At 43.7% G+C, this 1,153,433-nt stretch overlaps 7 protein-coding genes and 1 long non-coding RNA gene across 20 annotated transcripts; 4 read left to right on the top strand and 4 right to left on the bottom strand.

Moving 5' to 3' along the window:
- The first annotated feature begins 18,176 nt into the window (after positions 1-18,176).
- Positions 18,177-128,787, top strand: MAPK8IP2 (mitogen-activated protein kinase 8 interacting protein 2). Its single transcript, XM_068275868.1, has 12 exons — positions 18,177-18,917; positions 68,144-68,249; positions 104,156-104,410; positions 109,125-109,197; positions 109,530-111,383; positions 114,063-114,138; positions 117,887-118,056; positions 119,750-119,859; positions 121,081-121,191; positions 124,382-124,452; positions 125,457-125,555; positions 127,371-128,787. The coding sequence occupies exons 1-12, from the start codon at positions 18,853-18,855 to the stop codon at positions 127,441-127,443; spliced, it is 3,063 nt and encodes a 1,020-aa protein (XP_068131969.1). The 5' UTR covers positions 18,177-18,852; the 3' UTR covers positions 127,444-128,787.
- Positions 128,788-193,813: 65,026 nt separating this feature from the next.
- On the bottom strand, positions 193,814-791,271 carry SHANK3 (SH3 and multiple ankyrin repeat domains 3). 8 transcript variants are annotated; one of them, XM_068275859.1, is made up of 26 exons: positions 791,184-791,271; positions 788,085-788,155; positions 745,011-745,097; positions 645,879-645,918; positions 608,555-609,112; positions 527,948-528,151; positions 518,926-518,997; positions 454,548-454,656; positions 439,876-440,027; positions 437,702-437,869; positions 436,653-436,769; positions 417,504-417,581; positions 399,606-399,672; positions 393,845-394,178; positions 347,522-347,673; positions 294,760-294,873; positions 289,440-289,515; positions 284,147-284,229; positions 281,410-281,534; positions 280,174-280,309; positions 255,646-255,726; positions 248,801-248,928; positions 247,691-247,796; positions 242,978-245,207; positions 210,986-211,111; positions 193,814-202,337 (listed from the first exon to the last, which is right to left on the bottom strand). In XM_068275859.1, the coding sequence occupies exons 5-26, from the start codon at positions 609,110-609,112 to the stop codon at positions 201,809-201,811; spliced, it is 5,745 nt and encodes a 1,914-aa protein (XP_068131960.1). In that variant the 5' UTR covers positions 645,879-645,918; positions 745,011-745,097; positions 788,085-788,155; positions 791,184-791,271; the 3' UTR covers positions 193,814-201,808. The 8 variants fall into 8 exon arrangements, with proteins under 8 accessions (XP_068131960.1, XP_068131961.1, XP_068131962.1 ...); XM_068275863.1 differs by lacking the exons at positions 745,011-745,097; positions 788,085-788,155; positions 791,184-791,271 and adding exons at positions 335,124-335,144; positions 692,811-692,845 and having other exon boundaries at positions 202,158-202,337; positions 211,080-211,111; XM_068275860.1 differs by lacking the exons at positions 745,011-745,097; positions 788,085-788,155; positions 791,184-791,271 and adding an exon at positions 711,454-711,544.
- LOC137563431 (uncharacterized) lies at positions 364,733-372,104 on the top strand. The gene is made up of 3 exons (XR_011030347.1): positions 364,733-364,942; positions 365,910-366,044; positions 371,951-372,104. It is a non-coding gene; the product is annotated as an uncharacterized lncRNA (long non-coding RNA).
- On the top strand, positions 752,121-877,505 carry ARSA (arylsulfatase A). 3 transcript variants are annotated; one of them, XM_068275866.1, is made up of 9 exons: positions 752,121-752,180; positions 791,719-792,027; positions 817,989-818,229; positions 825,465-825,683; positions 846,698-846,867; positions 856,144-856,268; positions 870,731-870,858; positions 874,778-874,880; positions 876,624-877,505. In XM_068275866.1, exons 2-9 carry the CDS (start codon positions 791,804-791,806, stop codon positions 876,920-876,922), a joined length of 1,509 nt encoding a protein of 502 aa, XP_068131967.1. In that variant the 5' UTR covers positions 752,121-752,180; positions 791,719-791,803; the 3' UTR covers positions 876,923-877,505. The 3 variants fall into 3 exon arrangements, with proteins under 3 accessions (XP_068131967.1, XP_068131968.1, XP_068131966.1); XM_068275867.1 differs by lacking the exon at positions 752,121-752,180 and adding an exon at positions 766,712-766,729; XM_068275865.1 differs by lacking the exon at positions 752,121-752,180 and adding an exon at positions 791,338-791,577.
- A 92,888-nt stretch (positions 877,506-970,393) lies between these two features.
- HMGCL (3-hydroxy-3-methylglutaryl-CoA lyase) lies at positions 970,394-999,927 on the top strand. 3 transcript variants are annotated; one of them, XM_068275854.1, is made up of 10 exons: positions 970,469-970,558; positions 975,123-975,190; positions 977,070-977,153; positions 980,376-980,483; positions 985,339-985,434; positions 989,963-990,111; positions 992,563-992,626; positions 992,718-992,906; positions 997,039-997,164; positions 999,013-999,927. In XM_068275854.1, exons 2-10 carry the CDS (start codon positions 975,185-975,187, stop codon positions 999,112-999,114), a joined length of 924 nt encoding a protein of 307 aa, XP_068131955.1. In that variant the 5' UTR covers positions 970,469-970,558; positions 975,123-975,184; the 3' UTR covers positions 999,115-999,927. The 3 variants fall into 3 exon arrangements, with proteins under 3 accessions (XP_068131954.1, XP_068131955.1, XP_068131956.1); XM_068275855.1 differs by lacking the exon at positions 970,469-970,558 and adding an exon at positions 970,693-970,844; XM_068275853.1 differs by lacking the exon at positions 975,123-975,190 and having other exon boundaries at positions 970,394-970,558.
- Positions 999,928-1,006,104: 6,177 nt separating this feature from the next.
- Positions 1,006,105-1,041,828, bottom strand: LOC137561330 (very-long-chain 3-oxoacyl-CoA reductase-like). 2 transcript variants are annotated; one of them, XM_068272613.1, is made up of 11 exons: positions 1,041,660-1,041,828; positions 1,040,894-1,040,940; positions 1,040,005-1,040,080; positions 1,034,920-1,035,030; positions 1,024,495-1,024,562; positions 1,023,614-1,023,658; positions 1,021,156-1,021,190; positions 1,016,145-1,016,226; positions 1,015,591-1,015,656; positions 1,012,661-1,012,810; positions 1,006,105-1,006,318 (listed from the first exon to the last, which is right to left on the bottom strand). In XM_068272613.1, the coding sequence occupies exons 1-11, from the start codon at positions 1,041,826-1,041,828 to the stop codon at positions 1,006,199-1,006,201; spliced, it is 969 nt and encodes a 322-aa protein (XP_068128714.1). In that variant the 3' UTR covers positions 1,006,105-1,006,198. The 2 variants fall into 2 exon arrangements, with proteins under 2 accessions (XP_068128714.1, XP_068128715.1); XM_068272614.1 differs by lacking the exon at positions 1,040,005-1,040,080 and having other exon boundaries at positions 1,041,660-1,041,789.
- A 14,237-nt stretch (positions 1,041,829-1,056,065) lies between these two features.
- On the bottom strand, positions 1,056,066-1,098,078 carry LOC137561329 (very-long-chain 3-oxoacyl-CoA reductase-like). Its single transcript, XM_068272612.1, has 11 exons — positions 1,097,909-1,098,078; positions 1,097,051-1,097,097; positions 1,092,223-1,092,298; positions 1,086,367-1,086,477; positions 1,083,421-1,083,488; positions 1,082,839-1,082,883; positions 1,081,122-1,081,156; positions 1,066,685-1,066,766; positions 1,059,267-1,059,332; positions 1,057,082-1,057,231; positions 1,056,066-1,056,919 (listed from the first exon to the last, which is right to left on the bottom strand). Exons 1-11 carry the CDS (start codon positions 1,098,075-1,098,077, stop codon positions 1,056,806-1,056,808), a joined length of 963 nt encoding a protein of 320 aa, XP_068128713.1. The 5' UTR covers position 1,098,078; the 3' UTR covers positions 1,056,066-1,056,805.
- An 18,279-nt stretch (positions 1,098,079-1,116,357) lies between these two features.
- LOC137562278 (neuronal acetylcholine receptor subunit alpha-3-like) lies at positions 1,116,358-1,144,359 on the bottom strand. The gene is made up of 6 exons (XM_068273612.1): positions 1,144,311-1,144,359; positions 1,141,053-1,141,192; positions 1,136,602-1,136,646; positions 1,122,309-1,122,418; positions 1,120,949-1,121,954; positions 1,116,358-1,116,636 (listed from the first exon to the last, which is right to left on the bottom strand). The coding sequence occupies exons 1-6, from the start codon at positions 1,144,357-1,144,359 to the stop codon at positions 1,116,514-1,116,516; spliced, it is 1,473 nt and encodes a 490-aa protein (XP_068129713.1). The 3' UTR covers positions 1,116,358-1,116,513.
- Between the last annotated feature and the right edge of the window lie 9,074 nt (positions 1,144,360-1,153,433).

Raw genomic sequence — 1,153,433 nt, 5'->3', positions numbered from 1 at the left:
TCCCAAGTGCAGTGTTTACATCTGTTCTCTCCTCCAAACACCCACTAATTACCCATCAATCACCCCCTGTCACTGCTACCCATCAGATTAGACCCCTATCTGCCCCTAGGGCACCCAATCACCCGCCCACTCCCTCAGAACGCACTCAGACCCCAGCCCTGATCACCTCGCCAGTACATTGCTTGCATCTATTCCCCCCACTAATCACACCTTGAGACACGCATCAATCACCTCCTGTCACCACCTGTCACCCCCTAACACACCTACCCATCAAATCAGGCCCTAATTTGCCCCGTGTGGGCTCCTGATCACTCGGCCAAACCCTCAGATCCCCCTCAGACCCCCTTCCGATCACCTCCCCAGTGCATTGATTGCATCTATTTTCCCCTCTAACCACCCCCTGAGACACCCATCAATCACCTCCTGTCACCCCCCCTAGCACTCCTATCCATCAGGTCAGGCCCAATACAACCTGTCATGTAAGAGGCCACCCTGCTTATGACCGGTTCCACAAAATTCGCCCCCTCATAGATCACCTGCCATCAAAATTTGCAGATGCTTATACCCCTGAACAGTCATTTTGAGACATTTGGTTTCAAGGCTACTCACGCTTTTGGTCCCGTAAAATGCCAGGGCAGTATAGAAACTCCACAAGTAACCCCTTTTTAGAAAAAAGACACCCCAAGGTATTCTGTTAGGTGTATGAAGCGTTCATAGAAGATTTTATTTTTTGTCAAAAGTTAGCGGAAATTGATTTTTATTGTTTTTTCACAAAGTTTCATTTTTCACTAACTTGTGACAAAAAATAAGATCTTCTATGAACTCACCATACACCTAACGGAATACCTTGGGCTGTCTTCTTTCTAAAATGGGGTCACTTGTGGCGTTCCTTTACTGCCCTGGCATTTTAGGGGCCCTAAACCGTGAGGAGTAGTCTAGAAAACAAATGCCTCAAAATGACCTGTGAATAGCACGTTGGGCCCCTTAGCGCACCTAGGCTGCAAAAAAGTGTCACACGTGGTATCGCCGTACTCAGGAAAAGTAGTATAATGTGTTTTGGGGTGTATTTTTACACATACCCATGCTGGGTGGGAGAAATCTCTCTGTAAATGGACAATTGTGTGTAAAAAAAATCTAATATATGTCATTTACAGAGAGATTTCTCCCACCCAGCATGCGTATATGTAAAAATACACCACAATACACATTATACTACTTCTTCTGAGCACAGCAGTACCACATGTGTGGCACTTTTTTGCAGCCTAACTGCGCTAAAGGGCCCAAAGTCCAATGAGTACCTTTAGGATTTCACATGTTATTTTGCGACATTTGGGTTCAAGACTACTCCTCACGGTTTAGGGCCCCTAAAATGCCAGGGGAGTATAGGAACCCCACAAGTGACCCCATTTTAGAAAGAAGACACCCCAAGGTATTCTGTTAGGTGTATGACGAGTTCATAGAAGATTTTATGTTTTGTCACAAGTTAGCGGAAATTGATTTGTATTGTTTTTTTTCACAAAGTGTCAATTTCCGCTAACTTGTGACAAAAAAAAACTTCTATGAACTCACTATACTCCTAACAGAATACCTTGGGGTGTCTTCTTTCTAAAATGGGGTCACTTGTGGGGTTCCTATACTGCCCTGGCATTTTAGGGGCCCTAAACCGTGAGGAGTAGTCTAGAATCCAAATGCCTCAAAATGGCCTGTGAATAGGACGTTAGGCCCCTTAGCGCACCTAGGTTGCAAAAAAGTGCCACACATGTCGTATTGCCATACTCAGGAAAAGTAGTATGTGTTTTGGGGTGTATTTTTACACATACCCATGCTGGGTGGGAGAAATATCTCTGTAAATGACAATTTTTTGATTTTTTTTACACACAATTGTCCATTTACAGAGATATTTCTCCCACTCAGCATGGGTATGTGTAAAAATACACCCCAAAACACATTATACTACTTTTCCTAACTGTGCTAAGGGGAACAAAGTCCAATGAGTACCTTTAGGATTTCACAGGTCATTTTGCGACATTTGGTTTCAAGACTACTCCTCACGGTTTAGGGCCCCTAAAATGCCAGGGCAGTATAGGAGCCCCACAAATGACCCCATTTTAGAAAGAAGACGCCCCAAGGTATTCCGTTAGGAGTATGGTGAGTTCGTAGAACATTTTATTTTTTGTCACAAGTTAGCGGAAAATGACACTTTGTGCCAAAAAAAAACAATTAAAATCAATTTCCGCTTACTTGTTACAAAAAAATAAAAGCTTCTATGAACTCACCATACTCCTAACGGAATACCTTGGGGTGTCTTCTTTCTAAAATGGGGTCATTTGTGGAGTTCCTATACTGCCCTGGCATTTTAGGGGCCCTAAACCGTGAGGAGTAGTCTTGAAACCAAATGTCGCAAAATGACCTGTGAAATCCTAAAGGTACTCATTGGACTTTGGGCCCCTTAGCGCAGTTAGGGTGCAAAAAAGTGCCACACATGTGGTATCGCCGTACCCAGAAGTAGTATAATGTGTTTTGGGGTGTATTTTTACACATACCCACGCTGAGTGGGAGTAATATCTCTGTAAATGAACAATTGTGTGTAAAAAAAAAAATCAAAAAATTGTCATTTACAGAGATATTTCTTCCACCCAGCATGGGTATGTGTAAAAATACACCTCAAAACACATTATACTACTTCTCCTGAGTACGGCAATACCACATGTGTGGCACTTTTTTGCAGCTTAACTGCGCTAAGGGGCAAAAAATAAAATCTTCTATGAACTCACCATGCCTCTCAGTGAATACTTTTGGATGTCTTCTTTCCATGGGGTCATTTGGGGGGTATTTATACTATCCTGGAATTTTAGCACCTCATGAAACATGACAGGTGCTCAGAAAAGTCGGAGATGCTTCAAAATGGGAAAATTCACTTTTTGCACCATAGTTTGTAAACGCTATAACTTTTACCCAAACCAATAAATATACACTGAATGTTTTTTATTTTATCAAAGACATGCAGCAGAATAACTTTCGCGCTCAAATGTATAGGAAATTTTACTTTATTTGAACAATGTCAGCACAGAAAGTAAAAAAAGTCATTTTTTTGACAATATTCATGTCTTTTTTGATGAATATAATAAAAAGTAAAACTCGCAGCAGCAATCAAATAGCACCAAAAGAAAGCTGTATTAGTGACAAGAAAAGGAGGTAAAATTCATTTAGGTGGTAGGTTGTATGACCGAGCAATAAACCGTTAAAGCTGCAGTGGTCTGAATGGAAAAAAAGGCTCTGGTCCTTAAAGGGATACTGTAGGGGGGTCGGGGGAAAATGAGCTGAACTTACCCGGGGCTTCTAATGGTCCCCCGCAGACATCCTGTGTTGGCGCAGCCACTCCCCAATGCTCCGGCCCCGCCTCCGGTTCACTTCTGGAATCTCTGACTTTAAAGTCAGAAAACCACTGCGCCTGCGTTGCCGTGTCCTCGCTCCCGCTGATGTCACCAGGAGTGTACTGCACAGACACAGACCATACTGGGCCTGCGCTGTGCGCTCTTGATGATATCAGCGGGATTGAGGACACGGCAACGCAGGCGCAGTGGTTTTCTGACTTTAAAGTCAGAGATTCCAGAAGTGAACCGGAGGCGGGGCCGGAGCATCGGTGAGTGGCTGCGCGGGCACAGGATGTCTGCGGGGGACCATTAGAAGCCCCGGGTAAGTTCAGCTCATTTTCCCCCGACCCCCCTACAGTATCCCTTTAACCTGCTGAGCGGTCTGGACGAGCTCAGCTCGTCCAACACCGCCAGAGGCTGCCGCTCAGGCCCTGCTGGGCCGATTTTTGTCAAATAAAAAGCAGCACACGCAGCCGGCACTTTGCCAGCCGCGTGTGCTGCCTGATCGCCGCCGCTCTGCGGCGATTCGCCGCGAGCAGCGGCGAAAGAGGGCCCCCCTAGCCGCCTGAGCCCTGCGCAGCCGGAACAAAAAGTTCCGGCCAGCGCTAAGGGCTGGATCGGAGGCGGCTGACGTCAGGACGTCGGCTGACGTCGATGACGTCACTCCGCTCGTCGCTATGGCGACGATATAAGCAAAACAAGGAAGGCCGCTCATTGCGGCCTTCCTTGTTTATTCTGGGCGCCGGAGGCGATCGGAAGATCGCCTCCGGAGCGCCCTCTAGTGGGCTTTCATGCAGCCAACTTTCAGTTGGCTGCATGAAATAGTTTTTTTTTTTATTTAAAAAAAACCCTCCCGCAGCCACCCTGGCGATTTAATCAGAACGCCAGGGTGGTTAAGGGGTTTTATGACTGCAGTCCTTAAGTGGTCAACAAATAATTGCCACTAAACATATAGATAGCCTAGGCTATGAGGATTGCCTACACCCTAAAACTGAGCTGCAGCATGGTGGCCAAAACCATACAGCAGTTTAGGACCACTCAGAACAGGCCTCCCATGGTTGACCAAAGAAATTGAGTGCACATGCTCAGTGTCATATCCAGAGGTTGTCTTTTGCAAGTAGACCTATGAATGCTGGCAGCACTGCTGTGGAGGTTGGAAAATAGGGAGTCAGCCTGTCAGTACTCAGACCATATGCTGCAATTTGCATCAAATTGGTCTTCATGGCTGTTGTCCAAGAAGGAAACCTCTTTTAAAGGGGATGTACAAGAAAGCCTGCAAACAGTTTGCTGAACACAAGCAGACTAAGGACATAGATTACTGGAACTATGCCCTGTGGTCTGATGATACCAATATAAACTTATTTGGTTCAGATGTTGTGAAGTGTGTGTGGCAGCAATCAGGTGAGGAGTACAAAGACAAGTGTGTCCTGCCTACTGTCAAACATTGTGTAGGGAGTGTCATAGTTTGGGGCTGTATGAGTTCTGCCAGCACTAGGGAGCTACAATTCATCAAGTAAACTATGAATGCTAACATGTGACTTACGGCTGGTGCTTACTACAAAAGCTTTTCTAAGCGCTTTGTGATTTTAAAAGCTCTTGTTAAGGTACGGTGACCATACGTCCTGCTTTACCCGGGATGCGTCCCGCCTTCGGGGGTGCTGTCCCAGGCTGCATGAGGTCCCGGGAAACCTCCCGCTTTTAGCAGCGGGACGTCCTGGCCTAGGGACTCTGGCCACCGTACAATGAACTAGCCGCAGCGTCTCCCAGACGCTGCGCTAGTTCATTCCCCGCAGCCCCGCTCCAGCCTGCATTGTCCTCCTCCGGCAGGCACAGGCAGAGCAGGGCTACGGGAAGATGGCGTCCGGAGGCGGAGCCCTGTACTGGAGACTATTTGTGTCTCCAGTACAGGGCTCCGCCTCCGGACGCCATCTTGCCGTAGCCCTGCTCTGCCTGAGTGCCTGTGAGCCCGGGGAGCTGCGCACACACACCAGAGGCTGGCTGACTGACTTATGTCAGGTAAGTAAATGCTTTTTTTTTTTCCAGGTGAAATGTTTGACCCCATTGCGTTCATTTTGTGCTGACATGTTTGCCCCCATTGCGTACATTTTGTGCTGACATGTTTGCCCCATTGCGTTAATTTTCTATTGACATGTTGACCGCAGTGCGTTTATTTTGTATGGACATGTTTGCCCCCATTGTGTTCATTTTTTACTGACATGTTTGCCCGCAGTGCGTTTATTTTGTACTGACATGTTTGCCTCCACTGCGTTTATTTTGTACTGACATGTTTTCCCGCAGTGCGTTTATTTTGTACTGACATGTTTGCCCGCAGTGCGTTTATTTTGTACTGACATGTTTGCCCGCAGTGCGTTTATTTTGTACTGACATGTTTGCCTCCATTGCGTTTATTTTGTACTGACATGTTTGCCCGCAGTGCGTTTATTTTGTACTGACATGTTTGCCCGCAGTGCGTTTATTTTGTACTGACATGTGTGAGGAAACGCGGAAAAGCCGCCGCGTGTACTCAGAACGGGGCGGCTGATTCCGCGTCCAACACGGCGGTTTGCACGCATAGGCCTACATCCAGTAAGATGGCCGAACGCGGAGGAACCGCCGCATGTCTTGATAGCGGTGCGGCGGTTTCCGCGTCCAGCACGGAGGGTGATTTGCAACACATGTCTGGTGTGGCTGGGACTGATAGTCCACACAGGTTCAGAAGGATGCGCGCGCACGCGCAGAGAGGCAGAACTTTTATGACAGCCAGAAGGGAGTCAGCTGACCAAGCCGGTCAGCTGACGATTCAACCAGTTCCCATTGGTCCAGCACTTAGGGGAGGCGCTGGAGAGCGCTTTGCTATATATACTGGGTGCTGGTCATTCTCTGGTTGTCTGCCGTTGCGATCACTACGTGGAAGCACTCAGACCTTTTGTCAGATTCTCTGTTATAACCTGTTATACTTCAGACTAGTTCCAGGGTGTTGATGATCAAGGACCTCACACCCAGTTTAGGGACTTGTGTTATCAAACCTGTTATACTTCAGACTAGTTCCAGGGTGTTGATGATCAAGGAGCTCACACCCAGATTAGGGACTTGTGTTACCAACCTGTTATACGTCAGACTAGTTCCAGGGTGTTGACAATCATGGACCTCACACCCAGATTAGGGACTTGTATTATCATTCTGTTATTCTTCAGACTAGTTCCAGGGTGTTGATGATCACGGAGCTCACACCGAGACTAGGCATTGTATATTATCTGTTATGACCTTCTGCTTTCCTGACCATCCCTCTGCTTTCTGATTCGGTACCACGCATATCTGATATCACGTTGCCAAACCCTGCCTGCCTTGGATACCGAATCAGCCTTCTGTCTTTGTACCTTATCTGTCTGTCTGTTGCCGACCTGGCTAGTCCGACCTCGAGAACTATCTCCTCTGTTTAGAGATAGTTCACAGATCTGTCAGTGACACTCCACCATTGGTGTCACTCACACTCTGGTCCTTCCCACTCTCAGCCTGTCTCCTCCCCTTGGGGAGCTGCAGGCCTTGAAAGGAGCCTGTTCTTTGGGCAGTATCCCATACTGCCTTGTACCCCCTTTATGGGGGCCCTCCTCAAAGTATTACTGTTGCACCAAACACTCATATTACTCAGGTGTCCAGAGGTTAGAGATATATCTGATTATCGGTGATACTGCAGATCATCAATAATCGGGTATATATCTGTATTCTCGGTGATACTGCAGATCACCGGTAATCAGATCCTCTCTGTGTTACACCGATCGTTACAACATGTTTGCCTCCATTGCGTTTATTTTGTACTGATATGTTTGCCCGCAGTGCGTTTATTTTGTACTGACATGTTTGCCCGCAGTGCGTTTATTTTGTAGTGACATGTTTGCCTCCATTGCGTTTATTTTGTACTGACATGTTTGCCCGCAGTGCGTTTATTTTGTACTGACATGTTTGCCCGCAGTGTGTTTATTTTGTACTGACATGTTTGCCCCCATTGCGTTTATGTTGTACTGACATGTTTGCCCCCATTGCGTTTATTTTGTACTGACATGTTTGCCCCCATTGCGTTTATTTTGTGCTGAAATGTTGCCTGCAATGCGTTTATTTTGTGCTGACATGTTGCCCATTGCATTTATTTTGTGGTGTCTGGGGTAACTGTCGCTGCATTTATTATTTAATGGTCATAGTTGGCTGTGTTTGCTGCTTTGGAGTTATGGCATACTATTAAATAGCATCACACAGTTTCTGCACACCCATGACGCGAATCCTCGTTTGACCACATCACGGCATAAACACTGCTTTCTTATGCCTTGCTGTTGCATCATTACGTTAGCTCCGCCCATAGAATGTTATGGCCACACCCATTTTTCGGCGCGGCAGGCACCCCATTTTTCGGTGCGGCAGGCACCACATTTTTCGCCGCCCCCCCCTATTTTTCGGCGCGACCCTGTCCCAGGTTGAGCCTACAAAAATCTGGTCACTCTAGTTAAGGTAATCCTATGTGTGTGTTCTCACTGGAGCAATGCGATTTTGTAAAAATCCCTATAGCATTGCATTAGCTTTTAACCTCCCTGGCGTTTAAATTTCCCCAAGATTTCTGTGCAAAAAGTGATCCAATTAATTTTTTTTCCTGTAACTTACCAAAATGTGTCAAGCAAGAGTCTAGTATACAGTGCAGGAGAGTATTGACATTTATGCACGTCAATACTGTTCACAGCATGTTTTGTATTGACATGTAAACCATCAATACCGCAGGGAGGTTAAAATCTCTAGCGTTTTAAAAAGGTTTTGTAGAGCAAATCGGCCCATACTGAAGCAGAGCATGATCCCTACGGAACTGGGCAACAGGGCAGTATCCCAACATGATAAAAACCCCAAAGGTGCCTTCAAGACACGCACTGCCTTGCTAAAGAAACTAAGGGTAAATGTACTGGACTGGCCAAGCATGTCTCCAGCCCTAAACCTCATTGAGCATCTGTGGGGCATCCTCAAACAGAAGCTGGAGAGGAGCACAAGGTCTCTTAACATCCACCAGCTTCGTTGTGAAGGAGTGGAAGAGGATTCCAGTGGCCACCTTTGAAATTCTAAACTGGACTTCATATCCCAGAGTGTTAAGGTAGTGCTGGAAAATAACGGTGGACTCACTATGTTCACTCTTCTGGAGCGTTTTCATATTTTTCACTTATAAGTGTATTCACATTTTGTTGCCAGAGTGTAACGATTGGGAAATTATTTCCGTGGTCAGCGCACAAGATGCGCGCCGACACTACGGAAATCCTCCACAAGCGTATAAAATAACAACAGAACCCAGCTATGGTGCAATCCACCTGTAGAGAGAAAGTGAGCACAGAGACAGAATGTATGTGTGTCCACCAAGTGGCGACGGTGAACACACAACAGTGGAAACCAAGTGGGAACGCAATCGCAAGAGTGGCGATTGCCAACAGTGACACAAGACCGGGTAAGACAGAGCACAAGTGTAGCAAGAAAGGCACAGCAAATAACAATGATCAGAACACCAAGGAAAATAACAAACGCACTCGCTAAGCGCGGTCGCCACGCGAAAAGTGCAACAGCGACAAAGCACGCTAATGGCGAGGTCTCCACACGAAAAGCGCAACAGAGACAAAACACGCCAACCCTAACTAACCAATGTAACACGAAAATGAATAAAGAACGTGACTGCTTGCTAAACGGTTACCTCACCGAGCCTACAGCAAGCGTTCGTTACAGACAAGACAGACAGAAGGAGTAACCAGTAGCAACCACAGCTCTGGTCTACAGTCCCAGACAGAGTACAGAAGGAACCACCGCCACTACCGCTTGGGCGAATGCGATCCAGACAAACAGACAGAACGATTTCCTGTCGACCGCCGCTGGCGACAAGACAATCGTAAACACAGTAACTGACTAGTTTGTCAGAACCTCACCAGAGGAGCTGGTAGGCACCATTATAACACAGATAGACAGAACAAGGCAATACAGATAATACAACCTGACTACGCTAGAAGGAATGCTAGTGCAGTCCCAAGGAATTACTCTAAGATAATCTTAGCAAACAATTAGCAAAGGCTGAGACTCCAGGTAAGTTAGCAGGAACAAACCATCATGACCAGCAAGGAATTCTGAGAAGAAATGGTTTTAATACTGCAAGCCATCAGAGGAAGCAGCTAAGCAATTTGCATGACAAGTGGATGCAAATTCCTCCCCAGAACAGCAACTCTGCAGCTTGCACAGTGGAGACAGGTCTCTTTTCCAGGGACCTGCCGCACTCAGATTTACAAAATGGTCAAACAGCTGTCTGCCTGTGCAGACAGCAGAGCAGATCATTCCACAGAGGTTTAGACGTTAACCTCCCTGGCAGTAAGGAGGAGCCTGACTTGTCTGATTAAAAGATGCTGATAACAATAAGTATGAGTCAGGCTTGGCCATACCACGAGGGAGATTTAAAATTGTTCTGCTCCAGACCTCATCAAGCCATGTCCTGTTGCTGTGGACAGTAGAACTGAGCAGACTGGAGATGGTGCTATCAGTGTTGGAGAAAGGCACAGTGAGTAAACACATGCTTCACAGCGCTGGAGGGAGGGAGAGCACCTATACCTGGCTATCAATGCTGAAGACACTTATAGCTGGCTAACCTATACTGGGGCACCTATAGCTGGCCAACCTATACTGGGGCACCTATACCTGGCTAACCTATACTAGGGCACCTATACCTGGCAATCTATACTGGGGACACTGATACATGGCTACCTATAATGGGGGCACCTATACTGGGGTTGGGGGTCGCAATGTTTACACCCTTGCTCTGGGACCAATGTAGCCCAGAAACTGCCCTGATTGAAGGTTTAGCTTGTGCACTCTGCATCATACCCACGGGGGAGACATGGGTGGGGGGATTCTTATTCTCAAGTCAACTTATACTCGCCACTGGCTTGCATACCCCTCATCGTGTACACTCCTCCAGTGTCTTCTTCCATGTCCCTCGGCGGATTTGCTTGTACCTCAACGATGACATGTTCCTTACCGATTGGTGTTGATGACCTCAGGGTCACACAGCATCATCAACATCTGCCAGCAAACTAATTTTTTTTTTTTTATTAAAGTCAATACAATGGTGCCAAAGAACATTCTGTCAGGTTGCAGTGGGTACAAGGTCTAGTTTCTGCTAAGTTGTAGTGGATGCTAAGTAGTATTGGGTGTTACTTTGCAGTGGGTGCTAAGCTGTATTGGGAGCTGACTGAGCTGTAAATGGTGCTAAACAGTAGTGGGTGCCATGTCAGCGCTAACTGCAGGGTGCAATATGAGTGCTGGGTACAGGACATAAGTGGGTAGTAAGTGCCATATGGGTTCTGGATGTCATATATGTTCGGACCATGGGTGGGTGCAGGCCATGGAAGAGTATTCGGTGCATAATGGCTAGGTATCTGGGACCATGTGGATACCGACCATGGTTGGGTACTGGGTATGGGTCATGAAGGTTATTTGGTGCCATGTGAGTGCTGCCTTAGGTGGGTACTTGCTGGTGGGTGTCACATGGTAGCTAGTTACTAGGTATGGAGGTACTAAATCCCATGTGGGTGCCGAATGCTGGCTATTGGAGGGGGGCAGGGGACTTGGTGCCATGAGAGTACAGGGTACCATGTGGGCGCTGGTTACAGGGGGTTATTGGTTGTCATGTGGGTGCTGAGTGCAGATGCTCAGTGATATCCAGTTTAAAAATCGGAGCCAAAAGCTCTGCCTTGCCTTGTGTAATTTGATGCAGTCAACCCTTGGAGCCAGCATTTTATCTGGACAATTAATTCAAAGACAATTATAAGTGCACGTCTTTGAAATAACAAAAAAGCAGAAGCTGAAGTTTATAACTTTTGCAGGTCTCACTAGCTAAAGTAACATGTTAATGAGTAGGGAGATAATTGTACAACACCCCTATGCAAATGAGCCAATGCACTGCACAGGCACCATAAGGGAAAGATGGGCAGTTTTTGAAGACATTTTTGTAAAATGAAAGTAAGAGATAAATGGGAAAATGCTGAGAACCTGAGTGGCGTTAGAGACAGAGATGACCGGTGGCATGAGGAATTCCAGCACATGTAACACAGAAGAGGTGAGAGAGTCCTGTGTTCCCTGCCCAGCCACTGTTGTCATTTCTGGAGTGGGGAGCGCTGAAGCAGGACCGGAGGTGAGGGAGGAGTCGGGCCTCACTCCCCACAGCTGTGTGTGCCCACTGCTCCCCACTCCTGCCCCTAAAAACTGCAGCTGCATTAATTGCAGAGGTGATTGTTACACCTCTGACGTGGGCGACATCGCTGGGCCAGGCTGCACACGCGTGTCTGCTGTGTAGCTGACAATGCGCTTTGTTGCTAAGCGGTGGGCCAATGAGCGGCATGTGCGTGATGTCACACGGCAGGCGGGGAAGGGGCGTGAACAATGGAATCAGCAGGGATATTGGCATCACTGGAGTTGAGTAGATCTGCCCGGCGCATCTCTTGGCGGTCGCTAGTTGCCATACAACAACAACAACAAATAACATTTGTAGAACGCTTTTCTCCCATAGGACTCAAAGCGCATAAGCATGGCTCCGACCATCGTGGTACAGAGGAAGAATTTTATAAGTCCGGAAATGCCAGGCTAAACAGGTGGCTTTTCAGTCTGGATTTGAATAGCTCCAGGGATGGTGCTGTCTTTACTGGGTGTGGCAGGGAGTTCCAAAGAGTAGGGGCAGCATGACAGAAGGCTCTATCTCCAGATTTTTTGAGGTGCACTCTGGGAGTGACCAAGTTTATAGAACTTGGTGATCTGAGGTTGTGAGAGGTGTGGTGCAGCTTCAGCAAGTCCTTCATGTATCCAGGGCCCAGATTGTGCAGGGATTTGAATGTCAGCAGTCCAATCTTGAAGAGTATTCTCCATTCTACTGGTAGCCAGTGCAGTGAGCGAAGGATCGGTGTAATGTGACAGTGGCGAGGCTGGTTTGTTAGCAATCTGGCAGCAGCATTCTGCACTAATTGCAGGCGACGCAGGTCCTTTTTGGGGAGGCCAGCATAAAGGGCATTGCAGTAATCCAGCCGTGATGTGATGAAGGCGTGAACTAGGGTTGGAAGATCCTCTGGGGGAATCAGATGTTTAATCTTTGCAATGTTCTTCAGATGAAAGTAGGAAGATTTAACTACAGATGAAATTTGGTTTCTGAAACTTAAATCCCCATCGATTAATACGCCAAGACTGCGCACAAGGTTGGAGCTGTTTATGTCTGAATTTCCAATCCTGATTGGTGTTGCTTTAGGATAGAGCTGTTTTGATGGCGAGCACTGGCTTTGGACAAAGAGGACCTCAGTTTTGTCAGCATTCAGTTTCAACCAGTTATCATTTATCCATGCCTGTAGCTTAGCTAAGCAAACGTTTATTTTTGGAGTAGGGTCTGTTCCACCAGGTTTGAAGGACAGGTATAGCTGTGTGTCATCGGCGTAGCAGTGGTACGTCAGGCCATGACGTAGGATACAGATGCATGATTGTCGGCTGAGGCGGCTGATCACAACCACCTCAACCAATTTAAATCAGGAGTGTATATGAGGCTTAAAGAGGATCACCAGTGAAAATAATGTATTAAAAAAGTACCTCATTTGTACCTATTGTAAAATGTTTCCTTTCCCTGATTTACATTCTGACATTTATCCCATAGTGACATTTTTACTGCTGGCAGGTGATGTAAGTGGAAGGAGATGCTGCTTGCTTTTTTGGCAGTTGGAAACAGCTGTTATTTCAAACAATGCAACAAGGTTACCACAGTGTGATGTCAGAACCATGGTCCTAACATCACACTATGGGAGGGGTTTCACCACAATATCAGCCATACAGAGCCCCCTGATGATCCATTTGTGAAAAGGAAAATATTTCTCATGGGAAAGGGGGTATCAGCTACTGATGGGGATGAAGTTCAATTCTTGGTTATGGTTTCTCTTTAAGTTTGACTGTATTTTCCACATACTTACTTACGCAGGTGTTTGATTCAGAGACAACTGATGCATGAAAGATCAGCAGGATGACATGCAACTGATATTCATTTATTAATATTAATACATTATTAATATTAATTTAACATATTTCAAATTAAATAAATATGGCAGTATCCATATCCCACTCAGGTCAGTTGTCCTTTAATGATAAAAATCCACTATATATTAACCCTTTGCACTCGTATATCCCGCATAGCGGGACATCGCGAAATCGTCGTTGCGCTCGTATGTCCCAATATGCGGGACATTTTTTCTGTGGTGGTTTGCGGAGCATCAGGCCCCCCGAAAACCCAATTCTCTGTCCCCATATGTAGTGGGTGTGAGAAAACGCGGAAAAGCCGCCGTGAGTACTCAGAGCAAGGTGGCTGATTCTGCGTCCAACGCGGCAGGTTGCGCGTGTGGGTCTGCATCCACTGGCATGACGGAGCGCGAAGAAACCGCCGCATGCTTTGTGAACAGGGCGGCGGATTCTGCGTCAGACGCGGATGTTGGCACGCATAGGCATAGTTCTGACAGTACTGCTGAACGCGGAAGAACCGCAGCATGCTTGGACAGCGGTGCGGCTGGTTCCGCATCCAACACAGCAGAAACAGTACAACACATGTCTGGTGTGGCTGGGACTGATAGTCCACACAGGTTCAGGAGGACGCGCGCGGAGAGGCAGAGCCTTTATGACAGTCAGAAAGGCGTCAGCTGACCAAGCCGGTCAGCTGACAATTACAGCAGTTTTCATTGGTCCAGCACTTAGGGGTGGCGCTGGACAGCGCTGGGGTATATATTACTGGGTGCTGGTCATTTCTCTGGTGTCTGGCGTTGCGATCACTACGTGGTAGCACTCAGACCTTCTGTTAGTATCTGTGTTATTATCTAGATCAGTTTCCAAGGTGTTGATGACCAAGGAGCTCACACCTTAGTCTAGGAATCCTGTTATTATCTGTGTTATTATCTGTGTTATTATCTAGACCAGTTTCCAAGGTGTTGATGACCAAGGAGCTCACACCTTAGTCTAGGAATCCTGTTACCATCTGTATTATAATCTAGACCAGTTTCGGGGTGTTGATGATCTAGGAGCTCACACCCAAGTCTAGGCATTGTTGATTATTTGTTATGACCTTCTGCTTTCCTGACCACTCTTCTGATCTCTGATTAGGTACTTCGCTATATCTGATACTCTGTTGCCAAACTCTGCTAGTCTTAGGATTCTGCTTCTGTCTCCTGTCTCTGTACCTTATCTGTCTGTGTGTTAACGACCTGGCCTGTCCGACCTTGAGAACTATCTTCCCTGTTGGGAGATAGTTCCCAGTACTGTCAGTGACACTTCACCTTTGGTGTAACTCACTTTCTCATCCTTCCCACCCTCAGCCTGGCTCCGCCCCTTGGGGAGCTTCAGACCAGTGGAAGGAACCTGTTCTCTGAGCAGTATCTCGTACTGACCAGCACCCTCTACGTGGGTGCTCTCCTCAAAGTATACGGTTACACCAAACACTCATATTACTCAGGTGTCCAGAGGTTAGAGATATATCTGATTATCGGTGATACTGCAGATCATCAATAATCGGGTGTATATCTGCATTCTCTGTGATACTGCAGATCACCGGTAATCAGATCCTCTCTGTGTTACACCGATCGTTACAGTGGGCATGTAAGATTACATGCCCACACTGGTGGTTCCCCCTCCCCCCCCCCCCCGGCGAAAAAACGGAAGTGCGCGATCAGCGCGACCAGTAAGTGACAGATGCAATGAAATTTCATTGCATTTGTCTCGTAGAATTTTTGCAGATTTCTTGCTTTTTCCATATTGATTCCTTGCTGATTCTTTATTGCAGATTCCTTTGTGCAGATTCCATGCAGATTCCTTGCAGATTACATTGCAGATTTCTTGCAGATTGCTTGCAAAGTTGCATAGAGAATCAATGGCATCCTATGTACGTGGAGGAGAGTGTAAATAGTAGCCAGTATTTTATTGCTAATATGCCCAATCAAAATACCAAAGATTGTATTGTGTGTAGGGACAGTAAGACACCGGGTGGCAGGCATAAAACCACCTATTATTGCAAAACTTGTTCACGTAGGCCAGGATTACACCCAGGAAACTGTTTTACAATTTACCATACCTTCGCTTTCTCCTCTGCTACCAGCCAATAGAAGATGCCAAACTGTCCAAATAAGGTGACAAATTAAATGTTATAATGTGTTCTTTAAAATAAGATATACCATGTTACTATGTTATGTTCCATGTTAAAATGGGAGAGAGAGTAAGAGGGAGAATGCATTTCTGTAAAAAATAACTCCGAGCAGAAACGACTCCCTTTAGGAAAGAACTCCGAGTGGAAAGGGTTAATTTAAATGCAAAATATTTGCTCAGTGATATACTATCAGGACAAAAGTAGCCTTTCCTTATGCTGATTCAATGCATGCTAGTATTTGGGAGTAACTACTATATCTAGCATTACAATTCAGCTCATAAACAATTCCTAAAATTGTAAATACAGTGGTGTGAAAAACTATTTGCCCCCTTCCTGATTTCTTATTCTTTTGCATGTTTGTCACACTTAAATGTTTCTGCTCATCAAAAAACGATAACTATTAGTCAAAGATAACATAATTGAACACAAAATGCAGTTTTAAATGATGGTTTTTATTATTTAGTGAGGGAAAAAAACTCAAAACCTACATGGCCCTGTGTGAAAAAGTGATTGCCCCCCAATTGTTAAAAAATAACTTAACTGTGGTTTATCACACCTGAGTTCAACTTCTGTAGTCACCCCCAGGCCTGATTACTGCCACACCTGTTTCAATCAAGAAATCACTTAAATAGGAGCTATCTGACACAGAGAAGTAGACCAAAGCACCTCAAAAGCTATACATCATGCCAAGATTCAAAGAAATTCAGGAACAAATGAGAACAAAAGTACTGTAATTGAGATCTATCAGTCTGGTAAAGGTTATAAAGCCATTTCTAAAGCTTTGGGACTCCAGCGAACCACAGTGAGAGCTATTATCCACAAATGGCAAAAACATGGAACAGTGATGAACCTTCCCAGGAGTGGCTGGCCGACCAAAATTACCCCAAGAGTGCAGAGAAAACTCATCCGAGAGGCCACAAAAGGCCCCAGGACAACATCTAAAGAACTGCAGGCCTCACTTGCCTCAATTAAGGTCAGTGTTCACGACTCCACCATAAGAAAGAGACTGGGCAAAAACGGCCTGCATGGCAGATATCCAAGGCGCAAACCACTTTTAAGCAAAAAGAACATTAAGGCTCGTCTCAATTTTGCTAAAAAAACATCTCAATAGTTGGCAAGACTTGTGGTAAAATACCTTGTGGACCGCCGAGACAAAAGTTGAACTTTTTGGAAGGTGCGTGTCCTGTTAAATCTGTCGTAGAAGTAACACAGCATTTCAGCAAAAGAACATCATACCAACAGTAAGAAAAACAAAAGTTTGCTTTCCTAAAACAGAAAGAATTTGCGATAATTGAGGTTGGAGTGAGCTTGAGATGTCTCCAACCAACAGTAAAATATGGTGGTGGTAGTGTGATGGTCTGGGGTTGTTTTGCTGCTTCAGGACCTGGAAGGCTTGCTGTGATAGATGGAACCATGAATTCTACTGTCTACCAAAAAATCCTGAAGGAGAATGTGCGGACATCTGTTCGTCAACTCAAGCTGAAGCGATCTTGGGTGCTGCAGCAGGACAATGACCCAAAAGACACCAGCAAATCCACCTCTGAATGGCTGAAGAAAAAACAAAATAAGGACTTTGGAGTGGCCTAGTCAAAGCCCTGACCTGAATCCTATTGAGATGTTGTGGCATGATCTTAAAAAGGCAGTTCATGCTAGAAAACCCTCAAATAAAGCTGAATTACAACAATTCTGCAAAGATGAGTGGGCCAAAATTCCTCCAGAGCACTGTAAAAGACTTGTTGCAAGTTATCGCAAACGCTTGATTGCAGTTATTGCTGCTAAGGGTGGCCCAACCAGTTATTGGGTTCAGGGGGCAATTTCTTTTTCACATAGGGCCATGTAGATTTTGAGTTTTTTTTCTCACTAAATAATAAAAACCATCATTTAAAACTGCATTTTGTGTTCAATTATGTTATCTTTAACTAATGGTTAACATTTTTTGATGAGCAGAAACATTTAAGTGTGACAAACATGCAAAAGAATAAGAAATTTAGGAAGGGGGCAAATAGTTTTTCACACCACTGTATAAGGGAGTAACATCTTTTTGGGAGTATATATGTCCTAATTTAATGGAACATATAAGGAAAAAGGTACTTTTCACAGAAATATTTTTAGAAACTTGTTTTACCATAGTATATAGCCTGTATTAAGAGGTAAGCATAGGAATGTGCTGCTTTCTTGAAAATAACAGCAAAGGCAATAATTACCACATTGCTGCGTAATACATTGGCGCTATATAAATCTAATTAATAATAATAACACATTCTGTAATGGCTGAAACACTCCAAGTTATGATGACCTTAAAATGTTTCTGTATGTGGGAATGATCTTCTATTCAGTAAAAGCTGTGAATAATCTGTATCAATACAGACAAGCATTTAGACAAGGGAAAGAACAATTAATTTTACCAGCAATCACGGTAGAAATGTACAAAACTACTCTTCTTTACTGGTTTACTGAACAGCTGTTTCATGACCCAGATTAGTTGTTTTAATCTAAGAACCACAACAGGATGCGCGATTAATCGTTATGAGGATTTAATAATCAAGGTGACGTCAGTGTGAATCATTGAAAACCTACTGCCAGACCTGTTTTTATGTATTGTGGCGCAGATGAGAGTCAGCAGCCCTGGTAATAGGCACACAGTGGTGCCCTCATGCCGTTGTCGGTATCGGCATAGCTGTAGGAATTTCACTTTCAGCACCAAACCTTGGGACAGCTCACTGGGAATAGCCTGCAGTACTGGCGATGTAGAAGATGCTGGCTCTGCTGCTGCCTGTTCTACCTAGCTGTCCTTTCTCCATCCTTCCTTGTACAGTACCTCCTACATCCATACCCCCACCCTCCTACTTCTCCCTCCCACCCTTCCCCGTTCTGTGTATTGGTTACTAGCTTGTGCAGTCTCTCTCCTGGATGCGACTGCATCAATCCGCAGCGAGCCATCACAATCTGCCGAGAAGCGAGGAGCCTGCATAGCCAGGCAGTGAAGAAGAGAGTGAGACACCCCGAAGCCCAGGAATCGGAAAGGGAGGTGGTGACTGTACATGTAAGAGATGCTTGTCTGTCTCTGACTGTTGTGCAGAGCTGTCGCTGGGCGCTGTCCCCAGGACTGCCACCCGCTCTCCCCGGGAATCCAGCCTGCAGTCTCTTCTCTTTGTTCAGACGCTGGGCTCATCTCTGGCTGGAGCTATCCTTTGGACTGTCCTTTCCTCCCTGTCCCCAGGGTGTGTCTGTGTATGATCCGCTTCCAGTCCATCACCTCTCTGGCTGAAGATGGCGGATCGAGCTGAGATGTTTTCTCTCTCCACTTTCCACTCCCTCTCCCCCCCGGGCTGCAGGTGAGAGCCAGGCTGTGTTTTCTTGGGTGTAGGTGTTCTTGTGTTGCTGAGTTTGCTGTAGCACAAAGCCACGTCACACCAGTGCAGATTGTGTGCTGATTAGAGACTACCTGTCACACATTAGGTACATATCACACCATATCACATGTGCCTGGGGCTTGGCTATAGAGGTCTGGGGGCAAAGCATGCAGAATGGCCTAGCCTATGCTGAAACCTTCCACATCACAGAGTGTACCATAATCCAACATCCCTACCAGCTGTGCTAGAATAGAAACAATAGCCCTACTGCATCAAGCTTTCATAATTAGACATTTTTCTCTGTCCTGAGAGACTTACAACTAAGGGTGCAGAGAGAAAGAGCCTTCTGCTCTCTGCATAACTGTGACTGTTTCTGCTTAACCACTGATAAGGAATCATGCAAAGTTTTGTAGACAAAGATTTGTAGACAGTCCCTATTCAGTGTGCAGCAGGGTCTTGTGTATGGTGCGTGGCCCCCAGGCCCTCTACCCCCTTGTGCTGTGTACAGTAGTGATACTGGAGGAGTCTGCAGAGCCAGTTCTGCTCCATCGGAGGAGGACAGAGTTAGTGTAATTAAAAGATGCAGCTGGGAGCACACTTGTCTGTTTTTGCGTTTTCATCACAGAAAAACTGAGAACCAATGTTAATCAAATGGCCGGTGCACACTTGAATGTTTTTTTCCCATGCAGAAAATGCACACATTTTCTCTATTAATTAAAACATTAGCGTCTGCGATAAAACATGCATGTTTTCACACATACAGAAACACATGGTGTGCTGAAAACGCATACAGAAGAATGAACACAGAACAATGAACACAGAAAACTGACAACAAGTGTGTTCCCAGCTGCGTGTTCATTTTTCTGTATGCGTTTTCAGCACACCATGTGTTTCTGTATGTGTGAAAACATGCATGTTTTATCGCAGACGCTAATGTAATTAATAGAGAAAATGTGTGCATTTTCTGCATGGGAAAAAAACATTCATGTGTGCACTGGCCATTTGATTAACATTGGTTCTCAGTTTTTCTGTGATGAAAACGCAAAAACAGACAAGTGTGCTCCCAGCTTGAGGACAGGACACCATAGTGAGATCAGGACCCTGGAGTAGCAGCTGGGAGAGACATACCCTAGCAGTGAGTCTCTGATGTCTGCATATTGACTTTCTGTGCACTGAATGTAGCAGTAGGTCTGTGTTCATATGAGGGCTCTGTCACTTGTCGAAATCATCTTCTAAAGCTCTTAAAGCAGAACTGTAAATTGGTATAAAACAATGTCTTTCGCTTACCTTGGGCCTCTGCCAGCCCCATGCAGCCTTTCGGTCCCCCACGATCCTCCTCCGCAGGATACTGTTGCGGGCTGGTACGTGGAAAAAGAGACGCGTGGGTCAGGGAGTGCAGCTGCAGTTGCCGTCGACTTATAAGTCGAAGGTAACGAAAGTAGCTGGCGGCGGGAGAACGGAGGATTGTGGAGGCCCGGCACGGGACAGGAAGGCTTCACGGAGCTGGCAGAAGCCCCAGGTAATTGAAACACTTTAGGCCCCGTTCAGACTGCAGAACGCAGACCGCAACGCATGCGGACCGCAACGCGTACGAACGCACGCCATCCGCGTTCGTATGCGTTGCGTGGCTGATCCCATCACTGAAAAGTGAATGGGACAGCCATGCGTTTTTACAAAAAATGCGTGCAGCATGCGTTCCCGGACCGCACAGGTCCGGAACGCATGCAGTGTGAACATCAGACATTGCACTCTATGCAATGTCTGATGTCGTGCGTGTCGGCCACCTGCACGCGTTTCCAAAACGCGGCTGGAAACGCGTGCAGTGTGAACGGGGCCTTACTTTAAAGCATAACTGTTAATTGGTATAAAACAAAGTGTGAGAATTGTGTATATTTTTTATATTATCAGACACTTTGGCTCCACAAGCACTCTTATGCACACTCCTGCATTGGTGTGTGTCACAACCGCTGATGGGAGAATTCTGGGCATACGTGGGCTTGAATATTTCCCAACTGCACATGACTAGTATGCTCTCAGCCATGTCTGCAGTGTGGTGAGTGCATACACCCTGCTCCATCTGGAACCAGGTGGCCCTGTGACCGTGGGTTGCAGTCAGTCACAAGCCTCCAAATGTCTGATGATGTCAAGAAGAAACCAGTATCCAAAACTTTTAGATTTTTTGTTCCTCTAGGTATATTTTAAGCTGTATTTTTGGCCATCTTGGCCCAGAATTTAGTGTGAGTACAGGTGCCTCCCAAGGTCGTTTCAAGAGCTGGCACATCAAACTTTGAAGTATAGCTTAACTCACCTGCCAGAAGCCATTCCATTATGCGCCATGCGTTCCCCTATCCCTACAGCAAAAGTGTGCTTTGCTATTGTATACCAGAACAACGCTTCTGTACAGTGCTCATTTCTTGCAGTGCTACTCGCAGGATCAAGCGCCACCCTGACTGGAAACACCAATAGAGCGTGTGTTTGCATGTTTATTGTAAAGCTGCATACTCACTTTAAATATCTGTCTCCTGTAGATATGGTGACTAGTGTTGTCCGGATTATGGACGATTCGGATCTTTGATCCGAATCTCTTTTGTGAGTTGAATCATCCGAATCATCAAAATGAGTGATTCGGGTCACAAAGGGGGCGGGGCCAGGAGCGACACGCCCCCCTCTCAGCGGGCAGGGGGGTCCTGAAAGCAGAGCAGAGATTGATCGCTCAGTTGGACGTGAGCCAGCCTTGCAGAGGACAGGTAGATGAGAGAGGGGACATGGGTGCCACTGCCAGATATGTGTAGAGCACACGTACTGGCTATAATGTGCTGCTGATTTTAGGCTGTCTGTTCCGTAGTTGTGCACAGTGAACAAATGGGAAAGTTTTGGCTCAGAAACACAGCTCAGTAACTTTGTAGACAGCGTGCTGGGCTAGAAGGACAGGCACTGTGATTGCAGTGCAATATGATCCTCCTGCACTCTGCTCTAAACAGCTGCACTTCACTTCTGGGAATGCTTTGGGGAATGCTTTCTTTCACTGTGCGATGTTTGCATTCAAAGTATACAGATGAACATATAGGTGAAATATATGTAAAGCATATGATTGCAGCATGTGGGTGTTGTGTGTAAACAAACATTTCTGCTCTCTGCTCGTCCCACCTCACTTCTCTGTCCACTCCCTGCCCATCTCTGTCCACCATCTCCCCTTCTCTGTGTGTCCACCCCCTCCCGTTCTTTGTCCACTGCAGGGAAAGTCGTGTCCTGCTAGTCATTTCACCCCCGAATGCTTCCCTAGTAAAATGATCCGAGATTCGGATCAAAGATCCGGATCTTTTCAATGATCCGATTCGAATCATCCGAATCATTGAAAAGATCCGAACTTCCCATCTCTAATGGTGACCTCTGGTCAACTGTTTCATGAATTAGCGCTTACTGATGTGTTCTTGCACACAGCCAGATACAGCATCCTGTACTATTTATAATGGCTACATGTATTCCTGAAGCCAAACTTTAATCATACTTGCCTAGGGCCTAACCTAAATCTTTTCCTTTCTGGTATGTAACCGTATTAGAAAACTGAGCTAAAAAAATCTACCTTAAAATTAGATAATGGTACTCTCAGCAGTTTACATAAGGACTTACCACACTCTGTGGCGTACCATAGTCATAGTCTAATGTCCTACCAAAATATTATACAATAAAGGCCCTGTCCCTGCATTCTCCTGTGTCTGTGTGTTGTGCCTGGCCTGTAGTTGGACTACGGACGAGGAGGGAGTTTCGCATGTGGGTCGCAGGTGCGTGCAGCCATGTGTGAGGGTCGTACCCATGTTGTGGGGTGGGGGGGTTTGTGTCTATGGCCTGACATTCTGCTGTGTGATACTCTTGCTCGTTATTGCCTGAGGAAGCAGGAATATACCTGCGAAACGCGTTGCTTGTACTTTGGAGTATGTGAATAAATTTATTTTGCTGAAAAATTGACAGCTTCATGTCTGCTTGGGGGAGGTGAGTCCACCGCTACCTCCTCTGCAAATTTTTTTAACAATTTTAGCATATTTCATCCTTTTTGGCACCTCTGTTCACCTTCTGCGATACCAGTGTCCACCCCGGGTGGAGGGGTGATATGCCCTTAATTCCTTAACTACAGAGAGCGACATCTTAATCCTGAGTGGGGACAGGTCTTAATCTCCTCACCTGCATTTACAGTGGTTGCCCAAGCAGTAACCCTGGTTTGTGGGTATTATTCTTACTTACGTTCATTTCTCTCAATTCCAATACATACTACACTATATTGGGCTCTCGGTTTTCTTTCTTTTATAATTACCATATATACTCAAGTATAAGCCGACCGAGTATAAGCCGCCCCCCCCCTCCCACTTTTACCTTAAAAAAAAAAAACCTGGAAAAATGGTTGACCCGGGTATAAGCCGGGGGTAGAAAATGCAGCAGCTGCTAGAGCAGATATTGTTGACTACAGGGACACAGGACATAGTTTCACCTAGTTTTTAAAAGTGATACAGGAACTGACCTTTATACATTTCCCCTGTGAAATTAACTGCTTGGCTACAGGATGTTACATCAGGATTTCCCTTTCATGGAGATCAGAGATTGAGATATTAGACTGTGCGGGCTGAGAGCCGCCATCCTGCTCCCCCAGATATGACGGGCTCCATATGCTTGACATTACAGTTGTCCTTTAAATAAGTTTAATTTCCCTCATAGGCTGCTATGTAATCCAACACCAGTCCTTTTGGCATATACCGTATATGATTAAAAAGACATGAAAACAATCCAAACCTCCAGTCAGTAGTGCTGAGTGACATCCAGCCTGTAAGTTATATGATGCATGCAGCAGTAGAAGCTGAATATGTCACTGGCAGCGTTGTATTTCTGCAGCATTGTTGAACTAGGATTGGCATGCTATGATGAAGCTGTGCGAGCTGAGGGCCGCCATCCCGTCCCCCCGAGCGGAGCAGCATGTGTTAGGATGTGTGCATAGTGGTTATGGAGCGCACAGTTTGTCCCGACAGCAACATGTAGTAGGTGAAGCCACGCGGCATTGCTCTAACCTGTTGGCTCCGCGCTTCCCCCTGTACTCAATTACTCCGGAGCGGTCTCCCTTCCTTCTCTGCCCCTTGCGCTGTTCTCCCATGTCCTGTCTCAGCTGCCCGGGTCTCGGTACGCTGCGAGTTACCAGGCGTCCTCCTCCGTCTGTCTCACCACTATGACTCCAGTAGTGACGCCACTAGGGGGCGTCATAGTGGTGTGACAGACAGAGGAGGACGCCTGGTAACTCGCAGCATACCGAGACCCAAGCAGCTGAGACAGGACATGGGAGAACAGCGCAAGGGGAAGAGAAGGAAGGGAGACCGCTCGGGAGTAATTGAGTACAGGGGGAAGTGCGGAGCCAACAGGTTAGAGCAATGCTGCGAGGCTTCACCTACTACATGTTGCTGTCGGAACAAACTGTGCGCTCCATAACCACTATGAACACATGCACGCCACGCTCGGGGGGGCGGGATGGCGGCTCGCACAGCTTCATCATAGCATGCCAATGCAGGCGGTGGTGCACTGGGGGGGGGGTTGCCCTTTGGCGGTGACTCGTGTATAAGCCGAGACCCCCCACTTTTGGGCCACTTTTTGTGGCCCAAAACTCGGCTTATACACGAGTATATATGGTATACTATGACAAATCATAGCAGCATTTATATCTACCAGTAGTAAGCTCATTATATTTTTAAAAAACATTTGATGGAAATAGTTCTAATAAAATATGGGATAGCATTCTTTTTAGTTCTATGTAGGTCCCATAATGTCCGGGCTAGAAGCTATTAAACTCCCATGGGAAGCAGAATCCTATAAGGCATGCAGCAGCACAGTTAGGCTGGATATAGTATGTGTTTAAACGCATCATTAACAAGCCAATACCCAAGACTTGTGCAGCATTGCAGCAGTATGGTACTACAGAGCTAGTTTCAAATATGGGAATATTGCTTATGCAACACAATGAAGAAAAAACATTTAAAGCTCACCATACACACTCACACATGACATTAGAAAAATCAAGTTTTATCCAAGATTTTAAATATCATCTGTATTAGTGGCACCATTTTATTTGTTTTGCAAGGACAGAATAAACAGTAGTTAGCCTCCAATATATCTTTCAGTAGCCTATGGATTTTGAATGAAGACTAACCTTGTAGGCACAACCTCATAGTACATGGGCATAGTCCATATGCTGTGCTGAGTCTTGGTTTGCTGAAGAAATAACATTCTTGTATTTTGTATGGCAAAAATTTTATTTTGTACACAACAGTCTCATCCTCCTGCAATGTCCTCAAAGCATTTATTTCCTTAACAGATAAATTGTGCATAGACCGATATTTTTCATGATCCCAATTTTTTATAAGTGTATGCATCACAACATTTTCAAAAATATCCAATACTGCATTATCAATCGGGGGGTCATTTTTATTTTTCACTCTCAATCTGTCTGGGACATCACTGACGTCATTACTCTCTGACCTATCCAAACTGTTCACAGGCCTCCTCAAAAAGTGCCATAGTTTCCATTTTAATTTCTTCATAAATTTGTACATAACCACTTTGACATCAAAGATGTCCTAATGAAAACTTGGGACAAAACTTAATGAGGATTGGAATTTAAGATGTTTTTTGTGACCTACTGTATTCCATGTGCTGTTGCTTTAAATCTCTCTAATTAAGTAGGTGCCCGCCCTTAGGGGTGTTTTAAGACAAAATTTGTGATTTATATGTGAGTTTTCACTCAGTGTGTGTAACACTTGATAAAGGCCGCTGGCCGAAACGTCGTGTGTTTTTTCTATTACTATGGTACAATAAACCAGCATTTTTGCACAAATCCAGGTGGAGACCCAGTCATTTTGTCTTTGCTGCTGTGAATGTCACACACCTAAGAGGGATCCAGGTGTGGACTAGTTGACTCCCTGGTATATCTATTACTTTGCGGTAGAGCTGAAGGATCACTTTTCTTGCTGCTAGGTGCACACTATGCCCGTGCAGAACGGACCCGCGGTCCGTGATCCTGGGGGTCCATGATCCTGCTTAACCTGAATGCAAACTGATCCGTGCTGCCCTTTTGCAGTAAACGTTTTTGATCCGCCTCTAGTGGGCGGCATTGTCGGAAGTCACGTGGCGAGCAGAGTAAGAAAGGTAAACTTCCCCTCTCACTCGTTCGCTACACTTTTGCCACAAATAGCTGGAGGGGGGAAGCTGGGACAGGGGGACCCAGGTGAGGGAGGGGGGCGACCCCCCTCCCCGCCGCTGTGCTCGCTACCCCCCGTCCTGGCTGCTACCCCCTCAGGCTACTTGGGGGACACCTATTGGGGTGACGTGAAGAGGAGGAGCTGGCAGTAGGCAATGAGGATCTCCCTCTGTTTTGTGTGCAACAATAGCCTGTATAGAGGGAGATCTGTTTTTGCAGTGCCTTCCACTACCCCTGCGTGTATGTGCGTTGCAGGAAAATGCAGCAGATCCGGACCTTCTGTTCAGGTTTTGAAAACGGGTCCTTGCAAATGCAGATGGATCTGTTTTTTGTTTGGGTGAAGACGACTGCTAAGATATGCCACAACTAAGAAGTGTCTGCCTGCACTTTCCAACCAGTTACCCAATGATGTACACATGGATAACCCTAATGCACCCGTTTATGTGACAGAATGCCAACAGACATGCTTTCAAATAGAAATATTCTACCTGTACATCCAACTTTTTTCATTGTCTATAGCTACTTACAGGCTTCACAGGACAGTAGCCAAACACTAATATGTTCATGGGGTTACCTGCAGACACTGCCAAGTTCAGCTGGAAGAAAAGCAATAGGGCAGACTGTAATGCCTTGCACAGTCCTATTTTTCTCTAAATAAACATAGCCCTTGGTGTCTTTATGATGTTCCATTTTCTTCCTCTCTAGTAAAATCAGTTGTATTAATCTATGCTGGGTGTCCTTGGAATAGCATTTGGCAAATGGGATACTCTTGAAAGTTTTAAAGTCAAGCCTGCAGGACCATCCACCATATGACATCACTAAACTAGCTGTTCGCTGGCCAAAGTCACAGTGGTTTAATAGTTAACGCTCTCACCTTACAGTAATGAAGTCCCAGGTTTGAATGCCAACCAGGACCCTGTCCTCATGTTTGCATGGATGTCCTGCAGGTCCTCTGATTTTCTCCCACGTTCTTGTAAGTTAATTGGTTGTTCCCAGATTGACTCCTGACAGTGGTAGGTACATCACATGGAGAGCTTTGCTGAGGGATAGTTAGTGATGTGGCTCGGTCAGTGTTCTCCAATAATGATGTGCAGAAGAAAGCGTTGGCGCTTTATAAACATGTAGTAATCATCATTTTGTAAATGGGACCTATTGGTGTTCCTTTTATGAAATACAGTATATTTTGCAAAATTGTAGCTAGTGGGAGAAAGCATTGTAACCATTGTGCAACCACTGTAAACATAACCTGGTTGAAGATGATCTACTTTAAGTATAGCTGGCTTGAGGCAAAGCTACCTAAGATAAGCACAGAGGTATGTGATGCTGGATCTATATTATGTCCATTCCCCTGGTACCAATCATCAGTCCTTGAAAATTTGACTAGCCTGAAGTCAAATTTTCAACAGGAAGAGGCAGGCTTGCTGCGATGTTCTCTCCTATCCCCTCCCATTCCCTCCTCTTAAGGTTAATAAATGGGACAGGTAAGAAGAGGTAATGGGAGGTTGATAGGATGGAGGAAACGTTGCAGCAAGTTTGCCTGTTAATGCCTACAAATTTGACTTTAACTAAAAGTCATATTTTTCAAGGAGTGATAACAAAGGGATAACAGCACGTAAAAACCTCTGTGCTTAGCTTAGGTAGCATTGCCTGGGGTTACATGTACTTTAAAGAGGAACTTTACTGTATGTAACTTAATGAATACAATTAATTATTGTTACAATATTAATTTATAAATTTTTTGTCAGTGCATTCACATTGCAAAATCTTACCTCACCCCAATTTATATTCTTAAATGTATTATAGATGCCAGCATCTTTACTGATGGCAAGGTGAGTCACTATGGAGTGTTTTTTTCTTATGAGAAATGAGCAGCACATAGTGCTCTGGGATACAAGGCTGCATGACATCATAGCGTAGGCTAAATATCACTGGAGGGGATGTGGGTTACATACCAATATACTGCAATACAGTATGTAGATATAAGAAGCATTTCTGATGCTGAAACCAGGATAATTAAGGTAAAAATGAGTATTCTAAATAATGTTTCAATCTGTTACATTATTAAACTTCATTTTTAATACATGAGGTCCTATTTTCTCCTCCTAACTTTTTATAGAATGGAATAGGCGGTTTGGTGGATATTCCTTCAGCTTATCTGTATGCTGATCTGGGTTAAACGCTCCCCTAAAGAAATTAAGAAAGATTTTTGATATTTGTGATATTTGCTTCTTGTGTGTATGTAGCTTTAATACTTCCTATAAGTTTTAATAATGCTCTCATTTAGGCTTGGTTCCCACAGGCTGCAAAAATGTACCCGTTCTGTATGTTTTCTGCAGCTCCAAACAACACAGGAAGTGGAATGTATTGGTAAATGTTGTTTGTCTTTGTTTGTCTTTGTCTAAAATTAGGGTCTGCTTTCACTTGTGGAGAAAACTAATCTGTTGGATTAAAAATAAAATTATTAAAAACAGTTTAATGCTGGGTACACGCTATGAGATTTTTTGGTCGATTTACTGACAGATCGATTATTTCCAACATGTTCGATTTGCTTTCCGAGCGTTTTCCGAGCATTTTCCGATTGATTTCCTATTAAAGTACATGGAAATCGATCGGAAAATGCTCGGAAAACGATCGAAAAGCAAATCGAACATGTTGGAAATAATCGATCTGACAGTAAATCGACCAGAAAATCTCATAGTGTGTACCCAGCATTAAAGGTAGTTAACTTACCTACGAGAAGAATCCACCTTACATATATGCAGTTTTTTCTTACTTTTTAAACTGTTTATACCTTTTTTTTGTGGGTGGGGGGTGGGAGAGATATGGCTCCATCCCAGTGATCAGAGCAGGGACAAGGTCCTCCAGCACCCAAGGCTGAGACACCAAAGTGCGCCCCCCCATCCCTCCTATCCCAGCTGTCCCACACTGATTGCTATTAAACTAAGAGGGCCACAGGGCCCACAACCCCCCCAACACCTTAATATCTAGTTATCTGGCTTGCAGTCACTGCCATGTATCCCCTTTTCTTATTTCTTTCTGCTTCATACACAATTAGGAATGACAACTGAATGAATTGTGTGCCCCCTCCTACACTGCGCCCTGAGGCAGGAGCCTCTCCAGCCTATGCCTCGGCCCGGCCCTGCCAGTGATATTGACCAAATCTCCCCTGGGGGAGTATTTTTACTTTGAGCAATTTTTCCTGCAATTTTTTCTGCAATTTTTTTCTGGAGAGTGACCTCACTCGTTTCATGGTTGGATCCACCACCTCCAACCAATTGCCTTGGTGCTCTGCAACCCGGTTTTGTGAGTACCCACATTTTTTCCTTCATATTGTCTTATTGTTCAGATATACTGCTCTATAAGGGGCTCTCAGTCTCTTCTGTTTGTTTTCCCTCTCTGGAAGGTCTGCTGGTGGATTCCAGAGCCGCACTAGTGTTAATTTCAAGTCAACATTAAGGCCGGTTTCACTGAATATTAGCTGTAGCCCAGGGACCACACCGCCAAAAACAGGCCTTTGGGAATTATCATGTTAGTACACGATAATCCCTGTCTGACAGCTGGCCAAGCAGGAAGTCACGCTCACTTTCTGTGGCCGAAGCGATCACATGCCTCCGTGCATGCGAGACGCGTAAAACTTTCATTGGTCATTTTAAAAAATATGCGTCGCCATAGACTTACATGACTTCCGGGTTGCTGCAGGAGCTGCCCGGTAACATAGGTATGCGCTCCCATTAGATATGGTACTTACTGCACAGTGCACTGCATGCCATGTGAACTACCCCATAGACTTTCATTCCCCTAGTGTTAGGCTGTGGCAAACTGCTGCACCATGCCAGTGTGAAAGGGCCCTTAAGCTTATGCTATGTGAGCACTTCAGCTTGTGATGCATTGAAAACCTATTGAAAAGACCTACTGCAGTGCATTATATTGTCATATCCTTATGCAGTGCTGCCCAATATATTATTGATAAGTTGTAAGAGGAGAAGGACCTCTCTGGGGAATAGAATTAGCTAAGGAATAAGCCTATGAAGCCTCATGTTACATTTACATTCACAGTTACTTTTATGCTCCTTGGAATGCATTACTCTTTGTGGCAGAATGGATTTCTATTGGTTATGCACTTTTGAATTATGAATCTATAAAAAAGCAAATATGAGAAACAATAATATGCTGCTGTGTTTCCTCTAAAATTATAAAGGATGGAAGAAGGCCAGGCCTCTGCAGCTTGGCTCAGCCCAACAGCTTTCAATCCTAGATTGTACAAGTTATACAAGTGCCAACTTTGCTGCAGTGCCAACCTCAGTCCCTCCAACCCATTCCATGATAAAGTGCAAGTGGTTTCCAATCAGCTATTGCAGTAGTGGGAACAGCATGACTGAACTTTGAGCTGGGGCAAGGTCTATCTCCTTGCTGTATTCCAAAGTAAAAGTGACTCAACTGGAATATAAATGCTGAAATGCAGTAAAATAGCTATTCTGCTTTTTAGTGTACAGACACATCTTGAACTAGGTTCTCCCCAGAATTTCCAGTCCCTATAGATGCTAGACTACCAACTTGCCTAAAAGTTACAGCACTGTACAATGTAAAATAAATGTAAAATAAAAACATGATTTGCCAATCATTGCATACTTTATTTCATTGATAATAGTACAAAGGCAACATATCAAACTGATACCTTTTATTGTTTTACAAAACGTAAATGCTGGTTTTGCAACACATTTCAAAAATATTGGATGAGAGGAAACAATAGAAACTTGTGTAATGCTAAAAAGAGGGGGAAAAACAGTTCACAAAATTCACAACTAATTAGGATAATTAACAATAGGTCAATAACAATTAGCTGTAAGCAAGAGCATCCCAGAAAGCCCAAATTTTGCTGGAGTAAACCACTCTGTGAAACAGGTTGTATGCAAATCATTCATTAACAATAATTATCTGGATCAACAGGGATATGTGAGGGAGCAGGCTGGTGTTGTACTTTGTTCTGCATTGAACTTGATGGACCTATGTCTTTTTTCAACCCAAATAACTATGTAGCTATATATCTCAAACATGAGGAAAACTATCAAAAAAGGGCCTAAATGGTGCAAAGTAGAGTAATACAGTATAATGTCTTTAACATAAAACTTCAGGTATAGTAAACTGAATGTCCAGGTCATGGCCAAGCACTATTAAACACAGACACAGAACATTTAAATTGCACTTTTCTCCTGGCGGACGCAAAACACCAGAGCTGCAGCCACTAGCACGTGCTCTATAGGCAGTAGCAGTGTAAGGGACTCTTGCCCAAGGTCTTCTACTGAATAGGTGCTGGCTCACTGAACAGGAAGAGCCAAGATTCGAACCCAGGTCTCCTGTGTCAGAGGCAGGGCTTTTTAACCATCAGAGGCAGAGCCCTACCCACCCTTAACCAGCCCTTATAAGTATATGGTAGTAATGCCTGGTATAGTAAACCGGGACCTGTTTTATGGCCCCTGCTGTATTCTCTGTCTGGTTATAGTGGAAAGTTGGTGAGAGCATGCGTCATACGTTAGTCAGAGATCCATGTTCCTGGGTTAGTGGGTGGGTTGGCAGCCACTTGTAGCCTGCTCCCTACCTGCACACTACTCTGGGCCTGCGTGGATTACCTCAAAAGCACCAGCCGGTGCTTGAGTGATTATTGATTGCAAATCCCTGCATATTGAGCACTGTGCATTTTGATCTAGCTTAGACACTGGCTGTGCTCACTTGCTAAAGTGTTCAAAGTAAAAATGACTCTCAATTATTGAGTGAATTAAGATACAGTACTATAGTGTACTTAAAGAGAGTCTGAAGCCAGAATAATTTGCTCCTTCTATTGTCCACTTATGTTAAGCAGTAAGATCAAAGCTGATTCGCCGTAACAGCACGGCAGAACGATGTATTTATCCCCCCAAAATCCCCTGGGTAAAATTCTCCCTTCGCTTCCTGGAGGAGGCAGAGCTTTGAGCAGTAGCTCTGCCTCTGCTCCAGTCAATCTCTGCTTCTCCACGCCCCTTTCAGTCTTCTTTCACTGAGAGGGACGGAGAGAGGCGGAGATTGGCGGAGATTGACTAGACTGGAGGCAGAGCTACAGCACAAAGCTCTGCCTGCCTGGGGCAGCAAAATCCACGACCTGGAGTGTTGTGGAATTTTGCCCTTGGATTTTGGGGGGATAACTAACTCGTTCTGCCGCACTGTTGTGGCAAATCAGCTTTGCTCTTACTGCTTAACTTAAGTGGACAATAAAAAGAGCAAATTATTTTGGCTTCAGACTCTCTTTAATGTGCTCGAGTATGAACATTTCTGTTACAGTAAACTTCTGATATAGTAAACTACTTTGCCTGGTCCCTTGGAAATTACTATAAAGGGATTTTACTGTAGTGAAGAATAATGAATTCACAACATCCTGTATACATTTTCAAATATTGAAATAGAGGCCCAAATAAAAAGGATTGTAGCAGAGATGGCAAATACTTTATTTATACACTAGCTGATTGCCCGGCGTTGCCCGAGTATGTATTTGGCTGGTGTTGGCTCTGCATACTTTTTCTAACCCTAACACACAATTACTCAATGACCAAGTTTGTGAGCTTTGCGGTCTTTGGTATCAATAATTTGTATTGAAATGAAAAAATCTGATTGTCTGTTTGTGGGTCCACACCCTTTTCTGAATTTGAACCCCTGTCACCCAATGACCAACTGTACCAGGTTTGAGGCCTGTGCCATTAACAGTGCAAGAATGGTAGTAATTAAATATTCCCCTTGAAAAGCAATAGGTGAAGTTTGATTCACTTTTGTAGGCTTCACCCACTTTTCTACATAATAATCCCAGTCACCCAGTGACCAACTGTGCAAAGTTTAAAAACCCTGCCATTAACAGTGTAAGAATGGCTGCAGTTTACATTTTCCAGTGCAATTTGTATTTGTCTCCAGCCACTGATGACCCGCCGTTGCCCACGTAGGTATTTGACTGGTGTTGGCTTCTTCCACTTTTTCTAATCCTAACGCACAAACACTCAATGACCAAATTGGTAAGCTTTGGTGTCCTTGGCATCAATAATTTGTATATTCCCATAGAAATTTAACAAATTAGATTGGCTGTTTGTGGCTTCACCCCCTCTCCAGCATTTGAACCCCAGTCACCCAATGACCAACTGTAGCAGGTTTGAGGCATCTGTTATTAACAGTGTAAAAATGGCAGCAATTTAAATATTGTCCTTGAAAATCAACAGGTGAATTTTGATAGGCTATTATAGGCTCCAGCCACTCCCCTTAATATTAATCTCAGTCACCCAGTGACCATCTGGGCAAAGTTTGGGAACCCTGCCATAGACAGTGTAAGAAGAGCTGCAGTTTACATTTTACCAGTGAAATTTGTTTTTGGCTCTGCCCACTTTTTGTAACCTGGACGTACAGTCACTCAATGACCAAGTTTGTGAGCTTTGGGGTCCTTGGCATCAATAATTTGTATTTTCCCATGAAAAGAAACAAATCTGATTCACTGTTTGTGGCTCTGTCCCCTTTTCTGAATTTGAACCCCAGTGACCCAATTACCAACTGTACCAGGTTTGAGGCTTGTGCCATTAACAGTGCAAGAATGGCAGCAATTTTAATATTCTCCTTGAAAAGCGACATGTGATTTTTGATTGGCATTTTTAGGCTCCACCCACTTTCCTGAACATTAATCCCAGTCACCCAGTAACCAGCTGTGCACAGTTTGAGAACCCTGACATTAAAGAGAAACTCCGACCAAGAATTGAACTTTATCCCAATCAGTAGCTGATACCCACTTTTACATGAGAAAAATAATGATTTTCACAAACAGACCATCAGGGGGCGCTGTATGACTGATTTTGTGCTGAAACCCCTCCCACAAGAGGCTCTGGTACCGTACGGTACTCCTGGCAAACTGCCACAATGTAACAATGTTCAGACAGGAAATAGCTGCTTACAGCTGTCTGTTAAAGCCAGACCAGCTAGCAACAGCTCCTTAATCTGCCCACAGTAACAATGTCACCATGTAATACATGTCAGAATGTGAATCTGGGAGAGGAAAGATTTTACAATGAGCAAACACTGACTAAATCATGTATACATAATTATTGTAAAAATGAAGCACTTTTTTTATTACATTATTTTCACTGGAGTTCCTCTTTAACAGTGAAGAAAGGCTGCAGTTTACAATTTCCCAGAAAAATCTGTTTTTAACTCCACCCACTTTTTGTAACCTTGACACACAGTCACTCAATGATCAAGTTTGTGAGCTTTTGGGTTCCTGGCATCAAAATTGTGCTAATGGAAACAGTTTATCCAGCAAAGAAATCTGGCTGTTTTTGGCTCTGCCCCTTTACTGAATTTGAACCCCAGACACTTAACGACCATCTGTAGCAGGTTTGAGGCCTCTGCCATTAACAGTGTAAGAATGGCTGCAGTTTCAATATTCCCCTTGAAAATCAATAGGTGAATTTTGATTAGCTCTTGTAGGTTCCACCTACTTTTCCGAATAATAATCCTAGTCACCCAGTGACCAACTGTGTCAAGTTTGAGAACCCTGCCATTAACAGTGTAAGAATAGCTGCAGTGTATATTGTCCCATGTAAAAAGTTAGTTGTTTTTGGCTCCGCCCACTATTTCTAACCTTGACATACAGTCACTCAATGACCAAGTTTATGAGCTGTGGGGTCTTTGGCATCAATAAGTTGCATTTTACCATTGAAATTAAACAAATCTGATTGGCTGTTTTTGGCCCGCCCCCTTCAGAATTTAAACCCCAGTCTCCCAGTGACTGACTGTACCAGATTTAAGGCCTCTGCCATTAAGAGTGCATGAATGGCAGCAATGTAAATATTCCCCTTGAAAATAAACAGGTGATTTTTGATTGGCTGCTGTAGGTTCCACTCACTTTCCTGAATATTAGTCCCAGTCACCCAGTGGCCAACTGTGTCACGTTTGAGAACCCTGCCAATAACAGAATAGTTGAAATCAATTTAACAAATCTGATTGGCTGTTTGTGTCTCCACCCCTTTAGTGAATTTGTACCCCAGCCGCCCAATGACTGACTGTATCAGGTTTGAGGCCTCTGCCATTAACAGTGTAAGAATGGTAGCAATAGGTGAATTTGGATTGGCTGTTGTAGGCGCCACCCACTTTCTGAATATTCATCCTAGTCGCCCAGTGGCCAATTGTGTAAAGTTTGGGAACCTTGCCATGTAAAATATTTAGTTGTTGGCACCGCCCACTTCTTCTAACCTTGACATACAGTCACTTTTGCAGTGAAAATCAGTGCATAGGCTCAGGAATACTTAAAAACATTATCTGTGAACAAAGTTTGCTGTTGCATCTTTAAATGCAAACAAACACAGAGGAAATTATATATAATCATGATCTAGGAACACCCCCTCCTTCTCCACATCTGTCACCATTGAAAACATTTGGTACATTACAAAATAAAAAAAAAGGCCCTGGAAGGCTCCAAACTGTTCAGGCAAGAATGAGATAACATTTCACTTACAAATCTACAAGCAATTGAAAAAAAGTTCCTGGGAACTGATGCCAAGTAAATGTAGGGTTTATGTGATTTGCAAATATTTGCATTCTGTTTCTTTTATATATTTCATAGCATCCCAATTTTATTTTCTAGAGAAGGTGTTTATATACTGACATAGGGAACTAGTGAACTGGAAAGACGTATACTGTTTAGAAGGCATGGGTTTCATGTTGTAGGACAATTCCATTGTCCATTCCAAATATAATCAACTTTCAAAGTGATAAATAATTATTCTACGGTCAGGCTATGTAACAAGATCCCATTGCTTTCTCTAATGCAGGGAGTATAATACATACAAGTTTGTTTGCATTTTCTCTGTCATTCAGTAATGCATATCTCATATTTATAGTCTGGATTTTTACCTTTTAACCTACACCCTTCCAAAAAGTATATATTTATTTTAAATAGTTTTGTTAATGACCATAACTGTACTATCATAATGTTATCCTGTAATTTTGTTTTGCAACTTTCACTTGTTGTAGTTGTACATTTTGTATGAAATAACTGTGAAAAGGCCAGTCATTTGCTACCAAGCCATCTCTTATCCCCTAATCCTATATAATAATCTTGGCGTCTCTGCATCCTCCTGTGTCCTTGCGTTTTGATGGGTCCATGGGGATGGATGTGCGCACATGTGTCACAGCTGTGCGTGTCTGGGAGAGTGGTCGTGTGTACGCACATAGTCGCATCGTGTCGCATCGTGCGGCCATTGTGGGGGGGGGGGGGGGTGATAGAAGGGGGTGAAGTAGGTAGTAGCCAAGGCTTTTTAAACGAGCAGGCTTATTTCTAGTATAAATTATAAAAGCAAAGGGCAGTCTATTTTTCAATGGCTAATGCATTTAACCTGTTTCCATAGATTTTGTGCTAAATATAAACGTCCAATGTTAAATATAAATTCAGCTTTATGTAGTTAAGAAAGAAATTCCATGATGCACCACTTCTGCTCAGTGAGTGAATATGCAAACAATTTTTTATCTTTGTCCCTGAAAAGCTAAGCACAAATTCAGAGCCCCTAGTGAACAGTATGCCTATTGCCCATTGATAGTACAGAGCTGTAGTCAACCAACCTGCAGACAGCTGCTGTTTCCAGCAGAATTTGCCTTCTTCAGAGCAAGACTTGGGCTAATATGGCTGAATGAATAGGATGTGGGAAATAGGAGTTTTACAGTATATTGATTAGCGTTATGATGAACCAGAACCACTACGATATTACATAAGTTTGTCAGAGCTTGAGAATACATATCTTCATTTGTGTTTATAATCTCAAACTCTGGGAATAATTTGACATGGCTCAGTCTTTCATACGAAGGGGTATTAACCACTTCCCCTCCCCATGACGAGTATCTAGGTCACTGCAAAACACCACTTTTTGTGGCCTAATAGTCAAATTACACCTACATACATTTATTTTAATAAAAAGACCCACAGTTACATTTAAAATGAACTGCTTCTCTACCCCACTCTCTCTAGTACCCAAATAAATGTAAGCATTAAAAAAAAAACATAAATAGTTACCTTAGGGACTGAACATTTTTAATATGTATGTCAAGACTGTATATTACTGTTATTCTTTAAATTATAGACTTGTAATTAGTGATAGACACAAAACTGAAAAAAAGCACCATTATTTCCAAATAAAATATTGGCGCCATACATTGTACTAGGGAAATATTTTAACCATTGCAATAAACGGGGCAAATGGGCAAATAAAATGTATGTGTTTTATCCACAGTAGACCATTTTATTTTAAAAATATAATGGCAGAAAACTGAGAAATAATGATTTTTTTACATTGTTTTTCTTATTATTTCCATTAAAATGCAATTAGAATAAAATATTTCTTTGCAAAAGTACCACCCAAAGAAAGCCTAATTGGTGAAGACAAAAACAAGATATAAATTGTTTTGTTGTAATAAGTAGTAATAACGTTATAGGCGAATGAATAGAAGGAGCGCTGAAATGTGAAAATTGCTTTGGTTTTTAAGGAGAAAAACCCTTGGAGGTGAAGTGGTTAAACATGATTATGTTTCCCCAGTAAACATATTCAAATCTTCCAAATAGAAAAATCATGCCAAAGTAGTATTCCTGCAATGAGCCATAGCACTGCCTCTACACATAACACAAGCCTCCTGGATAAATCCATTCCCATGTCCTGCATTTCTTATTGGTTTGCTAAAGTACCTTACATTTCCACAGCAGTGTTTATGAACAGTGCTGCCATTTGGTTATCCAGATGAAATATAGAAATTGATGTGACAAAGCCAAGTATTGATCTTTTCACTTACTGATCTGGCTACTACTGAACTAGAGGACAATACAATGCTGAATGAGAAACCAGATCTGTCTTCTTACTCAAGTGACTGTAACTGTCATCTGATGAAATTATATTACGGCACAGATAAGGTGGCCATTAACGATACAATTCTCTGGACGATCAGTCTTCCTATTCGATCATAATCGGAAACAATCGTTCGAGCCCACTAACAAGTATAAGTCTACCCAGCAAAGTTGATGGCTGCACTTGGGGCTCTGGAGGGGTTAATGATTGCACTGCATACTGTATTGCAGCCATTAACCACTCCTGTCCCTTAAGGGTAGACAATAAATCCTCCAGGCCTCTGAGTGCAGCAATTATTCACTCCCTTTTATGCAGCTAAGTATTCCCCCTTGCCCCCTTCCTTGTTAATTGTTGTGGCCAGGACTTTCAGACATGTGTTTTCTTGGTATTTCTATTCCTCAAAGTATCACTTACCACAGGGTAAATTGCTGCAAATGGGAAAGTCACTATTAGTACACCATTACTCAGTGTGCTCAGCGTTGCCAGTGACTCGTGTATAAGTCGACCCCTATACTGTTATGAAGTGAATCAGACCTAAATTTCTAGACTTATACTCAGTGGTGCTCAAATACCCCTTTTTAAAATTCGAGTTTGGTCGAATTCGAATAGTAAATTATTCGAGGTCAGTCGAATATTCGAGTCGAATAATTTTTACTATTCGATTCGACCTCGGACTTCGAGCTCACTATTCGAGTCGGTATTCGAGCTCATTATTCGAGCTGACTATTCGAATTGGCCTTAAATAGCTTCCAACACTTGTTTTGAGGGTGAATGATGCAAGAAACATCTTTTTTTCCAAGTAACAACAGCAAGTGATTATGTGGGGATGTTCCTTTAAAAAAAAAAGGTGAAAAGAGAAGTTGTGTCCAGAATTTTGTTCAGTACTGTATATACTTCTTCTTCTTCTTCTTCTTCTTCTTCTTTATCTTCTATCTTCTTCTTCTTCTATATCTTCTTCTTCTATATCTTCTTCTATATCTTCTTCTTCTTCTATATTGTCTTCTTCTTCTTCTTCTTCTTCATCTTCTTCATCATCATCTTCTTCATCTTCTTCATCATCATCATCTTCTTCTTCTTCTTCATCTTCTTCTTCTTCATCTTCTTCATCTTCTTCTTCATCTTCTTCTGCATCTTCTTCATCTTCTTCATCTTCTTCTTCTTCATCTTCTTCTTCATCTTCTTCATCTTCTTCTTCTTCTTCTTCATCATCTTCTTCTTCTTCTCCTTCTTCTTCTTCTTCATCTTCTTCTTCTTCATCTTCTTCATCTTCTTCTTCATTTTCTTCTTCTTCATCTTCTTCTTCTTCTCCTTCTTCTTCTTCTTCATCTTCTTCTTCTTCATCTTCTTCTTCTTCATCTTCTTCTATATCGTCTTCTTCTTCACTTATTTCTCTTTTCAATTTTTTTTTTACAGAAATGCAGCTATTTTTGAGCGTAACAAATAGCTGGTGGCGCACGCATGTTGGAAGCGCCATTGTATGTGCTCCCTGGCAGTGGAAACACACAGACAGCTGGAGGTAAATTCAGCAGCAGGAGGAGGAGGATGAGTGTGTGGCAGCAGGCAGTCAATGAGGCAGGCAGCGTGACATAATAGCCCTGGTACCTAGCGGTGATACCAGGGCTGTAAATAAACACAACAGGAGGTCCCAGACAGCGGTCGTGCAGCCCACATCGTGTCCAATACACAACTGGGACAACACAGTTTTCAACCCGGGCACCTCAGAAAAATTAAACCTTTTTTTTTTTTTTTTAATGGTTTTTTGGTTTTGTTTGTACAACCAATTACACAGATATATAGCTATTGTTTGACGTAATAGCTGGTGGCAGAGTGGCAGCAGAATGTAATTCTGTGTACCCTGGCAGTGGGAAACACAGACAGACAGCAGAAGGGCAGTACACAGCAGCGCACTGTAGGTGTAAAATGTGTGGCTGCAGGCGACGTAATAGTCAAACTGAACCAGGCTGGCTTAGTGAGCAGGAGCCAGGAGGTGGTAAAGGGTGGTAAGGCACATTAACGATGGTTCTTAGCCAGTTCATGTCCCCCTCCCGCCGACAACAGGGGCCAGGAACTCGCCTTCCACCCACGACTGGTTCATCTTGAGAAACATCAGTCTGTCCACAGACTTGTGAGACAGACGTGAGCGTTTCTCGGTGACCACGCCACCAGCTGCACTGAAGCAGCGCTCGGACAGCACGCTGGAAGGGGGGCAGGACAGCACTTCCAGGGCGTACTGCGCCAGCTCGCTCCAGATCTCCAGGCGCTTGACCCAATACTCCATGGGATCAACAGGGGCATCGCTGTCAAGCCCGCTGTAGGACCCCATGTAGTCAGCCACCATGCGGGTCAGGCACTGGCTGTGACCGGAGGAGGATGCTGCTGCATCATGCACCTCCTCTCTAGTCACTGCTGCCGGAGCCTCTACAGTCCTGTAGAGCTCGTGGCTGAGAGACAGCAGGTCTGTGGGGCGCTTGCTGCTGGATGCAGGCACCTGCTGCTGCCTCTGTGCTGGCTGCTGGACAGTGGGGGTGGAAGGCTGGGGGAAGGCTTCCTCCAAGCGCTCAACAAGGGCCTGCTGCAAGCTCCTTATTTGTTGCGCTGGGTCTCCTCCTGCAGGCGGCAGGAACTGGCTCAACTTCCCCTTGAGGCGTGAGTCCAACATCATGCTGATCCAGATGTCCTCCCTCTGCTTCATCTGGATCACCCTGGGGTCCTTGCGGAGGCACGCCAGCATGTGCGCTGCCATTGGGAAGAGGCGGGCCACGTGTGCTGGCACATCGACGGCAGTGCTGTCCTCCTCATCCTCCTCCTCTGCCGCCTCATCCTCTCTCCACCCCCGCACCAACTCAGCTGCGCTGTGCTGATCCCCCTCATCAGCAGCAAGGTCAGGGACCTCCACCAAGTCCTCCTCCTCCTCCCCCTCAGAGGTGGACTGTGCAGCTGCTTGCCGCTCCTGCTGGTCCAAGGCTGCCGCTCCCTGTTCCAGCAAAGCATCGAGGGCCCTGTTCAGCAGACAAACCAGGGGCACCTACTCGCAGACCATAGCATGGTCCCTGCTCACCATGTTAGTGGCCTGCAGAAAGGGAGCCAGCACTAAGCACACCTGCTGCATGTGCCTCCAGTCATCATCGGGGACGATGGACGGAATGTTGCTGGTCTTGTCCCTTCTCCGAGCGGCGGAAACAGTGGCCAGGGCAAGGTACTGGTTGATCATCGCCAGGGTGGAGTTCCAGCGAGTCGGAACGTCAAGGATCAGCCGATGGCGTGGCAGCTCCAGCTCCTTTTGCACGTCTTCCAGGCTCGCACAGGCTGCAGCCGAGCGCCGGAAGTGACGTACAACGTTCCTTGCCGTTTCCAGCAGTTCGCCCATCCCCTGGTAGGTGCGCAAGAACTTTTGCACCACCAGGTTCAGCACGTGGGCAAGACAGGGGATGTGGGTCAGGTTTCCCCTGTCTATTGCGGCAACCAGATTGGCCCCATTGTCGGCCACCACCTCTCCGACTCTGAGGCCTCTGGGGGTCAGCCAAATCCTCTCCTGCTCCTGGAGTTTGGCCAACACATGGGTTGCCGTCAGCTTGGTCTTCCCAAGGCTGACCAAGTGCAGCAGCGCTTGGCAGTGGCGGGCCTTCACGCTGCTGCTGAGGCGGGGGGTTTGGCCAGGTGTGCCGGAGGATGGCAGAGGATCGGAGGAACCTGCTGCAGTTCCCCTGACCCTGCGGGGGGGCACCACCCACTGTGTTGCTGCTGCTGTGCCCGCTGCTGCTCTCCCATCCTCACCCCCTTCCACCAAGCTGACCCAGTGGACAGTGAAGGACAGGTAGCGGCCTGTCCCGAAGCGGCTGCTCCAGGAGTCCATGGTGACGTGGACCCTTTTACCAACCGCGTGCTCCAGCCCTCGCTCCACATTGGCCATCACAAAGCGGTGCAGTGCAGGAATGGCCTTGCGGGCGAAGAAGTGTCTGCTGGGGAGCTGCCAGTCTGGGGCTGCGCAAGCAAGCAGCGCACGCATGTCGCTCCCCTCCTGCACAAGCGTGTACGGCAGGAGTTGGGAGCACATGGCCCGTGCCAGCAAGCCGTTCAGCTGCCGCACGCGACGGCTGCTGGGAGGCAGAGCCCTAACCACCCCCTGGAAGGACTCGCTCAAAAGGCTCTGGCGTGGCCTTTTGCTGGCACGGGAATCAGCAGACACAGCAGAGGAGGCCACTGAGGACTGGCTGTCAGAACAGGCCTCAGTGTCGGCGGCAGGAGTTGCAGAGGGGGGAGGAGCAGTGCGTTTCCGCACTCCTGCTGGTGCTGCTGGAGGAGCAGGAGGGCGGGTGGCTGCTGTTGCTGCTGCTGCTGCTGCTGCTGAAGGCTGTGCAGTGATGGGTGTGGTGCCACTGCCAGCACCAGATGCCTTCAGCCTCTGGAACTCCTCATGCTGGTGGAAATGTTTCGCAGCAAGGTGGTTGATGAGCGAGCTGGTGCTGAACTTTAAGGGGTCTGCACCTCTGCTCAACTTCCGCTGACAGTGGTTGCAAGTGGCGTACTTGCTGTACACTGTGGGCATGGTGAAAAAACGCCAGATTGGTGACAAAAACGACCCCCTACGGCATGGAACCGCTGCTGCCTGTCTCCCTGTGGTGGTTGGGGGGGGGGCTTGGGTGCGGCTGGTGGTGGTACTGGCAGATGCTGCTGCTGCTGCTGCTGCTGAGCCTGAGACACCAGCAGGCTGGGGGACCTGCCTACTGCTGCCAATGCTTGCAATGATGCGCCTCCTTGCAAGGCCCACAAGCGCATCCTCCTCCTCCTCCTCAGAGCTGCTGATGACGACATCCCCTGGAGCTGGTGGCACCCAGTCTCTGTCTGTCACCGTGTCATCATCATCCTCCCCCTCCTGAAACATGTCCTGCTGGGATGATGACCCCCCAAACTCCTCTCCTGATGCATGGATGGGCTGCTTGACTGTCGCCACAGTCTTGCTGTCCAATCCCTCATCCCCCAAAGTGCCCATCAGCATCTCCTCCTCAAGATCGCCAACAACAGCAGACAATTTACTCATGATGCCTGGGGTCAAAAGACTGCTGAATGACAGGTCGGCGAGTGACGGTGAACTGGCCTCCTCCCCAGGCCCTGCTGGGCGGCTGCTGCGAACAGGGGTGGTGGTGGTGGTGAGGGTGGAGGCCTCAGATGCAGAGCTGATGGCGGGCTGCTCATCCTCCGTCATCAGTTGCACCACAGTGTCTGCATCCTTTTCCTCAATGGGACGTTTCCGACCCGGCTGGAGGAAAATCGGAGCAGGTGCTACACGCTGCTGCTGCTGCTGTGTCTCTGCAGCGTGAGTTGCAGATGCTCCTGCTGGGCGGCGCCCAAGGCGTCCACGGCCAGTGGCTATGGGAGGAATGTTAGCCACTGACGCTGCTGCTGCGGAACTGTGCATGGTGGCGCGCCCGCGCCCGCGACTTGCCACAATGCTGCTCCCTCTCCTCCTGATTCCCTTGCTGCCCTTCCCCTTGCCCAAACCGCGCTGGCTGCCACTTCCAGGCATCTTCGATGTTTTGGGCGTAAACACAAAAGTTTTTGAAAAGGGCGGGTGAAAAGTGGGGTACTTTAATGGAGTGGGTTGGTGGGTGAGGTGACTGAGTGAGTGTCCCGACTCCCTAGTACAGTAAGTAAGTAGTAACAGTCAGGAAGTACAACTAGCAGTTACAATAATCAGTAGTAATCACAAGGAAATAGAGTGTGTGTACACTACAGACAGTGAGTGCACGCACGCGCAAACACGCGCAGGAGCTGGCCTATGAACAGAGAGTGAGTGAGTGTCCCTAGTACAGTAAGTAAGTAGTAACAGTCAGGAAGTACAACTAGAAGTTACAATAATCAGTAGTAATCACAAGGAAATAGAGTGTGTGTACACTACAGACAGTGAGTGCACGCACGCGCACACACGTGCAGGAGCTAGCCTATGAACAGTGACTGAGTGAGTGTCCCTACTACAGTAAGTAAGTAGTAACTGTCAGGAAGTAGAATTTACAATAATCAATCAGTAATCAGAAGGAAATAGAGTGTGTGTACAGTACACAGACAGTGAGTGCACACACACACGCAGGAGCTAGTAGCCTATGAACAGTGACAGTCAGTGAGTGTCCTAGTACAGTTACAGTATATAACTATTCAGAAGGAAATAGAGTGTGTGTACTACACAGACAGTGAGTGCAAGCACACGCAGGAGCTAGCCTATGAACAGTGACAGTCAGTGAGTGTCCTAGTACAGTTACAGTATATAACTATTCAGAAGGAAATAGAGTGTGTGTACACAGACAGTGAGTGCAAGCACACGCAGGAGCTAGCCTATGAACAGTGACAGTCAGTGAGTGTCCTAGTACAGTTACAGTATATAACTATTCAGAAGGAAATAGAGTGTGTGTACACAGACAGTGAGTACAAGCACACGCAGGAGCTAGCCTATGAACAGTGACAGTCAGTGAGTGTCCTAGTACAGTTACAGTATATAACTATTCAGAAGGAAATAGAGTGTGTGTACACAGACAGTGAGTGCAAGCACACGCAGGAGCTAGCCTATGAACAGTGACAGTCAGTGAGTGTCCTAGTACAGTTACAGTATATAACTATTCAGAAGGAAATAGAGTGTGTGTACACAGACAGTGAGTGCAAGCACACACAGGAGCTAGCCTATGAACAGTGACAGTCAGTGAGTGTCCTAGTACAGTTACAGTATATAACTATTCAGAAGGAAATAGAGTGTGTGTACTACACAGACAGTGAGTGCAAGCACACGCAGGAGCTAGCCTATGAACAGTGACAGTCAGTGAGTGTCCTAGTACAGTTACAGTATATAACTACAATACAAAATACAATCACTAAGTAGTAGAGGACAGCAGAAATACTGTCTAATACTATCTAATACTGTCTAAATACTAATGAGAAATAAACTAACAGAGGACAGGAGGACAGCTGCCCACACAGGCAAGGCCCTGAGGCCTAAAGCTGTAAGCCTGCAGCAGCTGTCTGAGTCTCTCTCTATGTAACACAAAAGCTACTAACTAAAATACAATGTCTATCTAACTAACAACAATATAGGTGTGTATAGGAGGTGTATGTGAGCAAAAACGCTAGGTAAATGACCACAATAGAGCTCTTGCTAAGCCAAAGCACAAAGGAGCAACTCTCTCTCTATGCAAGTCTCAGGCAAGGACGGAGAAACGGAACATGGCGGCCGCTATTTATAGGGTAGGGGCTGGCCAGGGTCCCCCTCTGTGATTGGCTGCCGTCAGAGGGCCTGGGAGCCCTCTGATTGGCTCTAAGGACATCAATCTGGGCTATGACGCTATTCGAGCTCTGTATTCGAGCTCGAATAGCGCCGTTTGCTCGAATAGCTCGAATAGTGAATGGGCTATTCGCGTTTACTCGAATAGCCCATTCGAATAGCTGCAGCTATTCGGAGCTCGAATACCGAGCTCGAATAGCTGAAAAAGAGCTCGAATATTCGAGCTACTCGAATATTCGAGCTCTGCTGAGCACAACTGCTTATACTCAAGTATATACAGTAATATGTAAACTTGCAGGAGGACTTGGGAGATCTGTGTGATAGTGCTGAGGGTACAAAAGCATCAATTAGACTTAGAGAGAATATAAAGGGTGAAACTAATCCAAACTTAATCTCTGATCACTGGGGAAAGATGCCGGCTGGGGGAGCCCACCTTGCGCTAAGTACCCTGATGGCCCCAAATACATTTATAAAGAAAATGTTATGCCATAAGGGAACCCTTACCTGAAGTCACAAACCTTTATTTTCCTTCTACATCTGTACAACAAAATGGTTCTTGACAAGCACCTCCCCCAATTTCCCAGATGTTTACCAGGCAGTGAACAAGTGATTCCAAATTGAGCAAAGTGCACAGAGGTTGGAGGTTCGCTTCAAGCAAATGATGTACATATGGGGAATACAAATATAATGTGGTTTGCAGATACATTCATACTCTGCACACAGACAATTATTTACTGTTTCAGATTGCCAGATCTCAGATGCTTTCATATTCTGTTTCCGCCTTGCGGATCAGAGACCTTTCTCAGTGGGTAATTAAAGAGGAACTGTAGTGAAAATAACTTCAAAAACAGGGAGAGAAAACTGTGGCGAGTGCACTAGTTGATATGCCATAAGCCATACACAGTGGGTGGTGCAACATCCGGTATTCAATTAAAGTCCATTCAATAGTAGCAAAAAAGAAAAAAGCAATCCCAGGAGCAGCTCATCCAATATAAAAGGCAACTTTTAATTATCTTCATTAAAATAAACAAAGCTTAATGGTGGCATAAAAATAGCATAGAAAAACGACATCAAGGTTACTTATCCAGTCACTGCAGCAGCAAGGAGGTGCGGAGGTAAAGTCGACGGCCGTTTCGCCCCTAGATCAGGGCTTTCTCGAGACCGAACACCCCATGTTGCAACGAGTGGGACCTTATAGTGCTCATTGCCCCCATACGCCCAATCGCCAGCCAGGTGCTCCACCCTGCAGTTCAAACACTAGCCAATCACATGGACGCTGCCGTGTAGTAAACAAGTGCTTACCTATCACACGGGAGGCTGCTAATTACCCGCATTTCATCACCTGTATACGGGCGGCAGATCCCAGGCGTCGTCGCATAGCGGTTGACGACGCGTCTGGTCGCGAAGTGGATGACGCATGTAACGCGGCCATATTGCCGCCCTGCGCATTGCTCCCAAGTGCTGTCATGTAGGACGCGACGCCGCCTAAAAATGACGTATCTATGGCGGCCAATCCGCCGCCTCTCATGTCACACTCCCATCATGAAACGCAATGCGCTCCATGCTACAACACATGAGATTGGTCAATGCTTACAAAAGGACGCATGCGCAAATAATCTAATATGGGTGTCCACTGGCACCATCTAGTGGCTAAATGGGAAACTGGCTAGGGGAAAAAATATATATAAACAACAGTTACATCACACGAAGGTCCCACTCTGTGCAGAACGGGACATACAAACAGTAAATTACAAAGAAGAAAACATTTGTTAAAATAACCAGGCAATCGTCCAGAGCAGAATGGTTATGGAGCCATGCAGTTAATATAAACAATATGTGTATATCACTTTTTGGGGTATCTCAAGTGGCGACATACCCTGGACACCGCTCCAGGGAAATGTCCCCTTTATCATGGAATCACCCCTAACATTTTACAACATCAAACAATTACACATCAGCTAAATGGCAAAATAAAGGACTCATCTACGATCACAAGACAGGGAAAGGAACTGAAACCCCGTGCAGACCAATATCATTGTCCTACAAAACATATGATTACATAACTATCCATAAAGGAGGTAACTCCCCCTATATCATGGAATCACCCCTAACATTTTTATGACATTAAACAATTACACATCAGCTAAGGGACAAAATAGAGGACTCATATACGGTCACAAAACAGGGACAGAAACTGAAACCCCGTGCAGACCATTATCATTGTCCTACATACATGTAATTACATAACTATCATTCACGGAGGAAACTCATACAGACTATCGAACAATGTATAAGTCTAAACAGGTTCATTGGCGGACTCAACAAGGGACCCACAGTAAGGAGAAAAGGAGAAAACTCCTCCCAGGGTACCCAATTATCATAGTACCGCCTACTGTAAAAAGATGGCCATATCTAGCTTGTCATTGAAGCCCATTGGGCCTTCTGTTTGTAGCCTCATGATCCACTTGCTTTCGATTTGTAAAAGTAGGCGGTCTTGGTCAATCCCACCCCTGGAGTTTGATACTACTTTGTCCACTCCAAAGAATTTGAGGCAGTCCGCATTGGCATTATGCTTTTCCCTAACATGGTCGATCAGCCTTTTCGCTCCTTTCCCATTTTTGATGGACTTATAATGTTCTGAAAATCTTTCTTTCATGGCCCTCGTGGTCTTCCCTATGTATATCAAATTACATGGGCATGATATTGCATACACCACCATCTCTGTCTGACAGTTAAAGAAGTGTTTACTCCCGTACCATTTATCCATATGCAAAAAACCTTTTCCATTTTTTACATATCTGCAGTAAACGCATTTACTGCATGGATATGTGCCTACCACCCTTGACTGATTTAACCACGTTCTCTTTTGAGGAGACTTGAATTCGCTCTGCACGAGCTCGTCACGTAAATTTTTACACCTTGTATATGAAATGCAGGGCAATTCTTTACATTTCTCTCTTAATAGGGGATCAGTCTGTAAAAGACTCCAGTTTTTTCTTATGGAGTCTGCAATAATGTCTCCTACTGATGAGTGTGAAAAGTGCATAAAGAAGCCATTTCTCTTCTTTCTATGGCTAGGTTGTAAGAGAGTCGACCTTTCCACACTATGTACACGGTTCAGGGCCCTCATTAATATTTGATCTTCATATCCCCTCTTAGCAAATCTGTCTTTAACTTCTGTTATCTGTTTTATTCCTTCTAATGCATCAGAATTGTTCCGTTTCATCCGGACCATCTGACTATATGGTAAGCTGTTTTTTTAACTTTTTAGGATGGAAGCTTTCTCCATGTAAGACCATATCTGAGGCCGTGCTTTTCCTGAAGGTTTTTGTGATGATTTGATTATTAATGACTTCAATTCTCAAATCTAAGAATTCAATGCTGTTCCCACCCCAATTTGAGGTCAAATGGAGATTCACATCATTCTGGTTTAAAGTAGATATCCAACTTTCAAACTCGCTCTGTTCATCTGCCCAGATGATTAAGACATCATCTATATATCTGGTCCAAAGGCGGACCCGAGCGGCAACTCCCCCCCCTCCGGAAAAAATATGTTCAAGTTCCCAGCGTCCCATGAAGAGGTTGGCATAGGTGGGAGCCACTGGGGTCCCCATCGCAGTACCAACCTCCTGATGGTACCACCGGCCGTCGAAGAGGAAGGAGTTGCCGGTCAGGACCGCCTCCAGGCCAGTCAAGATGAATCTGTTCTCCTCTGGACTCTCCTGGAGTAGGGGTAGGAAGGACCGGACCGCCTCCAAGCCATCTGCATGGCGTATTCTGCTGTACAATGAGGTAACATCGATACTTGCTAAATGGAAATGGTCTTCCCATTCCACTTCCTGGAGTATGTTGAGTACTTGTGCTGAGTCAAGAACAAAAGAGGGGAGGGCTTCTACTAATGGTTTTAATTTAAAATCCAAATAGCGTGACAGGTTTTCAAAGACTGAACCGATGGCGGAACAAATAGGCCGACCTGGGGGGCAAGATGGGTTCTTATGGATTTTCGGTATGCAATACCATATAGGTTTTCGAGGATTGGGGGGGATCAGCTTGTTGGCGGAAGTCCAACTCATCACTCCTTCCTCCACAGCCTTCCTTAGAATTGATCTTAGCTGACTTAAATACTTCTCAGTTGGATCCCCTCTGAGTCTACTGTATGTTATTCCATCTTCCAGTTGACTCATACATTCATCAACATACATAGATGTTGGCCATAGTACGATGTTGCCCCCCTTGTCGGAAGGCTTAATCACCACCTCCCTCTGTGTTTTCAGCCATTTAAGTGATTTCTTTTCCTCCTCAGTAAGATTGGGTTGTGCTTTAGGATACACTAAGGCCCTTACATCTTCTCTCACTTTATTGTAAAAAAGTTCCAATGCCGATCCAGGGGTGAGTTGAGGACTAAACCTAGATTTTGAACCTATGTGTGGTGGAACTTCCAACCCTTTCTGAGACCACACCTCTTTGTTACCCCCCTCGATTTCACATATATCCCTGATCCAATGTTGTTCCTCAACCGTGAATTCCTCACTCAGAATAAGTGGGACCATGATCCTCTCTGGGGGTTTAGGGTCTTTATATAAGCCCAACTTCTTTTGTGATTCAAAGTATCTGTGACATGCAATCTTGTGTATGTTTTTAAACCATTCAATCTCAAACTCCACCTCGTCGAATTCCACGCTTGGACAGTAGTTCAGGCCTTTCTTAAGGAGTGACACACAAGACTGGTTCAATTGTAATCCAGATAGATTGATAATGTCTAGACTCGGTTGTTGTGCCGTCTCTGTGATCGCCTCAACTCCTTTTGGTCCCATGTGATTTGGCTCTTTTTCAAGATGCCCTTGCCTTTTCCTTTTCCTGTTTGGTCTCCTACGCCTCCTACTGCGCCTTGTGGGTCTTCGTCCCCCAAAGGGGAATCCCCATCGGAGCAGGACCTATCGTCAGGGCTGGTGGCTGGACTGCCATACCAGGCCGATTGGGGAGAACTGTCTCCTGATTCTGGGTTTGGCTTACTGGGATATTTCCTCGGATTTTCCGGATTTTTAGGGTTTTTTGGGTTTTTTGGATTCTTTGGGGGGCCCCTAGGGGGGCCTCTGGGTGGGTGCCTTGGGGGAAACTTTGGATTATACCATTTTCCTCCTCTTGGGCGGTAACCTGCATCTTCCCCACTTCGCCAATCAAACACCCGTTTCAATTGATAATCCATTTTGTCCCTCAAGAACTTGTCATTCTTTTCCTTTTTGACTTGTTCCTGGACATTCAGGAGTTGTTGTTTAAACCGTTCTAGGCATGTTTCCAGATGTGCCACATCAGACTTAGAGAAAATAACAATGAATAAAATTGTTTATTTTTTTCCAATGTTCATTTATAAATTATCTAATGTGTGTTTTCCTGTCACAAAATCTCCGCTCGCCCTGATCTACATTTTATGTCTCTTGGGGCTGGTATAGCTATGATACCTAAAACTTAGATTGAACCTATTGATATTGGCAATTTCCACCCCATCTCCTTGCTTAACGTGGACATCAAACTTCTTATCAAAATACTGGCTCAAACGTATAAATAGCTTTATTCAACTGATAATTTATAAAGACCAGGTTGGTTTTGTTCCGGGCTGCCAAGCTACTGACGCAGTGTATAAGGCCATCCAAGTTTTTTAATGTCTAAAGGACAGGGGCGTCCCTGGAGTGTGCCTGAAGCTTTCGATACAGTTTCTTGGAATTATCTATATTATGTTCTTCATCGATGGGGCTTTGGATCCTATGTTATCTCCTAGCTTTAAACTCTATGCTCCTCCCCCAAGACCAAGGTGCAGTATGCCAGTTATTCATCTCCCAGGTTTGCGATAGAACGAGGGACTCATCAGGGGTGTCCTCTTTTGCTAATTTTGATTATTTTGGCAATGGAGCCTCTGGCCCAGGTTATCTGAAGTGCAGGTAATGTTCATGGGCTTGAGCTGGCAGGGACTCGGGCACAAATTAAATTTTTGTTGACGATTTGCTGTTATTTCTCACCAATCCCAAATTATCTATCCCTGCCCTGATGAATATTATAAAATAATTTTCACAGGTGACTGGTATGACCATTAATCTTAGAAAGTCAGTTCTGATGAATATCTCGATGGACCCTGCAGAGTGTCAAGTACTTGCTGGGTAAGTTCCATTCCAGGTAACTACTTACCATATGGGTTACCTAGGTTTTTTTTTAACTCCACACTATGGTTGTCTTTTTCAGGCAAATTATTATGCATTGTCCAGACAGGTTACTCAATATATTGCCCAATGGTCCTCTATGCAACTATTTTGGCTTGGTCGTGTACATTCTGTGAAGACTAGTACCGAAAATATTGTACATTTTTAAACTGCTCCCAATATGGTTTCCATCCTATTTTTTGAGACTGTTACAAGCTAAGATTAATAGATTTTTTGGGGGGGTAACCCTAGGCCCTGTATGCCTAAAGCTACTCTTTGTGTACACAAACAAGCTGTGGGCCTAGGTTTTCCAAATTTAATTAGTTATTATCAGGCTGCTTAAATTGCCCCTTTTGTGAGCCTTTACAAAGGTCACGATGTGCCTCAATGGTCCCTTTTCAATATTGTTACAGCTGCCCTGCAATCTGTGCAATGTCCCATTTGGCTTCCCCCAAAACATAGACCGCCCCTTTTGAGAAACATTTTTAAACACTGTCTTTGTGTGTGGGATTCCTTTAAATATTCTCAGAGGTTATTGTCTTCATCACTCCCATTGTTACCCATCATTGATAATCCTTTGTTTTTGCCAGCATATGAAAATCCATCTGCTTTTGGTTTGTGGTTCTCCATGAAATTACTACTGGAATATCATTTGAGAAGGGATCCCAAAGTCGTCAGCTGGGACTTTCTCTGTGATACAGTTGGTTGCAAAAGTTTTCGGCCCCCTTGAAGTTTTCCACATTTTGTCACATTACTGCCACCAACATGAATCAATTTTATTGGAATTCCATGTGAATGACCAATACAAAGTGGTGTACACGTGAGAAGTGGAACGAAAATCATACATGATTCCAAACATTTTTTTTACAAATCAATAACTGCAAAGTGGGGTGTGCGTAGTTATTCAGCCCCCCGAGTCAATACTTTGTAGAACCACTTTTTGCTGCGATTACAGCTGCCAGTCTTTTAGGGTATGTCTCTAGCTTTGCACATTTAGAGACTGAAATCCTTGCCCATTCTTCTTTGCAAAACAGCTCCAGCTCAGTCAGATTAAATGAACAACGTTTGTGAACAGCAGTTTTTAGATCTTGCCACAGATTCTCGATTGGATTTAGATCTGGACTTTGACTGGGCCATTCTAACACATGGATATGTTTTGTTTTAAACCATTCCATTGTTGCCCTGGCTTTATGTTTAGGGTCGTTGTCCTGCTTGAAGGTGAACCTCCACCCCAGTCTCAAGTCTTTTGCAGACTCCAAGAGGTTTTCTTACAAGATTGCCCTGTATTTGGCTCTATCCATCTTCCTATCAACTCTGACCAGCACCCCCAGAGCATGATGCTGCCACCACCATATTTGACAGTGGGGATGGTGTGTTCAGAGTGATGTGCAGTGTCAGTTTTCCGCCACACATAGCGTTTTGCATTTTGGCCAAAAAGTTCCATTTTGTTCTCATCTGACCAGAGCACCTTCTTCCACATGTTTGCTGTGTCCCCCACATGGCTTGTGGCAAACTGCAAACGAGACTTCTTCTGCTTTTCTGTTAACAATGGCTTTCTTCTTGCCACTCTTCCATAAAGGCCAACTTTGTGCAGAGCACGACTAATAATTGTCCTATGGACAGATTCCCCCACCTGAGCTGTAGATCTCTGCAGCTCATGCAGAGTCACCATGGGCCTCTTGACTGCATTTCTGATCAGCGCTCTCCTTGTTCGGCCTGTGAGTTTAGGTGGACAGCCTTGTCTTGGTAGGTTTACTGTTGTGCCATACTCCTTCCATTTCTGAATGATCGCTTGAACTGTGTGATCTCTGTGGGATGTTCAAGGCTTTGAAAATCTTTTTGTAGCCGTAGCCTAAGCCTGGTTTAAATTTCTCAATAACTTTATCCCTGACCTGTCTGGTGTGTTCTTTGGACTTCATGGTGTTGTTGCTCCCAAGATTCTTTTAGACAACCTCTGAGGTCGTCACGGAGCAGTTGTATTTGTACTGACATTAAATTACACTCATGTACACTTTATTTAGTCATTAGCACTCATCAGGCAATGTCTATAGGCAACTGACTGCACTCAGATCAAAGGGGGCCGAATAATTATGCACACATCACTTTGCAGGTATTTATTTGTAAAAAAAAAAAATTGGAATCATGTATGATTTTCGTTCCACTTCTCATGTGTACAACACTTTGTGTTGGTCTTTCATGTAGAATTCCAATAAAATTGATTCATGTTTGTGGCAGTAATATGACAAAATGTGGAAAACTTCAAGGGGGCCGAATACTTTTGCAACCCACTATATAGACAAGTAACTTGTTATAGTTAGTTTTTCATCTCTGATCCGCTTTAACCACTTGAGGACCTAGGGCTTTCTACCCCTTAAGGACCGGCCACTTTTTTTCCATTCAGACCACTGCAGCTTTCACGGTTTATTGCTCGCTCATACAACCTACCACCTAAATGAATTTTGGCTCCTTTTCTTGTCACTAATAAAGCTTTCTTTTGGAGCTATTTGATTGCTCCTGCGATTTTTACTTTTTATTATATTCATCAAAAATGACATGAATTTTGGCAAATAAATGATTTTTTTAACTTTCTGTGCTGACATTTTTCAAATAAAGTAAAATTTCTGTATACATGCAGCACGAAAAATGTGGACAAACATGTTTTTGATAAAAAAAAACCCATTCAGTGTATATTTATTGGTTTGGGTAAAAGTTATAGCGTTTACAAACTATGGTGCAAAAAGTGAATTTTCTCATTTTCAAGCATCTATGACTTTTCTGACCCCCTGTCATGTTTCATGAGGGGCTAGAATTTCAGGATAGAATAAATACCCCCCACATTACCCCATTTTGGAAAGAAGACATCCCAAAGTATTCACTGAGAGGCATAGTGAGTTCATAGAAGATTTTATTTTTTGTCACAAGTAAGCGGAAAATGACACTTTGTGAGAAAAAAAAAAAAAAGTTTCCATTTCTTCTAACTTGCGACAAAAAAAAATGAAATCTGCCACGGACTCACCATGCCCCTCTCTGAATACCTTGAAGGGTCTACTTTCCAAAATGGGGTCATTTGTGGGGTGTGTTTACTGTCCTGACATTTTGGGGGGTGCTAAATTGTAAGCACTCCTGTAAAGCCTAAAGGTGCTCATTGGACTTTGGACCCCTTAGCGCAGTTAAGCTGCAAAAAAGTGCCACACATGTGGTATTGCCGTACTCAGGAGAAGTAGTATAATGTGTTTTGGGGTGTATTTTTACACATATCCATGCTGGGTTGGAGAAATATCTCTGTAAATGACAATTTGTTAATTTTTTTTACACACAATTGTCCATTTACAGAGATCTTTCTCCCACTCAGCATGGGTATGTGTAAAAATACACCACAAAACACATTATACTACTTCTCCTGAGTACGGCGATACCACATGTGTGGCACTGTTTTGCACCCTAACTGCGCTAAAGGGCCCAAAGTCCAATGAGTACCTTTAGGATTTCACAGGTCATTTTGAGAAATTTCGTTTCAAGACTACTCCTCACGGTTTAGGGCCCCTAAAATGCCAGGGCAGTATAGGAACCCCACAAATGACCCCATTTTAGAAAGAAGACACCCCAAGGTATTCCGTTAGGAGTATGGTGAGTTCATAGAAGATTTTATTTTTTGTCACAAGTTAGCGGAAAATGACACTTTGTGAAAAAACACAATTAAAATCAATTTCCGCTAACTTGTGACAAAAAATAAAATCTTCTATGAACTCGCCATACTACTAACGGAATACCTTGGGGTGTCTTCTTTCTAAAATGGGGTCATTTGTGGGGTTCCTATACTGCCCTGGCATTTTAGGGGCCCTAAACCGTGAGGAGTAGTCTTGAAACGAAATTTCTCAAAATGACCTGTGAAATCCTAAAGGTACTCATTGGACTTTGGGCCCTTTAGCGCAGTTAGGGTGCAAAAAAGTGCCACACATGTGGTATCGCCATACTCGGGAGAAGTAGTACAATGTGTTTTGGGGTGTATTTTTACACATACCCATGCTAGGGGGAGAAATACCTCTGTAAATGGACAATTGTGTGTAAAAAAATCAAAAGATTGTCATTTACAGAAGTATTTCTCCCACCCAGCATGGGTATGTGTAAAAATACACCCCAAAACACATTATACTACTTCTCCCGAGTACGGCGATACCACATGTGTGGCACTTTTTTGCACCCTAACTGCACTAAGGGGCCCAAAGTCCAATGAGTACCTTTAGGATTTCACAGGTCATTTTTGTTTCAAGACTACTCCTCACGGTTTAGGGCCCCTAAAATGCCAGGGCAGTATAGGAACCCCACTAATGACCCCATTTTAGAAAGAAGACACCCCAAGGTATTCCGTTAGGAGTATGGTGAGTTCATAGAACTTTTTATTTTTTTGTCACAAGTTAGCGGAAATTGATTTTAATTGTTTTTTTTCACAAAGTGTCATTTTCCGCTAACTTGTGACAAAAAATAAAATCTTCTATGATCTCACCATACTCCGTACGGAATACCTTTGGGTGTCTTCTTTCTAGAATGGGGTCATTTGTGGTGTTCCTATACTGCCCTGCCATTTTAGGGGCCCTAAACCGTGAGGAGTAGTCTTGAAACCAAATGTCGCAAAATGACCTGCGAAATCCTAAAGGTACTCATTGGACTTTGGGCCCTTTAGCGTACTTAGGGTGTAAAAAAAAGTGCCACACATGTGGTACCGCCGTACTCAGGAGAAGTAGTATAATGCGTTTTGGGGTGTATTTTTACACATACCCATGCTAAGTGGGAGAAATATCTCTGTAAATGACAATTTTTTTGATTTTTTTACACACAATTGTCCATTTACATAGAAATTTCTCCCACCCAGCATGGGTATGTGTAAAAAATGTAAAAATACACCCCAAAACACATTATACTACTTTTCCTGAGTACGGCGGTACCACATGTGTGACACTTTTTTGCAGCCTAGGTGCGCTAAGGGGCCCAACGTCCTATTCACAGGTCATTTTGAGGCATTTGTTTTCTAGACTACTCCTCGCGGTTTAGGGCCCCTAAAATGCAAGGGCAGTATAGGAACCCCACAAGTGACCCCATTTTAGAAAGAAGACACCCCAAGGTATTCCGTTAGGTGTATGGCGAGTTCATAGAAGATTTTATTTTTTGTCACAAGTTAGTGAAAAATGACACTTTGTGAAAAAAAACCAATAAAAATCAATTTCCGCTAACTTTTGACAAAAAATAAAATCTTCTATGAACTCATCATACACCTAACAGAATACCTTGGGGTGTCTTTTTTTTCTAAAATGGGGTCACTTGTGGGGTTCCTATACCGCCCTGGCATTTTACAGGCCCAAAACCGTGAGTAGTCTGGAAACCAAATGTCTCAAAATGACTGTTCAGGGGTATAAGCATCTGCAAATTTTGATGACAGGTGGTCTATGAGGGGGCGAATTTTGTGGAACCGGTCATAAGCAGGGTGGCCATTTAGATGACAGGTTGTATTGGGCCTGATCTGATGGATAGGAGTGCTAGGGGGGTGACAGGAGGTGATTGATGGGTGTCTCAGGGGGTGGTTAGAGGGGAAAATAGATGCAATCAATGCACTGGGGAGGTGATCGGAAAGGGGTCTGAGGGGGATCTGAGGGTTTGGCCGAGTGATCAGGAGCCCACACGGGGCAAATTGGGGCCTGATCTGATGGGTAGGTGTGCTAGGGGGTGACAGGAGGTGATTGATGGGTGTCTCAAGGTGTGATTAGAGGGGGGAATAGATGCAAGCAATGCACTGGCGAGGTGATCAGGGCTGGGGTCTGAGGGGCATTCTGAGGGTGTGGGCGGGTGATTGAGTGCCCTAGGGGCAGATAGGGGTCTAATCTGATAGGTAGCAGTGACAGGGGGTGATTGATGGGTAATTAGTGGGTGTTTAGGGTAGAGAACAGATGTAAACACTGCACTTGGGAGGTGATCGGACGTCGGATCTGCGGGCGATCTATTGGTGTGGGTGGGTGATCAGATTGCCCGCAAGGGGCAGGTTAGGGTCTGATTGATGGGTGGCAGTGACAGCGGGTGATTGATGGGCGGCAGTGACAGGGGGTGATTGATGGGTGGCAGTGACAGGGGGTGATTGATGGGTGATTGATAGGTGATTGACAGGTAATCAGTGGGTTATTACAGGGGAGAACAGATGTAAATATTGCACTGGCGAATTGATAAGGGGGGGTCTGAGGGCAATCTGAGCGTGTAGGCGGGCGATTGGGTGCCCGCAAGGGGCAGATTAGGGTCTGATCTGATGGGTAACAGTGACAGGTGGTGATAGGGGGTGATTGATGGGTGATTGATGGGTAATTAGTGGGTGTTTAGAGGAGAGAATAGATGGAAACACTGCGCTTGGGTGGTGATCTGATGTCGGATCTGCGGGCGATCTATTGGTGTGGGTGGGTGATCAGTTTGCCCGCAAGGGGCAGGTTAGGGGCTGATTGTTGGGTGGCAGTGACAGGGGGTGATTGATGGGTGATAGGTGATTGGCAGGTGATTGACAGGTGATCAGTGGGTTATTACAGGGAATGCCAGATGTAATTAATGCACTGGCGAATTTATAGGGGGAGGTCTGAGGGCAATCTGAGCGTGTGGGCGGGTGATTGGGTGCCCGCAAGGGGCAGATTAGGGTCTGATCTGATAGGTAACAGTGACGGTTGGTGATAGGGGGTGATTGATGGGTGATTGATGGGTAATTAGTGGGTGTTTAGAGAAGATAACAGATGTAAACAATACATTTGGGAGGTAATCTGACGGCGGGTTTGCGGGCGATCTAATGGTGTGGGTGGGTGATCAGATTGCCCGCAAGGGGCAGGTTAGGGGCTGATTGATGGGTGGCAGTGACAGGGGGTGACAGGGGGTGATTGATGGGTGATAGGTGATTGGCAGGTGATTGACAGGTGATCAGTGGGTTATTACAGGGAAGAACAGATGTAATTAATGCACTGGTGAATTGATAAGGGGGGGTCAGAGGGCAATCTGAGCGTGTGGGCGGGTGATTGGGTGCCCGCAAGGGGCAGATTAGGGTCTGATCTGATAGGTAAAAGTGACAGGTGGTGATAGGGGGTGATTGATGGGTAATTAGTGGGTGTTTAGAGGAGAGAATAGATGTAAACAATGGATTTGGGAGGTGATCTGATGTCGGATCTGCGGGCGATCTATTGGTGTGGGGGGGTGATCAGATTGCCCGCAAGGGGCAGGTTAGGGGCTGATTGATGGGTGGCAGTGACAGGGGGTGATTGACGGGTGATTGATGGGTGATTGACAGGTGATGGACAGGTGATTGACAGGTGATTAGGGGGGATAGATGCATACAGTACATGGGGGGGGGGGGGGTCTGAGGGGGGGGTCTGGGGAGAATCTGAGGGGTGGGGGGGTGATCAGGAGGGAGCGGGGGGCAGGGGGGGGATAAAAAAAAAATAGCGTTGACAGATAGTGACAGGGAGTGATTGATGGGTGATTAGGGGGTGATTGGGTGCAAACAGGGGTCTGGGGGGTGGGCAGGGGGGGGGGTCTGATGGGTGCTGTGGGCGATCTGGGGCAGGGGGGGGGGAAATCAGTGTGCTTGGTGCAGACTAGGGTGGCTGCAGCCTGCCCTGGTGGTCCCTCGGACATTGGGACCACCAGGGCAGGAGGCAGCCTGTATAATACACTTTGTAAACATTACAAAGTGTATTATACACTTTGTATGCGGCGATCGTCGGGTTAACATCCCGCCGGCGCTTCCGTATGGCCGGCGGGATGTTGCGGCGGGTGAGCGGCGCCAGGCGGAGGCGGAGGATCGCGTCACGGATGACGCGATCGCTCCGCCCATGCCCATACAAGGACCGCCGCCAATTGTCAATACGGCGGTCCTTGCGGCGTCCACTTCCCGGCCGCCAATTGTATATACGGCGGTCGGGAAGTGGTTAAGTTCTCATTCACATGAATAGGTGTAAATCGACTCATATCAGATAACACTTTAAAGTGGCCCTCACAGAGCAGCTGTATTTGTACTGACATTAGATTACACACAGGTGCACTTTATTTAGTCATTAGCACTCATCAGGCAATGTCTATGGGCAACTGACTGCACTCAGACCAAAGGGGGCTGAATAATTACGCACACCCCACTTTGCAGTTATTGATTTGTAAAAAATGTTTGGAATCATGTATGATTTTTGTTCCACTTCTCACGTGTACACCACTTTGTATTGGTCTTTCACGTGGAATTCCAATAAAATTGATTCATGTTTGTGGCAGTAATATGACAAAATGTGGAAAACTTCAAGGGGGCTGTATATTTTTGCAAACCACTGTAAATATTAGGTCCCAGGAGCTGAATACTTTCGGTATCTTCAGTTGAGGCACTGGGTGAATTCTTTGTTTGCAAACCAACATGATATTCCATTATTCTTTCCTGTTTTTAAAAACCTTGTTTACAAGACCCTGGGGGTCATGGCTTGATTAGCAAATTGTATCTATCACTTAACGTACCTGCTGCCACCTTTTTGCCTACTTTTGTGAAACAGTGGGAAATAAACTTACGTGGGTCCAGGTCTTCTGAAGATTGGTCGTTGGCTTGGAACACTATGCATCTCATTCTATAAATAAACCTAGGCCTCACTGAGTCTTCTCTGAAGGTTATGATGAGGTGGTACTAGGTGCCGGCTAGATTGGTACATGTGGGGGCAGTGGTCTGTGCTTCAGAGGCTGCCAGGTAAAAGCTTATCTTTTGCATACATTTTGGTTGTGTTCAATGTTATCTCGTTTCTGGGCTAAGATTTATTGATTATTGCAGGCAGTTTTTCATAAGCAGTTATAAAGAGATCCCTGGTCTGCCCAGTTACATTTTAGAATTTACTCTCTTACTAAGGCCCAGATTGTACTTTCTCATTTCATCTTTGTGGCTGCTAAACAGACTATCACTAAGGCATGGAAGAAACAATTGGTACCTTTTGAGGAGGTGAAAAACTGGGTCTCTAGTTTTATGATCCAGGAACAGCAGGCTGGTATCCTCCTTGATAAACAGCATAAGGTGGAGAAAATTTGGAAGCCCCGGAAAGACTATCTAGCTATCACTGGCAGAGGTTGGCTCTTTATGGTTATATGTTGCTGGGTGCTCGCCTACTCTCGTTTTACGACTCGGTCTCCATGGTTTAGGTCTCTTCTTTCTTTTTCTCCCCTCTTTTATCTATTTTTTTTCTCTCTTCATTCCTTCTCCTTCTTTCCATTGTTCTGATTTTTGGAGTTGCAGGTTATAGATGGAAGGGTTTTGTGTTCCTATATAGGGGCTTAGCAGCCAAGCTGGGCTGTTGGGCTTCTTCTACTTTACTGGAGAGGTTGTTCCTGCCTAGCTGTATCCATATGTCAGTTCATCATGATTTCAGATTTGTATTGTGATGGTGTTTTTATGACAGTTTTTGTTTCCTAATGGTCATGATGTCTGATCCAATTGTAAACATTGAACCTTTTACTTTGTTATGTGTTGTTTTTCACTTTGAAAAAAACAGAACAAAACCTCAATAAAATGGTTTGAAATAGAAATTCATGATAGGTGCCAACATCTTTAGTCCTGTCAGGTGATCTCTGCGGAATGTTTGTTTATTGAGAGTTCCAAAGCCGGTCTACCAGAATGCTCTGGGAGGAGAATTTTGCATATCTAAACAGCCTAGACTCAGTATCACTGGAAGGGTGAGGTTACTTACCAATATACAGTGGAACCTTGGATTGGGAGTATAATTAGTTCCAGAAACATGCTTGTAATCCAAAGCATTCTTAGATCAAAGCGAATTACGCGATTAATGGAAACGCAGATGATTTGTTCCACAATCCAAAAACATTTATAGAAAAAAATTTAATACAAAGTACTGTACTGTATAAAGTAAAAATCTAATGGTGGCCATACATGGTACAATTTTTCATTTTTTTCGATTAGATAATTTAGTTCGATTATTCAGTTAGATCGAATATAAAGATTTTTCCATCATGTCCGATCAGATTTTTTTTTTTAAAAACGGGATAATCGTTCGAATTTCTTGATCGAAAAAAAAATATTTTCTACTTTAATTCGATTCGATCATTTAGATCGAAAAAACTGGATAATCGAACGTTTTTATTGTACCATGTATGGCCACCATTAAAAACACTTTAACAGAATCATTGCTATCTGTTGGCTCACCCCAACTTTTTTTGTGTTTGTGGCTTTATCAAAGAACTTATCCAGTGACAGTTACTTTTGCTTACTTTTAAAGTTTTCATGTAAATGTGACATTGTACAGTCCCTACACTCAGATTAAGTACTTGCAATTGTCATGATCGCTGCTGCAGCAGGTATTGCTGGAAGTAGTAGTGCTGCAGCTCAGGCAGTTCTGATCTCTTTCCATGCAAGCTGCATAGCTTTGTCTGCCTTTCCCTGCTGTCAGCTTGTGACTGATTATCATTCACCTGTGTGGGAATCTGCATGTCTGCTCCCATTGGATGACCTCAGTATAAAGATCTGCTTCCTGCAGGACTCCTCAGGTTTTCATAGCTTCAGTTTAAGCCTGTCTTGCTGTTGCTTCAGCCCCCGATCGTGTTTCTTGTTCTAAAGATACTTTGCTGGTCTTGCATCATATATTGGTTCATAGCCAATATATATGCATACCAGCACGTTTATTATTTTCCTTGTATTCGTGTTACGTTGATACATCAGTGTCGCTGATGTATACCTACACGAACTGTTTATATCCTGTGTTCAGTTAGTCAGCTTTCCAGCACGTTTTGGTAGTTTGCGCGTATCGTGATCACCCGTGCTGAGTTAGTTATACTGCTCCTGGTTCTGTTTGTGGATTGCGTTCATCTCTGCGAAGAGATAACGAATCCTTCTGAATCCTGTTCTGTTACCGTTTGTGGATTGCGTTCATCTCTGCGAAGAGATAGCGAATCCTTCTGAGTCCTGTTCCCTGTATTACTCCAGTCCTAGTCAGTGTTCCTGCTTATGTCATATATCGGTTCATTGCCGATATATACATATGTTAGTCAGACGTTACAAATAGTTTCATTGATAGCTGTAATTGTAATACGCTAGGAAAACATACTTATTGTATATTTGTCTGTGTTACGTTCATCTATCTTGATCCTGCTATTTCCTGACTATCCTGTCCTGTCTTCGTGAGGCACGCCATCGCTGTAACGCATTGGCTGCCTCATTCCTGCCTGTCTTGTTGTGGACGCTTGCTGTCACTAAGTAGCGGCTAGCTAGCAAGCGTTCATTCTGTCTACTTGTCCTGATCTTCTCAGTTCTAGTTTATGCGCTTAGCGCTATCTTGCGCTGAGACGTTATCACGAAAGCATTGTTTGTGGCTGTTCGGATCTGCACCGGCTCTGTGCGCCACAATCTCCTATTGGAGTCAGTCCTCCCCTCCATTATACTAGGGATAGCCTGTTTCCTTGTGCTGGTGTGTGTACCTCCTTCACGTCAGCTCATGCGTTGCATGCTGACTGTGGAGAATACACCACCAAGCCTTACAGTAATCCAGGGCTTTACTGCACAGCAATATATAGGTATAGAAAGTGTTTCTCATGCTGAAACCAGGATAATCACTGTAAAAGTGGGTATCCTAAATAATTTACAGCATTCCACTATAGTCAATACAGTGCCCCTTTAAATATCTTTTACAAGAAACTCAGAGCTGCCTGAAGGTGGTCACATGCGATACAATTCAATTCAATAGTCTAGAAATAAAATCAATTTTTCTGATTGATTGTAACATTTGAAAAATCTCACCAATGTACGCCACGCACGTTACATTTTTCCCCAATTATAAAAATAAAATGATTGAAAAGCTGAAAAAATTGCTTGGGTCTATACATTAAAGTCAACCTCCAGACTAAAAAGCACCTCAGCAGCACTGAAAAGGCTTGGCGTTTCTTTAACAGTTTTACAGCATCAGAACTTTGTTTTTTTTACCCAAGCCTCATTTTTATCTGCACAGAAGAAAACTGCCTGGGCATTTTTCCCATGATGCTGTGCAAAGCATGATGGGATTTCTGCCGCACGCAGCTGGGAGGGGTGATCAGGACACAAGACAGTTGGAACTGTGTCTCATGCTCCCTGTCACCTCCTTTCAACCAAAAAGATGGCTGCCATCATGAAATCACAAACATTTGCCTGTTCTTTTAAAATAGGGTGGGTAGGAGATTATATTAACTATTTATTTTAATTAATATAACTAATGTAACTTAATGACAGTATGTTTGTTTAGGCTGAAATTCCTTTATAAGAAATTGACAATCTACTTTACACCATAACATTTTCATAAAAATTGATCAAGGAAATCCACCACTCCTAATTGACTTATAATGAAAAAAAAGGGAAATTTGATCAGATTTATCAAACGAATATGAATGAAATAATAATAATAATAATGAAAAAAGTTTTACATTTTTTTTGTACAACCTATCATTTTTATGAAATTGACGTAAAATTGGATCATTTTATTGTATTGTTTGTGTGGTCACCTTTAGTTGTGCAGAAAAATTGAAAGTTTTCTTTAAAAATTTGTTTGAGAAATCTGATTGAATTTTCATTGTTTCCAATCTTTTTTTTTTTTTCAAAATTGGAGAATTATTTAATAGGTGTTTTTATACCTTGGTCAGATTTCTCAAATGTTACAATCAATCATAAACATTGGTTAATTCTTGAATTGAAAAGAAATATAAAATATTTTATTGTGTGTTTGGCTACCTTAAATTAATCCTGAAAGGAAAAAAGTGCCCCTCCTCGGGAGGGGAAATCCTCTGGATTCTAATGAGGCTTCCCCTGTCTTCTTCAGCCTCGGGGGGTCCAGCGCTGTCAGCCCTCGAACAGCATGCGGCAATATTTACCTATCCACGCTCCTGCGCAGGCCCAGTACAAGCTTTCACTCATGCTCCGGCGAAAAACAGCTGAACCCGATCAGGTCCACTCTACTGCGCAGACATGAGACGCCTACGCCGTAGAGCAGACCCGATCGGGCTCGGCTATTTCCGCCAAAGCCCAAGGGGAAGTTTGTACTATACCTTGCGCAGGAGCAGGGCTAGGTAAATATTCCCACATGCTAAAGCCCCTATTGTGGCTGCACTGCCTGCAGACAAGCTTGTCAGTGGATTTTCGGGGGCTGACAGCACTGGAACCCCAAGGATGAAGTGGACGATGAAAGCCTCATTAGCTTCTTGTGGACTGCCTAATGCCGATGGGCGTGGCCGCGACCGCCTAACGCCAATTGGCGTCAAGTCCTGGGGCTGCAGTTTCGCAGGGAATGGCCACGCGCATGCGTGATCATTCCCTGCCACTTCACGGAGAAAGAAATCCCCTTTGTTTACATCCGTACATCGCTGCGGTCCCCAGCAGCGCTGTACGAGAGCGGCGATCCCGAGCCTCTGATTGGCCGGGGATCACCGTCCTCTCATAGGCTGATGCCTATGAGAGGCAGAACAGGACGAATCGCCGTCCTGTTCTAATTCAGAAGGGAAGGGAGGGAGAGAGAGCCTCATGGAGGCTAGAAAAAAAAAAAAAAAAAAAAAAATAAACGGCCACAGCGATCGGATACCTCAGGCGGCATGTCCCCTTAGGGACAAAAAAAGGAGGTGAGTCCAATCGCTGGGCTTCATAGCTGGGCTATGCAGGAGGCTGAAAAGCCTGCACAGCCCAGTACAGCAAAAAACAGCCTGGTCGTTAGGGGGGTTAACACTGCGGTCGCCAAGTGGTTAGGATCCAGAGGCTTCCCCTCCCAAGGTAAGTACCCCATAGGGGAACCTTTTTTTTCCTTATAGTTTCACTTTAAGAGATTGACAGATAATGGTGCAGAATGATCTGGGTGTTGGTTTATGATGTATGCACAACATTAGAACATCAGATAGCATTATGTGCTATTTTTCTGCCTGTACCTGTGCTGTCATATACAGCCATTTAAATTTACAAATATTCTGCATTCTGATGCTTCTGCTCCTTGTCGGAGATCAAAGTGTTCTATCTGTAGCGACTAATCGCTCACTTTACTGCTTCCATTCATTTTTCATGTCTGTGATTGGTGTGTAAGAGCCTGTTCTTTTTCATCTCTGTTTGTGTTCTGGGCATGATTTTTTTTTCCTAAGCGGTTATCTAATGGCTCGTTTTTACCTCTGCGGTCGAAGGCTGTAATACTTGCATCTCCTGCTAAATGGATGATGAGCCAAAAATGACTAGATTATAGTCACTTTGGGCTGCCTCAGTACTCTTCTTTAACATAAATCCTGTTTTCTCGCATAAGGATATACTGTACAAACTTTGCAATATTGTATTATTCGTTTTATCACTTGGTGGCATCCAAGTGATAAATAACATATGCAGCTAATAGCAGTGAAATAAGACAGTGTTTATTTACAAGGTCCGTATTCCTCAGCGCTGAGACATCACCCTCTTCTGTTGTTATAGCCTGAAGTCACCCAGTGCTTGTTAAATGTCCACCACCAAGGGACAAACAACAAGCCAGGCTCAGTAGTTTTCAACAACAGGGGGTTACAATCTTTATTCAACAATTTTTCATAAAAACACATTACTTACATTGTGGGTCCATGCAAACTGGACCCAAACTGCATAAAAAAGCATATAAGGTATTGCACAGGGGATATCCCCTGATGACGGCATAACGCCGACACCTGGTAGGGAAGGAGAGACGGGCTATCTCTGTGAACGACCATTGAATGGTGTGATAAGGTGCACTTTGACACTAGTCAGTGCAAATACCTTATATGCTTTTTTATGCAGTTTGGGTCCAGTTTGCATGGACCCACAATGTAAGTAATGTGTTTTTATGAAAAATTGTTCAATAAAGATTGTAACCCCCTGTTGTTGAAAACTACTGAGCCTGGCTTGTTGTTTGTCCCTTGGTGGTGGACACTGTGTATTTAACAAGCACTGGGTGACTACAGGCTATAACAACAGAAGAGGGTGATGTCTCAGCGCTGAGGAATACAGATTTACATTCTCTTTTGGTTCCATCGTGGATTGGAGTTTACCTCTGGCAGCAAGTTGTATTGGTGTGGAGCGCTTGATAAATTTTACAACATAGACTATTTACAAGGTCCGTCATCCAACAAACATTCATCAAGAGCACAGTAAGGGAGGGTTCACACTTATCCCTGCGATTTTTGGCTGTGTTTGTTGCTATATACGTGTTCGTGTGCTGTTTTTTTATGCATGCAGAAACGCTAATTTTAGCAGAAGTAAGATTTTCCATTGACTTTCATTATATGTGCAGCAAATGTGTTTACTGAAAAATGTATGAACCCAGCCTTATTAGTAATTCAGCTCCTTTGATAAAGACTACAGATGCTCATTGAGATGCAAATAATTACAAAACTGCTGAGGAGAGAGACGGGATCTGCTGTGCTTGGAACAACAAGGAGGAGATGGTTCTTCCCAAATACAAATAATTACAAGCTGATGCAATTTTTATGGTCATCTTATACAAATGTATGCAGCTTTAAAATTGACCAATAAAATGCAGTAGTGGCCACTACTACCCTCGTTAAACTGCATAAATTTGCATAGATGTAACATAACATTTGCATGAAGTCTGAATCAAATGCATCCCATTGACTATATATAATAGAGATTGATTATCCATGAATGTTAGCATATCAACATGCCCCCCCCCCCCCCCACCACCCTTCCACTGGCACAAATAAACACTTCACATGATTCCACTCACATCTTGGGATTGGCTGACCATCAGATAGGATAGACTGGGGTTTTATGTGTTATAAATCACCTTTTTCTCCGGCACCAGCAAACTCATCAGCGAGAGTTGCAAACACGACTCATCACAGCAAGCAGGAGATAGACTTTCTCAGTCATCTTCAAAGTATAAGTTGTTTATTCAGGAAACAGATATACAGATACAGTTTGTCATATCCTAGCCAAGCAGATTCTAATGTTGCGTTACAGCTGCGTGATTACCTTCCTGCTGAAGTTAATCAGGTCTTCTTGTGTCTACTCTATGTTACATCTAGACTAACTATGTACAGCATCCATTATACCAGATTACATAAAGAAAGGAAATAATTAGAATTAGGAGTTCCAGTCAGCATATAGAGAGCATGAAAGTAGGAATCAGAGTGTGCTCCGTCGGCCCATCCAGCCCTTTAATACTGACTCGGAAAGAGTTAAATGTGACCTCATCTTAGCCATCCCCCAGACCCGACTATTGGCTTAGACCCCTCGTGGTGTCATAATACACACCTACTCGATTAATATTCAATGCCACTTTTCACTTACTTACAAGAATGTGATATTTTGTAAATATGGCCTATGTTGATTGTTCTCGTAGTCCATATGTCTGGGGCAGTGTAGGCCTGTGGCCTTCCTTCAGGAACATGTTCTCAGTATCTGCTTGTATCATCTGCTTCAAGCAGACACTGAGATGCTTCTGCCTGCATCACAAGAAACTTTATTTTAAAGGTATACTCTGCGAACAAGCCTTTTACCTAAAACTCAGTCCAAATAACTGAGGCCTACTTAAATTATAACATTATGCACACAAGCATAAAACCCCACTGTACTGTTAAAGCATTGATGGTTCCCCTCCTGGCTTACTCTGTCTTTTTCTCTTTTTGTATATTAGACCATCACAAGACATCAGTTTGGAAGAATTTGATGATGAAGATTTATCAGAAATTACAGATGACTGTGGAATTGGCCTAAACTATGACTCAGATCACTGTGACAAGGTAATAATGCAGTCACTTTAGCATACTGCACCCAAATGTTGATTACAAATGAGTAGAAGGAACTCTGTACAGTAAAAGCCATACAGTTTATGATAAATTGAGGCTAATAAAAAAATTGTCAATGTTAAATAATGAACTTTAAATGGCATTGGTGAGCATAACTGCCTTCCAAGCAGTTGAACCGGATTTGATTCCGGAGCCTATGCAGGAACATTTTCTATGACCCCTCTCACCCCTGGTCTTTATGACTCCTCTCAGCCAGGTAATCACTACCACAACCTTCTTCCATCAGGCCACCAGTACATATTCATCCCCATAGTTCCAGGCACAGGAGGACCTTATTTTCCTAAGCTGTCCTCCTGAATTCAAGATCACCACCCAACCTATCCCCTAGTCTCCCTTATATTATTGTTATTGTTGTATCACTTGCACTATTGAATCTATGTTTGTGTCTGTTTTTTTAATTGCACAATTGCCAGACCTACGTGTACCAAAAACAATTCCTGATGGGTCTCCTTGCATACTTGGCGAATATAGCTGATTCTGATTAATGCATAAAGTTCTGTTTGTAAAGATCCAGTAAATCCACATGGATTTGCCTACTTGGAATCTTTAACATTCGCCATTACTTATAAAGTAACCTCTTCATGCTGCATAACACAAATCAAGGCAAATGCATTAAGATCAAGTGTGTGAAAATGTGGCCAATTAGCTACCAACCTGCACCTGATTTTGAATTTAGAACATTTTCTGAAGAAGTGCTCATGGAAAGCACAGGTAAATTAATCTTCAACAACTGTAACATAAACCAATTTATGATTTCACTGAGTGTTTTGGACATGAAGTGTGAAAATTAAATACACATTGTCAGCATGGTAAGCCAAATAAATTCAATTGGAAAAACTGGTCACCTGCGCTCCAAAAGTCAGGTCTGATTAGTTAAAAATGTCCACCTCCTCAATAACTTCCATGGCAGTTCTCTGCACTGTGTTGTACAGCAGCCCAGTAGATGTGGCCTGAAAAATACTATGTTTGTGTATGTGCCTCTGAGCCAGTCTATCACAGAGGTGGAGAGAAAAAAGAGCAATGCCAATCACAGTATCCGTCCTTTTGGACCGGCCAGAGCGCTTCCCTGTTGCTGCGTACAGATGACAGAGATGGGGAAGAGTCATAGAGAGTGTAGCTCTCTAAATTACAGTTTAGGTCTTCTTTAAGTAGATGCAGTAGAGTGTTGTACCGTGTTCGCCATCAGTAAAAGCAAGGAGTTTTGAACCAGGATGATACCATTTATTAGCTAACTTAAAGAGGCTCAGAGATGAAGGAAAGTGCAGCTTTGATACTTACCCGGGGTTTTCTCCCGCCCCATAAACACGTCTAAGTCCCACACCGTCCTCCTGCGGTCTGTCGTTCAGCCGCGGTGAGCTCTGTTACCAGCCTCAGTGACATCATCAGGGTCTACTGCGCATGTGCGGGAGGTCTAAGCATGTGCAGTACACCAGGGTCTATTGCCCATGCGCAGTAGACCCGGACTGGCATCGACTGAGGCTGGTAACGGAGCTCACCGCAGCTGAACGTCAGACTGCGAGAGGACGGTGTGGGACTTAGACTTGTTTATGGGGCAGGGGGGAGTATCAGAGCAGTACTGTCCCTCGTCTCTGATTCTCTTTAAAGATGAATAAACAGTGAGCTTTCGGCTAATGATAATCCTTTGGTCGGACTTGGTTCCTGACAAAATGTAAAAAACACAGCTTATATATACTGACATACAGATGAGAAACAATCTTTATCAAACATAAATAAATGTAATTAGATGCCTTAACTGTTACTTAAAGAGGAACTCCACTGAAAATAATGTAATAAAAAAAGTGCTCCATTTTTACCATAATTATGTATAAATTATTTAGTCAGTGTTTGCTCATTGTAAAATCTTTCCTCTCCCAGATTCACATTCTGACATGTATTACATGGTGACATTGTTACTGTGGGCATGTTATGTAGCTGTTTCTAGCTGTTCTGACTGTTAGACAGCTCTAAACAGCCATTTCCTGTCTGTGAACATTGTTACATTGTGGCAGTTTGCCAGGAGTACCGCGGTATTCAGAGCCTCTAGTGGGAGTGGTTTCAGCACAAAATCAGTCACACAGCGCCCCCTGATGGTCTGTTTGTGAAAATCATTCTTTTTCTCATGTAAAAGGGGGTATCAGCTACTGATTGGGATAAAGTTCAATTCTTGGTTGGAGTTTCTCTTTAAGGAGGCTTTCCCAGGAATCCTGGCTAAATTGATAAGATCAACAGTTCCCTCAACATGACATGTGTAACGAGCAGCGGGGATACGACCACCGCCGTCTCCGCCGCTCAGCTCAGACCGTCGCGTCCTGGCCTGTCGCCGGCGCATAGCATCAGAGCTATGCGTGCGCGCGGCCTGCGGCGAGACCTTTATGCGTCTCGGAGACGCATCAGCTGACCTGCGGGTCGGCTGACGTCACGGGGAGCGCTCCTCACCCCTGATTGGCCGGGCTGGCGGGGGCGTGCCTGGTAGTCCCCTGCCAGCATAAAGACAGCGAGCTGTCAGTAGCTCGCTGTCTGTTGTTGCGAATACTTCGTGTTAGCGCTCAGATCTTTGATAGCTTAAATATCTAAACCTATTAGACTGTTTATTATCTGTGTATGACTCTGGCTCGTTCTGACTATTCTTCCGCTCAGTGATTCTGTACTTCTGCCCATCTGATCTTGCTGCCGACTCTGCCTGTTAAAACCTTCTTGTCTTAGCCTTCCGATTTTGTACTGTATCTGTCTGTCTGGTGCCGACCCGATTAGTCTGACCACTCTACTCCCACCAGAGGGCCCTGACTCTGGTGAGGGGCTCTGTACTGTTAGGAACCACCAGCTCCTCTAGTGAGGTACTGCTAACCTATCAGTACTACTGTTGCACCAAGCACTATACTTTGCTATAAGCTATCACTTTTGCTTTCTGGTATACTTGCATTATTGGTGATTCTGCAGATCACCATATAATCAGGTATATATCTGTATTACAGGCGATACTGCAGATCACCTCGTAATCAGACTCTGTTATTGCTGACACATATCGTTACAGAACAACAGACCAACATGTCTATAGACGCTTTGTGCAGGTTGAGGCCTTGACCGCAGTGGTGAACACTTTAACCGAGACGGTCAATAACCAACAGGCTCAGATCAACCAACTGTCTGAGGTCGTTCTGACCCTCCAGACTGCGGGTGCACCATGGCAGTCTCCTCAAATTGTCGAACCCAGAATGCCCGAGAAATTTTTTGGGCATAAATCTGATTTTCAGAATTTCAGGAACCGCTGTCTTTCTTATTTTGAAATGAGACCAGTTTCTTCCGGTTCCGAGAGCCAGAGAGTGACTTTTATTAAGACACTGTTATCAGGGGATTCACAGTCAGGGGCTTACAGTCTACCGCCTGGTTATGAAGCTTTGTCTTCAGTACAGGAATTTTTCAAAGCCATGGCAATAATATACGACGATCCTGACATTGCAGTTACCGCTGAAAGGAAGCTTAAGACCCCTAGGCAGGGGCATAACTCTGTGGAAACCTATGCCGCAGAATTCAGAAGGTGGGCTGTGTCGGCTAGATGGGGACCCTTTGCTTTATTAGCGGGTTTGGCTGATCCCGTCTCTGATGTGATGCTGAGTCATCCGGAGCCTAAAACCGTTGACGAGGCCATCTCATTAGCAGTTAACACTGATCGCCGCATTCACTACCAAAAGCAAACTCGCGGTAAATACTCCGGGAGATCCGTTCCCATCGCTTCTCCTTCTTACCCTCAGGATGAGCAGATGCAGATCGGACATTCAAAGCTTTCAGAGGTAAAGAAAAATCAGAGACGGACAGAGAGGCTCTGCTTATACTCTGCAGAAAAGGGTCATGTAGCAAACAATTGCCCTAAGAAGTCGGAAAACTTTGCCGCCTAGGTGTAGCTAGAAGTATTACCCTAGGCGAGCCAGCTTTACCTCTAACCGATAATCGTTTATTGCTCCCTTGTTCTATTACCTGGAAAGACTAAGTTTTGTCTACCCAGGCATTTATAGACTCGGGTTCTGCCGCCAATTTTATTGATTATGATTTTGTTAAGAAATGGGGTATACCACTACTTCCTTTAGACAGGCAAATTTTTGTAACAGCAGTTGACGACTTACCATTACAGGGCAGTCAGGCCCTTCCACAAACACCCAGTTTCTGGTGTCATGTGGGAGTATTACACAGATAGATTGGAGCTCTGGCCAGTTGTTAAGCTGGTCTCCATTTTGCCATCGACATTGCATAGAGAGAGTTGCGATTTGTGCCACCTAGGTTCAAATGGAAGGTTTGCCCTCCCAATATGCGGAATTCGCTGACGTGTTTTGTCCCAAGTCGGCAGACAAACTTCCTCCGCACCGGAGTTTTGATTGTCCCATTGAATTAAGACCAGGTTGTATGCCCCCTAGAGGTCATTTGTATAACCTTTCTGGTCCTGAAAAACTTGCTATGCAGGATTACATAAAGGAAAACCTAGCCAAGGGGTTCATCCGTCCCTCTAAGTCTCTGGCCAGAGCAGGATTCTTTTTCGTCCAGAAAAAGGACGGTGGGCTTCGCCCATGTATCGATTATCGAGAACTGAACAAGATTACCGTAAAAAATCGTTACCCACTCCCCTTGATTGACGATTTGTTCTCCCAGGTTACTGATGCATGTATCTTCTCTAAACTCGATTTAAGAGGGGCATACAACCTGGTACGTATAAGGGAGGGTGACGAATGGAAGACGGCGTTTAACACACCCGACGGGCACTACGAGTATCTTGTTATGCCCTTTAGGTTGTGTAATGCTCCCGCTGTCTTCCAGGAGTTGTTCAATGAGATCTTCAGAGAGGTACTGGGGCGGTTCATTCTGGTGTACTTGGACAATATACTGATTTTCTCACCTAACCTGACAAAACACAGGGAGCATGTAAAGTTTGTCTTAAAGAAGCTTAGTCAAAACCTGTTATATGCTAAACTTGAAAAATGTCTTTTTGAAGTGTCTGAAGTTCCTTTTTTAGGGTATGTCATTTCTACTTCCGGGCTCTCCATGGATCCCAAAAAGGTCTCAGCAGTTCTGGAATGGCCACAGCCCATGGGGCTAAAAGCACTCCAGAGATTTTTGGGCTTTTCCAATTACTATAGAAAGTTTATCAAGGGATTCTCTTCTGTGGTGTCACCTCTCACTGATCTTACCAAGAAAGGGGCGGACGCTTACAATTGGTCACCAGAAGCACATGCTGCTTTTTCGACATTGAAGAAATTGTATTGCTCCGCCCCTGTTTTGCGACATGTGGACGTCACCTGTCCCTTTATAGTGGAGGTGGATGCTTCGGAGATCGGGGTGGGGGCTGTTCTGTCCCAACACTCTGGTTTCCAAGGCAGATTACATCCATGTGCATTTTTTTCACGTAAATTCTCTCCCGCTGAGAGAAATTACGATATTGGAAACCGGGAATTGTTGGCCATCAAACTTGCGTTTGAGGAATGGCGACATTGGCTCGAAGGGGCAGAATATGTTATTACGGTCTACACTGACCATAAATCTGGAATATATTGAGGGGGCCAAGAGGCTCAGTCCCCGACAGGCTCGCTGGTCTTTATTCTTCTCGAGATTCAGATTTATTATTACTTACAAACCAGGGAACAAAAACATTAAAGCGGATGCACTATCTAGATGTTTTGAGTCTGAGACAGTACAGCCACCAACCCCCGAAAATATCCTACCTGAGAAAGTCGTGGTGGCTGCCACGGAGACTTGGGAAGATTGGTTACGTACATTAGGCCCCTATGGGAAGATTGGTTACGTACATTAGGCCCCTATCAACAAGATGTCCCCCGAGGGGAAACCTGATGGGGTTCTATTTGTACCTCTACACTTCCGGTTGCAGATTTTGCAGTTGTTTCATGCACATAAGATTTCAGGGCATCCGGGGATTGCGAGAACCCAGGATCTACTTTCTAGATGTGTTTGGTGGCCATCTCTGGCTCTAGATTGTAGAGAGTTCGTGAGGGATTGCTCTGTCTGTGCCAGAAGCAAACCATCCAGGCAGGCTCCTGCGGGTACTCTCCAGTCCTTACCAGTACCCGAGGAACCTTGGACCCACTTGTCCATGGACTTTGTGGGCGAATTCCCCAGCTCTGAAGGGAAGACGGTCATCTGGGTGGTAGTCGACAGGTTCAGCAAGATGGCTCATTTTATCCCTCTGAACGGACTCCCCTCTGCTTAGGAACTGGCAGATCTCTTTATTCAACACATTTTCCGTTTACACGGTATTCCGGAGAATGTGGTGTCTGATAGGGGAGTCCAGTTCGTATCCAAATTCTGGAGAGCCTTCTGCCAGCATTTGTGGATGAACCTGTCGTTTTCATCCGGCTACCACCCACAGACCAATGGACAAACGGAAAGAGTTAATCAGGCTCTAGAACAGTTCCTTAGGTGCTATGTAGCGGATGCCCAATTGGAATGGGCAAGGTTTCTGCCATTTGCGGAATTCGCACACAATAACTTGAAAAGCACCTCTTCTGGCTTTTCTCCTTTCCAGGTGGTCTCAGGGAGGTCTCCCAAATTTTCTCCATTGCCTGTGGTGTCCTCTCCTTTCCCTGCTTTGGAGGATTGGCAGGGATCTTTTAAGAACATTTGGTGTATGGTCAAAAATAATTTGGGGAAAGCTTTCCAGTCTCAGAAAAGACAGGCAGATGGGAGGCGCATGCGCGGCGCGACTGAGATGGCCGCTTGAGAGAGGAGCTCCTGCCCGCACTACCGCAACCCGAGCCGCCATACGCTAAACCTCCGCATCTGACACGCGGCTCCTACCGGGTCTTCCTCCTCAGCCCTCCCCGCAGCAGATGCCGCCTAAAGCGCAGCTCAAAACCGCCACACAAAGAGGTACGATGGATCGGTTTGTCTCCCACGCTGGCTCCCAAGATGGCGCTGACAGCCTAGGCCACGCCGAGTCTCCTCCTTCTTCACAGGCCAGTATGCCCAGCGACACTACCCCGATCACAGCCTCAGTGCTGGAGACCACCTTAGAAAGGCATTACCGCTCCATGCATGAGTCCCTGCAGCAGCTCATGATATCAGCGCTGCAGGACCTAAAGACAGAGCTGACAGGGCTGGGCAATCGCACAAACACCTTAGAAGGGAAAGTGGACACTATATTACTGAAACAAGCTGAGCTAGAGGAGGAACAACAGATTATGCTTTCAGATCTTAGCTCACTCCGCTCAGCCCAAGAAGACACTGAAAACAGAGAGAGACGACAAAACCTAAGAATCAAAGGGGTCTCAATGTCAGTCAAACCTGATCAAATCGTCTCACACCTTACTGCATTCTTCAAATCTGTAGCCCCAGATGTCCCTGACGAGCTATGGAGGCTAGACAGGGCTCACAGATCCTTGGGTGAGCGCTCACCCTCTGCACAGAGACCAAAAGATATTATCACCAGACTCCACTACTATGAAGCCAAAGAGGCTGTTTTACAAGCCCTCCGAAAATCCCCATCAGTCACCTTCAAAGGAGACGAGCTGCATGTTTATAATGACTTATCCTTAATATCATTGGCAAAGAGAAGAGCTCTCAAACCCGTTACACAGCTACTCAGAGATTCCCACATTCCATATAAGTGGGGATTCCCCTTCCGCCTTATCGTGATCAGGAACGGAATGACTTTTTCCCTCTCAGACATCGATAATGCTCCTCTGTTTCTCAGACAAATGGGCCTTAAGATGCCCCCACCTCTACCTAACTCAAACCTCCGCTCACCTACCACATCCTCCCCGCCGAGGAAAGTGCAACATATATCAGAGGGACCCAAAGCTCCAGTTAGAAGTCTCACATTCCCACAGGGACTGGAGGATATGGAAGCTCTCTCCACCTGAAAACTTCCAGAATCCCTAACTGCGGCATGAGCCTTAATATACCTGATAATACTACCTACTTACCTGTAACACTTATCATTGTTGTTTACCTAGCTGTTCTTAGTTAAACCAAACCTAAAATGATCTTACTTTACTACAATAACACATTTCCTTCTAGAGGACCTGAAATGATTGCAGATTGTATCGTATTTTCAGACCGGTTGCATGTCTTTTCTTTTGTTTGAGGATCCCGGGTAACCCTTCCACACCATGCTGGTCTTGGGCTCCTGAGCTTCCATCCGGGTGCTCCAGCATTCGCCTCCGGAGACTCATCCCTAGGTTGTCCTGGCCCCCCGAGTGTCTGGACTTCCCCGGGATGACCTCACTTCGACAACTGTTTTTAGTTGTCACTATATGTGGCCTCATTTTTCACAGAGGCTTTTGTCTTCCAGAACCCACTGTATGGTTATTATCATATCGGTTTAAGTTTTACCTTGTTATGTCTTTGACTTTGTATCCTCCCCACGCCTTCCCTCCTCCCCTCCCTAGGGCGCAGTGTTCGGTACCTCTCCAACCACGTAGCTATCTTACCTCCATAGACTATGGTTAAACTTCTGACATTAAACGTAAAGGGTCTGAATCTACCCCAGAAGAGAGTCTCACTCCTCCGAGATCTCAAGAGAATGGACATAGACATAGCTATGCTTCAAGAGACTCGTCTATGTGCACATGACTCAGTGCGACTAGGAGATAGACTCTACTCAGGGACATATTTAGCCTCGGGACCAAATACCCGGGCGGGGGTTGCAATCCTACTTAAAAACACTCTCCCCCTGCAGATAAACAAAACCATACAGGACCCCAAAGGACGCTACTTAATCCTAACAGGTATGTTAGCCGGTAAACCTATCACTTTAGCCAATATCTATGCCCCCAACTCCCAACAGGTATCTTTTCTCTCCTCCTTCCTAACAAAACTTCACAAAATCTCCTCAGGCACTCTCCTCCTAGGAGGCGACTTTAACTTAGCATTCTCATCTACCATGGATCGTAGCTCTCCTGCGTCGCCATCCTCAGCTTCCACACATGATCGTAATTCTCGTAAGTTCAGAATTTTAATGAGAAAGTATAGGCTCCTAGATATCTGGAGAATCAACAACCCTACCTCAACAGAATACACTTTTTATTCGCCTCCACACGCTTCCCACTCAAGGCTGGACTATTTTTTCTCTAACGCTGCACTAATCCCTTTAATTAAGGATTCAGATATTCACCCGGTAGCCTGGTCTGACCACCACAGCGTCACTTTGGAAATAGACTGGCTTCATAGACCACACAAACCCCTATATTGGAGATTGAATGAGACGCTACTTCAGGATAAAAACCTCGTCTCTGAACTTACTAAAGAATTACAGTCATTTTTCCAGACAAATACTGATTCGGTCTCATCCTACGGCATCCTTTGGGAATCACACAAGGCCTTCATTAGAGGCCTTTTCATAGCAGAGGGGTCCAGAAGGAAAAAACTGTCTTCCCAAAAATTACTATCCCTCCACACAGCCTTATCTAAAGCCCAAAACTTATACAAACTAGACCCAACTCAACATCACTTCACTCAGCTCCAACAACTGAAACAAAATATACGTTCCCTACAATCCGCCCAGATCGAAAAAAGCCTTCGCTGGACTAAACAGCTCTTCTATGAAAGAGGAAACAAGCCTCACACAATCTTAGCTAGAAAACTGAACCCCAAAATTTCCCAACAATTCATATATGCCATGAAAGATCCAGATGGACATAAACACTACAACCCCCAAAAGATTGCTCAAATTTTCACAAATTACTATGAACAGCTTTACAATCTACCCGATCATGATAAAGACCCCTCCTTCCTATCAGTAGTGGACACATTTTTGGCACCCTTAAATTTGCCCCAACTCACAGATCCCCAACGTGCCATACTCAACTCCCCTATAACCACAACAGAACTAACTGAGGTCCTAAAATCACTCCCTTCGTCAAAATCTCCAGGGCCAGATGGACTGCCCTACACCTATTATAAGAAGTTTCAACATATCTTACTCCCCCATCTAGCGACCCTTGCCTCTAAGATAATGGATGGGCATATCCCCCCTCATACCATGCTAGCTTCCCTTCTCACAGTAATCCCTAAAGAAGGAAAAGATCCCCAACTACCTCAAAGCTATAGGCCTATCTCCCTCTTAAACTCAGATCTGAAAATAATAACCAAAACCCTTGCCAATCGCCTAAATCCCATTCTTACATCCCTAATTAATAATGACCAAGTAGGCTTTATATTGGGACGCCAAGCAGGAGATAACACCAGGAAGGCGATAGACCTCATATCACTTATGAACAGAGAGGGTAAACCTTCTCTTCTCCTAAGTCTAGACGCCGAAAAGGCCTTCGATCGACTATCCTGGTCCTTTCTCTTCAAAGTCCTTCAACACCAAGGCTTCTCTGGTCCCTTTGTGACCCTTCTTAAATTTCTCTACTCTTCCCCTACTTCCACAGTTAAGCTTCCCTCGGCCCCTCCTCTTCCCTTTAGCATCAACAATGGCACTAGACAGGGCTGCCCACTGTCCCCCCTGCTCTTCGCCATTAGTATTGAGCCTCTGGCTAGCGCAATAAGACTCAACAAAGATATTTTGGGTATAAAACACAGAGGCCACGAACACAAAGTGTCACTTTTTGCTGATGACATTTTGCTCACCCTCAATAGCCCCTTAACCTCTCTCCCTGCCCTTCACTCAACAATAACCTCTTATGAAACCATTTCAGGATTTAAGCTAAATAAGGATAAGACTGAAGCTCTCCTGATCAAAATTCCCCCAAACATGCTACTTGCCCTAAAATCTCACTTTACCTATAATTGGAGAACTCATACCTTAAAATACCTAGGGATTAATCTAACCACCTCATACTCCTCCATTTATAAACACAACTTCCCTTCTCTTATTCAGAAAATTCTCCAGGATCTCCACAAATGGACAGCTTATAAAATTTCGTGGATCGGGAGAATATACTCACTAAAGATGAACATACTACCTCGTTTGTTGTACCTATTTGAGACTCTTCCGGTCCAAGTCCCTTCAGCTCAGTTGTCCAGGCTACAATCCGCATTTTTAAAATTTATCTGGAATCACAAACGCCCAAGAGTCTCTAAGACCGTCCTTCTCTCCTCTAGAGAACAAGGAGGATTGGGTTTACCACACCTAAAACACTATTATCAAGCAGCACATTTAAGACAGCTGACGGAATGGTCGGACCTAAGAGTTTTCTCTAAATGGGCTATAATAGAGGCCATGGAGGTTTCTCCCCTTTCTCTGGCCTCTTTTGTATGGACCACAAAACCCCCTAAACTACCACATAAGAACTTACTTCCCACTATACCTTTTACTCTCAACATCTGGAAATCCACAGCACATAAAGCAGGCCTAGTGTCAAACCCATCCCCACTATACCCCATATTAGGGAACCCCTATTTCCCCCCAGCACTAACCCTACTTTCATAGCCAAATGGTATCGCCTAGGTTACTTTAACCTAAAAAACTGGACAGACTTTGCCACTGGCAAACTTATCACATTATCTTCACTAAGAGAAAAAATTCCCCTCTCCCCTTCAGGAATCATGGAAGCGAACCAAATATTCCATTTCCTCAATTGCCACACCAAGGGGACAACTTCACTATCCTCCATCACCGCCTTCGAAAGAATCTGCCTTCATAAGGGATACCAAAAAGGCTTAATTTCCCAGATATATTCTCTTCTACAATCAAACTCAGGCACTCTAGAGGCCTCCCACCTCTATATGAAGAAATGGGAAAAAGCTCTCTCAATCAATATAAGCAGGTCCGATTGGGAAGATATCTGGGAAAACGCCAAACACTCATCCATTTGCACACAAATCAAAGAAAATATTTATAAACTCTTATTTAGATGGTACTTGACCCCTGAAGTCCTTGCAAATATCTATCCCAATACACCTGATACCTGTTGGAGAGGATGCCCCCACAAAGGTACTATCGAACATATTTTCTGGTCCTGTCCAGAAATCACCCCCCTCTGGGAAGAGGTCCGCCACCTGATACTATCTGTCACAGATATATCTATTCCATTAGACCCAGTCACCTTACTCCTAGGCAAACCTATCCCCGGAATCACCAAGTTCCCTATGCGCCTAATCACCCATATCCTAACTGCGACAAGGCTCTCAATAGCATCAGCCTGGAAGAATATAGCCCCCCCTACCATTTCTGACATTAAAATTAAAATTAACTGGATGAAGGCAATGGAACAAATGACAGCCACATGGAGGGATACTGAAACCCAATACCACAAAATTTGGGGACCGTGGTCCCTATATTCACCAGACTACATGCCTCCTTGAACTGACAGGGCACTATACAATCAACCAAATAGACTCCTAACTATAGGATCTACTGCTCTAGCACCCTGGAAAACATAAGCTCCCCCTCCCATTCTAAAATCACTTCTCATATCCATCCTCCCCTTACCATCAGAACCCTAGACCCTTTACGTCTTTACGGTCTCTCCATTTAGATTTCTACCCACCAGGATGAGGTTATCGAACACTGTGCCCTAACAGATCCCCCCCTCCCCCCTCCCTGCCCTACCCCTCTCCTTCCCCTCTTCTTCCCCTCTCCCCCGCCACACTCACACCCCACTCTCCCATGTGATAGCTCCTTTTGCTTTAATTCCACTCTAGAGTATATTCTAAAGATTCGTTTCTTCGACTCTAATTCCGCATTTCCTACGCTTTCAACACAGATATGGGACATTTTCTATATGATGCACCTGCATATCCGTCTCAAAGGACAATAGCAAAGACTTTTCCTGCCTAGCTAGATACATGTTAGTGTCTGGAAATTCCAGACAGAAGAAGCTGTTACCTGATGCATCTTTAAATGTCTTCGCAGTACCCCATACTGTTATTATCTGTATAGCATGTTCTATTCATTTATATACCTTTCAATAAAAACAGAGTTACAAAAAAAAATAAATTAACTCATTACCTCCCCAAAAAAAAAAAGAAAGAAAGAAAGAAAAGACAGGCAGATAAGAAACGGTCAGTGGAATTAGACTTTCTACCAGGGGACATGGTTTGGGTTTCGACCCGTCATCTGGCGCTGAAACAACCCTCGGCAAAATTAGGCCCCAGATCTATCGGCCCATGCCCCGTTTCGAAAAAGTTCAATGATGTGACATATGTGATTGCACTGCCATCTAGTATGAGAGGTGTGAAGTCTTTTCATGTGTCTTTGTTGAAACCTGCTGTAAATGTGGATTCCTCTCCCCCCCCTGTAGTGATTGATGGGGAGCCTAAGTACGAGATTAAGGAGATTCTCGATTCTTGTTGGGTTCAGAATTCAGTGCAGTATCTGGTCCACTGGAAGGGGTATGGGCCAGAAGAGAGGTCGTGGGTACCGAGCCATCGGCTTCATGCGGAGGAACTAAGACACAGGTTTCACGAATTACATCCGGAGAAACCATGTAAGACGTGTTCGGAGTCCACGCCTCAAGGGGGGGTTACTGAAACGAGCGGCGGGGATACGACCACCACCGTCCCCGCCGCTCAGCTCAAACCGGCACATAGCGTCAGAGCTATGTGGTCACGTGGCCAGCGGCCAGCGGCGAGACCTTTATGCGTCTCGGAGACGCATCAGCTGACCTGCGGGTCGGCTGACGTCACCGGGAGCGCTCCTCGCCCCTGATTGGCCGGGCTGGCAGGGGCGTGCCTGGGAGTCCCCTGTCTGTTGTTGCGAATACTTCGTGTTAGCGCTCAGATCTTTGATAGCTTAAATATCTAAACCTGTTGGACTGTTTATTATCTGTGTATGACTCTGGCTCGTTCTGACTATTCTTCCGCTCAGTGATTCTGTACTTCTGCCCATCTGATCTTGCTGCCGACTCTGCCTGTTAAAACCTCCTTGCCTTAGCCTTCCGATTTTGTACTGTATCTGTCTGTCTGGTGCCGACCCGATTAGTCTGACCACTCTACTCCCACCAGAGGGCCCTGACTCTGGTGAGGGGCTCTGTACTGTTAGGACCCATCAGCTCCTCTGGTGAGGTACTGCTAACCTATCAGTACTACTGTTGCATCAAGCGCTATACTTTGCTATTAGCTATCACTTTAGCTTTCTGGTATACTTGCATTATTGGTGATTCTGCAGATCACCATATAATCAGGTATATATCTGTATTACAGGCGATACTTCAGATCACCTCGTAATCAGACTCTGTTATTGCTGACACATATCGTTACAACATGAAGCAGACTTTGGTGATGGGGAGACATCGTAAATTCCGAGTTCAAATTGTGACTGGGCTGACTACATCATTAGTTCTAAGCTAAAGAGAATTGTGGCATTTAAAACCATCTTCCCAGCACATGAAAGAAAATAAAAGGAAAAGTGACAGTAAACACCATCTTACCAGCATATGAAACAAAAAATGAAAAGATAGAAAAAATAAAATGTGGCATTTAAAACCCATCATAAGAGCACAAGAAGTTAGAGTCCTTGTTTAAACCATCTTATACAGTTTTGGACAAATGTATAAATTTTGTTTCTGGTGTTAGTCTCACTTTTTTTCTTTGAAGCCACCCATTAATACAGCAACCAGAACATCGCTTAACCTCTTGAGGACCATGGGCTTTACCCCCCCCCCCCCCCCCCCCCCCCAAAGACCAGGCTATTTTTGTCAAAAAGGCCACTGCAGCTTTAAGGCAAAGCTGCAGGGCCGCACAACACAGTACACCAGTTATTTCTCCCCCCCACCCAGCCCCCCCCCCTTCCCGTGTTTTGTTTTTGTGTGTAAATATTTATGTAGTATATTTTCTTATAAATCTGCATATTTTTTGTATTTTTTCCCCCCTACCTCCCTCCCACCCCACAGCCAGCCAATAACGGCGATTGGCTGTCATAGGCTTCTGCTTATGAAAGCCGATCGCTCTCTAGTGTTCCCCAGTACAGCGCTGCTGCAGATCGCACCATTGTACAATGTAATTGAACAGTGATTCCACCGTCTAACAGTCTCCTGAGCAGCAATCGCCGCTCGGAGACTGAAGGTGGAGCTCTGCTCTGCCCACTAACAGGAGATGCGTGCGCAGCGTGCACTGCGAGCCCCAAGGACTTTACACCGATCGGCGTTAGGCGGTCCTGGGGCTGCCGTCACGGCCACGCCCATTGGCGTGACGCGGTCGGCCAGCAGTTCAACTGTGTCCAGGTATAGAAAAGTGTGTGGCTATTGTGAGATCAGTATATTTTGTAATATCCGTTTTTTCTGCTGTTAATAGTGAACCTGTGGTGTTTCATGCGATCACGTAGAGGTTGTCCTGTTTCTCCCACATAAATTCCTTTGGGACATTTTGCACACATGATACTAGATTAGATGAGTCACAGGAAAAGGTGCCTTTTACTTGTATTCCTGTTGTGTACCTTGTATTAGTATCCTGTCAGTGGAATGGATGTGTTTACAAGTCCCACACCTTTTCCCTTGAAAGGGGAATGTTCCATTCTGTTCTGGCCTATTTAAGGCACACCTGACAATCATCTGTTTGAGATTGGGTGGCTGTCAGAACACTAGGAGGGAGGGTACCGGGAATAACTTTCTCAGTCTCTGATCCTTATGTAGAACAGTATGAAGTTCTTTTGCAATCTTTCTTAAGATTTCCAGGTGTGGGTTGTAGAGGACCAGCAGTGGCACACGGCTCTCCTACTGGTTCTGCTTGTACTCCAGAATGTCCTAGGGATGCTGTTAGCTTTCTTGATCTGGGTCTCAGCCATTAGGATTGTATCCCTGTTTAATGACATTCTTCTTCAGGTAACCCAGGTGTTTGTCTCTGTCATCCCCGTCAGACCAAATCCAATTGCATCTTATTGCCTGGCTGTAAATTATGGAATTCTTTATATGTTTGGGTTGGAAACTGTCATACCTGATGTATGGGGGACGGTCTGTGGGTTGTGGTACATAGACGTTTGAGGAGACACCTACACTGACAGTAGGGGATCTTTTTGAATGATACATAATCTTTATAAATAGAAGGTATCTACTTGGAAGGATTTATTCTGTTGTAACTAGACCATCATCTTCCATCATTTTTAATATTAGCTGAAATGAGCTCTCCTCATTCTTTAATGATCTCACGTCACTGAGCCACTCTGCAGCATTGTTGCCTGTAAAGTGACATATACACCTTAGATTTTCATTGAGTGTTTGGGGTAAAAATTGGACGTATATACAGGTGTTCTTCTTTTCGGGAAGATACATTGCAACCCCCAGAACACCCCCTTCATGAGGTTATATACAGGAACTGTTAGCCAGTAGGGATGACCGATGAGAAGCACATAATTGTGAATTGATGCAGGATTATGCACATTTTTATGCATAATTTAATTGGTCAATTTTCCAGCTGCATAAATTCACTTACAAAATTTAGAAAAATCTATCATCAATTCAGAATTATTTGAAACTTACTGACCACCATTATTAGCCAGTCATGTATTATAGTAGGCCTAGCTGGATAATAAATATAGTTGCAAGAAAATTGTTATATTTGAGATAGAAACACATTTGATTACAGCAATGTAGACTGTTGATGCTTTAGTTTCCCCAGTCCTTTAGACTTGTTGGTAATGAATTCTAACTCATAAATATTTCCGCTGTAGATCCCGTACATGCTCTACTGTCTCATGCATAAGAATGTTTGACCTTCAGTTTCTCTGGCTTACATAGATATTTTAAGTCCAAACAATTACACAGATGTCTTCCCAAGCCGAGTGTCTCAGCTTTGCATGGAGCAATTTCAGTGACATTGATACATTAGGCCAGGCGTGATATCACCTAATGACATAAGTCCTTCTTGTGTGTTTAGAGAAATGTATGGGCAGCACATCACATCCAGCACCACAGATGTGGCTTCTCTATAACGCACATGGTATCTGAGATGTGATAGATAGAAAGTAATATGCCAAACACAGCCCATTTACTGTATACCCAAGTTTGAGTGTTCCCACTGTCTGTTCTATTAATACAACCACTAAAACAGCTGCCAGAATGTCATACTCTAGGAGGATAAAGATGTATTAGAGCCCATCTGCAAGCGCAGTAGTTCTAAATATGCTATCCATTAATTTAGTAATGGGTTCAAATGTTGCCTTTTATGCAAAACAAGGCTTTTGCAGCTGTAACGGTTTTAAAAATGCAATGACGTAACACTAGATGGAGGTATTAACAGCAGGCTCTATGGGTAGCAGGGCCGGAACTATCATAGAGGCAAAGGGGGCAATTGCCCCAGAGCCTGTAGGGGCCCCCAAAGTGTCTCTCCCCAACTTAACTGTTGCTCCCCAGGGCCCCTACACAGTCTGCGGCAGAGCCAGGGGGTGTCATCCCCTCGCTCAGGTGCCCTATGGGGAAATCTGGCTGCAACATAGGGTCTCTACTGCCGCTTTTTGGTTGAGGGTATCTATTTGGGGGCCCCCAGGTTGATTTTGCCCAGGGGCCCTATTGTTACTAGAACCGGCCCTGATGGATAGGCCTGCTTCTGCCTGGCTCTACCCCATCCTGCAGTTCAAACTGCAGGAGAGGGCACAGACTTCAATTTCTGAAAAGTCTGCCATCTACAGCTCTGGAGGTCCGTGCCCAAGGAAATTGTTGACATCAGGCAGTCAAGCAGCTTATACATGTGTAAAAAAAGCCCAATTCTGCCACTGAGTGCCTGAGCAGGACAAGGAAAGCATGTGCCCAAAGCTGTGCTTACATGAAATGCATCCCACAGATCTTGTGACTTCTGTATACAGCTCATATATTTTCCACATTATATTGTTCATGTCTAGGCTGCCAAGGTCATCTATACCTCTTGTAACCTTATCAGATGTGTGAAGCTGCCAGTAATTACTCAAGTCCTAGTTAATACCAGCTCAGCTAGTGCACTTTTAAATTAATTAGCTGCAAGTTCTTTTCTTCAGAAAATCAGAATCAATTTTTTTTTTTGCATTAGTAGCTTATCCTAATCAGCTTATCACAAGCAGCGATTAAAGGGCTTGAAATTCTGTAATAGAAAATTTGAAGTCATAATTCTAATCTGACTGCAAAAATCAACTGGTACATTTTCAGAAGACATTTCAGTATATTTCTGGCAAAGTGCTGCTGTTCCACTGCTGCTTAATGTGACAATATACAGACAGCATGACACCAATGCAATCATCGTTTGCTCCAGACTGCAAAACAGAGAACCATTTGGTGACACTGTGCTCTTATGTCCTGGGTAAAAGAGATACATTTAAAGAACAATGTGACCTTTTGCCAGAGCAGCTAGTAGTAATACTAACAATGAGCTAGCGTCTTGCAATAAATCCGTTTCTTCATTCTTACATCAACAGTTACATTGTACATGCTTTATAAAACTTTTTACACAACAATGTGTTTTCCCAACTGACACTCTTGCTATGGGAAGGAAGGAGTCTGCTTCCTGTCTGAAGGGCTCTTCAGGTTCCTGATAACCAGATTGATCCCAGCAGCCCATGCCAGTACCCAGTTAGAGAATGTGAGATGACATAACCACACAACACAGTGGCAATTTATGTGGGACCTGTTCATTGAGGTACTGGAACCGTAATCTGCTATGTGATGGTATTTTTGATGACACTTTTGCCTTTTCTCTCCTGTTGTTCAGCTACATTTAACAAATCCCTGTATCTCTATGCCCACGCCCACCATTAGCCTACCTTCTTAAAGAGGAACTCCAGTGAAAATAACGTAATAAAAAAAGTGCTTCATTTTTACAATCATTATTTATAAATGATTTAGTCAGTGTTTGCCCATTGTCAAATCTTTCCTCTCCCTGATTTACATTCTGACATTTATCATATGGTGACATTTATACTGCTGGCAGGTGATGTCAGTGGAAGGAGATGCTGCTTGCTTTTTTGGCAGTTGAAAACAGCTGTAAACAGCTATTTTCCACAATGCAATGAGGTTCACAGCCTGGAAACTGCCAGGACCATGGTCCTCACAGTTTCCTGTGGGAGGGGTTTCACCACAGTATCAGCCATACAGAGCCCCCTGATGATCCGTTTGTGAAAAGGAATATATTTCTCATGTAAAAGGGGGTATCAGCTACTGAGTGGGATGAAGTTCAATTTTGGTTACGGTTTCTCTTTAACTTTATCCCTTTCCAAATCTTAACTTTTCCCTTTTTTAACTTATTTCCGAAACTCCTCTTCCTCCTTCCCATTTATTTTAACTGTTATCTAATGCCTACAACCTCCACAATTTTAAAGAGAACCCGAGGTGGGATTTAATTATGCTAGTGGGGCACAGAGGCTGGTTGTGCACACTAACACCAGCCTCTGTTGCCCCATGGTGTGCCTCCAGGACCCCCCTGCGCGCCGCTATACCCCCCGCAGTGCTAGCGACACACAGCGTGTCGCCAGCACAATGTTTACCTATGCCTGTCTGTTAGCACCGCTCCCCCGCCTCCTCCGTATCGGCGCTACCCGCCCGCGTCACTTCCCTCCCGCTGATTGTGTCCCTTCCCTCCCGCTGTGTGTCGCTAGCACTGCGGGGGGTATAGCGGCGCGCAGGGGGGTCCTGGAGGCACACTATGGGGCAACAGAGGCTGGTGTTAGTGTGCACAACCAGCCTCTGTGCCCCACTAACATAATTAAATCCCACCTCGGGTTCTCTTTAAACACTCCCTGATGAAATCTACCGTATTTTTCGGACTATAAGACGCACTTTTTCTCCCCCAAAAGTGGGGGGGAAAAGTAGGTGCGTCTTATAGTCCGAATACTACAATTTTTACACTGGTCTACCCTCGGCCGCCCTCCAGTAATCGCTGTCCCAGTCCTCTGCCCCCTCAGTCTAGTTAATCCCTGTCCCTCCCGCTGTCCCCGCTATGTAAATAAAGTCCAATGCTGAAACTGATGGATGGATCAACGAATCAGGTGGGGGGCGCTGCCCCAGACCGCCAATCATAGCCGCCCACTGCCCCGTTCAGTTCCTAATAGGAGCCGCCGGTCCGCGGGCGGGATCAGAGCTCCGTCATTGGGGCCAATCATTGCAGTCCCTGCTATAGAGTGAGTGCAATGGCGTCTGGTGCAGCGTCTCCAGTCTGATTCACTTCCCGTTCAATCCACTGCTAAAGATCCGGGAAACACTTGCAATGGATGGCGAAGCGTGCCGATCAGCTGCTCCTTCACCCACCCACATGCCGCAAATACAAATGGCTGCTTCACAAGACACCAGGCTCAGCATACCTTCAGCATAGCAGCCAGAGACAACGCAGCCATCCAGCTACCACATTTGTTCGTGCAGACCGGCCAGAGGACAGCACCAGCACGCCGCTAGCCCTCTCACCTCACCACCGACAACTTTGTCCAGAGGACCCTCCTCCTGCCATGCGGGCGGCAGTGGGCGCCGATCAGCTTCCTTCTTGCCCTCCGCAGATGCAAGGCTGCGCTTCCGGGACTGCAGGCACAGCACACCTTTCGTTCGTGCAGACCGGCCAGAGGACAGCACCAGCACGCCGCTAGCCCTCTCACCTCACCGCCGACAACTTAGTCCAGAGGACCCTCCTCCTGCCATGTGGGCGGCAGTGGGCACCGATCAGCTTCCTCCTTGCCCTCCGCAGATGCAAGGCTGCTCTTCCGGGACTGCAGGCACAGCACACCTCCTCTGACTGCACCCCTCAAAAACGGCCGGGGACACGCACCCCAGGTCAGCTACTGCTTGAATCTTATGCTGTAGCCCATTGATCCTTATGGGCCACCTTACATTGAAGGCAGAACTGCATGGCTTTATAGGGGGACATGGGACATCCGCAGACAGGGGGATACTGGACACAGTCAGACATTGGACACAGTGGGATACTCTACACTGGACACAGTGGGATACTCTACACTGGACACAAGGGGACACTGGGCAAAAGGCACAGGAGAACACTGGACACTGTGGGATACTGGACACAGACATGGGCACAGGGGGACACTTGGCACAGGGGGGCACAGGAAACAGGAGCACAGAGGACACGGGGACAGAAGATGATACATAGGGCACAAGAGGTACAAGGAGGACACAAAAGAGACATAATAATTGGGGGGGAGAAGGTCTATAAGATGTCACTGCACCATGGATGCACCAGGTTTAGTATATTTTTTTCCCTTGGTTTCTGTCCTCTAAAACTAGGTGCGTCTTATAGTCCAGAGCGTCTTATAGTCCGAAAAATACGGTACTTCCTGAACATAACTAACCTCCTAATCCTAATCAGTAAAACTAACCTCCCCCTGCTCCTCCTAGCCTTCCTGAACTTATAGTAACCTATACTGGCTTTTTTCTTCCCTACCCCAGGACTGAATCCATGTACTGGGAAGCTGAAACCATGACAACTGATGCTTCCGCTATGTAGTAGTCTACCATGGTGCCCAAATTAACTCATGATGCCTGAAACAGAATTTCAGTGAAATTTCAGCTTTCAATAACTTATCACTGTTACCCAAATTAATCTGTGTGTGTGTGCCTGAGCTTGATCTTTGGCTATGTTACAGCGAAACACCGGTGCCCATGTTAACCCCTCACAGCCAATTAACACAGTGAGTGCCAAAATAGACTCTGAACAACCATGCAGGTCAGATGACAAAAATCTGACAAGATACACTGAATGTTTGTCTCTGGTGTGTGATTCAGACACTACTGACCAGAAAGATAAGCAGGACTGGCAGGCAACTGATAGTGATTAAAGGTGAATAAATATGTCAGACTCCATATGTCTCTCACCTCGAGTTCCTTTTAAGGCAAAATGTAATGGATAATATTATTTGTTAAAATGTTCTATTCCACAGATTATAGTCATAATAAAGTACTCTGTTCTATACAAATCAACCCCAGTCAGGGGAGAGCCTGGGGTGCCTGGCACCTGGGTGCAAGATTTTCTCTGGCGCCTATGGGAGTGGTTAAATTAATAGCGCCCAACTACATAACCACACCCATGTCCTGCCTAATCACACCCACACCTTCCACCTCTTTACGCATGCATGTGATACCCCATTCCTACCCCTCTTCCATGGGCTTGTTCCTGGCTGGCTTTGGCTGCCTGCGAGTCTGCTAGTCTCTGGACTGACTCAGGCTGAGAGGCTCTGCGAGTGCGACGCAGTCACACACTGCGTATTTATGGCTGCCTGCGGCCACCCTACTTTCGCTCGCTGTCGCCGGCCAAGCCCAAGCGTGAGGTGGGCTGCCTGTATCTTCCCGTTGCGCCGCGCAGCCTGCCAGTGTTGCCAACCTTTCACGTTATTTTTTACTGACAAATACCTAAAAATTTACTGACAAAAGATTATTTTTACTGACAAAATTTCCCCACTAAATGCACATAAGAGACAGCGTTTCACCAGTAAATGCACGTAAATGACAGACAGCCTTTCATCAGTAAATGCACATAATGAGAGACAGCTTTTCCCCAGTAAATGCACATAATAAGAGACAGCTTTTCACCAGTAAATGCACATAATAAGAGACAGCTTTTTACCAGTAAATGCACATAATAAGAGACAGCTTTTCACCAGTAAATGCACATAAGAGACGGCTTTTCACCAGTAGATGCACATAATAAGAGACCGCTTTTCACCAGTAAATGCACATAATAAGAAACCGCTTTTCACCAGTAAATGCACATAATAAGAGACCGCTTTTCACCAGTAAATGCACATAATGACAAACAGCCAGTGTCCCCAGTATATGTAGCCCGCCTGGACCCCCTTTAGGCAGTGAGTGACAGAGAGCCCTTTAGGCAGTGAGTGACAGGGAGCCCTTTAGGCAGTGAGTGACAGGGAGCCCTTTAGGCAGTGAGTGACAGGGAGCCCTTTGGCAGTGAGTGACAGGGAGCCCTTTAGGCAGTGAGTGACAGGGAGCCCTTTAGGCAGTGAGTGACAGGGAGCCCTTTAGGCAGTGAGTGACAGGGAGCTCCTTTGGCAGTGAGTGACAGGGAGCCCCTTTGGCAGTGAGTGACAGGGAGCCCCTTTGGCAGTGAGTGACAGGGAGCCCCTTTGGCAGTGAGTGACAGGGAGCACCTTTGGCAGTGACAGGGAGCCGCTTTAGGCAGTGAGTGACAGGGAGTCCCTTTAGGCAGTGAGTGACAGGGAGTCCCTTTAGGCAGTGAGTGACAGGGAGTCCCTTTAGGCAGTGAGTGACAGGGAGCCCCTTTAGACAGTGAGTGACAGGGAGCCCCTTTAGGCAGTCAGTGAGTGAGTGCCAGGGAGCCCCTTTAGGCAGTGAGTGAGTGACGGGGAGCCCCTTTAGGTAGTGAGTGAGTGCCAGGGAGCCCCTTTAGGTAGTGAGTGAGTGCCAGGGAGCCCCTTTAGATAGTGAGTGAGTGCCAGGGAGCCCTTTTAGGTAGTGAGTGGGAGCCCCTTTAGGTAGTGATTGAGTGGGAGCCCCTTTAGACAGTGAGTGCCAGTGAGCCCCTTTAGGTAGTGAGTGAGTGGGAGCCCCTTTAGGTAGTGAGTGAGAGGAAGCCCCTTTAGGTAGTGAGTGAGTGCCAGGGAGCCCCTTTAGGTAGTGAGTGAGTGCCAGGGAGCCCCTTTAGGTAGTGAGTGAGTGGGAACCCCTTTAGGTAGTGAGTGAGTGCCAGGAAGTCCCTTTAGGTAGTGAGTGAGTGCCAGGGAGCCCCTTTAGGTAGTGAGTGAGTAAGTGAGTGACAGGGAGCCCCAGCCGCCGCCGCCGCTCCCCCCTCACCTCGCAGCCAGCAGACCTCAGGATCAGTGGTAGTGAGTGAGCGACAGGGAGCTGCCGCCGCTCCCCACTCACATCGCAGCCAGCAGACCTCAGGATCAGCGGCGACCCGACCAATACGAGTGGGCGCCGGACGCACCCGCTCTGTATGCGGCAGTGATGTCACTTCCGCATATCAGTGCGGGCGCTTGGTCCTAGCGCCCGCACGATTAGTTGCCGCCTGATCGAGGTCTGAGTGACGCGGCGGCCACAGGGAGGGAGGGAGCCGCGGCCAGAGGGGGTGAGCGGCGGCCGGGCGGCACCAGTCAGAGACAGGCGCTTGGGTGCAATGCACCGCAGCACCCACCCAGGCGCGGCCCTGACCCCAGTGGTAGCATTGCACTAGTGAGAAGGCCAGTCAAGCTATTATGCAACCTGACAATTATACACCATTTCAAACTGGATTATGGTACATTGCAAAATGTGTTTAATTAGCATTAACACAAAAATTAGCATATTTTGCTAAAGTTCATTATTTTCTGTAATGTACTGATAAACACTAGACTTTCATATATTTTAGATTCATTACACACAACTAAAGTAGTTCAAGCCTTTTATTGTTTTAATGTTGATGATTTTGGCATACAGCTCATGAAAACCCCAAATTCCTATCTCAAAAAATTAGCATATCATGAAAAGGTTCTCTAAACGAGCTATTAACCTAATCATCTGAATCAACTAATTAACTCTAAACACCTACAAAAGATTCCTGAGGCTTTTAAAAACTCCCAGCCTGGTTCATTACGCAAAACCGCAATCATGGGTAAGACTGCCGACCTAACTGTTTTCCAGAAGGCCATCATTGACACCCTCAAGCAGGAGGGTAAGACACAGAAAGAAATTTCTGAACGAATAGGCTGTTCCCAGAGTGCTGTATCAAGGCACCTCAGTGGGAAGTCTGTGGGAAGGAAAAAGTGTGGCAGAAAGCGCTGCACAACGAGAAGAGGTGACCGGACCCTGAGGAAGATTGTGGAGAAGGACCGATTACAGACCTTGGGGGACCTGCGGAAGCAGTGGACTGAGTCTGGAGTAGAAACCTCCAGAGCCACCGTGTACAGGCGTGTGCAGGAAATGGGCTACAGGTGCCTCATTCCCCAGGTCAAGCCACTTTTGAACCAGAAACAGCGGCAGAAGCGCCTGACCTGGGCTACAGAGAAGCAGCACTGGACTGTTGCTCAGTGGTCCAAAGTACTTTTTTTCGGATGAAAGCAACTTTTGCATGTCATTCGGAAATCAAGGTGCCAGAGTCTGGAGGAAGACTGGGGAGAGGGAAATGCCAAAATGCTTGAAGTCCAGTGTCAAGTACCCACAGTCAGTGATGGTCTGGGGTGCCATGACAGCTGCTGGTGTTGGTCCACTGTGTTTCATCAAGGGCAGGGTCAATGCAGCTAGCTATCAGGAGATTTTGGAGCACTTCATGCTTCCATCTGCTGAAAAGCTTTATGGAGATGAAGATTTCATTTTTCAGCATGACCTGGCACCTGCTCACAGTGCCAAAACCACTGGTAAATGGTTTACTGACCATGGTATTACTGTGCTCAATTGGCCTGCCAACTCTCCTGACCTGAACCCCACAGAGAATCTGTGGGATATTGTGAAGAGAAAGTTGAGAGACGCAAGACCCAACACTCTGGATGAGCTTATGGCCGCTATCGAAGCCTCCATAACACCTGAGCAGTGCCACAGGCTGATTGCCTCCATGCCATGCCACATTGAAGCAGTCATTTCTGCAAAAGGATTCCCGACCAAGCATTGAGTGCATAACTGAGCATAATTATTTAAAGGTTGTCTTTTTTTGTTTTAAAAACGCTTTTCTTTTATTGGTCGGATGAAATATGCTAATTTTTTTAGATAGGAATTTTGGGTTTTCATGAGCTGTATGGCAAAATCATCAATATTCATCAAATCAAATTTTAAGATGATGCAGAATTATGCAACTGTTACTGCAAATCTATGCAGCTTGAAAATGGACCAATCAAATGCGTTCACTGCAAGATTTGATTAGTCTATTTCACGTTAGATTTTCATAATAATTAGCAGAATTCTGTATCATAATAATTAGCAGAATTCTGTATCATAATAATTAGCAGAATTCTCATTCATCTCAAATCTATCTGCACCTCAATAACATCCCTACTGACTAATGTGGATGTGGTACATGTAGATTTGGCCAAGACATTTAATGAACACAAGACAGACATAGCTGGCACTGGTGTGTAGATTTTTTAAAAAAATGCTGGCAGTCTAAGCGTTGAAACATCATCCATACATGAGGTTATAGACCCCAAAACCAGTTTAGATTTAGGTCAGGTATCCGTATAAATCTGCACATGGATCACCTATTACCAGGGCTGTGGAGTCGGAGTCGAGGAGTCTGAGTCGGAGAAATTTGGGGTACCTGGAGTCGGAGTTGGTGGTTTCACTAAAGTGAGGATTCAGAGTCTGATAATTTTTAAACCAAATCCATAGCTTTTGTAAAAATTAGACTAAGGAGTCGGAGTCGAGGAGTCCCGAGTCGGTGGTTTCATAAACTGAGGAGTTGGAGTCGGAGTTGGTAGATTTCTGTACCGACTCCACAGCCCTGCCTATTACATATAGTCAACCTTTGTTAGGGCTCTAGTGATTGGCTATGTTGGATTATTTCAGTTTATCACTACTAAATTTCACCACAAATGGGGAAATATCCAGGGCTGTGGAGTCGGAGCAATTTTGGGTACCTGGAGTCGGAGTTGGTGGTTTCAAAAACTGAGGAGTCTGAGTCGGTGTCGGATGATTTTTGTACCAAATCCACAACCCTGGTAAGAATTACACTAAGTAGTCGGAGTCGAGGAGTCTGAGCCATTTTGGGTACCTGGAGTTGGAGTTGGTGGTTTCATAAACTGAGGAGTCGGAGTTTGATGATTTTTGTACTGAATCCACAGCCCTGGAAATATCCTTATCCTCTTCTCTCACCACTCTACTTCCTATAAGGAACAATGTGCAAATTTAGCCTGACAGAGGGTTGCTGGCTTATACTTTGCTATCTTCTCCTAGCTGTTTACTACTGTAAAGCAGTATCTCCAGTCACAGAAATAGAACAGTGTAGCTCTTTGTGGACAGAATGAAATGCATTAGCCTATGAATCAGAATCAGATTTATTTCGCAGCAGTTGCCACACTTGGAATTGTTTGTGGTACACATCGGCATAGAGCATAGTACAAAGCGGCATTTGAAACATAGTAGTGCAAAGCATACAATGACGAACAGACAAATACATTAAAACAACTTAGTGCAAAAAAACATGTGCAGACAAAAATATTTAAGGTATTGTAGTGCAAAACTACATGCGGAACCACGGAATAAGCACATATTTTTTTAGGCCTGGTCACAAATGTGCTATTTAGTTTTTCTGTGTGTGTGACTTGAGTTCAGAAGGCACACTGCTTGGGGGAAAAAGGAGTTCCTGTGCCTGGAGGTTTTGGTGGAGATAGCCCTGTAACGATGGTCCGAGTGCATGCGGTTGAAGAAGCGGCTGCCGGGATGGTGCGGGTCGTTCGTGATCCTGTATGCCCTTGTTTTCAATCTGGATGCGTGGAGGAGGTCCAGAGGTGGCAAGGGTGACCCAATGATTCTTTCCGCTGCCTTGATTACTCTTTGTAGTCTGTACTAGTGTTGGGCGAACAGTGTTCACCACTGTTCGGGTTCTGCAGAACATTACCCTGTTCGGGTGATGTTCGAGTTCGGCCGAACACCTGATGGTGTTCGGCCTTTTAAGTTCGGGTTCGCCCCGAACTACTGAATGGCCGCCGAACAGGGCCCCTGTTCGGCCGAACAGGGCCCTGTTCGCCCGAACATGCCGCAATACGGCCCCCCTATGGGGTCGCAGGCATAATGGAGGAGCATGCCCCGATCGCGGGGGGGGGGGGGGGGGTCGGAAATTCCCCCCACCCCCTCCGCTAGCGCTCCCCCCTCTGCCCGCTTCCCCATAAAAAAAGTTTAAGGCAAGTTAAATAGTACTTGGTGGCTGGCCTGGCACTGGCAGTGGAGTGAGGAGGAGTCCGAATAGCAGAGTGACGCGTTGAGGCCGGGCAGCGGGCGGTTCAGCGGTAGTACCCTTGTGGTACTTCCGCCCTTTCTCTGACCTCACGTCCTCTGCATACGAGGGTACGCGTCACGCGTACCCTCGTATGCGTCATCACGTAGAGGACGTGAGGTCAGAGAAAGGGCGGAAGTACCACAAGGGTACTACCGCTGAACCGCCCGCTGCCCGGCCTCAACGCGTCACTCTGCTACTCGGACTCCTCCTCCTCCTCACTCCACTGCCAGTGCCAGGCCAGCCACCAAGTACTATTTAACTTGCCTTAAACTTTTTTTATGGGGAAGCGGGCAGAGGGGGGAGCGCTAGCGGAGGGGGTGGGGGGAATTTCCGACCCCCCCCCCCCCCGCGATCGGGGCATGCTCCCCCCTTATGCCTGCGACCCCATAGGGCCCCCAAAATGGGCATGTTCGGGGGTCCCATTGACTTCCATTGAGTTCGGCGTTCGGGCCAAACATGCCGAACATCTGGCCCATGTTCGGCCCGAACCCGAACATCCAGGTGTTCGCCCAACACTAGTCTGTACCTGTCGCTCGTGGTGGATCCACCATACCACACGATGATAGATGAGCACAGGATTGACTCGATGGTGGCAGTGTAGAAGCTTGATAACAGTTCCTGCGGCATACCAAACTTCCTGAGTTGTCTTAGGAAGAACAGCCGTTGCTGCGCCTTCTTTTGACTGGCCTTCTATGTCCTTAAATCCTACAGTTGCAGGTTGAAAATCTCTTGATTCACATAGGACCCTGCTCTGTCTGTTTCTGACTTCTATATGACTGCTCTATGTTGAGCAAGTCAGAGACACACTTTAAAGTGTTATCTGATATGAGTCGATTTACACCTATTCATGTGAATGAGAACATAAAGCGGATCAGAGATGAAAAACTAACTATAACAAGTTACTTGTCTATATAGTGGGTTGCAAAAGTATTCGGCCCCCTTGAAGTTTTCCACATTTTGTCATATTACTGCCACAAACATGAATCAATTTTATTGGAATTCCACATGAAAGACCAACACAAAGTGTTGTACACATGAGAAGTGGAACGAAAATCATACATGATTCCAAACATTTTTTTTACAAATAAATACCTGCAAAGTGATGTGTGCATAATTATTCAGCCCCCTTTAAACTGAGTGCAGTCAGTTGCCTATAGACATTGCCTGATGAGTGCTAATGACTAAATAAAGTGCACCTGTGTGTAATCTAATGTCAGTACAAATACAGCTGCTCTGTGACGGCCTCAGAGGTTGTCTAAGAGAATATTGGGAGCAACAACACCGTGAAGTCCAAAGAACACACAAGACAGGTCCAAGACAGGTCAGGGATCAAGTTATTGAGAAATTTAAAGCAGGCTTAGGCTACAAAAAGTTTTCCAAAGCCTTGAACATCCCACGGAGCACTGTTCAAGCGATCATTCAGAAATGGAAGGAGTATGGCGCAACTGTAAACCTACCAAGACAAGGCCATCCACCTAAACTCACAGGCCGAACAAGGAGAGCGCTGAGCAGAAATGCAGTCAAGAGGCCCATGGTTACTCTGGGCGAGCTGCAGAGGTCTACAGCTCAGGTGGGAGACTCTGTCCATAGGACAACTATTAGTCATGCACTGTACAAAGTTGGCCTTTATGGAAGAGTGGCAAGAAGAAAGGCATTGTTAACAGAAAGCATAAGAAGTCCCGTTTCCAGTTTGTCACAAGCCATGTGGGGGACACAGCAACCATGTGGAAGAAGGTGCTCTGGTCAGATGAGACCAAAATGGAAGTTTTTGGCCAAAATGCAAAACGCTATGTGTGGCAGAAAACTAACACTGCACATCACTCTGAACACACCATCCCCACTGTCAAATATGGTGGTGGCAGCATCATGCTCGAGGGGTGCATCTCTTCAGCGGGGACAGGGAAGCTGGTCAGAGTTGATGGGAAGATGGATGGAGCCAATGGGAGACTGGAGCGGAGGTTCACCTTGCAGCAGGACAATGACCCTAAACATAAAGCCAGGGCAACAATGGAATGGTTTAAAACAAAACATATCTATGTGTTAGAATGGCCCAGTCAAAGTCCAGATCTAAATCCAATCGAGAATCTGTGGCAAGATCTGAAAACTGCTGTTCACAAACGCTGTCCATCTAATCTGACTGAGCTGGAGCTGTTTTGCAAAGAAGAATGGGCAAGGATTTCAGTCTCTAGATGTGCAAAGCTGGTAGAGACATACCCTAAAAGACTGGCAGCTGTAATTGCAGCAAAAAGTGGTTCTACAAAGTATTGACTCAGGGGGCCGAATAATTACGCACACTCCACTTTGCAGTTATTTATTTGTAAAAAATGTTTGGAATGATGTATGATTTTCGATCCACTTCTCACATGTACACCACTTTGTATTGGTCTTTCATGTGGAATTCCAATAAAATTGATGCATGTCTGTGGCAGTAATGTGACAAAATGTGGAAAACTTCCAGGGGGCCGAATACTTTTGCAACCCACTGTATCTTATCTAAAGTTTAGATAGTTTACACAGCATATCTAGCTGCAAACAGCTTCACAAGTTTATGATTAATTATTCCTGTGATACAATGAGGGCAGACATTTTCTGTTTGTCACATTGTCACAGGCTGAGGGCTGGAGATGCTATCAGCTTGTCTGTGTCTAAATTCAGTCCCCTCTCCTCCTCCCTCCTCCCCTCTGCCTCTGAAATCAATGGCTAGTAAACTCCTCCTTCTCCTGCCCAGACTGAGCTCCCATAAGCCCTTGCTACAGTGCCAAGGCACAAAAGGATCTGTGGGCGAGGCTTGTTTAGTTTATAGGGAATTAGAGTATTAAAACAAACTAAAAAAAAGTATTTGGCTTGAGGAATGCCCTATAAACTATATGAAAGGAACACAATTATGCAATGAGTAAAAGTTTATCTCGGATCCACTTTAAAGAGTACTCGAGTTGGCATATTGTTATCCTAACAGAACCCGGAAGCATGTTGTGTGCATAATGACATGCCTCTGGGTCGTTGTACTGCCGCTGCCAGTCCACCCCCAGCGCCGCCTTGCACCCCCTTAAAAGATCGCCAGGCTAGCGACAATCTGCTTGTCGCTAACCTGCTTTATTTATGTGAGGCTGTCAGTCAGCATCGTAGCATCTTGCCCTCGATTCCAAGCTTCCCCCCGCCTCTCCCCACCTCTGCTAGCTTCCTCCAATAGGAAGCCAAGCAGATTGTCGCTAGCCTGGCGATATTTTAAGGGGGTGCAGCACAGCGTGGGGGGGGGGGGGGGGGGGTGTGACAGTGGCGGTACAAGGACCCAGAAACATGTCATTGTGCACATGACATACTTCTGGGTCCTGTTAGGATAACCATATGCCACCTCTGGTTCTCTTTAAAGAGCATTATAAACCTGCGATTACTGTATTGTTGCTTTTGTCATGCAGCATGTTGCATTTTTGTGAATGCTGCATGTTTTGTTATTGAGAATGCATTGCAAATGTACAGTGGGATGCAAAAGTTTGAGCAACCTTGTTAATCGTCATGATTTTCCTGTATAAATCATTGGTTGTTATGATGAAAAATGTCAGTTAAATATATCATATAGGAGACCCACACAGTGATATGTGAGAAGTGAAATGAAGTTTATCGGATTTACAGAAAAATGTGCAATCATTGTTTAAACAAAATTAGGCAGGTGCATACATTTGGGCACCACAAAAAAGAAATTAAATCACTATTTAGTAGATCCTCCTTTTGCAGAAATTACAGCCTCAAAACACTTCCTGTAGGTTCCAATGAGAGTCTGGATTTTGGTTGAAGGTATTTTGGACCATTCCTCTTTACAAAACATCTGTAGTTCATTCAGGTTTGATGGCTTCTGAGCATGGACAGCTCTCTTTAACTCACACCATAGATGTTCAGTTTATATTCAGGTCTGGGGACTGAGATGGCCATTCCAGAACATTGTACTTGTTCCTCTGCATGAATGCCTTAGTGGATTTTGAGCAGTATTTAGGATTGTTGTCTTGTTGAAAGATCCAGCCCCATCGCAACTTCAGTTTTGTCACTGATTCCTGAACATTGGTTTCCAGAATCTGCTGATACTGAGTGGAAACCATGCGTCCCTCAACTTTGACAAGATTCCCAGTCCCTGCACTGGCCACACAGCCCCACAGCATAATGGAACCACCACCATATTTTACTGTAGGTAGCAGGTGTTTTTCTTGGAATGCTATGTCATTTTTTCTCCATGCATAACACCCCTTGTTATGCCCAAATAACTCAATTTTAGTTTTATCAGTCCACAGCACCTTATTTAAAAATGAAGCTAGAATGTCCAAATGTGCTTTAGCATACCTCAAGCGGCTCTGTTTGTGCTGTGAGCGGAGAAAAGGCTTCCTCTGCATCAGTCTCGCATACAGCATCTCCTTGTATAAAGTGCGCCGAATGGTTGAACGATGCACAGTGACTCCATCTGCAGCAAGATGATGTTGTAGGTCTTTGGTGCTGGTCTGTGGGTTGACTCTGACTGTTCTCACCCTATGTCGCTTCTGTCTATCCGAGATTTTTCTTGGTCTGTTACTTCGAGCCTTAACTTAAACTGAGCCTGGTGTCTTCCATTTCCTTAATATGTTCCTAACTGTGGAAACAGACAGCTGAAGTCTCTGAGACAGCTTTCTGTATTCTTCCCCTGTATTCTTCCCCTAAACCATGATGGTGAACAATATTTGTCTTCAGGTCATTTGAGAGTTGTTTTGAGACCCCCATGTTGCTATTTTTCAGAGAAAATTAAAAGAGGAAGGAAACTTACAATTGACTCCATTAACCCTCTGGGCGATACAATTATATCGCCCAGGAGGTGGCGCAGCACTATTTTTTTAAATTTTTTTATTTTTTAAATCATGTAGCGAGCCCAGGGCTCGCTACATGATAGCCGCAGCGCAGCGGCATCCCCCCACCCACTCCGATCGCCTTCGGCGATCAGAGTAAGCAGGAAATCCCGTTCAGAACGGGATTTCCTGCTGGGCTTCCCCGGTCGCCATGGCGACGGGGCGGGATGACGTCACCGACGTCATGGACGTCGTGACGTCAGAGGGAGTTCCGATCCACCCCTCAGCGCTGCCTGGCACTGATTGGCCAGGCTGCGCAAGGGGTCGGGGAGGGGGGGGCTGTGCGGCCCGGCGGGTAGCGGCGGATCGGCGGCGAGCGGCGGCGATCGGAAGTTACACACAGCTAGCAAAGTGTATTATACAAAGTGTATTATACAATAAATTATACAAATCGGCCCACCAGGGCCTGAGAACTCCTCCTGCGCGACATACCCCGAGCTCAGCTCGGGATTATCGCTCAGGAGGTTAAATACTCTTTCTCATAGTTGAATTAACCTGTGTATTTTGGTCAGGGGTCACTGAGCTTACCAAGCTAATTTGAGTTCCAATAATTAGTTCTAAAGGTTTTGAAATCAATAAAATGACAACAGTGCCCACATTTATGCACCTGCCTAATTTTATTTAAAATTATTCTGCACTTTCTGTAAATCCAATAAACCTAATTTCACTTCTCAAATATCACTTTGTGTGTTTCCTATATGATATATTTAACTGACATTTTTTTATCGTAACAACCAACGATTAATACAGGAAAATCATGATGATTAACAAGGTTACCCAAACTTTCGCATCCCACTGTATCTCAAATATATGGTACTAATTGCACAATTACATGAGATCATAAGAATACAGAATACACATGCATCCATTAATTCTAAGAGGAATCCCTAAAACACATGATTTCCAGTCTTGTATTTGAGCTAAATGAGGGACGCTAATGGACCCAATTTACTCAGATCATGTTTCTGACCTTGCTCAACCTATACCATTGGTGTCTGACTTATAGTCAACTCAAGGACTGTGAATTTGTTTTGAGTGTTATCAGGAAGACGAGACTGTAGAGGAGCAAGGAACTAAAGAAAAAAAAGATGGTGACCTGTTAACGGACCACATTTCTGAGATGCAGCACCAGGGAACTTGCAACTTTGCAACTGGCAAATCTTGCTGTCTGTTGTTGGCATTGAACCCTGCAGAGTACTGTTGGCAGAAAAGAGATAATGAAACAAAGCTTCAGCGGCCAGAAATCTGATGATTCATTTGGAACTCTCATTAAAACAATTATTTCCTGGAACACATTAACTGTTTGAACTATTTGATAAGTGTGTTTGATTTTCAGGAACTTGCCCTGGACATTTTTAGAATAAGCATATCACAGCTGGCCCTTTGAACCAGTGTTAAAAGGGATGGGTCTCTTACTAAGTTGAACTAAACAAACACCTATGGAAATGGTTTGAAAGAGAGACTATTAAGTTTTTAGGTAACTGTCAAGTCCTTTTCACACTTGCATTGTGACGCAGAAGCAGTGATAGCCCTATAGAGCTATCACATTAATCGCGGTGCGATGGGTACTGATACAGTAATGCACTGCTTGCAGTCAACAGTACGACATGTGCACTTCCACCAGAGTAAGGCATACTTAAATGATATTGTATGCCTCACTGTATAGCTTCACTGTTAGCATGTGGTGCTCATCATGAGGTCGTGATCACGAGTAACCCGTTTTTTGCAATCACAAGGTTGTAATCAGCATTCGTGATCGTCTCTCGATCCTGAATGCACTTGTGATTGCACTCGTTACCTGATTCGTGATCACGAGTTACTCGCAATCACTAGTCTGTATTCGTGATTAAAAAACCTGCCGAATTTAGCGGTTATTAGCAAAGCCCCCTTACATGCTAGAAACACTAAATTTGCCAGATATGTTAAGAAGAACACTGGGAACAAGAGGAAATTAAAAAAAAAAAAAAGACCTTATAGATTTTAACGTTTCAAAGGAAAAAAGTATACATTTAAATGCGGTAAATGACAGTTTATGTATTTACCACATTTAAATGTATATTTTTTTCCTTTGAAACTTTAAAATCAGTTGGTGTTTCTAGCATGTAAGGGGGCTTTGCTATTAACCACTAAAGTCGGCGGGTTTTGGCGGGTTTTTAATCACAAATACTTTTGTCCTTTGAAACTTTAAAATCGATTTTCTCAAAACCTATAAGGTCTTTTTGAAAATAAATTTTCCCTCTTGTTCCCACTGTTCTTCTTAACATAACTGGCAAATTTGGTGTTTTTAGCATGTAAGGGGGCTTTGCTATTAACTGTTAAGGTCAGCAGGTTTTTAATCACGAATACCACTCCTGATTCGTGATTACATGCGGTTATTCGACTCAAAACCGCACTCGAGTCGGATATCCCTTTCTACTCATGATCATGCTCAGAAGTCAATTCGTAAGTGGGCAGAATCGAATTCATGATCACTCGAATTTGTGATTGGGGGTATCCGAGCACCACTAGTGGTTCGACCTTTTGGGAACATTTTGGGTTGCGATTGAAGCAAAGGCAAGAAACAAGGGTGAAAGGGGGCTTTATTTGCGCTATGTTTATGAATTGATATTTTATTTAATTTTTTTATATTATTTTAATGATCTGTGTTCAAAGTCATGTTTACAGATAAATATTACATTGGCAGGCATGTTACTTTGCAAAGCATGCAGACAGTGCCATGCCTCTTCTGTATGTCTCAGTTGGCACAGTGACAAGCCAATTTTGGGTCAACAGGCTTAAAAATCTTCCTGCAGTTGGCACAGTTTACCGTCAAGCTTCTTTTATGCCTGGCAGCCAGTGTTCTGCCTGAAAGAACAATCAGTGCTGCTGGCGGAGTGGTCACAGACAACCGATCATGACTGTTGCTTGAAAATGTCAATCGCCTCACCTTTTAAAAATGAACAAGAGGTATCAACAAAAATATGCTTTAGTGAGCGTATTTTTGTTGATGCCTGTATGACAATTTTGCAGTTTTACCTGGACAGAGTAATAAAGTTTATGGAGTTTACATGCTCTGCCTAGTAATACTTGACCCTTTCTCTTCCAGTGCTGTAATTTTTTTTAGTATCATCTTCGTGCTAACATTTTACTTCATTTTACATAATTTCAATGTAAACTAAATTCTGGAAATATGTCATTTTTGTGTGCTCTGGTCTTTGAAATAGTGCAGTGAGTTAAAGAACTTATTAACCAAGCTGTAATGCTTGTGCTTCTTCTTAGGAAGGTCTTGGCTTTGGAAGATGTGACCCTTCCCGTTCTATCTGTACTTTTCAAGAGGATTTTCAGGAATTTGAAATGATTGATGAGGAGGAAGATGAGGAGGATGAGGAGGAAGAAGAAGAAGAAGAACTTCAGGTTCAAGAAAATATAAAAGAAGAAGGGTCACCTCCTTCACCAAGTCCTTCACCTCTTCCACCTGAACATTCACTGAAAAACAGGCCATGCACTCTGAAACTTAATGTACCTCGATCCCAGGTGAGGTGACAAGCAATTTAGAGAGATGTAATGTTCAAGGCAGAAAGGTCATGGTAATACAGAAGGAGACAGTCTTGGGTGTATGGAACTGCTGTGAACACATTGGTTATACTACCATGGCTGCATTCCTAACATTTAGGATTTTATGTAAAGCTACAGGGTTTTTGGTGTAGTTCTTAGCTTTCCAGGGAAGGTGTCCAGGTAGCAATCACTGTTGAAGAGCTGGCCATGCTTGCTGTCTGTTTGTCTGTTCATTAAAGGACCGCTATTGCAAAAATTGTAAAATTAAAATACATGTAAGCACATTCAAATAAGAAGTACAATTCTTCTAGGGTTAAATGACCCATAAATTACTTTTCTCCTATGTTGCTGTCAACATAACCGACAGGTTTTGGGGTAGCCCAACATCTCATGGGTGGTTCTCAGGGTTTTCTTTATTTCCAAAAGCACGTAGCGAATGGCGGTTGCTCTGTCCAACTGCAAAAAAAAGTGTGCAGCCAGCAGGGAGCCTTGCCAGCATATTTGTATAACTTATTTTCAGGGAGTGTCTTTATAAAGAATAAAGGCCATGCTGAAACTGAGAGTCCCCCATGAATAGATGGACTAGCCCAGTGATCTGCAAACTTGGCTCTCCAGCTGTTAAGGAACTACACGTCCCACAATGCATTTGCCTTTATGAATCATGACTGTGGCTGTCAGACTCCCGCAATGCATTGTGGGATTTGTAGTTCCTTAACAGCTAGAGAGCCAAGTTTGCAGATCACTGGACTAGCCCAAAATCTGTTGGTGCTGATTTCTACTACCTACTGGAAGTGAGAGCAACATAGGAGAAAATACATTTATGGGTAATTTTACTCTGTAAGAAATGTACTTCTGATTTGTATGTGTTCACATGTATTTTACTTTTTTTATCTTTTTTTTTTTTTTTGCAAAAGTGGTCCTATAAAACCAAAATTGTATTTTTTAATCTAAAGCTGTAATTACAAAGTAGGATTTTTGGTATGTGTGTGTGTGTGTGTGGGGGGGGGGGGGGAGAGTTTATTTGCAGGGGCAGGAGATGGAACCTGCACTGCAACACATCCACTCTAAATAACAGGCAAATGAAATGAAGTAATCTAGGTGACTGAACTTGTCCTTTAGATAGATGCAATGTCATTCGAGACAAGACACAGAACATTTATCTTGCACAATTCTCCTGGTCAACTAAAAGCATCAGAGCTGCTGCCAATAGGCCGTGCTCAGTCGGCAGTAGCAGTGTTAGGAAGTCTTGCCCAAGGTCTCTTTACTGAATCAGAGCTGGCTTACTGACAGGGGCGTAGCAATAGGGGTTGCAGAGGTAGCAACCGCATCGGGGCCCTTAGGACAGAGGGGCCCCAAAGGGCCCTCCCTCAACTACAGTATTAGACCTCTATTGGTCCTGTGCTCATATTAATCACTTCTATAGATACTTTGAATAGTGGTAATCATTAACAAACTGTTCCCCATCCCCTTCTTGCACCTCTGACACTGTAGTTGCCATTGGCCGGTTTTGGTGCGCCGTATTAATTGTTATGTATAGAGTGCATGGGGGGCCCCATTGTAAAACTTGCATCGGGGCCCACAGCTCCTTAGCTACGCCACTGCTTACTGAACAGGAATAGCCGAGAAATTAGAACTTAGATTTGATAGATACTGTAAAACCTGAAAAAACAGAAAAAAAACAGAACATAAATATAGACATTTAGGCATAATGTACAGTTGGCACACATGCAGAGAGAGAGAGAGAGAGGCCTGCCAGAAATATGATTTTTCTTCTGTGCCAGTGTTGTGTACAATCTCGGCTGAGAATCTAGTATTTGTACAGATGTCTCACAAGCAATGCATTATGTTCTAACCATTTTTGAGGCAGCTTTGTATCAATAGGGGTACCATCAACCTCTCAGCAAACAGCCAAATACCCACAAAGAATGGAAAAGAGCTCTATCATATGTACACTTTATTGCCTTCTTTATTGCCTTATAGCAGAATACACAGAACTGGCATGCACAACATTTCATGCTTGGACTGCCCTTCCTCAGGTGCCTCATTGTCACTTGACATGTGCATCATGCAGGTCTTAAGTCTATCCTTAAATCATGTTTAGAAGCACTCCAGTAGCTGTCAATAACACAGAGTTTTTTTTCTTTTTTTGCACAATGTCGCGGACATATACTAGTTCAGTGCTGACCAACTCCAGTCCTCAAAGGCCAAGGTCCTCTCACATTTTTGGCACAGCTAAAATTAATTGATGGGATTGAATCAAGAAAGGCGTGGTTAATAAAGTAGAACACATTTCTCCATTTCTCTGTCCATCCTAAACACAAGCATGGATATGGCCCTCGAGGACTGGAATTGGACAGCTCTGCACTAATTAATACTCACATTTATGCACAATACTAGCACAAAAAATTTCCTGTGGGTGTTTAACCACTTTATCCATCACTACAATATATCTACATCCGCTGAAACTTCATCTAAGTCATGAGGACATAGATATACATTTTGTAGCAGAAGCAGTGCTGTGCACGATTGGGCTTGCCCTGGTGCAAACTTCTGACACTATCTAATGCAGCACTAATTGGTGAAAGCGAATATATGTTTCCTGAGCCAATAAGATTGATTTTTACCATTAAAAATACTTTTATTTTTTTAGTTCATAGTGAAAATGTACACAGCAGCATTATTTCATAATCAAATATCTTCACTATAAATTGTGACAGGAACATAATCTAAGTTTTGTGTTAAAGAGTAGGAACAGCCAAACAAAATTTGTGTTATTTATCTACAGTATCACTTTTTATTTTTAAACTGGAATTAGTAAAATTGAGAAATAATGTGTTTTTTTTTTCATTTTTCTCCTCTTTTCCCATTAAAATGCATAGAAAACATATTTGCTTAAGGGGAAAAAATGCCATACAATGAAAGCCTAGTCAGGTTTGAAAAAAAACAATATATATTTCATTTAGGTGTCATAAGTAGGGATAAAGTTATTGCTGATTAAATAGGGACATAGCTAAAGTGTCAAAACTGCTCTGGTGCAAAAAGGGGAAACAGGGTCTGGATGTGAAGTGGTTAATGGAAGTGAATTATAAAATAAAATAAGGTCAGGAAAACCTTTAAGTTATAAGGTAAAATAGGCATAAAGTGCAGTAAAGTCATATAGTCCATCAAGCCCATTGTCTACTATAAGCCATCCCTTTTTCAGTTTCAGTTTCTTTACTGTTGGCATTGATAATTTGCTGATAATTAGATAGAAAAGGCAAGTTATTATGACAAATATTAAATGCAATAGCTAACTAAAAAAAAGATTCATAATACAAGCCTTCAAAAAACTAGTCCCCTTCTCCCTTTCAGACACATCTAAAATATGCCAGAAGAAGGAGAGTTATTTCACAAAATCTTGCATTACACAGCTTTTTTTAGTTAGTTAAATGTATCATTTTTAAAATATCTTATTTTGTACATACATCATCCTCTTAGCTAACAGGTTATACAAAGTTTTTTGTTTTGATGATACTTAGAGGAGTCTATTCTTCCTCCTACCCAAGCAACATTTTCTGAGCAGCTACCTGCTGAACAACCTCAAGGGTTAAGGTATTAACAGTTAAAAATTGGTGAATATTTTTTTATTTTTTTTTTATCAAATGCAAAAATCCTTTGGTGGTTGAGGCAAAATAGTGAAATGTTTTCTCCCGTGACAAGGTCATAGGTAAAATTTCCTCCTGGTGACGATTCCATGATTGTGCAAAAAATACTGCATGCTTGGGTGCCATCACTCCTGTGTTAACCAACCCTTCTGGTGGGTCATATTGGCAGTTTGCTTTTGCTTTTCAACCCAGCATGCAAGTAGATCTTTTTGAACATTTTCTTGATCTTCCAGATCTTGCCTTGACTCTCCATTTTCCCATAACTGACATTTTACTGATTATTGTACAGGCTGGATGGATTTTCCTACCTTTTGATAACGTTTCCCTATGTTGTAGGCAGAAAATGTCATTTTCAGATGTTCAATCAGGGTCTAGGAAAAGCTCATAGTTACTAAGTGACAGCTCATGGTTTGGAGTGTCAGAGAATTTAATACATTTTCAGTTGTCAACAGATGACACCCTAAAAATGGCTTATGCGACCTAATAAAATATTTATGGTTAGGGACCTTACCAAACAAAAATCTTAATCACTGGATGAGTCAGAGCGTCCCAACTTTTTCACATGCTGCAATTATTACTTGTGTGCTTTGAAGTTTAAAAAATAAGAAGTAATTGTGCACTAAGGTTTGTAAATTTCTTGTTTTTTAACACACTATTCCCTGCAGTAGTTGCTTACAAATTAAATATTTAAATATTTAATTAAAAGTAGTAGTTTAGCCAGGGGTGCCCAAATGTATGCATATAACCCTAGCTGCGGGGAACATGCAAACTCCATGCAGATAGTATCTTGGTCAAGAATAAAATTCCAGACTCTTGTGCTGAAAGTAGAAGGTTCTAGCTACAGTACTATGCCAGAGCTTTAAAGATTGTATGTATGTATTCAAATCAGTATGTGATTTTAGACCACAGTCACTATTTCTACTAAAGAAGTACGTTTGGTTGATGTAACAATTACTGCTACAGCATGCAAGCTATTACATATTTATTAATGTGGTAGGTGGTACAATTATATTGGATTATTTTGAGATATTCTATTCTCTGAATCTCAGGACACACTTAACAACAACGGTGGATTCATTTCCCAGAGTGACAGCTGGGCAGATCCTGAGAGAAATGAGACTGGTGAGAGCATTAGACTCTTTGCATGTGTCTTTGTTCTGCGTTCATCGTCTTCTTCTTTTTCTCATTATTTTATATTCTGCATACATTTATTATGGCAGGGAAATTCTTCTCTATCATAATAAAGCCTTGAATGTGTCATATTGTTAAAGCAAGGCTATATTTACTTTTTACATGTTTTCTTTTACTCTGAAATATATCTGGCTGTTTGAAAATATCCACTAACCACCTACTTGCATGGTAATTTTATAGGTGTTCCATATTCATTTATAGTTTTCAATCATTTGGTTGCTCAATTTGAAGTTTTGCACTAATACATGTTCTTAAACTTGCAGAATTGGAATCTCCATCAGAGGTCACTCATTGTGACCTAGACTCTCATGAAGAAGCTGACAGCGACAACAATGGAACAGAACTTGAGAGTGGAGAAGCCACTGATGTGTCTAGCGTTGTGCCTGATAGCAAAAAGCACTCAAGCCATGGGGACTCATGGCCTTCAGATCCAGAGTTTAGAGTATTCCCAACTCCACAGGAGAATCTGGAAGATCTGAGCCCTGATCAGAGAGAGAGCACAAGAGGTCACCCATCTAATTCTTCCAATGAAACAACATCTCCATCCTCAGATCCTGGCATTGAAGCTGATCTGACCAGCCGAAGTCGGTATGTGTCAAGTGGACATGGCATACCAGATCTATGTTCTCCTGGCTCAGATTCAGATATAGAAGGTGAAATAGAAGCAGCATTTGCTTGTGAAGGTGGAAGACTTGTGGGAAACATGATCTCATCAATATCAGAGACCGAGCTGGATTTGACAAGTGAGTCAAGTAGTGGCAGATCTTCTCATCTTACCAACTCTATCGAAGAAGCTAGTTCTCCAACTTCTGATCCAGAGCCAGATCATGTTGGAGTGGGAGGCCTTCAGGGCCTTAAAGACTCCATTCTACTTGATAAAGAAGAAAACAGTGCTCCTTTAATGATTGAGCCAGAAGACAAATACAGTACATGGAATGCAGATGAAAAAGGTTTAGGTCTGGTGGAAGCAGATCACAATAAAGAACGTAGTTTGGAAAGTATCCGGCGCTCCTTCTACTTACCTGTTGGGCCCAAGTTAATGCCAGATACTGATGCCAACAGTGAGTATGACTCAGATTCGGAGTCAGAAGCTGATTTAAGTGAGGATTCAGATTCTCCCTGGCTGCTCAGTAACCTGGTAAATAAAATGATTTCTGAAGGCTCATATCCTATAACATGTCCAGATGAATGCCTTCAGAGGCAGACAAGTCCATCTTGTGACACTCTTTCACCTGCTTCTGAGTTAGATCCTGAAACTGCCGGTCAAGACATTGAAGCTGATCTTGGCACCCCTGGTGATTTATCAAAAGAAGGCCCAGAAGCACAACAGAGCATAGAACTAGTGGATATGGAAACATTGCAACATTCTTTAAGCCATCATGAGAGAGAGGAAAGTGGCCCTGGCTTATATGTCCTACATGACTCATGCGACACGGTAACTCCAATCTTTGAAGGACTACCCCTTCATCTGGAGGGACTCTCTCATTCTGCAAAGTGTCGATCCCAGTCTCCAGGAAATACAGTTGAAAGGAAACTTTGGTCTAGATCAGGAGAAATTATACAAGAGCCAAGAGAAGGCTGGGATATTGATCGTGATTTGGACTCTGGCATCCTGGAAGATAATGACCTCTGTGACGACCTTTGCCAAGAACTAGACCAAAATCAACCAACATTGGACATTTCAACAGCTAAAACTAATCATGGTTTTAACCTAGAATATACTGTTGACGATGATGAAGACATTCCATATTACAGAAGCCTTAAGGGTCCAAACTTCCAGAGTTGTGTTGAAGAAGAATCTTTTATGGAGAACCGCACAGCTGAGCCACGGCTTCTGGATGATTCATTGGCATACGACTCAATGAAATACACGCTAGTGGTTGATGAGCACACTCAACTTGAGTTAGTTAGCCTTCAGAGATGTACCTCAATTCTAAGTGATGGTAGTGACCTCCTGAGAGCTTGTGATAATTGTGATTTAGAAGATGATGATTTTGGAGATGAAGTTGAAGTCCCTGAACATGAGTCTTCTTCAGAAGACTCATCACCAGAACCTAACATGCCTTTCTCCAAAAAATTCCTTAATGTCTTTGTAAACAGCACATCACGTTCCTCAAGTAAGTTATATTGCTACCTTGTGAAGGTGCTTATCAATAATCTTTTCTTTCTCTTTCTTCTGAGATCCAGTAATGCTGTTGTGAGGGCTGTTATTTTGCTGTGCAAACATTGCTGTTTTTGTGCAAAGTTCAGTATCCCATAGCCATAACTCAAATTGTAGACTATTCTGTCCTTATTATTTCTGATTGAATGCTGTGGAATTTTAAAGAGTACCCAATCCATAGCCACAGTTCAGGGTTAGGGTGTGGCCCTGGGCACTCTAGAACCCTTATGCACTTTCTCTTCAGGAACATATGTATATTCATTTATGAAAGTTGGTAATACCTGGTGTTAACTAATAAGGTCTTTAAAAGTTCACCTAAACATTTTAAAACTATGCCACGATTCTCCATTCATATAATGATGCCTGATTTGTTTAGCATACTCTTTTGCATCATTTTAAATAATTGCCTGTAAGCCCATATGCAATTATCTTTTTCTCTTGAGTTTTCTCCTAGAAGATAATTTTTCACCTTTTGTTTAATATAACTTTTCAGCACAATGCAAATAGGTGAAAAAGCACTGTCAAATTATTCTTATTTTATTAATAAGGTATAGAAGTATCACCTAGGAGAAAAGTTAGGAGAAAACATTTATTTAATAAGGGCCTTATACAATTCAAGGTGATAAGAAGCTGAAAACGTGCAAGCTTCTTATCACCTCACTTGGCTCTGGATTTACCAGAAAAAATTAATTGCCAAAGTCACCTGAGTGATGTTGTAGCATTAAGAGCATAACTCAAGCAAATATTAGGAATTCGGCATTGTGAGTCTCCTATGTACTGAGCAATGGGGAGTGAGGCATTTGTGCTGTGGAGCTGTCTTCAGCACCACTGCACTGCTCACTGCACTGCTGCCTCGCTCCCCCAGGAGATGCGTGCGTACCCGTCGCAAGAGCCAGATGCTCTTTGCTCTTATCATCCATTCGTCACTTCCTGGGGGACCCGCCATGACCTCCCCCGCTGCCTCCAACATCCTCTTCTTACTGGGAGCCACAGCAGAAGCATCTTTGAATGTCCCGCTGGGGCTCTCCATTTGTCCACTAGGTGGACCAATGAGAATCGTCCTGATTCTTATTGGTTTGATGAGATTCTGATCCACCTAATGGACAAATGGGGAGCCCCAGTGGGACATTCAAAGAAACTTCTGGTGGGGCTCCCAGTAAAAAGAGGATGTCGGCGGCATTGTTCAACCACAGTTGAACAATGCCGCCGACGGCATTGTTCAACCACAGTTCTACCTGTTTTGAAAACCCAACAAAAACCCAAACTTAAAAAAGACAAATTTTGACAGCAGCCATGTTAATTAGTGTAAATTAGACTTATTACCTCTGGAAATTTACTTTTCAGATTGAAAAATCCTTTGCGTCAAAGTGCCTGCTGCAGGTGTGGAGCTATCCATACATTAAGAGTTATAGGAACCCATTGTTTCCTCTAAAATCTTAAAATATCTACTTCCTGTGAAATTTTAAAATCTTTTGCAATAGTGGTCCTGTAATGTTGGGATTCTAGTATAGTTAGCATCTATCGCATTAAGTTCTTTGTGTGCCATGTAGTTACACCCAGCTGATCCACACAGCAAATTCCTATATTTTTCCTTATGAATCCAGAGAGAAGAGAATGCAAGTTGTACTGCAATTTCAAGTACATTTGAACCATGAACAAGATGTTCTTTCCAGCACTTCTTTGTTCTCATTTGGGAGCCTCTATTAAGGACACAATGGAATTGCTGTAGTATATCTGCACAAAAATAAAATGTAAACAATCTGAAATAATGTTTGCCATTGATTTTTGCAGTACATAAAACCGAATTGATCAAAAGTGTACTTCCCCTTTAAAGGGTACCTGAAGTAAAAATGAAAAGGAAAATGGAATACTTACCTCAGCATTGGGAAACCTCTGGATAGCCCAAAGGCTTTCCCCCATCCTCCTTGACCACACCGTTCCAGTGCTAGGATCCTCTGAGCATATTCCATAAGGGCTTGTTGAATATGTTCATCCAGGCATAAGAACACGGCCGCACTGTGCAGCAGCACGGAGCCACTCATGCACAGCTTTTTCGTCAGTGCAAAAAAGAAGATGGTCCCATCAAGCGGCGGTGGGAGGAGGAGGATGGGAGAAGCCTGTGGCTCATCAAGGGGCTCCCTGCCACTGAGGTAAATATCCACTGATATGCTTTAAGAACAGGAAAGCCATGCCACTGTCACACTTATGGGTTAGTTTGCATTTATGTAGGCTTTCAATATAATTAAAAAAAAATTAAAGAAATTGTTATAGAGGATAATGTGTTTTAAAGTTGCGGTTTTTGCAGTGATAAAAAGAAAACATGTACCAGTTTAGTATTTCTGGACAACCTACAAGCTGCCTGCTTAATTCGCCCCTGCCCCCAACTAGTTTGAAGTCATGGCTCCCAATTGGCTGTGCGTCTGCAGAGAGACATGACTTTAGCTGACAGGGAAATCACTCTCCACTCATGTCCCCATGACTACAGGGGAAGCTTTGTTAATCTGATTGGGTGTGAACAGGCAGTACAAAAACTACAAATTTGTTTTATAACATTTTTCAAGCATAATTAATCTAAATAATTTTCTATGATATACATATAAAATACTTTGACTAAATCATTGAATGTTTTTTCCAGGTACTGAGTCATTTGGATTATTTTCGTGTGTACTGAATGGAGAGGAGAGAGAACAGACACACCGGGCTGTTTTCAGGTGAGCTAACACTACCAAAGCCCTTCTATTTCACAATGATCTATGCATGCAAATGTTTGTAAACTCGTAAATTATGTTTAAAGCTCATTCAAAATCCTGACTGATGATTAATACAGCATTGTTCTACAACTTCCATGTGCTGTGTCAGGGGTGTTTGGGGAAATACTGTTGTGTTCCAAGAATTTGAACATTTGCTGTTGAGTTACAAGGGCCTGAATGATTACTGTATATCACAAGTGTCTGAGTGATTAGTGCTGTATCATAGGAGCCTGAATGACCACTGTTGTGTCACAGGGTCCTGTGTGACCACTGTTGTGTCCCAGGAGCTTGAGTGTCACTGGAGCCATTCTGGGTCATGTCACGGGTCTAAAATGATACATTAAGAGCCTAAGTGGCCACTTTTGTGTTTTGAGGAAGCTGAATGACCACTGCTGTGACATAGAAGACAAAGGCCTCAATTCACGGAGCATTATCAAACGTTTATCAAACACTTTATCAAACGTTTGATAATTTACCTCATGGGTAAAATCTCACTAAAAAGGTGTTATATATTTGTTGAACGTTTTATCGTTAAAACAATCGATAAATATATAACACCTTAGTGAATTCAAAATTAGATTTTACCCATGAGGTAATTTATCAAACGTTTATCAAACGTTTGATAAAGTGTTTGATAAAACTCCGTGAATTGAGGCCAATGGCCTCAATTCACTAAGCTTATCTCCTGTCTTTAATAACTCTTCTAGAGTTGTTACCATGTAGTATTCAGGAAACATTTTACCTCAGGCAAACCTAAAGTTAACTCTTCTGTCTTTAAGTTAACTCTCCAATCCTTAAAATAACTGCAGAGTTAAAGACAGGCTGTTAGTTAACTGCATGTGAAAATAACTACAGAGGAGGTAATTAACTACAGAGGAGGTAAATTAACTACAGAGGAGGTAAATTAACTACAGAAGAGGTAACGTAAGGAATGAAGAGATAAGATAACTCTCTCACTGTGTGAGGTAAGTTTTCTCTTGCCTTATTATCTCCAGCATGATCTTAGTGAATTGAGGCCTAAGTGACCACAGCCAGCTATAATGTGGTATGCTGGAGGGAGGGCGATGTTCACATAAAATGGGGTGTAGCCCATATTGGGAATCTAAGTTATATTGTAGCAAGGCTAGTATTTTGGATACTGGGCTATAAAGGCATCTTTCTCATGTTATCTTCATATACAGTATAACACATTATTATTATTATTTATTGAATTTATAAAGCACCAACATATTACGCAGCGCTGACACATGCATTATGAATGTTTTAAATACCGCATTTTTCAGATTATAAGACCCACATTTTCTTCCTGCTCGCTCTAGTCCTGCTGATAGACACGCTCCTCTTCTCATGCATCGGGCGTGACCCCGGTGCACATGCGCTGCTGGGGTTCAATAACAGAAACCGTAATAAGGAAGTATGGATGTCACGAGGAATGGAGGACCCTGAGCTGTATAGCGTCAGGCGGACACAGCGTTTCCGTATATACACAGCTGGAAGAGGAGCGCATTTATCAGCAGGACCAAAGCAAGGGGGAAGAGGAGCACAGTGGCAGGATCAGGTGAGATCAGAGAGTACTGAAGTGTTAGTGTAGTGCAGTGTAGTGTTAGTTTAGCGCAGTGTTAGTGCATTACAGTGTAGTGTATTGCAGTGCAGCTTAGCTGATCGGGCAGCTGGGGTTAGTGTAGTGTAGGGCAGTGCAACTAGTGTTAGTATAGTGTCTAGCTGGGCAGTGTAGCTTAGAGACAGCTGGGGGGGGGGGGTCCAGAAGACACTCTTGCACTACAGACACACCAGGTTTCGTATTTTTATGTCCTGATTTTTGCCCACTCAACCCAGGTGAGTCTTATAGTCCGAGAAATATGGTAATTGATGCCGGAGGTATTTTATAGTATCCTGTAATTATCTAAAATAATAACTTTAATACCACAAAGCCTGAACATTATCTATAGAGAAGAGTGTCCTAGGGTAGATACACGAGACAAAACGAAAGATTGAGAGCCCAAAACAGTTGTACTGTAGTAAGCCAAACAGTATAATGGATGTTATTAATATAACATCTCCACTTCGGTCAAGCAGGAAGGAACCTGGCTTGTTACACTCCCAGGGCTGAAATGTAAAATAGTGGAAAGAGTGGACTTACCTCCAAAGAACCACAACATCTGTAATAAGGCAAAGACTTTATTGAGTTCACCACAATATGTTTCACAGGCACCCATGATTCGTCAGCGGATGTGCCTCATTCATCCATATGGTGGGGCTTAGTCTCTGTTTTTCAAGCCTTTAGGCTTATTATATACCTAATGAAGCAGGAGTGATAGCCTACGAAACGCGTTGCAGTGAGCTCAATAAACTGTTTACCTTATTACGGTTATTGTGGTTCTTTCCTCCATTTTACATGGTTTTTAATTATATTATATTTTTGCCTCCTCCTTACTTAGTTAATTAAAAAAATCTATGCAGTTCTATTTTGATTATTTCTACTTTTGATCTCAAAATTGTTAATTGATTTGGATCTGGAAATCAATCATATGACACTGAAAGATGTCTAACAATTTTTGTCTAGCTTTCAGACAATCAGATCTAAATCTTATAGTAACACAGAGTTTCCTACAAAATAATGAAAAAAAAAAATAATAATTTAACTCTTAAAGTGATCTTATACTCCTAGAGTGGACATGCTTAAAGAATTCCACTCAATGGACAGCATGATTATGACAAGGATTTATATGTACCTGGGACTTTCTCCAGCCCCCTGTAGTCCATATGCTCCCTTGTTGCTGGCATGATTGGGGGTTGCATGTGGCCAGCACCCTGGCTGTATTGTGGACTCCACTGTGGCGCAGTGGAGGGGACCAGACTCACTAAGGAAGCTAAGAGACCCGGGGCTGGAGAAAGTCCCAGGTAAGTATAAATCCTTGTCATAACTTTATTTCAGGTTTATTTTAAGTCTTTAGGCCTCTTTCACAAGGGAGGCTGAGGGTGGTGAATACACTAACTGTCAGCTGTTCCCTTACATTGGCTAGCACTCGGCAGGGGTGGTGAAAAGTTGGCCCCCATATTGAGTCATATCTGAGTGCAGCCATGCTCAGACACAACATGTCACATTTTTTTTGCTGCTTGGTAAACCTACCACATGCTGACACATTGCAAGCACTGGCATTCGGCTGAATTAAATTGCAGCTTAACCTCCCTGGCGGTATGATTATTTCTGGATTTTAGGGTCTTTTCAGCCCATTTTAGACCCTAAAATCAGGAAAAAATCATGCCGCCAGAAAGCCAGCAGCAGCCCCAGCACTCACTTCCCTGGGCTCCAGTGCTGCAATTTTCCCTTCGCCCTCCAGGTCTATAACTCTGTAGTGAGAACACTGACAGCGATCTCACCAGAGTGATTCAGAGCCTCAGAGAACAGGAAGGAGAACGGTAACAGACGTCTGGATCCCCTGGGAGGTGAGTAAAAACGCCCACTGCGCGCTATACTCTGCATTGAGCTCCCAGAGGCTAGCCCGAGTGTAGCTCAGGATTACCGCCAGGGAGGTTAAAGGCGCTTGTGGCAGGGAGGGATAAGGCTGAAGTAACCCACAAGTGCACAGTTCAGTTGTCTGTCTGAAACAGGCTTTACAGGGTTAGAAAAAATGCAGAAGCAATGATGTCACAAGCCCCCGCTACATACTTATGTATGTTTTGTTATGGGTATGGCTCTGTCATTCAGGTTTATTCCTCGTCATGAAGATGAGCTTGAGCTAGATGTTGACGATCCGTTATTGGTGGAATGTGAAGATGGTTCCTGGTGCCGTGGTTATAACATGAGAACAGGGGAGAGAGGGATCTTCCCTTCATTTTATGCTCATGAGGTTGTCTGTCCTGTAAAGGAGAATGTTGGTAAGACTTTTCAATACATCTGTTTGTTGTGAATGTTTTTAAGTTGTCTTGCTGGTAGTTGTTAGAATATCTGGAACTGATGTACTATTCCTGCATTAAGCAGCAATGAGCCTGCTCACACCTTCACTGTTAAAAAAAAGGTCTGTAAGCATATACATAATTGGCTATCATTCATAAACCTGTTGTCGGTAAAGAGAATCTGTGCAGGAAAACACCGCTGTCGGTGTTTTAGACTTCTGGGTGGGCATTCATAAAAATGTATCCAGTTGCGATAGCAGTGCGGAGATTCCCAGAACTAGGCAGGCGGTAGGCTTGCGGAAGCACAGATACATTTCTCCGTGTTCCGCTCTGCTGCAGCTGCCTGGGAGGTCTGTGTCTCCATTCACTTAACATTGTTATCGCCACATCAGAGGGAGCGGTACTTTCCGACCTCACACCGCTTGCTCTAATCTTTATGAATTAACAGTTTGTTACATGCTCTGTAATGTCAGCTTTTCATGCAGAAAGAGTCTTTATGAATGCAGATTTAGCTAGGTGGTCTGTAAAGTCAGCTGTTTTAAGCATTTCCGCATGCGGAAATGCTTTATGAATGATAGCAAATGTCACTTTAGAAATTCACTGACTGATTCACAGCCATCAACATGGAGGTTTATGCAGGCTGCAGTCAAATATTAAATTCTATTTAAACTTTTAATTTATAAGGAAGTTCCCCCACCCTTCACCTATCGAACACTAACAATCCAGCGCAGGAGACTTGGGCGCAGCTGTCGCCACCATAGGCTGTAATAGGTATTACGGCTATAGCAGCGCACAGGGAGTAACTTCGGCGCCGTCAGAAGACGGGGCTGAAGTTACATTTAAAACAAGCTAACGCTGGAATCCGAATTACATCATTCCCCACTATCCATGGCGGCCTGGAGGGGGAATAGTAATTAATATGGCCGGGACTTGTGCGGCAGCAGAATCGGCCATATACTGGCTGTGTCCTGCGCCCAAGTTTCCCGGCGCCGATTTAGCTCGTACACTCACCCATCACCCCAATATCCCACCTTTAGCCCAATATCCTAGTGTTAAGGGACAAATGGCTCTTCCCTACCTGTGGTCCCCCAAAAAGTGCATGCCTAGCCGGGCAGACTAAATGGCAACCACTATCCGGGTGAATATGTAACTAGGAAAATTTTAACTGCCACAGGGATCCACTGATGGCCTCTTCTTCTGTGGGTATGACAAGCATACCTGCACTCGCCTCATCTCCACTCATCCCAATGTATGATGCTGGCTCAAATTCTATTTTGAATAATGCCATAAGATGCCTTGCTTGTATTTGAATTATTTTAGAGACATCTTGGGACATAGTTTTCAGTATTTACAAAGCAAATGGAAGCCGTCTGAGCCATCTTGATTAAAAGCTTGCTATTGTTTTTATACCCAGTCAAGAAACATACCATTTAAAGCAGATCTAAAATTTAAAACTACACGTGCAGGGTTAAAATACCTTGCCAAGTTATAATAGGATTGGCGCTTCACTTCTATCATTTTTAATGGGTTCTCACCTTAAGTACAGTATATATAACTCATGAAAAACTATAAGTGCATCAGATTCATGAATTATTCAATGTACCCTGTAAAGGTTTGTGAAAAATGGCAGTCCTACCAAGATGTGTAATAACAGTAATAGTTCATCTCTCTGCAGTTCTTAAAGGAAACTCTCCATGGGTCCAGATGTTTGATGTGCAGTTTTTGGGTTCTGTGGAAGTTCCACATCACCAAGGCAATGGAATTCTATGTGCAGCTATGCAAAAGGTAAAGTGAATTCATTTTCAAAGTCCCACTCATTAACATTTTATCCTCAATAATATGGACAGGTTTAAATGATCCTAAGAGCTTTGTGTGTGCATGTAGATATATACTGTAATTTGCCAGTAAAGATAAGGGCCCTTTGCTACTGGCTGTGATCCGCTTCAAAAAGCGGATAACAGACGTTTTGCTGATCGCTATTTACATGTAAATTGCAGTGCTCATTTCCCATTTGTGAGCGTAACTTTTTACCCGCACAGAATCATCAGCTCGTGCGATTCTCGCCGTGATCACTCTCTGTTTCCGATGGGCAAACAGCGCAGTTGCTGTTGGTGGAAATTGCTGCTTGTGCAATCGCAATACCAGCAGCAGTGGAAAAGGGCCTAAGGGTACATGTGGATGGACACATGATCAATGAGATACTTATTTACTAATTTTCCAAGTTGTTGCAAATTTTGATGGAAACATAAGTTGCAGTTCGGAATTGCAGTTGATGTTGATTTTGATTGGTCTAAGCTGCATGCAGTTTTCAGCATCTCATTGATTATTGTCTACAGTAATTGCTCATAATGTGATATTTCAGGTTTACAACTCTGTTTTCAGGCATATTCCCTGTCAATCACCTAATCCAAACTGATCCTCTGAATCCATTCACTCTACCACAAATAGTTCATGCATTGAATTCACCTTGCTGAATCAACCTAAAGACTGTATAATGTAACCTTGAATTGTGTCAGCTCAAACATCACCCAGAATAACAACCAAGAGTTAGTGTAGGAGTGCCATCAGTATACTGCAATATGCCAGTAGATCCTCACTACAACCCCTGCCATTACTAAAACTTAAACCAATGAATTGGTTTATGCTACAGCTGCCACAATCCTGGAAATGTTTGACTATAGAATCCAGTAGAATACCAGTGCATACCCCTGTTGGAAAATGAGGTTGGTGTCTAAGATCAAGTAACTCAGAGAGAAGCCACTTAGCTGCTAGAGCTACAGGAAGGTATACAGATAAAGGCTAAAACATGGCTACTAGAGAAACATGGGGACCCGGCTCCATGTGAAGCCTTAGAGACAGTTAAAGATTCATAGCACTGGCTAGAAGACTCAGATGGAGACTAGAGATGGAGGAAGAAAACATAAGTGCCCTTTTCTCAAAAAACAAAACCATGCCAGCAGGTCTGCTAGACTACCATTTTAATAATGATTCTTACTATACATCTAGATTGCAACTGCAAGGAAACTAACAGTACACCTGCGGCCACCCGCCAGCTGTGAATTGGAGATTTCTCAGCGCGGTATCAAACTCATTCTAAGAGGAAATGACAGGCCAGAGGTAAGACACGTCTGCACATTTAAAGAAACAATATTATTCTAATTGTGAAAATATATGTAGAATGTATCATAGTACATAGCAAATATACAAATGTCAGTTTTCCACATATATTTCTCTGTTCTAATAGTAATGTATACTTACTGGTATATGTGTCATAGAGATGAAAGCCTAGTTGCATTCACATTGCTGTTCACTCTTGCTCTCAGTTCATTTCTTTGTTCCCATGGAACACAAATCTCAATTCAGCCTATATGTGGGATAAACATGTAACAAAGTAAACTCACTTATCCTTCTTGGCCCCTAAAGCCCCATACACACGCCCAACAGCTGTCTTTTATGCAGCACAATTGTCAAACAACTTTTGTTGTGAAACAACCCCAAAAACGTTGCTTGCTATTGTTCACACAACTGATAAAAGACTGATAAGACCTCATCCAACTTTTGTTTGATAATAGTGCTGCATAAAAGACAGTTGTTGAGCCTGTGTATGGGGCTTAAGATGGACAAGCAAGCTAAATGATAATCAACATGTAGCATGATGCTGAAAATTGGTAGACTGTAGTCTACTGGCCTCTGCTAGGTGCTGCTATAAGGATTCTTACCACAGACATCCATTCCATACAGGAATTACTGCCAGGAGATGTGTGTTGTAACTCCATGCAAGTCCTTATCCTGTGATATCTGAGTCTGCTCCCACCTACACCACCCATCAGTTATCATTGCACTGGATGGATGGATGGTTGGGAGCCAAATTCTCATTGCAGTGCCTTATAGGGGTCAGAAGGCCAGACCCCTGATCCTCATAGGTAAGGGTTGTCCTTCATTTATTTGCTAGTCTTGACACACCCCACCATCTTAATTTTTATTTAAGGAACATTAAAGTAACAAAGGCCCATATGAAATTCACCTTTTCTCCCGACTTTTCTCCTAGATGATAATTATCACACCTAGCCGATACAAATGCATTTTAAACCATCAGCAAGCAAGAAAGTACTAACAATAATTTAAGTAGTACTTGTAATTTAAGCAGTATTTCAGCAGTCCTTTTCATCTATTTATTATTATTATTATTATTTATTGTATTTATAAAGCGCCAACATATTACGCAGCGCTGCACAATAGATAAATGGGTTAACATACAAGGTAGGACATAAAGAAAACTCACAACAAAACAAGATCATGCAAATGATTTGATAACAATACAGTGTCATAGGTCATAATAGAGACTGTTCTAGTCTACAAGAGGGATGGTTGTGAGTAAGATTGCATAATCAAGCTGGAAACACTAGGGAGGAGGGCCCTGCCAGAGGCTTACAATCTAAAGGGTGGGGTGGAGACAATAGGTGCATCTGTTAAGAGGGTGTCTAACAGAACATATTATGGTGCTGGTGTAGGGGGTTATGCGAGCATGAAAAGGTGAGTCTTGAGAGCTTGTTTGAAGGTATTACAGGTGGGGGCGAGTCTGATGGCTGGTGGGAGCAAGTTCCAGAGAGTGGGGGCAGCCCTAGTGAAGTCCTGCAATCGTGCATTGGACTGAGATATGCATGGTGCGACTAGGCGCAGGTCATTGGAGGATCGGAGGGGGTGGGCTGGTATGTGCCTGTGGACCAGATCAGAGATGTAAGTCGGGCAGGTCTTGTGCACTGATTTGTAGGCCAAGTAGAGGTGCTGCGATGAAAAGAATATATCAGTCTGGCTGCCGCATTCATTACCGATTGAAGTGGGGCAGTGCGTTTAGAGGGGAGGCCAGACAAAAGAGAATTGCAGTAGTCTAGGCGGCGGGAGATGACAAGGGCGTGGATGAGGAGTTTAGTGGTGTCAGGGTACAGGTAGGAGCGGATCTTGGATGTGGTGCGGAGGTGGAAGTTGCAGGATCGGGTAATACTTTGGATGTGGGGTGTACAGGAAAGTGCAGAGTCCAGGGTAACACCTAGACAGCGGGCTTGGGAGGTAGGGCGGATAGTAGTATTTTCGATATTGATGTGTTTATCTGGGAGGGGTGCAGCTGTGCGGGGTGGGAATATCAGAATCTCAGTCATGTCCAAATTAAGTTACTTGTTTGTACTTTTTTAATTGGAAAGTGTGGAAAAGCTATTTTAAAAAGAAGTTGAAAAATTAGCTCCTAGGAGAAAAAGTTAATTGCATAGGGGGTCCAGAGCAGCAAAAACGACATGCACAGGCAAAGAACAACTTTCAAGATTCTTTGTGCAGACCACATGGTTTAGGGATCCCAGCCTGTCAATTCATAAGTACTCTCCCTTGAAGAGCATCTGGGACAGATTCACACCTTCGGGCCGTTTTATTTCCTCCAGCACACACCACCACAACTGGCTAATGTGATATAATTCAACAAAATGTCTTGCAATAGAAGACTCTTTACCCATCTAACCTTCACACAACTCCAATGAGGTTCCCTCTCTGAACACTCATATTTTGCTTTTTTGTTCATTTAATCTCGCTCTCACCTTCCTCGAGGTATGCCCCACATAAGCCAAACTGCAAGGGCACTTGATGAGAAACATTGCACAGCAGGAGTTGTACATGAAGAAGTGATGAAAGGCAATCATTTCTGCTGATCTTGGGTGTGTGACACTGTACCTCCTGATTCCAGAGCTGTTCTGATAATTACAGCAGAGGAATGTGCTATGTTCAAGGGGACCTAGAAACCCTCATACTCCATCCCATATCAGCCCTAATTAACCGGTCTAATTTTCTTTTTTTTTTTAAAGACAAGTTTTATTGAGCATTTTCAATTTTACAACATTGCCGAACAAGTTCAACAGAACATACACATAAAAACAAGCCATTGATGGCAACGGCCATCAATTTGTGTTGCAGAACAAAGACATGCCCCCACACTATCAGAAAATGTTGAAAGTAGTGACAGTCCTTCACCAAACCATGAGAAGGGTAGAATGCCTAGTCTAGATCATTTCCATTGGCCTCAAGCCATCTGGACCACACTTTAAAAAATTTCTCCTGATCAGTACAGTTATCATTAACCCCTTAAATAATAGGCAACTCTTTGCTCTAAAGCCGTGTGTGCAGGAGTAGCAACACATTTCACTGTTTCCTGAAACCCAGAAGGCAAGATCTAAAGGAATATTTCAACAGCTATTCAGTGCTTGAATTGTAAACGTTATTGTGAAAATCTCTTACCTTCTAATACAATGCCGGTATGCTTTTACAGGATGAACGCTGCAGTCATTTCTTTCAAATGAAGAATATTTCCTTTTGTGGTTGTCATCCACGCAACAACAGGTGACGAAAAACTCATGATTTTCCCTATTCAGCATGCTATGATTTACTTTCTCTCAGTATCTTAAAAAAAATGGGATAATCGTTCGTTTTTCTTGATCGAAAAAAAGGATTTTTTTTCAACTTTCATTTGATTCAGTCGTTTTGGTTGAAAAAAACTGGAAAATCAAACATTTTTATTGTACCATGTATAGGTACCATAAGTCTGATAAGTTAAGCCTTTTTTAATTTGTTATTTATAGTTATTTTACCAGTTAAGCTTTTGTTTATTAACCACTTGCCGACCGCACACTCATACCGTGCGGCGGCAAAGTGGTAGCTGGACGACCAGTGACGCAGATCTGCGTCGCCAGGTGCCTCCCCAATTAATCAGGAAAGGCCGCTCGCGCGAGCGGCCATTTCCTGTTAGATCACGGAGCGGGTCTCCGTGAATAGCCTAAATGTAAACGCAGGAGACGTATGTCTCCTTTGTTTACATTGAACGGCGCTGCTGCGCAGCAGCGCCGTAAGGCAGATCGGCGATCCCCGGCCAATCAGCGGCTGGGGATCGCCGCCATGTGACAGAGGACTTCCTGTCACAGGCTGCACAGGACGGATAGCGTCCTGTGCAGCCCCGATCACCAGAGGGGACAGGTAGGAGAGGGAGGGGGGGAATTTCGCCGCGGAGGGGGGCTTTGAGGTGCCCCCCCGCAACATGCCTGCCGACCGGAGCGATCACACCCCCTCTGCACATCATCCCCATAGGGGGGGAAAAAGGGGGGTGATCTGATCGCTCAGCATGCCACCTGATCTGTGCTGGGGGCTGCAGAGCCCACCCAGCACAGATCATAAAAAACAGCGCTGGTCCTTAAGGGGGGGTAAAAGCTGGGTCCTTAAGTGGTTAAACTAAATGTTGTTTATATAATTCACAGCTCTGCAGATAATCTACAGCTCCTCATTAGCATTCTCGTATTGTTAATGATCACTGGCATACTCATTCTGACCATGTCATCCTTTTCCTCCTCCAGTTATTTTGGCTTTATCACAAAACATCCTGTCCTGAATCGATTTGCGTGCCATGTCTTCGTTTCCCAGGATTCAATGCGACGCGTTGCCGAATGTGTGGGGTAAGTCAGATACATAATAAGCAGACAAAATAAACATGATGATACTTTTTCTTGGCTACAATAGTAAGAAAATCTGTCAGTCAATAAATGCTGGCTATGTCATCCTTGGAAAGATTTCACCTCACTTCCTGTCACCAAAACAAGAGTAGATTTGATGTCTCACCAACAAGCGTACACAATTGTATAGGGCAGAGCTCATATGAAGAGATTCATAGGAATGCTCTGAAGATTTTGGTAATGTCTTAGTGCTTTTTCAGATACCACTCTACATCTCTGTTGAAGTGAAACGAGAGAGCTTACTAATCAAACTTTTTAGCTTCCTTTGGGATAAAACTTTAATGAAAATCTATAAGAAAAACTCTCTGGGGGATACTTAGGTCAGGAGAGGGAAGCCTCTGAATCCTAATGAGGCTTCCCCGCCCTCCTCCGTCCCGGCAATCTAGCGCTGTAAGCCCCCAAACTTCAGAGAGGTAAACATTTACTTTCTCCGGAGGCTATTTCCGCCAGTGCCCAAACGGAGAGTCGCAACTGCATCTGCACTGGAGCCAGGGAAGGTAAATATTGCAGGCGCTCCTGCCCACAGCTGACATCCTTGTTGTCTACTAGTCCTAGTTCTCCAAGAATAACTCCTTGAGGTACGTTAGCAGACAAAGGCCATGAAGAGGAGCTTGCATTTGAAAGGAGACAGTGTAATTAGATGTTTATATGAACTGGTAACGGCGTAGTTAATCTCTGATTTACCTTTAGTCAGGGCAGTTTCTAGGCTAAATTGCACCCAGGGTGAGGGGGCAAAATTGCACCCCCCATCCCATGGACTCGCAAACCCTTAAGCTCAACACACACCATACAATCTTGGTTGTTCAATCTTACCACTTTCATGTAGTATAATAGCTTATCCAATAAATCATTCAAGGTATTTTCAATCTGTTGGCCCTTATACTACATAGATTTGGTAAATCTGTACAACCAAGATTGTATGGTGTGTGTTGAGCTTTACTCTTTAGGGACTGTCACACAGCCACAGGTCACAATTAGATCTGCCTACTTACTATAGACCAGCCGCTCATCCAGGAGGAATCAGGGACCAGGAAAACACACAAGCGAAGAGAGCTCAGAAAGCTGATTCCTCCATGGGCGCTGAGCACTGACAGCCTGCAGTACCGCTACAGGACATCAGGTGTCATCATGCGATGATGACTTGAGGTCGGTTGCAGGCAGCAGCAGGAGGAATCAAGGAAGGTGATTGCTTTGGTAATCTTCTTTCTTCTTCCATTTGGCTGCACCGTGCATCACCAGCTTCCTAGCGGTTATGTTCTTCTGCCTGCGCCCCCCTTCTTGCCGATCTGCGCCCAGGATAAGGGTTGTTTCAGTCCAACGGCTCAGGCAAAGGCCAAGCTAAAGACAAACTAAAGACAAAGCCAGGCAAAAGACTCAAACAGAATTAGCAGAGAGTTAATAAACCAGCTCTGCCTAGATATGGCATTCCAGTCATTTTAATGAGTACAGAAGTAAAACAGCACGGTAACTGGTTAAGGGCGGTGGGAAATACAGAAAGTATCTTGAGCTTTATTGTTATGGGTGCCATTTTCAGTGAGAATGGGAAATAGCAATAGAAAAGAACAAGATAAAAATATATATCAGTGCAGAGTTCAAGAAAGAGGAGAGTTGGGGAATGAGATTGTAGGAGATGGGATTACAGGCATTGAGTAGGGAGGGTATTTGTACAGAGATGGGTATGAAGTATGGCAATGGTATGGGCTGTATGGTGAAGCCACTTGGTAGTTTGTAAATGATTGTTTTTCTTTCTTTCCCCAGGAAAGCTTTCCAGGAATTCTATCAGGAACATGTGGAATTCAGCTGCCCCACAGAAGATATTTACTTGGAGTAACAAAGGGGTTGTAGATACTAAGGGTTGGGTTCTTGGGGTATAAATATATATACAAGTCTCAATGCCATCTTCACTCAGCCAGGACACCAGAGGCAGTGAGCCTGCATGAACCCTGACATCCCCAGTCACAGAAATCTTTAATAAGAACAATATTTAATTGGTACAGGACATCTCACATTAACCCCTTTTCTACAGCAAACTGCAGAGTCACTCCTGTATCCCTTCTCTTTCTCTCACGTTATTCTCCTGTCTGCTGTAAATGTGCAAGCACCCTGCAGTAAGCTCGGAACACCTTTGCAGTGCCTGTAATAATCCCTTTCTTGCTTCTGACAGTAGAGCATGTTGGGTTATTCCCCTAAACCATAATGTAGAACCTCTAGAAGGAACAGTTCTTTTACTAAATACTGTGGAGCTTTCGGGCAACATCTTTCATGTTCCAGACTGGCAGAGCCCCTGAAAGTCCTGCATTCCCTGCTGCAGGTGACATTATCCATAATGCCTCACTGCAGATCAGCAGAGAGAGGTTCATGCTAGCTTCCTGTCTAGAGCACACCTTCTTTAACAGTCAGCCAAGGCAGTTACTTTCCTCAAGTGTAGGTGTGCCTTTTATTTTAAACCTACAATCAGACAGTTGTGCAGCCCTTTCTAATAGCCCTCCTAGATTTTCTGCTCCATGGTTCAATGCTTTTGGCTGTTATCCCCGTCTCCATATTTGCAGTTCTTCTTCTTTCCCTTGGAAACAGATACTATAGCAACTTCTGCTTCCAGTGACCCAAAGCCCACCAGTGGTGGCTTTATTACCTGGAGACAGAGGACAGCAGCATATGAAGTATCATAGGAAGTTACCCATATAAAGAATCTGAATCTCTTGCTGATTTTTTGTCTAAAATGAGTTTCTGTGTTACTGTGCACAAATGTGTGTGATAGCTACTATACGTGAAGGGACTGGCACTTTAATAGCTGCCCTTTACGTCAGAGAGATCAGAGCAAGGTTCTTTCTTAAAGCGGAATATAACCCTGCATTTCAACTTTGCTCTAAAACATTATTTACAGTATATTATATGCAACCAGCATTTTTTTTTTTACTAGACCAACATTGGAAGGGTTACACAGGGCTTTAAAGTCCCTAGAGATTTCTGCAACCGAATCCGAACTTGAGTTAGATACTTTTTGTTTACAAATATGTGTTTATTATGACTCATCTCTCTCACTGAGAAGGAGCTTGGAGGACAGCCAAAGAGATGTATCTATTGATAAACAGTTACACACTAACTAAATAGAATGTAACCATCTGAATGTCTGCACGGAACTTAAAACCTCTGTGTTTAACCCTTCCAATGCTGGTCTAGTAAAAAAAAAATGCTTTTTGCATATAATATGCTGTAAATAATGTTTTAGAGCAAAGTTGAAATGCAGGGTTATATTCCGCTTTAACAGAACTTCAATTAATAAAGATCTGCAAACCATTTTATAACCTTACCGCGAACTGCTTGCGATAAACCGCTTGCTTCTTTGCCCCCCTTCCCTTGCATTATAACCCACATTATCATTCCCTCTTGTTGTTCTGCACTGACTTTTCTATGCTAAACCTGCAGTGAAGGGGCTAATGACATGAAGATCCAGACTATACAGCATGAAGAGAATGTAGACACTAGGTGCATAGAGACTATACCCACACTTTATAGCAAGAGGAGCTGTTCATGTGGTTGCTATGGGAATTCCTATACAGTCATATTATGGATATCATGTAAAATATTCATAACATTAGTTTGTTGTTATGGGAAAGGTAACATTTTCTTTTAAGTGAAACAATCATGAACTCATTGAGGCATTTTGTGTAAAAGACATTATATTGACGAGGTAAAGTGGTAGGTCAGATGAGTACATAGGTAGTCCATGTGTCCATCTGCAGTGCAGGTATCATACCCGTAGGTGATTGGTTAGCCTGGGGAAACGCACAGGGCCTCACTCAGGAAAATGTCTTCACTAAGCAGTTTTGAGGTTGTCGTGTTGCGTTCAGGTTGAAATTGATATTTTGCAACATGAAAGCTAACATCTGATTGTTTTGCTGTGGGCATCTTATTTAAGACACTTTTGTAAATGAGGTCTATTGCTTCCTTGTAAGGAATCCCGAGAATCTGCAGGATGTGGGGCCCAGTGATTGACATTGTCAGCAGCAGAGGGGAGGGACGTGACATTCATTCACTCTTGATAAATGGTTATATCTTTTTCATGTTATGGCTCATTGGTTTTCCTTTCAGCATTAAAGAAAGATGAGCTGCAATAGTTTTGTTTATTGTGTATGTTTGTATTGAGTCATTGTGACACACATAGGGCTGTTTTATGGCAACATACGGTAGGTTGCCATAAAACAGGGATATGTATTAACAGAATTTTGCCTTTTTAAAACAGAAGGTATTTGCATTTATTCAGGTTGGAGTGGGCGTTAAGGTCTCCCACAATGCATCACTGCTGAATATGCAAATCATCCCTTTGATATCCCTAAAAGCTAAACTCACCTCCAGAACCACTGGAATGCAATGATGTGTCAGCTCGTTAATTATACAGTGCCACAATAATCCAACATGCGAACAATTTCGGATTGGTTGATCTTTATCGGTGCATAACATGGATTAATATGGCTCTGTGGGGTAGGACTTGAAAAACCCAAAGTTACAGAGTACCCAGCAAGCTCATAGTGAACCAGAACTCCAAGAAGTGTGTAAGGGGCTAAAAATGGCCAAAAGCCCTCTTACTAAGAAAGCTTTGCATAGCATTTTTAGTAAAAGGGCTTTTTGTTCCTTTTTAGCCCCTTACACACTCCTAGGCATTCTGGTTCACTATGAGCTTGCTGGGTTCTCTGTAAATATGTAATAACGTGGTGTAACAGAAAAGCTGTGGTGTCATATATACTACATTCTATGCCATGACACAGAACACTGATTGTGACCTCTCTGCCATGACAAAAAACGCTGATTGCAATATCACATATGGTGACTAGAGATGTCGCGAACCTCCGAATTTCGGTTCGCGAACCTCCGTTTTCGCGAACTGCAATAGACTTCAATCTGGAGGCGAACTTAGCAAACTTTCAACCGGCTGGAAAAATGATAGAAAACATGTTTCAGGCAGGGAACACACTTGTCTTTCAGTTTTCAGCGCGCGTTTCCCTGCATACTTTTTCTGCACACCAAGTGTGTTTCTATGAAGGGAAAGCGCGTGCGTTTTTTCACAGCAGCTGATGTAATTGATAGAGAAAACTGACAAAATGTGCAGAATCATGATGCAGAATTTGAGGTTTTTTTCTGCACGCGAAAAACGCATTAAGTGTGGACTAGCCCATTGATTTACATGAGTTCTCAGTTTTTCTGTGCAGAAAACGCGCACGAAAACAGTCAAGTGTGTTCCCTGCCTCAAGGGATCTAATACCTGGAGAAAGACATGATTGAGTGAAAAACACATCAAAAGTCCCAGGCAAAAATCTAGATTTCACATAAACCCCTATTTTTTTTGTAACACTATTTTTTATTAAAAGTTTATGAGAAACATCATAAAAAGGCAGGTTGTGTAAGTAAGTACAATACATTATTTTTCATTGGGAGAACATGTTTATCCAAAGTGTAAGAGGTACAGTATCTTCAGCCTGATTCGTCAGACTCTGACATATAACTTATGCGGAGAAGCACAAATGGAGAAGAGTCTGTTTCTAACATACGGTGGAAGGTAAAATGGTAGATTCGGCACGATGCAAAAGTCCTTGTTAGAGTAGTCAGAGTGAAAGTGCCTAGTTCAGAACTGCCAATTATAATAACTCTAGAACTATGGACTATTATATCACTTTTGAGAAAAACATAGAATGAACAACAAGAAATAACAATATATTGATTGACTGGAGGCAAGAGTCAAGGGGGTGAGGATCAGTGGGAGGTCGTCGAGCACAGCGTTCATGAGCCCAGAGCGTGTAGGCCTAGTAAAGGGATGTGATGGGGCCTAAGACTGAATTTTTATTATCTTAGGGAAGTAGAAGAGTATGTGAAGGATGTACAATAAATTGAACCAGGAGTAGGATCCATCACGGGGGCATAAGGTTTGAGTTGGAGAGTATCCATGGGTCCCAGATTTTTTGGAATTTGGGTTCCGTGTCTCTTAGGGAAGCCGTCATCTGTTCCATACTCTTAGTCCAATTTATTTTAGATTTGATGTCAGATAAGGTGGGGGGGGGGGGGGGGCATGGTTTTCCAAGCGGAGGCAATTGAAAGCCTACAGGCCGTTAAAATATGGGTAATTAAGCTTGAGGTGTATTTATCAACCTCAGGGAGTGGTTTACCTAATAGCATAATTATTGGGTCAAGGGGGATCGTGGCACCTGTAGTGATCAAAATGAGGTGCTGAAGTTCTTTCCAAAGAGGGGTTATGAGTGGGCATGACCAGAAAATATGTTCCAATGAGCCTTTATGGGAGCAACCTCTCCAGCATAGGTCAAAGGAACCGAGGTACATTTTGGATAGGGCTTCTGGGGTTAAGTACCACCGAAATAAAATTTTATAAATATTCTCTTTGATCTGTGTGCACATGGAGGAGTGTTTAGCATTCTCCCAGATGTCTACCCAGTCCTCTAGTTCTATGGAGGTGGAGAGCGATTCTTCCCATTTCTTCATATACATAAACCCCTATTTTAATGTCACAAATCTCATTCAATGTTCAATTACAGACCTACGCTGCTTTACAACATCAGGCAGTGTATCCCTCCCTCCTTCTCTCCCTCCTCCCGGAGGGAGGAGGGTCTCATCTTCCAGGGAATTGTAGAATTTCAAAAGACAGCTTATATACCTTGGCCGGGAATTGAACCCAGGTCTGAGTGCTTGGTAGTCAGCTTTCTTAACCGCTATACCACCACCAACACTACATGCTGAAGGCAGCCTAGCATGTACCATTATGATATATCCTAGAGAAAAATGAGCTTGCTTAAAGATTTGTAGGCTTTTAAAAGCCAGCTTACATACCTTGGCCGGGAATTGAACCCAGGTCTGAGTGCATGGTAGATTGCTCTCTTAACCGCTATACCACCACCAACCCTACATGCTGAAGGCAGCCTAGCATGTACCATTATGATATATCCTAGAGAAAAATGAGCTTGCTTAAAGATTTGTAGGCTTTTAAAAGCCAGCTTACATACCTTGGCTGGGAATTGAACCCAGGTCTTGGCCAGGAATTGAACCCAGGTCTGAGTGCACATGGTAGATAGCTCTCTTAACCTCTATACCACCACCAACACTACATGCTGAAGGCAGCCTAGCATGTACCATTATGATATATCCTAGAGAAAAATGAGCTTGCTTAAAGATTTGTAGGCTTTTAAAAGCTAGCTTAAACATACCTTGGCCGGGAATTGAACCCAGGTCTGAGTGCATGGTAGATAGCTCTCTTAACTGCTATACCACCACCAACACTACATGCTGAAGCCAGCCTAGCATGTACCATTGTGATATACCCAAGAGAAAAATGAGCTTGCTCTCTCTCTCTCTCTCTCTGGGACTTGATGGTTTTAAAGTGCTCTCTAGGACTTGATGGTTTTAAAGTGAACCTCCGGACTAAAAATCGACTCAGCAGCAATGAAAAGGCTTTGTGTTTCTTTAACAGGTTCACAGCATCAGAACTTTGTTTCTCTTATACAAGCCTCATTTTTAGCTGCACAGAAGAAAACTGCCCGGGCTTTTTTCCCCTAATGCTGTGCAAAGCATGATGGGATTTCTGATGATGTTGTTCTCGTTCTGCTGTTTTGGTGCAATTTTTTTTTTTTACATTTTGAATTTGACATTTGAAGCCTAGCGTGTGCAGCTGGGAGGGGTAATCAGGACACAGGATAGTTGGAACTGTGTCTCCTGCTCCTTGTCACCTCCTTTCAACCAAAAAGATGGCTGCCCCCATGACAAAGATGGCAGCCCCCATGAATCACAAACTTTTGCCTGTTCTTTTAAAACAGGGTGGGTAAGAGATTATATTACCTATCTATTCTAATTAACATAACTAATGTAACTTGATGACAGTATGTTTGTTTAGGCTGAAGTTCCCCTTTAAGCTGAAAATTCACTTCAATGGCATCAACGGATACCAGCAGAATTTCACAGGCAATTTCGGAATTCTGCTGGATTGAAAAAGCAATTCCGTTCTGACCAAACAGAATGGATTGACTAAAATTGCGGAAAATACTATTCTGCGGAAAGCAGGGACCATCCCTACGAGAGAGAGAGAGAGTGAGAGAGAGATGAATCTACATGGCTATCTGACTACCAAGCACTCAGACCTGGGTTTAATTCCCGGCCAAGACCTGGGTTCAATTCCCGACCAAGGTATATAAGCTGGCTTTTGAAATTCTACAATTCCCTGGAAGATGAGACCCTCCTGTGAGGGAGGAAGGAAAGTAATAACAATTAGCTAGGAACAAGCCTATAAGAGCCTAACTAAACTCTCCCAGACAGAGTCTGTCAGCAGCTGTCCCTTAACTAATAAGTGCAGGAAGACTAGTGAGTAAAACGGCACAAGGACCTTGCCTTTTATAAGGGGGGTGGGGCTCCAGGGGTGAGTGCAGTCTGATTGGCAACAATGTGCCTGCTGAGTGTGATGTAGATGGTCAAAGTTCTGCTCAATAGAGCATTATGGGGCGAATCGAGCTTCCGGGAAAGTTCGCCTTCGCAGGCGAACGCGAACCACACGAAGTTTGCCTGGTACCGTTTGCCGGCGAACCGTTCGGGACATCTCTAATGGTGACCACTCTGGCATTACACAGCACACTGACTGTAGCGTTGCACATGCCAGCGTCTTTGCCTTGACCCAGGGCACTGCTTATAATGTCTCACATGGTGACTTAACTGCCAGGACACTGGACACTGATTGTAACATACCATATGCCAAATTCTATGTCATGACACAGGGAACTGCTTGGAATGTCACATAAGCCAGCCTCTGTGCCATAACACAGGACCCTGCTTGTAACATTATATATGCCGTCCTCTGCCATGACACATGCCGATCTGTCTGCCATGACACTGCTTGTAATATCACATATGCCAACTTCTATGCCAAGCCATGACACAAAACAAGAAACCTTTCCAAGACTAAAAGAAGTTAAATTCAAAAAAATCTGAATTAAACAGGATGATGGTATTCATATACTGAACTTTAACAATATTATGGGTCTGCAGTTTATTTCATAGTAGATCATTGAGAAATGTGTACAATAATGACCTTAATAAGCTATTGATTTCTTCTGTTCATCAATCCCTATTACCTATCAAGTCATTGCAGAGATCTTAGAGGATAAGGTCTCTGCAATGACTTGATGGGTAATAGGGATTGATGAGGTGAGTTCCAATTAGGGCTAGCGGTGCTTTCAGGTCACTTCCTGATCCCTGGCAATCATCAAAGCGCTTGTACAGTATAACTCTTTGAGGGTGATCCGCCTGCAGTGTTGTGATTTGTAATAAATTGCAATCTCACTGCCTGCAGCATTTCCTGAGCAATTGCGCTTTAACCACTTGAGGACTGCAGGGCTAAACCCCCCTAGTGACCAGGCAATTTTTAGCTAAATTGGCCACTGCAGCTTTAAGGCCAAGCTGCAGGGCTGCACAACTCAGCACACAAGTGATCCCCCCCCCCTTTTCTCCCCACCAACAGAGCTCTCTGTTGGTGGGGTCTGATCGCTCCCCCCATGTTTATTTTTTTTTAATAAATATTATTGTTTTGTTTAAAAAAAAAACCTGTTACTTTAAATTTCTACCCTCCCTCCCTCCCTCCCCACAGCCAGCCAATTATGGCGATCGGCTGTCATAGGCTTCTGCCTATGAGAGCCGATCGCTCTCTTGTCCCCCATGGGGACAGCCGTGTCACACGGCTGTCCCCAGTGCAGCACTGCTGCTCATCGCAGCGCTGCACCTAGTAAATAGACGGCGTGATCGCCGTCTAACAGTCTCCCGAGCGGCAATAGCCGCTCGGAGACTGAAGGCGGGGCGGAGCTCCGCCCTCCGAGCATGAGATGCGCGCGCACCATGCGCGCGATCTCATGCAAAACAGAGCCCCAGGACTTTACGCCAATTGGCGTTAGGCGGTCCTGGGGCTGCCGCCGCGGCCACGCCTACTGGCGTGACGCGGGCGGCAGAAGGTTAAAGAATGCACCAAAATTGCACATTCCTTCAAAATCACTTTGCAAAATCACAATCGCTCAGTAATTGCTTCACAGTTTGTAGTGTGAACTAAGCCTACAGGTGCCCATTAACGGTACAATATTTTCATCAGATGCAATCTTTGGATGCACTTTTTACAAACGAATTGTGCAGAGAACAGTGTAGTGTGTGGTGAAAATAGATGTGATACAAATGTTTGGTCGATTTGATCAGAGAATTCTGTCGATCTGATGTTACGATTGTATCTGAAGAGAGAACATGCTCAAATCGACCTGATTATGGGAACAATCGAGAATACAGACCTTGCCAGGTTGGCGTCTGCTATGGAGGGGACCCCGGCCGACCCGCTGAGAGCGGAGCTGTGGTGAGGAGCACGTAAGCTTCCAGGGGCTGGAGGAAGCTCCAAGTAAGTAAATCTGGTTTACATTTTTTTCCCCTTATGTTTCCTTAAGGCCTCTTTCCCACTAAGACGTTGCGTTAGATGCGACGTTAAGGTCGCATAACGTGCCCCTAACGCAACGCATGGTGGTGTTAAAGTTGGACGTCAGATTGAGCCACGATATGCAGCTCTTGATGCGTCCGTGATGCCGTGATGCGTACATTTTGAAGCATGTGGACCACGTGGTCCCGCCAGCCAATCGCCGCACAAAGCGGCCGCTCCAGGAAGTGAACACTGCACGTCACACAGTGCAGTGAATATTAATTAGCCATGTGGCTGGTTGCAATAGCGGACTCTCCCCTCCTCCTCCAACATTACTGAGCATGTGCAAACAGTCTAACGCAGCTTAGCCGTGTATAACGTGCTGCATGCAGTACTTTCACTTAACGTGCAGCGTTACAATGTAACACAACGTGGGCACTCTGAACAGCCCATTGATTTTTTTATTACCGTGCGTTGGGCTGCGTTACAGGCTGCTCTAACGTGCGCCTGTATCGTCCCACTGTGAAATCAGCCTAAATCACAAGCTTGCATGAGATATCACTCATCAGGTCTGATTCATGGATCTCCAGTAAAATTTACATGCACATACATTTTACCAGTGTTTGCAGCGTGTATAATACGCATTGTGCACATAATGATAGTTGCAGTATTTGCAAAGCATCCATGACTTTGCTTGCATAAACCCCAGTAATATTTACTTATGCTGTATGTGCACAGAAATGTTACTCGTGATTTGTGAATCAGGCCCATTGTTTACCTGGTTTTCAGTGTGGCTAGTGAAATGCCTGAGAAGATTTGTACACAAGTATCTTCAAGAGTTATTACTTTTTTTTTATTCCCGATGACCAATAAACCTGTTTTTAATGAAACAAATATTTTACACATAAGATGTTGTATCTGGGCTTTTGATCTGGAGACGGCTTAGGAAGCAAGACTCAGTGCACCCAATCACAATTAAAGCCATATTCAGGTATGTCTGACAACAGGGATGAAAAAAATATAAGTACTGTAATCTCCTCTGAAGACACTCATACATAAATTATTTTCTTTAACATCAATTGTCTAAATGCGCTATTTGTGCTTGGAGCTACAGTACTTACGCTGGCAAAGTTTCATGTTCATAGCAAAGTTCTTTGGGAGCTAAAGACATTTTTGTTTTGGGAACCTAGCACCGTCTCTAGTAATAAAGTGTTGGTAGTTTGATTTAGGTCTCTTGCGTTTGATGCGACGTTAAGGTCGCATAACATGCCCCTAATGCAACGCATTGGAAGACTATAACTTGGACGTTATTTAGCCCTGTGTTTGGTGCGCCATTTTCGTCGCACAGTGATAGAACGAAAACGGCGCATATGTAAAAAAAAAAGAAAACATTACTGAGCATGTGAAAACAGTCTAACGCAGCTAAAAACGTGTATAACGCATAGCATGCAGCACTCTCATTTAACGTGCAGCGTTAGACACCAGCAGTCTGCACTGTGAACAGCCCATTGATGTTTTCATTGCTGTAAGTTACCGTATTTTTCGGACTATAAGACGCTCTGGACTATAAGACGCACCTGGGTTTAGAGGACAAAAAACAGGCAAAAAAAAATACTAAACCTGGTGCGTCCATAGTGCAGGGACATCTTATGGCCCTCTACCCCCAATTATGTTTCTCTTGTGCCTCATGTGTCCTCCTCTGCCCCCTTGTCCTCTGTTGTCCCCCGTGTCATCCTCTGTCTCCGTGTCCTCTGGTGTTCCCCTGTGTCCATGTCCATGTGCCCGTCCCTGTGTGCGGTGTCACATCCCTGTGTGCAGTACCCCACTGTGTCCCTTCCCTGTGTGTGGTGTCCCATCCACGTGCGCGGTGTCCCTCTGTGTCCCATCCATGTGCGCGGTGTCCCCCTGTGTCCCATCCATGTGTGCAGTGTCCCCCTGTGCCCTATCCCTGTGATCGGTGTCCGACCGATGTGTGCGGTGTCCCCCTGTGTCCAATTCTTGTGTGCAGTGTCCCTCTGTGTCCCATCCATGTGTGCAGTGCCCCCCTGTGCCCTGTCCCTATGTGTAGTGTCCCACCTATGTGTGCGGTGTCCCCGTGTCCCATTCTTGTGTGCAGTGTCCCTCTGTGCCCTGTTCCTGTGTGTAGTGTCCCACACATGTGTGCAGTGTTCCTCTGTGTCCCATCCATGTGTGCAGTGTCCCCCTGTGCCCTGTCCCTGTGTGCAGTGTCCCACCCATGTGTGCAGTGTCCCCCTGTGCCCTGTCCCTGTGTGTAGTATCCCATCCTTGTGTGTGGTGTCCCCCCCCCCCCCCCCCATGTGTGCAGTGTACCTCTGTGTCCCATCCATGTGTGCAGTGTCCCCCTGTGCCCTGTGTGTAGTATCCCATCCTTGTGTGTGGTGTCCCCCTGTGTCCCATCCATGTGTGCAGTGTCCCTCTGTGTCCCATCCATGTGTGCAGTGTCCCCCTGTGCCCTGTCCCTGTGTGTAGTGTCCCATCCGTGTGTGGGGTGTCCCCCTTGTGTCACATGCAGGTGTGCGGTGTACCTTTGTGTCCCATCCATGTTTGCAGTGTCCCCGTGTCCCATCCATGTGTGTGGTGTCCCCCATATGTCACATGCCTGTGTGTGGTGTCTTCCTGTGTGTCCCCATCCCTGGATTTAGTGTCCCCCTGTGTCCTGCATACCATAGCTTATCTTCCGACTCCTTAGGTTGATAAGTAGCCATCGTCCAATCAGGTGGGGGGTGCTGCCCCCAGACCGCAAATTACAGGGCTCACTGCTTCTGCCGGCAGGAACAGTCAATTCGCCATCAGCTGCTACCCACCACATGCAGCCAGGGCCGGATTTACCATAAGGCACTGTAGGCACGTGCCTACAGGCGCCTGATTGGGCAAGGGCGGGGTTTAAATTGTCTCCTTTATAATTAAAAACCTAAAATGCTTTCCCGTGTCAGCGCCGCTTGCCCCGCCCACTTGCGTCATAATCCGGCGGCCGCCCGCAACTACAGTGACAGCCAGGCTGAGGGCGGCTAGTCAACAACTCACAGCTTGTCCCACTTTTCCCACCCTCCGCTGTAGTTATGCCTGCACGCAGTGCTGCAACTTGCTAGTGAGCAGCAACTGCGTGCATTAGGCAATCAGGGGGAGCGGGCAGCGCCATTGTCAGCCTCTGCTGCTGCTATCTGCTGGGACTGGAGAAAGTATGTGGGTGGCCAGGGCTGAGCGGGCATCGCTTACCTCCTGTGACACTAGCCTGCCAGAGCCCTGAACGAGGGGTAGAGATAGTGACAACTCTAATGGAGGTAGGCAAAAATCTCCGACCTGTCCTCCTCTCCTGTCCTGTTTACAACAGCAGCAGCAGCAGCCAGCATGTGTATTCAAGTGATTCAGTGACAGGCAGGGAGGGGGGCAGACGAAACAGCCGTTAAGGGAAAGCCCTGGCTTCTTGTATAGGCTACAGCTCCTTCCCCTCTGTATGTACTATTGGGGACTTGAGGGGCATGCTGTATCTAATCTTTCCCCTATGATCTGTGACACGACACGAGGGAGAAGGGTTCATGCTGGGGGCACACATACATTTGCAGTGTAGAGTTAAAGTGAACCAGAGACGAAGCACCCTTGTGTATTTTACCATAGAAATCAGTGGGAACATTAGAGAAAACATTTACCATGCTCTCTGTTCCATCCTCACTGCTAAAAGTGTCTGTTATCTAGCTGAGATAAGAATCCCGGACTGAGCATCGATTCTGGCTTTGCTATAATGACTCAGCTATAATGATTCCTGAGCAAAGCCAGCAGGGGGCAGGCTTGGACTTGAAGACAGCAAAGAACACAGTCTCAGCTATAATTATTCTGTAGCAAAGCCAGACCGACTGCTTAGTCGGGATTCTTATCTTAGAGGTGATAACAGGCAAATTAAACAGAGAACAATGTAACAAAGAGCAGATTAGGTGTTTACTGTCATGTTCCCACTGATTTATAAGGTAAAATACATGAGGTTGCTTCATCTCTGGTTCTCTTTAAGCATAGCTGTTGCTGTCCTCTCCCCAGATCATGGATTCCTGTTGCTCGGCTCCAGCCTGATAAAGAGAGGCACCTGGCTGACTTTTGGATGTGTGTGTGTGTGTGTGTGTGTGTGTGTGTGTGTGTGTGTGTGTGTGCGTGTGTGCGTGTGTGCGTGTGTGCGTGTGTGCGTGTGTGCGTGTGTGCGTGTGTGTTAGTGAGTGTGTGTGATCTGTGTGTGTGTGAGATCTGTGTGTGTGTGAGATCTGTGTGTGTGATCTGTGTGTGTGTGTGTGATCTGTGTGTGTGTGTGATCTGTGTGTGTGTGTGTGTGTGTGTGTGTGTGTGTGTGTGTGTGTGTGTGTGTGTGTGTGTGTGTGTGTGTGTGTTATCTGTGCGTTAGTGAGTGTGTGTGATTTCCGTGCGTTAGTGAGTGTGTGTGATTTCCGTGCGTTAGTGAGTGTGTGTGATTTCCGTGCGTTAGTGAGTGTGTGTGATTTCCGTGCGTTAGTGAGTGTGTGTGATTTCCGTGCGTTAGTGAGTGTGTGTGATTTCCGTGCGTTAGTGAGTGTGTGTGATTTCTGTGCGTTAGTGAGTGTGTGTGATTTCTGTGCGTTAGTGAGTGTGTGTGATCTCTGTGCGTTAGTGAGTGTGTGTGATCTGTGTGTGTGTGATCTCTGTGTGTTAGTGAGTGTGTTATTTCTGTGTGTTAGCGAGTGTGTGTGATGTATGTGTTAGTGAGTGTGTTTGATCTCTGTGTGTTAGCGAGTGTGTGTGATCTCTGAGTGTTAGTGTGTGTGTGTGTGTGTGTGTGTGTGTGTGTGTGAGAGATCTCTCTGTGTTAGTGAGTTTGTGTGTTAGTGAGTGTGTGTGATTTCTGTGTGTTAGTGAGTGTGTTATTTCTGTGTGTTAGCGAGTGTGTGTGATTTGTGTGTGATGTGTGTGATAGTGAGTGTGTGTGATCTCTGTGTGTTAGCGAGTGTGTGTGATCTCTGTGTGTTAGTATGTGTGTGTGTGATCTCTGTGTGTGATCTCTGTGTGTTAGTGAGTTTGTGTGATCTGTTTGTGTGTGTATGTGTGGGTGGTGTACGTAATCAAAGGGCACCTAAAAATGTGGATGCCCTGGCAAGCTGATAGTGGAATATTGGTAAATTTACCAATATTTTACTATTAAAGGGACTCCGAGCAGTGCAGAAACTATGGAAAGATGCATATCATTTTAAAGCTCTCTTTCTCCTCTTTCCAATGATATATATAAACCGCCGCCCTACGCCTTTTAGTTTTTGCTATTTTTGCGATTGAAATTGCAGCGGCCGCGATTTCAATTGCGAAAATAGAGAAAACTAAAAGGCGTAGGGCAACGATTTAGGTGTCGCCAGAAAGAGGAGAAAGCGAGCTTTAAAATGATATCCATCTTTCCATAGTTACTTGTATTACACAGGACGACACTTTCCCCAGTGTCAGCAGCTCCATTCAGCAGAATGGAGCTGCTGACTTTAGGAAAAAGTCGCCCTGTGTAATACAAGTAACTATGGAAAGATGGATATCATTTTAAAGCTCTCTTTCTCCTCTTTCTGGCGACACCTAAATCGTCGCCCTACGCCTTTTAGTTTTCTCTATTTTCGCGATTGAAATCGCGGCCGCTGCAATTTCAATCGCGAAAATAGTGAAAACTAAAAGGTGTAGGGCAGTGGTTTATATATCATTGGAAAGAGGAGAAAGAGAGCTTTAAAATGATATGCATCTTTCCATAGTTTCTGCACTGCTCGGAGTCCCTTTAAAGTGTAAAGAAGGGTCGTAAAATATCGGTATTAAATACTGATATTTTACTATAGCTTAACCTCCCTTTACTCTCACACAGAATCCTCCCCCCTGACGCCTAAGCATCCCACACTGCACAGACACCTTACTGACACCTAACTCTAACCACCCATTCCACACAAACACCCTACCCTAATCCCCTCCCTCCTCGCACGAACACCCTACCTGATGCCTAACTGCCCAGTCCCCCCCACACAAAACCATACCTGACACCTAACCTTAACCGCACCCCCGGCCATCGATGGCCACAGAAATAGAAAATAAAAACGTACATTTTCGGGTGCCGCCTATGCCCATTGAAATAGTGGCATTGAGGAGTAATTTGATCACCCAATAAATATTGTGTACTGGCTAAGCTGCTTTTTATCGGGCACCGTGGTTGCCCAAATTTCCACTCTGCTGCTATTTCAATGCCTTGCGAAGTTTTATTTTGTAACAAGGGGGTGTGACTTGGGGTGTGGCCTGTGCTGAGGGTCGGGGTTTAGGGCTCCAGATTTTCTATGCCTATAGGCTCCACAGCTCTAAATCCGGCCCTGCATGCAGCCCTGAAACAGCGTGGAAGAGGCTGGCAGCGCTAGATTAGCGGCGGGCTGCTTGCTAAATCCGCGTGGAAATCTGTGCCGAGAACAGGCGCCGGGTGAAGCTCCGCCCACATCGTGCTTTGATTGGCCCGAATGATCCCGCCCGCGGGACTACCGGGCCCTGTAAGAAGAAGCATGCAGGAGAAGTGAGCACTGCCATTGGCGGTCTGGGGCGGCGCCCCCCCGCCTGATTGGTCCATGGCTACTTCCATCATCTGAGAAGCACGAGTCAAAGCCTGAGGAGAAAACATGGTATGCATGACACGGCGACACAAAACGCAGGGATCGGGATGCATGGGTACCGGACACGGGGACATCAGATACACAGACTCCGGATGTAGGGGGACATCAGACGCTGGCGGACATCGGATACACGGACCCCGGACGTAGTGGTACATCAGATGAAGGGACTTCAGAATCAGGACAGAGAAAGGGGACAATGCACATGGGAGGGACATCGGACATTGGGACGCTGCGCATAGGGACACGGGCCTCTGCACGCATGGGTGGGAAATTGCACACAGGAATGGTGGAGTCAGACACAGGGGAATGGAGGACAAACTGGTCTGTACATTCGGACTGTAAGACGCACTGACTCCCCCCCCCACACTTTTGGGGGAGAAAAAGTGCGTCTTATAGTCAGAAAAATACGGTATTGTGCGTTACATGTTGTAACGTGCGACTTTAACATCGCACTGTGAAAGAGCCCTGCTCTTCACAGTGGGACATTAAAGTCGCATGTTATAAAAAGTAATAACGCAGACTAACGCACAGCAACACAAAGTATGTGCGACATTCACAGTGCTCACGTTGTGTTGTAGCAAAATTTCGAAAGTGCTGCATGCTGTGCGTTATAAGCGTTATTAGCTGCGTTGGACTGTTTGCACATGCTCAGTAATGTTTTTTTTTTTTTTTTAATGTGACGCATGCTTCGTTTTCGGCCCATCAGTATGCAACAAAAACGGCGCACCAAGAGACACATAACACAGTTAAAAATAACGTCCAACTTCAAAACCAACATGCGTTGCGTTGAGGGCACGTTGTGCGACTTTAACGTCGCATCAAACGCAACGTCCCACTGGGAAAAAGGCCTTAAACTTTATTGTAAATGTATTGCACAATTTAAAATCTGTCATCCTAGTCTTTCCTTATGGATGGATGCCAGGTGTAGCTACAAAACATGGGAAACCTCCCAACAATCTGGCCACAGTCCTCCATGGTGAACTCCAAGATCAAGAGGCCCATCTGCCAGAAATCCTATAATGGAGGTAACAATCATGACCCACCTTCCTGTAATAAGTGGGGCCAGAACCACACCTACTCTGAAGGAGGGATCTTGTATTAGGGAGAGAAAATAAGAAGCTTAGGTGCCCACAGCCTTGGGCCTCACCTCTTACCTCACCTCTGGTGGGTGCCCAAATGAGTCATCTTAAGAGTCAGGAGCAGCTTGCTTCCAGAAGTTGGGTATTTTTTTCCTTATTCTTTGCACTTGCGCTTTCCCCACTATGCAATCCAAGTGATCTGATACAAAGGATCTGATACATTGCAAGGAAAAGTGAATACATTACATAACGAGATTCTCTTGAAATGGTGACAAGGATGCCTATTTATACAACTTCTAAAACGTATCTGTGTGAGTTTAATAATAATGCACAGGACCAGCCCCTCATACACCCCTGTGATTGAGGAGGAGGGGGGGCGCTGACGGATCTTTGTGGGGGGACCAGTCCAGCATAGTAACGTCTCTGATTATGTACATTTTGGATACTAATTCCTCAGATTTAAAAAGCTCCTCATTTTTTAATTTGAAAGAAAAATAATTGCAGATATTCAAATGTAGTAGTATTAGGGTTTGCACTTATGTTACTGAACTATAGAAACTTTGTCTATGAATATGTTCTTCGTATAAACAATCCACTATCATCAGTTAACTCAAATTTAAATAAATTTGAAATTAAGTGGAATTTTTTCAAATTCAACAATATGAAGTAATCAACCTCTTTGCGCTAACTAGGCAAAATAAACTCTTCACCTAAATTACATAGAAAGATAAATAGTTCCCACATTACAATTTGCATTGAGGCACCACCTTCATACAGTATCCTTGTTTTTTTTAGCCACTATAATATGTGTTTGTATTTTCTGTATTTTCAATTATGCTAAGTCAAATTCCTATGCAAAATTTCCCAATGTAATGAGATGGCATCCTATATAATAAATAGAGACGGCCAGAATGGTTCCCGGCGAACTTCCGGGGGTTCGCGATCGCGGAGAATCGCGAACTTTTGCGGAAGTTGTGTTCGCCCCATAATGCACCATTAGGGTCCACTTTGACCCTCTACAACACAGTCAGCAGGCACATTGTAGCCAATCAGGCTACACTCCCTCCTGGAGCCACTCCCCCCCTTATAAAAGGCAGGCATTGCCGGCCATTTTACTCACTCATGTGCCTGCAGTAAATAGAGAAGGGACAGCTGCTGCTGCAGACTTTCATAGGGAAAGATTAGTTAGGCTCTTGTAGGCTTGTTAGCTTGCTCCTTGCTGATTATTATTGCTAAAATAGCACCCCACAACAGCTCTTTTGAGAGCTAATCTTGTTCTTGTGATCTATTTTTTTTCTGTGTGTCCCAATGACACTTGTGTTGCATAGACAGCCTTATTAGTTCATACTGTGTGTGTGTGTGTGCCACTGCCAGGCCCATCACATTCAGTGACTACCTGTGTGTGTGACAGGTGCACATTGTAATACCCATTACTGCATATACCTATGTACCTGTTGTTCACATTGCACCCACCTACCTACGTGAGTTGAGCGCATGCAGTGTCACTCTGCCTGTCCGCTACCTGTCTGTGTGTGACAGGTGCACATTGTAATACCCATTACTGCATATACCTACCTGTTGTGTTCAGTGCACCCACCTCATCACTGCATATACCTACCTGTTGTGTTCAGTGCACCCACCTACCTACGTGAGTGCATGCAGTGTGATATACCACTCCGTGCATACCTGTTAACTGCATCTGTGTGACTGCACATTGTATTAGTCAAGTCAGCACATACCTTTCACTTCATCCCCCCCAATATGGACAAAACAAAAGGCAGAGGCAGGCCACCTGGCAGGCCTGTTCGAGGTCGCGCTGTCATGTTGTCGTGCAGCCCTCGACCAAAGTACAGTGTTCAGAAGAAGGCACGTGCCATCAACCCCCAATATTGTCAGGACGTAGTTAACTATTTAACACAGAACACCTCATCTTTCTCAGCTTCCGCACGGAAACGTGACATACGTTCCTCCTCCTGCTCTGATTCTGGCACCCCACTTAACACTCAGTCGGCCGCCACCACCAAAGTGCCATCACCCCAGGGCTCAGCGTCAGCGGTGTGGACATTGTTTTGTATGTCTGCCTCAGATGAGAGCAATGCCATCTGTACTCTCTGCCACTGAAATTTGAGCCGTGGAAAGACCAAGACCCGCTTTACGAAGGCACATGATTACAAAGCACAAACTGCAGTGGGATGACCACTTGAGGAAAAGCAGCACAGAAAAGCAAAGCCACACACCGCAGTGGAAGATACCAGGCCGCAATTTTTTCTCAAAAAAGGCGATACCTTAACTGTACCGTGATGCTGAAAGGCAAGTGGTGACATCTCTGGCACACAGCATTGGGTCAAGGGTCCATCTGACCACGGATGTCTGGTTTGCAAAGCATGCTCAGGCCTACCCGAAGACTAAGTCAGTCCCCACACACAGCATCTCTGCCTGCACGCCGTGTGACTGCCTGCCCCAAGACTAAGTCGCTCCCCACACAGCATATCTGCCCACAGGCCGCTTTACTGCCTTCTCCGCCACCAACAACAGGGTCAAGGACACCAGGTGGATTCCTGAATTTTTAAGGCCACTATAATAATTTTTCCGGTGCGTGTACATGCCTGCCTAATTTTTTTGGCTGCAGTGCAGCTGCAACAACAAAACAAAAGGCATACATGTGCCCATTCCCCTTTGTGATCATTACCTTGCCACGGTGAAGGGGCTTGCATATCACAATGAAGCAATGACCGCCGGCTATATGAGTGTCTCGGGGGGGGGGGGGGGGCACACCAAAGATAATAAGGTTGTTGCTTCATTGTGGACAGACCAAATTTGATCAGCTGGACAGTCACTGTTGTTCTATCATTGCCTGCATTCTCGCCATGGTGCGCACCAGTCCAACACGGCCGTCACTACACAAACAGCTGTTTGCAGTGCGTTACACAGTGAGTTTGGTGCGTCAGTGTGAAGCAGTGCTCTAATTACACTCCCTGATTGATGTATACACATGCAAGATGTTTTAAAGCACTTTAGGCCTACAATTTAGCATGCAATGTGATTTCTGCCCTTACAACGCTACTTCGTGTCAAATCCAGATTTTTCCCGGGGACTTTTGGCGTGTATCCCACTCCCCCATGCCCCCCTCCAGGTGTTAGACCCCTTGAAACATCTTTTCCATCAATTTTGTGGCCAGCATACATTTTTCTAGTTTTCAAAGTTTGCCTCCCCATTGAAGTCTATTGCGGTTCGTGAAAGAACCGAAAATCGGAGGTTCGGGCCATCTCTAATAATAAAACCCCTGTGTCTCTGCGTCCTCCTGTGTCCCTGTGTGGTGCTTCCAGACCTGGCAGTTTGCTGTCTGACCTCATTTTCAGTGTGGGAAATAAGAGCTTTTTCCAACTGCCAAGCAAGTAACATCTCCCTCTGTGCAAATACTTCGGACAGCGGTGGAGGACGGGTGAGAGGGACACGTCTAAGCGCATTGCGGGAGGGGGGTATGGTAGCGGCCATGGTCTAGCGCCCGTTTTTTGAGAGGCAGGCCTTTTTACTAGTAAGCAAATACAATTCTTATAAGTGTATTATCAGGAACTTGCTCTAGTAAATATTAGTAAAAGGTATTATTGCTATTATGTTTTCTGCAGTGCTGCAAAATACAAAGTTAACAAATGTAGATTACAAGTGCAAGATAAATAATTACATCAACATGACATGAACATCCTGTCTTGATCCCAATATTTGCATATAAGACAAGCCTGTTTGTTCTGTTCCACAAACATGGGTGAAATCTACCTAACCTTAGTCACTGGATGGGCAGCTGTGGTTCTAGGAAGAGTACAATGTAATTCTGAAGATTAAATTAAAGAATAAAATCATTGTTTATTTTTGAATGCAGGCAGGAAGTTATATACAAATGTCATGTGATCATACATTGAAGATAGAGTAACAATAAAAAAATGATTAAAGTTTAATGCAGCAGAACAAATGCAAAATTAAGGCTATACAGGGGTATTACACCAACAAGAGACATTTTGGTAGACGGCCTCGTAGAATTGGAGGATTGCATTGACTGCTTTAACCCAGTTGCGTGTTAAGCAAGAAAATCTTTTTATATTTGTTACGATTGGGGTACTATATTCAGGGGCAGAGTTTGGGGTCTAGTACAAATGTGCAGCCGATTCTGTCATGTAAAAACTTTATAGCTTGTTGCTGTAAAACGCTTTGAAAACGCTATGGAAAAGCTATGTATTGGTGTTGAAAAGTATAAAAACGCCTTCAAAAAGCACCAAAACGCTGACATCAAAAGAAAGCATTTTAGCCATTTCTACCGCAGCCTCTAGTGTGAAAGAGCCCTTAGAGCAGGGGTCTCAAACTCGCGGCCCGCGGGCCATTTGCGGCCCTCGATACAATATTTTGTGGCCCTCGCCGGCAAAAGCTTCCTTATAGTTTGCTTCAGTGCTCCCAAGTAATCCGCCGCATCCCCGCTGCTAAACGAGGGCTGCAGAGCCCCCAAATCGCCCGGGGGGCAATCCGCCAGCATTTCCTGGAAGGGGCAGAGCTTTCAGCTTCAGCTCTGCCCCTCCTGATGTCAATCGCTGCACGGATCGCCGCCTCTCCCCGCCCCTCTCTAAGAAGGAAGAGTGAGAGGGGCCGGCAGAGGAGGCGATACTCCGCGATTGTGAAATTCCTTATACGGCCCAGCCTCATCCTGACTTTGCCTCCTGCGGCCCCCAGGTAAATTGAGTTTGAGACCCCTGCCTTAGAGCCTCCTCCCAATCTTCATCGGAGAGCTCTCCAAGGTCCTGTTCCCACTGTGGCTTCTTGGCATAGGCTCTATGTGTGGACTGTACAACTTGGATTGCACTATACAGGCCATTGATTAACTGGCTAGGGGGAATAATCACTCAACAGACTATCTGAATCAGCAAGGTTATCAAGGATAGTTAGGAACTGGGATCCGAGAGCATGAACATAACTGAACATTGTTAAACCTAGAGACGGATAGGTGAAAGCTAGCAGTCAGTGGGTTGAAGGGAACAATAGCTCCAGAGTCCAGGACCTGGTGAAAGTAGAGAACACCTCTGCCAATCCATAAGTGAGCAGAGGCCCCGATTCTCTCAGAGAGGAGTAAATGTGAAAGGGGATTCTAACTTGAGTTATTTGTGGTCAGTGTCCCAAACTTTAACCACTTGATGACCCACCCTTTACCCCCCCCTTAAGGACCAGTGCTGTGTTTAGTGATCTGTGCTGGGTGGGCTCTGCAGCCCCCAGCACAGATCAGGTAGCAGGCAGAGAGATCAGATTGCCCCCCTTTTTTCCCCATTAGGGGGATGATGTGCTGGGGGGGTCCGATCTCTCCTGCCTGCGTGTGGCTGGCGGGGGGGCACCTCAAAGCCCCCCTCCGCGGCGAAATTCCCCCCTCCCTCTCCTACCTGCTCCCCCCCGGAGATCGGGGCTGCACAGGACGCTATCCGTCCTGTGCAGCCAGTGACAGGCTGTCCCCTGTCACATGGCGGCGATCCCCGGCTGCTGATTGGCCGGGGATCGCCGATCTGCCTTACGGCGCTGCTGCGCAGCAGCGCCGTACAATGTAAACAAAGCGGATTATTTCCGCTTGTGTTTACATTTAGCCTGCGAGCCGCCATCGGCGGCCCGCAGGCTATTCACGGAGCCCCCCGCCGTGAATTGACAGGAAGCAGCCGCTCGCGCGAGCGGCTGCTTCCTGATTAATCAGCCTGCAGCTGGCGACGCAGTACTGCGTCGCTGGTCCTGCAGCTGCCACTTTGCCGACGCGCGTTATGAGTGCGCGGTCGGCAAGTGGTTAAAGGTCTGGCAGAATGTGGTAGGGAAGAAGTTGAAAGTGATAGTAATGTTTAGCACCAGTAGCAATAACACTAAGGGGGTCAATTTGTCTAAGAGGTGGCATTTCTGAAAATAAATTACACAACATGTCTCTGTTGATTGTAAGGTCATGAAATACAGTATATGGGATAGCTGAGAAGCTAGATAATTACTGTGTCAGATGGATACTACAATTCCCCCTATATCCTTGGGACTCTGGTGATGCCTTCCTGTGTTCCAAATAAACTGTGTGCGGAGGGTATTAAGTTTGGCAAAACTGCTAAATGGGAGGTAAATTGGGGCATTCCATGACATGTACAAGACCTTGAAGTGTACCAGAGACAATTTAAACGAAAAGTTTTAAACATACTCGTTAAAAACAGAGAATATTAACAGGATATTACATACATTGAGTGCTTCAGCAGTTTTAGAACGTGCAACCACGGGAGTTCAAGTACAATAAACATACAATATACATCTCCGTGTGCACCAACACCAGAGGAGGATTAACTAGCACAGTCCTTAGATCCATTCATGGGAAGTCAGTGTATGTTATCAAGTGGTGTTCTTTAGCTGAGTACATCTTGACCATACATGGTACTATACTGGGATAGCTTCAGAGGATTGATAGTTCTCATTATCAGAACCCAATAAATCCATTGTTTATAAAGGTACAGTTCTGTTTGCTCTCCTTATCCAATCTACTTTTGTCAGAGTATTAGAACTTAGCCACTTCAACGCAATTTTTCCCCTGTTTCATCAGAGTGGCAAGGCATCAAAGATCCAACCAATTATTCTAATACGAGCATGGGGGTTAGTATATAATAACTTCACACATGCTATGACCTGGGGTTCAATATTAAAGCATTAAGATCTTGGTTGAGGAAAATAAGACTATGCTGCACAGTTTGTGTAGATGTGTGTGTGTGTGTGTGGGGGGGGGGGTTACCCTTATCCATTGTGACTAGAAAGAGCTTAATGGCTGGTTTACACGGACGCTTGGCTGCGTTTACATTCAAGTGAATGGGAGCGTTTAGCATCATGCGGTTACCAGCGTTTCAATTGCGCAAACACGGCATTCTGATCCCGATTTAATGCGTAGTTTTGGCTGGCACTAGAATCCGTATGCAATATCCAAGGTCGCCTAGGTGCCACGGCTTCATGTCCCCTTGCAGGGACAAGAAACGCTGATCGCGATGGGAAGCCAACTATTGCCGTACCGCCGCCCCCTGAACGAGACTTCACAGTACAACGTGGCTTCCGGCCGCCCCAACGCCGTCTGCCGTCTGTGTGAACCAGCCCTAAGGAGCTAGGACAGTTCTGTACTGTTTAAAAAACTGGGCAAGGAGACCCTCTGTACCTGGGGACTTAGAGGAGGGGAGGAAGGAAATAGCACCAACAATAATTTGCTGTAATGGGGGACACTAGCAACCAGGAGGAGCGGGCCACCAGACAGATGAGTGTGAACTCTGCTGCAACACTCCCCATGAGTTCGGGCCGGGGGTACACATTTTACGTGGATGATACTGGCCAGGTGTCAATTGGTCATCCAGAAAGCCAGCTGCGCACCTGACTGCCTCCTGTCGAGCAAGATCTTTTCAGCATGCCGGATCGATAATTTCAATCAATTTGGGGGGGAAATCGATCAAAATTCTGATCGGGTGGCAATGCTGCAGCCACGATCTCTGACAGATTTGATCATTACGATAGACTCTTCCACAGCTCGATGCTGCATCAAGTAATGTATGGACACCTTTATAGCTTGAGACTGCTAATGAAAGAAATAGTTAATAGTAGTAAAATACAAACTAAAGCCAGTCTGCCATCTAGTGGACATAAGAGAAATGTAAGCCTACACTGTGTTTCCCAGCAATATTTTGGTAACATCATCTGAGGTACCTATTGACCCCTACATACATTTTAGTAGTACCTTATGTAACATTGCTTTTAAGTAATTAAAAAGCTCTTAGTTTGAGGATAATGTGTACGTTTTATAATTTTCTAAAACTCAAAATGTAGAATAATACATTGTCTGTGCAAGCAGAAATATCCCTGAACCCATCACAAGTACTGCTTTGAGTATACATATTTGATGTTCAGAACCTGTGATCTACAGTATGTCAGGGGAAAATTACCATTCAATGCTCTCCAGTGCAGAGAGAAAATATTAAATGACCAATGGTAGCTGGATAAATGTCTTTCTTTTGAATACTCCTGAGGTGAGAGGGAAATGGCTGCCATATTTATTTTCTTTTAAACAATACCAGTTGCCTGGCAGTCTGCTGATCTCTTTGGCCGCAGTAGTGACTGAATCACACACCTGAAACAAGCATGCAGCTATCCAGTCAGACTTCGGGTCAGAAACACCTGCATGCTTGTTCAGGGTGTATGGCTAAAATCATTATAGACAGAGGATCAGCAGGACAGCCAGACAATGTGCATTGTTTAAAAGGAAATACATATGGCAGCCTCCAAATCCCTCTCAGTTCAGATGACCCTTAACTCAGTGACTTGGTTACTGTGGCCTCTCTTCAAAACTCATAAAACTGTGAGCACTCATTAGATAAAGGTGTATGTAACGGGACACCTCATTTGGTACGTGCACATACAGCTTATTATAATATGGGCATACAGCTTATTATAATATGGGGGTGCGGTCCCATTATTTGATGAATACAGACTGTCATACCTGTTAAGGCTGCAGGAAACAGCAGGCGATGTGCTCAGACGTATGTGTTTATGTCTGGCATACATTGATGTATTTCTGTCAGTAGCCATGTCTTTCCATCTTCACACTTTGAGCAGGACCAGTTGTAGACTGTTTCCCTGAGGGCCCTTTTCCACTAGCAGTCGCTAGCGTTCACGCTGAACGCTAGCGATTGCTGAATCGCAATTACCGGCGATTCCCCGACGTTTGCGGCCGCGATTTTTCTATGCTATGCACTGCATAGCAAAATCGCGGCAAATATCGCTCCGCTGCGCGTTCGCGTTCCCGTAAAAAACGAATCGCGGTAGTGGAAATGACCTACCGCGATTCCTATGTTAAAAAGCAAACCGTAGCGATTGTAAAATCGCTAGCGGTTTGCGTCTTTGCGATTCAGCCAGCGCAAACGCGCTGGTGGAAAAGGGCCCTGAGGCAAACTTGCGAGGATTTACCCCCCTCCCCCATTTAAAATGATTGCCAAGCACATGACAATTTGCACCGCACGTTATAGCTGCAGTGCAACCAAAAACAGAAAAAAACAGAAAACACCATCAATATAGGTAGCCAAGTAAAGGTGCCCTCTATATAGGACAGTCTTGCCGGGACCCCCTCGCCTGCTTCTACACCTGTATGCGCCGCAGTGAAGAGAAGATCATTTTCCATAGCAGTGCATATACACAAAAAAGTACTTCAGGTACTGTATATGCACTGCTATGGGAACCGCTCTCCTCTTCACTGCGGCGCAAGTAGGTCAGTGCTGATCATCTGAGAGATCCGCTGCAGGAGGCAGCCACTGCTTGTTTCAAGAAGGTAAACCAGTGGCAGCTGGAGGAAGGGGGGTGGGCTGGATGCCACTTGAGGAAGTAGCATCACTTGATGTCATGGGTGGCCCGGGCCATATGCAATTGCAGAAGATAAAAGACTTTCTTGAAGCAAGTTTTTTTTAAATCTCCTGCCATGGCACGCCAGTTACTGGTGAGTTGCTGATGTCTGGGCAAGGAGTGAAACAAACGGCCTGAGCACTGCAGAGGTGAAAGCAGATCATTTGTGAGTCAGATGCTGGGCTGTGGAGCTGTCTTCAGCATCATCCACTAATACATGCCCCAGTGTTTTTTTTTTTTCTTAAAGTGGACCCGAACTCTTGCACATCACACAATGAAAAGTCTTCATTTCACATATACTGCAGTTGCTGAAGATATGTACTTCTCTGTGCTCTGTGTTAGTTTAGGCTGATAAACCTGTGTAGTTCTTATCAGAATCTGTGAATAGACTGTAGGAGCTCTACTGAGGCTGATCTTCATATAGTAAACACTAAGGCTTAACCCTTTTCAGTACCTTCTGAAAAAGGGAATACAAGTAAAACTTCAGGCTTTTTTAGGATTTCCATAAATGGTAATGAACAATTTTTTCCAAAAAGGTTATCCCGCTGAGAGCAGAGAGGAGAGGAAGTTTTGAGTTTCACTTTAAACAAAAAGTATAAGATATCCCCCCCCAGATATGCCTTTGTTCCTGCCACCGCTGCTGCTACCAAAGGAAGTAGCATGTAGTAGAGGCCTGCGCGGGTCCACTTTTTCATACCCGCTACCCGACCCGCTACCCGCTTTTTTACATTTTTTTCTAAAGTGCACATTTAAAGTAACATTGGGGAGCTGTAAGGTTAATAAAACCTATTTTTATACACAAACCAAAGCTAAAGAAGGTTTTTAGCTTGCTTTCACTACCCGCGACCCGCAACCGCACCCGCAGACCGCTACCCGCAACCCTACCCGCACCCGCAACTCGCTACCCGCACCCGACCCGCACCCGCAGCTTAAATCAATTCGGGTACCCGAACCCGACCCGCATTTCGGGTTACCTGCGGGTACCCGACCCGCTGCAGGTCGGTGGAACACAGACGTATGCCTGTGTTCCTGCTGCCATTGCTGCCACCTATTTAATGCAGGAAGGGAGCGCTGAGGGGAGAGCTTGAGGGGGGGGGGCTGGTGGAGTTCCTGATAAACAGGAAGTAGCATGTAGCACTCAGAGATTGGACATCAGTGGTGGAACACAGAGGTATGCCTGTGTTCCTGCTGTTGCTGCTGCCACCTGTTAATGCAGGAGGGGAGCACGCTGAATAGAGAACCTAAGGTGAGGGGGGGAGTGGACTTCCCTCCCCGCCCATGTGGGGGCCAGTGCTCTCCCCTCATGCTGCGACCCCCTCCTGTCCTGTCCCCCAAAACGGCCCTAAGCGGGCCCCAAGGGGGGAGGGCATCCACATTTTCGCAGGGGGGCCGTGATTTCTAGTTACACCCCTGGCAGTTACGCTGTGCGGCATTGTAACATACTACATGATATGGGTTACTGCAAAACTCGCACGTTAACAGTGACTGTGAAGCATTTTTTTTTCATTGACTGTATGCTTCACTGTACTTCACTGTATGTGATGACACTGTGAACCTACCCTTAGGGATGATTATTGTACAGAGATAATGCTCAGTTCCTAGCCGAGCATCTTGTTTTTGTTTTATGAAGCACAAAAGGGGATGGATGAGCAGAAGGCTGTGGGAACCACAACCGTGCTCAGCCAAATATTATTCAACATAAAAATGTATTAAAGGGGAAAATATACCAAGTGTGCAAAGCTTCCTTATTACAACTGTCCACATGACTTTTGGGGGAATAGAAATAAGCAATTTTTTGCTCTTACTAGGATGTAACCCATCAAGAGTGGTTTCACAGAAGATAGAGACTTGCTATCTTTTTTTTATCTGCGCCACTTACTGTATGTAACCACAACACAGCAAATTCTTCTCCGTGACCAACCATACACATCCCTACATTGTTATTACATTCCATTTAGTTATACACTTGTGGCTATTTTGATGTTCATCAAAGATGTTTATTCAAAGTGTCAAAGAATGCAAAGAGATCTCAGACGTCATTCTGTTTACAGAATTTTAATGTGTACACAGAATTATAAATAGTGCTTGATACCAGCGAAAAGACAACCTCTACGGCTCCACACCAATCAACAGGGGCGTAGCAATAGGGGGTGCAGCGGTAGCGACCGCATCGGGGCCCTTGGGCCAGAGGGGCCCCAAAGGGCCCTCCCTCAACTACAGTATTAGCTCTCTATTGGTCCTGTGCTGGTAATAATCACTTCTATAGATACTTTGAATATTGGTAATCATTAACAAACTGTTCCCCAACCCCTTTTTGCACCTCTGACACTGTAGTTGCCATTGGCAGGTTTTGGTGCACCGTATCAATTGTTAATGTCAATTGTATAGAGTGCTTGGGGGGCCCCATTATAAAACTTGCATCGGGGCCCACAGCTCCTTAGCTACGCCACTGCCAATCAACACTACCAAACTGCATACTCTTCCTGAGCTTGTCCAGCTAAACCTCTGAGAACAGTGCTTTCCAGATAGACTATGATAAGTTGCTATGGAGACATTAACAGAAGCAACAGACTGTGCGACTCTGCCGTAGCCTAGCCCCAACCACAAGGCAGATGACTCACTAGAGAGACAGAGGTTTTACATTTTGAAAAGAGAAAGGTACAGTAACCGAGGGAGAGAGTGTTTTAAGCAAGCATAATATAGAAGTACAGTGCTTTCTAACAGAATCATTGATATGTTCCTATGGCAACAAAACGAATGACATAAGACGGGGTACCTATGCCTTACGCTGCCAATGATGCTAGTGAGAAGGCACTGAGTAAGAGGCACTGTAGTGATATATAGTAGAATGCAGTACATTATTCAGGATACCCACTTTTATGGTAATTATTGAGGTGTGAGCATCAGAAACATTTCCTTTATCTATATATTGCTGTATATAATATATATGTTTCTGATGCTCACACCTCAATAATTACCGTGAAAGTACCATTAGTATGTACTCCCATCCTCCCAGTGATGCTTAGGCTTCTTTTACACTACACCACATTACTTTCAGTTATAACTGAAAGGACAACTGATGAGCAAAATAGTGTCCATGTTTCCCTATGGCCTCTTTGACACTGTACACTGAAATACTGAGCTTTTTTCACAATGCACTGCTAGGGAAAAACTGATCAGTTTTTCAGGCTACAGTGTAAAAGAGGCCTTAGCCTAGGCCAGCCTTTCTCAACCTTTTTACCCTGGAGGAATTTTTGGATCTTAGGGAAGCTTTGCATAAGCTGATGGAGAGGGAAAGTATTTTGTAATAGAATTGGTCATTAAAAGCCGGTGAGTTTAAACACTTTATTATTGTAATAGGTGCCCTATAAAGGAGAAACATGGAATGGGGACTATTTCATGCCCTCCATTATTGCGCTCCCCATTATAGTTGCCCAGTGTCAGCGTTTTCTCTTTCCTCTTCCTCTGCTGTACACACATCCTTAGTTCTGGCATCCCACATGCCACATGTTTATTCATCACTGATGTAAAGTGTCATAACAGTGGCCATTGCACCAGTAATGAACAAGTAGGGAAGCTAGAATTCAGGATGAGCAAAGCATGAATGAAGAGAATGTATGAATATATGTATATAACAAATGGTAAGTAGAAAACATTTAACAAACAAGACAACAGAGTAGGATTGATGCTACAAGGTATTCATATCAAAATATTTAAAAGTAATTTTAAGAATGAAAAACAGCTTTCTTTTCTTAGTTGACTGTTAGCTAAAGGTCATCAAGCACTAAATGGAAATCGTATCTAGCTGGTTAAAGAGACTCTGTAACAAAAAAAAAAGTGCCCTTAGGGGTTACTTACCTCAGGAGGGGGAAGCCTCTGGATCCTATTGAGGCTTCCCCCACCTCCTCCGTCACACGGTGGTCTTGCTGGGCCCCTCTGAAAGCACAGCCGACAAATTGTTGTGCTGTGGTGGAGGCACAGTAGTGCCTGCAATATTTACCTTCCTGGCTCCAGCGCAGGCGCAGTTGTGGCTCTCAGCTCAGGATAAGGCGGAAATAGCTAATCCCAGTCGAGACCGCTCTACTGCACAGGCGCAGGTGACTTGCACCTGCGCAGTAAAGCGTACCCGACTGGGATCGGCTATTTCCATATGATCCCGAGCCGAGAGCCGCTACTGCGCCTGCACTGGAGCCAGGAAGGTAAATATTGACATGCCCGCCACTTGGAGGGGCCCAGCAAGACCACCCTGGGACAGAGGAGGATGGGGAGGCTCAATAGGATCCATAGGCTTCCCCTTCCCAAGGTAAGTACCCCCCAGGGGCACATTTTTATGTTACAAATTCTCTTTAAACAACTATATCCAGTATTTATGGTAATATAATAAATAATACAAATAACATATAATAGAAAGAGGCTGTTTTAACATACATACATTTCACCTTCATTACATTAAGTAAGACAATAGAACACCGAGCCAGGGAGATATTTATCATACTTCGTGTGAGCCCATCTATACTCTGTAATTAACAGAGAACGACTGGTTCAGCTGGAGATTGGAAGCTAGAGAGTAGGTTATGAGTTGCATGAGTTATAACCAAATAGAAGAAAGACTAGGTTGTTCGTGGCCTCAACTATCTCTCTGGTTATTTTGTATATATACTACTTTGCACAACCTGTTGTTTACTCAATTGATATTCACACTTCACTTCAGTTCCCCATTGTTGATTGCAGTGAATTGTCAACAAGTATGCACTGTTTATCTTCACTTTCAATAAAGATGTTTGATAGCAAAAGAAGAAAGACTGGGTCTCTACCTGGATTTATGCAAAATGTGAAGATTTATTAACCTCCTGAGCGGTATGGACGAGCTCAGCTCGTCCATTACCGCCGGAGGGTGCCGCTCAGGCCCTGCTGGGCCGATTTTTATCAAATAAAAAGCAGCACACGCAGCCGGCACTTTGCCAGCCGCGTGTGCTGCCTGATCGCCACCGCTCTGCGGCGACCTGCCGCGAGCAGCGGCGAAAGAGGGTCCCCCCAGCTGCCCGAGCCCTGCGCAGCCGAACCAATCAGTTCCGGCCAGCGCTAAGGGCTGGATCGGAGGCGGCTGACGTCAGGACGTCGGCTGACGTCACTCCGCTCGTCGCCATGGCGACGAGAAAAGCAAAACAAGGAGGGCCGCTCATCGCGGCCCTTCTCGTTACTTCTGATCGCCGGAGGCGATCAGAAATATGCAACAGGAGTGCCCTCTAGTGGGCTTTCATGCATCCAACTTTCAGTTGGCTGCATGAAATAGAAAACAAAAAAACCCTCACGCAGCCGCCCTGGCGATCTCAATAGAACGCCGGGGAGGTTAAAATACCATGACCACTAAAAAACATGTTTCAGCCAAAGGCCTTTTTCAAGTGAAAGGCCTTTGGCCGAAACATGTGTTTTTAGTAGTTATGGTACTTTAATAAATCTGCAAATTGTGCAAGAATCCAAGTAGAGACCCAGTCTTTCTTCTATTTGGACTTTGCTCTTACATACCCCTGGAGGATCCGGGTGTGGACTGGTTGACTCCCTGGTGGACTAACCTTGCAGTTTGAGCAGCAAGTCCACACTGTTGATTTGTCTTGCATGAGTTATAAGCCTACCAGGAGCTCCACATGTTATCAAATGTTGGGTGAGCATTCTGTACACTGCAAACTAGTTCTTCAATATCTCTAGCCATTGTTTAATTGATGGAATCTCTTTGCTTTTCCAGAGAGCTGGGATCTGTGCTTTCACTACGTTGAAGAGATGTGGGAGAATTGACTTCTTGTATTTTCTAGGGTTCAAGAGACACTTCTTGATCTTCAATCTGTTGTATGTGGTTTCTCACTGATCTCCAGTAAGATTTCAGAAGAGGACAGGACCACATCAAATAAAGGAAGGAGCAGTCTCCCTCCCCCCATCTTCAGCACTCATTTAGGTAGTTTGGTCAATGTTTGTTAATGGATCCTGGGATTTTGTACCAGAGAGTCAAGAATTTAAAATTTTGTTCCTGGAATGTTACATTTCTAGCTAATTAGTACGGATTGTCTTCCACTGTTGATCTGTTAGATCCTTCACTAAGATTTGTTGCCATTGTTTTTGGTAATTTAAAAGAGCTGTGGTATTTTGTTTATTCAGGATAGAAAGCGTGCTGTTCGGGGGAGATCAGCATCTTTTCGAAGTCTGTCAATTCAGTGCTTAATTTTTTTTCTTTCCAGGGTATATATGTAATTTCTTATCTGGTAGTACTGCCACCTAGGGAACTCAAATGGACTCATGTAATTTTGGATTTACAGAAATTGTAAAATATTCCCATCTTGCATAAAATCTTTAATTCTAGGTATATCCTTAATTAGGGATGGAAATCAGAGGTTGCGTGACAAACAATAACATATCGTCAACGAATGCTGCAACTTTGTATTTGTTGTGACTGACTTGGACACCATGAATGTCTTGTTTTTTTCCTTACCATATTTAGAAATGGTTCAAGAGTTAAATGATGGGGAAAAGAGGGCATCCTTGTCTCGTTCCATTCGCTAAGGTAAAATTGTTCAAAAATAACAAGCTTTTATCCTAGCTGAAGGGGTTGAGTACAGTAGGTGTATCCAGTTGTGTATGATTGGACTGAAGCCTATGCTATGGATAGTATATTTAATGTAATCCCATGGCACCCTATCGAATGCTTTCTTGCTGTTCATGGAGAGGAAGCATCCAGTGATGAACATTGATTGCTTTAGTTGAGTTATCCCTGGCCTCTCCATCTGGTCCAAGTTGATCAAGCCTGGTAATGAGGGAGAAATACTCTTTACAAAACTTTTTGTGAAGATTTTGAAATCATTGTTTAGAAGGCAAATCGGCCTGTAACTTGCACAATTTGTATGGTCCTTTTCCTCTTTGTGTATAATTGTAATGTGAGTTTTTAAAAGTTAAGGGGATGGACAAGGGTTACAATCTATTCCATTATATGCCAACAGCAACAGGTCGGCTAATAATTAGCAAAGGTTTTATAATAAATATCTGTTAACCTATCCAGGCCTAAGCTCTTCCCTGTCTTTAAAGTGGAATATAACCCTGCATTTCAACTTTGCTCTAAAACATTATTTACAGTATATTATATGCAACCAGCATTTTTTTTTTTACTAGACCAGCATTGGAAGGGTTACACAGTGCTTTAAAGTTCCTGGAGATTTCTGCAGACGCATCTGAAGCTTACATAGATACATTTTGTTTACATAAATGTATCTAAGTGTTGAATGTGACTCATCTCTCTGACTGAGAAGGAGTTGGAGGACAGCCAAAGAGTGTGTAACATTTCTCAATAGATACATATAACTAAATAGAATGTATCTATCTGAACTTCTGCATATCTCTCCACGGAACTTTAAACCTCTGTGTTTAACCCTTCCAATGCTGGTCTAGTAAAAAAAAATTATTTTTGCATATAATATGCTGTAAATAATGTTTTAGAGCAAAGTTGAAATGCAGGGTTATATTCCGCTTTAAGGTCAGGAATTCTACCTGTGGAATGGGATGGTCTAGTGCCTTAAATGTGACCCCATCTAGGGGTGGGAGTCCAGATTTGGTCAAAAAGTATTTAATGGCCTTGCATCTGGTTTGTCTTCCCTCTGGGGGTACTTGTATCTTGAATGTTATAAAAGTTGGAATAATATTGTCTAGATGCCTCTAGGATGTTTATGACTCAACATGTTTATTTCCTGATTTGTTTTTATTGAATTAATCTGTTGTAAAGCTGCTTTCATTTTTAGCTTCCTAGCAAGAAATGCTCCCGATTTGTTGTTCCATTCATATAGAAACTTTTCTGCTCATATAATTTTTTCTTTATAGAAAGTTGCATTGGAGCCTTTGTTCTGCTCTCAGGGAGATTATCTCTCTCCTATGCAGCTATGGCAGCCGGGGGACAAGCATGTACCTGATCGTTCTTAGCGGCAGGGAAGCAGAGCGGGGAGGCTGCAGACATCGCTTCTGCCGGGACCCGCTCTGCAGGATGGAATGGCAGGATTCCCTGCCGCTACGAACAACTCTGGGGGACATGTGTGCCCCCAGCTACAAAGGTTGCATAGGAGAGGGTCAGGGGGAGGAGGCAGAGAAGAGGCGGCTTCCTCTGATCACATTGCTGCCAGAGGAATTAATTCAATTACCACGGGGATCTTTTTATTTCTAACATTGGCTGCAGGTACATGGCCACTTCGCGTTTTGACCGGTGAAAACCTGAAGTGTCCAGACTTCGGGTTCTGGCCGTAACATATACATTGCAGCAAGTGTTACATCTCTATTGCCGGATGTGCCCCTTACGACCAAGCACCTACCCTTAGGGTCTAAAATATTATCAGCTAGCTTAAAATCACAATTCTTGTGGAAGATGATGGACACCCCTTTTGATTTACTTTTATCAGAGATTGCATGAAAAGACCTTGTATGATTTTTATCCCTAAGAAATGGGGCTTTACCCTTGAAGTGAGTCTCTTGGATTATAGCTACAGTGATCGTTTCTTTTCGTAACAGGATTCTGGCATGTTTAAGCCATTTGCATTCCATAAGGCTACCTTCCAGATTACCTCAAAGTCTTGTTTGGTGGAAATCTTAGTCATTCTTTTCATATAATGGGCTACTCTTCAGAGATGAGGAACATTAGATCTAGTGCTGTGATAAACTTTAAAAAATGTATATTTTAAAGGCTACTGGATCAGAAATCTGTGTAACTACTACATGAAGGAACTCACGGGTTTGATCTAGTGAATACCCTACTGGTTCTCTTCAGTATTAATGGGGGAAAAAAACTACAGGGAGTCTAACACTCACTGTCTGGGGGAAATGGCTGGATTATGTAGGCAGAGATTTTTGATTCTATTGACCCAATATAAATTGTGTTTCTTGGGAATATAAATGTTGACTACTTCAGGAGCTTTTAATGCTTAACCAACTGACCATGTAATTGTTTATATGCAAACATATGCTCGAGCCCTGGGGGAGCATCTATGTGAAAAGCTGGATTATCTTTAAAGACATCACTAGTCTTATTTGGGCTTTAAACCGCTAGGACTATGGTCTAACAAGAGGACACGTAGGGGGCAGGGAAGAGTGTCACATTTGCATGGACTTTGTGCCATCTGGAGCTATAATTATTATTATTTTTTTATATTAATATTATCACCTGTGTAGCTTTAATGCCCCCCCCCCCATGCATATATTGGGAAATAACACATTATTGAGGTTCTGTAGAGAGTAAACTTAGTTAGGAAATCAGATTGCTTGGTATGGCATATCCCTCTATGTCTTCACATATGTCTTCCCTCTCTCACATAATCATCATTCAACATATCATAACAATGCTATCAACCCTTCAAAATTATTATATTCTTGTAATCTACATGTAGAAAATATATCCAAATGTGATAAGTATACTGGATCATGGTACAATGCATATGTGAAAGCAGACATATACAAAGGCAACGTATTTAATCTGTTTCCTGAACCATTATCTTGGTAAACTTAAAGAAGTAAAGATGGTATGTTTGCAGAAAGGGGGCTAGAGAAAACCCGAGTAACTGCAGCAAAACTCCTCATGTTCAAAGTAGGTTAGCCTACAATGTAAATATTAACCTGCCTAGCGCTAGCTACATGATTCCCCCCTCCCTGCGGCGTCCCTCCCACGCCTCCGATCGCCGAAAAGGGCCCTGTATCGCGGCGGGTAGAGGCGGAACGGCGGCGATTGGGTAGGACACGCAGCAAGCGTGTTTTAAAAAAAAATTATTCAAATCGGCCCAGCGGGGCCTGAGCGGTGCCCTCTAGTGTCTCTGGACGAGCTCAGCTCGTCCAGAACGCTAGTGAGGTTAACCACTTTCCTCACCACTACAGTATATCTACGTCAGCTGTGGCACCCTCCAAGCCACAGCGACGTAGATATACTGACCTGCTTTCAGCCCTTTTGTGCAGGAACAGGTGCACTTCAGAGCGCACCCCCCGGCACTGTCAGCTGCCTTACTAATTGGCAAAAGGGAACATGTTCCCTTGTAGCCAATTAGTGACCCCCCCGCGGAGGAACGATTACCGCTGTAGCAAACAGCGTGATCCTTCATCTCCCCCTCCTCCGTGCACAGATGGCCATAAAAATGTAAATAAAGCTGCCTCTCTCACCTTACCTCGTTCCAGCGATGAGCCTGCAGCCTGAGCATCCGATTGCAGCTCTGAACTCAGCCGCGTATTGCCGGTAACCCGGGTCCTGGCTTGATGACGTCATCAAGCCGGGACCCGGGTCACTGGCAATACGCGGCTGAGTTCAGAGCTGGGATTGGATGCTCAGGCTGCAGGCTCATCGCTGGAACGAGGTAAGGTGAGAGAGGCAGCTTTATTTACATGCTTTTGGCATCTGTGCACAGAGGGGCTGCCTGATGGGGGGGGGGGAGGGGACATACATTTGGGTATCCACACTGGGGGGGAGGGGGGGTGCCAAAACAACTGCCAGGCATCTGGGTAACTGGGGGGGATGACATCTGCCAATGGGGGATCATTTGGTTACCTGGGTGGGGGAACCTAATACTGGGGGCACATCTGGCTATAATTGGTGGGGGGGGGGGGGGCAATTCTGGGGGCACATATGGCTGTAATGGGGGAAATTTTATCATGGGCACACATCTGCCTATAATGAGAGGGTGCCAATCCTGGCGGCGTTACTGTCTGTCTGTACTGGGTGGTGGTAGATACATGGGACACATCTGACTATACGGGGGTGCTGATATTGGGGTCACATCTGGCTAAACTGGGAAGGTTAGGCTGATACTCGGGGCACATCTGACTATATTAGGGGGGACATAAAACTGGTGGAATGGTTTTATCCCTGTGGCACTTTTTATTGGCACTGAGAAATAATGCATTTTTTTTTATTTTTGTTCCCCTTTTTCAATTAAAATGCCTAGAAAACAAAATTGTTCTTGGGACTAAATACCCCCCATCGAAAGCCTGGTTTGTCTTGAAAAAAACGATATATAGATCATTTAGGTATAGTGAATAGGGATAAAGTTATTCCTGATTGAATAGGGACATAGCTAAAACGTAAAAACCGCTCTGGTCAATAAGGGGAAAACAAGGTCTGGATGCGAAGTGGTTAATAGAGTTTGTGAAAAGAACATAATAACTTTAGGAAAGGGGTCATCCCACGACCCAGGTGATCAGCCCTCAAACTTCTCTGGGAAAGAGCTATCTCCCTCATAGTCTATTTTGCAGACAGTGGTAAGATTATAAAATATTTACAAAAAAAAGTATTACTTAACTCATTTAGGGCCAAAGGCTCTGGCCCTTTAGCGACCAGAGCCTTTTTTTATTTGAAGTGGCACCGAAGTGAAAAAAAAGCTTATAATACAATTGTATGTGTAGTACGGATAATTGATAGAGCATTAGTGACAAAGAAAAAGAGTCTGATATTTTTATTTTCAGCTATATACCTTTTTTTTTTTATAACATTGCATCATTCTCTAATATTTGCAGTTTACAAACGGCACGCTATATTTTAAATTATGAAACAGAGCAGAGCTAATGACCTTTTGAACTTCCCTGCAGTAAAACCTTATTTGAAGTTGTATTTTACTGTTTCTTTGATGTATAAGTGCTTCAGAAAACATCACTGTCTGACAGCACAACTGAAGTTTCTTAACTCTTCCTGTACTGGAAACAATACGAGACTCCTACCTTTGCTACTTATGTTCTATTCCTTACCTGTACTACACATACAATTCTTAATCTCATAAGTATATTTTCACTTTGGATTCCCTTTTAGCACTTCCTGATCACTGCGATTCGCTCACAGTGATCAGGAGGTCAGGAGCCAATGAAAATGGCTCCTGACCAATGTACAGAACTTCAATGTACAGAGTTCTTTGCAGGCGGGGAAGCGTGATTGCACAGGAGCCACCGGCGTTAAAGTTACGCTGCATCACGCTTAGGCAGCCAGAAGTGCAGTGTAGTTTTAACCTTCAGTGGTCTCAAAGTGGTTAAAGTAGTCATTTTTGTTAGCCATGCATGAGGCACAACAATCTGTTTTTCATTTTCTTTAAAATTTTGTTTTGCATTGCCAAATAAAGCATCAATAATACAGAATACAATAAACACTGTAAAAATAAACTCATATATAAGATTATAACATTTTGCACACAATATACTACTGAACTCATCATATTTAAAAATGGTTATATTCATTTATGAATACCATTTGGATCTCTGCTACAGTGGTTATTTGTTTCTTCAGATGTGTTACTATGGTAATGTGAAAGAATACAAACCACTTGTCTACTTGCAGATGTTCAAGCGTTCAATTGCTGTCTCAATGTAGAAAAAATACATAAATAAAAAATCTCCAGTGACATTTTTATGGTGAAGTTTATTATTTTAGGTCGTCCATTGCTTAATCTTTTGCATCATACATGTCTGGGACTTGTATTTTTTCCTTATTTTCTTTCCCAAGAGAGGGTGGAATGGTGCACAAGAATATGGGGCCAGGGTAAGGGTGCATACACATCCAATTTTGATTGGCCAATCACTAACCTACCACTTAGGCGTGTACGTACCTTAAGAGGTCCCTTGCTCCAATTCAATGTTCCTCCTGTGTTTTCTCACAGGAAATGAGGAAGACCCCAGCAAACAAAAACTATTTTAAAAAGTGTCCTAAATTAACATTAATATTACTTTTCTTACCCTTTAGTCTTTTTTTTCACCTGCAAGAAGCTCAAAGGTATTTTGAAAGTAAACTTGTGAAGTTTGCATCCTAACATTTCTGATGCCTGCCTCGGGAGGGGAAAGCCTCTGGATCCTCCAGCCAGGCCAAACCAGCAACGAGACCCCCAAAGTCATGTTTCATATGGTGTAAATAGAGACAGCACAAATGACTACTGTACAGGAATAGCTCCTGTACAGTAGTTGTTAGCAGAACAACCAGTAACATAACAACAGTAATTACTGGAAACAGGAATGTGGCATGGCAGGGCCGGGCATAGGCTGGAGAGGCTCCAGCCTCAGGGCGCAGTGTAGGAGGGGGTGCAAAATTCATTGAGCTGTCATTCCTAATTGTGTTTGAAGCAGAAAGAAATAAGAAAAGGGGATACATGGCAGTGACTGAAAGCCAGATAACTAGAGATTAAGGTGTTGGGGAGATTGTGGGCCCTGTGGCGCCTTAGTCTAACAGCAATCAGTGTGTGACGGCTGGGAGGGAAGGGATGGAGGGGTGCACTTTGGTGTCTCAGCCTTGGGTGCTGGAGGACCTTGTCCCGGCTCTGGGCACGGACCCACACTGGCTCAGGTGGAAAAAGACTACCCTGGATCAGGTCCATGCTACTGTGTGGTGCAGACACATGCACAGTAGCATGGACCTGATCTGGCTCGGCTTTTTTCACCAGAGACCGATTGGGTCCATGTTAGTGTGCATGCGCAAGCTGTTGAAAAGCTCTTTTCGGGGGTCCCAGTGCTGGAACGGACCCACAGAGGAGGACGGGGAAGCTTTTTTTAGGATTCATAGGCTTTCACTTCTCAAGATGAGTACCCCGTAGTGTTACTTTTTTTTCCTTTCAGGTACACTTTAAGATAACATGGGATAACAAGATAGCATGAGATAACATCCCCTATAAGAAAAAAAACCCCCACAAATGTTTATTGACTCTGGGGTCTTGTCTTTTACCAATTGTTCTCCTTCTAGACAAGAATAAAGAGTAAGTGTGGATAGCCAGACATGTTTCATTTTAAGTCAGGAATAACTATTTTATACAAATGTATTTTTACAATTTAAGGAGTGGGTGTGGTTATAATATATAAATCACATTTGCAGACTTCAGAGCTTTCCAATAAATTTGTAATGTACTGTGAGGAAACGCGGAAAAGCCGCCGTCTCTCGAGGTGAGGCGGCTGTTTCCGCGTCCAGCATGGCGTCACAACGCGGAAAAAACGCCGCATGCCGCATGGGCAGTGCGGCGGAATCCGCATTGGTAACGGCGGAATCCGCATCAGAGGCGGCCCCCGCATTAGATTCATTGCATGACAGTACTGGTGTGGCTGGGACTGATAGTCCACCAAGATTCAGACTTACACGCGCGCGAGCACAGAGGCAGAGTTTAAATAGCAGTTAGAAGGGTGTCGGCTGACCAGCTGGGTCAGCTGACAAATTCCACTGCTCCCATTGGACCAGCAATTAGGGAGGTCCTGGAAAGGTCCTAGAGTATATATACTGCTGGTTGTTCACTTGCTCTTTGTCTGGCGTGCGATCACACATGTGGGAGCACCCAGATCCGTAGTCAGATCCGTAAGTGTGCCGGGACCAGCTGGAGCTGTAATCCTACACTTAGCTAGATTCTGTTGATAGCTAAAGTACTAGTTTGATTGTGATTATTTGTTATGACTTTTGCCTGCCTTGACCACCCTTCTGAACTCTGATCTTGTACCTCGTTATTTCTGATACTCTGTTGCCGAACCCCGGCTCGTTCCTTGACTCTGCTTCTGCCTCCTGATTTTGTACCCCGATATATCTGATACCCCGTTGCTGAACCCTGCCTGTACTTTGACTCCGCCTTTGCCTCCTGATCTTGTACTTTGTCTGTGTGTGTACGACCTGGCTTGTCCGACCTCGAGAACCGACATTACCGTTAGAGGCGGTTCCTCGCTCTGTTAGCGATCCTCCCTCCTGAGGGTCACTTTCAGATATACCTTCCTACTGTCAGTCTGACTCTTCCCGTCTTGGAGAGCTCAGGTCTGCGGAAGGAATCTGTGCAGTACTCCTTGCTGCATTGAGGCCTTGTCCTCTAAGTGTTACTGTTACACTAAACACTACACTCTACTCAGGTGAACAGAGGTTAGTTTGTATATCGGATTATCGGTGAGACTGCAGATCACTTATAATCTGGTATATATCTGTATTTCCGGTGATACTGCAGATCACCGGTAATCAGATACTCTCTGCACCCACCGATCGTTACAGAACGCCAGACCAAAATACAAAATGGACGCAAACACTGATTGTCTGGGTGTACTTGCCGCTTCGGTGGACAACATCAATCAAGTACTGGGCACTCACATAACTCTTATTGATGCCCTATCAGGGTCTGTACAAACCCTCCAGACATCAGTGGATCATGTGCGATCCTCTCCTAGCTCTGACATACGTATGCCTGTACCTGAAAGCTTTTCCGGCCACAGATCTGACTTCCGGAATTTTAGGAGTAGGGTGTTGTCCTATTTTGAGTTGAGACCCCAATCTTCGGGTACTGAGACCCAGAGGGTCACGTTTATTAAAACTTTGTTGTCCGGCGACTCCCAGTCTTGGGCGTATAGCCTGCTCGCCGGAGACAAAGCTCTTACCTCTGTAGAGGAATTTTTTAAAGCTTTGGCAGTAATTTACGACGATCCGGACCTTGCCTCGACTTCTGAGCGGAAGCTCAAGCTTTTGCGTCAAGGCGAAGGTCCGGTCGAAGATTACGCGGCCGAGTTTAGGAGGTGGTCAGTTACGGCCAGGTGGGACACCTATGCCCTATTAGATCATTTCTTGTCAGGGCTGTCCGATGAGGTCTCTGATTTGATGTTAAGCCAGCCCGAGCCCAGAACAGTCGATGAGGCCATCTCAGCGGCCATCCGAATCGACCGCAGGCTGCGCTACCAAAAACAGACCAGGGGTAGTTCCCGTCTCAGAGGGGTATCTTACACCACGGTCCCAGTGACTCCACCTCCTACTATTTCACCTTCTCCCGTCTTGCCTCCTTCCGAGCTGATGCAGATTGCTCGGTCAAAATTAACCCAGGTAGAGCGAAGACGGAGAATGACCGAACAGCTGTGTTTGTACTGCGGTGAAGGGGGGCATATAGTACAGAACTGCCCCAATAAGCCGGGAAAACGCTACCGCTTAGGAGTGGTGGGGGGTAACACCCTGGGCGTCCAACTTTTACCCCTAGAAGAAAAACGATTGCTTCTTCCCTGTACCGTTACGTGGGAAGATAAGACTGAGGTCACGGAAGCCTTTATCGATTCAGGCTCCGCGGCAAATTTTATGGATTTTGAGTTTGCTAAGAGATTGTGTATTCTGCTCACACCAGTACAACCACCCATCCAGGTTACGGCAGTGGATGACTCTCCTCTGCAAGGGAATCACCCACTGTCTCAGACACCAGAGGTGGGGGTCACCATAGGGGTACTGCACTGGGAAAAGTTACAGTTCTTTGTGTTGCATATGACAACCTCCACCATTATACTCGGCATGCCATGGTTGCACCTTCATTCTCCACACATTGATTGGGCCACCGGCCAACTAATTTCTTGGTCAGCACACTGCTTTCAGCGATGTTTAGGGAAGGTGACATTGGGCCAAACCAGGGTTCATGTACAGGGGGTACCTGAGCAATATGTGGAATATTCTGATGTATTCTGTCCCAAGGCTGCAGACAAGTTACCCCCACATCGCCCTTTCGATTGTCCCATTGATATACGTTCAGGTTGTATGCCCCCTCGGGGTCATTTGTACAATTTATCTGGGCCAGAGAAATTGGCTATGCAGGAATATATCCGTGACAATTTAGCCAAAGGCTTCATCCGGCCGTCCCGATCGCCTGCTGGAGCAGGTTTCTTTTTCGTTAAAAAGAAAGACGGGGGCCTGCGGCCCTGTATTGATTACCGGGGACTAAATAAGATCACGGTAAAGAATCGCTATCCGTTACCCCTGATAGACGATTTATTTACGCAGGTCACCGATGCTAAGATCTTCTCAAAGCTGGATTTACGGGGCGCGTACAACCTGGTGCGCATTAGAAAGGGCGATGAGTGGAAAACGGCCTTTAACACGCCAGACGGGCATTACGAGTATCTGGTGATGCCCTTTGGGTTATGTAATGCCCCGGCCGTTTTCCAGGAACTCATCAACGAGGTCTTCAGAGAGGTGTTGGGGAGATTTGTGCTGGTCTATCTAGACGATATACTTGTTTTCTCCAACAACCTCTCTGAGCACAGAATGCATGTGAAATTTGTACTCAACAAATTAAGACAAAACTCACTCTACGCTAAGATTGAGAAGTGTATTTTTGAAGTCACATCTGTCGCCTTTCTGGGGTACATAATTTCCACCACGGGCCTGTCTATGGACCCCGCCAAAGTCTCCGCTGTTTTGGAATGGCCTCAGCCGGTTGGGTTGAAGTCTTTACAGCGGTTTTTAGGCTTTGCGAATTATTATAGAAGGTTCATAAAGGGGTATTCCACGGTTATCGCACCCCTCACCTGTCTTACGAAAAAAGGGGCAGATACCACCCACTGGTCTCCTGATGCATTAAGTGCTTTCTCCACTTTAAAAGATTTGTTTTGTTCCGCACCCATCCTGAGACATGTAGACACCTCTTATCCTTTTATTGTTGAGGTAGACGCCTCGGAGGTTGGGGTAGGGGCTGTGCTGTCTCAGCGGTCAGGCTTGCAGGGAAGGCTACACCTTTGTGCGTATTTCTCTCGTAGGTTCTCTCCGGCAGAGAGAAACTACGATATAGGCAACAGAGAGCTCTTAGCCATTAAACTTGCCTTTGAGGAGTGGCGTCACTGGCTGGAAGGAGCAGAACATACAATTACTGTATACACGGATCACAAGAATCTAGAATACATCGAGGGGGCTAAGAGATTAAGTCCCCGTCAGGCTCGATGGTCTTTGTTTTTTTCGAGGTTCAGGTTCATAATTACGTATACCCCGGGTAGCAAGAACATTAAGGCAGATGCCCTGTCCAGATGCTTTGAGTTGGAGACAGCACAGCCTTCTGCCCCAGAGACCATTGTCCCACAAAATTTGGTGCTGGCCGTAACAGAGACTTGGGAAGACTGGACAGAGACCTTGAGTCCTTTTCAGCAGGATGTCCCTGAGGGGAAGCCTGAGGGGGTTTTATTTGTGCCTCTGCCATTCCGTCTCCGGGTGCTACAGATATTCCATTCACACAAGAATGCGGGACATCCTGGGGCATCTAGAACGCAGGATCTTGTGGCCAGGTGCGCTTGGTGGCCGTCTCTGGCAGCCGACTGCAAAGAATTTGTTAAGGATTGTGCGGTATGTGCTAAAAGCAAACCCTCCCGGCTGGCACCTGTAGGGAGGTTGCAGCCTTTACCCACCCCGAGTGAACCATGGACCCACTTGTCCATGGATTTTGTGGGTGAGCTTCCCAGATCAGAGGGCATGTCGGTCATTTGGGTGGTAGTCGACCGCTTCAGCAAGATGGCCCATTTTGTGCCCTTGAAAGGACTCCCCTCGGCCCAGGAATTGGCAGACTTGTTTATCAAACACGTGTTCCGGTTGCACGGCATTCCGGAAAACATAGTGTCCGATCGGGGAGTCCAATTCGTATCTAAATTCTGGAGGGCATTCTGTCATCAAATGAGCATGAAGCTGTCGTTTTCATCGGGCTACCACCCACAGACCAACGGTCAGACGGAGAGGGTCAACCAGTCGTTAGAGCAGTTTTTGAGATGCTACGTTGCAGAGGCGCAGAATGACTGGGTCAAATTTCTGCCCTTTGCAGAATTTGCACAAAATAATTTGAAAAGTTCTTCCACTGGATTTTCTCCGTTCCAGGTTGTGTCTGGAAGATTGCCCAAATTTTCACCGTTACCAGTGGCCTCCACTCCGTTTCCAGCTCTGGAGGCTTGGCAAAGGTCTTTTAAAGACATTTGGCGGACGGTGAGAGACAGTTTGGAAAAGGCGTTTCTGAGTCAGAAGGGTCAAGCTGACAAGAAACGGTCTTTGGAGTGGAGATTCCAACCAGGAGACTTGGTTTGGGTATCCACACGTCACTTGGCCCTGAAACAGCCCTCAGACAAGTTGGGTCCCAGGTTTGTCGGGCCTTTCCCGATAGCCAGAAGGATCAACAACGTCACTTACGCTGTTGATCTTCCCGCCAGCATGCGTGGGGTAAGGTCCTTCCACGTATCCCTGCTTAAGCCAGCAGTCCATGTGGGTCCCACTCCTCCTCCTCCTGTGTTGGTGGATGACCAACCTGAGTACGAGGTAGAAAAGATTTTAGATTCACGCGTTGTACAAAACTTGGTACAATATCTCGTACATTGGAAAGGGTACGGCATTGAGGAGAGACAATGGGTACCGGGGAGTCGCATGCATGCGGACGAATTAAGGAGGGAATTTCACGCCTTACATCCCGAGAAACCTGGTAGGAGTTGTCCGGAGTCCACTCCTCGGGAGGGGGGTACTGTGAGGAAACGCGGAAAAGCCGCCGTCTCTCGAGGTGAGGCGGCTGTTTCCGCGTCCAGCATGGCGTCACAACGCGGAAAAAACGCTGCATGCCGCATGGGCAGTGCGGCGGAATCCGCATTGGTAACGGCGGAATCCGCATCAGAGGCGGCCCCCCTATTAGATTCATTGCATGACAGTACTGGTGTGGCTGGGACTGATAGTCCACCAAGATTCAGACTTACACGCGCGCGAGCACAGAGGCAGAGTTTAAATAGCAGTTAGAAGGGTGTCGGCTGACCAGCTGGGTCAGCTGACAAATTCCACTGCTCCCATTGGACCAGCAATTAGGGAGGTCCTGGAAAGGTCCTAGAGTATATATACTGCTGGTTGTTCACTTGCTCTTTGTCTGGCGTGCGATCACACATGTGGGAGCACCCAGATCCGTAGTCAGATCCGTAAGTGTGCCGGGACCAGCTGGAGCTGTAATCCTACACTTAGCTAGATTCTGTTGATAGCTAAAGTACTAGTTTGATTGTGATTATTTGTTATGACTTTTGCCTGCCTTGACCACCCTTCTGAACTCTGATCTTGTACCTCGTTATTTCTGATACTCTGTTGCCGAACCCCGGCTCGTTCCTTGACTCTGCTTCTGCCTCCTGATTTTGTACCCCGATATATCTGATACCCCGTTGCTGAACCCTGCCTGTACTTTGACTCCGCCTTTGCCTCCTGATCTTGTACTTTATCTGTCTGTGTGTGTACGACCTGGCTTGTCCGACCTCGAGAACCGACCTTACCGTTAGAGGCGGTTCCTCGCTCTGTTAGCGATCCTCCCTCCTGAGGGTCACTTTCAGATATACCTTCCTACTGTCAGTCTGACTCTTCCCGTCTTGGAGAGCTCAGGTCTGCGGAAGGAATCTGTGCAGTACTCCTTGCTGCATTGAGGCCTTGTCCTCTAAGTGTTACTGTTACACTAAACACTACACTCTACTCAGGTGAACAGAGGTTAGTTTGTATATCGGATTATCGGTGAGACTGCAGATCACTTATAATCTGGTATATATCTGTATTTCCGGTGATACTGCAGATCACCGGTAATCAGATACTCTCTGCACCCACCGATCGTTACATGTACCTAATAAAAGTCTACAAATCTTACTTACTAATTTGTAGTTTGTTTCTTGGCCCTAACTAGTGTGAGGCAACCTGGTGCGAGTCCGTCTACAGCCCCAGTTAGCCACAAGTGACTATACCCAGAGGTCTATGTTGGAATGCTTTTCACATTCACTTTGGGAAGTGTCATACTTCATGACAGGCAACTCATTTCAGAATATTACCATGCTGTGTACAACAGCAGTTCTTTTCTGACTGAACTGGTAAACGTTTCTCTTACAGTAGCTCACAGATGATCAGTAAAAAAAATAACAAACCGGTCCAGAGTAAAAGATGACATGATCACTAGAGGAGCCACCACCTCTGGAAACATTGCATGTAAGCTGCCTTTATTCTAATGTATTATACTGCAACAAATAAACCATTAAATGGTTTACAACTTCTCCTGTGGCAATCCCAATTTAATTAGGTCTCTTGGTGTCCACATACCCCCCACTTACAAAATAATCTTGAGCTGAACTTTGTGCCTTTATTTATGATAAGATCTAATTTTAGCAAGTGGAACTCTTATCCTATATTGTAGATTGCAGGAATCTACAATGAACATCCTTCCAAAACTTCTTTACCTTTTTGAGGCACTTTCAGTTAGATTTCCTCTATCACAGATCAAAGAGCTGCAAGTGGATTTTATGCGCTTTATATGCACTTTATATGGAACCATAGGAAGCCCAGGGTTTCTTACCAGGTCATGGAGGCTGATTTTTTAGAGAAGGAATAGGGGTACCAGATCTGAAGGTATATTATTTGGCATCCCACTTTCATCAAGTGGTGTAATGGACCAAAAGATATCCGGATGCGAGATCAGTAGTAATGGAGAAGGGCTATATAAGGCCATACTCCCCCTTAAGCCTATATTTGGAGGCATCCAAAGATGCAGGCCCCACCACAGACACCTGTTCCCTCCTATCTTGGGTGTACCTGAGTTTCCCAGATTTGTGTGTGGCCCCATTCCATACATTTTTGACTTTTAGTGCTCTGGAAACCAAGTATTCGGTGACTCCAGATAAGTTGTTCAATTGTATCCATATAAGGCACTTTGCTCAGTCTTTATCTCGTACACTCGTTCTTCCTTTCCATAACATTTAAAATACATTTAAACCTTTACAGATAAGAAGTATGTTTCTTCCAGAGTAATATGAGCCATAAATTACCTTTCTCCTGTGTTGCTGTCACTTACAATAAGTAGTAGAAATCTGATATAACCGACAGGTTTTGGACTAGCCAATCTCCTCATGGGGGTTTCTCAGGGTTTACTTTATTTTCAAAAGCACTTAGTGAATGGCAGTTGCTCCGTCCAAATGCCAAAAAAGTGTGCAGCGGGCACAGAGGCTGGCCAGCATCCTTGTATAACTCTTATTCAAGGAGTGTCTTTATAAAGAATCGGTAATGTCAGATTTCTACTACCTACTGTAAATGTCAGCACCATAGGAGAAAAGTAATTTATGGCTCATTTTACCCTGGAAGAAACATGCTTCTTATTTGTAGGTGTTTACATATACACCAGGCTTTCTCAACCAGGGTTCCTTGAGGACTCTGCAGGGGTTCCTTGGCATTCCCCCCCCCCCCCCCATCGTGGGTGAAGTATAATAGAGCACATTATAATAGGGCTTACAGTAAAAAGAAGCACTATATTGGGGATCAGAATAATAATGAGCACAGTGTAATGAGTGGCAGTGTAATAGGAGTTAGTGAAATTAACAGCCTCACTGACTTTTATAGACCATGCCTCCGGAAAAATAAATTCAGGGGTTCCTCAAGATTAAAAAATTGTTTGCAGGGGTTCCTTGAGATCCAAAAGGTATTTTCCTCCAGGGTAAAAAGGTTGAGAAAGGCTGATATACACTCACCTAAAGGACGGAGCAGTGCTTTTCAGCGCTGCTAGCTTTGGGCGCAGCCAGCGCCGCCATAGACTGTAATGGGAATCAGTCTATAGCGGCGCTCAGTGAGGAAGGTCGGCTCCGTCAGAAGACGGAGCCGAAGTTGTTTAAAAAACACAATAATTCGGCCTCCAGCAATCGCTGGAAGCCGAATTATTTCATTCCCCCACTATCCATGTCGGCCTGGAGGGGGAATAGTAATTAAAACGCCTCGGACTTGTGCAGAAGCAGGACCAGCCATTTAACAGCTGGATCCTGCGCCCAAGTCTACCAGCGCCGTATTCAAATGTACGCCCTAAAGGAATATTAGGAACACCTGTTTAATTTCTCATTAATGCAATTATCTAATCAACCAATCACATGGCAGTTGCTTCAATGCATTTAGGGGTGTGGACCTGGTCAAGACAATCTCCTGAACTCCAAACTGAATGTCAGAATGGGAAAGTAAGGTGATTTAAGCAATTTTGAGTGTGGCATGGTTGTTGGTGCCAGATGGGCCGGTCTAAGTATTTCACAATCTGCTCAGTTACTGCTCAGTCTCTAGGGTTTACAAAGAATGGTGTGAAAAAGGAAAAACATCCAGTAAGTATGTATCCCGCGGCAGTCCTGTGGGCGAAAATGCCTTGTTGATGCTAGAGGTCAGAGGAGAATGGGCCAACTGATTCAAGCTGATAGAAGAGCAATGTTGACTGAAATAACCACTCATTACAACCGAGATATGCAGCAAAGCATTTGTGAATGCACAACATGCACAACCTTGAGGCGGATGGGCTACAACAGCAGGAGACCTCACCGGGTACCACTCATCTCCACTACAAATAGGAAAAAGAGGCTACAATTTGCACAAGCTCACCAAAATTGGACAGTTGAAGACTGGAAAAATGTTGCCTGGTCTGATGAGTCTCGATAGAGTCAGAATTTGGCGTAAACAGAATGAGAACATGGATTCATCATGCCTTGTTACCACTGTGCAGGCTGGTGGTGTTATGGTGTGGGGGATGTTTTCTTGGCACACTTTAGGCACCCTAGTGCCAATTGGGCATCGTTTAAATGCCATGGGCTACCTGAGCATTGTTTCTGACCATGTCCATCCCTTCATGACCACCATGTACCCATCCTCTGATGGCTACTTTCAGCAGTATAATGCACCATGTCACAAAGCTCAAATCATTTCAAATTGGTTTCTTTATTTTAAATTTTAAGATTTTTGTGACAGTGGTCCTTTAAGCATCCGATAGATAAACCCCAACAGCAGAAAGGCCTGATTTCTATTTGTATGATACCATTTAGTTGACCCCTTTAAATGCCTTTTGTAACCATAAATATATGGACAAATGTGAACATTCTCTGTCTAAATACCTATCTATGGCACAATGGTTAAACATTTGGGAGAATGCCCATCACACCTCAATTTGTGTGACCATTAAATAAATCTATTATCTCCATAAAATGTACCCCTTGGGTTCAGACCTCTGTTGGATGGAATGTGGGTACAGAGGCACTTAGGAGCATATCTTCTGGTACTGTCCAAAGCTAGATGACTTCTGGAGAGAGGTCAGGTATCTTTTGTGTTTGACTATTTGCAAGGAGGTACCACTGGATATGACTCTTGGGACAACATTTGAAGAATACATGTATTCCTGGCTAAGCAGAACATAGACGATGTCATTCTGGTTGCAGCAAAAATATTCTGTATGCTCTTTTTTTTCATTTTATAGTGTCCCATCCCACATTTAACCTGGAGACCCAACAAAGCAAGGCAAGAGTGGCATCCTCTACACCACTGTGAAACATTGCTCCCTCCCCTCAACCCTTATCCACAATGAACAGGAATGTACAAGCCCTTGAACCCGTGAGCCTGGTGATCTGCACAAAAATATCAACCCACATGCCTTCTAAATTTGCAAGTTACCTTGTGTTCTAAAATCCTTTTCCTTGCAAATCACTCTTTTGCTAATATTGAGGACAAGGTGCCCAGGAGGAGGAGGGGTAATAGGGGGCTTATAGAGCTATCTGATCACTCTTTTAATTAGCCACCACCTCATCTTATGAAAAAAGGGGTCCCCTTGCCTTTTTACAATAATGGGGTTAAGTAGGAAAAACATTTATTTAAAGGATACCAGAGCCCAAACACAATTGAGAAACGGGGGGAGCAGGCATGTATGGTGAGCTGTCCTGATGCTCACCAATCCCACCCCCATTCTCCTTTCTGCACACTCGTTTAGCAATTGCCCCCTCTTCTGGTCAGCCGGGTTGGGAGTATTGCGGCTTTCTGGCTGGGCTGCACGCATGCTATAGTACACAACCTCTGCCGGCATGCGTACATCAATATGGAGCCCCCAGTGGGACCACTCTGCTCATGTGTATGATGTCACACGCAAGCGCAGAGCGATCCCGGCCAGAGGTTCCGTACTGATGTACGCGTCCCAGCAGAGGTTGCGTGCTATAGCACAAGTGCACCCCGGCCAGAAAGCTTATTAATGGAGATGGCCTGGCCGACCAGAAGACGTGGCAATTACTGCTAAACAAGTGTGCAGAATGGAGAACGGGGGGAGCATTAGGACAGCTCACTATACATGCCTGCTCCCCGATTCTCAACTGTGTTTGGGCTCTGGTATCCTTTAACATGTCGATTAGTCCATAACAAATAAAATAAATACAGGTTTTCTAAAAGTTTAATAAAAGAAATACAGGTTTTCTAAAAGTTTTTTTTTTTTTTTTTATTAAAATCCACCATCATAATCTTTATTTTTCAATAGCACTTTCTTCTTTTCTTCATCTGTAATTATGTTATCCTGCTTACAGAATGCCAAGGACCAAAAGAGATGCTCAGTGGGAAATTCAAATGAGCCCTCCTGAGGATTACTTGAATTTCCCAAGGAGGCTTACTTGCATTTGTTGCCGAGGCATCCCATTGATCCATAACAATGTATTAATGGAAAGCCTAGGCAGGAAACTCAAATATGCTGATGCTGCTTTGTGTTGCTGCGAGTCATGGAGTGGAATGGTTCAGTAGGAGGCTTTTCAATCACAAACAAGATTAACAGTTGATGACTATGGAGAGCCTTCAGACTTACAACTGGGGCATTTGTTTTGACTCGCATAGCAGTATGGGCCATAACCAGGAAATTTTGTTTTCAAAGTTGTTTTTTTCTTTTACACTTAACTCTTAGAGGGATTACATAAGGGGTACTATTGTACTCAATCCTCTGGGTGAGGGAAGATATTTGGGGTGCTCTTATTAAAAGGCATCTCAGTTCCCCACCATTTCCAAACTAGAATCCCATATCTAACATAGTAAAAGGCAGTTTCAACATGCACGGTGTGCACACAAATAACTAGTAGACTGTGGTTTCTGCACAGCACACCTGCTTACTGGAGGGCACCATACAACAACACTTACCCCATTAATCAGTGTTGCACAGAGGTGAAGGATCACACATTGCAATCCCTTAGCTTTGCAACTCAGGCCCACAGTGGCGGTCAGATTTAAAGGGACTCCGAGCAGTGCAGACACTATGGAAAGATGCATATCATTTTAAAGCTCTCTTTCTCCTCTTTCCAATGATATATAAACCGCCACCCTTCGCCTTTTAGTTTTCGTTATTTTTGCGATTGAAATTGCTGCGGCCGCAATTTCAATCGCGAAAATAAAGAAAACTAAAAGGCGTAGGGCAACGATTTAGGTGTCGCCAGAAAGAGGAGAAAGAGAGCTTTAAAATGATATCCATCTTTCCATAGTTACATTGTATTACACAGGCCGACTTTTTCTGCTGAATGGAGCTGCTGACACTGGGGAAAGTGTCGTCCTGTGTAATACAAGTAACTATGGAAAGATGGATATCATTTTAAAGCTCTCTTTCTCCTCTTTCTGGCGACACCTAAATCGTCGCTCTACGCCTTTTAGTTTTCTTTATTTTCGCGATTGAATTCGCGGCCGCGGCAATTTCAATCGCGAAAATAGCGAAAACTAAAAGGCGTATGGCGGCGGTTTATATATCATTGGAAAGAGGAGAAAGAGAGCTTTAAAATGATATGCATCTTTCCATAGTTTCTGCACTGCTCGGAGTCCCTTTAAAGCAAGGTTAAACTAGCTAGTCTGCATGGGGTTTTGTTGGTTTCTGAATCACAAGGCCCATTTCCCCTACGGGCTTGTGTTTCCACAAACACAAACGGAAATTTTTACAAAAAGTAAGGTAAATGTTTGGAATATTCAGCAAAGTTGACCATACGCACACAGCTGGGCAAACTACAGCCGGCGGGCCGTACCCTGCCCGGTTATGCTTTGAATGTGGCACACCGATAGATGGCAAGATTCTTCTCCATCCTTGCAGAGGTGCAAGCAGTGCATAATAACAGGTTTAACCAGGGCTGGTGCTAGACTTTTTGCTGCCTGAGGCAAACTTGTGAGGATGTGCCCCCATCCCAATTTGGAATGATCGCACAGCACCCAACAATTTACTCTGCTTCATTTAATATTCTCACATGACATGCTGCAGCTCAACACAATAGCACACTGGCTGGCTGTGAGTGTATGACAAAGTGCTCACCCTCAGCCACTCTATTCTTCCTCCGGAAGGTACACACAGTACAAATATGCTGCCCCTGAAATCTCTGCGCCTGATGCAAATGTTTCACCTTGCTTCATGAGAGAACCGGCCCTGGGTTTAACTCCCCCAAATGCAGCTTCCAGTGACAATCTCCATGGCCACAGCAGCATCATGTGACCGGCCATCAATATGCACCAGTGTGCAGGGCCGCGCCTGGGCGGGTGCTGCGGGTGCATTGCACCCAGGCGCCGGCCTGTGACAGGCGCCGGCGGGTCGTCCGCGGCCGCCTATCACATTCTCATCTCCCCGGGTGCTGGACAGGACAGTGACACACTGTGCGGGCGGCTGTGCCTGACGTCACATGTAGACATCAGCGCAGCCCAATGGGGAAACAGGCAGGCAGCCCACCCACCTGACCTCATGTCACGCTTGACGGGGGGAGGAGCCCAAGCCTCAGCCTCAACGTGTGAGACTACTGCGGCTTCCCGCCCGACCCGACCCGTGGTGCGTGCAGCCTGCGTGGAAAGAGAGCGAGCCGGAGAGCTACTAGCAGCGGCGCCAGGCCGCCAGCACAGACGCAGTGACTGCCCGGCCCGCAGCCCGGCCTGCGCCTCCTAGTGCCGACCGCCACCGTCCGGAAAGAGAGCGAGCCAGAGAGAGCTACTATCAGCGGCGCCAGGCCAGCCACCAGCACAGACGCAGTGACTGCCCGCCTGCAGCCCGGCCTGCGCATCCTAGTGCCACCGGCCGTGGTCACAGTCAGCTGCAGCCGCCCGCAGAGCCACTGCCTGCCTATATGCTCCTCCACCCAGACCCAGCCAGAGGTGAGTGAATTGCTGCCAATAAGATTGCATTTGTCATGTGGTGGGGGAAATGAAATCTGTTGCCATTAAGATTGCATTTGTCATGTGGTGGGGGAAATGAAATCTGTTGCCATTAAGATTGCATTTGTGGGGAAATATGCTGCGATTAAGATTGCAGTTGTGTGGGTAAATCTGGCTGCCGTTAAGATTGCATTTGTGGGGAAATCTGGCTGCCGTTAAGATTGCATTTGTGGGGAAATCTGGCTGCCGTTAAGATTGCATTTGTGGGGAAAGCTAGCTGCCGTTAAGATTGCATTTGTGTGGGGAAATCTGGCTGCCGTTAAGATTGCATTTGTGTGGGGAAATCTGGCTGCTTTAAGATTGCATTTGTGTGGGGAAATCTGGCTGCCGTTAAGATTGCATTCGTTGGGAAATCTGGCTGCCGTTAAGATTGCATTTGTGGGGAAATCTAGCTGCCGTTAAGATTGAATTTGTGTGGGGAAATCTGGCTGCCGTTAAGATTGCATTTGTGTGGGGAAATCTGGCTGCCGTTAAGATTGCATTTGTGTGGGGAAATCTGGCTGCCGTTAAGATTGCATTTGTGGGAAAATCTGGCTGCCGTTAAAGAGACTCCGTAACAAAAATTGCATCCTGTTTTTTATCATCCTACAAGTTCCAAAAGCTATTCTAATGTGTTCTAGCTTACTGCAGCACTTTCTACTATCACAGTCTCTGTAATAAATCAATGTATCTTTCCCCTGTCAGACTTGTCAGCCTGTGTCTGGAAGGCTGCCAAGTTCTTCAGTGTTGTGGTTCTGCTATGAACTCCCCCTTCCAGGCCCCTCTATGCCCACTGCCTGTGTATTATTTAGATTAGGGCAGCTTCTCTCTTCTCTCTTTATCTTTTACAAGCTGGATAAATCGTCCTCTGAGCTGGCTGGGCTTTCACATACTGAAGAATTACAGACAAGGGCAAAGCTGTTTGCAGGAAGAAACGAGGAGCCTGAAACTTCAGTGCATGAGAACTGCAGGGGGAAAGAAACACACAAATTATCTCTTGAGATTCAAAAGGAAGGGTGTATACAGCCTGCTTGTGTATGGATGTATTTTCTATGTGTGGACATACTGTACATCAACCTACTTCCTGTTTTGGTGGCCATTTTGTTTGTTTATAAACAAACTTTTTAAAACTGTTTTTAACCACTTTTAATGCGGCGAGGAGTGGCGAAATTGTGTCAGAGGGTAATAGGAGATGTCCCCTAACGCACTGGTATGTTTACTTTTGTGCGATTTTAACAATACAGATTCTCTTTAAGATTGCATTTGTGGGGAAATCTGGCTCCTGTTAAGATTGCATTTGTGGGGAAATCTAGCTGCCGTTAAGATTGCATTTGTGTGGGGAAATCTGGCTGCCGTTAAGATTGCATTTGTGGGGAAATCTGGTTGCCGTTAAGATTGCATTTGTGGGGAAATCTGGCTGCCGTAAAGATTGCATCTGTGGGGAAATCTGGCTGCCGTAAAGATTGCATCTGTGGGGAAATCTGGCTGCCGTAAAGATTGCATCTGTGGAGAAATCTGCTGCTAATAATATTGCATTTGTGGGAAAATCTGCTGCCAATAAGATTGCATTTTGTGGTCGGCCGGCCCTCCACCATGTGGACTATTGTGCGCATGTGGGGAAATCGACTGCTGCCAATAAGATTGCATTTGTGGGGAAATCTGCTGCCATTAAGATTGCATTTGTGGGTAAATCTGCTGCCAATTCTCATTGCATTTGTGGAGAAATCTGCTGCCAATAAGATTGCATTTGTGGGGAAATCGACTGTTGCCAATAAGATTGCATTTGTGGGGAAATCGACTGCTGCCAATAAGATTGCATTTGTGGGGAAATCGACTGCTGCCAATAAGATTGCATTTGTGGGGAAATCGACTGCTGCCAATAAGATTGCATTTGTGGGGAAATCGACTGCTGCCAATAAGATTGCATTTGTGGGGAAATCTGATGCCAATTCTCATTGCATTTGTGGAGAAATCTGCTGCCAATAATATTGCATTTGTGGGGAAATCTGCTGCCAATAAGATTGCATTTTGTGGTCGGCCGGCCCTCCACCATGTGGACTATTGTGCGCCACTGCCCTCGATACGATATCCCCGGTGCACCGGTATGTATCTTTAGATTGGAAAATGGATTGAGTCATTGCTATGCATGAAAGAGGGGTAGGAATGGGGTATCACATGCATGCGTAAAGAGGTGGAAGGTGTGGGTGTGATTAGGCAGGACATGGGTGTGGTTATGTGGTTGGGCGCGGTTAATTAAACCACTCCCATAGGCGCCAGAGAAAATCTTGCACCCAGGTGCCAGGCACCCCAGGCTCACCCCTGCCAGTGTGTCACATAAAGCTGCTGTGCCAATTGGAGATCGCTGCTGGAAGCTGTGATTGGGTGAGTAACCTGCCATTACACACCGCTTGAAACACGGCAGGGAGGAAGGGAGAAGAGGAATGCAGTCTGCAAATGAGTTTGCCCATGTTTGGTATTGGGGAAGTAGGGAGTTCCATAGTGTTAGAGCAGCTCTTAAGATGTTATGAAGGCATGCATGGGAGTGGCTGATGCAGAAATGTAGGTTGGGCAGGTTTACATGAGTTCCTGGCTGTGTCCCCACCACAGCATGATCAGCAATATACTGCAGAAGAAAACAGGACACTCCGATTAATCTTACAAAAATATCTTGTTTTTATTGCAAAGGAGCTTCACAGTGTACAAAAAAGCTTATTGTAACACACCAGTCCATGCCACAGGCAGTAGATAGGTAGCCATAGGTCCTCAAAGTCCATCAAATAACTTGCTAGTCACTGATATCACAGGCTAAAAGAGAGTTAGAGTCTCAATCACATAGTTTGTGTCTTCCTTACATCATGGCAACAGACACTGACCTAGAGCTGTTTCGGGTTGCATGCCCATCTTCAAGCCAAAGCAGGTTATTTTATGGACTTATGGTTACCTATCTACTGCCTGTGGCTTGCATTGGTGTGTCACAATAAGCTTTTTGCACACTGTGAAGCTCTTTTGCAAAAAAAGCAATAGGATATTTTTGTAAGATTAATCGGAGAGTGCTGGTTTCTTCTATGTTGCTGATCACAGTCCTGCCTGATGCTCTGGTGGACTGATCTCTTTGCACCGCACATAAGAAGGGTAGTGCGGCCAGGAACCCCTACATTGCACCTCACCACAGCATGATGACAGACGTGTCACACTGCAGTCATCAATTCAAATGAATTACCTGATAGACAAATTCAGTAGCAGGAAAGACATATAAAACTTTTTAGATTTGTGTCTCCATGGAGCTTTATCCTTACACAGAGTTTTTCCTAGAGCATACAAGTCATGATCTGACTCAACATTCAACCTGGGTAAAAAATCTTGACCTGAGATTGCTGGCTTGCTGTATCCATTGCTTGCTGTGTCCATTTTCATGTGCATGGAATTAAAAAAATGGTCTGGTTTACCTACCTTAGATGGTTTAAAGGAAACAGGGTAATCCAAACATCTTTGTCAGACTGGAGTGCAGCCTTTGTGTCTTCTTTTGGAGTAACTGTTTTCATTTGATCCTACAAGCAGAGTCTGTAGAGCTCATGTTGTTACTCAGACCGAAAAGGTGCTCTAACCACTTGAACTTGACACAGTAACTCTATGCTGTAGATGAGGCATTGTGCTCATCCTCATAGAGAAAACAATTGCAATCCAGCAAGGTTTTTGGTACTTGTTCAACTGCCATTTCCCCCTAACAGTTTCACAGGACGTCTGCAGTCGTCTAAATATATGTGTTCGTCACCAGCTGTGGAAAATGTCAATAAAGTTATGCTATTGCAATGCATTATGTGAATAAAAGGATGAGTACCAACAGATATTCCTTACCTATGCAACTGTGTCCCAAGATGTCAGGATAAAAACATAGACTATAGCTGTACAATAGGAAGTTACAGGCAACGTGTGTACAATAAATCAGCCATGAGAACTTTTTTGAAACATTGTTAAGGATAACAGCACTTTTGAAGCAAATCACATAATGCAGACTGTCATTGGAATTACATGTTAATAATCAAATATGGACACTTACAGCGCTTTTTTTTATTGTGTTTTGGGTGCCAACTGGCTCTCCCCCACTCATCCCCATGTTGAGCTGCCTGCATTTTGTGTTTCAGTTAGAACCACTAGTAAACACAGAAGATAAATCTGGCAAGCAAAAGGATCTTCCCAGCAACAATGTCATCATCAGTCTACTCCCACCCATAGGAGTGCATACATTGCAATAAAATAACAGCAGTGGATAATGAGTGTTATATTGCTGCAATAAAATAACAGCAGTGGATAATGAGTATTATATTGCTATCAACTGTAAGAGCTGCACTTTCTGCACTTAAATGGCAGTGCCACACAGTTCACAGACACACTGCTTTAGCTGAGGTGATCTCTGGCATATCACTGGCCATTCAGAGCATCAGTAAGAAAATAAATCATTCTATTTGACTTACTGCTTTAAGGCTTTAAACCACTTCTTTTAAGCCTGTGTTTTTTTTTAATCTCAACTGCTTTATACTGTGTGACAAATATAAGGAATGAATATAACCAAGAACAGCACTTAATTCATAGTTTATGTTTAATGACAATACAAAGGCTCTGTGGCTATGCTCACTCTATGCTAGAGCAGTGCTGTATCCATACTGATGGATGCAATGTCTGCAGCCACTCTGGAGTGGGGGGTTGCCATGCACCAAATAAATGGTTGTCCATAAGAAAATGGTGTAGTCAGATTTTTCCAAAACAGAACTGGCTCATAGAAATTCAATGCAGGTGTATGAGAGCTAGGTTCCAGGAATATGCAAGAATGTTACTAAAAGGGAATGGATGTGCAAGCTGATAGATCACTTTCATAAATCACACAATGGGAGGAGAGATTAATGGATTTCCTTAAAGAGGAACTCCATTGAAAATAATGTAATAGGAAGTGCTTAATTTTTGCCATAACTATGTATAAATGATTTAGTCAATGTTTGTTCGTTTTAAAATATTTCCTCTCCCCGATTTACATTCTAACATTTATCACATGGTGACATTTTTACTGCTGGCAGGTGATGTCACTGGAAGGAGATGCTGCTTGCTTTTTTTGGCAGTTGGAAACAGCTGTTGTTATTTCCCACAATGCAACAAGGCTGCCACAGTGTGATGTCAGTACCTCAGTGCTGTGAGGCACTGACATTGCACTGTGGGAGGGATTTCACCACAAAATTAGCCATACAGAGCCTCCTGATGATCCATTTGAGAAAAGGAAAATATTTCTCATGGGGAATGCGGTATCAGCTACTGATTGGGATGTAGTTCAATTCTTGGTTACGGTTTCTCTTTAAAGAGGAACTTTAACCCAGGATTGAACTTCTTCCCAATCAGTAGCTGATACCGCCTTCCCCATGAGAAATTGTTACCTTTTCTTGAATAGATCATCAGGGGGCTCTGTATGGCTGATATTGTGGTGAAACCCCTCCCAGAGTGTAATACCATGGTCATGACAGTTTGCTGTCTGCAAACCTTGTTGTATTGACTGACTTTTTATCCAGCTGCCAAGCAAGCAATATCTCCCTATGTGCATAGAACTCTCAGTAAATGAACATTCTGTACAGATATTAATAGTCCAAAAGTGTTAGCGCTCAAACGGTATCCTGGGGATATGGATCCGATAATGTCTCTGAATCCTTTTGATTGCTCACGGTGTCTTCACATACAATCATGTGATAACGTTAAACATAATACATAACCTCCACCTGGCATGCAGCACACCTCACCCCTGTGTAGCACATACAGAAGTTATCTAATGTGCTCACCAGATGTGGTGCCTGCTCAGTGACAAACAGCAATGCAGGCCTGTTTCATATATCCACTGGATAGGTACACCCTCTGTCCTGGCTGCAGTAGATCCTGATTCTTGAATTCACCTCCAAGCTCATAAATGTAGAGACAAACAGCAGAACATAGTGCAGTATCTCAGGATTCAATGCACCACCACCTTCTCCTCAGTGTAAACACAGCACATCGCCTGAGGGTGATTGTATGTGGAGACACCGTGAGCAATCGAAAGGATTCAGAGACATTATTGGATCCATATCCCCAGGATACCATTTGAGCGCGAACACTTTTGGACTATTAATTTGGTGAACTTGTGAAGGTGTTGCGAACCGGTAGAGAGAGACTGTAGAAGGGTGGTATAGAGGAGGAGCGCAACATCTGGTGAATTTTTTATATTCTGTACAGATAACCTGGCAGAATTGAAGACGTCACCACTAATCAATTTCAGAATGTAAATCAGGGAGAGGAAATATTTTACAATGGCCCTATTTAAAGGTCAACTATTGTAAAAAAATGATAAATGTAAAAAACACATACCTATATAAAAAAATATTTCTCCCCAACGCCTCATTCAATTAAAAACTGGGATATTAATTCCTTTTGACCCCGTTTATATGGTCCTTGGTAAACCTCCCCCAGATACCCCCAAGCACACGGTACGCTTAATCACTCACATTTTGACAGCCACTCGTTTATCAATTGCCTCATCCTGGAAAAACATTGCTCCCCCGACATTAACGGAGGTCAAACATAAGATCGAATGGACCAAAGAGATGGAAAATATGACAGCATCACTAAGAGACAATGAATCTAGTTTCCACAAAGTCTGGAGCCCTTGGTCCCTATCCTCTCCCGACCTACGGCCCCCCTAAATCATACTCAGCAATCCTACCCCTAGAATACGCACACTCCCCTACGACAAATGGACAGGCCAGGAATATCCCACCACTAAAGAGCCAAATACTCAAACTTCTACCTTTAAGCCCCTGCATACATATACATAACCTTCGACCTTAGTCCTATCGGAAGGCCAATGGTATACCTCTCCCAACCCCCACCTATAGGCCTTCTCTCCATTACTCATTGATCTTTGGTGTGACCCCCCATACTGTTATGCCCCCAGTTTCAGTGTTGTTTAGGCTAACAGCGCCAGGATATAATTTTCATTTATGTTAGTTAAGTTGCTCTCTAGAATTGCTCTGCTTTTCCTAAATTAATCTGCAAGATGATCAAGAATACATATTTGTATTATCGTTGGATGGTTACAGGTTCACCACAACTCCAAGCCGTCAGAACTTTATCCATGCTGGACTAATGCTCTTGAGATGAACTGATCTCGGACATGTTTACAGTTATTGATCTCACCCTGTTAGGCGCTGTTAACCCTTGACATGGTTATTATGTCGACCCAACACTGTGTATTTTCTTTGTCTTTCCTTTTCTGTTAAGAAAATCTTTTAATAAACATCAGTAAAAAAAAAAAAAAAAAAAAAATATTTCTCCCAGAGTAAAATTGTATAAATGTAGATTTAATAATTACTTGTTTGCTGTAGGCGCTGAAAATCTGTCAAATTTTGGATTAGTCCATCTCCTAATGGGGGCTTTTCATGGTTTTCTTTATTTAAAAAAAGAAAACAGCAGTTACTTAGTCCAGCCGCCAAAAAAGCCTGAGGCTGTAATCACAGTGGGACATTGCGTTGTAATGCGACGGTAAAGTCACAACGCAGCATTACAACACAAAGCAAAAAAAAAGGTGGTAACACACATTAACGCTGCGTTACCATGGCATACAGTGAAGCACACATAGGATTAGCATTGCAGTGTGGTAAACAGCGTTATAAGACTTTATAACGCAGCACCGCAACGTCCCACTGTGAATGCATCCTGAAAGCGAGTAGGGAAGTGTGTCAACGTCTTTGTAAAGAACCTTTCCAGGGAGTGTTTTTGTAAGGAATAAGAGAATTACTGAGAATCCCCCATTAAGAGATGGACTACTCCCAAATCTGTCAAATTTCTACTACCTACTCTAAGTGAGAGCAACATAGGAAAAAAGTAATGTACAGTATAGTGCATTTTACTGTGGGAGAAATGTACATTTTATATGCATGGTTTTTAAAATTAACAATTTTTCACGATAGTGGTCCTTTAAAGAGACACTGAAGCGAAAAAAAAATTATGATATGATTTGTATGTGTAGTACAGCTAATAAATAAAACATTAAGATCAGATACATCAGTCTAATTGTTTCCAGTATAGGAAGAGTTAAGAAACTCCAGTTGTTATCTCTATGCAAAAAAGCCACTAGGTAGCCATACACTGGTCGATTTGCCATCAGATTCGACCAACAGATAGATCCCTCTCTGATCGAATCTGATCAGAGAGGGATCGTATGGCTGCCTTTACTGCAAGCAGATTGTGAATTGATTTCAGCCTAAAACCAATTCACCATCTGCTGACCATCTGCTCAGCATACATTACCTGAAGCCTGATCCCGGGCATCTTCTCCGCATCACCTCCCGGCTGGCATCTTCTCCGCATCACCTTCCGCATCATGACATCCGCGTATAACTTTCTGTCACTCCAGTGAAAGCGGAAGTTCAAATAGAGCGCCCTCTATTTGTACTTCCGTTGTCACTGCAGTGACACAGGAAGTTATACACGGATGCCGGATGTCGTGATGCGGAGAAGATGCCAGCTGGGAGGTGATGCGGAGAAGATGCCGGGAGCCAGCTTCAGGTAATGTATACCTGCGTCGATCGTACCCTACCCGCGGGCGATCGACGGTAACTTCCCGCACGGAGCGATCTACGGGATCGATCTATTTCGGGACAAAATAGATCGAAATTTAGCGGTTAGCGTGAATGGTGTGACAGCAGATTCGATCCCAGTGATCGAATCTGCTGTCGATCGGCGGGTAATCGGCCTAGTGTATGGCTAGCTTTAAGCTCTATGACTTTCAAAGTCATGAAGAGGGCTGTTTTCTGGCTTTTATTATCTCAACTGTTAGTGAACTATTTACTTTTTCTCTGCCAGAGGAGAGGTCATTAGTTCACAGACTGCTCTGAAAGAATCATTTTGAATGCTGAGTGTTGTGTAATCTGCCCATATTATAGAATGACGCAATGTTAGAAAAAACACTATATACCTGAAAATAAAAATATGAGAATATTTTCTTTGCTGCTAATCTTCTAGTAATTATTCATAGTACAAAACCAATTCACTATAGCATATTTTTTTTTCCGCTTCAGTGTCTCTTAAAGATACTCAGACTATTTAGGAAAGGGGACAGAGAAAAACTTTTTCTAATAAACTACTCCCCTAATCTAGAATTCCCTTCAGAAACCCCTACATTTTTAACCCCCCTGGCGGTATGAAAAATTCCGCCAGGGGTCAGCGCAGCAGTTTTTTTCTTTTTTTAAATCATGTAGTGAGCCCAGGGCTCGCTACATGATAGCCGCTGCTCAGTGGCATCCCCCCAGCCCCGCCGATCGCCTCCGGCAATAGGCGATCAGGAAATCCCGTTCAAAGAACGGGATTTCCTGGAGGGCTTCCCCTGTCGCCATGGGGACGGGGCGGGATGACGTCACCGACGTCATTGGGAGTCCCGAACCACCCCTCGGCGCTGCCTGGCACTGATTGGCCAGGCAGCGCACGGGGTCGGGGCGCGCACCGCATCAGATAGCGGCGATCAGGCGGGGGCCGGCGGCGATCAGAGTGCTGGCGCAGCTAGCAAAGTGCTAGCTGCGTCCAGCAAAAAAAAAAATATGAAAATCGGCCCAGCAGGGCCTGAGCGGCAACCTCCAGCGGCTTAGCTAAGGAGGTTAAGCATGCCTGTAAAGAGAAACTCCGACCAAGAATTGAACTTTATCCCAAACAGTAGCTGATACCCCCTTTTACATGATGAATCTATTCCTTTTCACAAACAGACCATCAGGGGGCGCTGTATGGCTGATATTTTGGTGAAACCCCTCCCACAAGAAACTCTGAGTACGTACTCTTGGCAGTTTCCTGTCTGTGAACCTTGCTGCATTGTGGGAAATAGCTGTTTACAGCTGTTTCCAACTGCCAAAAAAAAAAACATGCAGCAGCTACATCACCTGCCCACAGTAAAAATGTCACCATGTAATAAATGTCAGAATGTAAATCAGGGATTTAAAAGATTTTACAATGGGCAAACACTGACTAAATCATTTATACATAATTATTGTAAAAATGAAGCACTTTTTTATTACATTATTTTTACTAGAGTTCCTCTTTAAAATTCATCCTTTCAAACTCAGATATAATGATGTAACCTAGGTAACGCCACTTAGCCATTGACCAACTTCTGCTTCTTGCAGAATCTGACACATAACTCACTCATTGCCTTATCCTTATCCCTTTAGACATTAAGTTCACAAGAACAGAGTACTATCTCATATTTGTTTTTTATACTTGTAGTATATTTTTTTTCTCACCATCTCCGTTTTATGCACCCATTATTGTTTCTTACTCCGCATAGCACAACAAAAACAATGGTGCTATGTAAATCAATAATTATAATTGCAACTGTTACTTTACACTTTTTCAAGAAATGCACCAGAAATACATCATACAGACAAAGAGAGATAGCACTGTGTAACTCATTTTCTAATGTGAGATACCTCAGGTGGAGAAACAGATGAATATTACAGAAAGAATTCAACCAAACTTTAGGAACAGTTGTTGAATGCAGTTTACCACAAAACAACAGAATATGGGCAAGCACCATCCACAAACTCCATAAAATATGGATCAATCAAAGGGAGTGTGCAGAAAGGAACAAATTGAGACTATAAACATTACAAGAACAGGAAGTTCCCTAAAAAAACGCACCACTCAACCAAAAATTCCAAAAATATGAAACATCTTTATTAGGTACATAACAATATTAAAAACACTTAAAATAACAAGCAAAGGGGCACTCTATAATGTAAGTCAAAACGGCACATACAATTATTATATATGTGCCATTTGACTTACATTATAGAGTGCCCCTTTGCTTGTTATTTTAAGTGTTTTTAATATTGTTATGTACCTAATAAAGATGTTTCATATTTTTGGAATTTTTGGTTGAGTGGTGCGGTTTTTTAGGGAACTTCCTGTTTGTTTATAGAATGCAGTTTACCAATCTGGTATGGATGTCTGGACATGTGTGACATCACAAGACGTACCAGATTATGTTAACACTGATGTCAGTAGTAAATTCCGTCAACTCTTCACATGGATATTAAAGCAGATTTTTACTCAAAAATATGAATTTACCTTTCAAGTGCAGATGCCTTCAATATTGTAAAACTGATAATCTTACCTCCAAATTTGCGGTAAATTTGTACAATCATGTGCAGAGTACAGAGCTGGACCAGAGACTACTTTCTTGCTAGCATATAATGCATTTCAAGTCAAGTTTCAGTCAGATTCGTGTATGATTGTGAAGCTGAGCACTGTGTGATGATGTCACATCTACCCTCTGACACCCTTATTGAAAGTACACTTTCCTGCATCATGGATAGTTCACTTTTACAGTATTTCTTGGACTACAAAGGTTAGTGCTTGAAAATCTAAATACAGCTGTGAGGAAACCTACTTCAGGGTAGATACATATCTATGTAGAGGGAAGGCTCTAGATACCATAGCGCATTCATGGTCCTCAGTCTGTCCCATTGCCGTCCCCCATTGAATTGATGCGACCAACTGTGTCTTCAGTACTCCTTGGGCAGCCTCTGGAAGTACTCACGTCACTGTGTACTTTTGAAGATGGTCACATCCATCTTCACCCAAGCATGGTACAGATGTGGCCATCATTGGAGGTACCCAAAAACAGGAGTTCTTATACAGGCTGCCCGAGGAGGGCTGAAGAGGTTTACAACCTAGCAGGTTGAATAACTACATTAGAGCATGGTGCTGGAACAAGGAGATGTTCCAAGGACTGTAAAAGCTCTTTTGTATCCAAAGCCTTCCCTTTACATAAGTATCTAACCTAACGTGAGTTACCTTACTAAAGGTTCACTTTAAAAAGGAAAATCTTTGGTCTAGGAAAAACTAAGAAAGACAATATCAGACTTGGGTGTCAAAATGAGTGCTTGTTATTGCATGAGTTAATGATTCTAGTCACGTACACTAAATACACTTCTAGCGTGAAAAGAAAGCTTGAGCACTGTACATGCTCTTTATATTTGCACTAGAAGTAGATTTTGTTTTGGATTAGCTTTCAGTCATAGAACTTCTCTTTGTTAGTTCCATTACCTTACTGACTTAACTTTTACACTAATACAGTACTTGTACTGAACACATTTATCATTCTCACTTTTGGAATAATAACATTAAAGCAGGCTTTAACCCATGACTTCCTCTTTGCTCTAAAGGTAACAGCTTAATAACCTTTACAGAAAAGCATTTCCTTCTTACAGCTTTTAGAGCTCCTATGGATCTGCTGCACTGTAGTTACTTCCTGGTTTGCTGGGGTTAAATTCCTGTGTTTACATATAGCCTGTCTGAACGGCAAATATCAGAGATGACAGCTCAAATTACAGTGGCTCATTACTTCCAGATTAGGGAAAATTAGACAAGCTGTTATCTCTAAATACACACAGGGTCGGGTTCTCTGTGTATTCCTTCTCTCCTGTGGAAGTGTTTAGGTCATCTTTAAGATCTTAAGCACTGTGCCTTGGTTGTGGATGAGGCCACACTGTAGTATGGTAGCCATTCAGCCATTCTAGTTACTGAACATCCGGGTAGTTTTTCTCTTAATTCTTTTTCTTACATCCTTGCATCAAAAGGCAGAATGTGTTCAAATAGTATGTAAAAGTATAGAAGTTCAGACAGTAGACTTGTGGATCTGACAAAGAGAACCAGGTCTTAGTGCAAATAAAAAAATGAACACACCTCAACCTTTGTTTTGAGGCATTATTTTCTTATGAATGTTAAATACCTGCTATCTCTTCTTTTTTGTTTGTAACCGAATTATATGTATAAACTGAAAATAAATAGTATAATTAGGCTTATTTATGCCATTTGAGATGGAATTAAAACAAGACCGGGGAAGTGTTTGTATGCTTTCTGTAACATGACATTGTTGTTTATGTTTTTTAAAAAAAGACAATTAGTCAAGATAGCGTTTGTTATAAATTTATTACGTCATCCAGCACACCATATAACACGCTGTGCAGGGGTAAGAGAAGTAACCCAGATACCCCGCCCTTAACATCATCACCAAAATAAAGACCACCCAATGCCAACACAAAAATCAAGGAAGAATTCCTAAGTCGTCATCAATAACTAGAGAGTACACTTTCTTATAGCCTTCAATCCCTAAGCTTGCCAACATAATTAATGAGCACCTGGATGGGACACCCCAGAATGACTGCATTCAGTGTTATTTTACACCTGGACAGAATGCTTCTACATAATGCCTTCAACACATACACGTCATTCACCATAGCAATGACATATTCCTTACATACAAAATGAATGCTACTGAGAATATGTGGGGCTCCCCCAAGATTTGACAGAAGCCTTAGGCATACCCCACTCCCAGCACTACATGGGAGTTCAACTATGGCTGAAATGGAAAACACTCACATACCTTTTTTCAAACACTTCTCTGAATGCAACCATCATCATTTCACAGAACGTGGGATTTACATATCGTAATGGGATTATTCATTGTAGACTCATATTATTTAAATAAACTACAATGTTTGTAAGTTTCAGTCATTCACAAAGAAGGCTTGACCTTGTTTATAAAAGCATAAACTGTGAATCCTCATTACCAAAATTCACAATGTGCCCATTTCTTGTATCATGTGCTATGTCAGCACCTAGTAAACCATCAATGGATTAGTCAATAACGCTAAATATTTCTGTGTAACATACACTAAATTTCATCATTTATATAAACTATGATTATTTGTTTGTGATTTTTTAAGGCCACAAGGTCCAAATTTGAACATCTCTTTCTTAATAAATCCCACTTAATGTGCTTTAAATGATACAAAACGCATATTCTTGCTATCATTTCCCACTCTAACAAACATATCATGGAAGAGTAACATATTCTAAGCTTAAAAAAATATCACACACATGATACTAAATGATCATCAACATGCAATTAGGTAGACACAGTCACCCTCATTAGCACATAATGGAAGAACAGAGAACTTTGTATTCAAATGTAAACAAGCAACTCTTTAAATATCCAAACTTCACTAGACTCTTTAAAGCACTCTGTCCTAGAGGACTGATGGTAAGCTCCACTGACGCACATAATTTCCTTTTACTGATGATTACCTTGCAATCATTAACCCAGTAAACAAACATCTTCTCACTTCGGTTCATTTTACTGTGAGAACCACCAATAACTGGATGCAGCTGATGTGAGGTCTCTGCATGTACAATGCTTCTGTATGTGGGATCCTACTGACACCATTTTTGCACTGGTACCATTTCATGTTTAGAAATCATAAATATGTCTAAGGGCATAATTTGAATGGTGAAAGGGTGTGAACTCTGGATGGATCTGCATGATGTTCCTTAGAATGAATATAGATGACACAGCACCTTTTTTTTTTTTGCATGAGACTGCTTTAAAATGACACCAAACAAAATAAAACAAAACAAGTATTTTACAAGTCATCTGTTCTTTAGTGCAAGCCACAAAAGTGGGCATATCAGTGCAATATGGGATTCAATAATATGAAAGCGTACTACTTGGAGTAGAAGGTCTGATTTGGATCATGAACACTGAAAAGGGAATTTTAAAAGTAATTGTGAGTGAACAATATTACATTTTTGGACTTAATTTTTAGTGCTTTAAGTACTGACATAACATTGATAAATACATTTGTATTCTGTCTCTTATCCATTAGACTAGGTGTCACCAGGTCTAAATAATTTCAAGTTTTATGGTTGTCCTTGTTTTTTATTGGTATGGCAACAATTATCTTATTTAATTTTAGCCATATAGCTGGTAATCTATTCTGTTGAAAATTAAAATAAAATCAGAATTCCAGGCAGACACCATTGAGCTTTTTGTAATGCACTTCTCTGTCCATGTGAATGTTATATTTATGAACAAATGAAAAATCATGGTAAGTACCATTCTTTGCAACCTAAACTCTGGGTAATGTATTTAATTGATCCATTACACAGTAGACTGTATCCTGGTGGAGAAAACATGGCTGCTAAATTACATCAATGTGGACGAAATCAGGGTCAATAATCCAGAGAATCTTACATCACTTACTCATAACACAAAACACAGGACCAGGGATATGACCTAAAGCTCTGATCCAGGGGGCGTGTCTCTGACCACCAGGCCATTCATTAGGTGTTCTACAGGCACTGACGGTTTAGAGAACAGAAAATAAGGACCTAACCAGGCAAATGTATTTGGATAAAGATTAGAAGAAATCACATGATAGAGGTGGGTGAAAATCTTTACAGAGATCACATTTAACTGTGTCTGGTCTTCAGCTTTTTCAACTTTAATCAATATTGAGAAAGTAGTTTGAAAAATTAATTACTATTTAATAAAGGATGTCATTACAAACTAATAATGTTTCATGTCCTGTGCTACTAGTATCATTTGGTTTTTAAAACTAAAAATTGCCTGGAGATCTGCTACAGCCTTTCCTAAGCCTAATTGTCCATGGAGCAGGCAAGTATCAGGAGCCAAAAAGTTATTATAAAGGTAAACATTTCATCTGTAAAAATCTTATAGTTGCTTTAAGAGTTAACCCATCCGCATGTTTAGTTTTATTATTGCTGTGCCAATCCACCACTTGAAATAAAATAATATTTCATAATTGGGGCTTTTTTCAATGGTCTCTGTTACCTGAAAGCTAATTCAGGGGTTGTGATCCTAAAATTTAACCAATTTCCAATTCCAGTAAGACAGAAACCAGAATTTTCTAGTGACAACACTTGAGATTAGGAAATCAAATTCAAAAAATGTCAATGAATTTACCAGATGCTGGCTAACTGACTGTCAGAACCCAAATCTGATGAGCCCATGCAAATCATAGTTCTGCCCCTGCACAGTGACATTTTCTGTAAGACTGGTATTTGCGCATTTGTCCAATTTTAGGATCATCACAACTCATAAACTGGCATATCCTCCTGAGGATAAGCAAGAAGTGCTTCTTGGCTTGTCACAGTGCATTTGTAAAAAAAGCAACTGTACTGGGAGAACCTCTGTAACATATAAGCTCCATTTATCATAATAACTACAGATTTCAAACTATATGCAATTTGGCAAAAAAAGGACAGCATAAAAGGGGCTTGAGGGTTCCCTCCACTAGCAGTAGATGGGCAAAATGCAATTTAGAGTACCATGGTTATTTTTGTGTTTTACAATTCTAAGGTATACAAGACAAGGAAAGTCTTTAAAGAAAATGAACATATGACATGTTGACATATACTGTATTTCCCAGTCACTGAAACAGACATTGTACAAGATTCTGTAAGGGATTTGTAGCAGGAAACTAAATCAATCTTGCCTTTGCTGTTGGGTTAAGTGCACAAACCATAGTCCAAAACATATATGTACATGATTTTTTTTCAGCCTAGTTGCCTGCTTAAATTTACACTCATAATCCAAAACATTTGCTTAATCCCCTATCTATCATCATTTTTCTTTTTGTTTTGCTGCTTTACCATTGCTGTTAACATCCTTATCCTATTATGCTTTTTGAGAGGTTTTGTTTGCAAGGCTCCATGATTATAAATGGGCTAATATAATTGTATATGAATACTGTGAAATTAATTAAAACATAGCAATACTTGTGCTCATTATAAATGTATGGCATTATCAAAGAGTGGCACAGTGTATCAGCACATTGTGGGTATTTCAAACATTACATGGATATGGTTGTTCATTGTGAGACTATAATTAGATGTCTTGATACTGATATGGTTGCTTATTTGGTCACACTTATCAGTGGGTGCCATGCGAAAAATAAACAATAAAATACAAAAATTGCTTTCCATCTTCCAGTATGCCCTGCGGCTAGCAGCAATGTCCTAATAGATTTTCTTTGGTCAGATTGTCCCACAATGCAATATAATGCTCATGCTGTCCAACCCATGCAGTCATATATGTAAGAATAACACGGAGAAGCCAGAAATACAACTTTATCTGTGAGTGAAGCAACCATGTTGTAACCACCAATCTGACGAAACCATACCCACTTCTCCCTAGTTCTAGGCACACTAGCCAACACATTCAACAAGCGCCCAGTAGCTGTGCAGTGCTCTGTGGGAAACACACACTCTGTATGAAAGCCTTAAAAATATTAAGATTAGAGGGGGCAGATCAAGCCAAACCCCCTCTTATTAGCACCAGGTGATATTTACCCCATGGCAGAATCCCAGACCTCCCCCCTTCCCAGTCAGATATTAACACCGGTCCCTCCCTTTCAAGCTTAGGCAAAGCCGGAAAAAGAAGAGAGGATTTTTCTGGTGAAAAATTTCAATAAATGGGAACGTACACATTGGTGTATTTAGAAAAGAAACATAATACTGGGGTAGTACGATGCCTAGAGTAGTATAAAAGTTTTATGTGTAGGGAAATCATATATAAATAATAACAAATGGCTTTTGACTGTGTTTACTGAGTAAATGTGAGTCTATATACATTGTACACAGTGTGTCAGAGGGTCAATATAAAAATAAGCAGTTCCTAGAAAGAAATGTGTAAAAAGCTTATGCGATTATATTTGTTTTGGCACATAATGTTACTCACATGCTTTCAATGAGTATTTATTTCAAACTGGCAATCTATAAGCTGTAACACACAAAGGGCCTGATTTACTAAGGCATCTCCAGTCCAGAGGTCATAGGAGACTATGAAAGATAGAACTGATCTTGCAGAACTGGCCTGAATGTACTACACAATAGTATGTTAACCTCTCCTGGCTCCGCTCTATTGCAAAGAATAACTTTGCCTGAGCTCACCTCACAAATGTTTACACATACTCCTATTTCGGTTTACATGCCTAAATCCTGTTTGTGAATCTCTATGAAGTTGACAGCACTGCTTGCTTGACCATGGTGTGACAGCCTTGTGTAAACAAACTTTTTAGGGCAGCAGCAACAGCAGAAACAATCCTTTAGCGTCTGACGAAGCTTTCAACTTTCTATTACTAGTATGAGCTGTTCAGGTAAGGCAATTTCCAAAAGAATCATTCAGTTAAAACATCTAGACCAGTTTTGCAGAACTTGTGAGGTGATGATTTTCAGCCGAGAGACAGACCTAACAAATCAAGTCCTAAGTGTCCTATTTTTTAAGGGATTGTATAAAGTTTCCACTGTATATATTTTTAGGCATTTTTAATATTTTTCTTAGATTTTTTTTGTGGTTTTTAGTATTAATTCCAGAGCATTTATGCTACGTGATTCTTAGAACGATTTGATGTTCCATCTTGTGGCTTTTGAACACTTGTAATAACATTATGATTAATATTCAGACAGGACTTCACAGTTCAATATAGGATGATCGTCATTTATATGATAAGACATTTCCTTTCAGTTTTTAGATATGAAATCTCACCTCTGTAGGTAATGTAAAGTATTGGTTATGGCTTCCTGCATGCTTCAAGATGTATCTGATGACTGTAATGTCAGGCTATGCTGCATGTATTGCACAGGAGAGCAGGAAACAACAGACTCATCATCACATGCCGACAGGAGACCTCACCACTGCTGAAAGAGGGTAACAAATAGTGGGAGGCTCTTCAAATCCTGAAAGGTTTCCATACAGATCCTATGTAGGTGAGGTGGGTTTTTTCATGTAAAGTATTGCTGATTTAACAAAGATATGTAGATGACATTTGGTAAATTCTCATATACAGTTATTATGGAAACCTGTAAACGTCATGTTATAGACAGTAAGGGGAGTGTTGTTAATGGCATACAAGCTGACCCTATAGTATGCATTAGTGTCCTGTCTCTCCTTGCAGAAACATGTGGCCTTAAAACCTGGCTTTGTGACATCCCTCTGTCAAACTGGTGACTGGATACACAACCCTGTTGATGAGGCTTCTCAGGGGTGTAGGGATCAGGCTATTGAGACCCAGCCAGAGAAGCAGCAGCCATCCCTCCATCTCAGGTCCTGTAAAATAGTCTACTTGGTGGACAGCTGCTAGTGTAGCACAGTCAGAGGGTCTTGTCTAAGCTTCACATTGGCAATAAGGCACTGCAGGAAATGGGATAACTTCAGACTGATTCTCCCCACTAGGGACCTGAAGAGATTATCATGGCAATAAGGCACACCGAATTCAGGTTGGTCACTCTCAGGCCATTTATCCTCAGCATGGGGCACAGTACATGAGAGGACTCTGACAACTCCCTGATCTTTCCATCTCTCCAGTCAATGGTCCCAAAAATGGCAATGTATAATGCACTGCAGGTGAAATTTGACCATGCACGCCGTAATATTTACCAAGAATGCACTGCAGGTCCCATTTCCTTCTTGGACACCACTGAACTGAGAGGGAGATTACTGGTGACCTTTGTTAGGGATAATGTACAACATTTCAGAGGGTTTGGATAAGGTCTATTCTTTCTCCGGCTAAACCATGAAAAGCAATGTGAGGAAATAATTGCTATTTCGGAACACCTGAATAGACAAAACCCTGGTATAAGTCATACTTCCAAATTAAATGAAAACCGTAGTTCCATTTGACCCCATTTTGTAACTAAAATGTTCAACCAATAAAACAGTTAACCAAACATAACCAGAAGAAGAACTCACCTCCAATGCCAGAATATGCAGTAACCCATATGGAATATTACAAGGAAAAAAGGTGGAACTTAGCAAAACACAATCAAGAAATATCCCAGAACAGTCATACATAAAAGTCACAACTTAAGGACAATCTTCCACTGTGTTATATGAATGGCCCAATTTTAATGAAAACCCATGTGCAAATAAATATGACACTGGAACAAAAATAAGAAACCTCTGAAATCAACCCCAAATAATAATGATCATCCTTTGTCAGATGTAAGCCAAATAAAGGAATGCATGTTTCGTCCTTAAGAATGCTGGTGGCATGGTGAGGGGTTTATTGTAAAAACACTCCAAACCTTTAATAAAAATAAAATAAAAAATACTCAAATAAAATTTGAAACCCCAAATGAGGTATTACGGGATCCGCATATACCTCTATATACCCCCAGATCTGCTGAATATAAAAAATCCAGAGAGGGTGTCTTGTATATAGATATATATAGATATATATATTTATATGAGATATATATATATAGGTAAAGTCCTTTTTTTTCTTCAAATATATAGCTAATTAAAAAGATGCATAAAAAGCGTCCCACAGTGGCGGTGGCTGGAATCTGCGGCCTCTTCCAGCCCAATCCATGGATATTTTCTCCAGGACTTGAGTTAGATCTTCTTATGGGAGGTGTGCAGCTCAACCCCGATCCCCTGCAGACTGATCTCTCTGTCTGACTGCGATCCCTTTAATAATTTTCTATTAAAAAATGTGGCATTAACACACAGTGGCCTGGCCTTGGGACCCTGTGACTGATCCCTTCTCCCCTCTTTGGCACAGTTAAAGAGGGAGGGAGGGATCAATTACTGGGCCCCAGTGCACCGCACAAGGAGAGGATAGTGGTTGTGCATGTCAATGTGTGTGTTTGTGTACATATGGATGTATGTATGAGCATGTGTTTAACTTACTGAATGTATAATTGCAATATTAGGAGAATTATTATGCAGTTGATTTATCAGACACTATATACTGTTTTCCATCTGTCATGGTGTGAGTCATTGTTTGCGTATCAGTGTGTGTTAGAGTGAGTGTATCTGCATGTGACAGGCCAAATGTGATCATACTAGCACAGGTTATAGTTACAGTATGTGTATGTGAACAGCACTGAGTTCCACTTTTAGTGGGCTCAGAACATGAATCTTTTTCAGTATGTGCAATACAAGGTGTTTGCTCTAAGTGTCCAGACTGATGTGTGTCTACAGATGGGTGTTCTGAGTATTCTGAGCTGTGACTGTCCTTGTGTGCATGTGAAGTGATTCCTCCCCCCGCAGCGGTGCGGAGTTGCCCTCCCGGTAGATGGGACCGCAGCTCCTGACCGGGTCAGCTGGTGCTGAGTTGACGGAGAGCACGCTCGATGTTCATACGATGTCCCACACGGGTTACTCCAAGCTCTACAAAATCGTCCTTGGTAAGCGCAGGTAGATGTGAGCCCTCAATTTCATTGTCCTGGAATTTTAACCGGTGTTCTGCAAGGTTCAAACTCTCTAGCCAGTCACCCACATCATACTTATTCCAAAGGGATAGAGGCTTCTGAAGGAATGGACGAGAAGTGTGCATCGGATGTCCAGAAGACGGGGAAGGAGAACGACTCCGGGCGCTGACACTCCTTACCACAAAGCGCACTTCCTTGGGCTCATGAGGAACAGAGAGACTGGAGGACTTCAGGATGGTGGGAGGTGTAAGGGTGTAGGAACGTGCCCCACCCAGGGGCTCCACCCTCTCAGAGGAAGGTGATACAGGGCTAGGTGACCGGCGAGTCAGGGGGTGTCTGGTTCCGGGACGCACGGTGTAGGATGTTCCATAGCTGCGCTGGGAAATAGTGTGCAGCTCTCCAAGACTGCTGAACAAGCTGTGATAGGGAGAGAGAACATATAAGGAAAGGGAGCAGAGAGGATAAAGCAGGAAGTGGGAGCAAGGATATTAAAAAAAATCAACAAAAAGAAAATGAGATAAGAAGAAAAGGAAGACCAGGACCCAGTGCACAATTCAAAACATGTAAATGTAAGGGGTAAAAGTACAGGACATGAATCAGAGACAGCAAGGAGTTACAGGCGAAACAGTTGGGGGTGATTAGATCATACAAGCAAAAACAGAAGGCGATTAAAAAGCAATATTAAAGGGGGGAGTAGATATAGTGAGATGAGAAAGAGGAGCAGGTCACAACATTGTTGTAGGACAGATGACAGTACAGAGAAATTATGACAGCAATAAAAGAGACAGAATAAAAAGACAGAGTGAGCAAGAAGAAGAAAGAAAGTAACATGAGTTAAAATTTGTCTGAATCTCTTAACACCACATCCCTTCAAGTATCTCTAATATTCTGTTCTAGGGAGAAATGAATGAAGATACTTGTGAATGAAATAAGGGAATGGAAAGGTGGGTTAAGGTCGATGTGAGACGATGAGCGATTTAAAATGGGTGTTAGAAGCTCACAGGAGCAGCGGCAGTTATTAAACGGCGGCACTGCAATTCAAATAGAATTACAAAGGTGTATTTTTTGGTTTAATACATAATTACTTATTCGTGATGGTAGTTATGTCAGTAATTAGCATGCCATTGTCATGGAGCCGACAGAGCATACAAATTAAAAACAATCGCTATATAAACACATTACACATTTCACCTCTTCATAAGTACAGCTAACTGCACAAACTAAAACATCCACACCGCATGTAAAAGAAAACTATGAAAAAAATAACAGAAGATATAAAACATTGATGTACAGGTAATAAATACCATCTACTCCCACATTTTTTTTAAAGTGAAACTCCACCTTGGTTGAGAGACAATCTCTTCAGATCAGATCTACAAATTGCTAGGATTAATAGAACATTTCAGACATGCTCAAGAACACACAATAGTCTACCACATACATTTTTGTACAGATCCCTCATAGTTTGGCCACTGCCTTAACTGTAGTACTTAATATTCTTCTATCAGCTTAGCAACAACACCTTTGTTGTCTTAAGTTGTCTTATATTCGCCTTACCTTCCTAATACCTTACCTTGCCTTAACCTTCCCACTATTGAAAAACTCTTCATCATTCCTAGTCCTAACCTCTCCCCCCACATAAAACTTTCCCGATGCTAATCCTAACCTCCTCACCAAACATGCAGTTTTCCCAAAAGCCTAACCCCAACCTCTCCCCAACATAAATCATTCCTAATGCCTAATCCTAGCCTCCTCACCAAACACACAATCTACCCTAATGCCTAACCCTAGCCCCTCCACAACATATATCCTTCCCTAACCTCCCTCCAACATAAATCATCCTCATGCCTAATCCTAGCCTCCTCACCAAACACACAATCTACCCTAATGCCTAACCCTAGCCCCTCCACAACATATATCCTTCCCTAACCTCCCTCCGACATAAATCATCCTCATGCCTAATCCTAACCTCCTCACCAAAAATATAGTCTTTCCTAATGCCTAACCCCAACCTCCTCCTCAACATAAATCCTTCCTGATGCCTAATCCTATTCCTAAACTCCTTACCATACACACATTATTTCCTAATACCTAAACCTAACCTCTCCCCAACTAAATCCTTCCTCATGCCTAATCCTAACCTCCTCACCAAACACGCAGTCTTCCCTAATGCCTAATCCTAACCTCTTCCCCAACTTAAAACCTTCTGATGCCTAGACCTAGCCTTCTCACCAAACATACAGTCTTTCTTATTGCCTAACCCTAAGCTCTCTCCCAACATTAGTCTTTCCTGAAGCTTAATCCTAACCCAAAGAATTAAACGTAACCTCACCCTACTATATCCCCTTCTAAAATAAAATGTCTAACCTTAACTGATACTCGCCATCCATCTTCTTCCTTCTCATGTGTCTGATTTGAGCACTGACTTATTGATTACAGTGCATTAATTTTGTACCTGTGTTCAGCTATTCCATAGCCAAACACTTTTATTGCTAGGCCACAAATTAGCAATATGTGGGTGCCCAGTTCATTAACTGCAACCAATAAACCAAGCACCCTGCATTGCCGAGCAGCAAACTTACAATGGGTTCTCTAAAAATAAAAACCAGAATGAAGCTGGAGAGCTAGCACCCAACTAAACTTCTTCATCACCCAGTCCCTCCACACCTGATCTATCATTATCTGAACACAGGATAATCAGGTGTCCATCTTTTTGTCATTCACTCACTTAACTTAAGTGTGAAAAATAACTAACAAGTCCTCCTGCTCCGTGCAATGGATTACTTACTGTATGCGGGAAGAGGAAAAGCTGTCTACTGAAACAAGACTACAGATTTCAGCCTACAAAATAGGTATTTTGGGGATCAATACCTGGTTCCAAATCAAAAGGCTTAATAAACCTTCCATTTCAATTTAACCTCAAGTTATTAAAATGACTAGAAATGTCATTTTTTATAACAAAACATTTCAAAAACATTTTTAGTTTTTGTACATTTTTAAATGAGGGTGGAATTTCACTTTTAGTTTTGGATAGTGTGGAGAAGTGTTAGAATCTCTTAAGGACATAGTTGGATGTCAATGTCTCTGCTATGTGTCTTCGCTATGTGTCCAGACAGGAAGTAGGAACATATGTTGCACTAGAACATAGACAGCATTGAGGAAAACTTTATTTTACAGAGTGGGGAAGAGGTAGAAACTCAAGGTTTTGGTGCTATCACTCCCCCATTTAGCATTAACAAAATTGTACACATTCCTACCCTTCCCAACTCTATCCTTAGCTAAAATATTTGAGGCTGGAGTTAAGCTTTAAAGGGAATGTAAAGTGACAGTAAGGTCCCCAGTTTACCTTACCTAAGACTTTTTACAGCCCCCTGTAGTCATTGTGGTCCCTCACTATCTTTTGCTCTTCTCTCTTCAGCCACTGTAACCTATGAAAGCTGCATGCAGGGCCCTGGACCGCATGCACCTCATTCCTCCTCCTATACCCAGGAGCGTTCTGCGCTTGCGCAGTACATAAAAATTGCAACAACACCCTCCTTGCCCGGGGCAGTGCATGTGCAGTAACTCCCAACTGGCTGAGTCAGCTAGATTTTGCAGGGGCACGGTGGATGAAGAAAAGACAGCGAGCGACCAGGGCGACTACAGGGGGCCTGGAAGAAGTCCTAGGTTAAACTGGGGACCTTACTGTGACTTTAGGTTACCTTTAACAAAACACTTTATTTTTCCATAAAAAAATTATCTTAGGAAAACCAAGGTTTAAGAGTTTCCGTGCAGCCTTAACAGGTGCACCTGGTTGTCTTAAAGTACATTTTGCTTTAGAGAGCTATGGCGGCTGCCATCTTGGCCACATTCAGGGAAGTCAAACACCAGATGTATATACAGTCAGATCCATAAATATTGGGACATCAACACAATTCTAATATTTTTGGCTCTATACACAATGTATTTGAAATGAAACAAACAAGATGTGCTTTAACTGCCGACTGTAAGCTTTAATTTGAGGTTATTTACATCCAAATCAGGTGAACGGTGTAGGAATTACAACAGTTTGCATATGTGCTGCCCACTTGTTAAGGGACCAAAAGTAATGGAACAGAATAATGATCATAAATCAAACTTTCACTTTTTAAACTTTCACGTTGTAATTTCTACACCGTTCACCTGATGATGTAAATACCCTCAAATTCAATCTTACACTCTGCAGTTAAAGCACATTGTGTATGTTTCATTTCAAATCCATTGTGGTTGTGTATAGAACCAAAAATGTTAGAATTGTGTCGATGTGCCAATATTTATGGACCTGACTGTACTTGCAGGAAAGTACTCTAGCCAGAGGATCAGCATTATAAACCTTGAAACTAGCATTTTAGATGAAGCTTAAAATGCCATCTTCCAAAACTCTCTAATGCAAAAGTATACTTTACTAGCCCAACACGGCTGGCATGGAGTTTTTTTTCATAAATTAGTAAAATTTTTAGCAAACTGTTTGTTTGTTTAACTACATGCGAGATTCAAGGTTTATCAGCAGCCAGGCTATAGTCATTGTAATGTGACACAAATAAGCAGTTGTTTATACACTAATTGTACTAAATGATGAGTGATTTATGAAGATGGACAAGGATGAATAATAAAAAGAGTAATGAAGAAAGAGTGACAAAAGCATTGCACATGATGAGCGATGATGGAGAATTAGATGTGAAGTGTGATTAAATCAATGTTTGAAAAAAAAAAAAGCATTAAGGCTAGCGAAGAGATCTGATCACCTATGATAGTTTAATTACTAAAAATATCATTACACAGCTCCTTTTATTTTAACATGTCGTCTGCTGACTAAGAAAATGCGTGTGCTTTCTTACTGCGCTTTTAAGGAAATAAAAAAGAAAAATGTGCTTTTTCTCTGTTTGCTTATAACTACCACATAACAGAGCTAGTTTCCTATTTTCACATATTTCCTTAATAATTATGACTGTCTGCGGTTATTGATTACCTCAAACAGCTGATAATACCTCCCTCTGATGAATGTAATTTCTAAAGAGAAAATATATATTTGAGGGTTTTTTTTTTTTTTACCAGCACCCATTTGTTACAGACTCTCTTTAACAGTACCCCATGGCAGCAGTATAAAGTGGGCTTATTATTATTATTATTTAGTATTTATATAGCGCCGACATATTACGCAGCGCTGTACAGTGTATATATATATATATATCACTTGTCACTATCTGTCCCTCAAAGGAGCTCACAATCTAATCCCTACCATTGCCATATGTCTATATTATGTAGTGTAAGTACTGTAGTCTAGGGCCAATTTTAGGGGGAGCCAATTAACTTATCCGTATGTTTTTGGAATGTGGGAGGAAACCGGAGTGCCCGGAGGAAACCCACACAGACACGGAGAGAACATACAAACTCTTTGCAGATAGTGCCCTGGCTGGGATTCGAACCAGGGACCCAGCGCTGCAAGGCGAGAGAGCTAACCACTACGCCACCGTGCTGCCCCTAGAAAACAAGGCCCACTAGATATATGACTTACAGAATTCCTAAAGCTTGTCTCACTAAGATGTTTTAAGTACAAAAGAAGATGAAGCAAACACAGATAATAAAGGGCACCCTATAATATATCTGCACATGAGCGAAATCATGCAATATTACAGTACAGCTGTTATGTATTTGAAAAAGTTAAGTTTTTGCATATAGCCTTATCTCTTCTGTAAAAATGCTAGTTATAAATGAGCAAACTAAGAAGCCTATACCCATTATTAAAGCGGCTACCCATGTTTCCCCGAAAATAAGACACTGTCATATTAATTTAATTTTTGCTCCAAAAGATGTGCTGGGGCTTATTTTCAGAGGATGTCTTTTTTTTTTGGGAAACACTGGTACTTTTCCTTTACAAAATGTATATACTGCATGCTATGCTGAAACACAAGCAGCAAGCACAGAGCTTGTGGTTTGCAGATAGTGGCTCTCACTTACAAGAAATTGATTCTGCTGACCATGTGGGTAAGAGTCTATTTCTTGCAGACAGAGAACTCTGTCAGGCTCCCCAGAGTTATGATAGGATAGCCTGGCACATGTACAGGACTGTAGAACTCACATTATACTGCTGCTCTCCTGTATCCAGGCTTTGCTGGTGTCATGTGGGCTGCTGTTAGGGCTTACATTCGGGGGATGTCTTATATTTTAATCATGCTAGGAATTCCTGCTAGGGCTTATTCTTAGGGGATGGCTTACTTTAGGGAAAACACACTATAAAACAAGAAAAAAGCAGGACCATAAAAGGTAATGTCCTAAGTTATAATAAAGGTGAATCAATATGAGATCACAATCATTCCAAACACCAGGAGGGAATGATAAACATTTAAAAACACAATTTTCACATCACTCCAATGCCCTTCTCCATCACTCCTGTTTGACTCCTCCTGCTGCTATTTCACTGTACACCTTAGCTGTCATTGTCATCTGATGACTGCATTTACACATTCACTTTTCTTAGTATAGACCATTGCAGTAATTGGAATATTGCGGTGTATGCAGTAAACGGTGTTAAGCAGAGTTACATGAGTAAAGTCTTTCCACACGATGAGTAGAGCAGAATGCATTACATGTAATGTATTGCATCCTGCTCATCATGTGACCAGACTTTATGCACGTTATTTTGCTTAAAGGATACCCGAAGTGACATGTGACATGATGAGATAGACATGTGTATGTACAGTGCCAAGCACACAAATAACTAGGCTGTGTTCCTTTTTTTTTTCTTTGCCTGAAAGAGTTAATCATCAGGCATATCACTGATAAAAGCCATAACAGCCATAAAACACTTTCCTGTCTGTAAATGGCTTCTGAAAGTAAAAAAGAGACAAAATGGGTCAATAATTCATAGATTTGAGTTTTGGCATACTTCAATTAAACGGACCCTGAGCACTGGATAAAAAAATCAAATATTGACTTACCTGGGGCTTCCTCCAGCCCAGCGTAGGCCGCAAGGTCCCCTGGCCTCCTCCTGGATCCTCTCCCGGTCGAGGCTGGTGACTTCGTGATTAGACAACTTCGGCACGAAGTCGTCAGGTCTGCTTCCTTCATTAGCGTCCTCACCACAGCCGGCTACGCATCATCACGCCGCCCGGCGTCAGAGTCCTGCGCATGCCGCGGTTTAATATTGGATATAACAGCGTGATGACGGTTAGCAGGCCGGCGTGAGGTTGCTAATTAAGGAGCAGGGAAGCAGACCTGACGACTTCGGGCCAAAGTGGTCTGATTACAAAGCCGCCAGCCGGGACTGGGGAAGGAGCCAGGAGGACAATGTGGGACCTTGCAGCCTACACTGGGCTGGAGAAAGCCCCAGGTGAGTCAATATTTCATTTTTTACCCAGTGTTTAGGGTCCCTTTAAGTTGTAATTGAGCAGAGACAATGAAATAGTAAAAACTTAAAAACTAGATTTAAATATAAAATAAAACTATTTTATTACTATAGTTAAAAAAAGTAATTTTTAGGAGGAGAAGAATAGATATAATTGTTTTTCTCATCAGTTTATTTTCACCTCAAATGTCCTTTAATGCTGTTTACTGCATACACCCCTTTGTATCTTTTTCTCTTATTCTTACATTGTTGTGATCTGATAATGAATAAACTTTGGTATAATATAGAAGCTGTTTTTTCTTATCATATATTCATCATCTAGTCTGTGAAGCTGTTTAAGAAAACTAGCACTCTACTGAGCCTCAGCAGGTCTCCAAAACTGAATGAAATTGAGAATAAAAAGCAACAACTTCACTACTTCAGAAGGCTCTCTCCAGTTCAACTACCTTAGTTTCTCCCTGAGAAACGTATCAGTCACTGAGTTGTGCCACGCTGAGCTCTCCAGGTTGCCATAGTCCTTTAGGCAGGGGACACACTTGTCTTTCAGTTTTCTGCACACATTTTTTTGCATGCGTTTTCTGCACACTAGGGGCTCGACTCACAAAGCTGTGATAAATGCTATCACAGCCGTGATAAGCTCATCATGTGGGTCAGCACATGTACAGGTTTGCGCGCATAATAGTAAAGGTTTACGCACATCAACTCTCCCCGTTCACGAGCTAACCCATATGTTAGCGCATGAACGGGAAAGTTAATGTGCCCAAACCTTTACTATTACACACGCATACCTGTACGCGTGCTAACCCGCACGATGAGCTTATCACGGCCGTGATAGCAATTATCACGGCTTTGTGAATCGAGCCCCATATGTGCTTGTATGCAGAAAAGCACACGTGTTTTTTGCACAGCAGCTAATGTAATGGATAGAGAAAGCTGACAAATTGTGCAGAATTATCCTGCAGGACGTGAGTTTTTTTTTTCTGCGTGCAAAAAACGCATGAAGTGTAAACTAGCCCATTGATTAACATGAGTTCTCAGTTAAAATCAGGTTTTTTTGCAGAAAACATGCACAAAAATGGTCAAGTGTATTCCCTGCCTTAATCTCTGAATGTTACACTGACCGAAAACTATGCCCTTTCCAGCACTAGCTATGTGTCAGGATCCATCCTAATATTTTGATAAGGGAAATATAAATTTCATCATGTTGTTTAACACCTACCACCGTTTAGTAACTGTGAGCGAGCGTATAAAAAGAAATGAAAAGGGGGATGGAGATGGCAGCAAATGTGATATACACAGGCCATTAATATAGTTCAACAAAAAACATAGATTTCATCCAAGTAACTTACATATTAGCATATATCTGGAGCAATGAGGTTTTCTATGAAATATATGACATACATTATGCTCATCAATTGTACCTACAACAGACATGCTTTGAGGATGTTCTCAGCTATATCTAGGAAAATAAGGAGACTGGAATTTATCCCAAGTCTTCACACATGGAAATGCTCAAACAAAGCCTGCAGAATATAGTTACTGAGAGCCACTATATCAGGCATTCATGTGAGTGGAGTATCTCTTCCTGGAGATCTGGTTTTGAAATGTGCAACTAGGTAACATTTTCCACTGAATGTTTGCTGCCTTTGAGGGGAGGATAAAGAACAGAAAAAAACAGACGTCCACGTATTACTCCACTGACCTCTGAGAAGGAAAAGTCACAAGACAGGTCAAGGAGGAAGACAGACATACAGACAGAGCTTGCCGCTGATTGCTGGATGCATGCAAAGACTTACACAAAGAGCCAAAACTCCGAACATCTGAGTGTCTAAGACGTATCGACATGCAATATGAGCAGAGAGGAGAGAAAGAGATATCGAGAAGGAAGAAAAGGACATTGAGGGTGAGTGGGGGATATATGGGTCAGGGTCAAAGTTAGAGTTGGTAGAGAAAGAAAAACAAAAAAAAGGAAATACAGCAAGACAGAGAGGAGGACATGGAATGAGAGATGGGATGGGAGAGAGAGATGTTAACATTGCAGCACCCAATAACAAATAAAAAATGACAGTCTCCTCTCAGATTGACCAGAGGAGTTATTAACCAAACTACTGTCCAGCAAGATGGTCATGAACAGCCAAACAAACACACATAACAAAACAGTCATACAAAAGACTCATTTTAAAGTAAAACTAAAGTCAGAGAAGGTAAGCAGATCAGCTTTTAGGAGGACCTATGTAATTATCGTTTACTCTTACCTTTTAAAAGGACTCTGTTTAAAGATTGTGTCCATAGACATGATTAAGATATTAACTTCAAGGTAACTTCAAATGCAGTATGGGGAGAACTATGTGATAACACAGCTCCCTTTAGATACAGTGATTCTTGTCTGATTGATCAGCAAGCAACCACACGTCAAGGTCATTTGGCATTTTCCAGCAACATTACTATTTAAGTGCATCTTGAGAGAGTGGTGCTCAATGCCCATCCACTAAAAAGGCTGTCCCCCAGTAAACTCCTGGCCACCAATCACATTTATTCTTTACATCAGGGGACAGGTTATTCTCCCACTTTCTCATTGGTCAGTCATGTTTTAAACATCATGTGACTCATATCAGCCGGCTGAGAGCCAACAACTTTAAGGAGAACAACTCCCTTTGGCTCACATTTAACAATAACAAAGGTTAGAAGGGTAGGGAATTATGATTTTTACTATTCCAATCACATGCACGCACCTACATCAAGAACCTTTTTTTGTTAATAAACCAGGACAGACTGGATTTGTATTATATGATTATCAGTGTGGGTGTATGTACCCGACTGCAATAGTAAAAATGGCAATTTGCTACCTTTTCAGCAATCCTTGCTGGATTGTGATTTGACCCAAATGAAGACTGCAACCATTTGCCACCTAGTAGGAGAACATGTTTTAATAAGTCAAAGAGTGAATGTTCCTGAGGGTTCTCTAATATGCTCCAGCTCAGGATACCCATAGTTGATTAAAATGTTCAAAACAGTTTCCTTTCAAAAGGTAGAGCTTTAAGCTTTGTTAATATTATGATATTGCCAAAATGCTGGTCTGCTTTGTTTGACATTAGTTCTGCTTCAGCATCTGACTACCAATCAGGTAGTTTCTGACTTTTAATTGAACGAGTCAGGTCATAAACATAAACAAACAATATAGTAATTGTGCAGGAAATCTGCGGATCCAGCATGTGCCTGTGTTACCCCACCGATCATGGTGTCTGCACTGACTCAGACACAAGCCAAACACCACAAAGAGTGTACACTCTGTTAGCTGGAGAACTCTATGACCTAGCAGATTTATATAACCTACATAAAAACATTTATTATACACAGATGAAACATCATTTCAAAAGGAAAATTTCTACTTTAGGCTTTTCACAACTTTTTTCTAATAATCCTACAATAGTGGAGATCTTTTTCTTAAAGTGACCCTGTGGTGAACCCATGCACATGAATCCATGGTTATATCCTGAAACAGATGTATTCAATCAAAGAACAGATGCTCTTTCTTACACTAACTGTCTACTGTCTTGTTATCAACAAGTCTGCTTCAGAACGTAATAGTGGATAAACTAGAGGGTCACGTTAAATACTCATGTTTTGGCTGTGGTAACATCTCCAGGGCACTAATGCCGCCAATACTGGAGTGGATCTTGATTTAAGCATGTGCTTACTATGGCATAACCATACAGGAACATTTTATTTCTGTTCACTATTGGTTTATACCTAGAACATCTACAAAGGTTTCCAAAGTATATGATAACTGGCAAGACAGGCCCTGATTTCCCCCTTCATATGACTGGCTGCCCTTTGAGACACTGCTTCTGCATTTGGCCAACTTGAGCACCTCTTCTTCTGCAGTGGATCCCATTCAGTAGAATAGGCATGGTCTACATCTACTAAGGTCAGCTAGTGTTGAGTAGCATAAATTATACTATCATTACTTTTAGTATGCAGTAAAATGGGATATAATTAAGTTAGAGTTTAAATTTCAGCTAAATCCATTCTTAGCTGTAGAGTAATACTTACTAGTAAGTTTTTGGGGAATATCCGTGCCCTATCTGGGGTAATTTCCTGTCACTTCTGGTCCCTGGGACTTCAGTGGCTGTAATGAGATCCCTGCTTGTCCTGGTGACAGGAAATGTTTGTTGCGGTCTCTGTCCATATCCAAAAGATTTACCACTGCCAGCCATGGCACAGACAGTGACAAAACTCAAAAAAAGGTGCTTTTTCACACTATATAATGCTAAAATAAAAATGTTTACTGGAGCTGTTTCTTGAGTAGATTAATGTGGGCAGCGAACATCTGAGGATTTAACATTTGCACCTACACTAATGTTTAAATGTAAAGCGGGGCTGTCACTTAGAGAGTAGAATGTACTTGTTCTTTTGAATGGAAGCCTTAAAGTGGGATTAAACTCAAAAAAAAATCATAAAAGTGCTTGTAAAAATGTATATATATAATCTATTTTTAAGGATAAATATAGCATGGTTTCAGCCTACCTTCTAGCTTTCCTTCTCACTACTGATAATAACCTAAGTCGAGAATGGGCACTGAGCATTCTGGGACATTTTTTTTTCTTAAATACCTGCAGCCTAAGAGATTTCAAAGAGTTATAATTTATGATCTGCAGCTTGCACTGTCTCTGGCATCAATCAGAAAGTTTGTCTTGATGCCAGAGACAGAGCAAGCTGCAGATCATAAATAAAAACTCACGGAGGAAGCTGCTGTCCCAGAATGCACAGCACACATTCCCAGCTAATCAGTAGTGAAAATGAAACATCTAATTTTGCCTGTACAATGGATTATACATATTTTTTAGGAAGATTTTTTTTTATTTTACTGTGGTTTTTATTTTGTGTTTAATTCCACTTTAATTAGAACATGTTTTAATCTGTATAAATTCTGCCTTTATCCCATCTGCATGTTTCCAGAGCAGAGACTGATGTTCTGAATTCATATCACTAACTAGTTTGTCTTTAATCATAACACCCTTAACTCAATACGCATTTCAATTTTATCAAAAAGAATGACTTACTAAAAGCAGTAGAGAGTGGAAATGGACCCGTGTTCTCTTCAAACATTTAATCATGTAAGGAAGGTTTTTTATCTTTAATTCATGTGCAGGTGATTGGATGTTAGAAGTGAACACAAAGGCGTGATATTTGTACACAAAGTCCAACGGTTTCTGTTAAGATCATAAATTACTATGAGCTGTCACATACTACAGTGCTTTTATATGTTGTAAAATAAAACATTAATGCAGAATATCAAAAGCTATTGCTACTTAAACTATGCCCTCACTTAACAGTTTTAGTCATTCATTTTTTCCATTGTTCTTTTCTAAAGCAACAAAAAGAATTAGCGTGTCCAGATTGATGGTTTGCCAGCATTTATCTGCGGGCGCTGGATCCGATGTACACTGTGCACTCTATGAAGTCTCAGGAAATGAGAGTGAAGCATGATGTTCAGTTTATTTTTGCCCTTGTTCTCAGTTCTATATTTACCATGTACAAAGAAATTAAAAGAAAACTGTTTGAGATAAAAATGGGAGAACATTTTTTTTACTCCTATTATGCAGCCAAGTAGATCCGGCACCCTCTGTTAGTGCGGTAAAAATGATGTGCATAGATTTAGGTTGAATGGTTGGCTATTCTTGGCAGGAACAGTGTACAGTTAACAAACATGTTCTATGCACTGAGTAATACCTCAGGATTAGCATTGCTGATTCTTTATACCTTTCAGCTATGTAATGTAAACACACATGCAGCTGCACATTGAAAACTAAACAATATAGTATGTTAGATGAAAAATCAGAAGATACTAAAATGTACGCTTATGCAGTATATACTATTGTGTACATCTAGCCACTGTCCAAAATGTTTTCCCACTAAAACTTACACCTCATCTTTGTTTCCTCACTAAAAAACCTTCCATTACCATTATTGACTTCCTGCAACTGTTAGCTCATTGCATATGGCCCCGGGATTGCGAAAAATAAAACACTTCCTGCAGCATGAAGAAGATTTAAAGGGGCTCTGTGGAGTGCTGAAATAAAAAAAAACTGACACTTACTTGGGGCTTCTATCAGCCCCCTGTAGCTGTCATGTCCCGTGCCGTCTTCCTCCGATCACCCATTCCCCGCCGCCGACACTGGTCAATTATTCCTCTAACCAGACGAATAGTGTGCCCTCCCACTTGCGTGCCCGGGAGCTTACTGCGCAGGTGCAGTACAAGGTTTTTTTGTACTGCGCCTGTAGCAGTAAGCTCCCGGAGACGCAAGTGGGATCGAGCACATGTGGCCACGGCCACGCTAGATGCGTAATTAGACCGGGACCGGCGGCGGGGAACGAGTGATCGGAGGACGGCGCGAGACATGACAGCTACATGGGGCTGATAGAAGCCCCAGGTAAGTGTCAGTTTTTGCTTATTTCAGCACTCCACAGAACCCCTTTAAGTTATCCATACATTACTCGATCTTCCATTGATTAAGCAACCAGCATAATTGGGCAATAAACTACAGTGTGACTGATCAAAAGTCGATTGACTAGTGGCCCACGCACTACATGTGAGATCGTATGTGATTCTCCTTCACTAATCAATCTGAACAATGTTGTGTGTTCTTACTCGGAAAAAAAAAAATCGATTTTGTAAACAATATTGGATTCCTTTATAATCAACCTATATTTTCCATCCTGCCCAATCAAGTAAATTGGTTGATTAGACCAGATATTGTCCAATTTCCATTGATCAAGCAGTACGGACTTTCCCTGATCCGATAAAATGATCAAATCGAATGGTTGATCATACAGGAAAATTGAGTAATGTATGGGCACCTTCAGAATACCCAATTACATTTGTATTGCTATCCCTCATTTTTTCTCCCCAGGACCAACAATGTTCATCTTAAAGCCACTTAGCTTCATGGAAGTCCCAGAGAAGCTGCAATCTTCCCACAGAGTTCAGTCTGTGACCTGCCCTTTACTGTCTGAACAGCTATCTGGTACTGTCTGATAATTCAAACCAGACAGCATCAGTCACCTCCAGAAATCCAACTATTATCTCCTTCATCACATTGGCTTTAAGTCCTTCAAAAAGCTTGGGTCCCAAGTAAGCATAAAATACTTGTGAAAAATTAAAATTGGCCCACAAATTTGTGTTACCTTAGCAACAACTCTTGGGCAATGGGAACATATCTGTAAATAATCAGCAGCGGGGGGGATTAATAAATAAAGCAGCATGGCATGGTATAGAAGCACTTAAAAGCACAGTTCTGAGGCATGGTAAGAAATATGCAATTTAGTGTAGAGTCAGGTTTCTCAAGATTTGCCTCTTCTGAAGTAGTTTCATGAACAGAGTTTTACAGAAATTACTTTTTTCGTCCCAAAATACTTATTTAAATGGTGAGCCACTGGTGCACCTACTTTGAGACTGGGTAATATTGCAAAATATTACTATGCCATTTGAAAAGCTGGTATATCTACCTAGGGGTTGCAAAGCTTGTATTGAGCCCATTATTACATTAAGCTCTTTATACTGGACTTCTTAACGGAATAGTCTTTAAATATCACCAAACAGTTTTTGAGAGGACCTTATATAATTTAATTTGATCAACATTTGGCAAGATAACTAGGGCTGATCGGAACAGCTGAATTCCGATTTCGTTGAAATTTCGTGTACCGCATGCGAAAACCGAGTTTCGTGTTCCGAATTTTCGTGTTCCGAGTACATTTCTATTGAATTAAATAGTGTTAACTTCTGCGGTTAATTGTAAAGCCCCCGTACATGCTATCATCACCAAATTTGGCATGTATGTTAAGCAGATGAGTAGGAACATGGTAAAGAAAAATTTGGGTCCAGGGGATTAGGGCTTACCGAGAGCGATAGCTCTGTGTGCCGCTGGTCTGGTATTCTGCACTGACACTTGTTAAAGGGGAACCCCGGATGGCACCATGAACCCCCCCAGGACGTCGGCGGCCCCCACCTCCTCCTGGGGCACCGGAGGTGGGGAAGAGCCTCTTGTCCATGGATTGGACAAGGGCTCTGGGGGAGAGGGGGAGGTTGGCCGCCCCTCTCCTCCAGAGCCCCCCCCCCATACCATGGACCATGCGGGCTGGTATAGCTCAGGGTGCGAAGCCCCACGTGGCCAGGACTCCGCATTCTGGCTATCCCAGCCTGCATGGGGGACAAGGGGTTAAGGAGGCTTGGGAGGGGGGACCCCACGCTGTCTGTTTTCATGAAATGTATACAATATGTATACAGAACTCGGAATGCAGTAACCTGTACTGCAGCAGTGTCATTTTATACAGTTTAAAAATCATTTTTCCTATGAAACTTTAAAATCGTTTATTTCAAAAACTATAAGGTCTTTTCACAAATTTTTTTTTTACCATGTTCCTACTCATCTGCTTAATATACATGCCAAATTTGGTAATGATAGCATGTAAGGGGGCTTCACAATTCACCACGGAATTTAGCACAATTGACTTCAATGTAAACACGAATTTGGTACTCGGAATTGCAGAATTTTCGAATTTCGAGTGCTTACTCGGAACTGCAAAATTCCGATGGCAAACTCGAAATTCGGAATCCGAGAGCTCAGCCCTAAAGATAACATGATCCTGGCCTTTAAAGGGAACCAGAGATGAACGATTCACACAAAATAAACATATCAGTTGATAGCTTGTAAAGAATAAATGCTCTACCTGATAATTTCGCCACTCTGGTGTGCCTTTTTGAGTGTTTTTTATCCATTATTGCTCCAGGAAATATCCAATATGGCCGCCGGCTCATACCTGTTCTGCTTCCGGGTTATGAGTTGTTCTGGGTGTGCTGTCTAGGCTATATGAGACTATTGACAAGCAGGGCTGCTGCAGCCTTTCATCTGTCTGCTTTCAACTATTATTCTGGCATGCTGTGTGGCTGCCTGTAGGAAGTGTTTCTCATACAAATGAAACTGCATACAGTAGATAATGATTGGCTGCACAGTGCACACAGATACACTTGTCTGTTTCAGAGCTTCTTTCTCGGCAGCAGCAGCCCCTCTCATGTCAACAGCTCTGAGTAAGGAAATCTGAGCCAGGAGGTGGCAGGCTTGGGCTTGAAAAGACTCCACAGAAGAGTGACTCAGCTATAATGATTCCAGGTCAAACCTAGACTGAATCAGTCGGTGGATTCTTATCACAGTTGATAACAGATAGATTAGACTGAGAAGAATAAAACTAAAAGCAGGGTAGGTGTTTACTGTCATGTTCCCACTGATAAATGTAATAAAATACATGAGGGTGCTTCGTCTCTGGTTCTCTTTAACCACTTAACAATTGCCTAACGCCGATAGGCGTCGGCAGGTCGAAGTGGTGTTTCCATGGAAATGGCTGCTTTTTCGAGCGGCCGTTCCATGTCAGTTCACGGAGGGTGTCTCCGTGAACAGCCTGCGAGCCTCCGATCGCGGCTCGCAGGCTAATTGTAAACACGCGGAGAAGAAATCCCCGGTCTTTACATCAATACGTCGCTGCTGCGCTAAAGCCTATTAGAGGCGGCGCAGGATGGATCGCCATCCTGTGCCGCCCACAGCAAGGAGGGGAGGGAGGGAAGGGGCGGGGGGCGCAGAATAGCACTGCGGAGGGGGGCTTTGAGGAGCCCCCCACAAAACCCAAACAGCCGGCGGCAATCAGCAGGACATCCCCCTAGTGGGGAAAAAAGGGGGGAAGTCTGATCGCCATGCTGGAAACACGATCTGTGCTGTGGGCTGAAGAGCCCACGCAACACAGGTATGGGGAAAATCCCCTGGTAGTCAAGTGGTTAATAGAGAGAGCACAAGTTAGTTTTAGTATTGGGGTTCTACCTTTATCTTTCTTGTTGTTAAAGCTGTAGTTTTATATTATGTATTTGTAGCAGTTACTGCAATAGATAAGATGTTTGTATCACAATACTTGATGTTGTATATTTTGATAAGATATGAAGCCATAATACTTTTGAAGCCCTGACATTTAAACACATCAATGACTGTACTCTTGTATCATTATGAAACTTTATATAAAACATATTAAAAAACAAATTTATACAGAGTCTGTGTATGAACATGACCCACAAGCTACAGCCCTTTGTGTGGCATCTTTTGAGTATTGGACATCTCTCCTACAGTTTTTCTAAACGAGGTCCATTTTAAAGAAGAAAATACATCTTGTATTCCATTTTCATTATCATTCAAGGACAATTTAGAACTGCTGCCTATAACATATTCCTTGAATGTTACCCCACTGGACCTTCATGTACTGCCAACCTTTCATAACTGATTACTGATTGTAGTCAATAATTCCAACAGAAAAGGCTACACAAGATCATGGCAGCCTCTGCTGTCTAATGCACGGTTTCTGTGAGCTATACCAGCACAGGCTGTACTGACTGTCTGTTCCATACACAGAATGTTATGATAAGTGTCACCAGATAAAATAGCAGATGCAAAGCTGGGAGGGCTGAGGCTGCTACAGCCTTATACAATTTATATTTTGTTTGTATGCAATTAAAATATATAATTGTTGTGGGAAGGGCGTTGATCTTAGAAACCACTCAAGAGATGTGTACTTTAGGCCTCTGTTTTTTTTCAAAATTCCAACCTCGCCACTTTTTAATTGTGGTGTAATGAACAGTAATGCAGCAATTCATGCTTTTTTAACAGCTCTCATAATGCATGAAGAGTAATTTAGCTCCTTCTGCAAAGTATTTAAATATCAGTTCTTAAGGGAATTTCAAACCCTGTTGATAGCAAAACAGAGCAGGTTGTTTGCTGCATGCCCTTCAATTTACATGAGGAGGGGGGTTAGGCACTGATATCATTTTAAAGGTAAATTACCTAATATTTAAATAGATAATACCTCTGCTTTTTAGTGAGCTCCATCCATGCTAGACTGTGACATGTTACAGCAAGTTTTTACTCCTCTTGTCATGATGTATGTTTATAGGTTTGGTATCACTGCAATATTCAAATGTTGCATCCTTAGAATTGTAGAACCATTGATCTCCAGACTGAATACAAATGAGTCTATGCATATTTAATGTTTCAGAGTTTGTACTAGGTGAATAGTCTGGCTTATTGTTTTTATCGGGTTCTCCTGCCACAAGATCCGCCCACCACAATTATTGTTTCTATTTTGCACACTACTGAGATTTTCCTGCTTACTTTTGGATGCTCCCACTCCTGTTGCACAATTTCTAATGATGAGTAAATTAAACGGTTAATTTTGGAAGTATCTATAAGCCATATTTTTTTTAGGAATGCTTTACAAAAAGTGTTGCCTACTACTGTGCCAAACTCAAATGGGAAGTACGCTAGTTAGAATTCATATAAAAAAGTTCTTTTTTCATGACAACATACATAAGATGAATTTGAATAGGTCACTGATAAAAATAGTAATAATGATCTTTAATTGAAATAATGATTGTGTCCTTTAGACTTCCCTTTTCTCAAAGAATCCTCCATTTGCAGCCATTGCAGGCTTGCATACCTTGGGCGTTCTAGTTGAGGTAGTACGACAAGATTTCACCACATATTCTCAGAACCCTTTCCACATGTTAAATTGGTCTGACGGGCACCTCTTACATACCACTTAGGGCTTGTTCACACTAAGAGCGATTTCGCTCTTTTTTTAGCGCTGGCGATTTTAAAAACTGCCTTAAAAGTGCTAGTGCAATGGTCGCTTATGTGAGTGTTCTCAAATAAGCGATGAGCTTTCTATCCAATTGCAAACGCGGCTCCTGCACCATTTTCTGAGCGTTTGCGATTCAATAGAAAGGATAGGGAAATCACAAAGCGCTTGAAAAATCGCTTTAAATTGTGATTTCCCCAGCGCTTTTATGAATAAATACATTGTATTTATTCATTTCCGGTTCAAAGAGTTCAATTCCTGACTGACGTCAGCAAGTGAAAAAAATCATCGCTGCACAAAAGCGCTTATAAAAGTGTTTATAAAATGCTTTTCTAAGTGAAAATTGCTCAGAAAGCACTTGGAAAAGCACTTCAAAAATAGCCCTATAAATCGCTCAGCGATTGCAATAGTGCTGGCGATTAATAATGTGAACAAAGCTGAAGTCCCGCTGTTCGCACAACACCTCCAGATGCCCATATAACCTTAACGGTTAGGATAACAAAATTCAGTAATTTTAGAGTGACCCTTTAGTGAGTTGCTAAATCACTATCTGGCAGCAAGCCTGCATATAGTAAGACTGTATTCTATTAGGCATTGGCTGCTCCTACAAACAAACAAGTACCCATAGTCAGATGAGAATCTGCATACCCCTCCACCCTGCCCACCTGCCTGACATCTGCCCACTTGCAGAGGACACTCAATGACATCACTAGGGGGTATAAATGGGCTCTGGACAGCTCAGGAGGGGCATGGCAGGGGTAAGCAGATGGGATAGGGTTGGAGGAGGCAGGACAGTATCAATATCTCTTAAGTACTCCTACCATAGTGGCTCCTGTTATAATGACATCCTAAAAAATTACCTTATATATGGTGGCCCCTATATAGTTATTTCCTTATTGTGCCCCCTATTATTGCACCTCCAATTTACACTGCCACTATACTTTGACCCCCCCCACAACCCCCAGTAATACATGCAAATTAAAGTTTAACTGTTAAGTGCCTCCTCCTCTACAATACAGTTAATTTATAGTGCCTCCCTTCCCACTAAGTATGTATTCCCCCCTTATTATGGGTCTATAATTTTATTGATTCCAAACCTCAACCCCCTCCTCGCGGAGGTCAGTGAGTGGCATTAATTATTATATTCAGGCATACTATACACAGGCATTCTGTAACCTGTTGTTCTTACGCACTGTGCTTGAATAAACTACCTCTGCACTGGAGTGCCGGAGTCCGCTTTTCTTTATTTCAGATTTAATTATTATATTTACCTTAGCTAATGACTGAGTCTCGATGATGGTGCTGCTGTGTGCTCCATGGCAGCCTCCTACTTCATCTCCCCTCAATCCTGGCATGATGTTCACATTCATGACCATGATGATCAGTGTGGGACTCAATGGAGATGAGAAGGCTGATGTGAAGACCTCAGGAGTACCATGATCAAGACAGCAGGCAGGTAAATATAATGAAAGCACCAGAGGGGTATTCCTGATATGTATTATTTAGGTCCCCAGGGAAAAACAGCACTGTGCTCATCAAATGCAAAGCTGACATAACTTAATGCTATAAAAACAAGGAACACCAAGAGCCCCAATAGTGTAATATGTACTGGTAAATGGTTACTAGATAGAGTAAATATTAATACTCACAAACCAGGGTTACCATTAGGCAACCACTGTAAAGGCAGGTGGGGAGATTTTCCTGACCCCATTCAGGAATAAGAAGTCGCTCTCTGTAGATGAGAAAAAGGGGGTTCAACCCTCCACCCAGGGTGGACTCAATATTATGCAGGAGAACAGAGGCGCCAAAAGGATAAAAGGAAGCTAAATGAGCTTAAAAACCAAATTCTTGGTAAATAGAGGAGGTAGTGGTGGACTTACCTCCTCCAAATAGACACACAACGACTGTAGTAAACACAGTCAATATATTTTATTTATGAACTCCAAATATGCAACGCGTTTCGCAGTTTTGATCCCGCTTCATCAGGCAATAACAACGGAGCAATAGCATATGTGGTCAGTAGAAGAGCCAGGCACCTCTGTCTGCCTGGCTCTTCTACTGACCACATATGCTATTGCTCCGTTGTTATTGCCTGATGAAGCGGGATCAAACCTGCGAAACGCGTTGCATATTTGGAGTTCATAAATAAAATATATTGACTGTGTTTACTACAGTCGTTGTGTGTCTACTTGGAGGAGGTAAGTCCACCACTACCTCCTCTATTTACCAAGAATTTGGTTTTTAAGCTCATTTAGCTTCCTTTTATCCTTTTGGCGCCTCTGTTCTCCTGCATAATAACTTAAAGGGGATCTTTTCGCGAAAAAAGTATACAGTTAGAAAATGTGACAGATGACAGGTTTTGGGCCAGTCCCATCTTTTTAAGGGGGATTCTCAGGGCTTTCTTTGTTTTCAACAGCATTTCCTGAACAGTAGTTTAACTGCCAAAATAGCAAGATACCAGCCGGCCTCCCTAATCACTTGCACACTATTATGTCAGTTATATTTTGCAACTGTTGTTCAGGAAATGCTGTTGAAAACAAAGAAAGCCCTGAGAATCCCCCTTAAAAAGATGGACTGGCCCAAAACCTGTCATCTGTCACATTTTTTAACTGCCTACTTGTTTCGCGAAAGAACTCCTTTAACGCTAGTAAAAACTAAAAGTGGCTAAATGTTTATAGAGATCATACATTTCTTTGCTTAGAAAATTCAAATCAATAAAATGTTATGCATGTCAGAGCTGTACAATCGGAAGCTTTCTGCTGTATTTTGGAAGAGTTTGTTTATATACACTGTTGTATGTACAGTATATATAAGTGCCTTAATGATTCTCAGCAGTCTCTTTATGTGTTTGCAGGACCAGGGCCACCAGAACAGAAAGTAAGAACTCGCAGCAAAGACTGAACTCACACTGGAATTTTGTCTTATGAAAATTATATGTTAATTTTAAATTTCAGGTTAGCAACACAATTATAAAACAAGTTAGAAAAGGGTCATCAAATCCAAGTCCCAGTCGGATGAGCATGACTGTCCTTGCTTGTGTAAATATGGGAAGGGGTACACCACTCTGTTACATGACATGAATCCATGCCCGGAATTGATTTTGGCACAATACAATGGCTCAAGAAGAAGAAGACATTGATAGAAAACAAACTAGCAGATATCATCAGTTACATTATACCTCAGTTACATTTTACATACTGGGACTGTGATGTAAAATGTAACTGAGGTATAATGTAACTGATGATATCTGCTAGTTTGTTTGTTTTCTATCTATGTCTTCTTCTTCTTCTTGAGCCATTGTATTGTGCCAAAATCAATTCCTGGCATGGATTCATGTCATGCTTGGCGAAATAAAGGTTTCTGATTGCTGATTTCTTTTAAACAATGGGTAAGCAAATAGTGGAGAAACAATTTACAATAAACATTCTTCATTGTAAAATTGCAAAGAATATGGAGATTTCATCTTCTACATTACAAAAAATGTATTAAAAGATTATTAAAAGATTCAGAGAATACAGATAAACCTCTGTACAATAGGGACAAGGGTAAAATATATATTTGATTGTTTTGATCTCGGAGCAACACCACTGAGGGCCAGTGCACACCAAAAATCACTAGCAAAAAAGCAAACACAGCGCTTTTTAAAGTGATTTTTAAGGCGATTCTAAGCATGTGCCTAGCAACTTTCTAAGCATGCCTTGCGATTTGTGGAGTGTTTTGGTGTAGCGTTTTTTATATTTTGTTACAGTAGAGCTGGAACTGAATAGCTTCTGTAACAAAAAGGCTTGAAAAATCGCTCTGATCTAGCGCTTTTCAGAGCGATTTTCCACTTTCCTATACTTAACATTGAGGCTGAATCGCCTCTTGAAATCAGCAAAAATGCTGCAGGACCTGCATTTGCGTTTGAGAAAAAAGCACATGGCTTTGGTGTGCTCCATCCCATTCAAATACATTAGCCAATCGCTGTTTGAAGCACAAGCCTTTTAAAAAGCGCTCAGAAGCGCTCTTGGTGTGCACCAGCCCTGAATGTAATTCTGAAAACTATTGTCTGTATAAACAGTTCATTACTACATCCACAAATGCAAGCTAAATCTCTTCCATTCAAAGAGACAATTATATATAAACGTGATCCAGAAATACTGCACTGGCCTTAGCTCATTTTAAATCCACTAAGTTGAAGTAGAAAACTTCTATTATTAAGCAAATCAAAATATGAAATTATTTTTGTAAATCACAGACTCTGAATTGTTACACATGAGGTCCATTAGTGTATGTAACATGGGTACTTGTCATGTGTAGAAAGGGACCAATAATTCTGGACAATACAGATTATAGTGCAATGTATGCTGTCATCCAGAGGATATGAGTTATACAGAAGGACTTGGTTATTTCAGTAAGATGGGCCAAATCACATACTGCATGTATTACAAAAGCATGGCCCCATAGTAAAAATAAGGTGTTAAACTAATCTTCCTGTCCAGATCTGTCACCATTGAAAACATTTATCATGTTATGGGGCAACATTTTAATTTAATTATGAAAGTGGTTTTGAAACATTTACATAGCTTTGCTGAAAGAAGAGGTGGTGCATCAGAGCGGTAAACATGCCCTAGCCCAACTTTTTTGAAATGTGTTGCACACATGAAGTTCAAAATTAACATATTTTTCATAAAACAATATTTTGCCGTTTCAACATCTGATACATTTGATATGTTGCCCTGAGACAGATTTCAATTAAGTATGTTTTACCCGAATAGCAAATATTAATATATAAGCATACACTGATGTGGACAGATGTGTTGCTACCCGTCCACAAAAAGATATCCTTCAAATGTCTCTGTACTACCTTGAGACATAATATGCAAAAATGATGAGTTATAATATAGAAAAAAAAACTATTCCTGTAGCTCCAAATGAGATACCTGCACCTGTCAGCAGTTGGTTTGGTCCACTCTTTCTGAGCAAAATGCTCCAGCTGTGTCAGGTTTGAGAGCCCAATTTTTACATTTTTTGTTTATCACCATTTGTGGGTGTATAAATGGGATCATTACCCTGCTGGAGGATCCTTAGCCTGCGACTGAAATATATGTGATGCTATGGTAAGCACGGTATGCTACTTGCATAAGTTGCATAGCACGCATTACCCCAGTAATGCTTGTTGCGCTAATACTGTAGTACAATCCGAGCTGCTCCACTGGTGTTAGTACCAGTAAAATTGCCATGCTCTACCTGCACATGGCAAATGTACGGCTGCTTTGTGCATTGATTTAACATGACTTATAGCAAACTAAATTTTGACTTATCGTTTTTGTTTTCTAACTTTGAATCTATCCTTCTTCTGTTGAGCCCAATGTTAGCTACAGTCAATAATATTTGCGGTTTCTTGATGGTCAAACGACCATCAAGCTGCTTGGAAACTGTCTTAAAGTATTTCTTCAATTTGAATATCTATTATCTTCTTTCTGATTTCAGCAGACAATTCTCCTTTGCGTTCCCTTATCCATGTTCAGTGAGGGACACATGATGATATGAAACAGAAGATTAATTACTCTTCTGCATTTAAATAGTCTGAATGACTAACCGCATGTTTGGAGACACGTGTGATACTAATTAAAGGAGACAGCTTGTTTAGAAAATAATTTTGATCCAATTATTTATCATCTTTTCTATGGGTGCAAGCAAATGTATCCAAGTTTCTTTAGAATATCCTAATAGAATAAGCAATACTTTATTTATTATGACTCCTGCTTTCCTTTACTGGATGACATGTGAACATCAAGCAGTTGTACATGGGACAACTGCTTTTCATTGAATAACATTTTTGTAGAGTGATCTTTGGGGAATTCCTAAAGGGAATCTCTGCAGAAGAGCTGCAACAAATATGAAAATTGCAGTAATGACATAGACCCTATTCACCTCTACTAACAATGGAACATCTAGGAAGATGAACTAGAGCTTTTTTGGAAGTTTTTTTTTTTTTTATTATTCTGTCAAGAAAGGTAAATCTCTTAATCAACTACGTAATGTATTGCCCATTCGCCAGGGGCGTAGCAATAGGGGTTGCAGAGGTAGCGACCGCATCGGGGCCCCAAAGTGCCCTCCCCCAACTAAAATATTAGCTTTCTATTGGTCCTGTGCTCGTAATAATCACTTCTATAGATGCTTTGAATAGTGGTAGTCAACAAACTGTTCTCCATCCCCTTCTTGCACCTCTGACACTGTAGTTGCCATTGGTAGGTTTTGGTGCGCCATATCAATTGTTATGTATATCATAGCTCCCAACTGTCCCTCTTTTGGAGGGACAGTACCTCTTTGGGAGCCCTGTCCCCCTTTCTTCCTCATTTGTCCCTCTTTCAGGACTTTGTCCCTCTTTCTATGTAAATATATATATTTCTCTACTAAAAATGTGTGTGATTGACTCTAAACTTTATTACCATCCTTTAGATTGATATACTACTAATTTTTAAATGTTAATATGAAGGAAAATGAACCAGTATAGAAAGGACCAGTGTGGTTTAAATTATAAAACATATTTTTCTTATGAAATCTGTAAGGTATGCGTGACTAGGGGTGGGGTGGGTCGTGATCAGGGGTGTGGCATGGGGCGTGGCTTAAGTATCCCTCTTTCTCAAAAAGTTGGGAGGTATGGTATAGAGTGCTTTGGGGGGGGGGCCCAATGTAAAACTTGCATCGGGGCCCACAGTTTCTTAGCTACGCCACTGGCATTCGGTGTTCATTTTGAGCAACTTGGAAGTGTTGAAACCCTAGATTCTCATTATGGAAGTCTTTTAGTCAAGTAATTTACTAAAGATACTTTCAGTTGACTGTAACCCAATTGTCGGTGGTTGCTCCCTCCTGCTCCACTTAAAGAGACTCTAAAGCCTCCCAAATTACCTTTTTTTTAGCCAGTCTTCTTCAGCATTAATGGCTTAGCTGAAACACTGCTATCCTGCGCCAAAACAAGGCTGTAATCACCCCCAAATTTCAAAGTTGTGGATTTTGCTGCCTGGAGAGGCACAGCTTTGAGCTGCAGCTATGCCTCCATTCGCGTCAATCTCCTGCGGATCTCCACCTCCTCCCACCCCACTCAGTGAAAGAAGACTAAGAGGGCGGGAGGAGGCGGAGATCCGTGGGAGATAGACGCAAATGGAGGCATCTCAAAGCTCTGCCTCCAACAGGAAGGAGCCCCGCAATTTGCTCCGGGGATTTCATGGTGATTAAAGCCTTGTTTTGCTGCGGGATAGCAGCGTTTCACCTAAGCCATTAATGCTTAAGAAGACTGGCTAAAAAAAGAGGTAATTTAGAAAGCTTCAGACTCTCTTTAACAACTCTGCAAAGCACCATGGTCCATATGCAATTAACTTTTTCTCCTAAGTTTTCTCCTAGTTGATATTTTTAAACGCATCAATAAAATGCCTTTCAAGCCACCAGAAAGCAAGAAAATACTCAAAATATCTTTGATAGTACCTTTTCACCTACTTTTTGGTACTTTTTCAGTTGAAAAGTGCTGGAAAGTTATTTTAAATCGAAGATGAAAAATTATCTCCTGTGAGAAAACTTGGGTGAAAAAGTGAATTGCATATGGGCCCATGTGCCTTACTATCCTAGGTTTAGTGCATTATGTTTACCTTATTAACCATTTCCGCCGCCCGGACGTGAAGCTCACGTCCGGGCGGCAGCTCTGCAGCGCTCCCGCGCTTGGGCGCGCTCCCGCCCGCGATCGCGGGCGCGCCCCCGCATCCCCGCTGTGCCACCCGGTAGCCCTGGGATCAGTGAAAGGGAACATGGTTCCCGATCACCGATCCCTTTCCCCCGCAGAAAAACCGAAGCGCTCACCTGTGAGGCTTCAGTTCTTCTGCCCGGAGAGAGTTCCGCATCGCCCTTGTACTTCCGCTTAGCAGGAAGTACAAGGATGGGGAAAAAAAATGAAGGTGGCCATCTTGTGGCCAAATAGTAAAACTACAGCTACACATATTTTACATCACAATTTACACAGATAACAACATTAAAAATTAACTGTTTATGCCCCACACCAAAATATTCCCCAAATAAAAATGTTAATGGAAAAAAAACAAAAACATTACAATAAAAAAAAAAAAAAGACATAAATAGTTACCAAAGGGTCTGAACTTTTTAAATATGCATTTGAAGGGGGTATACTACAAACTTTTTTTAAATTATAAGCTTGTAAATAGCGATGAACGCAAAACGGAAACAATGCACCTTTATTTCCAAATAAAATATTGTCGCCATACATTGTGATAGGGACAAAATTTAAATGGTATAATAACCGAGACATACGAGCAAATAAAATACATAGGTTTTAATTATGGTAGCGTGGATTATTTTAAAGCTATAAAGGCCGAAAACTGAGAAATAATGAATTTTTTCCATTTTTTTCTTATTAATCCTGTTAAAATGCATTTATGGTAAAGTGGCTCTTAGCAAAATTTACCACCCACAGAAAGCCTAATTAGTGGCGGAAAAAACAAGATATAGATCAATAAATTGTGATAAGTAGTGATAAAGTTATTAGCGAATGAATGGGAGGTGAAAATTGCTCCGATGCATAAGGTGAAAAATCCCCGCGGGCTGAAATGGTTAATAGCTAATATACAGTACCGTGTTCATTTTTGGATGCAGGTATAAGACCGTTGAACTCATGCCCTTAAGTCCAAGGGCCATATGCAATTCACTTTTTTCACCAGAGTTTTCTCCTAGGCGATAATTTTTCATCATTGATTTATAATAACTTTTTAGTACTTTGAAATGGAAAAAGTACCAAAAAGTATATAAAAAAGTACTATCAAAATTATTTTGAGTATTTGGCTGTTGATGGTTTAAAAGGCATTTTATTGACACGTTTGAAAATTTCACATAGGGGAAAAATCTGGTGAAAAAGTGAATTGCATATGGGCCCAAGTGTGTTGACAATCTCTATTGTGGAATATTACCTTTGATGTTGATTTATCACTGCATACGCTATTTGCTGATTTTTCAGTATGTTGCACCTGTCTGTTTATTCCCTGACAAACTGTGTATGGATCTTATGACCTTTTGTACAATAAACTTTTTCTTGGTGAAAAAAAAGACACTCCCAGCAACTATACCTCCTTGTCTATCAGTGAGGCTGTTCTTCATTGTTATAGTATCCCAAAGAAAAGACAGGCTCTGAGCACTGCCTGCTTGTATCACTTTACTGTGTTCGACCATCCACATAGCATGCATAGAAAGCAGCCAGTTAGGTCACAGATGACAGGCAAGAGGGGATGGGTGTGGAGGGGAATATGGGACAAGCACTACAGCTGTGTCTTGTCTATACGATGCTTGCTCATGTGTCTGTCCCGGCCCGTTTTACACCAGGGGTGTCAAACTCAAATACAAAGTGGGTTGGAATTGAGCACTGGGACCAAGTCGTGGGCCACCCTCAAGGTCTAGTGGCTTCCTCCCTACCTTACAAAGTTCTCTGGTGTCTAATAGCCCCCCCTCCATCCCCTATACAAGTTCCCTGATGTTTAGTGGTACTCCCTCCCCTATACAGTGTCCCAGTTGTGTAGTGGTCCCCTCCCTCCCCTATACAGTTTTCTGGTGTCTAGTGGCTCCATCCCTCACTTATACAGTTTCCTGTTGTCTAGTGGCCTCCTCCCTCCTCTATACAGTTCCCTGGTGTCTAGTGGCCTGCTTCCCTCTTCTGTACAGTTCCCCCTCCCTATATGGCTTCCCTGGTGATCTAGGGCCTAGGTTTCTAAATGTGTGGTACGCGTACCCCAGGGGGTACTTCTGATGGTTCCAGGGGGTACTCTGGCTTGATATACTTAACCAAGAACAACAAATGTAGAGTTTTAGAAAAAGGATGTCTTTATTTAAACAACACCAAATTCGTTTTTTTAACTAATTAAAAGCAATAGTAAATGCTTGGAAATGGTTTAGAACCAATTATCATGTATTATGATTAAATATATATTTGTCAAGGGGTACTTATGATAATGTTTACTATGCTAGGGGGTACTTGGTGAGTTCAGGGTTTTAAAAGGGGTAAATACCAATAAAATGTTGAGAAACACTGATCTAGAGATTACCCTCCAATATAGCTTCTCTGGTGGTCTAAAGTGGACCAAATATAATGCAAAGTGGGGAAACCACCGGAGGGCCAAATCTGATGGCTCAGAGGGCCAGATTTGGCCAACGGGCCGGAATTTGACATGTATGTTTTAGACCAACAGCGATGTAAAGGAGAGGAGTGAACTGAATTGAATGTAACAGTTGCATGTCAGGTTGCTCTGGGTTCAGAGTGAGCACTTAACCACTTGAGGACCTAGGGCTTTCTACCCCTTAAGGACCGGCCACTTTTTTTCCATTCAGACCACTGCAGCTTTAATGGTTTATTGCTCGCTCATACAACCTACCACCTAAATGAATTTTGGCTCCTTTTCTTGTCACTAATAAAGCTTTCTTTTGCTGCTATTTGATTGCTCCTGCGATTTTTACTTTTTATTATATTCATCAAAAAAGACATGAATTTTGGCAAAAAAATGATTTTTTTAACTTTCTGTGCTGACATTTTTCAAATAAAGTAAAATTTCTGTATACATGCAGCGCGAAAAATGTGGACAAACATGTTTTTGATAAAAAAAAACCCATTCAGTGTATATTTATTGGTTTGGGTAAAAGTTATAGCGTTTACAAACTCTGGTGCAAAAAGTGAATTTTCCCATTTTCAAGCATCTCTGACTTTTCTGACCCCCTGTCATGTTTCATGAGGGGCTAGAATTCCAGGATAGTATAAATACCCCCCAAATGACCCCATTTTGGAAAGAAGACATCCCAAAGTATTCACTGAGAGGCATAGTGAGTTCATAGAAGATATTATTTTTTGTCACAAGTAAGCGGAAAATGACACTTTGTGAGAAAAAAAAAAAAAAAAAGTTTCCATTTCTTCTAACTTGCGACATAAAAAAATGAAATCTGCCACGGACTCACCATGCCCCTCTCTGAATACCTTGAAGGGTCTACTTTCCAAAATGGGGTCATTTGTGGGGTGTGTTTACTGTCCTGACATTTTGGGGGGTGCTAAATTGTAAGCACCCCTGTAAAGCCTAAAGGTGCTCATTGGACTTTGGACCCCTTAGCGCAGTTAGGCTGCAAAAAAGTGCCACACATGTGGTATCGCCATACTCGGGAGAAGTAGTACAATGTGTTTTGGGGTGTATTTTTACACATACCCATGCTGGGTGGGAGAAATACCTCTGTAAATGGACAATTGTGTGTAAAAAAAATCAAAAGATTGTCATTTACAGAGGTATTTCTCCCACCCAGCATGGGTATGTGTAAAAATACACCCCAAAACACATTATACTACTTCTCCCGAGTACGGCGATACCACATGTGTGGCACTTTTTTGCACCCTAACTGCACTAAGGGGCCCAAAGTCCAATGAGTACCTTTAGGATTTCACAGGTCATTTTTGTTTCAAGACTACTCCTCGCGGTTTAGGGCCCCTAAAATGCCAGGGCAGTATAGGAACCCCACTAATGACCCCATTTTAGAAGGAAGACACCCCAAGGTATTCCGTTAGGAGTATGGTGAGTTCATAGAAGTTTTTATTTTTTTGTCACAAGTTAGTGGAAATTGATTTTAATAGTTTTTTTTCACAAAGTGTCATTTTCCGCTAACTTGTGACAAAAAATAAAATCTTCTATGAACTCACCATACTCCGTACGGAATACCTTTGGGTGTCTTCTTTCTAGAATGGGGTCATTTGTGGGGTTCCTATACTGCCCTGGCATTTTAGGGGCCCTAAACCGTGAGGAGTAGTCTTGAAACCAAATGTCGCAAAATGACCTGTGAAATCCTAAAGGTACTCATTGGACTTTGGGCCCCTTAGCGTACTTAGGGTGTAAAAAAGTGCCACACATGTGGTACCGCCGTACTCAGGAGAAGTAGTATAATGCGTTTTGGGGTGTATTTTTACACATACCCATGCTAAGTGGGAGAAATATCTCTGTAAATGACAATTGTTTGGTTTTTTTTACACACAATTGTCCATTTACATAGAAATTTCTCCCACCCAGCATGGGTATGTGTAAAAATACACCCCAAAACACATTATACTACTTTTCCTGAGTACAGCGGTACCACATGTGTGACACTTTTTTGCAGCCTAGGTGCGCTAAGGGGCCCAACGTCCTATTCACAGGTCATTTTGAGGCATTTGTTTTCTAGACTACTCCTCGCGGTTTAGGGCCCCTAAAATGCCAGGGCAGTATAGGAACCCCACAAGTGACCCCATTTTAGAAAGAAGACACCCCAAGGTATTCTGTTAGGTGTATGACGAGTTCATAGAAGATTTTATTTTTTTGTCAAAAGTTAGCGGAAAGTGACACTTTGTGGAAAAAAACCAATAAAAATCAATTTCCGCTAACTTTTGACAAAAAATAAAATCTTCTATGAACTCGTCATACACCTAACAGAATACCTTGGGGTGTCTTTTTTTCTAAAATGGGGACACTTGTGGGGTTCCTATACCGCCCTGGCATTTTACGGGCCCAAAACCGTGAGTAGTCTGGAAACCAAATGTCTCAAAATGACTGTTCAGGGGTATAAGCATCTGCAAATTTTGATGACAGGTGGTCTATGAGGGGGCGAATTTTGTGGAACCGGTCATAAGCAGGGTGGCCTTTTAGATGACAGGTTGTATTGGGCCTGATCTGATGGATAGGAGTGCTAGGGGGGTGACAGGAGGTGATTGATGGGTGTCTCAGGGGGTGGTTAGAGGGGAAAATAGATGCAATCAATGCACTGGGGAGGTGATCGGAAGGGGGTCTGAGGGGGATCTGAGGGTTTGGCCGAGTGATCAGGAGCCCACACGGGGCAAATTAGGGCCTGATCTGATGGGTAGGTGTGCTAGGGGGTGACAGGAGGTGATTGATGGGTGTCTCAAGGTGTGATTAGAGGGGGGAATAGATGCAAGCAATGCACTGGCGAGGTGATCAGGGCTGGGGTCTGAGGGCATTCTGAGGGTGTGGGCGGGTGATTGAGTGCCCTAGGGGCAGATAGGGGTCTAATCTGATAGGTAGCAGTGACAGGGGGTGATTGATGGGTAATTAGTGGGTGTTTAGGGTAGAGAACAGATGTAAACACTGCACTTGGGAGGTGATCGGACGTCGGATCTGCGAGCGATCTATTGGTGTGGGTGGGTGATCAGATTGCCCGCAAGGGGCAGGTTAGGGGCTGATTGATGGGTGGCAGTGACAGCGGGTGATTGATGGGTGGCAGTGACAGGGGGTGATTGATGGGTGGCAGTGACAGGGGGTGATTGATGGGTGATTGATAGGTGATTGACAGGTGATTGACAGGTAATCAGTGGGTTATTACAGGGGAGAACAGATGTAAATATTGCACTGGCGAATTGATAAGGGGGGGTCTGAGGGTAATCTGAGCGTGTAGGCGGGTGATTGGGTGCCCGCAAGGGGCAGATTAGGGTCTGATCTGATGGGTAACAGTGACAGGTGGTGATAGGGGGTGATTGATGGGTAATTAGTGGGTGTTTAGAAGAGAGTAAACGCTGCGCTTGGGTGGTGATCTGATGTCGGATCTGCGGGCGATCTATTGGTGTGGGTGGGTAATCAGATTGCCCGCAAGGGGCAGGTTAGGGGCTGATTGTTGGGTGGCAGTGACAGGGGGTGACAGGGGGTGATTGATGGGTGATAGGTGATTGGCAGGTGATTGACAGGTGATCAGTGGGTTATTACAGGGAAGGATAGATGTAAATAATGCCCTGGCGAATTGATAAGGGGGGGGTCTGAGGGTAATCTGAGCGTGTAGGCGGGTGATTGGGTGCCCGCAAGGGGCAGATTAGGGTCTGATCTGATAGGTAACAGTGATAGGGGGTGATTGATGGGTGATTGATGGGTAATTAGTGGGTGTTTAGAGAAGATAACAGATGTAAACAATACATTTGGGAGGTAATCTGACGGCGGGTTTGCGGGCGATCTAATGGTGTGGGTGGGTGATCAGATTGCCCGCAAGGGGCAGGTTAGGGGCTGATTGATGGGTGGCAGTGACAGGGGGTGATTGATGGGTGATAGGTGATTGACAGGTGATCAGTGGGTTATTACAGGGAAGAACAGATGTAATGAATGCACTGGTGAATTGATAAGGGGGGGTCTGAGGGCAATCTGAGCGTGTGGGCGGGTGATTGGGTGCCCGCAAGGGGCAGATTAGGGTCTGATCTGATAGGTAAAAGTGACAGGTGGTGATAGGGGGTGATTGATGGGTGATTGATGGGTAATTAGTGTGTGTTTAGAGGAGAGAATAGATGTAAACAATGGATTTGGGAGGTGATCTGATGTCGGATCTGCGGGCGATCTATTGGTGTGGGGGGGTGATCAGATTGCCCGCAAGGGGCAGGTTAGGGGCTGATTGATGGGTGGCAGTGACAGGGGGTGATTGATGGGTGATTGACGGGTGATTGACAGGTGATTGACAGGTGATCAGGGGGGATAGATGCATACAGTGCATGGGGGGGGGGTCTGGGAGGGGGTCTGGGGAGAATCTGGGAGGTGGGGGGGTGATCAGGAGGGAGCAGGGGGCAGGAGGGGGGTATAAAAAAAAATAGCGTTGACAGATAGTGACAGGGAGTGATTGATGGGTGATTAGGGGGGTGATTGGGTGCAAACAGGGGTCTGGGGGGTGGGCAGGGGGGGGTCTGATGGGTGCTGTGGGCGATCTGGGGTGGGGGGGGGGAGAAAATCAGTGTGCTTGGTGCAGACTAGGGTGGCTGCAGCCTGCCCTGGTGGTCCCTCGGACATTGGGACCACCAGGGCAGGAGGCAGCCTGTATAATACACTTTGTAAACATTACAAAGTGTATTATACACTTTGTATGCGGCGATCGTCGGGTTAACATCCCGCCGGCGCTTCCGTATGGCCGGCGGGATGTTGCGGCGAGTGAGCGGCGACAGGCGGAGGATCGCGTCACGGATGACGCGATCGCTCCGCCCATGCCCAAACAAGGACCGCCGCCATTTGTCAATACGGCGGTCCTTGCGGCGTCTGCTTCCCGGCCGCCATTTGTCTATACGGCGGTCGGGAAGTAGTTAAACCTCAACAAAATATGAAGTACATGAAATGACAATGATGGTTTAGGATTGCAAGGCTTACATTATCTATACATAATTTAAGGCTGATTCATGTATACCGTGTACAGTAAAGGTCATTATATGTGACCATGTCTAACCAATAGGCTTTATTCAATTATGATACGGTACGCATTCAAGCCTCATGCCTTACAACACTAAGCTATCATGCTTCATTAAAAATGGCTTATAGGTTCAGAATGAAATCTTTACTAAAGATAATAATGAACTATAAGTAATATTATGAATAAAAGATATGAACAAGGACGATAATTAATACAGGATCAAACGTTTCCCTTGTGCCTTTGAAAGATAAATTGCTAACTTCCTTTCATATGAAAGTCTAGGCAGCGGGATGTCAGTGCACAGTTCTCTATTGCATTGTACAAAGTATCTTGCACCTCCCACACAAAGAAATTAGCAAGAAAAACCAGCAGAGAGTTCGGTCCCTGTCACCAGATTAGCTGTAATCTATGTTTATTCATAAGAAAATAATTTCTAACATTCTACTAGTACCTATGTGAAAATACCCATCAACAATGGAAGATGGACTTTCCTTAGGGTTCAATGCACAAACATGGGAGTCAGTAAGCAATTTTTCTTAATATTTTGATTCTAAAGAAGCATGCCCAGAGATGACTTTAAAGAAAACCTGAAGTGAGAAAAATATTAATTTTTTAATACACAATGCCAGTTGCACAGTTCTGTGCTTGTGCTCTACTTTAAAAAACAACTATCAAAGAAACAGTTTTTCTGTAAACCCCACATACCTATAGAGCTTTTAGCCAACAACACTAAAATGCTTTTCAGAGGTCTCTCAGCACAGCCTGTGTGAAAAAAAGCAGCGTTTACCAGCTGTTTGGTAACAATTTTGTGTAGGCATTGGGGGGGGGGGGGGGGGAGGGGGAAGCAGAGGTGAACTGTGACCTGGCTGAAAACTGTTTACTTTAAACTATGTGGCAGAGAGAGACACACAGACAGTAACACAGAGCTTCAGCTGTTGATTTTTTACACACATTTGAAGCTATATTTTTGCTTTCTATCATTCTGAACAGATTCCAGTCACAGTATTAGAGCCAGTGAAGATTGTTTCTGTATGCTGGATGTGCTGGGCACAGTCCTCCACAGTAATGCCCACTGTGAGAACTGTTGTCTGTAAATGTCATTTTCGTCATATAAAACATGAAAAGATAAAAAAAAACATTTGCATTGCTATTTGCTAGTAATTAATGGAAATATATGTGACATTAAGAATTTTAGTTAACTTTGATAGCTGTCCTTTAAGTAATTGACCCATAATGAGCAGGCAGATCAGATGCTTTGAATGTGGTCACTGGAAGCATGCTTGTTGCAGGTTTGACAGCCAAGAAATTGGCATTGTTTGTAAGGGAATGATGATGGGAGTCTCCATATTCCTCTCACTTTAGGTTGCTTTTAATTGACTTAATTTCCTGTCTTTATATCATTAGTACTTCTACCTGTACACAGAGCTGTTTTGGGCAGCACTGATTGGCTAAAGATTATGGCCAGTCACCCAGGTATCACTATTAGAAATACAAATGATGTAAATATGGGAAGTAAGATGACAGAATGTGGCTTGGGAAGGCGCAGGGCCATTTTCTATTATACTTCATAAAAATACTATTCTAAAGGGACACACCCCTATAAAAGTGTACAGTGTTTTAATTTCTGATAATTTAGTAATTTTTTTTAAAAAAAAAAGTGCTACTAGCTTTAGTAAAGATATGGACTGGTGAATTCTCTCAAACAGTGTTTAATTCGAATCCCAATAAAGGGCCAAACCATAGATCCTAACAACAGTATATTTTGCAGTAGCATCTACAGTTCCAAAAATCTTTTAAAAACACAATATAGTCCATTTACATGAACATTATTTCTAGTAGTAGTAAGTTAGATGATTGTAGTCATGTTAGTGCACTTGAAGCATCATAGAAGTTATTTTTGCCAGTGGATCTTTTTAAGGTTTAGCTTTCAAGAGTCTTTAGTCAGATATTTTCTTAGGGATACTTCCCATTGCCCATGGTTAACAACAATGTATAGTCATTTATGAAATGTGTGTTTTAATCCATTAGAATAAGTACTAAACTACTTTTTAATCATGAAAATATAAAATATTCTAAAGATATGGCACTCTACCACCGGCGGATGGGGACTTAATGATTTTTTCTAAATTAACTAAGTTGGCGCGTCGTTGGTCTTAGTTAACGTAACATAACAAACATGTATACTAAAGCAGAGAAGCTAAGAAATGCTTCTATCTACAAAACTGCTAACGTCACCCATTCCATCAACCGGTAGAACAAAACACTGAAACAAAACAAAACAAATATACATAAGCAAATCAAACTAGAATATCTTAATAATCTCTCTTTTTACTTATTATTTAAGGTAAAGACTTCTGTAGCTAAAATCCAAACATAAATGATCACATGATCTGAAGTAGCTGAGCTGATGGAGCTGCGTTTAAGTTGTGTGGGTAGGGCTGCTGCTCTTCTTTGACTGTCTCATCCTGATGTTCACACTGCAAAGGGGCAGGTAACAATCTGGGCTTTTCATCAGTGATTTATCTGACATTAGCTCATCAAAGATTTCTATGCAGTGATAAAAGGCTTACATAGGAATAGAGTTGGGGTTCAAAACTAATTAATACTAAAACAAATAAGCATTAAAAACACTTAACCCCTAATAAATAACTAAAGCAGAAGAACTGCACATTTCCAAAACATTAGCAATGATCTATCATTAGACTATGCGTCAAAGACTGCAGGGAACTCGGTTTTCCCTGTTTAAGTGGAGTCTTGGCTTTACTTCTATTCTAGCTTTCATTGAAATACACATTTGTCTTAAGTATTCAAACTCTGGTGTTTTCAAAAAAATTCAAATAATTGCAAATCTGGAGTATCTTAATGTTTTATACAGTATAGTATTTTCAACGTTATCCTACTACAAGTTATATTTTTCTCTAAGCTCTGGGTGTCCTGCTGTGCTCACTACTGTAGCTCATGCTAAAACAGACTTGACTTTAAACAAGAAATAAGCTTTTATTGGGAGTGATTTAAGTTATGAGACCTCTTGAGGAAACTGACAATGGTTCTTTTCAACTGCAATGGGAAGTAAAACCTATTAAATTACTCCAAACATGGCAATATCTTTTACTAGAACTGGTTGTCCTAGATGTCTTCATACATTTATCAGACATAAAGCAAGTTCTGGATTATTCTGTTCAAAGATACAAAAAAGGAAAGTATGTGGGTATCGTTGTTTAACAACATACTTTTTGGTACTGTTGTAAGAAATCAGTCACCTTAAAAAGCCCACTGTAACATCAAGGAAAGCATTATAAAGTATTCAGGGAAAGCTAAAGGAAGGTGAAGCAGATGGAGATCACATAACCCCTTCTAGTAATTTTTACCCCAAAGTGGTGGTTCTGTAACCTATGACCAGTTTTAAAGAGAGACTGAAGCCTCGCAAAAACCCCCGTTTTTACTACACAGTCCTTTTTAGTATTAATTCCCTACCTGAAACGCTGCATCCCCGCAGCTTAACACTCAATTAATCCCACCCGAAATCCCCTGGGGAAGATTGAGGGATCGCTTACGCATAGAGGCAAAGCTTTGAGCAGTAGCTCTGCCTCTACTCCAATCTGCGCAGATCTCTGACTCCCCCCGCCCCTCTCAGTCTTCTTTCACTGAGAAGGGCGGTGAGAGGCGGTGATCAGCACAGATTGATTGGACTGGAGGCAGACCTACAGCCCACAGCTCTGCCTCCCCTGGGCAGCAAAATCCATGACCTGGAAAGTCGTGGATTTTTTTCCCCGGGAGATTTTGGGGGGATTAATTAAGTGTTTAGGCACGGGGATGAAGAGTTTTAGGTAGGGCAATAATACTAAATAGCACTGTAAAGTAAAAACTGGGTTTTTGTGAGGCTTCAGAGTCTCTTTAAAAGTATAATAGTAGCTGCTAGAGGAGTATCCTAGTTACACCAGAATTAAGAGATCTCTCATTTATTCCTCACATGTTTTTCTACTTTTGATTGGAACAGTTCAGGTCTTTAAACAATCTTAAGGAAATCTTACCAAGAGCTGTGAAATGTGAGGGTCAATATATTTCAATATTATTAGAGTAGATTGCTTTGGACCTGTAGTAATATTTTTCAAATCGCTGCACAACTACAGTAAATATGCAAAGTGTGTGTAAAATGGAAAAATAATTTTCTTCAAGAAAAAAGATCTGCATTACCTCACCAACCTAGCCCCAAAAAAACCCTACGAAACAAATTACCGTACATATTTACTACTTATTATTATTATTTATTATATTTATGAAGCACCAACATATTATGCAGCGCTGATCAACTATTATCAACTATTTAGGCTAGGATTGCACAAGCCAATGTCAACACCAGTCCATATGGTTTTTGGTTTTAGTATTTTGCATCCTTCTCTCAATGTTGAGGAGACAGAACTATTTAAAAATAGTTCAATAAAATAAACACAGGTTTTAAAAATGTGTATTATTTATATATATTCTTCTGCCTTAAAGGAAAACTATCAAAGAAAGCACTTTTGTGCAAACATTGTTAATGGATGTAAAAACAATGTAAATAAAGGAGTCCGCATATATATTTTTTTGTGCTGTGTTTTTTCTCTTTCATGTACCTGTAAGACAGTGCGCCCTGAGGACACTGACTGTGACAGAGCACAGGAGTAGTCCATGTTTGTAGGTGACCCCGAAGATGTATAACAGCAGTGCAGTCTATTCCCTGCATTCCCCATCTGAATGAGATTTGTCATGTAGCAAAGACACTCTCGCTCCTCTTACATCCTATTAGCCAGGCATAATAGAAGCAGGAGCTCCTCATCTTACTGCGGTGACCACGTGACAAATCTCGTTTGGGTGGAGAATGCAGGGAATAGACTGCACTGCTGTTCAGGGCACACTGCCTTACATGTATACGAAAGAAAAAAAACTGCACAAATGCTGACTCCTTTATTTACTTTTTTTTACATTCATTAAAGATGTTTGCACAAAATTTCTTTCACTGATAGTGTTCCTTTAATCACACAATAACTCCCAGCCACTGGTATGCACTGCTTCTCCACTACACACTTACCAGGATCCCTAACCCTGGGATAGGTATGATTGAATTTCAAACTTAAGCTTTCTATTGGACCAACAGGAATCCTAGATGGCAAATTCAAATAAGCCTTAGCAAGAAATTCAAATTTTGATTTCCCACTGAGGCATATCTGTTGCTAAAGAATCCAATTAGATCAAATGGCCCAATGTTCTCATTGGTCCTTCATCTGGACAAATGGGAATCTTTGGCAGAAAATTAAAATAAGACTTAGCAGGAAATTCAAATAGACCAATGCCAGGGTCCTTGTTTGGTTTTGTTAGGGATACACCAATTGGTAGTGTACAGATGGTAGAAGTGGTGTTCTGAAATCAAGCCACTGAAGAGCAAAAGAAAAGTAAGAACAGGAGAAAAATATATAACACCTATGAAAATAAGATAATTGTATTAGATTTTAACCTATGTGTTAATCTCATTAAATCATTTTAAATAAGCATTGCCAGTGCACTTTTTAACCCTTTATAGGTAACAGGGAAGGCTCAGAACAAAAGGGTGATAAGAGAGCAATACAAGCCACCCTACAGTATTAACCCCATGTTTTCCTAGATACCTATAGGGTAGAACCTTTTGTCCCTAACATTATAACAGGCATACTTTGTAGGGCAGTTGGTGGGAATTTTCCATCCCCCTTCCAAGGTACTCCCCTAATGTTAAAAGCCTTGTGGCCTGGTATTGGTCAGGGAGTGGAACCCATGGCCACAGTTAGGGTCTGTTTACACTAAGCTAGCAGGTACGGAGATGCGAGTATGCATCCGAATCCCTGTAGCTGTGCCATGCTATAGGGATTTGGATGTCTTCTGCGGTAAACTGCAAATCGCATGTGGGGAAACGCCGCAGATTCCACACAAGTAGAAATAGGCCCTAAGATAATAAAGGATAAGCTGTTGGTGGATAAAAGAATCTGTTTTATATTGAAAAAGCATACATTCAGGAATGTTTTGTAAATATTTTACCTGATAAACAGGAAAAATGTTTTAAAAAATATTGCTGCATACTTTACCTTGCAGAAGAAGCAGCATTAGCTACCTTATATAGTTGGAAATCACTGCACCCATATCGGGAGAATAGCGATAACAGGTAATTAAATGGTGAACTCCAAAGGTGCCTCAATTGATTTGGCATATGAACATTTATAGAATTAGCAGAAGGTGGAATAAGTACCACAGTAACACATATACAATCAAACTTAGAATCACAGTGAAGCAGTGAAAGAGCTGTACATCCACATAAAGGAGGCAAAAAGACATACACATACTTCTGTATGTTAAATCGTTGGGGGTTGTGTATCAGTAACAGTGTTAGTGGCAACACATGGATTTATGCAACAAAGCCACAAATAGCTACAAACATGTGGTACATTAAATTTCAAAGTGTATCTTGGAGGAGTTTGTAGTAGAACTCTGTATGAAAATGAGAACGTTTACCATATATACGCATTTTGGATAAATGGAAATACAACTGTTTCCAAAGCATAAGCTATGTTATAAAATTTCCTAAAACAAGGATGTCAAAGATGTAAGACAGGTGTAATATCACAGAGCAATGAAAAAAAAAACCTAAAACTAACTTGATATATTATAATTATTCTGCAAAGCATAACTTCTGTTCAGCAGTCTACTCTAAATACTAATTTGGCATTGCACAGTGCTAACATGAAGGCACTAGCCCTTAGTGTATTGCTAGTGTATTGATGATTCCAAGCCAATCAACAAGAAACTGCCCATTTCTTACCGAGCCGCCACCACTGGAGACTTCTTGCCAGGGTCCATTCCCGGAATTGATGGCTCCTCCCCCAGTGACCGCGTGTCCTTGTTTAGCAGCTGAAGTCGGGAACTAATCTCTCCAATAACAGACGGCTTTTCTATTTCAACAGGTCCCCCATGGGAAAGGGGTCGACTCTCCACCGGGTCTCCCCATAGCTTAGATCTTCTCTGAAAGAGGTAGCGCGGACGGCCCGCTGCAAGTTGCTGCTGGGCAATGAGCTCACTGTCCGAGGACTGTTTGAGCAGGGGGTCCCTGAAGGTCACGGTGCCCTTCATCAGTTGAGACTTGAGTTTGGGCTTTGGAGGCACTGGTGGCTTCTCGAGTATAAAAGTTTGACCGTCAGCATACGAGGTGTAGGTGTCAGTGGGCTCCCCACTCTCTGAGGATAGAGTGGACATGCTGGACACAGTAGAGATGGTGCTTGTGGTCTCCAGATGGTGGTCACTCGAACTTCTGGTATCCACTTCTTCCACACCTGAGTCAGTTGCTGACTCTGGATGGGGGAGTGGGGTATCAGAAGGCTTCCCTGAGGGTGGTACACCACTAGCTTGCTTGGCAGATGGCACAGCCAAAGTACCAGGCCGAGTCAATTGGCTGATAGGGGTGCCGGGTTTGGTGACAAAGATTCCATTGGCAAAAGCATCAGGAGGAGGCAATAGTCCAATTTTCTTGAGTTCTTCTCTAGTTTCCTCATCACTGGAGGATAGCATGGCTGGTGGCAGATTGGCCCCAAAAGGTTCAACTTCCTCCTCTGAGCTTCCCTGCCCTAACGTTTTATCAGAAGAAGAACTTGAAAGGGCCTTCTCCTCAGTATCTTGGGGCTGTGTAACTTCTTGCTGGTCAGTAGTAGCTGGTGGTTCCTGTTCTTGCTCTTCAGTTCCATTACTGGTAGCATGCACCATTATAAGCCCTGCTGTCTTCTGCTGAGAGGTGTCAACTATGCTTAAAATCATGGGCTTTCTTTCTTCTGATTTGCTTTCAGATCTGTCTGGGCTTTTTTCTGCACGAGCCTCTACATCCCTTCTTAGATGGGTACCCCATTGGCCCTTTACTGATGCCCCTGAAGGGCTGTAGATAGGTGATGCTGAACCTTCTAACTCCATTCCCATCTCCCCCTCTTTGGTTTGAATTTCCAGAAAGAGTGGAGGAGCTCTGTCTGAATCTGGACTCCTTACTGGAGTAGGTGTCCTTGGAGGAGGGGGAGATGGTGCCTGGGCAGAAAGTGCACGTTCCCTTGCGGCCAGCGCAAGTGCAAGAGGTGAGTTGGGATCAAGAGGCTTACCAGTCAAGGGATGGATAAATGTAGAATGAGGACTACTGTACATCAGAGACTTAAGAGAGGATCCTGGAGATGGTAGGAGGACATCACGACTCCCCAGTAATCGCTCATCAACAGAGCGTGAAGGTTGTAGGGAGGGGAGATCTGGGGAAGGTGGAGTTCCCTCCAATGCTCCAACTGAAAGGAAGACTGTGGATTTGCGCTTCTCATCCAGCCTTCGTTCACGCTCTTTCATTACTCCGGCAAGTGCTGTTGCAAACGGACTACCAAGTGGATCATGGTGTGCAGTTCCCAAGTCCATCATGCTCTGTCGCGGACTGCGCCGAGATGGTGAAGGATCACGTGAGTAGCCCCCAGCCATAGCTAGTGCAGCTCGCTCTTGAGCATCTTCCACTTGGAGTTGTTTCACAAGGGGACTTTTTTTGCGCTGAGGCTTCATTGGTGCAAAGAAACCCATATTAGCATAAGGATTATCTACAGGCCGACTTCGACGTTTTAATTTTTCTGGAGGGGTTGGTGACGGACCAGGTCTAGGAATACTTGTAGGCTCCACAGGAAGATGAGACGTATCTTGAAGAATAATCATGGAACGGGCACGCTTCTGACGATCAGGAGGGGGAAGGGCACGATCCATGCTTAATAGCTCTGCAGATCCCATTCCATGTTGAAGGCCATGAAACCTGGCTTCAATACCTGGTTTAAAGCTAGAATGCACGGTGTCATACCCTCTACCTGGAGGAGGTGGTGGAGAGAAAGCAGGTGGTGGTCCTGTATCAAAGTAATAAGGGGATGGAGGTGGGGGAGCAGTTTTTTGTGGAGGAGGTGGTATTCCAGGACCTTCCCTTAAAGAATCCTGCATGGAGGTGCTGCGTGGAAAACGTCCATCAAGGAATGAATCTGACAGCTTTTCATCTTCACCTAATAAGAAAAAAAGTATTAGAACTTTAACACAGTGAACAGCTTCCATATAAATCTTTCTATAACGGTCTTGCTTCCCACATGCATTGATAACACTGTTCTTTATACATCCCCAATAAGCATTCATCTGATAAACACACTAAGGTAACACTTTATAGTAGAACCAAATGCAAGGGCACTTGTAGAAAACGGCATATACACTTTAAAGCCCATACCATGTGCTTGTAAAGCACACATGTACATGAAATTAGTGTTGTGGCTGCACAGACCAAGATCATTTATGCTCTGCATCACGACAGTCCAAAGGCTACGTCACCAAAGAAGTGGGACAAAACACTCCCAGAATGCTTTGCTATCAGCAACATTAGTCTCTACAACCAAAGCATTGATTTTAGTGCTGTATGGGTGATTTAAAATCACACAGTATAATCTTCCTATGAGTGCCCTTGCATAAAGAGATAAAGGTGCTTTAAGCACCACAGTTTTAAAGCAGTGCCACATATTCCTAATTAGACTGACAATTTATGAACAGTAGGATAATATAAGGACAAACCTACAAATTGGGTACAAAACAAATATGGCTTTTGGATGTTCCCATGTTATTTCAGTCAATAGGAAATGGATGTTAAGTCAAACCATGCAAGTTATTCTCCTTAAAGGGACTCCGAGCAGTGCAGAAACTATGGAAAGATGCATATCATTTTAAAGCTCTCTTTCTCCTCTTTCCAACGATATATAAACCGCCACCCTACGCCTTTCAGTTTTCGCTATTTTCGCGATTGAAATTGCAGCGACCATGATTTCGATCGTGAAAATAGAGAAAACTAAAAGGCGTAGGGCGACGATTTATGTGTCGTCAGAAAGAGAGCTTTAAAATGATATCCATCTTTCCATAGTTACATTGTATTACACAGGGCGACTTTTTCCTAAAGTCAGCAGCTCCATTCTGCTGAACGGAGCTGCTGACACTGGGGAAAGTGTCGTCCTGTGTAATACAAGTAACTATGGAAAGATGGATATCATTTTAAAGCTCTCTTTCTCCTCTTTCTGATGACACATAAATCGTCGCCCTAAGCCTTTTAGTTTTCTCTATTTTCACGATCGAAATTGCGGTCGCTGCAATTTCAATCGCGAAAATAGCGAAAACTAAAAGGCGTAGGGTGGCGGTTTATATATCATTGGAAAGAGGAGAAAGAGAGCTTTAAAATGATATGCAACTTTCCATAGTTTTTGCACTGCTCAGAGTCCCTTTAAAAGGTCAATATTCAAAACAACATGTGCTGTAAAAGATGTGTGAAAACGCACACAGGATAGCCAAGAATCAGTTGATAAAGCTACAATATGTAGTTGTAAAAATTTTCAAGACCTCTGTGTTAATATGGCCTGGAAAGGAGGGCAGCTAGAAACATAACATGTGAAAGCACTTCAGAAATTTGACAAAAATCATTAGAGCGTCACAACTACAATGTAGGACAAAGTTTTGAGGGCAAAAGGGAACACATATTTTGAGCTGAAATACAAAGCACTAAATATGAGGCAAATATAACACTATCTACAGCTCAAATAATACTATAAGTATAGGGTAGAGGAACAGTAGTGGTGGAGGTGTTATGCAAATGTTGGGCATCTCCTTAAAATACCTGATACTTCTCTCTTTTACCGTGTCCTGTCTTCTCCACTTAATATGCCTGTGGCCCTCTTTCTCTCTCCCTCCTACTGCCTGTCTGTCTCATGACCTATCTAGCTGTTGCCGCGCTCTTTCTCTATATCTTGTGGCTTTCTCTCTATCTCCTAGCTGTCTACCTTAATATTTTGTAAAGCATGAAAAACTGTCATTCAACTGAGATCCCTAGAAAGTCCTATTTAATATTAGGACTATATATATATATATATATATAGATATATATATAGATATTTGTTTTTCTCATTATTACCACTTCACGTTAGCTTGAAGCTTCTTTTAGGGTCTTGTAATTAACCTCCTCTCTTCACATATAAAAAACCTCAAAAATATATATTTACTGTGTGTGTGTGTGTGTGAGTGTGTGTGTGTGGTGTGTGTGTGTGTGTGAGTGAGTGTGTGTGGTGTGTGTGGGTGTGTGTGGCGTGTGTGTGTGTGTGTGTGGTGTGTGTGTGTACCCACACAATTCTGAATTTTTGGGTCTCATAATAGTAACAAAAATGAACAGCAAGTGTCAATGCTGAAGTAGTATGTTACAATGAAACAAGAGGACTGATTAGGGGTCTGAAACAGATTAGAGAGGCGCTATAGCTTTAACAGCTAAAATAAATAATATGAATCATTCTGTCCAGTGCTTCCATTCTGTCCAGCTGGCAGTTTCTTTATTCAGCTAGGTCAGTGTGCATGAAATATACTGTATAAATATTACAAATATGTTGCACTGATAGACTATCACACGTCTTGCATGCACTCTAGTAAGGTAAACAACAGTGCATGTAGTTTAGGCATAAGTGTATCTTACCCACAGACTTGGTCCGAGACATGCCATGGTGGAAGGGAAGATGAGGCTTCTCACCCGGGATACGAGATATTGCATGTGGAGAAATCCCCTGCCTCTCTAACAATGACTAAAACAGAAAGATATAAGCTCATCAGAGGTTCAGCAGTCCACAGGATGTATAAAGTGCTTGTGTCTTTTGAAAATAACATGGTACATGAATTACATTATTTTGCACTTTCACAAAAATGAGGAACCTGATTTCCAGGCTGAGGATCATCAGAGAGCATAAATGAACCTTAAAAAAACAGCCTCAACTTTCCTGGATCATATCCCAAAATAAGAAAGGTTTGTGAATGGTGATGGTGTTCAATTTTGGCATAAGCAATTCAGAACACCTGAATACTGTAGCATGCCACACTTCAGGACCATTTCAGTACCAAACAAATAGACAGGGTCAGGGGGAGTTCACTACCTGCACTTCACAGTGCATTGACTGTGATGACTCCTCCTTCCAAAGCAGGAACGAGGAAGTATCGGGAGTCAGGTAAAACATGTCGTGAAGAGGAATTAGTAAAGTTCAGCTAACTCTCTCTGCTTGTTCAGTAATAAAATGGTACTGAAGTGTGGTTTGCAGCAGTATTCAAGTGTTCTGAATTAGTTATGCCGAATTCGAACACCAACACTATTTGTAAACTATGAACTGTGCCACTGCAGTTACATGCATGCGTCCTGCAGGCTGTACTGGGTTTATTTTTATTTTTTGATTAATTGTGGGTACCCGTGACAGTAATCAAACATCCACAGTTCCAAAAACTTTTCAGCAATGCACATTTTGGTATGATATGACCTTGGCAGGGTTTTTCTTGGGTTCACTTACTGCGATGATCTCTGGCCCTTATATGCATTGAACATCAGAAGACAAGGGTTTAAAAGTGACCAGCACAACATGTCTGAAACTTGTTCTGATTAGTTCGGAATAGATTTTATTTGTAATTGCGCAGCACAACATGACAATATATAAAAAGATGAAAAATATCATGTCTTTAATACTGCAGCCATAGAAAATGGTAGAAATGGTATACATAATGACAGACTAGTAAAGTAAATAAACATGGAGACAGACACGCTTACGTTTATCTCAGCTGGTGTAATGCGCCGACTTGTGGGTCGCTGTTTGACTGTAGCAGCTCTAGAGTCAGCCTCTGCAATCTCTGGTCTCAGCGAGGGATCAGAGCCCACCAATATCTCATCCAATCGTTCTAAAACAATGAAACTAATCAATGCTATATCTGCCTCATGTTACTACATTTCTTCAGTGAGTGTGAGATCATAGATAATTATGATGTTAGTATGGTCTACATAACGATCAGCCACATTAAAACCACTGACAGGTGAAGTGGATAACATTAATTACCTAGTTAAATGGCACCTGTTATGATGTGAGATATAACGCAACAAGTGAAAAAGTCAGTTCTTGAAGGCGATGAGCTGAAAGCAGGAAAAATGGGCAAGCATAAGGATCTGGGCGACTTTGACAATGGTCAAACTGCATCAGTGCAGAGTGCTTTGAAGTATGCCTGGTATGCAGTGGTCCGTGGATGGACAACTAGCAAATCAGCTACAGGGTTACAAGCACCTAAGTTTTATTGCTTCAAGTCAGAACAAAAGGCTATCTCTTCTGGTCAACGCCTATGGGAGAGCAACTCTAAGCTGGCCTTGATAGAAAGATATCAGAACATACAGTGCATTGTAGCTTATTGTGCATAGAGCTGCATAACAGTCAGATGGCCCATGCTGTTCCCTGTATGTTTCCAAAAACTGCCTACTGTGGGCATGTTAGCGCCAGAACTGAACCATTGGAATAGAAGAAGGTGGCTGATCTACTGAATCATGTCTTCTTTGGCTTCCATATTCTCCAAACCTCAATCCACTTGAAAAATCTGTGGAATGCAATGGGAAAATAAGTTCAATCCTCAAGGACTCCCCTTTGCAACCTACAGGGTTTATAGGTTCTGCTGCTGACGTCTTGTGCAGATACCACAGAATACCTTCAGAGGTCTTGTGGAGTCCAAGTCTTGATGGATCCGATCTGTTTTGATGGCACAAGGGGAAGCCCTATACAATATCAGGTGGGTGGTTTTAATGTTTTGGCTGATCAGTGTTTATAGAATGGATGACTGCACAAGCACCTTAAACAATAACAGAGAAATATTCATCAATGTATGCTCTCCATGGATATCTTATAGCACTGTGTGAGATGGGAGCACATTTATCTTTAACAACGATCTGAGGGCCCTTATTCAATTCACTTTCTCCTAAGTTATCTCCTATGTGACATTTTCACACCTTATCTATGAAATGCCCTTTATGCCACTAGCTAAAAAAAAAAAAAACTAATAATTTTGACAGTACTGTTGCTCATACTTTTTTGGTAGTTTTTCAATTGCAGAGTGCTGAAAAGTTATTTTAAAGAGTAAATGAAAAACTATCTTCTAGGAGAAAGCTTAGAAGAAAAAGTGATTTGAATAAAGGGCCTGTAAGATATGTGTTTCTTGACGGTTGAAAAGGTTTATCAAGTGCAAAAATACCCATTGGTAGACATTTACTGAAGGTGTTATAGATACTTATACATTGTTGTTACATTGTGGTTTATTAAAAAGAAAAGTGTAAATATATGTAAAGTCAGCACTCAGTATGGTTGAATATACACTAATACATAAAGTAATTGCAGAATGTCGTTAATTTACCTAATTAAGCAAGTGGAAGGCATTTGGTGGGAATGAGAAATCTTCACTTGGTCACTCTGGCATTTTAAAGAGACTCTGTAACATCAAAAACATCCCCTGGGGGGTACTGACCTCGGGTGGGGGAAGCCTCCGGATCCTAATGAGGCTTCCCACGCCGTCCTCTGTCCCACGGGGGTCTCGCTGCAGCCCTCCGAACAGCCGGTGACAGACCCGACTGTAAATTCAATATTTACCTTTGCTGGCTCCAGCGGGGGCGCTGTGGCTGCTTTTGGCTCCGAAGTAGACGGAAATACCCGATCTCAGTCGGGTCCGCTCTACTGCGCAGGCGCCGGGAAACTTGCGCATGCGCAGTAGAGCAGACCCGCTGGCGATCGGGTATTTCCGCCTACTTCGGAGCCGACAGCCGTCAGAGCGCCTGCGCAGGAGCCGGGAAGGTAAATATTGACATCATCTTGCACGGAGGGCTGCAGCGAGACCCCTGAGGGACGGAGGACGGCGTGGGAAGCCTCATTAGGATCCGGAGGCTTCCCCCAACCGAGGTGAGTACCCCCCAGGGGACGTTTTGACGTTACAGATTCTCTTTAAGCCTTGCACACACGCTAGACTGAACTCGGTTGCGGCCAGTGGCGTAACACTAGGCCCTGCACAGCCCATGCCACCGCGGGGGGGGGGGGGGCTGGAGGGTTTCGGGGCCGTTTTGTGGGGGCTGGAGGGGTGGCAGCATGAGGGGAAAGCCTTGGCCCCAGTCGGCAGGGAGAGGGGAAGTTCCTCTGTTATATGATCTAATCTTCTCTCCTCTGTCGGGTCTGTCGGGCTCAGGCAGTCTGGCTGGAATGTGCTGTGCTGCTTGTGATTGGATAGAAGCTATACACACCCTCTCCAGGCCTCCTGCAAGATCTGGGTGACTCACACACTCTGCTTACTTGTCAGCGGCTATCATGTAGCTAGTGCTAGGCTAGCTACATGAATTAACCAGTTCGGCCTATCTGGACGAGCTTCCTAGTCCAGATAGGCACTGCTGCTGCCCGCTGCCCACCGCTAGACCCCCGATCAGTGAATGGGAATATAATTCCCATTCACCGATCTAACTTCCCCGCAGAAATACCGACGCTTTCTCTCCAGAGAGCGCGGTATTTCTGCCCCCAGGAAACTTCTCCCCAGCATTTTAGTTCCTGGATGCGAGATCGTTCGCATCCAGGACTTTTTTCACTGTGGCCATCTTGTGGCCAAATAGTAAACTGCACCCACATACATTTCTAATTAAAAAAAAAAAAACATTATTTCACATTTAAAATTAGCAGTTTCCCTCCCACACCAAAAATTACCCACATACACTTTTTTTTATTAAAAAAATAAAGTAAAAAATACAATAAAAAAAAACCCAAAACAGCATAAATAGTTACCTAAGGGTCTGAACTTTTTAAATATGCATGTCAAGAGAATATGTTATTATATTATTTAAAATTATAAGCTTATAAATAGTGATGGACGCAAATTGAAAAAATGCACCTTTATTTCTAAATGAAATATCGGCACCATAAATTGTGATAGGGACATCGTTTAAACGGTGTAATAACCGGGACAGATGGGCAAATAAAATACATGAGTTTTAATTAAGGTAGCGTATATTAATTTCAAACTATAATGGCCAAAAACTGAGAAATAATGAATTTTTTTCATTTCTTTCTTAATCTTCCTGTTAAAATAGATTTAGAAAAAAATAATTCTTAAAATGCACTACCCAAAGAAAGCCTAATTAGTGGCGGAAAAAACAAGATATAGATCAATTCATTGTGATAAGTAGCAATAAAGTTATTGGCAAATGAATGGGAGGTGAACGTTGCTCGGATGCATGAGATTTTCGGACTGCGGTGCTGAACCAGTTAAAAAAAGAAATAAATAAAAAAAAAGTGCTGCGCCGCCCACTTGCCATCAGAATTGGAACGGCAAGGGGGTTAATCTAAAGCTGCATTTATTATTATAACTACGTCAAATTCCAGGACGTTAGTCTCACACCCTTATTAGCTACCCTAAAGATTGTTGGAAGTGAGACTCACGTTCAGCATTAAAGGTAGTTGTCACGATTGTACAAGCATACCCTGGCGCTGTTAAAAAAAAGGTGCTAAGCGTTATCTAGAGACTGCACTGTTCTATACTCCTACCTGTTATTGCCTGAGGAAGCAGGAATGTACCTGCGAAACGCGTTGCTTAGTATTTTTGGAGTATTACAATAAATGTATCTGTTTGAAAATCGACAGTTTCATGTTAACTTCGGGGAGGTAAGTCCACCACTTCCTTCCTTGAGAATTTTAAAGTTTTTAGCTTATTTTATCCTGTTGGCTCCTCTGTTCTCCTTTTACAAAGTACTAGTAGGGTGTTATTAACCTTTAAGTGAGTGTATACTGTAGCTTTTTTTTTATAACATTGCATCATCCTGTCACATTTGTAGTTTTAAAATCACACTCAGTCTTTTAAGCTATAAACCAAAGCAGAAATAATGTCCCTTTGAACCTTCTTGCAGTAAAACCTTATCTCAAGCTCGCTCTCACTGTTTTTTGGCTGTTTAAAGTGAATGGGAACCACATTTAAAAAAAATGAAGCAAATACTTACCTAAGGAGAGGGAAGGCTCTGGGTTGTATAGAGCCTTCCGTCTCCTCTCTCGGTGCTCTCTATCCTGTGCTTGCTCCTCCTCGTTTCAATCCCCCGCCAAAAGGGCATTTGGAAGTCTTTGGTAGCCGTGTCCTCCCGAAGACGTGCAGCTCCATACTGCACAGGCGTGAGCGTGCAAGAGAGCATGATTGCGCAGGTGCAGTACAGGGTTGCCCTTCTTCAGGAGCACTCGGGCTCCCTGAAGTCTTCTGAAGCCTCCTTCGGCCGGGTAAAGCAGTATTTGACTAAATTAGCATAAGTATTGTATCAAAGACTCAGCCTTATGATAAGGGAAATAACACTTTCAGAAGGAGGTCATAGACATGTCTAACCTAATGCTTTTTTTTTGAATAATGACAGGTCTCATTCACACCATAAGCATTGCTGTGTGCATAGTATGCGATATGCAAAGATATCAAAAGTTCATAGACTGCACATTCTCACAACAGTGTATCGCTGCATGCATTTTGTCAAAACGCAGTGCTGATCCATTCGCTGTCACTGAAAGGGATCATCACAGCAATGTAAAGCAATGCAGGTGCAGTGTGTGATGTATAAACGCAAGGCCACCTGCATTGCATACTATAAAAGAGGCCATAATAACTGATAACTGGGGCAGAACTATGAACCATGCCCCCCCCCAAGCAAAACATTGTTAGGGCCCCTTAATTTCCACACCTCTTTCCCCATCTCCTCTAGTAACCCCCAGTGTGGCCATCATAATTCACCCATTTATTGCTAGCCCCAACAACACCTGATCTGGAGGTTGGACCTCTGCATTTCAAGGAGGAAAAGCATGTAGTTGGGGCCCCCAAGAGCTCTGGGCTCCCCTGAGGTCCAAGGGGCAGGTCCCCTATACTTACACCCCTGTCTGAAGAAGAGTAAAGTATCCTGCATTACATTTCCATTCAACATTTGCTTTTTTGTAGTGACTTTTAGCTGCATCATTTACTATGGAACCAAACAGGGCTTATTAGTAAACAAAAGTAGACTTGTAAGAATACAATAAAAGATAAATTGGAAAACTGGCTGATTGTCAGATACTCCTTTATTGTTATATGACTCTTTTATTGTTCACATTCTGTTTGGCACTATGTGCTCTTTGTCTATATTTGTTTATTGTTTGTAACAAAAACTATTTTGAAAAATAAAAGAATCTTAAAAAAAAAAAAATTTGGAAGATTCAATAGCAGTAATACATACAGCTCATTCATCAAACGCTGGTCCAGTATTTCACAACGCTCTTCATAACTCTAAGACATCATGTCAGACTTTAGGAAATGTCAGTGGACAGCGCTGAGCATGTCATGCAAGGGTATAATGAATGTAGGCATCTAATGAGATGGCTGTGCTGAGGCAGAAATACAGTGTCTAATTTACTAAGGCACCTCATGGCTGGAGATCAGCATCAATTACTAATACTTCTGGAAACTGGCCCGAATTTTTTTTTTTTAAGTAAACGTGTCAGCTATTAGGTGACAAGAGTTTGCAGTCATCACCTAGGTTATATGAAACCATAGCAAGGTTACCAAATTAACAGTTGTCCAACTGCCTTCATGTGCATGCAACCACAAAATATTATCGCTCTTTTTTAATCCAAGTATTCAACGGATAATTCACTAACTTTTCAGAAACTATGGTCCAATATGACCCAGACAAGGATATCTTGTAGCAGACAGCTTTAATAAATCGAGGGCAGGTTGGTAGCATGACCTGTGATCACGGAGGATCTCTGACAAGCTTGCCCCAAAATTCTTTAGTAAAACAGGCCAGAAAAGCAGAACATGGATGCGGGGGGTGTAACTAGAGGGGAGAAGTTCCTGCAATCGCAGGGCGGCCCAGAGCTGTGGGGGTAGCAACTACTAACCTTTCCTTCCTACGATACAGGGGACTACTTCAGATCAGGTGTTTTGTGGCTACACCTGTTATGGCTGTGGAGATCATGATGGCCACATTTGTTTTATGACCCTTGTGAGGTGGGCACCAAGGCTGTGAAGGGCAAAAAGGGGAGGCAAAGGAAGGGGTGTGAACACCGGAGGGCAACACTTTTAAAAGCCTATTTTTCTTAAGTGATCTATTTTTACATTTGTAGAAATGCTCCTCATGTACTTTACATTAATATAAAGGCATACATATAATGACTGTACAATAACGATGAAATATGAACACAATCAGCAGATGTGCTTATGTTTAAATCAATCTCAGCAGAGTTGCAGCTATCCTACAGAAGGGACTGTGAGCAGAACATTTCCTGCTACACAGAGGAGATCAGAGCTGGTCTACAGATTTGTGTTACCACATATCTTCATTCATCCTATCTATCACCATGCAGTGTAACTTCCTAAGAGTTCGGTTCTTTTCCGCACTACAGCTTTTGCCGTCAGCGTTCTGTAATAAATCCCATATGTTATCCAGTCTGCTCATGTGCTCTTAAAAGTAATATGGCTTATATAACAGACCACAATTCTCAATATTATTCTATGCATCCAATGCAGCCTTGCATGTGTCTCTGTTTTGATATTGATCAGTTAGTAATGTATTGTTTAGTCATAGCTTATCTATATTTTATGGTGACTTACCCAATTCCTCCAGCTCAGCTGTCATGGACTTGGAGCGCAGGGTGAGTGTAGTGCTGGGTGCTCTCTTTGGAGGTGGAGGTGCTGGAAGAAAAAGAGAGGTGACCTTACAAGTCTTATCCAGCAGGCGGCGAGGGTCCGGAAGGAGCCGACGTTTTTCTACAACCATCTCATCATACTCCCGAGATGAGGGGTCGCACTGCGCCAGCAGCTTCCCAACCCTGCGCCGTGACTTCATTCTTCGGGGCTATGACTGGGACCCCTGGCACAGCCATACGGTGTGAAGGATGCACTGTAGCTAATTAAAACATCTGTATCAGCTTTTCTCTAGCTTCAGCATCAGATTCTTGTAACGCAGATTGATTGCGTCTCCTGCTGTGGCTATTTTCTCAGCAGTGCCTACAGCCGACTGCCTTTTACTCTGCTCACACTTGCTATCTTGTATCTTTTTTCTCCACTCATCTCTTCAATCACTCTATAACTTCTCAATCCATTCACTCCATATCCTCCATCTATCTCTCTCTGGTCATCCTCGCTCAGTGTCTCTCCCTCCCTCTATCCTCAATGCTCTGGGATGCAGTTCTCAGTTCTTGCTGCGTTTCTATGGTAACCTTCGCTTCATGCTTCAGAGGGAGGGAGAGAGAGAGACAGGCTATGCCACAAAGAGACAGTGAGAGTTAAGAGCTCATACTATAAAGAGAGACAAATAGATTGTGCTGTCTGAATTGTTTAGATGCACCAATATGAATTTTTACAAAGACGATGGTAACGGATTTCATATTATGAACTAACCTCAGAAAAAAAATATATAATGCTAGATTTACATATGAATCAAGAATGGAAGTCAATAAAAAAAATTCTAGCAATGTTTAAAAATGAAACCATAAACCAAGTATATGGGAAAGATGCTTCTTGCTGGAAAAAGATCATATCAGCTGCATCATCTGTAGTCTCAACTCCATATATATGAAACCTGTCCAACCCAATGATTCCAGTCATTTGTAAAACAAAACAAAAACTAGAGCAAAGAGGTGTTGCTGTCTGCTAAAGGATTTCAGCTACAACTGTTCAGTGCAGGTTAAAAAAAATGGAAGTAAAAATGTTAACCGACAGCAGTAGTCAACCCTTTCCCCCTTTCTCTGCTCAGGCAAGCAAAGTCTTTCTAGTACTGGTGTACAAAGGAAGTACACAACTGAATGATTGGGAACATCTGACTCATCTGCTTCTTTTATTTTGTAATGAGGCATATTATTGATTGTATAATACCAAGGTGCACACACTGAAATAATAAGTGCAAAATAATTTATCCATTAAGAACATGGCACGGCCATACGCAGCGGTATTAGAAAGGCAATTTGGAAAACTGGCAAAAGAGGACGTTATACAACATGGTGTTAAGCTGAGAGCAGAGCTGGTAGGGAAACTTCAGGACTATCTCTGGTTGGGAATGATGCACTAAGGAGCCCTTATTCAGTTTCATCACAATAATTATAATAATAATTCCAGTATTTGTATAGCGCTTTTCTCCTTAAACAAAGCACTTGCAAGGCAGCCACTAGAGAGCACTCAATAGGTAGTAGCAGTGTTAAGGAGTCTCGCCCAAGAACTTCTTACTGAATAGACACTATCCAGCCACTACATTATAAGTATAACATTAACAAAATACAATTCTATGTTTTTGTTCTCCTTTTATGCATAGAGGAGATTCTCATTTTCCATGGTTACATCACATCTTAGAAAAACTGTTATATGACAGCTCTGCAATTTGGTTTGAATGATTCATGTCATTCAGGCAAATTAAGGATGGCGAAGTGTAGTGAGTGGTTAACATGCAAGGATTGGAGGTGTTTTCTCCCTGTAAATATAGTGTCATGCCCTGTTTACAAAAATTCACTGAGATTTGGTAATCTAGAGAGATTCATAGAGACGGGGTATTCTGCAGACAATTCCTGAGATTCACTGAGATTTGCCACTCTGCAGGGACTTATGGCCAGCTCACACGGCCAGCTGCCGGCAGCTCATGGCAAGTGCCTTTCTGATACTAACTAGAAGAGTTTGGTGGTAAATGGCGTGCATGAACCCCAGCAGTCACCTGTGTGAACCAGCCCTTGCTGAGATTTGGCAGTCTACAGAGATTCACTGAGCTTTGCCATTCTACTCAGAATCATTAAGACTTGGCACTCTGCAGATGATCACTGAGGGCTGGTTCACATTGGACGCTTTACCGTGATCGCGTTTGCGTCTGCAATTCAGCAGCCCAAATCTCGCAATTTGCCACGATTCAGCGCAATTTGCACTTGTGATTCCCGTTCAATAGAACGAGAATCACAGAGCAATCGCCCACAAAATGCTACACGGAACATGTTTGCGATTAATCGAAATCGCAACCGCTGCAGTGTGAATGTATCCATAGGGATACATTATAGCAGCGCTTTGCTGATCGCCGGCGATCAGCTAAGCACTGAAAAATTGCCCCAATGTGAACCAGCCCTGAGATGTGACAGTGAGTCTACAGAGAAGAATCACTGAAATGTAGTATTCTAAAAAGACTGATTGGTACCTGGTATTCTACAGAGAATCACTGAGATTTACAACCGTACAGAGAATCACCGAGGTTTAAAAAGATTTATTAACACTTGGAGTCTACACAGATTCAGTAAGATTTTGCAATCTATAGAGAATTATTGAGGCATGGTATTCTAGAGAGATTAATTAATACATTTGAGAATGGCTGAGATTTGGCACTGTACAGAGAATCACCGAAACGTGACACTTTAGAAAAAATTCAGTGAGGCTTGGTCTTCCAAAAAGTATCATTTAGAATTGTCACTCTACCCAGACTCACTGAGATTTGAAACTCTACAGAAAACCATTGAGATAATAGACACTAGAAAGTGAGACTTGGTGTCCTACAGAGAATCACTGAGATTTGGCACTCTAGAGAGAAGTTATGCCGACATTGCAATAAACCGAACAAAAGTTCAAGCCTGTGGTGTGCCACCTTCAGTTTGGAATGATTTACACAGTGTGGTGCCGGGGTGGTGTACCTGCTTGGAGGAGTGCACTGGCTGAAGGTGTAATGGTTAAGGGCTCTGCCTCTGACACAGGAGACCAGGGTTCGAATCTCGGCTCTGCCTGTTCAGTAAGCCAGCACTAATTCAGTAGGAGACCTTTGGCAAGTCTCCCTTACACTGCTACTGCCAATAGAGCGCGCCCTAGTGGCTGCTGCTCTGCTCTGGCGCTTTGAGTCCGCCAGGAGAAAAGCGCAATATAAATGTTATTTGTCTTGTCTTGTCTATACCTCTCCTGAGAAGGATACAGCCAGTTGATGCTCACAACCTTAATTGATCTGAGCCACTCTACAGAGAATGTTTAATGTCCATCCCACCTGGGAAGAATCCCTATCAGGTGAGACAAATAAGGGTGGTAAGTCTGAGGTTGTGAGCATTACTTATATATTATTTATCATATTTTGTATTTATATAGTACTGAACTCTTCTGCAGCGCTACACAGAGTAAATGGTCTTGTCACTAACTGTCCCTCAGAGGGGCTCACAATCCAATCCCTATCATAGTGATTGTATAAATGCCCTGGTCTAAGGTCAATTTAGGGAGGAATATATTAACTTATCTGAACATCTTTGGGGTTTGAGAGGAAACCACAGTGCCCAAAGGAAACCCATGCAAACATGCAGAGAACGTACAAACTCTATGTAGGTAATGTTGTGCCCCAGATTTGAACCAGGGACCCTAGCACTGCATGGACAGTATACTATCCACTACCTGCTGCCCATGAGTGCGTTTTATAGATTTCATTGACTCACAGAGAATCAGGGAGATCTGGGTTTGTATAGACATATGGCACTACAAAGATCTGAACTCTAGTTTACAGGTTTGCTGGCAGCACATTACAGGACTTCACTGTAGTTTACAGGTTTGCTGGCAGCACATTACAGGACTTCACTGTTTAATCTGACCTCTGTTGGCAGACACATCTGAGTCAATATAAGCAGAACATGTAATTCTATTCTAAGAAATGTAATTCATTCAATTTAATGCACACGCTTAATTACACGCTTATTTCTACAACCAAACCCTGGTGTAAATTAATAACTCCCATCACACATATTTAGGAGATTTTTTTTCCCTCCATGAATCTTAAGAAATTACAGAGAAGCAAAAGTCAAATGTTTCAGAATATTAGTACAAAATAATTCTAGAGGTATGTATATAACAGGATGCTTAGGTACTGCAAAGACAGAGTCTTAAAAGATACACGAGGCGAGTAAATAAAACAATTTTACTTACCTGGGGCTTCTACCAGGCCCTACAAGTACTGTGTGTCCCTCGTCCCAGCTCTGGTCTCCCACTGGTAGCCTCTGAAGATCACGACTCCCAGATAGGTTGGCATCTTTTCCGAATGTGTGGGCTTGCGCCCGTGCTGCACATGAACACACCCTCTTCACCAGGAGCGCAGTGCGCTTCCGATGATGCATAAGATGCCGACCCACTAGGGGTTGGCAATCTTCAGAGGCTGCCAGCGGGAAACGGAAGAAGACCAGAGCTGCTGTGAGGGACACACGTGATTTGTAGGGGCTGGAACAATCCTCAGGTAAGTAAAAATAGTTTTATTTACTCCATTTGTGTAGCCTTTAAAGAGGAACCTTAATGACATATTGTAGAATACAATTAATTAATTAGAACCCACAATTACCCTGGTTTTAGTCTCAGAAATGTTTCATATATCTATACAGTATTTTGCTGTATATTTTGATCTAACTCTGCTCTCCCAGTGAGGTTTAGCCTAGGCTATGATGTCATGTGGCATTCTGCTCCAGAGCAATCTGGGAGATCATGCGATGTTTCTATTCACTTCACAGAGGGAAACAAATCCACAGTGATTTACCTTGCCAACAGTAAAGATCACTGCTCTATCAGCATCTCTGATAAATGTAATGTATGAAAATCTGTAACATTGTCTGAACAATTTATACAGTTACCAGTAAGATTCCTCTAAAATGTTCTGTACACACACATATTTCTAATGCTTATAGAATAGATTTCTGTTTTAGAAAAAAGTGGACAGGTATCTGCATTCTCAGAATATATTGGCAATCACATTAAAGAGACACTGAAGCAGAAAAAAAAAATATGATATAAGGATTTATATGTGTAGTACAGCTAAGAAATAAAGCATTAGGAGCAGAGACATAAGTCTAATATTGTTTCCAGTACAGCAAGAGTTAAGTAACTCAAGTTGTTATCTATGCAAATTGCCATTGACCTCCACTACTTTCAAAGTTGCAGAGAGCTCTGTATTCTGAAGGCTGTTATCTTAACTGTATTGTTTTTTCTTTTGCAGAGAACAGTTCAGGACAGGTCAAAAGTTCACTGCTTGTTCTGTAAAAAACATTTAGAATGCTGAGTAATGTATAAACTACAAATATTAGAGAATGATGCAGAGTTATAAAAAAAAGCTGTGTAACTGAAAATAAAAATATGAGAATTTTTTTTGCTACTAATGTTCTAGTAATTATCCGTACTACACAACCAATTCATTATATCATAATTTTTTTTTCGTGTCAGTGTCTCTTTAAGTGTTATGAAATAGAAGGTCTATTGTGACATGTGGTCATGTTCTAAGGTCAATTTTTGAGGGGAACATATTAACTTATCTGAATGTATTTGGGGTTTGAGAGGAAACCAGAGTGCCCAGAGGAAACCCATGCAGAAATGTGGAGAATGTACAAGCTCCATGCAGATAATCTTGTGACCCTGATTTGAATCACGGACCAAAGGCCTGCATCGGGTCGGGTTACCCGAAATGCAGGTCGGGTTCGGGTACCCGTTTTGATTTTAATTGGGTTGCAGTTGGCTGTGGGTCTGCGGGTGCAGGTCGGGTGCAGGTACCAGATTCACCAGAAAGTGGGTTGTGGTTCAGGGGCGGGTAGCAGCACTGCGGGTCTGAAAAATTAGACCCGCACAGGGCATCAGGTCGGATACCTGTGGGTTACACCAAATGCGGGTCGGGTTCAGGTACCCATTTTGATTTTAATCGGGTTGCGGCTCAGGTTTGGTAGCGGGTTTGTGGGTACCAGATTCACCAGAAAGCAGGTTGAGGGTCGTGTGCGGGTAGCGGGTGCAGGACGGGTACCAGATTCAACAGAAAGCGGGTTGCGGGTCAGGTATGGGGTCTGTGGGTGTGGGAGCAGGATGGGTACCAGATTCACCAGAATGCGGATCTGAAAAATTAGACTCGAGCAGGACCCTAGCGCTGCAAGGCGAGTGTGCTATCCACTATGTCACCATGCTGCCCAGGAGTGTGCTTTATAGTATTTCTTGACTCTACAGAGGAACAGTGAGATCTAGATTTGTATAGACATATGGCACATTACAGGACTTCGCTCTGACCTCTGTTGGCAGACACATCTGAGTCAATGGACACTTTATAAATCATTATTAACAATAATAATGTGGATAGTGTCGGCTGCCCATTCATACACTGCAAAATCTATTTAATTAAAAAGAAGCACTTGTGGTCGGGGCATAACAACAGCCCTGACCTCTAAGCAAAATGATCATAGGTAATATTTACCTGTTCCAGCACTGCATCGAGTTTTCTCTTCTACCCTGCAGCCACACACTCTATGCTGGATATAAAGCCCCCGATTATTCCAAGAGCCAGAGGATGGCAGCATAGAGTGTGCAGCCACCGGGAGGAGGAGGAGATGCAATGCCGGAACAGGTAGGTATAAGATTCTTCAAAGTGGGAAGAGGGATGAGTGGGCACCCATAGACCCTGCTCCTACCCCTAGAGTTGCAGGGGTTATTGGTACACCAATGGTCCTGGTAGTTAGAAAGCACCTTTCTGGATATGCCAACGTGGTTGATTATCACAAGCAATGCTTGGATAGAGAGCACTGTTTGGAGAGTTGGAACATATAAAATCTGTTAAAATAGGACAAAAAGATACAGGACTGTGTTAGCAGCTGTTTTGTTTAGATAGTTTTTTTTTTTTAAAGATTCTTTATTTTTATAAGTTTTTTATAAAGAAGAATAACAGAACATGACTGCTGTATACAGTATCAGCAAAATATAATACAGACGTCTCATGTAGAAGCCAGTGAGTAACACAATTTACACGGCCAGTCAGTGCCGTGGGAGGATGTCTGTACTTGCAAAGAAGCCAAATATTAAAGGGAAGGCGAACGGTATCCCTGGGCCACCAAAACTATGAATTTATCCATGGCTGCCGCCATGGAAGAGTTCTCAACATTAGGCTAAATAACCATATAAGACTATTGTTCTAAGCATATAGAAGCTTGAGTCATTTTGCGAGTGACCAGACTGAGGATCTTAACAATAGTTACAGAACGGGGGACTCAGGGCCCAGTGTGATCATTTCCCTAAATCACAGCCCTATGAAGTAGCTATGACACAGTCTAGTGGCCTATATACCGTTCTTCATCTATGGTAGGCCTGGAACACCGCTAGCACCCTAGATATATCATTTATTAGCCTACCCCCAAGAGGGGTATGAAGAGTAAGAAAGAAAAGCATAGCTGAAAGGAAAAGAGAAAGTAGAGAAGGAAAGGAGAGAAAGAATAGTAACCGGGAGGGCGGTGTTCAAGCGGGGGAGGTCAGACACAGGGACTATTAATGCATGGAGGAGACAGAAGTCTCCCCCATGGTGCAATTTGTTATGCTTTGTCAGCACTCACCTCAAAGGGGGGGGGGGGAGTTTATACATAGCTCAGGTGAGGGGGGTCTAGGCCATTAAGTGTTTAAACTCATCAGATTCCTCATACTCATGCCAGGGTGCCCAAGTATGACTGAATTGCTCTTCGCGTTTGTGCATTGTCTGCGTAAGATTCTCCATTAGCTTGATATGTTGGATCTCTCTAATCCACTCTGTCACTGGGGGAGTCTGCGTAGATTTCCAATGTCGGGCGACAATCAATCTTGCCGCATTTATCATGTGTTTAGAGAGAGATTTTTTATATTTGCCAAGCTGTCTTGGGGTATTATGAGGGATCATCCGAGGAATCAACTCCTGTGACCTTTGAGATAATGGATTTCACCATATCCCAATACGGGATCAGTTTCGGGCAATTCCAGAAGATGTGTACTATAGTACCCCTATGTGTCAGACAACGCCAGCATTGAGAGCTTGAGGAAGGGAACATTCTTTGCAACCTGTCAGGTGTATAGTACCAGTGCGTCAGGAGTTTATAACCAGCTTCCTGCAATTTGGCTGAGATAGATGATTTCTGAGAAAAGAATAAGAATTTTACGCCACTGGTCATCAGAGAAGGTTTTATTCAACGCCTGTTCCCATCTCAGTCTCAAGGCTTTAGCTAAGTTTGGCTTAGTAACCAGTAGGGAATATAACTGTGATATCCCCCCGGTCACAAAGCCCATGCCATTGCATAGCTTTTCAAACTGTGTGAGATTCCGAGCCAGTGACCTTCTGGGGGCCAGGCCAAGGAGATAGTGCATAAACTGAAGATGCGACCAGTGGTCGAGTGCTGGGGCATGCAGGCGAGTACGTAGGCTTGAGATATCCTGCCATTCACCATTTTCTAGTAGATGGAATGCCCTTAACCAGGGGAGCTCTCTCCAATGCCTGTATGCTTTATTAGGTATGCCCAGTGGGAATCCGGGGTTATCTAGTAATGGTATCATAGGAGAGGGCCATGGGGAGAGATGGAGAGAGTCGTTGAGCCTGTGGAAAAGTCTCACCGTGTCGTTTATTAGTGGGTAAGAGGCTCTCAAGGTAGGGGCAGTTTTTCCTGTCCATGGCAAGTGCTGCAATTGTGACCCAGCTATGTCTCTTTCCATCTCAACCCATCTCTTGAGCGAGCCATGTCTGTGCCAATCAACTATGCGTAGGAGGACCGCAGCAGCGTAATAGAGTTCCATATCCGGTACTGCCATGCCACCCATGCTCTTTGGTTGGGTAACCAACGTATGCTTAAGCCTAGGTGGCTTGCCCTGCCAGATAAACCTTCTGAAGCACATCCTGATTTGCTTAAAATAGGCAGTAGGAGTCTGAACTGGCAGTGTCTGAAAGATATAGAGGAGCCGGGAGAGAACATTCATCTTAATAATATTTGCCCTGCCAAACCATGTAAGTTTGGCCACGTCCCATCTCTTAAGGTCCAGTTTGATTTTAGTTAGTAGGGGAGTATAATTAAGAGAGAAAAGTTCGGAAGGGTTGTTTGAGATTTTGGTGCCTAAGTATGTGATAGCCTTGGGGGCCCATTTGAAGGAGAAGTTATTCTCTAATTGTGATTGTTGAAGGGGGCTAAGCCCTACGTTTAACGCTTCACATTTATCATCGTTGATCCTGAGATTCGCCAGGTTGCCATATGTTGCGAATTCCTGAACCAGGTTGGGAACAGAGATATGGGGGTTGGTGATAAAAAAGAGAAGGTCGTCGGCATAAGCCGCCACCTTATGCTGAGAGGTGGGAAACTGTAGACCTGTGATATCAGGGTTTGCCCGAATGGTGCAGAGTAGCGGTTCTAAGGAGAGAGCGAAGATAAAAGGAGACAGGGGGCACCCCTGTCGCATTCCATTATAAATGCGTAGGGGTTCTGATAGCTCCCCATTTATCTTTATCCTAGCAGACGGGACCCTGTACAATGCCATAATGTGGGTTATCATGCACTGCGGTAGCCCAATATGTCCCAAAGTTCCCTCTATAAACTCCCATCGGACACGATCGAAGGCCTTCTCTGCATCTGTGGACAACAGCATCATTGGAGAGGCCTTTGACCGTGCCCAATGGATTGTCGACATGGTCCTCAGGGTATTATCCCTAGCTTCTCTCGTTGGAATAAACCCCACTTGGTCATAGTGCACTAATTGAGATATAAAGGGGGACAAGCGGTTCGCTAGGATCTTAGCATAATCCTTAAGATCGATATTCAGAAGCGAGATGGGCCTATAATTTGCACAAGAGGAGGGGTCCTTACCGGTTTTATGGATTACTGTAATGTGTGAGGACAGCATATCATCTGGGAATGCAGTGGGGGTATCTGGATTGGTTAGGGAGTTCAATGCTTTTAGTAAGGGGGATTGTAATATGGGCAAGAACAATTTGTAATATTCCAGTGCATAGCTGTCCGGCCCTGGGGCCTTACCTGAGGGGATCTGTGAGAAAGCTAACTGTAATTCAGTCAGGGAAATGGGCTTCCCAAGCTCCTCCAGCTCAGTTTCAGGAATAGTGGGCATCCCCGATTTACGGATATATTCCCTAATACGCTGAGGTAATGAAGGGGCCGCTTGTCTATGGGCACGATTGTGGATATCATATAGTTTTTCATAGAAGCGTTTGAATATTCGCGATATTGATTGGGATTGATGGTGCTTCCTTGAGCCAGCATCATTAATATGTGGTATATAATTTGTCGCTTGCTGGATACGGAGTGCACGCGCAAGGAGACGCCCACACTTATTACCAAACTCACTGACATCTAGAGGCTGCATAACGTGCTTTGAAGAACAGAAGTGCTTTACGTTTTTCCCGTTCAGCGGTGAGTGCAGTTAAGTCTGCTTCCAGCCGCGAGCTTTGATGCAAAAGTTGCAATCTGTGTATCTCCCCAAGGGAGCGTTCGATTGCTTCTGCTCTTTCCCGTTTAACTCTGCTACCTTCCTTAATCAGCACCCCCCCATAACACACTTGTGGGCCGTCCATACAGACATCGGAGAGACCCCGTTAACAGTATTATTTTCAAAATAATTTGTTAGAGCCCTCTTCACCTTTCCATCTATGGTTTTGTCCTTCAAAAGGGAGGTATTCAGCCGCCAGGTGTATGGGCTTCGTCTGCCTTCTAATACTTCAAGTAATACTGAGACCGCAGAGTGGTCTGACAGCGCTCCCGGAACCACCTCCGCCTTTGACACACGCGAGATTAAGTTATGCGAGACTAGTATATGGTCTATGCGGGAGTAGGTTCCATGGAGCGCAGAATAGAATTTATATTCTTTGCCTGTCGGATCCCGGATCCGCCATATATCCACCAGCTGTGTATTTCTCAGGGCTAATTTACATTTTAGAAGTATGCTATGCGGAATAGCGGATCTGCCAGTCGAGGTATCTAATGATGGTTCAAGTGCCAAATTCATGTCTCCACCCAGTATCAAGCTCCCCTCCGCGAAGGCATCCAACTCATTCAGGAAGTGTTCCAAAAAGGTGTGTTGTCCCACATTAGGGGCATAATAGGTGCCAAAGGTGAACATTTGGTTGTTGATCAGGCCCTTGACTAGAAGGTGGTGTCCTTCAGAGTCGGAGCTTTGTTGAATTTGAGACATACACACCTCCTTCGAAAACAGAATTGCTACCCCTTTTGTTTTTGAGTCTGGGGCATTGCTATAATAGGCTAGAGGATAGTATTTGTTATCCAGCTTTGGATGGGCTGTCCCCTTAAGGTGGGTTTCCTGCAGGAAAACCACATGTGTGTTAGACCTCCTCATTTCAGTTAGCAACGAAGACCTCTTCTCAGGTTTATTTAGCCCCCTTGATGTTGAGTGTTTCTACGTTAATTGATGCCATCTGCTCCAAAGCAGAAATCAGGCTTATCTAGTCCCCATGCCCGACCCTCAACGCCCCCCTCCAGAAAAGAAAGAAGAATTGTTTAGATAGTTCATTCTTTAGTATATACAGTAAAAAAAAAAATATTGACTTCAATTAAAAAGCACTCCTCCTTCTTAGTGGGCAGTATAAGCAGTATATCCCCGGCCACATTGATCCACCACACAGTCCTAGTATTGCGATAGAATAAACCGTCACCAAACTCCTTGGAATCAACTCACCAGATGTAGCGACCCCCAAGTTATAGCGAGTCAAAGTGTGCTTCTGAGTAAATCAGTGCCTCCCTCCTCCCATTGCCAGGTACTCTCAGGGCACAAATTTCCTCACCATATAGTTTGAGCTGTTAACTCAAAAAAGTACAACCTGCACACAGCATAAATTCCCTAACACTTAAGTAATGAAGCCAGTTGTGCACACCACTGAACAAACACAGCGCATGTAAGTTGTAACAGTCTCTTTGGTGTCCTACATGTTTCGTCAGTTACTGTAACTCACCAGAGGATTTTTCTTTAAGGTAACATCTCAAACTACATGGTGAGAAAAAGTGAGCCCTGAGAGTTTATGGCATTGGGCAGGGGGCCCCCTTGATTTCCTCAGAAGTGCGGTTTGACCTGCTATAGCTTGGGTGTTTCTACTGTTGTTGAGTTTGTTCTAAAGGGGATATATCTAACTACACAGTCACTGAGGAGGACGTTTTGGCTGAATTCCACAATAGGACTAAACAATAAGCTCGCAAGGGCAGGGCTCTCTCCCCTTTTGTGTCTTGAAAATGATTATACATTTTATTTATCGTGTTACTTTTATCACTGTTATTACCAATTCTGTATTTTGTATTTTGTATCATTTTCGTATTTTGTCACTAATTATGTATCTTGTATATTGGTGTACACCATTGTCTGCATTATTATGTACCCCATGTTTGTTTCTTACTTTGTACAGCGCCACGGAATATGTTGGGACTTTATAGATCAATAATAATAATGATAATAATAACAATACAAAGACTAAGTAACAAATTAACACAGGGTAATAAATACAGAAAAGACTGTACATCAGAAATTAAGACTGATGTACATTTTAAAGAGGAACTTTACTTTATATAACTTAATTAATAAAACTGCTTATTTTACAATAATCATTTATAAATGATTTAGTCAATATTTGCCCATTGTATAATCTTATCTCATCTTGATTACCATTTACCAAAGATTCTGCCATCTTTACTGCTGGCAAGGGGAATCTGTAGGTTTTTTTTTCCTCTGTGAAGTGAGCAAGAACATCACATGATCTCCCCGAGTTCCCTGGGCAGAAGGCTGCATTACATCATAGCCTAGGCTAAAAACAACTGTGAGGGCATAAGTACATCCAATATATATATATATATATATATATATATATATATATATATATATATATATATATATATATATATATATATATATATATATATATAGCATTTCTGATGCTGAAACCAGGGTAATTAAGGTAAAAATGTGCATCCTGAATACTTTATTTCGTTGTAATTTACACTTCATTATTAAGTCTATTTCTGCACTTTGCAACAAAGTATAAATATATTTAGTCTATTTCTGCACTTTGCAACAAAGTATAAATATATTTAGAGAACCATGACTACAAATGAAGTGCACATACTGCATGTACTACAACAACATGGTATCGGCTAACCAAGTTATTCTTGCTGGTCAGAGCAATGCATCATAGAGGCAAACAACACTCCTTTAACCACCTCTTGATACAATTTGAAAACATTCTTAAAGCCTGTACCTGTTACAGCATACACAAACATGGCACCAATCATTGCATCTAATTGCCACTAACACAATTAGAGACAATACCTTTTCAAGGAACGTAATCCATCAGCCTGATTCAGCAGTGTCTTTCATAGTATATAAAGGACAAGCAAACGAGATGAAGCAATAGAACAAGCAGACCTTTGAGCTTGCTGCACATGGGCAGACAGGTCTGTTGAAGAGCAGTAATTATGTGAGTAGGAGGAATAATTGGACCCCTATGCATAACCTCAGATTTCGAATGAAGAAATATGTGAAAATGCATTTTTATTCTTTGCAGCAGAATTGTAGATTACAAAACAGTTGTTATAACTACCAGACAGTATACTTTGTATACATTTTTAAGCCTCCTAGACATGCTGTGGTTTTCTGTAGATGTGAAATTTCTTTTGATCAGCACTGACACCTGATTCTTGTTATGTGTTCCGATAAGAGGTGTTTGTGCCTGTTACAGTGCAGCCACTAGGCACACACTGTTATTGACCTGAAGAGGCAAAGTAACGCGAAACACGTTGTCCTAATTGTGAAATAAGTGTAGTCAAACTGACTGGCTTTGTCTCCTGGAGAAGCCAACCTCCTTTTTATAGCTTTTTATGTGTTTTATATCCTTATTGGGGTGCCTCCACTCGATAACTCTTGTAATATGTGGTCCTTTTATTTGGCACAACATTTTCACTAGTGATAGGAACTAGGGAAAAAGAAAACTCACATAAACAAATCTCCACTGACCCATACAATTAAATCAATGTTAGCAAATGGAGGCCCCTGGCCCTGAAACACAATTTCTGCATAATTTACTGACAGCTAGGAACTCATCTGAAAGTATGTCTTTCACTTTTTGATTCAGTGGAGCTTTGCATGTCAGGAGAATTTTCAGGTCATCCCCGTTAGTCTAGTAAAAATACTGTGCCTAAAAAGAGGGACTACAAATCACTGATGTGACTATGACTGGGAAGAAGCAGATGTGACTAGGCAATGTGGCATTGCCAGGAGACAGTCTAGTGGGAAAGAAGCAGCTGGAGAAAGCACAAAATATAAAGACCTGTAGACTGATACAAAATACTGGCGAACGGATGCAGCTTCAGTGCCAATCATGGATGCAACCTTGGGGCCATTCCAAAAAGAACACCCTGGGTAATGACAACATCACTATTAGCAGATGCAGAAGACTGTATTCCTGAAATCTGGCCACGTTTTGAACAAATAACTCTAAGCATCTCAAGTCTTTGGAAAGGATGCCATACTCAGTAGATACAATGCCATCAATAATAAAAGCTCTATGTTACAGCAGTGGTTAAAATAATAATGTTTTAACCTTGCATTACAGTCAATATTTTTCACCCAGGCATAGCTGTAATGTACTAGGTCGCGATGCTGCTTGAAATCAACCTGAATCCGGCAATCTGGTGTTTTGAGAAGGGCAGCTGCTTAGCCATATGAAAATGTGGTTTAGGCAATTCCAGACCTGCTCACTCCATGATTCTCATGGTCCCTCACAGATATGGAGAGGAATGTTGCGCTAATTATTGATAGTACAATTGATGATGCCCAATTGAAAAGACCATTGCAGAAAAGTAATTATGGATAGTAATAGTATTTCTTAAGTGTCTTCAGATGATAAAGTATGCTAATCTTATTTTGATTCTTACTGAAACTCATTAGCAGAGAAATTAAGCAAGCCACAGTTGGTATACGGATGCAATTGGCTTTAGCAGACTGCTAGGCTGCAAGCCAATTCAAAGCTGTCAAAGTAGGCTGCGACTGTAATTTGGCTATCTTATCTTTGTTCAAGTCCATATTGCGCAGACCTTTTATTTTATGTGTAACCTTTGAGTTGCCATGGCTGTTGGTATTCTGCCATAAGCCCAAATAACTGTATATAAACAGTATTTATATCACAAGGTCCTTTTCACATTTTAATAAACACCTATGAAATCTAGCACAATGAGATTTTTAATAAACGTAAAAAAATAGAAAGAAAACTGAGGACTCATGTTTCAAATATAGCAGAAGGAAGTTGTGTTCCAAGTTCATGCATAAAGCCAGGCAGGGCACAAATAGCACTGCAAGACACTCCAAAGGTGCAACCAAATGGAATAATAGAGGACAAGATCCAACATCCTGCGGGCAAGCAGAACTACAGGCATAAGGGCACAGATGCTGCTGACTAAAATCGCTTGAACAAGGACACTTAACACGAACCAAGACACATGGTCACTAAATAAGCATACATTCCTACGTATGAATGTAGCTGCATAAACTACTAAAGAAAAGAGGTACAGCTACTTTGTAAAGTTGTAATCTTATTATAAGTAAACTAGCAAGATGAAGCGTTACAGAGAATATGCAAACTGTGAGAGCTCTTTGTGTATATTTTTATTTGGAATCATTTAAGAAATCTGAAATCTAGGTTATCTTCATGCTAACACGCTATTGCCCTTGCGTTGGATCGGATACTTCTTCTGGTGCACCACAAAGGACCACAATAAATGTCAAAGTCTCCATAGACTTTCAATGCTTTTGCAGCCCCTTGGTGCAAAAAGGGTAACGCAACGCAGGTTTACCCTGCTAGTGTAAATGGGGCCTCAAAGTTACTAGAATCCTTTAGCCAACAACAACATGATAGAGTGGTATTCCTTAGCCCTCGTTAAACATAATACACACATACAAATGGGGAAACAACAATCTATTTCACAAGATAGATTTATTGTATTGTGTACGAGGAGCATTACTCTGATCAGCCAGGTTTGCACAATCATTGCTATTGAAGAGGGAAATAGTATGAGCCAGTGAGTAGCAATGCCTGACTTCAGATTGTCTGGGGGAAAACAACAGAAATCAGTGTGTGGGATAAGCAACTTGGAGGGCTGCCTGTACAGACCTTAGTTGTTCAATCTGGCCTCAAATAGTCTGGATCAAATAATCTGGGCACCTTTTCGCTGATTTTAACAAAGATCCTAAAGTTAAATGTCCCAACAGTTCCTAGTGAATTAACTAGCTGAATATTACTTCAGACGTGAATAGGTTAACTTTGTAGTGTATAGATCACATATAGGGTACATATAGATGAAAATTCACCTAAAGATCTGCTAACCATCTTATAGCTACAGTGTTCTCCTCAAAAAAAAATTTCCAGCCGGGTGGCATGAAATAGTAGCCGGGTGGCATGAAAAAGTAGCCGGGTGGGGCAAGATGAAAATGCAGGGCAACTCTGCTTACAGCATAGGAGGAGGTGAAGAGGTGAGCCGATGACAGCCGGGTGGTCACCAAATCTAGCCGGGTGGAGCACCCGGCTAAAAGAGCCTGGGGAGAACACTGAGCTATATGATAATGCTGCTTTCGCCTATCGGGGAATGAGCTATAGTGTTGCTTCATTACTATTTTTTGACATACCACCCTACTAACGCCTTCAAAGCCAGGAGAAGAAGAGGCCATAGACCCTTTAGTCAGGTGAAAGCAGAGTCACAAATGTAGAAAATGTGCCTTAAACAATGGCAACACTTAAACCAAATTTCACATTCCACTCGGAACTGAGGAACCATAAGAAGATTTTCATTTAAACACTGGACACCAATGGGCATAAACCAGAAGGGTTTCTTCCTCCCTGTGAGTGGAATACAGCTTTGAAGTGCACCAGAGAAGTAAAAAAAAAAGTTTTATACCTACCTGGGGCTTCCTGCAGCCTCCACAATCTGGCCCAGTAAATCGGCAAGTCGGGGCCAGTCAGCGCAGTGCAGCCAAGCACACTCCCCCGTCTCTCTGCCTAGGCTGGGAGCAACCTGCGCCTGTGCAGTAGTACGACACAGGAGCAGAGTGCTCCCCGGCGACGGGAGCACTTTGGGGAAGCATGTGTGCATGCGCAGTAAGCCTCCGACTTCCACAGTTACCGAGACGGTTTGCGGAGGCAGCAGGCAGTGGAGAGGACGGTGAGAGACTAATCAGAGGGAAGGGGGCCGGAGGAAGCCCCAGGTATGTATAAAACTTTTTTAATCTATCATCTCAGGTTTCCTGTAAGAACTGTAGAATCAGACACTTTATCAATTCTGTTCTGCTGTGAGATGTTCTACATGTTAATGAAAGAAAACAGTAAACAAACTCCGGTACTTGTATAGTATCTAATAATAGTAAGTTGTAGCAGCTGTACTGTGCTAACATCAGAAGTCTCAGCATTTTCATTAGATCTATAAAGATTAAGGAGCCTCAACTGATCTGAAACATGAAAGGAAACAACTTTACACGCTTGCGATAATCACAAAAAAAAACTAATTAATGAATGCAGGCAATCTGATTCAACAGTGTGGTAATGTGGATTAAGGATTTTCAGGAAATCAGATTTTTTCAATGAAATAACTAGGCTGGCATACCTACACTGATCCAACTTAAACTGTATAGCCAACAGTATGCAAACACACCTAAGTAATTGGATTTAGCAAAGCGAGTCATACCTTTTAATTACTAAGGTAGGCATACACCATAAAATGAGGGGAATAATATTTACTTAAAGGACAACTGTAGTGAGAGGAATATGGAGGCTGCCATATTTATTTCCTTTTAAGCAACACTTGTTTCCTGGCTATCCCGCTGCTCCTCTGCCTCTGATACTTTAGACATAAACACTGAACAAGCATATGTAGATCAGGTGTTTCTGACATTATTGTCAGATCTGACAAGATTAGTTGCATGCTTGTTTCTGGTGTACTTCAGACACTATGGGCCATATGCAATTCACTTTTTCACCTGAGTTTTCTCCAAGGTGATAATTTTTCATCTTCGATTTAAAATAACTTTGCAGTACTTTTCAACTAAAAACGTACCAAAAAGTAGGTGAAAAAGTACTATCAATATTATTTTGAGTATTTTCTTGCTTGCTGGTGGCTTAAAAGGCATTTTATTGACAAGTTTTAAATTATCACCTAGGAGAAAACTCAGGTGAAAAAGTGAATTGCATATGGGCCAATATTCTTCTCACTACAGTTGTCCTTTAAAATTGATCATTCACCCCCTTTTCCTACGCAATATTATTTCAGATCTAAGCAGATCTGCTCACATTGCTGCTACCACAAGCTTTATATTGATTTATGCACTACAAAGCTAATGTAGCCTCACTCATGAGCACTCCTAATAGTACCCAAGAATAACCAAGGATCAAAAAACAGATAATTACCAAAGTCGGAAGCCTCTGGATCCATTAGAGCATTGTTCCCCAACCCTGTCCTCAAGGCCCACCAACACTGCTTGTTTTGTGGAAATCCACAGAGGTAGGTAATTGGGTAATCAGCTCTGCTGAGACACTAATTACCTCACCTGTGCATGTTTGTGGTTTCCTGCAAAACATGTACTGTTGACCGGCCTTGAGGACAGGGTTGGGGAACACTGCATTAGAGGCTTTATACACCATCCTCTGAACCACTATTAGCACATGTGGACTCCTGAAGGGAATCTGATTTCAAATTGCACCACTTCAAGTATAAGCATGGCCATACTGTGCCTGAGCCAGCCTGCACAGTAAGCCAGAGACGCTCGCACACAAATGGTTCTGTGTTACTGCGCAGGTGCTGGTGTGCTTGGGTGGGTGCAGGATGGCTGTGCTTAAGCACAAAGAGGAGCATGGCCTTGATCTTCTGGAGGATCCCAGAGAGTGGGCCTAGGGGTGAGGAGGACACGGGAAGTCTCTGGAAGATCCAGAGGCTCCTTCTTAGCATAGTATCTGTTTTTTGACCAGAGGTTCACCTTTGGTTCACTTTAAAGGACAGCCTTTCCAGATCAATGCTCAATCAACAAAACCATCAAACACTGATTTATTTTAGTAGATTTGTGTTAGATCCTGATAGATCAATTTGCTAAAAATATCTATTAGTGTACCCCTGCTAAAGAAAGACAATGGTCAGAGCTCAACTATTGCAGTGGTAGAGCTCCTGCTCAGGAATTCAGAAAACTTAAAGCAAAAAATAGTAGAGCATATTATTGTGAGGTATTGTAAGAAACTGAACTGGCGTGCAAAACAGAAAACTGCTCATGGGGAGATTCCACCTGAGGGAGAGCATGGGTGCCAGCAACAGCAGTGGTTAGCACTCTCGCCTTGCAGCGCTGGGTCCCCGGTTCGCATCCTAGCCTGGGCACTATCTGTACCGAGTTTGTATGCTCTTCCCATGTCTGTGTGGGTTTCCTCCAGGCTCTCCGGTTTCCTTCCACATCCAAAGAAACATACAAATAAGTCAGTTTATCCCCCTAAAAATAAGCCCTTGACTACGATACAGTTAAGTGACACTCTGTACTCTGTACAGTGCTGCGGAAGATGTCGGCTCTATATATACTAAATACTAATTTGCTATTCTATAATATAGCAAGCCCTAGCAGAGCATCTTTGTAAGTGCCACTGGGGCTCCCCATTGTTCCCTGGAGGATTATCATTGGACTGCTAAGGAACCAAAGTTGAGTACCTGGCCGCACTTTCAAAGATGCTTTGCTGGCTTAAAATACTTCGAATAGTAAGTGCTGGCTGTGACGTGTGTGAGCGCTGTTCGTCTTTCATCGGGAATCTTCAATCAACATAACAAGAGGATATTGGCGCAGAACATTTCCGAGGATAGTGGGCTGGGAACATTAATTAAAGGCAAGTAGTTTGCTATGCACACATTTACAGTAGATACTAACCTTGGGAGGTGGCAGCCTCTGGGTCCTCCAGTGGCTTATGGAGGCCACTAATGATCCAATCATTTTCATCTAATCTTACCATTTCTATGTAATATAAAGGACTGCCTATAGTATCCATTCATTATATTCACTCATTTTACTCTTCTAATATATAGATTTGGTAAGATTGGATGAAAAAGAATGGATCATTAGTGGCCACCATTAGGCTTCCATCATCCTCTGCCGCCAGTCCACTCCATCACCAAGACCCCTGAAATGCAGCCTCATTGTGCTTGTGTGGTAGCACAGACCTGGTCAGGCTTCAGCAGAAAAATTCTAGCCTGATCGGGTCCATGCGACTGCACAGCAGCTTGTGCATGCACAGTAGCACAGACTAGATCAAGCTAGTTTTTTTCTGCCAAAGCCCGAGCGAGTCCGTGTTACTGCGTAAGCATGACCCATCAACAAGCTCCTGACGGAGGTTTTCGTGCAGGGACAGGGGTGGATCGGGCAGTAGAGGAGGATGGGAAAAGCTCCCAGAGGCGAGTACCCAAATTGGGCATGCTTTTTCATTACAGGGTTGCTTTGTGGACCCCAATTTGTTTTTGTTTGTAACTTTATTTGTATATGTTTGCCAGGGATCCTGATACAGCAGTATTGCAGCTGTACAAAAATCTCTTGTCAAAGCGTTGCCACTTCCACCGGGTTTGCAGGTGATCATTACACATTACACACTACGTACTGACCACCTTGAAAACCCAGAGGCAAATTCACTGCTCTTTCTGTTAATATAGGTAAACTTTCACTACTGAGGTTAATCACATTAAAAAAAAATTACTTATTATAACTTTAAAATCGATTTTCTCAAAAACTACAAGGATTTTGAAAGATTTTCTCTAATTCCCACTGTTCTTCTTAAAATGCTTTTCAAATTTCCATGATTCCAGTATGTATAGGGGCTTTGCTATTAACCACTAAAGTCAGTGTTATTGACTTCAATGTACTAAGTGAAAAGATTTCTGCAAAAATTTGTGCAACAGTAAATTATAAAAACTTTTCGCAATAACGTCAAAAACATTTTTGCTCATCCCTATACAGAAATAATGACTGAAGAAGATAGAAATACAGGACATATTTAATTCTCCTGTAAAGGCCATTCTTGGGCCGCAGCTCCTTACCTTTTTTTTGGAATGTTATTTTGGGCAGTGTATTGCAAGCAAGTTCTAACAAACAGGAAGGGAAAGACAGAAGAAAGAGGAAAACAAAAATAAGTATGCACACCCCTTTTACATGAGATGGGGCAGATATCAACGGCCTCCTAGACCTACAAAGGGAGGAGAGACTTTGCACAGTGTGCAGCTATTGTCTTTTTTGTGATACAATCACCCTCACACTATACATGGGAGCCAAGAATAATCACATCTTGTTTTAATGAGAACAAACTTCCTAAAGGAGATTTTGGCTTTGGTATTTTTATAGATTTGTTGTCCCAGTTGTACAACATTTTTTTAAAAATTGTATTAGAAATATCTAATATCTCCAGTCAGAATTTCTGTTTATAGATCACGTAATATCTTTGGTTCTTGTACAGTACATTAGGTGTAATGTTAAGAATAACAGTAGGAGGATTAAAGCGGACCTGAACCCAGAACTTCCTCTCTGTGCTAAAAGATAAGCAACAGCTTACTAACCTTTAGGCTTCTTTCCCACTAAGATGTTGCGTTAGATGCCACGTTAAGGTTGCATAATGTGCACCTAACGCAAAGCATAGTGGGGTTGAAGCTGGACGTCAGATCATGCGTCCTGTGATGCCGTGATGCGTACTTTTGGACGCATGCGGCATCACGTGGTCCCGCCAGCCAATCGCCGCACAGAGTGGCGTTCCAGGAAGTAAACACTGCACGTCACACCGTGCAGTGAATATTAATTAGCCATGTGCTTGGCCGAGGAGGAGGAGGGGAGACCTCCTCCTCCAACAGCACTGAGCATGTGCAAACAGTCTAACGCGGCTTAGCCACGTATAACGCACATCATGCAGCACTTTCTTTTAACTTGCTGCGTGACAATGTAACGCAACGTGGGCACTGTGAACAGCCCATTGATTTTTCATTGCTGTGCGGCTGGCTGCGTTACAGGCTGCTCTAACGTGCGCCTGTAACGTCCCACTGTGAAAGCAGCCTTAGAGAAAAATATTTGTTACAGCTGATACAAATCCTGCAATCAATGTGAAATGTGTCTACTACCTGCTTTCATGGAAGCAGACATAGGTTTAACATCCTGTGTTTACAATTTAGCTGCTCTGCCATGGCAGAGGAGATTCCTGAGCTGACACAGATGAGAGATCAAATTAAAGTGGTGATTAGTAACAGATAAGGGGGGATTAGAAAGGCTTAACTCTCTAGATTCATACAAGGTGCATTTCTCAATGTTTTCCTTCTGTACTATGCAAGAGTGCAGGTCCACTTTGACATCGTAAAAATTGGACATACTGCTATAGTATCACAAACCATGAATACAGGAGATTTAGTCAGTAAATAGAGATCATTCCTTCTACCCCTCATTGGCTATAGTACAAATACAGCTTAAAGGATACCCGAACTGAAATGTGACATAATGAGATACACATGTGTATGTACAGTGCCTAACACACAAATAACTATGCTGTCTTCTTTTTTTTCTTTTTCTGTCTGAAAGAGTTAAATATCAGGTATGTAAGTGGCTGACTCAGACAGGAAGTGACTACAGTGTGACCCTCACTGATAAGAAATTCCAACTATAAAACGCTTTCCTAGCAGAAAATGGCTTCTGAGAGCAAGAAAGAGATACAAAGGGGAATTTCTTATCAGTGAGGATCACACTGTAGTCACTTCCTGTCTGAGTCAGGACTGAGTCAGCCACTTACATAACTCTTTCAGACAGAGAAAGAAAAAAAAGAACACAGAATAGTTATTTGTGTGCTAGGCACTGTACATACCCATGTCTATCTCATTATGTCATATGTCAGTTCGGGTATCCTTTAAACCACAGAAATTCTGGGCTGTCAGAACCAAATATGAACATCTTTAGATTGTAAGCTGGCAAGGGCAGAGCTTTGACAGTTTCAGAATTTCTACATAGATTTATTTTTTATATATAGATTTTATTAATCATGTTATTTTTGTCACTGTATTTTGTACCAGTTCTGTATTTTGTATACTGGTGTACGCCATTGTCTGTATTGTTTTGTACCCCATGTTTGTTTTTTACTTTGTACAGCGCCACGGAATTTGGCTGAGGCTTTATAAAGCAATAATACTAACACCTCACCAGGAGAAAAATCACATCATAAATAAAGAAACCATGATAAAAATACTGAGATGTACAGTATATCCAGTTTACATGACATTCAAATAACAGTATATCCAGTTTAGATGACATTCAAATATCATTCACTCCATCATGAACCCCAAAGCAAGCATGCTATTCCCCAATGGATAGTGACATGAATTTACATTCCTAAAGTTAGCATATAAGCTTGACACAAGATATCCAATATTCATTTTTGCAAAGAAGTACAGATAGTTTTACAAATGTTCCTTCTCTCTCTCTGTGTTAATCAAAAATACTAACTTTTTCTGAATTAACAAGTTCCAATTCATGATAACCGATTGTGTAAACATTATTACTCTGAAACATTATCATCCTGCTGTGGCACAAGCTAACCTAGAAATATTGTGTAAGAGGTGCACTCAGTTGCACAGAAACTCATTTAAATCAACAGGTCTGAGATATGCATGTACTATCAACAGATTAGCATTTGGCTTGAAGGGAGCCTGAAGTGACAGAAGCACGGATGCTGCCATTTTTATCTCATTAACAGTTGCTATGCTGATATTTTAGCGTCTTCATGCACCTATAGTGAGCATTCAGCTTATGAAGCCAGAATATTTGATTTGCATACTTGTTCTGACAAAGTGATTCAGAAGACAAGTGGCAATTTAAAAAAAAAAAGATAAAATCAAAAACATTTTCTATGCTGGTCTCAGTATAAGTGTACAGACTAACCAGCAAGCTCATGGTGACCTAGAACTCATTGGGTCCAATAAGTTCTGGGTCACCATGAGCTTGCTGGTTAGTCTGTACCTTTCAGATTTACAAGCCCTACTCCATAGAGCCAAATTAATCCATGCCATGCACCGATGAGGATCAAACAATCCGAAACAGTCTGTATGCATGCTGGATTATTATGGCTCTGTACAAATTAACAAGCTGACACATCATTGCATTACAGCGGTTCTGGAGGTGTGTTTAGCTTCTAAGGGTACAATGGTTAATTTGCATATATTCAGCAGTGATGCTCTGGCAGACATCTCAAGCTCACTCCAACTTGAATTATCTTAAATTCTTTCTGTTTTAGGAAAGCAAACTTTTGTTTTTCTCAGTATAAGTGTAGCAGACATAAAGCCAAGTGGTTAGAGCACAAGAGCTGACAATGCAATGCACCCTTACCCCTCCTGCGCATGGCCTCTTCACTTTCAGGCTTACGGCTCACTGATACAACTTTCATATTCAGGATTCCTCCCCCTTGCCGAATCAGATTCACAACTTGCTTATGACCAACCTTCACTACATTGACACCATTCACCTGAGAAAAAGGCACATACAAAATTATAATGCCACAGAAAAACAAACTTATGGCACCTCTAATGTAATGTATTTTTGTAATTATTTTTGTTTAAAGTGGGTTAAAACTCTGACATAGCATTCAATAACTTTACTTTTCATTACCCATACAGCTATATTTGCTTTTGTGAGCAAGTAATATTGTCTGTCTACAAATTCCCAAAGTACAGTTTATCTGCTCTGAAAGCTGCCATTGCATTTTATTGCATATCTGCTGTAATTATATATTAAAATCTATCTAGTGATTACTTCTCAGCTGCATACATACTAGAAGCAGAGACAGCTCAGTTTCAGGACTTTGCTAATGTTTACTAAATGTATCTGACAAAGGAATGCAAACAAAAGATAATCTTGTCACCTCTTCCACTGAAGAACAAAGTGCACTGTGTTTAACTGTTTGAATGCTGTTCTGCTACAAATTTAGTGGTAATAGATTTTATGCTGTAAATAATCTTTAAAGGGACCTTAAACTGTGAATAAAAAATGAAATTTGGACTTACCTTTCTCCAGCCCCCTAAAGCCCGGGAGGTCCCCCGGCATCCTCCTGGTCCCTTCCATTGTCCTGGTCCCGGCTCCGGTAATCCAGCAACTTTGGCTGAAGTCGCCTGTGCACACCCCCACCGTGCGTTATCATGCCAGCATAAGAGTCCTGAGCATGAACGGTTCTCTAAGACTGGACTGCGCATGCACAGGATTTCGAAGTGTGCCCGGCGCAGGTGTGGAGCTGGGAACAGGACCACAGAGATGACCAGGAGGACTCCAGGGGACCTCGTGGGCTACGGAGGGCAGGAGGAAGCCCTAGGTAAGTTCACATTTGTTTTTTATTCACAGCTCAGGGTCCTTTTAAGAGCAAAGAGGAAATGCTCACTTTCATACCACTTTATAGACGTTAGCAGAAGAATACAACTGTTACAGAATTGTAAAATAAAATCCAGTATCAAACAGTACATAGAACCAAGAAGGTAAAAGTAACAGTGTATTGAAAAAACAGTTTTTACATTTTGGACGAAGGAAAAAGACATATATAAGGAAGAGCACTAATAGTATGCAAATTCCACACACCTCAATTAAGAAGTCTCCTGTCCTAAGGCCTGCTCTCCATGCCACACCATCCACATCCACGGATTCCAGATACTGCAGGGCGGGGAAAGCTGGTGTAGGGGTGAACTCCTCAATCGGGGTCTCTGCTGCAGGAAGCATTATAGAAATGTGCTTTTTATTACCAAGGAATAAAGGCCACTGATAAGTGGCAGCAAAAATAACATATTACCAAAAGACCTGTTGCACCATTTGTAACGACTGTGGAATTATTTCCGTGGTCAGCGCACAGGATGCGCGCCGACGCTGCGGAAATCCTCCACAAGCGTATAATCTGAGAGAACCCAGCTGCGGTGCAATGCACCTGTAGAGGGGAATTTCTGCCAGCAGATGGAGCTGTGGAGAACAGAGGAACAACCCCTCTGTACTGCCACAGGTGCCAGATAGGAATTGTACGAGGGGAAGAAATGCAGGGCAAGATAGCCCCTAAAGAGAGAGAGCACAGAGACAGAAGGTATGTGTGTCCACTAATCTAGTCGCCACCCAGCGACGGTGAACACACAACAGTGAAAACCAAGTGAGAACGCAATCGCAAGACATGACGATTGTTTGCCAAGAGCAACACAAGACTGAATAAGCACAGAGATGGAATGTATGTATGTCCACCAATCTAGTCGCCACCCAGCGACGGCGAACATACAACAACGGAAACGAAGTGGGAACGCAATCGCAAGAGTGGCGATTGCCAATAAGAATGAGCATAGGGACAGAATGTATGTGTGTCCACCAATCTAGTCGCCACCCAGCGACGGCGAACACACAACAGCAGAAACAAAGTAGGAACGCAATTGCAAGAGTGGCGATTGCCAACAGACACAAGACTGAATAAAGACAGAGCAGATGTGTAGCAGGAAAGACACAGCAATAAACAATGATCAGAGCACCAAGGAAAACAACAAACGCTAGCTAAACGCAAACACCGCACTCATTCGCAACATCAAACGCGTTGTAGACACGATCACCGCGCGTTAGGTGCCCAGTGATAAGCGTGCCACCCTAACTAACCAACACAACACAAACACGAAAGAGAGAACGCGAGCGCTTGCTAAACGGTTACCTCACCGAGCCTACAGCAAGCGTTCGTACCAGACAAGACAGAGAGAAGGAGCAGCCAGCAGCAACTGCAGCTCTGGCCTACACTCCCAGACAGAGCACAGAGAAGGAACCACCGCTGCTACCGCTAGAGCAGATGCGATCCAGAAAGACAAACAGATGGGGCTACCTGTAGCAACCGCTGCTCTGGTTAGCACCCCTAAGGCAGAATACAGAAGGAACCACTGCCACTACCGTTAGGGCGGGTGCGATCCAAACAGACAGAATGATTTCCTGTCGTCCGCCACTAGCGACAAGACAATCGCAAGACAGAACAATTCACAATCGCCAACCGCTGGCGACCGTGCAATCGCACAGACAAAACAGATAATACAACCTGACTGCACTAGATGGGATGCCTAGTGCAGTCCCAAGGAATTACTTAAAGATAATCTTAGCAAACAATAGCAAAGGCTGACACTCTAGGTGTTAGCAGGAACAAACCATCATGACCAGCAAAGGACTCTGGGAGAACAAGGTATTTATACTGCAAGCCTTCAAAGAAGGCAGGTAGGCAATTTGCATGACAAGTGTATGCAAATTCCTCAGCAGAGCAACTCTAAAACTTGCAAAGCGAAGACAGGTCTCTTTTCCAGAGACCTGCAGCCCACAGACTTAAGGAATGGTCAAACAGCTGTCTGCCTGTTCAGACAGCTGAGCGGATCATTACACCATTCAATTAAGAGAAAATTAATAATATAACTCTGTAAATGGCAATGGCTTTTTTGTGATATTATTTTTTAATATTGTTATATAGAGTTCTTGTGCAAGGCAATGAATGGCACATGTATGATGATGGAACTGGTACACTACTAGCATAAGTTTCATGCCATTATCTGATGTGTTAAAGTTGTGTCTTGAGAAAGCCCTGCACGTGTGATTGAGGCTTGCTTATTGCATGCAAGTGATATAGTAGTTTCCTAATGCTGCATACACACTTGAGATAAAAGTCTTTGGAAAAGGCAAGATGACAGACCAATTTTATCCCATTCCATGTAGTATGAGAGCCATACTCTACACAGTCTTTTCTATGGAGCTGCACTCCCCATCAGATAAAATCTTTGCAAGATGCTGCACACAAAGATGCCCGTACACATTCAAAAGATCATTATCTGCAAAAGATCTGTTCCTGCAAAAGATCCATTCCTGCAAAATGCATTCATAGTCTATGAGATCTGCAGATCATCATACACACCTTGTTTAACAGGCAATCATCTGCAGATCATCTGCAGATCAGATCCACCAGGATGGATTTTCAGATCTGCAGATGATTGTGAGATATGCAGATGAAGTCTGTTAAACAAGGTGTGTATGAGGATCTGCAGATCTCATAGACTATGAATGCATTTTGCAGGAATGGATCTTTTGCAGGAAGAGATTCTTTTGAATGTGTACAGCATCTTTGTCTGCAGCATCTTGCAAAGATTTTAGCTGATGGGGAGTGCAGCTCCATAGAATAGACTGTGTAGAGTATGGCTCTCATACTACATGGAATGGGGTAAAATTGGTCTGTGATCTTGCCTTTTCCAAAGACTTTTATCTCAAGTGTGTATGCAGCATGAGAGTATGGAGTGAGGAAGATAAATGAATAAGAATTCATGTTGAATACCTTTTGCACCTCGCAACACAAAGCCAAATCCTTCCAGTTCTCTCTTCTGCAATCGGGCAACTTTCTCCTGGATGACATAATCGCTGCAGGAAATGAGGAAAAGGAGTGAGTGAACTCATCCGTTTATTTTTACTGTGTATAGTAGATACCATATATTGCAACTTAGAAAGAGACTGTATTTGCCATTGCAAATATTTCAGGCACTCCTACTCTAGTACAATGCCTAAAGGCTCATACACACATCAGACCATAGTCTTTGGAAAATGAAAGATCACAGACCAATTTTACCCCATTCCATGTAGTATGAGAGCCATACCTACACAGTCTATTCTATGGAGCTGAAATCCCCATCAGATAAAATCTTTGCAAGATGCTGCACACAAAGATGCTATAGACATTCAAAAGATCAGTATCTGCAAAAGATCTGTTTCTGCCAAAGATCCGTTCCCGCAAAATGCATTCATAGTCTATGATATCTGCAGATCATCATACACACCTTGTTTAACCTCCCTGGCGGTAAGCCCGAGCTGAGCTCGGGCTATGCCGCGCAGGGGGAGATCTCAGCCCCTGGTGGGGCGATTTTCATTTTGTAAATTGCTGTGCGCGCAGCCAGCACTTTGCTAGCCGCGCGCACAGCTTGATCGCCGCCGCTCTGCGGCGATCGGCCGCACGCAGCGGCTGAAGAGGGCCCCCCCCCGCCAGAGCCCTGCGCTGCCCGGATCAATGAGTTCCGGGCAGCGCTATGGGCTGGATCGTGTGTCCCTGACGTCAGGACGTCGGCTGACGTCCATGACGTCATCCCGATCGTCGCCATGGCGACAGGAGAAGCCAAACAGGGGAACGCGTTGTATACGCGTTCCCCTGTTTGCTATTGTTGCCGGCGGCGATCGGACTAGAGGGCCACATGCGCCCTCTAGTGGTGTTTCATGTAGCTACCACTCTGGTAGCTTTACATGAAACTTTAAAAAAAAAAAAAAAAAAAATTGGAATTCTGCAATTTTTGCAGAAAAAATTACCCGCCAAGGAGGTTAACAGACATTCATCTGCAGATCAGATCCACCAGGATGGATTTTCAGATCTGCAGATGATTGTCTGATCTGCAGATGCATGTCAGTTAAACAAGGTGTGTATGATGATCTGCAGATGAATGCAATTTGCAGGAACGGATCTTGGGCAGGAACAGATCTTTTGCAGATACTGATCTTTTGTGTCTGTACAGCATCTGTGTGTGCAGCATCTTGCAAAGATGTTTTTCTGATGGGGAGTTCAGCTCCATAGAAAAGACTGTGTAGAGTATGGCTCTCATACTACATGGAAGGGGGTAAAATTGGTCTGTGATCTTTCATTTTCAAAAGACTATGGTCTGATGTGTGTATGTGGCCTTACAAACATCATTTTGTGCTGGAGCTGTAAAAAATATTGAAAAACTCCAGATATACAACTCAATACACTCGGAATACACATAAGTAAATTGCTACACCTGCCAAGTAATTTATCAGTACATTACTGTCATTTACAAATTCCTGCCGTTGCAATAAGAAGATGATACCATGATTTCCTGCATCAGTTACAGTATGTAGCTTGTGATGTAGTCTTTTGGTTCCCCAAAGGATGGAACTGACTGATTGTCCTATGAGTAGGTAGGCAAGTGAAACAGGAAGCTGAAAAGCTGAGTCAGGAATGTGCCCTGCCTTACTATGTAGTATGGCAGGGGTTTGTGATCCTGTTTGAACAGAACTACAAATTCTTCAACAAGAAAACAGTCCACATCTATTTTAATTGTACATTTGCTGTTGCCCTGGCTTTCACCTCAATATTTACAATTGAATTACATTAGACAAATCTGTCCCTACAGGTGTCTGTGCTGTTATTATTATTATTAATAATTTATAAAGCGCCACCATATTCCGTGACGCTGTACAATGTAAGAAAACAAACAAGGGATACATAATGATACAGACAATGATATACATCAAATATGAACACTGATACAAGATACAGCACTGTTGATTACAATTTGATTTAACATGATGACTAAAATGTATAAATGTCTAACAGCGTGCAAGCAATTAAATTAGTAACATTCCATGACACAAAAGGGTGAGAGCCCTGCCCTTGCGAGCTTACAATCTAAAGGAATGGGATGGAAACAAGAGGTGGGGAAGTATACAGTATATGTACAGGCAGTGCATAACTAGGTTATTTAGTGGGTGCATGGCCTAAGCTAGAGAATATGCTTGTCGGAAAAGGTGGGTTTTGAGGGAGCGTTTAAAGATTTCAAAGGTGGGAGAGTGGCGGATGTGTTGTGGAAGGGCATTCCAGAGGAGGGGTGAGGCACGTGAGAAGTCTTGTACACGTGAATGCATTTCCACTTGCAAGTATCTGCAGGTGGAGGTTATGATGTTAGAGTCATATGAGTTTTTGGAGGGAATGAGAGCAATATGGAGGCTGGCATCTTCAATCTCTAATAAACAATGCCAGTTGCCTAAATTCTGTGCTGATGCTCAGCCCCTAGTACTGGCCCATTATGAGCATGCAAATCAATGCTTTGGCTCTAGTGTGACTTCAGTCACATGTTTATTGCAGGTGCGTGACTCAAAAACAACTAAGGCCAAAAGCCCAGCATGACTTCAATTGCTTGGACTACTACTTCAGCGTATGATCTGGCATTGTGTGTCGTACTGCGTATTACCTGTTTTGTGTTGTCTGTCACCCCTATTATCAATGTGTGTAACCTTATTTATTGTCCAGTGCTGCGTAATATGTTGGCGCTATATTAATCCACTAAATAATAGTAATAATGACAGCTAGCCTTCCCACTACTGAGGTAAGTATCAAATTGTTTATGTTTTTTTTGTTTGCTTGTTTGTTTCAGGTATGCTCTAAGGGCTCTTTCACACTAGAGCCCATTTGCTGCGTTTTAATGCAAAGTCAATACTTTGCGTTAACCAAGGTAAAATGAATGTCCATAGACTTTCATTTTTTCTTTCACACCCGACGCTGCGTTTTGATGCGCTGTGGTACGACGCACCCGGGAGCTTCTAATAGTCGGGAGCTGGTGTTTTCCCATCAGGTTAATCGATTACTACCGCCACTGATTGCGCCGCACCGCAGAATCCAGATGGCACGCCGCAGGCTATTTAACGTGAGCAGGAGAATGGCTCCTGCATACATTGGTGGGTGTGAATGAGCCCTAAGCATTTGGGATGATAATCTGCAGATCTGTAACATGCAATTACAGGCATAGTTATAAGGTTTACATTTTGCAAACAGTGCTTTAGAGGTTAAGACCCCATGACTGCAACACAGCGTTCACTTAAGGACCAGCGGTCTCTGGGCACTTAAAGACCAGAGACCGCTGGTCCAATCCCGACGGAATCCCGATGAATCGCCGCACATACCCGCCGCAACCGCCGTCATCGCCGCTCGCCGAGACCCTCAGGACATAGACTCTACCGTCTCTATGACGGCAGAGTCATGTGAGCCGGTCAGGAGCCGCTTTCATTGGCTCCTGACCCTGTTTTTCAATGTAAGCCAATGGGAACAGCTTACATTGAAAGACAGGGCCAGGAGCCAATGAAATCGGCTCCTGACCGGCTCACATGACTCTGCCGTCATAGAGACAGGCAGAGCCTGTGAGATGCGGCGAGAATCACCGGGTTTGAGCGGCGCGATCGGCGGGTAGCGGCGGAGACGGCGGATGCGCGCTGCGGACAGTGATTGAAATCTACGCCCTGCCAGCCAAAAGCCCACCAAAACAGGGCGTAGATTTCAATCACTGCGGTCCTTAAATGGTTAAGTCTCTCTTGGTGGCATGGCAGCATGCTTCTTTATGTGGATACAATTTAAAATGGTCTCATATTTTATTAAAGCATTACATGCAGTCAATTATTTTAATAAGATTAGGCCTAACGCTATACACACACTTTCAATAACTAATGGCCACAATGATTGTTAGTGATCATTCCAGGTGACAATTTAAGCACAAATGCTGTACAGACATGCCACAGCCATATATTAGAGGGAAAGGAGGACAACCAGAAAGCACCCTGCAGCAAGGACAGCAATAAAAACAGTGTTGGTAACTAATGATCTAACAAAACGATAAGGTCCAACAAAGTGGATCACTATCGACGTCATCAACCCCAGGGGGACATATGTGTACTCACTATATTTTTGCCAAAGACAATCAGTAATATTAATTTTGAAATATCAAAATGTAGCATGTGCATGTAGCTTATGGGCGGCAAAACCCTGCTGGCCAAAGTTTGAAACAAAGGTCACACATAGTAATGTTTGGGGAATCCATTGTCATAGGCTATGGGGTCTCAACAATTGTAATTTGGGAAATTTGGATTTGTCATGAAGAGCAAAGCCATGCTGGATACACCCCAAAATAAGGCTGACTCCGAATTGATGATCTCCTAGATTGAGGTATGACAGAAATATGGAGGTTCCTAAGAGTAAACATACAAGGGGGTTGCTAAAAAAAAGGCCTCAAAATTATAAACAAGGTTAAATCCTAGGTGAGTTACAAAATTTGGGATCAGCAGCAAGTCCCTAAGCTGAGAGTCAAGGCAGGCTGGAAGTCCAGAAATAGACCAAGGTCAGATGAAGTAAATGAGACTACATGTTCAAAGTAAAACTCAGGATCGAAAAGCTGGGTTCAGATACGATACAAGGTTCTGATTCTAGATACAAAACAGAATACACGATGATGTCAAGAGAGCTGGCAGCAGTGCAGAGATTAGGCGGAACTGATGCAACAGTGTTGCATACTGGGAAACCAGGAAACAAAGTACCTGATTTCTGACTGTACCACAGCTGTTAAGGAAAGACAAAGAGAAATGGACAAGCACACAGCAGACTGAAGACAACCAAGAATGGAAAGGATAACTCCAGTACTGGTTGAAATCTATTGATCACGACAGTATCTTAAAGTAACAACTATTTTAAATCGTGTAACACACAAGCTGAGGATGCCTAAGGGTGTTTCCACTACATGCAGATTGATTGCAGAATGGATGCAGAAAAAATGACTCCAATGAATGCCTATGGGAAAGACTGCATCAGAAAAATCGTGTTTCATGGAAACAGGCCCATAGGCATTCATTGGAGTCAGTTTTTCTGCATCCAATCTGCGTGTAGTGGAAACAGGCCCTTACCGTACATACTATTTATGACATGCTACTGTTTGATTCATTTTACCACATCTATTATATTTGCAGATTTCATTCTATAAACATATGTCCAGTAATTGGACTTTGTATGACAAGCAAAGTATATTCATTACCTATGAGAGGTGAATGAGTCATATGAGCCAACCGTGTAATGCCTGAAGAGACGCTTGGTCCGATCTTCACGGGTTTCTGAAAAACAGATCAGGGTCTGCTATGTATGAAAAACATGAAAAAACACTATTGTTTTGGGAAATTAATCGAATGATACACAGGAGATCTAATAATGACTTCATCACTTAAGGCCCATACACACGTCGGATTTCCGTGAACGACGGGTCGTTTGAACGTCCTGTCGTTCGCCCGCTAAACCGGGCGTGTGTACAGACTGTCGTTCGCTTGATAAGAGTGAGTTTGAGCGATCCGCCCGGCGGATCACTCGAACTCACTCTTATCAAGCGAACGACAGTCTGTACACACGCCCGGTTTAGCGGGCGAACGACTGAACGACAGGACGTTCAAACGAAGCGTCGTTCACGGAAATCCGACGTGTGTATGGGCCTTAAGCCTAACACGTATCTTGATTCTTGAGGAGTTGCAGCTGAAAACAAGTGTAAAACCTCCTATGATAAGTCTTTCCTGTTTCTTTTTACCACTGCTAAGAAGAATTCAAGACAGAAGTCCTTATTCAATTCAATGCTCTCCTAAGTCTTCTCCTAAGTGATATTTGTATTCCTTACCAATAAAATGCCTTTTAAGCCACCAACAAGCAAGAAAATACTTTCAACAATACTTTTTTCACCCATTTCTGGGTACTTATTCAGATGCAGAGTGCTGAAAAGTTATTTTAAAGAGAAGAATAAACATTATCTCCTAGGAGAAAATGTAGGTCAAAAAGTGAATTGAATAAAAGACTGAGAATCACAAATAGTGGGTCACAGATAAGTCCTAGAATAACTCAACACAGAGACAGTTGCTTGTCCGGAAATATCTCGATTGAAGAATAAGTCTTAAAGGCAAAACTAGTTACTGTACACCATTTATGATTGAATACAAGCCAAGATTTTTTTATTATACAAAAATGGCCACATGTCACATTTTGGATTGTATTCTGATCATTGCAGAGTGCACATCAAAGTACTGCCTGACTTCCCAGGTCAGACTACAGCAGTGATGGCTAACCTTGGCACTCCAGCTGTGACAAAACTACAAATCCCATCATGCCTCAGCCTCTCCAAATTATGCTTAGACCTGTCAGAGTATTGCAATGCCTCATGGGACGTGTAGTTCCACCACAGCTGGAGTGCCAAGGTTAGCCATCACTGGCCTACAGTATACAGTAGAATGCATTCCATCTCCTCCATGATTCAGCAATCCTGTCTATTATCTCACCCTTTCTGCCCTCCATTCTCTTGTGTGCCACCCTCCCTTTTATGAGTACACGCACACCCTCCTTCTATCTCTCCAAATCCTTAGCTAATTTATTACTTTTAATAAATAAATAAGGGGAACTTGCTTTGCCAATTTTGATTTTATTGCAAAAAGTGAATAAGGAATCTCAAAATAAGTTGATTTGGACAAATTTTTTAGAGGTGCAATTTTTAAAAAATTGCCCGAGGGTTGGGAAACTCAAGTTTGTACCAAAAAAGGGCATGGGTAGGAAATAAGGAAAGTGTGAAAAGTCTCTTAATAAAGCTACACAGGGTGACTCACGTTGGTATTTCTGCAATGGCCACATAGGGATGCTGCACATGCAAGGATGCTGTGGGGCATAGAGATGTATCCATATACGGTATAATGGAGATGCACCTTTCATTGGGAGAAATATCCATATATTGTATAATGGACATACACCTTTCATATGGTGAACAATATCTCCAACTCATTTGTTGGAAGGTTATGTGACACTGAGGATCAAAGAAAGACCTAATATATAGCAAATAGTTTCTCTACCTAATATGTTGGATATAAGATGTATAAAAAGTATCTTTCCCCAAAGTCATTATAGCCTTGGCTATGCCTACAGCACAGACTCTACCTATCAATCACATCAGATAATAAAAGTGGAAGGGGTGCTTTCAGGCAGATTGATGACACTACCCAACCAGAAGGTCATCAAGCCTTTATGCAAGGGATGATGCACAAGTAAGGTAGAAGCAGCCAAAATAAAACATTTTAGCAATAAGAGGGAGCAAACAATATCCTAACTATGTGGTAGGGGATACATTAATTTACTACAGTATTTTGTAATACAACATTGTGTATTATTGAACTCTAATGGGCTACTAAGGGTTCCTGCACTTATTCTTTGTTTTATAAAATGAGCTTGCAATATCTGTGTACACTACAAGTTAAGTAACAATAAATGGGGAGGGAAAAATATCAAACTGTTACATACAGTATACAAATCAAGCTATACATTGGGGCTACATGATCCAAGGGTTTGGAATAGTTTTTTTCCTTTCCAGAAAACGTTTTGACACAATGCACAGCAACATTTACTTCAATAAAGACCCTGCAATGTTGCTGTATGCTGCAGGGAGTTTTCTTTTAATATCTTTCTTCTTTCTATCTCTAATACCTATCATACTGTATGATAAGAGTGGTTATACTGTAAGTGGGTCTGTTATATTATCCCAACAGCCTAGTAAATGTCTACTGCACAACTGATGTGTGCTTATTCATCTACAGACACAGCGTAGAAATCATAACTTGACAAGTGTGCAACCAAAATAGCATACTGAATTTTAAATAAGATCCTTTGAATATATTATATATTTTTTTGCCCACAGAAAGACTGTTTGCCTAATAATAGGTATAGCCCAAATTTATGGCCAGATTTGCTTCTAAACTTATTCATGGAGCACATGTCTACTAAGGACAAAAACGTCTAGTTTGGAAAACTTTCTATTGCAAAAGATAAAAGAAAATGAAGGTTACTAAGATGTAAAGCAAACTGCATCAACAGAAATGGCTTCGACTTCTTCAGCTTGTACTGCCATAGGCAATTATTTAGCAGTAAACATGAAAGCTTTTCTCATCTTCAATCTAAATCTGTGACTCCATAGCAGAAAGTCACATACAGCTTACTGACTAATGCTTTATAAAACCATGCTCATCAACGGAGGCTGGCCAGACAAATTATATAAAATGTGCATATGGACTGGTTATTCCTACAGCCTACAGTATACTGGGCTAATATCACTCCTCTTAATATTCATGCTGCACTTGCTAAACCAAGGTTACTTATTTTGCTGTTTAACCAATTTACACAATAAGCTGCAACCATTAAGATGCAGGAGCTTGTGCGGGCATCAGCTTGTTTCCTGTGAGTAATGTGTCTTACATTTACTTAGTTTAAGATTTCTGTCGTTATATATAAAACTATAAGAAATGTTATATTGAATACAAAAAAGTGTCTCATATCAAACTGTGATAGGCCTAAAGCATCTAGATCAGGGGTCCCCAAACGTCTTGGGTGCAGGGCCGGGTCAACATATTTTAGACTGCTGGGGGGCCGAGGTACACATAAAATGATGTAGAAGTCTTTGCGGGCCAGATAGTGAAGCATACCCAGGTGACAACCTGCAGTCCAATTGGACAGTAGTGTTACCTGATGTGGAATTTGATTGGAAACCAGCGAATTACTGCTTTCTGTCTTTCCATGTGGATGGGTGGTGCCAGCATTGCTATTCTATATGCGGACCACCAATATTTAAAAATGTAATACATTTTGTGTGTGGGGGGCACATTTGGCCCACGGGCTTTAAAGAGAATCTGTATTGTTAAAATCGCACAAAAGTAAACATACCAGTGCGTTAGGGGACATCTCCTATTACCCTCTGTCACAATTTCACCGCTCCCCGCCGCATTAAAAGTAGTCAAAAACTGTTTTAAAAAGTTTGTTTATAAACAAACAAAATGGCCACCAAAACAGGAAGTAGGTTGATGTACAGCATGTCCACACATAGAAAATACATCCATACACAAGCAGGCTGTATACAGCCTTACTTCTGAATCTCAAGAGATCACTTGTGTGTGTTTACCTTCTGTCCCCAGCTTCTCTCATGCACTGAACATTACAGGCTTCCTGCAGACAGCTCTGCCTATGTCGTTAATTCCTTAGTATGTGACAGACCAGCTCCTTTCACAGCCTCCAGAGGAGGATTTTTAGCCAGCTCTCTTCTATCACTGATAAGATAGCAGAGAAGCTGCTGGCTTATGTAAATAAAACACACACTGGAGTGTGCATAGAGGAACAGTTCAACACTGAAGAACTTGGCAGCCTTCCAGACACAGGCCGACAAGTCTGACAGGGGAAAGATACATTGATTTATTACAGAGATGGTTATAGTAGAAAGAGCTGCAGCAAGCCAGATCACATTAGAATAGGTTTAGAAATTGTAGGATGGTAGAAAAAAACGTTGTAATTTTTGTTACAGAGTCACTTTAATTTGAGGACCACGGATGTAGATTTTAAATTATTTTGCCAGCGAAATCTCTCCCATATTTGTCCTACTTTTAGACAGAGCAGAAATGAATTAGATCGTATTATTGATGTTTGTGCACCACACGCAGTGAGGTAAAAAAAATACAGACCATCAGGCCCTACCACAAAATTGTGGTGGGACTTCAATCCTAGATGCAGTAGCACCCTCCCCTGAATATGCGAGTGGATGCAACAACATACAGTATGTTCACAAACAACAGATAAGTGCATAAAAAGCACATTAAAGGCAGAAAGAATAGTTGCCCCCTAGAGAGTTAGAACCTGCAGGAAACCTGTATTGGACAGCATTTCTCCTAAATATGACCTCAGAAATGCCAATACAACTCCTTGAGGATCTTGTAACAAGTAAAGATATTACCCGCAGGGAAGTATCCACGTGACTCAACTATAGAAGAGATAATACAGTACAGTAGTTTCCCTATAGGCTCTGTGTATGTGACTACCTATTGATTTCCTTAATCCCCATACTGTACAAACTTCCTCCCCATACGCTCCACTGTTTAATCCAAGTAAAATTACATGGGGAAATACAAAAGAAAAAGAGCAGGCTAAGGATAAACTGGGCTCCAAGTTTTTCCTGTTCTGCATAGCAGCCACTATGGCTATTGCTTGGCTCTCAGAAAGAGACATTCGTGATAAAGAAAAACACTTTTTTTGGTACATTGGGAAGAAATAGAACCTTTGTCAGGTCTTCAGTGCTGCCCCTCATTTCCTTTCGTGGTGACACCATGGGTATACACAGTGTCACCAGAACATGAAATGCCCCCCCAAGGGGACAAGTAGAAGAGTTGTAACTAGTCCTCACTGTATAAATCTTACAAAAATGTGTTGGTTGGAGTTGGGCTTAAGAACTATTTCCTACACCGACCACCTGCCTGGATTGTACACAATTGTATCTTACTAGACTGTAAAATCTGTTTTCTTACCCTGCCTTGGATCCGGCTGTCTCATCTGCACTTCTTCCACACAGTCTGCCGGGAACCAGCCACTGCGACCCTTCACTGAGCCCTCCCAAAATCCACCTTCACCGATACTCAGCACTGTAAAGAGAAAAACAATTAGTCACTAACTACATCCCAATTTTATCTACAGTTCATGTCCCCAGAAAGTTGAAAGCCAGCTTATATTCAGTACAAGGTTGGCACAACTGCTGATGACATGAAGCATTGTGTAGGCAACACAAATTAATATTACTGACCAAGTAACCATCCCCTAAACCTGAATTGGATTCCACTAGTTGTCGATCAAATATGTAGAAATGTTATCGAAACCAGCAAAGTTGTGAATTTTGGCAAGTGCATAACAGGTTGGGGTTTGTAGGATAGCTGGTGGAAGGGGCGGATACTGGTAGTGGCAGGAGTGCATAGCAGAATGCATGCTCAGTGAGGAGATACTGAGAGCTTGAAAATGAAACCAGCATAATCCAAAAATAAAAAATGGATTTAAATATAAAAAGGCAGTTAAGGGTATAGTAGAAGGGTAAAATGTACTTGTCAAACCTGCAGTCGAATGGGAAATGTAAAATCACATCCCCAATAAAAATACAATTTATGAGTAAAAACATACTCACTTCACATTGGATAAATCTAATAGCAAATATTAGTTGGAATTATGATATATTAATTTCACTTCATTATACACAATATGACTTAATTACATCCATTATAGGAACAAGACTTTAAGGTTAATAAACAAAGAGGGAGGAGAACAAAATTAATTAATATGGTAGTAATAAAATATTAGCATGCAAATACTATAGCAAGTATCAGCCTGCACTATAAAGGATAACGCTAAATACAATTGTACGTACTATTATCCATTTGTCCGCTGGGGTTATCCTGAATGGTACGTGCTGCTCTTTACCCCATTCCCATTCTATCTATAACAGGGTAGCTTGTGGCAGAGACTTGTGGGGGGAGGGATGTTGGCGACATGTTACCCCTTGCTGCTTTATGCTATGTTGCACCACCCTTTTCCAAATATAACAGGAATGGAGTAAGTAATGACATTTACTATTACAAGGAACTCCAGAGGACAAAAATATTACTGATAACTATACTTACATTTGTAGGGTTATTCTTTAAGGTACAGTTAGGTGACTCTATATACCAATGTTCCCAATAACTAATGGTATCAATGCATTACATACAGAGGGCTTGGTTACGAAGGCTAGGTCCACACTAGACACAGTTGCAGGACGGACACTGCAGTCCGGATCAGGGGAAGATTAGGGGAAGTACCACCGTACTGCAAACTGATGAAAGTGCATCAGTTTTGCATCAGTTTCCGTTCAGTTTTTCCCTAACAGAAAACGTCTCCATCATTAGGAAGGAGTGGGAGGATTTTTTTGGGCCAATCATAAAGCTCAGACTATCCGTTTTCACATCAGTTTTTGCCTGTGGAGCTGCAGATGCGTTTTCTCATTGCTTTTCACTACCCCTGCGTGTATCCGTAGTCCTGATCCGTTGCGTGAAAATGCAGCAGATCCGGACCTTCCGTTCAGGTTTTGAAAACGGGTCCCCGCAAATGCAGACGGATCCGTTTTTTACTTGGGTGAGGCTGGCTGCTATTTTGAACATTAGTATCCGGGACTCCGTTTTTCATCAGGTTTGAAAAACGCAGCCACGGATACGTTTCCGGACCTAGTGTGGACCAGGTCTAAGGCATCACTAGACCACTAGACCAGATATAATCAGAGATCCTAAGTGATCCCACAAACCTGCCCTGGTTTACCAAAAAAATGTTAGCTCTATGGTGGCAATAGTTTGCATCACGTGCCTGGATCATGGCAGATACTGGTGAGTAAAGGGTTGAATTGTGATTGCAGTTGCATGCAGGCACCAGCAGTGAGAAGATTTTAGAATACATTATGCTTACAGGACCTGTATAACATTTCGTAAATCTTTTATGTAGACTCCAATCTCTCAATTTGCTTTTTTGAAGCAAATCCGTATACGGTATGTAATCTTTATTTATTATTGATGGAAGGAAGCGCTGATCTTTTCAATTTTTCAGTACAAGGTATGATAATGATGAACTATCTCATTGTCAATATTGACGTAAACACAGTCCACACTATACAAACTGATATGTTTTTTAAGTGATGTACAGGGGTATAACTATGGAAAGGAACAGAAAGAAAAAAACTAAACCTTTGGAAATAAAAATTGTAATTACAAATATCTGGAAAAGTGTTACCAATTTGTCTACATTACTACCACACAACTAGATTGATAAAAATGATTTAATGGAGGCGTTTGAGGTACATACATCTTCCAGCATGCAATATGCATCGAGTTTGTATGTTTTTTTCCATGTTTGTGTGGATTTCTTCTAGGCACTCTGGCATTCTACCACATCCCAAAGCACATATCAATAACTTTTCTGAGTAACTCCAAAACATTGACCATTGACTATGGTAAAGACATTAGATTATAGCTAGTTAGTGACACATCTATGGGGATTGTAATAATAATAATATCAATTACCCAAATCTCATACAATATAAAAAAAAACACCCAACTAGTTCCACCACTGAACCAGGCGAAAATACTATAGACACCCAACCATACAAATACAGTGGTACTAACAGAGCAGCCTTTATGTCACACACAACAGAAATGTGGGCACAACGGTCATACAAATATAACTTAGAAGACAAACTCTTCAAACTTAACCCAATAACAAACAATCCATGGTTCCTGACCTGTACCTGAGGAATGGACACTTTGGACATTAAATGGAGTAACAGAAATTATAGCTGTAAAAGAGCCGAGTTTAAAAAAGACTGTATGGAAATTAAATACAAACCTCAAGGCACATTTTTTGCTAATTAATAGCTACATCAATGCACTAAAAGGACAGTATGCATGGCAACCTCAAAATAAATTTGCTGTAAAATATATAAAGACCAACTTAGAACTGGGCCTAATCTATCATCTGTTTTCTTTTATACGACACAGACATTGTGCAAAATATGAGCAGATGGTATAAGAAGCTGGTTAATCAAGAACAGCAGTCTAACTTATTCTCAAATCAAAAACATTGTCAAATTTGTTAATAAAAGGGAAAGCCCATAAATGTGAACACTTTATATCCTTAATACATGATGTGGTGGCAGATTCCCTGTATTGCTGATGGACCTGCCAAAGGATCAAGGGGGGTTAGGTGTTCTGATAACAGTTATTTAAATTAAAAACAATGTTCTTCTGGGTTACATGAATAAATATCCTTAAGGTGGCCACTAATGATCCAATTTCTAGCGAAAAATCGTTCGAGCGATCAAAGATTCTGATCGGAAGTGAAATATTGTAATACATCGTTCACTACACCATCAACGAACCAATTTTTGCTTCCTATCTATCACAACCAACAAGAAAATCCAAATTTGGTTCGACGAAAATTCATTCGGATGAAATTTTTTTACTCGTTCATAATCGATTGTGTCCATCAACGGAGGTTATTTACAACCAATCCGATCAGAATTTCTGATCGCTCGAGCGATTTTTCGCTAGAAATTGGACAGTTAGTGGCCACCTTTAGATTGCTCTGTGAAATAAAGGATTGAAAATGTATGCACCTCCCCTCCCCCCACCCAAAACTTAAATGACTGATGCCTTTGTTCAAAGTGTGCTGATAAAAGCAGGTGGTCTTATCATGTGAAACAATAAAGATACAGTTTACAGTACATTTAGCACTGATTTATCAAGGCAAGGGATTAATTATAGTTTGCCTTTTTTGCTTGTTGCAGATGTGATGCCTTTCTGTTTAACAGCAAGTGGCTGTGATTTGCACAAACCACAGACTTCTGCAGCATGCTGCACACTGGGTGCAGTGCTTTACTCTACTGAAAAAAAAAATAGGAATGGCCCCTAATTCCGCTTTTTGGTCGGGGGAGGCCTTTTGGGGGGGGGTGTTCCCAGGTTAATCTTGCCCGGGGGCCCCATTTTTACTAGAACTGGCTCTGCCTACCATGTGGACGTTACAATAGCTGTGGTTGCTTTTGGTAAAGCTCCTTCTAGTCCTGCCTGTCTGGGGGTCATCATCACTGTGGATGTGATTGGCAGATACTCCTTATAGTCCTGCCGTGTGTACATTACAATAGCTGCGGTTGCTTTTGGTAATGCTCCTTCCTGTTTTGTCCAGTATTATTATTTCTGTGTGGACGTTTACCATTGCTATGGTAGTAATTGTATTGGTAAACGTTCCCTCCTGTCTGTTCTCATCTTGTTTATTGTGGCGGTTACCAGAAGCTCAGAGCTGTGGTCGCTCTGAGCAATCTTCCTTCCTGTTTCTACAAGGAATTTTCACAGGACCAATCACTATATAGCTATAAATGGAAATATAAAGTTATGCCATCAGTTTTCTTTTGATTAAAAACATATTATTTACTAGGGCTACCTTTAAAAAAGATACAATAATCATAAAGCAGCAATAGCTCAAATGTTTTTTTTTCTTTTGTAATATGATTTTGAAATGCCATTTGGATTTTTGTATCTAAAAAAAAAAGCTGGCACGCAGCTGCAACTGCCCTCACCAGATGACTCCTTACAGCCGCAAGGAGCAAGATACTGTATTACTTACAAGAAAACAGTGTTGCCAATACAAGGCAAGTCTTTGTGTTATTTGATTCATTCTATGCTTAGTAGTGACAATGGCATAAGCCTATGTACACAATGCCTGCAGGCCTCAATAGTGTCAGGTGGTGCCTGTGGTGTGGCTACAACAAGTTTATCCTCACCTTTTATCTCTTTTTTTTTTTTTTTAAAGTGATGGCAAAAAAGTTATCTGTAGGAAAACCTGTTAGCACACCAAAACAGCAGAATGGGCCATTACTTTGTTGCTCTGTTGACGACAATGTATTAACATAAATTACTGCTCTAGTCAAACTGCCACTTATCGAAGCCCTCAAGACACAGATGGATTAAACAGCCCAATATGGGCAAAACATCTGATGATGCTTAAAGAGTGACAGTTCGCAAATAGTGCACAAAATTCAGCAATTAAGGAGAACTTTCTGATAACTAAACATTCAGTCTGTCTGAGCACACATGACTAAGCACCTTTGACTTGACCGAAACTGTACAAATAACATATCAGACTGAATATACAGATCTCCACAATATTTGCGGACTAAAAATTATATAGACATGCCTGACTGATCAGGCAAATACAACTACTTCCTATGTACTGTAATTTAATATTTTTAGTGAAAGGAACATCTCTCTTTTCTGTACTGCTCTGTCTCTCTGGTGTTAGAGTGTGCTCTTGGCCACTGTCATATTTCAGTCAATGATTATCAACGTAAAGTACAGATATTTCAAATATTATGTTCTCTGGATCTGATGTAGGCCTCTTGCACACTGCATGCATTTCAGATTCCGATTCCGCTTTTTAATCTGTTTTTACATCCGATTCCGATTCAGATTTTTAATCTTAACTGCATGCTGCGTTTTTTGATCCGTTTTTCTGTTAAATGTATTCAAGGAAAATCGGAAACGGAATCGGAATCGGAAACGGAATCGGAAAACGGATTTGCAGTGTGCAGGGAGCCGTAGACCAATCTGAAGAAAAAACAGTCCTATTTGATAGCTAAAAGAGAATTATGATAACAAGATCATCAGGAAGTAGTGGTTGAGGGGTGAGTGAGGTTGAAGCATTAGAGTGGAACTGAACTCTTGCACAGGACACAAAGAAAACATAACAGATATGCAACCTATATGTACTGTATTTAGAGAGTTTAGCCCGTGTAATTCCCCTCATTTGTGTCTAATCACTAGTTGTAATTTGATCTCCCCCTGTGACACATTACTGCCTATGGCAGAAAAGCACTTAAAGAGACACTGAAGCGAAAAAAAAATTATGATATTATGATTTGTATGTGTAGTACAGCTAAAAAATAAAACATTAAGATAAGATACATCAGTCTAATTGTTTCCAGTACAGGAAGAGTTAAGAAACTCCAGTTGTTATCTCTATGCAAAAAAGCCATTAAGCTCTACGACTTTCAAAGTCGTGGAGAGGGCTGTTTTCTGACTTTTATTATCTCAACTGTTCTTGAACTATTTACTTTTTCTCTACCAGAGGAGAGGTCATTAGTTCACAGACTGCTCTGAAAGAATCATTTTGAATGCTGAGTGTTGTGTAATCTACACATATTAGAGAATGATGCAATGTTAGAAAAACACTATATACCTGAAAATAAAAATATGAGAATATTTTCTTTGCTGCTAATCTTCTAGTAATTATTCATAGTACACAACCAATTCACTATATCATTTTTTTTTCGCTTCAGTGTCTCTTTAAGCCCATTTGAAAGTACAGGGTGTAAACAATATGTCTGCTTCCATGAATCAAGAAGTAGAAATGGTGCAGATTTATTTTAGGATTTGTAGCAAAGAAATGTTTTTTGTTTAAAGGTTATTATGCTGGTGTGTATCGTTTAGAGCAGAGAGGAGTTCTGAGTTCAGGTCCACTTTAAACTTCCTAAGTATATTTGACACCTGCTTTATCTCATAATTTACAATAAACACCAATAAGAAACTTTGTTCTAATTTTGTACCTAATTGTGCTCATATATTAACCACTTAAGCTCTCAGTCGTTTTCACTTTATGCATCCGAGCAATGTTCACCTCCCATTCATTCGCCTATAACTTTATCACTACTTATCACAATGCCACCAATTAGGCTTTCTTTGGGGGGTACATTTTGCTAAGAGCTACCTTACTGTAAATGCATTTTGACAGTAAGAATAAGAAAAAAACGGAAACAATTCATTATTTCTCAGTTTTCGGCCATTATAGTTTTAAAATAATACATGCCTCAATAATTAAAACCCATGTATTGTAATTGCCCATTTGTCACGGTTATTTCACCGTTTAAATTATGTCCCTATCACAATGTATGGCGACAATATTTTATTTGGAAATAAAAGAGCATTTTCCCGTTTTGCATCCATCACTATTTACAAGCTTATAAAAAAAAAATATATAGAAATATTTCATCTTTACATAGATATTTAAATAGTTTAAACCCTTAAGTACATATTTATGTGTTGTTGTTTTTTTTTAATTGTAATGTTTTTTTTTTTTTTATTAAACATTTTATGTGGGTATTTTTGGGAGGGGGGGAAGTAAATAGTGTTTTATTTAGGGAAAAGTGTGTGTAATGTAATTTTTTTTTACTTTTAGATGTAGTTTTACTCTTTGGCCACAAGATGGCAACCTCGAGTTTGTTTACATGACGTCACTCTAAGCGTACAATGTACGCTTAGAGGGACATAGTCTCAGAAAAAGCGTAGCTTCCGAGAGAAGCTGTCGCTTTTTCAGGGGGGGAGAGGAATCAGTGATCGGCACCATAGCCCGATACATTGATTCCTGGGCTACCGAATCCGCGGCCGGGAGTGCGCGTGCACGCGCGCGATCGGCCGCGGGAGTGCGCCTGTCCTCCTTGACGTTTTTATACGTCAAGGAGGACAAATTGGTTAAAGCATATGAGAGAATCCCATTCCTCACCACTACAAAATAAATGATGACAGCTTTTCATTTGTCTTGTAAGTGTCTTTCATATGTGACTTAAAGGAGTTACATTTTTATGCATTAGTGGTTCAACGCGTAAAATTGACGCGTTGAACCACTAACGTGTAAAAATGTATGTGTTAATGTTCCTGCACCCGTAATGTGTAAAAATGTACTCAATGCGGCCCGCCGACCCCGAGGTCGGCAAAAACTAAACGAGCTGACGGAGAGGGACCAGAGCAGCAGTGAGTGACTACGAGGGCACAGGATGGCTGCATGGGGCTGGGAGAAGCCCCAGGTAAGTGAAACTCATTATTTTTTGCCTGATAACTCCTTTGAGGCCTAATATCAGACGGACCTGCATGGCACAGGCATCATTTGAAACATTGTACCATGTAAAATAAATAAATTGTTATTAAAATGTATTTATAAAGTGCCAACATAATAGGCAGCGCTGAACACAAGATAGGGGAAACATTACAACATTTAAATAAAAAATAAAAAAAAGTAGGCTACCTGATGCAGGGGGCTGAGTGGATCAGGTAGCCGCAAAAACGGCTGCACTGGGAGACTGTGTTGTCTATCATAGCCTGCAGGGAGACGGGGGATCAGCAGGGGGTGTGGCCAGGGAGAGAGAGCTGCCCAATGGCAGCTCTGGAAACGCTGCAGGAACGCCCCTGGCGGGCGTTTCTAACAGGAAATTCCTCTCCCAGTGTTTACCTCTGAGATAGCGACAGTCGCTAATCACAGGAGGCTATAATACGGCGGTGGGGGGAGGGGGGCAGAGAGCGGCGGTGTGGGGACACAGAGGCAAGTTATGAGGCAGAGAACATGCCTCTGTGTCCCATCTGCCCCCCCAAACACCCACCTCGGGTTCTCTTTAACAATGACACACGGGGACAGCATTAGTAAATGCTACACAAAATAGTGATGTAACAATAAAAAATAGTACGCAAATTGGAATGTAGAGATAAATATGGCAAGTCACTGAGTCCATATGGTGGCGGAAAAGTGCACACAGGGAGGAGGGCCCTGCAAACAGACTTACATTTTACTGCCAAGCATACCTACACACACCATTATTACTACAGGTGTCACGATTCAGACATGCAATTTTGCCAAATCTGCTAATAAAGTATGGAAGGCATAGAGGGTATCGTATTGCATAGAAGACTTATGGTATGTAATATACCATATTTCTAGGGTCAGGCTACAACGGTGCAATTTGCTTACACAGGTGTCATATACTACTACTTCTAATTTAAATACTTCCAATTTATGGCTTGTGAAAATGGGCTTCTGACTTCAGTTTATCATTTTACCTTCACCCAGAGTATTGGCCAAATGACTTAAGTGTGAGACTTGTAATTTAGAACTAGGGCACATGGGACTTGAATTCCAATTTATCGTGAGCTTTACCTTAACTAGTCTTCATCTTGACATCAGTAAGTACATCCGAAATATTGAACAGATGCTGAATATTGCTAGGAGCAGTGCACACAGGCAAAACCCTCAGAAACCTTCACAGGAACCGAGAGAAAAGTGTGCAGCAATTTTCTCCTATGCTATGCTTCTCCTAAGCAAATTGGACATGTCTTTTTCTTATTTATTTTGTAATATTGGACTTGAAGGTTCACTCATTTTTAGAACTACTGTCCTTCCATGAATGTCCATTTTTTTTGTCTTATTTATTCTAATGCAACAAATGGAATTATCCCAGAAAAGACCCCTGTACATTTCCCCTACATATTTTTTCCACAGGGAGGAAGAGCCAGTCAGACAAAACACTGTATGGAGGAAGGTAAGGCTATGTTCAATAACATCTTACCTTTAGGAAACACTGGACCTGATTAGATTCTGAAACTAATAACATTTGCCTCATGTGAGTAAACTGTCAGGCTTGCATCGCCTATACTTCACCAGCTAATTTAATGTTTGTAATGCTGGTGCAATAATTAATCTGAGATGTTAGTGTGGTAATGAATTTGTCCTGTGCGTTAAAACAGTTGGATTGAGGTATTAAGATGCTGCTTCTAGGCATATTAGTGGCTGATTTCTATTGCTGTGGATGAGATTTCTTCAGCATCACACATGATGTGTTGCTTACTGGCTACTATAATTTGGTTATTGTTTTTTTTTTAATATTTTACTGTTATTAGTTTCTTCTGATTTTTTAAAGTGTCTTCTGCACAAGCCCACACATCATTTAAGCGTCTTCTGCACAAGCACCTCACATCATGTGTTGCCTACTGGCTACAATAATTAAGTTATAGGTATTTTTTAATATTTTTTTTTTTTTATTGGTTTCTTCTGACAAATATTTTTTAAGTGTCTTATGTGCAAGTCTTTTTAACCTCCTCAGCGGTATGGACGAATATACACGTCCATCACCGCCGGAGGTCGCCGCTCAGGCCCTACTGGGCCGATTTTAATGAAATAAAAAGCAGCACACGCAGCCGGCACTTTGCCAGCCACGTGTGCTGCCTGATCGCCGCCGCTGTGCGGCGATCCGCCGCGAGCAGCGGCGAAAGAGGGTCCCCCCAGCCGCCCGAGCCCTGCTCAGCCGGAACAAAAGTTCCGGCCAGCGCTAAGGGCTGGATCGGAGGCGGCTGACGTCAGGACGTCGGCTGACGTCCATGACGTCACTCCGCTCGTCGCTATGGCGACGATGTAAGCAAAACAAGGAAGGCTGCTCATTGCGATCAGAATGACGCTTCCGGAGCGCCCTCTAGTGGGCTTTCATGCAGCCAACTTTCAGTTGGCTGCATGAAACAGTTTTTTATTTATTTAAAAAAAAACCTCCCGCAGCCGCCCTGGCGGTCTTAATAGAACGCCAGGGAGGTGAACCCCTTATCAACAATGCAGGTTGATCTTTCCCAGAATGGCTGAGCTCATGAGGGTGGGGCCCATTCTCAACACTGATGGGTTTGGTAAAGTTTATAATATAATACAATAACATTTGTAAAGCCCTTTTCTACCATAGGACTCAAAGCGCATTGATATGTCTCAGATCAATAAAGGGTTGCAGGTTGGACTGTGTTGAGGGAAAAGTTAGGTGTTCACTAATGCCAGATTAAACAGATGGCTTTTCATTTTGGACTTAAAAGCTTCCAGGGATGGAGATGTCCTGATTGGATGTGGCAAGGAGTTCCAAAGTGTAGGGGCAGCATGACAGAAGTTAAGGTTATGAGATGGACTCTGGGGGTGACCAAGTTATTCGATTATTTTAAAGAGCACCTCCAGCCAAGAAAAGGTTTGAATGGCAATACATATATGTAGTATATGCACTGTGTACAGTTAGATGAGCATATAAAAATTACATCTGGTACATCATAATGGATAGAGCAGACTCACATCTACAGTATATCTGTAGAAGCACTTCCTTATTTCTAAAGAACACCCTTAGCATGGCGTCCTCCTTTCTAGCCAGATTCCCTCCTCTGCCCCTCCCTCCCCTACTCTCTGCCTGCCTGGAGAACTGCTGTAGCCAGTATTATCATGTCTGTTTGCTATAATTCTTATTTCAGATGTCTGTCTGTCTGCCTAGATTAAATCACATGGACATGAGGGGTGGAGTTATATCAATCCCCCAGCATCCTTTGCACCTATGGTTTAGAAAGAAAAAAAATGCCCAGGGCCCAAATTCACACTGGGGGCTGGGATTTCAAGACCATATGTGGAATACGGGCCCTGGGGGTGAGAAAATAACACTTTATTATGTGTGATTTTATATATCTTAGCAACTTATTAGGTTTAAAGCAAACTGTAATTTATACTTTAGGTACTCTTTAAACTAAGATTGTGGGAGGTGTAATGCAGTTGCAACAAATAACTGAGGTATCCTGGGCTCAGATTGTGCAAGGATCTGAATGTCAATAAGCCAATCTTAAACAGAATTCTCTATTTTATGGGCAGTCAGTGATTTGCATTAAAAGCACTTATTTTCTACTAAGTAAAATAATTTGTAATGGTGTCAGTGGTTTTGTTTTGATATATTTTAATCTTTTCGGGGAATGGGTAAGGGGCACTACTATGTACCTAATGTATTTCCTGCTGCACAAGCAGATATCCAGAGATGCGCGCCTTAATACGGAATATACCATGAACATTTTTTCTCTACCTGTAACTAACTCAGACATCTGTAAGTGCAGCTGTGTTACAATAATTTATTACCGTATTTTAAGAATAAGGCAAATTCAATTGCTGCTCATTTATTTACTGACAGATATAAAAAGAAATGAGTGCAGTGTATAAAACAGGTAAATGATATAAACTAAGTCAATTATACTTCCAGCTATACTTTTGCACCTGGAAATTTATAATCTAGAAATAATCCTTGATGTTGTAATAGCAATAGAATATTAGCTGGAAAAATTCTACTGGTGTGGAATTCCGAGGAACTAGAGAAAAACAGTTCTAACTAACATTATTTCAGTTCAACAGCATGGTTTTACCAAAGACATGTCCTGTCTCACCAACATGCTCAGCTTTTATGAAGTTGTGAATAAAAATTTAGATCTTGGGAAAGCTATAGATGTACTGTACTTGGACTTTGCAAAGGCTTTTGACACTGTTCCCCACAATAGCCTGGCGTAGAAGCTGAGGATACAGGGACTAGGAGAAAATGTGTTTATGTGGACAGAGAACTGGTTAAAGGGGGTTGCAACACCAAAAATAAAAACAAGTCTAAAAATTTTTTTTGTCCTCAATACTATGTATACCCCTTTAATTTTTTAAATAGGGGTACGAATATGTCTCCCCCTCATTTTCCCCCCAACTCACACATGCCTGTGCCGTTGCCGAGTCACTGGACTGGGAGGTTGTGGGTAAGCCTGCTGGAAAGTTTTTTTCCCTCTTCCTCCCCTCCTTTGCCATTTGAAAGTCTAGCAGTGTAGTGATGGAAGTCCGCATCTTTTCAATGAACCGGTTTATTTGAATCAGTTCTTTGAATCATTGAGTCAAGAAACTATTCAGAATTAAGTCAGTTACAGTCTGATGCTGTAATCTGATCCCTGAGTAAGCTGGGAGGAGTTCCTTCTCTCACTCCTTACAGCTCAGCAGCTGCAGTTCCTGTTTCATCCAATGAACTGTTACAAATGAATTGTTCAGTGTGATGAATCGGATCACTCGGCTCACAAGGAAGAACCAGTTCAAATGAACCAATCGCTCATGAACTGGGCAATACTACTTTTCCACTACAATGCTTTGTTCGCCACTTGTTTTTTTTTTTTTTTTGATGAATTGCGATCGGGCAGCGTAATTCTCATTGCAATGGCATTACAATTCCGGCGGCAGTACAGCGCAACGTGGCCAGTGGTAAAAGCAGCTTGCGCGATCGCAAGCGCAATGCCTCATTCACACTATACGCACTGCTGTGCGCATTTCAGCAGTGCGTATATATGCGATCAGCAAGAACATCAGAAGTGCATAGAGAGCACGTCTGATGTTCATACTATGCGCACTGCGTAGTAGTGGGATGTGCTATCACATTGCTGAACGCATTTTTGCAAAAGCGCATCGCTGATCCCATTCACTGCAATGAATGGGATCAGCAGCGCAACGCATATGGCTTGCGATCGGGTGTGCTTGCGTCCCGAACGCACAGCCATACGCATTGCCTAATGAGAACAAGGCTTTAGGGAGGTTTACACATTGATGTAAGCTTGCTGTCAAGGTGATGTGTGGTGTGGGAGGGACAACAGGGAGGGGAAAATAAAACACTGGGCTGGGTTGAAACAGAAAAAAGAAAAAGGCAGAAGTGATGTCACTTTTGGCATCACAGAGAAGCAGTCAAGATGGAAACCAGCATAAAAATGTTTCTTTTTATATATTAGTTTTTTTACTAAATTCTGCCAGTGAACACCAAAATCAATGGGAAAGGTAGGCCGAACAATTAGTTTCCTATTGAATGATATTTTATTATTTTTTTCACTTAATATGGACTTCCAACCCACTTTAAAGGATAGATGACAAAGAGTAGTAGTAAATAGAACATACTCAAAATGGGAAACTGTTCGTCCGATCCTTTTCAATTTATTTATTTATGATTTAGTAGAAGAAATACAGAGTATTTCTCACATGCACATAGTACAAAATTAAGCAGAATTATCAACACTAAGATGGATAGTGACATATTACAACAGGATCTTGACAACATGGTCATATGGGCAGGCACATAGCAGATGAGCTTTAATGTTGATAAATGTAAAGTCATACACCTTGGATGTACCAATCAATATATAAAGTAAATGGCATACAGTTGGGAACATCAGACTTGGAGAAGGACTTAGGAATACTGGTTGATAACAAGTTAGATAATCATATACAATGCCAAGCAGTGGTAGCTAAAGCAAATAAAATTCTGGGATGCATAAAACGGGAAATAATATCCTGAGATGCTAGTATACTACTCCCTCTGTATAAATCACTTATGAGGCCACATTTCGAGTATGGGATACAGTTTTGTGCATTGACCTTCAAGAACGGGTACAAAGACGGGCAACTAAATTAAACAGAGGGATGGAAGAGCTCACTTACCAAGAAAGGTTGGAAAAACTAGGTTTATTTAGCTTGGAAAAAAAGGCAACTGAGAGGTGACCTGATTAACATGTATAAATACATCAGAGGGCAATACAAAAGCTTGGCAGATGAGCTTTTGGTCCCAAGGGGGGACATGACCTGTGTATGGAGGAAACATTTTCTTGCCATCTATTTAGAAAGGGGTCCTTCACGGTGAGAGTGGTTAAAATCTGGAATATCCAACCTCTGGAAGTAGTTATGGCAAACTCTATACTTGGATTTAAAGAGGGCTTGGGTACATTCCTTGCATTGAAGGGCATCCACGGCTATAATGATTAGGTAATTATTTCACGGGAGAGTTGATCCAGGGATTTATCTGACTACCATCTGGAGTCAGGAAGAAATGTTTTCCTTTTAAAGCGTACCTTAAGTCAACTAAAAAAAATGAGATTTACTCACCTGGGGCTTCCCTCAGACCCCAGCAGCCGATCGGTGCCCTCGCAGCTCCACTCCGATGTCCCAGGACCCGCCGGCGAGCACTTCCGGTTTGGCCGTCACCGGCCGACAGGCATGGGAACGCGAGTGATTGTTCGCGTTCCCAGCCTGTATATCGCCCCCTATGCTGCTATTGCAGCCAGGGAACGCGAGTGATTGTTCGCGTTCCCAGCCTGTATATCGCCCCCTATGCTGCTATTGCGGCCTCCTGGCCGCAATAGCAGCATAGGGGGCGATATACAGGCTGGGAACGCGAACAATCACTCGCGTTCCCATGCCTGTCGGCCGGTGACGGCGAAACCGGAAGTCGTCGCTGGCGGGTCCTGGGACATCGGAGCAGAGCTGCGAGGGCACCGATCGTCTGCTGGGGGCTGAGGGAAGCCCCAGGTGAGTTCATCTCATTTTTTTTAGTTGACTTAAGGTTCGCTTTAAGGCAAATTGGCCCAGCCTTATAAGGTTTTTTTTTTTTTTTTACCTTCCCCTGGATCAACTGGGATATGTCTAGGATATGTGCAGGTTCAGGATGGTGTTTTTTTTTCTGGTTGAACTTGATGGATGTCTTTTTTCAACCAAACTATGAATCTATATAAGTTTGGAGTTTTACAAATTATAAGGAGCAATTCCACCCTGACAGAGCGATAGTAGGGATTTAAAACACACTTGCAGAAACTTTTTCTGCTTAACTTATTATGTAGTTTTTTAATTCCTTCTTCCTAATGTATTCTTCTATGCATATATTTTGTTATTATGTCCTGTTTACAATGTTATTTACATTGTTCCTCGCTGTACTGTGTTACATCTGCATTTATTCTCTCAATAAAGACCTTTGGGTAATGAAAATAGTGTATGGCCAGTTTAAATTCTCAATTGTAAAGGGGAGAAATGGTGGGGTCAGGTCAGATCTGTTTATAGGGAAAGGAAGGCTGACAACTTCTTTCTAAGTCCCTCCCGTCCTTGTGGGTGATAATGAGATGGGGGGAGTTGCCTAAACGGCAGATAGAAAGCTGTGCATTTAGCCAAGCAGTATCCACCTTTGGCACAATATCAGTTCTGCAAATCCAGCCAGCCCCATAAAACAATTAATACTGTAAAATATGTTCTGCTCAATATGATTAAAAATCATGAGCTTGAACTATGGCTTTACCTTCAGCACAATTCAATCTGTGTGGTTGCTATGGAAGTTATTGAGATCAGTCTGTACAAATTATAAACATACGTTGCTAAATTTCTTTATTTATAGCTCTGAAAAGTAAGCACAGTACATTGCATTTTATTTATTTAGCAGAAACTTTTACCTCCAACTATGCATCTATTTGCCAGAAACAATACAAAGTATAATTCCAGACAGAAGAGTTTGGAAGGATTGGACTCTTTGTCAGGCTTGTTTTGCTGAAAGCCCCCTGATAGAGTCAATTATGGTCAGTTTCTGCTCTTAGCGACACAACAGGAAGTGAGTGGATTTTTCCAATTGCAATGCAAAGAGAAATAAAAACATATTTTTAGGCTGGATTCTCACAGTGTAAGTTGCAGAAAGGAAGGATTGGAATGCACACTGCACACGTTACAAACACACGTTATTTCAAAGCCTGGTCAATGTGTATGAAATGTGCACATATAATGTACATACATGTAGCCCAGAAATGTACTGCATTGAGTTAAAATGACATCATCCATCGCAGAGGCCCATAGAATATGGGCAGTGGGCATTGAGCTCACATGCAGAATTATTCTGCAATGCAACAGATATACAGGGTGGGCCATTTATATGGATACACCTTAATGACATGGGAATGGTTGGTGATATTAACTTCCTGTTTGTGGCACATTAGTATATGTGAGGGGAGAAACTTTTCAAGATTGGTGGTGACCATGGTGGCCATTTTGAAGTCGGCCATTTTGAATCCAACTTTTGTTTTTTTCAATAGGAAGAGGGTCATGTGACACATCAAACGTATTGGGAATTTCACAAGAAAAACAATGGTGTGCTTGGTTTTAACATAACTTTATTCTTTCATGAGTTATTTACAAGTTTCTGACCAATTATAAAATGTGTTCAATGTGCTGCCCATTGTGTTGGATTGTCAATGCAACCCTCTTCTCCCACTCTTCACACACTGATAGCAACACCGCAGGAGAAATGCTAGCACAGGATTCCAGTATCCGTAGTTTCAGGTGCTGCACATCTCGTATCTTCACAGCATAGACAATTGCCTTCAGATGACCCTAAAGATAAAAGTCTAAGGGGTTCAGATCGGGAGATCTTGGGAGCCATTCAACTGGCCCACGATGACCAATCCACTTTCCAGGAAACTGTTCATCTAGGAATGCTCGGACCTGACACCCATAATGTGGTGGTGCACCATCTTGCTGGAAAAACTCAGGGAACTTGCCAGTTTCAGTGTATAAAGAGGGAAACACATCATCATGTAGCAATTGTGCATATCCCGTGGCCTTGAGGTTTCCATTGAGGAAGAATGGCCCCACTATCTTTGTACCCCATATACCACACCATACCATACATTTTTTTTGTTCCAACAGTCTTGGAGGGATCTATCTAATGTAGGTTAGTGTTAAGGTGGCCACACACCATACAATTTTTTAAATATCTGTTCAATTTAAGAATTGCAATAAATTTTTCTGACTGATTGTAACATTTCAAAAATATGACCAATGTAACACACACCCACGTTCAATTTTTCCTCAATTATGATACAAATGATTGGAAACTCTGAGAAAATTGCTAGGATGTGTATATTAATAAACTTACAATCCAACACACACCATACAATCTTTAGTAGAAATTGAACAGAAATATCTGGCATTCCGGATCGATGTAAATCAGAAAAAAAACGGGAAATCCGATCTGATTTTTCAGTCGAATGAAAAAAAAAGCTTTCGATTTTTTCGAGAGATACGATCATTTATTTCAAATTGCTGTAAAATCGGATCATTTTATTGTATCGTGTGTGGCCACCTTAAGACCAATAGCGGTGGTTTTGTTTGTTAACTTCACCATTTACATAAAAGTTTGCCTCATCACTGAACAAAATCTTCTGCATAAACTGAGGGTCCTGTTCCAATTTTTGTTTTGCCCATTCTGCAAATTCAGTGCGCCGATCTGGGTCATCCTTGTTGAAATGCTGCAGTAGCTGGAGTTTATAAGGGTGCCATTTGTGAGTAACTAATATCCGCCGAAGGGATGTTCAACTAATGCCACTCTCCAGTGACATGCGGTTAGTGCTACTCTGTGGGCTCTTGCTGACTGAAGCTAGGACAGCCACTGATGTTTCTTCATTAGTGACAGATTTCATGCATCCACATTTTGGCTAATCCAACACTGAACCAGTTTTACGAAACTTAGCAAGCAGTTTGCTAACTGTAGCATGGGAGATGGGTGGTCTCATAGGGTGTCTTGCATTGAAATCTGCAAGTTCAAATAGCAGTGCTCCGTTCATACAAATATAGATCCACTATCTTCTGTAATATCCTGTTAGTATGAATACACCTCGAGAAAAACACATAAAAACAATAGTGCAGACTGTATGAATAGGTTATTCCACCACTGGTGATAAACATATCCACAGGCTTACTGACAGTGACCAGGTTTGGGGGGCGGGGACCAACACCAACGACAACATTGAAACACTACCTCCGTTTGCTAATGCTCCCTGCTCACCATCATAAGACTAGTTGAGAGTGGCAGGTACTGCTTTGCATTGATCTTGCCTATCCGTATCACTTTAAACCACCATCAGTAGTCTGCTCATCATAAGCCTGTTTGCAGTGTCTAACCTCAAACACAAGCGCAATTGCTTCCAATGTGTAAAACCAATATTTAATATAACATTAAAAAAAGTAATGCGCGTACATGTTAAAAAGTCAGTAGCCCTTGATGAGTCACACATAGTGACAAAACCGGTAGGGCGGAGCCTAAGGGCAGCGAGGAGGACGCTGGCTACAGGAGACGACGGGAAGCGAGCAGTGCCGTAGCCCTAGACCAGGGGATAGGTAGTATGACTGTGATATGCTCATTCTGACTTTTTAGCATGTACGTGCATTACTTTTTTAAATGTTATATTAAATATTGGTTTTACACATTGGAAGCAATTGTGCATGTGTTTGAGGTTACACGCTGCAAACAGGCTTATGATGAGCGGACTACTGATGGTGGTTTAAAGTGATACGGATAGGCAAGATCAATGCAAAGCAGTACCTGCCACTCTTTCAACTAGTCTTATGATGGTGAGCAGGGAGCATTAACAAATAGAGGGGAGTGTTTGAATGTTGTCGGTGGTGGTGGTCCCCGCCCCCCAAACCTGGTCACTGTCAATAAGCCTGTGGACATGTTTATCACCAGTGGTGGAATAACCTACTGATACAGTCTATTAGACTATTATTGTTTTTATGTGTTATTCTCGAGGTGTATTCATACTAACAGGATATCACGGAAGATAGTGGAACTATATTTGTATGAAAGGATCGCTGATATTTGAACTTGCTTATGTTAACTGGGACTGGTAACTATACATAGAGCGCACCGCCTCTTGTGGATATTGATTTTAGCGCTGAAATACTGTGTGCATATTTTTGCACTGAAATCTGCTGCAATAACCCGGTTACTGCATTCACCAGACATCAACACAATTTCTATCCACTCCTCATGCGTTAACCTCGGCGACATGTCAATGGCTGTAAACAAAGAGAAACTTGTAAATAACTCATGAAAGAAAAAAGTTATGTTAAAACCAAACACACCATTGTTTTTCTTGTGAAATTACCAATAAGTTTGATGTGTCACATGACCCTCTTCCTATTGAAAAAACAAAAGTTGGATTCAAAATAGCTGATGTCAAAATGGCCGCCATGGTCACCACCCATCTTGAAAAGTTTTCCCCCTCACATATACTAATGTGCCACAAACAGGAAGTTAATATCACCAACCATTCCCATGTTATTAAGGTGTATCCATTAAAATGATCCACCCTGTAGTGTGAATGCCCCCCTGGTGGTGTGGGAGAAAGGTAATGGTATCCCTTTTTATTGGGTATTTAGTGTTGCCTGGGTCATTTACTTCTATTGCCAATGACTCTACAGATAGGAAGTGGAAATCCTATGGAATCACTTGGCAAAGGGCTGAGGGAGCAGCAGGTTTGTGATGTCACGCGGTGGTTGGGTTGAGTGGGGAGAACAAAGCTCTGGGCCGGCAATCGACCAAATCAATCCATCCGACTGATTGCTGGCCGAGGCATAAGGGAACACTGTAAAACACTAGATTCTCGTCAGAGGTGGTTGTTATCTGCCACCTCATGTTGTTTCATCTATCTTGTTCTTTCATCTAGCATGTTCTTTCATCTAGCATGTTGTTTCCTCTAGCATGTTGTTTCCTCTAGCATGTTGTTTTATCTAGCATGTTGTTTCATCAAGTATGATTTTTCATCTACCATGCGGTTTCATCTAGCACTTGGTTTCCTCTACCATGTTGCTTCATCTAGAATATTGTTTCCTACAGCATGTTGCTTCATCTAAAATATGGTTTCCTCAACATGTTGTTTCCTCTAGCATGTTGTTTCATCTAGCATGTTGTTTCCTCTACCATGTTGTTTCCTCTAGCATGTTGTTTCCTCTAGCATGTTGTTTCCTCTAGCATGTTGTTTCCTCTAGCATGTTGTTTCCTCTAACATGTTGTTTTCTTTACCATGTTGTTTCCTCTAGCATGTTGTTTCCTCTAACATGTTGTTTCCTCTAGCATGTTGTTTCCTCTAGCATGTTGTTTCCTCTAACATGTTGTTTTCTCTACCATGTTGTTTCCTCTAGCATGTTGTTTCCTATAGCATGCTGTTTCCTCTAACATGTTGTTTCCTCTAGCATGTTGTTTCATCAAGTATGATTTTTCATCTAACATGCTGTTTCATCTAGCTTGGTCTTTCATCTAGCACTTGGTTTCCTCTACCATGTTGTTTCATCTAGAATACTGTTTCCTCTAGCATGTTGTTTCCTCTAACATGTTGTTTCCTCTAGCATGTTGTTTCCGCTAGCATGTTGTTTCATCTAGCATGTTGTTTCATCTAGCATGTTGTTTCATCTAGCATGTTGTTTCATCTAGCATGTTGTTTCATCTAGCATGTTGTTTGGCACTGAAATAAACAACTGTAGACATTATGAAGATTGAAACCAAATTTCAAGAGCATAAAGGCCTTGATTCATTAAGTTGCGCTGTTAAAGCTTTTTTTTTTCTTTCCCCTTTTGGGGCTAATTGGACCATGCCTTATAAGGGTTTTTCACCTTCCTCTGGATCAAAAGGGATATGTAAGGGAGCAGGCTGGTGTTGTACTTTGTTCTCTGGTTGAACTCGATGGACGTATGTCTTTTTTCAACCCAAATAACTATGTAACTATGTAAAGCAGCTCAGCTTAATGTGAGGAAGCGAACGCTATGCACGCCTTACATAGCAGCGCTTGTTGCCATGTAAGGAATACTCCTTCCTTAGTTACGCGTGTTGCTTATACATAGCAACCTACGTAACTTTAACTGCGGGTGGTCTGGTGAAGTGATAATTCACTAGCAGCCATTACTAACAATGTTAATTAGTAACATATTAACAGCCGCTAGTGAAGTATCGCTTCACAGGACCACCCGCAGTTAAAGTTACGTGCATTGCTATGTAAGTAGCGCGCATGACTAAGGAAGGCACGCTCCTTACATGGTAACAAGCGCTGCTTGGTAAGGCGTGCATAGCGACTGCTCCCTCACATTAAGCTCTGCATAATATGAGCTACCTGCTCTGTCTATGTGTCTCTTTCCAAAGAATGCACTTCGGTGGCAGTCATTTGAAAGACAATTGCTATAAATGCTAATAAATGTGCTTGATTTACAAATGGGAAAACATAATGTATCTATAAATGTTTTTAATCTACCGTATATACTCGCATACAAGCTGAATTTTTGACCCCCAAAGAGGGGGTCAAAAGTTGGGGGGTCGGCTTGTATGTGAATCTACCGTATATACTCGCATACAAGCAAAATTTTTGACCCCCAAAAAGGGGGTCAAAAGTTGGGGGGTCGGCTTGTATGTGAGTCTTTCTTGGTGGTCTAGTGGTCGGGTGGTCCGCGCCCCGCTCCCCCCTCCCCCCGCGGGGCGAGCGGAGAGCGCTATACTGGAGCACTACCTACCTATGCTGGGCACTATACTAGTTATACTGGGCATTTTACTAGCTATACTGGGCACTATACTAGCTATACTGGGCACTATACTAGCTATACTGGACATTTTACTAGCTATACTGGGCACTATACTGGCTGTACTAGGCACTATACTAGCTATACTGGGCACTATATTAGCTATACTGGATACTACCTACCTATACTGGGCACTATACTGGCTAAACTGGGCCTTTTACTAGCCATACTGGGGCACTATACTAGCCATACTGGGGTACTATACTAGCTAAACTGGGCACTATACTAGCTAAACTGGGCACTATACTAGCTAAACTGGGCACTATACTAGCTAAACTGGGCACTTTAATAGCTATACTGGACACTACCTACCTATACTGGGCACTATACTGGCTATACTGGGCACTATACTGGCTATACTGGGCACTATACTAGCTAAACTGGGCACTTTACTAGCTATACTGGGCACTATACTAGCTATACTGGACACTACCTACCTATATTGGGCACTATACTGGCTATACTGGGCACTATACTGGCTATACTGGGCACTTCACTAGCTATACTGGGCACTATACTAGCTAAACTGGGCACTATACTAGCTAAACTGGGCACTATACTAGCTATACTGAGGCACTACCTACCCATACTGGGCACTATACTAGCTATATTGGGACACACTGGGGGGCTGCACCAATCCAGCATTTCCTACCCCCGGCTTATATGGGGGTCAATCATTTTTCCCTGGTTTTTCAGGGAAAAGTTGGGGGGTCGGCTTATATGCAGGTCGGCTTATATGCGAGTATATACGGTATCTACTTTTTCAAAAAATGTATTTTTTTCCCAATTTGTTATATTATTAATAAAATGATTTTAGTCATTATAATTTTTTAAATGTATTATTTCTTTACAATATGTGACTGCCCATGTTATTACCATCGCTCCGCTTACAAATGACACACACATGGATGAATGCACCGAGACAAGACTGACTCAAGCAACCTTCTCAAATGCTTATGTTTTCACAGGAAATTGGCAGTTAAAGGGGATCTGAAGTGAAAATAAACTTATTATATAATAAGTTGTATGTTTAGTACAGCTAAGAAACATAATATTAGTAGCAAAGAAACGAGTCTCATGTTGTTCCCAGTACAGGAAGAGTTAAGAAACTTCAGTTATTCATGCAAAAGAGCTTCTCTGAGCTCTCCGACTCAACTTGGGTCGGAGACAGTGCTATTTTCTAAAGCATCAAAGAAACATTGAGGCACGACTTCAGATAAGGTTTTACTGCAGGCGAGTTCAAAAGGTCATTAGTTTAAGTGATTTGTAATTGCAAGTATGACAGAATGATGCAATGTTATAAAAAAAATGCTATATAATTGAAAATAAAAATATGAGACTTTTTCTTCCTACTCATGTTCTATTAATCTGTACTACACATAAAATTCATTATATCACAAGTTTTTTTTTCTTCAGTGTCACTTTAATCACAGACATCAATTCACAAAGCTGCTCTGATTGGCTGGTGCAGATGCTCAGGGACTCAAGGCCAATCTCAGCACAGAAATACCAGCAGTAAATGGGCCAATGGAAGTGAATCATGAGATAAAAAGTCAGAAAAATCCTAAAACTGTGAGGCACAATAGGAGTAGAAAGTACTGTACTAAACAAACAAGTTAAGTACATCAAAGGCAGTGTATACTAAGGCAGTGAAGGATACCCACAACTCCTGCAATGGCGGTGTAGCAGTAGAGGCTGGTTACACCAACTATTTTATGTATGTGTAAAGCAATATGTTGGCCCTTTATAAATCAATAATAATAATAATAATATGGCAGCCTCCATTTCCCGCTCACTACAGTGTCAACTTAAAGAGGAACTCCAGTGAAAATAATTTAATAAAAAAAGTGCTTCATTTTTACATTAATTATGTATAAATGATTTAGTCAGTGTTTGCTCATTGTAAAATCTTTCCTCTCCCAGATTCACATTCTGACATGTATTACATGGTGACATTGTTACTGTGGGCAAGTTATGTAGCTGTTTCTAGCTGCTCTGGCTGTTACAGACAGCTTTAAACAGCCATTTCCTGTCTGTGAACATTGTTACATTGTGGCATTTTGCCCAGAGTACCGCGGTATTCAGAGCCTCTTGTGGGAGGGGTTTCAGCACAAAATTAGTCACACAGCGCACCCTGATGGTCTGTTTGTGAAAATCATTCTATTTCTCATGTAAAAGGGGGTATCAGCTACTGATTGGGATAAAGTTCAATTCTTGGTTGGAGTTTCTCTTTAAAACTAGTGTACAAGTTGATGTAAAAACTGCAATTTTAACCAAGCAAATGTTGATGGCCCTGTCAATACATCCATTACTTTCATTTTCTCATTTAATTTGTCTGCTATCGCAAGATCCCCGAGTTACCCATGCGCTGGCCGTGGACTATAGCATTGCTGCTATAGCAGCGCCAAACTCAGGCGCTATGCGGCGTGTGCCGAGAGGCCCTGTCTTGGTCCCTGCTGCTATAGCCGCGACAAACTCAGGTGCTACGTGGCGTGTGCCGTGAGGCTCTGCCTTGGTCCATTGCTGCTATAGCCGTGCCAAACTTAGGCGCTACGTGGCGTGTGCCGAGAGGCCCTGTCGCGGTCCATTGCTGCTATAGCCGTGCCAAACTTAGGCGCTACATGACAAATGCCGAGAGGCCCTGTCCCGGTCCATTGCTGCTATAGCCGCACCAAACTCAGGCGCTATGTGGCGTGTGCCGAGAGGCCCTGTCTCAGTCCATTGCTGCTATAGTCGAACCAAACTCAGGCGCTACGTGGCATGTGCCGAGAGGCCCTGTCTCAGTCCATTGCTGCTATAGCCGCACCAAACTCAGGCACTATGTGGCATGTGCTGAGAGGCCCTGTCTCGGTCCATTGCTGCTATATACACGGCAAACTCAGGTGCTACGCGGCGTGTCTCAAGAGGCCCTGTCTCTGGCCATTGGCACTATAGCTTTTCTAAACTCAGGCCCTACGTGGCGTGTGCCGAGAGGCCCTGTCTCAGTCCATTGCTGCTATAGACATAGCAAACTCAGTTGCTACGTGGCGTGTGTCAATAGGCCCTGTCTCGGTCCATTGCTGCTATAGACGTGGCAAACTGAGGCGTTACACGGCGTGTGCCAAGAGGCCCTGCCTCGGTCCACTGCTGCTATAGCCGCACCAAACTCAGGCTCCACGTGGCGTGTGCCGAGAGGCCCTGTCTTGGTCCATATTACCCAAAACTAAAATCACTCCTTTTACCATAGTTGGGCTTGTAACTTAATTTCTATCTTTCTGCTATTAAATTTTAAGCTGAATTATTATTTAAGCCAATGTGTCTAACACACACACCAAAAATAAATGCCTAGTTCTGTAGAAAACAGAATGCAGTCATAAAAGTGCACTGAATATCTTATCCCTAATCACACAAAAGCAATTTGTATCTGTCTTAAAACAAACTGAACATATCCTGGATAAAATAAGCTTAGGGAATAAATGGTGTCTATCAACTCTTTATTAATCTCTTTCCATATTTCCCATGTGTCATCTATGTCTGTGAATACTGCTCCCCTAGCAGTAGCAGCTAGAATAATACAATATACATATTCGTTACAGGCACGCTTCATTTCTACATGACCATCAATGTCAAAATGCAACCCCTTAAAGACAATAATTCACCACATGACGTTCATATATTTCATTAATAAGCCATCCACTCTGCTTATCATTCAAATTGGAGCTTATTTTTTTGTAGACTGCATGGACAACCTTCCTTTTAGATATGTTACCAATGGGTTTAGTAGCGTAGCTTAGGAGCTCTGGGCCCCAGTGCAGGTTTTTACATTGGGATCCCTCAAGTGCTCTATACATATGGAGCACCAAAACCTACCAAGGACAGCTGCAGTGTCAGAGAGGACTAAGCTTGGTAGAACAGTCTATTAATGCTAACAACTAATGAATAGAGATGGCCCGAACCTCCGATTTTAGGTTCGTGAACCGGGTTCACAAACCTTAGTCAAACGTTCGATTCGCGTGATCTTTCGTGAACCACAATAGACTTCAATGGGGAGGCGAACTTTGAAAACTAGAAACATTTATGCTGGCCACAAAAGTGATGGAAAAGATGTTTCAAGAGGTCTAACACCTGGAGAGGGGCATGGCGGAGTGGGATACACGGCAAAAGTCCCCAAGAAAAAATCTGGATTTGACGCAAAGCAGCGTTTTAAGGGCAGAAATCACATTGAATGCTAAATTGCAGTTTCTACATCCACACTTAAGTCCAGGTAGTCGGCTACCTGCCGGTCGAGGCGTTCGTGGAGGGTGGATCCGGAAGGGCTAAGGCGAGGCTTTGGACTAAAGAATGTCCGCATGTCCGACATCACCATGAGATCGCTGGAGCGTCCTGTCCTTGCCTGCGTGGACATGGAAAAAAGGATTACTGGCAGTGGTACCTTTATTGTGTTGTGCTGTGACATCACCCTTATAAGCATTGTAAAGCATAGTTGCCAGCTTGTTCTGCAAGTGCTGCATCCTTTCTGCCTTCGGGTGATTTGGAAACATCTCCGCCACTTTGTGCCTATACCGAGGGTCTAGTAGCGTGGCCACCCAGTACAGCACATTCCCCTTGAGTTTTTTTATACGGGGGTCCCTCAACAGGCTGGACAGCATGAAAGACGTCATCTTCACAAAGTTGAATCCAGATGTACTATCCATCTCCTCTTGCTCTTCCTCAGTGATGTCAGGTTAGTCCTCCTCCTCCCCCCAGCCACGTACAATACCACGGGAACGTTGAGCAGCACAAGCCCCCTGCGACGCCTGCTGCCTCGGTTGTTCTTCTGCCTCCAACTCCTCCTCCTTCAAAGAAACACCTTCCTCATCATCCGAGTCGGACTTCTCTTCCCCACACGACTCTTCCTCCTCCTCCCCCCTCTGTGCTGCCGCAGGTGTTGAGGAAACATATGGTTCTGGTGAAAATTGCTCTCACAATTGTTCCTCTGGTAACTGTTCCTGTTCACGCTCCTCCACAGCTTGATCCACCACTCTACACACAGCACGCTCCAGGAAGTAAGCGTACAAGATCAAGTCGCTGATGGTGCCTTCACTGCAACTCACCAGGTTGGTCATCTCCTCAAACGGCCGCATGAGCCTGCATGCATTTCGCATCAGTGTCCAGTTGTTGGGCCAGAACATCCCCATCTCCCCAGATTGTGTCCTTTTACTGTAATTGTACAGGTACTGGGTGACGGCTTTCTCCTGTTCTAGCAGGCAAGAAAACATGACCAGGGTCGAATTCCAGTGAGTCGGGCTATCACATATCAAGTGTCTCACCGGCAAGTTGTTTCTCTGCTGAATGTCCGTAAAGCGTGCCATGGCCGTGTAAGACCGCCTTAAATGCCCAAACAACTTCCTGGCCTGCTTCAGGACGTCCTCTAAGCCTGGGTACTTTGACACAAATCTTTGAATGACTAGATTCAGCACATGTGCCATGCAGGGTACACGTGTCAGCTTTCCCAAATTCAAAGCGGAAATTAGATTGCCGCCGTTGTCACACACCACGTTGCCGATCTCCAGCTGGTGCGGGGTCAGCCACAGATCCACCTGTTTGTTAAGAGCAGCCAGATGAGCTGATCCAGTGTGACTCTCCGCTTTCATGCAAGCCATGTCTAAGATGGCGTGACACCGTCGTACCTGGCATGCAGCATAGGCCCTGGGGAGATGGGGCTGTGTAGCTGGAGAGGAGATTGCAGCACCAGTAGAGTTGAACTGCCGCTAAGCCAAGGAGGAGGACGATAGTGAAGAGGATGTAGCAGGAGGAGGAGGAGAGGAGGTGGCAGGAGGCCTGCCTGCAAGCCATGGAGGTGTCACAAGTTGGTCACAGCCACGTACTCCCTGCTTGCCATTGGTCACCAGGTTGACCCAATGGGCTGTGTAAGTAATGTACCTGCCCTGACCATGCTGGGCAGACCAGGCGTCCGTGGTCAGGTGGACCCTTGACCCAACGCTGTGTGCCAGAGATGACACCACTTGCCTCTCAACTTCACGGTACAGTTTGGGTATCACTTTTTTAGAGAAATAATTGAGGCCTGGTATCTTCCACTGCGGTGTCCCGATGGCCACAAATTTACGGAAGGCCTCAGAGTCCACCAGCTGTTATGGTAACAGCTGGCGAGCTAACAGTTCCGCCAAACCAGCTGTCAGACGCCGGGCAAGGGGGTGACTGGCAGAAATTGGCTTTTTCTGCTCAAAGATTCCTTCACGGACACCTGGCTGCTGTGGGCAGAGGAGCAGGAACCGCTCAAGGGCAGAGGCGGAGTGAAGGAGGGTGACTGTGAAAGTGCAAGGGAGAAAGCGGCTGAAGATGCTGCACCTGAAGGAGGAAGAGGAGAAGGAGGGTGGCTTTGTTTTTGTGTGCTGCTTTTGCTCAGGTGCTCTTCCCATTGCAGTTTGTACCTTTTCTGCAGGTGCCTTCGTAAGGCAGTTGTCCCTACATGGGTGTTGGCCTTTCCATGGCTCAATTTTTGGAGGCAGAGAGAACAGATGGCATTGCTCTGATCTACGGACGACACACTAAAAAATGTCCAAACCGCTGAGCCCCCTTGGGGTGATGGCACTATAGTGGCATCAGCAGCTGACGCTGAAGGGCATGTTGGCTGGCGCCTTACACTGCCACCAGCTGTTTCTGACGATGCGTCCCCCCCCCCTGCTTCTTTCAGCAACTCGTCTCCTCCTACTCCTCTCTGGCTCCCCCTCTGAACTGTCCACTTGGTCATCTTGTTTCTTAGGATCCCACGTGGTATCCGTATCATCGTCATCATCATAATCATCCTGCCCAGCTCCGCTTGCCTCAGACACCTTCAAAACTGCACCAACAGCAGGTACCTTATCATCCTCATACGTTACGTCCAGTGTCGCCGCCTAACTCAGACATATGAGGTGGTGTAACTTGCTTAGCGCCTTCATCTGGTTGTAACAATAATGGCTGTGAATCAGTTAATTCCCCACCAATTAACTCCTGTGAAGTGTCAAATGCAGCGGCTGTGGTGCTTGTAGTAGCACTGGGGGCTGCGGAAGATGAGGTGTTCTGTGTTAAATAGCCAACCACGTCCTGACAATCTTGGGAGTTGATGGGACGTGCCTTCTTCTGAGCACTGTACTTTGGGCCAGGGCCACACGAAATCACTTCAACACGACCTCGCACAGACCTGCCGGGTGGCCTTCCTCTGGGTCTGCCTCTACCTCTGCCTGTTTTGTCCGTTTTGTCCATATTGGGGGGATGAAGTGAAAGGTATGCACTGACTTGACTAATACAATGTGCAGTCACACAGGTGCAGTTAACAGGTATACACGGAGTGGTATATCACACTACGTGCGCTCACGTAGGTAGGTGGGTGCACAGTGAACAACAGGTAGGTATATGCAGTGGGTATTACAATGTGCACCTGTCACACACAGACAGGTACCGGACAGGCACAGTGACACTGTGTGCGCTCAGCTCACGTAGGTAGGTGGGTGCGCTGTGAGCAACAGGTAGGTATATGCAGTGATGGGTATTGCAATGCGCCCCTTGCACACACACAGGTAGTCACTGAATGTGCTGGGCCTGGCAGTGGCACACACAGTAGGAATTACCAAGGCTGTCTATGCAACACAAGTGTCAGTGGGCCACACAAAAAAAAATAGATCACAAGAACAAGATTAGCTCTCAAAAGAGCTGTTGAGGGGTGCTTTTTTAGCAATAAGAATCAGCAAGGAGCAAGCTAAAAAGCCTACACGAGCCTAACTAATCTTTCCCTATGAGAGTCTGCAGCAGCTTTCTCTTCTCTAAATAATGCAGGCACACGAGTGAGTGAAAAGTCTGACACTGCCTGCCTTTTATAAGGGGGGAGGGCCTCAAGGAGGGAGTGTAGCCTGATTGGCTACAATGTGCCTGCTTACTGTGATGTAGAGGGTCAAAGTTGACCCTCATGATGCACTATGGGGGCGAATCGAACTTCCGGTAAAGTTTGCGGTTTTCCACGATCGGGAACCTCGGAAGTTCGCCGGGAACCATTCGGACCATCTCTACTAATGAAAGCACATATAGAGGTGATCATTACCAGCCTAGCACTAATAAAGAGCTAATAAAACCAGTTGAAGAAGGGCCCATAGTTGGCCCCTCTGGTTCCAGGGGCCTTAATGCAGTGGCTACCTCTTCATCCCCTATTGCTACTCCACTGAATGTGTTCATAAAGTGAAGCTGATGGTGAAATTTGGCTTGAGATATTGCTGATAGTTAGAATATCAGTAATATCTTCATGTCTGACAGCAGCCCGCCTTGCAGAGCTGGGTCCCCAGGTCCAAATCCTAGCCAGGGCACTATCTGCATGTAGTTTGTATGTTATCCTCATGTCTGCATGAGTTTCCTCTGGGCTCTCTGTTTTCCTCCCACATACCAAAAACATACAGCTAAATTAATTATCTTCCCCCTAAATTGGCCCTAGTTTAGGATACATACACTACACAATACATACATAGACATATGACTATGGTAGGGATTAGATTGTGAGCCCCTATGGATAGTTAAGTGACAAGACTATATGTACTCTGTACAGCACTGTGAAAGATAATAAGTGCTATATGGAGTATGGGCTATATAAATACTATATAATAATAATAATAATCTCTCTCTTCCATACATTATCACCTAACACTAACCTCCCTTAATCCCCCTCTCTGCTAGCTTATCTACCATATATTATAGATGAACCCTGTTCCTATCTCCTAAAATTCCACCCCTGCTGCTCTCTGAGCTTGGCAACACTGTAGCTCAACACATAACCAATCTATAGACCCATCCCTAACAATATAACCGATCCCTGTGCCCGTCGGTGGCTGAGTTTAGCTATACTCAGCGATTCTGCACTCCAAAATTGCACCTGCTCCCCTATAGTTGCTAACTTGCATTGCAGTTTATAGATGACCTGAGCAGGGACTAGTGCTGAAATTAAATCAGAACCACCACCCCCTCCCTCCAACAAAAAATCCTTTTCCCTCGAAATCTGAAGCAGAGATGGCTTGAACTGTTCGCCGGCGAACTTCCGGGGTTTGCGAACGCTAAGAACCGCAAACTTTTCCGGAAGTTTGGTTCGCCCCCATAGTGCATCATGAGGGTCAACTTTGACCCTCTACATCACAGTCAGCAGGCACATTGTAGCCAATCAGGCTACACTCCCTCTTGGAGCCACTCCCCCCCCCCCCCCCCTTATAAAAGGCAGGCAGCGTCAAGCTTTTCACTCACTCGTGTACTTGCATTAATTAGAGCAAGGAAAGCTGCTGCAGACTCTCATAGGGAAAGCTTAGTTAGGCTCTTAGCTTGCTCCTTGCTGATTTTTATTGCTAAAAAAGCACCCCTCAACAGCTCTTTTGAGAGCTAATCTTGTTCTTGTGACCTATTTTTTTTTTTTTTTTTGTGGTCCACTGACACTTGTGTTGCATAGACAGCCTTGGTAATTCCTACTGTGTGTGCCACTGCCAGGCCCAGCACATTCAGTGACTACCTGTGTGTGTGCCAGGTGCACATTGTAATACCCATCACTGCATATACCTACTACCTGTTGTTCACTGTGCACCCACCTACCTACGTGAGCGCACGCAATGTCACTGTGCCTGTCCGGTACCTGTCTGTGTGTGACAAGTGCACATTGTAATACCGATCACTGCATATACCTACTACCTGTTGTTCACTTCAGTGCACCCGCCTACCTATGTGAGCACACGCAGTGTCACTGTGCCTGTCCGGTACCTGTCTGTGTGTGACAGGTGCACATTGTAATACCGATCACTGCATATACCTACTACCTGTTGTTCACTTCAGTGCACCCACCTACCTACGTGAGCACACGCAGTGTCACTGTGCCTGTCCGGTACTTGTCTGTGTGTGACAGGTGCACATTGTAATACCCATCACTGCATATACCTACTACTTGTTGTTCACTTTAGTGCACCCACCTACCTACGTGAGTGCACGCAGTGTCACTGTGCCTGTCCGGTACCTGTGTGTGTGCGACAGGTGCACATTTGTAATACCTGTCATTGCATAATTGTTCACAGTACCTGTGATGGGTACCTGTGTGACCGCACACTGTGTAATATACCACTCCGAGCATATATGTTAACTGCACCTGTGTGACAGCTGCACATCGTATTGTAATATAAGTCACTGCATACCTTTCACTGCATCTGTGACTGCACATTGTATTATACCTGGCAGTCAGTGCATACCTTTCACTTGAATGGATGGCAGACTTGCCCTCCATAACAGATTCTCGTTAAAGGCAAGTGGTGTCCTCTCTGGCACACAGCGCTGGGTCAAGGGTCTGACCACAGATGCCTGGTCAGCAAAGCACGGTCAGGGCAGGTACATTACTTATACAGCAAATGGGTCCTTACTTGGATGTGTGGTGGTGGTAAAGTCGATTAGTAGTGTCATATACAGCAGGGCTTTTAAAGTCCTCCTGTATTGTTATTTTTTGTCACGACCTCGGGACTTGCATTCCATGCCTGCTGCCTTCCTTGGATGTGTGGTGGTAGCCATTTCTCAGGCTCAAACTCCGGCCCGGAATCGAACCCTGACTCCCCGGCCATGCGCTTTCTTTAACAATGGTAGAGAAAGTATATTGGTAGGTGAACAGAGGCGCCAGAAGGATAAAAGTAGTGGGCTGTGCCCGCGAAACGCGTTCCATCTTTGGGGTATTTTCAATAAATGTGTATATCTATATATTTACAGTCCTTGGTGTCTGCTTTAACGGAGGCGAGTCCACCACTTCCTCCCAGCAATTTTTTAAAAATTTTATGTACTTTTATCCTTCTGGCGCCTCTGTTCACCTACCAATATATTTGAGTCCACCCCAGGTGGAGGGGTGATCTACCCCCTTTCTTCCTATCTACAGAGAGTGACTTCTTAATCCTGAGTGAGGACAGGTCTAATCTCCACACCTGCCTAATGAGTGGTTACCTAGGTGGTAACCCGTGTTTGTGAGTATTACTATCTCACTGTTTCATTTATCCAATCAATTTTGACATACTACACCATATTGGGCTCTCGATTTCTCTTCAACCTTAATGGTAGAGAAAGAACCATAGACAGTATGAGCAGCGATGGATTACTGGGCGCGCAGGCTTGACCTGTGGCCAGAGCTGTCAAAATTTGCCTTCCAACTTCTGTCTTGCCTTGCCTAAAGCGTCCTGTCAGAAAGGACCTTCAGCGCAGCTGGAGGCATTGTCACTGAGAAGAGAAGTCGCCTAAGTCACAAAAGTGTTCAGTACCTCACCTTTATCAAAATGAGGCATGGATCCCGGAGGGCTACTGCCTGCCCCAAGACTAAGTCAGTCCCCACACACAGCATCTCTGTCTTCACGCCGTGTGACTGCTTGCCCCAAGACTAAGTCGCTCCCCACACAGCACCTCTGCCCGCAGGTTGCTTGACAGCCTTCTCCGCCACCACCAACAGGGTCCAGGACTCCAGGTGGATTCCTGAATTTTTAAGGCGCTGCTAGCAGCGGCCGCTATAATAATTTTTCTGGTGCATGTACAAGGTCGTTGCTTCATTGTGGACAGATCAAATTTGATCAGCTGGACAGTCACTGTTCTGTCATTCAGCTACCTCAGCCCGGCGACCATATGGTCTGGAAAGCCGCCATCACCTGCACTCTCGTCATGGTGCACACCAGTCTAGCACGGCCGTCACTACACAAACAGCTGTTTGCAGTAACTGCATACCTTTCACTGCATCTGTGACTGCACATTGTATTATATCTGGCAGTCAGTGCATACCTTTCACTTGAATGGATGGCAGACTTGGCCTCCAGAACAGATTCTCGTTACAGGTAGTAAAGTCGATCAGTGTCATATACAGCAGGGCCTAGAAAGTCCTGTTGTATTGTTATTTTTGGTCACTACCTCGGGACGTGCATGCCATGCCTGCTGCCTTCCTTGGATGTGTGGTAGCCGTTCCTGCTCCTTTCCCACAGCGTGCCTGCTGCCTTCCTTGAATGTGTGGTGGTGGTAGCCGTTTCTTAGGCTCCCACTCCGGCCTGGAATCGAACCAAGATTCTCCAGCCATTACCCGTGGTCACCATGCTACTGGGAAAGTACCATCAAAATTTTCACACAGTTGAATGAATGGCAGACTTGCCCTCCATAACACATTCTCGCTAAAGGCAAGTGGTGTCATCTCTGGCACACAGCGCTGGGTCAAGGGTCCATCTGACCACAGATGTCTGGTCTGCAAAGCACGGTCAGGGCAGGTACATTACTTACACAGCAAATGGGTCCTTACTTGGATGTGTGGTGGTACTAGCCGGTTTTCAAGCTCCCACTCTGGACCGGAATCGAACCCTGATTCCCCGGCCATTACCCGTGGTCACTCACAATGGCAAACTTGCCCTCCATAACAGATTCTCGTTACAGGTACTGAACAACCAGCAGAAAATGTAAATTAAAAAAAATAGATGTAAGCTTTAACAATGGTAGAAAAAGAACCATCGAAAGTTGATAAGGCAGTCAGACATTACCTGATATCACTGAGGAAGAGCAATCTCACCATGGTGCGCACCAGTCCAGCATGGCCGTCACTACACAAACAGCTGTTTGCGGTGCGTTACACAGTGAGTTTGGTGTGTCAGTGTGAAGCAGTACTCTAATTACACTCCCTGACTGATGTATACACATGCAAGATGTTTTAAAGCACTTTAGGCCTGCAATTTAGCATTCAATGTGATTTCTGCCCTTAAAACGCTGCTTTGGTCAAATCCAGATTTTTCCCTGGGACTTTTGGCGTCTATCCCACTCCGCCATGCCCCCCTCCAGGTGTTATACCCCTTGAAACATCTTTTCCATCACTTTTGTGGCCTGCATAAGAGTTTTCAAAGTTCGCCTCCCCATTAAAGTCTATTGCGGTTCGCGAAAATTTGCGCAAACCGAACTTACGTGGAAGTTTGCGAACCTAAAATCGGAGGTTCAGGCCATCTCTAATCTGAAGACATTTCTGAAGAATGCAGTGGAGACATAGGAAAAAACCCTAGGGATGGTCCTAGTGCAGTTGTTACTTCCCTCCCATTCTGGTCATGGTAACTGAGAGAAGGTTGAGTAAATCGCAGTTCTGTCAACACCACTACTTGTGTTTTCTCACAGCCACTATGATGGAGAGGGAAATGGTGACTATCTTGGAAAAGGAGCTGTGCGGTTTCCTGCTAAACCTAATCATAGTATCCGGTCACTAAGAAGAGGACTGTTGTTTCCTTGACCCCTACTTTTAGAAGGGTTATCCTCAGGGGGGTCTTGGAGAGCACCTACAGTACAGATGTGTTCTTGCTGTGTGGCAAGGTGGTTGATAATATAAACGTGTGTATTTTGATGATATAAAAGATAAAATATATGTATAGGATAATCTATGCCAAACCCATTATATGGTGTAAGCATAATTGTATTTGCACTGTTTATGCTATTGAACTTTTGAATAGGCTTTTCTATTCGCAGGTTACAGTTACACAAAGTCCAGAAACTGTGCATGTACTTGCAGAACAAATGTATGCTGTGCAAACTGCTAAGATTTTGGCCTAAATGAAAATCAGTTGCTGCAGTCTAAAAATGGATGGAAAGACATCAAAGTGCCTAAAGGATAAGAAGACATGCAAACAGATCCTGGCAGACTCCTTATAACCTTCCCCAAAGGCACTTGGACCTGCTCCCATTGATTTGCCCCACAGGAGCCTGGAGCCTAGCACTTGCAGTAGCCAGCACACAGTTTATTTACTTAGAACACTGCTACACATCTCAGGCTGTACTGGCTCTTGAGCTGTAGACAGCCTCTGTGCTGAAATGAATGGAAATCTGCTATTATAATGCAACACCACCTTGCAGGTGGACAAAGCAGTCATATGTACACCAACATCACGCTGCCTACTATTAGCACTTGCATTTATAGATGGCTGAGATAAGCTACCTGAGGTGTTAAAGGCTAGAGGTCAGGAGAGTAAGGGCTGCTAAGGTATAAGAATGAAGGCTGATAAAGGAGGAAAAATAATGAAACGGTCCCTGTTTCTCTTTCATGTGGGTAGACATGATAATGCTGTGCAGATGTTTGTGGAGGATACATGGATTGCCATATTCTTCAATGTTATGTCAAAGCGAGTGCGAAAGAACTTCAAAGTAGCTGTAGTGATTTTGTGCAGCCAGGCAACAGATGTAATCACATCAATGAAGTACATCTCCTGGTATACATTGTGGCAGCCAGGGCCGTGCAGCATCACCGTGGCTGCTTCAAGCTGTGGTACTGTGGCACAGGTGCAGACACGATGAATGCCCACATATAGGGAGAGGACTAGGGAGCAGCCCCCGTAGGTAAATAAATACTTCCTTATTTTTGGAGTAGGGCTTATATTTTGAGCATCCTCAAAAATCCCGAAAAATCATGCAAGGGCTTATTTTCAGGGCAGTTCTTATTTTCAAGCAAAAATCTTATGTTCAAGCAAAACGTATGATACGCATGCAGCGTGACACTAGTGAGGTGACAACTGCATCTTTATAAATAGCATGGCAGTATTTTTATGTTAAGTCTGCATTCATATTTTTTCTTTTCTTTTTTATAAATCGATCCTGAAGACTCAGATTACTCCCAAAAAGCAGTTCTGAAACACCTATGCATCCATATGCACAGGCTCACAGAGCATCAGCACATAGCATGTTAACTTAAACATGCTCCACCATATCTGCCCATCTCCTGGTGTCTGTCACTGTTCCTCACTCTGCTCTGCCCTTAGCTCCAGCTTTAGACTTGGATAGATGCCAGAACCCTCATAGTAGTTGTGTCTCCAGGAGCAAATGGAGGTTTTCTGCAAACCTGCACATATAAAGGCTAGTTATATGCAGCAAGTCAGTACACTATGATGTATTTCACCTGGCTCTTGCACGGGCAGCAACATCTTCACACTGAAAAGGTGCAGTACATGCCTTAAACAGTAGGTGGTGGCGCAACAGCCATGACTGTGTGTTTGAATAAGCATTTTCAAAATATTACTTTGGAAGGCCAAAATATAAAGGGAACCATGCCAAATATGTTATCAAATAGAAATGCAAGATCCTTTGAAATGTGTTGCCAATAAAATGATTGTTCCAGTCTAATCTGTGAGAATGTATGATTTTCTAAGACAATGGAAACCTCACTTCCAGCTGTGGGGTTTTACAGAATTTTCATCCCCTGCTCTTGTATGTGTAAATAGCTCACTGGCTCTGCCTGTCTCAATGATGACAGAGACATGTGAGTCGGTCAGGAGCAGATTTCATTGGCTCCTGGCGTGTCTATCAATGCAAGCCGCTCCCATTGGCTTACATTGATAGACACGGTCAGGAGCCAATGGAAGTGGCTCCTGACCGACTCATGTCAGAAGGATCCTGGTGTGCGGCGGTGACGGCGATTGCAGCAGGTATGCACAGCAATTCGACGGGATTCCGTTGTTATTGTACCAGCGGTCTCTGGTCCTTAAGGGGGCAGAGACCACTGGTACATAAGTGGTTAAGTCAGACAACATACCATAGTATGTGTCTAGTATTTATTTTTATCTGATGGAATTAAAATTAAATTAAAAAAATAAGACATGATAAGAGGATAATAGGATTTTTACCAGACACATTTAAAGCTATGGTGTCCCATTGCTGAAGTCACATTTTAAAGCTGTAGGACAGTAATATATAAAATCAATAAAGTATGCATTGGGCTTGTTGTTTATTAACTTCAGTAAGTCTGCAATCTAAGCAAAGAAGTTAAAATGTGGAATATCTTAACACAGGAAGTAGTTATGGCAAATTCTATAAATTCTGCATTTAATGAGGAGTTGGATGCTTTCCTTGCATTGAAGGACAACCACGGTTATAATTACTAGGTCATTTCTGGGAGAGTTGATCCAGGGATTGTATCGCATTTCCATCTGTGGCCTGGAAGAAATGTTTTCACCTTTTAAGGCTAACTGGCCCAGGCCTTGTAAGGGCTTTTTGCCTTCATCTCAAAAAGGTTTGCCTGATGAAGTGAGGGACCTATACTCTTGGGAAATACGTTGCAAAATAAACCTCACATGTATCCATTGATACGCTAATTGCTTTCTTCAGGGCGTTCCTATCCTGCTTCCACATGCACACAGACTGCAAAAAACCGCATTCATTGCCACATGCTCTCCCCCACTCGAGACATCTGCAGCTGTTCACCCTGCTCGCTGCATAGCAGAGCACACTGTTACACACAGCTCCAGCTTATCCACCCTGCACACAGACCCAGGCTGTAATGGTGGCCACTAATGATCCAATCTTTTTCATCCAATCTTACCTATTCTATGTAGTATAAGGGTAAATTAAGTGAAAATACTAAATGGATACATCAGGCAGTTACCTTATATTACCTAGAAATGGTAAGATTGGATGAAAAAGATTGGATCATTAGTGGCCACCTTAAGGAGGACCTCGCCCAACCCACCACCAGGAGCCGTTGAGCAGAGTACCCAGCTTAGTAGGACAAAGCCAGCTTGCTGAATATGGGTTTTTCAGCCAACCCCACAGGTAAGAGCATTCTACCAGTGCTGTATTCACTGTTTATGACTCTTCTCAGAGTGCGCTCCCCATTTTGTATTTTCAGCCCTTGCGTCTAGCACTTTGGAGCATCACCTCAAGCACTGGATTTGACAAACTCTTTGATGGTGCACAGGTGCATGCGCGCACACACACATGTGCACACACACACGCACACACATCTCAAAGAATTGGCATGAAAGAGTGCAAGAAAGAAATGTACCACATTTACTGGTTGAACATGATGGACAGATGTCTTCTTTCAACCAAACTAACTATGCATGGGGACTGCCAGTCTCAGAACGCACATACCATAATAAAAGCCAATAAACATGAATGGATTATGTTGCTGTCCAGTCAAACTCCATGTATTTTAGAACAGACACGTCGCCCAAATATTACATTCCCCACATGCCAAAGGTGAATCACATTCACCGCTTTTTTACTTTTATGCAGCAGAAACCTTGACCAGCAGCTGCATACCAACATCAATTTCAGAACATTAAAAATACACATTAATAAAGGTCAGTCTCTCAGAAACTCAAGGCAACAAAGTCTGGACATCTTTGGACAAAGCCTTTCAGCACTATGTGATCATCAATCAATGTAAAGAGGGTGCAAACACCTAGTAAAAACATACTTATCTGATAACCAATGCCACTCCGTAGAGCAGATTTTTTTTTAGCACTTAAAATCTGCAAACACCAGAATGCATGGCAGCAAGAAGCGTTCATGCTCTTTAAAATGGGTGCTTTGGAACCCAAACGCTACTCACAGATGCTACATTTTATACTGTGGCTCTCCTTAAAAGGTACCTAAATTGACATGCAACGTTAGGAGATAAACACATGAATGAATAGTTCCAATCCTACTTAGAACTATACTTTTTACTCCTTTTTTCCTTATTGTAAGGGCTGTGAACCCAAGGCTCTACATGACAGTTTCACTGCAGTTAGGAAAGTCAGACTGCATTGTAACTTTCACTCATAACAAATTAGAAGTCATAAAACTCCTTTGTGGCTGAGAATCACTTCTGTGATTTGGGACAGTGCACGGGATAGAACATTTTTTTTTAAAGTTAAAAGTGTGTCTGTATGGGAACAATAAACACTAAAACACTGTCCTCATTCACCGGAGACAGTTAACACTTTAAACCTAGATTGTTAAAATAGGAGTATGAAGTTTAGGGAAAGTTCTATTTGATACAATTGTTTATCTCATCATTTTATTTTCATCCCAGGTTTGCTTTAATCTCTCAGGAATTAGACCTTTAGGAAAACTTGAACTTCCTGGTTTGTTGGTTTTTGTTCCTACAGAGGTGTCTCCCAGATTCTGAAAGGATCACAGCAGCTATTTTTGCTGGAAATAGAAAGTGAAACTGAAATGCAATGATACTCTATGAAAAATGCATGGGGCTTGATTCACAAAGCCATGATAACTGTTATCACGGCTGCGAAAAAGTGCTTTGCGCGCATTTTGTCGCAAAAAATGGTTATCGCGCACAAAAATTTGCGTGATGACATGAATTTTTGCGCGGTAACGTTCACGTGATAACGCATGCGTGGAACGCTAACGCATGGAAAATTTGTGTTATCGTGCAAACGCGAATTTTTGCGCGCGGTAACCGTTTTCCTGCTAAGCACTTTTCACAGCGTGATAACAGTTATCACTGCTTTGTGAATCAAGTTCATTGAATTTAACCGTCTACCAAGCATTATAGGGAACATCAATGTGAGACTCCTGCACTTGGTTACAGAAGGCTCATTGACGGCTGCGCTTTCAGCGTGATGACATAGAAGAGTCACCGGTAAATTGGAATTTCCATTTTTGCTTTTCTGTGGAAATTCCATTTTAAGAACGGAAAAGGGAAAGGAAAACACATACACAGGGTTGAGGACAAGGTGTAATGAGGAAATTGTATACATAGATTGGAAGTTAATGCCTATGTGCAAAAGAGAGTGATAGTTACCTATGTTATGAACGAGAGCATCTGCAATGGAGCATGGAGAATAAAACAGCCAATGAGACAAAGTATGAGAGATGCTGAGACAAACATTCAATAACAAACACACAATATTCCAGTCATCACAATAGAAAAGTCAGCTCACATAATTTATAATTAAAAGCCATACACAATATTTAAAAAAAAATGAAAAGAGTTTAAAATATATAAGCTAATGCCACGGCCATACCAAATGAAAACACAAAGAGCAAAAAGCAGAAGAGCACGCATGAAACCTCAAAAACAAGCAAATGTGGTAAAATGTTGTGTAATGTATGCTATGAGTATGGGTAAATATAGGTCTTTATCTAGATATATATATATATATATATATATATATATATATATATATATATATATGATAGATTTGTTAGAACGGACATGATTCACTAAGTTTCTGCTTAGCTGGAGCTTACATCGGAACTTCGATGTAAAGCTGAATCTGAGAAACAGGGAGCATGTGGCTAAAAGTGAACAGGGCCACCAGTTTCCAATGTAGTGTGCCAATGATACTGTGCCTCCAACAGAGTGTCCCAGCTTTCCAGTACCCAAATTAGTATGCTCCAGCTTGTCAGCACCCATTATACTGTGCCCAGTGGTGTAGCAATTGGGGATGCTAAAGCTGTGATTACACCGAGCCCCTAAACCTGTAAATCTGAGGGGCCCATACAGGGAGTGCAGAATTATTAGGCAAATGAGTATTTTGACCACATCATCCTCTTGATGCGTGTTGTCTTACTCCACGCTGTATAGGCTCGAAAGCCTACTACCAATTAAGCATATTAGGTGATGTGCATCTCTGTAATGAGAAGGGGTGTGGTCTAATGACATCAACACCCTATATCAGGTGTGCATAATTATTAGGCAACTTCCTTTCCTTTGGCAAAATGGGTCAAAAGAAGGACTTGACAGGCTCAGAAAATTCAAAAATAGTGAGATATCTTGCGGAGGGATGCAGCACTCTTAAAATTGCAAAGCTTCTGAAGCGTGATCATCGAACAATCAAGCGTTTCATTCAAAATAGTTAACAGGGTCACAAGAAGTGTGTGGAAAAACCAAGACGCAAAATAACTGCCCATGAACTGAGAAAAGTCAAGCGTGCAGCTGCCAAGATGCCACTTGCCACCAGTTTGGCCATATTTCAGAGCTGCAACATCACTGGAGTGCCCAAAAGCACAAGGTGTGCAATACTCAGAGACATGGCCAAGTTAAAAAAAGGCTGAAAGACGACCACCACTGAACAAGACACACAAGCTGAAACGTCAAGATTGGGCCAGATGGATGGGCCCGTGGCTGGATTGGTAAAGGGCAGAGAGCTCCAGTCTGACTCAGACGCCAGCAAGGTGGAGGTGGAGTACTGGTTTGGGCTGGTATCATCAAAGATGAGCTTGTGGGGCCTTTTCGGGTTGAGGATGGAGTCAAGCTCAACTCCCAGTCCTACTGCCAGTTTCTGGAAGACACCTTCTTCAAGCAGTGGTACAGGAAGAAGTCTGCATCCTTCAAGAAAAACATGATTTTCATGCAGGACAATGCTCCATCACATGCGTCCAAGTACTCCACAGTGTGGCTGGCAAGAAAGGGTATAAAAGAAGAAAAACTAATGACATGGCCTCCTTGTTCACCAGATCTGAACCCCATTGAGAACCTGTGGTCCATCATAAAATGTGAGATTTACAAGGAGGGAAAACAGTACACCTCTCTGAACAATGTCTGAGAGGCTGTGGTTGCTGCTGCACGCAATGTTGATGGTGAACAGATCAAAACACTGACAGAATCCATGGATGGCAGGCTTTTGAGTGTCCTTGCAAAGAAAGGTGGCTATATTGGTCACTGATTTGTTTTTGTTTTGTTTTTGAATGTCAGAAATGTATATTTGTGAATGTTGAGATGTTATATTGGTTTCACTGGTAAAAATAAATAATTGAAATGGGTATATATTTGTTTTTGTTAAGTTGCCTAATATTTATGCACAGTAATAGTCACCTGCACACACAGATATCCCCCTAAAATAGCTAAAACTAAAAACAAACTAAAAACTACTTTCAAAAATATTCAGCTTTGATATTAATGAGTTTTTGGGTTCATTGAGAACATGGTTGTTGTTCAATAATAAAATTATTCCTCAAAAATACAACTTGCCTAATAATTCTGCACTCCCTGTATAGGGCTCACTTTTAGCTAGTACCCATCTTTCTGGTACTACTCATACTATGTCCTCGCCACTTAAAAAAACACCACTCTATTATATCCAAAGCTTTGTACTACTCACTAACCACATACAAAGACAACTGAAAAAATAATAATGTTAAAATTTGTGTAACACTTTTTTCCTCTCTGACTCAAAGCGTTTGATAGCTGCAGCCACTACTGGCGCACCCAGTGGGCCACCCTAGAACATTAGGATGTCTTGCTCAAGGACTTCTCATTGAATACCTACTGGCTTACCTTGGTCTTGTGTGTCAAAGGGTGCTGTCTTTAACCAGTACACTATACACCCACCCAACAATGATTGCCTGTGACCGTTGCCAGAAATTGAAGGGTTACCTAAAGGCTTGTACACATGTCAGACGGTTCTAGGCTAAGGCAACCTAAGATGTAGCATGTGTACAGCGGTCCCTGGATAAAAGTTTCCAAACCTCACCTGGATCATATAAAATGCACAGGGGCTGCAGAAAAGTTAATAAATAAGAAGTTGTGCAACTGTTGATTCATTGTACTTTTAGCAAATCTCATAATAATTCAATATGACCCAGGCAAGAGAGAAAATTTGTCACCTACTAGCTAACACTTTTCAACAAATCTAAGCCAAGTTTATTTGTGTGCTTCGATGTTGTCCATCACAGAGGAGCTTTAGTGAATCAGGTCCATCATGTTCTTGAATCATTATATTTTTGCCATATCTAAATATTATTAGGTCTGGGCTAAGGGACATCTATCTTAAGATGGTTTCAACATAATAAGGGGCTTTAACACCCACACACATTGTAAATGGTGGCAACTGGGGCTTTGTAAAAAGTTGTTGTAAAAAGCGGTGCCAAATGGGGCATACTGGCACCACACCATGCTGGATAGGCTTTGTAACACAATGTTGTAGTCTATAGTAACAATTTTCACAATGCAGTGCAGAGTGCTAAGAAAAATCAAATATGGCAATCAGTATTTTTGTATACCATTTCGTTATACTAAATGGGGTTGTATCAAACAGCATCATGTGCAAAGATGGAAGGGTTGTGGTGCTGAGTGCTGTGCATGACTTGGTACTGCTTTCAGTGTACAAGGACCCTGAAAGCACACACAGACATTATGGTGTGCTTACAAATGAAGGCACAATCCAAGCTTTTACAGCCTCCTGAATGCCAACCATGACATCAACATTTACACAAAGCTTGGCAAAGCCTTCTGTTAATGTCTGTGAAGAGAGTTAGGGGGATGAAAATTGAACCAGAGATTGGTGCCTGATCAGGTGTTCTTCCTGACATCACTGGCTGTCCCTTTGTATTCACAACACAGAGTCAGATTTTTCTTCAGATGATAGACCTAACCAATAACACATGCTAACCACCTTGTGGTGTGAAGGTCTACCTAGCTCCCACTATTTGAGCAGACTGCTTAGGTAGGCTCTCACAACACAGTCAAATATAAAACAAAATCTGACTAAGCTTTCACTACTGTTTCACTACTGTTTGTAGAGAAAATCAATGAATAATGTATGCAGAAAAATGACTTATTGCTATCTCAAAGGTGTTTAATGTTGGTAAATGTGACCCTCCTCAGATGTGGCAGAGTCTCCACAAACTCGTTTTGGAGATATCAAGCAAGCTGGATAGTAATGCACACATACCATAGCAGAGTGGCTTCCATTTTATGCACACCTCAGAACTGGGAGATGGTCAGGCTTGTGTAACACACATCAGAGGCAGTGGGGGAGGGACTTCTGTTATACATACACCTCAGAGGCAGGGAGCTTCTGTGACACAGACACCTTGGAAGCAAGGGGACCCTGTGATACATATACCTCAAAGGAGTGGGGAACGTGGCTTCTGTAATACACACACCAAATATCTCTATCTCTCTGTAATATGACAAATCATACATTCTAGCCAAAAACACTGATGTAGCAGGCAGCATTGTCAACATTACTTCTAGTTGAGGTCAATGTGTGGATATAAATGTTATAGTTGTACAGAAAAATGTTCAGTTTAAAGCATAACTCTACCTTTTTGACATATTTGATATTATAAAACAGAACACTGAGGCATGGTTATAGAATCCAGTGCAAGGCAAATTGCAGCAAAACTGGTGCAAAAGTAGAGCGATCAATCAAATCCTTTACTAGTGTGGCTTTTACTGGTTTTGATAAAATGTTCCCCAATGTCTTTGCAAACAACATTTAATGTGTACATTGTTACTGTACTCATACATTGTTCATTTATACTTTTACTACCATAAAGATAGTACAGCATGCTGATCACCATATTTGCCTTCTTCTGGATTTGAATTCCACCCGAGAGTGTTCTCCTCCATGGTATTGCCTAGAGTAAACATTTAAAGCAGACCGGAACTCCATGTTCAGAGGAAACATCATTATTAAAAATCCTTTTTCGTTGACCCTCTTTTATGTCTAGAAAGGCTCTTTTCCACAAAGTTGTGCTTTCTGTCATAGAAACATTGGGGAAGCCATGCTGAATTTCACCACAATATATTGAGCCAAAGGAACTCCCTTTCTGTTTCATCATAGCTATATGAAACACGAAGAGTATCAAGGAAATAGGCATCTGCAGAGACATATAGGGCCTCATGTACTAAGGCATCTCCAGATTTACTATGGAATCTCCAAGCATTCCACTGGGGAGGTTGCAAAGTATTCAGTAAACCTGGACTTTTTTTTAATCCACCTTTTTAAAGCCACCTTCAGTGAAAAGTTTTTGTATTTCAAAAAACTCAGGCTGGCCTGAATTGATTTAAAAAAAAAGTCTGTTGCTGTGGGTGCTGCTGTATAAAACTTTCAACCTAATACAATCCTGGTGGGAGTTCAGGTTTTCTGAATCCTGCTAGACAAGTATTCAGCTGCCCCGGACCTCCCTTGGTGGCGATTAGGCTGGTGGATCATCTTAACCCAAGCACTGGCCGAAGGTGTTCTCCTCACTCACGTCTACTCTGTGCGGTTTCATTAGTTGTCCGCCCCCCCCCCCACGATCCCCGCCGCAACATAACTTGTCACTACTAGCCTCTGTGTGTGTCTGTAAAGCCTTGGCCCTGCACTGTCACCCGAGGGATCCCTGCTGAGTGACAGTCCTCGTATGTGTTTACAAGGCGTAAGCAATTGCAGCTGTATCAATGCAATTTTTGTTTTTCATGCTACATCACTTGTGACATCCCAAATAGAAACAATTCTAGATGCCTTAATAAATCAAGAGATGTCTTAATAAATCTGGCACACAATGTTATAAGTTTCTTATGCCAAACATTATTTTTCCCTTTGCATTAAAGAGGCACTATGGCAAATGAATCATATGTACCGTATTTTCCGGACCATAAGACGCACTTTTTCTCCCCCCAAAATGGGGGGAAAAAGTCAGTGCGTCTTATGGTCCAAATGGTAAAATTTGGGCTAGCTCTAGATGTCCCCCCTGCTAATGATGCCTGATGAGCCCTTCTGCAACCGGTGCCCGATAGTCTCGAAAGCGGGACCACAGGTCCCTCACTGAGCCAATCACTGCACTTGCTGAGTGTCAGTGACCTATCAGAAGTGAGTAGGAGTCGTTCCTTTGCTTGTTAAGGAACTACTCCCACTGACTTCTGATAGGTCACTGACGCTCAGCAAGTGCAGTGATTGGCTTCAAAGAGGGAGCTGTGGTCCCGCCTCCAAGACCATCGGGATCTGAGCAGTGGCTGGGCAGCCTCGTGTGTGCGTGTGTGCAGATCACCCGGAGAGCTGTGAGTCTTTATGAGCTGCTGTCATTTCTCACTTCAGATCGGAGAGCTGTGAGTTTTTATGAGCTGCTGTTATTTCTCACTTCAGATCCAGGCAGATCAGGGCGGTGTGAATAACCTGATCCTGGCTCAAAGCTGGAAGTCTTCTCTTTGATCTGTGTTTAGAAGCCCTGCGATCCTGCTCTGTGTCGTCTCTCAGCCTAGTCTTCCTACATGTCGGGTGAGCTCACGTGACATGCAGGAAGTAAGAGGGGGCTGAAAGACGACACACTGCAGGATCGCAGGGCTTCTAAACACAGATCAGAGACAAGAGACGTCCAGCTGTGAGCCAGGATCAGGTTACTCGCACACACTACAACCCTGATCTGCCTGTGTCTAGTAGTGAGGAATAACAGCAGCTCATAAAGACAGCTCTCCTGCTTGTGAATCGTTCAAGTGGCTTATGTGCCTGATAAAAGGTGAAAAGGTTAATGAACCAGGAGGAACTTTGCCTGCTGTCCTACTCCTGTAATGAAATGCAAATAATCCCTACAAGCTACAGAGTGTAAAGGGAATCAGAGACACATATTTTGATGTTCCTATGGCACTCAATAGTTAAATGATTAACTATCATTTTGGATGACAGAACACACTGCTGCAGCCAAGCATTCTGCTCTGTGGAGAGGGGATGGGGACAGTTATGAGGTAACAGTGCTAACTTGTCATTTCACAATCTGTCCTAACAAATCAAAGAACTGCGTAGAAGACAGAAAGTGCTAATGGTAGATGTCTGATGAAAATCATGTGCATGGGGCTTTTTATTTATAACTTACAATTAGCTATGTAGAATGTGCATGTGGCTCAGAAATGGCTTTTGGCATTAACACTGCAGTGCACATGTCCCTAGATCTCAAAACTGGCGAAAAACCAATGATACAAGCACCGTTTGATTTTGAGCCCCAATTTTAGTTATTTTAACACAAGTTAGGTGATGGTACAACACTACATTAACATCGTGAAAGGAATGTGCAAGGAAAGGAGAAACACCAATACACTTGGCACTGCTGTAATGGAATCTTCTTTATTGTTAAACCTCAAGTTGCCACTAAATGAACATGAAGATATACCTATCCTATTTGGGCTCATGATTGCTGTAACCACCACATATTGTCCAGGCACCACATACATGTTCAATCAGCCATTGCTGTAACAGGTAAAGCTCCACAAGACACCCCTGTACCTTGGACACACCAAGTTTAGTATATATATCTTTTCTTCCTTGTTTTTTGTCCACTAAAACGTAGGTGCGTCTTATGGTCCGAAAAATACGGTACCTTTTGGGCACCATGCACAGATTTTCTTGTAGCAGATAACTTAGTGCAACAACGGCACTTCAAAAGCATATTTGGTGATTGGATCTTGTGATCACATGACTTTGAGCTATACCGGACTTGATAGCAGAAATCCTCTGCCATCTGTCCTGAGTTCCAACATTGCAATCTAGTAGGGGATAGACAGGCACTACACTACCTCCTACATACTTTATTTTGTTATAGCTTAAAGTACAACTGTAGCAAGAGGGCTATGGAGGGTGCCATATTTACTTCCTTATAGGCAATGCCAGTTGTTTGGTTATCCTGCTGATCCTCTGCCTCTAATACTTTTAGCCATAGACCCTCAACAAGCATGCAGCAGATCAGATATTTCTGACATTGTTAGGAAAAACCTGCACGTGCTTCACCCCTCCTCTGAATTCCTCTGCCAGAACATATCCGTCACTCCCCAACTTTTGATATCTTTCAACGTGCCCTCCAAACTCACTTTTTCTGTCAAGCATAAAGTAGGATGCGAAAGTTTTGGCAACCTTGTTAATCATGATTTTTCTGTATAAATCGTTTGAGGTTATGATAAAAAATGCCAGTTAAATATATCATATACAGTAGTAGACACACACAGTGATATTTGGGAAGTGAAATGAAGTTTATTGAATTTTCAGAAAGTGTGCAATAATTGTTTAAACAAAATTAGGCAGGTGCATAAATTTGGGCACCACAAAAAAGAAATGAAATCAATATTTAGTAGATCCTCCTTTTGCAGAAATTAAAGCCTCTAAACGCTTTTTGTAGGTTGCAATGAGAGTCTGGATTCTGGTTGAAGGTATTTTGGATCATTCTTCTTTACATCTCTAGTTCATTCAGGTTTGATGGTTCCCAAGCATGGACAGCTCTCTTTAACTCATACCACAGATTTTCAATTATATTCAGGTCTGGAGATTGAGATGACCATTCCAGAATGTTGTACTTGTTCCTCTGTATGAATGTCTTAGTGGATTTTGAGTGTTTAGGGTCATTGTCTTGTCGAAAGATCCACCCCCGGCACAGCTTCAGCTGTCACTGATTCCTGGACATTGGTCTGCAGAATCTGCTGATACTAAGTGGAATCCATGTGCTCCTCAACTTTGTTAAGATTCCCAGTCCCTGCACTGGCCACACAGCATGATGGGACCACCACCATATTTTACTGTAGGTAGAGGGTGTTTTTCTTGAAATGCTGTGTTCTTTTTTTCTCCATGCACAATGCCCCTTGTTATGCTCAAATAACTCAATTTTTGTTTCATCAGTCCACAGCACCTTATTCCAAAATGAAGCTGGCTTGTCCAAATGTGCGTTAGCATACCTTAAGCGGCTCTGTTTGTGCTGTGAGCGGAGAAAAGGCTTCCTCTGCATCATTCTTGCATACAGCATCTCCTTGTGTAAATAGTTGAACGATGCACAGTGACTCCATCTGCAGCAAGATGATGTTGTTGGTCTTTGGTACTGGTCTGTGGGTTGACTGACTGTTCTCACTATTCGTCGCTTCTGTCTATCCAAGATTTTGCTTGGTCTGCCACTTCAAGCCTTAACTAGAACTGAGCCTGTGGTCTTCCATTTCCTCAATATGTTCTTAACTGTGGAAACAGACAGCTGAAATCTCTGAGACAGCTTTCTGTATTCCTCCCCTAAACCATGATGTTGAACAATCTTTGTCTTCAGGTCAATTGAGATTTGTTTTCAGAGAAAATTAAAAGAGGAGGGAAACTTACAACTGACCCCCTTAAATACTCTTTCTCATAACTGGATTCACCTGTGTATGTAGTTCAGGGATTACTGAGCTTACCAAGCCAATAGGAGTTACAATAATTAGTTCTAAAGGATTTGGAATCACTAAAATGACAACAGTGCTCAAATTTATGCACCTGCCTAATTATATTTAAACAATTATTGCACACTTTCTGTAAATCCAATAAACTTAATTTCCCTCCTCAAATATTACTGTGTGTGCCTCCTATATGATATATTTAACTGACATTTTTTATCATAACAACCAACAATTTATACAGGAAAATCATGACGATTAACAAGGTTGCCCAAACCTTCGCATCCAACTGTATGTAGATAAGGATTGTCATTTCTATGTGGTGGTGAACACAGCTGTAACCCGCTTGTGGTCTGTCTGTAATTTGGGCACTACCAAAGGGTGAGAGGCTGTTATACTATGCCTGCTGGTGACAGTGTTTTGTCAATGAACTCCATTGGTTTATTTTCTTGGGACATATTGGTGCAAGGTGGTGTGATATATACTGTAGAATCAGTGTTACGCTATAAAAACAAGGAACACCAAGAGCCCCAACAGTGTAATATGTACTGGTAAATGGTTACTAGATAAGAATAAATATTAATACTCACAAACCAGGGTTACCATTAGGCAAGCACTGTAAAAGCAGGTGGGGAGATTTTCCTGACCCCAATCAGGAATAAGAAGTCACTCTCTGTAGATGAGAAAAAGGGGGTTCAACCCTCCACCCAGGGTGGACTCAATATTATGCAGGCGAACAGAGGCGCCAAAAGGATAAAAGGAAGCTAAATGAGCTTAAAAAAACTAATTCTTGGTAAATAGAGGAGGTAGTGGTGGACTTACCTCCTCCACACAACGACTGTAGTAAAGACAGTCAATATATTTTAGTTATGAACTCCAAATATGCGACGCGTTTCGCAGGTTTGATCCCGCTTCATCAGGCAATAACAACGGAGCAATAGCATATGTGGTCAGTAGAAGAGCCAGGCACCTCTCCGTTGTTATTGCCTGATGAAGCGGGATCAAACCTGCGAAACGCGTTGCATATTTGGAGTTCATAAATAAAATATATTGACTGTCTTTACTACAGTCGTTGTGTGTCTACTTGGAGGAGGTAGGTCCACCACTACCACCTCTATTTACCAATCATTTGTTTTTTTAAGCTCATTTAGCTTCTTTTTATCCTTTTGGCGCCTCTGTTCTCCTGCATAATATTCAGTGTTACGCTATGTTTCTTTTGTTTTTTGGCTTGTTTTGAGGTACACACTGAAGGAGGAATTGGACTGGATCCAAAGCACATGTGTGGGCACAAGCTCCAATATTGGACTTTAATTTGTCTCACTCAGTATGCTGAGTATTTTCAGTATTGCAAACTATGTGGGAAGATAAATTTTTCAGTTTTTTGGTTTTGTATTATTGCACAGACCAGACTTTTTTACCACAATTTTTTTTTCTTTTTCACAAATTTTTAAAGGACTTTTTATTACATTGTGTATACGAGAAGCACACACCTTGATCTAGTTAAAACTTTAGAAAACTAAGCCTGCATACACATTTGCAACTTCTGTCAACCAAAAAAATCTTTAGTGTAGTTTTGGGTTACATTCTAGCTGTGAGGTTTGCAGATAGGCTGCATGGCTCTCAGCCCTGCAACATGATGTGCTCTATGGGTAGGGGAGGATGAGGACATGAAATCATCACCCTGATGTGAGAGTTGTAAAAAAAAACAATAGACAGGAGTAAGATCCATGACAAGGCGAAAAAGATCTGCCCACCCAGATCACTAGAGGGAAGAACATCAGTATTGAGGAACACCTACACTTTAGACTTTCAACTGAGATGAATAGGAACAATCGTCTCAAGGAAAATAAAAGGTACGTGTGTGAGTGTACGTAGCCTAACTAGATTAACAGGTGTATAATGAGAAGCCAGAATGGCTAGTTGCACGTATGTCTAGAAAAAAAAATTAGGCAGATTTTAAAAGGAAATTTACCGAGGATAGGATCTTAAAAGAAAGCGAGAGAAGAGAGAAATGCAAACTTTACTAGGCCCAGCTGTGCCTAATAAACGAAAGGAGGCTAGGCCAGAAGACATATCATCTTACAATATCAGAATGCACACCTGTAGCCTAGACTTGGGCACCGTAGACAGCTGAACAAATAATACATTTTTTTTTATAATTGAATGTTCATGAAGTCTTATAATGGTACAATACTACAGATGAAGTTTAACGTTTTTTAATATTAAATAGTTTGAGTTCAGGTATGCTTTAAAATACAGAAATCACCACTATAGCTTACCTACCCTTTGCACTGACTCTAACGCCTCATAAAAGCAGCTTTTTGCTGTTATGACTAATAAAACCACCGTGGAGAAATGTACTTTTGCCATCTGTGTTCTGTTTACCTGGTGTTAATATAAATAGCAGCTGAAGGACAACAGATGATTATGCCCATGGAAGATGCTGCCAAAAAGGTGTCCACAGACATGAACCAACTTATCTAGAAACTATGCTGTGGATGCTCAGCAGACCTTAACAAATTAGTGATGATAGAGTCATAAGACTGGGCAGTTTGGAAAGAACCACGGCACAAGCAGGACATGTCCAATCTAAGTACTAATAGTTGAGCTATTGGCTCACACGATGCTTTGTGGCCACATGGACATTCTTATAAACAATGATTTAGCATGAAAGCAAATACGACTGAAAAAAATGAAAATATTGCTTGGGCCCTCAGTGCTGGTAAAGTTGCCAAAGAGATTGTTCAATTAGGCTAACACAAGATCAGCTTCTCACCTTGCCTTAAGACAGGAACAGCACTGATAGATGGTTAATTTCTTCCACTCAAATTGGTGCTAGTATATGTATCTGAGTATTACTAAGGTTAGATTGTAAGGTTTCCTGGCACCAGGGAATGCCTAGAACATTGTGTTGTATATGTTGTAACACTGTGAAATATGGCAACACCTTATATATAAGAAAATTATGGAGTCTAAAGATCCGTATAGCTCCTATTAACAAGTGAACATTTCCAAATGGGCACAGTTGATCTCAAAGTCTCTATAAGCAATTAATAAACATACATGCTCATTACAAGGCTGAATATTATACCACAATATTTATAACATTAAATGTGTCATAAATGTAATTTATGCTATACAATCTGGAAATATAGAGATTCCTAAAGCACACGTCAGCTGCAACTGTATATCAGTTCTGCTTAGGAAGTACTTGTGTACTTTATGCAATTGTGTCAATCACATTCACCACACTTTCTTTTTTAAGTTCTTATTTATGTTATTTACCAAAACTGAAAAGTTTTAAGCCTCACACTTACCCTTTACTCTCTCCCCTCTGTTGAGCTGAATCTCTCCAGGTCCTTGTGGTTCATATGACTTCACTGCTATGAACGTTCTTCCAGGGACAGCGCTGTACAATTTCCTTTTTGGCCCTCTGGGGCCGGTGCTCCTCATATCGAATGGCCCAGGGCTGTAAACAAACACATAGGTGATGGTGCTGAGTGGGGGTTGGTGTGCCATTTGGGAAGATGGTACCTCATAGTTGCCCCACAGTCTAACTGACATCTCAACTTTGGGGTGGACAGTGGCCCTGGATACTTGTTGAATGACCTAAGGTTTTCATAGTGGGCCTCAGATACTCCTTCAAACTCATTCTGAGTTGTAGAATTTCTTGTCAAGCCCTATTCTCTTGCACAGAAAGCTTTCAGCTAAATGAGGGCTACTATGTACTCTATATCACCTTATATCACCTCTCCCCTCCCTCTAACCCAGCAAATCTTAAATAGAGATACAAAAAAATTAGGTCAGAAAACAAAGCAAGAAGCGAGAGTGTGAAATATATGATAAGGTAAGATGGAGGAAATAAACAAGGTGATTGTGAGAAGGGCAAAGAGAAGGGATAGAGAAGGGCACAGGAGCAGAACACTGCGAATCAAAATGATGGAGAGTAAGAATCCAGAGGGGAGAAGAAAGGGTAGAAGAGGAGGGCTGATGAGAGATGGACAGAGATATAAATGAAGATACAGACTGAAGCTGGTCTGGAACACAAGAAGGAGGATGGAAGCAGGGAGAGAGCTCGAGGGATGGAAGGAGCGTGAAAAGAGAGAGATGGAGAGAATGGAAAGCACGGCTGTCTGCAGTTCTCCCTGTTCTTTTTGCCGTTTCAGTTAAACTGTCAGCAGCAGAGGAGGGAGAGAGTGAGGAGGGAGGACAGGGGGAGGAGAAGGGGGGCTTGTCCATTCATGCTTCTCTCTCCCCCCGGCATTCTACAATACCCAGACCTGCTAACCTCCGCCCCTCACTCACCAATCTTCACCTTGATCAATAGACAGCCTTTCAGAGTCTATGCAGGTCCTATCTTGGCCTCTCGCTTGCTGCTATTCCTCCGTGATTGGTCTACTACAGCATCCCTTTTACATTTCTATACCACATTTAAACCTTTACAATAAATGGCACGATACAGTAGGATTGTATCATTTGGTTGTTGATGTTTTTCTGCATTTTTTTTTAATTCCTCTTCACGTTATATTTTATTCTGCAGCATATACATACTTTCCTGATGGCTTTCCTTTTTCCTCTCCTTTGCTACCTTTAATTCTTCTCAGCCTACCTTATCACATCACCTGTGTATATTTTACCTCAGTGTTTCTCTTTGCAGTCATCTTGCTTCAATACTTTGGCAAATTTCCAAAGGCCTCCTGCTTTCCTTTTAAATCACTGAAATCTGTCCCTTTCAGCACACCATTTTTTAGCTCTTCAACAATATTTTGTCCCTTCTCTCTTGCCCTCACTTTTCTTTCCTTCCTGCTCTTCCGCCCGCTCACTTTCACTGTCTCCCTCCTCTCTCTGCTGCCTGACAGATTTTGAATTACTGCAGAGAGAGTGTGATGGGAGCTGAATATTAATGCAAAACGTGTGACAGAGAAAGAGACTGTTTGGTTATAAATATAGAGAACACTCCATATTAGACACACAGCTTTGGAAAACAGCCATTGTTACACTACTGAACAATGACACGTGGCATGTACCTGTTACTGTAAAAGGAGACTACTCCACCAAGTATATGGCAGCAGTAGTACTCACACAGGCAGCACTGTTACATAACTTCATAAAAATACATTGCTTGTGAGAGAATGCAAGGTTGTAAAGGCATTCAGTTGTAGACAATTGATGACAGTGAATATGATCTGTTAATGCATCAGAACACATCTAAACTGGACACAGTGATTTATATAAAATAACTTTTAAAGTTAAAAATTGCCAGGCATTATCACTACTAAAGACCATAAAGATGTATGTAAAGTTAACAGAAAATCTATAACTTCAAAAAGCAGTATCAGTGGTTATTTACCTGTTTACTTTTGTCTCTGATCCAGTAACAGCTTGACAGGTTTCAATACCACCTACTTTAGCAGTTCATTACTTATGTGGCTTGAAGAATTTAACCCCATTATTTTCAGTCTAATGATTTGAGCGCTACACATTAGCGTGCAGGATAATTTTGGCACAATGGGCTTGATTCACTAAACCGTGATAACTCAAATATCACACCTTATGAAAAGATATCACACCTTATCAAAGTTATCACACCTTATCAAAGTTATCACACCTTATCAAAGTTATCACACCTTATGGAAAGATATCACACCTTATGGAAAGATATCACACCTTATTAAAGTTATCATGCCTTATCAGAGTAGCATAGCGAGCGCTACAAACCTGCAGGGGCTTAGGGCAGGATAAGTTCGTAGCGGTTGCTATGCTACTCTGATAGGGTGTGATAACTTTGACAAGGTGTGATAGCTTTTCATAAGGTGTGATAACTTTGATAAGGTGTGATATCTTTTCATAAGGTGTGATATGTGATCTTTTATAAGGTGTGATATTTGAGTTATCACGATTTAATGAATCAAGCCCAATGTATTTGAGTGCAGTCCAATTTTGTTTTCTGTTTCTGCTTCAGCATACTCATCCGTAATATAATGACATGATAAAAAAAGGATATGTTCGAAATGTGTACATAACTCACTTCCAAATACTAACCTTAATCCTTCACTATGTGTTAAATGTAATTAAAAATCTTTCCTGGACAACACCTAACACTAACTCTGAACTTCTATGTACACCTAACCCTAACCTTTCCACTTTAAAAAATATATACAAAAACATTATTGCGGCCACTTTATGCAGTCTTTGTTGCCATAGACTAATGCTATATACACATTTGAAAGATAAATGAAAGATCATAGACCAATTTTAACACCTTCCATGTAGTATGAGAACCATACTTTACACAGTCTATTCTATTAAGCTGAACTCCCCATCAGATAAAAATCTTTGCAAGATGCTGCACACACAGATGCTGTACACATTCAAAAGATCAGTATCTGCAAAAGATCTATTCCTGCAAAAGATCCGTTCCTGCAAAATGCATTCATAATCTATGATATCTGCAGATCCTCATACACACCTTGTTTAACAGACATTCATCTGTATATCTGACAATCATCTGCAGATCTGAAAATCCATCCTGGTGGATCTAATCTGCAGATGAATGTCTGTTACCTAACTCTGATACCTAACCCTTAACCCTCCCTCTACCGATACCTAGCCCTTAACCCACCTTCTACTGATACCTAATCCTTAACCCTCCCTCTACTTATGCCTAACCCTTAAAGGATACCCGAACTGACATGTGACATGATGAGATAGACATGTGTATGTACAGTTCCTAGCACACAAATAACTAGGCTGTGTTCCTTTTTTCTTTCTCTGCCTGAAAGAGTTAAATATCAGGGATGTAAGTGGCTGACTCAGTCCTGACTCAGACAGGAAGTGACTACAGTGTGACCCTCACTAATAAAAAAAAATCCTCTTTGTATCTCTTTCTGGCTCTTAGAAGCCATTTTCTGCTAGTAAAGTGTTTTATAGTTGGAATTTCTTATGTGTGGGTCACACTGTAGTCACTTCCTGTCTGAGTCAGGACTGAGTCAGCCACTTACATACCTGATATTTAACTCTTTCAGGCAGAAAAAGAAAAAAAGGAACACAGCATAGTTATTTGTGTGCTAGGCACTGTACATACACATGTCTATCTCATCATGTCACATGTCAGTTCGGTTATCTTTTAACCTTCCCCCTACTGATACCTAGCCCTTAACCCTCCCTCTACCGATACCTAGCCCTTAACCCTCCCTCTACTGATACCTAGCCCTTAACCCTCCCTCTACCGATACCTAGCCCTTAACCCTCCCTCTACCGATACCTAGCCCTTAACCCTGTCTCTACTGATACCTAACCCTTAACCCTCCCTTTACTGATACCTAACCCTTAACCTTATCTCTACTGATACCTAACCCTTAACCCCCCTGTACTGATACCTAATTCTTAACCTTCCCTCTACTGAAACCTAACCCTTAAACCTCCCTCTACTCATACCTAACACTTAACTCTCCCCCTACTTATGCCTAACCCTTAACCCTCATTCTACTTATACCTAACCCTTAAACTCCCAAGCTGCGCCTAACCCTTAACCCACCTGGCAGCACCTAAATCTTAACACCCCCCACATCAATGTAAGGAGATTTGGGCAAACAAAGTATTCCCACTATGAAAAGTGCAGCTTTACAAAGCACTCGGCATCACCCCATAGGTATGTAGTTAGGCTCAGACCAAGACCTGGCCCTCCCCCCCCCCCCAAAAAAGAAAATTTTACTCCTGATACTCAGGTCACTTTAATCAAATTGTATGAGTTACATTTTTATACATTCATGATTTAAATTACTTTATATCTAGAGTAAATAGTGGCCTTCTCTATCTGCCTGGAGGTCAGGTTTAAGTGATCATTGTAACCTATTTAGTAACATAAAAGCAATAGGGACATACATAAGTATTTTAGTCAGATGTGAATCTTATTAGAAGGTTCAGTATGTATTTATCTGAATAATGTATACACACAATAATGATTGTCTTGTAGCCATAGTAACTATGTTAATCAGTACCAAACTGGCATCTACAAACATTTCTTCTACAGCTGAATGCATTACACGTCATACACCGTATACAAAACAGAAATGCTGCCCATAACTGGTGCTTGGCTACAATTTCCAGTACGCACTGGGAAATTACTTTATTATTATTATTATTATTATATACAGTAGCTCCATCTTTTTTTTGTACACTGTACAAAGTAAGAAACACAGAGGTGGTAAACAACATAAATGTGAAAGTCACTAATAAAAGTCATGCATAACAAAAGCATACAGCAATTACAAGGAACAATTATAAGCTGCCCTTGCCAGCTCACGGTCTATGGGAAGGGGTGGGGGAACAGGAGGTAAGGCAATGAGTAAGCTGCATAACAAAAGGTGGTGAGTATCTGAGTCAGATACTGCATGAAGCACAGCTTGGTCAGTGTCTGAATGGAATAAACTAGGTTATGCTTGCTTAAAATGGTGGTGAGTTTTCTATTCCAAACTTTTATATTAAGTTGTCTAAAAAACCCTCAAACATTCATGGGCGTCCGCACATACGGCAAAACCGGGCATCTGCCCGACCCTGGCCGCCCGCTGCCCCCCATACCCCCTGGCCGCGTTCCCGTGCAGCCAGCAGGAGGGGAGCAGCGCAGAGAAAAGAGAGAGCTATGGGCACAGTGGGGAAGGGCGGACGTCTCCCCCCCCCTTCCCTCACCTTAAGGGGCTCTCTCTCCCTTGCTGTCCCCTCCGGAACGAAGTGTGCAGCGGCTGGAACTTACCTCGTCTCGCTCCTGCGCCGGAAGTTCTGGTGCCGCACTCTGGTCTGGACCAGACCAGAGTAGCAGCTAATCCATCCGGCGAAAGCGACGAGACGAGGTAAGTTCCGCCCGCTGCCCAGCTGCTGCACACTTCGTTCTGGAGGGGAGAGCGAGGGAGGGAGAGCCCCCTAAGGTGAGTGCCCATAGCTCTCCCACTTCTCTGCGCTGCTCCCCTCCTGCTGGGGCACACCTGGCTACTTTTTCTGGGGACATATACCCCTGGCTATATATATACTGGGCACATATACCCCTGGCTATATATATACTGGGCACATATACCCCTGCCTACATATACTGGGCACTTATACCCCTGCCTACATATACTGGGCACTTATACCCCTGCCTACATATACTGGGCACATATACCCCTGACTACATGTATTGGGCACATATACACCTGGCTATATATACTGGGCACATATACCCCTGCTTACATATACTGGGCACATATACCCCTGCCTACATATACTGGGCACATATACCTCTGGCTACATATACTGGGCACATATACCCCTGCCTACATATACTGGGCACATATACCGCTGCCTACATATACTGGGCACATATATCCCTGACTACATGTATTGGGCACATATACCCCTGCCTACATATACTGGGCACATATACCCCTGGCTATATATATATATATATACTGGACACATATACCACTGCCTACATATATTGGGCACATATACCCCTGCCTACATATACTGGGCACATATACCGCTGCCTACATATACTGGGCACATATACCCCTGACTACATGTATTGGGCACATATACCCCTGGCTATATATACTGGGCACATATACCCCTGACTACATATACTGGGCACATATACCCCTGCCTACATATACTGGGCACATATACCCCTGCCTACATATACTGGGCACATATACCCCTGCCTACATATACTGGGCACATATACCCCTGGCTACATATACTGGGCACATATACCCCTGGCTACATATACTGGGCACATATACCGCTGACTACATATACTGGGCACATATACCCCTGGCTATATATACTGGGCACATATACCCCTGCCTACATATACTGGGCACATATACCCCTGCCTACATATACTGGGCACATATACCTCTGGCTACATATACTGGGCACATATACACATGCCTACATATACTGGGCACATATACCCCTGGCTACCTGTTCTGGGGACATCTCTACCCCTGGCTACCAGTTCTGGGGACATCTATACCACTGGCCACCTATTCTGGGGACATCTATAGACCTGGGGCTACCTATTTTTGGGGAACCACTGCTGTCAGATTGAGTGTATTTTGGGGAACTGCTGCCAGGTGAGAGGTGTCTACATATTAAGGAGGCATTCTGCCTATTTATGTGAAATGCTGTCTATTTATGTGCCTCATGACTGCTGAATTTGTCTTGTTGGGGGCCTCATGGTTACTGACTTTGTCTTGTTGGGGGCCTCATGATTCAGCAATAATGAGGCCACCACTGTCACCACTGCCACCACTGTCCTAATCTAATGTCCCACCATTGCTTAGTTCATGTAAACTTGTCTACACCCACGACCACACCCACATTCTGGTTCATGACCACACCTATTTTTGGCATGTAGCCCCAACCCCAAATCTTCGGCGCGGCACGCGCTTTTTACCTCCCCCCTTTTTGCCCCCCCCCCCCTCTGGAAAATTTTCTGTGGACGCCCATGCATACATTTATCCCATTGTGTCACCACCCCTCCCTTTAGATTATAAGCCTATGGCAGGGCCCTCATTCATTGTGTATCTTACCTGACCGTGCATCATGCTCAACGTGAACTTGGACTACTACTCCAGTGCATAACCTGGCATTGTGTGTCTTACTGCTTATTACCTGTATTATGTTGTCTGTAACCCTTATTGTCTGCAACCTTATTTATTGTAGCGCGCTTCGTAATATGTTGGTGCTATATAAATACAATAAATAATAACAACACACATTTGTTGACAGAATGATCAGCGTTGGGCCAAAAGGTCTCATGCTTTAAAGAGACTCCGTAACAAAAATTGCATCCTGTTTTTTATCATCCTACAAGTTCCAAAAGCTATTCTAATGTGTTCTAGCTTACTGCAGCACTTTCTACTATAACAGTCTCTGTAATAAATCAATGTATCTTTCCCCTGTCAGACTTGTCGGCCTGTGTCTGGAAGGCTGCCAAGTTCTTCAGTGTTGTGGTTCTGCTATGAAGGGGGACTTCCAGGCCCCTCTCTGCACACTGCCTGTGTATTATTTAGATTAGAGCAGCTTCTCTCTTCTCTCTTATCTTTTACAAGCTGGATAAATCGTCCTCTGAGCTGGCTGGGCTTTCACATACTGAGTAATTACAGACAAGGGCAAAGCTGTTTGCAGGAAGAAAAGAGCAGCCTGAAACTTCAGTGCATGAGAGCAGAAGGGGGAAAGAAACACACAAATGATCTCTTGAGATTCAAAAGGAAGGCTGTATACAGCCTGCTTGTGTATGGATGTATTTTCTATGTGTGGACATACTGTACATCAACCTACTTCCTGTTTTGGTGGCCATTTTGTTTGTTTATAAACAAACTTTTTAAAACAGTTTTTAACCACTTTTAATGCGGCGAGGAGCGGCGAAATTGTGACAGAGGGTAATAGGAGATGTCCCCTAACGCACTGGTATGTTTACTTTTGTGCGATTTTAACAATACAGATTCTCTTTAAAACTGAGGAGAAACATTCTTATTAAGCTTGTACAAATTACTTAATGATTCTTTATTTCAAGTCTAGAAAATTATCAGGAGATAATCCGCCTAATGTATGAAACAATATATAATATGCAAGTCGTTCCCTTATTGGCATTCCTCAGTGATCCTCTGAGAATAAAGAAGGTAAAATTAGAAAAAGACAGCGGAAGAAAAATATGAAGTTAGATTTAGGGAGCGAGAAAGACGAAAAAAAAAAAGGAAAGCTGATGAGGTGTAGGGATTAAGGATGGCAATTCTGTAGAAACCCAGATATATGCCTTCCGTCCCGCCCTGCTCCATCCTGCAATTAGGAATATGTCCTAGGGCTTGTTGTATTCCCAAGTATCTTGACCACGGGCTCCAGATCTTTTCCGTCTTGTATTTATCCTGTACTATGCTCACCATCCTTTCGTATAACATAAAGTTGTTGACCCTGATATTTCCTTTCCCAGATCAGACCGTGCTCTGACTCCAGGCTTTGCGAATACTTGCTTAACAAGTTAACACTAGTATAAAAGTGGCTAGCTGCTCTTGAGATCTGGAGAGTAAAGGCAATTTAAAATGTGATACAGGTAGTCTCCGGTTAACGAACAAGATAGGGACTGTAGAACAGTTCTTAACTTGAATCCATTCTTAAAGAGACTCCGTAACAAAAATTGCATCCTGTTTTTTATCATCCTACAAGTTCCAAAAGCTATTCTAATGTGTTCTGGCTTACTGCAGCACTTTATACTATCACAGTCTCTGTAATAAATCAACTTATCTCTCTCTTGTCAGACTTGTCAGCCTGTGTCTGGAAGGCTGCCAAGTTCTTCAGTGTTGTGGTTCTGTGATGCATCTCCCCCCTCCAGGCCCCTCTCTGCACACTGCCTGTGTATTATTTAGATTAGGGCGGCTTCTCTCTTCTCTCTTATCTTTTACAAGCTGGATAAATCCTCCTCTGAGCTGGCTGGGCTTTCACATACTGAGGAATTACATACAGGCAGAGCTGTCTGCACTCTGCAGGAAGAAACAGCCTGACACTTCAGTGGAAGATAGCTGCAGGGGGAAAGAAACACACAAATGATCTCTTGAGATTCAAAAGGAAGGGTGTATACAGCCTGCTTGTGTATGAATGTATTTTCTATGTGTGGACATACTGTACATCAACCTACTTCCTGTTTTGGTGGCCATTTTGTTTGTTTATAAACAAACTTTTTAAAACTGTTTTTAACCACTTTTAATGCGGCGGGGAGCAGCGAAATTGTGACAGAGGGTAATAGGAGATGTCCCCTAACGCACTGGTATGTTTACTTTTGTGCGATTTTAACAATACAGATTCTCTTTAAAGAGAATCTGTATTGTTAAAATCGCACAAAAGTAAACATACCAGTGCGTTAGGGGACATCTCCTATTCCCCTCTGTCACAATTTCGCCGCTCCCCGCCGCATTAAAAGTGGTTAAAAACAGCTTTAAAAAGTTTGTTTATAAACAAACAAAATGGCCACCAAAACAGGAAGTAGGTTGATGTACAGTATGTCCACACATAGAAAATACATCCATACACAAGCAGGCTGTATACAGCCTTCCTTTTGAATCTCAAGAGATCATTTGTGTGTTTCTTTCCCCCCTGAGGGGGGAGTTCATAGCAGAACCACAACACTGAAGAACTTGGCAGCCTTCCAGACACAGGCTGACAAGTCTGACAAGGGAAAGATACATTGATTTATTACAGAGACTGTAATAGTACAAAGTGTTGCAGTAAGCCAGAACACATTAGAATAGCTTTTGGAACTTGTAGGATGATAAAAAACAGGATGCAATTTTTGTTACGGAGTCTCTTTAAGTAGTAACACTGTGCCATCTCTGTCCACTGAATCTCCTCTGTGCCTCCAGTGTCCCTCTGTATCACCTCTGTTCCCCCCTGTGCCTTCAGTGTCCCCTTCTGTGTCACCTCTACCCCCACACTGTGTACTTAGTGTCCCCGTCTGTGCCACCTCTGCTTCCATTGTGCTCCTCTGTATCACCTCTGCCCCACTGTCCCTTTTTGTGCCTTCTGCTGCCCCCCTTTGTGTTTCCTTCTGTCCTAGTGATAATCGTAATGTGCAGAACTCAGGGCTCACTATATAGTATAGTGTACTGCAGCAAAATGTAATTAACAAGTTTTAAAAGTCATTTTTCTTTCAAATTTTTAAAAATCGATTTTCTGAAAAAAATACAAGGTCTTCTTGAAAGATGTTTTTCAACTTGTTCCCTTTAGAAATAAATTTTGCATTTTCAGGGCATTCGTATTGGCGAGTCATTCATAAGTCAGGTGTTCGTAAATCGGTAGCGATGGACAAACATCTGTTTGCTCAAAATAGTAGAAAGGGTACACAGGGCCTACTATACTGGCCCACTGGAGTGCTCTAAGCCCGTGATAGAGGCAAACTATTCAGTTCAAGAAAGAGCGGCTGGGCACATCCAGTATAAAATGCCAGCTTTATTTAAATATAGTAAAAAATCAGCAGCAAACAATGGTACAGACCCCCCATGAGAGAGAGGCAGAGGGAAGTCAATAGCAAGATGTTCCCCCAAAATACATGTACATAACAAAGAGGTTTTTTTCATGTTTTTTTTAAAAGGAACCCGAGATGTTAGATGTGGAAGCTGCCATATTTATTCCTTTTAAACAATACCAGCTGACTGGCAGTCCTGCTGATCTTTCTGGTCAGAAGGGTCTAAATCACATACCTGAAACAAGCATGCAGCTAATCTTGTCAGATTTGTTAAAGACATCTGATCTGCATGCTTGTTCAGGATCTATGGCTTAAAGTATTAAAGGCAGAGGATCAACAGGACAGCCAGGCAATGTGCATTTATAAAAAGAAACAAACATGTCAGCCTCCATATCCCTCTCACCTTAGATTCCCTTTAAACAAAGGAAAATTACATTTTGCTGCACTACACTTTAATGCATATTTTTTTCTGAGCTCTGTATACACATTTGATACACTTAAAAAAAACGTACAGAATCCATTAATGTTCTTAGTTAACCATAAATACTTACCTTTGGTCATTCCCACGACAGTAACCTCAGAAATTTCCTACACCGTAACCTCTCGATACCGACAAATGACGGAGAAGCAGCTCCCTGTCATTGATCTCCTGGGCTCTAACTTGTCAATGAGATTATGCACATGGAGAAATTAGACTCTGACGATGATAAAATGGGGTCCTTCACATGCACTTGGTCCATATGGTTGGATTATAGAGACTTGGACCCATTTCAGAAATTAGTGTCCTCATGACAGACTGGAATCTTTGCCCAGTTCATACAGATCCTAGTTTTCTCCATCCCTTTCTTGGTGTTGAAAATTGGTACCAGGATAGTTTGACCCCCCTGGTGTCTTCACTATGATAAAGATGGGGCATGTTTGACTTTAGATTGGCTATAGGTGTACCACTGGTGGTAATATCACTTAGTAGTCAGTTGTTATCTGAGTTTGTAGCACCAGATTATATGTAGTTAGGGGTTATGTGAAGGGAAATAATGTATCCTATTCCTATCACGTACATTTAAAGGAAATGGATTATATTGATATGTTCTATAAAGGTTATACTGTTTCTTTTTTGTACTTTCTATTTCTTTTCTTTCTCCCCCCCCCCCCCTTTCCTTCTTCAGGCTGGATATGTGGTGACCATGCTCATTTCAGTGCTGGTTCCCTCTTTTCCTCTTCCTTTTTTCTTTTCTCCTTTTATCTAGCTCTTTCCTCGTTTCTCCTCTCAGCAGCCTGGTCTCTAATGTGTCCATGTATGATATATATCGGATGGTATGTGCAATTGCTGTACATGTTCCATTAATATTAAAGTATGATGCCCCATACTATTACTGCTGCTGTATACTTTACGTTCTTAGCTAATAAAAAGAGATTTAACAAGATTTAACAACATGGAGAACACCACACACATTGATCTCTGCCGCAATGAATGACGAACAGCACACTGATCCCAGCCCAGCACTTACTATGCTAACATTCACAATCCCCAGAACATCTTCCTAATTACCCGCTAAGCAGGTGTTAATGTGGGGCAGTGCACAGGTGGCAGGGGTGTGGCATGGGAGGGTGTGGGGTGCCCTGCCTTGTGTGTCAGTGGGGTGCAGCATACAGCGGGAAGAGAGCGGCAGGTGCCACAGTGCTATACTAAGAATAGGAAGCCCTAGAACATCTTTAAAATTCCCTCCAGCATCGTCTATTGGTCAGCCCAAAAGACCAATGGGAATCCTTATTGGGTTTGTCACTGGTCATGGCCAGGATCAATGCTTGCATCGTTCTCCTTTACTGAGAGGATATGGCATGGAACATTTCCAGGGATACTGTTATGGGAGTATCTATGGTTAATTAAAAATATTGAATAACTTTTTTCATTGTTGCTTTTATTTTAACTCTTTGTGGAAATGGATAATGGAGCATGTTTTGTTTAAGGGAACACATATATACATACCACCCTTATTACATTTCCCAATTTTGCCTGTTTTTCTTCCCTTATACAGATCTTCCTGTTGGTAGCTAAGGGGTCCCCCCCATAGGTTTCCCTGGTGATTTACTGGCTCCAATACATGTCTCTGGTAGTTTAGTGGCCCCACATATGCTTCCTTGGTGGTCTGGTGGGATTGTGGTGGTCTGGTGAGTTTCCCTACTGGCTTGTTGGTTGGCCTGGTGGGTGTCCCTGGTGGTCAGGTGGGTGTCCCCGCTGGTCTGGTGAGTGTCCCTGGTGGCTTTCCCTGGTCGGTGTCCCTGGTGGTCTGGTGGGTGTCCCTAGTGGTCTGGTGGATGTCCCTAGTGGTCTAGTGGGAGTCCCGGGTGGTCTGGTGGGTTTCCCTGGTGGGTGCCCCTGGTGTCCTGGTAGGTGTCCCTGGTGGTCTCCCCTTTGCAGATATAGCAGTAGGAATTGATGCAGGGTAAGTATATACTTCCCTCCCCTAGATCTAGTGATGAGCAGCTCTCCCCTCTGCATAGAACTCTCCAAGGATCAATGTATGCTGTAAAGCTGGGCAACAAAAGCTGAGTATATGATTTATTTATTTGCTGCATCTATATAACGCCAACATATTACTTAATGCTTCAAAGAGTACACAAAACCTTGCCAATCTCTGTATCCTAAAAGAGCTCATGCCAGTACCACATGCACACACTTCGGCATGCTTGGTATGTTTTTGAGAGGAAACTGGAGCACTCAGAAGCAACCCAAACACACACAGGAAGAACATACAAACTTGTGCACCACTTCTGCTCCAGCTGTCTGTACACTTTAGTTGATAAATCTGTCCTTGTGCCCTAAGCGGGTTTCATAGCCAGGACTGCAAGGAAAGACAAATACATAACCATAATCAGCAACAACTGCTGTTGCTGTATTCCAACTCTTCACCTCACAAACCTCCTTATTGGTAATGTATGTAATGAGAGACGAATACAAAACTCAGTTTGTTTTTTCACTTTAGTAACTTGTACTGTAGATTTGTTTTCACTCCAGGCACAGAAATAGTACAGTATTGCTTTCCATGCAGCAAAAATGAAATCCAATTGTCTATTATTGTCATAAATTGTTTTCAATGGTTCCTAATGTGTCCTCTATTCTCCCTATTGGCTTAATCTTGCTTGAAAGCCTATACATGGAGCAAAAAGAAAATAACTCCTCTCACATTTTCATCTTTTCCGAATTCCCATTGTACAACACACAGGAAAATGCAAACCTTTCTCTTGTGCACTTGTTATGCCATCTTTGGTACTGCTGACAAGTCCTATTCAACTGCTTTGAATGGGACAGAAATGCCATTGCACCACAAAAGTAGTACACAGCTTAGTAGTAGTGTGGTAAGAATCGTACCTCACTAGTGGAAACCCTGTGCTCTGGAGTATGTTCTGTGGAATAAAGTCTAAAGCTGGCCATCTTACCACTTCTATGTAGTATGAAAACTCACCTACACAATCTGTTAAAAAAATACACAATCTTTTGGCACTATATCAATATGGTTAGACTGTACAATCAACATTGTAAAGTGTATGGCCACTTTAAACTGACAACGCCCATTAAATGGACCTTCTTTGCTCCTTAGGTGTATATGATTAGTATTTCTGTAAAAGCCACAAAGGCCAAAGCCTTGGGCAGCTTCTTTTGGTTGGACATGGAAGAGGGGAGATGCTGCCCAAGGCAACTGTACATGGAAGTGATAGGCTGCTTTATATGGATGTCACACATGCAAGAGAGGGCAGAGCATGGAATGGGAGGGTGGACGTGGTGGCTGCACATTGAAGGGAAGCAACAAGCAAGCTGGCCTAGGGGCAGAAAAAGTGTGATTCTGTCCCTGCTCATGATTAGAAACTGTTTGCCTAACTAACTTTTGAATAAGTACCATAGCAAACACATTACAATTCATGAGAAAGGGAAGATGGTATTCTAGAATACTGAAGAATAATGAGGAGAGTTGTTGACAGAGGTTATATAATAAAAATGTTACATTATGGCTGGGGTGTGAGACCAGTGTTTCTCAACATTTTATTGGTATGTACCCCTTTTAAAACCCTGTACTCACCAAGTACCCCCTGCCATAGTAAACATTATCTCAAGTACCCCTTGACAAATACATTTTTAATCATAGTACATAATAATTGGTTCTAAACAATTTTCAAGCATTTACTATTGCTTTTAATTAGCTAAAATATGAATTTGGTGTTGTTTATATAGGATTTATCATTTTCTAAAACTCTAAATTTGTTATACTTGGTTAATAATATCAAGCCGAAGTACCCCCTGGAACCATCAGAAGTACCCCCTGGGGTAGGCGTACCACACGTTGAGAACCTAGGTGTTAGACGACATAGGAAACCTGTCCATACATTTTGACTGCTTAGGTTTCCTGTTTAGTTTGCTGTGAAACAGAAGTTCACTTTTGCACCTCTAAAAACTAGATCAAATTTACTGACACATTTTGCTTTCTTGGATTTCAGTTTACTAGATATTATGTGAGACACCAGCCAAAACTACTTGAGGGTCAGTTCACACTAGGTCCACTGCTGAGGAATTTTCCAGATCCAAGGACAGTGGACAAATGAACATGCTCAAAGGAGTAGGACACACTCCCTCTTTATGAGCTATTCATACTGTATATGTCCATTTTCAAGATATCGATTTTGTCCATAGTATTATCGCAACAGACAAACTCAAACTGCACGATTTTTACAGACAGCAGACAAGAATTGTACAGAAACAGACATAATGCAAGTCTATGGTAGAAGATTCACAGTATATTTTATGTCAGTTTTCAGCGGGAGACACTAGGAAGTTCCATGAATTCTATGATAAGGGCCATCCCAACTCTTAGGGAACGTTCACACCTAGGCCCTTTTTTCAAGCACCAGCGATTTTGAAAACCGCCCTAAAAAGCTTGTACAATGACTCCCCATGAGAGTGTACTCATCTGAGCGGTTCGTTTCCGTTCTGCTCAGCAAAGCGTGTACCATTTTCTGAGCGTTTTTGCTCTATAGAAGGTAAAGGGAAATTGAAAAGTGATTTGTATAGCAATTTCCCCAGCGCTTTGATGAATAAAAAAATTGTATTTATTCATTTCCGGGTCAAAGAGTTCACTTCCTGACTTGCGCCAGGAAGTGAAAAAAGCCGAATCGCTCTATAAAAGCGCTTAGAAAAGTGCTTTAACCTCCTTGGCGGTAATCCCGAGCTGAGCTCGGGGTATGCCGCCGGAGGTCGCCGCTCAGGCCCTGCTGGGCCGATTTTCATTCTGAAAAAAGCAGCACACGCAGCCGGCACTTTGCCAGCCGCGTGTGCTGCCCGATCGCCGCCTCTCCGCGGCGATCCGCCGCGTGCATCGGCGAAAGAGGGTCCCCCCAGCCGCCCGAGCCCAGCGCAGCCGGAACAAACAGTTCCGGCCGGCGCTAGGGGCTGGATCGGGCGGCTCTGACGTCAGGACGTCGACTGACGTCCATGACGTCACTCCGCTCGTCGCCATGGCGACGAGGAAAGCGAAACAAGATAGGCCGCTCATTGCGGCCTATCTTGTTACTTTCGATTGCCGGAGGCGATCGAAAGTACGCTTCCGGAGCGCCCTCTAGTGGGCTTTCATGCAGCCAACTTTCAGTTGGCTGCATGAAATATTTTTTTTTTTAATTTAAAAAAAACCCCATTGCAGCCTCCCTGGCAAAATAAATAAACCGCCAGGGAGGTTAAGAAAACCGCAGCGCCCACCGAGTGCCAGGGTGGCGGGGGGAGGAAATTGACTATAAAATCGCAAATTGCTGGTGTCAGCTATTGATATTTTAGGTGTGAACAAAGCCTGATACCACACAACCACTGTCTCCAGTGTCTCAAACCCGCCAAGAAAACAATCCACTTCACAGTATTATGTAACTAGAAGTACAGGATGTGGTGGTGATTAACTAGCCTGTACTAAAAATACTAATGCTCATTGCACCGATAGCACAATAAGCGTTACCATAGCAATGCTTGTAAACAGTGTACCGCGCATTACAGAAGTAGCATAGAGTCTGCCACATTACCTCTGTACCACACACAAAGGGCCTTATTCACTATTTGGTGCTAACCTAGTTAGCACGCCTAAAGGCTTTGGGCGTGCTAACTAGAGTGCTAAGTAGTTAGCATGCACCAAGCCGAATAAGATCGGGTGCAAAGTACCGTGCACAAAACCTTCTGTGCGCAAAGGAGGGTGCGCACAAAATGAAAATGGAGCACTCTATGCGCCTATAAAGTCGCACTGGATGCGCCCTAAACGTCGCATCCAAAACTTTGCGTGCGGTACTTAGCGCTAATTAGTACGCGCTTAGTTTCTTTAGGCATGATAAGGGGTTTTTCACAAGCCTGCTAACAGTTAGCACCGCTTTGTGAATCAAGCCCATACTGTTTACATGCGTTGCTATGGTAATGCTCGTCATGCTATCAAGAGCAATGAGTGTTACTATTTTCAGTACAGGCCGGTAACATTGTCACGCGGTGTGCAATGATACTGGCTATTGTAAATCAAGCTTGTTGTCCTCTATTGTCCTAGGAAATACATGCAACAACAGATGAAAACAAAAGACAAAACTGGTCAACAATTCACCAATGGATGCACTGGATCAGCTTAAAATGAAAAATGGATATGTGCAATCCATACACGGTTACAACCTGGGGCACTGCGTGCACAGAATGTGTAGTCCAACTCCACCAACGCTACCAGACGCAACACAGGTGCTATACTGCTAATCTACTCCAACACCCATATTACTGCCTCTTGCCAGTAATTGGAAAATGTAATCCAACTTTATTCATGTTTTTCTCTTTACTACAAATTCTTGAGTTAATTATAAGAATCAAAAGTTTTCTTGGTGGAAAACATATTTCTGCAGTTTGATTCTAAGTATTTTTTACAAACTCCTAGTGTGGGCTAGTACAATAGAAGACTTTCTACACTTTTATGAGTTAGTCAGCATTGCATGATATTTGTACACATCTTATAATGTTAACTTGGCAATGAGAAGGTGACAGAGTATCCTTCTCCCTAAGGCCTGGTACACACCATGCAATTTACACTTCAGATCCTATTCAAGTGAGTTAGCAGATTGATATTCAGATCTGACATTTGTCCAATATAGAAGAAAGCTAAAGTACACATGTATGCCTTTTTTCTAATTCAGATTTCGAATCATTTTTTTCAATTGAATATCGATCCAAAAATGAATCTAAATGACAGACACTTGGAACAATAACCAGTAATTTTATCAATATTTTTCAGCATGTCTGATCTGCTTCCAATCGAGAAAGATATTGATTTTGAGCTTGGGTTCAGTCACTGGCTCTCAGTAGGCTGTATATATTTTTTTTCCAGACCCCATCATTTTATAGATCGGGAATAGGATCTGAAGTGCAATTTGCACAGTGTGTACCAGGCTTTACAAAAGTGGGTATTACGTGGGTGGTTATTTTGTTGGCTGGTAGATCCCTTGGTGGAAGGCGCATGCACTCTGTATCAAACGCAAGCACCGCTACTGCCCACTATATTGAACAGATCTTACCAAATGTTCCATAGCGGAAGTGAAGCAATAGTGCCGTTGTTAGCTTTCACATTATATACTTTTTACTCAATTAAAAGGAAAAAACAAAATCTAAAGAAAAGTTACTGGAATGCAACTGATATATAGTATTTTTTTTCTGATAGACATTTCAAAAACCAATGCGTGAAACCATCAAAAGGCAATGAGAAGACAAGATGACAGCAAACTGAATATCTGTGAAAATGGGGAAAGACATATAGCTAAATATAACCGAACAATGAAGAACATACACATGAATGGTAGAATTTAATCTTCTATCTCGTTTCTACATTTGCGAATTTTACTATTTTGTACAACAGGACTATGAAACAGCTTTTATTATTGTATTAGTAAAAAATTACCGTATATGTTTTCCATCACCTTACAAGTGCCTAATATCTCCTAAACTAGACTGAACTAGACTGATTATTCCTGCAATAATTTGCACACATGCCTTCAGTTTTATGGTACTTTTTATTAATTACATGCTTAGTTTCAGTTTAAATCTCTATAGGTAGCAAGGCAATGCATTCCTTTATCTATCCCTGATGCAAGATACTCTTGTTCATTTATGTAGAACCTCCATAATTTCTGACTAGAATGAATCAAAATCAGGATAGTGGGCAGTGTGATGCAAATCACTGAGAAACTTATTTAGGACCTCCAAAACTGCTGCACTATAGCCAACATGCAGCCTTAAAGGGACACTTAAGTCAAACAAAAAAAATGAGTTTTACTTACCTGGGGCTTCCAATAGCCCCCTGCAGCTGTCTGGTGCCCTCGCCGTCTCCCTCCGATCCTCCTGGCCCCGCCGGCAGCCACTTCCTGTTTCGGTGACAGGAGCTGACAGGCTGGGGACGCGAGTGATTCTTCACGTTCCTGGCCACAATAGCGCCATCTATGCTGCTATAGCATATATCATATACTATATAGCAGCATAGAGGGTGCTAATGTGTCTGGGAATGCGAAGAATCACTCGCATCCCAAGCCTGTCAGCTCCTGTCACCGAAACAGGAAGTGGCTGCCGGCGAGGCCAGGAGGATCGGAGAGAGACGGCGAGGGCACCAGACAGCTGCAGGGGGCTATTGGAAGCCCTAGGTGAGTAAAACTCATTTTTTTTGTTTGACTTAAGTGTCCCTTTAAAGAGACTCTGAAGCCTCTTTAAAAATCAGTTTTTACCTCTTATTTAAGTTAAGGATCCATGCCCGACCTAAAACACAGCTATCCCGTGGCTGAACGAGGATTTTATCACCCTCAAATCCCCAGGGCAAAAACGGGGGAGCATTTCCTGGAGGAGGCAGAGCTTTCTGCAGTAGCTCTGCCTCTCCTCACATCAATCCCCGCTGATCGCTGCCTCTTCCCGCCCCTCTGTCTTCTTTCACTGAGAGGGGCGGGAGAGAGGGGGAGATCCACGGTGAATTGACGTGAATAGAGCTACAGCGGTAAGCTCTGTCTCCCTGGGCAGCAAAATCCACGACCAAGAAAGTCATGGATTTTTGCCCTAGGATTTGAGGGTGATAAAACTCTCGTTCAGCCGCGGGATAGCTGCGTTTTAGGTCGGGCATAGATCCTTAACATAAATAAGAACTAAAAACTGATTTTTAAAGAGGCTTCAGAGTCTCTTTAAATATGTTGTAGAACTGTTGATTTGCCTAGAGCTGTCTCTGGCTTTGTATATAAGGTAGGCCCACTGGAGACTTCTTTGAACGTTTTCTAGACCCATACTTCACTAAACAGCCAATGTTAGACCTAAACCAAACCTGCAGACTTGCTTGGAACAAACCTTCCCAGTCAAGTAGGATTTAAACCTTGACTTGACACCAATATACACCTTTCAAGAGTCTTGAGCAATTCTGAAAATATTAGTATTAAGAATAATAACATAATATTCATATTAGTGTATTTAACAATAAGAAATGTGTCCTCCTGTAAGTCCTACTGTAGAACAAGCACCTCCTCTTTGTGATCTCTGTAACAAGTGAAGTAATTACAGCATGTCCCTTTGATACCATTATATCACCTTTATAATAAATGCAGTAATTATTTCTTCATATCACAAGTGTTGCCATTATATCCTCCATATAATAAGCAAATCATCATGCCTTCCATGCAAGCGCAGCCATTATGCTATCCTTAGTAACAAGAGCAGTCATCTTCCTCCATCCATGAATTAGTAATAAGAATGGATAACGTATTACTACAAAAATCCAATTTACACTCACCAGGAGCTTTGAAAAAAATGTAAATGATTAAGTCTCAGATGGTTCACAAAGTCAGCAAATTCATGGCTGGGGTAAACTAAATGAACAGGGGCAACCATAGCCAGTGACCTATTGATGCTGAATGGACATGGCAGCTGTGATATATACTTATGAGCCAATAAATGTAGACAGGAAGTAATTCATACAGAGGGCATTTGCTTCCATTGGGGATTATTTACAAAACTACATTAGAATGTCCTTACGCAGGCAGCACAAAGTAATTAAAACCCGACTTACACCAGTTACATAGCGTTGGCAACGTGTGACACCAGTTACATAGCGTTGGCAACGTGTGTCGCCAGTGTAGCTTGCGTTAAGCTACTTACATAACCTGCCTCACACTAGCAATGCATGGGTTACCTAGGTGACATAGGTTGCCCTATTTGCACAATGCACGCTATGTAACTGCTGTAAGAATACATTAAAATTGTCGTGCACTGTGCATGGCAATTTTGACTTTGCTCCGTGAATATGCCCCACTGAGCCTCATCAAACAACTTCTTAATTTCCAAGCTGAGGAATAATTACATTCTTTCAGGTGATTTGTACCATGAACAGTATTTCTAGCTGAAGGCTTGTATTAGTGTTATTAGTGTGTAGAGATAAACGCCATATGCTCAGAGATTAATCATAGTAATGAATCATACAAAAAAAAAAACAACAAAAAAACAACTCTGTTTAAAGTTTTAGGCAGTGGTTTGTGTATTGTTTCCCGCTGTAAAATTTTACATTAAAACTGACATCCCGAGTTGTTGACATCTAATGCAAAATTTTGCATGTGGGGAAAAAACTGACAGCCTGGTGCACTCTTGTACATTACTTGCATTGTATCTAATTTTTACATTATACACAACAACTAGGATCGGGTGGCCAACCAATTTAATTGTAGCACCACTCAGTCTTCTGAGGAGAGATTCTGGTAATTCAAATTCCAGTAACCACCACAAAAAAACCTTCCTCTCTTCATGTGCTATAACAAAATATACTTTATTGATGACATACAAAAACTCCCCAGCAATTTGTCACACGGAACCCTCCCCTTAAAACCATTAAAACCAAAACTGGTAAGAACATGGAGCAATTCTAACCATATCTTCTTCCTTCTCCCCACTGTCTCAGTGATGGTTACTCTCAAAAATGATCGCCCAGCCGCAGCCTATGCGGATCACATTGGTCCACCAATCACTGTCTGACATATGTGGGCCCACCACCAGCGCACACCCTGAGGCCTCCACTCACACACTGCTATATGGCCATCTATGTTGTATGTAACCTTGTCACTTTTAAGCTGTTTCAACAAGAGGCCTCCACTCCAAAAAACTTTTGCTTTCCTTAATGTCCCAGCATGGTGTCTCTACTGCGCAGTAGTATGTTGCTAACAGTTAAACTTGTTGAGAGTCCTGTTGATTCTAGCCCGTTTGCTGTGGAACAACCCCCTGCATACGTCACCGCTCATCCATGGGCATCAGTGTGGCCATCTAATGAAGCAAAAGTCCTCTATATACAGCACGGCAACTCTGGCAATCAAGCAGCCTTTAGCCCGCATGTGTAGGAGGCTTTGGTTGGCACTTACGTTACCGGCATTCACCTTACGGGGGAGCTCCGCTCAGGGCGCATCTCCAGAAGCTCGCCCGACCTCTTCGTCACCCCGCTGCTTGAAGCCGGTCCGTCACACAACTCTTCCCCCAGGAGTTCGGGAGTGTACGCTGATGGTTCCACCTCGTGAGCGCTCACATGACTTGACCAGGGCCCTCCCGCTGACGCGTTTCGCCCCGCCCACGGGGCTTTTTCAAAGCGTAATGGGTTACGGCTGTCTGATACACACTTCCCTTTTATTTGATCACAATCTCCTCCCTCTGTTTAACCCTCCACGGGCTGTCAGGCAATATTCCAAGTTTATGGCTATAGTTAGTCCTCAGTAATCACACGACTTCTTCATTCCTGGGGGTTGCACAGTTCACTCTACAGTATATTCTATATTTTTGATCTCACATACTACGGCACAGGCCGATGTTACCTTGCAGAGTATATTTTATATCATTTAACTATTTCACTCACTTTAAACATCCACAGCCCATCATTTATTTTAGGAGATACATTGTACGATCAACTTTCAGGGTATGCATAATACAGGTGATATTACAATTTTCTAATCAAGGAAATATACCATATTAATATCAGAATTTAGTCCTTGGGGGATTTTTGTACCCAAACGGTATATCCACCTAGTTTCAATTTTATAGAGTTCCTTCTCAATATCTCCTCCTCTCCTTGGGACTTTTTGTTTCACAATTCCCTTAAAGCGCAGTCCCGAAGGGTCCTTGTTATGGTACCTCTCAAAATGTGCACCCAAGGGGCTATCTTTCTCTGCTTTTTCAATATTTTTTACATGCTCCCCAATTCTCGCTCCCAATCGTCTTTTTGTTTTACCAATATAGAGTAGATTACAGGGACACGTGATACAATACACCACTCTCTCAGAATTACAATTAATGTTCTCTCTGATTTCATAAGTTCTAGTACCCTTTGCATTCATAAAGGTTTTTGTTTTTTCAACCAGATTGCATACACAGCAATTGCCACAACTAAACATTCCAAATTTCTGGGGAAACTGTCCCAACCATGTTTCTTTCGGAGTACTATTGAACTCAGATCTCACTAACAAGTTTTTTAGATTTTGTGCCCTTTTGGCTGTCATATATGGTCTGTCCCCAACAATCCTGGCAATTCTCTGATCTAACAACAGTATGTTCCAGTGTTTCTGCAATACTTTCTGTAGACTATACCAGTGGGATCCATACATGCTGGGACATTAAGGAAAGCAAAAGTTTTTTGGAGTGGAGGCCTCTTGTTGAAACAGCTTAAAAGTGACAAGGTTACATACAACATAGATGGCCATATAGCAGTGTGTGAGTGGAGGCCTCGGGGTGTGCGCTGGTGGTGGGCCCACATATGTCAGACAGTGATTGGTGGACCAATGTGATCCGCATAGGCTGCGGCTGGGCGATCATTTTTGAGAGTAACCATCACTGAGACAGTGGGGAGAAGGAAGAAGATATGGTTAGAATTGCTCCATGTACTTACCAGTTTTGGTTTTAATGGTTTTAAGGGGAGGGTTCCGTGTGACAAATTGCTGGGGAGTTTTTGTATGTCATCAATAAAGTATATTTTGTTATAGCACATGAAGAGAGGAAGGTTTTTGTGGTGGTTACTCTAATTTTTACATTAGTTGTGATGTTTGAAGAAAATGGTTGTGAAAACATGTGTTTTAGAGTGAACCCCTGCCTCACTCAATTTAAGGACTCCTAGGATGCAAGCATCTAGCTTCCATCAAGAAAGTCTTGTAATTTTCAAACAATGGTGGCCGCTCTACTTGACTGGAAATTTGACTGGAAATGTCTTTGCTCATACAGGCATATTCCAGTGCTTCTACACATGTACTATGGTCCTTGGCATAGAATCTGGCATGTGTACAAAGGGCCCCAACCCTCTCGGTGCATTGACAAGGCCAAATACTGGCTGAGGGCATTGTTCTCTCCCTCCCAGCTGCTCTGCCAACTCGCCTCCCCTCTCTATAGCAACACAATGCGCCTGTACAGAGCACAGCCAAACCTGTTGCCCGAGGGACTGAGTCCCTGCAAGGCAACATTGGGCACACGCGTGTATCAAGCTATCGGCTGAAAGTCCCAAGTCAGTAGTTTAGTTATATAGTTGTCCATGCTGGAGATCGAGAGGCACTTGATGCTATGGCTTCCTTGGAAGTACTCAACGATTCTCAAAAGGGTTAAAAGAAATAACTTTGATTCCCATGATCCTCCCCACCTCCACGCTATTGATTATATGTGAATCCCTCACTACTCAGTTTCAACTTCAGACAGCTTGCCAATTTCTCATGTCTTTTAAAGGTCATGAACTATGTCACTTTTCCTGAGGAACCTCCCAATAACTTCAGCATCATCAGGGACCAATCAAATGCAGCAAGAAGCACACTGACATGACATGAATTCATAAACACTAAAGAGTTTGGAAGAAGGACTGATCGCTTTTTAACCATTTAAGATACAAAGCACAGTGTTCTCCTTAACGATTAATAATGGTTTCTATTTAATGTTTAATAAACTGAAGGCTTAAATGAACATTGTTTCCATTTAATGTTTAATTAGTAAAGTATTTAAAGTAGAAAATGTTATATTCACCTTGTTCAAGACATCCCCAGTGTGGACGGGTGCTCTAATATCAGGCCTCTAAAGCGGTCATCCCACTGACAGTCATGATCTGCTGTGCGGTGAAATGCCCAGCGACGGCAGCATGAAGCAAAAGCTGTGAGTGAGAACCTGTCCAGTTGTTGCAGCGACATTAGCTGTAATTGGGTACCTGGAACCCAAATTACAACCCCCCTCCCCCCACCATATCCAGCAATTGCACTGTAGGTTATGGCGGTGCCCAAATTAAATGGTGCGATGTGCGCCCATCTTCACTGCTTAGGTTTAGTTTACCATGTGGATGAGGCTTAAGACCTTACAACAGGTAATATAAGACAAGATTCAAGAAGTGAGAGACTAGGAAAGCTGCCCTGTATTGCTCTGCCATTTGTGAAACAGGATTAACTACTCTCACTTTTTAGTATACATCGCAGCATCCCTCCACTTTGTGGAATAAAAGTGTTGCTGCAGTAAACTAGCCACGTTGTAGAGGTGTGGTAAATTTTATCCCCACTTTGTGTAGAGCTATCAGTCAACTAAGACAAAGAAGGACAGGAGAATTTAGTATTTAGTTGGAAGCCATCAGGGCTGTGGCGTCAGAGACGAGAATTCGAGGCAATTTTTGGGTACCTAGAAACTGAGTGGGGAAAAAATGCACAGATTCCGACTCCTGATAAATTCAAATTGTAATTAAAAGAGAAAATATGATAAAATGATCTATTTCTCAGATAATAATCATCATAAATAACTTATATATGCAGTAATAGCAGTGCCCAGTCCACAAAAATGAAATAAACCAATCAAAAAAACAAGTTATATGTGCTGCTGCAATAAAGCAGTCACAGTATTTTTAAAGTCAGAAATACATATCTGATTGTGACTGTATATCTGATGCATACACAGCAATCTTTTATATATAATAAGTAATACCTCTGCGGTAAGAGTAAAGCCTAAATCAACAGGTATATGTGAGGGAGCAGGTTGGTGTTGTACTTTAATTTCTGGTTGAACTCGATGGACGTATGACTTTTTTCAACCCAAATAACTATGTAACTACATGTGTCACTAGCAGGGATTGTCAATGAGATGCAAATAATTCTAGGTTGATGTAGGTTTATGCTAATTTTTGTATGCAAATTTATGTCCTCCCGTTTCTCATAAAATCATTTCATCTGATAGGTTAATAAATTTAGGGTTGGTGACTACAAATTAAGTTACATAGTAGTACTATACTCAACATATGCACTTCCCACAGAGCTACTGTGAATTCACTGAGAATGTTGTGCACATTGAACACAGAGGTGTTTTCTGTCACCCGTAAACCTGGTTCAGATGGTTCATGAAGAATGTGTGATAGAGGAAGAATCCCCTCATTCTCCTGCAGAGTAACTGCACATCACTCTTACATGTACCTACAGCTAGCTTTCCAAAGGCACAATCAATGTTCTTTGTTTCTGTCTGCATGCTGTACAAGTACTCTTACCAAGGACTAGTACATACAAAAACCACAGATGTACACTAATGCTTAAAAGTTAGAATATCCCAGCACATTGGCCTCAATTCACTAAGATCAGCTGGAGATAATAACGCAAGAGAAAACTTACCACCACACATCGATCTTGCCTTATTAAAGCGAAATATAACCCAGCATTTCAACTTTGCTCTAAAACATTATTTACAGCCTATTATATGCAACCAGCATTTTTTTTTTACTAGACCAGCATTGGAAGGGTTACACACAGAGCTTTAAAGTTCCGTGGAGAGAAATGCAGACGCATCCGAAGTTTAGATAGATACATTTAAGTAAACACAATGTAACAAGTGAGGAATGTGACACACACTCTCTGACTGTGCAGGAGCTGGAGGACAGCCATAGAGTGTGTAACATTCACCACTTGTTACATTGTGTTTACTTAAATGTATCTATCTAAACTTCGGATGCATCTGCATGGAACTTTAAAGCTCTGTGTGTAACCCTTCCAATGCTGGTCTAGTAAAAAAAAAATGCTGGTTGCATACAATATGCTGTAAATAATGTTTTAGAGCAAAGTTGAAATGCTGGGTTATATTCCGCTTTAAGGTGTAGAGATATGTTTTCACAGTGAGAGAGTTATCTTATGACTTCAGTCCTTAAGTTACATCCTCTGTAGTTATTTTCACATGCAATTAATTAACAGCCTGTCTTTAACTTTAGAAATCTGGAGTTATTTTAAGGATTGAAGAGTTAACTTTAGAGATCTCACCTTAACTTAAAGACAGAAGAATTAACCACTTGCCGACCAGGGGTGATTTGCCTGATCTGTGCAGCGTGGGCTCTCCAGCCCGCAGCACAGATCAGTATTATGCCAGGGCGATCAGACTTCCCCCCTTTTTTCCCCACTATGGGGATGTCCTGCCGGGGGGGTCTGATCGCCGCCGGCCATCTGCGTTTTGCGGGGGGGCTCCTCAAAGCCCCCCTCCGCAGCCATTTCCGCCCTCTGCCTCCTTACCTCCCTCCCTCCCTCTCTCCGTAATGCGCAGGACGGAGCTCCGTCCTGCGCATTGAAGGATAGGCTTCCGCCTATCAGATGCTGGCGATCCCCGGCCAATCAGAGGCCGGGGATCGCCGATCTGCCCTACGGCGCTGCTGCGCAGCAGCGCCGTAAGATGTAAACAGCTGGGATTTCTTCCCTGCGTGTTTACATTTTGCCGGCGAGCCGCGATCGGCGGCTCTCCGGCTGTTCATGGAGACACCCTCCGTGAACTGACATGGAAAGGCCGCTCGATCGAGCGGCCGTTTCCATGGTAACCCGCAGACGACCAGTTTACGCCAATCGGCATTAGCTGGTCGTCAAGAGGTTAAGAAAATTGCCCTGGGATTTTCCATATCAGGTATAGAAAAGGTAGAGGCATGTTTCTGCAAGGTTGCTGAGCTACACTCTTGAACTCAGCTCTGTTGAATCTTATTATACCAACAACATGCTGGGGCATTCATTTGGCACTGAAAGGCTGGGATGGCCAACAGGGTACATTGTCAGCTTCCTTGCCAGGAGCTTTTTGTTCCCAAAAGCAGATGCCATCTTGATATAGCTTTAAAATTGCTAAGCTTTGGCTGTGACGAAATGTCCTTTTTGTACATACTTTCAATCAACAAGATTGTAATATGCAAATTAGAGGAGTTGGTGTTGAGGTTTTGGAGTTGGTGGAGTCATAAACTGAGGAGTTGGAGACAGAGCTGAAGTCTGAGGGTGTTCGTACTAACTCCACAGCCCTGCATATACTACGGCTTACTGAAACTGAAAACTAGTACTTAATGAAATTCAGATAGAAAAGACATGAAAGGTGATCTGCTTTATAATATATATATATATACATATATATATATATATATATATATATATATATATATATATATATATATATATATATTCAATCCCATGAGGGTGAAGCAAGCATCTTGGACACAAAAGGGACATGGCTGCCAAGGGATGTGAAATAGAACACTTATGTCAGACTGGCACAGCCATCCCTTTACAGGAGCAAGAGTACTTCTACACCTCTTATCACCAACATGCCATGCTGTATTTTCCTCTTTACCCAGACAGCTAGACAACACACTCAGCCATGTAACTTGTGCAATTAACATCTGCATAATGAGTCTCAATTAAGCTACACTCTTTGAAGGCTGAATTACGAAAATTATCATTACATATACATATCTGAGTACCCCTTCACTTCATGTGAAATGAAAAAAAGTTACTTGGAATGGTGATGATGAATGCTGAAACTGTTTGATATTCCTTTGGATTTGTGTAAAATGTCATAATTTAGGCCACACTCTCATTTGTCAATTGCAAAAATGTATGCATTTGTACACATGCTTCTTTATCAACACTTTGTCTAGGTGAAAAAAAATAAAATTATAAGATAAACAATTATATTTATCCTCCTACTCCAAAAAATGTAGATATCCCACAAATTTATGTTTAAACATTTAAAAATTATATTTAACCATTTCAGCCCGCGGGGATTTTTCACCTTATGCAACAGAGCAATTTTCGCCTCCCATTCATTTGCTATTAACTTTATCACTAATTTTCACAATGAATTGATCTATATCTTGATTTTTCCGCCACCAATTAGGCTTTCTTTGGGTGGTACATTTTGCTAAGAATTATTTTTTCTAAATGCATTTTCACAGGAGTATTAAGAAAAAAAATTGAAAAAATTCATTATTTCTCACTTTTCGGACATTATAGTTTTAAAATAATACACGCTACCATAATTAAAACCTATGTATTTTATTTGCCCATTTGTCTTGGTTATTACACCATTTACATTTTGTCCCTATCACAATGTATGGCGACAATATTTTATTTGGAAATAAAGGTGCATTTTTTCAGTTTTGCGTCCATCACTATTTACAAGCTTATAATTTAAAACATGTTCATAATATACCTTCTTCACATGCATATTTAAAAAGTTCAGACCCTTAGGTAACTATTTATTTATTTATTTTTTAAATTGTAATTTTTTTTTCCATTAAAAATTTTATTTGGGTAATTTTTGGTGTGGGAAAAACAGTTAATTTTAAATGTAATAATGTGTGTTTTATGTATTGAAAAATGTATGTAGATGTAGTTTTACTATTTGGCCACAAGATGGCCACATTGAGATTTTTTTTGGGTCTTTCTCGCGTCCAGGAAGCGAGAAGAGGATGGGAAACTTTTTTTTTTTTCAGAAAGACCCGTTTTTTCTGCCGGGGACATAAAGTCAATAAATGGGAACCATGTTCCCATTCATTGATCTCTGGGCTATCGGGAGAGGCGGCACTGAGGCGCGCCCATGGCAGCATGCCGAAGCGCGCATCAGCAGCACAGCAGCCGCCTGGACGTGAGGATCACGTCCAAGCGGCAAAAATAGTTAATGTTTTATTGTCTCTGATCAATGGCACAGTCTTTCAAGTCTCCCAGAGCTAAACTATAAAAACGATTGACCTTTCTTATATATCCCCTGTACTCAGAAGCTGTTCTCTACCAGACAAGTGTTTTATGGCTGTAGTTCCTTATGAGTGAGGGCTACGCTATAGTCCTAAGTTCTAACTGGAGAGAAACTGTCACTTGCATAGCTAAAAGGTTAACTCTTCCAGGCAGAAAAAGAAGAAAAGGAACACAGGCTAGTTATTGGTATGCTTGGAACTGTAAATAAACACGTCTACGTCATCATGTCACGTCACCTAGTTAGGTCTTGTGTGCTTTTATGGCATCTTTACAATACATTATAATTGAAAAACTAACACAGTATCTAGAAAAAACAAGTAGAAAGTTGTTAGTTTTGTAAAAGTGCACATCTGAACTTGAACATACATGCCCATACATTAAAGTGGGCTGTCAGTATTGTGTTTCCAAATGGAGGAAAAGTGTGAAAAATGCATGTAGTGCAAATTAGGCCCGAAGTCAATCGCACTACATACATGTCCTAGATAATAGTTTGCATTTGTTGCTCCATGACAAAAACCGTTACGTAATTAAATGTTTTTTTATTTTAGTAGATGTGTGCTCTGTATAAAGCAATGAAAGCACTAGATTCCCTAAGAGAATGAGGTAGATTCCCTAAATGGCAATATCACTATCCAGTAAATCGTTTACAATCTTAGCCACTCAAATAGCTCCTCGTCCAAACAAACTCTTGTCTGAATTTTATAAAATTTTACACAACAAAATCTGAGGGAAGCTGTAACAATTGTTCAATAAAGCTCACACTCCCAAAAAATTAATAACAAAATCCAGGTAATGATCCACTTCAACCTAAAGCAATGGCTGATCTGCTGTGTCTCTCTATATGCCCAAACAATACAGCCAGAATAATGCCTAGTGCACACCATGCAATATCCAATCAGATAGATGGGTCAAAACAATTCATTCCAACGGGTCGATCTGATTTCCGACAGTTTTTGTGATTTTTTTGTATAGAAGTGATTGGAAAATTGATGATGCAACTCGAAAACTAGTGGGGGTAACATAAATTTGCCTAATTTGAGAAAATACTAACAGTGCTGATTAAATTGTTCTAATCTATTCTCAAACTATCTAGAGGTGGCACAAGCAAAACCTTGGTTCCTGGTGGGGGCACTACACACAAAACTAAGCTAAGCATCCCTCCAAATTAAGGCTAGGTCCACACTTGTCCATCAACAGATCGAATTCCTTTAAAACGGATCCGTTTTTTTTTTTTTAAATGTTCTCCCCCTGGCTTTTCCGCAAATGTCACTTTTGCAGCATACAATTCCAATCCGTGGAAACGTATGCCCAGCCCTTGCCCTACCCCTCCGTGTATCCGGAGTCTGTGAAGTCCTGACAAATCTAAACCCTGCATTCAGTTTTTCAAAATGGATTCCTGGAACGCACACGGATCCGTTTTGAAAGTTGATGAAGACTACTGCTATTTTTAATATTAGTATCCGTGGCTCCAGTTTTGCTCCAGGCCCCAAAACGGAGCCACGGATACAGTTTTTAAACAAGTGTGAACCTACTCTACAACAAAGTAGAATAATCATATACACATCAGTGGCCTAGAAAGAATTATGTGAACCCACTAAACCCACTATTACCACCATTTAATGTCCCTGTACAGTCAAATATTTTACAAGCCAGGCTCTGCTGCCTCTTTTCCCCATTCATTAATGGTATATGATCGAAATACAATGTTAAAAAGCAGCCCAAACACCTTAATATAGGTGCTATCAGCATCCAGACTACAACCTTCATTGATGCCATTTCAGGTCAGCCATGCCCCTATTCCATTTTTGGGGAATGGGGGGTGAGTGGTACCTCAGCAAGGTACCCTCTTGCTCCCTTCCGGCTCATCAAAAAATAAAATTAAGATATTTAGGCTGCTTTTTAGCATTTCATTAAAATATTATACCACTGGCTGACGTGAAAGGAAGGCAAGGGTTTTACAAAAACTTTGACTGGAAAATGGTTCAAAGATTCTTTAAAAATAATCTGGGTTTACTATAGGATGATTTCAAATATCCTAGTAAATATCCAATTAACTTTCTAATGAAAGTCAGTATTTTTGGTTGTGTGGTCAAAGTGACACCATTAGGGAGTGATGCAATATAAACTACAGGTAAGACTTATGACCTGAGGCTGGTGTCCGATTTTCTTAGCATTTACTACAAATAATTGACTGAAAAGTATTCCCAGAACTACATGGCAAAGCTCACAGTTACGGACAGAGACGGATTCAAACCGAGATGAAAAACACAAACCGTTCACAGAATACAGAGCAAAAAGAAAATCTGACCAAAAGTTGCATCGATGTACGTACCAATATTCTATACTACTAACTGCACCTCCACCAACCCAACTATAAACCTTCTGAAGTTCACAGATGGCACAACAAGTGTTGCACTTACATGCAATGTAGATGAGTGTGCTAACTGGTACATAGTGGGACAGTTCTTTTCTTGGTGCAGTAGCAACAATTTGGAGCTGAATGCTCTTAAGATAAGTAGAATATAGAAAAACACACTCCTTAAGGTTTGTACACACATCAGACAGAAGTCAAAACATACAATGAAAGTTGGAAGATCAAGTCATGAGTGATGCGTAGCTAGCGATGGAGCCCATACACAAAACACTGTAAACTACCGATAAAGCTTCATGATTTGCATGTGCAGCCAGAAATAGCACTTTTCCTTTTTCATACAGCTGTACATCGGGGATGCTTGTTTCATGATCTATCGATTACTGCACACACTCTTGACTATGAAACAATTGGCCGAAATAATCTGCTGTGCAGACTGGCCAAAGCGAAAGAGAAATGTCATTTATAGTTGTCTTTTTCAGTTGTTCGCTTCAATTTTCCTGAACGTGTACCAGAGCCAAGGGATTGGAAAAGATTTATACATACCTGGGGCTTCCTCAAGCCTCATCCGCACGGATCACTCCCACGCCGCCGTCCTCCGCTGTCTGCAGCTCCGGTACCGGGTCCCGTCACTTCTGTCAATTGGGGCCAGTCTGACGTAAGAGAAGTACGCTCTTTTCGGATCTCTCCAGCAGACGCTGGAGAGATACGTAGAGGACGCACTTCTCCTGCGTAGACTGGCCCGGACTAGTGATGAGACCTGGTACCAGAGCTGCAGACAGCAGAGGACGGCGCCATGGGAGTGATCCGTGCAGATGGGGCTTGAGGAAGCCCCAGGTATGTATAAATCTTTTATAATCCCTCGGCTCTGGTTTCCTTTAGTGACAATCGGCCGATCAATTTTTTGTTGTTCATTTTGAACAACTTCCATCTTTGTATACAAAGCTTTAGTCACAAGGGATCAGCTGTTGCTCAACTAGAGTCTTTAAAATTTCTTAAATCCATAATCACCCAAGATTTAAAATTCAACAATGCTGCTATCATCATGAATGCTAAGCAAAGCATGTACCACCTGAGCCAGACAAAAAAAAAATCAGCCTACCACAAGCACTGGCACCATTTTTCTGCTGTCATTTCATCACTTCTCTGATCTTCTGGCTTAGCTAAATACACTGTACAGCAGATGAGACTGCAGCCCATCATCATCCAATCTGCAAAACTGGTCACTGGCTGCAGCTTGCCCTCCGTACTGCATTACATTTTGCAGTCCTTTTTTATCTTCCTGTCATCGGGGATAAGATAAAAAACTGTCATTACAAAAAAACTTCCCAGTGTGGTAGACCTTCTTAATGATGAACTGCATAGAAGCTCCAACAGTAACACAGCAACTTCTGGAATATGGATCAGTATACTGTAGAACTACATACTCTTTATGTACTGTTAATCATTGTCACATAGTGTGATAGTTACATTATTATTATTGGCTGAGCAATTGCCAAATCAAAACCCTCGTAAGTGTAAATTTACTTGGCCAATAAAATCCAACTCTGATCCTGCATAAACCATGAAAACAATTGGTATAGTAATTGGTGACTAGAGCAAGGATGTGCATAGGCTTCCATAGGCTCTCACAAGAGGTAAGTTGGACTTATTCTGCCGAGCTACAGCAGACTTAACTAAGCCAAACAATGGTATGAATTATCCCCAGGGCTTCTCCATACTGCAAAATAATTAATTTGAGAGTTCAGCTGCTATAATGATTATAGTCTAGTGGAAGGCTGCAGAGACAAAAATTACTTCATGGCATGATCACTGCTAAGCATTCCAGCTGATAAAAAAAAAGCTGGAAAGTGACAGGCTCAGACCACTGATATCCAAAAATAAATATTTTTAAGGTAAAAGGAGGATTTAATGAAAGAGTCTGTTTCTTTTTTCAATCATGAACCATGTGTTAGGAAACAGACCCGCAGGCTTGTGGGATTTTCCTGCAGTTCCCAAAGGCTGGGAAAAACTCTTCAATAAAACAAAATCCTAATCAAGTTTTAATAGAATTCCCTGAACCTGGTAATTAAATTTTCACTAAGATTAATGTGTGCTCTTTACCTTTCTGCCCAAATGGCAATCATCAATATAACAGTTGAAAAAAGAAGCTGAATGGCAGGAGACTGATATTTGCATAAGAAGAATGCCAAACAAAACTACATGGTGGATGATACACAAAATTTGGCTAAATCCAAGCGTCATTCAGCCCATCACACAGAGCACTGAGTACAGTGGACAGAAGATAGTGCAGAGTGATCTACTCTCACTTTCCTGCTGCAAAGTATAACACCTTCACTTACTGTTGCATGTGTCATTCAGCCCATCACAGAGCACTGAATGGACAGAGGATAGTGCAGAATTATCTACTCTCACTTTCCCTGCTGCAAAGTACAACACACTCACTCACTGTTGCATGTGTCATTCAGCCCATCACACAGAGCACTGAGTACAGGGGACAGAGGATAGTGCAGAATTATCTACTCTCACTGTCCTGCTGCAAAGTACAACACACTCACTCACTGTTGCATGTATTCTTGCGGACAACAGATGCATTTCTATTCATGATAATGAATGGTACGCATCCAAGTTGCACTGGAGGTGATGTGTGTTAAAATGATGTCCATTATCACTATGCCTGCTGCTGTGTATTATAATGTTATGGACAGGAAAACTTTTCAAATCTTTTCTAAGGGACCATTTCTATCCAGGATAGGGAGAATACTGATTGACTAAAAATGAATACCTGACGACAGCTCGAGATGGTTTAATTGTTTTCCTGTTGTTCTTGTTTTTATGTCTTGTTTTATACTCGGGTTGGGCACAGCAAATGTTGCTGTTGGGCACCACCTAATGTTGTTGTTGTAAAATGACAACATTCAATAAATTTTGACTTAAAAAAAATATATATATAGTTTTTATTCTAACTGCAATTTTACATTAAAAAGCAACAATCATACCCACAAATATCAATCAATTCCCATATAGGCAGGCAACTGCACTGAAGAGGCCTGACCAGATCTGGCTCTTAAAGAGAACCTGAATTGAAAAGAAAAAGTAAAAATAACCATACACAGGTCATACTTGCCTCCTGTGCAGTCTACTTCTCAATCTCTTTCTCCTCTCCTGTGTCCCATTTGTCCACTGTAATCAATGGAATTATGCGTCCTCCATTTTAACAATGGCCATTAACCCCATAACAGCTTCCTGGTCAGCACACTGTTAAACTGTAATATCACCCACTTGAGCCATTAGGAAAGATGGACATTACCTTGCACATTCAGTTGTAACTGACAGCTGCTGATATATAACTGATAGCAACTGGTATATTTCAGTTCTGACAAAATATTGTCAGAACTGGAAGGGATCACTGTAAGAAGAAAATGGTGAGCTTCTGAGAGGAACTGACGATGAGGTTAGTATGTAATATTTATTTGCAGCTACATAATGTGTTTATTTTAAATAATTTTACTTGCTTCAGATTCCCTTTAAAGAGAAACTCCGACCAAGAAATGACTTTATCCCAATCAGTAGCTGATACCCCCTTTTGCATGAGAAATCTATTCCTTTTCACAAACAGACCATCAGGGGGCGCTGTATGACTGATATAGTGGTGAAACCCTTCCCACAAGAAACTCTGAGGACCGTGGTACTCCTGGCAGTTTCCTGTCTGTAAACCTTGTTGCATTGTGGGAAATAGCTGTTTACAGCTGTTTCCAACTGCCAAAAAAGCATGCAGCAGCTACATCACCTGCCAACAGTAAAAATGTCACCATGTAATAAATGTCAGAATGTAAATCAGGGATTTAAAAGATTTTACAATGGGCAAACACTGACTAAATCAATTATACATAATTATTGTAAAAATGAATCACTTTTTTATTACATTATTTTCACTGGAGTTCCTCTTTAAGCTCTTATGTACTTCTTATATTGTTTTGGGGGATAAGCTAGTATTGTTTTGGCACTGGCTCTGAAATAAAAATAGATAACATATTTCATATCCAGTAAACTTATAAAGATTGTTTGTGTTAACAAATGATGGCTGGTGTGTATTTCGTTTTATGGCAACTACCTTATATCAAAAAGACTTAAGCAGACTATAATAAATTGCAATGCAGCTACATATACAGTATGTTGTGTAAGACAAGTAAGTCATTAATAGTGATGGTCATGTCTAGGAGAACTCATGGAGAAGCATGCGATTTGTTTGATCAGCTGATAGATTAAGCTCTGATTTCCTGTGATCACATCCTGCTTTAGCACATGATTGTGACTAGCAAATCAGAGACTTACATTTCTATCACCTGCTCAAACTGATCACATGCTTCTCAGTGAGTTCTCCTAGACATGACCATCACTAGTCATTAGCTGTTGTATTGAATGACATAAGCAGCAACTTCACTTGGAGGTTGGTAGCATAGTTCCAAGTCTTATGCCTATATTTTTATTATTATTCTATATGGTATATTTTCCATTCTGTCAAATAATTCATGTTGTACATACTTCTATGAAGGCTTTCATTTATAGAGGCCATGGTATATCCCATAGTTAACAAGTTAGTTTCATGTGCAGTGCTTTCATCTTTGTATTTTAAAGACTGTCTTACCCTCACCACAAGTTGAAGTGTCTGCCTTGGTTTATATAGGGTGAAGGAACTATCCAGTATAAGTACAATGTTACTTGTGAGTTTGAGAACCATTTTACATTTTCTAAAGTTACACTACATCATGAGTGTGGCAAAAAGTTAGTGAACCTTTGCTGTGCTTCCAGTGGATGGGATGGCCACACCGTGCGCAGCAAAAACTATAACTAAAAATGTCTATAACTAAACATTTCGTTAAGAGATAATTTGCATATTCAGTAGTGATGCATTGTGGGAGACCTTCTGCTTTAAAAGAAACCTGAAATACTTCATAAAAAAGTTTAACTTTTCTAGCCCTGTGCACGTGACGCTACCAAACGTTACTCCAGTCTCCCGCTGCAGCTCAGTTTTGCTTTCTTCAGTCGCCGCACACTGCGCCTGTGCAGCCCTGGCCATGCACGTCCTCGTTCGTGCGCCTGTTTCAACTCAGAAATGTCAGTAGACTTCCTCACATGAGCTGCCCATCTGTAGTCTTTCCACAGCATTTCTATAGGATTACTATTAGGATTCTGACTCAGCCATTAAGAAAGTCCTTTTTCTACTTTAACCATTGTTTGGTAGACTGACATTTGTGTTTACAGTCATAGTGCATGACCTATTTTCTCTTGAGCTTCAGTTTTGTAGACGTTATCCTTCATTTTCACCTATGTCGCCACCTGGCACCACTGCGCCCCACACCCCTCTACAGCTTCCTGACTTTTCCACCTTCACAAGCAGAAGTTTGCTTGTTAAGGCAGAAGTATTGGGAGAATGGAGAGTGACATACAGTAAAGCAGCAACATAGGTGAGTTAACCCTCTCTGCCACAGCCTGGGCCCCATTCATGCTGGGACAGTTTTCAATTTCACTAAACTGGTCTCGCTCTGCCTTAGCAGCAAATGAGACCCAAACTATGATACTGCCACTACCATTTTTCACATGTTTCTGCATAAATATATCCTAAAATGTTGTCTTTTTTTTTTACACCAAAACTAGATAATGTGAACCCAGCAACTCTGCCACCACCACGCATCAGAGATGGGATAAGGTTGATGCTGGAATAAAGTGTACTCTATACACCAAACACAAGGCGTTTCCTTTCAAAGTTTTATTTTATGTCTCATATATTCTGATAACACTCTTCCAGCAGCCTTCCAGCTTATGCAGGTTGCCTTTGACAAACTAGACTGGCAGCAGTGGTCTTCACGAATTGTAACTCTTGTCATCTTGCAATGCACACCACTATTATTCAGTTTTCTACTGAAGGTACACTTATAAACACCAACATTAGACAATGTATGAGAGACCTGGAATATCTCCTGGATTGTTACAAATATTGCTTTTGATGTGATCTTATTTGCCGATGACTCTTGTGGAAGGTAACTATGGCATTGAATTGCCTCCATTTGAACTGTTGTGGTCCTAAATCTTTGGAAATTGTTTTGTAACCTTTTCCAGCCTGGTCAACATAAATTAATGTCCTATGAGATCCTTTCCATTTCTGTTAACCTGCGTTGTGAAGATCAGATTTGGATACTCAAAATTCTGTTCTTTAAATTAGGCACTGCTGCCCACGTTCTCACCTGCATTTCGTTCCATTGACTGAAACACAGATGAACTGAGAATAAATGAGGTCTAAATCTTTTTCCCACAAACAAATAAGTAACTAAGTAACTTTGTACAATTTTCTTCAATAAATAAATTCATAAATATAATGTTTTGGACTTATTTGTGTAACTGGGTTCTCCTAACCTTATTTTATGACTTACTGGTACATAATCAATCACATTGTGGTCCTAATTTGTTAATTAAAATAGCTCAAAAGCTTTCAAGGTGAAGGCTAGGAGAAGTCATAGGAGAGATGGGAATAGAGGTGAAAAGTAAAATAGAGTTGGGTCGGAGTCAGATCATGGGGAATTGGGAATAGATGGCTCAAGGCTTTATGTAAAAGTCAGGAGAGGTGACATGGGATGGATGGAAGAATAGATGAGGGATAGGTCGAGGTCAGAAGAGGTGCAATGAAGGTTATTATTATTAATCATTTATATGGTGCCAGCATCTTACATGGTGCTGTACAACAAAATACAAGTTATAACAATAGAAAATAAACAATAACAACAGTTAACAAAACAAGATAATGGTTGATTAACGCTGATTTAGTGAACAAATGAACTACAGATTTTTGCACAGGGGCGGAAGATATGCATACACATTACATAGCATTGTGAGACAAAAGAGGAAGAGAGCCCCGGCCAAAAGGCCTTATAGGTTTAAGGGATAGGACAGTAGGTAGAGGGAAGCTGTGTTTGAGATGGTAGAAATGGTGGTCAGTGGCTGAAGTGTCCTAGGTAGGACAATATGCTTGCCTGAAAAGGTGAGTTTTCAGAGGGTTAGAGGGCAAATAAGGGATTGGTAAGTAGTTGTAGTCATATGGAGAATAGAAATGAATAGAAGAGCAGTGAGTCAGAGGAGACGATATGGGTGATGGAATGGTGGATGATTGGTAGAGATAAGGTACCCATACACTATGTCGATTTCCCGTTGGATATACAGCAGATTCGATCACTGTGATCGAATCTGCTGTGAAATCGTTAGCATAAATGTTGTCCGATCGACAGATTTCCATCTGAAATTGGTCGATTCAGTCGATCTGTCCAGGCGTAAAATAATTTTGCTCGATTACCGGCAGGTCAGGAGCGTGTCGTTAGTGGCATTGGATTCAGCGACGACCAATGCAATAATAATCTCACCTGTCCAGCTGGCGCGAGTCCCCAGTTCCGTGCTGTCCTTTTCTCCGGCTGGCCTTCTTCTCCATCTCCTCTTCACTTTCTGTCCTGTCCTGTGAGAAGCCAAAGTTTAAACAGTAGAGAGCCCTCTACTGTCTAAACTTCTGCTTGTCACAGGACGGGACAGGAAGTGAAGAGGAGACAGAGAAGGACGCTGAAGGAAGGAACAGCACGGACCTGGTGACTCGCTGCGGTGGACAGGTAATATCATTGCTGATGGCTGGGGGAGCACCGCCTAGGGGCGGCAAGGAAAGGTGGCAGCGGCAGTTCCACAGGTTGTGAATCGATTTCATGCTGAAATTGATAAAAAATCTGTGTGCAGTGTATGGGCAGCCAATAGACCCCTCTCTGATCAGATTCGATCAGAGAGGGATCTATCTGTTGGTCAATCTGGTGGCAATTGACCAGTGTATGGCAGCCTATAGAGGTGAGGGGGCCAGTGAGGAGTGATTTGGTAAGTGGAAGTCAGGGAGTATGGGTGAGCAAAAGGATTAATAAAGGGTGGGTGAATGTAGAGGTTAGGATAACTATTATTAGGTGTTGAGAGGATAGGTTAAGGGTGGGTGGAAATTACATAGGGAGTAGAAGGATAAGTAATCAATGGGAGAGGAGGCTGAAGTCAGGACAGCTGAAATGACAGCGCTGCGTAATATGTTGGCCCTTTATAACTACAATCAAATAATAAATAAATAAATGGGAGTAGGATGGATGAAGAGTAGGTGGCGGTTGCCAGTGTCAGTGTTCTGACCTGTACCACTTATCTTCTAGTGTACAAAATATTGTCAAGAGAAGAAGCATCATTCTGGTAGTATCAGTTATCAGAACTCACTGGCACATCTCTACTGGGCTCTTACAATGCCTACACGATGCCCTGCAGCCTAAAAATGTGCCTGTCATATGCTGATGATAACGAAAGCTAAAAGACTCCAAGAGTCTATCTATCTAGTTATGTGCCTGTACCTTAAAATTGTTCCCTATTCTGTGTCTCTCTCTACTGTAACTTGAATTAAATCTGGAAATAAATGGTGGCCTTGACCTCCACTGCTTCATAGTCAACATGCTTCAGTGTCCAACACAAAGGCCACTTATTAGACAGCATTCTGTTGAAGGTAGGGCTGATATTAACTTCTCGTTTTAGAGCCAAACATCACATTGGAAACCAGTACTAACTGTTTACAGAAAGCCATGCACTGTCGGCTACTGTAACTTCATGTAATAACTGGCTTAATGGTGGTGTGCAATCAAATGATGAATAATGACAAGAATGCTAAATGCAACTTGTACAGTATTCCCCTGGAGACAAGTAAGCAGATATCTTCATGACACCATTGGTTCAGCAATTTGACTATACTTTGCTTGTTAATCTTGCAGATAAAGACTTGCCAAGATATGATAAAGTGTTAATTGTGGAAACTTTATCTGCTGCCAAGCAATGTATTGCCTTTAGATGGCTATTCCCAGCTTGCCCATCCCTTGACAATTGGAAGCCTAATATTAAATCAACATCACCCTTCAAGAACTTGGTTTAGTAGTAGGGTTTATCCTGAAACAATGCATCTGGGATACATATCTGGGTGATACCAATCTGTAATACCATTTCTCATGTGATGTTGCCACTGCATAAACATGTTTTAGTGAAGAGTTAGGCCTATTATTTATTTCACTGTTACCTGTGATGATGGCTTCCTTTTTTTGTTCTATAATACATGTACGGTGGCTGTTACTATTATTCTTATAAGATAGTACTTCATGTTTTTTTTCCCTCCTGGTTGAACTTAACCTGTTGCCAACCGTGTCACGCCGATGGGCGTGGCCGCGGTGGCAGCCCCAGGACCGCCTAACGCCGATTGGCGCAAAGTCCTGTGGCTTACATTTGCAGGAGATCGTGCGCAGGCTGCGCGCGCATCTCCTGCTTGGGGGGCGGAGCTCCGCCCCGCCTTCAGTCTCCAAGAGGCTATTGCCGCTCGAGAGACTGTTAGACGGCGATCACGCCGTCTATGTATATGGTGCAGCGCTGCGATCAGCAGCAACGCTGCACTGGGGACAGCCGTGTGACACGGCTGTCCCCCTGGGGGACAAGAGAGCGATCGGCTCTCATAGGGTGAAGCCTATGAGAGCTGATCGCCGTGATTGACTGGCTGGGGGGAGGGAGGGAAGGGGTTTAAAGGAACAGGTCTTTTTTTAAAAAAAACACAAACAAAAATATTTATTTAAAAAAAAAAAAACATGGGCGAGCGATCAGACCCCACCAACAGAGAGCTCTGTTGGTGGGGAGAAAAGGGGGGGGGGGAATCACTTGTGTGCTATGGTGTGCGGCCCTGCAGCTTGGCCTTAAAGCTGCAGTGGCCTTTTTTTTTTTTACTAAAAATGGCCTGGTCACTAGGGGGGTTTAGCCCTGCAGTGCTCAAGAGGTTAAAGGACCACTATCATGAAAAAGCAAGGAGTTTTGAATCAGGATGATACCATTTATTGGCTAACTTAGAGATGGATAAACAGTGAGCTTTCAGCTTATAAAAAGCCTTTGTCGGACTGGTAAAACACATACAAATAAGAAGTACATTTCTTCCAGATTAAAATGAGCCATAAATGAATTTTCTCCCATCTTGCTGTCACTTACAATAGGTAGTAGAAATCTCACAGAACCAACAGGTTTTGGACTAGCCCATCTCCTCATGGGGGAATTTCAGGGTTTTCTTTATTTTCAAAAGGCCTTAGTGAATGACAGTTGGTCTGTCCAACTGCCAAAAAAAAAAGTGTGCAGCAAGCAGGGAGGCTGTCCAGCATCTTTATATAAATCCTTTTCAATAAGTGTCTTTATAAAGAATAAACGCCTTCCTGAGAATGCCCCATGAAGAGGTGGACTAGCTCACAACCTGTCGGTAATGCCAGATTTCTACTACTTACTATAAGTGACAGCAACATAGGAGAAAATACATTTATGGCTCATTTTACTCTGGAGGAAATGTACTTCTTGATTGTACTGTTCTCCCTATACACATCCTCCATTGGCAAGGTCATCTCCTCCATGGGTTTTACCTATCATCTGTATGCAGATGACACCCAGATCTACTTCCACACCCCTGACATATCCACCACTACCATGGACAAGGTCTCCTCCTGCCTATCAGCCATCTCCTCCTGGATGTCCGCTAGGTTCCTGAATCTAGTCAAAACGGAATTTATGATCTTCCCACCCCGGCCATCCCTGAGCCTCCCAGATGTGCAGGTCACTGTTAACCACACTACCATTCGCCCTACCTCTCAAGCCCGCTGTCTGGGTGTCACCCTGGACTCCGCACTCTCCTTCACTCCCCACATCCAAAACCTCACAAAGTCCTGCAACTTCCTCCTGTGTACCATCTGCAAGATCCGCCCTTTCCTGACCTCTGCCACCACCAAACTCCTCATCCATGCCCTCATAATTTCGCGCCATTGACTACTGCAATGCCCTTCTGTCTGGTCTCCCTATGACCCGAATGGCCCACTGCAGTCCATCATGAATGCGGCAGCCAGAATTATCCACTCCTTCCAAATCTCCTCCACAGCAGCTCCCCTCTGTGAATCCCTCAAGATATTGTGAATCCCTCAAGATATTGTGTCTGACCTACAAATCTGTCTACAAAACCTGTCCAACATACAATTCCAATCTTACTCAGAGCTACACACCTAGCCGCTCACTCCGCTCCTCCAATGAACTTCGCCTGACCGCCCCCACATCACCCAGTCCCATGCATGCCTCCAGGACTTCTCAAGAGCTGCTCCAATACTATGGAACTCCCTACCTCCACCCATTAGGGCAGACCCTTCTTTCAACATCTTCAAGAAGGCCCTTAAAACTCACCTTTTCACTCTGGCCTACCACCCCTCACAAGTGCTCTAAACCCACAGCTGAAATCTGGTCCCCTACCTTTCGTGTCCCTACCTCTCCCTCTAGATTCTAAGCCTTTGGGCAGGGTCATGCACCTCCATTACTGTGCACCCATGCTATGCATTTGAGTGAACTCAAATCGCCTACTCTCTACGCGCCCATCCAGTGACTGACTAAGCATTACCTTGTACTCTTACTGTGCCGCGTGATCTGTTTTTTGTTGTATTCCTGTATTGTCATATTGCTGTATGTCACCCCTAAATATTGTCTGTAACCTAAACTAATGTCCAGCATAGGTGCACCTCCAGTATAGGTAGCCAGGCATGGTTGCCTGCAGTATAGGTAGCCAGGCATAGTTGCCTGCAGTGTAGGTAGCCAGGCATGGTTGCCTGCAGTGTAGGTAGCCAGGCATGGTTGCCTGCAGTGTAGGTAGCCAGGCATAGTTGCCTGCAGTGTAGGTAGCCAGGCATAGTTGCCTGCAGTGTAGGTAGCCAGGCATAGTTGCCTGCAGTGTAGGTAGCCAGGCATAGTTGCCTGCAGTGTAGGTAGCCAGGCATAGTTGCCTGCAGTGTAGGTAGCCAGGCATAGTTGCCTGCAGTGTAGGTAGCCAGGCATAGTTGCCTGCAGTGTGGGTAGCCAGGCATAGTTGCCTGCAGTGTAGGTAGCCAGGCATAGTTGCCTGCAGTGTAGGTAGCCAGGCATGGTTGCCTGCAGTGTAGGTAGCCAGGCATGGTTGCCTGCAGTGTAGGTAGCCAGGCATGGTTGCCTGCAGTGTAGGTAGCCAGGCATGGTTGCCTGCAGTGTAGGTAGCCAGGCATAGTTGCCTGCAGTGTAGGTAGCCAGGCATAGTTGCCTGCAGTGTAGGTAGCCAGGCATAGTTGCCTGCAGTGTAGGTAGCCAGGCATAGTTGCCTGCAGTGTGGGTAGCCAGGCATAGTTGCCTGCAGTGTAGGTAGCCAGGCATAGTTGCCTGCAGTGTAGGTAGCCAGGCATAGTTGCCTGCAGTGTGGGTAGCCAGGCATAGTTGCCTGCAGTGTAGGTAGCCAGGCATAGTTGCCTGCAATGTAGGTAGCCAGGCAGAGGTCTACTCACAAGCTACGTGCAGCTCCAGGTTATGCCCGCATCGCTATCATCAGGCTGCTGCTGGTGGCGATCCGTTTAATCCATGTGCAGGCTCGTATCGGGCAATGCAGGCAGTGTCGGATGTGCGGTAGCCGCGTTCTCTCCTGGGAGCCTGAAGTACTGTTTACATTGCGAGCATGGCCGGCAATAGAGGGGGTGTCCGCTATTGTACCAGCGTGTGGCTGTTACACGCCCGCTCACATACCGGAAGTAGTCCCAATATGTGAGCGGCGTGTAACAGCCACCCGCTGTTACAATAGCGGCCACCCCCTCAATTGCCGGCTATGCGCGCAATGTAAACAGCACTTTGGGCTCAGCCCGTCCCTGCCAGACGGGCTGAATAGTGACAGTGGTGAACAGTGGTAAGCAGCGCTCTTGTAGTCAATATTATTGATTCACATGCCACTGGCAGTTATACACTTTGCATTTGACCGTAGACTATTTACAGTGTGGAGATTGGTCTTTTGTCAGTACAAGCGGCTGTCATATGGTTTATAATTATGCTCTACTACTGCCCTCTGTAGTCACCTTGTATCTTGTCATTTGCACTTTTATTTATCAGCCGTCATTGGCAGTGTGGATTATTTTTAATCATTTTTGGATACGTACTTAAGGGCCCGTTTCCACTAGAGTGAATCCGCATGCGTTGCCTGCATGCGGATTCACATAACCAATACAAGTGGATGGCCCTGTTTCCACTTGTCAGTTTTTTCCTGCGTTTTTCTGTGCAGGATTTTTCTGCACGGTAGAGCCGGCAGAATTCGCCTGTGTGTGTAATGCAGGCGATTCGCAGGCTATGTATTTGATAGGGAAAACGCACATGCGTTTTTTGCCGCGATTTCGCGTGCGAATCCGCATGAAAACTAATGTAAATTGAACCAGGCAGTGACATGGTTAAATTCGCATATACCCTGCCTATGCGAAATCGCATGCGAAATCGCGGCAAAAAACGCACGCGGAATCGCATCCGCATGCGATTTCGTCAGCGGTGGAATCCCAGTGATTCGCACCGCACTAGTGGAAACGAGCCCTAATAAATTTTGACATTTTATTACTCAATGATTGGTGTGCAGTGGTGTTTGTAGTCATGGTTATCTTTTTTTTGTGGAATACATTTTCAGTCTCATGTCTATGTGTATCTATACATATTTCAGACAAACAGATCCTACAGTAAAATGACAACCAGACATGTTGGAAAACCTTTATCTATGTAGGTTTTTCTGAATGCCTTTCCTTCCCACCAGCATATATGGTGACAGTGCAGGGAGAACAACTTGCCTGAGAGCAGTCATCTGTGCCTCTGAAGTTTATAGAAGCTTTAACAAGTCCAAAATGTACACCCTGATGCATTTTGTCATGCTGCTTCTGTAACAAATACTGAACTGGGCCATACTGCACTGATGGCCAGTGGCAGAGCACTGCATGATATTGCTTCTAGTGTGATCGGGGCCCTTGGGTATCAAGGTAAACAGCCTACCTGAACTGCAACTGTGTCATGATACGTGACTATGCTCATTTCTTTATGGTGACAAAACAGAACACGTACAGTTTGAAAAACAACCTTCTCACAGTCAGAAAACAACCTTCTCACAGTCATAGTATCAGGCTCTGTCTCTCTATCCTCTTTCTATCCTATCCTGCATTTTACTACTGCTCTTTTCTCATTCCTATAACACCACATGAAGTTTTCGTAATTGGAAAATGTGGGAAATGTGATTGTTCCATGATGCGTAAGCAATGGAAATGCTACAAAGTAAACCACTTCTGTCACAGTGCAAAATGTTTGTTCCTAAGGTATATTACTTCTTACCTGCTTTTTCCTCGTCCTCTTCTTAGTGTGTGGCTGTCACTATCCCTGTCTTCTCTTGCCCGATGTAGTGATGGAGAGCGACTGTGTGTGCTGCGGGAACTGGCAGTGCTCGCTAGGCTACTATCCCCCACTGCTGCTCCACTAGAGACCTCAGGTCCCTGGGAGAGCAACTGTGGGGGTAGGCCGCGAAGCGAGGGCACTGGAGAGTAATGCGCACCATCGGAATTGAGGTTGTTGTCACTGGCGGAGCGCTGCAGAAAACGTGGGGATGAGAGACCCACACAGCTCACGACACGTCTGCGCTTTGTGTAAGTTGGAGTCTCCCGAAAAGGCACTGCAGTGAAAATAAATGGAGAAATTGTACATTTGTTTACAAACAGAAAAATTGAAGAAAGGGATTAAAAAAATAAAACAAAACAATTTGACATACATTTAAATGCTAGGCTTAGTTAGTATTCATAACATTTTGACTTGTAGTCACTGGTATTTCCTGTTTCTTCTTGTTTGGTATGTTCACAAGGACCTCAGTGTAGATTGCTCTATTAGCTACTTTATTTCTGCTGAGATCTCCCCCAAAATGTTGAACACAGCCCAAAGCAAGATGGAGGCATGAAAAGTACATAGTTTCTGAACAGCTTTATTGTTACTTGCCATACACAATTTACTTTCTTCTCCTGAAAGAACATATTGACTATCTGTATGCAGATGACACCCAGATCTACCTCCACACCCCTGACATATCCACCACTACCATGGACAATGTCTCCTCCTGTCTATCAGCCATCTCCTCCTGGATGTCCGCTAGGTTCATGAAACTAAACCTAGACAAAACGGAATTTATGATCTTCCCACCCCGGACATCCATAAACCTCCCAGATGTGCAGGTCACTGTTAACAACACTACCATTCGCCCTACCTCTCAAGCCCGCTGTCTGGGTGTCACCCTGGACTCCGCACTCTCCTTCACTTCCCACATCCAAAACCTCACAAAGTCCTGCAACTTCCACCTTCGTAACATCTGTAAGATTCGCTCTTTCCTGACCTCTGCCACAACCAAACTCCTCATCCATGCCCTCATAATTTCCCGCCTTGACTACTGCAATGCCCTGCTGTCTGGTCTCCCTATGACCCGAACAGCCCCACTGCAGTCCATCATGAATGCGGCAGCCAGAATTATCCACTGCTCCCATCGCTCCACCATGGCGGATCCCCTCCTTGAATCCCTCCACTGGCTTCCTATCCAGTCCAGAATCAGATTCAAGATACTGTGTCTGACCTACAAATCTGTCCACAAAACCTGTCCAACCTACATTTCCGATCTTACTCAGAGGTACACACCGCTCACTCCGCTCTTCCAATGAACTTCGCCTAACCGCCCCCCGCATCACCCAGTCCCATGCATGCCTCCAGGACTTCTCAAGAGCTGCTCCAACACTATGGAACTCCCTACCTCCACCCATTAGGGCAGCCCCCTCCTTCAACATCTTCAAGAAAGCCCTCAAAACTCACCTTTTCACTCTAGCCTACTACCCCTCACAAGTGCTCTAAACCCACAGCTGAACTCTGGTCTCCTACCTCTCGTGTCCCTACCTCTTCCTTTAGATTGTAAGCCTTTGAGCAGGGTCCTCCTCCTTTGTGTCCAACCTGATCATGCACCTCCATTACTGTGAACCCGTGCTATGCATCTGAGTGAACCTAACTTGCCTAATCTCCATGCTCCCCTCCAGTGACTAAGCATTACCTGGTACTCATACTGTGCTGTGTGATCTGGTTTTCTTGTATTCCTGTATTGTCATTTTGCTGTATGTCACCCCTAAATATTGTCTGTAACCTAAATTAATGTACAGCGCTGCGTAATATGTTGGCGCTTTATAAATAAAATAAGTAAATATTGCTAAAATGTCTGTGTAAAGTTGTTAAGGGCTTACTGTATGTTGCTGCTAAGTGATGTGAATAGTTACCGCACCTTTTTAGAGATAGTTTTTGAAACACACTATGCTTCCCTGGACTTTCCTTCATTTTACTGAAACTGATGAAGTAACGTGTTAGTGGTAAAACATTATCAAGCATACAAAAGTACATTATCCTGGTGTAGCTGACTTATTTTCCTTTAGATACACTAAACAGATGATTAAAGTTTTATTATTAACATGTATTCCTTACAGGCCTCTTTAATATATGGCAATTTTATGAGTGCCTGTTATCAGAAATATCAGCTGTTGATTCCTTCCATTTCCATATGGTGTTAAGTGTCCTTCACTCATTAGGGAGAGAGAATGTAAATTCCACAAGAAACAGCTGTTTTTGACTGAAACAAATTTGACAATTTTAAAAGTGTGGACTCACATTAACATAAAAACTAATTCATGACAGAATATCTTTAAGGCTAGTTTCACAGTGAGAGTTGTGTTGCATTCCCTGTGACAGCAGGAATGCAACTTAACAGATCGCGAAAGTGGCATCGCTTGTTTTCCGCAGGTTGCGTATACAGTGAGGCATACAGTAAATGAAAGTATGCTTCATGCACTGTTACTGTGGACGTTATGTGGTAAACGCACTGCATGAATTTCGTTTTAGTAACGCACTCCATCACATCACACGTGAGCGTCACACTGCTTTTCAATTGCCCCGCAATGGCCCACTGTGAACCTAACCTAAAGAGGAATTTCCCCAACAACAGCTTTTTTCTTGATGGGGAAGGTGATAACCTGTGACTGGTTTGCATTTCTCTCTGTGTTCTTGAGAAAGGCTTCTTCTCAATTCTTGACCAGCTATCACCTATTTACTGGATAGAAAGATGAGGAAAATATCCTCAACAATCGTATAATTTGGGCTTCGTACACACACTACATGTTCGGGCCCACCTCTGCTGACAATCTAGCATGTATGCGTAATATGTTGGCACTTTATAAATACAATAAATAAATAAAATAAATACATGTATATGATGGCCTCAATGCATTGCTGAGAGAACAGCATTGTTTCCTATTTACCACTCCCACTTCGCTGAGTGCAGCTGTCATCCCTCCTCCCCCTGCATAGCAACAGAATGAGCTAGCAATGTATCTCTACATGACACGGCTCTGAACTGTTGACCATGGGAATGAGTTCTGATCCCTACAGGTGACTGCCTTATACACATGTACAAGGCTTAACATCAACTAGCTGACTGTGTCCCTACTGGAAAGACTTTCTCACATCTTAAGTAGATGCAACCCAGATCACCAAAACAGGAAGGAAAGAAAATGCTTATCAGAAGTAAGAAAATGGACTCCTGAAAAAACCCAAAATGATGGCTTGATTTCCATTTTACAATAGAAAGCAATGGTTAATGGCAATAAGCCATCTATAGACTACTGCAATCAGAAGATTCTCTCTTGTATAATAGCTGTGAGGATTGGCCTACATGATCTTCCCATTATCCCTGATTTGTCCCTGCTGTGTACTCCTCATACTAGCAACACATCTGAGCATACTGATACCTTCCAAAGACTTGTCTGAAACCAGTGCATTCCAAAAGCCTTCAAATATAGCTTAATCTCTTCACATTTATGGGTTTTTACCCCGTACATTTTTGTCAGTTTTTACACTTACACAGCTGTGTCACTATTGAAACAGCTATAGTGTTTTCATTATATAGATATGTTTATTTTTTCAGGATAATCTAGGCTTTCTATTTTTGTTAATATTTTTAAGAATTATTTTATAGCCATTTTCGTATTGGAAAAATTGGACGTAAATGCAGAAAAGAAACTTTGGTACTTATCCGTTAGCCGGGCGCATCCGGCAGGTGGCGCTAATTACTATTCCTCCTCCAGGCCGACATGGATAGTAGGGAAAGATGTAACTCTGGTGGAGTTTTGTCGCCACCTAGAGGATGCGCCCGGCTAACGGATAAGTACCGAAACGTTTTTTTTAATGTTTTCATCGTTCCTAATTATCACATAAGAAGTCCACAGTTGTAGAATCTATAAAAATACATTCTTTGTCCCTTCATGATTACCACATATACCTTATTTCACTACTAGCTGGGCATGTTGCTGACCATTATCCCCAGCTTACGTGTTGGTAGCAATCGGATGTGACTGCTAGGACGACAGTTCAGGGTCCACAGTGGTGTACAGATGCATCCCTAGTCAGTAGCAGAGCAATGCATTTGTAGAGCATTGGGTCCCCAAACTGTTGCAAACGTTCGCAACAAATGGCAATCATTAAAGGTGTATTAACATGTATAAGTATTACATGGGTTAAAAAGGGTTAATAGGCTAGGTAGGGGTACATTTTTTGTTGTGACCTTGTCACTCTAACTTTTTTTAATGTGTAAAACTTTTTTTGTCTAACTTTATTAAATGATTGCTGCTATTTGCAATAGCAGCTATCATTCACTGTTAAACCAGATCAAGCAGGTGAATGAGCGTGCAGGAGCATGAGCATGAAGGTGCAGGAGCATGAGCATGCAGGTGTGCACGGCAGCATGTGTATATGAACAAGGTTTCTATGTCCAGGAACACAACAGGGGAGTTTTTTTTAAAGTAGATTCTACATCCAAAAATGTGAACTAGTTAAACAATAATAAAGCCCAAATATACCCACAACAGAGTAATCAGGAAGTGTACATAAACAATACAAGGAAGGCAATATGCTTGTCAGTGCAATACATCCTGTTTCCTCTCCTCTCTGGATATAGCTAGTGGGAGGTTAAATAAGAATTTGACCATGTGACAACCAAAGCACATGCAGAACACTTCCCAGCATCCCTTCATTGCAGTACAAACTAAGTGTATGTGAAAAGTAGGGACTTGCAGTTCACAGGAAGTAAGGAAATGTAAGCCTTCAGGCTGCTAAGACAGCTAGCCAGGCAATAGCATTTAGCCTGTATGGATAAGTGCATAGTTGGCATATCTTCTGTTCCTGAGCTCAGAGACAATACACGTGCCAACATAAAACCGCCACAGACTGTTGCCGCACAATTTGCAGAGAATGTTCAGCATACAGGACTTTTTTTACTACATGCAATAAATACTGAGATTGTGACCGGCCTGTCTAATTAAAAAAAGTTCAAAACCAGTGTTCAGTTGTAAGTTTGTACTCCCTGCAGCTAGTCTGTGTGGCAGACATTGTCCTGCCTTACGCACTGTGAAGTTTAGAGGGGTCGCAGCCAGCATGCAGTACACAGATGTATAAACAAAGTCTGTTTATTGTGAAGCAGAACATAAACAGCTTAGCTCCAGCAGTAAAAAATGTGAAAAATAAACGGTCAGCTTACTTCAGCTTTGTAGTGAAAAAAGTCCAGCTTATTCAAAATAAGTCCGGCCAAAACCACACGTAACAGCAGTCCACCGTGTGGTTTGGCTTCCAACAATTTATCTCCAATACTTTTTGACAGGAGATCCAGTAGCAGACATGCTACTCCTCCAACACCTTCCATCATACTGCCTGTGAGGCTGCTACATATACCATTCATGCATTTCATTAACCAGATTACTCTGCTCCAAGATACCAGGTGTGTACCTGGGGTGGAATGGGAAGGCCCACCCTTCCTTCCCTCTCATTCCTAGGAGTCCAGCCCTTCAAACAGAAATAACACAGCAGCAACTGGCTTGCTGCCAACATTATCCGGACTCCTTTCCCAGGTCTACACAGGGCTTTAAAGGGACCATAGTCCAAATAGCGGAGACACATACCTCCCATCCAGCACCCAGCCCCGATGACCTCTACAGCACATCAACACAAACATATTTAATGCTGCATTACTACTTACCAATATCAGATTCTTTGTGGGTTTTGATAATTTCTGCAAGTTCAAAATTTCCTGCAATAATTGCAACCTGTAAAACAAGCAAAGGGCATACAGATGAGAGGAGTAACCATGATGGTATTTGGAGGGAGTGCATAAAAAATTATCAAACAAATGTACAATCATGTTACATCCCCTAAGTTATATTAAAGAGAACCCGAGGTGGGGTTCTGAGAATAAAATCCCCATACAGAGGCTGGGTCTGCCTATAGAGCCCAGCCTCTGTTGCTATATAGTTCGCCCCTAAGCCCCCTGTGCGCTCTGCAAAACCCCCCTAAACACAGCCGCGCTGCTGACACGCAGCTTGTCAGAGCGCTGTGTTTTCCTCTCTCCTGTCAGTCACGCCGCCCCCTGCCTCCTGCATCGCTCTGGTCCCCACCCACGTCCCTTCCCTCGCCGCTGATTGGAGGGAAAGGACGCAGGCGGGACCGGAGCGATGCAGGAGGCGGGGGGAGCGGCGAGAGTGACAGGAGCGAGGTAAACACAGCGCGCATAGCGCGGCTGTGATTTATGGGGTATTGTAGAGTGCAGGGGGCGATTAGTGGTGATCTATATAGCAACAGAGGCTGGGCTCCATAGACAGACCCAGCCTCTGTATGGGGATTTTATTCACAGAACCCTGCCTCGGGTTCTCTTTAAGGTAGATACCATTGCTTGACGGTAGCAGAAAACGTCTGGCACCAGATGGCAGCAGGGTGTTGTGGAACAGCTGATGGTGTTAGAACAGGCCATGTGCTCTTCAAAAACAGTATCAACGTCAATTAAAGAGAGAATGAGGCATCCAATGACTGGCTGAGAAATAGAGGTGTTTTTTAATGCATGGTGCCTCATTCTCGCTTTCACCTTTAGAAGACACTAGTGTTCCATATACAGCTGCCATGAAGGACCTTATCTGCTTGGAGGTTGTAGGTTCTCCCTGTATTCATACGACTTTCCTCTACATGCTCTTATGTTTTCTCACCATCCAGATAAACACTGAAAGGTCAAAGCCATAGTAAACTAAGCATATGTTTCTGGCATACAAAAGGTAATAAAAAGTTATATTACCTAATACCACATGAGTAACTTCAATCCATATACCACTCATTTAGTATCATTCATGTTGTAAAAAAGGGAAAAAAGGGTCACCGAGAGCCCAATATAGTGTAGTAAGATGAGAGGTGGATGAATTAAAAGTATATATAATGGATATACTCACAAGTCAGGGTCACCGTACAGGCAACTACTGTGTAGGCAGGTGAGGAGATTAGTCCTGTCCTCACTTAAGATGTAGATAGGAGAAGAAGGGGATTTGACCCCTCCACCAGTGGTGGACAACGATATTGTAGAGAGAACAGAGGCGCCAAAAGAATAAAAGCATATATCTAAAAGTTATAAATTTTTTAGGGAGGCGATGGTGGACGCACCTCCCCAAAGTAGACCGGATACTGTAGATATAGATACAAGAAAATGTATTTATATACTCCAACAAACAGTGCAACGCGTTTCGCGGGTATATTCCCGGTTCCTCAGTCAATAACAAACAGGAGTACCCACTGAAAAGACAGAGACAAATATAGTGTCATCAGACTAATGAACATCATGTTTGAGTGTTGTTATTAAAGTCATTGGTAAGGGGGGCATAAAAAGGGGGGTGGGGTCATAAAAGGGGGTGGTTGCCAGGCTGTGAAAAGCCTGCTAGAGTGCTGAATATGGTGGGTGGACTTGGTATCTACATAAACAGAAAATAGTTGTTCTTTCTTCAATGTTTTTTATATATAACTTTGGTCTATTTGTGTAAACATTTTTTATAATACTTTTGATTTTAGTCATCTTGTATTGATTTATTTATTTATTGCAAATTGTTTTATCTTATTTTTATGCTGAATAGGTGCTGGCCCATAGGTTATTATAGCGGTGTGACGTTATCGTCGCACCGCCCACAAACCCTCACACTACCATTCCCCCACTCACCATTGGACAACAGACACGCCCCTCCATAGTCCTATAGGTAAAGATGCTGCCTTTCATTTAACCCCTGCCCATCAACCCTTACATAACCATTTCCCACTCCCCTTTTGTCCACACAGCCCTATAGGTGCAGACTATTGTCCCTCAACTAGCCCCCGCCTCCACACACCGCCGGATTGCTCAGTCACCCACCAATTTAAGTATATAAGAAGCTGCAAACCTCCACACCAGTACAGAGGCGCTTATCGTGACCTTAAGACTGCACTGGTAAGTAAAAAATTCTGCCATTTTTTCAAGACCTTTCATATATCACTTTATTCTATGTTTTTCATCCCCCCCTCCTGTTTCCACACCCCATACCTCGGGTTGACACTACTACATACCTCACTTCGTTCCAACAATGTACACTAATTTTCCTCATTAATTCCCATCCACCACTACCAAGTCCACCCACCATATTCAGCACCCTAGCAGGCTTTTCCCAGCCTGGCAACCCGTTCCCCCCTCGGTATGGTTTTATGACCCCCCCCTTTTTTATGCCCCCTTACCAATGACTTTAATAACAACACTCAAACATGATGTTCATTAGTCTGAGGACACTATATTTGTCTCTGTCTTTTCAGTGTGTACTCCTGTTCGTTATTGCCTGAGGAAGCAGGAATATACCCGCGAAACGCGTTGCACTGTTTGTTGGAGTATATAAATACATTTTCTTGCATCTATATCTACAGTATGCGGTCTACTTTGGGGAGGTGCGTCCACCACCGCCTCCCTAAGAATTTTATAACTTTTAGATATACAGTATGTTTTTATTCTTTTGGCGCCTCTGTTCTCTCTACAACAGTGTTGTAAAAAAAGTTTTGGCCACATTCACTGTTATGAAATGACAGGGGTGTAGAGAAGACACCTAGGTTGGTCTAGGGATGACACCTTCAACACCCCTGTAATGATCAGTGCCCACAAAAATGAGAGGATAGAAGCAGAAGGAAGGTGAAGAGAACATTGGCATATGTGCACCAAACATAACATGGCACTTTCCATCATTATACTAGACCAAGAGACTCTCTATAACCTGAAGTTGAGTTGATGAACCACTTTCATCTTCACAATAAGTGTCATTATTACAGTCACAAAGACCCTTTACAATGGCCAGGAGAGGTTAGTGGCTGCCGAGACAAAGGAGAAAGGGGGGAAGAGCAGGCCACCCCATGAATGCAAAATGCACAGAATGTGTTACCTCACCTGGCCAGCGGCACACTCTTCCTTTCTCCAACATCCCAGTCTCCATGACTCCCTGCAGCATTGGTGCTGTCGCATCATATGCAAGCTTCAAAGTGGCATGGAAGATAGGAGAGGAGGCATGTTGAAGGAGGATGGAGAGGCTCTTACAGAGGTAGACATGCTTCTTCTCACTGCTCTGGATGGCCCTTCAGGAATGGGGTGAGTTAAAGCCACTAAAAGTAGCTCAATTTTGTTATCTCGAGGGGAACGGCAGGTGGATAGTCTACAACAGGCCACTTTATTCTATGTTTGTTTGCGGAAGGAGGCTACTTGATTCTGATATATTGAGAAAGGTTCCAGACTACTTATTTCTGGTGTGTGTGTGTGTGTGTGTGTGTGTGTGTGTGTGTGTGTGTGTGTGTGTGTGTGTGTGTGTGTGTGTGTGTGTGTTTAATTCTAACACTAGGGGTTTCACCAGATCACTAAATAATGATATATGCGCGGTTGGGTTTACACAAGGCCCCTTAAATGTGATATCCAGGGAGGTGGCTACACCAGACATAGGCCTCGTTCACATCTGCTGCGCTGAGAAATGTGTGTGGTAAAAATGCATGCGCTTGTGTGCGCATTTCTCTGTGTTGCACTGCGCATCTTTAAAGCATGTTTTGCTTATTGTAGCAGTAGAAGTTGTCAATAAAGCTTTGTTTTTATATGTAAATGTATTTTTTTTCCAATTAGGGGTAAAAAAATGCATGCGCTTCTATGTGATAAAAAAGCGCACCCATTCATTTGCATTGAAGTGCGTTTTACAGCTTAGCGAACAGAAATGCATGCAACACTATGTTTTTGTAATGCTGCTCAGTGCAGCGCATAGATGTGAACCAGCTACATTTAATTACATGGGAAAATCAATACCTTGCTGAACGCACAGGGCAGTGCGCTGTGAAAATCGCACAGAAACGTCCCTGATGTAAACGAGGTCTTAATTCTGATATAAGGGAATTTTGGAGGGAGGAGAGGGCCAGGTTACTAAAGTCCTGTACTGGAAGGGGGGCGCATCAAGTCACTTAATTTTGATATCTGGCAATAGGGCACATTAGGCTGCTATAGTCTGATATCTGAGGGACAGGTGCACTAGGCCACTTAATTATAATTCCCTGTTCACAAGATTTTATGACCACAGCTACTTTTATGATTGCGGCATGCTATACGCATTGCAGTGGTTCCCCATATATTACCCATACATTTTAGTACACAAAGCTTATGGAAATTAAAAAAATAAAATATTTGAAAAACTGTGATCCACTACATTTGCCACTACTAATACTGAGTACCACTATCATAGAGAAGACTTAAGACTCATTATTAATTTTTTTCTTACCACAACACACAAACCAAAGCATAGCCACCCAACATCAAACTGTGCTGTTTTCCATACTTTAAAGGGGAGCTTCAGCCTAAACAAACATACTGTCATTAAGTTACATTAGTTATGTTAATTAGAATAGATAGGTAATATCATTTTTTACCCACCCTGTTTTAAAAGAACAGGCAAATGTTTGTGATTCATGGGGGCTGCCATCTTTTTGGTTGAAAGGAGGTGACAAGGAGCAGGAGACACAGTTCCAACTGTCCTGTGTCCTGATTACCCCTCCCAGCTGCACACGCTAGGCTTAAAATGTCAAATTCAAAATGTCAAAAAAAAAAAATTTGCACCAAAACAGCAGAACGAGAGCAACAACTTCAGAAATCCCATCATGCTTTGCACAGCATTAGGGAAAAAAAGCCCGGGCAGTTTTCTTCTGTGCAGCTAAAAATGAGGCTTGGATAAGAGAAACAAAGTTCTGATGCTGTGATACTGTTAAAGAAACACCAGGCCTTTTCAGTGCTGCTGAGTTGATTTTTAGTCTGGATGTTCACTTTAACTTTATGGGCCCTATCTCCTCGTCCCAACCTCATAGTTCTATACCTTCTTGCCTGATATTTCAGCTGCATTGAAGTGAACACCACCTTTTTTATGTACTTGTTTTTGTATACAAGTTGTGATTTAGACATTTTAGAACGTTATAAGAGTTTTATTGCAAAAAGATGGTTTCTAAAAAATATACTGAAAAGGTCAATAAAATGAATCACATACTACAACAATCCTTTTTTATTCACCTTTTTTTAACATCTTTGGCTAACACGGTACCAGATATAGTAAGAAATTCATTAGTCAGTAGTGCTTCCAATACTTTTACTTGAAAGGAAAGCAAAAAACAGGAGGAACGCTCCGTAGTGTGATACCTTTTAATTAAATGAAAAACTGCGTGATAAAAAATACACTTACTAGACGTGTATGAACAGTAGGCATTGAAACTGGCATGTAGCCCATCCCCTCATGGAAGTGGAAACTGAAGCTGCAGTGGCCAGCGGCAGCAAAGATCCAGGTGGTAAATGGATGGCAGGCGTTCCTTTCGAGGTGACTGTGTGCAGGTTACGTCAAGACGCGTTTCGGCGTATCCACGCCTTCGTCAGTTAACGTACCTGCATGCACACTGTGCTCCTATTTATAGCAGGAGTCAAGGAAATTACTTCCCAGAGTGACTTGGGGTTAACGAGGGTGAGAGGGTGGGGGGCAGAGTTGCAGAGGATCCTAGCCCCCCTATCAGAGTATGTGGACCACTTTTTACAACCAATAGTGGTGAACACCAAAGCATATACAAGAGACTCAAGTTATGTATTGGATATCCTTCGGGATGTACGATGGAGTAAAGATTACAGATGGGCTTCATTAGATGTCAGCTCACTCTATACGTGCATCCCACATGGGAGGGGTTTAGATGCTGTGAGCCATTTCCTTGCCTCTGATGGTTCCATACACCATATTCAGGCCCAATTCATTCTGGATCTTTTGGAGTTTTCCCTCACTCACAATCACTTCGCATTTGCTGGTGACTTCTATCTACAGATCTGTGGGACGGCGATGGGGGCGGGGTTTGCCCCGAGTTTCGCAAATTTATATATGGCCTATTGGGAGGACCATTACATCTGGTCCAATTCACCGTTCGGGGCAAACCTCGCCCTATACCTTAGGTACATAGATGACGTCCTCATCATCTGGGAAGGATCAGAGGACAAATCGATAAGTTTGTTCAATACTGCAATAATAACACCTTTGGATTACAGTTTACCTCAGTATCTGATGAAAGCAATAGTTTTCCTGGATTTGGAACTGGGACATAATGACCATGGCCAAATAACATCGCGAACACACTTCAAGCCGACTGCTGGGAATTCTTTCCTACATAAAGAGAGTTGCCACCATCCAAGGTGGATCAACAATATCCCAAGGAGCCAGTTCTGCCTTTTTCGCAGAAACTGATCCACCAAGGAAGACTATGACAAACGGGGTATATCTAACAACAAAATTCCTAGACAAAGGTTATGATACAACCAATATAGAGAAGGCTATATCTGAATACAGAGACAGACAAGTTCCCACAAGAAAAAGACCAGAAGGAGAAATGACCCCTATTAAAGGACCGCAATTTGTAACTACATACAACAGTAGAGCTGGCAACATCAATCACATTATTCGCATGAATTGGCCTCTACTCTTGCGTGATCCTGTCCTCAGCCGTCATTTACCCACAAAACCTAACACCATTTTCCGGAGGACGAAAACTCTTAAAAATAAGATCGCAAAAAGCAATATCGGCTCAAAAGACCAAAGAGACTCTCGTCCAAACGCATTCGGTTTAACTGGAAATTTCCGTTGTGGAAAACCTAGGTGCAAATGTTGCCCCTTTATACGACATCGCCAGAGGCTTTTACACACAGAACAACATACCATCCAGTTGAAGCAGTTTATAAACTGTGGCACTCCGTATGTAGTATACTTATTATCCTGCAATTGCCCAAAATATTATATTGGTCGCACCACACGCCCGTTATGAGAACGTTTTGGGGAACATCCATTTACCACCTGGATCTTTGCTGCCGCTGGCCACTGCAGCTTCAGGTTCCACTTCCATGAGGGAAGTGTATTTTTTATCGCGCAGTTTTTCATTTAATTAAAAGGTATCACACTACGGAGCGCTCCTCCTGTTTTTTGCTTTCCTTTCCTGTAGTCCGCTCACAGCCGAGTGTTTGAGGAGCTGCCAGTGGGTGATCAGTCTGCGGTGTACCTTGACCTTTTGCCTGCGTTAGCGCAAGATTGCACATCTCTTGTCCAATACTTTTACTTGCAGTTAACAATATGGCCAAGAGATGTCACTGTGCTAATTATTGACTGGTATAATTACTTTATGCATAATTTAATGTACTTCAAATAACTCCTTTCTGCAGAACAGAATTTAGTTTTTTTGCAGAAAACTACAATCAAGCATTATCACATTTTGAAGCCAAACTACTGAATACAGCTCTTTGCATCATTAAAGATATCCACTAAATTTATAGGGGTATTCCATGTAACATGAAATTCAAATTTTACATGCAAGGGTCACAGGAAAAAAAAAAAAAACACGAGTTTATAAGTAAGCCAAATTCAACCCCCCCCCCCCCACACACACACACACACCACACACACACTGCGCGCGCGCACACACACACACACACTCACACTGCGCGCGCGCGTGCACACACACACACACACTGCGCGCGCGCACACACACACACACACACACTCACACTGCGTGCGCGTGCACACACACACACACTCACACACACACTCACACTGCGCGCGCGTGCACACACACACACACTCACACTGCGCGCGCGTGCACACACACACACACACTCACACACACACACACACACTCACACTGCGTGCGCGTGCACACACATACACACACACTCACACTGCGCGCGCGTGCACACACACTCACACACACACTTACACTGCGCGCGCGTGCACACACACACACACACTCACACACACACACACTGTGCGCGTGTGCACACACACACACACACACACTCACACTGCGTGCGCACACACACACACTGCGCGCGCGTGCACACACACACACACTCACACTGCGCGCGCGCGTACACACACACACACCACAATAATCCTTTACATACACCATTTCGAAGGTTTGTTCAGTTTCTATTTCTTCTCAATAATCCTTAAATCCAATGCAATTTGCAAGTTTTACCTCTAGGGGTCGCTTAACCACTAATTAACAGATAACATAAATGCTCAGTTTATATAGAAAAATGTTAAAGCCATACCTAGAAAATGAAAAATGATAGGCCTCATGGCCTGATTTGCTAAATTGTTTGTGGGCAAGAGATCTTTAAAAATCATTGGAAATGTTTATTATTTATTATAAAAAAATACAAATAAAACCTAGCTGATCTTGGGAGGCAGAAATCGGCATTTCTCAGCAGATCATATTGGGCCACAGCAAGGATTGCTGAAGCATTAACTACACTATACAAAGAAAATCATTTTTCCGGACTTGTTCACACCATGTGAGATGCCATTCATCACAACACACTACACGTGGTCTGCAATCTGCGAGGCTACTGAAAACCCCACAGACTCTCATTCTATCATTAACACTTGTGTTATGTGTTACTGTGCAATGTGTTATAACACAGCGGTACATATTTCTGCTCACAGCACACTGTGTTACAAGCATTCTTAAATCACATGGATTTCATGGTCCAAAAGTAAGTATCAAAAAATATATTGCGACATGCAAAATCCCATGTGGAAACGCACTGAAATGTTCAACAATACACACATATTTTAGTATACTTCTGTGTAAACCAGCCTTTAATTCTGTGTATTTAAGGGATTCAAGAAAAAATCCCACCCAACATCATGATGATATAAAATGATGAATGGTGTTTACACTGTCCCATACCCTGGGAGAATTCTGGAGTAAACTAGGGCCTAGTTTTGGCTGTGATGTGAAGCTTAAAGAGAATCTGTACTCTAATATTCTTACAATAAAAAGCATACCATTCTATTCATTATTTTCTCCTGTGCCCCTCTGTGCTGTTTCTGCCACTCTCTGCTGCAATCCTGGCTTGTAATTAACAGTTTTAGGCAGTGTTTACAAACAAACTAACCAGCTTGTAATAGGCTCAGCTAAGCATAGTGTGTGAGTCATTCAGAGTGTGCAGGGGGCCTGCAGAGGGTGTGTATCGCTTCTACCAATCACAAGCAGCCCTGCACATTCCACACAATCAAGCTTTAGCCCGACAAACAGGACAGAGGAAAGATACATTGATTTATTACAGAGACAGTGCAGTTAGGAAAGACTGCAGTAAGCCAGAGCAGATTAGAACAGGCATAGAAACTTATAGGATAGAAGAACTAAGGCTGAAAAATTTGTTACAGAGTCTCTTTAAAGTGAACCTGAGGTGAGGGTGATATGAAGGCTGCCATATTTGTTTCCTTTTAAAGGGAAGGTCCAAGCAAAATAAAAAAATGAGTTTCACTTACCTGGGGCTTCTACCAGCCCCATGCAGCTATCCTGTGCCCTCGCAGTCACTCACTGCTGCTCCAGTCCCCCGCTGGCAGCTTGCCGACCTCGGAGGTCGTCGGGCCGCATTGCGTACATTTTTACGCATTCCCACTAGTGCAGGAACATTAACACATACATTTTTACGCGTTACTGGTTCAATGCGTACATTTTTACGCGTTGAACCTTCCCTTTAACCATTTCCCTGCCAGTCGATTTGGCCTAAATGTGAACATCTACTGACAAGCAATTTGTAGACATTTTGCACTCATTAGGTTTACTTTGGATTTTTTTTACAAGAAACCTTACATGAAATAGTACATATTATATATTGTTTGTTTTCCATAATGAATTGGGCTTGAACACTGAAATAAAATGTTGTATTGTTTCTGGAGATATAAGAGATATAACAAAATTTTGAGTTAAATATGTTAAAAAAAGTGAAATAAAAAATAAAATATTTTTCTGGTTTTTTTTTTCCAAAGAAGAATTACATTTACTGACAAAAATGTTTGTAAAAGCCCTGATTCTGCTGAATACAACAGTATAAGATATGTATAGGTAGCCAGGTATAGGTGACGCCAGAACAGGTAGTCAGATACAGGTGCAGCCACTAGTATAGGTAGCCTGAAACAGGTGTGCCAGTACAGGTAGCCAGGTATAGGTGACGCCAGTACAGGTAGCCAGATGTAGGAGCCGCTAGTATAGGTAGCCTGGAATAGGTACCACCAGTATGGGAAGCTAGGTATAGATGCAACCAGTATAGGTAGCCAGGTATAGGTGCCACCAGTACAGGTAGCCAGGTATAGGTGCCGCTAGTACAGGTAGCCAGAGGTATAGGTACAGCCAGTATATGTAGCCATGCATAGGTTCTCCCAGTATAGGTAGCCAGTTATAGGTGCAGCCAGTATAGGTAGCCAGATATAGGTGACACTGGGGGAGGTGGGCTGACATCATCCTCACTCCTTCTTCATGGGCCCTCCTCCTGTCCCCCCCCCCCCCCCATGCAGAGCTGGAGCAGCAGTGTGATGTGTAATTAACTCCCCTCCTCGCTCGCTCCATATGATATGTCCCCTCCAGCAGCAGGCACCTCTCTGGCCGCCCGATCTCTGTATGACGCGTAATTTCGCATCATACAGGGAAACCAGAAGTAGAGAGGAGACGGCTGCTGGCGGGGACACATCGCATGGAGCAAGTGGGTGAGAGCTAATTACACACCACACTACTGCTCCAGCTCTGCAGGGCGGCACAGGAGGAGGGCCCATGGAAAGGGAGGGAGGAATGATGTTGCCCCCCCACCCCCCTGCCCACTTCTTCCTAAAGGGAAAAATTAAAAAAAAAAAAGTACTGGGTACATTGTTGGCAGTAGGAGCCTTTGCCTGCCAGAACATACTAGGTACGTGCTTAGCAGACAAAGGGTTAAACAATGCCATCTGCCTGGCAGCGCTGCTGATCTATTTGGCTGCAGTACTGTCTGAAGTACACCAGAAAGAAACATGCAGATAATCTTGTCAGTTCTGACAATATTGTCAGAAACATCTGATCTGCTGCATGCTTGTTCAGGGTCTATTGCTGAAAGTTTTAGAGGCAGAGGATCAGCAGGACAGTCAGGCAACTGGTATTGCTTTAAAGAGATACTGAAGCGAATACATTTTGCCCTTTTTACCTTATTATTCACTTCAGTAGTCTCAGCATAAGTGAACCGCCGCATCTCCGCTGCAAAACGAGGGGTTTAGACCCCTCAAATCGCCAGGGAAACATCCACGACCAACTTGGTCGTAGATTTTGCTGAGCTGAGAGGCAGAGCTTTCAGCCGCAGCTCTGCCTCTCCTGACGTCAATCGACGAGCGGATCTCCGCCTCTCCCCGCCCCTCTCTATGGAGGAAGAGTGAGAAGGGCAGGGAGAGGCGGCGATCCACCGCGATTGACATCAGGAGAGGCAGAGCTGAAGCTGAAAGCTCTGCCTCTTTCAGGAAATGCAGGCCAGATTGCTTCCTGGGGATTTGGGGGGTCTAAAGCACTCGTTTAGCGGCGGGGATGCGGCGGTTTACTTGTAAAAAGGGCAAAATTATTTTGCTTCAGTCTCTCTTTACAGGAAATAAATATGGCAGCCTCCATACCTCGGGTTCACTTTAAGCCTAGATTAATTTTGCAGCCCACTAGTGATGGGCCTCCAGCTAAGCAGAGAACCATACCTGAAGTGCATCACTCCTGGGCTACAAAACTAATCAAGGCCCCAGCTTTGTAGATGTTACTAGGCCACAATTTGCTCCACTTGAATAATAGGGTAATCATAATAGATGATCAAGGCTCAGATCACCACCACAATTAGTAAGATTGCCCTTTTATAAATATGACAGTCTTATAGGGGAGATTTGATTTTTTTTTAAGGTGAACAAAGATGTGTGGTCTAAAATCAGATTGTTGCTTCTTTGTAAACAGCCACCTTAGAGAACCAATGTTATAGCTACTGCCATCATCCGTAACACCCACAACAAGAAATTATATTTACGGTAATACATGTAAGACAGCCTGCATTTATTTAAATAAAAAATATTCCCAACAGGTTTATGCACATGATTAACTTTCAGCATGGTTTACTTACGTTCTATAATGTGTTCTCCAACCTTAGCAAATCAACCTGGTCAATTATTGACCAATTTTACCATATCCATGTGGTATAAGGGCCAACCGATTTTGAATGCTATTAAAGAGAACCCGAGGTGGGTTTGAAGGATATTATCTGCATACAGAGGCTGGATCTGCCTATACAGCCCAGCCTCTGTTGCTATCCCAAACCCCCCTAAGGTCCCCCTGCACTCTGCAATCCCTCATAAATTACAGCCACGCTGCTGACAAACAGCTTGTCAGAGCTGGCTGTGTTTATCTCTATAGTGTCAGTCTGCTGCTCTCCCCGCCTCCTGCAGAACTCCAGTCCCCGCCTGCATCCCTTCCCTGCCTGCTGATTGGAGGGAAGGGACGGGGGCAGGGACCGGAGCTATGCAGGAGGCGGGGGAGCAGCTGAGACTGACACTACAGATGTAAACACAACCTCACAGCACGGCTGTGATTTATGAGGAATTGCAGAGTGCAGGGGGACCTCAGGGGGGTTTGGGATAGCAACAGAGGCTGGGCTGTATAGGCAGATCCAGCCTCTGTATTCAGATAACATTCTTTAAACACACCTTGGGTTCTCTTTAACAGATTGTGCAGTTAAGCCTTCATACGACATGGTAAAATTGGCCATTCAATGGCCAATCAAAATTGGTTGTGTGTACCAGTCTTTACACACACACACTCGCCGACACTCTTTTTTACCTTATGGAACACAGCTGAGTTCTTTAAATTAATTGCTGTGTATGTCAAGCATAGCTGGGAACTCCTAGCCAATCCCATCAGTTTGTTTTCAAACACACAGTAAGTAACCAGTTCAGTTGACAACAGGGGGAATTCCAGGCTGTGCATGATATATGGGGCAGATGACTGGAGATTCTCCTTCAGGGAGTGCCAGAGCCTTGAGGAAGTTCATGATGGCTGTTCTCCATATAAACAAAGCCACCTTCCTTATTATTATTATTTTTAGATAAAACCTCTATTGCACAATAGTTTGCAAAAAGTTTGACTTTTTTCAAAACATTTTTAGTGCCTTTTCAATGGTGTTCTGTCCTTAATACGATACACTTTTCTAAACAATAACATCACCAGTATATGCCGCATTTTTAAAAAATAGTACCAAGTAATGACGACAGTCACAATAGAGAGAGTGAGTAAGCTATACTTACTATTATTCATATTTATGAATAATAATTCTGGCATTCTATTGAACACCTTTTTAGCCTGCTGCCCCCACCCAGCCCACACTTCCTTTATCTTATTTCCCTTTTCTTATTTTCCTCAGCAAGCTCTGCATCAATTCACATGTACTTTTCATTAATCATAAAGTACACGTTCAAGTTGCTCTGAAAATACCAGGCAGCAATTATGTTAACACTGCATGGGTTTAAAGAGGAACTCCAGTGCAAATAATGTAATAAAAAAGTGCTTCATTTTTACAATAATTATGTATAAATGATTTAGTCAGTGTTTGCCCATTGTAAAATCTATTAAATCCCTGATTTACATTCTGACATTTATTACATGGTGACATTTTTACTGTTGGCAGGGGATGTAGCTGCTGCATGCAAAAAAGCAGTTGGAAACAGCTGTAAGCAGCTATTTCCCACAATGCAGCAAGGTTCACAGACAGGAAACTGCCAGGAGTACAGACTCAGAGTTTCTTGTGGGAGGGGTTTCACCACAATATCAACCATACAGCGCCCCCTGATGGTCTGTTTGTGAAAAGGAATAGATTTCTCATGTAAAAGGGGGTATCAGCTACTGATTGGGATAAAGTTGAATTCTTGTTCGGAGTTTCTATTTAAAGCATAGTCAGGTATATTTCTTGCCACTTTGTTGCCCAAAGTGAGATGCGCTGGCACAACACTCCTGCTCCTAAAAGACACTACATTGATATACTGCAATACATTGTTATACTGCAAGTTATCACATTCTCCATATATATTCATCTGCATTGAATTTTTTTTTTCATACAGATTTTGATTAGCTGCTATTGTAAAAATTGTTTTATTTTAGAAACTGTAATAAAATACAGCAGCCTACTTACAAACAGATACTTTACTACACACTAGTGAAAACAGTGCCAGTGCTTGGCTACACCAGCTACTTTGACTGTGCAGTCATGAGCCTGAAATAATCAGAGAAGGGGTTCTAGACTCAAGGTAGCCACACGATACAATAAAATGATCCGATTTTACGGCAATTCGATAAAAACGATCGGATCTCCCGAAAACAAATCGAAAGCTTTTTTTTTCATTTGACTGAAAAATCTGATCGGTTTTCCCGTTTTTTTCGATCCGGAATGCCAGATATTTTTCTTCAATTTCTCTAAAGATTGTATGGTGTGTGTTAGATTGTCAATTTATTAATATACACACCCTAGCAATTTTCTCAGAGTTTCCAATCATTTTTTATCCTAATTGGGGAAAAATTTAACATTGGTCATATTTTTTGAAATGTTACAATCAGTCAGAAAAATTGATTGCAATTCTTAAATTGTACAGATATTTAAAAAATTGTATGGTGTGTGGCCACCTTTAGCTATAGTGCTGAATCCAAAATTATTTTAGTGAAAAATAATGGTGAGAATTAAGCGGTCATCAAAGGACAAACTAGAGCAGGGGTGGGTCACATTTCTGACTCCTGGTCCACAATGGGTTCTTAGATTTGACCAGACCAAGGAACCAGACCAAGAACAGATGGATGGAGTTGTTTAAAGTAAGTGGTTATTGGGCCGTATTCCTCAACCCGTAGTTCCCAAGGCAACTGTTTAGATTGCTTTTGCAAAAAAAATGGCCCTGAAGCCAATCCAGAACTGATGGCACACAGTTTTCATATGGATTCTATTGTATGGTCAGTAATACAACTAGCAATTGTGAGATAAACACGTCTGTCCACAGGTGCACTGCTAAGCCATTGGAAAGTGTTCCCCATCTTGGCTAGCCAGGGGAGGCAGGACCCAACTGGCAATAGTCTCATCAACAAACTGAAAGTTCTCTGAGAGATAATTAGATATAATGACTACTGAAAGGACTTATTTCCATTCACTAAGGAAACACTACAAAAACCCAATCCTTACTCAGTAGTCATAAAAGATGTAAACATTGAATGTATAGCTTGCAACGATGATGCTGAGTTAGGCAATTTCTGGTTTCACTCACAGCTTACCATGACCTCACAGTTAATTCCAAGGTAGAGTAACTCATTTTTGTTACCAAATGTTCATTCACTGTGTTCACCCCAAAATAGCCATTCACATTGCAACCATTGCATTGTCTAAGCAGATAATAAAATTGTATCGCAACATAATGCAATTATATTTTAGTGCATCAGTGGTGCAGTGCGGAGGTTTCTGTCAGATTTACCGGACAATGCTCACATTAACAGTGACAATAAGGCATACGACAATGTACTGTATGGAATTTACAATCCAAAGTGAACCTGCGCTGCCTCACAGTCCACTAGCTGTATCAGAAATACAAATGTCCAAAAAGACTGTATCAGCTTGTAAACGACCTCCGCATTCGTTCCTCTAGGAGCCTCTGATGAGTGATTAGACGAAACGCGTAGGGCGTAGCTTACTGGGCAGGAGGTGTGACAGTGCACGGAGGAGACGTCCTCAGAGTTTTTACTTGATATGCCTGATAATTCCTATGTTTGTGAGTAGCGTTACTTGTTTTATTAATCTTAATTAAAGGTTTTACACTATATTAGTCAATTTAGTTGCAGTGGGCTGTGTTTGGAGTTGCTGTGAAGGGACCCTTGGTGCCAGTGGGAGAGTCGGTGGTCATAATAAACCGTGCATAGAGGTGTTTGCTGCTGTCTGTGGCCTGGGCAGCTTCGATATAAAGTGAGCACGCTCCTTAGAGGTGGTGGGGGCACAAGCAAGCAAGGGTGGTCCCCACTAACTGTGACACGGTGACTAGTCCTGGCAGTGGGATCCCTCCAGTGATATAATATCGAGACAGCCTACGCAATGATGTGTTCTTATATTTTTAATCCTGTATGAGGTATACGGCGAGATACACTGAGGAAGAGGCCTCAGGGCTGATGGTGGAGTCTCATGCGATTTAAGCTGTCTGTGGGGTCTGGGCAGCCATAATTAAAGGTGACAGCGGTTCCCATAGGTGGTGGAACACAAAGCGGTTATATTGTAAAAGACATCACATGGGCCATAGTTGGTGGAAGATATCCATGAACTTGCAATCTATGCGATTAAATTTTCCCTCTATCTCTTTTTGAGGTGCCCTGGACTTGGAACGGATGCACTGGAACGGATGTGGAGGTCGATACAGTTAGTGGACTGTGAGGCAGCGCAGGTTTACTTTGGATTGTAAATTCTATGTATATGTTGGTTGTGGCATTTGAACCTTGCAGCATACCCACAGAAGATATAGGCATAATGACAGAGTGTGGAGCACACCGAGACACTATTTATGGTCTATATTTCAATGTACTGCATGATTCACTGTATGCATTGCACCACACTACTAACTCATGATGTGACTTTTCCTCACTGTTGTGATCGCAGCAGCATGCATACTGTAAAGCAGCCTTATCATTTTAGCAAAATAAGTAATTAGAGAAATGAGAATGTTTCGATAATCAAGTTTTGACTACCGATTTCATCAAAATTAGCTGGCCCTGTTCTAGCTCTGGCCTCCAGCCACTATATCTGATTGGTTACAAGGCAAAGAATAATATGCTGGCCACAGTGCGGAAACAAATTTCCTGTGTGAATGGGGAAACTGAGGTTTCAAAGCCCAAACCGGTTAGAAGAGACCTGTTGTAGCCTTTACTGAGGTAAAGTACACTAGGCACTGTATAAATAATCACTTGATCATGAGGTTCATCGTTATGGGCATGCACTATAAGCATTTACAAAATGAAAACAGTCATGTACACAACAGCTCCACATAGCCAGACTTCAATCCTTTCATTCATAGCGTATGTACTTTGTATGCCAAGTGCATGTGGAATCTTAATGGTGTGTGTAAAATCATGCCATCACGCCTGCATCAAAATGAAGTGCTGTTGAATGTTGGCAGTGTAAACAATGTATGTCAGATATGATTTTTTTCAGCAGATGGTGATAGTAAGGGAGGGGTTTGACACCAGGCTGACAGTAATCCAGATTAATACAGGATGATCTAGATAGACACAGATTATCTCTTCATCACAGGGACACCACTGATGTCCTTGTAACAACCTGCAGTGTCTCACTCACACACCTATACATCACTTCTAATGATAACTATACAACCACACAAGCTCTTCTATTTGTAGTATATATTCTTCTACGTGTAATATAATGTATGACATACGGATGTTACTATTTGCTTACAGTGTTCTATTTAAAATATCCTGATGCCCCCCCCTTTATATGAACAATCATTATATAAATGTGCACAATACAGAATAGAAAAAGTTCAGCACAAAAGAAAGGGACATCTATTTCCAAGGCACACAGAAAAAAAAGAAACAAAACTTTTAGTATCTTTACATACTAAGGATTGTGTTGCCAATATAAAAGTAGTGATAGTCTCAATATTGACTAGCAGTTTGCCACTACCAGTGAAATGTAAATAGAAAAACAAAGGAGAACGGATCTTACTTGAAATGCTGTTTGGTTGTTAAAGTTTCGAACTTCTTTACTTGCTCCACGGAAGAGAAGAACCCGAGCGCAGCTCTCCTATTAAAAAACACATAAAAAGAAAGTTGAGTGCAAACCGTAGTAAACATTTTGTCTATCTTGCATTTTGAAGTTGTGAAAATAAAACACTGTAGCTGTAACTAAGGAAATAAGGGCAGATAATAAGGGCAAGTACAATAATACTCAATTTTCTGATAACAGCAAAAGAGCCAAAGCTGATTTTCCTACTACCAATTCTACAAGACTTGAACAAGGTCCTGTCCTTTGCTAAACACTTTCTTCTATGCTACTGAGTCATTTGGCTACATATTTATGGAGATTAAAGAGCTGACAAACAAACACAATTCACAGAATAAATAAGTATAGGCAGGAGACATGTTTGAGCCCATTGTCATTTCCTTACACTACTCAAAAACACTACCTTATACAGTAAATAATTCATAGATAAAACAATCTGCAATAAATGTTACACAAATGAGATCCGGACAGATGAAAAATCAGAGTTGGTACCAAATATATGGGAGTTTACTTTCATCCAGTCTTTACGTTGGATCATCTTATTGCTAGGAGGGATTCATCCCCACCAACTTAATGAGGGCAGTTGTTGTAGGAACATGTCATTACATCCAACAAAGAAATTAAGAATTCTGTCAAGATACTTCACTATTGGGGAGAAAGAAGGAATCCATCCCTGAAGCTATAGGGTTTCCAGGGGGCAGGGGGATCATTTGCGCTTTAGGAAGTGTATTTAACACTGGGATTATTTTTTTTATTTATTGTAAGATCCTCCAACCAAAATTCTTCCATTCCATATGTAGATCGTTCAAATCCACAATTACCATTTTCTGGATGGGAGGGAGCATTTGATTGACTTTCATGCCCTATGTTGGGTATACACGATGAGCTGTTTTGGCAGATTTACTTCACTTCTATGAAAAAATCGATCAGAAAAACAATGGAAATCAGATCGGACCTGTCAGAAATGATCTATCTAACCATCTATCTGCTGAAAGAACTCACGGTGTATTTCCAGCATTAGGCTTGTGTCCTTCCCAAATTTCAGCAAGGCTTCTTTACTGAGAACATTAAACCACTAATAATCTCCACCAAGCGAAGCCTTTTAGTTTATTTAACTGCTTTAGAAGCTACAACATAGACGGTATGATTTACTAATCAATCTCCAAATTCCGCAAACCTGGACTGAGTTTTTTGTATAAAAACCTGCTATGTGATTAATGATCGCAACCCCTTATCTGTCATACTGACACATTGGGCATTACTAAAAAGTTAATACATTACTAGTTGTGTGATTTTAGTCTTGTGCTGACAGCCATAGTGTGGAGAAACTGAGGCTTGCATTGCTTTATTTGTGGATGTTGCACGCAGCAGCTGTAGTCACACAACAACTAATTAACAGAAAAAATAAGTAATCAATCTACTGTGCATTTACTAACCTTTCAGCAATCCCCACTATGTCAATAGGGCAGGTGAGTGTTGCAATCTTTTATCAACTAGTATTTTTTTTATCAAATCCAGTCCAGATTTGCAGAATCACTTGTGACATCCCCAACAGAAATGCAGGCCCAAATTCTGGCTATGCCCATATGCATTCCTGTTTCAATTACAGGCCTCCTAGCCCAAGTGTTAAAAATAAGTTATCATAAAAGACCCTAAAACTATTTTGGAAACATATATGACACATTGTTCTAGCAGCAAGAGTCCACCTTAAAAAAACAGTGAATTCACAATGATCTTGCAAAGACACAATAGAGATGTATTAAAAGAAGGAAAAAAAGCAAACACGGATCAATGCAATAAACAATTTGGGATTAAATCAAATCATATCATGTGGCAATACAGACATGTCAACAATAGCGTAGCAGTGCTAATCCCAAAGCGTATTGTTTAATTGGAGCTATGCTCTATTGATCTTATCTGTAATGATGATTATCTTGCTACTTTTTTCATGCAGAAAAGACTAATTTACTGTGATGCAAACATACTAACTCCTAATGTAGGGTAGATACTGGTCACTTGAATTGTTTCTTCTGATTAAAAAAACAATAAAAACCCTTTGAAACGACGTCAGCAGCAAAAAAAAAAAAAACAACCCTCACACGAGATACCGTATTTCTTGTGTTTTTAATTAGAAACCCTTCTGGTTTTGATGCCTTGAAATCAAGTGACATATTCTCAGGTGGCAATCTGTCTTTTCTATGAAAAAGACGAGGTACTGTACTAGTGGCCAGTAAGCTAAACAATAAATAGCAAATGCAGTTGAAAAAAATAATAAATCTAAGAGCAATGTTAGGATGACACTGCTCTGCTTGGTGATCAAGGTCTACTGGCATTGATCAGAGGTGGCGTAGCATTGAAATCCATTCCCTGACCTTGATAGTGACTGCATCCGTTTATCATCTACTTGATGAAAGGCAAAATGCTTTTACATTTTCTACAAGCTGGCAAACATGGCCTTCTATAGAAAGAAAAGATGCAAATTACAAGTGAAAACTATAGAATTAAAAAAAAAACCTGTTCACTTTGGGTAACTTTACCAAGAATCAAACATTGCAGTGTTCCCAATACAACATTTATGTCTTATGTTTTCCTGTTTGAAACATTCTTTTTAGATTGTAGCCAGAAGCAAGAAGAACACTGGGCTATGTTGGCCAGGAAAAATATGTAATGGGGAATATTTCTGAGTACTCAAAACTATGTATTTCATTGCCCAGGAACCTCAGTCTACTACTACAGAAAGGATATCATTTGTTTTATATATTTATTCTCATAGGAAAACTATACATGGATTTCTAAAAAGGAGTTCTAATGTCGCGTTATCCTTCAGGAAGCTGAACAGGTTAAACCCTGTGAGGTAAAAGACACCATTCACATGAATGAATTCTTCCCCTGCCAGGAAGCATAAAGAATGGTGCAGAAGTCAGTGATTTCTTCTGCATGGTGTACACTGGAAGCTCTGTTTCCCCATGTGATCTCCAGGAGTGTAATATCAGCGGCATCCACAGGAGATTAGAAGAGCCCCAGGCAAGACATCGCTGATGAGATAACTGCAAGTTAACTCACGGGCCCAGTCTGGCTCACAGGCAGGAATCCATCATAGGGGATTCCAAATACTGTATCCATAGCATATGTTTTATTCAAAATTGTATCAGCAAGGAACTTAATTTTCTCAAGCATTCACAATCAAATAATGTACATGTAATGACAAATAACTCGGGAGCAAGGCTAAACACTAATCTTATGGGGTCATTTCACATCCATATTTGTTGAAGATATGAAATGACAGGAAAGACCTTACAGACACTTCACAGCAGCAGAAAAATCTATGACCGTACAATATTACTGTTTGGTAATACTTAAAGCAAACCTGTACTACAATGTAGGTAAACAAACTGAGCAAACAGAGCTCTTCCGTTGCTTGAGACTGTACGGTAATGTATATTGGATAGAGTATCCAACATACAGTATTTTCCTTCTTTTTTAACATATTTTACAAAAATTAAACCATGGAAAATCTATTGGACAGAGTGTTCAACAAATTTCCTTTGTTCTTTTTAAAATGCTTTATTTTACCCAAAAAAAAATGAAATGAAGCAAGATATAGTGGACAGAGTGTCCAATGCACTTTTCTTCCATAACACAATGATGTGCAAATAAAAAATGTCAAGTTACCAAACTCTACAGTAGGAAATGGGAGTGAAAGTGTTAGACGAGTTTCAGTGCAAAAATTTCCTTTCCCTACCTCCTCTACTATGCCAGTCTGTTTTTCAGTTGAAAAACACTAGAAATAGATGTAGTCCGTCTAGGCTTTCATTGATTCTGCGCATACGCAGTGTATGTGGTGTCCGGAACTGACGTTTGGGACTTTGTGTTCCTCTGCTGCAATGGAGACAACAGATGCACTGAAACCGGATGTGTCTGAACGGGTTGTATGGGTAACAGTGGATTCCTCTACATGTCGGCTTATCTATTGTTCTCCGTTGTAAAAAATGGCACAATTATGTGTGTAGTGTGAACCTAGTCTTGCACCATCCTACTATGGAAGCCTGAACACAGTACCCTCAGCCATCCCCTTACAAACCCACCTGGCCAGTCATGCCTCCATACTACAACAATGACTAGACTATCATAGGTAAGTCAGAAGGAGGTATGGTTGACTTCTCCCCAACCATGTTCATACACAGAACTGACCATAACTAAGCCTCTGATTAGGAGTACAGACCACACAACAGGTTGGCATGGTTACACTTGGGCTATCATACCAAAGGTCCTGCTGAAAAGGGACCTGTTAGGGCTCCCGGCAGCCTCACTTTTGATTTTAAAGAAGAACACAGAAAATATGGTAAGGCTGTGTTTAATGCAGTCTCGTCATAAGTTATACTTGAGTGTAAATCCCATTTCTATGCCTTTTCAAAACTAAGCAGTTTAAATCAGTCAGGCTCAGTGGCAAAATCTACACCAACGGCTCAGTAATCTCGGAAATCAGCTGTGGGTCACACTCACAATAAGTCCAATCCCAGGTGGTCTCACAACATTACAGCTCAAGAGAATGGGGCTTGGTACTGATCCTTATATAAAGACGGAAGTAGGAGAGGCAAACAAGACTGCCATGTTGTATTCAAGGAGTGCAGTTTCTAAGCAAGTAATATATTTTTTCATGAGAGCATGATACTGTAAGTATTCCCAATGTGCAGCTACAAAATATGGCAACTAAAATAAGGTAAAGTATTAGCTAAAGAAGAGTGATTTGTAAGAAAGTGAAGCTGCATTCATGTCAAACATACAATCATGCAGAGAATCTCCAATTTATATCATCAGTACATAATTGAATGTTTGAAGTGAGCACAGCCCCAGGAACTGCGGTTAGCCTCATGACAGGCAAGGTCTTATCTTTCAGTACATACATGCTGTTAAAAACACATGGAAGTCGTGGGCTGCACATTTAGTTCTGCACTTATTGTGGCTGCAATACTGTCTCATGTTAGCAGCATGTGCCATGGTTGCAAATGTGACACTTCTCTGGAGACACCATGGAAGGATCTATTCTGCCACTACTATATCGATGCATTACAATTTCGTGTCAGTATCTCAATTAGCATGCTCAGCAGACCCAGGATCAATATAATGATTTCATTTTTGAAAGTAGCCTTTGTTACTGGTGTTTAAAGCAAATCACACCTGGGAAGACATTGGAATAGATGCACAACCTCAACAGTTGGGAGCATTGAGCAGTGCTGAATGTTTCCCAGGGTAAGCACAAAAGAACACAGGAACATCACACGTTTTTTAAGACTGTCCTGTTGGCTGTTATTAGGCCTTATAATCTGGCAACTGTTCATTTCTAGAATGTAAAGCATTGCACCTTATCTACTACCTCCCCTGATCCACTATAGCCATCAGATACATTTACCAAAATACGGTCTGAACTCACCTCTTCTTTAGCCAGGTGTGTGTACCCAAATATATTATGTGTTCGCCATTTTTTCTTAGCAATGGTCTGGCATGGCCTCCTCCCTGGACTGCATTCATGAAGTCTAGCTATGCAAGTCAGCCAGCCCAGAACCATACTTCTGATCACCACTACAGAGATTACTGCACCTAGATACCTTACAACTGCTACATTCATGTATATGGTAAGATGTATTTACTGTACAGTACCCAGTGTTTTCCCACCTCTGTTTCACTTCCCACCGCAAAGCATAAAATGCATCTAGATAAAAAAAAACAGAGCTAAATAGCTAAATTCTCTTGTTCAAAATTACCATTTTCTGATCTCACTAAAACTCAACACACCTTAACTAAGCCGAAACTGGCAGTGACCTAAACTCTATCCAGTATAATGAAAATGATCTGGAGGGGCGTGGCTTGACGCTGCTACGAGATGGCTGCCTAATCCAGAGCTCCTGCTGACCACCCGTCTGAAGCGACTGTTCCTGCACTCCCCTACACCTTTTTTATGGCTACGAAGAGCTCCCGACGGCAGCCACTTACCACCAACGAGCAGAGATCCTCCAAAAACCGGATAGGGAAAACAGTACCGGAGCTTTTCCAGTCCCAGCAGCTAAGCACGCAGCTCCCCAAGATGGCGCCGACTAAAGAGACACAGCCTGCACAGGCCTCGCCGCCCGGCCCCACACTATCCACACAGAAGGTCAGTGATACTAGGCAAACCGCTCCCACACTAGCGGACATGCATGCTATGGCCGAAGATATTAAAAGCTCATTTCACTCGGCAATAGCAACGGTTAGGAGCGATGTGGCGGCCCTAGGTGTCAGACTACACTCCCTGGAAGCAGCAGATGCAAAACGTACCTCACAGGTCCAGAATCTGCGCCGCACTACCACTGACCATACTGGCTGGCTGACTGACCATACTCGGCAGTTAGAAGACCTAGACAACCGTGGACGCAGAAACAACATAAGAATAAAGGGCCTTCCGGAATCCGTAGCCTCCGACCGCCTGACACATGCCTTATCAGCCATATTCAATGACCTGCTAGAGCGGTCTGCTGACACACCGATCATCTTTGAAAGAGCGCATAGAGCCCTTAAACCAAAAGGCTCGGACTCTGACCTTCCAAGAGACGTCATATGCTGCTTAAACTCCTTCCCCCTGAAAGAGGAGATAATGAAAGCAGCCAGAACACAAGATGCCATCCTTTTCAATGAGGCACCGATCCAACTCTACCAAGATCTCTCAGCTATAACCTTAGCGAAACGAAGGGCCCTAAAGCCTTTGCTAAAACTGTTAAAAGATAAAGGCCTCTCATACAGATGGCGCTTCCCATTTGCCTTGACCGTACAGCAAGACGGAAAGATTTTTTCCCTACGCAACGCCAAAGGCCTGGGAGACTTCTGTACAGATCTGGGCATCTCACCTCCAGCTATCCCCGACTGGGACGGAAACCCATCGGCCAGTAACTACAACTTCTCTAGGCCGTCGAAAACAAGGAAACGGATGGACAATAATGGAGATGAGGATCGTACCCTACCCATCCCGGATCCGTCCATGGGAGACAAGTCTTCAGCCTCATGGGACACCCACACTTGCTCGGACGAATACTGACTCTATGACTCCATCCTAAGGTTCCTTACTAGGCCTGGGTTGCACAGCCTCGCTTAGACACCAGTTGGTTCGTATCTCTTAAAAATTTATACCATGTTGTGACCTACTCCCACGCCTCGGTCAGACACATCCGACTACACCAGGAGTCCACTTAAGACTTAGATCCAGATATAACCCACCTATGCTTAAAAATGATTGTGGCTTAACTGAGGACCCCTTTGCCATCCTCTAATATAGCAGTTTGCCTCAGCTAATTAGATTTCTGCGTTAGTCTTATTTCTCTTTCCTCTGCATGCTAAGTGGTGTGTCTCGGGAGATTGCAAATAGTCTCGAATGTTTTAACAATAGCAAATCTTAACCTGAAGAGTAGTAGAATGCATCTAGGTCGAAATGTCAAATTGTTGTTTTCCGGCTCCCTACTGTGTGGGGGGTGGGGATCATTTTATTTTATTATTGAAGTGCATGCACCTCGGTGATAGGATTACACCATAAATACTTATTAGTAATTTGTTCAGGAAAGGTTGCTTACACTCCTCTATGCATCTACATAACTCCCACCCGGTGCTTCATTCCACACTAGCAAATAGCTAGGCGCTGCTTCCCCTGCCCCTCCCCCCTCCCCCTCCCTCTCCCCCTCTGTGTGGGGGACACCTGTGAGAACCCCTTCGGGCCCACTCATGATTTAACCGCTCAATCTCTTAACTAAAATCTTGTCTGGGGACTTCCCTTTACACCACATGACGGGGAATACCAGGAGATCAGTTTCTGAAACAGTTCCTCTTCAGTAAATAATAATTTTCTTGTTCTTTATTTACTCTTGACCGCACGTCATCCATTTCCCCCACACAGTATATTTTTGTATACTGACTAGTTTTCCCACACTGTAGGTGAGTGCGTCCTCCCACGACGTACTCACGTGGGCTTTATACACTCTACACCCTGATGAACACACCTCAGCGTGTGGTCCACCTCCTGTGTCGAGTTACCTCTCCTCTCTGGTCCCTATACTTCCTCTTTCTCTTTCTCCTCTTATCCACTCTCCCTCAATTTCACCCTCCTTATATTAGAGGATCAAATAGCTCTCAGCTTTCAATACCATTTGGCTGCCGCTCACTCATAATGCATCAATCTCACCAGGCCCCAATTCGATGGAATTTCATGTCGTTGAATGTTAACGGCTTGAACACCCCTGAAAAAAGAACGATAGTCTTTGATTTCCTTCGAAAGAAAAACATCCATATAGCTTTCCTCCAAGAAACCCACCTTAGAACCCAACACATCCCATCTAAATTTGACAACAAATTCCCCTGGGTATACCATTCCACCTCCCCAACATCTAAAACTAAAGGTGTCTCAATTTTCATCCACAGAGACGTCCCCTTTGAACTGGAGGATGTGGAGAGAGACGAGGAGGGTCGATCTTTATTCGTTAAAGGGAAAATTGCGGCCAAACAGATTACACTGGCAGCGATATATGCACCAAACAACAAACAACCTTCCTTCGTCTCCTCCATAGTCTCCAAGCTGCTGGGCTTCTACCAAGGTATGCTAATTCTGGGAGGGGATTTCAATATTCCACTACACCCCCTGATAGACTGTTCTAACGGTTCCTCGGTCCTCTCCTACAGAGCACTTAAACACATCAAAAAAAGCCTACAACAGTTGACATTGATGGACCCGTGGAGAATAGCACATCCGGTCGAGAAGGATTACACCTTTTTCTCACCTATACACAACAAATACTCTCGAATTGACTATTTCTTTGTGTCTCAACGAGACCTCCCTTTGATAAGTAGCACATCCATTGGTCATAGGAATATTTCAGACCACGCCCCTATTTTTTATCCTTGGAATTCCCTGAGACCACCACGAAAAGCTGGTCCTGGAAACTTAACCCTAATCTACTAACAGATCAAAACAGAATCCAAGAGATATCCAATTCTCTCTCCTCCTACTTTGAGCACAACATTACTCCTGAGGTCTCAGACCTGACAGTGTGGGAAGCCCACAAGACAGTGATAAGAGGCTCCTTTATTAGAATGGGGGCAAAGCTCAAGAGGGAAAGAGAAGAAGGCATCTCAAACCTGACAGCTGAAATCTCAAAATTAGAGACACTCCATAAACAAACATTGGCTAGCCAAACTCTTGAAGCTCTAAATTCAGCTAGAACAAAACTCAACCACATACTCTATGTAGAAGCTAAAAGGAAAATTCTGTCAGGCAAAAAAATATTCTATGAACTAGGCAACAAGAGTGGCAAGTATCTGGCGAGAGCTCTTAGAAAACAAATGATCCGCTCCCATATCCATTCCTTAACAGATAATAAGCAACAGAACCTAATGAGATCAGACGAAATCGCAGAGGAATTTCGGAAATACTACCAAAATTTGTACAACATCCCCAATTCCTGTACCCCCTCAATTAGGAAGGAACAGATTACTAACTTCCTCCACAAATACGCCAAACCCTTTAATCTATCTCACTCTGACAAAGAAGATCTTGAGGCCCCCTATCAACCGATGAATTCTTGGTAGCAGTAGAATCATTGAAACCTGGCAAGGCTCCTGGCCCTGACGGCTTCACCTCCCAATATTATAAGACTTTTAAATCTATGCTGGCCCCCGCCTTTGTCTCCGCATTCAATAAAATCCTACCATCAACTATCCCGTCACCTCAACTCTTGGAGGCACACATATCTGTCATACCCAAACCGGGGAAGGATGCCAGACTCTGCTCGAGCTATAGGCCAATCTCGCTACTCAACGTTGATGTGAAACTGTTGGCCAAAATGCTAGCAAACAGACTCCTCCCCTTTATACCCAATCATATAGGCATAGATCAGGCAGGTTTTATCCCTTGTAGGGAAGCCAAAGACAATGTGATGAGAACAGTGGGGGTGATAGCACATGCCAGGCGACATGGTACTAAAGCATTTATACTATCCACAGACGCGGAAAAGGCTTTTGACAGGGTGGCATGGGATTATATACGGGCCACCCTGTCGAGCCTAGGCCTCGGTTCATCAATAAGAAGATGGATTGAACTTTTATACTCGAACCCTTCGGCTCGGGTCAAAGCAAACGGCCTTCTCTCTGACCCTCTTGCCATTAGCAATGGGACAAGGCAAGGATGCCCTCTCTCACCTCTTATCTATATACTTACACTTGAACCCTTCCTTAACGCCATAAGAGAGGACAGATCTATCAAAGGAATACAGATTAAGTCTTCCTATCATGTAGTCTCTGCGTTCGCTGACGACCTACTTTTTTACCTCCAGGATCCCCTGATTTCTTTACCCAACCTGATAACAAGATTCAGAGAATTTGGATCTATTTCTAATCTTAAAATTAACTTCAACAAATCGAATGCACTTAATATTTCTCTTGGGGACTCCTTGGTTGACCATTGCAAACTGGCGTTCCCCTTTATTTGGGCAAAAGGCTCTCTTAAATATCTAGGCATTAATATACCCCAACACCTGAAAGAATTATTCCCTCTAAACTTCTTGACTATAAGTAAAGACTTAAAATCAGACTTAACTATTTGGGGCCGCCAACCAAGTCTGTCTTGGTTTGGCCGAATGGCCTCGGTAAAGATGAATCTTTTGCCCCGATTTCTCTATGTTAGTCAATGCCTCCCCATTACTCTCCCACCAGCTTTTATTCGTGACCTACAGAAACATATCAACAAATTTATCTGGGGCCAAAAACCCCCTAGAATTAGAAGGCAAATCCTAACTCTCCCGAAAGACGAAGGAGGAATGGCCCTCCCAGACCTACATAAATACCATCTAGCCTCCTAGCTGAGTCGAGTGGTTGAGTGGGCTAACAAAGAGCACCCCAAGGCATGGGTACAGGTAGAACAGAACTCAGTAGGATTGGATTCAGGCACTTTGGGTTGGGTGGAGAGGCCAGAAAAAGAAATGTTGGCCTGGGGAAACCCCCTTATCTCTGCTTCAGTGAAGGCTATGCGCAAAGGCTTGACCGCGCTTGGTCTGGCACCCTTCCCCGGAAAACTGACACCCCTAGTGGAGAACCCTGCCTTCCTTCCGGCAGTGGACATCCCGTTCTTACAATCCTGGCCGTCAGGTGACATCCCAAGAGTCCACGAGTTTATTTCCCAGGGAGCAGTTAAAACCTTTTCGGATATCTCGGCCCTCCGAGAAGATGTTTCCCTATCAAGATGGCAATTTTTTCAAATCAGACACTATCTGCACTCCTTGAGACATAAATTTAACTGGTTCCAGAATCCAACAGCCTTTGAAAATCTCATCCTATCTACTTCTAAACCTAGTCATCTGATCTCCCTCCTGTACCAAATGCTCTTTGGATCCAGGGATCTAACTAAGCTAAAATACCAAACTCATTGGGAGGTTGACCTTGGGAAGGAAATAGACATCGATTTATGGGAAAAAATATTTACAATAAACCATAAAGGCTCCCTATGTGCAAACACCCAAGAGATGGGTTATAAACTTATTACCAGATGGTACAGAACTCCTTCAATTCTTCACAAAATATTTCCTTCACTCTCTGACCTCTGCTGGAGATGTAATTCACAGGTAGGCACATTAATGCATATATTTTGGTCATGTCCCCTAATTGTTCCCTTTTGGAAACAGACACACCGCATGATTGAAAAGATTACATCAGATAAACTCGATTTCACACCCGAGACCCTTCTCCTCCACGCCACTACAGAACCCATTAGGACATACAAAAAATCACTAACAATACACATGATCAATGCTGCCAGAGCTCTGATCCCTGTCAATTGGAAATCAATATCACCGCCCTCAATTAAAGCATGGATCAAACGAGTGGATTTCATAGAAACCATGGAGAGATCTATCCTTCTCTCTCAAGATAAAAATGACCAGTACTCCATAACTTGGTCGATTTGGTCTGATTTCCAATGCTCCCAGGAATACAAAACTATTCTGCAATCTTGAATAACCTTCCCGACAGAACTGAGAATCCTCTATCTCCCTCCTATCTCTCCCCTCCCTTCTTTTTCTCTCTCTTTCTCTTCCTTCCTCATTCCCATACCTTACTCCTTCGCCCTTATCTGGGCTGCATATACCCCTCCTCGACACAGGAGGCACCAGACTAAAATCACTCATTTCTCCAATCTGACCCCTGCTCCCAACATCCCTACTACAAAGTTTTAGTCTTGAATTAAACTTTAAGTTATAATGACTATAGTTGAAGTTTGTATATAGTTGAAACACTGAAGAATGTTATCACCGCTGTTATGTATCCGTTGTATACTTTTTGCTGAATTACTTCAAAAGTTTGTATTCTATTGACACTTCTTCTGCTCAATAAAAAATTTAATTGAGAAAAAAAGAAAATGATCTGTAGTGAAAATAGGCCTAACTACATGGAAAGGAATAATTTACACTATACACTTTAAGCAACTCAGATATCAAAGTACCGGTACATATTAATTATGTAACAGAATTGCCTTTAATGCTACCCTTTCTCCTTAAATCCCTGGCATTCCAGTGTTGGTAAAACAGTGATATGACTAAAGCCTAAGGGTTTGATTCACTAAACCGTGATAGCTCAAATATCACACCTTATGAAAAGATATCACACCTTATCAAAGTTATCACACCTTATGAAAAGATATCACACCTTATCAAAGTTATCACACCTTATCAAAGTTATCACACCTTATGAAAAGATATCACACCTTATCAAAGTTATCACACCTTATGGAAAGATATCACACCTTATCAAAGTTGACACGCCTTATCAGAGTAGCATAGCGAGCGCTACAAACCTGCAGGCGCTCAGGGCAGGACGAGTGCCATTGCCAATTAGCAAGCATAAGTTCGTAGCGCTCGCTATGCTACTCTGATAAGGCGTGTTAACTTTGCTAAGGTGTGATATCTTTTCATAAGGTGTGATATCTTTTCATAAGGTGTGATATCTTTTCATAAGGTGTGATATTTGAGTTATCACGGTTTAGTGAATCAAGCCCTAGATATCAGGAGAAGAAAAAGTTATCAGGAGAGGAGATAAGGGGTCACAGAAATCAATTTAAACTCTAACCATTTCCCACTGTGCTATGTAATCATTCTTCTTGCCATTTCACAACTATGGAAAATGCCATGCACTCCTGTGTTTTTGACACTAGGGGCCCTATGCAATTACCAAGCTCGCCAGCGATAAGCACTGGTGAGTTCTTAAACTATGCGCCAGTAACGACGTCTAATGCAATCGGATTTAACACCCCCGGGGGGCAGTAAAGAACTCACTTGGAAGAGTCCCGGTGGGAGAATATCACCTTGGAGAAAACTCAGGTGAAAAAATGACTGTGTTGCAAACAATATTATAAAACTCTCTCTCAAAACTTTGAGAGCCAATGCACACCAAAAACCGCTAGCGGATGTGCAAACGTTAGCCGTTTTTGAAGATGTCTTTCAGAGCGACTCTAGGCATGTTTAGAAAGATTTTCTAAACATGCCTAGCATGTTTTGGAGGTTTTTGTGTAGCAGATTTTATATTTTGTTACAGTAAAGCTGTAACTGAACAGCTTCTGTAACAAAAATGCATGGAAAACTGCTCTGTTCTAGCTTTTTTCAGAGCGGTGTTCCACTTTCCTATACTTTAAAGGGACACTTAAGTCAAACAAAAAAAATTAGTTTTACTCACCTAGGGCTTCCAATAGCCCACTGCAGCTGTCTGGTACCCTCGTCGTCTCCCTCTGATCCTCCTGGCCCCGCCGGCAGCCACTTCCTGTTTCGGTGACAGGAGCTGACATGCTGGGGACGCAAGTTATTCTTCGCGTTCCCAGACACATTAGCACCCTCTATGCTGCTATATGGTATATGATATATGCTATAGCAGCATAGATGGCCCTATTGTGGCCAGGAACGCGAAGAATCACTCGCGTCCCCAGCCTATCAGCTCCTGTCACCAAAACAGGAAGTGGCTGCCGGCGGGTCCAGGAGGATCGGAGGGAGACGGCGAGGGCACCGGACAGCTGCAGGGGGCTATTGGAAGCCCCAGGTGAGTAAAACTCATTTTTTTTGTTTGACTTAAGTGTCCCTTTAACAGCGAACCAGAAATGCCTCCGAAATCTCAAAAATGCTGCAGTTCGCCACTTTGCATTTGGGGGAAAAACGAGCTGCTCTGGTGTACACCAGCCCATTGACTAACATTAGCCAAGAGGTTTTCCCCCCGAAAACATAAAAACCGCTGGGAACTGCTCTTGGTGTGCACCAGCCCTCAATGCGCACACATACCCATATGCAATAAACATTTTTCTCCTGCATTTTCTCCTAGGTGATAATGTTTCATCTTTTATTTGCAATAGCTTTTCAGCACTCTGCAAATGAAAAATACACCAAAAAGTAAGTGAAAAAGTACTATCAAAATGATTGTATTTTCCTGCTTGCTCGTGGTTAAAAAAAAGATTTTATCGACCAGTTTGAAAACATCACCTAGGAGAAAATTCAGGAGAAAAAATAAATTGCATATGGGCCACTATGCGCATTGCATTTCATGCTCTTTATAATGCACATGTACTGCAATGCATACTGTGGTAATGACAATACAATGTGCACATACTCGCAAAAGTTATTCAGAAATGTGCTGCATACAGCAAGTTAGATAATGTGATCCCTTAACACCCAGAAATGTAAACATGCACTATTTCTGTGGAACACATATTAAACACACCCTCACCTTTACTACTGAACTCACTGCTCCATCTAGATACCACCACTGAAACTGTATATCACCACTGAAGCTAGATACCACCACTGAGACTAGACAGTGCCACTGGAACTAGATACTGCCACTGAAACTTTTAACCCCCACCGAGGCTAGATAACATTACTGAAACTAGACAGTAATACTGGAACTAGATAATGCCACTGAAACTATATACCCCCATTGAAGCTAGATACCACCACTGAGACTTGAGACTAGACAGTGCCACTGGAACGAGATACTGCCACTGAATTTATACACGCCCTTCGAAACTAGATACCACCACTGAGACTAGGCAGTGCTACTGGAACTAGATACTACCACTGAGACTAGACAGTGCTACTGGAACTAGATACCACCACTGAGACTAAGCAGTGGTACTGGAACTAGATACCACCACTGAGTCTAGACAGTCCTACTGGAACTAGATACTGCCACTGAGACTAGACAGTGCTACTGGAACTAGATACCACCACTGAGACTTAGCAGTGCTACTGGAACTAGATACCACCACTGAGACTAGACAGTGCTACTGGAACTAGATACTGCCAGTGGACCTAGAGACTTCTTTCATATAATAACTGAATACAGAAGTTGGAGATAAACATGAACGCATCAGAAAAACTGGCATTGTGATATGCCATATTTGATCTTAAAAGCCCTCTTGCGTGTTATTTTCTGAATGTCTTCTCTGATAAAATAATACACATTACAAATATTACAACTTCACTCTAATATAAAAGCATATGAAAGAGCAAGGCAAAAGATTTTTTATATTTTTTTACGATTATTTATAAGTGAAAGGTAAGAGAATAAATGTAAAGTTGTCTTACAAAAGCAAAGCAGAGAAGCAAAGTAATAGAGATTGTTCATATTTTCTAACAGTGCGCATCCCTGGCAGTAAAATGATATACCTTCTCAGAATATGTAATCACTAGCTGTACGTGTCTCTGCCATTAATATTTTAACGACTCTTACCATACAGTATATCTGCAGAACACCTTAATTTGTCTCGGAGATTAGAGTATGTTCTGGATTAAAATAACAACCTTTCACCTAGTGACCCAGCAGGAGTAATCCAGTCCTGCGATACACAGTTACTGGAAAGATAACTAATCTCTGTGTTTAACACCAAACCATTTTAACATGATGAGGCAACCTGGGGAATGAAACTGCATTTTTCCAGCACCAACATATACAACGGAATGTATAGTAATTTTTTCATTTTTGAATCATTAGTTTATTGTTAAATATTAAAAAACATTAGTTTTACTAGCAAAGATCACATATTCCTATTTCTTTAACTTGACACTTAGGCCTTGTTCCCACAATACGTGCTGCCGTGTGCATTTTGGCAGCGTGTATGGTGTGCGACATGCAAGAACGGTAGAAGTGATTTGACAGCACTTCTACCATTCCCATCATTTGCGCTGCGCTATCACACTGCTGCATGCATTTTTCGAGAATCGCAGCTCTGAACCATTCACTGTAATGAATGGGATCAGCAGCGCAGCACATAGCAGCGTAGATGGCGTGCGATCATACCTGTTGCGTTCCGATTACATAGCTATCTTGCTAATTGATGTGAACGATGCCTAACTTGTTTGACTTGCAAGCTTTGTAAGTACAAGAAAGTCCTCAGTGTGCGTCACTATAGTAAAGATATGACTGTGCCATAAAGAAATATAGGGCGGAAAGCAGGTGCGCATGCTCAAGAGTATTCTTAGCCAAGATAGCTGAGTGGGGCTGTCTCAGTCAAGAATCTAGTGTGTTCCACAAGGTCCATTGAGGCTGCTTCAGTGATCTTTAAACAGGAATTGGTGGCCCAGTCCACTGTTCACCTCCTCACCCTGCCCACATAAGCTGCTTTTTTGTGCGCTATGTTGTCATCCTTTTACCACCTTCATAGAGACAGAATGTGTCGCAGTTGCATAGCAACAAGTCTGCACAGCATTTGAATCCCACAGAGCCACCCACATTGAGTTAAATTCTGGTGACACAAATTTGGCTAAAATTGTGAGTTTGTACACACCTATAGTTATCAGTCTTCAAGTCTGGAGACTTGAATGCTTAAAACTTTACTTACTGAGACCGGTGCTAAGAAAACTGGAGCAGTTGTCTCATGATCAAACAGAATCTTTGGTTACTTCATCATCTGAAACCTTACTGGTTGCAAGAAAGAATTTATTTGCTTCTACTGTACCTTCCATTGCACCTGTTTGGATAAATCATCGCTAAAGACTGAAAGAGTACTTCCAGTGTCAATCACAACATTTCAGAAGCTTTTAGTGCAGATTAAAGCACACTCGACCCAAGGCAAAGCTACCTAAGCTAAGCACAGAGGTATGTTAATGCTGGATCCACATATCTCTGTGCTCTGTACGCTCCTCTCCTCATTCCCTCTGGTCCCCGTAATCACTCCTTGAAAATTTTGACTTTTGGCTATAGTCAAATTTTTAAACAGGAAGAAGCAGGTGTGTGGTGATGTTTCTTCCTATCACCCTCCCATAACCTCCTTTCACCCCCATTCACTCTCCTTAACCTCCCTAGTGTTCTGGAAGAGCTAGGCTGATCTGAATAATTTTTTTTTGAAACACGCAGCTAGCACTTTGCTAGCTGCGTGTTTCTCCGATCGCCGCCGAGCCGCCGTTAGCCGCCGAGTAATAGGGCCCCCCCCAGACCCTGTGCGTAGCCTGGCCAATCAGTGACAGGCAGCGCTGAGGGGTGGATCGGCTCTCCCTATGATGTCACGACGTCGATGACATCATTCCGTTCGGGGAAAACCCTCGAGGAAATCCTGTTCAGAACGGGATTTCCTGATGGGCGTAGGCGCCGGCGGCGATCGGAAAGGTAGGTGGGAATTGGCAAGGAGCGGGGTATCATGTAGCTAGCACTAGGCTAGCTACATGATTAAAAAAAATTAGGTCTAAAAAACCATGCGCAGCCGTGCGGCTGCGCATAATCAGAATGCCCAGCAGGTTAAAGGACAACTGTAGTGAGAGTGATATGGAGGCTGCCTCATTTATTTCCTTTTAAGCAATACTATTTCCCTGGCTGTCCTGCTAATCCTCTGCCTCTAATGCTTTTAGCCATAGACCCTGAACAACCATGCAGCATATCAGGTGTTTCTGACATTACTGTCAGATCTGACAAACGAGCTGCATGCTTGTTTCTGGTGTTATTTAGACACTACTGCAGCCACATAGAACAGCAGGGCTGCCAGGCAACTAGTAACTCTTAAAAGTAAAAAAATACGGCAGTCTCCATATACCTCACACTTCAGTTGTCGTTTAAGAGGACAAAATAGGAGGGTGATGGGAGATAACATGACAGCAAGCCGACCTCTTTCTGTCTGAAAATTTCACTTTAGCCAAAAGTCAAATTTTTCAAGGCATGTTTACGGGAACTAGGGGGAATGAGAAGAGGTACGGACAACCCACAGAGGTATGTGGTTCCAGCATGAGTATACTTCTGTGCTTAGCTTACTTAGCTTGTCCACAGGTCAGGTATCCTTAACAAATGTGTCATGGTATATATACGTGTCATGCCAGCGCAGTTTAGGTATACCCTCCACCCAGCCGGGATTATACTTACACTAACAGACCATGGTAATGTCATGGTTCCTGCTTGCAGAGTAAAAGTCTATGTGTCACAAACATTTACAGTTTAATTGTTCAGTATAAAGACCTGAAAAGGATTGGGAACCGCCGAGCTATGGGTGGGCTGTTATTGGTGGCATTAGAATTCTTCCTCTCCATCTTATTCACTGGAAATGTGGACATACAAATGCCATAAAATAACATTGTAGCATGGATATTTCAGTTCCCTAACCAGTGGCAATCACAGGTAAGAAGTCCTTTGTACCATGTTAACCAAACATGAGTAAAAAATGTAATTATATTGATCATCTGTCAAAATAATATTTTTTTTAGAGTGAACTGAAAAAACACAGTTCCGACTGATGGAACACTATGACCTTCAGATATATAAAACATTTACCAATGAAAGATTTCTATTTTTTTAGAGTGAACTGAAAAAACACAGTTCCGACTGATGGAACACTATGACCTCCAGATATATAAAACATTTACCAATGAAAGATTTCTTGTAGTGGTTCTTAATCTAATGCTACATATATGTATCAGGTAAAGTTTTAAAACTAAAAAAGAACTGAAGGAAAAAAGTGGAGCCATGGCCAGAGCTATGAATCAAGGGTAGTTGTTTAATGAGACAAGTGTTCTGATTGGTTGCTCTAGACAACTAATAAAATGTGTTAATATGTTTCATTATCTTGTGTATTACCTGGTTGTACAGTGCACATAGGTGTAGAGCACTGTTCCCTGATGCATTCTGTGCTCTCATATCTGCTCCATAAAACAGAAGATGCTCCAGGTGCTGAACATGTCCATAGCGGCAGGCCTGGGAAACACACCAGAAAAGGACAAGTTTAGATACAATAATCTCCTGTAAGTCCACCACGGGAGGAAATGTAAGCAGGGTGTTCAAGATTTAAGTGGCAACAAGTTGCAAGACCACTTTGCATTATGTTTAAACAATTCAATACATTCATTAAATCATATGTTCTTTACAAACATGAAATATATGTGATCACCTCATTATGTGAAAATCTGGTCATTTGGTTTTTCCTGAATTTTCTCCCAGGAGTTACATTTTTATCTAATGTACAAAATAATTTCTCTGTACCTAAACATTAAAAAAGTGCTGAAAATTACACAAAGAATCCATACATCTCCAGTGACAAAACTAAGGAGAAAAGTTAATTGAATAAGGGCCAATGAGTCTCACTGCCCATGGACAGGATATGTGACCATGGACACTGTCTGGCTATATCTATAAATATAGTATGATAATAAACATCTACACCACCAAATTGTAAAAAGCAGTAGGCCACTGAATGATTCATAGTGTAGGAACAATATAGCTGGTATTCACCTATGGCCACATATGATTCATACAGAAGAAACAGTATAGTTGTCCATACAAAGTATAAAAGTATTCTTCAACACGTTCTAAAAGGCAGAATTCCAAACGGGCCTAGATCATAAGCAAGGACACGCTAGGTGGGTTCTGTGTGTGTTTGTGCATGTGCGTGTATATATATATATATATATATATATATAGAGAGAGAGAGAGAGAGAGAGAGAGAGAGAGAGAGAGAGAAAGAGAGAAAGAATTTTGCAGCTATCCTGGGAGATGAGGCCAAATGGAGACATATTTCTTATCATGGTAGTCTACGACCAATCTTAGTCTAGTCTTCTACATATCAGTTGTCTTGTGTCTCCTGACTACAGTCATGTACAGTATGTTTCCTCATTAAGATTTCATCTCACCTGGTGAATCTCCTGCCAGCCATTTTCATCTTCGCAGCCAAGATTGGCATAGTCCCGAAGCAGAAGCTCACAGCAGTATGGATCTCCCCCCACCATGGCACTGTGGTAGAGTGGAGTGAGACCACGACTGTCTTTGTAGTCTGGGGAAGCACCTAGATCCAAGAGGGTCTGAGCACGCCACAGGATGGATTCGGTGCAGTCACAAGATAGTATGAAATGAAAAAACAAACAAATATTCATGTATAAAAACAGAAGGGGGTTATGTATATACTAAAGAAACTGCAGGTAGGGCAACAACACATTGATATGATAAATACAATTATTGAAAAAGGCATTCTATCCACTGTAAGCTTGTAAAGTGTATTTCCAGTTTTGCATCGCCTTACAACCTATTTTGTGATTTAATGTTACCCTTTCTCAATTCAGCCTGAAACCCGCTTTGTAAGTACCTGCTTCATGCATGCAGGTCAGTGTGGTCACAGCTCCCGGGAATCTCTGCATTCAGCCGAATGGCAGACGTACAATTCAGTGTCAGCCTGGCTCAGTCGAGGAGCGACAAAGCAAAGCAAATGGTAGATAATATTTAGAAACACTTGATGCCACCTTTGCAAAGCTTATACTTGACCTAAAGGACATTTCTTGTTAAACATTTTCAATGAAAATGAAGATACACCATAAGATGTATTTTCTGATGAAAACCACTTAAATGACAACTGTAGCGAGAGGTATATGGAGGCTGCCATATTTATTTCCTTTTAAGCAATACCAATTGCATGGATATCCTGCTGATCCTCTGTTTCTAACACGTTTAGCCATAGACCCTGAACAAGCATGCAGCAGATCAAGTTTTTCCGACATTATTGTCAGATCTGACAAATTACCTGCATGCTTGTTTCTGGTGTGATTCAGACACTACTGCAGCCAAATAGATCAGCAGGGCTGCCAGGCAACTGATTGTTTAAAAGGAAATAAATATGGCTGCCTCCATATTCTTCTCACTTCAGTTACCCATTAACCTCTTCAGGACCACAGGCTTTACCCCCCTAAAGACCAGGCCATTTTGTGTGAAATAGGCCACTGCGGCTTTAAGGCCAAGCTGCAGGGCCGCACGACACAGCACACAAGTGATTCCCCCCCACCCCCCACCCCACCCCACCAACAAAGCTCTCTGTTGGTGGGGTCTGATCACCCCCAGGTTTGTTAATTTGTTTTAATAAATATTTACTGTGTGTTTTTTTAATGACATTTTTGTTTTGTTTTTCTTATGCAAATTACCCTCCCTCCCCCGTCTGCAATCGCCGCTCGGAGACTGAAGGTGGAGCTCCGCCCACCAAGCAGGAGATGCGTGCGCACCCTGCGCGCGATCTCCTGCAAAACAGAGCCCCAGGACTTTACGCCAATTGTCGTTAGGCGGTCCTGGGGTTGCCGCCGCGGCCACGCCCAACGGCGTTACGCGGTCGGCAAGTAGGAATCAAACTAAAAAACAGCTTTCAGCTTTGAATGTATTGCATCCACAGCATTATAAATAGATATACTCCATCCTCCATCATTGATTCAAATTTTTTTTCGATAAGTGGGTTGCTGCATCAAATTCAGGCTACCACCATCTTTAAAAACCCAAAACACATGAAAATGAAAACACAAACTTATTCTATGCTTCTGCAATTTTATTTGCTTTTGCAATTCTGGGAGCTTGGGTAGTAGTCCCAGCATGCAACACGATAGGGGGTAATTTAGCCTGCAATACGTTGAATCAATGTTTATACTTTAATAAAAAAGAGGAAAAATGTTTTTCATATTAAACTTCACTGTAAATGTACAGTAGAGCAAGGCTTGATCAGTTTTTAGTTTGGGTCTGCTTTAAAGCCTAATGCTATAAAATGAGAAGTCTTCCTTTTGGCAGTTTTCACTTTAAATTCACAATCAGATTTACAAAAATAAAAAAAAATACTTATGACTCTGAATGGTCATTTGGAGAGAAAACAAAATAAAATATTCTCTGTATAGCATCAGAATCTAGATCCATATTTCAAGTATTACATCATTTCTCAGGTGTCTAGGCACTGCCATTCCTCAGAGCAGGATGGTAGCCTATGGCTTATCTATACATACTGTATGTACTGTGCATGTTGGATTATAACATTATACACCTTTCAGGGTTAAGCAGCACTCACCATCAGTACGGCATGGTTGCGGTATCGCACCGCTTTGTGCAGAGCCGTTAGCCCCTCGCGAGTTCTGAAGTCGAGATGCGCACCACCACTTCGTAGAATTTTCACCATATCTGCTCCTCCTTCCAGTTGTGAAGCAAGGGTGAGAGGGCATTCTGCAGGGGGGGGAGGGAACACAGGATAATGCCATCTAGATTTACGACTTTATGCTGTTTTGTTTAGTTTTGCATTAATTGCCATTTAGTGAATTTATCAAATACTTCAACTGTTACATAAATTATCACTTACTATCTATATTGAAAATTGGTGACGTACCTCTGAAAAAACTATAAGATTTGACAATGCTGATTAATGCTTTCCTTTTGGAAGGGTGTTTAAGGCGGTTAAGATCATCTGAGGCAGGGCTGTCCAACTCCAGTCTCCGAGGGCCAAGCTACTTCGTTCTGATGCCTGGGGATAGGGAGCACCAGGCTACTTAGTTCTGATACCTGGGGGGTGGGGAGCACCAGGCTACTCAGTACTGATACATGGGGGTGGGGAGCACCAGGCTACTTAGTTCTGATACTTGGGGGTGGGGAGCACCAGGCTACTTAGTTCTGATACCTGGGGGTGGGGAGCACAAGGCTACTTAGTTCTGATACCTGGGGGTGGGGGAGCACCAGGCTACTTAGTTCTGATACCTGGGGGCGAGGAGCACCAGGCTACTTAGTACTGATACCTGGGGATGGGGAGCACCAGGCTACTCAGTTCTGATACTCAGTACTGATACATGGGGGTGGGGAGCACCAGGCTACTTAGTTCTGATACCTGGGGATGGGGAGCACTGGGCTACTCAGTTCTGATACCTGGGGGTGGGGAGCACAAGGCTACTCAGTACTGATACATGGGGGTGGGGAGCACCAGGCTACTTAGTTCTAATACCTGGGGATAGGGAGCACTAGGCTACTCAGTACTGATACATGGGGGTGGGGAGCACCAGGCTACTTAGTTCTGATACTTGGGGGTGGGGAGCACCAGGCTACTTAGTTCTGATACCTGGGGGTGGGGAGCACAAGGCTACTTAGTTCTGATACCTGGGGGTGGGGGAGCACCAGGCTACTTAGTTCTGATACCTGGGGGCGAGGAGCACCAGGCTACTTAGTACTGATACCTGGGGATGGGGAGCACCAGGCTACTCAGTTCTGATACTCAGTACTGATACATGGGGGTGGGGAGCACCAGGCTACTTAGTTCTGATACCTGGGGATGGGGAGCACTAGGCTACTCAGTTCTGATACCTGGGGGTAGGGAGCACCAGGCTACTTAGTTCTGATACCTGGGGGTGGGGATCACAAGGCTACTCAGTTCTGATACCTGGGGATAGGGAGCACTAGGCTACTCAGTACTGATACATGGGGGTGGGGAGCACCAGGCTACTTAGTTCTGATACCTGGGGGTGGGGAGCACCAGGCTACTTAGTTCTGATACCTGGGGGTGGGGAGCACTAGGCTACTCAGTTCTGATACCTGGGGGTGGGGAGCACCAGGCTACTCAGTTCTGATACCTGGGGGTGGGGAGCACCAGGCTACTCAGTTCTGATACCTGGGGGGTGGGGAGCACAAGGCTACTCAGTTCTGATACCTGGGGGTGGGGAGCACCAGGCTACTTAGTTCTAATACCTGGGGATAGGGAGCACTAGGCTACTCGGTTCTGATACCTGGGGGTGGGGAGCACCAGGCTACTTAGTTCTGATACCTGGGGTGGGGATCACCAGGTTCCTTAATTCTGATACCTGGGGTGGGGATCACCAGGTTCCTTAATTCTGATACCTGGGGGTGGGGAGCAACAGAATTGGAGAATAACCATGCATCACCTGATAAACTGAAAATATAGGTTGTATGTCTTTCTGGCTGGCATCCTGATCTTGGCTTTATGACTTAGTGAGCTGCTGGCATGGAAGGAGCATGCAACGAGTCTGAATCACATAAAGCACGGTTGTTTCAGAGTCAACTACAGGATGACTGTCCAGGAGCTTAAATGCAGACATCAAACCAACAAGCGTTGATTCCGGTGATACCTTTAACCACTTAAGGACTGCAGTCTTAAAACCCCTTAAAGGGGAACTGAAGAAAGAGGTATATGGAGGCTGCCATGTTTATTTCCTTCAGTTGCCTGGCAGCCCTGCTGGTCTATTTCTCTGCAGTAGTATCTGAATAACACCAGAAACAAGCATGCAGCTAGTCTTGTCAGATCTGACTTTAAAATAGGAAACACCTGATCTGCTGCATGCTTGTTCAGGGGCTATGGCTAATAGTATTAGAGGCAGAGGATCAGCAGGGCTGCCAGGCAACTGGTATTGTTTAAAAGGAAATAAACATGGCAGCCTCCATATACCTCTCTCTTCAGTTCCCCTTTAAGGACCAGACACTTTTTTTTTCCATTCAGACTTTAACGGTTTATTGCTCGGTCATACAACCTACTATCTAAATGAATTTTACCTCCTTTTCTTGTCACTAATACAGCTTTCTTTTGGTGCTATCGTGGTTGGGGTGTCTTGGCACCCTATGGAAAAAAATACAGGAGACAAAAAAGGGAGCCCGATCGTGCAGTATGTCAATAGTAGGTGTGTGGAGAAATCAATTGATTGAAAGGGCTACTCACAAAGGAGGGTTGCAAGGGGCAACCGACCACAGGAAGCAGGTGGAGACCATAAACCCGACTCCACTCGGGGTGGTCCTGGACGGACCTGGTTGAGGTCGCTCTCTTAGATGAAAAAGGATGGACAAAACATTAACCGTGGTAAAACAACGGGTGTTCTGTCACCACCCCTCGGACAAAACATGTACGGGGGTATAACTATGCACAATAAGGGAAAGAGGCGCCAAATAGGCTCCCTATGCTACATGATTTCTGTCATTTGGCACTGTATTGGCCTGAGGAAGCGGGCTTTAGACCCGCGAAACGCGTTGCCTGTGCTCAAATAAAAATCTTTTGTAAGTTTACAGAGATTTCGTCATTGAGGTAAGATACCTCATTTTTCTTTTTCGTTTTTAAACTGGTTTTAAAAGCTTTTATTCAAATCAGGGCGCCTCTTTCCCTTATTGTGTTCTTTTGGTGCTATTTGATTGCTGCTGTGATTTTTAATTTTTATTATATTCATCAAAAAAGACATGAATTTTGTCAAAAAAATGTTTTTTTTTAACTTTCTGTGCTGACATTTTTCAAATAAAGTAAAATTTCTATATACATTTTTGTCTAAATTTATAGTGCTACATGTCCTTGATTAAACAAAATCCAATAAGTGTATATTTATTGGTTTGCGTAAAAGTTATAGCGTTTACAAACTATGGTGCCAAAAGTGAATTTTCCCATTTTGAAGCATCTCTGACTTTACTGAGCACCTGTCATGTTTCTTGAGGTGCAAGAATTCCAAGATAGTATAAATACCCCCAAATGAGCCATTTTGGAAAGAAGACATCCCAAAGTATTCACTAAGAGGCATGATGCATTCATAGAAGATTTTATTTTTTGTCACAAGTTAGCAGAAAATGACACTTTGTGTCGATAAAAAAAAATTTCCACTTCTGCTAACTTCGCCGTGCTCAGGGGAAATAGTATAATGTGTTTTGGGGTGTATTTTTACACATACCCATGCTGGGTGGGAGAAATATCTCTGTAAATGAGATTTTTTTTTTCACACAAATGTCCATTTACAGAGATATTTCTCCCACCCAGCATGGGTATGTGTAAAAATACACCCCAAAACACATTATACTACTTCTCCTGAGCACGGCAATACCACATGTGTGACACTTTTTTGCAGCCTAGGTGCGCTAAGGGGCCCAAAGTCCTATGAGTACCTTTCAGTAGGAGACCTTAGGCAAGTCTCCCTAACACTGCTACTGCCTATAGAGCGCGTCCTAGTGGCGCGATATAAATGTTATTTGTCTTTTCTTGACTTGTGACAAAAAAATAAAATCTTCTATGAACGCATCATACACCTAACAGAATACCTTGGGGTGTCTTCTTTCTAAAATGGGGTCATTTGTGGGGTTCCTATACTGCCCTGGCATTTTAGGGTCCAAAACCGTGAGGAGTAGTCTGGAAACCAAATGCCTCAATATGACTGTTCAGGGGTATAAGCATGTGCAAATTTTGTTGACAGGTGGTCTATGAGGGGCCGAATTTTCTGGAACCGGTCATAAGCAGGGTGACCTCTTAGATGACAGGTTGTATTGGCACTGAAGTGCAGGAAGCGCAGGATGTTCTCAAATCGTGACCTGGACATGGCAGCAGAGAACATGGGCATGTGATGTATTGGGTGCGTAGACCAATAAGACCGCAATACATTCTTTTTGACTAGACCCATGTTAAGGAGAAGGCCCCAAAAAATGTTACGTTCGGAAACTTGGAGTGGTTTCCACCGAAAAGGCTGGGCATGGTAGCTTCTTGGATTGGCGGTTACGTATTGTGTGGCATAACGGTTGGTCTCAGCCACAATTAAGTCGTACCAGCAGTGATCAGAAACAAAAAATTCTGTCACTGCGGTGGGGCGGGTGAGGGTTTGGCCGGGTGATCAGGAGCCTGCAGGGAGAAGATTAGGGCCTGATCTGATGGATAGGAGTGCTAGGGGGTGACAGGTGGTGACAGGAGGTGATTGATGGGTGTCTCAGGGGGTGATTAGAGGGGAGAATAGATGCAATCAATGCACTGGGAAGGTGATCGGAAGGGGGTCTGAGGGGGATCTGAGGGTTTGGCCAAGTAATCAGGAGCCCACACGGGGCAAATTAGGGCCTGATCTGATGGGTAGGAATGCTAGGGGTGGCAGGTGGTGACAGGAGGTGATTGATGGGTGTCTCAGGGTGTGATTAGAAGGGGGGATAGATGCAAGCAATGCACTGGGGGTGATCAGGGGGGTCTGAGGGCGATCTGAGGGTGTGGGCGGGTAATTGGGTGCCCGCAAGGGGCAGATTAGGGTCTGATCTGATGGGTATGATGGGTAGCAGTGACAGGTGGTAACGGGGTGATTGATGGGTGATCAGTGGGTGATTAGAGGGGAGAACAGATGTAAATAATGCACTGGGGAGGTGATCCGAGGGGGTCTGAGGGTGATCTGAGGGTGTGGGCGGGTGTTTGGGTGCCCGCAAGGGGCAGATTAGGGTCTGATCTGATGGTTAGCAGTGACAGGTGGTGACAGGGGGTGACGGGGTGATTTATAGGTGATCAGGGTGTGATTAGAGGGGAAAATAGATGGAAGCAATGCACTGGCAAGGTGATCAGGGGGGGTCTGAGGGCAATCTGAGGGTGTGGGCGGGTGATTGGATGCCCGCAAGGGGCAGATTAGGGTCTGATCTGATGGGTAGCAGTGACAGGTGGTGACAGGGGGTGACGGGGTGATTGATAGGTGATCAGTAGGTGATTACAAGGGAAAATATATGCAAGCAATGCACTGGCGAGTTGATCAGAGGGGGTCTGAGGGTGATCTGAGGGTGTGGGCGGGTGACTGGGTGCCCGCAAGGGGCAGATTATGGTCTGATCTGATGGGTAGCAGTGACAGGTGGTGACGGGGCGATTGATGGGTGATCAGTGGGTGATTAGAGGGGAGAACAGATGTAAACAATGCACTTCGGAGGTGATCTGAAGGCGGGTCTGCGGGCGATCTGAGGGTGTGGGCGGGTGATCAGGTGCCCGCAAGGGGCAGGTTAGGGTCTGATCTGATGGGTGGCAGTGACAGGTGGTGATAGGGGGTGATTGATGGGTAATTGACAGGTGATCAGTGGGTGATTACAGGGGAGAATAGATGTATACAGTACACAGGGTGGGGGGGGTCTGGAGAGGATCTGAGGGTGTGGAGGGGTGATCAGGAGCCCCAAGGGGGCAGTTTAGGACCTAATCTAAAAATAGCGTTGACAGATAGTGACAGGGAGTGATTAATGGGTGATTAGGGGGGTGATTGGGTGCAAACAGGGGTCTGAGGGGGTGATCAGGGGTGTATGAGGGGTGCTGTGGGCGATCAGGGGGCAGGATCCCGATCTCGATCACTGGGACCACCAGGGCAGGAGGCAGCCTGTATAATACGCTTTGTATACATTACAAAGCGTATTATACGCTTTCCATGCGGCAGATCGGGGGTTAACAACCCGCCGGCTCTGCTAATTGGCCGTCGGGTTGACGTTGCGGGTGGGCGGAGCCTAATGCCGGCAGACGCGCGCAATCCCTGGCTTTTTGGTCCCCCAGGAGCGGACGCCGATGGACGTTAGGCGGTCCTGGGCGTGCCACTTTGCCGACACCCATAGGCAGTGGGCGGTCGGCAAGTGGTTAATGACTAACTTTACATGGTTTATTGCAAGCTTTTGAAACATTGTTTTTTTCTTCAGGCCTTATACAGAACTGTATCAGAACCGTACAATAAGAAGTTTTGAATCACGTACAGACTTATATATGATTCTGTCCAGGAGCTTGAAACTTTAAAATAGAATCTAATTTAGCTATTTTTTTTTTCATTTCACCAAATATGAGTCTGTGAAATCCTGTTAATTTCTATGCAGTAAATAATCATATATTACCTTGTTAAAGACATGCTCTCCCTCTTCCTCTCTCTCTCTGTCATTGCACTAAAGCTTTGTCTCTATACAAAGGATAATAGAATGGATTTTATCCATAATGAACAAGCTACAGACCTACTCAGAAGCCTTGGAGGATACAAAACCTGCTCTATCAGGCTGCAGTGTGCTGTACCCACCCCCAGATTATACTCAAGCTAAATCAATGGCAGTTCTGAATATAACACACTCCTGAATCTGCTATTGCAATATACGTTCATTGATTAACCTTACATGCCAATTCTGTCTTTACAAAGAACTATTATAACATTTACAGCAGAAAATACTATGTAATATAATATTACTAAAAATTATCTTTATTTTTTTTTCTTACTGAGAAGCCAGATATGTCTTTATAGCTTGCAAAAGAAAAACGGATTTTTGGTAGCCAGGGCTGTTCCTACTGCACATTCTGCTCCTATAACTGGCTCATTTATTTTCCCATTGTAGAGCTGAGGCAGAGGCGTCCGAGCCATTAGGCAGCTATAAATATTCGCCTAAGGCGACAGGAAGAGGCAAGGGCGCTTCTGCACTGAGTAGTGAGAGAAGAAATGCCTCTCAGCTGACTCAGGTGTCAGTTTACACAGCAGCAGCAGCGGGGCTGACTGGACTTCAGCTCAATGATTCAAAGAACCACAGTAATGAATGAGTCAGTGAGAGAAGGCACTCATCCTAGTCAGGGATCCGAGGAGTACAGCATCATCAGCTCCTGAGTCCGACTCCTGAGAATTCAGTCCCTCTCTCTCTGCTACTGGTAACTGCCTGGATGTAGAGACTGTGTAGCAGCCAGGCATTGACTTCCCCCGAGGCCGCCTTTCATTCAATGATTTAGGGTTGGTCCTGTGTCTGCTGTATTCAGGTTTGTTGATGTAAGGCAATGTAAAATACTAGGCTAGCTGATAAAAGTGCAATTAGAGGGCAGGCTAGCTGGTAAATATACACAGCATGATGTAGAACTCGTCTGGAGGGTCAGTGGGAAAAAAACTGTCTGGTCTCTCCCCATTGTTATAATGACTGCATGTGCAGATAAGGTCTTAAACAGGTTGAAAAGTTTTGACAGTCCCTAAACTCCAGGAGGGCTGCTTGCTGACTTGTGTAAGAGATTGTCAGGGACAGCAGTCCTATTACCAGCAACTAGTCTCTGTGTAATGTGGGACTGCAATACAGATAAACTGCTCCATCCCAGGCTATTCTCAGTCTCACTCCACTCCTCCTATCTCTGTATGTGTATAGTGTATGTCTACTGTGTGCTGTGTATAGTGTGCTCTGTGTGTGTGTGTGTGTGTGTGTGTGTGTGTGTACTGTGTGTGTGTGTGTGTGTGTGTGTATGTTGTGTGCAGTGTGTGTACTGTGTGTGTGTGTGTGTAGTGTGTGTACTGTGCTGTGCGTGTCTAAAGTGTGTGTGTTTGTGTGTACTGTGTATAGTGTGTATGTTGTGTGCAGTGTGTGTAGTGTGTGTGTGTGTATGTTGTGTGCAGTGTGTGTACTGTGTGTGTGTGTATAGTGTGTGTACTGTGCTGTGCATGTCTAGAGTGTGTGTGTGTGTGTGTGTGTGTACTGTGTATAGTGTGTATGTTGTGTGCAGTGTGTGTACTGTGTGTGTGTGTGTACACTGTGTGTGTGTGTGTGTGTGTGTATAGTGTGTGTGTGTGTGTACACTGTGTGTGGTGTGTGTGAGTGCATGCCGCAATAAGTACATTTTCTGGTGAAACGCTGCTGCATTATGATTTTCGGGGGTCTTGGGGGTGGGGTTCACCACAGGAGTGGTGTTCACCATGAGGGGTGCGGGGTATGGGACTGGGGGCAATCACGGGGGGGGGGGGGGGTGCCACAGGATTTCTCGCCTGGAGTGACAAAATGGCTAGAGACGCCCCTGAGCTGAGGTCAGACTGTAGAACTTCACAGCAACATTTCTTCTATATTGTAAAAATACACGTGGCGTGCCACATGCAACAATAATAACCATGCTCCAAAAGCATTAATGAAAGAGCAGATAAACTGTCATTGACTACTTAATTTTAGAAAGAGCGCTGGCATAATAGACTCTGAAACCTCTAAGCATCTGCAACACCATTTGCTACAACATATTTGAAATCTTTGCAGCAGACTTGAGTTCCACATAAATGACTCTACATTGAACATCTAAGATGGCACAATCAAAAACAATAGCAAGCATTAGACTGGTGAATGCAATCTATTCATTTAAAAATTAAAGGAGTTTTTTTTATGTTTTCCGCACATGGAAACATATTAGATTGACAGCCTATGTTAATCATTGTACTGTTCACATCCTATGAGCGTGAAAAGAATTACCGTAAGTTGCAGTATGCTGCTTTTTTTCCATATACTGTAAGCATGCTGCCACCAAAAAAGTGCCTAGTTTAACAAGTATGTACGCATTAAAAACTGCACGGGAAAAAGACTATGCAAAAATGTGATTCAAGAGGAAATATAGCCCAAAACTGAAAAATTAAGTTAGCGTAAAATGCCAGCAGCTGTGACCCAAAATCACCCTGATAAACACTAGGGAATTGGATATATACGGCAAACAAGATGCATGCTACGTGCCCAAAAACCCCACACTGCTCTATGCTCTACAGATTTTACAGCAAATACAGCTTAGTTTGCTTTTTAAGTCAGTACTTAAAAGCAAACCTGTCTGCTCAATATTTACTGACCACGTGTTGAAGAATGCATCCTCAGGCATCATCTACAGTGAAAGCTGCATGTCAAAACAATTAGCAGTTCCTGAGATACAGTCTGATACAGTAAATTTCACAATATCAGCCATACAGATGGCCCTGTTATCTATCAAGAAAAGGTAAAGATTTCTTATGGAAAAGGGGGTATCGGCTACTGATTGCGATGAAGTTCAATCCTGGGTTCAAGTTTCTCTGTAACATGTAGTGTTACCTACGAACTCTAACACATCTTTCAAACACAACTTTGTTCTAGTACTAGTAGTTCTTTTGTTAGTGTTGTACCACCACAGCAACCCCCACTCAAGTTGCAGGTTACACCCACAGGGCTCCTGATTTATTTAATATCCTCCTGAATCACCTGGACCCGCTATTGTTTTTGCTGCAGAAGGGTGACCTTTAAGTTGGCCATACAGTCATAGATTTGCATCAGGTTCGACCATTAGATACATTTCTGTCAGATGCCTGTCAAGTCGAATCTGACAGGAATCTATCTGATGTGTGCCACACACTAGGAACAGATTTCCAATAGATTTCAGAATTAAATCTATTGGAAATCTACTGGAAATCGATATAAATGCATTACTGGACCATTAGATCCAATGCAACTCTATGGGCCATCGATCTGCTGTCAGTAGCAGATCGACCTATATTTTTTATTCAGTCAGATAAATCAAATCTATCGAAACTGATAGAATCAATTTCCAATCGATCAAATGATTCCATAGAATCAATCGATCGATGGCTGAAATTGACCAGTGTATGAGCCCCTTAAGGCACCAACTTAAGTCTTCTGTTGAGTCATGCTGGAGTTGCATCTCAAAATGCTTGGTCAGTTAATGTCAATATATTTGAAACCCTAATAAACCTAAAACTGAACAAGGCTATTTCTAACAGTAATCAGGTTGATAACTGACACAAAATATAAACTGCGCATACAAAAAGTAGTAGGTAAAAAAACTACTTCACCAACAATATGTGCTTGCCAGGGCAGTAGAACTTGCTTTCTTTCCCTTCTGATTGCAGCTGTTTGGGTTAATGTGTCCATGTGAGACATAAATTAGGGAAGAACAATGGATGCCAGACTACATTTCCCCAAATCCCTGCATTATGCTAGAAACAGTGTGTCTACAAGAGGAGGTGGGACTCTGTAGTTCACAGAAGTAGGTGTAACACATTTTAATCTTCTAATATAGTAACTGTAAGTAAACGGCTTTAGAGATCTTAAAGTGTACCCAAGGCGAACCTAGGGCAAAAAATGAGATCCTTACCTAAGAAGAGGCAAGCAGCCGGATCCACCAAAAGGCTTTCCACTTCCTCCTCATCTTCACTGTTAATGCTTGCAGACCCCGAAAGTAATCCAGCAGGAGATTTTAATCACGACAGATTATGCAGCCACTATAACATATTGCCATGCCTGCACAATAGGTCAGAGCCGCTTAAGCAAAAGTGGCTCCATGCTACTGCACAAGCATGGCTGTACTCACGCAGGAGCAAGACGACCGCGCGTGCAAAAAGAGGAACGATGTTCACCTTGGGTTCACTTGAAGACTACGTGTATAGCTGCACAGTTGCAGCAGGCACAGCTACACACATTTTTTTCTCAGTTTGAAGTCTGTTTCCAAAGGTAATATTTGCTTAATACAAAATAGCCTCCTAAGAGAGGTCAAATTTATAATTTGCACTAATCATTATGGTTGCTTTCAGAATTTGCCATGTTCAATTTTGGGTTTAGTTAGGATTTTAGGGGGCTCAAAAACCCTGATGAACTGCCTAAGCAAGAGGTCTTTCAGATATTCAATTAACATGCTCCTTTTTACTGTTGTTTATCCGAAGACTTTGCATTTATGTAAACCTCGGCAGTCTCGATTCTGCCCGCAGTAACTTGGTTCATGTTCTATCCCTAAAGGCCATGTAAGCCCTGATTCTTCCAGCACTTGTGCTGACCCTGCCAGCTATTATTATTTTGGATTTACATAGGGCCAGCATCTTCCGTGGTGTTGTACAACTGAGAATGCATTGTATATACAAATAAATAACCATGATAGAATGCAGATAATACACATCTGATCGGGCCAGCTACCCTCTTTCCCTGAAAATAAGACCTACCCTGAAAATAAGCCCTAGCTGGAATTTTGAGCATGCTTGAAATATAAGCCCTACCCAGAAAATAAGCCCTAGCGGAAGTTAGAGAGGAGGAAGAGGCAGCCATTAAGTGGGGACACAGTGGTGCAGTGCCAATCGATCACTGATCCTGTCATCCCAGCACACAGCAAGGTTATGAGCTGTGTGCAGGGAAGACAGGGCAGGTGCCTGATCAGCACAGTAGCATACTTTCAAATCCATGAACATCACAGTACAAAGGAACTGGAAATGTTCTGCTGAGAGACCCTTCCTAATAGAAATATAAGACATCCCCTGAAAATAAGCCCTAGCACAACTTTTAGAGCAAAAAATAATATAAGCCAGTGTCTTATTTTCGGGAAAAGACGGTATTAGATTGCACAGAGTTGGAAAATAAGTACTTACATTACACAGCAGCAGTAAATACACGGAAAGAGAGAGAGAGAGACATGTCCATTTGAGATTACATTCTAAAGCCGCATCTACACGATACAATTCTTTGTGCGATTCGATTACAATTCTATTTACGATCCGATTAAATCCGACATGTCCAATCGGGATTCATTTCCATTCAATTCGATTTGCCATTGTTTTGCAATGACAAATCCAATTGAATTGAATCGAATCCCGATCGGACATGTCGGATTTAATCGGATCGTAAATAGAATCGTAATCGAATTGCACAAATAATTGTATCATGTAGTTTGGGCTTAATGGGGTTAAGTGATAGAACAATAGGTAAGAGGAAGCTGCGCACAAGGTGGTAGTGTGGTGTCCAATGGCCAAAGAGTTTCCTAGGTAAGATTATATGCTTGCCTTAAGAGATTTTTTTTTTTAGAATGTTCCTGAAGTGTAGATGTGTACTGACTGTTGGTGTTCTAGAGGAGTAGAGAAATCTGAAAGAAATCTTTAATATGTGAATAAGAACAGGTAACTAGGAAAAGAGAAAGGAGAATATTGATGGTAGAGTGGAGGGTGTGTGTACGGTGGTATCTGGAGATAAGTGTAGTTATTCAAGAATGAGTTAGATTGTAACGTGCTTTGTGAGTGAGAGTTGGGATCTTTCATTTTTTCCTTTGTGTAATAGGTAGCCAGTGGAGGGACTTTTGCCAAGTACATGCCATACAATTTTCTGTTAGATAGATGGTTCGATAGATAATTTCCATCATGTTCAATCTTATTTTCAATCGTTTTTCTGGTCGACTGCTCAAAAAAGTGAATGGAAATAGATTCAGAAAATGATCGGAAATCGAACAGAAGAAATGGAAAAGAAAATCAAACAGAAAATTGTATGGAGTGTACCCAGCATAACAGTGGAATTTGAGAAGAGAAAGGAGTGATAGACGAGTTGTGGTAGTAGGCCACAGAGGTGGGTGTTGCAGTAGTAAAGTTGTGAAATAATTGTGGAAAATGATAGGAAAGTAATGAGCTTGTTTCTGTTGAGTGACTTGGGCAACAGCCAGACTGGAGGAGATAAAACACACCAAGGAAGATATAGAGAAGAGAAGAAGGGAGATAAGTCAGCAGTTAGGGAAGGCAGTGGGACCCAGAGAAGGGGTCCTGAATGGAGATTTCAGGGCTTGCTAAGTTGTGGATGAGAAATCACATGCAGAGAAGGAAAGGTGTAAGAGTGAAGTTAGGGTAGGTGTAGCGAAAAAGAAAAGGTTAGGAATGAGGTGAGAGGGAATAGGATCAATGGGGACAGGTAGTGGGATATGATTTAAAGATGGGAGAGGAGAGATTGTGTTCATTTATTTGGGAGAAGGACAGTGGCGTAGCTAAGGAGCTGTGGGCCCCAATGCAAGTTTTACATGGGGTCCCCCAAGCACTCTATGCATAATAATTGATACGGTGCACCAAAACCTGCCAATGGCAACTACAGAATCAGAGCTGCAAGAAGGGAATGGGGAGCAGTTTGTTAATGATTGCCACTGTTCAAAGTATCTATAGAAGTGATTATTGTGAGCACAGGACCAATAGAGAGCTATTACTGTGGTTGAGGGAGGACCCCTCGAGGCCCCGATGCAGTTGCAACCTCTGCACCCCCTATTGATACGCCTCAGGAGAAGGAAGGCAGTTAAGAAGGAAGTGAAGGAGGAAGTGAGATCTGAGATCTCTATGTAATAAAAATTTGTATTGTCTTCTTTTGTGTGGCTTAATAAAAGGGACCCTTGGTGTCCTTGAGACTATCGTCCATGAATGGTCAGAAATATCTATGCATATGAAACAATTAATAGATATTTTGAGTATTACAACAGTGAGCACACCTCTATGGGTAATGTCTACAGACCTGGAAACAAAACATTGCAGTGGTCTGGATATCCTAGAGCACATTCAGCCCATTTCTTCCTGCACCTGCCTTCCACTTTTATTTTTTGAAGTCCACTCAGCTATGGGGAGAGAATGGGAGCAAGCCTAGCTCTTAAAGGAAATATCCACGGAGTTAGTTAAAAAAATAAAAATACTAATCCACTTACCTGGGGTTTCCTCCAGCCCGTTACAGGCAGGACGTGCCCTCGACACCGCTCCAGAGGCTCCCGGTCCTCTCCGGTGGCTCAACCGACCTGGCCAGGTCGGCTTCCTGGTCGGGCTTCTCCTTGCGCTCCAACATGCATCTCACGCAGTCGCGCTGAAGTCATCGGACGTCCTACGGACTGTACTGCGCCTGCGAAGTACAGCCTGGAGGACGTCCGATGACGTTAGCGCGACCGCTTGAGACGCACGTTGAAGCGCACACGAGCCCGACCTGGAAGCCGGCCAGGCCAGGTCGGGTGAGCCACCGGAGAAGACCGGGAGCCTCTGGAGCAGCGTCGAGGGCACGTCCTGCCTGCCATGGGCTGGAGGAAGACCCAGGTAAGTGGATTAGCATTTTTATAACTCCGTGAACCCTCACTTTAATATTCAGAAACTGTCCGACTTGACTAAGTCTGAAAACTTGACTTTAGCCAAAAGTCATTTTTTTCAAGCAGTGATTACAGGGAGAGGACCCATAACCCATAGGTGTGTGGTGTGGTATCCAGCATGGACTTTAGGTAGCTTTTTCATGGGTAAGGTACATTTCAAACCTATCTCCATACACAAATCTTAAAAAAATCTAAAACTGCTGTGTGAGTCTCACATCTTAGGAGAAAGCTAATCATGGAGTTTCTCCATACACAAAACCAAGTTCTGCAACTGTGTGCCTACACAGATTTAGAAAAAAAAATCTGCCATGGTTCTAAAAATAACATCCCCTTTGTCTTTGACTGCCTGTGACCTAAAATCCACTTACCTCCTGTATCTGGATCTTGATAGTTGGGATCCAGGCCTCTCTCCAGCAGCCGGCTCACCTTCTCTACATTTAAAGACTGAATGTACTCCATAAACTTCTTTAGATTCCCCTATAGCAAAAGAAGAACACAGAGTATAACATGATGGTCTGACAACAGTCATTTACAACTGATTCAATACCTATACATTTGATTACATTTGATAGTTATTAATATTCATAAAGCCCCTATTCCCAAACTTTTTATTTTTATACTTGGTAGAAGTTAATGGAATAAATAAAATGAAATTCCTCTTAGCAGATGTTTAGGGCAGTCAAGCAAATTTCTAATGTTGTAGTCACTTGTTTGTAGCCATTTTCCTGAAGGCCTGTAATTGTGCCTGACTAAGTTGGGCGATAATGACCTGGAGTGAGAGGAATATGAGGCTGAAGAAACATCTGATCTGCATGTTTGCTCAGTGTTAATGGCTAAAGGTTTTAAGCCCCATACACATTGCTCAACAGCGGTCTTTTATGCAGCACAATTATCAAACAAAAAAAGTTATTTGCTATTGTTCAAACAACTGATAAGACTGATAAGATGTCAATCCAACAGTTGGATTGACATCTTATCAGTTATGTGAACAATAGCAAACAACCATTTTTGGTTGTTTCAACTTATTTCACAAGAAAAGTTGTTTGATAATTGTGCTGCATAAAAGACAGCTGTTGAGAGTGTGTATGGGGCTCTATGCTGGGAATACACGGCTCGATTCTGAGCTGATAAGATGGTTAGATAGATAATTTCTGACATGTCCGATCACCGTTCGATCTCTTGCCGCTCGATTTGTCATTGAAGTGAATTGAAAAAAGATAAGAAAAACGAGCGGAAGATAAGAGAATCGAGCGGGCAAAACGATCGGGTGCAGAATCGACCCATGTCCCAGCATTAGAGGCAAAGGATCAGCAGGACTGCCGGGCAATCAACATTGTTTAAAAGGCAATAAATATGGCATGTCCCTCTCACTTAAGTTGTCCTTTAAAGAAAAATTCTACTTTGACTATAGAAGCGCCATAATATGGATGGGTGCTACATTAGTCTTTTTTGCAGTTTAACATTGTAAAAAAATATCTTTCATTTTGTTCTTTTTGCAACCCTCACAACAGTACACTGTATACTGAAGTTGCTATGAGACTTCCCAAAAAATCTCCCTTTTATCCTCTTTTACAATATATGCTGAAAAACTGATGCATATTAACTTTACATAGCAGTGTATTGTGAAAAAGCTTCCAGTTAAAACGTGTATAATGTGTACTGAGCCAAAGGGCACATGGACATTACCTTGCACATCAGCTGTCCGTTCACTTATAACTGAGTCAGCAACTGATTTAGTGTAAAAGAACCCCAAGAAGCCACACAGAGCAAGATGTTTTGTTACTTGTTATCAACACCTGGACTAGTCCAGTGTGTGGCAGCAAATTCTCATATGCCCGTTTTAGTTATTTGGAATGGCTGTATCTTATATACACATAGAGATAAAGTAATCAAGCTGGAAAAATGTTTTCCAATAATCAATACAATATTAAGTTTTTACTCAGCAAAATGTAATTTCCCTTTAATATACTTGAAATATACAGAGATTTGAAAAGGAATGTTTTTTACAAAGGGAATGCAGAGAAACACTTCACACTTCTTGAGTATACAAAAAATACCTGTTCCCAGCTGTTGCTATTCTGCTCTCTATCACTTGGGAAACAGAATGAGAGCCTCTAGTTACCATAGCAACCAGTAAACAGTGTAGAGAATCTTTGAGGAATCTTCTGCATAATCACAACATTTGGTGCTTGCGCATAAGACTCTTTCATCCTCCACTCTTTACTGGTTGCTATGGTATCCAGCAGTTCTTGGCCTGGTTCTGCTGGTCAGGCCACAAAAGTGGGTGATTAGGGGAATAGGAATATTCCACACATATTCACAAATAAATGAATCATCTGCTTCACTGTAAGTGTGCATTAAAACCTTTCCCCACACAAGCAACACCGAGACGTTACTTAATATAAATATTATTGCAATACCGTGCATATAATGTAGAACACCGTCTTCAACCTAGCTAGGACCGCCAGGTCTGTCCCCATAAGGACCACAGTCTTTCATTAATTCTCACTCTCTCATCACTGTGACCATCACATAGTGATCACAGGGTCAGGAGCCAATGACATAAGACAGCTGCATTATTTAGTTGCAGTGCAGCGAGTACAGCAGGAGCATGTGGAGTGTAATGATCTGGGGGCGATTTCCACAGTCAGCGCACACCAAGTGCGCTGAAGCAGATGGAAATCTCCCACAATCACAGAAGCAGAGTACCCAGTATATATTTGTAAAGGAGAATTCCAACCAGCAGGCGGAGTTGTGGAGCACAGAGGAACAAGTCCTCTGTACATCCACAGATGCCAGATAGAAATTGCACGATGAAACAACACAGGGCAATACAAACAAGGTAGCAACTCAAAATAGAGCAAGAACTGAGACAGACTGTATAAATGTCTACCAATCTAGTCGCCACCCAGCGACGGTAGACATATCACAAGCGACCAGACTAGAGCGAGAAAGCCAATCGCAAGAGAGGTGATTGTTGTCAGAAACACAAGACTGAGCAAAGACAAAGCAAGAATAGAGTAAAGGAATACACAGCAAATAACCACAATCCGAACTCTAAGGAAAATAACAAATGAACTAACTAAATGCGGTCACCGCACGTTATGCGCAACAGTGACAAACGCGTCAGTAGCACGGTCACCGCACGTTAAGCGCAACAGTGACAAAACTTACCAATCCTGACTAACAAATGAACACGAAAAACAAAGACAAACAGATACTGAGAATGCTTGCTAATCGGTTGCCTAACACCAGACAACAGCAAGCGTTTGCTCCAGACAAAACAGACTAAACGATTCACTATCAGCCACCACTGGAGACAGTGTAATCGCAAGTACAGGACAAGACAAAACTACACAATACAAATAATACACAAAACTGACAGCACTAGTAGGAGTGCAAATAGCACTCCCCAATAATTAACTACACTAGAATATTCAGCAATAAGATACAAAGAGGCTGAGGCTCTAAAGTCAGTCTTCACCAAACAGAACCTATGACGAGCAAGGAATACTGGGAGCAAGTGACATTTATACTGAAAACCTTCAAAGGAAGCAGACAAGCAGATTGCAAGATAATTGGATGCAAATCAGTCAGCCTTGCAAACTGACAAAAAGGCCTATTTTCCCTGGACTGAACTGCATAGGAAACCAACAAACTGTCCATGGAATCAAGGCCAGCAGAGCGGATTCTGACATGGAGCCAGTGTATTTAAACCTATACCATATCAGAATTAACACCCACAAATACGTAAGCGTAGAACTGTTCTTGCATTATTGGATCTTTATTTTGAACCAGTGAACCAGCATTTTGTTGTACCATATATATGTTAACGGTACTATGTCTGCTAACTGCACTATGTATGTGAAACTTTACTATGCCAAATTGTACCAAAAATCCTTCCAGGTGCAACTCAGGTTGTACTTGGTGAATAGAGCTTCTGAGATGTGGTTAAGGTGTGGTAGTTTAGTAGTGTGCAGCTACTGGCAGAATAATTGTATATTGGGGCACTGCCATGGTCCAGGCCTGAGTGCTGAGTTTCCCATGTGGTGCCCTTGGTCTGTTGTGCAGAGTAGGCATGCAGCCCCTGCATAGTAGTAGTGCTGGCCATTCACAGTACAACTTCTATCACACTGCTGAAGCCAGCCTCACTACTGGTTGAGCGGTAAAAATATATTTCTGTGATTGGTTCGTGGTAGACTTTAGCCCACAAGAATCAGAATTTCAAGGTTTGTAGAATTAAATAAAAAGTTTGTTATTTGTTATGAATATTCATAGCAGCCTGCTGATCGGTCATTCAATACAATTACACATAGATTGTGTGCTGTATGGTTTTAAAGAATTTAAGGGTTTGTGTGAGGATCCGCTCGGCTGCCTGCGCAGGCAGGCAGCCTTTTGACCACTGTTCAGGTCTGCATTCTGCAGGTCTCTGGAAGAGAGACCTTTTGTCAGTTTTGCAGCTTGCTGCTGAGGAATTTGCATACGTTTGTCATGCAGATTGCCTAGCCACATCCTTTGTAGGCTTGTACTATAAATACCATGTGATATCACAGACCTGGGCTGGTCATAAGGGTTAGTCCTCTGAAACACTCCTGAAGTGTCAGCCTTGCTCTTTGTTTAAAGATTAGCTTAGAGTAATTCCTGGGACTGCACTAGGCAGGTTCCCTAGTGCAGTTAGGATTGCATATCTGTTTTGTTTGTCTGTTGCGATTGTTCTGTCCCAGCGGTGGTCGACAGGAATCCTTCTGTTCTGTCATCTTGGATCGCACTAGCCTCTTGCGCTAGTGCTGTGGATCCTATCTCTCACTTATTCCTGTTTTCGTGTATCTGTCTTGTCTGCTACGAACGCTTGCTGGAGGCTCGGTGAGGTAACCGTTAAGCAAGCGCTCGCGTCCTCTGTTTCATGTTTGTCTGTCGATGGTTAGTTAGGCGTGCTTGTCTCTGTTGTGCTTAACACGTGGAGACCGCGCATAAACGCGTGCACTGTTGCGAATGAGTGCGGTGTTCGCGTTTAGTTAGCGTTTGTTATTTTCCTTATCTTCTCATTGTATGATTTGCTGTGCCTTTGCTACTCTCGTGCTCTGCCTTGCTGTAGCCTTGTGTCACCTCTGGCAATCGCCTCTCTCGCGAATGTGTTCCTACTTCATATCTGCTGTTGTATGTGCACCGTCGCGGGTTGGCGACTAGATTGGGGCACATACATACATTCTGTCCCTGTGCTCATTCTCTTCCGCAATCGCTTCTCTTGCGATTGCGTTCTCACTTGATTTCTTCTGTTGTGTGTCCACCGTCGCAGGTTGGCGGCTAGATTGGTGGACCTACATACATTCCTCATCTGTGCTTATTCGGTCTTGTGTCGCTGTTAGCAATCGCCATCTCTGGCGATTGCCTTCTCACTTTATCTTTATGGTTGTGTGTTCATCGTCGCAGGGTGGCGACTAGTTTGGTGGACACACATACCCTCTGTCGCTTTGATCTCTCTCTTTCAGGGCTATCTTGCCCTGCGTTTCTTCCCTCCGTACAATTCCTGTCTGGCGTCTGTGGCAGAGCAGAGGAGCTGTTCCTCTGCACTCCACAGCTCCACCTGTCGACAGGAATTTCCCTCTACAGGTGCATTGCACCTTTTGCTGGGTTCCCTCAAATTACACGCTTGTGGAGGATTTCCGCAGTGTCAGCGCACGTCTTGTGCGCTGATCACGGAGAGAATTCCACATTCGTTACAGTATGACCAGCCAAACCGAAATTCCCAGTGTAGAGGGAATTTCCGATTTGTACGATTTGGTCAAATATGGGTCCTGTGTCTTTAAGAGGTTTAAGATACTGGACTCTGAAACCAGAGATGAGTTTTTTCCTGCAGTGCAAAATGCTGATCAGATTAGCTTATGCAACATTTCTCTGTCATTACCATATGTGAATGAGTTGGTGCTTGCAGGCCAAACTGCTGATTTGGCTTGTCAGCCAAAAGATTTGTTGCCCATAGCAACCACAAATAAATAGGTTATTTCTGTCAAGTCTGAAATGTGCAAAACCATTCAGTATGATAATGATGTTTACAATGATGTTGCTCAGTCTCCGGGTTTTTTGCCCCAATCCAAAGCTTATGTGGATCCTATTATAGGTAGGATCGCACACTATATTAAAGCAGTTAAAAAATCTGTTCTTGTTCCTGAACTCCACCCATTTGGAGATTATCTGGATACTGGCTTGTTTGAGCCTCCATTTGCCTCATGGGACATTGGGGCCTTGATGGAGGAATTTGATTTTGATTGGAAAGCCTTTTGCGATTTTTACATCGCAAAAAGCGAAGATGTCTTGAATGATTGTCTCGATTCTATGTACCTTTTGATTGATTCCAATGAATGAGACGAGGGTGATGTGGATCTGGTGATTTATGTATGGCAGACGATTTTAGATGAGTTGCACACACACCAATCAATTGATTCCAATAAAGAGACATCGTTGTCGGATGATTGTTCCTGCCTTTCTGGGGTAAAGCATGTGAGTCTTGACATTGTGCGATCTGAAATGAGTGGGTGTGCCACTGTGGTTGATTCCTGTGAGAATCCTGGAGGATTCTCTCCTGACTGCGTGCAGTTTGAATCTGTGCGATCTGATGCCTGTTTCTCGGATGTTACTGCAGATTGTGATCAGCATGAATGTGCCAGTTTTCTCAAGGATGTGTGGGACCCCTGGGGCTTGATTCACTATGCGGTGATAACCTACTTAGCAGGTCTAAAGTCTCTAGACGTGCTAACCAGGGTGCTAATAGGATAGCACCGGATTTCTCAATCAGATCGCGTGCTAAGTACCGCGCGCAACGTTTTGCGCGCGCAAAGTCCTATGCGCACGCTAAGTCCCATAGGCTTTAATGGGCACTTCGTGCGGAGCACCCTGCGCTCTGTGCAGTGCGCGCATAAAGTTTTGCGCGCATAAAGTTTTGTGCGCGAAAAACTCGTTTAGACGTGCTAAGGGGGTTTTCACAGGCGTGCTAACAGTTAGCACCGCTTTGCGAATCAAGCCCCTTGTCATTTAGAGACAGATCTTTAAGATCTTCCATCTGTGATCCTGCTATGGGGAAAATTCCTAAATTACGCAGCATCAAAAGTAAAATTAATATGTCTAATAAAGTTTTTCCTGATGTTGTCGCTATTTCTACTGCAAATGCGTCTTTGTCTCACCCTGTTCACACCTGTAAGGGCCCATTGCCTGGTGACAGTTGCTCCAGTGTTTCTGTCCTGAACGCCTTACAGTCTGCCCCGCAGATCGCGGAGGTTTGCGCTATGGAAGCGTCAGTTTCACAACCTAAAGCGATTTTTGATTCGCAAGTTTTGCGTTCTGACTCCTCAGATTTGACATTGTTAGCCGAATCTAAGAGTGAGACAGCGCTTCGGTTTTGCGAATCTGATGCTGAAGCTTCTTTGCTTTGCTCAGAGAAGCTTTCTCTGAATCTGCCCTGTACCATGAATGAAAACATGAACTCCACTCGCACTGACATTTGTGAGTCCCTTTCAGGGCCGGCCTTAGGTTTCACAGCCCCCCACCCCCTTCATCCTCTTCCCACGTGCATATACACACACGCACGCATGCACATATACACACACACAGGCCTATATGCAGTTCCCCTTTTCTCCTGAGATATCTCCTAGGACAGTGGTTCCCAACCTTTTTGACGTTGTGACACATCACGCCAAATGCTCAGATCTCTGTGACACGTCACATATGTATAATAGTAAAAATACTATTAATAACCACAAATGGATGCAAGGAGTGCATTATCCTGAATACAGTTAAAAATGAAGGCTAGAACCTTTCAGGAATATTAATAAAAACAATCAGTGGGACAGTTAGCCGCCTCCCCCCCATTTAGAATGATAGCACAGCAATGACAATTTGCACCAAGCGTTATAGCTGCAGTGCTGCCCCCCCCCACGCCCTCAGACTCACTATAGGTAGGTAGCCAGGTATAGGTGCCCACAGTATAGGATCTCATGTGTAGGTGCCCTCAATATAGGTTGCCAAGCATAGGTGCCCCCAGTATAGTCAGGTGAAGATTTCCATCCCCCCATATAGGTAGCCAGGCGTAGGTGCCTCCAGTATAGGTAGCCAGGTGTTGGAGCCCTCAGTAAAGGTAGCCAGCTATAGATGCCCCCAGTATAGGTTGCCAAGCATAGGAGCCCCCAGTATAGGAAGTCAGGTGAAGATCTCCATCCCCCCCATAGGTAGCCAGGCGTAGGTGCCCCCAGTATAGGTAGCCAGGTGTTGGAGCCCTCAGTAAAGGTAGCCAGCTATAGGTGCCCTCAATATAGGTTGCCAAGCATAGGTGCCCCAGTATAGGAAGTCAGGTGAAGATCTCCATCCCCCCATAGGTAGCCAGGCGTAGGTGCCCCCAGTATAGGTAGCCAGGTGTTGGAGCCCTCAGTAAAGGTAGCCAGCTATAGGTGCCCTCAATATAGGTTGCCAAGCATAGGTGCCCCCAGTATAGGAAGTCAGGTGAAGATCTCCATCCCCCCATAGGTAGCCAGGCGTAGGTGCCTCCAGTATAGGTAGCCAGGTGTTGGAGCCCTCAGTAAAGGTAGCCAGCTATAGGTGCCCCCAGTATAGGAAATCAGGTGTAGGTGCCCTCAGTATAGGCAACCAGCTATAGGCGCCCCCTTGGAAGTCGGCGCCCTGAGCAACCGCTCCGGTCGCCCATATCAAAGGCCGGCTATGGTCCCTTTCTTGTTCTGAGGAAAATGCTGATTCTGCACCCTGTACTCTGGATGAGTTAATATGGCCTTGTTTAGAGTCTCCTGCAGTGTCCCTAGAGGCTCGTCTAGGTATTGCTGCTATACTCACCTGTTTTTCTGCAGTTTTGGAGTTGCAAGCTAGTTTGACTGCTACGCAGAATTCTGGGTGCAGTGAGATTAAAGTTAGGGAGTCAGTGTATGTTCCAGTAAATATTCCTGTACATTCTGCTCATGATGATGAAATTCAGTCTCAGTTTATGGTGGAACCTTCCCTGGGACATCTGCCCTGTCCACAAAATAAAGTTCCAGTTTTGCCCTGTAACATGGGTAGTTCAGAATCCTTCTCAGAAAACTTGAAAAATGATGTTCCTGAGGTCTTGTCTGATGTCCTGGAGACCTCCGAGTTCCTCCCAAAGGGTGCAGAACTTGTAGGAGATGTCTCCTGCCCCCCAAGTCCTTCTGAGGTGTTGCCCACTTCAGTAGGCATTGCTGTTGTGCTGACTACCTTTGCAGCTCTGGTGGAGCTTCACTCATATGTAGTCAATGATGATATTATTGTCACAGAGATTTCTAGGTTTGAGTCCAAGCCTTCTTTTGAAAGTCCAGTGCTTGAGACCACTGCTCGTGATGATTCTCTGCCCGGTTCTGGTTTTGGTCTTGTCGTAAAGGAATCTGAGGTTGGCAGTTCCTCGACGTGTCCTGAGGTTCCCCTTGGGCTAGTGTACCCTGATGTGCTCTGTGACCCAGAAAGCCCAAGTGTGTCTCGGTTGCCAGCCTGCTCAGATGCTTCCTCGGTGGAAACCTGTTCTGATGTTGCCTATCTGCCTGCATGCCCAGAGGTGGTCCCTGAAGGCCCTGGTCTTGATGCTTGTCCTGGTAATTCTGAATCCAGAATTGTCATTGGTTCCATAGGGGTTCTTGATAGTTCTCCGTGTGAGCCTGGTGATCGTTCTGCCCTCCTGGGATCTCTGCGGAGCTTCAAAGTGTTCTGGGAGATCCTGGGAGAAATATTTCCTGGTACTTTGGATGAGATCAGCAGTGGGTGCTTTGTGGAAAGGGACACTTCGAATGGGTATTGTGGCAGGTTTGGTATTTTTGGACGGTCCTTGGAAGGTGGTGGGCATGGCTCGGTGGGTGTCGATGGCTTCTTCTCTGGCACTCACAGTCCTGATGGGTGTTACAATGAGACTTCTGGTACTGATGGGCATGTTTCGGTGGCTTCTCCTTCCGATGAGGTCGGTTTCGCATGGGCTGATTCTGGAATTGGGCCTTGTCGGGCTGTCCTAACCTTCATGAGTCTTCAGTTAGAGTCTTTTGAATATCAGGTTAGAGGCTCATCTGGAATCCGACCCTAGAGGGGGGGGGAGGTACTGTGAGGATCCGCTCGGCTGCCTGCGCAGGCAGGCAGCCTTTTGACCACTGTTCAGGTCTGCATTCTGCAGGTCTCTGGAAGAGAGACCTTTTGTCAGTTTTGCAGCTTGCTGCTGAGGAATTTGCATACGTTTGTCATTCAGATTGCCTAGCCACATCCTTTGTAGGCTTGTACTATAAATACCATGTGATATCACAGACCTGGGCTGGTCATAAGGGTTAGTCCTCTTAAACACTCCTGAAGTGTCAGCCTTGCTCTTTGTTTAAAGATTAGCTTAGAGTAATTCCTGGGACTGCACTAGGCAGGTTCCCTAGTGCAGTTAGGATTGCATATCTGTTTTGTTTGTCTGTTGTGATTGTTCTGTCCCAGTGGTGGTCGACAGGAAGTCGTTCTGATCCTTGTTCTTGGAGTATAGCTGGAGCAGCAGTTGCTACCAGCTATCTCATCTGATCTGTCTAGCTTGGATCGCACTCGCCTTGCGCTAGTGCTGTGGATCCTTCTGTTCTGTCTTCCTGGATCGCACTAGCCTCTTGCGCTAGTGCTGTGGATCCTATCTCTCACTTATTCCTGTTTTCGTGTATCTGTCTTGTCTGCTACGAACGCTTGCTGGAGGCTCGGTGAGGTAACCGTTAAGCAAGCGCTCACGTCCTCTGTTTCATGTTTGTCTGTCGGTGGTTAGTTAAGCGTGCTTGTCTCTGTTGTGCTTAACACGCGGAGACCGCGCATACACGCGTGCACTGTTGCGAATGAGTGCGGTGTTCGCGTTTAGTTAGCGTTTGTTATTTTCCTTATCTTCTCATTGTATGATTTGCTGTGCCTTTGCTACTCTCGTGCTCTGCCTTGCTGTAGCCTTGTGTCACCTCTCGCAATCGCCTCTCTCTCGATTGCGTTCCTACTTCATATCTGCTGTTGTATGTGCACCGTCGCGGGTTGGCGACTAGATTGGGGCACATACATACATTCTGTCCCTGTGCTCATTCTCTTCCGCAATCGATTCTCTTGCGATTGCGTTCTCACTTGGTTTCTTCTGTTGTGTGTCCACCGTCGCAGGTTGGCGACTAGATTGGTGGACATACATACATTCCTCATCTGTGCTTATTCGGTCTTGTGTCGCTGTTAGCAATCGCCATCTCTGGCGATTGCCTTCTCACTTTATCTTTATGGTTGTGTGTTCATCGTCGCAGGGTGGCGACTAGTTTGGTGGACACACATACCCTCTGTCGCTTTGATCTCTCTTTTTCAGGGCTATCTTGCCCTGCGTTTCTTCCCTTCGTACAATTCCTGTCTGGCGTCTGTGGCAGAGCAGAGGAGCTGTTCCTCTGCACTCCACAGCTCCACCTGTCGACAGGAATTTCCCTCTACAGGTGCATTGCACCTTTTGCTGGGTTCCCTCAAATTACACGCTTGTGGAGGATTTCCGCAGTGTCAGTGCACGTCTTGTGCACTGATCACGGAGAGAATTCCCCATTCGTTACAATTTTTAACTGTGTTTATGCCTAAAAGTACATTTACCCCCCCCCCCCCCCCCATCCCCCCCACATCCCCCCCACACACCTTCTTTGGTGTGAAACAAGCTAATACCATCACGCCCTGCTGATCATGTGAATATGCCTTTGAGATGGATCAGAAAAGTAGAGTGGGGCCGAACCTCTGATTTTCAGTTCGCGAACCGGGTTCGCGAACTTCCGCGGAAGGTTCGGTTCGCGTAAACGTTCGCGAACCGCAATAGACTTCAATGGGGATGCGAACTTTGAAAAAAAAAAATTATGCTGGCCACAAAAGTGATGGAAAAGATGTTTCAAGGGGTCTAACACCTGGACCCCCAGGTGGAGGAGTGGGATACATGCCAAAAGTCCCCGGGAAAAATCTGGATTTGACGCAAAACAGCGTTTTAAGGGCAGAAATCACATTGAATGCTAAATGACAGGCCTAAAGTGCTTTAAAACATCTTGCATGTGTATACATCAATCAGGTAGTGTAATTAAGGTACTGCTTCACACTGACACACCAAACTCACCGTGTAACGCACCTCAAACAGCTGTTTGTGTAGTGACGGCCGTGCTGGACTGGTGCGCACCATGGCGAGAGTGCAGGTTTTGGTGGCTTTACAGCCCATATGGTCGCCTGGCTGATGTAGCTGAATGACAGAACAGTGACTGTCCAGCTGATCAAATTTGGTCTGACCACAATGAGGCAACGACCTTATTATCGTGGGTGTGCCCCCCGAGACACTCATCTAGGCGCCGGTCATTGCTTCATTGTGATACGCAAGCCCCTTCACCACGGCAAGGTAATGATCACGAAGGGGAATGGGCGCATGTACATGCCTTTTCTTTTGTTGTTGCAGCTGCCCGCAGTGCAGCCAGAAAAATTAGGCAGTCATGTACACGCACCAGAAAAATTATTACAGCGGCCAATCCGCCTGGAGTCCCGGACCCTGTTGGTGGTGGTGGAGAAGGTAGTCAAGCGGCCTGCAGGCAGACATGCTGTGTGGAGGGACTGGGAGCGACTTAGTCTTCTTGGGGCAGACCAGGCAGCCAGTCACACGGCGTGCAGGCAGAGATGCTGTGTGTGCGGGGACTGACTTAGTCTTGGGGCGGGCAGCAGCCCTCCGGGATCCATGCCTCATTCATTTTGATAAAGGTGAGGTACTTAACAGTTTTGTGACTTAGGCGACTTCTCTTCTCAGTGACAATGCCTTCAGCTGCGCTGAAGGTCCTTTCTGACAGGACGCTTGCGGCAGGGCAGGAGAGAAGTTGTATGGCAAATTGGGACAGCTCTGGCCACAGGTCAAGCCTGCGCACCCAGTAGTTCAAGGGTTCCTCATCGCTGTTCACAGCAGTGTCTACATCCACACTTAAGGCCAGGTAGTCGGCTACCTGCCATTCCAGGCGTTGGTGGAGGGTGGATCCGGAAGGGCTACGGCGAGGCGTTGGACTAAAGAACGTCCGCATGTCCGACATCACCATGAGATCGCTGGAGCGTCCTGTCTTTGACTGCGTGGACACGGGAGGAGGATTAGTGGCAGTGGTACCTTGCTGGCGTTGTGCTGTCACATCACCCTTAAAGGCATTGTAAAGCATAGTTGACAGCTTGTTCTGCATGCGCTGCATCCTTTCCACCTTTAGGTGAGTTGGTAACAGGTCCGTCACTTTGTGCCTGTACCGAGGGTCTAGTAGTGTGGCCACCCAGTACAGTTCATTCCCCTTGAGGATTTTTATACGGGGGTCCCTCAACAGGCAGGACAGCATAAAAGACGACATCTGCACAAAGTCGGATCCAGATGTACCATCCATCTCCTCTTGCTCTTCCTCAGTGACGTCACGTAAGTCAACCTCCTCCCCCCAGCCGCAAACAATACCACGGGAAGGTTGAGCAGCGCAAGCCCCCTGCGACGCCTGCTGCGGTTGTTCTCCTGCCGCCGTCCCCTCCTCCTCCTCCTCCTCCCCCAAAGAAACACCTTGCTCATCATCCTCTGAGTCTGACTCGTCTTCTGCACACAACTTCTCTTCTTCCTCCTCCTCCCTACTCTGTGCTGCCGCAGGTGTTGAGGAAACAGCTGGGTCTGATGAAAATTGGTCCCATGCCTGTTCCTGCCGTAACTGTTCCTGTTCACACTTATTCGCAGCTTCATCCGCCACTCTACGCACAGCACGCTCCAAGAAGTAAGCGTAGGGAATCAAGTCGCTGTTGGTGCCTTCACTGCGGCTCACCAGGTTGGTCACCTCCTCAAATGGCCGCATGAGCCTGCATGCATTTCTCATCAGTGTCCAGTTGTCGGGCCAGAACATCCCCATCTTCCCAGACTGTTTCATTCTACCGTAGTTGTAGAGGTACTGAGTGACGGCTTTCTTCTGTTCTAGCAGGCGGGAGAACATGAGCAGGGTCGAATTCCAGCGAGTCGGGCTATCGCAAATCAGGCTTCTCACCGGCAAGTTGTTTTTCCGCTGAATTTCCGCAAAGCGTGCCATGGCTGTGTAAGACCGCCTCAAATGCCCACAGAACTTCCTGGCCTGCTTCAGGACATCCGCTAAGCCAGGGTACTTTGACACAAATCTTTGAACAACTAGATTCATGACATGTGCCATGCAGGGTATGTGTGTCAGCTTCCCCATATGCAAAGCGGCAAGCAGATTGCTGCCGTTGTCGCACACCACGTTGCCTATCTCCAGGTGGTGCGGGGTCAGCCACTCATCCCCCTATTTCTTAAGAGCAGCCAGGAGAGCTGCTCCAGTGTGACTCTCCGCTTTGAGGCAAGACATGTCTAAGATGGCGTGACACTGTCGTACCTGGCATGCAGCATAGGCCCTGCGGAGCTGGGGCTGTGTAGCTGGAGAGGAGAACTGCCACTCAGCCAAGGAGGAGGAGGACAGCGAAGAGCATGTAGCAGGAGGAGAGGAGGTGGCAGGAGGCCTGCCTGCAAGCCGTGGAGGTGTCACAATTTGGTCCGCTGCGCCCTGCTTGCCATCGTTGACCAGGTTGACCCAATGGGCTGTGTACGTAATGTAGCGGCCCTGCCCGTGCTTGGCAGACCAGGCATCCGTGGTCAAGTGTACCCTTGACCCAACGCTCTTCGTAAGAGATGACACCACTTGCCTCTCAACTTCACGGTGCAGTTGGGGTATGGCCCTTCTAGAAAAATAAGTGCGGCCTGGCATCTTCCACTGCGGTGTCCCGATGGCCACAAATTTACGGAAGGCCTCAGAGTCCACCAGCCGGTATGGTAACAGCTGGCGAGCTAACAGTTCCGCCACGCCAGCTGTCAGACGCCGGGCAAGGGGGTGACTGGCCGAAATTGGCTTCTTCCGCTCAAACATTTCCTTCACGGACACCTGACTGCTGCTGTGGGCAGAGGAGCAGGAAGCGCTCAAGGGCAGAGGCGGAGTGGAGGAGGGTGCCTGTGAAAGTGCAAGGGAGAAAGCGGCAGAAGCAGATGATGCACCTGAAGGAGGAAGAGGAGAAGGAGGGTGACTTTTCTTTTGTGTGCTGCTGCTGCTTTTGCTCAGGTGGCCATCCCATTGCTGTTTGTGCCTTTTCTCCTGGTGCCTTCGTAAGGCACTTGTCCCTAGGTGAGTGTTGGCCTTTCCATGGCTCAATTTTTGTTGGCAGAGCGAACAGATGGCTTTGCTCTGATCTGAGGCACACACATTAAAAAATTTCCACACCGCTGAGCCACCCTGGGATGTGGGCACTATAGGGACCTCAGCAGCTGATGCTGAAGGGCAAGTTGGCTGGCTGTACATAGGTGGCGATACATGGTGCCGGACACTGCCACCAGCTGTTTCTGACGAAGAGCTGCCCCAGCTTTTTTCAGCAACTTCTCTCCTCCTACTACTCTCTGACTCCCCCTCTGAACTGTCCCCCTCTTCATCTCCTCTATTGGGAACATACAGAGCATCCGTATCATCGTCATCATCGTAATCATCCTGCCCAGCTTCGCTTGCCTCAGAAAAATCCAAACATGCACCATCAGTAGGTCCTTCATCCTCCTTACACGTTACACCCATAGTGTTGCTGCGTAACTCAGATATATGAGCTGGTGAAAATTAATCTGGCTGTAACAACAATGGCTGTGCATCAGTGATTTCACCACTAAATAATTCTTGCGAAGTGTCAAATGCAGCGGAAGTGGTGCTAGTAGTAGCGCTGTTGGCTGAGCAAGATGAGGTGTTCTGTGTCGCTAAATACTTAACCACGTCCTGACAATCTTGGGAGGTGATGGGACGTGCCTTCTTCCGAGCACTGTACTGTGGGCCAGGTCCACACGAAATTACATTTACACGACCTCGCACAGACCTGCCGGGTGGCCTTCCTCTGGCTCTGGCACTACCTCTTCCTCTACCTGTTTTGTCCATATCGGGTATGCACGGAGTGGTATATCACACTGCGTGCACTCACGTAGGTAGGTGGGTTCACTTAACTGCACAGGTATGCGCACTGATGCGGTGGGTTCACTGAACAGAACAGGTATGCAGTGGCGGGTTCACTGAACAGAACAGGTATGCAGTGGCGGGTTCACTGAACAGGTATGCAGTGGCGGGTTCACTGAACACAACAGGTATGCAGTGGCGGGTTCACAGAACAGGTATGCAGTGGCGGGTTCACTGAACAGGTATACAGTGGCGGGTTCACTGAACACAACAGGTATGCAGTGGCGGGTTCACTGAACAGTACAGGTATGCAGTGGCGGGTTCACTGAACAGTACAGGTATACAGTGGCAGGTTCACTGAACAGAACAGGTATGCAGTGGCGGGTTCACTGAACAGGTATGCAGTGGCGGGTTCACTGAACACAACAGGTATGCAGTGGCGGGTTCACAGAACAAGTATGCAGTGGCAGGTTCACTGAACAGGTATACAGTGGCGGGTTCACTGAACACAACAGGTATGCAGTGGCGGGTTCACAGAACAGGTATGCAGTGGCGGGTTCACTGAACAGTACAGGTATGCAGTGGCGGGTTCACTGAACAGAACAGGTATACAGTGGCAGGTTCACTGAACAGAACAGGTATACAGTGGCGGGTTCACTGAACACAACAGGTATGCAGTGGCGGGTTAACTGAACAGGTATACAGTGGCGGGTTCACTGAACAGAACAGGTATGCAGTGGTGGGTTCACAGAACAGGTATGCAGTGGCAGGTTCACAGAACAGGTATACAGTGGCGGGTTCACTGAACAGAACAGGTATACAGTGGCAGGTTCACTGAACAGAACAGGTATACAGTGGCAACAACAAACAAAGATGGCGCCTATCGGCTGCCCCGGCACAGAGCTCCTGCTACTTTTTCCTTTTATATAGATTAGTTTTCGTGTTTTTAGTTGTAGTTTTTAGTTGTTAGCTGTTAGGGTCAGCTCCGGCATCCCACCCTCCGGTCCAGCAGCAAGCCGAGGATACACAGACTACAGAGCCGACCACACACGTGGAAGACCCGAGGTGAACACGCAGGCCTAACCAACCAATTACCTGCACCGCTCCCCGGCCTACGGCACCACCTCCATCACTGGTCCTGGTCCTGCGGATGAGCCTCGGAACCGGCGTCCTCCGCCTCTCCAAGGCCTCCCTGCCCAAGCTCCACCACCTAGCAGCAGCACGGATCCCCCTTCTGCCCTCCGGTCTGACCACGGAAGCCGCGGGCCCACGTGCCCCATCAAGAGAGGATCCTCTTCTGCTGCCACCGCCGCTCGGAAGTCCACTGCAGCACCGTCTGACACTAAGCTCCACTCCGCTAGCGGCGGCACGGGACCCCCATCTGCCCTCCGGTCTGACCACGGACAGCCGCGGGCCCACGCGCTCCAACAAGAGATCCTCCATCCGGGTGCCACTGCTGCCACCGCCGCTCGGAAGAACGCTGCTGCACCGTCCCTGCAGCTTGCCTGCCCCCTTGGCTGCGGCCTGGCCCAGGCGTCTACCAGGCCCTCCGCACGACAAATCGAGCCATTGATGGCCGCTTCCCACGTGCTCCCGCACAACGCGGAGCCTAGGAAGCCAGATTAAAGGCGCCCTCCACCACGTGCTCATACAACACCAGCCCCAGGAAGTGCAGGCCTGCTCACTTAGACGCACACTGCTGACAAGCATCCTCTCCAGACTGCACCAAGGACACACCGCTGCCTGGAGCGACAGATCAGCTGGTAAGATCCACTGGCCACACGTGCTCTGCTCTTCCCATCCTGTCTGTCCAGCGCACTGCAAAAAATCCCTCTGACCTGCACACTGCCAGCTTGCTTGGAACTCTTCCTGCACTCTCTGCTGCGCTGCTGTTCTCCCTGGAATGTTTAATTGCTGGCTTTCTTGGAGCGCTCTCTGCACTCCCTGCTGCATTGCCGACCTCCCCGAAATGCTTACTGCTAACTGATCTCCCTGCCGGCTTTCTGGGCCTGCTGCCACACTGAGTGTACCCTTTGTACCATGCGGAACCTTTGTACCATGTACCATGCACCTTTGTACCCTTTGTACCAGGCACATAGCGCGGCTGCCTCCCCTATGCCTCCCCACATCCAGCGCACCACCTACACCAGGTCACAGCTGCTGCAATGGGAGACTTATGCCACCCACCCTGAGGGCACGCTGCTGTTCAACACCGTCTGGAACTATGCCCAGCAAATCTCCGGCACAGCTCAAGAACCCCTCGCAGGACGGCGTAAGAGAGGCAATCGGGCTGGGGCTCAAGTGAGACTCAGGAGTAAAGGACTGAGGTCGGCTGTCCCCTCAGTCCTCCTGGCAAATGTCCGCTCCCTCCCGAACAAGCTAGACGAACTTTGTCTCCTCAGCAACAAAAGGGAGCTCTGCAGCAATACCCCAATCCTCTGCTTCACAGAGACGTGGCTGCATGAGGACATTCCGGACAATGCCCTTCACCTTCCTGGATTCGGACTCATTCGAGCAGACCGGGACACCACCCTCTCGGGCAAAAAGAAGGGTGGGGGCATCTGCCTTTACATCAGCCACTCGTGGTGCCCAAACACATCTGTACTAGCCAGAAAGTGCTCCCCTGAGCTCGAACTCCTAATCGTCAACTGCAGGCCAATATACTCTCCAAGGGAATTCTCTTCATACGTCCTCGTGGGAGTGTACATTCCACCTGACGCTGTAGTCAAACATGCCCTGCGTGACCTGAGTGACACCATCACACAGTGGGAGTCATCCCTTCCTGACTCGCTGTTTATTGTAATGGGAGACTTCAATAGGGCCAACCTTCACCAGGAGCTGCCACGGTTTCACCAACATGTTACCTGCCCTACGAGGAACCTGAACACTCTTGACCATTGCTACACTGTGCTGAAAGACGCTTATAAAGCGGTCCCTCGAGCAGCTGTTGGCTCCTCCGACCACTCCCTCATTCACCTGATCCCCACCTACAGGAGGCGCCTGGAGTCAGCAAAACCAGTGCTAAAGACTACCAAAGTGTGGTCGGGGGAGGCCAAACTCCAACTCCAAGCCTGCTTCGACTGTACAGACTGGAAAGCCCTGGAAGCACCGGACCTGGATGAGTGGGCGGACAATGTCTCTTCATACATCAGATTCTGTGAAGACTCCTGCATTCCATCCAAGACCTTCAAGGTCTTTCCAAATAACAAACCCTGGTTCTCCAACAAACTACGGCAACTGAGGAGAAGCAAGGAAGCCGCACACAAATCCGGCAACCAGGAGGACTTCAAGATGGCAAGAAACAACCTGAAGCATGAGCTGAGAGCCGCCAAGAGGGAGTATGCGGAGAAGATGCGACACAACCTTCGCTCAAACGACCTACGCACTGTCTGGAAGGGTCTAAAAGCTGCCACAAACTACAAACCTCCCCCACAACATGTGACGCCTAGCACTGAGCTAGCCGAGAACCTCAGCAATTTCTATTGCAGGTTCGAGAACCAGGAGGTACTGGGGGGGCTAGCAACACCTTCAGACGCTCAGTCCTTATCTGCGGATGACAATGACCGAGGGCTGTGCATACCACCTCCAGCTGTGAGCGAGGCAGTTGTCTTACGCCACCTAACAACGCTGAACGCCAGGAAAGCCTCCGGCCCGGATGGCGTGTCACCAGCCTGCCTAAAAACCTGTTCACGGCAGCTCGCTCCCATTCTCTCCTCCATCTACACCAGGTCCCTCCAGGAAAGCAAAGTCCCTGTATGCTTCAAAAAGTCCACCATCATCCCTGTCCCCAAGAAGCAGGGAATCCCCGACCTGAACAACTACAGGCCCGTTGCACTAACATCGGTCATCATGAAAACCTTTGAGAGGGTGGTCCTGTCCCACCTTAAGATTTCTACCTCGGCACTACTGGACCCGCTACAGTTTGCGTATAGAGCGAACAGATCCACTGATGATGCCATCAACATCTGCCTGGAGCTTACAAACATCCACCTGGATAAACCAAACTCATATGTCAGAATCCTCCTGCTGGACTTCAGCTCAGCATTTAACACCATCTGCCCCCGCATACTCCAAAACAATCTCATGGCACTGAATGTCCACCCCACCCTTCACCTATGGATTACACACTTCCTGACCAACAGGTCCCAAGCTGTCAAACTGGGGGATATCTCGTCCCATCCCAGGACAACAAACACAGGGGCCCCACAAGGCTGTGTCCTGTCACCGATCCTGTTCTCCCTCTATACGAACAATTGCAGATCCACTGTGGACTCGGTAAAAGTAATCAAATTCGCTGATGATACCACCATTGTTGGCCTTATAACAAACAATGACGAGCAGGACTATCGTCGTGAGGTCGACAGAATTTGTCAGTGGTGTAAGGAGAACAGGCTGGTCCTCAACACAGCCAAGACCGTGGAGCTGATAGTGGACTTCAGGAAGAAGGCGCCCACTCCACCACCAATCTACATTGATGGCACAGAGGTCGAAAGAGTGGCTAGCGTCCGTCTTCTGGGCACTACCATCTCTAGGGACCTGAGCTGGAAGGCAAACACCACCTTGACCCAGAGGAAAGCACAACAGAGGCTGTTTTTCCTCCGCCAACTGAAGAAGTTTGGCATGGCCCAGGAGCTGCTGATGAACTTCTACACAGCTACCATTGAGTCCGTCCTCTGCTCATCCATCCTAGTCTGGTACGCTGGCTCCTCCAACAGCGACAGATACAAGCTGCAGAGGGTCATTAGATCGGCGGAGAGAATCATCGGTAGACCTCTCCCCTCGCTCGACCTCCTCCACAACTCCAGATTACGCTCTAGAGCACTGAGAATTGCCAGCGATCCCTCACACCCGGGACACCGCTTTTTCAGCCGGCTCCATTCAGGCCGCAGGTTTCGTGCCATTTACACCAGAACTTCGAGGCATAGAGACTCCTTTTTCCCCTCTGCCATCAACCTTCTGAACTCCCTTCATCTCTAATGCCACCCCCCCCCCCCCCCCAAATGCTACAGTTGCCGACTGAAGGACTGTCTAGTTTAAATCTGTTTAAACTGCACCCTGCAGACTACCGCTATACCGCTGCACATCTAACTATTAATATGTACCACTTAGTATACTGTGTGTTTTTGTATGACTATGCCTTATAATGTATGATTGTATGACTACGTTTTTTTTTTTTTTTCTCTTTGTTGATACTATGCAAATTTCTTATGTTGATACTACTCTCAATCTCTCTCTGAGCAATTGTATGTGCCAAACCCAATTCCGTGCACGACCCAGTCGTGCGTGGCGATTAAAAGATTTCTGATTCTTCTGATTCTGATTCAGGTTCACTGAACAGAACAGGTATACAGTGGCGGGTTCACTGAACACAACAGGTATGCAGTGGTGGGTTCACTGAACAGGTATGCAGTGGTGGGTTCACAGTACAGGTATGCAGTGGTGAGTTCACAGAACAGGTATGCAGTGGCAGGTTCACTGAACAGGTATGCAGGTATCCAGTGGGCTCACTGAACAGAACAGGTATGGTGGGCTCACTGAACAGAACAGGTATGCAGCCAGGAACAAGCTAAGCCTAACTAATCTTTCCCTATGAGAGACAGTCTGCAGCAGCTCACCCTACTCTCACTAACGCAGGCACACGAGTGAGCTTAATGGCCGCCGCTGCCTGCCTTTTATTAGGGGGGAGTGGCTCCAGAGGCTAGTGTAGCCTAATTGGCTACACTGGGCCTGCTGACTGTGATGTAGAGGGTCAAAGTTGACCCTCATGGTGCATTATGGGGCGAACCGAACTTCCGCAAAACTTCGCCTGCGGGACGCGAACGCGAACCACTGAAGTTCGCATGGAACCGTTCGCAGGCGAACCGTTCGGCCCAACTCTAGTACCCAGCCGCACTCCCCTGGTTGTAATTGAGGTGCAATGATCCAGCCACCAGAGCACCAGGTGGCACTCAAATATCTGTATTGCAGAAAGATCAGCACACTCAGATAGATAATGCAAAACTTCAAGCTCTTTTAATACAAAAGGTTTCCATATAATACAATTTGTGTTCAAAAAGGACCAGCAACTTGCAGTAGATAGGCACCAAAGACACCCAAAGTAAATCAAATGCCTCCTGGCCACCTTGTGTAAAGAGTCCATGAGGGAGTAGAGTCCAAAAGCCACACTCCAGAGAAGTCATGTCTGAAATCAAGGTGACAGACACTGGCCTAATGCTGTTTCGGGCACATTTATCAGCTTGAAGACGGGCAAATGCCCGAACCAGCATTAGGGCAGTGTTTGAGATGCATCAGCAGCCAATAACCATTTTTTTCTCTGACGCATCAGGCCCCTACAAAAACACAAGATCGACCAGTAAAGGAAAAGATGTTTCCCAGATAGCAGACGTGCATCCCTCAACACACTTCAAGGTTTACTGATGAAATTTAGGCACCCAACATACTTCCAGAAGGTCCACTGATAGCAGACATGCATACTTACAAGAACTATTTACCTACAGTTACACCTCACAAAAGTAGATGTGTATGACTGTTTGCAGCAGAAGTGCATCCTCAATGCATCTCACAAGGTCCAATGACAATGATTACACCAACCAACACAGTCAAAAAATATCCACTAATAGCAGATGAAGAGAATTTTGAGCCACTTAATGCCTACCATGAGTAGGTATGCAACCCTCTAACTTTCAGTACAGCTTACATACCTGTTAAATATTTGTATTAGGTATCTATATAGCACTAACATCTTCTGCAGTGCTTTTGCATACTGTATGTAGTTGTGTCACTAACTGTCCCTCAGAGGAGTCCTTGATCTCATCCCTACAATAGCCAGTTATTGTCTCATGTACATATTGTAGTCAAAAGCCATTTGGGGAGGGGGGACACCAATTAACCTATCTGTATACTTTTTTTTGAAGAAACCAGAGTATGCATGGGAAACTCACACAGATCGCGCCCTGACCTAAATTCGAAGTAAGGACCCTAGTGCTGCAAGACTAGAGTGCTATCCGCTGCACCATAGTGCTACTCATTTGACTTCAGTTGTTCGATGAACCTATACCCCTACAGTCAAATATTTAAGTAAACAAAGAAGCAAATAGGAGAGAAATAACCAGAGCTGGCATGGTGACACTGAAATCCGTAGATATGGTTAGCAGTCAGTGGCACAAGCAAACCAAGAATACAGACACACAAGGATGCTCACACATTCAGCTCCATGGCGAACTTCACAGCTCCTACAGACTGGGGTTACAATATTTGAAAAAAAAAAAATCAAACAAAAGATTTCAGAATCTGTATGACTTGGCTGCTTTCCTTTCGTATAGCATTACCTGTTAATTTGCTATCCACAGTGCCAAGCAGAGAACAGACACATTACAAACCTGTAATTGCTGTCTCTGCATGTGGCAAACACTACTGTGGTGACCATTTGGAGAAAGTGAGTGGGGAAAGACTGGCAAACAGAATAAAATCTGGTAAGGTTGTGCACATCCACCTGAAGTGAGCCCACATATTGGGTTTATTCACTATAACAAATAGCGTGCCTTATCAGAGTTAACGTGCCTTATCAGAGATAACATGCCTTTTCAGCGCTGTGTAATATGTTGGTGCTTTATAAATACAATAAATAAATAAATCAGAGTAGCATAGCGAGCACTACAAACTTATGCCTGCTTATTGGTAATGACGAGAGCTCCACTCGTCCTGCCCTGAGCCCCTGCGGGTCCAATCACTTTAACCACTTTACCCCTGCCCGTACGAATTTCTCCGTCCCTTTTTCCATCCTTTAACCCCCAGTGACGGAGAAATCCGTACTTTCCGCGTTCCCGACGCTGTCCGCGCTCCCGCTCGTAAACACGCCGCCCGCCGCTAGTAAACACGCCGCCGCCCGCTCGCCCGGAGATCAATGAACGGGAAAATCCATTCCCGTTCGTTGATCTAAGCCCCACAATGATCCGCTGCTCTCCTATGGGCAGCGCGATCATTGTGAGAAAAAACTCACGTGTCCAGCCTCCTTATACTTCCTCCAAGCTTCCGGAAGGAAGCTTGGAGGTCGCATTAAAACAAAAAGTTACTGTGGCCATCTTGTGGCCAAATAGTAAACTACACCCTACACAATTTTTCACATACAAATAAATGATTTTTACACAAAAAATTAACTCATTACCTCCCACACTCCCCATTTTTTTTTTTTGTAATTAAAAAAAAATTCAAAAATGTACAATTAAAAAAAATACATAAATAGTTACCTTAGGGACTGAACTTTTTAAATATTTATGTCAAGAGGGTATAACACTGTTACTTTATAAACTATGGGCTTGTAATTAGGGATGGACGCAAAACTGAAAAAAATGCACCTTTATTTCCAAATAAAATATTGGCGCCAAACATTGTGATAGGGACATAATTTAAATGGTTTTATAACCGGGACAAAAGGGCAAATAAATTTCATGGGTTTTAATTACAGTAGCATGCATTATTTAAAAACTATAATGGCCGAAAACTGAAAAATAATTATTTTTCCCCCACATTTTTCCTATTTTCCCATTAAAACACATTTAGAAAAAAATAATTCTTGACATAATGTCCCACCTAAAGAAAGCCTAATTGGTGGCGGAAAAAACAAGATATAGTTCATTTCATTGCGATAAGTAATGATAAAGTTATAGACGAATGAATGGAAGGAGCGCTGAAAGGTGAAAATTGCTCTGGTGCTCAGGGGGTACAACCCCTCAGTGGTGAAGTGGTTAAAGGACATTATCCCCGCACTTGGATTGGCCCAATAGGCTGCCTGTCACTTGACAGAAAACTTGATAGGCAGCCTATTTGGCCTATCAAAGTGCGGGGATGTCCTTTAACCACTTCAGCCTATAGTGTTGTTCCCCTTATGCATTCGAGCAACTTTCACCTCCCATTCGTTCACCAATAACTTTATAACTACTTATCACAATTACTTAATTAATTTATCTATGGCCTGTTTTTTCCGCCACTAATTAGGGTTTCTCTGGGTAGTACATTTTGCTACAAATTATTTTTTTCTAAATCCATTTTAACAGGAAGATTAAGAAAGAAATGGAAAAAAATCATTATTTCTCAGCTTTTGGCCATTATAGTTTGAAATTAATACATGCTACCGTAATTAAAACTCATGTATTTTATTTGCCCATTTGACCCGGTTATTACACCATTTAGATTATGTCCCTATCACAATTTTTGGCGCCGATATTTTATTTGGAAATAAAGATGCATTTTTTCAATTTGCGTCCATCACTATTTACAAGCTTATAATTTAAAAAAATATAATAATATACTCTCTTGACATGTATATTTAAAAAGTTCAGACCCTTAGGTAACTATTTATGTTTTTTTTTATTGTATTTTTTTTATATATAAAAAAATGTATTTGGGTAATTTTTGCTGTGGGAGATAAACAGCTAATTTAAAATGTAATATTATGTAATTATTTAATAAAAAATGTATGTGGGTGTACTTTTACTATTTGGCCACAAGATGGCCACAGTCAAAAAGTCCTGGAAGCGAACAATCTCGCTTTTAGGAACTAGAAGGAGGACGGGAAATTATTTTTTTTGCAGAAAGACAGCAGCCTCTGATAAGAGACCGTCGGTTTTTCTGCGGGGGACTTAGATGGATGAATGGGAACTATATTCCCATTCATTGATCTGGGGGCTAACGGCAGGCGGCGGCGATCGCGCGCCTCAGGCAGCAGCAGCAGCACAGTCTATCTGGACAGATATATCCGTCCAGATAGACTTAAGTGGTTAAAGTGATAGGACCCGGAGGGGCTCAGGGCAGGACGAGTGGAGCTCTCGTCACTGCCAATTAGCAGGGATACGGTTGTAGCGCTCGCTATGCTACTCTGATAAGGCATGTTAACTCTGATAAGGCACGCTATTTGTTATAGTGAATCCACCCCCTTTAGTGATAACTGCTTTAAACTTTGGGAAGTGAGGTTACCAATACAGGGTTTAAGAAAGAAAAAAAAACCCATGTACAATCAAACAATAAATGGCCACTTTAGTAAGTGATAAAAACACACAATGTTCTTTTTGGTTGTCATCCGATAACAACGCATTATTCCATTCGTTTCTGTTCATCTCAACAGTTATTTGCAGTGATATTATGCTGTAATGCTAGATGTCAGTTTTTACACACATAACTGCATGTATCCACATAATCCATTAGGGAGAAAAGCACAATGTTTGTAACAGCAATAAATCAGAGAACAGTTTCTTCCTTTTCTCACCTACGATTAATAGTCTCTTACAATACAAGTTCTAATCTAAGTACAAGTGGGAAGAAATAATCAGGAAAACACTGGAGGAGGAACAGGAAACAATTATCTCAAATTGTATGTGCTGTTCTATTAACATGAGCCTAAACAAACAACCTTTAAAACGCTACGTCAAATCTACTGCCTTTTGACGGTAGTACCCCTCGCAATTTCTGAATCCCTACTGTTCAAATCAGAATGCTTATTGAAGCATCTTTTGACTGAACTGCTAGAATTTGCCATAAGTGGTAATAAAAACAATAAGTTAATGCAGGCTGTCTGTGGTCTGTGGGAACAGTCATACTGCAGGAAAAAGGTTTGTTCATCGATTCACTCTGCTGAACACTGGCGTAGAACACAAGATGACGGCTATTACTGTAAGTACAAGAAATCCGTCTTGTAGTACGACTACAGCTAAGCAAATTTAAAGAATAAGTAAACTGATAAATATGCCAAATCAACCCTAAATTGCACCAGATGAATAAAGCAGTTTTGTTGCATTATTAAGTGCCTCCCACACCACTGTCCCTCCCAGAGTTTTGAAAATTCCCTCTGGGAAGGAGAGTCTTATGTACAAACACTTCCCAATTACCTGTCTGTAAATCAAATGCAGTGGTGCTCTGGTTGCTACTAGCTGCTATAAACTGGGGTGGAGGGACGACGGCATGATATAAAATAGAGTAAAAGGGGTAAGAAGAAGATCAATGGGGTCGGCTGAGATGATCTGGTAGACCTCATCCAGGCACGTTAGATTCTCAGCAATAGATGCCTTTAAGGTGACAAGACAAGACAAATAACATTTATATTGCGCTTTTCTCCTGGCGGACTCAAAGCGGCAGAGCTGCAGCCACTAGGACGCGCTCCATAGGCAGTAGCAGTGTAATGGAGATTTGCCTAAGGTCTCCTACTGAATAGGTGCTGGCTTACTGAACAGGCAGAGACGAGGTTGCCTGTGTCAGAGGCAGAGCCTTTAACAATTACACTATCCAGCCTACCTATAAAACTCTGGTGTGTGTATGTATGTGACTTTACTCACATATTTGTGAACTATTACCTGCACATTAGCCTGATCAGTGGGATCTGAAATACATTTCCCCTTTTTGTTCCTAAATCACACATGTTCTGTTGACATACAGTATAACATAAAAGAGGTAGGTGAGACAGATAGCTGAATTATGACTATTGATGAGATACAAGTTAGTGGGCTGCTTTGAGGAGAGAGGCAGGGAAGTTGTCATCAGCTGTTAAAAGTGGAGCACATTTAAAGAATACATAACCAGAAATGCATTTAAAGTGTACCCGAGCAAGAGTTTAGGTACAAATTGAGATACTTATCTAAAGAGAGGGAGGCCTCAGGATCCTATTGCAGCTTCCCTTTGTGTTCGGTTGTCCCTCGTCGCTGTGCGTGGCCCCTTGGAATATAAGCGACAAGGCATTGGCGCAAATCATATCAGGGCCACACAGCTCCTCTTCTTGCAGTGTGGCTGCGCAGTAGTAGCACGAGCCAGCCCGCGCATGCGCAGTAAGCCGGAGCCACAGGCTCCGTGCTACTTGACATGCGTGACCATGCTCCCATGTCTTCTGCGTGGCCACGCTGCAAGAAGAGGAGCTGTGCTGCCCCGATGTGGAGAGGGGCCACGCTCAGTAACGGGGGACACCTGACCACAGAGGGAAGCCTCAATAGGATTCTGAGGCTTCCTTCTCTTCAGATGAGTATCTTATTATGATTCCGCACTTCGGCTCAGGATCAGTTTGTAATTGATTTAGTATATTTATAGATAGCACTCTTGCCATGTACCCATTGCCTCAGCAGCTGGTAATGTGGGTGCTGTTTGATGGCAATGCGGCTCACACCCTACCTCTATCGAATGCTATGCACCCTCTTAATGGCTAACACTAATACCCCTCCTAATGCCTAACACTAACCTCCTCTCCATTACCTGTTAGCCAGTGTCTAAATTAGCCAATATGGTAGTAGATTGGCTATTAATATGCAATTGATTACTATTTGCCAAACCGGAAGCTGAACTACTAGACGGTTGGCTAGTGATAACTCGCTTTGCAACAATAGGGCTCTAGATTTAAATCTGATACCAAAAAAGGAGTTTGTATGGCCTCCCTTTGTTTGTGTGGGTTTCTTCCCACATCACAAACAGAGATAAATTAACTGCATGCCTCAAAATTGACAATGCCAAAATCTGTTTAGGACATGGGACTATGATCTCATCTGAGGAACAGCTAGCGACAAGGCTATGGACTCTATAAAGCGTTGTGGAAGATGTGTATCTAAATGCACAATAATAATAACTATATTTATCCTTTAGGCCTCTTTCACACCAAGACGTTGCATTTTAGGGGACGTTAAGGTTGCATAATATGCCCCTAACGCAACGCATGGTGGTGTTGAAGTTGGCCGTCAGATTGAGCCGCGTTATGAGGCTCTTGGTGCTATCCTGGGAAGTCCGGATCATTTCAATGATTCGGATGATTCGAATCGGATCATTGAAAAGATCCGGATCTTTGAACCAAATCTTTGAATCATTTTACTAGGGAAGCAGGGGTGCAGCAGAGTGAGAGGTGCAGGAGAATGAGGGCACATTGAGGGTGCTAATGGAGAAGGGACAGATGCAGCAGGAAGATTGTGCTTGTGCACAGAAGCTGCAGTTCCTGTTTCTTCCAGACATCCACTGTGAACCGAATCCTTCATTGTGATGATCCAGATGATTCGACTCACAAAAAAGATCCAAAGATCCGAATTATTCATGATCTGGACAACACTACAGTGCAGTGAATATTAATTAGCCATGTGGCTAAGAACAATAGCAGACTCTCCCCTTACTGAGCATGTGCAAACAGTCTAACGCAGCTAAAACCACCTATAACGGCACAGCATGCTGCACTTTCTTTGAACGTCCAGCATTACACTGTAACGCAACGTGGGCACTGTGAACAGCGCATTGATTTTTCATTACTGTGAATTGGGCTGCGTTACAGGCTGCTCTAACGTGCGCCTGTAACGCCCCACTGTGAAAGCAGCCTTAAACATTTTTTATGAAGTCTTGAAAATAAATATCTATAATGAAAACAATCTTTTGTCAGTTTTCTTAATATTTATAGACGTGTGGACAAAAATAATGAAAACATTATAAAAAAAAAAGTGAGGGAATCAAGAATAAATAACAGAAACCCAGCAAAAAAGTAAACAGAGGAACTAAATGCAGAAACAAGATGAAAAGTGATGAAAAAAGTTCACTAAAGGAAAATGTGATGCAAAAATGGTGAACAGCCAGCCAATTGTCAATGCCACCAAAAACATTCGAAGATTTTAAATGGAGATTTTTTTTTTAGTTAAATTTATGCTTATGCATGAAAGTTTTCAAGTTGCGGCCAGAGAATACCCATGGAAAAAAAAGGTGGATGTCAAAAGTCACCTAAAATTTGTTGGTACTTCTTGAAAGTCCATATGCATACCAAACGCATTATATTTGTGTCAGTTTGCAGTGCATTTGTATAAATGCCTTTTGCTCTGTGTACAGTAACATTTGTTCAAACCCATTCAAATGCATGACTTTCAGGATACAATTAAGACATTTCAAGAACATATTTGTTCTCTGCCAGCCAGCCACCCACTGAGTCCAAAGCAGCCAGGAAGTAACTCCATACGCAGCAGGATAGGGTGGGCTGGATTTGGAAAACGACAATATGAACCGAACGCCACTTTGAATGTATTTGAGCTGACACTGTTCCATTAGACGTCATTCATTCAGAATTCAAATCCTGCCTTTAACCACTTAAGGACCACAGTCTTTTCGCCCCTTAAGGACCAGAGCCTTTTTCTCCATTCAGACCACTGCAGCTTTCACGGTTTATTGCTCGGTCATACAACCTACCACCTAAAGGAATTTTACCTCCTTTTAGTTTCAAAATTACTTTATTCGTTACCTTTCAGACAGAATAAAAAGGTAACACCAACTAGTAGCAATAATAACAGTGAATGATCAAAATTGCGATTTACAATAGTAGGCAGTTGTTATACAACCAGTAAGATAGATTTACTTTGATGTATTGTATAGGTTATGCCAATAGCGGTTAATAAAGATAACATAAGGTATAAAGAATTATTTAAAACATAAAATGATTACAATTTTTCATAGAAACACATGTAAAGGGTATACAGTGTGGTCACTTTATGAGCCTCAGAAGTGAAAAGGATGCTTTGGGTATGCTTTTTTTGTGTTAGAATTGGGCTAGGGCTTGTCGGATTTCAGGGGATGTGACATTATTTAGCCAGGGTTGCCAAACTTTGTCAAAGTGGTGGATCTTATCTGCCAGGTTTGCTTTAATTTTTTCATTGAGCATGGTTTCATGCATTTTGTCTAGTACGCATCTATACACTAGTTGTTGTTGGCGCCATTGGGATGCTATGTATGTCTTGGTGGCGTTAGCTGCAAATTGGACCAGTTTATGATATGCAAAGGGGATGTCCTCGGGTTTGTATCCCAGAAGAAAGATTTGCGGGTCTAGTTGCAATTGGGTCGAGAGAGTTTTATTTAGAGTATTTACTACCTTGGTCCATAGATGCACAACTTTTGGGCACATCCACCAAGTGTGATACATTGTACCCCTGTCCTGGCACCCTCGAAAACATGTTGGGGGAGTTTCTGGAGAAAAGCTATGTAATTTAGTTGGAACCAGGTAACTGCGAATTTTACCTCCTTTTCTTGTCACTAATACAGCTTTCTTTTGCTGCTATTTGATTGCTGCTGCGAGTTTTAGTTTTTATTATATTCATCAAAAAAGACATGAATTTTGGCAAAAAAATGACTTTTTTAACTTGCTGTGCTGACATTTTTCAAATAAAGTAAAATTTCCTATACATTTGAGCACGAAAGTTATTCTGCTACATGTCTTTGATAAAAAAAAAACCATTCAGTGTATATTTATTGGATTGGGTAAAAGTTATAGCGTTTACAAACTATGGTGCCAAAAGTGAATTTTCCCATTTTCAAGCATCTCTGACTTTTCTTCGCACCTGTCAGGTTTCATGAGGGGCTAAAATTCCAGGATAGTACAAATACCCCCCAAATGACCCCATTTTGGAAAGAAGACATCCCAAAGTATTCAGTGAGAGGCATGGTGAGTTCATAGAAGATTTTATTTTTTGTCACAAGTTAGCGGAAAATGGCACTTTGTGACAACAACAACAACAAAAAAAAAAGTTTCCATTTCTTCTAACTTGCGACAAAAAAAAATTAAATCTGCCACGGACTCACTATGCTCCTCTCTGAATACCTTGAAGTGTCTACTTTCCAAAATGGGGTCATTTGTGGGGTGTGTTCACTGTCCTGGCATTTTGGGGGGTGCCTAATTGTAAGCACCCCTGTAAAGCCTAAAGATGCTCATTGGACTTTGGGCCCCTTAGCGCAGTTAGGCTGCAAAAAAGTGCCACACATGTGGTATTGCCGTACTCAGGAGAAGTAGTATAATGTGTTTTGGGGTGTATTTTTAGACATACCCATGCTGGGTGGGAGAAATATCTCCGTAAATGACAATTGTTTTATTTTTTTTACACACAATTGTCTATTTATAGAGATATTTCTCCCACTCAGCATGGGTATGTGGAAAAATACACCCCAAAACACATTATACTACTTCTCCTGAGTACGGCGATACCACATGTGTGGCACTTTTTTGCACCCTAACTGCGCTAAGGGGCCCAAAGTTCAATGAGTACCTTTAGGATTTCACAGGTCATTTTGAGAAATTTTGTTTCAAAACTACTCCTCACGGTTTAGGGCCCCTAAAATGCCAGGACAGTATAGGAACCCCACAAATTACCCCATTTTAGAAAGAAGACACCCCAAGGTATTCCGTTAGGAGGATGGTGAGTTCATAGAAGATTTTTTTTTTTTGTCACAAGTTAGCGGAAATTGATTTTAATTGTTTTTTTTTCACAAAGTGTCATTTTCCGCTAACTTGTGACAAAAAATAAAATTTTCTATGAACTTACCATACTCCTAACGGAATACCTTGGGGTGTCTTCTTTCTAAAATGGGGTCATTTGTGGGGTTCCTATACTGCCCTGGCATTTTAGGGGCCCTAAACCGTGAGGAGTAGTCTTGAAACCAAATGTCGCAAAATGACCTGTGAAATCTTAAAGGTACTCATTGGATTTTGGGCCCCTTAGCGCACTTAGGGTGCAAAAAAGTGCCACACATGTGGTACCGCCGTACTCAGGAGAAGTAGTATAATGTGTTTTGGGGTGTATTTTTACACATACCCATGCTGGGTGGGAGAAATATCTCTGTAAATGACAATTGTTTGATTTTTTTTACACACAATTGTCCATTTACAGAGAGATTTCTCCCACCCAGCATGGGTATGTGTAAAAATACACCCCAAAACACAATATACTACTTCTTCTGAGTACGGCGATACCACATGTGTGACACTTTTTTGCAACCTAGGTGCGCTAAGGGGCCTAACGTCCTATTCACAGGTCATTTTGAGGCATTTGGATTCTAGACTACTGCTCACGGTTTAGGGCCCCTAAAATGCCAGGGCAGTATAGGAACCCCACAAGTGACCCCATTTTAGAAAGAAGACACCCCAAGGTATTCTGTTAAGAGTATGGTGAGTTCATAGAAGATTTTTTTTTTGTCACAAGTTAGCGGAAAATGACACTTTGTGAAAAAAAAAACAATACATATCAATTTCCGCTAACTTGTGACAAAAAATAAAATCTTCTATGAACTCATCATACACCTAACAGAATACCTTGGGGTGTCTTCTTTCTAAAATGGGGTCACTTGTGGGGTTCCTATACTGCCCTGGCATTTTAGGGGCCCTAAACCGTGAGGAGTAGTCTTGAACCCAAATGTCTCAAAATGACCTGTGAAATCCTAAAGGTACTCATTGGACTTTGGGCCCCTTAGCACAGTTAGGCTGCAAAAAAGTGTCACACATGTGGTATCGCCGTACTCAGAAGAAGTAGTATAATGTGTTTTGTGGTGTATTTTTACATATAACCATGCTGGGTGGGAGAAATATCTCTGTAAATGACACATTTTTGATTTTTTTTACACACAATTGTCCATTTACAGAGAGATTTCTCCCACCCAGCATGGGTATGTGTAAAAATACACCACAAAACACATTATACTACTTCTCCTGAGTATGGCGATACCACATGTGTGACACTTTTTTGCAGCCTAGGTGCGCTAAGGGGCCCAACGTCCTATTCACAGGTCATTTTGAGGCATTTGTTTTCTAGACTACTCCTCACGGTTTAGGGCCCCTAAAATGCCAGGGCAGTATAGGAACCCCACAAGTGACTCCATTTTAGAAAGAAGACACCCCAAGGTATTCCGTTAGGGGTATGGTGAGTTCATAGAAGATTTTATTTTTTGTCACAAGTTAGTGAAAAATGACACTTTGTGAAAAAAACAATAAAAATCCAATTTCCGCTAACTTTTGACAAAAAATAAAATCTTCTATGAACTCATCATACACCTAACAGAATACCTTGGGGTGTCTTCTTTCTAAAATGGGGTCACTTGTGGGGTTCCTATACTGCCCTGGCATTTTACGGGCCCAAAACTGTGAGTAGTCTGGAAACCAAATTTCTCAAAATGACTGTTCAGGGGTATAAGCATCTGCAAATTTTGATGACAGGTGGTCTATGAGGGGGCAAATTTTGTGGAACCGGTCATAAGCAGGGTGGCCTCTTAGATGACAGGATGTTTTGGGCCTGGTCTGATGGATAGGAGTGCTAGGGGGGTGACAGGAGGTGATTGATGGGTGTCTCAGGGGGCGGTTAGAGGGGAAAATAGATGCAATCAATGCATTGGGGAGGTGATCGGAAGGGGGTCTGAGGGGGATCTGAGGGTTTGGCCGAGTGATCAGGAGCCCACACGGGGCAAATTAGGGCCTGATCTGATGGGTAGGTGTGCTAGGGGGTGACAGGAGGTGATTGATGGGTGTCTCAAGGTGTGATTAGAGGGGGGAAATAGATGCAAGCAATGCACTAGCGAGGTGATCAGGGCTGGGGTCTGAGGGCGTTCTGAGGTGTGGGCGGGTGATTGGGTGCCCGCAAGGGGCAGATTAGGGTCTAATCTGATGGGTAACAGTGACAGGTGGTGATAGGGGGTGATTGATGGGTAATTAGTGGGTGTTTAGAGGAGAGAAGAGATGTAAACACTGCACTTGGGAGGTGATCTGATGTCGGATCTGCGGGCGATCTATTGGTGTGGGTGGGTGATCAGATTGCCCGCAAGGGGCAGGTTAGGGGCTGATTGATGGGTGGCAGTGACAGGGGGTGATTGATGGGTGGCAGTGACAGGGGGTGATTGATAGGTGATTGACAGGTGATCAGTGGGTTATTACAGGGAATAACAGATGTAAATATTGCACTGGCGAATTGATAAGGGGGGGTCTGAGGGCAATCTGAGCATGTGGGCGGGTGATTGGGTGCCCGCAAGGGGCAGATTAGGGTCTAATCTGATGGGTAACAGTGACAGGTGGTGATAAGGGGTGATTGATGGGTAATTAGTGGGTGTTTAGAGGAGAGAAGAGATGTAAACACTGCACTTGGGAGGTGATCTGATGTCGAATCTGCGGGCGACCTATTGGTGTGGGTGAGTAATCAGATTGCCCGCAAGGGGCAGGTTAGGGGCTGATTGATGGGTAGCAGTGACAGGGGGTGATTGACGGGTGATCAGGGGGGATAGATGCATACAGTACACGGGGGGGGGGGGGGGTCTGGGGAGAATCTGAGGGGTGGGGGGTGATCAGGAGGGAGTAGGGGGCAGATTAGGGACTAAAAAAAAAATAGCGTTGACAGATAGTGACAGGGAGTGATTGATGGGTGATTAGGGGGGTGACTGGGTGCAAACAGTGGTCTGGGGGGTGGGCAGGGGGGGTCTGAGGGGTGCTGTGGGCGATCAGGGGGCAGGGGGGGGGAAATCAGTGTGCTTGGGTGCAGACTAGGGTGGCTGCAGCCTGCCCTGGTGGTCCCTCGGACACTGGGACCACCAGGGCAGGAGGCAGCCAGTATAATAGGCTTTGTATACATTACAAAGCCTATTATACATGCGTGCAGCGGCGATCCGGGTGCTAGTAACCCGCCGGCGCTTCCGAACGGCCGGCGGGTTACAGCGAACGGTGGGCAGAGCCAGTCCCCGGCGGCTGATCGCGTCACGAATGACGCGATCGCCGCATAGCCACTCCCGCAGCCGCCCCCGCCGATGGGCGTATTGCGGTCGTTTGGGCCCGGACTTTGCTGCCGCCCATCGGCTGGGGGCGGTCCTCAAGTGGTTAAGATGCATTCGGTGCTTCCGAACACAGCTCAAATGCAAAGAAACAATAAAAGCAAGAAGTTTTGAATCAGGATGATACCATTTATTGGCTAACTAAAAAATAATAGAAGTAAGCAAGCTTTCGGCTGTGCAGCGTTTGTCGGGCTTCAAGCCTGATGAAGGCTGCACAGCAGAAAGCTTGCCTACCCATTCTTTTAATTTAGCCAATAAATGGTATCATCCTGATTCAAAACTTCTTGCTTTCACTGATGGCTAACATGGTACAATACCCTACTGCTACTACTAAAGAAACAATCTGTCAGTGTACTTTGGCCCTTATAAGTGCAAAAATACAGGCAGAATTTTCCAGAATTTTACGCGCAAAACTTTGCGCGCAAGTTTATTTTATCAAACCTAAACGGAGTTTAGGCGTGATAATGGGCTTATCACCAGCGTGCTAACTGTTAGCACGGCTTTGTGAATCAAGCCCAATTAATGAAATAAAGAATGTACACCCCAAAAAATGGCAAGCATTTTAGAAAGTGTTCATTACCTTACGTAATCAGCTGGTTGTTCTGCCAACTCTATATACTAACCTCCTTGGCGGTAATGACGAGCTCAGCTCGTCCATTACTGCCGGGGGGCGCCGCTCAGGCCCCGCTGGGCCGATTTTGACAATTTTTTTTTAATATACGCAGCTAGCACTTTGCTAGCTGCGTGTCTAACTTGATCAGCGCCGCCCACCACTGGTGCTCCGCTACCTACCGCGTCAGAGGGCCCCCCGAGACCCCGTGCGCAGCCTGGCCAATCAGTGCCAGGCAGCGCTGAGGGGTGGATCGAGACTCCCGATGACGTCACAACGTCGATGACGTCATCACGATCGTCACCATGGCTATGGGGGAAGCCCTAAAGGAAATCCTGTTCAGAACGGGATTTCCTTATGGAAAGACGCGCCGGCGGCGATCGGAGGGGCTGGGCGGACGCCGCAGGGAGGGGGGAATCATGTAGCTAGCGCTAGGCTAGCTACATGATAGAAGAGAAAAAATTGAAAAAATTGCGCTGCGCATCCACCCTGGCGCAATTAATAGAATGCCAGGGTGGTTAAGCCGAAAAAGTAGAATTTTCAGCTATTGCGACTTTAATGCAATTTAGTAGTGATTAGTAGTGATTTTGGTTCAAATGTGATTTTGGTACAACTGCGATTTTGTCATGATTGAGATATTAATGTGATTTTGAAGCTCAAGATGGATGCTTACCCAGGATAAATATAAAGAAAAGTATTTACCATAATGCCAGGCTTTCGGACAGAGGAAAAAGTGTTACAGGTACAGTACATTTTTTGTGAGGGTGCAAAATAATGCATTGTTTTAATTCATTGTATATATATTGTAGAGTTCAATCCTGCTTTAAAGGTTCACGCAGACTATTAAAAACAAACTGCACTTACCTGGGGCTTCTTCCAGCTCTTGGCAGTCGATCAGTGCCCTCGCCGCAGCTCCTCTCCCTCCTGCCGTCCAGCGGTGAAGAAGCCGACCTCGCCAGGTCGGCTTCTAAGTCGGCTTCTGTGCGCTCCACGGCGGGGGTCACGTGGTGTAGGGAACTATTGCGTCTGCGCAGTAGACCAGATGACGTCACTTACACCATGTGACCCGCGCCGTGGAGCGCACATGAAGCAGACCCGGAAGTCGACCTGGCGAGGTCGGCTTCTTCACCGCTGCACGCCGGGAGGGAGAGGAGCTGCGACGAGGGCACCGATCGACTGCCAGGAGCTGGAAGAAGCCCCAGGTAAGTGCAGTTTGTTTTTTATAGTCTGCGCTGTGTTCCCTTTAATGAGAGGAAATTCATTTAAATAAATTTGGTATAAAGATTCAACATTCTGAAAAATGAAGGGTGTAGGTACATTCTGAATGGACTGTAGGCACCTTTACTGCATATGTTAAAACAATCTGTATAAGATGTATTTGTAAAAAAAAAAATGAACACAAATGTCACCACATTCTTTCCTCCGTTCCAGTAATAATATAACCATGCACAGCACAACCTCATCCTTGACCTGAGACACCCCGAGTTCCTTCCTTGAGTGTTTTGCGCTGATAGTATTTGTTTAGTCTGTTGAGCTAATTTTACTTGCATTGTTCTGAAAGCCACTTGTTCCCATGTTAAATTTATACAACCAATCAGAATTCCATGTGTAAAAATAAAATAATAAACCAACAGGGGGGCTGCTGCACTTTTCATAGCTGCAAGAAGCCCACATTGTGTGACTCTTTTCTAAGCTAAAAGTATAAAGGTATAAATAACCATGATTATTATTATTATTTTTTTGCGTAATAATTTTTATTTGGTTATCAATAATAACAAAACAAGTTCATGTTGTTACGTACAGAACAAAAGGTGCCCATTAACGATACAATTGTGAATCAGCACAAGTGAATCACCCCCCTTCGGATTGATTCGATTGGACAGTGTTGATAGTGCCAATTGACAACAAATGATCGATGAATCATTTCCTTCCGATCACACTTATCGGATTAGAAGGTCAGTTAATTAAAATTGTATCGTTAATGGGCACCTTTAACTGTAACAGCAGGCAACAATTAAAAAAGAAATACATAAAATCAAAACCAAATATTAATCTGCTGTTCATATACTTTTTGTCCTCCAGTAGTTTAAATTACCATGGTAGAATCTGCTTCTATATTTTATTTGAATTGGCCTGCTTGGTCTGTTTCCACCTATTGTTTATGTGTGCTATTTAACCCCTTGCGTACCAGCAGTCTCTAGCCCCTTAAAGAGAAACTCCAACCTAGAATTGAACTTTATCCCAATCAGTAGCTGATACCCCCTTTTACATGAGAAATATAGCTGTTTACAGCTGTCTCTAACAGCCAAAACAGCTAGCACCAGCTACATAACCTAGTTCACTCCCAGGAGAGGAGAAAAAGGACAGCGCTCCACAGCAATATAATTATCAATAAATTTTTAGCACCAATGTCACCAGTTATGTATTGGGGATCCGCAGACTTCAATCGAGCACACACACTCTCCAATAAATCCAGTCCACCAAACGAAGTTGCGATCACAATCCTGCCCTCCCAATAGGAGCCTAGGATTTCCCTGTAAAAAAAAAGCAGGAATAGTGCAATACTGCCTCTTAAAAACACCACGTGTGTCACTTCAGGGATCTGTGCAAATCAACACCTCCACCCGAGGTAAAGGGAAACAAAAGGGGGGGGCTCTGAATACCCCCTCTGTGAGTCTCACTCACCAGATTTCTTCTTGAGTATTGTGCAAACAAGCCCTCCCTCCTGGGCAACAACAGCAGCAATAACCACCTTCAAAACACCTTCAAACACAGAGCGGAACTTGCATAGTGTAAAAAAGCTTTTAAAATTTATTAATAAAACACTTAAAATATCTGCGTACCAGATAGAAGATCAAACAAGCGCTTTCTATGTGTGCCAGCACCGCCGCGGTCGGATCTCTGTTGCATGCCACAGTCCCCGCTCTGATTACTTCCCCCTTCCGTCCTGAGGGCGGAGCTAGGAGTCACGCAGGACGGAAGGGGGAAGTAATCAGAGCGGGGACTGTGGCGTGCAACAGAGATCCGACCGCGGCGGTGCTGGCACACATAGAAAGCGCTTGTTTGATCTTCTATCTGGTACGCAGATATTTTAAGTGTTTTATTAATAAATTTTAAAAGCTTTTTTACACTATGCAAGTTCCGCTCTGTGTTTGAAGGTGTTTTGAAGGTGGTTATTGCTGTTGTTGTTGCCCAGGAGGGAGGGCTTGTTTGCACAATACTCAAGAAGAAATCTGGTGAGTGAGACTCACAGAGGGGGTATTCAGAGCCCCCCCCTTTTGTTTCCCTTTACCTCGGGTGGAGGTGTTGATTTGCACAGATCCCTGAAGTGACACACGTGGTGTTTTTAAGAGGCAGTATTGCACTATTCCTGCTTTTTTTTACAGGGAAATCCTAGGCTCCTATTGGGAGGGCAGGATTGTGATCGCAACTTCGTTTGGTGGACTGCAGCTACATAACCTGCCCACAGTAAAAATGTCACCATATAATAAATGTCAGAATGTGAATCGGGGAGAGGAAAGATTTTACAATGAGCAAACACTGACTAAATCATTTATACATAAATATGGTAAAAAATGAAGCACTTTTTTTACTACATTATTTTCACTGGAGTTCCTCTTTAAGGCCCAGAGAGTGTTTGTACCAGAAAACGAAGCTTACAGATGAATCGCCGCTCATACCCGCCGCTCTCGCCGGTCACAACGCTCTCCCATCAGCGTAGGCCCCTCTCTCTCATTTGTCGCCATGACGGCAGTGCTGTGTGAGCCAGTCAGAAGCCACTTTCATTGGCTCCTGACGCTGTCCATCAATGTAAGCCAATCTGATTGGCTCACAGTTCTGTAAGAGTTCTACTACCTACTGTAAGTGACAGCAACATAGGAGAAAAGTATTGAATGGCTCATTTTACTCTGGAAGAAACATGCTTCTTATTTGCATGTTTACATGTATTTAAAATGTTATGATTTTTGCGACAGTGGTCCTTTAAAACAGAAAAAAATCTTTTCAGATGACAAAGAGACAAGTCAACATCGCTGTGAATTACCTAGTAATTATAGTTCTGGTCGTCCTTCAATGCGTGTTCAATTAGTGTAAAATATTAGTTAATAAACCACGAGAGTTGAAATATTTTATTTTTTGTTAATGTTACTAAAAGTCTTTAAGGTTCTTCTCTGTGGTCCAATCTTGATCTGCTGATTTCTAGATGTCCCCTTTCTTACTTAAAGTGGTCTAAGACCCAGCATTACAACTTTGCTTTAAAAGATTGCTTACAGCTTAGAAACTATTATGCCAGATTTTTTTTAAGCAGAAATTCACTGAATGGGTTAAACATGACATTTTAGTTTTGCATTTAGCTAGAAATCCGCAGCCGTGCTGAGGTTTAGTTACAAGTGTATCTTTGTTTGGAATGCAAATAGACCTCTTAAAAGCCTGTCTGGGAAGCCCTCTGTGCTCTCTCAGAGAGGTGTTTGTTTATTTACATTGTAAATAGATACATTTGTATCTAAACCTCAGCACGGAGGAGGATTTCTAGCTAAATGCAACACTAAAATGTCATATTTAATCCATTCAGTGAATTTCTGCTAAAAAAATATATCTGGCATTATAGTTTCTAATCTGTAACCAATCTTTTAACCGGTTCAGCGCCGCAGTGCCGAAAATCTCATGCATCCGAGCAACGTTCACCTCCCATTCATTCGCCTATAACTTTATTGCTACTTATCACAATGAATTGATCTATATCTTGTTTTTTCCGCCACTAATTAGGCTTTCTTTGGGTAGTACATTTTGCTAAGAATTATCTTTTTCTAAATCCATTTTAACAGGAAGTTTAAGAAATAAATGAAAAAAATTCATTATTTCTCAGTTTTTGGCCATTATAGTTTGAAATTAATATACGCTACCGTAATTAAAACTCATGTATTTTATTTGCCCATCTGTCCCGGTTATTACACCGTTTAAACGATGTCCCTATCACAATTTATGGTGCCGATATTTCATTTAGAAATAAAGGTGCATTTTTTCAATTTGCGTCCATCACTATTTATAAGCTTATAATTTTAAATAATATAATAACATACTTTCTTGACATGCATATTTAAACAGTTCAGACTCCTGGGTAACTATTTCTGATGTTTTTGTATTTTTTAAAAAAATTTTTTTAATAAAAAGTGTATGTGGGTAATTTTTGGTGTGGGAGGGAAATTGCTAATTTTAAGTGTAAGATAAAGTAATTGTTTAATTAAAACTGTGTGTGGGTGCAGTTTGCTATTTGGCCACAAGATGGCCACAGTGAAAAAAGTCCTGGATGCGAACGATGTTGCATCCAGGAACTAAAAAGAAGAGAAGTTGTTTCCTGGGGGCAGAAATACCGTGCTCTCTGGATAGAAAGCGTAGGTATTTCTGCGGGGAAATTAGATCGGTGAATGGGAATTATATTCCCATTCACTGATCGGGGGGCTAGCGGCGGGTGCGCCCGATCGCGTGCACCACGCAGGGAAAGTAGCAGTGCCTATCTGGACGAGGAAACTCGTCCAGATAGGCCGAACTGGTTAAAGCAAAGTTGAAATGTTGGGTGTTAGACCACTTTAAAGCGGAATATAACCCTGCATTTCAACTTTGCTCTAAAACATTATTTACAGTATATTATATGCAACCAGCATTTTTTTTTTTACTAGACCAGCATTAGAAGGGTTACACAGGGCTTTAAAGTTCCTGGAGATTTCTGCAGACGCATCCGAAGCTGACATAGATACATTTTGTTTACATAAATGTATCTAAGTGTTGAATGTGACTCATCTCTCTGACTGAGAAGGAGTTGGAGGGCAGCCAAAGAGTGTGTAACATTTCTCAATAGATACATATAACTAAATAGAATGCAACAATCTGAACTTCTGCATATCTCTCCATGGAACTTTAAACCTCTGTGTTTAACCCTTCCAATGCTGGTCTAGTAAAAAAAATGCTTTTTGCATATAATATGCTGTAAATAATGTTTTAGAGCAAAGTTGAAATGCAGGGTTATATTCCGCTTTAAGGAATATAAAGCGGAAATACCGTGCTCTCTGGATAGAAAGCGTAGGTATTTCTGCGGGGAAGTTAGATCGGTGAATGGGAATTATATTCCCATTCACTGATCGGGGGGGCTAGCGGCGGGCGGCGGGTGCGCCCGATTGCGTGCACCACGCAGGGAAAGTAGCAGTGCCTATCTGGACGAGGAAACTCGTCCAGATAGGCCGAACTGGTTAAAGCAAAGTTGAAATGTTGGGTGTTAGACCACTTTAAAGCGGAATATAACCCTGCATTTCAACTTTGCTCTAAAACATTATTTACAGTATATTATATGCAACCAGCATTTTTTTTTTTTACTAGACCAGCATTAGAAGGGTTACACAGGGCTTTAAAGTTCCTGGAGATTTCTGCAGACGCATCCGAAGCTGACATAGATACATTTTGTTTACATAAATGTATCTAAGTGTTGAATGTGACTCATCTCTCTGACTGAGAAGGAGTTGGAGGACAGCCAAAGAGTGTGTAACATTTCTCAATAGATACATATAACTAAATAGAATGCAACAATCTGAACTTCTGCATATCTCTCCATGGAACTTTAAACCTCTGTGTTTAACCCTTCCAATGCTGGTCTAGTAAAAAAAATGCTTTTTGCATATAATATGCTGTAAATAATGTTTTAGAGCAAAGTTGAAATGCAGGGTTATATTCCGCTTTAAGGAATCTTGTCAACTTGCTGGTAGCCATTCATTCTCCATGCTGCTTGATTTTTTTTCTCTGTGTCGAATGAAGGGACACTTCCTCCACTGTCTGTCACTTTTGAAACCCAGTGTTCAACTGATGTTATCCCTATAGCTATGCCTATATGTATCGACTCAGCCAGATGATACAGCAGAGCGATACGATGTGGCTGTGTTACGAAAGTTGGGTGTGGAAAATTTTAATTACCCCCCTTTGCAACCGGAAGACTATTTGATTTTAGCAATGTCTCAAGCAGACTGTTTGCTTTAAATAGTATCACAGGTGTCTTCAATCCTATAATCAATCACTCAGCCTATTTAAATGGTGAAAGGTGTTCATTCAGACATTTTTTGCATTGTGTGCAGCACATTGAACATGAACAAGAAAAGCAGAGACTTGTCTGAGGAGGCGAGAGAGAAGGGCACGTTAAGGGCTCTTTCACACTAAGACGTTGCGTTTGATGCGACGTTAAGGTCACATAACGTGCCCCTAACGCAACGCATGTTAGCTTTGAAGTTGGACGTTACATTGAACTTCGTTATGCGTCTCTTGATGCGCACTTGATGCGTACTTTTTGACGCCTACTGATCGAACGAAAACGGCGCATGCGGCACATTTAAAAAAAAAAAACATTACTGAGCATGTGCACACATTCTAACGCAGCGAAATACGAGTATAACGCACAGCATGCTGCACTTTCATTTAATGTGCTGCGTTATACTCCAACGCAATGTGGGCACTGTGAACAGCCCATTGATTTAGCATTGCTGTGAGTTGGGCTGCGTTACAGGCTGCTGTAATGTGGGACTTTCCCACTGTGAAAGCAGCCTAAAGGTACAATCCACAAAACTAACTCCAAATGTATATTTTTCTTGTAAGCATGACAGGTAACATTACCAAGACTAAAGTCTGTAGGACTGTAGCAATCCCCTGGGCATGGCCTAAATTATGAAAACTTAGCTCAGTATGAACATAAAGCTAGGTTGAACAGTGGAAAAAAAGATACAATATGAAGTTTTTTCTTGCATCTATCGCTATTAGAAAGTGGCCTACATGTTAGAATACACTAAAGGCAGCACTTCTGGAAAGTCAGACAAAACTTCCAATGGAATTTACTAAAATGCATGCATATAAAAAAATGCATTCTGTAAAAATTGACATAAAGGACGCTACATAATCTTATGGTTCATGTGACAATAGGTCGTTTAAAGGGGGTTGTAACATCCAAAAATAAAAAAAATGCCAATACTTGGTGGCAAAGGATTTGCCACCAAGTATTAACAAGTGAAAGTTTGATTTATGAGTATTATTCTGTCCCACTACTTTTGGTCCCTTAACAAGTGGGAGGCACATATGCAAACGGTTGTAATTCCTACACCGTTCACCTGATTTGGATGTAAATATACCCTCAAATAACAGCTGATAGTCTGCAGTTAAAGCACATTGTGTATGTTTCATTTCAAATCCATTGTGGTTGTGTATAGAGCCAAAAATGCTAGAAATGTGTCGATGTCCCGGAACCCCCCTTTTTTCTAGTCCCTATATATATTTTCACCTTACCTGGGTGCCTTTGCATAACTTTCAGAAACTGTGCAGTGCCAGCTGGTCTGTAAGAAGTTGCTTTTTTTTTTCTTAACTACAGTATCAAGCTTATCTAAGCAAGCACAGAACATAAAGCCTTCTGAGGAGAAGATAAGGAGACTATGACCAGAAGTTAATTGAATTAACTCTAAAGCCCCATACACATGCTCAACAGTGGTCTTTTATGCAGCACAATTATCAATCAACTTTTGTTGTGAAACAAGTTGAAACAACACAAAAAAAGTTGTTTGCTACTGTTCAAACAAATGACAAGACTGATAAGGCGTCAATCCAACTGTTGGATTGACTTCTTATCAGTCTTATCAGCTCTTTAATCAGTAGCAAAATACTTTTTTTAAGTGTTTCAACTTATTTCACAACAAAAGTTGTGAAAGCATAAAAGACCGCTGTTGAGCATGTGTATGGGGCTTTTAAACAATAGCAAACAACTTATTTTTGGTTGTTTCAACTTCTTGCACAACAAAAGTTGTTTGATAATTGTGCTGCATAAAAGACCACTCTTGAGTGTGTGAATGGGGCTTAACCCTTTGAAGAGTTTACACAGTGATGTAAGCCTGTTGTCTAGGCTGTGGCAGTAGGGGGGGGGGGGGGGGAATTAAAAAATAAGAAAAGAGTATAAGTGATGTCACTTTTGGCATCACAGATTGCGATTGCAATTTAGTTACTATACTCAGTATAGTAGAGCTCAATCGCATCCAAAACGTGGATGGAGGACAATGGCGCTTGGACAAAAATCGCATCGCAATCGGATCGTACTAATGGAAATTGCTGCTGCCTTTTCCATTTGTTTAATGTACCTTGCGTTTTGCGATCTGTATCAAATCGCAAAACGCATGCTAGTGGAAAAAGGCCCTAAAGATGGAAACCAGCAGAAATATTATTTTCTTTCCTTTCAATTACATTTCTCCTAAATCTGACTGTGAAAACTAAAAATAACAGGATAGGTAGGCTTAATAAGTCATTTCTGATTGCATGATTTTTATTTATTTCAGCTAAAATGCAATTTCTTTCACACTTTAAATCTGTGTAGGACACAATGAAATGAGAAGAATACCGCGGTGTTCCTGAGTGAAAATTATGATCCAGCGTTAGAAAGCTCTCCTTTAATTGAAAGTCATGGATCCCCAGCAAGACTGAACCAATACAAATACGTAAGGCCTCATTCACATCATTTAGCGCAGATGGATGTGCGATCGCACGCCATCTGCGCTACTATGCGCTGCGCTGCAGATCCCATTCATTACAATGAATGGGGATCTGCGCTGCAATTACCAAAAATGCGTGCAGCACGCGATAGCGCAATCGCGCTGCCACGCAGTGCATATAATGGGAACGGTAGAAGGGCTCTCTATGCCCTTCTACCATTCTTGTGCGTCGCACACTATACGCACTGCCAAAAATCGCATGGCAGCGTGTATAGTCTGAACGAGGCCTTAAGAGAACCTAATGGGTTCATACACACCTACCAATAATCTGTCCAACTATCTTCCAAACATGTCTGTTGGGAGATAAGTTGGGAGTGTGTACAGCTGACAAACAACCAGATGACCAACTGATAACAGGTTTTTTGCCAGATCCAAACAATCTGACCAACTATCAAGCAGGTTGAAATGTGTGTACAAATCTTTTGAACAACGTTGTTGTTTTTGAATGCAGACATGTTGTGCAGTTTGTCATTTAGCTTGCATATATAGTATTTAAATGAGTTGGTTGTTTAGTTGGTTGGCGTTGGCGTTTGTGTACATACTTGTCAGATAAACAACTTGTTGTGTAGTTAGTCATGTTGTGCGGTTGGTTGCGCATTAAGTTGGACAGGTGTATGAGCCTTTAGAATAGTTGAAAATCAAACACAGAGCTGATCAGAAGTGGCCATTTTTGAGTTCTAAATTGAACAGTTTATTTGGGGAAAAAGATGGAACTCATATGGAGAAAGAAGCCATCAAATCAACACAATTAGAGCAGTTTGCGCAAGAAGAATTGGTCAAAATGCCAGCTTATCAAATTTCACATAAGGGCCCATATGCAGCTAACTTTTTCTACTTAGTTTTCTCCTAGGTGATGTTTTTACACCTTGTTAATAAAATACTTTAAACCAGCAGCGAGCAAGAAAATACTCATATTTGTGTTAGTACTTTTTCAACTAATTTTTGTACTTTTGTAATTTGAAAATGTTGAAATTTGAAAATGTTGAAATAGGAGAAAACTCAGGAGAAAAAAGGTGAACTGTATATGGCCCCAGGTTTGTGTTCTTTTTTTATAGCTAATACTTCTGTGAACAAAAAGTTGCTATGACATAAAAAAAATCAAATTTTATTTAAATTTCCAAAGAGCATTCTCTCAAAAGGATTGTGAATTGCTTACATGCATTTTAGTAAATTCTTGTGTCAGGCTTTAAAAAATGTCAACTTTCAGAAGGGTTGTCTTTTGAGTCATAAACGAGGAAGCCACTTTCATTCACACAGTGATGGATAAGGTGAAAACTGATACTCTGTACTTTGGTGCTGCAAGTCAGCCTGGATCTGTTTTGAAGATTCCCTTTGTTCTTTTTCCACCATTCAAACTAGGCTTCTGTTGAATTTCGGTTCAATTTTTCTTTAGGAGACACATCAAAGGAAGTAAGCTACAGTCCCATGGACCTTAAACTCTTTGGAAATATATAAACAACCATGCTTCCAGTAACAATAATCACTTTGGAGATGTTTTGAAGACGTTGCCTTTACTTGCTAGGCAATTACCTTACTCCTTTCCTCCTCAGAATGTTCTTCCTATATTCAGTGTTCTGAGCACCATGCACACAACACTTGAATGAACAACCTTCTCAATTCAAATAGGCTGATTATAAGAATAAGGACACCTGTGGTACTAAATAAAGCAAATAGTCTATTTAAGAGGTCTTCAAAATCCAATAATGTCTACTAAATTCTAAAGGTTACCAATAATTATACCCATGCCATTTTCAATGGTTTTAATATTTACAAGATGTTAAGGCTTAAATCTAAAAGCGAGGTGCCTGTTCTGTGGACAATGGAATAAAGAACAGCAGACACCAATTACTTGCTTTGGTTTCAGCTTTATTTTTTTCCACAGAAAATTGTGTTTGTTTTAATAAAACTAGATAAGTAAAAACAGTTTTGCCCACACTAGTGCATTATGCAAATAAAGTACGCTGTGGATCACATAAAAGTCTTAGCAGCCAACAATGAGGATGACTCTTCACACCCTCTAAAAGTCACAATATACACGCCCTCACCGGACACATCGCTTCACACCTGTCAGGTTGCTGTGTCCAGTGAGTGCATGCCAGAGTGGGGCTGGTGATGGTACTTTCTAGCACTGCTGTTTATGAACTTCTATGTACATTTGTGCATTCTGGTTCAGGACTCCTAGACTGATGGTCTGTCTAGCTTTGTATGCTGGGGAGACAAGTAAGTCAGATAGCAGTGCATGTAGTGTTATCAATGAAGGGATACACAATGTAATATTTAAAATCAGCGATGAGAAGGAGAGAGCAAGATTCAGTTTTGCCTGCCACAAAAATGAGCAGACGACTAACTTACCTATATTGCCCCATCTCCCCAATGTGCTGCACGCTGCTCTTCATGATCCGAACACTGCCGCCTTCACAACCAGAAGTTCGGCTTTAAAGGTGTAGGGTTAGGTGTAGTGTCAGGGAGATGGGAGACTAGTACAAAGCGCATTAGCAAAAGGCAGCGAAATAGGTACTGTCACGGACGGTTGCGTGGCCGCAGGCGCGTCCTGTAACCGCCCGTGAAGAAAAAGCGATCGCACTCGATTCCCTGCATCGATTGCGGTTCAGATCGATAGAATCTGGGTTGAGTGTGTAGGGGCAGCTACAGTCTTTTCTCAGCAGAGAGAGCACCAGCCTAAATGCTGGATGGCTCTTTTGATATACTAATGAGCCTGAGCCTCATCTGCCCCGGAGAGTCCCTGGCTTCAAGCTGTGCTGATGGCCCATCCATCAGGTATAAGGTGACAAGCACCATGGCAGAAGCAATCTAGTTGGGGGAAAAGCCAGACCCGCTGGCTCCCTCCCAGCAGGGGAGGTGACACCTAGCTGGCTGCCCCAAACTTCAAAGAGCCTTTGCCTGGGAATAACCTGAGTCTCATAGCATATCCATAACTTCCCAGATCTGTCATATTTCTGGGGTTCCTGAGATGGCAGCTTCGCCAAACGTGGGGGAAGTGTAGCATGAGCCCCGGTGCTGGTTCTGAGGAAGTTTCAGAACATTCTGAGGTAAGGACTGCCAGTTAGGCAGTTTGAAAGTGCCCTGATGATACCACAGGGGTCCCACCCCTCATGTCTGGTATCAGGGCGCTGGGTAAATCGAGACAGACCTGAAAATGTTAATAAATCTGCCCTGACCTGTACGGTTCTGTGAGATAGAGCCCATATATGGGTAGATATGATTTCTAGTCCCCAGGACAAGGGGAGGGCTCATCTCATCTTCTAAGGGGGTGTGTGGCTCCCCGCCCTCACTCCCTCCTACTGAATCAGGGGCATAAGAATGGCAGAGGAGCCAAACTCAGTGTCCTCCACCCTGAAAACATCTTGAACTCATCGGTGCCAGCTTGAGGATATGCTGGCATCCACCTGGTCTGAACTCTGAACTTTGATTGAAACCCAGAACTCTGTTTTTTCCCACAAAAAGGACATCTTTCCAGGAACTAAGTATTTTTCTCCCTTCTTTTATTTTTTTTATACTGGCTATTACTGTTTTAATAATTGTTGATTTTAATAATTGTCTGTATATATTAATTATTTATATTGCGTGAATAAACGACTTTCTCCAAGTCATTCACTGTCCGCTACCCTGCTTATCAGCACACACAGAACTGATCCCGGGTCTCTGAAGATACGCTACTGTTTGTTTGTTGTTGGCTAGACAGAATATCGTGTGTTTAACCGTTTTATTCGCAGGACTAGTCAGTTAATGGGCTCCACGGTCCCATGGTAACCGCGGTGGTGGCAGTTTACTCTGAACCAGCGGGTGAAGTTGTAATCACCCGTGTCTCACAGGCTCCCTTCTGAGTTGGCTGCGGCTAATTCTTAACGGTTCCTGCGCATTGACTGCGACCAGAGTTCGCACGACCTGTGCGCTGGCACCGTTTAGAAGGCTAAGTGCGGTCAGCCACTAGGGCTCCTGTGACAGTGTTAGGCAGCGGTTGGGACCTGTGTTGTGCTGAAAGTATCTAAGATAGCGCTAGTGCTATCGAGAAACGAACTAATTCGTTGGTGTAGCTGGAAGGCAATATATTTTTTATATATACAGAGAGACTGTGTAGCCAGTACCCCTCCCCAAAAGTTTTATTTTATTTGGCATGGAAATGTCCGGGAACTACCAGAACATGTGCCTGTCGGACCTGCAAAATCTTTGCCAAGCGAGAGGCATTGACGTCGGCCGCAGGAAACAACAGGACCTGATAGCAGACTTGTCCAGATGGGATACCCAGCAACTGCGGGAGCCGGGAGTGTCCGCTGAGGTGGATACCAGCCCATCTGACAATCGAGGGGAACCAGAGGCTGAAGATCCTAGGCGTACAGAGGTTGAGCATCCTGCGGGCCCTGTTGCAACAGTTACGCCAGAGACTGTCAGTATGGACCCCAATCCCAGAGTTTCTGACAGTACTCGCCCGGAACTGGCCAGTACTGGACTGTCCATGGGTGCTGACCCGGTAATGCAGCAGGCATTACAAAAGCTGATGGAGACTGACCTGGACAAGTACCTGCAGTACATAGAATCCAAATCAAACTAAATCCACTGCGCTCTATCCCAGAACACTTCCCACAAAGTTGCCCCAGAGCGCTGCTCCTGTCTTACTTGGGAGGTAGTAAGTCACTGTAGAAAACAGAAAGGAAAGGGCAAAAAAGGGGAGCGCTCTCTGGTGCATTAACTTTTTAATATGCTTTCTATGAGCAAATAAAATCACACGTACAATGTAGGATAAAAAATATTGCACTTATCACACTGAAGGATTGAATCACCGCGTCCTCTGGATGTTTAATCCGTCCTGCACGCCTCCTCACTGTGGCCAGTAGCGGGGGATCCAATTGGAATATAGCGACGGCGGATCAGGGAACGCAGAGCGATGATAGCAGCTGCCTTGCGCCTATTGCGTCATGACGCGTTTCGGCGTTCCACGCCTTCGTCAGATGATGCCATCATCGCTCTGCGTTCCCTGATCCGCCGTCGCTATATTCCAATTGGATCCCCCGCTACTGGCCACAGTGAGGAGGCGTGCAGGACGGATTAAACATCCAGAGGACGCGGTGATTCAATCCTTCAGTGTGATAAGTGCAATATTTTTTATCCTACATTGTACGTGTGATTTTATTTGCTCATAGAAAGCATATTAAAAAGTTAATGCACCAGAGAGCGCTTCCCTTTTTTGCCCTTACCTGCAGTACATGGCGGAGCAAAAGCGAGAGGCACGAGAGGAGCGGGAATGCCAATCTGCAGAACGCAAGGCTGCTGCTGCTGCTGCAGAACGCCACGCGGAGAGGGATGCCGCTGAGCGAGAACGGGAGCGCCAATCTGCAGAGGCGCGGGAGAAACGACAGCATGAGCTAAACATGGCAAAGGTTCAACAGGCCAGCCGGAGTTCACCGCCCAGCCTCCCTGCTGAAGGAGCTGCAGCACCCGTAAGTGCAAAATTTAAATTTGCTAATATTGAAAAAGACACAGACATTGACTTGTTTTTGCGGTCTTTTGAAAAAGCATGCCGTCAGTATCATCTGTCCCAAGACCAGTGGGCCAGACATCTGACACCTTTGCTGCGCTACAAAGCGCTTGATGCCTTCGCAGAATTGCCTGCGGAGAAGGATAATGATTATGCAGCTATAAAAGACGCTATCATTACTAAGTACCAGCTGACGCCAGAAGCCTATCGGAAAAAGTTCAGGGCCTGGCAGAAAAAGTCTTCTGATTCGTACCGAGATGTGGTCAGCAGCTTGCTCACCACACTCCGCCAGTGGACTCGAGGCCTCACCAAAGGGTCTTATGATGTCCTGGAGGACTTGATAGTCCTGGAACAATTTCTGAACATTTGCCCTGCTGATGGACGACAATTTGTGTTGGAGCGCAAGCCTGCGTCAGCCACTGTCGCTGCAGACCTTGCTGAGACTTTTGCAACTACCCGGGTGGCTGATACCCGCAGAACTGTCCCATCCAGCTGGAGAGGAGGTCAGCCCAATACCTCGGCAGACCCTCCTGCCCCTGTGAGCCGTCAGCCACAGAGGCCATCCAGCACAGCTTCTGCACCCAGGCCTGCAGCGCCTGGAGAGGTCACCTGTCACTACTGCCGCCAGCCCGGACACATGAAATTCGACTGCCCGGAGCGGAGACAGACACCACCAGCACCTGGATCATCAGATTTTGTCCTGTTTGCCCGCGGAAAGGAAATCTGTGACCGAACCGACCAGCAGCAACTTGTTAGAGTGAACGGCAAAGTCGTCACCGGATTCCGAGACACCGGAGCTGACATCACGTTAGTTCACTCACACCTTGTGCCAAAGGAGAGCATCAGCTCCAGCCGATCCCTTGCCCTTACTGGAGTAGAGGGCACCCTTTTTCACATAGCCCACGCAAGAGTGAAGCTGGATTGGGGAGTAGGAGGAATCCACAAAAGGGTTGTTGGGGTTATGAAGGATCTCCCAGTCCCTGTGTTGCTGGGGACTGATTTGGGCAAGCTTGTGTCCTACTATGAACCTGCCCCGACCGCCTTGTCGCTCACGGAAGGAGACGGACTCTCCACCCACCACCAGGTACTTTATACACTTGGGGGAGCACCAGGGGGAGGTGGGTTGAATGTGCCCAGTTCAAGGGTACCAGGTTCAATAGTGCCTGCTTCAAAGGCACCTGAGTTTGATGTACAGACTGTCTGTTGTGATGATGCTGTAACTGTACCTGAGTTTACTGTACAACCTGTCTGTAATGAAAAAATGTATATACCTGTCAATGTCATTACTGCATGCAATGATGATTTGAGTAATGTCCGTCTGTACCATTCTGACAGTGTACCTGTGCCAGCAGTACCGCGCAGCTGCACTGCTCAGAACCCGAGCTCAGAACAGGTGGAGCGGGTTCCGGCCTCCTCCCCCTCCTCTGACCGCAGGGATGAGACCTTTCAGCCGCTGCCCTCGTGTGACATGAGCCAGTTGGCTGAAACTGACAGCGCCGTATTCTCAGCCGCACTACAAAGTGACCCAAGCATGGAGGTGCTCAGGCAGCAAGCCGCTGAGCCCCTCGCAGACGGGGCCGCTTTCAAGGTGTACTGGGAAGGTGGGAGACTGTACAGTGAGTCTGTACAGCCCCCTACAGGTAGATCCAACGCGAATACCAAATGGCTTGTGGTCCCGAGTGCGTTCAGGGGACATGTGCTGAAATCCGCACATGGTAATCCTCTGACAGGGCACTCGGGTCCGCAAGACACTTGCCGGTATTCGGAAACAGTTTTATTGGCCCCGGATGAACAGGGATGTAGCAAACTACTGCAGAGCATGTGCCGTCTGTCAGGAGCTGGGAAGGTCCAGGGATTCCCGCGGGGTTCCCTTAGGTCCACAGCCACTTAGCAGGGGAACCCTGCGTGGGCTGGCTGTTGACCTAATCAATCCACTGCCCGTTGTCAGCAGTCCCGGCAGACACCACGTCCGACTGCAGTGGCGCAAATGCCCTGTCCAGAACGGTCCATGTCGGGTCAACCCTGAGGGTAGCAGACCGCGACCGGTACAGGGGAACCGAGCCACAGGCTCCAATAGGTTTTCCCGCCGCACCGGCAACCCGAGACCCGTCAGCCAGGTTGGCCGACACGCAGCGGGCTGCCGACCCCAGAACGCCAACGGGGAACTAGATCAGATCTCGCAGGTTAGCGGCAACGACACACATCTTGCTGATGAATGTCTATCTGCCTTCTCCCCAGGGGGGGGCTGTCACGGACGGTTGCGGGGCCGCAGGCACGTCCTGTAACCGCCCGTGAAGAAAAAGCGATCGAACTCGATTCCCTGCATCGATTGCGCTTCAGATCGATAGAATCTGGGTTGAGTGTGTAGGGGCAGCTACAGTCTTTTCTCAGCAGAGAGAGCACCAGCCTAAATGCTGGATGGCTCTTTTGATATGCTAATGAGCCTGAGCCTAATCTGCCCCGGAGAGTCCCTGGCTTCAAGCTGTGCTGATGGCCCATCCATCAGGTATAAGGTGACAAGCACCATGGCAGAAGCAATCTAGTTGGGGGAAAAGCCAGACCCGCTGGCTCCCTCCCAGCAGGGGAGGTGACACCTAGCTGGCTGCCCCAAACTTCAAAGAGCCTTTGCCTGGGAATAACCTGAGTCTCATAGCATATCCATAACTTCCCAGATCTGTCATATTTCTGGGGTTCCTGAGATGGCAGCTTCGCCAAACGTGGGGGAAGTGTAGCATGAGCCCCGGTGCTGGTTCTGAGGAAGTTTCAGAACATTCTGAGGTAAGGACTGCCAGTTAGGCAGTTTGAAAGTGCCCTGATGATACCACAGGGGTCCCACCCCTCATGTCTGGTATCAGGGCGCTGGGTAAATCGAGACAGACCTGAAAATGTTAATAAATCTGCCCTGACCTGTACGGTTCTGTGAGATAGAGCCCATATATGGGTAGATATGATTTCTAGTCCCCAGGACAAGGGGAGGGCTCATCTCATCTTCTAAGGGGGCGTGTGGCTCCCCGCCCTCACTCCCTCCTACTGAATCAGGGGCATAAGAATGGCAGAGGAGCCAAACTCAGTGTCCTCCACCCTGAAAACATCTTGAACTCATCGGTGCCAGCTTGAGGATATGCTGGCATCCACCTGGTCTGAACTCTGAACTTTGATTGAAACCCAGAACTCTGTTTTTTCCCACAAAAAGGACATCTTTCCAGGAACTAAGTATTTTTCTCCCTTCTTTTATTTTTTTTTATACTGGCTATTACTGTTTTAATAATTGTTGATTTTAATAATTGTCTGTATATATTAATTATTTATATTGCGTGAATAAACGACTTTCTCCAAGTCATTCACTGTCCGCTACCCTGCTTATCAGCACACACAGAACTGATCCCGGGTCTCTGAAGATACGCTACTGTTTGTTTGTTGTTGGCTAGACAGAATATCGTGTGTTTAACCGTTTTATTCGCAGGACTAGTCAGTTAGTGGGCTCCACGGTCCCATGGTAACCGCGGTGGTGGCAGTTTACTCTGAACCAGCGGGTGAAGTTGTAATCACCCGTGTCTCACAGGCTCCCTTCTGAGTTGGCTGCGGCTAATTCTTAACGGTTCCTGCGCATTGACTGCGACCAGAGTTCGCACGACCTGTGCGCTGGCACCGTTTAGAAGGCTAAGTGCGGTCAGCCACTAGGGCTCCTGTGACAGTGTTAGGCAGCGGTTGGGACCTGTGTTGTGCTGAAAGTATCTAAGATAGCGCTAGTGCTATCGAGAAACGAACTAATTCGTTGGTGTAGCTGGAAGGCAATATATTTTTTATATATACAGAGAGACTGTGTAGCCAGTACCCCTCCCCAAAAGTTTTATTTTATTTGGCATGGAAATGTCCGGGAACTACCAGAACATGTGCCTGTCGGACCTGCAAAATCTTTGCCAAGCGAGAGGCATTGACGTCGGCCGCAGGAAACAACAGGACCTGATAGCAGACTTGTCCAGATGGGATACCCAGCAACTGCGGGAGCGTCCGCTGAGGTGGATACCAGCCCATCTGACAATCGAGGGGAACCAGAGGCTGAAGATCCTAGGCGTACAGAGGTTGAGCATCCTGCGGGCCCTGTTGCAACAGTTACGCCAGAGACTGTCAGTATGGACCCCAATCCCAGAGTTTCTGACAGTACTCGCCCGGAACTGGCCAGTACTGGACTGTCCATGGGTGCTGACCCGGTAATGCAGCAGGCATTACAAAAGCTGATGGAGACTGACCTGGACAAGTACCTGCAGTACATGGCGGAGCAAAAGCGAGAGGCACGAGAGGAGCGGGAACGCCAATCTGCAGAACGCAAGGCTGCTGCTGCAGAACGCCACGTGGAGAGGGATGCCGCTGAGCGAGAACGGGAGCGCCAATCTGCAGAGGCGCTGGAGAAACGACAGCATGAGCTAAACATGGCAAAGGTTCAACAGGCCAGCCGGAGTTCACCGCCCAGCCTCCCTGCTGAAGGAGCTGCAGCACCCGTAAGTGCAAAATTTAAATTTGCTAATATTGAAAAAGACACAGACATTGACTTGTTTTTGCGGTCTTTTGAAAAAGCATGCCGTCAGTATCGTCTGTCCCAAGACCAGTGGGCCAGACATCTGACACCTTTGCTGCGCTACAAAGCGCTTGATGCCTTCGCAGAATTGCCTGCGGAGAAGGATAATGATTATGCAGCTATAAAAGACGCTATCATTACTAAGTACCAGCTGACGCCAGAAGCCTATCGGAAAAAGTTCAGGGCCTGGCAGAAAAAGTCTTCTGATTCGTACCGAGATGTGGTCAGCAGCTTGCTCACCACACTCCGCCAGTGGACTCGAGGCCTCACCAAAGGGTCTTATGATGTCCTGGAGGACTTGATAGTCCTGGAACAATTTCTGAACATTTGCCCTGCTGATGGACGACAATTTGTGTTGGAGCGCAAGCCTGCGTCAGCCACTGTCGCTGCAGACCTTGCTGAGACTTTTGCAACTACCCGGGTGGCTGATACCCGCAGAACTGTCCCATCCAGCTGGAGAGGAGGTCAGCCCAATACCTCGGCAGACCCTCCTGCCCCTGTGAGCCGTCAGCCACAGAGGCCATCCAGCACAGCTTCTGCGCCCAGGCCTGCAGCGCCTGGAGAGGTCACCTGTCACTACTGCCGCCAGCCCGGACACATGAAATTCGACTGCCCGGAGCGGAGACAGACACCACCAGCACCTGGATCATCAGATTTTGTCCTGTTTGCCCGCGGAAAGGAAATCTGCGACCGAACCGACCAGCAGCAACTTGTTAGAGTGAACGGCAAAGTCGTCACCGGATTCCGAGACACCGGAGCTGACATCACGTTAGTTCACTCACACCTTGTGCCAAAGGAGAGCATCAGCTCCAGCCGATCCCTTGCCCTTACTGGAGTAGAGGGCACCCTTTTTCACATAGCCCACGCAAGAGTGAAGCTGGATTGGGGAGTAGGAGGAATCCACGAAAGGGTTGTTGGGAGTAGGAGGAATCCACGAAAGGGTTGTTGGGGTTATGAAGGATCTCCCAGTCCCTGTGTTGCTGGGGACTGATTTGGGCAAGCTTGTGTCCTACTATGAACCTGCCCCAACCGCCTTGTCGCTCACGGAAGGAGACGGACTCTCCACCCACCACCAGGTACTTTATACAATTGGGGGAGCACCAGGGGGAGGTGGGTTAAATGTGCCCAGTTCAAGGGTACCAGGTTCAATAGTGCCTGCTTCAAAGGCACCTGAGTTTGATGTACAGACTGTCTGTTGTGATGATCCTGTAACTGTACCTGAGTTTACTGTACAACCTGTCTGTAATGAAAAAATGTCTATACCTGTCAATGTCATTACTGCATGCAATGATGATTTGAGTAATGTCTGTCTGTGCCATTCTGACAGTGTACCTGTGCCAGCAGTACCGCGCAGCTGCACTGTTTAGAACCCGAGCTCAGAACAGGTGGAGGGGGTTCCGGCCTCCTCCCCCTCCTCTGACCGCAGGGATGAGACCTTTCAGCCGCTGCCCTCGTGTGACATGAGCCAGTTGGCTGAAACTGACAGCGCCGTATTCTCAGCCGCACTACAAAGTGACCCAAGCATGGAGGTGCTCAGGCAGCAAGCCGCTGAGCCCCTCGCAGACGGGGCCGCTTTCAAGGTGTACTGGGAAGGTGGGAGACTGTACAGTGAGTCTGTACAGCCCCCTACAGGTAGATCCCACGCGAATACCAAATGGCTTGTGGTCCCGAGTGCGTTCAGGGGACATGTGCTGAAATCCGCACATGGTAATCCTCTGACAGGGCACTCAGGGGTCCGCAAGACACTTGCCGGTATTCGGAAACAGTTTTATTGGCCCCGGATGAACAGGGATGTAGCAAACTACTGCAGAGCATGTGCCGTCTGTCAGGAGCTGGGAAGGTCCAGGGATTCCCGCGGGGTTCCCTTAGGTCCACAGCCACTTAGCAGGGGAACCCTGCGTGGGCTGGCTGTTGACCTAACCAATCCACTGCCCGTTGTCAGCAGTCCCAGCAGACACCACGTCCAACTGCAGTGGCGCAAATGCCCTGTCCAGAACGGTCCATGTCGGGTCAACCCTGAGGGTAGCAGACCGCGACCGGTACAGGGGAACCGAGCCACAGGCTCCAATAGGTTTTCCTGCCGCACCGGCAACCCGAGACCCGTCAGCCAGGTTGGCCGACACGCAGCGGGCAGCCGACCCCAGAACGCCAACGGGGAACTAGATCAGATCTCGCAGGTTAGCGGCAACGACACACATCTTGCTGATGAATGTCTATCTGCCTTCTCCCCAGGGGGGGCTGTCACGGACGGTTGCGGGGCCGCAGGCGCATCCTGTAACCGCCTGTGAAGAAAAAGCGATCGCACTCGATTCCCTGCATCGATTGCGGTTCAGATCGATAGAATCTGGGTTGAGTGTGTAGGGGCAGCTACAGTCTTTTCTCAGCAGAGAGAGCACCAGCCTAAATGCTGGATGGCTCTTTTGATATGCTAATGAGCCTGAGCCTAATCTGCCCCGGAGAGTCCCTGGCTTCAAGCTGTGCTGATGGCCCATCCATCAGGTATAAGGTGACAAGCACCATGGCAGAAGCAATCTAGTTGGGGGAAAAGCCAGACCCGCTGGCTCCCTCCCAGCAGGGGAGGTGACACCTAGCTGGCTGCCCCAAACTTCAAAGAGCCTTTGCCTGGGAATAACCTGAGTCTCATAGCATATCCATAACTTCCCAGATCTGTCATATTTCTGGGGTTCCTGAGATGGCAGCTTCGCCAAACGTGGGGGAAGTGTAGCATGAGCCCCGGTGCTGGTTCTGAGGAAGTTTCAGAACATTCTGAGGTAAGGACTGCCAGTTAGGCAGTTTGAAAGTGCCCTGATGATACCACAGGGGTCCCACCCCTCATGTCTGGTATCAGGGCGCTGGGTAAATCGAGACAGACCTGAAAATGTTAATAAATCTGCCCTGACCTGTACGGTTCTGTGAGATAGAGCCCATATATGGGTAGATATGATTTCTAGTCCCCAGGACAAGGGGAGTGCTCATCTCATCTTCTAAGGGGGGGTGTGGCTCCCTTCTGAGTTGGCTGCGGCTAATTCTTACTGGTTCCTGCGCATTGACTGCGACCAGAGTTCGCACGACTTGTGCGCTGGCACCGTTTAGAAGGCTAAGTGCGGTCAGCCACTAGGGCTCCTGTGACAGGTACATTAACTCACTCTGCCGCAGCCCCAGCCCAATAACACAAGACTACTTATTCCTGTAAAACTACCAATGGAACAAAGTCATTAGAATTATCAAAATAAATTTGTAAAATAGGTCTTTTAAGGGGGTTTTCATAAAAATTACACAAGAAATAAAAACCCCTTAAAAGTGCCAAAATAAAAGACCTATTTTACATATTTCTTTACTAAACATAAGGGTTGTTTGGGCGATCCAATCTATTTATGCAAATTATGATTTGCTATTATTGATTCCATTATGCTCTATTATCTGTAGGTCTTCAATTACCAAAGACTGATCAAAAGTTAAATTATGATCAAACCGATATGTGCCCCCAAACAAGCTGATATTTCAAACTCTCACATGGAACTTCTTAATTGGTCAGCATGAAATATTTAAATGTACTATGTAATATGTATATATAATATGTATATAAAAAAAACGAGGTTTACAAATCACACATTCTTAAAAGGAATGTTTAAACATTAATCATTTACATAAAAAAATATTTGGAATTGAATATTTGGCAAAAATAAAAGAAAAAAAATCTCATGTTATATTCGAGTATATACTGTATACTGAAAATGTTGGGAATATTTTTCACTAAAAGGTAAACTCCAAAAGACACAAGGGCCTACTATAAATTTGGAGGAACAAAGGTTTATTCTGCACCTATGTAAAAGGAATCTTCTCTATGAGGGCGGTAAAATTGCAGAGTAGTCTACCATCCAAACTGGTTTTGGCGGAGACATGAGATATTTTCATAACATATTGGATGTTTTCTTACAAGAATAAAATATAGAGCGCTACCTACATTCCCAATGATAAAAAGTAGAATGTTGTTCCAGTTATATTATGAGACTGCCATATGGAGTCGACACAGATTTTTTTTCTTCTTTTTAAAGAAAGTTGGGTGATTATTTCAAGCGTTTTCACCTTCGTCTAAATCAGATGGGATTTCAGGGGTTCTGGATTGTGCTTGTTTTTGTTTTTTTAAAAAATCAGTATATTGGTTACACTTAGCTGACATTTTTTGTAACCTCCCTGATTGCATAATGATGTATCTGCTCTTATCCCTAAATGTGTGAAGTAAAGTAGTAAGTAATGTACTAAGTCATAGTATAAAAGATTGTCAGTACGACAGGGCACTTAGAAAAGCTCATCATAATTGTCATTTTCCAAGTTGTCTTTGGAAACCATGAAACCATTTGCACAATAATGGATTGTACATTTAGAGAAGATCTGAAGGTTAGAGAGCACAACATGTATATGAGTAGCTTTATCCTGACACCACAGTTCAAGTGTGCACCACTACAAATCTGCTGGAGCAAGAAATGCTTACATACTCTAAGTAAAGGCTTCCTTACTAAAGAAAACATCTGTTTTATTCTCCAACAGGACAAAATGTTTCCAATGCCACAATTCCAACATAAACCATGTTCTACTACGTGGCAAATACGTTTATCATTCCGACAATAAAGGTTATGATATCAAATATTGCTATGGAAACAACAATTCCTGTTTGCTGTTTGTGTGTGTGCGTGTATATATACAGTGGCTTGCAAAAGTATTCGGCCCCCTTGAAGTTTTCCACATTTTGTCACATTACTGCCACAAACATGAATCAATTTTACTGGAATTCCACCATAACAAAGTGGTGTACACGTGAGAAGTGGAACGAAAATCATACATGATTCCAAACATTTTTTTACAAATCAATAACTGCAAAGTGGGGTGTGCGTAATTACTCAGCCCCCTTTGGTCTGAGTGCAGTCAGTTTCCCATAGACATTACCTGATGAGTGCTAATGACTAAATAGAGTGCACCTGTGTGTAATCTAATGTCAGTAAAAATACAGCTGCTCTGTGACGGCCTTAGAGGTTGTCTAAGAGAATATTGGGAGCAACAACACCATGAAGTCCAAAGAACACACCAGACAGGTCAGGGATAAAGTTATTGAGAAATTTAAAGCAGGCTTAAGCTACAAAAAGATTTCCAAAGCCTTGAACATCCCACGGAGCACTGTTCAAGCGATCATTCAGAAATGGAAGGAGTATGGCACAACTGTAAACCTACCAAGACAAGGCCGTGTACCTAAACTCACAGGCCGAACAAGGAGAGCGCTGATCAGAAATGCAGTCAAGAGGCCCATGGTGACTCAGGACGAGCTACAGAGATCTACAGCTCAGGTGGGGGAATCTGTCCATAGGACAAATATTAGTCGTGCACTGCACAAAGTTGGCTCTTATGGAAGAGTGACAAGAAGAAAGCCATTATTAACAGAAAAGCATAAGAAGTCCAGTTTGCAGTGTGCCACATGCCATGTTGGGGATACAGCAAACATGTGGAAGAAGGTGCTCTGGTCGGATGAGATCAAAATGCAACTTTTTGGCCAAAATGCAAAACGCTATGTTTGGCAGAAAACAAACACTGCAGATCACTCTAAACACACCATCCCCACTGTCAAATATGGTGGTGGCAGCATCATGCTCTGGGGGTGCTTCTCTTCAGCAGGGACAGGGAAGCTGGTCAGAGTTGATGGGAAGATGGATGGAGCCAAATACAGAGCAATCTTGGAAGAAAACCTCTTGGAGTCTGAAAAAGACTTGAGACTGGGGTGGAGGTTCACCTTCCAGCAGGACAACGACCCTAAAGATAAAGCCAGGGCAACAATGGAATGGTTTAAAACAAAACATATCCATGTGTTAGAATGGCCCAGTCAAAGTCCAGATCTAAATCCAATCGAGAATCTGTGGCAAGATCTGAAAACTGCTGTTCACAAATGTTGTCCATCTAATTTGACTGAGCTGGAGCTGTTTTGCAAAGAAGAATGGGCAAGGATTTCAGTCTCTAGATGTGCAAAGCTGGTAGAGACATACCCTAAAAGACTGGAAGCTGTAATTTCAGCAAAAGGTGGTTCTACAAAGTATTGACTCAGGGGGCTGAATAATTACACACACCCCACTTTATAGTTATTGATTTGTAAAAAATGTTTGGAATCATGTATGATTTTCGTTCCACTTCTCACGTGTACACCACTTTGTATTGTTCTTTCACGTGGAATTCCAATAAAATTGATTCATGTTTGTGGCAGTAATGTGACAAAATGTGGAAAACTTCAAGGGGGCCGAATACTTTTGCAAGCCACTGTATATATATATATATATATATATATATATATATATATATATATATATATATATAACAAAGTTCCACAAAGGTGTATGCATTGAGGACCTGGGGAATCCTCCGTTTGCTTGCACACCCACCCTCACTAAAGGGATATCCACGTGGAGCTGCTGATCCCTTGTGCATCTATATATATATATATATATATCCTCAAGTGGCCATATCTACTAGTTTTGTCTCTGTAAAGCAACAGGACCTTTTAAGATCAGATTCCAAAAGCACTTCAGCAATCAAGACAGACATTAGCGTATCAAGATCAGAAATTTGCCTTCTTAAAGAGAACCCGAGGTGGGTTTGAAGAATATTATCTGCATACAGAGGCTGGATCTGCCTATACAGCCCAGCCTCTGTTGCTATCCCAAACCCCCCTAAGGTCCCCCTGCACTCTACAATCCCTCATAAATTACAGCCAAGCTGCTGACAAACAGCTTGTCAGAGCTGGCTGTGTTTATCTCTATAGTGTCAGTCTGCTGCTCTCCCCGCCTCCTGCAGAACTCCAGTCCCCGCCTGCATCCCTTCCCTCCCTGCTGATTGTAGGGAAGGGACGGGGGCAGGGACCGGAGCTATGCAGGAGGCGGGGGAGCAGCTGAGACTGACACTACAGATGTAAACACAGCCTCACAGCACGGCTGTGATTTATGAGGGATTGCAGAGTGCAGGGGGACCTTAGGGGGGTTTGGGATAGCAACAGAGGCTGGGCTGTATAGGCAGATCCAGCCTCTGTATGCAGATAACATTCTTTAAACACACCTCGGGTTCTCTTTAAAATAGGCATTTGCGATTATTTAGGTTGGAGTTAGCATATGATGTCTCCCACAATGCATCACTGCTAAATATGTAAATCATCTCTTTGTTCATCTCCTCTCATCATCTTTCACTTCCAGAACTGCCGGAATGCAATGATGTTCCAGCCTGTTAATTTTACACCTAGGAGTTCTGGTTCACCATGAGCTCTGATTTAAAAGAATGGTAGATTATATTTTACAAATACACAATAACTTTTTAAAGATCATTTTAACATTTTATTATACCTGTTTAATGTTCAAAAACAAGATCTTAAAATATAACATTTACTTTTTAGTTTCACTTTGCACCTGGCATGATGTTTTGTTGCTTTGCTAAATAGTGTTTGGCCAACAGAATGGCCCAAATGTCCATATTTTTGCATTGCTTGAGAAGTAAAATTTTACCTGCCTCAGGCTTCATAGTTTGGGGATCTTTCATTCCACACACTTGAAATGAAATCATTGTGTAACTTATCAAGTAATAGTAGAAGATCCCCATTAAAGGTGGCTATAAACTAATAGATGGCCACCAGACTCGGCCATCAGATAGAACCCTGAAATCAGAGAGGGATCTATTAATGCTACACACTGTACACAGATTTTCAGTAGATTTCAGCATTAAATCTGTTGAAAAAAATCTGAGGAGCCTCTACCGCCTGCCAGGACCCCAGTTCTCCCCCATGTAAAATCTGCTCCTCCACAGAGTGTCGCCAGGGGAGCATGTGCTCACCTGTCCGCTGATGCCATTCTGTGTCCTTTCTCCAACACCGCTAGGGCGCCTGTACCCTGTGACCCATTGGTATGTAGGTTATGCAACCATGCATATGCCATCAGGATACGGGGGTCACATGCACCCCGATGATGATGGAGAGGACACATGAGGAGGGTGCCAGGGGACAGGGGATTATACAATCAAAATTATGAATGGGCAGCTTCAATCTGCGATCACTATGATTGAATCTCCTAGGTGAAATACACAAGTATATTGGCACCTTAACTCTATTAGTGCGTAATAGTACATGTACATGTATGTCAAGTCATGATAGAAATATGAAATAATGTCTACCAAAAATGCTTGCAATGTACATAGCTGATCTGGAGGAAAAAAAACTGGAGCTGTCTTTTAAACCCACACCATTCCCTATTATTTTGGGTCCCTAATAAAAGCATATTAGCCATTTACTACTTACAAGTACTACAAGACTTCTACAACTGTGAGGGGTACAAAGTTAAATGCTTACATGAAGTCACTGTCAATAGCTACTAGAAAGTCAACAAGCTGTATCTGCATCAATATTGTTTTGTCCAAGAAAATGGCTGCTTGGGAGTTCCTATTACACTGATCAAAAAGAGCCAAACACAAATGAAATCCCAAATCAAACCCAAAATGTCAGCTCTCTGTGCAGCCCATCCAATAACATCTCAGAAGCACATAGTGCTATGCACAGAGACACGGCATGCTAATGGAAACTGTGTAGTTTTGCTTCCATTAGCAAGATGCATTTGTGATGCACTTTTACCTGATCGCAAACATTGGTCCTGCTGCATGTTAAATGCATTTGTGCTTGTGTTGAAAGTATGGGCACTCAGGAAAACTGCATAGCAATCACAGCAGTATGCAATTATCTTGCAATGTAAACATTTTTCCCATTGTGTATATATATGGGTTCGGTAGTTTGAAGTCCTTCACATTAACTGTTTTGGACACCCATGGTCAACCATTCTGGAAACAAGAGATACATTAGTAAACGTCTCACTGTTCCTGCTTTACATGAGCTGGGCGATGACATTCTGAAAAAAACACTATTCAGCATGATCCAGGTAATAAAATGAACTGACACAATAAAAAAAGCTACTTACTTTGGTGTGAAGTTTGGCAAACTGTTTGTCGTCCAGTAATGTTTGGGTATAAACTCTTCTCTTATAGCGAAACTATGGAATTAAGAGAAACAATACAGTTTAAAACGAGCATTAATTATTATGCAGGAGCAGCGATAAAATCTTTCCAGGTAAATGCTAAGCTACTGGCCTGCACAGCTGAGAAGTATTGGTTTCTGTGATGAACATCTGCTCTCTTGCACAATACAGGATATTCCCATTGTATGTGTGATATAATATACAGTGGTGTGAAAAACTATTTGCCCCCTTCCTGATTTCTTATTCTTCTGCATGTTTGTCACACTTAAATGTTTCTGCTCATCAAAAACCGTTAACTATTAGTCAAAGATAACATAATTGAACACAAAATGCAGTTTTAAATGATGGTTTTTATTATTTAATGAGAAAAAAAAACTCAAAACCTACATGACCCTGTGTGAAAAAGAAATTGCCCCCTGAACCTAATAACTGGTTGGGCCACCCTTAGCAGCAATAACTGCAATCAAGCGTTTGCGATAACTTGCAACGAGTCGTTTACAGCGCTCTGGTGGAATTTTGGCCCACTCATCTTTGCAGAAATGTTGTAATTCAGCTTTATTTGAGGGTTTTCTAGCATGAACCGCCTTTTTAAGGTCATACCACAACATCTCAATAGGATTTAGGTCAGGACTTTGACTAGGCCACTCCAAAGTCTTCATTTTGTTTTTCTTCAGCCATTCAGAGGTGGATTTGCTGGTGTGTTTTGGGTCATTGTCCTGCTGCAGCACCCAAGATTGCTTCAGCTTGAGTTGACGAACAGATGGCCGGACAGTCTCCTTCAGGATTTTTTGGTAGACAGTAGAATTCATGATTCCATCTATCACAGCAAGACTTCCAGGTCCTGAAGCAGTGAAACAACCCCAGACCATCACACTACCACCACCATATTTTACTGTTGGTATGATGTTCTTTTGCTGAAATGCTGTGTTACTTCTATGCCAGATGTAACGGGACACGCACCTTCCAAAAAGTTCAACTTTTGTCTCGTCGGTCCACAAGGTATTTTCCCAAAAGTCTTGGCAATCATTGAGGTTTTTTTTTAGCAAAATTGAGATGAGCCTTAATGTTCTTTTTGCTTAAAAGTGGTTTGCGCCTTGGATATCTGCCATGCAGGCCATTTTTGCCCAGTCTCTTTCTTATGGTGGAGTCGTGAACACTGACCTTAATTGAGGCAAGTGAGGCCTGCAGTTCTTTAGATGTTGTCCTGGGGTTTTTTGTGGCCTCTCGGATGAGTTTTCTCTGCGCTCTTGGGGTAATTTTGGTCGGCCGGCCACTCCTGGGAAGGTTCATCACTGTTTCATGTTTTTGCCATTTGTGTATAATGGCTCTCACTGTGGTTCGCTGGAGTCCCAAAGCTTTAGAAATGGCTTTATAACCTTTACCAGACTGATAGATCTTAATTACAGTACTTTTGTTATCATTTGTTCCTAAATTTCTTTGGATCTTGGCATGATGTCTAGCTTTTGAGGTGCTTTTGGTCTACTTCTCTGTGTCAGATAGCGCCTATTTAAGTGATTTCTTGATTGAAACAGGTGTGGCAGTCATCAGGCCTGGGGGTGACTACAGAAATTGAACTCAGGTGTAATAAACCACAGTTAAGTTATTTTTTAACAAGGGGGGCAATCACTTTTTCACACAGGGCCATGTAGATTTGGAGTTTTTTTTCTCACTAAATATTAAAAACCATCATTTAAAACTGCATTTGTGTTCAATTATGTTATCTTTGACTAATAGTTAACGGTTTTTGATGAGTAGAAACATTTAAGTGTGACAAACATGCAAAAGAATAAGAAATCAGGAAGGGGGCAAATAGTTTTTCACATCACTGTACATTCTGCAACACAGGTAACCAGGCTTGTATTGTCTACTGACTTGTATTCTCATTGGTAACAGTTACCTGCTTATTTAGTTGTTTTTCTCATGTGAAGTGATCTGCAATAATCATATTTTCTGTATTATTAACTTTGTTTTCTCTGAAGCAATGTTCCCCAGGTGCGTCTGATCTGTCAGATGAGCTCCAAGCATTGTGTCTATTTTTCGTCCTAGCCCGTAAATGATGAGGGCTACCCTGTAGCTTTGCAACTGTGCCAATCTATGTCTTGCTACGTCCGAGTTACATAAGTTATTAACATTTGCACTGTACAAATCAAACCCTCCTGGACACTGCTGCCAAACCTGTGTATAGATAGAAGGTCTCATGCAATCGCCAGGGGAAGATGTCTTATTTTAGCTATTCTACAATATTATTTTTTTTTGTACATACGAATTCAAAACATGAAACAACAACTTATAGTGGTCACTGAAGGGAAGAAAATATAGCTGTACTTGACTACAACCAACTTCCCACAACTGCCTGCCACATCACCTGTCAGTTCTGTTCAGGTTCCAGAGGACTGCACTTGTCATATTTGGCCATACAACTATGCAGCCACATTCGTGAAAGATCTGGGCTCCCTAACAGGAGTTGGATTGGATTCTCAGTTTAGCACATTTGGCATAGGGCTCTGTTCACCGCAATGCTTTAATGACACTACGTACGTGTTTTCTTGGGCTACTGTATTCCTGTCTATTTCAGTAGTGAAACACATCGCTCTGGTGGTATGAAGTTCAACACAGTATATGGAGCTGTGTTTTAGGCAGCTGTCTGATCGTTCTACTTACAGGAAATTGGCAAACGACTTTTATTATCTGACAAGTAAGAGTTGCTGGTATTGATAGATCAAGGTTTTGATGCAGGGCCATATCCATTTATATCACTGAAGTGTTGATTATGGGATACCCGAGGGTTTTTTACACTTTACCTAAAATTCATAAAGATACTGTATGTTACATTCCCTAATAGACATGTTATGTTAGAGGATCTTTACAGGAGCCCTGTGGTGTCTACATTGACGTCTGGTTGCAATCTATCTTGTGGCAAGACTCACAAATTATTATTGGCGACACCACTCATTTTTTCAATGAGTGAGAGGGATTTGCATAATGTTTCATAGTAGTGACCCATGCTGTATTAAGCTTGTACACCAACATTCTCTGTTCATAGGCTGCTGGGACAAAAGAAATGATGTGATATGGACGATGCAAGCAATGAAAAAAAGCATTTTGTTATGTCTGTATTATAATTTTGCCTCTATCATGTATACTTCAGGTTTTATAATGATTACCTTTTTACAAGTTAAAGGAGTTCCTACAGGGGTCCATTATGCTCCTAACATTGCAAATCTGGTTAAGACAGCTTTTGTGTATGGCCATCATCAGTCCTCCTGTACTTATATATATCCGCTGCTATGTTAGATATACTGATGACCTGTTCTTTTGCTGGACAGGTGATCAGATGTCTCTGCAACAGTTTTTAAAGTGGCCCAATCAAATTCACCCTACTTTAAAGTTTTGTTCATGAATTGCCACATGTGTAATAGTATTGTGAAAGGAGATATTTTCACCCATCCCTCTAGTGGCTGTAAGTTTTCCATAAAAGGTTATTTTACATGTGAGTCCATGTATGTGGTGTATTTATTAAAGTGTCCTTGTGGCCTAGGTAATGTTGGGAAAACAACACAGCCACTGAGGGATATGATCTTTTCACATAAATCCACCATTAGGGGTGAGAGCAGAGAACAATCAGTTGCCTGTCACTTTAAAGAAAACCTGAACTGAAAATTAAAAGTCAGAATAAACATACACAGGCCATACGTACCTCCCGTGTAGTCTGCTCCTCAATGTCTTTCTCCTGTCCTGCATCCTGCTTGTCCGCTGTGATCAGGGGAATTCTCCATCCTCCATTTTGAAAATGGCCATTACCCCATAACAGCTTTCTGGTCAGCACACTGTTAAACTGTAACATCGCCCACTTGAGCCATAGGGAAACATGGACATTACTGGGCACATCAGTTGTCCTCTCAGCTATAACTGACAGCAACTGAAATATAACTGACAGCAACTGATATATTTCAGTTCTGACAAAATGTTGTCAGAACTGGAAGGGATCATTGTCAGAAGAAAATGGTGAGCTTCTGAGAGGAACTGATGGCAAGGTAACTATGTAATGTTCATTTGAAGTTACCTCATGTGTTTATTTTACATAATTTTACTCAGTACAGGTTCCCTTTAAGGAATTTGGACATAATGTATCTCAGCTCAGGGTGCAGGTTATAGATCAGGCCCCTTTAAGACTGCGCAGAGGGGATCGACATAAATTATTGCTTAGAAAGAAGGCCATGTGGATCAAAAAGGTAGGTACTCTGGGGAGGGTTAAACAAGGAATATGACTTGTCACTATGTGTATGGAGATGCTGCTGCGTTTGCCTAACGTGTTTTTGACTTGTATGTATTTATATTTCTGGTGCAGGATGACTGGCCACTGGGTGACATGTAAGTCCAGGCTTATACTTGTCCAAATTGCCCGGGGTGATCGTCTGATTGGCACTGTGTTTGGCGAGTGCTGGGGATGCACCTGTCCCATTCCTGAGTCCGCTTGATTTTTTACTTTGTTACTTAGTAACTAGTACTTGGCCAATAGGAGCGCCATGTGAGAGGCTTGGATTGCCCTGCAGTGACAACGCAGCCTGTTGCCAAGAAACGGAAGGACACAGACGCGGCATAGTGCTATGCGCTGTGTTTGCCCTGTTCCGGAATTACATGTGATAGATCACGTGTCATTGGTGATGCGAGACTCAGGGCGGGGATGGGCGGGGACGTCCTCTCCGTTCGCACAATCCACAGCGCTGACGGCGGTGAGTATTTGTCGCGGCATGGCATCATTATGATGCGTTGGTGGGCGGCGGGATGTATGCTAATCTACCCAGAGGGGCGTGGATGTTGATAATAATTTGAATGTTAAGCCTATCAGTTTTCCATCAGGTCCGTGGGGGTTGCATGCTGCTGATTGGCCAGTTCATATGTCACCTGACTATCTACCTTACTATATAAGTGGTGTTTATGATAGTGTTAGAGGTTGATGTTATGCTTCACAGCTTGAGAAAGGGCGGATAGCCCGAAACAGCGGAGCTGACGCTGTTTGCTGCATCATGAACTTTTAACCTTTTTTCTTAATAAAAGAGCTATTTTAACGAAGGTCGGTGCTTACTCAGTGGAATGCATACAATGGAAGATACCTGCAGTGCACACTTGGATTGGAGTCTATAGCACATCCATTTACTATTATTTTTTCCTACATCGGTGCATACCAAACACAGCTTTTGTACAGCACATCAGCTCATCCCGAAAAAAGGAGTGCTGAGTTTGTTGTCCCTAGAGATTGTCCAAGAGGGTTTGTTTTTTCATGGAGACCCCCTAGCCCCTGGGACACATTTAAGAAGGTGTGTGCTGGAACCAATTAGGACTACACAGGGTTGTGACAAAGATTTATATAGTATTTGCTTACAAGACAAGTAATTTGGAGCTACAGGTTGGGGACACTGAATCCAGGGGGCCCAAAGTCGACTTTAGTTTATAATGTTTACTGAAATCTTTAGCTGCTCTGATTCCACTTCATGTAAACTGATTAGTAACCTCCTTTGAGATTACAGGTTACAGATTGAGGTTACAGATTATAAATTAAAGAGGTGATTCAACTGTACCTGGCACCTGAGGAAAAGGATCCACCCAAAAACATTGTGTCCTGTGATTGCTTTTGCTCATTTTATATAACTTTTTTATATATAAATTACAGAAGTTATCCAGCAACAGTTAAAAAGAAACCGTGACCAAGGATTGAACTTCATCCCAATCAGTAGCTGATACCCCCTTTCCCATGAGAAATCTATTCCTTTTCTCAAATGGATTATCAGGGGGCTCTGTATGGCTGATATTGTGGTGAACCCCCTCCCACAGTGTGATGTCAGGACCAAGCAGCAGCTACTTCCACTGACATCACCTGCCAGCAGTACAAATGTCACCATGTGATAAATGTCTGAATGTAAATCAGGGAGAGGAAAGATTTTACAATGGGCAAATACTGACTAAAACATTTATATTTAATATTGTAAAAATTATGCACTTTTGTTCATCATGTTATTTTCAATGGAGCTTCTTTTTAAGCTTGCACTATTTTGTATATTCTGGGAACTATCCAAGGTAAGTGTTGGACCTTGACTGATGCTGTGTGTTCCTGACTTGCAAGATTTTGAGTATTGATTTGCAGAGCCTTCTCAGAGGCAGTTCTCCAGTAGTGAGCCATCCTTACTAGTCCTTCTGAAGCACAATTCTGAAAGCAGCATACCCTTTGTTAGTAGCACAAATAAAATAATTAATGCCCCCCCCCCCCCCCCCCCCCCCAGTTCTTTCTCTCTGCTCTTGATCTTATTGCTTTAAAGGACTACTCCAGGAAAAATACTAAGCAGTTACAGTCTCACAGAATGGACAGGTTTTGGACTAGTCCATCTCCTCATGGAGGGTTCTCAGGCTTTTCTATGCTTTCAAAAACATTTCCTGAATGTAACTATGTAACTATGTAATGGCAGTTGCAAGGTTTAATTGACAAAACAGTGTGCAAGTGAGTAGGTAGGCTATCTTACTATTTTGGCAGTTAAACTGCCGTTCAGGAAATGATTTTGAAAACAAAGAAGACCCTGAGAATCTCCCATGAGGAGATGGACTAGTCCAAAACCTGATCTTCTCTTTCATATTCTTAAATTTAATATGGACAAAATGGAAACTGTAATTTTTCTGACCTCTAGATCTACTTCCTCCCTTATATAAAAAATGTACATTGATGGCACACCTGCACGTGCAATTCCACTAGCTCATTGCTCAGGGATTAACATTTGACTCAACAGACTAATTTAATCCTCATATTAACACACTAACCACATTCTGATGTATCCAGCTAACAAATGACTCATAAATCCATTCCTTCTTGACCAGGATGCAAAAAATGCTAGAGCACAAGCTTGCAAGTCCCAGCTAGAATACTGCAAATCCCTTCTTAGCAGTTTACCAAAAAATAGTTGGCAGCATTCTAGTCCATTGTGAACTTCACTGCTGAACTTCCCCTTTAATTCCCTTGGATACTGCTCCTCTTTGATAGTCCTTTCACTGTTTGTACCTTCAGGACAGGATTTATCATGTAACTCTTCCCCACCAAGATTTTTTCAATGTGTTTCCTTCATGCATCCCTACACGTATTTCTGGATACCAACCTAAATCCAACCTGTGCACTGCTAATGATCTCTATTATTTAAACATTTCCCACTTCAGGATAACTCATGTACTTTGCTTCTTCTCTGGAACCCTTTATCAAAATCAATTAGACGCTCGATACCTTTAAATTTTTCAAGAACAATTTAGGAATCAAACCAATTACTGAAAGACTGCTGTCACATCCTAAGCTGCCAAGGCACATGCCACTACTCTATATGGAGTACTAGCTCTTCCTAATTCTATTTCCATTCAGTATGCTATTACAGTGTATGATTGCTTATGCAATACTCTTCTCTCCCCTGTTGTATCATGGTGTTGGATCTATCTGATCTAATAAATTATCTGATCAATAGGTGCATTTTACTGGTGTTGGTGTTCGAATTCGAAACATAATTCTGAATTCAACCGAACACACACTTAAAGAGAAACTGTGACCAAGAATTGATCTTCATCCCAATCAGTAGCTGATATCCCCTTTCCCATGAGAAATCTTTTCCTTTTTGCAAACGGATTATCAGGGGTCTCTGTCTGGCTGATATTGTGGTGAAACCCCTCCCACAGTGTGATGTCAGGACCAAGGTCCTGACAGTTTCTTGTCTGAGAACCTTATTGCATTGTGGGAAAGAACAGCTGTTTACAACTGCCAAAAAAGCAAGCAGCAGCTCCTTCCAGTGACATCACCTGCCCGCAGTAAAAATGTCACCATGTGATAAATGTCAGAATGTAAATCAGGAAGAGGAAAGATTTTACAATGGAAAAACACTGACTAAATCATTTATACATAATTATTGTAAAAATGAAGCCCTTCTTTTTATGACATTATTTTCACTGGAGTTCCTCTTTAAGTAGCCATCAGCACTAAACGTGTATACAGGGTCAGGAGAAGTTTACTTGCAGACAATAAATCAGCGTCAAAAACATCTCAAAAAGCTGCTGAAAAATACGGGTGCAAAGTTCCAATAGCTATTGCAAATCAGTCAATCAGCGCTTAAACAGCGCTTAAACAGTCAATCAGCGTTTATAAGGCGGTGGTAGAGCACTTTGGTGTCATCTGGGATTGATCACAGAGCCATACATAGCCTTGTAGTGTGGGCTCCTATGGGCTGGCAAGCCTTTATTTTATGTGGTGATGGTGATTGGTCACTGAAGTCTTGATGATACCAGGGTGCTCTACCACCACCTGACACCATCTTACATTTCACGGCATGTTTCACATAACTTTGATACTTCCTCCATCTGACTTTGGAAGGAGGAAGTATGGAGTCATATAAAACACGCTGTGAAGCACAAGTGCGTGAACTCCTCCAGACCCTCTCTGCAGGTTCGGTGCTGAAGTGTGGTGTTATGGTGAATTTGGAATGATCCAAATTCAAACACTACTACTACTACATTTTACAACATATTATTCACAACTATATATTATATAATTTGTATTGTTATGTTAACTTCCTGCACTGCATTTATCATATATTATTTGAATTCTTCAGAATCACAGATTATGTAGGCACTAATGTACATAAAATAAATCGCATGCGCAGTACAGCCCGGCGGACGTCCGATGACGTCATCGCGCCGTCGTGGGACGCAGAAGTCCCAGGAAATGGAGCGCAGAGGAGCCCGACCTGGCAGCCGGCCTGGCCAGGTCGGGTCGGGCACCGGAGACCACCGGGAGCCTGCGGAGCGGCGACGAGGGCACCTCCTGCCTGCCACGGGCTGGAGGAAGCCCCAGGTAAGTGGAAATTTATTTTTATTTTTTTAATCCCCTCCCTGAACCTTCCCTTTAATGTCTATAAGATGTTCCTGCAGGAGTGTGATTGCTCCTTACCTCAAGGTATGGTACAGGTGTAGCCAGAGAAGGTGGGTATTCCCGCAGCAGTCGTTCCTCATCAAGGAATTTCCCAGCTCTGCCATTAAAAGCGGGCTGGAAGAGTCCATAATTCAGAACATCCTTCAGGCTGTGGTTGAGCGTACACAGGATGCGTTGTTTGGACACCCAGACTGGAGCATCAGGATTAAGCCGGAGGCACTTCTGCAGGTCATGCAAAACAGATAAGTCTTCGGTTAGAATTTTTTTTTGGGGGGGGTGAAAAAAAATAGCTGAGATATTGACAAACACAGTAAGAACAGAAGCAGTCTGTAATGGGACATTGTTTGTGGAGCTTAAGACACATGCAATGGCTGATGTAATTTATGAAATCCCTTTTATAATAGAACACAAGACAATAGTTTTGTTCAGTTCCATACAGTAGTTGCTCTTGTTTCTGTGTGGGAACATTCCTTTTAATTCCAATACTTGCCCCTTGCTCTAAAGACACAAAAAAAGGTGACTCCCTAAATTTACACTTGTCAAACGTTAGGAATAAATCTACATTTCATTCTGTGGCAAGTGGCAGAGCAGCCACTTCCTGTTGTATCTCTGCAACAGGAAGTAAATGAAAATACCTGAAATATTTATCCAATGTGGACACAGACAGCAGTAAAAACGTCACAACTTCACAATCTAAACCTCAAATCACCTTTAGCTCAGGTCTCACTTAATATATTAATTGCAAAAAAACATGCTTTAGGCAGACAGGGAAATAATTTATATTCCTATTAAGAGCTGCAAAAGCAATATCATCAGGTGGGTGAGATCCATGTGAAGATGTTATCATCTTGGAATTCTTAAAAAAAATATATATATATATATATATATATATATATATATATATATATACAGTATACTGACCGTCAGACTTGTCATACATATGGTATTAGACCTGGTGAGCAGAGATGTAAAACCCAATGGACTGAAAAACCATTGCTGAGTTGCATGCGGCTTCTTATTTATACAAAATATCTTGCTTTCTATTGGTTTGACTGACTAAGGTGGGGTAAGCAAATCTGTTGAGTTTTTTTTTGTCTTTTTATGTGTTTCTGTTTGGGAGAGATTTCTTTCCATTACCTGTATTGGGTAATCATGTCAATACGACAGCAATGCCCAGTGTCAGTGTAATGGAGGCCATACATGGTACAATTTTTTCATCCAATCTTACCATATCTATATAGTATAAGGGTAAATTAAGTGAATATATTGAAAGGATAATTTAGGCAGTTCTCTTATACTACATAGAATTGGCAAGATTGGATAAACAAATTGTACCATGTATGGCCACCATTAGAAGGGGGGCTTTTCGGCGTGTTTTAGTCACCTATACTTTCCTAGTGGTTTCGGGTCACCATGAGTTGCTTGGCAACTCTGTTAGGACAGCAAGTGAAGGGAACATTCTAAAAGGAACGCAGATAATGTTCTAACCCATTGGACCTAGGTCTGCACACTTACTGACTTTTATTTTACTTTTTGCTCCTGTTGACATTGGGGCAAGAAGTGGTGAAGAATCTCTCCAAACAGAATCCAAAATGCAACATAAATCAGTCAAATGATGTAACTCTTTCTCATTCTATCTACAGCTAAGATAAAATGTTATGAATTCCACATTCGATTGGTTCAATAGGTTTATTAATGTTCAAACAGTAAAATACGGTAGTAAAGTGGTAATCCTACCTGTAATAACACAGATGCCAGAAATACAGAAAAATATATTTAAAGGCATTAAAGGGAACCTGAAGTGGAAATAAACTTATGATATAATGAGTTGTATGTGTAGTACAGCTAAGAAATAGAGCATTAGTAGCACAGATATGAGTCTCATATTGTTTCCAGTACAGGAAGAGTAAAGCCCAATCTACACTATACGATTCTTTATACGATTCGATTACGATTCTATTTACGATCCGATTAAATCCAACATGTTCGATCGGGATTCGATTAAATTCAATTAGATTTGCCATTGCAAAACAATGGCAAATCGAATTGAATCGAATCGAATCCCGATCGGACATGTAGGATTTAATCGGCCGGTAAATACAATCGTAATCGAATCGTATAAAGAATCGTATCGTGTAGATGGGGCTTTAAGGAACTTCACTTATCTATGCAAAAAGATCTTCTCTGAGCTCTCTGACCAGTTTAGTCAGCTACAGTCCTGTTATCTGAGGCACTTTTACTTCAAAGAAACAATGAAAGACAACTTCAGATAAGATTTTTAGTTGAAAGGGTCATTAGCCCTTCTCTGTTTCATAGTTTAAAATACAGTGTGGTTTGTAAATTACAAATATTAGAGAATGATGCAATGATATAACAAAAAGTTATATACCTGAAAATATACACGAGACTCTTTTCTTTGCTAGTAATGTTAATTATCCGTACTACACATACAATTCATTATATCATAAGTTGTTTTTTTTTTCACTTCAGTGTCACTTTAACATAGCAACAATCCTATATAAAGCTTTTATAGAAAAGAATTGCTGGGGCTCCAGTTTGCCGATGTTATTCTGATCAGGAAGAGCAGGCTTTGCTCCAAGATACCAAATTGTCAGAGCTCAGTATTATAAGAAATAATCTTCTCTGTCATGGTGGGACAAAGGAAACAAGTAATGGAGCAGTGGAAATGCACAGGATCAGTGAGAATGCACGGGTATTGCAAGGCAAAGCTACAGCCAACAAGCACAGCAGTTTATTCTTTATTTCCTGTCTCTTTCTCATTTCCAAACGTGTCATTTGTTATACACAGAACTGTGTTAATTATTTGCCAGCTGAACTGGGTTTCCACTGGGCATAGTTTCACACAATCAGATTATTCATATCACACATTAGGCACATTATGTAAGTGTTATGTATAAGATACATTACAAAGTGAGTCCATGGAGTTAGTGGCGCATCACTTACAAAGCGTTGTTCATTGCAAAGTCATGAGAATCCAGTGAAGCTAGGGCTGGTTAAGTATTAAAGCGGTAGGATCAGCCATACTATGCCAGGGAAAAAAACACACATATATAAGTAGATAAATACTTGATCTACTTACATAACACATGTATTATACTGTCCACGTTTTGATTTCAGTGAATGTTATATACTAAATTACAAGAATTCTGTTCCTGGTGGGTCCATGTCTTTTGCCCACAGTTAAGGCTAACTCGTGATGTCATTTCTGCCCTTTACTTTTTTTCGTGTCTCCTCCAATCGCTGAGTCACCTCAGCCTTGCTTGTAAACACAAGTGAGTAGGTGATTAGGTTTCAGATAAGAAGCTGGCAGGGAAATAAAGGGAAGAGGAGGAATAGATTATAGATAAAAAGAACTCCCAGCATGCAATTCTTTGGCACGAGTACTAAAGGGCCAGTGTTCCTTAAGTATGTGATAACTCCGAATTATAACAGCAGAAAAAGTTTTGAAAGTTTTGAATGCAGGATTAGCATCTTTATCACTTAATACACTCAGAGCAGTTGCTATTGAAATTTGATTTTTATGGTGACAATACCGCTTTAATGAAGGACACATTTTGCTGAAATATATACTGAGGCCAGCCCTCTTTTGCCATCTCCTCTTTCAAAAATCCCCATCATTTTGGAACATAGATCATTTTATATATTTAATTTGCAAGTATACACTACATTTGGTATGACAGGATTTTAAATATGTTTACAAATGGGCTTAGAGGTACTTCACGAATACCGATTCACACGAGAACAAGGCCAATGTAAGTTTGCAAGAGATTCGTTTTCCAGATGCTGTTCAATGAACAGTATCAGAAACAACTGATGTGGTTTCTGGTCAATATCATTGTATGTATGACTGGTGCCCAGAAAGTAAAGGCGGCCATATGTAGTGCTATAGCTTTTATGCGCCATATTGTGCTGATGGTGTTGTAGTAAGCCATCTTGTGTGAATCTTTTCATTCAGATCTGTATATTGGTTCTTTTGAGTCGGGTGGACTTCTTTAATACTTGTTTATCAGGAAACTAACACAGATGGGTCGATGAGTCATATGTTACTTAAAAACCACCATTATAAGGAGTGCTTGTATGTACAGAAAATACTAATCTGACCCAAGATTTAAGACTCTTCACTAATGAACTAATGGCCCCTTAATGTATGAAGCTAGGGGACATTAGGATATTTTTTAGGCTATAATGCATGAACAATGGGTCGTAAATCTAGTAGTTGTATTCTAGAGTGAATATCTAATTGTGTAGATGGGCGGATTGACATATAAAAGGGGGTTATAAATCTATCAAAAAGTATGCTGACCGGAATGTGGCCTATCTGGTCTGATTCCAGCTATTATCACTTGTTCAGATATGCTGATCGTCAAAAAAGTTTTTTTTCTACCATACTCCATAGGCTAACATGGGGCTCCATGTTGGTCTATGGGATGAAGAGCTATACAACCCAGTGGCCATTTCAGGAAAGTTAGGAATCCTCTCAACTCATAGCTGGGCTGGCCACCTAGTTAAGACTAACTGCACTTCCCGTCTGAGGAACTTCTAAACTATCGTGAGGGAAGAGTTGCTCTCTAGGACAGATAGAAGTTACTGCAACCTTGAGCTAGACCTAGGAAACACAAGGTGATGTGATGTGTTTATAATTCTGATACTTATGTTATGTTATGCTGTTATTCTCTGTCTCCTTTCCAATAACTTGGTATTGTATATCATATTTTGTATCAATAAACTTGTTAACCTTGTTAATTGTCTCTGATTTTGGAGGAATCTAAAAGAACCTGCAATTGCTACCTCCGTAAGTGGTGTCACTTTTTCTGTAGCAATACACCATACATTTAGCGACTTGGCGGCCGATCAACGGCCGTTGAAAATTGGTGCTGCCAAGTGCATCCCCGATTGACGATGCAACCAATTTCAGGCCGAGCATGCCAATTGGACATGCTGCAAAAAATGTCAGGCTGACGCAGTCGATCAGGTGTAAAGGCGAATGATATCAGTATGAACAACAAAACCCCTGGCATTGTCCACCCAGTGTATAAATGTGCATGTATGTGTGCATTTATACATTACCTGCCCTGTGTCGGGGTAGCCGTCCATCTTCCAAATGTATGCAGCTAATGGAAGAGTGCTGGATTTGGAAGATGCGTCACAGCACAGGTAATGTACAAATGCACACAAACGCGACGGACTCAGCCGACTCCCGAGAGGTTTCAGCATGAAATTGATGGAGAATCAGCCTGTGCTGTATGGGCAGCCGACATATCTCTCTCTAATCAAATTCGATCAGAGAGAGATTTGTCTCTTGGGCAAATCTGACCATCATCGCTAGATGTATGGCTACCTTAACAGATGTTTTATATTAATCAGTTAAGGGGACATTTACTTTTTTTTTATTTTAGGCCTGTTGCATATTTTGATTTACTGTATATTTTGATTATTGGGCCCTGGATCCATGAAAGAAATGTTGCAGCTGCGTAGCAATCCAGCAATTTCAGATCCACAGGTTCTAATAATCTAGTCATATCCAGAGTCCATCTGTAAACTTTTGGTCCCAGAGCCTTCTCTCATGCCACTCCCACATTATGGAACCCCTTACCTCAGCAAATCAGGACAGCTTTATCTCTGGACATGTTTACATTCAGATTGAAAACCCACCTGTTCAGTTTGGCATTTGCAGAAACATAACTTTTGTTGTGTTAATACTTCCTCCTACTACCAATTACTGAATTTGAGAGAGTATAAGTGCTTTGAGTCCTCTGGGAGAAAAGCGCTATAGAAATGTTATTGTTATAATTACCTCCTTTATTTTAAGCGTACCTGAACTCAGTGTAAAAAACATAGATTAGATACTCAGCTCAGTTGAGGGAAGCCTCTGGAGAGTCCAAAAGCTTTCTCAATCTTCTAACAGCCCTCTGTTCCATCTCTGGGTCTCTGTAATCATATTCAACAATATTGTTGAAAATGCTGCTCATGGTTGCACTCACCTCCAGCTCATAGAGCGCAACCCTTACATAGTTATCAAAATCTTCTAACAGCCCTCTTGTTCCATCTCTGGGTCTCTGTAATCATATTCAACAATATTGTTGAAAATGCTGCTCATGGTTGCACTCACCTCCAGCTCATAGAGCGCAACCCTGAAGAACAAGAGGGTCTCGGACAGCAGTGGAGGGGTTGAGGAGAATCAGGGAAGCCTCTGGAGCATCCAGAGACTTCCCTCCACTGAGTATTATGTTTTGTTTTTTTAAATCCGAATTTAAATTAGCTTGAAGGATTTATCATATCCATCCCTGTGATCACTGTGATTGCCTGTGATTGGCTCACAGTGGTCACCGGGTCAGGAACCAATAAAATCCCACAATCAGCAGGAGCGTGCAGCATGATGTTGAGGAGCCCAGTCTTTTAACCCAAAAGTCTCTGGCCCCCAAGGACCAGAGAATTCAGGAACACAAGTGGTTAAAGAAGGCATGTGCACAATGGATATGTGTAGCCAGTATTGCAGAGAGATCGGGGTAACAAACTTCTGTGTTTCCCATTTACAGTGATTCTCCTATCAGCATACAGGCTTGAGGGCAATCATATCTTTGTTGAAAATATAAATGAACACACACAGATAAGTGCTTTTAACTCAATCACACTAAAGTAAAGAAATCGAGAACGATTTCTACACTCCGAAAGGAGTTTAGTATGCATAGAGCTAAATTTAAATAGAATTACAATAGGTTTATTATGTACGTATTACTGCAATTCTGTGTAGATAATGACACTGCCTTACTTTCAGCCTAAGAAAACGTCAGTGTGTAATTTGCAGTGCCCATGTCATAAGGGCTCGTTCCACCAAGATACACATATTATTCTTTAAGCACTCTCATTTACATATATTATATGAAGTTTCATTAACTTCGTTCGTTTTACTCAAGACTAAAATCCAGAACAAACATTAATGGGCTTTCCTGAAAAATAAACTCAACTCTCATTATTTGACTATCATACTGCCGATTATTTTTGACATGAAACAACAAGGCTATGCACTTCATATGGTCAAAGGGGTGTTGCTTATGAAAGTAAAGGGGTTGATGAAAAATGTTAGATAATCAGGGATGTCTTATAACTGCCAAAATATCATCTAAACAGTACCACTAGACCAACCACATACATTTCAATCTGATTGTGTACTGATCAAGATTGTATAAAAAAAAAAAGTAAAAAATATATACGGTATATATACTCAAAGTATAAGAAACATTTATTTAACAATTAAAATATAATGTATAGAACCAGAAAAACACTGCCTATGTAAATTTTCAGCACAGATTGAAGTGATTTTAACAATGAAATGTGAATGGGATCTACAATACTGAAAGGCAAAAAGAGAGCTTCAAAGGCCAAATGAGAAGGGCTTACTGCTGACACTTACTTTGGCGTGACTTATCAGTAACTTGTACGGCAGCCATACTGTATTTGTACCCACAATAACAGCAGAGGGCAGGATAAACTGCTCAGGAGCATTTAGACAAAAACTCTGGGGCAAACTGCACCTATCAATACCAATAAAAATGCATATGCCGCTACAGGAAGCCGCTGTACTGCTTCCTGCTCATCACAGCAGCCGCCAAGCGCGCGCTGCTGTAATAGGAGATGCCACAGAGGAGTGCGGCTACTACGGGGGAATCTAATCGGACAAGCGGCCACTCGCTCATGATAAGGTAACAGGAGCGGTGGCCGCGGAGGGGGGAGGGGCACACCTACCCATACTAGTAAGCTATATTGGGCACTATACAAGCTATACTGGGAACTATACTGGGGCACTAACTACCTATACTGGGCACTATACTAGCTATACTGGGCACTACCTACCTATACTGGGCACTATGCTAGCTATACTGGGCACTATACTAGCTATACTGGGCACCATGCTAGCTATACTGGGCACTATACTATTTATACTGGGCACTTTACTGGCTATACTGGGGCACTACCTACCCATACTGGGCACTATACTGGGGCACTACCTATCCATACTGGGACTATACTCACTATACTGGGGCAACTATACTAGCCATACTGGGGCAACTAAACTCCCTATACTGGGGCAACTATGCTAGCTATGCAGCCGCACCCCAGCCCCCCCCCCCCCCCCCCATAGTCTGCTGCGCACGGCACTGTCCACTAGGCCGCGCAAACACCCGCGACCCCCCCGCCATTCCCCGGAGAAAAATTTGGTCACAAAGTGTTCCCCAGGCCGGAAAAGGTTGGGAACCACTGCTCTATAGCACATTTTATTTAACCCTTTCATAGCCCAAAGTATTTCATACCTATGTGAATAATAGAGATGGCCCAAACCTCCAATTTTCGGTTTGCGATCCGCGAATGCTAACTTCCGCGAACTTTCGCAAACCACAATAGACTTCAATGGGGAGGCGAACTTTGAAAATTAGAAACACTTATGCTGGCCAGAAAAGTGATGGAAAAGATGTTTCAAGGGGTCTAACATCTGACTTTTTGCATGGATGAGTGGGATAGACACCAAAAGTCCCAGGGAAAAATCTGGATTTGACGCAAAGCAGCGTTTTAAGGGCACAAATCCCATTGAATGCTAAATTGCAGGCCTAAAGTGCTTTAAAACATCTTGCATGTGTATACATCAATCAGGGAGTGTAATTAGAGTACTGCTTCACACTGACAGATCAAACTCACTGTGTAACGCACCGCAAACAGCTGTTTGTGTAGCGATGGCTATGCTGGACTGGTGTGCACCATGGCGAGAATGCAGGCCGTGGCGGTTTTCAAGCCCATATGGTCGCCGGGCTGTGGTAGCTCAATGATAGAACAGTGACTGTCCAGCTGATCAAATTTGGTCTGTCCACAATGAAGCAACGACCTTATTACCTTGGGTGTGCCACCACCCCCTCTCCCCCCCCCCCTCCCCCCGAGACACTCATATAGCCGTCGGTCATTGCTTCATTGTAATACGCAAGTCCCTTCACCGCGGCAAGGTAACGATCACGAAGGAGAATTGACACATGTACATGCCTTTTGTGTTGTTGTTGCAGCTGCAGTGCAGCCAGAAACATTAGGCAGGCATGTACACGCACCAGAAAAATTATTATCAGGAATCCGCCTGGAGTCCTGGACCCTGTTGGTGGTGGCGGAGAAGGCAGTCAAGCGGCCTGCAGGCAGAGATGCTGTGAGGACAGCGACTTAGTCTTGGGGCAGGCAGTCACACGCTGTGCAGGCAGAGATGCTGTGTGTGGGGACCGACTTAGTCTTCGGGCGGGCAGTAGCCCTCCGGGATCCATGCCTCATTAATTTTGATAAAGGTGAGGTAATGAACACTTTTGTGACTTAGGTGACTTCTCTTCTCAGTGACAATGCCTCCAGCTGTGCTGAAGGTTCTTTCTGACAGGACGCTTGAGGCAGGGCAAGACAGAAGTTGGATGGCAAATTGTGACAGCTCTGGCCACAGGTCAAGCCTGCACACCCAGTAGTCCATCGCTGCTCATACTGTCAATGGTTCTTTCTCTACCATTGTTAAAGAAAGCGTATGGCCGGGGAGTCAGGGTTCGATTCCGGTCCGGAGTTGGTGCCTGAGAAACGACTACCACCACACATCCAAGGAAGGCAGCAGGCATGGCATGCAAGTCCCGAGGTAGTGACAAAAAATAATAATACAGGAGGACTTTCGAGGCCCTGCTGTCTATGAGGCGAATCCATTTTAAATCCTTTAACGAGAATCTGTTATGGAGGGCAAGTCTGCCATCCATTCAAGTGAAAGGTATGCACTGACTGCCAGGTAGAATACAATGTGCAGTCACAGATGCAGTGAAAGGTATGCAGTGACTGGTATTACAATACAATGTGCAGCTGTCACACAGGTGCAGTTAACAGGTATGCTCGGAGTGGTATATTACACAGCGTGCGGTCACACAGGTACTGTGAACAATTATGCAATGACTGGTATTACAAACGTGCATCTGTCACACACACACACAGGTACCGGACAGGCACAGTGACACTGCATGCGCTCACGTAGGTAGGTAGGTGCACTGAAGGGAACAACAGGTAGGTATATGCAGTAATGAGTATTACAATGTGCACCTGTCACACACAGACAGGTATCGGACAGGCACAGTGACACTGCATGCACTCACGTAGGTAGGTAGGTGCACTGAAGGGAACAACAGGTAGGTATATGCAGTAATGAGTATTACAATGTGCACCTGTCACACACAGACAGGTACCGGACAGGCACAGTGACACTGCGTGCGCTCAAGTAGGTAGGTGGGTGTACTGAAGGGAACAACAGGTAGGTATATGCAGTGATGGGTATTACAATGTGCACCTGTCACACACACAGGTACCGGACAGGCACAGTGACACTGCATGCGCTCACGTAGGTAGGAGGGTGCACTGTGAACAACGGGTAGGTATATGCAGTGATGGGTATTATAATGTGCACCTGGCACAGTAGTGATTACCACCAAGGGGCCAAAGGCCAGCTGTGACTGACTGACAGAGCTGTATTATTATTTTTATTATTATTTAGTATTTATATAGCGCCGACATATCACGCAGCGCTGTACAGTATATATATATATATATATATATATATATATATATATATATATCTTGTCACTAACTGTCCCTCAAAGGAGCTCACAATCTAATCCCTACCATTGCCATATGTCTATATTATGTAGTGTAAGTACTGTAGTCTAGGGGCAATTTTTAGGGGAAAAAATTAACTTATCCATATGTTTTTGGAATGTGGGAGGAAACCGGAGTGCCCGGAGGAAACCCACGCAGACACGGAGAGAACATACAAACTCTTTGCAGATAGTGCCCTGGCTGGGATTCGAACCAGGGACCCAGCGCTGCAAGGCGAGAGCGCTAACCACTACGCCATCGTGCTGCCCATGTATATAATGCAAGTGGGCCACACACACAAAAAAAAAAAATAGATCACAAGAACAAGATTAGCTCTCAAAAGAGCTGTTGAGGGGTGCTTTTTTAGCAATAAGAATCAGCAAGTAGCAAGCTAACAAGCTTACAAGAGCCTAACTAAGCTTTCCCTATGAGAGTCTGCAGCAGCTTTCCCTTCTCTAATTACTGCAGGCACACGAAAGAGTCCAATGCCTGACGTTGCCTGCCTTTTATAAGGTGGGGGATGGGGCTCCAGGAGGGAGTGTAGCCTGATTGGCTACAATGTGCCTGCTGACTGTGATGTAGAGGGTCTAAGTTGACCCTAATGATGCACTATGGTGGCGAATCGAACTTCTGGAAAAGTTTGCGGTTCTTCACGAACGCGAACCACGGAAGTTTGCCGGTAACCGTTCACCAGCGAACCATTCGGGCCATCTCTAGTGACTAATTCCCATTTTGGCTTTTTGCAGTCTTTACATTCAGCTGGCAAGAATTTATAAACTGGTTTGTATGTGAATGCTAAAATTGCACTCCTCTTTGAGGAAGGTGTCACAAACCTTGTTCCTTGTTACACCTCACACAGCTTTACACTGCATAGATTTTCTAGAATTCAGGACCACAATCTATGTACTGGCCATTCGAGAGATGGTCAACCCTTGCATACGGACACATTATCAAATCGCCTGACACCACATACCTATAAAGGGATAAGACCTGAAATAAAACATTTGTTTAACTCTTTGCTCTAAACAATATAACCAATAAACAGAATAGCCAACAGTAATTAAAAGGAAATAACACAAATTTACTTGAGTTTCTGTCAGTACGACCTCTGGGGTACCATGGGTGCTGGGGTTATTTCAGGTTGTTGGCATTAGAGTCTTGTTTTAACTTTCCTACGTTTGTGCATCCAGCTCCACTTGCTTGGGATGTAAAAAATGACAGGCATTCTTGCAAAAGCAAATAGCCCTTTTAGAAAGACTCCAAAATGTTGGGGAGGCGTTTCTAGCCCAACAATATGAGGAGACATATCAGCATTGATTGATCCATTTTGGTATTGAGATGCAATTTCTAAATATTTGTGTTATCTCCACTCAATTGCATATATGAATTTTATTTTTATTGGATCAGTCTCTCCTTGTGTTCTTGTCCATGTAGTTATGAAACCCTAATAGCTTTTTGGGGGTTTCTGAGAAATTATTTTTTCTTTTTCCATTTGCCAGAATAAATTAAACACTAATCTATCCAGTACACTTTACCAAGATTCAGCTGTTACACTTGTTGGTATTTTTTGTTCATATTACTCTTAAAAGTATTAATACAGAATGTGTACCTCACTACTGGACGAACAGGAAAGATTCAAAGTATTCTAACCCCACTAGATGGGAATGAAAGAGTCTGGTGTCTGGAACTGCTTGGCCGCAGTGCATGTCACTTATTCGATCTATATTGTTTTACAATGCCATTAGCTGGTCTCCCAGGTACTGGTAAGGGCTGTGCCTCTTTTTCAACTGTCTGAAACCCCAATTTTGCCAAATTCTCTGCAATTTCCTCACTGAAAAAATGGAAAGGGGTTGTTAACTGCACATGTACACTTCAGGTTACAATGCAATTTGGTTTTGCTGACCTCTTACTGCCCCTTGACGCTAGTGAGACATATGCCAAAGCATGTCTATCTACTAAGAATCATTGGCAGTAGTACATCTATCCATCTAGAGCTAATCTCAATTTGGGCACAATTTTTTTTTTCAAAATTTGATCAATGACACTTAAAAAAATAAAAATAAAATATGAGGGACTAGCTAAACATTCCATTGAAATCATATCCACGTAGACCCTTACTCTACACAGCTGAATATATCTGGATGAAAATTGTGCTCACACAAAAACATCTACAGGCATGACCTGACCAAGCACCTAAAGTGCATATATGGAAAAACTGGATGCAACCAGGGCTGTGGAGTCGGTCCAAAAATCCACCGACTCCGACTCCTCAGTTTAGGATTCCACCGACTCCGACTCCTCGACTCCTCTAATTTGCATATTACAATTTTGTTGATTAAAAGTATGTAACATGAAATTCGTCTCTTAACTGCCAACGCTTAGGAATTTTACAAGACAACTGAAGTGAGAAGGATATGTAGACTACTATATTTATTCCCTTTAGACTAAAACTAGTCCTTGGTAAGAGTACTTATAAAAGGTACAAACCGGAACAAAGAACATCTATCAGGCCCTAGGCAATGTAAGTGTGGGTACATGTAAGAGTGATGTGCAGGTACTCTGCAGGGGAATAAGGAGATTGTAAACAGACAACACCTCTGTGTTCAATGTGCACAGCATTCTCAGTGGATTCCCTGCAGCTCTGTGGGGAGTGCATATGTAGAGTATAGTACTACTGTGTAACAAAGTAAACCTGAGACAGATGAAATTAAAGTTTTATACATACCTGGGGCTTCCTCCAGCCTCCTTCAGGATAATCAGTCCCTCGTTGTCCTCCTCCACCACCTGGATCTTCTGCTATGCGTCCAGGTACTTGAGCCCGTCGGGCGTAGTGCGCATAAACACACTCCGCCGCCAGGAGCATACTACACCTGTGCAGCACTATTGCGCAGGTGCAGAATGTTCCTGGCTGTGGGAGCGGCATGCGGCCGGACAGCGCTGACTGGCTGAATTACCAGGACTCATAGCAGAAGATCCGGGTGGTGGAGGACAGCGAGGGACCGATTAACCTGAACAGGGCTGGAGGAAGCCCCAGGTATGTATAAAACTTTACTTTTCATCCATCTCAGGTACCCTTTAATTTGTAGTCACCAAACCAAATTTTAACAACATATCAAATTATTTGATTTCATCAGCAAAGGGAGTGCATACATTTGCATAAATCAGCATCGATGCAGAATTATTTCCATCTCGTTGACCATCTCTATTAGTGACACAGCTACACATCAGGCTTTATTCTTACAGCATAGATGTTATTTCGTATATATATAAGAGATTCCTGTGTACACATCATATATACAGTCACAATCAGATCTGTATATCTGACCTTAAAAATACGGGGACTGCTTTATTGAAGCAGCACAAGTAACTAATTTTGATTGGTTTATTTCATTTTTGTGGACTAAGCACAGCTATTACTGTATATATACTGTATATATACATTATTTTTAATGACTTTTATCTGAGAAATAGAACATTTTATCATATTTTCTATTTTAATTACAGTTACAAATTCATTAGGAGTCGGAGTCGGAGCATTTTTTCCCGACTCCGACTCCAGGCACCCAAAATTGCCCGACTCCACGACTCCGACTCCACGACTCCGACTCCACAGCCCTGGATGCAACAATGAACTTAGACAAAGTAACAAGAAAATTCTTCACCAGATGGAAGCCCTTCTTGTTACATACAATGTCGGACTCAGATCTACATCATCTGATGCAACCCTTTAGATACACCTCATGGTATGCAAAGGCGGACTTATATGGCTCCCTAGGAAGGCTAAAAGTACAAACCTGAGGCTTCCTCAACGTAAGTGACCATGAAGACCACTACTAGGTATCAGAACTTGCATGACTGAGTTTTGGACGCACCAATCAGGAGTGACCAAAGGGTGGGTAGTGGGGGGGAGGGGAGGGGGGAGGAGGGAAGGCTCTTAGATGTAACACCTACTTGTTTTGTATGATACCTTCACTAGTAAGGTCGTTCCAGCTGTTCATGTTTATTTGAAAAATGTAATAAAACACTTTGAAAAAAAAAGTGCATATATGTTGGTCAAGAGCCAATTCATTTTGAGGGAAAAATAACCAGTGGGTAATGTTCTATAACCTTTCCTATCAATCTTCCCACGAATAGCAGTCATTTTTCACCACAGACATTATATCACTATGTGTTTCCCAGTAACAAAGGACAGATTGGGCATCTATGTTCTTATGTCCATGGCCAAATTAAACACTGACATAGACATTAGCAGGTGGATAGAAATGCAGGCCTGATTTGATCACCTGTTGATCAGCAGTTGTAATCAAACTGCAATTCATTACAACTCTTTCAGTACTGTTTTGGTATTATGACATTTTATGTGCCTCATTTTAAAGTTAAAGACTACCCAGCTAGCTCATGGTGAACCAGAACTCATTGGAGAGTGTAAGGGGCTTCAATGGTCCAAAATGCCCTCTTACTGAAATGCTATGGAAAACAAAAAAATTGCTTTCTTAAAACAAAGTATTTGCAATAATTCAGGTTGGAGTGAGCTCTGAGATGTCTCCCAGAGCATCACTGCTGAATATGCAAATTACCCATTGGTGTCCCTGTGGGCTAAACACACCTCCAGATCAGCTAGAATGCAATGATGTGTCAGCTTTTTAATATTACAGACTCTTACTCGAATATTACTGGCTCTGTAATATTAAAAAGCTGATCGTTCTAGCAGATCCGGAGGTGTGTTCAACAATGGGTGATTTGCATATTCAGCAGTGATGCACTGGGAGAAATCTCGGAGCTAACTTCAAAATGAATTATTGCAAATACTTTCTGTTTTAAGAAAGAAAATGTTTATTTTCCTCAACTTAAAGTTAGTTTGATAAACTCAGTCAGCCGTTTCACTTTTCACAGTGTTTTCTATTTATTCCAAATGAAGGTCCCAGTGTTAAAGTAAAGGTGTTGTATAAAGTGTTAGTAGAACCGTGAAATGTCTCAGAAGTGGATCTGGTACAATTTTACCTCAGCACACCTAGTACAGAATACAGTGCGTGTCTCATTTTCACTATATTTGAAGCATACAGTAATTTCTCCAAACTTTCAACTATACAGTAGATACTTAGATACTTAGGTTGAAAAAAGAAATTCATTCACCAAGTCCAAGCAGAAAAATAAATAAGTAAACTATGCATGTTACAAAAATCAAATTAAGCAACTCTCAAACTATGTTCTACTAACTCAAATGAAAGGGATTTTAAAAGTTGAAATAAGAGTTTTGCAATTTTCTTTTCTTTTAAAAGACAATGAATATTTACTAGACTTTGCTAGTGATGTACTTAGGCTGCAATATTAAACACAGGGATTTGTAACATGTACCAATAGGAGGAAGTCGGGTGTCACCCTTTGTCAGACATAATTCTCACCAAACCACCAATTTCAGGGATACAGAAAGGAAAGACACCAAGGGGCTCCTGGATAATTAGAATGTATCTATTATTATTCTAGTTCAAATAAAAATAAAAACAGTTGGGCATGTGCTCAGACCCAAACAGATGACACCACTAACTGAAGGCTGTACTGCACTATATGGCTCCACACCATAGGAAGTAGGTAGGAAACTCCATATTGCCTGAAAAATATAACAATAACAAAAATCATCCAATTAGGAATGACTTATTTAGTTTATCCTGCTGTTTTAGTGTTCACAGTAGATTTAAAGAGACTCTGTAAAAAAAATTTCAGCCTTATTTCTTCTATCCTATAAGTTCCTATACCTGTTCTAATGTGCTCTGGCTTACTGCAGCCTTTCCTAGTTGCACACTGGCTGTATTATCTCTGTTATATAATCTAATCTTCTTTCCTTTGCCGGCTTTGTCGGCTGAGGCAGGAATGTGCTGCTCTATTGTGATAGGCAGAAGCTCTCCAAGCCCCCTCCAGGCTCTGTGTGACAAGACAAGACAAGACAAGACAAATAACACTTATATCGCGCTTTTCTCCTTGCGGACTCAAAGCGCCAGAGCTGCAGCCACTAGGACGTGCTCTATAGGCAGTAGCAGTGTTAGGGAGACTTGCCTAAGGTCTCCTACTGAATAGGTGCAGCTTACTGAACAGGCAGAGACGAGATTTGAACCCTGGTCTACTGTGTCAGAGGCAGAGCCCTTAACCATTACACCATCCAGCCACTCACAGTGTGAGTCACAGACTGAGCTCCTCTCAGCCTATCACAAGCTGGTTAGCAGCCATGTTTTTTGTTTGTAAACACTGCCTAAAACTGTTAATTACAAGCCCGGATTGCAGCAGGGAGTGGCAGAAACAGCACAGAGGGGCCCAGGAGAACATAATGAATAGACTGGCATGCTTTTTATTGTAAGACTTTTAGAGTACAGATTCTCTTTAAGAGAAAAAGTATATGAAAAAAAGAAAACAATATTTATTGTTTCTCTGTGATGCCAAAGGTGACATCTCTTCTACCCAGCTCAGGGCTCCTTTTCCCTTGCCACAGCTTACTTGCCCCTCCCACAGCACTATTCTATTATTTACAGATAAAAATAAATAAATAAAAACCCCATGATCCCACTGGCATTGCACAGTTCCTGCAGTTAGGCAAAGGCATCCAGACCAGGTAAAAAGTAAAACCGAAATGGGGGACATATAGGAACCTATTTTAGAAAAAGGGTGTTTACATATATTTTGGGGCACTAACTATTTTGTTGGAAATATTTTATTTTTGGATGTTACAACCCCCTTTAAAGCTTTCAAATTAACATCATGTGATAAAATCACAACTACTCATAAAAATCAGAGCCAACTGTTTGGCCTGTGATCATTTTGGACCACAGCCACCTTTCCCTCAGCATACATAGTGTGGCCACACATTGCCTTTGCTTGTTCATAACTATGTGTGTCAGAGAACAGCATTGCAAAACTGATTCTGAGGGAGGGTTCACATGCTGCAAACTTCATTTTCCTGCACACCGCATGCATTTATCTCTGTTACAATGTGCATGGTCAAGCAGCATAGAAGATAATTGTCAATGGAATGCATGTGGTGGGCAGGAAAATGGTGCATGTAGGTAGTGTTTAGCATTACCTGGTGAACGAGCCCATTCATTAATCGTCTGTCACATATAATGCATTTCTATATGCTGCACTCCAGACCAAAGCTCAGCAATAAGAGGACATCCACTATTTAGATCAGGTAGAGTGAATATTCTGACCACTGTTCACCCCTGAATACTAAAAATAGGTATGTGATGGTCAAAAATAAACCATGGCACAACTTTCTGTAGTCTCAAAATTTCTTAAATCTTCTTCCAATCAAGTCTGATCCATGAAAGTGTAAGAATCTCTGGGGTAGATTCTTGCAGGATAGAACCCCGATCTACATTAAAGTACCACTGCTTTAGTAAGAAGACTTTTTTGAAGAGTTTCTCTTTAAGGAGAATTTCTCTTAGAGAGAAAAAGAGACATTGCAAGAAGCGCAATGTTCAGTAGAACATTTTGTGTGTCTTCCACAAGGCCGGAGCGCGGTATCAGCTCAAGATGTACCGGCATCCAGGCGGCAGCGGGGTAAACATAAAGGGCTTGATTCACTAACCGGCGTTAAAGGGCGCAAATCTGAGCGTTAGGTGGTTTGCACCCAAACATAGAATAAAGCCCTGCTCAGTGCGTGCGCAGTGCGCATCGTGGGTAATAGTGCGCGGTGCGACGCACCCGCTGCCCTGTAAATGTCGCACCCGGTGCGACTAAAACGGCGCATCGGGTGCCGCTAAAGCAGCGCATTGATGTGCTATTTCGGGGCACCCTATGTGCATTTTCAGGGCAGCGGGTGCGATGTTATCGCCGCACTGCGCACTATTACCCGAGCTGCGCGCGCACTGAGAGGGGGTGTGCGCAAAGTAGCTTTGCACGACTGTTAGTGCGCGCAAAGCTACTTAGGGGGCACAAAGTGGCTTTTCACACCGGCGCTAAGTGTCACACTGGCGCTAACACTTAGCGCCGGTTAGTGAATCAAGCCCAAAATGTTTTCATATTTCCTAAAGTTAAACAATGGCTAGGGAACAGAAAACAATGCTTTCCTAAGAATAAGGGAACAGGTCATTGGAAAATGGGCAGTAAAGATTGTACTGGTCATTCCATCACATGCTCCTGTCAGCCTATAGAAGGCTGAGCATATGATTGACTGCAGACTCCACCCACTAGGGGTGGACCCCAGGGTTAACCCTTGACTGGCTGTTTATAAGGAATGGACGGTCTCTGGGAAATTAATTTGGAGCCTCTGGGCCCACTGCCGGGCCGCGGGATGTGCTGTGCTGGGCCGTGCACATCTGACTTCACAGTGCACGGAAGCTGTGAGTAGCGAGTGAGTCATTGAACTCAGCAGGATTCTAGGAAAGCAGAGCCGTCTGCAGCCATCATTACTGCTGCAATCTGGTGTCTGTAATTTGTACTGCAGTATTTCTGTCTGTGCAGACACTGGGTGGAAGCAGTGAGGATGACTGGGACGCTCTGATACCAGCCACAGAGTCTGCACAGAGGTGAGCAGCTGGTGCAGGAAGCATGGAAGGCTTAGGGAAGGATGAAGTGAGTGTGGGGAGGAAGGAAAGGTGGAGTGTGAGGAAAAGGGAAGGATGACGTGAGTGCAGAGAGAAAGGAAGCATGAAGTGAGTGGGGAGGAGGGAAGGGTTGTGGGGTGTAAAAAAGCTGGAGGTGACTGTGCCAGTAGATAGGGCAGCCCAGAAAGTACCTCACTCTCTTTCAGCACCTGTCACACCAAATGTACCCTGTGCTGGTGGGTTACGCAGCAGACAAATCTTTTCCAAATTGCTGAGGGTGATGATGGTGGTAGTTGGGTAAGGACGATGCTACTAGGACTTCTTTAAGTAATGACACTGACACCTTCCCATCCTTACGCCACCCCTAAGCCCATGGTCACTTCCCCTGGTCACTCGCACTTTCCCCGGTCCCTGGAAAAATGTCCTGATGCTGAAGCGGTCCTTGGCCCAAAAAAGGTTGGGGATTGTTGAAGGAACACGCAATTAAGAATCATGAACTTACGTTATGTCCCCTTCAGACAACCAATCAAGAGCAGCGGAGTTTTTTAAAAAGGCTAAAAAAAGAGCTTTCTACACATGACTGGAAGCTTGAAATGACAACAGCCTAACTTATTATCATATCTCTTTCAGGAAATCATTTCCACAGAAACTAAATTGACTGACATCTTCTAAATACGCACTACAGTAGGATCAGAAGTATTTCCAGATCTTAATAAAATGGGTAATGTGCATAAATAATATGCAGCTGTTTAATAAATCTGGTACAATTTCTATATATTCTTCTTATTCACTAACAGCAATAGTGTTTCTGCTTCATAACAATGCATTCTTCTGCATATAAATAGAAGAGACAAGCCGGAGCGGGCTCATAGCTGAGAATCATAGCAATGCTGAGATTAGTAAGGCTTCCAGACGCCCACACACCTGAGCCAATGGCAGCCTTGCCAGTACAATGCCCCTATAGTGAGCACAGCGTGTCACAGTATCCAGTCCTTATCATGACTTAATGACATACCGTACTTCATATTCAACCGCCTCTGTAACGCAAAGAGAACAGGAGGAAGAATTCATTGCTTTCTTCAAACCCCCATCTATCAATCACTCCCAAAATAAATGGATTCACAGAGCTTTAGTTACCATACAACGTGGTAACTGGCAAAAGTCCCATACTGAGCTACATTGTACATTGTAAGGGGAAAAAAACGCTCTTAAAAAGAGAGCGTTTGCCTCTGAAACACCATATTATTTTTACATCCTTTAAAATCAAGTGAGGGAACATGCTGTCATTTCCTTCAAGGCTGCCACCCTGTCAAGCTGTGTGTATGATATCATTTATCAACATGTAATAGATAAACACCTACAGGAGCTAGTGAACTCTAATCTACCCCACTCTATCCATTGTGAGACACTGACCTGACATCTTGTGCATACATAAGTTAAAAAAAAATACCTTTGATACACTGATATGTTTATTTTGATAGTATGCACATTTTACAAATGAATAAAAAGGCATATTATTAAAGAAAACCTGACCTGAGGCACATCTACCAAGGGAAAGCACAGAGGAATGTTCAAGCTGAATTCACATACCTCTGCATGTTGCTTGTAATAGGTTCTTGAAAAATATAACTACTGGTTAAAGTCAAATTTTCCGACAGGAAAAGGCAGGCTTCTGGAGATGTTCCCACCTATCACCCTCCCATATCCTCCTCTAACCCGCCCCATTCACTCCCCTTTAAGTGTACACAACAATGTACTTTCCTGGAGCTTCTTCCAGTCCCTGTAGCCATACAGGTCCCTCAGTTTCCTTACAGTCTACTCTATTGTACTGCTGTGATCCTCTGAAAGCTTGCGGACTGGACCAGTAGTGGACCAAGGAACTCCAATGGGTGGTAGTATTCTGTCACTAAAGAGTTAAACTGCACATGCACAGAGCGCCCCCAGCCGTGGGTGCACTATCGAGGAGGTGGCCCAATTGGCAAGCTTTCAGTGTGTTATTGCAGTATAAAAGAGCAGAGAACTGAGCGGTCTGTAATGCTACGGGGTGGAAGAAGCCCCAGGTAAGTACAATAGGCTGGAGCCGCACATGCACAGTTGACAATCGAGTGGTTATACAGTGGAAAAAGGAGGGGAATTGTGATGAAACCGAGGGGCCTGTTAGGCTACAGGGGGCTGGATAAAACCCCAGGTAGGTAGATCTTGCTACACCTTAAGGGAAGGGAATATGACTGCAAGTCCATCTCTTCCTATCTGAAAGTTTGACTTTAGCCAACAGTGAAATCTTTTGAGGAGTGATTATGGAAGCCAGGGGGAAGAGGAGAGGAACGGACAACACACAGATGTATGTGCTTTTCAGCATGAAAATACCTCTATGCTTACCTTGAGTAGCTAGTTAGTTAAACTTTAGCGTTTTAGAGCAGAGATGATATTTCATACCACATTATAAATGCATGGGTTTTTATATTATTATGACACAACTTTCAGGTGCCTAGTTATCAGCTTTGGTAAATTACAGTACAGGTGATACATTAGCTTTTATCCCCACTTGATGTACCAACTAAAGTACATAGATTAAGACCGCAGGTGGGGTTTTTGGTCAATGAAGATAAAGGTACATGCAAAGATCTGTAATGGATTTAAACTAAAATATATGACTTTACAGACACTTTTACACAGTTGCACGGCAGAATTCTGGGAATGTTTTAATGCACGCCACTGTGCCTGCCAGCAGAGGTGGCTAAAGCAAAGTATGATATCAGTTTATGCTCTCAATTTGCCTGCAGTAGCCAAATCAGCTTGTAAGCTGTTACTACTGTTACTACCATGCCCATAAGGTCACAAAGTGTAGGTGTGAATGCATACTAAAGAGGAACTTTAATGAAAATGATGTAATTAATAAAATTGTTTAGTCCGTGTTTGCCCATTGTAAAAGCTTTCCTCGCCCTTACATTCTGAAATGTATCACATGTTGCAACATCTTTAGTCCTGTCAGGTGCATCTCTATGGAATGTTCATTTACTGAGAGTTCTGAAGCCAGTACAAAATATACCTGATTTTCAGAAAGATCTGGGAAGAAAATTCCACATAGCTAAACAGCCGAGGCTAAGTATCACTTGGGAGGACAGGGCTACTAACCAATATACAGCAATATATATAGGAAGTGGATAAAGAGGAAAGAAGCGCCCAGAGAAGATAAAATGCGTTAAAAACAAATAAAATGAAAAAAAAAGTGAGGTGGCTTACCTCAATGAAGACAAATTCACATATTAATAGAATTTTATTGTGGGTGCATACCTACTTCCTCACCGAGTGGAGTCGCGGTTATACATCTCCACCTGCTTCTAGTGGTCGGTTGCCCTTCTGCAACCCACCTTTGTGAGTATAATACATCTGCATATTTTACACACTTCTGGTACTGTGACATACTGCACAATTTGGGCTCCTGTTGTCTCTGTGTTTTCTTTCTGCAGGGTGCAATTTTTTACTATCCCTACTTTTTGTCCAGATATAGGAAGTGTTCCCGTTAATGTAACCAGGATGATTAACGTAAAAGTGGGTATCCCAAATAATTTACTGCATTCTACTGTATGTCACTACAGCGCCTCTTAAATGCTCAGCACACACTTTGCAGTTCTGTGCCTGATTTTGAAAGTGTTTTCACCAGTAAAAGTGTGTCCAGTCCATTTCAATTGCACTATTTCCATCACATGCAATGGAATACAGTACATTTTTTAAAAAGCACTGCAGCAGGGATTTTGTGTTCATTGCCACACAGCATCATTACTGTAGGTAATGGACTATGAAACTGAATGCAAATGCACACACTACACAAATGTGTTTTTGAATTAATTCAATGTAAATGTAATAACTAATAGCAGTTCAGTTGTAAATGGCTTGTGTAGTCATTGCATACAGTATGTTGTATAAACTGCAGTAACCCTTTAACTATGTGACGTGATCCACAACCTGCACTGCTGTCTGGGGTATGCGGCCAGTACTCAGCAGTTTCAGTCAAACACCTACAGCAAACATGCAGCTAATATAGGTCGGCACTGTGAAGTCAAAACATCCCATCCTCATAATTATTCTCATCTGATCCTCATAGTTATTCTGGGTTAGTGACTCAGACTGCATTAGAATGCCGAGGATCAGTACACACCATTGAAGCAACACTTCCTAGCTCAAGGTCAGAAATGGCAGTAGAGGTCCACTTTAAGAAAGTATGAGCAACAGTTCACATGAAGATAAAGAACACTCTCATCACTGTTTGACATGACTGACAGCTTGAGGTGAGGGAGCCTTTCCGTTAATACAGTCTGTAAATACTATGCTTGCCCTGTGCTTTTATGCCATTCCTGTTAATGCTGCTTCAGTATCCACCAATTTCCAGAAGATATCTGTTTGTATATTTGCTGATCTCCAGGAGTGGTCAGAAGAAAAAAATCTTCAGTTTATCTCAACCTTATGCTCTTACAGGGTTCCAAAGTTATGGAGAATTGAAAACAACTGCATTTTTTGTAGTAAGGATCTAAACTCCATGTACTAAAAAGCACTGCAAAGTACAGTTTTCCTTTCTTAAAAATGCATGGATTTTTCAAGTGTCAGGAATTTGTAGCTTTCTGCTTTAAAGGTATCAACTGATATGATATGGCAGTCACCCAATCCAGACACTTGCATGCTCAAACTCATGTCTCTGGGTTTTCTATAAATACTGCCAGTCAACTGCTGTTGGGGTGGCGTGGGAGTAATCCACTGCACTGAACAACTATGTCTGCTTGCCATTGCTTTGCCTCACCATAAGCTGGTGCAGATGGTGAATGCATATGCATGCTCCCTACCTCTATCAAAGTGTTCCTACGTGTAGCACAGGCAACCAATTAGGTGTCTGACTTCCTAAACATTTAACCAAACTCTGTTGTCTGCACCTAGCTTATGGAAAGGACCTCCTGCCATGCAAGCCTCTTTAATAGTCACGGAGGTTCATATTATTTGTACTAACAAATGTAGTAGAAACTGGGCACCCCAGGTTCATTAAGGCATTCAAAGTTAAGTAAATATAAAAAAAAGATGTGTAGGCATCTCTGAGTGTACGTATTACTACGCCGTCGGTGAGCTGGGCGCAGGGTGAGCCGAATGACGACTCACGATGCTGCCGCTCAAATCCCACGCGGCGTACAATAGTATTCCTCCGCTGAGTCGTCGCAACTCGGAGGGAGATGTAATTTGGGGTCCGGCAATTGCTGGAACTCCGAATGACCCTTACACACCCCAGGCCCCACACAGTATAACATTACTGCTATGGGCCTCCTAGTTTTGGTGCTCAGCAATGAGCGCCGTAACTACCTACTTCGATCTCTGAATGTTTGCATTTCATTAGCTGGGTCAACATTTATGCATCAATCCAGTGGCTTGCTTATTTCAACAATTACCTATACTTAACAACCATGTTGTGTACCTGCATCAAATAAGAGGAAAGAATCCAGCACAGGTCAGATGACCAAACATATCACCATAAAGAACTCTGCACTTGCTTCGGTGGTGATACTACTTTATTCTACAAGGCTTCAATGCACTGACTACTGTTCAAACCACAATGCTGTCAGGAATGTCTGAAGATTTAACCTGGGCCATACACAATAGATGAAAATCTTACTACACGTAATTAGCTTCAGCAGATAAACAAGTTATAAGATGGAGGAATAATCACATCAGCAACTGCTTAGGCGTTATCATGGAAGTCTGATCATTTGAAGTCCTTAAAGAGTACCTAAATTATAAATTACAGTTTCCTTTAAACCTAATAAGTTGCCAAGATATATAAAATCACACATGATAAAGTGTGATTTTCTCACCCTCAGGGTCCGTATTCCACAAATTGGGCCCTGGGCCTTTTTTTCATTTCCAAACCATAGGTGCAAAGGATGCTGGGGGATTGATGTCATAACGCCATCCCTCATGTCCATGTGATCTAATCTAGGCAGACAGGAAGACATCTGAAATAAGCATTATAGCAAACAGACATGATAAGACACGCTGCAGCAGTTTTCCTGTGCCTTCTCTCTCCTACACACTGTGAAAAGATAAGTAATTTGATCCAGGGAGGCAGACTGCAGGGAAGGGGCAGGGGAGTTAACCAGGCTGAGGAGGTGGGCACAAAGCTTTAGCAAGGCTTTAGCTTCAGGAGGAATAAGGAAGTGCTACTTAGGCTCCCTGCACACTGCATACGATTCCGATTTTTAATCGTTACTGCGTGCTGCTTTTTTCTGCATTTTTCTGTTGATAGCATTCAGGGACGTTCGGAATCACAAATCAAAATCGGAATCAGAATCGGAATCGCAAATCGGATTTGCAGTGTGCAGGGAGTCTTACAGATATAAATGTGAGTCTGTTCTATCCAATATGATGTACCAGATGTAAACTTTATATGTTCATGTAACTGTACACTGTGTCTAGACTACATATATGTATTGCCATTCAGAACTCTTTTGGGCTGGAGGTGGTCTTTAACCATTTCAGCCCGCTGGGATTTTTCCCCTTATGCATCAGAGCAATTTTCACCTCATTCATTCACTAATAACTTTATCACTACTTATCATAATTTATTGATCTATATCTTGTTTTTAGGCTTTCTTTGGGTGGTACATTTTGCTAAGTATTATTGTTTTTATAAATGCATTTTAACAGGATTAATAAGAAAAAAAGGAAAAAATTTATTATTTCTCAGTTTTCGGCCATTATAGCTTTAAAATAGTCCATGCTACCATAATTAAAACCTATGTATTTTATTTGCCCGTTTGCCTCGGTTATGACACCATTTAAATTTTGTCTCTATCACAATGTATGGCGCCAATATTTTATTTGGAAATAAAGGTCCATCACTATTTACAAGCTTATAATTTAAAAAATGTCCGTAGTATACCCCCCTTTAAATGCATATTTAAACAGTTCAGACCCTTAGGTAACTTTTTTTTTTTTTTTAATTGTAATTTTTTTTTTCCATAAAAAAATGTATTTGGGTAATATTTTGGTGTGGGAAATAAACAGTTAATTTGTAATGTTATTATATGTGTAAATTGTAATGTAAAAAATATGTAGATGTAGTTTAACTATTTGGCCACCTTGAGGTTTTTTTTTTCCTCCTTGTGCTTCTTGCTAAGCCGAAGCACAAGGGGGACGCGGAGAATTTTATGTGCAGAAAGGCTGAAGCCTCTTGTAAGAGCTCTTCGGTTTTTCTGCTGGGGACACGGATCGGTGATCGGGAACCATGTTTCCATTCACTGATCCCAGGGCTACTGGGGGACAGCACAGGGGCGAGCCCGCGATCGGGGACAGGAGCACGCCGAAGCGCGGCACCGCAGCAGAGCAGCCACCCGGACATAAGCCTCACGTCCGGGCGGCAGAAATGGTTAACAACACACCACAACTGACCAATAAAACCAATCAATACACACAAATTCTTGCAGCAAGTTATTGCCATCCGATGCACATTTACCCTGTTCAACAACAGTGTTTATTCTTAAATACAGCCGCCGCACTTCCTTTCGCCGCTGCCGCTGATTTCCGTTCCCATTCATTAATCTCCCCGCAGGCCACCGTGCGTCACTTCCCTAGTTACAATATACAGTGGTGTGAAAAACTATTTGCCCCCTTCCTGATTTCTTATTCTTTTGCATGTTTGTCACACTTAAATGTTTCTGCTCATCAAAAACCGTTAACTATTAGTCAAAGATAACACAATTGAACACAAAATGCAGTTTTAAATGATAGTTTTTATTATTTAGTGAGAAAAAAACTCCAAATCTACATAGCCCAGTGTGAAAAAGTGATTGCCCCCCCCCCTTGTTAAAAAATAACTTAACTGTAGTTTATCACACCTGAGTTCAATTTCTGTTGTCACCCCCAGGCCTGATTACTGCCACACCTGTTTCAATCAAGAAATCACTTAAATAGGAGCTATCTGACACAGAGAAGTAGACCAAAAGCACCTCAAAAGCTAGACATCATGCAAAGATTCAAAGAAATTCAGGAACAAATGATAACAAAAGTACTGTAATTGAGATCTATCAGTCTGGTAAAGGTTATAAAGCCATTTCTAAAGCTTTGGGACTCCAGCGAACCACAGTGAGAGCCATTATCCACAAATGGCAAAAACATGGAACAGTGATGAACCTTCCCAGGAGTGGCTGGCCGACCAAAATTACCCCAAGAGCGCAGAGAAAACTCATCCGAGAGGCCACAAAAGACCCCAGGACAACATCTAAAGAACTGCAGGCCTCCCTTGCCTCAATTAAGGTCAGTGTTCACGACTCCACCATAAGAAAGAGACTGGGCAAAAACGGCTTGCATGGCAGATATCAAAGGCGCAAACCACTTTTAAGCAAAAAGAACATTTAGGCTTGTCTCAATTTTGCTAAAAAAACATCTCAATGATTGCCAAGACTTTTACGAAAATACCTTGTGGACCGATGAGACAAAAGTTGAACTTTTTGGAAGGTGCGTGTCCCGTTACATCTGGCGTAGAAGTAACATAGCATTTCAGAAAAAGAACATCATACCAACAGTAAAATATGGTGGTGGTAGTGTGATGGTCTGGGGTTGTTTTGCTGCTTCAGGACCTCGAAGGCTTGCTGTGATAGATGGAATCATGAATTCTACTGTCTACCAAAAAATCCTGAAGGAGAATGTTCGTCAACTCAAGCTGAAGCGATCTTGGGTGCTGCAGCAGGACAATGACCCAAAACACACCAGCAAATCCACCTCTGAATGGCTGAAGAAAAACAAAATGAAGACTTTGGAGTGGCCTAGTCAAAGTCCTGACCTGAATCCTATTGAGATGTTGTGGCATGACCTCAAAAAGGCGGTTCATGCTAGAAAACCCTCAAATAAAGCTGAATTACAACAATTCTGCAAAGATGAGCGGGCCAAAATTCCTCCAGAGCGCTGCAAAAGACTTGTTGCAAGTTATCGCAAACGCTTGATTGCAGTTATTGCTGCTAAGGGTGGCCCAACCAGTTATAAGTTCAGGGGGCAATTTCTTTTTCACACAGGGCCATGTAGGTTTTGAGTTTTCTTTCTCACTAAATAATAAAAACCATCATTTAAAACTGCATTTTGTGTTCAATTATGTTATCTTTGACTAATAGTTAACGGTTTTTGATGAGCAGAAACATTTAAGTGTGACAAACATGCAAAAGAATAAGAAATCAGGAAGGGGGCAAATAGTTTTTCACACCACTGTAGCAACACATTGTTTCCTATGTAGCGTACTTGTACGCTACATAGGGATTTGCTCAGCAGGGACATCTTGTGGCCAAATAGTAAAATTACACCTAATGACTTTAGGGATTAAAAAAAAAATAATATGTATGTCAAGAGGGCACATTATTATGAATTTATGGGCTAAAAATTAGCGATGGATGTAAAACTGAAAAAATGTACCTTTATTTCCAAATAAAATATTGTCACTATACATTATACTAGGGATATAATTTTAACATTGCAATAACCAGGACAAATGGGCAAATACAATGTGTGGATTTTAATTATGGTAGCATGTGGTATTTTAAAATTATAATGGCCGAAAACTGTGAAAATAATAATTTTTTTCCAATTTTTTCTTAATTATTCCCGTTAAAATGCATTTAGAATAAAATAATTCTTAGCATAATGTACCACCCAAAGAAAGCCTAATTGATGGCGGAAAAAACAAGGTATAGATCATTTATTTGTGATAAGTAGTGATAAAGTTATTGGGGAATGAAAGGGAGGAGCTCTGAAATGAGAAAATTCCTCTCGTCTATAAGGTGAAAAATACGGGCAGAAATGGTTAAGCCACCAGAATGCAAGAAGATACTCAAAATAATTTGGATAGTACTTTTTCACCTATTTTGTGGTACTTTTTTAGTTGAAAAGTACTGGAAAATTATTTTAAATTGAAGATGAAAAATTATCCAGGAGAAAACTCAGGTGAAAAAGTGAATTGCATATGGCCCCTGGTGAGCAGGAGTCATGGGTGCTGAAAACTCATTGACGCATGTGGTGAGCAAAGGCTAGCCTGTCAGATCCAATCTCGCAGAAAAGCTGCTTTAGGACAAATTGCTGAAAAACTGGCCAAGAGAGAAAGGTGTCAGAACACATAGTGTATTGCAGCTTGCAGTCTATGGGCATGTGTAGCTGCAGACCAGTCTGAGTTTCCATGCTCACCCTTACCCACAGCTGGAAGCGCCTGCAATGGGCACATTCGTTTTCGTATAATTTCCAGAATGAGTTTTTCTTTGGGGTTCCAATTCCTTAGACCTCAGTCTGATCAAACATGTAAGATGTGTTGGAAAAACCAGCCTGGTCCATGAAAACAGCACTTTATCACTTACAGGACTTTAAAGAATGTGCTGCTAGTCTTGGTGCCATATACTACAAGACACCTAAGGTTGAGTTGTCCATTCCTTGACAGATCTGAGTATTCTGGCAGCACAAAGTAGATGTGCACAATATTAGGCAAGTGATTTTATTATTTTATATTACCGGTATAAATGAACACAATACACAGCTAGCTTCTGGAGTACATATAAACTCCAAACGAAGGGATCAATGAGAATGTAGTCCAGGCAAGTGTGATGCTGGAAGTTATCTCCACGCATGACTTGTTACATGATTCTTACCTCGTCTTTCCCACTGCCCTATGCATTCAAGATGTTCAAGCAGTATCTGTGTGTGATGCATCAGACCTCTATCACAACTGATTCTACATGCAAACCATTAAAGTGCACACTTTTCAAAACATTTTATAGCAAAATACAGGTTAGGCTATCTGTTCAGCAATTTGTATGACATGAATTAAACTTTAATTTAAAGCAAATTCTGTGAAGTAAACCTAACCAGCGAATGTATTGTATAAGGTGTAATGTTATGATTGCTCCATGTCTAACTTCAATGTAATATTTCTTTGCTCTAAATTGTCTAATGCTTATGATATGAGACTAAGGTCTAGAGCAGCTGTTCCTGTGACAGACATTAAGCTGCAGCCCAGGGCTTCATGTCCTTATTAAGGATGGAAATGCAACAGCATAGGCTCACCAGAGGCAAACTTTCATCCTTTAATGCCCAGAATGACCTCTGACCTAAAGTCAGCTTACCAGGGGCGTACCCAAACATGCAGGGTTGCAAACTTGGTCACAGCAGCAAACTTCATCCCTACTGGCCAAATTACTTCAGGTCAGAGGTGATGCTGGGCATTATTAGATGGAAGTTTTCTGCTGGCGCACATATGCTGCAGGCAAATCCATCCCTAGTTCTCTTGTCTGGAAAATGTTTTAATTGTTGCCCATGGCAACCAAACCTATTTCTTGCTTCAGGCACAAATAAGCTCTGTAAAATGACAGTGGGAAACAGGAAAAAATGTTTCAGGGGAACCAACATTCATTATGATAAACAGTGGAGGGGACAAAGCCACCTACTTCCTGTTGCCCATGACAGAACTAAAGCATGAATAAGAGGATCTACAGACCACAGATAAGAAAACAGATATTAGGTATGTCTTTATTATGACTCACTATATCTGTATATGTATTCAGCTTATTAAGATGATTTTTGTACACGTTTACTACTTTAAATCCATTCTTGGCAATATTTTCATATGCAAAGCAAGTGTAGTAATGATATTACTGTACATGTCTCAGTTCATGTGGTTTAAGATATGTAAATCAGAGGATATAGGTCCAATTTTGCAGCTTGGGTAAGTCTTCTCATTTCTGGTCATTAAGAGTAAAACTGTTTTCACATGCGAACACTCTCTTAACAAGAATTCTATGTCACATGGATCCATACAAGCTTGAAAAGAGCAAATAATAAATAGCACCACCTGAAATACACTATTCACAGGAAAAGAGAACGAGAATTTGCATGAAGCAACAAATTAAGCTGGCAGAACCTGCAGAGAAAATGGCTGGTTACAAGAAATGAATCTGTAATGAACATAGAGCTAGAGGAAAAGAACATTTCTGCGGAGGGATTCCACACCCCCATATCTCTTCCACTGGCCGCCATCCATTGGGGGGAGTGTATGAGTGCCAGGGACCGGAAACCCTCAGAGATTTCCTCTTACTGCTGGAGATATGCATCTGTCACCGAATCTTTGCTCCCTCTCAACTCCTACACTAAGCATTACTGCTGTTATTCTTACTTGATCTCGTATGTCTAGCACCTAACTGTAATAGCTCCGTCTGACATTTTGTTTGAAAAGCATGCAGCAATGCACAATCATACTTACTTGTTTTACTAATATAATGATTTAATCCCAAAGTCTACCCCCCCCCCCCCCAAAAAAAAATAAAAAAATAAAGGTAGTTGGAATCATCAGGACAGTCCAGAGGCTTCCCATGTCTTCTTACACCCCACCGTTCCAGCACTGGGCTCCCCTCTACCTAAGTCTCTTCAGTATGCAAGCATGGCTGTGGATGAGTGTGTATGTCCTGCACATGCATGAGTACTGTCCGGGCAGGCCCAGTGGAACGAGGGCCCTAATGAACAACTTTTTTCCTCTGTGCATGAGTGCCATCGTTCTACTGGACCTGCACAGCCGTATTTATGCATGCGCAGTACGGCTATGCTCGTCCATAGCCCTGCTTGCACTCCGAAGACACTGAGGGCTCCAGCACTGATACGGTGTACAAAGATATGGGAAGCCTCTAGACCAGGCATGGGCAAACTTGGCCCTCCAGCTGTTGAGGAACTACAAGTCCCACAATGCATTGCAGGAGTCTGACAGCCACAGTCATGACTCATAAAGGCAAATGACTTGTGGGATTTGTAGTTCCTTAACAGCTGGAGGGCCAAGTTTGTTACAGTTTCACAAGAAGTGAAACTGTAACTGCTCATGTTCAAGTTAATTTTCCTGCATAACAGCCTCTTTCTACAGCACTCCAAACTGAGCTCCATCCTCCCGATACTTCCTCAATCACAAAGGAAGTTCTAGCTATAAAGAAGGAAGTATGGTAAGGGTGAAGCGCAGCTTGGAGTGCCCCTCCTTGAACACGAGCAGGTACATTTTCCCTTCTCTCAAATTTGTGCGTGTTATTACCTACTTCCCACTAACAAGGTAAGTATCTATCTTTTTTTTTTATTCCTTCAGGATTGCTTTAATATATGCGCATATGTCCGGGCTACATTTCTGAATATGTATCAAGGAAGCCTATCTGCAGAAAACTTTGGAAGTCTGCAGTTCCCAACACACTGTGGCAGCACAGCAGGTCAAGCCGTATGTGATTAAGGTTGGTTGCTACTGTGTTATTGGGGGGGGGGCATAGTGCTGCTAACTAATGTTATTTGGGTGGTATGTTGCTGCTGCCTCTGGTATCTGGGGAGCATGGTGGTGCTACCTATATTAGTGTGTGTGTGTGTGTGTGTGTGTGTGTGTGTGTGTGTGTGTGTGTGTGTGTGTGTGTGTGTGTGTGTGTGTGTGTGTGAGTGAGAGAGAGAGAGAGAGAGTGTGTGTGAGTGTGTGTGTGTGAGTGTGTGTGTGTGAGAGTGTCCGTGTGAGTGAGTGAGTGAGTGAGTGAGAGAGTGTGTGTGAGTGTGTGTGAGAGAGAGAGAGAGAGAGAGAGAGAGAGAGAGAGAGAGCGAGAGCGAGAGTGTGTGTGTGTGTGTGTGTGTGTGTGTGTGTGTGTGTGTGTGAGAGAGTGTGTGTGTGAGTGAGTCCCACTGTTCGTGCCGTTTCCCCCTAATGTCAACCTAACATATTTACAAGTGCAAAGTCCCCAGCCTTGATGACTGAGCTAGTCACCATTGCTCTCTGTGGAGTTATCTGATTCTTAATGTACTGTTACTGAAAATGAAAGGAGGAACTCTAAATACATATCACATATACCGGTAATATGAAATATTTCTACTTTCGTGGTTAAATAAATACATTTCTTAAAAATCTATTTTTATTACTAAATCTAATAAGCTAATAAAAATAACCTTCAAAGCAAACCTGAAGCAAAAAATAACTTAGAGATATAATGAATTGGATGTGTAGTACAGATAACGAATAGAAAATTAGTAGCAACGAAAAGTCTCATATTTTTCTTTTTAAATATACACTGCATCATTCTGTCATATTTGCAATTTAGAAACCACAATCTGCATTTTAAGCTATAAAACAAAGCAGAAATAATGACCCTTTGAACTAAGCAATTATAAGGAGTGCAATAAAAATTGTAAAAAAGAAATTAGGCAGGCAAAGATTGAAGCTGAAAAACAAATCGCTAAGGATGTCAAATCTAACCCAAAAAAGTTTTACAAGTACATTAACTCTAAAAAAAGAAAGGTTGACTGTATAGGACTCCTAAAGGATGAGGATGGGAACTCAATGGTGGATGACCAAGGTAAGGCAGAGTTATTAAATGCTTTCTTTGCTTCTGTCTTCACAAAAGAAACAGCACTGTTGCAAACTACAGAGGCGGAAGAGTCTCAATCTTCTAACTGTAATATTAAATACTTAACGCAGGAAGAAGTGAAGGCAAGACTAAATAAATTAAAAATAGACAAGGCACCTGGCCCGGATGGCATGCATCCTCGGGTCCTAAGGGAATTAAGTTCAGTTATAGATAAACCCCTTTATCTTATCTTTTGTGACTCTCTTGCAACTGGCAGAGTCCCAGTGGATTGGCGTACAGCCCACGTTTTCCCATTATTTAAGAAGGGCAAAAAATCGGATCCAGGAAATTATAGACCTGTAAGTTTAACATCAGTTGTATGCAAACTATTTGAGGGGTTACTAAGAGATACTATACATGACTTCATAGTAGAAAATAATCTTATTTCTCAGCATCAACATGGGTTTACTAAAGACAGGTCCTGTTTGACTAACATGCTCAGCTTTTATGAGGTAGTGAATGCTAATATGGATATTGGGAATGCTGTAGATGTGATATACTTGGACTTTGCAAAGGCCTTCGACACTGTTCCCCACAAAAGTCTGGTGCAAAAGTTGAGGATGCACGGACTGGGGAAGAGTCTGTGTTCATGGATAGGGAACTGGCTAATGGACAGAAAACAAAGAGTTGTGGTCAATGGATCATACTCAAAATGGGAGACTGTTAGCAGTGGGGTCCCACAGGGGTCTGTTCTGGGTCCAGTGCTCTTCAATTTATTTATTAATGACCTAGTAGATGCAGTAGTGAGCAATGTTGCTATTTTTGCAGATGATACAAAATTGTGCAGAATCATTAACTCTCAGGAAGATAGTGTCATATTGCAACAGGATCTGGATAGGATGGCTATATGGGCACATACATGGCAGATGAAATTCAATGTTGACAAATGTAAGGTCATGCATTTTGGACGTACTAATGGTCTAGCACCATACAAAATAAATGGGATACAGTTGGGGACATCAAACTTGGAGAAGGACTTAGGAGTACTCATTGACAACAAGTTAAATAATCGTACTCAATGCCAAGCAGCTGCAGCTAAAGCTAACAAAATTTTGGGATGCATTAAAAGGGAAATAAAAACTCGAGATGCTAGCATAATATTGCCCCTGTTTAACTCTCTAGTAAGGCCACATCTGGAATATGGAATTCAGTTCTGGGCACCACATTACAAAAAAGATATTGCAGTTTTAGAGCAGGTGCAGAGACGAGCAACAGAATTGATGCGTGGGATGGAAGGTCTCACTTATCGAGAAAGGTTAGATAAACTGGGTTTATTTAGTCTAGAGAAAAGACGCCTTAGAGGGGATCTAATTAACATGTATAAATACATCAGAGGGCAATATAATACCTTGGCGGATGAGCTTTTTGTCCCTAGGCCTTCTCAAAGGACTAGAGGACATGATCTGCGCATGGAGGAAAAATGTTTTAGCCATTTATTTAGGAAAGGGTTCTTTACAGTAAGAGTGATTAAGATGTGGAATGCATTGCCACAGGAAGTCGTTATGGCAAACTCTATACCTGCATTTAAAGGGGGCTTAGATGCTTTCCTTGCGTTGAAAGACATCCATGGCTACAATTACTAGGTAATGCCTAATGATGTTGATCCAGGGAATTTATCTGATTGCCATCTGGAGTCGGGAAGGAATTTTTCCCTTTAGGGGCTAATTGGACCATGCCTTGTAAGGGTTTTTTCGCCTTCCTCTGGATCAACAGGGATATGTGAGGGAGCAGGCTGGTGTTGTACTTTATACTGGTTGAACTCGATGGACGTATGTCTTTTTTCAACCAAAATAACTATGTAACTATGTAACTTTCCTGCAGTAAAACCTTATTGAAAGCTGTCTCTCCCTGTTTCTTTGCTGTTTAAGTGCTTGAGAAAACAGGGCTTTATTCGACCCAGTGGGCCGAAGAGTTCAGAGAAGCTCTTTTGCATAGATAACAACTGAAGTTTTTTTTAACTCTTCCTGTACTGGAAGACATGAGACTTTTTCTTTGCTACTAATGTTCTATTTCTTAGCTGTACTACACATACAATTCATTATCTCATAAGTTTATTTTTGCTTCAGGTTTGCTGTAACTTGGTTGCAAAAAGAAAAGTCTGGGGGAACATTTGAGTGGTAGATGAGTCATTTTCTCAGCTATGAAAAGAGGCTGTGACTCAGATATGCTTTTCGGTCTACAATCATTTCTTTTTGATTTGAGATGTAATGAGTTTCAAGCTTCCTCCACCTCTTTGTTATCAAATATTAAAATATAGTTAGTTTGAAATGATTTTAAGTGAACAAAATGGAGTCTTGGATTGTGCATGAAAGAACAAAAAAGGGCACTTCAATGAATTTGGGCCGTACAGCCTGTTTGTTAAAATGGGCGCTGGCATAGATGTAAATTTGTGGCTTTAGTGCGCACAGTGGTTACATTTGGCACTAATATATAGCTGAGCATTGGCTATTAGTACTGCATGCAGCAGGGGTGTGCAAACAGTGCCATGGTTCGGCACAGCTATAGCCAAATAGGATAATCCGCTATAGCCAAGTACCGTTATTGGCTGTGATGGAGCATTATCTGATGTGATGCTGCAGAGGCTAGTGTTAGGGGATGGGTTACTGGTTAGTCTCAGGCTTATGTTATGGGGAAGGGGGCGCTAGTGTTAGGGGATAGAGTTAGAAGTTAGTTTTAGGCTCAGTTATAGGATTACAACTTTGTCTTAAGCAAAGTTATAGGAGGGTTAGTGTTTGGTTTCTCTAATAAAGACAAACATACCAATTACAGGAAAATATACTGCGCTCCACTAGCAGGGCCGGCCCTAGACTTTTTGCCGCCTGAGGCAAAATTAGGCAAAATTAGAAAAAATCGCCGGTTGAGGGATCAGAGCTCGGTTTCCCCCCTTGTGGGAGCACTCACCAGAAGTGCGTCTTGACTCTCTGCACATCAAGCCTTTCTGCATCAGCCAAGAAGGCCCACATGTAAAAACGAACTCCAATTTATTGTTTCAAAGCGCAGGATTACATCGGTTACTGTACTCTCTCCAGTAGGTGGTGGCACTACCCCCTGGAGTGCGGCACGGGGTGCTGATAGTAGCTTCCTGCTGGCAATACTGGGCACTATGTGCGTATTTTAATTTGTTTTTTACAGGGTGTGATTGAGCGCAGTGACTTAGTGGAAATAAAGACAAACATGGCGGCATAATCCATCCACCCTACAGGTATCCTTTGTGTGGGCAGCTCCATCAATCGGAGTACTAGACCCTGTTTTGAGCACAGAAACACATGTAGCAGTGCACTGTCAGAATTCACTGGTGTGCCTGTCAGACAGTGCTGTGCATGCACCTGATGTACTGATATACATTAGAGAAAGCAGCACAGCAACGCAAGTGTGCGCAAGCCCTAAGGGCCCTTTCACACTGGATAACAAGTGCACGAACCCCATTCCATCCATGTATGCGTTACAATGGATGGCAGGAAGTTGTATTTCGGCGTGAATTAGTGGCGCTAGCACCAATTAACCCATCAGGACATTGCTTGAGTTTTGCGCTAAAATGCTCCCAGAGGCGTTACATCATAACACACATTAAAGCATTGCTTGATGTGAAAGGTAAAATTAAAGTCTATGGACTCTCATTTCAACCTGGAAATTGCACGATTGATGTTGCATCAAAATGGGCAAAATCATGACTAGTGTGAAAGGGTCCTAGTTTGAATGCCCTGACTGCAGTCCATTTTACTAGAACTTTGCATTGCGCTGTGATGTCTGTACACACCTAAAGCAAACCTGTCAGCAGATATTGCTGAGAGGGGAGACCTGCTACCTGCTGTAACAATGAAGAAACTCACAATCTCATTTGAGCAGAACTACCAATATTTAAGGGAAAAAGGAGCAGGAACTTTACCTCAGAAAGCAGAAGCTGATTAAAGACTATCTCAGTAACTAGTAATCATGATTATTTTCTGGTAAAGGAAGGGGCAGGTTTATGCTAACCTTATTTCTGATTCAAATTTCCACTACACAGCAAAAAACACAGAGATGCCATATGACTGCAATACAAACCAATTAGTCTGCTGCTATGTGGCTTCCTGTGGTAATATAGTTAGAATTGCCTCAAACAGTGTGTGCAGTGAAATAAAGTGATCATAATAGTACCATTAGGAATAAACTTGTGTAGTACACTGACATATAAGCCACAAGATATTACATTTTGGGGTCACTTCCTTGTTTAATAATTGGTTCTAGCTCACTGTCCAGCAGACCATCTGCGCCTCTCTCACACACTCTGAAGCACCTAGTCACTCACAGTCAAGACGTTAGAGACGTTATTTCGTTTCAAACAATAAATCTCTATTCACAGCTTTACTACCACATCTCTTCACAGCAAACGCTGGGTGAGGGGAATTGGCAATAAATCCCATTCTATGCACAAAATTTCAGACCAAGCAGATGCAAAATGAAAGGGTGATTGGGTAGAGTGGCCTCTAGGGGCCAATTTATAAACCTGTGGTAAATAACACTTGAAGTCAGCACTGAATATTTGTACTGTTTCTTCATTTACATGTGGTTATTCATATTGGTGGTATTTATAAAACTATGATAAATGGAGGTTCGGCAGAGAAGTGAAGTGATAAAGCAGAAAAGGAAAAAGCCATTTGAAAGAATGAGAATGGATTCTGGCAGTGATAAGTCAATGACAACTTGAGATAACACAGTGACAATGCACTGATAGACAGCAGGAAGAAGGGCAGATGATGCTTTCTCTCGCTGACTCCAGGATGGCAAGATCTATGCAGAGCAGTTCAGGCAGAGATAACACTTATCACAGCTTTATAAATACCATTTTCAGGGCCAGTGCTTTAAAATGGGTCCAAATGGGCAATTGCCCCGGGCTCTAAATTCCTTAGGAGCCCCACAAGTCAGGGACTGTAAAAGTCACAGATTGAGGCTTGGTTCCCATCTGTAGCCGGATTACGTGGGAGTGGACTGTGTAGTGTCTGCTCCAATGGTCCACTGTGGTCCGGCTGTAGCCCGGGGCAGATGCATTACCCCTATAGGCTATATGGGGGAGCGCATTCAATTGCCAGAATTATGTACATGTACCCTCCCCATCCCCTGTTGTGATTGGTTGAATTTGGGTAGAGGATGTGTCTAGAGTTGGCATGCATGCGCAAGATGCATTTAAAAGCACAATGTCTTTGTCTCTCCTATCCATACCTCCAAAAGCTGCGAGCAAGTGTTCTTTTTACACAAAACATTGGTTAGCTTTTTGGGTGCTGCCACCCTGTTACACACCTGCCTAGGCACCCTACAATAGAAAGGTTGCTTCCAGTTTGCTGTGAGCACATTCATGGAACAAGCAGTTGGTGCTCTCAATTTCCTCCATTCATTTACTGCAGATGGCAGCATGTTGCTTTCCCATCCAGAGGAGCCCACCATTGCAGTGGCCACACTCAGGTATTGCACCTGATTTTTTAGACTTTTTATGGTGCCCACTGGCCAGAAACTTGCATGTGGCTGGATATTGTAATGATTAAAGGGAAGGTCCGAGCACAATAAAAATAAAAATCCACTTACTTCGGGCTTCCTCCAACCCCTGCCAGCCATCCTATGCCCTCGCCGCTGCTCTGGTGTCTTCCGGTCCTCTCTGGTGCAGCATCTGTTTGCACTTCACCATGCGGCTCACTGAGTCGCACTGACGTCATCCGGACTGTACTGCGCCTGATCAGTACAGTCCGGATGACGTCAGCGTGACTCTGAGAGCCACTCGCGCAGGCGCATCGGACATCTTGCACCATAGGGGACCCCGGGCCAGCGGTGGGGAACGGAGCTGTAGCGAGGGCACAGGACGACTGGCATGGGCTGGAGGAAGCCCCAGGTACATTTTTTTTATTTTGAAGGTGCCCGGATGTGTCTTTTAAGAGCTCTGCTTCTGACAAAGAAGACCTGGGTTCAAACCTCACCTCTTCCTATTTAGTAATCCAGCATTTATTCAGTAGGGAGTTCTTGGGCAAGACTCCCTAACACTACTACTGCCTATTGAGTGTGCTCTAGTGGCTGCCTCGCAAGTGCTTTGAGTCCGACAGGAGAAAAGAGCTATACAAATATTGGAATTGAGGCTGACTTTTAGATTTAGGCCCATTATGTGATTGAGTTTGACTCCCCTTCTTAGAGGAACAATCTCACAGTAAAACATTTACAGCTGTACTTCCTATATTGTACATACAGATCAATTAGGGATAGCTTGGTCTCTGTCTTCAGCCACCAGAGGTCTCCAATCCCAACTAGGGAACGCAATCTCAAGTAGAAATAATGCTAAGTGCTGTGACCGTCTTCCAACTTTAAAGCACAAGCCTGGCATCTATATTGCTCACAGAATAGTTTCCAGCATGCATGTCGCTAGTGGCTTAGGTCCGGGGCACAGGACCGGTATCCTGTCGGGAGTGCCCGCTGTGTTGGCAGTGATCCCGATGTACGGGGCAAGCATCGTTCCTGCTGTTGCCATGGCTGTGGGGGTCACATGGGGCCAGGCAGCCAATGCAGGAGGAGAACCTCTCCTGCCATGTGAGGCTCCTCATTTGAATATAAAAGCTCGGTTTCAGCTGGAGCTGGGATGCTGCTGTGTGGGGCTGTCCTGCTTCTCTCCCCCTGTGTGAGCTGGCAGGGGGAGAGGAAGGAAAGGGGTATTGGGCACAGCGGCAGAGAGGGTGGTTGGACCCCCCCCCTCACCCGGGTCCCCCATCTGCGCTCCCCTTCTAGCTCAAGTTGTTAGTAAGAGGCAGCGGGCGGGGATGACTCACCTCTTCCGCGTTCCAGCGTGCGTTCCACTGTCGTCACTTCCTGCAATGCCGTCCACTTACAATACAGTGGGCGGCACTGCAGGAAGTGACGACAGTGGAACCCATGCTGGAACGCGAAAGAGGTGAGTCATCCCCGCCGGCTGCTGCTCAACTTCAGCTAGAGGGGGAGCGCAGATGAGGGACCCAGGTGAGGGGGAAGGGTCTGACCCCCCCCCCCCCCCTCCCCGCCACGAAATTAAGCTGGAGGGGGAGCGCACACGGGGGACCCAGGTGAGGGGGGGTCCGAAACCCCTTCCCCATCGCAAACTTAAGCTGGAGGGGGAGCGCACATGGGGGACCCAGGTGAGGGAGGGGGATCTGACCCCCCTCCCCGCCGCTGTGCCCAATACCTCCTTCCTGCCCGCTACCCCCTTATACGGCGTATGCTACGCCGTGGGTCGGCTAGTTAAATATATTTTTGTAAATGCCTAACCCTGATCTATCAGTATCCCTAGCCTCTCCCCTTTCTCATGTCCGATAACTCTATCCTAAACCTGCTGTTAGGGGGTGGCTGGTGATAGTGGGCCTTGGGTGGCAAAATGTACAATCTGACCCTGCTGCTGGTGGGCACTAGTGGATTTCCATTTCGCATTTTTTGCCGTGGCGCGCGTATTCACTATCCTTTGGTGCCCAGGGTTGCCCCGCATTTCCCAGGATCCTAGCACTGTTCCTGGTTTCCAGTCTGTTCTTTCAGACCCAAATGTCTCACTCAGCTATCAATCTCTCTGCCAACTATCTACTGTAGACTATCACTCTGGGCCCCAATGTCAATGTCACTCATATAGGTGCTGTAGTCAGCGGGTGACTTCAAATTCCCAACAAAAGTAGAACAACTTCTCTCCAAGCCTTCCCTGCCTGGCTCATCCACAGTAGGAACCCAGAATAAGATTCTTCCTCAGCCAAGATCCTCACAAGGCTGCTGCAGGAACAGAAACTCCTGATACTAACCTATTAAACCCTATCTACAGTCAGATCCATAAATATTGGGACATCTACACAATTCTAACATTTTTGGCTCTATACACAACCACAATGGGCTTGATTCACAAAAGAGTGCTAACTGTTAGCATGGCCGTTTTCGTGCAAATTTTTGCATTGCGCGCGATCGCGAATGTTCGCGCGAAACGATACCGTTTTCGCGCGCAAACGTGAATTTTCGCGCTACATCGATATAGTTTTTGTGTGCAAATTCGCGTTTGCGCGAAAATGGTATCGTTTTGCGCGAAAATTCGCAATCGCGTGCAATGCGAAAATTCGCGCGAAAACGCCCATGCTAACAGTTAGCACTCTTTTGTGAATCAAGCCCAATGTATTTGAAATGAAATGAACAAGGTGTGCTTTAACTGCAGACTGGCAGGTTTAATTTGAGGGTATTTACATCCAAATCAGGTGAACTGTGTAAGAATTACAACTGTTTGCATATGTGCTGCCCACTTTAAGGGAGCACAAGTAAGGGGACAGAATAATAATCATAAATCAAACTTTCACTTATTAACCTCTTAAGGACCATAGGCTTACACCCCCCTAGTGACCAGGCTATTTTTTTACAATTCGTGCTATACAGCTTTAATAGCTTGCTGCAGAGCCATACAACGCAGCACACAAACTGATCCCCCCACTTTTCTGCCCAGCAACAGAGCTTTTTGTTGGTGGACTCTGATCGCTGCCACAGGCTTTTTTTTGTTTTTTTATTATTATTATTAATTTATTACTTCTTATATATATATATATATATATATATTATATATTTATATATATATATTAGGGATGGGACGAATCCACAATTTCTTCGAATCCGAATACGAATCAGAATCTAAAAAGGTTCTCGAATATCTCGAACCTTTCGAATCCCGAATCTAACGAATCCTGCGTTCCGTGGAATGGTTGCCCACAGTATAGGTAGGCAGGCTAGGTGCTCACACTATAGGTAGCTAGGTAAAGGTGCCTTCAGTATAGCTAGCTAGGCATAGGTGCCTTCAGTATAGCTAGCTAGGTATAGGTGCCTTCAGTATAGCTAGCTAGGCATAGGTGCCTTCAGTATAGCTAGCTAGGTATAGGTGCCTTCAGTATAGCTAGCTAGGCATAGGTGCCTTCAGTATAGCTAGCTAGGTAGGGGCCTTCAGTATAGCTAGCTAGGTAGGGGCCTTCAGTATAGCTAGGTATAGGGGCATTCAGTATAGCTAGGTATAGGGGCATTCAGTATAGCTAGGTATAGGGGCATTCAGTATAGCTAGGTATAGGGGCATTCAGTATAGCTAGGTATAGGGGCATTCAGTATAGCTAGTTAGGTATAGGGGCCCTCAGTATAGCTAGTTAGGTATAGGGGCATTCAGTATAGCTAGGTATAAGGGCATTCAGTATAGCTAGTTAGGTATAGGGGCCCTCAGTATAGCTAGTTAGGTATAGGGGCATTCAGTATAGCTAGTTAGGTATAGGGGCATTCAGTATAGCTAGTTAGGTATAGGGGCATTCAGTATAGCTAGTTAGGTATAGGGGCCCTTAGTATAGCTAGTTAGGTAAAAGGGCATTCAGTATAGCTGGGTATAAGGGGATTCAGTATAGCTAGTTTGGTATAGGGGACCTCAGTATAGCTAGCTAGGTATAGGGGCCTTCAGTATAGCTAGGTATAGGGGCATTCAGTATAGCTAGTTAGGTATAGGGACCCTCAATATAGCTAGTTAGGTATAGGGGCATTCAGTGTAGCTAGATAGGTATAGGGACCCTCAGTATAGCTAGTTAGGTATAGGGACCCTCAGTATAGCTAGTTAGGTACAGGGGCATTTAGTGTAGCTAGTTAGGTATAGGGACCCTCAGTATAGCTAGGTATAGGGGCATTCAGTATAGCTAGTTAGGTATAGGGACCCTCAGTATAGCTAGTTAGGTATAGGGGCATTCAGTATAGCTAGTTAGGTATAGGGGCATTCAGTATAGCTAGTTAGGTATAGGGGCCCTCAGTATAGCTAGTTAGGTATAGGGGCATGCAGTATAGCTAGTTAGGTATAGGGGCCCTCAGTATAGATAGTTAGGTATAGGGGCATGCAGTATAGCTAGTTAGGTATAGGGGCATGCAGTATAGCTAGTTAGGTATAGGGGCATTCAGTATAGCTAGTTAGGTATAGGGGCCCTCAGTATAGCTAGTTAGGTATAGGGACCCTCAGTATAGCTAGTTAGGTATAGGGGCATTCAGTATAGCTAGTTAGGTATAGGGGCCCTCAGTATAGCTAGTTAGGTATAGGGGCCCTCAGTATAGCTAGTTAGGTATAGGGACCCTCAGTATAGCTAGTTAGGTATAGGGGCATTCAGTATAGCTAGTTAGGTATAGGGACCCTCAGTATAGCTAGTTAGGTATAGGGGCATTCAGTATAGCTAGTTAGGTATAGGGGCCCTCAGTATAGCTAGTTAGGTATAGGGGCCCTCAGTATAGCTAGTTAGGTATAGGGGCATGCAGTATAGCTAGTTAGGTATAGGGACCCTCAGTATAGCTAGTTAGGTATAGGGACCCTCAGTATAGCTAGTTAGGTATAGGGACCATCAGTGTAGCTAGTTAGGTATAGGGACCCTCAGTGTAGCTAGCTAGGGTACCCCTCCCTCTGTGCGCCTCCTCTGCTCACCCCCTACAAAGAAAAAAAAAGCATCGGCTCACCTAACAAGGGGATCCAGCGCCGACTCCCGCTGCATCCCCCGCTCGTCCTCTTCCGATCCCCCACTCGCCCTATTCTGACCCCCCCCCCCCGCGCCTCCTCCGCTCGCCCCTTGCATAGATGTGAGCATTGGCTCACCTAACACCAGCCCTGGATTCCCTACCTGCCGCCAGCGCAGCGCCGCAGACCTCTTGTTTCCTCATCTGTTCCCTCTAGTAACCGCCCGGCGCTTCAGTGATGACGCGATGCAAAAGCGGATCACTAGGGGGAACAGAGGAGGAAACAAGAGGTCTGCGGCTCTGCGCTGGCGGCAGGTAGGGAATCCAGGGCAGGTGTTAGGTGAGCCAATGGTCACATCTATACAAGCGGCGAGCGGAGGAGGTGCGGGGGGGTCGGAATAGGACGAGCGGGGGATCGGCGGTGGTGCGGGGATGCAGCGGGATTCGGCGGATTCGTTTAGGGGGAAATTGCGTCGGGATTCGAATCCACGAATCTCGAATATTTCTCAATATTCGAGGGATTCGTGGATTCGCCGTCCCACCCCTAATATATATATATATATATATATTTGCTTATCTTTTATTTAATTTACCCTCACCCCATTGGCCAATCACAGCAATCCTCTCTCATTGGCATCAGCCTATGAGAGGGGACCACATTTAGAGCCTCTCCAGGGGACAGCCGAGTGACACGGCTGTCCCCAGTACATTGCTGCATTAGATCACAGCGATTTACAATGTAAATAGACAGCGGTTTCGCCATCTATCAGTGTGCTAGTGGCGATCGCTGCCGGCAGACTGATGACGTAGCGGAGCTCAAGCGGGGATGCGCAATCCTTTGCAAAACACTCCCCTAGGACTTTATGCCAATCGGCGTTAGGCGGTCCTGGGGGAGCCACCTTGCGACCAACAATTGGCGTTAGGCAGTCATAAGGTGGTTAATACTTGGTTGCAAATCCTTTGCGGTCGATTACAACTTGAAGCCTGGAATGTATAGACACCACCAGACGCTGGGTTTCATCCCTGGTGATGCTTTGCCAGGCCTCTACTGCAACTGTCTTCAGTTCCTGCTTGTTCTTGGGGCATGTTCCCTTCAGGTTTGTCTTCAGCAAGTGAAATGCATGTTCAATTGGATTCAGGTCAGGTGATTGACTTGGCCATTGCATAACATTCCACTTCTTTCCCTTCAAAAACTCTTTGGTTGATTTTGCCAGGGCTGTGGAGTCGGTACAAAAATCCACCGACTCCGAAGTTTAGGATTCCACCGACTCCGACTCCTCTAATTTGCATATTACAATCTTGTTGATTGAAAGTATGTAACATGAAAATCATCTCTTAACTGCCAACACTTAGGAATTTTAAAAGACAACTGAAGTGAGAAGGATATGGAGATTGCCATATTTATTCCCTTTAGTTATGGACTAAAACTAGTCCTTGGTAAGAGTACTTGTAAAAGTTAAAGACCAGAACAAAGAACATCTATCAGGCCCTAGGCAATGTAACTGTGGGTACATGTAAGGGTGATGTGCAGGTACTCTGCAGGGGAATAAGGAGATTCTTCCTCTATTACACATTCTTCATGCACAATCTGAACCAGGTTTATGGGTGATAGACAACGCCTCTGTGTTCAATGTGCACAACATTCTCAGTGGATTCCCTGCAGCTCACGCCCCGTGCATATGTATGTGTAACAAAGTAAGCCTGAGACAGATTAAATTAAAGTTTTATACATACCTGGGGCTTCCTCCAGCCCCCTTCAGGCTAATCAGTCCCTCGCTGTCCTCCTCTGCCACCTGGATCTTCTGCTATGAGTCCAGGTACTTGAGCCAGTCTGGTGTAGTGCGCATGCACACAATCCGCCGCCGGGGGCGTACTACACCTGCGCAGCACTATTGCGCAGGTGCAGAACGCTCCTGGCTGTGGAAGTGCCATGCGGCCGGACTGCGCTGATTGGCTGAATTACCAGGACTCATAGCAGGAGATCCAGGTGGTGGAGGTGGACAGCGAGGGACTGATTAGCCTGAAGGGGGCTGGAAGAAGCCCAGGGAATGTATAAAACTTTTATTTTCATACGCCTCAGGTATCATTTGTCACCAAACCAAATTTTAACAACATATCAAATTATTTGATTTCATGAGCAAAGAGTGCGTACATTTGCATAAATCAGAATCAATGCAGAAGTATTTCCATCTCATTGACCATCTCTATTAGTGACACGGCTACAAATCAGGCTTTATACTTACAGCATAGATGTTATTTAGTATATAAGAGATTCCTGTGTACAAATCATATATACAGTCCCAATCAGATATGTATATCTGACTTTAAAAATACGGGGACTGCTTTATTGAAGCAGCACAAGTAACTTATTTTGATTGGTTTATTTCATTGTTGCGGACTAAGCACAGCTATTACTGTATGTATAAATTATTTATGATGACTATTATCTGAGAAATAGAACATTTTATCATATTTTCTATTTTAATTACAGTTTAAATTCATTAGGAGTCGGAGTCGGTGCATTTTTCCCTGACTCCGACTCCGACTCCAGGCACCCAACATTGCCCCGACTCCGACTCCACGACTCCGACTCCACAGCCCTGGATTTTGCAGTATGCTTTGGGTCATTGGGTGAAGCACCGTCCAATGAGTTCTGAAGCATTTGGCTGAATATGAGCAAATATTGCCCAAAACACTTCTGAATTCACCCTATATTGTCAATTAAAGCTGACAGTCGGCAGTTAAAGCACATCCTGTTCGTTTCATTTCAAATCCATTTTGGTTGTGTATAGAGCCAAAAGATGTTAGAAATGTGTCAATGTCCCAATATTTATGGACTTGACTGTATCTGCCACACTACAGATTACCCTTATAGAAACATCTCCACCTTATGGCTGCTCCAAATAATTTAGCAGGGCTTACAGCCAAACAGCAGAAGTTAGTGTTTTTTAGCACAGGACGTACAAAGGGTTACACTGGAGGCTCAGAGGGAGCACAAAAAGGGCACAGGAGGCACATAAGGAACACAGGAGGCATAAAAAGGGCAGAGAAGGGGGGCACAGATAATTAGCTAGGTGGCACAGTTATAGGTAAATGCACATGTATAATAAATCTATGTTTATTAACAAAAACAAGGCTTCTCCTTGGCAGGCGACTTCACCATTTGGTGCGTATTAAAAAAAAAAAAAAGCAACTTTTATAAGGAAATGGTCCAAGCCCCTGATATTCTGGGCTACACTAAAAAACTTTGCAGGCCAAGTGATCACCCACAGGCAGCCTCAGCAAGTACTGAGTTATCATACAGCTATCTATATACATGCCCTAATAATATCCCATCTTGACCAATGTAACACTTTGATCTGTGGTCTACTTACTAACAGACTTGCATTCCTTCCGCCTACACTGAACTCAGTAGCTCAGCTCATCCAAGTCTCTTCTTGCTCCTTATCTGCTTCTCCTCTCTGTCAAGCTCATCATTGGCTGCCAATTAACAAAATGATTGGTCTCAAAATGTCTCTCACCAGTACATATCCTCACATATCCTCACTAGTCCCCAACATCCAAACCTGCAAACTCCACTCTGCACATAACCTTCTTTTACCACAGAAGACTAAGGCTATCATTCATGAAAGTGTTGTCGGTAACAAAAGTTCGTGCGTGAAAACCCCGCTGTCGGTATTTTACACTTCTGGGTGGTCATTCATAAAAATGTTGCCTGTTGCGGTACAAGTGCAGAGTTTTTCTGGAACAGGCTGTCGGTAGGCTGGCGATAGGCATACGGAAACAGGAGAAGCTGGCCGAGTCCCTGCATGCGGTGTTCTCTCTGCTGCTGCTTGTGAGGTCTGTCCCATTCACTTACATGTATTCCGCATGCTTATCGCTACATCCAGGGGAGTGGTAATCCCCGTCCGCATACCGCTTGCGTAACTTTTTATGAATTCACATTTTGTTACATTTCCGCATACAGTCACCGCACTATTGCGATAATTTATCGCTCTGCTCGGGAAAGTCAGCTTCGCATGCGGAAACAGCCTTTATGAATACACATTTTGCTCAGTGGTCGGTAAAGTCGGCTGTTTTTAGCATTTCCACATGCGGGAACGCTTTATGAATGATAGCCTAAGTTTCTATATGAATCAATAATAATAATCTACTGTATTTAAGGAAATGTAAGGTACATTTCTTTTTCTTTGTGAGTCTGAAATTACTGTATATCACTGCGATAAGACGACTTTTTGACACCCAATGTTAGGTGTAGTGTGTGTGTTCGTGTGTTTCTCAGCTTATCCATGGGTGATATACTGTGTGTGATAAGTGTGCGGCCCCTATATGCAGAGCTGATGTTGCAGTGTGCTGCAGAATATATATCTACCTCTCCTTGCTCCAGCTTGCATCCATGCGTCTCCCTGGTAGCTTCTGAACTGCCACAAGAGCTCGCTCAACTCTGTATGGGGAGATATGATGCACTATGGGGAGTCGGATAATTAGCGAGTCATGACTTTTGGCCTTTTATTTACGCCAAACATGGGAGGCGGGGGGTTTCACCGTATGCGCGAGTCGGTGTATTCACGAGAATATAAGGTAGGAAGAATTTGTTAGTGAGGGAGATAAGTCTTGAGCTGTAGGTAAGAAGATGGGGCCCTGGGACAGTTTTGTTGTATAACTTTTGCATCCAATTTTGTATCTACTCAGGCATTTTACTTTCCTACTTCTATTAGTTATTTATATATCCTGTGCTTTTTTCCATTTCTAGGGGAGATTCCTTTTCGTTGATTTTGTTATTAGGTTTTACTGCCTCATTGTATTACTTGTCTCAATTACAGTGTTTCTTTAATTGTTTTGAAAGTAATTTTACACTACGTACTGATGTCTTAAATTACAGTAAGTTTTAAGTAACAGGGTTGCTCGCCACTACCACCCACTTGCGGTGAACTGGAGCCATTTTTTGGCACAAGAATAGGTCCAGCATAGTTGCAGAAAGCTTTCCTAACTGTCAGAGGCAATTTCAAATCCATTTCATCTGTAAAATCCAATTAAATCAGCCTAATTCTATTGTTTTTGTGATAATTCAGTGCTGTGAGTAACAGCAGCCTGAAAACACAGCATCATTCCCAGCTTGCAGCAGATCCAGAGTTCGCCATGGCTGCTCACAAAGTCCCTGCACATCATTTTAATTCAGAACAGGGCTGTGATCATGTGACCAGATCAATAGCTGATCAATATAGTTATGTGACTGCTTTATTTAAACTGAAGTGTGTTGCAGTTAGTGGCATATCAAAGGATGTGAAGTTTTTCTCACTTCCCTGGGCTAACAGGTCCTCTCCTCTGTAGTGTTTGGATCTTATTAGCAATCCATCTAATGAAGGTTCCTTTATACTGTATGTTCAAATGATAAACACAGTATTCTGCAAACACCTCGTAGCTGTGAGCACAGTGGACTGGAGCCTGTACTTGTGATGATAAATTACCAACACAAGAGATGGCCTATTTCTAGAACTCTGGCATCCCAAACTGTCTACAGAGATTAAGTGCCTTATATACTGTACAGCTAAAAATCACTAGTAAACAATGAAAACGGATGTAATGCTGGAAATACCTTTAATAGGTTGAATACATGCAAGTGGGCACAACCCTTTACCTTTAGTGTCCTTATACTACATGTTATAAAGCCAGCACTAACCAACTGTGATATAAGACCCCCAATCGGAAGAACCTGCCACAAAAAGTCCCAACAAAGCCACCTAGTATGTGAGTAAAGTGTTTAGCTAACAATCACGAAAACATCTCCCCCGCACTGCTGCCTACTGAAGACGTAAAGCACTTTCTGCTCAATAGAATGAGTTCATCAATAATATGCTTATAGTACTGCCTCAACAGATGTGAGAGATAATAGGAGCTATGAATGATGTAATTGAAAATGTGTATTGTATTGTGAATTGCAGCTGTGTAGAGCAGTGTGCTCATTCTGAAAAACAGGCCAACATGCCTTCTGCTATAATATGCATGACTGATAATATATAACTTGTGACCATTGACTGCATCAATCAATATTATAAATTTACGAAATTCAATTTCATTTTTTTTTTTCGTTTCTGTGTTCAACTTTAAACGTCTCTTCCAGTGGAGAAGCAAATCTTACATAAAGCGCATTTTCCAAGGTGTAATTGATTGACGTTGTTTTTCTACTTATCATCTGAGATTGATTTCACAGACAATAACTAGACAATATAGAGAATAATAATTCCGTCGTTTTCACTATGAGAAATGACTGTCAAAGAGCAATCTAGCCTTGCTTCAAGAGGCAACTTAGAAGGAAGAAAAACAAAATCTGCATAAGGATAGGAAAACTCTCTGCATACTGATAAGTAGAGTTGGTGATCAAATTCGGAACAATTCACCCAAACACCGCACTTCAGCACCATTCAGCACTGAAACTGTGGGCAGGGTCAGAGGGAGTTCACTTACTTGTGCTTACTGCGCGTTTTGCATGACTCCGATACTTCCTCCTACCAAATCCGAAAGGAGGAAGTATTAGAGGGGGGAAGTATCTGAGTCCCCCCAGTAAAGCAATATAGAAAAAGGACACAGCACTCAAAGGCTGAAGCCGCAGCAAGCTGTATTGGAGCAGCAATGTAGTACACACAACGTTTCGGGCAGAGCCCTTCCTCAAGTGTGGAGGAAGGGCTCCGCCCGAAACGTTGAGTGTACTACTTTGCTGCTGCTATCATCTTTCTATATTGCTACATGTTGTTACAGGGATGGTGTGCCTGAGGACGCTGTGCATCGGCTGGCCGGAAATATACCGTTTTTTTTTCCCAAGGTGGAAGTTTTTCTATCCCCCAGTGAAGCACAAGGAAGTGACCCCTACAGGTTCAGTGCTGAATGGTGCTATAGTGTGGCACTGGTAAATTGAAAAAACTGAAAACTGAATTGAAAAAATATGAACAAATAGAATATATTTTATACTATCTGAGAATAGTAACTGAAGGAATAAACACTGACTAGTACTGCTTCCTCTGTCTGCATGTAGTTATAAACGAGTGTGGTTATATATTCAGGCAGTCCAACTTACTTCAGCATTTTGGGGGCCGATTAATATAAAAGTACTGTACCTTCTAGTGCTTTCCGTGAAGATTTATTTTTATAATATATATTTATTTTATTCAGCTGCACAAGATTTGGTTGTTTGCCATAGATCAATGAGAAACACTAGGGAAAAATGTAATAAAAGTAATACCTGCAACCTTATTTGCAATAGTTTTTAGATACACAGGGGATTCAAACATGTCCCCAATCTACCTGACCTCTACTGATAAATGTTCCCTGGACACATTTTCTGTTCTAAATGCTGGAGTCTAAACCACCCATCACAGTCGATAAGTCCATACTGTGGTCAAACCCTAGTGCCATCTGCATGCGCCTGATGGAACCTGTTACACTTCACAATGCAATTACTGTAAAAGAGCCTGTGCTGAGTACAAGTCTCTCACCTTATGAAACACAAGTCAGGAAGCAGGCACTGTCCAAAGTGCGGTTTTATTGTATTCTGTGTCAGCAAATTCGAACATTACATCATTTAATCTACTGGATTCAAGGGTGGAGAGTGACAAGCCAATGGTGGGTGCTAGAGCAGAGAGACAGACTGGCATCCACGCGGATGCTTGCTCACATGCTAGGGCTGGACATGTGCTTGGACTGCTCCTGTCTCTCCTACCAGTATTAGAGGGACTCTGTTAGGACCCTGCGGATCTCAGCACCAATGGAAGACATCGGTTTTTACTGGAAGGCAGAATCAAAATGGATAGTGTAGCTGGAGCAAGGCTAGGGCTTAGATTTGCTGGCAGGGCCCTGATAACTGGAGCGAGGCCGGCTGTCCTGGTGGACAGACAAGGCAGGGTAAGTGATGCAGTAGATCAACAGACAGAATATGGTCAAAGATCCAAGACTGACACGCTGGAGCTGTACAAGCAAACAGCACTGAGTACTGTATAGTCACAATTTACATAACACTGACTTTTGCACCAGTGCTGTATTCCCACCTTCCTGCCAGCCTGGTAAGTGGCATCCTATGCCTTACAAGTGTTTCTAGGGAGCATACCCAATGGACAAGTCAACGGCTGGCGGAGTTATTTCCACATATGTGCATATTTTTTAAATCAGTGGAGTGAAAAATAAATGTGTCTGTTTCTATTTATACAGGTAGAAAATCTTAATATAAACCGTTTAAAATCTTAATTAGCACTTTTTGTACATTTTGTATATTAATTATTTAATCATAGGGGAGGGGATAGTGTTGTCGAGCTTCAGAGTTTGATTTGATTGATACATTCTACCCAATGCTATACTAACATATTCTACACAAGTGCTCTGCTTGTGCTTCGCAGAACCAAACTGAGAGGCTCTTTGGAGGCAGAATGAAAGATATCTATATTGGAGGAATGATGCATTATTTGATCTCATGTGTTGGGCTCTAAACAATCAATGAGTTTTACATGCACCCTTGCATGTTGTTCTTTAGTGATTATCTTGATGCAACATACCGTAAATTAGATGCTATGCCATTTACATGACATATTAGATCTAATTTTATGTCTACAAGTCTACCATACAATAAAACATTGGAATAGCTGAGGCAGCAAAGATTAGTTTAAAAAAAAAACTGTACTGTAATTACACAAAAGCACAGGCCTTGGCTATTTCCAACCAACATAACTTTCAGCATCGTGAACACTTCACACAATATTTAGGAATAAAACTCACAAATGATCATACCCAATTGTATGGCAGGAACTACGTGCCACTATACCGGGACTTGGTTGCTCTGCTCAGGTCGTGGAACTCATTTAAAATCTCATAGGCAGGGAGGATCGCAAGTGTCAATATGACCCTTCTCCCAAAAATTCTTTACTTCTTTCGGGTCCTTCTGACCTCTATCAAGAAAACTGATCTATTGTCCCTCCAAAAAGAAATAAATAAATGTATATGGACAGAAAAAAAACTCATAACTCCCGCAAAGTAATTTTTTGGCACAAAAGAGATGGGAGGTCTGTTTGTACCAAATCTTAGCTTGTATTATAAAGCTGCCCAACTTGCGATCTTCCCAACTATCTATAGTGCCGCCCATGCTCACAGATGGGTCTCTCTTGATAATCTCCTTATTTCCCCCTTATCATGGAAAGGCCTATTATGGTCACACACTAAGGACTTAACCTCAGTACGAGACAAATCAATAATAACCTACCATACCTTGAAAATCCGGAGATCAACCAGATTTACAGCCTCCCTTCAGTCCATGCCCTCCATAGAAACTGAAATTAAGTCTAACCCGGACTTCCCGGAAGGTCTCCAGGCACCGACCTTTTCATGGTTGTCACAATAAACAAACCCCACAATTAAGACATACTTAACTAGAGGAATGATCCCAACATGGCCTCACCTCAGTTGCTACAAAAAACGAGGCCCCGTAACTCTGCTTGGCTTAATACCCAAGAACTCTATCATTTTCTCTTCAAATTAGCCAAACCGGGCACTTTTATTCACCCTACACGCTTTGAAAGCATATGTTTACATGATCCTATGCAAAAAAGAGTACTTTCATTCCTGTATTGCACCTTCAATACTCCCCCACCAAATTATGTACATCCGTACCAAAGACAATGGGAACACGACTTGCGCTCACAACTTGATAGCGATGAACGGGCTCAGTGCCTTGAGATCTTATCCAAAGGTAGCCTACAAACCACAAAATATGGAAGTTTCCTTACGCCTACTACATTGTGCATACCTGATCCCATATAAACTCCACCAAATTGACCCTGCGAGAAGTCCCCTTTGCTTTAGAGGGTGCAAAGTTACAGGTACAATGTACCATATATGGTTCTCCTGTCAAAGGGTCTCCCGTCTTTGGGGAAGAATCCGCCTCCTAATAAATAGTCTAATGTCCAAACCAATTATTCTCAATCCTAAAATTTTTCTGTTGGGCTATAAGCCAACTTCGACGTCGTACGCCCAACATAAACTTATGCAATTTATCATAACTGCGGGAAAAACTCATGTGGCAGCTACTTGGAACACACCAAACATTTCTTATCTTCAGGTACTTGACAAAGTAAACTCTACAATGACCTGTGAATGCATTAATGCTGTAATTAATGATAGACTACCTCACTTCCAGAAGGTTTGGGACCCTTGGACATCTAATAAGCTCTCTAGGGGAGTTCAAACCCAGCTGGGCCTCAATCCTTCCACATAATGGCCTTTAAGATTACATAGATCTAGATCTGGTTAATGCTACTTCTTGTCTGCATCAATGTTGCCCTAGTGCGTACTCACTAAATATCCTCCCCCACAGTCTCCCTTATCATCCCCTTCCTACAGGGCTCTTTGCTATAGAGCTGACCATGTGATATATAGGTATTAAACATTTTTTATGTTTTGTTTTCTATTTTTATGGTTATATTATAAGTACCGTATTTTTCGGACCATAAGACGCTCCGGACCATAAGACGCACCTAGGTTTGGAGGACAAAAATTAGGGGAAAAAAAAATCAAAGCCTGGTGCATCCATGGTGCAGGGGCGTCTTGTGGAGTGTCACCCTCCCTATCCCCAAGCTGTCTCTGTCTTCTAATCTACACTGCCCAGCTAAAGTAACGCCTGTGGCACCTCCAGCTTAAGCAACTCCAACTGCCCCCACCAGCTACACTAACCCCACATTCACTGCAGCCCATTCCAGCCTCACCATTAGCTCCCATTCACTGCATCTCCACCCTTACCACCAGTCCTATACAGTATCTGCCAGTCACCTCTCCCCATACATGATTACCCCCTATGCAGCAGCATAAATCAGCACTCCACACATCCAATCCTTCACTCACTTGACCATTGTCCTACAAAGCAGCACCCCCCCCCCCCCCGCACACTTTTTAATTCCTGCATCCAGACTTCCACATGTGCCTTCTTCTCACACAATGTCTCTCCCATAAACTGCAAGGTAAAACTCATACTTGCACCCCGAATGCATGCATGTATTTAAGAGCAGCACACAGATGGCAACAGCTTACCCCCCAGAGAGAACAAAAGCCTACCGACTGACTCAGATGCCTGTGAGTGGCGGCTCCTTCACATAGCTTCTGTGGCTGCTTCCCATAGGCATGGTCCCTGCCTCCAATGGACAACTGACGTGCTGCTGCTGGCTGTGATCGCCTCACCTCCCTGGGTCTCTGCTCCACGTGCTGCTCGCAAGTGTGTGCCTGGCTTGCCCAGGATGACTTCACAGCATGCTGGTAAGTTTCCTGGTATCTCCGCACGGGAATCCTCGCTATCGCTGACATCCCCCGCTGGTGCGCTGGACGCTGCATGCTCTCCCTGGGCTGATGTGCTGCATGCTGATGTCACCGCTTACACACTCTCCCGGCATACGGTGTGCTCTCCCCGTAGCCATACATCGGAAACATGTAACCCATGCTGACATTGCTGCGCGCTGGGAAGTTCATGCCACACGGGAATCCACCTTGTCGCTGACCTCACACTGGTGCGCTGGGTGCTGCATGCTGACGTCACCGCTGACACACTCTCCCGGCATACTGTGTCCTCTCCCCGCACCCATACATCGGAAGCCACTGTCACTGTGCCCGTGCTGACTACGATCCCTTCACTGCCCCGGGTTTTTTGAGCATGGGCTGATATCACTCCACACTTCGTTTCCTGGCATAGCCTCACAGGAATCCTCGCTATTGCGGACACCGCCGCTGGTGCGCTTGGTGCTGTGTTCTCTCCCCGGGATCAGGTCAACGCTGCCACACTCTCCCGGCATACTGTGACCATTAACCAAGATTCTGGATTGGGATGTCAGCTTTCCTAACTCTTTCTGTGCAGATACAAACCTGGGCTTTAGCGGGACTCCTGGATTATGTATGTGTTAGGGGGAGGACACCTGGCAATGTACATTCGGATCATAAGACGCACTGACTTTTCGTCCCTGCTTTTGGGGGAGAAAAAGTGCGTCTTATGGTCCGAAAAATACGGTACTTGCCATCTATCTGTCTTCTGAATGTGATCATATACTTGTGTTTTGTACATTTTGTACTTTCTGTAGCCCATATTGGGCGTCTACAGAACTACTGTGCATTACGGTTTTGTGTTATGTGCTAACTTGGCACATTAGTGCCCAATAAAAATCTTTGAAACTTAAAAAAAACAAACTGTGGTATTTGGGGGTTAGAACAGATTATTTTATTTACTTAGCATACTTTGATATCAAAGAAAAAGGAGATACCATTTCTTGCAGATAACTTGAAATACAGACATATACATGGTATGCAACAAATCATTGTGGTGCCCAGTAAAATGTCCATGCTTTTAGTATGAAAGAGAGAAAACGGCGAGTGGCCTTGCACGAAAAATCATTCAATAAGTGACATGCTAGCATAGAATTAATTAAATCAACAAACAAAAATAAAATAACATAGGGTAAGTAATGTTCCAGGCCCTGTCAGGCCATTGACTGCATTCAGGAGGAGTGCTACAATATAAAGGGAAGGCAGATGGAGAATCATTACCAACAATAATGTTTCAACCTGGCGTATTCCAATTAAGTATGGGGGACCTGCAACCAACCACACATCCCATATCCTCATATATTTGGTGGTAGCAAACCTAACTGCAGAACACTGAAGCCCTTAGTGCATTTCCTGCAGTATTCTAATTCGCTATACCTCACTCATCTTATTGGTGTATTTTATCCTATGGCAGGGTTCACACTTGCTAGATTTCGCTTGTGTTTTGCATTTTTCTGAAATTGCAGTCACCGCACATTTAACAACAGGGCTGTCCAGTCACTTGCTAGTGCTGCAGCCAGCGGGAAACTACAAGCAAGAGTCTGTGTGACCCAAGCCTTCATCTTTTATTTGTATGGTTTATTATGTATAAACCCTATTGAGGCTGCATTTTTATTTTCAGCCTTAAGGCCTTAAAGAAGACATTTGTAAATGGGTTGGTTTCTAATACGGTTCATTTTTATATTTGATTATATTTTATTTACCCTCATTTAAAAAACAACTGCACAAAGTATTTAATTGTATTTTTGGACAGTGTGAGGAGGGCTTAGAATACTCTTTTGGTTTTATAATTGCTGTCTTGAATTCTCATTTGTGAGAATTTTTCTTACTTCCTATCCAGACAGGAAGTGGAAAAATGCCTCTATGAATGACAGAGACAACAACAAATAAAACATTTATTACAGATAAGGAAATAGTAAGAATGCTCACCAAGGTTTTTATTGCTGCTCTTTATTTCCTGTCCTCAGGATGATCAGTTTTAATTTTAAAAGTCACAAAGCTTTCATAAAAGAAAAGAAGGGAAAATATATCCAATGGGTACAGAGACAGCAACAAAAGTCCGTAAAATTCTTGAAACCGACCCACATTATTAAAATTCAGAATTAAAAAAACAAAAAACCTGCAGAACTGTGGATTTAGTTGTCACCAATGCTCCTGTGGCGTCTCAGTGTAGTGTTCCAGTAGGATCACACTAAGACCATCATTAGCCTGTGTACCTACCTCCTGCTATGTTAGGGAAAACAAAAGTTTGCTTTCTTAGAACAGAAAGAATTTGCGATAATTCAGGTTGGAGTGAGCTTGAGATGTCTCCCAGTGCAACACTGCTGAATATATGCAAATTAACCATTGTTACCCTTAGAAGCTAAACACACCTCCAGAACCGCTGGAATGCAATGATGTGTCAGCTTGTTAATTTGTACAGAGCTATGTTAGCAGAGGCTTTTACACATACATGCGGCCCAGCACCTTCAATAACTGAGCACTGGCATTGTGATTCACCTCCATTAGCACACTCAGGTGCCCTTCGAATTGTTTTGTTTTACGCACAATGATAGGAAGAAGAATTCTAATTCATTTGGTGAGGTACATTGCTGCACCTTATAACAAGGTAAAATGTACAAGAAACATTGATATATTATAAGACGATCCATGTCCTCTCTGTGAAAAGCAGCAATATGTAGCAACACGCGTAAGGAATTATATAACAAGCACTGCTTCACAGATACGCCTCTTGCTTTACCTTACATTCCATAAACAGTAACTCAGCATATGCTATGGGGGAAGGGGGGATGCTGCACACATACTGCACAATGTAGCCGGACAGCTTTATCTAGCCTGATTGTTTCTTCTCCACCAGCAGTATGTGCAGTGCACCCATTGAATGCACATAACGCACCCATTGTATGTGCAATGCACCAATAGAATTGCTGTCATCAGGTCTCTGCTGCCTGACCATACAAGTAGAGACTCTGCTAGCAATACATGTAATCCATGAGTGTGTCCTGTGGAAGTGTGGCAACATAACTGTGGCAGAGCAATACAGCTTTATCTTATATGTAGCCCACATGCTACAAAGAAGCTACTACAGAATATGGTTGAACAAGATTCAGAAAAAGATAGCCAAATATGTGACCTCCCCAAATCTCATGGTAAAAGTTCTTTATTTTATTTTTTTACAGCTCATCTTAGTTCTATGTATCTACACAATTAGGCCTATTTATAAAGTGACAACAATTATGGTAAGAGTCTTCACCCCTCCTCACTGCACATCACAGCACTGAGTAATAAAAAACATTGGCTTTATGTATGAAAAGCTGAAGTTCCTTTTGCGAAGAAAATGTAATTCCAACATGTAGTCAGTGAAAGAGAGTATGTGAGAGAGCCTTTTTACAGGGGAATCTAAAGCCCAATCTACACGATACAATTATTTATACGATTCGATTACGATTCTATTTATGCTGGAATTAAATCCGACATGTCCGATCAGGATTCGATTCAATTCAATTCGATTTGCCATTGTTTTGCAATTTAATTGTAATTGAATTGTGAATGGGGCCTCAAATCATATCGGAAATGTTTAATTGCTTTCAGTTTACCCATGATGGAGGTCCCAACCTGACCTGATCAGAAGACGAGGTAGAAATCTGAGATGGGGACGGAGATAGCTACTAAAGCATTGCAGCGGCTACAACTCTGCTCCAGTCTATCCAAAATTAAGCAAAAAAAAAAAAAAGGATTAGATAGAGATGCACTTCAAGTAGATTAGCAACCATGTGTTAGTAAACATTTACTAATCACTCTCCTGCTTAACGATCATTAAATGCCTATTTAGTATAACACACGGAAAAAAACGAAATCCCCATCCATTTAACGGGTCTGCAATCAATCCAAAATGAGAGCAACAGAAAAAATGACTATTCTCTATTGTGAAAAATATGATGCTTTTGTCAAGATGTGCTCAAATGAGGTAGACAGTAAGCTGTATGGATCTGGACATCTGAATCCTGGAAAACGGTCCGTTTTTACAGCCAGTGTGCTGTAAAACGTCAGTTTTCCATAGGATCCTATTGTGCTGCAAAACCTTCCATATCCGTTCCACTGAGCGAAACGGTCCGGAAAATTGGGTCCTGCTGGATTTTTTTGTCCGTTCAGTGGAACGGCCCACGGAACCATACGGCCTGTTCCGTTGGCAAAAGCTAATTTGAACCGAGCCTTATACTGTATCTAACAACAAAATATTTACTGAACTTGTTTCCTGCAGCTCGTGCTACTTTCTGCTGCCTTAGTCCAGTCTTCTAATGTAAAATGCCAAACTGTACCTCTTGCTCAGGAGTGTAACTATAGTTTGCTGGGAATGAGAGCTCTCCCCCCCCCCCCCCAATAGGGTGTGGTCATGCTCAGCCAGGGCTGGATAGTGTACTGGTTAAGGGCTCTGCCTTTGATGGGAGACCAGGGTGTAAATCCTGGCTCGGGTCAGTACCTATTCAGTAAGAAGTCCTTGGATAATTTCCTAACACCCCGGGGTGGCCCCTTGAGCGCGCCCTTAATGGCTGCAGCTTTTGAGCGCTTTGAGTCCAACAGGAAAAAAGCGCTATACAAATGTTAGGATTATTATAAATTGTGGTTTTCTGCCACCATGTAAAGCCAAACGATGACATGCATGCTGGTACAAACACTGCCATTTAGCTGCAATTGATTGCAGGGAAAAGGTGCCCGTGGCCAGCAGCTGGGAGAATGAAGCGCAACGACCAGCCGTCCATCTGAAAGAGGCCTTCGAGACCCTTGGTTCCTTGCAGTAATTGAGATGCTATTAATTCTGTGTTGATGTAAATTTTATTTAATGGTTATATATTTTGTTTTGCAAATATATGCATTTTAAAGTAAACCCTGCCGAAAGGAGAAAGCACTGTCCTTCACTAGAGCTGTTTGACCGAATAGCTCTCTGGAATTACTTGTGTCCCCGAAGCATGTGCGAGCTGGCGGCGTTATCTGACGAAGGCGCAGAACGCCGAAACATGTAATAACGTTACCAGCACACATTTACCCCACGGTGGGGCACCCAGGGTCGTTCTTCCACCAGATCCGCACAACTTCGATGGCCACGGTAGTTTGAGGTTGCACCCACCTGGGGAGGATTGAAGGGCTTTATGCCCAACTACATGCTTGTTTTTATACAAAGATCTAGTAAGTGGATTTTTTATTGTTCATTTTGTTTTAATAAAACGTTGTTACACTACAGAGCGCTCTTCCTCTTCCATTTTTGTTTTCTACTTTATAAATTAGCAAGTCAGGGCTGGTGCACATCAAAAAGCGTTATCGTAATCGCAAATGCTCAGCACTTTTTGAAGTAATTTTTCAGAGCGATTGTAGGCATGTGCCTAGCGATTTTCTAATCATGCCTAGCGATTTTTGGAGCATTTTGGTGTAGTATTTTTTTGTTATTTTTTGTTACAGTAGAGCTGGAACTGAACAGCTTCTGTAACAAAAACGCTTGGAAAATCGTTCTGTTCTAGAGCTTTTCAGAGCGATTTTCCACTTTCATATACTTAACATTGAGGCTGACTCACCTCAGAAAAGCACAGAAGTGCTGCAGCACCCGCGTTTGCATTTGGGCGAAAATCACATCACTATGGTGTGAGCCATCCCATTCACATACATTAACCAGCATTTTTTAAAGTACTAGCATTTTTAAAAGCACTCAGAAGCGCTCTTGGTGGGCACCAGCCCTCAATGGGATCTACACATGTACAATTTTAGGAGCACAATTGTATATACAGAATGGAAAATGTAGTGCGGTTGGGATCTACCATGAAGTCCTTTGCGATCTACCAGTAGATCGCGATCTACTCAATGGGCACCCCTGCTCTATATTATCCAGAGCCTTCTTCTGATAGTATCAAACCTAAAGTGAGTTTTCCCACTTCAGGTTTACTTTACAATAGGTCAAATCAAATGTAGCAGCTGCATAAAGTTCCAGTAAATCACCATAACATTTGCACCAACTCAAAATTATTTGGCTTTATTTACCATCCCTACTCATTTAGGCTGGCATGGATGAAAAAAGTAGACATAATCAATAAACTGGTAATTTTTCCAATTTAATGCAAATGGTACGCTACTTGAAATTAACACAATCACATCTACAGTAACTGCTGCAAATTGTAATTGTACTAGTTTCTAGTTTCAGGCTAGATGCACACATAGCAGAAACGCTAGCGTTGCTGAAAACGCTGCGTTTTTGCTGCTAATGGAAGTCTATGGGCCGCAGGAAAAAACACATATAAAAACTGCATATGCGTTTTATATGCGTGCGTTTTCAAAAACGCGGGTTTTTTTGCATAATATGCAAAAACGCATAAAAAAAAGCACATAATGAAAGTCAATGGGTATGTAATGGCAGGGCTGTGGAGTCGGAGTCGTGGAGTCGGAGAGTCGGGCAATTTTGGGTGCCTGGAGTCGGAGTCGGGAAAAAATGCACCGACTCCGACTCCTAATGAATTTGTAACTGTAATTAAAATAGAAAATATGTTAAAATGTTCTATTTCTCAGATAATAGTCATTAAAAATAATGTATATATACAGTAATAGCTGTGCTTAGTCCACAATGAAATAAACCAATCAAAATTAGTTACTTGTGCTGCTTCAATAAAGCAGTCCCCGTATTTTTAAGGTCAGATATACACATCTGATTGTGACTGTATATATAATGTGTACACAGGAATCTCTTATATATGTTACGGCCAGAACCCGAAGTGTGGCCACTTCTAGTTCTGGCCGGCCACTTCGGGTTCTGGCCGGCCAATGCGCGAAGTGGCCGCAGCGCAGCGGCCAATGTTAGAAATGGAATGTTTCCTTTTAATATGAATGTAGTTTTCCTGGCCGTCTCTGGCCAAATGTAGCAAAAAAAACTCAGTTCGTTCATTGAATGAAATGAAGCCGCCCGGCTTCTGCTCCGCCTCCTCTCCTCCGCCCCTGCCTCTCTCTCTCTATCTTCTTCGGGCAGCCGGCGGGGACACGCGTGTCCCCGAGAGTCGTTCGTGGCGCCAGGAAAGCAGAGCGGGGAGGCTGCAGACATTGCTTCTGCCAGCCCCCGCTCTGCAGGGACGAACGACAGGATTGCCTGCCGCGACGAACGACTCTGGAGGGGACACGCATGTCCCCCGCTGCCAGTGTCGGGGAGAAGAGAGAGAGAGAGGCAGGGGCGGAGGAGAGGAGGCGGAGCAGAAGCCGGGCGGCTTCATCTCATTCAATGAACGAACTGTTTTTTTTTTTTTTGCTACATTTGGCCAGAGACGGCCAGGAAAACTACATTCATATTAAAAGGAAACATTCCATTTCTAACATTGGCCGCTGCGCTGCGGCCACTTCGCGCATTGGCCGGCCAGAACCCGAAGTGGCCGGCCAGAACTAGAAGTGGCCACACTTCGGGTTCTGGCCGTAACATATATACTAAATAACATCTATGCTGTAAGAATAAAGCCTGATGTGTAGCTGTGTCACTAATAGAGATGGTCAACGAGATGGAAATAATTCCGCATTGATGCTGATTTATGCAAATGTATGCACTCCCTTTGCTGATGAAATCAAATAATTTGATATGTTATTAAAATTTGGTTTGGGGACTACAAATTAAAGGGTAACTGAGACGGATGAAAAGTAAAGTTTTTTATACATACCTGGGGCTTCCTCCAGCCCCCTTCAGGCTAATCAGTCCCTCGCTGTCCTCCACCACCCGGATCTTCTGCTATGAGTCCTGGTAATTCAGCCAGTCAGCGCTGTCCGGCCGCATGCCGCTCCCACAGCCAGGAACATTCTGCACCTGCGCAATAGTGCTGCACAGGTGTAGTATGCTCCTGGCGGCGGAGTGTGTGCATGCGCATTACGCCTGACTGGCTCAAGTACCTGGACTCATAGCAGAAGATCCAGGTGGCGAAGGAGGACAACGAGGAACTGATTATCCTGAAGGCGGCTGGAGGAAGCCCCAGGTATGTATAAAACTTTAATTTCATCTGTCTCAGGTTTACTTTGTTACACAGTAGCACTAAACTCTACATATGCACTCCCCACAGAGCTGCAGGGAATCCACTGAGAATGCTGTGCACATTGAACACAGAGGTGTTGTCTGTTTACAATCTCCTCATTCCCCTGCAGAGTACCTGCACATCATTCTTACATGTACCCACACTTACATTGCCTAGGGCCTGATAGATGTTCTTTGTTCCGGTTTGTACCTTTTACAAGTACTCTTACCAAGGACTAGTTTTAGTCTAATGGGAATAAATATAGTAGTCTACATATCCTTCTCACTTCAGTTGTCTTGTAAAATTCCTAAGCGTTGGCAGTTAAGAGACGAATGTCACGTTACATACTTTTAATCAACAAAATTGTAATATGCAAATTAGAGGAGTCGGAGTCGTGGAGTCGGAGTCGGTGGAATCCTAAACTGAGGAGTCGGAGTCGGTGGATTTTTGGACCGACTCCACAGCCCTGTGTAATGGTATGCATTTGTCATGTGTTTTCCATGCGTTTTCATATGAGTTTTTTCCCCAAAAAATGTTTTGTGATGTATTTCCGCTTCCTGTTGTCTTCCTAGTGATTTGCATACATGGAAATATAAAAACACTTACAAAAAGCATATGCGTTTTGTATATGCGAACCGCAAACGCATTGTAACGCACGCAAAACCTTTTTTTTTTTTTGAGTTGCGTTGTAATGCTGCGTTGTGACTTTAACGTCGCATTACAACGCAACGTCCCACTGTGAACATGTCCTGAATTAAATTGGTGATCCAACTAATCTGTGTCTGGTGGCAGGGCAGGACGAGTGGAGCTCTCGTCATTGCCAATTTGCAGGCTTAAGTTTGTAGCGCTCGCTATGCTACTCTGATAAGGCGTGTTAACTCCGATAAGACACGCTATTTGTCTTAGTGAATCAAGCCCCTAGTGTGCTATCAGCTGCTCTCGAATCCTAACCCATAGTGTGCTACCTGCTGCTCCTAAATCCTTCCCCATAGTGTGCTACCTGCTGCTCCTGGATGCCTTCCCATAGTGTGCTACCTGCTGCTCCTCGATGCCTCCCCATAGTGTGCTACCTGCTGCTCCTGAATCCTTCGAATAGTGTGCTACCTGCTGCTCCTGGATGCCTCCCCATAGTGTGCTACCTGCTGCTCCTGGATGCCTCCCCATAGTGTGCTACTTGCTGCTACTGGATGCCTCCCCATAGTGTGCTACCTGCTGCTCCTGGATGCATCCCCATAGTGTGCAACCTGCTGCTCCTAAAACCTTCCCCATAGTGTGCTACCTGCTGCTCCTGGATGCGTCCCCATAGTGTGCTACCTGCTGCTCCTGAATGCAGCCCCATAGTATGCTACCTGCAGCTCCTGGATGCCTCCCCATAGTGTGCTACCTGCTGCTCCTGGATGCGTCCCCATAGTGTGCTACCTGCTGCTCCTGAATGCCTCCCCATAGTGTGCTACCTGCTGCTCCTGGATGCCTCCCCATAGTGTGCTACCTGCTGCTCCTGGATGCCTCCCCATAGTGTGCTACCTGCTGCTCCTGAATCCTCCCCATAGTGTGCTACCTGCTTCTCCTGAATCCTCCCCATAGTGTGCTACCTGCTGCTCCTGGATGCCTCCCCATAGTGTGCTACCTGCTGCTCCTGAATGCATCCCCATAGTGTGCTACCTGCTGCTCCTGGATGCCTCCCCATAGTGTGCTACCTGCTGCTCCTGAATCCTCCCCATAGTGTGCTACCTGCTGCTCCTGGATGCCTCCCCATAGTGTGCTACCTGCTGCTCCTGAATGCATCCCCATAGTGTGCTACCTGCTGCTCCTGGATGTCTCCCCATTGTGTGCTACCTGCTGCTCCTGAATCCTCCCCATAGCGTGCTACCTGCTGCTCCTGGATGCCTCCCCATAGTGTGCTACCTGCTGCTCCTGGATGCCTCCCCATAGTGTGCTACCTGCTGCTCCTGAATCCTCCCCATAGTGTGCTACCTGCTGCTCCTGGATGCCTCCCCATAGTGTGCTACCTGCTGCTCCTGGATGCCTCCCCATAGTGTGCTACCTGCTGCTCCTGGATGCCTCCCCATAGTGTGCTACCTGCTGCTCCTGAATCCTCCCCATAGTGTGCTACCTGCTGCTCCTGAACCCTTCCCCAGTGTGCTACCTGCTGCTCCTGAATCCTCCCTATAGTGTGCTACCTGCTTCTCCTGAAACCTCCCCCATAGTGTGAAACCTGCTGCTCCTGAACCCTTCCCCAGTGTGCTACCTGCTGCTCCTGGATGCATCCCCATAGTGTGCTACCTGCTGCTGTCAACAAGATAATATTCATAATTAATTTCAATTTAATAGAAATTGTATGTAGCTTGGTAACGGGCCAATCAAAATCAGGTGGAAGTGCATTTGATTGGCTTAATTCCAAGCTGCATATAATTCGCTTTAAAATTGCATGCAAGCCAGAATTATTGGCATCTGATTGACTATCTCTATCTAAGCAGCTATAGTCACACCGTACACCAGAGGCTCTGGATGTATTGTTGAGTTTTCAGGGACGTAAAGGAATGATTTGCATAAACAGAAGTGATTCATTATGGGAGCACCTTCTTGCTTATGTGCAGCTGAATATTTGCACGTACCTTCTGTCTTATGAAAGCAAAATTAAATTTAGTACTGTATTGGCTTACAGTGTTTATGTAGAAAGGCTCTTTGAGATTTGGGACTCCACAGAGCTTTACTAGGATTTTGAGCACTACAAAGATCTGACCAGGGCTTGTTTGGCTTTTCAGTATGATCTGATCTGATCTGCAATCTGCATTATGTTGGCAGATGCAGCAGTATTAGTATAAGCAGTGAAAATGATGCATTGTGGAGTTACAGAGTTTTCTCTGACCCTATTGGGATTTGTTTAAGCTTATCTAATGAATAAAATTAAAATAATAGTAATAAAAAAAAAAAAACCTAGGATGGTGCTGACTAATTCAGCAGTGCCCTGTACTGCCCTTTGCAGAGTAGGTAGGGCCTTCCCCCCATTGTTTGGCAGATGTCTCCCCCACCCTATTAGAATTAGGAATATGCCTCCACCTTTCTATTCGGAGCATTCCTCCCTCCTACAGATTGTGCAGGTTGAGAGGGGAGGGGGAGGTGATGAATTGGCAACAAAGATGACTGTACGTCAGACCATGGAGCTCCGATGCCTCGGCCAGTGATCAGCCTGGGAGGTGATTGGACAGAGCACCGGCTTAGAGCACTGTATTTCCCAATCACCCCACCTACCACGTGATGTCTGCCCTGCGCCACTCTGTCCGCCCTCCCCTACATGCATAGCAACAGAACACGTCGCTAGCCTACATTCTAGCAATGCGTCTGTATAGAGTCGGACCTGCAAAGCCGCCCGAGGGATCGGGTTTCCAATCCTCACTGGGAGAGATGTGTGTAGAGACTGTGCTGAACTTTAGTAGATCTAGTGCCCAGTAGAACGAATTCGCTCATGCATGACTTTTCCCTCCATGTGCAGATGGCGGGCATGCTCAGTACAGTCGTGCCCGTACACAGACAGGAGTGTGGCGATGAACAAGAATAACCGACAGGAGACAGCATGTTAGACTTGGGAAACACACATCAAGCTCTCTCACAGTCAGTACAGGTGCAACCCAGGGCTGTGTGCTTTCCCCACTGCTCTACTCACTTTATACCAATGACTGCATCTCCACAGATTCATCTGTTAAGGTTCTGAAGTTTGCAGATGACACAACAGTAGTTGGTCTCATACAAAACCAGGGCTGTGGAGTCGGTCCAAAAATCCACCGACTCCGACTCCTCAGTTTAGGATTCCACCGACTCCGACTCCACGACTCCGACTCCTCTAATTTGCATATTACAATTTTGTTGATTAAAAGTATGTAACGTGACATTCGTCTCTTAACTGCCAACGCTTAGGAATTTTACAAGACAACTGAAGTGAGAAGGATATGTAGACTACTATATTTATTCCCATTAGACTAAAACTAGTCCTTGGTAAGAGTACTTGTAAAAGGTACAAACCGGAACAAAGAACATCTATCAGGCCCTAGGCAATGTAAGTGTGGGTACATGTAAGAATGATGTGCAGGTACTCTGCAGGGGAATGAGGAGATTGTAAACAGACAACACCTCTGTGTTCAATGTGCACAGCATTCTCAGTGGATTCCCTGCAGCTCTGTGGGGAGTGCATATGTAGAGTATAGTGCTACTGTGTAACAAAGTAAACCTGAGACAGATGAAATTAAGGTTTTCTACATACCTGGGGCTTCCTCCAGCCGCCTTCAGGATAATCAGTTCCTCGTTGTCCTCCTTCGCCACCTGGATCTTCTGCTATGAGTCCAGGTACTTGAGCCAGTCAGGCGTAATGCGCATGCACACACTCCGCCGCCAGGAGCATACTACACCTGTGCAGCACTATTGCGCAGGTGCAGAATGTTCCTGGCTGTGGGAGCGGCATGCGGCCGGACAGCGCTGACTGGCTGAATTACCAGGACTCATAGCAGAAGATCCGGGTGGTGGAGGACAGCGAGGGACTGATTAGCCTGAAGGGGGCTGGAGGAAGCCCCAGGTATGTATAAAAAACTTTACTTTTCATCCGTCTCAGTTACCCTTTAATTTGTAGTCCCCAAACCAAATTTTAATAACATATCAAATTATTTGATTTCATCAGCAAAGGGAGTGCATACATTTGCATAAATCAGCATCAATGCGGAATTATTTCCATCTCGTTGACCATCTCTATTAGTGACACAGCTACACATCAGGCTTTATTCTTACAGCATAGATGTTATTTAGTATATATGTTACGGCCAGAACCCGAAGTGTGGCCACTTCTAGTTCTGGCCGGCCACTTCGGGTTCTGGCCGGCCAATGCGCGAAGTGGCCGCAGCGCAGCGGCCAATGTTAGAAATGGAATGTTTCCTTTTAATATGAATGTAGTTTTCCTGGCCGTCTTTGGCCAAATGTAGCAAAAAAAAAAAAAACAGTTCGTTCATTGAATGAGATGAAGCCGCCCGGCTTCTGCTCCGCCTCCTCTCCTCCGCCCCTGCCTCTCTCTCTCTCTTCTCCCCGAAACTGGCAGCGGGGGACATGCGTGTCCCCTCCAGAGTCGTTCGTCGCGGCAGGCAATCCTGTCGTTCGTCCCTGCAGAGCGGGGGCTGGCAGAAGCAATGTCTGCAGCCTCCCCGCTCTGCTTTCCTGGCGCCACGAACGACTCTCGGGGACACGCGTGTCCCCGCCGGCTGCCCGAAGAAGATAGAGAGAGAGAGGCAGGGGCGGAGGAGAGGAGGCGGAGCAGAAGCCGGGCGGCTTCATTTCATTCAATGAACGAACTGGGTTTTTTTTGCTACATTTGGCCAGAGACGGCCAGGAAAACTACATTCATATTAAAAGGAAACATTCCATTTCTAACATTGGCCGCTGCGCTGCGGCCACTTCGCGCATTGGCCGGCCAGAACCCGAAGTGGCCGGCCAGAACTAGAAGTGGCCACACTTCGGGTTCTGGCCGTAACATATATAAGAGATTCCTGTGTACACATTATATATACAGTCACAATCAGATATGTATATCTGACCTTAAAAATACGGGGACTGCTTTATTGAAGCAGCACAAGTAACTAATTTTGATTGGTTTATTTCATTTTTGTGGACTAAGCACAGCTATTACTGTATATATACATTATTTTTAATGACTATTATCTGAGAAATAGAACATTTTAACATATTTTCTATTTTAATTACAGTTACAAATTCATTAGGAGTCGGAGTCGGTGCATTTTTTCCCGACTCCGACTCCGACTCCAGGCACCCAAAATTGCCCGACTCCACGACTCCGACTCCGACTCCACAGCCCTGTACAAAACGGGGACGAGTCTGCATACAGGCATGTAGTGGGACAGCTTTCCTCCTGGCACAGCAGCAACAACTTGGAACAAAATGCTCTCAAAACCATGGAAATGATAACAGACTTTAGGAGATCTCACCCCCAGCACCGCCCCTTAACCATAACTGGATCCACAATAGCCCAGTTAGAGTCATTCAAGTTTCTTGGGTCCACAATATTAAACTACCTAAAATGGGATAACAATACGGCCACTATCTTCAAGAAAGTGCAGCAGAGGATGTACCATCTAAGGCAGCTGAGAAAGTTTGGCCTACCTAAAAATCTAATGGAGCAGTTCTACACTGAAATCATCGAATGCACCATAACATCATCTATGGGCTGGTGCACACCAGAGCAGTTCTGGAGCGTTCTTAAAAACGCTTGCAGGGGGAAAACTGCTTGGCTAATGAAAGAGTATGGGATGGTGCACACCAGAGCAGGTCGTTTTTTCCACAAACGCAAACTCAGGGGCTGCAGCATTTTTTAGATTTCTGAAGCGTGTTTGCCTCAATGTTAAAGTATAGGAAAGTGGGAAACAGCTCTGAAAAACGCTAGATCAGAGCAGTTTTCCAGGCGTTTTTGTTACAGAAGCTGTTCAGTAACAGCTTTACTGCAACAATATTTGTAATTTGCTACACAAAAACGCTCCAAAAAACGCTAGGCATGTTTAGAAAACGTCTCTAAACATGCCTAGAATCGCTCTGAAATCTGCTTCAAAAACCTCTAGCGTTTTGCAGATCTGCTAGAGGTTTTTGGTGTGCACTGGGCCAATGACTATATGGTTCGCCTTCTGCTCAGCATTAGAAAAGGGGAGGCTGCAGCGCATCATCCGAACAGCGGAAAGGATAATTGGCTGTAGCTTACCTTCACAGCAGGATCTTTACGCTAGCAGGTGCAGAAAGAGAGCGACCAAGATTACCTCTGACCCCTCTCACCCTGCTCACTCCATCTTCCAGCTCATGCCTTCAGGAGTAAGATTCCGGTCAATCGCAACTAAAACCTCTAGACACAGAAACAGCTTTTTTTCCTCAGGCTGTAGCCATAGTTAATGCTGAACCACGCTAGAGCTGCTAGGACTTGAAAGTAATCAGCACAGAACTGAAAATGAACAATTCTCACCTTGCTTACTGCCACTATACTCACATTCCGTCCTTGACTTCTAATATACATACTGTCTGTCCTTGTACTTTTTTTGTTTGTGTTTGCATTTGTTAAGCACTGCCAAGACAAATTGCTTGTAATTGCAAACTTACTTGGCGAAATAAATTGATTGTGATTCTGATCTGATTTTGAATTAGTTCCTTTGCAGCAGTAGTGGGCCTGTGGAGAATCTGGGAAACCTCGTTCACATTAGGGCAGTTTCTGTGCGCTCTTCACAGTGCATTGCCGTGTGCATTCTGCAAGGTATTGATTTTCCCATGTAATTAAATGTGCCTGGTTCACATCTGTGCGCTGCACTGACCTGCGTTACAAAAACGTAGTGTTGCAGGCATTTCTGTGCATTGAGCTCTAAAACGCACATCAATGCAAGTGAATGAGTGCAAATGTTTTAGCGCATACAAGCGCATAGGAGCACATGCGTTTTTTACCCCATTTGGAGAAAAATAAAATTTACATATGAAAATTGACAACTGCTACAATAAGCAAAACATGCTTAAAAAAGTGCACCGCAACGCACTGGAAAGCACACTAAAGTACATGCATTTTTTTATCTTGCGCTTTTACACGTTTTTCAGTGCACCAAATGTGAACGAGGCCTAAATGGTCAAAATATGCATATGCAACACATCTATAGCAATTCCCATGACTTTAATAAAAGCAGTCAGTGCGAAACAAGCAGCTGTCACTGTTTTCTGCTGTTTTAAAGTGTACCCAGGTGAAGCTAAGGTAAAAAAAAGGAAATTTACCAAAGAAGAGGGAAGCCTGTGGATTCTGCAGAGGTTTCCCTCACCAGCTTCCCATTGCCACCTGAAGTAATCTGAAAAGAGCTTATCACTTTTTCTGATCGTGACCCCACATTTCTTCATGTACAAGCATGGCTGTACTGCGCCTACACGAGCTGCAGCTGCTTGGTTAGCTTGTGTGCTCGAGCATAAAGAAGAGCTCCAATCAGTACCAGGCAGCAGCAGTAGGGGTGATCCAGAGGCTTCCTTCTGCTTAGTTAAAGAGACTCTGAAGTGAGTCTAAATTCCCTTTTTTAACTTATGTTCATCACTATAACCCCTGCTAAGACGCCGCCATCCCGCGGAAAAACGAGGGGTTAACCCTCCTAAATCCCCTCTCCAGTGTCTGGGGAGCGCTACCTGCTTGAGGCAGAGCTAATGGCTGTAGCTCTGCCTCTCAGCGCGTCAATCCCAGCTGATCGCCGCCTCTTCCCTCTCAATCTGCCTTCACAGAGAGGGGCGGGGGAGAGGCGGAGATCCGCCGGCAGATTGACGCACATGGAGGCAGAGCTGTGGCTCATAGCTCTGCCTCCATGAGCAGCAAAATCCACGACCAAAAAAGTCATGGATTTTACAGGGGGATTTGGGGGGTATTAACCCCTCGTCTTGCCGCGGGATAGCGGCGTTTTAGCAGGGGTTATAGTGATGAACATAACTGCAAGTTAAAAAGGAGTTTAGACTCACGTCAGTGTTTTTTTAAGTATCCATTTTTTACACTTTGCTAGGACTCGTGTTCACTTTCACTATATCTTCAACTCCAATACTGCACATCCAGAATTGCCGTAATGTGAAATTAATTAGGCTAATATACAACAATGTCATGAATCATCTTAATTTCTTTGTCAAATGGGCTGCCATGAATATACGTATAAAGTTCCAAAAAAAACCCCAGTTCACCTTACCAGACTTTTCACTGTTCGCAAAGGAGAATGGGGGATTATGCAACTACTTACACTTTTTTCACATTTGATGACGCTGTTCTGAAGAAGTTCCCTTTGGAAATGTCAGTCACATGACCCAGAGATCTGAGCAGAAAGTATATAGAGCCACCAGCAGAGTGAGAGTTTCTTCCCCTGTACAGGGCTATCGCCTAACTTGGTTCCTCTTGGGAAGCACAAGAATGACCTGGGTGGGGTTAGCTCTGTATTTACAGGAAAAGACTGGCTGCTTGCTCCGGCTTTCACTACTTCCTATGAGTGATAATGGGATGGGGGAGGGGAGGTGTTGAGGGGGGAGGAGGGACTAGCCAGCTTATAAAAGGCTGTTCAATTCAACTAAGCAAAATCTGACATTATCACAGGATGTCAGTATAGCAAACCCAGCCAGGTAAAGTAGATAATGTAAAAATGATTTATGTGTATTGCAGATTATGTAATGCTCTATACAATATCTATTAAAATGAGTTCTGAGCTAGGGATTTAAAGTACCCCTGAACCGAGGATGAAAAGAATGAATGAAGCTCACGGTGGGGCTAGATTAGTTCCAAGGCCTCCAAGCACAGCGAAAGCAATCGCTTATCCAAGAGCGCTTTCTTTCACTGTGCAGGGGAAGTTAAAAACTCGTGCCAGCACAGTCCAGAACAGCTGCGGGAGCTATAAGGGTCGGGGAACAGTTGGGACCCAGAGGACGAGTAGCACCAGGACACCTCTGAAAATGTTATCTAGCCCATCATGGGTTTCATTTAACCACTTAAGGACCGGGCTCACTTTCAGCTTTCTGTGCTGAGTGGACTCTATAGCCCACAGCACAGATCGTAATTGAGCCAGGGCGACCAGACTTCCCCCCTTTTTTCCCCACTAGGGGGATGTCCTGCAGGGGGGGTCTGATCGCCGCCGGCTATTATGGTTCAGTGGGGGGGGCTCCTCAAAGCCCCCCTCCGCAGCGATTTCCGCCCTCCCTCTACTTCCCTACCTCTCCCGTGGCTTGTGGGCTGCGCAGGACGGATATCCGTGTAGTATAGGCATCAGCCTATCAGAATGCAGTGATCCCCGGCCAATCAGAGGCCGGGGATCGCCGATCTCCTTTACGGCGCTGCTGCGCATCAGCGCCGTATAATGTAAACAGCGGGGATTTCTTCCCCGCGTGTTTACATTACGCGTGCGAGCCGCGATCGGCGGTTTGCACACTGTTCACGGAGACACCCTTAGTGAACCAGCATGGAAAGGCCGCTCGAACGAGCGGCCGTTTCCATGGGAAACCTCTAACGACCCGCCGACGCCTATTGGCGTTAGGCGGTCGTTAAGTGGTTTTTAATATGTTTTCTCGCCAGTTCAGGAGTACTTTAACCTCTTGAGGACCGTAGGCTTACACCCCCCTAGTGACCAGGCTATTTTTTTTACTATTTGGACCACTGCAGCTTGAAGGCCTTGCTGCAGAGCCGTACAACTCAGCACACAATTGATCCCCCCCTTTTCTGCCAACCAACAGAGCTTTCTGTTGGTTTGGCTCCGATCGCTCCCAGGATGTTTATTTTTTGTATAAATATTTGTGGGGGTTTTTTTAATAAATGTTACTATTATCTTTTTCCCTACCTGACCATCCCTCTCCCCGCTAGCCAATCGCAGCGATCGGCTGTCATAGGCATCGGCCTATGACAGCCGATCGCCTTAGTGCCTCCAGAAGGGACAGCTGTGTCACACGGCTGTCCCCAGTACAGCGCTGCCTAAGATCGCATCGCTGTACAGTGTAAATAGACGACGATCGCTGCTTGGCGACTGAAGACGGAGCCATTCAAGCGGAGATGTTTGCGCATCGGCCTGCGTGATCTCCTGCAAATCCCTGTCGCAGGACTTAACGCCAATTGGCATTAGCCGGTCCTGGGGCTGCCACCGCGTTCACGCCAATCGGCGTGACACGGTTGTTGGACGGTTAAAGTCAATTAGTTGTTGCAATGTAAACAAATCTTATTTCTGTGCACTTGTAAAAGTCACTTGTAATAAGCTATTTGCTAATAAACACAAATTATTCAAGGGTATCAGTAACTGTAAAAGAACAAGATAACGTCAGCGTCAGGTTCATATTGGGTCACAGCATGGCACTGCAATGCCCATTCTGTGCACAATAAGTAAATAATTATAGTGGACTTTATTCAGACGTGATTTTTCATGTATCACCCAAGGCTGTGTAGTAAGAGCAATTTCTGGGTACCTGGAGTCAGAGTCAGAGTCTGCGATTTCCTAAACTGAGGAGTCAGATGGTTTTTGTACCAACCCCACAGCTCTGGTAAATATTCGGAGTCGAGAAGTCGGAGCAATTTTGGGTACCTGGAGTCAGAGTCGGTTGTTTCATAATCATTGTACAGACTCCACAGCGCTGGTATCACCGAAACTTGGCTTGACGCAAATGCAGGTCCCATTCTGGAAGCAACCAAAACAATAACTTTGAGACCGCAGAGAAGAGGGTGTAGAGATTTGTGGTAAAACCACCCTGCAGCTCAGAGTCCTGAATGTTGGCCCAACAAACTCCTTAGAATGTATAAGCACCCAGATCTCAGCTGGTCAGGCATCAAAATTTTAGTGGTTTACCATCCCCCTAGAGAGGCTGACCATTTCCTACAGCAGCGGTGTCCAACTGTCCGGCCCGCCAGGCCTCCTGCTGCGGCCCACAACCGCTGGCTCTTCTTCCTGAGGTTTATGCAAAGAGGCAGCGGAACGATCCTAGCCTACACTGTATAAAGTCCCGAGAAGATGCAGAATGATACACACTCCATCCGCATCACCCGGAACTCATTGCTGGCCGGCACAGCGTGAGGCGGGAGATTCAAGGCGCCGGGAGCTGTCACTGCCTGTCTGGAGATAAGCGCTTGAGGAGTCCTCTGCCGGATGAGTTCATTATTTTTGTATTTTCAGGTTCCTGACGCTCCCTAATGCTGTTTATTGAGGGGAGACGCTCCCTAATGCTGTTTATTGAGGGGGTGACGCTCCCTAATGCTGTTTATTGGGGGAAGACACTCCCTAATGCTGTTTATTGAGGGGGGCGTTGCCTAATGCTGTTTATTAAGGGGGGGACGCAGCCTAATGCTGTTTATTGAGGGGGGCGCTGCCTAATGCTGTTTATTGAGGGGGCGCTGCCTAATGCTGTTTATTGAGGAGGGGACGCTGCCTAATGCTGTTTATTAAGGGGGAGGACGCTGCCTAATGCTGTTTATTGAGGGGGGACACTGCCTAATGCTGTTTATTGAGGGGGGACGCTGCCTAATGCTGTTTATTGAGGGGGGAGCGCTGCCTAATGCTGTTTATTGAGGAGGGGACGCTGCCTAATGCAGTTTATTAAAGGGGGGACGCTGCCTAATGCTGTTTATTGAGGAGGGACGTTGCCTAATGCTGTTTATTGAGGGGGTGGGGGGGCGCTGTCTAATGCTGTTTATTGAGGAGGGGACGCTGCCTAATGCTGTTTATTAAGGGAGGGGACGCTGCCTAATGCTGTTTATTGAGGAGGGACGCTGCCTAATGCTGTTTATTGAGGGGGGGCGCTGCCTAATGCTGTTTATTGAGGAAGGGACGCTGCCTAATGCTGTTTATTAAGGGGGGGCGCTGGCTGATGCTGTTTATTGAGGGGGGACGCTGCCTAATGCTGTTTATTGAGGAAGGGACGCTGCCTAATGCTGTTTCCGATCACATTTATCTGATTGCTTGGGAGATTCTTCACTGCACCATTAGTGGGCATCTTTAAGGTGTATACACACATCCAAGTGTGATTGGCCAACGACCGCCCAATATTGCCACTTCCAGGTAATGTGAGAGCTTACCTACACAATCTGTTCACAATATTCAAAATCAGTTTGCCCTTATGCTACATGGAAGTGGTAAAAGTGGTCAATAATTGGCCAATATAAATTGGATGTAAAGCCCCATCTACACGATACGATTCTTTATACGATTCAATTACGATTCTTGCAATGGCAAATCGAATTGAATCGAATCGAATCCTGATCGGACATGTCGGATTTAATCGGATCGTAAATAGAATCGTGATTGAATCGTATAAAGAATCGTATCGTGTAGATGGGGCTTAAGTATGTACCTTTAAGCCTGGTACACGCCTTCAATTCGTCATAACGTCATATGAGGGTTTACCTTAACGTCTTATGAGGGTTTACATACACAATCTGCTCATAGTATATAATGGCCTTGATTCACTAACCGGCGCTAAGCCGGTTGGGAGGCCTTAATAGTTTATGGGCGCAAACCACAGCATTAGGTGGTTTGCGCCCACAGGATTACCCACATCGCGTGCAGCGCGGCTGGACAGTAATAGCGCATGGTGCGACGTTATTGTCGCACCCTCTGCCTGGCGCATTGGGTGCCCACCGAAGCGGTGCATTGATGCAACGGATGCGACGTTTACAAGGCAGCGGGTGCGATGATAACGTCTCATTGCGCACTATTACTGTCCAGCCGCGCTGCGCGTGATGTGGGTGGTCTTATGGGCGATGTAGCTTTGCGGTGCTATTTATGCACGCAAAGCTACATTTCGGGCACTAAGTGGCTTTTTACTCCGGCGCTAACACTTAGCGCCGGTTAGTGAATCAAGCCCAATATCTGTTGACCCTCATACTACATGGAGGTTGTAAAATTGGTAAATGATTGGCCAATCATAATTGAAAGTGTGTACCAGGCTTTAGTCAAGCAGTAGCCCAGGGCAACTAGAATCCTACTCTCATTTAAAAGCTGTTACCTATAAGGACCGTACAGAAGTCTAATTTCTGTTAACCAAACTGATAACTGGTAACCATTTTGGTTGACAGTTGTAGCAATGACTGCTCTGACTTGACCGCTGAACAGACACCGCAGTCATTTGTGTTGGTTGATTGAAAGTCCAACACAGAAGATTGCTGAATGACACCATGGGACACCGCTACATGAAAAGGTGCATATACACATGCAATTTTGATTTACCAATCACTGACCAATTTTAACACCTCCATGTAGTATGAGGGCCAACAGATTTAGAATACTATGAACAGATTGTGCAAGTAAGCTCTTGTACTACATCATAAATGTCAAACTCCGGCCAGCGGGCCAGATCTGGCCCTCAGAGCAATCAAATTGGCCCCCCAAGTGGTTTCCCCACTTTGCATTATGTTTGGTCCACTCTAGACCACCAGGGAAGCTATACTGGAGGTGAAGCCTTAGATCACCAGGGAAGTCATATGGAGGAGGGAGGGAGGACCACTAGACACCAGGAAACTGCATAGATGAGGAAGGACCACTAGACTCCAGGGAACTGTATATGGGAAGGAGGAGGCATTAGACACCAGTGAACTGTATGAGGAAATGGAGGAGGGCCACTAGACACCAGGGAACAGTTTAGGGGAGGGGGGCTATTAGACACAAGGAAACGGTTTAGGGGAGGGGAGGCTATTAGACACCAGAAAACTGTATAGGGGAGGGGAGGGGGGGCACCAGAAACCAGGGAACTGTATAGAGGAGGGAGGAGGCCACTAGAAACCAGGGAACAGTTTAGGGGAGGGGGGGCTATTAGACACCAGGAAACAGTTTAGGGGAGGGGAGGCTATTAGACACCAGGAAACTATATAGGGGAGGGGAGGGGGGGAACTAGAAACCAGGGAACTGTATAGGGGAGGGAGGAGGTATCAGACACCAGGGAACTGGAACTGCATACGGGAGGGAGGAGAGCCACTAGATACCAGGGACCTGTATAAGAGTGTGGAGGAGGGCCACTAGACACCAGGAAACTGTATAGGGGAGGAAGGAGTGCCACTAGACACCAGGGAACTGTATAGAGGAGGGAGGAGAGCCACTAGACACCAGGAAACTGTACAGGGGAGGAAGGAGTGTCACTAGACACCAGGGAACTGTATAGAGGAGGGAGGGGGGCACTAGACACCAGGGAACAGTTTAGGGGAGGGAGGGGGCTATTAGACACCAGGGAAATTTATAAGGGAGGGAGGAGGCCACTAGACGTAGACAAGAGGTTGGCTCCAGTGTTCAATGTCGGCCCATTAAGCATTTGAGTTTGACACCCCTGTACTACATGGAAGAGGTAAAATTGGCCAATGATTGGCCATTCAAAATTGGATGTGTCTATCGAATTTCACCCAAGAAGGTAATCATGAAAAATGTCATTACTGCCTGTTAAAGCACTGTCCGTGTTATTTAAAGACACTTTCTTCATTCTATAAAAAATGAGCACAGTGTGTTTTGCAATAGGCCCACATTGTAGCTCCAGCATTATGCAACATGCATAGCGTTAACTAGCCTGCCTGGAACTCCACTGCTGTCCCAGGATTCTATGCACCTGCCTGGATGAATGAGTCCCTATGACTTGCCTTCCTGTGCAAAATACACAGATAAGCCCTGCCATCTGCAATGCCTGGTACAGTACCAGTTCTACAGAATGCTCTTTACAGTATAACGCTTTACCAGGCATAGCATGAAGATACCATCTACAGAATTATAAGGAATCACTGCTCATCACAAAACCAACATCACGGTGGATTGCTGCCATCTACAGTATCATGGTGGAGATGCATTTATATGGACTGTAATATGATGTTCAGCACCACCAATCACAGCAGCACTATGAAACCATATAATCTGGGTTATACAGGTGAGTTGTAGATAACTTGCTGTGTAAAATATGAAGTGTTCATATGAAATGTTATACCACCATATGTCATATGGTTATATGTATATGAAGTTGTAGGAACTACCACTAAGGACTGATGGAGCAAAGACCAATGTCAAATCTGTACAAGTCCACAGCAAATAAGCACATTTTTCCCAGGTGTACCTACAGCAAACTAAACTTATGCTGGGATGGGTTTCTGTATGTTACAAATAATCACAGATCTACTGATTTGGCACAACAATATCACAAGAAAAACTGCCTTCACCACGATCATGGTAAAAAAACCCTCATCCATAGTACAGCATTACATTGACACTATTGGTGCTCATTATCCCAATAAAACAGTGGTGCCTGGCTATTTTATTGCAGTTCACCAGAGCAGGATCATAAAGAAGCCCTGTTATGTACAAAGCCATACTGAAGCACTGCTAAAATTATGAAGTCGGAAATCTGCTGCCTTATGATACCATGGTAATATTGCCATACTGAAGGATTGCCATGCATTTTCAGGATAAAGCAATGCTTGTTGGGATTGCCATGGAGAACACTGCTATGGCAATACACGGCCCCATCCAGTTTCTCATCAAGCACTAGCAAAGGCACTGGGAATTTGCCATACACATATTAAGGTAAAGGCAATTAGATTGCAATGATCATGATGCAAGCATAATGGAACAGTGAAATCTCTCCAAGCACTGCCATCTCCAGCATAAGACATGCAGTGTTCAGGCACTGCAATCTAGTGCAAGAACCATGGTTAATCAAAGCCCAGGTGGTTAGCAATGTACTATTATATTACCATTACTACCTTACCTTGCATCAACCTGAATTGTGCATATGTGCTATGAACTGCATGATCAATGTACGTGTAATTCACATCTTGCTGTTCCACTTAATAACCATCATGGTCTGGCACTTGCGCCTACTGCACTATTCCCTTTCTTGGCAGAGCACTTCAGTCTACTACACAACTTGGCCAGATGCTGCTAACTACTGCACTTGCCATTTTCTGAGGACAGGCACTGCAAATTCTCAGCACAAAATAGCCCCTGTAGTCAAGCACTGCTATCCAATGAACCTACTGACCCAACAAATGTACCAGATGATAGATTTGCGTGTGAATACCCAGGGCTGTAGGCATTGCTCGATGTGCTGTATGATATATATATATATATATATATATATATATATATATATATATATATATATATATATATTATACATACACACACACACACTGAAGTGTAAAACCTACAGCATCAGAATATACAGTAGCTGCATTCAAAACAGGTATTACATAAAGCTAAGATTTAAAACTTAGATTTAAAACAGATATGTAAAACATGTCACAGATAGACAGATACACAGAAATGATTTTGGATATTGATAGTTAGATGATTGCAGCTAGCATCCATAGATAGATTTTTGCTTGAACATTCGGCTTACACATATGGATTGCATACAGCATCCCTGCTCTATGGAGCTGCACATGATATGAACAGGTATACAGATGTAGTATCACGATCCATAGCTTCATCAGTTTCCCACACAGTGTAACAGCAAGCCCTGGGCACAAACCTGCAGCACATCCAGCACACTGCCAGGGCAGGAGGGCACACACATATAGGCAGGACACATGTACAGGCAGGACAGACAGACAGCCATATAGGTAGGCACACATATTGATGGGCACACAGTCATACAGGAAAGACAGACAGACACACAGGCAGGACATACATACATACAGATAGACAGGCAGGACACACATAGCTACACTACCGTTTGCTGCAGGTCCGGGATGCCGATCCTGATGATCACCGCGTTCCCCGCTGTCTCTTCCATGCGCCGGCCGGGTGGGTCTCTGTCTCTGAGCCGGGGGTCTTCTTGGCTGGCGTGCTCGGGGTCCCCAGCAGTAGAGCCTCTGTCAGGGTTGGTGATGGGGGAGTTTCTGCTCGGGGTGTCTCCAGTAGGAGTGTCTGGATTCGGGGTGCCTCTGCCGGCAGTCGGGGTATCTGTGTCAGTGGAGGAGGTGGGGGTCTTGTCTTCCCCGTTGGAGATGCCCCTGATGCTGCCGGGGAAGTCTCGCTCTGAGTCTGGAGAATCTCTGAGGTTGGGGGGTCTGCCTCTGCTGCTGGGGCTTCTCCCTCTCTTGGGGGACCGTCCAACTTGCTCCGGGGTGTCTCGGTCTCCCCCGGGAGAGCGGGGGTGGCGGGGAGCCCCGAGGTCCCTCGGGGGCCCCTGGGGGGGGCTGGGTGAGGGGGGTCCGGTCCGCTCCGGGAGCTCAGGAACCGGAGACACAACATGAGCAGGAGAGGGGGAGGAGCGGAGAGACTGCATCTAATAGAGAGAAGAGGGGGAGAGAGGGGGGTGAGAGAGAGGAGAGACAGGGGGGCAATGGGGAGACTGCATCTAATAGAGAGAAGAGGATACGGGGGGGTAATGGGGAGACTGCATGTAATAGAGAGAAGAGGGGGGTGAGTGAGAGAGAAGAGGATACAGGGGGGTAATGGGGAGACTGCATGTATTAGAGAGAAGCCGCCTCAGACTCCGCATATGCACGGCATGGCTTGACCAAGGGAAACCTCTTGCGGCGAGGAAAGAAGTGAGAGGAAGGGCTCGCCTCCAAACACTGAGCCGTGCGGAGGAGCCGCATGTTAGAAACGAGGGGGTGACTACTGAGGAAACACTGCGTCTAATTCACACAGGGAAACAGACCAAATTTTGCATTTAGCAGGAAGACACAAAAGAGGCGAATCTATATCCAATAAGCATAGTGAGGGAGGAGAGAGCCTGAGAGAGAGGAGACACTGTAATACAGGAGAGGCTGTATATAGCAGGTGCATTCATGGCCAGCAAGACATGCGGGAAACTATGGAAGACAGCTGCTGCTAGAGACACTTCGTGCATAGAACAGGGAGGGGGCACCTGATAGAGGACAAGATACGGGAGACTACTGCATACAAGCCAGAGAGGAGACAGCACGTAATGTGGGAGAGCAGGGAGAGGTGGCATCGTGCACTAGTACCAGAGCAAGCAGGGTAGAATTATAACATGCAGGAGAGGTGAGGATGTGTGGTCATGATTTACTATAGAAAGATGGAGAAGAAAGGTCACGTAATAAGTCATAGGTTCACACACTGACACTGCACTGCCTTTTACTGCATGATGAATTGGAATCATGGGTCATGGTTAGAGAAGATTTACAATGCCACCATGGACCGTGCATATTTATTGCTTAGTCTTTCATGGTTCAGTGCATTGTCACTAGGGACGCCATGAGTAGAGTTCCCTCATAGGTGCCTGTTAGATTTAACATGCCAATGACTAGTGAGTGATAGCAAGCAGTGCATGGGTGCAGTCCTATGAGGGGATTATGTGGAGCAGGCTGGAAATGCATGCAACTCTTCAATTGACAAAAAGAAAATCTCACTAACACAGGGAAGCATAAAGCAAGGAGACATGGGACACTAGTGAATGAGGTGTGGTAGGAGAGACACTTGTAGTGAATGAGGTGTGGTAGTAGAGACATTGGAGCTGTTTAAAAAAAATGTGGAACAGGAAGGCTGAACTGATTTGACTCATGCAGAATTCGCTAAAGTAGGCGAATAAAAAGGGATAGAAATATAGTGACTTGACAGAGCATTACAGGACACACAAAAAGATTTAGAGAGGTAAGCTAAGGGCACACACTAGATAATTGTCGTTTGATATGTCTGAGAAATGACAGATATCACTATATTGGATGATAAATTTGTAAAAATGTCACTAAACAACAAACGACCTATATCAATTATTCTGCCTGATCCAATTGTACGATGTCTTTTAAACAACATTGCTCCATAGCATGCACGCATGTTGTGTGAAGTTTCAATTCCACTTGTATGCGCAGTATTCAATCAACACAGTCATTTGGAATATTGGTGTGTGTGTGGAAAACATTGTTTAAAAGACACGTTTCTTTTTTGCTAAGAAATCTCGTTTGAGCAATGGCGATTAAGGTGCGTTATAAAGCGTGTGCGCATAGCTTTACAAATAGATAAGAAGATGGTAAATGTGTCAGGTGTGCGCTAGCCCTATTAGGCTACTTGCACACTGGGGCATTTCACATCTTGTAAAGACAGGATCGCGACACAAGGTAAAAAATCGCATTGTGTGTTATGTGTGAGATGCATATAGTACATAAAAACTATGCTTCACCACGACTGTGCATCATGTCTCACATTATTCTGATGGATTCCACCAAACTGCTAACATGTTAACGTACCATTGCAATATAATTGTATTGTGTTCGCAATGCGATTATATTTCCAGTTGCAACACAATGGGCTTGATTCACGAAAGCGTGCTGCTAACACAGTTAGCACGCCTAAAAAAAAGCTTTGCATGTGCAAACTAGGGTGCTAAGTTGTTTGCACAGGCAAAGCTGTTACTGATAGCGCGCTATTTGGTGTGTGTGAAACGTCGCACCGGTGCACGCAACACGTTGCACCATCCGCGTGCAAAGTGTGCTTATCAGGCTATTTTGCACACGGACGGTGCGACGTTTCGTGCGCACCGCGCAGTGCTTAAACTGCGCATGCAAAGTTTTGCGCACATATTAGCGCGTGCAAAGGCACTTTGCACATGCTAAGGGGTTTTTCACTGGCGTGCTAACACTTAGCACGCTTAAGTGAATCAAGCCCAATAGGCCTTAGTGTGCATGTAGCCTAAAGGTGGCCATTAATGTACAGTTCCACCGCCGATCGAGCATTACCGATGTGATGTGCACGTTTACATTGGCAGCGTGGCATACTTCCATGATACTGTATGTGCCTCACTGTTTGGGCACACCACACCATTATGGTGCGATGCGACTTTTGTGCAACATTGCTGTGTTATTGAAGATTAATCGAACCTTATAAGTAGCGCAGAGGTGTTTGAAACAAGCATTCCTCCGTTCTCATTGAAGCATATGGAGAATGGAAACTGAACATCACCTAATTGCTGTTTTATAAATATGGTGATTATTTATTTTTGCAGTCCGATCATCAGTCAGTCCGGACGTTGTTCCCTAGTTGTGGGTACACGCTCTTTGGAGCGTGCGCTTCTCAGAAAAAATTGTAGCCGGGAATGGGGAGGGAACTACTGCACTGGCACAAAGGCCAGGGTGGCACTCAATGCTGCTCCATCGTTTTGGACAGTCGCTTTGTGTCCCACACCATTCGTGAATTTGGACACTATTCCAGTTGTCAGTCAGTCCTCACAATCCAGTTATCAGTCAGTCCTGTCTTCAGCCAGCCCTGTCAATCCAGTTGTCAGTCAGCCCTGTCTTTAGCCAGTCCTGTCTATCCAGTTGTCAGTTCACCCTGCCATCAGCCAGTCCTGTCAATGCAGTTATCAGCCATTTCTGTCAGTTCAGTTGTTAGTCAGTCCTGTTATCAGTCAGTCCTATTAACAGCCAGTCCTGTCAGTCCAGCCCAGGGCCAGCGTTTGACCTGTGCGACCAGAGCGATCGCTCAGGGCGCCGGCCGCCGGCTTCCAGGGGGGGCGCCGCGCTCCTGCCGCCCTGGCCGCATATTTATTTTGTGCTGCGGCGACTGCTGCTTGGGCTAGTGCCTCTCCCTCCGGCTCTGCACCCTGTTGCCGCTGGGGGAGATGGGGTCGAAGACCAGCAGCTGCCTCTTGGAGTCAGTGCGAGACTCTGCCTGGCGCTCGGCCCCCGTGATAGGATGGATGGAGCCAGCCAGGAGCGCTGAAGCACGCAGCACGTGTGCCGGCTGCTAACCTGACCTGCGACTATCCTCCTGAGTCCTGTGTGAGAGATGAGACCTGGCCATCTCCTCTCATGCTCCCCAAATGACCACCAAAAGTAAGGCCCCCTCCTATGCTATGCTCGATTGGGGGGGGGGGGGCGCAATCTGCTGCCTAACTAAAGGGGAAACTAGCAGCCTAATACACTATATATACACTAAGGGGGATCATCTGCCTATATATATATATATATTTTATATATATATATATATATTTTATATATAAAGGTGCTTGCCTTTTTAATCGGGATGTAAGTTGTTGATGCACGAGAGTAAGAAGGCATCCTCTTAAAGAGACTCTGAAGCGAGAATAAATCTCGCTTCAGAGCTCATAGTTAGCAGGGGCATGTGTGCCCCTTCTAAACCGCCGCTATCGCGCCGCTAAACGGGGGTCCCTTCACCCCCAAACCCACCCCCGCAATAGTTGGTCGTTCTTGGAGGCAGGGCTAATGGCTGCAGCCCTACCTCCAGTCGCGTCTATCAGACGCGCATCGCCGCCTCTCCCCCGCCCCTCTCAGTGAAGGAAGACTGAGAGGGGCGGGGGAGAGGCGGAGATACGCGCTGACAGACGCGCGTGGGGCAGGGCTGCGGCGGTTAGCCCTGCCCCAACCAGGAAGCGCTCCCCCGCTGCACCGAGGGGATTTGGGGGATCAGTGACCCCCGTTAAGCCGCGGGATAGCGGCGTTTTAGCAGGGGCACACATGCCCCTGCTATCTATGAGGTCTGAAGCGAGATTTATTCTCGCTTCAGACTCTCTTTAAGTGACATGTTTACCTCATGCTTACTTTGCAGGGACTTACCACACCTGTTGAGGTTTCGAGCCATAGTGGACTCTGGGGCTTGTTCTTGCTTCATGGATGTAACCTTTGCCCAGAATTGGCAACTCAATTGTCTCTAGAAGTAGTCCAGTGATGATTTATTTGGCCGATGGATCTCCTCTGGAAACTGGTCCCATTGTACAACAATCTGCACCTTTGTTGGTAACAATACATGAAAATCACAAGGAGTATCTGCAATTCGATCTTATTTCATTCACCCATCAGTCTATTTTTGGAAGTACCGTGGCCATAATCCTTGCATTGATTGGACCACTGGAGTGGTTCAATTCTTTTTACAATACTGATCAAGATTATGATTTCCTCTAGATGGCGTGATGCTAAGTATCAACTCTGATAAGGCAGCTATGGTTCCAGCTGCATATCATGAATGTTTGGGCAAGCTCGATAAGGAGGGAGTAGACACACATCCACCTCATCGCATATATAATTTCCCCGTTGAACTTTTGCCTGGACCCAAGATTCCCTTGGAAGGACCTATACATTATCTGAAACAGAATTGAAAGCCTTGAAGCAATATATTGATGAAAATGTAAAAAGGGGGTTCATCAAGCACTCCATGTCTCCTGCTGGAGTGGGAATCTTCTTTGTAAGGAAAATGGATGGCTCTTTGTGTGCATTGAATCTTGGGAGTTAAATAGGATAACAATCAAGAACCATTATCTGCTTCCCCTGTTCCCAGATCTTTTCCATAGGTTTGAGCAGCTTAAAAAAATTGGATTTGCGGGGAGCCCGCAATCGTATTTGCATCAGAGAAGGAGATGAATGGAAGACTGCTTTTCGTCCCCTCTTTGGCCATTTTGAATACATGGTGATGTGGTTTGGCCTTTGCAATGCTCCCACCACATTTCAGCACTTTGTGAACTATATTTTCTGGATGACTACATGGTGGTCTATTTATATGACATCTTAATCTTCTCAATAACTCTTACTAAGCATAGGGATCATGTCAGGAAGGTGCTTGGGACACATGGGCTGTACGCTACAGCAAAGCAATGTGAGTTTGAGAAAGTGAAGATTCAATTCCTTGGATTTTGCATGTCTCCAGAGGGCACAGCTATGGATTCCCAGAAGGTGTCTGCAGTATTGGATTGGCCAGTTCCCGCAGATAAAAAGGGCGTACAATGCTTCATTTTTATTGAAAATTACTCAAAGGGTTTTCGTCAATTGTGGCTCCAATCACTCAACTTACCAAGAAGGATCCGTCATTCAAATGGACTACAAAGGCTCAATTGGCTTTTGATAAAATGAAAAAGGCATTTGTTTTTGCTCCATTACTTAGTCATGCGGATCCTGCTTTAACCTTTGTACTAGAGGTAGATGCTTCTGAAAAGGTGATCAAGGGCAATTCTGTCTCACAAAGTTAGGCCTCGGTCTCTACTTCATCCTTCGACCTTTTTCCCTCATAAACTCTCATCAGCAGAAAGAAATGATGTTGGGGATCACAAGTTAAGACCATTCTGGAGGAGTGGAGTTATTAGAAGGGAGTACAAAACCCAGTGACAATATTTACAGATCATAAGAACTTGAAATATCTTTGTACTGCAAAGAAACTGAGACCCTGCCAAGCTACATGAGCTCTATTCTCTTCCAGGTTTGATTTCCATCTTACTTACCGACCTGGTTCAAAAAATTCCAAACCCGATGCCTTGTCTAGGATGTTTAATGAAGAGGCCTCAACTGATCAGGAGGCGAATTTCCTTTTACCCAAGCATTTCTTAATGATTCAGCATGAGTTACTTTCACGAATCAAAGAAGTAATGAAAAAATTGCTTCCGACCGTTACATTAGGATTACATTCAAAGAAAAGCTTCATCAGGATTACATCCGAGGAATAGCTTCATCGTAGCCAAAACCAAGATTTTTGTTCCTGAGGAATTACAAGTGGAGGTTCTGCAGTTCCATCATGATCACTTGCTAGCCGGTAACTTTGGGGCTGCCGAGACATTGGAATTGATTAGAAGAAATTTCTGGGGTCCCGTAATGATGAAAGACTGGTTTTGTCTTGTAATGTCTGTACTAGCTTCAAGACGCCCCAGACAAGGCCATGGGAGTTATTGTCTCTGCCCATATCTTTTGGACCATGGGACAAGTTTACACTCATTTTTTTTGTGTACTTGCCACGATGCGAGGGTTATATGTCAGTCTTGGTGGTGGTTGATAGGTTAACCAAGATGGAGCATTTAATTTCTATGAAGGGAGTTTCAACTGCAGTAGACACTGCAGAGTGTTTTGTTGAAATTATAACCTGGTTGCATGGATTCGCCTCAGACATTGGACTTGATTTATTAAGCTGCGCTGCTAAAGTCTCTGATCGAGGCATGCACCAATCACTGGTGTTGAGATCAACAGGACCTTGACACAAGAGCATAACATTTAAAGAAAAACATTTCTTTGTTACAGTTTATAGAACTTTGACAGAGATCCTGCAATGTTTACTTCCTGGTTTCCTGGGAGCACAGAAAGGCTTAACATCCTGTGTTTACATATTAGCACAGAACCTCAACACAGTTCAGTTAGAGTTGACAGCATTAATTTACACTTGCTGATTACTTAAATATAAGGGAGAATTAGATAGGCTGTTCTCTGTAAACACACACAGGGTGGATTTCTCTGTTTTTGTCTCATATGAAACAGTTTAGGTCTGCTTTAAGGAAAGATCAGGAGTGCTGGATCATCTCAGTCAAGTGCATTTTTTCCCTCATCACCCCACCTGTCAGAAACTGCTCTGTCATTGGCCCCACCATTGCCCCTGCTTGAAATCAACAAAGCTGTAGCCTAATGATGAGTCAATTCTCCTCTTTCTCCTGGCAACTGCACAGTCAGTGTTGCCATTGTTGCTCTCCTCTGGTTACTGATCAGGAGCCGGACGGGGGCAGCATACAACGAGTGACTGCAGGGAGGAAGAGGACTTCCGACACAGTGTTGTCAGGAGAATTTGTCCACACAGCTCAGCTGTGCTTACTCTGCCAATTGGGGGCATGAAGGGGAGTGGAAGGACACGAATATGCAGGGGGCACTTATGATCATTTTGTCTGCGGAGATCAGCCAGGCTGATGTCATGTAACCACATTTCCAAAATAGGATTTTTACTTGCAAATGCGTTTTCAAACAATGGTAATGTCTGGGATTCTTCCTACTCAGTTATTAGGTGGAATTTTAGATGTGTGTGTCTGTTACACAAACACTGTTACCATATATTTGGTTGCTTGTCTGGAGTTCAGTCTTAAAGGGACCATGAGCTGTGTGCTAAAAAAGAAAACAGGACTTACCTGGGGCCTCCTCCAGTCCACCGTAGCCTGCAAGGTCCCCGGCATCCTCCTAGCCCCCTCCGCGGTCCCACTGGTGGCTTATATAATAATATAGTAATGCGCCGACTTCGGGTGAAGTCATGCGTGCTTGTCCCCGCTGTGTACCTGTCACGTCTTCACGCTGGCTACCATAAGAGTCCTGCGCTTGCTCGGTTCAGTCTTTAGAGAACCGCCCATGCTCAGGACTCTTATGGCGGCCGGTGTGCTGACGTGATAGGTATGCAGCAGGGGTGAGCACACGCAACTTTGCACGAAGTCGGTGCATGACCCGGAGCCGCCAGGAGGATGCCAGGAACCTCACTGGCTATGGAAGGCTGGAGAAAGCCCCAGGTAAGCCCTGTTTTCTTTTTTAAGCACACAGCTCAGAGTCCCTTTAAATAAGAAGTCATGAATTAAAATAAAAGCTAATCTAGCAGGAAGGATGTCACATATGACATTTCATTAGCTCCTGCATGTTTCTACATTGAAACAAGCCTTTTGTGAGAAGCCACCCATCAGAACATGGGAGCTGGAGTGGTAATTACTTCGGAGGTTACCATAAAAAAGAGAAGGAGAAATATTGTCTTGTTAATGCCTGACTTAACAAAAGGCGGCTTTCAGGTAGAAAAAAAAAAGCTGTGAGACTGTGAGAGAGGGCTACAGAAATAATGCTATGGGAAAAGGATAAAAGTAAGATGGTGAAGATAATCGAGTAGTTGTGTTGTGTTGTGTGTGGGCGGAGGCTGCATCTAGTAGGGAAACAATTGGCTGGCCAAGAAAACTATAAGAAGCATGCAATGAAACCCTTGATGAATGGATACAGGCCAGGAAATGGAGTTAGAAACAGTGTGGCAAGGTAATGACTAGAAGAAGAAAACATTGTATGTTATTCCAAGGAAGAGAAACTGTAATAAAGGTTTCACAACAACCAAGTGGAAACACTGTGACAGAAAAGACAGGGTGGCTGATTGGTGGCTCTTAGGAAAACCAGCAAGCAGCCGCAGACCCGTAACATGAGCATGTGTGAATTATTAAAGCTCTCTCTCTCTCTATTATGCGAAGACACTAGATCATGAATTAACTATAGAAGTTGTCATATTCTTTTATTTTCAGAGGTAACCCTGTGCTCAATACCAAAACAAGCGGAGGATTATTATTAGGCTTGTGGTCACTTAAAAGGTAACCATTAACCTCCTCTCTGATAAATGCACAAAGAATGTAAGTTGTTTCCCACAGCACCCAGTCAGCTTCCTGGTTTAATGTGTAAACTTTGACAGGAGAAATGACCATAGGAATTTGGTTGGGTGCTGTAGGGAATACAAATTCACAGAAAAAACTGCACAATTCACACCTAAAACAGAAAAATAATCAACTTGTAAAATCACATTTCAGGAATTCTGACAAGCAGTGCAACAAAAGGTTAAGAGACAGCTAAATGCAGTAAATAATACATGATTTAACACAAATCTAGTTCTTGCATTCCCCTAAGATGAATGTGTAAATAAGCAAGGGAGTCACTGAGGCAAAGCCTAGAAATACACTGCAAGGGAAAGAGCCAGGTCCTATAGGTAAAAGCTTCCAGTCACTGGGGGCATTGCTCTTACACTTAGGACCTCTGCTGTTTTGTGATGACGTTTGTATCATTTATTATGTAAATGACTGATGCAGAGTATTTATTGATATCCATGAAGATAGTGGGTGGCATTGCAGGCATGAGTGCTCTTTGAGACAGCTAGTAGTTTGGAATGTGTCTTATTTGCTGAGGCCTGGTTCACGGAGGTTAAAGGACAACTTAAATGAGAGGTTATACGTAGGCTGCCATATTTATTTCCTTTTAAACAATACCAGTTGCCTGGCAGAACTGCTGATCTGTTTGGCTGCAGTTTTGCCTGAATAACACCAGAAACAAGCATGCAGCTACTTTTGTCAGATCTGACAATAATATCAGAAACACCTGATCTGCTGTATGCTTGTTCGGGGTCTATTGCTGAAAGTATTAGAAGCAGAGGATCAGCAGGACAGCCAGGGAATGGGCATTGTTTAAAAGGAAATACATAGGGAGCCTCCATATGCCTCCTGTTAGAGTTGTCCTTTAAAAGGAGAGTCCAGTGAGGGTTTCTATGACTGCCCGCTGCCACAGAATGAAATGAGCAGAATGGCTGAATTCACAGACCAGCATTTACAAGGTGCCATCTCTGTATCTGGCTGAATGTTGTATTTAACGTTCAGGTCCACACAGCTGCCATTGCTTCCCATATATGCTCAAAATAATTGATGGCCAATGGACTGCTAATAATTTTGAGTTGATGCAAATTCTATATAAATTTTATGCAAATATATGAAGTGTGGCTAAGTAAAATGCAATTGCTGGTGGTTGATTGGTACAGTTTCACTTTACTAATGCCAACGACAATATCTACAGCCAGGGCCTGATCTTGCCGCACCTTTCACCCGCACCCTCATCCTTGTGAACCTGCATTAATTAGCTTTATGGACACCAATAGCTAATTGTTAGGCTATATACAGAAATTATGTTGTTTTTTAAAATGAGTCTATAAAAGATACACAAATGATTACCAGGCTACATACACCTCACTGGCCCAAACTCACTGAGCCTATATAAGGCTAGGTTTCCACTTGTGCATTTTGTGTCAGATTTTTCTCTCAGAAAATTTGCATTGATTTGGCAACTAATTGTAGTGAATGGGGCTGTTTCCATGCAGTGCGAATTTTCGTATGTGTTCGTACGCGTGCCTGCATCATTTTTACCGTAGGGTCTCCTCTGAGAGGTTTGTAGGTGGAAGTGTCCGACAATTGTCGCAAAGCTTCTGCTTTATAACTTTAGGTCGAGAGCAAAACAACTAATCCCCTTTATCTGCCTTGCGAATAGTAAGGTCGGGCGGTTACCGTAAGCCCACAGCCTCTAACACAATTTTGCATTCAGGTAGCTACCAGCCTAAACATGTCACAGAATCCCTCCCTTATGGTCAATTCTTGCGGTTGCGCAGGAATAACACAGAGCTAGAAGACTTTTTAAAACAGGCAGAGGACCTTAAGCAGCGACTTCTTGTTTGGTGCTACAAAGAAAATAATTTAGACCAAGCCATTAGAAAAGCCACCATTAAGGACAGGTCTGAGCTAGTAAAAACAAATCCACTAGGGGAACAGGAGTGTTCTCCTTTATATTTTCCCCCATGGCCAAACAAATCAAATTTGCGTTTAGCAAAAACTGGTCACTCCTGCTTGAGGATCCAGTGCTTAAGGAAAGTTTACCACCTCAGCCCTTGATAGCCTTTAGGCTGGTTTCACAGTGGGACGTTAAAGTCCCACGTTACAGCAGCCAGTAACGCAGCCTAACTCACAGCACTGTAAAATCAATTGTGCTGTTCACAGTGCCCACGTTGCGTTACATAGTAACGCAGCACGTTTAAACAAAGTGCTGCATGCTGTACGTCACACTGGGCTAAGCCACGTTAGACTATTTGCAGATGCTCAGTAATGTTGGAGGAGGAGGTCTCCCCTACTCTTCTGCCACCACCAGCCACATGGCTAATTAATATTCACTGCACTGCAGAGACTCATGGTAGGACTGTAGTGTTGTCCGGATCATGAACGAACCGTTCATTTGATCCGGATCTTTTTTGTGAGTCGAATCATCCGGATCATCACAATGAAAGATTCGGTTCACAGTGGATGTCTGTCTGGAAGAAACAGGAACATACAGAATGTACAGTGCACGGAAAGTCCTGTCCTGCTAGTCATTTCACCCACATTGTTTTTCTAGTAAAATGATTCAAATAATTCGGTTCAAAGATCCGGATCTATTCAATGATCTGATTCAAATGATCCGAATCCTTAAAAAGATCCGGACTTCCTATCACTAACCTGGAGCGGCTGCTTTGAAAGCTGCATAACGCAGCTCAATCTGACGTCCAACTTCAACACCACCATACGTTGCGTTAGGGGCAAGTTATGCGACCATATCGTCCCCTAAAACGCAACGTCTTGGTGTGTAAGTAGCCTCAAAAGAGCACCAACTATTGGTGATGTCTTGGTACACAGCGACTTTCGTGAAGGTCCACAGCACACTTGGCTGAGCGAGTTTGTATCCACAGGTAATCATCGGTGCGGCTTTTGTAAAGCCTGTCACCTTACGAAAACTGGTAAATCCTTTCAGCTTGGCCCTGTTATACGCAACACGACATTGTTTGCGACTTGCAGAACAATGTGTATGCACTGTGGTGCCCATGCCAATGGTTTTACATTGGCAAGACCACAAGAATGGCTAAGGAAAGCAAATGGTGCCCGAGGATAGTTGAGCACATGTCTGCAGTCCACCAAAACAACCCTGACCTTCTTTCCTTCGCATGTATTGACATTTGTAATACCCCCCGAAGAGGGGGCGTTAGGAACAAATATTTGCTCAGACAAGAAGCGCATTGGATCTTGTGCACTAATGCTATGGGTGCTCTGGGGCTTAACGAATATGTGGATCTTGCCTGCTTTTTGGATCCTTAGGTATATGCTCCTTCTTTTTCCTTGATTCGACCACCTCCTGTCGCCCTTTCGTTTTCTGCCGTGGCAACTTTTAGAACTGGGCTCGGATTGCCATAGCAACCTTTTGTTGCTGCTAAGTTACAACACCAACTCTGTTTACAGATGTGGAGGCGGACGCATTGGCTCGAGATCACGTGGTTGCAACGTCAGCAATGACGTGCGCCTGTGACCTCTGCTGTACAGCCGCGTCTGCTTGGAGTGGGCGGGCCTTAACAAGCGGACCGGAAGTGCGCGTTGTAGCACGCATTTAACTCCGCTCCAGTTCTAGCACTGTGTGCACACCACACCTCAGATAAAGCTTGGCGTTTAGCCCTGCGAAACGGTCGTAAGGCCGTGCACCGACTGGCACCCATACCTGCCACCTCCCTACACCCAGGTACAGCATTTTTGACCAACCTTGTGACCAATCACCTTGTGTAAACACTCCTCTGATGTATGTCAGTCCACCATTGCACATTGTGTCATTCCACTGCATCATGCTGCATGATGTTTTTTCCAATTTTTGCTGCTATTAAACTATAGTGCCAGACTCTTCACATCTTCCAGATTTTTTTGCATGGACTTTGACCGAGTGCCTGCCAGCTCTCTCACAAATTTTGTGAAACGTAGCTTAAGAATGCCTTCCTATGTCGGTGTGTCGCTACTGATTAAAACAATTATACTGCTTATCTACTGTATATTCTGAGTCTTTACAGGGCAGAATAACAAAGCCTAAAACACTTGCAGCTCAGTCAGTTAGAAAAGTCAGTTAGAATAGAAAAGAGGCATTTTAAACAAGGATCTTACTGCATTCCAATCAGTAGCTCAGCCCAATCTAGTATCCTCAGCCCTATACAGTAAAACCCCATTATCCAGAACTCAGTTAACCAGAAGTCTCAAGTAACCTGAAGGAAAATCCTGGCCTTGCAGGATCCATAAATCTACTTTTAGGCCTGGTGCACACCAAAAAACGCTAGCAGATCCGCAAAATGCTAGCAGATTTTGAAACGCTTTTTCTTATTTTTCTGTAGCGTTTCACCTAGCATTTTGCGGTTTTGTGAAGCGTTTTTGGTGTAGTAGATTTCCAATATTGTTACAGTAAAGCTGTTACTGAACAGCTTCTGTAACAAAAACCGCTCTGAACTGCCATTTTTCAGAGCGGTTTGCGTTTTTCCTATACTTAACATTGAGGCAGAAACGCATTCCACAATCCAAAAAATGCCTCACCCCGGGAGTATGCGTTTCTGCAAAACACCTCCCGCTGTGGTGTGAACCACCCCATTGAGATACATTGACCAAGCGTATCCGCAGAAACGCTGAAAAAGCCGCTCGGTGTGCACCAGCCCTCACACTTCTTTATACAGTAATAAACCTCTCTTATATTAAGTTGTCTATCCATTGTCTGAATCTGTTTTTAATTCCTGTATTTCAACATTAATAGAGAATTTAGGGTAAGTATACAGTGTGGGGTATAGTACTGTTTTTTAGCTAGGCCTATTTTTAACATTGACTCCAACCAGAAACTACACTTATTCAGCGTCAGCTAATCCCCGTTGGTGTCGGACAATGGCAGTATTACTGCATATTGCACCATCCCCGCTGGTCGCTTGTACCTGTGACCTGTACACTATGTGACTACGTACATGTCCCGGGTTACAGGGACCAGGTGACCAGTGGGGAAGGAGACAGGACAAAGGAGTGTACTATGCTGCCAACATTCTACAGAGGCCCCAGGGAGAGCACTATTTTAGATCTAGGGGGCCAGAGGCCAAGCACTGCCTCTCTTTTCAATACTTTTGCAGTCCAGATCACACTGCTGTGCGATTCTGGACGGTATACTGCAAATTTCTGCAACACACAGCCAAATCACTAAAGCCAGTGAAAATGTTGCATATAATTTGCATGATACTACATACTTAGTTTATTTTATGTGGCTCGCTACAGCAACGTCTTTTGTCTTTGTCCACAGTTTGTCCCCTATCTTATTGCCTGATGAAGCGGGCTGTGCCTGCGAAACGCGTTGCATATTTTGGGGTACCAATAATAAATGTATTTGTTTAATTCAGACAGTATTTTGAGTCTGCTTTCTGGAGGTAAGTCCACCACTGCCTCCCAGCAAATTTTAAAACTTGTATTACCTTTTATCCTGCTGGCTTTTGTTCTCTTACGATAAAGGCTCCTACTGAGTCATTTCTGCAAAGTCAGCAGAAACAGTTGATGTATGTTGGAGGAAAAGCAAAATCTGTAACAGAACTGTATTGCATTACTGGTCAGTGCCTCATTTTATATTATTTTAAGTATGTTATGTAAGTTCAAGCAACTTGAATAGTTTTATGCAATATAATGCAGCTAGATGGGGATTTTAAGTGGGAGTCCTGCACATGCGCGGTTCAATATTAGAGAACCGCGCATCCACTGGACTCTCACGCCGGCCAGCGTGATGACGCGTAGATGGCTGGTGTGATGTCACGAATTGAGGAAGCGGGAAGCAGCCCTAATGACTTCAGGCAGAAGTTGTCCCATAACGGCGCTGCCAGCAGTGACCGGGAGAGGAGCCAGGAGGATGTCAGGGGACCTTGTGGCCTACAGTGGGCTGGAGGAAGCACCAGGTAAGCCAATATTTCATTGTAGTGAGTGCTCAGGGTCCCTTTAATGCTGAAGATGACTGCTTAATAAAAAGAGAGGAAAAATAACACTTATGACTCTTTAAAAAAGGAAATAATCAGGTCAGCCTTCACATACCTCTCGTTACAGTTGTCCTATAAGTTAGCCGTGGGGGGGGGGGGGGGGGGGGGGGTTTGCTGAGGTTAGGAATTGGTAAGCCAAACAGTGTGAGATATATATAGGCGGGTATGATCCAACTGAACAAAATTGGTAGTGGGAGGGATCAGAGTAATAGTAGGGCTATGTTCAGCTCTAGTGAAATATCAGTACTTGTTATCAATATTTTACTATCGTCAATTTCACTGTAATAGTAGCATATTGGTAAATTGACCAGTATTCTACTATTCGGGCGCCCCTTTTTTATGTATGCACTTGGGTTTGTTTTTTTGCCCTAACTTTTTACCCTCACTACAGACCGATACAGTGGATGGGCAGCATGGTGGCGTAGTGGTTATCAGTCTTGCCTTGCAGCCAGGGCCCTATCTGCATGGAGTTTGAAAGTTCTCCCTGTGTTTGATTGGGTTTCCTTCGGGCATACAGGTTTCCTCCCACATCCCCAAAACATACAGATAAGTTAATTGGCTCCCCCCTCCCTAGACTGTGATACATACACTACATAGACATATGACCATGGAAGGGATTAGGGGTCCTTCTGAGGGACAGTTACGTAGTGACAATATACTCTGTACAGCTCAGCAAAAGATGTCGGCGCTATACAAATACTATAACAAAAATAAATAAATACTGGATAGCACTCTCCCCTTTCTGTGCTAGGGTCCCTGGTTCAAATCTGGGTCAGGACACTTACTGTATCTACATGAAGTGTGAATGTTCTCCCCATGTTTGCATGTGCTTCTCCAGGTACTCTAGTTTCCTCCCAAAGACATAAAATACATTAAGTGGTACCCCCAAAAACTGGCTTTAGACTACAATAGAAACATGAGACAATGGGCTCGATTCAGTAAGCAGTGCTAACTGTTAGCACGCTTCTGAAAAGGCCATTATCACGCCTTAACTCAGTTTGGGCGTGTTAAAATCAGATCGCGCGCAAAGATCCGAGCGCAAAGTTTTGCGCACGCACAAAGCATGCATGCGAAGTGCCCATTCACATCTATGCGACGTTCCACGCACACCGCGCTGTGCGCGCGCACAGTTTTGCGTACGGGTCTTTGCGCGTGATCTGATTTTAGAAACAGTGCTAACCTACTTAGCACCCTGGTTAACACGCCTAAAGTCTTTAGGCGTGCTAAGTAGGTTAGCACCGTTTACTGAATCAAGCCTAATGACTGACTATGGTAGGTATTAAGGCTCGTACACTGGTGTAACTTTTCCGCATGACCAACCCGATGACATGACAAACCACACGACCATGCGATTGCACGACTTGTATTTTCTGCGCACCAAGCAACTGAATAACCAGCTAATTTGAATACTGCGCACGTAGGTGAACCACGGACTGCACGATATGGCCATGTTCAAAGCACATACAAGTTATTCAAAATACTTGTACACACGTGGCTAACTGCATGATATCAGCCCAACAGTCGTGTGAGTTGAACCCCCTGTTATCAGTCACTCGTCTAGTTGTTTGTCACACATTCACATGCCCAACTATCGTCCAACAGACCAATACTGGACAATAGGTGGAAAAGTTGCATGTGTATATGAGCCCTTAGATTGTGAGCTTCTCTAATGCTGGGGATACATGGTAAGTTTCTGTACCGTGTATCGAGCAGCTGATCCGGCCAGCTGATAATATTCAGCTGGTCCGTTTAAGCCACTCGACCCCCGCCCGCTTGATCCCCGCCGGCGGACAATGGCAGGGAATCGAGCAGCTGATAAGAAGCGCCGGCAGGGAAAAGCGGCAATCGATTCGCGCGGACGAGCGGGGACGCGGCGGGGGTCGATCCGGCGGCTAATCGGTCGCCGGATCGACCCGTGTATTCCCAGCATAAAAGATTTGTGGCATGACTATAAACCTATGTAAGGCTGGATTCACATAATGAGCTATATAAGCTCTTTTCTGAAAACTTGCTGAGCGCTTGTGATTTCTTAGCACTTTTTAAAAATCACTCCCATTCACCTTCATTAAAATCAAGTAAAAATAGCTGCATATGCAATTTGCTCGATCGCAGCGATTTTAATGTGAATTTTACCGAGATTTTAATGAAAGTGAATGGGAGTGATTTCTAAAAAGCGCCCAGCAATCACAAGCGCTCAGCAAGTGCTCAGAAAAGCACTTATAGTGTGGATGCGGCCTAAATGTGGTGAGAAAGAAGTGCTTTATATAAATACGTAATAATAATGGCACGTGGGAAAAACTTTTGCCATGTGATGGTGAAGTTTTTGAGAAATCCACCTTATTAAATCAAGGTAAAAACGGGCAAACTTACAAAACCAGATTTGCCTGGAAATTAATCTGCGCCCTAGTGTGTGGAAGGATTTGATACCTCCAAGGTCAGATTTGATCTGAGAGGGATCTATCTGATGGTCAATTCTAGTGGCAATCTATTAGTGTATGGCCATCTTAATAAAGCAAAACAAAAGTTTGCTTTCTTAAAACAGAAAGAATTTGCGATAATTCAGGTTGGAGTGAGCTTGAGATGTCTCCCAGAGCACCACTGCTGAATATATGCAAATTAACCATTGTACCCTTAGAAGCTAAACACACCTCCAGAACCGCTGGAATGCAATGATGTGTCACCTTGTTAATTTGTACAGAGCCATAATAATCCAACATGCATACAGACTGTTTCGGATTGTTTGATCCTCATCAGTGCATGGCATGGATTAATTTGGCTCTATGCAGTAGGGCTTGTAACACCGAGAGGTACAGACTAACCAGCAAGCTCATGGTGAACAAGAACTCATTGGAGTGTGTAAGGGACTACAATGGTCCTAAAAGCCCCCTTACTAAGATGTTAATAAAAACAAAAGTTTGCTTTCTTAAAACAGAAAGAATCTGCGATAATTCAGGTTGGAGTGAACTTGAGATGTCTCCCAGAGCAACACTGCTGAATATATGCAAATTAACCATTGTACCCTTAGAAGCTAAACACCCTTAATAAAGCAAAAGTGATACATGTATTATTAATAGTTGCTTGTGAGTGATCCTGTTAGCAGGGCCTCTTGTAATGGTATCTACTGTATATGCTATGACTACTGTTGGTGCGTTTATTTTTTTGTATTTTGTTTTTTTTTTCTCTTGATGTAAGTTATGGTCAGTATACATCAGTATACAATCTGCATGGACATGTACTACAAAATTCTTCAAAATAAATATTGTTGAAAGTAAAGCAAACGTACTACGAATCAGGATGAGACAATACACGTACTCAATATCGCCCAAGTTTTAATCAGGCAAGCACAGTCCATGTACTGCACACAGACGGTTATTACAAATCTCTTTCTGCTTGCTGTATATTAATTGCTATAAATCATGTTGATGGGGAATGACTGCAACTAGCAAAAGCACTAGGAGCTTAAGTGCTGAGATGGGCTTTAATACACAAGATGTCTTCATGGTGATATCATACACACTGCTGCTGCTGGCTGAAAATTAGGCTTTAGTGAAAACTACCCTGTATCCTGCACTATACAGAACCACAGGCAGCCAGCTCAGTATTGATAAAGAATGCTATTCTACACTGGGAGCAAAGGGCTATAGTGTGTGCCGTGTGCTCCAGTACACTGCGTGAATGTCAGATTAATGCAGGATTACACCAGCTGTGCTAGACCTGGATAGAAACTGGCTGAAAAATAATATGCAGCAGCACACAGCATTTTCAAAATATTTACATAACTATTTACATAAGACAGCATAAATTATGTATTAGTGTATTATGCACAACACTGAAAGGCCCGCAGATGCTGCATTCCCTAGACCTCATTCATGTGACTTGGGAACAAATCTGCTAACATAACAAATTGTATGAACAATAGGTACTGCACAGAAATGGAATCGTGCCAGTAGATTAATGACATGGAGCGCACTGAAGGCCAAGATGTTTTCCCTGGAGTGGCTGCAGACTCCATGGCTGATATGCAGCAGGGTGGTCTAGGCTTGTCCGTTGCTCCTGAATTTGGTGAGGCTGGTGGAGATTGTGGCCTTGTATGCTTTTCACTCTTGACAAGTCTTTCAAGAAATACATTTACGACAAGACTCTGCTGGAGATAATTTTGCGCACAGTTGTCAACTAACTGTGTACTAGAGAATAACTGCTGCTGTTCAGTAAGTTTTCAGATATATCAAAGCCCAAGTTACTACACCAGATTGGGCTCCCGGTGCCCATGTTCTTCTAATGTTACCCTATCCAGTTCATCCTCAAGGATTTGGAATTCTTAGTTATGATATACTGTATAGGGACTATGCAATTACACAATTTTCATACTTGCAGTTCTTAAAAAAAATAATTCCTTTAGAAATGTCAGTCACATGACCCAGAGATCTGTGCAGTTACAGATGCCAGCTGAGTGGGAGTTTATTTTGCTGCCCAAAGCCATCACCTGACTCCACCCACCTCCTCCCTCTGTTCCCTGAAAGCGTGATCTGGGCTCTGCTGGTAGAGTCCTTCAGGGCTCGATCACACTAAAGGAGTTTTTGCCCTTTTTCCAAGCACAGGCAATTTTCAAAATCGCCCATAGAATGCTTGTGCAATGAATCTCTATGAGAATGTTCATATCAGTGCGTTGCGCCCGCTTTGCGGTCTGCAAAGCGGTGCCTGTACAAATTTTGGAGCATTTTTGCTATAATGGAAGGTTTAGGAAAAACACAAAATGCTCACAAAATCAATTTGTGCAGCGATTGCGTTCGCGTTTTTAAGAATAAATACGTAGTATTTATTCTTTTCGGGTCAAAGAGTTCACTTCCTGACTTGCGTGAGGGAGTGTATTACAAAACCGCTCTGGAAAAGCGATTTGCCAGAAACGCAGCGCTCATTGGAGCACCAGGAGGGGGAGAAAAGGCGCACAATAACACAAAATGCTTGAGTTTGCATTTTCGATTTTAGGTGTGAATAAAACCTCAGTGTGTGCAAAGTGGTAGCCAGCCTAAATGTATTTAACAAAGTTCTTGCTGCTGGTGTGTGCATGTGACAAAAAGTAACTAAATACCCTTTCAGCAAATTTGATATGGGGAGTCAACTATGATTTAAAAAAAAAAAAAAAAAAAAAGTATGGCAATTTCATAGCTACTTGTACTTAATTTCATATTTCTACATACAAAACATGAAATAATCAGTTTCTAAAAGTTTAACTGATGTAAATGACTTCCAAAACCTATGAGGCCAGTGGTATGGCCCTGCTCACAGCCTGGAAGGAGGTGATGGGATAGAGGGCTGAAAAATTATCCATACTGCAGGTACACACTGGATTTATTGATTTTTTAAATTACAGCAAAGTTACACTTTGAGACTGTTGACTATGGACATCCCTTGTGTTAATTTCAAATGGATATACTGTAGCTCAGGGATAATTGAGATAATTATTAAGCAGGAAGCTGTAACACTGCTAGTTATGGAGTGCCCTGATGCCTCGCTTTGTTCAGCAGTCATAGATATAGGTGCTGATTGTAGATATTTATGAAAGTTAATTGCCACCCTCCCTCCATCATTGTCACTACCAACATGTTAACCATATAAAGGGCAGACTGCTGTGAGAACCAGAATGTATACAGATACAATAACTGACTAGTGACTACTCCTACATATAACATTCTTGTAGCAACAATACAAGTTGCCAGCTTCGTTATTAACCACTTTACCCCCGCGCGTACGTATTTCTCCGCCCCTTTTTCCATCCTTTAAAAACCAGGGACGGAGAAACACGTACTTTCCGCGTTCCCGACGCTGCCCGCGCTCCCGCTCGTAAACACGCCGCCCGCCGCTAGTAAACACGCCGCCGCCCGCTCGCCCAGAGATCAATGAACGGGAAAATCCATTCCCGTTCGTTGATCTAAGCCCCGCAATGATCAGCTGCTCTCCTATGGGCAGCGCGATCATTGTGAGAAAAAAACTCACGTGTCCAGCCTCCTTCTACTTCCTCCAAGCTTCCGGAAGGAAGCTTGGAGGTCGCATTAAAACAAAAAGTTACTGTGGCCATCTTGTGGCCAAATAGTAAACTACACCCTACACATTTTTCACATACAAATAAATGACTTTTACACATAAAATTAACTCATTACCTCCCACACTCCCTATTTTTTTTTTTTTGTAATTAAAAAAAAATTAAAAAATTTACAATTAAAAAAAATACATAAATAGTTACCTTAGGGACTGAACTTTTTAAATATTTATGTCAAGAGGGTATAACACTGTTACTTTATAAACTATGGGCTTGTAATTAGGGATGGACGCAAAACTGAAAAAAATGCACCTTTATTTCCAAATAAAATATTGGCGCCAAACATTGTGATAGGGACATAATTTAAATGGTTTTATAACCGGGACAAAAGGGCAAATACGTTTCATGGGTTTTAATTACAGTAGCATGCATTATTTAAAAACTATAATGGCCGAAAACTGAAAAATAATTATTTTTTTCCCCACATTTTTCCTATTTTCCCATTAAAACACATTTAGAAAAAAATAATTCTTGGCATAATGTCCCACCTAAAGAAAGCCTAATTGGTGGCGGAAAAAACAAGATATAGTTCATTTCATTGCGATAAGTAATGATAAAGTTATAGATGAATGAATGGAAGGAGCGCTGAAAGGTGAAAATTGCTCTGGTGCTCAGGGGGTAAAACCCCTCAGTGGTGAAGTGGTTAAATCATCCCCATTCCACAATGTAAATAAGGGCCCTTTTCCACTAACAATTGCAAAAGGAAAACACAAAGGCAAGCAATTGCGATTTTTCATTAACTTTGTTATGTGATTGTGATTTTGTATTTATCTTTTAACATGAAGCAAAATTGCAGGTAAAATTGCTCCAAAAAGCAATTGCGATTTACTGAAAATCGATTTGCGATAGTGGAAATACTTTTACAATTCCTATGTTAAAGTAGCAACCCTAGCAATTTAAAAATCAATATCATTTTCGATTTGAAGCAAATCACTCTCAGCATACAAGCACCCTAAATGTCATCTACAAGATAAGCTATCAGGGGCTTAATTTACAAAACGGTGCTAACTTTAGCACTGGCCCTTAGCACGTCTAAACTCAGTTGAAATGTGAGAAGTAGTGATCGTGCGCAAAGTACCGCTCAGAAAGTTTTGCGCGCGCACTGCACAGAGCGCTGGGCGCTCCGCGCGAAGTGCCCACTAAAGCCTATGGGACTTTGTGCGCGCAAAACTTTGCGCGCGGTACTTAGCGCACGATCTGATTGAGAAAACTGGTGCTAACCTACTTAGCACCCTGGTTAGCACGCCTTAAGACTTTAGACGTGCTAAGTAGGTTAACACCTCTTAGTAAATCAAGCCCCAGACCAGCTCTTTGAACCACCACAAGCTGCTCAGCTGTGCTTTCTATTCACGAAGATCAGAAATATGGAAGGAGCACGTACCATAATACCATTTCTATCAGGTGGTGCAGAGCTGTTTTGTGTTCTTGCTGAAGAAATCCGTTTTTGTTTGTTGATTTGGGTAGTGACGATGTTTAGGGTCTTATTCATACCGAACATGTTTGCATGCACTTCTGCAAACAAATGAGTTTTTGCATAGGGAAGGCATTTTATCACTCGCATGAATGTTTGTGAGTATGGCATTTTTAAAGTGCACTGACGCACACATTTGTGTGTGAAAATGTATGCAGATAAATTCACATGATTGTGTGACACACTGGTCAAAAAATGCAAACACACAGAAAAACACTTAGAAAAAGGCATAAAAAAATGTATGCGCTTTCTTAAGCTCTTAGTTCCTTGTGTAAAGGTGCCATTAGGAAACTTATGTTATCTGCAAGGTCACATTTATCATTTTTTCCTTTGTGTTACTTCCTTACTTTTTCAAGCTGGAACCAGGTGTCAATTTTTTCACCTAGTCATCTCCATAAAAAAACCCTAAAACCCTATGGGCCTGTTCTTACTTTGGCGATTTGCGCTAATCACCGCAAGTCGCCCAAAAACGCGTCACCTGCACCATATTCAGGTGATTTCCTGGTGATCGCGTTTCAGTGCTATAGAAGCGCTAAATGCGATCGCGGAAAAATCGCTGCAGTGATTTTTCCATGTTAAATCGCTGAAAAATCACCCCTGCAAAACGCAGGCAAAAATCACTGGCGTTTTGCAAACGCCAGTGTGAATGGGCCCTAAGCCTGATTGTGATGCTTAGGAAATGGCCTCCAAATAAACAACCAAGAAATCTAAGGGTTTCCACTGTACAAGACACGCCTTAAAGGACCACTATCGCAAACAATTTAACATTTAAAATGCAGACAGGTGAAACGCAAAATATTTGAATATTGTGCAAAAGTTCATTTCTTTCAGTAATTCAACTTAAAAGGTTAAACTAATATATGAAATAGGAACCCTTTGCAGGTGTTTTGGATTAATTAGCTGATTAGAGTCTGACACGTTGAGCCTAGAATATGGAACATTTTCACAAATCCTCTAATGGTCTGAGATTTAGATTTTGGGGCTCTCATAAGTTGTAAGCCATAATCATCAAAATTATAACAAATAAGGGCTTGAAATGTCTCACTGTGCATGTAATGGGTCTATTACATATATTAGTTTCACCTTTTAAGTTGAATTACTGAAATAAATGAACTTTTGTACATTAATTATTGTTTTTGAGTTTCACCTGTAAATTACTTTCTCCCCCCCCCCCCCCTATGTTTCTGTTACTTACAGCAGGCAGTAAAAACTGACAGATCTGACAGGTTTTAAACTAGTCTATCTCCCTACGAGGGATTCTCGGTTATTACTTTATTTAGAAAAGCACTTACTGGACTGCAGTTGGTCAACTCAGCTGTCAAAATAGTGTGCAAATGAATTGGAAAGGTGGCTGAAGTGCTTTTGTAAAGAATAAAGAGCATTCTGAGAATCCTGCATGTGGAGATGGACTAGTCCAAAATCTGTTTTTTACTACCTACTGTAAGTGACAGCAGCATAGGAGAAAATTAATTTATACTGCCTTTTACTCTGTGAGAAATATACATTGTATATGCATGTATGTTAAATATCAATGTTTTTCATGACAGGGGGCCCTTAAGGTCCATACACACATCAGACTATAGTCTTTGGAAATTGAAAGATCACAGACCAATCTTACCACCCTTCATGTAGTATGAGAGCCATACTCTACACAGTCTTTTCTATGGAGCTGCACTCCCCATCAGAAAAAAATCTTTTAATTTAACTGACATTCATCTGCATATCTGACAATCATCTGCAGATCTGAAAATCCATCCTGGTGGATCTGATCTGCAGATGAATGTCAGTTAAATCATGTGTGTATGATGATCTGCAGATCTCATAGACTATCATTGCAATTTGCAGGAACGGATCTTTGGCAGGAACAGATCTTTTGCAGATACTGATCTTTTGTGTTTGTACAGCATCTGTGTGTGCAGCATCTTGCAAAGATTTTTTCTGATGGGGAGTTCAGCTCCATAGAATAGACTGTGTAGAGCATGGCTCTCATACTACATGAAGGGTGGTAAGATTGGTCTGTGATCTTTCATTTTCCAAAGACTATAGTCTGATGTGTGTATGCACCTTTAACCCAAACCCTTTTACATATTCCTACAAATATATATATATATATATATATATATATATATATATATATATATATATATATATATATATATATATGTATATATATATACACTTTTCCCCTCCTTTTACATCTTTTTTCCCCTCTCTCCCTTTTTTCCCTTTTTTTCCCTCTCCCTGTGTGTATCAGTTCTGCTTTCAGATGGCTTTCTGTTGTAGACGAGGTAAACATGGTGTGGTGCAGTTGACTGCTTGCTTGATCAGTAGGTTTCTGTTGTCTCTGGGGCGTTTATTCTTTTATTGGTTATTCTGAGTTTTCAACCTTCCTTCTATACAGGAGAATTGAATGGTTGATGCTGACAAATAGTTTTAATATTAGTTTTACTGGAGGGTGAAGGTTAATCAGTGCCTTGGTGATGAGCAGAGAGTTCTCTGGTTTCTTTAGTAATGTGTTTGCTATCGAAATGGTCTCTCATTGCTGGCCCTATAAGAAATGTGTGCAAGATATGCCTTATAACATCTATATGTTATATGTACTATATGTACGCTATTGGTTCATTGATATTTTAAAGAAGACCTTCACCCAAAAGACATAGTAAAAGGTGATGGGGTCAGACATTTTACTTAACCTTACTATGAAGGTCCAGCACTATAAAGCGTGCCACCAATATGAGTTTTTTCTTTGGCTGAAAAGGATGATATTAGGGGGCGTGGCTAGCGGCCGTTCAAGATGGACGCATCCTAACTGAGCTCCGCACACCCTGACTGCATCAGAGCATAGCAAGCGACACCCAAGCTATCGCATACCCCTCTTCCAAGACAACTCCCGGTCAGCAGCCTTCTGGAGATCGATGGGTGGCAGAAAAGGCAGCCGGACGGAGGAATCCAGCACAACCTCCTCCCAACAACCTCGCACGCGCCGCTCCAAGATGGCGTCAGGCACGAGTCAGAGGGAAGAATCAGACTGCCTGGATAGCGACTCGGATGGCGGGAGCCAATCCACCATCCACAGCGCCCCGCAAGCTCGGAAACAGAAGCGTGACCCTACATGCAAAACTCCGGCAAGTCTCTCAGCCCGAGACCAGGCGCTCCTGGACAGCTTCAAGGTAATTTTGCAGAGAGAGCTGGAGGAGGCCACTGGTAAACTGGCTGCTCGCCTCTCTAAGGAAATTAAAGACCTGGGGGTTAGGACTAACGAACTCGAGCGGCGAATGGATAATGCCGACATTGTACTAGATGACCACGAGAAAGACTTAGAGACGGTCCAGCTCCGCATGGAGGACTTTGAGAACAGGGCCCGCAGAGGCAATTTGCGAGTGCGAGGCCTCCCTGAAAGCATAGACGATCTCACCTCCACAGTAACGGCTCTCTTTCAAGAGCTGGTCCCCGCTATACCGATAGACCGGCTAGAATTTGATAGAATACACAGAGCTCTGGGTCCTATAAAACCACAAGGCCCCCCCCAGGGACATAATCATGAAATTTACCTTTTACAAGACCAAAGAGGCCATATTACGTGCCGCCAGAGACAAGGCAGATCTGGTTTTCCAAGGGTATCCCTATCAGATTTTCACTGATATAGCACCAGCTACCATCCAAAGGCGCCGTGAAATGAAGCCATATATCAAAGTCCTCCAAGCCCACAGCATCAAATATCGATGGGGTTTCCCCTTTAAGTTACTCTTCTCCTATAACAATCGGGATCACGCACTTATCAACCCCGAAGACGCACAGAAAAAGCTGGAACGCCTAAAGCTATCCTTGCCTGCTTCTCCATCTTATCACAGCCCGGGGCCGCCCAACTCACCACCTTTAGGGGAAAAAAACAAATCACAACGCCAGTCCAGGCTCCGCAACAAAGAGAGGCCCCCGCCGGCTACATCCTCGGATCCAGGCTGAAGGCCCGTATCACGATCATTTGTTTTCCACTATTCCGGGCTCAATTCCATAGCCGGAACACTCTATCGAGACACTGAGATAATGAGGCTACCTTAATGCACCTAGTGTCATAATCACTGTTTAAGTTTGAATTTATTTTCATATAAGTTTGACGCGGTCTCGCTTTACCGGGCCATACCCTTAACAGGTCACTTTTACATGTATTTCCTCTTCCCAGGTTGGACTATGCTATAAACCGGACGAACAGAGGCCTGGACATATCTGCACACGATCCATCAGGTTTATTAGTAGTATCAGGCCTAGGCCAAACAGACCATGTGTTCCATATGCTATATGTGTTCTATGTTAACCGTTGACTGGGGCTGTTACCAGTCATAGGTGTCGTTACCTTTGTTTTATTTAGTTATATTTCCTGTTAGAAGTCACTCCATGCAGTCAGGGTGGGCTCACCCCCCCCCCCTTAGCAGGCGAGTAATGTTTTTCGCTTGCAACGTGACTCTGGTCCCAGCGCACATGCGCCGAGGCCGATACACGTCAAAAATGTTGGCCCCCTCCCCCTCTGACACCCCGAGGTGGAGCGGGTCAGTTTGTTTGTTCTTCTTCTTCTTGTTAGTCCTCCTTCTATTCTTTTTTTCCACCTTTTGCCTTCCCCCTCTGTGTCTCCCCAGCCTCCTACCCCCAACCTGCCGCAGCCTAACCATTGTTCGGTATCATCGGCCCTTCTCCCCAGCGCAATCATGGCAGCTCCAACCTTAAAAATAATTTCACATAATGTGCAAGGGTTCAATTCTCCTCAAAAACGGGGTAAAGCTTTCCACTATTATAAAACCTCGCATGCGGATATAGCATGCCTCCAAGAAACCAGATTCTCTAGAACAAGTTGCCCCTCCTATATGAATCGCCACTTCCCACTGTCTTACCATGCTTGCGCTGCAGAGAAGGTTCGTGGCGTCACTATCGCATTCAGACGTGGCCTTCCCTTCAAGTGCGAGCACACCCTCGCAGATCCTACCGGGAGATACCTGCTCCTGAAAGGTACGCTATTTGACAATAAGTTAACTGTTGTTTCCTACTATGCTCCAAACAGATTTCAAGAGCGGTTTTTGTCTCACCTTTTACAGGTTGTAGAAAAGCATAGCGAGGGCATGCTCATATTATGTGGTGATACAAACACGGTACTGGATGTAAGGATGGATAAGGCATATAGTCCCGGCTCTACAGCAGCTCCCCTCCCTATTTCATCCTCCCAATCTAACACTGTAGCCCGCCTTTTTGCGGACAGACACCTGCTGGACGTCTGGCGAGAACTAAACCCGGTCACACTAGACTATACCTTTTACTCAAACCCCCATGGGAGCTTCTGTAGAATCGACCATTTTTTCATCCACGCCTCCTATCTCTCAAATGTTGCCTCAGCCAAATTAAAGTCAGTTACATGGTCAGACCACGATCCTGTGCAGATACAGCTCTCCTCCATGGTGCCTAGAGGGAGGGACTATAGATGGAGGTTGAATGACTCACTTCTAACTAACCCTGACACTTCCTTGAAAATACATTCCTTTCTCACCGATTATCTGGACCTCAATACGGACTCAGTCGACTCCGTGATAACCCTTTGGGAAGCCTTGAAGGTCTCTGTCAGAGGCAATATTATCAGCTTAGCCACCCATCTCAAAAAACGCAAATCCCAAGACATCTCAGACTTAACTAATAAGCTAGAGATGGCAGAGAAAGATTGGAAGGACAACCCCTCCCCCAATCACAAGATAGCTAGAGATGGATTGAGATTGAAATTAGATTCTTTACTAAGCGAAGAGGTTGAGAAGCAACTTAGGTGGCAAAAGAACACATATTATAGATGGGCTAATAAGCCCCATACTCTATTAGCTAACAAATTAAAAAAGCACAGATACAAGCCCCCTACCATACGAGTTAAAGACCCCAATGGACACTCCACGGTCAATCCCTGTAAAATAGTCGATCTATTCCAGAATTTCCTCCAAAACCTATACAAATCGGCGGACAAAATAGATAGTTCCCGGCTCGAATCTTTTTTCTCCTCAGTCCGTCTTCCTAAACCCCCAACTACTGCCATTGAAAACCTTAACGCTGACATATCTTTAGAAGAAGTCCTGAAGGCTATAAAAACACTTAAAGGTGCCAAATCACCGGGCCCTGATGGGTACTCCCCCTTATTTTACAAGAAATTTGCTCCACTAATTGCCCCCCTACTAAATAGAATGTTTAACGACTACAAAAAAGGTAACCTCCCAGGAACCAGCTCTCTTTAAGCCAATATAGCCATGCTCCCTAAAACTGAGTCTGAACCCATTGAGATTAAGGACTTCCGTCCAATCTCACTACTTAACGTGGATATCAAGCTTCTGAGCAAGATCTTAGCTGCCCGTATTAACTGCTTCCTCCCCCAAATAATATACAAGGACCAAGTGGGATTCGTCCCAGGCCGACAGGCGTCTGATGCGGTATATCGAGCAATTCAGGTGTTTGAGAGCTTGAGAGACAGGAAAATACCTGGTGTCTGTTTAAGCATAGATATATATAAAGCTTTTGACACCATCTCCTGGGATTACCTGTACTTCTTGCTCCACCGCTGGGGCTTTGGTGCCCCCTTTCAAGCCTGGGTCCAGGCCCTATACTCAAAACCCCCAGCCCAAGTATATTACGCAGGGTTCTCCTCACCCGGCTTCTCAATAAACAGGGGAACCCGACAAGGGTGCCCCCTTTCACCTATATTATTTATCCTGGCTATAGAGCCCCTAGCACAGATTATACGCAGTACAGAGGGGGTACAGGGTTTTGAGTTAGCAGGGTCTCAGCACAAACTAAATCTTTTTGCTGATGACCTTTTGCTTTTTCTTTCCAGCCCCAGGACCTCTGTTCCCGCCCTTTTGACCATCATGGACGAGTTTGCACAGGTATCGGGTCTGACCATCAATCCGCATAAATCCCTTTTAATGAATATCACCTTGGAGTCGGGGGAGTGGGACTTACTGAGTAAAGAAGTCCCATTCCAGTTATCTACCAGCAAGTTACCATATCTGGGAATAATCTTAACCTCGAATTATAACTCGCTCTTCCAGGCTAACTACTATACTATGGCCAGGCAGGTTTCCCAATATATCACTCAATGGTCCTCTATGCAGTTATCGTGGCTTGGCCGTGTCAATTCTGTAAAAATGACTTTGCTACCCAAAATACTGTATCTATTCAGGCTGCTCCCGGTATGGATCCCTCCCCATTTCCTGAGGCTTTTACAATCCAGGATTAATACATTTACATGGGGGACTTCCAGACCAAGAGTACCAAGAGCTACTTTATATGTCCCCAAACACTCTGGAGGCCTGGGGTTCCCGAATTTACGGGCCTACTATCAGGCAGCACAAATTGCCCCTCTGGTGAGCCTATATAGAGGTCCGGAAATGCCTCAATGGTCCCTTTTTGATATAGTGGCAGTATCCCCACAATCAGTCCAATGCCCTATTTGGCTGCCTCCCAAAATGAGGCTGCCCCTTATGAGCAAGGTCCTTAGACATTGTCTCCGAGTATGGGACACCTTTAAATATTCCAAGAAACTTTTATCCCCCACCCTCCCACTACTTCCCATCATAGACAATCCTCTATTCCCCCCAGCACTGGAAAGCCCAGCTTCTTTCAAATGGTGGGTGTCGAAGCAGCTTCTTCTGGTTCACCATTTGATTAAAGATGCAAAGGTGGTTAGTTGGAACTATTTACAAGAAAAATATCAGATCCCAGGGTCAGAATACTTCAGGTACCTCCAATTGAGGCATTGGGTCCAGTCACTACTTGCAAATGCCCCAGATGCAGATCTTCCACTCTCAATATTTGAGTCAGCTTGCCTACGCAATCCAGAGGGGGCGGGCCTGATAGGTAGATTGTACCCTTTCCTCATGGACCCTGGCCCATCCTTTAAGCATCCTTATGTTACAAAATGGGAACTGGACCTAAGGGGGTCGAGACCGAATGAAGAATGGGCCAAGGCCTGGAAAAACACATTCCATATTTCAATCAATCTAGGCTTAGTCGAGTCCTCTCTGAAAGTTATGATGAGGTGGTACTGGGTCCCTTCAAGATTGGCCCACCTGGGAGGTAATAACTTATGCTTTAGAGGCTGCCAGTCCCTAGGGGATCTTCTCCACACCTTCTGGACTTGCTCTATGCTCTCCCGCTTTTGGTCGAAAGTCTATAGGCTGCTCCAGGCGGTCTTTCATAAGCAAGTCCATAGGGACCCGTGGTCAGCATTACTTCATTTTCCCATTGACCTTCTCACTAAATCCCAAGGGACCCTAGCCTTCTTTATATTCGTAGCAGCCAAGCAAACCATTGCCAGGGCATGGAAGAAACAACTTGTCCCTTTTGAGGAGGTGAAAACCAGAGTCTCTAATTTTATGATCCAGGAACAACTAGCAGGAATCCTTCTTGACAGAAGGGACAAGGTTGCCAAAATTTGGGACCCCTGGAAAACCTACCTTACTATCACAGGTCACAATTAACTTTTCTTCAGGTAACCTACTATAATAAGACAATTGTCTCCAGGGCTGTGGCAGGCCACCCTCCCTCCCCCCCCCCCCCCCACCCTTGAGGGCTCTCCCCTTTCTTTCTTTATTCCTTCTTTCTTTCCCCTTATGTTTGTCCTAACTATGTCTGGGTCCTCCCTAAGAGGAACCGAGGTTAGATTTACAGAAGGCGAGAACCACTGTCCCCTAGAGGGCGTGCCAGGCATTCTGGGCTGGCAAGCCCGGCGAGTTGCAATGGGAGTCTGATCTCCCCCAGCCTTCTCCAGCAGGCAGCCTATCTTGATTCCAGGAATTTTGTGCTGAATGTGTTGTGTGTATAACATGTTGTCATATAAGAATCACTATGAGCTGCTATTTGGGACATGTCACTCCCTTGTATTGTCACAAGCTGTTTCTCTTGAAAAACCTCAATAAAACTGAAAGAAAAGGATGATATTAAAATAGTCGACCACTTGAGGGATATTTTTTAAAAACCTAGTCAGTGAAGATAGATTTTTTTTTACAGGTGTGTTGGACTGGGACCGCGTGTTGAACTGTCCCTTAGAGGGGCTCACAATCTAATGCTGGGGATACACGGTACATTTCTGTACCATGTATCGACCAGCTGATCCGGCCAGCTGATAATATTCAGCTGGCCGGATAAAGCTGCTAGACCCCCGCCCACTCGATTCCCGCCTGCGGACAATGGCAGGGAATCGAGCGCTGATAAGGAAGCGCCGGCGGGGGCGAGCGGTAATCGATCCGCGCGCATGCGGGGAGGCGGCGGGGACGCGGCTGGGGTCGATCCGGCTGTTAACCTTCCTGCCGGTAACCCGGAACGTAGTTCGGGGTAAGCCGCGCAGGAGGTTTTCTCAGGCCCTGCTGGGCCGAGTTGCTTAATTTTTTTTTTGCTGCACGCAGGTAGCACTTTGCTAGCTGCGTCAGCACACCGATCGCCACCGCCCCGCGCTCGATCGTCGCTATCCGTCGCGCCACGCCGCCCCCCCCCCCCCCCCCCAGACCCTGTGCGCTGCCTGGCTAATCAGTGCAGGCAACGCTGAGGGGTGGATCGGGACTCCCAATGACGTCGGTGACATCATTCTTTGAACGGGATTTCCTGATCGGAGATCGCCGAAGGCGATTGAAGCGGGTGGGGGGATGCCGCTGAGCCCAGGGCTCGCTACATGATTTAAAAAAAAAAAAACTGCTGGGCTGCCTCCTGGCGGAATTTATTAGACCGCCAGGAGGGTTAATCGAGCCGCCGGTCGACCCGTGTATGCCAGGCATAACCTATGTATGTATTATGTAGTGTATGTATCGTAGTCTAGGGCCAATTTTAGGGGGAAGCCAATTAACTTATCTGCATGTTGGTAAAATTCTACTCTATAGTAGGTTGGCTATAAGAACACTTAACCAAGTATGTACTGTGATGCTGCCACATCAGTTGGGAGCATGGTGGTCTCTCTAATAGTAAAATAATGGTAATTTAAATTGCTGATATTTTACTATGCACTACCTGGCATTTATTCAAACACTAACCTTCTGCTATAAGTGCACCCCCCCCCCCCCATGCCTAGCCCTAAATCCCCCTGTAGGTTCCTAACCCTAAGTCCCACCTAATGCCTAACCCTAACCTCCCCATAAGAACCTAAAAAGAAGGCCTACCTAATGCCTGAACCTAATCCCCCTGTAAGTGCCTTAATTTAACCCCCCCCCCCACACACACACACACACACACCTAATCCCTAACCCCCTGGTTAGAGCCTAACACTAACCCAGAAATCAGGCACCCAAAGGACCAATATTTGTAGCTGATAGTCTATGATTGGCTACAACCATTAAATATTATGCAGTAGCCGATTGTCTACTTGTTGCATCGGGCACCCAAATAACCGCCTAATCTCTCGATTAAGAAAACAAACACAGGTGTCTATTGGACTCCTGGCGATCGGGTGCCCAGTTGACCTAATCTGCTTTGAACCTGCCAACTGCTGAGAAAAGCTCTGACCAGCACCAGGCTCATCCAGCACTCTTCTCTCGATCAGTGCAGTCAGTGCTGCTTGTCTGCATGTCGCAAGATGCCTCTATTCAGATCAGAAGGTTCCAGTGGATGAATACTTATGTGTGACATTAGAAAGTGCAAGGGAAAACAACTCCATAGCCCTGGATTTTCATAATGGAGACACATATGCAAGGACAATTTTGATTTCATTTTTTCTCCTTCGTTATACAGTTATTAGGTTAATGGCTTCTTCTAGAAAGAGAAGCCATCATGGAAGAAATATGGACATTGTCAGGGCTGATTATTTTTTTAGAAGCTGTAATTTCGCTAGCTGTCATGCTCATTCCATGGCTTGCCTACTTAATGAGACAGACATTACCCAGAACAAGCATGTAGGTCGTGACTGTTTGAAAATGGCTGAGCCATTGGGAGACTATGGACAGACTGATACTTTTTGTTTGGCTAACTGAAGAGATTAGAACTTCAAGCGTCTGGGAAAGCATTATTTTTACAACGTGACTAAATTGCCTTGATATCCTGTGGTTTTAATCTCTTGTTATAAGTAATGCAAAGTAAAGCTTGAATACAATTCTTCTAGCCTTTGCAAACTTAGGAAAGGCTAAAAAGAAAACAAAGAAAAAAGTCCTGTTCAGCATAAGAAATAAATACCCCTAAAAAATAATTATAACATATATGCAGGGCCGGATTTACCATAAGGCATTGTAGGCACGTGCCTACAGGTGCCTGATCATGGAAAGGCAGCTCACTCCCCTCCCAGTATGTAAATATGCAGTATGTAAATGAGAGGTTATTCACCCTGCTCTCGGCATTCCACTGAAGAGATATTCCTTTGGTCAGGGGCACCTCTAACTACTTAATCCTTAGGTTCCTCTTGCTACCTAATACTTATGGGCACCTCTAGTTACTTAATATTGAGGGCACTTCTGGCTACCTAATACTAAGAGGCACCTGTAGCTACCAATGCCGAGCACAGGAATGAAAGGAGAGGTGATAGCTAGGACAGTCAGCACACTTGCAGTGCAGGTTGTTGGTGGTTTGTAGGTTCATGGAGAGCAAAGTCTAAGGTGCCAGGACAGCTGTGCCTATAGGCTCCTGTGAGGTAAATCCAGACCTGCATATATGTCCTGGCCGTTCTAACAATTAAACAAGCGTAGGCACTGTAAAGGGACATATATTTGTCTAATATTTCATGTATAGCTTCACAGAAATTGATTTGCGATCTCACAGGATTACAACATAAATTCTAAAACGCAGAAAAAAATTCTACGAATCAGCTGAGCATTTTAGATGCTTGAAGCCTGAATACTTCAGTGTTTGTGAGCTTACTGAAAAATCCACTCTGACGCCACTGAACACATTCCTTGCCAATATAGCTGAAATTGGCCCAGAAGACTTACTGAAGTCAATACTGATATGTTCCCATAAGATTCCTCTGGAGGTTCCATATTAAAGGAACATCTCCTTTCACATAAGAACCACTAATTTCTTACCACCAGCAAGCATAGATATAATTGTTCACTTTCTATTCATTTTCAAAGAATTGTGTTTAAAAAAAAAAAGATTCTTAAAATGAAATTACAAAATGTTGTGTGCAATTGATATATGTTAAATCATGTTACAAGACTCCCAGGATGCTTATTTTCAGTATCATTTACTGCATTTAGTGATCTCACATACCAATATGTGTTTGTTGCAGAACATTGTAATATGCATAAAGTATACATGTCACTAGGGATGGTCAATGAGATGCAAAGAATTAAAAGCTAATGCAGGAGTATGCACATTTTGAATGCAAAGTTATGTGACTAATTGACACCTTGCTCATACCTCCCAACATTTTAAATCTAGGAATCGGGACACTTAGGCCACACCCCTACCCCCCCCCCCCCCCCGGTCACACCTACCATAAAAAAATTGAATTTTTTTTTCAATTAATAATATCCCCTAATAATTTTATCTCCCCCATATATGATGAGGAGGAGGGTGTCCGTGGGTGGGTGGGTGGGTGAGGAGGAGGGTGCCAATGCAAGAAAAAAATGATCGAGGCGCCAGCCGCGGGTAAGTGGGATGCGGGACACGTGCATCCCATTACTACCTCCCTCCCTCCCTTGGAATCTGCCCCCCCCCCCGTGTCTCCCCCCTGTTTGCAGAGTGCGCAGCTAAGCGGAGCGGGCTGTCAGCTTACCGGTACCCATGGACGCGTACCACCATCTGGCTTCCTGCTTCCTGTGACGTCACAGGAAGCAGATTGAAGCCGGACATCGGTATGCGTCCATGGATACCGGTAAGCTGACAGCCCGCTCCGCTTAGCTGCGCACTCTGCAAACAGGGGGGAGACACAGGGGGGGCAGATTCCAAGGGAGGGAGGTAGTAATGGGATGCACGCGTCCCGCATCCCATTTACCCGCGGCTGGCGCCTCGATCATTTTTTTTCCACCCTCACTGCCCACTGCTGCCCGGGACTTGGGGGGCTCATACCGTGATAGCGGGAGAGCCCCCCAAAATCGTGACAGTCCCGACGAAAACGGGACGGTTGGGCCCTATGCCTTGCTGGGTCCATTTTCAAGCTGCATACATTTGCATATAGAATTTGCATAATCCTGCATCAATTGGAAATTATTTGCATCTCATTTACCACACCTAACTGTCATCATAAATAATCTTTTGGTTTGTTGCAGTTAATGCATTACCTAGAGGTAATTTTCTTTTAAAAACAAGGAGAGTTAAAATTTGGACTAATATACTTTAGAAAATAGAATATGGTTCTGCCCACCCATGACCTTCCAGTCTCCCTATTGGCCTATGCCTATGATATGCAAATTTAGTGACTAATAGGAAGACTGCAGTAGTGATAGGTGGGTCTTTGTTCCACTTTCCAAAAATAAAACATATTGCATGCATCTGTATCTGAGTGTTCTTGGGTTAGGGATTCCCATAGTGCTCTTGAAATAAACTAAAAGTGCATCAACTACAACAGACTGGAACATTTATTATGTGACAGGTGTATATCAAAATAATCTTTTCAAAACTGTTTGCATTGTAGACATAAATTTGGTGACTGTGTGGAACAGAGATTACTGTTGCTTTTTGTAGGGTTCTCTCCTGAAGGCCCCTTTCCAGACAATTTTTTTAATATCCTGAAAAGTCCCTTCTCCTGCCATTAGTCTGGCAAAATAAGACTAAAGATGTAAAAACAAAACGTAAATACTATGATTTCAATGTAAACAGCAGTCATGTGGCCGCTGCTGTTGTAGTCCCCTAAAGACTGGCAGGACATTCCCCAGAAGGACACACCTCCCCGCCATTGAGGGGGTTGGTTGTCAGCTCAGCTGCTCTATCTTCCTGTATGCTGATGGGCAGAGAGTTTGTAAGCAGCAGCATGACCATGTCTTACCTACTAGAAGACATAAATCCTCCAACATACCCAAGGGGAGAAACAACAGAGCAATGGCACTCGTGACATCTGCTGCTTAAATCTACACAAAGGTTTTACAAGGCTTTTTTACACTTAAATCTTTTCTTGCAAGGCTGGTGTGAGGTGGACAGAGCCAGCAGAGCGCAGTAAATGAAATATGCCTGGAAAGAGGCTTTAAAAGATAACACTCTTGGGACAGTCAGAACTGTTTTTTCTCTATCACAGGCCGTACATTTCAATAACTATTTTTTATTTGCTGTGGAAAGGAAACATTTCTAGCAAGGATTCTGTGTTCAATTGTTCAGGCACTGTTTGCTTGTACCATGCTGATAAAAGTGTTCTCTGATCGCAAGTCACCACACTATGTCCATAATATCTTATAATTCACTGGAATGTAATTGTAAGGTGAACAAATACAATGTCAAAAAAACAGAACTGGTATATATTAAACAATACATTACCTCCCGACGATTTTGTTCACAGACGTCTGGACTGTGGTTCCTGGAACAAAAAATAAAACTCTTTAATGCTGTACATATAAATCAGCTTTTTTTGAAAATCTTTTTTTTTTTTGTCAAAAATGTTTTTCACTCATTGTATTATTGTACGAATAATAACACATCTTGCCTGATGGGAAACTAAAAGCTTCTAGCCATATTGTTACAGAAATTGAAATCATAGCTGCATATCGTAGTGTGGAATCTGCAGACCACCTCTTAGTCTGGTTGCAGATGTGGAATACATGAGATCACCAAGCTATATGTGTACTCCAAGGCTGCCATTCTGAAGATGTTTTCATTACAAACCTCACTTGAAGTTCAGTTTATTACATATAAATACACAAATTATTAGTCTGCTGGGTTTAGCATAATGGTTTAATTGCTAAGGGTTTGGGCACTGTAATGTTTTGGTTCTGAGCTTAGCTTAACCTCCAACCTTTGCCTAACTTCCATATGCCTAACCCTAACCTTTAAATACACCCTAACTATTACTATCCATAACATGAACCTAACATTGACTGTAATTTTTCTACCATTGCCCAGATAACTCACTATGTCATACTTTAGGCAAAATGTAAAATTACATGCCCAAATTATTGGCTTCCAAAATGTCCAAATTTAAGTTTACATCCAGATTAAAAAAAACAGATCAGATTTGATGTTATTATAACCTTGGCATTAAGATTTTATAGCCACATACTGTATGGACAGAAAGCAGGGTCTTGCACCCCATGCCAATAATCTCCTTTGCGTCTGTGTTATAGTTATCTCAACTCCAACTTAACGTTTATTTAAGCTCTGGTTTGTAGATACAACAGAAAAGGTTTATAACTGTAACGATTGGTGTAACACAGAGAGAATCTGATTACCGGTGATCTGCAGTATCACTGGGAATACAGATATATACCAGAATATTGATGATCTGCAGTATCACCGATAATCAGATATATAAGCTAACCTCTGGACACCTGAGTAGAGTAAGAGTGTTTGGTGCAACAGTAATACTTTGAGGACTGAACCTCAGGAACAAGTTCCGTACAGCAAGGAGTACAAATACAGATTCCTTCCGAAGACCTGGACTCTCCCGGGGGAGGAGTCAGGCTGAAGGTAGAAAGGACAGAACGGGAGTGACACCCTGGAGGGGGTGTCACTAACAGATCTAGGAACTGCCTCTAACAGTAAGGTCAGTTCTCGAGGTCGGACAAGCCAGGTCGAAAACACACGGACAGATAAAGTACAGATTCAGAAGGCAGAGGCGGAGTCTAAAGTACAGGCAGGGTTCGGCAACAGGGTATCAGAAATATCAAGGTACAAAATCAGTAGGCAGATGCAGAGTCTAAGGACGAGCCGGGGTTCGGCAACAGAGTATCAGAATGGCAAGGTACAGGATCAGAGTTCAGAAGAATAGTCAGGCAGGCAGAAGGTCATAACAGATAATCACAATCAAACTAGTACTTTAGACTATCGATAGAATCTAGCTAAGTGTAGGATTACAGCTCCAGCTGGTCCCGGCACACTTTAGGATCTGACTCAGGTCTGAGTGCTACCACGTAGTGATCGCACGCCAGACAACCAGCAACTGAACAGCCGGCAGTATATATACACAGACATTCTCCAGCACCTCCCTAAGTGCTGGACCAATGGGAAGGAGCAGAGTCGTCAGCTGACCGACCAGGTCAGCTGATCTTTTTCTGGCTGCCATATAAGTTCTGCCTCTCCGCGCGCACGCGCGTCATTCTGAACCTAGAGGGACTATGAGTCCCAGCCATACCGATACTGTTTTGCAAAGTCTCTGCGGTCCCATGCGCGGGGTTGGTCGTACCGCTCACAGCACATGCGGCGGCCTCCCCGCGCAGGGACAGAGTGTTAGTAACGGGGCCATGCGCGCTAACCGGCGCGTCAGACACGGCGGTTTTTCCGCGTTCCGCCCTGCTCTCCATAGAAGCAGCCGCCTCACGCTGAGCAGAGGCGGCTGCTTTTCAGTGTTTCATCACAGTACCCCCCCCCCGAGGAGTGGACTCCGGACAGCTCCTTCCAGGCTTTTCTGGATGTAAAGTGTGGAACTCCCTCTTCAATTTATCAGCATGCATGCGGTTCTCAGGTACCCACCTTCTTTCCTCAATACCATACCCCTTCCCGTGCACTAGATATTGTACTGAGTTCTGCACTATACGTGAGTCCAAAATTTGTTCTACTTCATACTCGGGTTGACTATCCACCATCACAGGAGAAGGAGGAGTAGGACCCACATGGACTGCAGGTTTGAGCAGGGATACGTGAAAAGACCTTACCCCACGCATGCTGGCGGGAAGATCAATGGCATAAGTAACGTTATTGATCTTTTTGGCTACCGGGAATGGACCCACAAACCTGGGACCAAGCTTGTCTGAGGGTTGTTTCAGGGTCAAGTGACGTGTGGACACCCAAACCAAGTCTCCTGGCTGGAACCTCCACTCTAACGAACGTCTCTTATCAGCTTGACCCTTTTGACTCTGAAATGCCCTTTCCAAATTACTCTTTACCGTCCACCAAATATCTTTAAATGCCCTCTGCCAAGCCTCCAGAGTTGGAAACGGAGTAGAGGCTACTGGCAAAGGGGAGAACTTGGGCGATCTCCCTGTCACAATCTGGAACGGAGAAAAACCAGAAGAAGAACTCTTCAAATTATTCTGTGCGAATTCTGCGAAGGGCAGAAATTTTACCCAGTCATTCTGTGCCTCCGCAACGTAACATCTTAAGAACTGCTCCAAAGACTGATTGATCCGTTCAGTCTGCCCATTGGTCTGTGGGTGGTAGCCCGACGAAAATGACAGCTTCATGCCCATTTGGTGGCAAAATGCCCTCCAGAATCTAGAGACAAATTGGACTCCCCGATCTGACACTATGTTTTCCGGAATGCCATGCAGCCGGAAAACGTGGACTATGAACAAATCGGCCAATTCCTGGGCTGAGGGGAATCCTTTCAAGGGCACGAAATGGGCCATCTTGCTGAAGCGGTCGACTACCACCCAAATGACCAACATGCCTTCTGACCTGGGAAGCTCACCCACAAAATCCATGGACAGGTGGGTCCACGGTTCACTCGGGGTGGGCAAAGGCTGCAAGGTACCGACAGGTGCCAGCCGAGAGGGCTTGCTTTTTGCACATATTGCACATTCCCTAACAAACTCCTTGCAATCTGCCGACAAGGAAGGCCACCAGGCACACCTGGCCACGAGATCTTGTGTTCTGGATGCCCCAGGATGTCCAGCATTCTTGTGCGCATGGAACATCTCTAAGATCTGGAGACGGAAAGGCAGAGGAATGAACATGACCCCTTCAGGCATTCCTTCCGGGATGTCCTGCTGAAAGGGACTTAAAGTCTCCTTCCAGTCTTTCCAAGTTTCAGTTGCAGCCAGCACCAATTTTTGTGGGACAATAGTCTCTGGGACGGAGGGCTGTGCTGTCTCTGGCTCAAAGCACCTGGACAAAGCATCCGCCTTAATATTTTTGCTACCTGGAGTATAAGTAATAATAAATCTGAACCTAGAGAAAAATAACGACCATCGAGCCTGACGGGGGCTCAATCTCTTAGCCCCTTCGATGTGTTCCAGGTTCTTGTGATCAGTGTAAACCGTGATCGTATGTTCAGCTCCCTCTAACCAATGTCGCCATTCTTCAAAAGCCAATTTAATGGCCAGGAGCTCCCTGTTGCCAATATCGTAGTTTCTCTCTGCTGGGGAGAACCTACGAGAGAAGTAGGCACATGGGTGCATTCGACCCTGCAAGCCAGATCGCTGAGACAGCACAACCCCCACCCCGACCTCTGAGGCATCTACCTCAACAATAAAGGGGAAAGAAGTGTCCACATGTCTAAGGATAGGTGCTGAACAGAACAAATCCTTCAGGGTGGAGAATGCCTGTAGAGCTTCAGAAGACCAGTGCGTAGTATCTGCCCCCTTTTTTGTGAGACTGGTGAGGGGTGCAATGACCGTGGAGTACCCCTTAATGAACCTTCTATAGTAGTTTGCGAAGCCCAAAAACCGCTGAAGAGACTTCAACCCAACCGGCTGAGGCCAATCCAGAACAGCGGAAACCTTGGCAGGGTCCATAGACAAGCCCGAGGTGGACATAATGTACCCCAGAAAGGTGACAGATGTTACTTCAAATATACATTTCTCCAATGTAGCGTAAAGTGAGTTCCGCCTCAGTTTGTCCAGCACGAATCTCACATGGGTCCTATGCTCAGAGAGGTTGTTGGAGAAAATAAGTATATCATCAAGATACACGAGAACGAATCTCCCCAACATCTCCCTGAAGACCTCATTGATGAGCTCTTGGAAAACGGCCGGGGCATTACATAACACGAAGGGCATCACCAGGTATTCGTAATGCCCGTCGGGCGTATTAAAGGCCGTTTTCCACTCATCGCCCTTCCTAATTCGTATCAGGTTGTACGCTCCCCGTAAATCTAACTTCGAAAAGATCTTAGCGTTAGTGACCTGCGTGAATAAGTCGTCTGTCAGTGGCAACGGATAGCGGTTCTTCACCGTAATTTTATTCAGGCCCCGGTAATCAATGCAGGGCCGCAGGCCTCTGTCTTTTTTCTTAACAAAAAAGAAACCTGCCCCAGCAGGTGACCGGGACGGGCGAATGAAGCCCTTGGCCAAATTTTCAGGGATGTATTCTTGCATGGCCAATTTTTCAGGCCCAGACAAATTGTACAAATGGCCCCGGGGGGGCATACAACCTGAACGGAGATCAATGGGACAATCGAAAGGGCGATGTGGGGGTAACTTGTCTGCTGCTTTGGGACGAAATACGTCAGCATATTCCGGATATTGTTCTGGCACACCCTCCACATGAATCCTGGTTTGACCCAAAGTCACCTTCCCTAAACACTGCTGAAAGCATCGAGCCGACCAGCCTGTCAACTGACCAGTGGCCCAATCGAGGTCTGGCGTTCTGTAACGATCGGTGTAACACAGAGAGAATCTGATTACCGGTGATCTGCAGTATCACTGGGAATACAGATATATACCAGATTATTGATGATCTGCAGTATCACCGATAATCAGATATATAAGCTAACCTCTGGACACCTGAGTAGAGTAAAAGTGTTTGGTGCAACAGTAATACTTTGAGGACTGAACCTCAGGAACAAGTTCCGTACAACAAGGAGTACAAATACAAATTCCTTCCGAAGACCTGGACTCTCCCGGGGGAGGAGTCAGGCTGAAGGTAGGAAGGACAGAACGGGAGTGACACCCTGGAGGGGGTGTCACTAACAGATCTAGGAACTGCCTCTAACAGTAAGGTCAGTTCTCGAGGTCGGACAAGCCAGGTCGAAAACACACGGACAGATAAAGTACAGATTCAGAAGGCAGAGGCGGAGTCTAAAGTACAGGCAGGGTTCGGCAACAGGGTATCAGAAATATCGAGGTACAAAATCAGGAGGCAGATGCATAGTCTAAGGATGAGCCGGGGTTCAGCAACAGAGTATCAGAATGGCAAGGTACAGGATCAGATTTCAGAAGAATAGTCAGGCAGGCAGAAGGTCATAACAGATAATCACAATCAAACTAGTACTTTAGACTATCAATAGAATCTAGCTAAGTGTAGGATTACAGCTCCAGCTGGTCCCGGCACACTTTAGGATCTGACTCAGGTCTGAGTGCTACCACGTAGTGATCGCACGCCAGACAACCAGCAACTGAACAGCCGGCAGTATATATACACAGACAGTCTCCAGCACCTCCCTAAGTGCTGGACCAATGGGAAGGAGCAGAGTCGTCAGCTGACCGACCAGGTCAGCTGACCTTTTTCTGGCTGCCATATAAGTTCTGCCTCTCCGCGCGCACACACGTCATTCTGAACCTAGAGGGACTATGAGTCCCAGCCATACCGATACTGTTTTGCAAAGTCTCTGCGGTCCCATGCGCGGGGTTGGTCGTACCGCTCACAGCACATGCGGCGGCCTCCCCGCGCAGGGACAGAGTGTTAGTAACGGGGCATGCGCGCTAACCGCCGCGTCAGACTCTGCGGTTTTTCCGCGTTCCGCCCTGCTCTCCATAGAAGCTGCCGCCTCACGCTGAGCAGAGGCGGCTGCTTTTCCGCGTTTCATCACAATAACCTGTTCATTCCAGTCTGTCTGTGGTGGTTCAAGCCACAATGGGGCCCCAAGGAAAAAGTAACCTGTCCCTCTCCCCCAACAAATCTACACCCCCAGAGTCACCGAACCCCAGGCTCCCCTATACCCCCTACACACACACACACACACACACAGTTAATCTTCCTCTGTAACTTTACTGTGTTCCCCGGGGCCCCTGCACTATTTTTTGCAGCATAGCTAGCAACTCACCTGGGGCTCCTCTTCATCCTCACAGGGGCACCTCTTCTCCATTATCTGCCACATGTTATTATGTAATGAAATGCGGATGGGCTATGGAAAGGAGGCAGCCAGCGTGAATGAAGACAGAGGGCACAGATAGAGCAGTGGGCTGGGACAGGTGAGTTGCTAGCGATGCTTCAAAAACGTTGCAGGGGCCCCGGGGAGCACAAGTCTGGGGGACATCTGGGGGAGCTTGACGGTGCTAGGGGGCTCTTTGGCAAATATCCCCTTTGCCTATATGGTAGCACTGGCCCTGCAGTCTGTGTCACTATTGGAAAGAATTTCCGTCATTTCAAGTCCAGGCAGGTAATGGGTAAATCTCTTCAAGAGTGACTAAAACCAGAAACGAAGAAAACATTTTATGTAATGCGTGGAAAAGCTACAATCCCTGTCTATTTTGTACTGTTGTCCCTTTTTATTTGCCTGGGCTCTCTACAGCCCATAATGTTACAGGACACAAAGTTACGGGAATTCTTGCTGGTTGGAACTTCCTTGAATATCATCATCTCCTAATACTCTAACATTATTACAATCTGCTAGGTCCACTCGCTCCTTCATAAATAACTGTTTCAAAAGTAGAAGTATTGCTCAATGTTCACTAAAAACCAATAACATTTATGGAGCACATTACAACTATAGATTGACTAGGACATTATATAATGCAAGCAGGCATGATCCATCTGCATATATGGAATGAAAGTGCCTGGAAAAAAGGGCGCAGGGTTTGCCACCAGTCAGTAGCGGAGCTAGACATTATGGGGCCCCATAGCAAAGCTTTCATGGGGACCTCAGAACTAGGTACTCTTAAACAATGCCCCCTGCCCCTACCCTGTGGATATGAGTTGATTGGCCAATAGACATTCTCATGCTATAGACAATGGGTAAAGTCCTTGGGCTAAGAGACAAAGTCAGAGGGTGGAGGTCCAAAGTAAAGTTAAAAGTGAACACATCAAGTACAACCTGGGCCCCCTCTGCTCTCGCTTCTTCATACCGATTGCTATGGCTGCTATGGCTATTGCTACACCCGTGCCGCTAGTAAAATATCCGTAATGTTAGCGACATTGTACTAGTCAATTTTGTTAGTAAAATATCGGCAATATTTACCAATATTTTACTATGACTAAACCTAACCCTACTCTCACACCAAACCATTCCGTAGTAGTGCCTAAATCTAAGACCCCCCGTGGTGCCTAACCCTAAGAATCCCCCATGTGGTGCCTATCCCTAAATCCCACCCTCAGGTGGTTCCATAGCCCTTAGAAAACACCCCCCTCCCGGTGGTGCCTTACCCTTAGAACCCCTCCAGTGGTGACTAACCCTAAACCCCGTCAAGTAGTGCCTAAGCCTAAGTCTCCCCCCCTTCAGGTGGTTCCATAACCCTTAGGCCCCCCTCCCCTGTGGTGTTAACCCTTAGAACCTCCCCTGGTGGTGCCTTACCTTAAAACCCCCGGTTGGTTCCTAACTTTTAGAACCCCCCGGTGGTGCCTTAGCCTTGGTGCCTAACCCTAAATCCCCATCCTTAAGCTACCCCCCGTCCCCGATTAGTGGCAAGAGGGGCCATTTGTTGCAGATGGGCTTGCAGATAACCACATTGCAGCATTACATAGTGGGCACTTTCGAAATGGCCACGATTTGTGGCAAAAGAGGTAAAATTGGGTGTCTGCTAGCAGCCATCGCCATGGGCCCAAATTTCCATCTTGTGCCGCTAAATGTGGCTTTTATCATAGGCGTGTATGGCGGCACCGTTTTTTCCATTAGGACTCCTGCTCCTTTTTTTTTTCCTGCTTTGGATCTGACTATCCTTATTGTAACTGCACAGATTTGTTCTGCTTTGTAAGATGCCTTGTGAGCAAGGGCCCCAGGAAAAACAACAAATAATCTAAAATGACATGCAAATATTACAGCTTTGTGTGTGCCAGAGACAATGCCAGGAGGGAGAACAGAAGGGGAACACGGGTTCACTTTAAGACATTTGGGTAGGCTTTCCTTGTAGTAAATTTATGTATCACATCCTCAGTAGGGACAATTCCAGGTTTAGATGTCAGCATGTAATCACTTAACTGAAAAGTGCACTGAACCAAATGTAAGAAAACAAATGCACTTGAGAACATGAGAAGCGCTATTTGTGCTAGCGAAATAGATACTGTGTAACCTCAGGTTGCAAGCACTTTGTTTTGAGCTTGAATGCTCTGACTTTGTTTTTTTCTTTGTAAAGAAAAGTTGAATGTGGATGAAATAAACCACCTGAGAGCTGTGATAGATAGTTACTGAAACCAATGTAAGCCTTGATTGCCAGATGATAACAGGTCAAATGTTTTACTCTCTGAAATAATCCATCTTTAACACAGGAGTGTTATACAGAATACTCAGTGATGCAGCTACAGTCACAACTTCAGCTTTAACTGCAAATCTATTTTTTTTTTATTTAAAGAGCTTTTATTTTTAAGATTTTAACAAGTATATAAACATACAGTCCAACACAAAGTCTTGAGAATGCATGATATTTCATATAAGAACTGCAGCAATCCAGTGTTGCACGTTAAATTAAAGTCAACACAACGAAACAGAAAGCTTAGAACAAAAGTCCATTGAGTACATAGGTAGATACAGTGCATCGAACAGTTGATTCATCACTAGTCAGCATACATTTTCATATGAGAGGGCCCAATCCATGACCATTGTTAAATGCACATAGTAGGGCCCATAGGGAACAACCACCCAGGATTCTCAATTGTGGATTCCATGGCAGGGGCCTGCAAAATACCTTACAACATTCACCTTAGTACAAAGAGAATTCATGAATATCATATGAACGTATCAGACCCTAAAATCAGGAAAAGATCATGCTGCCAGAGTCTCTGCAGCAGCCCCTGCTCTCACTCACCTCCCTGGGCTCCAGCGCTGCAATTTTCCCTCCATCTTCTGGGTGGTACTGTAACTCTGTAGTGAGATAATTGACAGCGATCTCACCAGAGTGATTCAGAGCCTCGGAGGACAGGAAGGAGAACAGCTACCGACATCTAGACTCCCCCGGGAGGTGAGTAAAAACACCAGCTGCGCTATACTCTGCATAGAGCTCCCGGTGGCTAGCCCGAGCTACACTGGGGATTACCGCCAGGGAGGTTAAATGAAACAACTCAGATGCAGTTGAAGTTCAGACTTTCAGCTTTAATTCAGTGGGGTGAACAAAATGATTGCATAAAAATGTGAGGCAACTAAAGCATTTTTCAGGAAACCCCTTCATTTCACGGGCTCAAAAGTAAGTGGACAATTGATTTAAGGAATATTTAACCCATCCGCGTTCCGTCGTTTTCACTTGAGCAATGTTCACCTCCCATTGATTAGCCTATAACTTTATCACTACTTATCACAATGAACTGATCTATATCTTGTTTTTTCCGCCACCAATTAGGCTTTCTTTGGGGGGTACATTTTGTTAAGAGCCACTTTACTGTAAATGCAGGAAGAATAAGAAAAAAACGGAAAAAATTCATTATTTCTCAGTTTTCAGCCATTATAGTTTTAAAATAATACATGCCTCCATAATTAAAACTCACATATTGTATTTGCCCATATGTCCCGGTTATTACACCGTTAAAATTATGTCCCTATCACAATGTATGGCGACAATATTTTATTTGGAAATAAAGGTGCATTTTTCCGTTATGCATCTATCACTATTTACAAGTTTAAAATAAAAAAATATAGAAATATTTCATCTTTACATTGATATTTAAAAAGTTTAGACCCTTAGGTAAATATTTACATTTTTTTGTTTTTTTTATTGTAATGTTTTTTGTTTTTTTATATTAAACATTTTATTTGGGTAGTTTTGGGAGGGTGGGATGTAAACAAGAGATTTATAATGTAAATGTGTGTTTGAATTTTATTTTTTTTTACTTTTAGTTGTAGTTTTACTTTTTGGCCACAAGATGTCGGCCATGAGTTTGTTCACATGACGTCACTCTAAGCGTAACATACGCTTAGATAGACGCATGGGGGAGGCAACAGCCAGAAAAAGCGCAGCTTCCGAGAGAAGCGTCACTTTTTCAGCGGGGGAGAGGAATCAGTGATCGGGCACCATAGCCCGATTCACTGATTGCCTGGCTAACGGACCGCGGGCCGGGAGCGCGCGTGCACACGGTTCCTGGACGTAATTTCTACATCCAGGAACTAAAATAGGTTAATGGGCAGGTGTAGGCAAGGTTGTCATTATGTCATTAACAATTAAGTAGATGAAAGGCCTGGAGTTGATTTGAGATTTGGTGCTTGCATATGAAAGATTTTGCTGTGAACACGCAACATGTGGTCAGATGAGCTCTCCATGCAGGTAAAAGAAGCCATCCCTAAAGGGAGACTGAGAACCTTTTAAAAAGACAATTTGCACTTACCTGGGGCTTTCTCCAGCCCACCATAGGCCACAAGGTCCCCCGGCGTTCTCCTGGCTCCTCTCCCGGTTCTGCTGGCGGCTCCGTTAATTGGCGACTTCGGTTTGAAGTCACCATTACGCGTCCCCGCCACGCACGCTATGCGTCATCACACCGCCCGCTACGCATCATCACGTTGTGTAGCGTGAGAGTCCTCAAATCACTCAAATCTAGCACAGTTCTGGAAAAACATTCTTTAGATAGATAAAAGTTCCAAAGTGTAGGGGCAGCATGACAAAAGGCTCTGTCTCCAAAGGTTTTGAGGTGGACTCTGGGGGTGACCATGGTGTTGCGTCCTTTTGATCTAAGATTGTGGGGGGGGGTGATGCAGTTGCAACAAGTCCTTCAGGTATCCAGGGCCCAGATTGTGCAAGGATTTGAATGTCAGTAAGCCAATCTTAAATGGAATTCTCCATTTTAATCGGTAGCCAGTGGAGTGAGCTCAGGGTTGGTGTTATGTGGCAATAGCGGGGTTGGCTCGTTAACAGCCTTGTGGCGGCATTCTGTACTAATTGCAGGCGGCGTAAGTCTTTCTTATGCAGGCCTGTGTAGAGGGCGTTGCAGTAGTCTAACCTTGATGTGACGAAGGCATGGACTAGGGTTGGAAGATCCTCTGAAGGAATTAGGTGTTTAATCTTTGCAATATTCCTTAGATGAAAGAAGGAATGTTTCACAACAGCTGAGATTTGATTCCTGAAGCTTAATTTCCTATCAATCAGTACTCCCAGGCTGCGCACACAGTCTGAGTTTTTCAGGTCTGAGCTCCCTATCCTTAGCGGTGTTGGTTGAGACTGGGGCTGCTTTGCTGTTGAGCCCTGGCCCTCGATAACAAGAACCTCAGTTTTGTCAGCATTAAGTTTTAGCCAATTCATATTCATCCACTCCTGAAGCTCAGCTAAGCATGAGTTTATTTGTGGAGGAGGGTCTGTGATGCCAGGTTTGAATGACCAATATAGCTGGGTGTCATCAGCATAGCAATGATATGTCAGGCCATGTTTTTGTATGATTTCTCCAAGTGGCAGCATGTATATGGTGAAAAGTAAAGGGGATAATATTGCGCCCTGAGGTACACCGTATTTTAGTGGTACAGGGTTGGAGAGGAAGGTCCCTAAGGCTACCCTTTGTGTTCTGCCAGCCAGGAAGGAGTTGAACCACTGGAGAACAATGCCATCTATGCCACAGTACTCTTGTAGCCTGTTGAGCAAGATTTCATGATCGACTGTGTCAAAAGCCGCTGAGAGGTCGAGCAAAATCAGGATGGAACATTGACCCTTGTCTCTTGCAATGAGCAGATCATTGCAAATCTGGGTGAGGGCTGTTTCACAGCTGTGATATTTCCTGAAGCCAGATTGAAGAGGGTCAAGGATGTTGTTTCTGGAGAGCCTGTCTTCAAGTTGGAGGTAGACAGCCTTTTCAATAACTTTTCCCAGAAAGGGGAGGTTAGAGACAGGTCTGTAGCTGTTTAGAGCATCTGGGTCTAAGGATGGTTTCTTGAGTAGTGGCCTGACGATTGCTTCTTTCAGAGTAGAGGGAAACCACCCTTCTTGTAAGGAACCGTTGACTATTTTGTGGAATGCCAGTGTAAATAGTTCAGGGCATTTCAACATGAACTTAGTGGGGCCAGGGTCCAGATCGCAGGTAGTCTAGCGAAGGTTTGAGAGGATGTCCATGATGTCTTTTTCAGTGATTACTTTAAAATCAGACCATAGTGGTAGGCTATTTTTGCACCTGTTATATGGCTCTGCATGGGTTTCTTGGGCTGTGAATTGAATGGCAGATCGTATGGAGGAGACTTTGTCTGAGAAGAAGTGGGCAAATTTCTCGCACAGTTCCTGTGAAGGTCTGATGCTGGATTTCCTGCAAGATGGATTGCAGAGACTGTCAACCGTGCGGAATAGTTGGGCAGGTCTGTTGGCTGCATTTGCAATTTCGTGAGACAGGAATAAGGACTTCTTTTTGCTAATCGCCGTTTGATATTTTTTGAGGTGAGCAGTTAGGGAAAGTTTGTCATCAGGGGACTGGTGTTTGCGCCACCTTCGTTCCAGTCTGCATCCCTGTTTCTTTAGTTCCTTTATTATTATTATTATTATTTATTAGATTTATATAGCGCCAACATATTACGCAGCGCTGTACAATAAATTAGATTACAGACAATGATAACAGGGTTGACAGAAAAGGATTACAGACAATGATAACAGGGTTGACAGAAAATACAGGTAACAGACCATAGATACAACAATACAGGTAATAGCAATAAGATACACAACACAATGCAGATAATAGTACAATGACAGATCATAAACTGGAATGGTAGTGGTCAAGACCAGCGAGCGTGATGGTAGAGTTGTCAAACCAGCGAGCGTGATGTAATGGTGCGGAACGTTTTATCTTTAATGGAGCTATGGCGTCAAAAGCGGCTGAGACATCGTGGTTATATTTAAGGACCATGGATTCAAGGCCTAAGTTGTGATCTGTCAGTCCGCCTAGATTGAGGCTGTTCTGAAGGTGTTGGGGTGTCAAACCTTTCAAGGAACGATATTTTATTAGTTCTTTCACTTGGTGTTTTGTAGCCGGTGCTGTAAAGGAGAAGTGGACAGTGTGGTGGTCTGACCAAACTACTGGATCAATTTCCACATTGGATATTAGGAGTTCTGAATGGAAAATGAGGTCCAGAGTGTGTCCTTTTTTGTGGGTAGGGAGGTTGATGACTTGAGAGAAGCCCAGTTCATTCATGGAGAGAAGTAGCTCAGTTCCAAATTGGGAAGAGTGTGTATCGACCCATGCATTAAAGTCTCCCAGAATTATCCACCTAGGGTGTTTCAGTGTTATGCAAGATACAAGTTCTGCTATTTCCTTGAGAAAAGCTGAGCCACCATTAGGGGGTCGGTAGACAAGCAGTATGTTTATTTTTTTCTCAGCTGAGAGTTCGGCTGCAAGACATTCAAAAGAGTGGGTGGGGGCTACAACAAGGGGTTTAATATTCAAACTGGATTTGAAGCACAAAGCTAATCCTCCTCCCTTGCAGTTTTGCCGGTCACAGTGTAAAACTGAGTAGCCGCAGCCGCAAGAGTGGGTCCTGAGTTCTGATCCAACCATGTCTCTGTAATTAAAGCTAGATCTGAAGCCTCTATTAGATCATGGATAACTGCTGTGTTGTTGTTTATGGACCTGGCATTGCAGAGTACTGCTTTAACCACCCTGGCGTTCTATTAAGATCGCCAGGGCGGCTGCGGGAGGGTTTTTTTTAAATAAAAAAAAAACTATTTCATGCAGCCAACTGAAAGTTGGCTGCATGAAAGCCCACTAGATGGCGCTCCGGAGGCGTTCTTCCGATCGCCTCCGGCAGCCAGAAGTAACACGGAAGGCCGCAATGAGCAGCCTTCCGTGTTTGGCTTCTCCTGTCGCCATGGCGACGAGCGGAGTGACGTCATGGACGTCAGCCGACGTCCTGACGTCAGCCGCCTCCGATCCAGCCCTTAGCGCTGGCCGGAACTATTTGTTCCGGCTGCGCAGGGCTCAGGCGGCTGGGGGGACCCTCTTTCGCCGCTGATCGCGGCGGATCGCCGCAGAGCGGCGGCGATCGGGCAGCACACGCGGCTGGCAAAGTGCCGGCTGCGTGTGCTGCTCTTTATTTGAGCAAAATCGGCCCAGCAGGGCCTGAGCGGCAGCCATCGGCGGTGATGGACGAGCTGAGCTCGTCCATACCGCTAAGATGGTTAATGTTGTTTGCCTTAACTTTGAGCCCTGTGTTTCTAGCTCCTGGCTGGGGGTTGTAATCAGGAGTGTGGCAACTGTCTCTGTTATCTGGGTCCTTTACTGATACAGCTGATTTATAGATATGTGAGGATTGCTTTGGCTTTGAGTTATGGGTGCCTGCACGTCTTCCCCTCTTGCCCCGCCTTGTTTTCTTGAGAATCCCAAGGGATTATAGAGGGGTAATCAAAGTAGAATCTATTTGTAAAAGAGTTTCTTGGGAACAGAGGTTGCAATAAAGATAAACATCTCAGCTGAGTATTTTAATGGTGACATTTGGACAGCTGATAGACATCCTGCTGAGATCAAAGGGAGGGGGTCTTTTGCAAGCTGTAAGACGGATCAGGAGCTGAGGGTTGGAGAAAGTTGAAGAATTTCAATGTTTGAGGTCAGCTTCTAGCAGGCTAGGCATTTTCAGTCCAAGTCCAATTTTAATCCAGTTTAAATCTCAGCCATCCAAAGTGATCCATAATTTCTGATGAGCTGTAGTTGTTGCCAGAGAGGTGATGAATAGGAAGCATCCCTGGAAGCATTTAAGTCTAAACTGAAAACCTACCTCTTTAGTCTGGCATTCATGAACATCTGACTATCTCCTCTGTAACACAACCCAGCCTGCAACCCTGTATTAATCTGAGACACAACTATGCACTTTGAGTCCTATGGGAGAAAAGCGCTTTATAAATGTTATTGTATTGTATTGTATTGTATTGAAACCAAGATCAACCTCTACCAGAATGATGGTAAGAAAAAACTATGGAGAAGCCATGGAACACTTCAATTATCCAAAGCATACCACATCATTTGTAAAACATGTTGGAGGCAGTGTGATGGCTTGAGCATGCATGGCTGCCAGTGGCACTGGTACACTAAAGTTTATTGATGATGTTACACAGGACAGAAGCAGCCAAATTAATTCTGCTGAAATCATGATGTCCATATAAGTTCTTTGCTTGTATCTCATTTTTGTGAAATCTTGTTTATTAATTCAAAATTGTTGATTTTCTTGCAAAGTGCTCTTAAACCAAGTTACTTGCAATCCAAGGTTTTTACTGTACCTTTCTAAGTATGTGGAAAGGAACTGTTCATAAACTTGTACAAGTTGGCACATGTATGGATTCACACTGGGGGTAAATCTGATTATGCAAATGTGCTCCAATGATGATCGCTGAACGGACCAATATCTAGGATAGCACTTCCCTCACAGACAGAAGAGTCACTCACGGGTGTGTGGCCAGTATTTTCCATATTATTGTGATGTCTAAAAAAAATCAGATGATGATGCTGGGCAATAAGATAGTTAGATTATATACTGATATTTTTTACAGTAGCTTCTTTCCTTTGGTGGCTGGGAGTTGACTACGTGTCACCTTCCTGGGTGCAAGGGGCCTATGGTTGAGTGTGAAACTTATTGAAGTGAATATGTGGCCACCTTGAAAGTGCAAGGGGAAAACTTTGCAATGTGGCTCTAATGATGTGCTACATCACTACTTTATAGATGTTGAACGTGCTCAACATGCTCAACAGAAAAGATCTGGTCCATGAATCACTACATCATTGGTTACATTTTAGGCTATTATCCTTCCACAACTAGACAAACCCGTGGTAGGAATGTTGGATTATTCTGGTCAGTGAAAACCCATACAGCTTCCGTATTTATTATAATCCCAGGCTGTAGTGTTATCCAGCAGCAAGCCTTGGCTGGCTTCTGGAAAGAGTGTAGAATCTATATGTAGCACCATATTGAAGAGAATGAATACAAATGTTGAAATGGGCAGCATACACCATTAAATCCAGTTAGGAATAGGAATGCAATTTAATGGATCTGTATACAAATGATAGATGAGGTGCTGAAACGAAACACCTGGGATGAAGAAATGATCAATGACATGCATTTGGTGTTGGGAAATGTCCAATCTCTGTGATGCCCAAGTACCTTGCTATGTAAAAAGATAAAACTCTACTCTAGGTTTACCTGGGAAATTGAATAAAAAGCAGGATTTCAACTAGCAGTATACTTCTAAAGTGTACTTATCAACATTTATGTATATGTAGTGTTTACTGAGTAAATCAATACAGCTCATATGGTTGAAAACAACATTTTAAATAAAAAAAACTGTTATACTCCTATGAGATTTACAAAGCTCTTACTGCTGCTCATTACCTTCAGAGACCCTCCTGTTTTGGTTGCTTGTATGCAAGTAGTGTAGAGCACATTACTCTAGCAATGCACACATTACATAAAGCGGACCTGAACTCAGAACGTCTTCTCTGCTCTAAGGGTACTCTTCCATTGGTGCGGTGCGATTCCAGTGCAGAAAACGCATGTGCGATTTTGCATGCGGGTGCGTTTTTTCCATGTGTTTTACTATGCGATTTCGCATGCGTTTTGTGGCCAAGCGTTTTTAACCATGTCAATGCTGGTGTGCTTTTTACATAGTTTTTACACAAAAACGCATGCGAAAACGCATGGCAAAAACGAATGCGTTTTTCCTATTTAATTACATTGTATGCAATTCGGTGTACGAATTCTGATGGCTCTGCCGTGCAGATTTTTTCTGCACAGAGAAACGCTAAGAAATCCTGACAAGTGGAAACAGTCCCATCCACTTGTATTGGTTACGTGAATCTGCATGCAGATTCGCTCTAGTGGAAACGGGCCCTAAAAGATACACAACAGCATAATAACTTTTTAACCCCAGGTGAGAGTGATATGGAAGCTACCATATTTATTTCCTTTTAAGCAACACCAGTTGCCTGTCTGTCCTGCTGATCCTCGGCCTCTAATACTTTTAGCCATAGACCCTGAACAAGCATGCAGAAGATCAGGTGTTTCTGACATTATTGTCAGATTTGACCAGATTAGTTGCATGCTTGTTTCTGTTGTTATTCAGACACTACTGCAGCCAAATAGATCAGTAGGACTGCCAGGCAACTGGTATTGATTAAAAGGAAATAAATATGGCAGCCTCCATATCACTTTCACCTCGGGTTCACTTTAAAGAAAAACATTTCTTTGTTGCAGCTGATACAAATCCTACATTAAATCTGCAGTTTGTCTACTTCCTACTTTCATGGAAGCAGACATATTAACTTCCTGTGCTTTCAAATGAGCTTATCTGCTTTATCTGCTGTGGCAGTCAGGTGACACAGGGGAGATATCAAATTACAACTTGTGATTAGACACAAATAAGGGGAAATTAGACAGGCTAAACTCTCTAAATACATACAGGGTGCATTTCTCTATGTTTTCCTTCTGTCCTGTGCGAGAGTTCAGGTCCACTTTAACCTGTTGGGCGTTCTGATTCCCACGGCCATGCGGCCGCGGGAGGGTTTTTTCTAGCTACATGATTCTCCCCTTGCTGCCTTTTCCCTCCCACCCTTCCAATCGCTGCTGGCGATCACGCCCATAAGGAAATCCCGTTCTGAACGGGATTTCCTTTAGGGCTTCCCCGTTGCCATGGCGACAAACGGAGTGACGTCATTGACGTCACAGGGACTCCCGATCCACCCCAAAGCGCAGCCTGGCGGCGATTGGCCAGGCTGCGCACGGAGTCTGCGGGGGGGGGCCCTCTTTCGCGTCGGGTAGCGGCAGATCGGCGGCGATCAGGTAGGATACTCAGCAAGCAAAGTCATTTGAGTACAGCTCTGATAACAGCTGGGCCTAACCTGCCATTATGCTCTGTTCCCCCTTCATGTAATTACTAGTTGGTGCAGCCAGCCTGCCGAGCCCTGTAAACTCTCTATTTCCTCTCCTCTGGGCCTTTCTACAGTGCACAGACAGCCTTGTTCAGAGCCTCCACCAAACTAGTCTCGGACTCCACCAGCAGAATCAGCAGCAGCGAGATGCAATGGTACACTACCCAGGCTGCTGCTTGTAATTATAGCTCCTAATGTGTTGGATGTGAACGGGCGGCCCGAGCACTACTAGGGGGCCTCATGTTACATAACTAGTGCACTGCTAAAAGGTGTAAAGTTGGACAGTCAAAATGATTCACCATGAATTGGACTGCAAGAACCAGCAGGGATCTACATGGTTTATTTAGGTGTACCTTCAAATTGTATAATAGGAACAGATAAGAACTGTATAATAAACCATGTCGATCTCTGCTAGTTCTTTTAGTCCCACGCAGGTTGAATATTGTCAACTGGCCAACTTTAGACCTTTCAGTACTGTGCTAGTTATAACTAGTACACTGCTAGTATACATGGGCACCGGTGGGCAGTTACATTAGGGGGAACAGTGTCGGGAGTTTCATTGTGATCGTCGATTGTCTGGAAATTGTACGCTGTACTGCCAGGCACCCGATCGAGAAACATCTTGCAGCATGAGCGATCGAGAATACGACCAATTGTTGTCCTGAAATTGGTCGCATTGTCATTAGTGCATGCACTTGGCTACACCGATTTTCATCCAGTTCGATTATAATAAACAAATTGGATGGCTGTTTGGCCGCCAAGTCGCCTGGTGTATGGCCACCTTAACATTCATAAGATGCAATAGTAAATATATTGCTAGATACACGAAAACTAAACAAAAAAAATAACATTTGAAAGACACAAATGTTAAGGATGGTACTGGTGAGAGAAAAAAAATAAGTGCGGCAGATTTCCTTCCTGCCTCAGTGAGTAGATTTTAGTTGCAGGCTTTCAAGATTACTCATGTCTTTTCTTCATAATCTGTAAAACCATAATACGTTAATCCATAAAACTATGGCATGTGACCAAGTCTGCAGTTTATATTTTACAAGAAAATTAATAACTTTGTTTGGTCTATCTCTGTCTGTCAAATTTACATTACATAACTAGCATCACCATCCTAAAATAATACCAATTTAGCATGCTCAATGTATAAGTGTAGCCTCTGATACATGGTGATGAGGAGACAGTGATGCAGCAAAGTAGTGACCTACGCTGCTGCCCATCTAGGTGCTAAGCTGTGCTGCTGAAGTAGTAACTGGCCCCCATAAGTATCACTAATTTATCTGGTTAGGAAGGTCAGTAAATCTGAAAAAAGGGGTGTGGCATGCAGGGGAGGGGGGAGGGAGGAGGGGGCAATTGACTGTTACATGCCATGTCGGTAGGATTAAAATAACATTCTGCCCTAACAGAAAATCTGCTATGAGCATGTTTCAGTGCTGCACAAATGTTGTTGCGATTCAATGTTATAAAGAAAAATACCTTGACATTCAATATCAGTCAGATATTCACATTCCACAATTGAGTCTAACCCCTCGTTCTGAAAGGCTCTGCAGCACTACCACATAAAGAGACAGAAGGAGAACTCCAAAATAACAGAGACAAAATTGTAAAGATAAGGGTTGGATTATAAAAAAAAATAATACAAAATCTTGGATATCCCAGAGATCACTATTAAATACTGTATAACAAAATGGAATAATTATGGCACCACTATAAATCTGCTAAAAGAAAGCCACCCACCTAGACCTCAGTCCGAATAATAATCTGTATCATGACTTGAATGCTCCTGTACACCAACAGAACTCATCACACTATGCAGGAATTATCGCAACCTCAACCTCTGCTCCCTAGCTGACTCTCTAAAACCCCTGGGCTCCCTGTCATTCTACACTGACCCCGAGTCAGCATCCATCTACTACTCCACCACAGTCACCGCTGTCATGAACACAGCCGCCCCTCTCACCAACTTCCGCCCCCGCGGCATCAACAGACAGCCCTGGCTGACTGAACCCATCAAACAACTGAAAAGACAGTCCAGGGCAGCAGAACGGCAGTGGAGGAAAAGCTCCAATGCAGATGACTTTGCCCACTATAAAAACACGCAGCTCCAGCTCAGGGGCGCTCTCTCACTTGCAAAGCAGTCATACTTCTCTACTCTCATCTCTTCACAATCCCATAACCCTAAACAACTTTTCAACACCTTCAGCTCTCTTCTCCACCCCCCGCCTCCCTCTGCAACCACAAGCTTGTCTGCAGAAGACTTTGCAGCATATTTTGTGAGCAAAATTGAAACACTACAGAACAGCTTTCAAAAGCAACCCTCTTCACCGGTCCAATCACCTCTTCATTTTTCCTCTCTGCCCGGCAGCTCCCCTACTATCAACTATCCCTCTCCACATAACCACTCACCCACTCAAACCTCCTCCCCGCTAACAATCTTCTCAGCCTTAACTGAACAGCGTCTTTCTTCACTAATCTCTAAAGCTAATCTTACTACATGCGCCTCAGATCCTATTCCCTCTCATCCTATCCCCCAGCTCTCCTCCCCCCTCATTCCTGCTTTAACAACACTGTTTAACCTCTCCATCTCTACTGGCATTTTTCCTTCTTCACTTAAACAAGCTATCATAACACCACTAATCAAAAAACCCTCTTTAGACTCTACTGCCCTCTCTAATTACCGCCCAGTCTCTCTCCTTTCCTTTGCCTCCAAACTTCTGGAACGCCACATTTACTCAGAGTTGTCTAACTTTCTCTCTGCTAATTCCCTATTGGACCCCTTCCAGTCTGGCTTCCGCCCTCAACACTCTACGGAAATCGTTCTCACTAAGGTTGCCAATGACCTCCTAGCTGCTAAAGCCAAAGGCAGATTTTCGGTACTAATACTCCTAGATCTGTCCTCTGCCTTCGACACTGTTGATCATACCCTACTTCTCCAGGCCCTCTCAACACTGGGAATCAAGGGCCTAGCACACTCCTGGCTCAACTCTCACCTGTCTGGACGTTCTTTCATGGTCTCCTATGCCAATACCAACTCCTCTCCACGCCCACTGTCTGTGGGAGTACCACAAGGGTCAGTCCTTGGACCCCTCCTCTTTTCCATTTACACCCATGGCTTGGGACAGATAATAAGCTCTTTTGGGTTTCAATATCACCTCTATGCTGATGACACCCAAATTTATTGTTCTGCCCCAGACCTCTCCACACTATCAAAAATCCCTGAATGTCTATCTGCTGTATATACATTTATGTCATCCCACTTCCTTAAACTCAATATGAGCAAAACGGAGATTGTGATATTTCCACCTTCGCTCTCTGTTCCACCTCCCATTGTCACAATCAATGTAGATAACACCCCAATAGCATCAACCCCCAAAGCTCGTTGCCTAGGGGTAACTCTGGACTCTGAGCTCTCCTTTAAACCACATAATAACACTTTAACTACCTCCTGCTACTTCCATCTCAAAAACATTTCCAGAATCCGTCCCTTCCTTTCACAAGAAGCAACTAAAATGCTTGTGCATGCCCTAATTATCTCCCGTCTTGACTACTGCAACACCCTACTCTGTGGTCTACCAAAAAGCAGACTGGCACCTCTCCAATCCCTACTAAACTCTGCGGCCCGTCTCATCCACCTCTCTTCTAGATCCTCTGAGGCAGCCCCTCTCTGCCAATCCCTCCATTGGCTACCAGTTGCCCAAAGGATCCAGTTTAAACTTCTCACACTTGCATACAAAGCTCTACACAAGCTATCGTCTCCATACATTTCCTCTTTAATCTCCAGATACCTCCCCGCTCGGACCCTCCGTTCCTCACAGGAGACCCTTTTGTCCTCCAGCCTAGTCACCTCCTCTCACTCTCGCATCCAAGACTTCTCACGGGCTGTCCCTCTCCTTTGGAACTCCCTCCCTCAGCCGGTTTGTCATGCCACGAGTCTGGAAACCTTCAAACGTACTCTGAAAACACACTTGTTCAGACAAGCCTATAATTTGCTATAGGCAGCACTGAAGGCACACTGGCTCACCCACTAACCCTTGTGTTTCCTTCCCTTTTGTTTCCTCCCCACTACCCTCTAGATTGTAAGCCCGCAAGGGCAGGGACCTCCTCCTAGTGTTTCTCATACTGCTGTTATTTTAACATATGTACATCTACCAACTACATATCAACTATGTATGTATCTATATTTATTCTATTCAATGTCATGACTGTACAGTGTCTTGTATTTCTTATGTATATTTGTTCCCCATTATTTGTTTGTATTATGTACAGCGCTACGGAAGATGCTGGTGCTATATAAATAAAAAATAATAATAATAATAATAATCAAACTTGAAGGAGTTAGAACAGTTTTTCCTCAGCTGCTAAATGTGCGAATATAACAGAGACATGCCTCAAGATAAACCAGCTGTAAGTGCAGCAAGAAGTAAAACTACAAAGTATTGACTTAGGGTGGGATTGGGAGGGACCTAGGCTCACTCAAGATTTCTGTCTTTGCCTTGATTGTGCCATGACCAGCACAGAATACAACGTATTTGATTATTCTGTGGAAATAGAGCATTGTACTGTGTTAGCCATGTGAAAAAGCAAGTCTGTCTGTGCAGGTTATTTTGCGGAGTGCAGCAGAGTGATCATCCATATGCTGAGGCTGTCTACAATTACACTCATGGATGATGCGGAGGGATATATACTGCAGCGAATCAACTGGGAGCTCATTTTAACCTGTATACGACCGTGTCACGCCGATGGGCGTGTTTGCGGTGGCAGCCCCAGGACCGCCTAACGCCAATTGGCTTCAAGTCCTGCGGCAGGGATTTGCAGGAGATCGCGCACATCTCCACATGGATGACGGAGCTTCACTCCTTCATCAGCCTCCCAGCAGCAATCACTGCTAGGCATCTATTTACTGTGTACAGCGCTGAGATCCACGGCAACACTGTACTGGGGACAGGCGTGTGACACGGTTGTGCCCCTGGGGAAGACAAGACAGGAGCGATCCTCTGTCTTACAGCCGATCGCTGTCATAGGCTGGCAGTGGGAGGAAGGGATAGGAAATTTATAATAAAAAAAAAGGTATATTAATAAAATATATATATATATATATTTGTAATAAATAAACAAACAAACAAACCTGGGAGCGATGAGAGCCCACCAACAACAGAAAGCTCTGTTGGTGGGCGCAGAAAAGGGGGGGGGGGGAATCACTTGTGTGCTGAGTTGTACGGACCTTCAGCGAGGCCTTAAAGCTGCAGTGGCCTATTTTGTCAAAAATGGCCTGATAACTGGGGGGGTTTAAGCTCAGGGTCCTCAAGTGGTTAATATCACTCAACAGCTGGCACACGGAAGATTATCTGGCATGCAGGAGATTTGCTGGTTGCACTGCTGAAGACTCATGAGGAGCCAGTTTGCAGGTGAGAATCCTGTCTTCATTCTTATGGTATTTAGGCTCGGTTCTCTTTAGCTTTTGCCAACGGAACCGGCCGTACGGTTTCGTTGTCCGTTCCGCTGAATGGACAAAAAAATGCAGCAGAACCCATTTTTTCGGACCGTTTTGCTCAGCGGAACGGAAACGCAGCTACATAGGAACAAATAGAAAATTGATAGTTTACAACACACTGGCTGTAAAAACTGACAGTTTTTACCTGATCCTGATGGCCGGATACGTACGGCCGGCTCCGCAAAAAAATGCAGATGTAAACTGGGCCTTACAGGTGCCAGAAACTGACACCAGGGATTTCTAGGGCACACTGCCTTTGGGGGGGGGGGGGGGCTCTGCCTAATTATTTTGCGTGGGAGATCTCTGTCTGATTATGTTTGGGGATGAGTCAGGTGGTGACTATGCCCAATTGTGTATGGGGATTTATCATCATGACCACGCCACAAACAGTGTGTATGTGCAAACAGTATTTTTTTTTCTTATAAACATTTGAAGGTGAACATAATCAGGAAACAGTGAGGAATATATATAAATAATTTTCTAAGAACCTGGAGTTCCTCTTAAAAGGGCTGCATCACTAATGAGATATAAGAAATATTAATTTCTCAGTGTTTAAAAATCTGTTACTACTAGCATAAACAGCCATTTAGCCAGCCAATCCCAGGCCCTTTATTCTGGGCCTCTTAGCAGTCACATAAAACAGCTAGAGAGAACCCAAGTGGGAACACCTTTAGTATTAACAGGATGGCTTGGGGCCTGCTTGTTAACCAACTTCTGATACTGGCGCTCCTGTATCTGACTGTACCAAGACCCTGCAACTTTACTCCAAAATCTAGTGGAAAAGCTTTCCCAGAAGGGCAGAGGCTGTTATCACAGCAAAAGGGAGACCAATCCCATAATAATGCCTTTTGGTTTTGAAATGATTATGTAACAAGCATTTATGGGTGTGGTGCTCATTTGGCTATGTCATATACTGTTTGCCTGTAAGCAGCACTAATTAAAGAACATAAAAGTACCTATTTAATATACTACAGACTTCTAGCTTTGGACACAGGTTTGTAAAACAATAGATTTTTTTTTGTTTAGTTTGGCTGCACTTCAGCCACTGTCTAAATTCTGCAATGTGCTGATAAGGTGAGGTAGAGGTGAAGGGAATTGGACAAAGCTTTCCATGCATAGTTTCAGCTAAACAAACATTTTTGCTGCCTCACCTATCAAGCCTAATAAAATAAGGCATCTTTAAAAAAATGTTTAGCTAAATGTAGCTGTGAAGAGTTTAATTAAGCACTGGAATTGCTTATACAAAAGGCCATGCTTTCAGTGAAGGGCAGAATGTTTTTACATTGGAAAAACAGTCAAGCTAAATACAAATGTTTTGTTTCTCAAATTGAGGCTTACTTTATTTGTTTGTGGAAAAGTGACAGGTGCACATTAATGTTCAAAGGAGATTTTTTTGCACCACATTATGCTAAAACTTGTACAAGGTCTGATTAACAAGGACCAAATCAGTGAACTCCAATGTCAGAATTCATAGTTTCCCCTCTCCCTGTTGTGCCACACACCCTTCAAAACTCTGCCTTTTGCTTCACAAGCATTAGTAGACCAGTGCTTTATGTATGCAAATGAGACAGTTGAACTGCATTTGAATGCAGCCCAGGCTCTTTGAAAAGTAAAAAAAAAAAAAAAGTCTAAACACTTTTATCTGGTTAAGTAAAGAATCCAGATAATACCAACATGCTTAAAGTTAACCTTTCTTTTATATGGAACTAAATGAACCAACCTTTACATCACACTAACATGACTACTTTGCACACTTTAGAGACCAAATTCAAGGCTTAAGTGACAAAGAGAATATGAGATATCAGAAACCTCTATTTATCTTTGCTACTACACATATACTTAATTATCTCTTGAGTATTTTCAGGTCAGGTTTGTTTTAATAACCCACACAGATATGAATATGAATTAGTTGCTGCCCCTGCCCCCACTTCCACCCCCCAAACAACATCTGGGCAGGTTGTGTGTTGCAGAAATGGAATAGACAAACTCAGACACTATTTGAATGGTCTTGTGTTGTATTTTAAAAGTCTGCATTAAAGTGGATCCGAGATGAAAAACTAACTATAACAAGTAACTTGTCTATATATCTTATCTAAAGTTTACACAGCATATCTGGCTGCAAACAGCTTCAAAAGTTTATGATTATTTATTCCTGTGATACAATGAGGGCAGCCATGTTCTGTTTGTCACATTGTCACAGGCTGAGGGCTGGAGATGCTATCAGCTTGCCTGTGTGTAAATTCTGTCCCCTTTCCTCCTCCCCTCTGCTTCTGAAATCAATGGCTAGTAACCTCCTCCTCCTCCTGCCCAGACTGAGCTCCCATAAGCCCTTGCTACAGTGTCAAGGCACAAAAGGAGCTGTGGTCAAGGCTTGTTTAGTTTATAGGGAATTAGAGTAGTAAAACAAAACAAAAACAAAAAGTATTTGGCTTGAGGAATGCCCTATAAACTTTATGAAAGGAACACAATTATGCAATGAGTAAAAATTTATCTCGGATCCACTTTAAAATGAATTAGACCAGTTCTGTAAAGAAAATTATAAAGAACAGTGCCATAGTATTGAAACTGCCAGTCTTGCACTAATCTAATCGGTTGTGAATGTCTGCAATTTGTGCATCTTGTGCTTTGCATTGCTTCACTGAACATGCTTGCATGAGTCATCATCATTAAACTCAAACATTAATTAAATTTACATGACAATATGCATTATAATACTACAGATATGCTAAACAGGTATGATTGAAATGCTAATTGCATCAAACATGAGAAGCACGCTGACAAGACTCAAGAGGACTTCAGCTAGAGCTCAGGTGGCATGATTCGTCTACCAACATAGTAGAAGACTTCTAGCAACATTTAAGCTCCGAATTAAGGAGGCCACAGATAAACCCTGAAAGTGGACCTGTACTTATCCAGCTTTGTTGAAAACTATTCATCCTTTGAGTATGAAGGTTGTTTATGAATAAACCACATCAATCCAAGTGGAAATCTCACACACAATACAATAAAAAAGATCTGATTTTGCAGTTTTTCAATAAAAATGATCGGTTGTATGGGAAAAATCAAACGTTTTATTTTTTTTGGAGTGAGAAATGTGATCAAAAGACCCATGTTTAATTGAGAGTGGTGGAAAATTCTAATCAATTTTTCAGAAAATTTAATGTTGTAGGATAGATTGACAGTTTCTTAATTTATAGACCTAAGCATTTTTTGGGGGGAAGTTTTGATCATTCTTTTTTTCATAATTGGAGAAAAATTCAGCACACTTGTGTGATATGTTAGTCAGATGTTTTAAATGTTACACACAATCAGAAAAAAATGATCCTAATTCTCAAAACAAAAACAAAAAATATCTCACATTAAACATGGACAAGAGAAAGCAAACAACAGTTCAGAAAGAACGTTATAGAGAAGCATGCTAAAGGCAAAAGCTATAAGATTTTCTCCAAGCAACTTGATGCAGTTGCAAATATTAACATGAAGTTAAAAATCCCTTTGAATTTTTTCATGCTCCTCCCCCTGGATCCATGGGCGGCGCTACACTGGGGCATTGGCCCCCTCTGCGAATCACTGTGCCCCCCTGAGTACCCCCCTCCCCTGTAACATACAGTTAATTGTTTCCAGGCTCTAGGAAAGTACACTGAACAGGATAGGGTCTGTAAAAAAAAAACTCTCCATGCGCAGTAGAGCGGACTCGACTGGGATCAGCTATTTTCGAGCAAAGAGCCGCAACAGCGCCCCCGCTGGAGGCAGGGAAGGTAAATATTGCACAGCCTGACAAATTGTCTGCTGTGCATTTCGAGGGCCAGAGCCCAGAGTCTGAAGAAGGCTTACAAGCAGAAAGTTTACTGTTTGTATTTTGTTTTTTTTTAATCAAACTAAGTTTATTGTAGTGTACAACAAACATACATAAATCACAAAAAACAAACCAAAAAAAAACAAAACATTTGCAATCAAAATCAAGAAAAGGCACAAAAGATGGGTATACATCCTTATATAACAGCACTAGAGAAAAGATAGTACAAGTGCGAATCATATGGAGCATCCGATCTACATATGCATTATTGGCTAATAAAAAAAAGAACTTAGTACATTTCATACCCAATATATAAAGAAACTACCACCACACCACAGACAGTAAGTTTTAAGTTAGGATTATAACCCTGATTCAAAACTTCCTGTCTGTAAAATACAAGCGCTAGTCTCCAGCAATGATTAGCTACTATAAGATAAGGAATTATATACACAGTGCTTTCTCTCTCCTGCCTCTTCCCCCTTCCCTTGCTTGTAGAGTGGTGAGACTCAGGCTGGGGCCTGGAATGAGTGGTCTGTGAACTCTCCACACAGGAGCAGCTTGCCAGCAAGTAAGGATTAAAGCATGCCAGCAAACTATCCAAGTAAATCTGTAAGTAACTTTTCTTCAATAATAGCACCAGAATTTGGACAATCCACTATGCTCAAAAGCCTCTGAGTTCTGTTTGTGATGTTCACATTTGGCTCCTATCATTGTTGAACTAGTTAGGCTAAATTTTATCACCTGAGTTAGGCAAAAAATATTTAAAGCTCACCATACAAACATTGATTTTGATCACCCAAATGGGCCTAACCAGCCAGCCCCCTTTGTGCGCCGCAGAAATTTGAAACTGGAGCCTCCACTGCCTGAATGCCTCTGTGTTAAAGAGACTCCGTAACAAAAATTGCATCCTGTTTTTTATCATCCTACAACTTCCAAAAGCTATTCTAATGTGTTCTGGCTTACTGCAGCACTTTGTACTATCGCAGTCTCTGTAATAAATCAACTTATCTCTCTCTTGTCAGACTTGTCAGCCTGTGTCTGGAAGGCTGCCAAGTTCTTCAGTGTTGTGGTTCTGTGATGCATCTCCCCCCTCCAGGCCCCTCTCTGCACACTGCTGTGTGTTATTTAGATTAGTGCATCTTCTCTCTGCTCTATTATCTTTTACAAGCTGGATAAATCCTCCTCTGAGCTGGCTGGGCTTTCACATACTGAGGAATTACATACAGGCAGAGCTGTCTGCACTCTGCAGGAAGAAACAGCCTGACACTTCAGTGGAAGATAGCTGCAGGGGGAAAGAAACACACAAATGATCTCTTGAGATTCAAAAGGAATGGTGTATACAGCCTGCTTGTGTATGAATGTATTTTCTATGTGTGGACATACTGTACATCAACCTACTTCCTGTTTTGGTGGCCATTTTGTTTGTTTATAAACAAACTTTTTAAAACTGTTTTTAACCACTTTTAATGCGGCGAGGAGCGGCGAAATTGTGACAGAGGGTAATAGGAGATGTCCTCTAACGCACTGGTATGTTTACTTTTGTGCGATTTTAACAATACAGATTCTCTTTAAGTCCCTGAAAAGACTAAGGTGCAACCAAGAGGCTATATTTCATCTCTTCCTGATGAGTAGTCTGAAAGTCTCTTTGGGCCCCTTGGTGCCTTGGTTAACAGAGGTGAGATTTGATTTCCTGTATCTATAGACAAAAGCATACACGGCCTAAGGGAGTTCTTGTAAAAGATTACTGGGACACACTTCATTTTAAAACAGTAGTATTTATGAGCAACAGAGATTGAAGTTTAGTAATCCATAAAGCATGTTCACAAACAATGTGAAAATGTTTATCTCCAAACAGATCTAGGGCCCCTCAACATCTCTGATAAGCAACATAGTATGCACTAACATCTTTACCCAGACATTTCAAATACACACCTTCACCCATGTAACATCAAAGATCTGCACAATGGATCTCAAAGTGCTAAGGTGGTGATGTTATGCTTATTGGGTGTGGAGATGACTTTCAGCTCCACTTTGGGATGCCACAAGTAAACACTATCAACACATGTAAATGCCTGAATATCCCTTCACCTCAGCTGAACTGATGAGGCCACAGTTTTTCTGTACGAAAGACTTAGGTAACATGCACGCCGGTCTGTCAGCTTTCTGTGTGCATTTTTCTGCATGCATTTTCTGCACACCAAGGGCTTGATTCACTAAGACAAACAGCATGCCTTATCAAAGTTAGCACACCTTATCAAAGTTAACATGCCTTATCAGAGTAGCATAGCAAACTTATGCCTGCTAATTGGCAATGACGAGAGCTCCACTCGTCCTACCCTGAACCCCTGCGGGTTTATAGCGCTCGCTATGCTACTCTGATAAGGCGTGTTAACTTTGATAAGGCATGCTTACTTTGATAAGGCATGCTATATGTCTTAGTGAAGCAAGCCCCATGTGTTTGTATGTGCAAAAGTGCATTTCTTTCACACAAACTAATGTTATTGATAGAGATTAACATTGCTTCTCAGTTTATATGTGTTTTCCTATGCAGAAAATGCACACACAAACAGCTTTTAATTGTTAAAATCTCTATTCCATTGTGAATTGCCTGTTTTTCAACATTTTTATAGCAACACACTGCATTCTACAGTACAATACTGCTCAAATAATGCTTATGATGATATAGAAACTACCTTTTTTACAGACAGAAAAGGCTGTACGTTATCAAGAAAAATTGGGGCACCTTTAGAAATTGGTAGCAACAACCTTCAAGTCTTGATCAACCTCCATTGCTGCTGTACCATTTTAAGCTACTCATTGGACTTGAACAGTTTGAATCCTGATAAAAAAAATTGGAAAAAAATGGGGTGTTCCAAAATTTTAGACAGGATAAATATTTATGTATACACCAGGGTTGTCCAGAAAGTAACAGCTGTTTGCTTTTATCTGCCACACCAGGTATTCCGTCAATTTAATTTTAACTTGCATTTGTCAGGTTGACCTATTTTCTCTTTGTACCACTTGGCACAAGACTGCAGAACACCGGTAACTGCTTATTCAGCAGCATTAATATAAAGCCCCCCAGTCCATAGGCAAATAGTGTGATGCTACTAAAGGGATTGAAAACCTTGTAAAAAGATAGTAATGGGTAGGATGGAGGCGCTCAATGTGTGTTCTATTTTAGCATTTTTAAATACAAAAAAAAAAAAAAATATAATAAAAAGAGAGGTAATTGCTTACCTCTCCAGAAGATATAGACAAAAGATCAACTGGAAAAAAGTTTTTATTCAAAAAGCAATCTGACAATGCGTTTCACAGGTCATGGCCCGCTTCCTCAGGTCAATTCCAAATGCCTTGATAGCATAGGGGATAGAGTGTAGGCACCTCTAATCAATAAAACGATTGATTAGTAAAAAGTAGGATAAGTGCTTATAGATGAACTTTAGCTCAGTAATGAACTTCACCCAATCAGTAACTGATACCCCTTTTCCCACAAAAAAAAATCTTTATCTTTTCTCAAATAGATCATCAGGGAGGTCTGTATGGCTGATATTGTGGTTAAACCCCTCCCACAGTGTGATGTCATGAACTTGGTCCTGACAGTTTGCTGTCTGTGAACCTTGTTCCATTGTGGGTAATAACGTCTTTTTCCAACTGCCAAGCAAGCAGTATCTCCCTTTGTGCATAAACCTCTAAGTAACGAACATACTGTACAGATCACCTGGCAGAACTAAAGATGTCAAAACCAGTGATACATTTCAGACTGTAGATCAGGGAGAGGAAAGATTTAACAATGGGCAAATACTGACTAAATAAAATAATCCATAAATTAATATTGTAAAAAAAAACAAAAAACAATTATATTCATATGTATTTTACACTACATTTCCTCTTTAAATAAAGGATGTAACTGTGTAGATAAATAATCCGAAGATACAGTGTGTCTAAAATAAAATAAATACAATTTTTCCTTAACCAGCTGCAGACTGGCGGCGGGTTCGCAGCTCTTTAGTTCCTCCACAATGCATATATGCGTCATCTCACGAGGAATAAGATTTTACACCAGTGTGCCCAGCAGACCCCAGCCATCAGCCTGCCAGCCAATGATCGGCGTTGGCAGGCTGTTTATTTTTTTAAAAAATTGTTTTTAACAAATAAGTTTTATTGTGTTTTATTAATGATTTATTTTAGTATTTATATAGTGCCGACATGGTACGCAACACTGTACAGAGTATATTGTCTTGTCACTAACTGTCCCTCAGAGAGGCTCACGATCTAATCCCTACCATAATCATATGTGGTATGTATCATGTAGTGTATGCATCTTAGTCTAGGGCCAATTTAGGGGGAAGCCAATTAACCTCCTTGCCGGTCTAATTCCCGCCGGCAAGGAGGCAGCGCAGCACTTTATTTTTATTTTTTATTTTTTCAAATCATGTAGCGAGCCCAGGGCTTGCTACATGATAGCCGCTGAGCGGCGGCATCCCCCCACCCACTCCGATCCCCTCCGGCGATCAGAGTAAGCAGGAAATCCTGTTCAGAAAGGGATTTCCTGCAGGGCTTCACCGGACGCCATGGCGACGGGGCGGGATGACGTCACCGACGTCATGAACGTCAGGACGTCATAGGGAATCCCGATCCACCCCTCAGCGCTGCCTGCCACTGATTGGCCAGGCTGCGCAGAGGTCGGGGGGGGGGGGGGCGGCTCAGCGCGGCGAGTCGGCGGGTAGCGGCGGCAATCGCGTACTACACGCAGCTAGCAAAGTGCTAGCTGCGTGTAGGACAAAAAAATATGCAAATCGGCCCAGCGGGGCCTGAGAAATCCTCCTGCGCAGGTTACCCCGAGCTGAGCTCGAGATAACCGGCAAGGAGGTTAACTTATCTGTATGTTTTGGGGGGTTTTTTTGTTTTGTTTTTTTTACAAAATTTCGGTCTTTTTTGATTAACCACTTGGCAACCTCTGCCACGCTTATCTACGCCCCTTTAAAATTCACCTGTGTCACAGGGGCGTAGATAAGCAACTCCTGTTAATTTTCCTGCTGTGCGCGATCGCGTCCGCGTTCGCGCGGATGCGCGTACGCGTCGGGCACCCGCTGGTCCATGATTGGCTGATGTGAACATGTGTTCACAAAGCCAATCAAAGTGCTTGCAAGTTTGAATGAGCACTGCCAAAGACAATGACAGTGCTCATTCATTCAGAATGTGTGTAAACATTGAATCAGTCACTATGCTGTTACAGTTACTGAGATTACTCGTGAGAGGATCTCAGATAACTAACACAGCATTAGTGAGTGATCAGCATCAGTGAGGTTTTTTTAAAATAAATTATACCCCCATTAAGCCCATTAACCCTTGCCTCCCTTAAATGTGAAAATTGCTGTGGTTTTTAGGTGAAAAACCCTGTTGTTGAGAAGTGGTTAATATAATAAAAACTTAAAATAGCAGCAGCAATCAAATACCACCCCAAAAAAAGCTCTATTGGGGAGAAGAAAAGGAGGTAAATTTATTTGGGTGCCAAATTGTATAACCAAGCAATAAACCGTTAAAGTTGTGAAGTGCCAAGTTGCAAAAAATGGCCTGGCCACTAGGGGTTAAAGGGACTCCGAGCACCTCTCATGGGTATGTCTTTAAGCCAGACAACTTTCAACAAAGTCATGCTTTGACTGCGCTCTTGCGATGGCCATGCGTGTCACTTCCTCTTCCTGCTTCATTCAGTGATGCACTTCTCTAACAGAGAAGACAGGGGTGACCCGAAAGTTATAACATAGCCAAGATGGCAGCCGCGATTTTTAAATTGAAATTGAACGAAAACAATTAGGCATCAAATGAAAGAGGAGAGCATAAGCTACAGAAAGGTATGCATCTTTAAAGGGGAACTTCAGCCTAAACAAACATACTGTCATCAAGTTACATTAGTTATGTTAATTAGAATGGATAGGTAATATAATCTCTTACCCACTGTAACAAGCGCAGCCGCGGCGGACTGCATCGCCACCGCGGCTGCTTCTGGGCCCCTGTCCGTCTCTCCGGCGTCTAGGACGCAGGGGACGGAACTATCTTTCCGCATAGACAGGACCTTTATTCGACCTGCTGGTCAGCTGACATCAGAGGAGACTCACGGCGCCCCGGATTGGCTACAGCAGGGGGCGTGCCGGTGAGGTCTCCTCTGCTTCTTAAGCCTTCGGGCTTCACTCCAGCGCTGTCTGTTGTCGTGAATGCTTGCGTGTTAGCGCTCAGACCTTAGACTAGATCCCAGGTGTTGATTCTAAGGACTTCACACCTAGTCTAGGATATTGCTTCATTGTTACTGTTTATTTGTTACAATAGTTCCGGTGTGTTTGATCTGGGAGGAAACCAGGGATTTCACACAAGACTAGGAATCCTGTTCATTGTAGTGAGGTTCCTGTGGATGATAGATGTATATGCAGTGTTTGCAACATACATCTATCTATAGTTAGTTCATTATTGTATTATTCTGTATTGATCTCCTGTGTATGACTCTTAGCTAGTACTCTGACTCTGATCCTGCTTTCCGATCCTGTACCTTTGCTTGTCTGCCTTGTTAGTTGCTGGGCCTCTTTCTGATTACCGATTACTCTCCTGTCTCACGATTCTGTACTGATACTTACCTCTCTGTTGCCGAAACTTGCCTGTCTGACCACTCTACTCACCAGTGGGCCCTCGCCACTGGTGAGGTGCTAGCTTCACCTGTGCCTCTGGTGAAGTTATTCTTTAGCGCAGTCCTGGTTGTGTCTCCTAGGCTGTAGTACAGTCTGACTCACCTGCTCCTAGGGTGATCACTCGGCTGCAGTACAGTCTGACTCACCTGTTCCCAGCTGATGCGGCTCGATTGACAAGATCCGACAGGACGGATCTCCTCACCGCCGATTCCCTGCTCGCTCCCCGCGAGGGGACAATGGCAGGGAATCGAGCGGAAGATAAGCGGTGTCGGCGGGGACGAGAGGGGAATCGAATCTGGCGGCGAGCTGATCAAGCCGCCGGATCGCTACAACATCTCCCCATGTAGACGGGGCTTAAGGCCCATCCCCCTTTCAGAGAGCTGTTGTGGAGCTTCAGTGGCACTCTATCTCCTATAGAGAGAGTGCCATGGCACTGATCTGAAAGAGGGCAGGGCTAAGCCAGAAGCTGATCCACATGGAGACTTGAAGAGTGAGTCATAGGAAACTGACCTGGGAGGTAATTATAACTTTCTCTGGGAAGAGGATCTGTACAATGTTTAGTTTATGCTGTATAGTGTCTTTAATTGAAAACGGCTATTACGGTACTTTCCAGATGACTTTTGTGTATATACACTGCTCACAAAAAATAAAGGGAACACAAAAATACGACATCCTAGATCTGAATGAATGAAATATTCTTTTTAAATACTTCATACTTTACACAGTTGAATGTGCTGACAAAAAAAAATCACACAAAAATTATCAATTGAAATCAAATGTCTCGACCCAATGAGGTCTAGATTTGGAATCACACACAAAATTAAAGTGGAAAAAAAACACTACAGGCTGATCTAACTTTGATGTAATGAATGTCCTTAACACAAGACAAAATGAAGCTCAGTAGTGTGTGTGGCCTCCACATGCCTGTTTGACCTGCCTAACACTTGGGCATGCTCCTGATGAGGTTGCGGATTATCTCCTCCCAGACCTGGACTAAAGCATCCACCTGGACAGTCTGTGGTGCAACATAGCGTTGGTGGATTGAGCAAGAAATGATGTCCCAGATGTGTTTAATTGGATTCAGGTCTGGGGAATGGGTGGGCTATAGCATCAATGCCTTTGTCTTACAGGAACTGCTGACACACTCCAGCCACATGAGGTCAAGCATTGTCTTGCATTAGGAGGAACCCAGAGCCAACTGCACCAGCATATGGCCTCACAAGGGGTCTGAGGATCTAATCTCGGTACCTAATGGCAGTCAGGCTATCTCTGGAAAACACATCAAGGGCTTTGTGGCCCCCCAAAGAAATGCCAACCCACACCATTACTGACCCACTGCCAAACCGGTCATGCCGGAGGCTGTTGCAGGCAGCAGAATGTTCTCCACGGCGTCTCCAGACTCTGTCACGTCTGTCACATGTGCTCAGTGTAAAGCTGTTTTCATCTGTGAAGAGCACAGGGCACCAGTAGTGTCTGCTAGCAAATGCTAAGGTGTTGGGCTGTAAGCATAACCACCATCTGTGGACGTTGGGCCCTCATAAAACCCTCATGGATTCTGTTTCTGACTGTTTGAGCAGACACATGCACATTTGTGGCCCACTGGAGGTCATTTTGCAGGGCTCTGGAGGTGCTCCTCCTGTTCCTCCTTGAACAAAGCGGTGTTAGCGGTCCTGCTGCTGGGTTGTTGCCCTCCTACAGCCTCCTCCATGTCTCCTGATGTACTGACCTATCTCCTGGTATCGCCTTTATGCTCTGGACACTACGCTGACAGAGACAGCAAACATTCTTGCCACAGCTTGCACTGATGTGCCATCCTGGATGAGCTGCAATACCTGAGCCACTTGTGTAGGTTGTAGACTCCGTTTCATGCTACTACTACTTCAAAAGTGACCAAAAACATCAGCCAGAAAGCATAGGAACTGAGAAGTGGTCTGTGGTCACCACCTGCAAAACCACTCCTTTATTGGGGATTTATTGCTTATTGCCCATAATGTCCACCTGTTGTCTATTCCATTTGCACAACAGCATGTGAAATTGATTGTCAATCAGTGCTGCTACCTAAGTGTAATATACATATATTATACACAATGTATACAGTGGCCTTCCCCTACCTTCATCTCAACAAGTCGAACTCTGAAACCAGATGTCTGCACATAATTCTGATATGATCTGAGAAGTGGCAAATTTCAATGTCCTTTCATTTTGTAGGCAACAATCAAGACCTTTTTCTAACATACTACTTCTGGAACTAGAATGGTTTCACAATGGTAATAGCCCACTCACATGTATAGACTTAGGGCTAGTTCAGAGTGATCATTGCGTTGCAGAATAATTTTGCATTACAACTCAATGCCCATACCATTCTATGAGCTGTTCACAGTACTGCGTTATAACTGATCATGTTATTCTAACTCGCTGCATGCAGGCTTTGTATTAAAGTCTATGTCCAGTCTCCATTACAGTTCACACTCATCGTAACCTGTGCGTTATGCAAATGACCACTGTGAACCTAGCCCAATAGAAAGATAAAGAATTAACTTATTAGTATGTTTTTGGAATATAGAAGGAAATCAGACTGCCCAGAGAAAACCCATGCAAACAACATATAAACTTGATATAGATAGTGTCCAAGCCAGTGGTTTTGAAGTAGTATCCACACACTCCTAATGGGTGACATCCAAACGATTTTATTGAACAACAAGACAAATTAAAAAGGCTAAATATAGTGTCCAAGCCAATAGTGGAAACCATGACTCAAGTACTGTGAAGCCCAACCACTATGCTACATGGAGATATTTTCTTGATCTACAACAAATCTATTGGTGTATGGCCAGCATAATACTGTAAGCTTTAGCAAGTGGGCACTCAATCGGGAGGTGCTTAGGCATAATAAGGGGAAGGCACACGTACAGGACATAACCAATGTGTCAATAACTATGCAGTAACATACATGGGTAGGGTGTAGTGACAAGTAACTATAAAGTTGCAAGAATGAATAGTACTTTCACCCAACTGATGATATAACATGGCAACAATGACACAGCAATATTACAAATAAAATGGCAAGTAAATTAGACTATATACAGTGGTGTGAAAAACTATTTGCCCCCTTCCTGATTTCTTATTCTTTTGCATGTTTTTCACACTTAAATGTTTCTGCTCATCAAAAACCGTTAACTATTAGTCAAAGATAACATAATTGAACACAAAATGCAGTTTTAAATGATGGTTTTTATTATTTAGTGAGGAAAAAAAACTCAAAATCTACATGGCCCTGTGTGAAAAAGTGATTGCCCCCCCTTGTTAAAAAATAACTTAACTGTGGTTTATCACACCTGAGTTCAATTTCTGTAGTCACCCCCAGGCCTGATTACTGCCACACCTGTTTCAATCAAGAAATCACTTAAATAGGAGCTATCTGACACAGAGAAGTAGATCAAAAGCACCTCAAAAGCTAGACATCATGCCAAGATCCAAAGAAATTCAGGAACAAATGAGAACACAGTACTGTAATTGAGATCTATCAGTCTGGTAAAGGTTATAAAGCCATTTCTAAAGCTTTGGGACTCCAGCGAACCACAGTGAGAGCCATTATCCACAAATGGCAAAAACATGGAACAGTGATGAACCTTCCCAGGAGTGGCCGGCCGACCAAAATTACCCCAAGAGCGCAGAGAAAACTCATCCGAGAGGCCACAAAAGACCCAGGACAACATCTAAAGAACTGCAGGCCTCACTTGCCTCAATTAAGGTCAGTGTTCACGACTCCACCATAAGAAAGAGACTGGGCAAAAACGGCCTGCATGGCAGATATCCAAGGCGCAAACCACTTTTAAGCAAAAAGAACATTAAGGCCCGTCTCAACTTTGCTAAAAAACATCTCAATGATTGCCAAGACTTTTGGAAAAATACGTTGTGGACCGACGAGACAAAAGTTTAACTTTTTGGCAGGTGCCTGTCCCGTTACATCTGGCGTAGAAGTAACACAGCATTTCAGCAAAAGAACATCATACCAACAGTAAAATATGGTGGTGGTAGTATGATGGTCTGGGGTTGTTTTGCTGCTTCAGGACCTGGAAGGCTTGCTGTGATAGATGGAACCATGAATTCTACTGTCTACCAAAAATCCTGAAGGAGAATGTCCGGCCATCTGTTCGTCAACTCAAGCTGAAGTGATATTGGGTGCTGCAGCAGGACAATGACCCAAAACACAGCAGCAAATCCACCTCTGAATGGCTGAAGAAAAACAAAATGAACACTTTGGAGTGGCCTAGTCAAAGTCCTGACCTGAATCCTATTGAGATGTTGTGGCATGACCTTAAAAAGGCGGTTCATGCTAGAAAACCCTCAAATAATTGAATTACAACAATTCTGCAAAGATGAGTGGGCCAAAATTCCTCCAGAGCGCTGTAAAAGACTCGTTGCAAGTTATCGCAAATGCTTGATTGCAGTTATTGCTGCTAAGGGTTGCCCAACCAGTTATTAGGTTCAGGGGGCAATTTCTTTTTCACACAGGGCCATGTAGGTTTTGAGGTTTTTTTTCTCACTAAATAATAAAAACCATCATTTAAAACTGCATTTTGTGTTCAATGATGTTATCTTGACTAATAGTTAACGGTTTTTGATGAGCAAAAACATTTAAGTGTGACAAACCTGCAAAAGAATAAGAAATCAGGAAGGGGGCAAATAGTTTTTCACACCACTGTATGTTATTCATCAGCAGTTACAACATTCGACAGGACAATGCAAAGTCACATAATATACATACGGTGCACATAAAGCCCTTAGAAGCAGGGGAAGACAGTTGCATCCAACAGATGCAAAGCTTGCAGTTAGCCTGTGTTGGACAGCACATCTCCCATACATGCAATTAAGAATACCCAAATCTCTACATTTTTCATGCTTTTAGTATGAATGTTGCAACGCTCAGCACAGCACCATCAATGGCCACTTCCTGAGCTTCACTCCCTGATTTAAGTACTAGTGCCTAGCACTGACAGGGTAAGGAAGACACAAAAATGCCCAAATGGGATCGAAGTGCCCCCTTACTTCCTCCTGAGTTCCATCACAGCTTCTTTGGCTATTGCTACGTCCCTATCTGGAGTTCTGCTTCGATGTTAACATGTATTTTACTGTGCACCTCCAGAAACAGGAAAAAAAACTGGCTTCTCTTTGAAAAGATTTCTCCTTTACATTCTTAAAAGATGGATGAATAGCTGCTTTGAAATTACCAGCATTAGCAGCCTGTACAGTACACAATCACTATTGCGCAGTTTTTACATGGTGTCTGTTTTTGCAAATGTCAATCTTTAAATTGTCACCTCCTCTTCACACGATTGACACTCTAATAACAGCACAGCAATGGTAAAGTTACATACCCTGCACAGAAAAAGTATCTTTCAGCTTATTTTTTGAGGGGGGGTGTAAGGGTGCAGGGAATAAAATTAAATTAATTCCCTGCTTGACTGTCAGTAGGTCTCAGCCTAGAGGTTTTTCTACAGACTTCTGTGGCATGTATGTTATATAGAAACTCATCCTGATAGAGGCATTATCCAGAACAGCCTTAATTATATCCTATCACAAATGGTTTACAAGTTATATTTAAAGCATCCAGCATTTAAGTGCAGGCCGAAGCTATCTTTTCAGTTCCATCTAAATGTCAGTGGTCAAGGCAGAATTGTTATATCATTGTCTGACCCCCCAACCTCTAATGATGACAATCTGTGCCGTCACAGGCAGATATCTGACCTCCGTCACTGCAATTTGTCTATTTATTCCTGTGGCATTAGCCAAGTACTTTAGCTTGCTGTAATGGGCACTCTGACAGGCGAAACAAAATAATTCACATACCTACACAATCATACATTTAACATGAACAATGACGTGCATTTCCATGCTTTCATATACTGCACACCTACACAACCATACACATACATGCCCCACGCAATTACCTACCCACTCACACTGCTGCGTTAACAGTCACAGTGATACACAATGACACCACAAGACACATTTTCATTTACTCAAATAAAAAGGACCAGAGAAGACAGAGAGAGATGAGCCTGTGTGTATGACAAGTCCTATGGCAGGACAGGCAAGGAAGAGGATGCTGCTGATTGCGACAGAGGGAAGAGCATCTGGGCCTCTCACATGTTCTTCCTGCTGTCCTCTCTATCTGGCTTCTCAGGGAGAGATTGGACTGCCTCACTTTTTGCCATAAACGCTCAGCATACATATTCTAATCTTCTGCACCACTCTTGCTCACTAGTTATGAATTTCTGTCCTTCTATGCAGCAAATCCTTTCCCCATGTCACATTTTCTCTCTGTGCCACTAAATCTTCCCACCTCTCTTCTGCTGTCACTCACTTCAGCTGCCCCCCTGCCCCTACTTCATCCCAAACTCTTAAGGCCCACACAGACACTAAATAATGGTACCCCAAAAACAACTGCATCTGTGCTCTGGCACTCTCTTCTTACCTCTCTCTCATTCTCTTCTCTCTTTTTTACCTTCTCTTCAGTTTCAGAAAGAGAGCTCACAGCGACATCACCATGGTAATAAGGTTGCGAGGATTGCTAGAGAAGCAGAGAGAGAGAATGTGAAAAGTGTGAGCAGAGGGGATGGAAAGGATAGGGGGAGTGGAGCACTGAGAGAAGAAATGAAATGGTAATAAAGGCACCCACTGGAGAATGTGAGTGATGGAGGGAAGGAATACTGGTGGAGGAAATGATTAGAAAGGGGGTGTGTGATCTGTGGGTGTAAGCTGCGTGTGCTGGGAGGAAAGCGAAGCATGCATGTGTAAGGATGCTGTTCGGAGGATTGGTGTGAAATGGTGATGAATCGATAAAGGGAAATGTAGAGAAATGTGAGCGTGCTGTTCTGTTTTGGAAAACTATGTAAGGAAGTTTCATGACATAGACAAGTAGGCTGTGTGCAGGGCTAATCATATGGTGCAAGCTGTCTAATAAGATGGGCATGTGGAGGAGGGGGTGCAGGGAAGTCACTAGGCCAGTACAGCCAAGAATTTCAAGCAAGAACTGGCAAATAATGCTCCTTAATATTAAAAGCAAACTAGAATGAAGACAAAATAGGGGAGAGAGGCGCTGTGATCTATGAGGTAAGACACACAGTGAAGTGTCACTGTATCCAATCCTATTTAGAAATGATATGAGCTTTTACTTATTATTCTCTGCACTGTTGGGCCAGTTTTGGCTAGCCCAGCTCCATCATTTTCCAGCTGTCTCTGAAGTGATAATAAACACGTAGCTGCTTACTGCTATGAGATCACACAAAGGGCCTCATCTACTAACACATCTCCAAAGTTCGTCAATAGTCTCCAGCGGGAATATCAGATCCAGAAAACTTGGACTGAATTACCTACAAATAGCCTGCTATTAGGTGGATAGGAATTGACATCCTTACCTGGCTCGTATCAAAGCACAGCGAGGGGGCTGAGAAGTACGCAAATTAGAAGTTGTCTGAATATCGTTGCATGCATTCATCCACATTTTTTCTTAATAAATCCAGGATAGCCAGAGTTTATTGTTGCATGCAGAAGACTGCAATACTCCCCCTCCCCCCCCCCCCCTTCCACACACTTCCTATGACCTATGGCTGTAATTTGTTATGGCCTAGCAGAAAATGTCCAAGTAATCTAGTCCAGGTTTCCTAGTGATATCCTGACTTGGGATGCCTGGGGATTTTTAGAGATGCCGTAGCACAGGGGTCCCCAACCCGTAGGCCACATGTATTTGCGCATCTTTCCCACATAGTATCAGAACAAAATACTGATTGCTGAATAAAGAATGCATGACAAGAAGATGGCACAAGGCTGGAAGCACTGACAGCAGTGTGTGGGTGAGTCCCTCCATGCAGAGGGACAGAGCCCAGATAGCAGTGGTTTACTTTATCCCGAGATGGACTGCAGTACCAGACTGGCACAAATGACTGGCAGGATGGACTGGCACAAGTGACCGACAGGACTGAAGGGCCAAATTAATTGACAAGACTGACTAGCCCAAGTGACTGGGCGAACTGCGTAAATGATGTGCAACAGCACTGGATGCTTAAAGTAACCCTAGAGAGGAAAGGGGTAAAGGAAGAGATGTGCTCATTAGATCTCTGCATCTTGGCTACCTTATGGTGCCTATACATGATACAATTTGTTCATTTTTTTTTCGATTAGATAATTTCGTTAGATTATTCCATTAGATTTAATATAAAGATTTTTCCAACATGTCCAATCGGATTTTTTATTGAAAAAATTGGATAATCGTTCGTTTTTCTTGATCGGAAAAAAAAAATCTTTTTGATTCGATCGTTTTGGTCCAATAAACAGAAAAATTGAATGTTTTTATTGTACCGTGTATGGGCACCATGAGACCAAGGAGGTTCTGCAGAAGGGCTAGGAAGGCAGGAGGTAACAGGAAGTGGCTTTGTGTTTGAAGGGAAGGATTCCGTACAGATTGAAAACACTGAGGACCCATTGTGCTAGTTACAGTATAGTCAGGGCTTCTGAGGCTTCCCGAATGCAACAAATTGGACTAATGGTTGTGTAAGGTACTGGTAGGTACCTACATTTTGACAGCAGTGTTAGTTAGCTCAGATCAGCTCTTTTGTATAGATAACAACTCAAGCTTGTTAACTCTTCCTGTACTGGAAAACAACATCAGACTCTTTTCTTTGCTGCAAATGTTCTATTTATTATCCGTAGTACACATACAATTCATTATCCATAAATGTAACGATCGGTGTCAGCTCGCAGAGAGGATCTGATTATTGGTGATCTGCAGTATCACCAAAAATACAGATCTATACCTGATTATGGATGATCTGCAGAATCACCAATAATACAGATATAGTGCTAACCTCTGGACACCTCTAATAAAGTGTATTGTGAGTGTTTGGTGTAACAGTAAGACTTTGAGTAACCACCTGAAGAGCAGGTGGCCCTAGGCAGTACAGGAAGTACTGCTATAGAGAGTACGGAAACCTTCCAGCAGCCTGAGACTCTCCAAGGGGTGGAGTCAAGCAGCAGGTAGGAAGAACCAGAGAGTGAGTGACACCTGGAGGTGGATGTCACTGACAGATCTGGAGACTATCTCTTAAGTGGAGAGAGATAGCTCTCGAGGTCGGGCAAGCCAGGTCGGCAACACACGGACAGACAAAGTACAAAAGACAGAAGGCTGATTCGGTATCCAGGGCAGGCAGGGTTTGGCAACGAGAAATCAGATATGCGTGGTACCGAATCAGAAAGCAGAGGGATAGTCAGGAAAGCAACAGGTCATAACAAATATCAAACAATGCCTAGACTTGGGTGTGAGGTCCGTGGTCTCTACACCCTGGATCTAGTCTGAAGTATAACAGAATAATAACACAAGTTCCCTAGTCTTGGGTGTGAGGTCCGTGGTCTCTACACCCTGGAACTAGTCTGAAGTATAACAGAATAATAACACAAGTAATCTGGCTCCGTGTGAATCCCCAGGTCCTCCTGGTTCAAACACACTGTTGGATCTGACTAAGGTCTGAGTGCTTGCACGTAGTGATCGCAACGGCAGACAATTTGAGAGTGGTCAGCAGTAACCATATATAGAGCAGTGCTCTCAGGCGCCGCCCTAAAGTGATCAACCAATGGTTACCAGCTCTGAGGTCAGCTGACCAGCCTGGTCAGCTGATCCCCCCTTGACCATCATAAAAGCTCTGCCTTTCAGCGCGCGCGCGTGTATTCCTAAACCTATGTGAACTAACAGGCTCAGCCACCCCAGCCGCACGCTGCTGTGTGCAAACCGCCGCGCTGGACGCGGAACCAGCCGCCTCGCCATCAATACATACGGCGGATTTTCCGCGTTCTGCCATGTCACTAGATGCACGCTTCCGTGTACAGACCGCCGCATTGGACGCGGAATCAGCCGCCTTGCTGCTAGTACACGCGGCGGCTTTTCCGCGTTTTCTCACAATAAATTTATTTACACATAAGATTTGCTTTAAGGAAGGACTGGAGAAATCTACAGGTATAGAAACAAATAGTTTTAGCCCTCTTAAAACTCCAGTTTAGGGACCTTTATGCCTGACTACGTTTATTGCCAGTATAATGTGTATTTTTAATGCATATAACAATGTATATGAAAAAATAGGGTTTTTTTTGCAGTGCACTGTAAAATATAAATGAGCACTTCTAGAAAGTGGACTATCAGGACAGTGGACTCCAGTATCATTAGACAGTTCCCACTTCTGTGTAACAGCACTGTGGATAGTTTGCACACAGGGGCAGGACCTTAGTCCTCTTTGAGAGCACAGCCTTCAGGTGGATGTATTGGAGGTGTGTGTGCATAGGTTTGTGATGTAGACAGAAATGTTGCCTTTTTTGCATGCCTAAGGCAGCTACTTGTAGGTTAGTGGCTTGATTCTACTTTGATTACCATACCCAGTTTGACAATACTCTTTTAATAATCATTTTTGTTTCATACTTCATTGTGTGAATATGATACAAGGACATGAGTAGGGCAAAAAACACAACACAAAATTAGAAATCTGCACACACCTTACTTAACCAGGTTAACTGAAAGTGAAATTACAGTCTAGAATAACGTACAATAAACACATTGGCCTCAATTCACTAAGCTTATCTCCTGTCTTTAATAACGTTTCTAGAGTTATCACCATGGTGATAAGGCATGTAGTATTCAGGAAACATTTTACCTCAGGCAAACCTAAAGTTAACTCTTCTGTCTTTAAGTTAACTCTTCATTCCTTAAAATAACTCCACAGTTAAAGACAGGCTGTTTATTAACTGCGTGTGAAAATAACTACAGAGGAGGTAAATTAACTACAGAGGAGGTAAATTAACTACAGAGGAGGTAACTTAAGGAATGAAGAGATAAGATAACTCTCTTACTGTGTGGAGGTAAGTTTTCGATTGCCTTATTATCTCTAGCATGATCTTAGTGAATTGAGGCCATTGTAAGGAACTTATCTGTTTAGGCTGAAAGTTGTGCCGAGAGCCGGGCTGAGACCTCTACTCCCGGGTCTTGGCTCTTGTTCCCTGATGATGATAATGTGCAGGCTGGGGCACAGGCTGCACTTTCTGATAGACGAAGGACGCGTTCTCAGTACGCCCTTCACAAAGGTAAACAGTAGTCAGCTGACTGCGGTCAGCTGACAGCGCAGTGTCAGCTGATATTTACAGCTGACACTTAGGCAGGATACTGTTGTCTGATTGGATGTGTGGAGTGTGGCCGACCACTGATTGGATGATAGTTGTATTTAAACGTACTGAGTGCTCCCAGTCATCGCCCGTGATAGCATAGCTGTGGCTAGTTGCTGGGTGTGCACTTACTAATATTGTGATTATCTGGAATGGGCCCTTGGATTGTTTTCAACCACTCTTGCCTGCTACCTGAACTGACCTTTGCTTGTTACCTGGATACTTTTGCTTGCTGTCTGAACCAACCTTTGCTTGTTACCTGGATACTCTTGCTTGCTGCCTGGACTGACCTTTGCTGGTTACCTGGACACTCTTGTTTGCTGCATGAACCGACCATTGCCTGTCACTTGGATCTGCTGACTGTCTGTCAACATTGTGGGCCTCATCTTCATCATCAAGGTACTATTACAGTTTAACACTAGTGAACTCTTGAACTCTGTTGATCCATGATTCAGTGGGGCTCTGGGGGGTTACTGTCCACTCTACTTCAGTCTGTATGCCTTGCACGTTAAGACCTGTGGTAACTGTAGTCAGGAGACAAATAAAGTGTCTATAGCTTGTCTATAGGTGAAGACCATGGGCCAGGCTTAGAGTCACGGCACTAGATTGGGGCATAGAGACTGATTGTGGACACAACTTGTCAAGCCTTACACACGTTTCCCTGATCTTATTCCTCATACAGTCCACCTACTTCTATCCCAATGTAATTTACCTATGACCCTGCAGCTCCAATGCATGTGTGTATTATATCTAAGTAACCAAACAGCTCTACGGTAAGGAAACTTATCTATTCCTTGTTTATAGTTACAATGCTTCATGAAAAAGCTTGCCTCTGTAATTTGTGATCAAAGCACAACAGCAGTATGTAACCGTGAATAATGTCATCACTGCTGAACCTTTGCCTCCCACTGCCCCCCGCCCCCTTTTCAATGTCTCCTTAGGGATGACAGATGATTGCCAAGTGTGACTGGTGGGTGGCGCCATAATATGGCAGCCTCGGCTCTTGGCTTTCGGACATTATCCATCCCATCCTTCCACCTTCCAACCTGTAGTTGCCAAAACCAATTCCGGGTACAAACCCCCTTAGTACTTGGCAAAATAAATGACTCTGATTTGCAAATGTCATCTCCATAGATGCAAATAGGAACAAACCTAGTGATTCACCTAAGTACACTGGGTGGAATATTCAGATCATTATTGGTGTTGCCTCTCCCTTATGTGGTGACAAAATTGGCAAATACCATTGGCAAATACTTTTCTATGAAGTAAAATTTGTGCTTTGCAGTGCTTTTCCATTAGTGGGCCTTTGGGTTCCTTTATCACTATAAATATCCTGGGGGTTCTGGTTTTCCATAACTGGATGCCCTATTACCTTGTCTTAGCAGAAGTAATGTGGAATTACATTAGACAGTAGAAGGCTAAGTTGCAGTTACACTTTAAATGTATCTGTAAGGAGAAATGTTTATACTCACGTCCCCAGGTACGCTCCCATTGGTCCTCAGTCCTCTTCTATTTTTATCTGCAGGTGTCTTCTCCCCTTTACCAGTGTAGTATCAGTGAAGATCTTGTAGCCACACCTGCTAAGATCAGTGCCACATACTGTCCCTTGTGATAACTGGCACTATAGGAAGATAAGGTGGCAGCTTGGATTGAGAGGGCCGCTACCCTCTTGCCATTCTTAAAGTTTGAGTGACCAAAAGCCGTCAGCCATGGAGACTGTGATGATGCTCACCGATGAGGGGGGGAGACACCTGTGAAATAAAAAAGAAGATGACCGAGGACCATTGCAAGCCCTCCTGGGAATGTAAGTATGTACTTTTCTCCCTACAGGTGAGTTTTCTTTGATGCCCAAAGACATTTTTTTTATATCCATACAAATACATTTTTTAATGTTAAATGGGCATATATTATATACTGAAATAATTTATTATGCAAGACACCCAGATACATGTATCTATATAAAGATTTCTTCTAAAGTTGGATTGAGGTTACAAATTGCATGTTCACCAGAATAATTTTTTGGTTGGATGTTTAAGTTTGGAGAACCACCTGTTAATAACTAATGGGCTTGGAAGCCTGATACTCCAAAGTGCTGCAGCAGTGATTGCCTAAGCTGTCACCATCCTTGCAGTCCTGACTGAATCTCTCGAAAATGTACTGGTGGTGCTGATGGAGACAACAGGATTGAGTTATTATTGTGTACAAAATGCCAATGCCTTGAAATTGGGGGAAAAATCCCAATTTTAGAAGCAAAAACTGCTAAACCTTGCTGTGCTGCGCTGCTGCCCATCAACTTCTGAATTATCTGTTTTAATTAAGTGGAGGTACAGTCACATATAACACATACCATATAATAAAAAAAACTCTCTCTCAAGTTTCACAAAATATGGACAGATTGGATGAGCTTGCCTAATACAAAAAATCTGACCAACTAGATAATTTGGGGGTATAATTTGGTATGTCTCTGGAGGTGGCCATGTGCTCTAGGGTTACTTGTCCAGTTCTAGGGGTCACATGTTAGTCAGTTGAAGGCATAGTTATTATTGCATGTACCCAATGTACATATACTATTTTTATTATTTTTTTGCTTTGTTATTTTGACATGTCGGGTTTAAAGCATATTGCACATGATTTGGGTGAGTTTGTGCTCACCTAGCCTGCAGCATGTATCCAGGGGGAATTACTGCTTTGTGCTGTCCTGTGTCACTGTGTGATGTACAGTGTAACTATTTTATGGCTATGATATTGCATTTCTAATAAACCTGATATGATTAAAAAAAATCTCTCATCTCTTTGCTTTTCATGTAGTTATCCTACTTGCCTTTGTTCCAAAGTGAAGTAATTTGTGTAAGAAAAACATAATTCCCATTTCATAGTAAACTATACACTTAGTGAATGAGCCCACTAACGCAGTTGTGCACAGTTGTGTCCGCTTTTCAGCACCTGTAAAATTGATGTGTTGCTGAAAAGCGGACACAACTGCGCACAACTGCATTAGTGGGCTCGCCATGGTCCTGGTATCACACTGTGGGAGGACTTTCACCGCAATATCAGCCTTACAGAGTCCCCTGATGATCCGTTTGTGAAAAGGAAAAGATTTCTCATGGGAAAGGGGGTATAAGCTACTGATTGGGATGAAGTTAAATTATTGGTTACAGTTTCACTTTAATATATATTATTTGCATAATGACATAAGCTACTAGTAGAAATAAGCTCTAGAAATTGAATACATCAATTTTTGTTTAAAAATGCTATTTAGATGAAAATGTAGTTGTTTCTGTTTTTAGGGTGTTTGGATGGGTAATTCCATTTTAGTTTCAAAATATCCACCAGGACACAGGCTCTACTCAGATTTACTGATGCATTTATAGTGGGAATGTGGGTATACTGTTAGTCACAGAAACAGTCCCTGCCTTTTGTGTGTCCTGTAATGATCCGCTCAGCTGTCTGCACAGGCAGACAGCTGTTTGACCATTCCTTAAAGGGAACCTAAACTGTGAAGGATATGAATTTTTCCTTTTAAAATATTAAGAGTTGCCTGACTCCCCTGCTGATGCCGTGTCTCTAATACTTTAAGTCACAGCCCCTCAACAAGCATGCAGATCAGGTGCTCTGATTGAAGTCAGACTGGATTACCTGCATGCTTGTTTCAGGTGTGTAATTCAGCCACTACTGCAACTAAAGATATCAGCAGGATGCCAGGCAACTGGTATTGTTTAATGGAAACATCCATATCCCTCCCAGTTTAGGTTCCCTTTAAGTCTGAAGGCTACAGGTCTCTGGAAAAGAGACCTGTCTTCACTTTGCAAGTTTCAGAGTTGCTCTGCTGAGGAATTTGCATACACGTGTCATGCAAATTGTCTACCTGCCTTCTTTGAAGGCTTGCAGTATAAATACCTTGCTCTCCCAGAATCCTTGTCTGGTCATGATGGTTTGTTCCTGCTAACACCTGGAGTGTCAGCCTTTGCTATTGTTTGCTAAGAGTAGCTTAGAGTAATTCCTTGGGACTGCACTAGGCATCCCTTCTAGTGCAGTCAGGTTGTATTATCTGTTTTGTCTGTGCGATTGCACGGTCGCCAGCGGTTGGCGATCGTGAATCGTTCTGTCTTGTCATTGTCTTGTCGCCAGCGGCGGTCGACAGGAAATCATTCTATACTCTATCTGGGAGTGTAGGCTAGAGCTGCGGTTGCTGCTGGCTGCTCCATCTGTTTGTCTGTCTGGATCGCATCCACTCTAGCGGTAGCAGCGGTGGTTCCTTCTATATTCTGCCTTAGTGGTGCTAGTCAGAGCAGCGGTTGCTACTGGTAGCCCCATCTGTTTGTCTGTCTGGATTGCATCTGCTCTAGCGGTAGTAGCGGTGGTTCCTTCTATATTCTGCCTTAGGGGGTGCTAGCCAGAGCAGCAGTTGCTACTGGTAGCCCCATCTGTCTGTTTTGTCTGGTACGAACGCTTGCTGTAGGCTTGGTGAGGTAACCGTTTAGCAAGCGTTCGCGTTCATGTTTGTGTTTCATTGGTTAGTTAGGGTGGCATGCTTATCACTGGGCGCCTAACGCGTGGTGATCGTGCTTAAACACGTTCGATGTTGCGAATGAGTGCGGTGTTCGCGTTTAGCTAGCGTTTGTTATTTTCCTTGATGTTCTGATCATTGTTGTTTGCTGTGCCTTCCTTGCTACACTTGTGCTCTGTCTTACTCAGTCTTGTGTCACTATTGGCAATCGTCACTCTTGCGATTGCGTTCCTACTTTGTTTCTGCTGTTGTGTGTTCACCGTCGCTGGTTGGCGACTAGATTGGTGCACACACATACATTCTGTCCCTGTGCTCATTCTCATTGGCAATCGTCATCTCTTGCGATTGCGATCTCACTTAGTTTCCACTGTTGTGTGTTCGCCGTCGCTGAGTGGCGACTAGATTGGTGGACATACATACATTCCTTCTCTGTGCTTATTCAGTCTTGTGTCGCTGTTGGCAATCGCCATCTCTTGCGATTGCTTTCCCACTTGGTCTTCACTGTTGTGTGTTCATCGTCGCTGGGTGGCGACTAGACTAGTGGACACACATACACCCTGTCTCTGTGCTCTCTCTCTTTAAGGGCTATCTTGCCCTGCATTGCTTCCCCTCATACAATTCCTATCTGGCATCTGTGACAGTACAGAGGGGTTGTTCCTCTGTTCTCCACAGCTCCATCTGCCGGCAGGAATTCCCCTCTGCAGGTGCATAGCATCATTACTGGGTTCTCTCAGATTATACGCTTGTGGAGGATTTCCGCAGTGTCCGTGCACATCCTGTGCGCTGACCACGGAAATAATTACACAATCGTTACATGTCCCTTGGCAGAATTGATTGGCTAATCATCACCCTTGTATACCAGAAATGCATTTGTATTCATTGGTACACATAATTTGGGATGTCATCCCTAAGACTGCGTACACATTTGGGTTTATTGATACCTGGAATAATTATTCATGATTGTTTCAGGTGACAGTCTACCAGGGGTTCTCTATACAAACACACTGCTTAGCTTATTGCTGCGCAACCTGCCCTACCTATGAAGATCAGTACAAAAGTGGCGTTAATCTCAGGAATTGGCATGGAGAGTGGAGAAGTCTGTCTTATCATGTATAGGAAGTATCCATGGAGTGCCAAAGCATCTCAAGACCCTGTGTTTTTTTGCGGGGTCCTTTAAATAGTAGTATTAGGCAACACCTTTTGACTGCCATATCTTTTTATTTACAAAAATAGTCATTTTAATTACCGGTATGTACATTTTTAAACTGAATTATCACATCATCCAATTCAAAATGAAACTGGGCAGTTTGTCTCATCACTAGTAGCAACAGAGACAGACCCTATTGTTATATGTTGTGAGAGCTGTTTGTGGATATATGTAACTATAATAATTGTCCAAATGATAACACCAGCAGAGAAGTCAGAATGATTATTTTCCACATCAGTTTGCAGTTCATGTGCAATACTGACTTGTTGTCATGCATAGCTACAATGTACTTGACAGCTCATTACAGCACAACCTAGCTGAGTGCCCGTTCTCCATACATGAACATGTAGATTATTTGAAGAAGATAATTTTAGCCTGCTTTACTACCCTGAAAGAATTACCTTTGTATTGGTATGGTAAGCCTGTTGCGGCCACAATGCCTAGCTGGATGAGATCACATCTTGGCCAGCCAGGTGGTGAGTGCCTATGATGTGCCAGACATCAGGAGCTGCCATGGACTTTAAAGAACTAAATAGGGTAAAGTGCATGCATGTGGAGTTTTCACATTTTATCACTGGGCATTGCACTGCATGGTGGGCAGGCCACTCACATTATTTTTAAAATAAAGGGAGAGGTATATGGAGGCTGCCATATTTATTTCCTTTTAAGCAATACTAGTTACTTGGCTATCCTGCTGATCCTCTGCCTCTAATTCTTTTAGCCAAAGACCCTGAACAAGCATGCGGCAGATCATGTATTTCTGACATTATTGTCAGATCTGACAAGATTAGTTGCATGCTTGTTTCTGGTGTTATTCAGACACAACTGCAGCCAAATAGATAAGCAGGGCTGTCGGGTAACTGGTATTTTTTAAAAGGAAGTAAATATGGCAGCCTCCATATTCTTCTCACTCTGGACGTCCTTTTACCCTGCTGCAAAGCACGCTGTCCAAATGCTAAGGACAAGGTGTTCTTTCTTACCTCCATGTGCTCCCAAAAAGAAGGTGCAGGTAATTATATGCGGGGGCTTATGGTGTTATCTGGGCAACCCCTAACAAAGGAGGCTAATCTCCTGTTGCTTGCCCAATGAACACATTTGAATTACCAGCCAAGCCCCTGTCTGTCTAGATCAATGGAACAATAGGAATCCTTGGAACTACATTCAAATTAGTAACACCAGAAACTGATTTGAATTTGTCACCCAGGATTCCAATAGGTACAGGGGAATAGAACAATGGGAAGCACCAGAAGAAATTCCAATACACCAGCAAGGTTTGTAAAGTGCTTTTCTCCCATAGGACTCAAAGCACATGTTTCAGACCAGTAATCATTGGAAGGGTAAATTATGTTGCAGAGGAAGAAAACTACATGCCAGTACTGGTGCCAGCACAGCATTTGGTAGGCAAGCGATCAGAGAGAATGGTGGGTATGGGTCTGTGCAATCAAACTAGAAGTACAGATGAAGAAAAGAAGAACCAAAAAAAGGAAAAAAGAAAAACTGGAAAATGGAAAACAGGCATTGATTATGACAATGCCACTGGACTTCAAAATAATACTTTGTGAAAAAAGTAGTACCTTTTTATCATTTATTTATCCCTTGATATTTAGGGAAGGGGTCAGAAATTACCCCTACTTCCTATTTACCTGCTTGATAGCTATTTGGTTAACTCCTGATAAAGGTGAGCAGATAGCACTATAAATCTCTCATACTAATACCCACACTTTTGCAAACTTAGTAGTTCCCCCCTCACCCTTGCCCCCAAGTTTTAAACAGCAAAATATTTTTTTTTATAATTTATAGAAAACTGCCATTAAAGTCTCAAAAACAAAAGATAAGCCTAATGTTGTGTGTTTTATGTCTAGCAGTTGCTCGGTGTAAGGCTTGGTGGTGTATTCTCCACAGTCAGCATGCAACGCATGAGCTGACGTGGAGGAGGTACACACACTAGCACAAGGAAACAGGCTATCCCTAGTATAGTGGAGGGGAGGACTGACTCCAAAAGGAGATTGTGGCGCACAGAGCCGGTGCAGATCCGACAGCCACAAACAATGCTTTCGCTATAACGTCTCAGCGCAAAGTAGCGCTGAGCGCATAAACCAGAACTGAGGAGATCAGGACAGGTAGACAGAATGAACGCTTGCTAGCTAGCCGCTACTTAGTGACAGCAAGCGTCCACAACAAGACAGACTGGAATGAGGCAGCCAATGCGTTGCAGCGATGGCGTGCCTCACAAAGACAGGACAGGATAGTCAGGAAATAGCAGGATCAAGATAGATGAACGTAACACAGACAAATATACAATAAGTATGTTTTCCTAGCGTATTACAATTACAGCTATCAATGAAACTATTTGTAACGTCTGACTAACATATGTATATATCGGCAATGAACCGATATATGACATAAGCAGGAACGCTGACTAGGACTGGAGTAATACAGGGAACAGGACTCAGAAGGATTCGCTATCTCTTCGCAGAGATGAACGCAATCCACAAACAGTAACAGAACAGGATTCAGAAGGATTCGTTATCTCTTCGCAGAGATGAACGCAATCCACAAACAGTAACAGAACAGGATTCAGAAGGATTCGTTATCTCTTCGCAGAGATGAACGCAATCCACAAACAGATTCAGGAGCAGGGTAACTAACTCCACACAGGATATAAACAGTTCGTGTACGTATACATCAGCGACACTGATGTATCCACGTAACACGAATACAAGGAAAATAATAAACGTGCTGGTATGCATATATATTGGCAATGAACCAATATATGATGCAAAGACCAGCAAAGTATCTTTAGAACAAGAAACACGATCGGGGGCTGAAGCAACAGCAAGACAGGCTTAAACTGAAGCTATGAAAATCCGAGGAGTCCTGCAGGAAGCAGATCTTTATACTGAGGTCATCCAATGGGAGCAGACATGCAGATTCCCACACAGGTGAATGATAATCAGTCACAAGCTGACAGCAGGGAAAGGCAGACAAAGCTATGCAGCTTGCATGGAAAGAGATCAGAACTGCCTGAGCTGCAGCACTACTACTTCCAGCAATACCTGCTGCAGCAGCGATCATGACACTCGGTTTGCTGTAACTTGATTCTGTAAAAATTTGAAAAATCTAAATAAGACAAAGCTTATACATAATTTAGGTTTGTGGATTATTATAAAGACAGCTCTACTTCTATTTCAGGCATTACATTTTTACTCAGCATCCACTCTTAATCACTGAGGAAACCATGTTACTGATTTTCCAACCATGCCCTTGAACTGTTGCCATGCACAACACCTTCACAGAACCAAATAAAATAAAAACTGGAAATATGCCAGTTTCCTTTTTGTACAAAAGAACTAATCTCAACCATGCATAGACCTTACCAAATTCACCTTAAAGGGAACCTTAAACGATACCAGAGCCGAAAATATAGGAGAAATACGACTGGTGGCTGGGAGCGCTCTGGGCATGCACGTGACATCACATGCATGCGCAGAGCACTCCCGGCGCAGGCACAGTGATGCTCGACTTTGGCGACCCAGAAGAGAGTGCTGGAGGGCAATTAGCAGCATCTGAGGGGCAGAAAGGAGAATGGGAGAGCAGTGGGCCTCAGGACAGCTCACCATGTATGCCAGCTCCCCACGTTTATCCTATTTTTTTGGCTCTGGTATCCTTTAAGTGACATGTAACTTGATGAGATAGACACAGACATGTGTATGTATAGTGGCAAGCATACAAATAACTATGCTGTGTTCCTTTTTGCTCTTTTTTTCTGCCTGAAAGAGTTAACATTCAGCTATGCAACTGACTGTTTCTCTCCAGTTGGACTATACCATAATCCTCATTAATAAGGAATTACAGCCATAAAGTGCTTTCCTGGCAGAAAACAAACTTCAGAGAGCTAGTTAAAACAGTCAATAGTTCATATATATTTACCTCTCTGGGACACAGAAAGACCGTGTCATTGAGCAGAGACAAAACAATAAATGTACTTTTTTTAAGTTTTTAAACATAACATAAAACTGTGATATATATATAACAAAGGTAATCTTTAGGTGTAGGAAGATAGATACAATTGTATATCTCATCAGTTTATGTTAATTTAAGGTTAACTTTAAGAGCAAGTAATCACTGATTGGACTTCTGAACTTTTCAAAAACAGGTTCAATAAAACTGATTTATGTGCAGCATGCATCTTAATCTCTACCGAAAGAAGCAAGAAATGGAAGACCACCTTCAACATCAATTTGCTCTATATTCCTTACTAGGACACCCAGACTTTAAAATTCCCCATCAACATCAGGTTTCTGAATTTTGTCCTTGTTTTATTTTTGGATCTCATGTGTTGCCGTCTAGATAACATTCTAGTTTGCTAAGAGACAAGAAAGACTTTGCTTATTCCCCACAGTACTTAAATAAACCAGATTAAGGGGAGTGCTAAAGGAGCATGGGCAATTAAATAGAATATACTCATTAACACTTTGAACACAAACTCCTAAACAGAACAGCCTTTTTTTAACAGATATCAATAAAACACTAATATTGTCAAAATGGATAATTCTAGATTTAGACATTTATTTATGTAAGTCAGTTGGGTACATCAAGGCATTCTCCATTGACTAGTACCAGTAGAAATCGTGCATCGTACATATCACTGAAAGGAGATATGTTGTGCATCATACCTAAATGGGCGGATTCATCTGCTCTTAAAAGGAACCTGTGACAGAATAAAGGAAAGAATCGATACTTACCTAGGGCTTCCTCCAGCCCCATAAACTCTGTTGCCTCCCTTTCAGTGGCTCCATTCCTCTGAAATAGCCCACAGTAATAAGGCCTCAGTCAAGGCAGTTGGGCCTCCAGTTGCGCTCCTGTCGTCGGGAGCATTCTGCGCTTGCACAGATAGTACTGCACAAGTGCAGAATGCTCCCGGCGAATTTGGAGTGACAACTTGGCAGTGAAAAGATTAAAATGAAGAATTTCAGTTTCCAAATAAACTACATAATTTTGCATAAGCCAAATCTAGGTGTTATCTAATGACAGGTGCCTACACTGACCGTGCACGATGCAACCCACTGCAAGCAGACATCTTGTGTATCATACCTCATTGGGAGCATGCCTCATGACTCTTAACCTTTTGGATCTAACAATAACTTGGGAAGAAGGAAAGCCCTTCTTGTCTGTTAGTCGTCATGCGGATTCTTGTTTGTTAGTTGTTATGTGGAGTCATGTGGCCTGACTGTAGACTAGTACGATATCCGTTTCCCCTTCCAGTAGTTGTGAGTTTTAATACTGGCTTCTCCCTGGGAATCGTTTCAGGTGTATATTGTGAGTTTGTTTATCAAAATATTAGCTAATTTTTCCATTCCGCTAATAACTACTTCATTGGGGTTAACCATTACAATAATCTTTTTCTTGCTATTATCTGTCCCCCACCTAGAGGGAGGAAGGTTGGACATCAAGTTAATGATATATCTCCCTAAATGATTTATTTAGGGGGTGTTTCCTATAGGGCCAACTGGCTACATTTTGCCAAGCAGTCCAGGTCAAAGGAGACCACCATGGTCACGTGACCAATCTTTTGACAAGCTTAATGTGAAATTGCACTTATTTTTCATGGATAACTAATCATTTCCTTTTTGGTACTTTTTCAATTGCAGAGTGCTAATTTAAACTGAAAATGAAAAATTATTTGCTAGGAGAAAAATCAGGAGAAAAAGTGTATTTACTACAAGTTACAAATGCACTTTTCAATTAAATATCAGCAAAGTCTGCTATCAGGTTTGGTTTTGTCTCTCTCTGTGCCTGCCCTGATATACTGCCTTGTTGCTTTGTGTCAGGAGATCAAGAACTAGAACTGTGAAGTCTTTTGTTTTGAAATTCATAGTAATGCCACTACTCAACCCAACTTCTCATGTTCTAGATGGCTATGCAGCTAAAAACTGGTTAAAGAGAACCTGTACTGAGTAAAATTATTTAAAATAAACACATGAGGTAACTTCAAATGAACATTGCATAGTTACCTTGCCATCAGTTCCTCTCAGAAGCACACCAATTTCTTCTTACAGTGATCCCTTCCAGTTCTGACAACATTTTGTCAGAACTGAAATATGTCAGTTGCTGCCAGTTATATATCAGTTGCTGTCAGTTACAGCTGAGAGGAGAACTGATGTGTCCATGTTTCCCTATGGCTCAAGTGGGCGATGTTACAGTTTAACAGTGTGCTAAACAGGAAGCTGTTATGGGGTAATAGCCATTTTCAAAATGGAGGACGGAGGACGGAGAATTCTATTGATCACAGTGGACAAACAGGATGCAGGAGAGGAAAAATAGATTGAGGAGTAGACTACACGGGAGGTAAGTATGACTTGTGTATGCTTATTTTGACTTTTAATTTTCAGTATAGGTTTTCTTTAACAACAAAAAAGAAACATCCACACTTCTCTTGCCCTTGTAATAAGAAGACAGGGCTGATTCTCAGTGCAGTTTGGAGACAAGGTTTGGCTACCCGACTCTCCTAAAGATACACATCTCTAGGTGTACCATTAGCAAACTTGTCCATCGGTTATTTTGCCATTCAGTTTTATGGCACAGATTTACCTTGTGAGATAGAAGCTCAAATTGTTGCCAACCTATTCAGTTCATTTCATGAGTAACTCTTGAAGCTGTTGGTCTGGAACTGCTATTCTCTTCTGTCTTTTTATAGTGTGGCTTCAAATGACACTAAGGACAAAGGGGAGCAAAAGCAAATTTTGTATGCTCCAAGACAAGTTGCAGCATTGTATTCATTTAATAAGCAACTGTAGCCAAGGATTGAACTTCATCCCAGTCAGTAGCCAATACTCTCATTCCCACCAGAAATCTTTACCTTTTCACGGATAGATCATCAGGGGAGTCTGTGTGACTGATATTGTGATGAAACCCCTCCCACAGTGTGATGTCATGACCATGGTCCTGACAGTTTGCTGTCTGTGAACCTCATTGCATTGTGGGAAATAACGACTTTTTCCAACTGCCAAGCAAGCAGTATCTCCCTCTGTGCATAGAACTCTCAGTAAACAAACGTTCCACACAGATCACCTGGCAGAACTAAAGATGTCACCACCAGTGATATATTTTAGAATGTAAATCAGGGAGAGAAAAGATTTTACAATAGTCAAACACTGAATAAATAGTCTATAAATGAATATTGTAAACAATAAGCATTTTTATTAATTGTGTTATTTTCACTTCAGTTCCTCTTTTTGGCCCAGTTCCCATCTGCGTTTGCCAACGGAACCGGCCGTACGGTTCCATGGTCTGTTCTGCTAAACTGTACCTCAGAGAAGCTTACAATCTCATCTCTGCCATAGTTGTAGCCTAATGTCCCTATCATAGTATAACATCCGTTTTGGGGAAGCCAGTAAACTTATAGTTTAGGCAGGGCCGGATTTGTACTTTTCACTGTCCAAGGCCACTGTCAGCAGCCGCCCCCCTCTAGTACAGGTAGCCCGTTGACCCTCCCCCCACCTCCAGTACAGGTAGTCAGATAACCCTCCCCCCCTCTCTATTTTTGATAGCCTGACGACCCCCCATTCCCTCCAGCATAGGTAGACTGATGACCCCCCCTTCCCTTTAGTATAAGAAGCCAGATGACACTCCCTCTGTGTGTATAGATAGCCTGATGACAGCCCCACCCTGCAGTTTAGGTAGCCAGGTGACCCTTCCTGCTCTGAACGCACTATAGCCTGCTGCCCACCCGCCCTTGATCCTGTGGTGCCCTAGGCCATGGCCTATGGTGCCTTGCCTTAAATCTGGCCCTGATTTTAGGGATGTGGGAGGAAATTAGAGTGCCCACAGAGAAAACCAGTGCAAACATGGATAGACCATATAAACTCTATGGAGATAGTGACCTAAACAAGAAGCAAACCTAAGAAGCCAAGGTAATAAGAAAGTTTAGGTACAAATGACTAGCAGAAATAATTTCTTGTGGTATTCCACAAATTTCGACAAAAGAGCAGTTCAGCTGTCTGTGGGCCTAATAAACCTTCCTGGCATTCATTTACACTGAAGGAATGATAAGCAAATGTCTGAACATAACAAGTAGCATCAGAAATAAAACATGCACCGTGCCTTTCCGCTGGCTCACACTGTCTTCTTTTTGATCCCACCAATGCATAGCTACAATGCATGGGCAGAAAAAGCTTTGTTCCCTTTTCTCCACATAAAACAGGTAATGGCTGAATATAAACAGATGTTGGAAAACCTTTCCTGTGCTAAGTTCACTTTTCACCATGTGGAAGCATTCATTATCATACCAGTGCTTGGCTGGAGTGTCACAGTTTCTGCTCAAATCAGTCACATCACTTGCTTCTATTAGGCCATATTTAGCCAGCCTGTGTTGTAAACAGAGGAAGCGCAGCAGGCCTGAGAACACAATTATCTGAAAGGTGTTACAGTAATTGCGAGTTGTACTGCTAAAGTACATGATTGTTTCAGGCCATAAGGTATTTTATTTATAAGCAGTGTTGATGAATCTCTGCAATTATTATATAATGAAAAAATAACAACAGCTCACATGGCCATGTGTTAATGTTTCGGGAAGCCAAATCTGACAAGCAGGGGAAAATATTATACCATGGGTTTTTTGTACATGAAATTCCAGCTCCTTCCCGTCACATTGATGAACGTCCTGTGTATGGTGTGAAAATTCCACTGGGAAAAGTGGACATGCTCATTAGCAGCCAGAGATCTGTGCAGATGTACTGGCCATGTTAATATATGGGCTACTGACAGGGTATCTAAATCCAGCAAAATGCAAGTCCTTTCAAAGACCACACTGGTCATAGGTTAATGGCTCATCAGGTTACCCTGTGGGATATGTGTTACTAGCAGGAAACTAGTTAACTATATTTAAAGTGGAATGAAACTCCATATTAACTGAAGAAAACAAAAATCTAATAAGAGATTACTTATTTAGCTTTCCTATCCTGTTGTTTTTAGTGTTCACTGTTAGATTTAGGAGAAATGTGATATGAAAAAAGAAAATAATATTTCTGCTGGTTTCCATCTTTACTGTCTCTGTGATGCCAAAAATAACATCCCTTGTCCTTTTTTTTTTAGCTCAGTGTTAATTTACTGCTTTTTTTTAAAGATTACTGTCCCTCCCGCAGCAAACATCACCAAGATAACACGCTTACAACCTCAAAAAACTCTTGGGGGGGGGGTTCAGGAGGGTTTGTCCCACATGGAAAAATTCTCAGTACCACCTTTATGCTTTATAACAGCACTCTCTAGAAAGGATCTATACAAAGAGGTCAGCCAGCTTCCCTACTCATTTACATACTATTTTGGCAGTTGGACTGCTGTTCACTAAGTGCTCATGTAGTTAAGGAAATACCTAAGAATCCCCATGAAGGAATGGACTAGTCTTAAATCTGTCAGATTTATACTACCTACTGTAAGTGACAGCAAAATTGGAGAAAAAATATAGTGCATTTTACTCTAGGGAAAAAAAGCTAAATTTTATATACATATGTGTATAATGTTACAATTTTTCAAGATAGATAACCTTTAAAGAGACTCTGTAATAAAATGTTCAGCCTTATTTCTTCTATTCTATAAGTTCCTATACCTGTTCTAATGTGGTCTGTCTTACTGCAGCCTTTTCTTGTTGCACAGTCTCTGTAATATATCTAATATTCTTTTCTTTGTCAAGCTTTGTCAACCCAGGGAGGAATGGGCTGCATCTGTTGTTAAGGAGGACAAGTTTTGCATGCCCCCTGCACACCCCCTCCAGGTCCAGGCTCCTTGTGCTTTTTTTATTCCTCACAAAGACTGTCTTTGCTCTCAGTTTTAGCTTGTCTGTGATGTAGTTTGTGAGGCTGAGGGGAGTGGGAGCTGCCTGTTACATGCTGAGAAACTGTGAGAATCCCAGACTGGAGTGCAGAAACGTGTACTATACTGTAACATAATAAATATATATATATATATATATATATATATATATATATATATATATATATATATATATATATATATATATAATGTGTGTGTGTGTGTGTATTAGTATATACACATGTGTGTATATATGTGTGTATATATATATATATATACACATATATGTTATGTGTGTGTGTGTGTATACAGTATATAAATGTATGTATATATCTATTTATTTGCACATACATCACTTCCTCGTTAGCGGCCATGTTTTTTGTTTGTAAACACTGCCTAAAACTAGTGATTAAAAGCCAGGCTTGCGGCGGAAACAGCAAAGAGGGACCCAGGAGATCACAATGACTCGATTGGTATTTTTTTTATTGTACAAATCGGACAGTACTGATCCTCTTTAACAGAATACAATGAACAAACAAGTGACTAGCTGCCATCAGAGGGGCTCACAATATGATATCCCTATGATGGTCAAAGTCTTTGCTACTGTGTCTAGGGACAATCTGGGTGAAAATATTTTCCTGTCACTATGTTTTTGGTATATAAGAGGAAATGCACACAAACTTTTGCCAATCATACAAACTTCATGCAAATAGTGTACTGGCAGAGGTTTGAACCTAGGACTCTAGTTCAGTAATCAATAGGCCACATTATCTTTTTTTCTGTGACACACTTTTGAAATTGGTCATTTCCCTGTCACTGCTGGACAGGTGATATCTACCTTTTATTCAAGATGGGGACAAAATCAGAACCGGAAAACTACAGACCTGTATGCTTAACATCAGTTGTTTGTAAACTGTTTAAATGTATCCTAAGGGATGCTATAAAAGATTATTTAGTTAATACAACAAGGGTTGGCACCACTTGTTAGAAATGGTAAGCTCTTTATTGAAATGAAAGTCACAAAAACATTAAAAGCATTCACAGTGACAGACCGCTGTTTTAAAGGGTAAACAGGCCTCTTTGTCAAGCAGCTCTGAGAAGCACCTGAGCTGGTTCTTGGCACACTGAGCTGTATTTAGATGGCCTTTTGAGTGCTCCTACTACCTGGTGAAAGCAAAATTATTTAGTACAGAATAATCTCATTTCACATTGTCAACATGGGATTACTAAAGAACGGTGTTCTTTGACCAAGAGTATTGAAAAAGTAAAAACTTGTTTAAAATGAATGGCCTACGGATAGCCGCATTCTCTTTGGATATATTGTACCTTTAAGCACTTTTCATATACCAGGGATCTTTGCTTACCTGGCTATGCTTTCATTATGTTCCTTCAAGTTCATATCATCTTGCAGATGTGAACACTGAATCATGAAACATTTTCAGAATATATCGCCTTGAGGTTGTTATTCTATATACATACATATTCTATATACACTCCTTGTTTGGGATTAATAAACCTTTCTCTTAATACAGGTGACTTTTATCCTTCCATAGTTCTGTCACTGATAGGGGTTGGTAACCAAATTTGCCCAGATATCTGGGATATTATACAGACCTGGAAAAAGATAATATGTATATTTTTCTATCAAGAGAAATTTGCTAGCGTTTTTATTCATTTATTGTCAGGTCATTTTGGATATGTTCAGGATGAACTGTGGATCAGGTGATTCATTGGACATTGTATTTGTTCTTCTGTAGTGAAATCGAATTGTTCCCAATATTTTTTGGGGGATGCGGCTTACCTTTACTCTGAAGAAAAGGAAGCTCGAATGGTTACATTTGATGAGCACATATTTTTTTTGTTACACTACATAATTATGTAATAATGTATATTTACAGTAAATAGGTAGCCTTGCGTGAGTGCCCTGGTTAGAATCCCAGCCTGGGCAGTATCTGCACAGAGTTTGTATGTTTCCCATGCCTGCATGGGTTTCCTCCAACATCCCAAAAACATACAGGCAAGTTAATTGGCTTACCCACAAATTGGCCCTAGACTATAATGGACATAGGACTGTGGTAGGGATTAGATTGTGACAGGAGCTCACACTATAATCCTGCCATAGTCATAGCCTAATGTCCTACCATATTATTATTATGTATTTATATAGCACTGACATCTCCTGCAGCACATTACAGAGTACATAGTCATGTCACTGACTGTCCTCAGAGGAGCTCACAATCTAATCCTACCAAAGTCATAGTCTAATGTCCTACCATATTATTATTCTGTATTTATATTGCACTGACATCTTCTGCAGCACATTACAGAGTACATAGCCATGTCACTGACTGTCCTCAGGGGAGCTCACAATCTAATCCTACCATAGTCATAGTGTAATATCCGCCTATATTATTAATATGTATTTATATAGCACTGACATCTTCTGCAGCACATTACAGAGTACATAGTCATGTCACTGACTGTCCTCAGAGGAGCTGACAATCTAATCCTACCATAGTCCTAGTCTAATGTCCTATCATATTTTGGCTCCACCCATGACCACACCCACATACTATTGCATGGCCACGCTCCTATTTTGGTGTGGCTTTTCCTTTAAAGGGCGCATTAATAATGTTGTCCCCGGGCGCTGAAAGCCCTAGCTACGCCTCTGATTGTGAGCTCCTCTGAAGGACATTTAGTGACAGTACAATATATATACTCTGTAAAGTGCTGCGGAAGATGTCAGAACTATATAAATAATACTATTAATAGTGCGTGCTGAGGAGGTTTTGCAATTCTATACATTTTTTAATCTAGGAATAAAGTGTAAGTAGTTTAAAATTGCATTCACATGATATTTAAAGCGGGAGTGTCACCAAAAAAATCAAATTTCAACAGCAACTGGTCTGAGTGTATTAAGTGATAAAGATGCTAATCCAGCCTAATCCAGCATTCAAAACTTTAAAAACGTTTTCTGCTGTTATGATTTGGAGTTATCACATACTTAAGGAGCACTGGCCCTTTAGTAGTCAGTGCCATACAGTTGCATGCTGGGGGTTCTTTTTATCTATAATATATTCCTCCTCTTCCATTTCCCTGCCTAGCTGCTTATCTGAAACCTGATCCACTGCTCACTTGTGTTTACAATCAAGGCTGAGGTGACTCAGCGATTGGAGGAGAAAAGAAAAAAGTAAAGGGCAGAAATGACATCAGGATTTAGCCTCAGCTGTGGGCAAAAGACATGGCCCCCACCAGGAACAGAATTCTCTTCATTTACTATATAACATTCATTCAAACATGGACAGTACAATACATGTGTTATGTAAGTAGATCAAGTATTTATCTACATATATATGTGTTTTTTTTCCTGGCATAGTATGGCTAATCCTACTACTTTAAGAAAAATATACATTTAACTGTGGAAGTCCCTCAGTTGGGACTCAGTAGTCTTCAACCAAGAAGATCCTGCATGCATGGTTAGGTAGCTTGCAGAGCACCAATAATCCACCCTGACCCCTCTCCTTGGGCACTCTAAAGAGTCAAAACCAATTTCTCTTGTCCTCTCCATCCCTGTCACCTTGCTACCATTCAATATTTGAGATGGATGGCTTATTATTAACCAAATATTAGGCACTGGAAGCAGGAAGAGGTTGGAACTAACTACAGACGTGTTAGTCAAGTTTTTCCCTATCAGAGTGACCCCCACATGCCAGGTGCTGCTAGCTATTGCCACAAGGCATTTACCTATGTTTGCAAACCCTCAAAGTGCTTCCATCATTCTTATGCTGTTAGTTTTTATAGCAAAATGCAAAAACAGGTTTACTATAAATACTTAAAAAAACAAACCAAAGGCTCAGCTATTATTATGCATAGAGTATATCATAAAACTCTTCCACCAAAGATATAAAGGACATGAAACAGTTAAAGAATTATCAGTAATTATGTTGATGGGAATGAAGTAAAAATCGTCTACACACAATTCAAAATCAATCGCTGTACCAGAAACCTTGCTAGGTGTGCTAAGAGAAATATGCAGATTGCCATTACTGACATCACTATCTGAAAGTGATACTTGCCTGGCTGACATATTGATATGGTGGCTTCAGTAATGTCTTATTCATTAGCCTGGAAAAAGTACAAAGATCCAGTATGTCGACTTTTCCAACTACATGCTCATTCTGTATCAGTGATACAGCCAAGCAGCATTTTCCATAAGTGTGGTAAACAATGGGATGGCAGCTGACGTTTTTCTCACAGCACAAGTTTCCTTTGACCAGTAGCCAAAAACAAGAAACAAGTATGCCACATTTAAAGGTGCTCTGTACATACTATGAATAGACATAAATTACGGAACAAACAGCTTAATATAAAATAGCGTAACCCCCTTAAAATAGCCACATTAACTGTTCTACTAGAAAGTCACCTCAACATTGCCCCTGGTCCGCATGCTTAATCAGTGAATATCTAAAAAAAAATCAATGTATTATTCTATTAATAAATGCAACATCTTTGCACACACAAACTAAGCACTATACAGCACACCACATGCTTTAAAACCACACCAGTTGGAAAAGCTCCACAATGTGATTCTCACCTTACATCCCTGTGTTTCCAAAGATTCTTCTAGTAGTTTTACTTGGGTTGGGAAATATGCTGTTGGATAGGAGATGAATGTGTTGTTATACAAACACACATAAGAAGTGATACAGGAGTGGATTGACAAAGCTGTGCAGGAGAGAGGGGAGTTCTGCCTCCACACATTTCCTCTGTAGGAAGTAGCCACTCTTCCTGTTTCCCGGAGATGATTCCACACACTATTGTTGTGTATCCGACAACTTGTGTGTTCAGCTGGGTGTGCCTTTATGGAGGGCTCTTTATGTACTCCATTTTTGTTTTCCAAAAAAGTCTGCATCCACATTACAGACCAGTACACACTGTCAGTGAATAACAAGAACCTTGCGTGTAGAACTATACGTAGAAACTAACCATAGTAGGAACATTCCTACAATAAAAACCAACAGTACATTATACGTGTGCAGTGCAGTGCAGTTATGCAGTGCAGAAGCTATAAACTATGATAAAACATAATAATAGGATTATAACCACAGCTTCAGTTAAGCAACATTTTCAATGAGCAAGATATAATGGGGTTGATTCACTTAAAGGGAACCTGAAGTGAGTAAAAATATTTAAAATAAACACATGATGTAGCTGCAAATGAATATTACATACTAACCTCACCGTCAGTTCCTCTCAGAAGCTCACCATTTTCTTCTTACAGTGATCCCTTCCAGTTCTGACAATATTTTGTTAGAACTCAAATATACCAGTTGCTGTCAGTTATAGATCAGCAGCTGTCAGTTACAACTGAATGTGCAAGGAAATGTCCAAGTTTCCCTATGGCTCAAGTGGGCGATATTACAGTTTAACAGTGTACGGACCAGGAAGCTGTTGGGGGTAATGGCCATTTTTAAAATGGAGGACAGATAATTCCATTGATCACAGTGCACAAATGAGATGCAGGAGAGGAGAAAGAGATTGAGGAGTAGACTACACAGGAGGTAAGTATGACCTGTTTATGGTTATTTTGACTTTTTATTTTCAGTTCAGGTTCTCTTTAACTGATTTCACTAATGTTCTCATCTTATTGTTCCCTCAGCTAAAAGCAGAGATCATTTATGATAACAAATAAGGGGGTTAATTCACAAAACTTTTCTCTTGAATTATCACACCTTACTTTTCCTTTCAACTGTAAGGAGAGCTCATTCATGATATAAACAGATGAAGGTCCACAATCAAATACATTTTCTCCCAGTAGATATTTTACACCTTTTCCATAAAATACATTTGAAGCCCTTAGCAAGCAAGAAAATATCATGAATAAGTTTGAAATGACTTTTTTTAACCTACTTTTTCAATTGCTAAGTGCTGAAAAGTTACTTTCTAGAGAAGATGAAAGATGATCTGAGGCCTGGTGCACACCAGAGGAGTTTTTCTGAGCGTTTTGAGTTTTTAAATCTGCTGCTAATGTTATCCTATGTGTCTGTGCACACTGGAGCAATGAGGTTTTGTAAAAAAAACAAAACCATAGCATTACATTGGGAAGAGCTTTTAAAACCTCTAAAGCTCTTCCCAATGTAATGCTATGGGGTTTTTTACAAAACCTCATTGCTCCAGTGTGCACAGACACATAGGATAACATTAGCAGCAGATTTAAAAACTCAAAACGCTCAGAAAAACTCCTCTGGTGTGCACCAGGCCTGAGAGAAAATTCAGCAGAAAATGTTATTGAATAAGGGCCAAGGGTACCTGGCAATTGAAAAAGTACTGAAAGTAGGTAAAGAAATATCAAACTTATTTTGAATATTTTCTTGCTTGACATAGGCTTAAAGTTGTTTTATTCAAAAATTGTGAAAACATTTCCTGTGAGAAAACTCAGGAGAAAAGTTAATTGAATAGGTGTCTAGGGGGTTGATGCACAACACAGCAGTAATTTTACTGTGTGCAGACAGCGCATGGCAATATTACCGTTATTACCACCAGCAGGGTACCACAACCCACGGTACTCAGATAACACAAGCGTTGCTATCGTAATGGCACTATGGCATTACTGTAGTAACGCTGACAGTACTCGAGTAGCGCGGGCCGAGCTAATACTGTAACTCTCGATACACTGCTGGCAGTAGATAACACTATCTATTTCAATCGCGATTGTTCAAAACACGCAAAAATGTCCAGTGAAAAATACGCGTTAATTGTGTAAAAAATCACCTGCGCCCAAACGCTAGCCCTAATCACTAGCGTTTTGCAATCTCAAGTGTGAATGGGGCCTAAGACTTTTTCATTTTGACCTCCACCATAGTACAGTCATTAAAGGAATTAAGTGGTGGGGAATTAGAGACACAGCATAGTGACATGAACTCAGGATGGATTGAAAAGTGGTGACACCCTACAATGGAGAGCTTCCTTTAACTCAGGTCTGTCATAAGCTGGCCACTAACAATACAATCTTTTTCATCCAATCTTACTATTTTTATGTAATATAAGGTAAGTGCCTACATTTTCAATTCAATATATTCACTCAGTTAGGGACCATTCACAGTAGAAACGCTTTTCTGAGTGTTTTGCGGTTGATTAGCGTTTTTTTAAGTCGCTCCTATTCACTTTCATTAAAATCGCAGTAAAAATCGCAGAAAAATTGCCGCGATTTTTTCACGGTTTTAATGAAATTGAATGGGAGTAATTTTAAAAAATGCTAATCAATCGCAAAACGCTCAGAAGAGCGCTTCTATTGTGAATAGGCCCTTATACTACATAGATTTGGTAAAATTGGATGAAAAAGACTATTGTTAGTTGCCACCTATAGAGTGATGTCTGTTACTGTGGTGTATCATGGGATGCTGTCTGTGACAGGAAGGGTTGTCATGGGGGAGCTGTCTGCTACTGGGGTCTGTCATGGGGTGTTTTCATTTACAGAGTGGCTGCCATGGTGAGGTGTCTATTACAGAAGAGCATCCACAAGTAGGACCGGCACCACTCAAATAGTATTTATCAGCTCTTTTATTTAAGCAAACATGGCTAAGCAATGACAGACGCTGTTTCGGGCCATGCCCTTTCTCAAATTGCAGCAGCCTAAACCAAACACCAAACAATGTGTCCTTAAATAGCCCACCCCCAATAAAAACACCAATCGGTGTCCTGCTGGGCGGGGTGTAACAAGCGGACCTGATGGGGAACATCCAAACTAATATGTAAATCACTGGAGAGGCATTTAATCCATTTACCTGTCACCTGAACATCTCTGCCATAAGGCTCAATCAGCGGCCGCTCACGTGTGCTGGGAGTACATTATTTCCTGGACTGTCATATCGCTCTCCCCTCCCCGTGCGCCTCATTCACCAATCAGTGGCGAACACGCAGGAGGTAGGCCCAGGACGTATATGTGGAACGCAACGCTATGCGTTCCACTAGCTCCCTGAACTTCCGAACAAAGCGGAAGTGACGTACCCGCCGCATCCTCCGTCCATCCAGTTGCCAGGCAACTGGCTTGTACATAAACAGAGGAGCCAATAAACAAGTATTCCATCCCGGGAATCCATAATCCGCATCTGGAGCGAGAGGAAGGTGCCCAAAGCGCGCAACCATACAAGAGCCGCATCCCGCCGCCAGCAAAACGCTGCGGACCGCCAGACGCACCATAAATATGTAAAACAGCACACTGGACCTCAGTCCCCGATCCAGACACGGAGAAAGCCCCCTAGGGACGTGAAAAATTAAAAAAATATAAATAAAAACATAAAAATAAACAAAACATTTTTATTACAGGCAAATGGTTCTATACCTCACCAACCATCAGGTCAACCGTACAGACCACCCAGGGGGACCTAAAAACACATAAAAAAGAGCAAATTAATCATATGAATAGCTACAAACTGTACATAATTAGATCAATAAGTGGCAAGGTAATAAGTGATAGCTCACCACATGTTATAAAGCTAACGGGCACGGACACAGAACCCCAGATCATACTCCCGATTCATCCCCTTGGGTTCTAATGTATCTAACTTTCTGATCCAGGCTGCCTCCTTCTTTAATAATGCTGTTTCCCTGTTTCCCCCCTGCCAATTGACAGGGACAGAATCAATAATTGTCACCCTTAATTGTGATACAGAGTGCCCCATGGTGGCAAAGTGCTCAGAGACAGACTGGCCCCGCAATTTATTACGAATCGCCGATTTGTGTGATGAAATGCGGTCTTTGAGCCGCTGAGTGGTCATCCCCACATACCCAAGGCCACAAGGGCACTTGAGTAGATAGACCACAAAACTTGAATCACACGTGTAACGTCGATTATGAAAAAATGTAGTGCCCTGGGATGGATGCGTGAACCTGTTGCCTTTCAGCACCATTCCACACATATGACATCCCAGGCAAGGGTACATGCCTGCACCCCTGCTACAGGGCAACATCTGCTTTTTAGAGGTCAACTTATCTCGAATCTCCTCCCTGGAGAGTCTGACCTCACTCAATTTTTCCAAAAACATGGAAGTGTCCCTGAGATATGAAGGGACAGCCTGGACCAGTGGCTGGAGAATAGAATCCAAAAATTTAGCTAATGGCACAAAAATTGACCCAACGCCAGCTACGATGGGTCGGCCAGGGGGATTATTCAAACACTTGTGAATTTTGGGGAGGGTATAAAGCTTGGGTGTCACCGGGTATTTCTCCCTAAGAAACTCAAAGAGACCCTGATCTATGATGTTTCTCCTGAGGGCATCTGATTCGACCCTTGTGGAATTCATGTCACAGTTACATGATTCATGTCCATACATACGCTTGACGTCCCACCAAGATCAGTCTACCGTTTCATTTTTGGACACATTGGTGGTCAGGGAGGGTGAGCGACTTTCTACTGACCTTTTTACTAAGGACACTGACCGCAATTCACTCCTGCATTATAGGAGTTTCCACCCGACTGGAACCAAGAACAGCATTCCCCGCAGTCAGCTGAGTAGGGTAGACAGGATAGTAAGTGACGAGTCTAAGTGTGTTTATCGTAGGGAACAGATGGCATTAAAGTTTCGTAGGAGAGGTTATCCACCCTCCACTTTTTTACCTCGCTCTGGTGGAAAACTGAGACAGATGGGCCCGCGTATGCTGTTCGTGTCAACCTTCAGTGCCTGCAGTGACGCAGTGTCACGGGTGATCCGCAGGCACTGGAGGATTCTCACGGATGGCTTTCCTTTTGTTCCTGAGTTTCGCTATCCCCCGATCATGTCGTTCAAACGGGCACCGACCATTCGAGATAAGTTGACCTCTAAAAAGCAGATGTTGCCCTGTAGCAGGGGTGCAGGCATGTACCCTTGCCTGGGATGTCATATGTGTGGAATGGTGCTGAAAGGCAACAGGTTCACGCATCCATCCCAGGGCACTACATTTTTTCATAATCGACGTTACACGTGTGATTCAAGTTTTGTGGTCTATCTACTCAAGTGCCCTTGTGGCCTTGGGTATGTGGGGATGACCACTCAGCGGCTCAAAGACCGCATTTCATCACACAAATCGGCGATTCGTAATAAATTGCGGGGCCAGTCTGTCTCTGAGCACTTTGCCACCATGGGGCACTCTGTATCACAATTAAGGGTGACAATTATTGATTCTGTCCCTGTCAATTGGCAGGGGGGAAACAGGGAAACAGCATTATTAAAGAAGGAGGCAGCCTGGATCAGAAAGTTAGATACATTAAAACCCAAGGGGATGAATCGGGAGTATGATCTGGGGTTCTGTGTCCGTGCCCGTTAGCTTTATAACATGTGGTGAGCTATCACTTATTACCTTGCCACTTATTGATCTAATTATGTACAGTTTGTAGCTATTCATATGATTAATTTGCTCTTTTTTATGTGTTTTTAGGTCCCCCTGGGTGGTCTGTACGGTTGACCTGATGGTTGGTGAGGTATAGATCCATTTGCCTGTAATAAAAATGTTTTGTTTATTTTTATGTTTTTATTTATATTTTTTTAATTTTTCACGTCCCTAGGGGGCTTTCTCCGTGTCTGGATCGGGGACTGAGGTCCAGTGTGCTGTTTTACATATTTATGGTGCGTCTGGCGGTCCGCAGCGTTTTGCTGGCGGCGGGATGCGGCTCTTGTATGGTTGCGCGCTTTGGGCACCTTCCTCTCGCTCCAGATGCGGATTATGGATTCCCGGGATGGAATACTTGTTTATTGGCTCCTCTGTTTATGTACAAGCCAGTTGCCTGGCAACTGGATGGACGGAGGATGCGGCGGTTACGTCACTTCCGCTTTGTTCAGAAGTTCAGGGAGCTAGTGGAACGCATAGAGTTGCGTTCCACATATACGTCCTGGGCCTACCTCCTGCGTGTTCGCCACTGATTGGTGAATGTGGCGCACGGGGAGGGGAGAGCGATATGACAGTCCAGGAAATAATGTACTCCCAGCACACGTGAGCGGCCGCTGATTGAGCCTTATGGCAGAGATGTTCAGGTGACAGGTAAATGGATTAAATGCCTCTCCAGTGATTTACATATTAGTTTGGATGTTCCCCATCAGGTCCGCTTGTTACACCCCGCCCAGCAGGACACCGATTGGTGTTTTTATTGGGGGTGGGCTATTTAAGGACACATTGTTTGGTGTTTGGTTTAGGCTGCTGCAATTTGAGAAAGGGCATGGCCCGAAACAGCGTCTGTCATTGCTTAGCCATGTTTGCTTAAATAAAAGAGCTGATAAATACTATTTGAGTGGTGCCGGTCCTACTTGTGGATGGATGACTGAGGGTCTCTATTGGCACTGAGACCTTGACCAAGGCACACTCCAACGTTTTCTACTAGTGGTGCTTCTCCTGCAATTTTGTCTTCTGATATTACAGAAGAGCAGTCATGTCTGTGCGTGTGTCTGTGCGTGTGTCTGCACGTGTGTGTGCGTGTGTCTGCGCGTGTGTCCGTGCGTGTGTCCGTGTCTGTGCGTGTGTCTGTGCGTGGTGTCCAGCATAGGGCAGTGTGCAGATAAATGTTGACCCGTGGGTTGCACAGTTTTGCCTCCGTGGTTGCTGAGGGGGGGGGGGGGGGTCTTGTACGCGGGAGGATGCGGTACTTTTCTTCTTCTTGGTCTGTTTCTCTTTTCTCCTTCTTTATCTAATTTTATGAAATAATTAAATTTGATTGGCAAATTCTAATTAGCAAATATGATGAGACTTTATGCCCAACACCAAGAGCGTGGTGATGAAGCCTATCAATATGGTTGGGCCTTCATAAACTGTGGCTATGCTCTGAGCTGATCAAGAAAAAAAAAGAAAAGAAAAAAAGAAAAAAAAGGGAAAAAAGAAGAAAAAAAAAAAAAAGAAGAGCTGTCATGTGATAGAGGTTGACATGGGATGATATCTGTAAATAACTATACACACTTATAAAGACTGCTGTCCACTAGGATAGCTACTTGACCCCTCAGGCGACAGTCTGGGGCAGAGTGCTGTACTGTCATGTCACTAGCCTAGAAGTTAGCAATTGGTCTGGTAATATGGAGCAGGGAGAAGGGAAGGACAGTGCATAAAGGTCATGTGGGGACTGTATCACTAGCCCTACCATAACAACGGTTTAATCTTGCTTTAAGGGAAGTGTGCAAAGTGTTATAATTGTGTAGAGCCTTAAGGTATGTACACAGGACAAATGCTATACAGGATTGTCTGACACTGGAAGACATGGGGGGAACATACTGTCAGTCACTATAGGGAGGGGACTTTAGAGGGGAGCCCCTGATACTATGAGGGGGATAAATGTCTGGTACTGTGGCAACTGTCTGACACTATGGCAAACATTGGAAGGAACTGCCTGACACTATGGGGACCATGAGGAGTATTGCCTTTCATAGTGGTTGACATGGGGGGAGTGTGCCTTAAACTGTTGAGGTAAGTGAGGGTGAGATTATATACTCACCACTACTTGGGAATTATCTACCTATCATTGTTAAAATATATACCTGAATAAAATCCCACTTTGGCATATGGCGCATCAGCATCCGCACATGCATAATGTAATGCCTGGGCACTGAGCACTGCAGTGCCAGCTTCTAATATACAGGACAGCATGGTAGTTTGGTGTTCCTACAGAATGCTGCTGATCACCCAAAGACCAGGAAGTACCACTCCCTGTTTAGATGATATGCTAATGCTTGCCTTTGTCTTGGTACCTCAGTCTGCAGGGCAGCTAGAGAAAGTTTTGCAGGATGCTTGGGGTCATGTACCTTGCCAGTACCTTCAGACGCAGCATGTATAAGTGCCTAAGAGAATGGCTGCCGTGTTAAAAGCAAAATCATGTCACACAGCATATTGATTTAAGTTTCTATCTTAGGAATTTTCTTACACAGCATTTGTAAAGAGAATGGTAAAAAAAACAAATTCAGATGACATTATGTGGCAAAGAATAAAAGATAAGTAAGGAATAACAGACATTTCAGTGACAATTCAAGTGAGGACAATCTCCACAGACACTAAAAATGTAGAGTATCATTTAAATTTTAATCACGTTATGTTTATTCACTTCCTCCAGTTCTCATCAGCTCTGCCTTCCTTCCACTATATTACCACTTCCTGGCTGGCACACTGATGTCCCTGCAGTCTTTTCTGATTTAGTCTATTCTCAGCCTGCATTATTTTTTCTCCATGCAATCATTTAAAGGGGATGGCTGTTGTACCGAAGATTATTGGAAGGAACCACCACCCATTGTTTATTTTTACACTTATTTAAACTGACCTTGAATGAGCAGACATTTATTAGGAAAGGCCACAGCACAGCTGGAGCCCTGCATGGCTAGTTATATATGCTACGGCCAGAACTCGAAGTTTGGCCACTTCACGTTGTGGCTGGCCACTTCGGGTTCTGGCCGGTCAATGTGCGAAGTGGCCGCGGCACTGCGGCCAATGTCCGAAATGAGCCGAATCCTGGCGGCTTCCGATCATTTTCCCCGGCGCTGGCTCCGCCCCCTGCCTCCCTCATTTGATTTTGATTTGTGCACTTCTCTTCTCCTGACGACGCCCCAATTAAGGGGTCAAACAATTGTTGAGCAGCACTCACTGTATATATCTGTATGCACCCTTATATTTAGTTCCTTCTTTACCCCAGCTACACCTTCCGTGAAGGCTCACACCTGTTTTACTGGCCCCTATGGGGTCATTAGTATCTCAGTGATAGACAGCATTACTCCTACCACAGTATTTCCTAGGTAAGTTGTGGGAGCTTAATCTATCATATTTATACAGGTTGCCTTGACTTATGTGTAGCAACAAACAGAGCGTAGCATGGTGGGATGAGATAGCTACACCCCACTTGATTGAATAGGTAGGGGGGGGATCAGCAAAGACACTCATCACCCACAATTTTACACTACCGTTTAATCATATGTGGCAACGCACAAAAGTATCGCAACATATGAGCCTTCATTGCTTTTTAAGACATTTGTCTTCACAAGTGGGGGTACTAACAATCAGACACCCACCACGTGTGAACTTTTATGATTACCGTTGTAATTATGTCCTTTGGTACTTATGTGGCCTGAGCCCTATGGGCAAAGTGTGACATCCCTTTAGATAAGCTGCAGCCACTAGAGGGAGCTCTTCTGTATACCAGTTTAGATATGCACAACTAAAGGGATACAGAAAAGCCTTTTTATATGTCTTCTTCCCCTGCTCTGCTGTTCTGAAGTCACACCCTCCAGAGTATCAGATAAAAGGGGGTAAGAAGCAGGGCTGTGAGGCTCTGCCTATTGGCTGTCTGGCTCTCCCTATTGGCTGTTTGCTACATCAGTCAATGTTAGAGATGGAGATTGTGAGTTACCAGCTGGTCAGAGCTGGACGTAAGTCCCAAACACTTTTACTTGATTTACCGAATGCTTTAATCTTTGTGAATTGCAATTTCTTGAGATTTCTTGAGGTATTTACTGCACAAGCCGGTAATTTACCTCTCTAGTATTACTCATTTTGCACTGATTAAAAGATATGAATATTCCTGGACTGCGTATTGTTTACAAACACTTCTCTTTCACCTGCAGACTGCACATCACACACAGAGGTCTAGTCAGTGCTGCCAACTTCCTCTGGTATGCATTTTACCCTCTAAACTTCCTATTGCTATGCGCCATGCTGATCTTTCATGCATCAGAAATGTCTAAATCACACACCTGTAACTGCATGCTGGTTCAGGGGCTATGGCTAAAAGTATTAGAGGCAGAGGTTTAGCAGGACAGCCAGGCAATTTCCATTTTTTAAAGGAAATAATAATGGCAGCCTCCGTATTACTTTTACTTCTCAATGACATCTTTAGGCAAAGGCATTTCCAGGCTATTGCCTGGAATGCCATTGGTCCTGGGGGGCACCATGACCCTGGATTACACCATGCCCCTCGAACAAAGCCCCACTCCCTTACTAAGCCCCACCTCATGGGTGTTCACACATCTGCTGTGTGTGTGCGTTTAGGGGATCGCAGCCAGCACGCAGTACACAGTTGTATAAAACACAAAGTCCGTTTATTTGGCAGCGGTAATATAAACAGCTTTTCTCCAGCATAAATAGAAAATAAATGGCAAGCTTACTTCAGCTTTGTAGTCCATATAGCAGTAGTAGTAGTCCAGCCTGTTCAAATACAGATCATTTAAGCCAAAGCCATATAAACAGCAGACCCAAAGTATGGTTTGGCTCTCTCAGTAATGTCTCCCAAACAGACTTGTCAGGAGCTCAGCAACACACATGCTCCTCCTCATCAACTCCACCCTGACTGCATGTGAGCTGCTTCCTGATATGCAAATAGGTTAGAGCTTCCCTTCAGCGCTACAGAAAACCAGGTGAGCACCTGGGTGGAATAGGAAGGCCCGCCCTTCCTTCCCTCCTATTCCAGGAGTCCGGCCCTGGAAAAACAACAAAGAGAAGCAACTGGCTTGCTGCCAAACAATACCCAGACTCCCTTCCAGGTACACATCTCATTTCTAAAGGGACCACAGTCCAAATAATGGGGAAATGTACCTCCCGTCCAGCACCCAGCCCCGATGACCCCTACATATTCCCTCGCTCTGTCTCAACCCCGAGGAGGTGGAGGCACAGTGACCCACTAAACAGTGCACTCTGGAAAGGGCATCAGCGTTCTGGTGCACTTTACCAGGCCTGTGTTCCACCACATAGTTGGCAAGGAGTCCAGAGCCCATTTTATGGCCAGGCGTTCCCTCTCCACCACCGCATAGTTTTTCTCAGCAGCCGGCAGTTTCCAACTGAGAAAAAACTATGGGATGTTCCTCTCCGTCAATCACTTGTGACAGAACCGCCCCCAACCCAACATCTGAGGCATCTGTCTGCACTACAAATTCCCGGGTGAAATCTGGGGCTACCAGGACAGGGTGACAGCACAATGCAGATTTCAGCTCTACAAACGCTTTTTCTGTCTCTGCAGTCCACTGTATCATTACTGACTTATGTCCCTTCGTCAAGTCAGTTAAGGGAGCTGCCGGAGTAGAAAAATTGGGAATGAACCTTCTGTAGTAGCCCACAATCGCCAGGAAAGCTCGAACCTGTTTCTTACTGAGGGGGTGGGGCCATTCCTGAGTTGCCTCAATTTTATTTATTTGGGGTTTCACCAACCCCCTGCCGACAATGTACCCGAAGTATTTTGCTTCCTCTATATCCTTGGGCACATTTCTCGGGGCTCACTGTGAAACCCCCTTTCCTCAACGCATCCAGGACTGCTTGAGCCTTAGGAAGATGAGACTCCCATTCTGAACTAAAGATGACAATGTTATCTAAATAGACCGACGCATATCTTTGGTGTGGACGCAACTGTCATGATCGCTGCTGCAGCAGGCATTGCTGGAAGTAGTAGTGCTGCAGCTCAGGTAGTTCTAAACTCTTTCCATGCAAGCTGCATAGCTTTGTCTGCCTTTCCCTGCTGTCAGCTTGTGACTGATTATCATTCACCTGTGTGGGAATCTGCATGTCTGCTCCCATTGGATGACCTCAGTATAAAGATCTGCTTCCTGCAGGACTCCTCGGGTTTTCATAGCTTCAGTTTAAGCCTGTCTTGCTGTCGCTTCAGCCCCCGATCGTGTTTCTTGTTCTAAAGATACTTTGCTGGTTTTGCATCATATATTGGTTCATTGCCCATATATATGCATACCAGCACGTTTATTATTTTCCTTGTATTTGTGTTACGTTGATACATCAGTGACGCTGATATATACGTACACGAACTGTTTATATCCTGTGTTCAGTTAGTCAGTTCTAGCACGTTGATCACCCGTGCTGAGCTAGTTATCCTGTTCCTGGTCCTGTTTGTGGATTGCGTTCATCTCTGCGAGGAGATAACGAATCCTTCTAAATCCTGTCCTGTTACCGTTTGTGGATTGCGTTCATCTCTGCGAAGAGATAGCGAATCCTTCTGAGTCCTGTTCCCTGTATTACTCCAGTCCTAGTCAGCGTTCCTGCTTATGTCATATATCGGTTCATTGCCGATATATACATATGTTAGTCAGACGTTACAAATAGTTTCATTGATAGCTGTAATTGTAATACGCTAGGAAAACATACTTATTGTATATTTGTCTGTGTTACGTTCATCTATCTTGATCCTGCTATTTCCTGACTATCCTGTCCTGTCTTTGTGAGGCACGCCATCGCTGCAACGCATTGGCTGCCTCATTCCAGTCTGTCTTGTTGTGGACGCTTGCTGTCCCTAAGTAGCGGCTAGCTAGCAAGCGTTCATTCTGTCTACCTGTCCTGATCTCCTCAGTTCTGGTTTATGCGCTCAGCGCTACTTTGCGCTGAGACGTTATAGCGAAAGCATTGTTTGTGGCTGTCGGATCTGCACCGGCTCTGTGCGCCACAATCTCCTTTTGGAGTCAGTCCTCCCCTCCACTATACTGGGGATAGCCTGTTTCCTTGTGCTAGTGTGTGTACCTCCTCCACGTCAGCTCATGCGTTGCATGCTGACTGTGGAGAATACACCACCAAGCCTTACATTATGAAAACCCCATTACCAATCCCCATTGTGCGGGGGATTCCCAGAAAGTATGACACTGTTAATTATGGTTCCTGTTCCTTTAAGAAATTTGAAGAACTTAGCTCTGAAACAGAAAATGAGTTTTTCTCTGAATGTGCCAGGTTCCTGGCCAATCCTGATCTCCAAGCGACTCCTGTTTCAACCTGGGCACTCCAACTAGTTTATATTTTGTTTAAAGGGCAATTGTTTCAGTGGGCATGTGATGTTCTCAATCATTCCGATTTGAATGAGAGACCGCTGGAATTTCTAGTGTTTGTGATCCATAACTGGTTGCGCATAGATCCATTGCCTTTTCCTCTAAATGAACTCCTGGCAGCAGGCCAATCAGCTGCTCCTTCAATTGTTTGCAAAAATGATCAGCAAGCAGAGAGTGTTCCTGATAATTTTCCTGCAGCCTTGAATAAATCACCAAAAACAGCAGGGTCTAAGGCAAAACGCAAACGTTCTAAGAAACGTATCCGATCTGCAGAGTCGTTATCCTTAGCGACTGAGACCTATAATGAGATTCTGCCATTAACAGATAATGAAATGCAATTGTCTTTCAGGGGAGTTAAATGGACTTATGAAACTACTAATGAACTTTCATCACTGGCTAGGGAAAATAAAGATTTTTGTTTAAAAGAATTATCTGAGTATGATTATGAGGAGATATTACAGAGTATTGAACAAATCAACTTATTTGTGAAGCAAGGAAAGTTTGCATACACTACAGTTCAACACTTGCTACAGGTATTGGAGATTCTTAAGAATAAGGAATCTGCCAATCACCTGCTAATTAACCCAATATATGTCCCTGCCACAATCATATCTGCAAACTATGATCTGCCTGTTAAGTATGCTTGGAATCCTCCATTTGAGAAAGGAGAGATGGAAGCTCTGATCAATGAATGGAAGAATGATTCAAGTTCATTTTGTCAATTTTACAGTGCAAAAAGTGAATTAGTATTGAATGCATGCATTAAGTCTGCCTATAACCTAATAAAAACTGGTGTGTGTGGGTATGACTTTGTGGCTCCATTGATCGATGTGTGGAAAATGATTTTGGACGATTTTTATGCGATTCAATCAGTTGATACCAGGGAAGACACATTGTCAATTGGAGACTGTCCCACTTCTCCAGTTACTGAGTCCCTGCCATGTCTTGTGAATGTTCCTGTAACTCCACCCTGTACCATGGATAACTCAGTGTTACTTCCCAGTAAAACAGAAGCCACTGATACTTTCTTAACCTTGCCCTGCACAAATTTCTCAGCAGAGAATCCAGAGGTCCTGTTGACTTCTGAGTCCAGCCTAGCCAGTACTCATGAGTCTTTGTTCAGTGAAACAGACACCAGAAAAATCTTGCCTGCCTCTGCAAACACTTCTGCAGAAATTACCTGTGTTAATAAAGTTCAACTCCTGTCTGATCCAGCAGATGCCAATAGATGCACTACCCAGCAATCCTGTCTAGAAACCTCAGAACCCCAGCATCTGAATTTTCCAATTTTACAAATGAATGGTGATTCAGATGCGCAAACATTGTGTCTTGATCTTCCTGTTTCTACACCTCGCTCTAGTTTCGTGAATAGCTCAGAGCATCTGCTATGTGAACCTGAAATCGCAGAATTATTACCTTGTTCAGAAAATGTTCCAGTAAATTTGCCCTGTATCGTGAATTGTGCAGTAGATCTCTCCAATGAAACTCAGGTCACAGAATCATTATGCTGTCCAGCAGGTGCTTCCATGGTTTTGCCCTGCAATATTGACTGTTCAGTGATCCTGTCCAGTGAAGCTGTGGTCGCAGAGTCTTATGCTTCACCCAGTACTTGGGATACTTCAAACCCTCTGGCAGAGGAGTCTGAGGCACTGCTTACCTCAGTTGGTGTTGCAGTAATATTCACTTGTCTAGCAGCTGTTTTGGAATTACAGTCTGCTCTAATAAAACTTGATGAATTTCTGCCCAGCAAAGCAGAAGCCATTGAAATATTGTCCTCATCAGCAAGTGTGTTAGATACCTTGCCCTGTACACAGTCTGATTTAACCAATGTTGTTGAGTCTCTCTCCAGTGTTGTAACAGCCGAGGAACTCCAGCCCTGTCCTCTGAATGTTTCAGAAGTCTTGCCCTGTAACATGGATAATTCTGATTCTCTGGTCAAAATAATAGAAATCTCAGAATTTCAGTCCGGTCTGATGAGTGTTCCTCAAACCCAGCCCTGTATCCTGAAAGATTCTGGTTCTCTGGCCGCTGTGGCAGAGGTTCCAGAGTCCCCTTCCTGTCCAGGGAATTCCTCAGTTTTGCCTAGTCCGGTGGGGGCTGCTGCAATACTGACTTGTTCTGCAGCGCCTCATGAGCTCCAATCCAGTGTATTAGATGAGTCTCTGTCCAGTCCAGAGGTAATTGTGGAGTCCCTATCTGGTTCAGTGCATACATCAGAAGATTTGTCCTGTCTTGTTAGTGCCCCTGAATCTGATTTGTTACTGACTTTGCTGAAATCAGCGACATCTAAGTCTAATCCTGCATTCTCGTGTAAAAGTCCAGTAGTTGCGAAGTCTAGTCATGATGATTTTTTTTTGGCCAGTCCTGGTTTTGGTCCTGTCTTGGCTGACCCTGAGGCTCACAGTTCCTTGACATGCCCAGAGGTTTCTCTTGTGCCAGTGTGCCCAGATGTTCTTTGTGTGCCAGAATGCCCAAGTGTGTCTAAGGTGTTAGCGTGCTCTGATGCTTCCTTAGTGGGAACATGTTCTGATGTTGCCAGTCTGCCTGCATGCCCAGAGATGGTTCTGGTCCCTGAAAGCCCTGATCTTGATGTTTATCCTTGTGGCCCTGACTCGGGAATTGCCCTAGGTTCCATAGGGGTTCTTGATAGTTCTCCATGTGAGCCTAAGGGGCGTTCTGACCTATGGGGATCTCTTTGGAGCTTCAAGGTGTTCTGGGAGGTCTCTGAGAAAACTTGTCCTGGTGCCTTGGACTGGTTCAACAGTGGGTGTTGGTAAAGACAGTCCCGGTGGGCATTGCAAAGGCTTTGGCGTTTTTGAACGGTTCCTGGAAGGCGGTGGGTATCGCTCAGGGAGTTTCGGAGGGCTTTCTTCTGGAAATCATGGTTCTGATGGGTGTCACACTGGGGCTTGTAGTACTGATGGGCATGGTTCTGTAGGTTCTGGTTCTGATGGGTCCAGTCTTGTGGGGACTGATTCTGGAATTCGGTCTTGCCGGGCTGTCCCGGTCATCATGAATTATCAGTCAGACTGTTTTGTTGGGAATTTCAGTTTTAAAAAGCGTCTGGAATCCGCTTTTAAGGGCGGGGGTACTGTCATGATCGCTGCTGCAGCAGGCATTGCTGGAAGTAGTAGTGCTGCAGCTCAGGTAGTTCTGATCTCTTTCCATGCAAGCTGCATAGCTTTGTCTGCCTTTCCCTGCTGTCAGCTTGTGACTGATTATCATTCACCTGTGTGGGAATCTGCATGTCTGCTCCCATTGGATGACCTCAGTATAAAGATCTGCTTCCTGCAGGACTCCTCGGGTTTTCATAGCTTCAGTTTAAGCCTGTCTTGCTGTCGCTTCAGCCCCCGATCGTGTTTCTTGTTCTAAAGATACTTTGCTGGTTTTGCATCATATATTGGTTCATTGCCCATATATATGCATACCAGCACGTTTATTATTTTCCTTGTATTCGTGTTACGTTGATACATCAGTGACGCTGATATATACGTACACGAACCGTTTATATCCTGTGTTCAGTTAGTCAGTTCTAGCACGTTGATCACCCGTGCTGAGCTAGTTATCCTGTTCCTGTTTGTGGATTGCGTTCATCTCTGCGAGGAGATAACGAATCCTTCTGAATCCTGTCCTGTTACCGTTTGTGGATTGCGTTCATCTCTGCGAAGAGATAGCGAATCCTTCTGAGTCCTGTTCCCTGTATTACTCCAGTCCTAGTCAGCGTTCCTGCTTATGTCATATATCGGTTCATTGCCGATATATACATATGTTAGTCAGACGTTACAAATAGTTTCATTGATAGCTGTAATTGTAATACGCTAGGAAAACATACTTATTGTATATTTGTCTGTGTTACGTTCATCTATCTTGATCCTGCTATTTCCTGACTATCCTGTCCTGTCTTTGTGAGGCACGCCATCGCTGCAACGCATTGGCTGCCTCATTCCAGTCTGTCTTGTTGTGGACGCTTGCTGTCACTAAGTAGCGGCTAGCTAGCAAGCGTTCATTCTGTCTACCTGTCCTGATCTCCTCAGTTCTGGTTTATGCGCTCAGCGCTACTTTGCGCTGAGACGTTATAGCGAAAGCATTGTTTGTGGCTGTCGGATCTGCACCGGCTCTGTGCGCCACAATCTCCTTTTGGAGTCAGTCCTCCCCTCCACTATACTGGGGATAGCCTGTTTCCTTGTGCTAGTGTGTGTACCTCCTCCACGTCAGCTCATGCGTTGCATGCTGACTGTGGAGAATACACCACCAAGCCTTACAGCAACAACCTGTCCATGACTCTTTGAAATGTGGCAGGAGCAGTCTGCAATCCAAACGGCATTCTCTTGTACTGAAAATGTCCCTCAGGTGTGGAAAATGCTGTTTTCTCTCTGTCTTCCTTGGCCAAGGTTATTTTCCAATACCCTTTGGTCAGGTCTAATGTGGTGATGTAGCAGGCAGGGCCTAATCTTTCTATCAGCTCATCCACACGTGGTATGCGATATCCATCAAATTTGGAAATTTCATTCAATTTCTGGAAGTCATTACAGAATCGCAAAGTTCCGTTTGACTTGGGAACCAGCACAATCGGACTTGACCATTCACTTTGCTACTCCTCAATGATGTCCAATTCCCTACACGTTTCATCACAATGACTCATCAGGGGCTTGATGAGCCCCTGATGAGTCATTGTGATGAATCGCGTAGGGCGGAGCTTGGAGACACGCAGGACGCAATCCAGGAAGGAGAGTGAGGTGGTGTCTGGCGATTGAGGCATGCAGCGGGATCCGACCGCAGCGGATGCTGACATTAATCAGATGTGCCTGTACACTTTGTCTATCTGGTACGCATATTTTAATTTGATTATATCGATTAAATTTTGTAATAGTGGTACACTATGGAAGTGTCTCAGCTTGCTTTTTAAGGTTATTTTTAAGGGACCCTTGCCTAGATCATAGGAGGGCTGAGGTGCTAAGTGACAAGTGTGGACACGGTGAATGTAACCCACTTGGGGGAGTTGCCCCCACTTAGTGTTTCCGGTAAAGGCACAACCTTGTTTTGCCTTGCAGTGGTCAGTGGGGTGTTCCTTGTATATAAATGGTATTGCACTATATGAGTCTATTCCTGTAGGGTGATCCGTGATCCATATCTATCTAGGATTTTGAGGATTTTCTGGATGTGAGCGCTGCTTGATTGAACTACATCAGGTTTCTTACCACTCCGACGGCGTAATTGTTCCACAGTCTGTTGCAATCGACACAGGCACCACAGGATATGTCTTTGCATCTCCATGGATGCAAACGACCTTGAGTGGTTTAAGTACAATGTCAATTTCTCCAATCAGTTCAGTGTGCACCATGGTTACCATACTGCCTGAGTCCAGCAAGGCTTTTGGCAGGTACCTGGTTCACACTAACGGTGCATACAAAACTTTCCTGACACTCGGCCAGGCACACTTCCTGGGCAAAGAAAGAAACCCTCTGTAGCACATCACACTGCATGGGTTCCTCCTGTAGCGGACACTGAGCTCTGGTGTGTCCCCAGGCCGAACATCGCCAACACTGTATAGCCCCTCCCTTCCGAGGTGCAGCGTTAGCAGGTGGCAACCTCTGAGGAGTTGTTGGTGATACTTGGCGAACACTCTAATTGATATATAGAGGTTTGAGTTTGTGAACAACGGGCAGGCGCAGTTTGCGATTGTCATACAGGTGATACTTCACTGTTGATGCTTGTTCTGGGGTTCCATGAAGTACCCTTTCCAGTGTAAGGGAACTTTGCAACATGAGATGAAGTTGGACTGGCCTGGCGCTTTGGAGAGAGCAGATCCTTCACTGCGGTGTATCTCTCCACCATCTCCACCAGCTGCTCCGCTGTTTTGGGGTCTGCATGACCCATCGCTGTAGTTCCACTGGCAAGGGATGCAAGAACTGGTCTAGCACAAATCGCTCCACCATCTGGGAACCGGTGAGTACTTCTGGTTGCAGCCACTTTGTTGCCAGTTGGATGAGATCATGCATTTGCGACCTCGCCGGACGATCCATCAGGTACCTCCAGCTGTACACCCGCTGTGCCCGGACCGCTGTGGTCACACCTAGCCAGGCCAGGATCTCTGCCTTTAGCCGATCATAGTTGAGGGCGTCTGCAGGGGTGAGGTCGTAATAGACCTTCTGGGGTTCTCCCGTCAGGAACGATGCAAGAAGACCAGCCCATTTGTCTTTCAGCCACCCTTCCCACTCTGCTGTCCTTTCAAACATTTTCAGAAAGGCTTCCACATCATCTGTGGGTGTCAGTTTCTGCAGAAAGTGACTGGCTCTCACCATCGCTTGGTTGCTAGGGGCAACTCCTGCTGCCTCTCTCCCTTGGGCTAGCTGTTGCACTGCCTCAACCAGCATTTTTGACTGTGCTTCTGTGGCCTCTCGCAGGGCTTCTGTGGCTTGCTGCTGAGTCACCATGCTCGCCTGCTGAGTCACCATGCTCTGCTGCAGCTGCATAGTTGCTAAGACCAACTGCTTCACCAACTCCTCCATCATGCAAACAAGAAGACTGTCCCTTTAAATGTTACTTTTTAAACTGAACTTTTCCTGCAGTGCTGTGCTGCCCGCATCCGAGCACCAGTTGTGCAGTTTAGGGGATCGCAGCCAGCACGCATTACACAGTTGTATAAAACACAAAGGGCTTGATTCACAAAGCGGTGTTAACAGTTAGCACGCTGGTGAAAAGCCCCTTATCACGCCTAAACTCAGTTTAGGCGTGATAAGTTTAGGCGTGGTAAGATTAGGTGTGATAAGTTTAGGCGTGATAACTATAGCACCAACTGGGTTAGCACCGCAGTGCACAGCTGATCAAAAGTTTTGCGCTAGCAAAGTCTGGTGCACTTCGGATAGAGTTTAATGGCGCTGCTTTGTGTGCGGGACTTTGCGCGCGATCTAAACTTATGACGTCTAAACTTATCATGCCTAAACTGGCTTTTCACCAGCGTGGTGCAATGGTTATCATGTCTAAAGTCTCTAACTGTGTTAGCACCGCTTTGTGAATCGAGCCCAAAGTCAGTTTATTTGGCAGCAGTAATACAGACAGCTTTTCTCCAGCATATAGAAAATAAATGGCAAGCTTACTTCAGCTTTGTAGTCCATATTGCAATATAACAGTCCAGCTTATTCAAATACAGATCATTTAAGCCAAAGCCATACAAACAGCAGTCCCAAACTATGGTTGGCTCTCTCAGTAATGTCTCCCAAACAGACTTGTCAGGAGCTCAGCAGCACACATGCTCCTCTACATCAACTCCACCCTGACTGCATGTGAGCTGCTTCCTGATATGCAAATAGGTTAGAGCTTCTCTTCATCTCTACAGAAAACCAGGTGTGCACCTGGGTGGAATGGGAAGGCCCGCCCTTCCTTTCCTCCCATTCCGGGATTCCGGCCCTGGAAAAAACAACAAAGTCAGCAACTGGCTTGCTGCCAAACAATACCTGGACTCCCTTCCAGGTACACATCTCATTTCGAAAGGGACCATAGTCCAAATAATGGGGAAATGTACCTCCCGTCCAGCACCCAGCCCCGATGACCCCTACAGTGTGTACAGCAGCAGGAAGTTTGGTGTCCTGAGGAGCAACAGCATCGCAGGTCCCTGGACAGCAGATATCACAAGGTCCAAATCATGTAATTTGCAGGTAGCCTCCAATGTGTCCCTCTGCCCCCCCTCCACACACACACACTTTTTTCCTCTGTCCCCCTGTGCCTCCTTCTGTCCCCCTGTGCCTTCTTCTTTACCCCTTTGTACCTTCTGTCTCCTTGTGCATTCCTCAGTCCCCCTTCCCACCTCTGCCCCCATGTGTACTTCTGTCCCCTTTTGTGCCTACTTCTGTCCCCTTTTGTGCCTCCTTCTGTCCCCCTTTGTATCTCCTTCTATCCCACATTGGGCCTCCTTCTGTCCCCCTTTGTGCCTCATTCTGTCCCCCTGTGTGCCTCCTTCAGTTGCCCTGTGCCTCCGTCTGCCCCCTTTTGTGACTCCTTCTGACCCCCTATCCCTCCCTATGTCCCCTTGTGCATCCTCCTGTTTCCTTGTGCCTCCCTCTGCCCTCCTGTGAATCCTTCTGTCCCACTGTGCCTAGGCTCCTTCTGTCACCCTTTGTGCCTCCCTCTGTCCTCCTGTGCCTCCTTATGTCCCCTTGTACCACTATGTGTCGATGTCCCCTTCCTGCACTCCCCTAGCCCAGTATGTAGGTCCAGAATATAGAGCAGCAGAAGCTGTGCTCTCACCTCCCCACCAGATTCCAGTGCTGTGCCTGTGTGACCATCCTGTCTGTCTCCTGCCCCCTCTAGTGCTGGCACCTCACTCGCCTTATGACGCATGTCCAAGTTGAACTGCATTGCTGAATCTCCTAGTGGCAGGAAGGCAGGGCTAGAAGCACTTCCACAATATTAATCCATAGAATGTTGACACGCAAAAAGATGGCTTGGAGAAACAAAATGGCATAGGCAGCCACTAGGGATAATCAGTGAGATAATAACTTTGAGTTGATGCAAATGTCATGTAAAAATGTATGCAGCTTCAATATCATCAGCTGCTGCATTCTATTGTTCCATTTCCAAGATTCATACATTTGCATATAGGTAACAAAATTTGCATCAATGTGAAATTATTACCTACCATCCCTAGACAACCAACAACTGAGAAACTATGACCACACTGGCCTCTGCAGTTCCTAAGAAGTTATTATATCACAGATAGCTCAGTACTGGCACAAACGAATAAGTTAGAGAGACCTATACTGTAGCAACGTGTGAAGGAAAATGCAATGTAGGTTGTGATTAATCACTGCCTTTTCTTCACAGATCACCTACAGTAATGAAAAACCTGCTGTTAGAGAATGTCGCCAGCCCACATTTTTTATTGCTTCTTGTCTGGATGTATCATAGTGTCCCATAAATAGCTGGCTGATCCAGTCTTTAAATCCATAAAATAATGAAATGTTTGAAAAACTGTAATGTGCAGGAGTATTCATGTAGCTGATTCATAGTCATATAAACTTTACAAAAAATACAAATTAGTTGCATTTTAAACTGGTCAAAGTCAGTGTTCTCCCCGGGCTCTTTTAGCCGGGTGCTCCACCCAGCTAGTTTTGGAGAGCACCCGGCTGTCATCAGCTCACCTCCTCCTATGCTGTAAGCAGAGTTGCACAGAGAAGCACTAGCCCTGCATTCTCTCATTGCGCCCCACCCGGCTACTTTTTCATGCAACTCGACAGGAAAAAAGATTCTGGGGAGAACACTGAAAGTACTGGAAAAATGCAGAGGATTACTGATGCTTCTAACCCTAGCAGACTCTGATTGGTTGGCTGCATAATCAGGGACAGGAATGAGCAGATAAGAGTACAAGTCAGTTGAGCCTGCTATGAAACTAAACCGACATGTTATTGGATGCGGGCTGTAGCAGAGAGCGTTAACTTGCCTATGTTGCCACCTTTCACTGATGCGCTGCACGTTGCATTCCATATTTCCCACACTCCTGCATTCAAAGTCGAAACTGTGAAGGAAGAAGCATCAGGACGTTGCAGAGCAGCATGCAGTGCATAGGTGTGAGGCAGCGATATAGGTAAGTTAACCTTCCTATCCATGGTTCTTTCTTGCTCACACACCCAAACAGCTTCGCTTTTTGAGAAATTGTTTTTTGGTCTTTACTAATCTGAAAAAAACCCTGGTGGGTCAAAAGACAGCTGGAGCAAACCAGGTGCAGAACAGGTACAAAAGTAGAGCAGCTGGAGCAAACCTGGTGCAGAACGGGTTCAAAAGTAGATCAGATGCTAAGATGCAGTGCATGAGTCGGTGTCTCAGCTGTGCTTGCAGCAGGGCAAAATAATATCTACTGCCAGCGCAGAATTGGAAGTAGACAGTGATTAGATGTACAAATGTACCCTCACCTAAAATATTATTAGGAACACCATACTAATACGGTGTTAGACCCCCTTTCACCTTCAGAACTGCCTTAATTCTACATTGCATTGATTCAACAAGGTGCCGAAAACATTCTTTAGAGATGTTGGCCCATATTGATAACATAGCATCTTGCAGTTGATGGAGATTAGTGGGATGCACATCCAGGGCACGAAGCTCCTGTTCCATCACATCCGAAAGATGCTCTACTGGGTTGAGATCTGGTGACTGTGGGACCATTTTAGTACAGTGAACTCATTTGCATGTTCAATAAACCAATTTGAAATGATTCGAGCTTTGTGACATGGTGAATTATACTGCTGGAAGTAGCCATCAGAGGATGGGTACATGGTGGTCATGAAGGGATGGACATGGTCAGAAACAATGCTCAGGAAGCCCGTGGCATTTAAATGATGCCCAATTGACACTAAGGGGCTTAAAGTGTGGCAAGAAATCATCCCCCACGACATTACACCACCACCAACAGCCTGCACAGTGGTAACAAGGCACAACAGATCCATGTGCTCATTCTATTTTTGCCAAATTCTGACTCTATCAATACACATCAGACCAGGCAACATTTTTCCAGTCTTCAACAGTCCAATTTTGGTGAGCTTGTGCAAAATGTAGCCTCTTTTTCCTATTTATAGTGGAGATAAGTGGTACCCGGTGGGGTCTTCTGCTGTTGTAGCCCATGCGCCTCAAGGTTGTGCATGTTGTGGCTTCACAAGTGCTTTGCTGCATAGCTCAATTGTAATGAGTGGTTATTTCAGTCAACGTTGCTCTTCTGTCAGCTTGAATCTGTCGGCCCATTCTCCTCTGACCTCTAGCATCAACAAGGCATTTTCGCCCACAGGACTGCCGCATACTGGTTGTTTTTCCCTTTTTACACCATTCTTTGTAAACCCTAGAAATGGTTGTGCGTGAAAATCCCAGTAACTGAGCAGATTGTGAAATACTCAGACAGGCCCATCTGGCCCCAACAACCATGCCATGCTCAAAATTGCTTAAATCACCTTTCTTTACCATTCTGACATTCAGTTTGGAGTTCAGGAGATTGTCTTGTCCAGGACCACATCCCTAAATGCATTGAAGCAACTGCCATGTGATTGGTTGATTAGATAATTGCATTAATGAGAAATTGAACAGGTGTTCCTAATAATCCTTTAGGCGAGTGTATATTATAGCAGTGCAGCAATAAACAAATAAATAAGTGACAAACAACCCCATGTGATGCCCACCTTAAAACACAGCAAACATGTGATGATCAAAAACTCACAGCTACATACTGTATGTAAAGAGCAAATATTATGTGCATATATACAAAGTGCATAGTGAAAGGGAATATACTTAGTCCAGGACAGGTGTATAGTACTGTGCAGGCAGCAGCTGCAAAGACGGATGGAGAGTTCCCCTGACGGATCCCCACTAGTTCCACAGGCATCACCCTGCTTCAAGGAGAAAGGAGCAACCGGTTGCTGCACTCCTGCCTGTATAGTACTATCTACCTGTCCTGGGCTAAGTATATTCCCTATCACTATGCATAAGCTGCTCCCTGGACATCTTGCAACATTCAGTTATGCACAGACACTTTGTTATTGAGTTGTTTGCATTGGTTTATAAGTTCACCCATTTTCATCATGCATTTTCTCACCATGTATGTTTCATATAAATGCAATTTATAGCACGGGCACTTTCATTGATCTACTACTTTCATTGATCTACTGATCCATTTCAATCTACTAAACTCAGGTTCACCCATCTAGGAGCTCATTTATGAGTTCCTAGTGGCAGCTATTATTGCCCTAGCAATTGCAAGGCTTATTCATGACAGATTAACCATGCGTTTATCTTACCGATAAGTACTGAGATTTATATGGGGATGTTTTAACTGTTTTTAAATATTGGAACTATCATGGGGTTATTGTTATTGGATTGATCATGCTGTAATAAATATCATGTTATCATATTTTCAAATTTATCAAATCAAGTGGTGCTGTTTTCTGGGTTTCTTTCTGCTACAATTCTGTATTTATGCAGAGTCCTTGCACACTCAATTAAATGAAATTTGGGCAGACATCCCACACCTCTTGTATAGAGTACTTAAAGTGAACCTTAAGTCAGAAAAAAAAAAGAGTTTTACTCACCTGGGGCTTAGCGCTATTGCGGGCCGCAACGTGTACAAAAATACGCGTTGCCGCATATCTATGTGTTCATAATGCGACAACGTATATTTTTGTATGCGTTGCGGCCCGCAATAGCGTTAATTACAGTCGGGAATGCGGAACAAGCTACGCGTGGCCAGTTCTGACGGGCATGTCGACAAAAACGAAACTAGCTGGCAGCGGGGGACCAGAGGATTAGTGAGTGGCTGCGAGGGCTCAGGACTGCTGCAGGGGGCTGGTAGAAGCCCCAGGTGAGTAAAACTCATTTATTTTTTTCTGGCTTAAGTGTCCCTTTAAAGAGAACCAGAGAGGAGAAAAGTAAAGCTATTATACATACCTGGGGCTTCCTCCAGTCCCACACGTACGGATCACTCCCACCCCGCCGTCCTCCGCTGCCTGGATCCGCCGGTACCGGGTCCCGTCATTACCGCCAGTCGGCCGGCGGATGCGGCCAATTCTCCGCATCACAGGGGCTCCCTCAATACACGTATGCTTGCGGCTGCCTACTGCGCAGCCGCATGCGTACGGGTATGGAGGGAGCCCCTGTGATGCGGAGAATTGGCCGCGTCCGCCGGAAGTGATGGGCCTGGTACCGGCGGATCCAGGAAGCGGAGGACGGCGGCGTGGGAGCGATTCAGGCTTATGGGGCTGGAAGAAGCCCCAGGTATGTATAAAATCTTTTCCTTTTTTCACCCTCCATTCCTCTCTGGTTCCCTTTAAAGGACTTCCGAGGCCAAAATCTGCCCCCAAAACGTAAAAAAAGTTAACTACCTGCATGACTTTTCAAGGCACGGAGGACGCTGTCCGCGCCCTCCGTGCTGTTCCGCCTGGTCCCCTCTGCTTAATAGTCCCCCGAAAGGTCCGGGTCGGTATCTGCAGCCTGCATAAAGATGGCCGCCGGAGCTGGCCACGGCTGCACAGTCCGCATAGCCACTACTGCGGCTGCTCAGCTCTAGGGCCAACCCTCCGATCCACGTAACAGGCAGCGTGGATCGGAGGATTGGCCCTAGAGCTGTGCAGCCGCAGTAGAGGCTATGCGGACTGCCCAGCCGTGGCCAGCCGGACCCCACGGCCATCTTTATGCAGGCTGCAGATACCGACCCAGACCGTGGGGTCGCAGCCTTTCGGGGGGCTATTGAGCAGAGGGGACCAGGCGGAACGGCACGGAGGGCGCGGACGGCGTCCTCCGTGCCTTACAAAGTCATGCAGGTAGTTCACTTTTTTTACGTTTCGGGGGCAGATTTTGGCCTCGGAAGTCCTTCAAAGCGGAATGAAACCCAGCAATTCTTCTTTGCTCTAAAACATTATTTACAGTATATTATATACTACCAGCATTTTTTTTTTTTACACTGCATTCAAAGGGCTCAATGCTGGGAAAGCTGGACGCATCCGAACTGGAGATAATGTTATCTTGTGTTTAATTGTATCAACTGAGGAATGTAAACAAACACTTCTCTGACACTGCAGACTCTCCTGAACACAGACAGTCAGAAAGCATTTCTGCTTATATTACAAGATTGAGGCTTCTTGCACACAGGGATGTTACAGGCGCACGTTAGTGCAGCCTGTAACGCTCCCCCAACGCACAGCAATGTAACACAAGTGGGCTGTTCACACTGCCCACGTTGCGTTACATTGTAACGCAGCAAAGTGCTGCATGCTGTGCGTTCTCCACGGCTAAGCCGCGTTAGACTGTTTGCACATGCTCAGTCATGTTGGGGAGGAGGGGAGAGCGGCCAGGCACATGGCTAATTAATATTCAATGCACTCAGTGACGTGCACTTCCTGGAGCGGCTGCTCTGTGCAGCGATTGGCCGGGCGGGACCACATAGTTACATAGTTATTTTGGTTGAAAAAAAGACATACGTCCATCGAGTTCAACCAGTACAAAGTACAACTCCAGCCTGCTCCCTCACATATCCCTGTTGATCCAGAGGAAGGCGAAAAAAACCCTTACAAGGCATGGTCCAATTGGCCCCAAAAGGGAAAAATTCCTTCCCGACTCCAGATGGCAATCAGATAAAATCCCTGGATCAACATCATTAGGCCTTACCTAGTAATTGTAGCCATGGATGTCATTCAACCCAAGGAAAGCATCTAAGCCCCCTTTAAATGCAGGTATAGAGTTTGCCATAACGACTTCCTGTGGCAATGCATTCCACATCTTAATCACTCTTACTGTAAAGAACCCTTTCCTAAATAAGTGGCTAAAACGTTTTTCCTCCATGCGCAGATCATGTCCTCTAGTCCTTTGAGAAGGCCTAGGGACAAAAAGCTCATCCGCCAAGCTATTATATTGCCCTCTGATGTATTTATACATGTTAATTAGATCTCCTCTAAGGCGTCTTTTCTCTAGACTAAATAAACCCAGTTTATCTAACCTTTCTTGGTAAGTGAGACCTTCCATCCCACGTATCAATTTTGTTGCTCGTCTCTGCACCTGCTCTAAAACTGCAATATCTTTTTTGTAATGTGGTGCCCAGAACTGAATTCCATATTCCAGATGTGGCCTTACTAGAGAGTTAAACAGGGGCAATATTATGCTCGCATCTCGAGTTTTTATTTCCCCACGTGATGCCGCATGCGTCCAAGAGTACGTATCATGGCATCACGGACGCCAGAGTGAGCTGCACAACGGGGCTCACTCCGACGTCCACACCAGAGAGCACCAGGCGTTGCGTTTAGGGCACGTTATGTGCCCTATAACGTCCCCTAAACGCAACGTCCTGGTGTGTAACTAGCCTTAAAAAACCGGTTATGAATAAAATGTAAAGTCAGCTCTCAGAGCAAAAAAGTGTACTTTGGAAATGTGTAATTTCTAAATGAATAATAATACTTAAAGGGAACCAGAGAGGAACGGGGGGTGGAAAAAGAAAAAGATTTTATACATACCTGGGGCTTCTTCCAGCCCCATAAGCCTGAATCGCTCCCACGCCGCCGTCCTCAGCTTCCTGGATCCGCCGGTACCGGGCCCGTCACTTCCGGCGGACGCGGCCAATTGTCCGCATCACAGGGGCTCCCTCCATACATGTACGCATGCGGCTGCGCAGTTAGCGGCCACATGCGTATCAGTATGGGGAGAGAACCCGGTGATGCGGAGAATTGGCCGCGTCCGCCGGCCGACTTGCCGACTCGCGGCAATGACGGGACCCGGTGGCGGCGGTTCCAGGCAGAGGAGGACTGCGGCGTGGGAGCGATCCGTGCGTATGGGGCTGGAGGAAGCCCCAGGTATGTATATTGCATCCTCTCTGGTTCCCTTTATGCACAAAAGCAAATATGATACCCGTATGGCATATAAAAAGTAGGAAAACATGTTTTTATTGAATATTATGTCAGGGTTTTATAAAGCCACATACACACCTATGAAAGTCTAATATGTGTACATCCGGTAGCTTAAAGGACACCTAAAGTGAGATGGATGTGGAGGTTGCCATATTTTTTTCTCTTTAAACAACACCAGTTGCATGGCGTCATGCTACCCTTTCATGCATCAGAAGTTTCTGAATCACACACCTGAAACAAGTATGCAGCAAATGCAGTCAAACTAGTCAGAAATATCTGACCTGCATGCTTGTTGGAGTCTATGGATACAAGTATTAGAGGCAGAGGATCAGCAGGGCAGTCAGGCAAATTACATTGTTTATAAATAAATAAATATGGCAGCTTCCATATCCCTCTCACTTCTGGTGTCAGCCATACAGTCATGGAAAGGACTGAAAGCATAGTTATATAGTATCAAATCAGTCTGAAAACTGGCAAATGTAAAAAAGCAGTATATGGATGAATGCTACAGCACACAGAGCCCACTAAGCTAAACTATTAAATGTTAATATATATGCCGCTATGTGAACCGAGCACTATTTTTACAACCCAGGGCATCTCAATAGCCCATTAAAAATGTATGCCAACAATTTGTTTCAATATTAAAAAAAAACTTCCATTTTACCTTTTTATTTTTGCATTTAAAAGTTTAGCAGAGGTTTCATTTGCCAAATTCTGAGGCCTGCCCGACCGCAGACATTTCAGGCAGGTAAGAACAATTGTTTTAATGCACACATTAGCATAAATTAAACCATACCTTTCATCAACATAGGGGGTGGGTAATTAGGACAACTGCTTCAAAGAGTTTACCAACTGCTTCAAAGAGTTTACAGAAATCACAGATGCTATCTTCCCACCTTCCCTCTGCATAAATAAGGGCAGCTAGAAGGGGAGGGGGAGAACATGACAGCTCCTGTAGCTATTAGAAACCAGAAGAAATTCCAGAGAAAGGGTGCCTAGTTCCCGTTAACAAACACTTGCAATGATGAGCTACTTTACAATAACATTCTTTGTGTGCTTTAATGACAAAATAATCCCACAGCCTCATGCATAAAAGTGCCACATTTGGGGATTAGACAAGCAGCTGCAGACTGTCAGTCAAGCCCTAGCAACCAATGTTCACTGTTGCATTTCAATGAGGGGTGGGACACTCCTCCATTCAGCAGCCAGGAGAGGAGCATTGCCTCTTAACGTAGTGGCGTTTGATCATGCGATGAGCTGCCATGTACAGCAATGTACAGGGAGACGATCTATCTCCTCTCCTCTTTATACATAGGCACTTCAGTCACCTCAGCCCAAGCATCAAATATCAGCTGTAAGCGAACAAACTACTTCATTTCAAGCTCCAAATGAATTGTTCACCTTGATATGTTATATCCTCTAGGAATTCATTGAAAAAAATGGAAAAATTATTACTTCAAAGTCCTGTGAAATATATTTTTCAAGGTACAGAGCACACAAAGTGAGAGGAAAAAAGTACAAACAAAAACCATTGTGGTTTGACAATAGACTGCCAGATGGCCTAAAAGGAGTTACTAAGCTGGCATTCATTGCAGTCAAGTCAATCATACCACTGGGGAGGCTTACCACTTTCTAATCATAAATACACAGCTTTCCAACAAATAATCCTTCTCACCACTGGAAAATGAATGTGAAAAGGTGATATACATTGTGCACAGCAGATAAAAAAAGAATTTCTTTTCAGAAAACATAAATAAGCAACCTGACAAAATCCCAGAAAACACAGCACCCAAGTAATCTCACAGAAACGGCACCTATGGATTATCCTAGGCCTGCATAAACTGAAAATACACCGAAAGGCATACCATGCTATTTCAGATACATTGTAAATCTGTGTCTGTACATACACAATGCGGTCTGAGTAAGGCAGCCCCCCCCCCCCTCCCAGGAGCATAATTAGAAATGACTGGGCCCATACTACATTTTTCATGAGGATCACAGACATCTCTGGATCTTCCAGAGGAGTTCCTCTACTAAGGTAGGTATATCCAACTTTTGTTTTCCCCAGGTTTGCATTAATGAGCTTGTCACACTGTCGCCATACTAATCAGGTAACTAAGAATCATATTCACTAGCATACAGGTGTCAAACTCCAGGCCTGGAGGGCCAGATCAATTCCAGTGTTTAGAATGGACTGAGAAAGAGAGGAATGTGTTCTATCTGATGGACCACACATTTCCTGATTCAGACCATCAATTAATTTGAGCTGTGTCAAAAATGTGTGAGGACCTTGGCCCTCGAAGGACCAGTTTGACATCCCTACACTAGCAGAACTGTGCACTCTCTGTGTCATCAGCCCACTTGGCCAGAGTGCAAACAAAGCACGGCGTCTAGTTCATCAACCCCCAGTTTTCCCAGTGCAGGGGGAGCCACTCTTCCTTCTTTGTAAGCTCATTCCTTATTGCATTAAAGTGGACCTAAACTCTTGCACAGGAGACAAGGAAAACACAGAGGAATCCACCCTATGTCCACCCTCTGTTTGTTTATAGAGAACAGCCTGTCTAATTCTCCCTTCTCAGCAAGTAATCCCAAGTGTAATTTTAGCTGTGAACTCTTTCAGCTCTGTGCTGCCGGTGTGGTGAGTTATGTGCTAATATGTAAACACAGGAGGTTATAGGAGGTCTGTAAGCTGTAATAAATAAATGTTTTTCTTTGAAGTTTACAATGCTGTTGCTTAAGTTTTAGAGCAGAGAGGAAGTTTTTGGGTTAGGTCCGCTGCATTGGGCATGATTCATAAAGCTTTTTGACTTTATCTATGTTGCATTTTTACCTTTCCAGAGTGCAAAATATAATACTTGCCCCCTTTCCTCCCCCCCTCCCCCCCTCCCCTGAAAATGTACTGCAGACGCCCATGACGGTAACCCATCCAGGCAAGAGTGGAAGCTGAGCTGAGGGTAGTCCAGTCAGAGGACCAAAGTGCATCCTGTTGGAGAATTGATCGACCACCCATATTGCCATATCAGGACTGGAGGTTGGTAGATGTGTTATGAAGTTCATGGAAATATGAATCCAGGGAACTTTAGGGGCAGGAAGCAGACACAGTAGACCCGTAGGAGACTTACAAAACAGTTTGTTCCAGGCACAAGAGGATAATAAATGTACTGTAGTTTATTAGTTTATTTATACCTCTTAAAGCGGTATCGTCACCATAAAAATCAAAATTCAACAGCAACTTATCTGAGTGTATTAAGTGATAAAGATGCTAATCCTGCATTCAAAAAGTTTTCTCTGTTATGATTTGGAGTTATCATATACCTTAGGAGGACTGGCTCTTTAGTAGTCGGTGCCAAAGAATTGCATGCTGGGGGTTCTTTTTATCTATAATATATTCCTACCCTTCCCTTTATTTCCCTGCCTGCTGCTTATCTGAAACCTAATCCCCTAATCACTTGTGTTTACAAGTAAGGCTCAGGTGACTCAGCGATTGGAGGAAACAAGAAAAAAAGTAAAGGGCAGAAATTACATCACGAGTTAGCCTTTACTGTGGGCAAAAGACATGGCCCCCACCAGGAACAGAATTCTCGTCATTTACTATATAACATTCACTGAAATCAAACCGTGGACAGTACAATACATGTGTTATGTAAGTAGAGCAAGTATTTATCTACTTATATATGTGTTTTTTTTCCCTGGAATAGTATGGCTGATCCTACTGCTTTAATTTTTTGTGGAATGAAAACAAAGACATCTTCAAAGAAAAAAATATTAAACAATGGACATACCTCTGACACACCTCGTTATGAATCCATTTAAAACTGGTTAATGTAGAGTACACCTACCTTTTCATAAATTTGCATCAAAGACAAGTGTGTACACAGTACGGATCCGCTTGTCTTTGGAAGAACTCGTGGACACAAATACTTCGGAAGACTGCTTGAGGAGGGCCAAAGACATTCTACCAAGCTAGTGGAAGAATTGCACCAGGGCCCGCCACTGGAACAACGCCATGGAGCGAGGACTGGGAAGGCACTATGGGATCATACATAGATGGGTATCTCATTCATTTTTTGGGCAGCTTCAGATCTACTACACCCGAAGCCACTAATCAGCAATGGGAAATAATCATTTTTTTGTTGTTTTTCATTGGAATCTTTGACACTTAAGGAGGAACTCCAGTGAAAATAACGTAATGAAAAAAGTGCTTAATTTTTACAATAATTATTTATAAATGATTAAAGCCTCATTTCCATATACCACACTTTCATGGAAACGCAATTCTAGGGACAGCAGACAGTGCATAGGCTGCACTGTCTGCTGTTTCCATTCATGTGCTGTGATTCCCTTTTGAATTGCAGTGCATGGTTGCCTGCATTTCGGGGCGATTGCACCCGCAATCCCATTCAGTATGATGAATGGGATCGCAAGCTCTGCCCCACCGGTAGTGACGTGCAACGCAGAGCCGCACGGCTCTGCGTTGCAATGGAAATGAGGCTTTAGTCAGTGTTTGCCCATTGTAAAATCTTTACTCTCCCTGATTTACATTCTGACATTTATCACATGGTAACATTTTTACTACTGGCTTTGTGGAAGGAGATGCTCTTCTTTTTGGCAGCTGGAAACAGCTGTTATTTCCCACAATGCAACAAGGCTCCCACAGTGTGATGTCAGTACCTAGGTGCTGACATCACACTGTGGGAGGAGGGATTTCACCACAATATCAGCCATACAGAGCGCCCTAATGCTCTATTTGAGAAAAGGTAAAGATTTCTCGTGGGTAAGACGATATCAGCTACTGATTGGGATGAAGTTCAATCTCTGCTTACAGTTCCTCTTTAATTGGCAATATGAGAAGACGTTCCACAGAACTGAAACATTGCTAATAAATCTTGTCACTGTGTCCATATTAAACATGAGATTTGCAATATTAATCTGATGATTTATAAAGTCTGTTATACTAAAACAAACGTGCCAGCAGTATGCAATGATGGAATGCATTTCTAGGAGTTTTAGTTTAGAAATAAGAGAAAAAATATCTATCTGACCTAGTGTGTCATGACAGCGCTCCAGCACCAGTTTTTCATTTTTACAGCTCCAGGCGTTGCCATATTGGAATAAGGTCATGAGCAGTCCTAATAAGAGAGAAACAGAGATGGGTCATTCACACTTGTCATAGTGATTTCTGCATGTGATTTTCCACATGCACGAATTTGTGTGCAAGTTTTATGCGATTTTTGTATGCATTCGTATTTGAATTTTCATTGTGCGATTCTTTTGTGAATACCAGTGAGTTTCATTTACATGAAAATCTATCTAACTTTCAAATCATGTACTATTTTTCATGCAAAATACATTTGTTTGCATTGCCATTGACTTGAATTGAAACACAAATCATATATCGCACATGAAAGGACACAGGCTTGCAGTTCAAATTTAAAGAAAAACTGAAAAAGCAAATCACATATGAACACCCACAAGACTGATAGTGATTTGGCCGAATCACAATCGTAGGTCCTGTAGAATTTTTGGAGCAATTATGTTCCAATGCAAAAGATAGGAGCGCTGCAAAATCGCCTTTTAATCACTTTGCAAAAGCAATTTTGCAGCAACTTTGTGGGTATATTTCATGGTCTAAAGGTCATTTGAAGAGAGAGAAGCGCCTATAACCTCTTGTACTAAGGGGGCCGGAAATCGCTGTAGCAAATGATCTGCATGCTTGTTCAGGGGCTGTGGCTAAAAATATTAGAGGCAGAGGATCAGCAGGATGCCAGGCAACTGGTATTGGTAAAAGGAAACAAATATGGCAGCCTCCATATTCCTGTCACATAAGGTGTTTTGTAAAAAAAAAACAAAAAACATACTGAGATGTGTTTTTGCATTTTTAAGCCACTACTGTGTAATGCTACATACACACTTGAGATAAAAGTCTTTGTAAAAGGCAAGATCACAGACCAATTTTACCCCCTTCCATGTAGTATTAGAGCCATACCTACACAGTCTATTCTATGGAGCTGAACTCCCCATCAGATAAAAATCTTTGCAAGATGCTGCACACAAAGTTGCTGTACACACGCAACAGATCAGTATCTGCAAAAGATCAATCCCTGCAAAAGATCCATTCCTGCAAAATGCATTCATAGTCAATGAGGTCTGCAGATCTTCATACACACCTTGTTTAACAGACAATCATCTGCAGATCATCTGCAGATCATATCCACCAGGATGGATTTTCAGATCTGCAGATGATTGTCAGATATGCAGATGAAGTCTGTTAAACAAGGTGTGTATGATGATCTGCAGATCTCATAGACTATGAATGCATTTTGCAGGAATGGATCTTTTGCAGGAACAGATCTTTTGCAGATACTGATCTGTTGCATGTGTACAGCATCTTTGTGTGCAGCATTCTGCAAAGATTTTATCCGATGGGAGTTCAGCTCCATAGAATAGACTGTGTAGGTATGGCTCTCATACTACATGGAAGGGGGTAAAATTGGTCTGTGATCTTGCCTTTTCCAAAGACTTTTATCTCAAGTGTGTATGAAGCATTATCCTTTAACATGAATTTGTAAATAAATCATGCTATGTAAGACTGTAATTAAGTGTATGCACAGATGAAGATTATGCAAATACAATGAGCAGATACAGCGAAACATCAAATATTTTCTGGAACTAAGAAAGATCCTCACATACACAGAGAAGGCAGATGCAGGGAAGATCTATCTGTGACCAGAGAGGAAGAGTAAAGCTGGCCATACACTTATAGATTTCCACCCAATGTTCCAAAACAATCGATTCCTTTCTGAAAAAAATTTATACAGAAATAATCGATTCCTACCACACACTTAACATCAATTTCCAATAGGTTCCAACAGAGAATCTATTGAAAATCGATCGAACCACAGAGTTGCACTCGATGTAGTGCAAAGCTACGGGCCATCAATCTACCAATGCTCTTGCCCCGCCCCCAATCAACCTAAATTTTCCATCCTGTTCGATCAATACTTTTGATCCATTTGGGGTCAAAATCAGTAAAAAATCGATCGATATGACATTTTGGGGAATCGATTCCCAGCAGATGAATCTAATCTGTAGGGAATCAAATTGGAACATTGATGAATGTTTGGGCACCTTAAGAGATTTGAAACTTGAATTTAAAAACACAGGCTACAAAAATGAATCAGGCAGCAGGGAAATCCATATTACAAATATTACGTATTATATCTGTGTATACATTTCATTTACTGAGCACAATTTTGATACAGGTTCACTATACATAAATGATTGTTATTGCTGTACATGCAGTTGGTTCAAGAAAATATGAAATGACATAAAGCTGAAAACCAAATGAAACCAGTAAATTCCTATTTCTATTTCTGTATTCCTCAAAGCCCCACTGCAGGTAGAAATGTTTTGTAGATCTGTGTAGGCGCTGAGTTGCAGAGCTTGCTTTTGTCTGTGTAGAAGCTCCCTGATTAGCTAATGTCAAATTACTTTCATAGTACCTGATCAGGATCTCAGACACTGGCCACTTTCTGACCAGTCTGTGACTGTCAGTCTTCTGGGATTCTATCAGTGCAATTCCCCTTCTAGTCTGAACAGTAGGAAGCTGCAGTCACAGCAGCCACAGCTTCACCACCCACAGAGCTTGAGACTGACACTCTCAAATCAGGTGGCCATAATATTAAGGCAGGTTATTTTAGCTGCAGAAGCTTCACAGAAAAAAGTAACATTTGAGCGCTCTGATTACTGAGCTATTAAATGGTGCTTTTAGATCTCTGCCTGGAGATGGGCTTTGAGATGATTTCATAACATACCGTAAATCTATTTCATATAGAAGAAAATGTGTGTTTAACTACTTCACCACTATGGGTTTTTCCCCTGAAAATCACAGAAAATGTCACATTTAAGCACTGCTTCTATTCATTCAGCAATCATTTTATCACTACTTATCACACCAAAACAAACTGTAGACTTCAATACAGTATCGGTGGCATATATACATGTATGGTGCTGTTTGCAGCGGCGCATGTGTGCATGTGGGCAAGTGTCCACACCTGCAACCCCCTCGGCAAGGTAATGATCAGTGAATGGGAACGTATGTTCCCAAAGTCGATCAAATTGCCCGTAGTAAATGAGCACCTGCATCAATGAGATGCCTGTGGTCATTTACAAAGTGAAAGTAAAAACACGGGTTTGCACTACTTCCTGTGTACTGTTCAGTACACAGGATAGTGTGGGGCCATCTAGTGTCCAAAAAGTAAAAACACACATACATATAGTAAAATAAATAAATAAGAAGAAAAAAATCCCCAATTAATTTGAACCCCCTTTTCCCCCTCCCCCATGATTAACAAGATAAAACTTAAAAAAGCGGCAGCATTAAAAAAAATCCATAGTTACCGACTCCTTTCAATATCATTAAAGAGAATCTGTATTGTTAAAATTGCACAAAAGTAAACATACCAGTGTGTTAGGGGACATCTCCTATTACCCTCGGTCACAATTTCGCCACTCCTCGCCGCATTAAAAGTGGTTAAAAACAGTTTTAAAAAGTTTGTTTATAAACAAACAAAATGGCCACCAAAACAGGAAGTAGGTTGATGTACAGTATGTCCACACATAGAAAATACATCCATACACAAGCAGGCTGTATACAGCCTTCCTTTTGAATCTCAAGAGATCATTTGTGTGTTTCTTTCCCCCTGCAGCTATCTTCCACTGAAGTGTCAGGCTGTTTCTTCCTGCAGAGTGCAGACAGCTCTGCCTATATGTAATTCCTCAGTATGTGAAAGCCCAGCCAGCTCAGAGGAGGATTTATCCAGCTTGTAAAAGATAAGAGAGAAGAGAGAAGCTGCCCTAATCTAAATAATACACAGGCAGTGTGTAGAGAGGGGCCTGGAGGAGGGAGATGCATCACAGAACCACAACACTGAAGAACTTGGCAGCCTTCCAGACACAGGCTGACAAGTCTGACAAAAGAGAGATAAGTTGATTTATTACAGAGATGGTGATAGTAGAACATGCTGCAGTAAGCCAGAACACATTAGAATAGCTTTTGGAACTTGTAGGATGATAAAAAACAGGACGCAATTTTTGTTACGGAGTCTCTTTAAAGGACTTCTGATGCGAAGAGCATAAAAAAAGTTATATACCGCATTGAGATTGCAGACCTCAGGGCAGACAATCAGCAGCTTCCTTTTCAGTTTCTGGAGCTCTGTTATCTAAATCCAGGTTTCATTGCAGTCCTCGACTCTCCCCAGGGTCGCCTTATCTGATGGCGATTAGAATCCCGCTTTAAAAATCCAGCGCCTGTGCAGTTTGTCTAGCTGCTATTGCAGCTGTGCAGGTTTACATCCCTGTCCTCGGCCCATCCTTGCTCCGAGCGCTCTGGTCTACGTCATGTGGGCGCCCCACATGACCGCCCACATGACTATTTGCAGTGCCTGTCAGCCACGTCCCCTCAGCAGAGACGAGAAGCGCTGAGGAAGCGAGGATGTGCCCTACATATTTCATTTGATTTTATCAATAAGGAGTAATAAGAATAAGTTATATTACTCACTTGCCACGCTTTTTTTATGATTAAAAAAGTTTCCCCCATCAATTAAATATCATTTTGAATACATTATGTTCCTTATTGATAGAATCAAATAAAGTATGCAGGGCATGTCCTCGCTCACTCAGCGCTGAATGTCTGCCCTGAGGTCTGCAATCTCAATGAGGTACATAACTTTTTTTATGCCCTTCGCAGCGTAAGTCCTTTAAGGTTATCACTATTATTTTTGCAATTTAGGGCTTTTAAATATTAGTATAAAGTAACATAAAATGGAAAAATACACCTTTATTTCCAAATAAATTATTGTCACCATACATTGTACTAGGAACAACATTTAAATGTTGTAATAATCAAGACAAATGGGCAAATAAGAAGTGCCAACCCGCCGTCAAGCTGGAGATCTTTATGGGCAGCCAGCGGGACACCGAGGAGGCCCGGAGCTGTGGCGAGGGACCAAAATGACTTCTAGGGGCTTGAAGAAGCCCCAGGTAAGTAAAGATAGATTCGATTGTTAGCCTCAGGAGTCCTTTAGGCCTCTTTCACAGTGGGCCGTTGCGTTTGATGCGACGTTAAAATCGCACAACATGCCCTTAATACAACGCATGAAGGTTATGCAATTGGACCTTATTTTGCACTGCGTTATGTGTCTCTTGGTGCACCGTTTTCGTCGCATAGTGATGGAACGAAAACGGTGCATGCATTACATTAAAAAAAAACAAAAACACATTACTAAGCATGTGCAGCACACATAACGCAGCAAATGTATTGCTAAACGCACAGCATGCAGCACTTTCTAAATATTTCTACACGTTACACACAACGCAACGTGTGCACTGTGAATGTCGCACAGACTTTGTATTGCTGTGTGTTAGTCTGCGTTATAATTTTTTATGACGTGCTACTTTAACGTCCCACTGTGAAAGAGGCCTTAAGGATAAAACCTGTGGTGGGGAACTGGTTAAAGGGAAAAATACGGGGGAAAAAATACACAATTTCTCACTTTCCATCCACTATAGTTTTAAAATAAACAATGTTACTGTGGATAAAACCCACACATTTTATTTCCCCATTAATCCCAGTTATTCCAACATTTAAATGATGTTCCTAGTATAATGTATGGGGACAATACATGTTTTTTGTTTTCTCCTTGTACTCTATTAATAATTACAAGCAATTATTTGCAAAAATAACAGTAATATACCCCTATGGCATACATATTTAAAAAGCTGAGTGCGTAAGGAAACATTTTTTAAATTGTCTTTTAAATTCTGTCTGTTTGTTATCTTTTTTTACAAGTTTTTTTCTTATGGTACAGAATATATGAAAATAACACATTTATTACTTTTAATTCAGTTTTCACCAAAAAGTAATTCACAAGACATAGGCCTCAACTCTCAAACATCCTAAAATCTATTCTACAACTTATCTCAGATCAAATTATATTACATAAGTTTTATGGGGTGTAGATAAGCATCCGATGGGAGGGCAAGTGGTTAAAGCAATACCAGTAAAGCTACATACACATGAGGCACGGATGTCTGCAGTTGCATGGAGACAAGCAACAGTTGAAAGTCTCCAGCAACGACAGTTGTATACAAGCAACGATTGTATACATGCGGCAACAACCTGTCTGCAACATAGCGGAAACTGTTGCTCAGCAACTTCTGTCGCAGGTTCAATGAACTGTCGGATTCACAAGAGTTGCTAGAGACTAGCATACACACGACCGCACCGACTTGAGACTAGGGACGGTTGCTGCAACAGCTGTTGCCGGCGATTGAACAAGTCAATCGCCTGGAGACAGCTCTGACTAGCAACAGTTGCTTGCGCGCGCCTCATACACATGGAGGACCTGTTGCCGCAACATGCGCGCGCCATGTGTTTCCAGCAACAGTTGTAGCCCTATGTATGGGCCTTAAAAGGAAATGCTAGAGCACAAATGATGAATGAAAATCTTAAGCTACATACACACGAGGCACGGATGTCTGCAGTTGCATGGAGACAAGCAACAGTTGAAAGTCTCCAGCAAAGACAGTTGTATACAAGCGACGATTGTATACACGCGGCAACAACCTGTCTGCAACATAGTGGAAACTGTTGCTCAGCAACTTCTGTCGCAGGTTCAATGAACTGTCGGGCTCACAAGAGTTGCTAGAGACTAGCATACACTCCACTGCACCGACTTGAGACTAGCGACGGTTCCTGCAACAGCTGTTGCCGGCGATTGGCCAAGTCAATCGCCTGGCGACAGCTCTGGTTAGCAACAGTTCCTTGCGCGCGCCTCATACACACTGAGGACCTGTCGCCATGTGTTTCCAGCAACAGTTGTAGCCCGTGTGTATGGGCTCTAGCAACTCTTGTGAGTCCGACAGTTCATTGAACCTGCAACAGAAGTTGCTGAGCAACAGTTTCCGCTATGTTGCAGACAAGTTGTTGCCGTGTGTATACAATCGTTGCTTGTATACAACTGTCGTTGCTGGAGACTTTCAACTGTTGCTTGTCTCCATGCAACTGCAGACATCCGTGCCTCATGTGTATGTAGCTAATAAGTATAGCTGTGCTCTGTACTGCCTATATCTTTGAGCCACACGTAGATAGGATGCACAGTGCAGAGCTGCACTGAAGAGAGAAGTGCAGAGGATCTGTCCCACTGGTGAAAGTAGGTTTACTATCATGCTCCTCTACCGCTGCTCTGCTATAACTGGAGGAGGGGGGGGGGGGTAATAGCACACACAGGCTACCTAACATGTCCGAGTGTGTGTGTGTGTGTGTGTGTGGTGGGGGGTGGAGGGGATGCCTGCAGGGTTTTGCTGAAGGTAACCTGAATGGCTTTGCTGGGGGGCCCGGTGTAATCAAGTTATGCCTCTGCCCATGTTTATGGCCCAGCGAGCATGGGTGGCCGTGAATAAAAACTGTAGCAGAACAAGAAACAGGAGGGTCCCTAAAGACAATAAACAGCAGTAGGAGCTTTGCTCCACTGTGTATTTAATTTTAAAGTTTTATGTCAATTTAGCTTTGATTTATCACAAAACATGAAATCCTACGGTCAAGTAAACAACTTGTTTAAAATGAGTCACTGAACTGGGGAACTTACAGTCCGTGTCCAATACTGTAGTGGAAAACATTAATTTTCTCATCCTCTGCCTAAGTAATCCCAAAAGATCTTGCTCTGCTATAGTGTCTCTGCTTTATCAGGAAATTCCTATATGACCTCTTGACTCAGCCTAGAATGCAATCCCAATGGGAAACAGACCTCGGTTCCTCTATCTCTTTTGATCAATGGAAAGAATCATGGTAGAATACAGGTAAGTGTTCAAGTAATGTTAATTTTATTGAAACCTCAACTGAGGTTCTGCACCGAACACACGTCAGTTATAATAAGATACACATTTTCTAATAATGTTGATCCGAACTGCTCTAGAGGATGTCAAACACTAGGAAACTTTCGGCATAGTTGGTGGGACTACTCAAAAGTTAGAAATATTTGGTCCAGAGTTTGTAGAATTATTATTATTTTATACCAGAAATGCATACTACACAATCCCAAGAATGCCTTGTTAAATTTAAATATTTCCTATTTAAACCAGAGAATACAGTTCAGAGATTTTTTTAAGCCACCAGAATCTTCATTACCGCCAAATGGCTATCTGATGATGATTTGGACTGGAATTTAATAATTTCGAAAATAAACTATACATGTATAAATAAAAATCTGCCCAACCACCTCCAGGACAATACTGATACATTCATGGATACTTGGTATGGGTGGCTAAACTTCCCCTTAGGTTTCCATATATTGGCTTAATTTCCTCTTAAAACCAAGCACAAGACACCCAATGCTCCTACCACAGTATTTTGACAAGTAGCTCTTCTCTATTTATTCATTCCTGATATTGAGTTCTAATTAAGGATTTAGGTAAAGTTCTTTGTACCTTGATTAACTTATTTCAGTGATGTATGGAAATAAAAAATGTGTTCACTGTTTGACAATGCTACATTAAGTGTATTTCACTGCTTTGTTGTTTTTTTCTTTTATGGTCTCAATAAAAAAAAATTGAAAGCAAAATAAAACAAGGAAAAAAATGTTATCCATTTGTATCAACATAAAAAATAACAGCAATTTTAACATGCAGCAAATTTAAAAGAAATCTTAGCCTGTAATTTAGGAGTAATCTAACCACCGTCTTGTAGCTGTACTGCACGTCCACAGTAGTGGCTGGTCCTTTGACCATCCTCAGTTACCCGAGTGATGATAAAATAGCTTGTTAACCACTCACTATCAGAAGCAGTGAGGACTTCTCAGTGAGGAAGTCTAAATAAATAGTCCCCTGCATCAGCATGCAGAGTCTCCTAGATTTCACCATAAGCCCCCTTACCAGAACCTACACCCACAGTTACCCCCACCTCCTCCTGGAAACAGGTGATTGGGACGAGCCCCTGGATAGACCAGAGGATTCCTGGTTCGTCCTTCAGCCCACCATTCCATCACTGAATCCATCTAAGCCAACAAAAACGTATTGAATAGGTTTCTCATGGTCCCGCTCCCACTTCATGTGTATGAACACATACGAACTGGGCAATGGTGAATTAGGTCCACAGATGGACAGTAGAGCAAAGACACTGATGCACTGCATTTTCCCTTATTCTACTGGGCATGCGCAAACCTTACCAGCACATATTCAGTCCGGATGTGCTTGTACATGGCTGGGAGCATGGTCAATAGGAGAAGTGGGTCCTGTGCAGGATTGGTGAGCTTGAAGAGGATCTGGGAAGCCTTTGTACCATCCAGAGGCTTATCATTACTGAAAAAGTATCAAAAAAAGTTTTTGTACCGTGTTAGCCAAACAAATTATGTAGGTAGAAAAAAAAGTTTTGTAAAAATAATACCTTTTAATGGCTAACTGATAGAGTTTAATTATGAAAGCTTTCTGAGAAAAGTATCCAAATTTTAACCCTCCACTCCCATTACAGGTTGGCTCTGTACAAATTAACAAGCTGACACATCATTGCATTCCAGCGGTTCTGGAGGTGTGTTTAGCTTCTAAGGGTACAATGGTTAATTTGCATATATTCAGCAGTGTTGCTCTGGGAGACATCTCAAGCTCACTCCAACCTGAATTATCGCAAATTCTTTCTGTTCTAAGAAAGCAAACTTTTGTTTTTCAGGTTTGCTTTAATGATTTATTTTTATTTGTAATCAGCGCTTCCTATGATATCTACAGAAGGAAAGGCTAACAATACAAAGAGCATCATGTAATAAAAGCACATACTGTATATCATATGTCCATCATGTCACGTTTTCTACTAAACATCAGTATGACAGCCTCTGATCGCTGTAATGAAGCTGCACATAATAGCATGAAATAATGAGCAAGGGGTTAAACAGCTTCACTCTAACCAATGAGTGCACAAGGGGTGAAAGTAGCTGAACCACTATGACATATATCCAAGGAAAGAATTTTAGCTGTCATTCATTTTATCAGAACATAGGAACAACCAGAAGATGTCCAAATTTTACATCCTCTCCTTTGGCATAAGGACAGAGATTAATTTCCTGAGCTAGCTTCTCTAATGCTAGAACATCCTTAATTCTGTTACACTGCATGGTGCTGACCCCTTTTCTAGTTATCTTGTTCAAACTAATAGATGAGATGTTCCAATGAATTGAAATAAATTCACAATTTCCTTTGTGGAATTATTTAATCTTTTTTTTACCGTCAATGTCCTGCTGAAAAAAGGCAGTTCACAGATTAACAAGTGACCTTATGATGTATCAATGAAATCCACGTACTGCGATCTGTTCAAATGTTGCTCTGCGTTTGTAAAAGTGGAGCGCCTTAAAAAGGTTTCTTTTTATTCATACATTTTATTCATGCTCATGCACTGTTTCTCTGTTCATTTCATTGGAGCTGCACATGCCTGTCCTAGAAGCAGGACACGCCTCCTGAAATACATAGCAGCATGATCGCTCACTGCTTCTGCATGTCGCTGCCACCTGCCTGCTGCTTGGGTGATTACGGTTAAATTAAGATGAGGGATTGCAAATTGCAATGCCTCAGCTAAGTAAATTACTCTCAGAGTTTTATGTGGATGGGTATAAGCTTATTTTAAGGAACTGTTCACTTACTCAAAATCTGCCTTTTCTGTTGTATTCACCAGATTAAAGCAAATCTGTATCACAAATGTGCATAGTAAATCAGAGACAGATTAAGACCATACAAGGCCCCAAGCAGAGCAATAAATTTAGCCATGTACTCCCAGTAAAGGTAGCCAGATATCCCCCCCCCCCCAATATAGATAGCTAGATTTCCCACCAGTATAGGTAGCCATATGTCCCCCCAGTTACAGGTAGCTAGATTTCCCACTAGCATAGGTAGCCACACAACCCCCCAGTATAGGTAGCTAGATTTCCCATCCCACCAGTATAGGTAACCGGATAACCAGTACAAATAGGCAGATGACACCCACCCAACCCCTCCCCCCCATATAGGTAGTCAGATGGGCCCTAGTATAGGTAGTCAGATGGCCCCCTAGTATATGTAGCCAGATGAACCCCAATAAGGGAAGCGAGAGGACTGCCCATCCAGTATACAATGGGGAAGGAGGTGCCCAGGAGGCGTACATATTATCCCGCTCAAATTCCTGGCGACATTAAATACTATTCCCCATTCGACTCGTTGCAACTTGGAGGGAGAAGTTATTTGGGGTCCGGCACTCAAATTACCCATTGCACAGGCCGCGGACTATAGCACTAGTGCTATAGTACAGCCCAACTCAGGCGCTACGGGTCGTGAGCCAAAACCACCTGCTTCACCCAGGAGGAAATAATAAAATACATTAAAATGCTTAAAATTAAAGATCAATAGGTGGCCGACCTCAATAATGGCACAGATATGGGGTAAACAAAAATGTATTGCACTAGGGGTATTGCCCAGTATAGATAGTCAAATGTCCACCCCGGGTATAGAAAGCCAGATGATTCAATCGCATAGGTAGCCAGATGGGTAGCCACATGACCCCTCCACTATAGGTAGCAAAATGATCCCCAGTATAGATAGTCCCCCCCACTATAGGTAGCAAGATGATCCCCAGTATAGATAGTCCCCCAGTATAAGTAGCCAAATGACACCCTCCAGTATTGGTAGCCAGATGACCCCAGTATAGATAGCCAGATGCCCCCCCCCCCCCCCCAAGTAGTAGCAAGATAAATCCCTCTCCTCCCGAGTGCAGGGAGCCAGATGTTCCCCAGTATTAAAAAAAAGGAAGAGGGGGAACAGAGCACTCCAATTGTACTACTTTTCTTAAAAAGATAAAACAAGCTTACAAGATGCAGACTTGTTATCAAGGCACATACAATTAATGGAGTCTGGTGAGAGATCCTCACTTTGCCTCCTGCACTTGGCCACAGCACTGGTCTTACTCGTAACCTAGGCTGGTATACAGGAGCACAGCCCACTCTCTTATTGCCATTTTCGCCACTCACAAGCTGTTTCGGCAGCACTTCGGGCTTCATCAGGTGATGTTTTGGCTTCCCGCAAACTCTTCTACCTGTTTATATTCTGTTACATATTCATTAAAAGCCTAATGCCCGAGTTTCTTGACAAACGTTCATGTGCCATCTTGTGGACAAAACTTAAAATGAACATTGTAAAGAATTCATTTAAAAATTGTCCACCCAGTACAAGTAGCCAGTTTAGGTAGCCATAGTAACACTAATACAGGTAGTCAGATACCCACTCAGTATACATAGCCAGATGATTCCCCTATTTTCAGTAGCCAGAGCCAAATCCCACCCAGTCAGTGTCTCATCTCCAGGTTCCCGTGCCTCATCTTCAGCTTCCTCTCTAGCATCCATGGTTGTAGTTGGCAGCTCTCATCATGTGACTGACCGGCACGTACCAACAAGTCACATGATGAGAGACCCCAGCTGCTGCTATGGAGAACAAATGCTAAGCAGCTCTGAGGAGAAGCAATCCAAGAAGGTGGTGCTGGAACCTGAAGAGGCAATAGACATTTTGCTCTGTTCCGCTTGCACCCTGCAGTTACAGATTACCAACCAAGCAACCTAAAGGGAGAACACAGCAGGTGCTCCATGAGACCAGTGTTTCAAACCTTTCAATTAGTTTTTTACTGATAAATTTTAAGAATTCACTGACAAAGGTTATCTTATACAGAGATCTTTAAAAAAAAAAAAAATTCTGCAGCCGGGTAACCCCACCATGTGTCAAATAATGACATGCAGTGGCATCCCCAGAGGCAAAAAATACTAATCGTGTATGAGCACGGCCCCAGTAGCATTCAGCTATGATTCCAAAGGTGGAGGGGGGAGGGGGGCAGGCTTTTCTCTTTTGATACAGATTGCTCACATGCACACGGCCAGTTCAAAGGAGTCTCTGACTGAATTCCCCACCTCAAACCCCCATCTTAGACAGCCCTAAAGGAGTAGCCTTAAACTTTTTTTTTATTTAATTTGCAGTTGAAAAAGGCCCTTCTATAGTGATTCCGAAAGCATTAAAGGCAGCACAAAAGCCAGGTAATCACACTTTCATAAAGGAATCACATTTTTCCAACAGAAAATTTTACTTAACATGCTGTTGATACTTCTTTTTTTAAGTTATCTGTTGACTTCATATGCGATCTTAGGGGCCTCATTGAAGTTTGTCAATGTAATTTTTTTCAAAAGGATGAGTAAAAATATTTTTTTTGCTTTTACTTGTCTGTGATCATCACCAGTAATTAGAGTTCACTCTTATCATTGTGAAAAAGTGAACCTTATTTCCCATTAAAATCTCCTTTCGTAAGCGGATTTTCGCACACTATTTTTAAATAAAATGTCACTATTGTAATGAAAATCAATGGGAATTTGTATTCATTGTGTACATTTATGTTACAAGAAGTAAGGTTTTTTTATGTATGTGAAAATACGGACGCAAAAACGTAAATTTTAGCAAACGTGCGATTCTCCATTCACTTTCATCACATGCAGTTGAAATTTAATAAGAGTGAACTGCTGCAACCCATACAAGTGGTCGCTGGGGAAACACCTCTAGTGCCTCCATCTCCCCACCCCGCTCGCTCCCATTTCTTCCTTCCTTCCACTGAATAGTAGATTTGCAGCTTATCATTTGAATATGCAACTGTAATTACTTGACCACGATAAAAGTTCTACCTCGCCCCAAGCATCCCTAAGATGACAGCGAAATTAATTCAATCATTAGGACTGTGGCCTGCAGTCAGTTCATTCTCCTAAAATTGCACTAGATTTAAAATAAAATAACTGATCTTAACATTTGTTTTAATATAAATAACCTAATTAAGCCCAAGAGAAATCAATAGTAAAATGAGTGGGGTAAACCATAAGAGAGACTAAACTACAGTACAGACCAAAAGTTTGGACACACCTTCTCATTCAAAGAGTTTTCTTTATTTTCATGACTATGAACATTGTAGATTCACACTGAAGGCATCCAAACTATGAATTAAGACATGTGGAAGTATAGTACATAACCAAAAAGTGTGAAACAACTGAAAATATGTCATATTCTAGGTTCTTCGAAGTAGCCACCTTTTGCTTTGATTACCACTTTGCACACTCTTGGCATTCTCTTGATGAGCTTCAAGAGGTAGTCACCTGAAATGGTCTTCCAACAGTCTTGAAGGAATTCGCAGAGATGCTTAGCACTTGTTGGCCCTTTTGCCTTCACTCTGCAGTCCAGCTCATGCCAAACATCTTGATTGGGTTCAAGTCTGGTGACTGTGGAGGCCAAGTCATCTGGCGCAGCACCCCATCACTCTCCTTCCTGGTCAAATAGCCCTTACACAGCCTGGAGGTGTGTTTGGGGTCATTGTCCTGTTAAAAAATAAATGATGGTCCAACTAAACGCAAACCGGATGGAATAGCATGCCGCTGCAAGATGCTGTGGTAGCCATGCTGGTTCAGTATGCCTTCAATTTTGAATAAATCCCCAACAATGTCACCAGCAAAGCACCCCCACACCATCACACCTCCTCCTACATGCTTCACGGTGGGAACCAGGCATGTAGAGACCATCCGTTCACCTTTTCTGCGTTGCACAAAGACACAGTGGTTGGAACCAAAAATCTCAAATTTGGACTCATCAGACCAAAGCACAGATTTCCACTGGTCTAATGTCCATTCCTTGTGTTCTTTAGCCCAAACAAGTCTCTTCTGCTTGTTGCCTGTCCCTAGCAGTGGTTTCCTAGCAGATATAGGGCCTGTTTCACAAAGCGGTGCTAACAGTTAGCACGCTGGTGAAAAGCCCTTTATCATGCCTAAACTCAGTTTAGGCATGATAAGTTTAGGCATGATAAGTTTAAGTGTGATAAGTTTAGGCATGATAAGTTTAAGCACTAACTTGGTTAGCACCGCAGTGCACAGCTGATCAAAAGTTTTGCGCTAGCAAAGTCTGGTGCACTTCGCATAGAATTTAATGGCGCTGCTTTGCGTGCGGGACTTTGCGCGCGATCTAAACTTATCTAAACTTACCATGCCTAAACTTATCACACCTAAACATATCACGCCTAAACTTATCACGCCTAAACTGGCTTTTCACCAGCGTGGTGCAATGGTTATTACGCCTAAAGTCTCTAACTGGGTTAGCACCGCTTTGTTAATCGAGCCCATTCTAATATGAAGGCCTGATTCACACAGTCTCCTCTTAACAGTTGTTCTAGAGATGTGTCTGTTGCTAGAACTCTGTGTGGCATTGCCCTGGTCTCTAATCTGAGCTGCTGTTAACCTGCGATTTCTGAGGCTGGTGACTCGGATGAACTTATCTTCCGCAGCAGAGGTGACTCTTGGTCTTCATTTCCTGGGGCAGTCCGCATGTGAGCAAGTTTCTTTGTAGCGTTTGATGGTTTTTAAGACTGCACTTGGGGACACTTTCAAAGTTTTCCCAATTTTTCGGACTGACTGTAATAGTAATGATGGCCACTTGTTTTTCTTTACTTAGCTGCTTTTTTCTTGCCATAATACAAATTCTAACAGTATATTCAGTAGGACTATCAGCTGTGTATCCACCTGACTTCTCCACAACGCAACTGATGGGCCCAACCCCATTTATAAGGCAAGAAATCCCACTTATTAAACCTGACAGGGCACACCTGTGAAGTGAAAACCATTTCAGGTGACTACCTCTTGAAGCTCATCAAGAGAATGCCAAGAGTGTGCAAAGCAGTAATCAAAGCAAAAGGTGGCTACTTTAAAGAACCTAGAATATTACATATTTTCAGTTGTTTCACACTTTTTGGTTATGTACTATACTTCCACATGTGTTAATTCATAGTTTGGATGCCTTCAGTGTGAATCTACAATGTTCATAGTCATGAAAATAAAGAAAACTCTTTGAATGAGAAGGTGTGTCCAAACCTTTGGCCTGTACTGTATATGTGACAAAAGCCCATTTTAGTCAGAACTTTTATTTTATTTTGGAGTATGGAAGACTTGGAGCTTCTGTAGGATTGTCTATGTCCATACTAAATAGATATCTCACTTCATTTCCAAGGTTACAAAGTCTTACTACCTTTCCAATGTTGCAGAGTACCCAGCATGCTCATGGTGACCCAGAACCACTAGGAAATTATACAGGGCTCAAAGAGGCCCAAAAACTCTCATACAAAAAAAAGCTAGGATAAATATGAATTTGCCTTGGCCAGAAGGTATGTGCAATTTTTCAGCTTTATGTGAGAAAGAAAGATCTCCCATGATACATCATTGCTAAATATACACATCATCCTTTTGTGTCCCTGATAGTCAGACATACACCAGTGGAGTGCACAGTATGCCTTTATGGTGGCTCCAAACCAATGAACGCTGATAGACATTCCAAGCAATTATTTATGGCTATTGCAAATTACTGTATTACACAGACTGTTTATCAGCATTCATTGCTTTGGAGCCACCTGGCACACAGGCTCATATTTTCCAGCCTCGATCCACACAGAGTAGTTTGATAATCCACCATCACTCTGCTATTTGTGGTGTTTTCTGAATTGTAAGCCGAGGACCATACAGTCCCAGCTATACACCTTACATGTGAGTTGTGATATTGGTTAAAGACTAATATGACCATTGTAACCTGTGCCTAAGTGGAGTCTGGAACTATAACTGTCATACAACAACAGAGGCCCAAGATCTGTTATGTCTGGCTAACTTCCAGTTGATCTATGATTGGGATCAGTCGGTCTGACATCTGTATATACTCCATTACTCATTTTTTTTTACTCATTACTCCAGTACTCCATTTTTGTGTGGCTACAGCATATGGAAAGCTATACCAGCAGGGTGTGGATCAATATCATAGTACTCGAGACTGCAGCCGCATGTGCTTGTGCTGTTGATAGGTGATCTTTTTAGCTTTTGTCTATATGATATATTGAAATAAAGAATACCGTATGTTTTATATCCTCATGCACTGAAGTGCCAATTATTTCTGTTGTTGGACTTTGTTGTTTATTTGTTGGCATGGTACACGGGGATATTTACTCATATGTATAGTACTATACTGGTATTAGCATACTAATTTTCTCATTTGCCCGTCACCTCTCAAAACTTGAATTTATGAGGTATTGATAATTCTTTTTAGTCCACCTAGTGGACAAATATGGAGCCTGGCATGTAGCGCGGACGTCAGGTAAGTGCTGGGAGGCTGCTGGCTCTAGTGATGGATGTTGGGTGACATCGGCGGTTGCGCATACATTTCCCTGGGGAGTGGGGCAGCACTTCCCTGGTGCTGAAGGACAGCTCCATGGCACAAAACCTCACTCAGCATACAGGAGCATCGCTCAGGTAAATGGCTAGTATTCATGCTCCTAACGCTCGGCCATCGCACGACTGTAGCCAGCAATTGGATTTGCTGGTAATGCTCACGCAATGGCTAGGTGATAAGTAGCTTACAAGCTACAAGCTACTTATAAACTAGAATAGAATATGGCCCATAGTGTCTTTACAATAGCAAACTATTTTGGGTGCCTGGCTTACAATATGAACTAACAAGACTAGTAGCACATATCTAATATTAAAATAAAAAAATAAATACAAAATAGTTACTAGGTTATAGGAGTTGAAATTGTCTCTGCTGTAAAGGAATAGGGACTGGATAGTGTACTGGTTAAGGGCTCTGCCTTTGACACAAGAAACCTGGCTTCAAATCTCAGCTCTTCCTGTTCAGTAAGCCAGCACCTATTCTGCAGGAGACCTGGGGAAAGACTCCCTAACACTGCTACTGCCTATGGAGCGCGTCCTAGTGGCTGCAGCTCTGGCGTTTTAAATCCACTAGGTCTAGGACAAAAGAGTGATATAAATGTTTTATCTTTTTTGTAATTGAAAAAAACTTTCTTTACATCCATACTAGACTTTCATCTTTCAGTGACTACAATTTTTCATTTGCTTTATAGTCAGCAAATCAAGCTTTATTAATGTGAATGTTTTCCAGATTGTGATATTTACACAGGTCAAGAAGGTAATCTAAAGTGCTGTGACTCATGTTGTGACAAGGAATGTATTTATGGCTCAGAAGCAGTAACATCTCTCCAGTATGTGGATTGCAGCACTGAAAGAAGATAAGTGTAATATACTAATCCTAATAAGAAGAAAACAAAAGCAAATCAAAACCGTTAGACCATTACTCCTGCCCTTACAATTACATAATACCTTCAAAAACATGCATAAATCTCTGGTACACAGGCAGTACTCTTTAGGTAAGTAATGCTGGTTCAAGATCACCTAGCACCTAAAGTAAAGATATTAGAGTCCGTCTTCCTCCTACATAGGAGGCTGCTGCCTTGGATATACAAAGACGAAGTGACCGCTACTATATTACAGTAATGCAGAGTGATTGCTGCAAAGATGTGGAGAGACAAACTGTCCCTGCCCATTAAGTTTAGAGATAATTGGTTATCTGGCTGTGATCTGTGCCCAAGTCAGTTTTAAGGACTCTTTGTCCTGTTAGGTTGTTATGGATAGCATCCCAAGGTTAGAAAGGTCTGATTTTAGGTATTATTGTGAGGTTTCAGGTCAGTGATAATATGAGGTTAGGGTTTGGCCAGGGTTAGGGTTAGGTGAATGTATTATTATGGGCTAGATTTAAAGGATACCAGAGCCCAAGCCACAATATGAAAAAGACATAGGGCTTGATTCACAAAACGGTGCTGTCAGCACGGCTTTGCGCGAAAAAACAGTTATCGCGCAGACGCGCGGAAAATTCGTGTTAACACTCAAATGCGCATTTTCACATGCGATAGCCGTTATCACGCGAAATTTTGCTAACAAGACTCAAGCCCATGGTGTGCTGTCAGGAGGGTGTGAGCCCTCTCTTACTGCTCCCTTGTTTGTAACAGGTGTGCCTCCGCCCCCCACCACATATACGCAGTATTTCCTTCCTTCTCCCCCTGTGTCCGCAGCTACGTCATCGCCAGATGGGCATGTCTAGCGATGATGTACCCGTGGGCACAGGGGAGAAGGAAGGAAATACTGCGCATGCACGGCGCAGTATTTCCATAGTGGATGCTGAGTCTGGAAGCCACTAATGGGGTCTAGAACGGGGGAACAGAGGCACACATGCTACAAACAAGGGAGCGGTAAGAGAGGGCTCACACCCTCCTGACAGCATGCCATACCTTTTTCATACTGTGGCTTGGGTCCTTGGGGCTCACAGTGGAGGAGATTGTGCGCAGGCTGAGCACGCATCTCCTGTTGGTAGGCGGAGCGGAGCACTGGGGGGTGGGGGGAGGCAAGCTGCAGGGCCTCACAACTCAGTACACAAGTGATTCGACCCCCCCCCCCTTCTCTCCCCACCAACAGAGTTTTTGTTGGTGAGGTCTGATCGCCCCCCCAGATGTTTGTTGTTTTTTTATAAATATTTATCTCTTTATTTTTTAAATAAATTTGTGTATTTTTTGGGGGGGAAATACTTGAATCCCTGAGTAGTTACAAGGACGAGCACATACCTACAGGTTTGCTGTAGTTTTGTTGTAAAATTGGGACTGCATCGTAGCTTTGTTGTACAGTTAGGATTAGTGCAAATATCATTTATGCACAATTTCATGTAAAAGGCCATTATTACAAGTAATTACGATTTTGAAATTGAATTGATTTCACATAATCCATTTGTATATTTAGCATGTTAGACAGCAGTCATAAATGATTTTTTTTGCATAGATTGTGAAAAAAAGGTTTACACAAATTGGAATAGTAGAAACAATTAAAGAATTTGTTTTACAAAAAAAAAACTTGTAGTTTTTGAGAACATCAATTTCAAATTATTCAAAGAAAAAAATGTTTTTTTAAACTCAGTAAAATGACATTTTGCTGTGGTACACTTTAAGATATACAGAGTTCCAAGTCCTGTATACAGATAGTCCCAGAGATACGATTAACCGAGTACTGAGGCACTCAGTACTCTAGCCAACAATCCTCTGGTGCTGTATTGGCCTGAGGTAGTGGGCTTAGACCCATGAAACGCGTTGCCCGTGCCAATAAATATTATTGACATATGTGACTGTTGTTATTGTGGTAATCCACACATCCCCCCTTTTTCGATTTCAAGTGTTTTTTACCTAGTTTTATACATCTCTGGGCATCTCTTTCTCCCATTGCGCTGTTTACACCCCCCAAAACCTTCCAGTTTGGAGGGGTACTTCCAAAACCCACATGGTGTTGACCAGTGTGGATCAAGCAAGTGTTTCTTCTTCAAGAGAGCGTCCACATCCAGTCCAGTGGACACCCTGAGTGGAGTTGGGTTTAATATCTCCACCTGCTTTAAGTGGTTGGTTGCCCCTTATGCAACCCACTTTTGTGAGTAGTTTTATATTACACTTATTTTATTTCACCTGATCATTACATATTGCGCTATTTGTCTCCCGTTGTCTCTGTTCTTTTGTAAGGTGCCAAAACACCCCATAAGATTATGCTCTTCATAAGGTATTCTTTATCAGGATTACCACTTAACAAATGGTTAGGTGGTACCCCAAACTTTCCAGAACACAGAGGAAACTGTGAGATTCCAGCCCCAAAAGCAAAAACCTGTTCTGCCTGGCTATTTCTTTTCTCCTTGCTTTATCTGATGCAATGTTTTTTGATTCCATCCTCTTGTTGATAATTTATGTATATATCTTTGATCACAGTATTCGTTTTTGTATATTGAAATTGCATACCTCAGAACTTTTTGAGATGAGAAAGAGGGATACTTAAGACACGCCCTGCCACACCCCTCATCACGCCCCATCACACCCCTAGTCAAGCATACCATCAACATGTCGTGAGAAAAATATGTTGTTTTATTATTCAAACTACACTGGTCCTTTCTATCCTGGTTCATTTTCCTTTATATTAATATTTTAAAATTAATATTATATCAATTTAATGGATTCAGAGTCAAACACACACATTTTTTAGTAGATAAATATATATATTTACATAGAAAGTGGGACAAAGTCCTGAAAGAGGGACAATTAGGAGGAAAGAGGGACAGAGGGACAGGGCACCCAAAGAGGGACTGTCCCTCCAAAAGAGGGACAGTTGGGAGCTATGAAATTGTGATTAAAGGGGAACTGAAATAAGAGGTATACAGAGGCTGCCATATTTATTTCCTTTTAATCAATACCAGTTGCCTGGCAGTCCTGCTGGTCTATTTCTCTGCAGTAATATCTGAATAACACCAGTAACAAGCATGCAGATAGTCTTGTCAGATCTGACTTTAAATTCTGAAACACCTGATCTGCTGCATGCTTGTTCAGGGGCTATGGCTAATAGTATTAGAGGCAGAGGATCAGCAGGGCTGCCAGGAATCTGGTATTGCTTAAAAGGAAATAAACATGGCAGCCTCCATATATCTCTCTCTTCAGTTCCCCTTTAAGGACTGCCAGTTGTTTATGGCTGAAGCTTACTTATATATGAAAGAAATGGGAAAGATGTTCAATACCTGGAGAAGAATGGCCACTTTCCAATGTACAGCAGACTTATGAACTAACCTTTTGTGTTTTCTACATTTGGAAAACATTTCTGTACATTTGTTTTATTCATTTTCATTTTAAATAATGGAAGACCACAAATGACTGAGGACTATGTTCACAAGTTGTTGCTGACTACCACACACGATTTATGAATATATATATATTTATTTTGCTGGCAACCATTCATTTATTTCCATTGGCCAGATGCTGCACATTGAATTCATGGCGAATGTCACGGTAAGACTCACAAATTGATTTTCTGATTCCGACATGTCTATCTGTGCAAAGCGTTTTCATCCTTCCCCTAACCTCAGCCATTCAAGAGCTATTTTGAAGGCTATTTCTCCAAAGTGACAGAAGTAAATCCAGTGGTAGTTGTTGTATTTGAAAATCGATAATCTGAAAAAGACATAATTTTCAGGATATTCAAACCGCTGTGTAGAATGGCAGCTGAAATATGGATGCTTCCAGTGGGAATCTGACAAATAAATAGTTGACTCTTCCAGAAGTGGAAAGTATGTCCATGATTTGCTGAAGCCGTAATGGCTGATTCTATCCTATATATTTTTTATCCTGTCATTTTTCATCACATTCCCATGAAATGTAAAAGTACATGGAAAAGGTAACTGATCCAAGCAAACTTAAAGTGTGATAAATGTGTTAAATCTAAAATATGATTGCCATTATTTATTGTTGGAGCCAAGTAAATTAAATATACTGTACATTTAATTCTCTAATTTCTCTTTGATTTATTTCAGTATCTTCATTTGCAACCATTTACTTTTGGTACTCAACCTCCTCTTGTATGTTTTTGGGCTCAATCCAATTCCCTAACTCCAAGTTCTAAAAGCAGGCAACAATAACTTTGCCAGAATTAAAGTTAGTACTCACTCTGGTATTTTTTTTGTATCGTCCTGTGAGTTCTTTACATTCTATCCAATTCCCTTTTCAGGCTGGGAAGCAATTGGCTAGGAACATGTCTAAACTCCTTGACGAACGCTGCAGTGAACTAGCATTACTAAGGAGACCCCCAGGGATCTCTGCTACTCTACTGCTGCATGTCGCTACCCGCCATTCCTTTTCTGGTACCACAGTCCTCGTTCGTTACCGCCCTCACAGCCTGACCCCTTCCGGCAGCTCAACCGGGCAACTATGGTCCTCCCCCCAGCACCAGCAATGTCACAAGTGATGGAGATTTCTTTGTTTTGTAAAGGCCTGATGAAGGATTGAAACTGACCTGAAATTGGCTAGTGTTGTTGCCTAAAAATTTGCCTAAACATTTTGCAATGTGTACATTATCAAAATTGTATGATCTTTGTGAATTATTAAGTTTTCATCTCTGAAAATTCAGTTTTTGATAAAAAGTTTTACCAAAAATGTTTTGTAATTTTGATTTATTAAAGTTGGATACCAAGTTCTTGAATCATCAAATTTTTCGTTGTGGTTTCTCAAAATATTTTATCATCGCAACTTTACATATCTCATCCTGCCCACCTAGTTGCCACCCACACTGCATTTTTATATGCTGTCCACCTTATTACACGCTGTGTTTTGGCAGGGGTTGTGTAAGAACATTGTGGAGCGTCCTGAGGCTGCTCCTTAAGGGGGGGGGGGGGGTTATGATAGGATTACTGCTTTACGTATTTGCATCTGTTGGTGGCAGTAGTTTTCTGCACTGTGGTATTACCTCTGTTCACCAGCAGGTGGCACTTTGCACCTCACAGAATTTTTTTTGCCTGCAATTTTCCAGTTTACTTGCAGTTGGCTCTCTGTTCAAGGATGGCGGTACTTTCAGTGTTTACCAGCAGAAGGCCCTCATGCAACTCATCCTGGACAATTATCCACCATGGCCTCATCTGTTGAATTTGCATTTAAGGACTTCACCCATCTCAGAACCTTGCCAGAACCTCAGTTCAGCTTGCCTGTCCTGATCACTGTGTTCTATGCTCCTTGCTCTGAATAGCTTTGTTCTGAACGGACCTCTTGGCTAATGTTGCCTGTTGGATCATGACACTGATTTTGCTTTGCCCCTGTCTGCTATTCTGCCTTATCTGTATTTCTGATCTGACCTCATGGCTCTGTTCTTTGCTTGACTCTGATTTGCAAGCTAGGATCTCTGTCTCTTATGTAGGTTTTATTATGGGGATTTGCCAATGCTCATTTGTATATATTTGACAATACCATATTTTTTTGGACAAAAAGACGCTCTACGCTATAAGATGCACCGAAGTGTAGAGGACAAAAAACAGGCCCCAATTACAGAGCCACGGTCCCGCCTGTGGGACCATCGGCTCCAATCAAGAATGGGAGCAGTGGGTGGCTGTGATCTGCGGATCTAGGCTGCACCCCTGCATGATTGGTAGATGGGTTGCCGAAGCCTGCTGAAGACTACAAGAGAACATGGGGAAAGAGGACACAGGGGACAGAGGACACAGGGGAAAAGAAGACACATGAAGACAGCCGACACCCGAATATGTGTTATTCAGAGTATAAGACAAACCTACGTTTCCACCAGTCTTGGGGAAGAAACAGTGAGTCTTATATTCTAAAAAATACAGTAAATATTTTATTTATTCACATTCATGGTTTCCTTCTCAGGTTTTGCAGCAATTTGTGGTCTTTTGTTCTGCTGCTGAGCCCAGCCGTAACTACACAATTGTTTATTGTTTCACTATTTTGTGTACCCTTGTGATGTCGTTGTGCTGTATTGCTAGACTTTGTATTGTCTCTCCTATCTATTGTAAAGTGTTGCATAATATGCTAGCACTTTATAAATAAAGTTTAATAACAACAATAATAATAATAACTTTAGTTCCTTGAAAAATTACCTTTCATGAGTGCAACTTCCCTTTGCTTCCAAACTTTTACACAAAAACACATTCTGCTTCTTAATGCAAGGATGTAACGCAAAAAGCAAAGTGCACAAACACAGCTATAGTCATCTATCTTATAATAGGAAATAACGTAATGAAGATGTTTACTGAAGGTCTAAGTAAGACCAGGAGGACAGCCTATGGGTACATTCACTACAGAACAAGACGTTATTGTGAATATTTAAGAGGAAAAAAGGCGTAATGTATTGATTTTTGTATAAGTCTAGGACAGAATGGACAAGCATTAGACAGAGAATAGAGCAAATTTCAAAATGTTTTGGTTCTTACTTGAAGAGGAAATAGGGACAGATCACATAACGCAGCACGTGTTCTGTGGCATCTGTCAGAAGTGGTTTTTCCTTTTCCTTTGGCGAGATTTATTTTAACTTACTTTTTTGTCTCTGAAACAGGAAGTGGGGGAAAATGTTCCTAATGACAACACAGTTAGTAATAAAAGCCTGAAACTCTATCCAAAACTAAACATTGATTTCCTGTGACTTCTACTATAACTTGAAATTTATCTCTAGCAATGAAAATAATTAAATTAGAAATACAGAGTAGACCTGATCTGCATGGAAAATGCATTCAGAAGCACATGGCTGATTTACTGGTGTTCAGTTTATATTTGTCTAATTGGCTTGCAAAATCATGATGATAGTTTTGTTGGAAAATTACAAAGCAGAAATATTTTTTAGAGTTATCATTTAGAGTATTTGTCACGAGGGAAAAAAACAATATGGTTCTTTTAAATCTAGGCATACACTGTTTGATTTTGTTAATGGATTATTATTTAGTACCATATGTACTCGGATATAAGTCGACTGCATGTATAAGTCGAAGCCAAAATTTGACCCCCTTAAGTTGGATTTTTTTAAAGGTTCAAGTATAAGTCGGCCCAGGAACGTTAAAGTCTGCAAGTGAGGACCATGAGAGTTACTGACTCTGCACTTGTAGACCAGGAGGAGTTATTAGCTACACTTGGAAACCAGGAAGGGTTAACGTCTGTATTGCATGTTCTGCCGCCATTAACCCCTCCTGGTCCCGAAGTGCAGCTAATAACCCCCTCCTGGTCCCCAAGTGAAGACATTAACACCTTCTAGTCCCTAATTGCAGCCAGCAGCTGTCCAGTATTACCCCCTTCCCTAGAGGCTGGAGATGTGCCTGTACAGCCTCAGTCCTGTACTGTGACCCAAGCGATGCTGCTCCCTAAGGCCAGAGCTCATGACATGACAGCTGGCATCATTTTTTTCAGATTAGCATACCCCTTTGTGTTTTTTTTCAGTGGGGCTGGCTCCTAAATATTTACTTTTGGCAAACTTACTGCCGGCTCCATTTTCTCTCCCATTCTCACCCACTTCTAGACAGTTTTTCCCTTACAAAATCTGTCCCCCCACAACTGTAAGGACTCCTGCCTCCGTCCATTGCTGCTAACCCTCGCTCCCCATTTGCCGTCAATGCGGTGCTGCAGAGATACAGTTAGGAAATTTAGGTATGACTCAAATATAAGACGGCCCCTATGTATTGCCTTAGTGAGCCAGACCTAAATGTCTTGGCTTATAGCCCAGTATATACGGTATTTATATAGCACCGACATCTTCTGCAGCACTCTACAGAGTATATTGTCTTGTCACTAACTGCCCCTTAGAGGAGCTGACAAACTAATCCTTACCATAGTCATACAGTATGCCCATTGTAGTCTATGGCCAATTTAGGGGGAAGCCAATTAACTTATCTGTATGTTTTTGGGATGCGGGAGGAAGTCAGAGTGCATAGAGGAAACCCACACAAACTCAGATAGTGCCCTGGCTGGGATGCGAACCCAGCGCTGCAAGGCAAGAGTGCTATCCACTATGCCACTGTGCGATGATAAAAACATTGAAACCAATTCATATAAAGATGTACAGAGGCGCCAAAAGAGTAAAATATATATAAAAAATTTTAAAATATTCAGGTGGCGGTGGTGGACCTACCACACCAAAACAGACATGATGCTGTTGCTTGAGATTCAAACCATTTATTCATATACTCCTAAAACACACTGCAACCCGTTTCATGGGCACAATCCCGCTTCATCAGGCAATCAACAAGACAGAGTATCACACAGCTTAGGGTCCAATAGCAGCTTGGCACCTCTGTGACAAACCCTCTTTTCTCCCATCTACAGAGAGCGACATCTTATTCCTGAGTAGGGACAGGCTTAATCTCCCTACCTGCCTACACAGTGGTTGCCTAAATGGTAACCCTTGTTTGTGAGTATAATACTTACATTTCATATTTCCTCCCTGTTCCAATACATACTACACTATATTGGGCTCTCGGTTTTCTGCTTTATATTGAAACCAATTCAACTCTATTAGTAATTTAAGCCCACCTCAGTCATGCTTTGATCATGCTATTGACTAAACATTGATTGGGAAAGGTCATACTCTAGGCATATTGATGTGTCGGGAGCATGGTGAGGATGCAGTCAGAGTGGTATCAGAGTGAGGCATTATTAGATTTGTACTTTATTGAGCAGTTCAGATCTTGCAACTGCAGTGATGTGAGTTATATTAGATATGCTGAGTGAGTTAAATTAGGTATGCTGAGATCCAATCCCACACTGAGAGAGACAAGATGGCAAATGATCAATATCCAGTGGGTATAAAATCATTTACCACAAAGCATAGCTGTGTCACACACAAGTAAAATAAAGTTAGGATTGATATGCACACTTCATAGCTTTTATAAGAAAGTGCATTAAAAATATATACACGATTTTGCCACACATACAAGATGGGCCAAATGGCATAGATTACATCAAGTAATATTTATCATAAGCAAACGGTATGCCTCTTCAACAGCTGCTAAGCGCATACGCTACATAAAAAAATCATACAGAGTTCTGAATGAAATAACAATAATGCAACACAAACAAGAATGTCAGTCCTTCCAATGAGAGAGGAAATGTGAAAATGGTGGGACAAACAAAACCACAAAGTTGTACGCATACACAGTGAGTGTAGAGGAGTGTCACCCGCAAGCAAGTTACAAAGTCCTGTTACCCCAGATAATGTTGTTTTGAAGCACAGGTCTTTTTTCATCAGCAGAGGCAGCAATGCAGAACAGCAACTTATAGCAGGAAAAGAGCACTGTGGAGGGGATGATCCGTGTTTTCTAGTGTGTCACACAGAAAAATAGTAACCACACTTTTATGTATCAATTCCTAACATGCTTTGAGGGCTGGAGACCAGGATCATGCTGAATGAGTCATCCAAAAGGTCAGGCTGAATTTCACAATGGTTTGCAGGATGCAACTGATGGAGCTAAACTCCATGGATGGTAACCCTTCACCACATCAGTTGTACGGGATTGTGAAAAGAATACCTTATGGCAATCTGTGGTATTTGGCAGTCATCTATGGAGTACAGCCTGGGCTTTTTAGTCTTACAATTGGGTGAGAATTTCAGTTGGACTACAGTAATGACTCACTCAGCATTATTGAGGTCTCTAGCACTGAGAGACATAAACGTGTGGTTGCCCATGTTTGTAACACAACTACACACTGAAACTCTGCCTAACAAAACACGAATGCTATGCTAAGCAAAGAATCTGTTTAGACATGACCATTACCAACAAGGGTGTAACTGGTCCCCCCTGCAAAAATTTGTATGCCCCACCCCCCAAGGTGCTGAAGCAGGAGAGCTCACCGCTGGATGTCCCTAGTACAGATAGCCTGGTATAAGTGCCCCCAGAAAAGCCAGGTAGAGGTGACTATCCCCAGTATAGCCAGGTATAGGTGCCCTCAGTATAGCTAGGTATAGGTCCCCTCAGTATAGCTAGGTATAGGTGCCCTCATTATAGCTAGGTATAGGTGCCCTCATTATAGCTAGGTATAGGTGCCCTCAGTATAACTAGGTATATGTGCCCTCAGTATAGCTAGGTATAGGTCCCCTCAGTATAGCAAGGTATAGGTGTCCTCAGTATAGCTAGGTATAGGTGCCCTCAGTGTAGCTAGGTACAGGTGCCCTCAGTATAGCCAGGTATAGGTGCCCTCAGCATAGCTAGGTATAGGTCCCCTCAGTATAGCAAGGTATAGGTGCCCTCAGTATAGCTAGGTATAGGTGTCCTCAGTATAGCTAGGTATAGGTGCCCTCAGTATAGCTAGGTACAGATGCCCTCAGTATAGCTAGGTATAGGTGCCCTCAGTATAGCTAGGTATAGGTCCCTTCAGTATAGCTAGGTATAGTTGCCCTCAGTATAGCTATGTATAGGTGCCCTCAGTATAGCTAGGTGTAGGTGCCCTCAGTATAGCTAGGTATAAGTGCCCTCAGTATAGCTAGGTATAGGTCCCCTCAGTATAGCTAGGTATAGGTGCCCTCAGTATAGCTAGGTATAGGTGCACTCAGTATAGCTAGGTAAAGGTGCCCTCAGTCATGGGCGTCCGCACATACGGCAAAACCGGGCATCTGCCCGAGCCTGGCTGCCCGCTGCCCCCCCTGGCCGCGTGCCCGTGCAGCCAGAAGGAGGGGAGCAGCGCAGAGAAGAGAGAGAGCTATGGGCACAGTGGGGAAGGGCGGACGTCCCCCCCCCTTCCCTCACCTTAGGGGGCTCTCTCTCCCTCGCTGTCCCCTCCGGAATGAAGTGTGCAGCGGCTGGGCAGCGGGCGGAACTTACCTCGTCTCGCTCCTGCGCCGGAAGTTCTGGTGCCGCACTCTGGTCTGGATCAGACCAGAGTAGTGGCTAATCCATCCGGCGCGTGCGACGAGAGGAGGTAAGTTCCGTCCGCTGCCCAGCCGCTGCACACTTCATTCCGGACTCCGGAGGGGAGAGCGAGAGAGGGAGGGAGAGCCCCCTAAGGTGAGTGCCCATAGCTCTCCCTCTTCTCTGCGCTGCTCCCCTCCTGCTGGGGCACACATGGCCACTTTTTCTGGGGACATATACCCCTGGCTACATATACTGGGACATATACACCTGCCTACATATACTGGGACATATACCCCTGCCTACATATACTGGGACATATCCCCCTGGCTACATATACTGGGACATATACCCCTGCCTACATATACTGGGACATATATCCCTGGCTACATATACTGGGACATATCCCCCTGGCTACATATACTGGGACATATACCCCTGCCTACATATACTGGGACATATACCCCTGCCTACATATACTTGGACATATCCCCCTGGCTACATATACTGGGACATATCCCCCTGGCTACATATACTGGGACATATACCCCTGCCTACATATACTGGGACATATACCCCTGCCTACATATACTGGGACATATACCCCTGCCTACATATACTGGGACATATCCTCCTGGCTACTTTTTCTGGGGACATATACCCCTGCCTACATATAGTGGGACATTTCCCCCTGGCTACATATACTGGGACATGTACCCCTGCCTACATATACTGGGACATATACCCCTGCCTACATATCAGGGCTGTGGAGTCGGAGTCGGAGTCGTGGAGTCGGAGTCGTGGAGTCGGGCAATTTTGGGTGCCTGGAGTCGGAGTCGGGAAAAAATGCACCGACTCCGACTCCTAATGAATTTGTAACTGTAATTAAAATAGAAAATATGTTAAAATGTTCTATTTCTCAGAAAATAGTCATTAAAAATAATGTATATATACAGTATATATACAGTAATAGCTGTGCTTAGTCCACAAAAATGAAATAAACCAATCAAAATTAGTTACTTGTGCTGCTTCAATAAAGCAGTCCCCGTATTTTTAAGGTCAGATATACATATCTGATTGTGACTGTATATATGATGTGTACACAGGAATCTCTAATATATACTAAATAACATCTATGCTGTAAGAATAAAGCCTGATGTGTAGCTGTGTCACTAATAGAGATGGTCAATGAGATGGAAATAATTCTGCATTGATGCTGATTTATGCAAATGTATGCACTCCCTTTGCTGATGAAATCAAATAATGTGATATGTTATTAAAATTTAGTTTGGTCACTACAAATTAAAGGGTAACTGAGACGGATGAAAAGTAAAGTTTTATACATACCTGGGGCTTCCTCCAGCCCCCTTCAGGCTAATCAGTCCCTCGCTGTCCTCCACCACCCGGATCTTCTGCTATGAGTCCTGGTAATTCAGCCAGTCAGCGCTGTCCGGACGCATGCCGCTCCCACAGCCAGGAACATTCTGCACCTGCGCAATAGTGCTGCACAGGTGTAGTATGCTCCTGGCGGCGGAGTGTGTGCATGCGCACTACGCCTGACTGGCTCAAGTACCTGGACTCATAGCAGAAGATCCAGGTGGTGGAGGAGGACAACAAGGGACTGATTATCCTGAAGGCGGCTGGAGGAAGCCCCAGGTATGTATAAAACTTTAATTTCATCTGTCTCAGGTTTACTTTGTTACACAGTAGTACTATACTCTACATATGCACTCCCCACAGAGCTGCAGGGAATCCACTGAGAATGCTGTGCACATTGAACACAGAGGTGTTGTCTGTTTACAATCTCCTCATTCCCCTGCAGAGTACCTGCACATCACCCTTACATGTACCCACACTTACATTGCCTAGGGCCTGATAGATGTTCTTTGTTCCGGTTTGTACCTTTTACAAGTACTCTTACCAAGGACTAGTTTTAGTCTAAAGGGAATAAATATAGTAGTCTACATATCCTTCTCACTTCAGTTGTCTTGTAAAATTCCTAAGCGTTGGCAGTTAAGAGACAAATTTCATGTTACATACTTTTAATCAACAAAATTGTAATATGCAAATTAGAGGAGTCGGAGTCGTGGAGTCGGAGTCGGAGTCGGTGGAATCCTAAACTGAGGAGTCGGAGTCGGAGTCGGTGGATTTTTGGACCGACTCCACAGCCCTGCTACATATACTGGGACATATCCCCCTGGCTACATATACTGGGACATATACCCCTGCCTACATATACTGGGACATATACCCCCTGCCTACATATACTGGGACATATCCCCCTGGCTACATATACTGGGACATATACCCCTGCCTACATATACTAGGACATATACCCCTGCCTACATATACTAGGACATATACCCCTGCCTACATATACTGGGACATATTCCCCTGGCTACATATACTAGGAAATATCCCCCTGGTTACATATACTGGGACATATACCCCCTGCCTACATATACTGGGACATATACCCCCTGCCTACATATACTGGGACATATCCCCCTGGCTACATATACTGGGACATATACCCCTGCCTACAAATACTGGGACATATACCCCTGCCTACATATACTGGGACATATACCCCTGCCTACATATACTGGGACATATACCCCCTGCCTACATATACTGGGACATATCCCCCTGGCTACATATACTGGGACATATACCCCTGCCTACATATACTAGGACATATACCCCTGCCTACATATACTAGGACATATACCCCTGCCTACATATACTAGGACATACAGTGGAGGAAATGATTATTTGACCCCTCACTGATTTTGTAAGTTTGTCCAATGACAGAGAAATGAAAAGTCTCAGAACAGTATCGTTTCAATGGTAGGTTTATTTTAACAGTGGCAGATAGCACATCAAAAGGAAAATCGAAAAAATAACCTTAAATAAAAGATAGCAACTGATTTGCATTTCATTGAGTGAAATAAGTTTTTGAACCCCTACCAACCATTAAGAGTTCTGGCTCCCACAGAGTGGTTAGACACTTCTACTCAATTAGTCACCCTTATTAAGGACACCTGTCTTAACTAGTCACCTGTATAAAAGACACCTGTCCACAGAATCAATCAATCAAGCAGACTCCAAACTCTCCAACATGGGAAAGACCAAAGAGCTGTCCAAGGATGTCAGAGACAAAATTGTAGACCTGCACAAGGCTGGAATGGGCTACAAAACCATTAGCAAGAAGCTGGGAGAGAAGGTGACAACTGTTGGTGCGATTGTTCGAAAATGGAAGGAGCACAAAATGACCATCAATCGACCTCGCTCTGGGGCTCTACGCAAGATCTTACCTCGTGGGGTGTCAATGGTTCTGAGAAAGGTTAAAAAGCATCCTAGAACTACACGGGAGGAGTTAGTGAATGACCTCAAATTAGCAGGGACCACAGTCACCAAGAAAACCATTGGAAACACATTACGCCGCAATGGATTAAAATCCTGCAGGGCTCGCAAGGTCCCCCTGCTCAAGAAGGCACATGTGCAGGCCCGTCTGAAGTTTGCCAATGAACACCTGAATGATTCTGTGAGTGACTGGGAGAAGGTGCTGTGGTCTGATGAGACCAAAATAGAGCTCTTTGGCATTAACTCAACTCGCTGTGTTTGGAGGAAGAAAAATGCTGCCTATGACCCCCAAAACACCGTCCCCACCGTCAAGCATGGGGGTGGAAACATTTTGCTTTGGGGGTGTTTTTCTGCTAAGGGCACAGGACAACTTAATCGCATTAACAGGAAAATGGACGGAGCCATGTATCGTGAAATCCTGAACGACAACCTCCTTCCCTCTGCCAGGAAACTGAAAATGGGTCGTGGATGGGTGTTCCAGCACGACAATGACCCAAAACATACAGCAAAGGCAACAAAGGAGTGGCTCAAGAAGAAGCACATTAAGGTCATGGAGTGGCCTAGTCAGTCTCCGAACCTTAATCCAATAGAAAACCTATGGAGGGAGCTCAAGCTCAGAGTTGCACAGAGACAGCCTCGAAACCTTAGGGATTTAGAGATGATCTGCAAAGAGTGGACCAACATTCCTCCTAAAATGTGTGCAAACTTGGTCATCAATTACAAGAAACCTTTGACCTCTGTGCTTGCAAACAAGGGTTTTTCCACTAAGTATTAAGTCTTTTATTGTTAGAGGGTTCAAAAACTTATTTCACTCAATGAAATGCAAATCAGTTGCTATCTTTTATTTAAGGTTATTTTTTCGATTTTCCTTTTGATGTGCTATCTGCCACTGTTAAAATAAACCTACCATTGAAATGATACTGTTCTGAGACTTTTCATTTCTTTGTCATTGGACAAACTTACAAAATCAGTGAGGGGTCAAATAATTATTTCCTCCACTGTATACCCCTGCCTACATATACTGGGACATATTCCCCTGGCTACATATACTAGGAAATATCCCCCTGGCTACATATACTGGGACATATACCCCCTGCCTACATATACTGGGACATATACCCCCTGCCTACATATACTGGGACATATCCCCCTGGCTACATATACTGGGACATATACCCCTGCCTACAAATACTGGGACATATACCCCTGCCTACATATACTGGGACATATACCCCTGCCTACATATACTGGGGACATATACCCCTGCCTACATATACTGGGACATATCCCCCTGGCTACATATACTGGGACATATACCCCTGCCTACATATACTGGGCACATATACCCCTGGCTACCTGTTCTGGGGACATCTCTACCCCTGGCTACCAGCTCTGGGGACATCTATACCGCTGGCCACCTATTCTGGGGACACCTATAGACCTGGGGCTACCTATTTTTGGGGAACCACTGCTGTCAGATTGAGTGTATTTTGGGGAACTGCTGCCAGGTGAGAGGTGTCTACATATTAAGGGGGCATTCTGCCTATTTATGTGAAAAGCTGTCTATTTATGTGCCTCATGACTGCTGAATTTGTCTTGTTGCGGGCCTCATGGTTACTGACTTTGTTTTGTTGGGGGCCTCATGATTTGTTGGGGGCCTCAAGATTGCTGAATTTGTCTTGTTGGGGGCCTCACGATTGCTGAATTTGTCTTGTTGGGGGCCTCATGATTGCTGAATTTGTCTTGTTGGGGGCCTCATGATTGCTGAGTTGGTCATGTTGGGGGCCTCATGATTGCTGAATTTGTCTTGATGGGGGGGGGCTCATGATTGCTGAATTTGTCTTGTTGGGGGTCACATGATTGCTAACTGCGAGACTATGGAAAAAGCTGAATCATCATCATATGAGACAATAGCATTAAACCTACTTTTTACGCTTTTTAAAACAGAAAATGAAACTGGGAGGTTCTAAAAAAAATGAATAATTTTTTCAGGAGTACGATGGATGAAATTGTTTATCTTCACAGTTTATTTTCAACTTAATTTTCCATAATGTTCATGTATGAGTTAAAACGTTTGTATTTAGTTTAAATTGCTGTTGGCACTTTGTGATAGGAAAGTGACTTTGCAGTTTGGACACTCGACCTCCAAAAGGTTCGCCACCACTGTCCTAATCTAATGTCCCACCATTGCTTAGTTCATGTAAACTTGTCTCCACCCACGACCACACCCACATTCTGGTTCATGACCACACCCATTGTTCGGCGCGGCGCGGGTAGCGCGCCGCATGACGTAGCTCCACACAACACCAACCCAGATTTGCAGCGTGCCGCCCCGCTTTTTGCTCCCCACTTTTTGCCCCCCCCTGGAAAATTTTCTGCGGACGCCCATGCCCTCAGTATAGCTAGGTATAGGTCTCCTCAGTATAGCTAGGCATAGATGCCCTCAGTATAGCTAAGTATAGGTCCCCTCAGTATAACTAGGTATAGGTCAACTCAGTATAGCTAGGTATAGGTGCCCTCAGTACAGCTAGGTATAGGTCTCCTCAGTATAGCTAGGCATAGATGCCCTCAGTATAGCTAGGTATAGTTGCCCTAAGTATAGCTAGGTATAGGTCTCCTCAGTATAGCTGGGCATAGGTGCCCTCAGTATAGGTCCCCTCAGTATAGCTAGGTATAGGTCCCCTCAGTATAACTATGTATAGGTCCCCTCAGTATAGCTAGGTATAGTTGCCCTCAGTATAGCTAGGTATAGGTCTCCTCAGTATAGCTAGGCATAGGTGCCCTCAGTATAGGTCACCTCAGCATAGCTAGCTAATTTCTAATTCCTTATTGGTGGCTGTGGAAGGTGAGGAGGTGGGAATGGTTGCCATGCAACATAGGAAGGAAGGTTTTCCAAGAAGGTATTGTTCTAGCAAGGTCACCAAATGGACGGTGTACACATTTTGTAGCAAATTTGGGACCAGTGTTAAAAAAACCATCCTCGCATACATTAACTATGACCCCGCAGAGGCTTTGCCTTCTGTTGCTGACAAGTCCTGCAAAAATTGCTGGCGGCAAAGCTGGGAAACGCAAGGTAAACTCCCAATCAGCCATCGAGGGCTGCGCACATGCACGGTAGTTTTCGTTTTGGTAAATGTGAGATCACCATTTTTAGACAATCGCCCCTTTTATTAGTGAATTACCCTCCTCGTCTTCATTTCTTCCTGAAAGCAGAAAACGTAGAGATCTGTCATTTTTTCCCTGTGCTATAACAATACTTGTGGGCTGAAGGTGGTTCCAACCTTCTACAAAATCACCAGATCAGCAGACTTTACAGGATAAAAATACTGCTCTGACTAATAATTGCACAGTGCTAGCCTGCATTGTAAAAATATTTGAGCAGTATTTGAATGAACTTTACCCAGCATTCAATGGGGCTTCTATGTCTAACTGCAGCACCTGCAACAATTTCCCCTTATGTCAAACACAACTGTATTGTCTGAATGATAACCACAATTACCAGTTTAAAATCTTTACTCTGTTTATTCCCCCAAAGCATAAATATGTCAAAACAGCCACATAGACTGAAATAGTTGCAAATGCAAATACATCTGAATAATGTCATATAAAAACATGATCGCGAGACACAAGACAATAAACAAGAAGGCTGGAAAATAAGACAATCATTGTCTGCGCAGCCCACTACTTGATTCCCACCACTGTGTTCACTCACAAAAGAGGGGAAGCCAAAGCTGGAACAAGTCATTCTGACTCAGACATTGTAAAACGTACCCATTATAAAATCGACAACATTTACATGTTAAAGATCAATTAACTGGGGCAAGTTAGAAATGAAAAGCTAAAATTTAAATGAGCACTACAGGCTATGCTACTCTTTATTTCTTTACTCATTTTTTTAGTGTAATTCCTCTAGTGACAGTTGCAGATTATTTTAGCTGACCCCACACTGCAGCAGAAGCATGCACCCATCACATAAGGCTGGAGAGAGCAAGGCATTACCATCCTCCCCCACTGCCAATTCTTCACATATTGCTGCTGCTGAGGCTTAATTGCACACATTGATCACGCGTGTAAAACCTCCGCTACCAGCACTTCAATAACCACTCCCCAAGGGGTGAACTACCATTTTGCACAGACTACAAATAAAAGCACATTAAATGTAAGGAGGGGTGAGGCAAAGTAGTTAGCCACTGTGATTACAGAAATAGAGGAAAACACCAACGGGAGACAAATGAGGATGATCTGTAAAACCAAAACAAAGGGCAGCATCATCTGAGGCTGGTGAGAGCAACCATTTCCATGTCTAAACAAACTCTGCAGACAGGATGTAGTCATGTGACAAGAAAGGATAAAACAGCGCATTCAAATCACACATAGTTCTTTTTCATTGAATGAGTCTCATGAACAATTGCTGGGCAAAAAAAAAATCCATAATAACATTCAAATCAATGCCCTCACTCATATTTACAATTGTATGAAGATAATTAAAGTAATGATTCTTGCTACAGATAAAAGACAATAATTTATGTACAATTTTAAATAATAAGCGCCAGTTAAATGACTGCACGAGATGTACTTTTAGGACTTGCCTAGAGGCAAGATTTCCATCACTTGCAGAAGCAATAGCTATAGCAGAAGTCCATAATATCAGCTATAGCTACTGCTTCTGCAAGAGGTGAAAATCTTGGCCATCTACCAAACTCAGGAACACTGTTGCGTTGTGGCCCTAGTAAAATAGCTAGATATAAACCCCCAGTATAGGTAGCCAGGCATGGCCCCCCTGTATAGGTAGCCAGATGTGACCTCCATTATAGGTAGCCAGAGAAATTACCAGTATTAGGCAGACAGCCACAGGAGCCCCAATTATAGGCAGCCAGATGTGCCCCCCCCCCCCAGTATAAGTAGCCAGATGTGGCATACAGTATAGGTAGCCAGGGAGCTCAGGTTTTAAGTAGCTCCCCAATGCGGAGTGTGTACCACAGTAAAGGGGTGAAGTGGATCACCTCTTCAAAAATCAGCACCAAATGCATGTGATGCATCTTCCTGCTAGGCGTCCTGGCTTCCATGACTGCAGCAGCAACTGTCATCATGTAACCCACTGGTGCCAGTGGAACAAAGGAGAAATAAATATATATATGTACCGGCCACTTTCCAGTAGGCCAACTCTGAAGGGGGATGACACAGCACATAAAAATGGAATTATTATAGGAGGCACTATAACGGGGGCACTGTAGATAAAGGCACTGCTATAACTTGATAACTTGGGGGGCACCATAATTTGAGGGCACTAAAATGTGGTGGGGAGGGAAAGGCACTATAACTGTGAGTACTGCAGCTGAGAATGCTGTAACTTAGGGCACTGTAACAGTAGGCACTGTAGTTGGGAGAATCATAACTGAAGGCACTGTAACTGGGGGCACTAAGGTCTATGAATAGGGAGTGCTGTATTGGAGGGTCACTATAATGAGGGTTCAGTAATACAGAATGCTAAACAATTAGGCTGCACAGCATATTAGATTTTTGTGCAAAATATTGCCGTACATAGTTTAAACATAGGTTGTATTTTTGCCACACCCAAAAGTCTCCTCTAAATTGCTGTTTCACTACAGCATGCTTACTGTTATCTTTCCAGTTTGTCCCTCTTACTTACTTTCAAATGTTTGGGAGTATGCAGTTGTGACAAATAAGGGTGTGTGATGGTATTTAAATGGTACAGAGCTACATAATTGCATGTATGCTTGTGAACAGGTAAAGTAGACCACATAGATTGTTACCACATAAGAACAGGTTCCTCACAAAGCACTGAACCATTAATAGTTGTAATAGTTCGTTGCTCCACTTAGCATGCTTGCAAGTTTTTTGAGATGGGATTTACATACTGCTTGCAGTTTTATTTTTTTTTCCAAATTATGTTAATGGTGTCCAAAAGTTTTGGAATATGATGGACATTTAGTTTCAAGAGAAGAAATTACAATACTCTGTTGCAATTTTACACCTAGTGCATGCCTTGTCTTTTTTCTAAGTACAGTGTAGAGTTGTAACAAGGTCATCTTTCCACAGAAGTATTATTATCATTTTCTAGTCCATGTCCACTGCATTATTGTGTAAAGCACACAATTCAGCCATATAAGTGAAAAATACCTTAAAGGATTATCTAGGCATCATTGGTATGTATTCATTAATTTCCGTTAAAGATTACGCTCTAATGATAGTGCTCTGTACATTTTACATGTGCTAAGTAAACTGTGTCAGTGAAAGAAACAGGTGCATTGGTCCGTCCGCCAGAGCACAAGCAGGCCCTTCAGGTATTGTATGGTATTGACCAGCACACTATAAACGAATCCAATGAAACTTCTTATTTTATTTGGAAAATGTAAATATTGCAGTGACAACAGATGTAGATAACTGGGAATACTGTATATGAAACTTTAGTCCCTAGACCCTACGTAGAACATCATCAGGCTAGGTGCAAATGAGGTTAGAATGTAGCAGCAGCATTCATGTTGCAGACCTTGAGATTAGATAGTCCATATGTCACCAGGTGGCGACCGAAACTGGCCAGGAGCTGTTTCGGACAAAGATATGTTTATAGTGTGCTGGTCAATGCAATACTCTACTAACTATATAGCTTGAGAGGAAAACTTAGATCTTTGTCAAGTAGCGTAAGGGATTCCCAAATTTCTTCCATCAAGGTGCTTCTCTAAAACCAAATTGACATAATCGTTCGTATTATTTTTTTTTAAATACAGAGTGTACAATTATTATACAGTGATGTGAAAAACTATTTGCCCCCTTCCTGATTTCTTATTCTTTTGCATGTTTGTCACACTGAACGGTTTTTGATGAGCAGAAACATTTAACTATTAGTCAAAGGTAACATAATTGAACACAAAATGCAATTTTAATTGATGGTTTTTATTATTTAGTGAGAAAAAAACTCAAAACCTACATGGCCATGTGTGAAAAAGAAATTGCCCCTTGAACCTAATAACTGGTTGGGCCACCCTTAGCAGCAATAACTGCAATCAAGCGTTTGCGATAACTTGCAACGAGTCTTTTACAGCGCTCTGGAGGAATTTTGGCCCACTCATTTTTGCAGAATTGTTGTAATTCAGCTTTATTTGAAGGTTTTCTAGCATGAACCGCCTTTTTAAGGTCATGCCACAACATCTCAATAGGATTCAGGTCAGGACTTTGACTAGGCCACTCCAAAGTCTTCATTTTGTTTTTCTTCAGCCATTCAGAGGTGGATTTGCTGGTGTGTTTTGGGTCATTGTCCTGCTGCAGCACCCAAGATCGCTTCAGCTTGAGTTGACGAACAGATGGCCGGACATTCTCCTTCAGGATTTTTTGGTAGACAGTAGAATTCATGGTTTCATCTATCACAGCAAGCCTTCCAGGTCCTGAAGCAGCAAAACAACCCCAGACCATCACACTACCACCACCATATTTTACTGTCGGTATGATGTTCTTTTGCTGAAATGCTGTGTTACTTCTACGCCAGATGTAACGGGACACGCACCTTCCAAAAAGTTCAACTTTTGTCTCGTCGGTCCACAAGGTATTTTCCCTAAAGTCTTGGCAATCATTGAGATGTTTTTTAGCAACATTGAGACGAGCCTTAATGTTGTTTTTGCTTAAAAGTGGTTTGCGCCTTGGATATCTGCCATGCAGGCCGTTTTTGCCCAGTCTCTTTCTTATGGTGGAGTCGTGAACACTGACCATAATTGAGGCAAGTAAGGCCTGCAGTTCTTTAGATGTTGTCCTGGGGTCTTTTGTGGCCTCTCGAATGAGTTTTCTCTGCGCTCTTGGGGTAATTTTGGTCGGCCGGCCACTCCTGGGAAGGTTCATCACTGTTCCATGTTTTTTCCATTTGTAGATAATGGCTCTCACTGTGGTTCGCTGGAGTCCCAAAGCTTTAGAAATGGCTTTATAACCTTTACCAGACTGATAGATCTCAATAACTTTTGTTCTCATTTGTTCCTGAATTTCTTTGGATCTTGGCATGATGTCTAGCTTTTGAGGTGCTTTTGGTCTACTTCTCTGTGTCAGATAGCTCCTATTTAAGTGATTTCTTGATTGAAACAGGTGTGGCAGTAATCAGGCCTGGGGGTGACTACAGAAATTGAACTTTTTTCTCACTAAATAATAAAAACCATCATTTAAAACTGCATTTTGTGTTCAATTATGTTATCTTTGACTAATAGTTAACGGTTTTTGATGAGCAGAAACATTTAAGTGTGACAAACATGCAAAAGAATAAGAAATCAGGAAGGGGGCAAATAGTTTTTCACATCACTGTAAAATACATTCTTGTACAACTAAAGTGAACATAAAAAAAAGTTTGGCCTTGTGTCACCCTGTGATGTCTAAGTGCTTATTCTTAGTACGAATATTGTAATGAATGTGTAATATTATTATTATTATTAATAATAATAATACATGTGTATATGGAGTGTGGACAACTTCAGAAACACTTTATAGAGACCATACTTATGCCAATCAGTGTCCCCCAGACAAACTCACAGTCTAATTCCTGGCATACTTCATCTCTCTTATGTCCATACTGTAGTTTGTAGGCAATTTAATAATGTCAGAGAAATTCACAGTGCCTAAATGAGTGATTGAAAATACAGAGAAACAAACTCAAGTCCATGTAGATTCTTGGACTAGATCTCCTCTCCTGAATATGGATGCAAGCTTTTTAATGGGGCCTGAGTAGTAGTGCTACATGTGTGTAAAGAAAACATAATATATAGAGACACATAAGCTTTATAACAATATGTTCTGGGGGGTGCCATATGTGCTCTCTTTTGTGGTGCTGGTCCATTGAGTTACACTGAATGGCATAGCAGTGTGTTTCACTTAGGAATCCATGCAGCAGTGTGCTGCCGGAGTGCACTGTTATGCTGTGCATAAGTGGGCCCATCAAACAGTACTGTCTATGCACTGTCCGGTGTCCATGTATATCAAAATCACACACACTGGTTCGCACGACAGCCGGGGGCCCCAGTCTCTCTCACTGGCTGGGGCCCCCAAACCACCATGTGATACCTAGAGGGAAGTGCGGGCGGGCCCTGGACCTCTCACTCCCAGGGAATTCACCCCCACTGCCTCTAAACTGAATGCCTCTAAACTGAATGCTAACTGCAAAACACACACATGCTCACTTCTAGCTAAAGCAATTTCCTACCTTTATCTGGTCAGCAGGCGCCAGTCAGCCAATCAGGTGTACTGTCATACACCCTTTGCCTGCCATACCTAATCTAGCAGGAATTGCATAAATTAGCATTCAGGTGGGAGGCTTCGGTTGGATTGCATGGATTGCATCTGTTACAGTCCCTGTAACATGACCCCGTGTAGGCACATCTCTCACACGGTCCCCTCCCTAACCACTCACCTGTCAACCGCATACTGGAAGCTGCAAAAAAGACATTTAAAATGACACACATTGGTTAGCACGACAGCGGGGGGCCCCAGTCTCTCTCACTGGCTGGGGCCCCCAAAAAATCGTGTGATACCTAGAGGGAAGTGCGGGCGGGCGTTGGACCTCTCACTCCCAGGGAATTCACCCCCACTGCATCTAAACTGAATGCTAACTGCAAAACACACATGTATATCACACAATAATATGCTTTGCTGACATCAGAACAACTTGTAGGTGTGTCCAGGCCCCTACTGTGCATTGTATGAGTGGTTGGAGTAAGCACAACTACTGACCTTGATGTTCTGCGACATCTAAAGATCAAAATGACCTCAGGATACACCTGAAAACACTCCTCAATCTCCACCAGAATTTGTGTATAGAGGCTCACATGTCAGAGTATTGTGTAATATGTGTATTTTGTGCAATAAATCAGTAAGGCTACTTACACACCAAGACGTTGCGTTTTAGGGGACGTTATGGTCGCATAACGTGCCCCTAACGCAACGCATGGTGGTGCGGGAGAGAACGGTAGAGTGAGCCGCGTTAGGCGGCTCTATCCGCATAAGGTCTCCCAGGGTGGCGCTGATTGGCCGGCAGGACCACGTGATGCGGAGCGAGACACTCCGCATCACGTGGTCCGGCCGGCCAATCAGCGGCCGCCAGTGCAGTGCATATTAAGTAGCCATGTGCGCGGCTACTGTAGCGGCATCTCCCCGCCTCCTCTCCGCCCCCCACTGAGCATGTGCAAACAGTCTAACGCGTCTAAAGCCGCTAGAACGCACAGCATGCTGCACTTTCACTACAACGTGCAGCGTTACATGTAACGCAACATGGGCAGTGTGAACAGCCCACTTGTGTTACATTGCTGTGCATTGGGGGAGCGTTACAGGCTGCACTAACGTGCCCCTGTAACGTCCCTGTGTGGAAGCAGCCTCAAGGCAGAAATGATAGATTACCTGTTTGGTAGTTTAGAGCTACCTCAAGCAAGATTATTGCATTTCTACAGGTGTTCCAAGGTCCCATAAAGATTAGCAACAATATGTGGTAAATCTGTGTCATCATCTTTTATGCCAGAATCCTATCCATAGTATGATCTATTGCCATAATCCCTGGTCCACCTTTCCTCAGCAACAATACAGCAGTGTGACACATCACTTCATCTCTATGACATGCCTTTTTAGCTCAGTGTCACATGCAGGATCTATTTGCAGACTGGCGACTCATTTAGTCCTTGTGTACCCACCTACAGGATGACTCAAGGGAGTGTCCTCTGTCGTAATCTTCCTCTTTAATAGATAGCTCAGTATGGTTAGACTGAAAAGAAAGAAATTAAGTCATCAATAATGTAAACTGTAGTAGTTCTGCGCCTGCGCAGTACGCTCCGGTCCATGTGGCGGTGATTGACAGCGCCGCTCGCGCAGACGCAGTACAGGCTGACCCCCAGGTCGGCCTGACGTCATAGCCGGGCCCCGGGAGGCAGCGGCAGCGAACGGCTGACGGCGGAGCTGCAGCAAGGGACATGCTGGGAGCTTGGGGCTGGACGAAGCCCCGGGTAAGTAGCGCTTATTTTCTTTAAAAAAGCCTGATAACTCCTTTAACCTCCTTAGTGGTATGCCCGGCACTGTGTCAGGCATACTGCTCTGTGGCCCCAGGAGTCCCCCATAAATAAATAATTGTCCCTAATGGCTGTAAATCATCTAGCTAGCACTAGGCTAGCTAGTAAGAGTGTCGGGCACCCCCGATCGCCGCCGATCCCCCTGTTTATACGTTATCCCCCTGGATCCAGCGATCGCGCAGCCTACCGGCAGAGCTCCAGTCTCTCTATGGGAAGGATTGGGTTTGCGCATGACGTCATCTGCGATCCTCCCCATAGTGAAGACCGGAGCTGTCCGGGAGGCTGCGCCGATTGCTGGATCCAGGCTGGGTAATGTATATATAGGGGGAGCGGCGGCAATCGCGGGGTGCCGGAGACTTCTTCTAGCTAGCCTAGTGCTAGCTAGAGGATTTACAGTCATTAGGGACAATTATTTTAAAATCGGGCACAAAGTAACAAAACCTCCTGAGCGGCGTAACGCTCAGGAGGTTAAGAACAGATTCAGGTTAAGAACGAACCTACAGTATCTATCTCATTCGTTAACCTGGGACTACCTGTAGTTCCAAACAAATATGGTTTGGGAAAGACTTGAGGAATCCAGTGTTGTAGACCTCTCTCTATGGCCAACATTCTGCGTCATCTGTCAATGCTGAATGCCAGGAAAGCCTCAAACCCTGACGGTGTGTCACCAGCCTGCCTGATAACTTTCTCAAGGCAGCTTACTCCCGTTCTCACCTACCTCTTTGCCAAATCCCTTCAGAAGGGCAAGGTCCCCGCATGCCTCGAAGGGTCCACCATCATCCCTGTCCCTAGAAAACAGGGTGTCTCCGACCTCAACAACTTCAGGCCGTGGCTCTTACATCCATCCTCATGAAGACCTTTGAAACCGTGGTCCTGCCCTTCTTAACCACTTGCGGACGTTGGTGATTGAAATCTACGCCATTTTGATGCTGTTATTGCTGCCAGGGCGTAGATTTCATCCTCACCACTGCCGCCCATTCTTGCTGCTCTTGTCACGCCCGCTGGTCACATTGTTCTCTCCCCATCGCAGCTTACTCGCCCTGCTGCCTGTATGACAGCAGAGCTCTGTGAGACGGACAGGAGACGATTTTATTGACTCCTGACCCTGTAATCAATGTGAGCAACTCTCAATGGCTTACATTGATCACATAATCAGGAGCCAGTGAAAGCAGCTTCTGACTGCATCACAGAGGTCTGCGTCATAGAGACAGCAGAGTGGGTGGCCTGAGGTGACAGGTCTGCTGTGTGGACGGCGGTAGGGGCGATTGGTCAGAAGGAGCTGGTTTCTGGTACCGGCAGTCTTTGGTCCTCTCTGCTGATCATCAGATCAGCAGAGAGGATCATCAGAAAACCTTTCCCACCTCTGGACATCCTCCAAAACTCCAGAATGCGCACCAGAGCACTGAGGATTGCAAACGATCCCTCACACCCAGGCCATTGCTTTTTCAGTAGGCTCCCCTCAGGCCGGAGGTTCTGGGGCATTCTCCACCAGAACCTCAAGTCACAGGATAGTTTTTTTTGCCATACATAAACCTGGAGTTTTCAATCTGAGCAAGTATGAAGCTGAGTCTGAATATGTGGTAAATGTGGGCAGCATGGTGGCATAAAGATTAGCAGTCTCACTTTGCTGCACTGGTTCCCAGGTACAAATCCCCGTCACTATCTGCATGGAGTTTGCATGTTCTCCCTTTCTCTGCGTGGGTTTTACCCGGGCACTCTGTTTTTTTCCCCGACATTTAAAAAAAAACATACAGATAAGTTAATTGGATTTCCCCTAAATTGGCCCTAGACCAGGCATGGGCAAACTTGGCCCTGCAGCTGTTAAGGAACTACAAATCTCACAATGCATTTGCCTTTATGAGTCATGACTGTGGCTGTCAGACTCCTGCAATGCATTGTGGGACTTGTAGTTCCTCAACAGCTGGAGGGCCAAGTTTGCCCATGCCTGCCCTAGACTATGATACAGGCACTACATGATACATACATAGACATACGACTATGGTAGGGATTAGATTGTGAGTGCCTCTGAGGGACAGTTAACTGACAAAACAATATACTCTTTACAGCGCTGCGCTATATAAATAATAAATATTATTCTATTCACCTATTATCTAGGGTTACAAGCCAAGCTCCAGATGAGGAGAGACGGGTAATTTGGCCTCTGACTGCCCTAGGTATATTACACGGAGCCCAAATTACCAGGCGGAACTTTTACACAGACGCAGCTGTGAAATGTTTGAAAGCAAGTTAGCGTTTTTATTGTCAATTGTATAATTTCTTGTACCATTGATAATGTAAACTGCTGCCACTGAAAGCCTGCAATTACAGGGCGAAGAGCTGCCTATGTATCCACCTAACACTCTCCAGAAAATCAACAGAATGTTGTCAGTCTCCCATCATTAGGTGCCCCCATGTAGGAAGGAGAGGTGATTTAGTGTGACAGATATTCCTTTTTATGTAGTTTTTAGCCAGACTGTAATGCCCTGCCCTGCAATGAGCCCTGCAGGGTTGCGTGGCAGCACTAAGCAAAAATTACAGAACAAAAACATGCATCTGGCGCTGTAGGAGATATCACTTGTCACTCTGCTGCAGCTTCCCCTTATGTGACTGTGAGGGCTGAAGAGCTGCATCTGTACCACTACCCACCTGCCTCCACTCAAACAAACAAATTACATTAAATTACAAATAAATAGTAGACTACTAGCAGGGATTCCGCTCTCACCTCACCTGCACCTAAATCTGTAAAAAGCTAGATTCTGTATCCCTGCTCTGCCACTCTATATTATCCCCCGTCCAACGCCGTGTACTGTAGTGGATGTAATAGCTAGTTTACCTAAGTACACGCCCAGTACACACTGAGCATGCGCAGAATTTCACAGGCAGGGAGGAGGAAATGCACGCAAAACTGGTTGGCTCAGTGAAACTGACAACCAGCATATGAATTACTGTGAAATAGGAAGAGACTGTGAAATGCTTTATAAAATCTTTGCAGCAGCAATCACAAGGAAAAGCAAAAGAACTTCGGAAAGGAGCTGAAGACTGTTTATGTTGTTTTTTTTCTAAAGAGGCAGAGCCGTGTTACTGTGCAGTGTGACTGACATTTGCAGCAGTCTCCTCCTGAGTATGGTTCTGCCTTATCTTGTAACATCCTTCAGGAGTTCGTGCACTTTGTTATGTGTTTGTACACAGGCGTTTGTTTGTTTGTTTGTGAGGGTATCTTCATGCAGTGAAGAAGTGGTGCTGTCATTGTTCTGTTTTCCAGGGATGCTGACACAGACCTCCTGACTACCTGAAGAGGTCCTCACTTCACACCCCTCTTTCCTGAGAACAGCAAGGAAACCTCCAACATGATTGCCTGGATTGCTCTTGCACTTGTTTCTTTTCTTTGCACTGCTGATGCATCTTCTGCCCCTCCAAACATTATCCTTATATTTGCTGATGACATGGGCTATGGAGATTTGGGTAGCTATGGACACCCTACTTCCCATACACCAAACCTGGATGCAATGGCTGCCAGAGGGCTACGGTTTACAAATTTCTACACCACAGGCGCTGTATGCTCACCTTCCAGGTATAGAATGTGTATATTTATTATACTGACAAAGAGAGTGTGTACAATGCTAGAATGATTATATGCAAGAAGAGTTACTTATTTTCTTATGTTCCATTTCAAGTCTGCTAGAGTTTTTTTTTTTTATCTTTTGAATTTTGTGGCTGGCATCCCAGGAGTACATCTGGTGTAATTATCACAGCTGAATATATCAAAGTTTTTTTAAGTAATTATTACTGTTGCCTTTCTTTTATTTCCCTTAGCTGAGATGCTGTACTTTGTTTTGCGATGTATGTTTAAATGATGTACAGATGTACGGTAGATTTTCATACAAGGTTCTTAAAACTATCTATGGATCATATAGAATCTAAAATGATAATTTGAATGTTTTTTAAGGTGATCTATAGTATTTGATTTAGTTAAAGCAAAGTTTTCTGACTCTTGTTCAATAAACCATTCAGGCTAGGTTCACAGGGGGCAGTTGCATAATGCGCATGTCATTATGCGTTTATAATGACTGTGTGAACTGCAATGGAGACTGGACATAGACTTTGAATACAAAGCCTGCATTCAGTGAGTTAGAGTAACACGATCAGTTACAATGCAGTGCTGTAAACAGCCCCATATTATTCTGCAATGCAACTGAGCACTGTGAACAGGGCCTCAGATTCAATCAAAATTGTTCGCAATAAGGACTGTTTCACACTGGAAGTTGCAATTGTGCTGCAATTGTAGTTTCCTCTACCTACAAAGCACACTTTGAGATATGATTGTGTTTGCGTTTTCCGATGGAGGAGAGGGAAAATAGTTTAAATTGCTGGGTCACAAGAAAATTGCATAGCTCTGTCATTTGCTATGCGACTTACCTGAACTCCTATACTTACTACATGAGCTTTAAAAATTTAATTGGGCAAAATAGAGTTGCAGTCGCATCACACTGATGTGAATGTCCATATATGATTGGTTATACACCCGATGTCCTTGAGTTATGCATTCGCAAACAATTAGAAATGGATTGCAAAAATGCAGAAAATCTGGTTTCAAACTTAGGGCCCTGACCAGGGGCGTAACTAGACATCACAGGGCCCCCCTGCGAAACTTTGGATGGCCCCTCACCCCCGCGAAACTTTGGATGGGGCCCCCCACCCCCTCGCTTTCTGCACAGGAAAACTGAGGACCAATGTGTGTTCCCCATGCAGATAAAAACACTTAGGCTAGGGCCACACTAGCTCCGGGTGCGGGACGCATCCGCGGTCCGGGCTCCGATTTTTCAAAGACCGGAACGCAAACGGATCCACGCTGCCTTTTTTGCAGCACACGTTCTGGATCCGTTTGCATGGTTTTTTTTTTCGTTTTTTTGCTAGAGGGGGCAGTAGCCACAATGGGGGGCTGCGGGCAAAGTAGCGGCCAGGGGGGTCGCCTCACCCCTCTGGCTCACCTGGGTGCCCCCCGTCCCCGCTCCACTCGCCGTCACTTCCTGCAATGCCGCCCTCTGTATTTCAGTGGGCGGCATCGCAGGAAGTGACTCGAGCGGTGTGGGCGGAAGTGTCCGGCTCGCCGAACTTAGGTACAATTTATTACATTATGTGCGAGCTGGAGGGGGAGCGGGGATGGGGGGCACCCAGGTGAGCCAGAGGGGGGAGGCGACCCCCCCTGGCCGCCGCTTTGCCTGCAGTCCCCTGTCCTGGCTGCTAACCCCTCCAGCATGGCGGCCCCATCCTTCACCAAGGGACACTGGAAACTGATCCGTTTCCAGTGTCCCAAAATGTCAGTGAAGAGGGAGGCGCATTTCCCCATTAATTTTTCACTACCCGTACGTGTATACGGGTCTGTGAAAAATGCTGCAAGACCGGACTCTGCGTTCCGGGTTTAAAAACGTATTCCGCGGATCGCACGCGGATACGTTTTTAACTTGAGTGTGTACTGTTCCTATTTTTAACATTGGTATCCGTGGCTCAGTTTTTCGTCCGGGACAAAAAAAGTACCTACGGATACGTTTTTAAAGCAAGTGTGAACCAGCCCTTAGACTTAAAGGAAATGTCAGGCAATCTATGCTACCCCCAGATCTACTTACCCGGGGCTTCCTCCAGCCCCTTGCAGCTCACAAGTCCCTCGTTGCAGCTCTGCTACACACACACACACACACACACACACACACACACACACACACACACACACACACACACACACACACACACACACACACACACACACACACACACACACACACACACACACACACACACACACACACACACACACACACACACACACACACACACACACACACACACACACACACACACTATATGGAGGAACAACAATGACATGGTGAACATAACATATAGTATTCACTGAAACTTTGGCAAAACATTCAGAATGTCACTGATTGATACTCTTATTACAGGATCTTGGACTCAGTATAAGCTCTCAATGAAGCAGCAACAGTAATGGCCCATACTCACGGGCTACAATTGTCGCCGCAACACGCGGCGCACGCGTCTTGCGGCGACAGGTCGCCCATAAGTATGCGGCGTTGCGCGCGCACCCCGAACTGTCGCCCGTCACTGATGTCGCCAGGCGATTGAAAGTTTCAATCGCATGGCGACAGTCGCCGCCGCAACTCTCGCTAGTCCGCGTGAGTACGCGGACTAGCGACAGCAACCTCCATTGAAGTATATGGAGCTTCCGGCGGGGGGAGGAGGAACGTCGGCGACAGCTTCCGTCACACCGCTGGTCCCTCTTCCGCGTGTGTACGCGGAGGGACCTGGCGACGAGCTGTCGCTGGCCTGTCGCCCACACGCTCACGTGTGCTGGCGACAGGCCTCTTTTGCAGCCCGTGAGTATGGGCCATTAGACATCAATCTCCACTCTGCTGTGTTGTAAAAGTAATTAGAGGCCATAAGGTCATTAGCCTGTGTGATAAGAATCTAGGATTCTTTTCAGAGTGAAAAGGGGAAAGTCTACAACTTTTTTTCAAAATCGGACTCTTCTTTGTTAGGTTGTACATGCAGTCATCAGATCTTTGCAGCAGTGAGAGACAGATGTTTTTTACGAACCCTAGGGATCAGGGACAGTGTAAAATTCCAGAGTGTGTATGAGTCCTTATCAGTGTAGTGGACACATGCAATCAATATAACAATGGTGGAGAGCAGAATCGTTTTTTTTTTCTCTCCGTGCCCTTAGCTGTCAGTCTCTCAAACTTTTCCCCCCACGGACCCCCTGTGGCTTCTGGGCCCCCCTGCGGAGGCATCCCTTGCAGGGTCTATTGTTATGCGCCTGGCCCTGACCCACAAATTGAGTTTTGTGGGTCGTTTTCATTTTTTAAAAACATTGACTTGCATTAAAATTGCTGTAAAATCAATAAAAAAAAATCACGATGACTGATTTTGCCACGATTTAAATGTAAGTCAATGGAGGCGTTTTTTAAAAACGACCCGCAAAACCGTTCTTTGGTGTGTCAGGGCCCTTATTCAGTTTTGCTAACGCTAAGTACACACTTGGGATAAAAGTCTTTGGAAAAGAAAACATCACAGACCAATATTATCCCCTTCCATGTAATATGAGAGCCATACTCTACATTCTATTGAGCTGAACTCCCCATCAGATAAAAATCTTTGCAAGATGCTTTACACAAAGATGCTGTACACATGCAACAGATCAGTATCTGCAAAAGTTCAGTTCCTGCAAATTGCATTCATAGTCTATGATATCTGCAGATCTCAGACACACCTTGTTTAAGGGCCCGTTTCCACTAGTCAATGCGCGCTGCTGCGAGACGCGCAGCGGCACTTCCTGGTGTATGAGTATGCAGATGAATCCCACAAACCGTGCCATGCACGGCTATGGGATTAGCTGCCTCCTGCTTGAAAAAATGCTGCAATTTCAGCTGAATCGCTGAGGCGAGCGATTCGGAGGGTGGCAGCATTATCCCCTATGGCAGAGTTTCCCTGTGCGATTTGCTTGCAGGGAAACTCTGCAGATTCTGCCCGATCTCCGCAGCAGTGGAAACAGGCCCTAACGGACATTTATCTGAAGATCCATCCTGGTGGATCTGATCTGCAGATGAATGTCCATTAAACAAGGTGTGTATGAGAACTGCAGATATAGACTATGAATGCATTCAGCGGATCGTTCAGAAACAGATTTATCAGTCCGCCGACAGCGCGTACAAACGCGCATACTGTCGGCTAAAGACCGCCCGGCGGGAGGGTCCAGCGGACCTGTCGTTGCATTTAGTAGTGCGTGGGTACGCACCTTTGCAGACACTGGTCTCTTGCATGTGTACAGCATCTTTGTGTGCAGCATCTTGCAAATATTTTTATCTGATGGGGAGTTCAGCTCAATAGAATATACTGAGTAGGTATGCTCTCATACTACATGGAAGGGAGTAAAATTGGTCTGTGATCTTTCCTTTTCCAATTACTCTTCTCATGTGTGTACTTATTATGATCATCTTATAAAAGGTACTATTCATTAATTACAGGTGAAATATTTGTGTACTGTATAAAAAAAAGATAGTTTCAGGTGTACAGTAGGAAATTGCAGTTCTTGATCATTTATGAACAGGCCTAGACACTTCCCTTTGGAAAAAAAATAAACTTTATAGTTTTCTCTCCTGCTAAGATGTCAAGCTCCAGCAAACTATCAGGCTAGGTTCACAGTGGTCAGTTGCATATCGCACGGGTTATAATGTGCGTGAGCTGCAATGAAGAATAGACATAGACTTTAATGCACAGCCTGCATGCAGCTGTCAAAAACCTGTGCGGTTTTTGCCTTTTTCATGATTGCTAACTCAGTAAAGGACCAGCCCTTAAAGCGTTGCTATCATATAAATCTGGCATAGTGGGGTCTGTACCCTCTATAACAGTAATTATAGATTGACAGTATACCTTGAAATGAATCAGAGCACTCAGTATATAATTTTATATAAAAAATTGTATTTGCTTATCATACAGCATATATACAAAATATGAACAGTTCCAAGTAGTGTTTCCTTATAACAGTATTCCATCTTATCAAGGCTTTATAGCCAAGCAATTATCAATCATCTAAGTACATTCAAAAAAGAATATAACAGTTGTGTTATGTAGAATAAGATCAAAAGTAGTCTCATCTGTATCAATAGCTGTATATCTAGTAGCTGTGTAAAACTTGTAGTAATCTTCTTAAAGAAATAGCATAAAAAATAGCTTCTAAAAAACTTCTTGTTAACATCTTAATAAAACTTAATGCTGAAAAATTAATAAAGTAAATCACCAGAATATTAAGCATATTACCCCTTCTCTGACATCTCTTCAGCATCTAGAACCACTTGTGGGAAGGTAGCTTCTGCCTCGTGTCTTCTCAGGAGATTGCTGGGCTTCTGCAAACTATGAGCTTTCAGGCCCTACTTTTATAGGGGTTGGAGGCAATATGGCTGCCTAATCTGGACTTTCCCTGAATCCCAGGCTCTGATTGGCTAAAGCTTTCGTGCGTCAATGCTTTATCATGTTTTGATTACCTAAGTCACAATATTATTGTTTATAAATTCTTAATTACCTTATCTTGTGGGAATTAACGTAATTTGGAGTGCTTGACATTTTGTTTAGGTCATTTCTGACGCACGTAATTAAAAATGGACGTCAACAGCCATCTTGTCTGTTGGCTGACCCAGACATGGAGACTAAACAATGTCATTCATGACGCATTTCTGATAAAGTGTTCCCTGTTAATTATGTTGGAATGTCTTGGTACTTCTCCAGACATGAGATTGGTCAGGTTGACACTGTAACCAGACCTGTGAGAGCCTTCAGCAATTTAAGGCTTATTGAAACATACAGGGCTTCTAATATACTTATTTAAATATAAAGCTTATTATATAATTCTTCTTAAAACAATGAATCATATAAGAAATAATTGCATATTAAATCTTAATAATATAAAATTATTTTCCATATATTTGTCTTTCTGATGAAAAAATAAATATCTAATTTTATCCGGCAGAGGTCAGCCTTTCATAACAAATAACAAACAGTATTAATAATGTTGATTTCATAAGACCGCCAGGTGGCATCATGGAATGATCTTTAACTAATTGGGAAAACAACTTCTTTGTTTAATATTTATATAACTTGTTCCCAAAACATCATGTGTTATCAGCTTTCTGAGACTGGAGCACGTCAACAATTCTTCCAGAACCATAACAATCTCACGAGAATGTCTTACTGTCTCATCTTTCACGGGTAGAATACAGCTTACATGTTTCAAAGTAATAGATTCTATTATTTAGGGTTTTACAATAACTATTTCTTTCTTTAGAAGGACTGTATTGATCATTAATATTTAGATTAATAATATCTGTGTGTAATAAGTATGTGCATTTATAATTACTGCAGTAATGTGAGTTTAATTTGCTTTTCTGTCTTCGCACAGAAGCCTCTTTAAATATTAAGGCCACGCACTAGCATAAACAAGAATGCTCTGACTTTTTGTAACTAGAATAATCTTATAGGCCTCACAGCCTGGAATATGTTATGTCACAGAGCAATATAAAGTACTCTAACTTTTCACTTTACAATGAAATTTTGTATAGAACATTAAAGCTTAAACCATACACTTATGACAGCTTTTTCCTGCATAAATAAAACCGCTAGAATTCTGACATCCCCCCTTGCAGGAAAATGATGGCAGATGATTAGCGATCTCCGTAGTTGTTATATTTCTCCGGAAGAAAAAAAATAAAAAATCTATAATCAAAATTAAAAGTAATGCAATCTTTCATTCATGCAAAACCTTGCTCATTAAGTAACGTTTTCTGCTGTGTTGCCAGCCTGACAATAAACTCAATAGTAAAAGTAATATCTTCTCCAATAAACATATTTTGCTGGTCTAGATATGGCTATAGTCTTTGTATATGACATATGTATGGATTCACCCTTGAATTTGTAGTTTCTATCACTGTGGTAGCTTGTGTAGATATGTAGGAAAATTCTAGGCAATATTTGTCACCCATTAAAACATGTGGTAAAACTTAAAGTTCAAAATGTATAAACAGGAATTATACCGTTCATGTGGCCCCTAGGTTCTTTTGAACACAATACATTCAACATTTTATTGTTAGCTTACAACAGGTTAATTAGTTAGTTGGTTAGTATTATGTATTAATACAGTTAATTACACCTTTCTTATACCACAAGGTTTCTTTCACAAATGGTATGTAATAAAATAAAGTATGTGTAGTTTACCAGCAGAATCCCCTAAAATATCATCTTTCTATTTAAATATAGATATCATATCAAAATGTAGGCATGGAAAAGTTATTTAGCAATTCAAATTGCAAGCTAACTAGTTGCAGTAGCTGTTTTCAAATATAGTCTCAATAAAACATATATATTAACATCTCATTGTTGAAGTTGCTTCTCCACTTCACGTTTCCAATATTATGGAGTGATTCTCTCTCTTGGATTTATCAGGATCTTTACTGTTGAATTAAAAGTCTCTTGAAACTTATGTTGTAGACTGTCAGCATTCTTGTATGTAAATCTTGGCATGTTTATCTTCTCAAAAAGTCAAATGTGATAGATTATCTTGTAGATTAAGTTTGATATATGGTTGTTTTATTGTTAAGTACAGTCTCTTCTCACGGCAATATTTAATGTAGTTACACGCTTGATCCTGGATATGTCATGTGTAGATCTTCTCTCTGATGGAAGTAATTCTCCGCACTAATCATTCATTAGTATTGGAATCAATAGTCATTCAGAATTTTCTTTTCTGGAAACTTCTTTAACAGGTATCATATGGTTCATATAGCTTTCAGTGAAGTATCTGTAAATCTTGTATGCAGTAAGGATCCCCCCTTGTGCCGCTTTATAGGAATCTAGTACCAGTCCAATGTTTTACTAGCAGTGAAGTCTGCCACTTTAACGCATTATTGACAGTTCAGGTTGTTTAGAACATTTCATCTGTAATATTATCAAATAGTTTCGCAAATAACTCTGTTTTCTGAGTTGACTATGGCTAGTCATCTTGCATCTTTAAATCTAGTGTATAAGACAGTCTTTGCATATCATGGCACTTGAAGGCGTTTCACTCTCTTAGTTTCTTCAGTACTTTTCTTGAATATATACGGATTATGTATTTAATTGATATTTGAGCTGTTCTTGTCAAGTCATGTAGCGGGTGCTCCTCTAATTATGGTGCATCTTCCTTTTCCACCATCAGGCAATAACTTGTATGCTAGAACCAGTCATAGGGCAATTTCATTTGTCCCAGGATGCTTTCTTGGAACTTGAAAAGGATGAGTAACAACGGTCATCTACAAGTTGTATTATTAAACGGAACGTTGTATTATTTTCATTATCAGTCGGGTTGCAATTTAGTACAGTTTCATTCACTATGCAGAGCTGTGTGCAGATTTACGATAGTCCCTTGCTGAACATATCTTTTCACCATTTAGGATATTTTCATCTCTCTTGGGATGCAAACAAATGTTAAACTGTCCTTTATTCTGGTGAATTGGATTTTCTCTTTTAATTGTCCATGTATTGCATATTTGAACATTTCTGAAGAATATTTTTCTTTAACTTCATGTGAACAGTGCAGTGGCGTAGGGGTTAGTGCTCTCGCCTTGCAGTGCTGGGTCTGAGAGGAGTTTGTATGTGCTCTCTGTGTCTGTGTGGGTTTTCTCCGGACACTCTGGTTTCCAACTCTTCTAATAGTACTGGAATGTGTTGGTTGGGCATCATCTTCAAGGATAAAGGCTGTATGAGCAAATCCAGCAGTCACTCTTGTTCAGGCGCTGGGCATACTGTTGATGCATCAAGTTCAATTTATTTTGAAGTCTTCCTTGTAGTTGCAAAGTTCAGCTTTTTGTAGTCATCAAATGTATCAGGTACAGCAAACCCCATTGTATGGGTTTTTTTTGCGGATAATTGATATTGTCCTCAGCACCTTTGAGAAAAAATAAAAAGGAAGAGAAGAGAAGGGAAAAACACAAAAAGTAATATGCAACATTCTGGTGAATTTTCAGCATAAAAAAACTAAACTCACTAACTACCTTCCCACTTGTGGTTCAAAAAGAAAAATATTATTGATGCTATATGGTGCTGGGTGCATTCTTACTAGTTTGCTCTAGTGTTCAAACTTATAACATCAGGTTCCTTCTCTTCTTGCTTATGTCTTTTCTTAAGTTCATCTTAGTTTGTCTTTTAAAAATCAAAGTAGTATTATCCATTTTCTGTAAATGTTGAGATATTTCTTCTCTTTAAAAACTGTTCATGTTCTTCTTCTGAAAATAAAAAAACTTTCACCTTTAAGCTGTGTATTAAATCCATTGATAGCATATCATACATGTCTTCATTGGTTGCTTCATGTGTGTTGTGGCTTTTATCATCGCTTGATATCAGTAAGTCCTTGTCTATGTACAAAAACATTTTCTCTTGTTATCTGTTCATCACTTTAGTAAACTGTTGTCCTCAGTGTTACACTTCTTGAATAGCGTATTCATCTTGAAACTGTTCTTCTTGAACTTCGTCAGTGAATTACCTAAGGCATGGATTTCTCTTCCAGTCTCTTGGTGTACATAACTTCATTTCTTCTTCATGTATTTAAAAAAGTCTTCATCAATCTAGGCTTCATTCTTCACATTAGGTTTTTAATCATCTTGTACATTTAATGTAGTTTAGTGCAGTCTTCTGTAGTACCAGCTTGAATGCTGTGTGTCATTATTGTGAACAGTTATCTCCTTGTTTCTCCTGTAGTATGGCTTTCTTCCTGTAACTTCTCATAAGTCTTTATTGCATCTGCTTCTGTATTTGTAGCATGTCAGTATATCGCTGCATAGGTAGAAAAATCTATATCTTCCACATTTTCTTCATATACGGAATCAAAAATAGAATATCTATGTATATTTATCAGTCTTTTTCAAAAACTTTACATTGACTGTCTTCTTCTATAACTGGATGATCTTGACATCTTAGTCTTGATCTTGAAATCTTGATATGATGTAACAGTCTCTATTGTAGTTTCAAATGTCCATCAAAGTCTTCTTTCACTCATCTTCTGGTATTTTCTATATCAAAAATCTTGTCCTCTTCTAGTTCATCAGATTTATCTGTAAAAACTGAATATCTCCATCTTGTAATGCTCTCTCTTCACCCACCTGATAATCTCATTTATCTTTTAACCTGGTGTCTTCTTCTGTCTGGTCTTCTTTTCTTGTATTCCTTCAGGCCCACTTTTCTCTTAGTGCTGTCTCGATCTTCTCTCAGCTGGTGCGTCAACCAGTGGTTGGAGTTGTTAAAGAAGTAAAAGTACGGCTTAGTCCTCACACTTCTCTGGTTACTCCAGTTCCAATTGTTTCTTCTTCAGCTGTTTTCAGATCAGAGCTTCTTATAACATAGCCTCATCAAATGGCTTGTCTTCATGTTGATGTCTTTGCATAGTCTTCTAGCATGTAGCTTTCATCGCTTTATCTTAGCGGGTTTCTTCTGGGTGCCTGCAAGGAATGCTTGTTTGGAGTCTTCTTTGGTTCAGACAAAGGAGATTATCTTGTGAGACTTCCAAGCTTCAATAGCAACATTTTCAATTCTTCTTTAGTGAAACCTTCTTAGTATAATGTAGTCACAAAAATAGTCTCTTGATGCTTCTTAATAGGATCTAGCCTCAAAAATGAGTAGAGATTTCCCCCCTTGAGGCTAGGACTATAAAAATGAAAAACCTTCTTGTTTAACGGTCACTTCTGTATATTCATGCGTTACATCTCAACATGGCAGCTGCTATATATGAGTCTTCATCTCTCTTTTAGCTTCTCATGGCAAATAATAAAAAACAAACAAAAAAACTTAAATCTTCACTAGTGCATTCTTCTTCTATTTCCTTCTAGGCATAATTGTTGATTAACTTCTGTATAAAAAAACTGTAGTAGGCCTTTTTTTTTTTTCTTTCTTATATTCAACAAAAAACTCAGAAGTCATATAAAAAAATCTTTCATTTGTAGTCTGAGAGAAAAAAAAAATCAAGTGTCATATCTCTTTAAGTCTATTTCTGAATGCATGTTGTGTTGCTGCCATTTGGAGGATTGTCTTGTCTTCTCCTGTGTCGGCATCTGGTAGTGCTAACCACACACTTAAGATTCTTGTTCTCATAAAAAAAAATACAAAAATAAAAATAAACATTTCTTCTTACATCTCATTTATGTCTGCTGTAACTTGTCTTGTATCTGTAGTCTTCTACTTTTAAAGAGCCATACATCTTTAAAACAGGATTTTTCTCTTTTTAAAAAAAAAAAAAAATAGTTATAGGAGCTTTTGCTTTCATCACAAAGTCTGTTCAATTCTCTAGTATAAAAAAACAATGTTAATTCTCTTGATAGTAGGATCCCCTCATATATAACAAATGCTCTTTGTTTGACAAAAACTGCTCTCTCACTCTTCTTTTTCACTGATCCTTGTCTCAAAATGTTTTTCTGCACTTGTAGGGTAGCCATTTTCATAATGTATAGCTATATACTCTACTTCAGTATGCTGCTCCAATATAATCTGCTTCATTTTGTCAGAAAAGTACATGTAGCGCTAATCCTTTTCTCAGGTTCAATAGGCCAAAGTATTTATTTTCTCTTCTAAGTCTTTTCATAGACCATAAACTGAGTGTGCTCATTAGCAATTCTCTTCTATGAGATTTTTAAGCATAAGAATATCTACCTTCTTTGCTTTAGATTTTTGGATGCTTCATATTCATATCCAACTCTATATTTGAGTATAAAAGTACTTTTTTATTCTCTTATCGCGATAGAAAACTATGGTCTATATTTCCACCATAGAAAGTATACTTCAAGATAACAATCAAGATAACCATCAACTGTTGGGCGCCAACTGTCAAAAACCTGTGCGGTTTTTGCCTTTTTCATGATTGCTAACTCAGTAAAGGACCAGCCCTTAAAGCGTTGCTATCATATAAATCCGGCATAGTGGGGTCTGTACCCTCTATAACAGTAATTATAGATTGACGGTATACCTTGAAATGAATCAGAGCACTCAGTATATAATTTTATATAAAAAATTGTATTTGCTTATCATACAGCATATATACAAAATATGAACAGTTCCAAGTAGTGTTTCCTTATAACAGTATTCCATCTTATCAAGGCTTTATAGCCAAGCAATTATCAATCATCTAAGTACATTCAAAAAAGAATATAACAGTTGTGTTATGTAGAATAAGATCAAAAGTAGTCTCATCTGTATCAATAGCTGTATATCTAGTAGCTGTGTAAAACTTGTAGTAATCTTCTTAAAGAAATAGCATAAAAAATAGCTTCTAAAAAACTTCTTGTTAACATCTTAATAAAACTTAATGCTGAAAAATTAATAAAGTAAATCACCAGAATATTAAGCATATTACCCCTTCTCTGACATCTCTTCAGCATCTAGAACCACTTGTGGGAAGGTAGCTTCTGCCTCGTGTCTTCTCAGGAGATTGCTGGGCTTCTGCAAACTATGAGCTTTCAGGCCCTACTTTTATAGGGGTTGGAGGCAATATGGCTGCCTAATCTGGACTTTCCCTGAATCCCAGGCTCTGATTGGCTAAAGCTTTCGTGCGTCAATGCTTTATCATGTTTTGATTACCTAAGTCACAATATTATTGTTTATAAATTCTTAATTACCTTATCTTGTGGGAATTAACGTAATTTGGAGTGCTTGACATTTTGTTTAGGTCATTTCTGACGCACGTAATTAAAAATGGACGTCAACAGCCATCTTGTCTGTTGGCTGACCCAGACATGGAGACTAAACAATGTCATTCATGACGCATTTCTGATAAAGTGTTCCCTGTTAATTATGTTGGAATGTCTTGGTACTTCTCCAGACATGAGATTGGTCAGGTTGACACTGTAACCAGACCTGTGAGAGCCTTCAGCAATTTAAGGCTTATTGAAACATACAGGGCTTCTAATATACTTATTTAAATATAAAGCTTATTATATAATTCTTCTTAAAACAATGAATCATATAAGAAATAATTGCATATTAAATCTTAATAATATAAAATTATTTTCCATATATTTGTCTTTCTGATGAAAAAATAAATATCTAATTTTATCCGGCAGAGGTCAGCCTTTCATAACAAATAACAAACAGTATTAATAATGTTGATTTCATAAGACCGCCAGGTGGCATCATGGAATGATCTTTAACTAATTGGGAAAACAACTTTTTTGTTTAATATTTATATAACTTGTTCCCAAAACATCATGTGTTATCAGCTTTCTGAGACTGGAGCACGTCAACAATTCTTCCAGAACCATAACAATCTCACGAGAATGTCTTACTGTCTCATCTTTCACGGGTAGAATACAGCTTACATGTTTCAAAGTAATAGATTCTATTATTTAGGGTTTTACAATAACTATTTCTTTCTTTAGAAGGACTGTATTGATCATTAATATTTAGATTAATAATATCTGTGTGTAATAAGTATGTGCATTTATAATTACTGCAGTAATGTGAGTTTAATTTGCTTTTCTGTCTTCGCACAGAAGCCTCTTTAAATATTAAGGCCACGCACTAGCATAAACAAGAATGCTCTGACTTTTTGTAACTAGAATAATCTTATAGGCCTCACAGCCTGGAATATGTTATGTCACAGAGCAATATAAAGTACTCTAACTTTTCACTTTACAATGAAATTTTGTATAGAACATTAAAGCTTAAACCATACACTTATGACAGCTTTTTCCTGCATAAATAAAACCGCTAGAATTCTGACACAGCGAGTTAGAATAATGTGATCCGTCAGTGTGAACAGGCCCATAGCATTGTGTGGGCAGGGAGTTGTCATTCAGAACTATTCTGCAATGCAACTGGCCACTGTGAACAGGGCCTCAAGCTTCAATATTGTTGTGATAAAGGGGGTTGAGTATGGCAGGAGCAAGAATCCTACACACTAAGGCTAGGTTCACAGTTGTATAACTCATGTGTTATGACTGTGAACTGCAATGTAGACTGAACATAGACTTTAATACAAAGCCTGCATGCAGCGAGTTAGAAAAACGTTACTTTTCTGGGCCTGTTCACATTCTGTTACTGTGAACAAGCCCAGAGAATTGTATGGGCAGTGAGCCACTAGGCAGAATCGCATATGCGTTTTCTACTATGTGCTATGGAAAAAATTTGTGCGATCCTGCCTAGCGTGTTCCTTCCCTAAGGCTAGGTTCACAGTGCTCAGTTGCATTGCAGGAAAATTCTGCATGTCAACTCTTTGCCCATACAATCCTGTGGAGCTGTTCACAGTAACGGACCTCGTTAGTCTAACTCGCTACATGCAGGCTTTGTATTAAAGAGAACCCGAGGTGTGTTTAAAGAATGTTATCTGCATACAGAGGCTGGATCTGCCTTTACAGCCCAGTTTCTGTTGCTATCCCAAACCCCACTAAGGTCCCCCTGCACTCTGCAATCCCTCATTAATCACAGCCGTGCTGTGAGGCTGTGTTTACATCTGTAGTGTCAGTCTCAGCTGCTCCCCCTCCTCCTGCAGAGCTCCGGTCCCTGCCCCCCTCCCTTCTCTCTAATCAGCAGGGAGGGAAGGGATGCAGGCGGGAACTGAAGTTCTGCAGGAGGCGGGGAGAGCAGCAGACTGACACTATAGAGATAAACACAGCCAGCTCTGACAAGCTGTTTGTCAGCAGCGTGGCCGTGATTTATGGAGGGATTGCAGAGTGCAGGAGGACCTTAGAGGGGTTTGGGATAGCAACAGAGGCTGGGCTGTATAGGCAGTTCCAGCCTCTGTATGCAGATAATATTCTTCAAACCCACCTCTGGTTCTCTTTAAAGTCTATGTCCAGTCTCCAGTACAGTACAAAGTCATGACCACTGTGAACCTAGCCTTAAGGTTTGTGTATATGAACCACGGTATGCACGCACCACCACTATGATATACAAATGCAAAATGAGTTTGTACTGTAGTTTCCGTTTTTCAGCAGAACTGCACAAACTATGGGCAGAAAACCAGCTTCAGGTGACAAAAATGGCTAAAAAAAATACCACAAAAATCACCTAAATAGCTCAAGGATTGTGATTTGAGCTTTTATAGTGAGCTCCCTTAGGGTCCTTTTACACTAAATCAGTTGCTATTAGATTTATAACTGAACGAATAACTGATGTGCAAGGTCACATACATGTTTCCCTTTGGCTCAGTTCACAGTATACGCCTTTTAACGGAAAGCCTTTTCACAATGCACTGCTTTGAAAAGTTAAAGTGGATCTGAGCTCAGAACTACCTCTCTGCTCTAAAAGATTGGGCGCAGTATGAAAACAATCTGGGAAAGAATTTGTTACAATGCACAGGACCCCCCCCCCCCCCCCCCCTGAAAATTTACTGGATGAATTTTCAGAGAAAGCAAAGGACGGATTAAAGTGAATCCGAGGTAAAAAATAAACTGATGAGCTAAACAATTATATTTTATCCTCCTACTCCTCAAATGACTTTAAGTATATCATGGTTTTCTTTTATATTTAAACTATTATAAAGTAGGTTGAATGTTTGAGGCTAGTTACACACCAGGACGTTGCGTTTAGGGGACGTTATAGGGCACATAATGTGCCCCTAACACAACGCCTGGTGCTCTCTGGTGTGGACGTCGGAGTGAGCCGCGTTGTGCAGCTCAGTCTGGCGTCCGTGATGCGTACTCTTGGACGCATGCGGCATCACTTGGTCCCGCCCGGCCAATCGCCGCACAGAGCGGCCGCTCGCTCCAGGAAGTAAACACTGCACGTCACTGAGTGCAGTGAATATTAATTAGCCATGTGCCCGGCCGCTCTCCCCTCCTCCCCAACATGACTGAGCATGTGCAAACAGTCTAACGTGGCTTAGCCGCGGAGAACGCACAGCATGCAGCACTTTGCTGCGTTACAATGTAACGCAACGTGGGCAGTGTGAACAGCCCACTTGTGTTACATTGCTGTGCGTTGAGGGAGCGTTACAGGCTGCACTAACGTGCGCCTGTAACGTCCCTGTGTGCAAGAAGCCTTAACCACCCTAGCGTTCTGGACGAGCTGAGCTCGTCCAAGAAAAAGTTGCTGCTAGTGTTTCGGACGAGCTCAGCTCGTCCAGCACTTCCCCCACTCACCGCTGTGCAGCGCGTGCATTCGGCCGCCTTCTCTGTGCTGCTGCGGCTGCTGCGGGGCTCCCTCTCCCTCCTGCTGGGCTCTTAACGCCGGTCCCCGGCTCCCCGATCCTCCGGTCCCCGCTCCCCTCTTCTCTCCGCAATTCTCCGGAGATCCGGCAGTCAGGGAAGATGGCGCAGCCCAGCCACTTCCTCTGACGCCGGCTCCTGCGCCCCCCAGTGTCCGTCGCGGCGACAGCATCATTAGATTACATAGGGAAACAAACTCTATGTAATCCAATCATGCTACTGTAATTCAAAAAGTTGTTTGCACAAACACAAACACCTGTCAGCTCTCAATAAAAGCCCTGAACCGTTACTGCCTCTCCCTCTTTCAGATTCACCAGCGTCCAGTGTTAGTCTGTTGTCAGCTATCATCTGTGATTTCTGTGCGATTACTGCTTTTTTCCAGCCTTAGCTTCGTTCATATTACTGTCAGATTGCGTATTGCTTTCCGTCTTTTTCAAGACGCTGTGATCCCTGTGCGTTTGCTTTTGCTGTTTTTTTTTTTTTTGTCGCTGCCCATGACCCCGTACCCTGCTTGGGGTCATGGCCTCGTCCTCCCGGAGGCGTGTGCGTGACGAGGAGTTGCTGGATGTCCTCGAGGCAAGCGACAGCGAAGACGAGCTCCTAGAGAAATCGACAGACAGCGAGGTTCCCGGTAACCTGTCTTCGGAGACGGAGACCAGTGATGAGGAAGCCGAGGAGCCAGTGACGGTCGCACGCACCTGGTGTGAGCTGGGGAGCCCCACTCAAGCTCCGCCACCCAGGTTCCCCTTTACAGGGGCACCCGGGCAGAAGATCGCGTGCGACGAGAGTCTGCTGTCCTTTCTGGAGCTCTTCCTGACTGATGACGTCATCCGCAAGATCGTTGAGGAGACGAATCGCTATGCAGCGCAACATCAGCAGGAATCTTCTCTACCCAGGTTCTCGCGGAGCAGGAAGTGGGAACCTGTGACCAGCAACGACATCTGGGTGTTCCTGGGGCTCGTCATCCTCCAGGGAGTTGTTGGTAAGCCGCTGCAGAAGTGGTACTGGACCACTAATAAGATCCTCAGTACGCCCTTCTTTGGATCTGTTATGTCCGAGCCACGGTACACCCTCATCATGAAGTATTTGCACTTCGGAAACAACAAGGAGTTTGATGAGGCCACCCATCCCGCACCCAAGCTGAAAAAAATTTGGGACCTATACCAGATGATTGTTGCGAACTTCAAGGCTGTGTATGTTCCAGATCGCGACATCACGGTTGACGAAAGCCTCATGGCAAATAAGGGGAGACTGAGCTGGGTGCAATTTATTGCATCAAAAAGGGCACGCTTTGGGGTGAAGTCGTTTATGCTCTGTGAGGCCAAGTCCGGGTACATCTGGAACTCTGTAATTTACACGGGCAAAGGCACCAAATTTGCCCCTCAGTTCAGCCAGTTTGGGTGTGCCACCTCCTCTGTCCTAACCCTAATTGAGCCATTGCTGGATCAGGGGTACTGCCTGACGACAGACAATTTCTACAGCTCCCCTGAACTTTTTGATTACCTGGTCCAGCATAAAACCGATGCCTATGGTACCTTGAGGGCTAACCGTCGCAATCTGCCGCCGGCCTTTTCTGCCAGGAAGCTGAAGAAGGGGGAGGTTGTTGCCTGGCAGAAAGGCAAAATGATGGCTCTGAGGTGGAAGGACAAACGTGATGTATGTGTCCTCAGCACTATTCATAATGCCGAGACTGTCCGCACCACCAACAGGAGTAAACAGGAGGTGGATAAACCCAAAGCCATACTGGATTACAACAACACTATGGGGGGTGTGGACAGGGCTGATGGAGCCATGACCTTCTACCCGGCTGTCCGCAAGCAGCAGCGGAAATATTATAAAAAAAATGTCCGCCACTTACTTGAGCAGTGCTTGTGGCAGTGCTTGTGGAATGGCTATGTGCTATACAAGAAAAGCTGTGTAAGGCCTGTACCCCACCACAACTTTGTCTGGCAGCTGACGGAAGCAATCTGCATGAAGTACCCCCCACCAGAGTCAACATCTAGACCGGGGCGCAGGGCATCATATGTCGTGAATCCGGCACGGCTTTCAGGGAGACACTTTGTGGAGTACTTGCCACCGACCCCACAGAAAGCAAACCCTACAAGAAGGTGCGTTGTTTGCTGCAATAAGAAGGACAAGGATGGCAAAAAGATGCGGAAGGAGACCCGCACTTATTGCACGGACTGTGACGTGGCACTTTGCGCATTACCATGCTTCAAGATCTACCACACTAAAGAAGTGTTCTAAAGTACACTTGTACCCTGTATAATTTTGTTTTCAAAGATTTTATTAAGTTTTCAGTTTTCAAAAAAGAAAAGAATACATTAAGGCTAACAACAGAGCCAAATAATAACATAACAGTCAACGTAACATTGGACAGTTATCCTACAATAAAACGGATGATAACATAATCACAATGTAAACAAAGGGGACATGCACAGTAGAAAGCTTTATAAAGGTGTGCCCCAGAGGATCACGTCCAACTATCTGGGGCATGCATATGAGTAAGGGGAGGGTAGTCCCAGCCTGAGGCTGGGGAAGACTGTGATCTCCGGTACCCGTCGTCCAGCGATAGACGAGCAACCAAGAGGTCGCTATGATGAGCTCAACTGGGGAGTTCAAACGAGGAAGAAAGAACCAGAAGAGAGAGAATGAAGGAAAGAAGGAAAAAAGAGAGAGAGAGGAAGAAGAGGAGGAGGGCCATCCCGACTCATAGCCTCGTGATCAAGGAGCTCTCCATGAGAGGATGTTCTAATTGGATCCAGGGGTCCCAAATCTTCTAAAAAAATTTGTACCCTGTATAATTTTGTTTCTGCCTTCATTTATTTATTTCTGCATTTTCTTTATATTTCTGCATTGAGGAAAAATGCAAGGTATTTCAGTTTGTCATTAATAAATTTTATTTTATTTTTGACAAGAATTAGTGTTTGACACTTTTATTATACTCAGAATGTATACTAAACTCTTGCTTGGCTCATTTTGGTAAGTTACAGGAAAAAGGTGCTGAAAATTAAATGTACCGCTTTTTGCACAGAAATCCTTGGGAATCAGAACGCCGAGGTGGTTAATGTCTCTAATCAGTGACAGTCTATTAAATGTTCCAGACATAAAATACATCAACTATTGACTTTTTTATCCCTTTCCTGTTACCTCAGAAGTTGTATTCTGCCAGAAAAACTTTTATGACTGTAATTAGCATTAGTGATGTTTACTATATTGCTGACAAGCTACTGACAAGACAGAAGCTGGCACTTTCATGCCTAAAAATTAACACTTTCAGGCAGAAAAATAAAGCAAGTAAAACAGCCTGGTTATTAATATGCTTTGTACTGCACATACACATGTTTATCTCCTTATGTCATATGTCACCTCGGGTACAATTTAACCACTTTACCCCCGCCCGTACGAATTTCTCCGTCCCTTTTTCCATCCTTTAACCCCCAGGGACGGAGAAATCCGTACTTTCTGCGCTCCTGCTCGCTCTAGCGCGCACTCCTGCTCGTAAACACGCCACCGGCCGCTCGCCCGGAGATCAATGAACGGGAAAATCCATTCCCGTTCGTTGATCTAAGCCCCGCAATGATCCGCTGCTTCTCCGCTAAGCAGCGTGATCATTGTGAAAAAAAAAAAAAAACGTTCCCAGCCTCCTAGTACTTCCTCCAAGCGTCCGGAAGGACGCTTGGAGGTCGCATTAAACAAAAAGTTACTGTTGCCATCTTGTGGCCAAATAGTAAAACTACATCCTAAAGCATTTTTCACATCCAAATACATTACTTATACACAAAAAATTAACTCATTACCTCCCACACTCCCCATTTTTTTTTTTTTTTTTTTTTTTTTTTTGTAATTAAAAAAAAAATTAAATTTACAATTAAAAAGAAAAATACATAAATAGTTACCTTAGGGACTGAACTTTTTTAAATATTTGTCAGGAGGGTACAACACTGTTACTTTATAAACTATGGGCTTGTAATTAGGGATGGACGCAAAACTGAAAAAAATGCACCTTTATTTCCAAATAAAATATTGGCGCCAAACATTGTGATAGGGACATCATTTAAATGGTTTTATAACCGAGAAAATGGGCAAATATATTTCATGGGTTTTAATTACAGTAGCATGCATTATTTAAAAACTATAATGGCCGAAAACTGAAGAAAAATGGATTTTTTCCCACATTTTTTTTTTTTTAAATTCTTGGCATAATGTCCCACCTAAAAGCCTAACTGGTGGCAGAAAAAACAAGATATAGTTCATTTCATTGTGATAAGTAATGATAAAGTTATAGACGAATTAATTGAAGGAGCGCTGAAAGGTGAAAATTGCTCTGGTGCTCAAGGGGTAAATCCCCTCAGTGGTCAAGTGGTTAGAGTACCTGTCTTTGCAGTACAGCTAATGCTGAGGTGCTGTTAGTCATGCCTTGTGATTACACACTTGTTACACTAAACTGTATCTAAATAAACAAACAGCTCAGTGCAGCTTATTTCTACAGCATTTCTATGTGGAATGAACACTTTTCAGTCTGTTTTTAGCAAGAGCTCAGGTTCACTTTATACACTTAAAAACTGATGCATTTTAGTGTGAGAGGGGCCTTAGGTTGCGTTTCCACTTAATTATGTGTACACATTTTTGTATACTCATTTTAACTGTATGCCCTCAGTGCATAGCAGTTGACTGGAAAAGCAGTGTGCTACAAGTTGTTATTATTAGGGATATTCTTATTAGGCGTGGAGATCAGCTGCAAAGTCCGTGTTTGAATATTGAGTTGCAGTGGAGAACCTCTGTGGGAGGTAATACATTTTTTTTTATATCAACAGTAGAAATGATCAATGAGATGCAAATTATGTATGTACATTTGTATGCAAATATATGCAGTTTGAAAATGGACCAATCAATTTAAACCTGGGTGGGACTTAATTGGTCCATTTTCAAGCTGCACATACAGTAAATGCATATAAATTTGCATGAAGTCATAAATATTTACATCTCATTGATCATCCCTAGTCAACAGGGATGTTGAAATCTGCAGTACAGTAATAACCGAGAACATGTCAGTGGACAGGAAGAGGAGGAGCCATGCTGAAAAGTGTTCCAGAAACAGGGTGGCTTGGCTTGGTGGATTGTAGATAGGATGGATGGATGGTCACCCCACTGGATGGTAGATGAATAGGATGGCCACAACACTGTCATGTTTATTTCCAGTACAAGAAAATTCTCCCGCACTCTTACTGGCTAGGCCAATATGTGGGTGGCGTGCTGGATACAACAACAATCACCCAAAGACCGCATCATTTGTGGTGAAAAAGATGTAAATCATTTCAGTGTAATCAGTAGTGATAGTTGTTGATGAATTAATGGTAGAAGCGTGATATGTGAAAATTGCTGTGGTTTAAAGGGGAAATAACCTGTGGTAGGGAAGTGGTCAAGAAGTACTAGAGCTGTGGGGAATGTGAGACTGATATGCAAGGGAAGCTAGTCTGGCTAAGGACCCTGGCCAGGGTTATGTGATATACTGTATCCTTATTAGGAGGAGTAAAGATCAATGAGCACATTGATTAACAGTATGTGGAAAAAGTATGTTCCATTTTAATACTGGATATTGTTAGTCGTTGCCAGCTTTAAAGAGAATCTGTACTCTAATATTCTTACAATAAAAAGCATACCATTCTATTCATTATTTTCTCCTGTGTCCCTCTGTGCTGTTTCTGCCACTCTCTGCTGCAATCCTGGCTTGTAATTAACAGTTTTAGGCAGTGTTTACAAACAAACTAACCAGCTTCTAATAGGCTCAGCTAAGCATAGTGTATGAGTCATTCAGAGTATGCAGGGGGCCTGCAGAGGGTGTGTATCGCTTCTACCAATCACAAGCAGCCCTGCACATTCCACACAATCAAGCTTTAGCCCGACAAACCGGACAGAGGAAAGATACATTGATTTATTACAGAGACAGTGCAGTTAGGAAAGACTGCAGTAAGCCAGAGCAGATTAGAACAGGCATAGGAACTTATAGGATAGAAGAACTAAGGCTGAAAAAATTGTTACAGAGTCTCTAAGTCAACTGCATTGTTTTTTAACACATTTGAGTCTGTGGGGCAGATTTATGAAGGCAAGTTGAGCAAAAGTCTAGCTGTCACCCAGAATAACCAATCAGTTATTGGTTTGTTTGTTTTTACAGATGGATTTTACTTGTATGTTCTGGAAAACGGTACCACTTTGTTAACTTGCACTGGTCTTGATAAATGTAACCCATGAGGGCTAGTTTACTGTGCTCATTAGTGTTAATAATAATTCTGCATGTCAGCTCCCTGCCCTTACAAATTCTATGGGCCTATGAGTGTGAACTGCAATGGAGATTGGACATAGACTTGAATGCAAAGCCTGCATACAGCAAGTTAGAAAAACGCGATCAGTTACGACTTTTTTTACTGTGAACATGCTCATAGAATTGTATGGCCAGCATGGATGAGCTCCGGATAAAATTTTGGATGAAATCCGAATGAGTTTCATTAGGATTTCATCCTCTAATTACTGCACCTGAGCGAGTTTGTGCTTCAGCTAGGAAGGAGGAAGTGTTTGTAGTCACGTGACCGTGGCTTGGAACACAGCGTGGGACGGGTTAAAGAAGAAGGCTGCTGAGTCAGTTTAACCTCCCACACAAACCCGCTCAGGTGCAGTAATTAGAGGATGAAATCCGAATTAAACTTATTCGGATTTCATCCAAATTTTATCCAGAGCTCATCCCTGATGGCCAGTGAGTTGACATGCAGAATTATTCTGCAACGCGACTGAGCGCTGTGAACCTAGCCTAAACCTTAAAATCGGTCCGGCAATTTTTGCTTTCTGTAGACGTGAAAAGTCTCAAGGAACAAAACCACACACAGCAGTTGAGGGATTGGAATAGTTTGTTGCAGATTTATTCACCAGCTTTAAAATTGGTAATAGTGTACTCGAGATGAGAAATATCTCAAGGATGTAGGCCTCTGGTTACCTGAAATCAAAACAGATTATGCATGCATAATTGAGAGTCTCACACCGAAAGTGGACGGTATAATTCTCTGCCCCAGAGAGTTCGGGGAGAGCTTTTTATTAAGCTTATGACATAGTGTCACCACATGTTACTATGACGTACAGTACAGACCAAAAGTTTGGACACACCTTCTCATTCAAAGAGTTTTCTTTATTTTCATGACTATGAACATTGTAGATTCACACTGAAGGCATCCAAACCATGAATGAACACATGAGGAAGTATAGTACATAACCAAAAAGTATGAAACAACTGAAATTATGAAACAACTAGGTTCTTCAAAGTAGCCACCTTTTGCTTTGATTACAGCTTTGCACACTCTTGGCATTCTCTTGATGAGCTTCAAGAGGTAGTCACCTGAAATGGTTTTCACTTCACAGGTGTGCCCTGTCAGGTTTAATAAGTGGGATTTCTTGCCTTATAAATGGGGTTGGGACCATCAGTTGTGTTGTGGAGAAATCAGGTGGATACACAGCTGATAGTCCTACTGAATAGACTGTTTTTGTATTATGGCAAGAAAAAAGCAGCTAAGTAAAGAAAAACGAGCGCCTATCATTACTTTAAGAAATGAAGGTCCGTCAGTCCGAAAAATTGGGAAAACTTTAAAGGGATACTGTAGGGGGGTCGGGGGAAAATGAGCTGAACTTACCTGGGGCTTCTAATGGTCCCCCGCAGACATCCTGTGCCCGTGCAGCCGCTCACCGATGCTCCAGCCCCGCCTCCGGTTCACTTCTGGAATTTCTGACTTTAAAGTCAGAAAACCACTGCGCCTGCGTTGCCGTGTCCTCGATCCCGCTGATGTCATCAAGAGCGCACAGCGCAGGCCCAGTATGGTCTGTGTCTGCGCAGTACACTCCTGGTGACATCAACGGGAGCGAGGACACGGCAACGCAGGCGCAGTGGTTTTCTGACTTTAAAGTCAGAAATTCCAGAAGTGAACCGGAGGCGGGGCCGGAGCATTGGGGAGTGGCTGCGCCAACACAGGATGTCTGCGGGGGACCATTAGAAGCCCTGGGTAAGTTCAGCTCATTTTCCCCCGACCCCCCTACAGTATCCCTTTAAAGTGTCCCCAAGTGCAGTCTCAAAAAACATCATTCACTACAAACTAAACTGTCTCACATGTGGACCGCCCCAGGAAAGGAAGACCAAGAGTCACCTCTGCTGCGGAAGATAAGTTCATCCGAGTCACCAGCCTCAGAAATCGCAGGTTAACAGCAGCTCAGATTAGAGACCAGATCATGCCACACAGAGTTCTAGCAGCAGACACATCTCTAGAACAACTGTTAAGAGGAGACTGTGTGAATCAGGCCTTCATGGTAGAATATTTGCTAGGAAACCACTGCTAAGGATAGGCAACAAGCAGAAGAGACTTGTTTGGGCTAAAGAACACAAGGAATGGACATTAGTCCAGTGGAAATCTGTGCTTTGGTCTGATGAGTCCAAATTTGAGATTTTTGGTTCCAACCACCGTGTCTTTGTGTGACGCAGAAAAGGTGAACGGATGGTCTCTACATGCCTGGTTCCCACCGTGAAGCATGGAGGAGGCGGTGTGATGGTGTGGGGGTGCTTTGCTGGTGACACTGTTGGGGATTTATTCAAAATTGAAGGCATACTGAACCAGCATGGCTACCACAGCATCTTGCAGCGGCATGCTATTCCATCCGGTTTGCGTTTAGTTGGACCATCATTTATTTTTCAACAGGATAATGACCCTAAACACTCCTCCAGGCTGTGTAAGGGCTATTTGACCAAGAAGGAGAGTGATGGGGTGCTGCGCCAGATGACCTGGCCTCTACAGTCACCAGACCTGAACCCAATCGAGATGGTTTGGGGTGAGCTGGACCGCAAAATGAAGGCAAAAGGGCCAACAAGTGCTAAGCATCTCTGCAAATTCCTTCAAGACTGTTGGAAGACCATTTCAGGTGACTACCTCCTTGAAGCTCATCAAGAGAATGCCTAGAATGTGCAAAGCAGTAATCAAAGCAAAAGGTGGCTACTTTGAAGAACCTAGAATATAACATATTTTCAGTTGTTTCACTTTTTTGGTTATGTACTATACTTCCACATGTATTAATTCATAGTTTGGATGCCTTCAGTGTGAATCTACAGTGTTCATAGTCATGAAAATAAAGAAAACTCTTTGAATGAGGGGTGTCCAAACTTTTGGTCTGTACTATATAAAGATGGGTTGTCTTATAGATATACATAGTCCATATAAAAGAATAATTGCTGAACATGCTAGATTCATGTTAGATTGTCGATTGGTTAGTGAAATCTGCTGGATTAAGCATTCTTCTAGTTGAGTAATGTATATTGCTGTCTTCTCATAATCTTGTGATTCCAACAAATTGCAAGCTAAGCATCCTGTCACTGTCTTGTGACCGATGGGACAAGCTGCTTCTTCCAATCATAGAAATATAAGTATAGATTGATCTGATACACATTTGAAGGAAAATCAACTTATTTGGTAAACATCAGCAAATTAACAAGCATTATTGATATATCTGGTTATACATCTGAACAATATATTTCCTACATTATGTTCAGAGATTTTAGGTTACATACAGAGTGAGTGTGCATAAGAAATGACATCAAATTCTATAACCCATGGGTCTCTTGACATCAATAGCTTTGAAATGTGAAAGAACAAGAATCTGGTCACCTGTTTGAGTTGTTTAGTACCTGTCCTTTTTCATTGAATTTTGATGTACTGGTTTGTAGTTTTGCAGTTGTGTTAACAGCACCTTTCTTTGTCCCCCCTCTTTTCCTTGTTTCATCCAGAGCCAGTCTCCTGACAGGCCGCTTCCAGACCCGCTCTGGAGTGTACCCTGGCGTGTTCTACCCAAGTTCAGTTGGTGGGTTGCCACTCAGTGAGGTTACGATTGCTGAAATATTACAGACTCGTGGTTATGCCACAGCCATGGTGGGCAAGTGGCATCTGGGTTTAGGGCTGAATGGTACTTTTCTACCTACAAGGCAAGGGTTTCAGCACTTCTTGGGAGTTCCCTATTCCCACGATCAGGTAAAAGGCTTCTTAAAACATTATTTCTATATTTGCATACGGTTTGTGCTCTATGCTGCGTAGTCGCACATTAATTTGTTAAAGGGGCAGTATGGTGAATTGACTTATTATACAATCATTCAATATAACCTTTTACTAAGTGGAGCAATGTATTGAGCTTGCATTGTTGTAGAATAAAAGTAAATTACAATAGTGCATTAGCCACAATCAGTGAAGGAGTCACGTCAGGAGAGAAACCTTACTGACGCACAGTTAGCATATACCATTGTGGAGTAGGAGGCAGCCCTGTCAGCTGTTTGTAGTTTTGTTTTTCTTCCCCCCCCTTTGATGATCCCAGAGAGGATTGCTCCTATTTGTAACGGCACACTCGTGCAATTTTACAGCTCATCAGAGCAGCCTCAGGACAGTGATTTACGTCTCTTACCACCTTCCTCCGAAAGTAAAGAATATACAAAGAAAAACTGTGTGCCTCCGTTTTAAAAGGAATGTACAGAATGCAGGACACAGCTATAGCACTTGTGCCTGCTAAAACTAGCCACTGGGAATCCGCGCAATAGCAGAGAGCTGGTCTCCACAGCGTGGTTTTGCCAGCTTCTCTGAAGGGGGATTCAGCAGGCAGCATTTTTTTCATCAGCCGTAAATCACTGCCCTGAGACATACAGCGGCTCTGATGAGCTGTAAAACTGCACGAGTGTGCCGTTACAAGTAGGAGCATTCCTCTCCGGGATCATCAAAGGGGGGAAAAATAATAAACATACAAACAGCTGACAGGGCTGCCTCCTACTCTACAATGGTATATGCTAACTGTGCGTCAGTAAGGTTTATCTCCTGACGCCACTCCTTCACTGAATGTGGCTAATGCACTATTGTAATTTACTTTTATTCTACAACAATGCAAGCTCAATATATTGCTCCACTTAGTAAAAGGTTATATTGAATGATTGTATAATAAGTCAATTCGCCATACTGCCCCTTTAAATATTGAAGTGTTTAAGTGAAAATGTCTACAAACTATTTTAGTCCTTCTAAACACTTTTTGTGAGCTAATGCTCTTTAGAAGCATGCATCCTTTTCATATGTAACGTAATATCAAAGCGCTATAGCTGATACAAGTTTAAAAAGTCCCAGCGGAGTGCGCTACCACAAGGTCCGGCAAGACCTAAATACTTATACACAATCGCTTAAGCGCACATCCTATTTCATAAAGTCCACATAAACGTCATTCAGGAGTTTTCAATGCTGTTCTCATATGCAGTTTCTTGATCTCTTATGCCACCATCAGGGCCGTTTCTAGCCCCGTTCAGCAGGTTCTGCTGAACGGGGCGCCGATGAGAGACAGATTGGGGGGCGCCAGGCAGAAGGAGAAGGATGTGACGTCACCAGGTGAGGTGCGTGCAGGTATGGCTTGTGCTATGGGCGCCATACCTGCCACCAGCCGCTGCCGCCATTGCCTGCGCCCCCCTCTCGCAATAATCCTATCAGTCAGTGCCGCCCCCGCCGCCTGAACATCCTCGTTATTGCAGGCATCAGCGCATAAGCAGTGTCAGAAGGATGCACGCTACTCGCGCACAGTGTACTCCACATGCGGAAGGGACTAATGACGTCACTTCCGCATGTGGAGTACTCTGGGCGCGAGTAGCGTGCATGCCTTCTGTCACTGCTTACGCGCTGATGCCTGCAGTAACGTGGATGTTCAAGCGGCGGGGGCGGCACTGACTGATCGGATTCATCAGCGGAGGACTGGTCGCCGCAGATCTGAGGTCTGTAACCCCCAATCAGCACCCAGCCCCCCCAGCAAGCCTGCACCCAGCCCCCCCCCCAGCAAGCCTGCACCCAGTCAGCACCCACCCCCCAGCAAGCCAGCCCCCCAGCAAGCCTGCACCCAGCCCCCCTAGAAAGCCGGCACCCAGTCAGCACCCAGCCCCCCCAGCAAGCCTGCACCCAGCCCCCCCCCCAGCAAGCCTGCACCCAGCCCCCCAGCAAGCCTGCACCCAGTCAGCACCCAGCCCCCCCAGCAAGCCTGCACCCAGCCCCCCCCAGCAAGCCTGCACCCAGCCCCCCCCAGCAAGCCTGCACCCAGCCCCCCAGCAAGCCTGCACCCAGCCCTCCCAGCAAGCCTGCACCCAGTCAGCACCCAGCCCCCAGCAAGCCTGCACCCAGTCAGCACTCAGCCCCCCAGCAAGCCTGCACCCAGTCAGCACCCAGCCCCCCAGCAAGCCTGCACCCAGTCAGCCCCACAGCAAGCCTGCACCCAGTCAGCACCCAGCCCCCCCCCCAGCAAGCCTGCACCCAGCCTCCCCCCAGCAAGCCTGCACCCAGCCCCCCCAGCAAGCCAGCACCCTGCGCTAGGCAGCAGTCGTCTGCCCCCAGGCAGCACCCTACCCCAGCATGCACTATGCCTCAGGCAGCCAGCATCCTACTCTAGGCAGCTCCCTGCCACAGCCAGCTCCCTGCCGACAGCCCTCAGCAAGCACCCTGCGCCAAGCCAGCAATTAGGGGACAGCTATGGCTACCTAATATCATGGGGATACATCTTGCAAGCTAATACTAATACTGTATATGTGCACGTGGCTACTTAATTATTTTATCGGGGGAACATGGCTAGTTAATTTGTTTATGCAGGGCAAACTTGGCTACTTAATCATTTTATCTTGATGCACCTGCCTATGTAATTTGTTTGTTTGAGACACCTGGCTGTTTCATTATTTTATTTGGTGGTGTGTAACTACTTCACTATTTTATCTCGATGATTGTGACAACTTTATTTTTATTGTGCGGCACATGTCTACTTATTTTATCTGGAGGCATGGAAGTATTTGATCATTTTATCTGGAGGCATGGAAGTATTTGATCATTTTATCTGGAGGCATGGAAGTATTTGATTATTTTATCTGGAGGCAGGGAACTTATTAATTATTTTATCTGGAAGTGGGATTGCAACATGTACTGGGAGGGGGGTTGTGGGGTCAGGCCAGTGGGGGGGGGGCATATTTTTTGACTCTCGAACTGGGTGAAATTTAGCCTAGAAACTGCCCTGGCCACCATCACCATGGACACCCAACAGTAAACAGACTCGCCAGATGTATTGGCCACTGCTAGACTGGCCAACCATGCACAAATTCAGGAGCCTCAGTACTTCAGGATCCTGGCACCGCTGTGATGCTGTCCGTTTAGACCACCATCATCCTTCCCATACTCTATGCAATGTACCTCAAAGAAACAGCCTCCATAGCATAACTCCGTAAAAAACTTAAAACTTTAATTATATAATTGCACTCACATGCTCCAGAATGTATTGCACATATAGAGTTTTACGGGCTCTCCCCCGTTGCCTGGCAGGGCACAGCTTGTGTTGGGTCCTCCTGTTCCCCCTCCACTCAGCTTGCAGACACCACCGCCTCCACCGGCCGTTCACTTCCTGGTATGTCTAACCTCCCGCCCGATCGATTTAGTCACTCCCTCGTGACTCATCAGGGGCACGGGAGTTGGACTCATTACCAGGGTTTTTATATTCTTTTACTGGAGGCTAATTGGCTCTTCCTTCCTCTTCCGTCCGCGTCATGCGCGTACCAACCTTTTTTAGAGGGGGGCCACAGGCAGTACAGACCGGGGGAGAACAGACGGAGGTGGGAATATCAGGAGGAGTTCACATCACCCCGGGACAACAGAAAAAGGGGACCAGAAGGGGGGTACGGGCAGGATACAAGGTACAAGAGAAGAAAAAACTAGTTGGTGAGGGTATCTTTAATATTAGTGGAGTTGAGCTAAACAGAGAGGAGTTGAAAACCTTGGATAAAGGATTAAAGCATGCTCCGAATAAATCCATTAATAAATTCCAGACGTATATTGATCTACAGAAATACAGTAGGACCTTAAACCTAAAGAAGTACTTCCTAAATAAAGAAGGGCCAATGAGTAAGGCCAATCCGGTGAGCCAGTATTTGCATACAGGGATGAGGAATAGATCCATATTCAACCCCCAGGACAATTCAGTGGGAAACTGTGTGGAGGTTTTTAAGAAATTGGTGGAGAGGGATTTGGAAAGAATTAAGCCAAGGAGATTTAGTGGCGTAGCCCCATTGGCCAAGAGTATGTTGCAGGAAAAGGGACTTGTGATCAGGCCCGCGGATAAAGGGGGGGGGGGGGGGGTAGTGTTGCTCAATAAAGATCAGTACACCAAGGAGCTACAGTGGTGCCAGGATCCTGAAGTACTGAGGCTCCTGGATTTGTGCATGGTTGGCCAGTCTAGCAGTGGCCAATACATCTGGTGAGTCTGTTTACTGTTGGGTGTCCATGGTGATGGTGGCATAAGAGATCAAGAAACTGCATATGAGAACAGCATTGAAAACTCCTGAATGACATTTACATGGACTTTTTTATGAAATAGGATGTGCGCTTAAGCGATTGTGTATATGCATCCTTTTCAGTTTGCTGCTTGGTATGCATTTCCAATATGAGAAAATAGCAATGATATGCAGATAATACTGATAAGCAGATATCAGCGACAAGCCGATGATGCCAATAGACAAATTCCAATGGCGTGCTCATAATACCAAACACAGGTAGTTGGCAATGACATGCGAATAATAACAGACAGACCGATTCTGACAACAAACAGATAGCAACGATATTGAATGACAGGCAAATAGATCCTGTCTCACTAATGCCACATAATTATGCAGACTCCATCCACTACCTCCCCGCATCCCCTAATAATGACAGCAATAGAATCTCCTCTCACTTGCCCCCGTGCCAGGTAGATTCCTGTCTTAGTGTGTCCCTCAGGCAAGGATTACACTTGGGGGAATGGCATGCATTTTGCTGCGATTCGAAATCACATGTGAAAATGCACTTAATGCTTTCCTATGGACATTCATGGTCAAATTTTACAAAACACAGAAAATGGGAGGGGGAGCCCCAATGTAGTACACAATATGGGTAATAAACTTACCTCAGGTAGGAGGTTTAAATATAATCATTTTATTGGACTCAGGAAAAAATGCATTTTGCAGGACCTGCCTGCTTCTTCAGGTCTACATTATCGAGGCAGGGCTTCTTGGAGTACGCCATGTGTGGTGTAGCGCCTGAGTTTTGCGCGACTATAGCAGCAATGCTATAGTTCACAGCCCACGCACGGGTAATTTGGAGTTCTGGCAACTGCTGGACCCTGAATTACTTCTCTCTCTGAGTTGCTATCACTTGGAGAGGGCAAAAGAAAGAGGGATTCCGCTACACCGATGGCTGGGTGAAAAAAAGTCTCCATTTATTGTAACATCAGTGGATACACAATGTTAAAAAAGCTCACGCGTATCGGAGCTCATGGCTCCTTAATCATAGCTTACAAACTGTTGCTGAGCATCGGTTTAAATAGTATAGCCACACCCCGCAGAAAGTGAGGCGTGGCCGCCGCCAACCTTAAAGCAACAAGTACAAGTGTTTCAGTGTAAAATGGCAAAAGCCTATATGCAAAGATACATAAAACCAAGGTACACATAGTACATTAACAATGTCAAGTAATCCCAGTGGCACAAGATAAAAGCACAATATTATGTTATTATAAATAGGTAAGGTGTCAGATTTATCAGCAACCTAACCAAAAAGGTAAATGGATATAATATACTGATACATTATCAAAACTAATCAGTCTATAGACCCATATCATAGGTCAGACTAATATCCATTCTGGAATTTAGACCCATAGGGATATGATACATTATCAAAACTAATCAGTACTCGGAGAGGGAGTAGTAATTAACGACGACTGGAATTTCACTGGCAGCAGGGCGCGCTGTCATTCGGCTCACCCTGTGCCAAAGTTACCAGGGTCAAAGTGCCATGTACACCAACAGTACAGCGTCTTATGCAGCTGCACACATGGACTGGGAGTGCATATTAGGCACAAAATGCATCTTTTCCTGTGTCCAGTAAAATTATCTTGAAACCTCCTACCTGAGGTAATACCGTTTTATTACCCATGTTTACTTATTGCATACTACATTGTGTGGTACTAAACATCACAATTAGCAGTGTCTCTTCCCCCCCCCCCCCCCCCAAAAAAAACCCAAAACATAAGTAGGTAGAGTGTTAGCTCCAATCAACATAAGGCAGCGTTACACTTCGGGGAGCACGGAGAGGGAATCAGCCTCACCTTAAAAGGAAACTTAAGTGGACAAAATTTTTTCTTTTTAACTTATCTGGGACCTTTACCAGCCCCCTGGACTCCTACTGTGCCCACGACATTCCACCCCCCCCCCCCCCGGGCTGCAGGGGCGACCCCCGAAAACCTGGGCAGTTGCCACCAGTGGCGGCTACTGCCTATGTGCGGCCAGGAGTGTCATGCACAGTAGCGCATGCGTGTAACACCCCTGGCCACGGGAGTGCGGCTAGGGGATCGCTCATGCGCAGTGGCCCAGCTTTGCGGGGGTCGCCGATGGTGCCCGGAGGGGATCAGGAGGACACTGTGGGCACAGTAGTAGTCCAGGGGGCTGGAAGAAGCCCCAGGTAAGGTTAATTTTTTTTTCCACTTAAGATTCCCTTTAAGGCAGAGATCACACGTGAGTCCACAGGAAACTGCCACGGTTTTCTGTTATCTAATCCTTGCATTTTATGTACACATCAGCCAACAGCAACTGACTGTTGGCAAAAGAAATCACACGTGCTAAAAACAAACAGCAAATCCAGTACTCTTTTTCCCACATGCAGAAAAATGCATATTTAGTAACACTTGATGAGGGGTGAGGTTGATGAAATTTGGGTGAGGAACCAGGAAAGGAAAAAGGAATCAGAAAACACCAGGAACGCCAGATAGTGTAGTATTTCCAGGCAATGAAATAATGTGAAATAAATGCTACCAACAAACCAGGGTTGCTATTGGGCAACTCCAAAAAATGGACCACTGGATAATTCCCACAGGGCCAATGTCTCACGTGTATATATATGTGTGTGTGTGTGTGTGTGTGTGTGTGTGTGTGTATTTTTATATATATTATTTTTTAAATTTTTATTTTTTTTATACAAATAAAATACAGCTAAAACTCCATAGGGATTGTCTGTGAGATCTTTCCCACTGAGGTCTCAAAACAAAGGGATGGGAAAGAAACCAGTTGTTAAATCAGTTCAACAAATATATCCTCAGCTAAAATTATGTTTTGTTTTTTTTAATAATGAAGACGCACACTTTGTGTTTTATTTTGTACAATGTGCCTGATGTATTTTTACCGTCTGTATTTTTGTAGGGTCCCTGTGGGAACTTAATATGTTTCCCTCCGAATATAACTTGTGTTGGGACATGTGACTTGGGTGAGACTCTTCTGCCTGTGTTCATTGATGAGAAGATATTGCAACAACCAGTGGACTTCACTATGCTAGTTCGTATGTATGAGCGATTCTGCCAAGGATTCATTGAGGAAGCAGTTTCAGAAAAAAGACCTTTCTTCCTCTATTACGCTTCACATGTGAGTGACTACTTTTATTGATGTGCCATTGTTCTTTTCGTGCCAAAAGCACCATTATAAACTATTCTTGCCACAGTTGTCAAAATTAACCACTTAAGTACCAGCGGTCTCTGCCCCCTTAAGGGATGGAATCCCGACAAATCACAGAGCATACCCTCCGCAATCGCCGCCACACGCCGGGATCCTGCTGACAGCCACTCTCCCGTTTCTATGACGGCAGAGTCGTGAGCCGGTCAAGAGCCGCTTTCATTGGCTCCTGACCGTGTCTATCAATGTAAGCCAATGGGAGCGGCTTACATTAATCGACACGGCCAGGAGCCAATGAAATCTGCTCCTGACCGACTCACATGGCTCTGCCATCATAGAGACAGACAGAGCCCACGAACTGCGGCGAAAGACGTTGGGTTTGAGCGGCACGATTGGCGGGGAGCAGCGGATGTGGCTGCGGACGGTGATTGAAATCTACGCCCTGCCAGCCAGGAGCCCACTAAAACAGGGCATAAATTTCAGTCACCTTGGTACTTAAGTAGTTAAAGGACCACTATCTCAAAAATAAGTAGGCAGTTAAAATCTGACAGAACCGACAGGCTTTTTGGCCAGTCCATCTCCTCATGGGGGATTCTCAGGGTTTTTTCTTTTTGGTCAACTGCATTTCCTGAACAGCAGTTTAGGAATTGTCTAACTGATAAAACAGTGTGCAAGTGAGTTAGGAGGCTGGCTGGTATCTTACTATTTTAGCAGTTAAACTGCTGTTCAGGAAATTGAAAGCATTTTCTCTGTCAGAAAAATCAAATTGAATTTTTGATCTCTTGCTCTATCAACCATGGTGAAAAACCCTGATTAATTTTTAGAGAACAGAAAATGAATAATGGTAGTTGAGTATTATCCCGTCTGGAAAGTTTAGCAGCTTTTTGTTAAAGTTCTGTTTGATCCCCTAGCCAGATCTAACCATTTTTGGAAAGCTGAAAGTCCCGGCTTTCCTTTGCACTGGGTCCTGAGTCAATGTGATGCCCCATTCCCAAGGTGTGTGTGTGTGTGTCCTGTACTTTGCTGCAGAGAGCACAGTGTAATTGAGTCTCCTGTAGAGTTGAGCTGAAATTTTCGTAATTTCGCATTACTATAATTACGCATGCGAAATTTGCGATTACGATGCGAAATTAGCGTAGCGAAATTGCCATTAAAATCGTAATTGAAAATACCGTAAGCGTAATTTTCAACGCGAAATTTCGCGTTTCGTTCATGCCGTAATTTCGCATTAAACGCTACCGTAATTTCGCGTTAAACCGTAACGCTCCGTATAATATAAAAAAGCCGCCGACTTTAAGGGTTAATAGCAAAGCCCCCTTAAATGCTAAGAGCCTCAAATTTGGAGAATATATTAAGGAGATCAGGAGGAATAAGAGGAAAATTTTTTTTTTCAAAAAGACCTTATAGTTTTTGAGAAAATCGATGTTAAAGTTTCAAAGGAAAAATGTAAACATTTAAAAACCCGCCGACTTTAACGGTTAATAGCAAAGCCTGCTTAAAGTTTAGGAACACCAAATTCCCAGGGTATATTAAGGGGATCAGTGGGAATAAGAGGAAAAATTTTTTTTTCAAAAAGACCTTATAGTTTTTGAGAAAATCGATTTTTAAGTTTCAAGGGCGAAAATGTCTTTTAAATGCGGAAAATGTCAGTTTTTTTTGCACAGGTAACAATAGTGTATTATTTTCATAGATTCCCCCAAGTGGGAAGAGTTTTACTTACTTCGTTCTGAGTGTGGGAAATATAAAAAAAAAAACGACGTGGGGTCCCCCCTCCCAGACCTCTTTAACCCCTTGTCCCCCATGCAGGCTGGGATAGCCAGAATGCGGAGCACCGGCCGCGTGGGGCTCCGCACCCTGACTATACCAGCCCGCATGGTCCATGGATTGGGGGGTCTCGGAAGGGGAGGGGCAGCCAAGCTTTCCCCTCCCCCTCCGAGCCCTTGTCCAATCCAAGGACAAGGGGCTCTTCTCCACCTCCGATGGGCGGTGGAGGTGGAGGCCGCGATTTCCTGGGTGGGGGGTTCATGGTGGAATCTGGGAGTCCCCTTTAAAAAGGGGTCCCCCAGATGCCCACCCCCCTCCCAGGAGAAATGAGTATAGAGGTACTTGTAGTACCCCTTACCCATTTCCTTTAAGAGTTAAAAGTAAATAAACACACAAACACATAGAAAAAGTATTTTAATTGAACAAAAAACATAACCACGAAAAAAAGTCCTTTAATATTCTTAATTAACCATTAATACTTACCTGTCCCTTTAAATAAATGATCCCACGCAATATCCTCGGAAATGTTCTATCAGTTACAATGTAACAAAGTTATTATGTAACAACTTTGTTACATTGTAACTACGCCGCACCCGACGCCACTCGCCGCTCAGCCGCCGCATACGCGTCCGTGCAGGACGCTAAGTCCCCGCAGCTCCGGCTGTCCACCCCGCCCACATCTGTCACCCACATGTCACCCACATGTGGGTGACATGTGGGTGACATGTGGGAGAGGCGGGGAGGGCAGCGGAGCCGGCGGGGACTTAGCGTCCTGCACGGACCCGACAGAGCTCTGAGCTATAGCTCAGAGCTCTGAGAAGCATCTTTGTATTTGGGCTCCAAGGAGCCCCATTGGTCCTTAGCAGACCAATGGGGTTCCTTCAAATCAGAAGGAACCCCATTGGTCTGCTAAGGACCAATGGGGCTCCTTGGAGCCCAAATACAAAGATGCTTTCGAGAGCTCTGAGCTATAGCTCAGAGCTCTGTCGGGTCCTGCAGCGCAGACGCGGCGGCGGCGGTGAGTGACGTCGGGTGCGGCGTAGTTACAATGTAACAAAGTTGTTATATTGTAATAACTTTGTTACATTGTAACTGATAGAACATTTCCGAGGATATTGCGTGGGATCATTTATTTAAAGGGACAGGTAAGTATTAATGGTTAATTAAGAATATTAAAGGACTTTTTTCGTGGTTATGTTTTTTGTTCAATTAAAATACTTTTTCTATGTGTTTGTGTGTTTATTTACTTTTAACTCTTAAAGGAAATGGGTAAGGGGTACTACAAGTACCTCTATACTCATTTCTCCTGGGAGGGGGGTGGGCATCTGGGGGACCCCTTTTTAAAGGGGACTCCCAGATTCCACCATGAACCCCCCACCCAGGAAATCGCGGCCTCCACCTCCACCGCCCATCGGAGGTGGAGAAGAGCCCCTTGTCCTTGGATTGGACAAGGGCTCGGAGGGGGAGGGGAAAGCTTGGCTGCCCCTCCCCTTCCGAGACCCCCCAATCCATGGACCATGCGGGCTGGTATAGTCAGGGTGCGGAGCCCCACGCGGCCGGTGCTCCGCATTCTGGCTATCCCAGCCTGCATGGGGGACAAGGGGTTAAAGAGGTCTGGGAGGGGGGACCCCACGCCGTTTTTTTTTTATATTTCCCACACTCAGAACGAAGTAAGTAAAACTCTTCCCACTTGGGGGAATCTATGAAAATAATACACTATTGTTACCTGTGCAAAAAAAACTGACATTTTCCGCATTTAAAAGACATTTTCGCCCTTGAAACTTAAAAATCGATTTTCTCAAAAACTATAAGGTCTTTTTGAAAAAATTTTTTTTCCTCTTATTCCCACTGATCCCCTTAATATACCCTGGGAATTTGGTGTTCCTAAACTTTAAGCAGGCTTTGCTATTAACCGTTAAAGTCGGCGGGTTTTTAAATGTTTACATTTTTCCTTTGAAACTTTAACATCGATTTTCTCAAAAACTATAAGGTCTTTTTGAAAAAAAATTTTTTCCTCTTATTCCCACTGATCCCCTTAATATACCCTGGGAATTTGGTGTTCCTAAACTTTAAGCAGGCTTTGCTATTAACCGTTAAAGTCGGCGGGTTTTTAAATGTTTACATTTTTCCTTTGAAACTTTAACATCGATTTTCTCAAAAACTATAAGGTCTGTTTGAAAAAAAAATTTTTCCTCTTATTCCTCCTGATCTCCTTAATATATTCTCCAAATTTGAGGCTCTTAGCATTTAAGGGGGCTTTGCTATTAACCCTTAAAGTCGGCGGCTTTTTTATATTATACGGAGCGTTACGGTTTAACGCGAAATTACGGTAGCGTTTAATGCGAAATTACGGCATGATACGACTGTAATGCGAAAATTACGCGAAAATTACGCTTACACGAAATTTCGCGAAATCCTTCTTCATTACGATTATGTACTTACGGCCATAATCGTAATTACACTAATTACGCGAAATTTCGCAAAATCGTAATTAGGTCATTACGCTCATCTCTAGTCTCCTGCCCATGGCAGTAAGACAGAGAGGAGACGAGGGTGGATAGCTGCGCTGCTCCTTCATCTGTAATGCGAGACCCAGGGCACTTGACATAAGTTTTGAAGACACAGATTTATGCTGCAAAGGAAGAAGACGACCTACCCGGTGTGCTGCTTATCATTATGTCTGGTTCGTCCCGTACTTCTGTAATTGCACTTTCTGCAGCCAAGTTCAAGGGACACTCCTCCTTCAAAACCCCATAACTTGGGAACTGAGCATCATACCGACTCGGGACCCGATGCAACAGAAAGCCGGGACTTTCAGCTTTCCAAAAATGATTCAAACAGAACTTAAACTTAAAAAAGCTATGAAACTTTCCAGACGGGATAATACGCAAGTATCTGAATAATGTATGGTTTGATTTTTCAAACAATACAATCAATTAAGAAAATTAATTGAATTTAAAAGATGTAAAAATATCCTCCTTTTGTATTACTTTACCAATCTTTTTTTCAGGATGGCGGTAACAGTACAGGAGCGAGGCTCCACAGCTTTGTGCTGCAGTAAGCAAAACAGTTTGTTTGTGAGAGAACGCGGAAAAGCCGCCGCGTGTACTGACAGCAAGGCGGCTGATTGTGCGTCCAACGCGGCGGTCTGCGCGCGGAAGCGTGCGTCTGGTAACATGGTAGAACGCGGAAAAGCCGCCGCATGTACTGACAGCAAGGCGGCTGGTTCCGCGTCCAGCGCGGTGGTTTGCACGCAGCAGCGTGCATCTGGTGTGGCTGAGTCTGTTAGTTCACACAGGTTTAGGAATACACGCGCGCGCGCTGAAAGGCAGAACTTTTATGATGGCCAAGGGGGGGATCAGCTGACCTCAGAGCTGGTAACCATTGGTTGATCACTTAGGGGTGGCGCCACAGAGCACTGCTCTATATATGGTTACTGCTGGCCACTCTCAAATTGTCTGCCGTTGCGAACACTACGTGGAAGCACTCAGACCTTAGTCAGATCCAACAGTGTGTTTGAACCAGGAGGACCTGGGAATTCACACTGAGCCAGATTACTTGTTATCATTCTGTTATACTTCAGACTAGTTCCAGGGTGTAGAGACCACGGACCTCACACCCAAGACTAGGGAACTTGTGTCATCATTCTGTTATACATCAGACTAGTTCCAGGGTGTAGAGACCACGGCCCTCACACCCAAGACTAGGCATTGTTTGATATTTGTTATGACCTGTTGCTTTCCTGACTATCCCTCTGCTCTCTGATTCGGTACCTTGCATTTCTGATATTCCGTTGCCAAACCCTGCCTGCCTTGGATACCGAATCAGCCTTCTGTCTTTGTACTTTATCTGTCCGTGTGTTGCCGACCTGACTTGCCCGACCTCGAGAGCTATCTCTCTCCACTAAAGAGTCTCCAGATCAGTCAGTGACATCCACCTTCAGGTGTCACCCACTCTCTGCTCCTTCCTACCTTCAGCCTGACTCCACCCCTTGGAGAGTCTCAGGCTGCTGGAAGGTCTCTGTACTCTCTATAGCAGTACCTCCTGCACTGCCTAGGGCCACCTGCTCATCAGGTGGGTTACTAAAAGTTATACTGTTACACCAAACACTCACTATATATATATTAGAGGTGTCCAGAGGTTAGTACTATATCTGTATTATTGGTGATTCTGCAGATCATCCATAATCAGGTATAGATCTGTATTCTTGGTGATACTGCAGATCACCAATAATCAGATTCTCTCTGTGTGCTGACACCGATCGTTACATTGTTGCTGTGGTAAGGGGTGAAACATTAGATCAGATGTCTTGTGCGGCCCTGTAGCAAGGTGGTACATGATCAGTATTGGTTAGATATTTACTTACCACATCAAGGTTTATGCTCAGCATTAGCCTTGATATCCGTTCTGTTGCCTCGGCTAATAATTGTCACACAATGTACTCACTACAGCTACAACAGGTGTTGAAAACCAATTAGACTCTCTCTAATAGTGTGATGCAACGTGTACAGTGCAGTCCATAGTTGCATTGCACCCTGAACGCGTTAACTGGTAAATCATTGCAGGCAGTGCGTTATTCCAATGATATTTGTCACACCGCAAACCGAGCAATGTATCAGGCCCCATTGAAATATAATGGCATATATTGTCTGATGCAACGGACATAGTGTGAAAGGAGCCTAGGAGCACTGCCATTATTTCTTTTTACATGTAACAGTCTCTGTTTACTGGAGGTGTTAGAGGTGTTGTGTGTATCCTCTGACTTTGTTAGGTTTATTTACTTTTTGCTCACTGCCGACTGTGTGTGTGAAATGCTTGCATAGGACCTTTCCCTTTAAAGGGTTGAAGAAGAACTGGATGTGCCTTTCATTTAATGCATTTTCAAATAGATGCTAGGGCACAGACAAAACAAGAAACCATCTTTCCTGCAGTAAATCTTTTTCTTCTTGCCCCCCACCCCCTTGCACAGTGTTGTGAAAGTGCCTGATCCTAAAATTACATGTTGCATTATGAGATAAACCTAGCTACATATACTACTAGTCCTGTCACAGCTGCTGCTTAGAATGCAATCTTAAAAACTCAGCCCTTAGGCTGCATTCACAGTGGTCAGTTGCATAACACATGCGTTATGACTGAATTGCAATGGAAACTGGACTTAGACTTTAATACAATGCCTGCTTGCAGTGAGTTAGAATAACGAGATCCGTTTGTCACAGGAGCCCTAGTGGTCGGAACGCAATATGCCTTCCAATCGGTTTCAGCACACAGACCATGCAAACTGTGGTCGCAATCGGTGCACAGGAATCAACGGAATTTGGGCAGCAGCCCGACTAGAAGGGAGCCTGTGAGTTACGGTAATTACAACTTACACACTAGTTCAGGGTATAACTGCCACCACCTCTGTTACCATGGGACAGAGGAGCCCGCTGACTGTCTGAGCCTAGATCTACAAATAAAAATGGTTAAACACACTCTATTCTGTCTAGCTAACAGTACAATAGTAGCGTCTCTTCAGAAGCCTGGGTTCAGTTTCTGTGTATGGCTGTATAGCAGGAGTAGCGGAACAGTAAACGACTTTGATAAAGTCTTTATTTACGTGCAATATAAATAATTAATATATACAGAAAATCTAATGTAATCACAACTCGCGCTAATTCTGTATTCTATAGAATAAATTTTATTAAAATATAATGTATAAAATTCCAAAATTCCACACTCCACACTCCACACTCATACACACCACAACCACTCAATATTGTTATAGGGCCCTTTAAATCAGCAGTGCTTTAATTGCCAACTAACTATAATAAGTTCGATAGGAATCACTTATCAATGCACAGAAGGGATCCAATTTGTGCTTAAACTTGTGAATAGATAGTTCTTATGTTTATAGATAACACATTTATTATGCAGAAGCGCTCATATCTGTGCATGAAGGGGATCCAATTTAAATTGTCCCGTTTTCATTGTGGAAAATTACAAACAGATCCTACTTATGTTGTCTCAGAGTGACAGGGTTCAGGTCTCTTATATAGGAGCTCTGTTAGTAATCACTTAGTATCCAGTACAACGATTCCTTGTATGTTTAATTCTTATATGTCAGTCTCTCATAGCCAGCTGCACTCACCACGGATTCTTTTCTGAAAACCGCTCTGATGCAAGTGCTTATTCTCTACGATATCTCCGCGCTGCCTTCCACTGTCGGCGGTGTTCAGGCGGGGCCGCTCTGGTTGTCCACAGAGTCCCCTCGCTGTACTACTTTCGCCCAGCTGGTACCGGTGTGCGCTAGTTGGGTGACGTCACCACTGCAGGGTATTGGATCTTTGTTATTCAGAACGGCTGCTGCGCGCTGTAGGTCAGCCAGATCCTTGCCCTTAACTGATCGTAATAGTAAATCAAATTAACCTTAACGCGTTTCGACCGATTAACGTCGGTCCTCTTCAGAAGGATTTTGGTTACCAAAATCCTTCTGAAGAGGACCGACGTTAATCGGAGTGTGGAAGGGCAAGGATCTGGCTGACCTACAGCGCGCAGCAGCCGTTCTGAATAACAAAGATCCAATACCCTGCAGTGGTGACGTCACCCAACTAGCGCACACCGGTACCAGCTGGGCGAAAGTAGTACAGCGAGGGGACTCTGTGGACAACCAGAGCGGCCCCGCCTGAACACCGCCGACAGTGGAAGGCAGCGCGGAGATCGTAGAGAATAAGCACTTGCATCAGAGCGGTTTTCAGAAAAGAATCCGTGGTGAGTGCAGCTGGCTATGAGAGACTGACATATAAGAATTAAACATACAAGGAATCGTTGTACTGGATACTAAGTGATTACTAACAGAGCTCCTATATAAGAGACCTGAACCCTGTCACTCTGAGACAACATAAGTAGGATCTGTTTGTAATTTTCCTCAATGAAAACGGGACAATTTAAATTGGATCCCCTTCATGCACAGATATGAGCGCTTCTGCATAATAAATGTGTTATCTATAAACATAAGAACTATCTATTCACAAGTTTAAGCACAAATTGGATCCCTTCTGTGCATTGATAAGTGATTCCTATCGAACTTATTATAGTTAGTTGGCAATTAAAGCACTGCTGATTTAAAGGGCCCTATAACAATATTGAGTGGTTGTGGTGTGTATGAGTGTGGAGTGTGGAGTGTGGAATTTTGGAATTTTATACATTATATTTTAATAAAATTTATTCTATAGAATACAGAATTAGCGCGAGTTGTGATTACATTAGATTTTGTGGTATTACATTGAGAGAGGGTTGAAGGTATCCCTCTACAACACGCAGCTTGTGTAGGGTTACTTACCAGCGCCATAAAAATTGTATGTTAATTAATATACAGAAAATCGTTAAAATCAACAATTATAGAAACTTTAATAACGCAGTATGAAAAGAAAAGGATAAAATACTTAGGTTCATAGAAGATGTCCTTTTGGTGGGAAAATCATAAAGTCCTTGGTTTCAATTTCAGCAAAATTCTTTGTTTCAGATCAGAGCAAAGTTCAGGCAAGATGGCCGCCAACCATGTGTCCTCTGGCTGGCAACAGACATGCTCTCATACAGATGGAATTTGGAGGACTGAGGTCCGCCTGCCGGCCATGTGCTTTTGATGAAGCTAGTTTGGGGGTGTGGCAATGCCAGCCCCCTGAGTTACCAACCAACCACAGTTCAAGTCCTTGGGGAGAGATTTAGCCTTAAACTTCTAAAATGCCGTAACTCACAAACGATGCATGTCATATTTAGGTGGGTAGCAGATTCCTGATCGTCAGAAAATACCGATTAATATGACATCAGACATTACTAAGGCAGCTTCTCAGGTTCCTGAGAAGATTTATACCGCAATAACCGGACGAGATATTGCCATGAGTGTTATATCAGCGCGTTGGGCAGACTTTAACGAATAAGACTATATGAATTTTATAGCTGTGCGATATATGGTCTCCATTTAATAGGTAAGAAACCATATGCCACATGCTTTCATATCTGCCTTGTCGGTGCCGCTCCGGCTGCTTTGTCATGGCCCCCCTAGAGAGCCAGTTTCCTGACTCTTTTCATGGAGCCATCTGGCTGTGGGGGAATGAGCTGGTCCCTGCAGGGAATCTGGCCACGTGTGACATTCTTGAGGGGTGAGGGGAAAGCTTTGCTCAAAGGGGACAGATCTCTGGTTTAACAAGAATACAAAAATGTCATTTTCTGATCGCTTGTATGACTGCACAGATCCGACAAGGAGCGATCGGGAAATCGATTGTGAATTCTCCAGATTCACCTGCGTTTCTCACGGCTATTCCGTGACAGCACCCCCCGGGGAAAAGGCATACAGACATGCATCAGCAAGATGTGTGACGTTGCCGCTGATCTGGCTGACTGGTCTCGAGCTGCCAGTACGGAGGGAGAACTTATTGGAGCCTGTGGCTCGGTTCACCTGGACAGGTTGCTGTCCGCTACCCTCAGGTTTGACTGACCTGGACCGTTCTGGACAGGGCGTTTGCGCCACTGCATTCGGATGTGGCGTCTGCAAGGACTGCTGACAATGGGCAGTAGGTTGGGTAGGTCAAAGCCAGCCCCCGCAGCGTTTCCCTGCTAAGTGGCTGTGGACCTAAGGGAACCCCGCGGGAATCCCTGGACCTTCCCAGCTCCTGACAGACGGCACATGCTTTGCAGTATTTGGCTACATCCCTGTTCATCCTGGGCCAAGTTTCCGAATACAGGCAAGTGTCTTGCGGACACCTGAGTGCCCTGTCAGAGGAGTACCATGTGCGGATTTCAGCACATGTCCGCTGAACGCACTCGGGACCACAAGCCATTTGGTATTCGCAAGTGATCTACCTGTAGGGGGCTGTACAGACTCACTGTACAGTCTCCCACCTTCCCAGTACACCTTGAAAGCGGCCCCATCTGCGAGGGACTCAGAGGCTTGCTGCCTGAGGGCCTCCAGGCTTGGGTCACTTTGTAGTGCTGTTGTGAGTACAGCGCTATCAGTTTCAACCAGCTGGCCTATGACACATGAAGTCAGCGGCTGAAAGATCTCTTCGCTGGGGTCAGTACTGAACGAGGAGTTCAGTGCTGAGCCCACAATTCTGGCAGCACCCTGGGTGACTGCTAGTACAGGCACATCATTGTCATTACAATAATCAACATTCTTCACATCATTGACACATGCATTAATGACATTGACAGGTATAGACACATTTTCATTACAGACAGGTTGTACATTAAACTCAGGAACAGTTACATCATCACGACAGACAGTTCGTGCATTAAACTCAGGTGCCTTTGAAGCAGGCACTATTGAACCTGGTACTCTTGAACTGGGCACTTTCAACCCACCTCCCCCTGGTGCCCCCCCCCCCCCCAAGTGTATAAAGTACCTGTTGGTGGGCGGAGAGTCCGTCTCCTTCCGTGAGCGACAAGGCGGTTGTGGCAGGTTCGTAATAGGACACAAGCTTGCCCAAATCAGTCCCCAGCAACACAGGGACTGGGAGATCCTTCACAACCCCAACAACCCTTTCTTGGACCCCCACCCCCCAGTCGATCTTCACTCTCGCCTGGGCTATGTGTAAAAGGGTGCCCTCTACTCCAGTAAGGGCAAGGGATCGGCTGGAGCTGATGCTCTCCTCTGGCACAAGGTGTGAGTGAACTAACGTGATGTCAGCTCCAGTGTCTCGAAATCCGGTGACAACCTTGTCGTTCACTCTAACAGGCTGCTGCTGGTCGGTTCGGTCGCAGATTTCCTTTCCGCGGGCAAACAGGACAATATTTGATGATCCAGGCTGTGGTTCGCTGGCTGGTTGCCTCTGCTGTGGGTGAGGTACAGGTGATACAGATGATCCAGGTGCTGGTGGTGTCTGCCTCCGCTTTGGACAGTCGAATTTCATGTGTCCGGGCTGGCGGCAGTAGTTACAGGTGACTCCCTCAGGTGCTGCAGGCTTGGGCGCAGCAGCTGCACTGGGTGGTCTCTGTGGCTGACAGCTCGCAGGGGCAGGAGAGTCTGCCAGAGTATTGGGCTGACCTCCTCTCCAGCTGGATGGTGCAGTTCTGCATGTGTCAGGCACCCGGGTAGTTGCAAAAGTTTCAGCAAGGTCTGCAGCGACAGTTGCTGACGCAGGCTTGCGCTCCAGCACAAACTGTCGTACATCAGCAGGGCAAATGTTCAGAAACTGTTCTAGGACTATCAAGTCCTCCAGGACATCATAAGACCCATTGGTGAGGCCTAGAGTCCACTGGCGGAGTGTGGTGAGCAAGCTGCTGACCACATCTCGGTAAGAATCAGAAGACTTTTTCTGCCAGGACCTGAACTTTTTGCGATAGGCTTCTGGCATCAGCTGGTATTTGGTAATGATAGCATCTTTTATAGCAGCATACTCATTATCTTTGTCCGCAGGTAACTCTGCGAAAGCATCAAGTGCTTTGTAGCGCAGCAAAGGTGTCAGATGCCTGGCCCACTGGTCTTGGGACAGATGATACTGACGGCATGCTTTTTCAAAAGATTGCAAAAACAAGTCAATGTCAGTGTCTTTTTCAATATTAGCAAATTTAAATTTTGCACTTACGGGTGATGCAGTTCCTTCAGCAGGGAGGCTGGGCGGGGAACTCCGGCTGGCCTTTTGAACTTTTGCCATGTTTAGCTCATGCTGTCGTTGGAGCTCCCGTTCTCGCTCAGCAGCATTCCTCTCCGCGTTGCGTTCTGCAGATTGGCACGCCTCACGTGCTTCTGCAGCCTGGCGCTCCTCTCGCTCTGCCATGTACTGCATGTACTTTTCCAGTTCAGTGTCCATCAGCTTCCGTAATGCCTGCTGCATTAGTGGATCAGTACAAACGGACAGTCCAGTACTGGCCGGTTCCGGGCGAGTACTTTCAGAAACTCTCTGGGATTGGGGTCCACACTGACAGTCTTTGGCGTAACTGTTGCAACAGGGCCCGCAGGATGCTCAACCTCTGTACGCTCAAAATTTTCAGTCTCTGGTTCCCCTTGACTTGGGTCAGGTGGGCTGGTCTTGACTTGGGTCAGGTGGGCTGGTATCCACTTCAGCGGACACACCCGGCTCCCGCAGTTGCTGGGTATCCCATTGGAACAAGTCCGTTACCAGGTCCTGGTGTTTCTTGCGGCCGACGTCAATGCATCTCGCTTGGCCAAGATTTTGCAGGTCCGCCAGGCACATGTTCTTGTAGTTCCCGGACATTTCCACGCCAAATAAAATAAAACTTTTGGAGAGGGGTACTGGCTACACAGTCTCTCTGTATATATAAAAAATATATTGCATTCCAGCTACACCAACGAATTAGTTCGTTTCTTGATAGCGCTAGCGCTATCTTAGATACTTTCAGCACAACACAGATCCCAACCACTGCCAAACACTGTCAGAGGAGTCCTAGTGGTTGGAACGCAATTTGCCTTCCAAACGGATTCAGCACACAGACCATGCAAACTGTGGTCGCAATCGGTGCACAGGAATCGACGGAATTTGGGCAGCAGCCCGACTAGAAGGGAGCCTGTGAGTTACGGTAATTACAACTTACACACTAGTTCAGGGTATAACTGCCACCACCTCTGTTACCATGGGACAGAGGAGCCCGCTGACTGTCTGAGCCTAGATCTACAAATAAAAATGGTTAAACACACTCTATTCTGTCTAGCTAACAACAATACAATAGTAGCGTCTCTTCAGAAGTCTGGGTTCAGTTTCTGTGTATGGCTGTATAGCAGGTGTAGCGGAACAGTTAACGACTTTGATAAAGTCTTTATTTACGTGCAATATAAATAATTAATATATACAGAAAATCGTTAAAATCAACAATTATAGAGACATTAATAACGCAGTATGAAAAGAAAAGGATAAAATACTTAGGTTCATGGAAGATGTCCTTTTGGTGGGAAAATCATAAAGTCCTTGGTTTTAATTTCAGCTAAATTCTTTGTTTCAGATCAGAGCAAAGTTCAGACAAGGTGGATGCCAACCATGTGTCCTCTGGCTGGCAACATAAACTCCATCAGATTAGCACCATCTAAAATTGGTTTTATTCAGCAATCTTCAGATAAAATGTTACATCAGATAAAAATCCCCATGTGGGTATGCCTTAGATGACGCACAGGCGTTTCGGGCCGCTCTCAGTCCTTTATCAAATCATGGCAGGCCCACAATGACAACAGACTGCTTATCCCAAACCTATAAGGTCCACAAGTGGACCACATAGAAGACTACTGTTTAGCATACATGCATATTCATTGATGGCACAAACACCAATCACATTGTACGTTTCATAATGAATCTAGTGATTACCAATTAAACAGTGTCATATTCATGCAGATCAGCAAACATAACATGACAGATGTAAGGGACACTCACCCAAATCTCCCTCATGTATAAAAACCAAGTGGAGATATATAAATATGGATCACCGTGTCCCTACCTAACCATACATCTACAGGCTCAAAGAGCCAATCAGAATAAAGCCTACTACGTCCGCTCATAGGACTCCTACGTGTGGCGACCAATCCCAAGCGGCATTGCAAACCTTCAAAACCCCACACGGAGCACGGGCCAATCAGAAGACAGGGCCCATTTCACGTCATACCGAAGAGGAGGTTGCCAGTACGGGACCAATCTCATAACGCCGACAACATCCGCCAGTTCAACACAGCCAGTGGGTGGAGCGTCTCTACGTAATATCGCAACCCACCTATCAGGTTCAGGTTAGGTTCAGGTTAGTGATGATGACTGAGGGCGGAGGCTTACTAACATACCCGCATGGCTAATTGTCATATGCGCTGCCGTTCCGGGTCGCATGAGCGGATTGGCTGGTGTGCGCCCATGTGATTCTTTGCATCACGTTGGACGCACCCCCTGCTTTTGAGGCGGACTGTGTCGGCCCGCCCGTGATAGGCTGAGCGACGAACACGTGACCATTGGTATCATGTGATGCGTCCGACATTGTTTTGATTGTGGCCTTATGAATATATCAGCGGAGTCGCCGGGATTGGTTGAACCTGATAGGTGGGTTGCGATATTACGTAGAGACGCTCCACCCACTGGCTGTGTTGAACTGGCGGACGTTGTCGGCGTTATGAGGATTGGTCCCGTACTGGCAACCTCCTCTTCGGTATGACGTGAAATGGGCCCTGTCTTCTGATTGGCCCGTGCTCCGTGTGGGGTTTTGAAGGTTTGCAATGCCGCTTGGGATTGGTCGCCACACGTAGGAGTCCTATGAGCGGACGTAGTAGGCTTTATTCTGATTGGCTCTTTGAGCCTGTAGATGTATGGTTAGGTAGGGACACGGTGATCCATATTTATATATCTCCACTCGGTTTTTATACATGAGGGAGATTTGGGTGAGTGTCCCTTACATCTGTCATGTTATGTTTGCTGATCTGCATGAATATGACACTGTTTAATTGGTAATCACTAGATTCATTATGAAACGTACAATGTGATTGGTTTTTGTGCCATCAATGAATATGCATGTATGCTAAACAGTAGTCTTCTATGTGGTCCACTTGTGGACCTTATAGGTTTGGGATAAACAGTCTGTTGTCATTGTGGGCCTGCCATGATTTGATAAAGGACTGAGAGCGGCCCGAAACGCCTGTGCGTCATCTAAGGCATACCCACATGGGGATTTTTATCTGATGTAACATTTTATCTGAAGATTGCTGAATAAAACCAATTTTAGATGGTGCTAATCTGATGGAGTTTATGGACTTGTAACTTGTGACTCCAAAGGCGATTAGAGCACATCGACCAACCATTGGTGCTGTTACAATTACGTCTACGGCTCTGGCTGGCAACAGACATGCTCTCATACAGATGGAATTTGGAGGACTGAGGTCCGCTTGCCGGCCATGTGCTTTTGATGAAGCTGGTTTGGGGGTGTGGCATGGCCAGCCCCCTCTGAGTTACCAACCAACCACAGTTCAAGTCCTTGGGGAGAGATTTAGGCTTAAACTTCTAAAATGACGTAACTCACAAACGGTGCATGTCATATTTAGGTGTGTAGCAGATTCCTGATCGTCAGAAAATACCGATTAATATGACATCAGACATTACTAAGGCAGCTTCTCAGGTTCCTGAGAAGATTTATACCGCAATAACTGGATGAGATATTGCCATGAGTGTTATATCAGCGCGTTGGGCAGACTTTAACGAATAAGACTATATGAATTTTATAGCTGTGCGATATACGGTCTCCATTTAATAGTTAAGAAACCATATCCCACATGCTTTCATATCTGCCTTGTCGGTGCCGCTCCGGCTGCTTTGTCATGGCCCCCCTGGAGAGCCAGTTTCTAGTGTTGGGCGAACAGTGTTCGCCACTGTTCGGGTTCTGCAGAACATCAACCTGTTCGGGTGATGTTCGAGTTCGGCCGAACACCTGATGGTGTTCGGCCAAACTGTTCGGCCATATGGCCGAACTAAGAGCGCATGGCCGAACGTTACCCGAACGTTCGGCTAGCGCTGTGATTGGCCGAACGGGTCACGTGTAGTGTTGGGCGAACATCTAGATGTTCGGGTTCGGGCCGAACATGGCCGCGATGTTCGGGTGTTCGAGCCGAACTCCGAACATAATGGAAGTCAATGGGGACCCGAACTTTCGTGCTTTGTAAAGCCTCCTTATATGCTACATACCCCAAATTTACAGGGTATGTGCACCTTGGGAGTGGGTACAAGAGGAAAAAAAATTTAGCAAAAAGAGCTTATAGTTTTTGAGAAAATCGATTTTAAAGTTTCAAAGGGAAAACTGTCTTTTTTAAATGCGGGAAATGTCTGTTTTCTTTGCACAGGTAACATGCTTTTTGTCGGCATGCAGTCATAAATGTAATACATATAAGAGTTTCCAGGAAAAGGGACCGGTAACGCTAACCCAGCAGCAGCACATGTGATGGAACAGGAGGAGGGTGGCGCAGGAGGAGAAGGCCACGCTTTGAGACACAACAACCCAGGCCTTGCATGAGGACAAGAAGCGTGCGGATAGCAATTTGCGTTTTGTCGCCATGCAGTCATAAATGTAATACAGATGAGAGGTTCAATAAACAGGGACCGGAAACGCTAACCCATCACAGATGTTCATTGTTCATGTTACTTGGTTGGGGTCCGGGAGTGTTGCGTAGTCGTTTCCAATCCAGGATTGATTCATTTTAATTTGAGTCAGACGGTCTGCATTTTCTGTGGAGAGGCGGATACGCCGATCTGTGACGATGCCTCCGGCAGCACTGAAACAGCGTTCCGACATAACGCTGGCTGCCGGGCAAGCCAGCACCTCTATTGCGTACATTGCCAGTTTGTGCCAGGTGTCTAGCTTCGATACCCAATAGTTGAAGGGTGCAGATGGATTGTTCAACACAGCTATGCAATCTGACATGTAGTCCTTGACCATCTTCTCCAGGCGATCGGTGTTGGAGGTGGATCTGCACGCTTGCTGTTCTGTGTGCTGCTGCATGGGTGTCAGAAAATTTTCCCACTCCAAGTACAATGCCGATACCATTCCCTTTTGGGCACTAGCTGCGGCTTGTGTTGTTTGCTGCCCTCCTGGTCGTCCTGGGTTTGCGGAAGTCAGTCTGTCGGCGAACAACTGGCTAGAGGAGGGGGAGGATGTCAATCTCCTCTTTAAAGTCTCCACAAGGGCCTGCTGGTATTCTTCCATTTTGACCTGTCGGACTCTTTCTTCAAGCAGTTTTGAACATTGTGTTTGTACCGTGAATCCAGAAGGGTATAAACCCAGTAATTGGTGTTGTCCAGAATGCGCACAATGCGTGGGTCGCGTTCAATGCAGTCCTAGGCCGAAGAGGTCATAGCCTAGGGTCACAAAAACCTGTTTATTTGGGCTATTTCAATGGTAGTGATGGTGACGTACATAAATCTCAGCCATGGCCGTTAGCAACGTCTGAATTTCACGAAATGTCTCATGCAGGTAGAAGACATATTGTTAGACTTGGATTCCAAAGATGGGGTCCCTACATCTCTGCAAACCAGAGTTACAGGGGTCCAAAATTGGTAAAATCCCCCATAGACTTTCATTGCCTCCCTATTTCACTTTCCAAAATCTCACATCTTTTCAAAGGGCAATGGCTCAGCAGTACCAAATTTTCTAGCATTGTAGGGACCCTTAGGGGGATCATGACTGGTGAGTTTTGCCACTGCTGAGCCATTGCCCTTTGAAATGGTGTGAGATTTTGGAACGGTAAATAGTAGGCCCAATGAAAGCCTATGGGGGATTTTACCAATTTTGGACCCATGTAACTCTGGTTTGCAGAGATGTAGGGACCCCATCTTTGGAATCCAAGTCTAACAATATGTCTTCTACCTGCATGAGACATTTCGTGAAATTCAGACGTTGCTAACGGCCATAGCTGAGATTTATGTACGTCACCATCACTACCATTGAAATAGCCCAAATAAACAGGTTTTTGTGACCCTAGGCTATGACCTCTTTGGCCTAGGGGCCCGAAACTCACCAGTCATGTTCCCCCTAAGGGTCCCTACAATGCTAGAAAATTTGGTACTGCTGAGCCATTGCCCTTTGAAAAGATGTGAGATTTTGGAAAGTGAAATAGGGAGGCAATGAAAGTCTATGGGGGATTTTACCAATTTTGGACCCCTGTAACTCTGGTTTGCAGAGATGTAGGGACCCCATCTTTGAAATCCAAGTCTAACAATATGTCTTCTACCTGCATGAGACATTTCGTGAAATTCAGACGTTGCTAACGGCCATGGCTGAGATTTATGTACGTCACCATCACTACCATTGAAATAGCCCAAATAAACAGGTTTTTGTGACCCTAGGCTATGGCTTCTTCGGCCTAGGACTGCATTGAACGTGACCCACGCATTGTGCGCATTCTGGACAACACCAATTACTGGGTTTATACCCTTCTGGATCCACGGTACAAACACAATGTTCCAAAACTGCTTGAAGAAAGAGTCCGACAGGTCAAAATGGAAGAATACCAGCAGGCCCTTGTGGAGACTTTAAAGAGGAGATTGACATCCTCCCCCTCCTCTAGCCAGTTGTACGCCGACAGACTGACTTCTGCAAACCCAGGACGACCAGGAGGGAAGCAAACAACACAAGCCGCAGCTAGTGCCCAAAAGGGAATGGTATCGGCAGTGTCCTTGGAGTGGGAAAATTTTCTGACACCCATGCAGCAGCACACAGAACAGCAAGCGTGCAGATCCACCTCCAACACCGATCGCCTGGAGAAGATGGTCAAGGACTACATGTCAGATGGCATAGCTGTGTTGAACAATCCATCTGCACCCTTCAACTATTGGGTATCGAAGCTAGACACCTGGCACAAACTGGCAATGTACGCAATAGAGGTGCTGGCTTGCCCGGCAGCCAGCGTTATGTCGGAACGCTGTTTTAGTGCTGCCGGAGGCATCGTCACAGATCGGCGTATCCGCCTCTCCACAGAAAATGCAGACCATCGGACTCAAATTAAAATGAATCAATCCTGGATTGGAAACGACTACGCAACACTCCCGGACCCCAACCAAGTAACATGAACAATGAACATCTGTGATGGGTTAGTGTTTCCGGTCCCTGTTTATTGAACCTCTCATCTGTATTAAATTTATGACTGCATGGCGACAAAACACAAATTGCTATCCGCACGCTTCTTGTCCTCATGCAAGGCCTGGGTTGTTGTGTCTCAAAGCGTGGCCTTCTCCTCCTGCGCCACCCTCCTCCTGTTCCATCACGTGTGCTGCTGCTGGGTTAGCGTTACCGGTCCCTTTTCCTGGAACCTCTTATATGTATTACATTTATGACTGCATGCCGACAAAAAGCATGTTACCTGTGCAAAGAAAACAGACATTTCCCGCATTTAAAAGACAGTTTTCCCTTTGAAACTTTAAAATCGATTTTCTCAAAAACTATAAGCTCTTTTTGCTAATTTTTTTTTCCTCTTGTACCCACTCCCAAGGTGCACATACCCTGCAAATTTGGGGTATGTAGCATGTAAGGAAGCTTTACAAAGCACAAAAGTTCGGGTCCCCATTGACTTCCATTATGTTCGGAGTTCGGGTCGAACACCCAAACATTGCGGCGATGTTCGGCGAACGTTCGCGAACCCGAACATCTAGGTGTTCGCCCAACACTACCAGTTTCCTGGCTCTTTTCATGGAGCCATCTGGCTGAGGGGGGAATAAGCTGGTCCCTGCAGGGAATCTGGCCACGGGTAACATTCTTGAGGGGTGAGGGGAAAGCTTTGCTCACAGGGGGACAGATCTCTGGTTTAACAAGAATACAAAAATGTAGTTTTCTGATCGCTTGCACGACTGCACAGATCCGACAGGGAGCGATCAGGAAATTTCCAGATTCACCTGCGTTTCTCACGGCTATTTCGTGACCCCGTTACAACAGAGTACTGTGAACAGGCTCATAGAATTGTATGGGCAGTGAGTTGACATGCAGAATCATTCTGCAACACAATTGAGCACAGTAGGCTAGCCCTTAAAGAAAACCTGTATAAAGAAAAACGTCTCCTGGGGGGTACTCGCCTCGACTGGGGGAAGCCTCCGGATCCTGTTGAGGCTTCCCCCGTCCTCCTCGGTCCCACGGCGGCGGCGATAAAGCTCCCCGAACAGCGGGGATGTAAATTATTACCTTCCCCGCTCCAGCGCAGGCGAAGTATCGGCTCTCCGCCTTGGAGATAGGTGGAAATAGCCAATTGCTGTCAGGCCACTCTACTGCGCAGGCACAAGTCTCCTGCGCCTGCGCAGTAGAGCGGACCCAACAGAGATCGTCTATTTCCGCCTATCTCCGCCAGGAAAGCCGCAATACAATACAATACAATCTGGAAAAATAAACTCTAAAGTTTAGAGTAATGATTTTCACATATTCCAATCCGATCAATTCATTATTTGATCACATCAATATTCCAAGTAAAGCATGTGTGGGTCTTTTTGATTGCTTTTCTTTGATTAATTTTTCCAGATTGTATTTGGAGCTGGTCCTGATGTTCTCATACTTGTGTTCCTACAGACAGATAGGAAGTGGGTAAAAGATCCATCCCAGCAGATCTCTGGAGAAGGTGGTATTATCAGGGAACACCTGTACATATTTTATATTTGCAGCTGAAACTATCAGGAATGATCATTTCAGGAGAGGAAAATATTAGCTATGGTGTGTTTAGAGTCTAAACACACCATAGCTAATATTTTTTTCCAGCTTGAAATATATTCTAACTTGCTGATTACAATGTGTTTGTTTTACAGCACACTCATTACCCCCAGTTTGCGAGTTCTCGCTATGCAGGGCGCTCTATAAGAGGAAAGTATGGAGATGCATTGCTGGAGATGGATGGTACAGTAGGGGAACTGCTACAAACTGTACAGAAATTGGGAATTCTAAACAACACTCTCTTTATCTTCACCTCTGACAATGGGTGAGCAACACGTGTGGTTATGGGAAATACTTAAGCTGCATAAAGTCGTTGGATAAACACTGCCAGAAACTAGAGCCACGCAGCCTATTCTGCCCAGTGAAGAGAGTAGAAGGGAGGCTGAGCAGAAGATGCCCTCACAGCTGGAACTACAATATCTTTAGGCCAATAATTCTCTAGTCAGACCGCTGAAGGGTAGGCCACCAATGTGGACACTTGTGCACATGCTAAAGTTCACACGGTACTCGTAGCATTGCACATCCTGAAAAAACAAGATTGCAACGGTGTTAAAGTGGTATGAAACTTAGCATTTTCTCTATGCTCTAAAACATTATTTACAGCATAAAATCTACTACCACAAAAAAATTGTAGCAGAACAGCATTCAAACAGTTAAACACAGCACTTGTTCTTCAGTAGAAAGCTCCTTTCTTCAGTGGAAAGCTTCTGGCTGCATCCAAAGAGGTGATAACATTAACTTTTGTTTACATTCCTTTGACAGATACATTTAAGTAAATGTTGAATCTGAGCTTTACTGAGCTGAGACGTGTTCACTGGATATATTTTAATATATAACTACAGCAGCAATGCAATAAAATGCAATGGCAACTTTCAGAAAAAATAAACTCTGCTTTGGAAATTTGTAATTTGTAGACAGACAATATTACTTGTGCACAAAAGCAAATATGATAACTGTATGGGTAATGCAAAGTATGAAAACACATTTTTATTGAATGTTATGTCAGAGTTTTATCCCACTTTAAAAACTCACATTGCACGTTACCAGTGCGATAGGTTGCACACTGTGGAGTCTGCATGTCCATAGAGTTATTCTTACACCGCAATTGCTTGCGTCGTCCAGTAATGCACAGCAAGCTGCACATTATTTCAATGGAATTTGTCACATTACATTGCTAACACGACAGTGTGATAGTACCATTGCAATATAATTGCCTCAGGTTGCAATCTGATTATATATTGTCTGTTTTACAAAGGATGCAGTGTGAAAGGACTCTTACCTGAAATGCTTATGAACAATCACCTCAGGTGACTATAAACCAGCATGCGTATGAAGCATTGCAGGAGAATCTAATTAGTGAATGCAAATAATTCTTTATGCCAAAAGTAATTATTTATATTTAATCAGGAAGTCTAGGGAAGGCTTTCCTCACAGTTTGTGCTTTTATATAGCACCCACACTGATTTTCTAATATGTTGTGATAGTGGAGTACAAGAGTTTGCAGTAAAGATTCTCCCTTCACATACACATGTGCTGTACAATTATTTGTCACAAGTTATTGTTCTGAGAATTACTGAATTCATCTTAGGACCTGAGATTACTGTATATACTTGCATACAAGCCGAATTTTTGACCCCCAAAAAGGGTGTCAAAAGTTGGGGGGTCGGCTTGTATGCGAGTCTTCCCTGGTGGTCTAGTGGTGGGTGGTGGGTGGTCCGCGCCCCCCTCCCCCCCCTCCCCCCCGCGGCCGCCACTGCTATTACCTGCTTAGGCAGCGGCCGCTTTCTAATCCGCGTTCCCCTTCTGAACTTTCAGAGTGTATCACAGCAGCGCGCCTGGCGCTGCTGCTGTGACGATGCAGGGGGCAGGAAAGATCGGTTCCCCTGGTAACGGCGATACAGAGCGCCGCTATAGGGAGCCGCGCTCTTTCCTGCACTCTGCATCGTCACAGCAGCAGCGCCGGGCGCGCTGCTGTGATACACTCTGAAAGTTCAGAAGGGAAACGCGGATTAGGAAGCGGCCACTGCCTAAGCAGGTAATAGCAGCGGCGGCTGCGGGGGGAGCACTACCTACCTATGCTGGGCACTATACTGGCTAAACTGGGCACTATACTGGCTAAACTGGGGCACTATACTGGCTAAACTGGGGCACTATACTGGCTAAACTGCGCACTATACTGGCTAAACTGGGCACTATACTGGCTAAACTGGGCACTATACTGGCTAAACTGGGCACTATACTAGCTAAACTGGGCACTATACTGGCTAAACTGGGCACTATACTAGCTAAACTGGGCACTATACTAGCTAAACTGGGGCACTATACTAGCTAAACTGGGCACTATACTGGCTAAACTGGGCACTATACTGGCTAAACTGGGCACTATACTGGCTAAACTGGGCACTATACTAGCTAAACTGGGCACTATACTAGCTAAACTGGGCACTATACTAGCTAAACTGGGCACTTTACTAGCCATACTGGGGCACTATACTAGCTAAACTGGGCACTATACTGGCTAAACTGGGCACTATACTGGCTAAACTGGGCACTATACTGAGGCACTACCTACCCATACTGGGCGCTACACTGGCCACTATACTGGCTAAACTGGGCACTTTACTAGCCATACTGGAGCACTATACTAGCCATACTGGGGCACTATACTAGCTAAACTGGGCACTATACTAGCTAAACTGGGCACTATACTAGCTAAACTGAGGCACTACCTACCCATACTGGGCGCTATACTGGGCACTATACTGGCTATACTGGGCACTATACTAGCTATACTGGACACTACCTACCTATACTGGACACTATACTAGCTATACTGGGACACACTGGGGGGCTGCACCAATCCAGCATTTCCTACCCCTGGCTTATATGGGGGTCAATCATTTTTCCCTGGTTTTTCAGGGAAAAGTTGGGGGGTCGGCTTATATGCGGGTCGGCTTATATGCGAGTATATACGGTACTCCTAGCAGATTTTAACAGCAATATAGTATACTAGTAGACCCAAGCCCATTTAAAAACGGGCTCTAGGTCTGTTTTTTAACAGTGCGCATGTGCGCGCACCCGTCCGCCCGCACACACGCCTGCCCTGCTCACTGGCCCCGTCCTCCTGTCTCAGCGGCTGTCCGGGTCCGTGCTGCACACATGCGCATTAGCAAAAAGCACGGACCCAAGGACACAGAGACAGCAGTACGGAGGGACACTTGGGTTTTATTATAGAGGATAGTAGAGGTCCTATGCAAAATAAAAAACTTCTTGCCTATGTTACAGTTAAACTTATGATTTATAAAGTGCTTACATAGGTTCAGTTGCCAAGTAGCCAACTGTAACAAATGAGATGCTATTTAAAGGACCACTGTCGCAAAAAATCTTACAATTTCAAATACATGTTAACACATACAAATAAGAAGTATGTTTCTTCCAGAGTAACATGAGCTATAAATTACTTTTCTCCTATGTTGCTGTCACTGGGGATTTTAATCATGCAGATTTGAAATCAGTGCTTCTTAAATTTTATCAACACGTTAAGTGTGCTACCAGAGGAGATAATACACTGGATAAAGTCTATAGGAATATCAGACAAGGCTACAGGGCTATACCGCTACCTCACTTGGGCCGCTCTGATCACATGTCGTTGTTTTTAATTCCGGCATATATCCCACTTAGGAAAACTGCTCCAAATAGTACAAAAGTAATTAAAACCTGGCCAGAGGGAGCTGTTGAGCAGCTACAGGACTGTCTTAGAAGCACTAACTGGGACATTTTTGAACATTCGGACCTTAATATGTTCAGTGATAGTGTGCTGTGCTACATTAAATATTGCATGGACATTGTCACAGTGGATAAATGTATTTGGGTTTACCTCAATCAGAAGCCATGGATGACCAGGTAAGTACGGAGCCTGCTGAGAGAGAGGAACACTGCCTTCAGGTCTGGGGATAAGGCCCTCTATGGCTTGGCTCGTGCTAACTTAAACAGGGGCATAAGAGAGGCCAAGCTAGATTATAAAAAAAAGATTGAGGAACATTTGGACAGTAACAATGGCAGGCAAGTGTGGATGGGAATCCAGCATATGACCAATTATCAAAATAACTCTGGAGATGTGGGCGGTGATTCATCGTTAGCTGAGGAACTGAATTAGGCTAGGTTTCCACTTGTGCGTTTTGTGTCAGTTTTTCTGCTCAGAAAATTCGCATAGATTTTAAAACTAATGTTAGTCAATGCAGCCGTTTCCACTCTATGCGAATTTTCGTACGCGTTCGTACGCGTGAAAAAAATCTGAGGTCCTGTATCATTTTTTCGGACATCGCGTACGATTCGCGTACAATGCTTTGTATAGGCAATGCGAATTTTCGCGTTACTTGCCCGAAAATTCGCATTGGATCCATGGTTACAGGAAGTTGTCAGCAGTCATGACTAAGCTGTTACTAGGCAGATTATGCATATGTAACTAATGCGAATTTTCGCGTACGAAAATTCGCATAAAAACGCGTACAAATTTACATGCGAATTTTCACCAATCAGAAAAATCTTATACGATTTTTTGCAGGCGAAAATGTAACGCTACAGTGGAAACGTAGCCTTATTATTTTGCACGGTTTGAAGTGGATTCATATGAGACAGCTAGACCCCATTCAGATATCAATAACAGTGCCCCTTATGTATTGGGGGAGCATGATGTGAGACGTACGTTGCGAGCCATCAACCCACGAAAGGCAGCTGGACCAGATGGTGTCTCAGGACGTGTTTTAACCTCCTTAGCGGTAACCCCGTGTGTGACACGGGGTAAGCCGCCGGAGGGTGCCGCTCAGGCCCTACTGGGCCGATTTACTTTGCTAGCTGCGCCAGCACCCCGATCGCCGCCGCCGCGCGCCCGATCGCCGCTATCCAGTGCGGCGCGCGGCCCCCCCCCCCAGACCCCGAGCGCTGCCTGGCCAATCAGTGCCAGGCAGCGCCGAGGGGTGGATCGGGTCTCCCAATGACGTCCCGACGTCGCTGACGTCGGTGACGTCATTCCGCCCCGTCGCCATGGCGACGGGGGAAGCCCTCCAGGAAATCCCGTTCTTTGAACGGGATTTCCTGATCGCCTATCGCCGGAGGCGATCGGCGGGGCTGGGGGGATGCCGCTGAGCAGCGGCTATCATGTAGCGAGCCCTCGGCTCGCTACATGATTTAAAAAAAAAATAATTAAAAAAAAAACTGCTGCGCTGCCCCCTGGCGGTATTTTTCATACCGCCAAGGGGGTTAAAGGAATGTGCAGACCAACTAGCTGGGGTCTTCACTAGGATTTTTAAGCAGTCCCTGTCTCAATCAATTGTACCAACTTGTTTAAAATCCTCTATTATAGTTCCTCTGGCCAAAAAACAGACCATCACTAGTCTTAATGACTACAGGCCAGTCGCATTGACACCTGTGATTATGAAGTGTTTTGAGAAGCTCATCAGGAACTATATATTGTCTTTTATTCCTCCCATGTTTGATCAACATCAGATTGCCTATAGATCAAATAGGTCTACAGAGGATGCGATGGCTACTGTCCTCCATGTTGTACTGTCCCATCTAGAGCAGCGAGGGAGTTATGCACGATTGCTTTTTATTGATTTTAGTTCTGCTTTTAATACTATTATACCCCATAGACTGGTGACCAAATTGTCAGACATAGGGCTTCCATATTCAACTTGCCTCTGGATTAAGAACTTTTTGAGCGATCGTCCTCAGAGGGTTAGAGTGGGTACACATTTTTCCTCATCTATCAGTCTCAGCACTGGCACTCCTCAGGGCTGTGTGCTGAGCCCCCTGCTCTATACCCTCTACACTCATGATTGTGTTCCTGCCCACCATAGTAACACCATCGTTAAGTTTGCTGATGACACTACAGTGGTGGGGCTCATATCAGGGGGGGATGAGTCTGCCTATAGGGATGAGCAGGGCCGGCCCTAGACTTTTTGCCGCCTGAGGCAAGATTTAAAAAATTTAAATTTACAATGGGCGGCGTTGCAGGAAGTGACGTCAGCGGAGCGCTCAATGGAACGCGGAAAGGGTGAGTGATCCCCGCCTGTTGCCTCTTATCTATACGCTGGAACTTAACTATTTTCAGCTGGAGGGGAGCGCAGTTTGGGGGGACCCAGGCGAGGGAGGGGGGGTCCGACCCCCCCTCCCCACCGCTAGGCCCAATACCCCCTTTCTGCCCGCTACTCCTCCAGCTCGGGGGGCGGCCCCCCACCCACGGACAGGCGGGTGCCGCCCCCCCAGATGTGCCGCCTGAGGCAAATGTTTCACCCCGCCTCATGAGCGGGCCGGCCCTGGGGATGAGGTAGAAAGGCTGGAAATGTGGTGTAGAGACAATAATCTGCTCCTAAATGTAGCTAAAACCAAGGAGCTTATAGTGGATTTTAGGAAGAAGGTAGATGACATTCAGCCACTTATTATAAATGGAAATATTGTAGAAAGGGTCACAGACTTTCGGTTTTTAGGAGTTACTATTAAAGAGGACCTGACTTGGGGGTCACATATTGCTGAAGTAGTGAAAAAGGCACAGAAGAGGCTTAATTTTTTAAGGGTGCTTAGGAAGAATAATATTCCTGAGAAATTGTTGGTGTCTTTTTACCGCAGTACAGTGGAGAGTGTCCTAGTCTACTGTCTCTGTGCGTGGTTTTCAAGTTGCACAGTAGCACAGAAAAAGCAGCTTCATAGGGTAATTAAGGTTGCCCAGAGAATAGTTGGCTGTCCTCTCCTTCCATTAGAAGAATTATATACGTCGTATTGTTTCAGGAATATTAAGAAAATTTTAAGCGATGCCTCACATCCAGGACATGTGTTATTTGAACATCTGCCTTCTGGAAAACGTTTTAGACTTATAAAAACTAAGACAAATAGACTAAAGAACAGTTTTTATCCTTCAGCCATTTCTATGTTAAATGCTGCTAAGTGGCCATGTTGATAAGGGGTGTGTGCAATGCAATGTATGTAAGAATGGAATGTTATGCTGTCTTTGCTTTTGCTGGAAAATTGCACTTAAGAATTTCGTTGTACAATTTCGGTTGTTACAATGACAATAAAGATTTTCTATTCTATTCTATTCTTACAGTAGGTAGTAGAAATCTGACTTTACCGACAGATTTTGGGCTAGGCCATGTCTCCATAGGGGATTATCGGTATGGCCTTTATTCTTTGTAAAGACACTACTTGAAAAAGATTTCTAAAAAGATGCTGGCTGGCCTCCCTGTTCACTGCACACCTTTTTGGCAGTTGGAAGGAGCAACTGCCAATTCACTAAGTGCTTTTGAAAATTAAAAAAAAACATGAGAATCCTCCATGAGGAGATGGGCTAGTCCAAAACCTGTCGGTTCTGTCAGATTTCTACTACTTACTGTATATGACAGCAACATAGGAGAAAAGTAATTTATGGCTCATTTTACTCTGGAAGAAACAAACTTATTAAATGTATTTGTTTACATACATTTTAAATGTTTAAGATTTTTGCGACAGTAGTCCTTTAACCGCTTAAGGACTGCGGTTTTAAGCCCCCCCCCCAAGTGACCAGGCAATATTTTGCTAAATAGGCCACTGCAGCTTTAAAGGGGAACTGAAGTAAGAGGTATACGGAGGCTGCCATATTTATTTCCTTTTAATCAATACCAGTCATCTGGCAGCCCTGTTGGTCTATTTCTCTGCAGTAGTATCTGAATAACACCAGAAACAAGCATGCAGCTAGTCTTGTCAGATCTGACTTTAAAGTCTGAAACACCTGATCTGCTGAATGCTTGTTCAGGGGCTATGGCTAATAGTATTAGAGGCAGAGGGTCAGCAGGGCCGCCAGGCAACTGGTATTGCTTAAAAGGAAATAAACATGGCAGCCTCCATATACCTCTCTCTTCAGTTCCCCTTTAAAGCCTCGCTGCAGGACCGCACAACTCAGCGCACAAGTGATTTCCACCCCCCCTCCCTTTCTGCACCAACAACAGAGCTCTCTGTTGGTGGGCAATGATCGCTCCCAGGATTTTTTGTTTTTCTTTCAAATATATATATATATATATATATATATATATATATATATATATATATATATATATATATATATATATATATATATATATATATATAATTTTTTTTTTTTTTTTTTAAATAAATAGCCCTATTTTTTTTAAATTATATTTTTATAATCCCCCTCCCTCCCTCACCAGCCAATCAGTCCGATCGGCTGTCATAGGCTTCAGCCTATGACAGTGGATCGCCTTTGTACCTCTGGAGGTGAGTGACACGGCTGTCCCCAGTACAGCGCTGTCTTAGATCGCAGCACTGTACAGTCTTATTAGATATCGGTTTCACTGTCTAATAGTCACTGTCTAATAGTGGCGATCGCCGCTGGAAGACTGATGGCGGAGCTCTGTCATTCCAGCGGGGATGCGCGCGCATCGGTGCACACGATCCCCTGCAATCTCTGCCCAGAGCCATTCACGCCAATCGACGTGGAGTGGTCCTGGGGCTGCTGCGCTGCTCACGCCAATCAGAGTGGAGCAGTTGCCCATTGGTTAAAGGAAACCAGAGACGAAGATTAGTGAAAGGTGTTTTTTTTTTTTTTTTGTATACATACCTGGGCTTCTCCCCGCCCCATCCGCATGGATCACTCCCACGCCACCGTCCTCAGCCTTCTGCTGCTGCCAGTTCCTGGAAAACACCTTCTTCAAGCAGTGGTACAGGATGAAGTCTGCATCCTTCAAGAAAAACATGATTTTCATGCAGGACAATGCTCCATCACACGCGGCCAAGTACTCCACAGCGTGGCTGGCAAGAAAGGGTATAAAAGAAGAAAAACTAATGACATGGCCTCCTTGTTCACCAGATCTGAACCCCATTGAGAACCTGTGGTCCATCATAAAATGTGAGATTTACAAGGAGGGAAAACAGTACACCTCTCTGAACAGTGTCTGGGAGGCTGTGGTTGTTGCTGCACGCAATGTTGATGGTGAACAGATCAAAACCCTGACCGAATCCATGGATGGCAGGCTTTTGAGTGTCCCTTGCAAAGAAAGGTGGCTATATTGGTCACTGATTTGTTTTTGAATGTCAGAAATGTATATTTGTGAATGTTGAGATGTTATATTGGTTATATTGGTTTCACTGGTAAAAATAAATAATATATATTTGTTTTTTGTTAAGTTGCCTAATAATTATGCACAGTAATAGTTACCTGCACACACAGATATCCCCCTAAAATAGCTAAAACTAAAAACTACTTTCAAAAATATTCAGCTTCGATATTAATGAGTTTTTTTGGGTTCATTGAGAACATGGTTGTTGTTCAATAATAAAATTATTCCTCAAAAATACAACTTGCCTAATAATTCTGCACTCCCTGTACATTTTAATTCTACCCTCATAATTGGAGAATCAAAAGTGCAATCAAACAATCACGAGTAAAATGCGTGCCCAGCATTATTTTTCTGTTTGTGCCATCACCACATGATGGGACACGCCATCTTTTATAAAGTGTATTGAATTAACTGACTGTTTTTCTCACCTAAAGGCCAGAAACTATGCGGAAGGAGAGAGGTGGTAGCTCTGGACTTTTGAAATGTGGCAAAAGTACTACGTATGAGGGAGGCCTACGGGAACCTGCAATAATGTACTGGGAGGGAAAAATAAAAACAGGTAAATAAAGTTGCAATATACAATGATTTGCTGCTATGGGAAATGTAAGTTTAAAGTGAACCTGAATTGACATAAAAAATACTGATATACTTACCTAACCGAGAGAAGGCTCTTTATAGAGTCTTCCTGATCCTCTCTGTCACCTCGTTCCTCAGCTGTCCTCACCGGTTAAATTATTTGACCTGCTGCTCTAGTATATCTTCGAGTGCACTACCCCAGTGCTTCTGAAGCCTTCCAAGGAGTCTTGGGGAACAGCGGTGCAACAAGGAGATGGAGAGGAACAGGAAGGCTTTATGGGGTTTAGAGCCTTTGCTCTTCTAGGGTGAGTAAGTCTTTTTTTAGGTCTGTCATAATGCAAGCATGGTATGAAAGGGTGCCGAAATCTGCTGGATGAAAACTTTGTAGATACAACTTTATAATTGTGAAACCTTCTGCCACTATTATTAAATTCTATACTAAAACGTCTCCGTTTACTGGTAACTTCACGGTTCAGAAATTACAGGTGCCAATTAACAGTGCAATTTTTAGCAAACAATCATATTTTCCATAAGATCATTCAGATTAGAGTAAGAGATCATATTACTGTAATTCAGGCCACTGCATTAGGCTTGGTTCCTACTTGAGCAATGAGCAGAAGCCGTACCCATTAGGAATGCTTTCTGCAGTGCGGAGAATTTCAGGAACCAGACCCTATTGTTAGGGTCCGCTTCCACTTGTAATTTAAAAAATGAATCAATTTGCTGTGTTGTGGCAAATGGAATGTAAAGTTTTGACCTGTTACATTTTTCTAGACAAGTTGATGCGTTTCTCATAAAGACTTGTGAAACGCATCTGCTCCAGATGTGAACGGGACAAAAAGCAGAGTAGACATTGGTCTGCTCCACTCTGTGCTTGTGAGTAGGAACTGAGCCTAAATGAATCCATCTTCCAGGACAGGAAAAAAGATGATGGCCAGATATAGGAAACAGCTGGACTCCCCTGGAAATGCAGTCATGATGGGGTAGGTTCCAAAGAATCTGTGAAGTCCAGTAGTTGTCACTGAGAGTTTTGGTCTGTTTGATACTCCATAGCACCAAGGGTTTTGTTTTCTTGTTTTTGTTACTAGACCTTTTGAAGTCATCACATTTACAATTTTCTTTGCTGTTTACTAGGTAAGTGTTCTGTGCCCCCCCCCCCCTCCTTATTTATCTTTGCTGTAGCATTTAGGTTGTGTCTTTTACTGTTAAGACATTTCTGAAATGGCATCAGATGAAGCTCTTCAGTTCAGCAAGAAATTGAACATATGCATAAAATGAGTATATCCATACTGGACTATGACTCTACATCATGACTTTACCAATAATATTGTGGGAACATATGTAGGATTTATGAACTGCATCTCGTGGGAGGGTAGCGGATGATAGTTGCTTTTTGATAAGGCAGATACAATAAGTGGTGTCAAAGAATACAAGAGAAGAATTGGCATCACTGGAAAAGAAGTCCCAAGAACCATAGTCAGACAATATTTTTCCTTCCCAGGTATGCTTCATTTTCCAGAGAATTCTTCAGAGAGTGATGCTTAAGACTTAGACCTAGCACAAGTGAAGATTGCCTTATGGCTTAGTAAGGCAGATATCAATGTCTGGAAAGAGAACAATTATTGATCATCTCATTTCTGGCAATAAGTGTTCAACATAGCATGGAAAATACATTAAATGAACATGGGCGTCCGCAGAAAATTTTCCAGGGGGGGGCAAAAAGTGGGGAGCAAAAAGCGGGGCGGCACGCTGCAAATCTGGGTTGGTGTTGTGTGGAGCTACGTCATGCGGCGCGCTACCCGCGCCGCGCCGAACAATGGGTGTGGTCATGAACCAGAATGTGGGTGTGGTCGTGGGTGGAGACAAGTTTACATGAACTAAGCAATGGTGGGACATTAGATTAGGACAGTGGTGGCGAACCTTTTGGAGGTCGAGTGTCCAAACTGCAAAGTCACTTTCCTATCACAAAGTGCCAACAGCAATTTAAACTAAATACAAACGTTTTAACTCATACATGAACATTATGGAAAATTAAGTTGAAAATAAACTGTGAAGATAAACAATTTCATCCATCGTACTCCTGAAAAAATTATTCATTTTTTTTAGAACCTCCCAGTTTCATTTTCTGTTTTAAAAAGCGTAAAAAGTAGGTTTAATGCTATTGTCTCATATGATGATGATTCAGCTTTTTCCATAGTCTCGCAGTTAGCAATCATGTGACCCCCAACAAGACAAATTCAGCAATCATGAGCCCCCCCCCATCAAGACAAATTCAGCAATCATGAGGCCCCCAACATGACCAACTCAGCAATCATGAGGCCCCCAACAAGACAAATTCAGCAATCATGAGGCCCCCAACAAGACAAATTCAGCAATCGTGAGGCCCCCAACAAGACAAATTCAGCAATCTTGAGGCCCCCAACAAATCATGAGGCCCCCAACAAAACAAAGTCAGTAACCATGAGGCCCGCAACAAGACAAATTCAGCAGTCATGAGGCACATAAATAGACAGCTTTTCACATAAATAGGCAGAATGCCCCCTTAATATGTAGACACCTCTCACCTGGCAGCAGTTCCCCAAAATACACTCAATCTGACAGCAGTGGTTCCCCAAAAATAGGTAGCCCCAGGTCTATAGGTGTCCCCAGAATAGGTGGCCAGCGGTATAGATGTCCCCAGAGCTGGTAGCCAGGGGTAGAGATGTCCCCAGAACAGGTAGCCAGGGGTATATGTGCCCAGTATATGTAGGCAGGGGTATATGTCCCAGTATATGTAGCCAGGGGGATATGTCCCAGTATATGTAGGCAGGGGTATATGTCCCCAGTATATGTAGGCAGGGGTATATGTCCCAGTATATGTAGGCAGGGGTATATGTCCCAGTATTTGTAGGCAGGGGTATATGTCCCAGTATATGTAGCCAGGGGGATATGTCCCAGTATATGTAGGCAGGGGGTATATGTCCCAGTATATGTAGGCAGGGGGTATATGTCCCAGTATATGTAGCCAGGGGGATATTTCCTAGTATATGTAGCCAGGGGAATATGTCCCAGTATATGTAGGCAGGGGTATACAGTGGAGGAAATAATTATTTGACCCCTCACTGATTTTGTAAGTTTGTCCAATGACAAAGAAATGAAAAGTCTCAGAACAGTATCATTTCAATGGTAGGTTTATTTTAACAGTGGCAGATAGCACATCAAAAGGAAAATCGAAAAAATAACCTTAAATAAAAGATAGCAACTGATTTGCATTTCATTGAGTGAAATAAGTTTTTGAACCCTCTAACAATAAAAGACTTAATACTTAGTGGAAAAACCCTTGTTTGCAAGCACAGAGGTCAAAGGTTTCTTGTAATTGATGACCAAGTTTGCACACATTTTAGGAGGAATGTTGGTCCACTCTTTGCAGATCATCTCTAAATCCCTAAGGTTTCGAGGCTGTCTCTGTGCAACTCTGAGCTTGAGCTCCCTCCATAGGTTTTCTATTGGATTAAGGTTCGGAGACTGACTAGGCCACTCCATGACCTTAATGTGCTTCTTCTTGAGCCACTCCTTTGTTGCCTTTGCTGTATGTTTTGGGTCATTGTCGTGCTGGAACACCCATCCACGACCCATTTTCAGTTTCCTGGCAGAGGGAAGGAGGTTGTCGTTCAGGATTTCACGATACATGGCTCCGTCCATTTTCCTGTTAATGCGATTAAGTTGTCCTGTGCCCTTAGCAGAAAAACACCCCCAAAGCAAAATGTTTCCACCCCCATGCTTGACGGTGGGGACGGTGTTTTGGGGGTCATAGGCAGCATTTTTCTTCCTCCAAACACAGCGAGTTGAGTTAATGCCAAAGAGCTCTATTTTGGTCTCATCAGACCACAGCACCTTCTCCCAGTCACTCACAGAATCATTCAGGTGTTCATTGGCAAACTTCAGACGGGCCTGCACATGTGCCTTCTTGAGCAGGGGGACCTTGCGAGCCCTGCAGGATTTTAATCCATTGCGGCGTAATGTGTTTCCAATGGTTTTCTTGGTGACTGTGGTCCCTGCTAATTTGAGGTCATTCACTAACTCCTCCCGTGTAGTTCTAGGATGCTTTTTAACCTTTCTCAGAACCATTGACACCCCACGAGGTAAGATCTTGCGTAGAGCCCCAGAGCGAGGTCGATTGATGGTCATTTTGTGCTCCTTCCATTTTCGAACAATCGCACCAACAGTTGTCACCTTCTCTCCCAGCTTCTTGCTAATGGTTTTGTAGCCCATTCCAGCCTTGTGCAGGTCTACAATTTTGTCTCTGACATCCTTGGACAGCTCTTTGGTCTTTCCCATGTTGGAGAGTTTGGAGTCTGCTTGATTGATTGATTCTGTGGACAGGTGTCTTTTATACAGGTGACTAGTTAAGACAGGTGTCCTTAATAAGGGTGACTAATTGAGTAGAAGTGTCTAACCACTCTGTGGGAGCCAGAACTCTTAATGGTTGGTAGGGGTTCAAAAACTTATTTCACTCAATGAAATGCAAATCAGTTGCTATCTTTTATTTAAGGTTATTTTTTCGATTTTCCTTTTGATGTGCTATCTGCCACTGTTAAAATAAACCTACCATTGAAACGATACTGTTCTGAGACTTTTCATTTCTCTGTCATTGGACAAACTTACAAAATCAGTGAGGGGTCAAATAATCATTTCCTCCACTGTATGTCCTAGTATATGTAGGCAGGGGTATATGTCCTAGTATATGTAGGCAGGGGTATATGTCCTAGTATATGTAGGCAGGGGTATATGTCCCAGTATATGTAGCCAGGGGGATATGTCCCAGTATATGTAGGCAGGGGGTATATGTCCCAGTATATGTAGGCAGGGGTATATGTCCCAGTATATGTAGGCAGGGGTATATGTCCCAGTATTTGTAGGCAGGGGTATATGTCCCAGTATATGTAGCCAGGGGGATATGTCCCAGTATATGTAGGCAGGGGGTATATGTCCCAGTATATGTAGGCAGGGGGTATATGTCCCAGTATATGTAACCAGGGGGATATTTCCTAGTATATGTAGCCAGGGGAATATGTCCCAGTATATGTAGGCAGGGGTATATGTCCTAGTATATGTAGGCAGGGGTATATGTCCTAGTATATGTAGGCAGGGGTATATGTCCCAGTATATGTAGCCAGGGGGATATGTCCCAGTATATGTAGGCAGGGGGTATATGTCCCAGTATATGTAGGCAGGGGTATATGTCCCAGTATATGTAGCCAGGGGGATATGTCCCAGTATATGTAGCAGGGCTGTGGAGTCGGTCCAAAAATCCACCGACTCCGACTCCGACTCCTCAGTTTAGGATTCCACCGACTCCGACTCCGACTCCACGACTCCGACTCCTCTAATTTGCATATTACAATTTTGTTGATTAAAAGTATGTAACATGAAATTTGTCTCTTAACTGCCAACGCTTAGGAATTTTACAAGACAACTGAAGTGAGAAGGATATGTAGACTACTATATTTATTCCCTTTAGACTAAAACTAGTCCTTGGTAAGAGTACTTGTAAAAGGTACAAACCGGAACAAAGAACATCTATCAGGCCCTAGGCAATGTAAGTGTGGGTACATGTAAGGGTGATGTGCAGGTACTCTGCAGGGGAATGAGGAGATTGTAAACAGACAACACCTCTGTGTTCAATGTGCACAGCATTCTCAGTGGATTCCCTGCAGCTCTGTGGGGAGTGCATATGTAGAGTATAGTACTACTGTGTAACAAAGTAAACCTGAGACAGATGAAATTAAAGTTTTATACATACCTGGGGCTTCCTCCAGCCGCCTTCAGGATAATCAGTCCCTTGTTGTCCTCCTCCACCACCTGGATCTTCTGCTATGAGTCCAGGTACTTGAGCCAGTCAGGCGTAGTGCGCATGCACACACTCCGCCGCCAGGAGCATACTACACCTGTGCAGCACTATTGCGCAGGTGCAGAATGTTCCTGGCTGTGGGAGCGGCATGCGTCCGGACAGCGCTGACTGGCTGAATTACCAGGACTCATAGCAGAAGATCCGGGTGGTGGAGGACAGCGAGGGACTGATTAGCCTGAAGGGGGCTGGAGGAAGCCCCAGGTATGTATAAAACTTTACTTTTCATCCGTCTCAGTTACCCTTTAATTTGTAGTGACCAAACTAAATTTTAATAACATATCACATTATTTGATTTCATCAGCAAAGGGAGTGCATACATTTGCATAAATCAGCATCAATGCAGAATTATTTCCATCTCATTGACCATCTCTATTAGTGACACAGCTACACATCAGGCTTTATTCTTACAGCATAGATGTTATTTAGTATATATTAGAGATTCCTGTGTACACATCATATATACAGTCACAATCAGATATGTATATCTGACCTTAAAAATACGGGGACTGCTTTATTGAAGCAGCACAAGTAACTAATTTTGATTGGTTTATTTCATTTTTGTGGACTAAGCACAGCTATTACTGTATATATACTGTATATATACATTATTTTTAATGACTATTTTCTGAGAAATAGAACATTTTAACATATTTTCTATTTTAATTACAGTTACAAATTCATTAGGAGTCGGAGTCGGTGCATTTTTTCCCGACTCCGACTCCAGGCACCCAAAATTGCCCGACTCCACGACTCCGACTCCACGACTCCGACTCCGACTCCACAGCCCTGATATGTAGGCAGGGGTATATGTCCCAGTATATGTAGGCAGGGGTACATGTCCCAGTATATGTAGCCAGGGGGAAATGTCCCACTATATGTAGGCAGGGGTATATGTCCCCAGAAAAAGTAGCCAGGAGGATATGTCCCAGTATATGTAGGCAGGGGTATATGTCCCAGTATATGTAGGCAGGGGTATATGTCCCAGTATATGTAGGCAGGGGTATATGTCCCAGTATATGTAGCCAGGGGGATATGTCCCAGTATATGTAGCCAGGGGGATATGTCCAAGTATATGTAGGCAGGGGTATATGTCCCAGTATATGTAGGCAGGGGTATATGTCCCAGTATATGTAGCCAGGGGGATATGTCCCAGTATATGTAGCCAGGGATATATGTCCCAGTATATGTAGGCAGGGGTATATGTCCCAGTATATGTAGCCAGGGGGATATGTCCCAGTATATGTAGGCAGGGGTATATGTCCCAGTATATGTAGGCAGGTGTATATGTCCCAGTATATGTAGCCAGGGGTATATGTCCCCAGAAAAAGTGGCCATGTGTGCCCCAGCAGGAGGGGAGCAGCGCAGAGAAGAGGGAGAGCTATGGGCACTCACCTTAGGGGGCTCTCCCTCCCTCTCTCGCTCTCCCCTCCGGAGTCCGGAATGAAGTGTGCAGCGGCTGGGCAGCGGACGGAACTTACCTCCTCTCGTCGCACGCGCCGGATGGATTAGCCACTACTCTGGTCTGATCCAGACCAGAGTGCGGCACCAGAACTTCCGGCGCAGGAGCGAGACGAGGTAAGTTCCGCCCGCTGCCCAGCCGCTGCACACTTCATTCCGGAGGGGACAGCGAGGGAGAGAGAGCCCCCTAAGGTGAGGGAAGGGGGGGGGACGTCCGCCCTTCCCCACTGTGCCCATAGCTCTCTCTCTTCTCTGCGCTGCTCCCCTCCTTCTGGCTGCACGGGCACGCGGCCAGGGGGGGCAGCGGGCAGCCAGGCTCGGGCAGATGCCCGGTTTTGCCGTATGTGCGGACGCCCATGTAAATGAAATATTTCTGGCCTAACATCATTTGGAAAATGTTTGCTTTAGAAAAGTTACTACTATAATAGATATCCTAAAGTCTGTCCTCCAGTATTAAGTACCTGAGAATGTCCTATTCAATTTAATGAGAAGTACATTGATGGATAAAAAATGAAAAATAACTTTTATGCAAAAGCTGGAAATGACAAGAATCCTCAAAGCAACTAACAGTAGTATTCCGATCATTGCAGGTACCTTTTCTCCCACAACTTTCTCTATAACCATGTAGTAGTAAGTATGAAAAAGCCCTTTTTTATGTAGGCCTCAGAGGTCAAATCTGACTTCTAATGACCTACTGTAATGACTTAGCGTTATTGGCTGAGATCCAGGGACACATCACCCATGTCCCATCATCAATTTCACTGTGAAGTGACAGCAGTCACAGGAGAGAGGAGGTGTCGAGGGAAATGATGGAGAAAGATAAACACTTCAGCGGAGAGATGAGAAAATAATTTGGACACAAGCTTGTGACACAAGGAATGTCCAGCTAGGAAATGAAGATTAATTGCTGGCCCTATACTTTGGGGGGCTGAGCATTCCAGACATGCTGCCAGCTTTTGGTCCTGAGCATATGAATGTAAGTCCCCAGATTTAGGTCTCTGCTGAACTGCTTCAAATCAGCTCTGTAAATGGTGGAGCTGATCAACAAGGAAGTAAGGTTACAGGTCAGGTAGGCTGGTCCCTGGACTGCTTTTAGTTGTCGACCTACTGCAGGAGGTGCACATCATCTTTTGGAAATAGATAATCAACTGAAGCCATCTCTTATTAAAGGTGGCCACACACCATGCAATTAATAGATCCAATTTTACACCAATTCAATAAATATGATTGGTTTTTTTGTTTTTGTTTTCGACCAAAAAATCAGATTGAATTTCCTGTTTTGTTTTTTTTCCCCAATTGGACATGTTGGAAAATTCAAACCAATTTTATCAAGAATTGTATAATGTGTGATTAGATTGTGAAATTGTATTCAACCAGCAAAAATTGTATGTTACTATTCAGTACATTTTTCTCTTGATTTTTCTAACCAACCATTTTTATTCGGAGTTTACGATCTTTTATCCCGAAATTGCAGCAATCTTGAAAATACGTATGTGGCACCTCGAAGAGTCTGATCAAAACCGGAATCAAAATAAAAAAATGGTATGGTGTTTGGCCACTCTAAAGCTGATTTACCAAGCTGAGTGGAGGCAAGTTGCAATCCTTTGGCCTAGGGTATGATACCACTGCCAGTGTAGTGTCCTGCCTTGGCAATACAGCAGTAACATGCAAAGAAATGTGTAGAGCATGCCTACTTTTTCCCCCTCTTAAACCATGTCAATGTGGGTATGCAGAGTCTGCAAACACTGGAACTTACCAATAAAAATGACAGCTAAACGTACTCATTTTAGAAAGTAATATTTACCACTGCTGTACTTTCTGAAAGCGTGGCAACTTTTACAAGTTTCATGTAAATAGTCTCACTAATACCGTTCTTCAAACCGTGAGGCAGATTCCACCCACCCTTGTTTTATTGTCTGCTTTATTTCCCAAACTGCAAAGGACTGCAGAATGTGTTGGCACTATTTAAGTAGTAATAAGCATCAGTACATGCTGTGTGACCAGGAAATAGAGGTAATCACCATGGAAACTAAAGCGAAGCAGTTCACTTGAAAGGGCCTCATGGAGCAGTGTTGCTTTATGATCTTATAAATCTCGATGTCCCATCAAATCTAAGATTAATTCATCTATCATTAAAATTTGATTTGCAAACAATAAATAAATGTCTTTAAACTGTATTCTTTGTTTTTGTGCCATCTATTCATTGCTGTTCGCATGTAGAAATTCTCTCCATTCTACCCACTGTGTTACCTAACTCTAGTTGGTTAGTTGTTTTGTACAGCCTGTTTTATTCAACCCACCATCATCCTCTTAAAACGCATTATTTTGCTGCCTGTACTAAAGAAAATATATCCTACCCCAATGGGGATTCTTATTAATCCTAGATTTAGGAGTGTACTTCCACATCTCTCCTCCCTCCCACATTTAGTTACCTGGTGGTCATTCTGTTTTGTTTTTCTCCTTCACTTATTTTTTTCTGTTCTCCCCCTTTTTTCCTGTGTCCTAATTGAACGTGGGCTTTAAAGGCAACTGAGCACCAGCAGCACTTTTTTTTTTAAGTTCCCCAGTTAGGAGATGTAAAGTGAAAAGTTATGCTATGCACACGATCAGGCCACTCACCATGGAGTGCAGCTTACCAGATATCAGTAGTAATATTCCAAGCAGAGAAACAGCGGTCGTGCACATCCAGGTAAAACTTCACTTTTATTCTAAACGTTTCAAAATCACAACAGCACATATTCCATCATTCATGGAGAGAGGTACAGGCAGTTGTCTCCCAGTAAGGAGATTTTATAGTAAATCTGTCCATATTGGACTAGCTCTTTGATTATTAACTTATGAAACAATGTGCACAGGTGGATTCATTGTGACTACCATTTACTCCATTTCTGTAACGCAGCAACTCCCACTTTAGGAAAAAGTATAAAACCTCTTTATCCATTCATCTTATCAATACTGTCTGATATTTGTTTATCTCATTCTGGAAGACTTATTGCAGTGGCTAAGGAGGATGGAAACCATTGCCAACATGGAGGTTATAATCAACTGTTGAGACAAACTTGTGGAATATATCTCTACTTGGTTGACTTATTTTAGGCCATGTATTCACCAGAGGATATTCAGTCCCAATTGACTTATCCTATCAGAATGATTGGCTTGCCCGCAAAGCTACAGTTTTCTTGGCCATTTAAAAATGGTATGTGTTTGTAAATACCATTTGGTTATGCAAATGTCTTGGTGTGTTGTGCTAGATCAGTCAGTGTGAGGATGTGTTTGAGGGCGATGTAGGCTTCTGGCGGTGATATGGGTGTGATAAAGCTTGTATAATGCCCTCAGGTACATAGAGGAACCACATGGTGTTGGTAAGTCTAGTTCTCCTCCCTGCTTTCTAAACTCTCTTAAGTTGTGGGCACCAAGGAGAACCTGTAGGGTACAAACATTGGTATACGTGGTCTGGAATTCTTGTCTGACTGATCATCTTTCAGGATTTGATCCCACTTCCGTCTACTAGTTGCAAAGTATACGTTAAACTTGAAGATTCCTGCTGGGCCTAAAACCACACTGAGTTTCTTCAAGAGAATGTTTGACATTGGCTCTTAGCCTTCTCTGATGTTTTTTGTCTTATAGATACTTCCTGCTACACCCAGGCATATGATGCCACTATGGTTGTTATAGTCCTGATTGATGCCTTTCTTAAAATAGGTTCTGTTTTGGATACTATCCAATCATTTTAGGACCTTTTGATCTTCCAAGGTTGAATTTTTGTAACAACCATGATAACCTTTTTTGGTCCAAGTTTTTCCAATGTGAGGCCATCTCATCCTACACCATTTACTGTGTACAATTTCCTAACTTTTTGTGCCTTCCTATACAACATGATTTCTCATTTTTTAATTTTTTAATTTTCCTTCTTCTGATCCCACTTGAAGATCATAAAGTATTCTAACCATCTGTGTATTACATCTGATTCCTGCATAAAGATTCTCCCCTTTATTCTTTATGGTTTAGAGAATATGTTCTGTCCATCCCCATTGACGGTAAAACTTTAGAGGTGCGGTCACACTTTGTCCTGTGTTGCCACTTGCAAACACGCTGCCCATACAATTGTATGGGAGTGGCCACATCACTGCATTGCAACTTATCATGGTATGCTAATGTGATGTCTTTATCGCACTTGTAAATAGCGTGGTAAAATGCATGTGTTCCAGAGCAATAGACCATGCTATGAAATAAGTGCACATTTTTTACATGCAGAGGGTATGTTGCGTTATCCTTGATTTCTTCTATAATTTTCCTTCATACGCTTGCTCAGCTCCTCCTTAGCTTTGTACAATCATCATTATTACAGAAACATATTTCTTATAGCTATTATACAGGGTGATGCTATTATACATTTTCTTTATAGCCATTATACCATTATACATGGGTAACACTCTAAGACAGCAAATGCAAATGTCACAGGATTAAGTTAACCCAGAGAGGAGACACATAGCAAAGATAGAGAGGTGCATGGAGACCGGCCGGCTGGTGTCTGCCTGTACACTCCCGCAACCAGGTTGGTCTGTTGTACGCCACTTTGCAGTAACCCAGACTTCTAAAAGCTACATACGCCTTCCACTTGTCCTTATGAGCACAATTTCCTTCATAAGCTTTGCAATTGCTTTAATACAGAATTCCCTTTTTTTTTTTCTTTTTCTTTTTTTCTTTTTTTTTTTCCTCAGAGGATATGAATTAACTTTAAATTCTGTAATGACATTTGCTTTCCTGCTACTTGGTATTCTTGGGTACTTTTTAACCTATAACCAAATAAAGGTCGCATTTTATTTCCACTCAACTTTTTTTTACATGAGAATCAATCCTGCTTACTGCTTTATCAGTAATGATATGGTCTATTATTAACTTTGCTGGTCCTTCCCTTGTATAACTATGCTGTGGTTTGTATGGTAATTGTGTATTTATAATGGCACTATTTGCTGCACACAACTCCACTATTCCTTCTCCATTGCCATTGCTTTCTATATATTGTACTCTACAAACTTTTCCACTACAGCTTTGTTGCTCCTTGTCAGGTTTTTCACTCTTCCTTTAAAATGTCACATGACTGACAGAACCAACTGCTTCATCAGACTTTCTGCTGTAACGTCTGAAATATTTGGTTCTCCTTATTCACCTAGTGCATTGCCCTCATGGAGGACTCTCGTTCAGCTTTGCTGACACAGAGGAAGGTATTTTACAAAGGGTTTCATATTGCTTGGGAACAGGGCTGGTCCGCCTATTAGGCGAGGTGAGGAGGGTTCCTCAGGCGGCAGATTTGGAGGGTCGGTGGCACCCCCCGGCCTTGGGTGAGAGGAGCCACCGAGCTGGAGGGGGTAGCGAGCAGGAAGGGGGTATTGGCTCAGTAGTGGGGAGGGGGGTCCTTCCCTCACCTGAGTCCCCGATCTGTGCTAGCCCTCCGGCTATTAATGCATCAATGCATTGTTTTTAGGCAGTGGGCGGGGAGGGAGGACTCGCCTCTTCCGGGTTTCAGCGTGCGTTCCACCCTCGTCACTTCCTGCAATGCCGCCCACTGTACTGTAAGTGGACCGTATTGCAAGAAGACGAAACGAGAGTGAACACACACTGGAACGCAGAAGAGGTGAGTCGTCCTCCCATGCCCGCTGCCTGAAAACAAACATTGATGCATTATTAGCCAGAGGGGGAGCGCAGATCGGGGACTCAGGTGAGGGGGGGGGGGGGGGGGGTCCGACCAGCAGGGAGCAGGGGGAATCAGCCTATATACACTAAAGGTGATGGCTACCCCCTGAAAATATAAGACCTCCCTGAAAATAGCACATTTTTGAAGGGTAAATTATTATAAGACAGTGTCTTATTTTCGGGGAAACATGGTATGGCAAAAAAAATTCAAATTTAAAATATGTGCAAACATACAAATAAGAAGTACCTTTTTTCCAGAGTAAAATGAGCCATAAATTACTTTTCTCCTATGTTGCTGTCACTTACAGTAGGTATTAAAAATCTGACAGGAGCGACAGGTTTTGGACTAGTCCATCTCTTCAAGGTGGATTCTCAGGGAATTTATTTATTTTTTAAAAGCACTTAGTTAATGGCAGTTTCTCTGTCCAACTGCTAAAAAATTATTTTTAGGGAATATCTTTATAAAGAATAAAAGCCTGGCTAATAATCCCCTATGAAGAGATTGACTAGTCAAAAACAGTAGCTCTGGTCAGATTTCTACTACCTACTGTAAGGTAGGAGAACATAGGAGAAAAGTAATTTATGGCTCCTTTTACTCTGGGAGACATGTACTTCTTATTTGTCTATGTTTGCACATATTTTATATTTTCAAATGTTTCACCATAGTGCCCCTTTAAGGATGCAAAGATCATGGGCATCCAGTATTATTGACTCTAGATCTTGTCCTTTGTGTACAGAGATTTCTGTGGATTTTGCACAATACTAACTCAGCGAGACAAAGTCTGAAAACAATCATGTTGATTATTGTAAGTACTTTAGAAATAATTTTTCAAATTTAAAAATTCTTTGTGCAGTAGCCATACTGCAGCTGTGTAGGTATCTGTGCAGGCTAGACCTTAGAGCTGGTTGTCTTCTGGTAACAAAGATGAGGTCTTACACCTACTGTCTGAGAACTATAACGTCTCCTTTTGTAATCATGAGGTCTCCCCTGTAGTATTGGCATCTATAGAAAATATAGTAAGGCATCTATTGTTGTTCCTCTTTTGTGTGTCATATGATTAGACCTCACAAAGTCGCACAGTATTTATTTGTTTAAAGATGCCGCTGGATTTACCAAGCTGGTTTTCTTCTAATGATTCCCTGTGGTGAGCCTTTTTTTTTTTTTTAAACAATTTTTAAAGTCTATTTTATCCACTCATTTGCTTTATATTCACTCTGTTGAGTTGTATTTGCTAACATTCACAAGTATCTTTTATAAATGATACCAGAGCCCATTTCCAGCCCGTGTAATCCAAAGAATCCCCCGAAAAATTGGGAAGAAAATAGATTAGTAGAGAAAACCATTGTGTACCTCTGTATATTTATTTATTGTATACTTAATGTGTTCCTAATGACCTTCCTAGGAGTGACATCTGAAATGTCCAGTACTCTGGACCTTCTGCCAACTATAGCAGCTTTAACAGGAGCCAATCTTCCAAATGTCACGTTGGATGGATATGATTTGAGTCAAGTACTTTTGAATGGTGAAAAGGTGAGTAATTCAGAAACGCATGCAAAACTGTGAACATTGCTTCAGTTAGCTTAAGAATTATATAATAATATATTTGCCAAATGATCTTTCATAAATTCTATTTACCAAAATCAAAGGTCACAAAGTGGTGTTTTTGAGGTAATCTCTGTAGGTGGAGCTTCACTGAAGTACTGTATATAGTTAATGCAGATGAGTATTTGCCAGGACTTCCATGAATCTTGGGATTCAGCAAAGTTCCAAGCAGTCATGTTGAATGAATACTGAAATTGGGCAGTAGTAGAAGTGATGTGACCACTGCTTTCCCTTAAACAGGCCTGGGCTGTTTCCAGTGTTATCCTTCTCCTATGGGTCACTTCAGTTTGTGGACTGTGCTCTGTCTTTTTCCTTCACTTGGAATACATGCCCACTTGCCTAGGGATCAGAGAGGAGGAGACCACTGTGAAATCGCCCTCTGCACCCCATTTCACTGTGCACATCTTTATCAGTACCTTATACTTTAGCATGTAACGTGGACAGCGCTATTATGTATTTATATAGTGCTGATATTTTTCTGAGTGCTTTACAGATTACACTGAATAATTCATGATTATAATTGTTCTTTATAGGAGCTCACAGTCGAATATCCCTTCCATAGTCCGTTTGATAATCCTAACATCATTTCAGGCCACTTTTGTGGGAAGCCAGTTAATCTACCAGTGTGTTTTTGGGATCTGGAAGGAAACTGGAGTTTCCAAAGGAAACACTGGGATAACTTAAAAACTCAAAACACCTAATTAGTGTTGCGTACAGACTAGCTATGAGTCATTTCTTACTGTAAACAGGAGTAATATGCCTGTATCAGGAAACGGGACTAAAATCAGTAATGCAATTATACTGTAGTATTTTTCAAAGCCACCTTTTCAGACATTTTAACTATGCATACGTGTAACTACACCAACACGTTAATGCCTACCAGAATAAGCAAGATGGACATAACTTACATTAATTTGCTCTTGAACCTTTCAGCCATTTCTAATAGCCAGCCAGGAGACTATGTGCCAGAAAAAGGCCAATTTGGGATGCTCTAGCTCAGGGGTAGGGAACCTATGGCTCGGGAGCCAGATGTGGCTCTTTTCATGGCTACTTCTGGCTCACAGTTAGGGATTGATTTACTAAGCTACACTGCTCACGAAGTGCAGCTTTGTGTGACAGCGCAAGTAAAATTTTCAAAGTAGGCACGCTACTGCCTATTGGGCCAAAGTGTGGGGATCTCATCCTACAAAGTGAATCAACCCCCAAGTCAGCTAGCTAATTGTACGAGCTGTTAGTTGAAAATGTTGTACTAACTCTTCAGGCTCAAAGCATCTTTTGAATTTGCAATCTGCTCTGTAAGTGTTCATATTTTATATGACTGGATCCTACCCTTCAGCTGTCCATCCACTGTGTAAGAAGTACAGGACAATATTATGTACTTTTGCAGCATTGCATGAGGTTTCAACCTCATCAGGTAAAGCCAGGGGAAGCTGCTGAGAAATGGACCTAATGAAACCGTACGAAGAAGTGATACATTTTGTCATGTATGTAGAAAGGCTGGCATAATCCACTTTATGACCATTATACAGTGAGGCCAGGACCAATGGCTTGGGTCAAAATTATAAATTCCGTTTTTTTTTTTTGGTTTTTTTTTGCACTAAAATAATTTTCAAATATGGACTTCATTCTAATGCATACTTGTTGTAACACCACCCCCATCTGTATCGCTTACTAATCTCTACTTCCTAGACTTAATAATCAATTCTGTTATTAATAAAAAAGATGTCTTTACTGGAGCTTTGTCGTCATATTAATGACATGACATTCTAACCTGTAATTAAATAAATATACATACTTCTCAAGCTATTTAACATTGATTATGTGTAATCATTCAGGTTACTGTACTTCAAGATGGAGACTGACCTTTGAACGATCCACTTATAGCTATAATGAAGTCCATTGGTATTGATTAGTACATGATTAGATATGAAGTCTCACAAACGAGGTAATTAGCATTCACCTTCATAACAAGGAGATGGGGTTGTAAACACTGGACTATGTTGTTCCTGAACGCAGATTGTAAACTTTCCCATATTCTTGATAATTCAGATACCCAACTAGATCTTGAGCTCTTCCATGCACTGTGGAATCTATACCATTAATGTCACTCTTTTCATGACCTTGCTGATAGTATCCTGAGCAAATGTACCAAAGATTAGAAAGGCTGCTGCCCCGTATCAGTGCGTACAAGCCCTCAGTAAAATACTCAGTGAACAGGTGAGATGTTGGAGACTGTGCTGAGTGACTTTAAAGGCTGATCGGTTGGGCAACATTTCACAATTTTTCGAGCTTCATAATGTGAATAAATAAAAAGGTGGTGAAAATCCTGCCCCCCTGCGCCTCTGCCAGAGACTGGGGCCACGGTGCACTGCTGCCAGAGACTGGGGCCATGATGCGCCGCTGCCAGAGACTGGGGCCACGCTTCACCGCTGCACACCACTTACTTGCTCCCTACTGTGTCTATAGGTGCCTAGCACTAATGAGTTTGGCTGTTTTAGCAGCGCAGCTTGGTGAATCAAGCCCATGAAGCCTTCCTCTAACTATTCCAGGAATCCAGTCTGAGGGAGGCTTCATAGTCGAAAGCTTACTCCTTTTCTTCTAAGTTAGCCGATAAATGGTATCGTCCTGATTCAAAACTTTCCCTCATAGAGAGATAAAGTGAGATTGTGAAACAAGACAAGTGCTTAGATTCCCAGAAGTTTTTTCATTTAAAACTGCAGTACCTTTTCCCAGATACAGACTTCAGCTTTACAGAACTTTCTTTTAATCCAGTTAGATTTCTTTTAATCCAGTCAGATTTCATTTAGACATTTAATCTGCATGCTTATTCAGGGTCTATGGCTAAAGAGTATTAAGCCTAGTACACACTAGCAATTTTGATGGATCAATCATTGGTCAATTTTACCACCTCCATGTAGTATGAGGGCCAAACAGATTTTCAACTCTATGCAGATTATATAGGTAAATGGTCATACTACATGGAGGTGGTAAAATTGACCAATGATTGATCCATCAAAATTGCTAGTGTGTACTAGGCATTAGAGGCAGAGGATCAGCTGGACAGCCAGGCAATGCGCATTGTTGAAAAGGAATAAAATATGTCAGCCTCCATATCTATCTTAGTTCAGATGTGCCTTAATGTGGGTTTGCACTAACTAAAAACAATTGATGCATATTTATATCTGTGCTCGGCGGTAGGATTGAAATAAATATGTAGCTCGATTTAATTGTATATTTTATGTTTACTGGGAAGTCAGCTTTAGTAATGCAGTTGTAGAATATTGAAAGTTATGACTTTGTTTTAGATGATGATAATTAAGGTAATGTGGCGTAGGTGGCAGTGAAATCAAAATACTAAGCAGCTGTGACAGACTGGGCTCCAGTAGTATTTATTATACAAAGCTATATTCATTTGCATAGAAGTGTGTGTGCGTGTGTGTGTACCATCTAATGTGCAGAAGCTATGAACAGGGCATGAAAGCTCTATCTACACTTCATGACTTCCAGAGATTTTGGCAGAACTTTACTACAACCACTTAGGTCTCCATTTCTTCGTATGGTATCATTGGTGATACAAACACGTCCAGTCCACAGCAAGCTCGGGTATATTACAAGTCAGCATTCAGGCAGCTGTTTGGTGCGTTGCCTTGAAATACAGAAGATGATTTACCAGGACTTGTTGCAGATGGAACTTGTTTGGGGTGGTGGTATTACAGGCTGAGTTGATCTTATTTCCAGCACAGTGCAATTAGTAGTGTGGGCTTTCTTCCCTTCTGCTAATTGTGCTTAAATGTTAAGGATTTGTATTAATTACGTTAATCTTAATCATGTAGCATTTTATTTCTAGAGTCCAAGAAACACCTTCTATTACTACCCACCTTCTGTTGATACTAACAAAGGCATCTATGCCCTTAGAATGGGCAAATACAAAGCTCATTTCTATACTCAGGGTAAGTACTGATTTCTATACAGGTCATATGTGCTTACATGTATCATTGCAATCTATCCTGAATATTTTATAAGATCATAAATTATTCAAATGTTCATTTATTAATGACATTTCCATACCATACACATAGGATTCCAGGATGTATTCCCTTTATACATAACGGTTAAAGATAATCGTACATAGGTTGATTTTTCTTGTACATTAGACCACTTTTATTATATCTGTAAATGATCAATTGACCCCCACCAATTTTTGCTGACTCTGACTCCAGGTACCCAAGAATTGCTTCTGACTCCAGCTCCATGGCTTCAGTCACAGTAGTGGAAAGAGGAGCACAAGAAAAATAAAATGCATTAAAATCAAAATTAGGAGGTGGCTTACCTCAAGGAAGACACTGATTATAGTATGAACTGAAATTCATTTGCACTAGGGCTGAGGTGTCCAAACTTTTTAGGCCAGGGGCCATACCACCGTTCTTGAGTGCTAGGGGGCCAAACTAGCTTAAAGTGATCCTTAAGTCTAACAAAAAAAATGAGATTTACTCACCTGGGGCTTCCCTCAGCCCCCTGCAGCCGGTCGGTGCCCTCGCAGCCCCGCTCAGATGCTCCTGCACCCGCCGGCGAACACTTCCGGTTTGGCCGTCACAGGGTGCAGGATCATCTGAGCGGGGCTGCGAGGGCACCGATCTGCTGCAGGGGTCTGAGGGAAGCCCCAGGTGAGTAAATCTCATTTTTTTTGTTAGACGTAAGGATCACTTTAAAGTTAAAACAGTTTGCTGTTAGCCTTTAGATACACTATACCTTTGACATTTTGTCAAATTTTAACATTTCCATGGGAATAATCCATATATTGTGTGCAGTTAGCACAGTGGCAGCTGCTAATCCGTGTCTCCTGGCCCCTGCATGAGGCACCGCAGTTATGGCCTATGGGCCGCATGGAATTGACACCTGTAGAGAGCTTTGGGGGCATCAGAAATGGCTCAGTGGGCCGCATTCATGAGCATGCACCACTAACTTCATCAGGCGAAGAATCAGTGCCAAAAGCAAAAATAGCTTAGCTCTTCAGTTCATACCATATCTGTCTTCCTTGAGGTAAGCCAGCTCCTAATCTTGATTTTAGAGTTCTACTGTACTGTTACTTTATTTTTCCTGAGCGCTTTCCCCCCCCAACACCCCCCCCCCCCCCCGGGTCTATTACCCTGCTGTGGACGGTGGCCTCCTGCCATCTGTTTCAGTTGACTGGTTCCAGCTTATTTTTCACTTAGAGAATGACTGGATTACAGTGGAGGACCCTATACGTGAGGTGAGATGGTTATTCTCCCACAAGCTGTTTTGGTTGGTTGCCCATCACGGCAATCTCATTTTGTGAATACCCTCTTTTTATCACTCTGTCTCCATTTGATTGAAAATACTGCACCATTCGGGCTCCCGTTGTCTCTGTGTTTGTTTATTGCTCTTTTTTTACGGTTTACCCACATCTCTCAAGTCCATAACTTTAGTGTATTCTTTCTTATATTTATTTTTTATGTATGTATGTTGATCCTTTTTTAAACGTATCATTACTATCTCTTTAATTTTAAAACGCCAACACATTATGTAAGAAATGGCTGCATAAATATGTAGAAAATAACTGCATCAAAATTATTAACGTTTGTGCAAAAGGCAATATTGGTGTAGAAATATGCTCAGTGTGTATGACAGATATGTTATCACGTTCACTCTGCTTCTTTCATTTGTTCCCAAAGGAGCATTTCACAGTGAGACAACTCCAGACCCAGACTGCCATGTGACTGCACCGTTGACTGAGCATAACCCACCACTCCTGTTTGATCTTGATAAGGACCCTGCAGAGAACTACAACTTGTTAAAACCATTCATCCCAAAGGACCTAGAACCTATTCTGACAGAAATTCTGAATGAGCGGGACCGATTTCAGACAAATATGCAGTATGCACCAAGTGAAACAAACAAAGGCAAGGATTCTTCACTAAAGCCCTGCTGCAATCCACAATGCACTCCTAAGCCAAGCTGCTGCCACTGTTAATTCAGAGATCATTACAAGTTTGCACTCTTGAATATGACTTAATGATTCTCACTATCCTACAAGAACTAACTGTGCCTGAAGTCCTTCACTCTACACGTGCTATTCATTTTTTGCTATTTAATTATTATTTTTCCTCATAATTACCATACGTATTTTCCAATGATATGTTTAAATACTTCTCATGGCTATTTTTCTATACTGATCACATTGTTAAATTCCATCTCAACAGTAGAAGGTCAGATCGTGCCCAGCTTTGCTCCTCTAGGAATACAACAGCTGTCATCACTTTCGGAGAGGAGCTCTGCTTGACTGCAAGATTGTTTTTTCTTTACTACATGTGAGGATAAAACTCCTGATATAATCTCTATAAGGAGTGGTGTGTTTGCTTCTGTCGTTTGTATCTGAAACACGACGTTAAGATTTAATGTGCCATCTTTAAAAGCTCCTTCAGCAGGGGCTTCTCACCATTCAAATTGAAAACTTAGGCACTTTATTAATGAAGGGCTTTAATTGGAAAATGTATATGTAATTAATGTGTGAGTCAATTTTTGACTAATAAAATGTGATATGTTTGAGTATTTCATTCTTATCAGTAATTATTTCTTTCCCTTGATTACCCTGCTTACTTTTTTCTTTAGACATGAGCCCTAGTGTGCAAGTCATAGGGACTAGAAATCCATTAAAGGGAACCTCAACTGCTGCAAAATCTGTAGTCTTTAACTTACCTGGGGCTTCTTCCGGCCCCCCACAATCCGTGAGGTCCCTCTGCGGCCTCTTGGTCCCCTCCATTCTCCTTCTAACAGCTCTTTAACATGTAAGACCCAAATGAGAGTTGCGGCGACTACGCATGTGGAGTGCCATCCACATACATGCCTCGATTGCCCTCCTACCGCTAGGAGTGTTCTGTACATGTACTGCTCATTCTTTCACTACCAGTGGTTCTGTGAACGGGCCATGCATGTGTAGTTGCCGTGACTCATTTTGGACCATTGTAGCCCCTTACACACTCCAATGAGTTCTGGTTTACCATGAGCTTGTTGGTTAGTCTGTACCTCTGGGTAATACATGTAAAGGAGCCACCAGTGGGAGAACAGAAGGGACGTAGAGGACACTGAGGGACCTCAGGGAGCTAGAAGAAGCCCTAAGTTAGTAAAACTGCAGATTTTGCATCAGTTCAAGTTGCCTTTAAAGTCAGAAAAAAAACAGTTCAACTTACCTGGGGCTTCTTGCAGCCCCCTGCAGTCAACCTGTGCCCGCGCCGTCCTTTCGAGATCCCCAGGCCAGCAGCAGTGAGCCCCTGGAATCTGGCCAGCCACACATCTCCTTGTCATGCTCCTGTGCACAGAAGCAAAAAGAGGGTATACCAAGAGCCTAATATAGTGTAGTATGTTCCGGTAAATGGATATGATAGAGAAAGTATACTGTGTTAATACTCACAAACCAGGGTAACATCCAGGCAACCATTGTAAAGGCAGGTGGGGAGATTAGACCTGTCCCTACTCAGGGTTAAGAAGTCGCTCTCTGTACATCGGAAGAAAAGGCACGTAACACCCCTCCACCAAGGGGTGGTAACATACAAGCAAACAAAGGCGCCAAAAGAATAAAATTGTTAAAATTATTAAAAATAGAGGAGGCAGTGGTGGACTTGCCTCCTCCAAACAGACACAAGATATTATAGTTAGCCAAAGACATTATAGTTACCTGTAGACTGATCGCTATATGTAACTAAGAATTATTACTAGTCTAAAGCAACAACCACGTCAAGTTATTTAACAAAAGGCACGTTTAATAGCTTATGCATAAACCACCTTGGTTTTTTTCCCTTATTCGCGAAAGAACCCCTTTAATCACTTTACAAAAACTCCAAAATGTGTGTTTCGTAGACACAGCCCACTTCTTCAGACAAAAAGGGAGTATCTTAGCCAAGAATTCGGTGTGCTGGGTTCCTCCCTGATTTCTTAACTAACATACTCCACCACTACCTCCATTTTAATTAATTTAAATATATTTTGTACTTTGCACCTCTGTTAAATTACTAATTGTCACCTTTAATTGCTTAGCTCTGATTATCGAGTGTAGTACTATTAAATCAGAGCCTGATAATCTTGGTACATATGACTTTCCAAATTAAACTGAGATTTAAAGTGAACTTTTGTTGACCACTTCAAACTGCATAGAGAAGACAAACGATAATATTCTAACATAGAGAAAAGCCTCAATTCACTAAGCTTTTCTCCTGTTTCTAGAGTTATCACCATGGTGATAAGGCATGCAGTATTCAGGAAACATTTTACCTCGGGCAAACCTAAAGTTAACTCTTCTGTCTTTTAGTTAAGGAGAGATCTCTAAAGTTAAGCCAATATCATGGGGAAAAAAGGTGAATTTTCCTGCAAACTTTGATAATTGAGAAGGAAAACAAAATAAGATTTAAATCATCTATTATTGGATACAAATATTTCATATTGTGTGCAAATATATGCAGTTTGAAAATGGACCAAGACAATAGTGCCACTGTGGCATTTAAATGGCCCATTTTCAAGCTATTGTGATGGGGATGATCAGTGATGTGCAAATTATTCAGAGTTGATGCAGGATTGTGCAAGTTTTGAATGCAAATTTATGTAGCCTGAAAATAAACCAATTAAAATTAAACCAAGTTACTATTCGATTGGTCCATTTTCAAGCTGCCTAATCTTGCATAGTCCTGCATCAACTCTAAATTATTTGCATCTCATTGATTATCCCTATTTGTTGCCTTGGTTTTATCTGTAGAACGAGTATTGGTCAGTTTGTTGATTACTGCAGCTGCTGCTTAAAGAAAACCTGAACTGAAAATTAAAATTCAAAATAAGCATACACAAATCATACTTACCTTCCATGTAGTCTACTCCTCAGTGTCTTTATCCTGTCCTGCGTCCTATTGGTTCACTGTGATCAAGGGAATTTTCCGTCCTCCATTTTGAAAATGGCCATTACCCATAACAGCTTTCTGGTGAGCAAACAGTTAAACTGTAACATCGCCCACTTGAGCCATAGGGAAACCTGGATATTACCTGGCACATCAGTTTTCCTCTCAGCTATAACTGACAGCAACTGATATTTTACTGACGGCAACTGATATATTTCAGATCTGACAAAATATTGTCAGAACTGGAAGGGATTATTGTCAGAAGAAAATGGTGAGCTTCTGAGAGGAACTGATGGCAAGGTAACTATGTAATGTTCATTTGAAGTTACCTCGTGTGTTTATTTTAAATATTTTTACTCAGTACAGGTTCTCTCTAAAGGACACCCAAAGCTAAAATAAACAAATTAAATAAACAATTGTATCTATCTTCCTTCTCCTAAAAATGACTTGTTAAGATATTCCAGAGTTTTATTTTATGTTTAAATCTACTTTTTACGTTTTAACTGTTTTATTGTTTTTGCTCAATAACACATTCATTGAAGTATGCCAGAGCTAAAATCTATGAACTATTGACACATTTTATCTCTTTCCTGCTCTCAGAAGCCATTTTATAGTTGGAATTTCATATCAGTGAGGGTCACAGTGTAGTCACTTCCTGTCTGAGTCAGGACTGAGTCAGCCACCTACATACCTGATATTTAACTCTTTCAGACAGAGAAAGAAAAAAAGGAACACAGCATAGTTATTAATGTGCTAGGCACTGTACATACCCATGTCTATCTCATCATGGCACATGTCACCTTTAGGATACTTTCACATCAGGACATTGCGTTTGATGTGGCGTTAAGGTCGCACAACGTGCCCCTAACGCAAAGCATTGTGCACTACAACTTGAACGTTATAGTGCATTCTTTAGCCCTGCATTTGTTGCACCGTTTTCGTCGCACAGTGATGGAACTAAAACGGCGCATGCGTTAAATTAAAAAAACAAAAACATTGCTGAGCATGTGCAACACAACTAACACAGCAAATTCATTGTTAAACGCACAGCATGCAGCACTTTCTAATAACGCCTCACTTTACACACAAATGCAACGTGTGCACTGTGGATGTCGCACAGACTTTAGTATTGCTGTGCGTTAGTCTGCGTTATAAAATTTTCTAACTTGCGACTTTAACGTCCCACTGTGAAAGAGCCCTTAAGGGAGGTATCACACCTGGTCAGTTAGGCAGTGTTTTACTGCATTGTGAAATAACATGCTAAAAAGCAGAGGTGCCAAGCATAGACTGGACCCCTAGCTGTGTATTACTCCTGTTGTCTTGTTGCCTGATGAATCGGGATTGTGCCCGTGAAACGCGTTGCCGGTGTTCACTAGGAGTATGTGAATAAATTGTATTAACTGAATCGACAGCATCGTGTCTGATTGGAGTGGCAGGTCCACCACCGCCTCCTGAACATTTTTAGATGATTTTTAGCATATTTTACTCTTTTGGCGCCTCTGTACACCTCTACAAAGTAAGCAATCTTTCCTTCTATCCACAGAGAGCGACATCTTATTCCTGAGTGGGGACAGGTCTAATCTCCCCACCTGCATTTACAGTGGTTGCCTGCGTGGTAACCCTGGTTTGTAAGTATAATACTTACGTTACAATTCATCTCCCCTTTTTCAATACATACTACACTATATTGGGCTCTCAGTTTTTCTGCATGCTAAAAAGCAGGTAATTTTCTGTGGTGCTTCTGTGTTATCAGGAGGCACCTTTGATTCTGCATAGTGTTGAAAAAAAGATACAACCTGTAACAGCCTTTCAATGCCTCATTGAAATCACTGGCTATTGTAAAAAATGCATACATTTGAACACACATATCATATGGAGTGAGAAAATGGAAGGAATTGTCTGCAGTTCCCGTAGTTGTGATTCCCTTCCTAAGGTTGCATACATAAACCCACTTTTGATTGGCCCCTTTTACCACCTCCATGTAGTATGAGGACTTCCCAACACAATATGTGTCAACGTAATTTATTTTCGATAATCGATGATGCTCCAACGAGATTGGTGATTGATGAGAATACGGTCAGATTTTTAAAGGTCGATAAACCAATCCTACCGACTTTTTATGCCTTACCTAAGGTTCATAAAAAACTTGAAAAACCCCCGGGCCGCCCAATCTTGTCAGGCCGAGGATCACTGACCGAAAAAGCCAGTATTTAGGTGGATTGCTATCTCCAACCACATGTGCAGGCACTCCCATCGTATATCCGTATATACGTCACATTTCACATTTGTTGAGGATTTTGGAGGGGTTACAATTGCCCCCTGACACATTATTGGTGGCCATGGACGTGGAGGCCCTATATTCGAGTATTCCCCATGACTTGGGTATTCAGGCTGTAGGAACATTCCTTAGTGAGTTGGGGATACAGTGTATGGCGCACAGTGGCTTCCTACTGTCCATGCTTGAATTTTTACTTACTAATAACATTTTTGTTTTTGAGGGGTCCCACTACCTCCAGGTGCAGGGCGCTGCGATGGGGACCACGTGTGCCCCTTCATATGCGAACCTGTACCTGGGGGAGTGGGAACGTGAACTTTTTTCGAGTGATGGCCTCTCGATGTACCTGTGCCACATTTTGGCGTGGCACAGGTACATCGATGACATCATCATCTTTTGGATGGGTGGCCAAAGTCTCCTGCAACAGTTTGTAAGACTCTTGAATGTTAATTCAAGGAATCTTAGGTTTACTATGCAATTTAGTCCCTCGGAAATCCCCTTCCTTGATATTATTATTTCACTGGGGGAGGGGGGAGTGGTGTCCACCAGTCTATATAGAAAGGAGACAGCTACTAATTCTCTCCTAAGAGCAGACAGCTTCCATCCCATCCATACTGTGAGAGGTATACCGATGGGACAGTACCTACGAGTGAGGCGGAATTGTTTAGATGATGGGACCTTTAAGGTAGAGGCCAATAAATTGAGGAGTAGGTTCAAGGAAAGGGGATACCCCGAGGGCACCCTTAGGAGGGCATTTAAGAGGGCGGATGCAAGCAGCCGCACATCCCTTCTTTCAAACAAGTTTCGGGGGGCACGGGACGGTGGGGACGCTGTGCGCTTTTGTACTAAATATTCAGCCCAGCATCAACAAATTAGCTGTATAATTAACAAACATTGGCATATTCTTACCAATGATACTAAACTTAGTAGACATGTTCCCGAAAGATCCCTATTTTCGTTCCGACAGTCACCCTCTCTTAGAGAAAAGTTGGTCAGTAGCCATTTTGTGAATCTTTCAACGACATCCAAACATTGTAAGGTATTGGGCACGTACACGTGTGGCGGTTGTACCATATGCAGATACGTACAGGTGGGCCGTGATGTCAGACTACCGGATGGTAGAGATTGGACACTTGCTCATTATGTAAATTGTAATACTACGTTGGTAGTTTATCTGTTATTATGTCCGTGCGGTGCATTTTATATAGGTAAAACTAAAAGGGAATTGCGCGCTAGGATTTCTGATCATGTGACTAATATAAGGAGCAAAAATGTGTCCAACCTTACCCCAGTGGCCAGACATTTTAAGACCATGCATGTAGGGAATCCTGCCAAGATGCGTTTCATTGGTTTGGATCGCATTCATGCATCTCCAAGAGGTGGTGACATGGAATGAAAGATGCTTTCTGCATCCATACCCTGAGGGGGTCCCTATATGTGTATCCCCCTAGGATCATGCTTTAGGATATATGCTACTGCTTACCATCAACTCTTTTTGATATAGTTATTTTGTCTCATCCAAAGTTTTGGGATTTGTTTCATATTTGTTATTGGATTGGGATACCTGGACGGGGCTCTTTCTTCTTTCTGTCCGGCCGGGGGTTGCTGCTGGGTCTGGTTTCGCCCGCCCCCTCTGGTGTGGTCGGGGCTTGGTGGACGCGGCGGCCTGGGGGTGTGCGGTGCCTGTTCTGGTCCAGCTGCTCTCTTCTGCGGTGTCCGCCCACCCATCCCGCCTCGTGTGCGGTGGGTGGGCGGGGTTTGGCGGACGCGCCAGCGGGTTGCCAAGGCGACCTGCCGTCACGTCTTCCTGCCCCGCCCACCTGCCCGGCATTGGCCGCTTGTGGGCGTGGCCGGCCCATTGGTGATGTCAGGCAGGCGGGGAGATAAGATCCCCATAGGGGAAGTTTGCGAAGTGACCTCCAGTGGAAGCCGGAAGTCCGGCGAAACCGGTCGAGGACGCATGTGCTGCGTCCCGACCTCCATCATCCTCCTGCACGTGGACCTGGTATAGCCCTTGGATCCCACATGGCAACCAGCGCACCAGCTTGATCCTATAAACAACCAATCCACCGCAATCACGGCACAGAAATCTCTGGAGCACGTAAGCCAGCCCCTCTGGGACAGTAACTCTGCTACAATATACCTGCCTGTTGCCACTCTTCTGCCTGCATGCAATCAACATGGATCAGGTTGTCCAAACATGAACTTTGTCTATTAGCAAGTGTCTTTCAGGTTAAAGGCTGGATTGCTGTTTGTGCCTGTCAGATGCCAATATGGAACTCTTGCTTTACTAACCTTGCTTTGCATGGAACAGTGCTTCTTTTTGCTTCCTGCTGTTGGTGAATTAGGCGGCTGTTATACAGACCAAATCACACAGATGTATGATCACCAGACCTGCTGTGGCTGTGCTGTTTTATGGCATTGATGCAAACTTCTGTGACTTACTGGAGGATTGTCGCTGAATCTTTTTCTATTGAGCGCTTGAGCCTCGTTACCCATGATGGATTTATCTGAGTCCCCCTGTTCTCATTAACGCATGTGCATGCTAATCCTCATTCCAAAATCAGTCACACAGTTACTGTACAGCTGGAATATTATTCTACAGGGGTCTTTTAGGTTCCATTATTTATTACCAGTGGAGGTATAGACCCAACAGTGGGGTTGCTGAGGGGGTCCAGGTCGGGGAGGTTGCTGGGGGTGCGGGGTGGGCACATTTTTAATGATGTTTTTTAATGTTGTATACATTTGGATTAATAAAGTATTTTTTTGATATAGTAATCAATTATCTGTGATTTGTGCTCAACCGGGTCATACCCACTTTTTTCTTCTATCTCACTATTTTCTGACAATATGTTTATAGTATTAAAAATCTGTTGGCCCTTTTAGTACATGGAAGTAGTATAATTTGCCAGTCAAAATTGGATGAGTGTATGCACCCTTCAGTGCATTCTGCTCTCTGCAGCTAATTATCCATGCAGGAAGGTAGAGAGAAGTTTCCACAGAGCCCTAAAGAAGATAAATTTCATCTTTGGGGAAAAAATTATTTTTTATGTGTCCAGTCCCTGTAAGATATGCCCTGTATGACACACATTGCAGCTGGCTGCAAAGGGACATGGCAATAATGACTTGTATACCACTAGTACTTGTCATAGCACATTTGTTTGCAAAGTGGAATATCCCTTCAAATAGGACAGTGCAACAATGTGATGTTTTCTTACATGCCTTAAATTAATGTTTTGGGTTTTTTTTTCATAAAAAAAAATTTCTGTTACCATAACTGTACTTTGCGTAGATGATACAAGATTATAATTATAATAGATTTTGAAGGAATACTTTAAAAGTAAATTGATTCAACTACAAATATATCACAACCTGTCCTGTAATCTCCCCCCGCCGGGTGGGCGGAGCCTGCTGCAGCTTGTGCTTTGCACGGCATAGACTCAGCTGCTGTGTCCACTCTGTGTATTATAAGCCCTTTTTAGTTATATAGATACCATATGACAGAGGTGACAGTTTATTTTTTATATTCAATTAAAAAAACAAGTAAACCTATACTTTTAATGACATAACTGAAGTGACAGAAAGGAGACTGGAGCAAGATACAGCAGCAAAATGCGTGGAAGTGTTTTTTTCCCCCTCTGCGTGATCATTTGACTGGTTGTCACAGGGATCATGACAGAGGAGTACACTGATTAGCTCCTGGCTAGTACTGAAGGGTTATGGCTGTCTGGTGGAGACACTGTCACAGTTGTCACACATACACACTTGGAAACCTAAAACGTGAAGAAATAAACATTTAGTCAAACATGGCTGTTTTTCATCACAATGTAGATCTGCTGCGGCAGACAAGAAGCAATTAATAAAGCTAAAATAGCCCAGCACAGCAGTTTCCCAAACTAGATGTGCTGCGCCTTGATGCTGCATGGAGATTTTTCCTTTTTTTTTTTTTTCATCTTGCAACCTACTAATCCATCTGACGGAGCGCGGTACATTTTTCAGACATCTGTAATTTTTTCAAACCTCAGACACCCCAGAAAATGACATGTTCATATCATAGCAATTAGGAAACCGGCATTTACAAATGGTAAATGTACATCTGCATGCAGTGCACACATGTAATAAAGCGTTCGGTCACAAAGTACAACATTAAATGCTGTTTAAGTGGATGACACTTTACATAGCAAATACAACTAGACACTTTATATCTGAACCTGAAATGCAAGAAAATTATAATTTTATTTTGGATAGTGTTTTGAGGGCTTAAGATATATTTTCTTTATTATTGGTGCCTGTGTCCCTTTCTGGGAAAAATAGCTTTTATTGTGTCTCTTGAATCTCTCCAATACAGGCAGGACAGACCTCTCAACTCATGCAAGAAAATCTGGAGCAAAATTGGAGTAATTGCTCAGAACAACCAATCTGGTCAAGGCTACTTCAGACTTCCGGTTTTGCTGCTATTGAGTTGCCACACAACGGAGATGAAAAGTCACATCCAGTGGCTTAGCTAAGGAGCTATGGGCCCCAGTGCAAGTTTTACATTGGGCCTTTCCAAGCATTCTATACATAACAATTTATATCAATGAACCAAAACCTGCTACAGACATTCACATCGTTCAGAGGTGCAAGAAAGGGATGAGGAACAGTTTGTTAATGATCACTACCATTCAAAGCACCTATGGAAGTGATTATTACAAGCACAGGTATTAAGGAGCTAATACAATGGTTGGGGGGGGCTTATGGTGCCCCTCTGGCCCAAGGGCTCCAGTGCAATCACAACCTCTGCAACCCCCTATTGCTACGCCACTGGTCACATAGTCCACTAGGAGTGCGGTGCGACCATGCAGTGAAGCATACAGTACATTAAAATATGTTTCACTCACACTGTAAAAGCACACATTGGCCTCAATTCACGGAGCATTATCAAACACTTTATCAAACATTTGATAATTTACCTCATGGGTAAAATCTCATTTTAAATTCACTAAGGTGTTCTATATTTATTGAATGTTTTACCGATAAAACGTTCAACAAATATATAACACCTTAGTGAATTAAAAATGAGATTTTAAATTATCAAACGTTTCATAAAGTGTTTGATAAACGTTTGATAATGCTCCGTGAATTGAGGCCATTGTCCAGTACAATGTATGCTGCTGCTTATTCAGCCAGAAACCATCCCACCACACCGCTGATGAGCCGATGTGAATGTACCATAGAAATTGCATTGCGGTATGATTATATTGTCCGTTGCTACGGAATGCCACGGGTGCATTGTTAAAGGAGCCGTAATAATTTAAAGGATTGTAATTGGTTGCTGTGGGCAGCTGCTTTACATTTCTCCAGGTTTTTTTGCTCTGGTCTTGATGAATCAACCCCAGAGAGAGAGAGAGAAAAAAAAAAACCCGTTCATAGAGAAAGGAAGAGTTAAGTCCACCATGCACCACCGATAGGGAATTAGATCAGGTACACAATTAATATCTGATTGATATGAGTTGTTTACCTGGGTGTCACTTTGCACCACTAGCTATTACATCAGATGTGAGTAGAATTGCCTGACCAGTGCTGCAGCTAGTTCTGTGTTTGATGATGTAGACCTATGAGAATGTAGCTTGAGCACCATATCAGACCGCTCCACCCCCTGTACATGCCCATGTTATTCTGAAAGGTATTTTCCCAAACCATTTACTATCAATGCAGTATAACCTGGTTATAGTTGTCTCTGCTATAGTAAACATTCGGGTATAGTAAACTAATTGTCCAGGTCCTTGCCAAGCAATATTATAAATGTATAGGAGTAGCGCCTGGTATAGGAAACCCTGATATAATAGAACTTCGGTTATAGTAAACCTGTTTTGTGGCCCCTGCAGTATTCTGTATCCGGATATAGTGGAAAGTGGGCTGGCGTATGCGTCATACATTAGTCGCGGACCCATAAGCCATGGTCAGGCTGGCAGCCACTTGTAGCCTGTTCACTATCACCATGCTACTCTGGGCCTGCGTGGATTACCACCGCAGAGACCTATGTTTCCTGCGTAAGCTGCTGCCTGATCACTGAGAGAATTGCCTGTCATCTCTGACTTGCTTGTGCATGGCTGCAATGCTACAGTATCATCCAGGCTGCACAGAAATGTGGACACTATCAGTACTGTATCTGCATTAACTGGTGAGACCTATGCTTTATGTGCAAGATGTTGCATTACTATTGCTTGTAAATCCATGAATATTGACCACTGTTTTTTTTGATCTAGCTTAAAGGACCACTGTAGTGAGAATAATATGGAGGCTGCCATATTTATTTCCTGTTAACTGGCAGGAATCGTTGTTTGAAGAAAATGGTGAACTTCTGAGAGGAACTGACGGTGAGGTAAGTATGTTATATTCATTTGCAGGTACACTGTGTTTATTTTAACCACCTAAAAACCATGGGCTTAAACCCGCCTAGTGACCAGGGCCTTTTTTTCTAATTAGGCCACTGCAGCTTTAAGGCCTAGCTGCAGGGCCTCACAACTCAGCACACAAGTGATTCCCCCCCCCCCTTTTCTGCCCACCAACAGCGCTTTCTGTTGGTGGGCTGTGATCGCTCCCAGGATGTTCATTTATTTTTTTTATATTTATTTTTTTCAACAATCATTTTTTTTTCTTAACCCTCCCTCCCTCCCCCCGCCAGCCAATCAGCGCAATTGGCTGTCATAGGCTTCAGCCTATGACAGCGGATCGCTCTCTTGCCGCCCAGGGTGACAGCCGTGTCACACAGCTGTCCCTGTTGTCTGTGCTCACTTGCTGAAGCATTGAAAAGAAAAAATGACTCCCATTTATTGACCGCATTAAGATACAGTACCATAGCATACTTTATGTGCTGCTTGAGTATGGCAATTTATGATCTAGTAAACAACTTTGCCTGATCCCTTGGAATTTACTATAAAGGGATTTTACTGTTTTACAAATGTAATATTGATCAGGTGTGCCTTAGTTTAAATAGACTCTCCTTACATTTGTCTTTATCAAATCTAACATTTAAAACCTTTAATAGTGAGAGAGAGTATGGTGTGCTTCAGACTCGTCATCAACTATGTTTTCTTGCCTACTTTTCAGTACCCAGGGATACCAGCAAGTCAATTATGCATCAGTAGAGGGCACTCTTGTGTTATGGTATACTGCCAACTACTCAAGTGGGAGCAATTATCCCATAAATAGAACTGTTTTTGTTATCCATTAAAACATTATAAGGATCACTTAACCACCCTGGCGTTCTATTAAGATCGCCAGGGCGGCTGCGGGAGGGTTTTTTTAAAATTAAAAAAAAACTATTTCATGCAGCCAACTGAAAGTTGGCTGCATGAAAGCCCACTAGATGGCGCTCCGGAGGCGTTCTTCTGATCGCCTCCGGCGGCCAAAAGTAACACGGAAGGCCGCAATGAGCGGCCTTCCGTGTTTTGCTTACTTCGTCGCCATGGCGACGAGCGGAGTGACGTCATGGACGTCAGCCGACGTCCTGACGTCAGCCGCCTCCGATCCAGCCCTTAGCGCTGGCCGGAACTATTTGTTCCGGCTGCGCAGGGCTCAGGCGGCTGGGGGACCCTCTTTCGCCGCTGCTCGCGGCGGATCGCCGCAGAGCGACGGCGATCAGGCAGCACACGCGGCTGGCAAAGTGCCGGCTGCGTGTGCTGCACTTTATTTGATCAAAATCGGCCCAGCAGGGCCTGAGCGGCACCCTCTGGCGGTAATGGACGAGCTGAGCTCGTCCATACCGCTAAGGTGGTTCATCCAAATATGGAAAAATATAACCTTTATTGTTACATGTGGCATTAAAGATCATCTGTAGTGAGAAGAAGATGGGGGCTGCTATATTTATTTCCTTTTAAAGTAATACCAGTTGCCTGGCAGCCTACTGGTCTATTTGGCTGTAGTATGGCAGCTAGGGCTGAGCTCTCGGATTCTGAATTTCGAGTTTGCCATCAGAATTTGGCAGTTCCGAGTAAGCACTCGAAACTCGAAAATTCTGCAATTCCGAGTACCGAATTCGTGTTTACATTGAAGTCAATTGTGCTAAATTCCGTGGTGAATTGTGAAGCCCCCTTACATGCTATCATCACCAAATTTGGCATGTATATTAAGCAGATGAGTAGGAACATGGTAAAGAAAAAAATTTGTGAAAAGAGCTTATAGTTTTTGAAATAAATGATTTTAAAGTTTCATAGGAAAAATGATTTTTAAACTGTGTAAAATGACACTGCTGCAGAGCAGGTTACTGCATTCCGAGTTCTGTATACATATTGTATACATTTCATGAAAACAGACAGCGTGGGGTCCCCCCTCCCAAGCCTCCTTAACCCCTTGTCCCCCATGCAGGCTGGGATAGCCAGAATGCGGAGCCCCGGCCACGTGGGGCTTCGCACCCTGAGCTATACCAGCCCGCATGGTCCATGGTATGGGGGGGCTCTGGAGGAGAGGGGCGGCCAACCTCCCCCTCTCCCCCAGAGCCCTTGTCCAATCCATGGACAAGGGGCTCTTCCCCACCTCCGGTGCCCCAGGAGGAGGTGGGGGCCGCCGACGTCCTGGGGGGTTCATAATGCTATCCGGGGTTCCCCTTTAACAAGTGGACCCCGGAAGCCGCCCCCTCCCCAGGAGAAATTAGTATAGGGGTACACGGTACCCCTTACCCATTTCAGCAGAGTTAAAAAAAGAAATAAAAACACGACAACGAAAAAAGTCCTTTATTGTTCTAAATTAACCAGGGATACTTACCTTGGGATAATCTCACGCCAGTAACCTCAGGAGTGGTCCCACGCCAGTATCCTCTTAGAACATCTCACCACCCTCCCACACTGACTAACTCCCACCACTGAATGGTCACAGTCAGCCTCTGCATCTGTATAGCAGAGGCTGAGAACACGAAAATTTTGCCTTTAAAACAAGAAATTTCGGTGCAGGATGCAATGCAGGAGACCAGACCAGCAGCGTCACACAGAGCTCTTCTCTCGGCAAGTGATTCCCGCTCGCTGCCGCTGCTGGCTGCAATTTTGTAGGGGGAGCACGGAAGGTTGACCCTAGGTGAGGGAGGGGGGAAGGCTTCCACTCCTCCCCGCCATTCTGTGCCCACTGCCCCCCCCTTCCAGCATGGGGGCCCCCACTAACTGGTGACCTGCCTACCTAAACTGGGGACACCTATAGACCTGGGTATATCTATACTGGGGACACCTATATACCTGCCTACCTAAACTTGGAAACTTGGCAGCGAGCGGGAATCACTTACCGAGAGAAGAGCTCTGTGTGCCGCTGCTGGTCTGGTCTCCTGCATTGCATTGTCCAATTACGCTCTCACAGGAAGTACTGCGAGAGCGTGATTGGACAGTGTCAGTGCAGAATACCAGACCAGCGGCACACAGCTATCGCTCTCGGTAAGCCGTTCCGCTGGCTGGCTGGAATTCTGGAGGTGGGGGGAGTGCACAAGGGGGGGCCCTAGGTGAGGGAGGGGAGGCTTCCCCCCCTCCCCGCCGCTCTGTGCCCACTTTCCCACCTTCCTGCGCTGTGCCCCCCTCTATCCTCTTAGGAGGTCCCGCGCACCTGCCGATCCTGCAGAACTCCTGGGGATGAATGGCTGTAGACAGCCTCTGCAATCTGTATTGCATAAACTAGAAACACGAAAATTGTTTGCTAAAACAAGAATTTTCGGCAAACAGTGTCACAAACAAAATGGCTGCTGGGGAATCCCTGTTCCCCGGAGGCCACCTCAGAGTGTCAGAATACACGTTATTTCACATGAATGGGTGGGTCCAGGGGATTAGGGCACGTCCTGCTCTGGTCACCTGGACCCACCATCTATGTGAAAAATCACTGGTTTCGCCACTCTAGTGTGGCCTCCAGCGATCGGGGATTTCCCAGTGGCCATTTTGATTGCATCACTGTTTGCCGAAATTTCTTGTTTTAAAGGCAAATTTTTCGTGTTCTCAGCCTCTGCTATACAGATGCAGAGGCTGACTGTGACCATTCAGTGGTGGGAGTTCGTCAGTGTGGGAGGGAGGTGGGATGTCATAAGAGGATACTGGCGTGGGACCACTCCTGAGGTTACTGGCGTGAGATTATCGCAAGGTAAGTATCCCTGGTTAATTTAGAACAATAAAGGACTTTTTTCGTTGTCGTGTTTTTATTTCTTTTTTTAACTCTGCTGAAATGGGTAAGGGGTACCGTGTACCCCTATACTCATTTCTCCTGGGGAGGGGGCGGCTTCCGGGGTCCGCTTGTTAAAGGGGAACCCCGGATGGCACCATGAACCCCCCAGGACGTCGGCGGCCCCCACCTCCTCCTTTTAAGCACCCATCTCAAAAGCACCTTAAAAAAATGCATTTTTAACAACGTGGTTTATTATTAAAAACCTCTTACATTTTACCTCTTCTTTTTTTACATTTACAAGTTTAGCAGAGGATTTTATCACCCTACTTCCGAAGCCTGCCCGACCACAGATATTTAAGGCAGATAAACATTGATGTAATTATTTTATTGCACACATTAGCAGAGAATAAACTAAATCTTTCAGCAGCAGGGGAGGGGTGGAGAGATATGACACTGCGCTTCAAAGAGTTTGGTGAAGTCACAGATGATATCTTCACACTTTTCCCTGGATAAATAATGGGCAGGGGGGAACATGGCAGCTTCTATGGCTATTAAAAACCAGGAGAAACTTCAAAAAGTGGCGCTTGGTTCCCTTTAAATGCTTGTTCCTTGGTTGCCATGGATTTTTTTTTAAGTTTATTTTAGTATCTGAAATCACACATGCAATAAGCATGAAAAGAAACTGACAGGTAGCATTTTTTATAGGATAAAAAGTGGTTGGCCTTTATATTCTGCTTACTACAAGTTTCCTTTAAACATTAGTGGTCAGCCAATAAGTAAACAATACTTCCTTTGTGAAATGACAGACATGGATTGGTCCAGCTAACCAACAGATACATCACATCAGCTGGCAGGAGAGCACCTGCAAACACGCAGGTAGAGTTGTTTTCAATTTATGTTGGAAAATCCAATCTTCGTGTTTAGTCTTTTTCCTAATAAACACAATTACACGTTTAAGAAAAAGAATCCATGTAGAATTCTGCTGCTACTTAGACTGATTAGAAAGCTCAGTGCTACAGCAAATAATATAGGAATATTGAATGGCACTCTTGTGTATTTTAAGTGGAACATGAGAATTTAGCATTGCTGGTGAGCCTTTATCAGCTACTCTTGTCTTCTAAAGCACAAACTCAGAGGCTCATTGATTGTCAGTCAATAGGAATGATATATTACAGGACAAGTATAGGCTTGAATCCTTCTATTGCAAGTAGTTTTTGGCTGCAGATAATTTGAACAGCGCAGACGTAGTCTGCATCATTACAAGCAGAATTGCTATTTACTGGTAATCTTAGTTTTTAGCATATTAAAGGACCACTGTCGCAAAAATGTTAAAATATAAATAAACACATACAAATAAGAAGTGCATTTCTCCCAGAGTAAAATGAGCCATAAATTACTTTTCTCTTATGTTGCTGTCACTTACAGTGGGTAGTAGAAATCTGACTTTACCAACAGGTTTTGGGCTAGTTCTTGTCTCCATAGGGAATTCTCAGCATGGCCTTTATTCTTTATAAAGACACTCCCTGTAAAAGATGCATACAAAGACTAGTAAAAAGGCCCGACCATTAAAAAAAAACTGGCGCTAGGTCACAGCCGCTACCCCCCGCAATGCGCGCACATACACGTCCCGCTTGCTCGTTGCCCACCATTGTCTGAAGTATATGCACACAGGGAGCTGCTTGCTTGGCAGTTGGAAAAAGCTGTTATTTCCCACAATGCAATGAGAACCTCTGTGAACCACACACAGCAAACTGTCAGATCCAGCCCTGTGTCCTAACTGCCCTGGCTGTGCACATGCTCAGTACAAAAAAGCCAGGGACACACAACCATTCAGTTGATGACGCAGGGGCACTTGCATTTTATTGTATAGGATGCTGGCCAGCCTCCCTGCTCACCATACACTTTTTCGGCAGTTGGACAGAGCAACTGCCATTCACTAAGTGCTTTTGAAAATAAAGAAATCCCGGAGAATCCCCCAAGAGAAGATGGGCTAGTCCAAAACCTGTTGGTTCTGTCAGATTTCTACTACGTGTACTGTAAGTGACAGCAACATAGGAGACAAGTAATGTATGGCTCATTTTAACCTTTGAGAATGCACTTCTTATCTGTATATGTTTACATACATTTTAAATTGTAAGATTTTTGCAATAGTGGTCCTTTAACTGTTTTGATGACACAGCAGTAAAATTATTTTTTTCTATATGCAAAAGTTACTTGACCATTTAGCTACTCTGGAGCTTTGCAGAGAAGGCCCCTTATTACTGGAGAGGAGGCTAGGTGGATAGTGGCATAAATTATGGGGGAATGGTGAAATACTTGTTATTGCACACAGGGCCGGCCTTTGACCTGAGCGACCAGAGCGATCGCTCAGGGCGCCGGCCTCCAGGGGGCGCTCCTGCGGCCTGGCCGCATGCATTATCTGGCTGCTGCGGGCTCCAGATGGGTCCGTCTTGCTGTGCGTCTTGCTCCACCCCCTGGTGCCGCTGGGGGCGAAGACCAGCAAACTGCTGGCGTTTCAGCTGCACCTTTGCCACTGAGCCTCCCCTCCCGTTGCCGCCTCTGCACCCGCCGCCTGTCCTCGACAGACCTCAGATCGCGGCGACAGCAGAGTGGCTGGCTGCGCAGGCTATCCACACTGAAGGTATTCCAAATGCGGAAGTGACGTCATTAACCGCTGACGTCACTTCCACATTTGGAATACATTGAGCGCGGGTAGCGTGCACGGCCTATGACTCTACTGTCGCCGCATCTGAGGTCTGGACTGCCAGACAGCTCTGTCGGGGTCAGGCTGCGGGGACCAGTCGCCGTGAGATCTGAGGTCTGTAACTTGCCCCAGCCACAACTGCCCACCCAGCCACAACTACCCACCCAAACAGCCCACCAAGCCACAACTGCCCACCCAGCCACAACTACTCACCCAAACTGCCCACCCAGCCACAACTACTCGCCACAACTGCCCACCCAGCCACAACTGCCCACCCAGCCACAACTACTCACCCAAACTGCCCACCCAGCCACAACTGCCCACCCAGCCACAACTACCCACCCAGCCACAACTACTCACCCAAACTGCCCACCCAGCCACAACTGCCCACCCAGCCACAACTACTCACCCAGCCACAACAACTGCCCACCCAGCCACAACTGCCCACCCAGCCACAACTACTCACCCAAACTGCCCACCCAGCCACAACTGCCCACCCAGCCACAACTACTCACTCAAACTGCCCACCCAGCCACAACTGCCCACCCAGCCACAACAACTGCCCACCCAGCCACAACTGCCCACCCAGCCACAACTGCCTACCCAGCCACAACTACCCACCCAGCCACAACTACTCACCCAAACTGCCCACCCAGCCACAACTACTCACCCAAACTGGCCACCCAGCCACAACTGCCCACCCAGCCACAACTACCCACCCAAACAGCCCACCAAGCCACAACTGCCCACCCAGCCACAACTACTCACCCAAACTGCCTACCCAGCCACAACTACTCGCCACAACTGCCCACCCAGCCACAACTGCCCACCCAGCCACAACTACTCACCCAAACTGCCCACCCAGCCACAACTGCCCACCCAGCCATAACTACCCACCCAGCCACAACTACTCACCCAAACTGCCCACCCAGCCACAACAACTCACCCAGCCACAACAACTGCCCACCCAGCCACAACTGCCCACCCAGCCACAACTACTCACCCAAACTGCCCACCCAGCCACAACTGCCCACCTAGCCACAACTACTCACCCAAACTGCCCACCCAGCCACAACTGCCCACCCAGCCACAACAACTGCCCACCCAGCCACAACAACTGCCCACCCAGCCACAACTGCCCACCCAGCCACAACTACCCACCCAGCCACAACTACTCACCCAAACTGCCCACCCAGCCACAACTGCCCACCCAGCCACAACTACTCACCCAAACTGCCCACCCAGCCACAACTGCCCACCCAGCCACAACTACTCACCCAAACTGCCCACCCAGCCACAACTGCCCACCCAGCCACAACTACTCACCCAAACTGCCCACCCAGCCACAACTGCCCACCCAGCCACAACTACTAACCCAAACTGCCCACCCAGCCACAACAACTGCCCACCCAGCCACAACAACTGCCCACTCAGCCACAACTGCCCACCCAGCCACAACAACTGCCCACCCAGCCACAACTACTCACCCAGCCACAACTACTCACCCAAACTGCCCACCCAGCCACAACTACTCGCCACAACTGCCCACCCAGCCACAACTGCCCACCCAGCCACAACTACTCACCCAAACTGCCCACCCAGCCACAACTGCCCACCCAGCCACAACTACCCACCCAGCCACAACTACTCACCCAAACTGCCCACCCAGCCACAACTGCCCACCCAGCCACAACTACTCACCCAGCCACAACAACTGCCCACCCAGCCACAACTGCCCACCCAGCCACAACTACTCACCCAAACTGCCCACCCAGCCACAACTGCCCACCCAGCCACAACTACTCACTCAAACTGCCCACCCAGCCACAACTGCCCACCCAACCACAACAACTGCCCACCCAGCCACATCTGCCCACCCAGCCACAACTGCCTACCCAGCCACAACTACCCACCCAGCCACAACTACTCACCCAAACTGCCCACCCAGCCACAACTGCCCACCCAGCCACAACTACTCACCCAGCCACAACAACTGCCCACCCAGCCACAACTGCCCACCCAGCCACAACTACTCACCCAAACTGCCCACCCAGCCACAACTGCCCACCCAGCCACAACTACTCACTCAAACTGCCCACCCAGCCACAACTGCCCACCCAACCACAACAACTGCCCACCCAGCCACAACTGCCCACCCAGCCACAACTGCCTACCCAGCCACAACTACCCACCCAGCCACAACTACTCACCCAAACTGCCCACCCAGCCACAACTGCCCACCCAGCCACAACTACTCACCCAAACTGCCCACCCAGCCACAACTGCCCATCCAGCCACAACTGCCCACCCAGCCACAACTGATCACCCAGCCACAACTACTCACCCAAACTGCCCACCCAGCCACAACTGCCCACCCAGCCACAACTACTCACCAAACTGCCCACCCAGCCACAACTACCCACCCAGCCACAACTACTCACCCAGCCACAACTACTCACCCAAACTGCCCACCCAGCCACAACTACCCACCCAGCCACAACTACCCACCCAAACTGCCCACCCAGCCACAACAACTGCCCACCCAGCCACAACTGCCCACCCAGCCACAACAACTGCCTACCCAGCCACAACTACTCACCCAAACTGCCCAACCAGCCACAACTACTCACCCAAACTGCCCACCCAGCCACAACTGCCCACCCAGCCACAACTGCCCACCCAGCCACAACTACTCACCCAAACTGCCCACCCAGCCACAACTACTCATCCAAACTGCCCACCCAGCCACAACTGCCCACCCAGCCAAAACTGCCCACCCAGCCACAACTACTCACCCAAACTGCCCACCCAGCCACAACTGCCCACCCACAACTACCCACCCAGCCACAACTACCCACCCAAACTGCCCACCCAGCCACAACTGCCCAAACTGCCTCAGCCACAACTGCCCACCCTGCCTCAGCCACAACTGCCCACCCTGCACCCAGCCACCAGCCTGCACACTGCCCTAACCAGCACCCTGCCCCTGCACCCATCCTGCACAACTCCCTAACCTGCACCCAGCCACCGGCCTGCACACTGCCCTAACCAGCACCCAGCAAATACCCTGCACCCAGCCAGCAATTGGGGGTCCGCTATGGCTACCTAACATCTAGGGGCACATTTTTCTACCTACTGATATGTATGGGCACATAGCTATCTAATGCTTTTATTTTGTGAACATGGCTGTTTAATTTATGTATCCAGGGTGGACTTGGCTACTAAATTGTTTTATCTTGAGGCATCTGTCTATGTAATGTTTTTATTGTGAGGTACCTGGCTACTTACCGTAATTATTTTATCTGGTTGACTGTTGCAACTTTATTTTTATTGGGCAGCATGTGACTACTTGATGAATTATCTGATGGCATGTGATTACTTGATGAATTATCTGATGGCATGTGACTGCTTGATGAATTATCTGATGGCATGTGATTACTTGATGAATTATCTGATGGCATGTGACTGCTTGATGAATTATCTGATGGCATGTGACTGCTTGATGAATTATCTGATGGCATGTGACTACTTGATGAATTATCTGATGGCATGTGACTGCTCGATGAATTATCTGATGGCATGAGACTACTTGATGAATTATCTGATGGCATGAGACTACTTGATGAATTATCTGATGTCATGTGATTACTTGATGAATTATCTGATAACATGAGACTGCTTGATGAGTTATCTGATAACATGAGACTGCTTGATGAATTTTCTGATGGCATGAGACTGCTTGATGAATTATCTGATGGCATAGGATTACTAGATGAATTATCTGATGGCATGTGACTGTGATGTGTTGGGGGGGGGGGGGGGCGGAGAAATTTCAGTGTTTGCCATAGGCGCCGTATTACCCAGATACGCCTCTGGCTGCCTCATGGAGTGCGAGACTCTGCCAGGCCCCGCGATATGTCAGGAATCAGCATTAGCGGAGGCGCCCTGAGGCTCAGGCTGCTGCAGAGAAGCACGCAGTACATGTGCCACCAGCCCTGTGACAGTGTCCTGAGTGATGACAAGTCCTTCTCTCCTGCTCCCAGAATTCCGGCAGCTACACTGGCACTGCTCTGCAGACAGTAAGAATAGAAGACCAGCAAAAAAGTAAGGCTCCCCATCCCCAACCTCCCTACGCGAAAGGGAGATTATGCCTATGCTAGATACACTAAGAGGGGGGGGGGGATTGGCTGCCTAAATACACTAAAAGGGGATCTGCAACTGCAAGACTAGTAGCCTAAGCCTATATACACTAAGGGGGGATCTGCCTATATATACATTAAAGGGGGATCTGCCTACATATGCAAGACAAGTAGCCTATATACACTAAGGGGGGGATCTGCCTATTATATGCACGTGAAGAGGATGAATGGGGAGGGGGGGGGGGGCGCCAATATCTGATTACGCTCAGGGCGCTGTGAAACCTAAGGCCGGCCCTGATTGCACAAAGAATGGTGGCAGCAATTGTTATGGTGGTTGACTTGCTGTGTGACACTGAGGGTTCCTCATAAGATGGGGGGGGGGGGGGCAAGGTGGGCAATGTAGGAAAAGATCCCCTTAAAGGGAATCTGAAGTGAAAATAAACTTATGAATAATGCATTGTATGTATAGTACAGCTAAGAAATAGAACATTAATAGCACAGGAAACAGTCTCCTATTGTTTCCAGTACAGGAAAAGTTAAGAAAATTCACTTGTTATCTATGCAAAAGAGCTTCTCTAAGCTCTCCAACCCAACTTGGGTCACTGAGGCACTTATACCCTACTTCAAATAAATGGTAACAGACAGCTTCAGATTTTTACTGCATGGAAGTTGAAGGGGCCATTAGCCCTGCTCTGTTACATAGTTTAAAATACAGTGTGGTTTGTAAATTGCAAATATGCAAAATTGATGAAAAAAAAAAGCTGTATACCCGAAAATAAAAACACAAGACTCTTTTCTTTACTACTAATGTTTTATCAATTATCCATTCTACTCATACAATTCATGATATCATTTTTTTTTTCAATTCTGTGTCACTGTAAAGGTTTTGTAGGGCATCCCAAGGATTTATAGTTATACCCCTCGGTGGAGAGTTGATGAGCTGGGATATGTCAGTGACTGCAGAAACTTCATACAAATCATAGATTTAGCAAGTGCACTGGTACCGCCTTGCCAAATATCTTAACTAGTGGGCAAAAGCAAATACAGATCTGCAATAAAAATTCACGCACTGTATACAGCTGACGTTGGAAAACTGCAGTTTCACTTAAAGCACCCCTGCATTGGCATATAAAATTAATAGTTATTTAGTGGCATGTATTCCTGCCTATGGACACATCTGGAAAGGTGTCTATTTCCACCTGGGTCCTACTGTTCCTCACTGTTTCCCACTGCAAGCCTGTCTGACTGGGATGCAGTTGCCCCGGTGTGTGTGCATGAGCTCCTGTGGCATGTGTGAGCTCATGAGCCGAGCGTACCCAGTGTAGAGGAGCCAGTGCATCTGAATAGGACATGTGCAATCTGTCTGCAGGGCACAAGGAAACCAAGCACATGTGCATGAGCCCATGTTTCAGTGGGCATGTGTGAAAGAGGCTGTCACATGCCCAGTTCAGATGCACTGGGTAAAGCATCAAGCAGTTGTACATCCTTTTACTAACCTTATGGAGATTAGCAACTAGTGTAGATGGGGAAACTCCATTTATTTGTCTTATATTATCTATTTCTGGAACTTTTATTTGCCTATAATGTATAGATGCTTTACTTACTAAGGTTTCTATTGCTCTTCATCCCTTTATAATACACCAATTCTCAGTTGGAACCTGTGTGGTCACAGAGACAAGAAACAAGGCAAATTCTCATTGGCAGTAACAGACATATATGTAACTCAGTGGCGTCGGGATCACCATAGCAGCCTTAGCAGTTGCTATTAGGCCTGTAGCCACTCGGGGGTGGTGTGTGTGGTAAAATGGGGGTCTGTGGTGTGCCTTGTGGAGACCTGTGCAGCATCATAATGTAAAGCACTTCCTGAATGTCCTGTGTATGCTGAGCAAGTTAAGAAATGTTTTTTGAAGCCTGTATGTGCAAGGCTGTACAATTACAGCTAAACGCACTTGAATTTTCAGATTCATACAGCTCTTTATATAAAATATTTATCACTTAAATATTACGCTTACAGCAAAGCAGATTGTACTGAATATACAATACCATGAGTTCTCGCGTAGTACACACAACAGAGCCTTGACTATAATACCATACAACAGTCATTCTCATGAGGTTCTACACACAGAAGTTTCTGACACACAGCATAACATCTGTAAATGTAAAAAACATAGGTTCATTGGCCAATAAGATAAACTAACAAGATAGATCTTCTCACAAATCCCTGTGGAGACTGTACAATAAAGAAGAGTCATACTGTATCAAAGGCAAGACTAGAGATGACAGAAGCAGGCGGAAAAAAACTAGGTCACAGGAGAACGTCTTGTAACTCAGTGTCTGTGTTTCTTTTAGCGAAATTTTAGACTCAAATATTTCTGACCCACATTCCAGACATGTGGCATCTCCTAAAAGCAAAAGTGAGTTTGTTTTCCATTATCAAAAAAGTACTGAAAGTGTTAGTTAATTAATTGAGATGATTTGTGATGTTATACTGTATGGGGATTGGGAACACAGGATGTTTGAACTAGTAGGAGGGCATTGGACAAGAAATGATCCTCAGATAAGTCCACTAGGCTGGTGAACTTTCAGCAATTTCAGTAAATTCAATCCTAAAGTACCCCTGAAACGGGGACAAATGAATAAAGCCCATGGTGAGCTAGATTACCTTTACAGAAGTGTCCTGGCACTGCTTGTTGTCTTTGGGGTCCCTCCAGTTTCCCGTCTCTGCTCCTCTTCATATTCAATGGGATCCTCCAGTTGAATAGAAAAACCAAGAAGCTCCCCCTAGCCGTGCGTGATTCAGAACTGCACAGGTGCAAGTTCTAAACCACGCGAGCATAGCCAAAGCAAGCACTCGTCCGTGCGCTTTCTTTTCCTGCTATAAATTATTCCGTTCAATAAAATCACTACTAGGGTCCACACCAATGCAATTCCTCGCTGTATAATGTCTCTGTGTTCACTCCTGGTGTGTCTTCATAGGACGAAAGCCTCCACCACAGCCAATCAAATGCCACTCGCCAAATATTTAGACCACCAGGTCCTAATAACACCCTGGCGATATATCCAGGTCTTCCCTGACCTATATGACAAATACCAATCTGATCCAATGGTTCCTTTCTTCCAGATTAGCATAATAGGCTCTCACCACGATGTCCGGCGTCAAACAGTAATACACGTTCCAATTCCAATTGTGAGAAAAGTCTCACATATTTTTGCAGTTAAAATCAAGCTCTGAGTTTTTCTACATGCTCTCCCCCATTCTGGTGGCCACAGCTGTAGACTATACTTTATATCCAAAGTACATATTGTACTTCTATTATATCATTGTTCTCCAAGTAACATACCAGATCGATATCTATATTAAGACCCCTGGCCTCAAGGTACCAAAATTGTATATGCATCTGCTTGCAGTATTTTACAAACCATATTTTGCCCCCTCTACGATGCCCATACCTTCTTAAAACCACAGAAGGACAAAGGTTTGGGGTCACATTTGAGATTTTTTCTGAAATGCGCTGGCACACTATGATTCAGGTGACCTTTCTCCACATGTCTAGCATTTTCTTGTGACACTGAAGTGAAAAAAAATATGATATAATGAATTGTATGTGTAGTACGGATAATTAATAGAACATTAGTAGAAAAGCAAATAGTCTCATATTTTCATTTTCAGTTATATAGTTTTTTTTTATAACATTGCATCATTCTCTAATATTTGCAATTTACACACTACACTCTGCATTCTAAATGGTTTCACAGAGGAGGCTAAAAAACATTTGAACTTCAGAGGGGGCTAAAAAACTTTTGAACTTCACTCTGCAAAAAACAAAACAAAATACAGTGACAGACACTTGAGATAATAAGCTTCAGAAGAGCTCTCTGTGACTTTGACAGCCGTGGAGCTCAGATAAGCTCTTTTGCATAGATGACAACTGGAGTTTCTTAACTCTTCCTGTATTGGAAACAATTATAGACTCATATCTCTGCTGCTAATGCTTTATTTCTTAGCAGCTGTACTACACATACAAATTATTATATCATAAGTTTATTTTCACTTCAGATTCGCTTTAAGTTTTTGTCATTGCAGGTGATAAACTGAGTTTAAACTTCTTGCCATTGCTACAGGATGTCCCCATCCCCTGTTTTTATTGGGTTGCATTCTCTACATGCCTTGCTTTTTTTGCAGGGAAAGAAGCCCTCCATCTGCCAACTCTGCATTCTTGGGTTGCGTGCTGGAGGATCCACACAGTTTGGAGCTGTTCAGAATAGTTGTGTGCTGCTCAGAGGACCTTCCGGAAAGTGCTGGAGATATGAAGACCCAGGGAACTGGGTGGGACCCAAGGACAACAAACAGTGCCAGGACACTTCATAAAACATACTCTAGCCCACCTTGGGCTTCATTCAATTCATTTTTTGCTGATTCAGAGGTGCTTTAAACAAAACACAAAAAGGTCTCCTTGCAAACCTTCCCGTTCACACAACCAACAGTTTTAAATTAACAGTCAACTTGTGCAGAGAACACCCAAATATATGACCAAATGACATGTGGTCAAGAAGCAGGAGAATTACTACTGCCAGCTGTCGTGGATTCACGACCATTTTGACGCATTCCGCCTCGGACACGCTAAGCCGTGAATAGATTTTCAACCACGAAAATCTACTTCGGCTTCGCGTGAATGCAGACAGAAATCCGCATTCACGCTCGTGAACCCGGCACTGAAGTCGTGGTTAGCGGAAATGCGTCAAACTATGCGGAAGTGACACATTGCAGGCCAATCAGAGGGCCCCAGCCAGGCCCTAGCAACCAATCACAGGAGGGGAGCTATGCCCTCCCCTCCTGAATATAAAGCGGCGGCCATGATGGAAAAGCTCTGTCCTTGCTAGACTGTCTTGCTGAGAGGATTATCTCCAGGCCATTGTTGTTTGAGCAAGTGCATTTATTGTGTTAAAAACAAAGCTTTTTTTTGCTAACACTGCTCTTATACTGTACACAGTTAGCTAGTCAGTGAGTGATTGCTGTAGTTAGTTGTAGTCAGTGTAGTGTAGTGGGAGTGTGGGAGTCTAGTGATTATTTAACTGTGTGTAGTGCAGGCAGGTTCAGTGCTGCAGTGTAGTCAGTGTAGTGGGAGTGGGGATTATCTGTGTGTAGTGCAGGCTAGTGTTGGGCGAACATCTAGATGTTCGGGTTCGGGCCGAACAGGCCGAACATGGCCGCGATGTTCGGGTGTTCGACCCGAACTCCGAACATAATGGAAGTCAATGGGGACCCGAACTTTTGTGCTTTGTAAAGCCTCCTTATATGCTACATACCCCAAATTTACAGGGTATGTGCACCTTGGGAGTGGGTACAAGAGGAAAAAAAAATTTAGCAAAAAGAGCTTATAGTTTTTGAGAAAATCGATTTTAAAGTTTCAAAGGGAAAACTGTCTTTTAAATGCGGGAAATGTCTGTTTTCTTTGCACAGGTAACATGCTTTTTGTCGGCATGCAGTCATAAATGTAATACATATAAGAGGTTCCAGGAAAAGGGACCGGTAATGCTAACCCAGCAGCAGCACACGTGATGGAACAGGAGGAGGGTGGCGCAGGAGGAGAAGGCCACGCTTTGAGACACAACAACCCAGGCCTTGCATGAGGACAAGAAGCGTGCGGATAGCATGCTTTGTACCACCATGCAGTCATAAATGTAATAAAGATAAGTGGTTCAATAAACAGGGACCACGCGGCAACGCTAACCCAGCAGCAGCACACGTGATGGAACAGGAGGAGGCGCAGGAGGAGAAGGCCACGCTTTGTGAGACACAACAACCCAGGCCTTGCATGAGGACAAAAAGCGTGCGGATAGCATGCTTTGTACCGCCATGTAGTCATAAATGTAATAAAGATAAGAGGTTCAATAAACAGGGACCACGCGGCAACGCTAACCCAGCAGCAGCAGCAGCAGCAGCACACGTGATGGAACAGGAGGAGGCGCAGGAGGAGAAGGCCACGCTTTGTGAGACACAACAACCCAGGCCTTGCATGAGGACAAAAAGCGTGCGGATAGCATGCTTTGTACCGCCATGTAGTCATAAATGTAATAAAGATAAGAGGTTCAATAAACAGTGACCACGCGGCAACGGTAACCCAGCAGCAGCAGCAGCACACGTGATGGAACAGGAGGAGGCGCAGGAGGAGAAGGCCACGCTTTGTGAGACACAACAACCCAGGCCTTGCATGAGGACAAAAAGCGTGCGGATAGCATGCTTTGTACCGCCATGTAGTCATAAATGTAATAAAGATAAGAGGTTCAATAAACAGGGACCACGCGGCAACGGTAACCCAGCAGCAGCAGCAGCAGCAGCAGCACACGTGATGGAACAGGAGGAGGCGCAGGAGGAGAAGGCCACGCTTTGTGAGACACAACAACCCAGGCCTTGCATGAGGACAAAAAGCGTGCGGATAGCATGCTTTGTACCGCCATGTAGTCATAAATGTAATAAAGATAAGAGGTTCAATAAACAGGGACCACGCGGCAACGCTAACCCAGCAGCAGCAGCAGCAGCAGCACACGTGATGGAACAGGAGGAGGCGCAGGAGGAGAAGGCCACGCTTTGTGAGACACAACAACCCAGGCCTTGCATGAGGACAAAAAGCGTGCGGATAGCATGCTTTGTACCGCCATGTAGTCATAAATGTAATAAAGATAAGAGGTTCAATAAACAGGGACCACGCGGCAACGGTAACCCAGCAGCAGCAGCAGCACACGTGATGGAACAGGAGGAGGCGCAGGAGGAGAAGGCCACGCTTTGTGAGACACAACAACCCAGGCCTTGCATGAGGACAAAAAGCGTGCGGATATAGCAGCAATGCTTTTTGCCGCCATGCAGTCATAAATGTAATACAGATGAGAGGTTCAATAAACAGGGACCGGAAACGCTAAACCATCCCAGATGTTCATCGGTCATGTTACTTGGTTGGGGTCCAGGAGTGTTGCGTAGTCGTTTCCAATCCAGGATTGATTCATTTTAATTTGAGTCAGACGGTCTGCATTTTCTGTGGAGAGGCGGATACGCCGATCTGTGATGATGCCTCCGGCAGCACTGAAACAGCGTTCCGACATAACGCTGGCTGCCGGGCAAGCCAGCACCTCTATTGCGTACATTGCCAGTTCGTGCCAGGTGTCTAGCTTCATGCCCGGTTTCAGGTCCAGCGGTGCCAGCCACAAATCCGTCTGTTCCTTTATTCCCCTCCAAATTTCCTCCCCTGTGTGCTGCTTATCCCCAAGGCAGATCAGCTTCAGCAACGCTTGCTGACGCATGCCAACAGCTGTGCTGCACTGCTTCCACGATCCTACTGCTGCTGGTGCTGGGTTAGCATTTCCGGATGAGGTACAGCTTTGAGATGCGTTGGAGGAGAAGGAGTCAGAGAGGTAGGTGCTGCTGTTGTTATCCAGCTGTTTGCGGCGTGGGCAACACCCGCGCCGTAGCAGGTGAGGAATCGCTGCCAGGCTCCACAAGGTTCACCCAGTGCGCGGTAAGGGAGATGTATCGACCCTGGCCGAACGCACTCGTCCAGGTGTCAGTGGTGAGGTGAACCTTGCAGGCAACGGCATTCTTCAAGCTTCGGGTTATTTAGCTGACCACGTGCTCATGCAACTCAGGCACTGCAGAGCGCGCAAAGTGGTAGCGGCTGGGAACCACGTAACGTGGGATGGCCACTGACATCATGCCCTTGAAGCTGTTTGTCTCCACCACTCGATATGGCAGCATTTCGCAGGCCAGAAGCTTGGCTATGCTGGCTGGCTGTTACTGCCACGGCCCGGGGGTCATTTGCTGGCAATTTCCTCTTGTGCTCAAACATCTCAGAAACAGACAACTCAACCGTAGCGCTGCACACCGAAGGGCTGTTGGTTGTTGTGTTTGATGAACACTGGGAGACCTCAAGAGCACTAGTCCGGAAAGTGACAGTGTCAGCATCGTCTGATGTTTGTGAATGTTGTGAACCACGCAATGGCTGGGCTACTGCTGCTGCTGAGGCGGGTCTGGTGGTGAGTCTGGTGAACCCAAGGGAGGCAGTGTTGCTGGTGGTACCCTGTCCTGCCGCGTTTGCCCACAGAGTGGGATGTTTGGATAGAATGTGGCGGCTCATGCTGGTGGTGGAGAGGTTGTTAATACTTTTCCCCCTGCTCAGGCGGGTCTTGCACACCTTGCAAATCGCCATGGTAACATCCTCAGTGCAGTCTTCAAAGAAAGCCCAGACTTTAACTGGCTGAGGACTCGGACCTCGTGCGTGATGTGCTGGTGCTGCTTAACCCACTGCTGGACGCTTGAGAGGTCATCCAAGTAATTATCTGGTCCTGTTCTTTTGGATCTGTGAGGGTTGTTGTCCTGGACAACATGGGCAGTATTGAGTGGGTTTTCTTGGGTGCTCCCCTGTGGCCTGTACGTGAACCGTCAGGGGAAACACCTCTTCCCTTGCCCCTCCCTCTTTCACCGGATTTCTTCCTCATTTCACTTATCCTTAAAGTACACGCTGACTGGCAGCAGTACAGTGGCAGTACAGAAATGCTATACAGTGGTGGGTGAGCGGTGTACCACTATTGTCAGCAGTGACACAGAGCACAATGCTATACAGTGGCGGGTGAGCGGTGTACTACTGTTCCCAGCAGACACAGAGTGGAAGTAAACACAATGCTATATAGTGTGGCTGAGCCGTGTACACAGAGTGGCATTAAACACAATGCTATATAGTCTGCTATATAGTCACCCCGAACAGGGTGATGTTCTGCAGAACCCGAACAGTGGCAAACACTGTTCGCCCAACACTACTGGGAGGGAACGCAGATTTTAGTACCTAAACACACGATACAACATGTTTTCCGGGGTCGGACTCTGAGGCACATACAGATGGTCCCGATCATCATCCTCATCATACAACTCTTCTCCTGAGTCTGACCCACCCACCACCTCTGCCACCCCAACATCCCCAGACACAGACCCCTCATCGTCCTCAACATTAACTTGGGATGCTGGCCTGAGCCAGACCTCCTCCTCCACATCAGGCCCCATCATCTCCTCAATGGCAGCCCTCATTAATCGCTCTGGCGACGGACTGATGGACACAACGTTCTCCTCCGGGGAGGGCTGCTGCTGACCACTGGCTGCTGGGGTGGATGTTATAGCTTGCGTGGGGCGTTGGCTGTTGCTGTTGTTGGGAGTGCTGCTCACAGCGGAGGTCTCTGGGGAACTCATGTTGAGCTCATATAGTGGTTGACGGTGAGTGGAGTATTACTGATCCCAGCAATATACACACTGACTGGCAGAGTACGCAATGCTATATAGTGTGGCTGAGCGGTGTACACAGAGTGGCAGTAAACACAATGCTATATAGTCTGGCTGAGCGAGCGGTGTACTACTGTTCCCAGCAGAATCAGAGTGGCAGTAAACAATGGTATATAGTCTGGCTGAGCGGTGTACATAGAGTGTCAGTAAACAATGGTATATAGTCTGGCTGAGCGAGCGGTGTACTACTGTTCCCAGCAGAATCAGAGTGGCAGTAAACAATGGTATATAGTCTGGCTGAGCGGTGTACATAGAGTGTCAGTAAACAATGGTATATAGTCTGGCTGAGCGAGCGGTGTACTACTGTTCCCAGCAGAATCAGAGTGGCAGTAAACAATGGTATATAGTCTGGCTGAGCGGTGTACACAGAGTGTCAGTAAACAATGGTATATAGTCTGGCTGAGCGGTGTACACACAATGCTATATAGTCTGCTATATAGTGTCAGTAAACAATGGTATATAGTCTGGCTGAGCGGTGTACACAGAGTGTCAGTAAACAATGGTATATAGTCTGGCTGAGCGAGCGGTGTACTACTGTTCCCAGCAGAATCAGAGTGGCAGTAAACAATGGTATATAGTCTGGCTGAGCGGTGTACACAGAGTGTCAGTAAACAATGGTATATAGTCTGGCTGAGCGGTGTACACACAATGCTATATAGTCTGCTATATAGTGTCAGTAAACAATGGTATATAGTCTGGCTGAGCGAGCGGTGTACTACTGTTCCCAGCAGAATCAGAGTGGCAGTAAACAATGGTATATAGTCTGGCTGAGCGGTGTACACAGAGTGTCAGTAAACAATGGTATATAGTGTGGCTGAGTGGTGTACACAGAGTGTCAGTAAACAATGGTATATAGTCTGGCTGAGCGGTGTACACAGAGTGTCAGTAAACAATGGTATATAGTCTGGCTGAGCGAGCGGTGTACTACTGTTCCCAGCAGAATCAGAGTGGCAGTAAACAATGGTATATAGTCTGGCTGAGCGGTGTACACAGAGTGTCAGTAAACAATGGTATATAGTGTGGCTGAGTGGTGTACACAGAGTGTCAGTAAACAATGGTATATAGTCTGGCTGAGCGGTGTACACAGAGTGGCAGTAAACACAATGCTATATACTCTGGCTGAGCGAGCGGTGTACTACTGTTCCCAGCAGACACAGAACAGTAAACAGAATGCTATATAGTGTGGCTGAGCGAGCGGTGTACCACTATTCCCAGCAGACACAGAACAGTGAACAGAATGCTATATAGTGTGGCTGAGCGAGCGGTGTACCACTATTCCCAGCAGACACAGAACAGTAAACAGAATGCTATATAGTGTGGCTGAGCGAGCGGTGTACCACTATTCCAAGCAGACACAGAACAGTGAACAGAATGCTATATAGTGTGGCTGAGCGAGCGGTGTACCACTATTCCCAGCAGACACAGAGTGGCAGTAAACAGAATGCTATATAGTGTGGCTGAGCGAGGTACACAGAGTGGCAGTAAACAGAATGCTATATAGTGTGGCTGAGCGAGCGGTGTACCACTATTCCCAGCAGACACAGAACAGTGAACAGAATGCTATATAGTGTGGCTGAGCGAGCGGTGTACCACTATTCCCAGCAGACACAGAACAGTGAACAGAATGCTATATAGTGTGGATGAGCGAGCGGTGTACCACTATTCCCAGCAGACACAGAACAGTAAACAGAATGCTATATAGTGTGGCTGAGCGAGCGGTGTACCACTATTCCCAGCAGACACAGAACAGTGAACAGAATGCTATATAGTGTGGCTGAGCGAGCGGTGTACCACTATTCCCAGCAGACACAGAACAGTGAACAGAATGCTATATAGTGTGGCTGAGCGAGCGGTGTACTACTGTTCCCAGCAGACACAGAACAGTACACAGAATGCTATATAGTGTGGCTGAACGAGCGGTGTACTACTGTTCCCAGCAGACACAGAACAGTACACAGAATGCTATATAGTGTGGCTGAACGAGCGGTGTACCACTATTCCAAGCAGACACAGAACAGTGAACAGAATGCTATATAGTGTGGCTGAGCGAGCGGTGTACCACTATTCCCAGCAGACACAGAGTGGCAGTAAACAGAATGCTATATAGTGTGGCTGAGCGAGGTACACAGAGTGGCAGTAAACAGAATGCTATATAGTGTGGCTGTGCAAGCGGTGTACTACTATTCCCAGCAGACACAGAGTGGCAGTAAACAGAATGCTATATAGTGTGGCTGAGCGAGGTACACAGAGTGGCAGTAAACAGAATGCTGAGCGAGCGGTGTACTACTATTCCCAGCAGCGACACACAATGACTGGGGGGGACCCTGGCTAGCGTGGCTGGAGCGCGAACTACCCTGCCTGCCTACCCAAAGCTAAACCCACAGACAAATGGCGGAGATATGACGTGGTTCGGGTATTTATTTACCCGAACCACGTGACAGTTCGGCCAATCAGAGCGCGTTCGGGTCCGAACCACGTGACCCGTTCGGCCAATCACAGCGCTAGCCGAACGTTCGGGGAACGTTCGGCCATGCGCTCTTAGTTCGGCCATATGGCCGAACGGTTTGGCCGAGCACCGTCAGGTGTTCGGCCGAACTCGAACATCACCCGAACAGGGTGATGTTCTGCAGAACCCGAACAGTGGCGAACACTGTTCGCCCAACACTAGTGCAGGCAGGCAGGTTAGTGCAGCTGCAGTGTTCACTTGTATATTCCAGTGACAGTTATACACTTGTACTATTTGCAGGCAGCCAGTCACACCGCCGGCGCCGCCACTCTCTGCCAGTGCTGTTCATTCATTCTGTCAGTGACCTTGGGCCGTGCCCAGTGCCCACTGCTCGCTCGCTGGCATATGAGCATCTCATTACACAGTGTGACATCCTTGTGTGCCCACTGCATCCTTCAGTGACCTAGTTGTATATCCAGTGCCCACTGCTGTGCCCACTGCATCCTTCAGTGACCTTGTACTGTGCCCACTGCATCCTTCAGTGACCTAGTTGTATATCCAGTGCCCACTGCTGTGCCCACTGCATCCTTCAGTGACCTTGTACTGTGCCCACTGCATCCTTCAGTGACCTTGTACTGTGCCCACTGCATCCTTCAGTGACCTAGTTGTATATCCAGTGCCCACTGCTGTGCCCACTGCATCCTTCAGTGACCTTGTACTGTGCCCACTGCATCCTTCAGTGACCTTGTACTGTGCCCACTGCATCCTTCAGTGACCTAGTTGTATATCCAGTGCCCACTGCTGTGCCCACTGCATCCTTCAGTGACCTTGTACTGTGCCCACTGCATCCTTCAGTGACCTAGTTGTATATCCAGTGCCCACTGCTGTGCCCACTGCATCCTTCAGTGACCTTGTACTGTGCCCACTGCTTCCTTCAGTGCGGTTGTACTGTGCCTGGTGCATCCTTCAGTGACCTTGTACTGTGCCCACTGCATCCAGTGATTCATTACTAGCAACATGTCTGGCAGGGTGAGAGGAAAGGGAGTTCAATTGCCTCAGCCACTTCTGGGACTGCTCCACGTCCAGGGAGAGGACGCCCAGGTGTACGTGGTCGTGATGCAGCAGAAAGGGGGGCAGCAAAGCCTGGGCCGAGTCAGCGGACGCCATTGTCCAAATATTTTAAAGTTTCTGGTCCGCGTGTGGTGGTTGAGCAAATGGAACCTGACGTACTCATGGACATCATGACTTCCTCCCAGACCTCTACTGTGAGCACCACTCCAAGCAGCAGCAGCAGCAGCAGCCAACGTCCCACGCTTGTTGTGACATCCACCCCAGCACCCACTGGTCAGCAGCCCTCCCAGGATGACAGCGTTCTGTCCCTCAGTCCGGCTTCTGGGAACCTGCTGATGCAAGAAGCTCAGGACTTACTGGGGACTGATGTGGCAGAGATTGAGATCGGGCCACAATCACAAGCGTTGTTGAGTTCTGGTGATGAAGAAGAGGGGTCTGTGTCTGGGGATGTAGGGACAGAAGAGGAGGCGGGGGAGTCAGAGGAAGAGCTGGATTATGATGATGCTGCTGATGATGACGACGTTGTGGACCCTAACTATGTGCAGCCTGCTGAGTCCGTGGAAGAATGGTCAGAGGCAGAGCAGGATGACGAGTCACCTCGGCCTAGGCAAGGATATCGCCATATGTCAGGCAGGGGCAGGGGCATCGGCAGCAGTGGGCGTGGAGGAAGTAGACAGGACACGGCTTCAGCCGGCACCACCACCATGCAACCCCCGGCAACTACTACCACACATTGTTCCGCTGCACCCTCTGCTAGTGGGGGCCGCAGTAAATTGAAGTCACCAGTGTGGGATTGCTTTGAGGAATGTACTGATGACAAAAGGTATGCGGTGTGCAGGTTATGCAGCAAAAGATTGAGCCGTGGGAAAAGTCTGAGCAAGATGGGTACCTCATCCCTCCAGGGCCACTTGAGAAGCCGCCACTGCCGCGAGTATGCGGACTTTAAGAGGAAGCAGGCACTGCTGGCAGGGGTTCCTGAGAGCAGAAGGCCCACCAGCGCAGCAGCATCATCCCTCCCTCAGGGTCGTGAATCCCCCACAGCAGCAGCAGTAGTAGCACGCAAGCGCTCTTCCACCTCGGATACTCAGGACACAGACATTGAGGCTGGCAGCCAGTGTTCGTCTCTCTCCTCTGTCTCCCCTGCATCCCAGCGTCGTCAGACCCTGCTGAGCGACACCTTTCAGGGTCTGACCAAGCCTCTGCCTCCAAGCCACAGGCGGATCCGCAAACTAAATGGCTTGCTGGCCCGGGCCATGGCATCACAGCTGCTTCCCTACTCCCTGGTGCAGGAGGGGAGCGCCATGCGGACGCTGCTCCAATTTGGCATCCCCGAGTGGCAAGTCCCCAGTCGCCACTATTTCAGCAGGAGCGCGATCCCAGCACTCCACAAGTTTGCGGTGGAAAACGTGGCCCGTTCCCTGGACTACTCTGTGGGCAAGCGGGTCCACGTGACCATGGACTCGTGGAGTAGCAGATTTGGGACAGGTCGCTACCTGTCCTTTACGGCCCACTGGGTGACACTGATGGAAGGGAGGGAGGACAAGAGCGCATCAGCCCAGCTAGTGGTGCCACCACGCGGGATCAGGGGGGATGCAGAAGGGTCCTGTCACGACACTCCCTCTGCACCCGGAAAGCAAGCCCGCCTCGGCAGCAGCAGCGCCAAGCCTCGGCACTGCCAAGCCCTTTTAAAATTGGTGACCCTGGGGAAGGAGAGGCTTACGGCCACCAACTTCCTGGCCGCCCTCAGGAAGCAGGAGCGGAGGTGGCTGACCCCCAGAGGCCTGGAAGTGGGGTATGTGGCAGCCGATAACGGGGCCAACCTGGTGGCAGCAGTGCAGCAGGGAAACCTCCAGCACATCCCCTGCTTGGCCCACATGCTCAATCTTGTGGTGCAGCGCTTCTTGCGCACCTACCAGGGGATGAGCGAGCTGCTGCAGGATGCCCGGGCGGTGGTACGCTTTTTCCGCCTGTCAGCCACTGCCTCTGCACTCTTGTCCACCTTACAGCAGCAGTATGGAAGGCCACAACACCGGATGATCATCGACATGCCAGTTCGCTGGAATTCGACTCTGGCCATGTTGGAGCGGCTGTGTCAGCACAGGCTGGCTCTTAGGGCCTACATGCTAGACCCAAGTGTCCCCAGCAACCAGCAAGTCCCCATGATTACTGCCACTCAGTGGACACTGATGCAGCAAGTATGCCTGGTGCTGAGTCCCTTCCTGGAGGCAACCAAGATGGTCAGTGAGGAGCGGGCCTCTGTGTGCCAGTGGGTGCCCTTGGTTTGTCTACTGGAGCAGGCAATGGACAATTTAATTGAGTGTGGGGATGAAGCCCTGAGGCAGTTGGAAGAACAGGAGCAGATGGCAGCACAGTCCAGCTCAGAGGAGGGCTCACAGCAGGTAGTGGAAGAGTTGGAGGTCCCTAACCTGAATGAGGAGGAGGAGGAGGAACAGAGTGCAGCAGGCGTTGTACGTGGATGGCGGTTTGAGGAGGACAACGACATGGCACAGGAAGAGGACAGGCATGCGTTATGGGACAATGGCGAGGACGAGGAAGATCTTGCTGGCAGGGCCCACTTGTTTCCCATGGCTGTGCACATGTTGCGCTGCCTTCGCAGGGACCCCCGGGTGATCCAGATGCGTTCAAGGGAGGACATCTGGATTACCTTGATGCTTGATCCCCGTCTGAAGGGGAAGCTGGGAGACTTAATGACGCCATCCACCACCGAGCAATGCACAAGGGAGTTGAAGGAGGCCCTTGTGCGCAGACTACTGGAAGCATTCCCCCAGCCTTCCACCCACACTGTAACTGCTCTGCCAAGCCAGCAAGAGGTGCCTGCCATTGCCACTAGCAGCACAACAACAACCACCAGCAGCAGCAGCAGCAACTGGCGCCCCGGAGACCTGAAGAGCCTAAGCAAGAGCCTGTATGCAGTGCAGCAGCCCAGAACAGAGGTGCCCGCCACAGCATCCACCACCAACCAGCACAAGCAACGACTGACCACCATGGTGTCTGACTATATGGGGTCATCCAGCGGGCTCAATGACACCGACAGCCCCGTGGACCCCTTGGAGTACTGGGTCAAGAGACTGGACATCTGGAGCGAGCTTTCCCAGTACGCCCTGGAACTCCTATCCTGCCCTCCTTCCAGTGTCCTCTCAGAAAGATGCTTTAGTGCGGCCGGTGGCGTGGTCACAGAGAAGCGCTCTCGGCTCTCCCACGCCTCTGTGGACAAACTCACCTTCCTGAAAATCAACCAGGCTTGGGTGGAAGGTGAGTTCCTGGCCCCTATTGTCGGACACAGGGGGACATGAAGTGGCTGCTGCATGTGCTGTTGTTAACTATGCCTGCCTTTATAAAGACAGTTACTACCTGCCTAGTGCCTACCTTGGTTAATTTTTTGGTGTTATGGTACTACTACCAGTAAGTTGCCATGGTCCTCCTTCTGAGCTGCTGAACTGACCGCCCGCTTTGTCCTCCTGACTCAGTCGCTACTACACTCTGCGTTCACACTGCCCGGGTCACTGGGTGCATTTAATTTTTTGGCCAGCACTATGACGCTGTGCTACTACTACTACCACCAGTATGTTGCCATGGTCCTTCTGTGCTGCTGAACTGACCGCCCGCATTGTCCTCCTCCTCCTGACTCAGTCGCTTCCACCAATGTACTCTGTCTGCGTTCACACTGCCCGGGTCACCGGGTGCATTTAATTTTTTGGCTAGCACTATGACGCTGTGCTGCTACTACTACCACCAGTATGTTGCCATAGTCCTTCTGTGCTGCTGCTGCTGCTGAACTGAACGCCTGCTTTGTCCTCCTCCTCCTCCTGACTCAGTCGCTACCACGGTACCACCAATGCACTCTGTCTGCGTTATCACTGCCCGGGTCACCGGGTGCATTTAATTTTTTGGCCAGCACTATGACGCTGTGCTGCTACTACTACCACCAGTATGTTGGCATGGTCCTTCTGTGCTGCTGCTGCTGAACTGACCGTCCGCATTGTCCTCCTCCTCCTGACTCGCTACTACGGTACCACCAATGCACTCTGTCTGCGTTCACACTGCCCGGGTCACCGGGTGCATTTAATTTTTTGGCCAGCACTATGACGCTGTGCTGCTACTACTACCACCAGTATGTTGCCATGGTCCTTCTGTGCTGCTGCTGCTGCTGCTGAACTGAACGCCCGCTTTGTCCTCCTCCTCCTCCTGACTCAGTCGCTACCACGGTACCACCAATGCACTCTGTCTGCGTTATCAGTGCCTGGGTCACCGGGTGCATTTAATGTTTTGGCCAGCACTATGACGCTGTGCTGCTACTACTACCACCAGTATGTTGGCATGGTCCTTCTGTGCTGCTGCTGCTGAACTGACCGCCCGCATTGTCCTCCTCCTCCTGACTCGCTACCACGGTACCACCAATGTACTCTGTCTGCGTTCACACTGCCCGGGTCACCGGGTGCATTTAATTTTTTGGCCAGCACTATGACGCTGTGCTGCTACTACTACCACCAGTATGTTGGCACGGTCCTTCTGTGCTGCTGCTGCTGAACTGACCGCCCGCATTGTCCTCCTCCTCCTGACTCGCTACCACGGTACCACCAATGTACTCTGTCTGCGTTCACACTGCCCGGGTCACCGGGTGCATTTAATTTTTTGGCCAGCACTATGACGCTGTGCTGCTACTACTACCACCAGTATGTTGCCATGGTCCTTCTGTGCTGCTGAATTGACCGCCCGCATTGTCCTCCTCCTCCTGACTCACTCGCTTCCACCAATGTACTCTGTCTGCGTTCACACTGCCCGGGTCACCGGGTGCATTTAATTTTTTGGCCAGCACTATGACGCTGTGCTGCTACTACTACTACCAGTATGTTGCTGTGGTCCTTCTGTGCTGCTGAACTGACCGCCCGCATAGTCCTTCTCCTGAGTCCTGACTCAGTCGCTACCACCACTGCACTCTGCGTTCACACTGCCCGTGTCCACTGACAACTCTGCTGCGATGTCATTGCTAATTGCTGCAAAAAAAACAAAAAAAAAATTACAAAAACCTCTCTGGGGCCTTTTTGGCGTCAGCCACTCATCCTCCTCCAGCGGTATCTTCGCCGCCAAGTGCCATTGGAACTCGCCTTCACCTCTTTGACTGCTTAACGCGTATATCCCTTTTTAAAACCATTTTCTCTAGAAAAAAAAAATTTGGGGGAATTTTTTATGTTGAAGTTATGTTGCCCCTTATCACCTCGATAATCCATGCAATTTGGGGGGTTGTAGCATGTATGGGGGCTTTGTTATTAACGTTAAAAGAAAATCCGCCTCCGGGCGGGAATCCACGCGTGATTACGACATTCACGGCAGAAAATCCGCTTGGTTGCGTGGACGCGGACGAAAATCCGCATGCGGCGGGGCCGAATGCGGATTTTTTTTTGCAACCACGCGGATTGCCGAATTCGTGGATGAGGCACATCCGAGCATCCCTGATGCAGGTAGATTCATATACTCAAAGGGCCTGATTTACCATATTAAGTGGAAGGTATACAAACTGTGATCCTTCTGCATATTATGATGAAGCAAACATGATCATCGGTGATGCCTCCACAGTGCAGTAAATCATGGCTTTCCACAACGCTCTGCACATCACGAGCCATGATCAGTTACATTAGATGAAATCATATTATAAACATGCACATTTCCTTGTTCATCCCCAGACATCAGATTGCATCCCCAGTAGGTTGCACACTTCATGTATTTAAAAAAGTGCTATGCCATGCAGTGTGATACACTTTTTTTTTTTTACACTACATGTACATGTAAGCGCATTTAGCCCCTCCTCCTTCAGACAATAACAACCCACCTGCTCTGATTATTGGGGGAAATACCTTACAAAGGAGCAGAAAATCATGCAACATTATGCATAGCACCTTTGTCCCAATAGTTAAGGACAAGGGGCTCTTATGCTAGGTACACATGATACAATTTTCTGACAGATTTACAGTCAGATCGATTATTTCCAACAGGTCCGATCTGATTCCCGATCAATTTTCCTATCGATTTTCCATAGAAGTGGAAAATTAGTAGGAAAATCGATTGGAATCAGATAGGACCTGTCGAAAATAATCGTTCTGACAGTAAATATGTCAGAAAATTGTATTGTGTGTACCGAGCATTTCTCATATCTGTATACTACCTTGCCGATTTACAAAATGTTAGAAAAAGAAACTGTATTGAATAAAAAAATATTTTAAAGAAAAAGCATACTAATAGTTAAAAAAAATTAACTCAAAAAACCTAAAAAAAAAGTTAACTTAAGAAAAAAAATGTATTTATGTCTTCCAGTGTTCAGGAATATTTAGCAGCAAATTCAAGGGAGCTCTAGTGGAAAATTTGAATTAGAATTTCCCACTAGGGCTTATTTCAGTTAGCTTTTCAGGATTCCCATTGGTTCTGAATCCGTTTGAATCCTTGCCACAAAATTTAAACATCTCAAATCTGGGATTCCTAGCCAGTTGCATCGGGGAAGACACAGATGAGGGCAGCGGTCAGCAGTGCTGTAAAGGAGAAGAAAATCAAAAGAACAGAAAACAGATGTAGATTACAAGACTGAACATTAATAAGAATTCTAATGATAGGTATGTGAATTTTTTTACGCAATAAGATTATCACCAAATATATGGTGTTGTTTTTTTAACCCTCTGTGGTGATTAGGTAATGAAAAGGGTCAGAAAAGGAAATTCTGTTCTAGGAGATGTCTGTCTGATATTGACTCAACCTCCCATACATTGTTACTCTAAGCGGTTATTGTCTCACAGAGTGTTTCCTCTAAGAGTATCTCCTCTCATTGCCTAACAAGACAACAAAATAATTAATTAAAGCTAACCAGAGCTGTGAATATAGTAAGAATAGATACTTACCCAAGGCTTCCTCCAGCCCCATAAGCACGTGTGAGTCCCATGCCATCCTTCCGCGGTCTGCCATTCAGCTGTGATCAGCCCTAGTAACAGGCTCAGTTGCGTCAGTCAGTGCGTTCTGCGCATGGGAGGTCCACGCATGCGCAGAAGACCACGACTGACGTGACTGAACCTGTTACCGGGGCTTATCGCAGCTGAACGGCAGACCATGGGAGGACGCCGAGGGACTCACATATGCTTATAGGGCTGGAGGAAGCTCCAGGTAGGTACTGATTCTTACTATATTCACAGCTCTGGTACACTTTAATAATATATTAATTAATGCATTTAATTGCAGTGTTAGACCAGCCACCCATACTGCAAGTAAACTTTACAGTATTTCCTTTTTTTTTGCATTGAATGGAAGGGGTGTCTGTTTGCATTGCTAGTTTGTTGGGACAAGCTAATTCTACATTAAAGAACAACTATCAAAGAAACTTTTTTCTGTAAACCCCACATACCTATAGAGCTTTTAGCCAGCAACACTAAAATGCTTTTCATAGGTCTCTCAGCACAGCCTGTGGGGAAGAAAAACAATGTGTTTACTCAGCTGTTTTATAACAATTTTGTGTCAGCTTCAGAGGGAGGGGGAGGCAGAGCTAAACTGTAACCTGGCTGTAAACTGTTTACTTTACAGTGCGGCAGAGAGACACACACAGACAGGAACACACAGCTTCAGCTGATGATTATTTACACACATTTGAAGCTATATTTCTGCTTTCTATCATTCTGAACAAATTCCAGTCACAGTATTAGAGCCAGTGAAGATTGTTTCTGTATGCTGCATGTGCTGGGCACAGTTCTCCATAGTAATGCCCACAGTGAGACCTGTTCTCTGTAAATGTCATTTTTTTCATATAAAACATGAAAAGATGAAAATAAAGCCTTTGCACTGCTACTTGCTAGTAATTACTGGAAATATATGTGGCAATTAGAATTTTAGTTGACTTTGACAGTTGTTCTTTTAGTACAGGGGCATGTTGTACATTACATGTAACTGGTAAGTTATGGTTGTTCAGTTGCTCACAAGAGGCAATTGGGTGAAGAGGAACATGTTTATTTTGTATTGTAGTGTTTCTTTTACTTATTTCAGAATGTTTCTTGTACTGCTTCCATTTTATCACTAATCTGAAAGTTCCACTGAAGTTGTATAACCCGGAATTGTGCCTGAAATAACCCGTGATTGTGTAATGTCAGCACAGCTGCCTTTTGTCACTTCAGTAGTTTGTTAGCAGCTTCTACCTCTGGAGAGACATCAGCTGCTGAAGAATGAGAGGAAAATTGTGGCAAACACATTCACAGCATCCTGTAAATAAAATCATTGCTTTGATCATGGTAATAAGAACAACTGTATCCTTACAGAAGATACCCAGAAACAGGAAATTATCGCCCAGGCAAGCTTGATTTGCTTTTACAAATGGGTTTTATGATCTCTCTTCATTTGGTATAAAGCAGTCTTGGCTCAATAGATCCTATATCAAAGTATTTCTTCCCAATTGGGATGAGTGCCATACTTAAAGGGGCGCTATGGCAAAAATTGTAAAATGTAAAATATGTGCAAACATAGACAAATAAGAAATATGTTTTTTCCAGAGTAAAATGAGCCATATGTTGCTGTCACTTACAGTAGGTAGTAGAAATCTGACAGAAGCGGCAGGTTTTGGACTAGTCCATCTCTTCATAGGAGACTCTCAGCAAGGCTTTTATTTTTTATAAAGATGTTCCCTACAAAGGATTTAAAGAGGAACTCCAGTGAAAATAATGTAATAAAAAAGTGTTTCATTTTTACAATAATTATGTATAAATGATTTAGTCAGTGTTTGCTCATTGTAAAATCTTTAGTCTACCCGATTTACAGTCTGACATTTATTACATGGTGACATTTTTTCTGTGGGCAGGTTATGTAGCTGCTGCTAGCTGTTTTGGCCGTTGGAGACAGCTGTAAACAGCTAATTCCTGTCTGTGAACATTGTTACATTGTGGCAAACTGTCAAAAGTACAGCGGTCCTCAGAGCTTCTTGTGGGAGGGGTTTCACCACAATATCAGTCATACAGCGCCCCCTGATGGTCTGTTTGTGAAAAGCAATAGATTTCTCATGTAAAAGGGGGTATCAGCAACTGATTGGGATAAAGTTAAATTATTGGTTGGAGTTTCTCTTTAAACAATGCTGCTGGCCAGCTTCCCTGCTCGCTACACGTTTTTTGGCAGTTGGACAGAGCAACTGCCATTCACTAAGTGCTTTTGAAAATAAATAAATACCTGAGAATTTCCTATGAAGGGAAGGGATTCGCAATTAAGCTATTTTGTCTACCCGTGTCTGATAGGACAGCATGCAGAATGTCTTAGCCAAGCCTAGCTAAGACATGTAATATAATGTGTGTGTGTGTGTGTGTGCAGGGCCGGATTTACCATAAGGCACTGTAGGCATGTGCCTACAGGCTCCTGATGATGGAAAGGTGGCTTACTCCCCTCCCCCAGTGCCTGCCTCCCTCCCTCCTTCCCTATGCAGTCCCAATCCCAAGTGGAGTGTAAATGACAGGTTACTCACCCGGGTCTCGGCATTCCACTGATGAGATCTCCCTTCAGTCTGGGGCAGCTCTAGCTACTTAATACTGAGGGCACCTCTGGCTACATAAAGCTAAGGTGCACCTGTTGCTAACTATGACGGGCAAAGGAAGTAAGGGAGAAGTGACAGCTGGGACAGCCTGCACACTGGCGGTGCGGGGGTTTCTAGGTTCATGGAGGGTGAAGTCTAGGGTTCCAGGACATCTGTGCCTATAGGCTCCTATGATGTAAATCCGGGCCTGTATATATATATGTGTGTATATGTGTGTGTGTGTATATACAGGATCTTCTCGAAAAATTAGCATATTGAGATAAAGTTCATTATTTTCTGTAATGTACTGATAAACAATAAACTTTCATATATTTTAGATTCAAATATACACAACTGAAGTAGTTCAAGCCTTTTATTGTTTTAATATTGATGATTTTGGCATACAGCTCATGAAAACCCAAAATTCCTATCTCAAAAAATTAGCATATTTCATCCGACCAATAAAAGAAAGTGTTTTTAAAACAAAAAAAAGTCAACCTTCAAATAATTATGTTCAGTTATGCACTCAATACTTGGTCGGGAATCCTTTTGCAGAAATGACTGCTTCAATGTGGCGTGGCATGGAGGCAATCAGCCTGTGGCACTGCTCAGGTGTTATGGAGGCCCAGGATGCTTCGATAGCGGCCATAAGCTCATCCAGAGTGTTGGGTCTTGCGTCTCTCAACTTTCTCTTCACAATATCCCACAGATTCTCTATGGGGTTTAGGTCAGGAGAGTTGGCAGGCCAATTGAGCACAGTAATACCATGGTCAGTAAACCATTTACCAGTGGTTTTGGCACTGTGAGCAGGTGCCAGGTCGTGCTGAAAAATGAAATCTTCATCTCCATAAAGCTTTTCAGCAGATGGAAGCATGAAGTGCTCCAAAATCTCCTGATAGCTAGCTGCATTGACCCTGCCCTTGATAAAACACAGTGGACCAACACCAGCAGCTGACATGGCACCCCAGACCATCACTGACTGTGGGTACTTGACAATGGTCTTCAGGCATTTTGGCATTTCCCTCTCCCCAGTCTTCCTCCAGACTCTGGCACCTTGATTTCCGAATGACATGTAAAAGTTGCTTTCATCCAAAAAAAGTACTTTGGACCACTGAGCAACTGTCCAGTGCTGCTTCTCTGTAGCCCAGGTCAGGCGCTTCTGCCGCTGTTTCTGGTTCAAAAGTGGGTTCATGCTTCCATCTGCTGAAAAGCTTTATGGAGATGAAGATTTCATTTTTCAGCACGACCTGGCACCTGCTCACAGTGCCAAAACCACTGGTAAATGGTTTACTGACCATGGTATTACTGTGCTCAATTGGCCTGCCAACTCTCCTGACCTGAACCCCATAGAGAATCTGGGATATTGTGAAGAAAAAGTTGAGAGACGCAAGACCCAACACTCTGGATGAGCTTAAGGCCGCTATCGAAGCATCCTGGGCCTCCATAACACCTGAGCAGTGCCACAGGCTGATTGCCTCCATGCCACGCCGCATTGCAGCAGTCATTTCTGCAAAAGGATTCCCGACCAAGTATTGAGTGCATAACTGAACATAATTATTTGAAGGTTGACTTTTTTTTGTTTTGTTTTAAAAACACTTTCTTTAATTGGTCGGATGACATATGCTAATTTTTTGAGATAGGAATTTTGGGTTTTCATGAGCTGTATGCCATAATCATCAATATTAAAACAATAAAAGGCTTGAACTACTTCAGTTGTGTGTATTTGAATCTAAAATATATGAAAGTCTAATGTTTATCAGTACATTACAGAAAATAATAAACTTTATCACAATATGCTAATTTTTTGAGAAGATCCTGTATATATAATTTGTTGGGCCTACATATAATGGGTTGCAAAAGTATTCGGCCCCCTTGAAGTTTTCCACATTTTGTCATATTACTGCCACAAACCTGAATCAATTTTATTGGAATTCCACATGAAAGACCAATACAAAGTGGTGTACACATGAGAAGTGGAACGAAAATCATACATGATTCCAAACATTTTTTTTACAAATAAATAACTGCAAAGTGGTGTGCATAATTATTCTGCCCCCTTTGATCTGAGTGCAGTCAGTTGCCTATAGACATTGCCTGATGAGTGCTAATGACTAAATAAACTGCACCTGTGTGTAATCTAATGTCAGTACAAATACAGCTGCTCTGTGAGGGCCTCAGAGGTTGTCTAAGAGAATATTGGGAGCAACAACACCATGAAGTCCAAAGAACACACAAGACAGGTCAGGGATTAAGTTATTGAGAAATTTAAAGCAGGCTTAGGCTAGAAAAAGATTTCCAAAGCCTTGAACATCCCACGGAGCACTGTTCAAGCGATCATTCAGAAATGGAAGGCGTATGGCACAACTGTAAACCTACCAAGACAAGGTCATCCACCCAAACTCACAGGCCAAACAAGGAGAGCGCTGATCAGAAATGCAGTCAAGAGGCCCATGGTGACTCTGGACGAGCTGCAGAGATCTACAGCTCAGGTAGGGAATCTGTCCATAGGACAACTATTAGTCATGCACTGTACAAAGTTGGCCTTTATGGAAGAGTGGCAAGAAGAAAGGCATTGTTAACAGAAAGTATAAGAAGTCCCGTTTGCAGTTTGCCACAATCCATGTGGGGGACACAACAATCATGTGGAAGAAGGTGCTCTGGTCAGATGAGACCAAAATTGAACTTTTTGGCCAAAATGCAAAACGCTATGTGTGGCGGACAACTAACACTGCACATCACTGAACACACCATCCCCACTGTCAAATATGGTGGTGGCAGCATCATGCTCGGGGGGTGAATCTCTTCAGCAGGGACAGGGAAGCTGGTCAGAGTTGATGGGAAGATGGATGGAGCCAAATACAGGGCAAACTTGGAAGAAAACCTCTTGGAGACTGCAAAAGACTTGAGACTGGGGCGGAGGTTCACCTTCCAGCAGGACAATGACCCTAAACATAAAGCCAGGGCAACAATGGAATGGTTTAAAACAAAAGATATCTATGTGTTAGAATGGCCCAGTCAAAGTCCAGATCTAAATCCAATCGAGAATCCGTGGCAAAATCTGAAAACTGCTGTTCACAAACGCTGTCCATCTAATCTGACTGAGCTGGAGCTGTTTTGCAAAGAAGAATGGACAAGGATTTCAGTCTCTAGATGTGCAAAGCTGGTAGAGACATACCCTAAAAGACTGGCAGCTGTAATTGCAGCAAAAGGTGGTTCTACAAAGTATTGACTCAGGGGGCCGAATAATTACGCACACCCCACTTTGCAGTTATTTATTTGTAAAAAAATGTTTGGAATCCTGTATGATTTTCGATCCACTTCTCACATGTACACCACTTTGTATTGGTCTTTCACGTGGAATTCCAATAAAATTGATGCAGGTTTGTGGCAGTAATGTGACAAAATGTGGAAAACTTCAATACTTTTGCAAGCCACTGTAAATATAGCTATGTTGAAGAAAATATATATTTATAAAATTAAAGTAGTTTTCTAACAATTTGTTAATGGAAAGCCATTCCTTACAATGTATGAATTTAGCAACAAAGGGCTTGATTCACTAACAGCCATTAAAGGGGCACTATGGCTAAATTCTTCTATTTTCGGCACTTTAACATAAATATTTGTTTTTGGAGCAATGTTATTAACATTTAATTTGGCTGATTGTTTTTATTTTTTACACTGGCAATATACATTTATTGCTAATGAGTCACGTCAGAAGATATACCTTACTGACGCCAAATCAGCATAATCCATTTCGTTGTAGGAGGCATCTGACGTTTGTCTTGTTTTCCGTTTGTTTCCCCCCCCCCTCTGGTCCGCTCAGTTAGGATTATTCCAACGACTGCACACTTTGTGCAGTTACTGAGATCTGTGCAGCCGCCGTACAGCGCAGAACACAGCAATAGCGCTTGTGTCTGCAATAATTACGCAGCGGCTGTCCGTGCAGAGTGCGCACTTCAAAAGCCGATGGCTGGTTACCACAGCAACGGACAACAATAGGTGTCCGTCGCTGTGCCAGCTTCAAATTAGGGGTCCTCAGCGTGAAAGTATAGAGCCGTACGGCGCTGTTCTGCGCTGTACGGTGGCTGCACAGATCTCAGTAACTGCACAAAGTGTGCAGTTACAGTTGGAATAATCCTCACTGAGCAGACCAGAGGGGGGGAAACAAACGGAAAAACAAGACAAACGTCAGATGCCTCCTACAATGAAATGGATTATGCTGATTTGGCGTCAGTAAGGTAAATCTTCTGACGTGACTCATTAGCAATAAATGTATATTGCCAGTGTAAAAAATAAAAACAATCAGCCACATTAAATGTCAATAACATTGCCCCAAAAACAAATATTTATGTTAAAGTGATTAAAATTGAAGAATTTAACCATAGTGCCCCTTTAAAGGACCGCTATCGCGAAAAAAGTAGGCAGTTAAAAAATGTGACAGATGACAGGTTTTGGGCCAGTCCATCTTTTTAAGGGGGATTCTCAGGGCTTTCTTTGTTTTCAACAGCATTTCCTGAACAACAGTTGCAAAATCTAACTGACGTAATAGTGTGCAAGTGATTAGGGAGGCCGGCTGGTATCTTGCTATTTTGGCAGTTAAACTGCTGTTCAGGAAATGCTGTTGAAAACAAAGAAAGCCCTGAGAATCCCCCTTAAAAAGATGGACTGGCCCAAAACCTGTCATCTGTCACATTTTTTAACTGCCTACTTTTTTCGCGATAGTGGTCCTTTAATTTTACAGTTGCAGACAATGCACAGCAATATTGCTGGTGCTACTAAAGTCGCAATTAGCTCGTTCCACGGTACACAGGTAGCACGAGCGTTGCTATCTTATACTAAATCCACTTTGTCATTGCAACACAGCAAAGCTTCTGACTTGTGGCCGGCTGTCACTCTGAACGCATGTACTTGTTTTGTCTGTCAGTATTGTTAAGGATGAATACAGATTTGTTTTAAGGTCTTCCTTGGAGTGGTCCCCTTGACCTCTGCCTTAGCATTTAGATCAAGCAAATCCCTCTATACTTGGAACTCTGCCAGTCAGTAGGTAAGCAACAAGAGAAGTTTGAGAAGTCCACGAAATGAACCTAGGAGTGATCTAGGTCGATAGACCATACTGCTACTCTAATGAGTGTCTGTTCTCATTAGTAATCTGGATGTTTTTGCTTTCTTTGTTAACTTATGATTTAGCATTTTAAGAACCAATACGTTTAGGTGGCACCATCTGTTGTTTAATTCAGGAAAAGTAGCACAGCTATGGCTAATGGTTAATTCTAAGCTATATGTTGAGGTCGACACATTCCTTAAGCTGGAGCACAGGTTTTCTAAAACTCAGCTTATTTCCATCCCCTTCCTAGTTCTCACCTTAGAGCAATCATTTTCCAATTAAATGATGACATTGTATCACTGTGTTAGAAATTAGTAATGTTGTCTTCCAGGAGTTCAAGTGTATTGCCAAAACTGTCTGGTCCCATCTGTTTCAGAGCCATCCCATCTGTGATCTCGATATGACGGAATGTTCAGGTTTTGCACAGATTCAAGAATAAATGCTGGATAAAGTTTAGACATTTTGATCGAATTCCAGCACCCATCAAATGTATGTTCTTATCTCCAAGCTGTGCTACACATCCAAAGAAAGAATAGATCAAGAATAAAAATAATACTAATGTCTTCTTCTAAATCTGGAAAGGCTTTCTAAAATTGTATTGAAATTCTGAGTCAGCTTTGCTAGGATTAATTCAGATAAACATCTTTTTTCGAATCATTGATATACTGGATGAGATAGATATTCATTAACAAGTTTATTTTTCAGCATAAAGTATTTAGCATGATTAGTGAATGTAATTTATTGCAATTCAGGGGTTGTTTTATAATTATATGAAAAGAATACTCATAAGCTTAAACATTCCTTTTCAAAGACAGTCTCTTGTTTAAAGGGGAACTCAAGAGAGAGGTATATGGAGGCTGTCGTGTTTATTTCCTTTTAGACAATACTAGTTGCCTGGCAGTCCTGCTGATCCTCTGCCTCTAATACTATTAGCCGTAGCCCCTGAACAAGCATGCAGCAGATCAGGTGTTTCAGTGGTTCAGACTTATAAGTCTGATCTGACAAGACTAGCTGCATGCTTGTTTCTTGTTTTAATCAGATACTACTGCAGAGAAATAGACCAGCAGGGCTGCCAGGCAACTGGTATTGATTAAAAGGAAATAAACATGACAGCTTCCATATACCTCTCTCTTCAGTTCCCCTTTAATTAGTAAAGTTTATGGGTAGCATACCTATGTATTTTCTTTTTAAAACTGACAGTTTGTTTCATTTACATTTTCAGAATATATTCAGGTTACTGTGTGCCTAGTTTGCTACCAGTTATACTCCTTTTGCTGAGCCAGATTGCCTGACTTTGCATGGTGTCTCCTATGTCCATTGCCTTTTTCTGTCTTGACTTCTCCTGCCTGTCACCTGCCCTGACTTCTATTTGTAACCAGACGCAACCTCTGCCTGAATTTGACTTTGTCTTCTGCAACCTGTCTTGACTTCAGCTTGCTTCCACCTGCCACACATTTTCAGATTGTGGCCTTACTTGTTTGTTATCTTTAGTTATTAATGGGGTGACTCTAGTGGCTTCAGCCTGGTGACTCCTAGCAATAAAGTGGTCCATTGCTCACTAGGAGAGGCAGCCCATCATCCATGGTGTTGTGTGCTGTTGAAGGCCTATGAATTGCTTAGACTCCATCTGGTTTGTGATGATAGATGGTTTGTGGTGATAGATGAGCATAACAGTTCGCAACAGCCATATTGCAGACTGATAAAATAAGTAGATAGCTGAGCTTAGGGTATCACCGCAAGGGGCACAATAAGGTTACTTAAAACTGGATAGACTTAGTTCCTGATTTCAAAAATAGATAACCATTGTTAAATAGGTCACGAAAAGATCCTGATTTCTGTTGCTATACTAAGGAGGACTGAAATTATAAGAACTCAGCAAAGCATATTTAAAGCCAATCTCCAGGTAGATAACAATACCATCTAAAAACTTAGTAATCAATGTGCTCAGTCTTCTTGATGGTAAAATAAGTGTTCTGCATCTATAATTTTGCCTTGAAATATGAATCACATGGCCAGTAGCACCTAGGTGTTCAAGGCTCTGTAGGTGTGGCTGCTACTTTTTGGATGGCATCATCCTGCTAGTCAGACTGGAAGAAGTAAAGCACAGACTGAATTTCTCTGAGAAGATTGCAGGATGTAACAATGTGAGCTGCAGGAAGAGGTGTGTGTGTGTGTGTGTGTGTGTGTGTGTGTGTGTGTGTGTGTGTGTGTGCGTGCGTGCGTGCGTGCGTGCGTGCGTGCGCGCGCACCAAGCAAGGTACTTCACAGCTGATTTATTTAACATCAACACACACACACCTCTGCAGCTGAATTCTTACACAGATCTAGGGAACATTTATGCCTGGAGTGGTGCTTTAAGCCATATTCTGTTGTTTATAAATTCTGTTCTGCTCAAGAGCTGATTTGCTTCCTACACCTCCAGATGGAAAGTCAGCATGAAAGGACATGTACATTACTAATACCATAGTGCAAATGAGGACAGATCAGAGACATATGGTCAGAACTGTAAGAATGTTTACCTTCTCAGCCAGCAACTGACACATAATATGAAAAGACCAGTATATCAGGAAATGTACCTGAAAATGAAATGGAACTGAATTCCTCTTTCATTAGTTACTGTAGGAGCAGTTGGATGACTGAGAAGGGTTTTTTTTAAAAACTGCTACAAACCTTTCAATATTTACCTGCTTATAATCCTAAGACACCTATCAAACATTTATTATTGATTTATATAGCAGCAGCATCTGGTGTGGCATTGTACAGAATTGGTATTACGAACTCTTTAAAATGGCTTTTATTTGTATATATAAAGTGTACCTAAGGCGGGTTAAAATAAAACATAGATACTTACCTAAGAAGTGTATCCCCCAGAGGCTTCCCACGTCCTCCTGGCTCCTACCACTGGACTTATGGAACATAGCTGACAGGAGCTTGTTGGATATATTCTCATGGCTGCACTATTAGCCATGTATGAGCAGATCCATGATCATGTAAAGGCATGGCCATACTTGCACAGGTGCAATATGTCTATGCTTAATCCTCCTCAGGTTCTCTTTAAGTAACAGAAAACATTGGATGCTGCTCATGCTTGTAATTTATACAGTTGAAATGAGGAATCTGTCTTAATATCAGATCTGAAATCTACTGTGCTACCCTGTCCCAGAATAATAAGACATGTAAATAATAATATGAATAATCTGGTAAAGTTCTATAATCTATTAGGGTGTTTGAAAAAAATCCAGATGACACGGTTTATTAAAAATTTCCCTCAAGCATGCCTGTGGGCGACTGCATGCAGATTTGCTGTGTCATATTCATATTTATTAACCATTTGCAAGCCATTGGTATCTAAATATTTTATTCTTATTACATGTTTACCACCCACTCTCCAATCCTTAGTAAGGTAAAATAGCCTGCTGTCCTGTCTTTCAACACTGGCAGAAGGGGTTGGGGAAACAAACCATCCATTTCATTGTGACCTGAAATCTGCTTCATTCAGATGCCAAGAAAAAGAAATAATGAACATGTAAACCCTTTTTTGTTATCAGAAGCTAACACAGATAAAAAATAATTTCTTTCTGCTTATACATGTACACACCCCTTCAAATCCTGTTGCCTGCTGGGATTGAGAATTGATGCCTAGGGCAACAATTGGGGGCACAATGCTGTACAGATCCATCGCTAGCCTCTAGGTTAGCATAGTGTTTTGCTGTTATGCCATGGGGAGGATGACTGACAAACCGGCCCAACACGGAGCAGCACAGAGTGGGCAAGGTGAGTAGAAAAACAGTGCCCTTTGTCTGCGCTCTGCTGAGTTGATTCATGAGGTTCTCCTCCTGATGCATTGAGGGATATTGGAGACCGCTGTACATATGCTGGATTCTCAGCAGAAGTGGCCCCCCCCAACAGGCCGCGTTGGCCAATAACCATCTACCCTGTGTGCAAGGCACATCTATTATGTGGATGGTACCTTGATCATCCCGATGCATCATCAAGAACACTGTTCTCCTCCTTACCCCTCTTCCCCCCATTGTGCACCACACATCATCCCTCCCCACTCCTGTGTAACAGAGCGCATTGATAGCCAGTTGGCTAGTAACCCATCTATACAGCTCTCAGCTGCAAACTGTCACCCAAGGGATCGAGTCCCAAACCCTGCGGGCAACATTATTGTGCATATGTACACACTTTTACTCTTCAGGAGAGCTATGGCTGTATTCCATTTGCTATTCAACTGCTTCATTTGCATACAGATAACACTGCTCTATTAACCCTTGCAATGCAAAAAAAAAATAAAACGTGGACGTGGGCAGGTTCTACTTCTAAGTAAGCTTAGTACTATATTCACCCATGTTTATCTACTCATATTTAAAGCCCTTTTTTTCCTAAATTGGTGTGCGTGTTTATTTTTTTCTTGACTGTTTACCTTGGTGTGGTTGGTTATTTGGTTGTCCACTTATTAAGGTTATGACTAAATAGCACATAAGTCTCCCCATGTCTCTCTATTGGCACAACAAAAGTGAGTAAGAGCCCTTCTTTCCTGAACACTAACAAGCTTTGGAAATGGAAGATTTGCCATCCCTCCATTGCAAGGCGCCCTTCCAATATTGAAAACTATGTGGGCTAGCATGGCTTAGCAGAAGGAGGCACATGCTTGCTTGCCACTTTTTCTACAAATCGCGACAGTAAGTTGCTTGGCATATCTGGAGGGGGCTTTCATATGTTTTTGTATTATTATTTTCACAGTTTTTAATGTATTTCTTTATTTGCAAAACACCTGAATGAAATATTTTTAAATGAAAATAGCTACACTTATGCAACCTCAGGATTATACAAAACCCTAACACTATCATCCTAGATGACTCTCTTCCTTACAAGGATCACTGGTCTAAAGGAGTGGTATAGGGACCTAGCCATAGAGGAATGGCAAAAAAGTTTAGAATAAACACACAGATGCTCCCTTACAATGAAAACCCAACATACTGCATACATGTTTGTGTCAAGAGGGAATAAAACCCCAGCCTCCCTCCACAATATAAATCTAGCAATTCTAGACATATGCTAGTTCTGCAATAGGGACCAAGGCACAATGCCTGGTGGATATGCCTTACAATTATCAGATATGGGTTCAAAGTGTGCCTCATAATAAAAAAAGGAACAACACACCACCCTTGTCTACACGTTAGAATGCCCCTTACCAATCGCCATGCTTAAGCTGCGTGAAGCTCTCATGCTTACTGCAGCTAAAGCTGTAATCCCTAGATTGTGGAGGTCCCAACAGATTCCCTCAATTACAGATTAGTTCCAGGAAATAGACCACATTCAAAGACTTGAATAACTCCCCTCCATGGGACTTAAGCCACTAGGCCTGGGGGTCATCAGCTTCCAACTTTAATGCTCTTTTTTTCCCCTCCTTTCTTTCTGACTCCCATTCCCCACTTCTGTACATGGTATATATTCACTTGCAAATAGAAGTATACATTGTGTTTAAGTTTTAAAGTCACCATAGTACTACCCACATGTTTCTGTTGCCTCACTGCACTGTAGTCAGTCATAAAAATATTGTAAAGCACATATTTTCTCATTTATAGGCCCTTAATCAATTTGCTTTTTCTCCCAAGTTCTCCTAGGGGAAAAAGTTTCACCTGCTGTTAAAAATATATTTTCAGCACTTTGAAATTGAAAAAGTAACAAAAAGTAGTTAAAAAGGTATTGCCAGTTGCTCAAAAGGCATTTTATTAACAAGGTGTGAAAATATCTCCTAGGAGAAAACTTAGGAGAAAAAGTGAATTGAATCAGGCCCAAAGTAAACTGAATAAGGGCCATAGTCAGAAAATATATTTCCATTATATACAGCTTTAGAATCCTTTAACATTATGAGATTTTAACCACTTGCCATTTCGGACTTTAATTCTATGTCCCAAAAAAATGTACCTGTGTTCTTGGGTGTAGAATCTACATTGAGTATTTGTTGAAGGAGAGGACAGCACCTCTAGCTCTGCAAGTTACAGCTAATGGGCCAAGTACAGCATTTCATTTTTTAGGTTGTTGGAATCTCAACTATAGTCAACATACATGGGATCCACAGACTAACCAGCAAGCTCATGGTGACCCAGAACTCATTGGAGACCATCATGGGCACCATCATGGGCAAGCCATGCCTGTGAGTGCTACCTGTGGCCTGCATGTTGCTGCAAGATTCATGTTTGCCACAATTCTGTTAGTCATTCTTTGCTGGTGGTTGTGCTTCCACACCTTTCTACTGTGGGTATTGTGGCTGCAATGAGTAGCAGACAGAGATTAAAGCACACCTGAATTGAGAGGGATATAGCGGCTGCCATATTTAGTTCCTTTGAAACTATGCAGAGTGCCTGGCTGTCCTGCTGAGCCTCTGTCTCTAATACTCTTAGCTGTAAACCCTGAAAAAGCATGGAGATCAGCTGTTTCTGAATGAAGTCTGACTGGTCTAGCCACATGCTTGTTTCAGGTGTGTGATTCAGACACTGCTGCAGCCAAGGACTACCAGGCAACTCATATTGTTTAAAAGGTAATAAATATGGCAGTCACCATATCCCTCTCAATTCAGGTCTACTTTAAGGTGGAATGGTGCCCATGAAAGCATAGCTGTAGAGATGGCCCGAACGGTTCGCCCGCGAACTTCGGTGGTTCGCGTTCGGGGTGAACCGCAAACTATATGCGAGTTCGACCCGCCCCCTATACTACATCATTAGGGTCAACTTTGACCCTTTACATCACAGTCAGCAGACACAGGGTAGCCAATCAGGCTACACTCCCTCCTGGAGCCCCCCCCCCTTATAAAACGCAGGCAGTGTCAGCCTTTTCACTCACTCCTGTGGCTGCACTAATTAGAGAAGGGGGAGAACCTGCTGACATAGGGAAAGCTTAGTTAGGCTCTTGTGTTAGGCTTGTTAGGTTGCTCCTTCCTGCTGATACTTATTGCTAAAAAGCACGCCTCATCCTCAACAGCTCTTTTGAGAGCTAATGTTGTTCTTGTGATCTATTTTGTGTGTGTTTGTGTGTGTGTGTGTCACAGACACTTGTGTTGCATATACAGCCCTGTCAGTCAGTCGCAGCTGCTGGTGGGACCTTGGCCCCTTGGTAATTCCTACTGTGCCACTGTCAGGCCGAGCACATTCAGTGACTACCTGTGTGTGTGACAGCTGCACATTTGTAATACCAATCACTGCATACCCACCTGTTCAGTGCACCTACCTACCTACGTGACCGCAAGCATTGTTATATACTAGTCACTGCACCTGTTCACGGTACCTATGTGTCTGACAGCTGCACATTTGTAATACCAATCACTGCATACCCACCTGTTCAGTCCACCTACCTACCTACGTGACCGCAAGCAGTTATATACCAGTCACTGTACCTGTTCACGGTACCTGTGTGTGTGACAGCTGCACATTTGTAATGCCAATCATTGCATTCCCACCTGTTCAGTGCACCTACCTGCCTACATGAGCGCACGCAGTGTCACTGCACCTGTTCACGGTACCTGTGTGTGTGACAACTGCACATTTGTAACACCAATCACTGCATACCTACCTGTTCAGTGCACCTACCTACCTACCTACATGACCGCAAGCAGTGTTATATACCAGTCACTGCACCTGTTCACAGTACCTGTGTGTGTGACAGCTGCAAATTTTTAATACTAGTCATTGCATAATTGTTCACAGTACCTGTGTGACCGCATGCTGTGTAGTATACCAGTCCGTGCATACCTGTTAACTGCACCTGTGTGACAGCTGCACATTGTATTGTAATACCAGTCACTGCATACCTTTCACTGCACCTGTATGAATGAACATTGTATTCGTCAAGTCAGTGCATACCTTTCACTTCACCCCCGCCGATATGGACAAAACAACAGGCAGAGCCAGAGGCAGGCCACCCGACAGGTCTGTTCAAGGTCATGCTGACGTTATTTCGCTCTGGCCCAAAGTATAGTGCTCAGAAGAAGGCACGTCCCATCAACTCCCAAGATTGTCAGGACATGGTTGACTATTTAACACAGAACACCTCATCTATCGCAGCCACCAGCGCTACTACAAGCACCACATCCGCTGTATTTGACACTTTGCAGGAGTTATTTGGTGGGGAATTAACTGATTCACAGACATTATTGTTACAACAAGATGAAGGCGCTAAGCAAGTTACACCACCTCATATGTCTGAGTTAGGCGACACTATAGATGTAAAGTGTGAGGAGGAGGATGATGAAGTACCTGCTGTTGGTGCAGTTTATGAGGTGTCTGAGGCAAGCGAAGCTGGGGAGGATGATTATGATGATATGGATGCCACGTGGGATCCTAAGAGACAAGATGACCAAGGGGACAGTTCAGAGGGGGAGTCAGAGAGGAGTAGGAGGAGACGAGCTGCGGAAAGAAGCAGGGGGAGCTTGTCTTCAGAAACAGCTGGTGGCAGTGTCCGGCGCCATGTATCGCCACCTATGGACAGCCAGCCAACATGCCCTTCAACGTCAGCTGCCGATGCCACCATAGTGCCATCACCCCAGGGGGCTCAGCGGTTTGGACATTTTTTGTGTGTCTGCCTTAGATCAGAGCAATGCCATCTGTTCTCTCTGCCACCAAAAATTGAGCCATGTAAAGGCCAACAGCCGCGTAGGGACAACTGCCTTACGAAGACATATGGAAAAAAGGCACAATCTGCAATGGGAAGACCACCTGAGGAAAAGCAGCACACAAAAGCAAATCCACCCTCCTTCTCCTATTCCTCCTTCAGGTGCATCATCTTCAGCCGCTTTCTCCCTTGCACCTTCACAATCACAGCCACCCTCCTCCACTCCGCCTCTCACCTTGAGCGGTTCCTGCTCCTCTGCACACAGCAGCAGCCAGGTGTCCGTGAAGGAAATCTTTGAGCAGAAGAAGCCAATGTTTGCCAGTCACCCCCTTGCCCGGTGTCTGACAGCTGGCTTGGCGGAACTGTTAGCTCGCCAGCTGTTACCATACCAGCTGGTGGACTCTGAGGCCTTCCACAAATTTGTGGCCATTGGGACACCGCAGTGGAAGATACCAGGCCGCAATTATTTCTCCAAAAAGGCAATACCCAAATTGTACCGTGAAGTTGAAAAGCAAGTGGTGTCATCTCTGGCACACAGCGTTGGGTCAAGGGTCCCTCTGACCACGGATGCCTGGTCTGCCAAGCACGGCCAGGGCAGGTACATTACTTACACAGCCCATTGGGTCAACCTGGTGACCGCAGGCAAGCAGGGAGTACGTGGCTGTGCAGCGGACTTAGTTGTGACACCTCCATGGCTTGTAGGCAGGCCTGCTGCCACCTCCTCTCCTCCTGCTACATCCTCTTTGTTGTCGTCGTCCTCCTCCTCCTTGGCTGAGTGGCAGTTCAACTCTACTGGTGCTGCAATCTCCTCTCCAGCTACACAGCCCCAGCTCCCCAGGGCCTATGCTGCATTCCAGGTACGACGTTGTCACGGCATCTTAGACTTGTCTTGCCTCAAAGTGGAGAGTCACACTTGAGCAGCTCTCCTGGCTGCTCTTAACAAACCGGTGGATCAGTGGCTGACCCGGCACCAACTGGAGATCGGCAACATGGTGTGTGACAACAGCAGCAATCTCATTTCAGCTTTGAATTTGGGAAAGTTGACACATGTACCCTGCATGGTACATGTGCTAAATCTAATAATTCAGAGATTTGTGTCTAAGTACGCAGGCTTACCGGACATCCTGAAGCAGTCCAGGAAGGTGTGTGGGCATTTCAGGCGGTCTTACTCGGCCATGGCACGCTTTGCCGATATTCAGCGGAGAAACAACTTGCCGGTGAGACGCTTGATTTGTGATAGCCCGACTCGCTGGAATTCAACGCTCCGTATAGAATAACTTAAGGGGAATGAGCTGTACTGGGTGGCCACGCTACTAGACCCTCGGTATAGGCACAAAGTGGCGGAGATGTTTCCAAATCACCAGAAGGCAGAAAGGATGCAGCACTTGCAGAACAAGCTGGCAACTATGCTTTACAGTGCGTTTAAGGGTGATGTCACAGCACAGCGGAATAAAGGTGCCCCTGCCAGTAATCCTCCTTCTCCCATGTCCACTCAGGCAAAGACAGGACGCTCCAGCGATCTCATGGTGATGTCGAACATGCGGACATTTTTTAGTCAAACGCCTTGCCTTAGCCCTTCCAGATCCACCCTCAACCAATGCCTGGACCGGCAGGTAGCCGACTACCTGGCCTTAAGTGTGGATGTAGACACTGTGAGCAGCGATGAACCCTTGGACTACTGGGTGCGAAGGCTTGACCTGTTGCCATCCAACCTCTGTCTTGCCCTGCCTCAAGCGTCCTGTCAGAATGGACCTTCGGCGCAGCTGGAGGCATTTTCACTGAGAAGAGAAGTCGCCTAGGTCACAAAAGTGTTCAGTACCTCACCTTTATCAAAATGAATGAGGCATGGATCCAGGAGGGGTACTGCCCACCCAAAGACTAAGTCAGTCCCCACACACAGCATCTCTGCCTGCATGCCGTGTGACTGCCTGCCCCATGACTAAGTCGGTCACCACACAGCATCTCTGCCTGCAGGCCGCTTGACTGCCTTCTCCGCCACCACCAACAGGGTCCAGGAATCCAGGCGGATTCCTGAATTTTTAAGGCTGCTGCTAGCAGCGCCCGCTATAGTAATTTTTCGGGTGCGTGTACATGCCTGCCTAATTTTTGCTGGCTGCACTGCAGCTGCAACAACAAAACAAAAGGAACACAGTGAAGATGTCCGCACACTCGCTGGTATGATCCAAGGGTTTTTATTTCAATCCAACTCGCAAATACAGAAAATTGGCTGACATGTTTCGGATAAGATCCTTACTCATAGCCTTACCCATATTTGCGAGTTGGATTGAAATAAAAACCCTTGGATCATACCAGCGAGTGTGCGGACATCTTCACTGTGTTCCTGTTCTGCTGTCCGGTATCCAGCACCTTGCATAAGGTATCAGAGGTAGAGCGGACTTCCTCTATTGCAACAAAACAAAAGGCATGTACATGTGTCAATTCCCCTTCATGATAGTTACCTTGCTGCGGTGAAGGAGCTTGCGTATCACAATGACGCAAAGACCGCCGGCTATATAAGTGTCTCAGGGGGGCACACCCAAGATAATAAGGTCGTTGCTTCATTGTGGACAGAACAAATTCTATCAGCTGGACAGTCACTGTTCTGTCATTGAGCTACCTCAGCCCGGCAACCATATGGGCTGGAAAGCCGCCATCACCTGCACTCGCGTCATGGTGCGCACCAGTCCAGCACGGCCATCACTACACAAACTGCTGTGTGCAGTGCGTTACACAGTGAGTTTGGTCTGTCAGTGTGAAGCAGTACACTAATTACACTACCTGATTGATGTATATACTTGTAAGATGTTTTAACCTCCCTGGCGGTAAGCCCGACACAGTGTCGGGCTAGCCGCCGCAGGGGGTCGCATCGCCCCGGGGGGATTTTTTAAAATAAAATGTGTTACCTTTTGTTAAGCTAGCACTTCGCTTGCTATCTGTGCCGCCCAAGTCGCTCCGGTCACCCCCGATCACCTCCAGTATACATACCCCCTAGGAATCCCGCGATGGCACAGCCTCCCAATCAGCACCCGGCTTCGCTATGGGGAGGATCGGAACTGCACATACGTCGATGACGTCATGTCCGATCGTCGCCATAGCGACAAGTGATGCTAATTGGGAAGCTGCGGCTCCCCCGGGATCGCGGACGGGTGAGTGTTGCCGGCGGCGATCGGGGGGGTCGGAGAGGTGCCGGGGGACTTGGGCAGCATAGTTAGCTAGCCTAGTGCTAGCTAACATTAAAAATAAACATTTAATTTAAAAAATCCCTCCCGCGGACGCAGCCACTTAAACTGCGTACCGCCAGGGAGGTTAAAGCACTTTAGGCCTCCAATTTATCATGCAATGTGATTTCTGCCCTTAAAACGCTGCTGTGCGTCAAATCCAGATTTTTCCCCCTGACCTTTGCCGTGTATCCCACTCCCCCATGAAAAAACTCAGATGTTAGACCCCTTGAAACATCTTTTCCACCACTTTTGAGGCCAGCATAAATGTTTCAAATTTTCGAAGTTCGCCTCCCCATTGAAGTCTATTGCGGTTCGCTGAAGTTTGCGCGAACCAAACTTTTTGCAGAGGTTCGTGTTTGAGGTTCGCGAACCGAAAATCGGAGGCTCGAGCCATCTCTACATAGCTGTAGCTTATCACTCTTCAGAGCCAGTTTACAGTGAATGGGCTGCATCAGTATATCAGTTGCCACCCAAATGTAGTGCTAGTACAATGTAATGCAAACACAATTGTCAGAATGCACTACACACTACTGCAGGTATTTTCAATGCACAGCAGGTACATTGCTACTACACCGATTCATGCCTTAAACTCCTGGTACTTCAACCATCTTGCCATCTACGGTGTCCTAATGCTATTTCCCCCCTAAATGTTGTAATATAAAGATTTTTTTTTAAACCATCCATGATCACAGAAATAGGTACTATCAAAGGCTTCAAGCAATGTCACAGTGTCAATTTGTCCTGTTGGAAAGAACATATTTATATTTTAAAAATGTTATTGAAATAATGTTTTTGGGTTTCAACAGATAGTAGTGCAAAGGCCCAAGGCAATGTCACAGTGTCACTTGAGAGAGCATGTTGAAACAAATTAAAGGTCACTGCATTGTTTTGGGTTTTAAAATTACAATAACAACTTTTAAAACTTTTTTTTTCAACCACAGCAATAACAAAGGTGTTAAAAAAATACAAATCTATAAATAAATTCAATTTCCTGCCTGGTTTAATGCAGCAGAAATGAAGTTCAATAAACAGGGCCACGTACCAGCTGATCACTGTCCAATGTCCATGAGAGCCGACATGTTTCTCCTCACATAGGACTCCATGTACCTGCTCTTGTCCCCAGCTGCTGACTGCCTGCTGTGGAGTGCCAAGGCATTATGGGATTGCCTGCCAAATATTCCTGTGCACATCCCAGTTGTTCACTCTTTCCTGAATCAAATATGTAATATTCGGGGAGGATTTCCTATTAAGCGAACACAGACGCCATGGATTCTGGCAGAAAGGAGGTTGAACTTGAAAGTCGATCGAACAGAAGCCACCACTAGCTTGGTTGTGCCAATGCAATACAGGGCTATGCAGCCATCAATCAACCCAACCCTCGCCTCTATACGCCCAAATTCTAAAACGACTGCCTTTTCCTTTTACCTTTCTGTTGATAATTTGATTTAACCACTTGAGGACCACAGGCTTACACCCCCCTAGTGACCAGGCTATTTTTTACAATTTAGTACACTGCAGCTTTAACAGCTTGCTGAATGGACATACAATGTAGCATACAATTGAATCTTGCCTCCTTTTCTTGCCACCAACAGAACTTTCTGTTGGTGCCATCTGATTAATGCTGGGATGTTTAGGTTTTTTTGATTATTAATTTATAAAGTATTTATTTTTTAATACATTCCCCTATTTTTTTTTTTTTTTTTTTTACATCCCACCCCCCTCCCTTCCTCCCCCCGAGATCCAATCAGTGATCACCTCTCACAGGCATCTGCCTATGAGAGGGGATCACATTGTGGGCCACTCGAGGGGACAGCTTTGTCACTAAGCTGTCTCCTTACAGCGCTGCGCATAGATCGCAGCGCTGTATAAAGAAAAAAATGTTTTTTCCTTCTAACAGCCCGCTAGCGGCGATCGCGAGCTAGCAGGCACTAAAGATGCACGCGCATCGGTGCCCACAATCCCCTGCAATCTCCTCCTCAGGACTTGACGCCAGTCGGCGTTAGGCGCTCCTGGGGGAGCCAATCTGCGGCCGCTGATTGGCGTTAGGTGGTCATAGAGTGGTTAAAATTGATGGACTGAGGTCTTCAATTTTGAATGATTTTTGTTCAGTGTTTTGAATGAAAGAGTTGCCTTACAAATCATACAGCAGTCACAACATATTAAAAGGAAAACAGCCCAGCTCTTTATGAGCTTTTATTAGTTGATTTTTAATATAGCTGTCTGTTTAATGTGGACAGTCATTTTATACAGCTGAAGTGGAACTAACTATTTTACAAATCCTTTTTAATGGCGATGATTTGTGTTTTTGCAGAAATATGTGAGATGGACATTTCTGCAATGATGGAGGAGAATACGACATGTGCTATGCTCCTCCATATCCACAGAGGCATCTGTTTCTTGCTAATGCCATGTGTGCACAAGGTTGTGTTAGTGCCTAGAAATCAATGTTTCAGTGTGAGCCTCTGCCTCCTCCTGTTCCTTCCTCATTCTCTGAAAGGAAATGGAACTAGAAAGGCATTAGCATATCCAGCTCCCATGTTGCACTGTAACACATGCTAGGTTTCCACATCTTGTGTTCTAATGCACAATGACCTTCTCAATTAAAATTTGATGTAAGTGTCTAGAACTAGCTAACTCAACTGGAATTACCGTAGCAAACATATCAATATGTTTCAAAGTAATTGTTAAAATATAATATAAACTATTATAGATATTGAAAATGTAATACAAAATAACTGAAACAACTGGTGCCATATTTCTGTCTGCACAATACACTGGTTTGTGAACATTTCTTGAACCAGCTGCAAATTAGGATTGGCATATGCTTTTTGCACAAATGGCAAAATTGTGTAAATAAAACTGAATTTATCTGCGTGCTGTTTAAAAAAATTACATTGTGAGTTTTACTTTCGTAGCTAAGGTTCATAGGACTACGGTAACGCTTTCAATTTGCAGACTTAGCACAGTAATGTGCACTCTTAGGGCTTTGTAACGACGCCGAAAATCTGCAAAGAAAATTGCAATCCCTACCACTTATCAATCACAAATATTAATGGCTATTTTTTGGTGATTGCATTTGTGATTCTCATTCCAGGAACGAGACTAGCAGCACGATTGTCCCCAAAATGCTACAAGCAGCACTTTTGCAGTATGAATGCTCCCATAGGAAGACACTGTGCTGGCACTTTTTCCAGATTGGCAGTGATCAGCAAGCACTGCGCAATCGCCACAGAATTGCCTGTTGTGTGAAACAGGCCTTATGACCACTGTACCCTGAAGTGACCTACTAGCTCAGTGGTTTCCCTGGACTCCTCCTCTAAAGCCTGGTATACACTTTCAATTATGATTGGCCAATAACTGACCAATGTTACCACCTCCGTGTAGTATGATGGTCAACAGATATTGAACACAATGAGCAGAATGTGTTGGTAAACCCTCCTACTAAATGGAATTGTCAGAGATTGGCCAATCATAATTAAAAGTGTTCACCAGGTTTGTACCCTAAAGCCTGGCACACACGTCCAGTTTTGATTGGCCAATTTTACCACTGCCATGTAGTATGAGGGCCAAGAGATTTTGAATACTATGAGCAGACTGTGAAGGTAAACTCTCATACTACAAGGAAGTGGAAAACATTGGTAAGTGATTGGCCAATCAAAATAGAATGTGTGTATCAGACTTTAGACTAAGTAAAGCCTGGTACACATATAATTGATTGGCCAATTATTGGCAAATTTACCTCTTCTATTTAGTATGAGAGCCTACCTACACGATCTGTTCATAGTATTCAAAATCTGTTCTCCCTCATACCCTCTCTTCTCCCTCTCCTCAGTTCATTGATTGTTTCCCCTGGGTCACCCGTGGATTCACTAGGGCAGGGCTTAATAATGTAATTTAAGTGGGGAGGCCTGGGGCACCTGCTCTTAGTGTAGGTAGATTTCATCTGATGGTGGTGGAGTTTTGTGTGTACACAGATTTGGGGGGTGGTGGTAACAGGTAATGTACCTTTTCACTGCCCTCCATTTTAGGATTGCTCTAGGCAGGCTTACGAAAACCGCCAACATTGCCGCCTCAGTGTAGGTCCACATGGCCTAAGAATTGCCGGGCGTTGTGAAGTCACGCTGAAGTTGTGAACAGCCCCTGAACCTGTATCACCATTGATAGTGCAGGATATGTTGCAGGATCAAGACTCCCTATCTCAGTTACCCCAGGTAGCATCAGGTGCTCAGGTCAGATCTCAACTGTCGGTGGTTTACCTGACCTTTACCCACTCCTGACAGTCCTTCCCATATTTCTTTAGAAGAGATATCTGAGGACTCGTGGGTGGAAAGTGAGACTAGGGAGTCTGAGATTGTTACAGTCAAGAGACCTAGATACCTGTTTAGCGCAGAGGATACAATTGCTAAAGGCAGTTTATGACTCAACAAGTTGATCCCAGAAATGTATCAGTTCAGGGCGATTTCCCTGGTATCTCTGAGGAAAGTACGGTAATGTTGCTATTGGGACAAATGTTTTCAAGTTTAGCAGAAGAATAGGAGACATTCAGTCGCTTCCTATCAAGGATCCTTATATGATAATACATTAGGACAGTATAGTGTTCAGGGGCCAGATTCAACATACTCAAGTAGCTTCAACATTCCACAGAACACAAGAAATAGTTTTGCCCTCATTTGGCACAAACCCTCAACATAAAAAAGAATGTTTAAGCACACTAGATGTCAGAAGGGCGGTAATCTCCTACCTGGAGAAAATTAAACAGTGGAGATCGAGTTATCTCTTTGTGTCATATGCAGAGGTACAGAGTACCTAGCAAGCGCATGGTGAACCAGAACTCCTAGGAGTGTATACGGGGCTACAATGGACCTTAAAGCCCTCTTACTAAAATGCCATGGAAAACAAAAGTTTGCTTTCTTAAAATAGAAGGTATTTGCGATTATTCAGGTTGGAATAAGCTCCGAGATGTCTCCCAGTGCATCACTGCTGAAATATGCAAATGATTCATTGTGGTCCCTGGAAGCTAGCCACACCTCCAGATTAGAGATAGCCTGAACATCAGATTTTGGGTTTGCAAACCGCAAACGCGAACTTCCGCAAAAGTTCGAGTTTGCACGAACCAGGCGAACCACCATAGACTTCAATGGGCAGGTGAATTTTAAAACATACACCCTATTTCTGGCCACAAAAGTAATGGAAAAGTTGTTTCAAGGGGTCTAACACCTGGAGGGGGGCATGCCGGAGTGGGATACATGCCAAAAGTCCCTTGGAAAAGTATGTATTTGACGCAGAGTAGAGTTATAATCCCTAAAGGGCAGAAATCACATTACATTCCTAAATTGGAGGCATAAAGTGCTTTAAAACATCTTGCATGAGTATACATCAATCAGGTAGTATAAGTAGTGTACCGCTTCACACTGACAGACCAAACTCGCTGTTTAATGCACCGCACCTGCGGGGCGGCCTGCCTCTGTCTGTTATTTTTTATAATATAGGGGGTATTCGCAGTAGTACAAACAATATTCAATAGTGGTAGGCAGTGTGTGTAATCACAAAGAGGCACACAATCAGTGTCAAATACACAGCAGCTGAGTGTGTGTATCACAGGGCTGTTTACTTTAGTGCACACAGAGAGATAATGTATAGTACGATCAATCACAAATACAGGTGCTAGCTAAGCACTGCTTATGATACACAGTGCTTGCAATATAGATAGAAGAATATAGTAGAACAACACAGCCCAGTAATGACTGTGTGGCCTGTATGCAGTGTAAGTGTGCTGGCTTGCTTGCAATATAGATAGAAGCGTACCGTTTTTGATCGAGAAATTGATTGATTTTGCATGGTTACCATTGGAAAATGTATCCCTTTATCGATCTTTTATCAATCGGGAGCATTGTGGACATGTACACACGGGACGGGAAATTGCATCGTGTGTTCCCAGCATTAAAGTTCTATTTTAAAATGGTTAAAGGATTTGGTGTCTTAGGCATATTGGAGCAAGCAAACAATGTTCCCAGGGAAAGTAACAGCACACTCCACAAGTTCCTGGTCAACCTCACAGGTGGAAGTTCAGGAGCTTCTCTGGAACAGATATGCAAGGCAGCAACATAGCCCAGACATTCTACATTGGTAAGACACTACAGAGTGGTGCTACTGTCAAGTCAGGATCAAACCTTGGGATGCAAAGTGCTCCAACAAGTTACCCCACCCTAAGGTAAGATATCTCTCTCGTTGCTGGTACTTGCTTATTGTGGTTTCTGATTTTGGGTAGTCCTGACTGCTAGTAATGGCTTATTCTGGCTTCTGATTTTGGTTAGTCTTGAATGCTAGTACAGGCTTATTCTGGTTTCTGATTTTGGTTAGTCCTGACTGCTAGTAATGGTTTATTCTGGCTTCTGATTTTGGTTAGTCCTGGTTGCTAGTACTGGCTTGTTGGGGCTATTTATTTTGGATAGTGTTAGCTGCAAGTACTGACTTGTTCTGGTATCTGATTCTAGCTAGTCTTGATTGCTAGTGCTGGCTTGTTGTTTAGTCTGATTCTGGTTAGTCCTGACTGCTAGTACCAGCTTACACTTCAGAAACAAAAACAAAAGACCGAGAGCCCAAATGGTGTGGTATTTCAAAACAATAGAGACAAAATAGGTGGAAAAAGTTATACTCACAAACATGGGTTGCCCCTAGGCAACCACTCCATATGCCGGTGGGGAGAATTAGTACCTGGCCCCACTCAGGTATAAGATGTCGCTCTCTGTAGAAGGAAATTAGGAAGAATCCTTGCCACCATAGGTGGATTGCATTGTGATAAGGATAAGAACCAGAGGCGCCAAAAAGAGTAAAAACAATGTTAAGATTAAAAATTGGGGGGAGACGTACTCACCACCCATCAAACAGACCAAAAACCAATAGAAGACACAATGTCTGGTCAAAAGTTCAGCAATTTATTAGTACTCCCGGGTGCTACGCGTTTCACGGGATTATCCCTCTTCCTCAGGCAATCAAACAGGAGCACAAGCACTGAGGCGCTGAGCTCGTTCCAGACCCCCAATTGCTTGTGCTCCTGTTTGATTGCCTGAGGAAGCGGGATAATCCCGTGAAACGTGTAGCACCCGGGAGTACTAATAAATTGCTGAACTTTTGACCAGACATTGTGTCTTCTATTGGTTTTTGGTCTGTTTGATGGGTGGTGAGTACGTCTCCCCCCAATTTTTAATCTTAACATTGTTTTTGCTAGTACCAGCTTGTTCTGGCATCTGATTCTGGCATGACTGCTAGTGTTGGCTTGTTCTGGCGTCTGATTCTGGCTAGGCCTGACTGCTAGTACCGGCTTGTTCTGGCATCTGATTCTGGCATGACTGCTAGTGTTGGCTTGTTCTGGTGTCTGATTCTGGCTAGGCCTGATTGCTAGTACTGGCTTGTTCTGGCATCTGATTCTGGCATGACTGGTAGTGTTGGCTTGTTTTGGTGTCTGATTCTCCCTTTATAAAGCCAACAAGTGAAAGAGAACAGTTTGCCAGATGATCACTAGATGGCAGCAAACAATTATGCTAGAAAATATAGATAGATATAACTATTATAAACATGTTTTAGGTGAAAAATATAAATATTTAGGTGTTGTATGCACGATTTTCTTTATCAGTCCTGTGCTTCCCAAAATTATACAAAGCACTGGGTGGGACAGATGCCATTAAAAAGCGATTTTCACAGTTATTCTGTGTTTAAGAAGTTGCATGATCTCCTGCAGGAATGGGGCAAGTATAACATCTCTCTCCTGGGGCATATAAATGCTCTAAAAAGATGGTTCTGCCAAAGACTTTATACTTGTTCTGGGCACTGCTTATTCAGTTAGACCATTCAGAGGCACCCCACTACCAAGTTAAAGGAATACTGTAGGAGGTCGGGGGAAAATGAGTTGAACTTACCCGGGGCTTCTAATGGTCCCCCACATACATCCTGTGCCCGTGCAGCCACTCACCAATGCTCCGGCCCCGCCTCCGGTTCATTTCTGGAATTTCAGACTTTAAAGTCGGAAAAATACTGCGCCTGCATTGCCGTGTCCTCGTTCCCGCTGATGTCACCAGGAGTGTACTTCGCAGGCACAGACCATACTGGGCCTGCGCAGTACTCTCCTGGTGACACCAGCAGGAGCGAGGACACGGCAACGCAGGTGCAGTGGTTTTCAGACTTTAAAGTCTGAAATTCCAGAAGTCAACCGGAGGCGGGGCCGGAGCATAGGTGAGTGGCTGCACGGGCACAGGATGTCTGCGGGGGACCATTAGAAGCCCTGGGTAAGTTCAACTCATTTTCCCCAGACCCCCCTACAGTATTCCTTTAAGTATGTAGCTTTCTTCCTCACTTGAGGTTCACTTTAACCACTTGCCGACCGCACACTCATACCGTGCGGCGGCAAAGTGGTAGCTGAAGGACCAGCGACGCACATCTGCGTCGCCAGGTGCCTCCCTAATTAATCAGGAAAGAGTTCACGGAGCGGGTCTCCGCGAATAGCCTGCGAGCCGCTAATCGCGGCTCGCAGACTAAATGTGAACGCAGGAGACGTTTGTCTCCTTTGTTTACATTGAACGGCGCTGCTACGCAGCAGCGCCGTAAGGCAGATCGGCGATCCCCGGCCAATCAGCGGCCGGGGATCTCCGCCATGTGACAGAGGACATCCTGTCACAGGCTGCACAGGACGGATAGCGTCCTGTGCAGCCCCGATCACCAGGGGTGAGAGGAAGGACAGGGAGGGGGGAATTTCACCGCGGAGGGGGGCTTTGAGGTGCCCCCCGCAACATGCCAGCCGGCAGGAGCGATCAGACCCCCCCTGCACATCATCCCCATGGGGGGAAAAAAGGGGGGCGATCTGATCGCTCTGCATGCAACCTGATCTGTGCTGGGGGCTGCAGAGCCCACCCAGCACAGATCATAAAAAACACGCTAGGGGGGGGGGGGGATAAAGGCTGAGTCCTCAAGTGGTTAAAGGACAACTAAAGCAAGAGGTATATGGAGGCTGCCATATGATACCAGTGGCCTGGCTAACCTGCTGATTCTCTGTCTCTAATGCTTGTAGCCACAGACCCTTCACAAGCATGCAGCAGATCAGGTGTTTCTGACATTATTGTCAGATCTGACAAGATTTTCTGCATGCTTGTTTCTGATGTTATTCAGATACTACTCTGTAGAATAAGCAAACACAAACAATGCTCACATCTAAAAGAATGGACTTCACAGTATCAAGGCTCATACACACATCAGACTATAGTCTTTTGAAAATGAAAGATCACAGACCAATTTGACTTCCATGTAGTATGAGAGCCATACCTACACAGTCTATTCTATGGAGCTGAACTCCCCATCAGACAGAAATCTTTGCAAGCTGCTGCACACAAAGATGCTGGACACATTCAAAAGATCAGTATCTGCAAAAGATCCGTTCCTGCAAAATGCATTCATAGTCTATGATATCTGCAGATCATCATACACACCTTGTTTAACAGACATTCATCTGCAGATCAGATCCACCAGGATGGATTTTCAGATCTGCAGATGATTGTCTGATCTGCAGATGAATGTCAGTTAAATCATGTGTGTATGATGATCTGCAGATCTCATAGACTATGAATGCAATTTGTAGGAACAGATCTTTTGCAGATACTGATCTTTTGTGTCTGTACAGCATCTGTGTGTGCAGCATCTTGCAAAGATTTCTATCTGATGGGGAGTTCAGCTCCATAGAACTACACAGTCTATTGACTGTGTAATTATGGCTCTCATACTACATGGAGGGTGGTAAGATTGGTCTGTGATCTTTCATTTTCAAAAGACTATGGTCTGATGTGTGTATGTGGCCTCAGACATACATACAAATATTCTTTCCCACTCCACCCTTGAATTGTCAGTAGTTATTTACTGCTGATAAGACTAGAGGCTGCTAGGACCGGTGGATCTACTGCTTGGCTGTAGGCAGCGGCTGCACACAACGCAATGAACGTATATACTCAGATTCGTCTGCAAGAACCTACACGTTGTCATGCTCATGGTTGGCCACTGAATGTCGCTGTTTGATAGGGAACTGAACCGAACTACACGTCACCAGAGCAACGCCTGAGCTTGAGGGCGTGTCTGTGGAGTGTTCCTGGATAGGCCCAGTGAAGACCCTATCATCTTGTGGAATCCAGAAACACTTGCCGGTGTTGTGTCTGATTGCGCTGCCCTAAGGATTACGCTGCCGCGCATGCTCAGTATCAACATCGGCTAGAATTACACTGCATCACGTGACATGTCTTAGCACATGCGCAGATGCAGTATTTTTAGGCTGCCCTAGAGCTCCACAGCCTGGATACATAGTGCTTCCTGTATTGTACTTCCTGCCGTATTGTATTGGCTGGCTGCAGAGTGCTTCCAGTGTGGTGGAGGAGATCACTATAGAGCATATAACGTGAGTACTATGTTGTGCCTGTCAGTCACTGTCACTGTGGTGGTCTTAGCTCTCTTTTCCACTAACAATCGCTCGCCCCTGGCACTGTCCCTGTATGTGACTGGCAGCATTGTCCCGGGCACTGTCCCTGTATGTGACTGGCAGCATTGTCCCGGGCACTGTCCCTGTATGTGACTGGCAGCATTGTCCCGGGCACTGTCCCTGTATGTGACTGGCAGCATTGTCCCGGGCACTGTCCCTGTATGTGACTGGCATCATTGTCCCGGGCACTGTCCCTGTATGTGAGTGGCAGCATTGTCCCTGGCACTGTCCCTGTTTGTGACATGCAGCATTGTCCCTGGCACTGTCCCTGTATATGACTGGCAGCATTGTCCCTGGCACTGTCCCTGTATGTGACTGGCAGCATTGTCCCGGGCACTGTCCCTGTATGTGACTGGCAGCATTGTCCCGGGCACTGTCCCTGTATGTGACTGGCAGCATTGTCCCGGGCACTGTCCCTGTATGTGACTGGCAGCATTGTCCCTGGCACTGTCCCTGTATGTGACTGGCAGCATTGTCCCGGGCACTGTCCCTGTATGTGACTGGCAGCATTGTCCCTGGCACAGTCCCTGTATGTGACTGGCAGCATTGTCCTGGGCACTGTCCCTGTATGTGACTGGCAGCATTGTCCCTGGCACTGTCCCTGTATGTGACTGGCAGCATTGTCCCTGGCACTGTCCCTGTATGTGACTGGCAGCATTGTCCCTGGCACTGTCCCTGTATGTGACTGGCAGCATTGTCCCTGGCACTGTCCCTGTATGTGACTGGCAGCATTGTCCTTGGCACTGTCCCTGTATGTGACTGGCAGCATTGTCCCTGGCACTGTCCCTGTATGTGACTGGCAGCATTGTCCCTGCCACTGTCCCAGTTTGTGATTGGCAATATTGTCCCGGGCACTGTCCCTGTATGTTACTGGCAGCATTGTCCCGGGCACTGTCCCTGTATGTGACTGGCAGCATTGTCCCTGTATGTGACTGGCAGCATTGTCCTGGGCACTGTCCCTGTATATGACTGGCAGCATTGTCCCTGCCACTGTCCCTGTATGTTACTGGCAGCATTGTCCCGGGCACTGTCCCTGTTTGTGACTGGCAGCATTGTCCCTGGCACTGTCCCTGTTTGTGACTGGCAGCATTGTCCTGGGCACTGTCCCTGTATGTGACTGGCAGCATTGTCCATGGCACTGTCCCTGTTTGTGACGTGCAGCATTGTCCCTGGCACTGTCCCTGTATATGACTGGCAGCATTGTCCCGGGCACTGTCCCTGTTTGTGACGTGCAGCATTGTCCCAGGCACTGTCCCTGTATGTGACTGGCAGCATTGTCCCGGGCACTGTCCCTGTATGTGAGTGGCAGGATTGTCCCGGGCACTGTCCCTGTATGTGACTGGCAGCATTGTCCCTGGCACTGTCCCTGTATGTGACTGGCAGCATTGTCCCTGGCACTGTCCCTGTATGTGACTGGCAGCATTGTCCTGGGCACTGTCCCTGTATGTGACTGGCAGCATTGTCCCTGGCACTGTCCCTGTTTGTGACTGGCAGCATTGTCCCGGGCACTGTCCCTGTATGTGACTGGCAGCATTGTCCCTGGCACTGTCCCTGTATGTGACTGGCAGCATTGTCCCTGGCACTGTCCCTGTTTGTGACTGGCAGCATTGTTCGGGCACTGTCCCTGTATGTGACTGGCATCATTGTCTCGGGCACTGTCCCTGTATGTGACTGGCAGCATTGTCCCTGGCACTGTCCCTGTATATGACTGGCAGCATTGTCCTGGGCACTGTCCCTGTATATGACTGGCAGCATTGTCCCTGCCACTGTCCCTGTATATGACTGGCAGCATTGTCCCTGCCACTGTCCCTGTATGTGACTGGCAGCATTGTCCCTGGCACTGTCCCTGTATGTGACTGGCAGCATTGTCCCTGGCACTGTCCCTGTATGTGACTGTCAGCATTGTCCTTGGCACTGTCCCTGTATGTGACTGGCAGCATTGTCCCTGGCACTGTCCCTGTATGTGACTGGCAGCATTGTCCCTGGCACTGTCCCAGTTTGTGATTGGCAATATTGTCCCGGGCACTGTCCCTGTATGTTACTGGCAGCATTGTCCCGGGCACTGTCCCTGTATGTGACTGGCAGCATTGTCCTGGGCACTGTCCCTGTATATGACTGGCAGCATTGTCCCTGCCACTGTCCCTGTATTTTACAGGCAGCATTGTCCCGGGCACTGTCCCTGTTTGTGACTGGCAGCATTGTCCCTGGCACTGTCCCTGTTTGTGACTGGCAGCATTGTCCTGGGCACTGTCCCTGTATGTGACTGGCAGCATTGTCCATGGCACTGTCCCTGTTTGTGACGTGCAGCATTGTCCCTGGCACTGTCCCTGTATATGACTGGCAGCATTGTCCCGGGCACTGTCCCTGTTTGTGACATGCAGCATTGTCCCAGGCACTGTCCCTGTATGTGACTGGCAGCATTGTCCCGGGCACTGTCCCTGTATGTGAGTGGCAGGATTGTCCCGGGCACTGTCCCTGTATGTGACTGGCAGCATTGTCCCTGGCACTGTCCCTGTATGTGACTGGCAGCATTGTCCCTGGCACTGTCCCTGTATGTGACTGGCAGCATTGTCCTGGGCACTGTCCCTGTATGTGACTGGCAGCATTGTTCCTGGCACTGTCCCTGTTTGTGACTGGCAGCATTGTCCCGGGCACTGTCCCTGTATGTGACTGGCAGCATTGTCCCTGGCACTGTCCCTGTATGTGACTGGCAGCATTGTCCCTGGCACTGTCCCTGTTTGTGACTGGCAGCATTGTTCGGGCACTGTCCCTGTATGTGACTGGCATCATTGTCTCGGGCACTGTCCCTGTATGTGACTGGCAGCATTGTCCCTGGCACTGTCCCTGTATGTGACTGGCAGCATTGTCCTGGGCACTGTCCCTGTATATGACTGGCAGCATTGTCCCTGCCACTGTCTCTGTATGTGACTGGCAGCATTGTCCCCGGCACTGTCCCTGTTTGTGACTGGCAGCATTGTCCCTGGCACTGTCCCTGTTTGTGACTGGCAGCATTGTCCTGGGCACTGTCCCTGTATGTGACTGGCAGCATTGTCCATGGCACTGTCCCTGTTTGTGACGTGCAGCATTGTCCCTGGCACTGTCCCTGTATATGACTGGCAGCATTGTCCCGGGCACTGTCCCTGTATGTGACTGGCAGCATTGTCCCGGGCACTGTCCCTGTATGTGAGTGGCAGGATTGTCCCGGGCACTGTCCCTGTATGTGACTGGCAGCATTGTCCCTGGCACTGTCCCTGTATGTGACTGGCAGCATTGTCCCTGGCACTGTCCCTGTATGTGACTGGCAGCATTGTCCTGGGCACTGTCCCTGTATGTGACTGGCAGCATTGTCCCTGGCACTGTCCCTGTTTGTGACTGGCAGCATTGTCCCGGGCACTGTCCCTGTATGTGACTGGCAGCATTGTCCCGGGCACTGTCCCTGTATGTGAGTGGCAGGATTGTCCCGGGCACTGTCCCTGTATGTGACTGGCAGCATTGTCCCTGGCACTGTCCCTGTATGTGACTGGCAGCATTGTCCCTGGCACTGTCCCTGTATGTGACTGGCAGCATTGTCCCTGGCACTGTCCCTGTTTGTGACTGGCAGCATTGTCCCGGGCACTGTCCCTGTATGTGACTGGCAGCATTGTCCCTGGCACTGTCCCTGTTTGTGACTGGCAGCATTGTCCCGGGCACTGTCCCTGTATGTGACTGGCAGCATTGTCCCGGGCACTGTCCCTGTATGTGAGTGGCAGGATTGTCCCGGGCACTGTCCCTGTATGTGACTGGCAGCATTGTCCCTGGCACTGTCCCTGTATGTGACTGGCAGCATTGTCCCTGGCACTGTCCCTGTATGTGACTGGCAGCATTGTCCTGGGCACTGTCCCTGTATGTGACTGGCAGCATTGTCCCTGGCACTGTCCCTGTTTGTGACTGGCATCATTGTCCCTGGCACTGTCCCTGTATGTGCCAGCATCAGCCACCCCAGTGCCCCTAGTGTGCCGGCATTAGCTACCCCAGTGCCCCTAATGTGCCAGCGACTTTCACCCCAGTGCCCCTAATGTGCCGGCATCAGCTACCCCGGTGCCCCTAATGTTCTAGCAGCAGCCACCACTGTGTCACTACTATGCCAGCAGCAGCCACCGCTTTAACCCTTCAGCACTTACATTTATGTATCTATACTGGTATGATGTGTTGGTGGTATATCTGTGATGCTATGTGGCACCTTGCTGTGTATTGGGGCTCCCAGTCTGTACATTACATGTGCTGCAAAGCGGGAGACATCTGCTCTATTGTTGAACTGGATTGATTGATGTGATTGTTTCTATAACATTGGATCTTATGGGTGGGTCGCTGTGTTTTTTTTTCTTGGTTTTATATTTTTATCTATTGAGTTTGTGTCTGATCTGGTTTTTATTATTTGTAACTGCTACGGCAACACACACGACTGCTGACGGGACAATGACTGTTCTCTGTTATTATTTCTCCAACAGATTATGGCGCAGACGATAATGGTGCCGCACTACATTTACCAACAGGAAACTCCATTGCAGAAAATATACACAGCAGACGTCACCATGAGGACAAATCTTCTGATAGATCACATCCTGTTAGCTCAAAGACACATCTTTTTTTATCTTCTGAGTGTGGGAAACGTTCTTGTTTGAAAACTGGTCTACGTACACATCACAGAATTCACACAGGATAGCGTCCTTTCTCATGTGCAAAGTATGGGAAATGCTTCAGTCAGAAATCTGATCTTGTTAGAAATCTAAGAAATCACGCAGGAAAGCGTTCTTATCCATGTTCCGAATGTGGAAAATTTCCTGTGTCAAATCAAATGTTATTACACATCAGAATTCACACAGGAAAGCATCCACATTCATATGAAGGTGTGGTAAATGTTTCATGCAGAAAGGTAGTCTTATTATACATCAGAGAAGTCACACAGGAGAGCGTCCACATTCATATGCAGAGTGTGGGGAATGTTTCACGCAGAAAGGTAGTCTTATTATACATCAGAGAAGTCACACAGCAGAGCGTCCTTATTCATGTTCTGTATGTGGGAAATGTTTCATTTGTAAATTTATTTTTCTTACCCATCACAAAGGAGAGCATCCTTATTCATGTCCAGAGTGTGGGAAATGTTTCAGCCAGAAAGGTAATCTTACTACACATCAGAAAAATCATGGATGAGCGTCCTTTTACATGTTCTGAATACATGAAATGGTTGGCAGAAATTTGTATTTCTTAGACATCACAGGAGACACAAAGGAGAGTGTCCTTATTTGTGTTCAGAGTGTGGGAAATGTTTCAGTCAGAAAGCTAGTTTTATTAAACTTCAGAGAAGTCACACGGGAAAGCGTCCTTAGTCATGTCAGGAGGAAAGTTACAGTCAGACAGCTTATGAAGCTACGGGGAAACAAGCACACGTCTCCTGGAAGCACATCTTATTAGAGCAGCAGCAATCACGTGGCCTCACAGTGCTGGAACTACACTATAGATGTCACCTGCTCTACACTCAGGACTTTCTCCAAGCTGGGGACTCATCCTAACCTCTCATTTCTTGCTGATCATCTCAGTACAGTCACCTGCTATGAGTCAGACTGTATGCCCATATGACTGACATATAACCAAACTCATTGTTTACAGCGGCGGAGCGCATATGGAGAGCGCGTCTGCCGCTTATCCAATGGGAGCTGAGTGCCATGCGCTCCAGTGATGGCAGAGACAGGCCGAGACCCAGAGGCTTGCGCCTCAGCGTGGGTCTCGGCGCTCTGCCACCTTGAGCAGCCAGTGGATCTTACACCCCCGAGGACTGGAGCTCCACACCTGTGCTTTAGGCAGTGTTAACATTTGTCAAATTGCATGCAAATTTGCCTATTAATTTAAAACCAGTTTCGGTCAGTGGGATAGTTAACACTAAAGGAGCCATTTTCTTTGGTTACTCTTTTGGGCACGTTCCTTTAATTTTTCATCTCCTTAGTGAACATTACATATTTACTTTATTGTTTTTTTTTCACTTTCAAAGGTTTTATTGAAATTTTCAACAGCACAAATAAACAACTGTAGATAAGAACAAAGTCAGGTGGCTTGAGACAAACTTGTTTGCGAAACATACACAGGTAGCTAGTTCAAAACTATATAGCACGGTAATACAAAACAGTGTATATGGCAGGTTTAATTTATTTTATTGAAGCAAACACACTCCAAGGACCAATCTAATCTGGTTATTGGAAAGATATTGAAACCTGCATCGAGGATGAGGGTGGGGGAAGTACAGGGTATCAGAAAGTGTAGTGTTGTTTATTGATGATCTTATTTGAGCATAATCTGGTTATACACTGAGGTGGATTTAAATTCCAGCCAGTTCTTCCAAGTAGAGAGGAATTTGTTGGAGTTTCCGAGGGCAGAGGCAATGATTTCTTCCATCTCATAAATTGTATTAATTTTGGAGAACCAGATTTTGATGGTAGGAGGCTCAGGCGATTTCCAAAGAGGGGGGATTGTGCTTCTGGCAGCATTTACTAGGTGGATTAGGAGTGAGCTTCTATATGAGTGGGATGGGATTTAGGTGACGTGGAGTAAGAACATCTCTGGGGAGAAGGGGATAGTCGTGGAGGAGAGTTGTTCGGATAAAGTGTGAACTTTATGCCAAAATGAGGTTAGTGCTGGGCATGACCAGAATATGTGGATCAAGTCCCCACCCTGGGAGTGGCACCTCCAGCACTCACTGGATGGAAGTAGTTTGGCTTGGTGTAAGAAGGCGGGGGTCCTGTACCAATGTGAGAGGATTTTATATCCCTGTTCTTGGATATTTACATTTAAAGAGGCTTTATGGGTAAGAGTGTAGATTTTTTGCCATGATTCTTGGGTTAGGCTCTTTTGTAATATTTTCTCCCATTTGTGTTGGAAAGGTCCTAGCTCCCCTGGGCAGGGGGATGTGGTTAGGAGATTATAGATAAGGGAGAGTGAGTGTCTGACCGGTTTCTGAGCAGAGGCCCTAAGATCAAAAGGTGAGAGAGGCATCCGTAGATTTGCTTTTCTGGCTATCGAATTAATAAAGCTCCGGATTTGTAAGAAGGCCCATAGAGGAATGTGACCGTCTACTGTCAAAGTGGCCAGGTCCTCACGCATTTTACATTGTCCGTTAGAAGTGATGTCTTTTAGCATTATATGTCTATTGCGTAAGTTGGGAAGAAAGAGGGGTGAGGTGCCCGGTGGGAAATGAGGGTTGTTCAGAAGAGGAGTGAGAGGGCCCGGGATAGAGGTTAAAGTTTTGGATTTGGCCAGCAAGGTAATGTTCATTAGAGAGGCTTTCATCAGGGGGTGGGCCAGGTTGTTAATTTGAGATCTGTTGGGGTTAGACCACGGAAGGGTCCCCACATTGCCGCCAGAGAAAGCCTCTTCAATCTGGATCCAACGTTTAGGTGAGAGAGGCGTACACCAGTCTATTATCCTACTCAAGGAGGAAGCTTGGTGGTATGCTTTGAGGTTAGGGAGGGCGATGCCCCCTTGGTCTTTAGGCAGAGTAAGGATAGAGCGTTTTATTCTAGGGTGTTTGAGTCCCCAGAGGTAGCCTGAAAGTAAAGAATGTAATTTATTGAAAAAGGAGTTGGGCACTGTGATGGGCAGGGTTTGGGAGATGTAGAGGAATCTGGGCAAGAGATTCATCTTGATAGATGACAATCTGCCGAACCAAGAAATATGTTGTTTAAGCGCCCAATTGTTTATATCTTTAGAGAAGCTGGGAATTAAAGGGGCAAAGTTTAATTGGTAAAGAAGATCTTGGTTGGCTGGCAGATTGATGCCCAGATACTTGATGGAGTGTTTAGCCCATTGGAAGGGGAATTGAGCAGCTAAAATAGAGGCTAGGGAGGGCTCCAATGAGATGTTTAGGGCATGGGATTTGGTGAAGTTTATCTTGTAGTTTGAAATCAGGCCAAAGCACTTGAATTTATCAATGAGACCCGGCAGGGACATCTCTGGCGTAGTGATGAAAAATAAAAGATCATCAGCGAAGGCTGAAACTTTGTGCTCAGTACCATTGACCATAACACCTTTGATTGAAGTGTCTGTCCTAATTGAGTTTAAGAAAGGTTCTAAGATGGTTATGAAAATCAGAGGGGATAGGGGACAGCCCTGCCTGGTCCCATTGGCAAGACCAAATGGGTCTGAAAGGAGGCCATTGACCTTTACTCGGGCTGAGGGGTTTAAGTAGAGGAGCATAATCCAGTGGAGCATCTGGTGGCCCAGTTGCATATGTTGTAGAGTAGCCTCTATGAAATCCCAAGCCACTCTGTCGAAGGCTTTCTCAGCGTCCGTGGAGAGAAAGCAGCCCGCCACGGAACGCCGGGAAAGCCAGGACTGTAGTCCCACCTCTCTCATCGTCCCATCTCTCGCTTCTCTACCTGGAAGGAAGCCCACTTGATCATGGAGAATTCTAGCCTCAAGGATTGGGACTAAGCGTGTAGCCAGGATTTTAGCAAAAATTTTGATATCTAGATTAAGCAGAGAGATGGGGCGGCAACTAGAGCAGTTTTGTGGGTCTTTTTCAGGTTTATGGATGACTGCGATATGGGCCTCAAGAAGCTGCTTGGAAGGTTTCGAGTTTTTGGTAATGGAGTTGAAGGCTTTGAGAAAGTAGGGAGCTAGGAGATCAGAGAATGATTTGTAGTAGTGGGCCGAGAGACCATCTGGGCCTGGACTTTTATTTGTTTTGGTGTTTCTAACTGCCTCTGAGAATTCCTCCAAAGTCAAGGACTTGTTGAGGGAGCATTGTTCATCAATTGACAGCTTTTTTAGGCCAAATTTGGATAGGAAGTCCTCAATTTCTTCCTTTCTATTTTTTTGTGAGGGGCTAGGGGATATGGGGGAGGGGAGATTGTACAGATTTTTGTAGAACAGTCTAAATTGCTCAGCAATATCTTCAGGGGCAATTTTTTTTGTATTATTATGATCAAGGATGCATCTCACAGAGGTTTTTGCTCTTTGTTCTCTTAGGGCCTTTGCCAGAAAGGAGCCAGCTTTGTTTGCGTGTTCATAGCAAACTTTCTTTTGAAGGATGATTTTGCGTTTTGCTTGGATAGCCAAGATGTCTAGTAATTGCTTCCGTAAGTCAATTAGTTTATTTAAGTTATCTTGTATGTGCTTGAGTTTATGCTGGGATTCTAGGGAGTTGATTTGGGCATATAATTTATTTATTTGAGCAAGGCGCTCTCTCTTGGCCCTGGCTCCCAGTTTGATAAGGTGACCCCGGATAAAGGGTTTGTGAGCTTCCCATATAGTGAGGTCTGAGGTTACCTGGTCGGAGTTGCACTGGAAGTAAAGAGATAGCTCGTTTTTTAACAGGTCTAGGTTAGAATGGCTAGAGAGAAGAAAGGGGTTTAGTTTCCATGAGAATTGCTTGCTATTTCTGATGGGGACTTTGATCGTGCAGGTGACGGGGGAATGGTCTGCTAGTATCTTGGTTTCTATTTTGGCTTCAGTTAACAACGAGATATCTCTTTGCTGAAGGAAAAAGTAGTCTATTCTTGTATACTTTTTGTGTAGACCCGAGTAAAAAGTGTAGTCTTTGTCGGTCGGGTGGAGGAGGCGCCAGGTGTCAATCAGGGAAATCTTATCCAGGGAGGATTTAATTTTTTTCAGAGCCTTAAAGGTTATAGAGGAGACTCCTGTCGAGGAATCCAAAAGGGGGTGCAAGGGAACATTAATATCGCCACCTAGTATAAGGATACCTTTCTGTAGTAGTAATATTTCATCAATCACTTTTGCTAGGAATTGGACCTGTTTGGAGCATATACATTTGCTAGTGTCACATCAAGACCATCTATCGTACCTTGGAGTATCAAGTAGCGACCCTCTGGGTTGGATCTCTGTGTGTTGCAGTTAAAGTCGATATCTTTATGGATTACTATAGAGACCCCTTTGGTTTTGTCAATGGGAGAGGTAGCATAAAAGTGAGAAGGGTATCGTTTATTTTTTAACCTAGGGACTGCATTGGATTTGAAGTGGGTCTCTTGGAAGAAGCCAAAGTGAGCTCTTTCTTGGTGTAGGTAATCCAAAAACATTGATCTCTTTTCCGGGATATTTAGGCCGTTGGTGTTAGAGGAAACGAATTTCCAAGATTGGAAGGTAAGTTTTGTGTTTGGGGCCATAGTGTCTAGTAAAGCCACACACAGAAATCCGAGGCCACAGAGAAGGGTGTAAACAACATACACTTTCATCAAGGAAGGGACAGATGAGTTAAAGGGGAGATAGCTGAGAGAAGCACTCAGTGATAGGGTAGTATAGGGAAGACAAAGTATACAGAAAGATGAGGAGCTTAAGAACACAGAAAAAAATAATCACACGTGGGAGAGCCTTCTAGGATTAGAAGGATCACACTAAGTTATTTGTGATACAGTCAGAGGGAGAGATTCCCTCTGTGTTGGAGAGGAGGCTTGGAACCTGGTAAATGGAAGGACACAATGAAAAAGTCAACAGAAAGTCTAATTAGTAAACAGGCAGGGTGGTTAGACCCGGAAACTTCCATATGTAGCGTGTAAGGAGAGCCAACAACAAAAAAAAAAAAAAAGAAAAAGAAAAAAGAAAAAACACAGATCGATGTCCCAAGTGTCTGTAAAGAAAATGTTATTCATAGGGATCGTAGAGGGACATGGAGAGCATAGCTCACAGTAAACATTAAACATTAAACAGAGGAACGTTGTTTTATCATGCATGAAGTGACTAGTGCCCAGAGCTGGCAAAAATATGTAGGCATAAAGGAGTATAGAGTAGAACAGTCCGCAGGCAGAGTTAAATAGGAAACTGCCATCTTGGTATTTGCAAAAAAGTGCATTATAAAGCCCAAAAAAAGAAAAGGAGGAAAAAGTGTATGTTGCTGAAAAGCATCTCAGTCATCATCGTCTCCTCGGGCTCTCAGGGGGGTAGAAAGGGGATCATTGAAGTGGGATTTCTTGCTCCTAGGGGTGGTAAGTTTCTTGGAGCTGTTTCTTAGAGGGGTGTTCACCTTGGACGATGTAGAGAATGGGGTTTTTAGATTTATGGTGCCAGAGTCAGATAGGGGCGTTTTATAATCCGCATACCATAACGGCAACTCAGGAGTTTCAATTCCCAAGGCCTCACAGAAATCCGCCAAGTCGTCCGGAGAGCGTAAGACAGACATGCGGCCTTTGTCCAAAACTGCCAAGGCGAATGGGAATTTCCATCTGTATTTTAGTCCTTTCCCCGTAAGGAGTTGGAGCAGGGGTTTGAAGGCTCTTCTGTTGGCTAATGTAATAATAATAATGGCAGTATTTGTATAGCGCCTTTCTCCTGTCGGACTCAAAGCGCTTGCGAGGCAGCCACTAGAGCGCACTCAGTAGGCAGTAGCAGTGTTAAGGAGACTTGCCCAAGAAACTCCTTACTGAAATAGGTGCTGGCTTACTGAACAGGCAGAGCCGAGATTTGAACCCAGGTCTCCTGTGTCAGAGGCAGAGCCCTTAACCATTACACTATCCAGCCACTGGAAAGGTCCTGGAAGATGGCAATTTGGTGTTCATTGAAGGTGATTTCCGACTGGTCTCTTGAGGCACGCAGTATTGACTCTTTTAGGGTGAAAGATTGCAGATAGCAAATGATGTCTCTCGGAGGGTCCCCCTCATTGCCCTGGGGACGTAGGGCTCTGTGTGCGCGTATGAAGTCGATAATGTTATCTTTGGGCTTGTCCAGGAGTTGGTTAAAGATGGCTGATAGCGAATCTACTATCATTTCTTGGCCTACGGACTCAGGGACTCCTCTTATACGTAAGTTGCAGCGCCTGCCTCTATTATCGAGGTCTTCTAAATGGCGTTCATGTTCGATAAGCTTGTTGTTATGGCTAAAGGAGACTTTCGCCAGCGTTTTGATTTGGGCGTCACGCTTGTAGTCAGTTTTTTCTATGGTGGTAATGCGGGCGGCTATTTCCGCCATTTCATCTTTCACCTCGGCTATTGCCGTTCTCAGAGTGGACTTAATGTCGTCTGCAAAGGATTTCAGGTCGGCATAGGAGATATTGTTGCCCCGCTTTGCGGGCCTACCGTAATCCTGGTCGGAGGATTCAGACTGCGACACTGCCGGCGAGGCTGTACGGGCCGGCGTCATCTTGGAGGCCTCTGATACTCTCGAGGAGTGGGTCTTAAATAACTCCGGAACGGTCTTTCCGAGGTGGGTACTGGAGTCTCTGGGTGTCCCTCTGAGTTGTCTGGAGCGGCTGGGTCTGCTCATTTCAGGTGTCGGCTAGCTGGGAACAAAGCTATAGGAGTCCGGGTCTGGAGCTGCTCTAGTGTGCGTCCATTCCGATCAGGCGCCAAGCCACGCCCCATATTTACTTTATTGTTCACATTGCAGCGCTGCTTTCATTCATTCGCCCAACTATGGTACTCATTATACCTAAATGATCTATGTCTTGTTTTTGTTTTTTAGGGCCAAATTAGGGTTTTTGTGATGTGTTTTTTTTTTTTTTACTATTTTCTATGCATTTTAAAGGAGTGAAATTGACGAATGACAATGTCTTCATTAAACAATGCTATTGTAGATAAAACTCACACATGTTGTTTGCCCATTTGTCCTGGTTATGTTACTAGTACAATGACATTATTGTATTTAGAAATAAAGGTGTATTTTTTTCCATGTTGTGTTTTTCTCCCTCGTTGTAATCTATTAATAATTACAAACCCTTTATTGCAAAAATAACAGTAATACACCCTCATGGCAACATATTTCAAACGCAAGGTTACAATAATTTATGGCCTATACTTAATTTTTTTTTTTTTTATGGGGATGTAGGATTGCGTTTTTCCCTTCCTTTTTTTTAGGTGACAGGGGTCCGAGCTGAAAGACGCATCAAAATGTATTCCACACCTCATTTTGATTACGTTAAGTCACCTATACGTCATTTGATAACAAACTTGATGCACAGCATTTCATTATTTTCAGGCCGGTTTCTCACTGTACAGGTCCTTCTCTAAAAATTGGCATATTGTGATAAAGTTCATTATTTTCTGTAATGTACTGATAAACATTAGACTTTCATATATTTTAGATTCATTACACACAACTGAAGTAGTTCAAGCCTTTTATTGTTTTAATATTGATGATTTTGGCATACAGCTCATGAAAACCCAAAATTCCTATCTCCAAAAATTAGCATATTTCATCCGACCAATAAAAGAAAAGTGTTTTTAAAACAAAAAAAGTCAACCTTCAAATAATTATGTTCAGTTATGCACTCAATACTTGGTCGGGAATCCTTTTGCAGAAATGACTGCTTCAATGCAGCGTGGCATGGAGGCAATCAGCCTGTGGCACTGCTCAGGTATTATGGAGGCCCAGGATGCTTTGATAGCGGCCTTAAAGGGGAACTGAAGAGAGAGGTATATGGAGGCTGTCATGTTTATTTCCTTTTAAGCAATACCAGTTGCCTGGCAGCTCTGCTGATCCTCTGCCTCTAATAATATTAGCCATAGCCCCTGAACAAGCATGCAGCAGATCAGGTGTTTCAGTGGTTCAGACTTATAAGTCTGATCTGACAAGACTAGCTGCATGCTTGTTTCTGGTTTTAATCAGATACTACTGCAGAGAAATAGACCAGCAGGGCTGCCCGGCAACTGGTATTGAATAAAAGGAAATAAACATGACAGCCTCCATATACCTCTCTCTTCAGTTCCCCTTTAAGCTCATCCAGAGTGTTGGGTCTTGCGTCTCTCAGCTTTCTCTTCACAATATCCCACATATTCTCTAATGCTGACACCTTCCACAACGCTTTAAATAGAACATAGTCTTGTTACTAATGACTTCAAAAAGGTTTGGAACCACGGACATAGATGGTTGAAGTGTTTTTATTAAAAAAAACAAAAAAACATTAGTAATTAAAAAAAAACAAAAAAAACCCCCACAAACCTCTTGACAAACAAATTGGCCATGGTTAAGGCAACCATATATCTAGCGATGATGAGCCGACCAAAATACCAATCTCTCTGTAACCGAATCTGATTAGAGAGAGATTGACCAGCTGGCCATACACTGAGGCCAATCATCGTTCAATTTCATACTGAAATGCCACTGTAACATTGCTGAAATTGATCACGAATTGGCCTTGTGACGCCGCATCTGGCCACCTCGCTTGTGATACTATATCCCCCGTAATGTTAAATGTCCCCCCCCCCATTGCAAGTTATACATTACCTCTCCGCCGTGCCTGCTGCTTGTCCTCTGCTGGCTCCTGGCTTCCTCCATTCTCCGTACACACATGCTCCACGTGGTTGCCTAGTAACATGCCCGCGTGTGTGACATCTGACATCACACGCGCGTCCTTACTAGGCAACCACATGGGTCGCAAGTGTCAGGAGAACAGAGCAGGGGTGGATACGGAGAGGTAATGTATCACTTGCACTGGGCAGTGGGGGAACATTTAACATTAGGGGAGAATACGCCAGTCGCATTGTCAGTGGTGCATGCACTCGTCGCCACAGATTTTCATCCAATTCGATTATAATAATATAATTGGATGGTCGATCATCCACCTAGTCATCTGATGTATGGTTACCTTTACTGCAGGGTTTGGCCGAGTGATCAGGAGCCCACACGGGGCAAATTAGGGCCTGATCTGATGGGTAGGTGTGCTAGGGGGTGACAGGAGGTGATTGATGGGTGTCTCAAGGTGTGATTAGAGGGGGGAATAGATGCAAGCAATGCACTGTCGAGGTGATCAAGGCTGGGGTCTGAGGGCGTTCTGAGGGTGTGGGCGGGTGATTGAGTGCCCTAGGGGCAGATAGGGGTCTAATCTGATGGGTAGCAGTGACAGGGGGTGATTGATGGGTAATTAGTGGGTGTTTAGGGTAGAGAACAGATGTAAACACTGCACTTGGGAGGTGGTCGGATCTGCGGGCGATCTATTGGTGTGGGTGGGTGATCAGATTGCCCGCAAGGGGCAAGTTAGGGGCTGATTGATGGGTGGCAGTGACAGGGGGTGATTGATGGGTGATTGACAGGGGATCAGTGGGTTATTACAGGGAAGAACAGATGTAAATATTGCACTGGCGAATTGATAAGGGGGGGGGTTTGAGGGCAATCTGAGCGTGTAGGCGGGTGATTGGGTGCCCGCAAGGGGCAGATTAGGGTCTGATCTGATGGGTAACAGTGACAGGTGGTGATAGGGGGTGATTGATGGGTAATTAGTGGGTGTTTAGGGTAGAGAACAGATGTAAACACTGCACTTGGGAGGTGATCGGACGTCGGATCTGCGGGCGATCTATTGGTGTGGGTGGGTGATCAGATTGCCTGCAAGGGGCAGGTTAGGGGCTGATTGATGGGTGGCAGTGACAGGGGGTTATTGATGGGTGATTGACAGGTGATCAGGGGGGATAGATGCATACAGTACACTGGGGGGGGGGGTCTGGGGAGAATCTGAGGGGTGGGGGGGTGATCAGGAGGGGGCAGGGGGGGGGGAAATAGCATTGACAGATAGTGACAGGGAGTGATTGATGGGTGATTATGGGGGTGATTGGGTGCAAACAGTGGTCTGGGGGGTTCTGAGGGGTGCTGTGGGCGATCAGGGGGCAGGGGGGGGGGGAAATCAGTGTGCTTGGGTGCAGACTAGGGTGGCTGCAGCCTGCCCTGGGGGTCCCTCGGACACTGGGACCACCAGGGCAGGAGGCAGCCTGTATAATACACTTTGTAAACATTATGTATGCGCCAATCCGGGTGCTAGTAACCCGCCGGCGCTTCCGAACGGCCGGCAGGTTACAGCACGAGGGGGCGGAGCCAGTCGCTGGCGGCCGATCGAGTCACGAATGACGCGATCGCGCCGCCCATGCCCCTAAAAGGACCGCCGCCTTTGGGTATGAGCTGGTCCTTGCGGGCTCCACTTTCCGGCCGCCTCTGTGCGTTAGGCGGTCGGGAAGTGGTTAAAAGTGCAACGCAAACACAGAGGGTCCAAGTTTTGGTGACCCTTTCCCCAGAAAATTCACATAATTGTGCAGGTTTTCTCGAGAAAATACATCTAATGTGAGCAGATTTGAACAAAAAGCATGTTCAATAACCCCAATATGCACAATCATTAGTAGATATGGCCCCAATATGCACAATCGGTAGCAGATATGGCCCCAATATGCACAATTGGTAGCAGATATGGCCCCAATTTGCACAATCGGTAGCAGATATGGCCCCAATATGCACAATCGGTAGCAGATATGACCCCAATATGCACAATCGGTAGCAGATATGACCCCAATATGCACAATCGGTAGCAGATATGACCCCAATATGCACAATCGGTAGCAGATATGACCCCAATATGCACAATCGGTAGCAGATATGACCCCAATATGCACAATCCTTCCTCAGCAGTTCTGACCCCTTCAGCACCACCTGAAAAAAAAAAGAAAAACTATTTACTCACCTACAGCCAGAAGACCTTCTTTCCCGACCTCCTGTCCCGACCTCCTTGTGGCGCGCAGCGCCCACGATCCTCTTCCTTCCCGATGACGTCACGAGACTTCCTGCCCGTGCTGAGAGCAGGGCTACGGGAATATGGCTGCCCGAAGACCTGCACTGCAGACTGCAGAGCAGGGCTTCGGGCGGCCATCTTACCGTAGCCCTGCCTGCTGCTGTGAACTGACTTGGCGTCTCTTAGACGCCTGAAGTCAGTTCACTCCAGGGGGTGCTTTGAGGGTGCTTGGACAATTCTAGGGGGTGCTTGAGCACCCCCCTGGCACCGCCCCTGCTCACTTCCACCCATCACCAGTCAGCTAGTAGCCATGACCCACTAGAAAAGAGCGGCAGATATAATAGGCACGCACTCAGCAGAGAGGCATAGCTTGAGCTGTCAGAGCAATCACTCTCTTCCCTTGCATGCACATGTGACTGAAAGGGAGGTGTTTAAATTGGAGTGGGAGTGAGCAGGTACCTATGACAGCCAATCAGCCTGCACTCCCTCATGGACCCCCCGTCCCCTATAAAAACGCTGCTGCGTCGGCCATGTTACAGTCTGTCTTTGGCTTCTATAATGAGAGGAAGGGAGAGACACATTGCTGAGGAAGGGAAAGCGTTAGCTAGGCCTGTTTTTTTACTTTTCTGCCAACACCAGCAGGGTCCAGCCCAGGACTCCAGGTGGAGTCCTGCTACAAATAAAAAAAAAAATTCTGTCATGTGCACATTCCTAATTTTTCTGGACTGTGGTGCTGAAATGTGGCAGCAAAAAAAAGGCATGATGTACATGATATCAATTCCCCTTCATAAGCATTATCTTGTCATGGTGAAGTGGCTTGCATGTCACAATGAACCAATTACCTATATAAGTGTGTTAGGGACACACCCAAGAGGATAAGGTTGTTGCTTCATTGTGGACAGACCAAATTCGATCGATGGGCTGGGTATGTTTTGGCTAAACCTTTGGTCACCTCAGATGATCATTCAATAAATACAATACAATACAATACAATACAATAACATTTCTATAGCGCTTTTCTCCCATAGGACTCAAAGAAGCTTAGGCTCTCTCAGATTCAGTAATTGGTAGTAGGATGAAGTATTCACACAACAAAAGTTATATTTCTGCAAATGCCAAACTGAACAGGTGGGTTTTCAGTCTGGATTTAAACACGTCCAGGGATGGAGCTGTCCTGATCTGTTAAGGTAAGGAGTTCCAAAACGTAGGGGCAGCATGACAGAAGGCTCTGGGACCAAAAGATTCCAAGTGGACTCTGGGTATGACTAGATTATTAGAACCTGTGGATCTGAGAATGCGGGGATTGCTACGTAGCTGCAACCTATCTTTCATGTATCCAGGGCCTAGATTATTCAGGGATTTAAATGTCAGTAGGCCGATCTTGAATAGGACCCTCCATTCTATAGGTAGCCGGTGAAGGGAATGCAGGACTGGCGTTATGTGGCAGTGACGGGGTTGGTTGCTTAGCAGTCTGGCAGCAGTATTCTGTAAAGCCTACTAGGCCAACACTGGGTCCACACAGCAGTACCAGTGTTTTCTGGATCACGTTACGGTCATTAAGCTAGCTCTTCCTGACCATGGGGGCTGGAAAACCGCCATGGCCGGGACTCAAGCCCCAAAGGCTTTGCGTTGGATACTGGGGGTGGTCAAGTTATTGGCTGCTGTTGGCCTGAGGTTTGTGGTAACACTCAGAAAATGGTACATGTAGGCAGTTTACATTTTAATAAAATTGAAACATGTGAACACTCTCACAGGAAATCAATTGCATAAGAACTTTTAGTGCGATTTCTAAAATCGCCAGCGCTTGAAAAATTCTGCAAACGCTCATAGTGTGAACAAGCTAGAGCTGGGACTAGGTCCTACGGCACCCAAGGCTGAGACACCAAAGTGGACCTCTCCATCCCTCCCACCCCAGCCGTCACACACTGATTGCTATTAGACTAAAAGGCGCCTCAGGGCCCTAAACCACCCAACACCTTAAACCAGGGGTCTCAAACTCGCGGCCCGTGGGCCATTTGCGGCCCTCGATACAATATTTTGTGGCCCTCGCCGGCAAAAGCTTCCTTATAGTTCTCTTCAGTGCTCCCAAGTAATCCGCCGCATCCCCGCTGCTGAACGAGGGCTGCAGAGCCCCCAAATTGCCTGGGGTCAATCCGCCAGCATTTCCTGGAAGGGGCAGAGCTTTCAGCTTCAGCTCTGCCCCTCCTCATGTCAATCGCTGCACGGATCGCCGCCTCTCCCCGCCCCTCTCTGTGAAGTAAGAGTGAGAGGGTCGGGCAGAGGCGGCGATGCGCCACGATTGTGAAATTCCTTATGCGGCCCAGCCTCATCCTGACTTTGGCTCCTGCGGCCCCCCAGGTAAATTGAGTTTGAGACCCCTGCCTTAAACTCTAGTCATGTTGCCTGCAAACACTGCCATGTATCCCCTTTTCTTAATTCTCTCTGCGTCAAACACAATAGGGGAATGATAGCTGAGTGAGTTGTGCGCCCCCTCCTACACTGCGCCCTGAGGCTGGAGCCTTTGTCTCGCCCCCTCCTACACTGCGCCCTGAGGCAGGAGCCTCTCTCGGCCTCTGCCTCTGTCTGGCGCTGGAACAAGCCCTTATACTACATAGATTTGATAAAATTGGATGAAAAAATTGGGATCTTTCGTGCCCTCCTGCAGGGTAAATTGAGTGAATGTATTGAATAGGTAATTTAGGCAGATCCTAAAAGGACAGGTGAGAGAAGAAAAAGAAAAACAAGATCTACTTGCCTGGGACTTTCCTCTAGCCCCTGGCAGCCTATCTGTCCCTCGCCACAGCTCCGGTGTCAAAGGATCCCCTCCGTTGCAGATGCCCATCTTGCCAGGTCGTCATCACCTGCACAAGCACGTGTCCGTGTCACTCACAATTGCGGTCACATAATCTGGAATGATCTGCGCAGGTGAAGAACTACTGCACCTGCACAGAACACTCTAGACTAGTGATGGGTCGTTCGCCAACCAGCCGGCTCTAAGAGCCAGCTCTTTTCTGCGAACGACAAGAGCCGATTCCCACTTTGAGGAGAGCCGGTGCCTCAGCTACCCCACATAGCCCTGCTTTGCTATGTAATAAAGGGCGCTGAGGCATGCTGGGAGATGTAGTCCTCCTCTTGCAGCTTTTAGGAGTGTATGGGTGCGGAGCAGAGCAGTAGCAGGAGGGATTGCCGCAGTCAGAGAAGCAGTCTGGAGTTGTCATGGAGATGGGGGAGGGGCTTTTACGCCGATTCTGAGTGGTGTCTAGTGATATTTAATGAAGAGCCGATTGAGAGCCGTAAGAGCCGGCTGTTTAATGGGAGCAGATTCAGAAGATCCGACTCTCTGAGAAGAGCCGGAATTCCCATCACTACTCTAGACTACGTGGGTGCGATGACAAGGTGGGAATCTACTTAAAGACAATGAGAACCGGGAGTTAAGGGTGGCCACTGACGATCCAATCTTTTTCATCCAATCTTACCAAATCTATGTGGCGCTTTGAGTCCGCCAGGAGAAAAGCGCGATATAAATGTTATTTGTCTTGTCTTTGTCTATGTAGTAGAAGAGTAAACTGAGTGATTATACTTGAACAGATACTATAGGCAGGCCCTTCTATTACATGGAATGGTAAGATTGGATGAAAAAAATTGGATGGTTAGTGGCCACCCTAAAATACAAAGCAGGATACTTACCCCAGGAGAGGGAAGGCTCTGAGTCCTAATGAGCTTTTACTCTCCTCTCCCGGTCCTCTCGTTCAGGGGGCAGCTCCTCCATTCATTCAAATCCCCTGCTGCGCGGGACTTCAGAAGTCTTCAGGAGCCGAGTTCTCCCGAAGACAGGCGGCTCCAAACTGCGCACACACGAGTGCACATGAGAGGCCGCTCGCGCAGTGTAGAGAGGCCCATCTTCAAGAGCACTCGGACTCCCAAAGGCTTTTCGAAGCCTCCGTTCCAAACAATAACGCAGCATGCAGTACCGACTAAAAATCGCAAATCGGAATTGCACGTAAAACCACATCAAAATCGCAATCGCATATAGTGTGCAAGAGGCCAGAGCCAAAAAAGATGAGAAACTGAGGAAGATGGCATGTACGATGAGCTGTCCAGATGCTCACCGCTCTCCTGTTCTCCTCCTTTGCCTGATAAATTAACACCGGCAACCTCTTCTGGGTCGCCAGAGCCGGGCAGCACCACGCCTACGCTGGACCGGCTGCGTACACCCGACAGCACTCGAACCCAACTGGGAACTCTCTGCGCATGACCTCAAGGTGACATCATGCGCAGTGCACTCCTGGCCGCAATTGCGTGCTGTATGATGCGCACAGGTGGGCCAGGGTAGGCGCGGTGCTGCCCATCTTCAGCGAGCCGGGGGGAACTTAGCAGGCAAAGGAGGGGAACGGGGGGGGGGGGGGGGGGGGTGAAGCGGTGTTTATCAGGAAAGCTCATTGTACATGCCTGCCCCCCACATTTCTAATAAGCGAGTCGGCTCCGGTGTCCTTTATGGGGATTTGCTCTTGGAATTCACCCTGACTGCATGGAAAACAATACTTTACTCTGTGACTGGACACATATTAAACTCCATGGTAACAGCAGGTCATCGGGACAGATAGTGTCAAGACAATATATACTGTACAGCGTGGTGTAAAATGTTGGCACTATAAATACTAAATAACGATAATATAGCCCAACTAAACAGTGTCTTTGCTCCTGGTAGTTATCTCACATAAAATGGGTCTCTACTGTTAAAAAAAAAAAAAGTACAGTGACTGTATTACTGTGGAAACGGAACAACAGCTAGACGGCTGATTGGATTACAGTCTCAGTATTCTAAATCAAGCACTTCTGACTGCTGTCTGCCCTAACGTCCTGTCCTCCTGTCAGTAATCTTCTGCTACAATCAGCCACCTTCAGCGCATTACAATAGACCCCATTCACAGCACGGAAGTGCTGCAGATTAATTACCATTGGAGGGCAGCTCTGCAGAAGCACAGTCTGAGCTGTGCTATGTCTGATTGTGCTGCCTTCTCTCTGTGGAATGAGGAAGTAATGTCTGCGCATGTCTGCCATGGAGGGCAGCTTTGAGGCAGCGCAATCATACATTACACCGGAAGTGAAGCTAATGCTATGTTTACAAGCCGAGCACCATGATTGCAGTTACTGCTAAGAGAGTTTTGCCGAGGGGGTTTGCTGCTGCTTGGACACCCGGGGTCATTTTTAGGCAGGTGAGATGAACAATAAAGCTTTCCTTGTTCGTTATGTGTTTACTAGTGTTGCCAGTTGTCAGTACAGTCTGTGAATAAAGTGGTTTACTTCCCCTGTCTGTAACTGATAGGATCTGTGAAAACGGGCTTTGTGCAGCAATGCTGAGCTACAGAAATGAGGAACTGCTCACACTCTGTGTTTCTCTGCCCTCCTCCCTTTAGCTCAGTTTGTAGAGCTGCCAAACACAGGCTGGGGGCTGGAATGACTTGTCTTTGACCTGTCCAGATAGGAGTAGCTTGCTAGCAGGTAAGGATGGAAGCAAGTTGAATATCGCAGTCAAATCAGCTGCAGACCCATGTTACAAATGGTGATTTTTTTTATTTATTTTTTATTCTCCAACACCTTTCCACCTTTAGCGCTGGTGCATTAGTTACCAACAAAGGGTATCATTCATAAACAGGCTGTCGGTAGTGCGGGAAAACACCGTTCTTCTCCGCAACCGGTAATTAAGACTTCTGGGTGGCCATTCATAAAGAAGTCTGCCTGTTGCGGAAGAAGTGCGGAGGTTTTCTGGAGGAAGCTGGCGGCAGCGTGGCGGAAGACATGCGGAAACTTAAAAGCTGCCCGATTCCCTCCCTGCGCTGCTCTGTCTGATGCTGCTTGGGAGGTCCCTCCCATTCATTTATATGTATTCCGCCCGCCTATCGCTACTGTCGAGCAAGCGGTATTTTCCTTCCGGATACCGCTTGCTCTAATCTTTATGAATGGATGTGTTTGTTACTTTTTCTAGATTAATCTAGAAAAACTCCGCACAAGGCGGAAATGTATCGCTCTGTCAGCTTTTCATGCGGAAAGAGCCTTTATGAATGGGGCTTATGCTGAGTGGTCGGGAAAGTCACCGGTGTTAAGCATTTCCGCATGCGGAAATGCTTTATGAATGATACCCAAAGTGTTTTTTTTTTGGGGGGGGAGGGGAGGGGGGGGGGGGGGGGGGGGGGGGAGGGGGAGGGAGGGAGAGATTCACGTGCTCACTGTGTAGCACTAATGCTGTGGAGGGTGCATAATCTGTAATATTTCAGAGGTACACTGCCTCTTTCCCCCCCTCTACATTGACTGTTCCTAAAGAGCCGCCCGGGGACACAGCGGGAGCGACTGTCATATTCTCTGAGACTCGTGCGTGCGCTGTATGTGCGTGGACAACTAGAGTAATTGTTTGCATACAGAGCCACTCGGAATGGCACATGCGCAAGTCTCAGAGACTCAATAAGTGCCCCCCAGCAGTGCCTGTACAGACAGAACATAAGGGCCCTTTTACACTTAATGCATTGGTATGCGTTAGTGTGCATTAGTATGTGTTTTTCCATAGCAGTGCATTGTGAAAAAGATTTCAGTCAAACTGCGTATGGTGGGAACTAAGCCATAGAAAAATTACTTTGAGAATCAGTTTTCTTTCAGTTATAATTGAGAGCAACTGATTAAGTGTAAAAGGAACCTAAGGGCCTGTACACACTGAAAATCGCAAGCGTAGTGCGATGTAATAAAGAAAATCTCATGCATTATGTTTTTCATGCGTTTTTTTCTTAAACGCATCGCTTAAAAAGTGCAGCAGGCACTGCGATTGCGGTTTTCTAAAAACTCCGTGTACCAGTGTGTACAGGTCATCGCGATTTTCATGTCTTTTCAAAAGAGTTTGCGATCTTAAAACACAGCAGTGTGTACAGGCCCTAAAGATCCCCTCCACAGGCTTCCTTTACAGCAGCGGTGATGTCACCTATCAACATGACAATCTCCCGCTGTGTCCCCGAGCCGCTGACACAGTGCTCGTTCGGAATGGTCAGTGCAGGCAGGGGAAGAGGCAGTGTACCTTTGAAATATTACAAATTATGTACCCCTCCACAGTGTTAGTGCGTCCCACGATGCCGACACAAATGCAGGGACAGATTCAGAATAGAAAGTACGTTGTTATTTATTATGAGGAACAGTAAAAAAAACAAGTTTGCTGGTAACTTCTGCACATAATGCACCAGCACTAAAGGTATCTGTTGGAAAAATATATAATTTGTGACAGTGGTCCTTTAAGGTGGCTATTAACGATACAATTCTCCGGAGGATCAATCATTCAATTCGATCATAATATGTCGGAAATTATTGTTCGGGTCCACTGACAGAAGGTAAGCTGCTGTTCAAATTTGATCCGATTAATGGAATAGATCCGTTTTTCAAATCGATTCCGTCAGTCACATCGAAATGGATAGCAGTTTTCCGTCTGTTAGTGGGCCGATTGATATTACAATTTGATGATTGATTGTCCGTGGAATTGTATCGTTATTAAAAGTGTGTCATGTGGTGAGCTTAGGCAACAACAAGGAAGTACATTGGGGCAATCCATTTATTTTCCATGTAAAGTAGGTGATCTTATATCGATTGTGAACTGCCACCTTATTGATGTTAGCATGATTATGTTCCGGTTAACAAAAAAGAAACAGCGTTGCAGATTAAAATTTCGATCGATTTTAACACTTAACATTGATATTTCTTTTAAAACAAACTGCGCCAGCCACAATACATAAGTCACAGTGATGATGTCTATGCTTAGTTCAAAGTTTCGCTCAATACAATTGTGAAAAATTATTCGTTGTGATAAATAAATAAAAAGTCTTTATCCTGAGTGTTCGCTTATCACAAAGCCTCAATGTCAATAAGTATGTATAAGTGACAGCGCTCCTCTTCATAACCTATAGACAGAACATAGATAAAAATTGCACATAGTGCATTACTGCTTTTTCAGATCATAAACACACATGCCCCCAAAGCCGTGCAAAAGTGACAACGCTGTGCTCCACTCGTGATGAACGGCAACCCCCTCACACCAGCAGCTCACCAGATGGACACCACCTCAAATCCAGGTGGGTCTAGCGCAGAGCCTTAGAGCGGCCAACTTCAAATACCAGCCTCCACAATAGATGTATCCACAGTAGAAAACAGATCCTCTTTAATGAACAGTTCCACTTGTAAAATACATAAAAACATACATAGCGTAATACAGTTGAGATAATCAGCAACGTCTGCGCAGTGTCAGCGCACTCACGTGATTTAAGAAGTTATCAGGCATCTCGGGCCTCATAGCCCAACAGTATTCAGCTGCTTATGGCGGTGCCGGCGTCCCGATCCTCCGCTCCCCGTAGCTGCTAACTTGCTTGGTCTCAGCTGCAAGTTAGCAGCTACGGGGAGCGGAGGATCGGGACGCCGGCACCGCCATAAGCAGCTGAATACTGTTGGGCTATGAGGCCCGAGATGCCTGATAACTTCTTAAATCACGTGAGTGCGCTGACACTGCGCAGACGTTGCTGATTATCTCAACTGTATTACGCTATGTATGTTTTTATGTATTTTACAAGTGGAACTGTTCATTAAAGAGGATCTGTTTTCTACTGTGGATACATCTATTGTGGAGGCTGGTATTTGAAGTTGGCCGCTCTAAGGCTCTGCGCTAGACCCACCTGGATTTGAGGTGGTGTCCATCTGGTGAGCTGCTGGTGTGAGGGGGTTGCCGTTCATCACGAGTGGAGCACAGCGTTGTCACTTTTGCACGGCTTTGGGGGCATGTGTGTTTATGATCTGAAAAAGCAGTAATGCACTATGTGCAATTTTTATCTATGTTCTGTCTATAGGTTATGAAGAGGAGCGCTGTCACTTATACATACTTACTTAACATTGATAGAAAACTGTGAATTATTGATTGATCATAATCTTCAAGGCAGGGGTCACACTTGTTTAAATCACATGCCTTTTGCAGAAATACGGAATTGCATGCAAAAATGCTACTAATGCTTTCCTATGTCACCATTGCATCTTCATCTGCAATTCTGTGTAATGTTTAAAGAAGATACAACCTGTAGTACTTTTCCACTCCATGCATGTGATTCTTTATTGCAATTCAGGGACTACTGTAAAAAGAAGGTTGCATTTAATGGGATACTGAGCACCTTTTAAAAATAAAATTTGCAGTTACCTCTGGGCTTCCTCCAGCCCACCGGAAGCTGCGAGGTCCCCTGGCGTCGTCCTAGCTCCTCTCCTGGTCCCACAGGCGGCTCCTATAATCAGCGACTTTGGCCTGAAGTCGCCAGTACACATCCCCGCACATGCTACGCGTGATGACGCTGACTGGCATGAGAGTCCTACGCATGCGTGGTTCAGAGAACCGCGAACGCGCACCTACTGGCGACTTCAGGCCAAAGTTGCTGATTAACTGAGCCGCCTGCGGGACCAGGAGAGATGCCGGGGGACCTCGTGGGCTAGAGGAAGCCCCAGGTAAGTGCAAATTGTGTTTTTAAAAGGTGCTTAGTATCCCTTTAATCGCAGACAAATGCACATATCGTGTGTAAAAACCTGAGGAACGGTCTGTGGTTCCCGCAAATACAACTGTGATCCTTCTCTCAAACTTTTCAATTTGTGATTGATTGGACTTTTTTTCTTTCTCTAATCGGATGTCTAATTGAGCCCAAGAATTGTATCATGTATTGCTTATTTATGAAAAAAAAATGTTTACTAACAAGCATTAATTCTAATCTGTGTTTGTTACAGTGACTATCTTGGATGGAGCAAGGAAGGGTCTGCATATTTCCTGTCCTGGTGACACCCAGGACATGGCTGTGAGTTGAGCATCCTATTTCCCCACTTAGCAGTACATACTGTTTAGTTTTGTTTGTTTTTTCCTCCCCTTCACCAGGGATTGGTCATTTATTTTCTCAATGTTTCTCAAAGCAATGTTTCTCAAGTCTGTCTTTAAAGAGGCACTGTAGTGACATATAGTAGAATGCAGTACATTATTCAGGATACCCACTCTTACAATAATTTTCCTGGTTTCAGCATCAAAACTTCCTATTTCTGTATATCGCTGTATATTGGTATTTAGCCCTGCCCTCCCAGTGGTGCGTAGCCTAGACTGATTACATATGTGGAATTCTCACCCCAGAGCATTCTGGGAGACCAGGTATATTTTCTATTGGCTTCAGAAGAACTCTCAGTACACAAGCATTCTGAATAGATCACCTGACAGGATTGCAAATGTTGCCACCTGTGATACATTTCAGAATGTAAATCGGGGCGAGGAAATGTTTAACAATGGGCAATCACTGACTAAATACTTTCTAAATTAATGTTGTAAAAAATAAATTGTATTCATTACTTTATTTTCACTACGGTCCTTCTTTAAGTTCTAAACGTATAGCCTCATTCGTCTCCAAATGGCGTAATTAACGTCTCAGGGCCTATATTTATCTATTTGTGTGAATGTCCATTAAACATACTCCATTGGTGATGCTTCTTTCATACAGGAGCTGCAGCCTCCTGGCTGCTGGCCAAGAGTGCCAAGACTGTGTTTATACCACCACGTGTGTCAGTCCTTTACACGCGGTGCTGTTACCCAGCGGAGGGACATGTTGCTTTTGGCTGCGGCTGTGCTCAAATGTCACTTCATGGAGAGGGGGGGCACTTCATTGCCAGTACCAAGCGCATGGCCAGTGCATGGTAGTGTCTGCCAGGAGGTGAATTCATCGTCTTCACCCTCCCGGGGGGAAAGGGGCCTGAGACTTTAGGACTAGTTTAAAGTGGAATTGCAATCTGGCATAGCCTACAAAAAAACCTATCGCCATATATTTATCCTATTAGCTTTTGTCCAAAAGTCATGTTAGCTGTTTAAAAATCACAAGCCTCCCCCCCCCCCCCTCCCTGTACCACTCAGCTGCTATTGGTGTTCAAAGTACAACTTCTTTAAGTAGATTTTCATTAAGAAATAGTGTCTCCCGAAAAGATATCCCAATGTGACTAATTTTTTAGAGAGTAAATTTTGACAATAATTCAATTTTTAAGTAGAACTTCACTATATCACCCTTGCTGCTCTATTTAAAAGGGACAGTTTGCTAAACTGAGCAGGCAGGTACCCAATGGCCGGGCCTGGTACTTACTTTACTAGAAAATGTAAAAAACTTTGAAGGCTGAGATTTCACAACACAGTCATGTGGGTATTAAAGCATTGTAACTTACAACAAGCATGTAGCAAAGTATGAAAGGAATCAAGGAATAGTAGTCTTATAGGGTATTGAAAAATGTAGGGCTCCCAGTTTGTCATGCGTGTGCTACAGTAATATATAATATAAACTGGAAATTCAGCTCACAGCAGTGCTCTGGGTGTTGGGGTGCGTACACATATACAATTTTGATTGGCCAAGTCTACCACTTCCATGTAGTATAACACCTTTACAATCTGTACATAGTATTCAAAATCTGTTGTCTCTGATGCTACATGGTGGTGTTAAAATAGTGTCAGTGATTGGCCAGTTAAAATTGGATGCGTGTATGCGCCCTTATAGTGGGATAATCTTCCTAACAGGCATGTAGTGTAATGCAGACAGAGGTTCTTGCCAAAATGGTAAACTTACTGTAACTAATATATCTTTCTTTTTTTTCTTGTACAATGAAATTTTCTCTCTATAACCGCTTCTAAAGCACTGAAACCCTTCTGTTTAACAGGCCAGTTCCTTACCACTTTACTCCTTTCCTAAAGAAGTAAAGATCGTAGAAGTTGGTCCCAGGGATGGACTGCAAAATGAAAAGGTACGGTAAGCGTTTAGTTACGACAGCATTGTCTCTGCTCTTATGATTATAATGTAACATTTTATACGTGTAATATCAATATTATTGTTCGTGTTTTTTATTAAAAAATCACTGTTTGTTTAACCTATTTTGGTTCCTGGACGTAGAAACTACGTCCAGGAACCATGCGCGCTACCGCGAGATCCCGCGGCCGATCGCGCGCGTGCACGCGCACTCCCGGCCGCGGATTCGGTAGCCACGGAATCAATGTATCAGGCTATGGTGCCCAATCACTGATTCCTCTCCCCCGCTGAAAAAGCGACCGCTTCTCTCGGAAGCTGTGCTTTTTCTGGCCGTTTCCTCCCCTCTGCGTCACTCTAAGCGTGTGTTACGCTTAGAGTGACGTCATGTAAACAAACTCGTGGCCGCCATCTTGTAGCCAAAAAGTAAAACTACAACTAAAAGTAAAAAAAAAATTAAAACAGCACACAATTACATTATAAAACTATAGTTTACATCCCACCCTCCCAAAAATACCCAAATAAAATGTTTAATATAAAAAAAAAAAATTACAATAAAAAAAAACAAAACATGTAAATATTTACCTAAGGGTCTAAACTTTTTAAATATCGATGTAAAGATGAAATATTTCTATATTTTTTTATTTTAAACTTGTAAATAGTGATAGATGCAAAACGGAAAAAATGCACCTTTATTTCCAAATAAAATATTGTCGCCATACATTGTGATAGGGACATAATTTTAACGGTGTAATAACCGGGACATATGGGCAAATACAATACGTGAGTTTTAATTATGGAGGCATGTATTATTTTAAAACTATAATGGCTGAAAACTGAGAAATAATGAATTTTTCCGTTTTTTTCTTATTCTTCCTGTTAAAATGCCTTTACAGTAAAGTGGCTCTTAGCAAAATGTATCCCCCAAAGAAAGCCTAATTGGTGGCGGAAAAAACAAGATGTAGATCAGTTCATTGTGATAAAGTTATATGAATGAATGGGAGGTGAACATTTCTCAAGTGAAAACGACGGAACGCGAATGGGTTAAATAACTTCCCTCCCTCCCCACATCCAGCCAATTACGGCGATCGGCTGTAATAGGCTTTTGCCTATGAGAGCCGATCGCTCTCTTGTCCCAAGGGTGACAGCCGTGTCACATGGCTGTCCCCAGTACATCGATGCAGCCGATCGCAGCGCTGTACATAGAAATAGACGGCGATTACGCCGTCTAACAGTCTCCCGAGCGGCAATAGCTGCACAGAGACTGAAGGCGGGGTGGAGCTCCGCCCCCCCCAAGCAGGAGATGCACGCGCAATCTCCTGCATTAGCTGGCCCCAGGACTTTACGCCAATCGGTGTTAGGCGTGACGCGGTCGGCAAGAGGTTAAGCAGACTTGTACTGAGGTGTTATGAAAGCTGCCTTTTGTTTAATTGAACTCATTCTAATAATAGAACATATTCATGGCAGTGAATCAGTACAAGAATCTAGTAAGGACTTAGTCACTGACTGAGAGTGGATGTGCAAACGGATGTTCTGACTCCACTCATTATGATACCTAAGTCATCTGGCATTTTTTCTGAATGAGGTCAATAATTACAGCTTTAATAGCTAAGCAGGAAATAATGGCATACAGGAGTGGTAATACAGGATATGACTTTATTGCCTGTTGAATTGGGCACTGGGTGATGTGGACAGTGAAAATATTGGTAAGATCATTTTAATGTAATGTAATTTACCCCTATTCTAACACTAACTGCTCCTCCTAGTGCCTAAAAGTAACCTGCTTCCAATGCCGCCCACTGACCACTATCGTGTAGCCAAACTTTGAACAACAATTGATTTAGTGGCAGGGGTGAGTAAGCTTCTTTCAGGATTCTTAATAGTCTAAATAAGATTGGCTATGGCACGGCGCTAGTGTTAGTTTTAGGTAGATGGGAGATAAGTATAAGGCGTAGGTTGGGGGGTTAGTGTTAGGTCTAGGTAGAGGAGGATTAATGTTTAGCATAGCTGGGGGGGAAAGTAATGTGAGAGAGAGCTTAGGTAAAATCAGCAATAGTCTATCGTCAGTACTTGTACATTGCATCCCATGCCATAATTATCCGGGCACCTTTTTTACGGGTACGAATTTAATAGTCCCCTAGTAATAACTACATCTGTGTGTTGCATGTGTATTTTGTCCAAATTCAGGCATATTGGAGTTCCTAGAAAAGGACTTATATGATGGATATGTGCAGACTGTGACTAATGGGGTTTTTTTTATGAATGATAAGTAGCCAGGAGGATTTTGTCTCTTCAAGGGAACCAAACCAGGAATGAGGTTTAGCTTCTTTAATGATTTGGGACAGTTAATGTGGCATATTTAAGGCATCAATACATTACTCAATTTGTGGCATTGATATCTGACAGATTTGATCATTATGATCAAATTGGGCAGAAATTGATGCCGCAACATGGCTGCCTTATCCTTCGTTTTGGTTGCTTTCCAGCCAAAACAATTGATTTGGTATGCTGAGATGATCTTGCTAGAAGGGGTTCGGTCAGTTGCACGGCGATGACAGCGTTCAATATTCCGACAATCGATGGACCCCTTGCCAGGCTCCTACTCGCATGTGATGTGTCATGCTCTCCTGGGCCCATTGTGGTTGTGGAAGCAGCTCACGTAGCCGCCGTGCACCTCCTCTTCTTTGCCGGAGGGGGCGTCTGTATCCAGTGATCCTGTCTCATGCACTGACGTCACGACGATTAGGTTTTCCCTGACTCTAGAGGGACACGCAACAGATATGTGAGCTGCTTCCACACTCACCATGGGTCGGGGGAGCGGATATATTACACATTTATATTGGGGCGGGGGGGTGGCGGCCCAGCAGGCGGAGGCTTTGGTGCTATGTAGATTTCATGCTGAATTTTAGTGGAAATCGGTGTTCATTGTATGGGCAGGTAATAGATCCCTTTCCTTATCAGAGAGGGGTCTTTCAGGTGGCTGATCTGGTGGTCGTGGACTACTAGTATATGGCCACCTTTATTTTCCTGGTAACTTCTTTTATCAATGACCTTTGGGGCAGAGAAGATACTTTCTATACCTCTAGTCTAACCAGCTTGATAAACAGTTTCTGGCACTCTGGCTTCATTTCCATGAATATTTCTGATAAAAGGCCCTTCTAATCTTCTATTTCAGTGGTGTCCTCTACATCTAATCTGTGATCAATCTTTGTATCCTTGACAGGCAGTTGTACCGACAGACGTTAAAATTCAACTCATTAATATGCTTTCTGACTCTGGGTTGAAGGTAATTGAAGCAACAAGCTTTGTATCTCCAAAATGGGTTCCTCAGGTAATGTACTTTAATTTGTGTGGTAGAATAGAAGTCATGTAGCCAACATGTCTTATAAAAGCATTTCGTAGGTCTCCCAAATTGCCGTATGCATACAAAAAGCATGTGTGTTTTATTTCCAGTTTTAATTAAGAATTTAGTGGGTCAACTTAAACTCAGGTCATGCTATTTTCTGAAATAAAGTGTAGCCTAAAATGCTCAGCTTTTTCCTCCCCAATGTGAAGAGGTGCAGGGAAGCATCCTGGCATCCTGGGAGAGGGTGTGGTTACCTGGCATCATGAGTCGCTGTCTCTCTTCTCCCATCTGTCTTCATCTGTGGCTCCTGTGTGTGCAGTACGCTCATCTCCTCTCAGCTCTCATGTAAAGTCACATGATGGCCAACAGGAGACGGGTGAGGAGAGCCACATGGAGATAGAATGTCAAGGGAGAGAAAATTCAGGTAACTATACTCTCTCCCATTATAAACCCGTGCACAGCTGTGCATGAAGGCAACAGCTTAAAGGACAACTGATGCGAGAGCGGTATGGAGGCTACCATATTTATTTCCTTTTAAATAATACCGGTTGCCTGACAGTACTGCTGATCTATTTGACTACATTTGCTGCATGCTTGTTTGGGGTCAGTGGCTAAGAGGCAGAGGATTTTCTTTGCTCAGGAATCATTATAGCTGAGTCATTATAGCAGAGCCAGAAGGGGGTAGGCTTGGGCTTGAAAAGACATCAGAGAAGATGGACTCTGCTATAATGATTCCTGAGCAAAGCCAGACTGAATGCTCAGTGGGGGATTTTATCAGGGCTGAAACAAGCAGGCTGAGCAGTGAAGGATGAAGCAGAGAGCAGGGTAGATGTTTTCTCCAATGTTCCCACTGATATATATGGTAAAATACATGAGGGTGCTTCGTCTCTGGTTCACTTTAAGCAGTGTGGGAACAGTATTTGCAAAGACTCAGCAATATATGAAACCTACCACATAAGCAAATCAAGGTAGACATGACATATGGAAAAAAAACGAAATATAAAATACTGTTAAAAAAAGCTAAGCCGCAAATGAGCCAGCCATAGTATAGTCTAGAGATGAGCCAAAATAAAAGTGTGCGCTGCCCAAAGAGAATATTATTATTATTATTTATTGTATTTATAAAGCGCCAACATATTACGCAGCGCTGGACAATAAATATATACAATGATACAAGGATGACATACATAGGGTTATACACATAGAACAAAGTTATACATACAAATTGTACAAAATACATGATCATGCAATATGGGCTGGTTAGGTAGGCCCAGTAATACAAGTACAGGCTGTCATAGGACAGGAGCACATGATCCTGTAGATTACACTAGGGAGTGGAGGACCCTGCCAGAGGCTTACAATCTAAAGGGAGGGGTGGAAACACTAGGGGGGGCTGTTAAATATTCCTTAGAGAGTTACTGTGTGGTAGGAGGTGGGTAGGCCATCATAAAGAGGTGGGTTTTGAGGGCTTGCTTGAATGTGTTGAAAGAGGGAGCAAGTCTGATGGGTGGTGGAAGGGCATTCCAGAGGGTGGGGGCAGCTCTTGAGAAATCCTGCAGGCGGGCATGGGAGTGTGAAATGCGCGGGGTGGTGAGGCGAAGGTCGTTGGAGGAACGGAGGGGGCGACCTGGTGTATACTTGTGAACAAGCTGCCGTTTGCAAGCTGCCGTTTGCAAGAAAGACCACTTAGCATAAAAGAAGAGAACCAAGACGAGGCATAGTGAACACCAAACTGAAAGTGCTGATATACCTTTTGGGCACATGTATGAATTTAGCAATACAAAGTACAGAGCACTGAGAACAGCCACATGGAGCTATGTGCATCTGAGCCCGGTGGCATGCGATGCTGAAAGACCAAACTAAAAAGAAGGTGCCCACATGGGACTTATGGAAGATGTTGGGCTATACCAATGTTGATTCTGCAGTGCAGTAGGGAGATTTTTTTTTTCCAGAATTAGTAGTATTGTTTATAATTTATATATCGCCAACATCTTCCGTAACATTGTGTATACAGTAGAAAGCAAATATTAAGTAGCATAGAAACATAAGAAGTTCAAATGTATGTAAAATCAGGACACCCAGCAACACAAGTACAAATACATACCTACTGTAGTTGTTGTGTGGTTTGAGGCATCCCCAATATAGATACACGTTCATATGACCACTTCTAGCAGAATAAAAAACGCTAGAAGAAGTTCCCTGCCCTTGCAAGCTTACAGGCTGCTGCGTTTTATGCCCCCTGTGACAGAATGAGCTGTCCTGCAGGTCCATCCACGTCCTTTGAATAGCAAGAAAAATATATATTCATTATAAATATTATTAACAAATGTATATTTTTGCCATAGTGCCTTTTTTAAGTAGTGTACTTTTAACAACCAGGAGCACATTTCAGGCTGCGAGTACAGTTGATGGTTTTGGTTTAATTGACTACTAATACACTGCTCTGCATTTCATTGTGTGTGCAACCAAAATACAGACAATGCTAAACTAATTTATCCCCATGGAGTTTGCTGTGCAGCATGCCAGAGAAAAAGGTCACCGTTTTGCATTTTGGTGTGTTGCTAATGCCTTTAAAGCAATCCTGTATAAAAAAAACAAAAACAAAAAAACTAGCTCAATAAATTAAATGCATGCACAGATAAGAGTAATTACAGATAAGAGTAATTATAAGAACCTGTCTGCTATCCGTTTTTTGTTTGTGCTTTGTAGATATTCTAATTCATGTGTTCAGTCTCTTATGTTGGAAGTGGAATGTTTTGGCTATGTGCCCTGCATTTGTCATCCTCTGTATGTGATATATGTGTACTGCTGGTTCCTCTGAAATGTTTAACCTACTTCCAACTGTCAATTTATAGCACTGATTTGCAAATGAAACCAGGAATGACTGTTGCTAACAAGCAAATATTTTTTCCCACACATAAGGCTCTGGAGCAAAAAAAAAAAAAAAAAAAAAAAAAAAAAAGAACTCCTCTAGGTTTATTATTAGATGACTACCAATCCTGTCACCAATAGCACATGACTAGAGATGGGCACAGTTGGCTAATGAGAGCAGCTTACTGATGCAGATAAAGCAGGCACTATTAAACTCCCTCCATACACAACACAAGACAGAACTTTTATATTGTGCTTTTCTGCTGCAGCCACTAGGGCCTGCTAAGTAGGCAGTATCAGTGTTAGGCCTCTTGCACACTGCAAGCGATTCCGATTCAGATTCCGCTTTTTAATCAGTTTTTACATCCGATTCAGATTCAGATTTGCAGTTTGCTCCCTGCACGAGATGTAAAAACTGATTAAAAAGCGGAATCGGAATCGGAATCACTTGCAGTGTGCAAGAGGCCTTAGGGAGTCTCCTTACTGAACAGGAATAGCTGAGATTTGATCCCAGGTCACCTGTGTCAGATGCAGAGCCCTTAACCAACACACTATCTAGCCACTGACACATAATAAATAAGACAATATTAGATTAAGTAAAAAAGACAACTGAAGCCATAAAGGGAGCAATCCTAACATGGCTATATGTATAAGATTTATACAGTATTCCTTTACTGCATATGAATGGGAGGCAGGGTCACATTAAGATCTGCGATGGCAGAATGGGATGAGCAATGCTTTCATAGCGTCATCTGTCAGTGTGTTACCAGGCAACCCATGGATTGCACATTGTATAATGTGAATGTGTTTTTAATAAAGTAGAATGATTAATCTTATGTTGTACAACTTGTTCAGAATTCTTTATGGTGATTATATTATACTTTTAAATTAAGCATTTATGCTGGTTTACAGGTGGTGTTGAAAGGGAGCTTTTCACTGCCTCAAAATAACTGTTTTAGCATGTTGCCATTGCTTCCCATCCTGCTCAGTGTTTTGTACTGTTGCAGATCATATGCCACGTCTTTTGTCTGCAGTAATCTTCAGTTGATACAGTAAAACCCCCTTTAGTAGACTTCAGATTACTATATTAGAAGTTTTCTATATCAGAATTGGTCATACATTGTATATTCATACAGGCCTATGGTATGACCGAATCAAAGTTTTACAATAGCAAGACTCTATTGGATGCTTTTTGTGTGTATTGGTATATGTGTAGGTTTGTGTACAAATGTATTGCTTTTGTATATGCTAAAGGTAAGCAAGTTGCAGACGTGAGGTGGTTGTCGGATGTGCTAAGCATGTTCCAACGACTATCATTACTGGGGACTATATGCATGTTCTGCTTGGCCATGCAGTGATTTTATTTGGGCACTGAGTGTGTGGTATTGTTTTTGTTCAAGGTTTCAGCTTTTTCCTTCATTATTCACCTTACCCTAACCCCACCCATGTAATAGAAATCTCTTCCTGATGCCTACCATGAACTACTCTAAGTTGATAAAAGCCCCCTTCCTAAAACCAGAATTAAACATATACATCAAACTCCAACCAATAAAACTAATATCCACCTATTGTATCGCCTTACTCTCGGCCTCCTTGTCTGAGCCTAATTTTTTATTGGCTTGGTTTCAGCGCCCAGTACATCCCTTCTCCAATGCTGGTGTCCAATTTACTGGCCCACAGCTGTAATCTTCTGCACAGTCCAAGCAGAGGGTATAGTGCAGGGGTATCCCATGCGGAAAGGGGGTAGAGGGGAGAGGCGCAGTAGCATTTTGCTAGTATATTCATTTGTTTGCTAAATGCTTGAGTAGGGCTGGTCAGGGGGCAGATGAGACCAGTATAAATACATGGCTGTTCCTGGGTCTGGCCAGACTATTGGATGATTATCTAATATGTGTAGCCAAATGTTCCATATGGTTACTGTTCACAGTTTAGGATAAAATATAATTTGTATATTTTTCTGTCTGTATAGATGGCAGATCATGTGACTGTCATGCAAGGAATAAAGAAGTTCCCCAACATCAAGTATCCTGTTTTGACTCCAAATCTCACAGGATTCCAGGCTGCAGTAAGTTCTGTATACTATATCATAGATGCCACCTGCTGTGATAATGGAAGTGGCATATCTGTGACTGCCCCTGTTACCAGTTCTAATAATTTCTTAGGTTAAAGTAAATTCTGTAATGCTATTGGCATAACCGAATTCAGCCATAGTGAATTTTCTTAAAGCCCAATTCACGCAAAAAAAAATATTTCATTTTGCATGGTGTAGAAATGGGCTAGAACAGAGTTTCTCAGGCCTGTCATCGTGACTCCCCAGCAGTGCATGTTTTGCAGGAAACCTTGCCTATGCACAGGTGGAGAAATTAGTGCCTCAGCTAGGTGGATTCCATGTAGCTGAGACACTAATTACCCCACCTGTGCATAGGCAAGGTTTCCTGCAAAACATTCACCATTGGGGAGTCATGAGGACAGGTTTGAGAAACACTGGGATAGAACCTTTTGAGGGTTTTTATTGCTGTCAATATCCACACTGGAGAGATTTTCTTTCAAATCTTGTTTCTGGACCATGGAAGATGCTTTGTAAATTCACCCGAAAGAAACTGGTGATTCTGGTGATGGTAAAATGGGGACAGCAATAAAAATTAAATGGGATTTTATTACTCCTTCCCACGCTATAATTCTTTTTTTGGTACTTATACTTATCCGTTAGCCGGGCGCATCCTTTAGGTGGCGACAAAACTCCACCAGAGTTACATCTTTCCCTACTATCCATGTCGGCCTGGAGAGGGAATAGTAATTAGCGCCACCTGCCGGATGCGCCCGGCTAACGGATAAGTACCCTTTTTTTATTTGTTGCTATTTCTACGACTTTGGAAAAGGTTTTTCTGTGTACAGGAAGTGGTTGGAATTCTCATGGCTGGTGACACAGGACAGGGAAAAAAAATCCAAAAGCTTTTCTAGCCTCTTATCATACTATTTAAAACTTCAACATTTTTTCTGGAATTGGGCTGTAGGCTACTTTTATGTTGGCGCAGAAAAACTGGCCATTTTTCAGATCAAAAGGCAGCGGATTAAGGCTGGTTTCACACCAGGACGTTGCGTTTTAGGGGACGTTATGGTCGCATAACGTGCCCCTAATGCAACGCCTGGTGCTCCCTGCTTTGGACGTCAGAGTGAGCCGCGTTGTGCAGCTCACTCTGGCGTCCGTGATGCGTACTCTTGTGCGCATGCGGCATCACGTGGTCCCGCCGGCCAATCGCTGCACAGAGCGGCCGCTCCAGGAAGTAAACATTGCACGTCACTGAGTGCAGTGAATATTAATTAGCCATGTGCCTGGCCGCTCTCCGCTCCTCCCCAACGTTACTGAGCATGTGCAAGCAGTCTAACGCGGCTCTGTCGCTTATAAAGTACTACATGCAGTACGTTGTCTGGTGGCGCAGCGTTACTATGTAACGCAACGTGGTACTATGTAACGCAACGCGGGCACTGTGAACAGCCCATTGAATTTTCATTGCTGTGCGGTGGGGTGCGTTACAGGCTGCTCTAACGTGCGCCTGTAACGTCCCACTGTGAAACCAGCCTAACTCAAGATTTATTCATACATGTCCGCTGCCAAAAAAATCATTGCTTCCATTATCTTTCATTCAAATTAGCAGATTGCCAACCCATGTATAACATGTCCAGTGTAATGCACATAATGGTGTTCCCTGTGTCCGCAGGTTCCGTGCCCTGCATGGTGACAGTACTGGCTATACCATGTGTGCCAAGAATCCATGCCAGTGTGGGCCTAGCCTTAGCAGTATTCATTGCCATTATCCTTCACAGTTCCTGCATACCAGCTGTGAATAGGCCATGCTAGCTTCACTGCTTTTATACTGAACTTCAACATTTTGATTGTTGTTTTAATTACATCCATCGGAAACGATTTGTAAGAATAACTACACTTAAAAAAATGCATAGGGATAATTATGAGGTTACAGAGTCAGTTTAAACCTTGTAGTGATTTAGACAAATTATTCAAGCAGAGATCAGCACACACCATGTAGCTTGTTCGTTGACAATATTAGCAGTTACTGCATGTGCTCTAGATCTGTGGTCCCCAACTTTTCCGTCCCGGGGACCAGAATGGGGGGGGGGGGGGGGGGGGCGCGGGTGTTTGCGCAACCTAGTGGACAGTGTCGTGCGCAGCGGGTTATGAGGGGAAGGAGGCTGGGGTGCGGCTGCATAGCTAGCATAGTTGCCCCAGTATAGGGAGTTTAGTTGCCCCAGTATGGCTGGTATAGTTACCCTAGTATAGCTAGTATAGTGCCCCAGTATAGCTAGTATAGTGCCCCAGTATAGCTAATATAGTGCTCCAGTATAGCTAGTATAGTCCCAGTATGGATAGGTAGTGCCCCAGTAAAGTGCCCAGTATGGGTAGGTAGTGCCCCAGTATAGCCAGTATAGTGCCCAGTATAGTTAGGTAGTGCCCAGTATAGCTAGTATAGTGCCCAGTATAGCTAGCATAGTGCCCAGTATAGGTAGGTAGTGCCCAGTATAGCTAGTATAGTGCCCAGTATAGTGCCCAGTATAGCTAGTATAGTGCCCAGTATAGCTTCCTAGTATGGGTAGGTAGTGCCCCTCCCCCCTCCGCGGCCGCCGCTCCTGTTACCTTATCATGAGCGGGCGGCCGCTTGTCCGATTAGAATCCCCCGTAGCCGCTCTCCTCAGTGGCATCTCCTATTACAGCAGCACGCTCGGCGGCTGCTGTGAAGAGGAGGAAGCGGTACAGCGGCTTCCTGTAGCGGTGATATGCATCGCCATTACCATGGGAACCGCTGTACCACATCCTGCTCATCACAGCAGCCGCCGAGCGCGCTGCTGTAATAGGAGATGCCACTGAGGAGAGCGGCTACGGGGGAATCTAATCGGACAAGCGGCCGCCCGCTCATGATAAGGTAACAGGAGCGGCGGCCGCGGGGAGGGGAAGAGCGAGAGGCCAGACCTGCTGCGGCCCGGTGGTTGGGGACCTCTGCCGTATGGCACACCAGGCAACATCTCGCGGCACGTGTGCCGCGGAACAGTGGTTGAAAAACACTGCTCTACATGATTTAGAAGTGTCGTATAAAAGAGGTCAAATTAATAATGGGTTGCCGGGGGGCTGCATGCTTCTTGGGAGTGTTAGAGGTATCCCGTGTGAAGACAAAAATGCAGAATATTCAGAAGAATGGGTGATGTGAAGCAGCATGGCAAGCTGGTCATCCCTTCAGACATGGCTAGGAAATTGTCCGTGTGCCATAATGAATTGTGTTTTGCTCAGTATAGTAAATTAAATAAATTTGCCTCCAGTGTTTTTTCTTGCTAATTGTCGAGTTCTGCAAGGTTAGTAAATCAGATCCATCCTGTTGCTACAAAGTTAAGCCTGCATGTTCACTAGAGATTATTGATAGATGATAATTATGGCATAAGGAAACCAGGTTCTATTCTCCAAGCTTTCGGTTCACTCCAAATAATCGCCATCCCATGAAAAGGAATTTTATGGATTTTGGATTATACTAAAACCCTTAACATGTTATGCCTTATGTAAAATAAATTAGGGGTATGGATTAAAAGCATAAGAAAAAGCTGATGTGAAGGAAATACTTGGCAAACTAAGAAATGAGAGACCATGGAATACAGAGGGAGAGAGCTGCGATGAGTTGGCTGTGAGTAGTTAGGTAATGGTTAAGGCGGGTAATTTTCAAAAGGGAAGGCACTCTGAGCACCTTTCATGGGTATGCCTTTAAGCCAGACGACTTCCAACAAATTCATGCTATGACCCCTCTGGAGGAGCCTCTTGCAATGGCCATGCGTGTCACTTCCTTTTCCTGCTTCATTCAGTGATGCACTTCTCTAACAGAGAAGACAGGGGTGACCTGGAAGTTATAACATAGCCAAGATAGCAGCAGGCGATTTTTAAATTGCAATCGAACGAAAACTATTTATTGTAGCAAGGTGATTCAAGCATCACATGAAAGAGGAGAACACAAGCTACAGAAAGGTATACATCTTTAAGTAATTTGCAGTACTGGTCGGAGTCTCTTTAAACATGGTAAAGGTAGATGAACAACTTTTACTATGTGAGAGAGAATACCCCTGAATATAGCTTTGAACAATAAAAAGTCGGAAGATTTTATCAGATTATTGGAGCTCAGAGCTCAGATTGGTACTTCCTTTTGGTCATTGTAATATCATTGCAAATATTTGCCAAAATGTTCTTGTGGACTGTATAATGCATACAAAATAGATTGATTTGTTTGTGATCAGCATCAGATCCTGACATAAATTTGCTTGATAAATGTCCTGGTGTGCCTTTATATTCAGTTTTATTATCAGAATGACCTCACTGAAATCCTGTGGGATTGATTATTACTCAGAACATATCAATAGCAAACAGTGAGGCAGATTTATCAGCACAGGTGCACAGAAGCCTGGAGGAAACGTTTCACAGCTTGTGAAAACAACGAATCAGAATCCTTGTATCATGCAACAGTTGAATCCTGATTGGTTCCTTTAGGAAGCTGCCCCTTTGTTTAATATTAACCACTAGGACCAAAATGTCTCTGTTTTTGCAGGTCAAATGTGGTGTTGAAGAGGTGGCAATATTTGGAGCAGCTTCTGAACTCTTCAGTAAAAAGAATATTAATTGCACCATAGATGAAAGTTTGCAAAGGTTCAAAGAGGTTACAGATGCAGCCAAAGAAGCCAATATACCTGTCCGAGGGTAAGAATCTCTACTAAGGATGTTGTCCAGGGATATTTCACCTTGGTTATGAGAATACATTTCTTTTTTCCAGGGCTGTGGAGTCGGTCCAAAAATCCACCGACTCCGACTCCTCAGTTTAGGATTCCACCGACTCCACGACTCCGACTCCTCTAATTTGCATATTACAATTTTGTTGATTAAAAGTATGTAACATGAAATTCGTCTCATAACTGCCAACGCTTAGGAATTTTACAAGACAACTGAAGTGAGAAGGATATGTAGACTACTATATTTATTACCTTTAGACTAAAACTAGTCCTTAGTAATAGTACTTGTAAAAGGTACAAACCGGAACAAAGAACATCTATCAGGCCCTAGGCAATGTAAGTGTGGGTACATGTAAGAATGATGTGCAGGTACTCTGCAGGGGAATGAGGAGATTGTAAACAGACAACACCTCTGTGTTCAATGTGCACAGCATTCTCAGTGGATTCCCTGCAGCTCTGTGGGGAGTGCATATGTAGAGTATAGTACTACTGTGTAACAAAGTAAACCTGAGACAGATGAAATTAAAGTTTTATACATACCTGGGGCTTCCTCCAGCCGCCTTCAGGATAATCAGTCCCTCGTTGTCCTCCTCCACCACCTGGATCTTCTGCTATGAGTCCAGGTACTTGAGCCAGTCTGGCGTAGTGCGCATGAACACACTCCACCGCTAGGAGCATACTACACCTGTGCAGCACTATTGCGCAGGTGCAGAATGTTCCTGGCTGTAGGAGTGGCATGCGGCCGGACTGCGCTGACTGGCTGAATTACCAGGACTCATAGCAGAAGATCCGGGTGGTGGAGGACAGTGAGGGACTGATTAGCCTGAAGGGGGCTGGAGGAAGCCCCAGGTATGTATAAAACTTTACTTTTCATCCGTCTCAGGTACGCTTTAATTTGTAGTCCCCAAACCAAATTTTAATAACATATCAAATTATTTGATTTCATCAGCAAAGGGAGTGCATACATTTGCATAAATCAGCATCAGTGCAGAATTATTTCCATCTCATTGACCATCTCTATTAGTGACACAGCTACACATCAGGCTTTATTCTTACAGCATAGATGTTATTTAGTATATATAAGAGATTCCTGTGTACGCATCATATATACAGTCACAATCAGATATGTATATCTGACCTTAAAAATACGGGGACTGCTTTATTGAAGCAGCACAAGTAACTAATTTTGATTGGTTTATTTCATTTTTGTGGACTAAGCACAGCTATTACTGTATATATACATTATTTTTAATGACTATTATCTGAGAAATAGAACATTTTATCATATTTTCTATTTTAATTAGTTACAAATTCATTAGGAGTCGGAGTCGGTGCATTTTTTCCCGACTCCGACTCCGACTCCAGGCACCCAAAATTGCCCGACTCCACGACTCCGACTCCACGACTCCGACTCCACAGCCCTGCTTTTTTCATTGTTTAAGTATAACTGCTATTACCTAACATTACATGTTGGTTGCGAACGAGACTTCAAGCAATAGCGCTACTTTGCGTGGGAGTCGTCGGGGATCTTAAAGATCCGTCATGACAGTCGTTATTGCTGCATGGTGAAAAACGGCATTTGTGTGGTCGTGTGCCTTTACCCACGTCATGATATCACGGAAACGACCACTCGAGGCACAAAAAATGGCCAGTTGTCGGGAAAACCGTCCGTAAAATTGTGATTTGGATACATGGCTTTAAGCTAATGGTGGCCCAACAACATAGCATTTTCATCTGGCTGGCTGGCGTGCTGAAGAACCGGTGCCGAAGGAAGCCATGGGGATGGAAGGATGCCGAAGGAAGATGCTGCATGCAGATAGACAGATGGGAATGCTCCGCTATGTGCACTCTGCATGGACAAAGGTTTCCATTTTATGTAGAAATGGCCTTATATATTAAAAAACATGCACACTTACTTTTTTTTTCTTTTTCCACCCTATCCCTTTTATGCTAAAGTCAAGCAGAGGGGGGAAGTTGTTCTGTGTCAATGCTTTATCATACAGCATTCTCAGATGCTCAGCCTATCACATGATTATGACAACCAGTCAGAGAGCTCCATTCACAGCTGTTTTGATTGGCTGTTGACAGAGATCCTAGGACCGTGGCTGCACACTAGCCTGATGTCAGTGCAGCTGTAATGGTGGAAATAACGAGTGGAATAGCGGGAGGCGATAAATTGAGAGGCACCTTGCACAAGGTCCTGCCTGGAAGCTTGCTAATTTACAATAGGGCCATCACAAAGGGGTCTATGAAAATCTCTGGTTCTAAGGAAGAGACTGAGTTTGAGATTAATGTATGTCTCCTGGAAATTTGTTTTTGGTGTTTGGAAACTGTTCTATCAGCATAATATTCAAGCTTTTAAACTAGATTGATCACATTTATTTTCACAGTTTTTTTGACTAAGCTTCTGGTCATATTACAGGTATGTGTCTTGTGTTCTTGGCTGTCCATATGAAGGAAAAATCTCTCCTAGTAAAGTAGCCGAGGTAATATAATAATATGCAATTTTACTTTTATCTAGTAGGCACACACAGCACATGCATCACTGATACCATTTTCTGTTTTTGATTTGTCTAGGTGGCACTCAAGATGTTTTCCATGGGTTGCTATGAGATTTCCTTAGGTGACACAATTGGAGTGGGCACACCAGGCAGTATGAGAGACATGCTAACTGCTGTGCTAGATGTCGTTCCAGCAAAATCCCTAGCTGTGCACTGCCATGACACATATGGACAGGCGCTAGCTAACATACTTGTAGCTCTGCAGGTAAGAATACGCACAGGAGACTTTCATGCTGTACAAAAAAGAAATCTTCAACCATCAGTCTAGTGGAATTAAAATTTCTTTTTTCCTTATACAAAAAAAATATAATCTCCAAAAAGAGACCTCGATGAATTTTCAGGTGCATTCCAACGATAGTACACTCCAGGCATTCATATAAGCTGCAATGCAGCATTTGTTCAAATATCGAATGCAAGCTTTGCTCAAACAAAGCACCCATAGTGGCAGATCATTGTTTCAGACCTCAGTGTCAGTTTTCAAGCCTGGATTGCTCTAAAGCAGCCTTTCTCAACCTTTTTACCTTGGAGGAACCCTGTAAATAACTTTTGGATCTCAAGGAACCCCTGCAAACAATTTTTTGGTCTCGAGGAACCCCTGCATTTATTTTTCAGGAGGCATGGTCTTTAAATAGGTTAGGCTGCTAATTTCACGATCTCCTATTACACTGCCACTCATTATACTGTCTCCTGTCCCCCCAATTTAGTGCTTCTTGTTACAGTACCACCTATTATAGTGTGCTCTATTATACTTCCCCCACCATGGGGTAAAATGCCAAGGAACCCCTGCAGAGTCCTCAAGGAACCCTGGGGTTCCAGGGAACCCTGGTTGAGAAAGCCTGCTCTAAAGCCAGAGGCAGAGAAATGAACGGTAAACAGTGCTAGCTCTATCACCTCATGTGACACCTCTCCAGCTGAAGCTGAAATGTGACATCAGAGGGTGACATGCCTGCTCTTGGCAACGCTTCATGTCTGTAAAGAGACAGCAGTAAATGGCGAGTAAGGCTGCAAAGAAAATAGCTTTACTAATCGTTTTATTTTCTGTAGCAATCATAATTATTCTTGTTTCATTTCACAACAATAAAATATCTGAAATAGCTTGGAGGATCACTTGAAAGATTAGAGATGATCTTTGTGTGTCCAGACAACCAGCCCAAATACCTCCTAGCTTCCAATAACCACAAACCAATACTGTAATGTCTAATATGGTCAGTGGGATGTTGCTGTATTAGCTACCCATTGCCTTTTACCTTTTAAAATAGAGTGCAAGTTTTTACAGTGGAGCTGATGCCAACCGTTTGGACTTCACAACAATAATTTCTCCATTGGGTTGACCTCCTGTTTACATACAGGGCTATGAAAAAGTACCTGCCCTCTTCCTGATTTCCTCCATTTTAATTATTTCTGATCACCAATCACATTTAGTATAATACAAAAAACAACTGAATGTACATTTCATTATTGTAAGAAAAAAAATTGCCATCACCTACTTTACCACCTATTATACAATCTATTAGAAAAAAGTAATTCTCCCCTGAACCTAATCATTTCTAAACCTAAAAGGCATCCGATTAACAAGACTTGAGTCTTTGGCATTGCTTTTCAGAAACTCTGGTGCACATATTTTATTGAACGGATTTAATGCAAACACATTTGATGGTTTTCCACAGATATGATATGAAAATATCTAGCGGTAGGAATGGTCAATCACATGCAAATTATTACGAGTTGAAACTCCTGCTGAGGTTGGATTAGATTAGTCCATTTTCAAACATATATTCCATATAGTTGCTTACAAAATTTGCATAATCCTGCATCGATTTGTGCATCTCATTGACCATCCCTATCCAGCAGTAATCTGAGTGCTCCAATGCTACCTTTTTTGGTAATGAGGCTTCTGCAGCTAAAAATGGATATCTAGTTAAAATGGGTTAGCTTTATTGGTTAAGTTTATGAGGGTTAGGCTTCAGGAAAGGTGTTAATTATTAAAGTGGACATGAAGATGAATAAAAAAAAAAAGTGTTTTACTTACTTAGGGCTTCTTCCAGCCCCTGCAGCCACTCTGTGTGCCAGCGACACTTTCACTTCTGGAAGTCGCCATCCCCTGCGCCTGTGCGGCCCTGGCATCCCACTGCCTCATTCGCGCTCCTGTTGATTGGAGCATACCGCACAGCCGCAGTAGGGATTTCCTCGTACTGTGCCTGCACAGGACACTCCTGGCCACGAGAGCGCATACAAGGATTTTTTTTTTTTATTATTTCATCTTCAGGTCTGCTTTAAGAAGAGGTTATGGTTAGGCTGCTAAGGGATTTAAAAAAAAAATCTCATAAATAATTTGAAATCAGCCAGTTCAGAAAATAGCCTACCTGGAGGACTTTCTAAACTACTGCCAAGTTACCCAGATCTGGCCGTCCAAGTAATTTCACCTCATAGTCAGACTACAATGCTAAAACAAGTCTCCCAAAACTCTAAATTGTCATCAAGGGACCTACAGCAGGCTCTTGCTACTGTTGTCGTAAAAGTGCATGCCTCTACTATCATAAAGAATATGCACAACTTCAACCTGCTTGGTTGGTGTGAAAGGAGGAAACCTTTGCTCCCTAAGAAAAACATCAGTGCAGTGGCGTAGCTAAGGAGCTGTGGGCCCTGATGCAAGTTTTATAATGGGGCCTCCATAGCACTCCATTCGTAACAATTGATATGGCTCAACAAAACCTGCCAATGGCAACTACAGTGTCAGAGGTGCAAGAAGGGGGTGGGGAACACATTATTAATGATTACTGCTAAAGTATCTATAGAAGTGATTATTCTGAGCACAAGACCAATAGAAAGCTAATACTGTGTTTGAGGGAGGGCCCTGTGGGGCCCCTCTGCGGTCACAACTTCTGCAACCCCTATTGCTACGCCCCTGCATCAAGGTCAGATTGAAGTTTGCTGGAGAGAACATAGACAAAGTTTAGGACTTCTGGAATAATGTTTTATGGACAGATAAGTCTAAAAAATTGAATTACACTATTTTGACACTATAGCAGGGGGACATGTTTGGATAAATCAAATACAGCATTCCAATAAAAGAACCTCATACCAAGTATGAAGCATGAAGGTGGAAGTGACATGGTTTGGAGATCTTTTGCTGCAGCAGGACCTGGCCAGCTCACCATCATAGAATCCACCATGAATTCTACCATGTATCAAAGGGTACTTGAGGAACATGTGTGAAAATCTGTAAGAAAATTAAAGCTGGAGCAGAACTACACAACAATGACCCAAATATACTACTAAATTAACCAAGGACTGGCTGAAAACTAAGAAATGGAAAGTGCTAGAGTGGCCAAGTCAAAGCCCAGGTCTTAATCCCATTGAGCTGATCTGAGTGACTTGAAACTGGCTGTACATGCGAGAAACCTTGAGCATCTCATAGTTGAAAGAAATCTGCATTGGGAATTGGGGCAAACCTTCTTCAGACCAATGGCAGAGACTGGTAGATGGCTACAAAAAGCAACCCACTGCAGTTATTTCAGCCAAAAGGTGTAACACTAGCTATTAGGGGGTAGGGAGCCCTGAATTTTTCCTATACACCGTATACATTTTTGTTTATATATTTTGTTACATATAAACAAAATTAAATCAATAAAATACCCGAGCAGCTTGGGGTGACCCAAAAATCAAGGATCATTTTTGTTGTTTACTTGCACTTAAATCACTACAGACATCTCTATGTGAACATTTATTAATAGAAAACAGAATATTTTTCACAGTTATCTGTAAACATTAATATTGGAGTATGAAATGTACTTCTGATAATTTGCACTAAAAAACGTTTAGTACCGCTTTTGGCATCTGTTTTAGGCTCCCTGCACACTGCAAATCCGTTTTCCGATTCCGATTCCGTTTCCGATTCCGATTCCGATTCCGTTTCCGATTTTCCTTGAATACATTCAACAGAAAAACGGATCAAAAAACGCAGCATGCAGTTAAGATTAAAAATCTGAATCGGAATCGGATGTAAAAACAGATTAAAAAGCGGAATCGGAATCTGAAATGCATGCAGTGTGCAAGAGGCCTTAGATATACAGATGGCATGGTTGCCCACACAGATACAAAGAAAATCTCTCTTTATTAGTTAAAACCATATGAAGAACATTGACTGGAGTATTTGGATATGTCTAATGGTAATTTTTTGTTCCTTTTGTATCATTGCATTAAACATTATAAAACATTATGGACCAGTGTAGGACTTACTACAGTTTACTTTGTATGACAAGTTGTCTATTTGCATCACAGGTTGGATGCTTCATTCTGCATATATGACTTTAGTCCTGTTGTTTTCTTTGTGACAGATGGGCGTACAGGTGGTAGATTCCTCGATTGCTGGCTTGGGAGGATGTCCTTATGCACAAGGAGCTGCAGGGAATGTGGCCACAGAGGATGTGGTGTACATGCTTCACGGCCTTGGAATTAACACAGTATGTAGACATTTTATTTCTATAGGAGTGCTACAAATTCAGCTGTTTTGGCTCTGTTGGCATTTGTTGAAATATTTACAAATTCACTCAAGCGTACTTCTGGTTTAACTAAAAAATCAAGATGTACTCTCATATTGCTAAGGCATAGCTACCGGTTACGTTGCTTATGTAAAGAATCTTCTCCAGAGCCCATATCAGCCAGGTTCTGGCATGTAGCACTGCCCCCTTGCACTGGAAGGCCCAGGCCGTTCTATATTTTACATAAAGCCACTGTCATCTTGTGCAAGGAGTGGGGCTACTGATCACATCCAGACTGATATGGGCTCCTGAAAGTACTCTTTGCACATATGGTGGTGCCAGGTGGCCATAACTTAGTAATATGAGCGTATCATGATTTTTTTTTTCTTAGTTAGACCAGAGGCATTCTTTAAAATTATATATGCTATGTCAGTTAAGTTTTATTTATTTTTCTTACATACGATTTTTTTTGAAAGTTGGCTGAATTGTTTGGCATAGTCAGCTGTCCTCATGCCAGCCATGATAGTTGTGCTCCTGTTTCCATAATCCAGCCTGCCTCTTCTGATGCATGTACCAAGCCCTGGCCTGATGAGGTGGTAATCCGTACATGTAGCAGAAAAGGCTGGCTGGAGAATAAGACATGGTAGCTCTTCTGGCGTAGAGTAGGGAGAGGTGGTTATGGTGTACCAGCATTTTTCAGTATATGATCTCTGCAAGGAAAGAGGGTTGCGGGATAGTACATCAGGGAGGACTTACCCGCTTGGACCACTTCAGAACCCTGGAGGTGCTAGCTTACTCCCTGTACTCCTTTACTTCTGAGGACACAGATTTACATCCTTGAGACATATTGATGAAGTCTCAGAGGATGTAGATGTATGTCCTCTGGACAACTACAGTAGTTGCTAATTACATGAAATGTGAAAGTAAATTATTAAAGGAAGTGGGAATCCAGCCTCTGACAATTGTTCTCTCAGGGCTGGTGCACACCGAGCGGGTTTTTTTGACGTTTTTGCTGCGGATACGCTTAGTCAATGTATCTCAATGGGGTGGTTCTCACCAGAGCGGGAGGCGTTTTGCTGAAACACATACTCCCGGGGTGAGGCATTTTTTGGATTGCGGAGACGTTTCTGCCTCCAATGTTAAGTATAGGAAAACGCAAACCGCTCTGAAAAACGGCAGTTCAGAGCGGTTTTGCAGGCATTTTTGTTACAGAAGCTGTTCAGTAACAGCTTTACTGTAACAATATATGAAATCTACTACACCAAAAACGCTTCCCAAAACTGCAAAATGCTAGGTGAAACGCTACAGAAAAATAAGAAAAGGCGTTTCAAAATCTGCTAGCATTTTGCGGATCTGCTAGCAGGTTTTGGTGTGCACCAGGCCTCAGTGTGGGTCACAATTTAGAGATGTGTCTGTGTCTTTAGTGGTGACAGCTGTAACATTTTGGACTTCAACTCCCTTTTATTTTTGTGGCCACCTGACATGCAGACAGGAAATGAGGAGGACTCTCCCCAAATGAGGATGCCGAGATCAATAAACATCTGGGAGAGGTTTTATGCGCCACATTATGCTAAAGTGAAAAAACTTCCTGGAGTTCCACTTAAAGATGTAGGAGATTGATTTGTAATATCTTGTATGTGTTTATGATTCAATTACGTCTCCAATAACCGTAGAGGTCCCATGGCAGGAGTCGTACAGTGCAGCAGTTATACTACAGAGCATATTAGCATAATGATGATGTTTTTGCATACTCTACTGCAGTCTTTAATTCCCTCTTGTGTGGATAAACAGCACAGCTGAGAGAAGTGTGTGACAATTTGTATTTTCCAGGGCATTGACCTAAAGAAGCTGACAGAAGCTGGAGCATATATATGCAAAGCTCTAGGAAGGAAAAGTAATTCAAAAGTCGCTCAAGCAATATCCAAACTCTGACCTAGAGAGCAGAGACTCTGTACATCCTTAATTCAGCAAACTGTAATTCTACACAACAGAACCAATAAACATCTGATCTGCTGGAGGCTATGGTTCTCGTATATGAAGGATCCGTTCCTGTTTAACACTGTATTATACAGGTAAAGAAATGTTCCTTGACTAGAAGACCACGATCTTGTCATCCTATAGTTACTGTCCTACTGTAAAGACATTGTATAGCAATTGAAGTGGGACAATATGTGAACATTAATATTCTTTCTACAAAATCATTACAAAGAAGTCTGTGATTTTGGAATGATAAAGCGCCCATTCACACTAGAAATCGCAAAACCATTCACACTAGAATTGCAAATCACAATTGCGGCAGTGTGAATGATCCCATAGGGATACGTGTCACATCGCTTTGCTGATTGCCGGCGATCAGCACAGTGATGAAACGCTGCAGGAAAGTGCCCGAGTGTGAATGGGCCTATTGTTCATGACTTGCCAAAAGATCTGTCCATTAGACCACTGCCTTTCTGCCAATTGTACCAGCGGAGAAGAGTGCCCAGCAGACTGCAAATACTGCCCTGTGGTAGGAAGCCTTCCAGTTTCATTACCTTAATAGCGCTCTACTCTGTAACAAAAAGGGCAAATGCTTCCAACCTTCACAAACGGATTACTTACTGGTTATGAAATGAATTGAGAATGCTTCAGTGCAAGGGGGTGGCTGTCACTTTTCTGGGTAAAACATCAAAATTGGTATAAACTATTTATATGCCTCCCCCTTGAGAAAATTGATCTGCTGTACTGTGTAATAAATATTTTATCGAATTCTGTAAATAGAAGTGTCATTTTCTTCACCCCATCTCCATTTGATCAGAAACGTGGGAAACATGTCTGCTGGATATACATAAGTGATAAAAAAAGACCAAAAATATAAGGAAGGGGAATAAATGGAGGTGTACATGTCAATAAACACAAAGTTTATTAATTTTACTTAAAAAAAAGTAATATTTTATTAAAGGGACCCAGAGCAGTGCCCTAAAAAAGAAATTTGGACTTACCTGGGGCTTCCTCTAGCCGTAGGTTGTGAACTCCCTCTGCATCCTCTTCTTCCTTTCCGCAGTCCCGTCAGTAGCTCCAGTAATCCGGCGACTTTGGCTGAAGTTGGTGGTGTGCGTGCCCCTGGGGTGTCATCACGGCGGTTGGTGTAAGCGTCCTGCACATGCACGGTTCAGTCTTTGCAGAACCGCGCAGGACTCTTACGGTGACCCACGTGCTGGGTGCTTGCTGGGGGTGGGGGGAGGGGCTAACACGCAAATTCAGCCGAAGTCACCAGATTACTGGAGTGGCCGACTGGACCGCGGAAGGAATGAAGAAGATTTCAGGGGATTTGTGGCTTACGAGAGGCTGAAGGAAGCCCCAGGTAAGCCCAGATTTCTTTTTTGCTCAGGGTCTCTGATATCAAAAACTAGTATCATTTAAAAGTCACTATGAAATTAGAGTGGCCAAATCCCCTGTCCATAGAGCTCTTACCCCGTACATCACTCACAGATCCACACTCGCAATGCACATCAATAATGATTGATAATTTTGTTGCCCTTATATGATTTAATACCAGTTGGTAATTGTCCGGAGATAATCAGAGGTTTGCAATCTCAACATGCAAAAGGTTCCAGCAAAGCAATAGTTCATGGAAGCAAGACTATGAAGGAAGCATGAAAGGAGCATTTATGCAGGATCGACACAAAGCATTTATGAGGATAAACTGAGCAATATACCGTACTTAGATGTGGATTGTGGATCTACATTGTACTATCAAAACAATCCTGGATAGCTTGACCATGGATACAATGCAAGAGTGCATGCTACATTAGCTCATAAGTCCAACGGTGAATGCCAAGGAGAGGACTGATAAAACAGGTGCCCAGATGCAGAGATAAATATCAGCGTTTGCTCACCATGACTGCAAAAATGTGGTAAAAAATGCACTATGTAAACTTTATTTCAGAATGATTGATCATCTCGGGTTTGTTGGCTGCTGAATATGAGCTTTACTAGATGTAATATAAATAAATTAAAAAAGAAACAGCAGTTTTGTTATTTTTGGTAAGTAATGAGGCGTTTGGCCTCTTCCTCCTCCCATGTGACTATCTTTAAGCTTCTACTTACTCATTGTGGACATAATCGTAACAATAATCCTAGCATTTGTGTAACACTTTTCTCTTGTTGGACTCACGCTTGAGAGCTGCAGCCATTAAGGCCTTGTTCACATCTAAAATCGTAATCGCTGATGCCAGCGTTTTGCTATTTTGTGCGCAATTATTTTTAGCGCCTCCCACTGCTTACCTGCACTTTGCCAATTTTTTTGTAAATCGCTTTTGCAGACCGATTTGTTTTTTAACTTTCTGACGCAAGTTTGGAAATGAACTCTTTGACCGGAAAATAATAAATACAATGTATTTATTCTTAAAAGCGATGAGGAAATTGCCTTTTTTTCAGGCGTTTTGCGATTTCCCTGAACCTTCCATTGAGGCATATCGCCCCAAAAATGGTACAGGCAGCGCGTTGGTGAGTGGATCAGAATCGAACCGCTCATATGGGAACACTCTCATAGGGAATCATTGCACAAGTGCTTTTAGGGCGATTTTTAAAATCGCCGGTGCTAAAAAAAGAGCCAAAAGCGCCCTTAATGTGAATAAGCCCTGATGGCATATTTAATAGGTCACTCTGCAGTGTTAAGGAGTCTTGCCCAAGGCTTAGTGTTGCTATATGACAGTGATGGCTAACCTTAGCACTCCAGCTGTGGTGGAACTACAAGTCCCATGAGGCATTGCAATACTCTTGACAGCTCTAAGTATAACTCGGGGAGGCAGAGGCATAATGGGACTTGTAGTTTTGTCACAGCTGGAGTGCCAAGCTTAGCCATCGCTACTATATGGGAACTAGTATCCAGGTTTCCTGATTAGGAAACATGGATAATACTGTCCAAAGCACTTCAGCACCATTATTTGGAAAGAGAGTCACGGATGTGCGTTCCACGTCACAATTCATGTGACTCTGAAGCACCCTGAACAAGCTATGACAAGTTTTATCCACATGCTTGTTTTGGGTTTGTGATTTAGACTCTACTGCAGCCAAAGAGATCAGGTCTGCCAGGCAACTTGTATTGTTTAAAAGGAAATAAATATGGCAGTCTCCTTCTCCCTCTTGTTTCAGGTTCCCTATAAGAAATAAAAATGAATAAAAATAACGATCCATTACCGTATTTTTCGGACTATAGGACGCACTTTTTCTCCCCCAAAAGTGGGGGGAAAAAGTCACTGCGTCTTATGGTCCGAATACAGGGAGTCCCCGACTTACAAACACCCGCCGATACGAACCGCCGCTGCTCCGCAATGTCGGGGACTCCCTGTGCAGTCCACCCTTTGTCCTCTTGTATCCTCCGCTTGTCCCCATCCCCCGCATTGTAATTAGCGGTATCGGTATAATCTGTTAGGCACCCGCTGTGCAGTTAGTAGCAGCCATGTGTCCCCGCCCCCCGCAGTGTAATTAGCGTTGTCGGTATAATCCTATTAGGCCCCCGCTGTGTAGTTGTTGTCCGCAATGTATAACCCTATAGTGCCCTGTGTATTTGCCGCACGCATTAGTACAATGCCATCGCCCCCCGCTGTGTCATTAGCATCCATGGCTCACATGATCCTAGCAGTCCGCGCTGCTCAGAGACCTCTCTGATGCGTCATTCTTCCCTCTAGTGCCGGCTTTTCATGTCGCGTCATTACAAGTGGCCGGCACTAGAGGGAAGAATGACGCATCGGAGAGGTCTCTGAGCAGCGCGGACTGCTAGGATCATGTGAGCCATGGATGCTAATGACACAGCGGGGGGGCGGGGACAACGCTAATTACACTGCGGGGGGCGGGGACACATGGCTGCCACTAAATGCACAGCGGGGAGCAATCAGATTTATGAATGCTGCTAATTACACTGTGGCAGAGGGAACAACAGAGGACACGGGGACATGCTGAAAACACAGAGGGACAAGCGCTATGTGTGCTATACATAGGGGGACATGCTGAGGACACGGGGACATGCAGAGGACACAGGGGGACATGCAGAGGACACAGGGGGACAAGCAGAGGATACAAGGGGACAAGCATAACACATGGGGGGGGGCAAGTTGAGGACACAGGGGGACATGCTGAGGACACGGGACAAGCAGAGGACACAGGACAAGCATAACACATGGGGGGGCAAGCTGAGGACACAGGGGGACATGCTGAGGACACAGAGGGACAAGCATAACACATAAGGGTGACAAGCTGAGGACACAAGGGGACAAGCTGGGGACACAGGGGGACAAGCTGAGGACACAGGGGGACAAGCTGAGGACACAGCTGGGGACACAGGGGGACAAGCTGGGGACACAGGGGGACAAGCTGGGGACACAGGGGGACAAGCTGAGCTGGGGACACAGGGGGACAAGCTGGGGACACAGGGGGACAAGCTGGGGACACAGGGGGACAAGCTGAGGACACAGGGGACAAGCTGAGGACACAGGGGACAAGCTGGGGGCACAGGGGGACAAGCTGGGGACACGGGGACAAGCTGAGGATACAGGGGACAAGCTGGGGACACAGGGAGACAAGCTGAGGACACAGGGGGACAAGCTGAGGCCACAAAAGAACAAGCATAGCACACAGGGGGCCATGCTGAGGACACAGGGGGCCATGCTGAGGACACGGGACAAGCAAAGGACACAGGGGCACAAACTGAGGAGGTAACAGGGGGACAGATGGGGACTCAGGAAGTCACAAGGAGGATAGGAATAGGACAAAGGGAGGTACAAGGGGAGGCACAAGAAGTACAAGAAGGCCATAATAATTGGGGTGAGAACATCCACAAGCTGCCCCTGGACCATAGACGCACCAGGTTAAGAATATATTTTTTTTCCTGGTTTTTGCCCTCTAAACCTAGGTGCGTCTTATGGTCCGGAGCGTCTTATAGTCCGAAAAATACGGGTATATTTTAATTTGAGAATAACTGCATTTTGAACACCATTCTCAGGTGCAGATCTAAATATACCCCCAAAATCTTGGTAATGATTGGGGATGGACAATGAGATGGAAATACTATATTATTTGGACTATAAGACTCGCTTTCTCTCCCCCAAAAGTGGGGCTAAAAGTCATTGCGTCTTATAGTCCAAATGCAGGGAGTTCCTGAACGCCTGCCAATATGAACCTCCAACCTACCGCAATGTTGGGGCTCCCTGTACTGTGCCCATGCAGAAGGGGGCATAGAGGAGGACACAAGGGGGCATAGAGGAGGACACAAGGGGGCAGAGAAGGACACAGGGAGAGGTACAAGGGGGCATGAGGTACAAAGGGGGCATAATCCACAAGATGCAGCTTCACCATAGAGGCACCAGGATTAGTATATCTTCCCCCCCCCCTGGTTTTAGTCCTCTAAACCTAGGTGCGTCTTATGGTCAGGTGTGTCTTATAGTCCGGAAAATACGGTAGTTCTTGGTTGATGCAGGACTATGCAAATTTTGTATGCATATGTATGCAGCTTGAAAATGGACCAAATGAGGCCAAGATGGGAGTTGAATGGTATGTTTTCAAGCTGCATACATTTGCACACAAATTTTGCTTAATACTGCATCCACTAGGAATTATCTGTATCTCGCTGGCCATCCCTACTAATCCGTTGCTTTGAAATATCCTTTTTTTTTTTTTTTTTTATCTGTCTGAAATTGGGCTTCTTCAGCTTGAAATCCCCTTTTAAACATTTAAAGAGGACCTGAAGTGAGAGGTATATGGAGTCTGCCATATTTATTTATTTATGTCCTTTTAAACAATACCAGTTGCCTCTCAGCCCTGCTGATCTATTTGGCTACAGTAGTGTCTGAATAACATTAGAAACAAGTATGTAGCTAATCTTGTCAGATCTGACAATGTCAAACGCCTGATCTGCTGCATGCTTGTTCAGGGGCTATGGCTATAAGTATTACAAGCAGAGGATCAGCAGGATAGCCAAGCAACTGGTATTGCTTAAAAGGAAAAAATATGGCCATATACCACTCGCTTCAGGTTCCCTTTAAGCACATGAAGCATAGGAGGTGAGTTGTAAGATATTTGGGTAGAACTGCTTTCTGGCTTTCAACATCCTGCTGTTCAAAGTGCAAGGGTTGTGCTAAACTACAGCTACATACATTGGTCATTTGTGCTGCTAGAAGTAGGTGGGTGGGGACTACTGGTACATTTAAAAGTGGTTTAGGAGATATTAACAGAACCTCTACTGAGCAAAAAAAAATCCCTTACATCAAGACTCTGAAGGGTTGTGATATCTGCTTCGAGGAGCATTTTAAGTATGGAAGTCCTATTAGGAATACAAAGGAGTCAATGAGAGTCAAATGGTGTTTAAGTGTACCTGAGGCGGGGAGGGGGGGCGAGATGAGATACCGAGGCATGTCCCCTGGTCCTTGATATGCCTCTGTGTCCCCTAAGCGCTGCTCTCTAAACCCCTCCCCCAGTTGCAGTTTGTCAGCATCTCAAGGGAAAGGGGGGTTCCTTGCAGAAGAGGTACTCCTGGAAAATGCCCACTCCTTCCCCAGCTCTCATTGGGCAGCTCTGCCTCTCCCCCGCCTCCCCTGCTCTGTGTTGAGACACACAGATCTGCAGCATCATGACCCCAGGGGTCACAAAGTGACACCAAAGGATTTCTGGCCACTAGAGTGGCGGTAATTGAGGCTACCTGATACGGCTAGCTCCCCGTATCAGTACAGCGCTACAGAAGATGCTGCCACTATATAAATCAATAATAGCATTCTTGTTCCTTAATGTTGAACTGTTTCAAGACGTTATATAATCAGTCCTAAATAATGTTGGGTTTTCAATATATTACATAAAAAATGCACAACTTTTTTACATGGTATAATCACAAGAAAATCTTTATTAAGAATTGATGCAGACAGAAATGATTGCAGCTGGTTTTTGTGAACACACCAGTGCACAGCCAGACTGCAAGTAGCAGCTGAATTGTGAAAGGATGCTGATAGGGCTTAACATGTACAGATGTGTGGTAAACATTCCGTAATACTCATTTCATTTTCTTCTTTCTACTGTAATCATCCATTGTAGCACTGAAGAACTTGTCCGGCAAATGCGAGTTCACCACACCATTGAAAATGCAGTCTGGGATCAAGTCCACAGCATAATTCTGAAACAAGTATTATGTGCAGAACGTTAGGGGAAAGCATATCATATACCAGAGCAATTCTCTGTTACTTTGTATAATGCTGTATATGGGATGTTCAGCACAAAATGCTCTCTGGAGGGACCGCTAGTAGAGAAACAAACCAAGAATCACCAACTCATGAATAACATCGCTGAATTGAAATAGGTGACAATCTCGGGGATATTTTCATAAAACCTCTTCCAGATAATTAAGAAACAGAGCAATTGGGAACTATTTTAAATATAATAAAATTATGCTTAGTTAAAAGATCAGTCGAAAAAAGTAGTTTTACAGCACAAAGCAGTACTGTACTTCAGATTATCCCAAACAGCAGCTTAAATCCTCCTGCAGCCCACCGATTCAGTGCAGAGACCCTCTGTGCCTATTCAACTCAGCATGAGTTATAGAGGGACCCTGTGCTGGAATAGTGAGCTGCAGGAAGATTTGGGGGAAACCTCTGGGCCATCGGAAGGCTTCCCACTACTAAGTTAAAGTACCCCTAAACAATCTATGAAATGTAGAAGTGTGCTGTTGCTGCTTGGGGTCCCTTAGCTCCCATGTAACTTGGAAGTTCCTTCCAGCAGCACAGAGCAATTCTGAAGTGCGCAGGGGAAAGTTTCAAGCTGTGCCTGCGCAGTGCAAGAAAGCGCTCTTGTACGAGTGCTTGCTTTGTATGTGCTCACGCAGAATGGAACCTGTTCCTGTTTTCATATACAACTGGTGGATTATGTTGAATATGAAGACCACCAGATTCGGGGGGACACTGAAGGACAACGAGTGGTGCCAGGACACTTTGACAAATGCAATCTAGTCCACCATGGAGTTCAGTAATTTTTGTTTGAGGTGGCCAGTTCAGGGGTACTTTTAGTGTCTAAAAGTACTACAATGTTTTAAAGGGACTCCGAGCAGTGCAGAAACTATGGAAAGATGCATATCATTTTAAAGCTCTCTTTCTCCTCTTTCCAATGATATATAAATCGCCGCCCTACACCTTTTAGTTTTAGGTATTTTCGCGATTGAATTTGTCGCGGCCGCGATTTCAATCACGAAAATAGAGAAAACTGAAAGGCGTAGGGTGACGATTTAGGGGTCGTCAGAAAGAGGAGAAAGAGAGCTTTAAAATGATATCCATCTTTCCATAGTTACTTGTATTACACAGGACGACACTTTCCCCAGTGTCAGCAGCTCCATTCAGCAGAATGGAGCTGCTGACTTTAGGAAAAAGTCGCCCTGTGTAATACAATGTAACTATGGAAAGATGGATATCATTTTAAAGCTCTCTTTCTCCTCTTTCTGACGACCCCTAAATCGTCACCCTACGCCTTTTAGTTTTCTCTATTTTCGCGATTGAAATTGCAGCCGTGGCAATTTCAATCGCGAAAATGGCAAAAACTAAAAGGCGTAGGGTGGCGATTTATATATCATTGGAAAGAAGAGAAAGAGAGCTTTAAAATGATATGCATCTTTACATAGTTTTTGCACTGCTCGGAGTCCCTTTTACTTGAAAGAGAGCTTCCCCCAGTTTAGATATCCCGAGTGTAATAATAATAATTCCTTTTTTTTTGTATAACGCTTTTCTCCTTTCCGACTCAAAGTGCTTGTGAGGCAGCCACTAGAGCACACTCAGTAGACAGTAGCAGTGTTAGGAAGTCTTGCCCAAAATCCTTAGGTGCTGGCTTGCTGAAATAGGAAGAGCCGAGATTTAAACCCACATCTCCTGTGTCAGAGGCAGAGCCCTTAACCATTATGCTATACATTACATGTACCCCTCTAGTTTAGGTAGTCAGAGAGTGACCACAGTACAGGTAGCCAAAGTGTGCCATCCCCCATTATGGGTAGCCAGAGAATGCCCCCCAGTATAGATGGCTAGAGAGGTCCCCATGGTATAGGAAGGTAGAGAGTGCCCCCCACCCGTTATAGGTAGCAAAACAGTGACTCCAGTGTAGGTAGCCAAAAAATGCTCCCCCCTCAATATAGGTAGAGAGTTCTTCACCCCCTTCAGAATAGCTAGCGAGAGGGTTCCCCATTGTTCAGTATAGGTCGTTTGAGTGGCCTACCATACCTTATGCAGAGTGTGCCGCAAAGCCTGTATCGCTCACCTCCCTGGAAACTGGCCACATGCTGCAAGTGTTTCTCCTATCCTCTGTGGGTGGGTGCTCTATCTCCATGCTGTGATTGCCTTCTGTCGTCATGTGACATGGTGATCTCAACATAGAGATGGGGAGCCTCGGAGGACACAGAGAAGATGGGTTGATGTAGCTTGATCCTGGAAAGGTAAGTGATCTTAGAGCTCGTCAGTGCACACTGCATCAGACCCTCCTAGCGTCATCCACGTGTGTAGCTCGGGGTTACCACTAGGTGTAGTAAAAAGTAACCCCGAGCTACACTTAGGAGTATCGTCAAGAAGGTTAAAGTGAACCTCCAGACTAAAAATCGACTCCGCAGCACTGAAAAGGCTTGGTGTTTCTTTAACAGTTTCACAGCATCAGAACTTTGTTTCTCTTATACAAGCCTCATTTTTAGCTGCACAAAAGAAAACTGCCCGGGCTTTTTTCCCCTGATGCTGTGCAAAGCATGGTGGTATTTCTGATGATGTTGCTCTAGTTCTGCTGTTTTGGTGCAAAAAAAATTTCTGTACATTTTGAATTTGACATTTGAAGCCTAGCACGTGCAGCTGGGAGGGGTGATCAGGACACAGGACAGTTGGAACTGTGTCTCCTGCTCCTTGTCACCTCCTTTCAATCAAAAAGATGGCTGCCCCCATGACAAAGATGGCAGCCCCCATGAATCACAAACATTTGCCTTTTCTTTTAAAACAGGGTAAGTGAGAGATTATATTACCTGTCTATTCTAATTAACATAACTAATGTAACTTAATGACAGTATGTTTGTTTAGGCTGAAGTTCCCCTTTAAATAGACAAGAAATCCTGTAATAAGTTCACATCTAGACATGTTTCCTCCTTATGAATCGCAAATTATGATACCCATATTAGATATATCTCATTTTTTCCCCCCAAGACAAACTAGGCTTCCATTGGACAATATTTTTTCCCAATAATAATTTTATTGCCTTGGCATTTTAATGGGAGAAAGGGAAAAAATTTGAAAAAATACACCATTTCTCAGGTTTCACGCATTATAGTTTTAAAATATAAAGTTCTTCTGTACATAAAAATCACACCTTGGGCATGATTCACAAAGCTTTTTCACCTGTTTTCATCTTATCTACTTACATTTTTAAGCTCCCAAAGAGCAAAAATATAATATAATTAAGATAAGAAAAGTAATATTGAAATGAAGTCAAGGAGTAATTTACTTTGAGTGATTAATTTCTAAATGTGCTGAAAGGCTATTTTTATTAATTAGGTGATAAGTCATTTATGAGAAGTTTTGTGAATAGATAGCCCATAGTGTGTGTTTGGTGATCCGGGCCGAGGCAGAGGCAAGAGAGGCTCCAGCCTCAGGGCGCAGTATAGGAGGGGGTGCACAACTCACTCAGCTATTATTGCCCTATTGTGTTTGAAGCAAAGAGAAATAAGAAAAGGGGATTCATGGCAGTGACTGCAAGCCAGATAACCAAAGAATAAGGTGTTGGGAGCCCTGGGGCGCCTCTTACTCTAATTACAATCAGTATGTGATGACTGGGGTGGGAGGAATTGGGGGTGCACTTTGGTGTCTCAGCCTTGGGTGCTGTAGGACCTTGTCCCGGCTGTGTTGGTGATGGCACAATGTATGGTGCTGATATTAGATTTTGAAATAACAGTTTATTTTTGCTACAGTGCACACTTTTTATCTTCATCTGTAAATATGATCAAGATTGGATGCATGTACTGGGCTTTAGGCATCTCTCCCATCTATATCCACTCTGTATTTCGGTTAATGTATTTGTATTTTAACAATAGAAAGTGAGGGCTGCTAGAGGGTGGAGTTAATGGCTGCACCAGGATTTAAAAGGCTTGAAAGACAAGTTAGTTTGGAGTCAACTGATTATAGGGCAAGTGTGAGGAGGCCTCACAGTGCTTTGAAGACTTAGGGCTTGATTCACAAAGCAGTGCTAAGTGTTAGCACGCTTGTAAAAAACTCTTTATCGTGCCAAAAATGCCTCTACGCGCGGTGTGCGGTGCGCCGAAAAGATTGTGTGGTGCGACGTTAACGTCGCACCCTTCGCGTGAGAAGTGACCCCCGGTGTCCTGGAAACGTTGCACCCAGTGCGACCATAAAGGCACCCTATGCTCCGTTATGGTCGCACTGGGTGCGACGTTGTTTCCAGGGCCCAGAGTTTCACGCGAAGGGTGCAATGTTAACGTCGCACCGTGCGATCTTTTCGGCGCACTGCACACTGTGCGATTTCTGGGCGTACTAACGGGTCGGCACCCTAGTTGGCACGCCCAAACTCTTTAGGCGTGCTAACTAGGTTACCACCAGTTAGTGAATCAAGCCCTTAAAGGACAACCGAGGTGATATGTGACATGATGAGATAGACGTGTATGTACACAAATGATTATGCTGTGTTCCTTTTTTCTTTCTCTGCCTGAAAGAGTTAAACAACAAGTATGCAAGTGACAGTTTCTGTCCGGGTCAGGACCAGGTCGGTCTGGGTCAGACTATAGCATAACCCTCACTGATAAGGAAGTACAGCCATAAAACACTTTTCTGTCAGTGAAGCACTTCTGAGAGCAGAAAATAAATAAATACTTCAATGGTGTCCTTGAGCAGAGACAATGAAACAGTAAAAACTCAAAAACTAGATTTAAATATAAAATCTGTGGGATATGTAAAAAAAAAAAAAATCATTTTGAGAAGTAGGATAGATACAATTGTTTTTCTCATTAGTTTATGTTCACCTCGAATGTCCTTTAATAGATTGGAGACTGAAGCCTTTCCCTGGGGTTCTGGACTTGGTAGCAGAGAAGTTTGCCTTTGTGAAGAGAAAGTTCATGGATGTTGCGAAAATCTGTAACCTGGAATAGGCATGAATAGTAGTACACCAGCCCTCCTGATAAACGTTACACCATTCTGGTAAAGAGTGAGTAAAGCATCACCTTGTCTCTCAAGTGGGCCTGGTAACTCAGTGTAATACAAAAGAACTGGCTTTACTCATACCCATTGATAACAGCCTTGGTAATTCAACCTAAAAGAATGTGTTCCAGTTCAATGAAGGGTTATGTGTATTTGTAAATTAAAACTGAAATATGACTGGTCCTCACTTGAAATACAATCTTTGCTTAGTCACTGGGAGATAGGATTTATTTTTTTTGTCAGCATAAATATTAGTTCTAGAAATACAAGCTCCTTTATGTACTGAATCAGCCCTATTACATTTCCAACAGTGAAAGGAGACAAGAAGGGCTAATGTGAGCATAGGTGACAGCAAGCAGGAATACAATGTGGTATCAGAAGAATGCTGCCAGAAAGACCTTTCTAAGTGTACTGTTGTGAATGGTCGTTCTAGTAAAAAAGAAACTGGGGCCCTAAAAAAACCCCATCCACATTTCTCACCCTCTGTAAGTAGGTGCACTTCAGAAAAAACAAAGCTTGATGATACCTTTAAATGTTTTAATTATCATCATGGAATCCTCTTTATTGATCCACTGCACTGCACCCTAATAGCAGCAGAAGCGTGTCTACTGGGGGAGCTGCCCTACAAGCACATGGGGCCTGGAGCTGGGGGGCGCCCCAATGACTTTTACCTCCATTCCCCCAGAGCAGGTGTTTTTGTGGCCACACTTGTTATGGTTGGGGAAGTCATGGTGGATGCACTTTTCTGGGGAAGGATTATGGCAGCCACACCTGTCATGTAAACCCTGGCATGTGGTCACCCTATCTTTGAGGGGTCACCACAAGAGGACGGTGGTGTGAAAATATGGGGGCCCCATCAAAGTTTTACTTTGTGGCCTCATGATTTGTAGTTATAATATGTTCCTGCAGAAAGGCAAGCTGTGTTGCCTAATGCACAAACTCACTGTAGGTCACAGGACTACACTTCCCATGACTTTTAACTCTCCCTGACAAAGCTCCCATGTGTGATGGGCAAAAGTAGTTGGCGCTTGCACTGCCTACCATCCTGTACCCTCCAATACTGTCTATATGCCTTTTCTACCCTTTCTGCAACCAGTGATTGCAATCAGCATAAGAGTTTCTTCACTGTAAAAATCACAACGCTCAAGAAGATAATCGCTTATCTTGAACATTTACAATCAGATTCTTTTGCAACCTGCCACAGGAAAATTACAGCTGGCATCAGATCAGCTCCTGCGGCTACACTTGGCTTTGGAACCCTCTGGTTTTTATAGCTTATCTATAGGAAGTTCCATAGTTTTTACCTGAAGAGAGTGAGATAGACATCCATTGGTTTTGCTTGTGTAACCGACCGTATTCAGTGCTTCACAGGCATATTCTTCAGCTGATTTCACAAGTATGTTTGTCCCTAATTTATAGGTCATGTCAGTTGAGACAAAGAATGGCATCACACTCTGTTGCAACAGAAACAGCAAAGCAAAACATACCAAAAAACAACAATGAAAGGCTGTTTAGAGAGAATTCAAGAAGGAATAATGCAACACAATTGTTTAAGCAAACATGTTCTAGATGTAATCATGTAAGTTTCCATCAAATTGAAAACTTAAAATGAATCACCGTCATTTGTTGTAAATGGCTATGCACTTCCTGAAACCATATAAATGGTGAAGCATTTTCAAGAATACATTAGAAATGCCCAGAATGTGCAGTGTGTGTGATCACATGACTGTTGTAACGATTGGCCATGCAGATCGTGGTCGTGACTGGAACCAGACTGGCAGATCCACGATCTCTGCATGGCAATCGTTTTGGTTTAAACAAAACCAGAAGATCACAATGGAAATACTGACGTCTGCACAACAGAGTAGAATAATAAATGTGTTTTATTTACAATAATGCAAGTGTACAAATGCAGATCACCATACACATACAATCGTACAATCAAACACGTGGTGCACCACAACTACCAGAATCCTGACTATCTATCTATCTATACAAATATATACAGCAACACACACAATGGGCTCTATTCATAAAAAAGTTGTGGCGAAAAAACTCCTGGAGGGAAAATACCGCAGCGGTATTTTACACTTCTGGGTGGTCATTCAAAAAAATCTTGCCAGCTGCGATGCAAGAGCGGAGATCTCCCGCTGAAAGCTGGCGGTAAGCTGTCGGAAGGCATGCGGAAACACTTCAGCCGGCAGAGTCCTTCCGTGCACTGCTCTCTCTTGGAGGTCTGTCCCATTCACTTGTATGTAATCCGCAAAATCAGAGGAAGCAGTATTTCCCGTCCACATACCGCTTCCTCTAAACTTCATGAATGGCCATTTTGTTACTTTTTTCTAGATAAATCTAGAAAAACACTGGAGAGGGCGGAAATTTCTCGCTCTGCTGGGGGATTGTAGATTTTCATCCGGGAACAGCTTTTATGAATGCCCACTTTGCTAAATGGACGGGAAAATCCGCTGTTTTGAGCGGAAAACTTGCGGTAACCTTTTATGAATAGAGCCCAATATGAGAATATATACAATAATACAATATATACAGACACGTCTCAGCAGAATCAGCACACAGAAGAATAGTCAGACTAGCAAGGATCAATACCAAGAGTTCAGAATATAAGAACAGAGTTCAGGAGCACAGGAAGGTTGGCCAGAGTCACAACCCCGCAAGGAATCAAGCAAAATGACCTAGCAATGTGCTGTTAGGAAGTCCGGCCTTAAATATGCAGCACATTGCTCATGTGACTGACCAGAATCTTTCATAGTTCCATCTGCTGGTAAGCCGAGGAATTGCACTGCTCCCAGCAATATGAGAGCCATCTGCTGGTAGACAGTGGAAGTCCACCTCAAGTTCCTTAGTGCTGCCACCAGCAGGATGACACAGGCACAGATCATTACAACTGTTTATTCAAAGATGGCAGCCACTAAAGATGCCTGCTACTAACCAACCTGGCATAGGGAGAAATCTGTATGCCAAATAGGCTCCTGACCACACCTTATGTCTTTCACTGCCATCTTTTAATTAGAGGTGCACTCAAAATGAGGATTCCGCCCCTGGATCACTAGAGATGGACTATGGTCTACATTGTATGTTATCCAATTACGTTCATTTTAGACACAGAACATTTATATTGTGTTTTTCTCCTGGCATACAGAAAGCGCCAGACCTACCGCCACTAGGACCCACTCTAGGCAGTAGCAGTGTTGCCCAAAGTCTCCTTACTGAATAGGCACTGGTTTACTGAACAGGAAGAGCTGAGATTCAAACCCTGGTCTCCTGTGGCAGAGGCAGAGCCCCTTCTGCTTTTAACAGAAACTAAGGCAGAAGGGAGAGCAGCTTGTAGAGGCCAGTGGGGGTGTGGCTGCTTTTAACTCACAGGGCTCTGCATCTTCAACCTCTCCATCAGTATCAATATTCTAATCACTACTCCATGACTTACACAGTACTAAATTGGTATACATGACATTCACATCTTTACTACCTCAACTCTTTATTTGCATTGGCTAGCAAAACTGAACCAAGAGGGCCCTTCAAATGTGCATACAAATATATTTTTGTCAACCATATGAAGTAGCAATTATTCCATACTGTGCGGAGACTGTACTCCCTACCTACAGTATCAAAGTCTGAAAAGGAGTCTGATCCAAGAGCAATAAAGCACACGTTGTCATTGTTGACTTCTACTTTTGAAAATGCTAGTTGCCAAGTTTTTACAATGATACAGTGAATTCTATGTATGGTCACTAAACTAGCAAGATGCAGATAATGTGTTATGTACTGATGATTGAGTGGACAATCTACAACCTGTGGGCTACTTTTTGGGTCCCAGGGTTCCTTCTAAAACAGCTAACAACTTGAGAACAATTTTTCAATGTGTGGGGTTTTTCAGATCTAATAATAAAACAATACTGGTGGTTAATGGGGCTGTTTCATATTACTCATGTTAAATTTACCATTAGTAATGCATATATAATTGATTATTTCATAAGTTCGCTTTAACCTTTACTTCTAAATCTGTATCTGTAGCAATTGTTAGCTGTAGCGTGTATTGTATGGTGCCAGAAGAATGGAGATTACCATGGCAGAACTTTGTACAAGATCCCCTGTTACTGAGGTTTAGCTCTGATAATATGGAACAGATAGATGCAAGTCTGAAAGCCAGCACAGGGTGATTTTTGCCTTGATGGGGATATTCCATTTAGTACAGGCTTCCGTCAAAGTGATACTTTACCTGCACTGTTATTCCCTGAGACTCGTATTCTGCATGAAGACCTCGAGAAAAGAAATCCACAAAGGCCTAGGAGACAGAGGATTTTTATGATTCAATAAAAAGCGACACATTAATCCGCCAGAGTAAACATGGTATAAATACAAGAATTTTTGGTAATATACAGTATATATACAGTATATCCATGTAAAGGTGTATGCAAGAAAAACAGGATCAGAGCTTTACCATTCTATCCTAGTCTTAACAAGTTGGAATGTGTTACCAGGCTGGATCCACACTTGATTATCCATTTTCTGTGTGCATTTATCTGCACTAATTGTCTGATAGTGCTGCATTGCTGTCAATTGTTTTTCTGTGTGTGAAAAATGCATTCAAGTGTGAACTAGCCCATTGATTAACATTGGCAATTGATTAACATTGGCAATAATTAACAATTTTCCTATGCAGAAAATGCACAGAAAAACTGACGAGTGTTTGGCCCTATAGAAAAATCAACGCCTATTAACAGATCTTGAGATCTCACTTCCCCAATTTATAAAGAAGAGAAAATAACTCACTTTTGTTGCACTATATACAACTATTCTTGGAAAAGGACGATTTCCGGCTACTGAAGAAAGATTTACAATAAGGCCTTTCTTTCTGAAAGAGGGGGACATAAAACAGAAGGGAGTGGGTTTTTTTGCATCTTAAATAAAAACACCTACATGAAACATCAGAAAAACTTTATTGTTAATGAGGAAAGTAACCAGAGACTGAAACACAAGAATGGCTCTCAGTTTCACAGTATATGTTTAATTAATTTGGAGTCTGGAAGCCAGAATGAGAATATGAGCTTTGCTTCCCCAAATTCTGCCCTTTTCAGAGTATTTTTCAAATTGTGACACATACAGAACCAAAGCCCTTTAAGATTGATTTTAAAAAAATATTACATTTGATAAGGTGTCAGTGTCACATCTTTGACCTCTTTACCAGTTTAACTAGGCTGAGCATCTCACCTGCCCTCTCTTGAGCAAGTAAGTAATGCTCAAGGTCAACATGTCCACCAGACTAAGCCAGATTTCTGCAAGACCTAGTGGAGCTTTTTCCCAAGGGGAGAGGTTGCACATGTAAAAGAGAAGCTGCTGCACATCCAAGATTAGGTTGCAAATTGAACGGAGAGGCTGCAAATAGGGGTCTGCAACTGAAAAAGAAGCAAACTGCTCCTCAGAAGAGGGGAGAAGGTGGGTAAGCAAAAAATAAAAATCTATTGTTTAACCTGTTACTAACACTAATGTAATAAACATGCCAGGCAGATCATTTTATTATTTTTAGGAGTTACCTAAAGCTCCCCAAAACTCCCAAAAAAAAGGACAAGTCAGAGGAAATAAAAAAAATAGATCTACTTACCGGGGGCTTCATCCAGGCCCTGGCAGACGATATGTCCCTCGCCACAGCTATGGTGTCTCGGGATTCCCTCCGTTGGAGATGCTGGCCTCGTCTGGCTGGCGAGGACAGCATCTCCAACAGGAGGGGATCCCAAGACACCAGAGCTGCGGCAAGGGACATATCGTCTGCCAGGGCCTGGATGACGCCCCAGGTAAGTAGATCTAGAAATATTTTTTTTATTTCCTCGGACTTGTCCTGTAAGCACTGCAAAAATGCAAGAAGGGGCTGCTAATGTAGAGATTGGTGTCATGCCCTTCCAATTCAAGTGTTTTACATTTGGGCATCCAGGCTCTTTTAAGCAAGCTGTGAACCAAAGCTGTGTGGTTGTCAGTATGTTGTGTTATGTAAAGTAGCTCATGTCCCTGTCTGACTTCACCAGTTTAGTGTTAGTTACAGTTCTAATTTACAAAAAACGTCTACACGTGCTTAAAGTTCAAATCTAATTTTTCTTTTTATTGGATAAAACTCCTCAATAAAAAACTCAATTACTTATACCAAATATTGCACTTTATATAGTCACTCATTCAACCTGCACCACTCTTTCATTCACATACTAGAAGGGCCCTTCTAAAAAAAAAGTCAGATGAACTCTTTAAAACTTTAAAAATCAAAGTCAAATTGGTCAAAAAAATTAAAAGTGAAAAAAGATCAAAGAGATATCAGATAATGTATAGAGAACAAAAATTTTGCTTTCTCATGTAAAAGATATTGCTCAGTGTTGTCCTAGAGTAGTTCCCCTATGAAGTGTCCTATATACATCAAGTTTCCATCACCGCATAGGTTTGTTCTTCATTCAATATGGGTTACTCGTCCTAGTTCAATCTGTAAAAACAGAGGTGCCACACTCACAGTTTGGTACGCTGCTGTCCTCAGGTATTTGCAAGGTACCCTCAATGGCTCTCTCCGCCGTTGCAAGACCGAGACCATCTGTTGTCAGACTACTCACGTTAGCGCTGGTCTCCAAGTGCCCGCCTACGTCACTTCCGTTTGGTAGACACAGTTGTCCGCTCGCCGCACTTCCAGCCGCTTCTCACTTGTATTGGATATGTTCGGGTGACGTCATCACCATAGAGTCCGCTGGAGCTTAATGCACAGGATACCGCTGCACGCTTCTGCGGATAATCCAAGTTCCAGCAAGCTCCTTATCTTAGAGAGTGTATATATTTTTAAAAGTCTAAAACCTCAATGCATTTCAGCCACTTAGCGGTGGCCTTCCTCAGGAGGATTTTGTAAGTCTGAGGTCCCGATTCTCCCTGCTTCTTAAATATCAACTCGCAGATCGTCCAACCCCCTTATTCATGGGGTCATAGGTCACAGTGGGCTGAGCAATTTTCTCCGCTATTATCCCTATTATAAAAAATAAAATAAAAATGAAAATAAATATAAAAAATAAAATAAAAACAAGCTAAAAACTCCGCAAGAGAGTGATCTGTATATAGACAAATTGCGTGCAAATACGTCATACAAAATTAGGCAAAAAGTACCAGATCATCATTCCACTCACATACCCTTAAGCTTACATCCATATACACACATATCTACCCCAACCTCAGACATTAGTCTCCCAGTTCCCAACACCTTCCCCTCTATTTATATCCACAGGGTGTGTTCTATATTAGTCACTACCCTGCGTTTGCAGTTTCTACTCAAAAAAAAGCAAAGAATTCCATTTCGCTATTCAGACCCTTGGGAATGATGGTGTCTAGCTGAAAGATCCACCTGGATTCATTCTGTGACATTTTCTTTATATAGTCCCCTCCCCTCCCACTGCGTTCTACAATCTCAAGGCCGAAAAATATGGTACCCCTTAAGATACCCCCATGTTGTTCCTTATAATGTTTAGAGAGCGGGTGTCCCTCACTCCTTTTAAGAATATTATTAAAATGTTCCCCCACCCTTCTCTGCAATGACCTCGTGGTTCTCCCAATATATCTTTTATTGCAGGGACATTGGATACAATAAATCACCCCACAAGTAGTGCAGGTAATGGGATCCCTAATCTTATATTTTACTGAGTCCATAGTTTCTACCTCCACTATTCTACCCGGAGTTGCAACTGCAGCCAATGAAAACAAGGGGAGGGAGGATAGTGGGAGGGGGAGGGGTAGAGCAGGGTTCATGAGATGTGGGTTGTGCCTAAATTGCAAGAGGACCAACAATCCGGGTAGAATAGTGGAGGTAGAAACTATGGACTCAATAAAATATAAGATTAGGGATCCCATTACCTGCACTACTTGTGGGGTGATTTATTGTATCCAATGTCCCTGCAATAAAAGATATATTGGGAGAACCAAGAGGTCATTGCAGAGAAGGGTGGGGGAACATTTTAATAATATTCTTAAAAGGAGTGAGGGACACCCGCTCTCTAAACATTATAAGGAACAACATGGGGGTATCTTAAGGGGTACCATATTTTTCGGCCTTGAGATTGTAGAACGCAGTGGGAGGGGAGGGGACTATATAAAGAAAATGTCACGGAATGAATCCAGGTGGATCTTTCAGCTAGACACCATCGTTCCCAAGGGTCTGAATAGCGAAATGGAATTCTTTGCTTTTTTTTGAGTAGAAACAGCAAACTCAGGGTGGTAGTGACTAATATAGAACACACCCTGTGGATATAAATAGAGGGGAAGGTGTTGGGAACTGGGAGACTAATGTCTGAGGTTGGGGTAGATATGTGTGTATATGGATGTAAGCTTAAGGGTATGTGAGTGGAATGATGATCTGGTACTTTTTGCCTAATTTTGTATGACGTATTTGCACGCAATTTGTCTATATACAGATCACTCTCTAGCGGAGTTTTTAGCTTGTTTTTATTTTTTATATTTATTTTCATTTTTATTTTATTTTTTATAATAGCGGAAAAAATTGCTCAGCCCACTGTGACCTATGACCCCATGAATAAGGGGGTTGGACGATCTGCGAGTTGATATTTAAGAAGCAGGGAGAATCGGGACCTCAGACTTACAAAATCCTCCTGAGGAAGGCCACCGCTAAGTGGCTGAAATGCATTGAGGTTTTAGACTTTTAAAAATATATACACTCTCTAAGATAAGGAGCTTGCTGGAACTTGGATTATCCACAGAAGCGCGCAGCGGTATCCTGTGCATTAAGCTCCAGCGGACTCTATGGTGGTGACGTCACCCGAACATATCCAATACAAGTGAGAAGCGGCTGGAAGTGCGGCGAGCGGACAACTGTGTCTACCACACGGAAGTGACGTAGGCGGGCACTTGGAGACCAGCGCTAACATGAGTAGTCTGACAACAGATGGTCTCGGTCTTGCAACGGCGGAGAGAGCCATTGAGGGTACCTTGCAAATACCTGAGGACATCAGCGTACCAAACTGTGAGTGTGGCACCTCTGTTTTTACAGATTGAACTAGGACGAGTAACCCATATTGAATGAAGAACAAACCTATGCGGTGATGGAAACTTGATGTACATAGGACACTTCATAAGGGAACTACTCTAGGACAACACTGAGCAATATCTTTTACATGAGAAAGCAAAATTTTTGTTCTCTATACATTATCTGATATCTCTTTGATCTTTTTTCACTTTTAATTTTTTTGACCAATTTGACTTTGATTTTTAAAGAGTTCATCAGACTTTTTTTTTTAGAAGGGCCCTTCTAGTATGTGAATGAAAGAGTGGTGCAGGTTGAATGAGTGACTATATAAAGTGCAATATTTGGTATAAGTAATTGAGGTTTTTATTGAGGCGTTTTATCCAATAAAAAGAAAAATTAGATTTGAACTTTAAGCGCGTGTAGACATTTTTTGTATTTTCTGGCTGTTTATGAGGTTTTAAGGGACCCCTCAGTACTACACGCTGCTCGTTGTAATAGCTGATCCCCTCCAAGCGCCTGGTAAAACTTTATTACAGTTCTAATTGAAACCACTCTAATACTAGCAATGCACTCAGTCAATAATGGCCCCATATGGCAGGCAATCAGTCACTTCTCAATCATAAAACACTATGGCAACAGTGATAGATTTTAACACCTTGGGAACTATCGCCTTGTCTAGTTTTTACTTCAGCAGAAAGCTAATTGAGAACCAGTAAAATTGCTTATATTTACTACTGAATATATTTATCAAATAATCCCTATGCTGCTCAGAAACTCTGTACACTTATTTACCTTTGCAGCATTTGGGGAAGAACAGTCCGAGTCATCTGGAAGAGAGAGAGATTCTGCCGGATTACGTCAATAATTCTACTTCTATCACATTAATTTATGAAGTTGGTGTACTGGAACAAACTTCAAGGGTGGTTATTAGGTGTGTCTGAATCCTGTAACCTAAACCTGTAAAAACTTTATACATGTGTAGAGATAGCCCAAACAGTTCGCCGGTGAGCAGTATTTGGCCGAACAGTGAACATTTGGCGTGTTTGTTTCGCCCCCTATACATTATCATTAAGCTAAATTTTGACCGCTTACCTCACAGTCAGCAAACACATGGCAACCAATTAGCTAGCACCCCTTCCTGGAACTCCCACCCCCCTATCAAAAAGCAGGTGCGGTGGCCATATTGGATCAATTCTCTGCTGACTGTTAGTGAGCGTAGGGTCAGACTTGCTGCAGATTGGTAAGGAAAGTATTAGCTAGGCTTGTGTTCTTGTTCCTCACCTGCTGTGAAAGCACTCCAAATAGCCCTTTTGAGGGCTAGCACATCGGTCTCCTCTTGTTTTTTTTTTTTTTTTTGTGTGTGTGAGACACTCCGCAGCCCACTGACACCCAGAACTATGTGCACACTACTGCTGTTGTCTCATTAAGTTGCAGGCACAGAACCATTCAAATGCATTATTATTTCACTGTATTCTGATAGTACTATTGCATTTCTCTGTGTGAGACACTCCACAGCCCACTGACACCCAGAGCTGTGCATAATGTGATTTCTGCCCATTAGGGTTTAAACCCGACTTTGCGTCAACTCCGTAATTCTTGGTAAGACTTTTGGCATGGATCCCCCTCTGGCATGCCCCTGTCCAGGTCTTAGACCCCTTGAAACAACTTTTTCATCACTTTTGCGGCCAGAAACAGTCTTTGTAGGTTTTAAAATTCGCCTGCCCATTGAAGTCTATGGCGGTGTGCCAGGTTTGCGGAAGTTTGCGTTTGCCATTCACAGACGGAAAATTCTATGTTCGCAACATTTCTATACATGTGACCAGGGTTGTTTCTGCCCATTTTGGCCCCAGGCAACGGATCTTTTTTCTCTCTTCCCTAAATTTATGAACAGGAAGATCATAAGCTACATCATTCAGTTATGTGGGCACCAGTAGGAATTTGATAGTATAGAAATAATGTCGTTCCTCAAAATACATTTGTAAAGGATACACAAATGATTACCAGGCCATATACATCTCCCTGGCACAAACTCACTAAACCCATATAACAAACCATTACAATAATGGTTTTGAGGGGTGTGGATCCACTTTATAAACATTTTACTGTTATTGTACAGCTTGGGTCTTTACAGGTTAGAGTATTGTCCTATAAAAACAAACAGACTTGCAACAATCAACAGCAGTGCCCATTTAGGTGTTAAATTACCAATTCTTTCTAAATGGAGCTAGCAGTCAGCTATAACAATTCTATAAAGTACAGTGTGCTAAGACTAAGTCTTTAATGCCTCCTCCTACAGTTGTCACCCCAGGCATCTGCCTGGTTTGCCTATGCCTAAAAGCAGCCCTGTATGTGACATTTTTCTCGAAGTTGGTTAACTAGAACTCTCAAACAACCAGAAAAAAGTTCTGCACTTGCAGGATTCACAAAGTTAATTTTACAGTATATAGCGATAAAACTGTTACATTAAGTTAAGTTTGTCTTTGTTTTAAAATGCTTTTAACCACTTCAGCCTCCACGCCATTTTACCTTAACGCCAAAAGCCATTTTTACCTGTCAGTGCTCCTCCCATTCATTTGGTCATAACTTTATCACTGCATCTCACACTAGAATGATCTATATCTTGTTTTGTTTTTTACACAAATTAGACTTTTTGTGGGGGATGCTCCTTTTAGTAATTACTTTATTTTCTAGGCAAATAGGCAAATATAATTTTAAAATAAGCAATGCTACTATAAATAAAACCCACCTATTTTATTTGCCCATTAGTCCCGACTATCACAACATTTAAATTATGTCCCTAGTACAATGTATGGCAATAATATATTTTTTTGAAATAAAAAAAAATTGTGTGTGTATGTGTCCCGTCAACTGCAAGCACTCATGTACTAAAATAACAGTAATACACCCTCATGACATGCAGTACATGTTTAAAAAAAAATCTCTAAGGCAGCTATTTATGGATTTTTTTTAGATGTTTGCTTGGTAACTGTGGGGGAGAGGGGTATTATTTGCATTATCTATTTTATTAAACGTGTGTGGTGTCTGTAGTTTAACTTTTCGCCACTCGATGGCGCTAGAAACACAATCCTGATTTATCAGGAAGTGTTTTTTTACTTTCGTTTTGTTACGTTCTTATGAATGGACATGGCCCCTGATAGGGGTCATGTCCATTCATTACAGTCATCGGGATTGGTTTGAGAAAGCTTTGATTCTTTAGTTTTATATTAAAAGCTTGAAAAAGTTCACTTACCCATAACACAGACAGGATGTTGCAATTTATTGTCTTGTCCAGCATCTAATTATTATACATATAATAATTATTCTGATGTTCTAAACACATTGTACATGTACAACATAATGATTTAAATTGTGTTTCACCATTTGAAGAACAGAACAAAACTGCATTCCAAGAATTTGTCTAATCAGTACACTCTAAACAGGATTTGCTCAGGTTCCCCTGAAACGGAGATTACTGAAGAACTTGAATTACAATGCTATTCAGTGCCAACCTCACCTGGATCATACTGGACTATAGCAAGGTCAGTGAAACTACCGTTGTGTGCAAGACACAACTTATGTAAACAAATCTTGGACGGCCAGGTTTATTTATGTACTTCTGCTCAAGCAAGCAATTTCAGTAACCTGTCAGCAGTCCTTGTTTTTGGTCTATGAGATGTTCCATTTCGGTGCCAAGCAGCCGGTACTGCATACAATACAGCAAACATTGGCAATCTCTATGCTGATAGCTGACCATTAAAATGTATAGGAGTTAGTCTAATGCTGGGTACATACCATGCAATTTCTTGCCCGTCGCCCGATCGATGGGAAGCAATCTATTATTTCCGACATGTCCAATTGGCTCTCGATTGATAAAGCGATCGATTTTGCACATTTATCATTAGAAAATTGATCGCTTTATCGGGTGCACTTTGGACATTTACACACGCAACTTCCCGTTCGATCACCCATCGATCGGGTGGGAAATTGCATTGTGTGTACCCAGCACAAGTAAGGTATGAAGGGTGAAGGTGAATTACAGGAAAAGAAGGAGTCAACAGTTGGCCTGATGGACTAGAGTGAGGTTCCAGTACTTGTTTTAGAATAATCTTTATCTTTTGAGAATGAACATACCTGATTTAGATCAGGGGTTTCCAAAAATTTGGGGAATGCATCTGCTGATTTCATACCTACATTGTTTACTGAAGAAAAAAGGTAAAACAGATATCACAAAGAACTGTAATAACATGGAACATTTTCCAAGTAGTAAATATTCCGATTTTACTATGTTACATAGAAATATGAGTACTGCACACAGCAGAATTGTGTTTTTACAGTGCATACATTCAACATCTGTCGTAAAGAATACAGGAGTTTTATGTGCTGACATACTGTTTTTTGTGACACTCCCTCTACAGCATGATATTTTGTAGAATGCACTGAAAACCCCAAATTCCCCAAAAGGGGAATATAATGGAGAGCACTATAGTTGTAACAGGGGCACTATAAAAGAGCACACCATACATGGGGTCATTGTAGTGGAAATGCACTACAACAACAACAACAAAACATTTGTAAAGCACTTTTCTCCCATAGGACCCCAAAGCACATAAGCTTGTCTCAGAGCAGTACATAGTGATGTGTATGGGGGGGGGGGGAGTTATGTGATTATAAGCCACAGGTGGCTTTTCAGTTTTGATTTGAACTTTTCTCTGGTTGGAGCTGTATTGATTAAGTTTGGCAAGGCATTCCAAAGGGAATGGGCAGTATTACAGAAAGCTCTGGCATAAAGGTTTTCAGTTGGACTCTGGGGGTGGCAAAGTTATTGGATCCTTTTGATCTGAGATTGTGGGTGGTGTGACGCAGTTCACTGGCGCACCGAAGGGGGTATTCCGGGTGTCTGGAACACCTCCCCCCCCCCCCCCCCCGCGACCAGAAGGATATGTGTGCGGCCTCGGTTGCTGCTGGCGGCGGGTGTAAGGCAGAGCTGCGGGGAGAGAAGACTTTACACTTACGGTGCCTGGATCCTGCGCGGCTTCCATGTACTTCCTGTCCCGGCATCTGTCGCTATAGTAACAGCGCCCCCTGTGATGATGTACCGCTTGTCATCACAGGGGGAGCTCTTACCGATGCGACGCGCGCCGGGACAAGCAGAAGATAGAAGCTGCGAGCAGGATGAAGGCAGGTAAGTGGAAACTCCTCTCTCCCCGCTCCCCCCCCCCCGCGCCTACCTATCTAACCTATACTGGGGCATATACCTATCTAACCTATACTGGGGAATATACCTATCAAACCTGTACTGGGGCATATACCTATCTAAGGCTTGAAAATGGGGGAGAAACCGAGAGCCCAATATGGTGCAGTATGTTAATATGGAGAGATCTGTTGTGAATAAATTATATGATTATACTCACAAGGATGGGTCGCCACAAAGGCAACCACTGGAAAGGCCGGCGGGGAGAATTGTAACCTGACCCCGCTCAGGTTAAAAAGTCGCTTTCTGTAGATAGGAGAAAATGGGGATACACCCCTCCACCAAGGGTGGACTAGATAATATTGAAATACGATAACAGAGGCGCCAAGCAGAATAAAATTAGTTAAAATTGTTAAAAAGGGGGAAGTGGGTGGACTCACCTCCCTTCTGAAAAAAAGGCCGGACAATGGACAGGTTACTTACAGTCTAAAGTAACATTTATTAGTAACTCCAAAAGTGCAACGCGTTTAACGGGTAACAGTCCCGCTTCTTCAGGCAAACGATTATTTGGAGGGTGCTGGGGAAGGGAAACAAAAGGAAAAAAAAAATTGGACTTTGACACACCATCTCCTTCATCCAATCTCACTCCATCAGAAAAGAAAGCTCTCTACACCCTCAAAAATAATCCAGATATAATCATCAAACCCGCTGATAAGGGCGGCGGTATAGTTTTACTCAATAAAAATGACTATCTACTAGAGGCCCATAGACTACTCGACAATCCACTACACTATAGACAATTGGACTCCGACCCCACCCCCAACTATAACGCTAATTTAAAACTCTTCATTAACCAAGCATTTTTAAACGGTATCATTACCAAGAATGAAAGGAACTTCATCATCAATCACCATCCCAAAACACTGTTCTTTTATTATCTCCCCAAAATTCATAAATCACTCACCAATCCACCTGGTAGACCCATCATTGCAGGGATAGAATCCATCACCAGCAACTTATCTAAATTTGTAGACTATCATTTACAACTCCTTGTACAAAATCTACCGTCATATCTTAAAGATTCGGAACATCTTATTCAGATATTAAACACTATTCCTTGGAATACAGAATACAGCTGTCTGACATGTGATGTGTCTTCCTTATACACCAATATTCCACACACCTTTGGCCTCAGATCATTAACATATTTCCTTTCCACCCATCCCGACATGCCAGCCGCCCAACAATCATTCAATGTGTTTTCATTTGCTGACAATCATTACCATTAAATTTCCGGTACCGCTATGGGCAGCTCATTTGCACCCTCATATGCCAATCTTTCCATGGGCCTCCTGAAACATCTCAAATTCTCCCAGACACATACATTTAGCAAAAACATTGTTCTATATGAAAGATACATTGATGACTTGATCTTCATTTGGAAGGGCGACCATTCCCTCATTCCTACTTTCCTCACCTTCCTGAACGATAACCCGGCCGGTCTGACGTTCACCCACCAACATCATCCCACCACCATCGATTTTCTCGATCTAGTTTTATTTACTAACACCCATCACATCAAAACCAAGACACATTTCAAAAAAGTTGACTCTAACAATTACATTCATTTCAATAGCCATCATCACCGACCCTGGACAACCAATACTCCCTATAGTCAATACCGCAGAATCTTCCGCAATTGCACCGATTTTCTCCGATTACCAATCCCAATCAGATATCCTTACCAAAAAGTTTGCAGAACGTGGCTACCCAAAAAAACTGATCAAAGACGCCAAATGGAAGGCCACCATCACCAATACCAACAATACTGTTTCGTCCTCGACCCCCAGTCCTTTCCCCAGATTCATCACTGGATTCAGTAAACACCACAAACAGATCAGATCCATATTACAAAACAGATGGGAGATTCTGACACAGGATCCTCACCTCAAACCTACCATACCTGAAACTCCCTTACTCACATTCAGAAGGGCCCCCAACCTCAAAAGTCTCATGGCCCCTAGTAAACTACGCCTACCTATCCCTAATCCCACTGAAACCACCCCCATCTCAAACCCTGGGTCATTTCCCTGTGGGAAATCCAGATGTACTGCCTGTCGCTTCATAAACACCACTGATTCCTTTTCATCCAATACCACCCAAATTCAGTATATTATCAAACAATACATTACTTGTTCAACCAGAAATGTTATTTATTTGATCTCTTGTTCATGCAATCTGCAATATGTGGGGCGAACCACTCAACTTGTCCGAAACAGAATAGGACAACATAAGCGCAATATATTGAAAAACTATCCACTTCACAGCATTTCCCGTCATTTTGGCTCCACCCACAACTGCAATCCACAAACACTCAAATTCACGCTTATTGAATCCATCCCACCGCACAATGCTTTTGAGGTCCTTAGGAATAAAGAAATGTTCTGGATACAAATTCTTAAAACACTAACGCCCGAAGGTCTAAACGAACAATTAGAGAAAGTTTATTGAATCATCTTTTTTTAATATATTTTAAATGGTCCTCTCTTTTATTCAAACCCATTATATTTGTCATACACTTGTTTTGTATTGATCATTTACTTATTTTATCATTTTCAATGTATTTTCGTCAAGTTTTATGCTTCATACAAATTTTTGCAACTATGCATAGTTTTGTATCCATACTCCTATTATTACAGCAGTTTTCTGTTTTTCACCCTGTACCATTAACCCCAGCTGGAATGAACCTCTCCAGTATATTTTGGATCCAACATTCGGCATAGTGTGGCATGAACAAATTTTTTTATGCATTTTCTTTACATGTACTTTTTATGTATTCCAAGTGCAACTTTTATTCAACCTTTCTACATTTCCTCTCTCCAGCCTCCGTCCCTATAACAAACACCACACCTATTGTTTTTACTTAAGATTTAGGCCACCTCCAATCCTATGCGCTTTCCACCATCCACTACCAACCCATACAAGGTACACTATGGGAGTAAGCACGTCGTTACTTATGCATATCCCAGTCCCTTTGCCTATATCCCTCTCTTTCTCCCCCCCCCCTTCCGTTCCCATCCAGCATCATACACATAGGTTTGCATCCTATTCCCACATTGATCACAGTACTGCACTGCCCAACTACCATATGTCATCAATATGCGACCTCTGTCGCTCCCCCTTCCCATCCCCCATTCTGGGCGATTCCAGTCACTTATAAATTTAAGACAGAGCACCCCACACCTCACAGAGGCGCTCTACCTGGTTCATGACCTGATTTTGGTAAGTTGAGCATTTGCTCACCTCTAAACACTGCTGTTTCTTAGTATGCCTTTTTGTTTTATCATAATATACTGCTGCAATCACTCCTTCAAAAATGAAACCTTTCTCTGCTTCTCATAACTTTAGTAAGTCGAACATTTGCTCATCTTCAAACACTGCTGGGTTGTTTTTTTTTGTTTTGTTTTTTTCAGTATGCCTTTTTTGCCTTATCATATTATAGTGCTGCACTTACTCCTTTAAAAACTAAACCTTTCTCTGTTTCCCCCTGTTTTAAATTCACCTTTTTACTGTTTTATCATTTTACTAAGAGTGGCTCATACTCTGCCTTTATATTATGGATATGTGCACTGTCACTTTATACATGCTATTTGCACACGTTCTCAGTCTATTTTGTATGCATATCTTGCTGTTAAATGCATAATTGCACATTTTATTGCTGTAGACTTGCGGTGCACCTTTGGGTGCCTGGTATTTGCGTTCCTCTGGCAATCCCCTTTTTTTCCTTTTGTTTCCCTTTCCCAGCACCCTCCAAATAATCGTTTGCCTGAAGAAGCGGGACTGTTACCCGTGAAACGCGTTGCACTTTTGGAGTTACTAATAAATGTTACTTTAGACTGTAAGTAACCTGTCCATTGTCCGGCCTTTTTTTCAGAAGGGAGGTGAGTCCACCCACTTCCCCCTTTTTAACAATTTTAACTAATTTTATTCTGCTTGGCGCCTCTGTTATCGTATTTCAATATATACCTATCTAAGCTATACTGAGGGGCATATACCTATCTAATCTATACTGGGGGGCATATACATATCTAATCTATACTGGGGGGCATATACCTATCTAATCTATACTGGGGGGCATATACCTATCTAACCTATACTGGGGGACATATACCTATCTAACCTATACTGGGGCATATACCTATCTAAGCTATACTGAGGGGCATATACCTAGCTAATCTATACTGGGGCATATACCTATGTAACCTATACTGGGGCATATACCTATCTAATCTATACTGGGGCATATACCTATCTAAGCTATACTGAGGGGCATATACCTATCTAATCTATACTGGAGCCATATACCTATTTAATCTATACTGGAGCCATATACCTATCTAACCTATACTGTAGGCATATACCTATCTAATCTATACTGGGGCATATACCTAGCTAATCTATACTGGGGCATATACCTAGCTAATCTGTACTGGGGGGTATACCTATCTAACCTATACTGGGGCATATACCTAGCTAATCTATACTGGGGCATATACCTATCTAACCTATACTGGGGGGCATATACCTATCTTATCTATACTGGGGGGCATATACCTATCTAACCTATACTGGGGGACATATACCTATCTAACCTATACTGGGGCATATACCTATCTAAGCTATACTGAGGGGCATATACCTAGCTAATCTATACTGGGGCATATACCTATCTAACCTATACTGGAGCCATACACCTATCTAACCTATACTGGAGGCAATTACCTATCTAATCTATACTGGGGCATATACCTAGCTAATCTATACTGGGGCATATACCTATCTAATCTATACTGGAGCATATACCTATCTAACCTATACTGGGGGACATATACCTATCTAACCTATACTGGAGGCAAATACCTATCTAATCTATACTGGGGCATATACCTAGCTAATCTATACTGGGGCATATACCTATCTAAGGTATACTGGGGGACATATACCTATCTAATCTATACTGGGGGGCATATACCTATCTAACCTATACTGGAGCCATATACCTATCTAACCTATACTGGAGCCATATACCTATCTAACCTATACTGGGGGCAACTATATGGGCTACCTATACTCGACTGGCTACCTATACTGTGGGCACCTATACCTGTCTCCACATTGGGGCACATTTTACGCCCTCGCCCTGGGTGCAATTTAGCCTAGAAACTGCTAGTATTTGGCTCCGCGCACATCATGTTTTGGCCACGCCCACATGCCGCTTTCAGGAATCCCCCCCCCCCCCTTGAAAATCCTGGATTTTCCCCCTGCAGTTGCAACAAACCCTTCAGGTATCCTGGGCCTAGGCCATGTAGGGATTTGAATGTTAGCATGCCAATTTTGAAAAGGATTCTCCATTATATCGGTAGCCAGTGGCGTGAGCGAAAGATCGGCGTTATGTGGCAATGGCGGGGTTGGCTTGTTAACAGTCTTGCGGCAACATTCTGTAGTAGCTGCAGGCGGTGTAGGTCTTTGTTTACAAGGCTTGCATAGAGGGCATTGCAATAGTCCAGCCGTGATGTGATGAAGGTGTGAACTAGGGCTGGAAGAGCCTTTGAAGGAATGAGGTGCTGAATTTTTTGCAATATTCCTTAGGTGAAAGAAGGAATGGAAACACTATAATAGAATCTATTATACAGGAAAGTAATAAGGGGGACATTATAAAGGAATATATTTTAACTTGGGCCATTAGAAAGGAAGGGACTATAATGGGAAACACTACAATAGGAAATAGTCCAGCAAGGGAGATGCGAAGCAGCAAATTTGAGCGCATGCATCAAGTACGCAGGGAGATGTACAACTTATATTGTTATGAAAAGAGTGACATAAGGGCTGCACATGTTATATGTCTTATTTGTCTTATATGTAAATGTTGATTTGGTGCTTGCATAGTTTGCCTCCAGATGAGCTTTATTTTAATTGTTTGCCACACTGTCTAGGATGTGAAGCAGTGGCTGAAAAAATCTTAACATAATTGGCCCAGGCTTGTGAAACAGAAATTTCACACCCAAGGTTCTTCTTCAGCATAACAGAAAATGTAAATCAAACATTTTATAGAATTCACAGAGAAACATTTATAATTTTCTAAGAGGTTTTCCTGCACACTGATTTGTGCACTGTTGCTATGGATCCAGTGAAGCACCATTTAAATCATTTTAACCCTTTCCAATACTTTTAATTTATCATCCTGTTGTGTTCAGTAATCACGGATGCAGAATTACTGGAACTAGGTTTATTTACAAGTGACTGCAGGTCTTTACATCAAGCAATGCTTAGCTTCGTATATCCAGCACACACAGACAGGACAGGACTCAACAAATCTCTAGAACAGCATAGATAGATCCCATGTGATCATGCAGCATCACAGTAGAATCACAGCATTGGAAAAAATGATCAATCAAGAAAAATTTCTGAGTACAAATTTATGAAAATGTTCAAGACATTAACAGAAGGTTTAAATTGTGGAACAGGATTCATGACACCTTATGTAACATGATTGATTTGGCTTCATGATCTTCAGAAACCTGCTGGATTTCATGTATGGTTGCACTAACTCACTGGCTCCAGCCTGCTGATCACCTGACACCTAACAGATAAACAGTAACCAGCACAACTGTCATCTTCGTGTTTACTATTTACCTGCATCAGTGTTTTACTTCAGCTAACATCTGGAAATATGCCTGAAGAAGGGGACTAGATCCCAGAAAGCGTGCATCATTTAACTCTATTAGTTAGCCATTAAAGAGACTCCGTAACAAAAATTGCATCCTGTTTTTTATCATCCTACATGTTCCAAAAGCTATTCTAATGTGTTCTGGCTAACTGCAGCACTTTCTACTATGACAGTCTCTGTAATAAATCAATGTATCTTTCCCCTGTCAGACTTGTCGGCCTGTGTCTGGAGGGCTGCCAAGTTCTTCAGTGTTGTGGTTCTGCTATGAACTCACCCTTTCTGGCCCCTCTATGCACACTGCCTGTGTGTTATTTAGATAAGAGAGAAGAGAGAAGCTGCTCTAATTAGCTGGATAAATCGTCCTCTGAGCTGGCTGGGCTTTCACATACTGAGGAATTACAAACAAGGGCAAAGCTGTTTGCAGGAAGAAACGAGCAGCCTGAAACTTCAGTGCGTGGGGGAAAGAAACACACAAATGATCTCTTGAGATTCAAAAGGAATGCTGTATACAGCCTGCTTATGTATGGATGTATTTTCTATGTGTGGACATACTGTACATCAACCTACTTCCTGTTTTGGTGGCCATTTTGTTTGTTTACAAATAAACTTTTTAAAACTGTTTTTAACCACTTTTAATGCGGCGAGGAGCGGCGAAATTGTGACAGAGGGTAATAGGAGATGTCCCCTAACGCACTGGTATGTTTACTTTTGAGCGATTTTAACAATACAGATTCTCTTTAAGGAGCTAGTCTACTTTAGGGGACCCACCGCAAATCCCCATAGACACTTTCAGCTAGTCTGCAGAAACGGAACAAATGTCCGCTTTCACCTTGTTTAAACCCCCACAAGCCTTATACCCACGGATAGGTAAGCATATCCTGTAACGAACTGTGAGGTTTTCGTTCAAAAAAAAGTTGAAATGGGCTGTGTAGGAGCCGCCGAACGGCCTTAATCTCGGTTCCGTCGGCCATCTTCCTTCTGCTGTGCAGGTCCTTTCTTTCTCCTCATTGGAGGGTTCGTTAGCTGCCGACAGAAGCTGGCACGCCCCCACCCAACAATTCCCTCCAATGAGGAGGAAGAAACGACCTGCAGAGCAGAACAAAGATGGCTGACGGACCCGAAATTGCGGCCGTTCGGCGGCTCCTGTACAGTCAGTTCCAACTTTTTTTTTACCGAAACCGCAAAATTCGTTAGAGGACATGCTTAGCTACCCAGGGATTTAAGGCTGGTGGAGGTTTAAACAAGCAAACGGAAGACATTTGTTCCGTTTTGCAGCCCAGGTGAAAGTGTCTATGGGGATTTGCGGTGGGTCCCCTAAAGTAGACTAGCTCCGCCATTAAAAGGTATTATTTTTTACAAAACGTTGTTTTTTTCTACCTATATAATTTGTTTGGCTAACACGCTACAGAAACTTTTTTGCTCCTAGCATTGGATATAGTTATTCTGCTTCGCTCTTTAGTGACCTGCAGTGTATCCATAGCACCACATTGTGTAATACAGTTCTGTTGATTAACACTGCTCTCTGTCACTCATGCAATCTCCTTGTGACTGTGATTAACACCTTGGTCTCACTCTGTGTATACACCGCACACCCTTTAATCCCCACAGCTCACCAGATTTTAACCACCTCTGGTTGCAGGTGGATCATGCGTATTGTATAATCTTTATCCCGGTTTATGAAGTCCTCCAAACTTTCTTCTCCATTCCAAAGTTTAATCTCTCAAATTATAAAAAATCTAAAAGCCACATAGCATAACACATTTAAAAACAATCAGCCTCTGTGCGATACAATTGCACCTATGCGCCCAGAGTGAGATACTGCTTGCATGGCCGTTGGAAACTGCTGTTATTTCCCACAATGCAATAAGGTTCACAGACAAAAAATTGTAAGGGACATGGCCTTGACGTCGCACTGTGGGAAGGGTTTCACCACAATATATGCAATACAGGTGTCCCTGGTAATCTATATGAGAAACATTAAAGATTTCTTGTGGGAAAGGGGGTATCAGCTACTGACTGGGATGGAGTTCAATCCTGGGTTAAAGTTCCTCTTGAATGTTCAAAGATGTTCAATCAGATGAAATTAATCCCAACTTGCAAACATGTTTACTGCAAACGGCATACAACTTGGAATAAGTACATGCAAATGCATTTCTAAACTGCGTATCATTTACATTAAATTTGCTTGCAAATTGGAATTATTGGCATCTCATCGAACACCTCTCATAAGTTAGATTTCCATTTTTTTAACCACTTTCGGACCAGCATAGTTGCAATCTACACCCTGTTTATGTTTGCCAAAGCCTGCCAGGGTGCGTAGATTTCAACTTCCACATTCTGTGCGGCCCTGCCATTCCCATCCACACCGTTCTCTCATCGCTGCAGCCTACTCGCTCACACTGACAGCAGAGCTCCATCTCTTGGTAAGGAGCCAATTTCATTGGCTCCTGACCTAGTGATTACTGTAAACCAGTCAAGGTAATTACTGTTTACAAAGGGAAAGGATGGCTCTGGTCCAAAGTGATTAATATTACTGTAGTTTGTTATGTTATATCTTTATGTTATAAAGATTAAATAAAATATATATAAAATAATATAAAATATATACATCCTTTTACACAAGAAGCCATCATCTCACCCAGAACACCAATCTCCAGTCCTTTTATTTCTTCTTTAATCCCCTGGTATATATGTGACCCGCTTGTAAAATCCACCTGGATAATACGTGTCTTGCGCCCAAAATCTTGTTCTTAAAGTATGGATACAGAAAAAGTAATCAATGATCAGAAATTGCGACTCATCAGTAGTATCCAGATTCCGCTTACATTAGTAAATGAAAATAGTTGCCTAACTAAGTACAACTAATTTTTCCAAATTCAATTTTATCCCTGAAAAGTCAGCTCCTGATAAAGTGGTTAGACCATGCTACGCTTGATGTATCTTGTCCTCCCATCTTTACCCCTTGCCCTTCCCACAGCTGGCCCTTATCTGACCTGAAGTGGGAACTATTGGTGCATTATTTGCATTATTTGCAATATTTATTGTCTTGCTGCTTTGCCTAAAATGTTTGTCATTACCTATGGTATAACATTTTGTTCATGAAGCATAATATTATACTATTTAATGCCCAGCAACTATTTGTCTACTAATTTGCTTATCTTTGACACTTATGGACTTGCACTTTATGGCATAGCAGCGTATAGCATCCTCATTGTATACTTATGCACATCTATATTTTATTTATGCTATTTAATAGCTACTTATTTTGTCTGTATCCGGGTCTCAGTTTTCACAGGGGAATTATACACCCTAACCCCCCCGCCACCCACCAAAAAAAGACGTGTGTCAGAAAATAGTACATACTTTAAAGGAAATGTATGTTTGAGTAGACAAAAAAAAGATCTACTTAGCCGGGGCTTCCTCCTGGCAGCTGATATGTCCCTCGCCTCAGCTCCGGTGTCCTGGGATCCCCCCCGTTGGAGATGTCGACCTCGCCAGGTCGGCATCTGCTGCGCCTGCGCAAGCCCTGCTGGTGACTACGCTTACGGAGTATGGGGCGTTCTTCGAGACTGAATGTCTCTGGCCTCATAAGGATCAAAGCCATCCTCCCTTTGTAAACAGTGATTACCTTGACCTGGTGAGGTCAGCATCTCCAGCAGAGGGGATCCGGGGGGGGGGGGGGGGGGGCTGGGTGAAGCCCCGTGTAATGAAATACTTTTTTTTATGTAATCCTCGGACATTCCCTTTAACCAGTTCACCCCCAAGGGTTTTTATCCTAACGGACCAGAGCAATTTTCAGTTGTCAGCGCTCCTCCCTTTTATTCCCTAATAACTTTATTACTACTTATCACAAGAAAATGATCTATACCTCGTTTTTTTCGCCACCAATTAGGCTTTCTGTGGATAGTACATTTTGCTAAGAATTTTTTATTCTAAATGCATTTTAATGAGAAAAACAGAAAAAAAAAGAAAAAAAAATCATTATTTCTCAGTGTTCAGCCTTTATAGTTTTAAAATTAAACATTCTCCTGTGGATAAAACAAACACGTTTTATTTGCCCAGTGGTCCCGATAATTAAACCGTTTAGATTATGTCCCTACCACAATGTATGGCAACAGTATATTATTTTGAAATATAAGTGGTTATTTTTCTGTTTGTTCTGGCCATAATTACAAGCGCCTATGTAATAAATTAAAATTAATTTTCCCCCATAACATATAGAATAAAAAAAGCTGAGTCCCTAAGGCAACTATTTATTTATTTTTTTTAAGCTGATTTTTTTTTTTTTTACAAGTGTTTTTTTTTGGGGGGGGGGGGAGGGTTGGAAGTGTAATTTTATTAATGATGTGTATATACTTGAAAATGTATGTATTTTGTAGGTGTAATATACTTTTTGGCCACAAGATGGCGCTAGTGAACACTCATAGGACGTGTTCACTTTTTTTTTTTTTTTTTACACTTTATTAAACTGTTACATTTCCTGTTTATGTGAATGTACGTAGCCGCTGTTCGCAGTCACGTCCATTTACTCCAGGCACTGCGATTGGGTAGAGGACTGTTCGGTCCTCTTCCCCAATCGCCCAGCACGGGATTCCGACGGTAATGGCGGCGGTAGCGGCGGACACACGGCGGTAGCAGCGGCGGGAATGCGCGACGTATTAAAACGTCATGTTGCTGTTAATAGCGGTAAGCATGACGTTTTAATACGTTAGGATGGCGGTAAATGGTTAAAGCCAGCCATACACTACACAACCAAACCGGTTTTTGTAAAGTTGTTTATAATGCCAATTGCAGGGGGGTTGCTGAGCTGGGCTCCTACACCAGGTATGACACCTGGTTTGCCGGTGCACAATCCCTCTGTGAGTCACCACTTCACAATGGAAATATACTATATTGAATGAAGGAGGCACTCAAATGGCGTATAAACTTGCGTTTATCAAATCAGTAGCAAACACGACATGTTTCGGGGAAATCCCCTTCCTCAGGTGTACATGCAACCACGACTAACACAGCAAACTTATGAACAACAGTAGTGCACCACACCCAATTGAAAACTCCTCCTCCTTGGTCACATGACCAGCATACATAATAACCCCTCAGGGTAAGTCCAAGTCCAAATAAACCCATCAGGGTTAAGTCCATCTTGTTCCCTGCGAACATCTGCATCCGTGGTGCAGTGAGTCTATGCATAGTACTGCTGTTATGCCTGTGTATTAACTAGGTTTTACCTGATGTTTGCTTACACATATGATGCTTAGGTGTTTATTTCTTTTGGGTAGACACCTATGTGTAGTGCCCAACAAGATGGACTTAACCCTGATGGGTTTATTTGGACTTGGACTTACCCTGAGGGGTTATTATGTATGCTGGTCATGTGACCAAGGAGGAGGAGTTTTCAATTGGGTGTGGTGCACTACTGTTGTTCATAAGTTTGCTGTGTTAGTCGTGGTTGCATGTACACCTGAGGAAGGGGATTTCCCCGAAACATGTCGTGTTTGCTACTGATTTGATAAACGCAAGTTTATACGCCATTTGAGTGCCTCCTTCATTCAATATAGTATAATGCCAATTGCCGTGTTGATGGAAAAAACAACATTTTTGCACAATTAAATTTTTTTTCTAATCGAATGTCTCATTGGGCAAAAAATGTGTATGGTATATGGCCAGCTTAACTTTTATAAGAAACCCACAATCAGCATAATCCAATTCCCTACACTATGTACTGTGACTTTTAACTAGCTTTGGCCTAGGCAGACCATTATTGCTGCTCTCAAATGTCCCTCTTTTAGGAACAGTTTAAAACCAAATCTTTTTGTTCCTCTTTCTCATTTATGCATCTCTTAGTTCTGATGTACAGGTAAATACTGTACTGAATAAGTTAATGTATTTCTGTTAAAAAGTGTACACTGTAATTAGTTTATGAAGAGCTTCAACCGTATATATTTTTATTAGTTTATTTTCAAATGCTAAAATACGAGTAAACTAAACATAAGACAAAAAAAGATTTTTTTCTCATGAATGTCTTATAGATCATCTGCCTCATATGAGAGCGATGCCATCTGTACTCTCTGCCACCAAAAATTGAGCCGTGGAAAGACCAAGACCCGCGTAGGGACAAATGCCTTATGAAGGCACATGATGAAAAAGCACAAACTGCAATGGAATGACCACCTGAGGAAAAGCAGCACACAAAAACAAAGCCACACACCGCAGTACGAGATACCAGGCCGCAATTATTTCTCAAAAAAGGCGATACCCAAAATGTACCGTGATGCTGAAAGGCAAGTGGTGTCATCTCTGGCACACAGCTTTGGGTCAAGGGTCTATCTGACCATGGATGCCTGGTCTGCAAAGCATGGTCAGACCTGCCTGAAGACAAAGTCAGTCCCCACACACAGCATCTCTGCCTGCACGCCGTGTGACTGCCTGCCCCAAGACTAAGTCGGTCCCCACACAGCATCTCTACCTGCAGGCCGTTTGACTGCCTTCTCTGGCCCACCACCAACAGGGTCCAGGACTCCAGGTGGATTCCTGAATTTTTAAGGCTGCTGCTAGCAGCGGCCGCTATAATAATTTTTCTTGTGCATGTACATGCCTGCCTAATTTTTCTGGCTGCACTGCGGCTGCAACAACAAAACAAGAGGCATGTACATGTGTCAATTCCCCTTTGTGATCATTACCTTGCCATGGTGAAGGGGCTTGCGTATCACAATGAAGCAATGACTGGCTATATGAGTGTGTTGGGGGGCACACCCAAAATAATAAGGTTGTTGCTTCAGTGTGGACAGACCAAATTCGATCAGCTGGACAGTCACTGTTGTTCTGTCATTGAGCTACCTTAGCCCGACCATATGGGCTTGAAAGTCCCGCCATCGCCTTCACTCTCGCCATGGTGCGCACCAGTCCAGCATGGCCATCACTACACAAACAGCTGTTTGCGGTGGGTTACACAGTGAGTTTGGTGTGTCAGTGTGAAGCAGTACACTAATTACACTACCTGATTGATATATACACACGCAAGATGTTTTAAAGCACTTTAGGCCTCCAGTTTAGCAATGCAATGTGATTTCTGCCCTTAAAATCCTGCTGTGCATCAAATCCGTAATTTTCCCCGGGAATTTTGGCGTGTATCCCACTCCGCCATGCCCCCCTCCAGGTGTTAGACCCCTTGAAACATCTTTTCCATCACTTTTGTGGCCAGAATTAGTGTTTGTAGTTTAGAAAGTTTGCCTGCCCATTGAAGTCTATTGCTGTTCACATGATTCGCGAGAATGTGAACTTTTGTGGAAATTCGCGTTCGAGGTTCGTGAACCTAAAATCGGAGGTTTGCGCCATCTCTAGTTACAAACATCTACAGTATTTGGTAAAACAGTAGGGTCTTCCTCTTGACACTGTAGGATTTTCTCCTGACACCTTTAGCAAGAGTGGTAAATTGTCTGTTATTCTCCTTGGCATATCTGGAGCAAAGCATTGCTTAGTCATATGGTTTTCACTGTAGGTAGCCTCTGATTATGTATTTTATTGTCATACTAATTATATGACAATAAAATACATAACTGCTTTTGGTATACCTTAGGGTCCCTTAAAAATAACAATGTTGATAAGTAGCCATAGAATCAGCAACTAGTTAGGATTATTCTTTCTTTCTTTTTTCTCTTCTATCCTTTCTCTCCCCCCCCCCCCCCCCCCTTTTTTTTATTTTTTACAAGGGACTGACTCTTACCTATCTCTGTAGCCACTTTCTTGAGCTTCTCCAAAGTTCGGCTAATCAGAACAATGTCCAGACCTCTCTTTGCAAGCTAGGAAATAAGTGAGTAGTTAGAGTAGACAATATGTATAGGTCAGACACTCCTTCCAAACCAATAAATACATTTGATATCCCCACAAATTCAGCATGTTTTGCCCCCCTACACAGGGGCCTTGTCAGGGACCCAATATAAAGTGCAGATTTCAATAAAAGTAGTGCATAGTTCAATGGTTGGCCAAATAATGAGCACATTCACTACTTTAATTTTACTTTGCACTGTATATTGTGCCACTGACAAGGCTCCTATGCAAAGGGGTGAAACTTGTTGGATTTGTGAGGGTAGTAAATGAATTTAGTGGTAGTGAAGGAATTTTAGACCTGTGATAGATTTATGTTTGTGGGTCCCTACTCCCTAGCACACAGATGTATGCACTTACAGAGAGGTAGAAGGCAACCTAGCTTCTGTGGTGAGATGCAGAGCATGGCAACGGAAGCGGCATACATTACCTGTTGTCAGCGGAGCTAGCGACACATCCTCTTCACTCCTCTCTTCAGCCGTGCCGTGCTGTGTAACTCCTTGCAGCTTCCGGCCCTGCATGTCATTTGCTATGGTTTAAGCACTGTTGCACTGTACAGTCCAGGGGTTGAGGGGGGCAATTATAAGCTAGTGCAGGGGGCCCACCAATATTTTGATCCTGGGGAGGGGCTAGCAGGGGGCCTGGCCGGGTTATAGTTATGCCTCTGTGTGTGTTTTCTTTTTTCTGAGGCTTTTCCTGTCCCTGGAGCGAGCCCAAAATGGACTACTAAAATCTTTGTTACCCATTCTTAATATTTTGCTCTTTTACCTTTTTAAACAGTCACTTACCTCTCGAGCATACGCCTTTCCTATGCCATCTGTTGCACCGGTTACAGCTGCAAAAGAAGACAGAAGCACGTCTGTGCTATATGCTGTCACCTATTGTAGTCATGTGATTTAGTGCGTTTCAGACTACTTGTAACTTCTAAAAATACCACATTTGTTTTCCTCCCACCCAATCTAGTGCTGAAAGTGACAACACCGATGCTGAACACCATTTCCTATATGACACTTGTAGCAGGGCAGGTTGCCACCTCTATCACGTGTGTTGCAAGTTCTAGCCACTAGTTCATCTTATATGGCCAGTAGATGGATACATCTGTTATGTACCCCTTCCCTTCTCTATTCCTCTGTGAGTATCTTCTTCTGGCTCTACCTCTATAAATCCATGTTAAAAATGCTTAATGGAAGCCTTGGAGTGTCAATAAGACTTTAAAGAGGCACTGTATTGACATATAGCAGAATTATTCAGTATACCCATTTTAAGGTAATTTTCCTGGTTTCAGCATTCAGAAACACTTCCTATATTTATGCTGCTGTATAATGCCCCACCCTCTCAACAATATTTAGCCTAGACTGATTAGATATACAGAATTCTCTCCTTCCCCCCTTAGTACCTGAAATCTTTTGGGAATCTGTTTGCAGGACACTGTCAGCAAGAGATCCCTCTATGATCAGATTCAATCATCAGTCTAGTGGTTGAATCTGGTGGTTTTGTGCCAGTGTATGAGCACCTTAACCATTCTTTGTGAGTGGGGCAGCTGGCTGGACTTACCTGCCCATTGTCCATATTGCGTAAGGTTTGTCCTCCAGCATCCTGAGAGAAGGTGGTCTCTCAGCCCTCGCAGCACTCTCAGCATCTCTCTCAACAGCACAAAAGTAGCTACCAGCAGGACGAACAGGTGTGTTCCCTGCTCCAGCAGGCAAGGCTGCTCTCCTGACATCCTCTCTTCAGTGGAACAAGACCACAGTAGAGGTGCAGGGAGCTTAAACAGCAGTAATCTAAAGCCGTTTTTATTCTGTTTCCCTGCTATAAAGTGTGACACCCTCCGGAGGAATTTTACATATGTAATTGTCAGCTGCACCTCGCTGTATGAAGGTAACTTTAGTAGTGCTTTACATGTTTATAACCACGTATAAAGGGAAAATGACAATTGGCATGTAAAAGCCTTGAAAACTTTAACAGTAGAAAAAAACATACATTCAGTGAGTACTTTATTGAGAACTTCTGTACACTCTAATACTGTACACTCTAATACGCCAGTCATTCTCTAAAACTGCAATTCCAAGGATTCCACAGAGATTTGTCAGGAGCTTTAGTTAAAGAGAAACTGTATTGAAAGTAACATAATTAATACAATTGCTTATTCTTTTTAGTTTATAAATTATTTAGGAGTGGTTGCCCATTGTAAAATCTTTTCTCATCTTGATTTACATTCTGAAATTAATCACAGGTGGTGACATTTTTAGTCCTGCCAGGTGATCTTTGCGGAATGTTTGTTCCAAAGCCAGTACAAATAATACCTGTTCTCCCAGAGTGTCCTGGGAGGTGAATTCTGCATATCTAAACCGGGAGAGCAGGGCTACATACTTATATTTTGCATATATAGATATAGGAAAATTACCATAACAGTGGCTATCCTGAATAATTTACTGCAATCTACTACGGTATATGTCACTACAGTGCCTCTTTAATATTGCCAACAAAAGCAAGAATGGAGAAAACGATCTCACTGATTTTCGTCATGGCATGATTAGTGCTAGACAAGCTGGTTTATTAAGTTAAAGCATACATATGATTTATACTAGTGTATGAGGTCCTGTCCTGGCTTACTGGCAAATTTGAGGCCCTATGTGGATGTATGTCTATACCTTTTTGTGCAATAAAGTTTTGTATTACCTGTTAGCATCGTGACTTATGTGCAATTTTATTTATGATCAGTGTTCTATCGAGTTAATTGCTACATTTATTATTGTTGGCTTAAAGGTATGGCACACTTTTGCACATCTTTCTATATTCATATATATACTTTATATCCTGATGATATACCAGTATTTTGATATTGATCTGCTGCTGGTGTGTGAGTACGCCCCAAATGATGGCCAAATTCAGTTTCTGCAATCTGTGTTTAATAAGTTCCTTTTGAATGCCAAAGTGTGGTTATTGGAGGGGATTTTAATCTAGTGTTGTTACCCACTTCAGACCGTAAATCTAGCCTTACCCCCTCTGATATCTGTACTGAACTCCTAAAGCATTTAAAGGGAACCAGAGACTAACGATTCCCAATAAAATATACATACCTGTGGCTTCCTCTAGCCCTCTCCAGCCTGATTGCTCCCACAGCATCCTTTTCTTCCTCTCCATTCGCCCACAATTGGCCCAGGAAAGTTCTCCGGTCTGGAGTCAACTGCGCATGCGCAACCCGGATGTGCGTGCGCTCCCTCCACATTCACATAACCTGGAGCGTTCTGCACCTGCACAGTACTAGTACATGTGGCGTCTGGCCCCAACTGATGGATTTTTCAGGGCCAGTACCAGGTAAATGGAGAGGAAGAAGAGGGCGCCTTGGAAGCGATCAGGCCGGAGAGGGCTGGAGGAAGCCCCAGGTATGTATATTTTATAAATAATCGTTTATCTTTGGTACACTTTAAGACTGTAGTCCAGTGTCATAGCTAAGGAGCTGTGGGCCCCTATGCAAGTTTTACATTGGGGTCCCCCCAAGCATAACAATTGATACGGTGCACCAAAACCTGCCAATGGCAACTACAGTGTCAGATGTGCAAGAAGGGAATGGGGAACAGCTTGTTAATGATTACCACTATTCACAGTATCTATAGAAGAGATTATTATGAGCACAGGACCAATAGAGAGTTAATCATGTGGTTGAGGGAGGGCCCCTCTGGCCCAAGGGCCCCGATGTGGTCGCAACCTCTGCAACCCCCATTGCTACGCCCCTGCTGTAGTCGATAAAAATGGACTTAGAGATGCCTGTGTTTATCAGACACTATCTACAAACAACAAATCATCATTCCTAACAAAATCATCTTTTTAATACATATGGGACTCAGGACCCCAGCTAATGGTATTCATTTCATCTTTTTATAGATGGCTTAAGGTTCCTACCTACTAGTGATGATCAATGAGATGCAAATACTTCTGAAATTATGCAATTTTGTTATGCAAATATATGCAACTTGAAAAAGGACTAATCAATTTAAACCTGGGTTTAAATTGATTGGTCCCTTTTCTAAATGCATATATGTGCATAAAAATTTGCATAAAGTTGCATCAACTCGGAAGAATTTCAATATGTTTGATCATCCCTACTACTTACATGGAAGGAAAAAAACATCACCCATAACAATATGGATTATTGGAACGTGGAGGGCCCACTGACATGTAAAGTCTGGTTCAAAATATGGCGAAATGTGGGGAAATCCTCTCAATGTACTCTTACTAAAGAGAACATGTATAACATTCTCCTGCCTTGTTACAACCCCCTTGTTAAAAATGTAATTTGCCTGGCCGTCATGTTAATATATTGGCTTCAGTTGGATAAAAAAAGGAAATTTCATTGCAGCTCCCATACTCCTTTTGCTACAGGTCTCCTTGAATAATGCGTTAAACAGTTTGTAGTAAGTTTTGAGCATAGCTTTTCGTCCTGTCTAATCATGATAATATGATTATCTGTCTGGACGTATATATATCCTTCCAGATAGCCTGCACTGCTGCCCAGCCCTGATGCGCTCCCGTCGCCCCCATTAGCCCGGAGATAAATGAATAGGAACACAGTTCCCATTCATTGATCTAAGTCCCCGTATGAAAGACTGACACCGTCAGTGAGGCGGTTCCGTCTTTCACAAATCCCCTTCTGTCCCGACCACGCATCACTTCTGCTATACAGAGAAATTTCCGCATGCAGAAGTGAGCTGCGAGGGCATCTTGTGGCCAAATAGTAAAATTACATCTGGAAATATACATTTCCAGATAATGACATTTTTTTTTATTTTAAAATGTACCCCTTACCTCCCACACTCCCCGATAGGTACACACAATTTTTTTTTGTAAAACAATAAAAAATATACAATAAAAAAATTACATAAATAGTTACCTTAGGGACTGAACTTTTTTTAATATGTATATTACTGCTATTTTTTAAATTATGGGCTTGTAATAAGTGGTGGACGCAAAACTGAAAAAATGCACCTTTATTTCCAAATAAAATATCGGCGCCATACATTGTGATAGGGACATAATTTAAATGGTGTAATAACCGGCACAAATGGGAAAATAAAATACATTGGTTTTAATTACGGTAGCATGTATTATTTTAAAACTATAATGGCCGAGAACTGAGAAATAAAGAGTTTTTTCCATTTTTTTCTTAATCTTCCTGTTAAAATGGATTTATAATAAAATAATTCTTAGCAAAATGTACCACCCAAAGAAAGCCTAAAACGATGGTGGAAAAAACAAGATATAGATAATTTCATTGTGATAAGTAGTGATTAAGTTATTGCCAAATGAATGGGAGGTTAAAGTTGCTCGGATGCATAAAGTGAAACGACACTGAAGGCTGAAGTGGTTAAAGGGGAACAGAAGTAAGAGGTATACGGAGGCTGCCATATTTATTTCCTTTTAATCAACACCAGTTGCCTGGCAGCCCTGCTGGTCTATTTCTCTGCAGTAGTATCTGAATAACACCAGAAACAAGCATGCAGCCGCTTGTCAGATCTGACTTTAAAGTCTGAAACACCTGATCTGCTGCATGCTTGTTCAGGGGCTATGGCTAATAGTATTAGAGGCAGAGGATCAGCATGGCTGCCAGGCAACTGGTATTGATTAAAAGGAAATAAATATGACAGCCTCCGTATACCTCTTACTTCAGTTCCCCTTTAAAAATTAGAACAGACAGAAATGTCTGCAGCCAGTTTCTACTGACACATCAGTACAAATAGTCCAGGCTCTGAGAGCCAGCTGATTGTGTGAAGGATTCATGCAAATTTTATGGAACCAGTTTATCTGACATTGATGAAAAGGTGTTGGGATTATCATTATTACAATTTATTTATATAACACTAACATATTGCAGTGCTGTACAAAAGTTAGGGGAGACATTACAACAATAAACAATGTTAAACAAGAACATTACGACAATAAACAACGGTACACAAAACAGTGATGTAACAATAAACAATGGTGCGCAGATTGCAATGTAGGGATAAATATAGAAATTAACCACTTGCCGACCGCACACTCATACCGCGCGTCGGCAAAGTGGCAGCTGCAGGACCAGCGATGCAGATCTGCGTCGCCGGCTGTAGGCTAATTAATCAGGAAGCAGCCGCTCGTGCGAGCGGCTGCTTCCTGTCAATTCACGGCGGGGGCCTCCGTGAATAGCGTGCGGGCCGCCGATCACGGCTCGCAGGCTAAATGTAAACACAAGCGGAAATAATCCGCTTTGTTTACATTTGTACAACGCTGCTAACAGTACCAATCAGCGGCCGGGGATCGCTGTCACATGACAGGCAGGAGCCTGTTAGAGGCTGCACAGGACAGATCCGTTCCTGTGCAGCCTCCGATCTCCGGGGAAGGGAGGAGAGGGAGAGGGGAAATCCTGCGGCGGAGGGGGCTTTGAGGTGCCCCCCCCCCGCCAGCCACACTCAGGTAGGAGCGATCAGATTCCCCCAGCACATCATCCCCCTAGTGGGGAAAAAAGGGGGGCGATCTGGTCGCTCTGCCTGGTGTTTGATCTGTGCTGGAGGCTGTAGAGCCCACCCAGCACAGATCAGCAAATACAGCGCTGTTCCTTAAGGGGGGGTAAAGGCTGGGTCATCAAGTGGTTAAACACAGGGGCGTCGCTAGGGTCATATAACCGTGGCCCGTGCCACGGATATGCCTTTGGGGTGCCCCTAATCCTGTCTCTGGGGTGCCCAGCGTGAGTGCCCCTAATATATTGGCCAGCGCGGCCGCCGTTCGCTCGACACGGCGGCCGCCATGTTGTGGGCGGAACTTGTGGCCAGCGTGCACTCACAGGCTTCACGCTGTCCAATCAGGACTCTGCAAGCGTGTGTGAGAGGCAGGAGGCTGGAGTGAGCATGTCAGCGCGAGTAACTCCACCCCCTGCATGTGTAGTGGAGAGTGGAGACGGAATTCCGGCACTCGCTGACCCCTGCATGCCGCCAGGCGCCAGCTCGTCTTGCCATCCAGCCACAGCCCGCCTCGCCATCCAGCCACAGCCCGCCTCACACTGCAGGTGCCATTGCCACTTCTCCAGCTCAATATGGCGACCTCCCTCAGCCTGGCTCCCTGCCTCCCGAGTGGCCAGTATAGCGCCATTCCCTGTCACTCCGCCTCTCAGCAACTTTTGAATGCAGCGCGGTTAGGTATTGCTGGAGCTGATGGGGAGCAGGAGCGTGCAGCCAACACTAATTCACTTAGAGGAGGGCTGCGGGCACCATGGCACGTTATGGATCGATGGAGCAGTCTGTGTGGAGGTGGGGAGGATGCATCTCTGCAGCTACATTGTGCCCAGGAGCGCTGACTGACTGGCCGGTGGTTGTGCCTGTTCTGCAAGGAGCCCAGCAAGGATGGAGCAAGAGCTGCAGACTGAAGAGGGGGAGAACAGGGGGGAGAACACAGACTACAGCCAGAGCCAGCCAGGAGGATGCAGCGGCAGCTAGTAAGCAGCGTCTTGAAGACTGCATGGAGAAGGAGGAGGTAGTGCACTCCCTCTGGCTTTCAGTCCATCTTGCTTTCCTTCTGATGTTCTCCCCTTCTCTTTCTCTCTCCCTCCCCCGGGTCCCCCTTTCTCCCCCCTCCCTCTGGTGTATGCTGTGCTGTGAACAGTGTCCGGTGTTCTCCTCTCTCTCCCCCCCCGTCCCCCCGTGTCCCCCTTTCTCCCCCCTCCCTCTGGTGTATGCTGTGCTGTGAACAGTGTGAGTCGGGGCAGAGAAGAGTGATATATAGTGTGTGTGTGTGTGTGTGTGTGTGTGTGTGTGTGTGTGTGTAAATTGGGGTAGTATGGAAACTGTGGGTATGTGTTGTGTCCCTCTATCTGTGCCTGTGTGTGTATGCCTCTGTGTCCCATCCTGTGTTTGTTCTCTCTCTGTGCCCTAGTGTGTGTGTGCCCCCCCCCCCCCCATCCTGTGTGCGTGCGTGTGTCTGTCTGTGCCCTGTCCTCTGTGTGTGTCTGATCTCTGCTACCTTCTGTATGTACAGTATAGGCTGTTACTCTGTGCCTGTACTGATAGTTAACTAGCTGCAGTGTGTACTCATCTCTGCTGCCTCCAGTATGTACAGTATAGGCTGTTACTCTGTGCCTGTACTGATAGTAAACCAGCTGCAGTGTGTACTGATCTCTGCTGCCTCCAGTATGTACAGTATAAGCTGTTACTCTGTGCCTGTACTGATAGTAATCTAGCTGCAATGTGTGCTGATCTCTGATGCCTCCAGTATGTACAGTATAAGTTGTTACTCTGTGCCTGTACTGATAGTAAACCAGCTGCAGTGTGTACTGATCTCTGCTGCCTCCAGTATGTACAGTATAAGCTGTTACTCTGTGCCTGTACGGATCGTAATCTAGCTGCAGTGTGTGCTGATCTCTGCTACCTCCAGTATGTACAGTATAAGCTGTTACTCTGTGCCTGTACTGATAGTAAACTAGCTGCAGTGTGTACTGATCTCTGCTACCTCCAGTATGTACAGTATAAGCTTTTACTCTGTGTCTGTACTGATAGTAAACTAGCTGCAGTGTGTGCTGATCTCTGCTGCCTCCAGTATGTACAGTATAAGCTGTTACTCTGTGCCTGTACTGATAGTAAACTAGCTGCAGTGTGTACTGATCCCTGCTACCTCCAGTATGTACAGTATAAGCTGTTACTCTGTGCCTGTATTGATAGTAAACTAGCTGCAGTGTGTGCTGATCCCTGCTACTTTCAGTATGTACAGTATTAGCTGTAAAGCCTGGTACACACATACAATTTTGATTAGCCAATTTTAGCTCTATTCATCAAATTCATTGTCTGTTGGCCCCCTTACTGCACGGGGGTGGTAAAATTGGTCAGTGGTTGACCAATCAAAATTGTATGTGCGTATACATCTTTGATCTATGCCTATACTGATTGTAAATTATCTAAATAAAGGACATGGGGCTCCATCCAATATTTTGATGGGCAGGCCCGTTATCTGTAGCTAACACCGCTGCTGAGTTCATGTAAATGTGGCCCCACCCATGGCCACGCCCACTCACCGTATGGTCACGCCCATTTTTGCCGCGGCGCGCTGCGCGCGCCGCATGTACCTCCCCGCCTGGTGCCCACAGGTGCCACTGATCTCCAAGGACCCTAGAAACGCCCCTGGTTAAACATATAAATATGAGATAGTGAGAAAGGTTCCATAATAATTTTATTATTTTATTTTACTGTAATTGTCCATGGCAGCACCTAAACACTTGTCCTGACAATTCATATTTATTGTGGCATTGAAAATGGCAAATTGCGCGCGAAAAAGTCCACGAAAAAGTTTGCACCGCTTTGTGAATCAGGCCCAATGCATGGATAACGTACAGCGCCGCTTTCCCAATCCATTGTGTTCCTGCTGTCACAAGGAACGCAACGTCCACTGTGAACATAACCTTAAGGTGCCCATTAACAGTACCATTTTTACTGAACAGTCGTATTTAATATTGATTATGCACACCAGAGGTTCGCTTTAACCTCCCCGATGTTGAATTTCTGCCAGATTTTTATACTTTCTTATATTGTCAGCATTTTTGGCGGACCGCTTGCAAATTACGGTCTGTGAACATACATCCAATACACTGAAAAAATAATTAACTTTTTCAATTTCCAATTTTGTATATTTATATACAGTATATATACAGTGGGTTGCAAAAGTATTCGGCTCCCTTGAAGTTTTCCACATTTTGTCATATTACTGCCACAAACATGCATCAATTTTATTGGAATTCCACGTGAAAGACCAATACAAAGTGGTGTACATGTGAGCAGTGGATCGAAAATCATACATGATTCCAAACATTTTTTTCAAATAAATAACTGCAAAGTGGGGTGTGCGTAATTATTCGGCCCCCTGAGTCTTTGTAGAACCACCTTTTGCTGCAATTACAGCTGCCAGTCTTTTAGGGTATGTCTCTACTAGCTTTGCACATCTAGAGACTGAAATCCTTGTCCATTCTTCTTTGCAAAACAGCTCCAGCTCAGTCAGATTAGATAGACAGCGTTTGTGAACAGCAGTTTTCAGATCTTGCCACAGATTCTCGATTGGATTTAGATCTGGACTTTGACTGGGCCATTCTAACACATATATATGTTTTGTTTTAAACCATTCCATTGTTGCCCTGGCTTTATGTTATTATTATTATTTATTGAATGTATAAAGCGCCAACATATTATGCAGCACTGAACATTAATTTAGGTTACAGACAATATTTAGGGGTGACATACAGCAATATGACAATACAGGAATACAAGAAAACCAGATCACACACCATAGTATGAGTACCAGGTAATGCTTAGTCAGTCACTGGATGGAGCATGGAGATTAGGCAATTAGGGTCATTGTCCTGCTGGAAGGTGAACCTCCGCCCCAGTCTCAAGTCTTTTGCAGTCTCCAAGAGGTTTTCTTCCACGTTTGCCCTGTATTTAGCTCCATCCATCTTCCCATCAACTCAGACCAGCTTCCCTGTCCCGGCGGAAGAGATGCACCCCCCGAGCATGATGCTGCCACCACCATATTTGACAGTGGGGATGGTGTGTTCAGAGTGATGTGCAGTGTTAGTTTTCCGCCACACATTGCATTTTGCATTTTGGCCAAAAAGTTCCATTTTGGTCTCATCTGACCAGAGCAACTTCTTCTACATGGTTGCTGTGTCCCCCACATGGCTTGTGGCAAACTGCAAACAGGACTTCTTATGCTTTCTGTTAACAATGCCTTTCTTCTTGCCACTCTTCCATAAAGGCCAACTTTGTACAGTGCATGACTAATAGTTGTCCTATAGACAGAGTCTCCCACCTGAGCTGTAGATCTCTGCAGCTCGTCCAGAGTCACCATGGGCCTCTTGACTGCATTTCTGATCAGCACTCTCCTTGTTCGGCCTGTGAGTTTAGTTGGATGGCCTTGTCTTGGTAGGTTTACAGTTGTGCCATACTCTTTTCATTTCTGAATGATCGCTTGAACAGTGCTCCGTGGGATGTTCAAGGCTTTGGAAATCTTTTTGTAGCCTAAGCCTGCTTTAAATTTATCAATAACTTGATCCCTGACCTGTCTTGTGTTTTCTTTGGACTTCACGGTGTTGTTGCTCCCAATATTCTCTTAGACAACCTCTGAGGCCCTCACAGAGCAGCTGTATTTGTACTGACATTAGATTACACACAGGTGCACTCTATTTAGTCGTTAGCACTCATCAGGCAATGTCTATAGGCAACTGACTGCACTCAGATCAAAGGGGGCCGAATAATTATGCACACCCCACTTTGCAGTTATTTATTTGCAAAAAATGTTTGGAATCATGTATGATTTTCATTCCACTTCTCATGTGTACACCACTTTGTGTTGGTCTTTCATGTGGAATTCCAATAAAATTGATTCATGTTTGTGGCAGTAATATGACAAAATGTGGAAAACTTCAAGGGGGCCGAATACTTTTGCAACCCACTGTATATATATATATATATATATATATATATATATATATATATATATATATATATATATCAGGGGATGAGCAGCACAAACCAAATTTTATGCAATACTGTGCAAAGCATGCACGCAGCACTGGAGAACCCCAATCTCCATAAGAAATATATAAATACAGAGGGACTGCAGCACACAACAGGAAAACAGTGACAGGACCTCTTGGTTACGCTTTAACGCGCTTAAGCTCACCAACTGTGCCAAAGCGTCCCCAATCTGGTGAGTCCTACTCTAACCAGGCAAAAAAATGCTAGTTTTTATCAGTCTTATCAGCGTTCTACATACATGTATACACACACACACACACACACACACACACACACACACACACACACACACACACACACACACACACACACACACACACACAGTGTATATATATATATATATATATATATATATATATATATATATATGTGTGTGTGTGTGTGTGTGTATGTATATATATATATATATATATATATATATATATATATATATATATATATATGTACTGTGTATATACAGTGCAGACCAAAAGTTTGGACACAACTTCTCAAATAGTTTTCTTTATTTTCATGACTATGAACATTGTATATTCACACTGAAGGCATCCAAACTCAAAGTGCCCCTTAGTGTTAGGTAGCCAGAGGTACCCTCAGTAATAAGTAGCTTCAGGTGCCTCCAAGTATTGGGTAGCTAGATTAGCTAGAGGTGTGTTTGCTTCCCATGACATGCATTTTGCACTTGCAGCTGGGTACACTTCGCAAAGGTAAGGTATCTATCGGCCACATCTGGGTGGTGTGCCTTCTGCGTTTCCTTGACCCAGAGGGGCAGTTGCAGTGCTCCCGGGCAGTGCGGTGCTCTGTGAGTGTGTCTGTGCTGCCCCCCATTTCTTAGGGTCATGAGGAGGCCTACACGCAGCGCCCCTCTTGAGATGCAAAGTATTTTGCATGAGCCAACTCCTGTAGGATACAGCATGGAGGTAACTTTAGATCCTGCATATTCTGGCAAGCAGATGCAATATGCAAATGCTGTTCCATTTTAATTAGTCAATAGACTAGAGGCATCCAGTATATATGTCAGGTGATGCCTGGTCTGAGCACACATCTCTTTTTCTTCTCTGTGTAGTTTGCAGTTCCATGTTTTCTCTTCCCAGGGGTTGTGGTGGTGGTGGGGCTTCCTCCAGTGACGGCAGCACTTGGGGGGGTTGTCTGTGCCCCCCAATCCCACCATTGATGTGTTTGCTCCTATGACATGCATTTTGCACTTGCAGCTGGGTACACTTTGCAAAGGTAAGGAATCTATCCTTTGGGGGGCAGTGTGGAAGGTTCTCCCTGGACATCAGCCATGTCTGGGGGGGAGGGTGCCGCCTACGTTTCTTTGCTCCCTCCCCCATAAGAGGCAGTTGCAGTGCTCCCGGGCAGTGAGGTACTCTGTGGGTGTGTCTGCACTCCCCCCCCGAGGAAGCCTACAAGCGGCGCCCCTGTTGAGATGCAAAGTATTTTGTGTGGGCCAACACCTGCAGGATACAGCAGGGAGTTAGCTTTAGATCCTGCATATTCTGGCAAGTGGATGCGATATGCAAATGCTGTGCCATTTTAAATAGTCAATAGACTTGAGGCAGCCAGTATATATGTCAGGTGATGCCTGGTCTGAGCACACACCTCTTTTTTTTCTATGTATAGTTCCCATCAACGTTTTGCTAGGAGCCCCATGATTTGTAATGACACCATTGCTTGGGAGGAGGAGCTGAGGGAGTAGTGGAGGGAGTAAAATGCAGAGCCTGATAATTCACAAGGCAATTAGGCGCCTAGGGCATGGAAACTGTCCACTTACTTGGTCCCACTTCAACTGTTACCAAATAAGCCGGTTGACTATTTTGCCTTGGGTCCTATTTTACCTTCATCTATCGCTGGTAAGGTGCATGAGATCGCAGTACAGTGGAGGCTGGGAGAGCTGAGACTATTTAGGCCTCCAAAGTATTTGGGTCCATCTCAGAAGGGCTACCAGCATGCAACAAGTGAGGACGCTGTAAAGAGTTTGCCATGAACCTTGGAAAAATGCACAATTGTGTCCATTATTATTCAATCATTATAAAATGTTTATTAAAACTGTAGCTTGGTGTATTCTTAATGGTAAAACATATGAGTGAAATCTCTGCAGACAGTTTCAGCAAACACATCGGTACATTTCATCCTGACTTCATTTCCCAGCTGGTAATGTATAATGATACAACCTGTATGTAGGCAATTCATCTGACATTTGTGTTGTCTTCAAAAACATAGATGGGTTGATGGTTAAGGCTAGGTTCACACTGGGGCATTGTGCTGAACAATATAACTGCATAACTAACATAATGCAATTACAGTGGGATGCGAACGTTTGGGCAACGTTGTTAATCACCATGATTTTCCTGTATAAATCGGTGGTTGTTACGATAAAAAATGTCAGTTAATTATACCATATAGGAGACACACACAGTGATATTTGAGGAGTGAAATGAAGTTTATTGCATTTATAGAAAGTGCACAATAATTGTTTAAATAAAATTAGGCAGGTGCATAAATGTGGGCACTGTTGTCATTTTATTGATTCCAAAACATTTAGAACTAATTATTGGAACACCAATTGGCTTTGTAAGCTCTGTGACCCCTGACCTACATACACAGGTGAATCCAATTATACGAAAGAGTATTTAAGGGGGTCAATTGTAAGTTTTCCTCCTCTTTTAAATTTCTTTGAAGATTAGCAACATGGGGGTCTCAAAACAAATCTCAAATGACCTGAAGACAAAGATTGTTCGCCATCGTGGTTTAGGGGAAGGATACAGAAAGCTGGCTCAGAGATTTCAGCTGTCTGTTTCCACAGTTAGGAGCATATTGAGGAAATGGAAGACCACAGGCTCAGTTCAAGTTAAGGCTGGAAGTGGCAGACCAAGAAAAACTCGGATAAACAGAAGCGACAAATGGTGAGAAAAGTCAGAGTCAACCCAAACACCAGCACCAAAGACCTACAACATCACCTTGCTGCAGATGGAGTGACTGTGCATTGTTTAACCATTCAATGCACTTTACACAAGGAGATGCTGTATGCAGAGGAAGCCTTTTCTCCACCCACAGCACAAACAGAGCCGCTTGAGGTATGCTAAAGCACATTTGGACAAGCCAGCTTCATTTTGGGAAAATGTGCTGTGCTCTGATGAAACTAAAATTGAGTTATTTGGGCATAACAAGGGGCATTTTGCATGGAGGAAAAACAACACAGCATTCCAAGAAAAACACCTGCTACCTACAGTAAAATATGGTTGTGGTTCCATCATGCTGTGGGGCTGTGTGGCCAGTGCAGGGACTGGGAATCTTGTCAAAGTTGAGGCACGCATGGAATTCACTCAGTATCAGCAGATTCTGGAGACCAATGTCCAGGAATCAGTGACAAAGCTGAAGCTGTTCCGGGGGCTGGATCTTTCAACAAGACAACAACCCTAAACACTGCTCAAAATCCACTAAGGCATTCATGCAGAGGATCAAGTACAATGTTCTGGAATAGCCATCTCAGTCCCCAGATCTGAATATAATTGAAAATCTGTGGTGTGAGATAACGAGAGCTGTCCATGCTCGGAAGCCTTCAAACCTCAATGAACTAGAGATGTTTTGTAAAGAGGAATGGTCCAAAATACCTTCAACCAGAATCCAGACTCTCATTGGAACCTACAGGAAGGGTTTAGAGGCTGTAATTTCTGCAAAAGGAGGATCTACTAAATATTGATTTCATTTCTTTTTTTTTATGCACCTGCCTAATTTTGTTTAAACAATTATTGCACACTTTCTGTAAATCCAATAAACTTCATCTCACTTCTCAAATATCACTGTGTGGGTCTCCTATATCCTAGGTTCTCAACATGCGGTACGCGTACCCCAGGGGGTACTTCTGATGGGTCCAGGGGGTACTCGGGCTTGATATACTTAACCAAGAATAACAAATGTAGAGATCTATAAAATTATAATTCTTATTTAAACAACACCAAATTAGTATTATAGCTTATTAAAAGCAATAATAAATGCTTGCACATTGTTTAGAACCAATTATCATGTACTACGATTAAAAATATATTTGTCAAGGGGTACTTGTGATCATGTTTACTATGCTAGGGGGTACTCGATGAGTACAGGGTTTTAAAAGGGGTACACACTTATAAAATGTTGAGAAACACTGTCCTATATGATATATTTAACTGACATTTTTTATCATAACAACCAACGATTTATACAGGAAAATCATGACGATTAACAACATTGCCCAAGCTTTCACATCCCACTGTATATATTAGTGGTACATTCACATCGGCGTATTAGCAGTGTGGTGCGACAAATCCTTTGCATAATGCAAGGCCATCTATGCGGTGCCAGACAATGGCCTTGATTCCCAAAGCCGTGATAAACAGGTTTGCGTGCGTAATAGCAAAGGTTTGTGCACATTAACTTTCCCGTTCACGTACTAACATATGGGTTAGCGTGTGAACAGCAAAGTTAATGCGTGCAAACCTTTACTATTACGCACACAAACCTGTACGTGCTCTAACCCGCACACGAAGTTTATCACTGCCATTATAGCATTTATCACGGCTTTGTGAATCGAGGCCAATGTGAGTGTACAGTTCACAAAGCGCAAGGCATGCTATGCGGTGCCAAAAAACGTGCATGTGTACAGTTCACATAACGCAAGGCATGCTATGCGGTGCCGGACAATGTGCGTGTGTACAGTTCACATAGCGCAAAACGTGCTATGCGGTGCCGGACAATGTGCGTGTGTACAGTTCACATAACGCAAAGCGTGCTCTGCGGTGCCAGACAATGTGCGTCTGTACAGTTGCAGTGAAACATAATTTTTACATTATCTGTATGCTTCACTGCATGCGTCGCAATGCACACGTATCTCACAAGGGGGTTGATGCACAAAACATCGGTAATACTGGTAGGGCATGGCAATATTACCTTTACTTCCGTCTGCAGTACTGCTAGTTATGCTATTAGCGTGACTCGCGGCACTTGAGTAATGTGACCATTGCTATGTTAATGCATTACTAATGAGCATTACCATTAGTTACCCCTCCATTGTGTTGCGATCTTGTTTTTACAGGGTACTCAATGCAACGCTCCAGTGTGAACCTAGCCTAACTATTTATATGTGAGGCATGTGATAAAGCAAAAAAATAATTTATCTCCTTATTTCTTCTGTTTCTTGTATTTTTCCATAATACTGTCGGCATACTTCTCCAGTGACTTCATGTTCAGAACCGCATAGAAGATACAGTTCGGTATCAGGTCAAAGGCAAAAGTCTGAGAGAAAAAGAAAAAAATTCCATAATACTGTAGCTATAGCATTACCCTTTATGTAGAATACAATAGGTGTACTAGGGATGTTTATAAATGGATCTTTTCTGGATGTGAAACCGTCTGGTCTGCTTGATAGCCTATTGCGTAAGTATTTATTATTTTTACCTGCAAGGAATGTGATAGACATCCGCTGGTTCTGCTGGTGAAACCCACAGTGTTCAGTGCCTCACAGGCATAGTCTTCAGGTGTTTTCACAAACACATTTGTCTTCAGTTTAAAGGTCATATCCGTTGAGACAAATAACGGCATCACACTCTGTTTCAATAGAAGCCATCAGATAAACAGACATGCACAATGTAAGTCTATTTATGAAGCATTTTCTTTTATAAGGACATCATGCAGGGTCAGATGTTAGGTAAGGCACTGTAGGCACATGCCTACAGGCACCTGATGATGTAAAGGCGGCTCACTCCCTTCCCCCAGTGCTTACTTCCCTCCTTCCCAATACAGAGTCCTAAGTAGAGCGTAAATGACAGGTTACTCATCTGACTCTCTGAATTCCACCGATGAAATCTCCCTTTAGCCGTGGGCATCTCTAGCTACCTAATACTTGGTGGCACCTCAAGCTACCTAAGATTGAGCATACTTCTAGCTACCTAATACTAAGGTGCAATTGTGGCTACCTATGCTGGGCAGGGGAAGTAGGGGGGAGGTAAAGGCTGGGCCAGCCAGCACACTTGCAGTGCAGTGCAGTTTGTGGGTTTGTGGAGAACGAAGTCGAGGGTGCCAGAACATGTAAATCCAGGCCTAAAATCATGCAAACCCAACTCTAAATAACTGTAGCAAGTATATGAATGTTATTGGTGTAATTTCCCAGTAGAACTTTGTTTGGTCCGGCTGCGCTGGGCTCGGGCGGCCGGGGGGACCCTCTTTCGCCGCTGCACGCGGCGGCGATCAGGTAGCACACGCGGCTGGCAAAGTGCCGGCTGCGTGTGCACCTTTTTACTTGATGAAAATTGGCCCAGCAGGGCCTGAGCGGCAGCCTCCGGCGGTGATGGACGAGCTGAGCTCGTCCATACCGCCAGGCTGGTTAAAGTAGTTAGCATCACAAAAATCATTGATTTACCTACAAATATTCCAAAACAGGAAATACTGGATTTCTAAATGTAAGTGCTAGTGATTTGAAAAGCTCTTGCTAATGTATGGGGTATTTTTTTTAAAGTGGGATCACACACAAAGCATTACATTTAGGAAGAGCTTTTTAAATCACAAGACCTTACAAAATGCTTAGAAAAGTGCTGCAAGTGGCTTCTAGGCCTTAGTTTCAATGTTTTTTTTTGTTTTTAGAAAAAAAAAGCAATAAAAGTAATAACATTGTATATCTGAAGCAACAATAACCCACATTCAAGGTACAACCTCTGTTCCGTTTTAGAACTTAATTAATACACAATAAGCCCTATTTTTCATTCATTTATTCATGACGCATGCATGAAATAATCTTTGTAAGGTCCACCATAAACTTTACCTGCTTGTGGTTAGCAAATGCTGAACAATAAGCATTCTAATCAGTATTAAGGTGTACTGAGGAATTGTATTTCCCACTGTATGGGATTGGGAAAACATGTAAAGTGGGTTAAGAATGTAGGCTGCCATTACTGATTTCTCCTTTTAAAATGCATTCTGGCCTAGCTGTTATTTTGCTCTAATAGCTTTGGTCCATTAGGAGCGGCTTGGGTGGAATAAGGTTGTAGGTCAGATTGTCTGAGGCCTCTCAGTATATGCTGCTTCTAAGCCAATAATGCCTAAATTATTTATTTATGTGACACTGACAAATATTTTAAAGATGACTTTGAAGTCCAAATGCTGCATGATAATATGCTGACTGTGTCCCCAGTTGCCATTGCAAGTCCCAACTTGCATGTTCTAATTTCCAAAGCTTAGTGTTTTGGAATTACTACATGCCTCCAATTCCCAAAGTGGCTTTGCTCTTACATAGTGATTGGTCAAAAACCACTCTGAGGGTCCAGGGCCTGTCACACAGCCATGTGGTAGGCCCCATCTGCAGTAGGGATGGAGGCTATCGATGTAGGTAAGCAAATGTAGCAGCCATTAACCCACTGTATGCTGTCAGTTGAGCATGTCTCCAGTGGCCTCAGAGTTGCATTAAGTGAGCAACACCCAAGTGAATAGTATTTGCAGAAGGTCATCATTTACTGATTATATATATTCTTTAGACCTTTGAGGATGAGTATAGGTAATAGGATGAATATACCCTGAAAGTGAGCAGAGGGTGGCATTTGCCTTAGGGATATGTCGCTCGGTAAAATATTAATTGAAAGTGGTGATTTACCTGCACCAATATTCCCTGAGACTTGTATTCTGCATTCAAACCTTGAGAAAAGAAATCTATGAAGGCCTAAGAGACAGAAGATTTCAGTGTTTCAATAAAAATGAGACTTCAAACTGTCAAAACTAACATTATGGCCCATATGCAACTAAGTTTTTCTCCTACATTTCCTGTACCTGAAGGGAAAAAAGTGCCCCTAGGGGATACTTTCCTTGGGCGGGAGAAGCCTCTGGATCTCCTCACCAGAGGTGATCCAGCGCTGGAACCCCTGAAGATTCTCAATAGAGCTGACCCTATCGGGCTTGGCTATTTCAGCTGGAGCCCATCGGAAAGCCGCTACTGTGTCTGCTTGCAGGGGGAACTGGGATTGCTTTTGTTTACTTTTGTTCGGGGTCTCAGAACTGAAACGGGTTTGCACCAATTGGAGAAGCCTCTTTAGGATTCAGAGGCTCCACTTTGCCAAGGTGAGCACACCCAGGGGGAGATTTTTTTCTTTACAGGTTTACTTTAAAGTGACTTTTCAGTATTTTGCAATTAAAAGTAACAAAAAGTAGATTGAAAAGTACTGTCAAGACAATTTTTCAGTATTTTTTTTACTTGCTGGTGGTTTAAAAAACTTTTATTGACAAGGTGTGGGCATATCACCTTGGAGATAACACAGGAAAAAAGTTAATTGCATATGGGTGCATATATGTATTACGGTATATACAGTACAAAAATACATATGATGTTTTTCACATACATAATTAAAATATGTTCTCTCAGGCAGAGAACACACTTGTCTTTCAGCTTTCTGCGCACGTTTTATTGCATATTTTTTCTGCACACCAAATATGTTTCTATGCAGGAAAACGCGCACGTTTTTTTCCAAGCAGGTAATGTAATTGATACAGAAAACTGAGAAAATATGCAGAATCATGATGCAGAATCATGATGCACAATATCAGTTTTTTTTCTGCGCGCGAAAAACCCATTAAGTGTGAACTAGTCCATTGATTAACATGAGTTCTCAGTTTTTCTGTGCAGAAAATGCGTACGAAAACTGTTAAGTGTGTTCACTGCCTAAAATTGTGAATGTGCAACACTTTGTGCAAAAGGAACCTTTCCAGAATTTTAAGCATTCTAATATATGGGAATGTTTACCAGGGCTGTCCTTAAGGCCGGTTTTACACTGCGGTTTTGTAACGATTGTGGAACTTTCTCCGTGATCGACGCACCACGCGTGCGCTGATACGGCAGAAATCCTCCACAAGCGTATAATTGCAGGAACCCAGCAAAAGGTGCTACACACCCGTAGAGGGAAATTCCTGTCGGCAGATGGTGCTGAGGAGTGCAGAGGAACCGATCCTCTGTACCTCCACAGATGCCAGACAGGAATTGTATGAAGCGCAGAACACAATCGCAAGAGAATCGATTGCGAATGAGAACGAGCAAAGGGACAGGTTGTATGTGTGTGCGCCAATCTAGTCGCCAGCGCACACACAACAGCAGATAGGATCCACAGCACTGGCGCTAGGCGAGTGCGATCCAGGCAGACAGAGTAGCAGCTATAGGGGGGAAAGGGCAATAAGGTATTCCCTAGGCACTTGTCTACCTTACCCGTGTTAAAGATAATGGGCGGGGCCAACCCCAAAACAACAGGATTCAAATATACAGTAAATACGGGTTACCAGCCACCTTAATATGCCAAGTGTCAAATTTATTAATCAAAAAGGGGAAAACATTAAAAATCTCCAAAAATACACATGTGGATGGAGCACTTGTGATTCAATAATTAAAATTGCATAGGCAAAGGCTTTATAGCTATCAATTCAGCAATGAATAACATATTTTCCAATTAGATATTGCACATGGATAGTTTCACACATTAGATATTGCACATAGATAATTTCAAACATGCACACTTCAATCATCCCGCGCTTGCTGACACTCTTCCAGGAGTGTTTCACAGGAAGGAATCCTTATGACCAGCCAAGCATTGTGGGAAACACATAGTACTTATAGTACACACCTCCAATGAATGTGGCCAGGCAATTTGCATGACAATGTATGCAAATTTCTCAGCACGCACAAGCTGCAAAACTGACAGAAGCTCTCCTTTCCAGAGTCCTGCAGCATGCAAACCTAAAAATGGTCAAAAAACTGCCTGCCTGTGAGCAGATCATTACAGTACCCCCCCCCCCCCCCCTCCAGGGTCGAATTCCAGACGACCCTCAAAACTGCTATTAGCAAAAGACTCCAACCGAAGACTCATGAAGGTCGGGACAGCCCGACAAGGTCCAATTCCAGAGTCAGTCCACCCGAAACCAACCTCATCGGAAACAGAAGCCCCCGAAACATGCCCATCAACACTACAAGTCTCAGCGTAACGCCCATCAGGACTGTGGATACCAGAGAAGAAGCCACCGACACCCTCCAGACAATACCCACCACCTTCCAAGGAGCGTCCGAAAATACCAAATCTGCCACAAAACCTGTTCGAAGTGTCTCTTTCAAAACAAAAGCCGCTGTTGATCGTATTCAGGGTACCAAGCAAAACTTCTCTCGGAATCTCCCAGAACGCCTTGAAGCTCCGCAGAGATTCCAAGAAGCCAGAACGCTCACCAAGCTCACATGGAGAGCTACCAAGCACCCCCATGGAACCTATGACAGTTCCAGATTCAGAATTAGCAGGATACCCATCAAGATCAGGACTTTCAGGGACCACTTCTGGGCATACAAGCAGGCAGGCTAAATCAGAACATGTCTCCACCAAGGAAGCATCTGAGTACGCTGGTAACCGAGGCACACTTGGGCTTTCTGGGTCACAGAGCACACTGGGGTACACCAGCACAGGAGAAACCTCAGGACACGTCGGGGAACTGCTAACCTCAGAGTCCGGCACGACCAGACCAAAACCAGGACCGGGCAGAAAATCATCACGAGTAGAGGTCACAGGCACTGGTATTTCAAAAGAAGACTCAGTCTCAGGCTTAGAGATCTCAATGACTGTAATGGTATCTGACAGAAATTCATCATTGACTACCCATGACTGAAGCTCCACCAGAGCTGAAAAGGTAGCCAGCAAGGCAGCAATGCCTAAGGAAGAGGGCAACACCTCAGAAGGACTTGGGAGGCAGGAGACATCTCCTACAAGTTCTGCACCCTTTGGGAGGAACTCGGAGACCTCCAGAACATCAAACAAGACCTCAGGAACATCATTTTCCAGGTTTTCTAAGAAGGATTCTGAACTATTTATGTTACAGGGCTGAACATTAAATACCTCCTGCAGGCAGGGCAGATGTCCCAGGAATGGTTCCACCATAACCTGAGACTGAACTTCATCATAATTAGCGGGATGTACAGGAATATTTACTGGAACACACACTGACTCCCTAACTTCATTCTCACTGTACCCAGAATTCTGTGTGGCAGTCAAACTAGCTTGTAACTCCAAAACTGCAGAAAAACAGGTGAGTATAGTGGCAATACCTAGACAAGCCTCTAGGGACACTGCAGGGGATTCTAAGCAAGGCCACATTGACTCATCCAGAGTACAGGGTGCAGAATCAGCATTTCCCTCAAAGCAAGAAAGGGGCTCACAAACGTCAGTGTGAAAGGAAAACATGTTTTCATTCATGGTACAGGGCAGGTTCAGAGAAAGCATCTCTGAACAAGGCAAAGAAGGTTCAGCATCAGATTCGCAAAACCGAAGCGCTGTCTCACTCTTAGATTCGGCTAACAATGTAGAATCCGAGGAGTCAGAACGCAAAACCTGCAAATCAAAAATCACCTTAGGTTGTGAAACTGATGCTTCCATAGCGCAAACCTCCGCGATCTGCGGAGCAGACTGCAAGGCATCTAGGACCGAAACACTGGAGCAACTGTCATCAGGCAACGGGCCCCTACAGGTGTGAACAGGGTGAGACAGAGACTCCTTTGCAGAAGAAATAGCGACATCAACAGGATAAACTTTATTAGGCATATTAATTTTACTTTTGACGCTGCATAGTCGAGAAATTTTCCCCATAGCAGGGTCACAGACGGAAGATCTCAAAGATCTGTTTCTAAATGACAAAGGATCCCACACATCCTTGAGGAAACCGGCAGACTCATGCCGATCACAATCTGCAGGAACATCCGAGAAACAGGCATCAGATCGCACAGATTCAAACTGCACACTGTCAGGAGCGAATCCTTCAGGATTCGCACAGGAATCAACCACAGCGGCACACTCATTCATTTCAGATTGCACAAAGTCAAGACTCACATGCTTTACCCCAGAAAGGCAGGAACAATCATCCAAGAACGATGTCTTTTTATTGGAATCAATCGGTTGGTGTGTGTGCAACTCATCCAAAATGGTTTGCCATACATAGATCAACACACACAAGCAATAGAACACAGCAGTACATGCATCCAGCTACATTTGAAATTGGTCAGCAGGTGCTCGTCAGCCAATCAGGATGCACTGTCATACACCCTTTACCTGCCATACCACATCTAGCAGCCATTAGCATTCAGGTGGGAGGCTTCAGTTGGACGCCATCGCAAGATTGCGCCGCTAGCAGGACCGCCCCGTGCAGGCATCCCTCCCACAGGGGTCCCTCCCTAACCGCTCACCTGTCCGCATAGACTTTTCGCCCCCCAACAGAATGTAGACCATTTGGGAGGCCCAGGTAGACACTGGGGTGCATTGGAATTCAGGGTTCGCCAAAATTTTAGTGCACTCAGACAAAAACTCGTCTGCTGACTCAGGTTCAAGATTTTTAAATCTCTTAAAGGTACTAGAGCCATACTCGACAAAATCGTACAAATCGGAAATTCCCTCTACACTGGGAATTTTGGTTGGGCTGGTCATACTGTAACGATTTTGGAACTTTCTCCGTGATCGGCGCACCACGCGTGTGCTGATACGGCGGAAATCCTCCACAAGCGTATCATTGCAGGAACCCAGCAAAAGGTGCTACGCACCCGTAGAGGGAAATTCCTGTCAGCAGATGGTGCTGAGGAGTGCAGAGGAACCGATCCTCTGTACCGCCACAGATGCCAGACAGGAATTGTACGAAGCGCAGAACGCAATCGCAAGAGAAGCGATTGCGAATGAGAACGAGCAAAGGGACAGGTTGTATGTGTGTGCGCCAATCTAGTCGCCACCCCGCGACAGCGCACACACAACAGCAGATACGAAACAGAAACGCAACCGCAAGAAAGGCGATTGCCAAAAGTGACACAAGGCAGATCAGAACGGAATACAAGGATAGCAAAGGCACAGCAAATCATACAATGAGGAGATACAGAAAATAACAAACGCTAACTGAACGCGAACACCGCACTCATTCGCAACAGTGCACGCGTTCATGCGTGTTCTCTACGTGATAAGCACAATAGAGACAAGCACGCCTAACTAACCATCGACAGACAAACATGTAACAGAGGACGCGAGCGCTTGCTTAACGGTTACCTCACCGAGCCTCCAGCAAGCGTTCGTAGCAGACAAGACAGACACACGAAAACAGGGACAAGCGAGAGATAGGATCCACAGCACTAGCGAAAGTGGCTAGCGCGATCCAGGAAGACAGAACAGAAGGATCCACAGTACTAGCGCAGGATGCTAGTGCGATCCAGGTACATAGTAGCAGAACACAAGGATCCACAGCACTAGCGCTAGGCGGGTGCGATCCAGGCAGACAGAGTAGCAGAACAGAAGGATCCACAGCACTAGCGCAGGATGCTAGTGCGATCCAGGAAGGCAGAACAGAAGGATCCACAGCACTAGCGGAAAGTGGCTAGCGCGATCCAAGGAGACAGAACGGAAGGATCCACAGCGCTAGCGCAAGATGCTAGTGCGATCCAAGTGAGACAGATCAGAAGAGATAGCTGGTAGCAACCGCTGCACCAGATATAGATCAGAACGATTTCCTGTCGACCACCGCTGGGACAGAACAATCGCAACAGATCAAACAAAACAGATAGCAATCCTAACTGCACTAGGGGAACCTGCCTAGCGCAGTTTCAGAAATTACTCTAAGCTGATCTTCAAACAAAGAGTAAGGCTGACACTCCTCCAGGAGTGTTTCACAGGAAGGAATCCTTATGACCAGCCAAGCATTGTGGGAAACACATAGTACTTATAGTACATGCCTCCAATGAATGTGGCCAGGCAATTTGTATGACAACGTATGCAAATTCCTCAGCAAGCACAAGCTGCAAAACTGACAGAAGCTGTCCTTTCCAGAGTCCTGCAGCATGCAAACCTAAACAATGGTCAAAAAACTGCCTGCCTGCACAGGCAGCTGAGCAGATCATTACAGGTTTGTCACAAAAGAGAAGTGAGACCTCAATGTTCAGGAGGTCCGCGCTCGGCAGTGGGAGAGCAGAGGATGTCGAGGAAAGCCACAATAGGATCCCACTCTGTAGCTAAGTATCATGTTCTCTTTAAGGTGCCCACTAATGATACAATTTTGACTGTACAATCTTACCAAATCTATGTAGTAGAAGGGTAAACTGGGTGAATATACTTTGAATGAATACTTTTAGGTACTCCCTCATATTGCATAGTAGTGATAAGATTGCACAATAAAGATTGTATCATTAGTGGGCACTTATACAATGAGATAAGATGCTCTTATGAGACCATACCTAACATTTGTAGGGGTTGGGCAGTTTGTTTCCACATGGCATAAAAAGTGCTATCTTCTGCACTAGAAGTGCATTCTGTCTTGGCTGGTTTAAATCCCTTATATATCTGCCACACGTTTAAATCCAATGGCAAATGAAGTGAACACCATTAGTTATCTCATTGCAATGGAACCTATCAAGGGGTGGGATGCATTAGGCTGAAGTGAACAGTTACTTCTTGAAAGTGATGTGCCTTGCAGCAGCATGGGTGCATAAACATAAGATCTGAGCGACATTGACTAGGGCTAAATAGGTTAACTACTGCATCTAAGTTTATGGGAGAGTGTCAGAATGAAAGCCACTGTAAACTAAAAGCATGGCATTTCACTTACAGTTTGCATGAGTGATTGTTGGTGATTTTGAAGACAGCTAAAAAAAATGCTTATGTTCTAAATAAATAAGTGTAGCTTTTTGTTCATTAGAGTAAATGTGGTTCTTGTGTAGGTCAAACACTACACACTGCCATAAACACACCATTCCTACTGTGAAGCAAGGGGGTGGCAGTACTAACCAGGCCTTTACTCTCCCAACTCCCTTTTTCTTTCTCTCTATTCTGGCACATTTCCAAAGGTCCACTTGAGCAACTCAAGAAAGTCTCAAGCATTGAATATTTAGAAGCATTCCATCCTACCACTGCCAGCTATCCATCTGAGTTAGGCCTAACAGAATGCGTGCAATGCATATCTTCACTTCTCACTTTACTAAGTTCATAAAAAGTGCAACATTCTGTTAAAAGAAAAAACAGGATAAGAAAGACTTACTTTTGATGAACTATATACAACTGATTTAGGGCACGGGCGTCTTCCAACTCCTGAAGAAATATTTATAATGAGGCCTTTCTTTCTGAAACAGAGTGATGTGGATTATTTCCAAATGAATGACGAATATCTGCTTCATGAGACCGTTTTAGTGCAAGTTTCCACTACATGCCAATACAAAGCATTTCCTCCCATGCGAGCTGCATGGGGAAACACTGCCCATCAGACACCGGCATGCTGTCTGAACTGCAGGCCAGTGCAATTCTGGACTGCATGCTGCAGTTTTCTGTAGCATGCATCCAAATCCCTATAGCCATGCATGGCACAACTATAGCAATCCGGCTACAGCTTCACAGAAGCACGAGTGCTGCATCCAAAATAGAAAGAGATGGGGCACCAGGTGGAAAAAGGAAGCATGTAATGTTATTAAATAAATGAGGTTCACTTACCTGGGACTTCTGCCAGCCCCCTGCAGCCGTCCTGTGCCCACGCCAGTACTTAACCATCCTCCGGCCACTAATTTTAATTTTTTGCTGACTTGCAAGTCGACGTTCACTGTCCCTGCGTGGCCCTGGTCGCGCTCCCTTCCTCTTTCGTGCTGCCTATGTTTATCTAAGTCATATCTAAGTAGTATCTAAGTAAGTAATTATCAGGACTTGTGTTTGCAAAGTTAAGGAAGGTATTGGTTTGGGGTGGGGAGGGGTATTTTTAAGTAAAAGGTCACATTAGGGGTAGATTACATGTAGGCTATTGCTATCAGCTATGGTTGGGTGTTATAATTTAAGTAGGCCTCACTTACTTGGCCTGAGTTTTATGTAAAAGGCTTGTCCGCAGTATATGCCTTTAAACTAAATAGAGTTTTGTGATGCAGGCAGAGGCATCTCAGGGTCTGCGTGTAGCAGAGGATACACGCAGATACTGAGAACATGTTTCTAAAAGAAGGCCATCGGCCACTCTGACCTCAAATACGTACACCACAGGAACAGTAAACATCGGCCTTATTTACTAAACATCCACATTCCTGCATATGGGTCAAATGCCTCATTGATTATTAATCAAGTAGGTGTGTATGATGACACCACGAGTAGGGTCCACCAATAATCTGGTCTAGGGGATGGCGAATATGATGTCACGTTTAACTCTTTCCTAGTCGGTATTAATAGCCGGACGAGCTGAAAAAGGTAGCTCTCTCTGATTCCTGCTATGCTTCAATACTGACTGGAACCCACTTATTTCTCTAAGTATGTTCTTCCTTTCTGTAATCTGATATAATGTATGCTGTACATAGGTAGTCTAGATGTAACATAGAGTAGATACAAGAAGACCTGGGTACTTTCAGAAGGAAGGTACTCAAGCAGCTGTAATGCAACATGGAAGTCTGCTTTGCAAGGAGATGATAAACTGTACCTATCTGTATTTCTGTTACTTGAATAAATACGTAAACATTGAAGAAGCCTGAGAAAGTCGATCTCCTGCTTGCTGTGTGTGGAGAGTCAAGTGATCTCACAGTCTGTGAGACGCAACTGTAAGAAGTTAATGGTGTCGAAGCAAGGTGATATAGAACAGTTTATAACAATTGGTGCCGTGAACCCAGCTGCGCTGTCTAGCAGAAAAGGCAGGCAAGGACCGGGCCAGATGTCAGTCTGTTATCTAGGTTTCAAGATATTCCACAGCGACATAAGCGGAGTTGACGCGGACTGGAAAACTTATCAAGAGGATAAGTAGTGTGTGGGAGGCCGCTAGAGAAAGGCCAACACACGGGCTGCAATCCGGGTGATGATCAGCGGCAAGACATGGACTGGTTTTATTTGGATTGTGCTGTACACGCAATCTAGCCGAACAAAGGATTCCGTGGTGAGGGATCCCAGGCAAAGGTTTTGAGCAAGTTACCTTCGGGACCGGAGAATCCGCTGAGAGAACGCTCAGTAAACGCTCACCGAGGTCCATCGACTCGTGGAAAGAACTTGCCATCAGCTGATCGGATTGGAAGTCGGTACAAGTCTGTAGAGCCAGGCAAGTATAGTGTTTCATTTGTTTAATTCTAATGCAAGTGTTGGTATTACATGTTGACAGTTTGTTCCAGCAGTGTTTTCTCTCTAAAATTTCAAGTGTGTGTTCGTACTGGTTTTCCTGTGTAGGTTTTTTTTTCTCTCGGGTTGTGCTAGTGGCTGCTGCGTGCAGTTTCAGGTTTTTTTTTTCTCTCCTTTCTCTTTCTCCCGTGTGTCTGGGAGGTTTGCCAGATATGGGAGTCCCCCGCAGGAGAGATAAGGGGGGGCTAAGGCTTTCGAGTAGTAGAGGGGGGGGGAGAGGAGAAGGAGAGAGAGGGAAGTGAGAGGAGACTGGTAGTGAGGAAAGGGAGAGAGAGACAGCTGTGAGGTTTTAATAGGAGTTAATGCACGTGTTAGCTGTTGCAGTATGTTTTTTTCTTTCGTCAGTGAGCTGGGGAGACAGGAATGCGCAGCCCATAGCTCTGGGTCGCTGTGACAGTAGGATGCAGGTTATAGCTACAGCTAAGATAATGGGTGAAGTGCTAATGTACTCTGGCGTGTTCTTTTCGGGCAGCATGTTTTTTTTCCCTGTCCATAGGGGTGTTTCTGAGATGTTCTGCTGGGTAGAGTCTGTGGTTCAGAGATAGGAGACTCCACGGTGGAATTTCTGGTATTTCTCTTTTGGGATGTTTTTCCATCCGAGAGTGTGTATAGCGGTATGCTAAGCTTTTTCTGCTGAAATGTTTAGAGTGCATATACATTGTATGTATGTTCTAACTGTTTTTTTTCCTCCTAATGTGTATAGGATTAAGCGGTTGCTACGGGAGATTGATAGCAGCCATTTTGGCTGGCATGCCATGACTCAACATGGCGTCGGGTTTCTGAGAAAGCCACTCCCATCTGCATGATGTATCAGGAGGGGAGGGGGCGGGAGGCGTCCACTGATAGCACTGATAGGCTCGCCCCGATGGCAGGGGGGAGGATGTGCTGGGGGGGATCCCAGGTCCCACGTCACAGCTGTGCACAAGGCGCCGTGCACGGAAGCAGCTGGTGGGAGGGGGGTCCAGAGTGGGGACAGTAGAGAGATTCTACTGGGTTTCTTGGCTTCCAGATGATTTCCTCAGAAGAAGTCTGGACACAGGGAGTGTCCGCACACGTGAGCCAAGCAAGTTGCAGGCTCACAGATAGGAAGTGTTTCCCAGCTAGGAAAACACGTATAAGTCAGATAGTCCCCAGGGAGTGATTTGCGAGTGCTGCGCAGATCAGGGAAGTATCTGTACTGGGTTGCTTATGGGATTATTCCTGTAAGTGAGGCACCTTGATGGGTGGTGCAGCATGAGTTCCCAATAGAAAAGGGGGGACAGCGCATCAGGGGGGGTGCCGGAGTTGGAAAAAAAGGGAGTTGACCAATCCGGGTTTCCGTTTTTTGTCGTGGACAGGGCCAGAGCTGGACTGAGAGGTCTATGCTGGGCTGGGGCTGTTTTTTTGTGCGTTTTTTTTCGTCCACTGATTGGTCAAATATGTTTTTTCCAGCTCTTATCAATTGTAGCACAAAGAACAAGGACTGACAGCAGTTCATGGGGCAATTATGCAGATGATAGAATTGCCGTTTACAGAGTGACAGTGTATCAGTACGGTGTTTGCCATGTGACTACCAACCAAGTGGGCATTCAGGGATCTGCATACAGGCATGTGACGCTGGTATGCTTAGCCCTGCACCCTGTGTAGTTTAAGTGCAAAGTGCTCCTTCCTACAGGAAGGCAGCAATTTTTTTTTTGGTAGTTTAGGTAGTGGCACGGCAAACATTGATCAGAGGGTACAACACACAGAACTTCTAGCAGAGCTGGTATCGCGATGAAGTTCTAGATAAGTAAATGCAATAATGAGTAAGAGCATTGCAGGCTCACCCGCAAAGCAGCATCCGTAATCGTGTGGCATCCGTAATCTGTGCATGCGACGGCCGCGCATGGACAGATGAGGGGGGATGTGGAGTGAGCTGCAATGGGGTGAGAGCTTCCAAAGGTGAAGCGAGCTTCCAAAGGTGAAGTCCGCGGGAGCATATTTTAAACAGGTAAGTACTGAGGATAGTACTGAGGTAGGGGGGTGAAGTTTAACTCCAATCTACCAATAAGAGTAAACAGAGTTCATGAGAACCATAAAGCAACGAGATCAATTACGATATATATTGATCAATTTAAAGTGTAAAGAGTACAAGCCGCAGGGCAAATCCCAAATCATTAATAAGAATTGATTTGTTTGTATTTCGATTTCAGGTGTTTGGCAATATGGAATTGAGACAGCTGCAGTGCTGGCAGCAAAGCTGGAGATGTCAGTCGGATAAGCGAAAGGTTCCAGATGCCAATCTAAGCTGGGAAAAACACGAGATTCCTGAGATTGGAAAGAGACTAAAAAGCGAGATTCCTGAAATGGGAAAGAGACTAAAACACGAGATTCCTGAGAGTAGAAAGAGACTAACAAAACTGTCTGAGCAAAGCATAATGCAAAGTGCTAATGTTTTTCTTTCCCAAGGTGGTGCTTTTATAATGAAGAGTACCGTGCTGATGGTGATCCGAGGTTGCCATTTCGTCCTAGGAGAACGAAGAGAGGACATTCTCGGGTATAATAAGGGGTTAATGAGAACACAAGTGCCAGGTGCAGACAAATTTCATGGCACAATGTGGGTGAAAGCAAAAATCTATTAACCCTTCGCACACTCACATGCAAATGTTCACACAATTGCATTCACAGATTCACTCATCCAGGCACAACTGTTATCCCTACAGCTAAATTAAAAGCCAGGGTTTTAGTTCACAGAAGAATGCATTCTTATGCTTAATCACCTATACTGCGCAGAAGTACCCAGGTAAACATAGGTGTCCTAACTCTGGCCCTGTAACATGCATAGTGCAGACATGCAAACACATTCATTGCATCAAACCTATCAATGGATTAGGAGCACACATCCTAACTTCCTCTCCTGGGAAAGACAGTGCATCTTACCAATCGCACAAGGGAGCTAATGTTATGTGTCCATGTGCACAATGCGCATACACCAGCATAAGCTGTCTGCATGCTGACAAACATACAGGGGAAGGGGGAGTGCACCGAATTGGACCCTAGCCACAGGGGTCAATGATAAGAATAAACATACATATATCCAGGCACATCGCCTCTAGTTAGGACATTAAATAAATTATTAGGGAAAGGGAGGTGCTGAAGGGGGTGTGGCTAGAAAACAGCAAAAATCTATTAACCCTTCGCACACTCACATGCAAATGTTCACAGCCTCGGACAGACCCACCGAACCACCGATGGTCCCATCGGTGGGCCCCGGCCGTCTCGCCTCCTGGGGGCCCCAGTGCTAAAAAGGAGGGGGGCTAAGCGCAGGAAGGGGGGACATTGTGCACAGATCGGCGGGGAGGGGCGGAAGCCTCCCCCCCCCTCCCTCACCTAGGGGCCCCCCTTCCGCGCTCCCCCCCCCTCTCCAGAATTGCAGCCAGCGGGGAAGAATCACTTAACGGCATGAGTTACGGAGATGAGATCCGTAGCTCTGCGTGCCGCTGGCTGGTCTGCTCTGGTTCCTGAACTGACTGTCCAATCACGCTCTCGCAGGAAGTACTGCGAGAGCGTGATTGGACAGTCAGTTCAGGAAGCAGAGAGCAGACCAGCCAGCGGCACGCAGAGCTACGGATCTCATCTCCGTCATGCTGGTAAGTGATTATTTGCCGCTGGCTGCAATTCTGTAGAGATGGGAAGTTCGGATCTTTTCAATGATCCGGATGATTCGAATCGGATCATTGAAGAGATCCGGATCTTTGATCCGAATCTCGGATCATTTTACTACCGGAAGCATTCGGGGGTGAAATGAACAGCAAGACAGGTCTGTGGACAGGAGAAGGGGAGGGAGTGGACACACAGAGAAGGGGAGAAGATGGACAGAGGGCAGGGAGTGGACAGAGAAGGGAGGAGGGACGAGCAGAGAGCAGAAATGTTTGCACGTAATACCCACATGCTGAAGTCATATGCTTTACATATATTTCACCTATATGTTCATCTGTACACTTTGAAAGAAAAGGTCGCACAGTGAAAGAAAGCATTCCCAGAAGATAAGTGCAGCTGTTTAGTGCCGAGTGCAGGAGGATCAGGATCATATTACGCTGCAATCACAGTGCCTGCAAAGTTACTGAGCTATGCTGAGCCAAAAGCTTCCAATGTGATCACTGTGCAGCACTACGGAACAGCCAGCCTATAATGGGCAGCACATTGCAGCCAGTATGTGTGCTCTACACATATCTGGCAGTGGCACCCATGTCCCCTCTCTCTCATCTACCTGTCTCCCTGCAAGGCTGGCTCCCATCCAACAGAGCGATCCCTGCTTCCAGGACCCTGCTGCCCGCTGAGAGGGGGCGTGTCGCTCCTGGCCCCGCCCATTTTGCGATCCGAATCATTCATTTTGATGATTCGGATGATCGACTCATAAAATAGATTCGGATCAAAGATCCGAATCGTTCATGATCCGGACAACACTACAATTCTGGAGGGGGGGGCCCCTAGGTGAGGGAGGGGGGTTTCTGGTCACTGCTGCCCACATTACGATTTTCTGGTCACTGCTGCCCACATTACGATTTTCAGGTGTCTGCTCCCCACATTACGATTTTCTGGTCACTGCTGCCCACATTGCGATTTTCAGGTGTCTGCTGCCCACATTGCGATTTTCTGGTGTCTGCTGCCCACATTACGATTTTCTGGTCACTGCTGCCCACATTACGATTTTCAGGTGTCTGCTGCCCACATTATGATTTTCTGGTGACTGCTGCCCACATTACGATTTTCAGGTGTCTGCTGCCCACATTACGATTTTCAGGTGTCTGCTGCCCACATTACGATTTTCAGGTGTCTGCTGCCCACATTGTGATTTTCAGGTGTCTGCTGCCCACATTACGATTTTCAGGTGTCTGCTGCCCACATTATGATTTTCTGGTGACTGCTGCCCACATTACGATTTTCTGGTCACTGCTGCCTACATTGCGATTTTCTGGTGTCTGCTGCCCACATTACGATTTTCAGGTGTCTGCTGCCCACATTGCGATTTTCAGGTGACTGCTGCCCACATTGCGATTTTCAGGTGTCTGCTGCCCACATTACGATTTTCTGGTGTCTGCTGCCCACAGTACGATTTTCTGGTCACTGCTGCCCACATTGCGATTTTCAGGTGTCTGCTGCCCACATTACGATTTTCTGGTCACTGCTGCCCACTTTTGGGGGGGGTATCTGGCACCAACCTGATTGCATTTTGGGGGGTATCTGCCGCCAATCTGATTGCATTTTGTGGGGGTATCAGCCACCAACCTGATTGCATTTTGTCGGAAAATCTGCTGCGATTTGACTACTTGATGAATTATCATGAGACATGTAACTACTTGAATATTTTATCTAAAATGTATCTGGTCGGACCTAATCTCTGTGAATAACACCGCTACTTATGTTGTGTTTTTTTTTTTTTAAGTCTGCCCATGACTCATCGTGACCACGCCGATGTTCCAGTGCGTGGTGACACCCATTTACTTTCGCTGCGGCGCGCTGCGCGCGCCGCATGTGGACATATCCCTATTGGAGACTGTCCTCAGAAGTGCTCACAATCTTTTCCCTACCATAAACTCATGCAAAATTTCTAGAGTACATGTGTATGTGAGCCCAAAATGGGGGGGGGGGGGGGGGGGGTGGCGAGGAGGAGGGGATCGGGGGGGGGGGCCCAGGCTGAAACTTCCTTGGTGGGCCCTTAGTGTCCCAGTCCGACCCTGAATGTTCACACAATTGCATTCACAGATTCACTCATCCAGGCACAACTGTTATCCCTACAGCTAAATTAAAAGCCAGGGTTTTAGTTCACAGAAGAATGCATTCTTATGCTTAATCACCTATACTGCGCAGAAGTACCCAGGTAAACATAGGTGTCCTAACTCTGGCCCTGTAACATGCATAGTGCAGACATGCAAACACATTCATTGCATCAAACCTATCAATGGATTAGGAGCACACATCCTAACTTCCTCTCCTGGGAAAGACAGTGCATCTTACCAATCGCACAAGGGAGCTAATGTTATGTGTCCATGTGCACAATGCGCATACACCAGCATAAGCTGTCTGCATGCTGACAAACATACAGGGGAAGGGGGAGTGCACCGAATTGGACCCTAGCCACAGGGGTCAATGATAAGAATAAACATACATATATCCAGGCACATCGCCTCTAGTTAGGACATTAAATAAATTATTAGGGAAAGGGAGGTGCTGAAGGGGGTGTGGCTAGAAAACAGCAAAAATCTATTAACCCTTCGCACACTCACATGCAAATGTTCACACAATTGCATTCACAGATTCACTCATCCAGGCACAACTGTTATCCCTACAGCTAAATTAAAAGCCAGGGTTTTAGTTCACAGAAGAATGCATTCTTATGCTTAATCACCTATACTGCGCAGAAGTACCCAGGTAAACATAGGTGTCCTAACTCTGGCCCTGTAACATGCATAGTGCAGACATGCAAACACATTCATTGCATCAAACCTATCAATGGATTAGGAGCACACATCCTAACTTCCTCTCCTGGGAAAGACAGTGCATCTTACCAATCGCACAAGGGAGCTAATGTTATGTGTCCATGTGCACAATGCGCATACACCAGCATAAGCTGTCTGCATGCTGACAAACATACAGGGGAAGGGGGAGTGCACCGAATTGGACCCTAGCCACAGGGGTCAATGATAAGAATAAACATACATATATCCAGGCACATCGCCTCTAGTTAGGACATTAAATAAATTATTAGGGAAAGGGAGGTGCTGAAGGGGGTGTGGCTAGAAAACAGCAAAAATCTATTAACCCTTCGCACACTCACATGCAAATGTTCACACAATTGCATTCACAGATTCACTCATCCAGGCACAACTGTTATCCCTACAGCTAAATTAAAAGCCAGGGTTTTAGTTCACAGAAGAATGCATTCTTATGCTTAATCACCTATACTGCGCAGAAGTACCCAGGTAAACATAGGTGTCCTAACTCTGGCCCTGTAACATGCATAGTGCAGACATGCAAACACATTCATTGCATCAAACCTATCAATGGATTAGGAGCACACATCCTAACTTCCTCTCCTGGGAAAGACAGTGCATCTTACCAATCGCACAAGGGAGCTAATGTTATGTGTCCATGTGCACAATGCGCATACACCAGCATAAGCTGTCTGCATGCTGACAAACATACAGGGGAAGGGGGAGTGCACCGAATTGGACCCTAGCCACAGGGGTCAATGATAAGAATAAACATACATATATCCAGGCACATCGCCTCTAGTTAGGACATTAAATAAATTATTAGGGAAAGGGAGGTGCTGAAGGGGGTGTGGCTAGAAAACAGCAAAAATCTATTAACCCTTCGCACACTCACATGCAAATGTTCACACAATTGCATTCACAGATTCACTCATCCAGGCACAACTGTTATCCCTACAGCTAAATTAAAAGCCAGGGTTTTAGTTCACAGAAGAATGCATTCTTATGCTTAATCACCTATACTGCGCAGAAGTACCCAGGTAAACATAGGTGTCCTAACTCTGGCCCTGTAACATGCATAGTGCAGACATGCAAACACATTCATTGCATCAAACCTATCAATGGATTAGGAGCACACATCCTAACTTCCTCTCCTGGGAAAGACAGTGCATCTTACCAATCGCACAAGGGAGCTAATGTTATGTGTCCATGTGCACAATGCGCATACACCAGCATAAGCTGTCTGCATGCTGACAAACATACAGGGGAAGGGGGAGTGCACCGAATTGGACCCTAGCCACAGGGGTCAATGATAAGAATAAACATACATATATCCAGGCACATCGCCTCTAGTTAGGACATTAAATAAATTATTAGGGAAAGGGAGGTGCTGAAGGGGGTGTGGCTAGAAAACAGCAAAAATCTATTAACCCTTCGCACACTCACATGCAAATGTTCACACAATTGCATTCACAGATTCACTCATCCAGGCACAACTGTTATCCCTACAGCTAAATTAAAAGCCAGGGTTTTAGTTCACAGAAGAATGCATTCTTATGCTTAATCACCTATACTGCGCAGAAGTACCCAGGTAAACATAGGTGTCCTAACTCTGGCCCTGTAACATGCATAGTGCAGACATGCAAACACATTCATTGCATCACCTATGTTTACCTGGGTACTTCTGCGCAGTGTAGGTGATTAAGCATAAGAATGCATTCTTCTGTGAACTAAAACCCTGGCTTTTAATTTAGCTGTAGGGATAACAGTTGTGCCTGGATGAGTGAATCTGTGAATGCAATTGTGTGAACATTTGCATGTGAGTGTGCGAAGGGTTAATAGATTTTTGCTGTTTTCTAGCCACACCCCCTTCAGCACCTCCCTTTCCCTAATAATTTATTTAATGTCCTAACTAGAGGCGATGTGCCTGGATATATGTATGTTTATTCTTAATGTGGGTGAAAGGTCTGAAGGGTCAGGTGTGCTGGAAGGGTGACGTGAACGGCAGTGTAAATCTGCTATTGAATGTCACACTCCCAGAATCGATGCACCGATCCAAAGTTTTGTTAAAAGGTACCTTGCAGTACAATGGGTACATGCAAAAGGTGGAGTGTGTGATTCAGGGGTACCTTGTCTTGGTTATGCAGAGTGAGATGGTTCCAGATTGGAGAGGAACGAGCAGGAGGCGTCAATTCTTTTACCAGAGAGACGCAGGGGACAACATCACACTCTGGAGCTACCAACAGATAGTGCCTCTGAAACAACTATACACACGTAAAGGCTGGAAAGCCGAGGGTTGGTGGTTCTCGAAACAAGAAGTAAAAATCGAGATCCAGCCACAGTCTCAGGGGACCAAGAGGGTGGGGAGAGCAATCCCGAGCAGGGGAGGGTCCACACAGATAACATCCTCACTACAGGGGTCACAACATGAGACAATACCACACAGTCCATATTCAAGCACTTATCCTCATGCTAGATGGGTAAGTGAGGAGGTACTCTTAATCGAACGATTGCAGAGAGTACATTCTTCCCGACCTAAGGTACGCATTTTGCCCCAGGACATAAGGGGGGCAAAGGTCCAAACAGGACAGTTGGGAACAGCGTTTGTCATTGATATGCTAATCAATTTCCCAGAAGAAAGAGTACCTACCGTATTCTTCTGGGGAGGGCCACAAGGGTTAGCATGGGACGTGAGTTGGATGGATCCGGGGACCTTTTGGAGTAGAGAGGTAGAATCCTGGGATACATCAGGTAGCACCCCGGGGACTCTCTATGACGGAAGGGTGATGGGACTAAAAAGGGGGGGTTTAAAAATAGCGCCCTTAGTCCAGGAGGATGAAGGACCATGGACATATGGTTTTTGCATCCCACAGTCCCTAGAGTTTAAGGGTCCAAATAGATCTTGCATAATGAGAAGGGGAACCGTGACAGTAAAAGTGGGGGTTCCCACAACGCCTAAAGCTCAGGTAGTCACCCTGCCAGGGACTACTCAGGAACCCCACCTACCGTCATGTGAGACACATCAGGTTGTAAAAAGTGGCCCTTTCCAGTTAAATCAACTGAGGGCGACTCCAGTTATCATGGAGGCCCAGCTTCAATTGATCACTTGGCAGATTAATTTAGAAGAGTGGGTAATATCTAATATATACCCTAACTGTAGCACTGTCACTGCCACCCTCGTACAGTCTTTTATGTCATGGGCACATTCCACGGGGAATAGCGTAGCCAGAAGAAGGTCCCGAGATTTAACAGATACACTCTTGGGAGGAATGGGCGCTGGAATGGGAGTAGCAAACAGTGTAGACATAGAAGGGATGACGGAGGTCATTCAACAATTAGGCACATTGGGACAACAGAATGTGGGTACCCAACACCATCTGAACTTGGTTTTGGAACAGTTAACACACAACACCTATAGAGTTCAGGGGTACACTCAAAGGCACATTCAAATAATTCTTCAGAAGATGATTGAACATGCTAGGGGTACTGCATGGGAGACAGCATGCCTGTCAATGCAAACCGAGTTAACAGCAGATTTTAAGATAATGGCTCAAGCCTTATCAGAAGGTAAAACTCCTTTACAGCTGAGACTTGACAAGGAGCGATTTGTCGATTTTCCGGGGGAAGGATCTTTTGCATGGAGGCACCGAGAGGTGTGGATAAACAAATGGATGGGGTGCGACAATTTTTTATGCACCGCTACTTCCTTAGTTCCTACCGGCGGAGAAACTCAGGTAGTTTTTCCAGTAGTATCCCTGGGTACACCTGTTTCCTCAACACATGTCTTACACCATGACCTGAGAGGTCAACGATTTTTGGTGCTAGACGGGGAGGTGAAACAAATAGATTTGTCATCATGCTGGCAATTCTCAGAGAGGTACCTGTGTTTGCCGGGGCAAGTCCGATTTAGTGAGGACGCCTGCTGGCTCAATAACACAGAGTGCGCAGCTGCCATCCAAAAGATCCCTCCTAATGCCAAACCAATATCTCCGGTGGCTGAAGGAAAAGTGTGTTTTTTAAACATGAGGTCTAATGACACATTCATTGTACATTTTCATAATTGTTCCGATAGGGTTGGTCTCTTAAGGGGAACATATTGTGTGAGCGGAGATCCCATACGGATCAAGTCATCTAGGTTTGACTACGTGATTCCTCAAATTGTGAGGAGAACTCTACAGTTCAAAGCTCCACAGGAGGTGCCCATCCCGAGGGATAACACGCCATGGGACAAATGGGTACAGGTTTTGACACAAGATCACACTTTGTTAAAACGGTTAAACAACCAGAACACTAAATTAGAGGTGATATTTCGTCATGATCAAGGCGATCTTAAAGAGGTTGAACACAAATATAATCAGGTGAGTTCCAGTCTGACCTGGTGGAAACGGTTTCTGGCAATATTCCAGGGACATTCGGACTGGGCCTCTGCAATTCAGAATTTCTTCCTACATCCACTGGTCGTAGTGATGGGGGTGGCAATCTTGGGAATCATTATACAGGTGAGTTTGTGTGTAAAATTACGCAAACAAATTAACACGGTCCAGAGATTGGTGCCTCATAAACAATCTCATGAACCAATATTTTCAAATTAAGGGATATACAGGGTTACGGGTATAGGTTTAGTAGTACCTAGGAGCTGATTGTATAAAGGCGCTCTTTTAGAAGGCACCTGGCACTGCTCCGTTTTGTAACAACCAAACGAGTTTCACTTTTCTGTGGTCATGCAAGTTTGTGAGTGATACGCAAGTGACGCAAATGCTGAGCATGTGGTATTGAGGGACTTAGAAGTAGGGCTTCCCCAGAGAGCCTGGTTACAGGAAGACCAAGAGGTCTTGCTCTCTCTCTTCCAGGGGTAACCGCCTAGAGCAGAGAAGTTGTGTGAGCACGAACATCGAAAAGTGAAACATAAAAGAAAGAAACCAGGTACTGGGAGGTTCAGACGCTGGGATCTGCGGGTCAAGCCGTTTTAGGGGGGATTGTTATAATTTAAGTAGGCCTCAGTTACTTGGCCTGAGTTTTATGTAAAAGGCTTGTCCGCAGTATTTGCCTTTAAACTAAATAGAGTTTTGTGATGCAGGCAGAGGCATCTCAGGGTCTGCGTGTAGCAGAGGATACACGCAGATACTGAGAACATGTTCCTAAAAGAAGGCCATCGGCCACTCTGACCTCAAATACGTACACCACAGGAACAGTAAACATCGGCCTTATTTACTAAACATCCACATTCCTGCATATGGGTCAAATGCCTCATTGATTATTAATCAAGTAGGTGTGTATGATGACACCATGAGTAGGGTCCACCAATAATCTGGTCTAGGGGATGGCGAATATGATGTCACGTTTAACTCTTTCCTAGTCGGTATTAATAGCCGGACGAGCTGAAAAAGGTAGCTCTCTCTCTGATTCCTGCTATGCTTCAATACTGACTGGAACCCACTTATTTCTCTAAGTATGTTCTTCCTTTCTGTAATCTGATATAATGTATGCTGTACATAGGTAGTCTAGATGTAACATAGAGTAGATACAAGAAGACCTGGGTACTTTCAGAAGGAAGGTACTCAAGCAGCTGTAACGCAACATGGAAGGCTGCTTTGCAAGGAGATGATAAACTGTACCTATCTGTATTTCTGTTACTTGAATAAATACGTAAACATTGAAGAAGCCTGAGAAAGTCTATCTCCTGCTTGCTGTGTGTGGAGAGTCAAGTGATCTCACAGTCTGTGAGACGCAACTGTAAGAAGTTAATGGTGTCGAAGCAAGGTGATATAGAACAGTTTATAACATTGGGGAAGTTATTTCAAAACAAGATTTCAAACCTCTTGGTTCACATCTTTCATTTCCACTGGTAGGTACATTTAACAATTGTACTTAACTTTAAAAATCTGTACAATGATTTACCTTTGCAACATAGGTGGAAGAACTATCCGAGTCATCTAGGTGAAAACAGAAACAAATAGACAAAACAAAACAAAAAGTTACCCTGATATATCTCAAGAAAATGGTAGATTTATTAAGGTATGATTATCAGTATAAAAAAAGCGTAATGGGTGATATTAAGAAGAAGTATACTTGTTATTATTTCTTTTTTTATACGATTTTTTAAAAGATTTATTGCAGATATCCTCTGAGGACAGTGCTGGTCTTTTCACTGGATGTATTCATCTGCCAGGGCTCTGGCAGATAGACCGTTTGCACCTCAAGATCTATAATTGATGGAGTGCATCCTAATCCTGCATTCTTTACTGTGCGTAAATAGTGGAACCAACCATGCAGGCTGAGTGGCCTGAGATGTAGAGGCCAGTGAGCATGAGGTTTAGTCCTCTGACCAATACCATTCTGCATTGCTGACAACACTGGGGAGTACCTTACAAGGGGAAATTAGCCTTTCACCATGAATGTCTTTTTCAGTGAGATGTGTGAGCACTGAGCACCTACAAATCTGTCCACATTTGCACAATTCTGTCAGTATTTCAGGAATACTACTTGAAACTATACAATGGCTCTGTTACAGACCATATACCTGTATATATAATATTAACATCATAAGAGGTCTATTGACTTTGACAATACATGCTATCAACTTTATTCTAAACTTCCTGTTACAGGCAATATTAAAAACCTTTTCTCTTAAGTTTTCTCCTAGGTAATATTTTTACATCTTTTCATTAAATGACTTTTAAGCCACCAGCAAGCAAGAAAACACTCAGGATAATTTTCACAGTTATTTTTCGCCTACTTCTTTGTACTTTTTCTATTGTAAAGTGCTGGAAAGTTATTAAACAGAAGATAAAAAAAAATATCTCCTATAGGAAGTCTTAGGAGAAAAAGTGAACTGGATCAGACCCAATATATTAACATTTAACAATCACTTTTAATATTATATAAAATGTTTTATGTGAAATTACTTTTACTTTTATATATATAGATGTGTTATTGCTTGTATGCATCTACTTTATATTCTGGCATATAAGACTTTCATCTGAAAATTCAGGGGTCGTCTTATACGCCAGGTGTCATTGATGCCGGGTGATATGCCCTATTCTGTTACCGCCTCTCAGATCTCGCTGCTAAGGACTGTAGTGAAGCGATGCAGGTGCGCATTTGTGAGATCTGAGGGGCAGAGAAGGATACAGAGGTGGGCCAGAAGGGTGAAAGAGGTGTGTTTTTTGGGCACAGTGCAATCTATTCTTCCATACCGCTCTGATAAACAGGGAGACAAGGAGAGCTGACCAATCCACATAGGGAGAGGGAAAGTTGACCAATCCAATCAGTCAGTCACCTATATACTGTTATATACTGGGTACCACATACAGTACAGCACCAGTATCTGTTCATACATAGCACCAGTATATGATGTTTTTCTAATTTTTATTTGATGTGCGTTGGAAGAGGGGTAGTCTTATACGGCGAGTATATCACAAACTCTATATTTTAATTGGAAAAGTTGCGGGGTCGTCTTATACGCCGGAATATACAATATTTATGTATGTATTCAGAAGAGGTATTTTATTTCTTTATTAATATTTATTTTTCAGATGGGCTGATGTAGTATCATTAGTGCTTTGAATACATCTTTAATTAACTTCAACTAAATTAATCAACTAATTACACTTACCCATAATACCGACATGATGTTGCAATTGATTGTTTTGTTCAGCATCTAATTAATATACAAGTGAAGAATATCCTTATTTACTCAATGCATTGTACATGTAAAACATTTTAGTCATATATGAAAATGCATTGTCCCTTAAAAAGGGTAACGTATAGAGGGCCTGATGCACTATACGCTGGCTGGTAACGTTTCTGTGTGCAGGTAGCACACAGCAATTTTACCCTTTAGTAATGCCGCCTGTTAACCCATTAGTGTCACATGGGATACTGGGCTCATGCACACTATGTGCACATAGTGAGCGATCTGCATGATAACCTGAAAGTCCATAGACTTGTGTGTGTTCCTATGGTAATCCACATTACGCCTAGTGAATCATTACCATAGAAATGCACACATTATCCTGGTAATGGGTGTGGTGCTAATGGGTTGGTGGGCGGTGTTCTAGTGGCAATAGTAATGGTAAAACTGACGTGCGCTGCGTGCACACATGGACTTTACCAGCGTGTAGTGCATCAGGTCCAGTATTCCACACACATAAATGATAGTTTTGTATTAATTGATTTCTTATGAAGAAGGCCATACCTGATCTAAATTAGGTGCATCCAGAAATACAGTCGAAGCTTCTGATATTTTCATACCTACATTGTTTACTACCAAGGAAAATAAAGACATGAGTGGGTTCAGTATTAAGAGACACTTCCCAATGCTAGAGATCAATACAGTAGATTACTGAAAACATACTGTAAGTATTTCACACAACAGCACAATATTCTCTGTAAATGTCAGTATTTAACAGCACAATGTATTGGTGCAGTATGTCTGAGCTCTGGATTTGGGTGCGGTGCTTTCTGAAACATTATTATTATTATTATTTTGTATTTATAAAATGCAAAACATATTACGCAGTGCTGGACAATAAATAGGGTTACAGGCATCAATAAATAGGGTTGACAGGCAGCACTAGATCAAGACCAGAAAATGTTGAGAAGGACTATGCAGATAAAACAGTAGGTATCAACTCTATGTCTGCTCTATTGGTTTGTATAAATTAAGCTTTGATATATATATATATATATATATATATATATATATATATATATATATATATATATATATATTAAAAGTAACTAAACAATGATGCAAACATTGCTCAACACAAGTGAATAAAGCTTCAAGTATTGTTTGGGAGTGGTTTGCAAGTATGAATAAAAATATAAAGACTTAAAGCCCATTGAGCACTTTGCAGGAAATACATTGATGATGCATAAAATAGGCAAGATGGGTGCAAGGATTACATGTCCCTAGTCAAATAGTGGGAAATGTTAGAAAATGTCACTGTTAATGCACTCTGTAATGTAACTAGTGGTATACTAGATATAATTGTTCATGGTGTCATTATGGGTAAAGTCCCAACTAATGTATTTGCTATTGTTTGACAATGTCCGTGGTTGCACAGTGGGAAATGTCTCTGCTAATGTCCCAGGCAATACTTGTCGTATTGTAAGCAATGTCCCTGGTAATGGCACTTGGGATGTATTGGGCGATGGTGAGTTAGTAGGTCAGAGGTGATGGTTAGTGTCTCTGGTATTGTGGAATTCTTGTAGTTTGTTTATGCAGGAAAAGCTGTCATATGTACCGTATATGTTTCAAGTTTTAATGTGCAATGCAAAACTTCAATGTAAGACTGTGAAGTTAGAATACTTTTTTAAAGTGTTGCTCTGGGACTTTTAGACAGTGAATTTTAGACAGTGAAACATAGTTACAGAAGCTAGAACATTTTGTTTATATTACAAGCGTCTTTAAAATGCCAAGGTTATAGATAAGCGTATTGTGTGAATACTGAAAAGAAGTTTAAAAATCACGTTACTGCAGCAAGCATACAAGCATATACTTTGTTATATTACGTATAAATATGATTAATAATCAATACACTCCTTCAAAAGAAGAAATAATTATTGTTAAACCCTATAATGACATATAATAGAATTTATAGCTTTGAAATACATTTAAATGCTGAATTCTGCCAGTAAAAGTTTGAGATGCATATTGGCAAGAATATTATTATGTCATGTTTTCATTTTGAGGCATTCTGGAATGTAAACAATAATCGTATCCTATCAAGGGTTTTTTTTTTCCTATTGTCTTATTATGCCACTTGCCGGTTTTTCTCATCTTTATTAAAACAAATATGGATTTTTTTTTTAATTATTAAGTTTTAATATGCAATTATATCTTATGAGTAATTGTTTTTAAGAGGAATTATACAATAAGCTTTATATTTAAATACGTATATTTGAAGCCCTGTTCCATTTCTGGAAAAGGACAGACACATTCCAAACTAATTAGTAGAGGGACATATTATCAGAAGCGCGTTTTAAAAAGATAGATTAAGATCATTTAAAAGTCCTAATGTCTGGGGCAAATAAGTCAAACAGCAGGTCAGAGAGATTGTAGATAAGATGGCTGGTGGCATCCATTTTTAATTAAAGACGTCAAATTAACCCTATAAGCAAATGTCAGTGTGTATAAATATCCCAAACTACGTCAATTCCTACAGATAAGTTAAATAAGGAATTTGTAAATAAGATTAATTAAATGTTAACTATTCAAAACAAGATAAAGAGTGATGCATGGAAATTTCAGCCAATCAGAACCAGAGATTGAGGGAAATTCCAAATTAAGCAGCCATATTGCATCTAGTGACTATAAAAATAGCTCCTAAAGCTACTTTCCCACATGTGGTTCTATATGACAGAGAAGGGGGTAATATGCTTAATATTCTGGTGATTTACTTTATTAATTTTTCAGCATTAGGTTCTGTTAAGATACTAGCAGCATGAAGTTATTTTAGTAGCTATTTTTTTTTGTTATTTTTTTCAAGAATATTACTACACGTTTTTACACAGCTGCCAATGCAAATGACACTGTTTTTTATCCTATTCTACACAAGTGTTATAATTCTTTTTTTGAATTTACTTAGAAGATTCAAGATTGCTTGGCTATAAAGGCCTGATGAGATGGAATACTGTACTAAGGAAACACTATTTGGAACTGTTCATATTTTGTATATATATATATATATATATATATATTGTATGATAAGCAAATACAATTTTTTTTATATAAAATCAAACATTGAGTGCTCGGGTATACCATCAATCTATACTTACTGTTTTAGAGGGTTCAGACCCCGCTATTTATATGATAGCAATGCTTTAAAGGCTTCATCCTGTACTGAGTTAGCGATCATGCAAAAGGCAAGAACCATGCAGGTTTTTGACTGTATGTTCCCGGTGAATGAATAAAAATAATGTTCCTGGAAATGTCCCTGCTGAATTGATGGATAATGTCCCTGCTAGAATAGTGGATTATATCTATGGTAGACTACCTCAAGCACCCTGTAACGTGTGTTGCACTGCACAAATGAATGCATGAGGAATAGCATCCTTTTTAGCTATTAATGAATCAACCCAGTAATGAAATATTCTATAAATACCGCACATATTAAGCCATCATGCCATTCATTACCCAGAATTCCAATCTCCAGTTCTTTCAATTCCTCTTTGATCTTCTGATATATATGCGAATCCCTGGTAAAATCCACCTGGATAATCTGAGTTTTGCGTCCAAAGTCTTGCTCTTAAATTAAGCACACAACAAGAAGTTATTAACAACCAACAACTGTCAGTCACCAGTATTCTCAAAATTCCACTTTTGTTAGTACCTTTTAAGTAAATAGATGCAAATTCTAAAGTTATTGAGGCAGACTGTACTTTCCCAATCAATGCTCTCACCTAACTGTCAATATTTGAGCAGAATGCTAGAAAATGTATTGTACAATCTGTAACAGAAATCTTCTCCTTCCAAATTTATGATCTCTAAATGAAAGTTGTCATAAAAATCCAACATGTAACCAATGTTTTATTTTCCTATACATAAAACAAAAGCCTTTGTGCCATCAAGTATAACCAATCATTTACTTGCTCACGGTGAAACAAGTTATTATTAGCCAATAGTAAATCTGGGGGGTTGTCGAGAGGGACTTTTTGAGACTGATATGGATCAGACTGAGAAGAACTAAGTGAGGTGGTATCAAGACACTGGGGTATCCTTACAGCATCAGAGGAAATAGCAGACATTGTTTGCCCATTCTGGCCAGATTGAAATTTATAGAGCTCCGCAATATCATTCTTATTTGATTTTAGCATGTTTGTCTCACTTTGTATGTTCAAATTGAATACAGTTTGTATATTTGTTAATATGTTATACATACTCATTTTTATTGTACAAATCTATGTCCTAATGTTGTATTGCAATGATATCTTGAGAAGAGAAGTAGCATGCCAGCTAGACTGAAATAATTGACATCCAGTGAAGCTGCTCTCTCATGAGAAATATTATTATTTGAGAGGTGTATGGAGGCTGCCATATGTATTTCCTTTTAAACAATACCAGGTGCCTGGCAGCCCTGCTGATCTATTTGGCTGCGATAGTGTCTGAATAACAGCAGAAACATGCAGGCAGCTGATCTGCTGCATGCTTGTTCGGGGTCTATGGCTAAAAGTATTAGAGGCAAAGGATCAGCAGGATAGCCAGGCAACTGGTATTGTTTAACCTCCTTGGCGGTATGAAAAATACCGCCAGGAGGGAGCGCAGCAGGTTTTTTTTAAAAAAAAATTTTTTTAATCATGTAGCGAGCCGAGGGCTCGCTACATGATAGCCGCTGCTGAGCGGCACCCCCCCGCCCGCTTCGATCGCCTTCGGCGATCTCCGATCAGGAAATCCCGTTCATAGAACGGGATTTCCTGGAGGGCTTCCCCCGTCGCCATGGCGACGGGGCGGGATGACGTCACCGACGTCACTGACGTCGGGACGTCATTGGGAGTCCCGGGCCACCCCTCGGCGCTGCCTGGCACTGATTGGCCAGGCAGCGCTGGGGTCTGGAGGGGGGGGGGGGCCCGCGCCGCAGCAGATAGCGGCGATCGCAAAGGGGCCGGCGGCGATCAGAGTGCTGGCGCAGCTAGCAAAGTGCTAGCTGCGTCCAGCAAAAAAAAAATTATTAAAATCGGCCCAGCAGGGCCTGAGCGGCACCCTCCGGCGGCTTACCCCGTGTCACACACGGGGTTACCGTCAAGGAGGTTAAAAGGAAATAAAATATGGCAGTCTACATATGTCTCTCTTTTCAGGTTCCCTTTAACCACTTGATGACCCACCCTTTACCCCCCCTTAAGGACCAGCGCTGTTTTTACTGATCTGTGCTGGGTGGGCTCTGCAGCCCCCAGCACAGATCAGGTAGCAGGCAGAGAGATCAGATTGCCCCCCCTTTTTCCCCCCTATGGGGATAATGTGCTGGGGGGGTCTGATCTCTTCTGCCTGCTGGGTGTTGCGGGGGGGGGGCACCTCAAAGCCCCCCTCCGCGGCGAAATTCCCCCCTCCCTCTCCTACTTGCTGCCCCCCCGGCGATCGAGGCTGCACAGGACGCTATCCGTCCTGTGCAGCCAGTGACAGGACGTCCCCTGTCACATGGAGGCGATCCCCGGCCGCTGATTGGCCGGGGATCGCCGATCTGCCTTACGGCGCTGCTGCGCAGCAGCGCCGTACAAATGTAAACAAAGCGGATTATTTCCGCTTGTGTTTACATTTAGCCTGCGAGCCGCCATCGGCGGCCCGCAGGCTATTCACGGAGCCCCCCGCCGTGAATTGACAGGAAGCAGCCGCTCGCGCGAGCGGCTGCTTCCTGATTAATTAGCCTGCAGCTGCCACTTTGCCGACGCACGGTATAAGCGTGCGGTCGGCAAGTGGTTAAGCACCCCAAATGTGATAGAATTCTTCATGCCATGAGAAGAAAATGCAGGATGCACAGAAAAACTGCATGTGCACAAGTACAAATGTTACTCAGAGAAAAAGAGAAAAAACGCACCATAGCATAATACTGTTTTAAGTATATTGCCTCTTCCCACAACACCCAGTGCTGCAAATGATATCCATGTACATCCACCAGTATACAGGGTCTCACAGGTCCTCACCATATATAGTGGCTGCCAGATCACAGACAGCTATAAGCGCCTCCACACAACAAACAGAAAGTGCCCAGCTCCTTATTGTATCCAGGTGTCCCAACAAGCACACGTGGCCTCTCACCTTGTCCGCTGCCGTCCAAGTTATAAGACAGCAAATGCACTTGTCTGTCCCATCAGCATCATAATTCCACCAAACAGATCATCCTAAGGGCAGTCCCCTCGTTTGACCTAGTGACTGAAGAGCCTCTCATAGCATAAAACCATCGATTTATTTAAAATTGTAGTAAAATAGTGCACTCACATGTTTCCAAAGATAAACAAGCATAGCATAAAATCAACAGTTGATTTTGTGCTATGCTTGTTTATCTTTGGAAACATGTGAGTGCACTATTTTACTACAATTTACTACGGCAGCGGACAAGGTGAGAGGCCACGTGTGCTTGTTGGGACACCTGGATACAATAAGGAGCTGGGCACTTTCTGTTTGTTGTGTGGAGGCGCTTATAGCTGTCTGTGATCTGGCAGCCACTATATATGGTGAGGACCTGTGAGACCCTGTATACTGGTGGATGTACACGGATATCATTTGCAGCACTGGGTGTTGTGGGAAGAGGCAATATATTTAAAACAGTATTATGCTATGGTGCGTTTTTTCTCTTTTTCTCTGAGTAACATCTTTGGAGGAAGGAACTTCTGAAGGAGAGAGCGCAGTGTCTTTGGAGGAATATCAGGATTTACGCCACATGCTTGGTGACTGACGCTGCGATCCAAAAAAAGAACTTTTCTAGCTAAGTAAAGGGACTATAGCTGTTCCAATTGGGGATAGCTTTTTGGGACATTTGTGAGTGAGCGCACAAACATATTGTATTTTTATATTTTGGTTACAAGTACAAATGTGTTCATGAGTAACCATTAATTTCCCCAGTTCTCACCGAGCATTCATCCCACACACCTCTCTCTGAGTTCCATCAATTCCTTTATACACAATAGTCTGGTAGTCACAAGATGAAGGAACACAGAACAATTAAAACAGCAGTGAACACATGAAAGAACATGGGGGCCCCATGCTACTAAGCTATTTTTATGTCCTTTGTTAAAAATCCATATGAAATGTTTGCATCACTTTAATCAACTCTTTCACAAAGAATTTGTCTGGCATTTGTACACTAAGCTCTAGTTCCTGCTGATCCCAGCCCAGAAAGCATGAATTGCATTATAGTTACCATAGCCACAGCTTACCTGCTTACAGGCAGAGCTATAACCAGAAGTAGCTCAGCCTATGAACATTGCATGTATGTAAGAATTTAAGTTGAGTTGAATAAAGTTATAGCAGCAGGGGTGTAACAATAGACCCTGCAAGGGATGCAGCTGCAGGGTGCCCCGTGGGGTGAGAAGTCTCTTTTACCTGTCCTGAGAGACTGACAACTAAGGGCACGAAGAGAAAAACGTTCTGCTCTCTGCACAATTGTTCTAATGACTGCATCTGCTCAGCCACTGATATTGAATCAGACAAAGTGTTGTAGATAAAGATTTGTAGACAGTCCCTATTTAGTGGGCTGCAGGCTCTTGTTTACAGTGCCCAGCCCCCAACCTCTCTACCACTCCCCAATTGCTCTGTACTGTAGTTATGCTGGAGATGTCTGCCAAACCAGTTCTACTCCATCAGAGGAGGACAGAGTAAGTATAATAAGCTGAGGCTGGGAGCACTCTGGTCTGTCGGTTTTCTGTATGCGTTTTCTGCACACCATGTGTGTCTGTATGTGTGAAAACATGCATATTTTATCACTGAAGCTAATGCAATTATAGAGAAAATGTGTGCATTGCTTCACTGCTGTTTTTATCTGCATGGGGAAGACACATTCAAGTGTTCACTAGCCAATTGAAGAACATGAGTTCTCAGTTTACCTATGCAGAAAGGGTGGGGGGAGGGGACCCCACCAAAAGTTTTGCAGGGGGGCCTAGTGATTTCTTGTTACACCTCTGGATAGCAGTAGAGTATTGTACTGTGTTAGCCATGAGTAAAAACAAGACGTTTTGAATTAGGATGATACCATTTATTGGCTATATGAATTAGGATGATACCATTTATTGGCTATATGAATTAGGATGATACCATTTATTGGCTAACTTAAGAGAAAAAGAGCAAGCTTTCAGCTAATAAACCTCCTTCAGACTCGATTCCTGCAAAACTTCTTGAATAGAGGCAAAGGTTGCTGTCAACCTGCTTTCGTTCTATTAGGATGCTCTAGTGCTGAATTATCTGATACAGCAGCGTACATGGGTGAGCAAACGGCTGTTTTCAAGACAACGATGTTATACAGACATGCATCACACAGTTCCCTAAGCATCTGCTTCTTCCATGCTATGAAAACATGAAGTAAAATACCTATTGATTGCTATGAGCAATTTCTAAGTATTTATTTTTATCTCTTTACTACAAGTTCTTATACTCTACATCAACCATATTCTAGTACTGGAGGTATCTTATTTTACCTTGTGCATAACTGTATCTGTTTGGATGTTATTTTCTCTTTCAATTATCATCATTATTATACATTTCTATAGCCCAACACATTCTATCAGTGTTTATAGAACATTGTTCAAGTCACGTTACCAACTGGGGACTCATATATTTGGGCGTGATACTTTGTTGTTACATTTTGGCACTGTCATAGATGCCCATTAAAAACTTGTTAATACATGTAAATTTGGGCATGGGACTTGCCTGATAAAATGGTGGGTTCCTGGGCCACCCACGCTGCAAATTGTAGCTATAATATATAGTGGGTGCAGATCTTTAGGGTTAGGGTTAGGCGCCCATCTACAGTTAACAGCGGAGGAGTTAAGGTTGGTTACCCACCGAGGGTTTGGCATGGGAGAGAGGTTAAGGTTAGCCACCTACCAAAGAAGTTTTAGTGTTAGGCACCATCTGAGGGTAATGGTTAGTGTTAGGTATCAAGATGGAAGTTTTTTTCGTGAGAATAGGGCTAGGTTAGGACATAGTAAAATATTGGTAAAATTACAGATATTCTACTACAATGAATAATAGATTATCAGTAAAATTGTGGATATTCTATTACCATTATTGCGCACCCATTTTCACTTGCAGCGCTATTAAATGTACACTACTAAATGACGCTCTGTAGGGCTCACAATCTAATGTCATTATGAGTCCAGGGCAAAGTTATCCTTTAATCGAGTCATGTATTTTTTTTGGGCAGACAGAAGAGATCATTGTACCTTAGAGAAACAAATACAAAACATAAACACAAAGAACATATAAACACCCTTCATATAGTGTAACAGGAATTCAAACGTGTAACCCCAGTGCCATTAAATTTAGCCACAAGTAAAGGTCTCTTACCTATCTCTGTGGCCACTTTCTTCAGCTTCTCCAGGGTTCGGCTCATTAGCACAATGTCAAGACCTCTCTTTGCAAGCTAGGAAATAAGTCAGTATTATTTATAGAGAGTATATCTAACTGGCAATACAAATATTTGTGAATTTCTCTGTATAACCTGCTGTTATAGTAGTGAGAGGGTGTGCAGTGTGGAACTTTGGGAGAGAACTGCCTGCTGAAGTATGCAGGTTAGAAAAGTGCGCAAATTGGGGAAGGAAAGGGAGGGCAAGTGGGAGAAAGAGGGTGAAAACAAAGGGAGAGGGTTTGTGGGCAGAACAACAAGAGGAGAAAAAAATGATGAAAGAATGATAGGTGAGTTAGCTGGTAAACAGGTTGCAGAGAGACACACAGCCATTACTCTCTGCAGTCCAATGTAATCTCAAGCCCAGTGCTCATCTACTGTGTGCCTAATTACCTGCTTACAATGCAGACATCTGCTCATGTTTGTGATCCCCAAGCTGCCCACCCACAGTGCAGGCAGGAGGCCATGTCTGATCCCTGCTGTACCCCACATGCACCGTTCTCAGTGTTGACTACAGGCAGACTGCTGACAGCGTAAGTATTATTTGTCCCCAACATGCCTGAACACCATAATATAATTTCTGCTTCACAAGCAGTGGCCATCACAACATTTCTGTTGTTATGCATCATTGTGCCGACCCGCTCAGCAATCACTGTGAGGCTGACAGCAGGACTCTGCAGCACAGCAGAACTGTGGCAAGGACTTATAGGGGCTGGAAGAGCAGCAAAGCTTCATATTTTCTTCTCAGTTCATGTATTCTTTAACTGGTTTTTACTGTTCAAGGTTACCGTTCAGGTTACTGATGCCATCTTAGTGATATATATCTTGTTTTTTTTCCAGTACAATCTAGGCTTTCTTTGGGTAATATTTTTCCCACAAAACTATTTTATGGGGAAAAATTAGGTGTAAATGCAGAAAATACCCATTTTTTCATTTTCAAACCTGTTTTAATTATTTGTTTAACAAGGACTAAATCAATATGCAGAAGTAGTGTGTGAACAATTAAGTACACCACTACCATTTCCATAGGATTTAAAGAGACTCTGAAGTCTCTTTTTTTTTACATGTTTTTGTCATAAATTCCTGTTCAGCATGAATGTTCCTGTTGAATCGCCGCATCCCTGCGACAGATGGGTGATTTATTGCTGTTTAATAGCCCTGCAGAGCTCAGAAGCTCACAGGGCTTCACTTCCTCAATGAGGCAGAGCTTCAGCTGTAGCTCTGCCTCCTCCCCAGTCATTCTCCTCTGATCGCCACCTTTCCCCGCCCCTCTCAGTCTTCCTTTCACTGAGAGGGGCGGAGAGGAGGCGGAGACCCTTGGAGATTGATTGCGGAGAGGCTGAGCTACAGCTCAAAGCTCAGCCTCTCCAGGAAGAGAAGCCCTGCGTGTCAGGGCAGCAAAATCTGCGACATGCGATGTCGTAGAATTTTTCAGGTCAATTACACAGCAATAAATCACCCATCTGCTGTGGGAATGCGGCTCAAGGGGGGCATTCATGCTTAACAGGAATTTATGACAAAAGCAGGGGAAAAAAGAGACTTCAGAGTCTCTTTAAAGCGGACCCAAACCAAACATTATTTTTAATTCAAAATATTTAGTTGCACCACTCTGACACATACAAAGATAAATAAACACTCCTTCAAGCCTATGAGCATTTCAGTGCATGCTTTTCACCCTCCTCTTTGCATAACTAGGGTTATACTGGGGGCATCCATTAGCAATTCCTCCTTTGCTGGACACCACCTACTCCACCAGTTTGCCGGATTATTTGCCGGCAATATGAAAGGAAGGGAGGGGTTCCTCCAATAAATGTAAAATATTTTATATTTGTCATCATGCAGCTGAAAAAAGGCTGCTATTTATTATTATAAAATTAGAAAATAGATTTTATTTCTGAAATCTTGTATTTTTTGTTTGGGTCCACTTTAAGTAGTAGCCAGGTACTGCTAATTAAATGCACTTGATACATGAATAATTGGTAAGTATGGCCACCTTTATAAGAAGCAGATGTTTTGGCATTTTATTGGCCTGGAGCACTTAAGTGTGTGTTCACAGAATGCCGAAGAGGAAAGACATCAGCAATGATGCTGACCATCGATATGGAGAATGTTATAAGGTCACTTCAAAACAATTTAAAGTTCATCATTCTACAAAGGGAAACATTATTCCCACTGAAAAAACAGTTAAGACAGCTGCCAACCTTCTCAGGAGTGGAATTTCCAGCAAATTCACCCCAAGGCCAGGCTGTCCAATCACCTCGGTCCAAAAGTTTAGCATGTTGAATGTTAGTCATGATTGTTCAATTAGAAAATTACTAAACTGGTACATTTGGAAGAGCTGCCATGAGAAAGCCTCTTCTATCTATACAAAAATGGGAGAATGGCTTACGGTAGGTTTGCAAATTTGTATCTAAACAAAGCAAGACAAAAGTGGAGATTTATGTCCGTAGTTCACAGTGCCTCATTTGGCAAAAAAACAAACAAACAGAGCATATCAGCACAAAAATTTCATACCAGCTAAGGAGCTTCTCCTACCAGCTTCTAACATGACACATTTGATACATGTTAGAAACACTAAAACTTGAAATAGAGATGGTTAGCTGGAAATGTTTTTGTAAAAGCTCCATGTAACTGTCAAGCTATACTGAAACTTATGACAGTGCCAGCCTCCTATCTCTGAAGTATCATTATATATCCTGAGTGCTGCCGGACGGGGCCTGGCACATCAGCCATTCATACTAGTAGTGCACCTTCTCCACCTTCTTACACATACCAGCTGTAAAGCACAGTGGCAGAGGGGTGATGATTTGGATTTCTTTTGCAACTACAGGGCCTGAATACTTTGTATTAATTGAGTTCCTCTGTATTTCAAAGTAATATAGAGTCAAATGTAAGGCTATCTTGTGCAACAGCTAAATCTCGGTAACAAATAGATCATGCAAAAGGGCAACGCTTCAAAGCACACCAGCAAATCTACAACAGTCCTTAAAGGACATCCAAGGTGAAAATAAACTGATGAGAAAATCAATTGTATCTATCCTTCTTCTCCTAAAAATGACTTTTTTGGATATCCTACAGTTTTAGTTTGTATTTAAATATAGTGTTTAAGTTTTTATTGTTGCATTGTCTCTGCTCAATAACACCTTCACTGTAGTATGCTAGAGCTCAAATCTATGAATTACTGATCCTTTGTATCTCTTTCCTGCTCTCTTATGGCTGTAATTTTCTTATCGGTAAGGGTTATGCTATAGTCCGACCCAGTCCGACCCCATCCCGACCCAGACAGAAACTGTCATTTGCAAACCTGATGTTTAACTCTTTCAGGCAGAGAAAGAAAAAAAGGAACACAGCCTAGTTATTTGTGCGCTTGGCACTATACATACACATGTCTATCTCATCATGTCACATGTCACCTCGGTTGTCCTTTAAAGAACTGAAGCAATGTTGTAAAGGAGAGTGGGCCAAAATTCCTCAATGATCATGTGGAAGACTGGTAAATTCGCACAGAAAACAATTACTTCCAGTCACTGCTGCTAAAGGTGGTTCTAAAAGCTAGCGTTAATTTTTCACACATGTCTTCTCCATTTTGGCTTGATTTTTTGTTTTCATTTTTGTTAAATAAATAATGACACAATGAAATGTGTCATGTGTTTACACCTGAGGTTAGATTTAAATAATTTTGGAACCAGATGATTTTTTATTATAGCCGAAACCTTAAAACTGAAAGAGTGCAATTTTTTTTACCCATGACTGTATAAGAGAGCTAATATAATACTACCATGAAGCACCTTTTACATTCTGTTAGTTTACTGTAAGGTGAGGGTGCATGGTAAATCATATACAAATATAAATGGGAAGGGGACTTCAGCGTGTCACTGAATACAATAAAAGTGGATGAAATAGTCTGAGACTGAGTAACAAAGAAAAGTTACTTACCTCAGTAGTTGGAAGCCTCTAGATATTTCTACAGCTCACCATTTCAGCACAAAGGCTCAGTATACCTATTCGACTCACGCAAGCCAATTATTTTTCTTCTTGCTGTGAGTGCGACATGGACGAGCGCATCTGAACTAGGCATGTGCGGGTAAGGTCCGAGCATGCCCAGTAGAACAAAGTGCCTGTGCATGGAGAATACAAATTCATGCATTAATGACTTCATTCTACTGGGCATGTGTGGATTCATCTCTTTCATGGCCAATCTGGATGCCCTCATTAATGACCAGGAAAGCAGCCAGAAGATGAAGAGGGACCCTGCGCTGGAATGGTGGTCCCACCGAGGGTCCAGGGAGTCTCTGGACCACTTCTTGTGACCACAGACCCCCCTTTTCCATCTTCTGACCCCATTCTGTAATAAGACATTTACTTGCCCCGCTGCTTTAATTAACCCCTACTTCCTTCTGCTGACCCCTGTTCACTTTCTCTTGAGATCCTGCAGTAATTATCTTCCCACCAAGTCCTAAAATCATGCAACCTGCGCAGTTCTATTCCTGGCTGGCACCAAAATATGCAATGCGAGGTGAGTTATTGGGGTAGACATGGGGAGGACTTTATTAACTGCATGGGGGAGTAAATAATGTGATACACAGGTCACCTGTGGCACAAGAATCTCTGCATAGTGGTAATTTATGCACTACAGGGGGTCCCATGCTGGTGTTCAGGAAAGTCACTGGGGTGACACCAAAATCACCCTTTCCCCAAAAATATTTAATGTGGAGCTAAATTTTGTTCCATCTCAATCCTCCATTATCTCACTACCACAGACTCACTTACCTCTCGAGCATATGCTTTCCCTATGCCGTCAGTAGCACCTGTAACAACTGCGAAAGAAGACAAAAACATAAGCCCAATGATATACACAATCCAATAATACAAAATACTGCAGGTTGTACTGTGCTCTGGTTACTACCCCTATTTCTTGCCTGACTCCAACTGAGACAAGATGAATGCCCATATCCAAGATCTTAGCATTATTCAGCCTAAAATTGAATCTCCCTTAAGCTTTTATTGTTGTCTGTGTAAAACTCTGAGAGAATTTCCTCACTTCCTGGTCTGATTTAAAGTACGTAGATCTGTCAGATGGAGACAAAAGAAATGGGAATTGGTAGAAACCAACAGTACTACTGGTTTCATTTAATGTCTCTGTATTTTAATAAAATATAATGCTTCATAATTAAAGGATTAGCTTTTATTCCTTGCTCTGACTGCATGTTGTACAGCGTGGGGTACAGCAACAAATAACTCCCCCTCATTCCTTCCTCTGCAGACATCTGGTAGACTTTTGCTTTAGCAATCCGTTACATTTACAACTGCACTGCTAAATATGAGAGGGCATTTTGGTCTCTTTGTAGCCCTTATAATTTCCTAGTGGTTGTGGGTCACCATGAGCTACCTGGCTACTCTGTAACATTGCAACAACATTGACAGCTCCCTTGAAGATGATTGTGTTACAGTGACGTTTTCTGTTCATTGAAATACCATGTAAAGAAAATACAGTATAAAGTACACAAATAAAAAAATGTAATCACAAAATGACAGAATATAGATGTGTAATCAATCAAGATCCTGTAAACTGTAGGTACGAACATCATACAGTGCTTCTCTCCCTAAACAGTGTGTACTCATTCATACCTGCCCAGCGTCCATACTGTCTGAGGTCGGTCCTCCACCATCCAGAGAGCATGTGGTCTCTCAAGCCATACAGTACGCTCAGTGTTTGTTTACCGAGTACATAAATTGCTGTTAGCAAGCCGAAAAACATAAATCCCTTCTCCAGCAGGCAAGGCTCCTCTGCAGTCATGTTCTCTTCTATGTAGAGGCAGGCTGGAATTGCAGTAGGCTTACACGACGTTGTAGGTGGATAATCCCAGGAATGCCTGTAATCACAGTTGAACACTCCTACAGTGGTTTGATAAAATGCACTACTGAACTTTGCACACATGATTACATGATTTCCCAGAGTGTTAATTATTGGTGTTAACATGTACAAGAGCCAATTATGAAAAAATTGTAATTTATCAAGAGTTAGGCAGGGGTCACACTATTTGAATTTGCATGTGTTTTGCGGAAATTGTGTTTGTCGCACATCTACTATATTTCAGTGGCATGGAAGTTATTTGTGCATTTGTGTGCATTTGTATGCAATTGTATGCGATCTGCATTTTGCGACTTTTCTGTGTTTTAAATTCAAGCAGCTAGTTTTTTCCAAGCAGCTACTTTTGCTCTTGTGCACAGAGGCGCTTCGAAAGACAGACAGTCCAGCAAACTGCCTAGGGCGCTGAGCAGTCTGGGAAGCGCATTCCAGGAAAAAAAAAAGTTTATTTTACTGAAAAATAAGGGTTCGGAGAAAAACTTTCTATTCTGTGCACAAGGGTTCTGATGACTTCAACTGCTGGCTGAGCCACTGGATAAGGAGTTTTGTAGACAGACAGTCCCTATTCATTGTTATCTGGCAATCTCCTGCTCTGTGCACTTCTACTGTCCCGCCACTCCAGGTGCCAAAGAGCAAAAGTAAACACAGCAGAAGAGCTTGTCTGTTGGAAGAGGTAATAACAAGGTGTCCAAGTCATGCCAGGAATGCAGAGCTCCAGCTAGAGAAAATCAATCCCCAGACAGTTACATTACGTTTGTCCTTTGCAGCACTAGGGACATTTGTATTTCCTCACCAGACCCGATGGCTTCCAGACTGATAAGGTGCTGTGTGAATAGCAGGACAACTTTAGTCACTGATTGAGCACACAAAAGGTTAAATTCTGGCTGCAGCTCAGGGAGGGGGACGCACAGCGGGAGACCAGGTCATCAGGATGTGAATAGAGTGACTTGCTGTATAAGGTGTTGCTCAGGCTGCCTATTCCTTGACCAAATCATAGACTGCAGTGCACACTGGGGAACTACAGGTACCAGCATGTCCTACTGTGATTATGTATGTGTCATGTATGGAATTATAGTTCATTTTCACAAAGAAATGCTGGTAATTGTAGATCTCCCAGTGGTTTATAAGGTTCTTACAAAGGTACAATAATGGATAGTTGTTCATATACAAGTGATAATTAAATATTTCTATAGCATTGACATCTCCTGCAGCACTTTACAGAGTACATAGTCATGTCACTGACTGTCCTCAGAGGAGCTCACAATCTAATCCTACCATAGTCATAGTCTAATGTCCTACCATATTATTATTATGTATTTATATTGCACTGACATCTTCTGCAGCCCTGTACATAGTACATAGTCATGTCACTGACTGTCCTCAGAGGAGCTCACAATCTAATCCTACCATAGTCATAGTCTAATGTCCTGCCATATTATTATTATGTATTTACAGTGGGTTGCAAAAGTATTCAGCCCCCTTGAAGTTTTCCACATTTTGTCATATTACTGCCACAAACATGAATCAATTTTATTGGAATTCCACATGAAAGACCAACACAAAGTGGTGTACACATGAGAAGTGGGAAGAAAATCATACATGATTCCAAACATTTTTTACAAATAAATAACTGCAAAGTGGTGTGTGTATAATTATTCGGCCCCCTTTGATCTGAGTGCAGTCAGTTGCCTATAGACATTGCCTGATGAGTGCAAATGACTAATAGAGTGCACCTGTGTGTAATCTAATGTCAGTTCAAATACAGTTGCTCTGTGAAGGCCTCAGAGGTTGTCTAAGAGAATATTGGGAGCATCAACACCGTGAAGTCCAAAGAACACACAAGACAGGTCAGGGATCAAATTATTGAGAAATTTAAACCAGGCTTAGGCTACAAAAAGATTTCCAAAGCCTTGAACATCCCACGGAGCACTGTTCAAGCGATCATTCAGAAATGGAAGGAGTATGGCACAACTGTACACCTACCAAGACAAGGCCATCCACCTAAACTCACAGGCCGAACAAGGAGAGCGCTGATCAGAAATGCAGTCAAGAGGCCCATGGTGACACTGGACGAGCTCCAGAGATCTACAGCTCAGGTGGGAGACTCTGTCCATAGGACAACTATTAGTCATGCACTGTACAAAGTTGGCCTTTATGGAAGAGTGGCAAGAATAAAGGCATTGTTAACAGAAAGCATAAGAAGTCCCATTTGCAATCCATGCCAAGCCATGTGGGGGACACAGCAACCATGTGGAAAAAGGTGCTCTGGTCAGATGAGACCAAAATTGAACTTTTTGGCCAAAATGCAAAACGCTATGTGTGGCAGAAAACTAACACTGCACATTACTCTGAACACACCATCCCCACTGTCAAATATGGTGGTGGCAGCATCATGCTCGGGGGTGCATCTCTTCAGCAAGGACAGGGAAGCTGGTCAGAGTTGATGGGAATATGGATGGAGCCAAATACAGGGCAAACTTGGAAGAAAACCTCTTGAAGACTGCAAAAGATTTGAGACTGGGGCGGAGGTTCACCTTCCAGCAGGAAAATGACCCTAAACATAAAGCCAGGGCAACAATGGAATGGTTTAAAACAAAACATATCCATGTGATAGAATAGCCCAGTCAAAGTCCAGATCTAAATCCAATCGATAATCTGTGGCAAGATCTGAAAACTGCTGTTCACAAACGCTGTCCATCTAATCTGACTGAGCTGGAGTTGTTTTGCAAAGAAGAATGGGCAAGGATTTCAGTCTCTAGATGTGCAAAGCTGGTAGAGATATACCCTAAAGGACTGGCAGCTGTAATGGCAGCAAAAAGTGGTTCTACAAAGTATTGACTCAGGAGGCCGAATAATTACGCACACCCCACTTTGCAGTTATTTATTTGTAAAAAATGTTTGGAATGATGTGTGATTTTCGCTCCACTTCTCACGTGTACACCACTTTGTATTGGTCTTTCACGTGGAATTCCAATAAAATTGATGCATGTTTGTGGCAGTGATGTGACAAAAGGTGGAAAACTTCAAGGGGGCCCGGATACTTTTGCAACCCACTGTATATAGCACTGACATCTTCTGCAGCCCTGTACAGAGTACATAGTCATGTCACAGACTGTCCTCAGAGAGGAGCTCACAATCTAATCCTACCATAGTCATAGTCTAATGCAGGGGTGCCCATTAGGTAGATCGCGATCTACCGGTACATCAGGAAGGACTTTAAGGTAGATCCTGACCCCACTACAGTTTCCATTCTGTATATACAAATGTGCTCCTAAAATTGTACATGGGTAGATCATTTTGACTTGCTAATTTTTAAAAGTAGCTCACAAGCTGAAAAGGTGTGGGCACCCCTGGTCTAATGTCTTAATATATTATTATTATGTATTTATATAGCACTGACATCTTCTGCAGCACTTTATAGAGTACATAGTCATGTCACTGACTGTCCTCAGAGGGGCTCACAATCTAATCCTTTCATGGTCTAATGTCCTACCATATTATTATTCTGTATTTATATAGCCGTGAAATCTTCTGCTGCACTTTACAGAGTACATAGTCATGTCACTGACTGGCCTCAGGGGATCTCACAATCTAATCCTACCATAGTCATAGTCTAATGCCCTACCATATTATTATTATGTGTTTATATAGCAGTGACAACTTCTGCAGCACTTTACAGAGTACATAGTCATGTCACAGACTGTCCTCAGAGGAGGTAACAGTCTAATCCTATCATGGTCTAATGTCCTACCATATTATTATTATACTGTATATTTATATAGCAGTGACATCTTCTGCAGCACTTTACATAGTACATAGTCATGTCATTGACTGTCCTCAGAGGAGCTCACAATCTAATCCTACCATGGTCATAGTCTAATGTCCTCCCATATTATTATTATTATGTATTTATATAGCATTGACATATTCTGCAGCACTTTACAGAGTAAATAGTCATGTCACTGACTGTCCTCAGAGGAGCTCACAATCTAATCCCTACCATAGTTAAAGTCTAATATTTTCAATATAGGATTGTTTTGGGGGAAACCATTTGACTTGTTAGTATGTTTTAGGGATGTTGGGGAATATGAAGTGCCTAAATGAATTTCTGGGGAAGATAGTAACTCCATGCAGATTTTGCCCTAACCAATGTTCAAACCTAGGACTCAGCACTATAATACAATAGTGCTATCGAGTACACCTCTATTCTGCTCAGAGGCGGGACAAGGTCCTCCAGCACCCAAGGCTGAGACACCAAAGTGCGCCCCTCCATCCCTACCACTCCAGCCGTCACACACTGATTGCTATTAGACTAAGAGGCACCACAGGGCCCACAACCTCCCCAACACAGTAATCTCTAGTTATCTGGCTTGCAGTCACTGCCATGTATCCCCTTTTCTTATTTCTTTCTGCTTCATACACAATTAGGAATGACAGCTGAATGAATTCTGCGCCCCCTCCTACACTGCGCCCTGAGGCTGGAGCATCTCCAGCCTATGCCTCGGCCCGGCCCTGATTCTGCTCATATCTATCTATTCATGCATGTCATCAATTCTGACCCTCTACCACCCTTCCTCCCTCCATTCTACTTCTCTTACACTACCAACACACTGTGCTTATTTCAAGAATGGATTATGAATTACTAAACTATTGTACCATCTGACTATGTCAACCCTTCAATGTCATGATATACTCATTCCAGTCCTATCCTAACAGGCGGTAACATATCTGCATATCCCATAATGTGTGTGAAAAAGTGTTCTGGAATCAGGGGCACCTGATTTACCAGGCCATGCAGGCTGTCACCTGGAGCGATGTGCGAGGGGGAGGGGGGGGGGAGGGATTGGGCCACCGCCCTAGCCAGATAGTGTGTCCTCCCAGTTGGTCCCAGTTGGTAAACTGGCTTGTGCCGTCTGATAGACGCAGCACCAGTTCACCTGTCAGCCGCAGCCCACAGAGTCTGTGGCGGGCAGGGCAGGGTAGGGTGCTGCATTACGATTATTTTCCAGTGAAACGCAGCCGCATCACGATTATTTTCATAGGTAGGCACCACAAGGGGGAGGATGGGGGAGCGTGTCGGGGCACCATGGGGGGGGGGGGGGGGGGCACCACAGGTTTTCTCGCCTGGAGTGCCAGGATGGCTAGAGGCGCCCCTGCTTGTGCAATTCGTTTTTCAATAACAATTATGACATGCAGATAAACAGATACATTTTCAAGTAAATGAACTTTATTGGTATGCACAGGAAAAATTACAAAACGAAAACTTGCATACAAACAAGCACAAAAATTGCAAAAAAAAGTTCACAAAAGTGGATTAAAAATACCTGAAAAACTGCAAAGGCAAATTTGTATATGCAGAAAATTGCATACAAAAATCACTATGACAAGTGTGAAGCCCCCCAGCCCTTACAATTGCTAAATTCACACTATGCACTTCATGATGCGTTATAACGCAGTGCATAACTACATGTGATCTCACTGCGAATACACGGGCAGGTTCACATCTCTGCATTGTAATGGATCAAGATACACACTTTCTACAGTGCATTTCTAACAAAAAGGGTGAAAATGCATATGATTAGAGATGGCTCTAACCTCCGATTTTCAGTTCACGAACCGCGTTCGCAAACTTCCGCAAAAGGTTTAGTTCGCATGAACTTTCGCAAACCGCAATAGACTTCAATGGGGATGCGAACTTTGAAAACTAGAAACATTTATGCTGGCCAAAAAAGTGATGGAAAAGATGTTTCAAGGGGTCACCTGAAGGGGGGCATGGCGGAGTGGGATACACGCCAAAAGTCCTGGGGAAAAATCTGGATTTGACGCAAAGCAGCATTTTAAGGGCAGAAATCACATTGAGTTCTAATTTGCAGGACTAAAGTGCTTCAAAACATCTTGCATGTGTATACATCAATCAGGAAGTGTAATTAGTGTACTGCTTCACACTGACACACCAAACTCACTGTGTGACGCACCGCAAACAGCTGTGTGCGTAGTGACTAGTGTTGGGCGAACATCTAGATGTTCGGGTTCGGGCCGAACAGGCCGAACATGGCCGCGATGTTCGGGTGTTCGACCCGAACTCCGAACATAATGGAAGTCAATGGGGACCCGAACTTTTGTGCTTTGTAAAGCCTCCTTACATGCTACATACCCCAAATTTACAGGGTATGTGCACCTTGGGAGTGGGTACAAGAGGAAATTTTTTTTTAGCAAAAAGAGCTTATAGTTTTTGAGAAAATCGATTTTAAAGTTTCAAAGGGAAAACTGTCTTTTAAATGCGGGAAATGTCTGTTTTCTTTGCACAGGTAACATGCTTTTTGTCGGCATGCAGTCATAAATGTAATACATATAAGAGGTTCCAGGAAAAGGGACCGGTAACGCTAACCCAGCAGCAGCACACGTGATGGAACAGGAGGAGGGTGGCGCAGGAGGAGAAGGCCACGCTTTGAGACACAACAACCCAGGCCTTGCATGAGGACAAGAAGCGTGCGGATAGCATGCTTTGTACCGCCATGCAGTCATAAATGTAATAAAGATAAGTGGTTCAATAAACAGGGACCACGCTGCAACGCTAACCCAGCAGCAGCAGACGTGATGGAACAGGAGGAGGCGCAGGAGGAGAAGGCCACGCTTTGTGAGACACAACAACCCAGGCCTTGCATGAGGACAAGAAGCGTGCGGATAGCATGCTTTGTACCGCCATGCAGTCATAAATGTAATAAAGATAAGAGGTTCCATAAACAGGGACCGGCAATGCTAACCCAGCAGCAGCAGCAGCAGCACACGTGATGGAACAGGAGGAGGCGCAGGAGGAGAAGGCCACGCTTTGTGAGACACAACAACCCAGGCCTTGCATGAGGACAAAAAGCGTGCGGATAGCATGCTTTGTACCGCCATGCAGTCATAAATGTAATAAAGATAAGAGGTTCCATAAACAGGGACCGGCAACGCTAACCCAGCAGCAGCAGCAGCAGCACACGTGATGGAACAGGAGGAGGCGCAGGAGGAGAAGGCCACGCTTTGTGAGACACAACAACCCAGGCCTTGCATGAGGACAAGAAGCGTGCGGATAGCATGCTTTGTACCGCCATGCAGTCATAAATGTAATAAAGATAAGAGGTTCCATAAACAGGGACCGGCAACGCTAACCCAGCAGCAGCAGCACACGTGATGGAACAGGAGGAGGCGCAGGAGGAGAAGGCCACGCTTTGTGAGACACAACAACCCAGGCCTTGCATGAGGACAAAAAGCGTGCGGATGGCATGCTTTTTACCGCCATGCATGCAGTCATAAATGTAATAAAGATAAGAGGTTCGATAAACAGGGACCGGGCGGCAACGCTAACCCAGCAGCAGCAGCACACGTGATGGAACAGGAGCAGGCGCAGGAGGAGAAGAAGGCCATGCTTTTTGAGACACAACAACCCAGGCCTTGCATGAGGACAAAAAGCGTGCGGATATAGCAGCAATGCTTTTTGCCGCCATGCAGTCATAAATGTAATACAGATGAGAGGTTCAATAAACAGGGACCGGAAACGCTAAACCATCCCAGATGTTCATTGGTCATGTTACTTGGTTGGGGTCCTGGAGTGTTGCGTAGTCGTTTCCAATCCAGGATTGATTCATTTTAATTTGAGTCAGACGGTCTGCATTTTCTGTGGAGAGGCGGATACGCCGATCTGTGACGATGCCTCCGGCAGCACTGAAACAGCGTTCCGACATAACGCTGGCTGCCGGGCAAGCCAGCACCTCTATTGCGTACATTGCCAGTTCGTGCCAGGTGTCTAGCTTCATGCCCGGTTTCAGGTCCAGCGGTGCCAGCCACAAATCCGTCTGTTCCTTTATTCCCCTCCAAATTTCCTCCCCTGTGTGCTGCTTATCCCCAAGGCAGATCAGCTTCAGCAACGCTTGCTGACGCATGCCAACAGCTGTGCTGCACTGCTTCCACGATCCTACTGCTGCTGGTGCTGGGTTCGCGTTTCCGGATGAGGTACAGCTTTGAGATGCGTTGGAGGAGAAGGAGTCAGAGAGGTAGTTGCTGCTGTTGTTATCCAATGGGAGGGACGGCGGTGCAGCTGTTTGCGGCGTGGGCAACACCCGCGCCGTAGCAGGTGAGGAATCGCTGCCAGGCTCCACAAGGTTCACCCAGTGCGCGGTAAGGGAGATGTATCGACCCTGGCCGAACGCACTCGTCCAGGTGTCAGTGGTGAGGTGAACCTTGCAGGCAACGGCATTCTTCAAGCTTCGGGTTATTTAGCTGACCACGTGCTCATGCAACTCAGGCACTGCAGAGCGCGCAAAGTGGTAGCGGCTGGAAACCACGTAACGTGGGATGGCCACTGACATCATGCCCTTGAAGCTGTTTGTCTCCACCACTCGATATGGCAGCATTTCGCAGGCCAGAAGCTTGGCTATGCTGGCTGTTACTGCCACGGCCCGGGGGTCATTTGCTGGCAATTTCCTCTTGCGCTCAAACATCTCAGAGACAGACAACTCAACCGTAGGGCTGCACACCGAAGGGCTGTTGGTTGTTGTGTTTGATGAACACTGGGAGACCTCAAGAGCACTAGTCCGGAAAGTGACAGTGTCAGCATCGTCTGATGTTTGTGAATGTTGTGAACCACGCAATGGCTGGGCTACTGCTGCTGCTGAGGTGGGTCTGGTGGTGAGTCTGGTGAACCCAAGGGAGGCAGTGTTGCTGGTGGTACCCTGTCCTGCCGCGTTTGCCCACAGAGTGGGATGTTTGGATAGAATGTGGGGGCTCATGCTGGTGGTGGAGAGGTTGTTAATACTTTTCCCCCTGCTCAGGCGGGTCTTGCACACCTTGCAAATCACCATGGTAACATCCTCAGTGCAGTCTTCAAAGAAAGCCCAGACTTTGGAGCACCTGCCTTGCTGGCGATTTCTGTTTGCGCCTCTTTTGCCTCTCACTTGAACTTCCATGCTTGCGGTGCCTGAAATTGCGCGCCGCCTACCTTGTGGCACAAGGCGAACTCGTGCAGCAGTGGGTTCCTCAACAGACTCATCTGTGCTGCTGCTACGACGGCGATGTACTCGTTCACAAACAAAATCTGGGTCTATGTCCACATTGTCCATACCCTCCTCTTCTATCTCCTCAAACTCGTCATATGTCATTGTGGGGGGCCGCCACCGTGGAGCAGAGCTCCCCAGAACAACCTCTGCGCAGCTCACTCCAACGTCGTCTGGTTATCTGGCAGTTGTGTGCGTGGTGTCGCTGCCGGTTGTGTCAGCTTTGTGCCCACTGGCTCCTTGTAACTGGCTGAGGACTCGGACCTCGTGCGTGATGTGCTGGTGCTGCTTAACCCACTGCTGGACGCTTGAGAGGTCATCCAAGTAATTATCTGGTCCTGTTTTTTTGGATCTGTGAGGGTTGTTGTCCTGGACAACATGGGCGGTATTGAGTGGGTTTTCTTGGGTGCTCCCCTGTGGCCTGTACGTGAACCGTCAGGGGAAACACCTCTTCCCTTGCCCCTCCCTCTTTCACCGGATTTCTTCCTCATTTCACTTATCCTTACAGTACACGCTGACTGGCAGCAGTACAGTGGCAGTACAGAAATGCTATACAGTGGTGGGTGAGCGGTGTACCACTATTGTCAGCAGCGACACAGAGCACAATGCTATACAGTGGCGGGTGAGCGGTGTACTACTGTTCCCAGCAGACACAGAGTGGAAGTAAACACAATGCTATATAGTGTGGCTGAGCCGTGTACACAGAGTGGCATTAAACACAATGCTATATAGTCTGCTATATAGTCACCCCGAACAGGGTGATGTTCTGCAGAACCCGAACAGTGGCAAACACTGTTCGCCCAACACTACTGGGAGGGAACGCAGATTTTAGTACCTAAACACACGATACAACATGTTTTCCGGGGTCAGACTCTGAGGCACATACAGATGGTCCCGATCATCATCCTCATCATACAACTCTTCTCCTGAGTCTGACCCACCCACCACCTCTGCCACCCCAACATCCCCAGACACAGACCCCTCATCGTCCTCAACATTAACTTGGGATGCTGGCCTGAGCCAGACCTCCTCCTCCACATCAGGCCCCATCATCTCCTCAATGGCAGCCCTCATTAATCGCTCTGGCGACGGACCGATGGACACAACGTTCTCCTCCGGGGAGGGCTGCTGCTGACCACTGGCTGCTGGGGTGGATGTTATAGTTTGCGTGGGGCGTTGGCTGTTGCTGTTGTTGGGAGTGCTGCTCACAGCGGAGGTCTCTGGGGAACTCATGTTGAGCTCATATAGTGGTTGACGGTGAGTGGAGTATTACTGATCCCAGCAATATACACACTGACTGGCAGAGTACGCAATGCTATATAGTGTGGCTGAGCGGTGTACACAGAGTGGCAGTAAACACAATGCTATATAGTCTGGCTGAGCGAGCGGTGTACTACTGTTCCCAGCAGAATCAGAGTGGCAGTAAACAATGGTATATAGTCTGGCTGAGCAGTGTACACAGAGTGTCAGTAAACAATGGTATATAGTCTGGTTGAGCGGTGTACACAGAGTGTCAGTAAACAATGGTATATAGTCTGGCTGAGCGGTGTACACAGAGTGTCAGTAAACAATGGTATATAGTCTGGCTGAGCGGTGTAAACAGAGTGTCAGTAAACAATGCTATATAATCTGGCTGAGCGGTGTACACAGAGTGTCAGTAAACAATGGTATATAGTCTGGCTGAGCGGTGTACACAGAGTGTCAGTAAACAATGGTATATAGTCTGGCTGAGCGGTGTACACAGAGTGTCAGTAAACAATGGTATATAGTCTGGCTGAGCGGTGTACACAGAGTGTCAGTAAACAATGGTATATAGTCTGGCTGAGCGGTGTACACAGAGTGTCAGTAAACAATGGTATATAGTCTGGCTGAGCGGTGTACACAGAGTGTCAGTAAACAATGGTATATAGTCTGGCTGAGCGGTGTACACAGAGTGTCAGTAAACAATGGTATATAGTCTGGCTGAGCGGTGTACACAGAGTGGCAGTAAACACAATGCTATATATAGCGTGGCTGAGCGAGGTGCACAGTGGCAGTACACACAATGCTATATAGTCAGGCTAAGCCGTGTACACAGAGTGTCAGAAAACACAATGCTATATATAGCGTGGCTGAGCGAGGTGCACAGTGGCAGTACACACAATGCTATATAGTCAGGCTAAGCCGTGTACACAGAGTGTCAGAAAACACAATGCTATATATAGCGTGGCTGAGCGAGGTGCACAGTGGCAGTACACACAATGCTATATAGCCAGGCTAAGCCGTGTACACAGAGTGTCAGAAAACACAATGCTATATATAGCGTGGCTGAGCGAGGTACACAGTGGCAGTAAACAATGCTATATATATAGTGTGGCTGAGCGAGCGGTGTACTACTGTTCCCAGCAGCGACACACAATGACTGGGGGGACCCTGGCTAGCGTGGCTGGAGAGCGAACTACCCTGCCTGCCTACCCAAAGCTAAACCCACAGAGAAATGTCGGAGATATGACGTGGTTCGGGTATTTATTTACCCGAACCACGTGACCGTTCGGCCAATCAGAGCGCGTTCGGGCCCGAACCACGTGACCCGTTCGGCCAATCACAGCGCTAGCCGAACGTTCCCCGTTCCCATGCGCTCTTAGTTCGGCCATGTGGCCGAACGGTTTGGCCGAGCACCGTCAGGTGTTCGGCCGAACTCGAACATCACCCGAACAGGGTGATGTTCTGCAGAGCCCGAACAGTGGCGAACACTGTTCGCCCAACACTAGTAGTGACGGCCGTGCTGGACTGGTGCGCACCATGGCGATAGCGGTTTTCAAGCCCATATGATTGCCGGGCTGTGGTAGCTCAATGATAGAACAACAGTGACTGTCCAGCTGATCAAATTTGGTCTGTCCACAATGAAGCAACGACCTTATTATCTTCTTGTATGTAGGTAGGCATAAGTAGGTGCCCCAGTATAGGTAGGTAGGCATAGGTAGGTGCCCCAGTAGTTAGCTAGGCATAGGTAGGAGTCCCAGTATAGGTAGGCAGGCATAGGTAGGAGTCCCAGTATAGGTAGGTAGGCATAGGTAGGTGTCCCAGTATAGGTAGATAGGCATAGGTAGGTGTGCAAGTATAGGTAGATAGGCATAGGTAGGAGTCCCAGTATAGGTAAGTAGGCATAGGTAGGAGTACCAGTATAGGTAGGTAGGTATAGGTAAGTGCCCCAGTATAGGTAGATAGGCATAGGTAGGTGCCCCAGTAGTTAGCTAGGCACAAGTAGGAGTCCCAGTATAGGTAGGTAGGCAAAGGTAGGTGCCCTAGTATAGGTAGGTAGGTGCCCTAGTATAGGTAGGTAGGCATAGGTAGGTGCCCTAGTATACATAGGTAGGCATAGGTAGGTGCCCTAGTATAGATAGGTAGGTAGGTAGGCATAGGTAGGTGTCCCTGTATAGGTAAGTAGGTGCCCCAGTAGTTAGGTAGGCATAGGTAGGAGTACCAGTATAGGTAGGTAGGCATAGGTAGGAGCCCTAGTATAGGTAGGAAGGCATAGGTAGGTGCCCTAGTATACGTAGGTAGGTGCCCTAGTATAGGTAGGTAGATAGGCATAGGTAGGTGTCTCCGTATAGGTAAGTAGGTGCCCCAGTAGTTAGGTAGGCATAGGTAGGAGACCCAGTATAGGTAGGTAGGCATAGGTAGGTACCCTAGTATAGGTAGGTAGGCATAGGTAGGTGCCCTAGTATACGTAGGTAGGCATATGTAGGTGCCCTAGTATAGGTAGGTAGGTAGGCATAGGTAGGTGTCCCTGTATAGGTAAGTAGGTGCCCCAGTAGTTAGGCATAGGTAGGAGACCCAGTATAGGTAGGTAGGCATAGGTAGGTGCCCTAGTATAAGTAGGTAGGCATAGGTAGGTGCCCTAGTATAGGTAAGTAGGTAGGCATAGGTAGGTGTCCCTGTATAGGTAAGTAGGTGCCCCAGTAGTTAGGTAGGCATAGGTAGGTGTCTCAGTATAGATAGTTAGGCAGGGCCTGGCTGGCACAGTAATAGCAATTACCAAGGTCCAGCTGCAACAGATAGGGCTGTTTAATGCAGTGACAGTGGGCAACACAAAAAAAAACACATTAGGAGAACATTAGCTCTCAAAATAGCTGTTGAGGGGTGCTATTTTAGCAATAACAATCAGCCAGGAGCAAGCTAACAAGCCTACAAGAGCCTAACTAATCTTTCCCTATGAGAGTCTGCCAGCAGCTGTCCCTTCACTAATTAATGCAGTCACACGAGTGAGTGTAATGACCACTGCTGCCTGCCTTTTATAAGGGGGGGGGAGTGGCTCCAGGAGAGAGTGTAGCCTAATTGGCTACAATGTGCCTGCAAGACTGTGATGTAGAGGGTCAAAGTTGACCCTAATGGTGCACTATGGGGGCGAACCGAACTTCCGCAAAAGTTCACGCTCCATGGCGAAGTTCGCCTGGGACCATTCGCCGGCCAACTATTCGGGCCATCTCTACACATGATACATAGCAGTTGTTCATGCTTAACAAATAAGATGCATGCATAAACATGCACAGAGTGAGCTGCATTGAGTGTGAGCGTAGGCTACTTTCATAAGATGCACATTATTTTGCACATCCTGAAAAATAGGAGCACAGCGCATTGGTGTTTAAAAGTTGCATCCTGCTTTTTGCAAGTGCGATGTGACCCATACAGGGAAACATTCAATATATAGTGTCATAGACCGCACGGGCCGGTCCTTGATCGGGTCAATCGCTCAGAGTCAGAAACTCGGTCTCGCTGTCGCTTTGCGCATAGATGCCCATATGTGGATTCGCAATCTATGAACCGACTAGCCGAGAGGAGCGTCCTGACTTCAAAGGATTCACCACACACGTACAATTAAAATACTTGCCACCACCTGTGAGTCAGCACATGACTGTAAATATATTAGCACACTGCGAACACTGTAAGTTAACCCTTAGCTGTATGCAGGGATCGGTGCCAGATCTGTCTATCTGTGCTCGATTCAAGCATACGGGTTATAAATACAAGATACTCTAGAACACAAGGTAACGTTTTCGGAGGAGTAAGTACGATTGTGTATGTTCAGGAACAGGTCATAACCGTAAAACGATTTTTAAACGTTTTAATAACAAAAATGCATTACACACATTTTCATACACCAATTAACATATACACACACAGCTTAAAATAAAAGGGAATAATTGTGAAAGGTTTACTTAGCCGAAATGCAGTCTGTGTGGGGATATTTCCTTCTGGGAAAAGAAATGCAAAGTCCTTGGTTTCAGAATTATAGGCCTTTAGGTATATTTTGTAATCCAAGCAGATGTTACAGTTCCAAGATGGCTGCTAACCACATGGTCTTCTGGTTAGCAGCAACAGGCTCTCGTGAAGATGGGATTTGGAGGACTAAAGTCCGCCTGCTGGCAATGTGCTTTTGATGAAGCTGGTTTGGGGGTGTGGCAACGCCTGCCCCCTCTGAATTACCCACCAATGACCGTCCACCTCCTCCTAGGAGGATTTTGAGCTTAAATTGTAAACCACTGTAACTCATAAACTATACATGTCATATTTAGGTGGATAGCAGATTCATACTTGTCAGAAAATACCGATTAATATGACATCTTGCATGAGTGCGTTAGGCTGTCCTGTCCCCGAGAAGGGTCGTACACCAATAACCGGACGGGTTATGGTTATGAATTTTATATCAGCACATTGGGCAGATTTTAACAAATAAGTCTATATTAATTTCATAGCTGTGCTATACACGGTTTTCATTTAACAGACAGAAATCATCAACCACATGCATCCCCAGCAGGAGGCCAGCCTAAGTGGAGGCCAGCTCCACTTAGGCTGGCCTCCTGCTGGGGAAGTTTGCCTTAGTCTTTCCTGTGATGAAAGGAACTTTTGGTGCTCAATTAGCAGCTGAGCGTGACCAGCTAGAACAACCTTTGACATATTACACCAGGATTCTGGCTAGGGACACCCTATGACATTTTTTCTTTTCAGGAAGTATGTTTTTTTTAGACCAGTGAAGGCATGGTTGTTTTCATTAACTGTTCAAAAAAAATACCTTGCTGGCCAGTGACACAGAGGTGTGACACACACCTCTGTGTCACTGGCCAGCAAGGTATTTTTTTTGAACAGTTAATGAAAACAACCATGCCTTCACTGGTCTAAAAAAACCATACTTCCTGAAAAGAAAAAATGTCATTTTGCTCTGCTTTGCGGAACGATACAGAATCGCTAATCGTCTTGACTTCCATATCATTCATGACATATAGAAGTATGCTTCAATGCACCTGTAAATGCTCACCACACCACTGCATAATAATTACATTGCGGTGTGGTACAATGTACAGTCACACTGCAATGGATGCGTGTGAAACATACCCATTTTAATAAAAGACAGAACATTTCAACTAATTAAAGTATGTATTAAAGTCATTTTAATGGCATTTGCACATGTAGGTGTACAGTGCTCAAGAGAGCTGTTCATGAAAGAAAGGGGCTGCTGTACATGGGTTATCTACAAGAAGGGGTGGAGGGGGGGGGGCTACACATGAAATGGGAGGGGGCTGCTGTACATGGATGATACACACGGAAGAGGGGGCTTCATATGGAATGGGAGAGGAGCTGCTATGCATGGATGATCTACATGGAGGGGGCTACACATGAAATCGGAGGGGCTGCTGTACATGGATTATATAAATGAAAGAGGAGCTGCACATGGAATGGGAGAGGAGCTGCTATGCATGGATTATACACACGGAAGAGGGGGCTGCACATGGAATGGGAGAGGAGCTGCAATACATGGATTATACTCATGGAAGAGGGGGCTGCGCATGGAATGGGAGAAGAGCTGCTATGCATGGATTATACACACGGAAGAGGGGGCTGCACATGGAATGGGAGAGGAGCTGCAATACATGCATTATACTCATGGAAGAGAGGGCTGTGCATGGAATGGGACATGAGCTGATATACATGGATGAGTTGCATTTAATATAAAGGAAGTATATGTGTGTGCATAAAGTGCTGGTGCATTGGGCAGCTTGTGTGAGTTATAGGTGTCTGTTGCTGGATGGATTAGGGGGCGGTGCATAATATGAAGGGCATGCGGATGTGACTAAAAGACGTGCAGCCTTGTCCTTTAGTCTCATCCCTTCACTCTACATATACTGTACTTCCATCATAACAAATGCAGCCTACATATCTACACAGGACCCTTGATACCATTACACCATAATCAGACTGTATTCAGCCTCACATACTCTTTGCGTTTTATGCATATTTTTATAGGTTTCATATGTTATATGTATTTATAAGTGTACATTCATACATGTCTATTCATTTTATATGTTTTTATACATAGATATTTTAATATTTGTTTACATTATATAAAACATTACAGTTATGCATTAAAAGTTTTTGAGTATAATGCGTCTATCTTTGTAGGCAAGGTATTGACCTGAGGAAGCGAGCGCTTAGCAACCCTGGTTTGTGAGTACCCCATTTGTGTTTTTCAATTATTCTTCATACTTTTAGACATACTATACCGTATTGGGCTCCTGCCTTTCTTTTGTGTTTTTTGTCTCTCAAGGTTACTAGACTCTCCCCAGGAACATTCAAGCTTCAGTTTTGTGCCAGGGTTGTAGAGAAGAATTTCTGATCCGCTAAGGTTTACATTCACAGGAATATTAGCTCTATTTTACAACTCAAGCTGAGCTGAACATTATAGTTGGTCAGACTTTGTTAAAGGGACCCTGAGCAGTGAAAAAAAAATGAAATCTGGACTGACCTAGAGCTTCCTCCAGTCCCCATAGCCTGCAAGGTCCCCCAGCATCCTCTTGGTCCCTTCCATGAATGGCTGATGGCTCTGGTAATCTGGCGACTTTGGCTGAAGTTGTGTGTGCTCCCCGGCACGCACCCGGCACGTCATCCCGCTGCTCGTCATAAGCATCCTGCACATGCACTGTTCAGTCTTTAGAGAACCGTGCATGCGCAGGATGTTTATGGTGAATGGTGTGATGATGTGCCGTGTGCGCACCGGGGGCACACACATGTGACTTCAGCCGAAGTTGCTGGATTACCGAAGCTGTCAGCCATTCATGGAAGGGACCAAGAGGATGCTGGGGGACCACTTGGGCTACGGGGGTCTGGAAGAAGCCTTAGCCCCAGGTAAGTGCAGATTTCATTTTTTTTTCAACTGCTCAGGGTCCCTTTAATTACTTGAGCTGTTACTTTTTCTCTCCCTCCCCCTTGGACTCGTAAATCAAACAGAAAGAAATGGGTTTTTTCCCCTAGAGAAGCTTATGGGAGCCCCTTCTAAGCTAAATCATTACCCCTTGCTGGTTCATTTCAAAGGTAGCAGTACAGCAGTAGAATGTTTGTATTTGTTAGCCATCACTCACTAAAAAAAAAAAAATCAGTAAAAGATCAGAAAAGCATTAAGTCTAAACAATGCTTAGCAATAAAATAAACTTTTCAAAATGCATGTGTGCATTTTTTTGTCAATAGCCTTGCTAAATTTCATTGTTATCAGGTCAGCATCAGTGGATTTCGCTACCATATTGTAAGAGAACAGACCACGTTAACAGGTAAACAGAAGACACATTAACTGTTCATTTATTTAAAAAACAGAAAATAAGCTACTTGCTGAAAATAACCTATACAGTATTTCAGAACCATAGAGAGGGTAATAGGTTACACTTTTCTTCTCAGATAATTGTTGCCTTTTGATAGCTGAGTAACAGGTCCCTGAGTGATTATAGAAGTACAGAGAGGGAGATGAAAGATGCTGTGCTACTTCACTACTTATGCCTGGTACACACCATGTAATTACACATCAGATAGATAGGTTGATTATTTTTGACAAGTGCAATCTAATTTCCAATAGCTTTTCTGATCGTCTATGTATAAAGTGATCAAAAAAATCGATTCGACCCATGTATATGATGGGAAGTTGCATGGTGTGTACCAGGCATTAGTAACTCACTGCTCTGACAGGAAATATCCGCATTTTTCAGCTGAGAGAAAACATACACACATATATACGAGTCACTAAAACAGATTTTCCTCCTGCAAACCAGTGATACCTAGTCAGGGTGTTGGACAGAATACTAATGGATTGGTGGAGGGGGGGGGGAGGTCAGTTGGTACAAATCCGGCCCAGACTGTGCCTGTTTACAGTGCTGTATAGTTGTGTGCATTAAATATGAAAATCAATCCAAGTAATATTTTTAGTACAATTTTTATGAAATGTGTATTGTGTTCCACATAGCAGCCTCTTCTTTTACAGATTTGTATTTGTCTATACATTTAAAGATCTACTCAAGGCCTTGAGGCCTTTTTTACACTCCAAACACCAAGGGTTGCAAGAACAGTCCAGCTGTGCCAAAGATGCAAACCAGCACAAACACCCAGAGGAAGATTCGATCAATGACCATGGCCACATATTTCCAGTCATTCTGAATCTAAAGAGAGGAAAACAGTTGTGTTATTATAATCATTTTCTATTATATTTGAACTCTATTGGAGCGTGAAGACAGGTTAGTTCAAGTCGGGCTCAGTGAAGCTAACTCACTATTAACTCATTCTCATGGCAATTAAAAAAAAAAAAAGAAAGAAACCTTTAATACTTTAAAGAGAACCTGAACTGAAAATAAAAAGTCAAAATAACCATACACAGGTCATACTTGCCTCCTGTGCAGTCTACTCCTCAATCTCTTTCTCCTCTCCTGCTTCCCATTTGTCCACTATGAACAATGTAATTCTCCATCCTCCATTTAAAAAAATGACCATTACCCCATAACAGCTTCCTGGTCAGCAGACTGTTAAACTGTAATATCACCCACTTGAGCCATAGGGAAACATGGACATTACCTTGCACATTCTGTTGTAACTGACAGCTGCTGATATATAACTGAAAGCAACTGGTATATTTCAGTTCTGACAAAATCTTGTCAGAATTGGAAGGGATCACTGCAAGAAGAAAATGGTGAGCCTCTGAGAGGAACTGACGGCGAGGTGAGTACCATATGTAATATTCATTTGCAGCTATTTCTGTTTATTTTAAATAATTTTACTCGCTTCAAGTTCCTTTTAAGGCCTCTTTTCCACGAACAGTTGAACTGTGTGCTCAGCAAGCAGGGCCGGTCCGCCCATGAGGTGGGGTGAAGTGGGTTCCTCAGGCGGCAAAGTGTGGGTGTGGGAGGCCACCAAGCTGGAGGGGGTAGCGGGCAGGAAGGGGGTATTGAGCACAGTGGCGGGGAGGTCTGACCTTCACCTGGGTTCCCCAATTTGCGCTGCCCTTTCAGCTATTAAGTGCAGCAGCAGCAGTGTAGTGATATTAGGCAGCGCCAGTGAGCGGGGAGGACTCACCTCTTCCGGGTTCCAGCGTGCTTTCCACTCTCGTCACTTCCTGCAATGCCGCCCACTGTACTGTAAGAGGACGGCATTGCAGGAAGTGACGAGAGTGGAATACACACTGGAACGCAGAAGAGGTGAGTCATCTCCGCTCGCTTGCTCTGCCTGATATCACTACGCTGCTGCTGCACTTAATAGCTGGAGGGGGAGTGCAGATGGGGGGACCCAGGTGAGGGGGGGTCCGACCCTCCTCCCCGCAGCTGTGCGCAATACCCCCTTCCTACTCGCTACCCCCTCCAGCTTGGAGGGGGGGGGGGCGGCTGTCTCTCATAAGTTTGCCTCAGGTGGCAAAAAGTCTAGAGCTGGCCCTGTCAGCAAGCAGTTGCCAGATAGTAGTGAGCAGTTGCCAGACAGAAGTGAGCAGTTACCAGGCAGTAGTGAGCAGTTGGCAGGCAGCTGCAAGCAGTTGTGAGAATTTGAGAGGCATTTTACTGCCTATCAACAGTCCGTGGAAAAGAGGCCTAAAAGTGTGGTTAAAAATGTGTTTATGACACAATTATTGGCACTTCAAACTTTAATCCAATGTGTCAATAACATGCAGAATAGGCATGGCAATACGTATGGTAGGTGGGTGTTGCAAACTTTAGTGGGTCATTTAGGGCTACTCCAATCACTCCAATCAATTTTTACTTACAAGATTTACTCTCCTCCCACTGCTCTCCTTGTGCAGCCCCCTACCTCTGGTAAGTTTGTGCATAACTAGGCACTGAAGTGTACAGTGAGTCATAACAGGTGGTGGGATAATTTTGGCTTGGGAAAATGGAGGTTGAAAGATGATGATGTGCACATTGTACGGATGAGAGATGCGGTCAAAAGTGGGAGTGATAGCATGCATGTATCAAAGAGTGTGGCAAAGTAAGAAATATAGTGTGCCCAGGTTATCCAGTGCCCCCACATTGTCACAGCCTTTTAATAGCACAAAGTGAGCCTCATCTTTCCATTTCCCCAGCTACCCTGTCTTACAACTTTCCAATTCACCTTATAGTGTGCCCCAAGCTTTCCCTTACAGAGGCGGGTAGGGAAAGGACACAGAAGGGGAGCCGCGCTATGCAGGAGGCGGGGGAGCGGCAGTGAATGACAGGCAGAAATAAATATCAGGTTAGCAACAATCTGCTTGTCGCTAGCCTGGCACTTTTTTTAGGGGGGACAGCAGAGCCTGGGGTGGGGGGGAGGAGGCACACTATAAGGACACAGAGGCTGGTCACTGTACACAAAACGTGCCTCTGTGTCCTCATATGATTTGACAAACACGCCTCGGGTTCTCTTTATGTAATGCACAGGTGTTAGCCAGTAGCACACGTCCTTCACTGTGCGTCTGCAGGAGGGAGCGCTCAGCGCACTCGCATGACGTTGTCCTACATAGTCGTGATGTTGTGTGTATGCGCAGAGTGCGTACGATCAAGGAAAGACACCGACAGCTAATACAAATTACATAAAGACCTCGCCGACCTGGAAGTAGCCGCAAGTACTGTTCATTGGCAATGTAAGCGCCGCCGGCGCATGTCAGCTGCGGAATGCAGAGACCTGAGCTGCGGCTCTGACTTCTGGGTCTCGGCAAGCCGCTGACGTCACTGGAGCACAGGAGCCTGCGCGGCTCCCATTGTATAGGCGGGGACGCGTTCCCTGTACGCCTGCCGCCGATGTAATCAGTAACCACGTGTGTACCTGCGTGTCAGCTAACTGCTGACATGCTGATTTGTGATTGGTTTTGTTTTAGCTCTGCTTTGTTTTGATTGGTTAGTCACTCACTGTATTTGAACTCTGTGAGCGCTCCCAGTTTTGCCCGTGATAGCATTTGGCTTTAGCTTGTGCTGGGTATGCGCTCACTCATTGCTCTGTTCTCTGTTGCCGATCTTGCCTGTATCTTGACCAAGCTTATTTCCAGATTGATTTCCTGTTGCTGACCTCCGCTTATTCCTGACCATGCTCTCTGATTGTATTACCTGTTACAGACCTCTGCTAAGTTACTGGACTTCCCTTGAACTCTGCCTGGACCGACATTGGCTTGCATTGACCACGTTATCTGCACTCTGCCTTCCCACTCCAGCCTGCAGTCACCTGGCTATCGTCTGGACTGCCTCAGCCCTCAAGCCTCAGGTGATATACCTTGTGAATAATGTATCTTGCTATTGGTTTGTTAGTTGACTACTATCTGTCAGTCTTTATGCTACATCTGCAGGGTAGGGTAGTATTGTGTTAGGCAGGGGCTTGAGCAGGTGTTACGGGCTGGGCTATAGGTCAGTCATATGGGCATACAGCCTGACCTATAGTCTTTGAACAGACAAGCCTGACAGGCAAACAGTTCATCACCCTTCACTATAATCTTAAAGGTAGGTAGTAAGTTGCTCCCCCAGTGTAGCAGAATGACCAATCCCTCTCTGATCTGAATGTGATCATACAGGAATCGATTCCTTCTACACACTGCATTTAGATTTACATGAAAAATCTATAGAAATTAGATAAAACAGCTGTAGTGTTTGATGCTGTGCTGCGTAATGGGCTGTTGATCTACCTCTGCTCCAGCCCCCCACCCTATCTGGCCCAATCAATAATTTCTATTAATTTATTGGGGCATAGTTTTCTGGCAGATTCTGGATCTTTAAAGAGAACCGATGCAGTGTGCCTTTGGGGGGCACAGAGGCATGTTCCCTGTCTCATGACATGCCTCTGTGTCCCCCCATGCCGCTCTCTGACCCCCCCCCCCCCACCACCGCACTAACACCACCCGAAAGTAGCGACAATAATTGTCGCTATTCCACTAGGGGCTTTCCTGCAGGCTTTCCACAGCTGCCACGGGGCAGCTTCCTCTCCCTAGCTGCGCCCCCTGCCACTCCCCCACCTTCCTGCACGCTGGGAGAGAATCTCTCCTTCCAGCGTGGCGCCGCCAGAGGTCACAAAAGTGAAAGTGGGCCCTAGAAGGCCAACGGAGCGGCAGAGAGAGGCGCCCAGCCCCCCCCCCCCCCCCGCATCAGGTAGCCTAGTTTTTTTTTTATTTCATAACCCCACCTCGGTCTCTCTTTAAACAACAGCGACAAAGAAGCTTGTCCTCCTCCTCCTTACTCCACCAACCAGAAGCAGTTTCTTTGTGTGCCACATAATTGCCCCACCTCCCTTCTTCATAGAAACAATAATTGTGACTTAGCTGTAGTCGACTGAGGGGTCTGTATACGCTGGTAACCATAACTGTTGGTCTGATAATCAGGTACCAAACACTGTAGGTGACAGTTATTGTGCATGTGTATGCACCTTTAGTTTGGCAAATCATTATCCTGTAAATAATTGAATTACATATTTAGAGCCGAGGAAAAAAAAATCAACAGCAATTTTATGGATTAACACCATATTTAGATATGATCTTACCTCTTTAGCTTCATTTTGCATCTTCATGTTCTCTGCAATAAAATGTACATTTTCGATTGCTTCCCTTATCTCTAAGGACAACATGGAATTTGACATCAAATGATCAACAGATTCCAGGCTGGATCCTCGAGTAAGATTGCAGCCCGCATCTGAAGTATACAACCGCTTCATCTGTCCACATGGGCAGGAGCTGTCTTGACAAAACAGCTGGTCATTGCAGCTCCTAATCTCTGAGCTACAGCTGCTGTCTATGTTATAGATGTCCACATTCATTTGTGGTTTTACCACGCCTCCGTTTTCCCTTGTTGGTCTGGACATGAACATTACTTTTGGAAGTTTTTCTAAGAAAATGTTCTTGACCCACTGGGGCATGGTGTGCGTTTTTGGAGTCCTGTAGTGCACATTGAGCACAAACACGGTTATAACAATAGAGAGTGTTACAAATATCATTGTGAAGAGTAAATATTCGCCAATAAGAGGGATCACCAGGGAAGTGGAGGGGATGATTTCAGTAATAACCAAGAGAAATACGGTCAGTGACAGAAGAACAGACATACACAGGGTGACTTTCTCTCCACAATCTGACGGCAAATAGAAAACCAAGATAGTCAAAAATGAGATGAGTAGGCAAGGGATGATAATGTAAATGGTGTAGAACAATGGCAGGCGTCTGATGTATAGATAGTATGTGATATCCTGATAAATTTCAACACAGCAGTTGTATTTGATTTCATGCTTATATCCAGAAGCGCTAATAATGACCCATTCTCCACTCTCCCAGAAGTCCTTCAAGTTCATCTCAGAGCCAATCATGACTAGATCAATTTTTGCTTTATCATATGTCCAAGAACCAAACTTCATGGTGCAGTTCTGGTAGTCAAAGGGGAAGAAGGTCACATCTATCCAGCAAGAACTCTTGAATATAGCTGGAGGCATCCATGTTATGTTTCCCGTGTATTTTAATATGGCTTTGGCTTTGTCATCCACTTGGAATGCTCCCACTGCACTAAAATACAAAACAAGCAACAAGGACAGTATAAAAACAATGTGCATATGCTAACAAAAACTTTTTCAGCAGATTAAAAACAATAATCCACAAATATACCACAAATCTCACCACTCAGGCCACATTAGGTTGACCTTTTCAAAGGCCATTTTGTGTTATGAAAATAGCTTTAAAAAAGTGTAAAGGTTCTATGTTACGGATTTCCTGTCCTATGATATCGCCTGTAAATAGTAGTAAGTGATGCTTCACTGTGTGCCAACCCTCATTGATATGTACCCCCACTGTATAGTGCATGTCTTCCATGGCAGCCTCTGATTGGATATGTACACATACACAGACAAGACAGATCATTACTTGTTATACAGAACTATATCAGGTTTCCATATATCTGAGGAAGGTATTCGAATAAATTCAATTCCTCCGTATTCACTTGGATCCCATTTCAACTTATAGTCATTCCATACCTGAAACAAAAATAACATAAAAAGCCATAAGTCTACACATAAATAGGGCTGTCAACAACTAAATATAATGTAAGTATACTGAAAATAACAAAGGCAGAGAAACATCATTTGAAAGTCCAACTTAAGTTCACATTGAACCCTTCCCTCTATTATTATCAGAATATTTGCAATGTGATTGCATATACTATATATGCTTTGTTCTTGTTTTTTTACAGTAGCTTCAAAATGTATCCACTGCCTGTGTGGATGATCTTTGCACATCTTTTCTCCTGTAGAGGGAGCCCTGACATTGAGCAAGTTTAAACTAAACAAGAACACGTCTTCTCATCTCACTAATATTATAAATGCGAAAGTTTGGATGTTTGTTACTCAATCATGCAACAATGGCTGAACTGATTTGAATGAAATTTGGCACACACATAGTACCGGTACATTACCTGGAAAAACATATAGGATACTTTTTATCCCCATAACCAAAACGTGGGCAGGGACAAATACACTTTAACCACTTGCCGACCGCACGCTTATACCGTGCGTCGGCAAAGTGGCAGCTGCAGGACTGCGTCGCCAGCTGCAGGCTGATTAATCAGGAAGCAGCCGCTCGCGCGAGCGGCTGCTTCCTGTCAAATCACGGCGGGGGGCTCTGTGAATAGCCTGCGGGCCGCCGATGGCGGCTCGCAGGCTAAATGTAAACACAAGCGGAAATAATCCGCTTTGTTTACATTGTACGGCGCTGCTGCGCAGCAGCGCCGTAAGGCAGATCGGCGATCCCCGGCCAATCAGCGGCCGGGGATCGCCGCCATGTGACAGGGGACGTCCTGTCACAGGCTGCACAGGACGGATAGCATCCTGTGCAGCCCCGATCACCAGGGGGCCAGGTAGGAGAGGGGGGAAGCGGAATTTCGCCGCGGAGGGGGGCTTTGAGGTGCCCCCCCCCCCCGCCAGCCACACGCAGGCAGGAGAGATCGGACCCCCCCAGCACATCATCCCCCTAGTGGGGAAAAAAGGGGGGTGATCTGATCTCTCTGCCTGGTGTTTGATCTGTGCTGGGGGCTGTAGAGCCCACCCAGCACAGATCACATAATTCAATGCTGGTCCTTAAGGGGGGGTAAAGGGTGGGTCCTCAAGTGGTTAAGGCCCGGTGCACACCAAAACCCGCTAGCAGATCCGCAAAATGCTAGCAGATTTTTAAACACTTTTTTTTATTTTTATGAGGCGTTTTGCTAGCGTTTTGCGGATTGCTGCTGCAGATTTCAGTGTAGCATATTTCATATATTGTTACAGTAAAGCTGTTACTGAACAGCTTCTGTAACAAAACCGCCTGGCAAACCGCTCTGATCTGCCGTTTTTCAGAGCAGTTTGCGTGTTTCCTATACTTAACATTGAGGCAGAAACGCCTCCGAAATCCAAAAAATGCCTCACCCCGGGAGGATTCGTTTCTGCAAAACGCCTCTCGCTGTGGTGTGCACAACCCCATTGAAATACATTACCCTAGCGTATCTGCAGCCGCAGGCGGCTGCAAAAACGCTCAAAAAGCCACTCGGTGTGCCCCAGCCCTTCCTGGGAAAATGTAAACTGCAGCCATTCTTACACTGTTTATGGAAGGGTTCTCAAACTTTGCACAGTTGGTCACTGGGTAACTGGGATTAATATTCAGAAAAGTGAGTGGAGCCTACAAAAGCCAATCAAAATTCACCTGTTGATTTTCAAGGGTAATATTTAATTGCTGACATTCTTGCACTGTTATTGGCACAAGCCTCAAACCTAGTACAGTTGGTCATTGGGTGACTGGGGTTCAAATTCAGAAAAGGGGGTGGAGCCACAAACAGCCTATCAGATTTGTTTTATTTCAGTGCAAATTATTGATGTCAAAGTGTAATGGTCTGCTCAGCTGTCTGCACGGGCAGACAGCTGTTTGTCCATTCTTTAGGTCTGAATGCTGCAGGTCTCTGGAAAAGAGACCTGTCTTCGCTTTGCAAGTTTCAGAGTTGCTCTGCTGGTGAGGAATTTGCATACACTTGTCATGAAAATTGCTCAGCTGCTTCCTTTGATGGCTTGCAGTATAAAAGCCTTTCTATCCCAGAATTCCTTGCTGGTCATAAGGTTTGATTCTGCTGGACTTACCTTGAGTTACAGCCCCTCTGCTGTTGTTTGCTAATATTACCTTAGTGTAGTTACTTCCAGGGGACCAAAGTTGTTCCACTGCGCTCGACAAGGTAGTGTCACCAGAAATACTTGTTATGCCACCAATGAGTGCTGCTCCTTGTTTACTTTGGGATTGTGGTAAACGATGCTGATAAAAACAGAAAAAAGGAAAGGAGAGGAGCGCTCTCTGGTGCATTAACTTCTTTAATTATTGCTTCCTGCACAAGAATAATGAATGAAACGTACAATGTTCAACTTGAATAAAAAGCTCATCACAATGTGTCCAAGATGTTACATCACCAATCTGCTTGTCTCCACACTATGGCCAGTAGTAGTGGTGATCAGATAGATCCGAACACGCCAGCGGGATTTGGAACACAGGATTCTACGGCAGCTGCCCTGCGCCTAGGACGTCATGACGCGTTTCGGCATTCCACGCCTTCGTCTATCTGATCACCACTACTACTGGCCATAGTGTGGAGACAAGCAGATTGGTGATGTAACATCTTGGACACATTGTGATGAGCTTTTTATTCAAGTTGAACATTGTACGTTTCATTCATTATTCTTGTGCAGGAAGCAATAATTAAAGAAGTTAATGCACCAGAGAGCGCTCCTCTCCTTTCCTTACTTCCAGGGGAACCTGCATTCCCATTAGTGCAGTCAGGTTGTATTATCTGTATTGCCTGTTCTGTCTTGTCTTGTACTTGCGATTGCACTGTCACCAGCGGTTGGTGATGGTGAATCGTTTGGTCCAGAACCTGGATCGCACTTGCCCTAGCGTTAGTGGCAGTGGATCTCTCTAGTCTATGTCTTGGAGTTTTACCGTAGCAGCGGTTGCTACTGGTTACTCTTTCTGTCTGTCTTGCCGTGTGGATCGCACTCGCTCTGGCGGAAAGAACAGTGGTTCCCGCTAGGCCTATTCCAGTACTCGGATCACACTTGCTCTGGTGGAAAAGAGCAGTGGATCCTGCTAGCTCTGTTTCTGTACTTGGATAACACTTGCTCTGGTGGAAAAGAGCAGTGGATCCTGCTAGCTCTGTTTCTGTACTTAGATCACACTTGCTCTGGTGGAAAAGAGCAGTGGATCCTGCTAGCTCTGTTTCTGTACTTGGATCAAACTTGCTCTGGTGGAAAAGAGCAGTGGATCCTGCTAGCTCTGTTTCTGTACTTGGATCACACTTGCAATGGTGGAAAAGAGCAGTGGATCCTGCTAGCTCTGTTTCTCTACTTGGTTCACACTTGCTCTGGTGGAAAAGAGCAGTGGATCCTGCTAGCTCTGTTTCTGTACTTGGTTCACACTCGCTCTGGCGGAAAGAGCAGTGGATCCTTCCTGTCCCTGAACCCGGATCGCACTCGCTCTGGCGGAAGAGCGGTGGATCTTATCTGACCTATTCCTGTTTTCCGTTCGTCTGTCTGTCTGTTCATTTGTGTTCATTCGTTAGCCAGGGTGGCGTGCTTGTCTCTGTTGCGCTTATTGTGCGGAGACCACGCCGTAAACGCGCTTGTCGCTGTTGCGCCTAACGCGCAGTGACTGCGTTTAGGTAGTGCGTTTGTTTTTTTCGTTTGACATTCTCATTGTATGATATGCTGTGCCTTTCTCTCTGCTCCTGTGTTTAACCTTTACTCTGTCTTGCGTCACTGTTGGCAATCGCCACTCTGGCGATTGCGTTTACACTTTGGTCTTTGCTGTTGTATGTCGACCGTCGCCGGGCGGCGACTAGATTGGTAGACATACATACATTCTGTCTCTGTGCTCTCTCCCTCGAGAACAACTATCCTGCTCTGTATTGCCCCATTACGTACAATCCTTATCTGGCATCTGTGGCTCTGCAGAGGATCTGTTCCTCTGCTCTCCACACCTCCATCTGCCGGTTGGAATTCCTCTCTACGGGTGCATCCACACCTTAGCTGGGTTCTTATCCAAACGCTTGTGGAGGATTTCCGTGGTGTCGGCGCGCAGGTTGTGCGCTGACCACGGATATAATTCCACAATCGTTACACAAAGACCGCAAGTGTGATGATTTGCTCAGCTGCCTGTGCAGGCAGGCAGCTTTTTGACCATTGTGTAGGTTTGCATGCTGCAGGACTCTGGAAAGAAGAGCTTCTGTCAGTTTTGCAGCTTGTGCTTGCTGAGGAATTTGCATACGTTGTCATGCAAATTGCCTGGCCACATTTATTGGAGGCGTGTACTATAAGTACTATGTGTTTCCCACAATGCTTCGCTGTTCATAAGGAGTCTTCCTGTGAAACACTCTGGAGAGTGTCAGCCATGCTCTTTGTTTGAAGATCAGCTTAGAGTAATTCCTGGAAAACTGCACTAGGCAGGTTTCCTTAGTGCAGTTAGGATTGCTTTTTTGTTTGTTTGTTCTGTTGCTATTGTCCTGTCCCAGCGGTGGTCGACAGGAGATGGTTCTGATCTCTGTTCTTGGAGTATAGCTGGTGCAGCGGTTGCTACCAGCTATCTCTTCTGTTCTGTCTCCTGGGATCGCGCTAGCCACTTTTTGCTAGCGCTGTGGATCCTTCTGTTCTGTCTCCTGGGATCGCGCTAGCCACTTTTTGCTAGCGCTGTGGATCCTTCTGTTCTGTCTCCTGGGATCGCGCTAGCCACTTTCCGCTAGTGCTGTGGATCCTTCTGTTCTGCTACTCTGTACCTGGATCACGCTAGCCACTTCCGCTAGTGCTGTGGATCCTATCTCTCGCTTGTCCCTGTTTTCGTGTGTCTGTCTTGTCTGCTACGAACGCTTGCTGGAGGCTCGGTGAGGTAACCGTTAAGCAAGCGCTCGCGTCCTCTGTTACATGTTTGTCTTGTCTTGGTTAGTTAGGCGTGCTTGTCTCTATTGTGCTTATCACGTGGAGACCGCGCACGAACGCGTGCCCTGTTGCGAATGAGTGCGGTGTTCGCGTTCAGTTAGCGTTTGTTATTTTCCTTGTTATTCTCATTGTATTATTTGCTGTGCCTTTGCTAACCTCGTATTCTGTTCTGATCTGCCTTGTGTCACTTCTGGCGATTGCACCTCTCGCGATCGCGTTCCTATTTCATATCTGCTGTTGTGTGTGCACTGTCGCGGGGTGGCGACTAGGTTGGCGCACACACATACAACCTGTCCCTTTGCTCGTTCTCATTCGCAATCGCCTCTCTTGCGATTGCGTTCTGCGCTTCGTACAATTCCTGTCTGGCATTTGTGGAGGTACAGAGGATTGGTTCCTCTGCACTCCCCAGCGCCATCTGCCGACAGGAATTTCCCTCTACGGGTGCGTAGCACCTTTTGCTGGGTGCCTGCAAATATACGCTTGCGGAGGATTTCCGCCGTATCAGCGCACGCGTTGTGCGCTGATCACTGAGAAAGTTCCACAATCGTTACAGTATGAACAGCCCAACCCAAAACCCCAGTGTAGACGGAATTTCCGATTTGTACGATTTTGTCGAATATGGCTCTTGTACCTTTAAGAGATTTAAAAATCTTGAACCTGAATCAGCAGACGAGTTTTGTCTGAGTGCACTAAACTGTTAGCGAACCCTGAATTCCAATGCACCCCAGTGTCTACCTGGGCCCCCCAAATGGTCTACATTCTGTTGGGGGGTGAAATGTCAAGGTGGGCTTATGATGTGTTAGATCATACCACCCTGAGTCAAAGACCCCTGGAATTCTTGGCCTTTTTAATTCACAATTGGCTGAGATTACCTCAATTACCATACCCCCTTAACCACTTGAGGACCCACCCTTTACCCCCCCCTTAAGGACCAGCGTTATTTTTTGTGATCTGTGCTGGGTGGGCTCTGCAGCCCCCAGCACAGATCAGGTTTCATGCAGAGCGATCAGATCGCCCCCCTTTTTTCCCCCCTATGGGCATGGTGTGCAGGGGGTTCTGATCGCTCTGGTGGGTAGGCTAGTTGCGGGGGGGGCACCTCAAAGCCCCCCTCCGCGGCGACATTCACCCCCCTCCCTCTCCTACCTGTCCCCCCGGTGATCGGGGCTGCACAGGGTGCTATCCGTCCTGTGCAGCCAGTGACAGGACGTCCCCTGTCACATGGCGGTGATCCCCGGCCGCTGATTGGCCGGGGATCGCCGATCTGCCTTACGGCGCTGCTGCGCAGCAGCGCCGTACAATGTAAACAAAGCGGTTTATTTCCGCTTGTGTTTACATTTAGCCTGCGATCCGCCATCGGCGGCCCGCAGGCTATTCACGGAGCCCCCCGCCGTGAATTGACAGGAAGCAGCCGCTCGCGCGAGCGGCTGCTTCCTGATTAATCAGCCTGCAGCTGGCGACGCAGTACTGCGTCGCTGGTCCTGCAGCTGCCACTTTGCCGAAGCACGGTATAAGCGTGCGGTCGGCAAGTGGTTAATGAGTTGTTGTCAGCAGCTCAATCAGCTGTTCCATCTCCTCTTTCATCCAAAAAGCAGCCATCCAGAGCTGCTAAGTCTAAACGTAAAAGATCTAGGAAGACTTCCCAGCGGAAAGATCCGTTACCCATAGCAACTACAAATAAAGAAATTAGTTCTGTAAACTCTGAAGTAGGGGAAGCACTTGAATGTGATGATTTCAGAGAGACTTCTCAGTCTCAGGTTTCGTTGCCCCAATCCAAAGTTTATGTGGATCCTATTATAGGTAGGATCGCACACTATATTAAAGCAGTTAAAAAGTCTGTTCTTGTTCCTGAACTCCACCCCTATGGAGATTATCTGGATACTGGCCTGTTTGAACCCCCATTTGCTTCCTGGGATGTTGGGGCCTTGCTGGAGGAATTCGATTTTGATTGGAAAGCCTTTTGCGATTTTTACAGCGCAAAAAGCAAGGATGTCTTGAATGATTGTCTCGATTCTATGTACCTTTTGATTGATTCCGATGAATGTGACGAGGGTGATGTGAATCTGGTGATTTATGTGTGGCAGACGATTTTGGATGAATTGCACACACACCAACCAATTCATTCCAATAAAGAGACATCGTTGTCGGATGATTGTTCCTGCCTTTCTGGGGTAAAGCATGAGAGTCTTGACTTTGTGCAATCTGAAATGAATGAGTATGCCGCTGTTTTTGATTCCTGTGCGAATCCTGAAGGATTCTCTCCTGACAGTGTGCAGTTTGAATCTGTGCGATCTGATGCCTGTTTCTCGGATGTTCCTGCAGATTGTGATCGGCATGAGTCTGCCGGTTTCCTCAAGGATGTGTGGGATCCTTTTTCATTTAGAAACAGATCTTTGAGATCTTCCGTCTGTGACCCTGCTATGGGGAAAATTTCTCGACTATGCAGCGTCAAAAGTAAAATTAATATGCCTAATAAAGTTTATCCTGTTGATGTCGCTATTTCTTCTGCAAATGAGTCTCTGTCTCACCCTGTTCTCACCTGTAAGGGCCCGTTGCCTGGGGACAGTTGCTCCAGCGTTTCGGTCCTAGATGCCTTGCAGTCTGCTACGCAGATCGCGGAGGTTTGCGCCATGGAAGCGTCAGTTTTACAACCTAAGGTGTTTTTTGATTCGCAGGTTTTGTGTCCTAGCTCCTCGGATTTGACATTGTTGGCCGAATCTAAGAGTGAGACAGCGCTTCGGTTTTGCGAATCTGACTCTGAAACATTTTTGCTGGGTCCAGAGAGAGTTTCTCTGAGCCTGCCCTGTACCATGAATAACAATATGATGTCCAATCACACTGACATTTGTGAGTCCCTTTCTTGCTCTGAGGGAAGTGCTAATTCTGCACCCTGTACTCTGGATGAGTCAATGTGGCCTTGCTTAGAATCCCATGCAGTGTCTCTAGAGGCTCGTCTGGGTATTGCCACTATACTCACCTGTTTTTCTGCAGTTTTGGAGTTGCAAGCTAGTTTGACTGCTACGCAGAATTCTGGGTGCAGCGAGATTAAAGTTAGGGAGTCAGTGTGTGGTCCAGTGAATATTCCTGTACGTTCCACTCATGATGATGAAATTCAGTCATGTGTAGTCAATGATGATATTGCAGTCACAGAAATTTCCGAATTTGAATCCGAGTCTTCTTTTGAAAGTCCAGTGCTTGAGACCATTGCTCGTGATGATTCTCTGCCCGGTCCTGGTTTTGGTTTCCTCGTGTCGGACTCTGAGGTTGGCAGTTCCCCAACATGTCCTGAGGTTTCTCCTGTGCTGGTGTACCCCAATGTGCTCTGTGACCCAGAAAGCCCAAGTGTGCCTCGGTTACCAGCATACTCAGATGCTTCCTCGGTGGAGACATGTTCTGATTTAGCCTGCCTGCTTGCATGCCCAGAAGTGGTTCCTGAAAGTCTTGATCTTGATGGGTGTCCTCGTAATTCTGAGTCTGGAATTGTCATTGGTTCCATAGGGGTTCTTGATAGTTCTCCATGTGAGCCTGGTGATTGTTCTGCCCTCTTGGGATCTCTGTGGAGCTTCAAAAGGTTCTGGGAGACTCCGGGAGAAATTTTGCTTGGTACCCTGGATAAGATCAACGGTGGCTTTTGTGTTGTAAGGGACACTTCAAACAGGTTTTGTGGCAGATTTGGTATTTTCGGACGCTCCTTGGAAGTGGTGGGTATTGTCTGGAGGGTTTTGATGGCTTCTTCTCTGGTATCCACAGTCCTGATGGGTGTTACGCTGAGACTTGTAGTGCTGATGGGCATGTTTCGGTGGCTTCTGTTTCCGAAGAGGTCGGTTTCGGGTGGACAGACTCTGGAATTGGACCTTGTCGGGCTGTCCCGACCTTCATGAGTCTTCAGTTTGAGTCTGTTGCTAATAGCACTTTTGAGGGTCGTCTGGAATTCGACCCTGGAGGGGGGGGGGGGTACTGTGATGATTTGCTCAGCTGCCTGTGCAGGCAGGCAGCTTTTTGACCATTGTGTAGGTTTGCATGCTGCAGGACTCTGGAAAGAAGAGCTTCTGTCAGTTTTGCAGCTTGTGCTTGCTGAGGAATTTGCATACGTTGTCATGCAAATTGCCTGGCCACATTTATTGGAGGCGTGTACTATAAGTACTATGTGTTTCCCACAATGCTTCGCTGTTCATAAGGAGTCTTCCTGTGAAACACTCTGGAGAGTGTCAGCCATGCTCTTTGTTTGAAGATCAGCTTAGAGTAATTCCTGGAAAACTGCACTAGGCAGGTTTCCTTAGTGCAGTTAGGATTGCTTTTTTGTTTGTTTGTTCTGTTGCTATTGTCCTGTCCCAGCGGTGGTCGACAGGAGATGTCTGTTCTTGGAGTATAGCTGGTGCAGCGGTTGCTACCAGCTATCTCTTCTGTTCTGTCTCCTTGGATCGCGCTAGCCACTTTTCGCTAGCGCTGTGGATCCTTCTGTTCTGTCTCCTGGGATCGCGCTAGCCACTTTTCGCTAGCGCTGTGGATCCTTCTGTCTCCTGGGATCGCGCTAGCCACTTTCCGCTAGTGCTGTGGATCCTTCTGTTCTGCTACTCTGTACCAGGATCGCGCTAGCCACTTCCGCTAGTGCTGTGGATCCTATCTCTCGCTTGTCCCTGTTTTCGTGTGTCTGTCTTGTCTGCTACGAACGCTTGCTGGAGGCTCGGTGAGGTAACCGTTAAGCAAGCGCTCGCGTCCTCTGTTACATGTTTGTCTTGTCTTGGTTAGTTAGGCGTGCTTGTCTCTATTGTGCTTATCGCGCACGAACGCGTGCACTGTTGCGAATGAGTGCGGTGTTCGCGTTCAGTTAGCGTTTGTTATTTTCCTTGTTATTCTCATTGTATTATTTGCTGTGCCTTTGCTAATCTCGTATTCTGTTCTGATCTGCCTTGTGTCACTTCTGGCGATCGCACCTCTCGCGATCGCGTTCCTATTTCATATCTGCTGTTATGTGTGCACTGTCGCGGGGTGGCAACTAGGTTGGCGCACACACATACAACCTGTCCCTTTGCTCGTTCTCATTCGCAATCGCCTCTCTTGCGATTGCGTTCTGTGCTTCGTACAATTCCTGTCTGGCATTTGTGGAGGTACAGAGGATTGGTTCCTCTGCACTCCCCAGCGCCATCTGCCGACAGGAATTTCCCTCTACGGGTGCATAGCACCTTTTGCTGGGTGCCTGCAAATATACGCTTGTGGAGGATTTCCGCCATATCAGCGCACGCGTTGTGCGCTGATCACGGAGAAAGTTCCACAATCATTACAGCAAGGCTCAGAAACTTGGTAATTGAGTAATTGTGTTAGGGTTAGAAAAAGTGGGCGCAGCGAACACCAGCCAAATACATACCCGGGCAATGCCAGGTCGTCAGTGGGCGGAGACAAATACAAATTTTACTGGAAAAATGTAAATTTCAGCCATTCTTACACTGTTTATGGTAGGTTTCTCAAACTTTGTACAGTTGGTCACTGGGTGACTGTGATTAATATTCCAAAAAGTAGGTGGAGCCTACAAAAGCCAATCAAAAGTCACCTATTGATTTTCAAGGGGAATATTTAATTGCTGTCATTCTTGCACTGTTAATGGCACAAGCCTCAAACCTGGTACAATTAGTCATTGGATGACTGAGGTTCAAATTCAGAAAAGGGAGTGGAGCCACAGCCAATCAGATTTGTTTCATTTCAGTGCAAATTATTGATGCCAAAGAGCGCACAGCTCACAAACTTGGTCATTGATTAATTGAGTAATTGTGTGTTAGGGTTAGAAGAAGTGGGTGGAGCCAACACCAGCCAAATACATACCCGGGCAATGCCGGGCCATCATCTAGTATTATTATAAATTATGCTTTCACTTTAAAGAGAAACTCCGACCAAAAATGTAACTTTATCCCAATCAGTAGCCGATACCCCCTTTTACATGAGAAATCTATTCCTTTTCACAAACAGACCATCAGGGGGCGCTGTATGACTGATATTGTGGTGAAACCCCTCCCACAAGAAAGCCCTCCCACAAGAAAAGTTCGAACTTTTGGCAGTTTCCTGTCTGTGAACCTTGTTGCATTGTGTAAAATAGTTGTTTACAGCTGTTTCCAACTGCCAAAAACCATGCAGCAGCTACATCACCTGCCAACAGTAAAATGTTCACTGGAGTTTCTCTTTAAGAATGGTAACTGCAGAGAAGGCATTTTAATCAAAGTGCTGGTAGCTGTGTATCTTGCATGTGGCACTAACTTGCCACATGCATTGCTCTGCAGTACAGTGTTAATATCATTCAATGAAACTGTATGAAGCTCAGGCACGAGAGCGTAACTACAGGGAGCAGCCCCTGCGACTGCAAGGGGCCCCCGAGCTGTGCGGGGCCCCAACTTCTACTTCACACCCTCCAATGAAGAGGTCCATCCTTCACATCAGGAGTTTTTGTGACTACACTTATTATGGGTCTGAAAATTATGATGTCCACACTTGTTTTATGACCCTTGCAAATTAAGGCCCCAGGCTGTGAGGGTCACCAGGGGTAGGCAAGGGAAAGGGTAGGATAATTGGGGGGCACCATCAAAGTTTTGCTAGGGTACCCTTTGATTTTTAGTTACGCCCCTGTTGGGCACAACTCTCATTGCACAAAAGTGATGGACATTTTCTGGCACTCAGCGCTGCAATGCAATATGAAGACGTTCCATTGAGGTAAAAGCCAGAAAGAGAAAACTTTAATCTAAGACCTGTTTTAATCTGTTTTTACCTGCTAAGTAAATTGTACTTGTTGGTTTTTAGGGGTGGTTTTCAATGTCTGTCTCGCAATACTCACTTATACCTTGCTTTGAACAGAAAAAATCCACATCGTTTTTTGCACTAGATTAGAATAAAGAATAGGTATACTGTACATCTCTATGCAAAGATGTATCAATTTTTCCTTGGGAAGAATTCATGAAGAAACATGTCATCAATTTAATCTGATGATTGATTTATAAGTATCGGATTGGCTGGTAGTGAACGTGTGATTGAGGGCCTTTACACACTGAAATTCGCCAAGCGCAATTGCAAACACAATGCGATTTTAAAATCGCATGCTTGCATTTTGACAATGCGTTTGCGTGTTTCTTGTGATTGATGACTAGCTAGAAGTCCTTCAACAGTAAATTACAAGGTCTCCTGGTATTTGACTTTGAAAAAAGCAAAGCAGCTCTGAAAAAGCGCTGCAGTCACTGCGATTGAGATTTCTAAAATCGCATTGCACCTCTGTATACATTTTTCCCGATCTTCATTATTTTTAAAAAGGCTTTGCTTCTGAAAAAAATGCATGTGATTATAAAAATGCAGCGTAATGCAGCTAGTGTATACAGGCCCTTAGTCTCCCTTCTCTTTTAGGAGAGTTTCTGTTAAATAAATTGATTATTTCTGCATACCTGCTTTTTTCTCTCATCTCGCAAGCCTATAAATGAATTACATAAAGCAAGGATACAACAACTTCTGTGGTAACAAAAAACAAAAAATTCTTCAAGACAGCTATGTTCTGCACCTGTGCTGTGCTGGGTTTGGACGCTGCCATAGGGCGTAATGTTTATACGGAGCTCACTGTGCAATTTATATGCTGGCAATAGCTGGACCCCGAATTACATGGCAAAGGGAAAAATGAGGTAATCAGAAGGGGAATATTTTTTTTTATATATCTTGAGATTACCTAGAGCAGGGAGAGCGGGCTTTTGGCTTCTCCCTGCACCCAAATTACTATGTGTCAGATTCATATGTTCTCATATTGTGTACCTTGTAAATGATTGCAGCAGGCTGCAGACTGAAAATTCATTATTTATTTTTACACCTTATATACTCGTGTACAAGCCACATTTTTCAGCACAAAAAATATACTGAAAAATCCCCTCCCCCCTCAGGCTTATACACAAGTCAACTGTGTGAGGCTGTGTCACCCCTCCCCCCACCGGATGCCCTCTATCGTCATATGCTATTGGGAGATTACCTGGAAATGCTGCTGCCTGCATGAAGGTGTCTGTCTCCCCACCAGCATGTCCATGCCTGCAGGAATGTCCCACGACTACTTGCAGGAGGCAAGGATCGGAGCATACAGTAGTGACATCAGTGCTGGGGTCCAGCCTGTGTGATGCTCTTGCTGTATCTCATCTCATCAGTGCAACACACAGGCTGATGAGGGAACCCGGGCATTGATGTCACTACTACATGCTCGGATTCTGCACAAGTAGCCGGGGAGATTTCTGCAGGCCGAACACACTGGTGGGGAGACGGACACCTTCATGCAGGCAGCAGCAGTGCAAGGTAATCTGCCAACAGCATATGGCATTATGAAGGATCCCCAGTGCTGACAGTCACTGTTTCACACTCTGCTCCACTCCATTCTGCAAGGGGGGTGAGAGTATTTAATGCACCTCGGGAAGGTTGGTTAATACTGGGGCACATCTGGCAAATGAGGGGGGATGCTTAACACAGCAGCACAGCTGGGTACAGGGGGGATGCCTAATACAGGGGGCACAGTTGGCTATGGGAGGGATGCCTAATATGGGGCACATCTGGTAATGGGGGTGCCTAATATAGAGTGCACATCTGGTAATGGGAGGCTGCATAATACATCTGTTCATAATACATCAAGGGGTACATTTGGCTATGGATGGCTGCCTAATACAGGGGGAACATCTGGTTATTTATACGATGGAGGGAGCTATACTGGGGAGGGGGCTATGGGGGGGGGGGGGGGTTTATATGCGAGTCAATCACTTTTTCCTGGTTTCTGAAGAAAACTTGGGTACCTCGGCTTATACATGGGCCGGCTTATACACAAGTGTAGCACTGTTATGTTATATTAGTTTAGCTTAATTAATACTCTGAATGTAAGGTCTAATCTGATCATTTATGGTTGGATCAAGGTCCTGAGCCAGTACTGCTCAGTAAAATGCTATAAAACAGATTGGATTGTTTTTTCACGATCACCAATGTATTCCTTAAGCATGCATCGCACCAGTGATGTCAGGATCTGGCCTTGTATCCCCATCCCTTATTCCAGTAATGAATAGATGTAATCAGCTACATTGAGCGTGCCTGCTTGCATCAAAATTATTATTGCTTCTCTACCTCAGTACCATTTGTAAAGTTGCCCAAATAGATTGCTAGCCGAAGTGAAAGCTCCTCTACAAATGGAATAGTATTGCTATTAGCAATTCTCTGTATTCAAGGAATGTTTACCAACTTACATGTTTCAGCCAAAGGTTGGTTTCCATGATCTGATTGACTTCATCCTGGGAGAACAGTAAGCAGTTAGTAAAGCAACAGGTCCATGTATGAGACGCATCATGCATTGCAGGCACTAGCACTACGCGACAGCATCTCCTCCCTGCTAGCCCGCACATTCCAGCTCTGATCCCCTGGATGGCGGGCATGTGCTGCACCGGCGCCGCATCACTCACCTGCTCTCAGCAGATTAGCAGTGGGATCACCAGCCACCGGGTCCCGTCACTGACATCATCGGAGCCAGACTACGCAGGAGAAGTGCGCCCTCTACGTATCTCTCCAGTGGCTGCTGGAGAGATACGCAAACAGCGCACTTCTCTTACGCTAGACTGGGTCCGACTGACGGAAGTGTGGGGACCCGGTTCTCGTAGCTGCAGGCAGTGGAGGACGGCAGTGTGGGAGCGATCCAGGTGGATGGGGTTGGAGGAAGCCCCAGGTATGTATAAAATCTTTTTCCTTCTTCATCTCTGGTTCACTTGCTGTTTTCCTATATTGAGGCTCCTCTGAATGATCTTATGTGGTGTCAAAAGATCTTTCACCTGTAAGTGAACCTGAGATTGCTTTACCCAGCTTAGTTAAACAAGGGAACTTAGTACTATCAGTAGGCTCTGGACTGGACACTGTGTCCTCAATATGATACCCACATATAATCTAACCTTATATGCTTTGGCTAAAGTCCCATACACACGGGAGGTTTGTGGGGCGATGGGCATAGAGGAAAAATAGGGAACACACTGGAAGTACAGGTGATCGCTCCCTGATAGTATAGCCGAGCACCAGCAATATCAGAGGACCCAGCAAAAGACCATAGAAGAGTAAGTTACTGGGTGCTACTTCAGGGGTGAGTTAGTTTAGTGTTAGGAGTAGGAGGATGACTAGGGCAATGTAAGGAGTGGGTGGGGGAAGGTTAATCTGCGAATTAGGTTAGTTAGGTGATACTGTAGTAAAATAATAATATCAGGTGCCCAAATTCTACAACTTTTTAAAATGTATGCTGGAAGAGAGGCTGACTGGACCATCCCATTTATTCAACAGCAGACTGAAACTGACTGACCCATGAATCGTCTGATGAAAGGAGGAGCCCAGAATGTTTCTCCAGGTCTGTTTTGTCTGTTACAGAATAATTGGATGAGTCTAAACAAAATTAAATCCCAGGTGGTTTGGCTTCTACTGTAAATATTGTCTGCCTGCCAGGATTTAATTAGCTGTTCTACCAAGGGATGCATTCTGCAATATGTCTGCTGGTTATTAACAATCTGTTCATGGTAGTAAAACCAGGACTGTTCATTAACTGGATGTCTTGTGCTTTCATTCTGTACATCAACCATTACATTTACAGGGGTTGGACAAAATAATGGAAACACCTAACATTTTGGCATCATAATCTTTGAACATGTTTTAAGCAATCAAGACTTGACATATGTTATTTTTTTTGTTTATTATTCTTGTTATTTGATATGTTTAATTAAAATAAATTTTTTAAAGATATTTAACCCAAAGTTGGTTATAATTTATAAAAATGGCAGATTTCTCAGACTTTCAAAGAGGCCAAATCATTGGTGCTCGTATGGCAGGCGCTACTGTCACAGAAACTGCCCAAAAGCTTGGCATTTCAAGAGGTACTGTCTCAGAAGTAATGACTGCCTTTGAAAGAGAAGGAAAAACGTCCTCAGCAAGGCACAGTTGCGGCCGAAAGTCGAAGTTGTCTGAGAGAGACCGTCAAACTCTAAATCGAATTGTTAGAAAAGCTTGCAAGACCACGGCTCCTAAAATCACTGCAGAGCTGAATGAACACCTACAGAGCCCAGTTTCCACAAAAACTGTTCATCGGGAGTTGCACAAATCTGGATTCCACGGAAGAACTGCAATTAGAAAACCTCTGCTCTCAAAGACAAATGTTTCAAAGCGTTTAGAGTGGTGTAGAAACCACCAGAATTGGTCCCTCGAGCAGAGGAAAAATGTGATTTTCTATCACGAATCATCGTTTACCTTATTTCTGACCTCTGGCCGAGTGTACGTTTGGAGACAGCTGAAAGAAGCATTTCATCCAGACTGCCTTCTCCCAACTGTAAAACATGGAGGGGGTTCTGTGATGATCTGGGGTGCTATTTCTTGGAAATCCGCCGGGCCAATGATTTCCCTTCATGGAAGAATTAACAGCCAAAACTATTTAGGAATTTTGGGCAACCAAGTTCATCCTATGGTTCAAGAACTGTTCACGGAGGGTAATGCCATCTTTCAAGATGATAATACCCCAATCCATACAGCTAGAATTGTTAAAGAATGACACGTGGAACATTCTAATGAAGTTGAGCATCTCATCTGGCCACCACAATTATCGACCTCAACATTATTGAGCATTTATGGTCGTTATTAGAGATTCAAGTAAGAAGTCGATTTCCGCCGCCATCGTCTCTAAAAGAACTGGAGGGTGTTTTAACTAAAGAATGGCCTAAAATTCCTTTGGAAACCATTCACAATTTGTATGAATCAATACCTGAGAATTGAGGCTGTAATTGCCGCAAAAGGTGGACCTACACCATATTAAAATACATTGGGCTTGATTCAGTAAACCCTGCTAAGTGTTAGCACGCCTGTGAAAAGCCCTATATCACTCCTAAAGTTAGTTTAGGTGTGATAAATTCACATCGCGTGCAAAGTCCTGGCGCGCAAAACTTTGTGTGCGCACAGCGCGGTGCGTGCGAAACGGCGCATCGCGGTGCGACAAAAACGGCGTACCCGAAGTGCCTATAAGGTCGCATTTGCGCGTGATGTCAATTTAGTAAATGGTGCTAACCCAGTTAGCACCCTAGTTATCACGCCCAAAGTCTTTAGGCGTGCTGAATGGGTTAGCACCGTTTACTGAATCAAGCCCATTTAGTTGATTTTCAAGGTGTTTCCATTATTTTGTCCAACCCCTGTATATCATTCTTATTTTTAAAGTTACTTTTTATTTTACGCTTTCATAAAGCAGAAAAGGGATAGAGCCCCCCCCCCCCTCTCTCTCTCTTTTGCTACATATGCCCCCATGATGAGTGAAGAGGAAAGGAGCCTAAACCCCTGTGTTGGACAGAGGGAGCGATCTTGACAATACTGTGCAAGTCTGTGTAGTTGTCATCGAAGGGTGCTGCTCTCTTGGGTGTCACTCTAGGTGGTATATAATCTGCAGTAGACAGTGGGATGTGGGGGGATGGGTGGAAAAACAAGGGGTGGGGGAGAGCGCACTCAGGTTGTCATTCAATAAAAATGGCCGTGGAATATTCTCACCTGGATCTGTGGCTGACTGTCTCATACGGGGTGGCCAGCAGAAAGGCTTTGTCCCACTTGGACCGGGGACCAAGTCTTGGTAGAAGTCCTCCTCCACAAGGCGTGAAGACGATAGCCTCCTTCAGAGCTGTAGTAGCAGGCTGCTGTTCTGGTATATTTTCCACCTAGCCTGAGTGCTGTGATGCCACTATAGGCGGCTGCACTGTCAGGCAGTCGTGGGTGGGTTAAGAAATTTGAGTTTAAGCGATTTGCCAGTGCAAGTGTATGCAAGTAGGAAATAGACGGCGGCTGCCATGTGAATCAAAAGTAAAAACTTTTATTGTAGCTAAGCAACGCGTTTCAGTGGGCTCAACCCTCTTTCATCAGGCCTGATGAAAGAGGGTTAAGCCCTCTGAAACGCATTGCTTAGCTACAATAAACTCAAATTTCTTAACCCACCCACGACTGCCTGACAGTGCAGCCGCCTATAGGGGCATCACAGCACTCAGGCTAGGTGGAAAATATACCAGAACAGCAGCCTGCTACTACAGCTCTGAAGGAGGCTATCGTCTTCACGCCTTGTGGAGGAGGACTTCTGCCAAGACTTGGTCCCCGGTCCAAGTGGGACAAAGCCTTTCTGCTGACCACCCCGTATGGGACAGTCAGCCACAGATTCAGGTGAGAATATTCCACGGCCAGCTGGCCATTTTTATTGAATGACAACCTGAGTGCGCTCTCCCACACCCCTTGTTTTTCCACCCATCCCCCCACATCCCACTGTCTACCCATGATGAGTGAGGGGCATATGTGATGACTAGTCATCACTGGGACTGGAAGTGTACAGGCATGGGACAGGAAGAGGGTAGGCATTGCTCCAACAGAGGCAGAGACAGTAATACAAAAGAAAATCAATAGAATAGAGAAGAGTGAGAAGTTTTGTATGCTTTATACTGCTGTTTTTTACTTTTTGTTTCAACAATATCCCGATATTTGTCTTGGGTGTTAATGAAATAGGAAGTGAGAGAAATTCTCTGTGAGAGATCACAGTGGGACAGAAGTACTTTCCCCACTAAACATCTAAAAATGTGTTGCCAATACCACACAGCATGTAGAAAACACTCCTATTTGTGGCTTTCATTCCAAAATGAGAATAAATGCATTTTCTCACCACTTTGACAAGCTGGGACATTGACACCTCAAAATAAACAATGACAGGGTCAGATACATTCTCCACTGGTCGGATGTATCGGTTGTACTTTCCAAACAAGGACTGATACAGCCTGTGTTCATGATTGGAGCAAATACATTCTATAAAAAAAAATACACAATGTTAAGAGGAACTTGGATAAAAAGGGGAACAAAATAAATCAATACATTTATTTATGTATTTATTATTTATTTGTTGTATTTATAAAGCACCAACATATTATGCAGCACTGGACATTAGTTAAGGTTACAGACAATATTTAGGGGTGACATAGAGCAATAAGACAATACAGGAATACATGCAAACCAGATCACGCAGCACAGTATGAGTACAAGGCAATGCTTAGTCAGTCACTGGATGGGAGCATGGAGATTAGGCAAGTGAGTTCACTCAGATCCATAGGATGGGTGTACGGTAATGGAGGTGAGTGAATAGATAGGAGAAACAATCTAGACGGAGAGGTAGGGACACGAAAGGTAGGGGACCAGAGTTCAGTTGTGGGCTTAGAGCACCAGTGAGGGGAGTAGGCCAGAGAGAAAAGTTGAGTATTGATGGCCTTCCTGAAGATGTGGAAGGAGGGGATATTGTAATGGGTGAGGTATTTAGATCCCATAGTGTTGGAGCAGCTCTTGAGAAGTCCTGGAGGCGTGCATGGGACTGGGTGGTGAGGGGGTGGTCAGGCGAAGTTTGTTGGAGGAACAGAGTGAACGGCTAGGTGTGTACCTCTGAGTAAGATTGGAAATGTAGATTGGGCAGCTTTTGTGGACAGATTTGTAGGCAAGACACCGTATCTTGAATCTGATTCTGGACTGGATAGGAAGCCAGTGGAGGGATTTACAGAGGGGAGCCGCTGTGGTGGAGTGATGAGAGTAGTGGATAATTCTGGCTGCTGCATTCATGACAGACTGCAGCAGGGCAATTTGGGTCATAGGGAGACCAGACAGAAGGACATTGCAGTAGTCAAGGCAGGAAATTATGAGGGCATGGATGAGGAGTTTGGTGGTGACAGAGGTCAGGAAAAGGCGGATCTTGCACAAGTTGCAGAGGTGGAAGTTGCAGGACTTTGGGGAGGTTTTGGATGTGGTGGGTGAAGGAGAGTGCGGAATCCATGGTGACACCTAGACAGCGGGCTTGAGAGGTAGGGCAAATGGTAGCGTGGCTAACAGTGACATGCACATCTGGGAGGGTCATGGATGGCTGTGGTGGGAAGATCATAAATTCCATTTTGTCCAGGTTTAGTTTCAGGAACCTAGCAGACATCCAGACCTTGTCAATGGTAGTGGTGGATAGGTCAGGGGTGTGGAGATAGATCTGGGTGTCATCTGCATACAGATGATAGTTAAAACCCATGGAGGAGATAACCTTGCCAATGGAGGATGTGTATATGGAGAACAGTAGGGGGCCAAGGACCAAGCGAGAGGTGGTTGGGGGTGGATGAGGACTCATTGAAGGAGGTCACGAAGTAGCAGTTGGAGAGGTAGGATGAGTGCCAGGCCAGAGTGAGGTCATAGGAGTAAGGGATGGTCCACTGTGTCAAAAGCTGCTAAAAGGTTAAGGAGGAGGAGAATGGAGTATTTTCCTTCAGCTTTTGCTAAGGCGAGGTCATTGACCACTTTGGTGAGAGCTATTTCGATTGAGTGGGCAGGCCGAAACCTAGATTGCAGTGGGTTCAGTGGGGAGTGGGCACTGATGTACTGAGTCAGGTGTTTGTGAACCAGACGCTCAAGGAGTTTTGAGGCAAAGGGGAGTAGAGAGGGCGGTGGTAGTGAGGGGTCAAGGGTGGGTATCTTGAGCAGGGGTAATATAGCAGCCTGCTTGAAGTCTGAGGGGAAGGTGCCTGTGAATAGGGAGAGGTTAAACAGGGCAGTGAGGACTGGGGCCAAAGCCAGGAAGTTAGGACGGAGTAGGTCAGAAGGGACAGGGTCAAGGGGGAGGTAGTGGTATGGAAAGTCTGCAGTAGGTGGTTGCATTCCTTAATGGTAGTAGGAGTGAAGGAGGTGAGGGGAGGATAGGGTGGAGGAGGAGCTGGATGGAAGAAGTTGGGAGGTGAGGATTGAAGACTAAATATTACCTGATGGATGGAGATCATTTTGTTGGTGAAGTGGATGGCTAAATCCTTGGCAGAGAGGGAAGAAACTGAGGGTGTGGTGGTGGGTTTAAGCAGGGAGTTGAAAGCGGCAAAGAGACGCCAGGGGAGGGGGGGGGGGATATTTAGAAGCTTGTGCTCCGATGAGCTTGGTGAAGTATTCCTGCTTTGAGTCGAGTTTTCCACCATTTCCGTTCAGTGGCGCGTATTACCCTCTGTAGTTTGCGAGTATGGGTGGTGTGCCAGGGCTGGGGGTTAGAGGGATGGTTGTGGCAGAATATTGGGGGAGTTATAATGATATCAGCCCATAAATTACTGTGCCAGGGTAATATCTTGTGATGACAAATGGCCCTGCTGAGTGTGTGTGTGTAAACATTTAAAGGTACAGCTTTCTTTCAGTGGACCCTTTTGGTTCAAGATAACAACACATTTTCTACTCTCTGCTGCTCATGGATGTCAGGGTTTACTGCTTTCTACCTTTTATGGAAAATCTGAATAAAAAGTATGGGGGGCTGACTGATAGAAGACAAGCAGAATGCTCGGACGGTAGATACAGCACATAACTATATTTTCATAATACAGTTAGATTTTTATGTTACTACATTTGATTGACCAAATTACCTAGCAGTACTGTCACCTGTATGCATTCATCAGAATTTTAGCATGTTAAAAAAACAAATAAAAAAGCATACAAACACTCAAAATAAAATACAAAGTAAAATAAATTCTTTTTGGAAAATTCTAAATACTGAAGATGGAACCATTCAATAATAGGTTTAATATTTTCAGATATCAAGCTACACGTGTACTGCATACATACAGGTATCAGCAGTTACACCCAATAAGACAATTATTTCAAGCTACCACTGTTTTGAAATGTCACACTCTGAATCACATATTAGTTTTTATGTCTAACTCAACCACAAACTACCAGTATACTACTGAGTAAGGTTATTCATACAGTAGTTACATCACTATAACAGAACAGTTACACTATACAGTAAAGTTATATAGGCATACACTGTACATCTTTCTATGCCTACTTACACATTTCTCACTTGGCCTTGTGAGAGTTTCAACCTGTTACATGGAAGTAAGACAAATATTGATTTTCAAAAGTTGTGAGTACTTACCCTTGGCGAATGCCACAAGCAGCATGCCTAGATAAAGCACTGTCTCCATGGTATGGGAAATACACAGCAGCTGATGCAGAAGGGAGTAGCCAGATACTGGCAGATTGCATATAACTGGAGTCTGCACTTCACTATCAGAGAAACTTACTAGCAACAAAGCAGCTCTCCTTATGATGAGGATCTCCTCCCCCTGCCCAACCTCACCGCTGTATGTCCAGAAACAAGGATTTATTAGCACACAGGGATTGAAAACATGCACTCTGCATACATCATTTCTTGTGATTTACACTTGAATTTGTTAGCATGTTTTTGTTTGTTTGTTTAGATTTTGAAATAGGATGTGTGTAATGTTGTCTTTCAAAATTATCTAACATCTATCTTAATTCATGAAGCATAGATGCTAGACAGGCTTTTTATTGCTACTCCTTCCAACTAGCAATCACAGCACCTGAATTTTTTTTAAATTGCTAATAAAAACCGTTACCAAGTCAGTCTTTATCAATCGTTTTAGCTCAGTTATTGTTTCATCTGTGTATGTTGGGTGTTGCTAAGAGATCCGATTCACTCAATCTGAGATGACTGGACAATACTGTCCTTGCCACACAAAATGACAAAACATCTTATTCACTAACCTTCCCGTAGACTGGAAAATATAAGAGATCATGCAAACCCAGCCTGGTTTAATAACAATGACTTGCTATGCTATGAAGTGGCAAGAGGTTGCTACCTTCACCTGTGTCATATTTGTTCTTCTTATTCAGAATCCCTGACATGGAAGCAAGAAGGACACATTTGTATTTTTGTCAATATGGTTCTGCCAATTTCAGAAAACTCTATGGAAATTGGTTACAGAATCTGCAGTGAGACTTACCCCTGTGCAGGGTGAGGTGAAGGTGGTGTCACATCTGTATAGAAGAAACAATCCATTATATCTGACTGGGATTATAAGAGGGTAGCAGCCTGCAAAGTTTTTGCTTTCTTTGCACATTATTTATCTACCCTTGTTCTTGAGGGTTGGATATTGTATTTATTATCTTAAAGCAGGCCTGAACTCCGGACTTACTTTCTGCTCTAAAAATAAGCAACAGCATAACAACTTGTAAAGAAAAACACTTCCTTGTTACAGCTGATACAAATCCTGCAATACATCTGCAGAATGTCTAATTCCTGCTTTCATGGAAGCAGACATATTATTAACATCCTGTGTTCACAAATTAGCTGCTCTGCCAGGGCAGAGGAGATTCCTGAGCTGACACAGCTGAGAGATTAAATTACAGTGGTGATTAGTCCAAGATGAAGGGGAATTGGACAAGCTAAACTCTCTACATACAGGGTACGTTTATCTATGTTTTCCTTCTGTCCTGTGCAAGAGTTCAGGCCCACTTCAAAGTGAGAGGCATATAGGGACTGCCATATTTATTTGCTTTTAATCAATACCAGTTGCCTGTCAGTCCTGCTGATCTCTTTGGCTGCAGTAGTGTCTGAATCACACACCTGAAACCAGGGGCGGCGCCAGGTGGGTGCTTTGGGATGCTGAAGCACCCCCTAAAATTCCCCAAGCACCCTATTAGCACCCCCTGGCGTGAACTGACTTTCGGCGTCAGTTCACCGGCAGCAGCAGCCTGCAGCTCCGGCAGCGGCAGAGCAGGGCTACGGGAAAATGGTGTCCGAAGCCCTGCTCTGGAGACTTTGAGTCTGCAGTGCAGGGCTTCGGGTGCCATTTTCCCGTAGCTCTGCTCAGCGCGGGAGTTTCAGCTGCTGGCTGCAAAGGATCGTGGGAGCTGCGCGCCGGAAGGAGGCCGGGCAGGACAGGAGTTCCTCAGGTGAGTAAATGTTTTTTTTTTCTATTTCTGACAGGCAGCCAGCCAGGTGTATGTTCTGGGCAACTCTGCTACATGATTGAAGTGTTTTCTGGCCAGGTCTGCCTTCCACATTATTGTACGTATTTCTAGTCAAATCTGCTAGAGGATTGATTGCATGTATTTTCTGCTCAACTCTGCTGACAATGAAATGATTGCACGTATTTCTAGTCAAATCTGCTGACATGATTGAACATGTTTTCTGGTCAAATCTGACACATGATTGAAAGTGTTTTTTGGTCAAATCTGCTGACAGGATTGAACGTATTTTCTGGGCAAATCTGCCGACATGATTGAACATTTTTTCTAATCAAATCTGACACATGATTGAAAGTGTTTTTTGGTCAAATCTGCTGACAGGATTGAACATATTTTCTGGGCAAATCTGCTGACATGATTGAACATGTTTTCTGGTCAAATCTGCCACATGATTGAAAGTGTTTTTTGATCAAATCTGTCGACAGGATTGAACGTATTTTCCTAATGCCTCCATGGTAGCACATTGGGTAGTGACCCCGCCCCCACTACCCCATAGGACCAGTGAATATTAAATTGAAGTGAGAGGAGGTGCTCGCTGCCTTTTTTTCCAGTCCTCACCTCATAGAACCAGGTACCTGCGTTTGCTGCAGAAGTTTTTTCTTTTGTCACCTACCTGCTGTTTCTTGCAGCCTCCACACACTTGCCTCCCCTGTGTGATGGCCCCCTGTACAGCCTATAAATTGGGTTTATGTGGGGCACCCCATTCTGCTGATCTTGGGGGTTATTAACTGACTGCCTAGGTAAAAAGTGGTGTAAATCGCCATACAACTCACCAGGCATCAGGTAAAATTCTGACTCTAAAATAGAGTTATCTCGGCCATGGTGTCCTTCCTTCCTTCCCTCTCGTTCCCTGCCGTCTCGGCGTGCGTTCCACCTCCTTCTGCACTTCCGTGCAGGCATCTGGAGCGCATGGGGGCGTGGGGGGCGGACTCTGTCTCTCGCTGTGCTCGCTCGCCGCCCGCAATGGCCAGAACCTGCGCAGTAGGAGTCCTAGCGCGTCATGCGCCCCAGGGTGTAGCGCAGATGCGTATTTCCGCTTCCGGGTTACGGAACCAGGAAGGGAAATAGTTTAAAAGCCGCATTAGCGGCAATTTTCGGCGCTGGGAGGTTGTGCACGCCGCTGCTTGCTGCTGACTGCTGCTGCTGACGCTCCAACCCTCTGCAAAAGCCTCAGGACATTCAAATCAAAACTGTTTCTTCTCAGGTGGGTCATTGCGTGGCACTTTCCTCTTTTGTACCTAATCTACACTAAAATGTCATACTGATATACTCTTAATCTTCTTCCTTCAGCTGTCATATTTTGATCAGCTACTATGGACACCTATGCGCCCCATAGAGATCAGCGACATCTTGATAGGTAGGTGACTATTTCAGGTAAGTGTAACTGAATCTTGGGAGTGCATCAATCATACTAATAGTCACAATTTGACTATTGTTTCAGCCCAAGAAGACGGAATTCATCAAAGAAGAAAAAGTCGAACAAACGAAAGTCACCTCCCCGTCATCAGTCGGCAAAAACTACGGAGTCCCGCTCCAAACACAGATCATCCTCACACCATACTTCAAAACGTCATACGTCACATAGAAGCAGAAGTAAATCTCCTAGACGGAAATCTCCTTCACGTCAAGATGGATGCTGGGCTTGCGGAGACAAAGTAATGTCAGGAAAGCTCGTCTGCTCAGGATGTTTCGCAGAGATGCCTGTCGAACCAGAACAATCTTCAGTTGATGTCTCGGACCTCATAAAGAAAGCCGTTCAAGAGTCTATGGAGTCTTACATTTCAAGCCTACCTTCTAGAGATGACCAAGTACAACCTAGTACCTCTACAGCATCTCCGGAGCATTCAATAGAGGATGTTCCTTGCGGTTTCGATTTCTCCCTAGTACAACCATTTATAAAATCAGTACGTGAAGCAATCGAGTGGGAATCGGATGATGATTCTGAACAACCTGAAGTCAAAGCTAAGAAAAGAAGAATATACTACGACCAACAAACGAAACCTAAAGATTCTTTCCCATTTTTGGGTGAAGTAGAAGATATTATGAATGAAGAATGGCAAAAAATAGAGAAAAAACCACCCTTAGCAAATAGACTGCAAAAGCTGTACCCTCTATCAGAGCAAGATTCAAAATCATTAGACAACGCCCCCGTGGTAGACGCCTCTGTCATACGGTTGGCCAAACACATGACCCTCCCTCTCGAAGATGCCATCTCTTTCAGAGACGTACTCCATCGCAAGACAGACTTGGACCTTAAAAAGACCTACATAGCGGCAGGAGGGGCATGTAGACCGGGCATAGCCTTGGCATCCGTAGGGAAGGCAATCAGAGCCTGGACAGACAATATAGAGACGGCATTGAATTCTGATGTGGACAGAAAATCCATCATTTCTGCCCTTGATGACCTAAAATTATCAGCAGACTTCATTGGAGAGGCAGCGTTCGATGTGGTCAGATCTTCCTTTCGGGCTATGCTTTATAGCGTCACTGCAAAACGCGCTCTATGGCTAAAATCGTGGTCGGCGGACTCAAACTCGAAATTAACATGGTGTAAAATTCCGTATGACGGTAGATCACTATTCGGCGAGAAGATGGATACGGCCATTAGTCGAGTTTCCGGAGGGAAATCCGGGCTCATTCCCCAAGACAGAAAACCAGCCAGACCAGCCCCAAATTTTCAACATCAGAATCGATTCAAAAATCCAAGATCCTATCGCCCGAACAAAAACTTTAAGCGTAACTGGAGAAGTACTCAGGGAGCCTTGAATAAGTTGACCAAGCAGAAATCGACAGAGTCCACATCATCACAGAAAAAATCTTTTTGACGGTGCGTGTGCCCAAGAAATACCAGTCGGTGCCAGACTAAAACTGTTCCGCCATGTATGGGAGACGAACATAAAATCTCACTGGGTAATAAAAACAGTTTCAGACGGTCATTCTTGGGCATTCAAAAGGGATCCACCTCAGACCTTCGTACCGACAAAAATCCCACACGGGCAGGAGAAGAGAAACGTCTTATTCTCCTATCTGGCAGAATTAATCGACAAACAGGCTGTATTACCGGTTTCTTTAGATCAAAGGGGGCAGGGGTTTTATTCCCCTCTCTTTCTGGTCAAGAAGAAGTCGGGAAAACTAAGACCGGTACTAGACTTAAAAAGACTGAACCGTTATATCCACCTGGAAACTTTCAAAATGGAATCCCTACAGTCCATAAGTCAGGCAATAACGGTGCAAGATTGGATGCTGTCCGTAGACTTGCAGGACGCATACTTACACGTCCCAATCCAACAGGGGATGCAGAAATACCTACGCTTTGCAGTCGGAACGCACCACTATCAATTCGTGTGCCTGCCATTCGGCATATCGACCGCCCCGAGAACTTTCACAAAAGTGTTAGTATCCCTGGTAGCAGTGCTGAGAGAACAAGGTCTGCGCCTATATCACTACCTAGACGATATACTTCTGATAGCGAACGACCGAAATCGTCTACTACTTCACAGGGAAATTCTTCTTCAAGCCTTAGCAGCGTTTGGTTGGCTAATCAACCAGGACAAGAGTCAGATGGAACCGACACAGGATCTCGTTTTCTTGGGAGCACGATTTCAGACAGCTTACAATTCAATATCCATTCCTCTGGAGAAAATTCCGATAATTCAAGACAGAGTCAAAGAAATGCGGGGAACCCACTTTTACTCCGCAAGGAAATGTCTGAGACTGATAGGAACATTGTCTGCGACCATACTTATGCTGCCATGGGCGCATTTACACATCCGAACGTTTCAGATTGGCTTCTTAGAGCAATGGAACAAAACAAGCATGAACCAACGCATTACTATATCCCATCAGATGAAGAACAGCTTGAAGTGGTGGTTATTGACGGAGAAGATACGCTCTCATGTTCAACTGGCACCCGGCAGACCGATTGTAATCACAACCGATGCCAGCAGGAGGGGTTGGGGAGCCACCTGCGAAGGTCACTCAGCCCAAGGTCAGTGGGATCCACACACATCGAGAGAATCATCGAACTCCCGAGAGCTCAGAGCAGTACTGTATGCTCTCAACCACTTCCTACATCTTATATACAACAAGAATTGTCTTCTCAGAATAGACAACAAAACAGCGGTCTCTTACATTCAACGCCAGGGGGGCACACGAAGTCGTTCACTGATGAGGATATCAGACCAAATCTTTGCCCTGGGGGAAGAGAACCTACTGTCTCTGAAAGCAATCTACATTCCGGGGAGACTGAACAGAGAAGCAGACTTCCTCAGTCGGAAAGATCTCGACAACAACGAGTGGTCACTGAGCCAGGAAGGCTTCAACCTCATATGCCAACGATGGGGAGCCCCAGAAATCGATCTGATGGCATCCAGCCACAACACAAAATGCCGGAGATTCTTTGCAAGATACCCTTACAAGCAGGCAGAAGCCCTAGATGCATTGACGACTCCGTGGAACTTCTCAATCGGATATGTGTTCCCACCAGTCCCATTGATACAGAAGTTACTCTTCAGACTTCGCCAAGAACCGGTAGTTCTGCTGGCAGTCCTACCGAACTGGGCCAGACGTCCATGGTATCCTCTATTACTACACCTAGCAACAGAGGAACCTCTCATCTTGCCACTCACGAAACAACTACTATCCCAAGGTCCGATATTCCATCCAAACCCATCTCGCCTGAGTTTAACGGTCTGGAGACTGAAAGGGGGAAACTAGAAAAACTAGGATACACTCCAGAGGTCATCGCAACTCTCTTACAAGCAAGGAAGCCTTCAACAAACTCTTCATACTATAGAATCTGGAGCAGATTTATTGACTTTGCGAAGACTAACACCTTTGACCATACACATGCTCAACCTCACCATATACTTTCCTTTCTTCAAACTGGCCTGGATAAAGGCCTAAGCTACAGTGCGATCAAGGTCCAAATTTCCGCATTATCCGCTCTCACTGACCAGAAATGGGCCGGGCACCCACTGGTCAAACAGTTTCTTCTGGCGGCAATTAAGCTCAAACCTCCAAGGAGGGCATGCTTTCCCAAGTGGGATCTGCCGATAGTATTGAGCTACCTCTCTGGAATTCCGTTTGAACCAACTGAGGAATGTTCATTGCTCAATTTAACACTCAAGACTGTTTTCCTCGTGGCCATAACATCCGCCCGAAGGGTCTCAGAGCTCCAGGCGTTGAGCTGTAGGGAGCCATATCTGTCTTTCTACCATGACAGAGTACAGCTCAGGCCTATGGACTCCTTTCTACCAAAAGTTTCAACTGCATACCACATGAACCAAGACTGGTCTCTTCCATCATTTCAAAATGAAGGAAATACTAACTTACACTGTCTCGACGTCTCAAGAGCCCTTAGAGCCTATATCTCAGCAACAGATTCATTCCGAAAAGCCGATAACCTTTTCATCATTCCTGCGGGATACAGGAAAGGCCAAGGCGCTTCCTCTAGAACGATAGCTTCATGGTTGGTCAAAGTAATCCAAAGCGCATATCGGGCTGTCAATTTGTCTCCTCCTGAAAATATCAGGGCGCATTCAACCAGAAGCATATCTTCCTCCTGGGCGGCCTACTCAAACGTATCTGCTTCAAAGATTTGCCAGGCTGCGAATTGGTCATCGATAAATACGTTTATTGCACATTATAAAGTTGATGTTTCTTCTTCTACTGCACTAGAGTTTGGGAGAGCAGTCATCTCCTCCTCTGTGTCTACCTTGGAATAAATTTCTGTTATTTTCTTCAGCAAACTACTGTGTCCCTCCCGTCTTATTCAATACTAGTTAGATCCCAATGTGCTACCATGGAGGCATTAGGAAAGCGGAAAATTGTATACTTACCTATCGGTAATTTTCCTTTCCTAAGGCATCCATGGTAGCACATGGATCCCACCCGATATTCGGTGAGTCTAATAGTTACAAAGACAGCGAGCACCTCCTCTCACTTCAATTTAATATTCACTGGTCCTATGGGGTAGTGGGGGCGGGGTCACTACCCAATGTGCTACCATGGATGCCTTAGGAAAGGAAAATTACCGATAGGTAAGTATACAATTTTCCGCTTTCTGGGCAAATCTGCTCACATTACGTGTATTTTCTTGAGAAAACCTGCACAATTATGTGAATTTTCTGGGGAAAGAGTCACCAAAACTTGGGCCCACTGTATTTGTGTTGCACTTTTAAAGGGAACCCGAGGTGAGAATAATATTGAGGTTGCCATATTTATCTCCTTTTAAGAAATACCAGTTGTCTGGCTGCTGTGCTGGTCCTCTGCCTCTAATTCTTTCAACCACTTTCAACCATAGACCTTGAACACGCATGCAGCAGGTCAGGGGTTTCTGACAATATTGTCAGAACTGACAAGATTAGCTGCATGCTTATTTCTGGTGTAATTCAGTTCACTACTGCAGCCAAATAGATCAGCAGGGCTGCCAGGCAACTAGTATTGTTTAAAAGGAAATAAATATGGCAGCCTCCATATCACTCTCACCTCGGGTCGCTTTAAATTACAGTTAGCTCTGCCCTCATCCGGTCATGGCCACGCCCATTTTTGCCGTGCCGCGCATCGCGCACCGCAGATCATCTGCTACCCCGGAAATTGGTCCAGCACCTGCATAGCACCCCCTACAAAAAATCCTGGAGCCGCCACTGCCTGAAACAAGCATGCAGCTAATCTAGTCATACTTCAGTCAGAGCACCTGATCTGCATGCTTGTTCAGGGTCTATAACTAAATGTATTAAAGGCAGATAAACAGCAGTGCAACCAGGCAATTTGCATTGTTTAAAAGGATATAAATATGTCAGCCTCCATAGTCCTTTCACTTCAGAATGTGTTTTCAGAATGACAGCCATTTACTGTATATACAGAACAGTAGCTTATACAGTGGGTTGCAAAAGTATTCGGCCCCCTTGAAGTTTTCCACATTTTGTCACATTACTGCCACAAACATGCATCAATTTTATTGGAATTCCACGTGAAAGAACAATACAAAGTGGTGTACACGTGAGAAGTGGAACGAAAATCATACATGATTCCAAACATTTTTTACAAATCAATAACTGCAAAGTGCGGTGTGCGTAATTATTCGGCCTCCTGAGTCAATACTTTGTAGAACCACCTTTTGCTGCAATTACAGCTGCCAGTCTTTTAGGGTATGTCGCTACCAGCTTTGCACATCTAGAGACTGAAATCCTTGCCCATTCTTCTTTGCAAAACAGCTCCAGCT

The sequence above is a fragment of the Hyperolius riggenbachi genome, chromosome 3 (assembly GCF_040937935.1).
Source record: "Hyperolius riggenbachi isolate aHypRig1 chromosome 3, aHypRig1.pri, whole genome shotgun sequence".
NCBI classification, from domain to species: Eukaryota; Metazoa; Chordata; class Amphibia; order Anura; family Hyperoliidae; genus Hyperolius; species Hyperolius riggenbachi.
Note: the sequence above shows the minus strand (reverse complement) of the source record. Positions and strands in the feature narration are given on the sequence as shown.

What these genes read in the sequence shown, in the direction of transcription:
- LOC137562278 (XM_068273612.1), bottom strand. Translation starts at nt 1,144,359, where the DNA reads ATGGAGACAGTGCTTTATCTAGGCATGCTGCTTGTGGCATTCGCCAAG. An exon ending in TGTCCCAGCTTGTCAAAGTG is followed by an intron (nt 1,136,647 to 1,141,052) that starts GTGAGAAAATGC and finishes CTGTTCTCCCAG; the next exon opens with GATGAAGTCAATCAGATCAT. An exon ending in TGCAAAATGAAGCTAAAGAG is followed by an intron (nt 1,116,637 to 1,120,948) that starts GTAAGATCATAT and finishes TCCTCTCTTTAG; the next exon opens with ATTCAGAATGACTGGAAATA.
- LOC137561329 (XM_068272612.1), bottom strand. Translation starts at nt 1,098,077, where the DNA reads ATGACTGCAGAGGAGCCTTGCCTGCTGGAGAAGGGATTTATGTTTTTC. An exon ending in ACATCATGTCGGTATTATGG is followed by an intron (nt 1,081,157 to 1,082,838) that starts GTAAGTGTAATT and finishes GTTTTCACCTAG; the next exon opens with ATGACTCGGATAGTTCTTCC. An exon ending in CTTCCACCTATGTTGCAAAG is followed by an intron (nt 1,066,767 to 1,081,121) that starts GTAAATCATTGT and finishes ACTCTGTTTCAG; the next exon opens with AAAGAAAGGCCTCATTATAA.
- ARSA (XM_068275866.1), top strand. Translation starts at nt 791,804, where the DNA reads ATGATTGCCTGGATTGCTCTTGCACTTGTTTCTTTTCTTTGCACTGCT. An exon ending in TACTTTTGAATGGTGAAAAG is followed by an intron (nt 870,859 to 874,777) that starts GTGAGTAATTCA and finishes TTTTATTTCTAG; the next exon opens with AGTCCAAGAAACACCTTCTA. An exon ending in AGCTCATTTCTATACTCAGG is followed by an intron (nt 874,881 to 876,623) that starts GTAAGTACTGAT and finishes TTGTTCCCAAAG; the next exon opens with GAGCATTTCACAGTGAGACA.
- LOC137561330 (XM_068272613.1), bottom strand. Translation starts at nt 1,041,828, where the DNA reads ATGTCAGGAGAGCAGCCTTGCCTGCTGGAGCAGGGAACACACCTGTTC. An exon ending in TTGTATATAGTGCAACAAAA is followed by an intron (nt 1,015,657 to 1,016,144) that starts GTGAGTTATTTT and finishes TCTGTCTCCTAG; the next exon opens with GCCTTTGTGGATTTCTTTTC. An exon ending in GTCTATCTCACTCTCTTCAG is followed by an intron (nt 1,006,319 to 1,012,660) that starts GTAAAAACTATG and finishes TACTTGTTTCAG; the next exon opens with AATTATGCTGTGGACTTGAT.
- SHANK3 (XM_068275857.1), bottom strand. Translation starts at nt 692,830, where the DNA reads ATGGGAGCGTACCTGGGGAC. An exon ending in TTGCCAAACTTCACACCAAA is followed by an intron (nt 454,657 to 518,925) that starts GTAAGTAGCTTT and finishes CTTTTGCTATAG; the next exon opens with GGGAATCTAAAGAAGTTTAT. An exon ending in CAGGAGACTTCTTAATTGAG is followed by an intron (nt 280,310 to 281,409) that starts GTGTGTGGAATT and finishes CCTTTTTCTCAG; the next exon opens with GTGAATGGTGTCAATGTAGT.
- HMGCL (XM_068275853.1), top strand. Translation starts at nt 970,481, where the DNA reads ATGATTGCAGTTACTGCTAAGAGAGTTTTGCCGAGGGGGTTTGCTGCT. An exon ending in TCACAGGATTCCAGGCTGCA is followed by an intron (nt 985,435 to 989,962) that starts GTAAGTTCTGTA and finishes CTGTTTTTGCAG; the next exon opens with GTCAAATGTGGTGTTGAAGA. An exon ending in ACGGCCTTGGAATTAACACA is followed by an intron (nt 997,165 to 999,012) that starts GTATGTAGACAT and finishes TGTATTTTCCAG; the next exon opens with GGCATTGACCTAAAGAAGCT.
- MAPK8IP2 (XM_068275868.1), top strand. Translation starts at nt 18,853, where the DNA reads ATGGCGGATCGAGCTGAGATGTTTTCTCTCTCCACTTTCCACTCCCTC. An exon ending in TTAATGTACCTCGATCCCAG is followed by an intron (nt 104,411 to 109,124) that starts GTGAGGTGACAA and finishes TCTGAATCTCAG; the next exon opens with GACACACTTAACAACAACGG. An exon ending in ACACACCGGGCTGTTTTCAG is followed by an intron (nt 114,139 to 117,886) that starts GTGAGCTAACAC and finishes TCTGTCATTCAG; the next exon opens with GTTTATTCCTCGTCATGAAG.